The 1,153,433-nt window shown below is 39.7% G+C and overlaps 1 protein-coding gene and 3 long non-coding RNA genes across 7 annotated transcripts; 1 reads left to right on the forward strand and 3 right to left on the reverse strand.

The window, feature by feature from the left end:
• Window positions 1-37,137: 37,137 nt before the first annotated feature.
• LOC132673354 (uncharacterized) lies at window positions 37,138-85,556 on the reverse strand. Of its 2 annotated transcripts, none has more exons than XR_009608011.2 (3): window positions 85,043-85,556; window positions 39,869-39,954; window positions 37,138-37,490 (listed from the first exon to the last, which is right to left on the reverse strand). It is a non-coding gene; the product is annotated as an uncharacterized LOC132673354 (long non-coding RNA). The 2 variants fall into 2 exon arrangements; XR_009608010.2 differs by lacking the exons at window positions 37,138-37,490; window positions 39,869-39,954 and adding exons at window positions 45,746-45,957; window positions 51,654-51,717.
• Window positions 85,557-86,517: 961 nt separating this feature from the next.
• On the forward strand, window positions 86,518-895,957 carry CNTNAP5 (contactin associated protein family member 5). Of its 3 annotated transcripts, XM_078451401.2 has the most exons (25): window positions 86,518-87,042; window positions 269,425-269,529; window positions 287,440-287,633; window positions 436,811-436,958; window positions 459,189-459,392; window positions 473,338-473,522; window positions 498,790-498,933; window positions 528,704-528,968; window positions 547,624-547,773; window positions 550,583-550,754; window positions 584,022-584,128; window positions 626,243-626,362; window positions 651,455-651,655; window positions 740,407-740,563; window positions 756,304-756,431; window positions 756,611-756,781; window positions 766,611-766,829; window positions 785,931-786,170; window positions 794,398-794,622; window positions 840,955-841,085; window positions 848,370-848,457; window positions 883,575-883,793; window positions 885,908-885,979; window positions 888,550-888,723; window positions 893,048-895,957. In XM_078451401.2, coding segments are annotated over exons 1-25 (3,903 nt in total). In that variant the 5' UTR covers window positions 86,518-86,960; the 3' UTR covers window positions 893,050-895,957. The 3 variants fall into 3 exon arrangements, with proteins under 3 accessions (XP_078307527.1, XP_078307528.1, XP_078307526.1); XM_078451402.2 differs by lacking the exon at window positions 888,550-888,723; XM_078451400.2 differs by lacking the exon at window positions 893,048-895,957 and having other exon boundaries at window positions 888,550-889,645.
• On the reverse strand, window positions 447,286-448,908 carry LOC144617064 (uncharacterized). The gene is made up of 3 exons (XR_013557081.1): window positions 448,701-448,908; window positions 448,375-448,471; window positions 447,286-447,381 (listed from the first exon to the last, which is right to left on the reverse strand). It is a non-coding gene; the product is annotated as an uncharacterized LOC144617064 (long non-coding RNA).
• LOC132672798 (uncharacterized) lies at window positions 808,986-813,962 on the reverse strand. The gene is made up of 2 exons (XR_009607696.2): window positions 813,540-813,962; window positions 808,986-809,451 (listed from the first exon to the last, which is right to left on the reverse strand). It is a non-coding gene; the product is annotated as an uncharacterized LOC132672798 (long non-coding RNA).
• Window positions 895,958-1,153,433: the final 257,476 nt, after the last annotated feature.

Below are 1,153,433 nucleotides of genomic sequence, written 5' to 3' on the forward strand. Positions count from 1 at the left end.
ACGCAGACATTCAATTCATCTATAAATAGAAGTAGTTTCTTTTTTTATCTCTTCCTTCCTAATCTGTATGCTTTTATTTTTCGTTCTCTGAATGCACTGGCTAGAAATATCAGTACTGTGTTGAATGAGAATGATGGCAGCAAGCATCCTTCCCATGTTCCCAATCTTAGAGAGAAAGCATTCAATCTCTTGGCATTAAGTAGGATGCTATCTTTAGGATTCTTGTGGGGACTCTTCAGAAAATGGAGGTAAATTCTCTCCATTCCTAATTGGTGGAGAGTTGTTGTTTATAAATAGGTTTTGAATCTTGTAAAAAGAATTCCACATTAATTCGTATGCTCACATGATTACTCTTCTTTAGTGCGACAATTACTATATTGGCTTATGTCTGTAGTATAATTTTATATTATCTTACTTTTTGAAAGACATGTTCACTGGCTATACATCGAATGTTTCTTGTCTTGGGTCAAAATTCCACACCATTGTCTTCTGGCTTCTACTATTTCTGAGTAGAAGTCAGACATCTTTATTTTTGCTCTCCTGGACGTCATTATGTCCGACTCCTTGGATGATTCTTAGATTTTCGTTTTCTCTTAGATTTCTAGAAGTTCATCTCTGATGTGCCTAAGTGTGGCTAGGATTGTATTTATCTTGTTTGAAGTTTACTGCTGTTCTTGATTCTGTGGGTTTGTTTCTTTCATTGCTAAAAAAAATTATACCTTAACCCCTCTCACATCGCCTTCTAGGATTCAATTACATGTGTATGAGACCATTTAATGTTCTACCACAAGTCTCGGATGGTCTGCTCAGTTTTCTAAAATCTATTTTGGTCTCTGCATGTCAGTTTTCTTTGTGGTGTCCGCTCTACTGTCATGTCTATCAAATGACTATTCATTTCTAATGTATGTTTTTAATCCTAAAATTTCCATGACTTCCTGTTTGTAGTTTCCTTCACGTTGCTGAAATTCCTCAGCTGATCCCATAGATCACTTTCCTTTTCCACCTGGCTTTGGTATGTATTTATCATTGTTATTTTAAGACCCTTCATTAGGCTGCCGCTTAGCAGGAAGACAGGCAATGGTCTTGTGTATGTTTGAGGAGAATGTCTACCCCCTTTACTGCTTACTCCTGAGTCTTTTCTGTACTGCTGCCCATGGTGAAAGGCCCATGGGAAAAACAAAAGTGCTGATTCTTGTAGATTCACTCAGTGATCAAGGTATCTGGGAACTCTCATTCCTCATGCCAGGTCTCAGGGGGTCATTTAGTTTGATCTGAACTTGGGATTTTTCTTCCATACTCTTTTCTGATTGCCCTTTCTAGCACTGGACCAGTGATAGGGTATCCGTGGGCCTCTAGACTCCCAGGAACAGCCTAGGCCTTTTAGAAATTTAGCTCATTTATGGAATGTTTGGGAGGCTCAGTCAGTTGAGCATCCAAGTTCGGTTCACGTGATGATCTCACGGTTTGTGGGTTCCAGCCCTGTATCAGGCCCTGTGCTGACAGCTCAGAGCCTGGAACCTGCTTCAGCTTCTATGTCTCCCTCTCTCTCTGCCCCTCCCTCACTTGTACCCTGTCTTTTCTCTCAAAACTAAACTTAAAAAAATAAATAAACAAGCAAACAAAAAACCAAGTAATGTAACCAAGTAAGCAAGCCTCACAGTCAAGCCAAGTCATACAATTTATTTATGAGAACTTAAACAGACTTTTCAAAACTGTAATGAATAGAAAAGTAAAAAATCAGGAAAATGATCTTTAGTCATTTTTCCCACATTTTACATTAAACCCACAGGACAGCATGAAGTATTCTGATTCGTTGGGATAATTCCTGCCTCTGAATTTTGCTGCTGTTAATTCGATGGGCTCTGCCTCAGTGGCCTTGCTGCCTAGCTTCTGCGTGTGAGAGGTGGTGGCTAGATGTGGTTTCAGAGTTCATAGAGCTGTGGGATGGAGCTCCAAGATGTGAGCTTTAACACAAGTAAGTCCTGGTTTATAACCCCACTTCCATATGTTACTACTAATGCAGAACTTGGGTTTTGAACTTGGAACTTATTGACTGTATAGGACTAATATGAGGATTAGAAACAGCAGGTGTCAAGGATCCTGCACCCAACAGGGACTCGGCTGATGGTAGTCGATGCTGGGCTAAATGCTTTGTAAGGAGGCATATGCTTGGACATAGTCTCAGAACAGCACCTAGAGGCTAAATATGCAAAGATTCTGGCTGCAAGACTTCTCCAACTCTTGAAGGACTTCTGAGTCTCAGAGGCATGCTAGAGAGACTTTATAGCACTGAAGATGCGTGAGACTGAATGTATATTTTATTACAACAGTGAAAATATAAACTATCAACTTGGAGATGATTTTAAATATCATTTAAAAATATTTTATTCATGACTGGACAAGTATTTATACTATATATAACTATAATAATATATAAATATTAAAATATGTGTTATAAAATAAAAATTATAACAAGCTAACCTATAAATAAACATAAATATATAAATCATATAGGTCATATATAAGTATAATAACATGCAAAAGTATATATTTCTTATACATATGGTATATATTTTATATGTAATAATATATATAAGAAAAAGAAATCATGTATACATTAGCTAATATTCACTGAGTTTCTTTTCTCCAGACTCTTCTATAAATAGGAATCATTAAAGCAACCCAATTCTGGGGCGCCTGGGTGGCTCAATCAGTTAAACATCTGACTTCGGCTCAGGTCATGATCTCACGGTTCGTGGGTTCGAGCCCCATGTCAGGCTCTGTGCTGACAACTCGGAGCCTGGTGCCTGCTTCAGATTCTGTGTCTCCCTCTCTCTGCCCCACCTCTGCTCGTACTCTCCCTCTTTTTTTCAAAAAAAAAAAAAAGGAATAAATAAACATTAAAAAAACCCAAACCAGTCCTGCCTAACAAAAAGGGAGGAGGGCACACTTGGAGAGGCAGTGGAAGGCAGTGAAGAGGGGAAGAAGGCTGTGCCAAGTTCACGCACACTACACATATGCTCGAGCAAGAGAGAGGAAAAATGAATCGGATGGTGAAAACTGTGCAGCGACAGCCTCTAAATACATTTATCATTGCAATTTGATTTTATAACATACCCACGGTATGGTTTCTGTCATCATCCTTATTTTGCCTATGAGTAAACCCAAGAACAGAAAGCCGAATTATTTGTCCCAGTTCACACAACTGGCAGGTGGTGGATCCAGGTTACAAACCCACACAGCAGGACTCCACACCCTGAAAACCAAATATGCACTTAAGACTATTGACATACCTGCATTTTTATTGTTTAGAATATGCATAAGTGAAGTGATACATCTCCTCTTATGTGTCTTAATATTTCACAAACTGGGACCCGTGGGACACTTTTTCCAGGAATTTTTCACCCTTGGCCAGAGAAGCTAGAGACAGACTGAAGACTGATCACAGCATTTCTTTCTTGGAGATGGACAGTGTTTATTAACGTATTAAGGCTCTCTGTAATAAAGAAACTTCTAATAAAAATAAACCATTTGGCCTTAATAGTTAAAGAAACAAATGTATTTATGTATGGAGAGAACATAGATTTCCTTTGTGTATCTATCAAGAGCCCCTGATACGGTATTTCTTTAAAAGTACCTTGGGGAGTATGGCTTGAGGTCATTCTCAAATTAGGACCCGAGGGTGAGGCCAGCAAATTTCCTTCTATGGGAAGATTTGACACACTAATTAGCTTTGTGGCACCTGGTAATATCTTCATCCACTTCAGACCTTCCTCGGCACAGTTTCTGACAGAGTCCTGATGTAGATGTAATTCTGTGTTTCCTTTTCAGTATTGGTCACACTGAGGAACTTTGATTTGCAGGCTTTGGGTATAACAGTACAGTATTTTCCACCGAGTAAACCCTGTCCCAAACATTATTTATCAATGAGAAATCTTCAGAAAAGTTTCCAAATTAAAGGTTTAAGATGTGTAATTGTTTTAAGATTCCTAGTGGAAATTTTACAAAGGAAAAGTGAAGCTTAAAATAAGTCAGCCTGGGTGGGGGTGGGGGGGAGCATGTGAGTGGCTCAGTCAGTTTAGCATCCAACTCTTGATTTCTGCTCAGGTTCTGATCTCATGGTTTGAGAGAGGGACCCCTAAGTCAAGCTCTGCATGGGATTCTCTCTCTCTCCCTCTCTTTGCCCCTCCCCTGTTTGTACTCTCTCTCTCTCTCAAAATAAATAAAATAAAACAAAAATTTTTAAAAAGCTTGCATCACCCTGTTTTCTACCTGGAAACCCACTCGGTGTTTAAGGTCACAGTCTCAGCTAAGTCAATAGTCTCCCTCTTTATCTTTTTAGCCTCTGTTGCAAATGAGGCAGAGAGAACCCCAGCGGTCGGGGGGAGGGGGGGGGGTGGGCAGAGTGGAGAGCAGTGAAGGGGAAACTGCATGTTTGTGCTCACTAGCCCCCTGTCCCTGTGAGAAGAGGCAAATGGATTGGAATGAGAAAACTCAGGCAGCTACAAGTTTAGAATACTGTGTTTGTCTTTGGACAGGTCACTTTACAGCTTGGTGCCTCAGGCTCCTTATCTGTAAAATGGGCTCCCCTATCTTTCTGTTTCTACGTTTAACTTGATAGCTTGTACTACAGAACCCCTTCTCTGCAAGTCTACCCCAGTTCTTTCCAAAGACTTTTAGGCAGCCTACCAAAAACGTGAATAATTAAGATAAAATCTGGTTTTAAAATCAAAGAAAAATCAAAAGGAAGGATTGAGTCCCGAGTGAAAATGAGCACGGAGAAGCCCGTGCATGCAGCAAGGACTTGCACAATTAAAGCTTAGTTCAGAATTCCCTAGAAGCTAATGCCCCACAAAAGATGAGAGGTCATAAGTGTCATGTTGTCAAAGAGCACGACTTCCTGGTGTTTAGCAGCGGGAAGGCATTTTTAGTGACAGTGTGTGGAATAAACCTAGCGTAGTCTCTCTGCAAGGGAATGCACACATTGTTCTCGCAACAGCTGGAAAGCGGAGCTTGACCCTGCATCATGGTGGACTGCCCTTCCACCTGTGTTCTTTAACAACCATCATAAAGACACGTGCCAGACGTGACGACATCTCCGCCATTAATACACCAGACACAACTTTCAAAATGGCTATTTCTAAGAACATTGATCACAAAAGTCGGCTCTATCTTTGGTCATTATAATTTTTCAGGGTCACTGGCTGAAGCCTCTTCACTACACGCATATTAATTTGTGTTTGTGGCGCAAATAACCACAGACAGCATGGCCTCTATCAGCAAAAGCTTCTGTTTGGAGGAAAATAAACGATTTTATTTTATTTTATTTTTTTTTTATTTTTTTAAATTTTTTTTTTTTTCAACGTTTTTTATTTATTTTTGGGACAGAGAGAGACAGATCATGAACGGGGGAGGGGCAGAGAGAGAGGGAGACACAGAATCGGAAACAGGCTCCAGGCTCCGAGCCATCAGCCCAGAGCCTGACGCGGGGCTCGAACTCACGGACCGCGAGATCGTGACCTGGCTGAAGTCGGACGCTTAACCGACTGCGCCACCCAGGCGCCCCATAAACGATTTGATTTTAAACACCATTGTGTACACTTAAGAGAATGTTTAAGTGACTTATATAGCTTAGTATACTCTTTATTATCTATGTTTGGTAGGAAACATGCTTTCCACACTCCCTGTTCTAGTAGGGAAGTGGACGTGCGGAGAACATTCTAGTTGCTGGCCATGTGACTGACCCTTCACACTCCCAACTGAGGATGCTCATCTGTATTAAAAAGTCAATGGTGGCTGACTTATAAATGGAGTGATAATTAATACTGAGTTTGTTTTATTCTTTAAAATTTTTAAATGTTTATTTATTTTTGAAGGGGAGAGGGACAGAGCATGAGCAGGGGAGGGGCACAGAGAGGGAGGCACAGATTCCGAAGCAGGCTCCAGGCTCTGAGCTGTCAGCACGGAGTCCGACATGGGGCTTGAACTCACAAACCGCGAGGTCATGACCTGAGCCAAAGTTGGCCGCTCAACCGACTGAGCTACTCAGGAGCCCCATGAATTTGTTTCATTCTTTTAAGAAATACTTTCTGGATGGCTACTATTCCAGGCACCAACCTGGGCATCAAAGAAGAAATAGAAAGGACGTGGTTATTGGCTAATGATGATGGATGTGAAACCTGTAAGAGTCTTTAAATCCTATGTATTGTTGTGATTGCTCATAGACAATGCTTATGTTTTAATTAAAACATGAGGAATAACGGAGATATTAGGTCTGCAAAAGAGTAGAGGTTATGTGATTACTACCTTCCAAGCTCTTCTCCTCTGTTCAGTGGTGTCTGCAAAAGTAGACGGCAAAGTCTCTGCAGCTACAATTTGCTTGAAATGTAGGAATCTGTCTGAGGGACGCCCCTGAGATTTCACTTCCTTGTAAGATATATCAGAATTGTGCATATCTCTTCATAAACAATTCATGCGGCATTGTGCTAGCTGATCAAATATATACCAAAAAATTACAGAACCTACTCCATATCCTAATTCGATGGAACTGATAGAATTCCTTTAAAATATCAATTATGAGGAGCTATGAAATTATTTTTTTACCAGAACACTGTGCAGCGTATACAAGGATGCAGTCTCTGGACAGACTATAATGGCAACGTGACCTTCCCTATGGATGGAAACTTTTTAAAATAATCCTTCCTTCCTCTGAGGAGACGCAGCTTTATACCAAGGCACACAGCTTGAGTAGCCAGAATGTGTCGGATACCTTTCCCCACTCACCCCGCTGGTTGGACAGCTTTGGACAGGTCCCAAAACACAGGGGAGTGTGTGCGATCCTGAGTTGGTGCCACTGGAACGAATGACAGAGTAGTAAAATATTAATTAGAAAATTAGTAGAGCGATATTAGCCTTAAGATATTCCAAGCAGAAAAGCTCCCTTTGGACTTTTTTTTTTCCCCAGGAAGACATTATGAAAGATGAAAAAGAGTAATTGCATTTTGAAGGCTAGGTATTTGCACTCGTAGAAAAAGCCATAGAGATATTTTCAGTTGGGGGGATGGAACAGAATGAACAAAAACTGCAAAGATAGGAGAGGGAAATTTGTGGGAACAGCTGGTAACAGCATTTGGTTGGAGCCATTGTATTGAGTGTGAGAATGAGGATAAGTGTGGAAATGCAGCTTGCTGCCAGCTGACAGAGGACTTTGAATACGAGAATAAAGAATTTAAACTCTCCCCTCTAGGCAGCAACAAATCATTGAGGCATTTGGAGAAAATGATTGATATAATTAAAAGGAATCATTTTGAAAATACCAGTACAATACAAAAGAATTGTTTTCCACTTAAAAAGAAAATTAGTAATGGTTGCTACTGAGAAATGATAAATGGCAGATCAGGTAAATAAAATCATCTCCAATTCAACTGCAGTGAGGTAATGAGTGCTAATGCCTTGGTGCACTTAAATTTAGATTCATTCCATGCATATAGCGCATTTTATAATCATATAAGCATAGATGTTATAAAAATGATGTCCCGCTGTGCATATTTTAAAAATACTTTGTCATTTAACTAGAGACTATGGATTTAGAGTTAATAAGGAGCACACCTTCTGTTGGACTCCATAGAAGTTATACACTCACACATGTGTGAGTTCAATTTAAAGGTAAAGAATACAACTATAACTCATTTGTACACAGAAGTATGAGACCTTGAAGACTGAAGGTCCGGACACAGGCAAAACACTGTCAGAACTGGTTAAAGGCAAAGAATAAAGAAACTCCCAAATAATATTGGGTTTGAAAAATTGACAATAATTATAGATATATAATTGAGGCTTAAAAATCAAAAGAAAATTATGAACAACTTCAAATGAATACATAAGAAAACAGGTAAAAATGACAGTTTCTATCCATATATAAGATCATAAATTAACTATCCCCAAAATATAAAACCTAAACATTGTCAAAACTGTAAGAGAAATTACGTCAGCACATAAAAATTACCACAAAATATTATTTATTAGTTCAAAAATGTTTTGAACTAACAAGCAAGTGTTAGGAAACCATCAAGGGAGTAACAATTTCTACGTTGTACATTTTTTTTCAGAGAAACACACATGAATATTTGTTTAATAAATAAAGAGAAACAGCTAAGAAATTTTATAAAGATAGAATAAGATTAAAACCAAACAGAATAACAAAAGATAAAAAATATAAATGTTAAACCAACTCTTTTCCTTAAAAATGCATTAATAATAACTAATTATAAAAATATAAAACATATAATATTTCATCTATATTAGTTTATTTAATCCTTAAAAATACACTATGCTTTAAATGCTACTATTTTACATTTTATAAAGGAGAGACCTGAGTGATAAGGAGACTAACTACTTTTGTTCATGGTCCCAACTACTTTTGATAAAACCAGGTAGTCTAGAAAATATATCTGTATTCTTATTTATTCCATTATATCTCACCTCCATATTAAGTAAAATATGCTGAATCAAACACAACAGTATATTAAGAAAAATATTCTATGACCAAAAATGCTTTATCCCAAGTGTATGATGTATTTCAAGAAAGGGTAATATATTTATGTAATACATATTATTAATAGATTAGAGGAGAAAATGTAATTATATCTATACATAGTGATAAACCACTTGATTAAACCCATAGCTAACATCAAACTTAATGGCAAAAGACTAAAAGTTTTCCTCCTAAATTCAAAAACAATACAAGGATAGCCACTCTCATTCTACTTAATATTTTACTAAAGATTGTAGCCAAGACAATTATGCAAGAAAAGGGGGGGGGGAAGGACATTGAGATTGGAATGAAGAAATAAAACTTTATCTATTTTCATATCATGTGATCTTGTGTATAGAAAATTCTTAGAAACATATAAAAATATATAAGGAAATTTCAATCTAATAAGTGCAGCTAGGTTTCAAGATACAAGACCAATATACAAAAATTAGTTGTAATTTTATATACTAGCAATGAACAATCTGGAAATGAAATTACAAAAAAATAGGGGTGGCTGGATTGTTCAGTAGGTTAAGCATCCAACTCTTGATTTCAGCTAAGGTCATGATCTCAAGATTTCTGAGCTCTGCACTGACATTGTGGGCCTGCGTAGGATTCCCTCTCTCTCTCTCTGCCCCTCCCTACTCACACTGTCTCTCGATGTGTATGTAGAGAAATTGGAACTCTTAACTATTCCTTGTTGAAACATAAAATGGTGAAGCTCTTTGTTTTTATTTTAAATTTTTATTTTTTAATGTTTATTCTTTGAGAGAGAGAGAGAAAGCATGAACAAGGGAGAGGCAGAGAGAGACACAGAGTCTGAAGCAGACTCCAGGGTCTGAGTTGTCAGCAGAGATCCTGATGTGGAGCTTGAACTCACAAACCATGAGACCATGACCTGAGCTGAAGATGGACGCTTAACCAACTGAGCCACCCAAGTGCCCTGGTGAAGCTCCTTTGTGAAGCAATTTGCCAGTTCCCCAAAAAAGTCAAATATAGAGTGAAATATACTCACCAATTCCACTACTAAGTATATATCCAAGAGAATTAAAAACGTATGTTCACACACAGAAAACTTGTATATGAGTGTTCATAGCAACATCATTCGCAACAGCCCCAACTGGAAACAACACAAATGTTCATCAACTAAGAAATGGATACACAAATTGTGGTATATTCATACAATGGAACACTACCCAACCATTAAAAGAAAGAAAATATTCATATATGCTACAATGTGGATTAATTTTTTTTAAGTTTATTTTGAGAGAGAGGAAGAGAGAGAAAGAGAGAATTTTTTTAAGTTTATTTATTTTGAGAGAGAGAGAGGGAGGGAGAATGAGTGGGGGAGGGGCAGAGAGAGAGGAAGACACAGAACCCGAAGCAGGCTCCAGGCTCTGAGCTGTCAGCACAGAGCCCAAACCAGGTCTTGAACTCATGAACCGTGAGATCATGACCTGAGCCGAAGTCAGATGCTTCACTGACTGAGACACCCCAAACTTATACATTATTCTAGTGAAAGAAGCCAGACACAAAAGCCACATATATAATTTCATATAAATGAATTGTCTAGAATAGGCGGATCTAAGAGACCACAATCAGACTAGTGGCCACCAGGTCTGGGGGAGGAGAGAATGAGGAGTAACTGCTAGCGGCTATGGGGCTCCTCTTTTGGAAAAATAAAAACATTCTCAGCATTAAATACTGGTGCTGATGATGGTGAATATACTAGAAACTTAAAAAGTGCAAGAGCCATACATTTTAAGAGAGTGACTGCCATTAAATGTGGATTATATATCAATAAAAAAGATGCCAAATCTAAATGTGAAGTATGAGATTCCTGATCGGACCGTGGAGCAGGAATATACACTGCAGACATTGAGACAATGGACCAAGCTTGAAATCGGCACGTTAGCCAATTGCATCAATATTAAATTTCCAGTTTTTGTGGTGATGTGGGGAGTTGCACTGACGTACTTAGTAGGAAAGGGGTCCAATGATTGCTCTCTAATGGTTCAGGAAGAGAGAATAATAAAATCGAATGGGACAAAATGTCAGCAGTTGCTGAATCTGGGTGAAAGGCATAAAGAAATTGTTGGGTTTTTTCTTGATATTTTTATATAAGTTTAGATTTATTTCAAAATAAAAATGTTTACCATATTGTAAAAAAAAAGTGGGAGAAAAAGGGAAACATAAAAAGGAACACATAATTTATCTAGCAGCATACGGATAATGGCCCCTTCCGAAAAGAAGAGATGTTGAATTCAATGACTCTTTGAGGTTGTTGGAAGCTTTCTTGGCCTGCTATTAACAGGGAACTTATAACATGTCAGATTAGCTACTGAAAAAAAAAATGTCCACTATGTTGTTAGAAAAAAAATGACAGGTGGAGGCGCCTACGTGGCTCAGTCAGTTAAGTGTCTCACTTCAGCTCAGGTCATGATCTCACAGTCCGTGAGTTCGAGCCCCATGTTGGGCTCTGTGCTGACAGCTCAGAGCCTGGAGCTTGGTTCAGATTCTGTGTCTCCCTCTCTCTCTGCCCCTCCCCTGCTCATGTTCTGTCTCTCTGTGTCTTGAAAATAAATAAAAACATTAAAAAAAAAAGAAGAAGAAGAAAAATGACATTGGGGGAGGGGCCAAGATGGTGGAGCAGTTTCGAAGGTTTTTTTGCCTCTCTCATCCCTGAAATGTAGCTGGATCAACACCAAGCCATCTTGCACACTTAGAAAAGTGATGTGAGGATTAACACAACAATCTGCACAACTTGAACCATAGAACTCAGCAGGTATGTGTGCGGAGGGGTGAACTGGAGGAGAGAGAAGCCATGGAGGGGAGGGACCTGTTTTTGCCTGAGGAGAGAGGATAGAGACAGAGGGGAGAGTACAGAAAAAGCACTCCCCCTGAAAGCAGCTGGAAAGAAGGAGAAAGAGTGGAATCACCCATAAAAGACTGAACAAGAAAGGGAGTAAGGAGAAAGGAGGAAGGAGAAAGGAGAGGGTTTCAACATGATCAAGACTCTAAAAAACAGGGGAGCGCAGAGTCTGAAACTCCACAGCTTGATACCTCACAGTGCTCCAGTGGGAAGGGTGAATCCTCAGAAGCAGACAGCAAGGTCTGAGGGATCCTTGGGCCACATGGGGAGAGGTAGTTCCCCTTCTAGAAGGACATGAGGTAGAGGCTGTGTGGCCTCCACACAGGCAAAGGTCCCAGAGGACCCTGGAGAGCAGCCACATTCACTGGTGTTGGAACAAGGACATTAAGGGTGAAGCCTGGTGCCGGATGTGTGTTGTGATTTACCATAATCCCTTAAATGCTGCTGCTATAAGATCCTGCAAACTTATTCTGGGGTGGGCTGGCACCCAGCCTCAGTCTCTGGGCATCTGCAACAAATATTCCTGGGGGTGGGCCAGCACCCAGCTATTGCTCGGTGAGACCCTTCCCCAGAGGGTCTGAGTGGGTCAAAGTCTCAGGGCCCTCAGAAGTGAGGGGTTTGGAAACATAGCCCCTTCTGAGAAAAAACTCTACAGGGAGGTGTCTCCTGGCAGGCAGATGGCTTGGTCACAGTGTAGAAGCAGGTGGTGGACTGAAGCCAGAGACGAAGGAGGGGGCCATTTTCACCCTTCCCACGCATGGGCGTACATGCCTACATGCACCACAATGATCCACCCCAGTAAACTAAGCAGCATCATCTGGTGGAGAATGAAGCCGATACAACAACCCTGGCCCAATGAGTCCAACTGCCCTCGAGAGGACCACCACAAATCAGCTTAGATTATAGACTATAGAGTGCTCCATGGTTTGACTTCCAGGGGACACTGGATGCAATTTCAATTGTATTTCATTCTGTTCGCTGGTCCATCTATTAAATTTGTTTTTGTTTTTCTTTTCTTTTCTTTTCTTATTCTTGAATACAGAAAGAAATTTTTTTTAATTTCCATTTTCATAAAAATTATTTTTCTTCATTTTTCTACTATATTTCTTACTTTTTTGTAAATTTTTAAAATTCTATTTTACTTTCATCATTTGGTTTTATTCTATTTTACTGTACTCAATTTTTTAAATGGTCAAATTTTTTCCTTTTTTTTCTTTTTTTTTTTTCCTTTTCTTTCCTTTTTTCCTCTATTCTATCAAGCTTCTTTCAACAACCAGACCAAAACACACCCAGGATCTAGCATTCTTTATTTGATCTTTGTGTGTTATTTTTAATTTTTTAATTTTTATTTATTTTTTAAATTTCTTAAATTATTTTTCTTCCTTCAAAATGATGAAATGAAAGGATTCACCCCAAAAGAAAGAACAGGAAGAAATGACAGCCAGGACTTAATCAACATTGATATAAGCAAGATGTCTGAACCAGAATTTAGAACCACGATAATAAGAATACTATCTGGGGTTGAAAAAAACATAGAATCCCTTCCTGCAGAGATAAAAGAAGTAAAATCTAGTCAGGATGAAAAAAAAATCCTATAACTGAACTGCAATCTTGAATAGATGTTATGGTGGCAAGGATGGATGAGGCAGAGCAGAGAATCAGCAATATAGAAGACAAACTTATGGAGAATAACGAAGCAGAAAAAAAGAGGGAAACTAAGGCAAAAGAGGACGATATAAGAATTAGAGAACTCAGTGACTCATTAAAAAGGAATAACATCCAAATCATTGGAATCCCAGAATATGAAGAGAGAGAAAAGCGTAGGTTTTTGTGAGCAAATCATATTGGAAAACTTTCCTAACCTGGAGAGGAATACAGTCATCAAAATCCAGGAAATACAGAGAACTCCCATTAGATTCAACAAAAAACGACCATCAACAAGGCACATCATAGTCAAATTCACGAAATACTTAGGCAAGGAAAGAATCATGAAAGCAGCAAGGGAGGAAAAAGTCCTTAACCTCTAAGGAAAGACAGATCACGTTCACAGCAGACCTATCCAAAGAAACTTGGCAGGCCAGAAAGGAGTGGGAGGGTATATTTAATGTGCTGAATAAGAAAAATATGCAGCCAAGAATTCTTTATCCAGCAAGACTGCCATTCAAAAAAAAGGCGAAAGATTTATGTGATCTGAAGAGAAAGCAGAGTATAAGGCTGTCATTCAAAATAGGAGAGATTAAAAATTTTCCCAAACAAAAACTAAAAGAGCTTGTGATCACTAAACCATCCCTGCAAGAAAGTTTAAGGGGGACTCCCTGAGGGGAGAAAAGGCTAAAGAAAAGAAAAAGACAGAGAGAGAGAGAGACCAAAAGCGACAAAGACTAGAAAGAACCAGAAAACACCACCAGAAACTCCAACTCTACAGGCAACATAATGGCAATAAATTCATATCTTTCAGTACTCACTCTAAATGTCAATGGCCTAAACACTCCAATAAAAAGACATAGCATAACAGAATGGATAAGAAAACCAGATCCATCTATATGCTGTTTACAAAGGACCCATTTTAGACTTAAAGACATCTTCAGATTGAAAATAATGGGATGGAGAACCATGTATCATGCTAATGGTTACCAAAGGAAAGCTAGAGTAGCCATACTTTTATCAGAATATCAAGATTTTAAAATAAAGATTGTAACAAGAGATGAAGAAGGGCATTATATCATAATTAAGCAGTCTATCCACCAAGAATATCTAACAATTGTAAACATTTATACTCCAAACATGAAAGTACCCAAATATATAAATCAATTCATCACAAGCATACAGAAACTTATTGATTAATAATACCATAATAGTAGGGGACTTCAACACCCCAGTTACAACAATGGACAGATCATCTAAACAGAAAATTGATGAATAAACGATGGCTTTGAATGACACACTGAACTGGATGGACTTAACAGATATATTCGGAACATTTCTTCCTAAAGGAGCCAGAAAAAAACAATCCTAAAATGTGTATGAAAAAACACAAAAGACTCCGAATAGCCAAAGCAATCTTGAAAAAGAAAACCGAACCTGGAAGCAACACATTCCTGGACTTCAAGATGTATTACAAAGTTGTAATCATCAAGACAGTGTAGTATTGGCACAAAAGCAGACACTCAGATCCATGGACAGAATAGAGAACCCAGAAATGGATCCACAAACGTAGGGCCAACTAACATTTGACAGAGCAGGAAAGAATATCCAATGGAATAAAGACAGTCTCTTCAGCAAATGGTGCTAGGAAAACTCGACAGCAACATGCAGAAAAATTAACCTGGACCACTTTCTTACACCATACACAAAAATAAACTCAAAATGGTTGGAAGACCTAAATGTAAGACAGGAAGCCCTCAAAATTCAAGAGGAGAAACCAGGCAAAAACCTGTTTGATCTTGGCCACAGCTTCTTACTCAACATGTCTCCAGAGGCAAGGCAAACAAAAGCAAAAATGAACTATTGGGACCTCATCAAGATAAAAATCTTCTGCACAGCAAAGGAAACAATTAGCGAAGCTGAAAGGCAACTGACAGAATGGGAGAAGATATTTGCAAATGACATATCAGAGAAAGGGTTAGTATCCAAAATCTATAAAGAACTTATCAAACTCAACACCCAAAAAACAAATAATCCAGTGAAGAAATGGGCAAAAGACATGAATAGACACTTCTCCAAAGAAGACATCCAAATGGCAAACAGACACATGAAAAAATGCTTAACATCACTCATCATCAGGGAAATACAAATCAAAACCACAATGAGATACCACCTTGCCCCAGTCAGAATGGCTAAAATGAACAACTCAGGCAACAACAGATGTTGGTGAGGATGCGGAGAGAGAGGATCTCTTCTGCACTTCTGGTGGGAATGCAAACTGGTGCAGCCACTCTGGAAAACACTATTGAGGTTCCTCAAAAAGTTAAAAATAGAACTTCCCTACAACCCAGGAATTGCACTACTAGGTATTTATCCAAGGGATACAGATGTGCTGTTTCAAAGGGGCACATGCACCCCAATGTTTAGAGCAGTGCTATCACCCAAATACATCGGCGGATGAATGAATAAAGAAGATGTGGTATGTATATACGATGCAGTATTACTTGGCAATCAAAAAGAATGAAATCTTGCCATTTGCAACTATGTGGATGGAACTAGAGGGTATTATACTAAGCAAAATTAGTCAGAGAAAGACAAATATCACATGACTTCATTCATATGAGGAATTTAAGATACAAAATAGATGAACATAAGGGAAGAGAAACAAAAATAATATTTTAAAAAGGAGGGGGGCAAAACATAAGAGACTCATAAATATGGAGAACAAACAGGGTTGCTGGAGGGGTTGTAATCGGGGGGGTGGGCTAAGTGGGTAAGGGGCATTAAGGAAGACACTTGTTGGGATGAGCACTGGGTGTTATACATAGGGGATTAATCACTGGAATCTACTCTTGTAATCATTATTGCACTATATGCTAACTAACTAACTTGGATGTAAGTTGAAAAATAAACAAAAATTAATAAATAAATAAACAATCTCAACAAGAGTAAAAAAACAGGAAAGAAAATTTTTTTAAAATGACATTTATCTGATGGACTTATAAATTTAATTTTACTATTGGGGCATCTGGGTGGCTCAGTTGCTTAAGCATCCGATTTGGGCTCAAGTCATGATCTCAACAGTTTGTTGGTTCGAGCCCAGGGTCAGGCTCTGTGCTGACAGCTTAGAAGACTCTAAGCAGCCTGCTTTGGATTCTGTGTCTCCCACTCTCTCTGCCCCTCCCCTGCATTCATACTCTGTCTCTCTCAATCTCTCAAAACTAAATAAAAAACGTTAAAAAAAATAAAGTTAATTTTACTATCAATATTTGAATTGTTTACATTAGTGAAGTTTATAAAAGATGGATGATAATTTTGTGATTCAAGTGAACTTCAATCAAAATTCAAAAGAAATGAAAAGAATTATGGATTGATAAAATATCATGAATAAATATAGATACGGAGATTATATTTACATTTCCTGACTTTGCTTCATTTTACTCATTAGTAGTGTTTCTAAATCACCAAACATTAATATTTTATTTTCCAGCCTCAGTTTTGTTGCCTACCTCTATGAATTATTGCATTATTGTTGACATCACTTTAAATTTGAATTTTTCACTGCTAGATTATCGTTGATATCCTGAATGTGAGTTTGTATTAAAGCCAAGAAAAAAAGTGCAGATGATTCAAATAGTTCATTTCTATCTACCCTCAGATGAAAATAAAAGCAAACTATCACTTTCTCCCCATTAGCTATCCCAAGATTCCTCTTCCACCGAGAAATGTCTGATGTCAGGGAAGTGGACTGACCCTGAAAGATAGGAGGGAGTGTTGCCCAGTCCTGCCCAGCCCTTTGAGGTCACCATGTGGAGTATCTATCTGGTAACATGATGGGGAGGCCTCTGTCACCTCATTCCCTCGCAGCTTTTACCTACCCTGCATACCTTGGCCTTCCCTGCTTTCCATTCTCCTCATTTCTTCCCCACCCTCTTGCTTCTGAACTTGTTTCTCCCCAAAAGCTTTAGAAGACCCCTAATAGCTCACCTTATATGCTTATAATACTTCAGGAATTGAGGTAAACATATCATTTCATCCTCACAAACATTATCTCAATTTATTCTCAGAAAAATAGGGTGAAACGAATGGGTTTCCAGATCTGGCAAGGTGGAGTAGTCCCAATCCTCACTGGTCTTGCCCTGTACGACGAAAAAGCTCTGCACATAAAGCAACAAACAAGCATGGGAAGTGTCTGAAAGGTAAGAAGAAGAAAGCATGTGGCTTTGAGACCAGAGGACTCGAGGGACAGCATGGCAGGGGGCTCTCTGAGTTTCTTCTGCCCCGCAGCGGCATGCAATCCTGACCCACCACCAAGTACAAACCAAAAAAGCTCCACGATAGCCTGCTCTCTCTCAAATGGCCAAAACAGGACAGCCCAGCATTAGGAGATGTTTTCTGGTAATATACTTTCTACTCCAGCTAAATACCAGCAGAAAAACCAGGATGCTGCCCTCCCTCCCCACTGTGAATTCATTGGGACCTAGCAAGAAGCTGATGGTTTTTCTTCCACCTCACCTCTGCTCTCCTCCCCCTTCTCCCATCCTCCCAAGCAGGCAGGGTGTTTCTCAGATGACCTCCATTTAATTTAAAGTTCCTGAAAAAAGAAATCTTCAGGCCCAGATTGTTTCCCTGGAGAATTTTACCAAACGTTTAAAGAGAAATTAATATTTATACAATTACTTCTAGAAAACAGAAGAGGAGAAAACATGTCCCAACTTGTTTTTATGAGGCTAGTATTATTTTCATAGCACAACCAGACTGAGACAAAACAAAAAGAAAAAAAAAAAAAGCCTAAGATAATATCTCTCAGGAACCTAGATGCAGAAGTTTTCAATAAAATATACCAAATCCAATCCAGCCATGTCCACATAAAATTATATAACATTTCCAAGCACAATTTATTCAGTTATGAACAGTTATGCTAAAGTGATTTAACATTCAAATACCAATCTCCATAATCTACCATATATATGAACAGACTAGAGAAATCATATGTTGATATCAATTGATATAGAAGTAGTATTTTACAAAATCCAAAACCTTTTCATGTGAAAACTTTTACCGAGATGGACATAGATGGGAGCTTCTTCAGCTTAATAAATAGCATCTACAAAACCCTTTATAACCCACATTGTACTTAATAATGGAAGACTGAGTACTTTCCCTCTAAATTTGGCAACATGGCAAAGATCCACTCCCCCATTCTTACTCAACAAAGTCTGGAAGTTCTAGCTCCTGCAATGAGATAAGAAAGAAAGGGAAAAAAATATGCAGACTAGAAATAAGTACATAAAACTGCCCCTATCTGCAGATGGTACAATTGTCTATTAAAAATCCAAAGGAGGGGCACCTGGGTGGCTCAGTCAGTTAAACGTCTGACTTCAGCTCAGATCATGATCTCGTGACTGGTGAGTTCAAGCCCCATGTCAAGGTCTGTGCTAACAGCTCAGAGCCTGGAGCCTGCTCAGCTTCTGTGTCTCCCTCTCTCTCTGTCCCTCTCCTGCTTGCACTCTGTCTCTTTTTCAAAAATTAATAATCATGAAAAAAATTTAAAAATCCAAAGGAAACTAACCACCACAACAAAAACCCTGGAAGTAATGAGTCTTTCAGCAAGACCATAGGATACATGACCAACACACAGAAAGTAGTCACATTTCTATATACTAACAATGAACATGAAAACAAAAATTAATCACACAATACTATTTGTAATTGCTGCATAGCAAATTAAATATATAGTCATAAACTTAATAAAATATGTATAGAATATGTATGCTAAAAATCAAACAGACTTAAAGAAAAATATAGTGGTAAGAATCACTGTATTAATATAAGGCCTGATATATAAGTACAGATATATATCAAGTCAGAGGGTTGGTGGAAGAATGGAAAACACATAGATCAACGAACCAAAACAAGATAACCCAGAAGCAGACCCACACAAAAAGGCCGAGATGATTTGTTGTCAAAATGAAACAACAAAACAGAAACGAGAACAAAAACAAAACTAACAAAACACAATTAAATGGAGGAGAACCTTATTGGCAAATGGTATTGGAGCAGTTGGGCATCCATAAGCAAAATTTTTAAAAAGAACCTCAAATGAAACTTCACATTGTGCAAATAATTAACTCAAAATGTATCCTAAATTTAAACGTAAAATAGAAAACCATAAAACTCTTAGAAAAAAAAAAAAAGAACTAGACAAATACTTAGGATCCAAAATTTTGGCAAAGACTTCTTAGACTTGACACCAGAAACTTGACCCATAAAAGTAAGAATTGAGCAACTGTAACTCATCAAACTTAAATATATTTGTTCTATAAAAGATCCTATTAACAGGGGGGGAAGAAAAGGAAGCTACAGAATGGGCTAAACTATTTGCAAATCACGTATCTGACAAAGGGCTTTTGTCTAACATGTAAAGAATTTTCAATACTGAACAGTATAGAAACAATCCAATTAGAAAATGGGCAAAAGATATGAATAGGTATTTCACCAAAGAATATATATAAATATAAAATAAGCACATGAAAAATATTCAACATCATCAATCGTGGAAATGTAAATGAACATCACAATAAATTTTCACTACACATTTTTCACAAAGGCTGAAATTAAAAATCATTCAATACCAAGAAGATACAGGAAAACTGGATCGTTCATACATTACTGGTGGGATTATACACTGGTACAGTGATTCTGAAAACCAGTTTGTTAGTGTCTTATAAAACTGATCATGCAACCACCATAGGACCCAATTGCATAGTTGGGCCTTTATCCCCAAGAAATGAAAACTTAGTTTCACCTAAAAGCCTGTCCACAATTATTCAAAGCAGATCCACTCACAATTGCCCAGAACAGAAGATGATACAGACATTATTTAATGGGAGATTGGTGAACTATCCTTGGGGCTCAACCACATCAGGGAGTACTACTCAGTAACAAACTGTTGATGCACACACCTACTTGGATAAATCTCTAGGTAACTTTCTGTGTAGGGCAAAAAAGCCAATCCCAAAAGGTTATGTATCATATGATTCATTTATAGAACATTCTTGAAATTAAAAATTAGTAGCTGCTAGGGTTCAGGGACCAGAAGACAGAGGTGGGAAGAAGTCAGATACAATGCTAAAAAAGCAACGGGAAAAATCCTCATAGCAATGGATTTGTTCTCTATCTTGACTCCATCAATGTCAATATTCCAGTTGTGATATTTTGCTACAGTGTTGCAACATGGTACCATGAGAGGAAACTTGGTGTGTTAGTTTTCTAGGGCTGCTGTAACAAAATGCCACAGACTTGATGACTTAAATAAACAACAGAAATTTATTTCCTTTCAGTACTGGAGGCTAAAAGTCTGAGATTAAGATGTCATTAGGTGTGGTTTCACCAAGGAACCTTCTTGCTCCTTGGCTTGCAGATCGCCACCTTCTCCCCATTGGTTCACATGGTCTTTCCTCTATGTCTTTGCCCTAATGTCCTCTTCTTATGAGGACACTGGTCAGATAGGATTCCGGCCCACCCTAGTGATCTCATTTTACCTTCGTTACCTATTTAACAATGCTATCTCCAAAACAGACACATTTTTGGGATACTGAGAGTTAGGGCTGCAACATTTGCATTCTGAGTGACACAACCAATCCTATAACACTGGGTAAAGGATACATGTATGTTTATGAATTATTTCTTGTATTAGTTCTTATGACTACATGTAAATTTATAATTATCTCAAAATAAATAGTATTTTTTTAACAATGTGAATCACTATTATGCCTCATTGTATTCAGAAAATAATTGGAGCCCAGAGCATTACAGTTACATTGAAGTTACAGGCATCGCAAGGTAGCAACAGGCTATAATTAATTTATTCCATTTGGTTGAGCCTTTAATAGGTATCTAAAACATACCTTTTATGCCAGGTGATATTCTTGCTTTTTAAGATATAGAGATGAGTGGGGCACCTGGGTGGCTCAGGCAGTTGAGCATTTGACCTCGGGTCAGGTCATGATCTCGTGGCTTGTGGGTTCAAGCCCTGGGTCGGGCTTTGTGTTCACAGCAGGTAGCCTGGAGCCTGCTTTGGAATTTCTGTCTCCCACTCTCTGCCCCTCCCTCACTCATTCTCTCCACCACCTCCCCTCAAAAATAAACATTTAAAATTAGTAAAAAAAAAAAAAAAAGTTACAGAGATGAGTAAGATCTAAGTAGCTGTGATGGTTAATTTCATGTGTCAACTGGAGTGGGCTGTAGCATGCCCAGATATGTGGCCATATGTTGTTCTAGATGTTATTGCTCTTAGATATTTGTGAAGGTATTTTTAGAGGAGATTAACATTTAACTTAGTAGACTGAATAAATCAGATTGCCCTAATGTGGGTGGTCCTCACCCAAGCAGTTGAAGGCCTGAATTAAAAATATATATATATCTGATCCTCTCCCAAGTACGAATGAATTCTTCCTGCCTGCTTGACGTCAAACTGGTATATCTCCGGTTTTGTTTTGTTTTGTTTGTTTTGTTTTGTTTGTTTTTGCCTTTGGACGCAAACTGAAACATGGACTCTTTCTGGGTCTAGACCAGATGCCTTCAGACCAGAACTGCACCATCAGATTTCCTGGGCCCCTAGCTTTCCTATCCACCCTGCAGATATTAGGACTCCCCAGCCTCCACAACTGTGAATCAATTCCTTATACTAAATCTTCTTAGACACACACACACACACACACACACACACACACACACATCTTCTATTGGTTCTGTTTTCCTGCAGGATCCTGACTAGTCACTACTTCAGGAGCTGTAATATTTTCTTCACATGGAAGATGTTCCCACCCTCAGTTCTCCAGGGGTCACCCCTTCATCCCTATCTTGTTTGAACACATCTAGGCAATGGAGTGCTGTAAGTTTCCCATTGAAGTTGACTGTGATGGGGCACCTGGCTGGCTCAGTCATTTAAGCATCCGACTTCAGCTCAGGTCATGATCTCATGGTCCGTGGGTTCGAGCCCAGCATCGGGCTCTGTGCTGACAGCTCAGAGCCTGAAGCCTGCTTCGGATTCTCTGTCTCCCTCTCTCTCTGTTCCCCACCCCCCCCCCCCAACTCATGATCTTTCTCTCTCTCTCTCTCTCAAAAATAAAAAAAATAAACATAAAAAAATTAATTTAAAAAAGTTGGCTGCGAGTGGAACTGTGTGATGCTCTTAGAGGCTCTGAGCACCTGAGGCCCACCGTTCTCTTGGCCTTGACATGATTCCTAGAGTGTCCTACTTCCTGGCTGGAATGAATATCCCTGGAAGCATGTGATTCCAAGATAAATCCTCTCCAGTCAGAGCCTGGTTTGAATGAAGCATCCTGAGAGAACAGATACAGTGAGCATGTTTATGCTATATCCTATCACCAATACTCAGAATAGCATGTGTTTGGAAGTCATTCAATAGAGAGATAAATAATAAAGAAATGATAGATATATGGATGGATGATAGATAGATAGATAAAATGATTGACTGATAGGGTGATAGGTTCTATTTATATTTTGAATGAAAGAGTAAATCTCTGCTTTATATAAGAAAATTTATACCTGGGATGAGTTTGTGAGTCACATTAAGTCTTGTCTAGAAGTAGGTGGGTCCAAAAGAGATTGCAGGTGGGACACATGGACTTTCTGCCATAGACTATCCTATGATAGTGTTTTCCAAAGTGATCAATGATTGTACCCACATCCAAAGCCTTCCTTCTTTAGTCAATGTTTTATGCTGGCTTTGAACTCAGGACAGTTGTCAGCCTCAAACAATTTTGGTTCCATGGGGCATAACTGCCTTGACACTTATTAGATGCTATTTTTTTTTTATTAATTAAAGGTTTGCGGGACACCTGGTGGCTCAGTCAGTTGAGCGTCCGACTTTGGCTCAGGTCATGATCTCACAGTTAGTGAGTTCGAGCCCCGCGTCATGCTCTGGACTGACAGCTCGGAGCCTGGAGCCCACTTCAGTTTCTGTGTCTCTCTCTCTCTCTTTGCCCCTTCCCTGCTCGTTCTCTGTCTGTCTCTCTCTCTCTCAAAAATAAATAAACATTAAAAATTAAATTAAAAGTTTGTTCAAGTTAATTTTTCCAGAGGTGAGTTGTCAATATTCACAGAAGTCCTACGAGGAACAAGTAGAAGAAGGGACAGGCACCCTGGTGGCACTACACCATGAAACCACATACCCTGGAGGGATATACAGACATGTAACATTTGAACAGCACACTACATCTTGCACAATGGGCTCCCATCTCCATTCCTCCATAACCATGGGGCACATCATACATCATCCCTATAACATTCTTCAACTAGGAGATGTGTTGACTTGCTTGCCGAGAGCTATGATTGCTCTCTTTGCTATTCCAGCACTGAAAGCAGAGTAGCAGGATTCTTTGATTGGACTGAGGTAACCAGTGTCTTTAATATACATTTAAGAAATCAAGCCCACAATCTCATTTAGAAATCTCCTGAGGCAGACAACTAGTCAAGCAGATGATTCTTGCTTTTTCCTTAGCAATCAAAATTGCCATCGTTGCAAGGATTGCTTGCAACAGGATGAGAAAATATCGGTGTTATTTTTGCCACGATGTTGCCGTATTATTAATAATCGCTTCCTGTGCTCTGAAGCTGGACCAGACATGGGTTGTTCTGAGAAGAACATGAAATGAGAGTGGGAAGGGGAGACTGTCATTTGTTTAGAAATTTTGACAGGCCAAGGGGCGCCTGGGTGGCTCAACTGGTTAAGCATCCGACTCGGGTTCATCTGGATCACGTCATGATCTCCTGGTTCATGAGTTCAGGTTCCATGTTGAGCTCTGCACTGACAGCATGGAGACTGCTTGGGATTTCTTTCTCCCTCTCTCTGGCCCTCCCCTTCTCTCTCTCTCAAAAAAAATAAATAAAAATTTTTTTTTAAAATACTGAGGCTGTCCAGGATTGAGTCCATCAGTACTGGAGGAACAGACTAGAATTCAGAAAGCAGGAGTTGTTGCAACAGTAACTGGGGCAGCGGCAGCAGCTGGGCGGGGGGGGGGGGGGGGGGGGGGGGGGGGGGGGGGGGGGATTCATTAACAGTAACTGTGCGTCAGAGAGTGAAGATACTGTATCTTCATTTTTTTCTTCTGTCAAAAATCATTAACCCCTATCATCTCCTCCTACTTGTTTCCCGTGTTTAAATTTCACTGTCCTGGCCCCTTAACCCAATTCAAGTTACACACTCCCTCCCTGATATAGAAAAAAAAGTAAAAAAAAAGAGGAATTGGCAAATTGTTTCAAACATGCAGTTACAGGAAATAATACAACAGGTGCATACCAGGCTGATGTGACGCGTGTTTGCTTTTATTAATCATGCTTCCCATTCTTCTTTTAAAGAAACAGCAGTTGAAAGCCTCTAATTCTTGCAATTGACATCTGCCCATCCTCTCCAGGAATAGCAGGTTTCTGGAGCTGGTGTTACCATGTCTCTATATGTTTAATGATTTTACTCCACATACAAGCTTTCACAATCACTACAGTATTGTTTGGTGTGTTTTGAAACACACAGTAGTGCTAATTTTTTCTACACCACTCATCTGTATCTTCCTTTCTGTAATGTTTCAAATATATTTTCAAAGATATTTCCATATCCATCCTAAAATGCTAGGATGTAACTCCCTGGATGTCACTATTCAGAAATCTCTCTCACGACAGGAACTCGGGTCTTCCTAACGTGGCGTGGCGTAAAAGACAAGGACGGGCATTATATAATTGAAATCTACCTCCTTGGCCTTGGGGCAAAGAAAGTGTCGAAAAACATTTTGTAAACGGATACACGGTCTCCCTGTATCCCACTGATATGGTTAAGTCAAAGAGTAAAGGAAGCAATGGAAGTGGGATTGCTTTAAAAGGCACAAAGTTCAGTGTAAAAAGGAGATCGTGCTTATACTCACAGTGACCAAAATAATAATAATGTTGCTGAAATCATATATCCTTACTGCACTGTGTGAAGATTGCTCCCTGCTTTCTCATCGTCTTCAGCCACGCTCTCTGTGGTGCTACAAAAGTACATCCAGGACAAGAAGCATACCCACAACGATGCTTCCTAGCTGCACTGCATATCACCCGTTGACATTATGATTGCAGGGACAATAACCTGGTAACGCTGGCACTATTTTCTCGTACTTTAAATTAAAAACAGTTGCCGGGCACCTGGGTGGCTCAGTTCGTTAAGCCTCTGACTGTTGATTTCTGCTCAGGTCACCATCTCAGGGTTCGTGCGGTTGGAGCCCGCATTGGACTCTGCATAGGCAAGGGCAGAGCCTGCTTGGGATTCTCTCTCTCTCCCTCCTCTCTACTCCTCCTCTGCTCACTTTCAATTTCTCTTTGTCTCATAATAATAAGGAAACGTTAAAATAATTTAAAATAATTAAAAATAAATAAATAAAAACAGTGGTAGACATAATTCTGTTTAAGTAATAACGTGGAATGATAATTACTACCTCTCACTTATGATTGCTTATAAATCGTATGGTATTCTCATATAATTCTCATCAACTATGAAAAAAGAAAAAAGGAAACAGTCACAAGTTGCACACTCCCTCCTGCTATGGACTCCTGAGAGCCCACATTTGCACTATCTGATTTTATAGCTGGACCATGTTTCGAGTGTTTGCAGTTTTGCGATCAACCCCTCTGCCAAGAGCCTGTCTTCCCCTGGCAGACACACCTCACTTTCCAGTGTTTACTTCTCATGCCGTGTGAGTTTTAGTTTCATTTTGTCGTGATTATGGCTTTGGAATATGTGTTTCCCCTTCCCCGCAGCCCTTGTGCAAAGATCGTGCCTTCCTTGAAGTGGGTCCTTGTCTTCTCCTGGGCACCTCCCTCCGAGCTGACCCTAGAATCCGCTCCATGAAAAGGGTGCCAGTTCTACAGGTTTTGTCTCGCAGCTTCAAACCTGCAGTTTATACTCTGCCGTGTGATGCTGGGGCTGAGACTCAAAAGCACATTGCCACTTTGCTGGGTGCTTTCCGTGTGGCTCTGCCCGTGGGGAGTGCAGAGGACCCGGCAAGGTAGAGCAGGAGGAGGGCCTTGCCCCACCTCTCCACTTCCTGTTCCTTTGAGGATCATACCAGCCTTGCTTCTTCACTTTGGTGGCTGTGGTTTACACTAAGAAGACTCACTTAATTCACTTTTTAGTATTTCCAGCATTTGCAAGACTAGTGTCACGGTGTTCCCTTAGATGCCCTCCTCAGAAGTCTCATCCCCAAGGGAACCTTCAGAGACACCGACCCCAGCCGACCCCATTCTTGGATATCTGAGTTTCAGTACAGCTCCCGCTCCAGGTCTTAAATTTAAATAAGCCCAGCTTCATCTGCTTTGCACAGCCAGCCCCATGGTGGCAACTACCTCATCAAAATCTCAAAAGAGTTCTCTCTCTCCAGTTTTAATCTTTATACCTAGTAATTATAAAGAATCAAGAGTCTGCAGTGTTTGAAAAAAGACATTGATTTTATCAAAGTTCTCCACAAGATATCAGCAAACCGAAGTTAGTAGCCTATAAAAAAGAATTATAAATCATGACTAAGTAGGAATGAAATATTGACTTAATGTCTAAAAAATCTATTAATATAATATACCATATCAATAGAATACAAAACAAAGACACGTGATCATTTCAATAGGTTTAGAAAAGCCATTCAACAAAATCCAGTATCTTTATATGATTAAAACTCTCAAAATCCTAGAAGAAGAAAACATCCCTAACCTGGTTAAGGGTGTGTAGAAAAAAAAAAACAGCAAAAATCATACTTAATGGTGAAAGACTGGCTTTTCCGAATAAGTTTAGAAATAAGACAAGGATGTCTGCACTTATCATTTCTATTCAACACAACCACTGTAGGTTTTAGACAAACAAATTAGGCAATAAAAAGTACTTGAGAGGCATGAAGATTGAAAAAGAAGTAAAACTATCTTTATCTGCAGATGACAGAATCTTGTGTGAAGAAAATCCAAAAGCATCCACTAAGACATTATAAGAATTAATAGGTGAGTTCCATAAGATTGCAGGACAAGGATACCAGTTTCTAGTTATGGAATAAACAAGTCAGTATAAATAAATAAGTACAGCATAAAGAATATAGTTAATGGTATCGCAATAGCCGTGTGTGTGTGTGTGTGTGTGTGTGTGTGTGTGTGTAGTGTCGGATGATAATACACGTGTGATGAGCACAACATAATATATATATATAGTTGTTGAAACACTATATTATACACCTGAAACTAATGTAACATTGTGTGTCCACTATAATCAAATAAAATTAAAAAATTAATAAATATTTCAACCCAAACACACAAAATATGCAGATCTAAATAAGTATTCCTCCGAAGATACACAAATGGTTAGGAAGTACACAGAAAGCTTGGCTTTGTCACAAGTAGTAAGATACAACTTCACACCTACCAGGATCAAACAGTGACGCGATGACAAGTATTGGCAAGGATGTGGGGAAATAAAAACCCTCATTCACTGCTGTGGAAACACAAAATGTTGCAGCAACTTTTGCAAGTAGTTGGCAGTTCTTCAAACAACTAAATGCAGTTACCATGTGACCCAGCATGTTCACTCCTGGAGAACTCTACACCAAAGGGAGGGTCATATGTCTACACAAAACCTTTTACATGAAAGATTATACAGCAGCATAATGAATAATATCCAAAAGTTGGAAACAATTCAAATGTCTGCTGACGAATGAATGGATTTAAGAAATGTAGCCTGTCCACATGAAGGACTATTATTGGTCATGAAAAGAATGAAGTACTGGGGCATGTGGGTGGCTCAGTTGGTTAAGCATTGAACTTTGTCTCGGGTCATGATCTCACAGTTCGTGGGTTCGAGCCCCACATTGGGCTCTGTGCTACAGCTCAGAGCCTGGAGCCTACTTAGGATTCTGTGTCTCCCTCTCTCTCTGTACCCCCTCCCCCGTCTCTCTCAAAGATAAATAAAAAACATTAAAAAAATTATAAAAAGAATGAAATACTGATACATGAGCCTCAAAACACTATGCTAAATGAAAGAAGCAAGCCACAAAAGACCACATACTGTATGATTCCAGTTGCATGAAATTCATGTGAAATATGAAGTCTGTAGATAAAGAAAGCACGTGCGTGGTTTGTGGGACTACAAGGGCGTGAGATGAGGAAATAATAGCTAAAGTGCACGGGGTTTCTTTTGAGGTGTTGCAAATGTTCTGAAATTTGACCGTGATGACAGTTGAACATCTCTGTGGATATACTAAAATCATTGATTTGTACACTTTACATGGATGCAATGTATGGCATGTGGATCACATCTTGGTAAAGTGCTTAAAATATTAGCTGTGATGGGAATTGAGCAGAGGCCTAAGCAAACACAGTTACCTTACACCATTGCACATTTGGTTAGCTTATGTGGTTAGTTGGAGCTTTGGAATTCAGATGACCTTTGCAGTTCAGAAGACTCAAAAGTGGAACGTGTTGAGGGTGCCTAGGAGGTGTCATTTGGATCCACGTAAGGGTATTTGATCTTGATGATTGATAAGTAAGGGTAGAGGTTGGAGATTGAAGAACCTACCTTTTTAACCTGCCACACTTGACCCTGTTGATTGCATGGGCTCACTGGCTTGTATTGTGTGAGATGAGGGTCCCATGGTCCATTGATGTGGCCTTCAGAGGCCCACCTGACCAGGAGCTCTTTGCAGAAGCCTGACCAGAAGGTCCTACAAACTGCCAGAAGGCAGGCTGGCTGCTGTCCCTCATCTTTTCCTTCTATTCAGAAAACCACCACTCCTATCTCTGTGGTTACCTCCCTGTCAAGTTTTAATAGACTGAAGTATTTGTGAGGTCTTGTGTGTTGAGTCTTACTTCCCCCTGGGAGTTAGATAAACAAAAATGTCCACTCTGCTTCTCTTCCCTATTTGTGTCTCCACTCCGCTGGACATTTCCATTAACTCTGACTTATAAGACATCAACTGCTTTGCTTCGGGCTTAAATTTTCCTGCAATTTCATAATATTTGGGCAGTGGCTCCATTCTGGAAACTTAACCAGTGCATAAAATGTACTCGGAGATGATTTAATCAAAGCAGTCTATGAGCGGGAGCCAGTGGGCCCGAAGGATGGGGACTTTGTCTTAATGATTACCTCTTCAGTCCTCAGGAGAATTACTGGCTCACGGCAGCCTTTGGATGCATGTATGATGAGCAGAGCTGACATATTATCAAAGGCTTGGAAAGAAGAGTAGGTCAGGTGTTTGGGGGCAAGTGAGTAAGTGTTGACAAGATGCTCACAGGTCACATCCCAGCTGCATCATTACATGAATAAGTAAACCTGACTGTGGTATGCCTGGATATAATTACAAAACAATTCCCGGGCTAAACTTTGGTTGTGTTTACTTTTTTCTGAAACATTACAGTTACCTGCGACTGCAGGGATCCATACACGAGACATTTTACTTTGTGTTATTTCTGAATGTTAATTTCTTTTCCTATCGCAGAGTCTTAGATTGCCTAGCTATGGGCATTCTAAAAATCAATCCATCAATGAATAAAAATGCTGACATTTTTTTTACCAAAATTGCTTTTATAATTAAAGGGTGTATGTTTTGTCTCAAATGCTTCCAAAAAAAGGAAATAGCTTGGGGGGATAAACTGGGACAGGGGTTGCTTTTTCTCCACCAAATAAATTAGTATAAATGAGAAATTGATAAAGTAATCCATTAAAAGTCAACTCTAAAATTCCTAATGTTCCTTGTGACTATGAATCCAAAAGTTCACAGTCCATTTTCTCAGCTCATATAAGAAGGGAGATTGAAATTACCTCGTGTAAGCTGTGACCTGCCAGGTTTTATGACTCTGTGGCTGGACAGGTAGGCTATGTAAATGGTTAGCAGTGCCTACTCCAGAATTAGACACATTTTGAGTGGAGTCCTGGATCCACTATTTACTAGCTGAATGAACTTGAGAAGTTATCTTCCTTTTCTGGGTCTCAGGAACTTCATGTGTAAGATGAAAGGAAGAACAGAACCCTTAGTAGAAAGTGATCCTATGAATTAAACAGAGAACAAATATAAAGCATTTAGCACAATCCCTGGCACATGCAAAGCATTCACGAAATGTCAGCTGTGTTTACTATCATTCCTTGGACAATGTCAAAAAGGGTAGTCAATGGAGTACATAACATGACATGACTAATACAGGCTGTGAGAGCTGAAGGCATGAGTGAGCCTTTTGCCTGATCACCCTTATTTTGGTTTCAAAAATAATAATTTTGATTATGAGACATATTCATTTCACATGAAGCAAATTGCTCAAAAAACACACAAGTGCAGAGAAAATATATAGATAAAATTCTAGAGTCCCACAACTTGAAGAATGTAACTGCTAACACTTTTCAGCCTTTGTGTGTGTGTGTGTGTGTGTGTGTGTGTGTGTGTGTTATAGTTTCATTTTGCTCTTTTTTTAAATTTAAGACTTAACGGTTTTAGAGAACTTGTAGCTTTAGAACAGAATTGAGAGGAAGGTACAGGGATTTCCCATATACGCTTTGCCCCCACAAACGCCTCCCCTGTTATCAACATCACTTACCGGACTAGCACATTTGTTACAACTGCTGAACCTACCTTGAGACATTATAAGCTCCAAGCTCCATAGTTTACTTTAGGGTTCACTTTTGGTGTCGTATATTGTATGGGTTTGGACAAATGTATAATGTTATACATCCATCATTATGGTGTCATGTAAAGTATTTGAACTGGTCTAGATATCCTCTATGCTCTATGTATTCATTCTCCTGTGTGGTCCCAACCCCTGGCAGACACTGGTCCTTTGTTTCTGTACTTTTTTATATTTTACAGAATATCATACAGTTGGAACCATACAGTATGTGGCCTTCTCATATTAGCTTCTTTCACTTTAAGTATGCATTTAATGTTTCTCCATGTCTTTGCATGGCTTGATAGCTCTTTTCTTCTTAGGGCTGAATGATATTGCATTGTTTGAGTGAACCACAGTTTACTTATCTATGAAAGGATAGCTTGGTTGCTTCCGAGTTTGGGCAATTATTAATAAGGTTGCTATAAACACCCATTTGTAGGTTTTTGTGCAGACATAAGTTTTCAACTCCATTAGGTAAACACCAAGGAGTGTGATTGCTAGATTGTGTGGTAAGTGTACTGAAACTTTCTACGAATGAAGATTCATTGCTTTTACCTGTTGGAAGTCCAGTCTTCTCACATTAAAATGTGGGTAGTATATGATTACAAGTTAAGGATTCATGGGGTATTTAAACGGAATAGTACACTTCAAAGATATAGTAAAATTGCTGACTCATAAGACTCTTCTAATAAGTGACAGTAGTAATTATTATCCTGATTTAACGAATTATGCCCTGTCTCATCCATCAGCTGTCTCCTCCTCCCCTCCTAGGACATTTGTATTATATAATTAGTAACATCATGAGTACCTTTGCATATGAGGCCTTTTTACAATTTGGACTTTTTCTTTAAAGCTGCAAGATTTTTTTCAAAACTCTAATTCACAGTTTGCATGTGTTAAGCCATCATGTTATTGTCACAGTAGCAAAGACCAAACACATGTGTGGTTTTATTCTCATTGTCACATAGCAAGTATGACATCATATACAGATGTGACAAAGTATAGCCAAAAATCCAGTCCTCTTGGCTTCCAGGTATTAACTTATTCTATTAAACTCATTCTACATAACCATGGCACAAGGGGAGATGATTTTTCATACCTTCCTGTATGACTCACAGCAGCCAAAGTGATTTAGTCTGGGGAAAATGTATTCACACATGCACCCAAACATCTCAAACCCTTGTTAATGAATGAATAATGTAAACAGTTGCCACTTTCATTCAGACTCTAAATATCTTAAGCATTGAGATGCTAGGGAAAATGCGTTACTACCAACAGTGAACCACCATTTCTGGTCTTGGTCACAGGATATGACATGTTTCCTTTGTTGTGTTATGGGGTCCACTAATAGCAGAAAATAAAAGTTTAAATTAAGTCAATGAAAAAATTGAAATTAAGACAATGAAGAAAAGTTAGAAAAGTTTTCAAAAGAGCTGGAGAGTCCCCCAGGACCAGAGACATAGAGTCAAGAAAAGGAGTCCACTGGGAGAAAAAAAAAATCAGGTCCTGAAAAAAAGAATCAACCTTGAGATAGACTGGTCAGAGTGAGATATTTAATTAACAGTTCTCAGTGATGGGATTTTCTACAAGGCCACATGTTGACTAGTTGGTTATTGTCTTCTGGAAAAAAAAGCCAACTTGGAATACCAAATTACATTCAAGAACTATGGAAGGGAGATTCCTGAGTGGGAGACCCCATCATATCCACTAATGTCCATTCTTCTCATGCTTAGGTTTTTTTGCCACCAAGGGATACTTTTCTGTTTACCACTATTCAATTGAATTAAGTAATAAGCTTAGTTTAAAATGCAATTCTTATCAGAATGACCATAAAAATCATGTTACTCTCATAGCTGTAGCATTTCATCTGGACATGGGGTGGGATAAGGATGGCATTGACCGTAGTATCACAAAAAAAACTGGTTATGGGGGCGCCTGGGTGGCTCAGTCGGTTAAGCGGCGGACTTCGGCTCAGGTCATGATCTCGCGGTCCGTGAGTTCGAGCCTCGCGTCGGGCTCTGTGCTGACAGCTCAGAGCCTGGAGCCTGTTTCAGATTCTGTGTCTCCCTCTCTCTGACCCTCCCCCGTTCATGCTCTGTCTCTCTCTGTCTCAAAAATAAATAAACGTTAAAAAAAATTTAATAAAAAAAAACTGGTTATGTGTTTCATGCTGAATGAACATCACTTTTGTCAACCAACAAAATAAAAACACAATGATCACCCTCCCAAGATGGCTGCAAAAAATAAAATGTAACATATAAACATACCTTATGTACTGTACATATTTAAAAATATATTAACGTGCCAAGTAAATTCCTTTGGGGAAATTAAAAAAAGTGTTTTGCAAAACCTTAATAAAAAATTGTTTTTCTACCTTGAAGCCAAATTGATTTCATTTAAAACTATGTTTGTCATGGTGATAATTATTATTATAAAATATCTGAATACATATTAGATGCACCCTAGGTACTAGGCATTGCTTTAAGTATTTCACATATATTAACACAGGTGGTGTTCACATCAACCCAACAACTCCAAGAGGTAGATAATAACTTGATCTTCATTTCTCAGTTGAGAAGATCTTAGCACATATAGGTCAAATAACTTGCCCAATATCACATAGTTCTTGCTGGCAAATCAGAATTATAACTCAGGTGGTCAGACATTACAGTGTATCCTCTTACCCATATCACCATCTGTGTCAATCAGGATGGATTAAGTTACGCTTTAATAACAGCTCATCTCCAAATGTCAATGGATTGTTTCAAGGCATATAAAAATATATCTGGTCCACAACAGACTCATTCAAGGCCTCCACTATCTTGAAATGGTAGCCACGAAAATGAGAAGAAAGCGTGATAAATATTTTAATGTCACCCAGAAGTGATGGATGTCACGTCACCTCACATTTCATTGGCCAAATCAAGCCATATGGCATACTCAACTTCAGAGCAGTGGATTATACAAATGAACCATGGTAATAACTACAATACTGGTGAAGAACCCTACTGACTCCAAAACTAGGCATCAAACACACATGCATACACAAGCATACTTGTGTGCACATGTATGTATACACACAAACCTATTGCAAAGCAGCGTGTATATTATCTCAATGTCTAGAAGCAAACTGAAAATTTCAGTAGGTTCTTTCTTTCTTTCTTTCTTTCTTTCTTTCTTTCTTTCTCTTCTTTCTTTCCATCTTTCTTCCTTCCTTCCTTTCTTTCTTTCTTTCTTTCTTTCTTTCTTTCTTTCCTTTTCTTTTTTCCTTTCTTTCCTCCTTCTTTTCTTTCTCTCTTTTAGAATTTGATCTTTATTGAGGATCATTTTGTGCTAGTTACTTTGAAAACTATGCGGTAAACTACTAACACAGGATGCCTTTTTTTATTGTTTTAAATACAAATTTGGACATGTAACAGGTCAAGTCTCTACAGTATGAAGTGGAATTACTCTGACATCAAACTCTGATATTCTAATTAGTCTGTGACCTTTTAGCTACATCCCACTAAGGGGCACTATAAATTACTTTGTCAACAGTTGATCTACAGATATTCAAGGATATTAAAATAATCGATACATTTGTCTAATCTTCATTCACATGAGAATGTCAGTCTCATTTTTTTCTTGGTCATTTACATTTACATATATTTATACATAAGTCTCATATATCATCTGAATGTAAGCCAGGTATTAATTGCCTGGTAGCTTCAAGTTTCCATTCTGTCTTTTAACAGTTTTAAGGAGTGTCCCACTGTAGACATACCAGCAAAAATTCAGCATACCATCAAATATTTCTGGAGATTTGGGATAAGAGTGAATAGCTACAATCCACCAGGGACCTTTTTGCTCTAATTCTCTATCTTACATTTTTTTCATCTTTCTTTTGTTTTACTTCCTAATGATAATGCTTTTACATGCAAACATAGTTACTGACCCTTTTGTATAATCACTTGCAAATAACATGCATTAGCCTCCTTGGGCCACCATAACAAAATACCACAGACTGGGCAGCTTAAACAAAATGCATTTATTTTCTCATAGTTCTGAAGCCTATAAGTCTAAGATCAAGGCCTTGTCAGGTTTGGTGTCTCCTGAGGCCTCCTTCCCTTGCTTGCAGATAGCTGCCTTCTTATTGTATCCTCATATGGCATTTTCTCTGTGCAAGAACATTGCTGAGATCTCTTCCTCTTCTCATAAGGAAACCCCTCCCATTGATGAGGGCCCCACCGTAATGACCTCATTCAACCTCACTTACTACTTACAGGTGCTATCTCCAAATGCAGTCACACTGGGGGATAGGCCTTCAATACATATATTTTAGAGGGGACACAGTTCAGTTCATAACATATCACTACATAAGACTCATAACATATCACTACATAAGACATGTACAGAATAGTATAAGTATTCTATACTTGGACAGAAAACATGATGAAAATAAAGAGTCACTACATTATGGCACAATCCAAAAACTATCTTGTTTTAATGTCACTGGATTATATTTAGTTTCTTTCTTTCTTTTTTTTTTTTTTTTTTTTGGCACTGTGTACACAGCTCATAAAATAAACAATATCGAAAACTAAAGCTTAGACATCAGTGTTCTAGAAAAATCTTTTGGCCATTCTTTCCCTTCAGAATCCCTTACTAGTTGCCTCCATATGCACAGCCCTGCTATTCATCAGGGTCTCCTCCTCCCTGTCTCTCCTCATTCCAGCTGTCAGTCTTTCACTACCTCTGACCCTTCCAAGCCCTGTATCCATCTCTGATGTGGAAACACTGAGCCCCATCTCGCTTTCAGTGTCTCTACCAGATCTTATGCTAATGAATTTTCACCTTCCAGTCACTACACAGCCTCTTAGAGCATTTCCCTAAACAAAGAACCGAATACTGAAGAAAGGACTTAGCTCCTGCCTTAGCAGAAAGAAGGGGATACAGTCAACTCTGATTTTCGATGGATCTTGAACAGTTAAAATGGTGGAGACAGTACCACTGAGGCTCAGGGCATTGTTTTAAAAATAACTTCAGAAACTCAGAGACACAAAGGAATATGTCGTATTGTGTAGAAATAAAAAGTTTCATTCCTAAGGCATATGGTTGACGCTGATAGTTTCTCTCCTATTTGCATATGTTGCGAGTATTGAATGACTTTTACAAACACTAATGGGTTGTGACCTGCAGATTGGAAAAGACTAGCTCAAGAAGGTGAAATTAATTAACAAAAATCCAAGAGCTACTCAGTGTTGGAGACAGAATTCCAACACTAGCTTGCCCAGATTGAAAGCCTGTGCAAGCGCTATTAAAAACATGAAAAGTTTAGGTCTTCTCCAGGGGATGAACAATGTATTCATGAATCTGCAGGAGTTCTCCACGGAAGCATTTCACAGAGAAGCAAAGAAAGAGTTTCCACCTTTTACCCAGAATTTCTCATGCCTGCCAGGGAGGGTGACTGACTTTTCCTTGAAATGGGAATGCAGGCTCGGTTAGGCAGTTCGCTTTGAAGATGTTTTCACAACTGCTGTTTTAAAGCATTTTTATAAAACTCAGTGCTGTCATTAGAACTGTGATCCTTGCGCAGAGGTGAGACCGTAGCTCATTAGGGCTCTGCGAGTTTTAATAAAAAGAGGAAGAAGTGCATGGTGTACTTAATGCAGTGAGTTTTATACCAGGATAAGTACCTATGGTGGATTTTTTTTCCTCTCTCCATTAGGACTGCACCAATCTTGGATTAAGTACACACGCACGCACACACTCACAACTACCTCACAGCCCCTAAGATATAAAATAGTTTATTCCCAATGCTCAAGAGCCAAGTGGAAAATATGTGACAAATATTCAACATTTGTTAAAGGGAATAAGGCAGAGGTAGACTAGAAGCCAAGACTTCAGGAGGAAAATATTTCTATTTAGAAATAGCTCCTCTGCTTTGCCCATACTTCTCAACTAAGAGCTACTTCTAGGTCCTGGCCCCCACAGTGACAGAACAGGCATTCACTTTGGGAGATAGCTAGGACAGGGACTCCAGCTTCACCCACACATCTCCCACTGCCCCATCATTGAAGTATAAAGAGCCACCCCCTGGGGTAGACATCGACCCTGCAATGGTATGCTACTTAAATCGCAATGGGTGGTCTCCCTGGGACAGCAGACTCAGGCAACATGAATTCCATTTGGCAAGAAGGGGACAAAAGAAAGGACAGGCGTGAGGACATGATGGAAAACATGTATATGTCATAACATTTTAAATGTGAACAATAGGCTTTTCTATTTTTCTTTTGTCCTTTCACAATAAAACAAGACTCAACAAGTCATGTCATCGGACTCCTCAAATGGATGTTTGAAGTTACTCAATCACATCATCCCAAACCAACTAGCAAACTAGATGTGGTGAAGAACCCCACTGTTTAAGAAAAATTTCAATCCTCGCAGATGGACCCTTGTGCACAATATAAGACAACCTGGAGAGCTTGTTAATTTCAATTTCTGTAAAAAGTCTAAACACTTTTTCTTTCTCTATTTATCTCATCTTGGGCTGTAATAAAAAGTACAGCACTCGTGTAACGTATGTTTGAACACCTTCAGCATCACTGCAAAGATCATTCTGTCTTGAGACAAGGAGATTGCATTTCTGCACCTTGACAGAGTGAAGACTGTGTGTCAGGCATTCAGCTGGGTGAAGGAGATACAAAGGTAAGTCCGATCTGTGTGTGAAGGGGCTCTCAGCCCAGCTCAGAAATGTGAGGGCTTGGGGAAGGCTCCCAGAAGCTGTCTCAAGAAAAGAATAGGAACCAATCAGATATGATTGGGGGAAAAAAGACTGTTCTGAGCAGAACAAACAGCATAATTAAACATATGAAAATTTAAATCAGTACTTGCAAAGCTACAAGCAAATTTGGTGTATAGGAACTTAAAGCTCTCTCTCTATTTCTCTCTCTCTCTCTCTCCATCTGATATAGACCATATTGGTCTCTCTATAGCTTCCACTCACTGATCCTAGCTTTACTTGTGAGGACCCATATCAATTAGGGACTTTATCATCACTATTGGCCAAAATAAAAGAGAGAAGGAGAAACAGAGGGAGAGAAAGAGAAGAAGAGAGAGGAGGAAAGAGAAGGGGGGGGGGGGTAAGGCAGAGGGAGGGAGGGAGAGAGAGAGGAAGGAAAAAAGGAAGCAAGAAATCTCAAATTAAATAGGTCTAAAAAAGGAAAGTGAATGCTGTTAAATCTCACGGAAAAGGCAATATTTTCCATTCCTCAAATCTCCAGTCAATTTCTTATTGGTTTAATTAGCTTCATTTCCTTAATCTAACCATGCTACCAGAGCACTGTGGGATGTGCACACTATTGGAGCTTCATACATTCTCCTCCTAGAACTGTCTCCAGTGAATCCCACCTAAATCACGTGGTTGCTAATTAGGAAAGAGTGAATTCCCTGAACAAAAATCAGGGTACATTCTGGAAAGAAGGAGAATGGATATGGGTCAGGGCGAAGTGAGGGACACAATAGGCCTCCCAGCATGTTCGAACTCCTTCTTACACATGGCAGGAATGCAAATCTTTCATGTACTTTTGAGCACTCCTTAGGGTTAAACTAACACAATGTCTTAATTAAAAAAAATTGTTAATGATTATTCATTTATTTTTGAGAGATTGAGAGAGAGAGAGAGAGAGAGAGAGAGAGAGAGAACAAGGATGGAAAGGGCAGAGAGAGAGGGAGACACAGAATCTGAAGCAGGCTCCAGGCTCCGAGCTGTCAGCACAGAGCCTGATGCGGGGCTTGAACTCATGAACCATGAGACTATGACTTGAGCCAAAGCTGGACACTTAACTGCCTGAACTCCCAAGGCGCCCCTAATCCAATGTCTTTAAGTGTGCCCTACACTTCAGGTTCTCTCAACATCTTGGTGACCAGATTTAGGGAGATAAATGTACCAAAATATTTATTTTTTAAAAAAGGAGTAGTGGGAACTTTTCAGTGACTTCCCAGTGGCTCCTAGAACCACATCCACAAGGTCTAAGGTGACCCCAAAACCCCTCCCCCATGATAAGTCTTGCCTCTAGATTCAGACTCTCCTCTGTCACAGCACAGACTATTGCCACCATTCTTCCTTGGCTGTCCAAGTCCAACTCCTCCCCTGCCATGGACCTTTGCCCACGTGCCTTTCTCTGCTTAAAACACACCCTACTCTGCCATTTGCCTAATCACCACGTGGCTTCTCCCTGATCTTTGCATCAGGGAGATGCATCAGGCTGCATCTCCCTGATCTTTGAGGTCTCAGATTCAATGTCCTCTCCTTAGAGAGAGAGACTACCTCTCTTCTTCCAGTGTAAGGTAAGTCTTTCTAGTATATGTTTCCACTGAACTCTCTCTCTCTCTCTCTTGCCTTCCTCTTCCATAAATTAATTGATAAGAATTGTAATTGGGGCACCTGTGTCAGTCAGTCAAGCAACACTTGGTTTTGGCTCAGGTCATGATCTCACGGTTTTATGAGTTCAAGCCCTGCACTGGGCTCCGTGCTGGCTGTGCGAAGCCTGCTTAGGATTCTCCATCTCCTTCTGTCTCTGCACCTCCCCCACTCTTACTGTCTCTGTCTTCCTCAAAATAAATAAATAAATAAACTTAAAAAAAATAATTTTAATTACATAATAATTGTGATATCTCTCTTCCTCCCTAGAACCAAAGCCCTTTGAAAATAGGAAACTTGTCTGTTTTGTCTTTCTAGATGTGGTGTAGTGTTTCTCTGTATCCACCGTGTAACAAATACTTGCAAATGAGTATGAGAATTTGCCAACTAATATTATTAAGAAGTATACTTTCCTGAGTACTTGCTACGTGATCCTTTAGAGACAAATACTATGAACAACAGAAGACGTGAAGAAGTTAAATGACTTATCAAGGGTGGCACATTAGCCGAGCTGGAATATGAATAGTAACTCTCAGTTAGTAATTCCAGTAAAAACCCAACACCATCAGAAAAACAGAATTCTGGTTCTCATTCCCCCAATCCGAACTTAAACCTCTCTGATTCTCACACTGCTCCAATGTACTTAACTCCTCCAGAGCCTTTGCTGGGAGAGGAAGGATGGGGTGTGCATCAGAACACTAGAAGCCCAAGTCCCAGAAAGTCTTGGCAATGAATTCACCTGTGGAAACAGTACTTCATGGTTACTTGACAGCTGGGAGCCTTGAATCTGGGGACAAAGTCCATGAGAAAGGCAGCTCCATAATCCTGTTTGGGGAAGAGAAAGACAGAGGAGGCAAGGTTCTGCAGTCTCTGGTGTTGATGGTGTAGACCACTAAAGGTATGGTGAGGTTCCAGTCCCTCAACATGGCCCACCATCATCTTTGCCAGGTCCTACACTGAGGATTTCATATCATCCTTGGATTAGGAGAGAACAGAGATTCTCTAAGATGGCCACTGGATCTCACTGGGAGGGAGAGCCCTCATGCAGCCTTGCTAGCCCCCTAATTCCACAGATCAGACAGCGCTTTTTATTTTTTACATTTTATTTTATTATTATTTGTATGTTTACTTATTATTTTTTGAGAAAGATAGTGAGCAGGGGAGGGGAAGAGAGAAACAGGGACAGAGGATCTCAAGTGGTCTCTGTGCTGACAGAAGAGAGCCCGATGTGGGGCTTGAACTCACCAACCACCAAACGAAGTCAAGCGCTTGACTGACTGAACCACTCAGGCGCCCCTTGTTATTATTTTTTTCATCACGATAAGTTACTCTTTAATCCCCGTCGCCTATTTCCCCCACCCCCCACCCACCTCCCCTCTGATAACCACGAGTTTGTTCTCTAGAGTTAAGAGGGGAACTTCTTTATTTTATTGTTTTCTTTCTTTAAGTCCGTGGATTCTGCCGGAGACAACAGAGCATAAATATGTGCGGAGGAAATTTTGAAACGTCCTCTTGCCTGCAGGAAATATAACTTCTTAGAAAAGGAAATGGTTTTGTTTGGGGAAATACTTTGATAAGCTTTGGGGAGGAAAGGGGAAGCCGGAGGGTGTGAATGTTGGCAGGAAGCAAGTAAGCATGGGAAAAGTTCAAGGGCTCTGCTTCAGCACATTGTCAGACTGGGTGCTCAGTGAGTGAGGGAAAGAGGCTGTGGGGACGCTGAGAGAGAAGCTTGTGTGCAAAGGTAGGAAAAGTAGGCATTTGGAAGCCAGCTGCCCTACAGAAAGAAGCAAGTAGGAAAAGGCAAGTGGAAGGTTGACCAGAGGAGATTTTATTTTTTTACCTTTTTAAAGATATTTTTTAATGTTTACTTATTTTGGGAGAGAGAGAGAGAGAGAGAGAGAGAGAGAGAGAATCCCAGGCAGGCTCCACACTGTCAGTGCACAGCCCCGGTGGGGCTTGAACTCATGACTGCAAGATCATGACCTTAGCCAAACTCAAGACTCAGACGCTTAACCCTCTGAGCCACCCAGGCGGCCCCCCACAGGACATTTTAAATCAGAGGCAGCTTGACATTGAATTTGGAGAGTTTTGCACAGCTGTGGAGATATCTGTCCCCTCCTCCACACTGCCTCACCTTGAGCCCAATAAAGTCTACAGCACACACGGGTGCCACACTTTATTTTTGTTGCATTTGTCTTTTATGTCCTGTCATTTTATCTTTTATAATATATGGAGAGGGGAGTACCTGCCTGGAGTGAGGCAGTGCAGGAAGAAGCAGCATGTACAAGAGAGCGAGACATAAAGAGATTACATTAGGAGGAAGTGGGGGAATTTGAGGCCCAGGAGTCTGATATGATGCCAGCTGGACTTCTAAGAAATTACGGAGAATTTAGACTTTTTCTGGCTTGGGATTGGTCCGTCTGATTCTACTTAGATGTCAAAGTACCAGGATACCCATAAGGACCTCTGTGTTACAAGTAAATTAAAATTAATGATGGTTTTATGCACTTTGCCGTTGATTTGCCTTACTTGTCTGCCCACACCAGAGATCGGTAGCCCACCAAAATCAGGTTCAGGGCTCAGAAGAGACACACTGTCTTTCACACTCTGATGTTCATGGGAAATCCTCATAACAATGAAAGCCTGCTAAGAATACAAGTGCCAGCTGAAGCATTCTCTGTCAATACGCTGATTATTGGTAACCATTTTTAGTCTAACACACATACAGGGCAGCACGGTTAGAGGAGGAGAGGCATAAACTTTGAACCTAAGTGTGTCTGCCCCAAACTGCATTCATTGTTTACCAACTGTGTCTCCAGGTGATCTAAAAATAAATTAAAAGAAAAAAAAATGAAAACCTTAAAAGTATCACTCGAATCACTCGCTTTGAAAAGAGGATGCGTCTTAGTCACATCCACCAGCCCAAGAGGATCCGTATCCAGTAGGCCCTTCAGACATCCCAAGGGGTTGTTTTCTTGCCAACACAGAGTCCAACACAATGAGAAAGAAAAGCAACTTGCAAATCTTTCTTTTTTCTTTTTCTTTTGAGGAAAAAGGACGTTGGGAAATATATCCACTTCAACTTTTTTTCTACTCCCCTCTACCTTCCATCCTTGTGACCACCTTGACAAAAGTTTATCGTTGGCTGTTTGCATTGCTGAAAATAAGTGTTGTACCATGGAGCTTCAAGTTCTGTATTTTGGTAGTGAGAGGGAGGGAGGTAGGAAGGAAGGGAAGGAGGGAGGGGGGAGGAAAGGAGGACAGGGAAGGAGGTAGGAAGGAGGGAGGGAGGGAGGGGGAAGGAAAGGAGGGCAGGGAAGGAGGTAGGAAGGAGGGAGGGAAGAAAGAAGGGAAGAAGGAAGGAGCAGAAAGATAATACTATGGGAGCACCTGGGTGGCTCAGTCAGTTAAGCATCTGACTTCAGCTCAGGTCATGATCCCATAGCTCATGAGCTCGAGCCCCACATCCAACTTTGTGGGCTCTGCAGTGACAGTTCAGAGACTGCTTGGGAGTCTCTCTCCCTCTCTCTCTCTCTCTGCCCCTCCACTACCTGTGCTTTCTTTCTCTGTCTCAAAATAAATAAACTTAAAAAGAAATATAATACCACAGACAAAAAGCCCTTTTAATGGTAGACACTCAAATTAGCAAGAGTGTGCTACAATGCCATTGTTTACTTACTATAAACACACAGATTTCTGAAAACATTCAGATTATTGAGAATTTTCTTACTCAACAAAGTTTGAAGCCTATCTAACTTCTGCTATAAAAGCTTCTGACTGCTATGTTAAAGGGCAACTGATTCCAACCAAGAAGCTTTCGCGATAGTGCTGGTTGTGGCTCAGAACAAGAGGCATAGATGTGTGGGCATGCTACAAAGTGACTGGCATCTGGATCTACTGTAAAGACAGAATCAACAGGATATCTGATGCACTGAATGTGGAGTTGAAGGAAAAGGAGGGGTGTGGACTCAGCAGAGAGGAGAAGCGAGGACTAAACTCCCTGTGCTCTTCTGAGGCATATGTAAGTCTTGATCCTTTGTTAACTGAGAACCCAAGGTTTAAAATTGAACACAAAGAAATCATAGAATATCACAAATGGAGCGGAACATCGAGATCGTGTGTGTCTGTGCTTCTTTATTCTGCAGATATAAAAAAGAGATCCCAGAGAGGGAACCCAATTTCCCAGAATTCCTCATGCTCGTTTCATTCCATTTTTACAAATGCAACCTTGTACGAAGTAGTACATACACACAATGACACACACAAATCATAAGGTACAGCTGGGCAATCACACAACATGCTCACACTCAACCAATCGGCACTGAGATCGAGAACATCAACAGTACCTGAAAAGTCCCCTCAGCCCGCCTCTCCCAGGTTTCTATCTTCCCTCCAAAGTAATAGGCAATTTTGCCTGCTTTGGAACTTAAAAATTTTAAATAAAAGCATACGGTATATCTTTTATTCAAAATTACTTTCTTGAGATTCATGCATATTGTAAAGTGTGACTGTAGTTCATTTACTTTCACTGTAACAGTTTGCTCCATAAATAGACAATGTATTAATCCAGTTTACTTTTAACAGACATTTGAGCTGATCTCCCTCTCTCTCTCTCTCTCTCTCTCTCTCTCTCTCAGCTACTATGGTTAGTGTTGCTATAAATATTTTTGCGTATGTTGGGGAACTATTTTATTCCTTACCTAGAGTTATGTGACATTATCAATTATAACTTCATCTCCCTTCCCATAACACAATGGCTTCACAAATACATTATTATTTGATGATCTGGCTTTAGCACATGATTCCCTAGGAAAGTTGGCATCAGCTACATTTTATGAAAACAAAATTTGTGTCCTTCTCAAAGATGTGATTTCTGCCAACTCTGTTGTTCTTAAAGATTCTCTAAAAGGTGGCAGAATGCCGTCCTTACCTCAGGATAATTGACAGCTAAAGAGTGTTTCGACACATATAAGTCTTGTAATGAGTCATTTAGTTACTCAAGCATGGCTCTAAGTTAAAACAAAACAAAAAACAAAACAGAACAAACAAAAAAACAAAACAAAACAAAACATGGAAGAGTGAATGCTATTATTCCAAAGGGAGACGTTAGAAATTACAGGAATACAGAAATACAGAACAGAAATGATAGGAATAACAGTCATGTAATAACAATAATGAGGATGTGAGTTATAATTATCGAAGTCAGTAGCATGGTACGGTGGTTAATAGAATGGGAGCTCCTTGGTTAGACTCTTAACCTTCACTTTCTAGCTGTATGAACTTGTTCTACCTCAGTTTTATCATCTGTTGGATACAGAGAATAATAGCACCTATTTCAGAAGCAATTGATTAAATGACATAACATGTGTAAAGGACCAAGAACTGTGTTCGAAATATGGAAAGCGTTAGACATGTATTAAGAGCCACTGTTATCATTCTTCCTGAGCATGTACCTACATTATCTCTAAGTCCTTTGACAACCTCTCAAGATAGCTATCACTATCCTTAAACTTACATAATGTGCCTTTTTTCTAAAAATTTTTTTTTTCAACGTTTTTTTATTTATTTGTGGGACAGAGAGAGACAGAGCATGAACGGGGGAGGGACAGAGAGAGAGGGAGACACAGAATCGGAAACAGGCTCCAGGCTCTGAGCCATCAGCCCAGAGCCTGACGCGGGGCTCGAACTCACGGACCGTGAGATCGTGACCTGGCTGAAGTCGGACGCTTAACCGACTGCGCCACCCAGGCGCCCCAATGTGCCTTTTTTCTGATGTCATATTTAATTTTGTGGTCTTTGTGGTTAATAAGGTTTCTTTTCTTTTTTTTTTTAAGGTATCTTGTATCCTATGTCATTAATTTGCTTTTTGGAGTGCCTCCCTTTACTGGGCACTTTCCATTTGTGTTTTCTCCATGCATCAAGTGCAAATCTAGCTAGAATTTTCTTATAGCCTGGTTTACAGATTCAGTTATGAAGGCCAATATAGGTTAAATAACTTACCCAAGGCTTTACAGCTTATTAAGTAACCAAATTGGTGTCTTCTTTTCTGCCAGTGGTCTTTTGCTATTTCTTGCTGCCCCCTGTGGCTTAATGGAAAAATTAAGTCTTCCATGAATTTGACTATTGTGAGCTGGTCTTAATACTCTGAGTTAGTTGGATATTGATGTTCTAGATCCTCATTTTTGGACCACAGCAACAAAAAGGGCTTGCCCAAATTATCAAGCCAAATTTTGATTTCCAATTTTGGTGATTTAAAATGTCATAACTAACAGAAAACAACAACAACAACAACAAAGGAATGCATATAATGCCATGGATATTCCCTTCTTTTCTGTGCAGGATTTTTAAGCTATACTGAAGCTCATATCAGTTATAATTTAAAAATAGTTAATAGTAAACTAAGAGATTCTAATTCTGGTAAAGCTGAGTAAGTGAGTCGTCAATGTGTCTCTCACTAAATGCAACCAAAATTCTGAACTGAACGTATCAAGAAACAATCTGAGGAATCCAAAAAATAAATAATAGATGAAAGATTATGGTAAAAGAAAAATGATTTTTTGAGCAATTATTGAACTAATAGTAAGTTTCCCTTTTTATTTCCTTTAGCTTTTTCCTAGCCTGGAATCAAAGACCCACATGCTACTTAGAGTCTGCATGTGGCCAGAAAGAACCTCAGAAGAATCTCTCTGTGCAAGATGTGGGACAGGAAGCATTTATAGGGCAGATAAAATAAGAGAAAGCCCACTAACTTTTCATTGTTGTTCTCTCCCGAGCTGGTCCCTGGGCAATCGCACAGTGGCACACAAGCAGAAGTAACCAGAAAGACACCTACAATTCCAAGAAAAAAGTTATTGGTGGTCTGTCTAGAGACAGCCATAGCCACAGAAAGTTCATGACAGAATAAGAAGATTATGTCCAGGTTTTGCTTTCAGAAGGTCAGAACACAGATCCCCTGGTGCAAGGAAGTTTCAAGGAAATCAGAGACAACTCAAGAAGATGACCCCTTATAGTTGTGTATGAAGTCCTGAACTCCTCCTAAATCTGGGCATGCCTCAATCTATGCAACACACCAAATAGTTTGGAAACTGAACTAAAGCACTGACCACTACTCAGGTCCTGGACTGGCCATCGAGCGGTCATATGGAAAAGACCTAAATAAAATTACTTTTATTTAAATTACTTTTATTTTCAGGTTCTGAAAACTGACCTGACATTGGCAATAGAGTCCTCAGGTATGTAAGCTGCTGAACATAACGTGGTCAGTTGTCTACTAAAGCATAAAGATCAGGGCGCCTGGTTGGCTTAGTCAGTTAAGTGTCTGACTCATGGTTTCGGCTCAGGTCGTGATCTCAGTTTCATGAGTTCGAGCCCCTTGTGAGGCTCCATGCTGCCAGTGCAGAGCCTGCTTGAGATTCTCTCTCTCTCTCTCTCTCTCTCTCTCTCTCTCTCTCCTTCTGTTTCTGCCCCTCTCCTGCTCACGCCATCTCTCTTTCTCTCAAAATAAATGGATAAACTTAAAAAAAAAACATAAAGATCAACATTATCATTAGGACTCTGAGACTCATAACATAGTAACCAAAACACACAGATGTGATGTGATCCTTAACTTCTCAACATATGACAGCACAGGAAATCTGGATTCTTGCAAAAGGAAAAAAAATAATAAATAACTAATGTTGACTCTGAGGTGACATAGATGTTGGAATTGTCAGGAAAAGACTTTGAAGCAGCCATTGTTAACATGATCTAAGAAGTAAGGTTGAGTGCTTTTGAAACAACTTAAAAGATCTAGGACCTCAGAATAAAAGGTAGAAAATAGAAAAAGAAATAAAATAGAAAATTTACAAATAAAAAACATAATAACACAAAAATAAAAAAAAAAGTATTGGATAGACTCAGTAGCGGATGGAGATACCAGAAGAAATAATTTACTAATTTAAGGATACATCAACAGAAATTTAAAAATATTAATAAAAGTGGTGGGGGGGGGGAGAATGAAAAAATTAACAGAGCCTCAGGGACCTGTGAGATAAAACCAAATATCTGGGGTCTATGCCATCAGAGTCCCAGAAACAGGGGACAAAAAGCAGGAAAGCAGGCTTGTAGAAAAAAAATTAAAACAATAATGTCTGAAATAAGATGACAAATATATAAATTAATTTTGTTTACTGTTTTTTTATTTATTTTTGAGACAGAGAGAGACACAGCATGAGCAGGGGAGGAGCAGAGAGAGAGGGAGACACAGAATCTGAAGCAGGCTCCAGGCTCTGAGCTGTCAGCACAGAGCCTGATGCAGGGCTCAAACTCACAAACTCTGAGATCAGGACCTGAGCCAAAGTCGATGCTTAACCGACTGAGCCACCCAGGTGCCCCGTATATATAAATTAAAAGGTGCAAAAATGTCAGTGAATCCAAAGCAGGACAAATTCAAAAATATACATCACCTGAATACTTTTTAAAAAAGATTTAAAAATATTTAAAAAGCTAAAGAAAAATAAAGCATTAGTTATGGGGAAAAATAATTCAAATGGTTGTGGATATCTCAAAAAAAAGCGAATAAGGTCTAAAAATAGTAAAAAAAAGCATTTAAAAAAACTTTTATTAATGTTTATTTACGTTTAGAGAGACAGAGCATGAGAGGGGGAGGGGCAGAGAGAGAGGGGGACACAGAATCCGAAGCAGGTCCCAGGCTCCAAGCTGTCAGTACAGAGCCCGACACAGGGCTCAAACTCACAAACCACGAGATCGTGACCTGAGCCAAAGTTGGACGCTCAACTGACTGAGCCACTCAGGCACCCAGTAAAACAACATTTTTAAAGTAGTGAAAGGAAAGAGCTGTGAATCCAGATTCTAGATCTCTCAGAAAAATATCATTAAGGAATAAAGGGGTAATGAAGAAATTCTCCGATAAAAGAAGGGTGATAACGTTGGTCAGCAGCCGATCAGCCTTATAAGAAATGCTAAAGGAAATTGCTCAAGAGAAGGGAAATTGTACTAGATGGAAGTTTGGACCTTCCAGACTGAAGGAAGACCTACAGACATGTAAATGGTTGGTTGCATGCACAAAGAACTAGGGTTCTCCTCTTACGTTCTGTAAAATTTATATGGCACTTGAAAGCAAAAATTACAATATTGTTGGCTATGTAGACATAATAGGAAAGGCAACTACAGCATACAAAGCGGAGGGCACAAAAACCTCTGTGCTGGTAAGGTTTTAACATTCCATCTACCCGTCACTTGAAGGAATAAACTATGAATTCAAAGTAGACTGTGAAACATGAAGTGTGTGTATTATAATCTTGAGAGCAACTGCTAAAAAGTAAGCAGAGAGAAAGCCAAACACCTAATTGGTTAAGAAGACATAGCAAATACTATTAAAATCATACAAAATTAGGGCACCTGGGTGGCTCCGTTGGTTAATCGTCCAACTCTTGATTCCAGCTCAGGTCATGATCTCATGGTTCATGGGATGGAGCTCTGTGTTGGGCTCTGTGCTGATAGCACGGAGCCTGCTTGGGATCCTCTCCCTCTCTTTATCCACCCCCCCCTACTTCGCCCCCACTCAGATACTCTCTCTCTCTCTCTCTCTCAAAATAAACAAACTTAAAAAGATACAAAATACGATGTAAATGGAAACCACAGAAAAACAGACAGAGGAAACAAAGAAAAAGCAAATAATGACAGCATCCACTTAAATCTAAATATGTCAAATGTTGTGTTAAATATAAACGGTCTAAACACCAAATAATATGTCCTAGTGGATAAATAAAATGAGGAAATTATACCCTGTTTCCAAGAAATTCACTACCAATGTGAGAGTAAAAGGCTAGAAAATGATACACAATGTAAACACTAATAGAAATGATGGGAGATAATTTCCCTGGGTGTCTTGCAATCTAGGCACTGACTGATCTTTGTTACAAACTATTTTTTTCAGGATTTTTTCAATAGTCAATGGTCTTGGAAGTAAGCACCGTACCTTACTCTGAACCAAAAGGCAGGTTTATTGTAGCCAATTTTAAACTTTTTTAAAAAAACTGTTTATTTATTTTTAAGAGGGAGAGAGAGAGTGTGTAAGGAGGAGAGAGGGGCAGAGAGAAAGGGGACAGAGGATCCCAAGCAGACTTTGCCCTGACAGCAAAGAGCCCTATTTGGGTCTTGAACTCACAAACCACAAGATCATGACCTGAGCCAAAATAGAATGGTTAACAAACTGAGGCACCAAGGTGAACTCCTGTCTTTTGTTTGTTTTTTTTTTCAACTTTTTTTTTAATGTCTTCCAATTTTGAAATGAGAGTGTCTCCACTCAGACTTCCTCACCTTTACCCAACCTGCTGCTTATGCATGAGTCCCCTGGTTCCCCTCACATTTCCCTGTGGGAATGGGGCCTTGGGAACCTGAATCTAATCCTCTGGATCCTGCTATTTCTGTGAGGCATAAATTGCCCTCAGGCTCTGACTCAATACCGTGTCCTCCATCAACAGTCATGGAACTGCGACAGGCTGTTAACTTGCAAGTAAAATAAAGTCTCAGACTCTCACAGCTCTTGACGTGGAGTGCCTACATTAGTATGAAACAAAGCATACTTCAGAACAAGAAAAATTCGGGATAAAGAGACATATATTACATAATGACAAAGTGCCTGTTCAGTAAGATCCGAAATGCCTAGATACGGAATAACAGAGCCTCAAAATACATGAAAAAGAATCCGTAAAACTAAAAAGGGAAAGTGGACAGGTGTGCAAGTATAGTTGCAAACACCAGTATTCGTCTCTCATTAACTGTATATATTTATATATTATAGATAGATAGATAGATGGATAAATAGGTTCATAGATAGATACAAATATATAAACTACTAGAAAAGATACATAAGAACCGGAGAACACCAACAACCATTTGGAATCTGACATTCATAGAACACTCCATATAACAGCGAAACACAAATTATTATCAAGTGTACGTGGAACCTTCACAAAGATAAACCATATCCTGGGTTATAAAATATCTTTAGTACATTTAAAAGACTCAAAGTCGTACTTCAAGTATACCGCCTGATTATAATAAAATTAAGCTGGAAACTAATAGCAGGAGGAGAAATGGAAAATCTCCAAATATTTGGAAGAAAAACAACACATGTCTCCATAATCCACCAGTCAGGAAGAGGAGTTGGGGCAGGGGGTGCGGGGTGGGGGATGTGACTGGAATTATAGAGCCTAAACAGATGATCAATTTTGTTGTACAGAAATGTAAACATTTATAACAAAAAAGGTTAGGTTAAGAACCATAGCCAGTGTAGACAAAAAGGCAAAAAATATATTCATCACTGACAAATTTATTTTTTAGCTGGTAGCTCTATCACTTTGTATGGACTTCTGAGTCTCTATAGAGCACAGTATACAGACATCACCCCACTGGAAGTGGCCAAAGGAGCGATCTTCCAGTGGTATAATGCAGCTTTAACTGATTACAAGCTGACCCAAACGCCTAAAGTAAATTGAAAATGACAATGTTAATCATCAAAATATCAGTGCACTGAATACACCTGTGAAAGCACCCATTACTCTCACTGCAGAGACCTTATTTATGTATAAAGTAATAAGAATGGAGGCGCTGGAGAAAACAGAATACACTGCTTACTAGCTTCCGATCCCAAACTATTCTATAAAATCCGTGAGCCTTAGCTTCTTCATTTTAAAAATGGGGCTAATGGTAGTAACTATTTCACTGAGCTGTAGGAAAGAGAAAATTAAATCTGTATCAAATGGTTAGAACAGGGCCTGAAACAGTAAGAAGTCAATATGTGTTGGCTATTATGGTAAGCTGAATAATGCCTATCAAATATGTGCATCGCCCAATGTTAATCAAGGATATGCGACTTTTCATGGTAGAAGGGACTCTGCAGATGTGATTAGGGTAAGGATCTTGAGATTATCCTGAATTGCCAGGGTGGGCCCAGTGTAAGGGCAAGGGTCCTTTCTCGTAAATGAAAGAGGGAGATCTGAGGGCCCGAGTCAGAGAGTTCAGAAGATGCGATGGTCTTCAATATGAAGTAAAGTGCAAACACAAAGGAATGAATGAGGTGACCCCTGGAAGCTGGAAAAAGCAAGGAAATGGATTTTCCCCTGGAGACTCCAGAAGGAGCACCGCCCACTGACTCCTTGATTTTAGCCCAACGAGACCCGTTTCAGACTTCTGAACATCAGTACTACAAAATAATAAATTTGAGTTGTGTTTAGCCACTGTCCATGGTGGTTTGTTGCAGCATCAATAGGGAAATCATATATTTATTTAAAGCAAAATAAATTATTTCTCATTTTATTTCAATTTATACAACTGATATTTTACCACTTTCCAAATACTCTTTCAAATCCTCTGTTATTTTTCTTGCAGAAAATAGACACTTTGAGATCATCCATAAAGGTGTTCTGCGTGGTGATAGAAACTCAGGCTTGGAGTTGACCAAACTTGGATTCAAATCCTGACTCCCAACACGTACCAGCCCTGTGACTTGAACATATTACCTGATTTTGGGTTCCTGTTTCCTTATAACCAACACAGGGATTAAACTCTTGCCAGTCCACAGGGCTGTTATGAAAAATAATTAAGATACTGTCACAGATCATTTAGTGCACACCCTTAATTAGTAGTCATTAATGAGAATTATTAATACTAATGCTTATCCAACACCCTCACTTTCTAGATGAGAAAACTGACCCCCAGAGAAGGCAGATGTCTTGCCCGAGGCACACAGCCATTTCCTGGTATATGTCTTACAGCCCATAAGACAAGTGCAAGCTTCTCATAAAGTTGACTGTTTCTGAGTATCTGTAATTTGTCTTATTTTTCCTTTAGAAAACTTTGAGGAGACAAGCCGAGGTTGACACTAGTAGATTGTGGATCCCCAATGTCCCCTTGTAGAAATCACTGTTCCGAGTTCTCATGGCAAATTCACATTTCTCTTTTCCAATCTCCTTTACCATATGACAAACATTCTCTTCAAATTTCAATTCAAAAACAGCTCCAAGTAAAGCTGCCTCCTTTCCCCTTGCGAAAATAAAGGTCTCCTATTTTCTTCCCCTTCAAGTGTCTTCTTCTGAAGTAATGAGTCACATGTCAAATGACAACATGATACGCTCCCAGGTATGAAATCATGCTTCCTTAGACCTTTTGTGCTGACGAGGTGGTAGGAAGAACTGGGAGTGGGCCCAGTTGGACCAGGATTCGCTGCTGTTTGCCACCTGGTGGACACTTGCTATCACTGCAAAATAATTTCAAATCCTTGCTTTTAAAAGCATCTCTGATCAATAACCTTAACTCCTTGGTTATGTTTTCTGCCAGCGAGTAGAGATCTACTGATAGGAGGACAGTTATAAGTACATGTGATTATCCTTACTTTGGGAGAAAAAAAATCTATATTCAGTAAGTAATTAGTTGCCTGGCAGTTACAATTTCTTAGATGTTCTCAAAGAGACTCTAAATACTACCCAGTGGATCACTATCACTGAAATCTGCATTTCTTGTAACTTTAAATAAAAAATTTTTACCCATTGAGGGGCACCTGGGAGGCTCAGTTGGTTAGGCGGCTGACTTCGGCTCAGGTTATAATCTCACAGTTTGTGAGTTCGAGCCCCGCGTTGGGCTCTGTGCTGACAGCTCAGAGCCTGCAGCCCGCTTTGGATTCTGTGTCTCCCTCTCTCTCTACCCCTCCCTTGCTCACACTCTGTCTCTCTCTGTCTCAAAGGTAATAAACATTAAAAATTTTTTTAAATGTTACCTATTGATTTTTTTAAATTATTTTATATCCACCGGTAGAACCAGAGTGTTCAGAGTATAGATAGATTAGATATAGATATAGATATAGATATAGATATAGATATAGATATAGATAGATATAGACACCAATCTCCTTAAAAAGCACAAACTAGCCCTGTCACCCTTGTCCTAGATCCTCTTTATGTGTCCATCCTCATTTTTCATCATTATTTTCAAACTTCATTACATGCATCCTCCATAGGTTCCAATAGCTAGAGTATGCAATTTGTAATTGCCTACTACGGACTGAATGTTTGTAATTCCCCCCAAAATTCGTATCTCGAAACTTAATCCCTCATGTGATGGTATTTGGAAATGGGGTCTTTCCCATTTAATCACTATGGAGGCAATTAGGTAACAAGAGTAATCGTGAGGGGATTATTGCCCTCCTAAGAAGAGATAACCAAACAAGAGTGTTTGCTTCCTCTCTCTCTGCTGTCAGCCACATGAGACTACAGCAATGTGTCCATCTGCAAAGCAGGAGGAGGGCGCACACTAGGAGCCAAAACAGCCAGCACATTGATCTTGGACTTCCCAGCCTTCAGAAATGTGAGAAATAAATGTCTGTTCCTTAACCAACCCAAGGGACAGTATCGTGTAAATACAGCCCCAGCCAAGTAGGACGGTTTCTGTATTGAGCCATACTCTCCCATGCTTCTCTTCCTTTGCATGTCCTAGTTCCTCTTCATGGGTGACCTTTCCCCTGCTTGTTTTAATGTCACATCTTATTTAGTACAATATATCTTTCAACATGTAATCACTAGGCAAAACTTAACGAGCTATTTTGCACATGCTTCTTCAGACGAAGTTTTCAAAATCCAATGTACAGTTTTACATTTACAGAACACTTTAGTACAATTAAAAATGTATTGTCGTAGTCACATCAGACTCCTTTTAAATGCCTAATAGCCACATGGGGCCACATCAGACAGAACAGCTCTATATAATCTGGGACAGACTCACCTTGACATGGGCATCATTTAAACAAAGATGATAGCGTCGCCATATAGAAATTTGTCAAATTGGTTTCTGTGTCAAAAGAATGATCTTATTCAATTTAAGCATTTATTGGGTACCACAGTCAATGGAGAGGGCCGACCAGAGTTGAGACAGTATCTTCTTCCTCTGTAAATCCCTTCTTTTATACCTAGCAAATTCCATGACTTTTTCCACTTAGTGGAAAAGATTTGAATCTTGCTTTTTTTGGAGGAAACAGAAAGCAGCCGCTGGTCTCCCAGTCTGGTCGAGAGGGCACCCTCAGTGTGTCCACACATCTTTCATAGCAGTATGTTATCAGTGGATTCATTGCTTTATGCTCTAATCGCCTGTTGGCTTGGCAGTTTTTCCCATGTGGTGGTGTTTTCCTTGAGGTGTAGACTAACTGCTCCTTCTCTTCATGCTCAGTGCCATAGCCACTCCTGGCACAGAGCTGTGTGCTAGTAACTGTTCAATGAATGGATATAAATCCCTTTAATAGGTCTCAGTTAGGTAACAGTTACTAAAAAGTGTCCAAAAGGATGGGATTTGAACTCAAGACAATGGGGAGAAAATACTGCTGCCTTAACCCCATCTGAAACTTTATTTTACTTATCATGTTTGTTGAAAATACACTTTTGAGACTTTATATAATATATCATGAAGGTGTTTGTGCCACATCCCATTGAAATTCTAACCTCTTTGGAAAGGGGGGGCTGCTTTTCAAGACATTAGTTATTGTTAAATGTGCTTATTGACAGTGACAGGCAGCTGGAGGTAAGTTCTTTGGGAGCAGAACAACATGGGGAGGAGGGACTCGAAAAGACCATACAGAGAACAGAATATGAAAAAGCAAAAGTAGCAAAATAATAGAAACAAGTATAACATCACAGCTTTGCTTATCAGTATATCTTCCTCCTGCTCGAGGACCTAAAATGGATTATTTTGTTAAAATACAGACATGGATTCCATTAAATCCGAATTGAAATCCAATTTCTTCCATTTCTGAGGTCTCTGAATGAGGGAAAGTTATTCATACTCTCTGAGCTTCATCTTTCATAACGGAAAAAAGGGGGACACATTGTGTGCTTTGCAGGGTTGCTTTGGACTATGATACACACATGATGCATGCCTTACATGATGTTGGAGTCACAGCAGAAACTCAATAAATGGTACAGTATAAATCCCTTCTGCCCTGTGCTCAAGGCTGTTCATGATGTGCTCAGCAATCTATCTGATATTTATTCCAACTTCTTGCCAACAATAGATGCTAACATCCATTCCTTGTGTGTTCTTCATGCATTTGACCACCCGAACTTTCCACATGCTATTCCTATATCAAATGTGTTGAGCAGATTACTCCCAAGCTTTCCAATAAACACACAATTGTGGGTGATTTTAGAGAAAGCATGTAGGTTGGGGTGTTCATTGCAATTTGAGGTGGAAAAGAAGGGGAACATTTCCTTGTTAATTGGATTTTGGAACCCACACACTTTGCCAACTAAAATGTCTGGCTAATTATATGCACAGAAAGTTCAGAATATTCCACATTTATTGGGGGCCTTCTATGTATGAGGCTTAGAGCTGTTTTGCCCACCATCTCTGTCATTTCAGGGAGGAAAGTTAACAGTTAAAAATAGTTGTTTTTCTACAATCCCTTTCAATTTCACCTGATTTAAGTTCCGAATGCACTTAAACGGTATGTGCAGCCTCAGCACAGGGATATATCTACTGTCCAAAAGAAGTAGACTACATTCCAAGAAACTATGACATCAACGCGCAGGAAGAAAATGTCCGCGAGGTTGAATTACAACTGCCGGATGTAAGGCTGAAGCATAGAGATCCTGCAAGGGCCCTGCTTTTTTTATTAAGAAATCTGCTGATGGAGTTTGGTTTGGCCTGAGCTTGAGCTCGGCGCTCATAATATCCTGTTCCACCTCAAAATCAAATACAAGTCAATCAAAAATTATTTTAGGCCTGCACTCTGTGCAGTTGTTAGGAAGGCATGATGCAGGTGCAGTTGAATCTGACAATGTGTCCGCCAAGCTGGCCCCATTCCCCCAGCACGGCTGAAAGGACAACTCCATGCACAACATCAACTTATCCGCATTTGGGGTATTCGTGTACTTGGGGTTGTCCACCACAATTATCAGCCTCCCAGGAGAGCCATGTGGTAATGTGGACACACTCCGTTCCATCACCAGTTATGTTTATTAAATCAATAGCCCACTAGCAAAACACGTTTCCTAACTTCTATAGGGTCTTGGTTATTGTTGCTATTAGAAAAATACATTTTTTAGGATTTACTAAAAACCTTTCTAGCTTCTGAGTCAAACTTCTTTTTTATAAATTTTTTTTAACGTTTATTTATTTTTGAGACAGAGAGAGACAGAGCATGAATGGGGGAGGGTCAGAGAGAGGGAGACACAGAATCTGAAACAGGCTCCAGGCTCTGAGCTGTCAGCACAGAGCCCGACGTGGCATGGACCGTGAGATCATGACCTGAGCTGAAGTCGGCGCTTAACCGACTAAGCCACCCAGGTGCCCCTTCTGAGTCAAACTTCTGACAAGTTTAACACATTTTATAAATACATTAAACAGCTGAGGAAATCATCACCTGGAGTTGCATCTCTGTCTCTCCCCCAATATACTGAGTTCTTACAAAAGTACAAGAAAAACTCATTCCCCAAATTCCAATACATAAAGACACGTACTCACATGCACACACGTGCACACCCATCCCCCCCCACATATTCAAATAGAAAGTATTTGAAAATCCTACATGTGGGATATTATGACAATATTGGATTCAGCTCTGAAAACTGTCCCGAGTCCCCTGTAGGAGCTTACGTGCTTTTCTAGTGCTTCCCTAGCATTCTTGCCTTCTTCTGTCAAAAGCAAGACATTATATTTAATTATCATTTATTTTAGTGTAAATCTGCATGGGCTCCTGCTTTTTGAGAGCGTGGTTACGTTTTATTCACCTGAAGTCTCCCTAGGAAAATCACACAAGATTTGGCACACAGGTTGTGCCCAAGAAATAGAAGAAAAAAATCCAAGTGAAAAAATAAACTCAAGGTTGAATAAATGTAAGAGACATTAACTGCGCACAAAATTGTGAGGATAAGGTAATCACTGTGGGATAAAGTTAGAAAGGTCATATTAAGGAGGTGAGAATAGATTGGCTATTAAAGATTTGTGAGGAATTTATATTCATCCATTTTAACTTTAAACGGCATTTTGAGTTCCATTTTTTAATTTTTCATTTATCCATTCACTCAAACACATATATTAAGTTTCTTTTCTATACCAAATCTCATAGTGAGTCCTAGGGTTACAGTAATGAATAAGGGAGACCCTTGAGGACAGGGATATGTCATCAAGGATGTACAAGCTAAAATTGTATCTGCTGGACAATGCCATATTAATTTAAATAGATTCCTATTTTAAAAAGCAAAGAAGAAAAAGTATTATCTCCAATTGCTAGGGGAAAGCACTAAGACTCAGGGAGTTTAAGGGATACATCCTATACCCGAAGGAGGTGGATTTGGTATTGAAACCCAAGACCTTCCCACCCTCAGGTTGTTTATTTTTTCTACTGCTCCAGAGTCGTCCATAAACAGGAAGTCGCGTGTAGGTACAGAAAATGAACTAAAAGGCGGCGAGAAACACGCCCTTGCTATAATAAGGTGCACAGTAGTGAGCACCACTTTTGTTTCGGGAGTGCTACATTAGGGATAGACTTATTGACCGCTCTGCGCAGCTCCCCCTGAGTAGCCAATTTAGGCGCCAATGCAGTTAAAAATAGGCTCTCTAGACATTTTCCTTTGCTCTAGCTCCAGGAGCTGACCACATTACCTCTCCTCACCCCCAATTAGTTCTCAATACAAAAGCACTTTGGCCCCCAGCCATTTCTAGAACCAGGGAAGCAGACTTCAGACCCAGCCTGAGCATAATTCCAAAAACAAGACCATAAGGGGAATGATGTGGAGTGAAGAACGTGGGCCGGATGGAGAGAGGTCATCCTACAGCATCATCCACAGTTCATTTGCCATTAATAATAAGACAGCCTGCATTCCTGGGCGTGCTTCAACCTGCTAATAGGTACTCTCTGGGGACGGTCTCATCCCTCCCCCTCCGGCTGAGTGGAGCCACTGCCGAAGTATCTATGGACTTAAACTATCCTGTGTAACAACAACGGGACCCTACAGCGTCGGAACCTCTGGACACTCCTCTGTTCCAATGGAAGGATTCTGGCTTCCTGGCCCTTCTTGTCTTCTGTATTCCTCACAAATGAGGGCATTTAATATGTCATCCTAATTCTCTTCTGTTTTCCATTTAAACACTCTCTTTATTAGAAGCACAAGCAATTGATTTAATTAAAAGGTTAATGCCAGAGCAATCTAATCTTCACTCCCCACCCTTCTCATCTGATTTATCTGGGGTTGTAGCATACATGAGAAATCACACAGAAGGAAAAGGGAAAAAGCATCAGGCTAGTTTTATAACTAGATAAATCAAAGGACAGCTGGGGAGGACTTAGTGTAGTGAACACTGCACTTTGGATGGAGATTTTTAGATATGTCACTCAGCGAGACTCTCATCACAAGGCATTTTGAGCAAGTTCGTTCCCTTTCTAGGGTTCAAGTTTCTGATTCATTAAGTGAGTGGGGTTTTCCAAACTTGCCTAATTATGAGGATTATATAAGGTACTTGTCAAAAATAGATTTCCAGGACCCACATCCGATGAACTAAATCTGAATCTTCAAAGAGGAAGAGGTCACCTAAGGTGTGACCTAATGGCCAGAAGAGTTCAGAACACTCTAGGCCAATGGGCCCTGCAGTCTTGTCTATCTCTGATACCTTGGCCACATATGACTGTGATTCTAAGGTATCATTAGATTTGGGTTATAGATAGAAACAAAATCAAGTGTTCGGGTTTTTTTCCAAAGTTCCTTTGAAGGTGTTAAAGTACAACAGCCAGAAGGCGTACCCAGGGCATGATCAGCCCCATAAAAAATCAGAAGACAAACAAGTTTATTTGTATATCCTGCCCAAACTGCCCTTTATATGTCCCCACTCTGTCTCAGTTGCTCTCCCCTCTTGCTGTTATTTGGCTCAAAGGTGGCTTCTGCTTTATATAGACTACCTATTGTGTCTGCTCCAGGGACTAGCACCCCGTTCACCCAGCCATCTCTCCTTTTCTGTCTCCTACACAACTATTCTCAACTGTGTCTCACCAGACAGTATCTGCGAACCAATTAATATTTATGTGTTAATAACTAGTTTGGGCATAATGTATTTCCTCAGGCAGAGTATTTGCATTTTAACTAGATATATCACCTAAACTTGAAAGAATTATTCTCTGTTGGAATTTTGAGCAACGTGCACAATCTAGCATAGAGATATTTGGGGCCAATGGGTTGCTTCTGACACACTAAATCACATCATATCATCATGGAAGAAAGTGCATTAATGGGGCTTTATTTTTTAATACTTTGATGTGTATAGAAGATTTAGCTACTAGGCTAAACATCTCTCTGCCTCATCCACATGAAAAGGAATTTTGAAAATTTAATCAAAAATCCATTTAGCCCTTTCTGCTATTACCAACCCGGCTACTCTTTTCCCCCCATTAGAAGCATCCCTACACCTTAGCTTTTTATGACAATGAAGTCTGATTTTTCTGCAATGCAAATCTAAAGAATAAATTAGAACATTGTGAAATATGTGCATCTTTGAAATGTTTAGAAAGAAAATATGATTGTAAGTGTCAAAACCACAGGTAGCCACATTTGAAAATGATGTGATGCACTTTTTTTTCTATAAAGCTGAATGGACACTCCTGATTTTTTAAACAATGTTTGCAACATCAAGACCAAATGCCTGAGGATTTTCCTGTGTGCAGAATAGAAAACAATTGGAAGATAACATTACTGGCAGAGATAAAATTTAAAGGAAAATATTGTCACCAGTATTCATCTTACAAAGTTCGTGTCAAACCTGACCAGGAAGGCCAAGCACAAGTGTTTTAGTTTCTGTGAAGAAATGGACAATGGTTCAGTTGCCTAGGTTCTAAACAGACTTCCTGGACTGGAATGATGGCCTGCCACCTTTAAGCTCTGAGTCCCTAGGCAAGCAGATTCATTCCCCTTGCCTTAGTTTCTTTATAAAGCATTAAAATATTACCTACTCAGCAGGATTTCTGTGGAGAATAAATGAAATCATGCAAACAACAAGCTTAGAATACTGCTCTGGCACTCAGTTATCATGGAATGTTAGTGACAAGTGTTATCATCATTACCCAATAGGCTTTTTCCCCAGAGGGATTATTAACTGGGGCCAATCTTTGCAAATCCAAGCTCTTAATTCCTGTTTATCACTTTGGTCCCCATCATGACCAACGTCCTTATAACATGTTGAAAAATTAAGGAAGTCTCAAGAATCCTTCTCACCCTTATGACTTAAACTTGGCAGAATCTTGTCCTGAGCGATCTGCTCTAGAATTCTTTCTCCAGACTCCACCCAGGCTAGAAGGATCCTTCCTGATCTTCCCTCACCAGTGTCCTGCAATGTGAGAAGAGATGCCCCAGTGGAAGAGCAAGAAAACTGTCTCCTTGTCCCCTATAGCTTCCACCAATGAAAAGTGTGGTCCAACATATTCATTGGTGGTACATTTGTGACTTCCATTCTCCATGTATCCATTTTAACTTATCCCCCATTGATTTTTTTAATGTTTAATTACTTATTTTGAGACACAGAGAGAGAGAGAGAGAGTGAGCGAGCAATAAAGGGGTAGAGAGTGATGGAGAGAGAGAATCCCAAGCAGGCTCCACACTCAGTGTGGGTCCCAATGATGGGCTCGATCCCACGACCCTGGGATCATGACCCAAGCCAATACCGAGAGTCAGACCCTTAACCAACTGAGTCACCCAGGCACCCCTATTTCCTATTGATTTTAATGTGAGTGAACTATGTATCACTTGAGAAGTCAATAACTACTTAGTAAGAGCCAACTTTGTGACAAGTACCATCCCGGGACTAAAGATTTATTGATGAAAAGGACAAATAGGATTCTTGATAGTCAAGAGACCAACAATATATATTTAAAAAAAAACCCGATTATTAAACAATCAAAAAAATGATAAGTGCCATGAGGAAAAAGTAGAGGTACTCTAAAATAGGAAGTTGGGAGAGGTGCCTGGGTGGCTCAGTCGGTTAAGTGGCCGACTTCAGCTCAGGTCATGATCTCACGATCCGTGAGTTCGAGCCCCACGTCGAGCTCTGTGCTGACAGCTCAGAGACTGGAGCCTGTTTCAGATTCTGTGTCTCCCTCTCTCTGACCCTCCCCCATTCATGCTCTGTCTCTCTCTGTCTCAAAAATAAATAAACATTAAAAAAAATTAAAAAAAAATAAATAAAATAGGAAGTTGGGAAAAGGACATATAAATTGGACATGTGAGAGATAAGTTTCAGTTGACAGGTTGAAATAAATAGAAAAGGTATTCTATTCAGAAGAGAATATATAGGGAGGCCATGTGAAGGAGAACATAACAAGCAAAAATGTGGTGCATGAAGGGAATGGAAGACAGAGCAAACAGAGAGAAGCAGAACCAGCTCATTTGCGGCCTGGGAGACTATGTTAAAGATTTGAATATTTCATGAAAGTGATGGAAAATCACTGAAAAGTTTTTACGAGAGTAATTAAAAGTTCAGAATTGTTTTTAAGAGATCAGTCTGGCTGCAATATAGGGGTGTCTGGCTAGGGAACAAATAGATGTGAGTCTACTGAGGATGCTCCTTTAAGTAGACATGTAAACTATTATGGTGGGTCTCGCTGAAGGGCTAGAAGAGGAGAGGAAAGCAAGTCAATACTTTTTGGACATGTATAGGGATTAGACTTGATGAGATGTGTATGAGAAAGGAGATGTGGAGGGTATTCTGGAAAATTCAGGAAAAGTTGTTTTTTGTGTAGGCAACCCTGATGTAAGATAATTGGGACATGCTGAGTTTGAGGGTCTCAAGGATATCTCAGTAGAGATGTCAGGAAGATGGCTGAATATGTGGATCTGGAGTTCAGATGAGTGGTGTTGACTTTGGATATAATTTTCAGCAATGAAACCACGGGAGTATAAGAATTCACCTAGGGAAATTGTATCCAGTGAAAAAATGAAATAATCTAAAATTGAACCTTGAGGTACTGCAAACTTGAAAGACTCAAGGGAAGAAAATAAACTATAAAGGAGCTATGAGCAAAGCGGGAGACACTGAATAATCTGTAGATGTCGAGAGGAAAGAATACCTCACAACAAGGGAATGGTAGAGTGTGAAATGCTTGTGAGAGGTCAAGTGTGCTGGGGAGTAGCAACGTTCAATCGTTCTACCATCAGGGAGCATTGGTGATCATACCTCAAGCCATTCTGATGGCTTGACATAGTTGGCATGTGACTGGGAAGTAACAATACCTAGATGGTAAATCTGGAGAATTCATCATGTTATTCGGTGAAAGGGAGGAGAAAGAATGGGAAAGTTTGATGGAGAATGGAGGTCACGGTAATGTTATATGAGGTTGTACCTTGAAAGGCTGAAGGAAGATATCTAGTATAAAGGGAAAAGAAAGAGATTGATCCATGTCTCAGAATTCCTGAGAGAGCAAAATGAACTGAGAAGTGGAGGTATTGGTTTTAAGTTGGGGAAAAACATACCGTCAAATCCTTCAGTTTACCAGGAGAGGAGAATGTACAAATACATGAAAGTCCTAGCGGAAGTTTTTCTATCATTCCTTCCAGGCTTCCCACTGCGAGTTCCACTGTTGCAATTTGAACATATGTAGAGCATATGACTTGTCTGTTTGCTTCCTTAGTGTCTGAAACGAAGTAATCTGTGTCTAGAACTAGTGTAGAGACAGGTGCGTATCCCCCTGAGATCTCAGAGTTTGACTTTGGTGCCCTACCTAGATGTATTCTCAGTAGTTTCACTTAATGAAAGGTTAGAGTGTTCTCTTTTGGAAAACAGCAAACAAGAGAAAGAGTTTCTGAGAATAGCACTCTCTATTTCGTAATCCCTGTACTACATATTCTCTCTCAGAGCCAGGATAGGCTAGGGTTATGCTACCAAAACAACTATCTCCATAGTTTATTTCTTGCTTTTGTTCCGTGTTTATTTCAGGCTGTAAGGGTGAAAGAAGTCGCAAGCTAACTAATGATCCACTGTCTTATCACTACACCATCTGAAAGCACAGCCTCCCAGTCTATGGGGCAGGAGACAGAAAGCTGAAAATGTGTATGTCATTTTCTGTGTGTGTCAGTCCAGCCTGGAAACCTGTTATTTCCTCCCACAGTTATAGTGGTTTGAACAAGGCCCTTGGCCCTACCTAACTAGAAGGGGGCTTGGAATTTTGGATGAACATCACCAACTTTGCCACAATCCCCCCACTCTTCTAGTCACTAAACATTTCTTTATATCTTTTTCCACACATATAACACACTTGACTCCTTACCAAATTAAACAGCCCAACGCCTCATCCATCCAGGACATTAAACTCAAAGTCTGGGATCTCAGTTTGATGTTCTATAGTTTCATAACTTGTTTTAGACTGGAGACCTATAAAGCAAAAATACAAATCATCTAAACCTCTATACTTAAATTATACTATGGACCAGAGACAAAGTAACCACCATAAGCACCTTTATCTCCTTCAGGAAGGGAAGGAAAGAGAGACAGGCATAGATCTAAAGAAACCTGAATTTTCATTGGATGAATATTGTGAATGTCTCCTGCTTTGGATCAGGGAACATTTTTTTGGCTGTACCTGATTCTGTGCCCCAAAACTCAAAGCCCTGAATTTGACACTCTGGAGTGTTCTTGCTTTTCCCTTCTCATTCTTGGACACATCTGAAGTCAGTATTTAGAAATCTCTTGTCTTTCTTGAGAGTTATACAGTTCTCGGAGAAAGTTGAAAGATCTAAGAATTGCTCTGAGTCTCAAAGACTTTAAAACTTAGCTCAAGTTCCCAGTTTCCTAGCAATACAATTCTCTCAAAAAAATTAGTATGTTTCTTGTGTATTTAATATAGATTAAAGTCAATGTCATAAACAAGACCCCCCAATCCCCTTTCCATTTGAGGGGGGATCTCTTAATACTAAAATAGTTTATTTTAAAAGGTGTTGCTTTAATAATCCTTGCATTTGTCAGTTAATTCCCTTTTTAGGAAAGATTTTACTATGGGGCATGTCTTCATCTTTGCCCTGTGGGATCTTTTTCATTTGGGAAGTTTTATCAGCAGGTGTGAATGCCATACCTATGTGATATTTGTCAAGAAGCTGAGTTTAAATTAGTCCATGTCTTTCAAAGATTCCTCAATTTTATTTCTTAGTCTTTAGGGTCTCAAGGATATCTGCTCCTCTGATATTATAAGTATGAATTTCTGGAATCACTCTATTCTGTTTTATTTCTGCTTGACATCAGAACCATTCCTCCTGAGATGATGTTTTTCTTGTAATACCTTTCCAAATGCTCCCTGTAAACATTAGTTCCCCTCTGATATTTATTAGCTCGTATATGGATCATTAAAAATACCTCTTGACTTCTTTCCAGGCAACTAATCTCTCTTATTGTGATGCAGCTTCCATTTTCCTACCCGCTTATGATCATGAAACCACAACTCTGATCCCATTTATTTTTTTAAGTATCTTCATATGTAACAAGAAGAGTGTTTATGTAAGGGGTACACATTCTGTGCCAGACATGGTTTCATGTGTTGTCTCATGTAATCCTTGCAGCAATATGATAAATCATCACCCCATCCAACTTGTAAGTGTTTCAGACATAGAGAGGTTAAGCAACTTTTTCCATGTTAGATAATACTAACTGGCAGACCTAGCCTTGTGGTTCTGGATTGTGTGGATTCCAAATCTCATCTCATTCCCTCCCACTCTTATCCCTGAAAGAGTTAAAATGATAGGTGCAATCCATAAACTGCAAGCAATTAAGCCAGCTGGAGTCCAGTGAATGGTTCAGATTTTACACACTATAGATAAGGTCTGTCTGAATTAAAATGTCTGAGTCCCAGGCACCTTGGTGTCCTTAAGAAATCACTGCAATTTAACACATCTTCTAGACATATTTAGAATGTCAAATTTTAGGCTTTTTTTTTTTTTTTGCTAGCTTTTTTTTTCACTTTCTCCTTAATAGAAATCTGGCAAGGATAAGTGTGGGTGAAATGAGGGAAACCTCTTTCAAGTGAGAAACTGCCAAGGACACCACACCTCAAACTACAACCTGGTGACCACATTATCAAAAAAGCCTTAATTTAAAGAACTAGTAGAAATCACACACAGGTGTTTATTTTTTAATTTTTTTTTAATGTAGCAATCTTGTCTTACTTTTTTTTCTCATTTCTTAATTCACACTGTGATACTTTTAGACTTTTTTTAACAGGCAGTGCTGTTGTTTGGAACACTCAGTTCACACTCTCTCTTTTCCAGTTCTTTCACACTTCCAGAAAAACATTGCTTAAAACTGCCATTATATGTCTTAGATCTTAATGTGCTCTACCTTGTCTTTTGAATTTTAATCTCTCAGTGACTATCTTTATGAAAAATAAATGGCCCCAAATAAAAATTACAAAATAATCAACCAATCTGGGCTCACTCACAGTGTCTGAAATACAGTACACACATGTGATGTTTATAAATGAAACCAAATAATACGAGCCATGATTTTCTCAGTGATCACATCATTGAGCCATTCAGCCCTTGTTTTGCAACTAACGAGAACTGGTCATTTCAGATTTAAAAGTTTTGTTCTGGATTAAAATAATATAAATTTATAGAAAACATGGAATATTCAATAAACCAGAAAAATCCCATCACCTGAAGAAAAACACTTCCAGTTTTTATGTTCATATATTTTATAGTACTGTTTATATATAACTGCACATATGATGCATATTGAGTTTCTTCTTAACAGTACAAAATGGCATTTCTAAGATCTTCACAAGTATCATTGATGAATATCATATTCTAATCCATCATGCATTAATTTACTTAATCAATCTGCTATGGTTCTGCATTTATCTGTCCTTTATATTCTTGTGGGATAAAAACGACTCTGCCATGGGTATCTTTCTAGTGTTACTTCTTTACAATTTGTCCCCAAAATTGGGATTACGGGGTCAAAGTTTACTGATGTTTTCAAGCCTCCGAGTACACATTGTGAGGGTGTTTTCCAAAACATTTGTACAATTTTAGGGTTTCAACAGTGAAAAACTGTTAGTCACTTCACTCTAGCAAACACTGAGATTGATTAGAAAATCTTTCATTGATAACTAGTTTATAGTGAGCATATCTGGTGTATTTAGCACTTTGTTAAGTGCTGGTATTTTTTAAATGCTTACACATACAATATCTCATTCAGGAAGACTTGCAAAAAAAAAGATGGATAAGCTATTATTAGACTCTTGTGTAAGTGGAGCATTTGAGGCCAATTACAGTCAAATAAAATGCCTACGGTCAGTCAATGGAGGAGCTGAGAGTCTAGGTCACATTCTGCAACCCGCAGGCTGGTCCTTTTCTTTCTATCCCATCTGGCCTTGTCTGAATGAGTCCCTCTGTGCACTCATGCAGACAGAGTGACACTTTCCTACAGCATGAGGACAGGTGCATGGCTTCCATTTAGCTACCATTTTTTTTTTTCTGTCAAACACATCCATATGATGGGTCCCACTAAATCCTTTTAGATTATGTCTAGGGCCATATTGGTATAAAAGGCTGCTAAGAGCTGAGATCACTCTTTAAATTATTGGGCCATTTACAGAAAGAGAAAACTGAGGAAGACACATGTGCCAGATTCATTATCACCCAGTACACTGGTTCATGTTCATCACTGTCAGTAAACCTACTGTGTACGTGAAAGGAGTATAGCACAAATCCATGTGTGTGCCCTAGCGCCTGGCAGAAAGACAATCCTACTGGTCTTCTCAGTTTCCCTCTCATATTCTTTCTTCTTTGGCCACACATTGTTATTCTGAGATCAGAAATATGCAATGAAATCTCACTTCTACCTCTCACTTTTCACAGCAGGCTACCTCATTTGCAGATTGATTTTATATCATTAGCCAGTGATAATTAGAATGCTAACATTTTAATTAATGTAGTCATCATCAGTTGTTTTCTTTTGCTCTATGATATCCATTGCTACATTTGAACTTATTTTTTAGACCACTGATGGATATAACAACACTAAAGAAAATTTTCTAAAAGGAAAAATCTCACAATGTTTATTTTAGCACATCTGTTTCAATGCTTGATTATTCTATGTATTATTTGTCCATATGCATAATATGCATATATTTATTAAATTTTGAAATTATGTTGTATGAATTTCCCTTCATATGTCATGAAATTTGGGATCCATGTTTTATCCATAATTATGGTTTGTAATGGTTGTGTGAAATTTCATTGTATGCATATACAAAGTTTGTTTGCTATACATCATATGGAATAGGGGGGTATTTATAATATTTTTTCACTCTTAAAAAGAAAGCTGTAATAAATATCCTTGTGCGTTTGTAGGATTCTAAATTGAGGAACACTTCCTCATATTAATTCTATATTGAGAAGAATCTCCCTAAGATCACTCCCAAAAAGTGACCTCAGAGGGCTACAAAGTGTATACATTTGGCAATTCTTGATGCGTATATCACAATTACCTTCCCAGAGGACAGTGCTATTTCTATTGATTCTTTTTCTGACAAATTTTATTTAAATTCCAGTCAGTTAACACACAGTGTAATATTAGTTTCAGGTGTAGAATTTAGTGATTCAGCCCTCCCATACAACACCCAGTGTTCATCGCAACAGGTGCACTCCTTAATCTCCATCACCTATTTCACCCATTTCCCACCCACCATGCCTCTGGTAACCGCTAGTTTGTTCTCTATAGTTGAGTCTGCTTCTTGGTTTTCCTGTCTTTTATGCCCTATATTCATATGTTTTGTCAATTTTTTCATATGAGTGAAATCATATGGATTTGTGTTTCTCTATTTCACTTAGCATAATACTCTCTAGCTACATCCACATTATTGCAAATGGTAAGATGGCATTATTTTTTATGGCTGAGTAATATTCCAGTGTGTTAGAGTGTGTGTGTGTGTGTGTGTAGTCAATGGACAGAAATGAACCCACAACTGTATGGTCAAATAATCTTGACAAAGGAGGAAAGAATATCCAATGGAAGAAAGGTAATGTCTTCAACAAACAGTGTTGGGAAAACTGGACAGCAACATGCAAAAGAATGAAACTTGACCACTTTCTTATACCATACACAAAAACAAATTCAAAATAGATTAAGGCCTAGAACTGAGACAGGAAACCATTACAATCCCATAGGAGAACAGTTCTTTCTTGATATGTCTCCTGAGGCAAAGAAAACAAAAATAAATAAATAAACTATTGAGATTTCATCAAAATATTTCTACTGATTCTTATAAAGCTTTCTGAAGCTGTAGACCATGGTTAACCTATTTTACAGTAGATTTAATTTTTTTTTAATTTTTACTTGTTTTTGTGAGAGAGACAAAGAGAGTGTGAGCAGGGGTGGGGAAGAGGCACAGAGAAAGGGAGACACAGAACTTGAAGCAGGTTCCAGGCTCAGGGCTGTCAGCACACAGCCTGATGCAGGGCTCGAACTCACAAACTGTGAGAGCATGACCTGAGCCAAAGTCGGATGCTTAACTGACGGAGCCACCCAGGTGCCCCATAGTAGAGTTTTAAAGTTGTCAGCTATCTAACATAATAAGGAAAGCCTACTGAGATATGTACTAGAGGAACACAAGTCCCTGTGTTAGGGTATGGCTTGTAGCAGATGATTCCTCTCCTCAACAAGTTCTTAAGGCAGGAAGACTTGATATTTGGTCTCTCTCTCTTTTCCAGTTCTAAATGGCAAAGTGGGGAAGAATCAGACTAGACTGAAGCTTTAAGTCAGGTCAGAGCTTTCGAGAGGTCCCTCGTTGTCTCCTTCCCCCACTTTCACTAGACTGATCCCCCAGGCTATTGTGACTCATAACAGAAAACCATCTCAAACTATATGTTTTCCTAACCTCTCACACTCTGAGCACAATGAGACTGGAGAAAGCCTGATAAGTATGTGAAGACTTCAAGGAACAATATACCCTCTTTCCATGAAGATGCTAGAACCTGGAGTAAACACCAAATCTTGCCAATTTGGTAACAACTATATACACAGTCCTTTATTTCCTAAGTGGGTTTTGAAGAAGAGATTTCTGTGGCTGTGTTTCCATTCACATATTTGTTTAAACATTCTTATATCCAGTCTATTTGGAATTCTGTAACATGTTAATTATCATGGAGTTTCGGGACAATAAGTGTTTGATTAGTCTTAGATAAAAGATCAAGTCCTAAGTCATTTCAGGTCAAAAGAATGTTTTGTGAAAACTAATGAGGGAAATCTCACTCAAAAGGACTCAGGAAGCTAGAAGAGAAAGCTGGAAGAGATAGCAGTGCCACTCAATATCAATTATGAAAAGATTGTCATTTACAGATACCAACAGAAGAATCATCAACAGGAAAGACTAATCAATCAATTGCTCCAACAGGATAAGATGTACATTGAATCTTCTACAAGAAATCCACTGATTCACTTGGTAAGAAACCATCATCTCTCTTAACTCTTGCTTTCCTCTGTGAAGTTTCATTCAAAACAACCCCTCCCAACCTCCTCCTTTTTCTCCATAAAATAGCATTTCTTCCAGTGTCTGCTGGGCATGCCTATGTTTTTACCTTGGCTTGTTTTTTGCAAATTGCAATTCTCTTTCATTCCCAGCAGGAGGAAAGTTTTGCTGGTAAAATAACTCACTTGAGGTTAAAACGTGTTATGTAGTTAGAAAGAGTGAAAAGATCGGTAGGTTGTTCTTTGGAGTTTAAAATTTCTTCAAAGAAGTGACTTGATTCTTTGCAAAATCATTTTCATATTTGGTCAGTGTCTCTAGTTCTGTTGCCTTGGGAATTTAGGAAGTTAGGGAAAACATAGTTGGAATCACTTTATTTTTTGAGTAGCTTGCTGAACTAGCCAAACATTGGTGACCCTGCTCCCTTCCAGGGTAAAACTACTTTAAGCACATTTGAAAGGGAGGAAACCAAAAATATGGTTACAGATAATAAAAAGTTAACACATTCAAAAAAATTTTTTTTTCTATTTCTCTAGAAACTGCTGTTGGAATTTTGATAAGGATTGAATGGATTCCATATATTGCTTTCAGTAGTATGGACAATTTAACATTAAATCTTTCAATATATAAAAATAGGATATCATACATTTGTTTGTGTTTTCTTTATTTTTATCAATGTTTTGTCAATTTCAGTATGTTAGTATTTTGCCTGCTTACTTAGGTTTATTTCTAAGTATTTTATTCTTTTTGGTGTTATTATAAATGAGGTTATTTTCCTAATTTTCTTTCCAAAAAACCCATTGTTAGTGTATAAAAAGGCAAAATGATTTTTTTTTGTATTTTGGTTTGTAGCCTGCATCACTACTGAGTTCACTTATTAGTTCTAACCATGTTTTAAATTTTATTTATTTATGGAGTTTTCAGGGGTTTCGATATATTAGACAATGTTATCTGCAAACAGGAACAATGTTATTTCTTTTGTTCTGACTTAAACGCTTTTTATTTGTTTTTCTTGCCTACTTGCCCTGGCTAGGACTCCCTGTATTACACTAAAACGAAGTGATGAGAGTATGCATCCTTACCTGATTCCAGATCTTAGAAGAAAAACTTTCAGTTTTTTCACTACTGAGTGTGATGTTAGCTGTGGGCTTTCAAATATGGTCTTTATTATGTTGAAGTAGTTTTCTTTTATTTTAGTTTTTGACGTTTTACATGGAAGAATGTTGAATTTCATCAATTTTTTGGCATCTATTTGGATAATCATGCTAGTTTTATCCTTTATTCTGTCAATGCAGTATATTGCGTGAATTGGTTTTTATATGTTGAAACATCTTTGCATCTCAGGGATAAATTCTACTTGGTCATGCTATGTGATCTTTTTATTGTGCTGTTGAATTCAGTTTCGTAGTATTTGTTGAGGACTTTTTCATCTACATTTATTAAGATATTGGCCTGTAGCTTTCTTTTCTTGTGATGTCTTTGTTTGACTTTGGTGTCAGGTTAATACTAGCATCATAAGACAAGTTTGAAAGTATTTTTTCTGCTTCAGTTTTCTGGAAGAATTTGAGAAAGATTGCTGTTAATGCTATTTAAATGTTTGATAGAATTTATCAGTAAAGCTATCTAGTCCTGGACTTTTCTTTGTGTAAATTTTTTTAATACTGATTTAATCTCCTTACTAGTTATAGTACAATCTGTTTAAACTTTCTATTGCTTCAGAATTCCATCTGCTGGTTGAAGTTCCAATAATTTATTTACTTACTTTAAATGATCTAGTTTATTGGTATATTAGTGGTTATATTAGTCTCTTCTGATCCTTTTTATTTATGTGGCATCAAATTTAATGTCTCCTCTTTCATTTCTGATTGTATTATTTCAGTTTTCTTTTTTATTTTTATCAGTCTAGCTAAAGGTTTACTAATTTTGTTTATCGTTTCCAAAAACCAGCTCAGTTTTATTGATTTTTCTATTCTCTATTTTGTCTACTTCTTCCCTTTGCTCTCTATTTTTACTCTGAATTTTTTTTAACTTTCTTTCTTCTACACTTTTAAAATTCACAGGGAACCCAAAGGATCTTGAATAGCCAAATCAACTTGAGAAAGAACAAAACTGAAGGCATCACAATATCTGATTTCATAATATATTACAAAACTAAAGTAATTAAAATATTATGATATAGTAGGATACTGGCACAATGACAGACATATAGATCAACAGAGCAGAATAAAGAACCCAGAAGTAAGTCCACACATATATGGTAAACCGATTTTTGACAAGGATGCCAAGACTATACAATGGGGAAAAGATAAGTCTCTTCAACAAATGATGCTAAGAAAACTGGATATGCACAAGCGAAAGAAAGAAAAGAAAGAAAGAAGGAGAGAAAGAAAGAAAGAAAGAAAGAAAGAAAGAAAGAAAGAAATTAGATCCTTATTTCACACCACACACAAATTCAAATCAAAATAAAGATCTAAATGTTAGACTCTCAGAAGAAACTGTAAAATTCTTATAAGAAAACATAGCGGAAAATCTTCATGACATTATCCTTAACAATAATTTCATGGATAGGACACCAAAATCACAGCCAACAAAATCAAAAATAGATAAGTAGGACTAAATCAAGCAAAAGCTTCTGCATAGCAAAGGAAACACTCAACAGAGTTAAACGGCTTCCTGTAGAATGGAAGAAAAGATTTTTAACTGTATATCTGATAAAGAGTTAATTTCCAATATTTATAAAAAAATTCCTACATCTCAACAGCAAAAAAATGGGTTAAAGACATGAATAGACCTTTCTCCAAAGACATACAAATAGCCAATAGATATATGCTAAGATTCTCTGTCACTATTAATCAAATTCAAATCAAAATCATAATGAGATATCATATCACACCTGTTAAGATGGCTATTATCAAAATCCCTCCAAAGACAATAATTTTGATGACGATAAAAGGATATTGGAATTCTTGTACCCTTTTAATGAAACTGTAAAATGGTATATCCTTCATGTAAAATTGTATGGAGATTCCTTAAAAACTTAAAATGGAGCTATCATATGATTTAGCAGTCCCACTTCTGAGTATTTGTCCAGAAGAACTGAAATTATGATCTTGAAGAAATATTAGTACTCATGTTAAAGTGCTATTCACAATAGCCAAGATGTGGCAATAAGCAAATGCCTATTGACGGATGAATGGATAAATACACACACACACACACACACACACAAACACACACACACACACAGTGGAATATTGTTTAGCATTTAAACAGAAAAGAAAATTCACAGTATGTAACAATATGGATGAACCTTGAGAACATTATGCTAAATAAAATAAGCCAGCCACAGAAGAACCAACTGCATGATTCCACTTCCATGAGGCATCTAAAATGGTCAAACTCAGGAGTGCCTGGGTGGCTCAGTCAGCTAAGCATCCAACTTCGGCTTAGGTCATGATCTCACGGTTCATGAGTTTGAGCCCCGTGTCAGGCTCTGTGCTGACAGCTCAGAGCCTGGAACCTGCTTCAGATTCTGTGTCTCCCTCTCTCTCTGCTCCTCCCCTTCTTGTGCTCTATCTCCCTCAAAAATAAACATTAAAATTAATTAATTAATTAATTAATTAAATGGTCGAATCAGAATCAGACAGTAGAATGGTGTTTATTAGGACCTGGGAGGAGGGGAAAATAGGGAGTTGCTAATCAACGTGTATTAGGTTTCAGTTACACAAAATGAGTAACTTCTAGAGATCTTCTGTAGAACATTGTGTCTATGATTGACAGCACTGTTTTGTGCACTTAAAATTTTATTAAGTTGGTAGATCTCATTTTGAGTGTTCTTACCACAATAAAATAGAATAAAATTTAACAAATTTTACAATATTATCAGGTCATGTATTCCTATATTCTAATAGAAATATCTATAGTCTTTTCTAAGTCTAAAAGTAAAAATGGTCTACTTCAGATTACCAGTTTGCCTTCTGCATTCAAATCTCCCTTCCAAGTAATCTGAAATATAGACAACATTGACACATTTAACACTACATATACTATTTATTCCTCTCATTGTTTCTGTATTCATCCCAGGCACATCACATTTATTCTGGTTCAAATTTTCTCCAGCACATGGCAAACAGGCTCATGACTTTGGATCTTACTTTGGTTTTGCCTGAAATTCTGCTTTTGCTTTGCTTTTGCCTGAAATTCCTCCATTGCTCCCACAACAGACAAAGTTTTGCTCATCACCTCTGGATTCAAAAAAATCTATCTTGCTGAGTTTTAGGAAGGCAGAGTCCCTTTCTTCCTGTTCTGGCTTTCGCTGGTAAATTCATCATTTAGTATATATTTAGTGGTTGTGATGTCTGCCTTACTGTCCACACGCGGGAGTGTTCTGAGGGCCTAGAACATGGCGTATTCATCTAATAGCTAGTGCAGCTCTCGTGTTGACCTAGCCCCCAGGAGGTGATCAATATGTTTGTTGAATGTATAAACTCTAAATTGTTTGACTCCTCCTATCCACAGACCAAACCTCACAGTCAAAAGTTTAGAACTACATTAGTTATAGAACTACATCCTCAGGGCTGTAATGATACATCAAGAACATCAAACATGTCTATGGAAATTGCCCAAAAAGAAAATATGTGTCAGTGTCATGTTTTTATCACAGTCTCCAATGGTCTGGTGCTGTGCAGAATTAACTCACATAGGCAGAAATGGGTATAATTGCAAGCCATGATTGAAAGTCTTGAAAATAGACAGCAAAGAGCCTGTCTTCCTAAATCCATCCATGCGGGGAAACTTGGTCTTTTGTGAAATAAACCAAACTTACGAAAAGTCTTTAATTTCCTTCTTGGTTACAACACATTATTAAGTGATGCTATCATCTTCCCCTGTTTCCCTCTAACACATTTGGTTGGGGCTGGCTTTATTTTCTGTTTAATAGCAGAAAAAAAATGTCACTAAGGAGATATGCAAATGGTTCAAAGATGGTGAGCTGAAGTAATTAAAACCTTCCATATGAAAAGCTTGATCAAGATTAAATTGTATATATACTTTATTCATACATACCTTTTCCCCCATATCGAATTTAATTTATCCAATCCTATAAACCTAAAGTTGAACACCAGCAATTCATAGACTCATGCTGCATCAAGTTCTCATTTTAATCCAATGAAAAATTGCCAGGAAACCGAGATGCGGATTTTGAAACCCATTAATCAGGTTTTTTGACAAATAAGAAGCAAAACAAAAGATGGAAATATCATTTTATATAGAATTCCAAGAATATAGTAAGAAACCAACTAAGGTTTCCTAAGAAACCAACTGAGGTTTCTCCATTCTCAATGCCGCTATGTACTAAATGCTTTCTGGGGTTGTAAAGGCAGGATGACTCTTTCCTAAACCAGGAAATAACATCATAGCAAGAAAAGATAGTTTCGTATTGGGAACTGGAGGTACAGAGTCAGTAAATTCTGAGCAATGGAATATCCTTGAGAAGCATTTGTCTAGTAAATTTAGCACCAAACTTTTGAACTTCAGCATCTATAAATCTAATCTTACCCAATCTCTAATCATTTTAGACCAAAATCACTGAGCTACAACTTTCTGCTTTTACTTTAAAATCGTCTTTAAATAAATTGCTTTCCATCTGTCTTTTTCCCATTATAAATTTTTAAGACAGACTTTATTATGCCAACTCATTTTGGCTGTATTGAAAACAAATTCTTTTTGAGGGTGAGGTATCATCATTCATATTCTGAAACTTCCTATTAACGCTTCGGAACATAAGCCAGAGTCCACCAGACACAAATTGTCAGACAAATGTCAAACACAGAAAGATTGCATTGGCCATATTCTAAGGTCTTTTTCCCCCAGGGGAATATGATCGTCTTTGATAAGTAGGATCTTGATATCCCTACGAAACTTTGCTATGTGAGTGAAACCGAGTGGTCCCAAACAGGACTTGCTGGAAGTTAAATTGTCATATTTAATGGCACCAAACTATGAATAACAATAACCATTTCATGAGCGCTTCAAGTACTAAGCATTGCATTTCATTTGGGATTTTCACAACCACCTTGTCCTTTGGCACCATCCCGTTTTTTAAAAAAAAATTTCAATGTTTATTTTTGAGAAAGCGAGAGAGTGCACACACACGCACAAGCTGGGGAGGGACAGAGAAAGAGGGAGACAGAGGATCCAAAGCAGGTTCTGCGGTGATAGCAGATGTGGGGCTCGAACTCAAGATCGCGAGATCATGACCTGCGCTGAAGTCAGTTGCTTAACTGACTGAGCCACCCAGGCACCCTGACATTCTCCCATTTTACAGTTAAAAAGATTTTAAATAATTTGTCCTTTCTATCATATGCCTAACATGAGATGAAATCTTAATATATGTCCAACATCCTGAACACGAAATCTCAAACCCATACACTGCTATTTCTTTGATAAGGTGGTAGATACATCTAAAGTGACAACAAATGTTCAAAGGAGGAGTACACAGTATCTCCTTGCAAGTATAAATGCATCTATGAAAAGTGGCTTGACTGACATTCGAAACCAAAGAACTACAAAATAGGAAACCACGAGTCACTTCCTTCAAAAAATTAATTAAAATTCCCTCCAATACCTTTTACTATCTCCTTTACCAGATAGCAAACCCTCAACCATTTTCCTATAGTCTGACCCTTAGCTAAATCACTTGTTTATTTGGAGACCACTCGTAGTTCTGGTTGTCTTCACCCTGGGCGTTCTTCACTCAACCTCCTCAAACACACCCTTCTCCTCCCATCTCTCTTGGCTCAACACATAAGCTAAGTTCTCTAGGAAACTCCGGGGCCGCAGGAAGAGGTCAAGTCCTCTTCTAGGTGTGAGTCTCCACTGTGTTGGATTTGTTTCCCTTGGCATGTAATTCAATTGTAGTTAGTTGTCAGACAGGGACAAAATATAGAACTTCCTCAATTTATTATGGGGGTATGTCCTAACCAACCGATGATAAGTTGAAAATATCGTAAGTAAAAAATGCATTTAATACATCTAACCTACATCATAGCTTAGCCCACTGAACTTACGCATGCTCAGAATACATATATCAGCCTACAGTTGGGCCAAATCATCTAACACAGAGACTGCTTTATAATAAAGTGTTGACTATCTCATATAATTTATTGGATACTGTAGTAAAGTGGGAAGCGGGGTGGTGGTGTGGGTACAGAATGCATCGGTTATTTACCTTCATGATCTGTGGCTGACTAGGAGCTGTGGTTCACTGTCATTGCCCAACATCATGAGACAGGATGTTACCACCTTATCCGCCTGGGGAAAATTTCCAAAATAAAAATGTGAAATACCATTTCTACTGCATATGTATCACTTTGGGATCATAATAAAGTAGAAGAAAATTGTAAATAGAACCATCTGAAGGCAGGAACTGTCTGTATATGAAATCATGAGTATCACGAGCTTTCACTGCTGTTCTCTGCCTGACACTTTCTGGATCTTTCCTTGTGTTGACCCAGGTGTTGGATGAGTCAATGAAATAGAGGAACTATAGAAGATGACAGCCACAGAAAGAAAGCGAAGAGAGAGAAAGAGTATGAATTATTAAGTAAATGGGGAAAAATGTTAAAAAAAATGCTAAAAGCAAAATGTATATAGGAGTTTTTTGCAATTATGCAAGGTTGTAAGTAAGCCACAATAAATACCAAAATGTAAGCATACATAAAAACATGCGGTCAATAAGCAACAGGAATTTATGGGAAGAAAATCAAAATTTCTCAACAATCTCCAAAGATCAAAAGAATAGGAACCAATGATATTTTATGTTATTATAGTTTATATAATAAATACAATTATATTTTATTTTATTTAGGGGAAGTGAAACATTGTGAACATCCAAACTCAACTCATTTAACAGAAATATGTTTAACTCAATCTAATTAGCACCAATAAATCTACATATCCACCCCTCAAGGGATTCTTTTGTTAGTCAGCTTATCCCGTGGTATCTGATATATCAAAGGGTCTTGATAAAAAAGAAAAAATCTGAATGGATGAATGAACAATATCATGTCCTCCAATGTATAGTGCATCTATACCTTGAATTCTATTCTAGTGTTGCACTTTATAGACTATATCAGGGGTCAGTAAAGAGTCATCTAGTAAATAACTTAGGCTTTGCAGATCTTATAATTTCTGTGGACACTTCTCAACTCTGCTATTGTAATGCAAAGACAGCCATAGATAACATGTAAACAAATTACTGTGGCTGTATTTTAAAAGAGAGAAAGAAAGAAAGGAGAAAGAAAGAAAGAAAGAAAGAAAGAAAGAAAGAAAGAAAAAGAGAAAGAGAAAGGAAGGAGAGAGGGAGCAGGGAGGAAAGAAGAAAGAATTTATTGTAGACCCTAACATTTATTTATAGACCAAAAATTTTTGTAGACACTGGAATTTGCATTTCTTTGCAGCCACTAAAAAATGTAAAAAAAAAAAAAAAATCATAGTATGTGTACTGTTCAAACACAAACAGTAGACCTGCTTTGACCTATGAGCTAAGGTTTCCCAAACACTTGCCTATATCTTTTTTTGCTTGTATGCCAATCCTTTCTTAAGTTGTATATAGCTTTAGAGCAGAGCAGGTACTATCTTTGTACCTCCACTATCTAGTTATACATTGTAGAGGTTTTTTTAAATAGGATACCAAATAGAGATCTTATGTGCATTGAATCAAAACACATTCCACTTAAATGAATTGATGTAACTAACTTATTACAAACATCCGTATATTAATAATTTTGAATGGAGAATGTCTTAAGTCATACATACATATTAACTTAACCTTTAAAATAGTTTCTTTTATGATAAAACAGAGGAAAATTTGTATTTAACACATAGCAAGTTTCCCTGAAATTTGAAGGCATTTATCTTCATAACTGTGCCATAATTTCCTCAAAATCACAGTTATCCCTAATTAACTGAGTATGTGCAGTTCCTCATACAGGGCTAGACTAGAGAAGACACTTAGTAGATAGTGACTGATGTGACTTATAAAGAAAATAAAGATTAAAATGGAGCAATACAGAAAAAACACAGTCAAAATGTCTGTATCACTATACATATACGAAACCCTGAAAATATTTTTTTCTAAATTGCACAGCTTCAAGTGATAACAAAACTCTAAGTTTTTCATTGAAAAAGAGATCTGGCATATTTATTTTTAATAAAAATAAAAATAATTAAGATCATGGATTTTATTCAATGTGTTTGATCATAAACTTCTATTATTATTCTTGGTCATGCATGATTTCTTAATAGACATAATATCAGAGGTGTAAGGAAAAACTTAAAGTAAGTCATCAACAGATTTGGTTTTGTTCCTTTACCCTCTCTGGCATCCTCTCTCCAGGTTCCTCCAAATGAACAATAATTCAGCAACCTACGAAGTCCCCCACACTGCTGCTTCAAATCTGCTTGGGAATTTTTTCTTCCCACTAGTCAACACACCCCCTGCTGGCTCTAGGCTAACATTCAGTCCACCTTATTAAAAACGCCAGTAAAAAGCAAATTATAGACGTTTGCACCGTATTTTCGGTGCTGATTCAAATGGAAAAGGGACAAAAGGACAGAACTGCTAGGTATTAGGTTACATAATGAAATAATCCTTTGAAATCAGCTCTTTCTCCTTCCAAATAATTTATTTTCTGAAAAATACACCTTTGGAAAATGGTAAAAGGTTGTAGGGGAGCTTTCACCGTAGTGGTTACCGCGGATCTTATGTTCAGATGTCAGCCTGACTTACTTAAGCACCAGATGTGCACATGGAATGGAAGAGATCATTGCTGCTCTTCATTAATTTTCTTCAACCAAGTTAGAAATAGCAAGTTGGCTTTAGAGACAGCTATTCCCTCAGAGACAGAAACACGGCAGCAGTAACCCTAAAGAATTTTTTTAATAGTAGAAACCAATTTGCCAGTCATCTCTGAGATCAAATGAGCAAGTTAAGTACACACACACACGCACACACACATACACACATATACACACACAGGACTCAGTAGATTTATTTCATTGCCGAGCATTTGTGGCACTAGCAATGGCATGATAAACCTAAACTCTGGAATTGGAATCTCCGCGTTTCTGCTTAATAGCTTTGTGCTTTGGGCAATGTTACTCAAATTTCACAAGTCTTGGTATCCTTATCTGCCAAATGTAGCTAATGATACTTCCCTCGGAATTTTGCCATGAATTCTAAAAGAGAAAACAAAGTCACAATGCCTACTCAGGGTGATATTTAATAAATGTTCTATACTTCTCCAGAGAACCTAACTAGGAGTGGTTTAAATAATACAGATGTTTATTGTTCCACAGTAGAAGTAACTCAATATTGTAATTAATACCCATGATATGTCTCTACTTTTTGCCATGTCATTGTCCTGGCCATTCCCTCATATTCCCAAGATGTCTACTGGAGTTACAAAACTCATGCCCTCATAAGATACTGACCATGCTGCGGGGAAAGCTGCAGGGACAACAGGATTTGTATTAACACGCCTCTCCCTTTCCGAGAAGACAATCTCTCCATCCCCCTGAGTCTTATTGGTCAGAACAGGGACACAAGGCAAGAACCAGACACTCACTCTCAATGGGAAATATAATTGTAAAGGCTTTCTCAGGTCATGATTCCTTCACCAGACTGGATTGTTGTTTTTTGTTTTGTTTTGTTTTTGTTTTTTTGTTTCTTTTGCAATCAAGGCAGAAGTTGGAAACTTACATTTGCATACACTACCTCCCCTATCTAGAAATTGTGAGGGGTGTAAGAACCTTGAAGACAGGACCAGATCAGCTCTTTTCTACGGCAACTATTTAACCAAAAGGAAATGATACATGTCTCGGCACATCATCCTTGCTCAATAAATTAATGTCAGTTGACTGAATTATTGTGTTGCCTTTGAATAATGAATTATGTATATTTCCTGTAGAATGGATGGTCTTTTCAGATATTTGCATGTATTTTTACTCTATGGATGAACTGGCAAATAAAATGCATGAGAAATCCAGTGGTTAGGGGCTGAATAAATTGTCTTCTTAAAAAAAATACATTTATTCATTTTTGACAGACAGAGAGAGACAGAGCATGAGCAGAGGAGGGATGGGGAGAGAGGGAGATGCAGAATCTGAAACAGGCTCCAGGCTCTGAACTGTCAGCACAGAGCCTGACGTGGGGCTCGAACCCACAAACTGCGAGATCATCACCTGAGCCAAAGTTTGACATTTAAGCACTTGACTCACCCAGGCACCCCTAAATTGTCTTCTTTGAACTAGGGCATAATATTTAGAACTTTCCTATATAACAACAACAACAACAACAAACTTTTACATGTATGATTCTTTCTATTCACCATGCCCAAATACCAAAGCCAGAAATGATCACACTTCACAATTTACGGATGTAGAAGCTGAATCTCAAGAGTATTTACTCAAGGTCTCATATCTGGTAAGCTGCAAAGTCAAGGCTAATGCTTGGGGTTTCTGATCCTAAGCTCAGAATACTTTCCATTAAACTCGAAACAGGTTTGTCTTGAAACATGATATATATCACAAATGACTTCTGAGTGATTGTTGGCACCACTTCCCTCAGAAAGAGCCAGAAATAAGTAAAGAGGAGACATCCTCTTTGTGACATACGTTCTGGATGTGGCATGGCTGGAATTATACAAATATACTTACATAAATACATTCAAAATACTTTTGAATTCCTCTCAAAAACTAAATCCAAGTTTTTGAGAAATATATGGCTAGGAAAAATTAACTATAAAGATACTAACCTAAACTGCATTCCTATTGATTTTTCCATATAACTGATATCTTGATTTACAAGGTAAATAAGCATAAATGCCTTCAAAGGAGACTCTGAATTCTGGTGCAATGGATGAAGAGGGGTGAGGGGAGGGGATGGGTATATCTTTTAAAAAGTTGACAAGGCTTTTTTATATCTAATATTATCCATTCATCATTTTTTTTACATTTTATTGACAGAGGCAGAGCATGAATGGGGAAGGGGGCAGAGGGAGAGAGAACCCCAAGTAGACTCCACACTCAGTGCAGAGCCTGATGTGGGGCTTAATCCCATGCCCTAGGGGTCATGACCTGAGTGAGTCAAAATCAAGTCAGATGCTCAACCAACTGACCCACTCAGGCGCCCCTCAAATATTTTTCAAAAGCCTCCATGTATGCTGAAGACTCCAAGTTGAATGTTAACTGATAAATTACTTCTGAGAAACTACTCAGAGTGAGGAAACCCTATGAAGAGAAACAATATAAAGGAATTGAAAAAGACTTCAAGAGAGATGTGTTAGCTGAATTTGGAGTGCAATGGTGAGCAAAAAGTAGCCAATTGGGAAGAAGCAGTCCACAGAAGGAAGAAAGAGTAGTATGTACCAACAGAACGACGTATACCAGCTGAAAAAAACATGTGTTTCAGGTGAAGGTATATAAAGGGTTTTTCTATTCATAGGAGATCGATGTAAGAAGATGGCTAGTTTTGATGTCAAGGATGAACACGGTGGTTACAAGATTGAGTTTGAGATGGAACAAGGAGACAGAAGTAGCGGGGAGAGGCTCAAGTGAATTGTTGTCAACCTTTGGCTGAGGTCAATTTGCCTTAATGGAAAAGCCAGCTCTTCTGTAAAAGTAGAATTCTGCCTTCATTACCCTAACATGTGACTTCCTGTGAGGGCAAAGGCACCCGACCTAACCTGAATTCAATAACAAGCCTCATGGCAAAGGGTGACTCAAATCCATTTACCCCCAAAGAGACAACCACTTCCTTATGCCAATTGCAAGTTTTCCTTCCCAGAGGAAGCAATCTTTGTCAACTTAAAAACACCTATAGCACTTATTATCTGGGCTATTTGGCACTTAAACATATGTTAATTTGTATTGTCATCTTAACTTTTTAAACATCTTACTCTCCCAAGTCATTTTTAGCTCCTCAGAGCAGGAACTTTTTTTTTTCTTGCCATTTCCTACACCCTACAGGTGTAGCATGGTACTGGCCACATGCTCTAAGGAGAAAAAATCAAAAACAAAAACAAAAAAAGAAAAAAAATTAAAACATTTTTTAAAAGAAGGATGAAAAGAAGAATATTAAATTAACTTTCTGCCACATCAATATTTTTAAGAACTCTATTTTTAAAGATATGAGTGGCAGCAGAAATCATCCTGCCATCTTTACAACAAACCATGAATATGTGAAACTGAAATAATCCAAAAGTACTGAGACGCACAACAGACTATGGTGACCAATGCAGAATCCTCTCTCGTACACGCCAGGTACTCATATGTCACGGTGAATTTTACCTATTAGCTCTATAAAGACAAAAGAAAAAAAGATGGATGGGTTTTCATTTTAAGGTGTCCTGTCAGTTGGGGCCATTAATTCTGTGTGATCCTTCAGATGTCAATATCTGTCTCCTCTTAGGATATCATCTGTAACATGGAGATGGTCAAACATAGCTGCTACATGCCTCACAGCAGAATTACAGAATCAAGGAGGCAAACCACCTGTTGAATATTCCAAGGTTAAGATGCCAGGGGATGAATGCTCCTTTCCCTTCCACTCTATTAAAAGGAAGGAAGTGGGAGGGCCCAAGGGAAAATCGAAGGGACATGAACACCGAATCCTGTCCACTTCATTTCTTTTTTAAGATTTCAGATATGCGTTTGTCTTGAGAAGATGTTCCGATTTATCCTTCGAAGATGCAGGTATCTGAGGGTTTCAGTGATCCATTTTTCCTCATTTCCTAGGAGCAATCAATCTGCTCTATCTATGCATCATTTTTAAGCTTCTTCAAAGCAAGGTGTTCTGCATGTATGAGTCCTATATCAAGCAACATGGGGGTTAAGGGACGATATTCAGCTTCCACTCCAGCATTTGAAAGGTGGATTTGTCAGACTAAAAGGTTGACGAAAGAATTTCAAAAGGTAAATATCAATCTGGCTGAGAACGGTTTTAACAGTGATTAATATTCTACAGCTAATAAAAACGTGTTGGCAAAATGCCCCCAGAAGATGGTATTGTTTACACTATTGTCTAAGAGGAACAGCTGTTTACCCCTGAAATGTTAACAAATCTTAGACAAATGTCTGCTGTTTCAGGCTCAAAGTTGCTCTGAGAACAGGTGTATTTGAGAGAGAGAGAGGAAAGCTACAACTGTAAATAGCACTTTAAATTAGGTGCAATTTATATACTATACGCTAGGATTGCATGTGAACATCTAAATGCAGAGTTCCAATATTTACTAATATCTAGAAGATTATTCACAGTTTGGGGGCTTCCCGTAACAAATTTCCCTAATTGCCTTTTAATATATATTTCAAGCACATTTTATTGACCCAGATAGATTCAGTTTTAAGTCACTGTAATAGGAAATGAAGCCCACATCTTTCATAATTAAAAGAAAATATTTATTTATGTAAATATTTTTTGGAGAGGTGTAGAAGATGGGATGATGTCGGGGAGCGTTAAACTCTGTGAATAAAAATCTGTACTCTCTGGGTATCATATTCCCATTTTTAAAAAGAGAGGTCTTATGGAGCAAGGGGAAATCTCACCCACTGCTAGTGGGGGAAGACATATGAATTGCTAACATCATTTTACAAAGCAATGAGAGATACCTGCTAAAGCTGAAGATAAGCATTTCACAAGATATGGAAATTCTACTCCTAAGTACATATTTGAGAAAAAGTAAGAGACGGGTATAAGAGTGCATAGTTCACATTGAGAAAAAACAAACAAGCAAACCTAGAAATAGTCTGTAGGTTCATAAGCAGAACAATTAACGACTACGTTGTGGCTTATTTATAAAATGAAATATAATACAGCAGTTAAAATGAAAGAATTAGCACTACATATATCCAAGCAAAGAAACTGGAAAAATATAATGCCGAGTAAATTGCAAGGTGCAAAATGAAACAGTATGATACCATTTATATATTGATTAAAGGCAACCAAAGTGATACCATATATTGTTTAGGGATGTAAATATGTGTGGTAAATGTATAAAAACACAATGTATGAGAATGAGAATAAAAGTGTTTACCTTTAGATATGGTAGGAGATAACTGGGATTAGACAAGAACGCAAAAGCAACTTAAATTATATGTGTACTATTTTATTTCTTCTAAAAACCGTCTGTTAAAGAACATACAAGGCTGGATAATGGTGCCTATTATTTTCTACACTCTCCAGTATGATTAAATTATCTACATAGGTGTTTTAGAACCTGAAATACTCAAAGGCCACAGATTGGGTGGCAGCACTTGGGACACTCAGTAGGAGAGGCAAGACCGATCAGCTTGACTTTGGGCACCAGCCCCCTCCTTACTCCTTACCCACCAGGGTAGCTTCTTGGATCACCTCAGCTTTGATGTGTTGTGACTCACCATCTCCTGGAAATGGCCGTCCTTCCACAGGTAAAGCCTGTGCCGGAGAAGTCTTCCGGTTGCCCAAGAATCTAGTAGCTGGCACAGTTATTTTCAATTAGAAGCTCAGAGACAAGAGCATCATTGTAAGTTACACGTGAAAGGACCCCCAGAATTCTCTCCTCTCTATGAAAATGATGGTGTCACAAATCGAATTGTTATTCAACTCCTTTTAGTATTCCGAAGATGTGAGCAGAGCTCTAACCAAAAACCACAAAGTTAACCTTAGGATTCATGCAGAAGCAGCCTAGATGCTGCTGCAGGAGGGAGGATGGGGAGGGAAGGGGAGACATCAACTTCCTCTGAAGTGACTCTACCCCTAACTTGATTGTAAGCTTCACATAGGAGAAATCGTTATAGTCCCTCATTTTGTTAAGGTTTGGCAGCTCTCTGACAGCTTCCAATAAAAACAAAATAAATTGATTTATGGTAAAGCAGGAGAGTCCCCAGATACAAACCAGAAGCCAAAGACAGAAGCAGGGTTTCTAATAAGCATCCAGGAAGAAAAAGAACTACTCTTTACCTCCTCTGAAATTTAAATCCCTCAGCGGGGGTGGGGGGATAGGGTGGGGGGACGGGGCCAGGGTGGGGTGGGGTGGGGTGAGGGGGCGGGGGTGGGAGGCTCAGATCTCCAATCTTCGGAGTCAACCGGGGCCCCCACCCTGACTCTCCCCATTACCACACATAATTTGTGTCTCCCTCTCTCGGAGACCTAAAGCCCGGAACATCTTACAGTGGTCGCCCCAAGCTCCCTGCCAACAGCATGGAGGGTGTGTGTGTGTGTGTGTGTGTGTGTGTGTGTGTGTGTATGTGGCCGCCCTGAAAGTGCGAGCTGTGGCATCCCGCGCGGGGGTCGCAGAGCAGGGGGCGCGGACCTGACATTAAGTCGCTACATCAAAAACCCCAACACCGCCCATACCCGTCGGCCTTCCTTAGTAGGAAGCAACCCCGGGGGAAATCCTTCAAAAATTCAAGTCTTCCCTCTCCCCTTAAAATAGAAAAAGAAAAAGAAAGAAAGAAAGAAAGAAAGAAAGAAAGAAAGAAAGAAAGAAAGAAAGAAAGAGAAAGAAGGAAAAGGAAAAAGAAAAAGAAAAAAGGCATGTCGTTAGCTCCTTGCCAAGCTTTCCACGGGAAATTCGCTCTGGCCGCTGCGTTCTGTCTTGCAACTCCCTGCAGAATCCCTAGGGCAGCGGCGTTCTAGGAAAACCTGGGGGAAAGGTCAGCGCCTCTGCTCCTCCCGGGCGGGGGCGGGGCGGGAGGGTGCGAAGGGGAGGAGAAGGGAAGGGAGGGGAGGCGAGCGCGGAGAGCGCTCGCGGGAGAGGGGCCCGCGGCCCCCGGGGCAGCCGGAGCGCACGGCCGCCGCGCGGGGCCTGGAGGACCCGCCCAGGCCGCTCTCATAGGAGGGCGCGGGGCGGGCCTGGCCGGGGGCGGTGCCGCGCGCCCCGCTCGCCTATAAGGAGCGGCCGGCCCGGGTGCGGATCCCAGCGCCGGCGGCCGAGGTGCAGCGGCCGTGCGCCCGGCTCGCCGCCTGCTGTTGCAGCGGGGCTCGGCTTTGCGCCTTTAAGGAGGGGGAGCGGAGGGCGAGGCGGGCGAGGCGGGCGAGGCGGGCGCGCACAGCGAGCGGCAGGTGCGGGCCCCGCAGCTCCAGCCGCAGCTCCAAGGCAGACCCCGCTGTGCTTTCGGTGGAGCTTCTGGACACGGGATGGAGTGAAGCAGCGAGTGGCTCTCCTTGGGGGGGCGGGAGGGGGCCAGGCGGCGCGCAGGAGAGAGGACGACAAGAGTGAGAGAGAGAGAGAGAGAGAGAGAAGGCGCAGCGGCAGCCGCGGCCGGCGCCTGCGAATTTGGGATCCGACTGGGAGGGACCGCTTCCTCGGGGGAAATGGATTCTGTACCACGGCTGACCAGCGTTCTCACTTTGCTGCTCTCCGGCTTGTGGCATGTAGGATTCACGGCGACAAATTGTGAGTACCAGGAGCTGGGAGCGGGTAGGTGAGGTGGGGAACGCGAGCGTGGGAGAAAGACCCTCAAGTGTCCACGCGTGTTCAGTTGTGCCTGCCCCGAGCAGAGGGGAAGGGGGGCGGGGGTTGCTGATTGGTGTGGTTCCATCCCTCAAACCATCCCAAAAGTTAGCTCCGATGAGCCAGCCCCACCGGGTTGCCTGCCCTTCTCCCCGAATCGCAAAGTTCCGGGGAGAAGGGAGGGATCGCCTTCCTTTAGCCTCAAGCCAGCTCCGCGTTCTACGCCTGCCTGGTGTCTAAGCAGAGCTTTTCCTGAGAAGGGCCCCGGGTTCAGATCGTAGGCACCGAGGGCTGTGAGCTCCCCGAGATACAGATGCTCCCGGCCACCGCGCTGGGTGATAGCGGTGACAGTCTCCGAATGCGGCTGCCTGGGATTTGCAGTGTGCCCACTGCCTCACGAGACGCGGCTTTCAGCTCTCCCCCAGGCAGAAAGCTTCAGCTGGGGTATCTCGCAACCGAGAGGCACCGGTTTACTGGGATTGGGAGTTTTGGCCTAAGAGTCGTGGCCCAGTGTAGTCAAACCACAAGATCAATGGCTGCCCCTGTTCCAGAAGGAAGAGCTTTTGATGCACACTCCACCCCCAAAATCTTTGTGCCAAAGAACACATAATGAGTATGCACTAAGTGTACCCTCTGTCGTCCAAGCTCTAACCTCAGCAAGTGCAGGGCATTTAATTTAATAGGCAGGAAGGCTGGACACCTGGGGATCCGCCACCTGCACTGTGTATTTAAAGAACCCAGTTCGTCAAAGTTGAATAAATCGCTGGAGCCATCAGAGGTTCAAGCTCAATTGCTCAGCTGCCTCTCTAGGCAGAGAGAGGGAAGTTTTTCCAGCTTGGGAACTCCTAAATGAGAAAGAACACAATTAAGCCATCTGTGTTGTTTCCAAAGATGGTTTATCAAGGTTCCTTGAGTTTCTGTGCTTGCTCCCCTCTCTGCTAACCCGGCCAGGAACCTCAGAATTGCTTAAGCACGTTGGGACATAACATCGCTGTTAGAGAAAGATGGGAAGACTACTTAGTACTTGTCAATCCCCCTATATCACTCCTCACCCTCTTAGGTCCAAGAGGACCTTGGGTAAGAGGTACTCAACCCAGTGTTGCATCTCAAGGGAGGACATTTAGACAAATGTTGTTTACTGGAAATGATCCAAAGCAGAGCCAGAGTCTCTATCTGTGATTGGAAATTTTGGAGACTCAGAATCCATAGTTATAAGGTATATGCCTTATAAAGACTTTATGAAAGTTTGTATTCTAAAGGAGGGCTAAAGAGGTCAGTCTCTCTAAAGGGAGGAAGGAGCCAGAGGGACTTAGTTTAGAAATCATTTCAGAGAATAGAAAGAAAATGGTTAGAATCTGATGTTTCTCTTTTCCCCCTCCTCCCTCTTCCCCCCCCTCCTCCCCCTCTTCCTCCTCTTCCTTCTCCTTTTTCTTCTTTTAAGTGAAATTGTTCCCATGGTGCTTTAGAAAAACATCTAAGTGGTTTAGTTAGAGGAAGTTAGGCATGATGCTGAGTTAGCCTGTCTACCTCCTAAAACACTAGAGGTCAGTATTGTCCTAATGATGCAAAGGTGTAGCCGTGAAATGGCTCTTTTTCCTTTAGCACATTTACTTCTCTGGAAATAGTGAATATTTTGAAGATCCACAAAGGTGGGGTGAGGAATAAGGGTGAAAGAGGTAGAACATACTCTGTAGGAATGTGGTTTGGGCTTCCTTATATAGCACCTTTTCTTAAGAGCAAAGGAAAAAAAAATAAGTTGCAGAATGCCATTTTCTGTAAATTAATTGAATTATGGTTAATATGTTGTAATAATGCTCATGAAACCTACATGGCGTGGATTTAAGGCTCGTGCTTACTGATGCAGCAATAAAGCTAATTCTTAACATTGAAAATGGAACTTTGTGATAATGAGCTTTAGTATTTCATCAGGTGACAGTTTGATTTCCCTATTTCCAATCAACATTTCAATTGAGGGCACACTGCTTGTTAAATATTTGGGGGTCGGTGTTCTCAAAGAATGATACATGTTTTTTATCATGCCGAACAAAATGCGTTAATTCAATAGAATGGCAGCAGAAAATTGCCTCTCAAATCAGTGTATCTTGGTGGTCTTCAGAACCTGTGTTGCAGAACCTCTAAGGAAAAAAAACATTAACATTCCACAATTCTCCCAGACTTCAATTGTGCACACACTTTATCCATTAAATACAGGGCTTTGATTTACTATTTATCTACAATCCATTAGGAATTATATGCATATACTGAGGAAGATAAATCTCCTAATAGTCAATTTGTGTAAGTATATAGGTTATTTGGAGAGTTTTTTTCAAGATTTTTTTATATTTTGAAGTAGTATTTTCCCTCATTCATGACAGTAGCCCCCAAAATGGGGTATTTACCCAAGATGCTAAATGGTACCTAAGAATGCCTGTGAACTTTGTTCAAATAAAAACAACTTTTAATTGTTTACATTATTCTAATAATAATGTGTTGATATTACTAGTGTGTGTAGAATGAGTGTGTGTGTGTCTGTGTGTGTGTGTGTGTGCATGTTTAATTTTCTCATAATCTGACCAAAACTTGGGTGTTCATCTGTAAGAGAGAAATGAATGCTTACCCAATTATAGATTTTATAAGTTTCTAATTACACAAAATTAAAATAAAGTCAGGTTAGAAGGCCAGCTACAGAATAGATATTAGGAATCTGTGCGGAGAACATAATTACCAACCAGTAATAAAAACTCTGGAAATTCCCTCATTCCAGATTTTCAGGATATTAAGTAGCTACAACATCTCCTTTGGGTTTACCCCGAGGGAGTTAGTTAATTTCGAATGTAGCTATGATAGACCAGCGTTAAATGAAAAACCATTTTACATATAATATCAACTCCTTTGACACAAGAAGAAACGATGTGACTTGCTGGTGTTCGAGTGAAAGTAGGAGTTTGAAATGCTGACGGGTTCTAGCCCTGGTTATGCCACAGCTAACATAACCTGTCCGGTTATGCAACTTTCCCTGTACTCAGGCTTGGGTATAAAACAGCTATTGAGATGCGTTTCTTCTCCCAAACAGAACAGCAGCTCAATATTTTACTGAGAAGATTCTTCAAATATTAGGTATGTTGAAAGACTATTATAATAGAACTTGCACTCAGAAGATAAAAGTAATGCATGGGATACTCACAGGGTCACTCTTGGTTCTATTTTTAACAATCGTCAGATGTTATGTGATTATGACAGCCTTAATTTTGACCCAGTAAGTCACTTTGAATGATCCTCAAGCATCTTACCTGCTGGTGCTACATACCAGGTTCAAGGAGATAACAGCCTTGAGAAAGAAATAAACAACTCTTTATTCTCTGATGATGCCATTCATCACAGACGGAACTTCATCTAAAGTATCCTAGGACGTCACTCCTATTCATAAACATCCTCAAGTAAAGAGGTGCGATATACTTTGAGTGATCCGAAGCTTCTGCGCAAGCCCAGTCGATAGGTAAAATTATAAATAAAGATCAGGCTGACTTTTTCCAGCAGGAGAGTGTTTGAGGTGTACTTTTGTGGCATTTACAGTCAGCAGAAGTAAAGGAAGCACTACAAGGGTGATTTGGAAGAGTCCTAAAGATTTTCCTAAGGTTGAACAGGCTAGGCTGATCTTTGACAATTCATGTGAACTCTCTTTCCCTTCAACCCTTAGAGCCCCCATCTCCAAACCAGATTCATATTTTCACCATTGGAAAATATACCTGAAAAACTAGAAGAGCAATGTTCACACCAGGGTATTATGAGAAAATTGGTTTCCATTTGAATAACCTCACCCCAGCCCCTATTCTCATTCAAATGAATAACTCTCCTCTAAATTGACGTTTTCTTTCTTTTTCATTCCAGCTCTTCCCAATTGCCTTTTCTTTCTTTAGTAGGACCCCGTTTTCCTTTTCTACATCATTTTACTTTTCAGTGCCCCTTTGTTACAAAACAAAGCAATGTGATATCGTTTGAAATGTTCCTAAAAGCTTTCACTGGTGATCCAAAGCCCTGTAGCTTCTTTGCCAGAACTCTGCTGAAATATGGCTAGAATATAGGATGCTAATTATCCCTGCCAGTTAGGAAGATGGGGAGAGGGTCCAGTTACCACAAAGATCATAATAGAGTCATCGTTCACTCAATGAGACTTTGTCCTGAAGATTCTGTGTACTCACTTTGAGCCAGTAATAGCATTTTTAATATATTAGGGAAGCTGTCTTCATTCATCAGATCTCTGACACCTTCTGGCAGGTGTCCTTGTAGAGGTTATTGACTTATCCTAATGATCTTGGTGTATTAACTGAAGGAGTTGTATCGAATGATTATTAAGGTCCTATCTAGTCCTAATGTATTTTTGTCTTTAACTCCTGATGTTGCCTACTGGTCATTCCATTTGGATGCTTCTGTGATGGCCATGCTGAAAATTGTTAAGCAATTATATTTAGAATAACAACATAATAGGTTTTAATTCCTACTAACTACGGTGCACTTCGTATCTCTCACTTCATATGCTGTGTCCACATAATTTGGCAAGGTAGCACAGCTAGGTAGACTTTATTAAATCCAGTTTACAGATGAGTGAATCTAAGGTTAATAGAAGTTAATAATTTTCCCAGGATCATAAAACTAAGCAATGAAAAAAAAAATCAGAATTTGGACCTGTGTCTATCTCCAAAGATCAGACTCTGCAAGCTATGAAATTAATTCCCGTGCATTCAGTTGGGGGCTGTATGTGAGTTGGCAAGTTGCCTTGGGATCCCTATGGTTAGGTTAGTCTCCATAGCTCTATCCATAGTAAAGGGCAGGGAGGGAGCAGTTTCCACCACAGCCAACTCCTGAGTTATACACTACAAAAAAAAGAAAAGAAAGAAAGAAAGAAAATTGGAATCTAGATTTGATGCTAGATCCCAAACATCACAATGGTCAAATATAAGAGGCCTTATAGCTGGATGAGCACCAGATGCTTTAGTTTTCTTTTAAAGTTTCAATAAAAAACTGGATAGAGGAACAGCATAGCCTTGATGAAGACTTGTAAGCGCACACACACACATACACACACACACACACACACATACACACACACACGCTTTCCCTCTACTGGGTCAAGTGCCCCTGGGTATGACTTCTCATATTTCCACAACACTTCTGTTAATCCTTGTCTCTCCACATAGGTGCACGGTTCCCCAATTATCGTATTTCATTTGAATGTCTATATTCAGTACCTAAAACATTGGCCGAAGGAATGGATGAGAGAATCAGTGAATGGTTTCCAACTAAGAATTTGAACAAAAATTCTTCTATGGTCCTGTTGCTAGAGTCTTTTAAAATGTATTTGGCTTGTTTTTTTTTTTTTTTTTTTTTTAAACTGGCAAGTATTACTTATTATTATTTTGGAAATGGTAAGAAGACCTGACCTCCGTACCGAGTTTGAGCTAATTTTATTAACTTGCTTTTGCAATTTTAATGAACATTTCCTATATAAGCTGGAAACATACAAATATATAGCCATAAAAATCTTTCTTCATAGCCCAGGGTTCAGTATAAAAAGGAAAAGTTTGAATGCTATTTAACAGGATTTTAGTAGTAAGTTACTGGAAGGATTTTATTTTATTGCATACTGACCACATGACCCCCAGAACATTGTCCTGAGCCTCCAATGTCACCCCTCTAAGCTGTGCTTGGAAGAAGCTTGAAGTGTTAATAGTTCATATATGTCACTCATTTGAAAAACTTATTGAAGAAATGTGTCCCAACTGAAGGCTCTCTTTCCTAAACTCAGGTTTTTCTAGAAACCAGAGAAAGTAAGATGAATAAGAAAATATAGTCTATGATCTCAAGGAACTTTGCACACGGGCAGCCAGAAAAATAAATCTTTAATCACGTCAAAGTGATAAGTGCTAGAGCAAAGATAAGCACAACGTGTAATGTGAGAGACGAAATGCACATCTCGAATTGACTGGGGCATCAAGGCAGGCTCTTGGAGGAAAGAGACTTAGAAGTTAAGACTTCAACAGAGTCAGATTTCACTCACTGGAGAAATGGGGTGGGGGGTTGGGGAGGTTATCACAAGCTGTTTGTATGAAGGCTTAAGAGTAAGGTTTATTTTTGGTGACTAATCGTGGGAGCAGGCTCTAGGCAAATGGACAGAAAAATTGAGAAATCGGTAAGCAGGGAGGGGAGCTCATCTTTGCCATTGAAGCTGTGAAGCTTCATTGAAGGATTTTATATATGTAATTCGATAATACAGAATCAGGTATTTTTTTTTTTTATCACTGTATGAAGTGTAGACTGGACTGGGCCAACACTAGCGGCAAGAAAACTAGGTAAGAGATGATCACGGTAACTCAGGTGATAATAAATATGAGCCCAAAGAAGGAATTTTCAGAATCTGTAGAGGTCACAAAGAACCAGAAAGCAAGCAATGGCCAAGCCCATTGAAAACATAGGGATATATGAACTAGTAAACTCGCAGAAGGCACAGATTTGTGGTTAAAATGTATTCTATAACTGCTTCCATTGTTTTTGACAAATGAGAGCTATAGATGCTAGAAAAGGTGCTCTGTTCTCTGAAATGAAGTTCTTCTCTGGGAATACCAAACGACCATATTCTCAGAGCAGTATATTTCATATTTGCATGACACTCTATAGCACATGCTGTCTGTATCCATCATTCTGATGCATCTTGTAGTCTGTAAATTACGCTGGATTTTGCCAGCAGAGTGAGAACTAGTCATTAAGGAATGTGTAATTAAACCTCAGTGTTTCTGTTCTTGATCCCCTTCTGGTAGGGGAGGGGGTAAACCAGAGATCATGGCTATGATCAGTGGCCGCTCTTTGGAAAGAGAAACAAAGGGAACTTGGGTGTACCACCTTGATTTGCTATCATTGGTAATTGATTTGCTGGCATAAATTCCATGTCTCTACATTTCTAATTGCTTTTGTGCATATTCTTGGGGGTTGATTAATGCCATCTGTTCACTGGATCAGCTGAATTGATTGAGTTTTAAAGGATGACAACAGTAATGTTGAAGAGAGGGAAAAAAACGAAAGGGAAATGCCAAAACACACTCATGATGTATATTATTTTTAACTATCCACCTTTGGAAGCAGAAATATCCCTTTGAAGATGGTCCAAGGCAAATAGCAGTCTAAAGGAATTTGCCTAACAGACAGATGCTGGTAGGTGTTTGTCTAGGCCACTGTTTGCTGAATATACATGTTCACTTCTCTCCCCCTCCACCCCCTTGCCCCTTCCCTCTCTCCCTCCCTCTCACTTTCCCTTCCTCTGTTTCCCACTCCTCTCTGTCATGTGGCCATGCATTTTTGATATTACGATTGGCTCTTCCCTGAGCTCATGATTGTGTTAAGATGTGAGAAGGGGGGGAGAAAAAAAAGTCTGTTATATTCTAGCATTTCCTTGTTATAAACTACGTGGGCACAGTCACCAAATGTGAAGCCTCCCATTAAGGCCTATTCTAAGGTCAGGCCTGACAGGGATCTGCCTCCCACAGGGCATTTGGGAAAGCCCACTTGATTCCAACACCCCCTACCCATCTGTCCCCAGACAGTTCTTCCGCCAACTCCATCAGTGCCCTGAATCTGTAAATACAGGAGAAAGCCTTTCAATGCACGGAAATAATCCTTAAGACACAAAGCCCCGCTGGAGAGAAAATATAGGGATGTATATCTATGCTGATCTATACTTCATGGGGAAGAACAGACTTTTTCCTGAAGAAAAGTTAATAGAAGAGATGGTGCTGGATATCTGAAGAAGAGAATGTTCTGAGTGGGGGAAGGGCAAGGAATGGGAATGTTTAAGGTGTCTAAGAGAAGTGTTACCAACTTCCTGGTTTTGCCCAGGACCTGTGATATTCCAAGCAGGTAGGCAATGGGGCAGCAGTGAGGGAGATTGGGAGGGGTGTATGTCATAGAGTTCTGGGTTGATTTAATTCTCACTCAGCGAACATTTCCTATGGATACTAACATGGACCTTGTAGAGTTAGTACGAGGATAACGTGAATTACTCTATACAAAATGCACATGATGTGGGAATTGATAGTTAAGCCTGTTATTATAATTACGAATGAACCTCAACATGGATTCTCTCAGGATCAGTTATAATACAAATCAGGGCGAAGATGTTTCCATTCTCAGGCAAAGGCAGAAGGGCTCACACTCCCTTCATCAGGGTGAGCAGACAGCTGAGGGATTGGTAAGGCAAATAAAAACTTGTTCTCATGTTAACTCCAATGTCAAGGGGACTGAGGGGAGAATCGGTCTCCACCTGACAGAAACATGACTGTTGGGATTCCTCACGTGTTTCCCGAGCTCCTTCAGGGTATGACCACAGCTTCAGGGCCATGGCCAGTGAACCTGCTCGCTGAAAAGCTCACAAAGAGAGCCTCATGGGAGAGTGGAACAGGGATATCCATCTAGAAAAAATGAGCACATCCCTTCCAGAAAAGCGAGCAGAACTTTACAGATAATATCAGCATTATGGGGGGAAGTGACCTTGATCAGACCTTGAGAAAAACTGGTAAACCTGGGCAGGAGTCATGTGAAGTATCCCCAGTGTCCAAAGCCCTCTGTTTATAGGAGGGTCGGGCAGGAGGTCAGGAGAAGCTTCCTCCCGTGCGCTGCTGAATCCTGTATGGGGTAGATAATAGCAGATATGCTCTTGTTAACATTAAGTTATAAAGTCAGGTGCTGGTACAATGATTGGTGAATCATAAATGCTTCTTCCATTTTCAAGTGAATTATTCACTCATTCATTCATTCATTCATTCATTCAAAAAATATTTATGAAACATCTGCTGTGCATTCATTTCTGTGTGCATTCCCAAAGCCTTTGGTTCACTGACTGTCTGTGGATGGGGGGTTAGGATTGCTGTCCATGTAGTGCCAGAAACAACAACAAAACAAAACATAACAGCAAAACATAACAGTGTGTCTTCAAAACAAGGCTGTGGCACCTTGGCCTCCACTCTGTTCTTGATCAGTTTATTAAACAGCCTTTCCTGTTCCTAGATCGTGTCTCTCTGCTTTCTTGTCTTCGGTGTTCCTTCCCCTTGGCCCCAATTCACCTGCTTCTTAATGCTCCTTCCTTTTTGTCTCCCCTTGTCCCATCCCTCCCTTCCTTACGTTCTTCTACTCTTCTCTTCTTCCTTTCTCTGCTCCATCTCTATTGCTACCTTTTTTCATCTGCCTTGTCTCAATCAACATTTAATAAATGGCTCGTTATTGTGTTTTGTGGCCAATGCGAACACTTTTCAAACTTTTCCACTGAAGTGCCACTCACCGGAAAAAAAAGAAAGAGAGAAAGAAAGAAAGAAAGAAAGAAAGAGCGAGCCTGAAAACCCAGGGGATCCTTGATTCTGCCCCAAGTAGCCACTGAAGCATGTAATTTCTTGAATTTTTGTCTTAAGCTCTCAGACATTTGCATTCTGTTCTGCATTATAGCCATGTTTATACTATGATGAAAAAAATATTTTCCCAAGATCGCCAATTAAAAATGGATGAGCAAAGTTGATTCACTTAACCCATGGCAGAGGGCCACATATGCCCAGAGGCACAGGCCTGAGCTTTCTGGCTCTTTCTTTCTCCCTACGTGTGCCTTCCAGGGCTCCTGTGTGACGAACAACTTCTCTGTGTCTCCTGTCATTTGGAGCAAAAGCAACTTCATTTGCCATCAACTGCGACTGGTCTGTGAAATACACATTATGCTTAATCAATAATGGGAGGTGAGAAGGGCTTATCCATTCACAGGAGGAAAAGAAAGCCACAAGCCTGCTAAGTGAACGGAAATGGAGCTGTTTGGAGGGGCTGTGGGCAAGAAGTCTGTTGAGTCTCTTCCAGGTCCGCCCTGCACCCCTGCTGCAGTAACCTGGAGATGTGCAAGCACATGCGTGAGGTTTTACCCTTGAGTGAATGAGCTCTGCCAGGCTACAGGATTGGGGTCAGCAGGGCAGATTCTTTCTGATTGGAGACAGGCTGAGCTCACCAGGATATGAAAAGAGAGATTAATGCCTCTCATTCTACAACAATCAGGAACCTTTTGACACAATCAAAAGAAATGAAACCAGCAGATTGGAATGTTGGAACACTGGAGATTAGAGATAAAGTTAAGTCACATGTTCCGGAACACGTGTTCGGAAACCTCATCCAGTGCCCGGGGTGGTACCTGATGAGGTCTCCTTCTGTTTCTCCCCACAGTCCTATGGGACAGTCATTGTCTGCTCCATCGTAGGGTGAGGACGTGCTGGCTCGGATGGTCAGATTATTTACCCAAGATCCAATAGCTAAGAGGTGGTCACACTGGGATTATAGTGCACATTTCCCCAACTGCAAAGTCTGTACTTGTTTTCACTCTACTTGCTGTTTTCTCGAACCCAATGCCAAGGCTGAGCCGTTCTTGAACTCGAGTTGATGTTCAGCCTTGCAGAGCCAGCCTTCTCTCTGACCCAGGGTGAGAAAACCCTTGTCAGGCTAGACCTACACACTCCTCCCAGTGTCCAGGTTTACCTTTTCCTAACCTTACAGGCAATCCATTCCCTACATCTAAAAGTCCTCGTGGCAAGCACCTCCTGTGCCTCTAACCGTTTGTAAAAGCTGATTGCGTTACTCATTAAAGCTTATGCCATCAACTGTCCACGGCCAGGTTCCGTGCTGTCACTACCAGCCCCATGGATTCCATGATCAGTGCCCACTGTTAGTGTCTGTTCAGTTTCAGCCTCCTTTGAGAACTTCCTCAGTCAGTGCAGTATTTCTTTTTCATCTACATCATACTGCACTGCTCCTGGGATTTGTTAGATGGATTTTCTGGGGGTTTTTATTGTTAGTTTGTTTCTGTTGTTTAAGTTTGTGCTAATAAGAAAAACTGTATTTGTGATACTCAAGTCACAGGTTCAAATAAGGCAAAAATTGGATGGCCTTCAGATCTGTTCTGCTTCTTTGGGCTCTAGTGTTCATCCCACATACAGCCCAGAAGGTCCTTTCATCCAGTGGGTGTAGCTGGGAGGCTGCGTTTAATAAGTACATACCCAGTACCATCATTCTTCGCACAGACTGGGTGCAGTGATGAGCCCCTGCCCTCTTGTCCTTGTAGTGTCTCCTTGATGGAGGAGGTCCATGTGTGGACCTCCTTTTATCACAGCCTGCTGGAAAGCCAGGCCAGGCAATTTTCTGCTTTATTTTCCAGCTGTCTGGTGCTTCTCCCTTCCATCTGGGCTGTTGCTTGGCTCTGTTGTGAGGTCTGTCTTTGTGTGTCTCCTTTGTCCTCTTTTTCAGCTATTTTCTTGTCTCAGTGGACCTTCTTGCTTGGGTTTAGAGAGGCTAAGTGACTCATTTGATGGCCAGCACTCTCACGGTCTTGCCTCTTCTCCTCTATCAGTGACTGCTTCAGGAAAGGACACTGAGGCTTACATAGACGCTGTGTTCTAGCTCTCAGAAAGAATCAGTGTTTCAAAGAATAAGACCTTAAATATTAAAAAAAATTTTTTTTCATGTATTTATATTTGAGAGATAGAGTGAGACAAATTGAGAGTAGAGGTGGGGAAGAGAGAGAGGGAGACACAGAATCTGAAGCAGGCTCCAGGCTCCGAGCTGTCAGCGCAGAGCCTGACGCAGGGCTCGAACCCACAAACCGTGAGATCATGACCCGAGCCGAAGTCGGACACTTAACCAACTGAGCCACCCAGGCACCCCAGGCCTTAAATATTAAAATGTATTTCAAGGGCAGAAACTTTTGGCTTCCAAAGTGAAATCTTACATCGAATTTCTGTATGTGAAAGAAATTCCAATGATTGCTGTTTGGGGGAAATAGGGAGAGGACATATAGAATTTCACGGCTCAGTCTACTCTTCTCTTGCTGTTTCTTTGTAGAAGTACCCTGTGAAAACTTAGCCTTAATTGCAGGAATCTCTGAGTTTACAATTTTATGAAAAAGTGATTAGGCATAGGAGAGTGTTGAGGAAGGAGGAGAATGGCAGCCTCCATGGTGGCCAACATTTGCTGGTGTGCCAGCAGCAAGGCCACCCTAGGTGCCTACCATCTGCATCTGCTTGGAACAGTTGATGATTGCTATTAAAGTTATTAAATTTTTTTTTAGTTTGTTTTTTAAAATGTTAATTTTATTTATTTTTGAGAGAGAGAGAGAGGGAGAGAAGGAAAGGGGCAGAGAGAGGGAGACACAGAATCCGATTCAGGCTCCAGGCTCTGAGCTGTCAGCACAGAGCCCAACGCGGGGCTCAAACCCACGAACCCTTGAGATCATGACCTGAGCCGAAGTCGGACGCTTGACTGACTGAGCCACCCAGGCGCCCCAAGGTTATTGACTGTTTTAAATATTATCTCTGCCCAGGTGCCTATTGTTAATACTCTTTGAAAATCTATTTTTGTCCTGATGCAATTTTATATAAGTCTTAGGACAAGAAAAGCTTATTGGCATTTACAGAATGTAAAAGATAGTAGCTTATCCAGGATGTGTCCTTTTGTTTTGATCTCCTTAGTTAATATAGTTCTTCTTATTTTAGAGAAATATTATCTTGTAAAGGCCCTTGAATTATCTACCTCCATCCCAGGTGTTCCCTTTGGACCATCTCAAAAGCAGGGATTTCATGTTAGTGTATGGTGACTAGCAAAATAACTACTTGATAGATTGAATTAAAGCATAGACAGCTTCCGTGAAACCCAAGTGCAGACAGCACCTGGATGAGGGACAGTATAGAAGCGAACCCCTGAATGTGGCAGTCAGTTCACCCATAACTGGGCGGACTGTGAATTGTAACCACAGGCTTGTGTTTGCTTATAGTGCCGTGGATTAGGAAATCACACTGACTCTAGACTTAATGCTGTACTTGCTTAGGAAAATAAACCCCCTAGCAAACTCCAAATGCTCTTGCTCTGCATCCTTAATAGAAGTTAATATAATAAATAATTTAAGATAATATATATGCATCCATATATATATGTATATGTATAATATATTTGAGTTATTATTCATTTTCTTTTGTGGTTAATGTACCAGGTAGAGTTTTACATGTGTATACACTCTATGCAACTGATTATTCTGGAAAATGTCAAAATTTATTATCCCCCAAGGTCAATATTGACTTGGGTGTCGCCTTTGTGAATATTTACCTCTGCAGATAATGAATTGAAAGGGGCATTTGGATGGAAATTAATATCTATTTATTTTCTGAAATCGAATATGTTTTGCCAGAAAGGTGGATAGATGCTGGGCAGAGGGGTGCAGACACCTCCCACTGTGGCTGCTCTGGTTCAGGGCGGTATTCAGTAAGCATCCTTTGCATTCTGATTTGATGTGGTTATTTTTTTTATGGTTCTTTCACATGGTTCTTTTACCTAATAGACAGAATGCAGATCTTCAAATATATTCAGCTTGACATTTCAGTAACATAATCGGGAGATAATGATACGTGAGCATATGGATAAGTATACATGGGATTAATGAGCACCTTGGCCTTGGAATTTATGTAGGCCAAGATGCTGTTACCTGAGAAACTCAAAGCTCCTTCAACAATGATCTAATTAAATGAAGAATACAGGAAGAGACATAAAATTGCAAAATGGCTCCTTTGGTTTTAAGGTATCGAGTCTTTGTCTTCAAATGCCCTATGGCATGTCGTGTGTTTTGGAGATGTGATATGTATGTCTGTGTAAGCCTGTGTGTGCATGTGTGTGTGTGTGTGTGTGTGTGTGTGTGTGCATGCACCTGTGCACGTAAAGTACTTGCTTCCGTATTAACAAAAGTTAGCACCACATGTTTTGGCACCTTCTAATATATCAAACCAGGTTGAAATTCTCTCTAAAATTTGAGTATGCGGGATGCCTGGGTGGCTCAATCACTTAAGCATCTGACTTCGGTTCAGGTCATGATCTCACAGTTGGGGAGTTTGAGCCCTGCCTCGGGTGAGATCAAACCCCACTTTTGGTGAGCACAAGCCCTGCTTTGGGTGAGCCCTGCTTCTCTCTGTCTCTCTCCCTGTCTCTCTGTCTCTGCCCCTTGTGGAATTCTCTCTTTCTCTGCCCCTTGTCTTTGCCCCTCACTCACTTGTGCCCCCCCAATAAATAAACAAACAAACAAATAAATAAATAAATTGTGAGTCTGCAATAAAAATATTTCCTGCTGTTCTTGTCATCACTGTTTTAGCCATACGCACACACACACATACACACATTGAGTAATCTGGGTTACAAAGAACTGATAAGACATTTAAATTAAAGTGTAATTGTGGCAGGTGCTGTGTGCTGTCTTATAGGCATGGCATGTACATATGTTTCTCTGTACAAATATTCACATACATTATGTTCCTGATTTTCTCCTTTATAAACAAGACGGATTAGTTTACCTGTCATGTCAGCACATCTTCTCCAGCCGTTAATGGCCTGATAAAAGATTTGGACTTAGGAAAGAATATCATAATTAAGCACACAGACTGTAGCTTAGTAGTCAAGGGAATAGACCACTGTGCAAATTCATTAGTGAAGTTAATCCAAAAAACATCAGAGCATGTGAAACAAAATCAATTTAAGGGGACAATGTATAACTCTATTGATGTTCTCACCCTTGTTGATACATTGTTTGGGGTAAAGATTTCTGTGTTTTCTGTATAAATATCAATTTTATTGGATAATTCAATGTGACTTATTGGGTTCCTATAGCTAAGTGTTTTGTGGCTTCAATGGGAAAATGATGTCATTCTGCATATGGGGAAATAAAAACACCTCACTGGATGTCCAATGAAACTCCCATTTTACACACCTTCCAATTCTCATTCTATATTAGAAACCAAAGCCAAGATGGCGCCTCTGCTTTTGTTGTGCTAGAAAGACTTGATTCCTAGAAGAAGCCAAAGGCATTGGGAAGTTTCTTTGTCATTGTTTACATGTGCTTATGCATACATGTCTGTACAAGACACATATGTGCTCAGTGTCAATTAATTTAGTTTGTGCTTCTCTTAACAAAACAAAACAAAACAAAACAAAAACCCTGATAGTACTAGATCAGGAGTTCTCAACTGGAAGTGATTTTGCCCCAGGAAACATTTGTCAATGTCTGGAGATATTTCCAGTTGTCACCTCTGGAGGCTTGCTACTGTATCTTGTGGAGAGAGGAGCCAGGGATGTTAACTAAGCATGCAGCCGTGCACAGAAATGCACCCCCCAACAGAGAATCAGACAAGTATCTAGTCCAAATTATCACAGTAGCCAAAGGCTGAGAAACTATAGTGAGATCTGTCAGTTATTTATGGACTATCGTGTGTTAATTGAAAAACAACAACAACAACAACAACAACACACACACACACACACACACACACACACACACACACACACACTAAACCTTTTTCTAACATCTAGTCCTATCGAAAGATCCTTAGAATAGAAGAAGAAATATCCTGGTCCTGATTTCTCCACTTACTGGCTGTATGACTGTGCTCATCATTCCATGTTTTTCCCAAGCAAGGTTGATGGTATCTGCCCTATCAGGTTTGTGAATAACAAATGAGAGAGGGAGTGTCTTTGGAGAAGCTGCACACATATATTTTTGATATACTGATAATATATATATATATATATATATATATATATATATATATATGCATATAATATTTTTTATTAAAAATATTTTATTTTTTGGAGGAATAATGGTCTGGCTATACTGTCCTGGTAGACTAGACAAACAAAGGATAGCAGGGTGATGTAGGCACAATGTGAAGAGGGACCAAGGCGACACATCCTGGACTGGGAATTGCAAGGTAAATTTCACACTATTTTTCAGTTTTTCTAGTTACCTTGTAGTTCAACTTTCAGTCTTGAACATCATCTGGTCATGCCACTAGTCAGAGTGCCATGGTGCCCCCGTGCAGTAGTGAAAATCTGTTTCATAGCAAAGCATTTTCTAATTATTTATCTTTTTTTTCTTCTTTTTATAGCCCCATGCGCGCGCGCACACACACACACACACACACACACACACACACATGTACACACATATATATATATATATATATACCCACATATATATGTACACATATATGTTTACATATATGTATATATTTGGGAAGTTCTGGGAAGAAAGAAAATGTGCCAAAGTGGTCTATGACTGGTGCTTCCTGACAGTCAGGAAGGGCCAGGAACCAGTCTATTCAGATGACATTTTTCTACCTCATCTAACAACTCATAGATTAGTTAGATAAGGATCCTGGCTTTGATTGCTTATCTACTCCAAGCCAATCTTCAATTTTTAAAAGCGGTTAAAGCAGAAATACAGTGTTTAATTTGTCTTCTCAATGGAAATGGGATGATTGGCCTTGGCCTCTACTGGATTTCTGCTTTTTGAAAAAGACAGGTTATAAAAGCCAGAAAGTGCAGAATTGGCAGAGACCTTTGAAATTCCGTGATGAAGCCGTAACATGTATAGCCCATGTAGATCTCTACATTCCCTAAAAGCATTCCAGACAGTTGGCAGCTCCATCCTACTTTTTTTAAAGTTTATTTATTTATTTTGAGAGAGCGAGAGATAATGAGTGGGGGAGGGACAGAGGGAGAGAGAGAATCCCAGGCAGTCCCTGTGCTGTCAGCACAGAGCCTGATGCAGGGCTGGATCCCATGAACCGTGAGATCGTGACCTGAGCTGAAATTAAGAGCTGGACACTCAATGGACTATGCCCCCTGGGCGTCCCCATCCTACACCTTATAAGCATAGAACTATGACTTCACAAGATAGCTCACTTTCCTCCACAAAAAATAAAGTTCATAGGGCATCCTTTCTCCCTTTGTGCCCAAGCCTACACCCATGCACCACTAGAGAACTGCCCTTAGCTCTGCTCACCGGGGCACTTCACACCATGTGTTCTCCCTCATCATCATGATTTTTCTGCGAGTCCATCAGGGTAGCACCCCCATTTGTCTTGGTCTTCTTTTATTTTTCCTACAACATGGTTCCCCCTCCTTGCACTTCCCGCCATCACATTCCACTATTTTGTACACATTCTACTTTGTCAACGCTGTATTTAAAATATAGTGTCCACAGGCCACCGGGGCAGCTTAGTCGGTTAAGTGGTTGACTCTTGATTTTAGCTCAGGTCATGATCTCCCAGTTTGTGAGTTCAAGCCCTACATCAGGCTCTGTGCTGACAGTGCAGAGGCTGCTTGGGATTCTCTCTCTCCTTCTCTCTCTCTCTGCCCCTCCCTTGCTCATGCTCACTCTCTCAAAATAAATAAATAAACATTAAAAAATAAATAAAATATAATGTCCAGAATAGAACACAGTCATTCCTCCAGACTTGTCTTACTGACCTGTGGGAGCAACAGTGTGGTGACCATAAGGAAAGCCTGGGTTCCAGGGGAGTTTCAGAAAGGTTTTCCAACAACATAAAGCTTTAAGTTGAAAATGAATCAAGCTAGAAAGCGCCATATAGCTGTGTCGTGTAAAGGCCATTGGTGTCTTTTCTGCATTAACTTAATTAGCCCTCTGTTGATATAAATGGTTCTCTTCACTCTGTTCAAGGATATCTTGCAAAAGTTTTTCTTGTTGGTTTCTCCTAAACCAAGTAACCTAGAAATTTTCATCTTACCTCTATCTTCAGAGATTTCCCCGATCCAGTCTTGGGCCTCTCTTCTGTAGTCTTCATTACTATTACTTTCCTCTGAACCCTTAAAGCTGGTACTATATATATATATATATATATATATATATATATACACACACAATATATATATGTATATTGTATATACTATATATATATATAGTGTGTGTATATATATGCACTATATATATATATACACTATATATATATTGTGTATACAATATATATATATTGTGTGTATATATATATATGTATATACATATATACATATATATATATAAAACGTCTTTAAGCTCTTAATTATATACTGCCTTTTATTGGCCTCAGTTTTGTTTCTTTTCATCCAGAATATGTCTGGTTGCAATTTATCATAAGAAATCATAGTCTCTGTTTATAGTATTAGTAGCTACCATTATTGACTGCCTACTGTATACCAGGCTTGTCATTAACATGCATCACCACTAATTGGCCCCACAACCCTATATGGTTAATGTTTACCAAGCACTATATTCTTTCCATGGAGAAGAGAATTTTAGACCCTTGCTAGGAGCTGAGATTCTAACAGCTTTTTAATATATAATTCCGGTTGACTGGAGGAAATCACATTCGTTTCCCAAAAAATTTTGGAGTACAGTTCCAAACTAGGAACTGATTTTAGCTCTTGGTGTAGACACACATTCAACTTCTGAATATAAACCATGGTCACTTTGATAGTGGCAGACAGAGTCCCACCAGCCTGGGGTTCTACCCTCCCAAAGCCATCTTTATGGAGATACCTGTATTGGTCCCTACTCAGGAGCCCCCCCACTCCGTGATTTTACTCTTGCTTAAATTTTTCTTAAAGCCCTATGGTTGTTCCTGTCTCCTGTACTGTCGTGATGATGGATGCTGTGAAATGATCACAGCATGTTTGGGGACACGTATCATTCAGGGTGACCTCATCTCTGAACCCAAGCTTTTCAACTGTAGCTTTAGCACAGTTGAAAGAAAGACACACTGCACACACACACACACACACTAATTGGTTCCTGGAGAACCAATTTCATTCAAAGGTTAACAAATGCACGTCATTTTGTTATTTAAGAAAATAGAAATGTTCTGGAGCAAGATATAAAATATCACGGAATTTTCAAATGAAACCTAAGATTTCAAACATGTCTCTGGCTTCAAAATGTGTATCCAGTCATGGTTTAAAGCCTCACTCTTCTCTGACTTATGGACTCCTCAGGAAAAAACTTGGTAAAGAATTTCTGAGTCCATTTCTGTGGGCATATGTTAAGCCTTTCGGCTTGTCCTCCAGTTGAAAATTTCTTTCTCAGGGCACCTGAGTGGCTCAGTCAGTTAAGCGTCCAACTTCGGCCCTGGTCATGAGCTCACAGTTTGTGGGTTCAAGCCCCCCATCAGGATAGGCACTCAGTGCAGAGCCTGCTTAGGATCCTCTGTCTTCCCCTCTCTCTGCCCCTCCCCTGCTCCTGTGCTCACTGTCTCCTCTCTCTCAAAAATAAATCAACATAAAAAAAAATTATTTCTCTAAATCTTTTTTCCCCTTTAAGGCAGTGACTAGATTGTGTTACAACAGAATGATGTTATAGTTGTGTGTGTCTCATTTCTCATCACCCACTGATCAAAGGACACTGTGTGGCTAATGATAACATTAACACTCACCTTTTAAATTCTAACACCAGTTTTTAAACATACCTCCGCTACTGGCTTTATGTGTAGGGGAAGAAAGTGGAATGAAAGGACATGACAGAAAGCCCATATCTTGCCCCAGCTTCCCACCCATCCTGACCTTCTCACAGAAAGTCCAGCAGGGACTATGCATTAGCACTCTCCAGGATTTATATTTTGCATTGAAGAGGTGCCCGTGACTCCCCTGAAATCGTGGATGGACTGCTGTGTCTGTGTGTGCATCTGTGCATTCTTCTTGGATAAAGGGCTTATATTTCACCTGATTTCCAAAACATGTCCGTGACCCAGAAAAGACGAAGAGAGAAAGATTTTGAGAGCCTCATTACCCTGCGTGTCCTCAGGGAGGGGAGGAGGGGAAGGTCTTACTCTAGATGCCAGGGATTGTGAATTTTATCTATGTGTGCATGAGTGAAGCATTCTTTCCCAGCTTTTGACAGGGTGGTTGTGAGCTCCTTGCCCCCCCACCTATCCTGTGTGTGAGAAGGAGCCCCTCAATGAGGACAGCCATATAAAATCTAAAAGACAAAGACAAGAAAGAGAACCTCTGAGATTTCAGTTTTGCCAGTGGCCAAATATGCACGTGGCAAACAAGTGGGAATTTATACAGATGAACATTTTTTATTACAAAGAAAGGAGATTTAAAAAACTTATTCAGAGCCTGTCCCTTTGTCTTTTCCAACCCCTCCCCTGCCATGCCTTCACAAAAGAGAAAAAGAAAGACAAGAACAGCTTAATGTCTAGAATTTGCAAGTCTCTGAATATCCCCCTGAAAACAGCTACCCCCCACTGAGAAATCACTGAACCTTAATCATTTTCCATGGCTTCAGAGGAAAGATGGCTGAGGTATCCATTTTTTCCTTCAAATGTCAGGTGCCCACAGCAATTAACTAATCACACTCCTACCAGGTCAAGTTACAGGGTGAGGTACATTTCATATTAGAAAAGGAGACAATTGGGTTGTTAAGGCTAAGGGAACTTTCTGGAGGGAGAGAAATGAAGAGAGTTATTTCACAATAGGCGAAATCTCCCAGGGAGTGCCTTGACATCCCCTAAGTAATCTGTGCCTTGAGCCTCAGAAGCCAGGAAATGACAGTGAGTTTGGGCTGTAGCCCTTGGGCACACATTTTTATTAGGTTCATACTGGAATGCCCTCTAAAATCTCCAACATAAGAGATTTCTTTGATACTGAAATCTCCAAAATCCCTAAGACTAAGCGTGGGAGGGCCGCTCCTTCAAATCATCCTTCCTCAGTTATCTACCAGGGCCTAAGAATTGAGTGGTATTATGTGACAGCAATATTAAGAACACAGAGGGCGAGGAAGGACTAACCTTTATGCAACACTTGGAGACCAGAAACAGTCTGCCGTTTACATCTGTTAGCACACCATCTACGTAAAAACACTGCATGCCAAGTGTATGTCGAATGCGAGTTTATAGATAAGGAAACAGAGGCACAGAGAGGTAAACTCACTTGTCTGAGGTCACGTAGCTGGGAAGCGGAAATGTCAGCTCAGGCTGTCCGGCTCCAGGGCCCCAAATCTTTGCGTCAGAGATGGGCTTTATGATCCTCATTTCACGAAGGAGAAAATGAAGGTAGGTCAGGTGAATAAGCTTGCCCAAGGTTTATCACTGGTTCACACAGAGTTTGGCTTTGACCTAGGTCTGTCTGATTATACATGCCTTTTCTGGTGCAACATTCCTTCATATAAACTGCTTCTTGCATATCATTATATTGGAAATCGGCCCTAGGGGGCATGTTGGTCCCTACCTCTGGTACCTGAATGCAGTCAAATAGAAAGTCTATAGCTCAGCTGGACTCTGTATAAGCCTATCACTCTGGAACCCCTGGGTCCCGTGTACATTCAAGTGCAGTCAATGCCTCCTCTCTATGAGGTGTAAGATAGAAGCCTCTTATGCAGAATTGTGAAGTCTTCCACAAGCCGGCTGCTCTCCCTTTGCAGCCAATCTTGCCATGCACCGGGAGTGCATTTATCAAGCACCTATTGTGAGTACTCAGTGAGTAGTAGTGGTAAAGAGCTGCTCTGGTCTCATGACACTGTAAGGAAGACAAGATCATATGTCCTCTACGTGTCTAGGTGTAGAGGGGCTAATCCCCCACACCCCCCTGATAAAAGACAGATTAACTTCAGAAAAAAAAAAAAAAAACAACCCTGGAAGTTGAATATCACCTGTACCTCAGGTATACATGGGAGAGACCCGGGAGAACTGAGTAACTCCCTGAAATGGCCCAAGCCTTTGCCTTAAATACTTTCTTTAGCTAAAGACAAAAGAAAAGTATTGGGGATGGGAGAGGCCAACTAGGGGGGGATTGCCAGGAAAAGCACAGTAAACAGGAGTAAGAGGGCTGCGCGGATTTAAGTCTTTGCCATCTTCATTGAGAAGAGTTTCTAGGGGTTTATTCCTTCTCCTCTTCCTGGAACAGAGGGAGACACCCTTACAAATGGAGATTTTCCTTATAAATGTAATTGTCTCTTACCAGAGGGTGACCTCTACCGGGTTTCCAGAGTTTCTCCTGTGTCTGCTGTTTCTTAAAGACACAGCTCAAGATCATCCATATGCCAAATAGACATATTTGGGGGTAGCGTATTCTGCTCCCCTTAAACACATGGAGGTAAGGATCAGAGAGGCCCATGGAGCTGTTTCTGGTGCTCTCATTATGTTCATACTGTTCCCTGGCCTTGCCTATAGTACATGCACACATAGGTCTATACGGATCTCGATCACAGCCATCCCCAGGCCTGTGCAGAAACCTTCATTTCTCTTTGTTTCTCTGAGTCATTTATACATTCTTCTATGTTACTCGTTTTCCTGGCATACGTATCCCAGAAGCTAGAGCCACTGATTACCCATCTTTGTAGTAGTGATCATCTATTCCCATTGAACTTGGACATTGGGTAAGTAAAGACCTGCTTTAAAGTCAGACAAAACTGGGGTCAAATCCTAGCTCTACCTTGGAACGTCACCTTGGGAAGACCCTGTTAACCACCCTTTCCCTATCAATAAAATGAGAATTCCTCTCCATCCCCCTCATATTTATTGGGCATGTTCCTTCCGGATACAACACTCATATGTCATTTAGTGATTACTCTTTCCTTTTTCTCTGTATCTACTATGCTCAATAAAGAGTTTTATTGGTTCTTCCTAAGGTACCAAGAATTAAAGTCATGATACTCTTGTTTGCTTCTAATTTCTACTTAGAGGTTTGTTAGCTAGGTCGGGGCACAGGGGTCCCTGGGACATCTGGGGGGGGGGTGGGTAAACGTAAGCTTCCTTAAATTATTTGTAAAGTTATTTGCACCTACTTTTGAATTCATCACACTTTCTAGTGGGACAAGTTAAAAAATGGCAAGGTTTATTTGTGGTTTTTGATTTTAATGTTTAGTATTTTTGAAAGAGAGAGAGAGAGAGAGCAAACAAGGGAGAAGCAGAAAGAGAAGGGTACTGAGGATCATGACCTGAGTCCAAGTTGGATGCTTAACAGACTGAGCCACCCAGATGCCCCCAAAAATGGCACAGATAATAAGCCTTTCTCTGGTACCACCATGAGCCTCTGGGTTTGTCTTATCATTTCCTTTGAATGTCCTGCAGTGACATAGAAGGAACATAGTAGAACATTTATTGTCACCAAGAAGCCCTCCTCTTCTTGCTCTTTGGAGTAAATAAAGCCAAAGGTTCGAGAAGATAGGGTGCTTTATTTGCATCTCATGAGACAAGCAGAGGTGGTGTTAGTTCATGTATAAATCTTAAACCTAATGTTCAAAGAATGGCTCATGTTTATTCTCAACCTGAACAGTCAAGAGTTTGGTGTGTAATACTTACCTTTCCATGTACAGAGCTGTGTGTTTCAAACCAGAATAAAATTGTCTGCTGTCTTTTCTGCTAGATAAAGCATAATAATATTTTAAAAAAATAACCAGCTTAGGGGTGCATCAAATCTGAGTTTAAATGTGGGCTCTGTTACGTTCCCTAGTCTGGGATCTCCCTGAGGTGCTTCTGCGAGGTGGTAATGATATCTACCCTTTCTGATTAAGGAGCGAGTTCACGGGGCTCCCTTTTACGTTATACTTGAGGTAGGGTGTTGAACATTCAGTAGGTGCTCACCTAGTGAGAGATATTCTTGGCTTAAAGTCTGCAGGCTTAACCACAAGGCTGCACTACCTTGCTTTGCTAGATATTATTAAAAACAACTGATTATTAAGAACACATCATTAGATTTTGTTAGTATGATCATAGAAAGGAAGCTTGTTGGAGGCCACAGTAATAAACCTGTTTCTGGGTTTTCTGGGCCCGTCCTGACAAACTCCCTAGTGCACTTGGCCTCCTTCTATCTGCCCCTGCCTTTGTGTGTCTCTCTTCTGATGTGGGGCTTTTGACACACAGGTGAGAATGTTGAGCAGTTCGGGGCTGGGGCCCCGGTTCCTCTCAGATTTTCAGGCAGAGCTCTGGACTTTGATGAAGACTACTTTTGAATGAATTTCAATTTCTCTGAAACATCAATCTCTCAAAGTGTCTGCAGCCTTGGTTACATTTGGCACACTCTTCTCGGGACCTGGCAAGTACTGAAATAAAATTTATAGGAGGAACCTGCTCAGAGACACAATCTCTCTTCAAAGTGTGTTATTTCTGAATGAGATAGGCACCAGGAGAAAATCAACAGTGCTTAATCTTAGGCATGTGGGAAGTTCTCCTGGATGCAGCATGTTAAATGTCCATGGCCAAAGCCTGAAAGAGAAGTGTGCACAAATGTTCAGTTAATCTAACATTACAGATCGCTGAGGTGGGATAGGGACTGATACAACGACATGTGACAAAGTGTTTCCCGGTGACATTATAGTCTATGTGTACATCTCCAAGAGTTCGAGGCCTTAACAATTATAAAACCTAGTTTTCTTTCCATCTTCCCTCTTCTCAAAACGAACATGTGCACAAACACAGTCCTTGTAGATAAAAACGAAACGTCCCATTATCCCATTAGACCCAAAGACGTGGTAGGAAGTTTAATTGTTACTGGGTAAAGATCGGATGCAAACACCCTCCCTAGTAGAAGCTTTGGCCTTCTTCTGAGAGATCCTTCACTTTATTCCTCCAGAGTACTTGATACTGGATTTCTTTTATGTCTAAAATAGTATGTTAACAGCAAGGGCAACTCTAGGGTGATAACCAGTTATCCAGAATATATTGAAAATCTTGTTGCCTCTAGTGCTGTGCTATACAGATCATGGACATTCTTTTTGGGTTCCTAGACTCCATTCCAACAGGTGGGTGAGGGTCCCTACACATAACACCAAGCGATTCTGAGACACCAGCAGGGCATCCAAAAATTCAACACAGATCTGACACTTCCTCCTGGAGATAGCACCAGATCCCACAGCTTAAGGGTTCAGTCCTACAAGACTGCCCTCCATGGCCCTCATAGGCCAGTTGCAAGCTTCAGACTGTTACCTATATTTCTGACTGATAGCTACAGATTGGCAGTTCCAATGGCCTCCTCCTCAAGTTTGATTAATTTATCAGAGTGGCTCACCGAACTCAGGGAAACACATACTTAGGTTTACCAGTTTATTAAAAGATTTGAATCAACAGTCACATGAAGAGATGCATGGGGTGAGGTATGGGGAAAGGGCGTGGAGCTCCCATGCTTTGTGCAGGCATACTACTCTCCACAATATCCATGTGTTCACCCAACTGGAAGCTATCCAAGCCCAATCCTCCTGAGTTTTTATGGAGGTGTCCTTGTAGAGTCATGATTGAGTGTCACTGGCCATTGGCTGATTCAACTTCCAGCCCCTCTCCCTTTCTTCGAGGTTGGAGAATTAGGACCAAAAATTCCATCGCTCTAACCACACGGTTGATCCTCCTGGCAACCAGCCCCTGCCCCTGGGTAGGGTCCAGAAGTCACCTTCACTACTAATAAAGCATACATTTCACCTTCATGGCTCTGAAATGTTTTCAAGGACCATGGATAAAAACCAAATTTATCTAAATGACCAAATATATATTTTGTATAAATCACTATATCATGGCATATCGTATGGGTCCTGATCTTAATGACCTTTCTGTTTCTTAAAGAAGCTAAACCTAATTTTATCAATAAATTATATGCTTTCAAACAGGGAATCAGGGGGTATTTAAAAGAGTATTGATTGGGGGATCATATAGATTTGAGGTTGATTTCCAACCCACATAATCTACATAAATGCTGCCAGCTCCAGTTTTTTTTTTCTTTTGCAAAATGTATGTAATAATGTCCATCTCACAGAGCCTTGGGAAAGGTCAAGTGAGACATCCAATTTACCTGCCTGACACATAGTAGTCACTCAGAAACTCTTGGACAGTTTTGCTTTATTTTATTTTCTTATGGCATTCATTTTGCAAAAGAAGGTGGAACAAGGTTTCCTAGACTATCTGTGATGAAGGACCAGTTCCTTCTCCATCCCTCCCTCTGGCCCCATCCATCACAGATGAATCCTTTTGTAAAAACACAACAAAATGGATTACTAGAAAAGTAGAATGAAGAACATACCAAATATATAGAAGAGACAAGCCAAAGTTTTACAGTTAGATTCCACATGGATAAAACTATGCAGCCAGTTTGCTAAATAGGTGTCTAAATGCTCATGGTGAAGTTCTGCACTAATCCCATCCTGCACTGGTGGCAGAGGGTCCCCGGGCCTGCCGTGGTCTATATGTTGGTCCGTGGATCACACTTGGAGTAGCACAAACTGCAAGACAGAGGTATTGTCCTTAATGTGATTAAAAGTGGAAATCACTGAGTTACTCTGTTTGAAGCATTTACGTCCTGCCAATATCTGCAGAAACCAATTTTCATTTGCAAGTAATAAAAAACAAAACAAAACAAAAACTTGACCCAAGGAAGTAACCATGCGTACACAGATATCAAGGACAGAAGCAGGGAAATACTCAGTGGGCAGTCACCAGGCACAAGAAATGAAGGAATTAGGGGTGCCTGGGTGGCTCAGGAAGTTATGTGTCCGACTCTTGGTTTCAGCTCAGGTCATGATCTCACGGTTCATGAGTTCGAGCCCCAGGTCAGGCTCTGCACTGTGGAAACCAAAATTTCCATTCAGTGATTATGAATAATCCCTTTGCTTTCTGGAGAGGGTAGAGATCACCAGGCCAGTGGTGTGAGCTTCCAACTCCTACCTCTTTCACTGCCTCTTCCACTTGAATTCAAATGATCTGAATGCATGTCGATTCATGTCACTCCCCTTCCTGCAGCTTCAAGACCCAGACACCTGGTCCTGGCTGACCTCTCCGAACTCAGCTTTCCTCCCTAGCTCTGCACTAGCCTTGCATTCAGTGTTCTAATTGTTCTGAACTCTTGGCAGTTCCCTGCCCCCACCTCGCTCCTGCATTCCTTTGTGCCTTCTTTTTGTGCATGCTTTTTCCACTTGTAGCCTAGCATGGACCCCTCCTTGTCTGACTGACTTCTAGTTCTCCTTTAAGAATAACTTCGGATGTCCTCCAGAATGTCTTCCCTTGACTGCCCCTCCCTCATTCTGAGCTACATGTCCCTGCTCTGTGGGTCCCCACTTTCTCTGCATACCTTGACCGCTGAACCGACCACATTATTCTGCAACCATCTGTTTGTCCTCATTTCTTATTCATCGACAAATGCCCAATAAATGTTTGAGAAGTGATCATAACTGAGGTAGCTGTCATGATAGACCTGCATACTGATCAGTCAAAAACCACAATTTATAGCACAGATTTGACTGAGGCAAAACAGAACCAAAGATCATCAGATTCACCCATCAGTTAAATATATAATCAAGGCAATCTCTGTATGCAGCCCTTCTATTTCTTTGCCCTGGTTCCCCTTTGATATAACTACATTTTTAAGTCCAATTAATTGAGCACCATCAGCCACCAGGACAAAGGTCTCCACTTTGCAGTAGCAAAGAGCATGAGAGATGTCAGGCTTGGTTTAGAATACTGGGCAGAGCACCCGGTTTTGATTGGAATTTTGGCCTTGCTACTTTCAAACTCAGCAGACTGTTGGCCTTTCTGAATCTGTACTTCCTCAATAGAAAAACCACAGTAATAACCTATGTCATAGGATTATTTTCAGAGTTAAGTGGCATGATTTACATAAACACCTGGTACAGTATCAGGCATAAGAAGTGGTAGCCATTATGATTATAGGCAATGATTTATTTATATTCTGTTTAAAAGCTTGCTTTATGTTACTGTGCTATGTAATTTCTTACAGTCTAATGTATTCCCAGAAACAAGTTTAGGAGGAATAAACTCTAGAAAGCCCATCCTAACATGCCTTTATTCTTCTTAAACCCTTCCCTAGAAATTATAACAAATATCTAATCTTAGGAAGTATTTCCTAGCCTTTCCCTAATGAAGATGTTGGAGAATCTGAGGTTTTCCAAACTGTGGCACTCACGCTGAGGAACAGGGATGAAACGAGATGAAGGCAAGAAATGATGCCAAATGGCTTGCGGGAAGAAAATGGCTTCATCTTGGCATCCGAGAGTGGTATCGATGAGACAGGGGTCACGGGTACAAATACAGCTACAGATGTTTCACCTAGCTTAGAGGACCACTAAAGAGGCAAGAGGGCTAGTAAAATTCCTCCATTTGTACATAAAAAAGAAACACGTACCCTTTGCCATCCATCTCCCATGAAACTGTGCTGCTGGCTTTTTGTCTGGATGCTTGGGTTAGTTTTCTTCTTAAGCTACATATCTGGGGGGGAGAAGGGATATGGGCATTTGGAAAGTGGGAAAGGCTTTTGGTTTTTCCAGTAATGCCATGGGGTAGAAATATTAAGCAAGGTTAAAAAATATTAAAGAAATCATAGTTGGTAGATGTGGTAGAAACATTATAGTTGATTCAGTAGGGTCCTTGGTCTCCTCAGACCCTGTTCTGCAGACACCAAGACAAGGGAAACTAGATCATGCTTCAAACAGAACAAGGGTCGCAGTGACTTTTCCAGTTACAACAGCTGGCAGTGGCACCATCCCACCTCCAATAGCCTGGCTGGAAGATGCTGGAAGCAAGACTCCTAAAAAAAGAAGGGGCAAAGAATACAAAAACATTAATTCAAAAGGATATATGCACCCCAATGTTTACTTCAGCAGTATTTACAATAGCCAAATTATGGAAACAAACCAAATGTCTATTCATAGGTAAATGGATATGAAGATGTGGGATGTGGTATGTATCATTCCTACATACACACACACACACACACACACACACACACACATTTATATACATATATATATATATACATATATTTATATGTATATTTATATACATATATATATACATATATTTATATGTATATTTATATACATATATATACATATATTTATATGTATATTTATATACATATATACATATATTTATATGTATATTTATATACATATATATATACATATATTTATATGTATATTTATATACATATATATATATATGTATGTGTGTGTGTGTGTGTGTGTGTGTGTGTGTGTGTATATATATATATATATATATATATATATATATATAATGGAATATTACTCAGCCATAAAAAAGAAATGAGATCTTGTCATCTGCAACAGCATGGATGGATCTAGAGAGTATAATGCTGAGTTAAATAAGTCAGAGAAAGACAAATCCCACATGATTTCACTTATATGTGGAACTTAAGAGACAAAACAAAGGAAGACAAAAAGAGACAAACCAAAAACCAGACTCAAGTATAGAGAACAAAGTGGTGGTTTCCAGAGGGGAGGTGGGTAGTGGGATGGGTGAAATTGGTGGAGTACACTTGTGACGAGCACTTGAGTAATGTATGAAATTGTCAAATCACTGTATTGTAAACCTGAAACTAATATAACACTGCATGTTACCTATGCTGGAATTAAAATTATAAAAGAAGAAGAAGGAGAAGGAGGAGGAGGAGGAGGAGAAGGAGGAGGAGAAGGAGAAGGAGAAGGAGAAGGAGAAGGAGAAGGAGAAGGAGAAGGAGAAGGAGAAGGAGAGGAGGATAGAAAGCCCAAGGAGGGAAGGATGCACAAAACGAAGTTAAATGCCTTGGAATTTCATTGCTGCTTGAATCCCAGAATTACTGCAGTAGATCCCAGGCTCAGGCATCTTGGTGGTCCCTGACTATTCCTTATAGCTCTGAGGGCTATGGAGACTACATAACATACTTCACCAAATCCCTTTCTTTCTTTTGGTTCATTAATCAAGTTGCTTTCCCTCATCTAGGTGAAAGGAGCACTTGACATTTCTATTTTTCTCCCTACAACTGTCCCAGAACTTATTTTTTTTTTTTTATTTTCAGAAATCATTTCTGCCATTAGGACAAAGAGTAGTTCTTCTTGTATGCAAAAGGGCTCTCATTAGGAAGTGACTATTGATTGATGCTTTCCCACTGATTATGTACCTAAGAGAGTTTATAGACTGGAACCAAATATTGGGTGGGAGCATGGACTTGCAAGGCTGTCCTTCGTACCTTTGTGATGTTGGCCCAAATGGACATAATCACTACCTATGTGAAGAATGGATATAGTGTATGTAAAGTCTCTTTTCAACTCAGACAAGGAGCCAGACAATTTTTTTTTCTCCTTTCCATGACATCATGAGATATAGCTGAATATGAACACCTTTAAGCGTAAAGCGGGACACTTAGTGAAGCCAATGGTGATCTTCTGCTTTGGAAACACTTGACAAAGGATGAAGTCCAGCATCTTTAGCTAGACTGGAGATCTTTTCAGAAACTAAGAATCATCTGACTCTTTCTTAACATCCCCAACAGTGTCCCTCTCCTCCTCCTCATTTCCTTCAACACTTCCATGTTAATTCATAGCCTTTAGATAATGCTTTTCCACATTTTGTGGTCGCTCCTTCCTCTTGTATTGTTTTTCCCCCTCCCCTCCACCAGTCCACATTCTGTTCAACTTTCACAGTTTACCTCAGGCCTCGCCTTTTCGTGAATCCTCCCTAGAGTGTCCTCATACAGCTATTCCTAACCAGTGGTGTGTGATCCTCCTGGTGGAACACAGAGGTTGTCTAAAGTAGACATCAGGTTTTGTCAGAAGCTTCTGAGAGTTACCTGACCATGGAAAGTGAGAGCATTCCAGATTCTTTGATCCCATTCTGAGCTGGACCATTTAAACTGCTTGGCCATGTTTCTACATGTCCTTGCTAACCCCCTACTCTATGTCCTCTAAAAGATTATTTGCATATTCATTTCATTTTATTCCAGCTCCTATTTTTACCATCAGGTCTCATTATTTTCAGCAAATATCTCCTAAGTCAGTGAGAAAGTGGAAACACAATTTGTGTCTCCCTGGGGAGACCTTTTTGAACTCTTCCTCCCTTCCCATTTAACAACACACGTATTTGTATCCTTGATTCCTTCTCTTTCACCACTCAAATGTCTACAATCATGGCTCTGAATTCCACTCCCCCGTGACTGTAAAAATAAAACACTTCTGTGTCTCTCCTCCAACTTCATCTCCTTCTTCTCTCCTGGTTCCTTCCCTTCTGAATGGAAACATCTTTTTTTTTTTCTTTCTTTATTTCTCAATTTTACATCCCTTCATCTCATGTTACTTTTCTTTTGTTTTCAGACATGAAGTTTTAAAAACAATCACTGACATGCAGTGCCTCTTGTCTATCCCCTGTTATCTACCCTTCCACTTACTGGGCATGAGTTTTATGAAATTTCTTTCACTCAAGCTTCTAGGAAGGCAGCATGTGATCAAGGATGGGCTGCAGGCTTCCAGACAGAGCAGGGATTGAGGCTGAAGTCAATCTCCTCCTCTCACAGGCCATACGAACATGGGCAATTTATCAAGTCTCTTTTGTGGCTCAGCATCGTCCATAAAACTGAAGTGAGCCTCCTGCTATGTAGTCTTGGAGAGAAAAAAGATGATATCATCAAGTAGAACATAAAGGCTCTTGGACACTTTGAGTCTCTATGAATCTGACAACCCATGAGAATTTTCACACTACAGAAAGTCTGTCTCGGAATGCACTTTACTTTTGTCTTCAGTGATACTTCTTTCCTAATTTTCCTTTCTTTTTCTGGTTATTCCTTCCATAGCCCCGTCCCCACTCCCCCAGTTTTTTATCTTCTATCAAGCACCACCTTCTCCAAAAGTCTGTAGATACCTTTGTTTTCCTTGATTGTTTTGTGTTCTTAACTCATCCAGACCCTCACTTTAGCTAGCACTAACAGCGTGACAGTTACTAGATGTTCATGTCCAATGCTGATCTCCTGAACTCGGTTACATGAACTGACATCACAATCTGGAAGGAGCACAGGCAAAGAACGCCCACTCTGAGCTCATCTCTTTCCCTAATCAAGCTCACACACTGTCCTATCTTCCATCACTGCATAATAGCTCTAGTTTTCAGGAGTCATCCTTGAATCATTGCTTTTCCTTGTCCCCTACATAAATTAACGAGTGCATGTAGCACTTCTCACCTGGATTAAGGCAATAACCTACCAAGGCGTCACTCTGCCGCCTGTTTGCCTCATGTGTTTTGAGTGTCCAAACCAGTCTGCAATTTACTTTACCAGAATGGAACTTTAAGTGGATAAACATGGCCAGTTCTCCCAATTAAAAATTTTTCAGTAGTTCCTGCTCCACAGAGGATTGTGATGTTTGACATACCAGAAGTAATACAGTCTGGAGAGATTATTTATAATGCTAATTTCTAGACTTCAACTCAGCCTCTCTGAATCAGGATTTCCTGATATTTATGGTGATATTGATGCAGAGTAAAAATTGGGAACAACTCCAGAATAAAGACCAAATTCCACAGAATGTTATGTAAGACTTTGTATAATCTAGCTTCTGACCACCTCTCCACCCTCACTGTCAACCTCCTGGCCGTATCACTTGCATGTTCATCTCACGGTCTGATCCTACATACTACTCTGACTTTGCATGAGGTCACAGTCCTGACACTCCAGGCTCACCTTCCATACTTGTTCATCCTTCTAAGATTAGCTCACATCAGTCATCTCCACCCTAGCAGGGCTTCCCAGAAACTCTCTGCTCACCACCTATTCAATCCGAGGTAGAGGTCCATCTTCCATGTTCCCATAATCCAAGGCATCATTAGGTCACAATCCCTTTCCTTCTTGTGCTACCCCAAAGTCAAGGATATTTTTGGACATATCTCACTGTCATTAATTATTTATTTGCCTGTTTTTCTCACCAGCCAGAAACTTCCTAGCCCTTAAAAAAGCTCCAGGGCCTGTATTAGGTCCTAAAATATTATTTGTTAATTGGAAAATTCTGTCTCTTTAAATCACTGTGTCTACTGGCTGTCTCCAGCAGTCCTATGGGCTAAATCGTGTCTATCAATGACATTCTGAAATTCAAGTAGTAACCTTGTGTGGAAGGTTTTCATCCTCCTGTCCAGTCCTGCTACTTCTAAGCAAGTGCTTTTGCAAGCTGCTTCCTGCTGATCCAATCTGCCAGGGATATTTAATTGGCCTTGTGCCTAGTCCCCTAGCATTCTGAAAAGTAATTTATTGTCCCACCTGGTGATGGAATTATTTCTTATTTCACAGGCATTTGTTTTTAAGTTATAGAAGTAAAATTATTATCAACAAGCAATATTATTGCCAACAGTGTTATTGAAACTTTGGTTACTAATGTGTTGTTTATGTGATAAGTCATGGAAATAAAATGTATTTTCAATAGTACTAATGCATTTTTTATTTATTATATTTATTCTATACTCTTACCTTAAGCAATAAAAGTTGCCCTTAGCGGTGTTATTAACATTTTCAAAAACTAATGGACTCATTAGATTTGTTTGTGTTTTAAAGTCATAACTATAAAATGAATTCACTGTTTATTAAAATGATGTATATACATCACATTCCTGTGAGCAATAAATAAAATAATGGAAAGCGTCTAATCATATGGATGTTCTCAGAAAATTATGCTTTTGATTTTTCTCCCCAAAGGGAAGCTGTGCTGCACTTAAATGAGCAGAGCCTTTCAAATTAGACTAAGTTGGGGTCCTGGTCCTGTAAGCTATTAGCATGAGATTCAGATTTTCCTTCTATAACATGGAGATATTGATATGAAATTTGTAAGAATGTGGTAGGTAGAGGCAAAAATAACCTGGACTGCTTTACTGTGATACCTGGCATATATCAGGCACTCAATAAATCCATTTCCTTTCTTTTTCTGTTTTCTATCATGGTAGGAGGCAGATTTGTTTTACACAGATCCATTAAGAAGGAGTTGAGAAGCCCCTATGCTCTGTCTCTGGCATTTCTTTGTCAGCCTTGATTATCTTCTGTCTGACGTCATTGTCAAATTATTCAATCTACATGTGACTCTGGTCTCTCGACAAGATGAAAGTTCGTCAAGGACAAGAGCCTGTGAACGCCAACACAGGGTGTGCTCAGTAATAAAAATATCCGATGAATGCAAACAAAAAAAAAAAGCAGGAATAGCATTACATAAGGGAAGCAACATTATGCTTGAAAAATAATCCTCCTTCTCACAAACATGGTTTCCTTAAAATAATGAGGTTAAAAATGAAGGTGCTTCAGATCTTTTATGATTCTAATAGTAAGTGACTTGTAAGAGACTCTTTCCGTAGTTGACTGAGGGCCATAACCTCTAAAGCCTCAACACATATGTGTAGCTTAAGAAGAGCTTTGTTTTACTGTGAGTAGGGTGGCCCCTTTACCTTTCCTGAACTTAAGCGCAGGGCAGAATTACAGGCTGAGAGTTGCTGGTACCAGAAATCCCTCCACTATGAAGACATCTGTCATGATTAATCAGGCTCAGGAATTCTCAATAAGGAAAGCACGCATGAGTTTGTTTTGCTGTAAAGGCCTTCCTGGATCACATGCATTTGGGAGGCAGCTGGAGGTGGCAGCTTACCAGGGGAAGACAGATTGGGAGACCTATGAAATTATTCAGTTGCTCGTGGGAAACCCTTCCTGTAATCCACAGGCAAGCCTATTCTTACATCTGAGAAGCGGGGTTACCAAAAAGTCCTATCAGGGGGCGCCTGGGTGGCTCAGTCGGTTGAGCGCCCAACTCTCGATCTCGGCTCAGATCATGATCTCAGGGTTCGTGAGTTCGAGCGCTGCATCAGGCCGAGGGTGTTCAGGGGGCAGAGAGAAAACCACAGATTTCGGCATTGGGCAGATTTTAGTTTGAATCCTGGCTCTGCCACCTCCTGGCGATTGGAGCTTCTGCAAGTTACGCGAATGTGGTTTTCACATCTGGATAATAGAAACAATAAGCCATACTTCACAGTTATTGTAAGGATGAAGTGTGATCAACTTCTTGCCCATGTGGTTGATAAAAAGCAAAGTCCTCACCCTCCCCATTCCCCCCTATTTCTAGGTAATCCGGTCATACGATTTCATAAATATTTAAAGGTGTTTTCTTTTTTTCAAAATTATTTCCCCCTGTAATCTCACAGAGTAGCAGACATTTTCACCATGGTCATTTTGTTCCTGTGGTTAAAACAGAAGTTCCTTGTTAACATGCAACACTCCCCTCAGGGGAGAGATAACATATTATAACATAATGGGCATTAAATTCAGATAAACATTTTGGAGGCACCTACTATGTCTCATACACTGTGTTTCTATAAATGGGCATCTGGACATCCAGTGGGCTCTTCAAAGCTTTGATCTCAGAGAAAGGAAAGTCTGGTGATAAGGGAAGTAAGGGCAGATTAGTAACACAGAGGATTCTCTAGGTGCCGACTTGAGTCAAGGCCCCCAAATCCAAAGAGACCTTGTTATCCAAGGGGTAATGAGATTTATCTTGCCTCACTGGAAGTCTTGCTGGTATGGAGGTCAGATGCTACCCTATATACCTCCAGATTGTGAGTTCATCAAGAACACGAAAAACACGAAAAACGTCCTTTTCATCTTTGTAGTGCCAGTGTCTAGAAGAGAGCCTGATACAATTCTCAATAAATATTTATCAAATTAGGTCAAAGTGAGACATCTGTATAGAAGACTCCAGCGGAGATCCAAGGACCTTTATTTACTTCAGAAAATGAAAATCATAGCTGAGTGTAGTATTCCTCAGAGACTACAGCAATAGACTTTCATCTGAAATCCCATGGATGGTGTTTATCCACTCCTTTCATCGTCTGGCTTTCTCTGATATTATTATCACTGATGTTTCTCAATGCCAGGGGCTTAAGGTCCACATTGTTCCTCTTGGAACTCAAGAGCTCTTAAATCTGAATCTCTCCTCCCTAGCCAACTTTGTTTGCCAGACTTTCTACTAGTCATTCTGGTGGCTTCATCTCCTGCTGGCTCTCATGTCGCCAGAGTTCAAGTCTGTCATGTCTTTCCTTTTCCCAAAATGGCCTTCTTCCCCTACCCCTGGCCCAGCCTCACCAGATCACCCCCACTCAGCTGCAACTGTTCTTGGAAGGCTCAGTACTTCCAAGGGAAAGCCTCCTTCTCACAGGGCACCCAACACAGCTGTCTTCTCTGTTCTCCTCCTGCACTTAACCGGCCCCATGCCATTTCACATCTTCTTAACTGATTGCTTCCCCAGTTGCTGTGTGTGCAGCAGCTGTACCTCTCCAAATAGATTAGAGAGAAGTAATGTGACTGTGGAACTGTGGAACTGTGGTGAGGAATAAGTGAGGCTACAAATGAGACAAAGATTAGCTCAATAAATGAGTTCTGAGCTTCCTCTTTCCCTTCACTCTTCACATAGAGTCTTAATCTAGATTTTGGAGATTGTTTATATCAACGTATGTCAAGCAATACGTTCTACAGCAGTGCTTTGCACGGTGTTTCACATCATAGAACACAGAAAATAAACATGTCAGCGTGGACCCTGAGGTAAAATCAAAGACTGCTCTTGGTTATAACCAACTGGCCAGAGACTTGGTCCATCCAGGCCCTGCCTTTCTGCTCAGGAATTGAGAGAATCAATGCATTGGTCCCTCTGTGACCCATTGGTGGCATACTGACCACCTGAGCACTTAGTGGCTGAGAGCAGTACCTCCCTGAGAAAGTACACCACTATTGAGAATGCTGGCTTTTACCTTAGAGTGAATGAGAGTTTTCCTCTCAGATCAATGAATCCTTGTTTTGACTTTCTAAAACAATTATAGAAATTAAGTTTAAACCCTTCCTCGTCTGAAAAATATTTTTCACATGAAAAACAAATGAGTTCCTCCCAAGGTGCTCATTCCTTTATCCTACAGTTTGAAAGCCCACAGTGACCCCAGAATCCCACAGTTACTCCCACACCCCAGAATTACTCCAGAGCTCTACAGTTCCTCCACAATCCCACAGACACTCTAGTCTCACAGCTACTCCAGCCATACCCCATGAAATTCAATTTTCAGACCTCTCACATCCCTGGCCCATTCTCCTCTCAGTGTTTACCATGCCTACTGCTTTTCCATCTTATCAGATAGCAAATTTATTGGTATAAGCAATTATTATAGCGTCCAGGAGTGTATTTGCCACTACAGTGACTTCTCAATGGTTTCCTAGAACTGTGTATACAGTGTAGGGGAATGACCAGCCTTCTATGTGAGTCCCTATCCAAGCATCACCTCACTGATAGGTGGGACCCCATTTTAATCAACTTTTTTTCTCACTGGAGTACCTATTACTGTCTCTAGTACCTAGTAGATGCTCAACAAATGCTCAAAAGACAGGGTGGTGGCCACAGATTTAGAGCTAGAAATGCAGAAAGCTCTACATTGTGTTTGAAATCCTAACGCTGAATCTGGACTAAATGGAGTAGAATGAAAAAAAAAAAAAAAAATAGAGGCCTCTTTCTTCTGTGGAGGTTTTTGTTTTTGTTTTTAAGAAACATACAGAAGATTCTTCTGGCATTTTTCCATGGGGGAGCCAGCATTCATATTTATATCCCCACATTGGCAGGAAGGTCTCCGGGAGGATGTATCACATTTACTCATTTGTGAATTCATCTAATTAATGACCAAAATGTGCTCTAATCTTAGTGATAAGAGATGCAAGTTGTTATGGGGGTTTTGTTTTGTTAAGCTTTTGTTTCTTTTTCTCAGTTCTACTGATTTTCTTCTATGGTTCTGTTCTGGAAAACAGATCAAGCAAAACTTGAGGCCAGTAATATCTTTTTTTTAAATTCCCCATAAAGCCTAGAAAAATGATACAGCCAAATCATGAGCTCAGAAATACTAATTCATGAACCGGTAGAAATCACACCTCATAAAGGGCCATTTAACACTGCACTTGGAGCTAGAAGATCAAGTTATATTTTCCAGATCTGTCACATCCAGTTATGTCATGTTAGACTAGTTAGTGTGCACCTCCAAGCATAACTTTCCTCTTTCTTAAATGGGAACATTGATTTAGATGTTTCTAAGATTTCTTACAACATTGGTATTCTGATTCCAAATTCTCTAATTCTGATTTAAGTGATTCCGGAGGTATTTACTGAAACATTTATGCTTAGCAAAACCAGCCACAGAATAAGAAGTTCTGGTCCTTGTTCTTACTGAATTATCATCTGGAAAGAGAAGTATAAAGTGCAAAAACATTAAATGAAAATGTTGAAAGCACTTAGACTCAGTGTGACTTATAGGACTCAATATGTAATTCTCACATTCAGCAAATATTCTTTGAGTCCTTTTATATGCAAGGTGCTACAATAAGTGCTTGGAATACAAAGAAAAAAAGGCAAAGCCTTTGCCTAGAATATAGTAATGCAAAGTTATACAAGTAATTGTTAATTTCAATATAAGCCACTTAAAATATAGCATTCATTATAAATTTAAGATATAACAGGATTATAAAGGAGTAGGCTTTCAAGGTTGCTGCTATTGTATCCTGTAGGGTGTGATGGCTTCTTTTCAATAAAATGAACTAAATATTGAAAAAAAAAATGCTTGTTTTCCATTGGCTTCAACTTAGTCTCATGCTCACTTCCAGCTACAATACAGACTTTAGTTGCATAAACCATGTGCCCAGAGGAAACTTAATAGGAATCTATTAGAGGATTAGTGGCTCAATTATATATATGACCGATACAAAATGGTCTTAGCCTGGTTTGGGGGGTCCTGTGATTAACATCTGGCAGCTATGCAGTCTCCCAACACAGTCTAGTGTCAGTTGGCTCTCCAGGGGAATTCTACCAAACATTTAAAGAAGAGTTAACACCTATTATTTTGAAGCTGTTCCAAAATACAGAAATAGAAGGAAAACATCCAAACTCATCCTATGAGGCCAGCATTACTTTGATTCCAAAACCAGACAAAGACTCCACCAAAAAGGAGAGCTACAGACAAATTTCCCCGATGAACATGGATGCAAAAATTCTCAACAAGATACTGGCAAACCAGGTCCAAGATACGTTAAAAGAATTATTCACCATGATCAAGTGGGATTTATTCCTGGGCTGCAGGGCTGGTTCAATATCCACAAATCAATCAATGTGGATATATCACATTAATAAAAAGAAAGGATAAGAACTGCATAATTCTCTCAGTAGATGCAGAGAAAGCATTGGACAAAATACAGCATCCTTTCTTGATAAAAACACTCAAGAACATGGGAATAGAAGGATCATATCTCACGATCATAAAGGCCATGTAGGAAAGACCCACTACTAATATCATCCTCAATAGGGAAAAACTGATGGCTTTCCCCCTTAAGGTCAGGAACACGACAGGAATGTCCACCCTCATCACTATTATTCAACATAGTGTTAGAAGTCCTAGCCTCAGCAGTCAGACAATACAAAGAAATAAAAGGCACCAAATGGGCAAGGAGGAAGTCAAACTTTCACTCTTTGCAGATGACATGATACTCTATATGGAAAATCCAAAATACTCAACCAAAAACTACAAAAACTGATCCATGAATTCAGCAAAGTTCATGCACCTGGATTGGAAGAACAAATATTGTTAAAATGTCTATACTACTCAAAGCAATCTACACGTTCATTGCAATCCCTATCAAAATAACACCAGCATTCCTCACAGAGCTAGAACAAACAATCCTATAAAAGGCCCCAAATAGCCAAAGCAATCCTGAAAAAGAAAACCAAAGCAGGGGGCATCACAATCCCGGACTTCAAGCTGTATCACAAAGCTGTAATCATCAAGACAGTATGGTGCTGGCACAAGGACAGATACATAGATCAATGGAACAGAATAGAGAACCCAGAAATGGACCCATAAACATATGGCCAACTTATCTTTGACAAAGCGGGAAAGAATGTTCAATGGAAAAAAGACAGTCTTTTTCGCAAATAGTGTTGGGAAAACTGGATAGTGACATGCAGAAGAATGAACCTGGGCCACTTACTTACACCATACACAAAAATAAACTCCAAATGGATGAAAGACCTAAATGTAAGACAGGAAGCCATCAAAATCCTAGAGAAGAGAACAAAGGTCAAAGGTCAAAACTCTTTGACCTTGGCCGCAGCAACTTCTTACTTGACATGTTTCCAGAGGCAAGGGAAACAAAAGCAAAAATGAACTATTTGGACTTCATTAAAATGAAAAGCTTCTGCACAGTGAAGAAAACAATCAGCAAAACTAAAAGTCGATCGATGGAATGGGAGAAGATATTTGCAAATGACATATCAGATAAAGGATTAACATCCAAAATGTATAAAGAACTTCTCAAACTCAACACACAAAACAACAAATAATCCAGTGAAGAAATGGGCAGAAGACATGAACAGACACTTTTCCAAAGAAGACATCTAGATGGCTCACAGACATGAAAAAAAGCTCAACTTCACTCATCACCAGGGAAATACAAATCAAAACCACAATGAGATGCTACCTCACACCTGTCAGAATGGCTAAAATTAACTCAGACGACAACAGATGTTGGTGAGGATGCAGAGAAAGAGGAACCCTTTGCACTGCTGGTGGGAATGCAAAGTGGTGCAGCCACTCTGGAAGACAGTATGGAGTTTCCTCAAAAAAATTTGAGGTCCCCCTCTGCAAATTTTGAGATTTCTCAAAAAAAAAAAAATCCTGTGACCCAGCAATTGCACTGCTAAGTGTTTATCCAAAGGATACAGGAGTGCTGATGTGAAGGGGCACATGCACTCTGATGTTTATAGAAGCACTATAAACAATAGCCAAAGTAGGGAAAGAGCTCAAATGTCTTATCGACTGATGAATGGATAAAGAAGATGTGGGAAATATATACAATGTAATATTACTCAGCAATCAAAAAGAATGGAGTCTCGCCGTTTTCAACAATGTGGCTCAAACTAGACTGTGTTATGCTAAGTGAAATAAGTCAGAGGAAGACAAATATCACGTGATTTCATTCATATGTGGAATTTAAGATACAAAACATGAATCTAAGGTAAGGGAACCAAAAATAATATAAAAATAGGGAGACAAACCATCAAAGACTCTTAAATACATAGAACAAACTGAGGGTTCCTTGCAGGGTGTTGGGTGGGAGAAAGGGCTAAAGGGGTGAGGAGCATTAAGGAGGACACTTGTTGGGATGAGCACTGGGTGTTATATGGAAGTGATGAATCACTAAATTCTATTCCTGAAATTATTGTTACACTATATGTTAACTAACTTGGATTTAAATTAAAAAAAAATTAATTTAATTTAAAAAATAAAATCTGACAGCTATGGAACATTCACTGACTGAATATAATAGGGATAGAAGTGGGAGATATGCAGAGGGGTGAGTCTGAGGATAGTATACCAGTCAGGGCGCTATAAAAATCATTAGGTCAAGAGATGAGAGCTTTTGTTAATATGAAAGCCATGAGGATAGGGAATAAGACCAAGTTGAGATTTTTATCCAAGAAAGAGTAAGACATAAATGGACCCAGAGAGATGTAGGTTGAGAAGAAGAAAGTATGGGGAATCCTTCACTTCCAAGCTTGATAGACCTCAAATCTCAAGAGAGAGTGATGGCTGTCAAGGTAGTAAGATACCTCTGGGCATAGGACATTCCACCCTGGGTGAATAGTTTAAGACAAACATAGCATTTCCATACAAGTGCTAGAGATTGTGTTCAGGGATGGGTGGGATTGCTCATTTGGGCCTATGAGATGCAAAGCACAATCTGCCGTGTTTTCTGGAAAAGAGAACCTAGGCTCTTTCTCTTGGTGGGAATGACAATGTTGTTGACCCCACTGCTTCAGGAAAGTATCTTATAAACACCTACAAAACCAGACTTAGGATGAAGTTTATGCTTCTAGAGGAAGGGAAGTATGGAAAGATGCCACCTATCTGATGATATAATGGAGAGGTTAAACCCATTAACCTTAATTGTTCTCCCTTTGAATTTCTGGATATCTAAGATAAAATCCATCTGCATTAAGTGCATCAGAATTGAGGTTTTTACTATTTAAAAAGAATAAGATTGATGCTTTGAAAGGGCCCTAAATTGGTAATAAAGGCCAAGAATTAAGATCACTATCTGATAAAGGTCTATAGTTGGAGGGTTAATATAATTCATTTTTTTAGGTATAGTAGGAAGGATCCAGTCAAGGATCCATAGGCATTCCTTTCCCTAATTCAACATGTCCACTCAATCACAAATCCTGTCAATTTTATGACCCTCTTATGTCTTACATACTTTGCCCAGGAGGTCAGCCCAGTCCTTTTCACACCAGGATCACTACTTTGCTGCAGGCTTCTTACTGGTCTCCTACATGCATCCATTTGTAACTCCTCTGATTTATTCTCTACCATAAAACTCTGGTATTATCATTTCCTGGCTTAAAGAACATTTTCAGGAGAACTTGGGTGGCTCAACCAGTTGAATGTGCAATCTCCCAGTCATGGGATTGAGTCCCACATTGGGATTCTCTCTCTCTTTCCCTCTGTCCCTCCTCAGCTCATTCTCTCACCTACCTCTCTCTCTCTTTCAAAGAAAAAAAAAAAAAGAAAAAAAAAGAATATTTTGAGTGGTACATCATTGCTCATTGATAAAGTCAAAGCTCCTTAAAATAGCTCATGAAGATGTCAATAATCAGGTCTACCCATCCCACATAATTATTCATCATTAGTCTGTCTCTGTAACCAGATCTGGGTTTCAGCCATTCTGAGTCTCTTTGAAATCCTACCAGTGCATGTGTGTCCTCACATGCCAATCGTCCTCAGACATGATTTTCACAGGAAAAGTCAGGAATGCTATGATGTCACATCAGTCTGACTCCTAACATTCTTTGGGCTTTGGCTACAATATCAGATCTTGTGAAAGTTCTCATCTAACCCTAGTTTAGACTGCTTCCTTCTGCTAGACATTCTCGTGATCCTGTATCCACTTTATCTCATTCTAGTGTAATTGGTTTTTATTTCTCTTCATTCTTGCAGGTTCTAGTCTGTCTTGTTCACCCATGTAATACCTAGTGCCCATCTAGAGTGAGTACTCCACCCTTATTGAATCATGTGAATCAGGTGAATCATGTGACTCAGGCAGACAATCCTTAGTAAGGCGGTCAGGTTAGGGCAGGCACAGACACTGATGACAAGTAAAAGTGTGTTTTGGCAAAAGAAGAACAACTAATTACTCAATATTCTGTCCTAAGAATTGAGCAAATGACAAGCATTCAAAAAAAAAAAAAATACAGGACACACTAGTGGGTTCCCTGATGCCTACCCTGAATCATGCCATTACTCCTGGCCAGTTTCACTCCAATTGTCCAGCCTGATCCCTATGTGCTGCAGAGGTAATTATTCAACCTAATTATGTGGGTACTAAGGACAGGAGATCTGCCCACAGTCAGAGGTGAGCCCAGAGTGTCAATGTGGAAATGAATGAGTCACAGAAAGCTGGGGTCAGAAGCCAGCTTGACTAATTTCAAGCTCTGTTACTTTAGTCAAGTTTCTAAATCCCCCTAAGTGTCTGTTTCCACATCTTGAAAGTGGAAAAAAAAATTAATTCTTTAAGTAGTTGTACAAATGCCAACTTTGTATGCATAACGGAAACTATAATGCACTGAAAAATGAAACTTGTCATTATAATAACACAAAGGATCCAAATTTAGAACATTAGAAGAATGGCAATAGCAACCAACAGAAATAAGAATTCAAGTGCTGAGAAAAAGCCGCTTCGTCTCATGGTTGGTGTTCTCAGTTTAACATGGTTGAGCTACAATCCACAAACTAGATGACTCATAATCAAAGGTAAAAAAAAAAATCCAATTTAGTTCACAGTGTTGATGCTAATGTTAGTCTCCGTCTGGAGGTTTATCAGCTTAAAGTCCATCTGCTTTATAACACTAAAAAAGGACGATGTGTTCACAGTCTGATTTCAGTTTCAAATTGAGAAATACTTTCTGGAGCTCTCAACAGTGGATATGCTCTCGAGGTAGAATATCAAAGTAGCCGTTGCAACAGTCAGAGGAATGTCTCCCTTTTGCTGCCTCAGTGTTTCCATTTGGAAAACCTCCACTCAGCTACCATGGGAACTGTGGTGGCTGCATCTGTGACTGGGGGTGGGGGACCCCACTGGTGGGTGGATGCAGCACGAGTGACAGTGTTTCTTTTCTTCCTATTTCTTGAAGGGGGTCATGGACAATAGCCACTCTCACTAACAATGCTTGTTTTTAATCCCAATGGTTTCACTTCAGCTTTGAGAGGGAGATAAACCCAGTTGACGTTTGGAAAATTGTGACATTTTCTGAAATTTAAGGTAGACCTTTACTGTGATATTTTATCACAGTATTTCATTGAGATTAGGATTTTACTGTGATATTTCATCACAGTATTTCATTGAGATTAGGATATGCGTTTTTAGTCTAGTGGTCAGTTTTTTTCTCTTTGAAAACTTATGAAATTAGTGATGTCCACTTTAATCAATGGCATCTGAGCATTGAATGCAATTGGCATATACTCTTCTGGGTGGCCAAAACCCCTGTCATTAGGAGAAAATAAGGTCCTTTCATTGTGCTCTGGGTCCTTGGAGGAGGAGGCTTGTCACCTGGTCGGTGTCCCTAGATCCCACCTCTCTCTTACTTTTTCATCCTGAAAGGGCTTATAACTGGTACTGAACCAGTTTTTAATTTAAAAAAATGCTTTTATTGTTTTCTCATTAATAAAAAAAATCAGGACAGTGAGCCTGGGTGGCTCGCTTGGTTAAATGCCAGACTTTTGATCTCAGCTCAGGTCATGATCTCATGGTTCATGATTTCGAGCCCTGCGTCGGGCTCTACACTGATGGCATAGAGCCTGCTTGGGATTCGGTCTCTCTTTCTCTCTGCTCTTCACCTGCTTGTGCTTGCTCTCTCTCAAAATAAATAAATAAACTTAAAAAAAACCCAGGACATTGGCAAACACAAACACAGAAGAAAATAAACACCAGAATCCCACCACCCAGAGAAAACTGTGCTCATGCCTTGGACCATATGCTTACTGAACATTTTTTATGCCCTGTTAAAATTATTTCATGGTACCTTTTTTTCTAATTTGAGAAAGAAAGAGAGCAAGGGAGAAGAGCAGAGTGAGAGGGAGAGAGAGAATCTCAAGCAGGCTCTGCACTTTGCATAGAGACCAACACGGGGCTCGATCCCATGACCCAGGGATCATGAGCTGAGCCGAAATCAGGAGTCAGATGCTCAACAGACTCAGACACCCCAGACCAAGGTTTTTAATATGCCCATATATGTGAGCATATTTCTAGTTCAACACATTTGCTTACAGTCTCATTTTAAATGGCCAAATAGTATTCCACTATGCAAATATGCTACCATTTGTACCCAACTTCCAGAATTTGAGCCATTACACTATGTTGTCACCATTCTAGTCACTGGTTCATGTAGATTATGCACACCTATAAGACAAGAGACTTTTCTTATTCGAATTTTTATTCTGGATGCCTTGCACTTGTAGGTACTCGATAAATGTTTTTGTATTTGAATTAACTCTACAAACAAAAAGGTACTTGGGATAGTACGCAAAATCCAGGAAGATAACAATTTAGATTCTTATGGCTGCTGTAACAAATAAGCTTGAACTTGATTTTTTTTAAGCCCATTTATTTATTTTGAGAGCAAGAGCTAGAGCAGAGCATGAATGGGGGGGGGGGGGGGCGGGCAGAGGGAGAGAGAATTCCAAGCAGGCTCTGCACTGTCAGTGCAAGGAGACCAATGCCAGGCTGAAAACCACGAATGGTGAGATCATGACCTGAGCCGAAACCAAGAGTCTGGTATTGAAACTACTGAGCCACGCAGGCTCCCCAGAATGAACTTGATTTCTTAAAGCAATAGAAATTTATTGTGTCCCAGTTCTGCAATCCAGAAGTCTGAAATTAGTATCACTTGGCTAAAAATGAGGTGTCAGCAGGGCAAGCTGCCCCCAGAGGCTCTAGGCGAGAATCTGTTATTTGTTTGTTTGGGTTTTTGTTTCCTGCATTTTCCAGCTTCTGGAGACTGCCAGCTTTCCTTGGCTGTGGCTACACGTCTCCAGTCTCTGCCTCCGAAGTCACACTGTCTCTGCTTCTTCTTTGTGTAAAATGTCCCTCTGCCTCCCTCTTATTAAGGATCAATATGGTTGCAAGGCGCCTGGGTGGCTCAGTCAGTTGAGTGTCCGACTTTGGCTCAGGTCATGATCTCACAGTTTGTGAGTTCGAGCCCCACGCCAGGCTCTGTGCTGACGCCTGCTTCAGATTCTGTGTCTCATTCTCTCTCTGCCCCTGCCCTGCTTGTGCTCTCTCTCTGTCTCTTGAAAATAAAAAAAAAAAATGTAAAAAAAAATTTAAAAAGGATCAGTATGGTTGCATTAGGTCCCATCCAGATAATCCAGGATAATGTCTCCGTCTCAATACTGTTTACTTCATCACATCTGCAAGGACTCTTGTTTTTTTGGCTGTACAAGGAAAATTTACAGTTTCCAGAAATTAGGGCATGGATATCTTTTTTTCTTCTGGGGAGGATGTTTTGGTTTTTTGTTTGTTTGTTTATTTTTAGCTCACCACTAATAGTACATGTTTGGCCACAGCTTTTAATCATAGACTTTGCTTTTTTAGAAAAAAAAAAAAAAACCTTAATATTTGTTACGTGCTGGTTATTGTCAGTATTATTCTAAATGGTAATTCATTATGGTCAAAACATGGTTTGCTTTCCACGTTACATAGTTTATCTCATTTACTCTTCACAGCAATGCAACTTGGCAAGTTGAAACTGTGCCAAGCAGACTCAGTGGCCAAGGGGGAGAAAGTACAGTTGTTCTGTAGCTTTTAAAAATTACCTCCAAAAAAATACATAAAAAATAAAAATTACTTTCAAACCGTTGGAAACATTCTTATAGTTGGCTTTAAATGTATAGGGATATGAGAAAAATAGTCAAACTATTAAATTCCTTGGTACCCTTCAATTTGAAATATTAGAACCATAGGGAAGCAGTGTGTTTCTTATTTCTTTGCAAAAAAAAAAAAACCAACAACAACAACAAACAAAAAACAAAAAGCAAAAACAACTTACCAAGAACAGCTGCAGGTGTTCTCGCCTTCTTACTGCACCACTCACATCACAGAAGCATCCTTTGTACACCTTGGTGGATTGTCTCAGTTTAGATCAGGGCTTTTAACATTGTATTGTGTGTCCTTTCAATGTTGCAAAATATCTCTGAGGGCATCTTATTCATTCATTCATTCATTCATTCATTCACTTATTTATTTATGGAAGTACAGTACAGGATGTTACATCAGGTGTAGGATAGAGTGATTCAACAAGTTTATGCCTTGTTCTGTGCTCTCCCCAAGTGCAGCTACCGTCTGTCAACATTCAAAGCTACTAGGATATCATTGATTGTATCCCCTACTCTGTGCCTTTGGTGCCTGTGACTTACTCATGCCATAACCGGAAGCCTGTACCTCCCGCTCCCCCTGACCCATTTTTCTCATCCCCCGCCCCCCTCTCCTCTGGGAACCATCAATTTGTTCTCTGTATTTATGGGTCTGTTTCTGCTTTTTGTTTCTTTGCTTTTTATTTTTTTTATTTAAAAAAAATTAATGTTTTTATTTATTTTTGACACAGAGAGAGAGCATGAGCAGAGGAGGGGCAGAGAGAGGGGGAGACACAGAATCTGAAGCAGGCTCCAGTCTCCGAGCTGTCAGCACAGAGCCCGATGCGTGGCTTGAACTCACGACGAGTGTGAGATCATGACCTGAGCCACAGTTGGACGCTCAACCGACTGAGCCACCCAGGCGCCCCTGTTTGTTTGCTTTTTAGATTCCACACATACGTGAAATCCTATGGTATTTTCTCTGACTTATTATTTCACTTAGCATAAGCCGCTGAGGTTCTCCTTAATGTGGCTTTTTCCATCATCATCTCTTCTTCTGAAACATCTTCATCTCCTTTATCGCAACCACTTTTCTCATTTATGTTGGTAAGTGTGCCTTCCCTAGAGTCCTCTGGCTTCATATCCTGTCTCTCGAAAGATGGAATGTCAGCCTTCCCAAGGTCAGCTCTTGGCTCTATGGTTCCATTCACATTCAAGTTGCGTTTCATTTCCAGTGTCACAGCTTTTCATTTCTTTAAATTGTTTTTTACATTTATTTTATTTATTTTTGAGAGACGGAGCACAAGCGGGGGAGGGGCAGAGAGAGAGGGAGACACAGAATCGGAAGTAGGCTCCGAGCTGTCAGCACAGAGCCCTACGCGGGGCTCGAACTCACTAACCGGGGAGATCATGACCTGAGCCAAAGTCGGGCGTTCAACCAACTGAGCCACCCAGGCACCCCCAACTTTTCATTTTTTTACTGCGCTTGCGTTTTTGTTGCCCAGTTCCCTCTTTCAACCATCCACGTTTGTCAGATACCTCTTTCCTTGTTTCACTGGGAACAAGGAAGCAACACAATCATACCCTTGGCTGTCTGTGAGCGAAATAACATGCCCAGTGACTTGAGAGGCACAATGCGATTGGCCACTGACCCTGCTGCCCATCTGTTCTGCGCACGTTAATGTTAGGACTCAGCTTTTGACTTTCTGCGATTACATACTATACTATAGTGTTTCTGCACACATACTATACCATGGGAACTGAAATCTGAACCATATTGTTGGAAGACTTTGTTATTGACCCAAATGGTGGTAAGTCAAATGTGTGCAGGTCAGAAACATGCAAAGTAAGGACTGCCTCTACTCTGAAGGGGGGATATTATTTTACCCATTGCATGAAAGAAGAAATTGAGCCAGAGTAGATTAAATCCAAGGCATGAAGTGGTGAAGCCAGAGTTAAAATCCAGGCAGCCTCACTCCATTCCACAAGTTTACCTTCCCACTTTTGGGCTTCAGCCTGAGTCCCCTATCCATAGCCCTCTCAATAATCAAACAAATTCTGATTGCTAATCTTGTCATCTGTACTTTTTAGGGACAACAGTTCATTCTGTGTCTGCTCTAGTTTAGCAAGAACCCTTCCTTCTGCGACTATCAGAGCTTACAGCTCCTCCATTGTCCTGAGCAACTATGGAGTGTATATGACAGTGTCCACATTTGGTGGTTCCTCTTGTCCTCAACCCCCTGACTATGTCCATTTGTTTGAGAACTTTAAGCTTGTCCTTTTTTTCCTCCTCCTTCAGTTAACTGTACTGGACCCAATATCAACTCCCTTTCTGCCCTTGTTTCTTTTCCACAAACACCTTCCTGGTGCCTTTGATGTTTTCCCCTCACTAATTCCCACCAGCAGAAGAGAAATATATGCAACCTTCTTTTCTTTCTGGGTAGTTCCTTTGCATTTTTCCATTTTCAGGAGAGTGTGCCAACCCTCATTCTATAAACAAGGGATGGAATAAGCCTGAGCGATTGGGTCTGGAAGGAACCAAAATGGTGCACAATTGCTGAAAAGACCAGGAGATAAAGCCATCTCTTCTGTTCAGAGAGCTGACATCTACTCTTTTCATGATGCCAACTTGACCGCTGGCTGTTGTCTCTACTTACATTACCATTTTCCAGAAAGAATAACAAACTGAAGAGATGAGGGCTTAAAAAGGGGATTTTTTCTTGTTCCAAAGTGGTGATGCTGGAGTTGGAACTAACACGATATAGAAGAAACAGCTCCAGGTCTGAGACGCACAGGCCAGCTCCCTCATCTACCCATCTCTGTGGCTTAGGGAAAGGCTGAGCATTTCAGAACTTGCTCTATAAAATAAAGAAAAGCTCAAACACTCATTATTAGTGTAAGTGAAAATTAAAAGACAGTTTATGTAAAGTGTCTGGCATATATAAGGTCAAGCAAAAGTCAAGTCTTATTATGAAGACTTGGAGGTTTGGGCCACAGTGGCATGTATAAATCATGCACAGTTTTTTCATTCATTCATTTATTCATTTAGAAATTTTTTGTCATATCCCCCAATATCCGTGCTCCAATCATTTTTGTGAGCAAGATAATAGACCAGTTTTTTTCTTTTAAAATATTTTATTTTTTAAAATATAATTTATTGTCAAATTGGTTTCCACACAACACCCAGTGCTCATCATAACAAGTGCCCTCCTCCCTGCCCCTAACCCACTTTCCCCTCTCCCCCACACCTCATCTACCCTTAGTTTGTTCTCAGTCCTTAAGAGTCTCTTATGGTTTGCCTCCCTCCCTCTCCCTCTCTGTAACTTTTTTTTCTTACCCTTCCCCTCCCGCATGGTCTTATGTTTCTCAAGATCCACATATGAGTGAAAACATATGGTATCTATCTTTCTCTGCCTGGCTTATTTCACTTAGCATAATACCCTCCAGTTCCATCCACGTTGCTGCAAATGGCCAGATTTTATTCTTTCTCATTGCCAAGTAGTATTCCATTGTATATATAAACCACAACTTCTTTATCCATTTGTCAGTTGATGGACATTGAGGCTCTTTCCATAACTGGGCTATTGTTTAAAGTGCTGCTATAAACATTGGGGTACAAGTTCCCCTATGCATCAGCACTCTTGTATCCCTTGGGTAGATGCTCTTGCTGGGTCATAGGGTAGATCTATTTTTAATTTTTTGAGGAACCTCCACACTGTTTTCCAGAGTGGCTGCACCAGTTTGCATTCCCCCCAACAGTTCAAGAGGGTTCCTGTTTCTCCACATCCTCAACAGCATTTATAGTCTCCTGATTTATTCATTTTAGCCACTCTGACTGGCATGAAGTGGTATCTCAGTGTGGTTTTGATTTGTATTTCCCTGATGAGGAGTGATGTTGAGCATCGTTTCATATGTCTGTTGGCCATCTGGATGTCTTCTTTGGAAAAGTGTCTATTCATGTCTTCTGCTCATTTCTTCACTGGATTATTTGTTTTTCAGGTGTGGAGTTCGGTGTGTTCTTTATAGATTTTAGATACTAGCTCTTTATCTGATATGTAATTTGCAAATATCTTCCCATTCCATCAGTTGCCTTTTAGTTTTGTTGATTGTTTCCTTTGCAGTGTAGATGCTTTTTTATCTTGATGAGGTCCCAATACTTCATTTTTGCTTTTAATCCCCTTGCCTTTGGAGATGTGTCAAGTAAGACATTGCTGCAGCTAATAGACCAATTTATTAAGTATATCCTGGGTAGCATGCTTTCAAATGAGTCTGAATACAGCCCTTTCAGTTTGACAGGTGTAGTCAGAGAACTTTAATCAGAATTATAAACTTTATTTGGAAGGAGGTCCTTGGCATTAGGTTGTCCTCCGAAACCAAACCGTTTGACAAACCACAGATAATCTCCCAAAATTACACTCCAGCTCTAGTTTCCTGACATTTGTGTTGTCATAAATTAGTGGGAGACCTTGCTTGAGAATGCCTTGTGTACCTGTAACCCGATAACAGTGTCTCATGAACACACATAGGCAAGGGTATGTAGACATAGGTTCTGGTCCCTAAAAATACTCACTGCAGGAACCCCCACCTTTCATCACCCGGAGTCAGACCCAAAACCTTGCTTTGTCTTTATTCTTTCAGCTTTGTGTCTGTGTTTAGTGTTCTCCCAAATGTCATCCTGCCTTGGGTTTGGGCTGGTCCTTCTCATTTTGATTAAACAGATGGATAAAAAGAGATTTTAAAGCTCTGCTATCAGCTTTAGAGAAAGTAGGCAGAGTCAAGCCAGATTCTCTCTGGTTTATACTATAACTTGGCTTGAATCAACCTTTTAGAGTGCGAGGTTGGCACTACTCTAAAAGGATTCAAACTGGAGCTGTAACTTCAGGGTACTTTGCCATAAGCACAAGAATACAATGAAGGTATTTGGACATGGTTCTCCATTTCCTTACAAAGCCTATTGTAAGATTGCGTGGTGGGGGTGGGGAGGGTTAAAGGAGCAATGACAATGGTGTCAATTGTAGTATTTGTCGAGTTAGCTCAAGTAACATATGTTGACTCCAAAAATAAAATATTAGAAAACATAGAGAAAAAAATAAAAATGCTAAGCCAAACCTAGACTCTACCCATGAAAGGGTAACTACTTTTTAAATTATAATATATAGCTATCGAATTTTATTTTGTTTATGATCACATATACATTTACTCTTGTAGATGTTATGTTTATAAACAAGATCATGGTCTCCTTATCAAACTTTAGCCTGTTATTTTTGTTGAACAATATGGTATGGACATCTTTCTACATCTGTAAACATACTTCATATTTTATGGGTTCCTAACAGTTGATTGCATATAGCCACATGGTTTCATTTGTATACATCTTATACCCTTCAGATAAACTCCTGAGGAAAAAAAAAATTCTGGATTAAATTCTATAATATTATTCTAAGATGCAGAGGGTTATGGATTGGCCTGGACTCAAATTTTAACTTACTTACTAGCATTAGGACATTTGTTCTTAGTTTCAAATTACTTTTGGGTTCAAACACATTGATTTTACTTTCTATACTGTGACAGAGTCTTCAACTAAGAACAATTTATATTTGATCGATGATTTGATATGTACTTGGTACTCCACTAGAGATAGAATATACTTCTGTTATGGAGTCCTCAAAACCACTATTAAATCTGTTTTGTTCCTCTTAATTCATGTTACACTGATGGTAGAGACTGAGACAAGACTTTGGGTGCAGGTAGTTTATTTGGGAGATGATCCCAGGAAGTATGAATAAAAAGGTGGAGAGAGTAATACAGAAGAGAAGGTGAAGTCACCATAAAGGGCAATGGCCTGGTAGCTTCTGTAGGCAGTGGGGACTCAATTCTGTGGGATCTCTGGGAAGGGTAGAGAATAGTTTTCTACTTTTCTGTTCTGAAAACATAAAGTTAGGGATTACACTGGTTGAAGATTGCCTCCTTGGGCATTAATTCCTCCTAACATGTAGGAGATCCAAAACCTCTGGAAAAGACACAAGGCTGGGCTTGGAGATGAGACTCCCTCAGTGTAAGTCAGCTTAGATGAGTCTGTCCACTGTGGTTGTGGTTGATAAGTAGGATAAGGGTATATGATTTCCAGCAGCAAAACATCTGCTACATTATTTCAGAAGAACACCAAGATCTCAGAGAGATTATTTGCCTGATTACTAGCCCTTAGATAGTAATTGGCAGATCCAGGCTTCAGTTTTCTTGGATCCAACACACATGTTCTTCCCATCATACCCTATTGCTTCCATAAATGATAAGCACTTTATGTTTGTATGGAAGCTCTAAACACTCTGCTCTCTTTAGTAGCAACTTGGGCGTACTGCAGTGGCTTGCCCTGTGCACCATTCATCACCCTCTCAGTCTCCTATAACTTCGGCACTTGGACATAGGCTCTTCATCCTTTTTTTTTTTTCTTTTGCAACTCCTAATTTCCTACTTAGCAAGGATAGTGCACTGTTCATTTTATTTCAAGAAGTGGATTGCAATATATTGATGAGTTGTGAAATTAGTTTCATGGGCCTTGACTAGAATTTTAAAAATGAAATAGATGAGAAAAATATTGCATGGCTTCTGTCACTTCAAAAGTGTTTCCATTGTGTGTGTGTGTGTGTGTGTGTGTGTGTGTGTGTGTGTGTGTGTTAGGTTTCCATGGAGAACTTATTTCATATAACTTGTAACTTATCCTGGATAAGAAACTTTGGAAGTCATTACTTAGATGCTCAATGATGTTGAGACGCCTGCGGTCAATTCCCAGCATCACTACACATTAGCTGGACATGTCTTAGACTTCCTATTTGTAAATATTACCAACCTTAAGGGCTGTTGAGGAGAATAAATGGATTATTATATGTAAAATAGTGAGAACAGTGTCTGGCACATTAAGACCAATAGGTAAATGTTGTTATTATTGCAAATGTTCAATCAATCCATAAAGTATATGTGCAATCTTTGTTCAGTATGGAACAAGGGAAATGAAAATCACCAATATTTTGAAGTGTTTGGACAGACTTATTATTGAGATAGAATTAAAATAAAAATTTCCTGCAATTTTCAATGTATTCTCTCTCCATTGCTCCTCACTGGCAAATGTTATAGATCTATATACACAGGGTTTATTAATTTAAACCATGAATACCTTAAGAAAGTTATTGTAAACATTTTACATTAGTAAGCTAAACTCCTTTCAAATATATGTATTTTTCTGGTATCCTGGAGGATAAATAATCTGCCTAATATGTCCTATGCCATAAAGAGTCTTACAGTATAAACAAATAACTCTTAAATTGCCATAAGCTGAAACAGAATTATAGTTTCTAGCTCAGAAAGAACACTATAACCTGGGCTTCCTAACTGTAACCTTGAATGAATGTGGATGTGCTCTGTTTTTGTAATCTAGAGTAATCATTCCTGAATAGAGTGCACATTCAATTCATCTGGGAGATTACTTAAAGTCATTTCCTAGGGCACCTGGGTGGCTCAGTCATTTAAGCATCTGACTCTTGATTTCAGCTCAGATCATGATCTTTGTGAGATTAAGCTCCGTGTCAGGCTCTGTGCTGATAGCTCAGAGCCTGCTTGGGATTCTCTGTCTCCCCCTCTCTCTCTCTGCCCCTCTTCTGCTATCTCTTTCTCTGTCTGTCTCTCTCTCTCTCCCCCTCTCTCCCTCAAAATAATAAATTAAAATAAATTAAAATAAATAAAATAAAAGCAGTTTCCCAATTGCACTGGACCAATTGTGTAGGAAACTGTGAGAGAGTCCCCAAATCCGTTGTGTAAAAACTGTTCCTAGAAAGTAACATTGGATCAAAAGATATGCAATTTTGAGAATTGAATTTGCTGATTGCTCTTTCTAAGGTTGAAATAATGTCATTACAATTATTTTTACTACATCTGCCATGATTATACATTAAGCTGATTTCCATGGGTCCTCCAAAACCATCCTCAGAAAATCATGGATCCTAAGATCCTGAAATGTCAGGAAAGGTTCTAAGGGATCACTTTTTCCAGATTGTCAACTGTGGTAAGAACCCTTCTTCTTCTTCCTTTTTTTTAGGTTTATTTATTTTTCAGACAGAGGGAAACAGAACCCGAGTCGGGGAGGGGCAGAGAGAGAGGGAGACACAGAATCCAAAACAGGCTCCAGGCTCTGAGCTGTCACCACAGAGCCCGACGCGAGGCTCAAATCCATTAAACGTGAGATCATGACCTGAGCCGAAGTCAGACACTCAACCGACTGAGCCACCCAAGCACCCCAGAACCCTTCTTCTAACATCTTCAATGCATTTTGTTAGATCTGACTGAAGACTTAAACTGATACATAGGCATTGGTCTCTAGTGAATACCCACAGTAGCCTTCATAAACAGTCTTCAAAATTGTCAGTCACCGGTACACTTATTTAATTATAGTTTTCTTTTTTAAAAAATGTACTCTTAAAACTAGACATGTTTTTAATAGAGAATGTATATATCCTATTATAAGTGAAACTTTGTATTACTAGATGTACTATTTTCGTTTTTGTGATACATATACAAAGGAGAGCATAATAATTAACATGAAGTATGTTAGGTCAAACAATCTGTGTGAACCACCCTTTGGGAAACACATTTTATACGTAAGAAGAAATAAGCTCTTATTTTTATTGCCGAACAGCCCTTCAAATGCATGTACCTGTTAACATTTCTCCTCTCCAGGCTGAATTTCCATAACTTAACTACTCCTCATATGAAATGATTTCCTGACTGCTCTCCATTCTATCAACCTTTTTTAGATGCTCTATGGTTTGTCAAAATAGCTTTTAAAATGTGGAAGCTTCTGTAAGGTGTTAATTTATGACTTGTCTCTGGAAAATATAAGCATTCCACTATAGCTTCCTTTTCCTGTGCCGCAAACCAGAGGGACTCTTCCTCAAACTGTAAAGGAATCAGTGGAATTTCTTACAGTTGCAGTGAGTTTCTCTTTGTGCTTCTCTGATAGGGGATTGCATTAGTAAATGTACTTCTTTCCAAGGAGGACACGCATAAGGTAAATGTCCCACCCATCAAACATTTTAACTCACTTTTTTACATTCTGAGATGGCTATAGATTCACATGCAGTTGTAAGAAATAAAACAGAGATCCTATGTACCTTTTATCAGTTTATCACAATGGTAACATCTTGCAAAATGATACAACCTCACAATCAGGATAATGACATTAATACAATCAAAATATAGAAAATTTTTATCACCACAAGGATTACTCATATCACCCGGTTCTAGTAAATTTCCTCCCAACTTGAATTTCTCCTTACCTCCTGGCAACCACTAAAACCTGCATTCCAGTAATTTGTGTCATATCAACCATGGCATGTAAATGAAATCATACAGTATGCACATGTTGGGATTAGCTTTTATCAATAATTCTTCCTTTTTCATTGCTGGGTAGTTTTACATGGTATGGACACACCATAGTTTATTTATTTATTTTTTTACTATTCACCTGTGAAAGGAGGATTAGGTTATTTCTGGTTTGGGGCTATTTCAAATACAGATGATATGAAAGTCATGTGTACATTTTTGTATGAACATAATTTTTTAAAATTTATTTGAGATGAATATCCTGTACATGGGCCATATGATAGTGACATATTTACTTTTCGAAAATACTGCCAAACTCTTTTCCAGATGTCTTTATCATTTATGTTCCCACCAGCAACGTATGAATGGTCCAATTTTTCCACATCCTTGAAAGCATTTGAGGTTGTCACTACTTTTTATTCTAGGCATTCTGATGGTTCGATACTGAGATCTCATTGTGGTTTTTTTTTTTTAATTTTTTTTTTAACGTTTATTTATTTTTGAGACAGAGAGAGACAGAGCATGAATGGGGGAGGGGCAGAGAGAGAGGGAGACACAGAATCGGAAGCAGGCTCCAGGCTCTGAGCCATCAGCCCAGAGCCCGACGCGGGGCTCGAACTCACAGACCATGAGATCGTGACCTGAGCCGAAGTCGGACGCTTAACCGACTGAGCCACCCAGGCGCCCCAAAGATCTCATTGCGGTTTTAAGCAACCTTCCCCTACTGCCTTATGATGTTGATTGAACATCTTTCATGTGCTTATTTGCTATTTGAACGTCTTGTTTGGTGAAATTTCTCTTTATGTCTTGCTCAATTGTAATTGGTTTACTCACAATTGACTTTTGAAAATTAGTAGTACGTTCTAGATGCTATTCCTTTGTTGGATATGTGGTTTGAAAATATTTTCTCTTATTCAGTAATTTGCTTAAAAACCACAAATGGGTCATTTTTGTAGAGCAGAAGTTTTAAATTTGGATGAAGTCAAATTTATCTTTATGAATTATGCTTTTGATGTAAAGTCCAAGAACTCTTAGTCTTAAATTTTGATGATTTTCCACATTTTTCTAGACGTTTTATAATTTTCTGCTTACATTTAAATTTATTTATAAATAATTAAAGTGAATTTATTTATGATCTGCTTTGGGTTAATTTTTTAAATTTTTTTTTAACATTTATTTTTATTTTTGAGACAGAGAGAGACAGAGCATGAACGGGGGAGGGGCAGAGAGAGAGGGAGACACAGAATCAGAAGCAGGCTCCAGGCTCTGAGCCATCAGCCCAGTGCCCGATGCGGGGCTCGAACTCACGGACCGCGAGATCGTGACCTGAGCTGAAGTCGGACGCTTTACTGACTGAGCCACCCAGGCGCCCCTGGGTTAATTTTTATATACCATCTGAGCATCTAATAAAGCTTAGTTTGTTTCCTTTTGTTTTTGTTTTTTTTTTTTCTATGTCCAATTTCTCTAGCACTATTTGTTTCAAAAACAATCTTTCCTCCATTGAATTACTTTTGAGCCTTTGTCAAAAATCATTTGGGCATATATGTATGGGTATATTTCTGAGTTCTTTTTTTTATTCCATTGATCTATGGGTTTATGCTTCCCTAATGTCATACAGTTTTCATTGCTATAACAAGTCTTGAAATTGTCTAGACTGATTCCTCCCACTTTGTTCTTTCCTTTGTGTGTGTGTGTGTGTTCAAAATTGTTTTGGGTATTCTGATTTCTTTGCTGTTCTATATAACTTTTAGAATAATCTTGTCCATATGTTCCACCCCCCCAAAAAAAACTTAAAACTTGCTAGTAATTTAATAGAAATTTTGATATCTATGTGTGTGTGTGTGTGTGTGTGTGTGTGTGTATATATATATATACATATACATATATATATATATATATATATATATGTATATATATATATGTATATATATGGCATATAAATAAATTTGGGGAGATTTGACATCTGTGCTATGTTGAGTCTTTCAATCCATGAACACTGTATATCTGTCTCTCCATTCTATATAGACCTTTGATTCTTTCTTTCATTGTTGTTTTGTAGTTGTCAGCATAGAACTCTTGTCCATGTTTTGGTAGTTTCAGATGTAACTTATAATTTTTGAGTGGTTGTTAATGGTATTGTATTTTTATTTTCATTTAAATTAATGTGTTCATTGCTAGTATATAGAAATACAGCTGATATTTTTATGTTTATTCTGTAATCTCATTGAAATCAGTTATTAATGCTAAGAGTATTTTTTGTAGCTTCTTACCTTTTTGCACTGGCTATGATTTCCAGCATTATGTTGACCAAAATTAGTGAAAATAGACATTTTTGCTTTGTTTCCCATCTTAGGGTGAAATTATTCAGTTTTTCACCATTAGGTATGTTACCTGTAGATTTTTGTAGATGCTGTTTACAAAGCTGAGAAAGGTCCTTCTCTATTTTTATTTTCTGAGAGTTTTTATCATGAGTGATAAATTTTATTAAATGCTTTTACTTCTTTGATTGATATTATTATGTGATTTTTCTTCTTTAGCCTATTAATATGTTAGTTTATCTTGTTTGATTTTCAAATATGTAACCAGCCTCACATCCCTGAGGGTCAAACAGAAAAACCCCAATGAATAATAGAGTACAGTTGTTTTTATATATCACTGAATCCTACTTGCAAATTTTTTCCTAAAGGTTTTTGCATTTGTAATCACGAGGAAAATATATCTAAATACACATATAACAACTGTTATGTAGGGACTTCATATAAATGTTCATGTATGTCCATATAAAGTTAATATAAAATGAATAGTGAAGAGTTCCTTTCTTCTATGTTTTCCAGAAGAGATTGTATAAATTGAGGTTGATTCATTTTTAATCCCTTGAAAACTTCTCATTGAAACTCTCTAGGTTTGAAGATTTCTTCTTCAGGGGAGTTTTAAAAATTATGAATTCACATTTCTTAATAGGTATAGAATTATCCAAATAAATTATCTCATTTTGTAGAGTTGTGGTAGTTTGTTTGTTTTTAGGAAGTGACCATTCTATAAAATTTCAAATTTATGTCATGGACGATTTAAAGAAGGTATCCCCTTATCTTTTTGATACCGGTAAGGATACCCAGGTTTGTTCCTGATACTGGTTCTTCTCTCTTTTTGTCAGTTTTGTTAGAGTGTTCTCAGCTTCATTGATCTTTTCAAAGACTTAGCTCTTTGCTTCATTGTTTTTCTCTATTTTTTTTTCAATTTCTTTGATTCCTGCTCTTTACTGTTGTTGGTAGTATTTATTTCCCTTTCTTTTTGTGCTTCCTTTACTCTATAAGTTCTTGAGTTTGGACCTTATATTATTGATTTGAACTCTTTTCTGAAGCATGTAGTTAGTCCTCTATATTTTCCTCTAAGTCATATGCCATGAATTTCAAAACGTTGTATTTTTACTTTCACTCAGTTCAATATGTTTTTGATTGTCTTCAAAATGTCCTTTTTGGGGGCGCCTGGGTGGCGCAGTCGGTTAAGCGTCCGACTTCAGCCAGGTCACGATCTCGCGGTCCGTGAGTTCGAGCCCCGCGTCAGGCTCTGGGCTGATGGCTCGGAGCCTGGAGCCTATTTCCGATTCTGTGTCTCCCTCTCTCTCTGCCCCTCCCCTGTTCATGCTCTGTCTCTCTCTGTCCCAAAAATAAATAAAAAACGTTGGGAAAAAATTAAAAAAAAAAAAAAAAAAGAAAATGTCCTTTTTGACCTTATGGAATATTCTTTAGGACTATATTGTATAGCTTCCAAGTATTGGGTGATTCTCATATTTCTTTCTGTTATTGACAACTAGTTCTATTCCATTGTGGTCAGAAAACAAGCACTATTTGATTTTAGTTCTTTTAAATTTGTTGAGGTCTGCTTTATAACGCAGTATGTAGTCTATCTTGATGAGGCTTGAAAAGAATGTTTATTTGGCTGTTGTTGATTGATGGTGTTGTGGACTTCTATAACCTTGCTGATATTCTGTCTCATTGTTCCATGAGTTATTTAGACAATGGTGTTAAAATCACCCACTATGACTGTGGTTTTGTCTATATCTCCTTTAGTTTTGATAGTATTTGCTTCACATATTTTTCAGTTCTGTTGATTGTGACATACGTTTTTATGATGCTATATTTTCATGGTGCATTGACCATTTTATCATCATTTTATATCTTTCTCATGTTGCAGCACTTTTCTTTACTCCAAAGTGTACTTTATCTGATATTAATATAGGCCTTCCTGTTTTCCTTTCCTGATTAATATTTACATGATATATCTTTATATTTCTCTTTATAAATATCTTATATTTACATATATATATGTATATGTGTATATATATACATACAGAAAATGTATGTATATTTATATTTTCAACCTGACTATATTGCTATAGTTGTAGTAAGGTTTTGTAAACAGTTTGATGTTTGCTATAATATAGTTTGATGATGGTCTATAATCCACCCTAAGAATCTGTCTTTTAATTGGTGTATTTAAACCATTTATGTTTTATTTTAATATTAATATATTAGGGATTAACTTTTCATATTTTGTTTTCTGTGTGTTATCTCTGTTTTTCTCTTCTCTGTTTACTTTTCCATGTCTTCCTGTGGATTACTTGAACACTTTTTTAGAATTCAGTTGTGATTTATCTTAGTGCATTTGAGTATATTTCTTTATATAGCTTTATTAGTGGTTGCTCTGGATATTATATTATACATAACTAATTTATCAGAGTCTACTGGTGTTGTCATTTTATTTTACCAGAGTAAGTGAAACACAGAAATCTCACTTCCTTTTAAGTCCCTTTAGTTTCCTCAATTGGTAATATAATTATTTTAAATATTTCCTGCACATTTAGAACCACATCAGATGGTCTTATGATTTTTGCTTCAACTGTCAAAATTCAAACTAAGGTTCCCTACTCAACTTCCACTGACACCTGACTGGAGGGCCCCTCTTTACTGCTAGGTAGGAATAAGAACTCTGGCTCCCCAGGTGGATTCCACTGAAACTGTGGGTGGAAAACTGCTTCCTGCCACAGAGATAAATAATTTAGGTAACTGAGGAGGAGGAGAACCCACTAAATTGATCCATAGTTTTGCTTACTGTGTTATTTTATTTCTCCCTAATGTTCCAGTGTTCCTTCTCTTATTTTCTTTCTTGTTTAGAGATCATAGCCTAGCCATTCTTTTAGGGTAGGTCTACTGGTGACAAAATATCTTCATTTTCCTTTACTCTTGGTTCTTTATTTCCTCCTCCTTCTTGAAGCATATTTTTGCTGGGTTAAGGATTATGATTAGCAGTTCTTTTCTTAAGCATGTGAAAAATGTTGGGCGACTTATTTTCTGGCCTCTGTGGTTTCTGATGAATAAAATGCTGTCACCTAAATTGTTTTTTCTTTATGGGTAAGGTGTCATTCTTCTCTGGCTCTTTCAATAATTTGTCTTTGTCTTTGGTTTTTGGAAGTTTAATTATGATATGTCTTGGTAGGGATTTCTTTGAGTCCATCCTATCTGAGGGTTACTAGCTTTTTGAATCTGTAGATTTATGTCTTTTGTCATATTTGGGAATTTTTCATCTATTATTTCTTTGAGTTCTTTATCAGCCCCTCCTACTTTCTTCTCTTCTTCTGATACTGTGATGACACAAGTGTTAAATGTTTATTATAGACTCTAGGTCACTGAAGCTCTTTTTTTTTTTCTTTTTTGTCTGATCGGGTACATTTTACTGTTCTGTCTTCCAATTTTCTAATTCTTTCCTCTGTCTCTTTTCTTTTGCTGTTGAGGCTATCCACTGAAATTTTTTATTTCAGTATTGAGTTGTTCAGATTTAATATTTTCATTTGGTTATTTTTCTCTCTTCCATTTATTTGTTGATACTTTTTTTTTGCTGAAGCCTTCTAAGTTTTCATTTGTTTAACATGTGTTCATTATTGATCACTGAAGCATTTTCATCATGGCTGCTTTTAAATATTTGCCAGATAATTCTGATATATAACATCTTGGTGTGGCATCTATTTTTTAAAAATTCATTTTAAGATCTTCTTAGTTCTTGGTAAAATGAGTGATTTTCAATTTAAACTTAGATGTTTTTATATTATATTATATCACTCTGGATCATTTTTAAATCTTCCATTTTAAGTGGCTTTTTGTGACACTGTTTCATCAATCAAAGGGAGGAGCACCATCTCATGTGAATGGAGAAACCAAGGTTCCCTACTCAACTTCCACTGGCAGCAGACTGGAGGGCCCCTCCTTACTGCTAGGTGGGAGTCAGAATTCTGGCTCCCCGAGTGGTCTCCACTGAAACTGTGGGTGGAAAACTGCTTCCTGCCATGGGGATAAAAGTCTTAGTTCCCTACTTGGTCTTCTTTGATACCACCCGGTGCCTCATCACAGTCTGAAGAAGATTTAAGTATAGTTTTTTCATTTAGCCTTTGCATAGGGAGAAATGGGGCCATGGTTTTTTCCTGTGGTGTTTGGCCAGAGCAAAGCAGTTATTGTCTATAAGTTTTCTGACTTGCTGGGTTGCTCTTTCCCTAGTCCTTTGCCTAAGAGAAACAACTTCTGTTGGGACATTATTTTGTCTACCCCTATAGGCATTTCCAGCTGGCCAGCTTCTTCACCTCCATGTCTGAGATATGTGAGACAAAGAGAAATCTCAGGGCACTCACCACTGTGTCCTTCCTTTGGTCTTAGGTTTTGAGCCGGTCTTTTTTTTTTTATCCTCTACAACTCTGAGTCTTTGTAGGATTGTTTTAATTATAATGTCCAGAATTTTCCCTTGTACTTAGTGAGAGGAGTAGGGAAAAGTATGTCTCCTCCATCTTCTTAGAAGCTGAAGACCCTCAGTCTTTGTTAAGCACAAAAGGAGAAAACAAAAATTTGTTGGATACTATACCCCAAGTATTTGACTTCGTCTCATTTCATCTTTCCCCTACACTTTTCGTGTTCCCCAAGTATTCAGGTTCCACAAAGCTTAAGAACTCAGGTTCCACTGGCCTCCTTCAGTGCTCTAATGTCTTCAGAGTAGCAAAAGCTTTGTAAAGCAGTTTAGTAAAAATTGTTCCCAAGTGTTATAATAAGTTTGTAAAGTCAGAGACGGAATTTTTTATTATTTTTTTTGTAAATTTGTGGAGCTAGTATGTTTTTAAGTTCATTTATTTATTTTGAGAGAGAGAGAGAGAATGTGCAAGCAGGGGAGGGAAGAGAGAGAGGGAGAGAGAGAATCCCAAGCAGGCTCTGCACTGTCAGCCCATGAACCCACGAACTATGAGATCATGACGTGAGCAGAAAGCAAGAGTCGGGCTTAACTGAATGAGCCACCCAGGCACCCCAGCAGACGAGGAATTATTAATCAAAATGATATAATTTGAGAATAAAAATCCCAAAAGGTAATTTCATTTACCCAAAGGGGTAAATGTTTAGGTTCAAAATATAAGTTTCCTAATCTAGATCTCCTTGCTCCAGGGTGCACCTTCTGCTATAATAAAAAGACAATGAATTAATCCATTAATTCAATTATTGAATTGAGTACAGCTTAGTTGAGCTCAGCTCTAAGGAGATGATAGAGTGTTTACAAAGGCATTGGCTTCCTGGAATGTTCTGGCCCTGCCTTATTGCAGCCTTTGAGTCCATTCATGGTCATCCTTCCAATCTTAGCCTCTAGGCTATGAACCATTCTGAGAGTGACGTTTGCACACATACCATTATGACAGTCGCCTCATACTGCTGTGACTCTATTTCCCACTAAGAGTGGGGTCGTTGAGAGAAAACCCAAACGTTTCATCTTTATAGTCCTAGCACCTATACTGTTCATTACGCGGTAGGGCCTGAAGACACAATATTGAGTGAAAGTATGGATAAGGCAAAGAAGGTATGATCAGCCCAAACAATCATCTTGTATTTGTGAAAAAGTATTTCTTGATTATTTTATGTTGTTAAAAATATCCTGCCTACACTAAAAAATAACTGGAGATGATTATAAAATTAAACAAATAATCAGTCCCATCATGCTCTAATTGGTATCTAATATTTCTCTAAAAGTTACTTTTGATGAGAATATTTGTTTCCTTCCAATAACAATTTGAATAAGAAAACTTGCAAAGCACTGCCTGAGGGTAAATTTTCTCATAGGATTATATTGATTACATTGGGTTGAAGGTAAAGCCAGTGATATCCCCCATTATCTAGTAGATTCTACTTAATCAATATCAAATATTTTATTTATTAGTTCCTGTATGTTCAACAAAATCCCAAAGGCTAGAGTAATGAAAGAAGAAATGTAACATGTGATCCTTTCTTCCATGGTATTCACGTTGCAGTTGAAATACATAGTTTCTATTGATGAAAAAATGAAGGGGGTGGGGCAAGACTGGAAATAGCACTGGGTTTTGTAGAGTGTGTAATATAAACACAGTGGTAGCCTAAAAAGGAAGAATGCTTTAATTGCCTAGTATCTATTAGCCATGATTCATGGCACTTTAAATGTTAACCCTCAGAAAAAACCTTTGGAATGGATATGATCAGTCTCCTTTTATCCATATGAGAAATCAGAGACTTTGGGAAGCTGAATAACTCGCTTAATGCTATACATTAACTGAAAACGTAGGATTCAAATGAGGTTTGAAATAAAATGTGTTCTCTCCAGAACACATCAAGCCCATTGAGCTGAATAACCAGTGAGAGTGTAATGAATAATATGTGTTTTAGAAATTAAGAGGAGAAGAATGAGCAGAATAGGGAAGAGAAGGAGTCTGTGTGGAGGGAGTGTGGACATTAAGGTGTGTAGGGTTTGAATGCACGGAGAAGAGAAGACAAGATGGAGGGCTGGCCAGAGGCACAAAGAGTTCCTCCTAACAGGGAAGACCAGACCTGGACAGAAATGCATGGGAAGTGAATGAGGCCTCCCCTGGGGTAGTCAGGTGATGAACAGAGGTCTGCAAGTTGGACGTGATGGGAGGAGAACTAGAAGGACATCGGGGACTTTTGATCAACAGACTAGTGTAATGATGGTATCCTTCAGAGGCTAACCTTGCAGTTGGGGCAGAATGGATCAGAAAAAAGGCATAGTCCCAGGGAGGATGAACAACTAGGGGCAGGGACAGTTGATCCAGGCCTGGATTCAGAGGGAAGGGAGGAATCGGTGCCAAGAAGGGTTGCCCCCCAGGTCTGGGTGAGTGACTGAATGTGAGGGGAGGATCGAAATGACTTGTGTAGCTCACACCTGCCTGGATGTCAGAGCAGGCGAAGCACGCAGTAGGGAAGGAGCCTGTTGTGATGTCACCACGTAGTAGTTTGTGATCTGGGGGTGTTATTACCATTCTGAACCTCTTAATGGTTATCATTAAAATGAGAATATAAGACCCACTCCACAGGGTTCCTACCAGAATTAAGTGAAATAAAATATGTAAAGCACCTGGCCCAGAACAGGCTCCCGACAACTGCAAGCTTATATCTTTGGATGGATGGTAGGGCCTGCCTTTCACAGGGAGAAGAAACACAGAAGAGTCGGCAGAAGATGAGTGTGACTTGGGAGCCCTGATACTTGTTTGTGGAGGGAACCACCATGTGTTTGTGGAGGGAGACACTTGATGTGGACCCTAAGGTAGATCAGGGATCCTACACATGAAGTCAGGTGACAGCCTCTGTGCCCTAAGATTCTCAGGTGAGAGCAGCATGGAGCTGTCTGTGCCTGTGATACTGCACATGGCTTCTGCTGAAAACCCAGTGTAGATCCAGTACATTCTACCCCAAATCCCCGGGGAATGTGGAGACTTGTGTTTTGCATATGGCGTGCCCATGGCTTCTGTGCCTTTTCTGCATCAATCTGGGCTGGGCTGGTGCCCTTTTGAAATTAAATGGATAATAGTCTCTATATTGCTTACGATGCCCTCTTATATTTTTTATCATATTATGCTTTCTGAACACCTCCTCCTTTTTTTGTTTTTTTTGTTTTGTTTTTCTTCCCCACAATCTCTGGGCTTTATAATCATCCTATTGCAATGCTAGGCTATATTATACAGGGGAATAAACTAACGTACAGCAAGGTGAAGGGATTTATTTGGGTTATAGAATTGTGGAGGAAACTGAGGACTTGAAGAAACTATAGGCATCAGCTAGCCCAGGGGTTGGCAAACTCCATAAAGGGCCAGATAGTAAATACTCTAGGCTTCGTGGGCTATGTATCCTCACTGTTACCCATTCTCCTCCCCTTCCTCCTCCAACTTCTCCTTCCTTTTCTTTTTTGTGGGGGAGGCAGAGGGGCAGAGAGAGAGAGGGAGAGAGAGAGACTACCAAGCAGGTTCTGCACTGTCAGCACAGAGCCCAACATGGGGCTTGAACCCATGAACCATGAGATCATGACCTGAGCCGAAATCAAGAGCTAGATGCCCAACTGACTGAGCCACCCAGGTGCCCCTCCTTCCTTTTCTTTAATAATTATTTTAAAAACTTAAAAAAAATTGAAAGAATTCTTTGAAATCTTAAAAAATCATTCTAGCTTATAGGATGTACAAATAGTGCATGAGCCAAATTTGGCCCCAAAGCTATAGTTTGCCAACTCTGAGCTAGTTGAAACATTTAATTTTATAGGTGAGGTGACAAAGAAACACACAGGTTTAGTGAGGTGCCCAGGGGTCACCTGGCTAGAGACTGACAGAGCTGGGCTAGACCCAAGGTCTCCTCATCAATATTTCCTTCTTACCATGGTTCAGTATCTTGGATACTTGCCAATTGTGGAAATAGTTACTTACCTATTTAAAGTCCAAGTAGGGCCACTTAAAGGGCCATTGGAGATTGGGACAACAGGCTTGTTTCTCCCCTCCTGTGCCTGTCCTCATTAATCATTTCTGTATATAATTATTCATTGCCTTAGTCCACAGAGTATTTGAAGTTGTATACAAAAGCACAAATAACCGACAATAATTAAAAAAAAATTGAAGCAATCACACGAGGCACAAAATAAAATAAGGAATAATAATGCCAAGAAAATGATTAGCAGTAGGTTGTAAATTTTGCCTTGAACGGCTAAGTACTTACTGCAGAGTGAGATTCATGTTAGTCACAAAAGCCTGTGTCCAAAAGATTAAAAAGAATCAATTGTTGGTTGCAACACACATTTTCCTAGTTTTGAGATTTGAGAAGCAATTCCCCCAGGAGCTGCACATGAAGAGTACACTATGGGACAGAGTGACCCAGGCTGCCCAACTAAGCTGGATAGAACTGTAGGAACCTGGGGGGTTGCTCAGATTCTGGGGAACCCCATTTCTTTTGTCTCCACGATTTGAGAGTAGGGATTCTCAGACTTTGACTAGCATTTTAAGAAGCCTGAATTCTAACCTCTAACCAGACATCAGTGTCAGCCCTAACTTCTAGGTCTGACAGCTGCAGGGAATAGACCTCCCTGCCCTCTGACCTCTAGCCTCACTGTAGCTCTAAGGTTTGAGATAATGAGGAGAAGGAAAGTGGGGCAGGTCGTGGCCACAAGAGCATCCTCCCACCCCTGTTGGCAGTGTGACCTAAGCCTGTCTCACTCTCCTTGTGGGCTGAAGACTCTAGGAGCCAGACCCCATCAGAAAGACCAGCTCCAAAGTGGAAGAAGAAGGATAATACAATCTGGGCCCCACCGAAGCCTTCCACATCAAAGCAATTCTTACATGGCAGAGGCTTCACTGCCACACATAGATTTCATGCAAATTACCAAACGCTCCGTACATAGTAGGTACATAATGTTACTGGATTTCTTGTCCACTCTGCCCTGATGTCCACCTCTTTCCAATGTGGCTGAGGATTTTCAATGCTTCAAGACAACATTTATGTAAGTTTTCACCTAGTCCAGTTGACGGTCCATCATGTTGCCGTCTGATGAGACGAAGGCCAGTCTTAGGTTGGTAGGACAACATGCACATCTGGAAGCATCTGAGCTCTTCCTCCTGAGTCTTTTCCATGAACACACACAGTCTCCTCCTCTTTCCCTGGCCTGCTTCCTCCTCAGGGGACGTTGGCTTATTCCTTTCTTTGTTCTGCTTTCTCAAGCTAGGTGCATGCAAAATCCCTCATCCTAACCCAAGGTACTCACCATTTCAGAGCCTCTCTGTCCTCTGAGCTCTCATTTTCTAAGCACTGCTTTACCCCATCTGCTCCTTCTTGGAACCATAGTCCTTAATTTGCCTTCCACATCTGGGTGTCTTGCAGTTTCCCTAAGAGCTACACCTCAAGTTACACCATGCAAACAGGCTGGAAATGATAATAGGGGATAGTCACTCCTTCAGTGTGTATTTGGTGAGCACATTTAGGGGTCTGGGAATACAGTGGCAAACAAGATAGGAGCTAGTGATCAGCTTATAATTGTAGAGAGCACTATTCATTGAAGTATTTTCATGCTTGTACATTTAATTATCCCCCCTATTAAAGAAGGGGAGTAATGGGGATTTGACTTTAATTTACCGTGTCCACAACATACACTCACTTCTTTGGGGGTAGTCAGTATCCCTCTTTTCCCATTAAACACCTGGTCCTCCAACAGTCTTTTGTGATAATTCCGGGGTGTTCACAGTGTAACTTAATTTCCACACGTAGAATGGAGGGCATCATCTCTTGCCAACATAATCCTTGTCAGCAACTGGGAAAAGGATTAGGGAAGGGAGGCCTTCCAGCACAGCAAAAATCCAGCTTATGTCAATGGCTGGATTTTACAAGATCTTCTTCATTTTGTTCATGTTTTTTATTTCATAATTATTACCACATAAGAGGCTGATTTTTTTTTTAATTGAGCGGACCATGGCCTGTGGAATTAGGCAAGCCTGTGTTGAAATCCGATTCTGGTGTATTCTTGCTATGTGGTTTCAGCAAGTACCTTGACCTTTCTCCTCCTCTATGGCCTTATCTGTGACATGAGAAATAAGAATAGCTACCCTAATGCTTGTGGTAAGGAAAAGTAAATAGTCAAGCCTAGCATGGGATCACTGTTCAAGAAATGGTACCTATTATGATTACTCACTGTAGAATTCTGACTTGCATTTTGAGGGAGTGATGATTATTTAAGCGTCTGCAGCTCAGTACTGATTTGGTATCAGATGAATGCTTGATGATTCTCTGTAAATGCCTGAATATGAATGATTAGTCAGTAGATGTTCAGGTTAGTGGAGGAGAGGAAGGATTCTTTTCCTTCTAGGGGGAATGCACACCCATAGTCATGTTAAAAATGAAAGAACATTTGACATTGTAAAAGTCAAAGCCCCACAAAGCCACTGTTGGTATTTCATCTTGCGAAATGTCTAGTTTGGGCTTCACATTCTCACACTGTCTAATCTTTGTACTCTGGTATAAGATAAGGAAATAGCTCATGGGATATGGACCACAATAATAATTGCATTACATTTATATGCCAGCTCGATGGGGGTGAAAATAAAGATGTTTGTTTCAGCTCAGCATTATCGTACATGATTTGTATTACTGACATCACAGCTCCAACGTTCAAAACCAAGCTTGGAAATTTGCAGATGCCACTAAATTATGGGGAACAACAAATAATGAGGTGCAGTGCATTCTGATGGAGGAGAATTTTGCTCATTTGGGCACCTCAGGCTAGCAGAGAGCTAATGGATGGCAAATACAGTTTGGTGTAGATAAATGTTGAATAATGAGTTTTGAAACACAGACTAAAGAGAGGGAATGCCTCATGAATTAGAAGTGCTTCCATACAATGAATCAGAGAAGGCTGGTGAGTTATTAGAGGGGATGGTCTAAACTGAAAACTCTTAAGTGTTCACCCTTTGCAGAGAATAGCAGAAGTGGTCCCCAGAAGGCTGCTTTGGGCAATCGGCATTTCACAGAGTGGAGGGAGCAGGGGCTTTGAGTCAGGCCTACGTGAATTTAATGTCTGCTCCGTCATTTTAAAAACTCACACGATTTGGGACAATTCTATTCATCTAGACAAACCCTATTTCCCTCTCTGAAAATAGGAATAGTGATATCTACCAAGGCTGTTGGTATGGTGTCAGTTTCACAGTGTGCAACGTGCCTCAGCTGAGGGAGCATCCCCCACATTGGTTACAGGATAGATTTGTACCTTTATTACAGCAGTGTTCTTGCAGATGGATCCAAAGCTTTATTTTCTTAATCAATATATTATAAAGCATTCCAAATAAATGGAGGCATGGGATGTTGACAAGGGCTGCTCTTTTTCTTCCCACCGTAGGAGGGAAATGATGGGAGCCTCAAAGAGGACATAGTTCCAGGAACAAGGAGGTACACAGTGAGGGGCCAGTTTGGGAGTGAAATGTGGGCACAAGCTCTAGTGGGCACCCCTTTAGGATTGACATTGCCCACCAATAAGATGGTGGCCTCACCAGGGATTCACGTGGAACTATGGGATTTGACGGGGTAAATGAACCCATCAAGGGCCACAAGGCTAATTAGCCAGGTAGATACTACCCTCCTCCTCCACAATCCTATTGTTAAAATGCATCAGTGCAATTGCCACATTAGCTGTCTGGTCTTTCCCTGATGTGTGAGCTGCTTTTAAGGATGAGGGCAGATCTCAGTGTCCCCGTTTCCACAGGAGAGTGCCTGAACATATTGGATACAGGGTTCCTTGTTTCCGAATGAGTCATGAATGAATCTCTCTTCTGCTGCCTTCCATCGAGGAGAAAATCATATTTTGGGTTTTTTTTTTAACTTGTCATTTGTTTTCAGTTTCATGTGCATCTGTTTTTCCCTCTTTATTTTTAGTTTTCTCAGCATTTATTTACTGAATGCCCACTGAACGATAGTCATTATGGTAAACATTTTTCAGTCTTTTTTATTTTATTTTTTTTAACCTTGAAACAAACTTAAACACACCAGTCCCATTCTCCAGATGGAAAAATTGAGGCTTAGATAGGAAAATAGTAACTGCCCAAGGTTGTGCAATGGGCAGAGATTCAAAGCTGAATCCACCCGTCCCAAACTGCTCTCAAACCCTACATGTTAGGATCCTTCACAGTGCTTCTCTGAGCATTTTCCCACCCTGATCTCAAAAGTTACACTGGTATTTTCCTGTCAACATCAACCTACGTGTGATTGAAGTATTTGTACCTCATTTTCTTCTATTCCATTATATCACTCCCATACATTCCCCCTATCCTGTGAGTCATTCGACTTTCACTAATTGTGTTTAGTTACCATTTGGGTTGAGATGAGTATCCTACCTACTTGGTCTTAATTTTGACCCATTTCATATCGACCCATCAAAACACATTTGTGTGGGCCATGGGGGACCCTGACAAAAGAATGAAAAAGAATTCCCTTTGGGCAAGAGTTATGCATGAGAAAACGGAGTTTGATTTCATCACTCTCCTGCAAAAACTTCCACTGGGTTCTTTTTACTGATTTTGTCAATTCTGTTGCATGTTAATTGGGAACCATTCCTTTGGGGGTCTAGACACCATTTCCAAGCCTATTTCTTTCATGCTCCCTAACATAAATTCCTCCGTGACCCTCACCTGTCTGTCTCCATGATTAACCTATTCTTTTCAACCATAGGAAGCATGTACTATTCATTCCAATATGCTGTTTGGTGAACTGTATTCACTAGTCTGCATGAAATGTTTTCTTCTCTGTAACTCAAATAAGCCAGATCTTTTTATTTATCCACATTGTTTCTCTGGCTGGACTGTCATTACACTTCTCTGCTATCCAAACATGACCCATTACTACTAATAACCAGAGCATATGAAGCATGTTCATCTATGTTATCTCACACAATTCTCACAGTATCCCTCTGAGAAAAATATGATTAAGCCTTTTTATTTTTCAGATGAGACGTGTAGAAGCTAGGTGACTGGCCCAGGGATTGCCAAACGAATGAAGGCTCTTGTTGGCTTTCTGACACATTTATTCTGATTCTGAAGTCCACCTTTTATGATTCTTTCATGCTGCCTCACCTTGGCCCCATCTGCAGCATGATACCTTTGCCTCTAACCATCTGCTCCTCTAGACTTCCCCACCCCTTGATGATTAAGACAGGTGTCGTCTTCAGTCCACCAATATCGTGATTGCATGAACAACCAAAGAAGCAGACAAAGTAAAACAGCATGCGTGTTTTGCAAACACACATTAAAAACAAGTCCCCTCCTCTCCTATTTTCTCTCACTCTCACCTTTTAATCACGCCCCCCTTTTAAGACATTCTGGCAACACCAGAGCCTGTCTTGTCTTACTGTGCGAGTGGCATCTAACACACACCACCTGGCAGGGGACGATCTGGTCCTTCCTCTCCCTGTTCTCTGTGCTTTACCTAGAGGGGAGACAACATATCTCCAAATGTGGCAACTGGGGGAGGATCTGCACTTGAAGGCTTGAATAGAAGTTGAATTTACTGACTACTTACCATATGCTAGAGATGGTTCTAATGATATTCTGTGTATTGAGTCACTTAACCCCCACAGCAACTCCAAGAGGTGATGTGCTATGTGTGCCCCATCTTCCAGATGAAGAAACTAAAGCACAAGTATTAAAAAAAAAATTGTCCAGGGGCAAAGCTAGTGTGAGACTTGGAATACATAGCAAGATTGTTCTACCCCATAGTCTGGACTCTATGACTCTGTGTTTAAGATAGGCTAGAATTGGGGGAAATAAAGCAAAGCAAAACAAAACAAAACAACAATAACAAAAACAAGCAAGATGTCAGCTTGGAGAATGGCGTAGAGCCCTAGACAAATGGACTTTATTCCTTTGGGAAAAGTCAGGGAGGGGTAGAAAGTGTCGGCAGCCCTATGGCAGCAAAGTCCCATGTGCAAGGAAATCAAGCTTGTGTAAGCAACATTGGTCTGAGGACATTCTGAGCCAACTGTCCCATTAGCAGCACTAATAATAATACCATCCACCATTCATTGACTAATTCCTATGACTCTCAGTGTTTCCCTACTATCTGTGAATAAAGCCCCAGAGCCTTTGTGAGGCCCTCAAGAAGCTTCACAACTCAAGGCCTGCCCACTTTTTCAGACACCTCTCCCATCTTGTCCACCTTCATGCTGTAAGCTCTAATAAAAACACAGGGTTCCCCTGTACCCTAAAGTTTGAGGGCATGACTTATACTCTTCTTTTGCCTGGAAAGACCTTCATGCTCTCTGTGCCTGAACAACTGAGCCTCAATTCAGCTGTAATCCATTCCAGGATATCTCCTCTGGGCACGTAAGTTAAAGGTGAGATTTCTTTCCTCTGGCCTCTAGAGTACCAAATCCTCACATATGTACGGATCTTTACCTATTCTAAGGACCTCCTCAGTTTGTTTTATCCGTCATTAACCAAGCAGCAAGGCCCTTGAGAGCAAATCTGCCATATTCACTTTGGTGTCCTGGCATGTAGCACAGCACCTAACACATGCAACGTGTCACAGAAAGGGACGGAATTGTGTATCAGACCCTAGTGTGGTATCTTGAATCTAGCTCTAATCACAACATGGCCTCATGAATTGGACATTACCAGGCTGACTTTACACATGAAGAAACTTAAGCTCAGAGAAACACAATAACGTATTCAAAATTGCATCCAATGGGCAATGCATACAATAAGGAAGTGAGAGACACAGAAAGGACCCAAGCATAGCGCTGTTCAGTCTGGCATTGGTTCCCAGGTCAGCACACGGCACCACACTGACCGTCTCCACACAAGTGAGGTGACGGTTGAAGTTTGGGAAACTGAGCAAAAGAACCAAAAATCATGACAGTGAATGGAGCTGACACACAGAATAAGAGGGCAGCTTTAGAAAGGAAATACCTTGGGCCTTCCCTTGTCCTCACCCACAGCTTAACTAGAAGGGGGCAGGCCCATAGAACTTGGCCACGCCTAAATTACAGTCATAAGGAGGTGAGAGAGCCCTGGGGTGGGTCACATTAATGATGTTCCTCATGAAAATGAAAATAATCGGGGCGCCTGGGTGGCTCAGTCGGTTAAGCGTCCAACTTCAGCTCAGGTCACGATCTCGCGGTCTCTGAGTTCGAGCCCCGCGTCGGGCTCTGGGCTGATGGCTCAGAGCCTGGGGCCTGCTTCCGATTCTGTGTCTCCCTCTCTCTCTGCCCCTCCCCCGTTCATGCTCTGTCTCTGTCTCGGGAATAAATAAACGTTAAAAAAAAAATTAAAAAAAAAAAAGAAAATGAAAATAATCACAGCTAGCATTTCTGATCACTTACTATGACATTGATGGTTTTAAATGCTTTACATGTATGGCAGTTCTCTTTCACAATGCAGGCACCGTCTTTATTTATTAAATGAGAAAACCAAGGGAAGTTAAGTAATTTACTGAAATTCACGCATGTGAAGTGAAAGAACCAGATTCCCAAACTCAGACTGTCTGACTTCAGATCTTAAACTCATGATGGGAATCCTACACTCTGTGATGAGGGTTGACCTCCAAGGAGTTGCTGACTCCAAGGTATGTCAGAATCCCAGACAAGGGCAGACAAAGGATGATACAACCAGACAAAGCTGGATGTATTTGAGGTGGATTAGGAACAATTTGCACTGGGACTTTCTAGCATCTATTGCAACTTCCTTTTAACATGCACTTTACCCTGGGTGGGAGTAGGTGCTACAGAACAAATCCAGATAAGGCATTACTCTGATTGTAGAACAGGTGCCAAAGTTTAATTTGAAAGCTTATTTAATTCATCAATTCACTCACCCCTGTCCTTATAAACCCATGGACTGGAATGTGAGACTGTGCCAATACACCCCTAATATTTGAACCAAGACAGAAGTAGCATGTCAATGTTATTATCAACATGGAGTACTTACATGACCACCTCACGCTGATCACTTATTTGAGGCCTTTTAGCAAATAGAATTAGGTTGATTTTATTAGACATGTGCTTTGGCATGGATCAGTAGTTCTGTCTCAAACCAAGCATACCTCCCTTATGCCTTCTCTCTCTCACGAGCTAATGGGGTCCCTGGCAGCATATCCCTGTCAGACCACCACCAGCTCCAGAAGCACTTACTTGTGTCTTCTTGGACCCACAGCACATGTTAAAGCCAACCATGACCTCCATGTAAACTGAACCCTTTCTAAAAACCGAGGCTTACAGATCTTTGCCACCACCACCCAAGCCAGAATTAAATATCAAGGGAACAAAGTGCGCTGTACTTTTTAGAAGTCATCTTTGAGTTCACTTTTGCAAATATTAAAAACAATGCCACAGGTACAGAAACAAATCCAAATCTGCTGGGCGACTTTTCAATGAAATAAAAAGTAAGTAAACCTGTGGCTGAAACAGATGAAGAAAGTCCTGGCAAAAATTACTGAAGAATAAAATAGAGAGATTTTAATCATCCTCAGGGGATAATTATATCGTGGACTCTGGCTGAGTTGGCAGGTGACAAGAGCACAAGGCAATCAGCGAAGTGACCAGGGTCTTCATCCTGAGTCTGTCCATTCACTGGCTTCGGGGTTGCACCTCAGACAAGCCACTCGGACACTTTGGGGTCCAGTTACTCTACTGCTGCAAAGAAATGGCTAACACCAACAGAAGTCACAGAAGTGGACCTGAAAACCTGAGAAAGCAACTGTTCTGTCTCTGCCTCTCTATTCTCATGGTGTTCATTCAAATAGGGAACTCCTTGAACTCCTCCTTGACCTCCCCACTCCTTGGTGCCAAGATGGTGTCTCCTGATGGGAGTTGATCTCTCCATTGGTGCTCTGGAAACGGGCTCTCGTTCCCTTGGGGGAAATCTAGCCTGGGAAACTCACTAAACTTCTCTGAAATGCAGACTGACTATCTATGAATTTGGGTTTAGGGGCACCTGGGTAGCTCAGTCAGTTGAGCGTTCGACTCTTGATTTCAGCTTAGATCATGATTCCAGGGTCGTGGGATCAAGCCTGGCATCTGTGGAGCCTGCTTAAGATTCTCTCTCTCTCCCTCTGCCTCCCTCCACCCCCAGTCAAATAAAAAATAAAATTAAATTAAAATATTACCTACTTCACAACTCTGTTGTAATGATAAATGAGATAAATCAGGTAAGGCACTTGAAACAGCGACTGGCATGTTCAAAGCTAACGATAAATGTTAGCTCTTGTTATGTCTGGTGCTTATTTCTCTACATATAAGAAATTTCCAGGTGTCTGTCATCTTAAATATGCATATATAATATAAATATACTATAATATATATACATATAATTTAACTATTATATATTATTATTACTAAAGTATAATCTATGAGGTTTTTTCCAGATTTCACATGTAAGTGAGATCATACAGTATTTGTCTTCCTCTGTCCAACTTACTTCACTTCGCATAGCTTGTTGTGGTAGTCATTTTATGTGTGACGTCAAGTCATTGTGCTATACACCTCAAAGTTTTACAGTGATATATATCAATTACATCTCAATAAAACTGAAGAAAAACTTGAGTGAATCATAATAATAAATATTAAGTATATATATCTTCACTTCTTTGGACACTTATCCTCCTCTAGCTTCTAGCGACCTCATTTCTCAGCTTTCTGGTATAGCTGAACTTGTTGACCAGAGGCTCAGCATTGGCCATCTTCACTAATTTTTGTCTATTTTTTTAAAGAAAAATAAAAATATAATGAACCCCATGTAATTCTTCCTCATCTTTATCAATTATCCACTCATGTTTCATTTACCTCACCAATTGCCCGTCTTCTACATCATTTTGAAGCAAATTACTGGCATACGTAATATAATCTGTCCCCAAATGCCTGTAGGTGCCTTCGAGAGGTTTATTGATTTTAGTTTTTGAGTTTCCATTGACTCCTCTACAAGGGTACCTTTGTCCACTCCAGACATAGACGTGATGAACAGATTGGTGGACCTTTCTCAATTATCTGGGGAATATTGCTTGACCACCTTTCTCAGGCATGTGACTTAGCCATTCTGTCTCAATTGCTCCCATTTTATTAAAAGTTTTGTTTTTGTTTTTAAGCAAGGTAGCTATGACTTCCACATTGTCCAATCTGATGGTAATTTTTCAGTACCAACTGTACTTGATTTTCTGAGGCCCTTGGATATTTTACGGTGAAATAAAGCTAAACTAATATTAGCATCTGAGATAAGTTAACCTGGCCTTGTTAACATTTACTTTTTAAATCTTTAAAATGGGGGAAAGTTATGTTATAAAACATCATATAACATAATTCATGGCATATAGTAAGTACTTATATGAGAAGTACTAACTATATGAGAAGTAGGATTATTAATACATTATTATGTTTTATGTGTTGTGTAAGTAACATTATCAATACTATTTAATTGCCTATTTGCTTCCATGGTCCCTCACCGTCTTTGTTTACTTCCTACCCATCATAACTTCAAGTCATTCACAGCTACAGGTTTGTCAAGGTTGTTGTATTGGCATTTGAACCTGGACCTTGTTTCCTGGTGTTCTATGAAACTCACGGTCATTGCTTTAGTTCCCATGTCCAAGTATATGGCCTGTTTGGCCTACTTCCCCTTCATCTGCTGCCCGTGGGTACTTTTCCACATGAGTAATCTCACAAGCTCCCAAACTAGACATTTTCAAATAAAATTTGTCACCTTTCACCGCAAAACGTTTCTCTATGAATCCTCTTTGTAGTAACATTACCGAGACATGCATGCAACATTATTTTTTGTTAGCAGAAGAGCCAGCTAGCTACACTTGGGGAATGGGGATAAGAGAAAAACATATAGCAATACCTTGGTTTGCGAGCATAATTCATTCCAGAAACATGCTTGTAATCCAAAGTGAATTTCAAGATCCATTGGCTCGGTTGTGATCACGTGGCATTCAGTGTTATGTACCACTCGTATTGTAAGACACCGTTCATTTATCAAGTTAAAATGTACTAGAAATGTTTTCTCATCTTGTGGAACACTCGCACAACCAGTTAGCTGCAGTCCAAGTCTTACTGTACTTGGATTTTCTTGCTCATGATCCTGTGCTCGTGAGCTCAGGTATTTCTACACTGTTTTTAATCCTTTGCCCTACCACACCAACCCTGCTTATTCTCCATTGTCACAGTCTATTGGTTTGGTTCCTCCCATAGACCCACAGCTCCTTCTCAGGGACTAAGTCCTTGGTCTTTGTAATCTCAGTGTCTAGCTCAGTGCCTGGCACACAGTTGTAAATTAATGCACATGTTCGATTATTTTTTTTTTATATTATTGTCTGAAGTTGAGACCCCAGGTGGGGAGACAATGGCGAAGTCTTGTATCTGTTGCTTTTATAGCTACAAAAAGCACTCATAAATGCCTGGATTAATTGCACTTTCGAGGTTTAAGTCAAAAGAGATAGTTATGGATGTATTTCATTTGGTTAAAGAAGTAACTACAAGTTTACCATCACCATCATCAACCTTCAGTGAAGGAAAAAAGAAAAAACTATATGTGCCTACTCATTTGCTCCTTGATTCTCATAAAATTTATTAAATTGTATAGATTCAAACTCATCAAAGTACACATTAAATATGGTTTTTATGTATCCATTATACCTCCATAAAGCTGTTAAGAAATAAACAAAAGAATGAGAGATAAAAACTCCACTTTATATAGGAAAACTCATCAACTGCAGTGACAAATGTTCACGAAATTTCCTCTTCCTCCCAAAGAGATTTATGAACTCGAAGGAGAAATGAGATATGCATATAAATGACTATATGTGAATAGCACCCTGCGTGGAACACGAAGAGTGGCAGGAATTTTCGGGGAGCGGGCAGAGTATTGGATGTAGAAATCAGGGGCGGCTGGGCGAGTGTCTGTGAACTGGCTTTCAGCATCAGCAGGGATAGCAACGTGTAGAAATAGGCATGGTGGGAGTAAATGTGAGACTCCATGTGCAAGCAAATAAAATGAGAAAGCAGTGGATTCAGGGACACGATGTGTGTTTGCCAACAAGTGGGTATTTCGGTAACATTGAAGTAGAGGATCCATGTGGAGTGAGGTGGATGGTGACTCTAGATGCTGAGGTTGCCCAGACTGGATGGTTTTGAGTACCACGTGGGGGACGTGAAACTTGGAGGACTATGGGATATACACATCATGTTTGGGGAGAAGAGTGATAGATGTGGAATAAGAATATTGCGTATGTATTTGCATGTGTATAAATGGTTAAATTAATGGTGGTGTTTTAGCTTTAGGAACCTGTATGTATCAAAATGCTCTACTGTATGGTAAACAGTTATCTAAGATCCGTTTAGTGTTCCCCACCTCACCCCCAACACAGGCAGGGTACACTCCCGTTGTGTGTGGGTTGGTGGGTGGGATGGTCTGATCCTTGGTATAAATAAGAAAGATTTTAGAAGTTCTATTCAGTTTCCCATGCCTGATACAAATTCCAGTCCATTATTTTCTCATACCAAAAAAAAAACAAAACAAAACAAAACAAAAAGTTGCTTATCATACTGATGGCTTTACTTTGTTGGGAGTAGGGATGCTATTGTCCTTATTTTTATTTATTTTTGAAAAAAATAATACAGTGTACATTTTTAGAAATGTATATAAAGATGGACAGGTGAAAGTCTCCTGACATACCTATCCTCCCGAAAACCAGGCCCCCTCTTTGAAAGCAACCCATTTCCAGTTTTTGTGTATGGTTCAGAGATATTTTAAAAGTATGCAAACATATATAGATGTCTCCTCCCTATCTATCTACCTATCTATTTATTTATCTATCCATCTATCTACATCCATCTATTTATTTTTAAGTAGGCTTCACACCCAGTGCAGAGCCCAATGAGAGGTTTGAACTCACCACCCTGAGATCATGACCTGAGCTGAGATCTCAAATAGGATGTTTTACCAACTGAGCCACCCAGGAGCCTCTTTCCTCCCTTTGTAACACACACATGTTGGTATAAAGATGAATTGTTTTGCATCTTCCTTTTATTACTTAGCATACCTCTGTGATCCCTTCAGATCAGCACACATAGAACTTCTTCATTCTTTTCTAAGATGCAAAGTGTTACCTCGTGTAGGTATATTCTCATTTCTTTAACCAACCTTTCACCAGTAGCCATTTCGATTGCGGCTACTCATTTCCATTAAAGACAATGTTGCAGTAAATAACTCTGCACATTCCAGAGTTTGCAAATGTTTGAATACATGTATGAGAAATTTCTAGAAGTGGGGCTGTTGAGTCAAAACATATGAACACTTGTTATTTTTAGAGATAGCGCTGAATTGTCCTCTAGAGACTGTGTACTGATATATACACTCCCATCAGCAATTAAAAGAGTGGCTTTTTCCAAAAACTCTCATCAAAATAGTTTTATTAATCTTTCTGAGGTATTCAAGTTTAATTAATGAAAAATGATATCTTGGTCTAATTAATTGGCATCTTCTGCCAGCTTTGCCTTATCTGGATCCTTTAAATTTCAGTATGTCTTTTGTTCATGATTGTCATTTTCTGGATATTCAGCATTTTTTAGTATTTATCATTCACTCTTAAACACAGGAGTTGTTTTAGCACATCATCATTGCCTTGCTGTTGTTTTTGTTGCTAATTTCCCAGTGGTAGAGTTAATTGATTTTCTAGCTTTTATATTGATTCTAGTTTTGCCCTGCTGTGATCACAGAATATTGTCTGAATTATTTCTGTTTGAAAACATATTGAGAGTTTCTGAGGGGTCATTTATTGAGAATGTTCTATGGATCATCTGAAAAAAAATGTTTACTCACAGTTATCAGGTTACAGAGGTTAAAATAGATTACTATATCTGCTTTTGAAATTATATCACTGAAGGTATCTAGACACTTCTTTTTTCAACTTGATCTTTCATGGAATGAAAGAGGGGAATCATATTCCACTCTTAATTTGTTTCTATGTATTTTTCCACATGTCCCCATTTTTTTTTCTGACCCATCTTCTTGTTATAGGAAATAGGCTTACACAAATGTGAGAGAGGCTGGGGAAGCAAAGGGCAGGAGGTGAGTAGAAGGGTCACAAGGTGCCCCCACAAACCAGTCCTCCTGAAACACCAGTGCAGGGGACAGTGGGGAGGTTCAGACACCTCTGAGCAATCATCACATTCAGCCGCTAAGGTGGGACTGAAATGGGAGCTCATGGAGAACGGAAGTGGGCACCCTCAGGTGGTAAGCACCTCTGTGTGTCCATAGCTAGCCTCTGGGGACACTTGGGACCGCTGGTGGGCAACAGGGCTAGCAGTGGGGAAGAGCTGGACCTGGAGTGGGGGACAGTGAAGACAACTCGTACCATCTGCCTGTCTTTAGATCTAACCATGAAGACCTTCAGAGGACACCTTCCAGTCCACCTCCCAGATCCACATCAAGTGACACTCAAAGCCGTCTAGGAAAGGGAAATCCGGATAAATAATTTCTTAGCGTAACAAGGTTGGCTCAGGACAATCCAGCTCACTTTGCTCAAAATCTTATTTCTAAACTCTGAATTATTTGTTATAGGTGTGTCTCTCATACAGTATAAAATTGGGGTTTGCTTTTGTCCAATCTTGGAAGGTTTTTTTTTTCTTTTATAGGTGAGTTTAGCTATATAGATTTTGTTGCATGGCAGAAATGTTTTTTTGTTAGTTCATCAAAAATTTTCTGTATAATTTTATTCCTTGTGGCTTTATAAAAAGATTTCTGCAAGTAGTCTATATGTTCTTGGCTTTGCTTTAGTGACTGTGTGTGTGTGTGTGCGTGCGCACGCTCACACGTGTGCAGAGGGGATGTTTATTTTGAATAATTCTGAAGGCTAATGTTTTTGCTCTAGTGGTTGACATTAGAGGAATGATTTTCCTATATCCTTCATTGTCTCCTTCATTAAGAAAGACCTGTGGTTATGATCTGATTAAATTTATCTTTCCTCTAACTTGCACTTACCTGATCTTAGTTTTTTATTCGTTCTTTATCACTGTTTATATTTACAACATTAAATATACTTATCCCCCCATTACTTGAAGTTTTAGTATTTAACAACAGTCCTCCTGTTGCCTTCTAACACCTTGACCTCCTAACCTTTCTCTTTTATACCATCTCTGTACTGTTGGTGTTTGTAACATAGTTTGCATTTCTGATACTATTGCTTCTCAAGCTTTGTTGTTACGTCTCAGAAAAGAAGGGGAAATGCCTGCGTCACTCTGTCATATGCACATTTGAAGCATGTGGACAATTTTTAATATGTTCAAAATAAATGCTTCCCAAATTTGATCCTTTGGATATTGAAAACAGTCTATCTGCCACACGGTCTGCTGCTTTTAGTCACACACAAGTTTGTGGAAACCCCGCAGTGGTGAACCGCCTTTTCAGCACAGATATAATAGCAATTTCCTTATACGTTTCAGAAACCAAAAAGTAATCAGAAAATGTGTTTTCCACGTTGAGGTCATAAAGCTCATGCACGTGCTTTAGAGACTCCCTCCGTCTCTCACTGCAGCCGCGGTCCTCTTTATGCACTCAGAAGTCTAACAAACCAGGTTATTACCGAACCCCCATCACATTAAAAGCACATAATCAGAATTTTCGAGAACTGTGTTGAGTAAACGTTGCATCCTGACAGACAGCAAGGAGATCGCAGGAAACATAGCAATATAAGGCCATCAGGACCGACTTCATGAGTACATGCCAGTGTGTTCACACAGAGCCCTGTGCCCACGAGACTCTCTACTTGGGCACCCTTGAAATTAATAATAATTTTACCTTTGAACTTGTGCTTTGTGAGGGATGTCCAGTGGGAAAAAGAAGCACGTGCAGGGCGCTTTAAACCTTGGCTCACAGATGGATTTTGAGCTGCCAACTTCCCCACCTGCTGACATCCCAGGCTCCCCCTCCTGGCACCCACGTAGGGATGGCTGTCACCCTCCTCTCATACCAGGGACCTTGGCACACACATGGAGCGAGTTAGGAATAAACACACATTTCATGGTGTCTTGAGGCAGGACATGACAGAGCTGGCCCTGTGCCAGGTGGGTAACATGAGGGCACGTTAGGCAGGTGACTTGGTGGAGGCAAACCTCTTACTCCCAATGCAGATACCAGCCATGTCCTGGAGCCCACGTTGTAATCCCACAGGGGTTGCCTACCTCCCGTAAATTGGCATGTAGGCCCTTGGGAAGAGACACTGGCTTTCCCACTGAGGTGGGGCCATGGCCATCTGTTGGGCAGCTGGCAGGAGGCGTAAACTGACAGCCGGTGAGCCCACAGCACCTGTGAGTCTGCACTCACTCAGCAAGTATACCTTTGCCCAGAAGAGTGTGACATTAAATAAAAAACATCATGACACATCAAAGACACTAGGAAGAAAAGAAAATATATGCGTTTGTATTTCAGCACTTTTAATGGCATTTTTTGGTCTGCGTTTTCTTCTGCGTTGTTGTTATTGTTGTTGTTTGTTTGTTTTGTTTTCAGAAAGGACCCAGAGTTTTATTTTGCAGTAGGCTTCTCAAAGCATCTAGTCAACCTGCAAGTAATTTAGGTGCAAGACAAACAGCTTTGCTAATGGTTCTAACTTTTAGGGCTTAATTCCATGCACTTAAAATAAGTGCTCAAAACTACGAGTGCAGGTTATACTTACGGAGAGGTAGGAATCAGCTTCCTATTGTTGGCTAGCTTTGGTAAACCCAGTCATTTGCAGGCTACCTCTCCAGTCTTTGATTGATTTGCTGTCAGCTCAGTGGAAGCATCTTGGATTCCTATCAGTGTTCTCTTCCCTTTAAGATACCTGTACCTATGCATGGATTTCCCCCTTGGAGCTAAGCACGTGGCTTCCTAGTTAGGAGTGGGACCATATAGTCAAGGATAAGCAGTGTGCTGAATAGAGATTCCACTTGTCAAACTCTTTGGGGACTCTTACCATTGATAAATCCACACGCAGGTATCTGGCACGATGCTTGGCCCTGGGAGCAGGGAGGTTCAGACAGCAAAGAACTTTGTTGTGCTTTGCAACTTCGAATTGAACCTGTAGCCAAGCACATATGCACATTAATGAAAAACAATCAAACATAACACATTCATGATGCTGCCAAATGAGCAATGCCATCAAAAAGCGATGGGAAACAGAAGACTTTGTGTTGAATACCTGACATAGGTATGGCACGGTGCTAGCATTTTACATATGTGACTTCACTTGTTCCTTCTCCCCTTCCTGAGAGACAGCTACGTGTGTTCTCATGTCACAGGCAATGCAACTGAGTCTCACGTAGCTTAGGTTGTTCCCCAGGGTCACGCAAGTGGTTGGCATGCGAAGGCAGATCTAGGTGACCTCAAAGCACTCTACTTAAAGGGTGTCCTTCCCATGGACAACTGGCTTTATTTACTCGGTACATTTACCATTCAAAGAGCTCTTCATCTATTACCTCATTTGATCTTCACAAAGCCCTTGATAGAGAGCTCACCACCAGAAAGGGGAGCCGAGGACAGAGAGGGGGTGAAGAACCCAAGTTCATTATCCATTCACACATGTGGCTCCTCTGATCTCCCATGATCTCTACTTGTCTGGTAAATGAATGGACTGAAAAATGACTGTATAATCAAAGTGCAATTTGTCCAGGGTGGTACTGTATGAATAATTTATGTAGCATAAATACTGCTGGATAGAGCACTTAACTAAACCCTTGATCAGATGCCTGTTATTATCTGGCTGGCAGACAATCAAAAAATGAAATGAAATTTGGGCAAATTCCATACACACTTGGGAAAGGCCACAGAGAGCAAAGGAAGAACAGGGAAAAAAAAGAGGGGGAAGTGAATGTGGATTTCTGGGGCTGCTGGAAGCCCCTTATGAAAACAGGCGAAAGCGTAGCGGCATATCTTAGAGTGAAATTATGTGTAGTGACGGTGATTACAGAGAAACCAGAAGCTCCTTTCTGGCTATGATATGGGGGTTGGGCGTTTCCTCCATTTTCTGCCCTGTGGTGACTGACTCTGACATTGTCCATGGGCTCCATAGCACCTGTACACTGATAAATAGGAAACTGTTACAGTGTATATTTGACAATTCATGGGACATAAAATTATTGATCTCTCCGAGACCCTCAAATGATTGTGCCCTCACCTTACGCTCCATGAGTGATGTGGATAACTGGCAACAGCCCTCATGAAGGGATTGCAAGATGCCTGAAACAAAACTCAGAAATACTGAGCATTCAAAACTCCGAAGCCCTGGACAGATGATGCATTGGCGGTGTCATAAAAATTTCTGTAACACCACATTGTCTTCTTTCTGGCCTTTGTCCCCATTAATCATAGAGTGGGTCTCCCTTCCAAGTAACAGCTTTCACTTCTGACTTTACAATTTCTCCAGACCCAGAGCTCTGAGTCAGCAGCCTGTGTCTGTCCAGAGATTTTTTTCAGCACCCTGTGGTTCAGCACACCCACCGCTAAGGTGCTGGTCAGGCCCTTCCCACCTTCATTCCATCCCCAGAGACATCCTGGTGGGCGTCGACACCTGCAGTGATTTATCCCTCACTGAACATCAGAGTCCCACCTACGGGAGTTTGCTGGAATCTTGTGCCACCATGAATATGACAGTAGTATCTGATGTATCTTCCCAGGGAAACTTAAACTTCTTGAGGTCTAACAGAGCACATGTCTTTTCCATTCAGTTTTTTTGTACATAAACCTGGCTTTCCTGGTTGTCAGGCTAAAAGAATGAACCAATGCCTGTCACTGGCTGGCTTCTTTAATATTCCCAAGGATTGCCTTCCAGTTCACTCACTTAGGTTTGTCACTCTTTGATATTATTTCCCCTAGTTCTCAAAGTCATTGATTTCCCATTCTAGCTCCTAATACTGCCTTAGATTTTCCTTGAGTTGACTCTCTACCTCGACATGATGCTTAGTTCCTATCCAGGGCTATGTCTCAAGCATGAAACATTGTTCTTCCTCTGATTAGAAGCCATAAAGTTCCATCTACGAGGTGTTCTGACCACCTGCCTTGCACGAAGGACCCATGTAAGCTGAGCCAGCTTCTCCTACTCCTCTTAAAGAGGGCAATTCAATTAGATATCATCCTTCTTCACAAAATAAAAAAAATTACGTGTTACAGAGTGATTACCTGTGTAGGTACCAAGCATATCAATGGAAAAAAGAAGTACCCCCAGCACCCAAAAAGACCTCAACTGGACCCCCCATACCACCTCTACCCTCCCCCTAAAAGGCAACCACTGCCCATACTGTTGTAGTGTCCATTTTCATAATTTTTTAAAATAGTTTTACCTCCTCAGAAGACATCTCTAAACACCAAACATTTTTAACACTATAAATAGAATCATTTAGTGTTCGACTTCTTTTGTTCAATATTATTTTCCTTTGAGATTCTTTCAAGTTGTTATTTGTAACTGTAGTTCATTAATTTCCAATAGTAATTAGGGAAAGATACACTAAGCAAGATTCCATATACAACTGACAGAATGTCTACAAGTTTTAAAAAGCCCGATAATATCAGGTGCTATGTTGCTGATATGAATGTAAATACATACAGACACTCTGGAAACCAGTTTGCTGTTATGTACTAAAATTTGAGAGGTGTATACCCATGTCCCGTGACTTAGCAATTCTACTCCTAGATATATATCCCCCCAGAAAGGCATGCACAATTTATATCAGGAAACATACACAAGAATGATCATAGTGGCATTATTCACTGTATCAAAAACTAGAAACACTCCAAATGAATCAAGAGTAAAAGATAAATTATTTCATTCATACAATGAATTATAATGTGTGAGAAATCTTTGAGTTTTAAAGCTTTGTTGTGTACTTTTCTGTACAGATGTTATATTTCTCACACAGGCAAAAAGGCTAAACACACACACACACACACAGAGAGAAAAAAAACAAACTTCTTTATTTAACAAATTTAAATAGAAGGAACACTCTACACCTCCTTGCTGGGTAAATGAACTATTAGGTCTGTTCAAATATTCTGCCCATTTTTCTGTTGGACTATATATATATGTATATATATAGTGGGAATTCTATTTATATTCTAGATAGAAGCCCCTGGTCTGTCATGTGTTGCAAACATCTCCTCCCATCCTATTGTTTATTTGTTCACTCTTTTAATTAAGTTCAAACAGAAGTTCTTAATTTTAATGATCTCGTTTGGCAGTGTTTATCTTTATTGTGTCTTGTATCTTAAGAAATCTTTAAGACATTCTATGATCTACAAGTTTTGATGTTTTACCTTTCACATTTATATCTGTCATCTGCTGAATTATATTTTTGTGGATGTTGTGATGTCACATTTTCTTTTATTCTTGCCAGTTGTCTCAGCACCGTTGAGAAGACTGTTTGATGTCTCCATGGCTCTACCATGTCACCTTTGCAATAAATCAAGCATCTACATGTGCAGGTCTATTTCCAGGTTTCTGAGTCTATTCCACCATTCTGTTTGTCTAACCTTGAGCCAAGATCACATTGTCCTAATTACCGTAGTTGTAATAATTCATGACAGATGAGAGAACTCCCTCCTTATTCAAGAGCATCATTAGCTCTTCTTGTCTTTTGTTTTAAATTTCCATATAAATTTTGGAATCAACTTGTCAAGTTCCAAAACACAATGAGTTGGAATATTGGTCAGGATTACATTGAATCAATAGACCAGTTTGGGAGTAACTGATGTGTTCACATGAAGTCATGAGTTGACGGATTTGGTTTGTCTTTCATTCAAGTCTTATTGTTTGTATCTCCCAATAATAGAGTGTTCTACATATAAGACTGTACTTCCTATTGATTTATTCTTAGGTATTTTCTATTTTTGAGGCTGCTATAAATTGTATCTAATTTTCAAATATAATATCCTATTTGTTGCCAGTATATGTATGTACATTTCTTTTAGTAAATTGACCTTGAATCTTCCAGCCTTGCTAACTTCATCAATCCTAATCATTCATCTATGGATTCTTTCATATTTTCTATGTATATAATTGTAACATACATGGTTAATGGTGGCTATATATTTTCCTTTTGGATGTTAATATTTAAATCGTCCCTTTGCTTACCTGCATAGGATAGGTCCTTTAGTACAGTGTTCTGCAGAAGTAAAGAAGTAAAGATAATCTGTTCATTCCTCATCTCCAAATAATAGCTTTCAAAATGTCATCAGTAAATATGATGCCTGTTTAGATATGTTTGTAGATTCCTTTTATCAAAGATTTTCCTTTCATATATGCAATATTGTCTCTCTACGTATAACATATATAATTATCAAATGCTTTTTATGCATCTAAGATGATATTTTCAGTTTGAAAATATAATTAGCTATACTGATTTTTCTTTTTTTTAATTGTATCTTTTTAAAATTTACATCCAAATTAGTTAGCATACACTGATTAATTTTCAAATGTTAAACCAACCTTGCATTCTAAACTAAATCCAAACTGATGAGAAATATCTATATATAAATATACATTTATATATATAAAATGTAATGGCAGGATATTATGATAATAGTATATGATTATCATGGTATTATCATGTCATGACATATAAAATCAAAATTTCTATGTATCCTTTTTAGACATTGCTAATTCAGTTTTTAATATATCTTAATGTTCTGTTGAAGCATGAAAAATACGCAAAAAATACAAAAATGCAATGAATCAGCACAGAATGGATCACAGGATCAACACTGCCATGTAATTAAGTTTGCTAATTTGTTTCGGATTTTACGAGGTTCATGAACACGTAGCAAGCTCTTAAACCATGGACACGAGTTACATGATTTTCAAAAATCACTTCACTTGGGAATCTCAGACTTAAAGCCAGAGGGTTGGGGTTAAAGATCTTGACATAAATATCACTGACACTCTCCTCAACTAAGAAGTAGCCAGGCTCTCACTTTCTGGGTGGAAGTGAAAAGAGAGATACATTTTGAAAACAAAACAGAGTGAGATCGGGGCAGGACCACAGGGACTCCTTAAGGTAGGAAAGATCAAGGACTCTGAAGTCAGACAGGCGTGGGCTTCCCATACACCGCACTGCTATTATTTACGAACTGTGTCACCTTGGACATTTTATTTGCCTTCTCTAAAATTCATAGCCCTCACTGATACAGCCAAGAAATGATGACGTTCTTTACGAGAGTCTCAAGGACTAAACTGCTGTAGTTTGTAAAGCACAGTGTGTAGCACACAGTGGATGCTTGATAATACTTAATTTCCCTCTCTCTGCATCTGCTTTCGGTTAACACAAATCCAAAACAATGAAGACAAATGTTAAATTATTTAAAGGCTGGTTTCCTTAGGTGTAAACAAAGAACTGACAAGAACGAAAATGGGGGAGAAGTTGTTTCCTGAAGGAAGGTTTAGACCAGACTGTATCTCAGATTGTGGTTCCTCCCTCTGCTTTTGGAACAGTGATAAAGTGGGCAGCAGGCCTTCAGACTAGAAAATGGTGAACAGGAGGCACTGCCTGGGAGGGTGTGAGTCCTCCCACCTAAGTCCCCACAGCATGAACACGTGAGCTGTGACTGTCCTCCGGGTATGCAGGGGGACAGGAGGTGACTTCTCTTCTGCCCGGGTATTGGCACAAAGGAATCTGAGAGAAGGGAAGGATCTGTGGCAGGGCCTGGGTGTCCTCAGTTTAGTTAACTGCATCCAGGCACTCAGTCCCCCGAGATGAGCCTTGCTGTTTCTCTCCATTTTGCTGGCTCAACACAGGCTTCCTGGCTGTGCACGGAGCACCCCACATACTTGGAGTTCCCCCAAGATGGTTGTACTCTTCTTGAAGATGAACTCTTCCTTTCTCACATTAATTTCAATGTGTAGCCCAGAACTCCTAGATATTTGGGGCTGTTTCTATTACGAATTTTGCACTTGCTATTCATACCTTTCAAGTATCTGAGTTTCTGTTAACACAGCCTTAAGGAATGGCTACTCTTCCCACACCATCCTACTCGGTCGTTCACTTCAGGGTTGTCTACAGTTAGTCCCCCGTGGAACTTGGTTCCACATTCAAGACAGCTTACTGCAACTCAACTGAAAATCTCAGGTGAAAAAAGGCAGGCCAGGACGTGTAAGAAAATGAAACATGGCTGCGATTTTAAACACAAGTCTTTGGCCTGTTTTGCCAGAGTTTCCATTTTGTTGCCCTTAAAACTCCAAGGGAGTTCTTGAATTACTTTCTCCCCTTCCCGCTTCCCCAAAGAGAGCTACAGACCAATAGTGTCAACATGATTCTCAAAGTGTTACCTCAGTTTACCTTTTCCTTACTCCCTTTTGATTTCCAGGTTTGACTTTCAGAGGATGCAAACCAAGTCAACCATTTCAGTCGTCCTGGGCCAGAATTCTGAGACCTTCTCTGGCCGCTTTAAAGTTTCCCCTCCCCTCAAAACTTCCTCATTCCGCTTGCCCAGTTGATATTTTTTTTATCACTAGTTAGCATACTATATATTTTATTTACGGAACTTGCCTCTTGTCTCCCTTACCAGAAGATAAACCCCATAGAGGCAGACATTTGACTCTATGTGTCCCCAAAGCCTAGAATAGTGCACAGCATATATAGCATGTACTCAATAAAATTTGGTCAAGATGATTATCCCAATTTATAACAAATGCATTGAAGTCTAAATTGTCGAGGATAGCTTGGGGTGAAGAGTCAGGTTGGAGGATGGGCGAAAGGAAAATTCAAACCATCTGTAATGAAGCATACTAATTCAATGAGTACTTAACACAATACATTTTCTTTTTTTTTTTAATGTTTATTTTATTTATTTTGGAAGAGAAAGAGCGAGAGAGAGAGAGACAGCAGTGTTGCAGGATTTCTTACCTCAAAACCCAGGGTTCCTTGTCTCACCACTTCGAAGAATGAAGAGGTGGACACAGAATGAGCAGTAGCCAAAAGTTTATTAGAGTAGAAGATCAGAAAGGAAGAATGCTAGGACAGCTCTATTTACAGAGAGGAGACATTCGAAAGTGAACGCCCACGATAGGAGGCAGGGGTCCTTATTTTACAAGGTTCTGGTCAGCCCTCCCTCCCTTCCCCCTTGTTCCTGCTCAGGTTCTACCCTTTTTGGCTTGATAGCTCTAGGTGCTGGTTGCCCATTCCTGATTGGTTGGTTTCCATTGTATGAGGGGTGGTCTCTGGCCATATCATTTGTTGCGGGTCATGTGGTTTATGGGCTACTACTTATTTTTAGTTAGGTCTTTCATCAAATTCCAGAGGGAAATCTGATGGGGAGTAGGTGGGGTCTGTTACATTCTTAAGAGGAACCTTATGCCTACGGGGTTTGCTGTGGTCAGATGATCCCTGCATTGTTCCAAAATATGTGTTTTTCCCCACCCAGGGACCTCAGGTCCTAACCTTTCCCTCTCTGCCTATTTTATCCTATTTTTTTCCCCATTATACAAGCAGGCTCAACATGGGGCTCAAACTCACAAACTATGAGATCATGACCTGAACCGACATCAAGAGTCAAACACTTAACTGACTGGGCCACGCAGGCACCCCAACACCATGCATTTGCTAATCAAATGATACTCTCATCCTAAGAAGGACTTGTTCTGGAGAAGTGAAGTTCCTTCTGTAATAACAATTCCTTCAGGAACCCTTGCTGATCTACTCTCCTGTTCTGCATTCAAGCACAAATCTGACTAAATCACTGAGATCAGTAGTGCTCAAATGCAGATTCTGAGGCCCTGCTCCAGGGTGACCACATCAGAAAGACTGGGGGTTGGGATTCTGAGCAACAGGGGTTTTAGGGTCTCCAAGGGCTTCTGTTAAACGCTCAAGTTTGAGAACCATTGGTCTATGTCTTAAAAGAGAGAACACATTGTTTTATCTTAAAATCATTCTTTTTCTGTTCTGAGAGAAGATTTAAAAAAGGAAGACCTTGACAATGCAACATATTCATATGAATATGTATATGTGTACATGCATTAGGTACACACACACTCATATAATCATGTAAAAGCCAAATGTACATCCTCCGATGTTTTGATAATTGAAGAGCCTTCCACGCCACAATACCTGCCTCAGGTTGTCATTTGTGTAAGCTACATGTCTTGGCATTCCACTTAGGAGAGTTGACGAGTTATTCTCAGACCTGTTCCTTCTAGGGGACACCTCTGTCACTAGGCTGATTGAAGGGATAGTAAAGAGGATGCAAAAATAATAAAGCTTATTTCCCAGTAAGGAAGTGACACGACAGTAAGCCAGTTTGCTTCCTAAATCATGGTGACCCAGTCTGCTTGGGGGAATTCCCCGCTTTCCAGAGAACACGGGAAGAGTGTTTCGGAGGGGGATAAGGGTAGTGGAAGGACAACAAAAAATGGCTCTGTGAAAGAGCTCATACTTCTTCATCCAAGCTGCCTATTGCATGGCTTGTAGAAACTTGGTATTGACACTTTGGGGAGATAAGTGAGGTGAGGAGAATTGACATCTGCTAAATGCCCACTATGGACCGACTGATTACACGTGCATCTTAATCTTCATAATGCCATACTGTCTAAAACTGCTCCATTTTAGAGACAGAAACCAACATGTAGAGAAGCCATATAATTTGTCCAGGGATCATAGATCTAGTAAATGGGGTCATTCATTAACAGTTACCATACACTTATTGTTGGACACTCTAAGGCAGTGATTCTCAAACTTGGAACCATGTCAGGGGCTTAAAAAATACTGATTGCTAGGGTCCACACCAAGTTCCTGATTTAATTGTTCTGTGGGCCAATCTGGGCATGGGGATATTGAAATGCTCCCAGATCACTGGACTACACAGCAGCCAGTTTGAGAACCTCTGTTCTGCGGATAGAGTACCAGCTTTAGTGGATGTCAGAGTCTGATAAAAGTGACAGCTACGGCAGTTATGATACAGGGCTACAAATGGCGTGTAATAATGATGGTGGTCTGAGGGTGCCTTGGGAGCACAGAATAGATGCTCCTCCATTAGGCCACTCATCACTGCCCAGAGTCTAAGCAGACTTACCAAACACAGAGAGACGAAGAAAGAGAAGGGACATCTGAGGCTGAAACAGAGTTAACAGTTGATAAAACAGAGATAACATCAACTGGAGAGGGACAAGGGTGAGCTAGAGAGAACTGGAACATGAGGAAGTGACAGGAGAGGGGAAGGGGAAAAGCCAGGTCTGGGCAAGTACCTTTGAAGGACTTGAGGCGTAAGTGGTATCTTAAGAGATGGATAGAATATGAAGGGACTTTGAGGAAATGAGGTTAGACTTTGAGAAAACTAGAGTTATAGAGAGTTTAGGACTGTCTGATCTGATCAGCTCATTTTACACGTGAGGAAACTGGTGTGCAGAAAGGTTACTCAACCTGTCCCAAACCAACAACCAAATCGTGTCAGGAGCAGGACCACAATACAGATCTGGAGACTTCCAGGCAAGTTTCAATCACTGAAGTGCCATCAGGAGAAGTTACATTGAAGAAAGTAGAATGGTCCTTGTGTGTCGGAGTCAGAATACTGGTTTAACATGGGAGAAAAGTAGCCACCAGCTGAATAAAGACAAACATGTCGTTTATCGTGTTGTATGACCTCAGAAAAGTCTCTGGGCATGCATTCGCCCATCCCCTCATCTTGTTTCCAGAGATGTTCTTTTTTTAAGATAGTTGAATGTGGAAGGTCTGTGTGTTCAATCTACTCGCTGTGTCTTTGGTGTGGTATAAATGAGTAGATTTTGGAGTAGCAAAGTGATGTGAATTGATCATAGTGCCATAGTGGACTTGGGTTATTCTGGCCATTTTATGTGTTCCTAGTTGCGGCTACCTCAATCTTTCTGTCAGTGTTTCTTCACCTTGAAAGGGATGGAAGTGTTTGATATTAGTGCTTGCCCCAGGCCCCCCAGTCCCCTCCAGGCCCCCAGCCCCCAGTCCACACACACACACACACACACACACACACACACACACACACAGGCGTGTGCATACACCGATGGCCTTTGTTTTGAATTAAAGGAGTTTTCATAAGCCTCCTATGAGTGTCTTAACTCAGTCTGTATTAGGCACAGACTGACCATTATAAAGCACATTTCATCAATGCAAGACATTGATGAAAAAATGCAACACTTCCTCTCCACCTGGTTTTCTAGCACGTTTTTACATTTTCCTTCCCTGCTTCTTGTACTCATTTTCATCCCAGAAATATTTCAGAGGCTTTCTCCCTTCTCTGTATTTTGGTTTCACTGAAGTCTGCACAGTCAACACAATTGCTGCTTATGTCTGGCTTCCAGGACTTTTATCATTTTGAGGAGAGTTGCAAAACCCAAAGCACGTGCCTTTGTGGTCAAATGCTGAATTAGGCTTTGAAAGGGTCTAGGCTTGGTAAAATTCTGGCATATTTTGCGTCATGAGAAGTACCACTGGAAATGAGCTACGGAACTTATTGTCCCCACCCCCAACCTGCCCTGAATGATCCAGTGCACCTGCATTAGGACCTGAAGCTTTCCCAACCACTGCAACCCACGTGTTGATCTTTCCCTTATATGAACATCAGCTGAGTTTTATAGTGTGTACCAAACAATTTAGCACTTAGCGCTAATTAAATGAGGTTAAATAAAATCACTTCTGTAGAAGTGCCTGCTGTGAACTGTAGTAGACAGATGCATGGTCGTATTACCACCATTAATTAGATTAATTGCCTTTTGTAGGTTCATTTTTTTCTCCTCCACTCTTTTGTCAGCTTTCTACTGGAGGTTCTATGCCATCTAATGCATGATGGAAAGAGATAAATAGCTGTGGATTTATTAAAGATGGAATTTCTTGGTGGGTCTGATCCATGGCTGCTTATAGAAGGAAGTGTCATTTCTTCCTGCCGCCATTTTCTCCTTGAAAATCTTCACCCATCCCTGCAAAGGGAACAATGCCAGCACTCTATCCAGCTATATTTAGACCGCCAGAAATGAAATAACGGTAACATGATTGATAACCTTAAGTCCAGGGAAATGATATTACTAATTAAATCGTGAAACATTAGGCAGGCTGTCAAGCACAGATATATTTAAAGCTGTAACAGCTCTTGCTTATTTTTAAAGTGTTTGCATATTGAGTGATTCTGGTAAAATTGTTTCTATTTATCAGGCCAAGTATAAAGTGCTCATTTCCATGGTATCTGCAAGCATAACATGCAATCCAAGATAAATCTGGGTCCAAGAGAGCAATGCAGACAATCGGTCAGATTCTATGAATCAGAGCTACACTCAATTTTGGAATTAGAAAAATCTAAGACTTTACAACTTCTAGAATCAAAGTGTGTGGGTGAAGTAAGGTAGAAGGAAAAGATACAAGTAACCAAGCTACAATTTACCTAATGCATATGTTTTGCCAGGTTCATCCACACATTACTAACTTTACCAGTCCCATTTCACAGATGAGAAAACCCAAACACAGAGACATGAAAAGAAAGAAAAAGCAAACAATCTTCCCTGTATGGTGTAGCTAAGAAGGGGCAGATTACTCCTTGAACTCAGGGCTCTCTGAAGCCAATGTCGGAGTTCCTTCTGCGTGGTGAATTCTATTTCCTCTGAGGGATCTTCCTTCCATGCTTACTACCTTTATATCTAGTAAAACCCTTAAGCTAACATAAAACCCTGAAGACTAAGAAAAAATTCTCTCACATTAAAGAGTAGATGAAGGTATATTTCTTCTTCAGAGGTGGTCGCATTTATAAATTAAATCCTTGTAAGGGATAAATCTCTAAAGCTAGAGAGGAGTTAAGAATACTTGGTGGGCTCTGGGGTCAAGCAGATCTTTTGTCCCCCTGGCAGGTCAGACAGGATGGTGTGACCACTAACATACTACTCCTCAACTCGAGGAGTCCTCACCCCTTCTCTAGAATGGAGTAATGATACCCACTTTGTGTTTAAGAAAATTGAATGCAGGGGCACCTGGGTGGCTCAGTCAGTTGAGTTCCTGACTCTTGATGTCAGCTCAGGTCATGATCTCAAGGTTGTGGGATCGAGCCTCACACGGTGCATGGACCCTGCTTGGGATTGCTTCTCTCTCTCTCTCTCTCTCTCTCTCTCTCTCTCTCTCTCTTTCTCTCTCTCTCTCTCTCTGTCTCAAAAATAAATAAATGAATAAATAAAATTTTAAAAAAGATTGAATGGAGATAATTGTAAGAGATCTACAAAATGCGAAAGGGAAGGGGAAAATGGAGAAAGGTCAGGACTTCCCAACATTTCCTAAATTGCATTCAGGTGAATGTTTGCTTATGCTCTACTGAAAGATGGCCTTCGATACTGCATAGTGTACAGATTTTAGCAAACATAATAAGCATATCCTGCTTCAGCACAAGGTATTAGATTGAGCATAATAAAATTGTGGTTTAAGATGAAAGGCCTGAAAATCATGTTAAATAGGATAAGGAAGCCTTAATTGAAGCTCCTGCATGATTGCTTTAAAATCTCTTTATCTTGGTTTGTTATTTTCCCTTCTGATCTGAGAGGGAAGGATGACCCCAGCTGACCTATCTTGCATTCACTGTAACAAGCTTTCAGTCACTGTTGCAAATGAGTAAACAGATACTGTTCCTAATTCCCAGTGCTGCAGAATCACAGTAAATTACATACACCCAGGTAAAGAGAGGGACCTCATCGTCATTCCATATGGATTGTCAACTTGCCAAATTCAAGGCTATAAGCTATTGTTGTAATTAGACTTTGAAAACCTTCTTCTGATTTTCCCTTTTCTGTGACAAGGATTTGCTACTTAAAATTATAAATTGCAAATTTATTGCCAGGGTCTGGATTTGATCATCTTTCATTTCCTCCCTAAGCTCCAAGAAATTGCTTTTGTTTTCAGGGTTGAATTTGGGTGGCTTTGAAGTGCTAATTCTGATATGAGTGAACAGGGGAGGGAACAAGAAGGCAGGGCGGACCTTTGTCCTTGGGCAGCAAGGGTTGTTCCCATGCTCAAGGCCACATCTTTGGCCCCAGCTTTGGCCCCAGCTGACTCAACCTCAACATCTACTGCATTGCTATTCAGCCTTCCACTCAGCCACCTGTCCCCTCCTTTCACCCAAGCTGATTGTTTCAGGTGAAATGGTTGCCTTTTGGCCTATCCATGCGGTAACGATATACTTTTGAGTGTGAACAATATACTTTTGACTTAATCATTATGCCTGAAAAAGTTGCATAAATCAAGATCCATGTGGGCCAGCCAGGACATCTGGTCATCCCACCTTTGCTAACCTCCCCTCCGGTGTTCTCTGACCCCTTCCAGCATTAATTGTGAGCCTCATTTCTTCTTGATGTTGAATCCTTTCATTTTTTGTATGATTTTGTTTTTAAAATACTTTGACTATATATTTTATCTCACCAGCTAGGTTTCTAACTTTGGCATAGAGACACTGATCCTTTAGTGCCTAATAACGTATTATGGGATGGTCAGAGTAGACATACAAACACTGAATGAATAAATACACATCAATTAAAACTATTTGGATGGTTTCCTTTTTTTTTTTTTTTTTTTTTTTTTGTAAATGGGAAAGAAGAAAGGTGATGCTGATGTAATAGTACCAATCCCCAGAAGTATAAAAATGCCAAAAATAATGTTCCCATAAACAGTAGCAGCAGCTCCTTTTGAAGTTTGCTGTCTTTAGAAAAAATCTAAAAACTAGGGTACTGGTTGACCTGTTTTCCATTAATATGAGTGCTTGTGTTTTCATAAAGGGAGCACTGGCCTCAGGACATTACTTGACTTGGGTAATAGTCCTGGCTCTAAGGAATAGCTGTGTGGCCTTAAATGTGCTATTTCCAGCTGGTGAGGCCCCACTTCTCTAATCTCTTTATTGGGTTATTAGGCAGATCTTTTTTTTTTTTTCTTTCCTCCAATTCACAGCCATGCTCTGATGATGTATTTGACAGTACGACCATTAGGATCACATCCTATATAGGAAGTGCTTTATTGTTCATCCTATATGGGAATGTTAAAGAGTATTTCCCATACAGGACCGTTAAGTCCCCTCCACGATATTATGACATAAGTATTACTAACTCCACTGACAGATGAAGAAATGGAGACGAAGGGTTAAATAAGTTGGCCAAGTCTGTAAGTCAGTGTGTACTGAGGTCTGTACCTTCAGTCTCAGGCTCCTCGGACTCTGTAATCGGGAACTGAATTGTGTCATTGCCTCAGAAAACCCAACAATTTCCTGTTGGGTAAGTGATTGGGTGGTAATAGATTGGGAATTGATCGTAGGATTCATTTAGCTGCAGTGGCTCCATGCAGATTCAGTCCACATGAGTGTTGGTAGGTGATGCAGTTGGAAGACATTGCTTTTATTTCTCTGTTGAGGAGAGTGGGTGGTTTCTATGCAGCAACTAAATGAAAGACTTTTAGAGGGGAAACAAAAGCCCCAGTGCTATGTTATGAACACTCCTTTGCTTACATACTTTCCCTTTCCACTACACAAGTTTCAGAAGGAGACTCCTTCCTTGTGAACCCCCCCATTTTAGATAAGCAAGAGCAAGGGTATTTTCATTTAGCTTTCTGTTCTGACACTGCGCCTCGAGAATAAGCATGCAGGGTGCCTGGGTGGCTTGGTCGGTTAAGCATCCGACTTCAGCTCAGGTCATGACTTCAGTCTGTGAGTTCGAGCTCCATGTCGGGCTCTGTGCTGACAGCTCAGAGCCTGGAGCCTGCTTCGGATTCTGTGTCTCCCTCTCTCTCTGCCCCTCCCCTGCTCATGGTCTGTCTCTCTCTGTCTCAAAAATAAATAAAAACATTTAAAAAAAAGAATAAGCATGTCAGTGGGAATGCAAGCTCGTACGGCTACTCTGGAAAACAGTATGGAGGTTCCTCAAAAAACTAAAAATAGAAGTACCCTGAAAACGAGCAATTGCATTACTAGGCATTTATCCAAGGGATACAGATGTGCTGTTTTGAAGGGACACATGCACCTCCATGTTTATAGCAGCACTATCAACAGTAGCCAAAGTATGGAAAGAGCCCAAATATCTATCGACGGATGAATGGATAAAGAAGATGTGGTATACACACACACACACACACACACACACACACACACACACACAGACACAATGGAGTATTACTTGGCAATCAAAAAGAATGAAATCTTGCCATTTGCAACTACGTGGATGGAACTGGAGCGTATCATGCGAAGTAAAATTAGAGAAAGACAAAAATCATATGACTTCACTCACATGAGGACTTTAAGAGACAAAACAGATGAACATAAGGGATGGGAAACAAAAATAATATAAAAACAGGGAGGGGAAAAAACAGAAGAGATTCATAAATATGGAGAACAAACTGAGGGTGACTGGAGGAGGTGTGGGAGGGGGGATGGGCTAAATGGGGAAGGGGCACTAAGGAATCTACTCCTGAAATCATTGTTGCACTATATGCTAACTAATTTGGATGTACATTTTAAAAAATAAAAAAAATAAAACAATTTAAAAAAAAAGAATAAGCATGTCAGGGTTTTGCAGAAAGAATGGATGAAAACCAAGGGCCCGGTCCTCTCCAGGTAAGACGTCAAAGATGCATGGGCAGAAGTATCTCTGTGGTGTATTGAATGTGATCACATTCTTCAGGGGACAAAAAAGGATTCCGTGGGGATATCCTACCCTCCCTTGGCAGGACAAAGGAGAATATTTAAATGTACTATCCATGCTACACCATTAGGTTAAAAAGGAGCCCATTCTCAGAGCATACCTGAGCAGGAAAGGTGTCCACGCACCAGAAGGGCATTGAAACCTCCCCCGCAGCTATAGTCAGAGGTGATTCTGCCACCAGCTGGGGTCTCAGGGAACACAAAAGCAGGGAGGCGAAGCGAGAAAGACCCCGAACAGCAGCTGCCCTGCCTGGAGTCAGACAACAAGGACTGGGAAAGTATCTGTGATCAACAGTCAGGACCCGAAGAAAGAGGGAGGCATCCAAACCGTAAAGAGGCCACACCGTGCACCTCAAGTGCGCCCTTGTTTAGGCTGCATCACAGTTGTCTTGTTCCTGAGCGGAGGGGCCTGGGTATTTGGGCACAAGCTATTGCTTCTCCTTTACAGATGGCTGACTGTAAGAGCCCATGACCTCTCAGGCAGTGCTCACTGTAATGAAGGGGCTCGCTCACTCTCCACAAATCCTTCTGTGGGCTTCAGGAAGTGCAGCGCTTATGGTTCGTGTTATTACAGTTAGATATTTGAATACAGTGAAGCATGCCCCGCAATTAGACTGCAGGTTTTCTTGCACACGTAAATATTCCCGATGGAATGTGGTCTCACTGTGAGCTGCATTTATCTGGCCGCATTGCATAATATAGTTGCAAATGGGTCATGTGACTTTCCCATTCAGATAATTCTGTGAGATAAATAGAATCAACCTTATTGACCCCGTTTTATGGATCAGCGGCTTGGTTAATTATGATTGCTCCTGTTGATACCCAAATATTCAAGCCATGTGAACCTCAAGTCGTTGTGATAAAATAATGGTAGTGCTAAAATAACACCATTAACTAATATGGAATGAGCACTCAGTATGTGTCAGGCACTCGGCGAACAATCATCTCAATCTCTCACCTGTAAATTGGAGATATAATTATGGTCCCGTCCATTTCACAGCGTTGTTGAAGATTTAGAAGCAGTAATGCACGGCCAAGTGCGTTGGCATGTTAAATACCGCTCAGTATTAAGGGTCCGTTTATCAGCCTGTCAGCTGTACGAACAGGCTCTCCGTCGCTCACTGAATCACCCTCATCTGGAACTGCTGTCAACTATGCTTTTCTCAGGCACCTCTTCTTACATTTCTCTCTTTAACACCTTAATAATGATACCAGTACAGCAATAATAATGAGAGAGATAATAATAGTGCATTTCTTTCCATTGTGGAAGCCTGTCTGGTTGACAAAGCATCTTATACATGTGATCTAGGAAACATCCGTGTGAAGAGGACAGATCAGATAGCATCAGTCGCACTTTCCAGAAGAGGCAGCTGAGAGCGAGAAAGACTGGCTTTTCTAATTCACATCAGTAGCAAGGGGGAACTCACACCCGGAGTTTTGTCACCTTGCTCCACAGCTGCCTCTCCTTGAAGTGAGTGCTCCTCTTCCGAGTCCTTTTTGTCCGAAACAAAAGTTCTGGAAGAGTCCCTCCACCTTCTTCAGACCTTCTTACATGAACAGCTACTGCCACGCTGCTCGCTGCCGCAGGTGATGTGAGCGCCCGTACCGTCTGGAGGAGGCTCTCCTACAATGAGCATTTCTTGTGTTATTTCTGTCTGGAGTACCTGGTCACACAGATGGGGGGTCCAGAGGTCACGCTGCTCTCTCTACAGGCAATGCTCTTACTGTCTTCCTCGATGGAAGATTCAGCTCAAGTGTGTCCTCTCCTTTGCCATCACCCCTCATTAAGCACTGCTCTCTGGGCGTCCCTTTGGTACACAGCACCGACTTTCAGTGAAGCCCGGGCAATGCCTTCCTTCCCCCACGTAGTCATGAATCGGTCCCACTGGGTACACGGTGGGGTCCTGGAGAGGCAGAAGCACACCTTGGGCCTCTCTCTGTGTCCATACCGTAACAAGAGAGATGCCAAACCCACCATCGAGTTGTGAATGAATGGCTAGAAAAATAAGCCAATATATAAAACCCATTGCCTCTGCTAAAGGACAAAGTGTCTGTTGCTGTGGTCAAGCCTCTGTGCTCTGCCGGAACCTGAAGTGCCCAAAACAGCCCCCTCTTTTGTCATGACTCTTCAGTTGCCATTCTTCCCCACAGCATTACCAGCATAATGTGCTCATTCTTCCTATGTGTCGCCTGGATGCATTTTTAAGTGTACGTGGAGGCTAATTCTCGTTTCACTCATTTGTAGAGACCAAAGGTGAGGTGTTGTGAGAGTTTCACCTCCATGAATCGATTAATTTCTTTGGGGTTCATTCCATGGGGGGCCAAGAGTTCCCTAGCCTCCCCCTCATTCTCTTCCTGTAGTGAAAAGGAAAAAAAAAATAGGGCAATGGGACTGTCTCCATTAAAGGAAAAGAGAGGTGAGGCAATTAAAAATCACTCCCCAGACTAATTAGCACAATAGAAAAAAAAATGGGTAAGTTTTCCTTGATACTTATATTAATGAACTGGGGTTCCAGACCGTAACTGTGGGGTCTATTAATAAAAATTAGTTTGGAAACAACATTGCAGTGGGTTCTTTTATATGGCAGTCTCTTCTTCAGAAAGCTTGCTGTTAGTAAAATACCCCCAGCAAGGGGTCTGGCACAATGCTATTTCTATCTCGTAAAATCCATATTGTCTACTTCTAGTCAATGAAACACACTAACTAATAAAACTCAATTGTGCATGGTCCTGGGGCCCGGAAATTATGTGGATAATTTAAACGAAAGACACAGAAATACGGATGATTGGCTGTGGCCAATATTTCTAATGAGCTGCCCCACCTAGTGTTTTAGATATACCTCTATTTCTCAGCAGTCTTTCAGAACTTGGCAACCAGAATTCCTCAACAGTTCCCCTGACCTGATCCCACCGCAAAACTTCATCCTTGTGGAAGACGTGTTCTATCTACAGCAGAAAGATCATTGAGCTTCACGATCAGATACATGAGGCTTCACATTGTGATTCCATCTCGTCCCGGTGTGGGAGCTGGGATTTTATGCCAGCATCTCACCTTCTTCCTTTGTATAATTGGTATAAAAATATGTACTATAAGATTATTAGGAGAAAGGATTAAATTGAAAGGGGCAGGTACACCAGCCAGATTTGCTCAGCTCCATTTCCATTCCCATTGCTTCCCCTTTGAAGCAGAGAGGTCCTTCCTAGAAAGGCAGGAGGGGCCAGAAGTAAGAGCCTAAAAAATTCACAACCTGCATAGATGTTCTATGCAGAAGCTAATGAGTGGCCAGGATTTTAACGTCTTCTGAAGCCTTATAATTACAATTTTCTCAGAATTTCTAGCTGCGGGAGAGCAGGGCATTTCTCAAGCCAGTGCTAGTTGAGGGTCAGGTGCATATTCAGAAAACGAGATGAGTGCTGGTGGCTGATGGTTCAGCTTCCCATCAAAGCGCAGGCACAAGGAAGAGGACGTGCCTGGGCCGTCTTCTACCTCCCCAGGCCTCCTTTCCCTATGTGAAGACACGTATGCTTGATGTTCTCCTTTCCTCTGGGTTTCTATCACACATGTCTACACTGGATCAGTAAGGAGGGGCTTGAAGAGCGATAAGAAGAAAATGAATGGAAACTCCAAGGGTCCTAAACTTAACACATACCTTGCAGATATCATGGGTTTCGTTCTGGAGCACCGAAATTAAGTGAATATTGAAATCAAGCAAGTCAGAGGAATTTCTTTTTGGTTTCCCAGTGCAAAAGGTTTATTTATACTATAGTCTGTTAAGTGTCTAATAAGTTTATTCATTTATTAACTATGTATATAAGCACAATGTATACACCTTAATTAAGAAATGCTTTCTTGCTGAAAATGCTAACCATCGTCTGAGCTCTCGGTGAGTTGTAATCATGGATCACAGATCACAATAACAAGGATGATGATAATGAAAAAGTTAGATATGTTGCAAGAATTACCAAAATGTGACATAGAGACACCAAGTGAGCAAATAGTGTTGGAGAAATGGCCCTCCTAGATTTGTTTGATGAAAGATTGCCACAATCCTTCCATTTGTAAAACAAACAAACAAAAAACCCCACAAAAAACCCCAAAAAACCCCACCAGAAACCACGCTACCTGTGAAGCACAGTTAAGTGCAGCACAATAAAATGAAGTGTGCCTGTATATCTGTCAAAGCAATGTCTGTTTCCCTGTGAAGCTGCCAATACAAGTCCCTCTTCTGGAGACTTCAGGTGTGTGTCGCCATCTACCTATTTCCACTCCCGTTCCTTTCTCGACGCCTACAGTACACCGCCATCTAGATCTGTATCTTTACCCACATCCACATGCATGCTACCATCTTTCTCACTACCAGAAATGGGGTGTGGAGACCCAAGTTTTCTTCGTTCATGTTGTTCTCTTTTGTTTCTAAATTGTTTATGCAAATGGTGATTCTTGTGTGTCTTCTCATTTGTGCTGCTTTTTGCCCTATAAACTTCATTTATTCTTATTTCATTCTCGAAAGCTAGGACAAGCACAGCCTCTTTCATAAAGATGTATTGATGGCCTTGATCTTTATTCATCGTGCAATTCTCTGAACTCCTGCATAATGTATTATTATGGCAGCCATGAACCCTAAATCTCTAAGAACTGACTCACATTAGATGAGAAGTGTTGAAATTGTGGCATTCAGATAATCTAGGGCATGTGGCCTTCATACTTGGAGACTCGGTAGCTCATTTTCAATTAAATATAGTCCACCATTTTTTAAGGGTATAGTCGTATCATGTAAGCATCTGAGACTCTCAAGGACGGGGCCATGGCTGTTCCATCATGGATAGCTCCATAGCTCTCTCTAGCTGAATCAGAGAAGCCTTATAAATGTACCCAAGACTTCATGTTTTGAACTTTCCCACTGCTGCAGCCATAGGGTGACTGGAATGGGAAGAGGAACTGATAGTGGGGGTGGTGGGGAGTGAAACAACGTGTGCTAACCATAGGGCAAAGACATGCCTGCACAGGTATGTGTGTATGTTTGTGCTAGAAACCTACAGAATCAGGATCATGCTGGAACTGGCTGGCTGGGAGCAGTGGACCTCTTCTATACATATCGCTTAGATTGACTGTCAAGTCCTCTAGGACATGTCCCTTCATGAGGAAAGCTCTGGCCATCGCAAACAACATGCCTTTCTTCCAACATGCTCTATGCTCTTTGTCATTGTATATACCATAGTGTGTCCTTTGGGGATCTCCTATCCCAACTCCTTTAGGGGCTTAGGCATAGCATTCTATATGGGGGGTGACTCCTAATCTAGGCTGGATAAGATGTCCTTCCTCTAGGTTACCCTGTGTCACTTTTTTCATAAGCATGACTCATATTGTATTCTGTGTACACATTGGTCTTCTTCACCAGGCCATGAATCCCTCAAGGGTTGGATGGCTCTTTTCATCGCCACATTCCACTGCTTAGAACAGATTCCCCCTCAACATTGACATCCCATCAGTGAATGGGATGAGGGATGAATGTGTGTGAATGAATGAATAAATACATGAATAAATAAAACCACCTATTACACTTTTATGATGTTAGTTTTCCTCTGTTATTTTTTTTTTTCAAATTTGCTTCTCGTGTTCATTTTAAGCAGATTTTATTTGTATGTAAATGAAAAAGAAAGGAAAGAAGGAAAAAGCTCAATTCTGGCTGGACCCACACATGGATTGATATAGAGAAAACCCCACTGAAATCTATTGACCATGAATGGTAATCTAACATAAACTCTAAGCCCATTCACTAATTAGTAGCTTTAATAGCTTAGAACCAAATTACATGAGTGAACTCCAATTCTAGAGAAATTTTTCCTCAACACCCACGCATTGAACACACACACAAAATATTGCTCTTTTGGGTTCTTCGAGACAATAATAGATGAAAATAAAACTAGTCTCTAACTTTAAGAGGCTTACCTTCTAGTAAGGACAATTTGACTGGTATGCATATCAGTGTTTTGCCAGGTATAGAAACGTTGAAAGCTGTAGAGATCAAGATTAACTTGAACTTGCCATTGAAGAGATGGCAAAACAAGGAGAAATTGGTCACCATTCTGGGTTGAAGGAAATCACAGGATCCTGTTAAATTAGAGGGTTCTGAGCCTGGAGCCCATAAACCAGAAAGTAAGCCAAGGGAATGCCCCACCAAGGACTTCTCTGTCCCACTTGATCCGTATTTGGAGACAATTCCGTTTTGCTGGATTTTGTGGAAAACTTCAGCAGTGAGCACAGATTTCCTCAATGAGAAAGAAAGAATTGAAAAAATGTTAGCTCAAAGAGAAATGTTAGAGATTATCCCATTGCAGCTGAGGAAGCTTTGGGCCGAAAGCTGGAGGAGTGAAGACGAGAAGCCCCATCCCCCCTGTCGATGTCAGCATCTCATGGGAGCTTGTGATCGGTGTTGGATAGAACCTAGGCACTGCCTAGAGACCAAATGTCTCTGTGTTCCCGTTCCTGTCACATCTTCATGTGTCCTTTCCTACATAACATCAAGCAAATGAGAGCACAGGGGTGAGCATATGCCAAGGTCTACTGGTTCTTAAAAACATCCGTGTCATGATTCCATATGGAGTGATTATCAAAGCTTTGTTTTCATTCAGGGTTCTTGAAACCACTCACCAGTACTGCTCTAGAGGATCTTGAGTTCTCAATGAGGTAGTATTGAAAGAACTTTTGGCCTGAAACCTATTTCATACCAAAGCCTAACTGACATGGCTTTCAGAGATAAGTAAGCATGCCATTTCATGAAGACCGTCAACTTTCTTTTTTTCACGTAAGGGTTTCTTCATGATGCGCCATGTTATCCCTCAACTGCCATCCATTGAAACTTCGGCTATTCTGGCATTGTTGGAGTGTCTGGGGCTGTAGATGGAGCCGGGTTCTACTCTCACAACCAAATTGAAGAATTAGTCCCTGAGGTCGAAATAAAACCTATTTAATTTGATTATTGACAGAAGAGTAAGTGGTGCTATTACTTCAGTCTAACCTCCTTAATAGGGCGTATTTGAACCCACATGATTTGATTCTCTCCAGCTGCTTCCTTCCCCACAGCCTCTCTCTCTCTCAATCTCTGTCCCTCCCTCTCTCACATACATAACAATCTGTGCGTCAGCCCTCTAGAATTACTCGTAAGTCTACAAGAAGCTATGCTCTGCCCACCACCACCAGCCTTTGCACAGCAAATGGTTCCTCTCCAGAGCACTTTTTGCCTAACCCCAACTAGCCCTTCGGGACTGCACTAAGGTGCCATATGCCGAGATGTGCTCCTTGCTCTTTCACATCTATAGCTCTTCAGACTCCCTTTCTTTCTGGAAACAAATCTGTTATGGTAATTATTCATTTACTTATTTTTTTTTCTTATAAGACCGTAAGCCACGCCTAGGTAAAGGCCATGCTTTTTATCTTTACTCCAGAAACCCTTGCATATTTCTAACACACCAAATGGTGTAGAACAAATAATTTAACATCAACATTTTCTATTTCTACACACTGCAACGCACATGCGTACCCCCCTCACACACATGCACACATGCATGCACTGAGTCCAGAGGGCTGAAAAACGCCACCGAGTGCCATCTATTCATCTTCATGCCATTGAACAAGGAATTGTTGCCCATTGAAACACACTGAAGGTAAGAGAAGTTCAAAGGATCTCCCAAAGTAGGTCCAGCCTCTGAAAAAGTAGTGGGGTGGTTTGCGCTGTGATATTGCCTTTCTTGGCATAGCCTTTTCCCAACTACCCTTCACCTCTTCAGAGGAAGAAAGATGAGGTCCCCGTGTGAACACTCGGAGATAGTGCCCTTGTCACATGAGGAAAGCTTCAATTTGCTCATGTTCTCTGTTCTCTTTAGAGTGGCAAAGGAGACTCTGGTCTATAATTATCTGCTTCCTTCAGTTTCTCGTTAGTACGTGTGGTTGCTGAATAGAGATAAGTCTGTTTTTGAGAATTCTGTGCCCAATCATTGTTATTAATTATAGGGAGGATTTGATGGTTTTAAGTATATTTAATAGGATTTTGAGCTTTGGATGTCATGGGAAGAATGGAAATTTGATACATGTTGATAGTGACTGTAAATAGTACACAGCTGACTAAAATTTCCATTTCTGGTGTGTTGAATAAATAACACCTTGCAGTTCTGCAGCGATTTTTACTTTAAAGGGCCCTTCATGAGAAATGTTTTATCTTCAGAATAACCCAGTTGGAGCAGTAGGGCAGGGGTTGTCCTACCCATTAACAAAGAGAAGGGGAAACCCAGGAGGAGAGAGAAACCGGTTTTCAAAGCCAGGAAGCTGGTGCCAGCTCTCCTGACACCTGGGCAGGTGTACTTTTCACTGGCAGCTGCCACATCGGTTGGATCCTTGTTGCTAAATGTCCAAATCCTGAATGTGCCAAAATCACTCATACTGCTAAATTTTGTTCCAAAATGCATGCGCACGCACGAGCGCGCGCGCACACACACACACACACACACACACAACCCGCCTCTCCTGATGTTTCCTGAAGGAGGGATAGGACTCAGGAACATTAAAAATTATTCAAGTCAAATTCAATTCCTTTCAAATATAATGAGCTCAACCCCCTAGCCCTTTCAGGTAGGAGTCCTTCTTCTAGAAAACTGCTCTAAATAGGTAGAGACATGTGAGCATATTTTGATGTTCATCTCAGAATTATGAAAGCAAATATTTGAAAATGAAGTCCAACATTAGAAGAATACTTAAATAATTTATATTGTATCCACATGCCAGAATTGTATAAAGCTGTTAAAATGCATACTTCTCAAGAATATTTCACAAAGATGGGGAATGCTTTGTGACTTAACATTAAATAAATCAAGAATAAATAAAAATAAAATGATACATCACTAGTAAAGTCTCTTGTATCATAAACTTATGGATGATTTTTCATTTTCTTATTTGTTTTAGTTATAACATTAAAAACCTTATTTGAGTAATAAGAATTTAACAAATACTTTAAGTTCTATTTGTTCAAACAATAAACTAAATTAACGTATGCTTTCATTCATTGTGTTTTACGGAACCCCTTTTATGATATGATCAGACACTCATCTAAAGGGCTGGGGTACACTGATCCCTGCCTTGTGGAACTCACATTTGGTGATTGGGATGTGGGCGGTGCACAAGTCAGATAACTGACAATAAACGTACCCAATAAAGGCCATGGCATTTCTTTATTTGACACATATTTAATAATGTACTCTCTGTCCCAGGTGCTACTAGTACTGAATAATCAGGTGATATGAAAACGAGAAAAAATCCAGAGTTTGCCAGGGAAGGGAAAGTTGAAATTTAAAAAGGTGGTGATCAGTCAGGCTCATCAAGAGAGCGTTGAAAGAAATGAGAGCCTGTAGCCAAAGCACAATCCTATATTTGAAGCTTTGGGAACAGGTTTGTTTTCAGAATGTTTTTAAACGTGGAGAAGTAGTTCAATGCATGTACTGTATATTAGCTAGCATTCCAGTGAGGTCTAAGGCAGTACTATTAATCGAACCAGATAATATTTCTACAGGAAAATGTCTGAATATTCACACAAGGTGGAATTGATAAAAAGTATGTTCTCCCACGTTAGTTCAGGTTAGGTTTCTTCCTCTGGTGAGCTATGGGAAAAAAGGTGGTTTAATCTCAGATCCTTTGGGATTCCAGAAATGCAGATAGGGGTTGTAAAATGAAAATACACAGAGATTGTATATTATCCTTAATAATTATTTCCATAAAAATGTACCATTTTGCTCCAGATGCCTTTCTGACAACAGTGCAGGCTTAGGGGTAGACTTGCCAATAGTTCAGATGTTAGTAGATGGAGTGAGCTACTCTGCCTGTGCTGATGAGCTGCTTAGCCCCCAGAGCACCAATGGGCCAGGCTTTGTCCCAGAGAGAATTCCTGCTTGGCAAAGAGGATTGGGCTAGCTCACCCTTGACCTTTCTCTGCTTTAAGAAGATACCACTCCATCAAGGCATAAATATATTGCATCATCTCTCGACGCCTGTCTTCAACAGTGACCAGTCCAAAGGTAGTACACTGACACAGATGCTGAAAGATGTGTGGTCAAACCCACCATTTGCATTTATGAACATGATCTTGGCACACGTAAAAGAGTCCGTAAATATGAGTTGAAGGAATGTTCGAGTAACTGAAGATGCCTGGATTCCGCCCATGCTGCTCAAGCCTTGCCCCGGCCCAGGGTGTCCCAGGTTAACTGCCTTATGTCTTCAAGGGTTATGAGCTACTTTATTACATCATTTGCTGTCTAAATCACTCCGGTAACCATGCTTTCCAAAATTTCCAGGACAGCGCATGATTTAAATATTCTCACTTAGTTTTGGTTTACATATCCCAAAAGCTAGTTTAGAAAATATTTCACCGTGGAAATGCCATGAGGCATGAACTTGTGTTGTTTTTGTTCCCTGTTATATTGTCGGCTCCTAAAAAAAGTAGGCATTATACACACACACACACACACACACACACACGCATATATATATATATATATATATATATATATATACAGAATAAATGAATCTTATCAACAGTTTTTCTTGAACACATTGAATTCTTATAAAATTGTGGGCAAATATGCCATTTTTAACTTTTGTTAGTCATATATATTGTTTTCTTGGAACCCTTTAAGGCTGTAAGTGTTCCATTAAATTCTTTATTTCCAGCCGGATCATCCAACCCCCTTCAGTCTGTCTGCTCATATCTCCTACTCCACTTCACCATTCTTCCAGTAATTACATTATTTTGAGTCCTTCTATATTACATTTAATTTTGATAAATGAGTAAGGAAAGAATGTGGCTGTTTAGACATTAAATTTTGATGCTTGTCATTACAAAGAAGACTTAAATGCAGGAAGGAGAGGAAATAGGAGTTTGTTATCATGCGATCCAAGGTAGTGCCTGTCACAGAGGAAACAAACCCAGAAGAATATTGACTTTATTCCAATGGTAGTGAAAATGGAGGTTGATATCACAAATGAGCCAGTTTTATGGTTGCATTATCCAGATATAGAGCTCTCATTAAGGTGTGTCAACCAAGGAGAACAGTGTGATTTTCTGCATTCCTTCTCCATTCCTTCTCCAAATAGAAGGAAAAAAAATAAGCTAGCAAAAAATACTAAACGCTTTTTAAGGTCCATTTGTGGGTTCTGAGAGCCGCACGGGATGGGTAGTGAGAATCCAAGGGAGAAATCATGGCGTCCAACCTGCCACACTCCTTCCCCTCCTGTGATCCTGACTGCAAAATGAAATCCTAGAGCTTGAACAGAATCAACAAACACTGGACAACTTACATCTGGCCAGGCCACCTGTGCATCTTTTGTGGCTGCCAAAACAATCCCCTTGTCATCCTTGAGCAGCACAGAGACAGCCTGTTGGCCCACCCAGACCAGTCCTGCTGGCAACAAGAGAGTTCCAACTTTTGACTTTCGGGCAAGTGTTACTGCTGTTCAGTAACCTCTGTCTTTGCAGTTGAAAATCCGATCTTCTGTCTCTTGTGATTACCTCTGCATTATTCCAAAAGCTCTTGGGAGTGGTGGAGTGGGAAAGAAAGTCCTTCATTCTCTTTACTACTTAAAAAAATACTGTGGACAGTAAAGGGCTCAGTGCCCAATCAAAATATCTATCTTTTTTTTCTACAAGGGACTGTGAAATTTATTTCCAGTTAAAAAGATACATCTAGAAAGTATATGTTTGCTATTATATCAGAACACAAAGTTTTTGGCATCTGTAATATTTGTCATTATGTTGAATAACTGAGACTTGAAATATGGTGACCCATGGTTCTAAATGTGCCCAATATGTGAGTATCTCAGCTTCAATTTACTAATTTTATGCATTCATTTACTGCCTTAACCAGTGGAGGTTTTAGTTACCTGCCAGAGTTTCTGCTGGTAATTTATAAATTAGCTATAGATATGAATAATGAGAGCAAATACTTTAAGATATCAGATCCTGGATATTGGGTAGTTGTTATTCAGTACCCTCCCCCTCCCTCCTGGAGAGCTCTCTGTCCTTCTTTTGACACATCCAAGTCTGTTCCTTTTTTTGATGCCTATTTAACACCTACTGCTTGGTCACTTGTTAAGCTCTGTGCTGGAGATACACAAGCGAGTAACAGAGAATCAGGATGTGAGAAGTGTCCTGCAGGCAGCACATGGGGAGTTCCAAGTAGAGGACTTGACCTGGGATGGGAAGTCCTAGTTAAGATCCCAGAGTGGAGCAGAAAATGGAAGTTTCCAAGAGGAGGAAGAGCACGTATCAAGAGCCATGGAAGAGAAAGCCTGCCATTGAAAGAACTCAGGGTGATAAATAGATCATTGGGTGCAGCGTGGGGGCTAAATAGTCCATGACCCAGGGTGAGTCGGTCTGGAGCACACAATGGAAAGCCTTGTGGCTGATATCAGGGATTGAGGCTGTATCATACAAGCAGTGCCAAGCCATGGAAGATTTCTAAACAGAGAAGTGACAGAAACACATTCACCCTCCTGTGTCCTCCAGGAACATCTTGCTTTACCTGCTCACGTGGTCACAGTCCCTCTCTGACCACCTTGCCGAGCACCTAAGACTTGCTCAGTGCTGCTAACCTTGCCAGGAGGACTTGGAAGTATGAGGAACCAGGTTTAAAAAATCTGTTCTGCCACTTACTGGTTGTGTGATTTCAGACATTGCATTACTAAGATGTTCTTCCTTAATTGGACCTCCTAATGGGCTACTAATTAAGTCTATGTTTCAACACTTTAAAAATGTTCTCCTCTGTTGTCGTTGTCGTATGAATTTCAATTAAATGTCTTAACTCACTGGCCTTAGGCCCTTAAGCGGATTGCCAAGATGAATTCATTTAAAACTATGTATATCTACATTTCAAGACTGCTGTGCCTGAAAGATAACACGGGACCTAACTTTATGAAGTTGTCTCATGTAGATGATGACGTCCCCTTGTCTCCGAAGCCTACATAATCTCTATCCTTTTGCCTATGTTGGCAAAGCTCGCAGACCCACGAACCAAGAACAGCTACTGTTACTTTAGCGTGCACCTGCATTGCTTGTGTTTGCACCAAAGGTACCTGTGCCCTCCGTCATAGAACGATGCATTAATTATCTGGTGGACATCAGATACTTACTGTCATTAAGGACATTACAACTTTGTAAAGGGTAGGTGAGAAGATATGCGGGGCAGGGGAAATAAAGGCATAGGGCATCCGCTAAAAGCACGATAGCAGGTGCTTTCCAGGTGGTGATCCACTGAGTTATACTTGACCTACATGCATTGGCGGCCGATGCATTTTCTAGATGAAGACATGGAACCTGAGGGGTACAGCGACTTGCTGACTGTGCTCTGGCTTATACGAACCAATGCACACATAGGGCAGTTGTGAAGCAGGGCCTGTCTGCCGGTCCATGCTCCTGATGTGTTTCCCGGGAAGTGACACAACATTAAAAAGTGGATACTGATTTGGCTATTGTTTACTGAATATATACTACATGTTCGGCACTGTGACTGCCTTACCACATAGGTGGTAAGTTCTATTGTTGTCCAAATGTTGCAGATGAAAAAACTTGAGACCCTGCCACGTGAAACCAATAGCCCAAGGTCTAAGAGTTGCTAAATGGAGGAGCTGGAATCATTGACCTGCCTTTTGCCAACTTCATTGTTCTTAACCAGTCCACTTAAGCACGATAATATAATCATTATATACATCGTATGGGATTAAAATTGATATATCACTCAGAGTTGATACCCGTTAATGAGGATAAGATGAGATTTTGTTGAAGGAGAGGGCAGCAGACACAGAACTAGTGGCTGGAGGGAATCCGGAAAGGCAGAGGGGAAAATGGAGAGCATTCCAAGCAAGACAACATCACAAGGCATTCAGGGCGTTGGAGAGGAACGTGACAGATTTGAGGGGCATTGAAGAGAACAGACCAGGCAGAATCTAAATTTCGGTTTTGAAAAAAATAGCTGGTAATCCTATCCTATAATAGCATATACCCCTCTGCTTGGTAATCATATTTCATATTTCTCCTCTAGTTTCCTATTAAAAGAAAGTTGGGACTCAGAGACAGGCAAATGAAAATCATCCTCATTTATCAACTTTGGTTGCTATGGAAACTATTGGTGAGGCTCTGTACAAAATCCTGCAATCAAGGTCATCTAGACCATCCCTGGGGTTAATTCCTCTTAGAATATTCCAGGAGCTATTAGCCAACCTAAAACCACCCTTAGGCTGAGGCTGGAAGTTGAGGTCAGGATTACTGACAGATTTATAAAGAGTTAACCCTTCCTGTCATAATGACATGATTTAAATAACTCATACCATCCATTGATTTTTCTGAAGAAGAAAGGATAATGACATTGATCAAAAAATAGAAGAAAATAGAAAACTAGAAAGAAATACAGAGACAAAATGCGGGGAGGCCATGTACAATAAATGCTGCTTAATAAATATTTAAAATGATAGTCTCTATCATTTAGAGAGGACACAGAATGCTGGTTTAGAATGTGACCCCTGGCATCAACCCATGCTGGACTCATCCCGATTTGGCTGCTTGAGAACTGAGTGCAATGCAGCAGCTAGGTAAATTCCAGAACGTTCCATCTCATCTGAATATTTGCAACATGGCCCTCCTTAGGTAGGAATTTTGCTCACTTGTTGGCTTTCCTCATTGTGGTGTGGGCTCCTCCAAGCCCGAGTGAGCCTAGTTTGGATTCCCCTGTAACAGACTCTGAGAAAGGTGTTCAGCCACAAGGAGTTTGTTTAGGAAAGAAAGGGAACAACTGTAGGGGGCCTGGAAGGGAGACAGAGAAGAGAAACAGGGTATCACAAAATGAGTGTGGTCAGCTAATGGAGGTGGGGAGAGGTGGTCGGAACTTAACAACACTGGAGACACTCTGAGGGGCAGTGTAGAACGCACACCTTAAATTTGTCCCTCTACAACATGAGTGGGTTCCCATCAGTCCCGGGTTGAGGAATAGTTCCAAGGAGCAATGGTGGTCTGGCACTTCTGTCCTGCCATGTGAATGACAGGGACAGTAAAGAGTCCTCCCATGGGAAGAGGAAGTCTTTGGATGATGAAAAGCAGGTGCTGCAGTGAGAAGTCTGGTGTGTTGAAGTGTTACAGGTGAGGGGTATGGGTGGGCACCTCTAACACTCGCTACTCTCCCTACGTCAGAGCAATCAGCCCTCCAGGATTTTCTCCCTAAATATCTGTCAACAGAGTGATGGGTAAGATGAATGCCTTCTCTAGCCTTGTGATTCTTTGGTTGCACAATGGAATCAGATGGGGAGCTTTTAAATAATCCTAATGGCTAGGCTCCACTGTGGACCCATTAAAACAGAATCTCCGGGATGAGACCCGAGTATTGGAATATTTAATAGCCAGGACTGAGAACCACTGCTGTTGTTCAAGTAATGCGTGAATTCTTTCTGCAAAACCCTTGGCAGGTATCCCATACAGGCCTCTTTGTGAAATACTTCATAAGGAGGAACTTTGCTACTCTCAGAAGCAAATCATTCCCTTTTTTGATAGAACTAATTGTTCCATTATTTTTTATACTTATGTTGTCCCAAACTGGCCTCTGTACCTTCCTTCCATTAGTCATCAAAGCTCTCCACTTTGGAACAGTGCAAAATAAGTCTATTCCATTTTCTACATGACTGCCCTTTAGATATTCAAAGGCGGTGATAATGCCCCAACTTGACCTTCGTTTTACACTCTGAACACTCTTAGCTCCTTCAACAACTGCTATCCAACCTCCTCTAATCATATTTGAGTTCTCCAAGTAGCACTTTTATCCTTTGGAATTCTCAAAGGAACCCATGGTCTATGTCAGCACATGAGCATAAAAAGAGAATGAAGTGTGTTGAATGAAGTGTGTGTGTGTGTGTGCGCGTGTGTGTGCATGCACGTGTGTATAAAATGTTCTCAGTGATGGGTCCACTTAAAATATATCTACTTTAATTGGCTTATTAGGAAACAATAGGATTTTCACTCCTGCTTTCCTATCTACCAGAATTTGCCTTTTCTAACCAGGATTACTTTTCTCCCTTGGTGAATTTGTTTGAACACCTCATTCCTCACATTGCTTTTCAGGATGATGTAGATAGATTTCCAACATACATAACAAGGTGGGGGAGAGGGGAAGGGTTTGCAGCGAGGTTTGTCATCAGTCCTTCGCACAAGTACTGAGTGAGCCACAGGATCCATGACCTCAAAAACAAATAAATAAATAAAATAAAAATAATAAATGTACCTCTGTGAGAAAGAGATTAAACGGCTGTGGTACTCCAGGGTAAACAATTGTTGGCTCAGTGACCGTATCTGCTACAGATTTGGAGCAAGTGTAGTGGGGCCTCCTCTGGACAGGTGCAATGGAAAAAAAAAAAAAAAAAAAAAAAAACTTCACTGCTCTGGAGACAGTGTGCATGCCTGGCCGCCCCCTCTAAGACACACAATACGATGCCAGCAGGCTTTGGAAAGTGCTTCTAAAAGAAAGTTTGGGGAGAAGGTAGATTTGTGCCACTTAATGTAATATGTTCTCAGAAAACACAGACAAATAGAATTGACAGATGGCTGCAATCAGCAGTCTGGATCTGTAAATAGGATTAAAGACTTGAAGACTCAAATGGCCAAGACTGAAAAGTGTCAACAGGTAGTTTGGTATACTGGCAAGCCCGAGGACAGATGGCAGGAGGACTGTAAAATCCCACGAGGACAAAAGGAGAGACTTGAATCAGAGAGACAGCACTGTGACCCCGGATCCACCACAGACCATCAGGATGACCTTCTGAGAGAGATCTTTGTTTTCCAAGCTGCAGTTTATGCATCTGTGAAAGGAAGGAAAATAACTATCATTAAGTGAATGCCCAACCATGGTCCAACAATTACTGTAGGAATGGTAGGATCTTCTGTCTGTGTCAGGCCCAGGGTAGGACCCCGTGAATGTGAGCATTTTGTCTAATTCTGAAGAGTTCATAGACCTAGAAGCCCTGGCTGGGGCAAACCCTAGCCCCAAAACGCACCCAGTAAAGTGACCCAGGGAACTCTTTTATCATCTCTGTGCCTCAGCTCCCTCTTCTGGAAAATGAGATCATAGCACACCTACCTTGCAGGGTTATTGTGAGGACTGAACGGTCTAATATGTATGCAAAGCTTATGGAGCAGAGCCTGGTACATAATAAGCATGCAAAAGACTTAGCTAGTATTTAAGGATCTGTCCCCAACTGTTCCCATTAGTTAAAAAATCTTTGAGGCTTAGTTGTTCCACATGTAAAACAGAGAAGGGGCATTAGAGTCACTGAAGATACTGGCTCTTATTTTTGGTGACCCTCTATTTATTGCAGGACTTGGCAAGTTGCACTGGGAATACAGGTGCATGTCAGTCCTCACGGCTGGCTGCCTTCTCCCTAAGAGCAGAACCTTGGTCTTAACTTTCAATTCCAACAGGATAGACATTTGGTGGTTCTTCCTATTGATAAGGTGAATCTGAATAGCCCCTTGCAGGTGGGGAGCAAGTGTGTTTCTGGAGATGTGTTGCATATGGCCAGCAGACCATATGTTGATGACTCAAGCAGCGAGCTGCCTTCAGTGACCCTCCCCCCCCAGAATCTTTCATTTCACCCTCCCTGACAAGTCTCCTTTAGGTAAGAACTTATTAGTGGTCAGTGTAGACCTGAGGAGAAAGTTTATGTGAGTGGCTCAGAGACACATATAGTTCATGGGTTTTACTGCCTGCTCTCCACAGTCCTGTCCCCTAACAGGAACAGCTGCCTTTAACATTGACAGTGCATTTGTGACATTGCGTGTCTCTCGGGATATAAAACTCACTTAAGGTAAAAAGTGTTGAACATTGTTGGTTGGTTGGTTTTTCCACTCAAATTAAAAAAAAAAAAAAAAAGATTTGCGTGATAACTCACTTCATTAGTTGGAGTATTGGAGCTATTCTTCTTGACCAAAGGTTCACAAACTTCTTCCGAAGTGCCAAATGGTAAATATTGTAGGCACTGCAGGCCATATGGTTTCTGTCACAACGATTCACTCTGCTGTTGTAGCAGGAAGACTATAGGCAATATGTAAATGAATGAATATGCACTGTATTCCAATAAAATTCTATTTACAAAAGTAGGCGGCAGGCCAGATTTGGCCTGCGGATCATAGTTTGCCAACCTCCATACTTAGTCAGCGAAATGGTCAGTGTGAACATTTTCTCCCTGTTTTGTCACTAACTGACTGTGAGACCATTGAGAAGTCATTGACCTTCTCTGGGTCCCGGTTTTCCTCATCTGGAAAATGAAGGCACTGGACAAGGGGACCAGTATATTTCTTTCTACACCTAATAGATGATGTTCTGTGATTCCAGTGTGACACTTCAAAGGCATAGCTGAAAACCTAGCAGACAAGGATAAAGAGGTTATGGTTGTCTTTTGAAAGCCAGCTGTCGCATCTGAGCTCATTGTCAAATATCAGCAAACAACATAGCTGCCTATATGAAAGAATCAAGGATTCTAGGGAATGCACAAGGGATATCTGGAGGGATAAATACATTTGAAGAATGAGGATAGGAGAGGAAAGGAGAGTCGACCACCTATCCAGAGCTTCCCAAACACTAAACAATATTCTTGTCCTTCACAGATACTGATTATCTTGACAAATAGCCTATCATGCAGATATCACAGATATCACTCTCCTGTCTGAAGAAGCTGAGATTATGCACAGTCAGGAAATTTACACTAAGTAAATGGCAGAGCTTTGAATCACATCTGCTAATTCCCATGTTTTTACCGTGTCGGACTTTACTAAGGCAATGGAGGAAAAGGCAGACGTTGCCGCCAAGGGAGTGAAAAACCCTAAGCTAGGGTGAGCAGGGGAAGGCCAACTTGAGGGTCATTGAATTAATGGGCTGGGTCCCTCTCTTCTGCAACAATACATTCTGCAGTGGTAGATGTCACCTGCTTTAGTCCTCTTCTCTCTTTGGTTGCTCTCTTTTTTTTATTTTTCTTTTTTTTTCCTTTTTTTTTTTAAGCTTGTGAGCAATGGACCATGGTACATAAGCAACAAACTATAAAAACTGGGCATGCAGGTGAGGAGAATCGTGGCATAATCAAATAAAACTTGCAACAGAGTTAATCTGACACGCACCTAATGATATACATAATGCAATTTTGAGGCATGGTAATTAGGTATAAATAGTGAGCTGTTGACATAAATGGCTGTAATTAGTATTGCTCCTGCACACGCAGGCCCCATGTTCAATTTTGTATTTCTCACTTTGTTGGTTCTTTGAGATTTATAAATTATCATCATTGTTGACAGAGTTTAAAACTGGAGAAGGCGAGGCTTTGGGAATTTGTGGCCAAAAGGCCATATTTATTTGTTTTATTTTATGTGTTTGCTTATATTGTTTGTCTATATTATGCACTGCCAATTTCACAAAGGCTTTGTGGATTATCTGCAATCGCCATAGACAATGCAATAGGAAAATATACAAATTCAATGATAAACAAAAAAAAAAGAGCAGGATCAGAGGAAATACCAGTGAGAAAAGGAAGTTTAGACCTTAAAAGAGGCTAAAAGTCGACTTTGTTTCTTCCGGCAATGGAGAGATGATAATAACTTTTGTGAACTGAGTGCCTAGTGCATCAATTTATTTCTAATTATCTTAACAACACTGTGAAGCAGATATTCTAATTCCAGTTTTGCATATAGGTCAGAGAGACAAAACTATATTTACCAAGTTCATTCAGCTAGTAAATTGATAGAGCTGAGATGAGAACACGGTTGGCATGAACTCAGACTCATAGTCCACTCTGCTGGGTTGGAGACCAGTTGCCCGGGGGGAGACAATGATGCGGGTGATGATGAGACTGAGATTTAGAGGAAATAAACTGCATCCAGAATAGTGAGGGAGCCAGAGAGGCCAGGAATAAGCTGCCTTGCAAGGTCAATGTACACACACGCACTAATGAACCCCTCAGGAAGAGCCCGCTTGGAGACCACTAGGACTTCGCAAGTACTCATTGTTTATACAGTGATTCATTGACCAGGGTGGATGTCAATAATTTCAAAAAAGTATCAAGCGTGTGAGTGTCAATTCAATAGCATTATTTTATGCTCATTTTAGTTTGGACCCCTTCCTTACTTTAAAGAGACTTCCAAGGGCACCTGGGTAGCTCAGTCGGTTAAATGTTCAGCTCTTGGTTTTGGCTCATGTCATGATGTCATGGTTTTTGAGTACAAGTCCCACGTTGAGCTCTGTGCTGACAGGGCAGAGCCTGCTTGGGATTCTCTCTCTCTCCCTCTCTCTGCCCCTCATCTGCTCATGTTCTTTTTCTCTCTCTCAAGATAAATAAATAAAACTTTAAAAATAAGTAAAGAGACAGCCATACCTCAAAAAAAAAATTATTGAGATTTCTGTGCTTTTTGCATACGTATGGAAAAACAAAAACTAAAGCAAATGGTAACTGCCCTGCATTGAAAAGAGCTAATAGTGCCATGGCCTATGACCCCCTTCAAATTAAAATACAAAAATCATTAAACGTATCTTGATAATTACATTTTGGAAATCTTTTCAAAATTCATCCATAGAATTGGGGCACCTGGGAGGCTCAGTCGGTTTAGCCTCTGACTCTTGATTTCAGCTCAGGTCATGTCCTCACAGTTTGTGAGATCAAGTCCCTCAATGGGGCTCTTTGCTGGCAGTGTGGAACCTGCTTTAGGTTCTCTCTCTCCTTCTCTCTCTGCTCCTCCCCTGCTTGTGCAGGCTCTCTATCTGTCTCTCAGTCAGTAAATAAACCTAAAAAAATAAATAAAAGGTCATCCAAGGCATCTGGGTGGCTCAGTCGGTTGAGTGTCCAACTCTTGACTTCGGCTCAGATCATGATCTTGTGGTCATGAGATCAAGCCCTGTGTCAGGCTCTGTGCTTAGGTGAGCCTGGAGTCTGTTTAAGATTTTTTTTTCTCTCTCCCTCTTCCCTATCTCCACTCATGTTCTCTCTTTCTCTCTCTCTCTTTCTAAAATTAAAAAAAAAAAATAATAATCCATAGATTTAATATATGATTGTGGGTGATTGGAAAATGTCTCAAGGTGAGATTGCATTTGAAACACATCCTTACTTATGTCTTCAGGTTTTAAGAGTTAAGAAAACAAGCAAAAAAAGGGAAATGATTATTATAATTTTTTAAGTAGCAGGTGCATACATCATGTGCAGTCACTGTGAGGGTATAGCACTCCTCTCTGGAGTCACAGTGAAATCCTGTACCATTGACTTGAATAGTCTTGGGCAGATTTTTTTACTCCTCTGTACACATAGTGCACTCTGTAAAAATACCTACAAGTAACGTTTAAATAACATAGTGCACTTAAAGTTCACAGCACTGAGTCTGGCGTATAATAACTGCTCAATAAGTGTCAGCTCTTTTTATTCTAAATATCAAATGAAGGGAAGGATATGCCTATGTAGGTAGTAGGACACTGGAGTTGGGATATACATCATTAAAGAGAACTTCTTGTAGGGTCACCTGGATGGCTCAGTCCTTTAAGTGTTCAGCTCTTGACTTCGGCTCAGGTCATAATCTCATGGTTTGTGGGTTCGAGCCCTGTATAGGGCTCTGTGCTGACAGCGCGGAGCCTGCTTGGGATTCTTTTTCTTCCTCTTTCTCTGCCCTCCCCACTTCCCATGCTCTCTCTCTCTCTCAAAACAAATAAAAAACACTAAAAACAAAGAGAACTTTTTGTAGATATAATTTTAGTTGCTCTTGATCCCCCTTCTTATAAAAGTATGATTTTTGAATGACAAGAAAAATGCTTAAACCCACATTAAGAGTAGTTAGTCCACAATGTATATTTATTTTGTACGTCATTGGCATTCCTTAATTTAATATTTATAATGAAATTTTGAGGTTAGTCCTCTTTTAATTTGCATTTTACAAACAGTAAATCAAGACACCGACAGGCTAAGTGACTCACCAGATGGTAACTGTGGCAAGTCTGGGCTGTATGCTCACGTGGGCCAACGTAGCTAGGTGGACCCCTGATTAGTTTTACTCAAGTTGTCCATAAGGTGGATGAAACCCTCATCACCGACTTGAGAATGTTGATGCTAGTGTTAAAATTGAAGAAACTTGACTCTCAGTGTTTATTCAAAACTGTTCTACCCTCATCCATAGTTTGAAATGAAAGGAGGGAAGTAGAAATCAAAATGAAGGTAAGATAATTATCCCCCCTCCCTCCAGATTTTATCTAAAATTTAAAAAACAGAAAAATACTAATTGATCATATTTTGACAACTAAGCTAGGAATTATTTGGTTGCCATATGACTATATGAATTAGTAACTATAATAATCATAATCATAATAATCACCAATATGCCACAGAGTGTATTTCAAAGATGCTTCCTATGCATGTCGCCATAGTTTCTGCTTCTCTGCACATCTCCTCACATTGTTAAATATCAGCAACCTGGGAGAAATTCCAAAGATAGGGCACTTTGAAACCAAATTTTCTCTAAATTATATGTTAGCTTTCAGAGTAGAAGATAAAAAATGGAGAGTTCAAGTTGCTAGTGAGAGTGGCCCTCCAAAACATTATTTAACTGACAGTTCTTGAACTATTCCTGTGACCATTATACTTTCATAATTATTGGATTTTAAATCTGGGAATGGACCACAGAACTAATTTGATACCTCCTATCCTTTTATTTTAAAAGTGGGGAAACAGAAGCATAGAAATGAGAGCGAGGGGAGCTAATGGCAGAAGCAGATCAGAATGAACACACCATGACCCCCATGTTTGATTTCAATCATACCACCCCAGGCCCATTCCCTCACCCCAGGCTTCAAGGAAGACAGGGACATGTGGTTTCCAGGCCCAGGAAGCATAGGTAGGGAAGTAGTTACTCTGTTCTTATCAAGCCATCATTACAGGAAAACGTCAGAAGGAAACTATCTTAGCTGTTTACCCACAGAAAGTTTTCGTTTATAGCAAATGTCAAGATGGGATCACGGTGCCTTGAGGAGTCAGGCATGGGAGTCTGCATCTTATTTGCATGAAGATACCTCAGGACAGAAATGCTGGCTGTCAGGGCTCATCATTCTACATGAATTTAAACAAGCAAACTCTATTTACCTTCCCTTCTTAAAGGTCAATAAAATCAACATTGGCTTTGCTTAAAGCTCCCATTTTGAAATCAATGTGGTTTTCTCTCTTACATCTGCACTACAGAAAAGCCACCATCTCCTATGACAGCCTTCAAGATTATACACTTCTACCCATTCTTTTGCCTTTGTTTCTCATCTCATTTTCCAACTTAAGGAAAGAAAAGAAGAACATTCTTCTTCTTACATTAAAAAAAAAACCTCTTTTTTTTTAACTCCAAGTTATTTTCTCTGCATGAGTCTGAAACATTCTCTCTAATATTTCCAGCTTAATAATTTTTATTCTCTGATCTAAGGTCTACGACTTGGTTCTTTACTGACTTAGCTGGAATTCACCAGGCATTTCTTTCTTACATCCGTGTTTGGCCATCGCATTTCTTTTCAGTGGATTTCAAACCATGACTGTGTTCCTTGTGTTTGGGCTCTGAAAACATCAACATGCATGCCAGCTATTAGAGAATATACTTGGGTCCTTGAAGTCACTTAACCACTCATAAAAAGATTTATGTAGTTCATACTTATTCAGACACCATTCTAAGTGCTTAGACACAACTGTGAACATGCCAATAACTTTGCCCTCATGGAACTTACATTCCAGTGCAGGAGACAGGCATAAGCAAATAAAGAGATAATAGTATAATTTCAGATAGCTCTGTGTGATAAAAAGAGGACAAACTTAGTGCACAGATGCTATTTTAGATATTGATTTCTAATACAGCCTCCTTGAGGAAGTGATATTTGATAACTAAATTTGGGGAACATTGGGGCACCTGGGTGGCTCTGTCAGTTAAGTATCGAACGATGGTTCAGGTCATGATCTCTCAGTCCATGAGTTCAAGCCCCACGTCAGGCTCCCCATGTGCTGACAGCTCAGAGCCTGGAGCCTGCTTTGGATTCTGTGTCTCCCTCTCTCTCTGAACCTCCCCCCACCACCTCAGAAATGAATAAACATTAAAAAAAATTAAAGTGGGGGAACAAGGTTTGGAAGAAGAAAATGCTTCCCGGAAGAGGCATGAAACTAAGACACCCTTGGTTAATTGAAAGAACTGGGTGAATGTCCAGGTGATAAGAAAGGCAGAAAGGACAGGTGGAGAGGAAGAAGAGGGCTAGGCAGGGACAGATGATAAAGGGCCACATACATCCCTGAAAGAATTTGGATTTTATTCTTAGTGGGAAGAGCAGCTTTTGGCAGCATCAGAGCAGGGCTTTACATGACACAGTTCTGATGTTCTCAAACACACATAGGCAACACTGTGGAAGGGAGACCTTACTGGGGGAATGCCGGGCCAAAGGTTTGTCCTAAGTTGCTGGTGACTGGGTGGGGGGGGGGGTGGTTAGTGAGCTTGTGCAGGAGAGGGCACGAGTAAGGGTGGACTGTACAGTGTGAGGTGTGGTGGAGCCAGACAAGATGGGGCTCGCCCCTGGGATTGCAATCCATGCCAACGCGGACTTAACTATCTACACACACTTGGACAAGAGCTTACCCTCAGCTGTGAAGGGTAGGGACTGTGGCCTGTTCTGCAAGGATATTATAAGCCATCATGATAGAAGACAGACAGGGCATGTTGCTTGTTATTAATGTAAGAGGCATGTTCCTCTGAGTCAACGGACCAGGATTTGAATCTCAGTTTAACTAGTCACTTAGGCATTTGCTCAGTGCGTGATGGTTTTTTTTTTTTTTTTTTTTTTTTTTGCATTAGCTAAGACTTTCCCCTCCCCTGAAATATGTGTAAAACGATATCCATCTCACACAGTTGTTTTGCGAATTAAAGTCACGTGTCTGGAAGCACCTAAGGCAGCGTGGATTCAATTTAGTAGCTGGCTGATTTGAGACTGGTTGCCTTAATTTCTCTTTCCTACAGTTTCTTCTTCTATTAAATGGAAAGGCCTGATAATGTTTGCAAAGATCAAATGAGAAAATACATCTACAGGGTTTGCCAGAATGTCTGGAATATAGTTCATGTGAAAAAATGCAAGATAATATAATAATTATCATCAGCACCTTTCTCTCACCCCCCACCCCTGCCCCATGTATATGAGACAAATTTTCACGGTAAAGATCTAGTGTAAGGATGGCTTTAGAGGCACAGCCTAATGTATGTCTGTAATCCTCTTTCTGTGCCTCTGCATCACTAAAACCTGATAAGTGGCATAGCATAGGCTCAAGGACACTAGACAGAACCTGAAACTGTCCCTGTCGCTACCTACCTGCCCATGAAAGAGCCCCTTTCCATCTTAGTACCATTACACCTATTGGTGTCTTTCCTTCATTTATTCAACACACATGCAAGGGTCCATTCCGTTTCAGGGCACTAGACAATGAAAAAGATGCCAATAATAATAATAATAATAATAATCAAGAATATGTGATCTCTATCCTGGAAATACACACAGTTCAGAGCAGAAGTCCTAAAACTACTGACCCATGGGTGCCTCATGGATGGTCCATGCATAAAAAATGTTTTATTATCATTTCCATAATTTAAAGTCAGGAATGTTTCAATGTCTAAAGCCCCAGACTATTGACTTTTCCTTGTAAAAATATAAATATTTTACAACAATTATATGCAGAAGAATAGTAGCTGGGTCTTTGCACGAGGCATGGGCCCTTCGTTAAGACACAATCCCCAAAACCCCCAGTTACTTTTATATGCAGCTGCCTCGCTCATCCATATTGCCTGATGGGTGTACAGGATTGTGAGTGTGAAACCTTGGTTGACTAGGAAAGAATATGGTCTAGAGATGGAGACTCTCCAAATATCCAGGTCATAGAATTCATTCTTCCGGTTGAAACATGAATGTTAACAATCCAAACAAAAGTCTCCAAACAGCCAATTATTTGGGCTGTGATTTGCCTGCTTTGCTTCATCATCTATCGCTCCTATGGCTTAACATCTGTGAGTTTGTAAACAGGACGGGGATTGAATTACACAGACTGTTGTTTTGTTTAAAACTGATGTGCCATAATCCTGATTAAAGCATCATGTGGGAGATTTTATAAAAATAATTATATGCGGTTCTCATTAGAGCGAGTAAGAACCTAAATCACATTTAATGATCTAAAGCTTGGAACTAGTTACACTGACTTATCATGAGGTTTAAGGACAAGCAGCCCAAGGATGACGAAATGGGCACTGTTGCCTTGCATACTTGATCGCATCTTGGACAGGCAGACAGCTTAGACCAGTTGATATTGAAGTCTTGTCTGGCTTCATTAGCCATCATTTACCTAGTTATTGCCAGTTTTCCCTTTTCCCTTGCTCTCTTATTGGCTTCCATTTTTACTTATTTTAAATGGTGGTGGTAGCTCTTACTATTGTGCCCAGAACCCAAGCTAATTAACAGAAGGCAGCAAAAGAAAGAAATCTACCATTTCCAGCCCCTGGGGTTTCTTGCCAGTCAGTGTTTGCCACCGGGAGGAATACACGTGACAACTGGGATGTGCAAGAAGAATATTTACATCGACAAAGACTACACCATCGGGAGGAATGAGGGGGTGTGCAGAATCCAAGAAATTCCTAAGCTTGAGTTCTAGCCCACTCCCTTTGTCCTTTGACAAAACTTTCTCAATTTCCTCTCCAAACCTTCCCCCAAGGTGGAGTGGGCAGGTCAAGTACTGCCCAGTTCCTATATCCTGTTCCTTTGCTTTTCTCATTTCAGTGTTACTGGCATACGGCAGCGGTCTGTAACCAAGGAAGCAAGACAATGGCCCCTGGGAAGTTCAATTCTAACCCTTTGGCTCCACGTGGTAGAATTCCAGTGGACATTTTTTATTCACCTTGTCTCTTGTATTTATGAAGATAAAAACTCTTCACTCTTCTCATTCTTTGTCCCATGATCTCCCTTAAATTCTCCAAATTAATACATTCTATTTTGTAAATTGTGTCATGTCTCTCTTTCAAAATAAAAGATTGCTAATTAATACACAGAAACATCCTCTTAATTTCTCCTCCCACCCAAAGATTTACTTTTTTTAAGTTTGTTTGTTTATTTATTTATTTAGAGAACCAGCAGGAGAGGGGGCGGGGGGTTGCAGAGAGAGAGAAGCAGAGAGAATCCCAAGCAGGCTCTGAGCTGTCAGTGCAGAGCCCAATGATGTGGGACTCAAACTCAGGAAACAGGAGATCATGGCCTGAGCTGAAGTCAAGAATCGGATGCTTAACCAACTGAGCCACCCAGGCGCCCCCCAAAGATTTAATTTGAAGTGCAATTCTACAGTTTATGAAAACCATACACCATTTAGAAAATTCCGCTTCTCCTCCTCAAAAATAGTTTGACAGGTGCTTCCCCCTTAATATATTGCCATATGTGACTGTGGAGTCACAATCAGGGAAATTGAAAAAGTTTCTCTTCCACTCCAGAGCCCATTTTTACTTGGAAGTTTCACTTTACTTATCACTTAGAGTTGTCAAGTTAAAAACAAAACAGTTATTTTAAAGGCTCTCACTTTTCTCAACGCTGTATAAAAAATTCCTGAAAAAATGTTTTTTCTCAGTTTTTTTTTTTAAACAGGGTAAACACAAGGTAGGAAGTTCTATGTGGTGAAACGGGCTTCATGACCAGGCAGTCTTAGTAGGATTCTGAAAGCAATCACAGAATGGTGGAGAACAGATTGTGTCTTTAAATCTCCTTTTAGGCTGGCTGCAGAGAGCCTGTCTAGCCTGGAGTTGTCAAGGGCAGCTGAGATGCTTCCACGCAGTGTCAGAGCCACTCTGCAGTGCAGGAGGACCAGCACCGGAGGATTGCCAGAGTCCAGGGAGGTCATATACACAGAGGACTCCTTGCCCCTTCCGTGTGCTGATTGCTGACATCAGAGATTTGTTGAGGGAAGAGAAGGAAAATCCCAAGTGGTACAAGGCCAAAGCAGGCAGTCAAGACACAGCTATGGCAAAAAGAAGGAAAGGAGGGAGCAAGGAAAGAGGGAGGATATGTGTGGAGGAAAAGAGGAAAGGGGACCAGTGAGGAGGAGAAGATTAGAAGCATATTTTAATTCTCAGCCTTTTCTGGCTGTGTGACCTGGGGCGAGGCAGTTCCTTGATGTAAAAGAGGAAGAGGTGCCCTAAATTTATAAAAAGATCATTGGTTTCCTTCATCTCTCCCTGAGAAGTGTTCTCTTTGTAAATTATTAATCATATCAAGGAGCAGAAAGCTGGGTTTTTTTTTTTTTTTTTTTGGTTATTAAATTGTTATTGACTATATTCCGCATGCTGTACTTTTCATTCCCATGACTTATTTATTTTATGCCTGGAGGTTTGTACCTCTTAATCCCTTTCACCCATTTTACTGACGTCCCCCACCCACCCACTTCCTTCTGGCAGCCATCAAGTCGTTCTCTGTATTCATGAGTCTGTTTCCGTTTGTTTGTTTTGTTGACCAGGGCTCCATGTTTACAGTGCACAAGATAGTATCCATGAGACTCTAATCGTTTCCTGACAGTTCATACAGAAACTAGGCAAAGAGTGTACACAGTCCCAGGGCTTTTGGAGAGCATGAGGACTGCTAAAACGTAGCTCTCAGTTTTCAAGATTTTCTCAATATAGGCTCTGTTTGTTTGGTAGTGGTCGTGACAAACATAAGCCTGTGATAAACAAACGTAGCTCAGTTTCTTGGGCAGAAAGTCCTTTTCCTACTAAACTTTCAGGTTAGGGTCGAGACAGCCGTTGGAGTAAATCTGTCTGGATGTAGTAGAATCAAAGAATAAATTAGGAAACGTCTTGATTTTCTCAGATGTCTGCAAGAATATCGTGTGGAACTAGGCTTGACCTGAACAGAGAGAAGAGCAGGCAAAGAAGCAGCCGCTGGAGTTGTTTAGTATCACCTGTATTGTGTAAACATTATCATGGATCACCAGCTGTGTCAAGTTCTCTATATAAAAAGATGGAGTATAAATAAATAAAAATAGCAATTGTTATTATCATTACCATTTAGTGATGTGTATTTCTCACCCAAAACCAAGCTGAGCATTTGTATATTAGGAAAGACTGTGAATTCGGGATACAACCCAGTGCTTTGGTGTTGAGGCAAACTTTAAAAGATCAGTCCGTTAGACCTTCTCTACCACACAAATAGCGTATGTAACATGGCTGCCCTCCTCAGCAGAGTCCAAGGAAACCTCGTCTTCCCCAAATGTCCACCTTGGAATCAATAGGCCAGCTATTCCTATACCCAGCACTGCCTCCTTCTTTTCTTCTTGGTTTTCTTTGCTGTTTTATTTACATTTGTGTCTTCTTGAGGGCAGAGGCTGGATGTTATTGATTGCACCCTTCACAGTCCTTACTCCGTGTGTGATATGGGAAGATAGCATGTGCAATGCTGAGGAGGAATGAGGGCCTCTTTTCTTTCAGTTATCGGTTTTGGTGGTTGGGGGTCCTATGGCGCTGAGCTTTGGACTGGTACAGGGAAGGTAGAGATGCAGGTCACAGCCAAGTGTGAAGCAAGCATCCACTCACACAAAGGACGCATGAACGTAACCAAAAAGATGAGTCCAATGCATCCATTAGGGAAAATTAATTGTGAGGATGATGGAAAAGCTCAATCAAGACAAAGCTTCTCTTTGAAAGAAAACTTTACTGAGGGTGAAGTTTCTCTAAAGACCCTTGAGTCATTAACAGAAACTGTGGAGACTTGATATTTGTTGTGAACTTTCAAAGAACACTGGAAAATATAGTTATTAATTTTCAGATAAATATTAACTAGTAATGCCGTGGTGCACTTCCAGCAAAACTCACTGGAAAACTTTGTTTCTAAGATCCAAGAACCCTGGCCCATTAGTGCCTCAACAATTTAAATATGGTGCCCAAATATTTCCATTTCCTTTTTATTTTTAAAGTGCAGGCCAAGATGATGGTGTATTTAGAGCCCTTACTCAGACTTAGGCTCAGTATAATTCTGCAACAGATGTGAAGGGGAGGGAGTTGGGTGAAGGCTGTAGCCCCTGGTTCCAGGAGTCAGGGCCACTTGAGCTGAGGTCCAACGCTTGCCATATCACATAGATCTGGTTTGCTCTTTTCTTTATTGCAAAGATGGCAGGTAAAACCCCAGGCAGGAGTGGCACCAATGATAGAATCTATCTATAGCCAAGGCCAAAATAGCACAACCGGACATTTAAGGGAGCCCAATTATATCTTCACATTTTGGAGGGAAAAGAGGCAGGGTGGGAAACCAGGGCAGGCACAGGCACACTGCAAGTGACACAAGGCCTGAGGACAGAATAGAGAGAATAAAGAGAGGTAGGTGGCATGTGGAGATAGTTGTGAAGAAATCTACTTGAGGACTTTACATATCTTAAATTTTTCATTTTTTTTTTCCAGAAAGGGTCGACTTCTGTTTCAGTCACTGACTTAACCTTTACTTTTCTCTCCGAGAATTACCCTGGGAGAAGCCCAGTAAGGGTTTGACTTGTCCATTTGGCATGATTTAGTACCTGAGTTAGCTTTTCAGAAATCTTGCCAATATTAGCATTGTGTGCAGACGCTTCTCAAATGAGTGGTGCCCTGGGACACCAGTGGAGATGGGACTATTAAATCACACAGCAGTGTCCTCTGTCACTCTGAAAGGCAGACAGTGGCTTTCCGATGCTGTCCTCTGGGTAAACTATGGGGTCTTGTTGTAGAGCATTTGGGGTGCACAGTGGTGAGGTGCCATGCGGCGAGCACGTAGCAGACACAGGGCAGGGTCACAGTCCGGGTGGCTCCCACTGGCCACTGTAAGCTGTGCCAGTGTCTCCCGCTGCATGTGGATACCTGTGGGCTGAAGTGGACAAAGGGTTGGTAAGAAGACTGCAGGAGTGGGAACAAGGGAGGACGTGCCCCCTGAGATAGGAGAGTACAGACGGGCATAGTGGAAAGGCAGTGCTCACAGACCTCACGGCCTGCCCCTTCCAGCTGAGTGACCTTGAATCAGTTACCCTGACCTCCCTGAACTTTAGTCCCTCACTCTTAAATAGGAAACTTGGCAGACTCATGTGCTGCCCATTCTGACCCATTAGCCATGTTCTGACCCATTAGCCATTTGATGAGCCCCTTATTTACTTTTTACCTCCTTTACCCCACCATCTAGGTGGACTTTTCCATTTCTAAGCTGCTGAGTACTGTAGTGTCAACCCCATATGGCTGTCACTCTGATGGAAAGAAAGTTATTGCTTTTTCAAAACAGGATGGAATTACAGCAGGGATATAAAATGTTGGCTTCCATCGAGTAATTTCAGATGTCGTGTTGGCTCCACTGCCTTCCACAAATGCTCTCTTTCCCTGCCCACTGGTCTAATGCTCCCTCTTCTCCTTGAGCAAGGTTAGATAGAGGCATTGTATTTAATTCATGCTATTTATTGAACACACCAATTATGCCATTCCAATTTGCCAGGTGCAAAATATCCTTGCATAGTTTTGATCACAATGGGTGCTGCCATACAAGATCTCCATCACCCCCCCAGCACGCAGCTAATTTGAGCTGTCCTTTAGATCTGAAAAAGGTGAAGGACTTATGACAACTTGGCTGGGCACCCACAGTCACCGAAAGGCAGAGAAATGGCGGTGTAGGCTGTCTGGCCTTAAATAGGCCCCACCAGAAATCTTGGGATCATCGCGCTAGCTAGAGCTGTCCTTGGAGGCCACGCGATACATACAGTTTCTGGTTTTATCTCAGACTCTTGACCTTCTCCTATTTCTGGTTTTGGAATTTATTGTTTCCCTGGAGTCGAGGCCTGTCTCCTAGAGCTAAGAACGAGGTGTCCTCACTGTGGTGGGCATTCAGGAGAGTAAAGGTCAAGCCATTCCTGTACGTGTGGTAAATGCTGAAACAGGCCTCTCTGAGGAAAAGGTCCAGAAAGGTTTTCTGTCAGCCAGACTTGGTGGAGGTTCATGTTCTTTATCAGCAAAGAGCAGCACAATGACTTCACCTACCTGCGTGCAAGACAGTCTCTGTTGGCCAATTTATCAGTTCATTTGTTGTTGTGTGCTCAGAGCCTGGCCACAGCATTGCCATTGATGGCAAAATGCTTAATAACTGAGTAACTGATGATTAACAATCGTATTTACGTTTCACTATTAGGATTTGATTAAACATAGTTCACTTTTTTTTTCCTAAGCACTTGAAGTTTCTATATCCCAAGTGCTTATATTAAAAACAAATTATCTAGAAGAGGGCTGCCTTTCCCTCTCAAAACAGCAGGGAAAATGGTAGGAATTCTTGAGTAAGGGGAAATATATACACAGTGAGATGGACATTATTATTGCTATTATTTTTGTTATTAATTTGGAGTAAATTGTTAAATAGCTACTAAAATGTTTTTATATTTTTTCAGATTATAAAAGTAATATGTGCTCAATTTAGAAAGTTTATAAATTACAAAAAAAAAATAGAAAACACACAACACCTATAATTGAACTGCTGAGCACTAATGCCTTAACATTTTGATTCCATGGCATTTATTTTCTCATTTTAAAAGTTCTCTCTCTCTCTCTCTCTCTCTCTCTGAGCCTTAGAATATGCGCTTGTATATGTATCACACAAATGGGAACTACATACATATATATATATGTGTGCATACACATGTGTGTTGATTAGAAGCCTACATATTTAAAATTTAGTAGACTGATTTTTTATACTTTATCTTATATTATGACCTCCTCCTCTGACATTAAATCGTCTTCCGAATTATGCTTTTAAGAAGTTTGGAACTCATAAAATGGAAAACTCACACACTTGAGTCCTTGAGGCTGAAAATTCTGTGTCCATAGGAGAGTTAGCTGTGTCCTTCCCATTCCATTCCCAGAATCCCTCTCTTATCCAGGCTCTTCAATGGTCCCCCCATCCCTGGTCTAAAAGAATGACTGAATTTGCCAGCATGTGCTCTGCTGGACTTCAGCTCCCTAAAACAACAGTCATTCAATGAGAGATAATACCCCCGGCTTCACACCTCATTATTGGGAGACATGAATTACTTTGTGTGGCTGAATCAAGGGAAGGAAATGCCACTTTCTGAGCCTAATGGTGAAATAACTCAAAGTAGAAATCTTAGAGCTCTGAAGAAGCCTTCCTCTCAGGGGTTCTGTGGCCTCAAAACCGGGCAACACTCCTCTCTAGGAGACAGACGACTGTCTAATTTCTTCAAGGAAGGCTGCTGGGTTCTCTATCAGAGTGTGATAAGAAAATAGAGGCTCTCAAGTCAGGTGGTTCTGGATTCACATCCTGCCTCTTACACTTGCAACATGCCTCTCTATACATGTCAATTCATCCTTTTTATGTGTCATTTTCCTCTTATGTAAAAAAAAAAAGTGACAAAACCTGTATTCATTTTGGTGCTTGTGGGAAATAGATACATAAGGATATAAATAGGGCCTGGCATGTGGGCGTGATGTAATCAATGTTCATTCTGTGTGCACGCACACAAACACATTTCCCTTAGAACCTCATAACAAGGAGATGTTTGGGGTAAGTACTGTAACGTCTCTGCAATGTTGGATTAAAAATCCTTCCTACTTTCTGCATCAAATTTTTTGTAATGACTTACTTTTTCCTTACTGTTCCCATTCTTCAGCATCCATTCTTGTCACATCTGGCTTATTGCATACAACTGAATCACTGCCTTAAATATTGTTTCCCTTTCAATTGAATCCATTATCTGTACAGAAATTAACACCCTCAACCAACCCAAGTCTTTGTTAGGCTATAAATCATTTTTTTTAAATTATTTCTTAGAGTCTAATTTCTTTCTTTTAAACATGACTCCTGCTTTCCACTGGATCTTCCCCGGATTCTTTTTTTCTTTCTTTCTTTCTTTCTTTCTTTCTTTCTTTCTTTCTTTCTTTCTTAATGTTTACTTTTGAGAGAGAGAGACAGAGTGTGAGCGGGGCAGGGCCAGAGAGAGAGCGGGAGCCACAACTCAGGAAGTGGGTCCCAGGCTCCGCACTGTCAGCACAGAGCCAAACACAGGGCTCGAACTCACAAACCGTGAGGTCATGACCTGAGCTGACGTCGGACGCTCAACTGACTGATCCCCCCAGGCGCCCCATCTTCTTGATATTATCATGCAGTTGCTGACACTAGAATCTGGACTAGCAGTCTAAGTAGAATCTTACCACAAAATGTAGGGCTTACCTGGTGTTTCCCCCCATACTGAAATATCCTATAGTTATTCTTGACATCTTGTTTACTATTGTAGTTTTAGTGTTCCTTGAATAGTACCATGTGGCTTGTGTTCCACTAAGACTACCAAGTCCACTTGGTCTCTGTCCCTCAGAGGCAGTATTTATTCTCCACCTTAGGTTTGGAATGCTTTTGTTGTTGTGATTGTGGTGGTGATGATAGTTGTTTTTGTTTGTCTTAACCCCTGACGTTAAGGCAAACTTTTAAGATACCTACATTTTACTTTTTTAGACGCTTGGTAGTTTGCTCATTATCATAGGATTGATATAATTTAGAAATAGATCTCAGAAGCGGTAGTTTGAATAAGAAAAAAACAAGTATATATAGAAAAGCGCTCAGATTTTAGGGCTCTTCCAAGAAAGACTATGTCAAATTTAGTTCCTTACCCATCCCAGCCCCCTCTTACCCTTGCTCACACCTCTGGCCAGGCTCACTCTAAACTTTAGTCAGATATTAGGAAGGTCTACACCACAAGATCAATTTTACTTAAGGGAATGTGCGCATTCTTTTATTTCTCTTCCTTTTTTAAGATCGCAAAACAAAGATGTTAAAATCTTTCTTAGAGTGATTCTGTTACTGTCAGAGACTGCATTCTATAAACCCAGGAGTGATCAACATCCCAGATGAAGATACTTCCTGTAATTATATGAAATGTCAGTCTACAAGTCACATGGAGGTGAAGGGGGAGTTTTATTTCAATTCACTCAATGACAGATGTCCTTCCAACTTCTAACTATTAAAATCCAAACCCTGTGGCTCTAGCAGAATTAATAGGATTTCGATGCATTCCTGATAGGTTTGACTTTTAGATTTCAACGGTTGGCCCCATGCCTGTGCTTGGCGCGGTTCATCTGCTCATTTCTGCTCCCCTAGGACCAGGCTATTTCAGAGTACACATTTCGTATTTCCATCACAACCAGTGAGGGCGTCTCTGAAAAATAAACCTGTGGTGCTTTTTTTTTTTTTGTTCCACCAATGTGATTTGGATGATTCCACAGTAAATAAAAGAGATGAAAAGACATGATTTCAGAAACATTAAGACTATAAATAAGGGGGGGAAACGTTTGGCTTCTGGTGTCTTTTCCAACAATTAATTTCATGAAAGAGTATTCTCATCGTTTACAAACAATGCATGAAAATGCACAATGGTCTTTGACAGGACTTCACAGAGCCTGCAGAGCTGAGATGATTTCCATCACAGAAAATCAATTTCCTGTAAATGGTGAAGAAGCAAAGATTTTAGGCCAACATCAGATAGGATTCTCGAGAGTCTATTTTCTGCTTGTTTTCTGGAAGCGCTCAATGGAAATTTGAAATAGATATATTGTACCTTCATTTACTTTCTCTTTTTTCTTTCCATCCTATGCAATGATACCAAAGTTCATATTTTAGGTATATTTTTAGGCCTAGTTTTCTTCCACAAAGAATGCAGTACAATTACATACATATTGGGTGTTCCCTGTTTGCAATCTAAACATATGTGCCAGTGAGAGATGGAGAAGAGATAATGGTACAGGAATAAGTCCCTGATACCACCTTCCCCCCACTCCCCATCCTCTGGTTGTCAGGAACCCTGGGCCTAAATCTATACAAACTGAAAATAAAATGGGAGCTTTAGAAATATTTAGATAAGGTTAGGGGTGCCTGGGTGGCTCAGTCGGTTGGGCGTCCGACTTCAGCTTAGGTCATGATCTCACTGTTGGTGGGTTCGAGCCCGGCGTGGGGCTCTGTGCTGACAGCTCAGAGCCTATAGCCTGCTTCGGATTCTGTGTCTCCCTCTCTCTCTGCCCCTCCCCCACTGGCACTCTGTCTCTCTCTCTCTTGAAAATAAATAAATGTTAAAAAAAAATGGAAATATTTAGATAAGGTTAAAATTGCCTATAAATTCCAGATGAGTTTTATTAGCACTTATTGTAACCAATTCCAACAACTGATAGAAATCATTTAAGAAATTACAATACTGTTTGGTCACATGTTACATGAAAACTAATACTTGGTTAATGTTTCCATTTTCTGGGCTCTGGATCTCAGGAAATGAAAATCGCCCCCCTGTTAATTCAAGAGCTGCTGTGTAAGTAACAGGAAATGCCCTCCTCTGCCAGCTCATTTCCTCTTATTGTTCATTTTCAATGGGCCCCTAAGCTACATTTTTGTGCCACCCTCTCCCCTCACTTGCATTGAGCCTGGTAAAAGCTAGCAGCTTCCACTGAAAACGAGCTGGGTCAGAGACACCCAAGAGGACTATGAACTCCCCTTCTGTAAGAGAGAACGTCAAGGGCAGTTATAGAGAAGCTAGACATTTTCATCTAGCAAAGTCTAGTCATTTAGACAGATATGTTAAAGGAAAACAAAAACACATCTTTTCAAAACATTTCAATATAAATATACATATATATATATATATATAATTTTTTTAATGTTTATTTTTTAGAGAGAGAGAGTGTGTGTGAATGGGAGAGGGACAGTGAGACAGGGAGACACAGAATCTGAAGCAGGCTCCAGGCTCTGAGCTGTGAGCACAGAGCCTGACGTGGGGCTCAAACTCACGAACCATGAGATCATGACCTGAGCCGAAGTCGGATGCTTTACCGACTGAGCCACCCAGTCACCACAATATAATTTTATATTTGATGTCATTGAAATATTAATTTTATATTTCTTTTATTTATATTTTAAATATAATTCTATATCTTTTTATAAAGCCCTTGATGTTTCTTTGGATATCCATAGCTTGCTTTGGCAGCTCAGTGACAAATTATTGAATGAATAAAGGTAAAGTATATAAGAATTTCTGTCATCCAGAGAGTGATTTTATTATATTTTGGAGTCAAAATTCCTTCCCTTGTACAGAATCAAGCTGTGGCAATATAGGATACAATTCAGCATGCTGAGCATGATGAAGATGTTCTAGGAATACATGTTACCTACAGGCAAATAAACCTACATCCACCTGTTACTTTTCCTTCATTCTTCAGTCATTTGTTTTGAGCCAGCTACCATCTATATGTCTCAATACGTTTTCATTCTATAAGCATTAGACCTCTGATCTCAGGCGCCTGGGTGGCCTAGTTGGTTAAGCGTCAGATTTTGGCTCAGGTCATGATCTCACAGTTCGTGAGTTCGAGCCCCGCATTGGTCTCTGTGCTGACAGCTTAGAGTCTGGAGCCTGTTTCAGATTCTGTGTCTCCCTCTCTCTCTGCCCCTCCCCTGCTTGTGCTCTCTCTCTCTCTCTCTCTCTCTCTCAAGAACAAACTTTTTAAAATATATTTAAAAAAACGAACTCTTTTATCTAGCAAACAGATCAGGTGGAGAAAAGGAGCTGGATGGATTATGTGAAGATCATCCTGAAAGAAACAAGATGAGGCCAGGTTGTGGCCCTGGCTGTGTTTGCAACTACATGTACTTGGGCAAGTTATTTCATTTTATGTGTTCTATTCCTTTTTTTGCGTAAGGAAAGGCATATATCTCCCGCCTGCGTCACATGTTTGTGTAAGAAGCAGCTAAGATTATCAATGCATTCTGAGATATAGAAAACGCTATATATTTATAAGATGGTATTATTTATACAATGGTGTTAATAGTATTATTGGGTAGTAGACCTATATTAACAAACAGATTAGGATTTTCTCTTCCACGCTTTCAATCTTGATCTCATCAGTAGCTGTTCTGGCTCTAAGACATTTTGAGATTCGAGGTTGGCTATGAGATAGACAGGCACATCGTGATTCTAAAAAGAAAGTCATTCAAAGAGCTAAGTACAGTTTTGACTTGACTTTAATGATCTATAATTTAGGGAAAGTGGATTCAAGATTATACCTTTCTAAGTGTGATTCCTTCCCAAAAGAATCAGGTTTGGGAATACACTTTTGGTCATTACATTTCCTCTCATTCTCCTATTGTGATAAAAAAGTAGGTACGTGTTTGCTCCTTATCTGCCAACGCAGTATTTATTTATAGGAGCACTGTTTATCCTCACTGGAAATCACTCTCATATTCTCCTCAAAGGAAATACAGAGAGGTAATCATCCCAAACACAGTTATGTATTCTTCGTTAAATGTAATGATTCGTGACATTATAGACAGTATCTTGTTTTGTTCTGAAAGTATTTCTAACAGGGAGATTAATTGTCCCAATTTTACAGATGAAGAAACTGAGACTCAAGAAGATAAAGTAACTTGCTGAAACTCACACAACTGTCAGGAACCTCAAACTGGACCCCAGGTTTCTTTGACTGCCGATCGCATACATCTTTGCTTCTGTTTTCTCTGGAAGCTGAAAGCTTGTACCAGTCAAAGGAAGCATGTTGACATTGACACAACAAAGTTCTGGAAACTACTTCCTCACTGACAAATCCAGGAAATAATCCTTTAGTCTCATCCCTCTGGTTCTTTAACCATGTGTTTTTACTTATGTATTTGCCAGTTACTTAAAAGTGTGTCTACCAAAATTCTCTAATGTGTTTACACTTACCAAGAATCTGCCATTGCCTCCGCATTCTTGCCTTTAAGTCATTCTTTTTCTCTAGGGTATTACCTTTTCTCTGACCTCATCTTCTGCTTGTGTCTTGAGTACCAACAAACAGCTTTGGCTGTGCTGTCTTCTCTCTTCCAGTCAGAGGCTTTCCGCCATTTTATTCCCTAGCGGCAAAATTATGTCACCTTTGCACTTCCAAATTTTCTATCTTTAAATTGTGCCTTTTTTTCATCATGAAAACTCTGCATATTGGATGTAGAAATTCTGTTATTCATTCTCCTAAGTAGCAAAGAAGTACCCAATCAATCCCTCAGCATGGAAAACATCCCACGTTTTGCTTATTCATTTCTGTGACTTGAACTAGCCCTTCAATATTTGGCTTAGACATCACTTCTACCTGTTACCTCACCAATGTCATCAGTATGCTTTAGACTTTTCTTCTTTACAGCCATTTAGTTTCTGTATTCCTAGCACTGGACATAGTGATTGGCATTTTGTAAACATCTATTAATGAAAGAATAAGTGAACATTTGAATGAATGAATGAGATATATGTCTATAAATGAGAGGTTGTTTTAAAATTCTCTATTTCTCCGATCCAATTTATAATGTCACCTCCTAAAAAACACATTGTCTGCTAATTATTTTATGATAACCTTGAAACCCTTGAAAGATTTTCCTTCTTAACTATTTTCAATAAATGGTAAAAATGTCTATTTTCCTTTGAAATACGTTCAAGTCTTATGAAAAGTTGAAAATGAAATGTACATTCAATGTGTTGTAATCCAGTGGAATCAATTGATATTGAATTTATGTCACTGTGCTTCTGCCGGGTTGAATAGCTTCCTTTCAGAAACCATCATCCATTGCATTAATCAATCTAATCAAATAGTAAATCACACTCAATCCTTTCTCACTTGGCAAAGGTATAAAACCCAGTTAATGTATTTCGTTGCAACCCCCACATGGTCTATTTCTAATGTTTTTATGAAAGGTTGTAATGAGTTTGACTTAATTTATTCATGCATTCATTCAGTACCCAGTTTGTGTGTGCGCGCGCGCGCGTGTGTGTGTGTGTGTGTGTGTGTGTGTAATGCACAAGGAACCTCTCAAGGGCACGATAAAACATATGCCCCCTTGGATGTGTGCCATCGATGTGGGGAGGTGGATGATAAGGGGATAATCACAACGATGTGGAGCATTCCAGAGGAAACTACATATTTGCTAACAGTGAGAAGATGCTAGTAGGGTATGGAGGAGGAGGAGGTTGAGAAAGCATTTGAGGGAGAGAGAGCAGCCCATGAAAAACAAATAGGCAAGAATGACAGAGACGTATTTGGGACTGAAAATGTATTGGCTGGATGAAAGGAACATGGGAATTGCATATCTGAGAGAAGGGAAGACAATGAGACTGGAAATACATGCAGCAACTACTTCAAAGAGGCCATATGCCCTCCCCAGCATTTTGGTGGCAGCAGGGGGGAGGCTAAGTGAAATAGGGGGGCAGTGTGATCACAATAGCACTGGGAAGCAGCACTCTCATGGGGAGTCATCAGATAAAATACGGTTAAATTCCCGATAATGAATAATTCTTTAGTAGAAGCATATTCTAAGTATTGTGTGGGAGTATACTAACAAGGTCTTCATTGCTGATCTGAAATTCAACTTTAGTGTTTTTTTTATTTTTGAAAAACAGAGAGCATGAAAGCTGGGGAGGGGCAGAGAGAGAGGAGACAGAAGATCCGAAGCAGGCTCTGCTCTGTCAGTGGAGAGCCCGATGCAGGGCTTGAACGCACGAATAACGAGATCGAGTTCATAACCTGAGCTGAAGTCGGGTGCTTAACTGACAGAGCCACCTAGGCACCCCTGAAATTCAACTTTAACTGGGTACCCTGTATTTTCATGTGTTCAATCTGACAACCTTACTCTGGTGGCAGCGTGGAGAATGAATTAGTGAAGAAAAAACAAGGCAGAAAGGACAATTTGGAGGATAGATTATTCAAAATTTCAATTTACCCTTTGAGCCACAGTGGCGGTGGGAATGCATTGTGCTAGATTTCAGAATATGAGCCACCTTATGAGGGTTTCTGAGGCTCAGACAGGCAACAGTTTGAAGAGAAGGTGGCCTTTATATCTTTAGACTTGATTCAGAAGCCTGTGGATTTTTGGAATGGATAACTTTATTGAGCAGGGTTCATACATGATAAACTGGGGAGAGGGCAGCATGTATGCATGTCTGCCCTGAAGACAGAAGTGGCATAGATACTGTGATAATTAAACCCAGGGATACAAAGACCCACTGTCCTTACCTTGGTCTCCAGGAGACACTCTCAAACATGCACCATATTGGTGTTCGAATGATGCTTTGAACTTTTCAATCTCTTATCATACTCAGTATCTCACATCTACACCCCGTGGTCTCACAGACCGAGTCAGTTATTATTAACCCAAAGCCACAGATGAAGGAAATGCACACATGTAGAAGGACTCTATTTCAGCTCCCTTTGCTGTTCTAATTCCAGTTGAAATGCCACCTTTCCCACAAAAATTTTTATGGTTCACAGTTTACTCTCCCTGCCACATACAATGCCAGCATTATTTTTTAAATATTTTATTTTTTTAGAGTTTATTTATTTATTTTGAGAGAGAGAGAGAGGTCAGGGGAGGGGCAAAGAGAGAGGAAGGGAATCCAAAGCAGACTCCACACGCTCAGCACAGAGCCTGATGCGGGGCTCGGACTCATGAACCATGAGATTATGACCTGAGCCAAAATCTAGAATTTGATGCTTAACCAAATGAGCCACCCAGGCACCCCGAGATTTTATTTTTTAAATTAACCTCTACACCCAATGTAGGGCTCGACCTTACAACTCCAAGATCAAGAGTCACATGCTCTATCGACTAAGCCAGGAAGGTGCTGCCAACATCAACATTATTAAGTCCACCACAAGGCTGTTCTCTGAGATCTTATTTTTGATTTGATCTTAATCAGATTAATTTGATTTCATGTTAAACATTCATATTGCCAGCCACTAGACTGCATGCTGCCAAAATGCAAAGGCAAATTCTTGCATTTATGTGGAAACTTCCGTAATATCTCAGTGAGCTTTGGGCATCTAAAAGACTCTTAGTAAATGTTGCATTATCAGACTAGCATTGGCACAGCCAGAAATAAAAGTTTCTGGATTTGCAGGCTGCTTCTTTTCTGGCTCATTCTCATACCTCTTTTGTGTTCCCTCATTTGTAGAACCAGGCAGAGCTACATTTGTGAGCAGAGCAAACACAGAAACTGTGGGTCACAGTGCTATTCAGAAGACACTTCGGTGTCACCTGGGTGGCTCAGTCGGTTAAGCATCTGACTTTTGATTTCAACTCAGGTCACATGCTCTCACGGTTCAAGAGATTGAGCCCCGTATGGAGCTCTTCACTCACAGTGTGGAGCCTGCTTGGGATTCTCTCTCTCCCTCTCTCTTTGCCCTTCTCCTGCTCACTCACACGTGCTCTAAACAAACAAACAAACAAACAAACAAACAAAAGACACTTTATTCATCCAATAGACTTAATGCAGGACTGGGTCTGAAATGCACTAAAGGAATAGTGTCTATAAACTACACGGGGGCGGGGGGGTACAGTTTAGTGGAGTGACAGAAGTCTACCTGGCACACACCTACCCTCCTCTACCCTCCAAAGGTGGCTTGCTCCAATTCTGGGCTCCTTTCCACCCACACTAGAGGTGTGACTTCATTCCTCCTCTGACACTGCTCAGGTTCTAGAAGTGCTGAGCTGAGAAACAGAGTGAGTGTGAGCAGGGTCTCCTCAGCACCCCAAAGGGGTCCATCCACTGACTAGTTGATTCACCCCTAACTAAAGGGCGGTCACTTTACATCTATGAATATATTCAAGCATTCGTTTTATTTGTTGGCATAAGGGCATATGTGTGTACACCTGTAAGTAAAAAATGTACAAAATATATGTACTATATATTTTAAAAAACAGTCATTTTCATCTGAAAGTGTCAATCAGAATTCCCTCGAAGACTTGTTAAAACAAACTTTCTGGATTGGCAGGTTTCTGATTCAGATAGTCCGGGTGGGGTCTGAGAATTTGCAGTTTTAACAAGTTCCCAAGTGATGCTGATTATATTAATCCAGGACCACATTTTGAGATCCGTGGGTATAAAATATATAGTCTTACATTTTTTGTGCATGTGTCTTATACATGTTGGTTTACAGATAAATGTGTCTCTTCTGTAATTGTGTATTATGGTTATAGAGAAATGAGTAGACATATGCTTATCTATGTATTTAAATTCACACACACACATAAATATATACAAATAATATGCATATTCATAAAGTTGTTTATATGTGAATATAAATGTATATAAGTGCATATGCAAATTTATAAGCCCAAATATATAATTTTACGTCTTTGTATACGGGCACACACACAAATTTGTATATAGAAATATGGTTATAAGTACGTTTGTAGGTGATGTTTACACTGTGTATGTGCATATGTATGTCATCAATGTGTCTTTCCCTTTTACAACAAAACCCTTAGTCAGTCAAACATAAAACTTGGCATTTATGTTCAATTCATGAGAAGCCCTGGTTAAGTGTTCCAACCTGAGGCTGAGCTACCTTGATGCTTTTCATGTTAAACTTTCTGGGATGATCTTTTCAATGTCTCTGGAGTCTCTTGCACATTTGCCATATTTCACATACGAAAGTGGCGAATTAAACCAGCCGCATGTGCTTTCAGAACCACTATGGTCACCCTGTGAAGTCAAATCATTTCACTTTTATTTTTTTTTTTACCTTCCTCTCAAGAGATCGTGCAATCTTTCCAGCATTTAAGTGGCAAACTTAATGAAAAAGAAGTACAAACTCAATGTGCTGTGTGCTCCTGGGTCATGTCTCCTCCTCCTGCTGACGGTGTCTGGTTTTGTCACAGGCAACTATAGTCTCTAGAGGAGGAGGCAGTGAGAACCACGAGTGGGGGGACTGATGCTTAGGAGGGCAGAGGTAGAAGCGAAAGAAATGAAAGCACCAGGTTTACCGGATTTCATGGGACCCTTGGTATAATAGTAGCTTCTCTCCCCTCTACCACTACCCTCCCTGCTCTAAAGTCCTTCTAGCACTATGGAAGAGAGGAACAGATGATCTGGAAGAAGAAAAGAAAATGTAGAGGGAGGAGATTTCTCTGTGCTTCACGAAAGTGATCATGCTCTGCTTATATCTAATGACACCATATTGAAATAAATATTGTCCTTAATATAGAACGCTGTGAGCTGAGGTTCAGAGTCTTTAAGTAGCATGCCCAAGGGCTCTCAACTAGAAACGGAAGAGCCAGAATTTGAACGAAGATCTGTCTGATTTCAAAGCATAGATGCAGGCATTTTGATGAGGGCTTTCCTAAAACAACCTGAAAGAGAGGCCCAGAAAATAACTCAGCATTCCTGGAAATTTATCAAACTACACTTGTCCTGATGGGAATGAGAGGAGCAGTAGGAGACCTAGTGGAATTGTGCATTTTTAGATAGGAAAATAAATCTGGGATATGAGGGATGGGCAGGCAGAGATATGTTGTGAGCTGTCATCAACAGCATTTATCAAATACAGCGTGGTGAGTTGGCCAACCTGGATCTCCTCTGGTGTGAAGTCTGAGGTTCACATGCTTTTATGGCCACAGCTTTTATCAGGGTGTTTGTCCTGTGGTAAATTCACCATGAACAGTCATTGAATTAATTGCCCAATTTGAGTGGGCCTTGCTTAAAGGTAGTCTTTCCTGGCCTGTTCTCTAATGCCTGAAATTCTTTTAACAAGGGATAAGATTTTATTTCATGAAATGAGGTAATATAAATGTAAGTAATGCAGACGGAGAAAACGTTGACTCAGCACCTGAAAGTATAAATAATCAATGGGGGATCATCTTCTGAGATTATGGTTTTATTAGAGAGGGGGAGAAGGTCAGTGAGTCGGAAGAGGAACAGAAATGACAAATCTAGTGGTATCGGGTAAAATGTCCTGATCTCACTAGTTTCTTGAGATCCGATCCTTTGGGGTGACTTTCAACAAAGAAAAGGTGAACAGTGACTTTAGGAGCTGGGAGACCCTGTGCACAGAAACTTTCCTGGCAGTCTGTCTATCCAGTGACATTACTCTCAGACTCTTCACTCAAGCAAAAAAGGGTATCTATCACTGGCCCCTGTAGAAACAAGAGATCCTGAAGGAGGGAAAACACTGGTAAAGAGGTTTATGAGTCGGCTGAAGCAGTGCTTCCAATGAGGCTTGGGAAGTTTGGAAATAAAACCTCTTAACAAAACCCACAGTGGATTCTCAAAATTAAATAAATTATTTGAAAGATCTGCCCTGCCCCCCACACACAGGAAGAGTAAAAAAGAAAGAGACAGACATAGGATTATTTCAACACCAGCCAGAATTAAAGAGTGGCATCTGCCATGCTTTCTGCCTTCTGCTGTCATGAAGAGAAAGATTAATCATGGCCTGAGGGATTTTACATCTGGATGCCTTAAAGTTTGGTCTAGATGATTGAATTCAAGACCATGTATAATAAGATTTCAGTATTTTGAAGATTAAGCCTTTCACGAGTTCTTCATATGTTTTCTTCCATCAAGCAGTCAAACTGAAATGAACCAAATATTTAGGAAATGCACATTATAATCATGCACACCCTCTTCATGATTAGGAATTGCCATTTTTAATTTTAATTCCTGTTATTCATACAAAAAATATTTGTTGAGCCCCTGTGTCGGGTACCCTTTTGGATGCTGGAGCTACAGCAGTAAACAAGGCAGAAATCTCTGACCTTGTAGAACTTACACTCTAGTGGAGGAAAATAAACAAAATAAATCTGCAAAATATGTAATACTCTGAACACTTTATGTTGTTGAAAACTTTTATAAAGTCCTCTCCTGGGCCTTGTTCTCCAGGAGCCATTGTTAACCTTGTGAGGAGTGGAGGCCATGCAAGCTGGAGTGGTCCTCACACATCTGCAATTGCATTGCTCTGCAATTGCCTAGTCCCCGGACCCTAAACAGGTCATTGATATACCTGAGCCTCAATTACTGCAGCTCCAGTATCATGGTTCTTATATTTACCTTGGAAGTTACTCTGAGTTTTATAGGAGAAAATATATGTGAAAGAATGTGAATATAACTGGTGATGGGGAGAGTCCTGGGTGATCTTTATTAACACACTTGTATCCACATAATTAACTCAGAATAACCAAGGAGAAAATTTCCTTTTATCTAGAGAGACTGGTGTGTGTGTGTGTGTGTGTGTGTGCGCGCATGCGTGTGTTTTGTCCTCTCTTGTTTTGTTTGTGTTTAGTGGACTGGCCAGAGGTTGATATCTTAAGAATTGGCAAGACACTTGTCATTAGATTGCTAATAAATTCCAAACCACCTTGTGGGGTCACAAGAGTGCTATTCTAAATATGTAAGTGATAGTGAGTTCATCTAAAGGACATAGAGGGCGAAGGGACAGGAAGCTGTCCTCAGCACATGACCTATGAATGTCAGTGCTATAGAGTAAAACAGGCACCACCTCCATATTGGGCTTTCCATTTGCTTTTTGTGCCCCCTTTGAACGTGACTTTTTTTCTTTAATTTTTTTTACATTTATTTATTTTTGAGAGAGAGAGAGAGCACGTGCACAACCGGGGCGGGCTGGGGCGGGGGGTGGTGGGGGCAGAGAGAGAAGGAGACACAGAATTTGAAGCAGGCTCCAGGCTCCGAGCTGTCAGCACAGAGCCTGACACGGGGCTCAAACTCATAAACCTGGAGATCATGACCTGAGCCAAAGTCAGACACTTAACCGACTGAGCCACCCAGGCACCCCTGAACATGACTTTTAACCTCTTCAAGGTTCTTAGAAAAAATATGGAACACCTGGTGGCTCAGTCAGTTAAGCGTCTGACCCTTGATTTCAGCTCAGGTCATGATCTCAAGGTTCATGAGATTGAGCCCTGCATAGGGCTCCTTGTTGATGGTACAGAACCTGCTTGGGATTCTCTCAATCCTTCTCTCTCTGCCCCTCCCTGGCTCACTTGCTCCCTTCTTCGCTGTCTCTCTCTCTCTCTCTCTCAAATAAAAATAAACAAATAAATAATTTAAAAAAAGGAAAAAAAATACCAACTTGCCTATCTGTGGGACTTAGACTCAACGTGCCTCTCCAAAGAGAAAAAAAAAAAAAAGATACAAAGGCTTCATACTTGAATTAAAAATTAAGCCTTCATATGTTTTGCTAGACCACTTTTCTTAAGTGCCCTTAAGGGTGAGCTTTCTCTCTCTTTATTCCATAATGTGTGTGTTATTTAAAGAATTTATTGCTTTGGTGATCTGCACAGGGATATGATATGAGCCACTATTAAACTAACAATTGGTAGCAATGATCTTTATGAGCAAACTTCAAGGGTAATTGGAGAAGAAGTCTAACAATACCTGTTTTATGAGTTAAACACAACAGTGGGTAGTAACCAACAAGGAAATCTCCATTAAGAAGGAGGAGAGGATGAGTGTAGTTTCAAATAACACACAATTGACAGACACCACATCTGGCCCAGTGGGACACTTATGGGATCAAATACCCCAACCTTAAATCAGATATATAACATTCTTGCAAATAATCACTCCATAGTATATAAATTAGTCAAAATGTGTATAGCAGGAGAAAAAAAAATGTCTCAATGAAGGTACTTGCACACCGAGAACAGAGACATGACAATGGCAAGTGCTCACACAATATACACTTTGGTTTTCTTCTTTTTTTTTCAATATGCACTTTTTGAAGCTGCCTCTTCTTCATTAAAACAGAAATAAGGGTGTAACAATACATGCCCATCCCATTACTAAGATCATATGATATCTAACAATTAGTATCATTGTGAATAACATTATATATAAATATTGCATGCCTCTGTGTGTTTATATATATATGTGTATTTATTTATTTATGTAAATTACATGGCTGTGAGTGCTTTGTTCTAAGTATATTCTCCAGCTTTCCTCATTTATAGTAACTATCGACTATGTGTCATTTCCCATGGCATCAATTTTTTAACCCTTCTCCTGCTCTGGGATGATACCACTCAAGGTGTTTATTTATTTTTTCCTGCAAAGGTAGATGCCTCTTCAACTATTGGATGACAGTGGTACAAGCTTGACTTCTTGTGACATATCTTATTTGAACTCAAAGAGCTGAATAGATACTTGTACTTTTTGCAGATTATGTTTTATTTTTATTGGTGGCTTTGGAGAAATATCCATGTCTTTTGAGAACAAACACCAAAACATAACTGGATTTTCTGACTAAAGGCTTGAAAATGACTCACAGTGATTCCTTTATTCTACCCATTTCCTTAGGCCAACAAATATGCATGACACAAGTTGTGTGTATATGTGTGTGTGTGTGTGTGTGTGCACGCGTGTGGCTTTTCTGGAATGTAGGGAAAACTTCAAAGGATAAGGATTTATGAACTGCTTTTCTTGTGCATTTCAGAGTGTGTTCACCCTTTGGGTTTTTGAACCTCCATGTTCCCACATATGCTTCTTTCATTTAACAAGTTTTACTTGTATTTTTTTTGTCCTTCAAACAAACTTATAAAAATGCTTCCAGTTCTTGAAATTCTTGGAAGTGTTCTAGTTCATGATCAATTTCAGATCCATGGCATTGGCATTAATCAGTGTAGTAAAAACGATTAAAATAGTTGTATCCCAGGGGAACCTGGGTGGCTCTGTTTTTTAAGTGTCTGACTCTTGATTTCAGTTCAAGTCATGATTTCATGGTTCATGGGATCAAGCCCCGTACTGGGCTCTGTGCTGACAGCGTGGAGCCTGCTTGGGATTCGTTCTCCTCCTCTCTGCCCCTCCCCACTCACACCTGTTCTCTCTCTCTTCCTCAAAATAAATAAGTAAACATTAAAAAAATGTATGTATTCAATGTCAGCAATCTCCAAATCTTCTCTACCTTACATCACCAACTTTTACCCACATCATACTAGCCCAAGTCAGACACTGCATGGTCTCAGCTTTAGTCTACTCCACATGATTTACACACTTACGAAGGTCAATAAATGCAACTATTCTGTGATTATTCTTCTATTTAGAATAACTAAGCTCACATTAAATTGACCTTTTAAGTTTAGTTGCCTTTCCAGTTTTGATGGACCAAATGTTCTGTTTTACCAAGAGAAAAATAGTAAAAACGAGGGCAATGTGGCTGATGTCACACAACGTGGCTTGTGTAGGACAAAGCAAGAAAGCAAATTCAGGTTTCCACTTTCTGGCTTTACTAGACTAACACAGTTTTTTCTTGTTAATTTTTTCTTAACTTCATTACTAATAATTTGTTCTTTATTCTTCCTTTCTTAAAAAGTGGCATAAGCGTCCGAAAGAAAGTTGTATCCGTGTACTTTATGGACTTTATAAAAGCCATATTTTTTAGCAAATGTTGATGGCGACCGAAATAGAAGTCTCAGGGGAAATCTGGCTTAACAAGTTACTAATGGGTAAGTGTATTTATTAATATGAAGGATAATTGTATTCAGACTGAAGAGCGGATACTCTCTGTTTGCTATGAAGTGCTTAGTGTTACGGGAATCTAGAGATTAGTCACTATTGAGAAACTAGAGTTTCTGGTCTTATTAAAATCTGGATAATTCGAGTCAGTATTCTTCATATTAACCACAGCTCGGAAAAATGGTTCTTTTGCCAAGGTTGCTTTTTCAAGTTAGAAGTGGTAATGAACATAGATTATGTGCTGCTTTAAAGGGTCACTAAACAGATTCATAAAGACAAAAAAAAAAAATCCTATTCTTTTCTTTTACTTCATCCTATAACTAACAGCTCTGACTTTTTTCCTGAAGCAAAATAAACAAGGAAGAAAGATTAATTATTAATTTACAAATTGATAGCTTTAGCTCACATCTTTTATTCAGAATAAAAAACTTTGATGTATCCAGATGTATAATGTAAGGTCATGTTTACTGTTAAATCAGTATATTTTTATAGTCAAAACCAAACGCAGAACTTGTTCTATTTCTTAATACTCTAATACCGGAGTGTCCTGAAGAATAATTGTAACTCTCTATAAATAAAATTATCCAAGTCACATCCCACTTTTAGACCATTGTTGAGCTTTAAGAGACTTTATTTCTAGGTATGAATGTATGTATATCTCTTACTTTGCTATATTGGAGCAGGAATGACTCTTGTTTACAACTGAATTTTTTTTTAAATTTTTTTAACGTTTATTTTTGAGACAGAGAGAGACAGAGCATGAACAGGGGAGGAGCAGAGAGAGAGGGAGACACAGAATCTGAAACAGGCTCCAGGCTCTGAGCTGTCAGCACAGAGCCTGACGCAGGGGTGAGATCATGACCTGAGCTGAAGTCGGACGCTTAACCGACCAAGCCACCCAGGGGCCCCTGAAATTATTTTTAAATAAGCGAAAGAGATGTGAAATCTCCCAGTTAGAGTTAACCCCTCATATGTATATGTGGAATAAGAAAACAAGGAAAAAAAAAAACATTTGTAAGCATTGCAGTTTCCTTGGCTGTCCTAATATTTAAGGAAATATTATCTGAAGTTACTCCACATGAGATTATGATATTACTTGGAGGAGAGGTTTAGGTTGTCTTTGGGTCCACCACAGGATAGAACATACAAGATACTGGGTTTATGCCCTTTGAAGGGAACTACAAGGTGAACTAGGGGCCGAGCAAAAGGATGAAGATTCAACATTCATACATTAAGTCAACAAAGAGGCACTGAGTGTCCACACTACATGAAGTCTGTACTGGAGAACAAGGCGAAGAAAATGTAGATGCTACTTTCAAGGATTTCATCAAGAAGAAGAAATATATAGACCCATAAATTTCCAAATATGGCAGTTGTAATAGGTTAGATGACACAGACAATCATAAGGAAGAACCTTTAAAACAGACTGTCCTGACACTGAGAGTTTGAGCCCTTTTGGGTGGGGCAGTGGATGGAAGGAGGCCCCCCTTCAACAAGCACACAGAGGGTGGTTTGGGCATGCTCTGCCCCCTCCCCTGGTCTCCAGTTAACCTGCAATGTTGCCCCCTCCCTCCTCCTACCTTCTCTCCTGGGAAAGTGGTCGCAGTGAAGGACTCTGAGCAAGCAATGCCCACTTGGGATATTGAGGAGATATTCAGGTGGAGAGCGTGGCTAGGATTTCCAGGAAGAAGAACAACTTTCCAAGGCCAGGGAGCCAGGAAAGAACTGGTCCACTCAGATAACTGAAAGTTATTTGATATGACTGGGAAAACGCGGGGTAAAAATGGAAAGATCAGGCCAAAGAGCTCGAGCAGGGCCATGGTTGATGCCATAATTGATACACCAAGGATTTGACATTTTTTTTTTTTTTTTTTAAAGCTGTGAGGAGCCATTGATGAATGTTAATGTGAGTTACATGAAAAGACACCAAGAATAAACTGCCAATTTTTCACACATTGAGATTACAAAACCTCTTTCTTTGGGATGCTTTAATGGGCTGTCATCTTTGGGTCACTTTGGTTTTGGACATTCTGGACTTGGGTTGGTAACCTGTGATGGGGAATCTGTGATGTTCTTTCACTGCTATAAAAAATAGTTTAAGCATTGAGTAGAATACTTTCTACTGGCTCAGCATATCTACTCTCCCCCCTTGCCCTGCTCTGGACCCCAGGGACTGAGCTCATCAGTTGGTCTTCTTTCCCTCTCACTTCTGCTGGATTCTACCCCAGGAGACATGAGGAGGAGACACAAGTCTGGGGAGAGCAAGATCAGAATGTTTACTCCACAGTCCATTCCTGCCCCCTTCTACCATGCTGGCCACCTGTCCTTAGAGGAGTCCATCCCCCTTCCTCCTGTTTTCACTTCCCGCTACCCTTTGCAGATGTGCTTCTGGCCTGTCCATGTACACCTTCCACACTGTGCTCACCTCTGCCACTGTGGACCACCCATGGCGCTCCACCCTTGTGGGTGGCTTTCTCATCACTCTTCCCACACTTGCAAGGACAGTCCCTTTGTTATATTCTCTTCCATGCATTTCCAAGTGCCATCTTCTTCCTGCCAACACCCAGACTGCATAGTGACGTCTAATAACATTTCAGATGTCTAAAATGTCAAAATGGAGCTTCACAACACGCTACTTGTAAGCATCCGCAACATCTCAGTTGTAGCAACTCCATCCTACCAGCTGTCAAACTGAAAATCTCATAGTCCCCCCCCCCCACCCCCGACTACCCTCTTTCTCATATAATTACCAGGAAATTGCATTGACTTTACCTTAAAAATGCAAGCTTGCCTCTTCTCACCAGCCTTTTGGATGCCATTCAGGTTCAAACCATCATGGTGTCTTGCCCAGATTAGTACCACAGTGCCTCTCATGGTCCCCTTGAAGCTACACTGGCCCCCCGATAGCTTATGCCCAATACAGTAATTATACAACTGCGTTAAAATATAGAATAGATCATGCCACTCCATAAAACCTCCAACCACTAGCTCCCCTCCCATTAAAAGTAAATGTTCAGGCACCTACAGTGGTCAAAAAGACCCACTTGCTCTGGCCCATGACTGCATGGACCCCGTTTCATTTCCTTCTCCACCACTGTCTGTCAACCCCACCCCCTACAATTTGCGGGACTTTGGTTCATCAATTTCTGTATCCACTTATCCTTCCCTTAGATATCCTCTGGGCTAGTGCCCTCAACTCTTGGTAGATGGTATGATCACAAGAATCCCCACCCTGACCACACTATTTAATACTGTGCCTCATTTCTTTCTTCCCTAACACCTCTCCTCCTCCTAGTCTTGTTCTACTTTTTCCTTCTTATGTGATGTTTATCGTTTTTAAGCATTCATGTTGTATTAGTTCCCTAGGGCTGCCATAACAAATTACCAAAAAATGGGCAGCCTAAAACAGCAATTTATTGGCTCATAGTTCTGGAGGCTAAGAGTTCTAAATCCAGGTTTTGGCAATGCCCTGCTTCCTCTGAAGGCTCTAAGAGAGGATCTTTCCTTCTCTCTGCTAGTTTCTGGGAGCCTCAGGCCTTCCTTGGTTTGTGGAAATGTAATTCCAATCTCTGCCTCTGTCTTCACATGGCTCTGTGTCTCTGTGTCATTACGTGCATTTTTCCTATGTCTGAGTATCTATATGTCCCTTTTTTTAGAAAGACACCAGTCATATTGGATCCTCCCTAATTACCTCATCTTGATGTGATTAAATTAAATTTGCAAAGATCCAGATCTGAATAAGGTTGCATTCACAGGTACTGAGGATTATATATATGTATGTATTATGTATATGTATACATATACATATTATGTATATGCATATATCTGTATTATATATATATATATATATATATATATATATATATATATATATGTATAGTGTGTGTGTGTGGGGGGGGACATAATTCAACCTATAACATACGCTTTTCTTATTTATTATGTGAATTGCTTATTGTCTATCTTCACAAGCCAAGAGTTCGTATTTTCTATAGTAGGGATCTTGACCTCCTTTGTTTCCTAATCGGAGTGTTAAGTTCCCTGATCAAGTATCTAAAGTTGTGTGGACACGTAGGTGGCGCTCAACAGATATGTGTTGAATGAAGGGAAAGTCTGAATAACAGGCTGTTTTATAGGTAAATGTGAATGGAATTTTATGCAGCATGGAAAAAGAAATATCTCTGAAGCTCTGGTTTGGCAACCTTAGGTTTTGAACAGCAAACACTTTGTTAAGATTTAAAAAGACACCAAACCATGAGCCTTTCACCGAGAAAGCAATACCTCACTGGACAGGTGGGGATCCACATTTTACTCTCGTGATTTATTTTCTGTATTTTACAACATGTTCATGAGATTTGAAATATTTATTTTTAAGCCAATCCCTGTTACATCTTCTGAATATCAGACCTGGGATTTGACTCTACCGCAAACGGTTGATGTGTACCTTGGGGAGTGGAGGAGACGAGAGGGCAGGTGCAAACCTCTCTGAGAGCAGGCTTTGGCAATAAAGGGACGTGAGGTGCAGCGGGACCTTGTGTGGCGCTGGCCTCACTGCTGTCCTCCAGCTCCGGGTCATAAGTGGCCTAATGGAGCTTAGCCCGGCACCCCTCTGCCCGTAACTCAGTGCCTGTTGCGGCACGTGGATCCAAATCACCCCTCCCAGGACTGCGGGTGCATCCGGATCCCTTTGTGGGTTCCAGGGCCAGCTGTTGGAACGTCTCTTCGTTTCAAATTGATGCCCAACCCCTCCCGCATTTTCTTCCCTTCTGGGCTACTCAGGCTTTCCAGGACTTAATACATCAGCTTGCTCTTCACGCTGTCCCTGGATGATTCAGCCAGCTACAGAGGAGCAGAAGCAGGAGCAAACAGCTGTCATATATGTTAATGAATCCCAAATTGCACATAGTACAGATATAAACCAGGTCCCTCATGTACGGGCATGTCATGTCTGTCCATATTCCAGTAGGGCCTGGATTCTCTAGTCTTTTTTTATTATTTATTTATTTATTTATTTATTTTTAAAAATTTTATTATTATTATTGTTTTTTTTGAGAGAGAGAGCAGGGGAGGGGCAGAGAAGGAGGGAGAAAAAGAATCCCAAGAAGCAGGCTCCCCACTGTTAGCACAGAGCCCAACACGGGGCTTGATCCCACAAACCGTGATAACACAACCTGAGCCAGAATCAGTTTGGATGCTTTACCAACTGAACCATGCGGGCTAGATTCTCTAGTCTTGAACATGTGGTCATTTGACCAAGATGCATGCACTGGGCCTTCATACACTTCCTTTAGAGGCTGGCAAGTAATTCCAAATATTTGGAAGTAGCTCACATCAGTTACTAAACCAGTGAAAAAAATCTATCATTTGAAAGTAAAAACATGTCCATGAAAACACTTAGAATAATTATTATACATTCATAAAAATTATATAATAATATATAATATGTAATATGCCACATATATAACATTATAGATAACAGTATACATAGTATAATGACATATATAATGCAAGTCTATATGGTTTTATATAACATATAATATTATTGGATTATAATGCTAACTCCATTATTTCATCATTAATCCTCCGAGAAAGGATTTCTTTTTAACATTAGACACACACAAAAATATTAGCAGGTGAATGCCAGGTGATAGAAGTTATTTGAAGTGTCCCAATTCAGTAAGGATTGTTGTCAAAATACATAAGGGTTCCTGCACATCAAAAATAATGCCTAAAAGGACAACCACTCCAGTAGAAATAGGCCAAATATAGATCATAGCCACTTTTAGAAGAAATAACTCAAAAAGCATAAAAAAAAAATCAGATGAAAAGCTCAATCTTTTTAAAAACTCAGTAATGTAAATTTAACCCAAACAAGGCATTACTTAACATCTATCGCCCTGGCAAGAAGCAGACAGCGGAGCAAGGTCAAGGGTGGGAGTGGAAAAGGTGGCAATGGCAGTGTGGGCTGCTGCAAACGTGCTGGGGAGCCAGCTGCTGTGGATGCCCACCCTACTATGACCCTGCATTCCTGCCCTGAGCATGTGTCCCAGAGAAAGTTTCACTCAGGTCCATGGAGGCACACTTATGAAAATCTTTGTTTTAGTGCTTTTTAGGATGTTAGGGAACATGTGGGAGGCTTGCAACCCTTGCTGCAAAAGTGGGTCGGTAGAATACGGTCAGTGAACACCCTAGAGCAGGGGTAAGTAAGCAAACTTGTTCTATAAAGGGCCTGGAGGTAAATACAGTGAAACCTTGGTTGGCGAGCATAATTTGTTCCAGAAATATCCTTGTATTCCAAAGTACTCGTGTATCAAAGCGAATTTCAAGACCATTGGCTCAGCTGTGATCATGTGACAAATTTGCATCACATACTACTCATATTGCAAGACATCGCTCTTTTATCAAGTTAAAATTTATCAGAAATGTTTACTTGTCTTGCGGAACACTCGCAGAACAAGTTACTTGCAATCCAAGGTTTTACTGTATTTTCAGCTTTGGGAGTCAGAGGGTCTCTCCGGCCATTGCTCAACACTGACAGTGCAACATGAAAACAGTCCTGTAGACATGACCCAAACGAATGGATATGGGTGTGCTCTAATGAAATGCCATTTACAAAAATAGGCAATGGGTTGGATTTAGCCTGGACTACAGTTTGTCCATTCCTATCTGACTAAATCTGTTTATAAAATTTGTTTTAAATATGTACACTTGGTAAAAAAAATAGCAAAAGTAAATATAATAAAAGATCCACATCAATCACATGAATGACTCCTTGTGGGGAATGGAGAAAGGGATAAGGATGATATAAAAAAGAATAAGAGAGGCGCACGGTTAAGTGTCAGACTCTTGATTTTGGCTCAGGTCATGATCTCATTGTTCGTGAGATCGAGCCCCACATTGGGCTAAAAGCACAGAGCCTGCCTGAGGGTCTCTGTCTCTTCCCCATTTGTGTGCACACACACACACACACACTGTCTCTCAAAATAAAATAATCATTTTAATAAAAAGAATAAGAGGCAAACCATAAGAGACTCTTGGATACTGAGAACAAACTGAGGGTTGATGGAGGGGGTGGGAAGGAGGGGAAAGTGGGTGATGGGCATTGAGGAGGGCACCTGTTGGGATAAGCCCTGGGTGTTTTATGGAAACCAATTTGACAATAAATTATATTAAAAAGAAGAAGAAAATAACTCATAGCAACAACAACAACAAAGAATAAGAGGTGAACGAGTGATGAGAATTAACGTAGAAATAAGGAATATCATTAACTCAAGATTTTGTATTTACATGTAATTTCTGTTTTTCTAAACAAGGGAAAACAAGCTACAGTTTCGAACAAGGAACTTTGATTTCCTCATGACTTCAAGAACCGGGGTACTGCATAAGTGCAGCTGAGTACCCACGGTGGGCTAACATGAAATGTGGGCTGGTATGATGTTGTACCTAACTGCGGCAGGGAATCACGGCACTTCGTGCAAAGTCATTTTTAGTGCCATTTTTTTAAAAAATAAATGGCACTAGATAAAAATAGCAGATTTTTTCCCCCTTGATCAGGAAATAATGATTTGAAAAATGCCCAAGGGGAGAAGAAAAGTGTCAAGCTGCATGTACAATGGCTTAAATCGTTCAAGATACTACCTCTGATAAAGAAGAAATAGGGCTCTGTCTTACAAGGAAACCCTGTCCATACAGGAGATGGAATGAAGGATTAACGTGCAACAATGGTTGAAAGCAAGGGATGGGAGTCAATTTGGGATTCATATCCTGGATCTTCCACATTCTAGCTGAATTACTTAACCTTTGTCAGTCTCTATTTCCCCATGTTAAGATAAAGATAACTTGAAGAATTGTTTTGAGACTGAGAAGCTCATTTTTAAAAATAGGATGAGCACACAGGTATTCCTCTTCTCGTGGAAGATATATTAATGGTTTGTATGAGTAGTAACTCCTCATTTCTTTCTCCATGTTTCCATGCAAAGATTATATGCTCATTAACAGAGAGATGATCATTGCCACAAAAGTGTAGGGTATTTTCTTTTTTTTTTTATTTTTTTATTTTTTTTAAATTTTTTTTTTTTTACATTTATTTATTTTTGAGACAGAGAGAGACAGAGCATGAACGGGGGAGGGTCAGAGAGAGAGGGAGACACAGAATCCGAAACAGGCTCCAGGCTCTGAGCTGTCAGCACAGAGCCCGACGCGGGGCTCGAACTCACGGACCACGAGATCATGACCTGAGCCGGAGTCAGCCGCCCCACCGACTGAGCCACCCAGGAGCCCCAGTGTAGGGTATTTTCTGGAAGAACTACCAATGTATTGTCTTGAACCCCAAAGCATCTAAATAGAAAGCATCCCAGTTCCTGTAAAATACTTGTAAGGCTTTTGCAAAAGAGATTAACTAAAAGAAAAGGCAATGCTAATGAACTCGCTAACTAATTAGAAAATTAGCAAAATGCAAAGAAGCACACCATGATGGTGGAAGGTCACCCGGGGTCATACATGACTCCTCTGACTCAAAAATCATGTAACAAGATGCAGACTCTGTCCTCTGCTTTAGTCCTTTCCAGACTGCAAGACTTGGAGACAATGTTTGCTTTTCTTAAAGATTCAGCCACAGCCGATTGCCAGCGTCTTTTGGCACTGAGACAGGTAGTGACACACATCATCCACCAAGCCTCCAGTGAAATGATAGGTGGTTCGGATAAATAGGATTTATGCAAAGTCTCATGTTTCCCAATCAGTTCTAAATAATGTATATACTTTTGTTCTCACGTGAAATATTCATTTCGTCTCTAAAATTCTTTCTTATTAAATTGAGAGTTTATTAAAAGCAAGCTTGGAGATTATGTGCAAGGTGTGAATAATAAACAGTGAATACATATTCTTCATGCTCACCATCTCAATTCAGGGAAAATGACATAGTCATTGTGTGACATCGGCCTGTGGGCCCCTCTCCAGTCTTTTTCTCTTTTCTTCCACCTTTGCAAATATTCCAGATCCTGAGAAGGGCTGTGTTTATTGTTCCCTTGTCTTCCTGTAGGAAGATTTTACCACCTATAGTTCTATTTTTTAATTTTTGTGATTTCAAACTTCATATGAATAGATTAAATCACTGCATCTTCTTCCAGGACTTGACTCTTCACTCAATATCATTTTTTTGTTGTTGTTGTTTCATAGATGTTTTTTACGGGCAGCTTTAGTTTACTTTCCATGTGGAATGATTTTCCTTTGTGACAATACACAACAGTCTATCTATCCCTTCTGTTGTTAGCTGATATTTGTGTGGATTTCAGTCTTCTGCTGTGCCCTGATAAATATTTTTGCACATATCCTAATGCACTTGGAAAAACATTTGTTTCGAGTATGCACCGAGCAAGGGGATTTTGTCCTCATAAATTGTGCAGATCTTTAACTTGATTAATAATATCAAGTCATTGTCCAAAATGTTTGTACCAATTCACAAGCAACTTGTAGGCATTCTAATTGATATTTATCCTCATCAAAACTCATTGTCAAAAATTTTCTTTTGTCTCAAATGGAGGGTGTGAAATAGTATTTCATTTCCATTTTAATTTTCATTTCCATAAATATTAATGAATTCTTTTGTTAAATCTATGAGCCGTTTGAGTCTTTTTGTTTTTTAAAGATGCTTTTCAGATATATTTCATTGGACCATATGCCTTTTTAAAATTTATCTGTATGAATTATTTAGATATTCTGAATTCGAGTATTTTGTCAATTAGATGGCTGCCAAAACTACCTCCCAATCTGGGACTTGTATTTTTACTGTTTTTATGGATTTTTCTTAATGAACAGAAGTTACTGATTTTTATATAGGGGAATTAATCCTTTATTTCCTTGATAATGTGAATGTTCTCTGTTTTTAAAGAAAAGTTTTCTACCTCAAAGTCATAAAAACGTTCTTGTATACGGTTTTCTAAAATAGGTTTTTTAGTTTTGTCTCTTACATTTAAATCTTTAATCTGACTAGAACGTATTTTTTATGTGTGGAGTGAGAAGACATTTGTCCAATTTCATATATTTCCACATGAATAGTTTTCCAGGACCATGAATTGTAAAGTCTCTTCCTTCCCTACTGACACATAGAACCAATTGTGTAATAAATCAAGTCTCCATATATTTCAGGGGTTGTGTCAGCTTGATTGATTGATTGATTCTTGATTTACTTGTTTGTTTTTCCATCGGTAATATTCAATCTCATGTCAATACGCATCCTGCCTTAATTACTACACATTTTTAAATAATTCTTTATATATACGAAAGCATTTTCACTCATTTTATTTTTCTTATTTGGGAATATCTCAAGTCTTTAGCTCTTCTACATATATGTTAGTATCCGCTTGTCAGAGTCAAGAGGAAGAAAGGAAGGACAAGAGAGACAGGAGGGAAAGAAATTCAGATATGACATTTGAATTGATGTTTCACTAGCTTTATAGATCTCTTTAGGGAATAGCACAATTGCCAGTTTTACAATACCAAGTCTTACTAATTTCTCTCTATTTACCTGGGTCTTTTAAAATGTCTTTCAAAAGGGTTTTATAATTTTCTCACTGTTCTGTTAGATTTATTCCAAGCTGCTTGAGACTATCATAAACTTTGTTTTCAAAATCATATTTTCAATTATTTGCAGCTGGTGTGTATAAACACAATTGATTTTTGTACATTGATTTTATGTCTAGCAACTCGAACACTCTTAGTAATTCTAATAATTTTTATGCAGATTGTTGACAGTTTTCTTCTAACAATTTCTGCATAGACTGTTTATGGTTTTCTAAGAATACAGTCATATCACTGGCAGATGATAAGGGCTACTCTCCCTCTTTCTTAATGATCAAGAATTCTTTATCTTTTTCTCACCATGCTATGCTGTCTAGGCTCTGTGTAAAGTAAGAATTGTTCATCATGGGCATATCGGTCTTTTTTATGACCCTGGAGACATGCTTTCAGCAGTCGGCCACTAAGGATCATGTTTGCTCTATGTTCAGCATATATACCTTTCTATTTTAACTTGTTACAAGTTTTTGTCAAGAATAGAGGTGGAGATATGTTTATTGGATATGAATTTTGTTATTTCCCATCTATGAACTAATCATATTATTTCTCTCCTTTTATACTTTAATTTGGGAAGTCATACTGAACAATTTTCTAGCATGAACAGTCTTGTCCTGTTGACTATTGCTAAGGCCTCTGTAAGATTCGTTCTATTCGATCAAGTACTGGGCTCTTCTTAGAATTTGTTTGACGTGGCCATGCTGGTGATCTTTAACACATTCCTGGATCTGTTTAGGATTCTTACCTCAGTGGTGATGAGAGTTGCCTAGAACTTTCTTTCACTGTCTTTGTTGAGTTTCAGTAGCTTCTGTTAGTGTCCGAGAATTCGTTGTAGGGTTACTTCCTCATTTATGCTCTGGACTGATTTATGGAAGGCTGCCATGGTTGTTTCTGTGAAAATTTGGTAGAATTTCTATTAAACTCCCTGGTGCACACACACACACACACACACACACACACACACACACATTTCTTCTTGAGAGACCACTAATTGTGTAACATTTGCCCAAGGTATTTCCCTTTAACTAGGTTTTCAAATTTACTGCCATAATGTTGTTCAGATTATCCTCTTAATAACTGGAAAATCCCTTCTGTGCCTTCATTACACCCTATTTTCAACTCCTAGCTTCATTCAGGGGCTGCAGGCACTTCTGTCTGATCTTGAATTTCTTACTACCTGGGTCCTGAACCTCTTGTCCATCCAGACTCTGTCCTCTTGTCCACACTCTGGCTGCTCCCGGTCTGCTTGTCTAACACCTAACTGCTGACTGAAACCTGGAGTCCCCACTGCTTGGCCACCCTCTCTTAAGGAGGTACCTCTGTCCATCCTCTCCAGCAGGGCCCTCTTCGGGCTGAGTCTCCTCTGAGGCCCACAAACTCTCTGGAACCAGTCGATATGCAGTATCAACACCTTTCTCAGAATAATAGATTTCATCAGCAGGTGTAGGGAGTGACCTGATGTGTTTCATTTTCTTCTTTTCTTGGACTGAGAAGTCCAAGCACTTCATGAGTGCTGAGAGTGGACAGGCATGGCTTGGAAGGAAAACTCAGTCCAGGCTCCTATTCATTTTCCATGTTTCACTCCAATAGTGTGGAACCCTGAGGCTTATAGTGTGACCTCCCTATAGGTCACTCATCCCTGCTCCCCACCGCAGCCTGCACTACTCTGATTTCTCCTAGCACTGGTGGTGGTATCTTCCTGGAAACGGTGGACCAATGCCCAGCCTCCCCTGCCCATCCTGGCCCGTGAGTCTTGAGTACCCAGGCAACACCTGGGGATGCCTTGTGGCTCCTTTCCTCAATCCAGGGCGTGAGTTTCCTCCCACAGATTTCAGAGCAGAGGCATTAAGTTCCAAGGCTGGAGCTGCTTCAGTCTTACCCCTTCTGTGTTCGGCTCCACTCTCTTGCTCATACTTACCAGGGAAATAGCTCTTGTTTTTTTTAATGTTTATTCATTTTTTGAGAGAGAGAGAGAAAGAGTGAGCAAGGCGGGGGGGACATCGAGGTGGGGGGCAGAGGATCTGAAACAGGCTCTGTGTTGACAACAGAGAGCCCAACGTGGGGTTCAAACCCATGAACAGTGAGATCATGACCTGAGCCGAAGTCAGACGCTTAACTGACTGAGCCACCCAGGTGCCCCAGAAGTAAGCTCTCCTTGAAGGGCATCTTTCTCCCTGTTCTTTTTAATGTTTCCATTTTCCCACAGGATGATCTTGCACTGAATGACTGAAATCATTCGACTTGTTAGGATTCTGCACTTCCAATGGCACCCTCCTCCTGTGTCCAGGATCCACCTAAATGGACTAAGGCTCTGTCCAATCTAGACCTTCCATCCCCACCATGCTGTCTTCTTGGAGTCCTCAATCAGAGTCCTGTCTTCCAGCCATGCCAGATGTCCCAAGCTCCTATAAACCCTCTCCGGTCACTTTTTACTTTCCCTCATGCTTATGTCGCCATTGCTTAGGTGTATACTTACTCAGGACACACTGAGCACCTACAGTGTGCCCAAACTTGTGTTAAGCACTAGAGATGCATGGATAAAAAAGAAAGTTGAAGTCTTTGGTGTGGATTAAGCATGTGGCTTTGCGGACAGTCAAGTGCACAGTCACATTTCATCCTGAGAGTAGCAGTGTGGGTGAGGACAGTGGAGAAGAGCAGCCTTGCAGGGACAAGGGGATTCACAGGAAGGATTTCTACATCAAATGAGGTCAGGGTGAGACCTGAAAGTGAGAGGAGCTGAATTGAAGAAGACAATAGACAGCAGGATAATCAGGTAGCATTACTGTCATGTTTATGGTGAGAAACTCAGTAATGACCGGGAAAAGATGCTTTAACTATGTAATGTGCAAATTTGCATCCACGATATGTGATAGACTCCTAAATATGTGATAGAAAGCAAGCAGCATAATTAAAACAAAAACAAAAACAAAACAAAACAAAACAAAAAAAACCAAAAACCTGAGCAAAGAGTATAAGCAGTTCATTCAAGAGGAAATTTAAATGGTTAATAGAATATTAAAGTGACAACCCTGGGGTGCCTGGATGGCTCAGTCAGTTAAGTATCTGATTCTTTATTTCAGCTCAGGTCACAGTCTCATGGTTTGTGAGTTTAAGTCCCAGGTCGGGCTCTGCTCTGACAGTGCAGAACCTGCTTGGGATTCTCTCTCTCTCTCTCTCTCTCTCTCTCTCTGCTCCTCTCCTGCTTATGGTCTCTCTCTCCGTCTCTCCCTCTCTCTCCACCTCCTCTCAAAATAAATAAATAAATATGTTAAAAAAAGGACAACGCCTCCCCATAATCTGGCAAATATTGTTAACCTGCTACCTGCTATATTACCAAAAACAAAACATCTACAACATGAAATATTGAGAGGTAGAAGGAATAAATTAAAGCCATCTTATATTCTTATATTACTGGGAGTGGGTGTGTATTGGTACAATCACTTTGAAAAAGAATGCGACAATTTTTTCTAAAAATGAAAATACATGTATATCATAGCCCAGAAACTTGACTTCTGGATACATTCACACATGCACACAGGGATGTTTATTGAAATGTTATTTGTATCACCCAAAAATAAAAAAAATAAAAATAAAATAAAAACAACCTCAATTCAATAGGAAAGTGAATAACTAAAATACAGAATACTCACATGACCAAAAACAACAACAAAGCTTTAAAAGAATGGGTTAGATTTAAATGTATGGGTAGGGAGAGAGCTAAAAATCAATTTTTACTGGAAAAAAAGAAGTTGCAGAATGATTTAACACCGACTTCCAGTTTTATATAGTTACGTTTCATTCTGTTTTATAAAATTCCAAATGATCCTGGAATTTAGAAGTTTCTAAGAAAACTATGTCTTGAAAACTAACATTTCTTTTATTCTTTCCTTCCTTCCTTCCTTCCTTCCTTCCTTCCTTCCTTCCTTCCTTTTTCTTTCTTTCTTTCTTTCTTTCTTTCTTTCTTTCTTTCTTTCTTTCTTTTTCTCCTTCCTTCCTTCCTTCCTTCCTTCCTTCCTTCCTTCCTTCCTTATCTACCTTCCTTTCCTTCCTTCCTTCCTTCTATCCTTCCTCTCTTTCTTTCTCTCTTTCCTTCTTTCATTTGTTAGTTGGGGGAGCTGTGGTTGGGTACAGAGTTGGAGGCTGGTGAGTGATTTGCTGCAGGGAAATCATCAGCAGAGATTTGGGTTAAATATTCATTTACATTTTGGAATGCTTTGGCTCTTTATCATAGCCATAATTTCAAAATGAATCAAAAAAAGTCATTTGTATTACTACTTTTTATCTTCTTTTGAAAGCCAGAATATAAGCATAAAATTGTTCAATGTTATTTGCAGTGCTAAGGAAGTCAAGAAACAGCTTTATCTAAAGTTTATGAGACTTGAAGAAGGGAAAAGAGGAGATAAAATTTTGATAAATTTTTGATAACTTTTGACCAAAGTTCAGAGATACTTGCCCAATTCTATGTGAAATTTATCTTGGTCAATCTTTTAGTTTCCCTCTCTTCCGATGAATACATAGGTCCACATATTTCTTGAAACATCTTGCAGCCCATTCTCCCTCCAGAGAGGGCCTGATTGGATCTTTTTCATTAGTCATGGAAGAAAGAGTCTAGGCATATGCTTTCAAAGGGTCAGAAGCCTTTGGAAATGGGTGATGCGTTTCTCGTCCTTCTACATGACATCAGAGTGCAAAACAGTGTCTGGTACTGGTCTAGTCGTCTTTAAAGATAATTATATTGGGATGACAAATCAAAATCTTCAGGGAGAACCTTCCAAAGCCCTCTCTTAAGTATGTAAACTACTTATAAATGTAGCCAAGAAAAATACAAACATGAATAAAGTGTGCTGATTTATAATTATGAAGATGATATTAATCAATCAAATAATCAGGAGATATTCGACCATAATTGCCTTTTGAAAAAGAACAAGAATGAACAATTACTAAATCCTTGGAATAAATGAAGTCCATTACATGTTACCACACTTAATTTTCCTCAAAACAATCACAGTAAAAAAGGTTAATTATCTCATTTTATGTCAAAGAAAACAAAGGCTGGAAAGGTTAAATAAATTATTCAAGGGCTGCATCTAAAACCCTATTCCTTTTCCATGATACAGTCTTCCCCATGGGGCTCAGTGTAATGCTGGAGTACAGAAGAATTTGTAGTTTCCTCTTGAGGCTCAGCATCTCATTGGAGAGACAGTAACTATCATGTGTAGCAATGACGGGAGCCACCCATAGCCTGGTTCCAAAACAGGGAACAAGAATTCAATCAGGGTATTCAGGAATGGTGTTTGAAATTGACCCAGGAGATTAGGATTTCACATACTTGAATCTGTTCTCAAATGTCTACAAGATAGGCTTACAGAAGCAGTATTTCAGAACACATTCCATACTCCATAATATCGTTTCATCTTAGGTATCAAAATTGGCAAAGAACTGTAGACTCTGCCCATTAGTCTCATCATGAATATTGTTTTGCTTTTCCTTTGCCTCCAAAACAGTGTTTCCATAATTATGAAAAGAAACTTGTTGAAGTAGGTTTTAAAGATCTATGTTTTAACACAAAAGGGTCTGATTTGAATTCACATATTAGTATAATTATGTGTGCACCTTAAATTTCCAGAGATAGCTAATATGAAAACTATTAATATAATCGTTTAAAACTTTCTAAAACCAAGGTAGCAGAATGCATTCTGTCATTTCATTAATGTCCCTAGGATTCTGGACTGAGGCTTCCACCAATTTCCTATTCTCAATAGGACTGTTACAGTGATCACTCAAAATCGCTATTATGGCTATGCCGGATTGTGGGAGTGTCACCGAGGCCTCACGGAAGTGATTCAGTGGCCGTCCTGAGAGCATTCAGAGGAAGGCCATGATTTTTACCTGCCAGTTCCATGTCAGTATCTCTTCAGTAGCGTAAAGCTAAAGAACAAAAACTGTCATGCAGGTCTGTGAGTGCGAACCTGCTGGTCAGGTGGGGCTGGACTTTAGAGGAAAGAAAAGAGCCAGCTTTAAAAGCAGAATTTGTATGCCAGCCTTCTGATCAGGCCAGAACACAGACATAGTCTGAGAGTCCACAAGCCAAGCTGTCTAGGAAGAGCCTCAAAATCCAGGGTAAACTCCTGTGGAAGTCAGAAAGTTCAGGACGGCAAGAGTACTTCCATCTGAGGTGTCACAGAAGACAAAAATTCTAAATCTCAAGAAATTACAGCTGATTGTCTGCTGGCCCAGGAGCAGAGGCAGTAGAATGGCCTTTGCCCTAAGTCAGAAATCACTCATTTTACCTCCTCTGTGTGCCCTGTTGGCTCTGTAGACCCAGGAGACATAGTCATGTGTGTGCTCAGGATAACACTAAAGGCCAGGTAACATAATCTCTGTGGAAATTTCAGTAATGGACCTTTACCTACGCTTGGTGATTTAGTTAATGTTTGGTTTGGATATCCTCTTATAGATATTGTAATAGCACTTGGCAGAGTGTATATAAAGAACACTTGTATTTTTTCTAAACATTCTAAGGATGCAAGATTGGTCAAGAGTTTGAGCCTTTCTTCTGAGGTGCCTGGGTGGCTCAGTTGGTTAAGCGTCCGACTTTCAGCTCTGGTCATGATCTCATGGTCTGCAGGTTCAAGCCCCACTTCGGGCTCTCTACTGTCTGTGTAGAGCCCCCTTCAGATCCTCTGTTTCGCTCTTTCTCTGCCCCTAATGTACTCTCGCATGCTCTCTCCCTTAAAAATAAATAAACATTTAAAAAAAGAGAGAGAGAGAGATTGGTCAAGAGTTTGAGACAAACTGAACAGAATAGACTGAAGATTCCTCGGTCAACTTTGCAGGATGGTAATAAGATAGTTAATGCTAACAGGCACTGGACAGATCTAGGGCCAAGCCAAGCCTTGTGACCTTGGGCAAGTAACTTAAATACTCTGAAATTGTTTTCCTTATAAAACCAAAACAATAATGCCTCATTCATAATTAGTATTAGGAGGAGGCAATGAGGTAATTTATGTAAATCCCGTCACGGTTTACCATTGTCTGCATTCAGTACATGGTGTGTTCTCTTGTATTGCCAGCGGTTATAGCAACTGGAACAGTACACAGATGGCCTACATTGCAAGACACGTTGTGATAGGAAGGGAAACTCTGTCTATATAACTTTTCCATGCTGATAATCCTCCCTTATACTTCTCTATCATTCTTTTCTCTTCCACTATGGGGCTAGACAGCTTTGCCAAGCTCTGTCTGTGTGTTAGATAGATCCCAGAGGCCCAAGTCAGCCAGTGGGGATGGTTACATGAAATAGCAAAGTGAGAGAAAGCTGCAAGACAGAGACCACCAGTGTCGCAGGGCTTTCCTGACCCAAGTGTAGTGTCAGAGATCTGGGAGCTTGATCTTGAATCAGGATCTGTTCCAGGGAGTACCCTAGGAGATCAAAAGCAAACGCCTGGACCAGAACAGGCCACAGAAACCACAAGGATGCCGGAATGGGGTGGTGTAGAATTCCAATCAGGCTCCAACTCTTTTGAAGTCACAGCAGGAGCAATGACAACAAAATACTATCCAGTCGCCACATCAGTACATATTAAACATGAACAAATGACTAGATTTTTTTCAACTTGTCAGTGTTCATATAGATTCAGTCCAAGTCTGTTTGGCAAATCTAGTATTGAGTATCAAATGGCATTCATTCACATTTTTCTGGTGCACTACATTTACTCCCCAATTAAAATTCCATTTAAACAAACCAGAATGCCTTCCTAACACATTGTACTGACTCCAAGGAACTAGACTCTGTGACCCACTTCATCAAAATGCACTTGAAAAATTCTGTCTGGAGCTCTCAGACCAATGCTATGCAGTAAAGGTTTTATTTTCTTCATTCTGCCTTTTCTCTTCCAAGGCTTGACTTATAACCACTTGAGATAGAGCTAAAGCTGACAGAGAAAGTGAAAATCCTCTGCCTTCTTGCCCGCAGGAAATGCTTGGCAGGAGATTTCCAGGCTGTGCTGTCATCAAAGCTAAACTTAACCTTGTTCAGGAAAAGAACCCTTCACTTTCAAACCAACTCCTTGTCAGACCCATTCAACTTGCCGAGTACAATGTTGGGGGAGAAAGGAAGGAAAAATAGCAATGAATGCATTTCAGTTTGAGGTTATTGAGTCTTGAAATGATGACTTCTCATGTTTTGCAATGACATTAAAGTTAAATGTCTTGGTTCACGGGCCCTTACCATTCCCTTCATCTCCATTAATCTTTGCTCACAGTTTTGAAATATACCACTTTCTGTCTTGAGCAATGAAATGAAATTTTCCCAGGGTTATAATTGCTTTCCAGTGTGTCTTTTCTCATGTTATTTGATTGCTAAAGATTTCCTCTAAAATGGGAGATATTTAGTGAACACAATACAATGCATTTTCCTGCTATTTTTAATCTGTTCATGCATAATTTGAAGGGTTGGGTATGGGGAAAATGGAAATTGAACTCATCTGACCGTGACAGATTTGCAAACTCTGAATACAACTCAAAACTTTATTGATGCTTTTGAATTACAGCACCAAGTACCTGGACATGTCCATAGAACATCTACAGCATTTTATGTCTTCATAGCTACAGCCAACATTTGCTTAAGAGTCACAATTGTAATTCAGGATTGAGCAAGGAGAGCATTTTACAAGGAAAAGTAGAACATGCTGAAGCATTTTGCCTGGAACAAGCTTTTTATTTTTAGCCTGTCCCCAAAAAAATCATTATCTAGAGGCCTGAAATGTCTCAAAAAATCATTATATTTGAGTGCCTGGTAGGTCATATCATAGAGTTGAGGATCAGATGATATTTGGTATCAAATGGGTAAGCTCTCTGGACCAGAAAAACAATTGGTAGAATGGATTGTCTGTTAGAATCTACCCCTTCCTTTGTCTTCTGATGAGTACACATTCTCTAGAGAATGTTTAACAAACGGCACACCATACTTTGGTTCAGTAAATTATAGCCAGTATTTTTATTGAGTTATATAAAAGACAGCACTTCCAAAATTGGAATCTGATAATCTGAGGGGCTCAGAATAATTGATATCTGTGTGCATGTAGTAAATGAAGATCTCTCTACTTCTGCAGCTTGGGTATATTTTGTATGAGTAATGGCATACAAAATGATGGCAAAGATGGAAGGGCCAGATTTGATACTTAGCTCTGAACTCTGCCTGGTTCCCTCTCTGCCAGCAAGAAAATTCTTTTTAGAAGAGAATAAACACATAAAGTAGAGCCATCCATCATCCGTTAAAGGGAACCAGCTGGTAAGTTGGGGACCACCAATGCCAGTTTATTGGCCATCCCTGCCTAATTCCCATCTTCAAATATTAAAAACTATGCCAAGAGAGGCCTAGTCATAAATTAAGGGGGATGATCACTGGGAACTGGAAATTTTTTCACTTCAAAATGTTAGGATTCAAGTTTAGTGCATTCTCTAAACATTATTTCCTTACTCAAAAATCTATACCGGGACTTACTGGATAATTATAATGTTATAGTTACCATTGATTGAGCACTTTCTATGTTCCAAACATTATTTTCTCTGTTGGCTGTTCATAATCATCCTAAATTTGTCACAGTCCCCCTGTTGAAAACAGGCATCACCATTGGCATTTTCCAGGGAGGGAAACTGCAGCCCAGAGAAGTTAATGGATTTCCCTAAATTTACCAAGTAAGTCAGTAGAACAACCAAATACACGAGCAGGGTGATGGAACCCTCAGCGGTAATGTTTTCACTCTACTTGATACTTGAACACTCATTGGACTTACACAGGCTTCTGTCTGTATTTCCTGTTCTCTGAAACTTGCTTTCTTTGCCTGTAGAATTAGGGTCGGGGAGATGCTTGAGGCTAGAATAAGTACTTTGGGGAGAATAGCTAATACCTGTGTGTCATTGATAACTATGCCCCTCACCTGTTAGATGGCCACCATTATGGCTGTCCTACTTGCCTGAGACATGTTCTCCCCAAATATCCAATAAAGAAGGTATTTGGAAATCATACACATATAAAAATAGTAATGATGATCTCATCAAAATTTTCTTCAAGTACTCAGTTTTTCTTTCACTCCTTTATGTGACTTGGGTAAAGACTTTACTGTTGCCCAGACATTTCCCATTTTTGAAAGCTGTCTAGTTCCTACTCAGATTTTTAACCTGAATTTAAGACCGTCCTCCATGTATCTAAAATTCTACTTAACAAATAATTATTGAGCAACTAATGTGTGATCATCGCTGTGAAAGGCAATGAAGATAGGAAGTAAGACATGGTCTCAGTTCCCAAAGAGCTTGATGTCTCATATGCAACAATATCATCAAAACAAAAACCCATCAGTGGGCTAGGTACTCATACTGAAGTGGAATATAGGGTAAAATACCCTCGGGGCGCCTGGGTGGCTTGGTCGGTTAAGTACCTGACTTCGGCTCAGGTCATGATCTCACGGTTCGTGAGTTTGAGCCCCGCGTCGGGCTCTGTGCTGACAGCTCGGAGCCTGGAGCCTGTTTCAGATTCTGTGTCTCCCTCTCTCTGACCCTCCCCCATTCATGCTCTGTCTCTCTCTGTCTCAAAAATAAATAAACGTTAAAAAAAAAATACCTTCACAGGAAGAAGCATTTCTATCTGATGAGATCCAGGCATGCTTCTGGGAGCATTTGCATTCTGTGCAGGGAACAGGATTTGATGGGTGGGGAAGAGGAAGGTGATGTGGAGGGCATACAGGACATACTAAAATATGGAAGGGCACACAGGTGTGACATGGCATGTCCAGAAAGCTGTCAAGAAATTGGCAATTCTGTGCACAGACTGACAAATAAGGAGTGCCACAAGATAAAATAACCAACAATCTGATTATGAATGGAAATAGAGAGGCAAGGAGCTGGAATTTTATTCTGAAATCACGGGACAACTATCTACCTCAGGTCAACGTGATGTTGCTTTTTTACTGAATATAGTAGTCACTACTCACTTCTCTCTGTGGACAATTAAGAATGTATCACTTGATAACATTATATGACTTTCCATGTGAGACATATATTCATGTATATATGAAATATATGTTCATATATATATGACACTATTTATTATAGTTCTCTAAAGGAAAGGTGAGGAGTGTTAACTCTCCTTTGGAAATCATTTTAACATGGCCATTCGTCTCTGTTTTGCTTGATTTAAATTTGTTAATTTTAGAAACTGATTTGTGAGCTTACGTCTCTAGAATAACAAAATAGCCAAAAATCTTGACATTCTTTATTCTTACCTCCCTTTTAATTCACCAAGCAATGATGATTTTTATATAATATACCTCAATTCCCTTACCTTGTGTCCAATGCAATTGCCATCATTTAAGTTCAGGCTCTTATTATCCCTTCTTTACTATTTCCATAGGCCTGGATTGGTTCTGTCTTTCACACTCACTGGCTTCCCCTATCCTTACTCCGTGCATGCACACACATATTTGTCCCATTCTCTATGCTGCAACTAGAACACACTTTCCAAAATACAAATTGGTGAGCCTCTCTCGTGCACAGCACGGTTCCTCGGCATTTCAAGCTTATGATCTCAAAACACAAGTAGGGCAGTCCCTATTTTTTAAATATGTGTGTTTTTTTTTAATAAATCAAATATAAGGACTAGCAAGAAATCCAAATATTTTCTACAGCCTTATTCTTTGTAATGCATATATGAGCAGTACTTTATGTTCTTCTTAAGAATTCCCAGCATAATGGAACAGACAGCATGATGCCTGGCACTTTGTGCTTAAGAAATGTTATTGAATATAAGAAAAAAAGCGGTGAAACTTAGAAAGTGTGCCGTGTTTGGTCTTGGAGGAAAAGTAATGCATAAACAGAATAGCTCTTGGTACAGAATTATCCTAAGAGCCCTGAAAGGCTAAAGAAACAGTGTTAAAACCATCTGGATGGGAAAAGTCTAAAATATATAATAAAGGGTACAAGAAATGTCATTTTTCAAATGCAATGACTGGAACTGGAGATGAGGAACTTGAAACTAAGGAAGAACGAATGGCAGCAAATGAAGGGAATTAACGTGTATCCAGTTATGTGCCAACCACTGGGTTAAATATTTTACATGAATTGTCTCTTTTTGTTCTCATAACAAGCCTATGTACACTTATTATCCCCATTATATATAGAGAAAGCTGAGATTAAATAACATCCCAAAGGACATATAATTAGTAAGCTGCGGAGTCAAGATCTGAATTCAGACTGGGCTGGAATCCAGTGTCTGGGCTCTTTCCAAATATACTAGTCTCCAACTGGTCCAGAAGGAACACACACACACACACACACACACACACACACACACAGAGCCACATTATGATCTTGAAAGACTACTGCTCTGTGTCTGTGCTGTCATTATTTTCTCATCTACAAAGATCAATAAAGATCAATATTTGTTCACATTATCAGTACATGTTTATCCCATCCACTCATAAATGGTTGGCGTTGACCTCATTGGGTTGTGCTGTCAGCCAGCTGGCCAGTTTCCAACACAAGCCTATCTTTTTTAATCAGGCATTTTTCCTCAATTCCAATGGGCAGACTGATGACACACAGAGATGTTAGTGTTTCCTTTAGAAACTCCGCGCCTATATCCATTAAAGATGAAGAGGGTTTTACAAATGTCTATGGATTGATTGATCTACACTTTAAAATCATGGTTTCTGGAGTAACTAGAATTTCCAATGTAATTTAGAACTACTTGATGCAGGATCCTGAGCAGCTATTGGAAGTCTGGCTTCACTGTATTCAAAGAAAGAATAGATATCTACTGAAAAAGATACAGCTCTAGAAAAGACATTCTCAGCTCTGATGAATACTGAGTTGGCAGAAGCATTATCTTTATAATTCGTCAGTTGTCTTCATTCCTTCATCTTAATATTCCACCCATAATTCTTTAAGCAATGCACTTTTAAAAGTAAAAAGACATCATCTGTACTTTTAGTTTTTTAAACCTGTGGTCTTATTTTTCTCATGTTCTCAATCTTCTTCATTCTATATATCCCATTCATTCCATTTTTAGCCTTACTTAAAAACCTAATAAATTCCAAATCTGATTGACACTGTACTTTGCAATGATGTGTGCATGTGTGTGTTGTGTGTGTTGTAAGTAATGCTGATAGGTGCGTTCTGTGTAGAGTGTTGATAGGTGGGGATGGGAAGAAGGGAACAGGGGTGTATGGAAACAAAGTTGGATTTAGAAATTTTTTTAAATATGAAATTTATTGTCAAACTGGTTTCCATACAACACCCAGTGCTCATCCCAACAGGTGCCCTCCTCAATGCCCATCACCCACTTTCCCCTCCCTCCCACCCATCAACCCTCAGTTTATTCTCAGTTTTTAAGAGTCTCTTATGGTTTGGCTCCCTCCCTCTCTAACTTTTTTTTCCTTCCCCTCCCCCATTGTCTTCTGTTAAGTTTCTCAGGATCTACATAAGAGTGAAAACATATGGTATCTGTCTTTCTCTGTATGACTTATTTCACTTAGTATAACACTCTCCAGTTCCATCCACGTTGCTACAAAAGGCCATATTTCATTCTTTCTCATTGCCACGTAGTATTCCATTGTGTATATAAACCACAATTCCTTTATCCATCTATCAGTTGATGGACCTTTAGGCTCTTTCCATAATTTGGCTATTGTTGAAAGTGCTGCTATAAACATTGGGGTACAAGTGCCCCTATGCATCAGCACTCCTGTATCCCTTGGCACATCTCCAAAGGCAAGGGAATTAAAAGCAAAAATGAACTATTGAGACCTCATGAAGATAAAAACTTCTGCACTGCAAAGGAAACAATCAACAAAACTAAAAGGCAACTGATGGAATGGATTTAGAAATTTTTTTAAAAAATAGGTAAAATTTTATTTTTTTCAAAGATTGACTTTCCTTTATCATTTCTTCTAAATCCCTCCAAAATCCTAGTCACCACTCAGCTTCTCACATTACAGAAATTTCCAATCCCTTTTACCTTTTTTACCCACCAAAGATTTCATTCCTTCTAGCTAATCCAGCTCCTCTATGAAGAACGTTCATAATCCTATAGGTTTAATAACTTTAGCATACTTGAGTTTAGGCAACCACCAGACTGATTCTTTTGGCGGTTGTGGTTCTTAGTCTCTGACTGAAGCTGACCTCAGCAACAGGCACTTTACTCCTGACTCTGCTGGTTGGACCTCAGCTTCTGATTCTTTTGACCAGCCCGCGACCCCATCAGTGGTACCCTGGCCTTACATTCAGCTGGAGCCTCTTATTTGCTCACAAATCTCTCTTTGTTCTTTCATCTTCATTCTGCCACCTCTGGAAGCCAAATTTAAGGCTGACATACCTAGTAGGACTTGGCGAGAAAAACATGTTGAAAATTGGTTTAGAAATGGCGATTGGATATACATGGACACGAGCAGGAACCTGGGAAGACGGTTGCAAAAATTGTAACACGGTGTTCGTAAAACCCGAAATAGGATCAAGTAGAGGGCAAGCGAGAGAAAAATAAAAAAAATAAAAGTGAGTATAAATCTGAGAAATCTTTCTTTCAACTGGTTTAATCAACAAATATTATTGAACATAGACATAGTCCCAGATACTAAATGGTAGAATAAAATAATATTCTCGGTCAACAAGATGTTTCCTATGGCTTACATTGGACCTATATCATAGACCTTACACATGAGGGACTCAGGAAACACTTGTTCAGTTACATTAAGTCATTGATAAGTTATATTTAAAGTTAAAATAGAAAAATTAAACAGCCAGTTGTGAACTCAATATTCCTAACCTGAGAATCAAAATAATAATAATAATAATAATAATAATAACCATCAGTGGCGGTATGGGAGGGAAAGGAATAATATAAGAGGAAATCAACCTAAAAAAGCATATTTGCAGCATATTTTGAGTTTGAGCTAATTATGGGACATCCATATGGGTATGTTCTTGAAAATCCAAGAATGGCTAACCTCACACAAGACAGCCAAATGGAAGACTCCCCACTGCCAGTCTGAACGAAATTCCTGCTGTCATTTTAGGGACTGGAAGCCAATTTTCAGACTGACAATATGCAAAGAGTCACGCTGACCTTGGTTCAAAGCCCAGTATAGACATTGACCAGGGTGTGAAATGGACTAAAACCCGTGTAGCCTTCTCATCCATCCACCGCAAATGGTGGTCTCCCTCTGGCTGGGCTGCAGTGACTGCTGACAACCCAGACAGACAGCTGCACCAGAGGTGCTGGGAGAATTATGGTGGCCACCGCTGCCCTGCTGTTATACATACTGGGTTTGATTATGGTGGAGTCCTAGCAAGCCACTTATAAGTGAAGGACAGTACCTCCAAGTCAAATGTTACCTAAAATTTTAAGTAGAATTGTTTGTAAAGCTGAGAAAATATCCCAGAACCCTCTTGTGAATTCGTAGACAGGACTGGCTTCTCTTAGCCAGCTGCACCCCATCCGTCATCAATCACTATTGTAGGGCAGCAAGCGATGTGCCCAAGTCCACCGTGTTTGAGTGCTTTATAATTGCTTTAACTATCTTCAAAGCCTGGCAGACACTCTGATGTCTAGAATGTGCGCAGTGAAAGCTTGTTAAGTGGACAAATGAACGATAACCCCCGCCATTTACAGTTGAGGAATCTGAAATACAGAAAAGGAAAATGAGCACATGCTCACAGTGAAGGTAAAAGAGGGTCCAGGATTCCTGGATCCGAAGTCAAAGGTCTTTTGCCTGGAATTGTTCATAAACATAAGGAGCTGCTTTAAAAAACATACGGATTATCTTTCAATCCAAAGTAGATGCTTGGTTTCCTCAGCTCAGGCTCTGTGTCTTTGACTTTCATCTTTATCTTCCTACAGCAAAGAGCACAACCATGCATGTTCAGCACGTAATCAAAAGGCGGATCCTGCATTAAATTGGAGATGGATGTTTAGAAGAAGGTTTAACCTTCTTTTCATGACTCATTCTAGAGAGCCATTCTGTTTTTTGGTCTGCTCATTATGAAGTCGTTTATCTCCTAGGATTTCATGGTGGAAAATGGAGATGGGGTCAGATTCAAGAGTAATATTAGAGTAGTTATTTTTGTTGTTTACGAAGTGAAATTATAGGTAACGAGGGGAAAAATAAATGAAGTTAAAAGCATGAGTTGTCACTTCTAAGCACCGTTGTAGGCACTATACAAAATGCATGCTTTATGCCTTTTAAACAAAGTAGGCCATTAAGTGTGCAATGCTAAGAGGAATTTTATCTCACCTATAAATACAAGTGAATCTGTTAAGCTCCAAATCCCCACGTACAGACAATTTACGGTGGTAATCAAGACGATCCTCACAATTTAACTTCAGGCCATCTGTTACTCTATTGGTATTTTAATAATAATGAATAAAAATATACGTTGACAACAAAAAGTGTTACTTAAAGTAGAATCATCTTAAAGAGTCAATGATAATTTCTAAAAAGGTGTGTAAATATCATATTTACTCAGAATTCTCTTTTGTGCCTTTACCTTTTAATTAATGTGAGAGAAGACCTTTAGTATATAACTGTAAATATATATTGAGGAACAAATTACCCCCACTTCTTCAAATTGACAGTATCAACTAAAATGCTTGACTTGAGGATCCACACAAATATTCATAAGGACACAAGTCACTTTTCTTTTTCTCTTCTTACACTTTTTTTAATGTTTTAAAAAATTTTAAAGTTTATTTATTTATTTAAGAGAGAGTGAGGGGGGCAGAGAGAGAGAGTGAATCCTAAGCAGGCTCCATGCTGTCAGCACAGAGCCCAGTGCGGGGCTGGAACTCAAGAACTGTGAGATCATGACCTGAGTCAAAGTCAGGAGTCAGACCTTTAACTGACTGAGCCACCCAGGCACCCTTCTTCTTCTGTTTTTTTTAAATCCTTCCTTTAATGTTTTCTTATCTTTTTTTCTTTTTCTTTTCTTTCTTTCTTTCTTTCTTTTTTTTTTTTTTTTTTGAAAAAGAGAGAGAGAAATGAATTGGAGGTGAGGGAAGGGCAAAGAGAGAGGGAGAGAGAATCTTTTTTTTTTCTTTTTGTCCTGATTCTTTGTATTCTATGAAATTTTTTTCCAATATATGAAGTTTATTGTCAAATTGGTTTCCATACAACACCCAGTGCTCATCCCAAAAGGTGCCTGAGGGAGAGAGAATCTTAAGCAGGCTCCGTGTTCAGCGCAGAGGTCTATGTGGGGCTCCATCTCATGACCCTGAGATCATGACCTGAGCCAAAATCAAGAGTCCGATGCTTAACTGACTGAGCCACCCAGGCACTCCATGTTTTCTTTACTTTTTGATGTTGAAGGAAGAAATAAAAAGGCAAGGAAAATGGGGAAGAAATTAAAAATCTTTTGAAAGTTACAGGCTATTCTTTACTATTTTTCTGTTATCTAGGAGGTGGCAACTATGCCTTTCCTTTTGCACAAAGAAAGTTATTCATTAAAACAAAATGTTATGAAAAATAATATAACTAATGGTTATCAGGCTAAGGCAAAGGCGGCAGGAAACCCTGCCCTAGTGGTCGCCATCTGGGAGTGAGGAAACCTGAGTTTTGGTCCAGGCTAGTCAATTGATTAACTGAATAATCTTGAGCAGACTATAAACCTGAGGTTCTCATTGCTGAAGTGAAGGGCTTGAATTTCACAACTTCAGACGGGTCTTTGGGTTTTGCTACCCTCTTAGTCCATGAATGTATGTCTAAGGCATTTGCAAATAAGAATGAGGTTGTTCAACAGTTACACAATTCAAAGAGCTGCGTTGCTTTCCATCATACCCATAGGAGTGGATTTTTATCTGCCCGGGCATGGGGTAGGGTAAGAAGTGGCATTTCTATTATAAAGGAAAATATTAAAGATGGCAATGAAGTTATTTTTTGAGGAAAAAGGGAGAATTAATAAATCGCACAAGAGTATGGGTTTGCATTTTTAAATAGCCTTTTAATTTCATCTCCTTTCCACACCAAATCTTTTAAAGACAAGCCCTATCCACAGTCTTTTTAAGAGTATATTTTGAAAATATCCTACTACGCCAATGCATCCCTAAAGTGTGGAAACTGATTTTCTGGTAAAATCATGATGGTCCATCTCAGGTTGTGTGTCCCCTTGAAAGCCTGACTTTGGTCCCTCGGTATGTTTTCCCCAAACTTCAAATCTCTCTCTCCCCACCTGAGTTTCTTCACCATCTCCACTTTCCTCATGTAAATACAGACAAACATCCAGCTCGCTTTTGTAGGAACCGACTGCTCGATTTAGCGTTGTGGAGACATACTGTCAGAAGGCTGGGATGCGAGTGGTGTCTAAAATGTAATGACAACACGAGTTTGCTTATTTAGAGCCTGCAGAAATGGTGGAGCAAATGGTGCTTTGTTTCTTTCTTTCCCAGCCATGTGTGTGGTGTGATGTTGGCCCAGTCTCTGCAAGGCTGGCAATCCACAGAGGGGGCGGACTGCCCCATGCAATGTGTCCTCACTCTCCAGTGATTCCTCACCCCTTCACTTCCCCTCCATTTCATATTCTTTTTCTCATCTGGCCTTCCGTAAACCTCCAGGGCCAAAGAGCTACCAGTGACACCAATTCTTGAGCAGGTATTGTGACAGAGACAAGATCCCAGAAATAAAATTGTTGAAATGGTTGTTCTCAATGATAGCAAATATTACAAACCATTCATACAGTGCTTCCTGTTTTCCTTCTGTGCTTTCTCCTTTAAAGGTGACTTTTCCCCATTTTTTCTCATTCTGTTTAAAATGACTCTGTGGCTAGAAATGTCAGAGAAGACTCTCTTGATTTTGCAGACAACTGAGACCCTGCTTAGTGCATTTGAATATATTACTTGGAATCACCAAGGCAAGAGAAGGAACCAATGTAGAGTGAGGAGCTCCTAGCTCTAGCTTTTCTGATGCTTTCCACTGTCCCAGACTGTCCCAAATCATGAATTAAAACATATATAAATTGTTCTCACTTATGCTAGATATCTCTTCTGCTTTAAGAATAAGATTCATGTCTACAAATAATACACACTTTTGGACTTAGAATGGTTAGGTGGACAAATCTTAATTCCCAATGACCAGGGTTAATTTGATTAGAGGCCTGGTCTATTCTCAATTTAGGTGACATAGAGAAGACAGAGGGGACTACGTATTGGCTGGAAAAAGAGGTCTTTATTCCTTTCTGATCTGAAAATTTCCCATTATTACCGCTATTAGGGGTAGAACAAAAGTTCAGCCATGTTCTTTAAAGGCCACTATTGGGGCGCCTGGGTGGCTCAGTCGGTTAAGCGGCCGACTTCGGCTCAGATCATGATTTCGCGGTCCGTGAGGTTGAGCCCCGCGTCAGGCTCTGTGCTGACATCTCAGAGCCTGGAGCCTGTTTCGGATTCTGTGTCTCCCTTTTTCTCTGACCCTCCCCCGTTCATGCTCTGTCTCTCTCTGTCTCAAAAATAAATAAACGTTGAAAAAATTAAAAAATAAATAAATAAGGGCCACTATTTCAATGAGCAGGATCCATGACAAGAAGTTTCCTGAAGGCTCTCCTCTGAACCTATCCTTTGACAAAGATTGTTTTTGATGGGTTTACTAATTCCCAAAGTGGAAACACTGACCCCACACAGTGAGATACAAGGAAGGTACAGTTCCGAAGAGGAAATGGCTGGTGGAAATGGCAGCTGTTTTCACAAGGCCAGTGAACTTTGGAAGCAAACCTCTCCCTGAGGCGAGCACCTTGTGAAAAGGGAGACTGCAAAGGCCTGGGGGAGACACAGCAGATCACTTACCTGGGTGTTTGTATAGTCGGGTCCCCATTTTAGTGGGTTGAGTGTAACCTTGGGTAAAATTCTCCTAAACTTCCTCATAAGTTTTATTTTTTCTTTCTTTCTTTCTTTCTTTCTTTCTTTCTTTCTTTCTTCTTTCTCTTTCTTTCCTTCATTGCTCAATAGTCTCTGAGATACTTGAGGTCTAAGACTCAATTTTACTGCACTCAATCCCTAGTGCCTATCCAAGGTCAAACATGAAGTATATCTTTATAAATATTTATTGGACTGAATTAAATTGCAATGATTAGGTCACTTCTGTTTCTACTTAGGGGAAACATAGGGTTAGGGGCACAAAGCTCAAACATGTCATTGGTATATATTAAAAAAAAATCCTAAGAGGGGCACCTGGGTGGCTTAGTTGGTTGAGCATCCGACTTCAGCTCAGGTCACGATTTCACGGTTTGTGAGTTTGGCCCTGTGTTGGGCTCTGTGCTGATAGCTCAGAGCCTAGAGCCTGCTTCAGATTCTGTGTCTCCCTCTCTCTCTCTCTGCTCCTCCCCCTCTCATATTCTGTCTGTCTCTTTCTCTCTCAAAAAATAAACATTAAATTTTTTTTTTAAATCTTAAGAACCTAATAAAAATGGTAACACGACTTCATACATGTTATATGTTTAAAGAATATGTAAATGCTATAATAAACATTGTACTTTATCTTTAGAAAATCTTCAATTTGCTTGTGGAAGTGGGTGTCAGAAGGGTTGTGAGCTATTAGAGATTAGTGGGAGGAGTGTTGCCTGAAATTGGAAGATGGTCGTAACTACAGATGCAGACAGGTGTGGCTCATAGCATAGCTGTGAAGTCCGATATTGTATGGTCTTTGACGTGGGTGTGTGTCCAGGCGTGGTGTATTTCTGTGGGGTTCAGTTCCACTGGTTCCAGTTTTCTGTATTCACCTAGTGTTTCCTGATGATGAAATAGGCATGAGCAAATGTGAGATTTGCATTATATTCAAATTGTCTCCTACTATATAAATAGTGTAACCGATCTGCATTTCCATACAAATGTATTGGAAGTGTATATGCATCTCCCCTCACCTGCATTTTATGCCTGGAATAAAGTAGCCGTGAGCTCTGCTTTCTATTAGCAGAATGACCATAACTGCAGAGGTGTCCTTGCTGTGATTTTTATGTCATTCCTCTTTAGTGAGGATTTGTCTGTCTTTTGTGTTTGTCAAATACCTCAAAATATTTTTCAAACATTTGTGTTGGGGTAAAAAAAAAACCCTCAAAATACACTTAGCCAGTGGATTTTTTAACACATTTAACAAACAAAAATTTAATCCTTATGTCTCTCATTAATGTTCCTGTGGTGAGATGAAATAGTCCTCTCTATGAATTTTCTGGATAAAGAAGCAGCCCCATATCCAATGCACATTTAAAAATTAAAAAAAAAAATCAGACCAAGTTTTCTTGAAAGCCCTTAATACATCAAGTTTACCTTTAATCTGAATGACATAAAATCATGGTTGAATAAGGTATGTCTACATTTCATGATGTCATTTTGCAATGTCCTGCAAAATCAACTGTGCACAAAGTGAAAAATTGGAAAATCATTTGGTCCTGTTGTGTGAACTAGTTCCTCCCTTGCTTCCTTCCTTCTTTCCTTCCTTCCTTCTTTCCTCCCTCCCTACTTCCCTCCCTCCCTTCCTTCACCATCCATTTCTTTCAACAAACCTTTACTGAAGGCCTATTATGTATCAGGTTATTTGCAAAGTCCCACAAAGAGTGTACCATTTGGTGTAAGGTGCAAACAAATAAATGAATTATTACAGAACATTTACATGACCAGTTTGCTATGTGAAGAGCAGAATTGTCTGCAGGAGATCGCATGGTTCATTTGGAGGAACATGTCTGTGTTGTCAAGACCACATCTCTGCCCATGACCCCACCCTGTTCTACATTTGAACAGCATCAAAGAAGCCTTAGAAGGCATACCTGTCTGTGCTGTTTCGAAGGGACACATGCACCCTCATGTTTATGGCAGCACTATCAACAATAGCCAAAGTATGGAAAGAGGCCAAATGTCCCTCGGTGGATGAATGGATAAAGAAGATGTGGTACACACACACACACACACACACACACACACACACACACGATGGAGTATTACTCAGCAATCAAAAAGAATGAAATCTTGCCATTTGCAGCTACGTGGATGGAACTGGAGGGTATTATGCTGAGTGAAATTAGTCAGAAAAAGACAAATATCATATATCTTTATTCATACGAGGACTTTAAGAGACAAAACAGATGAACATAAGGGAAGGGAAACAAAAATAATATAAAAACAGGGAGGAGGACAAACTCATAAATACGGAGAACAAACTGAGGGTTATTGGAGGGGTTGTGGGAAGAGGGATGGGCTAAATGGGGAAAGGGCACTAAGGAATCTACTCCTGAAATCATTGTTGCACTTATATACTAACTAATTTGGATGTAAATTTTTAAAAATGAAAAATAAAATTTAAAAAAAAAGGAAAAAAAAAAGCAAGCATACCTGTCACATTTGGGAAGGCTGGAAAAGCTGTTATTGAAGTGAATAGCAGATTCAAGATTGTACACGATTGGGGACTATTCTCGCTTACTTTACACAATGAATTATTACAATTAGCCATTCATTTTCCAAAGATTTTCACACAACTGGGAGTGAGACATTTTAAATCATTCTGTCTAGATACAACTATGGCAGGATCCCTTAGGGATTGAAGATGGGAAAATAGGTAAACAATTGTATCCCCCCTTCAACAGTCTTCCTCCTTCTAGAATAAGCTCAATAGCCATAACTTAAGGCTTTTCTCAAGTGAATGATTAAAGGAATGGTTGATTGTTAGACTCCTGAGTGAGACAAATCAGTGAGATTTCTGGCCACACCAGTTTCTAGTGTTGCGACCTTGGACAAACTATTTAACATCTCTGAATATCAGTGTCTCCAAGTGTAAAGGAATTTATACCAGTCTTTCAGGATTGTGAGGAATGAATGAAATAGCCCATGGAAACAATTGGTACTGGCCTTGTTCAGAGCATTGGTTAATTAATAATGGGGTTAATGCCATGATTCTTCCCTTTATGGGCTCTCTCTTGCTGATACAATTTGCTTTCTTTCTTTCCTATCATTATAGACAATTGTGATGACCCATTAGCATCCCTGCTCTCTCCAATGGCTTTTTCCAGTTCTTCAGACCTCGCTGGTACTCACAGCCCAGCTCAACTCAACCGAAGAGTTGGTGAGTAAGATGACTAAAACTCAAAAGGCAAATGCTAAATAAGCGTGCTGTGGGGAAATGGAATAAAAGGACATTCCTATTCACTGGGATCATGTCCAAGAGCAGTGTTGAGAAGAAGAAAGGGAAAGGGGGTTACAATGGAATTAAGCCATGTTTCCTAGTGCATAATGGATACTCAAAGTATGCTTGTTCTTGCCTCCCCAACTCACACTATTTTTCTCTGATTATCATGGGAGGCCTTTGTAAAAATAAGTTTTAAAAAAAAACACTTTATTTTTATATTTCGTGTCTCTAACATGAATAGCTACCAAAATACATTATAATTGTAGCATGTATATAATAAATGTGTGAAATCTACTAAGATTTTTCCTTCAAGAACTTAAATTTTAACAACAAAAAAATGTTGCTAATTTTAAAAATATATAGTACTATGAAGTAAAAGTAAGAAAATACAATACAGAAAAGTAAGTAAGTAATAAAGTAAGTAAGAAAATGCAAGGCAAACCTACCAACTAATACTTGTGGTTAAATGTTGGGTGTGTATCTTTACAATGTGTGATGGAAGTACGAGCAGACACCCTTAACTGATCTCTTATGTGACGTGTCTTTAACAAATTATAATGTTGGATATCTAGATAGATCTGTTTTTAGTCAGAGTTGGATGTTGACTTTTATGATGTGTATTTGAATTTGTTAATTTTTAAAAATTATTTAACATCTGGTTATCTTTGTATATTTATATATCTAGTGAATATTATAAACGTCTTCAAGTTGAGAAAAATAATTTATATGCAACTTCAAGAGGTACAGTGATCTGTTACAGCTCATATTAATTATTCTTGACTGTATCTTCTCATCGATAATATGAGGCCCATCATATTAGTAAGCTTTCCAGTGTTGGCCCATCTATACATTCTGGAATAGATTTTAATTGCTCATCGTGTTATGGATATCATTTTTAGGTGTATTTATTTATATATGAGAGAGGGAGACAGAGAGAGATAGTGTGGGAGGGGCAGAGAGAGAGGGAGAGAGAGAATCCCAAGCAGGCTCCTCACTGTGAGCACGGAGCCTGATATAGGGCTCGAACTCACAAACCATGAGATCATGATCTGAGGCGAAACCAATAGTCAGGTGCTTAAACAACTGAGCCACCCAGGAGCCCCAAGGGTATCATTTTTATAAGTGGAGAATGATTTAACTGGTTGACATTTTAATTTATAGTTTTTAATCTTCATTAATGGTGAGAGTGCTGTGTAATTTTTGTTTGTGTATTTGATGTTTGTTTCATACTACGTTTCACAAGTATTCTGTTATAATGGGATCTGTAATTTAAGTTAGCAATTTCTATGGCTTTGTTAAGAAAAGATTTTAAGAATGCTATTCTAAAGAGAAATAGAATGACCAATCAAAAACCCAGCAGGAAAATATTAATAATTGTGTATTAACACTGCCTTTTTGCTGAACACTCTGTGCCAAGAATTTTGTAAAGCATTTCACCTATCAAGGAATTTCGTCTTCGGAAAGCTACCGTAAGATGCGTGTTATTAACATTTTAACTTCAGATGGGGTTCCTGGGTCTCAGAAAAGTTGTATAACTTGCTTAAAATCACAAAATTTGGAAGGAGAAATGCTTTGATCAAATCTAAGACATCTGAACCCAAAGTTTTGCTCCTCACCACCATGTGAGCAAACCGATTCACTAAGACAGGTTAAAGAGGGCTATGTTAGAAAGAGACTTGGAAACTAATTGGCCAGGGTTCAAGTGCTGCCCACAGCATTTACTTGTAAGCCCTGTGAGTGTCTGCAAATTGCCTATCTGCTCTTGACTTCAGTTCTTTATCTGTAAAGTGGACCAGTAATGCCTGCTTTGACACATGATGCTCAGACTGCGTCAAGCCTTGCATATTAAAAAGATCCTTCTCGATGCAGGGTAGAGAGTCTGACCCGAGCAGGGAGGTCCACTTGGTAATTTCAGGAAGAAGCCAGAGTTGGAAGATTTTAATTTGTACACCAACAGGGCATCTGGAGCCAGAGTTCTCCCCAGTTTAACCCAACTGTGAAGTGGCAGAAAGTCATTACTGCCTAGTAGCACCTCTGCAGTTTCCTGGGAATCTGTGAGTCTGGTCACAGGCCGGCTCATCCCCTGGTGGACGATATTGACAGACCAGATGTCTCTGCTCCGATTTATTGTAATTATTCTGCTCACCGGGAAATCTGGGTGCCGGAGTCCAAGGATAGCACCGGCGTGTTCAGAGAGGACATTGACCTCTCTTTCTTCTTCCAGCTAGAGTCTAAATCAGGAAGGTCATGCAGGGGCGACAGTCTCAGAATGTTGAAATGCACTGGCCTTGTCCTCCAACAAACTCCCAGGCCTGGCAGCCTCCGGTTCACTCACTAGGTCCAACCACTGCCCTCAGGGGGAAGTCAACACAGCCTCAAGGAGAGAGTGGATCACTGGTTCCCATCCAAGAGCTGTGCATTTGAATCACCTAGATAGCTTTGGAAGTAGCAATGCATGAGCTCGTAGTCCAAATACCCTGAATTAATTGTCTGGAGTGGGTGGATATCCACCCAAGTCCAAGGGTGGATATTGATAAAATAAGTAAATACAAGCTTTCCAGGTGATTCTAAAATGCAAGACTTGCAACTACTAGGTTCAGTGAATTCATAAATCAAAAATCACTCTATTAATATTTATTGAGCACCTAATATGTGCTAGGCACTCTGTTAGAACCCTGGCACATAGTTGGTAAAAATAGTCACAAATCCTATTCATAAAGAGTTTACATGGTTAATTTAAATTAGCATATCATTAATAGCTAATATTTGTTAGTGATAATATTGATATTATTACTTTTATATATGTAATATAAATAATATGTATGTGTAAATATACATATATATAGTTGGATAGGTAGAAAGTCAAATATATACGTATGGTTATGTATATACACACAAAGTCACATATAGAGAAAAGGTGATAAATACAGGGTTGGATATATATAAATATATATATCCATATATTAGGGTATATATACATATATAGTATATGTATATATAGTATATATATGCACGCATACATAATACTTATACAGAATATATAAATGTAGTGTATATTATAATAAAACATATTATATTCATATTAAGCACAGATTTTTTCATATGAGTTTTCTAAATATAAAATTTTTAAAGTTGAGAAAACTGTAATTTTTTATTTTGATTGGAAATATTAGTATAAAGCAGTGATTTATTTTTCACCTGCTACAAATAGACTTATATGCTGTCTGTCCACCGAAACAGCCTAGAAGTAATTATATATCTCTGTCTAATGAACACCTCTTTCTATATTTCTTCCTTTAAAACTTCCCTTTTATTTTAAAAGAGGGAAGATATTCAATATACCCCAAAGTGCAAACTGTTACGCACGGTGTGAAACAGTTATACAGATATACAGATATACATGGAGATTGCAAAGAACATCTTGGTTTTCATTTGAATTCTCCATGTAGTGTTTTAAACAGCAAGTTCCCTGGCAGATGGAAATCATTGCTACTCAGCACTGTCATGATCAGGTTTGGCTCCTCCCTAAGTGGTAGGGTTGGGTGTCTACCATCATACAACTAAATCTCATATCAGCAATATACATACTACTTACCAAGAGCCATCACTCTTCTAGGCCTTTAAGGTGCATCGCTACTACCCTCTACACAGGTGTTATTATCTTGGTTTCATAGATTAAAAAAATGCCATGGCACACAGTGGGGAAAAAAAAGAATATTAGAATAAATATGTTTAGGTAGACACAAAACTAGCTACTATCTTACAATACAATAAAATTGGGGGGTTGTATCTTCTCTACTGGAAAAATACTTATAAGTTAACATATAACTTCTCAGTATCTAAGATCTAATAATCAATCAATGAATAACAAAACCAAATAACAGGCATATTCTAGAGAATTAAAGAATCATTGAGTGGTCCTGTTGAAAACTGCCCAGGATGATATTGAAAAGACATAGCATACTCTTTTTTGATTTCCAAGTTCTGGATGATGTTTTTTCTTAACATACTCCATTTCTTCATTCCTGCCTTCATTCGTTCATTCACCTATCACAGTATTTCATGAATTCCTTCTACTCTACTGCATTCAGCCTTCTATCCATTTACCAGGAAACATCCTGGCATGTCATCCAAGATGAAATACAAGCTGTAAAATTCTTGACCTCCATGAGACTATGTCTCCCTCGTATTGAGTGCGCTCAACCATGTTCTTGTAGCTGTTCACTCTTGAGCTATTTCACAGAGGTGAACTTGGCTGCAAGTCCCGGGCACGATTTAAAACTGCTGCCTCCACTGGGATCACACACCTCTGGCGTACATTGAACATAGGTAATGAAGGACCACTTTACCTCTCATCTGGGCTCAGAACTCAAGCGCATACAGTTTTCTGACCTATACACAGGAAGAAAGGATGCCCCACTGGTAACTTTGTCACGTTGGAAGCAGGGATCAACTCAAAAGTTGAAAAGAAGACTATAGAAAAGGCGTGCCGATGAGTGTCCTCACGCCCTAAGTAAAGCAAGTGTCGTGAGTTCTGACTAGTGACTAGTGACAAACTAATATTTCTGAGAAAAAAAAAAAAAACGCAGTCTTGGAAACAGCCTTTGCCCTTAGGTACTGCTGTGGGAGCCACATTCTGGGCACCCTGCAAAACTAACAGGGAGATTGGTTGGCTAATGCCCACCATAATAGCATTCATATTGTTATCTTATCTAGGGATGGGATTTGCCAAATCGAATTTGTGTTCTCTCCCTCCACAACATCCCTCAGCCCTTTTGTCATCCACCCATAAGGAAATAAAAATTAAAAAAGAAGAGAGAGAGAACAAATTACTTTTAAAAAAACACGACAAAATATATCAAACTGGGGGTCAGATCACCATTAACTTAGGTTACCAAGTCAATCTATATAATTGTGGCTTAGGAGGGATCTGACTTTGTCAAATGGGATTTGTTTTGTGGCAAGCTTTTGATCTGGGCTTTAAAGTCAGCTGGGCTTTGAGAAGCACTAACTGTCAGCAGGAAGCCCAGAGCTGGTGGCACGGTGTGAAGCCGCTGAACTGTGGGTTAGATGTGCTCCAAAGTGAGGGGAAGGTTTTAAGTTACTTTCTATGATTAAAAGGCAAATAACAACAGACATCTCTGGCCCCGGGAGAGGAAAGGTTTGTATTTTTCTTTCCCCGTCCCATTCCTTTCCCCGTCCGCAGTTCTGCAAACCATTACCTTTGCCATTTGTTCCTTGAAATTTTAATCTCTCTTCCTCACTTGATATATTTTTGAGATGCTTGCCTGTGTAAGTTGAGATTGTGTGTTTCTAGCATGACAATTTTGTTGCCATGGAGAATCTGATTTTTTTAATGTCAGGGCCTTTCCCAGCTTCCTGGGCTCACGGACCAATGAAGAGGCTCACAACCCTTGCCCCCATTTCGCCCAGAATCCTTGCACACTTTTTATTTTCCCCTTGGGCAACACTGGTTGCAAACAGCTGAGGACCCACAAAGGCCTCTGTAAGTTGGTTTTCAATCTGTTCTCACTGGTCCTTCCATGCAGAGAAGTGGATTCGGGACAATTCAGGAATCAGGGTTCTCACAATGAGCATCTTGGCTGTCTGGGGACTTGTTCCAGATAGCTAGGTGACAATCTGAAGATCCCGTTTCACAGGCAGCACTGCAGTGCCTGCCTGCAAATGACAGCACCAGTCTCCCATATGGATTGATGGAGCCAGACATGATATGCGTATCATCTCATCTGTTTGAAAAGACAATGGGACGTACAGAAGTCTCAGTGTTTCCTCCTCTCCACTTGAAGGGTCCTTTCCTTATTTTCAGTACTTTTCCTTTCTTATGTCCTGTCCTAGCTGCCCCCCTCCCCGCCCCCCGCCCCCAGCATGGCCAGCATCAAGTCCTGTGCTTCCTTTGTGAGTTTATGCTCTCCTCACTTCTCCAAGTGTGGGCTCTATGTGACAGTGCGGGCAGCACCTGGGAGCCTGTTAGAAATGCAGGATCTCAGTCTCTGTCCCCAAAACTTCTGATTAGAACCTGTGCTTTAGCAACAGTTGCATTCAGGCAGTCCAATTGTTGGGGATTCCCTATTCTAGAATATCCCTAGACTTCTGCTCCTTCAATTCTTAACCTCTGTGCCTTTTTCAATTCAGCATCTCAGAGGTGGCTGGAGAGGGGATGGGAGGAAATAAATCAAAGTTATCTAAGTTTTTATGAATATGAAACCATGCTCAAAACTAAGAAGTAGAAACTTAACCTCTATTTTTTGTCATTGTATCAGTATTCCAAAATAGTTGGTATCATTCACGTTTGTTAAGGATGAGGAAGTGGACTCAGAGAGGTCAAGTCACTGACCTAAGGATACACAGCTAATTGTTGGTAGGACCTGGACTTGAATCTAATTCTGTCTACCCAAGGTTAACTAGTATCTTTATTCATATTGATCTGAGATATTAATCTGAGTAAAGGTGGTGCTGGTGTAATAGTCACCCCTTTAGGTCACTTTGGCGTTTCAGGTGGTGTTGCCAGTGTTTTAACCACAAAAACTGGACTTTCAGGCGTCAAGAGAGAAAGAGAGACACGGACACCTGTGCCTCGTCGATGCCCCTGAAATCATACTGTGGCCTAATAGGCCAGTGGGCAAAACTAACCTTGACCTACATATTTAAACAATGCCCTAGGCCTCTTCTCTGACTAGGATAGCAATAGATCATTGAGAGGTACAGAATAGAAATCTGCTGCTGTTTAATAGGAGCCTTGGGACCCTATCGCAAATGCAGACAAATCCAATGTGATGACCCTCTCTTTATTCAGCCAGGGTAACTGAAAAACACAATGATGTTAAGAGGGGAAGGGGGGATCATATGAACACTTTTTCTCACCAATAATATAATACTTCTGAGATTATAAACATCAGCATTCGGCACAACAAAAGTGATAGATAAACCCATGCAATTGACACTTTACTCCTTCCTCTGATGGCTGGTCACTTCCTCTGAAATGCCAAGCTGAGATTATTTCTAAGCAGCACTCTGTAAAATGCTAGCTCAAGTAATCACTTATTTGATGCCACTCATACTTCACAAAGAGATAAGATCATCAGTTTGTCAGTTCGCTGCATTTAATTCGAAGCATTTTCACTTAAAAATACAGTAATGCACTTACGGGCATGGCAATTAATAACAGATATTTGTCTAGTGGTTGACAGTTTACCACTGCATTTGCAATGAAGGTCACACCCAGGAGGAAATAATGTAGTTGAATAGCATATTGTATGCTGGATACTTTTGCTTTGTCTAACCTGGAGTAGTTGGGTAGGAGCTACTCAATTCGTTTGTTTAAAATCCATCTAGCAATCTTTCACTTAAGACATTGTGGAAATGCCATTAAAAAAATGAGCCAAGGATTATTGAATCTACCATATGGAGTGAAAATGATAACATATATCCAACTCCAAGAAACCAGAAAATAGGAGTTAATATAAAAAAAGTAGTTCATCCTTCTCCAGGATTCCCAGTGGGTGCCTCTTATCCTGTGGTGGCCCCTCCCCTGGGGACCCCTTTTGAATGTCTCACACTACCCTTCTCTTACTCAGACTTGTCTATGCAATCACTTACATGCGTCCGGACTAAATTAAAAAAAAAAAATAATGTTTATTTATTACTAAGAAACAGAGAGAGACAGAGCATGAGCATGGGAGGGGCAGAGAGAAGGGGAGACACATAATCTGAAGCAGGTTCCAGGCTCTGAGCTGTCAGCACAGAACCGGACCCGGGGCTAGAACTCAAAAATCAGGAGATCCTGAGATCTGAGGCCGAAGTCGGATGCTTAACCAACTGAGCCACCTAGGCGCCCCCGGACTTAATTTTTTAAATCAATGTACACATTTGCTAAAACCCCAGATTTTATAAGAGAATCCATGTCATTTGTTTTGCTAAGGACTTGCTTCTCATTAATCCCTTCCACAAAAATATCCAGAGCAATTGATACTGTCTCTGGGATATCTTTGTTAGGGTAATTTTGTGTGTGAGTACAACAGAAAGCTAACTAGTTTGAAAAAAAAAAAAAAAAAAACTCAGTAGCATGAAAAATTATTAAATGGTGGAAACTCGGCACATGGAGATTGAGAGGTGTCCATACTGTTACTTCTTTTTTTCAATTTTATTTATTTATTTTGAGAGAGAGAGGGAGAGAGAGAGAGAGAGAGAGAGAGAGAGAGAGAACAAGTGGGAAAGGGGCAGAGAGAGAGGGAGAGAGAGAGAATCCTAAGTGGGCTCTGTACTTCCCCCTGAGCCTGAGGTAGGGCTCAATCCCTGTGAGATCATGACCTGAGCTGAAGTCAAGAGTTGGACCCTTAACTGACTGAGTCACCCAGGCACCCCCATACTTCTTTTTCTTGAACAGCATGATAGTTACAAGGGTGTTCAATCTGTAATAGTTTATTAAGCTAAATATTTGGTTTGTGAGGCTTTCCTGTATCTGTGTTTTATTCTATATTTTTTCAAAAAAAAACCCACCAGGAATAGAAATAGAATTTATTACCCTACATCAAAGGAAGCCCTCAGTGAAGACAGGCTTCAGAGCTAGTGGATTAGTTCATCAATGCCATCCTCGGCGTCTACATCCTTCTCCAGCTAATATGCCTGCCCCACATCTCAGCCAGACTTAACAGCATTCTGAGAAACAGAAATCACGGGCACCTATGGCTTGCTTTTAAGCCATCCAATTTGATTCCTCAGAACAGCGTCAGGATGAATGTCACCTCAGAACTTGTTTTAAAAAAAAATGTAGCCTGTCTAGACTTATCCTAATCCCAGATCTTCTGGACCAGAAAGTCTGGCAGAGGGACCTAAGAACCCCTGTTTTTCCAGGCTCCTCAATTGATATGGATGTGCTGAAGTTTGAGAACAATGGCGTAGAGCTAGGAGACTCTTCCTGGCCCCACGACTGCCCAGCTACTCTGCTTTCACATCACCAGCAGTTTTTCTCTGTCCAATTAGCCATAATGAGGTCATGTGTCCACTCCTGGACTCAATCATAGTCAAAGTGGTAGAATTACTTTGACTGGCTTTAGACTAATAATCTGATCTAGAGTAAGAGAATAATTGACTCTATTTGTTCCCTCTCCTCCCTCTCTCTCTCTCTCTCTCTCTTTCTCTGTCTCTCTCTCTCTCTCAAGCCGTATCTCCTACCATTTTGGTGGGTTATACTGCACATCTTCCAGTCAAAAGAGTAACTTCCTAATCAAGGGAGGAACTGATGCCAGAGTTATTTTTTTGAGCCCCAAATGAAGCTTTTGAAATAACAATGAAACACACTTGTATTTAACCATTTTGTGGCCATAGTGGTTAAACCTATGAAGAGACAAATATTATCTTGATCCTTGATTCTTGGTAAAGTGGACACTTAACTATATTATTTTTGTAGGAGGAGAGAAATTACTTGCCCAAATTCATGGAGTCAAAAGTGATGCTTTCAGCTCAAACACTGGCTTTCAAGACTAGGCACTGTCTTTCAAACAAAACTGTCCTAGGAAGCCAAAGTAAATGTAGAATGTGAGCTGTGCTAAAAAGTATGCTGCTCACGAGAGAAAAGTTTTAAGTGGCAATGCCAGCAAGATGAGATCTGCAGGTTTAAATGAGTTTTGATTCCTCTTCTCCATTTTCCCTTAAAAACTCTTGGGAGAGTCATTTTTTCTCTATCTGCCTAAAAACAGGGAGCGTGTCTTATCTTGCTGCTCAATCTTTTATACTGCTTTACTCATGGATGGAACTCAATAATTATATATCCATTAAATGAGGAATAAATAATCCACTCACAGCTGCCCAGGCCAGAGCAGCCGATGAGTGGAGTTAAACTGTATTGATTTGACAAATTAAGTAGAACTCAGCCTCTACCATTTTATAAGAGAAATTCTAGAACAATGCTATCCAATAGAAATTTCTGCAAGGATGGACTATCCCTTAGCTGTGCCGTCTAACATGGTAGCCCCTAGCCACACATAGCTTTTGAAATGTGGCTATTTAAGAATTGAAACTTTAAGTTAAGCTAATTTACATGTAAACAGCTACATCTGGCTATTGGGTATCACATTGAACTGTATGACTCTAGGGTCTTTTCAAGTTTTATATACAAGAACTTCTCACGTGGATGTTTTTCATGTGTATATGAATCAACTGTTGGCCTGCAAGGGGCATCAATGTGAGATATCCTCCTTGGGACCGAACTCCAAATTTTCCAAGCCCCAAATGCCTTCCTGCTGCTTTCCCTCACTTCTTGTGTAACTTCTGAGCTGTGAAACGTGCAGCCAGATATACTTTTCCGATCCATGAGGACCTTAATGGCTTCACTGTCTCACAAGGGAAGTATTCACTGTAGGACGTCACAGCTGAACTGTGAGAGTAATGAGCTTTAGAACCCTTCAGAGTAATAATACAGCTCTCTCCTAGAAACACAGGCAAACAGGTATGTGACCAAGCACACTCACTGTAGCAAAGGCTGTTGAAACCCACATCTCCTGGACTTTACCACTTTCAGAACAAGGACAACATCTTAGATGAGATGAGATGGGACTTCTTGTTCAAATGATTTCTGGGGGAGTGATTTCTGGAGACAGGCTGTGAGGGAAGACAGAGGGGAAAGCTAGTAGGAAATGTGGTCTCAACTGAGGTCTAGCTTCCTTCCAATGCCAAGAGGAAGTTCTGGGCCACCATAAATATCAGCCATGTCTTGAGACAATGGGATCGGCTTTTGGAACTTTGTATCCATACATCACTGGCTGAGATGAGAACCAGGAAGTGGTAGTTTCCCAGGCAAGAACACTTCTGTTTGGACAAGAGCAAATCTCTGGAGAAGGGGGCAGACAGTTCTAGTTGTCAGCCTGCACCCATAGCTGGGCGATGAATCCATCTACTAAGGAAGACCAGAGAGGAACCCTGAAGACATCCCCAGCATCACCACTTCCAACCCCAACATCTACACATTCTCTACTCTGCCCGAAGGGCTATCTCTCTGTGCTTTAAACACCACCCTGCCCACCCGCAGTTTCAATCAACACCTGACTGAGTTCGTGTATAAAAAACCTGTATATGGTAATGATCTGACAATAGAACCCTAAAGTGCATCCTGCGCTGGTGAGATTAAGCTCCTCCACAGGAATGGCTGGCTTGCAGATGTGCCAGGGTCAGCTTTCCTCCCTTCCCTGTCTCATCTGCATCCCTCTCACCCAACTTCCTGGGGTCAGTTCCCAAATGAGCTACTTACACTCAAATCCATTCTTCATAATTGACTTCTGGTAAACCCAAACCAAGTCACACACACAGAGTCACCGCTCCCGGCATGACTCTCGAGGCAGCCTCTATCATGAATGGGTCCGAATGGAACCCAGACTCTTCCTTGCCTTTCATGAGTGTCGTCTTATGATCACTTTTGGTCTTCTCTGCAAATTGGCCTCAACAGGCCCACTCCACATTTTCCTACAAGTGTATCTGTTTTGAAACCTACAGGGTATTTGGTCAGGTTCCCACTTGCTTTTTCCCAAGAGGCTCCTTAGTCCCTAAATAAACGTCCCTGAATAGAAGTGTAGGAGGACCAACCTGTGACACCCAGGTCCTACTCCACGTGCCCAGTAGCAGAAGGATGATGCCCAGTCTTCCCTCCAACACTCCCCGACCCCAAGCCTCAGAACTTACTTCCCAGGGACGCCTGGGTGACTCAGTCGGTTAAGCGACCGACTCTTGGTTTCTGCTCAGGTCATGATCTCACCGTTCATGGGCTCGAGCTCCACATTCTATCCCATGGTCTGATCTCTCTCTCTCCTTCTCTCTCTGCCCCTTCCCGGCTTACTCTCCATCTCTCAAAATAAATAAATAAACATTAACAAGAAGAAGAAGAAGTCCCTGCCTAGCCACAGATCCCATTCCAAACGAATGATAATGACGCTGTGCTTGCAGATGCAGGAGGCCCCCCCCCTGAGGGCTGTGGAGAAGTTTGCCAATGTTGTCATCACTCTTACCCATACTGAGTAATGTTAAATATTTATGAGACCATCTCTCTGCCTTATTCATTACCATCGCTGGGCAGTTTTGTCCCTGAAAACTCTTGAACCTTTGCTTACACAGGCACCAAATATTTAATAATGATGCAGCTAGTAATTCAAGCTAGCTTCCTACTCATTTGTGATGATGTGCTTGTAGTTTTTTAGGGCCTTGAGTAAATCTGGAGGAAAACACCCGCATAAGAAACCTACTCCCTCTAGGGTTTATTTTGGGGATTTTGTTTTAAATGGCCATGTGCTTCAAATAGTTTAGGTGTGAAATGCCGTGTATGTGATTATTCTACCTCTTGTTGGTCTTGTACTAAAGGGACTCACTCTCCTTTTGAAAGATAGTTGTAAACTTTTGCTGAGCAGAGACCCATTTATAATCCGTTTTGTGCCCATTCCTAGTGTGTGACCTCAATCAACTCTCATTTCCTTTGCTGAGTTAAAAGTGGCAATAAGGGTAGAAACTGAGGAATTTCTGCCTTCTACCAGTTATTCTGTCTCATGCTCCAAGCTTCTCCTAGTGTGTAAAGTGGGGAATAAGTATCATGGTGTAAAGGGCTGGGAAGGGAGCTGGCTGGATGTCAGAAGACATGCCTCTTTGGTCTTACTTTATTTTGTTTATTTTTTTTAAATTTTTTTAATGTTTATTTATTTTTGAGACAGAGAGAGACAGAGCATGAACAGGGGAGGGTCAGAGAGAGGGAGACACAGAATCCGAAACAGGCTCCAGGCTCCGAGCTGTCAGCCCAGAGCCTGACGCGGGGCTCGAACCCACGGACCGAGAGATCATGACCTGAGCCGAAGTCGGCCGCTCAACCAACTGAGCCACCCAGGCGCCCCTCTTTGGTCTTACTTTAAACCTGTTTAGAATTCTCCATGAAGAAGAGGCATTGGTGAGACTTCAGAACGTTGGGTCTCTCCCCACGATAAGCTGGTTGACTCTTTGAGGCTGCTTTATTCTCTTATAAATGGAAATTTAAAAATATATTGCTGATCGCTATGAGAATCAGGTGAGATGTTGAAAACGTGCAAAGAATTATGTTTCTAATGATAATTGCTGTTTTGGAGAAGGAATAGGAACAGGAGGAGGGTTCTCTGACCATCCTGTGGAGAGGCGGTGTTGCTGAATAGTTAAGAGATTGGGCTCTGGGTCCTGGTTTTGTGAGTTGGAATCCCCTGTTCTGCCACTTACTAGTCGTGTAGTCATGTGATCTTGGAAAAGCTGTCCAACCTTTCTGGCCTCAGTGTCACCACCTGTAAAATGGACACAATCATAATAATTAACATCTATGTTGCAGAGATAACTGTGAGGATGAATGAGTCCGTGTGTGCCAAGTGCACAGGGTGGTGCTGAGCACTGAGCAAGGACCATCTGTTATCTAATAGCGGATATGAACGAACACTTCAAGGGTTTGCATAATGGGGGTGATGGGAAGGAACAATAGGCTTAACTGGGAGTGATAATAACTATTGATGCAAGAACAGAGATGGATATTTCCCAATTCACAAAGTTTCAGATTTCCTTGGCAATTTTAAGTCTCCATTTAACTACACCTGTGTCTGGTGTGAGGAATTGGGGGCCCAATGAGAGAAGGTGCCCCTCTTAAATCCAGAGGCAATTTCATGTGGTTATCTGTTGTTGTTATTTTTGATCATCCAAAATAGCATATTAGATTTAAGCTATGTTGGTCTACTAAGTAGGTAAATAAAGCAAATCTCATCTGTAAAATATTAGAATGGAAACCGTAGAGGCTGTCTCATCGAGTTTTTCACAAACCACTCAGCATGTCAGAAACACCTTTCTAAAAAACAAAACAAAACAACAACAACAAAAACAGAGTCTCAGGTTAGGTGTCTGAATACATTATCAATGAGAAGGCCCAAGGATGTATATTATCATCTTTACAAGGCCTCAAGGTGTTTCTGATGATGGAACACCTCTGAGAATTTCTCATCCAGTCTAACCTCAGGAGCAGAACTGTGCCTTGAACCAGGTCTCCGGGCTTTTGGTCCATAACCTCCTTTTCCCATCCTGTCCCCAAAAGTCGCATAATGCACAGGTAGAGTATGGGGGCTTGGGCTGTGCTAGGAATAAATTAAGATACAGCATCAAAATCATGCAGGATCTCGTATTTGAAAACGATTGGAAAATTCTAGGTGACATAAAAATGTAAAGTTACTTTTCCTTTAAAATCAAAATCTTCCTTGAAATGTGCATTAAAATCTCCTAAATTTCAACTGCAAGGATTGTGGGGATTGCGGTTAATGATCATCAATACCTTAGCCACAATTACAGGTAGCACTGCTTTAGTTAACATCTTTGACTTGCCAAACACAGGTATCTGTGTGTATGTTACACCCCCAATTTAGAGAATAATTCAGACACAGAAAGCTAGTGTGGGCTGGTGTGTCTTCAGAGTAACTGCAAATAGTATCTTCAGGGTTCTCTCATCATTTTGAAAACACATTTATTGTTTGGTGCAAGGAACAAAATGTTTGTCATAGCAACCATGGCAACCCTGGGTACTTGGCCTATTAGCTGTAATGCAGGAAACATCTTCAGCAGCAGGAAAAGAGTCCTTGGCAATTATCACCCAGATAGCGTCCCTCTGTTTTAAGAGGGTCGGCTGAAGCTTCTGGATTTGGAACATTTTTTAACTGTTTGTGCTAATGAAGGTGAACAGCAACAATTCCCTTTTGGTTAATTTCAGAATGGCTTTGGCTCAGACAAAGTTGAAGAAATGTTTTAGCGTTAACTGTCCCTCTTTTGTTTTGGTTTGGGTTTTGGTCAGTCTTCTGTGATTGGATGCTCTGCAAGTTGACAAGGAGAATTCCTTGTCATTTAAGGCTCTGCACCATCAGCAGAGTCCGACGCGGGGCTTGAACTCATGAACTGTGAGATCATGACCTGAGCTGAAATCAAGAATCAGATGCTTAACTGACTGAACTCCCCAGACACCCTTCTCTCTTCCGTCCTTAACATACAGTCTTATCATATATGAGTATGATGATAATAATTAAAATAAATGAAGAAAAAAATCCTAAAGCACGACTAGGAAGTCTGGATAAAAGAGAAAATAGTTAAGGTTTGAGTATTTTGATTTTCAAACATAGTGATGGTCACCCAGCAAGTCACAAGTTCCATATTATACCAACAGCTGTCAAATTGTTGCATATATTCTTTATGCAATAAACCCCATAAATATGAATTATGTGAGTCTCAGTTTCTGTAAGAAAGATATGCTGATAAGAGAAAATATGTTACAGGCAAAAAGCATAAAAGGATGGAATCACTCATATTTTCATCACTCAGAAGAAATCACCATACAAATTCCTCTCCTATCACGTTTTAATACTGTTGAGATCATATAGTTTATACAGCTTTGCTTTTTTCACTTAAGAAGAAAGAGGCATCATGAAACGGACAGGAGGAGAAATTGAATGGAAATAACGAGCAGGTTCAGAATCACTTTAGACTTCTTTTGGAAATGTGAAAGATCTTCTTAAGCCTCCCTGTCAGTTGTGAGAAGTTGAAAGAAGGTCTGTACTGGGAACTGTGGACGTGTTCGTGAAGACAGAGCTGGTTGATAAAAATGTAGCTCTGGGTCTGGCATCTCAGAATCTCTGCTCAAAGCCTCCTGCTTATTTATTGATTTTCTGGGCTTTTGGAAACTTTTTTTTTCTTCTGCTACATATTAGCCTCAAAGAGCTATGATTAAACTCTGAGTGCCAGGTGTTCTAAGCTTGCTGGATCTCAGTCTCCCTGACTATATTATGAGAATTGTGCTTTTTATCTCACAGGGTATTATGCATGTATTTAAAGTAGGCTGAACTGCAATATCAAATAAATTCCAATGTGCCACCAATGTCTCAAACAGCATAGATGTTTCGTTCTTGTTCATATTATAATATAGGGCAGGCGTTTAAGTAGATAGCTGCTTTCCTCCATGTGATGATACAGGAATCCAGGCTCTTTCCAAGCTGTCATTCTGCCATCAGCTAGGGCCTTGGTGCCAACTGGATCTGTCAGTAGAAAGGGAAAGCAAGTGGGGAAGAGATTTGTTGGCTTGCAAGGGGCACATCTTCGTAGTCACATTTTTATTGGAGAGAACTATAGCCATGGATGTGGCTACAACTCTAATAGTGTAGAGAGCTGAAAAATGAAATTGAGCCTCACAACCACCACAGAAGAAGAGATAATGGATAGTAGGGAAGTCAGCCACATCTGCCACTGTATTCATGTCTTGCAAAATATATAATAAAATACATTCTACAGTAGATGCTGAGAATGTTCCTTCTCTTCCTGTTTCTGCATTTCAACGCTTAAGAGCAGTAGCTATTTGTTAGGAGAAAATCAACCCACAACCTGTAGGATGTGCCTGTGACCAAAGTAGGGCCCACCTCATGTCGTGTATCTCCTATGTCTGCATGTCCGCGCCCATCGATGAGAGGCCATCTGCACTGGGCAGCCAGGGCTCAGGAAAGTTCTCAGTTACCAAGGAGAAGTCCCAATGACTCCTTCTGAGATAGTGAGAAAGTAGACTGGGACATTACTAAAATGATTTTCAGTGACACAGGCTGAGCTCAAAAAGGAATTTATTGATTAAACCTTCTAAATTATAATTTTAACTAACTCCCCAACTCGATGCCCTGAGCAAGGTGCCTAATAGAGGTGTTGTTTTCATCTTGTCCCCACCCAAGGCATACGCACTCTGCCATAGTTTCCACTCAGGATTCAGAAGGTCTGTGAACTCTTGGGTCAGTAAAAATGATTATTAACTTCTTTGTTCCTATGTGAAATGAAAATAAAAAACTGAGGCCATGGTCTTCCCACTAAGCAAGAGCTAATACTGATCTTCTGCAGAGTTCCAGGGTGTCAAATAATGAAATATTGGGCCCAAAGTCTTTTGTCACATGTAAGCATGTTCCTGTGTGTCAAGTACTCTGAGTCCCAAGAAGATCCAGTAACACAGCCCACTCTGATGTCCTTCTGAGATTTTGCATATGATGTTCCCTTGGCCTGGCCGATCTCTCCAATGTTTCCTCTAGTTAACCTTGTTTGCCTGCAAAACGGTTATATTTGCTTCAGGTTTAAGCTCCACCATCCCTGTCTATAGGCCTTTCCAATCACCTAGCTAGGCATTGTGTTCTCTGTGCTCCTGTTGTACCTTCTGTTTGCCTTTCATAAGGCTTCTCGTCATATCACATTGCATATTTTTGTCTGTGTGTCTTTGGTACCAAGAACGCCTCAGGTGCTCGGTGAACAAAGGACAAACAGATGAGGCAGGAGTCAAAGACATAGTCCATGAACTTTCATCTTTGTATCCACAGCAAAAGAAAGAAAGAAAGAAAGAAAGAAAGAAAGAAAGAAAGAAAGAAAGAAAAAGGAGCCTGGCCCATGGTAGGTGTAGAGAAAACACAGAGAGGGATGAAAGAATGAAGAAAAGAAGGAAGGAGATGACAATCAGGCGGAGGATAGAAAACATGTTACAAGGTTAAGGCAATAAGCAAATAAAAATAAATAAACAAAGCCAATTCTACTAGGAATCCAGAAAATGGAAAGTGTAATGACTGAGGAAAGACCAGAAGACTTATGGAAGGAACAGCATGGATTTGAGATGAATCTGGAAGCATGAGAGGGAGTAGAATGGAAGAGAATGGAAATTGAGGCCAGTAAGGATGAGCAGGGCACGTTTGGGGGTAAAGACATGTCAGTGGAACACCATTTCATTTCTCTTTGAGAGCTGTAAGGTGTGGCCCTGTGAGATGTTACTACAACCCACTCTCTCTGATCTTCTTCCAGGAACTGGTGGTTGGTCCCCAGCAGATTCCAATGCTCAACAGTGGCTCCAGATGGACCTGGGAAACAGAGTGGAGATTACAGCAGTGGCCACGCAGGGCAGATATGGAAGCTCTGACTGGGTGACGAGTTACAGCCTGATGTTCAGTGACACAGGACGCAACTGGAAACAGTACAAGCAAGAAGACAGCATCTGGGTAGGACATCTTTTCTCTTCTGGTGAATAAAACTGAGATGTGGTAATGGTAACCAGTGAGCGTTTCTATCATTTTCCTATACCCAGATTGTTGGTAGCTTAGCAACTATTGAGTACCCATTCAGAAATAATTAGACCGTATATGGGTCCTATCTCCAGCATGGCTCTTGTTCGAAGGGAAATTAGGATGTCTGTTGCAAAAGTTTAGTGTTTTCCTCCTCTTCTCGTAACTTGAGTAATTCACTGACTAGGCCTCAGTTCCTTCGTCCATAAAACCAGAATGATGCTACAAGAGTCTGATTGTTAATGGCAATGTATTGATTTATTGAGTAGTATTTACTCACTTGTTTATTATGTACCAGGTCCTTTGCACACTTTGTAGTGCCCCAACTAGCTCAGTTATGTAATTTGACCGATATTGCACAATTCGTAAATCTTGGCATTAGAATCTGTAATCAGGTCTGACATTGAAACCACTGTGCTCAACAGCCTCTATCAAGATTTAAAAGGAATGAAAATGTTTAAAAATACAAGGCAACTACAAACTGTAAACTCATTCTGTCTTTATAAACAATCAGCAGCTAGGAAGCGAAGGAGAGTTTTCTCCAAGTTGTGAAAAAGAACTTTCCTTCCCTACCGCAAGGCCCAACCTCTTGACGTTCTCCTGTTAGTGAAAGCCTGTCCCCAGATTGAGGTTAGAAAGGGAGAGCACATAGCAAGAGGTATCTGGAGGAAGCTTTAGAAACTCATGCACTGGATTAAAAAAATGTATTCATTTGCGTTGCTTACAATTTAGGGGAAAACATCTCCAAATATTTATTTTTCTCCCAATGTGCATAAAATGTGAAGATTTGACAATTGATAGAATTATCTGTCTTTCTCATAATCTCCCTACATGTTTTTCCCGTGAAATTAATTCCAAGTTTGTTTTCAAACTGGTATTGGTCTACATTTGTCTGTGTTGGCCCTGCTTTGTTGGAAAAATTTTCTTTTCCTATTTTATGTTTATTGCTTTTTGCTAACCTCCTACTAATCAATATTGCTAATTGAAAATAATAGTAAACTGAGGATTAAGATTAGTCATGAACAGATTGCATCTTGAGAATAGTATTATTATCATCTTTATTCTGGGTTGCCTATAATATTAGGTTGAATTATTTTCAGAAAGCATGTGTTTTCTTCATTTTAAAAATAGGCTTTTGGGGACTATTCTATTTTTTCACTCAATTTTGAAGCCCTTATACAATTTTACAGGGTTTTTTTTTCCTTCCTTTTGTTTTGCTTTTAGTTCGAAAGGAGAAATAATCACACCTTCCATTTTGAGGAAGTTTTAAGGTTTTATGAGGGACTAAGAGATGTGGGATTATTTATTTTCTTTGGCATGTTCAATCAGAACTGGTCGTTTCTCAGAATGAATTGGAGTTTTGAGTTATTTTTGTCTAAATCTTTTTATTAAAGTGTAATCGACATGCAATATTATATTCATTTCAGGTATACGACCTACAATTCAACATTTGTGTACCTTGCAAAATGGTCACCATAATAAGTCTAGTTACTGTCTGCCACCATACAGCATTATTGTCCATATAATATTATAGTCTATATTCTCCAAGCCGCACATTACATCCCCGTGACATCTTTATTTGATATCCAGATTATTTTACTTCTTGATCTTCTTCACCCATTTTGTCCATACCCCAAGCCCCTCCCTTTTGGCAACACCAATCTTTTCTCGGTACCTCTGAGTCTAGGTTTCGTTTGTTCTGTTTGTTTGCTTTGAGTTTTAGATTCTACATGTAAGTGAAATCATGTGGTATTTGTCTTTCTATGACTGACTCATACTACTTAGCATAACTCCCTCATGGTCTGTCCATGTTGTTGCAAATGGCAAGATTTCCTTCTTTTTTTATGGCTGAGTATTATTCTTGTGTGTGTGTGTGTGTGTGTGTGTGTGTGTGTGTGACATCTTCTTTATCCATTCATGTACTGATGGACACTTAAGTTGTTAGCATACGTTGGCTATTGTAAATAATGCTGCAGTGAACATACGGGTGTCTTTTTTGAATTAGCATTTCATCTTTTTCAGATAAATAGCCAGTTGTGGAATTGCTGGATCATATGGTCCTTCCTTTTTTAAACTTTTTGAGGAACCTCCATGCTATTTACTATAGTGGCTGCATCAGTTTGCATTCTCAACAACAGTGCATGAGAACTGCTTGTTCTCCACATCCTCGCCAACACTTGTTATTTCTTGTCATTTTGACAATAACCATTCTGACAAGTGTAAAGTGATAGCTTATTGTGGTTTTGATTTTCATTTCCTTGATGATTAGTGATGTTAAACATCTTTTCATGTACCTGTTGGCCGTCTGTATGTCTTCTTTGGAAAGATGTCCATTCAGATTTTATGCCCATGTTTCAATCAAATTATTTTTATTGTTACTGCCACTGTTGTTGAGTTGTATGAGTTATTTATATATTTTGAATATTAGCCTGTTATCAGATATATGATTCCTAAATATCTTCTCCCTTTCGGTAGGTTGCCTTGTGGTTTTGTTAATTGTTTTCTTTGCTATACAGAAGCTTTTCAGTTTAATGTCCTATGTATTTATTTTTGTTTTGTTGCTTTTGCCTTAGAGTCAGATCCAAAAAAATATACACACAACTGATTTCAAAGAGCTTATGTTCTATATTTTCTTCCAGGATTTTTATGGATTCAGGTATCGCATTCAAGTCTTTAATCAATTTTGAGTTAATTTTTGTGTATGCTGTAAGATAGTGGTCCAGTTTCCTTCCTTTGCCTGTAGCTGTCCAGTTTTCCCAGCACCATTTATTGAAGACATCATCATTTCTCCATTGTATGTTTTTGCTCCTTTGTCATAAATTAAGACTCTCTATTTTGTTCCAATGATCTATGTGTCTGTTTTTATGCCAATGCCATATTGTATTTTGATTACTATAAGTTTGTAGCTATGGTTTGAAATCAGGAAACATGATGCCTACAGCTTTGGTCTTCTTTGTCAAGATTGTTTTGGCTATTTGGAGTCCTTTGTGGTTCCATGTAAATTTTAGAATTCTTTCTTCTACTTATATGAAAAATGTCATTGGAGTTTTGATAGGGATGGTGTTGAATCTGTAGATTGCTTTGGGAAGGATGGACATTTTAACAATAGTTATTTTTCTAATCCATAGCATGAAGTATCTTTCCATTTATTTCTGCCCTCAAAATCTTTCACTGGGGTCTTATAGTTTTAAATGTACAAATCTTTAATCTCCTATGTTAAATTTTTTACTAGGTATTTTATTCTTTTGGATGCAATTGTAAATTGGAGTTGTTTTTTTTTTATTTCTCTTTCTGATACTTTTACAGTGTGTAGAAACATGACAGATTTTTTCATATTGATTTTGTATTCTGTTACTTTACTGAATTCATTTTTAGTTCTAACAGGTATTTTTTTTTTTTGGTGGAGTCTTTAGGGTTTCTTATATATAGTATCAGATCATTTGCAAATAGTGACCATTTTGCTTCCACCTGTCCAACTTACGCCTTTTATTTATTTTTCTTGTTTAATTGCTATGGCTACAATTTGCAATACTATGTTGAATAAAAGTGGGGGGAGTGGACATCCTTGTCTTATTCCTGACCTTAGAGGAAAAGGTTTCAGCTTTATACTGTTGAACATGGTATTACCTGTGGGTTTGTCACATACCTTGATTATATCCAGGTACATTCCCACTATACCAGTTTTTTCAGAGTTTTTATCATAAGTTGATGTTGAATTTTATCAAATGCATTTTCTACATCTATTGAGATGATCATATGATTTCTATCTGTCACTTTTGTTAATGTGGTATATTATATTGATTGACTTGTAGTTGTTGAATCTTGTATGCCTGTAATAAATCCAGCTTGATAATGGTGTATGATCCTTTTAATGTATTGTTAAATTTGGTTTGGTAACATTTTGTTGAAGATTTTTACATCTATGCTCATTGGGGATATTGGCCTATAATTTTCTTTTTTTTTTTTTTATTTTTTAAGGTTTATATATTTTTGAGAGAGAGAGAGAGAAGAGAGAGACAGAATATGAGCAGGGAAGGGGCAGAGAGAGAGGGAGACACAGAATCCAAAGTAGTCTCCAGGCTCCAAGCTGTCAGCACAGAGCCCAATGCAGGGATCAAACCCACGAACTGAGAGATTGTCACCTGAGCCGAAGTCGGGCATTCAACCGACTGAGCCACCCAGGCGCCCCAGCCTACAATTTTCTTTTTTGTGTTGTCCTTGGCCAGTTTGGGTATAAGAGTAATGCTGGTTTCTTAAAATAAGTTTGGAAGCATTCCTTCCTATTTATATTTTTGGAAATTTGAGAGTAGGTATTAAATCTTTGAATGTTTGTTTGGTACAATTAACCAATGAAGCCATCTAGTTTGTTGGGAAATTTTTGATTACTGATTCAATCTCCATAATAGTAATTGGTCTATTCCGATTTTCTATTTCTCCATAATTGAGTCTTGGAAGATTCTAAGTTTCTTGGAATTTATCCATATCTACTAGGTTGTCCAGTTTGTTGGCATGTAATTGTTCATAGTAGTCTTTTGCAATCCCTTTTATTTCTGTGGCATGAGTTGCAACTTCTCTTTCATTTCCGATTTTATTTGGCCCCTCCCCCCTTTTTGGTGCTGAGTGTAGCTAAAGTTTTGTCAATTTCAGTTACCTTTTAATTTCATTGATCTTTTCTATTGGTATGTTTGTTTATTTGTTTGTTTGTTTTTCATTTTTCTTTCACTTATTTCCACTCTGATCTTTATTATGTCCCTCTTTCTACTAATATTGGGCTTTGTTTCTTCTTCTTTTTTTCTAGTTTCCTTTAGGTACAAAGTTAGGTACAAAGTTTATACCTTTAGGTACAAAGTTAGGTACAAAGTTCATTTGAGATGTCTTTGTTTCTTGAGGTAGGTCTGTCTTGCTATGTACTTCCCTCTTAGAATTGCTGTTGCCTCATCCCATATATTTTGGTATGTCATATTCCTGTTTTCATTTGCCTCCAAGTAGTTTTTTTATTTCTCTTTTGATTTCCTCTATGATCCATTAGTCGTTCACTAGCATGTTGTTTAACCTCCATGTATTTATAGTTTTTTCCAGGTTTTTTTTCTTATAATTGATTCTTAGTTTCATACCCTTGTAGTCAGAAAACATGTTTGATATGATTTCAATTTTATTGAATTTACTGAGATTTGTTTTGAGGCCTAAAATGTGACATACCCTGCAGAGTGTTCCATGAGCATTTAAGAAGAATGTGTATCCTGCTGCATTTTGACTGGAATGTTCTATCTCTACCTGTTAAGTTAATTTGGTTTAATGTGCCAGTTAAGGCTGATGTTTCCTTATGGATTTTCTGTCCGGATACTCTATCCATTGATTTAAGTGAAGTGTTAAAGTCCCCTACTGTTATTGTACTGTTGTCAATTTCTCCTTTTTAAGCCTATTAATATTTGCTTTGTATATTTTGGTGCTCCTATGCATGCTGCATAGATATTTATATTACATTTCTTCATTTGATCCTTTTATGTACTGCCCCTCTTTTTTCTTTTATCACAGTCTTTGTTTTTAAGTCTGTTTTGCCTGATTGAGTGTAGCTATACCAGCTTTCTTTTGCTTTCCACTTTCATGGAATATTTTTTTGGGTTTTTTTCATCCCTTAACTTTCGGTCAGTATTGTTTTGCCTCTGAAGTAAGTCTCTTATAGACAGTGTATAGAGGCATGAGGCTCACAGAGACCAATCCAAGCTCACATAATCAGGCAATGACAGTGCCAAAATATTAAATATTAAGATTTATTTCTAAATATAGGTTATTGCAAAACTGTACTTTCTATTTCTCCTTTACTATACTTGATTATTTTTTGAGCTTCACAAAATTGATTTACTCTTCTCACTTTCAATGTGAGTTTTAATGGACCCACTGTGTACAAATAATGTTAAGTCCTATTGCTTAATTCACATGTTGCTCAAGTATGGGTAAGAAGGCAGCAATAATATCAAACTGTGTTTGCATAGGGTAGAGATGTTGCCCAAACTCTCCAAAACTATATCGGCCTTCAAGAATGTCCATCAGAGACTCAGTATTTTACCAAATACTTTACAGACATAGGCAAAATCTGACTTGTGGATAATATTCATTAGTATTTCCACCAAATTATGCTGCTGGATGAATAGATTACTTTAAGGATTTTTATTTGTTCATTTTACTTTTTATTTTAAATTTAAACTTAGAAGTAAGATTATAGATCCACTAAAATTAAGCCTGGTACACAAGATGAGCGCAATGGGAAAACAAGAGATTTTTACAAAACTCTCCAAATTGTTTTATTCAACTTTTCATAAAAAGTCAACACCTAAAAACATCAATATCAAATACTGAATTAATTAAGTATGGTGTATAATGGAAGTAAAGAATCTCTTGAAGGAGACTTTCACATGGTCTTTTGAAGATCTTCGATTTTCAGATGATATGGAGTTTGTAATGCTTTTAAAATTGAGTTAGCCAACAATGCAACTTAGTACATGCCATGGATAGCATATCAATTTACCAGTACTTGAGACTTATTTTATTTTACAAAGTTCGTTTCGGAATGGGGAGCCTGAAAATTTATCTGTCTACATAATGTACACTATCAAATATTCATGCCCTAAGAATTCAATTTGAAGACTTTCTGACCTGGTACTGAATGGAATGTTCATGAGTGAGGCCACCAAGCAGCCGCTTAGAGATGAATCATGATTTATGAACAAGCCAGAGTTTCCCACTACATTAAATAATCAGGTGTGAAGGTCTCAGGGACAAACATAGCAACAATTTTAGAATCTTAGCAGATTTAAAATCTCTTCCTGGTTGGCTCATAGACAGGCCAAAGAAATGTAAATATTAAGTTTCCTAACTCTGAGCAGCAACATTAGCCTAAGATTGGTAAAATGGATAAATATATTTGGAACAAAGGGACCTCTAATTAAATCCACACAGACCAGAATCCTGTTACCACCAGTCATTTTGAAAGATAGGTCTGTAGAAACACTCACTTTTTAAAATAGATACAGAAATTGCTGCTTCAGCTCTGGGTCCCTCTTGTATGTGTTCAAACCCTTAATAAATCTATCTGCGTTTCCCATGTACAGCATGCAAGTGTTCTAAATATGCATCCCCCCTCTACATGCATTGACATTTTCCTTTATTTTCTGATGTTTATCACTCTGAAATTTCAAAGACAGCTACTGTGCTTGTGTTTTAATACATGGTGTCCTCTTTTTAAATCACTATCCACATGGCTCATGATTGTGAACAAGTCAATTAGGATTGTCTCCTCTTCTCACCTAAGACAGTTTTTCAATGTATTATAAAATTTCAGGCAAAATTTTACTTGTCTTGTCTTTGAGCTTTCTTTGCCCCTCCCCTCCCCCACATTTCTGGGTAGATCAGCAATGTCAAGTATATTAGGAATGGACACAAAAGCTTTATAGGAAGATTCCAAAGTATGATCTGTTTTATTTCCTTTCTAATGGCAAGTGTCATACCCATTCTGGCTACAGCAGCATATCAGGGTAACAGTTCCAGTCAATGGACTCGCAAGTATTTAATAATTATTAGTACATTAGTACAGAGCAACAAGCAACTGCTAAGATCTTCAAGTTTAAGTTGGGCTCTGCCAGTGCATCTTGAAAGGACATTTCACTCATCTCAAAGTTAATTTCCATTGTCATAGCCCCCAGATTCCATCACCCTTTATCACATCATCCTTTATCACATGTAAAAAATGATATATATCACAAATCTGTTACCCTTTTATATCCAAGAACTTCAGTACCAGAAACCCACAGTCTATAAAAGACAAAGAAAAATCTACCTGAAGTCCCCAAAGTTATCTTACACCTGACCTGCAGGCCCTCCACTCAACCATGTTTAGTTTATAAATAAAGTATCTTTTATTGAGACATATTGAATACATTATTTGCTTTTCCTGACCACTTTTACACATATATGAAAGTGTGCATACAAACTCTTTCTGTAATTCAATTCTAAATCCCTCCTACTTAGAGATTTTAATGTCACCTAAAAACTTCAATAAGTTTTTCACTTACCTTACTGTGCTTTATTTATGAAGATGACAGAAAGTAAGAACTAGAAGCAATCTATAAGAATCCTGGAATTTCCAAATTTCCCTTTCTTCTAATTATTTGCCATTTTTTCCCTAAGTTTACTCCTCCCATTATCAATGTTAAAGCTATATTCATCTCTGTAGGTAAAAGTTATTCTACTTGTCTTTTCCAAAGATAATCTAATGAGGCCCCCTCAGGTACTAGTTTTAGACAAGTATCTGTTATTGCTGGATTTGTCAACATTGACCACGAGGATATTAATGGTCTGTTTTACCTACATGTTCTCTTACTTGTCTCTAATCTCCATTTAATTAGGCATTCACAATCAGCCTCTGCTTAATGTAGATCATGCATTTTAAGATGGTATCATTCTAATCATTCCTCTTGCCATAACATAGGAAGGTTTATTCATGGGGGATGTAAGGGCCACAGTGATATGGACCACTGGGGGAAGACAAGAAGCTTAAAGAATTGAAGTCATTACTAAAGCAAGGAATTTTGCAGGGCTGGCACCTAAAAATGAAATAATCACAGGTTAGAATACATCCAAATGGTTGTAGTGAATTGGGTTGATTCCTTTGGGGTCTATATTCCAGGAAGCCCAATGCAATGAAGGAGCTATTCTATCTGGCACTCAATATGAGTAGTCCCTCGGCTAAGATTACCAAATATATTATCTAATACTTTCTAAATAATGTTAATGAATTTCTATTTTACAGGGGAAAAACGAAGTTTAGAAGGGCCAAGGAACCTAGTCCATATCACAGAAGTAACAAAGTGATGAACCAAGATACAAACCCAATTCTATGTGTCCATAAAGCCTAAGCACCTGAATCGCTGGATAACACCTTACTCAGTAGTTGATGGCGTAAGAATTAAGAGCCAGTATTCTCAAAGGGCTGATGTAAACTGGGCAAGGATCAGGACACATTCTGGTCCAATGGGGAAGTAGCCCACTAGGCTAAACCAAAGTGGAAAATTCAAGTCCCATCTGGGCTAAAGCAGCATGGCGAGCCTTGTGGGAAAGCTTGGTGGGTATGGTGATGTCCAGGATGTAGCCCTAGCACATTACATCTTTGTCAACTAGTTTCAGATTCTTCCTACTGGTGGCTCTGAAGTCAGTGGTGTGCTCATAATTGTTTCAGAAAGAGGTTAGAACTAGCTCACTGACCCAAGCCTTCTGTTGATGTTTCTATAAAACAGATCATCAGAACAAGAGCTGGGAGAGACTGATGTATACAAAGCCAAAATCTGTCTCCCTCGAGTGTTTACACATTGAACCTCAGTTGTTTGCTCATGCAATGTGGGCATGAAAATGTCTACCTCCTCCTCTACAGAATGGTTTCTCAAATCTTTTATTTTTAAAAAATGTTTTAAGTTTATTCTGAGAAAGACAGAGACAGCACAAGTGTGGGAGGGACAGAAAGAGAAAGGGAGAGATAGAATCTCAAGCAGGCTCCACACTGCCAGAGCAGAGCCCTAAATGGGGCTCGAACTCATAAAACCATGAGATCATAACCTGAGCCAAACCCAAGAGTCAGACGCTTAATTGATTGAACCACCCAGGCAGCCCTCAAATATTTTAACGACAACTAGACTCTTTGATTCCTTTCTGTCGTGGATGCAATTTTCATTCCAGTAGGCCTGCTCAGTGATGGCCAATAATCACGTGACAGATTCCAGCTGTCTCATTAGCTCATCATTACCCACTGAAACTACTGTAAATTATTGATATTCAGGTTACAGTTTTCTTTTCTGAATATCATGTTGCCTCTTCCCAATATGTCAGGCATTTAGTTCTATATTGAAGAATCCTTTGGCCTGTATGATAAAGTGGTCTATGATTTCTTGTAGCTTTATGGTGTCTGTCTTAATATAAAGCACTTGCATATGTTAGCCAACACGTTTCTCACACAGAGGTCAATAGAAACAATGGATTATACATTTAGGTCATCAGTTCCCTGATTTCATCCTTGAGTGACTTCCAAACTCTCTGGAAGATGGCTGTCTGATCTTCATGATTCATGCACATTTATTTTGCCAATTTGGTCTAGAATATCTTGAGTATTGATCAACTGTTTGATATAGTATTTTAAGCCTACCAATTTCAGAAAACAATTTGTGAGAATCTCATTACCATCCACATATATCTTTTAAATTCTCATTATACACCAGACAGTATGCTAGGTGTTGGGCATAAAAAGGGGTGTTCAGGTCTGATTAATCCATGATCCACATCCATGAATGTGCAGAGCCATCAAGGGGAAGTAAATGACACTGCAACAGAGCATGTGTGTTTAAGTGGCACCGATGGCCGTCCAGGAGCAAGAAACTTCAAAAAGGTGTTCTGGTCAGTAGGGAGCGCAAGGGACATAGTTGAGTCGAAAGGGCAGGGGCTGTGTTCAAGCTACTCTGGCTTCCCAGCAACTACAGAATGCTGTGTGCCTAATACTAAGTCAACAACTGTAAGAAGGGAGGAAGAGGAAGTTGTATGAAGGGAGGAACACTCACAGGGGGATAAGTGCTAGAAGCACAGTCTTAAAAGAAGTGGTATAAGATGCATCTGAGGTACGCAGAATTAATCAATTTAGATAGAATATTTCTCTGGTCAATTCTACGAGATAAACCTGGCAAGCAGAGCTAGCTCGATATTATGGGCTCCTAGTACACACATACTTTCTTGAGCTACAGACCAAGAACATAAGTCATCATGTGTTTATAACTTTGTTTTGATTTTTTGGTTGTTGTTAAATAATAAACACATATCATAAAATGCTATCAAATATATTTTTCAAGGTTTTGTTAATAGTTCTCTCCTTGGCTCTTTCTCATACATATATACATATAAGCTTTTAATGTATTTATTTTACAGTTGGCCATTAATAAAACTTCAGTATTACGCTAAGCAAAGGAAGTCAGGCAGAGAAAGACAAATATTGTAGGATTTCACTCCTAGGTGGAATTTAAGAAACACAACACTAAGGAGGGCACTAAGGAGGGCACTTGTTGGGATGAGCACTGGTTGTTCTATGTAAGTGATGAATCACTGGGTTCTACTCCAGGAACCAACAGTACACTGTATGTTAACTAACTTGAACTTAAATAAATAAATTTTTAAAAATTCAGTTAAGAAGTTAGCATGTTTAGAATTCTGCATCTGATTGAATAAAGGCCATCAGTGCAAAAGCCAGATATCACCACATAGCAGGCCAACAGAAGCAAAGAATGAAGGGAAATGCAGAGGCTTTTGATTACAGTAGAGTCTAGTTGCACCATCGCTTGCTTGTATGACTTTGGAAATGTCACTTCATCTTTTTGTAGTGATTCTCCCCATCCATGGCAGGCATATATCTAGAAACTTCCAGGCCCTTTGCATCTATTCCTCTACACTTCCCTGCTTGGACTCTTTGTGTTAATGGGCTTCCCTGTGGGTTGCAATGAGAAAGACATGGCAATCAAGTCTGAGTTTCAGTAGGGATCCGGCTCAGAATTGACAAGGTCCTCAAAGCTTGATATTCCCTGTGAATCATCCCCATGGTTTTATCCTGAGCACTTTCCACTGACCTTGGATTCTCTTATCACTAGATGAGGCTCTGCAGAAAAGGGAAGAAACAAGCGGCCAATCAGCATTGTGAAAGCAACAGCTGGGCTTTACCTCAGAATCAGCAGGCTTCCCTCCAGCCCTCTGGCTCCACATGTAGCCCTTGGAAGTTCCTCGTTGATGCCCATCTGTTTTCCCTTCTTAGTGTTAGGATTGGCTGAGATGTTTCAGAGAACTTCCCAACATGGGGTCTAGCCTCTTTAAGGAGTAAATACTTTCACACATTTACACATGTGGCATTTAAACACGTCACATGGACACGGAGTCAACACACAGTCTTCAGGATTAATATTCATGTGGACACTTGCTAGGGGAGAGCAGATGTTTGCGATCTCCTACAAACTGGTTGCATTTGTAGTGGGATAGGATCCAGCAGCTGATAATCAAAGGAAGGAGGAGGCTCTGGTTAAAATTAATTCTTCTAAATCCACTGCTTTTAAATTAATCTTATTGTTTAAGTCCTCAGTTCACAGGAAGCTTGACTTTAATTGTATTTCTGATATATATAAACCAGTTAGGTTTTGGAGACATCCACCTTAGATTTGGAGAAATTGGAGTTAATATCCCAACTTTAACGTATAGCAAAGCATTAGATTTTTTATGTGAACATATTTCATTATTTTAGTGAAGTATAATGACCAAGAGGAAGAAATCCTATTAAGTACCTTTTGTTTATTTAGTCCTTTTTAAAAAATGTTTATTTATATATTTTTTGAGAGACGGGGAGAGAGAGAGAGAGAGAGAGAGAGAGAGAGAGAGAGAGAGAGAGAATGAGAATCCCAAGAGGGTTCCATGCTATCCTTGCAGAGCCCAATGAGGGATTTGATCTCACAAACCATGAGATCATGACCTAAGCTGGAATCAGGAGTCAGATGCTTAACCAACTGAGCCACCCAAGCACCGGCCATGTAGTCTTTAACTATCATGATTTTTTTTCTTTCCTTCCCTTAGATTATACCCACCTTTGAAGTCTGACAGCTAGAAATTCCATGACTTTGATAAATGCTTTAGTACGTACGAGGCTCAGTGTCCTCCTCTGCAAAATGGGTATATAAATGTGCTTACTTAATGTGGTCTGTGAAGGAGAGATTCTCCAAAAAAAAAATGTGCCTCAAAATGTGCCACATTGCTTATGACACAGATTGCTGGGCCCCACATGCAGAGTTTCTAATTCAGTAAATCTGGGACGGAGCTGAGAGTTGCATTTGTAACAAAAATCCCAAGTAATGCAGGTGCTGTTGGGTAGGGGCCTCGCTTTGAGAAACACTCGCTTTGAGAAACTGTCAATGGGTTAACATGTGTAAACTTTACACAGTGTGAAATAAATAAAGGATAGATACAATTGCTATCACTATTGAAGGTAGGTGTGTGTGATGCACCTGGGCACCTGGTGCAGATACCCAGAGGAAACTAGCTTTCAGTTTTCATTCTTTTGAGCTTTGTATGCAAATGGGAAGCAATCTTAGTAAGTCAGCTTTTTTTTTTTTTTCCAATAAACTAAATACTCAGTGGAGAAGGTAAGATCACCTTGTGGTTGCAGGCAAAGATAGGTACCCACCCAGGCTCATTAAAAACAATTAGCTGAGAGTCCTGGTAGCAGACAGAAGAGGAGAGGAGGAACCTGGGGGAGTTACTGACGCCTAAAGAAGAGGGCTCTGGTCCAAAGTCTGAAGCCCCGAGTGCCTACTTGGCTATAGTCAGATGGAAGGATTCCAGGCCTGGCAGGAACCTCCAGCAGGCTAAGAGACTCTCAAGTGTTCTTTAAAAAGTCCAAAAGAAAGCAAGCTTCATTAAGTTTATGATTACAATGATAGCAGGTGATAGTAAAGAGAAAAAAAGCATAATACAGTCAGCACAAGTTTCAGTTCCTGTTAAGTATAATTTCTGGTTGAGTTTGCCTTCCTTTAATAGGAAAAAAGGAGAGAAAACAAGTGAAATATGAGTGTGAGCAGGAGTAAAACTTGTGTTTCGAGTCCCTGATCGATTGCAACTGTTCGTGGTGGGGGGGACCCCCCTTCCCACTGCTGGGTCACCAAAGGCATCGCTGTGGCTGTAGTGGCCATCTGGATTAGAGAAGGAGCTGAATGGTATCACTAAATTTGTCTAGACTCTAGATTTACAAGTAATTTTCCAATTTAGGGGCTCAAGAATTATTTGGAAATTAATTCACAAGTCTGTATAAAAAAAGAGCAATGTTTTCCTTTTTTTTTTTTTTTTTGTCTTGTTTTGTTTTTAAGTATTAGAAGTACAGAGAGGGTGTCCATAAAAATCAGGCTTGAATTATTGTGGCCCAAATATCCTAGGTGCTCTGTTGTGTGGGAAAGGAGATGTACTTGGAAAAAAAAAAAAAATCCGTACCAAAGAATCATGGGCCTCTAACATCCTGTCTTATCTGATTGTAATTTAGGATATCAAGCATCTGTTAGGCACATTCTGCATGCAGTAAATTAAGGGGACTTAAAGAGTAGGAGATAGAAATCCCTAATCAAAGGTGAGATAAATGCACAGAAAGGTACACAATAGAAGGGTGTGCACAGATTGGCATGGACATGAGAGCATGAAGTTTCTGACTTGTCAGTAGGATAAGTGCTGTGAATTTTGATCTTGCAATGGCTCTTCCACAGTGGTGAACTATCTGTCCCTGTTTATGACACACTGCAATTATCTGCAGCCCAAGTCCCACTAATGGACTGTGAAACAAAGTGGAAGCAACCGATAAGGGCCGAGCAGATAGGCAAGAACAGGTCAGTGCTCTGTTCTAAACAAGGCAGCTGCCGGTGTGGGAGCTTCTGTGAAAGGGAAGGAGTCTGAGACAGGCCAGAACAGGGGGAGTGCTGTGTAGGCAGAGAGGTCCCAGGTATACCTGCTGCATTTACCCTGAGGGGCGGGTCCTTTCTGAAGTTTCTACGTCCACACGCCCCGCCCCCTCCCCCCCCCTCCCCCGTGCCCCGCACTTTTCCCCACCCATCACCAATTTCTGTGAGGCATCATGCTGTGTTTCAGACACTGCGTTTACATGTGTGTTACAGGCATGTGACAATTTAGGAGTGTATGTGCACACACAGAGGCGGCGCCAAGCCATCGCTTGGGAGGGGCGTCCTGAGTCACCCGCAGAAACAGGTAATTTGAGGGAAGATCCTGTGCTTGCTGGCCACGCTCTGCTTGGACCCCCTCCCTCCATCCCCACCCCATGAATCCGGCTGCCCCCCTCCCCCCCCCCCCCCACCACTCATGTCCACCAATGAATAGCTGCTATTGCTGGGGGAGGTGGTGTGTGTACCTCCCTGCAGGAGGTCACAGGTGATGCCCAGGGCCTGTCTCTGAGACATCTCTGGGAGAGAAGGCTGCTCTGGACGCCCTGGTTTCTGTTTCCTCGAACCTGTTCTACTGGGTCCTCGACACACCCTTCCCTCATTCCACGCTATGTGCTGGACTTCTCTTTTTGACGTGGATTAGTCACTCGGTGAATAATTTCTGAAACAAATGACACCTCGATAAATGGCCTTGTGAGTGTTGTGCAGGGGCAAGCTAAGTCATCATGTAAGAAAATGCAAAATCTTTCTTCTTATGACGTCGTAAACACGTTTCCGAAATAACTACAGGGGCGCCTGGGTGGCTCAGTCGGTTGAGCGTCTGACTTCTGCTCAGGTCATGATCTCACAGTTTGTGGGTTTGGGCCCCACGTGCTGAGAGCTCAGAGCCTGGAGTCTGCTTCAGATTCTGTGTCTCCCTCTCTCTGTCCCCTCCCCCTGCTTGCTCGCTCTCTCTCTCTCTCTCTCAAAACTAAATAAACATTAAAAAAATATTTAAAAAAAATGAAAATAGCTACACAGTTACAAAAACTTTCCAGGTCTTTAAGTGTGCAAAATCAGTAAGAATGCTTTGTAAACTTCCCACCCCCACCCCCTGAAACTTGAAAACTTACAGATGATGTTATTTACATGTAGAGATATGAATGAAACTGCTGTTTTATGAGTGTGTTGCTATTATTTTAGCTAGAGTTGATAAATTGCATTGATATATATGTGTATGTTTATATGCATACATATTAATATTTAAAGATATATTGCACATATATATTTGTAGATTTAAATCATATGAGTATATTTGTAGATTAAATATGTGTGTGTACATTTATCTTTAAATAAACTTAGATAAATATATGTGTTGTATATACATCTGTATATGTATGTTACATATTATATATATAAATATATATATATATATCTTTAAATATTAGCATGTATCACCTTGATTTCTCCATAATTATAAATTCTGGAGACTTTATGATTCTTCCAGATCTTTTACCTTTATGCCAGTTATTAGAAGATTTAGATGATTTTGCTTTATTTACTTTGTATTAAAACCTTTATGTTGGAATTAGATGTCGCAACAATAGCAACGTATAAATTATGCCAAGTTACTGTAAAGTTTCATTGCTAATTGCCCAAGTCTTATTAAACTGCAAAAAAATGGAGACATAGTACTTTAGTGACACGATGACCAAGCTGGACTCTACGTTTTGTCATAGAAGTTGCTATTAAATGAGAGGCACTATTAGATGGGATTGCAGATACAGATGCAGATATAATGATACAATATTTTTGGCCTGAAACCATCTTTTAAGCATATTAGAAACAATGGCACTAGCAACACATACGGAGTGTGTACTGTGAGCCACACTCGTGCTGACAACTTTTTATAAACACTGCAAAGGAAAGATTATCCCTACTTAAAGATGAGACCATAGGGCTCATGAAGTTAATCATCAACCCAGCCTAATGTGTGTAGCAAAGCTGAGACTTGAAAAAGGGGCATCTGTGCTCAAGGCTCATGTCCTTCCCTTCACATGACTCATTCATAACCAACAAAAGTACTACCTGCTTGTAACACAGACATGCCAGCTGCCTTAATTTAGAAAAGTAGCCAGCACTAATAATTCTTTGAAATAATCATAATTTCTGTATTTTCTCTACTCGGAATGACCCCCCGTTGAACGTGTTGCTCTATTGTTCAATGACTTATGTGATTTTTTTTATTTAAACCTGAAACCAAAAACATAAATTACTGTGTTTTGCAAATAATTGGGCACCACTTATCAGAGTTCCTACAGACTGGATATTAATAAAGAGAGTGCACTCTGAATTAATTGTCTTCCACTTGGAACTACATTTGCTTATCCAACACTAGTTACAATGCTGTCAGTAATTGAGACCGTACTCCATGGATTCAGCTAAGATGGTGATGGCAGCCAGCAGGTGGATTTTTATTTTATTTTATTTATTTTTAAAGTTGTAGTATAGTTGACACCCAATGTCACATTAGTCTCGTGTGTACGACATAGCGATTTGACATCTCTATATGTTATGCTGTGCTCACCGCACATGTAGCCACCATCTGTCAGGGAAGGTGGATTTTTGATTCAAATTGGATCTGGATTATACTGTTTCATTTGAGTCTCTTTTGAGAGTACTTAAAAAAAATTCTCTTCCACGAACAGATTTGGAACACGAACTTTGGATTTAGGCAAATCTGAGTAGGAATGCCTGCTACTTACTAACGTTGTCAACCCTGGGCAGCATTTTACGTCTCTGAGCCTTAAAGTTCGCATCTTTATAAGTTTATAAAACCTGCCTCTGAGTGGTGCAAGAACTCATTGAGTTATCAATCCGTGCAGATCCCCAGTGTCTCTGACATCTAAGAAGCAGTCAAATTAGCCATCTTTGAGTCCTTATTTGAAACGACTTTGGTTGTTTACCAAGACTGTGTCAGCCTTCCAAAAGGCACGTATTTTTCTTCAAATGTACGGTGATAAATGCAGACAAAATAGCCCTGTTTGTGTTCCCAGTATATTTTCTAGGCCACTGGCATTTTCCAATCCCTAAGGCCACCCACAACATGCTAGGGGCCAAGAGAGGCACCTTGGAGGCTCTGAACAGTTGAGCGTTTCCCCTGTCGGCGGCTGTGCCTCTCAGCCTGGTCCCAGGGTGGATGAAGCATCTGCCATTCTTGTGCACAGACACAGGTTACTAAGTCAGGACAGAAGGTGTAAGTGGGTCTAGAAACACGGTAACCCACCTGGAGGGCCAGGGATTTAACACTGAGCAGATTTTTAGTCACTGACATTTTGTTTCATTCGGTTCCCAGGAAAATCATTTTGGCATCATTTCAAATTAAAAACTGGGCCTTGGCTGAGGATGGCGTCTTATGATAGGCATCTTGCTGAAGGCCCAGAATCTCCAGAGCCATTCATCAACATCCAGTCCCGCAGTGCTACGTAATAGCAGAGCATTGTTTGTTCATTTCAGAATGGGCTGGCTAGCCAGTCAAAACGAGTCAGTCAGAATGCTTGACTTCCAGAAGCACAAGCTTGCTTTGCAATTTGTTCTACTACTGGCATAGAGTCCTTAACCTTTCCCCACTAAATAAAAATATTGCCTAACATGGGGCACGTGGGTGGCTCAGTTGGTTAAGCAGCTGACTTCGGCTCAGGTCATGAGCTCGTGGTCTGTGAGTTGAAGCCCTGTGTCTGGCTCTGTGCTGACAGCTCAGAGCCTGGAGCCTGCTTGGGATTCTGTGCGTCCATCTCTCTGCCCCTCCTCTTGCTCGCCTCTCTCTCTCTCTCTCTCTCTCAAAAGTAAATAAACATTTAAAAAAATTAAAAAATATTGTCTAACAAAGATTTCCATGTGAGCAAACATGTTACCCAAAGTCTCAAGTAGCAGCAAGTTCTGGACAAAGATGTAGACAAAGATCAGATCTAAAGAAAGGAGGGAGGGAGACATTGTGGGAAGTAACAGATTCTGGACAGGGTATAGGAATAGGGGCTCAAGAAAGATCTGGATGGTGTTGAAGGCACCAAATTCAGAACCATCTCTATCCGGTGAGACTTAAAGAAACTTTCAAAAGCGGTACCAAGTAGAACAAACACAGGGTTTGGAATTAAGAAATCTATGCCTCCATGCTGTCCCTGTCCCTAATTGCCACAGGCATCTTCAGGGTCACTTAACTTCTCTGGTCCCCCAAGGGTGTATCTTATTCTAATGCATGTACCTTGTCTGGGCACTCAATAGGTGTTCAGTAAATGCTGGCTGTAATTACTATGTCACTTTCAACAAGTATTAGCTGAGTATGTATTGTGATGAGTCACAGGACTGGATTTTGGGAAAAAAATACATATAATAACTGCCCAGAAAATAAAGAAATGCCATCTGTTTGGCTGAAATGCAGGACTTGAGTTGGGCACATAGGAGAAAAGCCCGGGCAGTATATTGATACACCTCCTGGATTTGTTCAGGTAAATTTCTTGTTTACACTTGCTCACACCCACATGTTTTAACTGTGTCACCTTTCGCTCTCAAAACTGTTTTGGTTTAGATGCTAAATTATATGGGCAATGTGCTTCTAGGGCCCATTAATTCAGTGCAAGCAAATTATAATTAACACAGAAAAAAGAAGACTAAGGGAATGTGGTATCTTTTGATCAGGTGTGACCAGAGAATGGGTAGTGATATTAACTGATGTTGGATGATCCTTACGTCATGTTAATTCAGGAGATGGCCAGCAACATTTTCTTTAAGAGTTTAAAGTTAAAGCCTGATGAAAGAAATACCGTAGATAACATTTTCGTTGTAAGCCTCCAGTGGTCTTAAAGTTCAAGGTCTTTAAGAATCTATATGACATCAGTGTGAGCAATAATGCAGCACGTTTAGAAACCTAATTTCTTTTTTTTTTTTGAAACAAGAAAACATTATTTTATTTTATCTCAATTTTGATGTTTAGAAACCCTAATTTCTAAGGGGTTCCTGCAGGATGCCTGTGAGGGTAATCAAGGATGGGGCTTACCTAACTCAATTAAATTTTACTAAGGACAAAATCAGCTTATTTGGGAGAAAGATGTCTAGCAGAATGCATATCAGCCTGTAAGAGACCGATACATTTGATTTTAAAGCTTCAGAGGAATCAAGGAGTGCCTGGGTGGCTCAGTCAGTTAAGAGTCCAGCTCTTGATTTCAGACTCAGGTCATGATCTCACGGTTTGTGGGTTCGAGCCCTGCACTGGGCTTTGTGCTGACAGCATAGAGTCTGCTTGGGATTCTCTGTCTCCTTCTCTCTCTGCTCTTCCCTGCTCACACTCTCTCATTCGCTCTCTCAAAAACAATAAAATGCAATCAACATTAAAACAAGTAGAAAAAAAATTAGTAATAAAATAAAGTTTCAGAGGAATTAGGTCACTCTTCCATTCAGTGAAAGTGTATGTAGGGACTACGAGATTCAAGTATCTTCTTGCGGTCACTTTTTAACTTGCACACAGACTGGTAATGGGCTGAATGGCGCCACCCCAAATCCGCATCCACCTGGAACCTCAGAATGTGGTCTTCTTTGTAAATAAGGTCTTTGTGGATGTAAGTATTTATGGATCTTGAGGTGAGATCAGCCTGGAATTCGAGAGAGAACTGTAAATCCAATGACTGCTGTCCTTATAAAAAGAGGAGAGGACACCAGAAACACAGGGAAGGTCATATGAAGTTGAGGGTAGAGACTGGAGTCTTGCAGCTGCGAACCATGGAACACCAAGGATTGGCAGGACCTCCCCAGTAACAAGGAAGAGGCAAGAAAGGGATCTCCACTAGAGCTTTCAGGGAGAGCCCAGCCATGCTAACACTTTGATTTGGGGCTTCTGGCTTCCAGAACTATGAGATCGTGATTTGATTTTGTTTTAAGCCTCTCAGTTTGTGGGAATTTGTGTGGCAGCCCTGGAAAACTATTACGCTTCATGTATGAGATTGTGAAATGTGCTGTGACTCCACACATGTAACCCTGACCTTCTCTGCCCGAGCATGGGCCCTATGCAGAGCGGCCCTGACTCACCTGACTCACCGACAGCACCTTGCTGTTGCACAATGCTGCCACTGGTCCCAAACAGCCATGCTGGCTGTGCTCTATAATCCTTTCTGTCTTGAAGCATTTACTCATAGGAGCACCATCAGCTGTAATTCTTCCTCAGTCTCCCCTCCCCATGTCCCTTCAACACATACACCTTCACTTCTGGAAATTGTCTCTCATCTTCTGAGATCCAGTGCGAATATAATCTCAGACCCATGATGACACTTCTCCTGATTCAGTCACTTCGAAGAGAAGTGATCCCTTTACACATCTGCGTTCCCTTCCCACTTTCTTGGCCCACGTCTTAGGATGTGTAGCAAGTCTTCTGTACATTGTGTTGTAATCCCTTCTGGTGTGGCTTCATGTGGGATAGTCTTGTCCAAGGAATGAAACGGCGTGAGTTTGAAAGACAGAGTCCTGTCTGATTTGTATCTCCGTCTCTGGACTTTGCCTTGCACAAGTAAATGTTCAACAGCAACATGTTGACTATTCGCCCTGGCTGCCTCATTCCAGAGTGATAAAACTGAGATGTTCTCTAAAATTACTTTTCCATCACTATAAATTTGACTTGAAAGCCATGCAATTGATGCATTTGCAAGGGATTACCTTTTGCCCATAGCTCATTAAGCCTGCGCTCAGAGAAACAGCCATCCTCAAGACCCCAAGTGAAAAAGTGGCCCGTGCAAATAGCCTGGCATAAGGACACATACCCACAACATCACTGCTCATGCAGTGACTCTGCGTGGTGGCTACAGATCTGGGGTGTGGGCGATGGATGAGTTAACTTGGAAAAGGCACCCAGAATTTGTCAGGGGGGGATAAGAAGGCACAGCACCTCATTAGTTTGTTCCCAGCAAACAATTTTCAGGAATTAGCCACATAGTGATACTCCTAAAAGATGCTCTTTGTAAATGAACAGAACTGATATGACAGGCATTTCAAAAACAGTAATTGTTGGATTAATGACACTGCTGAAGAACGAGGGCTCATTATACCTAATTTGGGAGATTGCGAATATGTTGCATAGATGAGTTACGAGGTGGCATTTGGGCAAATCGGCTGGACAAATGTGATATGACATGATAGTGCCCCTTTGGATGTTTTAGAGATACATCCAAAGGGGCACACTTTTATTTGAAGAATATAGAATAATATTGCCTATTTAAGTGTATGAGTTCAAACTGAGTTCGTAGGAAATTGGCCCTATGATGGATATACAATATTCCAGGAATATGTGATCACACTTAAAGGGACTCCACCAGATAAAAAGTCACATGTGGCAAAGAGGATTTCATGGCGGTTGCCTTCTGAGACTCACATACCTTCCTATAATAATGCAATTATTCATCAGTGGCCATTTGACATTAAGCAATGTAAAGTGAGGTTTTTTTTCGGTTTTTATTTAAATTCCAGTTAGTTAACATACAGGGCAATATCAGTTTCAGATGTACAATTTAGTGATTCCTCACTTCCGTACATCACTTGTGCCCATCACAACGAGTGCGCTCCTTCATCCCTATCACCTGTTTCACCCATACCCGCTCCCACATCCCCTCTGGTAACCATCAGTTTTTTCTCCATAGTTAAAGTCGATTTCTTGGTCTGTCTCTCTCTGTTTCTTTTTTTTTTCCCTTTCTCATCTATTTTGTTTCCTAAGTTCCCCATCTGAGTGAAATCATATGGTATTTGTCTGATGGACTTAGTTTGCTTAGCCTCATACTCTCTAGCCCCATCCATGTCATTGCAAACGGCGAGATTCCATTCTTTGTTTGTTGTTGAGTAATATTCCATTATATGTATATATACACCACATCTTCTTTATCCATCCATCAGGCGACAGATACTTGGGCTGTTTTCATAGTTTGGCTATTGTAGGTAATGCTGCCATAAACATCAGGATGCTTGTAACCTTGTGGACTAGTATTTTTTGTATCTTTGGCTAAAAAACTAGTAGTGCAATCACCAAATCATAGGGTAGTTCTATTTGTAACCTTTTGGAAACCCCCCATACTGTTTTCCAGAGAGGCTACAATGTAAAGTGATTTCAAATACATGTATCAATAGCCAGTAATACTTCCAACAAGCATAGCTTTATATGCTCCATAATACAAAACAGATTGGATGAGACAGGTAGATTCTTAAGAGTTTAAAAGGAAATGTTCATTCATCCATGAATAGAGAAAGAGCTACATGCTGAAATTAAAACACCACGCAATGAAAAACAGAATCTCTTGCCTGCAGATCTGACTCCAGGTAAATGTAATAGATATCATACATGCTTGTACACACACACACACACACACACACACACCCAGAAAAATGAATACAATTTTCACATCTTAAATAATGTTGACCAGTTACAAGGTTTACTGAAGAATTATTCCCTTCCATTGTCATTTTACAATAGCTTAAGAGACATAGTCTTATTTTTTATTTACATTTTCTGTGGGAATGCATCCCTTATTTTACTTATCATTTAGTTTAGTATAATTTATATAAAAAGATATTTTAAAATAAAACTAGAATGGTCAAGGGACTCAATGTATCAGAAATTCCATTATGGCAACTTAAATTTTTTTAATGCTTATTTATTTATTTATTTTTGAGATAGAGAGAGAGAGAGAGAGAGAGAGAGAGAGAGAGAGAGAGCATGTGTGGGGGAGGGGCAGAGAGAGAGACAGACAGAAACACAAAATCTGAAGCAGGCTCTGGGCTCTGAGCTGTCAGCACAGAGCCAGACGTGGGCCCCAAACTCGCGAACTGAGAGATCATGACCTGAGCTGAAGTCAGACACGCAACATACTGAGCCGCTCAGGTGCCCCCCATTAGGTCAACTTAAACCCAGAAATAGCCGTTCTGATGATGATACACGTTGATGCAAAGATTCACAGTGGCCATGTTCATTAGATAACTCAGTTAATCTAGTAACTGGAGAGGTAGTGAGCTTCCTGTGTTGGGGCTTATTTAAATACAGAGATCTCCAAAATACAGATATCCCCCCAGCAGAATCAATCACATCCATATTTCCCTGCTACTGCCTCTTAACAAGGACAGACATATCACAAACCATTCTTTTTTTTTTTAATTTTTTAACATTTTTTCATTTTTGAGAGGCAGAGCATGAGCGGGGAAGGGGCAAAGAGAGAGGGAGACACAGAATCCGAAGCAGGCTCCAGGCTCTGAGCTGTCAGCACAGTGTCTGACGTGAGGCTCGAACTCAGGAACTGGGAGATCGTGACCTGAGCCGAAGTCAGAGGCTCAACCGGCTGAGCCACCCAGGCGCCCCTCACACACTATTCTAATAACTGTTTTGTTTGTCTCTCTCCCCAGAAGAGAGTGAGTTTTGAGAGGCTGAGACATAGGTAAGAATAGCAGTAAAGGGTGATGGCAATGATAATAGTAGCAAGTAAGAACAGCAGCAGCCATAGGTTCCTCATTTCCCCACTTCCCCTGCCCCTCCTGCCCCGGGCACACATCTGCCCCTTGCTTTCTGAGCTTGCAGTGTCCAGATCTGTGGCAATGTGGCTTTCTTCCCAAGACACGCTCCACCTGCCTACTGCCTGCCGCAGTGTTTGCCTTGTAACCAGGCCACTCTGTACTTGGGAGCTGCAGGCAGGATGCTATTTCTGCAGTGACATTTCCTTCTTTCCTGGCTGTCAAAAGCAGAGGCTGTTCAGGTACCAATCCTCATACTCTCGAATAAGAGAAAAATTGCTGTACACGTAGTTGGAAGGGTGTGGGTTGGAGGTTGGACCCAAGCAGGGTTTCGTAACTGCAAGGGTCAAGGAAGTATGGGAAGATTGGATAAGTACAGCTCTCAGTTTCATTGTGATTGCTGTGGCTGTTTACTAGTTCTTTACAAACCACCCATGTTAAGCAGAAGTAAGATAGGTGAAAATGTATATAATAGGAAAGAATTAGACGAAGCAATGAGGGGATCGTGGGGAAGAAGAGATAATGGCAGAAAAACAAAACAAACCCGACGTAAGGTTAATACAACAAATTAGAGTGAATACGTAGCAGGATTCCCTATGATGGATATCATCTTGGCTAACACTGCCTTTGCGTATGAAATACAAACATCATTCTCCAAGTTGAAGAAATTAGGATAGAAATGTTAGCAATGTGTGCCCTGGTCCCCTTTTACTTCTGTCCAACCAGGTAGATACCATGCAGGCCAGTGAAAAGAGAGGCATTTTGTTGTTGTTATTGTTGTTGTTTTTTTTTTATTTCATTTCGGTTTATAGAGCACAGCATGGGGTTTTACCCGAAAACCTTCTGGGAAAAAGCAGCAAGTTGGAAGGTATCACCTGTCAGTGAGTGGCCTAGAATGCCTGGGCCAGGAGCAAACAAGAGCTGGAGGTGCCAGGTGGACCGTGACAGGACATGTGAGATAATGTCCTCCGTTGAGAAATTCCACCTGGATATATGCCCGTGTTCATAAAATATACAGAACCTGAACCATATGTATTTATCTCATCCACCACTAGTGGATACATGCTCCACGGTCCCTATGGCAAAATTCAAGGACCATCTCTTCCCCCGGCCAAAAATGTGATTGGTTTCATGATCAATGTGTCTCAGCGATCCTGACCAGTTTTTCAAAGGTCATACATGATTTGGAGGCTGCTTGCTTTCCACTGACACTCTTTTGGGTATGACAAGAGCTCCCAGAGTCCTACTGAAGGAGACCTGAAGGTGACGTCAGAAAGAGCATGGCATATATGTCCACAAAGCCTTCGCTTTGAATCTCAGCCCCCCTCCATCACCAGTGTCCTGTGCCCCTAGACCAGTTATCTACACTTCTACCCTGCCCAGTGTCCACCTCTTCTATGAAATGCAAATCACAGTGTTAGATTACTGGGGGATTAGAAGTGATGTAGAAGAGGTATCTCTCGCACAACAGGCGGTCAACAGATGGTTGATATTATTGGCTGCTTTTGCTTTGTGCTAACCCATTTTGCCATATACAGGAAGAGAATCTTTTCAATCTCTAGATGCCAGAGCAGTGAAAACCAGCCTGACCTTGGGAACTATCTGGATACTCAAACTAAACTATGGGTGTTGGTAAGAGACTTCTGAGTTGATTAACAAAATCATGTAAATATTTGAATCTATTCTTGTATATGACTGCCTAACTTGGATTCTTCCTACCATACGATACATAAATGATCCTCTGGTTGACAGTCTTTGAGTAAACTAAGTGATGCCCAACTCTGCACACACACACACACACACACAAACCCTGATCACCAGGCCCAGTGATCAGTATCTGAATTAGATTCCAAGACACCAGAACTATAAATATTGATCCTTTCCGAGGCAACATGAATGTGAGCAGCCAGAGAATCAGTCCCAACAAGGTTCCATGGGGAAACTCTAGAATCAGATGTCTGAGAGATACAGGACCAACACCAAGGCTTAAAGCCCAGAACCAAGGCTGAATTTAAGTTGTCCAGTGGAGATCTCAGGTTCATGGAGAATGGAGTGAAATTAGATCTGGTCCAAGGTAGGAGGGTCCTAGATGATCACCTCCAACTATCCCTGGTGGTTTTATGAACTTACTCGACGTCCAGAGGCAGATCAGAGAATTACCAAACCAAAGGCTGCCCGACTCATTCCTGTTATTTTATTTGCAGGGATCACTGCACAGGAATCTCTCTATAGTACTGTTGTGTGAGTGTGTGCATAGCTAAGTGTGCCTATGTGTTTCAGCCCATGTCTATGTATTTGAGGATGCGAGAATTCCTTTCAATGAGAGACACTACTCTGTGGTGAAAGCCACGTGGAGTGTCAGTAACACCGACCCTTGAGAGATCCCAGAGTCAGAGTTGCGACCCTAAGTGGTGCCGCGAGAGGATCTAGGAGGCCTCTGGCTCAAGGTGCTTGTGCTGGGAACATGTAAATTCATTGTATTGTGAATGCAGGTTTTCAGGCAGAGGCCATGATAAGTGCTTCCAGCCTCTCTCAGTTTGTGGAGTGATCGCCATCTTGCCCCCACCTCGGCACATAAAAGACTATGAAGAAAGCTCCCACTGTGCGCACTTTGCCATCTGGAGTCCCTTAAGTGAGAACAGTGTCATTCCAGTGCTGCCCATCAATGCCTGTCTGCCTCATCTCTTAGTGTCAGTTTCACTTTCTGCGTCCAATAAGGTCCAAATGGATGGCTGGCTATGTCCCCACACTCCAGTTTGGCTAATAATGGTTCGCTGGTTACGCTAATGGGGTCATTACCCCCCTCACGTTCATGGGGTGCAAATGGCCACTTTAACATCCGTCGCTGCTGTCCTAATCCACCACCACCCTTCATACCAGCTGCTCTTAGAACCCAAGAAATTCTGTCTAAAAAGACGGCATCGTGCCCATGCTTCCCACAAGCACTCGGAGATGAAAGAGAGGGTACTGAGGACAACATACCTGAGAGAGATGATAGCAAGTTCGGGAAGAGAGGAGGCCCTCTGGCAAGGTTTTGAGATGCAGCAAATGAAACTAATTCATGAGTAAAGGATCCTGACACGAAATTGGAGCTGGCGGGTGCGTGTGTACAGTCTGGCTTATCTAGGTGACAGAGGGCCGCTTTGGGAGCCGGGGATCTGTCTTCTGCTCCAGGAGCTCTGGCTGGGCTACACAAAATTAATGGGCCTTCACATTTCCATTTGCGGCATGAGAATGGTAAAAAAAGAACGGATTCCGTCAGTCAGGATTTGGGTCAGTGCAAAGTCAAACAACCAAGCAGATGACCCAACAGCCACAGAGAGACAAACCACATAGTCTCAAATGTGGCCCTTGCTGACACCCTTCTTTCTGTGCCCATTACACTGCCCGTGCTGATGGGTTCAACCTCTGGAGTCCCACCGTCAGGGGACAACCCTTATTAGCTATGTGACTTTGAACCGGTGCTTAATCTCTCCAAACCTTCGTTTCTTCATCCATAAAAAGAAACAAAGTAACTGACCTCATGAGACTGATGCGATTATTAAGTCTTATCTCCTGCTATGTGGTATCTGCTCAACCAATGGCTACAGATAGTACTTTTATTTTCAGAATCGGATGGACATTTGAGAAGTTTGAAGTATTTTAAACTATGATATCCCAGCATCACCATGCCTGCTAACCAGTTAGAATTCCCTAGTCTACATGACTAGAAATGACCATTTAAACATAAAAACAAACAAACAAACAAACAAAAAAACTGAATTGACCTGTTATTAATCTAGATGAAATCAACCACTTGGCATTTAAGGATACAATATCAATTTCTTTGCAGACTTCGGAAACTGATTTTGTTCCAATTGGCTCTGGGAGAGAGTTAAATTTCACCTTACCAAAAAAAAAAAAAAAAAAGTCGGGCAACCCTAAGAATGATTTATGAATGGGTCTCTGATGCATAAAATCTCATTTTCTTCAGTGCATTTGTCAAAAGGTTTTCGGATGTGTGCCTTGTGTAGGACTTGGTTATTGTAATCCCCTCCGCCGCCCATGCAGGAGGCGTATTTTTACTGAAACTTTCTCTTGACAGTTCTTGGGATGATCATACTTGACTGATGTGTCGGTGTTCTTCCTTTAACTCCTGCACTATGAACTTTATAACAAGTTTTACTTCCCTACATATTAATGCTCGGGTCTTCATGTGCAGATGAACCCAAGCCATAAAACTCGGTCCCGTCAGCCAATTAGGATTCATCTGACAGGCGACACTTTGTCTTTTGTGTGCTAACCCAGCAACGGTGAAAAGACAGCATCTTGTTTGCGTTTCCAAAGATACACCCCCACAGAATAGAAATTACATACGCTTTTTGCTGGCTTAAGCATAATATGGATTTATTATATGGGGAAGATGGATGAGAGATTTTTTTTTTTTAATGTGCGGCACAGGCTTTAAAATTATTTACTGCCCTCATTATCATTAGGAAGCAGGCGTTATCTGATCTATCTCTCCAGCTTTTTATGGTGAAACTCTATTTTAAGATTCATAATTTTTAAGCATCACCTGTTCCTGCACAGAATATGTGCACACCGCGCTGGAAGGTGTGGCGTCTGACGGATGTCCGATTGCTTTCACAAAAGCATATTTGGAAAGTTGAGAACGTGTTTTCTAACAGAATGCAAAAATTGGGTCCTCAGCAAAGCGGATGCCGCTCAGAAGAACGTTCGCAAAGGAATGGCTGCTGAATTTATGTAGTGTGAACACTGAAAGTAAAAATTCAAATCCTCACCTTTGGGGTCATGGTGATTAATTTCCATTCCAAATGTAACTCTTCTTATAGGCAAGAAATCCAGTAAATATTCCCCTGTGACCATCAGCCCCCTGAGCTGGTGGCAGAATTAATAAAGCTGTCGGGATTTCTTTGGAATATTGCACGTCTCCCTGCATGTCACTTAATTGTGAAGTATAAATATGCATATGGCGGGTCCAGGAAGACTAAATATATTAGTCTTTAGGGCTTCAGCGCCTGTTTCTGTACTCATTTATCAATTTTGATTAAATTAGGGGAGAGCATTTTGAAACAAAAAAATACATGAAAATTATGTAGTTTTCCTGGAGAATGGCTTGCATTGTTTTTCCAACCCTAGTGTCTGGGGAGAAATATATATTTTTCGAACATGCAGCTTTGGATAATATAAAATGTTCTGTATATGAGATTATGTTCACAGCTTGGGAGAATTGGGGGAAAATGCTCCTGGCAAGCAAACTGTGTTTAAGAAGAAAAAGTAGAATACCCAGGAGCAGAGGGAAAACGTAATGCAACTTAGTTTCTGGCACTTTAAAATAGGCAGCTTCTAATACTGCCTGGCAATCCAAGGGAGGCTTCTCCAGAAGATTCTGGGTCTGCGGTAGTGGGGAGGATGGTGTCTAGATGGAGGGGAAAAGCTTCTGTTTATGTCAAGATCGAGCCCAATTCTTCAAAGCAAATGAATTGTATTTAAAAGGAGATTGGCTTGTCTTTTACTGGGTGAACTTGGGGCCCCACGTGCTGCCCCACACTAGTTGAATTACTCTTTCTTTTGATTGATAGATATGGGCACAGACAGGAGTAAGTCAGCATTTGGTGACTATCAATACTGTTTTCACTTTGAAACGGTCAAGAAAGAAGAAAACCTTTTAAAAAGAATAACAAGACATCTATAAGTGGATATAATTGAGTTTTTAAAAATTTTTTAATGTTTATTAATTTTTAAGAGAGAGAGAGAGTGCAAGCAGAGGAGGGATAGAGAGAGAGACAGAGACAGAGACAGAGACAGAATCTGAAGCAGGCTCCAGCACAGAGCCCAGTGCGGGGCTCAAACTCACAAGCCATGAGATCACGACCTGAGCTGAAGTCAGACATTTAACTGACTGATTCACCTAGGTGCCTCTAATTGAATTTTTTAAAGGTTTATTTATTTTTGAGAGAGAGAGAGAGAGAGAGAGAGAGCGAGCAGGGGAGGAGCAGAGAGAGAGGGAGACAGAATCTGAAGCAGGCTCCAGACTCTGAGCTGTCAGCACAGTGCCCGACGACGTGGAGCTCAAATTCATGAACTGGGAGATCATGACCTGAGCTCAAGTCGGATGCTTAACCAACTGAGCCACACAGGCGCCCCGGATATAATAGAATTTTATTAAAATCCAGGTATTGAAGTATTTTTTGTTTTGATTTGTTTGCTTTGTGTTTTGTTTTTACTTCCAAGACTGAGTTTTAGTTTGGGATAGAAGATTAATAAATATTATTAACTGATCAGTTAATATATGTTCTGTGTTGTTATAAGTACTTTAAAACTAACTTCAAGCACATTGTAGGTATTATTGTCCCATTTTATAGATGAAAGAATTGTGGTCCATAGCGATTAATCAATTGCCTTCAAGCCCTGCAGTGAGGCAATATTTTCCCTGACAATAATGTGGCTTGGGGCAAAATTATAAATGCTATCATGCTGTACCATATGTGTACATGTATGAAGGCTATAAATCATATCAACAAACTGTGAATTAACTTGTGCTCTCTCCTCCTCTGTTAACAAACATACTTTCAAAACAACATGGAAGTCTAGGTTCAAATCAGAACACGAGGTACACGGCACACTCTTCCCTTCCGACTGGGCACAGCTTCTATTTCCAGAGTCTGATCGTGCTTCCCCCAATGCTCAGCTGACCCTTGCTCGTACCCACACTGGTCTTGTGGCCTGACCCATCTTGTTTGAGGAGGATGAGCCTGGGAGAGGCCTGTACAGACCCAGGAAGTGGGTTGGGGACCATTTGATCAGGGAATTCTCCGATCCCATTACCTGAGAGAATGATGGTCTAGACTAGGATGGACGCGGTGTGGGGGTGAGGGGGGTGGTACAGTCCAGGCTCCTAGTGAGCTCACTGCCTGCACAGAGTCTGCATCTTCAGGGAGGAACCCCTGAAAAGGAACACCACAGCAGGTTCCCTAGAGACCATGGGACCTGGGACAGGGGGCCTGCCTACCTGGTCTAAAGATTTTACAGCCTGGAAGTAGGGCTTGAAATGAATTGATTCAAACTAGGATCTTGTGACTTGGAAGCTGGTATCTTATCCATTCTACCTTGCTGACTTCCTAGTGCTTTAAATGAAAAAATACAAGATAAACATGTGAATCTGGCTATCTGACCATTTGAGGACTCCTTTTCACATGAACAAAATAAAAAGATTTCAAGAGTCAGGCCTCAGTGCAAAGCCTTCATGTCCCCGTGTGCCCTTGAGAAGTGGCCAGGGTCCCTAAATCAGGGCCTTCATTAAACCCAGCTAGGTTTTTTTTTTTTTTTTTTTTTTTGCGTCTTCTCAAATTGGGCCTTAGGTGCACCTCAGGACCACTTATCTGTTAGTAGTGCCTCAGATAAGATATTCAGGGCTCTGCAGATTTCCCAGCTGTGTTTCCAGTGAGCGATAGGAGCATCGGGATCCTTTGTGTCTGCAATCACTGGGAAAGAGAAGCCATGATAAGCACCAGGGAGAGGGATTTTTCTCGCCTGTAGTCTGAACACAGAAAGTGATAAGAGAGGAAGGCCTCTGCAGACTGACCCCAAAAGTGAATGCAAGCCGAACAAAAGGAAGCCCTGAATATAAGAAGATAAGACAGTTGCACAATTGGTAACTGGCTGTAGAATATCCATCCATTCAAGTCACAACCATATCCTACAGCATACATTGGGGGGGGGGGGGGAAAAATATATATATATATATATATATATATATATATATATATATATAATAAGAAAAAGTCTCAAGGTCTCCACTATTAAAATAGGTCAGAATATCCAATCAGATTTAAAGAAAATAAGGCAAAAGCCTAAGTCCATTGGAAAATTGAAGGCATTGTTTGGTCAGATAGATAACCTACTTACTCAAACCATGTCCATAGGTATTAATGAGGAGAAGGCAGTGCTGGACTACAGGAAGTACAATGGTCCTTACATTAAAATTTTTTTAAATATTGAATATGAATGTGAGTGAGATGTCTCTGAATAACTTGTAAAAATGAGATGTTGAATCCTGCAGGAGGGAGCCTGATGGTGATACCCCATAACGACCATAAGCTGGGTCACAGGAACACCCCACTTTGTAAGACTGTGGTTTCCGTGAAAGGACAAAATCAGTGCTTTTAGTTCAGGGATTGGCCAGGTCTGGTGTGTGGGACGTCCCAGTCTTACCCCATATGTACTCAGTGACAGCCAGAGTCACCTGTGTCCAGCAAGCGGAATATTTGAGTTCTGTGAGTCTTGAAAGAGGGGAATGAGGATGTCTGTTAACATGCATGGCTTGGCAACTTTTAAGTTTGTAAATCAAATGAGTTTGTGTCTTTTTAGACTGAGGCAAAATGTCACCGCATCAGAATTACCTATTAATGCACTGTGTCAAATACTCCTGTTCCATACAGTATTGAAGTGGCCAGATCAAAATACCAGAATCAAAATGTCAGACCTCCTTTTCCTCTAAGCATTTCTTTCACTGTTCAAATAGGCATTCTTACCACACTATATACCTGGTTTTTGGTTCCCCAGTTATGATCATCAATCCCAGAAAACAGAGCTTCTTGACTGCTGGATTATGGGAAAGAGGAGGTTATTTTTACATACAGGCAGTGATTCTCAGCCCTTGGAGCTAGCGGACAGGGTCTGGGGAGAGGTCCAGTCCCAGTGAGCAAGCAACCTCATCCTACACGGTACAAACAAAATCATTATGTGTTGTGATCTGAGAAGGGTTGGGAGACAGGAACAGACAGTTCTAGGAAAAGGAGAGGTGAAATTGGGTTGAATAAATTAGACAAAATATACAGAAGAGATAGATTTTACATATGTAAGACTTGCGAAGGGCACTGAATTTAAAATTAAAGAGGGAATGGGGTGAATGGATTGCACCAGAGAAGAATAATAGGAGACACAATTGGAAAGATGCAATTAGAAAGTGGGAAGGGGGCGCCAGGGGGGCTCCGTCAGTTAAGCATCCCGCTCTTGGATTCCACTCACATCATGATCTCACTGTTTCCTAACTTTGAACCCCCACATCGGGCTCTGTGCTGACAGCGTGGAGCCTGCTTTGGGATTCTTTGTCTTCCTCACTCTCTGCCCCTTCCCCACTCACTCACTCTCTCTCAAAAATAAATAAATAAGCATTAAAAAAGAACACAGTGGGAAGGAACGAGTGGGGCTGACATTATGAAGGGGTGCTCTCAGGCTACCAGAAGAGCTGAGCCCAGTCCTGTGGTCTAAAGGGTCTGAAAGAGGGGTCTGGCAAGATGGCTAGAGGGAGAGGAGGTCTCAGGGCAAAGATGTGATGAAAATGGGGTTCAGGAAAATACACCCTTTAACTGTAGGCATACAGGAAAGATGGAAGAGAAGGAAATGGAGTCTGAGAAATCTGATAAGGGGGCCCTAAATCTATGCCTTTTCAGGTTTCATCTAAAATTTGGCATCACAAAGATACTAAAGCTGTATCTTCTATTCAATTGATTTTGTGTATTTAAAAAAAAAAATAGTTTTCCGCTTGAGAATTTCATCTTCGTTTTGTTTTTAGGTTTTAATTGCATGTGCCTGTGGCATAAACTAACTTGTCTTGTCCCTCCACATTTGAGACTTTGCTATAGATAGCTATCATCAAAAATTAACAGAGATCGAGCTTATTTCTAAGATATTTTTAGTTTTCCCAATCCCTGATCTGGACTTCCGGTTCTCGTTGATTTTCTCTAGTTCAGATAAGATGGATTGCTTTGGCTTATGAAGTAAATACTTTCTCTAGCAATAAACTTTACTTTTAAATATTATGAAAGTGAATTGAAATGGACTTTAATAGGAACTAGCTGTAGCATATATGCACCAGACATTTTTTTTTTTTTTTAATTTTTTTTTTTTTTCAACGTTTTTTATTTATTTTTGGGACAGAGAGAGACAGAGCATGAACGGGGGAGGGGCAGAGAGAGAGGGAGACACAGAATCGGAAACAGGCTCCAGGCTCCGAGCCATCAGCCCAGAGCCTGACGCGGGGCTCGAACTAACAGACCGCGAGATCGTGACCTGGCTGAAGTCGGACGCTTAACCGACTGCGCCACCCAGGCGCCCCGCACCAGACATTTTTATACAGAATGTGCTTATGGAAAAGGAATCTGAAGCCTGAAAACTTTCCAGAAACCATCTGCTCTATCTCCCACCACTTCAGGGGAGGATAGGGAAAAAAAAAAAAAAAAGAGAGAGAGAGAGAGAGAGAGAGAGAAAGAGAGAGACAGCATGTTAAATCATAAAATTTTAGGGTAAAATAATGTATTTCTAGTTTTATCATTGCACAGAAGGGGAAGAAGAGGTGGGTGAATAAAATAAATTTTAATACACCTGCCTTGCCATATATTAGCTGTAAGCTGATAATCAAATGGCTTAAGTTCTCTGAGTCTATCTCATCTGTTAAATTAGATAATGGTATCTACCTTACAAGACTGTTGGAATGATTAAAATAGCATGGCATATGTAAAACATCAGTTCTGAGGTAGGTGTTCAATAAATTATGACTAATACATTATTATTTTATTGCTATTATTTTTATAAGAATAAATTTGAAATATGACAGCAAAGATTCATACGTTTAATTTGCGAAGTAGAGAATTCAACACATGAATCTGTCTGTCCAAAGCATGAAAGACTATCTCTAAGCTTCGGATGAGCAAATGCATGACCTTATAGGTCATGATCCTCATGATCCCTAGCTCTTGACCTTGTTCTCCAAAGGAAATGTTAAAACATACAAGGAGTGGTGATAGTCTAGATTCCGATACTTATTAGTTGTGTGTCCTTAAGAGAGTCTTTAAGATTTTTCTAGCTAAGAGATCTGTAAATATTAAATATAATAATGTACAATATACCCAGTGTAATGGCTCTCACATATTGCAGTCTGTAAACATTAGTTCTGTATCCTTGCACCTCACCTGTAATGTTAAAATGCTACCAGACTTTCCTACTCTCCAGGGTTATTTGGTGCTCAGATCTAGCAATATATTATGGGTAAGAATATACACATGAACTTAAAATTAAAAACAAGTATCAGAGATTCGTGTCCTGATATGGAACAATGGATGGGCAATGGATGCCCTGAGAAGTTGAAGAGAAAGATAGACTTCCAGATTTCCCCGTACTGAATAGACACTCTGCTTCCTCATTTAATCTATCAGTGTCTAGACTTCAGATATAAACACTTTTCTTAGCCCAATCATTGAAAGTGCTGCCCAGAACAATCCGTATGTCCTTCCCACACACAGAATAGGTATACAATGTGCTTCCATGTTGGATGCTATGTTGGCCTATGAGCCCTAAAGGACCAAATGAAATGCTCCCCACTACCGACTCCTGCCTGCCAGGCTGTGAACCCTGGTTCACCTTCCTTTGACCCGAGTTCAATGCAGTGATTTCACCAACGGACCCGAAAGGGAGACAAGTGGGGGTGCCACTTATAAAGTCTCCTTCATAATCTAAATGTGGGCCCTTTCTAATTCACTGTTTATGAAGATTAGCTCTGAAACAGACATTATTTATACCAATATTTTGGATGTTAACACAGAAGCCCCAAAAGTGTAAGTAACCTGACTAAAGTATACGTGGCAGAAGATATGGTGTCTGTGAACAGATCAGTGTGATTCCAGAGTATATAGACCTGTGCTGCCCCAAAGATAAAGAACACAAGCTACCTATGCAATTTTAAATTCTCTAGTAGCTGCATTGAAAAAGCAAAATGAAGCAGTTGACGTTATTTTTAATTATATACTTTACTCAACCCAATATGCCCCAAATATTATTTCAATATATAATAATGTAAAATTATTAATCAGATCTTTTACTTTTCTGCTAATGCAAAAAACGACTTAATAGTCCTTAAAACTCATTGTGTCTGTTACACCACCATGAGCACATCTTATTTTTGTTAAACTTCTTTTTTCAGATATGTCTGACATACAAAAAGTCGTACATATTTAATTATACAACTTGATGAGTTTGGAGATAAGTATACATTCATAAAACTATCACCATGACCTATGCCATAGCATATCCATCACCTCCAAAAGTTTCTTCCCACCCTCTATTTATTATTATTTTCGGGTGGGGATAGAACACTCAACATAAAATCTGCTCTCAAAAAATTTTGAGTATCCAATACAGTATTATTAAGTAAAGCTCCATTGCTGTATAGTAGACCTCTAGGAGTTGTTTATCTTACATAACTGAAAATTTGGAACCTTTGACTAAGGCTCTCCTCAGCCCCTGGCAACCATCATTTTACTCTCTGCTTCTATGAGTTTGACTATTTAAAATGCCTCATGTAAGTAGTATCATATAGTATTTGTCATTCCGTGTCTGGCTGATTTCACAGCATAATGTCCTCCAGGTTCCTCCATGTTGTCACGAATAACATGATTTCTTTCTTTTTTAAGGCTCAGTAATATTGCCTTGTATGTGTATGTCACACTTCCTTTATCTGTTCATCTGTCAATGACATTTAGGTTGCTTCCTTGTCTTGTGAATAATGCTGAAATGAATATGAGAGTACAAGTATCTCTTTGAGATCCTGATTTCAATTCCTCTTTCCAGAAATAGGAATGCTGGATCACACTGTAGTTCTATTTTTCATTGTTTGACTAACCTCTACTATTGTTTTCCACAGTAGCTGCACCAGTTTATATTCCCACCAACAGTGCACAAAGGTTCTGATTCCTCCACATCTTTGCCAACCCTTACTATATTGTGTGTTCATGTTTTCTATATCACACAACTTCCCCCTTTTTTCAAAGTTTGTCCTTAAGGCACAAGATATACACCAGATTTATCCAAGTTTGGTGCAACATTGAGTCAATTCAGTGAATCAAAATTAGCCAGACTGTTTGCCTGAATGGGTTGATTGGCCAATCCAATAACAGATCAAATACCGCAGAATCAAACAGAATCAAACACCACAAGTTTGGTCTTTCATTGGCTGAACAGAAAGTACAGTATCTCAGGGATAGAAGATGCTCATTGGCTGCCCTTTGGGACTCTTCACCTTTTTTCTAAGCCTCCGTGCCCTCTTTTCCAACTCCAGGTTGGCTTAGGGGCCAATATTTATAAGTAAGGTAAAATGAGTCCTTTTTCTTTTGCCTCCCCTTATTTTATATTAGATGTTGATGATTGAAAACGAAGACTCCTTTACACAAGGTTATGCATTATTTTATTTTTCCCTATTACATCAACTGAGACACCCACAGTCTGTGTGGGGACAGGGTATGAGTATGTGGTCTTGTCCTGTGTACTCCCTCAGGGGATCATCCAGATTCCCACTAAAGCTGATGAATTATTCTGGGCTATCTGTGCATCTGAACTTGGGAAAGGCAAGATGTGAACAACAAAAACAGGAACGCTTACAAGAGGCCATTCAAAGGGCTTATCACGCATATTTTGTATTTTTGATAATAGATATCCTAACTGGCATGAGGTGATAGCTCATTGTGGTTTTCATTTGTATTTCTGCTATGATTAACAATGTCGAACATCTTTTCATATACTTGCTGGCCATTTCTATGTCTTCTCTAGAAAAATGTCTATTCAGTGTATTTACCCACGTTTTAATCAGTTTGTTTTTTTGCAATTGAGCTGTGAAAGTTCCCTATATATTTTGAATATTAATATTTTATTGGATATATGGTTTGCAAACATTATCTCCCATTCTGTAGGTGGCCTTCTCGTTTTGTTGATTGTTTCCTTTGCTGTTTAGAAATTTTAAATTTGATGTAGTCACACTTGACCATTTTTTTTTTCTTTTGTTACCTGTGCTGTTAGTGTCTTATCCAAGAAATCGTCACCAAGACTAATTTCAAGAAGCTTTTCCCTTACATATTCTTCTAGGATTTTTATGGCTTCAGATCTTATGTTTAAATCTTTAATCCATTTTGAGTCAAAGTGATTGACAGATTCAATACAATCTCTATCAAAACCTCAATGTCATTTTTTACAGAATTTCTAAAAAGTTCTAAAATTCATATTGGAACCATAAAAGACCCTGATTACCCGAAGCAATTCTGAACAAGAACAAAACTAGAGGCAACATACTTCCTGATTTCAAAATATATTACAAATCTTTAGCAATCAAAACAGTATGGTAACGGCATAAAAACAGACATATTAACAAATGGAGCAGAATAGAGAGCCCAGAAATAAACCCATGCATATACAGCCAACTGATTTTCAACAAGAGTGCCAAGAATACACAATGGGGAAATGATAGTCTTTTCAATAGATGGTGTTGGGAAAACTGAATGTCTACATGCAAAAGAATAAAATTGGACTCTTATGCCATAGCCCAAGAGTTCATTTTAATTTAAACTAATATTATATCAATTGTTCAGTGGCCACATATGAAAAGGCCAGGTAGATAATTTCGCTATTTTGTGCTACCTCTCTATCAATCTTCCCTCTTTTGACACATTCTGCATAGAGCATCTACATTACAGTTTAATTTTCTGATACTTGTGGAGGCTTTAAAGGAACCAAAAGTGAAAGGAAAAATCTTCCTTCCTTGTATTTTCCTGTGGTATTGAGTTTCTAAATATCATTTTCAGAATATGCATCTTAACTACCATTGTCTTACATGCTCCATCCTATCAGACAAAACGATATACCTGGTTATGAACTACAGACCCCAGCATTCTCACCTTGACCTAAGTTCCTACTTTCAGATAAAGCGCATAGGGATCACCAAACTGGGCCCAGATCCCACCTCATTATCTTCGTGGCTCCACCATCTCCTGGCTGTTGATGACTCATATTGATATATTTTTGTTTATTTGAATTTCTGACCCATTGTTTGATCTTAACCCCTGGTCACTTTGTGGCTGCCTTTATTCTTGACCCACTGTTTCCCTTATTTTCTGAGACAAGCACCTCTCCACCACGGTTTCTCTAACATGGCATCAGACAACTTTCTTGACCCGTGGGACTATTTTTAGTCTCGCCCATCAGCTGTAGTATTCTTGGCAATTGTTGCTTGCTCACTGGGCTTCATACCTCCACACTCTGCATGAACTGTCATTTGAAGCCTTCCCCAGTGGCCTTTCAGGGACTCCTGCTTTGCACCTGGTTGTCAGGCTTTCTCCTCACTTGAATCCTCATGTGACTCTCAGTTGCTTTGCCAAGCTTTGCTGCCAGTGGATCTATCTAACGTCTGCCAAGTGGATGGGTTTTTTTGGTTGTTGTTTCTTTCCTCTTCGTTTCAAACACTATGAGTTTTCTCAGAAATAAGCTTAGCATCCTTATTCAGCAGACTTCACACTGAAACATTCTGTACTCCTGGGAAATATTTTAAAAGCCACAGAAGCCAAACGTATATGAGAACAACTTCTTAAGCAAGAGATTCCCAATGAATCTAGCGGGTGATAGAATGCAGTTCTGAAGTACAGGAAGCTAGGAAGGAAAAAGGAAGGAAAACTAATATTACATGCCTTAGGGCAGCTTAAACGTGCTTCTGATATGAAATGGATTTAAAACAAAAGACCTCAACGGGCAAGTTTTTTTTTTTTTTTTTTTTTTGATTTTAACTTAAAGAAAGGTTTGCTGACCGATCCAATTAAACACCTAATCAAGAAAAAAAAAATGGGTCAACCTATCTCCCAGTTGTGATGTATGAAAATATACCCCTCAATTTATTCAAATTATACCTGCATCTAGTAAATTTAAAAATACAGATCCACCAAACTTTGTACATGTTTGAATAACATGTCCGATCCAAGGAGAGGACAGTTGGGCCCAACTTCCAATATTCCAATTTCAGTTGTGATGAAAACTACATTCCCATTGAGGGAATCTAGAAATTTTAACGAAGTCTGTAGTAGGGAATAGTTAAACATGTGGCACACTCTTTTCCCCCAAATTCACTGATGAGAAGGGTTTCGATACTATTCTTCTCTGGGTTGGTAAGGAAAAATCTTAATTGGGGAATTGTGTTGGGTGCTACACATGTAAAGAACAATGCAGGTGAGCGAACATGCACCCAGGGGAAAAACAATAGGGCAGTGAGCACATTATAACCAAGTCACATGGAAAAGTTTGAAAAATGCTACAGATGTCCGGTCTAAAGACTACTGTTTTGGCAGGATTGAGAGGAGATGGCATGTAGCCCAGATGCTTGTGCCCAAGCACAAGAAGCCATAAATGAAGGAGGGTTAGGATACATCAGCCAGCCTGACCACCTCCTACAGGTGATGGTACAGGCACAAGATGGGGGAGTTCATTTTAATGACTTTGAAGGGCAGCTCCCACCTTGAGATTCTATCATCAAATACTCCTCTCCCACAACCACATGTGAGATATAAATGTTGTTTCATGAAACACAACCAAGAGCAGACTGCTTTTGACCATGCCAGTAAAGGGGATTCCTGCTAGTGAGGAGTTTGTGCTTTGACCTGGGGCTTGTTTTTCTATAAACAATCAGCAATGCAACATGGCTATGCAAGGCAGGGTTGGCCCCAGCATGTTTTCCTGGCCTCATCTCATTAGAAGAAAGGTGGAAAACCAGGCCCTCTCTGGCCTTGGGCAAAGAAGCTTTTATTGATTGCACTTGTCACGAGGAATCTGCAGCCAAAGAAGAGAAACTGGAGGAGTCCTATAAACTGTTAACTCCTGGTCTTGCCTTGGCTGTATATTCAAAATGGACACAATATACAGGAGCTAGCTATGCAGAAACCGAAATGGCCCATATCCCTATTTCTATCTCTAGGAAACCCCAATATTTATTTCCTTTGTGATTGGGTACAACCAGTCTTCATTAACTTTCAGCTGCAAAAGCTTTACTACACACCACTGTGTTAAAGTAAATATTAAGGCAATCATCCATTATTACTATTATTATCACCATCATCAATAATGACCTTAGCACATCAGTTAGGAATAGGTTTATCTACTAGCAAGAATAGCTTTAATTGGATGGGGGAAGACTGTGTATGTATGTGTTAGTATTTGCTTGTTTTTGCAATCAGAGATCCCATGGCAGGCAAATCAGGGTTGGTAGAGCAAATGTCAAGTAACTAGTAAGTGCATGAATCTGGATTCATGTCAGGTCAGGGCCCGTGCATTTGCAGTCATCATTGTGTTGATATACAGAAGAGGTCAGCCTCGGGACATGGATCATCCTATGCCTGACTTTGTTACCCTCCTGCCAAGTGTCCCTATGTTTCCAGCAGATGGAACAGCAATGTTCTCATTGTGTTACGCTGGCAGTGCTAATTCATCCTCTAGTGAATATTTGCAGCATCTTCACTAGATGTGATTAAAGCTAAGAAAGCTGAAGGCAATTTTAGGGCTGAGATGGCATATTTCATAAATACAGATGAAGGCAACGCTTAAGTTAGATGGGATAATAAGATCATTGGATTTGTACGAAATATCCAAGATCATCAAGTTTAATAGACCCAACGCTATATTTAACGAACGGCATTGAAAATAACAAGTTTATAATAAGGTATAAGCAGATTCTACTCATTTAATTAATTCTCACCAAAGGAATCGCAAATTATTTCAAAAAGAAAAATACTGAAAAAATGTAATTCAACAAAAAAGTAAGGCATTTATTTCACAGAGAAGCGATCCAAACAGACTTTTAAAAACATTTACCTTTGCATAATTATTCTTTATAGTAAACTTTATATGAAATTGACCAAATCTTAACACCCCAGATGGCCAATCATGTGTTTGTTTACCCGTCCACAATCAAAACAAAGCCCTAGATAAGCAATGACTTCAACATTTTCTACAAATGAGAAAGAATTTTGAATAAATAGGCCTCAAGTGGCTGATGTAGTATCTTTTCTGAGAGATGAAACCTAGAAATTAAGATGATTTAGAATCCTGTCATTCCAAGCTATGACTTCTCATTGCAGAATAGTGACCTTTGATGAACGGCTCAAATTAGAGAGATATGTACCCATATTGAACTACGGTTGGTTTGTATCACTTGACTTTACTGATGTTTTCAGTGAGTCTTTCTTCTCTCCTTCATGCAGTCATTTTATTCTCTTCCTCTTTTAATTATGTTCCACATCTGGTATGAGGAAGTAGATACCTCCTTAGAGAATGCTTCCACTGTAATTCACCGTGGGTCTTATTTATACCTCAGGTTATGACATATGTAAAAGTTTATTTCTATTCCTTTCTTCAGTTTTATGTTTAATACTTACTAAACGCTTGCTAGGTGTCAATAGTTTGGCGTCATTCTTCCTAGAGAATGAAAGAGATAGGTTTTGGAAGTGCCATTGTTTGCTGTCCTAAAGCCCAGATGGAACTAATTCTTGGTTGATCATATACAAGTGTTTGCAGGAATTGCCCTACTTTGTGCCTATTATCTGATCTTAACTATGTATGTTGACTTTTTTTTCATCTTCAAGTGTTTCAGTTTGGAGGGTAAACTATATATTGATTCTGGGTAAAACCATAGGAAATGTGGTTACGTAGGTAACCACATTAGCATGTATTCCTGTGTGTATAAGTAAAGAAACCTCAGATCGCCTGATTTGACACGCTAGTGCCACTGTTCACATATGGAAAAAAAAAGAGTAAAGTTGGAAGTATCACACGCTCTGATTTCAAACTTTTTTTTACAAAGCTACAGTAATCAGAACAGTCTTGTATTGACATAAAAACAGACACGTAGATCAATATAACAGTATAGAGAACCCAGAAATAAGTCTGTGAATATATGATCAATTAATGGAAGACAAAGGAGTCAAGAATATATAATAGGGATAGGACAATGTCTTCAGTAAATGGTTCTGGGGAAACTGGACAGTCACATGTAAAACAGTGAAACTGGACCACTATCTTATACCATACACAAAAATTAACTCAAAATCAAGGTGCCTGGGTGGCTCAGTTGGTTAAGCATCTGACTCTTGGTTTTGGCTCAGGTCATGATTTCATGGTTTGTGAGTTCTAGCCCCACATCAGGATCTGTGCTGCCAGTGCTGAGCCTGCTTGGGATTCTCTTTCTCTATCCCTCTCTCCCTACCCCTCCCTGCCTCTCTCTGTCTCTCTCTCTCAAAATAAACAAAATAAACTTAAAAAAATTAACTTGAAATGGATTAAAAACTAGAACATAAGACCTGAATCCATAAAACTCCTAGAAAAAAGCATAGGTGATAACCTCCTTGACACAGTTCTTGGCAATGACTTTATGAATCTGACACCAAAAGCAAAAAAGTGGGAATGCATTAAATTAAAAAGCTTTTAAACTAGGACAGCAAAGGAAACCATCAACAAAATAATAAAAAAAAAAAAAGCAACCTACTGAGTGGGAGATATACCGGATAAGATCCAAAGGATCTAAAAAAACTCACACATCTCAACAGCAAAAATCCAAACAATCCATTTCAAAAATGGGCAAAGGATCCAAATAGACATTTTTCCAAAGAAAACATACAGATGGTCAGCAGTAAGTGAAAAGATATTCAACATCACTAGTCATCAGGGAAATGTAAAACAATAACGACAATGAGATGTCACTTCAAACATGTCAGGATGGCTAGTAGCAAAAAGACAAGAAACATCAAGTGTTGTTGAGGATGTGAAGAAAGAGAACGCTCATGCACTGTTGGTAAGAATGTAAATTAGTGCAGCCACTGTGGAAAACAGTACAGAGGTTCCTCCAAAACTAAAAATAGAACTGTCATAGGATCCACTTTCAGTATTTATCCAAAGAAAATGAAAATACCAATTCAAAAAAGGTATATGCACCTCCATGTTCATTACACCATTGTTTATGATAGTCAAGATATGGAAAAAGCCCAAGCATCCATTAATGAATGAAGGAATAAAGAAAATATGGAAGGGGCGCCTGGGTGGCTCAGTCGATTAAGCGACTGACTTCGGGTCAGGTCATGATCTCACAGTTTGTGAGTTCAAGCCCCGCGGTGGGCTCTGTGCTGACAGCTCGGAGCCTGGAGCCTGCTTCGGATTCTGTGTTCCCCCTCTCTCTGCACCTCCCATGCTCATGCTGTGTTTCTGTCTCTCAATAATAAATAAACGTTAAAACATTTTTAAAAAGAAGAAAATATGGCATGCATGCACAATAGAATGTCAATCAGCCATTAAAAAAGAATGGAATTTGGCCATTTGCCACAATGTGGATGGAATTTGAGGGCATTATGCTAAGTGAAATACGTCAGAGAAAGGCAAATACTATATGACCTCTTATCTGTGGAATCTAAAAAATAAAAGCTCATAGATACATGAAACAGACTGGTGGTTGTAGGAGGTAGGAGTTGGGAAGTCATGATTTGACAAGCTAGTGCCATAGTTCACATATGAAATCAAGCTTCAACACCTACCAGAAACCAAAGTAACCACCTAAAATGCTCTGCGTAGTGTTAGCTTATAGAAGAGAAGTAATAATAGCTAACATTTATTGACTATATATTATGTACCAGGCTGCGCTAAGGGCCCTCAACCACCGTCTAACCTTCAGGAACAATCCTACAGGGTGGGATTGTTTATTTCCAATTTCTTTGTGAGGACATTAAGGTTCTGATCACTGAAGACAGGTGCCAATCATAACCTCACTGGAACCGAACTAGGGGATTTAAACAGTTCTGCTTACAAATTACACAAAGCCTGTTTCCACTTGGCTGTGATGTGAACAATGAGCTAGGACAGAGGGATAGAGTCACAGCCACTGTATTTGATGAGTCTGTGTGGTTTTCCACTCTCTGCGGCATCTGTTGGATTCAAGGACTCATCCTGTCATTCACTCTTACTACATGCAATCCAACCTCCTCACTTCTACACCCCCCAACCCCTGTATATGCACATTACTTATTTGTCACCAAAAAGGAATATGCATTTAAATTTTATCCCATGCCTTTCAGCCTTCTAACATTACCTTTCACTCAATATCCAAATGTATAGTTTAAACATCTATCTAGCATTTGTTTGTAGAAAATGTCACATTCCTCACCTTTATCAGAGACCTCCTATTGTGTGGGTTTCAAGACCTGATTGTTATCTTTAACTTACAACTCTCTTTTTAAGGAAGAAATTTCTTTTTTCCCCCTGCTTCATTGAGATGTAATTGACATATAACAGTGTGTGTGTTTAAAGTATACAAATCGTTGACCTGATACACTTACATATTGCAAAATGATTACCATCATAACATTAGCTACCGACTCCATCATATCACATAATTACCATTTGTTTTTGAGTGGGGGGTGAGAACATTTAAGATCTACTCTTTTAATAACTTCCAAGTTTTTTAAATGGCCCAGCCACTTTCACTGTGATCACTGCTTGCTTCGAGTGTGACACAACACCATATAAACCAGACTGTTTATTGGATAGCACGGATTTTTTTTAATGTTTTTTGTTTTTTATTTTATATTTGAGAGAGAGAGAGAGAGAGAGAGAGCAGGGGAGGAACAGAGAGAGGGGGAAACACAGAATCCAAAACAGGCTCTAGGCTCCGAGCTGTCAGCACCGAGCCCGACGTGGGGCTCAAACTCAGGAGCAGTGAGATCATGATCTGAGCTGAAGTCGGACGCCCAACCAACTGAGCCACCCAAGCACCCCTGCATAGCACGGATTTTTACTGCACTTTGGTCACAATGTAGGATGATGAAAGCATCAAAAAGACATGACACATCAAGGCCTGGATGTCACTCCCCCCATAATCATCAGCTGCTCTCCCACTTTGGGTCTCTAACAGGCCTCTCCCTTCAGAAGCCCCAGTGTCCCTGGAAAACGTCACATCTTCAAATCAAGCCCCTCTCGTTATTTGATCTTTTTTACATGGCTCTGGGTCCTAGAAAAACAACAACAACAACAACAACAACAACAACAACACATATTTGGATTTTAACCTGCAGTTATTAAACAGTTCTAAAGACAATAAACAAACTAAAATCTGTCTACAACAGAATAACCACTTCACTCCCCACCCCAGAAAAGAAAGGTGACTTTTCCTGTTATTGAACCCTGAAGTTTAACTTCCTTTGTCTAGACCCTCTCATAACTGAGCCATTTTCCTAAACAGATAAACAAGTTTTCATTTTTTATTGCTCTAGAACAAGGAAATGCTGAAACCTGCTTTTACATTAGCAATTTTCTTCTAATGATATAAATAAAATATATTAATCACTAAAAATGTGTTTATTGACCACCTGCAATTCTCCAGCAATGTGGGGAAGATTACGGGCATAACAGCATAACATATGGATCTTCAAGGAGCTTTCAAGTCCGTTGAAGAGAACAAATCCTCAAAGAATAGATAGAAAGGAGAAAGAGGCTAGCTGTTTCTCCCACACTTCCTTCTCCTACCTAGTTAGGCAAAACTGGCTTGAAGATTAAAAGGAAAGCATCTATGGGAGGAGATATGCCCTTTAAACTTTAAGTAAGCTAATTGAAACTAATTCAATGTTTATTTATTGCCCCACCCCCTCATCCCTCAAGTAAGTGTTGACACCCAGAAATTGTGCAAAAAGTATTTTAAATTGCTAATTGGAGAAATACGTTATGGGGCACAAAGTAGAAAAGATAGACTGGTGAAAAATAATTTAGCATGGAAAGAGTAAGGTGACTATCAAAAAGAGATACCGTTTTGTTTTGATTGTACACGGTAGTATTTAAAAGACTATCATGTCTATAAAGCTGGTGCCATCCTGTAGGTCAGCCCCAAGGAAGAGCCAGCTAATTGAGAGAACTTGGCAAATGTAGATTCTCCTGGGACAAATTAGATAAGAATAGGAGAAATGAGCTTTTTCTTTCGCAAACTGGTTGCAGGATTGTTGCTGACCAAGTATGGAAGCCGGATGGGACCGTTTAAGCAAGAAAGTAAAAAGTGTCTTTTACAGCCTCTCCTTCCCCAGGCTCAGGTCAAAGACCTAGGATCTTCAGTAACTAACGCAGACACTTCCCTTATGCTGGCATGTAATTCCTCCCAGGTGTCCCCATGGCATCTGTCTGCAGGCAGGTTACACCTTGAGTCTCACATAAAAATGATACTGTTACCCTTCCGTCTTTACTGAGGCTGAATCATTACTTGACCATGTTTGAAATGCAAAGATTCAGAGCAGTGTACTTTCCAGGCTTTGAAGACAGAGATGTTTCAAAAGTTAAGCAAATCATATAAAGTAGAGATCCTAGGTAGAGGCCTCAGTATAGGCACTCAGTAAGGCCCAAACAAATTATTGGTGGTAAAACAGAGGGCTTTGGAATCAGGCACACTTGTGTGTGGATGCCAGCTTTTCAGTAAACTGGCTGAGTGATTTCGGTCTAATGTCTAGCTTCTAGAAGCCTCAGTGTACTTACTTCTAAAATGGAAATAATAGTAGGTTCTGAGGTTTGCAATTGATGGGTATAGAGAACCAGGTGTTTAATAAGCTATGGTCATGTGGCTGAAATAAAAATGATATAGCAACCAGGAGTTATTCTCCCTTCATTCATCATTGGAATTGTCTGTGATGGTTGGTGTATGTCATGCATGCCAAAGAGCATTCACAGCCGGCCGTCTCTGACTGGTTCACGTCTCTCCAGCATATATATTCATGGCATCGAGCATCTCTCCTCGATGTTTCCCAGTTGGAGTTTTCTATTTATTCCTGCACATGGTTAAATTGTGTCTCCTTCCAGATTGTATGTAAGCTCCTTAAAGGGTAAGTGCCATTATGGTTTCATTACTTTGCAAAGGCGTGAGCATCCCTGGGGCACACCAAGATTCCTAGCTCACGTTTGGCACGTGCAGATTTTGATCAAATGAAATTTTATTTTATTTTTTATTTTTTTTTATTTTTTTACATTTGTTTGTTTTTGATAGAGAGAGACAGAGCACAAGTTGGGGGAGGGGCAGTGAGAGAAGGAGACACAGAATCCGAAGCAGGCTTCAGGCTCCGAGCTGTCAGCACAGAGCCCGATGCGGGGCTTGAACTCACAAACCATGAGATCATGACCTGAGGTGAAGTCGGACGCTTAACCAACTGAGCCACCCAGATGTCCCGATCAAATGAAATTTTAAAACCTTGCCTTCCAATTTCACAGGTGAGCAGACTAAGGCTCCAAAAGAATAATTTTCCTGAAGTAACTTAGGTTTTAAATGGAGAGCCTGTGATCCAGACCTAAAAGTGATTCTGAAGAATCCATATGTTTTTTAGGAAGGTAGACAATATTGCATTAAGGTCTTTTTTTTTTTTTTTTTTTTTTTTACAGATGAATAAACAGAACCTTAGAGGTTGTTAAACAATTTTCCCAGGCAGATGCCTACAGATTTGGGGGCTCAAACCCAGGCTGCCAATTAGATTCCTACAGTTCCTTCCCTGTAACCTGCTTCCTGTTCATGATGAAAACTATTCTTCAGATATTGCTAGAGCCTTCCTTAACTGCCCTCTCTGCTCGCTGTGCGGGATTTGCTTGGTCCAGGCAGGAGTGATTTTTTTTTTTTTTTTAACTCCCAATGACCTGGAGGAGTCAGTCCTTGCAGAGTCTTGGATTGGCAATGGTTCGGGAAGCAGGCTTCAGCTGCCTCCTGCTTGGTTGTTCTAGTTTTTGCTGGAGGGCATTTTCTCTGAATATCTTTGACAGGCGGCCAGATCTTTTTATTAGGTGAAAGTGAGCCTCGGAATCCACCACAGTGGAGTGTGGGAGGGTTATGCTGTCAGGAAGTTAAGTAGGAGAGGTTGCAAGAATTCACCAACTCAGGAGCAGGTGGTTGAGCCCTCTGCCCACAGGATTTGCTGAGGCCCGTACGTGAGTGTCACAGCTAGAATGATCCCGACAGGTATGCCTTTGGAGTCCAGTGTGGGCTCTCAGTGTCTTGAGCTCTTGTAAGCCAGGCAGGGATGCGGGCTCAGTCAAGTACCTCAAACTCAACTTTTTCAGCCTGCCAAGTGAAATAAATTCAGGAAACAACAGGAAGCCTACTCTGTCCTGGAAATATTAATTTTTGCTATGAACCTTTGGGTAGTCCACAAGTTCTCTGGGCAGTTGCTGTGGGCTAGCTCAGTACCTATACTTAACCTCTGTTCCCAGTCTAGGATGAACCAGTGTTGCTGGAGTGGTAGAATTATCAAAATTTCCTTTCCAGTTAGCAAAATACCAAAGCTATCCAAAAAGTCCCCATAACCTTGTTTCTACCCTGTCCCCTCTGCAGGAACCCCTAAGTGTTCCCTGATCCAGCCATGACTCATCTAGAAACTGGTTCCTATAGTGTGATAACTGGAGCCCTGGTGGGCAAAGATTTATTAAAAGTTTTTTAATATTGCCAACTTTATTGTCAAATTGGTTTCCATACAACACCCAGTGCTCGCCCCAACAGGTGCCCTCCTCAGTGCCCATCACCCACTTTCTCCTCCCTCCCACCCCCACCAACCCGCAATTTATTCTGTTTTTAAGAGTCTCTTATGGTTTGCCTCCCTCCCTTTCTCACTTTTTTCCCTCCTTCCCCTCCCTCATGGTCTCCTGTTAAGTTTCTCAGGGTCCACATAACAGTGAAAACATATGGTATCTATCTTTCTCTGTATGACTTCTTTTACTAAGCATAACACTCTCCAGTTCCATCCACGTTGCTACAAAAGGACATATTTCATTCTTTCTCATTGCCACGCAGTATTCCATTGTGTATATAAACCACAATTTCTTTATCCATTCATCGGTTGATGGACATTTAGGCTCTTCCATAATTTGGCTATTGTTGAAAGTGCTGCTATAAACACTGGGGTACAAGTGCCCCTATGCATCAACACTCCTGTATCCCTTGGGTAAATTCCTAGCAGTGCTCTTGCTTGGCCATAGGGTAGATCTATTTTTAATTTTTTGAGGAACCTCCACACTATTTTCCAGAGTGACTGCACCAGTTTGCTAAATGTTTTAAATACTACTGTGCTTTGAAATGGCTGTGACTTACCCAGTCTCTCTGCTAGACTTGCATTCTTGAGGGCAAGAATTGTACTTTGCTCCCTTGTTTTGCCCTAACACCCCACACAGGAGTTGGGAACATTCCGTATTTTCAAAAAAAAAAAAAAATGAAGACACTGTCAGAGCAGCTTTTGGTACAGTTTGCTATTTTAAAACAGGCTAGTGGTTCAAGTGTGAATATATACTCAATGGTGTGGCTGTGTTTTTTTCTTCCTCCAGGACCATGACTAGTTTCGGGCTGTAAGATCACAGGTGGTGTTCTCTTTGTTGCTCGCTACTCTCTGAATGCTCCTGTAATACTGGAGTCATGTAGTTCTACAAGAAGAGTTCCCCGGATAACTAGTTTTATGAACCGTGGCCACTTTGGCATCTCTCTGTCTCTCCTGGCACTACTGGGAATATCCGGGACAGAGGATATGCTTTCTTTTCATAGAGTTATCTTAAATGAAAGGAACTCTACACTATGTAATATATACATTACCCAGTAGGAAACGAGGTTATACAGAGTCATTTAAAATTGCTGGCCGACTTTTATGTGACTTTCATCTCATCCATAGCGTTGGACTTTTGTTCTTTCTCGTCCTCATCAGTGGAATCCTAGGCGCGTAACGCTTGTTAAAATCATGGCCAACGTTCCCAGTTCCCAGCACAGCATTAATTGCAGTGTGTTTGGTCATTTGGATGCCTTTCATCTGGAATAATAAAATATGTTGTTAATATTTTTATTTAGTGGACAAATAATGTTTTTAATTTAGTGAATACTTTTGTTGACGGATCTCCCACCGTTCAGCAGGCCAATACATTGCCTTTTATTTTAACCATAATACTCCAAACTAGGTATCCCTATCCTAGTTTTACCTAGGAGAAAACAAAAAAACAAAGTGATTAAATAACTTCCCCATCGGCCCTCCAGTTACTAATTGGTGGTTCTGGGATTCATCTTGAGTCTGCCTGGCTCCAGCCTGCAAAGGCCTTTCCTCCTGGGAGCGAGTGTCTTTCATTTCCCACGGAGTCGTGCCTTCCCGAGGACAGCCTGACTCTCCGGACCAACTCAAACTCCACAGAGCCATCCTCACATGTGGAACAACGGGTGTCAGGTCCTGGGAACCTTAGAATTAAAGAGGCAGCTGCAAAAATTAGATGCCCAGGTGCCACTTCCAGATAGTCTGTCCGGAGGGGTCTGGAGTGGGCCTGAGCATCTGGATCTTTTTAAGTTTTCTGGCAACTGGAGGTGGGTGAGGGGACGGGCTAAATGAATGATGGGCATTAAGGAGGGCGCTCTTCGGGATGGGCACTGGGTGTCATACGTAAGAGATGAATCACTGGGCTCTACCTCTGAAACCAAGACTAACTTGAATTTAAATAAAAAAAAAAAAAGTACAGGAAAAAAAGAGTAAACAAACAAACAAAAATGTGTGGCAGAGTCTGAACCACTGTTCTAGGGCAGTGCCCCCCCAAGGTTAGTGTGCATATGCACCCCTGGAGATTTGTTAAGGATGACCATGAATCTGGAGAACTGGCGTTGAGCCTGAGTTTCTACATTTCCAGAATGCCCCGTGACACCACTGCTGCTGGCCCAGCAGGTTGATAGCAAGGCCCCAGAATTTCCATGGTTTCTCTGTCCAGCAGGCCTCATCTTCTCTGGCTTTCTCTCCTCTTGGGAGAAATTCTCCTGCCAGGGCTTTACAGTGAGTTCTGAGCCGTTGTCTTTCCACAGGCTTGGTAAGTTATGTGAAAGCTCTGGTTTTGACTGAAACAACCTGTTAGCCGACTGGATAGCGAGTGGTGAGTAATGAAGTCCGGGTCACAAGTTCAGTACCCCAGTTCAATGCCCACAGGGATCAGTTAGCTTTTCTCCACTCCTAGCCACAGTCTCCAGGCCTGCGATTGCGCACATGTGTGTGATTGGCCCTGAGGGATAGATGCTTCATCCACCATGCACAAAACACTCCCCGGAAAAGCAGCCAGTGTATGAGTCCTCCTCACAAGGAAGTCAACAGCATCATCTGGAAATAAGCATTCAACAATATTAGCTGAAACGGGGTGTTCACACATTCTAGACACTGTGCTAGACACTTTAGAATCTTCACAACATCTACTAGGCATGTAGTCTCTTGATCCCTACTTCAGAGATGAAGAGATTAGACTCATGGTTGTAATCTTCTGATTACACACACACACACACACACACACACACACACACACACAAAGCAACCTGTAAGCAACCTGGAACTGCAAGGGCTCAGGCTGGCGTGCTACATGCCATAGAGTAGAATTTAGGGTAATACATTATTTCTAAACTTTTAAGGCTAGAAACTTTAAAATTCATTCTTGATTCTTTATATTGTCCCCTCAATTTATAATGAGCGACTGCCTCACTCTTTTGTTTTTAGAGAAGTATGAATCAGACTCTCCCTGTATTTAAAAAAAAAAAAACTGATTAACTCTGTCATATTGGGAGTATATTACCTACATTCAAGATGGACAGCAAGAGTATTCACAGATTTAACTACCATAATAAAGGCCCTGGTTTTTCCAATATACCTGTCTTAGGCCTTTTTGATTTGTCCTAAACTTACAAGAAATACATCTAAGTCAGGAGCCTGGGAATTTCTCCATTCAAATTTAGGTTGGGTTCCTATGTGTCTGATGAGTGGGGTCTGCTTTATTTTTGTCTGTTAAAGAATCACTAATGTGGACATGGGTGTTTTGTTTTCAAGCATCAAATTCAAGAGGAAGCTGTATCTGTGTTGCTTCAGTGTACAGAAATATACATCTTAGAAATTAATAGTGAATACTGAATGCTAATAAGTGGGAAAAGAATTATGATTCCAGCAAGGTCTAAAGACTGTATGATTTAACACTAAAGCCAAATCGCTAAAAGCGGCTGATCCTACAGCTTTTTGGTTGTAATCACTTTTCCTGTGAAGTGTGTCAGTTATACTGTTACTCTGAATGAAGCCAATCCATTAGTCAACACATTTTTATTGACAACTGTGGAAACTGTCTTAAGCCCTAGGAATTGAAGCAGTCAGGCCTATGGCCTGCCCACATAGAGATTTTGTCCTTCCTGATCAATGAAAAATTTTATTTTTTTATTCTCAATTTTTTAATGTTTATTTATTTTTGACAGAGAGAGAGAGAGAGAGAGAGAGAGAGCGAGCATGAGTGGGGGAGGGGCAGAGAGAGAAGGAGACAAAGAATCTGAAACAGGCTCCAGGCTCTGAGCTGTTAGCACAGAGCCCGACATGGGGCTCGAACTCACTGACAGTGAGATCATGACCTGAGCCGAAGTCGTATGCTCAAATGACTGAGCCACCCAGGCACCCCGAAAATTTTATTTTTTTTATTGAAGATTTGTTTGCTATCCCTAGGGAGTCTTTTATCTTGCTTTAATGGAAGACTTATAAATTCTGATAAATACTTTGCTGTGGAGCTACTATTCCTCAGGGTGTTTCAGGTGATGATAAAAAATAAAACTCATAGGTCCCTACTATTTTAACTGAAATATCTCCCTCTCTCAAACTGAAATCCCTTTGGTGATTTTCCAACCCCTCCACCTGCTTTATTTCCTTATTGGTATTTTATCACTCTCTGAGATTATTTATTAGTGCCTTTAGTGCCCTTTATTTATTAGTGCCCTACCTATCTTTTCTGCACTGGATGTAAGCCCTATGGCCACAGAAGTTTTTGTCTATAGTTTGGTGGTATGTCATTATAACCAGGAACAGGACTCAGAAAATAGGAGACACTCAACAAATATTCCTTGGAAGGATGGGTGGATGAATGAAATGAATGAATGAATATTGGGCATGGATTCAGTTCAAGAAATTCCTACACTGAATGAGAGGTTACTAAAGATGGCTTTTTAGGCTTCTCCATCTAACCATAAGATTTGAGGATTTTATAATTCAGCTTCCCAATTACCATTATTAATAATCACTTATTGATCCTGTAGCATGCAGTGGGGGTGGCTTTGTGGTTAATAATCCAAGGACACTGCAGTCATATCAAAATGGCATTCAGTATTGACATTCGTCTATAATTTTATGCTATGTTTCAGTATTTGAAGACTTCCGTGTAAAACAATTTTTATCATCTTTTGTACCAACTGAAGACCATTTCACTTATTACAGACACCTTCCATTTTTGCCAGGGACCCAAAATTATTATGCATTGGATTGCTTTAATAAAGATTGTTTTCAATCAAGTTGGCAACTAGGCTATTGCTAACAACAAGCTAGAGAAAGGAATGTATGACAAGTTTTCAGCTGTCTTCAGAGTAAGTGACAATAGGAATAAAATTGGTTTCACACGTTTTAAGTGCATGGCCACTTAAAGGAGTAGGTTTAAAGAGTATGAGCAAGTATGAGTTTGTGTATACAAACTTGGCATTAGTCCCCATAATATGAAAACAATATATAATGTTTGAAGCATAAGCACATTGGTTTGGTTTTAGAAGAACTAAAAGAAAACAACACCCTTGCATTATTTAGCAATTACCATTATGAATGCCTACTATGTAGCTAGACAGTGGGCCAAGTGGGCCAGGCACTAAATATATTTATTATTTCTTTTAAAATTAACTATAGCTCTGAGAGGTAGATATATCATTACCATATCACAGATGAAACCGAGGGCCAGAGAGATTTAAAAAATAAATAAATTGTGAGAAATTGAATCCAGATTTTGAACAAGGTATGCTCACTGTACCATGGTCTTTGTATGCTGCAACACTGCCTCCTGTTGGTCTAGTCTGGAATTACATACACTAATTTATAACAAGCACGCATATGTGTAAAGATTATTATACACAAAAGATTATGCATTATATATATTATGGTGGTAGGATTGTGAGTGATTGTTTACTAATTTCTATTTATTGTTATAAATGTCTACAAAGAATATAAGTTAGTTTTTAAATTTGTGTTTAAAGTATCCATTGGACTTTTTGGAGGGCATCTATAGATCTTTGGAGACTGATTTCAAAGGGGGCTAACCATGTTTACCCCAACTGTGTCTTGGGCTGCTGCAAGAAGCAGGGTATTAGCCTAGCGGACCACTGGTTAGCCTCAGCATCACATATTTGAAGATAAACTACTCATCAAGTTAAATCCAATGTGACTTCCATTTTTTAGCACTTCCTGCAACTCAATGCCTAATAGCATGCTATATTCAAATAGCATTGCACAGTTTAATGTGTTTTTCCCAGTGCGTTGAGTTTGGAAATCACTATATAAGTTATTACTACAATTATTTTCCACCTTCATCTGCCAAAGAGAGAGAAATCAATTCAGTCCACATCTTGACTGCAAGGCTGTTATAAAAGATCCATTGTCTGCACCTATTCTATACATGGATTTTTGAAATTGAAACCAGCAATGCACCATAAATTTCAGAAAAGTGATCTTCAACTGCCAGGCAGATCCCAGGACTATTTGAAACATGATTTGGGGACTTGCATTTCAATTTCCATTACTCACACGTCTTCACCTTTGCTGAGGCAGGTTCTAGGCTAAATGTTTTCACTCAATAGTTCTGTCATGTTCAGTAGGTCACTTGATGTCTATCCCAGTTTCTAGTTGGATAAAATGGGAACTATTACACCTGCAGTTCATTCATCACATCTGCATTTTGGGATTGCCACTCACCATGGTGGTGTTAGAATAACCTGTGGGTTTCTCAAGGTACTGAAGAGCAGTTATCTAAGTCAGAATGGCCCCAATTTCTGGCTCCACAACTTACTCGCTTCAGGGATTGGTAAGCCCCTGCACCTCCCTAACCCTCAGTTTCCCTATCCTTAAAGTGAGAATGATTATGGGGTGCCTGGGTGGCTCAGTCGGTTGAGCGTCCGACTTCGGGTCAGGTCATGATCTCGCAGTTTGTGAGTTCGAGCCCCGTGTCGGGCTCTGTGCTAACAGCTCAGAGCCTGGATCCTGCTTCAGATTCTGTGTCTCCTCCTCTCTCTGCCCCTCCCATGCTCATGCTCTGTCTCTCTCTGTCTCTCAATAATAAATTAACATTAAAAAATATTTTTTTAAAGTGAGAATGATTATACACATGCCTCAGGGTCATTGTGAATAACAAATGAAATACTATGAGTAAAGAACTTGGCCCAATGACGATCGCAGAATGATTTCTCCATGGACGACATATGCAACTATCCAGAGACATACATGCAGGGCACCTGGGTGGGTCAGTTAGTTAAGTGTCTGACTTCAGCCAAGGTCATGATCTCATAGTTTGTGGGTTCAAGCCCCGCATTGGGCTCTGTGTTGACAGTGTGGAGCCTGGAGCCTGCTTCAGCTTCTGTGTCTCCCTCTCTCTCTGCCCCTCCCCTTCTCATGCTCTGTTTCTTTCAAAAATAAATAAACATTAATTTTTTTTTGAAAAAGACATACATGCAAATAATTTTTAATGTAAGTTCTTGTGTTTAAGTTCTGCTATTGTTTGTTTTTGTTGATTAATATGGTAAAAATGCCTACCTCTATGTGTACGATGTATTTCTTATTGAAAATCTACAAGGAGAAAATCAAGCTGGGATCCATAATCCTATCACTGCTCCCAGCTGTCATTTTAAACTACTATTAACATTTTGGTGGTTCTTTGTTTCATTTATATTAATTCTATAAGTATTTTCATAGATAGAGTCATATAAAAATATATAAGTTTTATCTTAATCTTGTTATTATAAATACTGGCAATTTTTTGGGACGCCTGGGTGGCTCAGTCAGTTAAGCGTCCAACTTCGGCTCAGGTTATGATCTCGCGGTCCATGAGTTCCAGCCCCGAGTCGGGCTCTGTGCTGACTGTTCAGAGCCTGGAGCCTGTTTCAGATTCTGTGTCTCCCTCTCTCTCTGACCCTCCCCCGTTCATGCTCTGTCTCTCTCTGTCTCAAAAATAAATAAACGTTAAAAAATTTTTTAAAAAAATAAATACTGGCAATTTTTAATCTATTTTCATTATATAAGTAATTATATATGTATATATATTATTTATATAGAAGCCTTAAATAGAAAATTTAGAAAATTATAATTATTTATAATTCCATAGGCTACGAATAGCCACTACTAACATTTCAAGAGCTTCTCTTTTGGTCTTTTTAAATATGCATATATTTATGTTAATAATAAAATGCCAGCAATTAGAAGGCCTTCCATTACTTTTTAAGAAAGAAAAAAAAATGCTACCAAATCAACATTGACAGTGCTTTCTTATCACTAAAAACCTTTATTTTGCATATCTTTAAATGGCCCTCTTAAATTATATAGGCGGAGGTTTTTATCATGGTATCATTCTTGTACATAAATAAAGAGAAAATAGAGGGACACCTGGGTGGCTCAGTTGGTTAATCATCCAACTTTGGCTCAGGTCATGATCTCATGGTCCATGAGTTCGAGCCCCGTGTCGGGCTTTGTGCTGACAGCTCAGAGCCTGGAGCCTGCTTCAGATTCTGTGTTGCTCTCTCTCTCTGTCCCTCCCCCTCTCACATTCTCTCTCTTTCTCTCAGATCTAAATAAACAATAAAAAATAATAAAAATAACAATAATAATAAAAAGAAAATAGATACAAAATACAATTGATAAGACAGTCATGAAACTCCTGCACATTCAGAGTTTGTCTGTCTGGGTCATTATTGACACAGCCATGTCTGTGTCCAATACAACATCATCTTCTGTGCATTTTGTTCTTCCCTGTAAAGCAGCAGGCTCTCAACACCACTTTAAATAGCAATTAAACCCAATATTTTTAGTACCAACAATGCACATAACTCATGTAGTGACTAACTATGCCACTGCTCTGTTCAAATCTACACAATTGTTATGTGGCCAGCATAATTCCATGATGGCCAACCATGAGCCATTGATGGGGAGACAAGCCCCAATTTCAGGCAGGCTGCAGGTGAAAATGCACATCTGCCTTAGTACTAGGGATATTTTACCTAATATTTCTGTTACAGCTCTTTATTTAGTTTTATCTTTTTTTCTTTTTTTTAATTTCCATTCAATATTAAATTGGGAACATTTCCCAGTTTCTTTAAAACTCGTTTGACCATCGTTTCTTTCAAATTATTCAACAAATGTAGAACCAAGGACCTTAGCTTTTGAGGCTTTTAGAAAATTACCACTATTGAAAACAAAACTAGCAAACAGGAATATATTAAAAATTCTCTCTACAAAAGCGAGGGAGGAATTGGACAAATTAAATGATGAACGTTGAAATGTGTACAAAATTTAATTTTAAATCTCTATAATTGCACGTTGGAATATCTTGACTTCTGGGAAGAATATTTTGATGAAGCGCCTATTTTTAATTAGATAAATTCATATTCTGTATCAGAAGGGAATGAAATTGAGAAAGCCTATGATTTCCCATAAATCTAAATCTTATGAAACATTCAAGAGAATCATAGTGGCAATTTATTTGACAAGGTTTGTTGTGTAAAATATCTATCAAAGAAAGATACAGTGAAAGGAGGCAAACACATTACATATGTAAATTATTTGGGGGCAAATATATAAACATTTTTATACAAAGAAATATTGGGATTCAGAATATCCTCCATTTAGCAAGCTTGCTCTGAATATGTCAACCATTTATGATACATAAAATATAGTTATGAAGAGAACTATAGGGAATTTTAAATTTTTTTAATGTTATAATATGGCCATATTGAAAAAAGTAAATTTTTCCAAAATATGATAATGAGGTGGTATATGCATGTAATATATGTATGTATGTAAGTGTATGTAAATATACTAGATAATTGTTATTTTTATTTGTTAGAAATAATTTAATTAGGGAAACAATTTATTTTCTTAATTTTATAAAGATTACCCGTTATTATAGATTACATTTACCTATTATATTTTATATACCATGTTATATATTAAATTTTATTTTACACTGGTTTATTATTTAGTAAGGAAATATTTAATCATTTATTTTAGGGGTGCCTGGGTGGTTCAGGAGGTTGAGCATCCGACTCTTGATTTCGGCTCAGGTCATGATTTCAGAGTCGTGAGATTGAACTCTGCCTTGAGCTCCGCACTGAGCATTTATGATTCCCTCTCTCGCTCTCTCTGTCTCTCCATCTGACCCTCTACCCCATTCACACTCTTCTGCTTGCTCTAAAATAAAAAATATATATATATGTATTTTAAATAAATAATATATACTAAATAATAGACTTAATAAATATTAAATGATAATATTTTCAAATATTTTAAAATCTTCTTTACTTACACCAGAAATGAATCCCTCTTCTGATGTGTAATAAGGTCTTTAACCCTTCCCATTGTAAACCACATAAGTGTTTCTATCCCTCCTATTGTACTGATTATTATACATATTAAATGGATATCTCTCCATCTGCAATCCTGATCATTTTGTTAGGATAGATTCCACGTAATGGAATTTCTGATAATATGAACATTTTATATCTTATAATATTAACATCTTAAAATTAAATTGCATTAAAGTCTTTTGAAAGATTTAATATGTTCCCCGACTATTAAGAAATAAGTGTAAAAACACAATGCATAATTTAAAAAAAGAAATTATTTAAAATAGGCTTTAAATAACTGCAAGAATATCAATAACACTTTGCAGAGAGATCATGTCAAGTAAATAATGTGAACAGTACTTGTGAAAACTATTTAAAATAATTATATTTGTTTTCAATGAATTATATTTTTAAATCCAAGGGACTCCTGTGTTGGACATTTACCATGCCCCGGGCATTATGCATAATGCTCTAGATACCCAGGTAAATAAGACACAGACTTTGTCGTTGAGGGATTCTTCTGAAGGTGGCCAAAGTGCAAGCAACGGATATAATTACCTGGAACCCTTGCAGTTGTTCCCATAACTGTTCCTGTAACAGAGCGCCTGAATGCCGTGAGCACAGGGGGTGGCCTGCCCCTTCTGCTGAAGTGTGGGGGTGGCGACAGAGACAGCATACACTAGGCAGAGTTCACAAGCAGCATGACAGAGGAGCTGAGTCTGGAAGGCTGAAGAGTTTGACAGCAGACGTGTAGAACAATATGGACAGAGTCCTCCCAGTAGGAAAAGCGTAGTGGGGTTGAGAAACTGATCTTTAGCATGCGTGGAGCTGAAAGAGAAGGGGGAGTGGAACACGGGAAGGGTGTCCTGGATAAAACTGGGCTAAGTCTTACCTGTCTTTCTATGGGTGCTCCCACTGTGTTATCTCATACCTTTGTGGCTGAGGCTGCCACTTGTGCCACTATTCACACAGTATATTCATTCAAGGTTTATTTACTGATACCTTATTTCCTGTGTGCTGGATAGGATTCTAATCCGCAGAAACAGTGCTGGGAGAGGCACCTGGGTGGCTCAGCTGGTTAAGCTTCCGACTGGACATCAGCTCAAGTCATGATCTCACGGTTTGTGTGTTTGAGGCCCACATTGGACTCCATGCTGACAGTGTGGAGCCTGCTTGGGATTCTCTCTCTCTCTCTCTCTCTCTCTCTCTCTCTCTCTCCCTCTCTCTCAAAATAAAAATTAAAAAAAAAAAGTAATAATAATAAAGTTAAAAAAAAGAAACAGTGCTGGGCACAGCAGATAAGCACATTGGCAATAAATGACTACAGTAATATGATAATTTAAAATAATGACAAGTTAACAAAAAAGGTAGAGTTTTAAAGATGTTTGGCTGCAGTTAGATGTGGAAATATTCTGGATGAAGAGGTCACAGAAGGCCTCTCTGAAAAGATGATATGTGTACTATAGCATAATGCTAATGAAGGGTTTAGCCTTCTTTAGTAGTACTGGAGGAAAACTAGTCCAGACAGTAGGAATAGCAAAATAACAAGTGCAAATGTCCTGGGGCAAGGGCAGACCCGGCATGTTTGAAGAACTGGGAGAAAGTGAGTGATTGAAGTTCAGGAGCAAAATAAGAATGAGAGAGGTAGAAGAGAATGTAGAGATAAAGAATAGAATGACTCTGGAACTTGGAGATCTTGGTGATGGGTTTGAATGTTATGCTAAGTGTTATGGGCAGCTACTGGAGTTTTCTAGAGTGAAAGAATGTGATTATAAGAGCTTATTTATTTCCTTGTAATATAAAAGTTCACTCATACTGTTATTACTCTAATGTAGAGGGGAATATATGCCACATGTATGTGTCTCAAAATAATGAATCTTTTGTTTATGTTTAATGTTTGAAGACGTAGCTTTGTATAAAACTAGAGTAGAGCTTCAACATGGTTCTCGATTTTTGTTTTGAGTACTATGAAGATCATTCTGGATTTTTTTTTAATTGAGAAAAATGTTATTCTCTCTCAAGTATTGAACTCTTGAGCTCATCCTGGGCAGAGGTGGGATGAATCACCTAAACGAACTAGTGGTGTGGTGTAGAGAACACGGGCCTACCATGCGAGGCCTCGGTTTCAGTCTGTAAACTTGAAGGTATAAAGGAGCCGTTCCGACAGTTTTTCTTTAAATATATTATTACTTCAGAAATGAGTTAATTTCCCCTCTGATTGTCCTTATGCCAGTGGTTACTACCATTTTGACTTTGATTGATTTTGCCTCAGCCTCTTTCAAGGAGGTAATCATCTGCACAAAATGAGCAATTAAAAGAATCCTGTAGGCGATTGAAAAGTAACTAAAATTTGTGGATAATCCTCTCCTAAGTAGCGTATTATGTTTGTATATTCGAAAAAGAAAGTCTTAAAAAATAATTATACACCTTATATCACACCTTCTCTTCTATTAATGCTTTGGTCTATTTGCTTCTTGTCTTTTCTCTATGAATGTTTTATATAACTTTATTCATATCATATAGGCTGCTATTCACTTGAGTATAATGCCAGTGCACACTTTTTATGCTGTTTGTCAAAATAATTAATGCTGGGTTCCCACAACAGAACAATACTTTTGAAATCTCAGTGGCTTAATGCTACAAAGACTTACTTCTCAAGTCACCTCACAAGTGATTGGGTGACCATCCGCCATCTTGTACCATTCCATTTAAAACAAACACCCTGTAAAGTTGCATGGTGGGGGGAAATGAGAGGGTGCATGCACAGTAGTTCTTAATTGCCCAGAAATGAAAAAACAAATTCTAACAGTGCACTGAGCTGATGTGGTTTCATGTCTAAGTACAATAGATGACATGTGGTGTTTGATGAGCACTATCTCTGTCAGCACCTACCTTTCAGACACTAAATATTTGCCCCCCTCTCATTCGCATACATTCCGACCTTGTATCTCACCACACACTGGACTTCTCATACGCTTCCTGAAGGAAGACATTTCATAGTCTCATTCGTTCACAGCATCTACTTCCAAGTCCTGATGTCTGGTAGTGTCTCCATAAAGTCGTGTGTGTGTGTGTGTGTGTGTGTGTGTGTGTGTGTGTGTGTGTGGCTTCTCTTGGTACAAAGATCTTCGATTTAAGAAAGAAGGAAAAAAAGAATATCGTCTTTTACCATCACCAACACCATTCATAGTTTATACACACCTGTACATGCAATGTGCAAAGATGGACCAGAAACAAAACAATCACAATAGACACTGCCACCCAGAGAGGAGAAAACTGGGGGAAATGACACAGAACACACGACGGACACTGCCTCATGACCTTTCTGCACAATCCTGTTCAGTAAATGCTAAAAAGTCTTCCTACCCTGGAAGACAGAGGCTTGAGTTGCTCTCTCAAATGGCTCCTTTATGGATCATCTTCTGGACTCTTCAACTCCTCTCTAGAAGGTTCTTCCTTTCCCTGGCATCAGCAAAAATGAGCATCAAGGGATATGCCCACTTTGGAGGCTATAAAGCTTTCGCATCTCACTTCCTGTTCTCAGAAAGTTGGAGCCACCAGGAAAATTTTAAGGGCCAAATACTAAAAGCCCTTTTTTGCTCCAAATCCATGATACATGTATATGTTTACATTTATATTTGCCTCAAATACTAGAAAATTTTTGATCCATCTACTTCCCCTTAGTTCTGTGTGCTAATAATCATGCCTAAAGTTCTTTCTGAAGTTTATATAATCTCTCAGAAGCCCTATTCAAAGCCTTTCTCTCTCAACTCAATGGCAAATACCGACCTGGAAAAATACTTGGGAAATGGTACATCCTTAATCTGACATTTGCCTTGATTTGTTTTATCTAACTAAGAGGTTTGGCTGGGCCTTTGTTGCTCAAAATCCTTGGAAAAAAAAAAAAAAGAAACATTATTTTCTTTGTGTAACTAGGAGCACTCCTGTTTTTCCAATCAGGAGGGCCTCAAATTTCTGTAATTCCCCAAGTCCTTTTGTTTCTGCATGTGAACTAGCAGATTATTTCCTGAGCCCTTCTCTTTCTTCTAAACCTGAACAAACACAGCCAATACACACTTATATCCCCATCGCCAGGCTCTCCCCTTAATCCGTAAGTCCACTGTGTATGGTTGACCCTCCAAGTCAATGGTCTCACCCGATGTGTCACCACTGCCGATCATAGATCTCCACTGTTCCCACTTCCGCTATCAGACTCTGTACTGTCCATCAGAGAATCACTAATCTTGGCCACCAACATATAATCATTTACTTAGTCTTCTTTCTTTTTCTTCCCCCTATTTGTTTCTTATGCACACTCTTCACTTCAAGGTACTGATTTCTGTGTGAGACTAAGTGATTAATACTCACTCCTCACAAAAGGCAAACTTCTGACATCTCCATGTGAAATGCAGTGCTCTTTTCCTCACACTTCAGTTGGGTGTGAATGAAGCGGGCTTCCTTCACCATACAGCTTTGCCATCTGTAATGATGGCCAACCCCTCGCTCCACATATAACACTCTGCTTTTGCTTGTGTCTATTTGCTCAAACTAGTTTGACGGCCCCAACATAAATTTGAGGGTGGCTAGGGAATTTAGGGAAATGCACGTAACATTTGGTTAAGTGTCCACTGCATTATTGTGAACCCGTCTATCTTTTTAAATTGCTTTCTCATGCGTGATTAAGTATGAATTTCAGGTCTCTCTTAGAAGTGAGGTGGGAAAGTCATGACTCAGTCCAGCTTACTGGATAAGAACTACTGTGTGGCTATAGACCTGCCTTTGCACTAGCTTTGTCCTCTTAGGTTTAGCACTCACAGGAATCTGCTTTCCTAATCCTCCAAAGACTATATTGGGCCCAAACATGCCTACAATTGTGAAGGCATGTAATCACAAGAAAGGTAAGTCATTCCAATGAACAATGGCGAGCAGTAGGGGAACCCATACCAGATTTGCCTTACTGTGGGGGCTAGGAAGGGTCTCCTGGAGCAAGAGGCATTTAAGTGGATGTACTAGGGATGGGTAAGTGAACCATCTGAGGGTAGGGGAGATGGAGAGTGCTCCAGAGAAAGAGCAAGCAAAGAGGAAGAAGGAACTTGAATCTTTGCTGTCATGAAAGAAGGTCAGCAGGGCTGCAAGCTGAATGCAGAGGAGACAGAGGTAGGAAGGGAAAATGGGCAGACAGCCCAAATGAAAGTCTGGTAGGCTCTGTTAAGGACTTGAGAGTTTATCGAGGACAGAAGAGTTAAGTCAACCACTGTCAGGAGCCATTCACCCCCTCTGCCTTCCTCCATCGCACTGCTGGCTGTGTTAACTTAGAAGCATGTTTGGCCTGAGGGCTGACAGCAGCTTTTTGGGACACAGGTTTTCCAGCTGGTTCTACAAAGGTAATCTGAGTGCCAAAGGACTTGACTCTCCTGCAGTTTTAACCTTGAAAAACTGGGCAGAAATGTACTTATCCATCAGGTTGAGTTACAGGAACTATATAACTCAGGCAGTCTATTCAAAACATGTTTCTGCTTTGGAGAGAAATGTACCTTCAAATATCTTTTACAGAGTATAAAAGTAAAAAAGTAAAAAAAAATGCATATTTTTAAAAAACTTTTAATGTTTATTTATTTTTGAGAGAGAGAGAGAGACAGAACAAGAGCAGGGGAAGGACAGAGACAGAGGGAGACACAGAATCCGAAGCAGGCTGCAGGTACCTGACTGTCAGCACAGAGCTCCATGCAGGGCTCAAACTCAAAGAACCACGAGATCCTGACATGAGCCGAAGTCAGACATTTAACAAACTGAGCCACCCAGGCGACACCCCCCAACCCTTCCTTTTTTTTTTTTCTTTTTCTTTTTCTTTTGTTTTTAATGTGCTCCTCCAAAGAAGCTGCAGGATCTAAGGGCACATTGGTTTCTTTTCCAACTTGTGATTTAGCAATTATGTGATTAGGTATTGCATGTTTTACAAGGGCATCAGTCTGTTATTGCTGCTACTAAAGCTTTTGCTTTGATGATGGACTATATAACACTGGCAACTGATAGTCTCTGAATCTTTATTTTCTTTGCAGAGGCAGTGTGTAATCTCCCAAAACTGGACAGCTGTACTTGCTAAATAAAGTATTGTATCGATCACTCTCTTAAACTCTCATGCCTTTTGCAATTGGTGAACACGTACTGCACTCTTCATTTTGCTCATATTCATCACACCCGATTCTTGGCTCTTCCGTCTTTCGACCCCCCGATATATGAAGGGAAATCATTAATGAAGAATTTAAGCATAATTTGGCATTATTGGCTTTCCTACTATAGTTCAATTTTGTTCATATTCTTTTGAAAAAATGATTTTTTTCATTTATTACATGTATTGTCCTATTGGACTATAGTGCTCAGCTTGGCTTACGATCTTGGGTTCCACCTGACACTCGCCCACACATTATTCAGTGAAAACAAGAATGACACTCCCTCGTATCCCACTCGTTGTGAGTATTCAAAGGTCCCGTTCCCAAGAGCTTCTATTTAGACATCATTTTCCATTCCGTCCTTCCCCTTGGTGTGTTAAAAGGCCGACGGTGATAAGCCTGATTTTTGGTCTTGCTGTGTTGTCTCTGATCTCTCTGGGGACTAATCTGCATGTCCACCTTAAGTACGCCATTTCAGATTATTTGGGGGAAGACACCCACCAGAGGTGACTCCTCTGGAAAGGCAAAAACTTACTGAAGTAGGACTATTTGCTTTTAAGGATGATGATGGGGGTGGTGGTGGTGGTGGTTATGATGACAAAAAACATACTTTCTCTAGCTCTTTGCTCTGTTTTGCATTTGTGTGACCATTTCTCCATCTTTGGATTTGGCCTCTTCCCTCCATCAAAGAAGTTCTAGGCCTGAGTAAGCTAAGTATGGTGTGAGGAATACTTAGTTTAGAAGGCAATTAACTCAATATCAAATTCTTTTTTCCCCTTCGTGTACTATCCCTTGTCTCCAGATCTCTGGCCAGGATCATGCCTTCCAGTGCTTGGAGCTTTTGCCTAAGAATTGAATTCTTTGTTGCTCATTTTCTGCATTCTCACTACGTACACTTGATCTTTGCCTACAGAAAGGTACAGGTATCAATGCACTTCTTGTTTCTTCCTCAGCAAATCTATCTTCTTATATTTGACTGCAGTTCACCATGAATTATGTTTTCCACCAGTTTTCCCAGTATTGTGGCACCACCCTCCCTCCCTCTCGTGAACATTTGGGCGGTCTATTTTGTCACGTGGTTTAAGGCCTGCTTTATCATTTACCTGCATGTGGGGAAGAGGGAGGCGAAACCCAACATCACTTCCCTGAATTGATTCCAACGGGGCAGTGCCTGTTTGGACACACAGCTAGATGGTCTGGACGATATACATGTAAATGTATGTATTCGATCATGGCACAGATTTTCTAAGTGGTGATTTTCAAAACTAGAAGGCTCCACCCTATAAACTCTCGTGCACATGTTTATAGCAGACAGATGAAGCAGCTGCTGGCCCATGACACCATCACAGAAGTGTCTGACCCTTCCTGTGATGCCAAAAGTAGCTGCTTTTAACACCAATCAAGACAGGTGTTCAGCTTACAAATAAACGATTGCTAAAAATACTACCTCTGCCTATGTCTATAAAACAGTGACACCTTAAAGTGAATTACAGCTTTCAGCTGGTCATGGCACTAACTGTATGAATTATCTGAAAGAAAGGAAAACTATTGCAAGGCCATCCTCTTTCGGCTTAATCGTCTTGATAGGATGAAGCGTGACCTAACTCACTCCACCAGACCATCATCATCACCATATCATCATCGTCCTCTTCCTCTTAATTTTCCTCATAAGTTCTGTTGGTGCTGAGAACTATGCTACGGGCTGGGAATAAATGGTTAACAAGACAGAAAGCCTAGTTTTATAAATTACATGTTCCAGCAACAGGGATAATTAAGGAAATAATAAAGCAAATAATTAGAAACATGAACAATTTTAATTGCTATGCTAAGAAGAAGTGTTTCATGGAGAGAGAATTCAGAACTTGAATACTTGACTGCAGCTCAAGGACCAAGAAAGGCTTCTCTGAAGCAGTGCCATTTAAGCCAAGATCCAACATATAAGAAGAAATAATGCTGGGGAGGAAAGCGGAATAGTCGGTCCAGAGAGGGAACAGTCTGTGTGAAAACCTTGAACCAAGAGGATCTCATTAAAACTGCAGAAGTTAGGGGCATTTGGATGGTTCAGTCAGTTAAGCGTCTGACTCTTGGTTTGGGCTCAGGTCATGAACTCACGGTTCGTGAGTTTGAGCCCCACATCTGGCTCTGTACCAGCAGTGCTTGGGATTCTCTCTCTCTCTCTCTCTCTCTGTCTCTCTCTCTCTGTCTCTCTCCTGCTCTCTCTTCCTCTCTCCCTCTCTCAAAATAAATAATAACATAAATAAACTTAAAAAAATAAAATTACAGAAGTTAGAGGAGCTGGAGAGGAAGGGGCCAGATCCTTTAGGTTTCTGATGGCAATGAGAAATTCTGAGAGAATTGGACAGCTATTACTAGACCTCTTTCCCATTTATAAATAACATTTTGGGGGCCCCTGGGTGGCTCAGTCAGTTAAGCGTCTGACTTTGGCTCTTGTCATGGTCTCATGGTTCATGGGTTTAAGACTCGCATCAGGCTATTTACTGACAGCTTAGAGCCTGGAGACTGCTTTGGATTCTGTGTCTCCCTCTCTCTCTCTCTCTCTCTCTCTCTCTCTGCCCCTCTCCCATTCACACTCTCTCTGTCTCTCCCAAAAATAAATAAACATTAAAAAATAAATTAATAAATCAATAAAAATAACATTCTGGGGGCACCTGGGTGGCTCAGTCACTTAAGCATCTGATTTTGGCTCAGGTCATGATCTCACAGGTCATGGGATGAGCCTTGGGTCAGGCTCTGTGCTGACAGTTCAGAGCCTAAAGCCTGCCTTGGATTCTGTGTCTTCCTCTCTCTCTCTGCCCTTCCCCCGCTCAAGCTCTGTCTCTCTCCGTCTTCCATAAATGAATAAACGTTAAAAAATAAAAATAAAAAATAAAAATAGCATTCTGGCTGCAGTGTGGAGAGTAAGGTGGAAGGATGGAAGAGCAGTTATGAGCAAATAAGGGGGACATTTTTTAATCAGTCAAAAAGTGTTGGTAGCACTCTGATCATGTCTAGTGACTTTTCAATTTGCTTTCTGAGTTTCCAAAAATATTCATGAGTCCTAGGTGTTTTCATGAAGATGACTTCAGTCACTCAGCCACTCATTCAACCTTACTTTACTGTGCATTGACCCTGTATGAGGCACTTGGGTTCAGGGAAGAAATGCAAAACACCGGCCACCAAGGAGCACCATGGGAGAGGCAGGCATGTGAATGACAGTACGCCAGGTGCCATCACAGGAGCAGGCAGGAAAACAAGGGTCACATAGGAAAAGGCACCTAACCAGCTATTGATCCAGAGAGGATATGTCATAGACGCAGAGAACTGAAGCAAGAATCAAAATTAGCTAGATACGTCTGGTGGGTATTGACTGTTTTCTGTAAGTTGTGAGTTTGGGACTTTGAAGAGTTGAAGACAACAATCATCTTTGGGGACTTCAAGAAAAGAAGCACATCATGTTTTCGTCTGTATCCTTTATTGCTCACCCTAGTAATTACCTATATATGCCCTTGCTGAGGTTCCTGGATCTTGTTTTAATCCGGCCTCATTTTTCCCCACCCAAACACACTTTCCACTCATTTGCACCTCTGCCTCTTTCTCACATTTGGCTCTGTCTCCTTAATACCTCTTATTAGTCAGAGAACAGGAGATTGCATTTGCTAGAACCTCAACCGGAATGGTGACTAGGAGAAGGATCATGACTGGTTTATGTAGATGATAATTGAAGACAAGACCAGTTCCAGGCAACCCTGGATCCAGAAATCAAATAGTACTCTGGAGACTTGGTCTCTCTTCCTCCCCAGGGGCTCTCATTTGTTCCCACTCTCTAACTCAAGGCCACTTTCTCTAGCTCCGGTGTCTGCTGCACTCATGGGCAAAGATTTCCTCAAGGAAATGAGTTAGCCATGCTCTTTCCCAAGGTGGCGGCCTAGCAATGTGTCCAAAACGGGAGAGAGTCACCTTTTCTTTTCAAGTGGTTCTACCAAAGTCCAGAAGAGAGCCCGTATGGAAATTGGTGAATTAATGACTCTAGCCAAGAGTACGACCTATGTTGGCCAGCCAGATCTCAGCCATCCATACTGCATGCATGCGTCCCTGAAAAAGGAGGAGTGACATTTGCTGCACCCAGATTGAATGGGTTAACAGTGGATGTGGTGCAGATTCTCCATGAGGGTGCTGATGTGTCAACATCAAAGTGGGAGAAAATGTGGATGGCATCCACTACACTTCTCACAGAAAACACCTGCTTACCCTGGTGTCCCAGTTTTGCTAACTTGGTTTCTCATCAGAGTCTTTTCCTCCAATGGAAGCAGGGATGAAGAAACTTTCCTCATTGAGATCACCCACATTTGTTAACATCTACAATTCTTGATGGGCATTGTCTACTACTCTGATTTTTGGCCCTAGTCTTTTATCTTTGACCTGAAATCTGTAGGATTAAGGGCTTTTGTCTTCAACCCCAGCTACTACATTTTTCTTTTGGTTGTATTCTGAATAATACTATGGGATACTCTAGTCATCCCTGAAAAGAGCAATCATTGCCCTTTGGGACCATTCTGGAAAGAATAACTTTATATACCAGGAAACAGAGACTTGAAAGGTAGTTGAAATGTAGGAGGGCACATAACTTGTGTCTTGGGCCAAAATGGCAAAAGTTGACGATGGCTAGGTGTCTGCTACAGAACAGCGGATGTTCCACTCGTATTTCCTAGGACTCCAGTAAAGAAGGGGAGACACTGGTAGGGGAAGCAAATTATGCCTTAGTAACCAGATCTCACGGTTTCTTGATACATATTGCTTTATTTCCCCATTGGTCCTCTATAGCTTTCGCAGAGTCTTCTCTAAAACCTTTCTGGATGCTGGTTAGAAATGCAGAGTTTTAAACCTCAACTCAGGCCTACCAAATCAGAATCTGTAATATAGAACAGGGCTTACAGGTGATTTTACCCTTGGTTCCGATTCTGCTTCCAAACCCTTTCTGCAGGCTCTGCCCTGCTTTCTAACGTGATTCTTTATTACCTGCTCAGCTAATGACTGACTTTCTCATTTTCCATTTTCTTTGGCAAAAGTAGGCAATGCCAATGCTGCTAACTAAAATCAAAACAGATGTGCTAAGAATCTCATTGACTATTTTATGTAACTACTTGAATTACCAGAAGGCTCAAACCAAATTCATGGAAAATTAAAGCATAGGAATCTTAAGCCAGAAACTGTTTAAACAGGCTTAAAAGGTTACTGCAGGAAAAGAACAGGATCAGTTTGTTTAAGTGATAAAATAAGAACTTAAGCTGAGTCAGGGAGAGAAAACCTGCCTCTTGATCTATAGATTTATCTCCTTAATGAAGTATTAGCTGTTTTACTATTCGGGGAATTAAAAATGACCTAACGTATAAATATAAAAGCATCAAATTGGCAAACATCCCACATATTGTACTGAAAAAATCATTTTGTAGATTTGCAGGATTTGAAAACAGAGACTGTGAAGTAGGAAAAAACAACAACATATGTCTGTGAATGAGGCTGAGTTGGCTTCCAGTCCCCATGAGCCATACGCCTGCCTCAGCAAGTAACTTCGGTTCTCAGGCTTGGGCTCCTGATTTACAAAATTATCTATTTTATAATAATAATAATAATAATAATAATAATAATAAATTATTAATAATGAATAATAATAAATCTATAAAGAGCTGTTGTACAGATTAAATGAGACTGTTCTGTCATAGAGCCCACCATAAGCTACAGATATTCAGTAAAGGGGAGTTGGGACTATTAGGAGAAAAAAGTGGTAGAGAAGTAATGGCAGGAGAAAGTCACTGCTTGGTGCTAGGGAACATTTGTCAGTCAACTTAAATTTTTTTTTTTAAAGAAGGTCATCTCTATTTTCATACTTGAGACTTACAGATGGCTTTTGGAGTAGGGAAGATAGATACTCTTCCAACTTAATAGATGCAGATGGAAAACAAGAAGCAATGAGATCAGACAACTCCTTAAGGCTCCCTGCCCTTGTATGGGAGTGACGGCTGCATGACATCTGGGGCTTTTAACCAGAGTGGTGCTTCCCAGGCTTTAGCTACTCTGCATCAGGCATCCTTTGGGGCTGTGTCCCCTGGCCTCTGCTCCTTGCCAACCGAGTTTCACACTAAGACAGTTGAGAGATGGAATGGAAATGGAGCTCTACATAGAATCCAGAGTGTTGGTTCCATAAGCAGATGTTCTTTTCTATTCAACAGATTTATCCCAAGTATGTGCAACAGTGTCTCCCACATAGTGGACATCAGAAATATTTGTAGGGATAATCACTAAGCATGTATTTTTATATTAAAAGGTGGGTAGCCTACAGAGTCAGCCTGTGTGTGTGTGTGTGTGTGTGTGTGTGTGTACGTGTGCACGCGTGCATGGATGCACACAAGCATGAGTGCTCTCCCACACATGCTCACACAAGGGCATTTGTGATTGTGTGTCTGTGTGTTTTGGTGGGTGGGGAAGGACGGAGGAAGAAGCTGCCAAGTGATAAAGAAAACATGCAAATGTGTGGCACTTCCTACTTAGAGGGTTCATAAACTCTTTCCCTTCTATTAATAATAACCTTTATCTTTACATCCCTTCAGAAGGAAAGGTCAAGATTGGCTAGAATCATAACTTACCATTATAATTTAATTCCCTTTCTTCCTCCGCTGCCCCCTTTACTGTACTCAACCCCTCCCTTAATGAGCCCTTGGAGAGAGTGAGAAAAGAAAACAGGCCTCATCAATTTCCCTAATGACCCTTTCAAAATGCCTTTTTGTTAAACTTTTTATTTTTAGATCTTTTCAAACAATGTTCATATTAGAGGGTTGTCAAAGGCCTCGTGGGATTTATGGAAACTTTCATTAAGAAAAATAGGCAATGATTTCAAGGACAGTGTCAAATGTCATAAAAAGAGCTATTTTTAAAGTTATGGATAAGTAGACAAAGTTTCATTAAGTAGTTAACCGGATTCGCCGTGGGAGCTTGAGGGTGGCCATAGAACTCTATACTGTGACAGGCTTAGGTTTGAAGCCTGATACTTACTGGCCCCCGGGCCCTTGTGCAGGTGCCTAAATACTCTGAGGACAAAGTCATCTTGAAAGTTCCTTCACTGTTTTTTTTTTTTTTTTAATTTTTGGATTAAAATGAGGCACCTTTTGTAGATAAAACTCAGTACACGTCCTGGTAGTTAGAAAGACATCCAACAACCTTTGAGTTCCTTCACTCTGATGATGTTTGAGAAACTCAGGTCTTATTTGAGTTCTCCTCGAAATGTCTTCAGATGACCTTTTATTATTTTTTACCTCTTAGACTATATCTAATAAACTACCGTGCTTTGTTTTATTTTGCTACCTGTAGGAATCAGCTCAGGCCACCATAACAAAATACCTTAGACTGGATGATTTAAATTTATTTCTCACTGTCCTGGAGCATTGGAAATCCAAGATCAAGTTGTGATTCAGTTCTTGGTGAGGAATCTCCTCCTGGCTTGTAGACAGCTTGCCTTCTTGATGCATACTCACATGGTCTTTCTTTGGGGCATGTTGCTGAAGACAGTAAGATCTCTATTCCTTCCACTTTTTATAAGGCCATCGATCCTATCAGATTGAGATACCATCCTTATGACATCACCCAATTTCAATTACATCCTAAAAGCCTGATAGGACTTAAGGGATTAAGGCTTCAACATATGAATTTGGGGGGAACACAACTCATAAACCACAGCACCACCCAACTCCCAAACTGCAGTCCTCAGCTTCTCCAATTTTCTAATGTCCCCACAGGAAGAAGTTGCACAAGTCACCTAATGGTAATGTGTACTCAATAAAATGGTAATGTGTATTCAACGCACAATGATAATGTGTATTCAATAAAAATTTGTTAAGAACCTACTATCTGGTGGGCTCTATCCTAGGATCTGGGTTATCCTCATTAATAAGACATGCTCTCCATCTTATGAAATCTAATAGGAAAAAGGGATGCCTAAAAAATAGACACAACAGAAAATTACTGATGTGATCATAGAAATAGGTTTATGGTAATGTGGTGTACAAAGAAGGGAACTCATTTATGGCTGAAAATGAAGATTCCATGGAGTCTTGCATTATTAGTAGACAAGGATGTGGAGAGAAAATGGAAGGCAAGAAGCAGCCTAGTATGAGGAAGGCAATAAACAATCTGCAGACAATTTGGAGGGTCTAGTAGTTGGATTGGTAGTGGGTGACTCAGTGAACCATAAAACCCCCATTTCAGACAGGAACTGGTTTATAGAAAACTTTGTATGTCTTGCTGAAGAAGAACTCCTTTGCCCTTGAAGGCATTAAATACATTTTAACAATAAATTATGGTGCTTAAAATAAGAATTGGGTTGGAGATATGTGGAATTGGGACAAAAGTGGGCTTTGCAACTGAGTAAGAATATAGCATTATAATTGCTAGTGATCAGTCCTTTCATCAGGGGACTATTGAATGAGCCTGGGTTGGAAATGACAGTGAATCCGTTTGTACCATTGCATCAAGAAGCCATTTGTCACTGTTCCTCAATTAACCTTGTGCCATCATTGATACCTGGGTTACTTGGGTTTGTGCATTCAGTTCATACCAAAAATAGTCTAGTAGGAGATAATTATCTTCAATTATTATATGATTAATCACTAGTCAGGTGGCTGGGAAATACTTTCAAGTTGTTGTATGGATCAGATCATTAAATATATTTGTAAGAGAAGAGGTAAAATTTCTAGGTTCTCCCTTACCACAGTAAAAGTTTATTCAAGATGTAGTCCCTGAGTTTAATACCATTGGAATTCATTAGACATCATCAACCCCAGCCCTGATGCTGGGTTGGTACATGCGGCCAGAAGCCCACCCAAGAAAGATATGAATAGTAACCAACAGACCTAATCAAGCTCTAAGGACTCTATTTATGTTTACAGAATTGCCTGGAAACTCAAAATTCGACTTTTGCTCCTTATATCTTTCTTTCTCTATCTTGATATATTTATTTTTGTCTCTTCATTGAAAGTACAAAATAAGTTCTGGCTCCTTTCTCCCACTCTTTCAACCATTGACACTTGTTAAGAATTTGAGTTTATGGTATTGTCTGGATCATTGCACTCATGTCCATGCTACTAACTGGGGATACTGAATACACCCCAGGTGAGCTAGCCCCAAGAGAATAATTTGGAATCCAACAAAGCTGTGGGACAGGCAGGGAGAGAGGGATGGTGGTGGTTTAGGGTGCAGGGGATACCAGAAATTCTGTTCTCCCAGATCATTTCTGTTCTCCATTCAATTGCTAATGGGTTGCCTGGGACATCAAAATTTGTACTTCCAGATAAACTTAGTATTTCCTTCATTTTGTCATCTTTGGTGATGGAGCTAAATCACAGACTTCAAATGCTTTTCTTAATAACCCAAAACATACTATATTATATTCCTTGTCCTTCAAAGTAGACTTTGATTTGTTACCCCAATGGATCCTTTCAGAAATACTGTGGATGGGTGATTTGCAGGAAAGCCAAGATGCTGTATATTTTCCAAGTACCAGATTCACAAAGAATAATGTGATAATGATGCCTTGTTTTCTCAAGCTTTCAGATGCGCAGTCCTGGAGCTGGCAGCATGCAATCTCTGACTACTTCATCTGAATTACTTAAATGGGGAATTTCTGTCTGCATTCTCTTACTGATTTTTGTGTTTCACAACCTGCAGTTTCCAAATCTTCAGGGGTAAAGAAGGCATAGCTCAAATTAGAAAGTGTCTTGCCAAAGCCCATAAGAACAGCCATTTCTCCATGATTTGCAGTGACTTGTTTGAATCTCCGTAGTGGGCCCTGAGAGACCCATATTTTGTCTTTGGGAGCAAGCGCAACACGGAGTTGATTCGTGATTTTAGCTGAGGAGCCACACTGAGGCACCAACTGACTGAATTATTTTCATGTGGATAATGTACTTGTGGGCCTCCAGCTTCCCCTAAACTGAACTCAGGATTCCCACTTTCATATTTTAAATTAACAACACCCGTGGGTTTGTTTTTCCGTTTATAAAAGTAATATGTACTCATCTTTAAAATATAATATATAGAGTGGAAATTAAAATCTCTCATAATCTCACTGTTATTTGGGTGTTTTAATGACCACCCATGTATGTATTTATCCATCCATCCATTTATCCATCCATCTGTATATTCATTCATATCCAGCTTCATTTAAGAATGTATTTAAGACAGCCTACTTTATATTATGAATATGTCCCCATCAGAGTATTGAAACGTACATCAAAAATAATGTCTCATATCTGTGACAATTTTGACTTTAAAAATATATAGAAAAACTATATGTAGGAAAAGCTAAAGGGAAATGTATCTGAATGTGTATATGGTATATGTGTATGTGTGTCAGTGATGTGCCTAATGCATACAAATGGCAACTAAGCATTTCTGTTTGGTTGGTTGGTTTTGAACTCTGCTTTGCCTGTGCTATTCTTCCTCCAATTAGAAGAAAACTGGATTATGCAGAGTATATAATTTTAAAGGTGGAAAGTGAGCTCAGAGACCACCTGGCCCTGTGGTTTTCAAATCTCAAGGATTCCAAGCAGGTGCCTCAGGGCTTACCTTGGGCAACAGGGCTTCACCTCTATTGCACGGGAGTTTCCACTTCTGTTTTAAAAAATAGTGCTATCTCACAAAATAATGTATTTAATTATTTATTTTTAATTTTTTTTTAACGTTTATTTATTTTTGAGACAGAGAGAGACAAAGCATGAACGGGGGAGGGTCAGAGAGAGAGGGAGACACAGAATCTGAAACAGGCTCTAGGCTCTGAGCTGTCAGCACAGAGTCCGACACGGGGCTCGAACTCCCGGACTGTGAGATCATGACCTGAGCCAAAGTGGGACGCTTAACCGATTAAGCCACCCAGGCGCCCCACAAAATAATATATTTAAGTGTGTGTGTGTGTGTGTGTGTGTGTAAAGCTTCCTACTGCTTAAAAAAAAAAAATCTTTGAGAACTGTTGATTTGGCCTAACTTCTTACTCTGGGGGGGTTATCTCTCCTGCAAGGGGCCTGTCAGCTGGCCATTTAGATGCTATCTCATCCCCCTCCCTCAGTGACTTCAGCTAAGCTTACAAATATAAAGGCTCTCTTCTGAAGGCAGGGGGGTGATCGCTTTAAGAACAATGCAGCACCTCTTGCCAGTGATTGGTAGTTTGGGAATCCAGGTATATGTTTCCTCAGGGGTCAAGTGTAGGAAACAACCAACCATAGGAGAACAATTTTACTAAGAGCTTTTGAGAAAAAAAGTTTCCTCGTCTTTGACCAAACAAACAAATAAAACAGAAGCGGGGGGGCCCTCTTCCTACCTTGCTGAAGTGAGGCCTGGAACAACTGTTGTGAAAACAGCCTGTGGAAGGAAGGGTTAGATACAAATGAAGGCAGAGCTCAGAAAACCACAGAGATGTGGAGACAGACCCCCCCAGCTGAATCACCCTGCCTCCCAACCTTCCCTCCCCCACCCTCAATGCCCAACTGTTATCTTTTGTTGCCATATTGAACCAGGCCAGTGGGAGTTGGGTGTACATCTGCTGATATACAATGTGATCCTCACTATGCCTGTAGACCAAACGTTCCCAGGCAAGCTTAGAAACCTGCTGGGTGTTGCACCAGAGAGTGGGGCTGAATCCAGAGAACTTGCATATGATTCCAGGCAGAATCACCTTTTCTTCACATGAGAATTGCCTAATCAGTCTATATCTCAATGATCCCATGAGAGAATTGATGGTAAATACCTACACAATACCTAAGTGACAGGGTTGCTAAAGGACTCACATTAAAGTCTGTAAAGTCTTGTGCAAAATGTGAGGTGGCATTCTCATGGCTGTGGTAACTGGACTGCTGCACCCTACAAATCATTTTTTATAAGGGCTGCCTGGACTGGGTTGTTTGTTTTTTGGACGTTGAGTTTCATAAGTTCTTTATAGATTTTGGATACTAACCCTTTATCAGATATGTCATTTGCGAATGTCTTCTCCCATTCCACAGGGGAGGGGCAGAGAGAGGGGGAGAGAGAATCCCAGGCAGGCTCCACACTGTCAGTGCAGAGACCAATGTGGGGCTAGAACTCAGAAACTGTAAGATCATGACCCAAGCCAAAATCAAGAGTCAGGTGCTTAACCAACTGAGCCATCCAGGTGCCCCAGAAGAAGCTTTTTATCTTGATGAAGTCTCAACAGTTCATGTTTGTGAGTGATGAACCACTGCATTTTAAACCTGAAGCCAAAATTGGCCTGTGTGTTAACTAAAATTAAAAATAATAAAATAAAAAACAAAACAAAGCCTGCCTGGATAGGTTCCTCTGTCTCCAACCTCGCAGTTAATAGAGTGATCTACATTACCTTTTTAAGAGGATTTTTAGAACACAGAACTGCGTCAAACAAATCTCAGCAATTAATCTTTAGAGCAGAAGAATAAACAGATATGTTTGTCTCCTTTTTATGCTTGATCTAAAGAGAAGTTGGACCCTTATTAACATCTAAGAGAAAAATATAATTGTGAGAGAGAACAAGCACAGATACAAGCACAGGTGCCAATTTGGTGGTCATTGAAGTCACTGATTTAAAATACACACATGTGGGGCACCTGGGTGGCTCAGTCAGGTGAGCATCCAACTTTGGCTCACGTCATGATCTCATGGTCTGTGAGTTTGAGCCCCGCGTCGGGCTCTGTGCTGACAGCTCAGAGCCTCAACCCTGCTTCAGATTCTGTGTCTCCTTCTCTCTGCCCCTCCTCTGTTCGTGTTCTCTCTCTCTCTCTCTCTCTCTCTCTCTCTCTCAAAAACAAATAACCATTTAAAAAATTTAGAAAAATAAAATACACACATGCATGTATATATTTAAATTCATACACACATGTTATATATACATCTTCATATTTGGAGGACATGCATGTGTGCCTGTGTGTGTTATATGCCTGTGTGTGTGTTACCTACTATGTACCAGAATCTGTGTGAGGGACGTGAAACTGGGAGTATGGTAGAGACAGAGAAGCAGATAACAGATTTTATTTTTTTTTAATTGCAATATGTGTGGTAAATTCTAGAATGGAATGTGTGCAAGTCTTCGTAGGAGACGTGACAGTGAAAACTTGTCCACCAAGTGCTTCCCAGGAGACACAGCCCTGCAGCAAGACAGGCAGAAAGAACAGATACTTCACCGGAGAAAGTTAAGCAGCGGACAGTGGTTGTAGTCGGTGAATGCGGTGGATGCAAGCGTACCATATTCAGTACTGCTGGACCCCAGAGCTGCAGGATGGAGGGTGGGCTGTTGACAAGGGCTAACTCACCACAGCCTCTTCTGCTTTGAAGGAGTGCCACTATTTTTCTGTCAAAGTTACCATCTCAACCTTAAATAATGCTAAGCTAGAGATCACTGTTAAAATATGCCTTACGTTCAGAGAACGTATATATTCATACCACCCATTTTTGTAAAGCCCTGAGCTAAAGGTCTGACTTACATAATCAGCAATTCCTCAAAGTGTGGATGAATCTGTCTTACATTCCGGGTACAATGCATAGACTTGCGATCGGGAAATAATGAGATAATTATATTACTTTATGCTCCACCGTCAGCCTTTATCATTTTTAAAGGATGTCTAAAATTCTATTAAGCTTAATTGTTGCAACTATTAATAACCCAAGGGAAGAGTTTGGAAAACAGCACTTACAGTTTTACTTTAGTGATTCGGCTCATGTCTGAGAATAAGGATCTTTATAAAATCCCAGGACAGGCTATTTTTGTAGTGTTTCAGCTTATTCCAGTGTGAATAGCTGGCCAGAGAACCACTCTGTTCCCTAAGGCAGAAAACTAGGCATCTCTCCTTCACCTTCTTCCCTCAACCCTCACTTCCAACCGGATTGTCATTTCTGTATCTTAAGTATGTCACCCTCTCTTTCTCTCAAACCTGTTGCCATTACAAGAATTTCAGAATCCACTTACCGTCACAGTCCATCATGATTCAGCTCCCCATGAAGCTCTCCTGCTTCTCCTCTACCTGAGCAGAAATGATCACTCATATCTGAAACTCCCATGACAGTTTCGGGGCTGTTTTCCACTATATCCGACTTCCCTCCTGGACTGGATATGACCTGCCTTTGGAAAGCAAAGATGCATGGCTGTTCACTTTTTTATCCTTATACTTGGCTCTTGTCACACTCCTGACACAGAAAATGATCAGCCAGCACTTGTTGAGTGAGTGACAGAACATCTATAAATGTTTTCCCGACTTGTGGTTTTATTCTTTAATTTCTGTGAATGGTTTTTCCCATTAATTAACATGCTCATTAATACATAAGGCCAACCAAAGCAGATGGCAATTCTTTGCTCTTGGGATTTTTAGGACATTGATGTGGCAAATGGCAAAAATGTGTACAAACAACTAATTTTCAACATGACACCAACAAAATGAAGAGGTCTCATTGGTTCCCTGAGAAATGTATCAAAGACTCTTTCCTGTGGGGACTCTGCCTCCTGGTGACATGAAGGAAAGGTAGAATCTAAATTGGGCAGGTCAAGATAAGTGAATGATCTCATATTTCCATTTAGACTTGCATATGTTTGTCTTTTGTCTTTATTTTGGTGATATTGTGTTTGGTGTGTATGGGTGTCTGTGTGTGTGCACGTGCGTGCATGTTTTGGCACAGACTCCTTAAAAAGAAACAACAACAACCACAACAACAACAACAACAACAAAACAAAAACATAGCCAGGGCACCTGGGTGGCTCAGTGGGTTAAGCGTCCGACTTCAGCTCAGGTCATGATCACACAGTTCATGGCTTCAAGTCCCGTGTCCAGCTCTGGGCTGACAGCTCAGAGCCTGGAGCCTGCTTCAGAGTCTGTGTCTCCCTCTCTCTCTGCCCCTCCCCTGCTCACTCTATCCCTCCCTCCTTCTCTCAAAAATGAATAAACTTAAAAAAAAAATAGTTATTTGTCTTTTCTCACTTTATCATCTCCCTCCCGTGCTTTCCTTCCATTTCCATTCCCTAGATCAACATTTCTCAGCCTCAACACTACTGACTTTTTCAGCCACATCATTCCTTGGTGGGGAGGGCTGCCCTGGGCATTATAGGATGTTTAGTGGCCCTCTGGCCTCTAACCACTAGATGCTCCCCTATACATTTCCCCCTCCAATCTGTGTCCACCAAAATTGTCTTCAGATGTTATCAAATGTCCCTGGGGTGCTGGGAGCTTGCCCTCAAGTGGAAACTTGATAGCCGATACTGAGGGTCCAATGGATATCCATCCTTTTATAACTAATTGAATCACCTTATGACCATATAATAAAGGACATGCATAGGAATTTTGGTTATTCCTTCTTTTATAAACCAAGATCCTATTATATCCCCTTCTCAGCTTCCTCTAAGCCCATAGGTAAGGCACCAAACTGCTCTTTTTTTAATGTCCATACAATCCTTCCATGGTATGGATATGTTACCATCTTTTTAGCCATCGTCTCTCTGTGAACATCCCCTGGGTTTCTATTTAGATGCAAACACACAATACTGCAATAAGCGCCTTTGCATTTACAGCCAGACCTGCTGCTGCTTCTATTTCTATGGCTTACCTTCCCTGGAGTGAGCTTTCTGCACCATTAAGTGTGTGTATGTTTAATGGAAATGGATGTTGATAGATTGATTTCCTACAAGGCTGAAACAATACGCATTCTCTCCAGCAGTGTTGAGTGGACCCACCCTTCCTCCTGCCTGCCCACCAATCAGCACTAGCTGTCAAGGCTCTACTTTTTTCCTTTCTAATAGATCTAAAGAGCTGTCCCACTGTCACCATAATGTGCATTTTCCTGACTGGCTGCTATGTTGAAGAGCTGCTTTAATTGAGTATCTAACTGGAGTAGCATGACACCAGACACCTGCGGGGCCCCACGTCACTACTCCGCTGCCCACCTCCAATTTCAAGAGCAGCTGCCTCGGACACTTCAGGGCAGACACCGACTCACCTCATCACACATGCTTGAAGACAATGTTCTCAGTTATAAGTCTTCAGTCTTTTCATCAAATAAGGTTTCCCTGTACCCCAAATCATCATCATCCTCATCATCAAATACACGAGGATTTGGACACTTTGTTAAGCACCACTTAAGGAAGAAAAAAAGCTTCATTCATAATTGAATTTTTTTGAGTGTTTCTCATAGTTTATATTTGTGGGCATTTGTGTGTTGAGTGTGTGTGTGCCCTCCAAACACAAAACTGGACATGTGCTCACTGGTGGGCTATGCATTTCTAATGTCGCGTTAAGTACTCTCAGTTTTTAGGAATGTGCCACAATGGGCCACAAGATCACATATAAATGGGTGACCACAGGTTTTAGTTTAGGGGAAAACAGAATGCTCTGTGGGGGAGAATGGAGTCGCTATATTCTGGGACCCAGATGAGCAGTCATTCTGGTGCTCTGTGGAGTATTTAAAAACACCTACTATAATATGGTTCCAAAGAGGATGAACTGGAGAAAAAGCAGTGCAGCAAGAAGGATATAGGGGCAATTCTGTGTTGGGGCTAAAAATTAAAGAAAGAATTAGAACTTGTTTTTCACTTTTATCATCCAACACAAGGGAAAAATATTAATTTTTCTTTGACTTTTTGAAAATATTTTTCCATTATAAAAGAACATGTGCTCATTAGAGGAAATTTGAAAAATCATTTTTAATAGACACTGTGTTTTTCAAATTAGAGTGTGCTTGGAAGTTAGGGGAAATGCCTCCCAGACTCCAGTATTATGTTGATTCTCAGCGCAGATGTTCAGTATGAGTTTGTTGTTGTCGTATTTAAGGTTTTTTGTTTTTTTTTTTTTGTTTTGTTTTGGTTTGGTTTTTTTAATTTGAGAGAGAGGGAGAGAGAAAGAGAGAGTGGGGTGAGGGCAAAGAGATAGGAGAGAATCCCAAGCAGACTCTGTGCTACCACCGATGTGGGGCTCGATCCCATGAACATGACCGTGGTCAAAATCAAGAGTCAGATGCTCAACTGACTGAGCCATCCATGTGCCACCCAGTATGAGTTTTTATGTCTTCTTGACTTTCGGAATATAAACAAACAGGAACTTGGGGCACATTCTACTGGAGCCTCTTGAATTTGACACTTCAAATTTAAAAGCTAAAATTCTTATATTGTTTTCATAAGCTATTTTCCTGTTGACTTATTTTTCAAAACAAATCTCCAAAGACAACAAATTATTCTTATTTGACACATGATACATCTAGAATGTGCTAAGGCCAGTGACATATGACACATACTAGTGATTTCCACCATTTCTAGCTCTGCCAGAAGTTAGGCACATCCTTCACTAGCTAGTATTAGTCTGTTATAAGCTTGAGAGCTTACCATCTGTAGTTAGTTAGGTTAATCTGAGAAATATCACTGTAGCCAATGACCAAGACAGGAAGGTGATAGAAAGGGGTTAATAGGTAAAGAGCAAAGGAATACAAGGGTAATAAAATGATTTGGACACCCAGATTAGGACAAAGTGAATAATAATAATAATAATCATGAAAATCAGGACAATAAGTATGTGTGCAAAATGGCTATTTAATAGAGCTGGTTTGACCTTGTCTGGGGACTCTCAGCTGAAAAATGGACCGATAGGCATTTTATTAGCTGCTTTGTTTTGCAATAATAACCTCCTTGTGCAGTTGGAACTTTCTGTGTAAAAATGTTCGTGAAGTAGGTGCTCAGATGACAAAAGCATTACTTCCTCCAGGATAACAAAACCTTGCTGGTAGAACTGCAGTCCACTTACATCCTTTTGCTGCCTCTTTAAAATTTTAGGCACTTGGGATGCCTGGGTGGCCCAGTAGGTTAAGCAGCTGACTCTTGATTTCAGCTCAGGTCATGATCCCAGGGTTCCCAAGTTTGAGCCCCGTGTCTGGCTCTGTGCTTACAGCACCGAGCCTGTTTGGGATTCTCTCTCTGCCTCTCTTTCTTTCAAAATAAGTGCATACATTAAATAAATAAATAAATAAATAAATAAATAAATAAATAAAATTCCAGGCACTCAAAATTATGCTTTCAATAAACATTAACTGAACATCTGACATGTGGCCAGGACTAGATAGTTCTTCCATACATAAAGTTACCACATATGCCCAGATGGGTCATAGACACCTTCTCAGGGGAGGCACTTGATCTGGGCACTGACGTTCCCATGGAAGTCAGGAACTTACAAAACAGATACCTTAGGCTCTTAATTCTTAGCACCTCTAGTTGTCTGACTTGATCTTAAGGCTATAAAGAAGTCCTAAAACAGAACTTCACAGAATCAAGTCAATACCTAATTTTATATGCAGATGTTAATAAGGTCTTAGAGTCCTATGAGTCATAAAATTCAATAATACATCTCTTGGGGCATCTGGATGGCTCAGTCGGTTGAGCTTCCCAGGTTTGGCTCAGGTCATGATCTGAGCCATGTGAGTTCTGAGCCATGTGAGCATGTGAGTTCGAGCCCTGCATTGGGCTCTGTGCTGACAGCTCAGAGCCTGGACCCTGCTTTGGATCCTGTGTCTCCCTCTCTCTCTGCCCCTCTCCCACTCACATTCTGTCTCTGTCTCTCTCTCTCTCTCAAAATAAATAAAAAAAACATTTAAAAAATTATAAGAAAAAAACAATACATCTCTTGCATCAACTAAACTATCCAAGGGAATCAAGCACAGCAAAGCAGCCAGGGACAGGGATTCCATCTATAGGAGGAGATGGGCACAAATGGGCCCAGTCACTGGGGGCACCAAGACCATGGTAGAGATGGGGGCATAGTGTGTGTATAGATGTAACAGCGCTGCCGCAGAATCCTCAGATCACAAGCAGAGGCAAGCTAAGTCAGGTCTGTCAACCCTGTCTCCTGGGGGGGGGCTCTGAGAATTAACTAAACAGTGCTTGTCAAGATGGCGGTAATAGCTTAGGTAGGGAGGCATTACGTCATTCTTACATTACTTCATTAGACCTTCGATAACTCCTTCAATTACTCAAATTGAAAGTCAAAATAAAGGGGAAACATTATGGCCTTTGTGTATGTGTGTCCATGTGTATGTGAAAGAGGGAGATGGAGAACAGAGAGCTTTGAGGTGAGTTATAGGAGTAGAAAGAGAAGGAGAAGGTATTTGTGTTGGGATCTGGAGGTCCAATTTCAGAAAAGTACTAGATAGAATCTGGACCAAGGGAAAAAAAAAAAAAAGACAGAGCCAGAAATGGATGTGCTAATTGACATTCATTAATCTGTTTGCCTTTTAATTTTTTTTTAATTGATCATCTAATATGTGTCAAGCACTGTGACAGACAGTGAGCATAGAAGATGAACAAAACAAGCTATGGTCCAATTCCAGAGTTCCCAGAGCCAGAGTGTATGTAAGCTGCATTGGCAATGGTTATGAAAGGTCTAGAAATTGAATTTCTAGGTCCATAGGTGTGTATGTTGGGTCCAAATGGGTCTATGGAAAGTCAAAATAAAGTCAGAGAAAATTGGGCTGGAATGAAGATGACAATAGAGAATGAGCAGATATGTGGCAAATGGAAGGCAGGACCCGGAGAGAATTCCTCAAGCACTCATGTGTCCAGATAGTTCATTGGGTCCCCAAAGTTTGAGGGTAGGGGCAGAAGTTATAAGTCAATGTATATAACACATATAAAATGCATTAACCCCTGGGGGTTTGAGAGTGAATGAGTTACTTCCTCTAAGGGGTGTGTAGTCCAATGAGTGAGGCAGTCCTGTCAACTGACAACCTTAAACCAACATGTTGTGTGTAACAGAAGCAAAAGCTTGTAAGAATGATTGCTGACCAGATAGAGGGGCAGGAAAGGCGGCTTCCTGAAGACCTCAAGGGGGAGAAAGGAGAAATTAGTTCTTCACAATGGAAAGGGGGCCATTTGAAAAAATAAGTTCTCATCAGCTTCAAGGTTTTTGTGGTTCTATGACCTTAAAGTCAATTGCCTATATCTTCTAGAAATCCTTTTGAGTGGGAATAACATAAACACACAGTACAAGAAATACTGTTTTATTACAGTTCTACTCAGGATAGTTTGAACACGAATGGAAATAGAAACAGAACCATTCATTCAGTTTCAGAGTTTCCAGAAATGGGTCATGAGAAATTGAACCAGTATGATGACTAGTGATACGGAAGAAAAGAAGCAATTCGCTATCCCATGATGGAACCCTGCAAAACTTTATCTCATCAGCGATGTGTCTACGACACAGGGTGTCTCCATGCATTATTATTTTTTTTTTCCTTTTGACCTGTAGTGCACCTGATTGGAAAGTATTAATCCTGGAGTCAAAAGCTTTTGCTGCCTCCAAATCTGGCACTCATTAACATAATTGAAGACATTGATCAAGTCCCTTCTCCTGTCGAGCTTCTATTTCTCCATCTGTAAGATGAGAAAGGGAAATGAGAATACTTCCAAGCTTCCTTCCCAATTGAATATTTTATATTCTAACTATTCACATGTTGCAAATAAGGACGGAGATGCCTAAGTAGGGATCTGACTGCCTTAACTCAAATTTACTTAGAGTACTAGAAGAAACTGTAACTGGAAATCTTCCCTGGAAAGTGAGCTGACCTGACTGGGCCCCCTTCCCCCTCATGTCTCTCTAAAGTGGGTGGGGCAGGTTCAGGGCTTCATACAGAGAGAATAAGCATGAGCCACACCAGCCAGAGGCTTAAGATTTAAGCACAGTCACTCTGGCTCCAACAATGAGACCTGCAAGGAGTTTAAGGAGGATAAATGCAGATAACAAACAAGTAATAAATAGGATTAAATGTTTGCAGAATGTATCAGAGTGGAGTGCAGTCATGGGAGAGAGCCAAGAGAACATTAAGTTTAGACACAGGAGGGTAGGCAAGTAGGCGGGTAGGCGGAATGATGTTTCTTTGTAGAAGGCTCATCATGAAGAATTCATCCCTCCTGAGAGTGTGCATGGGACTTAAAATTCCTGATAAGCTATGTGCATGGCCTGCACAAAATACACTTCCTTCTTGAAGCAGTACTATAATTAGGAAGTTTTCAGTATGATTTTTAGAGCAATGAACTTGCTTTTCAGCCAAGAACTAGTGGTGCGTTTTTGCAAGCGTGTGTGCGTCCGTATGATGGCTGTGGGAAGAAACCCCTAAAGTAAAGCATCAAGTTTTTCCATACATGGCCGAGCTATGAGTACTAAGCATTTACTTGACAGAGAAGAGGCTGTCAACTGATCAGAATTATACTGTGTTAGAAAGGAAGTTTATTAAAACAATGAAACACAGAGGCTCTGGAAGCAGATTCCTTGGTTAAAATCCCTGCTCTGAAATTTACTCTGAGCTGTGACCTAAGCACAAGGTACTTTAGCTTTTCTCTGCTTCCACCTTCCTCATGCATAACATAATTATTATAAAAATGTTTCACTCACAAGATGGTCCTGAGAATTAAGTGAGTATTCCATATTAAAACAAAACAAAACAAAACAAAACAAAACAAAACAAAACAAAACAAAACACGACCTTAGAGCAAGGCCTGTTTGTGTTCAAAACTGCTGAAAGTTTTCATGGAAAGAAAGTTTTCAAAACATATAAGATGCAGAGTTACAGGGAAAAGAAGGTGGGATTTTTTTTTTTTCAGTTGGCTTAATTTCAGGTGCTACAATGTGTGTGTTATATTTGAAGGACAAATAATGCTCTTATTTTTCTTATATCATGTATGAGACAAAGAAGTTCTGGGATTTGTTCCCTTTTGGAGTGGAAATTCCATGCGAGAACCTATAGTTTCTAAATGGCAGGTGTTGTTTTTTTAAACCAGTAGTTTTGTGCTCATTCCCCCTCCCCCAGTGAGGCTGTGAGCTACTGCCTCATCTTGGATACTGCTTATAATATCTTACTTCTTTCTCTGAATTCTAGGAGCTCATTCAAATCTTGGTCTTACCCCAGATCTCTCTCCCCCAAATCTTCCTCTTTGTTCTTTAAATTAGTGACTTCTCCCTCCTCACCCTCCAGGACTTTCCTTCCTTTTACTGTTCCTTTTAAATGCATATAAGCATTGTCCTCTTGCAAGATTTCACCTCAAAGAAATGCAAATGGATGCAACTCTTCTCACTGCAGAGGGTGAAGAGAAGACTCTAGTCAGCAGTATCACCAGACAATAAGATTTTTGCTGAAAGGTTCTAATAGGACTGGCAGAGGCAAGTATTTCTATAACAGAAATATAAAAGGAAAGCTAGGGAGATTTAAAGGGAGAAATTTTTAATCTAGGTAATGTGAGAAGAAAAGCTTTCATGGAAAAAGTGCTGTTGAAACTGAACCCTGAGGATGGGCATGACTTGGTCTCATGGATGTGGTAGCGGGGAGACCCTCCCAGTGGGTAGAGCATCATAAGCCAGAATAGGGGTGGATGGCCCTAGAGGTTCTGTTGCCAGGAGAGCCAGTATCCTTTCTGTCTGAGACTTGTGATGCATGTCGGGGATCAAAGTTAGATAAAGCTGCAGAGAAGAGCATGATCGACTTGCTGGATGCTTTACATGGATTCCGTACCCTCTGATCATGACACGGTGTTAAGTGGTAAATTGCACCTCCGTGCACTTCCAGTGATCCGAGGGGATCACCGGAAGTTTGAAAATCATGCCAGAGATTGCTCAGTGAGAACATGGTAGACCTCTTTGGCTCCCTCCATCCTATGCTGAATGGCCAGAAATGTTTCAATAACAAGTTACAATAGGTCTCTGACATTTTATAAGCAGGAGTGTGATGTGATTGAAGCTGTAAATGAAGATGAATCCTGTAGCAGTCTGTTGACCAGGTTGGAGAAGAGAAAGAGAAGAGGCGGGAGGCCAGTAGCGGAGAGTAGTGCAGGCTTACAAGGAAAAGGCAACTTGGGCCGAAATACCTGAATACCTGAATACCCGTGGGAAAGGAAAGTGGAGGTAACTATGTGTAACACTGCAGAGTTACAAAGGTCTTTGGATCTAAGGCAGTGTGGTTCTTTGACTTTAAGCCATTGAAGGTTTTGTTGTAACTAGTAGAGTTTGAATGCACTTATCTCCTATAATATTTTAACTATGTCAGAATATATAGTTTAGTCACCTACATTGTGGGGTCGTCAGGCAGGCTTCTAGGAAACCATTTCCTCTCTGAGTTTGCTCTATTACCGTGACCCAAATAAAAACTCAGTGGAAACCGGGACAACATTGCAGCAAGCTCATTATCAGTTGCGTGGAGGTGCAGACCTGCTGTCATTAGCATGGGGAAGGACAGATGCTAAAATCTGACTTCCCCAAAGAGGAATTACACAGCAAATTGAATAGCGGCTTAGAATTGAACAGAAGTGGAAAGAAGGGCTTATGAAAATGTCAGCATTCGTAAGTAAAATAATTTAGTGAATGTATTCACAATACGGATCTAACTCTGTCCATGCGTCCTTACATTGACATGATAACCATTATATTTCAAAGTGCTTTTCATAGCCCCCGTCCCATTTACTCATCACGGTAATTGGAATAGAGCAGAGGACAAAGTGAGGACCAAAACATCGAACGACTTTGCCATGAGGCAGCAAACTTTCTTCCTGCTTCACTATGGCTTCCTTTCCTTACTGAGTTCAGTGAAATGATCCTTTACCCTTCCAGTTCTAGCTTTTCCCCCTCCCACCCACATACATTTACCTAAAATTCCCATCAACCCGAAGTAGTTACTAAAATTGAGAAGTAACAATAAAGAAAATACCAACTGGCCTGACCTTGCCATACTCTGAAGACTACGGAACAGAAGACACGCTCCAGACACATGAATCTCTTGGTTTTAAATCAACAGCTTGCCACACCAGTGGGTTGAGATCAATTCTAAATCGTACTGCAAATATTTTTCTATCATAATACTGTGTTGAAGTTTGTGAATGATTTACTTTTTAAAATAAACTAAGGTGCCTTCAAGGTTATCTCAATAGTATCTCTAGAATAAATATTACTCACTTGCTTACTTGAATTCCAATGTATTTTCTTCGGTGGGGGAAAAAAAAACATGGCATTGTAGTGAACAAAATAGAGAAATACTTAAAACTCCAACACTGGGGAAGTAACTGTCACTGATGCCACAGTATGAATCTTGAAGTTCAAAAATCATCAGCAGGGGAGTGCGTGGGTGGCTCAGTCTATTGAAAATCCGACTCTTGATTTCAGCTCAGGTCTGATCTTACAGTCATGGTATTGAGCTCCCGAGTTGGGCTCTGCTCTGAGTAAAGAACTTGGCTAAGATTCTCTCCCTCTCTCTTTCTCTCTCACTCGCTCTCTCGTTCTCTCTTCCCCCTACCCCCTTCCCCTGCTCTCAGTCTCTTTCTATCTCTGTCAAAAAAAAAAAAAAAAAAAAAATCAGCAAGATTGTGAGCTGTGATTATTATGGTTTACTTTGGTTTCTTCTTCCTTTTAACCACAGATACATTTTTTTAGTCTGGAAGGAAGTAAATTGGAGGCTGAGAGTCAAATAATGTGTCAGTATTACACATGAGTACAAACACTACAAACATATCAATTAGCAACAACACAGCCCCTATGACTTCTACAGGAAATGCAAAGGGTTACATAGATGGACATTTTAAAAGTGCTAATTAATAACACTTTAAAATGCATAAATTCTACCGATTAGAATTTTAAAAATAAACTAAAAACAATTACTCTTTAAGACTTGCTCTTCTAATTAATATTAGATAAAGTGGAAAGCTAGGGAAGAATATCAAGACTTATTTTTAAGAAACTGAACTTATATTTTTTTATTAAATGACAAATTTTGAAGATATTTTATTAGTGATTTCAGTACATAGATGCTCATAAATAACTGAGTGTAGCATCACTAAAATCCAGTACAATAAGATAATAAATCTGTGTTGTTTTAAGCCACTGAATTTGGGGTACTTTGTTACATCAACAATAGGAAACTAATATGGTTGTCAAAGCTTGAATGCTTTCTTAATTTTTCTCAGCACAGCCTTTTGCTCTTTTGGGGGACAGCTGGTGGAGGATAAGGTACAGCTTCTTTAAATGTTCCTTTTCTTGTGAAGGAGGAAGATAAGGAGAAGCTTCTTGGTGGCTGATGGTTAAGGGCTGGTCACTGACTCACAAGAGCCTCCCAGAGCAGGAGGTCAGGTCCAAGAGCACTTCTAGAAAAACAGACCAATGAAGGGAGGGCAGGGGAGGCTTAAGGAGTTGCACAGAAGAAAGCTGTGAAAGAGGGGCTGATTCCTTTGATCTCTATTCCCTGAATTAAGTATGTGTGCAGTTTTGAGGTGAGCAGGTGAACAGGGATGGCCAGAGTCTGGCTTACCATTTGTATAACTTTGCAGTGGGGGTGCCTGCTACCCTCCTCTCTCACACTTCCCTTGTGTCACAGGCCACTTAACCCAGGTTCTTCATCAGCTGCCAGTTTAAAATTAACATTGTAAATAATGCCCTTTGCTTCCATCTTCGGTACGAAGATGAATACGGTACAAAAGCGAATATGTGAGCGTGTCTGTATGTTTACATCTACACCCCAACGGACACAAACAACTCACATACGTGTAATTTGCCCTCCGCCACCTTTAAAGTTTTTACCCATGACAGTTTACATGCTACTTCTCCTTAGCCCTTTACAGGATGGAAAATAGAGTGAAAAAGAAGTGCTGAACTGTGGCTTCAGAATTCATGGCCTATTCATCTTCCAAATATGTTCATCATCTAGCAGATTCTCATTTTTATACCCCTAAGGATTTGAAACTGTATTTAAGTACAGGTGTGTGTGTGTGTGTGTGTGTGTGTGTGTGTGTGAATACATGACACTTTTAAAAAATGTTTTTTTTAATGTTTATTCATATCTGAGAGAGAGAGAGAGAGAGAGAGAGAGAGAGAGAGCACAAGCCGGGGGTGGGGATGGGGGAGGGCTAGCAGAGAGGGAAACACAGAATCCGAAGCAGGATCCAGGATCTGAGCTGTCAGCACAGAGCCCAACACAGGGCTCGAACTCATGAACCGTGAGATCGTGACCTGAGCTGAAGTCAGAAGCTCAACCGACTGAGCCACCCAGGCGCCCCCATGATACTTATTTTTTAATGGGAAATACATTTGTTATTAAGGTATTACTCACATAGAATAAAATTCACCCCCTTAGAGCATACTATTCAGTGCATCTTAGCCTATTCACAGCCATCACCACTAATTTCAGAAATTTTCATCACGCAAAACACAACCCCGTTCCAATTTGCAGTCACTCTCTGTCCTTCTCCCTTTCTCATATAACTCATATTTCATTTTTTAGGAGCTGCCAAACTGTTACTCCAATGACTTCACCACTTTGCATTCCCACCAATAGTGTACTTTCCCTACATCCTTGCAAACACTTGCTACTGTCTGTTTTGTTTTTAGGTTTTTTGTTTGTTTGTTTGTTTGTTTTACATTTTAGTCATCCCACTGGTATAAAGTAGAACATCATTGTGGTTTTGATTTGAATTTCTCTAATGACTATGCTGAGCATCTTTTCATGTGCTTAATAGCCATTTGTATGTCTCCTTTGGAGAAAAGTCTATTCAAATTCTTCATGTGTTTTTAAATTGAGTCCTTTGTCTTTTTACTGTTGAGTTTTAAGATTTTGTTATGAATTCTTGTACTGGACTCCTTTTAGATGCATGATTGCAAGTATTTTCTCCCATTCTATGGATTGTCTTTTCACTTTCTCATTGGTGATTTTTAACCCACACTTTAAAAAAAATCATTAAAGTCTAATTTCTCTACTTTTTTTTTTCCTTTTTTTGTCACTTTTGTTTTTGGTGACATGGCAAGAAATCATTGTCTACTCCATGGTCATGAAGATTTATGCCATGTCTTTTTCTGAGAGTTTTAGAGTTTCAGCTCCTGCATTTAGGTCTTAGATCCATTTGATATACATTTTTATAGATGGTATAAAGGAGGGACCTCAATATTTTCCTCGTTTTAAAAAATTTTTATGTTTATTTATTGTTTTTGAGAGACAGAGAGAGCCAGAGCACAAGCAGGGGAGGGACAGAGAGAGAGGGAGACGCAAAACTCCCAAGCAAGCTCCATGCCATCAGCACAGAGCCCGATGTGGGGCTTGAACCCAAGAACCATGAGATCATGACCTGAGCCAAAGCTGGATGCTTAACCTACTGAGCCACCCAGGCACCCCAATATTTTCTTCTGCATGTGGAATCCAGCTATCCCAGTGCCCTTTGGTGCAATGACTATTCTTTCTCCTTTGAATTGTCTCGGCATCTTTGTCAAAATTAGTGGAAGGGTTTATTACAGAACTGTTTTTTTTTTTTAAGTATATTTACTTATTTTGAGAGAGAGAGAGAGAGAGAGAGAGAGAGAATGCACGTGTGTTAGTGGGGGAGGAGCAGAGAGAAGGAGAGAGAGAATCCTAAGCAGCCTTCAGGCTGTCAGCAGAAAGCCCTATTCGGGGCTCAATCTCACAAACCTGTGAGATCATAATCTGAGCTGAAATCCAGAGTTGGACGCTTAACTGACTGGGCCACCCAGGCACTCCTATCACAGGACTCTTAATTCTATTCCATTAGTCTGTATTTCTAACTGTATTCCAGGACCAGTAAACTGTCACATTTACTACAACTTTGTCGTAATTTTGCAACTGAGAAGTATGAGTTTTCCAATTTTGTTTTCCTTTTTCATGATTGTTTTGACTATTCTGGGTTCTGGGCCTCTTGTATTTTATATGAATTTTAATATCAGCTTACCTACTTCTTCAAAAAAAGAAGTTCAAACTTCAATAGGGATTGTATTGTATCTGTTGATCAACTCAGGAAGTATTACAACCTAACAATATTAATTATTTCAATCCATGAAAACAGTATTTCTTCCCACTTGTGTGGATTTTTGCTTTCAACAATGCTTTGTACTTTTCTGTATCAAATCTCACACTTCTGTTGGCATTTTTTTTCTAATTATTTTTAGTGTTTTACTATATTGTGAATCATTTTCTCAATTTCCCTTGCAGATTTTTCATTGCTAATGTATGAAAATAAAATTGGAGTTTTGTATATCGATCTTGGATACTACGCTTGCTGAACTCATGTTCTTCAGGGCTTTTCTACATATACGTTCTTTTGAGCTGCAAATAGAGATGGTTTTACTTCCTTCTCTCCAACCTGGAAACGTTTGATTTCATTTTCTTACCTAATTGCGCTAATTAGGACCTAGAGTAAACACTGAATCAGAGTAAGGAAGTAAGGAGAGCGACATCTTTATTTTGTTCCTAAACATAGGAGAAAACCTCTCAGTCTATCACTATTAGATATAATGTTCGTTGTATTTTTAGTAGATGTTCTTTTTCAATTTGAGGACATATGAGAAATTTGTAAAGGGACTTTCTCATAATAAATCTTCCTTTTTAGTTATCAAAAAGCCATGGTTATTATATTAACTTTAGAAAATGCTAACACGTATTTTGAATCAGTCATCAACATACCACCTAAACAAAACTGTCACTAACATTCACTCTGGCACACAACCAAGAGGAAAATACTAGACTTCAAGCTTTTGTTCCCTATTCTCCACTTTTGTAGATAATGTTATAACGAATGTAGTTGTGTAAGTTACTTTTTTCCCATTATTCTGGATTACTTTCTGAAAGATTTCTAGACGTTGTGCTTTAAGATCAAAGGACATAAGTATTGCATGTGCTTCAATCTCTTATTCATCTCTCTTATCTATTTTCTATCATTTGCCTGTCATCTAGCCACCTCGCCATCTGTCATCTATGTATTAAGTATCTATCTGCATATATAATTTTCTTTATAGATCTATGTATGTAAATACATATAAATTTAAAAATTTTCTTCAGGAATTCTTGTTTCAATCCATACTCCTCTAAGACGTGCATGTTTTCATTCTTTGGTAACCTGTAAACATTTGGCACTGTCTTTTCTTTTTTCTTTTAACATTTGCTGATTTAACAAATAGAGATTGTATAGGATTGTTGCTTTGAGCTGGCATCTCATGTTTAAAATGTTACTTTGAATTATATATTTCAAATGTGCGAGCCATTTGGTTTTCTTCCTTTGTGAATTGTTCATGACCTTTACACATTTATTAGGTTGTTAATGCTTTCTCTTAAATTGTTTGATCCTTGTGTATGGTAAAAGCACCAATCTTTTGGCTATCACACCTATTAAGAAGTCTGACTCTTTTTGAGTTACTAGAAATTATACTTTCAGGGGCTCCTGGCTGGCTCACTCAGTGGAGTGTGGTACTTGTGATCTTGGGGTTGTAAGTTTGAGCCCACGTTGGGTGTAGAGATGACTTAAAAATAAAATCTTAAAAAAATGTATACTTCCAACCAAGTAGCATTTCCTTCAAAATAGTCACTATGGGAAATTACACTTATTTCAATGTTGTTTCCATTTATTACAGCACCATGAGATATTTTTATTCTGGAATGAACTTAAGATCTCTAATGCAAACCACAGAATTAACCCAGCCTTCTTTATTATTGTGAGCTCAATTCAGTGTCGCCAAATTGCTCATTCACGTATTCCCCAGACTTGATTTTGAAATGACTTCTGGCTCTTTCTAAACTAACATCCACCTTGAAAGGATAAATCTTTGTTGCTATGGGTAGCATCAAAAGGATGAGCTCTTAGTTCTAACATAAACTGGTTAGAAAGAAGAAGAGTTATAAACTCATAAGCAAGCCTAGCAGTATCAGGAAAATTTAATCTCCACCCACTGTGACTACTTGGAATGCTAAAATATTCGTTATGTTTTCTGATACATTTAAATACCTATGTAAATACACGCAATTTATAGAAATACAAATGGTTTGTTCCTCTTTTAATCCCTCATCTCTTCTTGTCAGTTTTTACACCTTTACACTCATAAAATGCTGTTGTTGTTGTTTTACATTTCTTCAACACGTTTACACAAAGCGATCAACCTTTTTCACAGCTCTTAAAAAATAAATTTCAATATCTAGTGTTTGTGAGGAGACATGACTTTAGTAACTTTAACAAAGAATAAGAAGGCGTGAAATTATTTTTGCTACCTTATCTATAATTTCTGAATCCCATTAATGAAAATTCATTGAGTATATATTACATATAAGATTCTATACATTCCTACCAGATACACCTGTAACATTCCTGGGCCCCCAAAATAAACATAAAGAAGTCTTTGTGCATTCTAACAAAGTAGCTAGGCTACCTTGTAGCCCTGTCTTTCAAGGACTTCTCTTTCAGTGCTTTACCTGATATTTTAAAAATACAGACAAGCCAGGTTTTTCTGTGTCTCCCCAAAGAGGCTACTGCCCTGAATGAACATCATTAGAAATGTTTCCCTTTAAACTTTCCATTTTTCCAAAGACTTCAACTTACACTGGCTTATACTTCTCTGTATCATCCCTAGACTTCACCTTATCTGTACATCACAGATAATGCCTTTGATAGATACATTTCTCTAGAGAAGAGAACAAGTTTTCAACATCAAACCAAGAACTCATCCCTTTTGGGGGTTGGGGGACGTGTTTGCAGAAATGTCATAGAAAAGATGTTTCTTAACACCAAAGGTATTCTTTACATTGTTTCCCTAACACTTTGCAGATCCTTGAGAGTGTCCTGGTTTCAGAGATGATCCATTTCAAGGCAACCTTTTTCTTTCACCCCAGTGTAAGGGGAAAGTTAAGACATAGGTTGTATTAGGCCAGTTCTTTCTGTTCTGTGGCTATATACTCTATCTTTACTTTAATGGTGGACACACCATTAGTCATATTCACTTTCTGTGACCGGCAGGCCTGTCACTCTGGTAGCACTCTCCTTGGTGTGATAGAAGCATCATGATCTCATCTCTAAACCCAGCTGTGGGCAGGGAGACCAATGGAAGGTGCAAAGAGTGGGTTCAAATCAGTATATTGGAAAGTCTCATCTGAATGAGTTTTCAAAGCAAAAAGTGCATGATGAAGTTGGGGGTTGGAGGGAGATAATAGGGAAAAAAAAAGATTGAGGAAGCAGAAAGAATACGAAGAGGTACAAAAGAGCTGTCTTGGAGAATAAGGAAGACGCGTTTTCTCACATCTGTTGCATAATCTGGCCAGGTGTAGTTAAGGGATCTGGGAAAATTGTATAACAATTGGTAGTCCCAAAAAGTATTTTGCTTTGGAATTAAGAGAGATTGACATGCATTCATCAAATGTCTATTATATTACTTAAAATTAATTTCGGTAACTCCATTACAGAAGCAAAGCAATAAATACGCAGCTCTAAAAGCTGATATTTACATGGAGGTGTAAATAGGTAAACAATTTAACACGGTAACTACAAAGGTAAAGCTAGGGTAGAAACACCGAGAAAGAATACTGAGCATAATCTTGGGAGTAGGGGAAACATTCCGAGAATACGTAATACTGACCCATAATAGTAGGGTGAAGCTGCAATTCTGGAGGAAATTTCTGGACAGTGCCAGTGTATTTTTGCCTTGTGTTGTGCAAATAGGAAAGTTGCACAACAATTACCTGCTGTAGTGGCCTTTCCTCATTTCACCCAATCCATCGGAAATAAATATTGCTATCAAGATCCATTTTCCTCTGACACATGATGTTTTCTGATGGTCACTACTCTGAGAAGAAAATTATCAAGGGAGAAAGAAGGATATTAATATTAAGCAGGTATTATGTGTGCAGCACTGCCTTACCCATAGAGAGTCTTTATCACAGGACTATTCTCTCTACATGAATAGTACACCCTTCCACACATGATGAAGTGAGCCTCTCTTAGGTTAAACAGTTTACCAATGGTACGTATAGAAGGCGAGGGCTGTAGCTCTTGGTGACTCCAGTGCCTTGGAAACAGAGATGCCTTGTCTGGAGGGAGAGCCACTGGTTGGGACATCTGCCACTAACCAGTTGCGCATTCTAAGGAAGGCACTTGGTTTCTCTGAGCTTTTGTAGCTGCTTTGTAAGGCACAGATATAAACCCAAAGGTGCAGTAAATATAGAGGGATAGTGAAAGTTTTGTGGAGTTTTCTGGCATCTCTAGTGAAAACTATGATTTGATAAGCACATTTATGAACAAAAATTTAGGCTCCAGGGCCTAAATATAGGTTACATTTCTCTGTTTATAAGACAAGAGAAAAATTTTTGGTGTTGCTTCCAAGTGTAAGTAGAGCCAGCAGGATAATTGAGAGCTGGAAATACATGAATTGACCCGTGCTTCAAACAGCCCAAATCTTTGGTGAAGTTATTAAACTCATAAAATACTTAGGTAAAGGTGTTTTTTCTTTTCTTTCTTCTTCTTCTTCTTCTTCTTCTTCTTCTTCTTCTTTTTCTTTTTTTCTTTTTTTTTTTTTTTTTTTTTTTTTTGATAGGAAGGAAGACCAATAAAGTGGTTAAGTTTTAGGCCCAAATCAAGGTGGGGACGAACTGAAGCAAGATATGCAGGTGTGGAACGTAGGCAAAGAGAAAAAGTATGGGGAAGAAATGAACCAGAAACTTAGATGGCCACAGAACTGGGGTTGGGCCACATTGAGCTAGGTCTTTAGCCGACATCTTTCAAAATACTGTGAAAATCACAACAGGTGACAGAAAGCATATTTTCTTTAACAAAAATTTTTTTCTTAATGTTTTTATTTATTTTTGAGACAGAGAGAGACAGAGCATGAGCAGAGGAGGGGCAGAGAGAGAGGGAAACACAGATTCTGAAACAGGCTCCAGGCTCTGAGCTGTCAGCACAGAGCCCCATGCGGGGCTCAAATTCAAAGACTGTAAGATCATGACCTGAGCTGAAGTCGGACCCTCAACTGACTGAGCCACCCAGGTGCCTCAGGCATATTTTCAATGTAAGGTGACACTACTATGATAAATACAATGGGTTTGATGTGCTCTGCCTCTTTCTTGGGACTTTAGGGTATTGATATGAATTTAAGATCAGTCTTTTACTCTGTCCCAACTTTGCACAAAAAGAAAAACCAAGAAATGGGCGCCTGGGTGGCTCAGTAGGTTAAGTGTCCAACTCTTGGTTTTGGCTCAGGTTGTGGTCTCATGATTCATGAGATAGAGCCCCAAGTCAGGCTCTGCACTGACAGCGTGGAGCCTGCTGGCATGTCCTCAGGTCAGAAATGTGAAAGGTGTTTCAAACAGGAATCTAGGCAACTGCTCTGTTGCAGGCCTGCTTCGAGACAATTGCAGTATATGCCATCCTCTTCCACTACATCTCCATAACAGACTGCCCTCAGATTCCTATATGAATTTCCCCATTGCCACAGAATCCAGAATAGAAGTAGTGATATCTGTGCAAGTTTAGAAGGAGAGAAAGAATCCAGAGGTGGACACTGATTATCAGGGAGTGGTAGTCTGTGAAACTTAAAAGTATTGACAGGGTTGGAGACAAGAATACTCGAGGGGAACCTGGGTGACTCCAGTTGGTTGAGCATCAGACTTCAGCTCAGGTCACTATTTCATGATTCGGGAGTTCGAGCGCCGCATCAGGCTTGCCGCTGTCAGTGCAAAGCCCTTTCAGATCCTCTGTCGCTGCAGAGCCTGCTTTGGATCCTCTGTACCTCCCTTTCCACCACCACCCCATCCCCTGCTCTTCCCCCAGTCATACTCTCTCTCAAAAATAAATAAACATTAAAAATAAAAAAAAAAGAATACTCAGAACAAGGGATTTCAATTTCCTTTATGCTTCTTTTTATCTCCATGCATCTGAGAGCCATATGTAAAGAGTGAGGACAGGTTGGATCACATTTCAGTTAAAAAGCGGTGCATTTGATAAAAGTCCATTGCAGACTGCAAGTTTGTTTAAAAGATGCAAATGATCATATGACACCCATGAGGCAGATGGAAATAATTTATTACTTGGACAAGAACGATTCATAAAACTTCATAAAAACTCAACAGGATTCAAGAAGACATGTTTGCAACGAAACAAGGACATAAGTATGAATAAGAGGCATCAAGGTGAGATGAAATAAACACGTGTCAAATAAGAAAGGATTGAAAGGAAATTAAAAAATGGCCACATAGGATTTATTGTCTTCTTCCCTGGAAGTGGTAAAGAACATAAATAACTCTGCAGATATTTAAAACATAGGTGAAGAGAAAAACAAACAAACAAACAAACAAAAGAAACTTGAAAAACTAGTCCAGAGCATGAGAGAATGCTTTTGGTTCTTTAGCAGTGTATAAGGACAGACAACTCCTCAAAAGACAACGATAAAAATACATTGCGAGAGGAAAGCTATTAGACCTACCATAACGAGGGAGAACCCACTTGGTTGGAGTCTCAGTAGTTCTTGGAAGAGGAAAGGCATAGAGGGATATTTTTGGAGGTCAAGAATCCGGGCTGAGTTACTTCAAGGCTGGTCTCATAAATTGGTAGCAGGCAGTTTATACCAAATCCATTTGGGTTGAAGGACACAGAGAACCAAGAACTCTGAAATGAGTCTTGATGAATGGACTGTTAGTCTTGATGAGATAACTATTTTAGTTGGTTGACAGTTTCATGTCAGGAGACAAGAGTTTTCCAGGGTAAATGGTAAGACACTTTGGCTTAGTCTCTGTCCTGTTTAATACAGGGGCAAAAAATTAAGTTGGTTTTAGTCTTCAATGAGTAATCTAGATTGTCTTTCTATTTTTTCCCCTTTGTTCTTCTATCTTGAAAAAAGTGGCCAGATGTTGCCACATGTGGAGTTTTTGTGATTAATTTTGTGTGAATGTAGTCCTGCCTTTAGGTAACTACAATGGGATTGATCATCAATTTAAGAAGGTAAATGTCCATTTTGTCTGAGATAGCTCTTGTCCTATGCATGAGTTCTTTCTTCTGTAGGAAGAGTTCTCCCTAAATCAGGTCCATGTTCTGTACACTCCATATATATCATCTTTCTCCTCATCATTTTTTGTTCTTTTCTGTATAATTTGTTTTCTAAAAGAAGTGAGTGATAATTTCAAAACTTAAAAATAGACATTTAAATATATGTGTACAAAAAAGGATCAGAGGATAAATGTTCTAAAATCTTTACAAAGTCTGTTTTATTTTGGAAAATGGGCCAACTAGGTGAATTTTTTTAAAGTCTACTATTCTTACTTTCCACATCCCTTTAAGGAATAGGTATAATTTTGGCCATAGGTGGAAACCTCATTTTAATTTTATAAAGAAGCATAATAAAAGAGATACACAAGCTTTCAAGCTCTCTTTTCCTACTCTTAACTTTTTCCAGTGTCCAATTAGTGTGTGAGAGAATGTGCTGGTGGAAATGAGCGGAACAGGTCTGTGTTATAGCGGACAGCCCCACAGCAGGAACACGATTTCCGTCCCATTGAACCAACTTTTCCACAGCGGTTCTTTGTGCAGCATGATCCATCTTCAGAAGAAAACATATGAAATTTGAGTGACTTTCCATGCACATGAACCTAGAGGTTCCATTTGCATTGCCTTCTTGGGAAGTGAGGTTCTGGCTTTCACTTTCAGGAGTGAGCTCAGTGTCACAGCAAGCAGAATAACGTCTGTACAAATTTATGGCTTTTACAGCCAGGGTCCATTTCTATTTGTCCAACTTATGAGAGCTAAACATAGAGGTGAAGCTAGGATATTTCTGTTTTTTCATTTTTTTTAATTTTAGAGATAGAGAAAGAGAGGGAGGGAGGGAGCAAGTGCGAGCAGGCGAGAGGAGCAGAGGGAGAGAGAGAATCTCAAGCAAGTTCCACGCTCAGCGTGGAGTCTGACATGGGGCTCAATCCCGCGACTCTGGGATCACAACCTGAGCCAAAATCAAGAGTCAGACACTCAACTGACTGAGCCACCCAGGCACACCAAAACTTAGATATTTCCAATTTGAATTTACTAGATATGATAAAGCATGAATATCAAAGAGGCAGGAGGGCATTTCCATGGTTGGAAAGACCCACTCTGTGAGCTTCCTTTTGCATTTGACGTACCCAATGTCAGCAAGGACAGATGTATTGCCAGGATAACGTATCTGCCAATGAACTGGAAGTAACTTTAGCTTTCCCTCATGAATTTTAATTCATTTAATTTAATTTAATTTAATTTAATTTAATTCTGTGGGTGTTAAGAGTAGGTGATAAACAATGCTTATAGATGAAACATAAACACAATTTCCTCTCTCTAAGCCTTGGTAGTATGGATAAATATATTATGACCAAATGATAGAATCGAGATTCTGTCACATGATCTGGAGACTATCTTTAGTAAAACCATTATAAAATATGATAAAATCATAACAAATTCTCTGAAGGTGTAAAAATGAAAGATAATATCTTGTTTCCATTAAAATATGTACTCACTCAATGATTTTAGCACTTTCTCTTTAGAAATATGCAGACAGATGTTGGTACATAGAAACCCAACACCTTAAATTTCACGAAGAAGAAACAGCTAAGTACTAAACAGTACCCTACGCCTACTAAGTACTGTTAGTTTCCAGAATCTTATCTCTGTTTAGTATCTCATGATAAATTCAACAAGTAGTTACAGCGTATTTTTGTATCACTTGCTACTCTTCCAAAATCTAGACTTCTGTTCTGATTTCTTTAACCACTGTTTACCTCAGTTAGTCTTTGAGCTTCTCTGCCATGGATGATAGCAGCGCATAAAGTCAAAAAGAAAGCTGTTGTCCATCGGGCTGTGAGGGAATAAACATGATAGCATGCTGGCCTGATACCTCTGCCTTCACCTGGCTGTCAGTTTTCATTGTTTCAGCCCTCCAGGCCCAGCCTTAGATTTGACCTTATTAAAAGTGCATGTGTATCTCCTCCGTTCAGCTCCCTCAGTGCACACTACACCTTACCGTTTAGCAATGGATTTTATGGCGGACAAGTCACTGCCCTGTCAACAAGTAATGGACTACATTTGATTTACCTGTACATATCCAATCACTGTTCAATAAGTTTTTATGACCACACCTACTGTGTGTCAGTCAGGCTTTTTGTTGGAGTTCAAGATAGAGCAGAAAACAATCCAAGAATGTGGCTTATGGTAGGGTGAAAAAGACAGATGCTAAACAAATAATACACAAATAAGTTTCGCTGATTTCAGTTGTCTGCAGGGATTATGATTGTTTGTAATGTTTCACATTGATTCCCCTATTGCTAGCTATCAATCAGGACATGTGCAGATGTAATTCCACTGTAAATCATATTTTGTCACTTCTTTCTTTATTGGCTCCCTGGACACCTCCCCCTTTGGGTTTTCCTCTTGTATCAGTAGTAGATCCTTATCATATTTGCTTATAAAGTTTTTCTTTGCTCTCTGACTGGATCTCAACTATTCTTATATTCTCAAATGTGTAGCTCCCAACAGATTCCCTCCCCTGACCTCTAGACCCATAAATCCACCTGCCTTCTCAATATCTCCCTTGTACGAACTCAGCACACCTGAAACAAATGACTTCCTCTCCAAACTTGTTCCATCCCCAGTCTTTGAAATCTTAGTAGATGGCAACTCAATCCTTCCAACAGCCCCCAAAACCTTAGCCACATCCCTACAACTCCTCTCTCTCTTTCTCACAGACACATCATAGCAATCCATCTTGTCTACCTTCAAAACCATCCCACTAACCTTCACCTCCCCATCACTACCCCATGCTCCAAGCCTCTGTCACCCTCCTTATCTCCCTGCAGTCTATTTTCCACCCAAAGGTCGGAGGCACCCCTTTATAGTTTGAGTCGGATTATGTCTCTCTTCTGCTCAATCTCAGGCAGCAGCTTCTGATTGAACTCAGAATACTAAAAGACAAAGTCCTTGGACTGGCCTATAACGATGGATGTCATAATACACACAACTTCTTGAGCCCCCTCTGATCTTGTTCTTTTCCTCTAGCCGCCTTCCTCCTGCTAGAACACACCAGGGCCTTTGCTCTGGCTGCTTCTTATTTCCGGATCACATCTCTGATAACATATGGCTCCTTCTCTACTCCTTTAAATCTTTGCTCAGATCTCACTCTTTCAACAAATACTTCCATGATGGACCTCCTTTATGCTGCTGAGTGCCTCCTTCACCTGTGCACTCTAGCTTTCCTTACTCTGCACATCTTTTTCTTTTGTCCCTAGCACCTGTACCTTTCTATCATACTGTTTCATACGCTCATGTTTCTGTCTGCCCCTCTGCTAGGACATAAGCTCCATGAGGGCATAAATCTTTTTCTGATTTGTATGTTGCTATACCCCAAGTGTGGTGAAGAATATCTGGCACTGAGAACATTCAGTGAACAACAACAACAATAAAATGGACGAAAGAATCAATACATTTAGTGATTCTTATTTTTTTCTTACAGAGGAGGAAACTGGTGCTATAATTCTGGTTAATTTTCCTCACAATACTCTGAATTCAGACAGTGACTGCATGGGTAGAATGCAATAAATAAATAAATAAATAAATAAATAAATAGTACAAGAGGAGAGAAAGGAAATTAATGAGAGATAATGCAGTAGAACTTTGGTTCGAAGAGTTGAGAGACACAGCAGTTATCTTCTTAAGGTCTCCCTCATCACCCTCCTTTCCTCTCACATGGTCATGGCACATGGTAGACATGCAATAATTGTTTGCTGAACTGAACTGAAATTCTAGAAGAGATATCAATTAACCACGAACAATGACCACAAAGTTGATATAGCACTAGTTAATGGTTCTTGAATGGATTTTACCAAGAAATATCAGAAATCCTAAGAGATATTCCATACAATAGGAAGAATGTTAATGGGGAATCTGTGGGGAAACTATTCTGGGGAATCTTCACATGCTTTGCACTTCTCAGAAATGCGTGGTTCACGTCAATAGGTTAGGTTTTAAGGACACATTCCTTTGCTACGATAAGGAAACTAATTTAGTGAAGTTTAGCAGATTACTTTCCAAATATCTCACACCACACTGGTGCCTTAGAAGGCATGGTGTTGGAAACATTGAAAAGGATGATCTCGAATGTTCCCTTCCAATAGTAACACTATAGGGAAGTCGAACAAAAGCCAGGCTTTTGAATTTAAGCTTCGGTTTTACTACTTCTTAGAAAAGCTTTCCTGGGAAAATCCTTCTACCTTGTGAGGCTCACTTTATCAATCTGAAACATGAGGTTGATAAAGGACATCTTCACCAAATGGTTGTGGGGATTTTACGGACCAACTGACAGTCCTTGCCTTCTTCTTCCTTCTCCTCTTCCTTTCTTTCCTCCTCCTCTCCATTTAACAGTTATTTCCTTTAGTCAAATGTATTTAATTAAAAAATTAAATCAAACACAATCTAATTCAATTCCAATCTACACTGAAATTGCTAGGGTAAGACTGACAGTAGTGGCCATCTGGCAGCATTCATAGGAAAAATAATGCTGGTGAGTATCTTGTATTGCGATGTCTGCAGCCTCAGAAGAAGGAAACCAACCCTGGGCTGAAGCCCTGGTTACAGAGGAACTTTCTTTGAAGACAAGTAACAGCCTGAGCTTTGTACAATCTTACCTCTCAAGGTGTTTATTTTATTTTATTTTATTTTTTTATTTTAAAATGTTCATTTGTTTTGAGAGAGAGCACAGGAGAGGGGGAGAGAGAGGGAGAGAATCACAAGCAGGCTCCACCTTGTCAGTGCAGAGTCTGAAACAAAGCTAGATCCCACAAACTGTGAGATCACGACCAGAGCAGAAATCAAGAGGTGGTCACTCAACCGGCTGAGCCACCAGGTGCCCCTCAAAGTGTTATTTTAAAGACACATCACAACAGCATAAATCACCAGCCATTTCTTCCCCCAAGAAAATAAGGACACACTCCAATTACAAGTCTAGTTGAAATGCATGTATTCTCACCAATAAAATATTTTAGTCAGGATTATTGACTTAAAGCTATTCATTTCCGGACACTCTGGGATACTCTCCAATCCTCTGCCTTTGGAAGCTCTCTAAGGCAGATAACCTTGCCCCATTTTCAAAATGTAGAAATTGAGGTTTAAGGAGGACGAACGAATTAGTCTCAGGTCACCAAGGGTTATCAGTGGCTGAGCCAGGATTCAATCCTTCATCAATCTGCCTCCAAAGTTCATAGTCTCTAGATTTTTAATTATAGTCAACGACAAACTTGATATGAAACTTGAGAAAAAATTTGTTAGCCTCCCCCCATGGCCAACAGGAAGCCCAGAGTAAACTGAGGAGCAGGTAGGAGAAAACAAAATATGATGTTGAAATCTCTATGGCTGCAGAGAACAGAATATCCTTGGTGATATCACTAGACTACAAGTCAGTCGTTGTATATGCACAGTGTAGCCTTGCATCACCAAAAGGCTGCAGACATCTCCTTTCACTGTAGCAATAATAAGGGGATGGGATGTCTCTCATGTTTGATTCTCACCCTGTTAGTTTAATTAATTCTGAAATTATCAAAATGCTGGCAGAGGGATCAATGTCATATGCAGCATAATAATTGTTATACCTGGTGCATGTACATGGTAGAGAACCATCACAGAGAATGTCTGGGATTACAGAAAACAAGGCAGAGTGACCTATTTAAAGGCTGTGACTAAGTACTCATTATATTTCCTCTTTACCCGATAAACATATCCAGTATTGAGGCATAGGAGTCTTTCCTTGTGACTTGGCTTTTATTAATGTTTTTACTCTCAGCATCTAGTCAGTATGTGGCACATGATAGGTTCTCAATAAATATGTGATGCTGAATGGGTCTATTAATACAATCAGCATATGCGTGCACATACCAAGGAATTAGGGCTCCAAATTAGACAGGTGTATGGGCATTGGTCATGTTCCCCGGGAAACAGACTTTGGAAGAGAGTGGTGTGTAGGAAGATTATTGGAAGGTGCATTGGAAGTCAGTAGCAGTTGAAGGGAAGGAAAAGCAGGATGGTTGGGTAGAGAGAGGCTGGGATATGATGTAAGAACTTTAACCCATCTTATGGAAGCTCTAAAGCTGGGAGAGCCCATCGGCATTCTCCAAATCGAGAAAAGGGGGCTGAGCCTTATTCCAGTCTCCCATAGACGCTGACGAGTCTTAGGTTGTAGGCCCTAGGGAGGAGACATGAACTTGGACAAGGAGGTTCTATTCCACCAGCACAATTCCCAGGGATGGACTCAGCCAAAGGCTGTCTGGTGGCAGCATTTCCATCAGCTAAGAGAATGAGAGCCTCAGTCCTGACTGGGGATTCGGCCCACATGGCCCAGCACCCAACCCAGGTACACATGGTAGCTAAGTCAACGTCATGAATGAGTTCAGGTACTCTCATTCAATGCCCAGTCAGAAGAAATAGAAACTACAGTTGACCCTTGAGCAAGGCAAGGATTAGGGACACTGACCCCCAGGCAGTCAAAAATCCACCTTTAACTCATGACTCCCCAAAGCTTTACTAATAGCATACTGTTGACTAGATGTTTACAGATAACATAAAGTCTATTAGCTCTGGATAATTAACATAAATCAATTTATGTTATAGGTATCTTATTCTGTATTCTCACTGTAAGTGAAGTTAGAAAAAAAGAAAATGTTATTAAGAAAATCATAAGGAAGCGGGGATACACTTAGAACAGGGTAGGTGTATTATTGTAAAAGAACTCAAGTGCAGGTGGGCGGGGCCAGGGGTGGGGGAGAGGTAGGGCTGCAAGGCGGGGCGTGGCCGCTGGATGGCGCTGGTCCTTAGCCCCGCCGCTTCCGCTCACCAGCCCCCGTGGCCTGCAGGCGGCGGCCGCAGCAGCCTTCTGGAGCGCGGTAAGGCTGCCCCGTCTGTCTTGAGCTGCGCTATCAGCCCCGGCCCCTGGCAGCTGAGGCCACACGTGAGTGCTGCGGCCTTTTGGAGACTGTGGGGGTCCAGTTGCAGCGCTGCTGGGGAGAGGGGACCATGCCCGGGAGGAACCGAGGCCTGAGGCCACTCGAGTGCAGCCCAGCAGCGGGCGTGCAGAGGACGGGGAGGGGGCAGGGGCGCTGGGGCCCAGGGCTCCCTGCACTGCGCCATCCATGCCATTTGGGAATGTTCTTCTGCGTTAGCCCAGCCCCCTGCCCGTCTGCTACAGCTGCCAGACCAGACCACCCCGGTGGCACTCCCAGCGACCTGAGGGCCTGCCTGGGCCTGCGCCTGGGGCTGCTGAAGGCTGGGGCGCTAGTCCCGCGCGCGCTGGGTGGGTAGAGGGTGCCATCCCTGCACCAGTCGCCTCCATTGGATCCCTTGGAGACCAGGGTGGGCAGTTGCAAATACATGCCTTGTGACTTTTGCTGTCAACTCTAATGAACAACAACAACAACAAAAAAGGCAAATAGCCCATGCTTAAGTAGACCCACTGGGTCGTTCAGTGGTCAGCTGTAGTTAGAATGACTCTTTTCGGATAATTATGAGTTTCAGTTGAGGACTGTTGCTTCCTGAACAGAGGCACGTTCTTTCGGAGAGGTGAAGGCAGACAGGGTAGAGAGAAACCTTTGTGCTAGGGGCCAGAGGCCTGGTTTCTGATTCCCGCCAGCCACCAGCAGCTTGAGCCCAGGCTCACCACCAGCCCCATGGCCTCCGTTTCACATCTGAAAGCTGGGTGTTGGCATAAATTGATTTGTGAGACCCTTGGGTTTTAAACGATGCTCCATCTGAACCACAGAAAGGATTTGGCTCCCTGATGTGATGGAAAATTATAAGATTCACAAAACCTTGTAAAATGCTAACTCTTATTATGGCCATTTAATGACCTTCATTCAAAGAGCAATTACTTAGGGAAAGAAATCAATTCTTGGAAGGGGACTAGCAGATAATTTCTAAATTCACTTGCTTTTCAGCACTGTGAATCTTGAGCAGATATTTTGTTCCCGTCAAATGTGTAGCACATGCGTGGTGTGGAGCACTGGTGTGGAGAATGGGGACTGTCTATGTTCTACAGTGCATGGTTTTCAAATGTGTACCTATAATTCAGTTGTACGGAACAGTAGTGGATTTTTTATATAAATATTGTTGTAAATGATGGCAAAATTCCCTGTCTAGCCCATGTATTAGCCTTCTAAGATTATGTTGAGACAAATAGTTGCAGTAATAAATACCAAGTTTGATTGGTGAAACACTGAGAATGAATATAAGAGAAACACAAAAAGATATAGCTTTAAAATTTGGCTTCTGAAACCTGATCATACTGAGATATGCAAAATAAAACTATGCTGGAGAGCATTTCACCTGTTGGTTGGCAAAAAGATCAAAATGCTTTATAACACAATGTGTTGGTGGGGGTGTAAGGAAAGCCACATTCTCACAGATGCTGGTCAGAGTGAAGATCGGTACAGCCTCTAAAGAAATCAATTTGGCAATATCCATCAAAGTTACAAATGTGCATAATCTGACCCAGCAATTTCATTTCTAGAAATTTATCTTAGAAATGCACTTGACACGGGCAAACTAATGGAATAAATTAGTTGAGATCCTTTCCTATAATACCAAAAAAATTGGGAACAAATCAAATGCCCATCAGCAGTAGAAGAGTGAGATATAATTGAGTACACAAAGACATAAAAAGAATAAAGAAGTACCTTATATACTGATATGGAAGGAAATCCAAAATATATTATTCATTGAAAAAGCATGATGTAGGGGCGCCTGGGTGGCTCAGTTGGTTAAGCAGCCGACTTCGGCTCAGGTCATGATCTCGCGGTCCGTGAGTTCGAGCCCCGCATCGGGCTCTGTGCTGACCACTCGGAGCCTGGAGCCTGTTTTGGATTCTGTGTCTCCCTCTCTCTGACCCTCCCCTGTTCATGCTCTGTCTCTCCCTGTCTCAAAAATAAATAAAACGTTAAAAAAAAATTAAAAAAAAAAGAAAAGAAAAAGCATGATGTAAAACAGATTATATAGGATAATACCACCTGTGTAATAAGAGCAAAAAATACATGTCTTTTTGGTATAGGCATCGGATACCTCTGGAAAGATACAGAAGAAATTAGACATTGTCACTTCAGGGCAAAGAAGCTGAATGGCTAACAGTGCACGCAGGGTTGGGAGAGAAATCTTTACCGAAAATTTTATCATTCAGTTTTTAGCTACATTAAAAAAAAAAAAAAAAAAAAAAAAAAAGGTTAGCCATGAGCTGAAAGAAAGCTGGTAGCTTGAAGAAAAGCTGATTTAATTAGAAAGGTATAAAGAGGGAGAAGAAAAAGGGTTGCGGAAACTTGGTGGTTCCTGCCTGGGTGGATCGGGTGGTTCCATCGGGTCTCAGGGTTTTCCCAGAGTCCTGAGGAGGGTGAGGAGAGAGCGTGATTCTTGGGGAAAGGGAACAAGCAACTTCCTGTCATCCAGTGGTTTCGGAAGTGTCCGCAACTCAGACTCTCAGTGTCTTTAAATGATTTTATGTGTTTACATAGAAAAAGATCTTGGACACTACTGAGCCTAGAAGAAAGATAACTTGAGTCAAAACCAAGAGATTCCCCTTCTAATTGCAGCAGTCAATTATATGGTTTTAGTTGTGTCATTTAATTTCATGATTCTTAACTCTTTCTAAGATTAGATGTAACTGGAGAGCTTTTAAAAAATATACCCATGTTGGAGGCTTCACTTCAAACCAATTAAAACAGAATCTCTAAAGGGACATAGGAATTGATATTTTTAGAAGAGTCCCAGGTGATTTCAAATTGGAGCCAGGGTTAAAAACCATTTTTTTTCTTCAGTTGTATAACTTGTCAAAGTGTTATTTCTAAGCACCAAATGAAATAATAAATGGGCAGTTACACATTTGTACCGCATGAAGTGTTTTAAGAAGAAAGTGAAGCTTTTAAAGAGCTTGCTGCAGTTTTCAACACATACAAAGTGTTCAGCAAATTGTCTATATACATATATTCCATATATGTTTTTTAAAAATCTCCGTGGAACAAATGTAAGGAGGTCCTGATTACACCTGTAGCGATTATACTATATGCATATCAATTACCAGTAAAGATAGTTTCCTTGGGCTTAGTAGGAAGAGCACCAAATTAAAATCAGAGCCATCTGAGGGGTTCCTGGGTGGCTAGGTTAGTTTAACGTCTGACTTTGGCTCAGGTCATGATCTCTCAGTTCTTGAGTTCGAGCCTTGCATCGGGCTCTGTGCTGACAGCTCAGAGCCTGGAGCTGCTACAGATTCTGTGTTTTCCTCTCTCTTTGCCCCTCCCCTGCTTGCACTCTGTCTCTCTCTCCCTCAAAATAAATAAACATGTAAAAAAATTCAAAAAAAAATTAAAGTCAGAGCAATCAGGGTTCAATTGCACTCGTTATTCATTCTCGTTATTTTTTATGACTGAGTAATATTCCATCGTCTATAGACCCCATCTTCTTCATTCATCTATTGTTGGGCACTTGGTTTACTCCAATATCCTGGCAATTGTAACTAGTAGCAGTGAACATATCTTTTTGAAATAGCGTTTTCCTTTTCTTTGGGTAAAAGAAATTCCACAGTAGTGGAATTACAGGCTCATATGCGCAATTCTTTCGTTTTTGCTTTTTTCATTTTTTCCAGTTTTATTGAGAAATAATTGGCATACATCCCTGTATAGCTTAAGGTGTATAATATGGTTTGATTTGCATATATTATGAAATGGTTACTACAATAGGTTCAGCTAACATCCATCTTCTCATATAGATACAACAAAAAGAAAAGAAAATAATGTTCTTATGATGAAAACTCAGGATTTTAACAACTTTTCTATTTATATATCATACAGCGTGTTAACCACGGTCATCAGGTTGTACATCACATCCCTAGTACTTATTTACCTTGTAACTGGAAATTTGTACCTTTTGACCACCTTCCTCCAATTTCCCCTCTCCCTGCCCTGCTTCTCAGGTAACCACAAATCTGTTTTTTTCGTCTATGAATTTGGTATTTTGCTTTCTGTTTTCTTAGATTCTACATATAAGTGAGACCATACAGTGTTTGTGTTTCTCTGTCTGACTGATTTCACTTAGCATAATACTTTCAAGATCCATCCATGTTTGTGTGTGTGTGTGTGTGTATCTCTATCTCTATCTCTATCATCTCTATCTCTATCTCTGTCTCTATCTCTATCCCTGTATTTATATAACTCCTTTTTTTTTTTTTATTATCTATTTACTTCCACCTAGAGACCATGAGGATTTGGTTTTTACTGTTCCCTTCCAGAAACATATTTGCTTCCTATACCTTCATCCTTCTCTCCTATTTTTAATCTTGTTTTGTGTATATATATATATATATATATATATGTATATATATATATATATATATATATATATATATATGCAGCATTTATACTATGTTGACCGCATAAATGTTACTTGTAGCCAAGCCCATGCATGTTTAGTTATTCTAGACACTTAAAAAAAATAAATGTAACCCTCACTCTCCTGCCGATGTGAGATTTTTCTTCAGTACATTCAAACACGTATAACTCCTTTTGTTTTATTTATTTATTATTTATTTTCAGGGAGAGAAAGAGAGAGCGAGAAAATGAGAGCAATGGAGGGGCAGAAAGAGAAGGAGAGAGAGAATCCTGAGCAGGCTCCACACTTGACACAGAGCCCATCACAGAGCTTGATCTCACAATGGCGAGATCACGACCGGAGCCAATATCAAGAGTCGGACACATAACCAACTGAGTCACCCAGGCATCCCTATACCACAACTTCTTTATCCATTCACCTATTGATGGGCACTAGGTTGTTTCCATGTCTTGACTCTTATAGATAAGGTTGCTATGAACATGGGTGTGCAGATATCTTTTGGAGTTAGTGTTTTCATTGCCTTTGGATATAATCCCCAAAGTGGAATTGATGGATCATATGGTACTTCCGGTTTAATTTTTTGGGGATCCTCCCTACAATTTTTCTAGTGGCTGCACCAAGTTACAGTCCCAACAGTGCAAGAGTTTCCTTTTCTCTACATTCACACTAGCATTTATTATCTCTCGTCTTTTTGATCTTCATTCTATCAGGTGTAAGATAATATCTCATTGTGGTTTTAATTTGCATTCCTCTAAGGATTAGTGACCTTGAGCATCTGTTCTTATACCTGTTGGCCTTGGATATGTCTTCTTTGGAGTAATTTCTGTTCAGTGGGCAAATCTTGAGATGGTGAAGTCCTTGAGAGAAGTCTGAACTCTTGGATATTTGGGTCATTTTAATTTCCTATTTCCCACTCCAAATCAAGGGACGGGGAACTAGGGAAATAAAGTTGGATATGAAGTACAAACTGCTGGTTATGGATTTGATATTTGACATCACAATTTGATTTTTTAGAATCGTGCTTTAGATGCCCTCAGCTGGAGATTGAGTGTACCTCATGGGTATAGGAAGAATGTGTTTGCTCTGACATTTGAAATCTTATCAAAAATGTCTTAGTCTATCAATGTATGGAATGAGGGATAAAATATCTAATTAAAATAACTATTGTATAAAATAGAGAAGTTTTTCTCAAAGTGTTCTTTTGGGGAACATTACCATAAGATCAAAGAAACTATATGCAACATGAGAGTTCCATGATAGAGTTAGTTTGGAAAATTTTGGGTTAAATATGCCAAAGGGGCTTTTGCTTTTAATCATGGAGCTTCTTATGAACTTCAGCAAGCTAATATGAACTAGGAATCCCCTCTGACAGATACAGCACATTGGTTTCATAAAGTTGTAGAACTCATACGACTGAAATACTCTGAGAAACATTGCAGTCATTGGTAAGAATAAAGTTAAAGTAGCAGTAAATGTGGGGGAAGATGTGGAAGGATATAGGGAATCATAGATATCATCTTAACTTCCTGTATATAAATACTTAACCCATGGGTAATGAAGAAATGCATGGGACGTGTCTACACCATCCCCAGTTTCAGGGCTGGATCTAAGCACAAGGATTCTGTGGTGTTAGGGAAGGCCATGATGTCCTACGTTTTCAAATAAGACTGCAAGGGAAGATTTATATTTTATTATTTAAGGGATATAGATTTTTACTAGTTATGAGACCTGGGAGGGGCACATGGTGGTTCAGTCAGTTAAGTGTCCCACTTTAGCTCAGGTCATGATCTCACTGCTCGTGTGTTTGAGCCCCGCATCGGGCTCTGTGCTGATAGCTCAGAACCTGGAGCCTGCTTCAGATTCTATGTGTTCCTCTCTCTGCCCCTCCCTTGCTCTCTCTCCCTCTCAAAAATAAACATTGTGTATGTATGTATGTATGTATTTATTTATTTATTTATTTATTTATTTATTTATTTTAAAGATCCCTGGGAAACAAGTTGCCTGGTGCCTGTTAGTAGCCAGTTTCTGACAATGAATTTAATCAACCTTGGGATGAAGCTGCATCTATGGACAGTAGCAAGGATAGTTGTAGAGAACTTAAGTTTCTGAAGATATCACAGTATTACTCAGTCAACCCTTAAGCTTCCCCTGCTTCTGGACTTACTAATTCTAACACACTGATATGTATTAAATTCTTTTTTATTTAAACCAGCTTGACTATTTATGTTAACTGGAACATCCCCAAAGAATTAATAACATGGCACTCATCAACACAGAATGGAAGAGCAACTGTGTCCAAAAGAGTTAGAATTTATTGAAAAAAGAATCGAATATGCATGTGAGAAGAATATGCTACTGTCTAGAATTCTTTAAACCTGATGGTTTGAGCACGTTTGAGGAACTTTGCAGAGATGCAAAAAACAAAGGCAGCAGAAAATTTATCCTTGAAGGGAGATGGTGTCATTCAAACTTGAGACAAAGACATGACAGTCCAAAGATAGATAACAGAATAGTCACGTATGGAATGTACCACCGTGCTGGAGTAACATCATTGTTCTTGATATTAGCTGGGAGTCTCAGCATAGAGAGAAACATTTGATAAATTTTTGATTTGCTTTATAGGCAACCTTAAACTCCTGGAATGTATTAGAAAGGATAAAGAACTATTACTTCTTATCCACAAAGGGATGTTTCTTTATAAATTAGAACAATGGAAAACTCATGAAAGCATTGAATCTCCTCTATATGAAGTATTCTAACACATTAATTTAATGGTGGCCACCATCATGATTTCCAGAAAGGAGAATTATAAAGGGAATATATTAAGAAAAGTGGGACACAGTCTGACATGAAATTGTCATTAAAAAAATCAGCATTGACCTTGACAAATGAATTGACAAGGAAGAACTAAAGTATTTGAAGTGGTGGCAAGGAGTTCACTATTAAACTGAGATTTTAACAAGGTGTCTATAAGTCATGTGAAGAAAGACATGTCATTTAAGGACAAATACACAAACCTTGCACAGGATTGTAATAATACTACTTAGAAGCCTAAAGCCCATTATAATTGAGGCTTTCAAAAAAGTGCAAAGAAAAACAAAATAAAACAAATATTTTCATTTATGTTGAATACATTTGGTTAAATTAGGAGCTATGTGATTTTATTTCTAAGGATATCTCTTAAATAGGTGATTATAAATTAGCACAAAGATTTATGTACTAAGGTGTTTATCATAGTGTTATTTACGGTACAGTATTGAAAGAAAACTGACAATCTAATAATAGAGAGTAGGTTAAATTAATTCTAATGAATATGTAAAATGATATACTATGTATTACTAAAATTTTGATTTTGAATAATTTTAGATGTGAAATTCCTCCCATGATACCATGTTAGATGAAAAAATAGCAGAATATAGTTATATTCAGTGTAAAATCACTTGTATGTATTTTGCATATACATGTGTATATGTACACAGTAGGTAAAATATGTATCTCTGGTGGTGACATTATGGAATTTTTTATTTTATGGTGACCTTGTATTACAGGAGCTTGGCATTATTTTTAAATAAAGACAAATTCTTAAACTTTAAATATAAAGTGAGATTAAAATTAGATATAGTAAGAAATAATTGTATCCAGAAAAATAATTTTATGTAAGCTTATATATATATATATATATATATATATATATATGGATTATGTTCTAATAACAATCAAATGGAAACTCAAAGTTATGTAATGTTTTATCATATATAGTTTTCTCCAGATTAAAAAGATATGAACCAACATGGTCAGTAGTATAGGAAAGTAAAATAAAAGTAAGAGAGCCCATGAATAAATTCTAGTGAATGAAATATTTATCTTCGGCAAAATCATAGAATGACTTAGTTAATAAGTGATGTGTTAGTGCCTAGTAAATGAAATAGTAATTACTGCAAGCTGGTAAGAGTTTATCAGGAGTAAGGCCTGCTCCAGTAGGAATGAGCACACCTGGTGGCAAGATCTTGGTCTCTAAATACCATTCTCCAATAATCAGAGCCAGGGATTCTTGCAGAAGTGATTGATACCAGAGCCGGGGCAGGGAGAATACAGGGTGAGCCTGGAGCATCTTGTGATGCAAAAAAGAGTAAGGGGGTGTTGAAGAAAAGGTGGGACTGTGTCATGGGGACACACAGGTCAACCTAAAAGAGCTCCCGAAGCTGGAGCAATTTGAGAACATGATAAATCATCATATTAGATTATAACCCATAGACTAAACTGAGTCTGTCCTGATATAAGTAAATCATTGAATACATAAATAAAACGTGAGAGAAGGGACTGCTTTTCCTTATAGAAGAATTCTAACTGGCCAAGTAGATTGAGTGAGCAAAATAAAAAGTCACTGTGAGAGTACCGCAGTAATAAGCAGACTAGAATCATCTATGGGTGCTAAAGTTAGTGAGTAAAAGTTTGAAGAGAGACAAGATATCTGCAAAGCCTCAAACTATCTCTCTAAAAATATTAATTACAAAGGGAAAAAATTATAACTTTATAATAAAGACACCTGTAGACTCCTCCTAAACTGAGTGATCAAGGTTAGCATCACCCATAATACAGCATAGCAATATTATCATCCCCCCAGTATGATGTACTGGCAAGGGCACAGTGTCACTTCTGTGGGTTCTTGCCCCAAATACATAACCTCAATATCATCATTAAAAAAAAAAAATCAGCCCCAAATTGAAGGACATTCTACATGATAACTGACAGGTAAGCATTCTTTAAGTCTGAGGGTCATGGACAATGAGGGAAGAGTATGAAACTGACAGATTGCAGGGGACGAAGGGGACATGGCAGTGAAATGCATGTGGGATCCTGGATTGGATTCTGGAACAGAAAAGGGACAGCAGTGGAGACCCTGGTGAAATGCAAGGGAGGACGACAGTAGAGGTAATAGAATGACCCAGTAGACTTTTCTGGTTTTGATGGTTGTGCTGTGGTTATGCAAGTTGTTAACAGCAGGGGGATCTGGCTGAGCAGTTTTTAGCTACACTCTGTATTATTTTTGCAATTTTCTTTTAAGTCTAAAATTATTTCAAAATAAGAAGTTTAGAAAAAAATAGAACAATCCAGCTTCACATGTTCTCATATATTTATATAGATAAAATTTTAAAATCTACTAAATGTTAACACTGATGAATTCAGAGATGTTGACCACATAATATGCAAAATGCTTTGGGAGAGTGTCGCCCTGAGGAATGGCCTCAATGAGGAATCACAAGGTCATTGAAGACCTTAGCCTGCTGCTCTGTATTGTAATCAGGATGCAACAGGTACCAAGCTTCCAAGTTTTTCATATAATACAAAACTGGGAAGGAGGAAAAATATAATAGAACTTGGGTCCCCAAATTCGTGAACTGGAGGAGAAAATACTACCCTTCGTTTCAAAATAATCATCCACACTGGAATGGAAGTGGAAAGATGCTGATTGTCACGAGTTCAGGTGAAGTAGGATGAGCCGTAGCTGCTATTCACGTAACAAAATTGAGTTCCCTTTATTGCAAATCCATAATGAAGAATAAATAGTTTTCCTTTTCATATTATTCTCAAAGACAGAAGTAGGAACAACAATAAAAGTTAGTGGGAAGTACATGTTGGCTCATAACCAGGAAAACCCAGCAGTGGTTACTTACGAGGTGGAGTGTCGCAGATCCATGGTTAATGCCAGGTCACTTTGGGGCTGATTGGCCAAGATTCTCTGTGCTAGGATGAGTTTTTCATGATTCCTAAGAGTGTCTAAACTAAAATGTTGTGACATTAGAGTATGTGCTTTGTGTATGTATGTGTAATCCAAAGTGGAATGTGCAAGCAATATTATTATAAAGTTTGGCATTTGGGGGTAGCAGTTTGTGGTTGCATAAATGGCTTTTTGTGAGCATGCCATTCCATGTTAATCTCCAATTTCTTCTATTTTTAAAGAAGATATTTACTTTGGTGTGAGCTTCTACAAAGGGTCCAGATGGCCCAACCTTTTTTTCCTCTTAAGCTTAAGAAAGTAATGAGAAATGAATTAGAGTTCTTTGATGAGTCAAGCTTCATGCCTCCAGAGGAGTGCTAGGGAAGGCACTATCGATTTATTTTCTTCAACTCATTTCCTGTATTTAAATGGAAATATTGATACCTGTAAACAGGTTTCTCCTGAGGTTTTGGGGGATGTGAGGCTGTGTTTTGTATTTGAATCAAAGTAAGATTTAGATTTTATAGCATTAAAGTAAGAAATGTGAGGGATTAAAATAAAAGTTTCTGGGGAGAAAGAAGCTGGAAAAAATCTTTGCTAATAGCCTTAAAGCAGTCCCAGAGGCAGTCAGTACTTTCAGTGATAATGTGGTAGGCAATACTCAAGCTTACCAAGCAGGTAACTAAGTGGAGGTGGTTAGTTACATTAGGAACACTTTCTTCCATTTCAGAAATAATTATTTGATTTTGTAGAAGGATTTATTCTTCAAAAAGAGTCTCTTCTTATGTTTTTAAAGGTTAGCGTATGGGTCACTTTTCGGTTGAGAGAGAGAAGTGAAGAAGGTAGTGGGTGTAGAAATGAAAGAATTACGGAGAAAAATCATAGTCGGGGCCACCAATAATTTCTGGAAACAAAAATAGGGGTCAGGCATCCTAAGGATGATAATTCACGTCACTGGAAAAAAAGGAAATTGATTTTGGAAAATTTTGTCATTAAAAAGAATGTAGTACCTACAAATTAAACTTTCTTTTTAGTTCCAAGAAATATAGGAATTTCTGAGCTAAATGTGTCAATGCAGTTGAAGGGAAAGCTTTCCTATGTACCTTATGTGCACATCTTAAGTGGTGTCTGATTCAGGTGGGTCTCTTGGCTGAGCCAGGAGATAGCCAGCCTTTGGATTCACGCTCTTTGCCACTGGTGATTCTAGGAGCCAATGCTAATTCCTGGTAATGTTGTTTCAGGGTTTCTACTTCTTTGTATCACTTTTGGCACCATCACATGCCATATGATCACAAGATTTTGTAAATGGGGACTGATGCTTATTTAGAATCTTTATCAGATGGTCTAAGAGGACTGAACTGGTCTATATATACACATGGGTATGTACACATCAAAAACCTAATCCTTTAAGTTAGGACTTCATGAAGACAACATAAAGACTGAAAAAGAATGAACTCACTTTATGGAATAAACCATATATAATTTAACAATTATACACACACACACACACACACACACACATACACGTATATATACATATACATATATGTGTGTGTGTGTGTGTGTGTGTGTGTGTGTGTGTGTGTATATATATATATATATATATATATATATATACATTTAGGAGGTGGCTATTTTTAGTATCTTTGCATGTGTTTTTACAGATATTTCTCTAAATATACAAGCCTAAACATATACATATGTATGTCAAGGAATACATATTTTTTAATTTTTTTCTGTCATCACGTGTACATTTGCCTGATTTTGTTTTTCAGTAGCTGCTTAACATTTCATTATATGGTCTTACCACTGTTTCCTTCATTTTTGGACAATCAGTTTGATTTCAACTAGGTTTTCATGTTTCAAATATAGTGTAGACACAGTCTTTGTAAAATTTTTTTGGCATACTTGGGTGAGAAATAGTTAGAAAGTCATTTCCTGGGAGTGGAACTGTTAAGGCAGAGGGTATAAGCATTTATATACCTATTATTATTAGTATTGTTGACCTCAGTTATTATTGACATTTGTGAACCCTTGTCATTCTCATTTTACATCTTGATAAAAAGAAACAGTGTTCCATCTCAGAAGTCTAAGGACAAGCTCACTTTGCAGATGGATTATCTTGCATTGGAGGCTTGCTTCCTCTAAAACCTATGAAAAAAAAATCACTACTGTTAATTTTTTATTATTTTCATGAGGTCTATAAGCATGCTGGTTCTGACTTCCCTGAGAATTCTACACTCAAAACAGTGTTCTTCATCCATCCCTGAGATTCTGCTCCTGTAGATGGTAAACACAGCCTCCTGTGTAGTCTATCCTGAATATGGACCCATGGTTCGGCAAAAGGTAGATGGTATAATGTATCCTATGGAATAGCACAGTGATACTCAGGGACAGCAGATGGTCAAGTGGTTAAAATTTAAACTTGTTGTTTCTCATACTTTGGTTGTGGAAACTGCTTAACGTAACACTTAACACGTAAATCAGAATTGGAATTAGGACCTGGATTAACATATTTGTCTTATGTTTGTTTTATTTTCTTTCCTTAAGCTGGTTTTCTGTCATTATGAATGATGTGGTTTGACATGTTGGGGTTCGGAGCCAATAGCGAAGAAAGAATTCTTGAGACGTCTTTAGTGCAAAAAGGTGGTTTTATTAGAGCACAAGGACACGACCTGTGGGCAGAAAGAGCTGCACTGGGCTTGTGACCGGTGACTGATTAGATACCTTCAGGATGGGAGGGAGTTATGGATAGCTTATGTCTCTAAGGAATTTTGGAAGCAATGTTCCCAGGACCTTGAGGGGGCTAGCTATTGTTAGGAAAAGGTCATTTATTACTGTCTCATAAAAATTCAGTCATGAGGGGCGCCTGGGTGGCTCAGTCAGTTGAGCGTCTGATTGTGGCTCAGGTCATGATCTCCAGGTTCATGGATTCAAGCCCTGCATCGGGATCTGTGCTGACAGCTCAGAGCCTGGAGACTGCTTCGCATTCTGTGTCTCCCTCTCTCTCTGCCTCTCTCTCTCTCTCTCTCTCTCTCTCTCTCTCTCTCTCTCTCTCAAACATAAATAAACATTAAAAAAAAATTCAGTCCTGAGATCCTTCACATGTATATCAGGGGGGCCAAAAGCTTGGAGTATGATTGCTAACATACATCTTGGGGGGTAGAGGTAAAGGAACTTTCCAAAGGAATTTTTATATGTTAAAGTTGACTTACAGGATCCTGGAGGTCAGGATAATGTTAAGCTAAGATTGCCTATTGCTCTTAGCAAAGTGTCATCATGGAGATAGCTGAATTCCTAGAGGAAGGTCACTCTGACTGTTTCAAGGACTTGTCAATAGGCTGTAATTTGTAAGGAAATTTAATTTTTCTCCTTCTGCCTTTGTTTCCCACATCAATGAATACAGTCCATTTGTTTTGTATATCCAAAAATCTTATCCTATATATTGATTTATTATTGGAATTAATGCAGATTTTATATAAATTTTAAAAAGACTTGAAGATGTTTTTCCAGATATTAATAGCTATAGTTTGTTAAGACTAAGCATATGGCAAGAACTGCATTATAAACATCATCTCATTTAATCTTAAAAGTCATCTTGAAAGATAAAACTGAGGATCTAAGAAATAAGGAAAATTGTCAGAGCTGGTACATGGCTGAGCTTTAAGGTTCAAAGTCAGGTTTTTCTTCTTGCAACTCTCATACTTTTTCACTATACTGACTAATTTATATTGAGTTTGCCCTTGGGGAGATTGGAGAGTACAATATCTCCATACTGTGGTAGAGAGGAAGACAGATAAATGCTGCAATTCCCTGAAATCATAGGAGCATAGACGTCAGTTAATTTCCATCTTCATCAAATAAGCATATTCCTTCTAGGACTTGCCATACACATCATGTATTTTATCACTTAGTTACATATTTTGTGCTGCTCACGCTTCCCCTTTTCACTGGTTTATACCAACTCCTTCCAAATTTCTAATAAAAAATACCAATTTTTTTTTGTCTCCCCTTTGAAGCAGTTTTTGAGCAAACAGCCAGTCATAACACAGACATTCTTTGGGACTCTTCCTAAATGCAAGGCACTATTGTAGACTCCGGGGATAGAACGACAATCAAAACAGAGTCCGTGTCTTCACAGAATTCATATTGTTCTGGAAATAAGAAAGAAAACATACCAAAAATAAATAAGTGATTTTAAATCATGGTATGTGTTGTGCAGAAAAGGAAAATACTGATCCTCGGGAAGAAAATGATTTGGAAACCAGAGAAAGGGGTATTTCACTGGGGAAGAGAGAGTTGGAGTCTCTAGTATTTGAGCTGGTACTTAATTGTTCAAAACAGGCAGCCACAGGGGAGAAGGGTGGATCTAGGGGAAGTGAGTTCTACCCAGAAGGAACGTGAAGTGCAGAGAATCTGATGTGGAAGCTAGCTGGGTGTGTTTGGGGATGGACACAGGTCTGACGTAGCTGGGTGGTTGGAAACAAGTAGATATGGTGGCGAGAGTGGTGGAGAGCAAGGTGGACAAAAAACATGTGGGGGTCTTGCAGAACTTGGTGAAACGTCTGGAGTTTGAACTTCATTCAAACTCCCATCAGGCTGCCAACACAACGTTCTACATGGGTGTGTAGTGTGACTTGTTTTACCTGTGAGAACAACTACACCAACTTGGGGAAGATGGACAGCAGACAGAATAAGAGTGGAAGAAGTGAGACCACTTTCTTAGAAAGTCATTGCAGCAGCTCAAGAAAGCTGTTATTATGGCTTGGACAAGAGTGGAACAGTGACGAAATGAAAAAGTGATCATATTTGCTAGAGTCATTGGAAAAGGTGATGCATTATCTCGCATATGTGAGGGAAGGATGGGAATAGGAGTGACCCCCAAGACTGAGCCTCTTAAGGGCATCTTCTGATGGTGGCGTCATTACCGACCTGAGAAAGCATCCAGTGAAAGATGATTTGTTGGCAGATGGAGAGAAGATGGAAGGTTTTGTTCCAGCTCGAAAGGTTTGAGTTGTCTATTAGCCAGCCTGAGAGATGTGGGGCAGGACCTTCAAGGAGCTGTGCTAGAGGATTAGACCTACAGACATAGAGTCACTGAGCATATCAGTGGTAGTTACAGCTATGGGCTTGAATGAAATCATCTAGGAAAAGACCTTCCTCTGGTGATGAAGAGAACGGGACACAGGACAGCAGAGCCCCGAGGTGTCCAACAGTGGGAAGCAGGAATAGCAAGAACAGGGAGCAAACTGAGACAGAGAGATAGGGAGAGTTTAGGGAAGCAAGGAGGAGGTGATGTCGAGGAAGCAATGCAGGGAAGCAGGGAAGCAGAGAAGCAGGGTGGTGGTAAAAAGGGGAAGTGGAATCTAGGTCAGCTTTCTTGTTTGCCTTATTTTTGGTACTTGTTTTGTAAGATGAGGGTCATTGAGGCATATTTACATGCACAAATGCATGATGCAGTAGGAAGAGAAAGCTAGGGCTCCTGCGTGGCTCAGTTGGTTAAGCATCCGACTTCGACTCAGGTCGTGATCTCATGGTGCATGAGTCTGAGCCCTACATCTGGAACCTGCTTCAGATTCTATGTCCCTCTCTCTCTCTCTCTCTCCCCTCCCCTGCTTGTGCTCTGTCTCTCTCTCAAAATAAATAAACATTAAAAAAAGAAGAAGAAAGAGAAAGCTGATGATAAGGAGTAGCTTCAGAAAGAAAGAGTGGGCAGGAGGGTTAAGAGTAGTTAGCTGGTCCCATGTGCCCAGGTGGACACTTGGTTCACCTGTCTGGTCTGGACAGCAGATAACTATGCGAGCAGATTCAGACTGGGTATGGTTTTGGGGATAGGGAGATGAGCTAGTTCTAGTCTGTTTCTGTTGTGTTCTAAAAATATGAAGGAATCATCAGCCAAGTGTGGGAGTGAGGAGGGAATATTGGAGGTTTGAGAAGAGAGAAGATTGCATGAAATTATCTTCTTGGAGAGTGGGAGAGTGAGTTTACCTAGCAGTGGTTTTAAAACTCTGAACAACATATTTGAGTTTCAATTTAGTCCCCTCCCCAGCTTCACAATCTTGAAAAACCTGCTTAAATCTTTTCACCTAGTCTCTTCCATCAGTACAATTAAAATAATCTTTGGGAATCTTTACATAAAAGCTCTGGGATGCCAGACATCTTCATATACACCCTTCGATTTAATCTGCAAAATGAAGAAATGACAGTTACTAAGAGATCATATATATATATATATATATATATATATATATATATATATATGTATTGCAATGGCATTATAAACTATTAAAACATGTAACGATTAAAATACTTTGCTGCCATTGTTCTTACCCACAAATCTTAGGCCAAACTATTTGGTGCTTGATTGATTCTAAGGATTCTTTCTGGTTAATTCCAATGTCAGAAGTGTGAAAATTGAACCTGTGTTTCTTTTAAAGCAAAACAAGATATTAACACAGGAAAGACTTTTTTCTTTCCCTTTTAAAGTGTCCTTAACATTCCTCAAATTCTAGCATTTTCTTGAAATGAAGTTACATATGTATTTGGAAATGCCGAGTTTTCAAATACCCTCCTTCAACCCAGGTGCAGAGTCGCTCCCTTTGTTTTAGTACCTTCTGCAAACACACCTTCCATTAGGTTCTGGGCCTCCCGCCCCAGTTTCACATTCCTATGCCAGGGATCGCAGTGGCCCTGTGTGTTTCCCTGTCACCTTTCTTTCAAGGAGTTTAAAGCACTTGGCAAACATTATCTCTGGAGTAATGATAACAATTCTTTAGGTTTGCATAGCCCACAGCCTTCCCCGGAGCCTACTGTCTGCATTCATATTACCTGATTTACTCTTCCATTACCATCTTGAAGCCAGTGTTAGTTTTAGACGTGTAGACAGAGAAACGAAGGTCTTGAAAGTTTACAAGCGTAGCGATAGCATTGGCTTGTAATGTCCTTCTTCCTAACTCACCAGTTTCTAGCAGCCTTCGGAGGTCTCTCTGCACCAGGAAACCTTCCCTAATCACTGAAGCAATGATCGCCCCTGCTCCTGAACTGATTCCATCACTGCAATAACAGCCCCAAGCACGGTGCTGCAGTGGGAGGCAATGTGGTCTGGGAGAATGAAAAAAAAAAAAAACAAACAAACCCCACAAATCAGAGCTTTAAGCAAACCCCATATTTTGCTAGCTGTTACATAAAATCTCAGAGCCTCCCTTTCCCTTATTTGTGGAAATTGCAGGGCTATTATGAAGGTCAAGACTAATTTATGCAAAGTGCTTCCCTAGTATGTTCGTGACCATATTTGGGCTCAATGAATTATAACTCATGAGTTATAATCAACATACATTTTATCATTTGCTAATTGTTTCACATAAATATGCTTTTATCTTCCTGATAATAAGAGGGTCCTGCAGGATATGACAGAGATCACATCGTAAGAACTGAGTTCTTCAGTTTGACTTTGCTCACGTGCCTTCATGTTTCCATATTTTCTAACCAGTGTAGTCAAGTTACACATTTCCCTCTAGATAATGTCCTAACTTGGATGTGGGTCCTACTACTTGTCATTCAGCTTTAAATTACAATTTCTTTTATTATTCCCCCTTTAATTCATCATTTACTATCAATAGATTATTGAGTTTCTACAGATGTAATTTTTAACATTTCTTCTTTGGTTGTGTGTTTTTTATATTTCTTTGTGGTCTTCGAACATAGGTCTATATGTGTTTAATTCTTTGGAATCTATTCAGATCTCTTTTGTGACATCATGTAGGGTAGATTTTTGTTGTTGTTGTTGTTGTTGTTGTTGTTTTGTATGGGAGATATTTATAAATATTCCAAGTATGCCAAGGAAGAATGCATATTCTCTGCTATACTGACCTTACATGGCCACATTGTATTCAATGTTGCCGGCATATAGGCATATAAAACTCAGCACTTCCTGTCACTGCTTTTTCTCCTGTGGAAATATATATGTATGTGTTGTTGTAGTGGAGAATTTGGAAGTTTACATGAGTTGACTTGGAGAGGATTGTTTTATTGTCTAATGGAACATGGAGGATAGAGAAAGGGGGTAAACTCTGGGAAATAAAGAAGGGAGGAGATATTTATTAACTATTATGTATAAGGTCCTTTATAGATGGTGTATCTTTATCCTCTTTTGGGATAAAGGCATATTATCTTCATTTTAAAGAGGAGGAAACCAGCACTTAGAAAAGGTAGGAAATTTCAGTCTGAGTTCCTCTGAATCCAAAACCTGTATGGTTCCTCTATTAAATAGAAGAAACAGACATATCCAATAAGCTTTGGGTTTGTTTTGTTCTTCCTCTGCTATTTAATTTCCTCAGTCTTACAACCTACAAGGAGAACGGAGCAGGTACACTTTAGGGCCAAAGTGCCTCCATCCATCCTTTCCTGTCCACTTGATGTTGCCTGCCTTTCCCTTCCGTGACCGCAACCCTGACAGGCGAAATAACAGAAGACAGGGATACCATATGGACTCAAATATGGGACGCGTGTCTCACTGGCTTGACTATTTCCACAGAAGCAGCTGGTACTTAGCAAATGATTAGAAGTCACTTTGCAAATGGCAGGTAACCAACCATGGAGCAAGCATTCCTCACCACACCCCATTTTTTGATACAAAAGACATTTTATCTGAACACAAATTGAAGATATAAATTAGTTTTGTAGATACACAGGGATGTTCGGCTTGAAAACATCAGCATAAAAAGGCCTGTTGGTAGGTGAAGATGGTTTTTATGTTTGTTCTCATCACAGAGGCTTTAACGAGAGAGGGATACACATCGTCATGGACACTATGTAAATAGCGAACATGTTTCAATCATGTGTTGTACCAGCCACCATGCTAAGCAACTTTGCATGCCTTGTCTCACTTTACCCTGTGTCAATCCTGAGAGATAAGTGTGTTTATTATCCCTGGCTCCTGTGGTCAAACTAGGCCCCTGTTCCTCTCATCACAATTATGCTATACAAGTATTCAAGTAAATTAATGTGCAATTAATGACTGCCTCCCCCATGAGTCTATATCCTCTGCGGGGACAGGGTCTGTGTCTGTCTTTGGATAACTCTATTTTCGATGCTCTGTACAATGCTGGCCACATGATAAGGCACTCAAAAATAATCTTTTTTGGGGGTAAATGAATCTGCTTTTACAGACGCTTAAGTAGCAAGTAAGTGGCTGAATCAGGATCCGGTTCCAGGCCCGCCTGAGCATCGTAAGTGCTACATTAAACAAATCTGTGCTTCCTTCTTGACCAAAAATGATCATATGTATCCCTTCAAGACAAGTAAAATGTCCCTGAGAAGTGGGAAAAGTTGTCGGAGCCCTGTAGCCGGGATAGGAGCGCATTACCCTCCCAAGTCTCCATGCCCTTCTTCAGCAGGCTGGGTGACGGTGTGTTTCTTCTTTTTTTCCTGCTCCCTTCCTTTTGGCTGCAGATTCCTATAGAACCCATCATTCACCTTGTATCTCTGTAACATCCAGGATGTGGACAGCATGTGTGTGTGTCGAGTGAATGAATGAGTGAGTGAATAAGTGAACTTCCTGAGGTGAGTTTGGGCCCTAGACTCTTCACATTGTAGGTGACCTTGGCAGTCCTCCAACCCAGTCGGCCCCCTGCAGGAGTCCCCCCTCCTGTGCCATCCCTGGAGAGCCTTGTCAGCCTGCGGGGTGGTGGTGCCTCCTCAGGCAGTCTCTCCCATTCTGGAACGGCATAACTCCCAAGAATTCCTTCCAACTTGTTCTACATCTCTAATGGAAACCCGTACATGGAAAGGTGCATCTTTCTTCAATAACAGTCTGATGGTAACTGTCCCTTCCCCTTTTTACCATCTTCCTTACCACACTCTGTGCTTATCTCAGTAGATCTCACCTCAGTGGCTTTGTGTTCCTCCTGTACTCATTCCCAAATATCCTCCCGCTCCTCCAAATGTCCTCTTGTGATCACGCTTGGTGGATGCATGCCCTGGGGCCCGCAGCCCCCACCCCAAACACGCATGCTTCAGGTTTGGCCTCATAAGTAGAGCCTAACTGGAACGTCATCCCTCCACTGGGGACAAGCACCAGCTCTTTGGCTACTATGATCCCTTGCTCATTTTCTCACAATCCATTACTTTCAAGGAAGAATTCTGTTTTGTTTTGTTTCAATCTCTGGGTTTGTACTCTGAGAGCAAAACAAGTAGAATGGGGGTTAATTTTGAGTTCAGTCCATAGCCCTCAGATCTTAGCCAAGGTTTCCTGAGAAAACCAAGCCTGAGGCTAAAGCTGTTTTGACAAATTCAATTCCTGGGAAGCCGGAGTGAGGGGAAGGGGGTAAGGGAATGCCATTACATCATGATAAAGGAGTGGCACTACAAGCTGGCCACGTCTCTCAAGGCTTCCTAGTAGCCTCGCAGAGCCACTGCACATCGTCGCCATGCGCCTGAGGACCCAGTGCATGTCCTCACCGTGTGCCCAGGGACCCAGTGCGCCTCCTAGCAGCGTGCCCGAGGACGAAGGGGAGAAATTTATCCATCAGCTTGGTGTCATAGACCAGTTCCCTCTCTGCACATTAACTCCTCACACATTCAGTTGACGATGTGTGAACACAGACTGGGCCTCTGGGGCCGCAGTGCAGAGACATGTGGCTTGGGCTCCAGCCAAGGTGCCATCAGGCTGGGGCTGGGAGAGCAGCTGTTGCCCAAGTGATCCTGCCCTACAGCAGCCACTGCAGCCACCGGAGCTCAGGGGCCTTGCAGAGCACTGGGGGCACCTTCCGCGCTGCAGGTGTGGGGCTCCACAGGGACCTGTGATTCAACTCAGCATGCCGCAGGGGTTCTGTCCTTCCCCCTTCCCATGTTTAGTAAAAGCCTTGGCTGTTTTAAAATAAATATTTATTTTTTGAGAGAAAGAGCTTGCGTGCACACACATAAGTGGGGGAGGGGCAGAGAAAGAGGGGGACAGAGGATCTGAACCCTGATGCGGGGCTCGAATTCCTGAACCATGAGATCATGACCTGAGCCCACATCAGATGCTCAACTGCTTAATCTCCTGAGCCACCCAGGTGCCCCCAAGCCTTGGCTTTTAAGAAGCTTAGGGAGCCGGCCTCACTCAGCCCAAGCATCCCATTTCTGGGGAGGGCATTTTTTTGAACCTTCATTCTAAGTTTAGGTACCAGAATTATGTGCTCTCAAGGTGTGTGTGTGTGTGTGTGTGTGTGTGTGTGTGTGTATCCCCTTCATCATCACGCATTCATTTGTGTGAGTACTAGAGTGTGTGTATCCTGGACCTGATTTCAGACCCTCGCACGGGGATTATTTGGCTGTCACCATTATCCCCACAGCCTCACCGAATGCCAGGCACACAGAAGGGCTCAGGGTTCATTCATTCACAAGCCAGTGGCTGAACTATGCCCATGAGACCTGAGAGATGAAAGGAGCCCATTTCCCCACACACGTCTTTTTTTCCAGAAATTTGATTCAGTAGAGCCAAACTCAGTGTAGGCAAATTAAAGGAGAGAGAGCTGAAAACAAAACATGACAAACAGACAAAACATCGTTTCTGGGGGGTAATGTTTGGGTGCAGAAAGGAAGTGCAAATGAAAAGTTTGAAAATCTAATAAAATGCATGGCTTAAAAAATATATATGTCCCTACAATTTGGGAGAAAAGATGGTCTGCTGGAAATATTCTTTCACTGTTCTCCTTCCCAATTCCACTCAAAATAAAATTCTACAAGTTTCTTTTTTTAATGTTGATTTATTTTTTTACTAGTAATAAGAACATAACACTTAGTGACTTTTTTACACGAAGTTTTTGACACTTTTCACAGTCCCTGGTATGGTTAATTACCCCATAGGTTATGTCTCTTGCCTTCTAAAATATGTTTTTGCTTCTATGTTTTTCACACCAGGACTAGATTTTGACAGACAAAAGGCACACATCTACTTAACAAATGAATTAATTATTCACATAATATGGATTATGGCATTAGTTGCTTTGAGACCAAAAAAACAAAACAAAACAAAACACAAAAACCAAAACCAAGGCATTTCCGCCTTTTGCAGAGAATACAGATGCAAAGAATTGTCAGACCCTTATTTCTTGTTTAAAAAAAAAATCTAAACTGGGGCGCCTGGGTGGCTCAGTCGGTTGAGCATTCAGCTTCAGCTCAGGTCATGATCTCAGTTCATGAGTTTGAGTCCCCATGTCAGGCTCTGTGCTCGCAGCTCAGAGCCTGGAGCCTGCTTCAGATTCTGTGTCTCCCTCTTTCTCTGCCCCACCCCCACTCATGCTCTGTCTCTCTCTCTATCTTAAAAATAAATAAAACATTAAAAAAAATTTTTTTAAATCTAAACAATAACAGTAAAGACAACAAAGCATCTGTTGGTCACCGCTATGAATGTGAGCCCCGAAGTCTCATCCAGCTAAAGAATCTGAGGTATAGGTGCCCCTAAAACATGACTAAACATAACAAAAGGGACATAAGTTTGTTTTGGTCTCCCAGGTGACAAACCATGGGTTAGTTCCTGTCCTTGGCTTCAGATAATCCTACTGCTGACCAAGTCAACTGCTAGATGCTTTGCTTATTTATTGTGTGCGTGTTCACATGTGTGATTTTAGTTCCTTATCTGCACCCTCTGGTTCACCTCTCACCTGTCTGACTTTCACAGTTTGGCAGCTGGCCCCGGTGAGTGACTTCTGACTTCCTAAATTTATTTTCTTTTTTTTTTAAGTTTATATATTTATTTTGAGAGAGCGTGTGCATGAGCAGGGGAAGAGCAGAGAGAGAGGGAGAGAGAGAATCCCAAGTAGGCTCTGTTCTGTCAGCACAGAGCCTGATGAGGGGCTTGATCTCAGGACTGCAGGATTACAACCTGAGCTAATGTCAAGAATCGGATGCGACTGAGCCACACGGGCACCCCCGGCTTCCTCAGCTTTGTCACATCTGTTCCCACTATGTAAGAAAGTTTCCTTTCTAACAGAAGATTCTCTCCTGAAAAGCCCACCAGTCCTTGCTTTCCTCCTTGGTTGCCCTCACTGATCCCCATCAGTTTAGGAGAGAGAAGACCATGGAGGACAAAGACCACCAGAGGTGATCATACTGAAGGGAAACATAGCAGAATATAGTTGGAGGCACCTAACTGAGTAAACTGTAACACCTGGGAAAAACTTCTTTGTCTAGCAGCTGAAGCAAAAATAATGACATGTTGGGACGCCTGGATGTCTCAGTCGGTTGAGCATCTGACTCCTGGTTTTGGCTCAGGTCATGATCTCACAGTTTCATGAGTTTGAACCCCTCCATCGGGCTCTGTGCTGATGTCATGGAACCTGCTTGGGATTCTCTGTGTCCCTCTCTCTCTGCCCCTCCCCCACTTGCGCTGTCTCTGTCTCTCAAAATAAATAAATAAACTTAAAAAAATGGTAACGTGTTGGGCTGCATCCTTTTCACCTATATTAATAGAAAATACACATTCAGCTGTGCAGTATGTTATTTTTTTTTCTGCGATTAACTCAAGAAGGAATTTTTTAATCACACCTGTGTAAAAAGCCATTAAATGTCATCATGGGCAGTGCATTAAATCGTACTGTTACACAACACGCATAAAAGATGTGACAGAAATGCAATTCAGCAATATTTTTGCACAGGATCAGAAAAGCATAGCCACTCTCCATAAAGACAGAGAACTAGAACTGAGACCATGTCGTAAAGGTATTTCTGTAAGGAAGATATAACGAGAATTTGTGCTGGACATAAGTTCTGAGAGCTGTGGGCTTACGTGTTATCCTGCATTGCCTGGTGGAAATGTTAAATTCTGTATCCAAACCAGCATGGGTTTAGACCTTGATTCTATGAATTATCAGAGGTATGTCTTGGAGAAGTCATTTGAATTCTCTGGGTCCGAGTCTTCAAGAGATGGGTAGAAATAAATCTATCTCACAGAGACATTTTAGGGAATTAGCCAAAATAACAGATTTCTAGTGTGTGTGTGGAAAAAACAGTAACATGACAGATGCATAATATTTGTTAAGAATAATGTATGAGGAGTGAGATGTTTTGGAGACTTAAGATGATTTAAATGTTAAACTATTAACATGGTTAGGTATGCTAACAAGAATAGAAACAATAGAACTTTCAAACTGAAAGTAGACACAACTTGATCATAAAAATGGATGGATTTGATAAAGTCATCTTGCTGAATTCAACTTATTGAGCTGCTCACATCACTTCGTATCTGCCGTCACTCAGACAATAAAAAGAGAAGAAAGGGGCCCCCCTTCACTCATGGCCCTCGGGAAATTGCCACTTGCACTGGGCAAATGGTTCTGTGGCAGGTTGCCTCAGTGCTTTTCTTTGTAATCTCTGAGTCTTTTGTTTTAGCTCTGGTGTAGCAATCCCAAACAGGACCAGTGACAGTATCATTAATCCAGAGCACTTGCTGTTGTCACAAAAAAAAAAAAAAAAAAAAAAAAAAAAAAAAAAAAAAAAAAGGCAAGGTGAGACCAGGCATCAGGAATGACAGCTGAAAAAGGCAAGGAGCAAGTAATCAAACGTTGCTCAGAGTGAGAAAGGTGACAGAGGACATGAATCTGGATGGAAGGCACAGAGCAAAGTGACTTCTCCCATGTCTGCTTTGTGCCCAGCAAACTTAAATGGAGGCATAAAGATATTTATCATGGGAACCTTTTAAAGGACCAATTAGCATTTACTATATACCAAGACTGCTTACTGTGAAGAAATGTTAGCAGGAACGAAGAACTATAAAAGCTGACAAGGAAAAGGTCAAATAATCTAAACAGGATAAAATGGTATATACTCAACAATTACCCCTGATGATGGAAAGAAATGGCTTTGATTGCCTTTAAAAGGAAAACAGTTAAAAGGATGCTAATCCTTTAAGCCAGTTGTCTTTACAAGTCTCTAGGAACCAGTTAGTTAAATGAAATCTCTAAATAGCTCAGTAAGTCAGTTCACAAAACCAAAATCTCTTTAATGGAGACAGAGCTCTCATGCATTTTGACAGCCACATTGGAAATTAAGACTGAGATTATATCTAACAAAGTAAAGCCATACTGAAATTTATTCATTCGATCCTGCTGTCTCTTTCAGAATCCCTACTTCCTGCTCTGAATAATTTGCTCAGATATGTTTCCTAAGTGTAATATTTGAATAACTCTTTTTGGTTCATATTTTGTTGTTTCTTACCAAAAGAAAATATGGAAGGGAGGGAGGAAGGGAAGAAGGAAGGAAGGAGGGAAGGAAGGAAGGAAAGAAAAAAAGGAAAAAAAACCAAAACCCAAGATGCTTTGGTCAGTTTGTTTTGGCAATTTGGGTGTCAGGGTAACTGAGAAATTATGAAAAAGGCACTTTTCAGAACTCTTCCTGAAATATATTCTGGGACACACAGACAACTGAGACTAATCTACGTTGACCTCATGGCACTCCTAAAAGTGGTTTGGTTTTTTAGTTAGCTCTCTAACCGATTTCCAAATACTAGCTTATTTTGTTTTTTGCTATTTTTTCCTCCTGATCATTTCGTCTAAACACAGGAATGAGAGAACGTAGTTTAGTGGGAAGAGGTTTTTTTTTTTTTTTTTTTTCTTTTGTCAGATCTGAGTCCACGCCTGTTTACTGTTGCACATCGTGAAGTGTGGAGACGTTGTAGTGTGGCAGTCTGAGCTCCCAGTCTGCAGAGGACACCCTGCTGCTTAGTCCCCACGTGGCATTAGCCAGACCTCCATTTTTCATGATTGCTCTGACCTCCAAATATTTCTGAGATGCTGGAAAATACTTACGTGTTCTTCAGAGCTATCCTAGTTGTTACTCTTCATTTCAGTCAGGACTCAAGGCCTTTTTGCTGTATCAGGATTTACTTCCCCGGGTCTCCCAAGTGAAGACGCATTTCGCCCTAAGAATTCTCTAAATGCCAGGAAAACTCAGCTGTAGGGTTTGGACATAAGAAGAAGGCTTGGAGGGGCGCCTGGGTGGCTCAGTAGGTTGAGCATCCTACTTTGGCTCAGGTCATGATTTCATGGTCCGTGAGTTCGAGTCCCACGTCGGGCTGTGTGCTGACAGCTCAGAGCCTGAAGCCTACTTCGGATTCTGTGTCTCCCTCTCTCTCTGCCCCTAACCCACTCGCATTCTGTCTCTGTCTCTCTCAAAAATAAATAAACCTTAAAAAATTTTTTTTAATAAAAAAAAGAAGCCTTGGAGATAAGTAAAAGAAACCTAAAACACAGTAGAACTTCAAACCGATGATCACCTATTCAAGATCCTTGACCAACTTTCTCAGCACTTCCTGGCAGACTGTCCTTCTGGGCACCTCTCTCCTTCACTCCTGGGGTATCCTTCTGTTGCAGGGACTCTGGTGGCTGCCCTGCCCCTCCAGGGTGCCTTTGACTAGACTAACCTGTGCTCCAAAACCAGGGGCACCACTCTGCCTGCTCACTCTAAGGGGCAGGACACAGTTTCTCCTGCTCTGAGTGCAAGGTCAGTGTGCATAAAAGCTACACATGTCCTTGTCCCAGGTTTCACTTCATCCAAACCAGCTTGTGGCTTTACTTTGGCAAGAACGAGGGGACCACTGAGGTATTGTGCTTGATTTCTACAACACAATCTTGCAATCCCTTTCTATGCATGACTGAAGAAATGGGGTTCGCTTTAAACTAGCAGTCCATCGTGGATTGCAAGCACCAAAGTTTTAGAATGCTCAGAGTAAATTAGAGAGCCCTCTGTAGGAGATATCTCTCATATTTTAGACATTTCTAGTACTTACTTGTTACAACCATGTGTGCTTTCTCTAGCCATTAATAAAGGAGGATAAAGGGAGGGAAACAGGAGAGACGGAAATGATATATCACAGAACCAGCACCGGGAACACAGTCCCTGGCAGAACGTGGTTTGGACCCCAGGGGTACTTTGAGCTCGTCCTGACCCTATCCTGACAAATGACATATTACCGATGAGAAAGAGAATACGGGTAGCGTACACGTAATGAGCATTGGTCGCATGCAGGACTGCTGTGTATTTTACATGTACCATTGTCTTTTATCCTTCCAACAGCCCTGTGACGCACACACTGTCACCATCCCCATTTTACAGGGGAGGAGGCAAAGGCACAGAGAGGTAAAGTAACTAATGTATGGGGGCTCCCTTGTGATGGAGACAAGACTGCACTCCATTGGGTTGAATGTCCCCCTTCCTTTGGACTGCACCTCTGCCCCCCGAGAACCATGCATTTTGCCTGCACTCCACGAGAACGTAGTCAAACTCAGATTTAGGCTTAAAATCCCATGAAAATGTCAACACCCCTTGTCATAGCGGTTATTTACTTACAGTTTTTTAACGTGAATATTAAAATACTTTGGACATTACCCATCATACATGCTAGAGTGAAAGAGTCGGCCCCAAATTAAGTTCACTCAAGGGATGTAGACTCTAACAGAAGAAACAAACATGCCCGTTGATATAGCAAAGGGCTGAACAAAGATGGAAAGAGGGAGGGGCTGGGTGTGTGCTGCGTAAAGTCAAGCTTTAAGCACGTACACACGATACCTGGCAAGCGTGGAGGTTATCAGAGGGAATTCTATTTGAAATCCTGCACTGAATAATGTTCATTCTTTCATAGTAAAAGTCAGGTATGCACACGCATCACTATGATACAAAATAGAAAGTGTTAAGTGCCCTGACAGTTAGTAATAGCATACTGTTATAGTTCCCAGGAGAGGGGGACTGTGTGGCTCCTGAAAAGTGACTGTGTGGGTGGGGGACAGTGGAGGCTTGGACTGATGGGCAACCCAGCACTCGCATCCCAGCTCCACCATCTGGGACTCCGCAGACCTCTAAGTCTCAGTCTCCAAAATGCCTGGAAATAACGTGGGATGGGGTAAGGCCTGATGCGAGAATGCGTGCCTGGATCATAATCCACATCCAATAAGTGTGAGCTCCCCTCCCCCTTTTGAATGGGGAGTTAGGGTTTGTTTAGTAAAGGAATTAACTTTTGACATGGGCTCAACAGTAAATATGATCTAACTAAACATGTAGAACTAACAATAATAAGAGTTAATAATTATACAGGTAGAACTTTATGCCAGAACTTCATATGTCACACAAGAACTATTCTAAGCAATATCCAAGCCATATGTATGAATGTATATATTACTTATGATAATTCTGGCATGAAATAGGAGACAGGTGCGTGCGTGTTAACAAATTTACACACAGACGTTCCTGCATGTTCGCGCACACACAGACACACACGCACACACACTCAACCCAACAATCCCAAGGGAATGTTCTCTTATCCTCATTTTAAACTTGGGCAAATATTAGTACAGAAAAGTTGAGTACTCATCCAAGTTCTCAAACTCAGTAAGGATTTAAACTTAGGCACATGATCCGGAGTCTGTCGTCCTAACTCTACACTGAAATGCTATGCAAAGGCATAGCACAAAGGTACCGAAACAAACTTCCATGTAATATCTGTGGCCAGTGACAGTGAATAGCCTAGTTTACAGAGCATGCAGGGATTGTGAGATAGAAGTATCAGGAAACAGAGTAAGGTCAGCTCACCATGCAGAGGAACTCAAAACGCCTGTTTGACTTGGTTCAGGCACCATCACCAATGAAATCAGACCGAGTGTAGAATTGTCAAGCTAGGTAGTCTGAAAATCGCTATTTAAATTTGAGGATGAAGCAGAGTATGAACAGCGCCTGAGTGTTGCTTGATACAGCGAGGTACAAAGACATTATCCAAGTTTAATTCTCTGCATTCAATCTGGAGTATGCAGACTTCCCTGGTATTTATACATGGCAGCAGCTGGAAGGATGGTTCATATTAGCAGTAGAAGCCACTGGTGCACATTATTGGAGAGTGGACCATCCATTTATAGTTCTAGAGAATCTTTTTTTGGAAAAAGAAAGCTTTGATATATATATAATTCCTTCTGTATGTCTTATTACTCCCATTTAATAGATAAAGAAACCAAGTTTCTGGAAGTCAGAATAAGTGGCCTTTGGCTATATATGAAATAATGGTAGGAAGTGATTTTCGAGGGTGCCTCCACCCAAAGTCCAGCAGCTTCAAACTGTGTCATGCAGCCAAGGAACCAATAACTCTTCCTACAGAGGGCTCAGGGATAATACATGAAATGTGGAATGAAAATGGCATGTATTACCCCCCTCCCCCACCATGTATCAGGTGCTAGAGACATGAAATGATCAGGGTGTAGGTCCTCAAGGTGATTGCAGTCTATAGGAGACCACTCTAATGCACATGTTCCAGCCCTGCTGCTGATGTGTGGCCAAGATGGAGACTGTAGGAATAAATAAGGGGGGGGGGGGTTGTCACCAATTTAAACAAAGAGTTTGGGAAGAGCACAACAGAGAAGATCCTGAAAGAAGGAGTTTGCAGGTGTTTTTGAGCGAACCTCAAGCAGTGCGATACGGTAGAAGGGCCCTGTAGGGAAAGAAGAAGCAGGAGATGGTTTGGAAAACAGAGGGCTTTTGTAGGGCATACTAGAAATTTCTCCTTGATTTTGAAGCTAATATACCCTCTTGTAAGACTGATGAAATGGAGTAAGACCAGAGAGAGAAAGATTATCTGGTGGCTGTTACAGTCATCCAGGGAAGAGATGATGAAGGTAGTGCAGAGAAAGAAAGAAATGAACCTTCGCCAGATGTTTCCTGAGTTCTCCTTTACTCACGGCCACACCTCAGAGGTTGCAGCAAATATCCAGGTATTTTATTTCAAGTTACCAGCCATACTGTCAGCAGAAATGAAATATTTTTGCATGCAAGTTTTTCTTCCTTTCTTCCTCCTTCATTGTACTTCAAGGGTCCCTTTTAAAACTGTCAACCACAGCGAGATGTCACCTCACACCTGTTAGAATGTCCATCATTGAAAGGACAAGAGGTAACTAGTGGTGGTGAGGGTGGGGAGAAAAGGGAATCCTGGTGCGCTGTTGGTGGGATTGTAAATTGGTGCAGCCATGATGGAAAACAGTATGGAGGATCATCAAATGATTAGAAATAGAATCATCATATGGTCCATCAGTCCTGCTCTTGAAATATATCCAGAGGAAATGAAAACGCTGATATAAACAAAGATATCTGCACCCTCATGACAATGAGCTAACCCCCAGCATTATGTACAATTAGCCAAAACATGGAAACAACCTGAGAGTCCATTGGGAAATGAATGGAGAAAGAAGGTGTGGGGGAAGGGGACTGAAGGAAAGTGGTCAGAAGCTACAAATGTCCAGTTATCAGGTAAATGACTACTAGGGATGTCATCTACAACATAATGATGCCCGTAGCTAACATAGCTACGTGATGTTGTAGGAAAGTTGTTGAGATTGAACCCTAAGAGTTTACATCATAAGGAGAATTCATTTCCTTTTCTTTTTATTGCATTTATATGCAATATGATGAATATTAACGAAACCTATTGTGGGAATCATTTCACAATCTATGTAAATCAAAACACCATTCTGTACACCTTAAACTTATACATTGATGCATGTCAATTATTTCCCAATAAAACTGAAAAAAAAAAAAGGAAATTCTGATGTTTCCTAGGGTCATTGCTTAAGCTACTAAAAATTTGACAAAAAATAGCTAAAAGTCAGCTAAGAGCAGAAATGGAACAAAGGAGGAAAGGATAAGAGAAGTAGATCATGATAAACTTGGCCTATTATATGGTTTTGCCAAAGGCTGACAATGAGCTAACACCTTCTCTTCAGAGTGCTGGTTTGAGATCCAAATCTCAGGAAAACGAATGAAGGAAAAAAAAAAAAAAGACATGTGTTGACTGCTTCCATGCTCCTATTTCCAGAGAAATCTGCTGTCTCCTCAAAGGTTTCTATTCAGCAAGGTTAAATTATCTTTAGGAGAAAATCAGCTACATGACAGGTGAATTGGGGCTTATCAGCTGGTATAGACATTGCTATTTGGAAGTGAGCCCATAAAGCACTGTGGAGGAAATAATGGTAAGAACATCCTAGAACCCTTTAGTCCTCACTTGGTCCTCGTAGGACCTAGCCTATTCTCTGGCCAGTTAAATGTAAAGGACAGTGGGAACCACATCCACAGTCTTCATATAGTTTGTGAGGCGAACGATTGAACCATCACAGGCACAGAATAGAATGAAGGAAGAAATGTGGACAATGTATGTTGCCCACTCTCTCCTTGTGATACTTCTCCCTCGGGTAGTTTTTGATAGGCTGGATAGCTTAGGCTTTCTTAACTACACAGATTGAAACTTCCCTCTCTATTTGCTTCTCTGAAATGCTCTAGTCAAGGAATTAAGAGCATGAAAGTCAGCCATAATGGTAGAAGGAACTCCTATACGTAATATTGCTTCAATTCTCCCTTCAACTAATTGTCCTTCCTTGAGAAAATGTCTTAAAACTTCTCTTTGGTTTGTCCACCAAAAGGTATGAACATGAAATTCTCTCAGGGTGATGCTTTCTGCATATTTCTATAGTGCAACATTCTTTTAACATGTTCCATGGAAAAAAGAGCAGTGTTCCATAATGGAACAATTTAGGGGAAAAAATGTGTATCGTTCCTTTATTCAGCAAATCTTTCTGGGCCTCACATGTGATTCCAGAAGTCCCTGCTCTCTTGGAGCTCACAGTGCAAGGAGAGAGACAAAGAAGTAAAGCAAGATGAGTTTAGGAAGGAAAATAAAGCAAGATAGGAGGGTGGGTTGTACTGGGAAGGGAAAAGGAGTTGGCAAGAGCCCCTACAAAAGACTGCAGTGCACATAAACGGGCAGAAGAGCTCAACAGTCTTTCCATCTTGGTATTCATTATTCCCTTTGCCCCATGACTTTACCCTGGATGTATCGGGTAGTCTCTTTCTAGCTCTGGACCAGGTCCTTACTGTAGGGTCTCTTCGGTCTGGATCCTATAATAGAAGACCAGGCCCTCCTGGCAACCCCCATGCTCAGTTCTCCATTTCATGAACCAGGAAGTTCAGAAAGCTTTGTCTTTCTTTTCCAGAAATCAGAAGAGGGCAAAGGAATTGTTTCTTTTTGCTTTAGTGGAGTCTGAAAAGTCTGATTTTGCTAAGTGGGTGTTTCAATCTTCTCCAGTTGTGCACCATATGGTCAAGCTGCCATACATGATGGTGTTATAGCTCTTAGCACAAGAGATGGAAATGTAAATATATGACAGTGTTGTCAACAATCACTTTATTACCCATTATACTTAACGCAGCAGAAGTCACACAAAAATTGGAACCTCTGAACAAACACAGCAATGACAATGGAGGAATTTGGTGTCTCATATAAATACATATTTTTAAACAAATATTTATCTGTACATGCATAGTGTCCTCAAGAATAATTAGGGTTCTGGATCATCCACTCTGGTAGACAAAATACCACATTTCTATTATTTAGCTGTGGGTTAATATATCTTATTTCCACATTATTAGTTGATCTTACTTTATTTTCTAGTAATGTGACCTAGATCAATAATTGTCGCAACGATGCTGATAGCCTAATTGTATGCATAAGGTTCCTATTGGTCTAGGGAGAGTTTTGAGCAACTTAACTTGGAAACTTCCTTTAAATCAATGATGATTTGTTAAAGCTGTAAATGGGCAGAGGCCAGTGGCAATTTGAGAGCCCTTCCTTCAACTTCTACTTTAACATAACTTTAGCAATGCCCTGTCCTAGTGCTTGTAACTGTTGACATTCAATGAATTAATTCTCTTTGCACTTGAGATATTGATGGAATTGTTTTAATTCAAGTAGATTACAGAGGAACACACTGGTTCATCAGACTGGGGGAAGATGAGGAAATGGATATAGAATTAATCACTTTTGAAGGAGAAAGTGGAGGTAGATATCCAGATGCCACGGTCATGGTCTGCGGTATCTATGAGAAACCAGTTTTTCTGCCTAGGGATGGGTACTGGTTTCTGAGGGCACTGGTGCCTCCAGTGGGAGAGGCATTTAATTGAAGGCCTTTAATCTTTGTAAGTTACTCACTAACTTCTGCTGGCAAGTCTCACTATTTCCCTCACTATCTCTGGCTTACTCTGGAATAAGCCAGAATGCATGTGATGGGTTAAGTTTGTTTGGAGACTTTATACCTGATGAGATTTGCATGCAAATAACTTTAATATGGGTAATTTAATGCTAAAGTGATCAAAGAGCGCCTGGGTGTCTCAGTCAGTTAAACGTCCAACTTCAGCTCAGGTCATGATCTCACAGTTCATAGGTTCAAGCCCTGCATCAGGCTCTGTGCTGACAGCTCAGAGCCTGGAGCCTACTTCAGATTCTGTGCCTCCCTCTCTCTCTGCCCCTCCCCAGCTTGCACTGTCTGTCTGTCTGTCTCTCTCAAAAATAAATAAATTAATAAAAAAATAATAAAGTGGCCAGTATTATGACTTCACATAACATTCCATTTTCTCAACTGGCCACACAATAACCACAGTAACCATCCTTTCAAGCAGATGACTGACAGTTAAGGTCAGGACAGGGAGTCTAGGAGCAAAATGACAATTGGCCATTGACTGCATGAGAGCACATGTCTGGCAAAGGTTGTGTCAGGGCTGGGGTGGGAATGAGGAAGCACTCATACCTCAAGCTGGAGGGCACTTCTACTTCCAGAAACAGAGGAGGAAGCAAATATCTCTTCAGTGATACAGTCACGAACTGGAAAAAAATAAGAACATGTCATTCCTAAGAGAAGGGAACAGAACATGAGTGTGTGATGGTTACTAGCAGGGCTTGACCTGAGAACCCTACTCCACTTGTGATCAAGGTCAAGTGGGAGTGACAGTTTTTCTCTACTATTGCCCTCAATCCTTGAGCTGTTCTCCTACTCTGGAGACTGTACTGGCAAAGGAGGACAGTGCCATGGATTAGTTTTCCTCTTTGCCAGCTATCAGGATCAAGCGACAGAGGTGGAGTTGTTCTTAAGCAGTTATCAAATTCAGGGTGGCTTTCTAGCCCAATTAAATAATTGCTGTTATGAAATTGCAAGTAGATATACCACATCTGCTCTTATAAGGATATAATGATGTAATGGACACTTTTCCTACAAACAGGAGTAGAATAAAAAAAGAATTCAGTAGTCTAATTCTCCTTTTTATACCCCTAAAATTTGTCACTTAAGGAATATGGTCAATGATACTGTAATAGTGAGGTATGGTGACAGGTGGTAGCTACACTTGGGGTGAACGTGCCATAACTTATGAACTTGTCAGATCACTATGTTATACACCTGAAACTAATGTGATGCTGGGTATCAATTATACTCAAATAAAAAAATATATAAAAACAGCAAATAAATGGTAAGAAACAGAATTCCTGTCTCCCACCAATAGTGTCTAGTTCCTAACACTTACCTCTCATTTTCTTTTGTATAAGTGCCTATCTGAAATCCATTTCAGCACAAAGTGCTCAGCACACCTACAGAGCAGTTTGGAACTTCAAAGCCTGAATGGGTGTATCAATTTTAGTTTTAACTCCGCAGTTTGCATGTTAATTACCCTCTGCCTTATTAAATGTATCTTATTAAATAAGAAAAAAAATGTATTTCTGATTAGCTCTGGGTTGCTAGTCCTTCCTTAGCTTTAGTTTGTACTGTTTTTCTGGGAGAACCCTTTGAATGTCATTCAGAAAATGTAAGTATGATTGACAAATGCCTTGCATGGGGCTTGAGGGTATTAGTAACTCACTGCTTCAGAATATGCTCTCACACAAAGATATTTTTACACAGGAACTAGCTATTGGAATTTCTGTCTCTCTGTGAGAGTATTGTGTGGTTTGTGAGAATCTATTATGTGCAATGTCATTTGCATGTAGTATTTAATGTAAGTTTCACCACTGCCTTGGAGATTTTATTTGCACGGTTCTCCTGGTGAGAAAACCAAGAGTCAGAAAAGTTGTGTTCCTTTGCTTATTCATTCACTCAGTGATTCAGCAACTTACTAATACCAGTGTGAGCAAAGTTAAGATGCTGTTTGAAATTCACTGATTTTGAAATAACTACAGTGCACAGATTTGGTTTGGGTTGCCAAATGCCATTTCAACATACCTTGAAGGAATACCACGTTCCGTGCACTAGACATTCCGGTTTAAAATAAGATACAGCCCATATCCCCAAAGGAACTACACAGTCCTTGCGCTTTGCAAGGGACGACAGAGCGAATCAGCAAGGTGGTTAGGATTAGCACTCACAGCTCATATCCTTTCTCTCCCACTCTACTGCTTCTTTTAAAACAGACCCTTAGGCAGCATGGAGTTTGGCAGAGCACCAGACTTGAAATAGGTCTCCCTGAGAATTCCTGATATTCCCTGTCAAGGTTACGGAGGCAGAATTTGGTTGCTGCACCTGTTATTTATTGCCCACGCTGCAGTTAAGCAAATTAATGACATCTTCCCCATGGCACCTGGATGCTTGCAGTCTCGCTGCCAGTCAGAGCCATCAGTGGGTTTGGCACAATGTGATGTATTTGTTACAGCCAAGTGAGTTGCTTGGGTAGCAGCGAGCCCAGACCCGTTCACTCTCCATGGGTAAGTGCCACTGACCATCCCGTCTTAGCCTCATAGTTTGTGCCTACTCCATTAGCTGCCTAGTAAAGAATAAAAAGAGTATCAGCACTTTCATCATGAGCAAAGGGTCTTCCTTTTCATAAGCCAAAACGTTGTGTAGTGACAAGGAATGAATGTGTAAGGGGGAGGAGCTGAATGCTGACTCTGAAACTCTCGTTTTCTTGTGTGTTCTCCTACATGCTCCTCCTGTGAGCCCCCTTCTAGGTAGTTGTTTTCTCTTATGAGCGCACACGAACTCACCTTCTGTGGTCGTTACACTTCTTGAACTATGGGGGATGATATGGGAGAAGAAAGATGAGCTTATGCACTATGTTCTTATATAAGGACCAAATCAATGAACAGCCTCAAGAACCATATGCATGAGGGGTTCCTGGGTGGCTCTGACTCTTGAGTCAGTAGGTTCAGCATCTGACTCTTGATTTTGGCTCAGGTCATGATCTCATGGTTCATGAGATGGAGCCTGACCATGGGGTCTGTGCTGACAGTGTGAAACCTGTTTGAGATTCTCTCTCCCTCTTTCTCTGTCCCTCCTGCCCTCTCTCTTTCTCTCTAAAAATAAATAAATAAACATTTTTTAAAAAGAACAATATGCATGATATTTTATTATAGAATAATGCCACTTATCCCACGACAATAGTAAAAGGTTTGTGCCCAGATTCAGTATACTGTTGGTTGATGTGGGGTGAGAACCAAACAAACTTGTGAGAAACAGTATAGATACCGTTGCCCCAAATTGACCTGATTCCCAAAGTCTGCCAGTGAGGTGGGGAATCCCTTGTCGACTGGCAGCACAATTGTAAGATGTGCCGCAACTTCGGAAAGTTGAAATGTACGTGTGCGGGGGAGCGGGGGGAGGCTCCTTTAGTGAGGAAGCTGGCTAAACCTTCTTGAGGTAGACAGAGTGAACGAAAATTATACGGAGGGCCTAGCAAGTGCCTGGCGTGGAGCAGACCCTCAAACCTGGTAGCTCTTATTGTCCCACAGCCATGATTTGGTTTCAGAAACCCGATGTATATGGGCAATAATGAGAATGCAATCAGAGGGTCACCGGACTTTAATCAGAGTCTCTATAATCCAGTCTCAATTTGATAATTTCTTGATTTATAATTTATGATTCAATTTAGGCTCTCCAAAATCAAGTTGTCTCATCTTTATTTTTTTTTAAATTTTTTTTTTCAACGTTTTTAATTTATTTTTGGGACAGAGAGAGACAGAGCATGAACGGGGGAGGGGCAGAGAGAGAGGGAGACACAGACTCGGAAACAGGCTCCAGGCTCCGAGCCATCAGCCCAGAGCCTGACGCGGGGCTCGAACTCACGGACCGCGAGATCGTGACCTGGCTGAAGTCGGACGCTTAACCGACTGCGCCACCCAGGCGCCCCAAGTTGTCTCATCTTTAAAATGAAGATCATGCAGATTTTCTACCTTGTGTGGAAGTTATGTTCAGATGAATTGATGGATATTCTTTGTGGTCATTTTCTGTCTCGCATCATCGAGAAAATTGCTGATGTGATTTCCATCCTCAGAGCGTAGTTCTGCGCCTTCTAGAACTTCATGTACATAGAATCGTGTAGTATGCACTCCTGATGGCTAGCTACTTTTGCCCAACACACGTATTGGAGCAGGTGTTGTTGGTTATTTTTTAGTGCTGAGTATAACATTCTGAGTTCAGATTTACTAGTTTTTTATCTTCTTGGGATGGAAATATAGATTTTTAACTTTACTTCTTCCTTCTCATGTAAAAAAAAAAGGCATTTGTAACCATCCATTTTCTTCTAAGGGCTGCTTTGGCTATGTTCCAGAAATGTTGATACAGTGTTCTTATCATCATTCAATTAGAACTATTTTCTAAATTCCATTTTGATTTCTTCTTTGACCTATGAGTCATTTAGAAGTGTGTTGAATAACTTCCAAACATTTGAGGGTTTCCTAAATAAGTTATTATTATGACAACTTAATTGTGGTCAGAAAACAAGCCATATGATTTTTTTTACCATATATGATAGGGTCCCTCTTAGTGAATGTCCTATGTGTGCACTTGAAAACAATGTATTTAACCTGTCATTGTTCCATGTTCTGTGAACATTAATTAGGCCAGTTTCACTGTTTGAATATTCTACATCCTTACTGGCTTCTTCCTCACACACACTTATTCCATCAGCACGACAATTTCTAACTTTTCACTGGAGTTTTAATCATTTTGCTTTTAATGTAATCACCAGTTTGGTAAAGTTTAAGTTTACCTTTTTTTTTTTTTTTTTTTTTCTTGTCTGTGATTTATTCCTTTGTTTCTCATTTCCTATCTTATTTTGTGTTAAACTGGGATCAGGTTTGTTGTTCTTATATTATTATTATTATCATTGTTGTTATTATTATTATTATTATTATTATTATTATGTTATTCCATCCTTTCTCTTTTATTGGCTTTGCGGCTATACCTTTTTGGTTTATTTTTGTGCATCTTTAACATAATTTATATAAAATTGCTAATATATCACTTTATATACAATGTGCAGCCTTGCACTAGTGTAATTCTATTTATCCTGTATCCCGTTCTATGCAGCTTTGTTGACATATGTTTTCTTCTATATATGTTATAAATCTCACAATGTGTTTTTAGTTTTCCTCTAAAGTGTGAATTGACTTTACAATTTTTAGGAAAAGAAAGAAATCTAGTCTTTTATTCTTACCCACACATTTAACCCTTTCAGTATCCTTAATTCCTTCCTGCACATTGAAAATTCTGTCTTTGGGGCACCTGGTTGGTTCAGTTGGTTAAGCGTCTAACTCTTGATTTCACATCTGGTCATGATATCACAGTTCATGACTTTGAGCCCTGCATCCAGCTCCACACTGACAGTGCAGCATGGAGCCTGCTTGGGATTCTCTCTTTCCTTCTCTCTGCCTCTCCCCTACTCATGCACTGGCATGTGCGTGTTCTCTCTCTTTCTCTCAAAAATAAACAAATTAATTAAAAAAATAGAAAATTCTATCTTGTATCAATTTCTTTAGATAGAATTACTTATGTAGCAATTCTTAGCAGTGGAGGTCTATTGGTAATAAATTATCTCAGGTTTTGTTTAAATGAAACTATGTTTATTTTTTCTTCAGAGCTGGAAGCTATTTTTGCTGGGTATAGAATGTTAAGTTGAGGAGCACCTGGGTGGCTTAAGTGTTCAACTTTTGATTTTGGCTCAGGTCTCGGTCTTACAGTTCGTGAGTTTGAGCCCGGCATTGGGTTCTGCACTAACGGTGTGGAGCCTACTTTGGATTCTCTCTCTCCCTCTGTCTCTGCTCTCTTTACTCTCTCAAAATAAATGAACTTAAAACAAAAGAATGCTAGATTAATGGTATCCTACTTTCAGCATTAGTTGGTCTCTAACATTTCTCATGAAAAGTCAGCTGTCACCCTTAATGCTGTCCAGGTATCTTTAGCAGTTGAGCTGACTTGGGGTGAGTGATAGCTTTAATGAATCTAATAGGGCTTTGGAATTCAAGCACTGGAAGAGGAAGGAGACATTTGTTTGCTTTTCTTTCTAGCCTGCAACTTCCTGCATTGATATATGATGATTACTTTTGATCTTGTCAGAAGTTGAACTAGTGAACTTGGTGAGAATTTGGCTGAAGCTTCCTTTAGACTCAGTCTGCCTCCAGCTTTAAGTATTCCCAAGTTAATGTTAGCCTCTTAGCACCAAGAGGGTCCTGGGACCATGCACTGCATACTTTGAGATCTCAAACTTTGAGACCTTGGGTCTCCTCTGGCATGAGCCTATGAGGCTATGAAACTACAAATTATATAGCTCTGGGACCGTGAGGTGTTCAGATCATGACAGAGAGACTCAGAAAGATTAAGTCGCTTGCCTAATGTTACACAATCTTTCCAAGATGTGCCCTTTTTGATGAGAATCCAAGATTCCGTCATCAGAGCACTTAGTACATGAGTTAAGGGATCCTATAAAGGATTCCAGGTTCACAAAATAAATCTTATATCTAGAATTATACAACCAGGATTTAAATGTTAGCTTAAGATATATTTGGTCTATATATTACATAGAACTCTGGAGGGGGCACCCCATTGTCCTCAGTGTAAGAAAGATTTTATTGAAAGTTTAGGTTAGGTAGAGATACTATAGACCCAGGGCCTTTATGTGCCTGGGAGGTGGGTGGTAGCATCCATGAGTAAGAGGGAGTCCAGATTACTGAATGGAAACTCCCCAGTTAGGTTGTAGAAAACCATGAAATACCTTCATTCTATCCAGGACAATCAGAAACCACCAGTACCTCTCCCCAAGATATACAACATGTATGAACATATATATCAAAGAAATGTGGACAAAAACATATTAAAAATGGAAACCGAAAACTCTAAACTCTATAGGGAAAATTCCTTTCTTTTTTTTAACGTTTATTTATTTTTGAGACAGAGGGAGATAGAGCGTGAGTGGGGGAGGGGCAGAGAGAGAGGGAGACACAGAATCTCTAGGGAGATTCTCTAGGGAGAAGCAGGCTCCAGGCTCTGAGTTGTCAGCACAGAGCCCTACACGGGGCTCTAACCCACAAACTGTGAGATCATGACCTGAGCCGAAGTCGGATGCTTAACTGACTGAGCCACCCGGGTGCCCTGGGAAAGATCCTTTCTAAATGAACAAGGGACTGAAGAAGGTTTATACCTGTACCAGATGTAAAGTTGGGAGCAGGACATGTGGAAGAGCCAGCCTGCCAAGTAGAGTCATTCTTATTTGCATGAAGAAAAAATGGTACAGCCTTGCCTAAATCTGTGGCCTGGATGTTGGATTTGAATCTTGAGGAATTCCTCTCCACTAAGTCATTCCGTTACATGAGAATTTTGTTGCAGGTGTAGCTGCAAATTAGGAAGTGAATGTATTCATTCTTCAGTAAGCCACTTTGTGCTGCGTAATAGTGACGCTATCAATTGCTTCATGTCAGAGTTAGTAGCCCCTGGGTGTATTGTGTGCTGCAGAATGTCTGAGTGTTCACAGCTGTGGTGAGGATACAGACAAGGTTCAGACTGGATCTTTGAAAATGGATTCAGTTCCATTGTTTACATAAGATACTTTACTTCGTGTTCATTTTGGCCACTTGACAAACTAGTGGATCTCCTTTTTATTGACATTGATGGGACATTAGCAAGTATGCTTTGTCTACAAATACTTGAATCAGAAAAGAAGGCAAATGATGATTTTTAATGAAGCAAGCAAATCCATGTGCTAGATGACATACTGTCTTAAGGATTAGGGAACCTTGGGGTGATGAGAAAGTTGTCCAGATGGCTAGTGGTGAGGGTTGCACAATGGTGTGAAAGTATTTAATGCCACTAAAATATACACTTTAAAATGGTTTCAGTGGGACGTTTATGTTACGTATATTCTACCCCAGTGGGGAAAAGAGATGGGGTGTGAGACTTTGGATTCCATCTTCAGAAAAATTTTTACTCCAGAAATCCCTCATCCAAATGAAGACTAGAGGACATAATTCTGGTGCGCCCAATAGTTCCCAAACTATGTGCTCCTTTGCTTCAACTTCCTGAGAAAATGAGTTACCTAAGAGTCATAAGAGTCAGAACCCCCCTTCTCCCTCCGTAACGATTGACATGGCGATAGTTGAAGAGTGTGGGGCTGTAGAAAAACCACAAGCTTTGGAATAGGACGACCATGGAATTGAATCTCAGACCAATTCCTAACCAATTGGATGATGTGAAGATTTCTTTTTTCTTCACCCTTTTTCTCTTTACGCTTCAGGTATTTTTTTTTTTTTTAATCTGTGAAATGGTAATAATCATAATAGAAAGTGCTTAGCATAGTGACTGGCCTCAACTGATGGTAACAGTTACTTCAATGAAAGCCTTTTCCTTCTAAGAGGAGATGGCCACTTATCTCCTCTACCACAGGAAGGGACTATGAGTATTAGAAATATTGGAACGTCATGGTATTATTTACTTTGTGAAGCTTTCAGGTGTCATGTCTAACCTTGGGGGAGAGAATTCCTCAAAGAGTAATGGATAGCATTTCTGAAAAAAAAAGGCACATAATGAATTTTCACAGGAGTCGGTTTCTATTTGACATATCTGTGAAACTGAGGATTTTCTTGGAAAGACTCAGTGGAGTAACATATGTGGATTTGCAGTGAGGTGCTTTGAGCTCGGCATGGGAAGGAGACGCAATGGTGTCACAAATCTCATGGGGCCTCCTTTTCTCTCCGCAGACCTTTGCAGGAAACATGAATGCTGACAGCGTGATGCACCATAAGTTACTGCACTCAGTGAGAGCCCGCTTCATTCGCTTTGTGCCCCTGGAATGGAATCCAAGTGGAAAGATTGGCATGAGGGTGGAGGTCTACGGATGCTCCTATAGTAAGTGTACACACGTACCCTCAACGCTGATGTGTTGTGAGTGCCGCCCCCCCAAGGGTTACCAGCTTATCTACATTGTGATGGCAATCTCAGGTTGTTTCAAAACTCTTTCAAGCCTTTAATAACTTCTGCACATTTGAAAATGTAAAATTCAACCCAGAGCTAGAAAAAGTCTTCTTCTGTCTAGGGATGAAGCAGCTTGGTAGTGATAACGTGATAAGAGCTTAACAACAGCCCAGAGTTCAAAGTGAAGAGCTCTTGAAATGTGAGCATCATTTGTCCTTGAAGTAGAAGAGGAATTTGGGCTCCATTCTTTCCCAGAAGTGAGGTATTACAGGTATGATAAATTCACCCCTCCTTCAGCACCGTGAAGAGAAAAGGTTCTCCCTCTTCACTTGTTCTAGAAGGGTAGGAAAAGGAGCATTCCAACCTGATGTAACCCAGGGAGTGCTTCTCGCCTGGAGTTATGCTAGCCAACTATTCATCTGTGAGTTGTTCTTGAACGTAAAAGTGGCTGGCAAATAAGGAATATGGTAACCACGGGTAGAACTGGCAATCGCTCTGGAATACAGTCAGAATTACGCAGGAAATGTAATCATTCCTATAATTCTCCTCTGCAAGTTTTATATTTAAAACTAAAAGTAGGCCATCATAAATTAGTTTTCTACCTTAGCAGTGACATCTCCTGCTTATATACTAAAACCCAGTGACCCCTAATGTATGAACACATGTGATTGCTACCACTAACATGGTTCAACAGATCTTGGTTTTGGTTATAAGAGTGCCTATTGGGTTATGTGCTTGTACCGTTTTTTTGTAATATGGCCAACTGAATGCCTGTATCAGAATCATCTGGAGTGGTCCTTAAAAATGCATTTGCCTAGCCAAGTCCTGTACATACTGGATTATGATTCTGGGCGTAGGGACCCAGAAAGCTAAGTATTAACAAGCTCCCTAGGGAAGCAATGGACATAAGAGCATCTAGTAAAAATAAATTTCTGCACAGAGGGGATTTACTTGTGAAATGGCTGTCTTTATCTTGAACAGCATTTCCAGAAAGAGTATGTTATACAACAGATACATCAACAGCATACCATTAGGCTAGGGAAACACTGCATTCCACTTCAGCCCTTGCATAACACTGCACAGAATGTCCATGAGGGCACATGCTTCCAATCCCAGGTTCTCTGGCATGCCCGGATTCCCTTGATGCCTCTTCTCTTGATAACAGGTGTTGCTACTCGGAGGTTTAATTTTAAAACTTTTTTTAAGTAATTTTTTGTTACATTTATTTATTTATTTATTGAGAGAGAGAGAGAGAGAGAGAGAGAGAGAGAGAGAGAATGAGGGGTGGAGGCAGAGACAGAGGAAGACAGAGAAAATCCCAACCAGGCTCCGTACCATCAGTGCAGAGCCTGATGCGGGGCTTGAACTCACGAACCATGAGATCATGGCCCGAGCTGAAACCAAGAGTTGGATGCTTAACCAACTGAGCCACCCAGATGCCCCCTTTTTTTTTTAAAAGAAAACTTTTTTTTAAAGTAATTTTTTGTTAAGTTTATTTATATATTTTGAGAGAGAGAGAGAGAGAGTCGGAGGTTTATTTTTAAGTAAAAGGTGACACTTTCATGCTGAAGTAAAGAGGTTACCTATGTTATGACTTCAGCCATTTATTTTGGGGTAACAATCCCATTACTGTTTAACATGTCCTCATTGTTTTCTGTCAGCCAGTCAGCTTTCCTTTGCTGTTCATGTACATCGTTCTGCATGCATACACAAAAAGACTCCTCGCATCAAGTTGAAGAGCAGACTGGAGGGTTGAAAGAGACCTTGGAGGGACGCATTCATCTTTCCCAGTGTCAGACCCCTTTGAGACTCTGATGGCAGCAAGGGACATCCCCTTAAGAAGAGCACCCACAGTGACATTTTTTCATAAGCAGATTTTTCTATAATATTAGGAGGCCCACAGATCTGCTAAAGCCCAATTCTTGACCAGGCTCACAGTCCCTGATTTGGAGGAAGGCCAGTCCTACGGGGTCTGCCCTCCAGGTAGGCTCCATGTCCACTGAGTGCATTCCCTCAAGGGATAACTTATCTTTGGGAACCTATTGTGAGTGATGGGATGTTAGCCACCTTGGGGAGCTGCTTTCACTCGGTCCTTTCCAATCATTGGTCCTGGTGCTTTTTTGCTTTCCCTTGGGGAAAAAAAAGAATTCACCTCTCACTTCTTTTTTTTTTTTTTTTTTTTAACATTTATTTATTTTGAGGGAGAGAAAGAGATGTGGGGATGGGGGAGAGAATCCCAGCAGTCTCTGCTCTGTCAGTGCAGAGCCCGAAGTGGGCCTCGATCTCACACACAGCGAGGTCGTGGCCTGTGCTGAAATCAGGAGTCGCCTCCTTAACGACTGCCCCACCCAGACGATCCCTCATCTCTCATTTCTATCTAAAAACAAGTCTCTGTGTGTCCTCTGGATCAGAGGATGGTCCTCCCTTTCAATACCATCTCATCCTCCCTTTGACTGGGTCATTCCTGTACATAGAAGACTTTGCTCTATAAGCTATCAAAAGGAATACAACAAAAGCTGACTAGCCCTACTTAGCAGCTACTCCTTCTCTCCCTTGCTTTTCACAGAACAGCTTCTCTCCAAGGTCTGTGTGTGGTTAGCACCTCCACCTGCTCACACCCCAGCACACTGCACCTGATTCTCTGCGGTCTGGACACACGTGCTGTTCCGTTCCAGGTGTCTGCTTGGCTAGCCAGGGTCCCAGGATCCAACCAAACACTAACCTAGGAGTCGCTGGGAGGTGGTGACCATCTGCAGTCACTGGGCTTTGGGGAAAGGAGAGTATTCTTGATGTCTGGGTGGGCCAGATTCAGTCGGTCGAAAGATTTTAAGATCAGAACTGAGGTTTCCCTGAGGAAGAAGACATTCTACCTGAACAGTGTAGCTTCAGGTCCTGCCCGAGTTTTGTCCTCCCCTTCCTGACAGCCCACCCTGCAGATGAATTTCGGACTTGCCTGGGGCCCCCACACTCATGTAAGCAGTTCTGTGTAGTCTATTTGTATCTGTATCTGTATCTGTATCTGTATCTGTATCTGTATCTGTATCTGTATCTATTTGTATCTGTATCTGTATCTATTTATATCTGTATCTATCTATCTATCTGTCTATCTACGTATCTATCTCTCTATCATCTAATGCAAAACACCCCACAGAAACTACTTCAGCAAAGACCACCAGTGAAGAACTCCACATCACCAAATCCAGTGGTCACTTCCCTTTTCTCACCTCACTCAACCTCTCAGTAGTATTTGGTTCAGTTACCTATTTCTACCTTTTAAAAACCTGGTTTTCCCTTCTGGCTCACCAGCTACCTGTGCTCAATCTCAGGGCTCTGTCTCAGAACTTCTTTGCATCTACACCCCAAGCCCATCTGAATTTACAGAGTCCCATGAATTTAAACACTGTGGATACGCTGATCTTCTTCACATCTGTATCTCCTGGCCTGACCTCTAGAATTATATAGGCAATATGCTAGGTATGTCCTCGTGAAAGTCTAAATTGAATAGAGCAGAAATACAACTCCTGATTACCATTCCCTCAAACACCTGTTCACATCTCCCTGAACTCAGTAAATGGCACCACTGTTTGTTCACCTGCTAGAGCAAAAGCCCAGAAAGCAGTCTTGAGTCCTCCTTTCCCATAACTGGCATTCCCGTGCAACTTATTTAAGTTCACAGTAGCTGCATCAGCTCTCTCCTCCAAAATGTGCCCTGAATCCACATATTTCTGCCTTCCAGAGCTGCAGCCTCTGTCTCTTCTCCCCCAGTGTATTTAAATCACCTTCCAGCTGGAGTTCCTGCTCTATGCCCCAGTCTCCCCAAACCTATTTGGGAGGCAGTAGCCAAAGTGATTCTTATAAATATTATAGAGAATTGCATCATTCCCCTGCGTACTTCACTTAAAATAAAATTGAGACTCCTTTCCAGCAAGTAGAATTTCTTATTGGAGGTTCCTTGCCAACCTCTTCAAATTCCTTTTAGTTCTTCCAGCCCTTAGAGGCCATCTTGCTATTCCTGGAACATGCCAGGCTTTTTCTACCACAGGGCCTTTGCACTTTCTGTTCCCTAGGCACAGAACAGCTTTTCCAAGAATTTACAGAGTTACTTCCTTTAGCCAATGCAATTCCAATTCTGATGCCACCTCTTCAGAGAAGTCCACTTTTCTTAAAATGTTATTTATTTATTTTGAGAGAGAGAGAAGGAGAGAACACATGTGCATGAGTGGGGGAGGGGCAGAGAGAGAGGGGGAGAGAGAGAATCCAAAGTAGGCTCCACTCTGTCAGTATAAAGCCCTATGTGGGGCTCAGTCTCAGGAACCATGAGATCATAGCCTGAGCAGAAATCAAGAGTCAGACGCTTAACTGACTGAGCCACCCAAGTGCCCCCAGAGAAGTCCACTTTAATTGCCCTTCTAAAGTCTCCTGCCCTACTTCCTGTGTATCAGCTGTTATCCCCTGGCTATATGCTGTGCCTTTATTTTCTTCGTGGTTCCTCTCACAAAACAGAATCTTCTTTGTTTGTTTTGGTTTACTTGTTTGTTGATTGCCTCTCCAAAGCCCTGCACCAGATTGTAAGTGCCATGAGAATAGGCACCTTGTCTATTAAGTCTCTGGACCTAATAGGCAGAAATAGGTATTTAGGAATGAATGGATACATATATCAGTCCAGTCTCAGCATGGGCAACCATGTAATTCACCTGAAATTACTTGCTGTTAATAACACCCATTGTAGTTTCTAAGGAACTGTTTTTCTCCCCACACCATGGGCTCATAAACCTTTTTGTCCAAAAATCCATTTGAGTATGTTGCTAAAGATTGGTGGAAAACTTACAGTTCTATAATTTCTTAAGACTTAAAGTTTTAACCATTTTGGAAATATCTGCATATTCATTCATTCATTCATTCACTCATTCACTCATTTATTCCTTCAGTTGACAACTTTATTGAGCAATTAAGATACATCACATACACCATGCATCATGCAAAGCCCTGAGGGATATAAGAAATAAACAAGACCTTTCTGTGAACTTTAATGAATCCTGTAGTTTTTTTCTTTGAAGCGCTTTTGTATGATTGCATTTCATTAATTAATTCTTCAATTGTTTCTTTGACATATGTCTCCCGACTGGACTCTCTGCTTTGAAAAGGCAGTCACTGCACCTGTCAGGTACCCCCACACCCATCACAATGCTGGGTTCTTGGTATTCTTTCAGTATTTGTCAAATGATTGACATTGCTGATAGTCAGAGAGGGTGTAACAAGCATATAAATAAAAACCTGCCACAAAATACGGCGTGTGCCTCATAGGAATCCGCAAAGGGGACCCGGGGGGAGGGGAAGAGGACAAAGTAAGCCAGTGCTACTGTTGGTATCAGAAAGATTGCAGAGATACCAGCCGCCTGAGCTAGGTCTCAGAAGTTGAGTAGTGACTTGCCCGGCAGAGGGGATCTCCAGGCAGCAGGAGGGGTGAGCACAGAGGGGAAACTGGGGGAGAGCTGCGGGATTTTGCTGCTTAGTGCACAAGAGGCAAGGGCAGGAAGGTAGGAAACAGAGCCACTTGTCTCTCTCTGCTCCCGCATTTCCCTACAGTAACTTAAAAAACTTCATCTGGCCTGCATGGAGGAAAGATATTTATAGTAAGAGATAGCCCTTCCTCTTCTCTAACCTCTCCTGGGCTTCACTTCCTTCCTAATAAAGTCTAGCCTTTCCAGTTTGAAAAGCTCTCTCCTTGTTGGAGGAGTCAAAGCAGGCTGCCTTTCAGTGTCTTGCAGTCATCCCTCAACATGGCAGAGTCCGCCCCAGCTGGAGGCTCTTGTTTTGTTCCCTTTTGCTTTCTTTGAGCCTCTTTCTTCTTTCTCCAAACCCGGCTTGAAAATCTCGTGCCCTGTACACTTCTGCAGACCCCAGTCACGTGATCCTTTGATTTGTCCCTCCTCTTATCTCAGCCAGCATTTCAGCAGCTGTAGTGGCCGTCTCCCTGCTTCCAGGACCTTCTGGAAAGGAGAACTGGCTCACCCTTCAAGGGCTCCTCACAGCCTTTGGTGGAGCTCAGAGTTCTCCACCCCTCTCATTTGCCATATCCCCATATTCAGCTTCCGCTGTGTGTACATGCACGGTTCCCGGCACAGACCTGGGCTTCTCTCCAGATTGCATGTTTTCATTCTTGCAGCTGCCTTTTTTCCGAAAAATCCTCTTTCTCCTTCATTAGGTTTTCTCTCTTGATTGCCCTTCACCAGCCAGATCAGATATCACCTGCTTTTGAAATCTTTTTGCCTCCTAGACCTTGCCATGTGCCCCCCTTTTAGGTTTTATGTTTCAATTCTAGGTTTCATCTTGTTAAATTAAAGTTACCTGGGGCTTCCCCACCGATCTGTCACCAATCTGTTCTATAAGGTGGAATCATGTCCTACCTCTCAGCTACCTGGGACCTAGATTGGTGTCTGACAGCTGCTGTGTGTTCCGTGAATATTTAACGTGCAATTAATTTTTAGATGTAGGCGCTAGCCATCGTTGTTCATTTTTGAAAGTGTTTATTACATTTTTAAAAACTGCAGTACTCCTTCTAATGAAGGCCTTTCCCTTACCTTTTTATTTTTATTTTTTAACGTTTATTCATTTTTTGATAGAGACAGAGCATGAGTGGGGGAGGGGCAGAGAGAGAGAGGGAGACACAGAATCCGAAGCAGGCTCCAGGCTCTGAGCTGTCATCACAGAACCTGGCACAGGGCTTGAACTCACGGACTGTGAGATCACGACCTGAGCTGAAGTCGGACACCTAACCCACTGAGCTACACAGGAGTCCCTCTCTTGCCTTTTGTAAGTAATGAAATTATGAGCTTATGAGAATCTTCCTTCCACATGGGTGTCTTTCATACCTTACACTTTTTCTCGTTGAATAATTGAGATTATCCGTGGTTGCAGTTCCCAGATCGATTTGTGTTTGGAGCCTCCTTAAGGCTATTCTGGTATATTCTGTCTTAAAATCTCTAGAAGTAAAAGTATATCTCCATTTTCCCTAAGTATTTATGTTTTTAACATCTTTTCTTCTTGATCGTCTTCATTCTCTTTTATTAATTCCCCAGTGACCATCTCATTTTACTGACGTTCCCACTGCTTTCGTGTTACCAGTGCTGTCTTTTTTTGCCATGGTCATGATGAAGTTCAGAGCAATAGATTCCCTTTGTGTGCTCAGATAGGAACGGGTGAACAAATGGCCTGTTATGAAACACGTGAACCTTCCAGCAAACCCTGCTGACGCCTTTGAGTCTCTTGTTTCCTCATCCTCAAATCACAGTGGTAGTTATTTTAAAGACTACTGTGTCACCTTTGAGTTACTGTGTATAAACATAAAGCAGAGTATGTAGCAAACAGTTTGTGTTTAGTAACTGACAGCTAGTACTAAAGTAGGTGTGTATCCATAGAGGAACGCCCTGTATTGCCAGGACATGTTGCTTTTTGGGGAAACATTAACCAACCACATCCTCTGTCAGAGAAGGGGCCTCTCCCAGATTCAGATGCGTTCTGCTGGTGCTTCTGCTGCTGTCATGGGCTCTGGGATCTCCGCTGTCTGCCTCCTTCCGGTTCTCTCTCTCTCTCTCTCTCTCTCTCTGCCCAAGAGTAGGATCCAATGTGGTCTTCCATGGCATTCTGCCAAGACTAGAATCCAAGTTCTTCTTTTCGGATTGCTTCTGCTGAATAATTTCATGAAGTGAATAATTCCCTGGTGAACCAAGAAGATAATTTTACCGTGCTGACAGCTAATCTGAACGAGTTATAACCACTTCTTGCTGTGTGTCGAGTTCGTGATGGCTATGACACATCTTCCATGTATGCATCCACACTTGCTAGATTCTCATTATGTTCTCATAAGAGTTCTTGAATACCTCCTCCATTACCATGTTTCCTCTTGTGTCACCACTGTTGTCAACTGGGGGTGCCTGGGTTTTTAAGTTTTTGGGGATGTTTTCTCTCTCTGACCAGTGTTCAGGTTGATTAGTTTTTGGCCAAACACGTTCATGCGGTGACCCAAGTAAATAAAGGACGTGGGTCCTCCTACATCACTGAGTTGGTAGCGTAAAGATGCACACTTGAAATAAAGATGTCAGTATAGAATTGGGAAAAATAATTCATCTCCTGTAGAGACTACAAAAGAAGAAATAGGGAAATGGAGAGCACCATTTTTCGTTGTGATTAATGGCGACTCATTCTGGGAGAGGGAGCGAGTATCTTTGCTATTGGTGGCAACCATTCCATCTTTCAGTTATGATTTCCATTAGAAATGCCACTGTCATCATCAACATACCCCTTCCCCACTGTCATTTAATATGCACATTACAGTACAACACGCTCCAAGCTTCGACAGTCTTTCTTTCTTTCTTTTTTCTTTCTTTCTTTCTTTCTTTCTTTCTTTCTTTCTTTCTTTCTTTCTTTCCCTTTCTTTCTTTCTTTCTTTCTTTCTTTCTTTCTTTCTTTCTTTCAATATAATTTATTGTCAAACAAGCTACATACAGTGTATATACACTGTGCTCTTGGCTTCAGGAATAGGTTCCCGTGATTCATCGCTTACCTACAACACCCAGTGCTCATCCCAACAAATGCCCTCCTCAATGCCCATCACCCATTTTCCTCACCTCCTGACCTCCCCGACCCATCAACCCTCAATTTGTTCTCTGTACTTCAGAGTCTCTTATGGTTTGCCTCCCTCTCTGTTTGTAACTATTTTGTTCCTTCCCTTCCCCCATGTCTTTCAAATAGGAAGTACTCCTCCTATGTACTGTACAAGGACAGATTGAAATTTATTATTTTTTAATGTTTATTTATTTATTTTGAGAGAGAGGGAGAGCATGAGCAAGGGAGGGACAGACAGAGGGAGAGAGAGAGAGAGAGAGAATCCCAAGTAGGCTCTGCACTGTCAGTGTAGAACCCAGCATGGGACTCCATCCTAGGACTGTCACATCACAGCCTGAGCCAAAATCTAGAGTGGGACACATGACTCCCAAGGTTCCCTTCCGACCTACTGAAATATATAAAGATGAAGTGTCTTTTAGATAAGTTAAGTGATTTTCATCCTGAGCCAAATATCTCTTCTGAGCTCTAAAACTACATATGCATTTGCCTGATTGATATCTCAATTTCATTATGTCATAAATAGCTCAAATTTCACATGTCCCAAAGGGAACTCTTAAAATCAACCCTCCAGCCACATTCAGTTTCTTCTGCTTGTGGACCTCCTCATCTCAGTAGACAATACCAGGTGCCCAAATCAGCCGTGGAAAACATTCTTTCAATCTGCGCTCTCCCTTATTTCCCATAGCAAATCCATCAACAAGTTCTATCGGTATGACTTCCCAATCCATCCCCAATATGCCCATTTCTTTTCATCTTCACAGTCACCAGCCTCATTCAGTTACTTCTTGTGTCACCTGCATTTTTAATTCAGCAACCCACTTTCACTCTTTTTCTTTTTGTCTTTTTCTTCTTTTCCATTATCTTCACTACAGTCAGCAGGATTGTCATAGAATACAGAGTTGAGCCCCTTCCTGCTGCACACTTTTCACTGGCTTCTGCTTGCACGTAACACAACCAAAGCCCTGTGCACCCTGTGCATGAAGAACAGGCACCAGGGGACCTGGCCTTCACCGGCCTCACTGGCTTCACCGCTCTGTGGTGTCCCTCCCTACCTGGGCTCAAGCCCTAGTGACTTCTGTTCTGTGGTCTCTCATGCCATGCTGCCTCCTTCCTATCTCAGGGCCCTTGAATGGGCTGATCACTCTGTCTGGAGGGCTCCCCCTCCCCACCGCCTCTGCCTTCTTTAGCTCAACTCTTTTTTTTTTAATTTTAATTTATTTTTGAGACAGAGAGAGAGAGAGAGAGAGAGACAGAGCATGAGTGGGGGAGGGGCAGAGAGAGAAGGAGACACTGAATCTGAGGCAGGCTCCAGGCTCTGAGCTGTCAGCACAGAGCCCCACACAGGGCTTAAACCCACGAACCATGAGATCATAACCTGAGCTCAAGTCAGATGCTTAACCGACTGACCCACCCAAGTGCCCCTTTAGCTCAACTCTTCAATTATCTCAGCTTTATTATAACTTTCTCAGAGAGGTGCCAACTGATTCCCAATTCAAATAAAGTTACCCTTCCATTTTTTTTTTATCTTAACACATACCATTCTTTTATTTCAAAGCATCGATCTCTGTCTCAGTCTGTTTCAGTTGTTATAACAGAAAACCATAGACTGCGTAGCTTATAAACAGCAGACATTTATTTCTCACAGTTTTGGAGGTTGGAAAGTCCAAGATCAAGGCACAGCAAATTTCATGTCTGGGGAGGGCTCACTTCCTGTTTCATAGATTTCCATCTTCTCACGGTGTTCTTACATGGCAGAAAGGACAAGGGAACTCGGTGAGTCTCTTTCATAGGAACATTAATCCCATTGATCTTGTCTCCTCTCCCAAAGCCCACCTCCAAATACCATCACACTCGGGAGTAGGTTTCAACATACGAATTTTTGGGAGATACAACATTCAGCATATAGAATGAATACACGTACACACACACACACACACACACACACAGTAAGAGAGAAATAGAGATAGATCAATATAGATATCTAGTAGCTATTGAAATGTGTATTTCATTGTGAGCTACCTATCTCACTATTTCAGGCTCTATAACATCAAGGAGCATATCTACTTTCATACCTAGTTCATAGCACAAAAAGAGGCTCATTTCAATTAATAGCTATTAAATTTGTTGAATGAACAACTTCCTCAAAGTGTCACAGCCAGTGGCCTTCTGAGACAGGCTTTGAACCCAGTTCTGTACTGTTCCTATATCCGTGGGCTTTTTACTATGTGTCTGAAAGCATTTAGTCGTATGACATGGGAAAATCTTACTGGAAAGCATTCTGTTCAGCTTTCTGGTACCCATATTATTGGTTTATTCCCAAAGCCCAATGTGAGCAACCTTCAGTTCCTGAGCATAGGAAGGTGTCCGGGAACAGAGTGTGGCTACTGCCCCGTCCAGTAGCTCCTTACCTCTTTGTCCCTTACCTGCATCCTCAAACCTAACTCTCCATAAAAATCACCTGGGGGATATTCTGTTTCTAAATAGTAAGTCATAATCTCTGGGTAGAGAGCCCAGCATAAGCATTTTTTTTTTTTTTTTTGCTGTTCCTAGGTGGTGGTCATATGGAGCCAGAGTTTAAAACCGTTTTCTCAAGCTCCTCTCCTAGCTATGAGAGTCATTTCATTCTTAGTTTACACTGTCTACATTTTCATGTCTGTGATTGCAAATCTTAAGGATTTTAAATGAAATGTAAACACTGTTATAGGCCGTATATAGTCACGTTAACACACGGGCATACTCACCACCAGAGATGCAAAGCCAGCTTTCTCACCTACTGGTTGTATAATCCTGGACAATCTCGGGTCTTCTGTGGACGCAGCTTCCTTTTTAGTGAAAACACAGGTAATAATAGTGCTTGTTTCACATAGGCAAATTGGTTGAAACAGCGTTTGGCATAAGATAAGCCTTGAAAAAGGGTTAGCTCTGATCATCATTGTCTTCGGCTGTTATTTAAGCTGGTCACCACACTTCTCCCCATTTTTCTTTTCCCAGCTTATTCAGGACCACATTCCACCTGCACCTCAAAGGAAGAGTGTGAACTTTTTTACATACCAGTTCCTGAAAGTTTCCAACACCTTCATCAGGCCCATCTGGAGACTTTAGGTTAAGGGGACTTCTGTCTGGGGGCTTCTATTTGAATTCCTTTCATTATGGGAAGCTAATTTTAAAAAGTATTATAAATTCAGATAAGGCATCATGATCTGCCACACTTCCCAATCTCATTAAAACTTACAACCATGTTAGTATACCTTAAGTTGCCTCCTTTCCACACAGAAAAAGACTTTGCCCCTACTTGGTTAATTATTGCCAAGTGGTGTCGTCTAAAATTCATCAGCCTCAGAGCTGAAGTCACATTCTCTTTCCCCAAATAAATCTCTTTGTCATCCCAGCTTCAGCTGCCCTCTTTGTTGTTCCCATCATCTGGGGCCATTTGTCATACATGGTAGAGGCTGCAAAACTGTAAATTTCATCTATGGCATGTTAAGGTCCATATCACAGGGGACTTTAAGAGGCTAGGTTTATAGCTATTTAAACCCTAGAGGAGCAGAGGACATGATGACAGCTGTCAGGCCTCAGGGCTTGGAGACCCCAGTGTGAGCTTTGAATCCTGCTTTGGAAATCATAGATAGAATTTTATAGCCAGAAATACCTCCACAATCACTCATTGCAATTTCTTCAGTCTATTGATGAGGAAATCAGGGCCCAAAAGGGTCTTAAAATTGAGTTAGTCAACTTCTTCCCTTCCCTTTTTTTCTCTTTTTTTCTCATAGTTCACAGAAGAATAACAAAAAAAGAAACTCTTCTATGAAGAGACAAATATACATGTACATGTGCAGTGAGAATATATTAACTAAAAAACACTGTGGTATTCTCTCATAGGTCAGCATTTCTGATGAATCTGAAATAACAGTTATTATTGATTGAGGATCTTAAAGCTACTTCAGTAGGCAACACACATTACTCATTAGTCCCCTCTCTGCTAGGCTTTGGAGATATAGAAATATATAGGACAATAGGAACTCAGGAGTTTTAGTAGCTTTAAAAAAAAAAAAAAAGCAGACATAGAGCGCCTGCGTGGCTCAATCGGTTAAGCATCTGACTTCGGCACAGGTTGTGATCTCTGGTTCATGGCGTTCGAGCCCCACATCAGGCTCTGTGCTGACAGCTCAGAGCCTGGAGCCTGCTTCTGATTCTCTCTCTCTCTCTCTCTCTCTCTCTCTCTCTCTCTCTCTCTCCTCCTCTCCTGCTCATGCGCTCTCTCTCTCTCTCTCTCAAAAATAAAACATTAATATTAAAAAAACAAAATAAATAAAAAAGGCTGACAGATTCTTATAAACGTGGGGTTAAGGAAGCAAGGTGTTTTGTAAGGCCAGAAAAGGAGGGGAAATCCACAGCTAACCATTTTTCCTGATGAATTGATGTTTGTCTGCCTGCTCTGTGCTTTGACTGACTGTATGGCTCTGATTCCTGTGACCCTTATGCTAATGGGTATGATTTTAAAGGAGCCTTAGGAGGCGAAATGGACTGATAGTTAGATCAGCCACTTTCCGCAGCCGTGGGCTTCCTCACAAAGGCCAAGGCCTTGCCCCCTATAGTTTGTGTTACATTTACTCTCTGTTGAAATGGTCACTGGAGTGACTTCTTCACTGATGGTACTCAGCTAGAATCATTAACAAGGGGTATTCAGTTTCTCCCCCCAAATGAAACCATGGTCAATCTTTTTTAAGACAAAAATACCGGGGCCCCTGGGCGGCTCAGTCAGTTTGGCGTCCAACTCTTGGCTGTGGCTCAGGCCACGATCTCATGGTTTCATGAGTGTGAGCCCCGCCTCAGGCTCAGTGCCGGTGGTGTGGAGGCTGCTTGGGATTCCCTCTCTCTCTCTCTCTCTCTCTCTCTCTCTCTCTCTCTGCCCCTATCCCACTCACACTGTCCCTGTCTCTCAAAAATAAATAAACTGTAAAAAAAATAAAAGAAAAAGAAAAAAAATACCCACTAGTTTTACGGTGGGAAATTACAGCTGTTTTCTCCAATGCTGACCCTCCTACTTAAATGATGCTCATTGTTCGAACTCCCTTTCACAGGGAACGTTTGTGCGTTGCGGCTGAAGGTTACTGGCGATCTGGAAGGCAAGCAGACAGTTCATAACTGTGTTATGCTATTTGCACACCAAAGGCTGCCTGCTCAGGACTGGGCTTTGCCTTGATGCCTCCTTCTGGGAACTTGTGAATAAGATTTGTGAAACAGTACCCCTTTAACAAAACCTTCTGTTAACCTGTCACGCCTGCCACTTCCCGTGGCCTGTCCTGTACCTTTTTCCTTGGGGTGACCCAGTCCTGGGCCATACTGTACTGACAACAGTTTAGTTGTCCAACGCTTCCCTTCCATCCCAGATGTGTCTACTTGGGCTGAAAGTTAAACAGACTGTAATTATGCTTCCCTTTATCACCTCCTACTCCACCAGAGTGATTCATTTGCTGGGTGTTCGTGTCACTGTGTCTGTGTCCCCGGATGGAACGACCCATGTCTCAATCATCTGCATCTCATAGCTCAGCATAGTGACCAAAAAGAGTACAAAATAGGCCCAAGATCTGCCAGTGGACTTAAGAATAAACAGCCAAAGCATCTCTACTGTTTATAGAGTTCCTTAAAGTGAGTACATTATTTGGGTATAATTCTTCATAGCTCGTGAACAGTCCAGTTGAGCTACAAACTTCAAGTGTGTTCAGAGATGTCTATATGTCTAAGATATCCAAAAATCCCTGGGCGTTTTAAGAAGGCAAGTCTGACTGTCAGAGCTAAAAATTCTATCTGCTAAAGTTAGGGTTGAAATTCAAAGTTTTTTGTTTGTTTGTTTTTGTTTTTCTTGTACTCTGGCTGTTTTTTATGTTGTCTTCTTGAGATCCATTCTGTGCTTTCCCTGCTGTCTATCGTACATAGAAATGTCAGAAGTTCCGTGAGGAAAGCGCTTCTTAGGGATTGTCAGTGCTAACTTTGGAAACTGACATTGCTTTCATAGTTCATCTGAGGTTATCATTAGCTTCTGATAAGGCCTGGAAAAGTCGGGATTGGTAGAGGATCTGTGTAAGTGCGAGCCGACTGTGGAAACCTTTGTGCTTTGTGGATTGCTAGCCAAAGCCCCCGAGTCCTCGGTGCAAGCATATGGTCTGAATAATAATCATTTTTCTTATATAATGTATCATAAGATAAGCTTCAACCTGTGATTGTATTGAAAATCATGTTTGCTGTGAACAGCCAAAGAGTCTGAGTGGGACTAATTGTCTCAGGGTGAATCGATGGTGTCTCCTGTCAGCTTTGAGCTTGGGCTTCTGTGTCTATGAGAAAACAGACTCTGTGTCCTGGGCCCACACCAGCATCCTTCTCAGCTCACTTGGGGATTTGAGCTTGGAATCTTTAATTCAGTGGAGCCCTTTTTTTTAGCTGGTTTGTTGACAAGCTACCAACATCCATCAAATATGCCAGAGTATGCCTCCAGAACTCTGTCTTTCTCAGAAAACAAGCTCTGACAGCTGGGTCAGCAATTATGGGCCCAGTGGGAAATCGGCCAGTGCTGGCATTTCTCAGTACCGCTGGGATGGAGGGGAGTATGTGCTGGTTTTATCTTGACCTAAAAGGACAGCTTTGTGGGCTGTAGGACCTACCTGCCCATATCCTGCACCTTTTTGGGTCCCCACATGGGCTCTCCTTCATATTCTGGAGAAATATGCCAATGTATAACCACCTTAACGGGCCACAAATTGAATGGAATTAAATTCACAGTAACGAGATCCAAAAAATTGATTTTGAGAGAGAGGAAGATTGTCCACTCTGGGAACTAAATATCTAGCAGCTGTCTTCTCTGCAAGAAGAAATTGGGGAACGCTGCTGGGGAGGGGCGGGACGGGTAGCCAGGACTGAAATGTGGGCTGACCAAACAATACAGTGGAGTTTATCACTGTCTTCCTGTGCTGAACATGGGTGCTCACATGTGTTGAGGGAGGTCAACAAATTTTGAATATAAGAATGTCTTACTGAAGTGAGACCACAGAAATATACTAAGAAAGGGGGTTTGAGCTTAGTGGAGATAGGGTGGGGAAGGCATTCCACGTCTACCCTAAGAAAAGCCTCTCAGAAGTTTGTGTGGTTTCCCTGGTCCTCTTAGGAACAGCACTGCTCTGAGCGAAAGAAGAAGTACAACAGAGTGGGGACACCAGGGAAATTCATATCAACTTTGAAGGAAAAGAAAACTTCCTATTTAACATTATCTTCCTTTTCAAGTTTATTTATTTATTTTGAGAGAGAGAGAAAGAGAGAGCAGGGGAGGGGCAGAGAGAGAGAGAGGGGAGGGAGAATCCCACACACCATGAGATCAATCCCAATGTGGGGCTAGATCCCACACACCATGAGATCATTACCTGAGCCAAAAGCAAGAGTTGGACGCTTACCCACCCTGAGCCAGCCGGGAGTCCCATCCTTATCTCCCTTTTAAATTGGCATCTCCTTTCTTGTATTCACAGTCCCACACACATACATACTCTCTAGAGCATGATTCATTCTCCTTGTACAAAGTCATGTACATTCTCCTTGGACATGAGATGTAAGTTTTGTTGTATCCTCACACCCACCCATTTTTTCAGAGGAAACATTGATGGTTTCCGGGTCACACAACTTATTACCATGTGTATGCCTTTGAGCAAGGTACATAATCTTTCTGTGCTTTGTCTTCCCCATGTTACACATTGGGAAAAATGGACGTTTCAGTGCTGTTGAGAACGTTAAATCAGGCAATATGTCCTAATTTGCTCCTTTTTTTCCCCTAGAGAATGGATTACTTCGTCCACAGTAAGAAATTTCTATGGGTGGCTTAGAGAGGCTGTGATAAAGGACACAAAAGATATATTTAGTTTTGTCAGTTATTTTCTTGGTGCTCTTAAAACTATATTCTGAGGTGATTACATACTTTTCCACCTGCCAGTAGGGGCCTATCTCTACCCATTAAGCACCTTGCAACACACTTCATTTTCCTTCTCTTCTCTTCTCTTCTCTTCTCTTCTCTTCTCTTCTCTTCTCTTCCTTCTCTTCTCTTCTCTTCTCCCTTCCCTTCCCTTCCCTTCCCTTCCCTTCCCTTCCCTTCCTTTCCCTTCCCCTCCCCTCCCTCCTCTCCTCTCCTCTCCTCTCCTCTCCTCTCCTCTCCTCCCCTCCCCTCCCCTCCCCTTCCCTCCCCTCCTCTCTCCTCTTCTCTCCTCTCCTCTCCTCTCCCCTCCTTTCCTTTTTTTTTTCTTTCTCTTGGTATTTTTAAAAAGATTCTTCTTTCAGTTGCTTGTAAAACATGAATGAAGGTGTTCATGTCTGTAACCAGACCCCATGCCACAAATTAAATCCTGAAAGTACTGAATGAGAGAATCAGGACAAAGTGATTACAATAATAAATAAAGAGAGAAAAGCAGTGTATTACAGAATTGTTTTTCTTCACAACCACAATTTAAAAATATTTTCATTTTTCTGTAAACTTTTCTTTTTCTCTTTAACTTCCTGTTTCTTCTTCTGAGAAATGGTTGACACATTTTACGTGTGACTCCATATTTCAAAAGGTTCAGTGTGTTTGCCTGAAGTCTCTTGGATTGTCAAAGTGTCTTTCTCATTAGTCATTGGTGGCCTTGGGTGGAAAGCCTCCACTCTGCACCAGGCCAAGTCTGTCTTTCTAGAGGGGGCCTTTCGCCTCTGCACTGGCGAGCATGTGTCTGCAGGGAAAGCGCTTGTCACATCCCAGGTGGCTGAGCATGTACTTCCAGAGAAATTAACCCTCTGAGTGTGAATGGGTAGCCAGACTCTTAAAGGGTGGGGACAGGTAACATGACAGGAAGTCAAGGGACAATCGGCAGTAATACCTCTGGGCATGGTTTCCTTACTGGTCCCCTAAGTCATTTCACAGGTGTTTCTGGACAGCATAATGTCCTGGGCCCAATGCTGGGCTCTGAGTCAATGAGGTGGTTAATACACATCTGGCCCCTGCCCTCGTGGGATGCTCTGCCATGCTGGAAACAACCAAGTGTCAAATACCATTTGGGAGGTGCATTGTGAAGGAAGTATCGGGGCATTTAGGGAAAACTCGCTAATCCCTAACCCCTTATGGAATGGCCAAGCACCTGCCTGACAGCTGGAAATGAGAGCGTCAGTGAGACAGGGGTGGACCTCGTGTAAGTGCTCAGCACATGCAGAGTGGGTAAAGTCAGGTGGGGCAGGTTGGAATCCTGGCTCCGCCACTTGCTAACTTCATACTTCTGCACCTCTTTGAACCACAGTTTCTTCACTTGTAAAACTGGAACCCAAATAGTAGGTTCCTCATAGGCTGATTGAAATCAAGTTCACATAAATCTATATCTATATCTGTATCTGTATACATATAGATATAGATATAGATATAGATACAGATATAGATATAGATATAGATATAGATACAGATACAGATACAGATACAGATACAGATATACATGACATCACAGGGCTCATGACGTGTGCTCTCTACATATCCAGACTACCCCCCACGTTGCACATGCATGTACGTTGAAAGTACATTGTGCATACAGTGGAGTCAGGGTTGGGGAAGGAAGTCAAAGATGAGGTGGGAAAGCAGGAAGGCCAGATCACAGGAAGTCTCAGAGACAGAATTGAATTCTCAGTGTAAAGAGAGTTCACTGAAGGGCTTCAGTGAAGGTGATGGGTAATGTTACTTATGTTTTATGAAGATGAGAGAATGGGTCAGAGGGAAGTAGCAAATGTACAATCAGGGACGGCAGTTACAAGGCTATTTTAAGACTATGAAGGTGATGATGTAGGCTTCAATGCATACCTGCTCAGTGTGATATGACAGATACTGAATCAGCCGTGTTCTTTGGATTGTCTTCATACCATGCACAAATCTTTAGCACTGTAAGTAATGCCTTTGGATTAATGATGGATGAGATGAGGGGTGTGAGATACTGACTCTTCATTTCCAGGTACAGTTTATGGAATTCTCATGACGACTTTGTAGGGTAGGCTTTGCTTAGCCCTATTGTACAGATAAGAAGACTGAAGCTCAAAGACATCACTTGAGTTGCCTCAAGTCTTCCAGCTTATAAATGGCAAGACCATAATTGAAACCCAGGACTGTTAGACTTCCAACAATATTTGTTGTTTTTGTTTCTATCGATTGCCTCTGTCTCCTTTAGGTTTCGTGGCAATAGGGAGATGTGTTTTCTTGGAGGTAACCTAGGTCATCAACACTTATATCACCAAATTAGTTACTAGATTAGTCAGACATTAGAGGGAACATAATGCAGGTCATAAATGCTGTGATGGATCAGGAGGGAGGGGAGTAGGGCCGTGGAGTGGAGAGAGTGCCTGTGTACTTCAAGCTGAGACACAGGGCACAAGGTGTGTCTGTGAAGTAATAACACACTCCATGTTTACTCATGAAAGCATTTGTCCCACACCCACAGACAATAGAGTGTTTCAGCTTTCTGTTCCCATAACGCTGGGTATACTCTCTATTAGAGCTCGTAATAACCCATACTAGTGTGGCTGTCCATAAATAGTATGTGTTGTGTCACTCAACAGCAGGCTCCTAAGGACCCAGTTTCTTACCCAGAGTCTGGTGCAGTGACAGAGGGGGACAATTAGAAGAGACTATGGATTCATAATGTATGCACCCAGCACTCATGAAGAATTGCAAATAGAGTGTGAGAAGCTGGGGCAAACTTGGCATCCCCTGGGCAGTAATCCATTGACTCAAAAAATGGAAAAATGGAATAGCACCATTTTGGGTAAGAAAGTGGAGTGTGACCCACCAGATTGGACTGGTTAGGAACTCAGGTCCCTCCAGTCATTCCAATCTTATTGATACCCCTGCTACCTACCATTGATGTAACACAATGTGTCAGACATGATGGCATCACTATGTACGTATTGTCACTTTATATGTATTAGCACATTTAACTCTTACTGCAGTCTTCTCTGAAGGATGTTAAGTACCCCATTTTACAGAGGAGGAAATCAAGTCTCAGAGAGATAGAGTTGCCCAAGGTGACTCAGCTAACAAGCTATGACTATCATTGTTTAAAATCCATGACCTTATCTATGCATGGACTCATTACAACATAACTGATGACATATTGTTGTCTGTGGCCTCCATTTGCTTTGGATAGGAGTCCAGTTCAGGGGACAGGTGTAGGGGTAGCGATGGGTGGTATGGGAAGGGTCTAAGGGAGGTGGGAATTGATGAAAACCTCTGTAGCTGGAGTATTTCTTTCTAGGGTCTAAGGAGTCCTCAGCAACCTTTTGGTTTGAATCACTTTGTTCCTTAGGAATAAATTGCTAAATTGCATCTTAAAACTAATTACAGTAAAAGTATGATTTCACTTTTATTTTCATTTCATAATTTTGGCTTTACAAAGAATGTTTCTAGATCCTTGGCCAAAATAATATACTTAATTTATCATTGTGTATGCTCAAGCCGAGCATTTTAATTGCTTGATGAATAATGAAAAATTGAGTTTTTATGAGTGCTTGGTTTGAAATAAGACCAATCCCACCCCTTCCATACACCATTCACCACTGTCCCACCCACATAAGATGGTAAATAATGAATCTGTTTCAAGTTATATTAAATAGTCTTGAATTTTTTCTATTGTAAAAGTAATAAGTGTTCATTGTAAAAGTTTTTGTAATTAAAAAAAATAGGAAACTAATGTGAAAATAACATAGAACACCTCCCAAGTAGAGTCTCTATTAACTTATTTTTAAGGAGTTACTTTTTTAAAGAGTGGTTTTAGATTCACAGCAAAATTAGGTATGCAGATTTCCCACATACTGCCTGCTTCCACATATACAGATCCTCCCCTGTTGTCAGCATTCCCTGCCAGAATGGTAAATTTACTACAATTGGTGAACCTACCGTCCCCATAATTTTGCCTTTTCTAGAACATCATACTGTTGGAATCATACAGTAGCCTTTTCAGATTGGCATATTTCACTTGGTAATACACATTTAAATTTCTTTCATGTCTTTTCATGGCTTGCTAGCTCATTTCTTTTTAGTGCTGAATAATATTCCACTGTCTCGATATACCAGTTTATTTATACATCCACCTACTGAAGGACATCTTGGTGGCTTCCAAGATTTGGCAATTATGAATAAAGCTGCTATAAACATCCATGTGCAGATTTTTGCATGAACATAAGTTTTCAACTCCTTTGTGTAAATACCAAGCAGTGAGGCTGCTGGGTAGTGTGATGAGAGTATGTTTAGTTTTATAAGAAGCCACCAAATTGTCTTCCAAAGCAGCTGTACCATTTTGCATTCCTACCACAAATGAATGAGAGTTCCTGTCACTTCACATCCTCACCATCATTTCTTGTTGTCAGTGTTCAGTATCTCATTCTTGTTTTAATTTGCCTTTTCTTTTTTTTTTTTTTTAATTTTTTTTTTCAACTTTTTTTAATTTATTTTTGGGACAGAGAGAGAGAGACAGAGCATGAACGGGGGAGGGGCAGAGAGAGAGGGAGACACAGAATCGGAAACAGGCTCCAGGCTCCGAGCCATCAGCCCAGAGCCTGACGCGGGGCTCGAACTCACGGACCGCGAGATCGTGACCTGGCTGAAGTCGGACGCTTAACCGACTGCGCCACCCAGGCGCCCCTAATTTGCCTTTTCTTAATGACACATGATGTGGAGCATCTTTTCATATACTTACTTGTCATTTCTATAATTTCTTTGGGGAGGTGAGAATCCCTATTAACATTTTGACATATAATTTTCAGATATGTTTATACATATCTACAAAGTGAGTTGATTTAAATCACGATCTTTCTCTTGACTTTCTCTTCTTTGCTTTAACAATAGTAATTGGACACTTTTTATATATAAAAACTAAAATGAGAGCTATCACTGACACAGGATAAGTCAGGGATGGTAAGGGTGCCATATATTTGCCTTCCCTATACAAACAGCAAGTTTTCCTTTACCTCATATTCTTTTCCACTGAACTCAGAGGAGACCTCACAATATTTTTCAACACAGGTTCTAAGAAGACAGTACTATTCAGTTAATTGTGGAATGATAGACTGTATTTTTCTGTCTCTAACCTTGAACTTGAGATGAGGTCAAGTGGCTCCAGATATCGGAAGCAAATTGATAATGAAGATCGATCATGAGAGATTATTACTACCAGGCACCTGACACTGTAGAGCCTGATGTAGGTACTTATGGTATTCTCACCCTGTCCCCTCAAGCAAAATATGACATATTACTAATGAAGGGTTTTACTTCCAGGCTACTAATCAGTTCACTTTGATTCAGTGTGTGATGCTTGCTTATAAATGAATAATCCCCCTTGAGTCTAATTAAGTTGAGTCTAGTCTATATGCTTCCTGTTGAGATGGGACCTTCCCAATGTCAAGAACATTCCTATAACTTGGACAACAACTAAGATGGGAAGCAGGAAGAGCAATTATGAGGATATTAACTGATCTCTCTCTCTCTCTTTCTCTTTCTCTGCCCAGAGTCAGATGTCGCTGACTTTGATGGCCGAAGCTCCCTTCTCTACAGGTTCAATCAGAAGCTGATGAGCACTCTCAAAGATGTGATCTCTCTGAAATTCAAGAGCATGCAAGGAGATGGGGTCCTGTTCCATGGAGAAGGTCAACGTGGAGACCACATCACTCTGGAGCTCCAGAAGGGGAGGCTCGCCCTACACCTCAACTTGGGTAGGGTCAGGCTTTGCTCCTTTCTATGTAGAGATAGCAGGAACTCCATTTCGTAGTGGGTCACAGTTCCTTATTGCCCAGGTGTATCAGGTGAAAATTGCTGGAGCTCAGTGTCAGTGGTGTTTTCCCCTTTTACATGTCAGAGAAGAAAAAATTACCATTTTGTGAAATAGTTAAGCTGTACATAGCATTCTTTGAAACAAGATAGTATTGGCAAGTAGGGAGCTCTACAAGTTCATTGCTATCATGTATCTATGTATCTATCTATCTATCTATCATCGATGTATCTTTTTTAGTAATAGAATTTAATTTGAGCATATTTAACACACATGAACATATATTTTTTTTAAACTGAGTTGAATCCTCAGCAGCTTTTTTTTTAAAGTTTATTTATTTTTGAGACATAGAGAGACAGCATGAATGGGGGAGGGGCAGAGAGAGAGGGAGACACAGAATCGGAAGCAGGCTCCAGGCTCTGAGCCATCAGCCCAGACCCCGACGCAGGGCTTGAACTCATGGACTGCAAGATCGTGACCTGAGCTGAAGTCAGACGCTTAACCGACTGAGCCACCCAGGCGCCCCCATGAACATATATTTTAATGAAGCTTGCTCATAATCTATTCTGATTGGTATATTTATGACCAATCATAAATTGGTACATTTATGAAAGTTGAATCCCAAGAGAAAAATAGAGAAGACGCATTTTAATTTATTTGGTTTCTTTCTTCTTCTCTCTCTCTCTCTCTCTCTCTCTCTCTCTCCCTCTCTTTTTCATTTGTTCTTTCTTTATCTTTCTGTTTTTCTGTCCTTTTTCTGGTTGAAGGGAGATAGAGGGTCATATGTATAGTGGGAAAGTCTAAGTTTCTAGGCAAACACAGTTTCCTTCAAGTGCCCTGGTTGTGCCAGGATGAGCCCTAAACTTGCCAAATACCAGTTAATTTGGTACAGAATGTCCTCCTGCCTTCTGTGCATTGAGGACACTGGCCTCCTGCTGTGGGCTGGCACCCAGCATGGCCTCACCACAGGCAGGCCATCATTGTAATCAACTTCCTATTCCAGGGAACAAAAGAGAAGGGAACAGCCTCCTTTGTGTGCTCAAAGGTACTTCTGAAGGAAGAGTGAAACAAGTGCTGACGGCAGGGGGCAGAATTCCCAGAGGTGCAAAAGCAAACCTAAAAGCTCCTCTGTAGAGAAAGAAACCAAAAGAACACACACACACACACACACACACACACACACACACACACAAAACAAACAAACAAAAAAAACCACGAGCCCATGCTGAAGGAACAGCAAAGTGCCATTCCTTATGAGAATGATTCCCTGCCTCTCATTCATATTTGTTAGCATTTGGGAAAGGGGTGGTTATTGTACTTGTGGACGATAATTATCACTAAGTATTCGCTATCAGAGTAAAGAAGAACAGTCATAGCAGAATTGAGTTTGTAAGTTCAAGTTGCATGGAAAGCTGGAAATAAATCTCAAGCATACTTTCACAATTAGGAGGAGAGACATAAGAATAAAAATTAGTGTGGACTCATCCCAAAAGCCAAACTATGTAAGCCTCTATTTTGAGTCATTTCTGAGTATCTTCTTACCCACCATGGTGAATATTGGCAGGGGTAACAGGGAAAACATCTGGAATCCCAAGTTCAATTTATAAAATTGACATCTAGTGCATTAGATTACATTATCCACCAAAAGCATCCTTAGAAGCAGAATTTTACCCAGAAGAAAGCAGTAAGAGGATTTGCTAGTAACCTGGTTAATTGTATTAACATACATGCAAAAGCAACTCAACAATGAATGATCTGAAGGGCGGACATACACATATTCAGCAAAAGATGTATCAGTTTATTAACTGGCCTTCGATTTTGAGGAAGGGACTGTGGATGAATGGAGTGGAGCCCCTCAACTGGCCATGCCTCAGAGAGCACTGTGCATCGTGAGTGAAGTTACAATTATTTGTCAACGCCAGAGCAGGCACCTTCTGATGACACTCAGTCTGCCAGTTGCTGCCATTCCCAATTATGTATGCCGTCCCTCTCCAATGCTCTGCTCCAGCATGCATAATCCAGTGTTGCAAACCAGTTTCACTCACAGTATTGGATGATGGAAAGGAGTAGGTGTGGTCACTCAACAGAACTGTTTTCATTGCAGACACGTGCCAGCTATTTGTTACGGGGAAAGTCACATAACCCACAAGCCTCTGTTTACTTATGTAGAATCCGGGGCTAAGGAATAACTGTCTTGTAGAGCATGGACACGAAAACCAAAAATATTATAAATTAATATTCCATGTCAGTAAGTGAACCTAATGAAGGATCCCAAAGATAAGCTCTTAATATTGCTCATTTCTTCATCAAACAATATCCAAATGCCCTGTACTCTTCTCCATGCCAACCTTCCTGAAAAGAAATGGTATATGAAATAAATAGGACCTATTCCTTGCAATGAAAAACAAGGCAAGTCTCTTTTCCCCAGATTCCACGTGCCCTGTTTTTCTAATCAGGATGGTGACAAAGTAAAACCTCATTGAGTGAATGATTCAGTAGTGAGAATATGTTCTTCATCTAGTCTGCATAGTTTGAGAATTTCTTCATCTTAGAAAATGAAATGCTGTGGATTTGATGTTCCCTGTACTTCCCTGTTTGAAGCAGCCATCTAACTTTCTTATAAATCAGTGCCAATTTGCATGTTTCTTCTCTAGAGAGACACTGCCACATATCAGTTCCTTAGCCCTTCCTACCTCACAAATAGGCAGCAGATCTCTGGAAGCACTAAGTTAAGGGCACAGGGGATGATAACTGCTTTGATTTGCTCATAACAGACAATCTGTCATGTAGATTGCAAAAGGGCAGGACAACATTTGTTCATTGCTATAGCTCCAGAACTTAGGAAAACACCTGCCTAAAAATGAATACATTGGAAAAAGGGGGTTCCATCTAAAATAGCAGGGGCTGGCACAATGCACGTTGTTACCGTTGGGCTTGCTCACCCCAAGCCTGTGCACCTGGCTCCCTCATGTGCCACTCTCTCTCCTATGATGGCGCCCTGCTATTTATAAAATCCCCACAATGTGCTAGGATCCTAGCCAATCTTCAAAGCAGCCCTGTTAGGTGAACAAACCAAATTAGCCCAATTACCCATAAGGAATATTAAGATCAAAAAGAATAAATCACTTCAGTTTACACAGTTAGCTATAAGGTATTGCCACTGTTAAAATGTATTACATCCAATCCGTTTTTTCACTGTTATGTTCAGATTATAAAATATATGTCAGTTTTAGAAAATCTGAAGAAAAAATAGAAATCATTATATTTAAGAAAAAACAGTCACTTGAAATCCTACAATTCAGTCATCTCTGCTATTAATGCTTTAGTATATTTTTCAAATGTTTTTTCTTAAATATTTATATAAACATTTTACATATTATACAAAATTCATGTTCTTTCTATGTTGCCACACAGCCTCTGGAATAGAAAGAATTCGTGTTATGCATGATCAGGTGTACCTCTTAATATTTTAAATTAAAGAAATGAATCAAGAATAGAAAGAAAGAAGGAAGAGATGGATGTGAGGGGGGAGGTGGGGGAGAGAAAGAGAGGCAGAGAGAGAAGGAAGGAGGGAGAGAGAGGGAGAAAGAGAAAGGCAGGGAGAAGAATGAGGGAAGAAAAAGGGAGGGAGAGGGAGAGAGAAAGGAAGAAATAAAGAGGCAGAGAGGAAAGGAGAGAAGGAAGACAGGGAGGGAAAGGGAGAGAGAGAAAGAGAGACAGAAAGAGAAAGAGGCAGAGAGGGAGGGAGGGGAAGCAGGAGGGTGAGAGAAGGAATGAGGGAGGAAGAATCCAAGAATCCAAGATAGTGGGCTAAAGGATAGTGCTAGGCCAATGAAAGAGGTAGTTGTTGTTTTGTTTCTTTTTCTTGTTTTTTTTTTTTTGTTTGTTTGTTTGTTTTTTGTTTTTTGTTTTTTTCCTTTCCCAGCTCTCATGGGCACTCCAGCAGCCTTTCCTTTAGTGACAATTCTCCAGTGTGTGTCCTTATCTAATCTGAGACTTTACAAGTCAGCAATTCAGAAGAGTGGAGGGGTTCAGCACCATGGACAGCTGCCAAGGCTCCTGCTTGGGAGTCCTGTGGGCTGTGGTTCTTTCCAAGTGATGCTCTTTCCTGGTTGATTCACATTGCCTAGTTACCTCTACTGTGACTGACTTGGACAGCTCAGTTCTATGGTGAAATTGACCTAGGTCAACCCATTTAATTAATTTCTTAGGGTAAAGCAATATTTTTTTTTCCCTAAAAGTATTAATGGGAAAGAGATTTCTTCTCGTAAGGAGATTATAGAGATTCCTCTTCTCACTCTGTACACATCTCATTCACACTACCTGTGGCAGTCTGCCCTCTGCAGAATTCCATCGGCACAAACCCACACATACAGGTGGGAGAATCGAAGAGCTGAGATATTACATGACTGGGAAACTGTTGTAAGAACTAAGCAAGACATCAATAGTACATGTTGGTCATTCATCCTTACAAGAGTTCAGTGCCTTTGAACTGAGGCAGAATGTGCAATGTGCAGTAAATACAGCAGTAGTAAAGTGAGAATCCTGGAATAGCATAGACACACGTAAAGCAGTGTCCTTGGGGGAGCAACCATAGAGTTCAGAGGCCAGAGCACTTGATTGAATATTCAATTTATTGTCATATCTGGAGATGTAGGTGATAGATCTGCATATTCTCCAAAAAGTAAAATGGACATTTACTATACTGTTTTGAAATCTAGACATTTGAATAAGCCAACCCACATGCATTTATAAAATGTTTATCATGTTTCTGAGTTGGTACTGAATACCATGGAAGATGTTTTAAATGTTGCCATTTTTGAGAGCCTGCACTTATGCCATGTACCAGATACATTAAATACATATTTCATTTAAAATCACATGATAGTCCTAAAAAATATCCAAACCCATTTCCAGATGAAGGAACTGATGGTCAGTGATGTAGTCAGTTGCCCAAGATCACACAGTTGCATTATGTTAGACCTTGGATTAGAACCCTCTCCAGTCCTACCCCAATGCCCTGACATTAATAATTAAGATGCTATAAATCTTTATGAAATAATTATATATTAAATATCATGAAGTCCAAGTTCATATGTTAAATTGTGACAATGGAAGGATCAGGGTGGGAGAGAGGAGCCCAGAAAAGCATTATGGATGAACCCCAACTTACCTGGGCATTTTATTATGAAAAATAGAGGAAGACAGGTGTTTCAAAGTATCATGGGGATAAGGTGCATCCATTTTTCATAAATTTTGTCACTAATGTAGTAACAATTTGTTGAACAAGTATATTAAATCAGATTCTAAGCTAGCCACTGGGGGTTAAAAGTTCTATTTACCTGTCCCTATATTCAGGGAGTTCTTAACCTGGTAAACTAATTATTTCTATTTACATTCTACCTTTTTAATATTAATTTAAAAATATAATTATGTATTATCAAAACCATATACCATAACTGTATTAAGATAGTGTTTTTATGAGGATTTTAAGTTACAAAACAGATGAACATAAGGGAGGGGAAGCAAAAATAATATAAGAACAAGGAAGGGGACAAAAACCTGAGACTCTTAAGCATGGAGAACAGAGGGTTACTGGAGGGGTTGTGGGAGGGGGGATGGGCTAAATGGGTAAGGGGCATTAAGGAATCTACTCCTGAAATCATTGTTGCACCACATGCTAACTAACTTAGATGTCAATTTAAAAAATAAATTAAATAAAAAATTAAAAAAAAAAAAAGATAGTGTTTTTTAACATAGCAGCAGTCACAGAAGATGGATACACATTAGGGGTCGGACTTGAACAACCATCCCTAAATCTGGCAAGTGTTTTATTGAATGAATTTTAGAAATTTCCTAACAATTAAAGAAGTATGTTTCATTGCTTTAGTGATACATAAATATTTTCTCTGATTTGAGAGTCAAATCCCCCGGTATCATGTGGCTTACTGTTAGCTTCTTGTTTGTTTGTTTGTTTGTTTTTTTAACTTTTTAAATTTTTTTTTCTTTTTTTCCAGAAAGTCTCACTTGAGCACTTAGGAAAATATTCATTAGCCCTGCATCTTGCCAAACAAGGGTCTTTGTAATACTGGATAGCCTATGGAGTTGAAATTTGCCTTCTTCTAAATCTTAGTCTTCCCCCTTAGTGTTGCCCCATGTTTCTTTTCCACAACTTTTTGCTTTCCATCCATCAGACTCTTTCCTGCTAAGCTAAGCTGCATAACTTACACATGTGTATGGTGGGATGCAGAAGGTAAGAAATGAGGGTGAATGGGAGTATCTTTTTTTTTTTTTTTCCAATAAGGGTAGTAGTGAGAATATTAATGTTGGAATAAGATAGAGCTGGGTTGTAACCCTAACTCTGTGTTCTTGGGTGAGTCGTGTGTCTTCTTTGACAGAGCTTTTTGCAGGGTTTTGGTCAGGAACGATTGAAACAACATGTATAAAGTGCTCACATTATGTGAGAAGTTTATAATATAAGTGAATACCGATGTTGATAATCTGAAAAATTAAAGGTGGAAAGGTCAGTTCTGAAGGTCAGATGGAGGCAGGCATTAGAGACTTCCATACGAGTGGCCACCTATTTCCTGAACAGTAAATGAAGCCCTTTCCACTAGTGACTTTTTGCAGAAATACAATCCGAAACAAGAGTTCCCTTTCCCTTTTGCTCAGGTGATCTGAAGTTCACCAATTGTGAAAGGTGATGTGGCATCTATGTTTGAACTGCTAACATAAGACCAAGCAAGAAGATCCAAACAAAGACGACTTTGGGTGAAAACCTAGTGATAATGTGTGCCCTTAGACAGAAAATGTTAAGTCTAAGGGTGGAGAAATTGGCATGCATATCCACAGTATGTTGGCAGGGGACAAAGATGAGAAATTAAATCATAAATATTTTGGAAACATTGCAAGCTTCCTGTAAAAATTGTTACCTGCTTTAGGGCCTTGAGAATATTTACATTGTTTCATTTTAAATGTATCTCAAACCACATGAAAACAAGTGGTTTTTTGTTTTTGAGTAAAAGGTTGTTTTATTCCCTAACATGTTCCTGGCCTAAAAGGTAACTTCTGCATATTTTTGTCTTTGACCTCCACAGTTGCCCATGGGCATTTTTATCTTGCCTTAAGAAATTGGAAACTACTGAAAGCTAGTGGTTGAACCTCACTTGCCACTGAGGAAAAACTTGAAATATGTATTTCAGGATAAAGAGTTTGATAATCTCTTGAGAATTAAGTGTTTCTTAATTTCTAATAATGGACATGTCTTGGTAAGATAGAACATTTCCTAAGACTAACATTCATCTTTCTTTATGGTAACATCTAGTGTAGGTACAATTCAAAACGTCCTTCTTGATGAATTTCAGAAATTCCCTGTTTCCCCAATTGTTTAAACAAACTAATTTTCACTCAGTTTGTTTTAATACAAGATTTCTGAATGTTAGCGTAGCATGATTGATGGAGGTGTGGGTGAAATTCATTCACATCCTCCACTTTTTTGTTAATAAAGAAGTAACTTGTACTGCAGGGAATAGTCAGTAATTTATACATCACTTCTATATAGTTTTCAATGAACCAGGAATGCATGATAAGGAATTTGTTTGTAATGAATTTTATTATTTTTCTCATTATCAAAGATAGTTATGCCCACTCTAAAAACAGCAGAAAAAAAAAAAAAGAAATCAAAGCCTCTTAATATTTTAGTAAATGCATGTTTTTGTTTATTTTCACATAGTGCTTATCTGTTTCCTTTCCATACTTGTTACTTAGTCCTTATATATACTTTTCTATCCTACCTTTTTATAATTTATTTTAAGTTTTTTTAAAAATATTTATTTATTTTGGGGCACCTGGGTGGGTCAGTCGGTTGGGCATCCGACTTCAGCTCAGGTCATGATCTCATGGTCTGTGAGTTCGAGCCCCGCGTGGGGCTCTATGCTGACAGCTCAGAGCCTGGAGCCTGCTTCCTGTTCTGTGTCTCCCTCTCTCTGGCCCTTCCCTGCTCACACTCTGTCTCACTCTTTCTCTCAAAAAGAAATAAACATTAATTGTTGTTAATGTTTATTTCTTTTTGAAAGAGAGAGAAAATCCCAAGCAGGTTCTACACTGTCAGCACAGAGCCCAACATGGGGCTTGATCTCATGACCATGCAATCATGACATGAGCTGAGATCAAGAGTCAGAGGCTTAACTGACAGCCACCAGGCTTCCCCCCTGCCTTTTTATAATTTAAATCAGGAAGGTGCACACTATTTAATACCCCTTTTATTAAATGTTATTTTTTAATGTTATCAAAAAATGGCAGTTACTACTGAGTATACTTTTGAAATGATATAAATACTTTGTATGTATTATTTAGATTCATATGTAATATTCCATCTGGTGATTCTGCCTAAGTTTACTCAAAGTTGTTTTTTTTTTTTGTCTCTTTCCAAACGATTGGACATTATCTCTAATATTTAAATTATTAGATATTTTTAAAACATTCATATTTTAATTTTAGTTTTTTTTTTAGAAGAGACTTCCAGAAAGTAGGTTACTAAGTAAAAAGTTATGAACATTTTTTAGTTCCTAAGTATGTATTGATTTTTTTTCAAAAGAATTGGTGGGATTTTCTTTTGCATTATTTTTGGGCAATAAATAAATTTGACCAGGTAAGTAAACAATGTAAAGAAGGAACAATGTTAATTCACCTTTGAGGGCAGGTCAACAAATTGCTATAAATATTCATGAAAATTTCATAACCTATTTTGCATGAGAAGATAAGTGTGTTAATTAAGGTTCATGTTTTCATTAGGTGCAGTAAGACAGAAGTAGCTGCCTTTTATTTAAAAAGATATACAGTGTTGTTCCTCTGAAGTTTTAAAATTATGAGCAGGATTATTGGCTGAAATAGCAAACTTGGTGCAGTAAGATTAGGGTGTGGGAGAGGAAGGCTGACTTTAATGTTGATGAGGGTATGTACTGATGGGATTACAGAAGCTACTTCCTCTTCCCAGGTGTTCTGAGGCATGACAGTGGTGGTGATGGTGGTTCCAGTGGATAGAAGTAGGTAGACTATGGTGGTAGCAGCCAACTTAGAAATTTACTCCTTGAAGTTTCAGAATTTAAAGATCCCAATATACATGCCCAGAGAACCTTGATCCAATCAGGGTAACATATCAACTCATCCAATTTAGTATTACATTTGGAAGTTGTACACCTGGTTTACTTAAAAAAAAAAATCACCTAAAAATTTTAAAACAACGGATCAGGGACATATAGTTAGCCATTTAAAAAGACAAAATAGGAGTGGGGGGTGCTGGGTGGCTCAGTCAGTTAAGCTTCTGACTTTTGGTTTCAGCTCAGGTCATGATCTCATGTTTGTGAGTTCGAGCCATGCATCTGGCTCTGCACTGACACAGGGGAGCCTACTTGGCTCTCTTGCTCGCTCTCTCTCTCTCTCTCTCTGCCCTTCCCCTGCTTGCTGTCTATCTCTTAAAATAAATTAAAATATGCTTTAAAAAGATAAAATAAAGGAGGAACTCTACCTTATGTCATATGCATCAGAATAAAATTCAAATGAAATGAAGTGGAAAAAATGGGAGAATTCTTTAAGGATCTCAAAATGGAAGGGCATTAAAGTATAACAAAAATACATAAAACAAGCCATAAATGAAAAAGAAAATGGTGGCTTTTTCAACCAAGAATGTCTGAATGACAAAAAAAATTTAAAAATAGAAAAAAAATTTAAAGTGAAAGCAAAAAACAAAGAACAGCAACAAGGTATTGGCACCATTCACATTACAGACAATGGACTAAATACAAATTGATAAGGAATTTGACACAAGAAATAGTCAAGAAATGTGAGGAAATAGTTCATAAAAAGGAATTAAAAATGAAAATATTTTCAAAATCATTCACTTTAAGGGAAATGTATATTAAAACTGCTCAGAAATATACTGTTTTTATCTATTAGGCAGAATTCCAAAAGCTTGAACATATTTTCTTGACAAGCCTGTGCAGAAGAATCACTCTCATAACTTGCTGGTAGGAGTTTGAATTGTCACAACTTTCCTAGAGGACAATTCGACAGTACCTGTCAAAATTGCATATGTGAAAACTTTTGACCACCAGATCCTTACCTAAGAATGCATGTTACAGAAATCCAAAGTGCTGTCTACACACATCCAAAGTGCTGTCTACATAGAAGGTATTTGAGAAGTTTTAAGTATCAATAATAGAGAGACTGCTTCAACATTTATTCATAGGAAACTGGTTAAAATGCATATCACATATATCATTCAATGGAATGCTATGCGGCTGCAAAAAAGAATGAGGCAGCTTTTTATATACTGATGTAAGAAAACTCCGAGGATAAATTAAGGGAAAATGAAAAGGTACACAAAAGTTGTGCACTGTATTTCATCATTAAGGTAAAACATTAATGAGGAGAAATAAAGAATATCTTTGCATATATATATGTGTGCATATGTGCGTATATAGGCTTGCATATATTGCTATATATGCATATATTTAATGTGTGTATGTATTGCATTTATATAAAGTATATATGTACATATAAGTTTTATATGCATACAGAGTGCATATATATAAAGTATATATATGTGTATATATAAATAAATTGTGTGTGTGTGTATACACACACACTGGCTTGCATATGCCTCAGGTTTTTTGGAAGGAGAAAGAAGACATTAATAACAGCAATTCTTTATAGGACATATATGGAAGATTAGCATATGGAGGCAAGGATGGAGGAAGATTCATTACTGAATCCAGAAAGTTAAAATATATATATAGTCACTTTGACCCATTTGTAATTAAATTCACCTTTTGAAGCTGGAATAATAGTACAGAAAAAAAAATATTTAAATACTTTGCTTTAATCATTATCCTTGGCTTTATTAAAGAACTCAGTATATCTCCAAAACCCACCAAAAGCAGCACATAGAATAAATAAGTAGGAAGAAAGGATATGGTTCCTTTTCCTTTTTTTTTTTTTTTCATTCTGTGACTTGCAGTGGCATTACATTTTCAAATGTTTAATGTTTGTGACTTACTGTTTAGAAATAATTGCTACATCATCCATTTTTAATTTTTAAGAAAAAAATTGAGGCCCATACCAAAGTGAAATCTCTACTATTAATTTCACGTGGCTTATTACCTGGAACTAACTGTTTATAAGGCACACTACGTTTCCTTCAATAGTTCATTAGCCTTTAGAAAAATTTTATTTTAAAAATAAAGGTGTGTGTGTGTGTGTGTGTGTGTGTGTGTGTGTGTTATGGGGAGAGAGAGAAAAAGAGCAAGATAGAGAGAGAGGGAGATGTTCTCTCTCTTTCTTATCTCATGACTGGTACCACTTTTCATGCATCTGCTCAAGGAAAAAAAAAAAAAAACTAAACTAAAAGTCATCCCTAGGGGACTCTTCCTTTATTACTTCCCCCTCCAATATCCAAGGGAAAATATCCAAGTGAAGTTGCCACATGTTAGCTCCTTATTACACTTGGAAATGCATCCTTTATGCCTTCTCTTTTCCTAAGCCCCTGGGTCCCCCATCTGATTACTGCCAGTCTTACTTGCCTTCTGATCAAATTCTCATACAGCTGCCAAAATAATCTTTTTTTATGTAAGAGTAAGCAAACAACAACAACAAAAATTCCAAGACGCTCCTCTCTCACCCTCAATGTGATTTGAGTTCCTAATAAATTAATAAATTGCTTTCTTAGATGTTAATCTGAGTTACTAATCTCTGATTTACTAATTCACCACATGCCCATTTCTTAAAGGTAAATGAAATGCATGGTTATGTCACACACACTAGCACACTATTCCCAGATGATATAAGCCAGGCTGGTGTGGTCATGGCACACTGCTGCGTGGACTCCCCTACCACGTTCCCCTCTATCTCCTAGCCTTGGCACGTGCTTCTCCTGGCTGTGTGGGGGTGTTCCTTCTTCCAGCCAAATCTTAAACCTGTCACTGCTCCTTTGGAGCTTCACAGCTGCCTAGCCTGCATTTGCTTGGCTCCTGGCACTAAATGCTATATACCAGCAGCATACTTTTTATCAATTTACTTATTGAGAGACTCCACATTAAGACTTTCAAGGAGGGAAATGAGCCTTTTAACTCTGTATCTCCTTTATCTCCTTTATATATCACATGCCACTATATATCACTATAGCCAGTACAGGTAGATATCAGTGCCTTTTTTCTTTTTAATGTTTATATATTTATTTTTGAGAAAGAGAGAAAGTGAGCACATGGCATGTAAGGGAAGGGCAGAGAGAGAGAGAGGGAGAAAGAGAATCCTAAGCAGGCTCTGTGCCATTAGCACAAAGCCCGATCCTGGGCTTGATCCCATGAACCATGAGATTATGATCTGAGCCGAAATCAAGAGTCAGATGCTTAATCCACTGAGCCACCCAAGTACCCTGGTATCAGTGCCTTTTTATGGAAGGAAAGGAAGAAAGGGAGGGAATAAAGAAGGGGAGAAGGAAGGAAGGAAGGAGAGAAAAAAAGAAGGAATGGAGAAGGTGAAGGGAGGAGGGAGAGAAAAAAAAATATCTTTTAATCGTTAGCATAATTTCACCAATGGCAAGAACTCAAACAATGTGGGATAATGAACAAATCAATGAAATAATGTCAGCTATGAATGCACCGCCTATCATTTTTCAATTACAATAAGTTTGATACCCACCACCACCCCCATATGAAGCAACCAAGTGTTATGAAGGAAGCAGTGCCTTGGGGCCATAATGAAGGTGGGAGTGAGCAGCCTACGGGGGAAATTGCAGCTCCTGCCCCCTTAATGCCACACTGTTGAGCATGCTGTTACAGCACTCTGGTAAAACATGACTTAGAAGAGAGGAGGAAGACATTTAGCTTTCAGTTTCTAAGGGGACCGAATAATAAAACACTCAAAAACTTGAAAGTTTATATATAAGTCATAATTAATTGCATTTAACTGCTCATTTAGCTAAATCTGAGCTGTTCTAAGGAAATATGTTGTAATCTTTTGGACAAAAGGTACTGGCAGGAACTTCCATAAAAATTGGAAGAGGGACATGGTGGGGGGCGAACAAGCCCAACTTGATGGTAAAATATACTTCTTCACTGGAATCTCTCATGGTCCCTCTCTCCTGAGGGCTCTCCTCCAAGCTCCATTTTGGTTGAATCAATGCCTATGAGCCATACTATTGTCAGAGTAAAAAGGCTCAAGTGGACCTGGATTTGAACGCTGGCTACATCTCTGGGTCATGGGTGCTTAACCTCACTGATCCTCAAGTTTCTTATTTGTGAAATTCAGATAATAATTTTCCCTAAGAGGATTAAAGATGAAGGGTATAAGCTTCCTACTCATGTGCTGTTCGTATAATATAGTAGGCACTTGAAAATGGCAGCAGATGTGACGATTTCCTCATCGTTGCCTTTGACCGCAGACTTAACCTAACTCAGTGTGCCCATTGCCTTCCCTTCACTTCTCCAGAATCCACTTTTCCTCCAAGGCATAACTCAAGATTCGTTTTCTTCATTCAAGAGTCGTTCAAACACAACGTGTGTGTATTATCTCTAAATGTGATATCCTCTGTTTTCGATATGATCGATGACCATTAGGATATGGTTTATTTTATTATTTCATTGTTCACATTCTGCAAACGTGTCCTTTCATGTCTACAATGGGATGTTTTTATCATCTGACCCAGATTTTGTTCTTTGAATCTGTGGGCAAACCTTGTTATTCCCTTACAAGCCCAGCACGGTCCTGGGCCTGTGGAGGGAGAATCATGGTTGACCGTTAGGATATAGAGCTGACATTGCTTGCAGAATGTTCCCGTACTCAAGACTGCCCTTGTGCACAGATGCCATCCCGTCTTCCTCTCTCCTTCACAGATGACAGCAAACCTCGGCTCAGCAGCAGCCCACCCTCAGCCACCCTGGGCAGTCTGCTGGATGACCAGCACTGGCACTCGGTCCTTATCGAGCGGGTTGGCAAACAGGTGAACTTCACAGTGGACAAGCACACGCAGCATTTCCGTACCAAGGGTGAGGCTGATGCCCTAGACATCGACTATGAGGTGAGTTGACTCTCCCCGCAGGTCCCCAGGCCCCTTGCTCAATATCAGTAAAAATTGGCCAACAGAAGAGCAATGGAGAGAATTGCTCAGGCAGCCTTCAGTGGAAGAGTCCAAGGAAGGCATCTGACCCATGAGTGTGGGGTACATGCCTTGGCAGTAATGGGGCATTAGCAAATTGCGTGCATTTTAAAATCAGGAAATCTCCTTGTTCACTTTTATAGATGTGTTCTGCTTGTAGCCTTCCTGGATCACTGTGTAGTCTCGTAGTTACACTCAGCTGGACTGTTTTCAAAAATCAATTTTGAGAATAGCTAGGGAGATACAGAAATTATACTAATACAATATTATTTGTCAGTAATACCTGGATTTAAAAAAAGAAAGATAAACAAAATCCAAAGGAATCTGAAATCCACATGATATGCACTTGTTTTTAACCTTCATTCCTATGCAAACTTTTGACAGTACATGTGGACAGTTGGTTCTTTCTTGTTTTCTTATACAAGAGGCACCATGAAATGCACCAGACTTACAACACAAAGAAGATTGCACACAATTCTGAAAACTGGCAGCCAACAGTTATCCATCTTGGCTAGTAGTTCAGTTCAACAAGTATTGTGCCCCAGCTGTATACTGGACTTTGTTTTAAGCCATCAACATACAGAGATGGCTGAGACAGAGTTCCTGAGTTGGAGAAGCATACAGTCCAGTAGCAGACCCAGACCCAGAGATGAGCTGCTGTGGCATAAGGGAGTAAAACCTACCGGGGGGAGAAGTGAGGGGCATTGCAGGGATACTGGGAAGAGGGTATTTGGCTCAACCTAGGGAGACCTGGAAGGTATCTGGAAAGAGACACTTTTGAGTCTTGAAAGAAGAAGAGCACTAGCCTGATGACGAAGGTTAGAAAAGCAGGCCAGGCCAGGCATGAGATATCACAGTCCAGTATTTATCGGGTTTGAAACAATAGCAGGCAATGGTATGTTGGACCAGCTGATATTGACGCATGAGGGCCAACTGGTAGATTTTTCAGGAATTTTGTGAACTGGATGGCAAACACGGACTTTAAAAATTAAGTTAAATAAACTAATAATTCACTGAAGTATTTTTAAAAGTAATGCATTCATTAATGCCTAATTATTTTACTATGTTATATCAATTTATCCATCTATCCATCTACTTACCTACCTATGCATCTATCTATATGTACTCTTGAGGTTTTTTATATCTGTTGTATTTGTGCGGTAAAAATATTGTAAATTGGGTTTGCTACAGTACATCTCTTCCCAATTTCATATTCAGTGACATCCCTTTGGTAGTTTGAAATCCACCATGGTGAGTATATTTGTGCCAGGGATTTGGGCAAATGCTATAAATTAGGGCTTGGTTTATTGTTATGTAAATTGTCCAGACCAGGGATTTGTGAACTACAGCCTGTAGGTCAAGTCTGGCTTGAAGCCTGTTTTCCTGGAGCCTGTGAGTTAAGAATAAAATTTACATTTGTAAAGGGTTGTTAAAATTTATTTTAAAAATTAAATAAAAGCGTATGTGACAGAGACTGCATGTGAACACCGATAAATGAATTCAGTGAAAAATCAACAAAAGCAGTCTATAAGAATCAATTGGTTACATGGCATTTACAATAAAGGTTATCGTATGTTATTTGCAAATTGTGTCTACATGTTTCTATCAGTAAAATAATCTCATGCTTGTGTAGGCACACACACACACACACACACATAACATACATGTGTGTGAGCCACACCCTGAACAGCCAGATTTTAAACCTTTATGAACATGCCACGTGAGGCAGGGTATGTTAGAGATCAAACTTAAGAATTTGGGAAGACGCAGATGATGATAAGCCATGTGACCTGTGTTAGCGAACTTAAACTATGGGGGCTAAGGGGCCTCTGAAGGACATTTTGCAGGATTGTGGCTAGTTTTATGTTTTAGACTAGTAGTTCTGAATGTCTGTTTCAGGAGTCAGCCCAATTAACATCCCTTGGGGATTTGTTAAAAATAAAATCACTCAGGTCTCACCCAGACCTGCTGATTAGAAACTCCAGAGGAAGGGCTCAGAAATCTGTTTTTAGAAATTGTCCAGGTGACTGTGATGTACGCTACCATTCGAAAACCACTGTTTTAATTTTTTTAAAGTTTATTTATTTATTCTGAGAGAGGGAGAAATGGGGGTGGGGGGGTTGGGGGAGAGAATCCCAAGGAGGCTCTATCACGTGAACCGCGAGCGCGTGACCTGAGCTAAAACCAAGAGTTGGGCTCTTAACCAACTGAGCCACCCAAGTGCCCCAGAAAATCACTGTTTCAGAGCAGTTACACTCTAGCTTAGACTTGAAGGCAGGGGATTGTTGGACAGATGGTGGGGACACTCTGTTAAAAGACAATATCTGTCACCAGTGGGGTACATTCTAGAACAGCAGAGGTGGATATGAATAATTGAAAAATTAGGAACTGACTTATTTTTTTTCAATCACCATCATGAGCTATAAGAAGGACTTCATCTTTTGATCCTAACTTTAGCTTAGCATACTGTTGATGAGATATGCCATGCATTAAATTCAAAAGAGAATTTGTCCCTTCTTGACTCAGGAAGCTACCAGATCTTTTTTTTTTTTTTTTTTTTTTTTTTTTTTGAGTGGCTGATAACTGGAAATCTATGAATATCAATTATCTTTCTTTGCCAAATTTAAGTAATTGCAAAAAGAGAAAAGAAGAAAGAATACACACAATATTGGAAGAGATATCTTTCATGAACTTGAGGACAACAGAAAACATAAAATCATCTCTATGTCTTATCATTTCCCCAAATACTTTAATTCTCCTGGCTTGGGAGATGGTTCTAAAATTCCCCCAATTGCTTGATTTAACATTTATTTTCAAGCCTATGTCCACCTGTCTCTCCTGTGTAGAGAATCTTTATCGGATCACAGCTAAGTAGCATTAAAGTGAATGTCAGCATTTGAGGGAAATGGAATCCAGTGATGTCATTCAATTTATGGAAGTGGAACAGATTTCTTCAGGAAATACCTAAATTCCATGTTGCCTGATAAAAACTATTTCCTAGGAAAGAAATATCTTGGAGTGTTCCTTTGAAGTAAACTCTGCTTCAGAGAATTCAGGCCCCTGCTGGAGTGCCCAGCTGGCTTGCTCCAGTGACCATATAGGAAAACAGATCGACTGTAATGGCGACCTTAGACGTTGGCTATATGAGAACACGGGAATTATGTGTTGGGAGAAGTCTCTGGAATGACTGGAGCTCTCCAGATTTTGCAGATTCACCTTAAAGAATATTAGGGAGAAAAAGAGCACTAGAATAGGAGTCTTGTGGTTTTTTTTTTTTTAATTTTTTAATGTTTATTTTTGAGAGAGAGAGAGAGTGAGAGAGAGAGAGAGATACACAGCATTAGCAGGGGAGGTGCAGAGACAGAGAAGACATAGGATCTGAAGCAGACTCCAGGCTCTGAGCTGTCAGCACAGAGACTGATGTGGGGTTCAAACTCACAGATTGTGTGATCATGACCTGAGCTGAAGTTGGACACTTAACTGACCGAGCCATCCAGACTCCCCAGGAGCCTTGTGTTCCAGTCACCACTTTGCCACTAATTGTGCAAACCCAGAAAATCTTAAGTTACCCAGAAGTAATATTAGCACCCTATTGGCAGGCAAAGAGATAAATAAAATATCTAAGTCTAACGTTTATTTTCTAACAGTATTGTCTATTAATTAGGATCTAGGCTATTGATATTATTTCTGCCATGGGACCCTATGTGCACATATGAGCCCTGGATACCACCAGCCAGCAGGATAACTAAAGTCAGCTCCTTGGGCTCCAGTGACCCATTGTCAGAGCACATCCTGCTGCTCTACAGTTATCCCCATTCAGATTTTATACCAAGGTTGAGTATATTATGAAAATCTATGTTCTTCTTAAAATTTTAGCATTAGGAGTTAATAATTGACAAGACAATATGCTAACTATGGTGGCCTTCCTTCCTTCACCTTAGACTACCTTGAGGATATCAACTAATGACATGATGTCTTTCCATGCGGCCCCGTGAAGACTTTTGTTTCACTAAGATGTATGAAGTTGTTTGTTTCTGCTCCTGGCTAGTGCTGAGATCTTCTGTCAAAAGAGAGAGAGAGAGAGAGAGAGAGAGAGAGAGAGAGAGAGAGAAGCAGAAAGTATATAGATTCTTGTTTCACTTTGGGAAACTTATGCCAGTTTACATCACTCAGCTTATATGATTTTCTCCAAATGCATGTGAGAAAGACTCTAACCATTCACTTCACTTCTGGCCTGGAACAGAAGAATTTTAGGAAAGAGATATTTTTAGGATCTTAGTAAGGGCCCGTTTCTCTGAGATTCTTATATATCAATAATTCTTTTCCTATCAAGAGTGCTCAGTGACCCTGTTTACATAGCTGTTTTACAAGCACCAGAACTATTAAAAACATAGTTTGGAATGTATGATTTGCATTGTATCATGGCATAAATACCAAAAAGGCATTTTACAAAATAAAAAAATACATATATTTAATAAGAATATTTAGTTAAAAAAACTAGATTGAACTAAACCCTCTAAGCAGTTAAAAGCACGTATGTATGTGTATATATATATATATTCAAGTGTAATTTTTATCAAAGTTTCAAAGAAAGTAAGAGATAGCATTTTTAATCAAGAATTGTGGGAGGTTCTTTTAAGTCTGACATAAATTTCAGACACCTGGAAATAGAATATATTAAAAATATTGTCCGTATAAATGTTTTAAAAACTTCCCTGTGACCTTCCATAAAAATACATATATAATGATAGCACTCCCTCAATAACTTAGAAAGGTAGTTCAAAATTTAATTAATGGGTAAAAATCTCCCACAAATGATTTTTAATAAATAACTTAAAGAGAAATCAAGAACATGAGTATGTAAAAAATTGCTCTCAAATATATGAAAGGATATTCAACAACACCCATTAATAAAAAGGAATGCAAATTCATGCTACAAGTGATATTTTTCACTTATACTGCAGACACCAAAAACCTTATAATGTTGGCATGGGTGTGGAGTAACCAGAGCTATTTCATACATTGTTAGTGGGATGGTAATTAATATTATATCAAAGAAAGAGCAATGTCTTCAAAATTAGAACTTTATGGTCTTCAACCCAACAGTTCTGTTTCTAGCAATATATCCTACAGTCATAAGCAAATGTGTGCAATGGGACATATGTTAGGAGTTTTTATAGATTGGAAATTACCCAGAAGTCCATCAAAACAGGGTTAATTAAGAATCGTGCTAAGCCCTGTAGGGAAACATCTCTGCCAGGGTGCCCTGGTGACCTCACACTATCTACGTGGTCCACACAACCAGAGCTTTGCACAACAGCTGATTTGAGGCTTGGCGGGATGCCTTATGCTCTTCCCGAAACACCAGAGGTTGGAGGCCTGCAATTAGCAGCTTCAAGGCCATTTCCCACTCACTGCACCTGCTCCGTGGGAAGCTGTCATGACAGTTTCTTGTTGCCTCCTAAGTTCTGATAAGGCATGAGGCTTTCTGCCATGCGCTCGCAGAATAGAGGTGCATCATCTAGAATTGGTGAGCTAAAGTCTAGAATAAGATCTGTAGCAATGGAGAACCGTGTAGCTTATACTGTGGTCATCTGACCCCTTTTTTATCACCTTTTTTTGGTGTGTGGGACAGGGACCATGGGGAACAGCAATGTTTGGACACTCTTGCCTTTGTTGACTCTGTAAGTTACAAACCGTCTGAATCTACAAGTGGCTCCTTTGCCTTTACAGGTGGGTCAGTCAGGTCTTGGTCTTGGGCTTGCCTTGTTTTGTGTGTGTGTGTTTGACAAAGCCATACAGAAGCATTATGCAGCCATTAAAAAGAATGAGGCAACCCTATATATTCTGGTGGGAACCATCAACAATATGATTAGTTTTTTTTTATGTAATTTTATTTATTTTTTTAATATTTATTTTTGAGAGAGAGAGTGTGAGCATGGGAGGGGCAGAGGGAGAGGGAGACACAGAATCTGAAGCAGGCTACAGGCTCTGAGCTGTCAGTATAGAGCCTGATGTGGGGCTTGAACTCAGGAGTCACGAGTCATGACCTGAGCCGAAGTCAGATGCCCCAAAATAATTTGTTAAAATAAGAGAAAAATCATTGTGGACTACAGTGTAAACAGTATCTGTGTTTAAAATTAGAAAGAAAATATGGACTTGACAGCAGACTTCATATAGACAGAAACCTGTGGGAGAGACTAAGGAGGCAGACAAGATGGAAATTAAGAGAATGGGGTCAATGAAGATGGAAACCTTACTTTTCCCTGACTACCTTAAAAAAACGCTTTGAATTTTGTACTACATGCGGAAGTATTTTAAGGAGAAACGGAGATGATAGAAAGAATATATGACTCAAAAGGTTTCTTTTGCTACTAAACTTACAACCTCTGATTTATGTTTATTAATAGTTTTTTTTAAAGCAATTACCACTTCAGAATATGTTATTAAATTTACTTATTTTAAAGGCTTATTTAAAATTTTTTTAATGCTTATTTATTTTTGAGACAGAGAGAGACAGAGCATGAACGGGGGAGGGTCAGAGAGAGGGAGACAGAGAATCTGAAGCAGGCTCCAGGCTCCAAGGTGTCAGCACAGAGCCCAACGCGGGGCTCAAACTCACGGACTGTGACATCATGACCTGAGCCAAAGTCGGATGCTTAACCAACTGAGCCACCCAGGCGCCCCTTAAAGGTTTATTTTTAAAGTTTGTTTATTTATTTTGAGGGAGAGAGAGGGAGCACATGCATGAGGGGTGGGAACAGAGAGAGAGGGAGAGAGAGAATCCCAAGAAAACTCCACACAGCTAGTGCAGAGCTTGATGTGATGCAGGGCTTGATCTCACACATGGTGAGATCATGACCTGAGCCAAAACCAAGAGTTAGACGCTAAACCAACTGAGCCACCCAGGAGCCCCTAAATTTACTTATTTTAAATTGTCTCTCAACATCCCTGTCCTAGTTGTAGAATTCAAGCTTATCATAAAAGTTGACTTTTTTTTTTAACTTTCATTTATTTATTTATTTTTAATTTTTTTTAACATTTATTTATTATTGAAATACAGAGAGAGTCACAGCGTTAGCAGGGGAGGGGCAGAGGGAGAGGGAGACACAGAATCTGAAGCAGGCTCCAGGCTCTGAGCTGTCAGCACAGAGCCCAACACAGGGCTCGAACTCACAAACCGCAAGATCATGACCTGAGCTGAAGTCGGACGCTTAACCGACTGAGCCACCGAAGCGCCCCTCATTTATTTTTATAGAAATGTGTCTGGTACATAATATACACTCAATAAATATGGGTTGACTAAATGAAGGAAGCTTCCTTCTGTAATTATAAAAGGTAGTATTTCCTGCCCAACTTTTGTTACGGTAAGAAGTTCCTTCTAGGTCTGCCATGTTTGAAGGCCACCACCCTTGCTTTAGCTTGACATTGCCTGAAGGACACTTCTCTTAGAACTCAGGCATGATTTGGGGCGCTTGGGTGGCTCAGTCGGTTAAGCGGCCAACTTCGGCTCAGGTCATGATTTCGCGGTCCGTGTGTTCGAGGCCCGCGTCCGGCTCTGGGCTGACAGCTCAGAGCCTGGAGCCTGCTTCGGATTCTGTGTCTCTCTCTCTCTGACCCTCCCCCGTTCATGCTCTGTCTCTCTCTGTCTCAAAAATAAATAAACGTTAAAAAAAAATTAAAAAAAAAAAACAAAAAAAAACTCAGGCATGATTCAAGGACTGGCCAGAAATAATGCAACTACTTATTTAGTGATCAGAATAACCACAGATCACCAAGGAAACGGTTTTCCAGATCACATGGCGGCGTAATCGATCCTTTTCTTTCTTTGGAAACTCAGTTGCAAGGCTAAAGTAGAGGGCCTATGTGGAAAAAAATAAATGAAAGAAAATAAGGAAAAAGATAATGAGTAAATGCAAAGCGGAAATAAAGAGGAGGAAAGTGGGAGGAATAAAAAAAAAAAAAAAAGAAAAGAAATACTATTTTGTGTGGTATTTTGTGATTTTGTTTTACCCCTAAAGCAGCCTTGTGAGGGAAATTATTATGGCTTATATCACAAACGTAAAACCAAGACAAGAGAGATGGATAACCCCCCCCACCCCAATCACCCCCAATAACCACTGTGTAACAGTGGCTATCCCCCAATAACCACTGTGTAACAGAAATAAGACTTGAGCTCAGATCTGTGTAACTGTCTGGAGACCCTTCTAGTGAACAGACATTCTCCCAAGGATGGATGATCCCTCAATATATGAGCGCAGCCTCTGGTCCTTATCCTGGCCTCTGCAGTGTACAAGACTTGAAGCCACAGTAATTGCTTCCATTTTTCTTTCTACTTTAAAATTTGAGATTGTTGTGATTCGTGGACTTGATAATTTTACGTTTCCCCACATTTTATAACTGCAAACTGGAATATAAAAACTTCTCTTCTCTTCCATGTATATTAAAAGTGAACTAATTGTGTTGAACATGGTGGAGGGAGTATTTCAATACTAGCATTAAAAAAAACTCACAAAAATCTTTGTTTTCATTGACATGAGCTAAAAGAACAAATGAAAAATTCCTTCCTATTTTATTTTAACTGCTATTGGGGTGGGGGATGTAACAGGTTTCAGTTATCTGATAAGACATCTTGAGCCTGGCTGAATTATTATAACCATCGATAAAATATTATAGAATTAGCCATGCCACAGTTGAATATGTGTATAGCCCAAAAGAAGAGTACAAATGGAGGTCCACATACCATGAGTTTACATATTTAAAGGGTTACAAATAAGCTAACAAGCTGTTGAATAAAATATGTTCTAGTCTCCTGCTTTGACGAATGTAACTTACCTGGTACATCCCATATGTTCAAGCCCTGTCTACAGTGGAAACAGTTGCCCCTTGGCCACTGCTCAGACCTATGCATCCATGGTCCATCCTCAGGATGGCAGATGAGGAGAGAACCATTCAGGCCCACAAGGCACTTTCAGAACTGTTTCGGCAGGAAGCTCTGGGGTGCTGTGTAAGGAAATTGTGTTTTATAAGGGTGGTAGCAGCTTTCCATAGTTGTTTCCCCTTGGCTCCCCCATGAGGCAGGATGGAACTGGGGAAAGGTCAAGTGGGGCCCACCTGGGTTCTGGCTCCACAGCAGGAGCCCGTTTTGCCTGGGTGTATGGGGGATACTGCAGTTAGGATTTTTAATGAGCTCCTTGTTTGAATGCAGAAACATACATGATTTAACCCACTGTCCAAAACCTAAGGTAAAAATATTGTTAAGTTCACTCAGACAGAACAAGTTATAAATATGTGTTGAACCAATTGGGCTGTGTCAGCACCTGACGTCTATGAGTCTGTAAAAGGATGCTTATTTAGAGACAGGAACCATAGGCTAGCAATTGACAAAAGTTGGGCCAAGAGCAACACTAAAGATACTACTGGAAATTAAATAAATAAATAAAGGTGGCTGGAATCTAGCCGCCGGTGCAAAACATGCTTATAGATTGAGGATATAGGGTTGTTCCAGCAGAGGAAATAGGGAAAGCTGATTTATGCTGTTGAGGAAACTGATCGTTTCTGCTGCAATAATTGTACATCACCTCTTCTTTTCTCCCCCTCAGGGAGACTGCAGACATCCTACCAACAGTGTATATAACACAGTTGCCCAGGATTAAGGAGGTCCAGAGGGTATGAGATTTTCAGTTTTAAAAATGGGAAAGTTTCCGGAAAACCAGGGCAAGATGTTGACCTGAACCTGGGGCCTGATTTACTAGGAGGGCCACTCTATGGAGCCAGCAGTAGCAAAAGTGATAGGGGAGGTAGTGTGTGCAGTGGATAAGAGATGAGGTTCTGGATCAAAGCGCTTGACATTCCAACAACTCCACCTCTTGGCTGTAAGGCCTCAGTCAAGATGCTAAAGCTCTGTGTGTCATCGTTTTCTTCATCATTAGTCTGGAGCAGAGAACAATACCCAACTCAAAAGTCAGAAGTAAAATAATGTAAGTAAACTCTAAGCCTAGTGCCCAATGTGCAAAATGAATCAATGCATGCCACTGTTGGTATTATTAGAACAAAAACTTATCCAAGAGAGAGTTCTGAGGCCAAATCCAACTGACACATACAGAGCAAAGTTGGGCTTGGGTTCAAAGGCAAAGCCAGAGCAAGGTAAATGTGGACCTGGAGTGTTAGGCAGGAGGCACGGGCACAAACAAGGCACTTTGTATGACGAGGGGGACTGGTGAAATCAAGGCTCCCTTGTACTCAATGCAAGTCTGTGTCTGGGTCAGAGATTACTCGCTTTCTGTCCCCAGCAACACAGACATAGGGCATTTCTTGTGCAGAAATGAGGGGACACTGGGAATTTATAAAAGACTAGATTATGGAAACAATAAAGAAGAGGTAATTCTTGATGAACATGTAACCTTTTATATTCTCTAATTTGTGACCCTAAAGTAGTGACAAAAATAAGACATCATATATACCGTATGCCTTTTAAAGAGATCAAACATTCCAGAGAAGTTACAGAGTCATCAATCAAGTCAAATAGTAGAGAAAAAGCCCTAAGATGGTGACCTTGGGAAAGATTTTGGGCTGCTATTATCTCATGTGGCCAGTTTGGTATTTTTCTTTTTTTAACTATTTAAATTCAGGCTACTGTTTAAAAATCAAAAGATTTCACGGGAAAATTGGGGTTTCTGGTCTCATTTCAAATGGCAGAAACTCATAACCTTTGAGAACATTCCAAAAGTCAGTGATGGGTTCTTCCTGCATAAGGGCCACGGATTCTACCCATGGTTCACCAAGCACCAAGCCAGTAGCCATCAACTCGACCCATGGTTCACCAAGCACCAAACCAGTGCAAGTTGTAATGGTTGAAAAAGAAGACAGCTGTTTGAATCTATTTTCATCCACTCTCTGTTAAAAAGTGGACTATCAGAGCAAAAGTGAGACAAACATTCACAAACTGGAAACTTCAAAAGTACCAGAAATCTCAGTCTGACAGAAAAAGGAATCTTCCAAGCAGGAAGACTCTCAAATTTAAACTGGGCCAGGGAAAAAGCCAATAAAGAGGAGTTAACTCAATGCCATAGAAGTAACATCAAAGATTTAAAAAGAGAAGCAAACCCCAGACAAACAAGAGGACTGAGATCAAAGGAAGAGAGAGTGGCAGATTCTGGACCTCATACATTTAACATCAAAGCAGGTTTTCTTCTGGGACTCATCCAGTTGAAGCCCACCTGTGACACCAGCAAGCCCATCAGGTTACCAGATGGACTATGTTGCCCAAGACACTGAGACTGTGAGTGGAACTTTACAATCGAACCCCCAGTTTTGTTGCCCAATAAGATCAATGAAAGGCACACTATGCAATTTGGCAGGAACAAACAAGAAAAGTAAGCTAAGAAAGGGGCTAGATTGACCAAAGCAAAAGAACAATCATAAGGCAAAATCAGTTTTTAAAGTAAATCGCTAGTGTTCTTTTTTAAAAGCAATTCAACAAATATTTGTTGGATTTGTTAGGTTTGAATCCTACCTCTTGCATTAAATATTCAAAAATGAGTGAGATATTGTCTGTGTCCTTGAGAAATGTTTTTAGAGAGATGATTCCAAAACATTCAACTAATATTTATTCAGCATCCATTATATATCAGGCATCATTTCAAGTGCTTGGAATATTGGAAGATGTCAGAGAAAAAACAAAGACACTACCCTCATAATGCTTGCATTTTAGCAGGAGAATCAAACCATAAGCAGTAAATATAACAAGTAAATTACATAGTGAGTAAGATGACACATGCAAAAATATATCTAGGTAATAGATTGGAAGTTCAAAGACAGACAGAAACAGGTTACTGTTTTGAATATGTTGTTCAGGGTGGGCATCACTGAGATGGTGTTAATTGAACAAATATTTTTTAAAATGTGATTTTGTCAAAGGCTATTTGGAAAGAACTGGTTCAGGGTATCTGGTCCCCTTACACTGTAACAATTATATAGCGTTATGAGCCCATGAACTAATAGAAGCTGGTTTCCAGCTCTGCGATCCATATACTGAAGACCTTTGGGCAACATCATACAGATGATGCTCTCTGAAATATAATCTCTGTTCAGTATCATCAATATCTGCCCCAAGGTGGAATATGCCAGAGTCTGAATGGACACGAAGGATCATAAGAATCCTGCACAATGAAATTAGTGAATGAAGAGGTTCATAGCGTACAGCAAGGTTTGGCTTGAAAGCAAAGATTAATTTAAGGAGACTCATTAAAGTTTAAAGGAAATATATGGGCAATTGTAAACATAATAATGATATGTGGGGCAATAAAAATAATAGTTTGTACAACACATATATTTAAGGAACTAAAAAAAAAATAGAATAGAAATTCAGGAAATCAAAAAAAGAAATAAATCAAAAACAATACTTTTTAGAGTGATGACTGAATTTAAAAATGTAGAACATGACCCTGAGAAGATATCCTCCCTACCTGTAGAACAAGTGATAACAGATTTTTAATTACTATTCTTATACTATATAATTACTAGTCTTCCTAATTTGAAAACAAATGAAAATAGTCAGTGACCATAAAATTCTAGCAAGACATATCTCTCTTTTTCTTTTTCCACTCAATATAAATGGAAATCTAGAACTGACCAATAAGCCTTTTTAAAGGAGAACACAATGTATTTAGTTCCAGTGTTCTGAAAATCTAAAAACCAGAAGGAGGCATCTATAGGATGTTGGGGGAAAGTTAGTCTGTTTATTAATTCAAAACAAAAGTCACTCTCTTGAATTGCTATTGAATAAAATATCAATATAGATTATCACAACCTTTAGACTGAAAAATATTAAAGGAATTATTGTCCATATAGATTTCATTCAGAAATTGTTGAATCTAATGCCACAAAATGACAGTTTGGAAGAACTTCTTAACTGAGAAGTTTCTTCAGTATGAACAACACTGATAACAGTAAGCATTTATGCCAGGATCTGTTCTTAACCCTTCAGGTATAGGAAAGCTTTTAATTCTCACAACACCCAGTCACACTAAGTTGTTTATGTGACAGAAGTATCATCATTACCCTCATTTTGTATATGAGGATCACGAATCAAATAGAAGTTATGTCTTTTTCCCACGGTCCCACAGAAAGTACGAAACAGATATGGGCTTGATTCCAGCCAGAGAAGTTCCTGAAGCAGTGCCTTTAAACACTTGGCTGTGAAAAGGGAGATGAACACTGATATAATTTATAAATTTATGCAATTTCCTAACAAATTGCTACATAACATAATACCTTAAAAAGGAATTTCAAACTGGAAAAAGTAGGAAGACTGATTAATAATAATCATTATGATAGTTTAAGTAAACAAAATTAGAGCAAGTTGGGGCTGAAGAAAAAACACAAAACAAAACAATCTGTGCTTCATAGAAAGTAATCCAGGGGCACCTGCATTGCTCAGTTGGCTAAGTTTCCGATTCTTGGTTGCAGCTCCAGTCATGATCTCAAGGTTTTGGGGGTTCTTCCATCAACTGATGAATGGATAAAGAAATTGTGGTTTATATACACAATGGAATACTACCTGGCAATGAGAAAGAATGAAATATGGCCCTTTGTAGCAACATGGATGGAACTGGAGAATGTTATGCTAAGTGAAATAAGCCATACAGAGAAAGACAGATACCATATGTTTTCACTCTTATGTGGATTCTGAGAAACTTAACAGAAACCCATGGGGGAGGGGAAGGGAAAAAAAAGAGGTTAGAGTGGGAGAGAGCCAAACCATAAGAGACTTTTTTTTTTTTTTTTTTTTTTTTACCTTAGGAGGTTTTATTGAATCTTACAATCTCTGCTCCATTTTAATATAATTTATAACATAAATATATAAATTATAAATTGTTAATATAAATTTGGGGAAATTGTCCTTATTGTTAATATATTATATTTAATTACCCTAATAGTCACATCAATATTTGCATATAAATGGTCGAATTCTTGAAAGGAAAATTTGAAATATTCTAGATGGTTCTTTTTTTTTCAATTTTTTTTTTTTTTTATTTTTTAATATATGAAATTTACTGTCAAATTGGTTTCCATACAACACCCAGTGCTCATCCCAAAAGGTGCCCTCCTCAATACCCATCACCCACCCTGCCCTCCCTCCCACCCCCCATCAACCCTCAGTTTGTTCTCAGTTTTTAACAGTCTCTTATGCTTTGGCTCTCTCCCACTCTAGCCTCTTTTTTTTTTTTTTTTTTTTTTTTTTTTTTTCCTTCCCCTCCCCCATGGGTTTCTGTTATGTTTCTCAGGATCCACCTAAGAGTGAAACCATATGGTATCTGTCTTTCTCTGTATGGCTTATTTCACTTAGCATCACACTCTCCAGTTCCATCCATGTTGCTACAAAAGGCCATATTTCATTTTTTCTCTTTGCCACGTAGTATTCCATTGTGTATATAAACCACAATTTCTTTATCCATTCATCAGTTGATGGACATTTAGGCTCTTTCCATAATTTGGCTATTGTTGAGAGTGCCGCTATAAACATTGGGGTACAGGTGCCCCTATGCATCAGTACTCCTGTATCCCTTGGGTAAATTCCTAGCAGTGCTATTGCTGGGTCATAGGGTAGGTCTATTTTTAATTTTCTGAGGAACCTCCACACTGCTTTCCAGAGCGGCTGCACCAATTTGCATTCCCACCAACAGTGCAAGAGGGTTCCTGTTTCTCCACATCCTCTCCAGCATCTATAGTCTCCTGATTTCTTCATTTTGGCCACTCTGACTGGCGTGAGGTGATATCTGAGTGTGGTTTTGATTTGTATTTCCCTGATAAGGAGCGACGTTGAACATCTTTTCATGTGCCTGTTGGCCATCCGGATGTCTTCTTTAGAGAAGTGTCTATTCATGTTTTCTGCCCATTTCTTCACTGGGTTATTTGTTTTTCGGGTGTGGAGTTTGATGAGCTCTTTATAGATTTTGGATACTAGCCCTTTGTCCGATGTGTCATTTGCAAATATCTTTTCCCATTCCGTTGGTTGCCTTTTAGTTTTGTTGGTTGTTTCCTTTGCTGTGCAGAAGCTTTTTATCTTCATAAGGTCCCAGTAATTCACTTTTGCTTTTAATTCCCTTGCCTTTGGGGATGTGCCGAGTAAGAGATTGCTACGGCTGAGGTCAGAGAGGTCTTTTCCTGCTTTCTCCTCTAAGGTTTTGATGGTTTCCTGTCTCACATTCAGGTCCTTTATCCATTTTGAGTTTATTTTTGTGAATGGTGTGAGAAAGTAGTCTAGTTTCAACCTTCTGCATGTTGCTGTCCAGTTCTCCCAGCACCATTTGTTAAAGAGACTGTCTTTTTTCCATTGGATGTTCTTTCCTGCTTTGTCAAAGATGAGTTGGCCATACGTTTGTGGGTCTAGTTCTGGGGTTTCTATTCTATTCCATTGGTCTATGTGTCTGTTTTTATGCCAATACCATGCTGACTTGATGATGACAGCTTTGTAGTAGAGGCTAAAGTCTGGGATTGTGATGCCTCCTGCTTTGGTCTTCTTCTTCAAAATTACTTTGGCTATTCGGGGCCTTTTGTGGTTCCATATGAATTTTAGGATTGCTTGTTCTAGTTTTGAGAAGAATGCTGGTGCAATTTTGATTGGGATTGCATTGAATGTGTAGATAGCTTTGGGTAGTATTGACATTTTGACAATATTTATTCTTCCAATCCATGAGCAGGGAATGTCTTTCCATTTCTTTATATCTTCTTCAATTACCTGCATAAGCTTTCTATAGTTTTCAGCATACAGATCTTTTACATCTTTGGTTAGATTTATTCCTAGGTATTTTATGCTTCTTGGTGCAATTGTGAATGGGATCAGTTTCTTCATTTGTCTTTCTGTTGCTTCATTGTTAGTGTATAAGAATGCAACTGATTTCTGCACATTGATTTTGTATCCTGCAACTTTGCTGAATTCATGTATCAGTTCTAGCAGACTTTTGGTGGAGTCTATCGGATTTTCCATGTATAATGTCATGTCATCTGCAAAAAGCGAAAGCTTGACTTCATCTTTGCCAATTTTGATGCCTTTGATTTCCTTTTGTTGTCTGCTAGAACTTCCAGCACTATGTTAAACAACAGCGGTGAGAGTGGGCATCCCTGTCGTGTTCCTGATCTCAGGGAAAAAGCTGTCAGTTTTTCCCTGTTGAGGATGATGTTAGCTGTGGGCTTTTCATAAATGGCCTTTATGATCTTTAAGTGTGTTCCTTCTATCCCGACTTTCTCCAGGGTTTTTATTAAGAAAGGGTGCTGGATTTTGTCAAAGGCCTTTTCTGCATCGATTGACAGGATCATATGGTTCTTCTCTTTTTTTTTGTTAATGTGATGTATCACGTTGATCGATTTGCGAATGTTGAACCAGCCCTGCATCCCAGGAATGAATCCCACTTGATCATGGTGAATAATTCTTTTTATATGCTGTTGAATTCGATTAGCTAGTATCTTATTAAGAATTTTTGCATCCATATTCATCAGGGATATTGGCCTGTAGTTCTCTTTTTTTACTGGGTCTCTGTCTGGTTTAGGAATCAAAGTAATACTGGCTTCATAGAATGAGTCTGGAAGTTTTCCTTCCCTTTCTATTTCTTGGAATAGCTTGAGAAGGATAGGTATTATCTCTGCTTTAAACGTCTGGTAGAACTCCCCTGGGAAGCCATCTGGTCCTGGACTCTTATTTGTTGGGAGATTTTTGATAACCGATTCAATTTCTTCGCTGGTTATGGGTCTGTTCAAGCTTTCTATTTCCTCCTGATTGAGTTTTGGAAGAGTGTGGGTGTTTAGAAATTTGTCCATTTCTTCCAGGTTGTCCAATTTGCTGGCATATAATTTTTCATAGTATTCCCTGATAATTGTTTGTATCTCTGAGGGATTGGTTGTAATCATTCCATTTTCATTCATGATTTTATCTATTTGGGTCATCTCCCTTTTCTTTTTGAGAAGCCTGGCTAGAGGTTTGTCAATTTTGTTTATTTTTTCAAAAAACCAACTCTTGGTTTCGTTGATCTGCTCTACAGTTTTTTTAGATTCTATATTGTTTATTTCTGCTCTGATCTTTATGATTTCTCTTCTTCTGCTGGGTTTAGGCTGCCTTTGCTGTTCTGCTTCTATTTCCTTTAGGTGTGCTGTTAGATTTTGTATTTGGGATTTTTCTTGTTTCTTGAGATAGGCCTGGATTGCAATGTATTTTCCTCTCAGGACTGCCTTCGCTGCATCCCAAAGCGTTTGGATTGTTGTATTTTCATTTTCGTTTGTTTCCATATATATTTTAATTTCTTCTCTAATTGCCTGGTTGACCCACTCATTCGTTAGTAGGGTGTTCTTTAACCTCCATGCTTTTGGAGGTTTTCCAGACTTTTTCCTGTGGTTGATTTCAAGCTTCATAGCATTGTGGTCTGAAAGTATGCATGGTATAATTTCAATTCTTGTAAACTTACGAAGGGCTGTTTTGTGACCCAGTATATGATCTATCTTGGAGAATGTTCCATGTGCACTCGAGAAGAAAGTATATTCTGTTGCTTTGGGATGCAGAGTTCTAAATATATCTGTCAAGTCCATCTGATCCAATGTATCATTCAGGGCCCTTGTTTCTTTATTGACTGTGTGTCTAGATGATCTATCCATTTCTGTAAGTGGGGTGTTAAAGTCCCCTGCAATGACCACATTCTTATCAATAAGGTTGCTTATGTTTATGAGTAATTGTTTTATATATCTGGTGGCTCGGGTATTTGGCGCATAGACATTTATAATAGTTAGCTCTTCCTGGTGGATAGACCCTGTGATTATTATATAATGCCCTTCTTCATCTCTTGTTACAGCCTTTAATTTAAAGTCTAGTTTGTCTGATATAAGTATGGCTACTCCAGCTTTCTTTTGGCTTCCAGGAGCATGATAAATAGTTCTCCATCCCCTCACTCTCAATCTAAAGGTGTCCTCAGATCTAAAATGAGTCTCTTGTAGACAGCAAATAGATGGGTCTTGCTTTTTTATCCATTCTGATACCCTATGTCTTTTAGTTGGCACATTTAATCCATTTACATTCAGTGTTATTATAGAAAGATATGGGTTTAGAGTCATTGTGATGTCTGTATGTTTTATGCTTGTAGTGATGTCTCTGGTACTTTGTCTCACAGGATCCCCCTTAGGATCTCTTGTAGGGCTGGTTTCGTGGTGACAAATTCCTTCAGTTTTTGTTTGTTTGGGAAAACCTTTATCTCTCCTTCTATTCTAAATGACAGACTTGCTGGATAAAGGATTCTCGGCTGCATATTTTTTCTGTTTAGCACACTGTAGATATCGTGCCAAGCCTTTCTGGCCTGCCAAGTTTCAAAGGAGAGATCAGTCACGAGTCTTATAGGTCTCCCTTTATATGTGAGGGCACGTTTATCCCTTGCTGCTTTCAGAATTTTCTCTTTATCCTTGTATTTTGCCAGTTTCACTATGATATGTCGTGCAGAAGATCGATTCAAGTTACGTCTGAAGGGAGTTCTCTGTGCCTCTTGGATTTCAATGCCTTTTTCCTTTCCCAGTTCAGGGAAGTTCTCAGCTATAATTTCTTCAAGTACCCCTTCAGCACCTTTCCCTCTCTCTTCCTCCTCTGGGATACCAATTATGTGTATATTATTTTTTTTTTTAGTGTATCACTTAGTTCTCTAATTTTCCCCTAATACTCCTGGATTTTTTTATCTCTCTTTCTTTCAGCTTCCTCTTTCTCCATAACTTTATCTTCTAGTTCACCTATTCTCTCCTCTGCCTCTTCAAGCCGAGCCATCGTGGATTCCATTTTGTTTTGCATTTCGTTTAAAGCGTTTTTCAACTCCTCGTGACTGTTCCTTAGTCCCTCGATCTTTGTGGCAAGAGATTCTCTGCTGTCCTGTATACTGTTTTCAAGCCCAGCGATTAATTTTATGACTATTATTCTAAATTCACTTTCTGTTATATTGTTTAAATCCTTTTTGATCAGTTCATTAGCTGTTGTTATTTCCTGGAGATTCTTCTGAGGGGAATTTTTCCGTTTGGTCATTTTGGAGAGTCCCTTGCGTGGTGAGGACCTGCAGTGCACTTCCCCTGTGCTGTGGTGTATAACTGGAGTTAGTGGGCGGGGCCGCAGTCCGACCCGATGTCTGCCCCCAGCCCACTGCTGGGGCCACAGTCAGACTGGTGTGTGCCTTCTCTTCCCCTCTCCTAGGGGCGGGATTCACTGTGGGGTGGCGTGTCCCGTTTGGGCTACTTGCACACTGCCAGGCTTGTGTTGCTGGGGATCTGGTGTATTAGCTGGGGTGGGTAGGCAAGGTGCATGGGGGGTGGAGGGGCAGGCTTAGCTCGCTTCTCCTTAGGTGATCCACTTCAGGAGGAGCCCTGTGGCAGCGGGAGGGAGTCAGATCCGCTGCCGGAGGTTTGGCTCCGCAGAAGCACAGAGTTGGGTGTTTGCGCAGAGAGAGCAAGTTCCCTGGCAGGAACTGGTTCCCTTTGGGATTTTGGCTGGGGGATGGGCGGGGGAGATGGCGCTGGCGCCTTTGTTCCCCGCCAAGCTGAGCTCTGCCGTCCGGGGGCTCAGCAGCTCTCCCTCCCTTTGTCCTCCAGCCTTCCCGCTTTCCGAGCAGAGCTGTTAACTTATGACCTCCCAGAGGCTAAGTCGCGCTTGCTGTCGGAACACAGTCTGTCCGGCCCCTCCGCTTTTGCCAGCCAGACTCGGGGGCTCTGCTTGGCCGGCGAGCCGCCCCTCCGCCCCAGCTCCCTCCCGCCAGTCCGTGGAGCGCGCACCGCCTCGCCGCCCTTCCTACCCTCTTCCGTGGGCCTCTAGTCTGCGCTTGACTCCGGAGACTCCCTTCTGCTAATCCTCTGGCGGTTTTCTGGGTTCTTTAGGCAGGTGTAGGTGGAATCTAAGTGATCGGCAGGACGCGCTGTGAGCCCCGCGTCCTCCTACGCCGCCATCTTCCGGAACCTGAACCCATAAGAGACTTTTAAAAACTGAGAATAAACCGAGGGTTGATTGGGGGTGGGAGGGCGGGGAGGGTGGGTGATGGACATTGAGGAGGGCACCTGTTGGGATGAGGACTGGGTGTTGTATGGAAACCAATTGGACAATAAATTTCACATTTAAAAAAAATGGTTTTGTGAGTTCAAGCCCCCCATTGGGCTCTGCTCTGGTGATGTGGAGCTTGCTTGGGATTCTCTCTCTCCTTCTCTCTGTCCCTCCCCCACTTGCACTGTCTGTCTCTCTCGAAACAAATAAACTTAGAAAAGTTAAAAATTAATAAAAAGAAACTGATTCAAAGCCGTTGTTTGAGAAGCTAGGTGATCTTAGTGACTGTCTTCCAAGTCAGCTTCATAAAACAGTAACCACTGCAGAGTCTATATAGCAAAAACGTGTAAGAGACAATAAAAAAAATAAGAAACAAAATAGAATAAAGCAATGTAGATAATATTTATAATTACAGCAATAAATTTAAAAATTATCTACAATTCCACAGGGGGTAAGTAGTCTCATACTGCTTTAATAAACAAACACCATACATATGTGGTTTACAAGAAACACACTTATTGTAGAAATAAACAAAAGTGTTTTTTTTTTTTATAAAAATTTGGAATCGGGGACAAAGATACACCACATAAATTTATAGAAAAAGCAGGGTTGGAAAAAATAATACCACTGAAAGTAAAAATTAACATCAGAAGATAAAGGCTGTCATAAAATAATAATCATTATGGTCCTTATTTAAAAACACCTAGACTGGGGTGCCTGAGTGGCTCATTCTGTTGAGTGTCCAAGTGTTGATTTCATCTCAGGTCGTGACCCTGTGGTTTGTGGGTTCAAACCTCATGTCAAGCTCTGCACTGACAGGGTGAAGGCTGTTTGGGATTCTCTGTCTTTCTCTCTCTCTACCCTTCCCCCGTTTATTCTCTCTCTCTCTCTCTCTCTCTCTCTCTCTAATAAATAAATAAGCAAACATTAAAAAATACCCACTTATGCTAGGCAGATGTTTGTATCAAGTAAAATACCAAATACAAAAATTAAAAAAAAAAACTATCTGTTTCTACTATTTAGATATTTGTTAACACTACCCTTACATGAGCTGCCCGTGTGGCAGTTCCAGGATAGATGCCCAGGAGCCAGACTAAAGGAAGTGATCATTAGTTTTCCAGTTCTACTGCCAGATGAATGAACTAATGGGCAGCATTAAAGGAGAAAAGTCAGTGTTGTGAACTTGGGTGACAGTCAATCAGATGCCAGCTGAAGTAAGCAGAATAATTTGAGAATGATCAATATTCATTTTTTGCAAATAATAGTCAAATAATTTGGCCATCTCAGGTCATGAGAGTGAACTTAGTGTGAATGGCTTGATGGACAGAAACATTGTCCAGAATAATATTTTAATTTTTATTCTCACAGTTTTGGTAAACCGGATAAAAATATGAATGTAAATGATCTGAGGAACAGAATTATTAATGCAGAATTAATAGACTCATATCAAGTATAGCCTACAAGGGTTTATGAAGTATTTATATAAAATCAATACTATATGTGTAGGAAAGAATCAATATATGAAGCAAATTTTTCCATTCTAACTTACAACAAACAATAATTCAATAGTATAATTATAATCCCAAATTTTCAGCTACCTGAAAAATTTGAAAATATAAGAGGTCAAAAAATGTACACTGACACTCAAATGTGCAGAAACATCGTTTTGTTTCTTCTCCCCAACTGAATTTGACAGGCAGAAAAATCCAACCCGGATGATAAATGATAACTAGTTAATGCCTGCTTAAGACTTAGTGCACTGTGTAAGTATTGGGTTATATTGATGTTTCCTATTTCCTCTTCTTCTTCCCTTTTCCCTGGGCAGATCACTGGCCGGGGTGGGGGAGGGGGGCTGTGTAATTTCCAGCATTAGAGGCAGTATGGGCTAAAGGGTTGGTTTCTACGGTTGCTGTCCATGGTACTGGCAATGGGCTCATGCTTTGAGGTCTGGTCACTTGGCCTCTCCCAGACCTCCAGGTCCAACCACCATCCTCAGTCCATCCATATCCCCCAGCCTGTGAGACCCTCAGCAGCCTACCTCACACTATACTAGAATAACCAGGTCGTGGTGAAGAACCCTCACACCTTTCTGTATTATTTCCCTCAGCCATTGATAGTCTGTCTCCCTTCTGGCAAAGTTTGCTCTGGGTCCCTGCTGAACTAGAGGCATCTCTAATAGACTTTAGCCATCACTGTTTTGGGAATGAGGGGTGGGGGAGATACCTCTGTGCTTTCCAAAATCCATCTTGTGATCAATATGACTGTCCCCCAGGCCTCAGCAGGTTTCAATCTTGAAGAGAATCAAAGAACAGGGCCTACACTGATTTCTAATTATACTCTTGTCTCTTGTCCCTACCAAATTTCTCCAAAAATCCCCCACCCAGGCTATAAACAGCTTTTGCTGTCCTTAGTGTGATTGGAAATTACAATTTTATAGTAGATAGTACACTCTATATTACTTGACTTCTAAAATAAATTTCTCTACCCCAAATCTTTCAAACACTAATTTTTTTTTCTATTTAAAAAAGTGTTTTTTTCCTCTTTCTCTCTTTTTCAAGTATTTCCTGTAATTCTTATTTTCCTAAATCACAACTGAGTGAAGTAGAGCGTTAAAAACATTTTTACAAATTGAGGAAGGTGGCCAACATTTAAAAAAGTATCATTATATGTTTTAAATTATAAAAATGAATAAGAACTTATGTCCACACAAAAACCTGCACATGAATGTTTATAGCAGCTTTATTTGTAGTTGCCAAAACTTAGAAGCAACCAAGATGTCCTTTAGTAGGTGAATGGATAAATAAACTATGGTAGATCCAGATGGAATATATTCAGCAGTAAAGAGAAATGAGCTATCAAGCCATGAAAAGGCATGGAAGAACTTTAAATCCATATTACGAATTGAAATAACCCAATCTGTGAAGGCTACATACTGTATGATTCCAATAGTATGCCATTCTGGGAAGGGAAAAACTTCAGAGGCAGTAAAAAGATCAACGGTTGCCAAGGGTTGTAGTTGGGGGGCACGGGAGAGGGATGAATTGGCAGAGGACAGAGGTTTTTTTTTAGTGCAGTGTAACTATTCTATATGATACTGTAATGGTGGATACATGGCATTATACATTTGTCCAAACCCAAAGAATGTACAACACCAAGGGTGAACTTGAGTGATCATAATGTGAGGTTCACCAGTTAAGACAAATGTACCATTCTGGTGAAGGATGTTGACAATGAAAGAGCTATGTATGGGTGAGGACAGAGGGTAGATGGAAACCTCTGTACCTTCCTCTCAGTTACATTGTGGACCTAAACTGCTCAGCACCCAAAAAAATGTATTTACAAAAAAATAATTAAAAATGACAAATATTCCATTTAGTTCTTACGTTATAAATTTGACTTATGGAAACAATGTAGAAAACAGAAATGGAACTTTTTTAATGTAACTGAGTCAAATTGAAAATATTTGAATACTGCAACAAATCAAGAAGGGAGATTTTATACAAGTTATCAAAGAAAGAATTGCACAAAATATTTGTGAACTGAACAATTTCATTGGTGTTTTAAGTTTTCCACAGTATTTCCCAAGATTTATGAGCCATTCTTAAATAGAGTCAAAGATAACATTCCCATAGTTTTTCTCAGAGACAAATCTAGGCTTGATCTAAATACTTGACAAAAGATGAAAATTAGAGCACAAACTGATTTACTATTTAAAGTATGAGCACGTGTATTTCAGGGCAAATGAAGCACATGTGTGGTTCAATCAAAGAGCCTATTAATTTATGATCTATTAATATAATTGAACCTATCAGAAGTTTCAATATAATACCCTGTATTCTTATTTTATGGGGATTTCTTAAAAACCAATGGATAAAACAGCATTCATTTCTCAGTTTGAATAAACAAACAAATGGGCTAATAAATGATTTATGTGTAAAATAGGAGTAGAAAGATATCTCTTTAATGTGATGTGCTGTCAGAATCAGTATAGTATATACTCAGGAAATACATAAAAATTACTGTTTTGTTTTTGCAAAGTTCTATATCATGAATTTAAGAAGTTTTTACAAAGACAGTGAAACAAGAGAAACATGTATAAAAATTGGCTCGAGGGGTACCTGGTTGGCTCAATCTGTTAAGCTCCCAACTCTTGATCTCAGCTCAGGTCATGATCTCATGGTTTGTGAGTTTGAGCCCCTTGTCGGGCTCTGTGCTGACAGCTCAGAGCCTGGAACCCGCTTCGGATTCTGTGTCTCCCTCTCTCTCTGCCTCTCCCTCGCTCATGCTGTGTCTCTTCCTCTCTCAAAAATAAATAAACATTAAAAAATGTATTAAAAAAAAAGCAACTTGTATTTTACTGGAAGAAAGTGGTAAAAACTAATAATAATGCAAAAACTAATATCTCATGTTCTTCCCAGAGACAGCCATAATTAACAGTTCAGTGCATTTCCTCCAAGTTTATACTGTAAGAACAATTTTTGTTGTTGACATCATACATTATACCCAATTATAACTTGCATTTTTCAATCAATATTATGTTCATTTGCCATTTTATCATGTGTTCAGTAAACACCAATATTGACAACTAAGTAACCTTCTATCATACTAATTCTTTATCATTTCCTTTAAAGAAACTGTATCGCATATTTACATTATTTCCTATCTTTCATTTTTATAGAAAATAATTTGGATGTAATCATGTACATAGGCTCTTTTGCTACGATGCAGACTTTTAAACTAGGTCTCCCTCCGGGTGAATTGAGGTATATTATGTTTGTCCCTTGGCTTTCATTTGGCCATACTATCTCAGATGTTTGGACAAGAGATAAATATAACGTTGTTGATTTTCTTTTATTTTTTTCACCTTCTATAAATTATTGTTTTATTTGGTATTAAAAAGGTTCAGAAAGGAAGTGAAATAGTTTTGTAAAATAAGCCCTTAAAAAGCAAGCAATTATAGTTATTTTTATGTGGGCTAATCAGTATCCTTTTAAATGTGCAATCAAGTGGCATCTATAATTATTTGAGCCACTTGGCTCACACATACAATTGAAACTACTAAAATTCACTCTCTTTTCTTTCCTACTCCTTCAGGGCTTATAACTAAGAGTTGATTTTTTCTCTCTCTCTCTCTTCATAAAGCTTAGTTTTGGAGGAATTCCAGTACCAGGAAAACCTGGAACCTTTTTAAAGAAAAACTTCCATGGATGTATTGAAAACCTTTACTACAATGGAGTAAACATAATTGACCTGGCTAAAAGACGAAAGCATCAGATCTACACGGTGGTAAGTTAACATCTTTCTCAGTGTGGTGATTTCTAACATGTTGGAGTAAGTCTTTCTTCCATCCTGAACCTCTTTATAATGTGTTTATATTACACACTTTGAGGTCCTATCAGCCTCCCAAGTGAAACTGGGGAGCAACAGAAAATGCAGGAATCGAGTCAGTGTGAATAACGTTATGAGCAGTAACAAAGCATGAGAGGCACCTGAAGAATTCTATTTTCCTGTCCAGCTGTGGGTAGTGTTTGCAGCTTCCTCTGTGTTAACATAAATGTCTTTATTATCTCTGTGAAATGCAACAGTAGAACCGCAGATTCTGTTAACTTCTATAGCTTGAGAGTTATGTATTTCTCTACTTATCATTTGTATTAAAATTTTGAATGAGGGCTTAAACCTTTGTCTTTGAGATTTCCTCTGATGAATTTATCATGCTAGCAAGTTATATGATTTTCTAATTAATTAACTAATATTTATCTTCCCGAATAGACTATGAGTTTTGTGAGTGTCAGACCGGTCTCTTTCTTGTTCACCACTGCATTCCCAATACTAGCAGACTGCCTTGTATATAGTAGGTGCTCAATAATGGTGTTGATATTTACAACTATATTTGTGGATTGGTTTATTTCTCTCTGTTTTTATTTCATATATTTTGTATCCCTGTTGTTTAGTACATGCACAGTTAGGATTGCTATGTCTCCCTGGCGGATTGGCCATTTTGTCATTACATAATGTTCTTCTCTGTCTGTGATTGTTTTATTTGGTCTGAAGTCTACTTTATCTGATATTAATATAAACACTCTTCAGTGTTTTTGATTAACATTTATAAGAAATGTCATTTTTTTTCATTTGCATACATTTAACCAGCCTATATCACATATTTGAAGTGATTTTCTTGTAGACAGTAAATAGTACAGTTATTTTTAAATCCACTTCATCAATTTCTTTTAATTGGTGTATTTAAACCATTTACATGTAATGGTAATTATTGGTGTGTTGGTGCTCAAATGCCTGTTTTCTTTTTTGTTTTCTGTTTGTTACCTCCATTTTTTATTTCTCTTTTCTCTCCACCTTCCTGTGTTTTTCTTGAATGACTTTTAGAATTTTGTTTTGATTTATGTAGTGTTTGAATGCATCTCTGTGTATACTTTTTGCTGGTAGTTTCTTTAGGTATTATAAATATGCATCTTATGACAGTTTACTGGTATTTCACCAATTTAAGTGGAGTTTGTAAATCTTACCTACCTTTATATTCTTTTACCTTTTCCTGTTTATTATATAATTCTCTTAATTATTATTTCCTATCTATATAACTGAAATCATAATAAGTGTTATTTTGCTTCAACTGCCAAACCTAATTTAGAAATCTCAAAAGAAGAAGAAAAATCTGTTTTACTATTTTTGCTTAGTGTTGTTCTTTATTCCTTCCTGAATTTTCCAGATTTCTTCTTTTATCATCTCATTTCTATTTAAAAAATCATTTTTTGTCATTTTTCGAAGTGTATGCTCATGACAAATTCTTAGTTTTCCCTCAATCTATAATGTGTTGGTAGCTATTCCATCCTTGAAAGATATGTTCTTCGTGTATAAGACTTTGGGTTGAATGCTGTTTTCTTTCAGGCCTTGAGAATGGAGCCACTTCCTTCTGGCTTCAATGGTTTCTGGTGAAAAATCCACCATTATTAAAAAATTTTGCCCCATGGATAAGCTGTCATTTCTCTTTCAGTGCTTTCAAGATCTTTCCTTTGTCTTTAGTTTTTGCGAGTTTGACCATTATGTATTGTGTGATTTCCTTAGGTTTACCCTGTTTGGATTTCATTCTGTCTCCTGAATTGGTGGGCTCTTGTCTTTCACTAAACTTGGGAAATGTTCTGCCGTTTATTTGAGTATTTTCTAGTCCTCTATTTCTCTTCTCCTTTCTGAATGTCACAAATATGAATGCTGGATCTTTTACTACAATTCCACAGGTCCCTAATCCTCTGTTCATATTCTTTATTTTCTTAGCTCTTTTGTCTTGTGTTCAAACTGGGTAATTTCCGTTGTCATATCTTCAAGTTCACTAATTCTTTCCTCATTCCCTTCATTCTGTTACTGCACATATTTGTTAATTATTTTTATGTCTGTTACTATATTTTTCAGTTCTAAATTTTTCATTTGTCTTTATTTTCTGTTTCCTTGCTAAGACTTTCTGTGTTTTACTGGATATTTATATTTTATTACTTGTCTCAAATATCTAATTGTTCCTTGGAGGAGTTTTATTATAATGTCTGCTTAAAAATACCTGTCATGTAATTCTAACATTATTTTTTCTCATCTCAGTGCTGGCATCTGTTGATTGTCTTTTTCATTCAATTTGATGTCTTCCTGTTTCTTGGTGTGACAAGAGTTTTTTTTTTTTATTTTAACCTGGACATTTTAGAGATTATACTATGATGAATTATATTTAAACCTGCTCTGTTAACTGTCTTCCTCTGACAATATTGCAGTAGTAGAGAGGGAGATATTACCTCCACTCTGCTAGGGGAGGGTAGAGTCCAGATTTTCCGCTCAGCACCCATTGACTCTTAAGGGTAAGGTGGAGAGGGCTGAAAGTTCCAGCTCTCCACTAACACTTAAGTGATAGCTCTCCCTGGCTGGGGTATGTATGAAAGCCTCATTACTATTCTTCATGGCACATCCATTAACATTACAATGTGTATGTGTGTGTGTGTGTGTGCGCCCTTCTTATTACTAGACTGTGATAAATGTCATGACTCTGCACTAAGACGTCTTCTACACCATCCCTACAGGGGATGGGTATGGTTCCTCTAACTGCTGAGTGGGGGTAGACAGTCCAAGTTCTACCCCACATGTGGTTTCAGTTGATACTACAGGTAGAGACTTGCTACTCTCTGACAATGCTTAAAGTCCCAGCTTGCTAATCAGTCTTCTTTGACACAGCCTTGGCCAGGAATTTTGACATCTTGTTGCAGCATGAATGAATGGGAATAGGGCCACAGTTTTTCTGTGGTGTTTGGCTGGCATAGAGCAGTTATTGTCTGAAGATAATTCTGTCTTACTATGCCGTTCCTTTCCTGGTTCTTTGATTATAGAGAGCAAACTTCTAATTGGGATTCACTTTTGATCTGCACCAGTTTGTCTCTCCAGGTTGCTGACTGCTTCAGCAACAAGTCTTAGATGTAAATAAGCAAAAAACCAAAAATCTGGGGGAACTTTCACTGTTGTTCTGTGGGTCTCAAGATCCTTATGCATGCTTTCTTCTCTCAACCATTCAGAGTCTTCTTAGGTTTGTTTCATACATAATGTCTGGCAGTTTTTATTTGTACTTAGTAGGAGAAATAGAGAAAATTATACTACTCCATTTTTCCAGAAGTGGAAGTCCTTTAAACTGATACTCCTAAATCCCATGACAAGAGTAGGCCACTGTATCATAGACAGGCCAAACCTGATTCTCTTTGTGATCTGGCTAGTGGAGTATCTGGAAAACCCATAGGTCTTAAATGACCTTGATGTTTATTTTCCCCTTGATAAGTATACCTTATAATGAATATTGTATTTCATTTGGGTTTTTGGATTTTGTACAGGTAGTACATTTTATTTTTTTGTTTGTTTGTTTTTGTTTTATTTATTTTTGAGAGAACATGAGTGGGGGGTGGGGCTGAGAGAGAGGGGGACAGGGGATCTGGAGCAGGCTCTGCACTGACAGCAGTGAGCCTGATGCAGGGCTCAAACTCACAAACTGTGAGATCATGACCTGAGCCAAAGTCAGGTGCTCAACCTACTGAGCCACCCAGGTGCCCCAGTAACACATTTCCTAAAGTGGCCATTGGATTTGAGGGTATGAGATAGATTTGCTTGAAGGGAATCATAGTGGGTTAGATGTCGCCAATATTTTATTATTTTTTAATGTTTACTTATTTTTGAGAGAGAGAGACAGACAGAGTGCCAGGAGGGGAGGGGCAGGGAGAGTGGGAGACACAGAATCCAAGGCAGGCAATGGGCTCTGAGCTGTCAGCACAGAGCCTGATGTGGGGCTCGAAGCCATGAGCCATGAGATCATGACCTGAGCCGAAGTAGGACGCTTAACCGACTGAGCAACCTATGTGCCCCAAGATTGCCAGTATTTTAAAAGGCTTGGGCCAAATTTCGGACTCCTGTTGTTTTGAAGAATAAGGCTGGTGCTAAGAAGGGGTTAATCCTCTTACTCTCATTCTAAGAGATCCATTGACATTGCCTATCCATCCTTGGCTCATGCTCAGGAATCTTGACAATTATCCTACCCACATGTACTTCAGTATATCCATCTCCCAATTGACCTAAGTACTAGATTGCTGATGATATTTTTCTTGAGTCTAGTTCGGGACTTGAGCCATGTGAACACATTCATGCCCACCCCATCCCCACTAATTAAGTATTTCATAATATACCACTTCCTTTAAGTTCAATCTGCCTATTGGTAGTAAGATCACATGCTACTGGAAATTTAGTTTAGAGTAATGTCATCAACGTCAACACGTCTAAAAGGCAGGACACTACCTTCTGCTGTTCTAAGAGTTGGCAGATCATGGTGAAACACAGGCGTTTATAGTAGCATGTTCAGGGGCGCCTGGGTGGCTCGGTCGGTTAAGCGTCCGACTTCGGCTCAGGTCATGATCTCACAGTCTGTGAGTTCGAGCCCCGCGTTGGGCTCTGTGCTGACAGCTCAGAGCCTGGAGCCTGTTTCAGATTCTTTGTCTCCCTCTCTCTGACCCTCCCCCGTTCATGCTCTGTCTCTCTCTGTGTCAAAAATAAATAAACGTTAAAAAAAAATTAAAAAAAAAATAATAGCATGTTCAGTCCCATTGTTCATAAACAGGTTCAAAAGTATGTGACCCTGGGTGTTATAGGTTAGTGATGAGTCACTAAATTCTATTCCTGAAACCAGTGTTACATTATATGTTAACTAACCAGAATTGAAATAAAAATTGGAAAAAAAAAGTATGTGAGCCTGAGACTTACATATAAATAACTAAAATCCTTATGGCAGTATCCAGAAAGGAAATATGCATACATATTACATGTTAGAAACATCTTTAATGATGATATATATTTAAAATTTACTGGTTACACAAAGCAAGAAAAGGAGAAATAACACAGAGGAAAAAAATGAATTGCTGAATATTGGAAGCTTTCATCATCTCCTTTTCTGGGCGAATGATTTACCAAAAACCTTAATAAATGTTGTGTTGATTTTAAACTACTTTAGCACTTACCAAGTTGCCTGAAACTTTTGTAGCGTCCTTCATTCCTGAGAGTTTAATTGGCGGTATTGTTAATACAAAGCACGAGGAAGCCATTTAGCACTAATGTAGTTGGGGGAAAAAAAATCCCAAGAAAACTGTTTTACTTTGCAGGTAGACAGCCTTTAGTTTTAACCTTCAAAATTTAAAGGGGAAATAAAACGTTATTTTTATCCAAAATTGCTTCCATCACCTTGCTTAAGTGAGAATTCACTTCATATCACTACACACACACACACACACACACACACACACACACACACACGCACCTTTATATACTTAGTCTTTTTTCCTTTAGGAATGCTGTGAGGGAAGGAATGGTTTGCATTGTTAATTACAAGCACAAACTCCTTTATTCCCCTACTCATACTTAAAGTTTTCCCCCAAAGACACAGTATCAGCTACAGAATCAGCTTGGCTCCAGGTTACTAAGTCACTGCTGTGCTAAGTAAGGGCTTTTGAAAGGGGTGGCACTTCTGTCCTTTGCCAGTGTTCACAGACTCTCTCACAGCTAGTAAGTCTTGGAAAGTTCAGAGTTTAGCAGGAGAGTCATGGAATCAATGCATTAGGTAGCAAGGGTATGATATTACCCATAAATTATAAAATGTGATTCAAGGCTCAAGGAAGCATCTGTGTTGGCCTCATGCAGCACAGACCTCTTTAGCAAGTGGCATCCGGTGAGTATCACCATTGCAATTTGTCATTCCTTTCTGTGGGACCTGCCCACTCCCTGGAGATTTAACAGCTGTTCCATGGGGATAATTCAATTTAGTCTTTATGGCTCGATTTGACTACAAGACGATTCTCCACATCCCGAAATGCAGTAAAACTAACAGCTTAAAGTAGACATAAAAAATACCTCACTATTCTTCCTCAAATCTTTCATACTATGCTAATACAGCACCATATAATAAACAATCAGAAAGTAAATGGTCCATTGAAGTGTGTGTACAGTACCTGTAATGTGGATGATTATATACATAATATAAGAAATATATTGCCCTGCTAGTTTCCTGAAAATGATTAATTTCATACCCTCCACTTCATAAGAAATGATGCCTTTTTTGAGCTCTGCTTTCCGAGTGTTAATCCCCTCTTCTAGAGGCAAGGAGAGTAACGTGATTGTTGGGATGTTGGCTGAGGTCTAACCCACTTCACTATAGGTCTTAAAATGATTTTTTTTTTTTCATTTAAAGGAAGAGCATAGCAGAAATGGTCTTATTACTTTCCTTGGTCTTTGGTAGCAGGACTATAGATATAGAATTGACTTTGGGGCTAATTGACCATGTCAATTCACTTTTGTGCCTTTGTCTACAAATAATTAAAATTAAGGAATTGAATGGATGATAGCAATAGCAAGCACATATAATGATCTCCTAACCTCATGGCTGCAATTGCTGAACAGTCACAAAATGTCTTCCACTCAGCTATCTGCTACGGAAGCCGCACAGTCTTCTGAACCCAGCACCTGCAGTAACATAATGGTTGATAGACTAGTTACATTCCTAAACATGTAGTTTTGTATTCTGTGATCCCACCAAATAACAAAAGTAGATTGGTGACAGCTTAGGTTCTATGTCCTGAATCTGACATTTAGTTTATTTCCAAACTGTATGAACCGTGAAGTGGGTTTTGAGTAAATATATTCCAATCTTATTCATGTCATTCATTTGAGAAAATTGAATGGCCATCTCTAGTCCACATTTGATCAAGTGATGGACTTCCTTGAAATGAGGCATATAAAAAAGATGTTACCCCGTGGACTTGAGTATAACAGGCATACGGATATATAATAATAGCAGGCTTTTATGAAATTTATCGTCTGTTTGTATCTACTGCCACGAAACTCACTGGAGTATGGTTGTTTATTTCTTGCAGCTCTGAATCCAAGAAAATACACTCAGAGATAAGTATAAGTGTGCACATGAGATCACACACACGCACTCACCTCTGTATATGCACGCACAGGCGTATACATGCGCCTTGACGGTAACCTTTGTCCTACCTTCCTGTGACCCAGAAGTTTATGAAAATTGCTCAGAGAAAAGTCCCTAGTGTCTGGTGAAGCCTATAATCTCTTCAGTTTGTCCCCGGGATCATGTTTCATCTCTGTGAGCATGCTCTGTGATAAATGATACTTTCCCTTGATGGAAGGAATCACTTGAAAAAGCAACTAACATATCATGTCTTCTCTCTGCACTTTCCCGCTATCTTCCACTGTCATTTGACCAGTCTGACATTCACATTACTTGCTTCTGTGTCGTATGCACCTCATACCCTGGAAAAAATATTGCTAAATTATTAGCTTCCAGAGAAGTTGCTTCCTCTCTTTTCATGGGCACATTAAAATTAGTTTCAAGGTCATATGAGGAATAATATGACTTAAAAGTTAAGAAAAAGAAACTAACAGTGGAATGGTTTTTCTCCCTGAAATTGTTCTACCTTAAATCAATGTTATGACTTGTTTTTTTCTAAGATGACTGATTTTCATGAGCTCATCTGGTAAAATCATTACATGAAGTCATTAAAATTTCTTTAGAATGTTAAAAATATACATTTCTATATATTTTTAGGGATATTTGGAATATACAGAATAAAACACACAATAAGCCAGAGAGGAAAACACTATTCTCATCTATATGTATTTTGTTTTTGTATTTTAAATGTATATTTTATAAAGCATAGGTGTTATTTTATTGACAATTTTATATCTTGCTTCTTATGGTTAATGTTTTTCTTAAAATATATTCTATATCTTTAAAATTTTTATTAAAAATTTCTCTGTATAAGCATCATTTAAACGTTAACTCACCAGAGTGTCTTTGGAGAAAACAAACATAATGAAAAAATAATTTTCTGAACATTAAAAAAATTTTTTTTTGATCTTTATTTTTGAGAGAGAGACAGAGTGTGAGTGGGGGAGGGGCACAGAGCGAGGGAGACACAGAATCCAAAGCAGGCTCCAGGCTCTGAGCTGTCAGCACTGAGCCAGATGCGGGGCTCAAACCCACAAACCGTGAGATCATGACCTGAGCTGAAGTCGGATGCCCAACGGACTGAGCCACCCAGGCACCCCATGAACACTTAGAATAGATAACCAGGAGTGAAGATTATTGGGTGAACGATTATGGATTTTTGACTCAATTGTTTAAAGTCTGTTCCAGTTTAGCCTCCACCTGCCCCCCCCCCCGTTTTATCCTTGTGGGTTCCACCTTATACCTTCCATTCATTTGAATATTCACTTGTATTTTAACGCTTATTCATTTTTGAGAGGCAGAGAGAAACAGAGCATGAGCGGGTAAGGGACAGAGAGAGGGAGACACAGAATCTGAAGCAGGCTCCAGGCTCTTGAGCTGTCAGCACAGAGCCTGACATGGGGCTCGAACTCATGAACTGTGAGATCATGACATGAGCTGAAGTCGGATGCTCAAGGGACTGAGCTACCCAGGTGCCCCTCATTTGAATATTCAAATGAATTTAAAAGACTGTGGTTAATTTGCAACAACATGGATAGACATAGAGGGTGTAATCCTAAGTGAAATAAGTCTGTCAGAGAAAAACAATTATATGATTTCACTCATATGTAGAATTCAAGAAACAAAAGGAACAAAGAGAAAAAGAGAAAAACAACCAACCAACCAAACAAACAAAAACAAACTTAAATACAGAGAACAAACTGGTGATTGCCAGAGGGAAGATGGGTGGGGGGATGGATGAAATAGGTTAAGGGGATTAAGAGTACACCTAAATTGATGAGCACTGAGAAATGTATAGAATTATAGAATCATTATATCTTATACCAGTAACTAATGGAACACTGTTATACTTCAATAGAAAAATAAAATTAAAAAGAAGTTGGGTCTAAATGAAACTTGAAATCAACTCAGGCTCTTTTCTTCTATGCAAAACTTCTAGCTAATGAGCTGAGCATGTGTTTTAATGCTCTTTTTTTTTTTTTTCCCCACAACACCAGCAATGTTAGTACCTTCACTTGAAGACGTATTGTCTCAGAGAGCTGTCTTATAGATAATCATGGTGCCACAAATCACAATGCTAATGCCAGAGGAGAGGAAAGGGGGGTGACATATGGACCTGTGGTTGTGTTCACTCCTTCGTCCCTGGGACCTCTGTGAGAGACAGACAGGGACAGACATTGTTATCCACAGTTTATACTGAAAGATGCTTTTTGCCCAGGACCAGGGAAAGTCAATGATATATAGGCAATGGCTATGTCATTCACAGTCTTCTTCCTCTTCTTCTGGAAAGCACTACACCATCAGCTTTTATTCATTTTTATTATACATCTATTTTTTCCTGGGGCCTTGAATGACTTTCACGTCAAAGTGAAAAAAAAAAAAATACAAGGCTGGGCAGATTCGTGAATAGCACCACCGCTTACTTGGGAATTGAAGACCAATGAGGTGTTTCAGAAATGGCCCCTGTGTGGTTTGCTAATTGACAAATAAATCTCTCTGGGGTATCTCTTGCCATGTACAGGCATTGAGGCAGAACCCTTGCCTTTGGCCAGAGGAGGAAAGAGCCGCAGAAGCAATGTCTGGGAACAGCCTAACTCCCTTACACCGACATGGCTGTGGTCTTGGCAGGGGCTCCTCACTGGTTCCGTGGCTCTCAGCGTGTCCAGTGCCAGCGTCCCGCTTCCAGGCTCTTCCTTCCGCATTTAAGGAGGTGGCTATGAGTCTTGCACAGGGATTTTTTTGCCTCCCTCAACCCTCTGTGACCAGTGGCTCTTGTATTCCGTGATGGAAGCTTCTGTGCCTGGGTTTTGAATCTTTCATAATCAGCTGCTCCAATATATAGAAGTTTATTTCCTCCAGTTTCTCCTCAATGCTGGCTCTTTTCTAGCCAGGCCTAGATGCTTCAGTGTTTCTGGAATTCACTATGTACATACCCTGCTCTAAACCTGTTCATCCCATGTTGCTCCCATACCAGCTGAGCTCATTTTTACTTTCAGCTCTTCCCTGACCTAGCCCCAAACCACCCATCATTTTCCAAACTCACATGTAGGGTTGACATTCTGAATCAGGATGAGCCTCAAAATATTCAGCTGCTTCTGAGAGATGGAACAGAGTACTGGAGCCCCCAGGCTGTGCCAACCACAGACCCTTGAATTGCTGCCTTGTGGGGAGGCCCAGAGAGAACTGGTAATCAGACAAGTGTAGATTTCAGGGAGCCACTTAGGAGCTTTAGGGCAGTAGACATATAGCAAATAATTAGGAAGTTTCAGAAGTTTAAAAATGGAACCACCATTAGGGTAGACCAGTGTGAACCTACTGCATTCCTGCCCTGCGTGTGTCAACCCCAGTGGGTTCTCTGTGGCTCCCTGGACCATAGGGCTAGGGAGAATCATGGATTCAAGTCCAGCCTGTATAGAAGAAGTTGCTATGATCCATAAGCAGAATCCACCATGGGTTTGGGAAAGGTGTACTGACGAATACGCTGTGACTGCTGGCCTCATCCGGCCACTCCAGATCCCACCTTCTCCTCAGAGTACCTTTCACCACTCAGCTCCATTATGCTTTCTTTGTTGCGACCCTCATACTTATACAGCATGACACAAGTCAGCATTTGATTCATCATCATCAGTCATCATTATCAAAATATAGTTTATTGAGTATCTACTGTGCTCATAGAAAATGACACTTGCCTTCAATGGGTGGGAAACTTTAAGCCTCTCTCTGCCCCAGTATGCACATACTGGGCATTGAGTCCCGTTTTAGAACTCAGAATTAGAAGCCGATGCAACTTTGCCTGTCTCTTTGTATATACTTTCTGCTCTCCTGGCCACCATTTTGATGGCCGCCCTTCCTCATCTCCTCTCAGTTGCCTTAATGGTTTGGCATATATTTTTGTTTCTTTTGCCACCTTGAATACTCTAATGATTATCAGTGGTTCTCTCAATGATTCCATTCGGTTTCATAGCTTCTTGCTTTCTTGCTTTGACTACAGCTCTGCTTTCCCACCTGTAAGGCCAGGTGTGCTTCTGGCCGTCATACCCCCCAACCACTGAAAATTATTGGCAGGATTCAAAAATATTTTACAAGAGTTAAGGAGGAGAAGTCACAGGGCTAGTGGGTTTAGGAAAGACTTCAGGAACATACAAGAACTTGAGGTAGGTTTTGAGGAAAAACATCTCAGATAATTCTGATGTGATAGGAAGGCATTTCAAGGCAGAGCCACAGAAACTCACAGTGGAATGTAGTATTTCTTGGAAACAATGTTTTATTCTAGTCTAGTTCTTTGCAAGAGTTTCTCCTTTCACTTAAGACCTTAAGTATGTTGTAAGTTTCACAAACTAAACATACCTTTCTGTGTCACTCATAGTGTTGAAATGTATATAAGGAAGGTACTGTGTGTTGAAGAAGTGTATAATCTTTGAAGGCAGTGAGATTAAATCCCAGCATCATCACATAATAACTACAGAATCTGGACCAAGTTACTTTACTTCATCATGATTCGGTGGCATCATCTACTTCATAGATGCATGGTGACTTCTGGGATATTATAAGCATTGAATCACTAATAGCTAATAATAGTGTTATAATTATTTTTATTGCTCCACTTTGCTCATCATTTCTCATTCTATGCTCCCCATGAAGACTGTAGTCCTATGACTATGTCTGTCCTGTTTGGTAAATGGCCTTCGACACGAACAACTCTAAAGATTTTAGGTCAGTGATTACTAACATTTTAGGAGACACGTACCCCTTGAAGAATATAATGAAAATTATGGGCACACTTTATTTTGCATAACATTTCTGGAGCACATACATACCCCTGAAGTCTATCTATGGACGATAAATTAGGAGCTCCATATTGTATTTTAGGTTAGGAAAATGGTAGATAAAATCAAACCTTTTCCATGTGTTTGTAAGTTCCTAATAATCTTATGTAAATTTTCCTCGTTGAATCACCACGACCTCGGTAAGAAGGGACCTGGCACTGGATCTGTTTCATGTGTGACAGCTGAGATGGCTTCTGAGAAGCTCTTTGCTTCGTGTCACAAGATTTAGAAGATATCTCTATCTGCCAAGATCTAGGTTGTTTGAAAAGGACACACACACACACACACACACACACACACACACACACGTATATATGTATATTATTACTATTATTACTATTTAAAAAAATGTTAGCTAGTAGAAGGTGGTTAACTTGCTAAAATGGGCAAAAGAGGACTTAAGGATCCAGAAAGAGCAAGTTGAAAAAGATCAGGTAGTTTCTCTTGGCCCTAGGGAGAATAGACTGTGAAGGAACTAGGGAGTAAGAGAGCTCCCCCTGCCTGCCTCCCAGGCTGAGATTCACACACCTCTTGGAAAGGGAGGTTACCAGGGGACCAGGCAGTCTTTGGATAACAGTGAAACTTGACAGACAGCGCAGGTCGAAGTTGCCTGTGGGAGCTGCCCCCTACGGGGAAAGTGTGAGCTGAGGGCACAGCTGGAACTCAACTGTGAGAAATCATGGGGCTCTCCAGTGACTTTCCAGTCATGGAAGACAGGAACCCAGAAAAGTCTCCCAAATGCAATCTCCTTGCAGTGGCCCTCTAGTGCCCTCTACTGACAGAGCCTAACGTTCAGGTGAGAAATGTTTACAGGGTCCAATTCCAGTGTCAAAAGCAGGCCAAAGAAGGGTGGCTTTGGAGCTGAAACTCAGAAATGGGTAACTGGCACTCTCTCTAGTCTCTTTTATTTCTTTTAAAATGCACGCTAAAAACCAGAGGCGCATTTCTGGACATCTTGAAGAGGGGGTAGGGAAGACAAAACCAGAGGCATGTGTATATTCATGGTTTCATGTCGCCTGGGCATAACCTTGGGCAAGCATAGCATGTCTCACAGGGGTTTAAGTGCAAACTCTTAAATACACGTGCAGGCTTGTGTGAGTAGGGACGTGTTAATTTATTTAACTGTGTCACTGCTTGCTGCCTCAGTAGAAAATAGTGAAACTACTCTTACTCTCTTTTATGGGTCCATGTAATCTGTTACATTGAAAGGAATTTCTCATACTCAGAAGGTTTGGGGCGTGCTGTGGGTAGACTAGAATGTGAATCACTTGAACAATTTACCCCTCTGGTGAGGATTTGACGTGCTGCAATTCTCACAAAACTTCTCACATTTCACCGAAAGGTTTTCTCATGCAACTCACCACCCTCTCTCTTTGAAACAGTTTTATTTCTTTGCCATTTGTTTCCACATTTTTCTCTAATGTCCTAGTTCAGCTCCCCATTCTATTCCTACATCAGCCCAAGTGGTTATCCATTCTCCCCCATGGTGGTCAATTATTACTTCAGTTTCCTCCCTGATATAAGGTCCCCAGAGTACCTTGCTTCTGCCAGGGAAACAGCCCTTTGAAGAACATTCATATTTGTCCTCATTGCACCCACAGAGTCCAGTAGCTAAATAACATGTTATCTTTTAAAAATAATAAGGATAATTTAAAAGTGAAAAATAGATCGACTAGGCCTTTAAGAAAGGTGCCCGGAGATGAAGAACAAGGCCGAATGGACACGTTCAGCCTCCACAAGCCACAGTTGGTGTGTCTGATAGAAATGTCTTGTGTGACCAGATTTGGGGCTGAGGGAATGCCCTAAAACCCACTGTTTACCTCAGTGATGGGTGACCCATGGTGAAAACTTAGAAGCACAGTATGATTTGGGGGAGCACTGCAGGAACACAGTGCTGAGATGCAGTGTTCAATGGTAGCTTCGCAAGGTTAATGGAAGATCAGGCAGCCCCAGAAGAAGCTCTTAGTTTTAGAGGCTCTGGTGGATGTTCGTCATTCTGTTATACACCGGCAAATACAACATTTCACACAGAAACCGTAGCAAGCACCTATCTCATATTCTTCCAGGAACCTAGAAAGCATGTGAATTTTACCAGACTTTTAACAGTGTGATGACTGGGGAAAACTGTTAAGACAATCCAGACTTTTTTTTTCCATGTTTTTACTTATAAAATTAAGTGTTTATAACCAGGGTACGGCCATTTATAGCCCAGAGGTCCAATTTTAGTGCTTCATGACCCAGATAACCCTACAACCTTATACTCCTTACAGGATGCAGTGGGGCCCACGTTTTATAAAAATGTGGGGCAGTTAGGGCTGATACTGCCCTGGGAAAGCACAAGAGTCATAGTCCTCCCAGCGATGTAATTAAATGACCAGCATAGGAACCAATAAGTATCTTAGAAAATGACATTTTTTAAAAGTTTATTTATTTATTTTGAGAAAGAGAGAGCAAGCGTGGGAGAGGGACAGAGAGAGAGAGGGAGAGAGAGACAATAACAAGCAGGGTCTGTGCTGTCCACACAAAACCCAGTGTGGGGCTCAAACTCCCAAACTGTGAGATCATGACCTGAGCCAAAATCAAGAGTCGGGCACTCAACCGACTGAGCCACACAGGCGCGCCTAAACAATGATATTTCATTTTCATTTTTCACAAGAGAATTTGGGGGTATAGGCCAGTGGTAGAGCATTTGGCTGCACAAGAAAATTCATGTTTACAGATTACAGGAAATTTGTAAAATATAGAAAAGCAGAAAGAAAGAAAAAGATCACCGGCATTCCCGTCAAACAAAGGCAACCATAAATACTATGCCAGTGTAGATTTTCCAGTCTTTTTTTTGTTGTTGTTTATTTATTGTGAGAGAGACAGAGACAAAATGAGGGGGGGTGGGCAGAGAGAGAGGAAGAGAGAGAGAATCCCAGGCAGGCTCCGCACTGACAGTACGGAGTCTACCATGAGGCCGGAACTCATGAAACTGAGATCACGACATGAGCCAAAACCCAGAGTTGGACGCTTAATTGACTGAGCCACCCAGGCTGCCCTCCAGTCTTCTTTTTTTAAAAAGGAATATTCTTTCATATAACTTCTTTTGTTTTTCTTGTCATCAACATAGTCTGTAATGAAAATAATAACTTACTGAGCATTTAGTATGTGCCAGATACTCTGTCAACTGCTTTTCGCACTTATCTATTTTAATCCTCGAAGTCACTCTATGAAGTAGACAACTATTTGAGAGAAACAGGAGTGTTAATGATCTTAAAGTCACTTCTCAAGTTACATGGCTAGGAAGTCTCTCTCCCTGGCTTTTCTGATGCCAAATCCATGTCCATTTGCTGTGATATGTGTTATGTACATTTTCTACCCTGCTCTAATCACTGGGTTTCTAAATTTTAGCTAAAGTAACATCACATCATGAAAATGGTGATCAACAGAAGTTGAATAACTGAATTACTTTTTTTTTTTTTTGTAAGAGGAGAAAGGATTCATTTGAATTCCCAGTGAGGAAGCTAGCATACTACAGGTAGTACATGCTTAATAAGTATTTGTTTAAATTTGTGCTGGGATGATTATACCAATCCAGACCATCAGGGTCTGATTAGCAGTGAGAATGTCTCCTTATTTAACACTGGAGGGTGGAAGCACCTTCTGAGGGGAGGCTGTTCCTCTGTATACCTAGTGATCTTCACATATAAGTAAGATATCATTGGCACCACCTACCTTTTAGCCACCTGAGATACAGAATTAGAAGATGACCTTCCAGGGGTGGCTCTGTTGGTTGAGTGTCCGACTTCAGCTCAGGTCATGATCTTGCAGTCTGTGGGTTCGAATCCTGCCTCGGGCTTGCTGTTATCAGCACAGAGCCTTCTTCTGCTTCGGATCTCTTGTTCCTCTCGCCTCTCTCTCTGTCTCTCTGTTTGCTCTCTCTCTCTCTCTCTCTCTCACTCTCTTTCAGAAAGGGATGATCTTCGGGCTGTCTACCTCCAGTAATAATCTCTGTCCCTAATTCAGCGGCAGCAGCATGACCTAATTAGATTCACTGTATGAGTCAGGAGATGAGGCTTCTCCATCCAACCAGGTTACTAGGTAGCTGGGTAAACTCTACAGTTGATTTCTTCTTTCTGGTGCTGTGACTGAGAAACATTCTTTAGATCATCTCTAAAATACCTCTTAAGGCAAAGATTTCATTAAGGAGAGTTATTTACCAGCCCTCTCTCACTGTATGAGTTTACAAGGATTTCCATAACAAAACACCACAGATTGGCTTGGCTTAACAGAAACTGATAGTCTTAAGGTTCTGGAGAGGAGAAGGCTGAGATCAAGGTGTCAGCGGGTTCGGGTTCTCCTGAGGCCTCTCTTCTTGGCTCGCACATGGGCACCTTGTCCTCTCGTGGCCTTTCCTCTGTGTCTCCATGCAAATGGTTTTTCTGTGTGCCCAATTTCCCTCTTCTTTTATAGACACCAGTTAGATTGGTTTAGGGCCCACACTAATTGCCTCATTTTAACTTAATCACCTCTTCAAAGGTCTCATCTCCAAATACAGTCCCATTCTGAGATACTGGGGATTAGAGTCTCAACATATGAATTCTGGAGGAACAGTTCAGCTCGTTACAATTGCTTCAAATGGTATTATCCTAAGACCACTGGCAATACTTGTATCAGTTATCTATAAGCTCTTCTGCCCTCTCCACAAAACAGTAACGTTGGGATGAGAAGCCTCAGGAAGCAGTTAGGGACCCAGATCATTCCATCCTTCATGCAAGCCATACTTGCTCTGTGGCTTTTATCCTGAGGGTCCCAGTAAGCTCCTGGAACTTGAGGTATCGTGTCTACGTGCAAAGCTGCCAAACAGGAGAAAAAGCAGAGGCCAAAGGAATATCCCTGCTGGCTGAGTCAGCTCTTTTTGAGGCTTCCAGGAAGTCCCAGTTAATGCTTCTGCCCTGTCATGCCTCAAAGGCAGACTAAGTCACCTGGCCACACAGATTTGCAGAGGGAGTGGGGACATGTAGCCACCCACTGGAGCCTATTGTTGCCTCAAGTTCATTGGAGATCCACTACAGGAAAGGCAAGGAGAATGGATTTTGAGTAGGGAACTAGGGATCTCTGCCCAAATCTCTTTGAACAATAAAAGTCAGTATAGGAGAGTTCTCATATAAAAAGTGGTGCAGAATCTACTTTGGCGTCAAGGTCTATCATCACCATTATAACGGCACTCTAGATTTATGCTGTCCAATATGGTAGCCACTAGCCATGTGCGACTGTGGAGCATTCAAAATGTGGTTAGAGCAAATTGAGATGAGCTGGAAAGGTTAAAAAATATATAATCTCAATTTTAATATTGACTTCATGTTTAAATAATATGAATGTATTGAGTTAAATGACCTAATATGCAAATTAAAAATTAAGTTAATCTCTTTCATTTTACTTCTTTCTTTTTAATATAGGTAGCAGAAAATTTAAACTACGTGTGTGGCTTGCATTATATTTCTGTTAGTGCTGATATTCACCACCCCAAATAGGAGTAATCTAGTGTCAGCTTCTAATTTTTAAAGTTACTTTTCTGGAAAACTTTTAAAATGTCTATTCAGAGACAGCAGCGATAATCAGAATTAGATATGTTTCTTCTTATTTCTAAATCCTTATAGAGGAAAATGAGCAGCTGGTTTTTATGATGTATTCATTATCGATGTATGAATTTGCCTCATTTTCCAGGCCAGGTAGTGGCACTTCCCTTTCGCACGCCCTTGCTGCTTTTCAGTCTCTACCCAGGATGCCCGAAGCCCATTTGTTTCTCACCTCCGTGAATTTAGTCTAGAAAAGCACCATGTGCATGCATGTGGACTAGAAAGTTGCTTTGGTTGTGGGCCAAGTTTGTACAAGAAAGTTCACTCAAAAGGAAAAAGTGATGACATGTACACACACACACACACACACACACGACACCTTCTTTTGACTGTCCTGCTGTAATGACTTGTTACATGTGCCTACTTCAGTAGACATGTAACCTAAAGATTATAGTAGAAGGGACAAACAATTCTGAAATTATTCAGGTGTGGGAATCATTTGAAAAATAGTAGTCATTGGGTTTTAGCAGCTGCTTCTATCACTGCTTAGATTCCATTCTTTCAATAATCCACACTGATGCCTTTGATAGCAGCTACTAATCCACAATATTATTGTCATGAAAACTTTCCAATAGTACTTGGACAACTATTTAACTAAAACTTCTTTTAGAAAAGTATTAATTTTGGGGCACCTGGGTGGCTCAGTTGGTTGAGTGTCCGACTTCGGCTCAGGTCATGATCTCATGGTTTGTGGGTTCGAGCCCCACGTTGGGTTCTGTGCCGACAGCTCAGAGCCTGGAGCCTGCTTCAGATTCTGTGTCTCCCTCTCTCTCTGCCCCTCCTCCACTCATTCTCTCTCTCTCTCTCTCTCTCTCTCTCTCTTTCTCTCTCTCTCTCTGTCAAAAATAAACATTAAAAAATTTTAAGAAAAAGAAAAAGTATTAATTTTTCATTTCAAATAAATTTGAAATGGAGAAAAAATTAATTATGTAAATAAAAATCACCACACTTCCACAACCCAGCTGGAGTCACTATTTAGCAAAGGGGCCTCCGTTCTATATCTACATTTTTATCCAGCTATATTTTATCTGATTCATAAGTGCAATTTGTATCCTGTTCATTTCTTTTGATGTTGTAGTAAAAGCAATTGTCGTGCTTACCATAAAAAATTGTTATTAGTGGTGGCAAAATAATATGTCATATGAAGATACCATACTTTACATAACTGTTCTTTTAATTTTAGAGCCAGGTTTATTATTATAAATAATGGTTGCGTAGTGTGTAAATCTTGGTTTGATTTCAGAGTGTTTCCTGAAAATAGATTTCTAGAAGTGGAAGTGTCAAAAAGGATTATTAATATTCTTAAGCTTCTTGATCCATATTTCCAAATAGCTTTGTATAATATTTGGAAATAGAAATTCAAGTGTGTTCAAGGGAGAGTTACAGCTTTGTCTTCTACCTTAAAAGTAAGAGGTTATCAGTTTAGTCATGGGTTTGTCATTCCCTTCTACTCCACAGTTCGCAAGGACCTCTCCTAGGGTTTGTTTCTAGGGGAAAAGCACCACTATTTGTAAAAACTGAAACTCAAGTCGGGGTATTCACCTTTGACACACAGAGAAGAAGCATAGAATATGGGGCCAGAAACAGAGACACACACAGGCAGAAAACTAACACTGACTCCACAGCCAAGGAGCTGAAATTGGGAGCGAGTAGTCTTGGGGTGGGGTGGAGGGCAAAAGAGAGGCAGAGTCAAGAGTGGATGTCTGAGGCCAAAAGCAGCATGTGGCTCTCACTTGGTCCCTGTTCACTGATATGGACATGTAGCCAGATCGTGGAAAGCCAGAGAAGAGGGTCATGTGGGGAACCACTTGCCAGCACACCCACAAATGGGACATTCCTTTCAATAGTAAAGATGCTTCTCCCTGGGTATCCCCCAGATGAAACCCAAGGAACATGATTTCCATCCTTGAAGGCCTTCTTTGGCAGAAACAAAATGTTGCCTGCATAGCCTAATGCCAAGCATCTCCTCTCCCTTAAATTCCAAGAATGCATCATGACTTTCTTCCCAAGGATTGTCTTCCTCTTCTTTCTCACCATTCACACCAATCCTGTTCCCACTCCCACTTCTTCCCACCTGTCATCCAACTCAAAGGGTACTTTGTGAATCCATTTCACATACTGTCCCAGCAACCTCAACTTCTCTCTCCTGGCACCTAATCATAGTTGCGATGACACGTTCGGTGTCCCCCACCCGGTGCGGTGTGAGCTCCAGGTGAGCAAGTTCTGAGCCTGCCTGTCTCCTGGGCTGTGTCCTTGCTACTAAGACTGAGCGTGGCCCATGCGAATGATTTAATACATCTCTCATAAACAAACAAACAAACAAACAAACAAAGGAGCTTATCTTTGTCTAAATATAAACAAACAAACAAACAACCCTAAATTTGGCCTCTTGCTCCTCCTAAGTTTGTGAATCAGAAAGATAGCTTTAGCTAACAGAACATTCTTTCCTCTACATTTGCTGATAGCACACCAGTCAGTCCTGGGAGTTCTCAGACAAATCAAATTAGAAATGGTTGTTCTCATTTGGAAAATCAAGAACTGGCTTTGAAATCTTTCCCCACAAATTAGATTGAATCAAGATCATTTTCCCCCAGCTTATAAATGCTTGATTGGCTTTGTTTGATGCCTCGTGATTGAAACTCAGCCTTACACTGCTAGCTGTATTTTTTTGCTCACCAGGGTGTTGTGATGTCTGGATGATGATTAAAAACAAAACACCCACAATGAAAATGCTTTGTAAATAACAGCTCAGCACAGTAGTATAACCCTTAGAAGTGCACATTTAGGATCCTCTAAAACCAGTTGAGGTAAGCAGAACCTCAGGATGGGTTTGCTCTATTCCCTTGAGGTCTGAACTTGGGTTTTCTTGTGGCACCTGGGTGGCTCAGTCGGTGAAGCATCCGACTCTTGATTTCGGCTCAGGTCATGATCTCCCAGTGTGTGGGTTCAAGTCCCACATTGAACTCTGTGCTGATAGCACGGAACCTGCTTGGGAGTCTCTCCCTCCCTCTCTCTCTCTCTCTGCGCCCCTCCCCCCTCATTCTCTCTCTCTCTCTCTCTCTCTCTCTCTCTCTCTCTCTCAAAATAGATAAATAAACTTTAAAAATATTGGTTTTCTGGTACAGCAAGACAGCCATTCCTGACATATCATCTCAGGACCAAAGGAAGGGACATACCAGGACTTGGCTGTGACATTTGAAGAGTCCCAGTGGGAGTAGACTGGTCACCAATCTCCATCTCCCCTAGTTACTCACAAAGTCCCTTTATCTAACTGCTGCTTTGTTCCCCAGACTAGAAGCAGACTCATCCTAACTTTGGTCAAGTTCTGTTCCCACCCTACCTCCATCAATGACTGCAGGTTTCTTGTCAACAGATAAAGACTGGTCTACTCTTTGAATGCTTTCTGCTTTTCCCCTCTCTTTTTCTGCAGGGGTGGACAGAGGTGGACAGAGATATTCTCAGATGAGTGACAGCTATGTGTCCCCAGGGCCAGAAGCCTTGGGTCCCATATCTGGTAGATGGTTTTCTGGTTCGCACCACCCTTCCAGCTAAAGCCAATCCCCACCGCCACCCCACCCCCACTTCAGAGGCTTGGTGAAAGTGTGTGCTTGCCCCTATGGGGGTGAGTGAACTATATGTGCCCTGGGGCAGTTCCCTGCCACCTCCATGGGGGACCATTCCAATCATCTGTCAAGGTTCAAGACCACAGCATCCCAACTGCATCCGTTCCATTGCACATCCTGGTGGCCAGTAGATTCCAGAATAGGGCCTGGCAAGTGTCTTTCCTCTGTCCTCCTCTCCCCCATTGACTCCAGGCCAGGTGAGGGCCTTATTGTCAGGTAGTGAGCAGCATTTAGTGGGTGGAATGAAGTCCTAGAAAAGACTCAGGGAGTAGTGGCAAACAGCCTGATTGGGAATGAGTTAGAGGCCATTGGCCTTGCAGGCTCCTCTCATGCCTTGTATCTATGACTTCTTTGAGACCATAATTTAAAGCAGCAGGAGATAACTTTCTGGTACTTTCCACAAAATAGCCAAATGGCTTGAATCACTATCACAGGCAGGAATAGAGGTCTTTGGGTAGTGAAATGTGTCAGGAAAGAAGGCACTTGCCAAATCAAGACAACTAGAAAACGATGGTGCCAGTCATCACTGGCCAAAGTTTGACTAGAAGAAAATGCCCACAACTGAAAAATGCCTATGTGCACTCCATCACTGGTGGTCCCTTTAGCCATAACCTGTGGTCTGTGCAGCCAACACAAGTAAGTAAGGAACTATCTTGAAACAAAGTGGATCCCTTAGCAGAGAGATAAGGTAAAGGCAACACCTAGGTAGAAACTTGGGCACAGTTAGCTTGGGCTACTAAGATCTGAACCATGTCATGTACGTCCATGACCTCATCTAAAATAAGCATAGGATTATGTTCAATAATACAGCTGTGAAATAGGCACAGATTAAGTCATTTGTTCATGTCTTTCTTCTCAGTTTTGTTAGCTCCTTATTCTACCTTGGTGAGCCATGGCATTTTCGCCTCGTCCTGTCTGAGTCCTGGCTAAAATACCCAGTGGCCAATGGGAAAAAGACGATGACTGCATATTCAGCAATGTTTGGCAAACCAGAGACCATTAGCTCACCATTCAGCGCGTTTCAGTCTGTTCCATCTATTACACACTCACATTGAGACCTTGATGGTGTTTCCTCCACCGTGTCCATGACAGAACAGCATCTTCTGAAGTTTGTCCCTCTGTATGGACAAGAAGTGTTGTGTGTGACAGTTCATCAGATTCATTCCGTGGTCACATGACAAAGACTTAAATGTACAGACATTCCTCACTCACAGGTCATCAGGAGACCACAGTAATTATGAGATTACTGTAAGATCTCCTTTTTGACAGGCCCCTCCACCAGGGAACAAGGGTTTTAGTTGGATAGGTTTTATTTGGAATTCAGTCAGCTTTTCACTAACTTCTGATCTCGTAGCAGAATGATGGGGATTCGTTTGGAAAGGGGGTAGCTGTTCAGCACCTGTGTTCTCGCTCATTGTTTTCTTCTGATTTTCACTGTATATCCCTTGGATCAGCACCAAGCTAAGCAGGTTACATATAATTTCACCTATTTTATTATCTGCAAGAAATTTTTAAACACCATAAATCCTGGTGCAGTGAAATGTTAACCCAGCATTTTCTTTGTAAAGTATTTATGGATGCTTTTTGTGTTGAGGGAACTAAGGAGAGGAATAGTCAGTCAGTTGGTTGTTATATCATGTGAAGTATGGTTTTAAAAATTGGATCTCTTCTTTAATTTTTAAAAAAAAATTTTAATGTTTATTTCTGAGAGAGAGACAGAACACGAGTGGAGGAGAGGCAGAGAGAGAGGGAGACACAGAACCCGAAGCAGGCTCCAGGCTCTGAGCTGTCAGCACAGAGCCTAACACAGGGTGTGAACTCATGAACTGCGAGATCATGGCATAAGCCAAAATTGGACACTTAACTGACTGAGCCACCCAGATGCCCCAAAATTGGGCCTCATTTTTAAAAACATAAATAAATAAAATAAAATATTGGGCCTCTTTTTAAAAATATGAAACACAATCATTTTCTGTTTACTATTTTTGTAATATACATCATCCTCTCTGGAGGCTTGTGCTTTCTTCCCTGCAGTTAGAAAGAATTAGTAGAAGGACGAGGTGTCCTTCCTTATGCCCTGAATCATTCTAAAGAAAGGTATTTTAAAATGTAAACACTTGGCTACACTTCTCATCCAAATGACTCCTGTTCCCCCCTCTAAAGAGGACAAATGATAAGGATGTGGGTGCACTCCATCTCAGAGACCCTAGGAATGGGAAGCAGTGGGGACCTTAGAACCATCCAGGCCAAAGGTTTCAGGTTACAAAACAGAAAACTAAGACTATATAAGTGACTTACCTCAGATCACTCAAGAAAGTGGCAGACCTGGGAAAGCAGAAAAGCACCATTAGGAACAATGTTGGGCACCTTGCTCATGGCCTCATTTGATCCTAAGTCAACCCTCTACTATTATCCTGGTACAGTAGCCAAAAATAAGGATCAGACAGAATATGTGTTTTTTCCAGTAAATACTTATGACAAGAAGCCATTTCTCCCTAAATTGAACAGTTTTACTTCCTTCTCAGAATTCAGTGGAAGATGTTCTGTACCCAATTACAAATGTATTAATGTGTCAAGCCTAGCCAGGTATTCAAGAGTAGCTAATTACAACAAGGCAGTGTAAGAGATGTAGCAGATGTATGGTAACACACGTGTAAATATGTAGATAAATGGTATGGTACACAGACCAATGAAAGCTTGTGGAGATGGCAGCCACCTTGTGGATGGAGGGATCTAGAAGGGGCTCAGATATGTGGCCCAAGAAGGAGGGAGTGGGAAGTTGGGTGCCGATGCCTGAGGAAGCCATTCCTGGTGGAGGGAGAAAGGCATGGAATGTGTTTAGGGGGCAGTTGCCATAGTAACTATACAAATTGATTGGATGGGTCAACTTGAGGACTTCTGTTTGCTGTCAGTGTGTCTTCACACTCTACCGGGGGTGGACGCCAGGATGGCAGGTGGCAGTCAGTCAGCAGTTAAGGGCCATCTCTGCTCTTACTTACTTGAAGTCTGTTGTTCAAGCGGAAGAGAGTAGGAGCTATGCTTGGTCTCCCTGCCCCTTCAGCCGGCACAGCACCTCCTATCAATTTGACCTACAAAATACCTGTTTGCTTTTCTCCCTCTCCCCCTTTGCCATTCTCCATGGAGCTCTCCACAAGCACTTCACTGCTGTAGTCTACTAACTGTGATTGAGAGCTTCCTGAAATATGGCTCTTGACTTCTCATCTTTGCACACAATACACTCCACGCACTAAGGACAGCCCCCTGAGGGATGCATCTGAGGCACAATATGACTATGCATCTATCCTAGACTCTACAGCTATTTCCCCTTCACCGCCTTCCCATTGTCTTGTTTCCATAGGATCAAGTTCTAGTAGCTCAACATGGTCTAAAGGCTTACACGATTGTGTCTCTTTGTGTCCTTTCCACTTTATCTTGCCTGCTGACATGCTGGCTGTTGAACTGCAGTCAGCTGACCTTCTTGTAGGTCCCTGACTATGCCACACACCTTCCTGCCTCTGGCCTTAGCAAATGCTTTCCCTCTGTACTCAGATAACAACACTTTCCTTACTCTCCACTTTGCTTCTCCTCTGCTTCCGTAAAATCTCAATTCCAATGTCGCCTCCCTGAGGAAGCCTGTCGTAACCTTCCAGATTAGGATGGGCTTCCTTTGTGTGAGATCATGTACTGCTTCTTTGTAGCAATTAGTGATGTGGAGATTCTTCTCTGCCCTCTGGATGGAGGGCCTCCTTGGGGAGGATGAATCAATGAAAAGAGTTTGCTTTCTTCACCGACACAAACTTGGTTCTTGGGTTTCAAGTCATGACCATCTGTAGGAGGCCGTAAAGCTGCTCATGACAGGGGACAGTGCCAGCTCTTGTTGTTTATGGTACGAAACACTGTTTTTACACAGATATGGGAAGTCTTTCTAATATGGCCTATGGACAGATCTTTAGGGTTTCAAAGTTCGGTGTTCCATCTGCAGAGATCACTCTTGTGTGAGAAAGGTGGGGTGGGAACGTCTGTGTTTTAAGGGTTTTAAAGAAAAGGCCGTGCTTCCGATTCTGTGTCTCCCTCACTCTCTGCCCCTCCCCCGTTCATGCCCTCCCCCGTTCATGCTCTGTCTCTCTCTGTCTCAAAAATAAATAAATGTTAAAAAAAAAAAATTAAAAAAAAAAATAAATAAAGAAAAGGCCGTGGTGGATCCTTGAGAAGAAACATAGGTATTGTTGGGGGGTCTCTAATGGACAGCTACCTGCTCTATCTTGGTTCCAGCATTTTTGGGTATCTCACCTTTTGGAGGATGGGCTTATATGAACGTGAAAGCACAGGGCACTAAGAACTGCCATCCTGGGGACAAAGTGAGGTCCTCACTCAGGGGCTCCAGCTCCCTGTTGCAGTTGTTGCCTTGGGGAGGCCTTACCACAGTCTTGACTGGCAGCGTCTGGAGGGTCACCATCCAATCAGGACATGGTGGAGTTGCCAGGAGAAATACATCAGGTACCAAGGATTTAGCCTCTTCAACATAGAGTGACTTCTTTTTTGAACAATGAAGGACACTGCAGGTCTTGTAACTTAGGGAGGGGGCAAAGGGACCCGTGGCAGTGTTACTGACTTCCTTTTAATCTCATCTACAGAGCCAGGGTTGGCCGATTTATCATGAAGATTTGGCCACAGTGCACTCCTGTGTCATGGCATGCTCCGTACTTATCAGTCAAAATGTACATTTAAGGACTAATGCAAAGGATTAAGATCACATTTACAACTTATGTGTAAGCACATTGGTTTACAGTGCTTGAGAAGTCGTGAAGGGTTCTTGAATTCTCCAATGAATTCAATGTGCAGTGGAGTAGAGAGTCTGAGAAATGGAGTTTCTTTCTTGGCAGGGCGGTGGGGAGGGAGATGGAATGAAAGTTGAATTGATAGATCGAAGGGGTAGAATACAATCTGTAGACTTTTAGCCACTTTCTGTTTTGACACTGTTCTAAAGTGAATTGCCTTCCTTCATGCTGTTTCTAAATCATGGCGGGGACTCCCTCAAATGCTGCCTTGAGAAGGATTCCAAAGTCACAAATGGCATTATTGAGAAAGATGAAATAGTCCATGCTGACTTCAAAAGTAGTACTTGTGCATTTAGCTGATTTTTTCTTCTTTCTCCCTACTGGGGAGATGGGGGTGGGGTTTGGTATAGATGTTTCTCAACACTGTGGCATTTCTGCCAACAGCAAGCATGACTGAGACAGGATTATACGCAGAAATGGCACATGGCAGCTGTGGCATGGGGAGCTGAGCTGGAAACACGCACTTGCAGGCATTTCCATTCTACTCCCATCTCTTTCCTACTTGTTTGTTTTTGGACTTGCCGTCAGAGAACTGAGCAGGGCTGTGCTCTAAGAGCAGGGAGCTTTTGGACAGCTCAAGCAGCTGCCCCAGGGCAAGGGCAACCGAGGACAGTGTGAAGGATTGTGGAGGAGTGTGACCTGTAGTGAACCAGGGACACCTCAAAGCATTTCAACGTTGTCCCGCTCCCCGAGCATGTCAACAGTGTTGATCACTGCACATGGCCTTACCTTAACTGGGGAGAATCCCTGAGGCATTTATCTGAATTTCTTGCTACCAGAGACTAGCCGGGACACTTGAGTGTCCTTCAAGGCTTGCTGAGTCCCCTTGCCTATTTCAGAAGCATCTGAGCTGAGGTCCATTGGACACTGAGTAGATGAAGCAAGTCTGAGGGAGGGGGGTTCCCAGACCTGTCAGATATGAATGAACTGATCAGATCAGAGGAGAATCACAGTTTCTTTAGGCCCCCATCCCCATGCCTGTGGATCCATAGAACACTCAGAGGATGGCTTGGGTTGAGCTCAACATCGGATTGTAAACCAGTGGAGGAACAGGGACATTGGTATGACCTCCTGCTCTTCTACCTTCCACCCCATCACTGCCCCCCAACTGTTCCCCTTTCTGCATAGCCTCCAACTTTGGGTACAGCCTTGCTCTGGCAAATTTGTTACCAGAGGAGGGATACTGACTTCAGGAAGAGAAAAAGAGGAGGAAAAGGACTGCTGTCTCTGAACTTTGCTAGAGGAGTGTTTGTGATTTTGCTCCTTCCAAAATGACATCTTTGCCTCAGTCAGTCGGCCATCAGTGGGGATGTTTTCATTCTTGAAAAGAAGGCCATGAGAAATTTTTAAAATGTGCAAATTCAGACAATGGATATCATGAGCAAATGGGTAGAAGTTTTAGAATGGTTGTACCTGGTACAGAGAAAGAACATATCAAAGATGGTGGCTGAAAGGAGATCCTTCCATGTCAGACAAGCAGACAAACAGAGTCCCGTTGTCCCTGCTAAGGAGGCAGGTGGCTTTTGTTAAACTTCTTACCTTCCTTCATGAAGCTGGTTTGTGAATTCTTTTTTTTTTTTAACGTTTATTTATTTTTGAGACAGAGAGAGACAGAGCATGAACGGGGAGGGTCAGAGAGAGGGAGACACAGAATCTGAAACAGGCTCCAGGCTCTGAGCTGTCAGCACAGAGCCCGACACGGGGCTCGAAGTCACGGACCGCGAGATCATGACCTGAGCCGAAGTCGGCCGCTTAACCGACTGAGTCACACAGGCGCCCCGGTTTGTGAATTCTTTAAATGGAGGCAGTGTTACCGTGCAGAACACATGGATAACATGGTTGAGGGCTTAGTCTATTGCCAGGTGTGGTGGGCAGTGTGAGCCATAGGCAATTTCTTGATGGATATCAAGGCCTTACCCTTTGACCCATTAACTAACTTCTGGAGATCTAGCTCAAAGAGGAGGAAACATCTAAACAACGACAACAAATGATTAGTGCAAGAATATGCTCATAGCGGCATGGTTGATGAGCGGACCCTCAGAAACATGCTATTGGTAGCAGTGTTTGGAGACTGCTGCTTGCCTTCAGAAATGTAAGACTATCATTAACAGGCCTGGCTGGGATCTAGGGATGTTTTCCTGGACTATGGGGATTTGGGAGTTGAATGATTCACCTGCTCTGGTACTGGGGGCTGCCCCAGGTATCTAACCTCCCTATCTGGCCACCTTAGTGGAAAGGTGAACTCAGGCGGCCAATTAAGGCAGGGAATTCCCGCCACTTTTGGAAATCGCTGTCTTTTTTTGTGTGTAAGTGCCTGTAAGAGTGTCTTTAGAAGGCTGAACCTAGCATCATGCAAAGACAGACCATTCGCGGCCTTGAAAGGAAAGATTTGCAGGAAACGTGATGTGTCCATGACTATTTAGATGAGAATATTGTGTTATGCTACCTGAATAAGCCTGCTGCTTTGTTATGGAGATTAGTTTGGAGCTTAAAAGAGACAAATGGTAGGGATAGAAACTAAGATGTGGTGGGCTGCTGGGTTTGCAATACAAATTCCAAATGGCTTTCATAACATAACACCTATTCACAATTTATAAGGTATCCCAGGCTCTCTCTTTATTGACCTAGCAGAAGTGATTCTGGAACATTTTTTTTTATTTTCCTGTAACTGCCTGATGTAAACGCATCCTCTAATCATCCTCCAATAAACATGGACCAGTTTTCCCTCACTTAGGCAAAGGATAATCTTCTGCGTCTTCCTGGTTCTAGTCTATGCACACTTAATATTCCCCACCTCTAGTCTTCCCACCGCCCCCCGCCGCCCCGCAACCCATGCTGCTGAAAATCTTCATAGCTTGAAATCAGGTGGCTGTCACTTTATTTTTTCTAAACTTGAATGATAACTTAGCAAACATAAACTCTACCTGTTTATCTTTCTGGTCTGACTTCTTCCATGGCCCCTGGCCCTCCCTGCCCCATATAATGTTCAGAAATGACAAGTTCCCTGTAATCCCCAGGTATGCCATTTTGCTATTATATCCAAACCTTCCCACACAACGTGCCATTTATTTGCTGAAAAGCCTGGCGGGGCACACTCACTTCTCTCCTTCCCCCACTTCCTTCCAGGAAAGCATCACCTCCCTTGTGAAACCTTTGCTTGTATAGTTATTTCTTCTACCAGGCCCCCCCTGGGACCTTTCGTGTCCTTCTTTTAGCACATCCACATTGAAACAAACTTGTTTCATGTGTATCTCTCTAAACTTTGTCCCCTGCTTGGCCCATGGTTGACTTGCGGTACATATTTATTCAGTGGATGAGTGTAATTGCTTTCCTGTCTGATTCCTTAGAAAATGTTGATGCTTACCCCTTTACCCCCCACCCCAACTGGGGTCTTTGATGGCCTTCTTGAAGATAACACTCCAGAAAACAGGAGTGGGAATAGTCTCGCAGGTACATCTGAACAAAGCCGACGTATTTCTTTCCCTTTAAGATCTTGAAGCTGAATGTGGAATGATCCTGAAATTAAGGTCAGCACCAGGTGGTTGTTTATATCAGCTGTCAGATTGCAGAATAAAAAATGGCTTTTATATGTTTGATTTTTATTGTTTTCCAGGGCAATGTCACTTTTTCCTGCTCCGAACCACAAATTGTTCCCATCACATTTGTCAACTCCAGCAGCAGTTATTTGCTGCTGCCCGGCACCCCCCAAATTGATGGGCTCTCAGTGAGTTTCCAGTTTCGAACATGGAACAAGGATGGTCTGCTTCTGTCCACAGAGCTGTCTGAGGGCTCGGGGACCCTGCTGCTGAGCCTGGAGGGTGGAACCGTGAGACTCGTGATTCAGAAAATGACAGAACGCACAGCTGAGATCCTCACAGGTACGGTGTGCTGACAGCCACTAGCTCGGTTTCTGGTTCGGCCAAGTTGACAGATGTTTGAGATTCTGACTAAAACATATAGAATCCAGCTCGGGGATGTAGGATGACCCAGTATTCACAGATTTACTCTAAGTATGAAGAGGCAACATTTTTAAAAAGTATTTTTAAGTTTTTGAAGGTTTATTTATTTTTGAGAGAGAGAGGCAGAGACACAGAGAGGCAGACAAAGGCAGAGAGAGAGGGAGTCACAGGATCCGAAGCAGGCTCCAGGCTCCCAGCTGTCAGCACAGAGTCTGATGCTAAGCTCAAACTCATGAACTGTGAGATCAAGACCTGAGCTGAAGTTCGATGCTTAACAGACTGAGCCACCCAGGTGCCCTGAAGAGGCAACATTTTTAACTTTTGTTTTCCTAAACAAAACAAAACAAAAGACCACTGAATTCAGATGTATCTATTGAACCTTTGAAAAGTCTCTTAATTCCCTTGTTCCTCGTCAGACTGGTTCCAGTCGTGGGAATAAGAATTTCTATCTAAATATGACATAATATAGACCATTTACAGAGCACTTTGCTGGGTCTGGACAGACCTGGCATCTATTATATAGAATCTTCATCATGCCTGTTCAAGGAAGGTATTTTATAGGTACTTTATAGAGGAGGAAACGAAAAGTCACAGAAGCTAAGGAACTTTCAAAATCACATGTTAATAAGTGACGGAGTTACAATTTCATCCTGAATCTGTCTGACTTCGACGGCTGCAGTTTCATTGTATACCACACACATGACCACGGACCTTTTACAGCCACCAAATTTTATTTCAAGTAAAAATTAGCGACTTTTAAGAAAAAAGTTTTTAACATAATATTTTTAAGATGTTATGTGAATACTGATACATACATCATCTAGGTACAGCAAAAAAAAAATTAAGTTTATTTTATTTATTTATTTATTTAGGGGGAGGTGCAGAGAGAGAGAGAGAGAGAGAGAGAGAGAGAGAATTCCAAGCAGGCTCCATGCTGTCAGTGCAGAGCCCTACGTGGGGCTTGATCTTTTGAACTATAAGATCATGAACTATAAGATCATGACCTGAGCCAATACCAAAAGTCAGACATTTAACTGACTGAGCCACACAGGAGCCCCATAGGCATGGCCATATTGTTTTAAATGGTCCTCGAATTGCTGAAGTTTGGAAAGTACATATTTGGTAATATAATATAGATTCTAATATGTAGCAGTATGGAATAGATTTATGGATAAGTCATGTTTTTCCAAACTCTGACTCTTTCATTTGCTGTTTCTGCAACATGGAATGGTAGAACTTTCTCCATGTTTCTCTGTTTGTCATCTTACTGTCTCCTGTCTTTCCAGAAGCAGTACTTATAGCTTACTATGGTTAGACCACATGCCACACATTATATTAGGGGCCAAGGCCAGTTCCTAGGTCAACACATCATTTGAAAAGCCTCCCTGCTTTACAGTCTGCATCAAACACCCCTCCTCTGTGCATTCTGAGCCAATATCCATCCTGGATTACACTCTATTGCATTTTTCTTTAAATGTCTTTCTTTTCCCACTGGACTGTGAGTTTTGTTATCCAAATAAATTAGAAAAAATTGGCTTAAATAGTAAAGGACATGCCTTAATACCTAAGATCAGGTCAGACTGCGGGAGAACCTCATATGCCAATAAATGAAGAAAAAAATCCATTGAACCCCTGGAACAATGGGAGAGCCTGGGTCTGGAACTTAGATTCAAAAGGTACTTCCTTTCCTTACTGTTCTATGTCGCTGAATACACTTGGCTTTGTCTCACTTGTCAGTGAGAGTGTATTAGTTATCTATGGTTGTGTAACAATCTGGACCCAAAGGTAGTGGTTGAAAATGTTAATTGTGTGCTAATTTAAAAGAGTTGGGAATCCAGGGGCACCTTGGCTGGACAGTTCTGGCTGCAACCAAGTTGTTGGCAGGGGCTACCTTCATCTTCAACTTCAACTCTGAGTAAGTCTGCTTCCAAGCTAACGCATACAGCTGTTGGCAGGCCTCAGAAGATCCATTTCCAAGCTTATCCCCTGGCCTCTCCAGAAGGCTGCCTCATGAAATGATAACACTCTGATCCTACAATGAGTGATTCAAGAAAAAGAAAGAACTTGCGAGACAAAAGCTATTGTCTTTTTATAACCTAACCCGGGGAGTGGTGTTCCTTCACTGTTACATGCTCTGTTCAGCAAAAACAAGTAAATAAGTCTGGGCCTTGGCCGAGCCAAGGGCATTATACAAAGCTGTGGATATTAGGAGTCGGGGATCACTGGGGACCATGTCAGGGCTTGCATATTACGTGAGATGGAGAAAAAAATTTCTTACGTCAGGAGACTGCTGTGATGGTGATTAACAGAGATAATGCATCTGAAATCCTAAGCCCAGTGTTGAGAAGCTCTTTAGCAAATTTCTCTCCCTTCCCTACTGACTCAAGACCTATCGCTAGAAGGGACCTCACCGCATAGTCGTAAAAGCGGAGCCAATTTGTGCAGTCACAGGAAATACTTTTATAACATTTATAAAATTTCCAGTAATGGAGGTGAGTTAATCACTTAGAAACATAGTATTTTTCATGTTCAGAGTTACAGAAGTTCAACTGCAACCCTCCTTATTTGAAGAAGAAAAATGTGAGCTGGTGCTAGGCTGTTCCTCTCTCTAATCGGTGAGATGTTCGAGTACAGAGACTTGTAGTCCTGAGGTCAATAACGCAGTTTTAATTTTTTTTTTAACGTTTATTTATTTTTGAGACAGAGAGAGACAGAGCATGAACAGGGGAGGAGCAGAGAGAGAGGGAGACACAGGATCCGAAACAGGCTCCAGGTCCTGAGCTGTCAGTACAGAGCCCGACGCAGGGCTCGAACTCACGGACTGCGAGATCATGACCCGAGCCGAAGTCGGACGCCTAACCGACCGAGCCACCCAGGCACCCCAATAACGCAGTTTTAATATAGTTTAGGCCCTGGCGGCACTGTGCTCTACAGCAGCCAGGTGCTGCCTGTGTTATTAAGCACATGTCAGTCCATTAAAACACGTTTATGACCGAGAGAGGCTGCTGAAAGTTGTCACGTTACCCAGCTGCAGAAAGGGGGGAAAAATCATCCGTTATTTCAGACCTGTCTCTCAAAAAATGAAACGAGTAAAAGGAAGTTTGAAAAATGTGCTGACTGGGTTCCTGAAGTCTGGCTCAGAAAACTCTTGCTTTATTCTTTCCCCACGAAGAGTTTCTGAATTTTGGAAAACTGGAACTTCTTTCATTTTGAATTTGAAATGGAGTTAGGCTTGGTGTCTGCTGCACTTTATCTACCTCATCGGGGGCGTCAGGCAAAACAAAAACAACCAACAAACAAAAAGTCCAACAAAGCTAGTTTTCCTGTTCCTTCCATTTCTCAGGAAACTTATTTTCAAAGTCCTTGAGATCATAGTGGCTTTCCAAGGGATGACAGCCCCAAATGAGAAATCAGAAAGTGATGATCATTGTCCCAGTAAGGTTGGAGGCTCTCTGGGGCCACCTTGACACATGGTACCTCCTGAGAAACAGAAGCAAAGCCACTTTTGGTTAGTGGGACAGGGAATCCAGATACTTAACAATTAATTTGAGACTAGGTCAGGCGTTTCTACCATCTAAAAGAGAAGGTAACCCCCGTGGAAACGGACATGCAGAGATGTCTGGAACATTCATTTCTGTTTCCAGAGCTTCGTACAGGATGTGTGTGGCCTTTTGTTGAGGACATCCTTTCATTGTGAGTGATGTGGTTGTAGAATCAACAATCATTGTAGATGCCTTACAAGTCAGGCGTCGTGCCTGGGCCTTGTCATATGCCACAGGGCAAAACACACCCCTGAAAACTTATAAAGTGGTTATTATTTTACCAACATGGGTAGGAAGAAACTGGGAGCCAAAAAAATTAGTTCAAGTGACCAAGATGGTGTTTAACATCAGGTCTTTCCTTAGGATTCCCAAGTTCATGGTCTTTTTACGGGAACATCCATATTCATTTTATATTATCAAATGTTTAAGTAATTCAAATGTAAAACTCTACTTCAGATGAAAGATCTATAGACAAATGTTCAATAGGCTGTTATGGTAAATAGCTATTTAGTATTTAAAGTTAAGCATTTTATTTGGTCACCCTATTATTGGCAGATTCCTGGTTTAGATGAGATTGACACAAGATAATGAGTCCATCCTCTTTAAGACTTCTTACGTTTTATGGGGCACCTGGGTGGCTCAGTTGGTTAAGCAGGTGACTTCGGCTCAGGTCATGATCTCATAGTTCATGGGTTCAAGCCCCACATTGGACTCTCTGCTGGCAGCTCAGAGCCTGGAGCCTGCTTTGGATTCTGTGTCTCCCTCTCTCTCTGCCCTCCCCCACTTGCATTCTATGTCTCTCTCTCTCTTTCTCTCTCTCTCTCTCTCTCTCTCTCTCTCTCAAAAATAAACATTAAAAAAAGAAGAGTTGTATTTTAGCTATGTTTGCCTATATAATATTGTAATAGTGTAAAACAAATAATCCACATCTACATATCAACACACACATACTTCCCAGTATTCATTATGTATACATGGCATAAATGCTTAGTGCTGATTCCTTAGTAAGATTATCTAAGGACTAAGGGTAGTTAGCAGCAAGAGGTACTAATTAGAGTCTGTCTTCTCCCCAAGGCTTTACCCTCTATTGTATAGCTTTTCCCATTCTGGTCACCTCAGTGCTCCAAACCCCACATGGAAGTCTTGGGGCTGCATTGATCCCTACCTTCAAGGGGTCCTGCTGCACAGTGAGACTTGCCATTTCTCCTTTCAGGAATCACAAGAGATATACAGGCAAATATTAAATAAATGAACAGACACCTGGATTTTCTACTTTGTTCATTTCAAACTCCCAGTTCTTTACCATGTGTCACAGTGACCACTCCATCTCTCAAGTCCACACCTGTTCATTGAGCAGTAGATACTATGTTCTATTTTTTTTTTCTTTGAGAAAAAGAAGGAGAGAGAACAAGGGGTGGGGGGGGGAGAGAGAGAGAGAGAGAGAGAGAGAGAGAGAGAGAGAGAGAGAATGAATCACAAGCAGGCTCCATGCTCAGCATGGAGCCTGGTGTAGGACTTGATCTCACAATCATGAGATCATGACCTGAGTCTAAATCAAGAGTTGTTTGCTTAACCATCTGAGCCACCTACGTGCCCCTATGTTCTATTTTTTAATGTAGGAAATAGATGCTGTTTTAAAGACTCTTAAACAGATGCTAAGAATCGAGATTGGTATTGTCCAAACTCATCTGAATTACTAAGAAAACAGGGAGTTATATAAAGGTAAAGAATGCCACCTGGTCTGTTTGGAGAATTAGGGAGGAGGATTTTGATTTTCACATGAAACATTAAATAATCTAAAGAAAAAGCTGGTACCATTGTAATTATTTTAATGTGATCTGAAATTTCAATCTTATTTGTAATTTTTGGATGGGAGAATGTTGGGGAATGAGAAGAGGAAGAAAGAGGCCTGGGGGCTTTAGTCATTAAAGTTTGAAATCTGTTTTTTTTTCCACTGTGGTGCTTCTCAAAATGTCAACTGCTCTCTGAAAAGTGAGTCTGGGCAAAGAGCTTGAACACAGACTTTAGAATTCAGGGCTCTAGTTTACCTGGGCTCTACAGTGATGCAGAATATGAGTAACTCTTATTCTGTTAGAACTCATTGTTCTGTTTTGTTAAAGGAGAGGCTTGGTCTAGAATTAGTAAAGCCTTTTCTAATCTTTTATATGAATTTCTGAAGAACAACAGATGTCAACCCTTTTCCTTATTATGAAATCATCAACCCAAGAGTCTTCTTTTGAAAATAGGGTAAATGGCCTTGATTAGAGATATGAAAGGCCAAGTCCCCAGTCAGAGGTGATGATTCTCCATTCCCAAAATTGTGATACATTTTGTGAGGTAAGAAAGGTGAACTTGACCTTTGTCATACAGTGATTTTTGTGAATTAGATGCTTGGGTTTCCCAGAAAGTTCATGCGTGTGACCCTCAGTGATGTGTATGTATAGAGTTAGGAGCCAAAGATCCCAATATGAGAAGTTGTTTTTTTTTGGAAACTACCTTAAATCTAACTATAATAGTGTGTGTGTGTGTGTGTGTGTGTGTGTGTGTGTGTGTGTTCGTTAGGGGGCAATAAGAATGTACAGGCTCTTCAAACTGTGTTAACAGAGGAACACTTGTAGGTTCTAAAGCTATCACATGTGGAGAGAAAACAAGACAGAGACATGGCAAGGGTCTCTGAATAAGGCTTTCTCATAGTTGAATTTTTAAAAATGTATTTATTCTGAGAAGGAGCAGAGAGAGAAGGAAAGAAAGAATCCCAAGTAGGCTCTGCACTGTCAACGTGCAGCCTGACTTGGGGCTCAAACTCACAAACTGTGAGGTCATGACCCGAGCCGAAATCAAGAGTCGTGCACTTAACTGCCTGAGCCACCCAGGTGCCCTATAGTTGAGGGTTTTTATGGTTATGTCACTGAGAAAGTACAACAGGGACCAGTAAGGCCAAACCGTGTGAAGAGCACTTTTGCTTTTCCATTAGAGGAATAAACTATCCAGAGCTTTCCTTGGTGTCACTAGAGGTATTGAGCTCTCGGTGGAGTTTTTGGGATTACACAGTGAGTCTCGGCCATACTGAATGGAACCTGGGAAATGGAAGTGGAAGTCTCTAGACCTCAACCTAACAGCTGGGCATCACAGAATGATTGTAGCCTGGGAAGATGGAAAGTAAAAACCAGTACCCAGGCACAGAACAGAATTCTTGCACAAGAGGAGATACAACTAGCAAAGATCCACAAATCAACCAGATATCAAGGGGAATTTTTCAGTTGAGGCAAAGAGAATATTTTGAAGAGGCCCTCTCACCTCACCCCATTTAATCCCTAGGTAAAAGCAATTGTTTTCAACCATTCTGTAACTTTCATATTTCCATATAATGGCTTTGAATAGGAAGATTTCTAGAAAGAGCATTCCAAAAATACCAATTAAGCAATCCATTTTAATCAGCTATCCATTTTCCATACTTAGTAGACTTTTGGGACTGAAGATAAGGTGAAATTCTAGTGGCATAACCGAGGTCAACAGCTAGATGGGCATTTCTTTGATCGTTATTTAACATCGACTGTGTTTAAATTAAATAAGTCCTACAATTATGGTCAACACCACCCCACTTACCTTTTAGAATACATTTCAAATGGTTTCTCAAGAAACCTTGCCAAAGATGGCCAGATGCCCCATCACATAGTCTTCTAGCTCTCTCTGATGTAATATTTACCCGTGTGTGTGTGTGTGTGTGTGTGCATTATGACTAGTATAACAAAACACCATAGACTAGGTGACTTAGGAACTTATTTTTGCACAGTTCATAAGACCTTATATCTTTTTTCTTATAAGGACATCCATCATATTGGATATGGGCCTGGTCATATAACCTCATTTTTCCTCAGTTACCTCATTAAAGGTTCTCATCTCCAAATACAGACACATTCTCAGATACTGGAAGTAAGGACGTCAGCCTGTGAATTTGGGAAAAACACCATTCAGTGCATAACAAGGTATCTCAATCATGTGTCTATTAATTGGTTATTGGTTGCTTCTCTGTCCACTAGAACATAAAGCTCCATGGGAACCAGAATACTGCCATGTCCATCACTATTTGCCCAAGGCGTAGTATAGCACCTTGCTTATCACAGGTTTTCAATAACTATTTGCCCAGTATATAAGCAACTGTCTAAATGAATAAACCAGTAAAGTTGACCTCCAAAACAATTTGGAGGGATATCATTTTAACAGTGAAAGGAGAGGTAATCGTACTTTTTTTTTTTTTTTTTTTTTTAACAAATGTTCATGTTACCACAGTTATAAGCTGCCTACTGTGTCAAACCTGGGAATGAGCTACCCTCAGGGGAAGTGCTAATTAGACAAAGGCCAGTGGAGCTCCCAGAAGTGGAGAGATGGCTGGGAGAGCTGCATCATGCAGGATAGAAGTGCTCGCCCTGATTACTACTTGTGGCCAGATGGTTTTAGGCTACGACCTTGCAATTATCGGAGCTGCTCCCCAAATATCACCCCTTTTCATATATAGCTGTTTATATCTAGCCACCATCTGCACATCAAGTAAACATGATAACTTTGTGAACTTTGTCCTCTGCTTCAATTAAGTTGTCATTAATGCCTCTGTATTTGAGCTAAGATAATGTTGATGAGAGAATCCCATTAACAAGGGCAAAGACATAAATAGCCACAGGGCTGTGACTGTCACAACAAGCTGTCTGCCGGGCACAGAGTTCAAGTTTCCGAAGACAGAAAATCGATGAGGTGTTCCAAGTTATGGGAAACTGAGAAATGCAATTGCCTGAGCTTCGAGATATCCTGCAAAGGTTGGGAATGTTTCCCAAAACAGTGATCTCTTGGACGTCTGCAGCTTTTTCCAGTCTGATTAATGACAGTGGGATCATTTTATTTCTTAACTGACTCTTCCTTCCTCACCATTCACTCAAAAGAGTAACTGAGGGAGCTAGGTTTTTATTATTACATCAGATATTACACTCTACTAGTCAATCCTGATCTCACTTCCTTTGCTCTTTCCTAGTTTCTGCTTTGATAATTCCCTCATATAATTTGCATTGCCTCCATTTAATTCAGGAAGGTTTTGAAGTTTCTACTCTCTGCTGGCACTGTATGTATGCTCAGACCTGAGGATTGGGGCATTGGCCACTGGGAGCCCATGGGTACAGTTGGAAGAGATGGTCTTGGGGCATTTGTGATGCAAGAGGATGTATGCTCAGGATAGTGGGGGATCATGGAGGACAGGAACCCAGATGAGTGAGAAGGGAAAGGTTTTCTAGGGGTAGGGGCAAGGACAGCTTGTTTTGAAGAATGGATAGAATTTGGCCAAATGAAGAGGGAAGGAAAGGATGTTCCAATCCAAGGAAAGAAGTAGGAGATCTAGGAGACTAAGACTCCATGGCTGGCTCAGGATGACTGGGTCACCGAGGACAAAGGAGGACAGACAGAAGAGAAAGCAGCATTCTGACAGAGACATCAGAGTTGGAGCTGTATCGTGAAGGCAATAGAGAAATTATCTGTCTCTGGAGTTGAGCTTGATTTTTACCATGTAGATTTTGGAGCTGAGCATTCAAGTCAATATCACAGAAACAAAGGCTTTACCATCAACCACAAGTATGTCACATTTCCTGCCTGACTCTAGTGGATGGCAGAACAGGATGTTTTCCTTGCATACCCTGACCAAGGAGGGTCTTCAGGATCCAGCTCACCTTGATGTATAAGCTGGGCTTTAACAACTAGGAAAGGTTTGACCTGTGATTTATGGCCCAGGCACCAGGGAAAGCCCTGCTACTGACACTTGGCAGTGGAGATTCAGCTGGTGAGATGCTCAATCAATCAGTGAGCATTTGGAGAGGGCAGAATGCTGTCCTGTTGATGCTGAGGGGGATACCAAAACAAGACTCAGACTCTGACCCCCAGGAACTCATCTCAGTGGGAGATGAGACTTACAGCTATGCATTAAGCATAATGCATGGTTCAACACAATAAATAATATGAATTAACTGCATAGATCAGATAGCAGATGTTATAAGGATTGAGATGGAGAAATCACTGTGTTGGTCTAGTCGAGGTAAACCTGCTTTGCTCATTTCTTGGTTTATTAACCTATTCACTCAATCATTCGGCACTTGTTATGTGCTCTGCACTGTGCTTGGTGCTTATGATAGAAAGTTAAAAAAAAAGAAGGATGCTTCCTTGTTCTTACAGTTGAGGAGAAGAAGCTCTAAGACAGATACTGGGGATTGGAAGGTAGGGAAATGGGCTTGGTTATTGAAAGCTGGGAGTGGAGGCACCGATTAGGTAATTGGATTCACTTAGAACATAATGAATGCACTAGCTTAGTTACAGTAGGGAGTTTGCATAGGAGTATTGGGAAATGGGATTGAGACGATAGATGGAAATTCGATTGTCAAGCTAAGCAGTTTGAGATTCATTCTCCAAGCTCCATGACCCACTGGAAGGACATGCTGTGGGGTACTCCTTAGACAGTTCAATGTAGCGGGCTGTCCAGCACCAGAAAGAAGTCGGAGGCTGGGGAAAGAGGGAGGTCGTCACAAAATTCCCCAGCTGTGGTGATAAATAATAGAATAATGGCTGAGGAAGGAATTGGAAGAAAAATATGAATTCAATCTACCATATAGGGAAGGGTTAATAAAATTTGATAATTGATGGATAAAATGTATCCAAGGAAAACAGAACTCAGGATCTAAATCATAGCATAATGGTACTAATAATTGTAATATGCTCTTTTATGATGTGATTTACATTTTAAGACTGCTTTATTCAATTATTTATGTATTCCCTACTTTGTTCTCACAAAAAATTGAAGCTACCTTTGAACTATTAAGTTAACAGTGGACATGACAGGATGTGGGAAAATCAGCTGAATTGGGTTTTCTGGAGAAGATAAAGCCTAGAAACTTCCAAGTCAAGCTGGGTAATTCTGTCTCTATTTTACAGATGAGGAAGCAGGTGTCAAGGGATGAAGAAATCTGTCTAAATTCCTAGAAATTATAAGTGGCATGGCTTTGAGCAAGGGGTAACGGGCGAATAGAGGCATCAAGGAAATCTGTGACAAGTTATTTCCAGGGTTGGAAATAGAGTCATCAGGGATGTGCCTCTGGCCTGGGCTGAATCTCTGCATGCTGGCCTGTTGCTGTATCAGCTGATGCTTAGAGGTCCTGCGACAGCCATGATGTTCCAAAGGTTCTGTGTTCAAACCATCAGGAGAGACAGTGAAATAAGATGAAGTCTAAATGCAAATATCTATTAGGCATTTGAGGACAAGAGAAATACAGAAAGATAGGGTGGGGGTGAGAGAGAGCAGCAGGGCTCTGCAGGCTGAAAAATTAGTTAATGTGTCATTCTCAACCAAGGGAGATTCCCCACCCTTCCACCCCAGCCTCCCATTCTCCCAAACCTACCCAAGGGACTTTTGTCAATATCTGGAGATACTTGTGGTGCTGGGAGTAGGGGGGGCTGTTACTGGCATTTGGTGAGTCAGGGGTGCTGCTAAACGTCCTACATAAGGGGCGTATTACAGAATGCCCTACCCCCAACAAAGAATTATCCAGTCCAAATTATTCAGGGACAGTGTTAAAGAACTCTGCTTCTAGAAAAACCTTACTCTTCTTAAAAAAAAAAAAAAAAAAAAAAAAAAAAAAAGTTTAGTCCTTTTAGAATATTACTTAACTGCTCTGAGTCTCACTTCCATCAGATGTGAACTATCAGTCGCTATGAAGTTCTCATTACAAAAAGTATACAAAATGGCTTATTAAATGCTCCGTAAGATTACTTATCTGGAAAAATAGCATCGAAGTAATGGCGATTAGCTAGAATTCCACGTCCGATCTAAGTAGACGTTCTAAGAAACAGAAGTTGAAGAATTTTAATTCTTAGAAGCTAGAAGATCCACCAAAAGCCAGGACCAACGTTTGAACTCAGTATTGTCAAAACGGAAGTTTCCTTGTGCGAAGATGAGCTGGTCGGCCACTTTGGAGATGCTCTGGCTATAGAGTCACATATGACCCAGTGGTCAGACTCCAAGGTGCTCACTGCAAGAACTGAAAGCTTAGGTCTACACAGAGATTAGCACACATGTTCACAGAAACTTTATTTATAATACCCCTAAATGAAAACAACCCAGATGTCCATCAGCTAGTGAATGGAAAAATAAAATGTGAGATAGCCATACCATAGAGTATATAATTCAGCAATATAAAAATATCCTGACACAAGCTACAACAAAGGATAACCTTGAAAATGTGTTAGATGACAGAAGCCAGTCATAAAAGGGAACCCAATGCACGAATTCATGTATAGGAAATGCCAAGGACGGGGAAATCCATTCAGACAGGAAGCAGAGTAGTAGGTGACTAGGGCTGGAGGTGAGGGGGGTGAGGAGATAGGGGAGGAAGTACCTATATGTTATAACATTTCTGTCAGGCGTTACAAGTGTTTTAAAATTAATTGTGATGGTTGCCTGACTGAATATACTAAAAAAATGACTTCTGCATTTTATTTTTTTCATTTTTTTAAATGTTTATTTATTTTTGAGAGGGCAGGGGGGTTGGAGGGCAGAGAGAGAGGGAGAGAGGGAATCCCGAGCAGACTCCTAACTGGTCAGCGTAGAGCCGAATGCAGGGCTCAGTCTCACAAACCCTGACATCATGACCTGAGCTGAAATCAGGAGTCAGACGTTGGACCGACTGAGCGCCCTGGGCACCTCTTGAATTGTGCATTTTAAATAAATGAATTGTATGGCATGTGAATTTTATCTCAATCAAGCTGTTCCAAAAATATGAATAAAGAAAAGCAAAGTTGAATTCAATGGCAGAAGATAGAACTTTGCAGAAGTAATTGGCCATCAGTTCCTGCAGCAGGAGCAGGGTTGGCCTAGGAGGGGTGGAGAGGGAGAGCAGGAGCTCAGCCTGGTTCTCCTGAACCCACCCCCCTCCCTTCAATTCTGACTCCACCTCTAGTAGCCACATGACCCTGGACAGCCTCTCTGGCTTTTCGTTTTAGCATCTGTAGCAGGAGGACCATGAAACTGGGCCTCCTGGACCATTGTGAGAATTAGGAATTACACATTTAAAATGCCTGGCACATCACAGGTATTCGGCACTGTTAATGTGCGTTACTAGCTGTTTTTACAATTGGCCCGTATTTCAAAAGTTCATTTGCAAGCAATGATGGAAACTGCCTTTTTTTCTTCCTTCATGGAGAAAAACTGTTAAGTCTTAAGCAAGCACAGAGAAGTCTATCCAACCCTCTCTGTAAAGGAGCTCTTTTATTTATTTATTTATTTATTTATTTATTTATTTATTATTTTTTATTTATTGTAAAGGAGCTTTTAGACAAGTGGCTTCAGCTGAATTCTGGGACCTGGGAGCAGTTGCTTTGTTAACAAGGAGGGCCAGAAGTGGAAAAGGATGAAAATGTTTCCTTTTCTTCTCAACTCAAACAGTTTGTTAGTCTTAAAAAATAATCATAAAAGTTGGACATTTTGTTTTTAGATACTTTGAAAATTCTGGTACTCTCTGTAAGAAAAAAAAACAACAACACACTAATCATTCCATGTCATTCCAGTATTTTCTTTGTGGTAATTTTTGACAAAATGCATACCATAACGACATACGCTATTTAGCCTGAGTTTTCCACTTATCTGGGTATCACTTGCATTCTTGGACATTATAATTTTTGATGACTACATTATATTCTGTGTTACTAAATATGCTATATTTGATTTAACTAACCCGCTATTGTTGGAAATACTGGTAGTTGTGAATTTTTGCTCTTAGAAATAATGGCCTCATAAACTCTCCTCCCCTTAAATCTTGGCTGTAATGCTTGTACTATTTCAGGATTAATTCTTCAGAAAAAAAATATGGGAAATGAGGTATGATATTTTTAGGGCTTTTTTTTTTTTGATGCCCTTTGGTATTTTGCCTTCCAGAAAGAAGGTACAAACTTACGTTGCCATCAGCAACATGAAATTGCCTGTTTCCCTCTTTCTACACTAACTATGTGTATTGGTTTTGTATCCATTGCCTGTCTGGGAGGTGGCAAATATTATTTGACATCACTTTGAAGGTCAGAAAATTTATGTTTGTCATCATCCAACAATCTTTCCAGAACCCAAATCCCGCATTTTAAGCCTGGGCTCCTAAATCCTATGAATCATTAGGGGGCCACCCTAAAGTGGCCCTAATTACCCTGTTCTACCTCCAGGAGCATTTCCCCATCGAGGTGTTCCTGGCCTCAAAGGTGGTACTTTCTCATTCTCCCCTTTGAAAACTTTTCTTCTTTCAGACCTTTTCACCTCAGGGAGGTTTTGGGAGGAAAGCACTCTGACAGCATCGGTTTTACCCAATTTGTGAACAATTAATAGCACTTAAACCTGTACCTTTAAAAAAAGAATTCTTAGAAACGAAACCTTGGAGAACTTCTAGGGGTGTTATTTGGTTATAAAAATATATATTACATATATAGCCATTAACAGAATGAAGTGGGAAGGAGGGCCCAGCAGAAAGCAGATTTTTAGAAGGGAATATGTCACTTCGTTTGCCTTGGAATCTGTTCCCAACTCAGCTTCTCTAAAACCAGCCTTGTTTTTCCAGGCTTCTTTTCATCTTCCTCTTCTGAAACCTCAGATGGTGTAGTTTCCTAACCCAGGCTGCACAACCTTCCAAGGCCTGGGGCCACCCTGAAGCCTGCCTTAATTAACCCGGTGTGGAGCCCAGGGACCTGTCTTTTCAGAAGCTCCCTAGGTGCTGCCTTTTGTGTGGTCAGCCTCAGGAACCACTGTCCTCATAATTTTCCTCTGAAGAGTGAAGATTTCACACAGGGACTCGGGACCATGGAGGAAAAGATCAAAAAGATCAAACCAAAAGGAAAAGCAGACCAAAAAGGGAGGAAAAAAAAAAAAAAGAAGAAGAAAGAAAGAAAGGAAAAAAAAAAGACAAGCAACCATGCAAACCCTCATTAAGTGACAGTGTTGAAGAGAGCGATATGGATAGTGATGTGGGAAGGGGAGGGGACCAGGCAGCAGAACACAAAGGCCAGTGCTCTGGCCTTGCCATTCCCATGGGTCAGACCTCTTGTCTCAGGCCATTGTCATCTGTGAAATGACTAGAGGATGCATCTCTGATTAGGCAGGACACTCGGCACGCCTCCGTTCTCTTCTTACTGGAGCCCTGATGCTGAGCAGGGCGCTAGTCCCTGGTGTGGGGGGGCGCTATTTACATCCTCTAAGTTGGGTTAGTTACTGATGCCTCTTCCAGCTCAAACAGTCTATAGTTTGTCTGCAGATGCAGTCTCCTGTGTTATGCAAATGTATTTAAATCAGTATGCAAATGAGAATAAAAAGAAGTAAAGACCCACAGCTGGCCGTGCCCCCCAAATGCCCCTGCCGGAAGTCAAATGTTCATCACCAGGAAATGCGTGACACAGCCTCTACCTCATTAGCAGAGTCCCTGTGGTTAGGACCCAAACTCTGGCTTTTGGGAGGAAGTACGGCCGCCAGGTTGAGCAGCCTCCGGGTTCACCCCAAGCAGATGTTCAGGGCCGCAGCCAAGGCTGCCAGGAAGCTGGCTGGAAATGCAGGGGGGTCCCTTGCATCTGGCCTGTTGTGAGCAGATGGGACCCAGCTGCCTGGTGCAGTGCAGCTGGGCTCCCAACCTGGCGCTGTGCTGCTCCCTGGGCACCTTCTCCAACCCTATGAGGGCTCAGAGGCACACGCACTTCAGCAGCTATTCTGAGAAGCCCTGCAGACCTCTGCTGTGATTTTCAGTGCTTGCTTTCCAGCTGGTTTCTTAGGACCTGCTCTAGTAGGCTCTACCAAGTCTGATTTCTTTTACCTCCAGAAACAGCTTACTCTGTCCCTTGCTCTCCATTGTCACTGCTGCTACTTTGGCTGAGACCCTTATCATCTGGTCTTCTGGGGCTAGTGCAAGCAGTAGGCCCCACCCATTGTGCTCCCTGCTTTGACTCCCAGCGGTCCTCTGCCACCCCGTCTTTGCACAGTGGACCTCCAGCTAGGTCATTCCCATGCTGAAGACCCTTCATGGCCTCCCATTGTTCTAAAGCAGTGGTTTCCATTCCTGACAGCACGTTAGAATCACCCAGGGAGCTTTTAAAAAAATGCAGACGCAGGACACCTGGGTGGCTCAGTCTGTTGAGCATCCAACTCTTGATTTCAGCTCCGATCATGATCTCACGGTTCATGAGATCAAGCCCCATGGTGGGCTCTGTGCTGACAGCACAGAGCCTGCTTGGGATTCTCTCTCTCTCACTCTTTGTCTCCCTCCCTCTCTCTCTCTCTCTGTCTCCTCTCTCTGCCCCCTCCCCCCACTCTCTCTCCTTGTCTCAAAATAAATAAATAAACATTTCTTTTTTTTTAAATGCAGATGCCTCGGGTCCTATCCCCAAAGGTTTTGATGGAATTGGCTTGAATAAAGCACTTTACACAATCATTTATCCAAGGAAATTGTGGAAACCCATTCCTTAGTTTTCCATGTCAGGTCCCTGGGTGAATGGATCCTTTCTCACTGGCTTTCTTCTTGTTCTCTCCCGCTTCTCATTGCAGACCCTGGCTTTTTTGTACAGGCTCTTTGACTCCTGGACTCTTGCTCTCTGAGTAGAGAACTCTTTGCACTTTTCAGAACTTCCCTAAACTGTCACCATCTCTGCTGTGAAGTCTTTCGGGGATCCTCCTATGCCATTAGTTAGGTTTTCTTTCTTCTCTGCTTCCATAGTACCACTCCACCCAAAACTGCATGCAGTGTTCTTATCTTGCCTTTTTTGTCTGTCCCACTACCCTGAACTCGAAGGACAGGATTCTTTTTTTTTTTTTTTAATATTTATTTATTTTTGAGAAAGACAATGTGGGCAAGCTGGGGAGGAGCAGGAGAGAGGGAGACAGAAGACCTGAAGCAGGCTCCTCACTGACCATAGAGAGCCTGATGTGGGGCTTGAACTCACAAACCATGAGATCATCACCTGAGCTCAAGTTGGATGCTTAACCCACCGAGCCACCCAGGCGCCCCGCAGAGGACAGTATTGTAACCCTCACTGCGTGCCTCTTCCATTTAACGGTAGCCTATAGACACCATGTGATATGTCTCTCCATCACATGGTGATGGGACTCTCCATACTTCACAAGCCAGGGACCATTTTATAGTTGCTCTTCTATCCATTTGTTTTAGCTAACATCATTGTCTGCTTATGACGCAACATGGACCGTTCTACATGCACTACCGTATTGACTACTGTATAATTATCACAACAGCCTAGAAGTCATTTCCCCCACGTTGCAGGGGAGAAAACTGAGGCAATAAGAGGAGGAAAACAACTCTGCACATAGCAAGACACAAGAAATGTCTACTGAGTGGAGACGTGTGACTGTGTGCTTTTGTCACAGACACATCTTTGTGACCAGGCTGATGAATAAGACTGTGTTTCCTCGAGCAAGTACTGGGCACCAACAGAGTCTTAATAGCTGATAGATTTTTTTAGAAAGAAACTCTTCCCATCTTCATGACTAATTCCCAGTACAATTTTCTTAGTAAGGTAGGCTGGCAGGGTAGTTATGCACCAAAGACATCTGAGGCAAAAGAACAAGATAAGAATTACCTTTTTAAAAAAAATATCATTATTATTTAGAGAGAGAGAGAGAGAGAGAAAATGAGGGCACAAGTGGGGAAGGGGCAGAGGTAGAGAGAGAGAGAGAATCTTAAGTAGGCTCCACACTCAGCAGGGAGGCTAACACAGGGCTCGATCCCGTGACCCTGCGATCATGAACTGAGCTGAAATTGAGAGCTGGACCCTCAACCTACTGAGCGATCCAGGCACCCTTGAGAGAATTACCTTTTAATAAACACTCAGGATGCCTCCAACTGTCCTAGGACATTTCCTGCCTGATCTCAATGGATCCTCTTAACAAGGACACAGAGTAGGAATTATGATCTTTGCAGACAATAAAGCCAGACTTCAGGGAAGGTAGGAATAGCCAGTGTCACCTAATTAGTTAAGGAAAAATGTTGAGATTGAGCTAGTGTATTATGTGTCTCCAAAGGTAGACGGCCTTCGCCTGGCACATCACTAGAATCTGGCTTTCCTCATCTACTTTTCCCTTTAAAAATAGTTTATTTTTAATTAAAAATTTTTAACTTTATTTGTTTATTTTGAGGGAGAGAGGGTGTGCAAGCAGAGGAGGGGCAGAGAGGTAGAGAGAGGATTCCAAGCAGGCTCTGTGCTGCCAGCACAGAGCCTGACACAGGGCTCGAACACAGGGCTGATATCATGACCTGAGCTGAAACCAAAAGTCAGACACTCAACCTACTGTGCCACCCACATGCCCCTTACTAAAAAAGAAACATAAGGCATTTGCAGGAAAATGTGAGAAAAACAAATCACCTATAATCCTACCACACAGAGATAAAATCACCATGGGCATTTTTTTGTAAGTTTATATATTTTGAGAGACAGAGAGAGAGAGAGAGAATGAGCAGGGGAAGGGCAGAAAGAGAGAGGGAGAGAGAAGATCCCAAGCAGGCTCTGTGTTATCAGCACAGATCCTGACACAGGGCTCGAACTCACAAACCCTGAGACCCTGACCTGGGCGGAAATCAAGAGTCAGATGCTGAACCAACTGAGCCACCCAGGCATGGGCATTTATAAGTTTTTCCTTTCAACCTTTTACTTTGCATTTATAGCAAGAGGTCAGTTCATTTGGCAACACCTGTAGTTGTAATATACAGACCAATTTGTGTTTTGCCCTTTTGTTTTGAACTCAAATGTATCAGACATTGTTTAGCCACTTTGAAAACAAAAAGAGAAGTGAAGTGGTAAAGAGAGGAGGGAAGGTGAGGCTTATGGGTCTGCTGGGGGTTTGGTTTAAGCAAAAGGAGACACGGGGAGGCTGCTGAGAGCACGCGTGGAGCACGGAGCCCAGCAGGTGAGGAGGATGAGCCCCGCTGGCTCCAGATCTCCCCAGTCGATCATCCCTACTGCCTTCCCTGTTTCTTTTGCAGGCAGCAGCTTGAATGATGGCTTGTGGCATTCAGTCAGCATCACCGCCAGAAGGGACCGCATCACTCTTACTCTGGATAATGATGCAGCATCCCCGGCCCAGGACACCACTCGCGTACAGATTTATTCTGGAAATAGCTACTACTTTGGAGGTAAGTTCCCCAGCTTTTGAAAAATAAAGGACGGAGGGAGAATGCAATGGACAATTATTTTGCTCTAATCATTCTTTTTTTTTTTTTTTTGGCAATTAGACCATTCACACACACACACACACACACACACACACACACACACAGGTACCCAATCCCAAGCACAAAATAATGAGAAGCAAACTTTCTGACAGCTGTGCAGATATAAACTATCTAGGTCAGTGCAGAGGGGAAAAAAAGAAAAAAAGAAAAAACTTTAGCTATAAGAGCTAGTGTTATGTAACATGTCCAAAGGAGATTTTTGTAGCCATGCCAAGCTCCGTGATCACGTTGGGAAGGAGGAAGTCAGCTGAAAACTTGGAGGATGTGTACCAACAGTCAGCAGTACCTGCGAAAGGAGAAATCCAGATGGGAAGGCAGGGAAGGCACAGCCAGGATCCTCAGCCATATAGGCTACTCTGCCACTTTGCTGTCTGAATCCCCCGTCTGTTCGTTCCTTCCCGACATCCCTGGAAGCCATGCCCGTGGAGTAGGGCTCTAAAAATGGGGAAGGTCTAGACGTCCTGTGAACTTGTAGCTCCAGTGGAGCAGGCGATACAGGTCCAGCTGTCCCCATTTCCAGGTGAATCCTAGGAACATTCCCAATGACAAAGACACGGGGCATACTGGAATGGATGAAAACTACATGATGAGGAATTCACTGCCTTTTTATAGATGCATGTGCAGTTTTATTTAGTTTTTTTCCCCAAGTTATTTCTTTCATTAAAAATCTTAGTATCTATTTTTTTAGTCATGTGTTTGTATTATAGAAACAGTCTCTAGAGAGTAATGTCAAAGAGCCGTCTGACCTTGAGGAAGACCCTGATGGTCCCTGAACTTACTTATCTAGGACGTGGAGAAACAAAGCCAGACTGCTGGAGAACTTCAGCAGGGTCAGGGTTACATGCTTGCAAATGGACACACGGGCTGCACCTTTTGTAAACACAGGTGTGGGCTGGGCCTGTTCTCCGGTTGCTAATTCTTGGTCCATTAGGAAACTGAAGGGAAGTGTTTGTGTAAAATTACAAGTGCGGTCTCTCAAATAGACTTTGCAAATCACTTCTCTCATGGCACTGACACGTGGTTAAGTTTTGAAATCCAGAAGGGGCTTTGCATAAGTGCATTGTACATAAAAAGGTATCCTGGAAGGGAAGCAGCATAGAGCAATACTGTTGTGGTTTGATTTTTTAAGACCCCACCAAAACCCTCTGTCCTTCACGCTAAATCCCCACGTCTGCAAGGACAACAGATTCCAACAAGAAAGGAGCTCTTCCAGTGCCTCTAAATGTCGTATGTGTCTTACGCCATTTAATTCGTGCAGGAACTTTGTGAAGTAGGCGATTGTAGCCCCATTTCACAGACAGTAAGACTGGTGTTTGCTGAAATGAAATAACTTGTGTAAACGTTAGAATCAGGACCCACCCCCAGGTCTGTGTTCTCCACAACCTGCTATGTTGGGACAGCAAAGGGATGCTAGCAAATGTAGCATAAAGGCAGCAGAAGAAGGGTCTTGGGGACCCTAAGATACATTTCACAGACTGCATAATTCTTGCATCACATGCAGTGTCTCATCAACAAAGAGAGAAAAGCATTCTTGTATTTGTTTCTGAGGAAAATGATGTTCGATGATTACGGCATGCAGAATGCCTCAAAGACGAAATGTCTGGCTTCCCCCCAGTTAAGGGGGTGCTGGGTTTACAAGGCCGAGACTTATCTGTGATTTGAACGGCATTTAAGCAAGTGCCCCACACGTAGACCGTAAACTTAAGGGAGGTGAAAAATGAGCCTGAGCAATAATAGTCAACTTACATAAATTCTCTCTACAGTTTCAATTAGAACTTGTAGGAATCTCTCTTCGTTTTATGGTGTGCCTGTGAGCTGTTAAGCAGCTGCTGGGCATCAGCCCAGCAGTGACTGTCTATTAGAAATGGCTGAAATAATTCCCAATTATTTATGGGTTATTGCCATGTTTTCAAGCTTGCATTCCCATATGCTCTGAACCTATTAAAACCCATCGGGATGGAGCACAAGCGCTCATATACCTACATTGCCGTGTACCTGTCTTAATGAGGAGTGCCCTGATCGCAAGCTATGCTAAATCAGCGTAATGCAGTGTTTTTTTTTAAGGAACACCCTTTAAAGACGTACGGTGTTAACCTTTCAGTGTGCTATTACAGCCCTATAACTAGGTGCGTTTAAGCTCGTAGTTCCTTTGGCATCTGCGTTTGCTTTGTGCCTCGCTTCAGAATTCCAGTTCTGTTCCTGTGTGTGTACCTTTCTCAGGAACTAAGCCTGTTAATGCCAACAATTAGCCAGACAATTACTCTGCCACCATCCTTACCCAAACCATAATTTCCTTTGAAAGTGTAATTGAGAATTGAATTGTGCATTTAGAGCGTGTTTCGAGACAGAACCCAAACTCCCAAGTAGTTATAATATGTTGCCTCTTGGGATGAGTGAAATACACCATGCGACTGGATGGTTGGATAGTTTACCGACAGGCGAAAAGAAAGAGGGACCAGGTGAATGTTACAGTATCGGTGTTCCCTTTAACGCATGTTGTTTTCTGTTCCGTACAACGATTGAGTATGCCCCGTTTTATACCAATTCTGTCCCTTTGAGAATGCTAGGATTTCCAACGAACATGTGTGCACTGCTGTGAATGAAAAAGCCCCCAAAACAATTAGACCTCCAGGTCCTCCATCAATAGGTCGCCAAAGCAATGACTGATCATTTCAGTATTCTTCCTCATTTTTTTTTCTCTGTCCCACAGGGTGCCCCGACAATCTCACCGATTCCCAATGTTTAAATCCCATTAAGGCTTTCCAAGGCTGCATGAGGCTCATCTTTATTGATAACCAGTCCAAGGACCTCATTTCAGTTCAGCAAGGTTCCCTGGGGAATTTTAGTGATTTACACATTGATCTGTGTAGCATCAAAGACAGGTAATTATTGTCTCTTCTCCTCTGTTCTCCCACCCCCTTCCCATTCTCACTGTTCTAAATATGAGTTTCTTTAAGCAAAATTCTAATCCACTGACATTAGCCACATTAGACATAATTGAGTTGCCTAATGGAAAATATTTCTGAAAGGATTTCAGGCCCAGAGAAAAATGGTTTAAATTAGTTGAGTCTCTCTTCATGTTGACTTGCAGTAAATGGGATATGCAAATTAAATCAAAATACAAATTTGTGACAGGATTAAAATTGTATGCATAAACAACATTTGATTACTTTGAAGTTAAGAGTGAAGCAAAAAGGAGGGAGGGATTACTTCGGTCTTAAGCCATTTTATTCTTTAGAGCAGGGAGCATCCTTTCTAACAGGGGCAGATGAACATCAGGCCCTCAGGGTCTAGAACAGAGGTTCGTGTGGTCCAGTGGTGAGGTGACTCCTGGGGCCACTGACCTGTGGTGTCACCTCCAAACCATGGCTTCTTTGGCGCAGAAAAGAGCAGGTTCCCCCATGGAGAGAATCAGCATTTAATACTGTGCAACCCACAGATGCGTCACAAGTTCAGTTTCTTTCTTTATTTCTTCTGGGCTCCAACTCCTCTTACATTTAAAATTTCTAGCTTCAAAGACACAATTTGGAAAATTAAAGAGGACCAGTTCTGAGTTTTCAGCCAGGCTTAGCGTGCTCTCCACGTTTTATCTCTAGCACTTACCTCCTTCATTCTTGTGGTTACAGTCATCCTCGTCGATATAATGTTCAACAAATGGGTGAATAATAGGTGTGAAGTGCTTGCCCATGTGTTGGTGTTACAGGGTCTCTGCTCACGTCCCATCATGGAATAAATGAGCCATTATGATAAAATGCAATAAATGCCCAAGTAGTGCACCCTTATTTGTGGGACATCTGGCAGCCGCAGCTCAGCCTGGCCGTGGGGAGAATGAGGTCAAGAAGGTTTTCAGGAAGGGGTGCTTAGCTAAGTCTTTTTTTTTTAATGTTTATTTTTAAGAGAAAGAGCAGGGGCGCCTGGGTGGCTTAGTCGGTTAAGCGTCCGACTTCAGCTCAGGTCACGATCTCTCGGTCCGTGAGTTCAAGCCCCCCGTCGGGCTCTGGGCTGATGGCTCAGAGCCTGGAGCCTGCTTCTGATTCTGTGTCTCCCTCTCTCTCTGCCCCTCCCCCGTTCATGCTCTGTCGCTCTCTGTCTCAAAAATAAATAAACGTTAAAAAAAAAAAAGAGAGAGAAAGAGCACCAGCAGGGGAGGGACAGAGGAGGCGGGGGCGGCGGACAGAGGCTCCGAATCAGGCTCTGCGCTGATAGCAGCAAGCCTGATGTGAGTCTCAAACTCACGAACCATGAGATCATGACCTGAGCCTAAGTCTGACGCTCAACAGACTGAGCCACCCACGTGCCCTGGTGCTGAGCTAAATTTTAAAGGACGAGCAGACTTGGCTGAGGTGTGATGAGGGGTGCCGGTGTACGATGGGTCCTCCGGATGTAGCATGGGGAGTGGCAGAGAAATAGGAGAGATCATGGCTTGCAAGCACTTCAACAGTTCCAAGCGCCTGTTTTCCATTGTTAAATATTGGGATGCATTTTATAATCCATGGCTCATCATCATTCAATTGGCAACATGTCTTTCTTAGCGGCATATAAACTAAGGGTATATGTTAACAATGAATAGTGCCTTAGGGTCAATAAAATATAGCTCAGTGGATATGGAAGGTCACTGTGATGGAGTACATGGTGTGCACACGGCTAGAGATTGGGGCCGTTAGGAATTATGAAGAAATTTGTGTGCCCGTGGAACGTGGCCCCGTGTGCTAAGTGACAATCAGAAAGGAAGGTATCAGATTTGCTTACTAGAAAGAGTACCCAGGAAAAAGGGAGAAGGATGGATGGATGGAGAACCAGCCTGGAGCTAGGAAGGGAACCACCCCCATCCATGGGGCACTGATGAGAAGTAACAGGTGTTTCTCCTCAGCAGCACAGCAATCAGCTCTGTAGGTTGTAGTCTCCTCGGATGCTCCGAATGACCAATATAATTTGATGGAGTTTTATGTGCATGTTTCTCTGTTAATACCACTACACATGGGATCCTCAACAAATCACACAGACTTCCTGGCTCTTCTGCTTCATTTTTTTTTTCTATTTGACCAGCTGGGTAAGTGGGTAATAAAATGTGTGCTTCATTAGAATGTGCTAGTTTAGCGATCTCAGGATAAAGGGTACTACACAGAATGGTTGCCACCCCGATAGTCTTTATTAACGATGAGGGGGAAGCATCCGACTTCATCAGCCAGCACAGCCTTTTGCAAAGTGTAGTTCAACAGAGGGAACATTCATCAATAGGGATCTCTTATGATACCTTAATTTCTAATCAAGGACGCTCTCATTATTTTCGATTACATGAAAGTCATTGCCATCTATACTGCATCATTACTTTTGTGTAATTGCAGTCTGTATAATTGTATTACATACAATTGTGTTTTGGTTAATTGTATAATAAGGGATTGTGTTTAGTTTAGTGAGTAAATGGCACGTTTTTCTTGATTTACCAGACATTGCCTCTAACAGAAGGGGATACTGTGGTAGAAGGCTTTGGTTGATTAATTATTTCCTGAACTTATATTTAAAATTTGTTGGAGAGGGGCAGAGGTTCAAAAGCAGGTGGTTCTGAGTTTTGTGTTGCATTGTTAACATGTTGATCAACTAAACTTGATTTAAGGGCAAGTGCAAAGTTTTTGTCTAGAAAGAACTTGCCATTTGGGGATGGGGTGGTGTGTGCTAGAAGAGGTGAAGGTGGAGAAGTTTGGCTGTGTTTTTGTTTTGTTGTTGTTGGGTTTTTTTTGGCTGTGTTTTTTATTATTGTTTTTTTTTTAAAGTTTATTTTGAGAGAGAGGATGTGGCAGGGGCATAGAAAGAGAGAGAGAGGAAATCCCAAGCAGGCTCCACACTCTCAGCACAGAGCCCACTGTGGGGTTCGAACCCACAAACTGTGAGATCATGACCTGAGCTAAAATCAAGAGTCCGATGCTTAACAGACTGAGCCATTCAGGCGCCCCTGGCTGTGTTTTTTTCTTAACTATGCTCCTGTCTGCAAAGTCCAAGGAGGGCAGCCTTTGATCTGGCCTGAGAGTCTCTTCTCTCCCTGGCCAAATTCTCTGCCCTTTCCTCGTAGGCTTTAAAGACCCAGTCCTCCCCCTGGCCTTTCAGTGGTTGTCTGCTCCACCCCTCCCAGTTCCCCCTCTTCTCCCTCAAAGCTAGCTGACCTGGCTGCCCAGAAGAATCCAGCCCTCTCAGTGACCCATAAGGCTCTCAGTGCTAGTCACTCTAGGAAAACCAAGGTGGCATTCACAAACATTCCAGGATTCGAAGTGCTTCCTCCCGTGAGGGTCCCTGAAGCATGAGCAAATTCACAAAATGTTCCTGAGACCATGCCTTAGGTAACAGCTGGGAGGGTCCATTCTCATGGACTAAGGAGCCTAAACTAACAGTTTGCATTTCAGCCATCTCCATGATGGGCAAATTACCAAGTCTTCTGGCCTCTCTGGAAAAAAGGAGGCTGAGCGATTGGCCTGACCCCCAGTTCTGGCAGCAGAGACTGCTGACTTTAGGAGGTGCCATCAGTAAAATTGACGAGTGGCTGGCAGTCCAGGGATGGACTGGGAGAAGGAGGTAGAGCACCCTTGTGGGAACCACATGTGGGACCAGAATGGAGCATTCCCAGCAAATCCCGTGCACTTTCCATAGTCTTTCTAAACCTCTAGACTAGAATGTGCATCCACTATACCTCACTTTGCGGGCTGAATCTTCAACCTCATGTTTTCTGCACCCCAGACCAATGTTCTTCAAGATCCACACTTACCTCTTGCAGTCTTCTTGGACTTAAAGGAGGAAGGACATGATATTTTAAACCACACAAAGCAAAGTCACCCCCGATAAATGCTTTGCTCCATGAACAACTTTATCATACCCTCCGGTACTCAACCTCTTAGATAGGCATTGAGTGAATGGGTGAGGCATTCTATGGGTGAGGTATATACCCAAGTATATACTTGGGTGGCAAAAGATGTGGTAAGAACTGTGGAAGCCTGGCAGTGCAAGGGCATCAATATTCCCATTTCTCAGAGAGAGTCAACTAAGACCTAGAGACATATGTCAGTTTTTCCATGACTACAGGATTGAAGTTGTGGGTCAGAGTTGAACCCTGCCAGTGTTCTCTCCCTGACTTGCACCCAGCAGACACTAACCTGGAAATGGCAGTTGTGGGGTGTCTGTGGCTCCTAAACAAGTGGCCCTATCTTCTGCCCCACCGTAGAAAAGTTTTTCGGGGATATTCAACATATTAAATTCTTTGTAAACGTTAGTTGCCTAATGAGATGCCATTTAGAAGGGGGCATTCAAAGTGGTGTGCAGCATCAGGGGTTGGGGGGACTGAGTGAAGTAAGTCCCAGTGATCCAGGTCAAGAAGTACCTCTTCCCAGGACTTGTTGGAAGATCCTACCGAGCCCACTCGAGGAGCTGTGTCCAATCCTGCTGAGTCCAAAGTCCAGGGCAGAAGAAACACATCACCAAATATTGTCTTAGAATATGAAGAGGAGACAGGATCCAAGGTGTGAAGCCAAACTTAGAGGAGCAAACAGGGACACACCGTCTGAGGTGGGGTGAGTGGGTGTCACACGGTGGGCAATTCATTAATCTCTGTGCAGGTGGCAGCAGCCTCGAGAGGTGATAGAGTGTGTTTAATTCCCAGTCACTACTTGTCAGCTTGAGATACGACACATATCATTTAACCTTATTGTGTCTGTTTCCACTTTTGCAAAACTGAGATCGTAAAATCTACCTTTGCATTGAGAGTTGCAATGAGACAGTGTGAGAAACCAGGCGCTGATTTGCATGGCTAGTAAACAGTAGTAGATCGTATGTAAATGTTCGCCATGTTAACTCCCATAGCCAAAGTTTTCTAGCTCTCCAGATTCCATGGAGAGAGAAGGCTTTGGTCTCCCTCCGAAGTTCTTCCAGCCCACTGTGGCCAAGTGATTCCCATTAGTTTGTGGGGTGGATCCCCTTAGATGTACCTCATATGTGCCCTCAAGTTCCTCTGCTTAATGACTTGGATTGAGTTGTTGTTCAGAGGAGCTCTCCCTGAGGGCCACAAACAACCACCCATTAGGAAAGTGCCCATCAGTTTGGGTGCCAAGGCCGCAGTCTTTCAATTCTACCAAAACTTGATTCTCAGGGCCTGGTTGGGTAAGGAAAGCTTGTGATTGGTATGCCCTAGGGCACAGAATTTAAGGCAGTTCTTATTTCTTGGCTCATGCAACTGTAGACCCTGAATTTACATGAACCTGGGAGCAAGCGCCTCGTTATCTTGTGCAGGTGAATTTCAGCAGGATCACATCAGAATCACCAAGAGGGGTTGTTAAAACCCAAACCACTGGGCCCCACCCCTAGAGTTTCAGACGTTATTGTTGTGGGCCAGGGAATGTGCATTTCTACCAAATTCCAGGGTGCTGCTGGGCTGGTCTTAGGACTTTGAGAATCACTGTCCTAAAAGCTTCCAATCCTGGAAGTCATGGGACTGTGTAGATTCTGCACAGAAGTGGTGTAGGTGTGGGGAAGAGGGATGACTTCTGCCCCAACTGTGCCCCCAAGCAGCTGTCCTCCTGATCAGAATCTCACAGGGTCTCTGAAAAGTTCCAGCAAATCTATCTCAATGTCCAGCTCCAAAGTATTGAAATCAGTCCACAGGAGGCCCTTGGGTGTGAGCACAAATGAATCCTGTCTCCCTCCAGCTTTCCTGGTTTTTGTCTCCGAGCTCCTGCCCTGCTTCCCACTGCAAACAAAGCTTTTGAGAATACAAATGAAACCAGTCAGATCCTCAGGGGTGCCTTCGCGAAAGGATATTTGGGTGTGGAAGGAGTGTGCGTCTTAGAATAGCTGCAGTTGCCATGAAACATAACTTGTCTTTGTGTTACTTGAGAGACAGTTGACTTGCTGGCCCTGCTGTAAGTCAGAGCTTGGTCTTTCATTCTAGATAAGCCTCACACCCTGTGGGTGGTGGTGCTGCCATTAGAATGACAGTGACCCTGCCCACCAAAAAATATGACACCGAAGCTTTCTACAGATGGAAAGAGACTGATTTCATCCGGTTTCCTGGGGTCTGGCAAAGGGTCTATGTGGTCACATGTCGCCTTGCCCCGCATCCCTTCCTCATAGAGTGATGGCACTGGGGAAGGTCCTTGGAGATCATCCACCTTTGGTTTTGCATAGGAGAAGATAGAGGTCTAGCGGAGTATGGCAAAGCCAGGTATGGAAGCAGTGCTCTTCCCATGGGGTCTTTGTTATTGCCTCCAATGGGGACTTTTTTGCTCCAGCCCTTTTAAAAATGAAACAATTGGCTTGTTCCAATGAGTGAGTCACATGTGAAATGCTGCTTTAAATGTCTTGCAGCCAAATAAGTTATGAAATGTAGCTTCTCACTCCATAACCACTTCCTTCCCCCCCCCCCCCCAACACACATTCGTTTAAGAAAAGCATCTGCTAAACTCTCTGGTCAAGATTCTTACCTTCTTGGTTCAGAGTTTGGAGTGTTGTAAACACTGAGAGTGGAGAAGCATTATTTTGGATGACCTCCCATAAACAGACTTATGCTAAAAACCCACTCTGTGTGTGGGAGTCTGTTAAAAACAGTAGGCTGTATAAAAAGCTTACATTGCATGGTAATGCATATGTTTTAGTTCTTCTCTAAAACTGAAAGCCTTTCCATTGGGTGCCAGAAAAGCCATTGCAAGGGCAATGCCCACACAATCTGAGTTTCTAACTCTCAAGTGAGAAATGCTACAATATGGTGTTCTCCTTTAACTCATGGGATGGAGCCATCATCAAAACAAGAGCACTTCTGCTGTTTTTATTTATCATGCTAGTCTATTTTATGGAGGAAAAGAAAAGGTTAGAGTTTATGTAACAGTTACTGAGCAAACATTCTCTAAATACAATTTCATTTAAGCCTCTCCGCAGCTCTGCCAGCCAGAGTGGTTCTCGAAGTGTGGCTCCCAGACCGCCAGCACCTAGAGGCATGTTAGAATTGCATATTCTCAGGCCCTGTACCTTTTGGATCAGAAACCTGGGGAAGGGGAGCAAGCTGAGTTTTACAAAGCCCCTGCCACCAGGGTGATTCGGATGCACAGTCAGATTTGCGAACCGTTGGGTTGCCCTCTTACTGTTATCTTAGGGATAAAATCACCCATGCTTAGTAAGCTGCCAGAGGTCGCATTCTTAGTATTTGGTGGACCTGTGATTCAAATCCAGATTTTGCTGACTTTTCGATCCACAGAAAGGTGGAGGGCCTATTGCCTAAAGGAGAGAAAAAGAAGACATGCATTCAGGTATGCAGAGCAAGTCAGGGGAATGTCACTGAGGAAATAAGATGTAGAGAACTTGATGTGTGGGCTGTGTTTAGGGAGGTCAGGCAGGGCTGTTTCAGGTGAGGTGGAGGGATTAAGCCTGGGACTCAGAATAGGTGAGGTGCTGGGCATTTGTCTCCCTGGATGGGAGAAGCTGTATTGGCATCAGTGGGTAAAATAGAACTTAAAGTCAAAGCCATAGGGAACTTGCAGCAAACAAAACAGTTTAAAATCTGAATAACAGGCCATATTAATAGCTAATCCTAAAAAATGGTTACTGTGTGCCAGAACATTGTGTGTGTGTGTGTGTGTGTGTGTGTGTGAACCCTATGAAGTGGGTAATACTGTTAACTCCATGGTACAGAACAGGATTGAGACACAGCGGCGCTAATACCTTGTCTGGGTCACATGGCGAGTTATGTAGCAGAGCCTGGCTACAGACCAAGGGGTCTGGTTGAAGAGGTTCGACCTGTCTTTGCCTTGCACTTGACTACTTACAACTTTGTAGTTAGCAGGCATCCAACATCCTTCAGTGGGATTGCAAAGTAGAAAATGATGTGTTTTCATCTTGTGTCCTGATCTTAAAGCGGGTTGTATCGATGCAGGCAGAAAAGGGATATGGGCCACAGTGATGGACCACCAAGGATGCCTGAGGGGCTGTCATCCTTGCAGCTCATTGTCACAGCCTTGTGACAAGCACACTGAGGTTCAGAGAGAGCTGAAGTCTCCACCGCTATTTCTTCAGGCTGGTTAGGGAATACAGAAGCCTCACAAGTGACTTGAAATGGCTGGCTGTCTTCACTAGGCGGATTTTGAATGGGTTTGTTAAGTGCCTTTTATCTAGAAAAGAGCGATTTACTCATCTGCTAATTGAATGAGAGTTACTCCCCATCACAGAGCTTATACCTCTTTGAAAGTCAGAGGGAAGAGGGGCATTGGGGGAATACACCACCTGGCTTGGACCTGAATAAGTGAGCTTGAATGAGTGAATCTGTGTTCTGTGCCCAACCTCATCTCTCTTATTCCTTGTTTTTACAAGAAAAGTGGATCATTATCTTGATGAAATGGTCCTTTTCTACCTGTGCCTGCGGAAGGGCATCGGGGCACCAGTGATTCACAGAAGGCACAGAGCGCCAAACGAAGCCAAAGGTGGCTCTTGATTCTGTCCCATCAGAAGGTGGTGAGACTGTTCCCTCACCAACCAGTGATCTGAAATACGGCTGCAGAAAACCAAGCCGGAACAACGAGCTGGGTGAATTATCACCAGGGCTTCTGGAAGCTGAAGGATTCATTCCAAGAGCTATAGTCATGAGGTTGAGGCGAGGGGTGCAGCTTTAGGTCGCAATAAGAAAATGTCTTTTCCAATCAGGAGGCGCTGGGAGCCTGTCTCCTGAGACATACTGGCTAAGGAATTCAGATGTTTTAGATGACATAGAAACCAAGAAAAACTTTCGATCTGGATTAAAAACGGGGGAAAAAGCGATCTTAGATCCTCAAGTCACTTCTGGCAGCCAGTGCTTATATTTAACTGTGTGGAAAACATTTCTAAATTAATAAGAAGAAAGAGACTTTCTTTTGTTGCTCCCTTCACACAAGCATTACGTAAATAAGCCTCGCCCAGCACCCTGATAAAGGCCTTCCGTCTGTTTTTCTCATTCTCCAAAGAGTGCTCCTTTCTCCATGGCCAGTGTCCCAATCGTTTGTTTTCTTTTTCCCTCACTTATACTGATGTCCACTCATTGGGCTGCTAAGGCGAAGCCCCTGGCACCTTGGGCGCTGTTTTCCTCTAGTCCAAAACCATTCACGGGTGGCTTTTTGTAAGCACTGTTTCTGGGCACGATCGGAAAGAGCAAAAACCTTACTATGTTTTCACTTGGAGAAAAAACAGGTCTGACTTGCGACAAAATGTCCTCACCTGTTTCTGCAGCGAAACCTAAATTTAAAATCAGTTCCGTGCTATTTTTATCTTGCACCAAGATATCTCACAGGAAGCTCCCGAAACTGGATTCGGCCTCTTGGGTTTTGCTGCGGCCTGGACTTCTGAGTGCAGGGTTCGGCCTTCCCACTGCCCATCTCACATGCGCGGCCAGCATGACCACGTACCATTGCTGTAACCGTCACAAAGGGGACACTGGCTTCCCCGCTCAGCAGATGAGGAGACCGACTTTCACGTGAATTTAAAAATGTACGTCACAACAGAATCAAACTCGGGATTTCAGGCAGCGGTGAAACCCCTGCTGTTTACATTTTAGCCTGACTTTGGACACAGCCAGTCACTTAACCTCTTCATGTCTCACTTCTGTCCATAGTCAAATGGGGACACTGGCTGCATCTGACCACTCTAAGGGGCTAAAGGAGAGCAACGTGATATTATTACGGCCTCCCTCTTGAACTTAGGGCAAGGATTGACTGAGGGCAAGACGATGAAAATTCTTAAAGTGAAAAGCAAGAGAGACAGAAATGGATGGGGCTGTGTGTATCTCAGCAGGCCCGGTGTTAGAAAACCCATACACAGGTAGAAAAAGATGACACCCTTCTGAATAATTTACCTACATACATAACCCATTTTATTTTTTGGACAAGTGATGAATGTTTTCACACAGTTCAAGTTACAGATTTGAAATCTTCCCTCCAGGTTTAGCTTCGACGTGATTTACTAGGGTCTTTCTCTCCTAACATTGGGATATGCTGTGGGTGGAGTGGGAGATCATCTCCACGCCTGGAAAACACAGAGGGAAGAAGCATTACAAACCTCACACTGACAGTTATGCAAAAGAATACGAACATATCAAACTTCATAGTCTTTTCTTTTATTTAAAAAAAAAATTTAATGTTTATTTATTTTTGAGAGAAAGAGACAGAGCATGACGGGGAGAGGGACAGAGAGAGACAGAGGAAGACACAGAATTGGAAGCAGGCTCTAGGCTCTGAGATGTCAGTACAGAGCCCGACACGGGGCTCGAACTCACAAACCATGAGATCATGACCTGAGCTGAAGTCGGACTCTCAACCGACTGAGCCACCCAGGCGCCCCCATAGTCTTGAGTCATGTGATACCTCATGTGTCCAGGACACCATTAATTTTATTATGACAAAAATGTCATCATCAGCTTGCGACCTGCTTTTATCTATGCTAAAAAAAATTTTTTCCCCCGTAACAATTAGGTAAGTGGCTATCCCTGCTTTAGAATTTAAAATAATCCCAGACAGGGGCGCCTGGGTGGCTCAGTCGGTTGAGCATCAGACTTGGACTCAGGTCATGATCTCATGGTTTGTGAGTTCAGGCCCCGCATCAGACTCTGTGCTATCATCACAGAGCCCGCTTGGGATCCCCTGTCTCCCTCTCTCTCTGTCCCTCCTCCACTTGCGTGCTCTCTTTCTCTAAGATAAATAAACATTAAAATAACAATAATAATAATCCCAGACAGTGGTAAACGACTCAAGGTTTATATGTTTGACCAGATAATTCTGTTGAGAATTACAGACTCACACTCTGAAATGAGAATCGTATGCATCAGCCTGGACATTTGTGTGTGCACAGATGTCAGGAGATATTCACACACACAGGATACAAAAATATGACACTATCTGGCGAGTCCTGATGTACTTCTTGGTCCTGCTTGCTGAGAGACCGCCCATACTCTGCTAATCTTCCTCTGTGACCCACACATTCATTCAGCAAATCTTTTCAAAGGGCCTACTATGTGCCAGGCTCTTTTTTGTTGTTGTTGTTTTGCCCTGGAGATCCAAGGCTGAACAGGACAGAGAGTTGCTGCTTGTCCTTCCTGGTATGCTTGGACTAGGAGTCTCTTTGTTACTATTGTGGGTCGTTCGTGCACTCCTTATTCATTCACTCATCTCCTGTATTTGGAACATCTCTGCTGGGTCACCTCCTGGATAGGAGCTAAGGATGGACATATGTGCTGAGCATAGTAGGTCTTCATGCCCCTGATTTCAGAACGCTCCATGGAGAGACACAGATTTTAACCCAATAATTATGGAAATGATCACATATGCTCCTCAATAAGGTGTGATTAGCATGAAGCAGATCCACAGAGTGCTAGGAGAGACTGAGAGGCAGCTGGCTTTTAAGGGGGTGGGGGTGGTTGTCAGAAAGGAGACATGTGGGTGCCATTGTCTTCAGACTCTGCAAACACAACTATTCACTGCCAGTCTGGTTTGTAGTTTCCAATGCCTCCTACAGACCTCTGGCTGGCAATTCTGATCTCAGTGTCCTGCCTGTATGTCCTCTGCTGAAATCACTGTGTGCTGGGGGGAGGGATAGGGGGATAGGGGTGGGAAACTCAGCTTTCTTTAGTGGGAAGAAAGTTTCTGTGTTTTTAGCTGAAAACAAATTTCTCAAAATTTCCCCCAAGAAGAATGTGCTGGGAATCCTTCTGTCTTCCAGTAATAATAACATACCTTTAATTCCCCCGACCCCAAAATATGCTGTCCTGGCTGCAAGGCTAAGGGGTTTACCTTTAACCTTCTACTAGCTCATTCCTAATATCATATTAGCTGCACTTACACTTAGCAAAATAGAAAAACAAAAACAAAAACAAAAATCAGGTCCATGTCTTCCCATCCAAAATAAACCCCAGTGTAAAGGTGGTAATGATATTTCAGCTGGCAGCTTGGTAAAGCCCAAGAATCTGAACGTGACAGGAGGCATATGCATTTTAAAGGTCATTCTAATTACCATGCTTACTCATGCTAAGCTCCTACTCTGGGGTTTATTGGAGAAGAACCACACGCTGGGGGGAACTGAGACCATGTGGTTGGCAGGGACTTGAGCAAATAGTAAGGAAGGTAATACAAATTACTATTGTTTCCAGTGATATTAAATAATTCTTCAACGTCTGAGACATCTGAGAAGAAGAGGGAGGGCGGGCATTGATGGAGACCAGGGCGAATCCTCACCATTCTGAAAGCTGTGATGCTGTGATGCCTTTTCTCGGGATCCGCATTTGACATGGTCGTACAGGGACCCATGAAAAGAGGCCCTGAGGACGAGCTCCTGCCTGCATTAAATTTTCCATTTGTGACCACTTCATTCTCCCCATCATAGTGAATTCATAACACAACTTTTCTTGATGGAATTATCCTAAATGTAGAGCCACTTTTTAGATAGGGAAATAAAATAGCGGAGAACTGTTCTCTTAGTGGCAGTTTGCCCCCTACCTCTCTCCTAGTTCCCGAAATACAGATTTTATTACAACTCTAGCTGTGGTGAAATTCAGATTCTGCACATGTGTTTCCCCTGCCCTCTTGCAGTTGATGGAGTGAGGCATTAAAGACAAGGATCCCCACCCCCCTGCTTGCCTCTTTGGTCTCCCTTGACCGCTTCTCCCATTTCCTTCCTCTTCAACATTATCTCCTCTATTAATTCATCATTCTCTTTATAAGCACTTACTGAGCATCTGCTATGTTCCTGAATACGTATAATCTCTGCCTGCGGGTAAGCTCAAGAGCAAGAAAGCCAGACAAAAAGCAGACAGGGTACATAGGGAAACTTGTGGCACAGAGGGGCATGGAGTTACATCTGAGCTGCATTGTGACAGGCAAGCAGAGCAAGCTGAGTTGAAAATAGCAGTCGAGGGGCATTTCAGTTCCAAAGTGAACCCCCTCCCTGCCCCATAGCAGCCGGTCTTATTCTAGCCCCCAGGCACCTGCTGCTATTTACTTGTGTGGAGTTTCCTTCCACCGTTCCTTTCACCCCAATTCTGCCCATTCTCTCATAGACTAGTTCAGATCCCACCTACCCTGTCAAGTCTCCCTTCCTATGCCTGATGTTCACCAAGACCTTGTGTGACCGTCCCTGGCACTTCTTTTCTCTATTACATTTAGCTCCCGATCATGACTGTCACCTGTTTTGGATCTGTATTTCACCCTCTCAGAGAAAGTTCTTGATATGCCCACTGATGCTTTCTGTTGAGGGCGCATGCTTCGCCATCATTTGTTGAATAAATTGAACCTTAACAGCATCTGCTGTTGGTGGCTGGGGATGAAATGCATGTGTAACTGACAACACTCAACACTCCTCTGGGAGTCGGATGTAGTGTCGCCTCAAGAGATGGAATGAACTTCATCATCTTTAGTATCTTTTCCCGTCCCACACCCTGGAGACCGTTGTCCAAGATTTGGGAACTGAAACCCTTCACCTCTTTCTCCTATTGAAAACTTCCCACTGTGGTTCACACCAAGCGGCACTCTATTTGAATAGCTCAAGTGCCTAATAAAAGCAGCTGGTGCCAGCTGTCATCGTTCACGTGGTGTTAAGTGCTCCTTCTGTAAGCACTAGCGAGCAAGAGTATTTTTGTTTAGCAAGGCCATCATAAAATTAGACAAGCAAACCATAGCAATGTATTTGAGCAACGTAGCCTATAAATATTACAGTGGAAGGAAGCATGCGAGCGCATTATCCTTATTACAATCTTATGCTTTTAGAAGATAAGGGGGTTAGCTCTGAAAAAGAAAAGTGTGTCTGAAGAGAAGCCAGCTCTAGAGAAACATACAGAATGTCTGCGGTGATTGTCAAAGCATGTCACCAGTCTCCTGGTAATAGGATCTGGGGAGTGCACCCCCTGGATTCAGCGAGCTCTAAACAGCCTCCTGGAGGCTCAGTTGGGAAAGCTTGTGAAATTGGCATGGTTCACCTGTTAGGAATGGGATTAAAAAAAAATGATACTGACGGGTGCCAGCGTGTCTGTAACTATGTCAGCTGTTTATCTGAAAGTGAAGTCATTGAAGAAGGATAAAGGTTTCCCGTGAGCCCAGAGAGCAGCATCGGAATCATATACAATCCATACTCTGTCACCGTCTTTATTTTTCTCTCTCTTTTTCGGAAATGCCTGGCAGAGACTTAAAAAACATTGTTATTATTCACTGGGCTGTGTCAAATTCTCTAGTGCTTTCTAACAGAGAGAGCCACTTCCAACTTTTTCCAAATGCCATCTAAAGCCTCTTTGTAAAAAAAAAAAAGTATATGGAAGTTGTATTTTTTTTCTTCTCCTATGAAATTTTCCCCTTGTTTCTATAGTATAACAGACGTCATCTAAATTTAGTAGAATTCAGCCATGGGCCAGGTGCCATACTAGGTTTTATCCTCTACTAATTATCTTACTCATATCTATGGAGACCTATACTAAAATGTTTAAAATAAACCATTCTCATTTTACGAAGTAGAGAACTAAGGTTTATAGGTGTTCAGTGACTTTTCCAAGATTACATAGTTAGCAAGTATTTTCATTAGAGGTTAATGGGCTCCCAAGCAACTTAGAAATAACAGAAATAATGTTGCCTTTACAAAATTAAGCTAAACATCTCATAGGATTGTCTTGAAGACACACTTAGTATCTATGCCAGGCTGAATTATACCTCAATTAATGGCATCAAACATATACCCCTTGAGTTCTTGTACTCCTGATGTCAGAGTGAAGGAGCATCATGGATCTGACTATATCTCCCTAGGAATGGATGAAGCCTATGGGATGTAATAGAAATGTTTGTGTCAGTGAGTGAATTGAATACTAATTGGGCTAGACCTTTACTGCCCACTAGAAGAACACTGTGCAGTGATGGAAACAATCTCTTTTATGTTGTCTACACCTAATCACTAGCAGCTTTTGTGCAGTTGAAGTGTGGGTGTTATGACTGAGGGAGTGAATTTTTTATTCAATTTCATTTTAATAAAGTTAGATTTAGATAAGCATGTGTGGGTAGGGTCCACCATATTGGATAATGCAGGACTAGACTCTCTGTGCCAGTCCCCATAGAGCTGTATATTTTTTTCCTAGTTCAGCAACCTGCAGCTGCACCTAGGGTGACCCTAAAGATGAGGTATGGGTCTCAGAATCAAGACCCGATGAGTGTATATAATGCCAGCCTTAGCAGTCCAGGCTGTGTATGACCATGGTCTATACCTTTCCATACCTCTCCTCAGAGCATTTGTATCAGAAGACAAAAGCTTATCACTCTTTGCCTTAATTTCTCCCAAGATCCTGGGCAGACAAGTGGTTTAACTATTTTTAGCTCAAAATGTCAAAAAATTTGTGTTGCTTAAGAGATAACTTTACTATATCAAGTATTCTTTTGCTGTATCTGTTGACCAGTTCAAAGTTACCTTCAAAATAAGGACATATTTTGAGCAAATATATACTTATCATCTAATTATATATCATCACTAAGGCTTTAGTTTCTAATATCTTTTACAGAAGAGAATCTTCACTTTTTTTTATTCATCTCAGGTATCATAGAACATGCTAGAATTAGTTATTGATAGCTCTCTAAAAACTTCCTTCCTGGGGCGCCTGGGTGGCTCAGTCGGCTCAGGTCATGATCTCTAAGTTCATGAGTTCGAGCCCTGCATCAGGCTCTGTGCTGACAGCTCGGGGCCTGGAGCCTGCTTCAGATTCTGTCTCCCGTTCTCTCTGCCCCTCCCCCACTCACACTCTGTCTCTCTCAAAAAATAAATAAATAAACATTAAAATAAAAAACAAACAAACAAACAAACAAAAAACCTTCCTGCCTGAATCCAAGCAGTTTGGAGTAAGAAGTAGCCTGGGAGCCAGCAAAACTTGTGTGGGTTCACTCACTAATGTGGATTTGGATCATTCAATCTGTCAGACAGTACTGGCATTAAACCCAGAAATCCTTGAACTATCCTTGTTCCGATTTTAAGTTTAAATGGCTGGCCTTCTGATATTTTGTAATCGATCCATGGAGCTTACCTACAGGAAAAGGATGTGTTGGTCAATCTGGTGGGAATACCAGGCCCTTTGTAAATTCAACTTCTCAGTGTACATCCTTAAACTGGAATTCTAGTATGCACCAGGCTCTTGTTAGATTTGCTTGCATGAGTCATAATATTGATGATTAGTGGTCCTGATCATCTGTGAAAATTGGATTTCAGTGCTTGGAGGCTGAGAGCCCTACCTTTGGATGGAATGCTTTGCAAGGTAAAGGCTACCTAATGGGGGTCTCTGTAGGCAAATGGTTGACTTCACCTGAGTCTTTGTATTAATTAACACAAATGACCTCAAATAAAGATCCATACCAGACTGCAGATGTTACCCTAGCACAATTTCCAATACTACCAATGGATTAAAGGTAATCTTAAGATTTAACCCCAACCTTATTGGAGAATAGCTTCAAATTGTAGAATGCATAAAAATCACTTAGGATGCTTTTTTAAAATGCAGATTTCTGGACTCTATAACCCCAGACATTCTGATTAAGTCCAAATGAGCTAGAGACATGGAATATGCATTTTATCAGACACCCCAGGATGTCTGTTTATCACTCTTTTAGAAATATTGTGTCAGCAGATTAAACAATGAAATTTCCTTATTGAGCTCATCATAGTACAGTTTCATCCAAATTTTCTCTACACAGTGGGGAACAACACTCTAGTTCTGCCTGATGTTAATGGTATTCTTTGAAAAATGATTTCTTTGTTCAAATAAGTTTGAGAAATGCTGGAGTAAGTAAAATTAAATGGGTTTCTTTACTGCAGGATTTCCCAGTGTGTCATGTGGTGGTGGCAGTTTGTGTGTGTGTGTGTGTGTGTGTGTGTGTGTGTGTGTGCACCATACACTTCTAAGCTATGCAAGAGGGGAATTAGTTAGAAGAAGTTCACAGCATCACAAATATATTTACCATGAAACCCTTCTTTACAGACTACTCATCCACACAAGAAACTTTTGGAAATGCTACCCTGAAGTATATAGTATGTCAGAGTAATCACCAGGAGGTGTTCAGTAGTGTAGACAAAGTGACTTCAAAAGCTGGTGTTAAAGAGAATGAGAGGATCATAAGCAGACCTTGGCCCTCCTTTTTTTTTCCTTTTTCTCAATAAAACAAACATTTTTCCTTTAAAGTGAATCCTCTACCCCCTTTTTTCCTTCTTTTTTTTTATTTTTTGTTTTTTAACGTTTATTTATTTTTGGGACAGAGAGAGACAGAGCATGAATGGGGGAGGGGCAGAGAGAGAGGGAGACACAGAATCGGAAGCAGGCTCCAGGGTCTGAGCCATCAGCCCAGAGCCCGAAGCGGGGCTCAAACTCACAGACCGTGAGATCGTGACCTGAGCTGAAGTCGGACACTTAACCGACTGAGCCACCCAGGTGCCCCTCCCTTTTTTCCTTCTAATTCTGATGCCTAGAACTTCTTCCTTTGATTTGTACAGACCGAGATTTACAGCCTGCCTTTTACACTTCTGTAATTTTAAATAAGCTGCTTAATATGTGATCCTCACTTTCCTAGAGATAGCGATAACTGTCTCACAGGGGTGTTTTATTGATTAGCTGAAATAATGATGTGATAGCATGGCACGAAGTCTAGCACACCAAGTGTAGCATTTATTGAAATGGTAGGGAGGTTAACATTCTTTCACGTCTATAAATATTTTGGGAAAATTCAGACAGCATAAGGAAGAGCACAGTGTATGATTTATTTCCTGAAACTCTAGAGCTGGCAAATCGGATGCAATGTTTGTACCCACCATGATGCTAGTGACGGTGGCTTTGGACGATATTCCAAGGGATTCCAAGATAGAATTTAGACTCAAAGGTGAAAGACTGCAGTGGATGAGTGGTGGTACCTACCAAAGACGTAGGAGGGAGTGAAAGCAACTTTTTTCTTAGCCATGCAGGGAAATATTAAACAGAAATGCCAGGTGGCCCCAGTCATCTAAGATCTGTCAGCATGTCATTCAGTTCCAATGGAATAAAAATACAGTTGATGAACAGTGACGGGCTGAACTTTGCTGTGTACATTATTAATTTTGAAAAGAGACAGTCGTCTGGGAATGAGGGTTCAGTTTTGGGATGTCATGTGTGGAGCCTCAAATGACAGGATTCTTTTTTTTTAATATTTTTTTTAAAGTTGATTGATTTGAGAGAGACAGAGACAGCATGAAAGGGGAGGGGCAGAGAGAGAGAGGGAGAGAGAGAATCCCAAGCACACTCTGCACCACCGGCACAGAACCCAATGTGGGACTTGAACTCATGAAACTGCGAGACCATGACCTGAGCTGAAACCAAGAGTCAGACGCTTAACATTGGTGCCATCCAGGCACCCCTGACAGGATTCTCATACAAAAGTGAAAGTGAATGCAGGCTGTGTGAAGGTTAGTGTGTTAAAATGGGGACTGTGGACAGTCCTTTAGAAGCCACCTATAATTTTATGTGTCTGGGGCCTCTTGTCCTGCTGTTGTCTGGGGTCACTCCTCCTCCTGCCCTTCACACCCCATATTTCTGTGGGAAATGGATTCTTCTGAGGCTTCTAGCCCTCGGCCAGAGTGGACTGACCCATCAAGCTGGGCCAAATTAGCCCCCTCTGGGAGGTCCCAAACTTGACATTAGAGAGGAAAGCTCTTTTCTCATAGGGGACACCTTGGGTTGCGAAACTTGGCGATTCCCAGCAATCCTCCCTGTCACAGGGAGGAAGATGGGACAGAGGCAGAGTGAGGGAAATCAACCCACAGAGCACAGCTAAGGCCAGGGTGCCATGAACCCCCTAGTTGTATCCAGGTGTGCAGGCTCAGCTTCTCTGAGGTCCAGCTGCATCCCGGCTCCCCCCGGCCAGCTTGGGGTTCAGCTCTTAACTGTGCTCTGTGGGTCTGTGTCTCCTTCTTGACCTAAGATGGCTTAAATTTTGAATATTTTCAACTAAGCTTCTCCTTAATGGAAGGCTTTTCAGCTCCCATTTTCCACATGTGTAAATTAGATAATGAAGAGTCTAAACAAGTTGAAAGGGGGAAAAAATGTGTGTATAATTATCGTAGGAAGGATTCGGTATTTTCTTTCTTTCTTGTGTTCTCCATAATCTCCTCGTGCAAGGGTCATAGCATTTGAGGTCAGATCGGATTCAGAGCCTGTGCCTGAAACAGACACAAAGTCCGGGGCCAACCAAACTCTTCCCTGGCTGTGGTTGGAATGACTAGCCACCACCTGTGGTCACTAGCAGTTTACCACAAGGCAGGGCATTGCCCCTGTGGGGTTCAGGCCTCAAGGCCCAGACACAGATCTTAACTAAACCAGAGCAGTGACTGCTCAGTTCCCTCCAGGAGGCCGGGTTTGCTGCAGTGGACAGGACACTGGTAAAAGTTAAATGAGCAAAGATTTAGTGTGACCTTTCTTAGCAGCTCCTGAGGTTAGCAACAGAGAATAGAAATGTCAGATCTGCATCAACAAGCCCAGTGAGCAAACTGGGCTTAGCCATGTGCAGACCAAATAAATCTCCCTCTCCATGAGCCGGGAAATACATATCTGTTACAGATAGAAAGAAAAGAAAACACACAGTCTTGGCCTGGGTCACAAACCACCCGCAAGTATACGTGAAAAGAATAATGGGTTTATTTACATGGAGTCATGTTCTGCCAGACCTTACTTGATTTTCAAAATGATTTGGAGATGATTTTTAGCTCGATTTTACTAAAGAGGAAATTAAAGCTGAGAAAAGCCTGCAAAACTTCAAATGGCACACACGCTAGAAAATGGCAGACTAGGATTTGAACTTGGAGCTCCCCAGTGTGACGTCCGGGTTGTCCAAATGCACCCTGTCTGTGAAGGAGCCCACACTGTTCCTCAGCTGGAACACAAGGGGACAGTCCCAGACCAGCCCTTCCTCATAGCAGAGTTTCCATGCTCAAAAATGAGACCTTCTGGTAGACCTCCTCATTCCCCAGCTCAGGTTTAATTTTATAGCATGACCTTTAAAGTGAAAATCAAAGAACCTTCCCAGAAGACATGCCCAAATGGATCAGCAACCTGGATACTTTAGGCCCTGCTGGTGTCGTGATGTTCACACTCTCTCTTTGTGGGTTCCAGAGGCCGTGGTGGTGACCACAGCAGCCAGGCCAGCCTGCAAAATAAAACCTTGGAAGGAGATTCAATGAACCCAATCACGACCTGTGTCCTTCTTGTCCTGTATATAAGAGGTTTTTCTCTCTTTCTGTTTTTTGTTTTTTGGCAATGAAAATTTTTTATTTTGCCAAATAAAACCATAGGGCTATCTATAAAAGATTAAAAGCAATATTTGAAGATCAAATTAAATATTTCTTTAAAAAAATCGTTTTAATGTGTATTTATTTTTGAGAGAGAGAGACAGAGTGTGAGTGGGGGAGGGGCAGAGAGAGACAGACACAGAATCTGAAGCAGGCTCTAGGCTCTGAGCTGTCAGCACAGAGCCTGACACAGGGCTTGGACCCACGAACCGTGAGATTATGACCTGAGCCGAAGTTGGACGCATAACCGACTGAGCCACCCAGGCGCCCCTCAAATTAAATATTTCTAAACTTGGTTTATGAAACCAATGAAGCACTTTGAGGACTCACATGTGCAGTCGTGTGTGAGCCTTGGTGTTCATTTTATGTGACTCTTTTAAAAGTTTAGAAAACCCTGATTTACATACGTAAGCAGCTGCCAAGTGATACAGGTTTTGAATACCTTTCCCTGAAATAGCTGATATTTTGCAATAAGATTTATCCAGAAGTGTTCAAAAGTAGGTATATTTTTTAAATTTCAAATTGGAGAACTGTGTCCATTCCTTATAAATACAAGAGCCAGATAAATGGGTAGTCATTGCTATTACTGTCTGTAATATGACATTATTCTGATGTCACGTTCATCCATTCACTTGTTTTTGCTCTGTTATTATGCAGTGGAAAGAGCATGTGGCTAGCAGATGTTCCCGAGCATGGCTGGGTTTAAATAGATTTAAGTGGGTTTAAGTGTAGCAATGCCCACTCTACCTTCTGGGACCTGAGCAGACCCAACGGGACCCAGCTGGTGCACTGCAGCATCCTTCCTCATCGATGATGTTAGTACATCCTTATTCCCACGAATACAGTGCAGAGAAGGCAGAAGATTGACATCGAGTTTTCCAGGGCACAAAACTAGCATATAGCTAGTGTGGTGTATTAAAATCTTATACATAACATGTTGGAAAACTATAATGTGTTTTTAATGCTTATTTATTTATTCTGAGAGAGGGAGGGAGAGAGAATCCCAAGCAGGCTTCACGCTATCAGCACAGATCCCGACATGGGGCTCGATCTCAAGAATCGTGAGATCATGACCTGAGCCAAAACCAAGAGCAGGATGCTTAACCGACTGAGTCACCTAGGTGCCCCAGAGAACTATAATGTTTCGGTTTAAAATTACACAAAATTATGGGGCACCTGGGTGGCTCAGTTGGTTGAGTGTCTGACTTCAGCTCAGGTCATGATCTCATAGTTCATGGGTTCGAGCCCTGCATCCGCCTCTGTGCAGACAGCTCAGAGACTGGAGCCTGCTTCAGATTCTATGTCTCCCTCTTTCTCTGCCCCTCCCCTACTCGTGCTCTGTCTTTCTCGCTCTCTCTCTCTCTCAAAAATAAATAAATATTAAAAAATTAAAAAACGAAATAATTGCAAAAAGAGCCCAAGAACTAAAAAAGGGAAAAAATAATCCTCACAACTTTGCAATCCCCTGATCCATCTCTGCAGGATGGTTATGGACTAGAACTCGAGCCTTGAGCTAGAAATCGATCCTTGGTATTCAAGGTGAGGACTAGCAGTTCTCTGGCATCTTTAGGGAGCTTATTATAAATATAGAAACTCACTCTCTACCCCAGACCTACCGTATCACATTTCAACCAAAATTTGAGAAGCACTGAGCCAGACAACAGAATTGTTCCCATTCATAGTGGGATATGAATGATGTTCTAATGTTTAAGAATGAGACCACTGTAATAATCTGGAAAACCCTCTTGCTTGCATTTCCTGACTCACTTTAACATAACAATTGATACACCATCTATATGATGGTACACAAAAGCATCCCAGTGCAAGGCACGCAGAACCATTTACCTAACTGATATGTAGTAGATGAACCCAGACCAGATTTCTCTCCCGTAAAGTCCAGAGACCATCTGTAAATTGTGTGGTGCTTTTCCATTCTGTTGAATCACTTCTAGGCCATGGAGACAAATGGATTGATTACAGAAATTCAATTCTGCCTTATTTAGTCAGAATGACCCATGTCAGACTGATAGGGAATTCTCTTCCCTTATGATTAAACAACAACAACAACAACAACAACAACATTATTTTGTTATTGGAGAAAGCGTGTGTTGGGGGGGTGGGAGGGGTATGTATCTTTGTTTGTAAAGTGACCAGGTAGCAATAACTTGCTATTAGTTTCATGGCCTCAGCTTGCTCCTCATATTAGCAGTTTTGGAATAGATAACACTGATACATTCTTCTTGAATCGGAACATCCTCTGCTTTAAAGAACTGGCCTTTGCAGAGCACTGAGCATCTCTTGGTCATGAACCTTAGGTCTGCAGAAGAGTGGAGAGAGGACCTTCCCATTTGGCCATCAAAAGCCAGGGCAGGGAAGAGCTGTGCTGCTGTGGATGCCTGGCTCTGGGTGAAAGGTGGACAGTACTCCCGGGAGGTGCACCACCATTGCTTCCTCCATTATCCTGGGATCTTCTCAGCAACAGTTGACAATTGGCTGCCTGCTGTGAACTAGACCCTGGGAAATTTAGGAAGCTGACTTCTGACACTTTTCTTTTTATTCACTTAATTCCTTAATGTCTGCATCTGCTGTAATTACAACAAATTTCAATTATAATGAAGATCCAACTGTGGGGGTAAAATGGGATTATGGTAATTGTTAGAATGGAGAGGCATAGAAATAGGTTTCAAAAGCTTTCAGAGAAGCTATCTGACCAAAATAAGATCAATGCAGTTGGCTGCTAATTAAAGCAAACAGACAAAGGAACGCAACCTAGCTGATTTTTAATGTATGAGCTTCATTAAAAGGCTTGCATTAGTCAGCTTGCATTTTGAGGACTATTGAAATGTTTTGTTCTTTTGTCTCCAAGGAAAGCATATAGAAATTGAAACTGACCTTCAGCTGTATAAAGAAGGGATGAGAATTCTTAAAAAGGGAAGTAACTCAATGGAGCATAAATACATTCAGACTCATTTGTAGGTAACCATTTATCTGAACATTTGGGAATTTCAAAGGCCTGCCAATGGATGTCCTACTCATTTCAATCTGTTATGGGGAATGCGGAAAGGGGAAATTTCATACTGAGGACAAAATTTTTCTGTGGGTGTTTATAGACATACACTGAGTATTTTTTCAGGCTCATCTAAACAGATGAGTTCCTCTAGCTGTGTTCAGGTTGGGGATTTTTTGGGGGGATGTGCATGTATCTAACAGTGTGTGTGTTTAAATAAATAACTGTCATAGAAGGATAGCTATTCAGGGACACACACCATTGCGTGCTTATTTTCTCAGACAAAAGATGCTCTTTTTTTAATTTTTACACGAGACTTTTAAAATTTACATGGATCAATAGAGGTCCATAATGAATGTGATCATTAGGACTCTATTACCAGGTGGGCTTTGTTCCAGAGGAACAGAGGCCTCACCCGATGAATTTTATTTTCAGAGTTTAATGAGGGAGGGGGAGGTTGGTCAGTTGGACCTGGGTTTGAGTGTCTGCTCTGCTTTAGTAAGGGAACTGGGGGGCTCACTGAGCCTCTGTAGCTTTAAGCAGAAAACAAGACTCATTCATCTGAATCTCTTCTGTTGTCCAGCTGGTCCCCTATCTGGGCTGACACTGTGTCTTGGGACAGCCTGACTCTTCTTACAGACCATTTCTTAAATGAAAAGTTTCTCTTTGCTCTTGTCTAATAGCAAAATAAAATATGAATGTAAGCTCGTGTATATATTTCTCTCCAGTTTCGTTGTAAAAGCAATGACCAAGCCGGAAATCAATAAAGAGTGGGATGGTACTTTCATTCCCACATTTAACCACTATTAGCAGATTACCATTTTGGACCATTTCCTTCTAGACCTTATTTTCTCTTTATAATGATGAGGGCCATAACAGCAGAAGCTAAACATGTTATTCTGCAGTGCAGTTTCTGTACTTAATATTATATTACACATGTAGAACTTTCCAGCATCCTTACATATAGATGTATGTATTCATTTTAATTGCCTCATAACATTCTGTAGTATGGATGTACCACCATTTCTTTAACTGTTCCCAAAATGGTGGACTGTGTTTCCATTTTTTTGAGTTGTTAATAACGGTTATAATTTTGGGGCACCTGGGTGGCTTAGTTAAATGTCTGACTTTGACTCAGGTCATGATCTCATGGTTTGTGGGTTTGAACCCCACATCAAGCTCTGTGCTGACAGCTCAGAGCCTGGAGCCCACTTCTCTCTGCCCCTTCCCTACTTAAATTCTGTCTCAAAAATAAATAGATGTTAAAAAATAAAAAAAAATAATGATAATTATCTTGTATATCCTTGTGCATTTAAGAAAGTATTTCTAGGGCATTATTCCAAGAAATGGAATTGCTAAGTCAAAGCAGATACATAATTTAAATTTTGGAAATGCCACCACATCAGTCAGTGGCAACAGCCTTCACATGTTGCATCAACACCAAAGTGTGTAACAGGCAAAGGCCAAACAGGAACAATGTGTAAAATAAGAAGAAATACTCAGAAATCATAAAAAAAAATACAAAGAACCACTGTCCAATATTAAAAACAAATAATGAAAATAAAAGGGTGTAACAGTTTTTCCCTGACACTTACAAATTAAGAAAAGTAACATAAAATCCAAGGTTAGCTGGTTTTCAAGAGATACATTCACCTAAATACTATTTAAGGGAGTTTAGAACATTTGGGAGGAGAATTTGATTAACAGAATGAGCCTAAAATCTACTATTTTCACCAAAAAGTACTCACTAAAGTGACAGAGCCACACTGAAGCAGGGGAACTAGAGATAGAATTCAGCGTCCAAGTGGAAGTTGCTTTCAAGGTGAGAATCAAGGGCACCGTGTAGAGCCTGTGGATGAGCACAGTGTCCCCCATAAAGTGGGTTAGGAAGGTAAAATTGAACTCCTGTTGGATTAATCAGCCAACAACAGGTATGATGAAAGTGGGGCATGCACAAAGGAGGATTTTTTCATGCAAGTTAGACTGTTTGTAAGGTCATTTTTCTTTCAAAGAGTGATGCTAAATTTCTTAAAATTATGAATTCAAAATCTTGCTTTTTTATGGTTTTCTTTTCAACTTTGTAAATTCAGCTTCTAAAACCATATTCTACTTGTAAGTCTAGCAAGTATTAGCACTCAGGTCTAAAGCCCTTTGAATAATGCTTAAGCCCATTTATGGACTTTGTGACTTAAATACCTTCAAATGTATTAAACTACATTTATAATATGATTTATTTACTTTCCAAGTTGTTCAGTTTACTGCATTAATGCCACAAATATTTCTACAAGTTAAGCATCCAGAAAACGAACATTTAACTTTGGTGAACTCTATTTATCTTAGATGTTCTACTAAGGAAGATTTTTAAGGTCTAAGTTGGTCATCTTACACTTTTTAAATTGGTGTTTATAAGGCCAAATTAGGCCACATAGGCCAAATTTCTTTAAAATTACAAATGCAAATTCAAAGTTTTATTTCAGTCTTGCTACAAGATAAAAGACCCATCTCCGGCCAATTCAAAGATCCATTCTTGGCAGAGGCTTTATTTAGGGGCCTTTTAAATATGTCCCTTGTTAGACTGAATTAAAAAAAAAAAATTAATGATTATTAAACTCCTGGACTTGATGCAAGACTGTTTAAGTCAGGTTCCCTGTAAGGTTGACCATCGACTGACATTGGTCTTAATCCTATTAAAATCCATGATAAATATGCTTAAGCATATTTATCAAAGTCAATTATGCTAATTTCTTCCCAGCAAGATGTAGATTATATTATACAAAAGTTTCTGGCTGAGATCGGCTTTGGGACCATTTTTCTCTTTCAGTACCTTATTCCTTCTTAACCCTCAAATATTAATACTAAGATTTTGTTCATCTTAAACTTTTGATACTAAATTCAGAAATTTCTGGCATTAAAATTTGTGTGCCTAAAGAAGACACTGACTCTGCTAAATGACAGAGATAGAAACATGAGCTTTGTTGATATTAGTGGAACACCTTGAACACTGGTTATGTGTGGGTTCTCAGTCAAGGGCTCCATGACATCCTGGTGGACTGGCCATGAAGTCTATAGCCCTGAATTCAAAGGCCAACTTTGAGTCCTGAGTATATTTTCTATTTTTCTTAATAATTTTAAGAATTCAACAATTTGGTAGTGAAAAGAGATTGAAAACAAGATCAAAACCTCTTTTCCTCATGCTTTATCCCTGAATTTATAGAATTTAAGAATGAATTATATAGCATTGTACTAATTGTATAATATGTCCTTTATTCTCTACCTCGGGTTTATTTCTTCCCATTTAACACAGTTTTCACTGTCATTAAGACCTCTTTAGCTACCGAAAATATCTTGAAAAAGTCTAACCTCGCAGCTCTAAGTTTGCTAATGAGTTTCTGGAATCAGTGGGCAACTACATGAAGCCTCCCTTCCTCCCGCTCTTGGCAGAAGTGATGTCCTAATGCATGCTGAGAGTTTGCTTGTAAGGAGCTGGATCATCTTCCATTGGAGAGAAGGTGCACAGTGTTTGAGAATACAGGCTTCAGTGACAGGTAGTGTGGCTCACGTTTCTGGCTCTGTCACTTCATAGTTAGACAAGTTATTTACTCTCATCTTGTCCTACTTTCCTCATTTATAAAATGGGGAAAATGACACCATTAAAGCAACATCTCAGATATGACTGTGTGCACATCTCCAAGTTTCATTTTAAGCTTGGTAAGAGGAAGGGGGTAAGAGGAAAGCCTTCAAGAAAGCAAATCTAAATTGCCTCTTGGTGGCCGTATTTTGTAGGAGATTAGCCATGAAAACGATGTTTGGTTAAACATCATTAGGGTAGTCACAAAGCTGGTTAAAGGTCATTGCATTTTGGAATATCTGGTTAAAGGTGACAGTAATCAATGTGAGCTAGATAGGTAAATTGAATTTCCCAAACAGCCTTTTTATCTCATTAATATCTATCAGAAATTGCACACAGCTTATCAGGAATGCTAGATGTTTCCTCTCAGGAGCTCTTAAGTGGCATCATTCAAAAGTGTTCTGCTTCAGATCAATTTGGAGCCGGTTATCCCTGTAAGTACCTGGGAGATAAAATTGTTGCGACCCAACAATACAGCCCAGTAGTCACAAGTAATCAGAAGGGATTACATCATTTCTGTGCATCCATAAAGACCACTAAAGAGGATCCATTCATGGTGTGCATCAACTTCACCACCTCTTCGCTGTGTTTTTCTCCCTTCTTTAAATTGCCCTTCATCTATGACTGTGCAGAAAGCTCTCTTTACTTGTATCACTATTTCTTTACCATTAAAAAAAAGTGAGGCTCTCCTGTCACCCCTCATCCCCACTCACCTCTTATTGTGCTTCTCAGTGTCAGGCAGGTAATAACAAACAAAAGAAGGCCAGATACACTGCAGCTAACTAAAGAGGCTTCGCTAAAAGCGGGCAGCTTCAGCTGACTGTTGCACTCCAGAAATGTCCATCCATCCATCCGACCATCCATTCATCCATTCATTCATACATGCATTCATCCAGTCAATCAAAAATCATTTATTGAGCACCTACTGTTTACTGCATTGATACTCAGTGAACAAGAGAGAACAACTCTATGGAGCTTACTTTCTTGTGTGGAGAGATAGGCAACAAATCATAAACTGAGCGCATAAGCAGAGTATACAATGGTTTAGAAGATACAGTAAAATGGTAGACAAAAGAGGTAGGGTTGAGAGAAGGGATTGGGTATGTAGACAGAAGGGGGGTTTGCAATTTTAAATAGTATAAATGTGGGAGGCCTCTTCCATAAGGTATCATTTGAGCAGAGACAGGGAGACAGTGAGGTGTGGGTTGTGTAGGCATCCAGGGAAGAACATTCTAGACAGAGGGAATCTCAGTGAAAGACCCTGACAAAGGAGCATCCCTGGTATGCTTTAGGGACAATGAGGAGGTCAACTGGAAAGATGGAAAGCTGGCTTCTGTGGCTTGGTCAGATGTAGAAAAGGGAGAAGATTAGGGGTGAATTCAGAGAATTAATGGGTGTACAGATCAGCAGGGACTGGTAGGTCATTTGAAGGATGTTTCTTTTACCCTGAATACAGCAGGAAGCCATTAGAGAGTTTCAGTACGACCTACCTTAAGGGTTAAGAAGATCTCACTTGCACTTGTGTTGGGAATTGACAAAAGTGGAAGCTGGGAGGTCAGTTCATTGAAGACTACAATTGTTGAAGCGAGAAATGCTGGTGGCCCAGACCACAGCGGTGGCAATAGAGGTGATGGGAAGTGGTCAGATGCAGGACAGATTCTGGAGGCAGAACCAGAGGGCTTGCTCCTACCTTGGACCTGGACTGAGGGAAGGAATTCAAGACAGTAAGTGTCAAGTATGGGGTTGCTGTCACCTGATGGTGAAGGATATGGGTGGAAGGTGGGCTGGGGGAGAAGCAGGACATAAATTTAGACATGCAAAGTTTGACATATCTGTTAGACACCCAAGTGGAGCTGTGAAGCAGACAGCTGCATTTATGAGCACAGAGTATAAACTCAGAAGTCACTGGCATATACTTATGAGACTTGCAATGTCTATTGCTCAGTAATCTGGTTTTTGTGTACGAAAAGCCAAAAATGGGTATTAAGTATACGAAACTTTTTAAATTATAAATGAATGGACAGACTACATTTTCCGGAACTATCTTGAACCCCACTGGTTCCCTAATGCTTTTCTCAAGCCTCATCTGCTCCAGCTGGAAACTTTTTCATGGTCTCAGTGAAAGCTAAGTTGGGGAAATAACCACTCCGAACATTCTTGAGGAAAACTCCAGGCAGTCTTTTTGTTCTTCCTAATGCCAATGGAGAGAACTTGTGGTTAGCAGAAACTGTGCTGGCCAGGATGTTTGAAGCTGGGCTCTGGTTTACGTTCTCAGAAATGTCCATCTTTGGCCGTCTGACTGGCACAATCTCCCAACATCTTGACAAATTCTTTCCCTTCTTCGAAGCAGCTTCTTTGGCCTTTAAAGAGAAATGTTTTGTTCTCTTGTATATCCTTATGAACAACCTGCCACACCAGAAAACAACAGCAGTGAAGCAAGAACCATGCACTCCCACAGGCTGGGTGGTGGCCACTGGAGAGGTCCATGGACTGGTCTGGAGGACTTTTCTTCCCACTTCACCTCTGCCCTCGCTTGTCCACAGCCCCAACCAGCAATGATCTTTCTCTTTCAGAACAAGTTTTGATTTGGGGGAAAATTACAAATTGTCACTTAAATCTCATTACAATTTTTGTCCATATTCCATTTTTTCCCTCTCCTTCCATTTCTCACTCTCATCTGCCTTTCCTTCAACTCTTTCTGTCCTCACCCTTCAGCCCATGCATTCTCTGTTTTGATAAATAAGCAAATAGCTTCCAGTGGGTCTTTCCCACTCTCTAAGTCCTTGCTGACACACATCCCTGCATTTGCTTGTTTGGGCTCCTGGACAGGACAAAGGCAAGGGTCGCGCTCATGCTGACGGCTTTCTTTGTTAAACCAGTGTGCACCAAGAGAAAGCACATCCATCCAAATCCAGTTGCCTATGAAGTATCATTAGAATTTGAGGAGATAGGAATTCAGAGTGATTATCTCCTAACAATTTGAATTGAGGGCTTTACATCTAAGATAGTGACGGTCTCTCACCCTTAGTGGGCCCTTCTCACTTTGGTAACACCTCCATTGTTCTCTTTCTGGGTCATGCCTTCAGTGCTCAGTTTATGGCAAGTAGGGAGAAAAAGAAACAAAGCACAAGTTAAAATGAACTGATTAAAGAATGTGGAAATTATACTCATAAAACTGCCCTTGTTAAATAAGCAAATTGGGGTTATGCATCTTTTATTTTGAGTGTCAGCTTTACAGATGAGTTTTTCTAATCATAGTATGCGTTGAACCAAAATGAACCAAGCTACAAACATCCATTCATTTTTTTTTCTCATTCTAGGAATATTAGATTTTTTTTCTTACCAAAGTACTCTTTTCCCTTTCAGAAATATATCATTTTTTAAAGTGACCATAAGCAATGAATTTCTATCCTACCCTTTCACTGGCAAATTGAGTTTATTAACACTGCAACATGAAGTCTGTGTGAAGCTTATTAAAGATGTGTTCAAAGTGCTCACATATTTCTTACCATTTTCCCTCAGTCCTCTCCTACTACATGCCAGACTGAATTTGGCAATCTTGAGTTTTAAAATATTTTAACGTATAGAATAGAGGGAAAACAAGGGTTTTCATTTGTTTTTGTATTCATAGAGTGCTGTTTTACAAAAGGTTAAGATTCTGTTAGTTGAAAGTCCTGGAATCCCAGCTCAAGCCAGCCTGAATGGAATAGGGCTTTTTCTAGAATGATATTGGGTTATCTCACAGCACCTGATACAGATTAAAACAGGCAGCCCTCAGAAGTTCAGGGTTGCAGCCAAATCTTGGAATAACCAAAACCAGCCACACAAGTACTGTCAGAACTCTCGGTCTTTCTGCTGCATTCTGCACCCCAGTATTCTATCTCTGTCTCTCTCTCTCACTGCCCACAAGCTTTCTTCCTGTGGATGATAACATGGCCCCTGAGAACTTCTGAGTATTCTATAGTGTCAGACGTTAAAAGAGGCTGATGTGGACCTTCTTGATACTGAAACCAAGAGAACTATAGGATTAAGTACCTCACCACCTGGCTTTGTTCTGCTTTCCATCTTTAAAGCAATTAACTATATGCTGGGGGAAGAAGGGGAGCACGTGTGTGTGTATGTGTGTGCATGTTTGGCATTGGGACAAGGGGAGTGGAATGGAGTTGGATAGGGGTAAAGAGAGGTTGTGTAACAACTTGACAATTCCAGTGGGGAAAATGATGGAGAAAATGCCCTGCAGGAGCAGTGTGATCCAGAAGCAAGGAGGTGCTGGGATGTAAGAGAAGACAGGGGTAGGGTAGGTGGGCTTTCACAGGCTAGCCCCACAGACTCTCCATCAGGGTACACCCTGGGGCAGACATCTTTGCTTGGAATATGTGGATGTGGACACTGATGCCTCAAGTTTCTGTAACTCCCCACAACTCAAGGCTAGTGGGGGGCGGGGACTTTGGTCCATATCAGTGACAAGCCTGTTTCTTTCCCTTCGACCAAGACTAAGAGCTGGGAATGGGAATCAAGAGGAAGGATGCAATCTGGAGTAGAGAAGGGACCACTTGTTTTTGCTTATGTGTTGATTGCTTGGTTTCTGTGAACACGTTCCATAGAAAAATTACTGGTTCCTCTTTCCCCTCCCCCCTTCTGTTCTTTAAGCCACAGTTAGATACTATGGAGTTACCGATATGCTTTCCCCAGACATAAGCCCTGTCAGCACAATTGTACGTTTGCTGTGCTGAGCGGAAAATTTCTAATAATACGTCTGAACATATGCAGGAATATTAGTTTCTGGGCTTTGAAACAATCATTGCTGGAGGGTTTTCTACCTATATAGGACACTTAGGATAAATCATCTTACTTTTGCTTGCCTCACATTCTCAGAGGCTACATAATGAACCCTTTTATTGTATTAGACCACTTCTGTAACTTCCTTACTCAAACCCTCTCCCCCTTTAAATTCATGGTATTTTTTATATTTCAAGATTATTTTCAAGAGTTCCCATATTTATCACTGCTTTTACTCTTAATTATATTCATTATTAATATTGAGCATTCACCAGGTTATTTCTGTCACAACCATTCCTGTGCTGTAGAGATTTTAAGTTGCGTGTGTAAGAAGTGAAGAGAATTAATTGCCCCAAGACATCATGCAGCAAATGCCTGAGCTGGGATTCGAACTCAGATATAAGTGACTCTAAAGCCCATGATCTCTGTCCAGAAGATATGAACCTTTGCCTTCACTCCCATTAATTCAAGTGGTGCTTGAAGTCTGTCCTTCCTATCATTTTTGTGATATAATGTGTTCATTTTATTTTGTTGTGGCCATGCTTAATATCTTGAATTTTCACTTAATCCAGTCTCAGTTTGTTATAATCCTTTTTGCTAAGCATTTGCAGTAGCTTTATGATAGCCCATTAATTTTATGTACTAAAAATTCCCTAAGAAGTTTTCTAATGTTGGACATCTACATTGATTCATCATGGCTGCCTTGTGAATGATGTTAATTAGCATGCATAATCTTTATATTTTGAAATATATTCTTAAGATAGAGCCATTTAAGTATGATCGCTGGGTCAAATTATATGAATGCCTCAGAGAATTTTTAATGTGTGTGGTGAAAATGTTTTTCAGAATAGTCGTACTGTTTTCATCATAAGTAGTAAAGGCCTCATTTTAAGGGTGGGTTGGCATTTTTTGAAATGATAAAGCTTCCTTGCATGTTAAATGAGCAGGTAACATCTTTTCAAATTTCATGTGTAGTTTAAAATAGATTCCTGGCCATCACCCAGAAGAGAATCATGAGGACAGTGACCTCAATTATCTGCCCCTTTTCCCTTCCCTTTAAAAATGCAAAACCTTTCCAAAATGCAAAATTGCAATCTTTGTACATTTTGTTCGATGGTAAATGAAAAATCTTACAGATCCTGACCACTTCAAATTAACTTTAAGTTAATGGCAATTTGCCCCAATGTTGAAATGCTTCATGTAATTGCCTAAATCAGCTGTGAGCATTTCATCTCACAGTAGTGCTGGACAGACCTGTGTCTTGCAGTTAAGCCAAAGACTTGTTTTGCTGTTACTCAAGTCTGACTTAGTATAGAAATACAGAAGATCAAATTCTTCTATCAGTCCATGTAATTGGGTATCAGACATTTTTGTGTTTTCCCTTCATGTCAACTGAGTTGGTTTATTTTGTTTGCTTTTGCTTTGTTTCCTTAGGTGTTTGCCAAACTACTGTGAACATGGAGGAGGCTGCTCCCAGTCCTGGACTAGCTTCTCCTGTAACTGCAGTAACACGGGTTACAGTGGCGCCACCTGCCATAACTGTGAGTGGTTCTGACTTACCCACAGAATGGGCACACCTCCAGGAGTGCCAGTGCTGACTTCAGGATGCGCTCAGCGTGGGGCAGGCTCTTTGGGTTCATTCATTCAACACGTGTTTCTTGGTGGCCATGTGGGATACATATAGGACTATAAGCCATATCCTCAGAGAGTTTGTGGCCTGCCAGGAACACAGATAGGAAATGGAATAAGTGTTGGAGGCAGAGGAGAGACCATGTGCCCTAGGCTCACCAAGGGGAGCTATTAGGTCAAGGGTGTTGTCTGGATGGGCTCGGTTAGGCTACTCGGTTAGACCTGTCAGTGGCTTAAGTAACCAGTGGTTGTGTCATGCCTGTGTTACATGCTTATGTCACATTGGCAGGGGCCCCTCTTCCACTTTGTCCTCATTCTGGGATAACTGGCGGTGCTCTGACACCCAGGAGGTTGCTGTGGCAGAGAGAAGAATGAGAAAGCATACACTGGCCGTTGAAAGTTTCCCCCTGGGAGTGGTAAACATCACGTCCACTCACATTCTATTGGCTAAGGAAAGTCACAAGGGCACACCTCAATTCAAAAGTTGCAGTCTTGCTGTGGGATCAGAGAGAACCAGCATCTAGATGATAACTTCCGATGACGGCATGTCAGTGTTAAGGAGGCTTCAAATAGAAGGCCTGAGTTGATCTTTGGTAGGAGTGTGGCAGAGAAAGAAAAGAAAAAGGAGACTGAATGTGTGAGGGGCTTGACATGGCTGGAGAGTGCTGATAGTAAGAAGTAAGAGAGAAAGCAGGGTGAGTGAGGGAGGCTGGAGCACACAAGGAATAAGGGGCGATGAGTAAAAAAATAAATGACTAGCCGGGGCCCCGATTACTGTAATTTTATAGTCTCGTTGGGGTCACCAAACAAAAACACACGACAAAATAGAGGTTTGCCGTTTACAGAATCGTGTGTCAAACTGTGTGAAGTGAGCTGTAAGGATAATTTAGAAAGACACAATCTGAAGGTGCTGGCTATAGTTGTGGGAGATTTCATCGAAAATGTGAGCTGTGAAATTGACTTCGACGGTAGAGAGGTAGGAGGTGGAACTGTTAGAAAAATGTAAGAACCGAGCCAGGGGGCTGCTGAGGACTACGGTGAGGCCCAGCAGGGGTGGACCTCACCAGGGTTTCCTAAGTTCCTGCTGTTGCCAGGATGGCACCTAGAGATTCAGAAAGCAAATGGGAGATGCCGGCAGTGCTGAGATCAGACTCTGATGCAGGGGGCACTGTCGTCACTGTCAGCCCTGAACACCTCTCAGCCATTAGACAGCCTTTCTGTGCCTTGCAAGGTAGCATTTACCAGTCATGCCCACAGAGATGTCTAGTCACATCAGAGACGACACAGCCCAAAGGTCATCACAGATGATGTTACTATTTCTTGGATGCCTGTGGAAATGAAAAATACCACCTGGCTAAAACCCCGCCTGGCTTTATAATGAAGTATATTATTGGGGCACCTGGGTAGCTCAGTTGGTTGAGTGTCCGACTTCGACTCAAGTCATGATCCCAGGTTCATGGGATCAAACCCCACGTTAAGAGAGTAGAACGTGCTTGGCATTCTCTCTCTCTCTGTCTCTGTCTCTCTCCCTCTCCCCTTCTCTGTCTCTCTCCCCTGCTTGTGCACATGCTCCCTCTCTAAAATAGAGCTAAAAAAATATATTTTTTTATTTTAACAATATAATGAAATATATTATTTAAAATTTTCTATTTAGAAATTTGGAACACAGTGAAGGGAACACTGGACTAAGAGAGATTAAATTTGGATTTTACCTGGCTCTTGTACTTGAATAAGCATATCATTGTGTCACTCCAAAGCTGTTTCTTCACAGACTCTATACTAATGAAATCTTGTGGGCCCTTTTAAGGCTAAAATTACATGTTTTGTTTAAGATTCCTAGTAAATACCAACCTATGAGTGTTGAGCCTAATTCCAGAGATATCATCCCTAAGTAGCCAAGAACAATGTTTACTTGCATAGACACATTGCAAGACATGTATAGTACTGTCTGGATTCTAGATTGTCACATCAGTGCCCTTGTGAGATGCTCAGTGACCACCAGAAGAGCCATCAATGTAATGGTGAGAACCTTGAAGAAAATTTAAGTCAGAGCTGCCCAAATTTTGGCAAAATCACATGACAACATTTCTATGAGTTTTTATAGCTTATTCCATTCACTTTCTCCTAATTTAACACTATGTCGAGGAGTTCATCTCTATGGATACTCTTCCCCTTTAATTTTCTCCATCTATCAGGCTAAAAATAGAATATTTCCAGCTTTTAAAAAAGTGTGAACTTGAAAATCAATGGAAGTGAGGTGCTGATTTTTAATGGAACGCTATCCCAGCTGATGAGCAGGAGACTCAACACACAAAGCCTTAATACCATTCTGTTTTTATAACACCTTCTATTCCCCTTGCTGTGAAATTGCTCAGTGCTCTATGATAGGTTGCCACACTGTTAGGCTCTTTCTTCCCTTCTGGGCACCCAGCCAGGAGAAATCAGGTCCTTGGATGGTTGTGAGGGCTGGCAAACACACCTGGTATGCCTGTGCAATTCAAGAATTTGTCATCTTCTAACTGATTTCTTCCCCTTCCCCAGTTGAGTGAGGACCATTGTTTTCAGTCAGATTTGTAAATTGAGTGAACCAAGGCATGCTTTCCTGCCTGCAAAAAGCCTGTCCTTCCCAGCCCCCTGCGCTGCCCCCCACATGGGGCATCAGAGATGAAAGTTGCCAAAATGCAGAAGACAATACATAGGCCCCTAGGCCCCTTGGCCCTCCACCACGTAAGAAAACTACCAGAGAGGTAGCAGATCCCTCAAAGCTCACAGGTAGCAGGCTCGGTGGTATTTGAGGACACCCTCAGATTGAAACAACCCAAGCAAGTTCACAGCCCCACTCCCGTGGAAATGGCAATGTCTTTGGTGTGTTGGGGCCTCTGTTCTTGAAGCAGTTATCCACACAACATTATATACAGTCTTCAGATTTGTAAGACAGTTCGTATTACTCAAAACTGATAATTTCTTGAGTATTCTTAATCCTTTGTTTCTTCAAGCTCTTCAGGGTGTTTTAATTTTTCATTATGGTGCTTCTTAGTGAATGTAAACCAACAGGGCTGAGGACATGTAGGATTAACTTCTTTCTGTCCAGCTTTTGTGGATAAGAGAGGAGTCTGGGTAAAGGGGAGGGTATGATGGACTCTAAGAAATAGCACAATGGGAACCCAACGTGTTTAGACAGAGCGGGTTGCTGGTAAAAGTAGATCTATCATCATTCCATTTCAATTTTCCTTCCACCTTACCTGATGACACATAAAGACGTTGGGCATACAAGTTACATTTCTTTTCAAATACACTTTGTTCAAAACCACCTGTTGAAGAAGGAGGTGGTGAGCATGTGGGGAATTCCCGTCTCCAGATAGGGAAGATATGTGAGTCTCTCACTTATCCCATGAGCTGTCATTGAGCCCTATTGTGTCGTGTCTGTAAGTTGTTTTGGTTAGAAGCCGCCTTCTCTGCATTGTATTCTGTTCTCCAGAGGAATAACTGAAGGTATACCAATATTTGCAATCCACACAACCCCTGGCAACCCAACCAATGAGCAGAGCTTTCAGACCACCAGAGTTAGTCACCCGTGTTCTTGGTTTGATGCAACGTGCAGGTTTAGAAGGTTATGTAGTTAAAGCCAAACTTCTAAACAGGTACAGTATATTTTGGTCATGCTATCCTATGAGTGCAAGTTAATATTAAAAGGAAGAGGTTTTGATTATGGGAGTTTAATGCATAATTAGTCTACCATGTAATGATAAAGTCATATGGTATTACTACCTCCATTTTATAGAGCATCACATGACAACCCAGAAAAGTTACGTACCTTCCTCAATATCACACAGCTAGTGGAGCTGGATCTTGAATGAATGGAATCTGGCTTCAGATGCCAGACACATTTTAAGCTCTGTGTTTTATTTCCTTTCTTAAACACATAAGACATTTGCAAACCTCTCTATGTGAACTTAATGGTGAGGCATTCATGACTTCCTTCATATTGCTTGAGACACACTGGGATATTGTGATATGTGATTGAAAATGTAGAAGACTGCGAGATGAAGATGTTTTTGCATTCTAGAATAATCGTGCAGTCATCATGGAAGAAAGTAGGGTGAATTAGCACTTGAAAGACAGCAAAAATCAAAATGAATGTAAGAAATAGGAAAGCTTATGGAAACAGGCAAGAGCCAAGACGTGATGGTAGGAATATCTATGCTATACTTTGGAACACTGCATATATTTCCCTGGCTTCAGAAAGGAAAGATAAATAGCTCCATTCATTCCCAAAGCCCAAATGATATTCCTATAAAGCAGTTTCTCCTAGAGGAAATCTGAGCTCATTCCCATTATAACCAAACCTTTTTATGTGCTATTGCAATATCTATAAATACCACTTTAATGATTACATAATAAATAGTCCATTTAATGACTTTTATTCAAACATTGTCATCTATTTTTTTTTTGGGGGGGGTGGAGAGGACCTGTGTTGTTTCCAAATATTTATTATTATAACCAACTATTGTGAGCATCTGTGTGCTTAAGTAATTTTTAAATCCCTCATAGTCTATTGTTTCCTTAGGATGTCTTAGTAGTGGTATTACTGAGTCAAAGACCATGAATAGTCTCAAGGATCTTGATTCATATTTTCAGCTTGTTTTCCTAAAGTCTGGCTACAGTTTGTACTCTGATTATTATTTTCTGACACCTTGTTTTGCCTTCTCTGCCAGAATTGTTTGCTGCAACTTAAAAAAAAAAAAAAACCTCTTCCACTTGCATTTTTACTAAAACATTTGAATATTGAAATGGAAATTATTATTGACCTTCATGGTGAGTTCCAGGTAAAGAAAACGGTTGATGTATTTATTTATTTTTATTTTTTTAGATGACTTATACCATAAGAATAAGACTGTCTCTCTCTGTAGAATTCTACTTTGTCATGCAACAAGTACCTTTTGAAAGCCCATCTGGTGTCAGTCAGTAACTATGCATGTGATCCCTTTCACATTGAGTGGACTCAATAAGTGACACAAGGACTTACTTATCATCTTCTCTATGTCTCCTATTGAGTGGGAATGTCCTTGATCTTCTCACTATGTCTGATGACATTCACATGGTCCCTTTCCAGGGTCTCTTTACCATTTCCCAGCCTTGGCTAATCTCTTTTTGCAGTCCTTCCTGACACCTTCACAGTGCCTTTTAGCTCACTTTGCAGCTGGGCAAGAGGATGTCAGCTTTCTTCCTCTCCCAAGCCTGATATAGTGCTTCTCCCATTGGGCAGTCAATAGCCGGGTATTGATTGGGAGCATGTCAAGTTGTCTGGCTATCAGACTCTACACTAGTCATCACAGAGGGATAACGCTTCTGCTGTTTTAAGAGTAGGTAAATGGTCTGTAACCGCATGGCATTTCGTGGTTGGAGCGACAGGTTAGAGAGGGTGGGGGATTCTGGTAATAAGAGGCTTATTTAAAGGCATCGCTTATAGCTCTTAGCTCAGAGCAGCTCATATCCTAATATTATTCTGTGGATTTCTTATCAAGATCTAAAGCAAATTCATCTTCATGCATAACCCCAGTGCCTTCTGCAGATGTTCCCAGCTACAACTAGACACCTAAAGGAGAAGAAGAAATAAATGAATAATAGTAATAAATTGTGGAATCCACGCCCTGCTTCATTTTATGACACTAACCACAGTCTTTTGTGTCATCATTATTTTTATTTATGTTAACTCCCCTAGTGAGACTGAAAACTCCTTTGGAGAAGGAACCACGTCTTGTTTATATTTGTACTAAACACAGCCAAGGAACTGGTGGCATAAAGGGCACACCGTGTAATTGGCGAGACGGAAACTTAAGTGGGAATGGGTCATTCAGTGTGCCATTAGATGGGGACTCCATAAGGACAGGGTGGTATCTGAGTCTTTTCTGTCTCCAGCCACTGATTTCCACCTGACACACAGTAGAAATCTGCTGTTTGCTGTGTACACGAATACATGAGGTATGAGCACGACGTAGTGGTAAGTTACTGGGGCACAGGCATGGTCACTTTCTGTGCGGAGGTGAGAAAGTTTTCTCAGTAATTGACCTTTGAGCCCTGAAGCCTTACTAGGGCTCAGAGGATGAGAAGGAAGAAGAGCAAGGGGAAGGAACAATGAGCAACATGTAAAAAGGCAGAGAGACATGAGGGTCATGCAGCAAAGAGAGGTCTATCCGATGCCCAGCATGGCTAGAATCTGAAGTGCAATGGGGAAGTTGGATCGGAAGGCAATGCAGCCAGAGTAAAGGAAGGGGGCTACTTTCAGAAGGAGCTTGCTTCTCTGTTGAGCATTGAGGAGCCAGCCATGGTTTGTTGGTTTCGCTTTAGTTCTCAGAAATGACTTGCTAATATTTATTTTGTTGTTGTTTGTATTTTGCTTATCGGAGTTTCTTTTTTTCAAGGGAATTATAACTCTGATGGTTTTGCAGAGCATGCACTGAAGTTGTAAGATGAAGATATGGGCAGAAGGAAGAGATACTGGATGCTCTTTACAATTGTGTGGACAGCAAATAATGAGAGTCGTGGCGAGCTAGGAAGAAGGGACCTGACTTGAAAGGCATATCTAAAATTCGATCAAACAGACTTGAAGACAAATCGAATACAGCAGAGAGAAGGATGACTGTTAGCTTTTTAGCTTGGAAGACTTCATGAATGAAGAATATAGTGACTAAGTTCTCAGGTCTGTCTGGGCCTGACAGCCTCCTGTCAAATCCAGGCCCTACAACTTACAAGCTCTATCACCTAGGGCAATTTATATGAGCTCTGTGTGCTTTGACTTCCTTATTGGTGATATGGGACTAATAATAGTGGCCCCCTAATGGAAATATCATGAGGCTTAAGTAAAATAATCCCCCCTAAAGTATTTAACCTGGCATCTGGCAGATGCAAAGTGCCTGTTTCATGTTAGTTGCTATTTCAACAGGTAGAAGAGGAGATTTAGTGGATGCTGTTATCAGTTCAGTTTGGGGAGCAGTGTCAGTCTGGAGAGGTGCTCACCATGCTGAAGTAGCTGGAAATCCCCGAGTGAGGCCCGGGAGGAAAATCAGAATCATGAGGGGTCTAGTTGCTGAAGCCTTTTGAGTAGCTGAAGTTGCCCAGGTGTGGTAGGCCAAGGATGAAACCTACAAAGTAAATCATTTTAAAGGACTCAAGAAGGGCTACAGTGAGTCACAAGTGTGAAGGAATGGTGAGGAAAGAAGAAGGAAGACTAAGAGTAAGTGGTAACTTAAAACACAGAATTGATTATAAATGGACACGTCTGAGTGATATCCCCCATCATAGGGTGTGGTGATAGTTGAATGACCGGATGAGTGTTTAAAAAAAGAAGTTGCAGTTGGGGCACCTGGGGTGGCTCAGTCAGTTGAGCTTATGACTCTTGATTTCGCTTCAGGTCATGATCCCAGGGTTGTGGGATCAAGCCCTGTGTCGGGCTCTGCACTGAGCATGGAGCCTGCTTGAGATTCTCTCTTTCTTCCCCTGCCCTGCTCATACTATCGCTCTAAAAACAAAACAAAACCAAATAATAACAATAATAAATGCAATAAAAAAGTTGTAGAAGAGTACAATAAGGGAAGGAAAGAAACCATTTTTCCATAGGGAATCTATGACTATAGAAGTATTGGAAAGTATTGGAATTTGCTGTTCCCAGAACATTTGTGAATTGATGACTGTCACAGGTGTTGCCAGGATCCAGGGTTCAGAACCGCTACCTGCCACTAAGAAGATTTGACTCTCCTTCAGCAGCAAAGGCCATTATCTTTGTATTCATCAGTAAAGAAGTAAGAGAAGGCACTGCTTTCTGCAGGGGCATTGCGTGTCTGTGAAAAGAGAGATTGAAGCAGGTTGAGCTGGAGGGAAAGTTCTCAAAGAATGGATGGGGAATGTACCCTAGGGCCAGACTTGGATAGGCAGGGAAGTCTTAAGAGAGTGTTTTTCCAAAGTGAGAACCAAAGGAAGGATTCTATATAAGGAGGAGCACCAAGAACGTTTGAGTTTCTCCAAGTTACTAGCCTAGGGGTGAGGGAATGGACATTTGTTTGGTTTCAGCTTCTTTTCAGTGCCATGGATTTATTGGGGGGCTAATCTATGTCATCTCACTCTCTGAGGCCCCTTTGGTTCTTAGCTCTGACCTTGTTAGATGGTGGCAATTCTTCAAACCACTGGGTGTTCACATATGCATATTTCTTGACCAGAAAGTCTTCTTAACACTTTTTTTGCCCAAGTAACCATGTCAAGTCTTCCCAGAAGCCTACCAGGACCTTTCCTAGATGTTGTTCCACTTTGCTCCTTTGGTACCCATTCACGTAGAATTTATTGCACTATACAAACATGCAAAGTTTGGTTCTTATTTACCTTTCCACACTGCTACTATTCTGTGCATCCCTCTTTGTATCATATCTGGCACATATGGGTGCACAGCAGAGGATCAATGGACATAAACATCTCTTTTATGGCCAAATGCTTAAAGCCACAGAGCTAGAGGAAATGGGATTTGAACCCAGTTCTAGATGGCTGAAAGCACTTCCTCTTCACATTACAACATCTCTAAGTGGAAGAAAGAGCACTCTTAAATATTTTATAGAACATGGCAGGATTTAATAACAAAACTGATACAAAGACTTCTTATTAGAAAGGAGGAGGAATCAAGGTTGCATAGTCACCTCGGATCAATTTTCTTCCTTTTGAACACATCTCAACGATTTAAGACTTTCCCACAGTCATTTCCTACATGTTAATTTGTTCTGTTGGTTCTTTCCTTCCTCTTTTCCCCATCTCTCCCTTCTTCTCCCCTTCCCGTCATTAATTGAGGCTAAGTAAAGCCAACTTCAAATACTTAGGTTGGATTGACAATGTGCAAGAAATGTAATCACCAGTTTTGGCTTTATTCCAAATCCTTAGAAACAGCAAAAGATCCCCGAATATGAAAGAATATAATTAACTGGAGATAATTTAATTGTTGATGTTGCCTTCCTTTGGAGAACCATTGGTATTTACTTTGAACACTGAGTGGGAACAATGAGCATTTATTTTTAATGTATTTCAATCAACAGAAGACTAATCACCATAGAAATATAAAGCTCTGGTATGTCCCATGAGCTGGAAGTAATCTGGACTGGATACATACATATTAAACTCAATATATGAAGACACATTTTCCATCTGTGCTTCAGCTTTGGATCCAGACATATCTAGGTTATATTTACAACTCCCTGGTCTTGGGCAAATTACTTAGCTTTTTGCAGACTCGGTTGCTTGATCTCTGAAATAATAACAGCTCATTCAAACAGCTATTGCATACACTACAGCTAAGAAACGAGATACATCTAGCTCAATATTTGTGATTTGGCACTTCCATGTTAAGTGGTATCTATTATATATTTAAAATTATGATTATGAAAATTTTGGTGTATTTTTCATATCATTTATAATACTCAGTAATTTATATGCCTGTGCTAAGTCGTTTGGCTGGGAGAACACGTCTCATGTTGTATATTGCAAAACAAAGTTTAGGTTCTGGCGCAGGTGTTGCCATTAGCAGAACTGAGAGGCACAGTGTCACTGAGAAAAGCCCAAGTGGGGGCTCAAGGGGCCAGAAGTTAGAGCTGTCTCTGCCACAGATGGCCTGAGGCAAGTCACATACTCATATAACCCATATTCCTCGGGGGTGCAATATGGATTATATACGGATTCAACGTGGTCACTAAGAAAGATTATTTTGATTTCCTCTGATAGCCGGACTCAGGATGCACGTGCTGACTTTCTGTAGTGTGTTGTTATCATACTGTACACTTACTGTTTTTCATCTTAGCCATTTTCCAGTGTTCTAGCTCAGGATATTATTTGCATGGATCACATAGCTTATCTCTTGTTGTGGTTTATAAAGCACAAAGTGCTCTTTTACACTGTTACCTCAAAAAATCCTTTAGGGGCACCTGGGTGGCTCAGTGGGTTATGTGTCTGACTTTGGCTCGGGTTGTGATCTCGTGGTTTGTGAGTTTGAGCCCTACTTTGGGCTCTGCACTGACAGCACAGGGCTCTCTGCCCATCCCCTGTGTGCTCTCTCTCTCTCTCTCTCTCTCTCTCAAAAGAAATAAAAATAAACTTTAAAAAGAGTGAAGAAAAAGTCTTTCAAAGTAAAACAAGTTAAAATATGAGGGTATAAGGGTCACAAATGCTTAAAGCTCTTACATGTTGCTCTTGAAGCATTTGGTTGAGTTGCACTACTGTGAATTTCATTAGAAATGGAGCAACTCAAAGAGTAATCAGCGTAGTAGGTGATGAGTGAATGAGAGAGATGACATGATCATTCATTATAGGTTATCAGTTTTACTTTAAATGATAGGGTAAAATTGTACTATATAACATGTCATAAAAAAGGAATTTCTAGCATGCTCAGCTTGAAACTTGCCAAAATATTTTTACTATGTAATTTAGAGATAAAATTTAGAAAATATTTCTTTATCCATTAAAATTCCATAACACGATCACACTGTGACCAATGGCAAGTTATTTCACCAATTTGAGCCTCACTTGCACCATATCCCAAGGGAAAATAATAGAATCTGTTTTTTATTGCTCCTAGGATAAATTCATGAATCAATGAGCATGAAATCCCTTTGACAAGTATGATTCTAGCCCTTCCTTATATGTTCCTTCTTCTTATATATTTACATCAATTTGTTTCCATGGCAACCTTGGTGAGGGACAAGGCAGGTATTTAGAGGAAGGACCCCAATGTTCAGAGAAGTTTAGAAGGCAGAGCCCAAGGACATTCCATTATAAGACTGGAGCAGGACTAAAACCTGGATATTCTTGTTGTCTCTGAATTTATCTGTGTGTGTATCCCACAGAACTTTCCATGGCTGTATCATGTTCTAGCTAAGGTAAGTTGATAGTGGTGAAATTTTAGGGTTATTTCAAAATTCAGTTGGTGTTACCTGTATGGTAAAAGGAACTCTGAGTATATTACTTCTCTGCTTCACATTCTTCAGTGGCTCTCCATTGTCTTAATGATTAAATCCCTGCTTCCCATTTGAGTAAATATGGCTCTTCATCACCTGGAGCCCTTGTAAATCACACTTTTCAGTCATGATTCCATATGTATCCATGTTATAGTAAGTCTGATTGCTTTCACTGCAAAGCACATCAAATTCTTTTTTCTGCATTCTTTTGACCCTAGATGTTTGTTTGTTTGTTTGTTTGTTTGTTTGTTTGTTTTTAAGTAATCTCTACAGCCAACATGGGGCTTGAACCCACAACCCTGAGATCAAGAGTTGGACGCTCTACCCGCTGAGCCAGCCAGGTACCCCTGATCCTAAATGTTTCTCCTGACTTTTTCTTCCAGATAATTCTCTATTCTACCTCGATGCTCTGCTTGAGGATCACCTATTTGATCTTTCGTTAGCATTAACTTATTAAGCTCCTTGAGGACAGGCACTTGGGCTTTTCATGCCGGTGCCCTCAATACCTAGCATCGGCTCTGGAATATGGCGTATGCAAAATAAATGTTGAGAAAATGGAGTTTTTACTGTCAGCTTGTTGGCATTTCCTTCATGTGTGTTTGTATATCTTCTCCACTGAGAGGAGAAAGACAACACAATGTATGATACCCCACAAGGTCAGTTAGGCTTTCTCTTTGGTCACCATGAAGAGAAAATTCCTGTTTTTCACTTGAGTGGAGCCCTGAGGCTCTTTCTTTGAATTAGGAGCACATTTCTTATGGACCCCCACGTACAGTCCAGTCCCCCATTAGCTCCCAAACTGGCTTGTAAATCATCTTTCAGGCAGCATAGGTGTAGTCTGCATTTGAATATATTAGCGCAAAGAGGATTTTTGGGTGCGTCAGTATATGTAGAAAACATGAAAAGGAAATGAAGCTGTCCATTGTCAGAGCAGGACGTGTAACTGAGTTTATTAGTCTGTCAACGGACGAGTTGTCAGAGTCGTGTTTTGGCAGTGCAGATTTCCCACTGGCAGCTAATGTGATGATGAAGACCTTGGCAATCATCCCCTTGCTCCTGTCTCCCTGATCCCACTGTCATGATGGCTGAAAGAGGAACCAAGTGAATCGTCTGCTGACATTTGATTTCATGGCCGTGTGTTGTCCAAATGGGCTTTCAGTGGGATAAATGTTACATAATCTGCAGTCTGCCTGGAGCTCACAGGCCATCAGTGTAAGGACCTATGCTCTACTGATTCTACCTAGGGGAAGTCTTCAGTCTGATGACATTAGCAGGGGATTGTCAAAAGAGGTAGACAAAAAATTAAATTGTGTTTTGTTTTATGGACATGAAGCGTGAGAAGAGAACTTTAGTTTTATGGAGATAAAGTACGAGAAGAGAAATTCATTCACTTCCAGGCTCTGGCAATTAAAAATTGGGTAACCTAGGAAAAATTACTCAAATTCTCTGAAACTTCCTTTTCTTACCTCTAAATATAGGAGTAATCATGTCTGTGTCTTAGGATTTTTTTTTTTTTTTTTGATGATAAATAAGGGATCACTTTGGAGCGTCACGTATGGTGCCTTATGTAGGAGGCTCTCTTGATTTACTTACTTTGCTTCATAAATCCTCCACACTTTTACCTTTTCTGGTCTTCAGTAGAGAGCTTTTAGATTAGTAACAGATGCTGATTTCTATGTTTGGAAAGGACCTTTCAGTACAAATATGTTATTTACATCCTTCCTCAAGTGATGCTGTAGAAACAGGGTGATCAATACCTCCTGCTATTATTGTGCCTCTCTGGTGGGTAGAAGATCTGCTTCTCTTAGAAGCTAATACCTTCTTTTAGCTTTCTCTGGTTAGTCTTTCTTATGCCTTCTATGAGCCTACCATGGACAACCTGCCGTTTTCTCTTCTTGCTTGGTGTTGAGAAGTTCCCCCAAAGAGGAGGACTTGACATGATTTTCTTCCACCTCTATCATACCTCTGTTGCCTTGAATTAAGTATGATATCAGAGGTCTCCATAGATCTTATAATCACTGGATTCAGAAAGTACTTAGGTAATAATAACAAAGGAAGGAAATTGCTTTTGCCTACATTAAGCAATGCATAGTCTACTTATTATCATCATATTATAATGACCATAGCTGATCCCCAAATCTGTGAACATAGATGATTTCCACAGTTTATATTGGTTGCTGTTATGTTAGGATTTAATTAAGTTGTTTATTTTCATTTAGCGCCAATTTGTGAAAATCTCTTCTCCTTTCAGATCACCCTTCCACACAGCATAGGTTTCTGTCAGGCATGTGTAAATAAGTGCTCATTCCAGGTCCAACAATATCATTGTGGGTGATACCAGAGTAATTAAAGATCTTATGTCTGTTCTCAAGGACTTTGAAATTAGCAAGAATGGTGGGGGTCCTATATTATATACTCAGAAAATAGTTCAAGATTGTACATGGTCAAGGAATAAATTTAATTGAATATGGGTAAAGATAAACGTATAGACACCCGAGCAGGAGGGACCAGATGAAACATGAAGTTTTTTTGGGGGGGGGATGTTCAGTAATTCTAGAATTGAACTATACCTGGTGTGTAAGTGTGATCTGCAAGGCCAGGGAAAGCGGGGGAGGGTCAGGAATCCAGGGTGGAATTAACTTGGCTGAGTTGGGGTAAATAAGGAGACTGACTTGTATAGATTGAGGTCCTTACTAATGGAGAAGAATATTGATGATAACAAAATTGTCATCAGTCAGCAGGGTTTCAGCAGAGAAACAGAATCAGGAGGAAGTATGTATTAAGGTATATATCCACCCATCCCCCCGCCCCCTGCCAAATGGCCTGTGCTGTTGTGGGAGCTGGCCAGGCAACCCTGGAATCCCAGGGTGGCAGCTGGAGGTACCATTCACAGGGATGATTTCCTCTTCTTCAGGGAATCCCAGCTCTGCTCTCAGGCCTTTCAACTGATTGAAGCGAGTCCATCCAGATATGTTAGGATGATCTTTCTTAGTCAAAGTCAATGGATTATGGACTTTGATCACATCTTCAAAATATAGATAAGTGTTTGATTGAATAAATGGGGACTATACTCCAGCCAAGTTGACACCTAAAACTGACCAGTGCTATCTGTCAAACCATCACTGTGGTACCGATATTCATCTTGCCATATTTGGTTATACTTCCACCTAATATGTCATGCTTCTGCCTGATATGGTACAATTGTCTTGTTATAGCTGATGCCATATTGAATTGTTTAGCGTCTTTGTTTCAAGTTTATTTATTTAATCTGAGAGAGAGAGAGAGAGAGAGAAGAGAAAGCACACATACAAGCCAGAGAGGGACAGAGAGAATCCCAAGCATGCTTCACACTGTCAGCCTAGAGCCTCATGCTGGGATTGATCCCACAAATCATGAGATCATGACCTGAACCAAAATCAAGAGTTAGATGCTTAACCAACTGAGCCACCCAGGCACCCTTAGAATTATTTAGCACCTTAATGATAACACGGGCCACAATGTTATCCCCATCAGCCCTGGTGTGTCTAAGATGCTGACCATGTTATATTTTATGCAATCAAAGCACAACCCCATATTTGTTTCCTACCCTTGCTTTACATTTTATTTAATGAAGATAATTTTTTCTGCCTTTTGTTACAATCTTGGACAAGAGTTAGATTTTCTTCTCACTTGCAGGTGATAAACATCCTTATAATGCCTTTATATCACAAAGCATAAACCCAATGCAAGATTTAAAAAGTCCCAGTTTAGGGGCACTTGGGTGGCTTAGTCATTTGCACCTCCAACTCTTGATCTTGGCTCAGGTCAAGATCTAATGGTTCATGGGATCAAGCCGCAAGATGGGCTCTGTACGGACCGCACAGAGTCTGCTTGGGAATCTCTGTAAATAAATAAATATGTATAAATAAACATTTTTTTTAAAGGCCCAGTTTATGCTAAGCATCAATACCTCATCTTCTATCAGAGATAGGATTTTTTTTTCAAATTTTATTTTATTTATTTTGAGAGAGAGAGAGAGAGAGAGAGAGAGAGAGAGAGAGAGAGAGGGAATCCCAAGCAGGCTTTGCACTGTCAGCATGAAGCCTGACACAGGGCTTGATCTCATGAACCATGAGATCATGACCTGAGCCAACATCAAGAGTCAGATGTTTAAATAACTGAGCCACCCATGTGCCCCCAGAGATTGAATTTTAAAAAGCCTATAGCAGTTAAGGACCTGTGAGAGGGGAAGGGATGTGTGGGTAGAATTAACTGTTTCAGCATAATTCCCTGAAGATTCATTTAAGGTGTTGCCTTTTTCTTTGCTCAGTAGGAGTCCATGGAAGGACCACAGTTTGTGTTTTGGGGCAGAACAGCTGATTTTTCTGCTTCCCATCAGGCTTCTCTCTTCCATGGCAGTATCTGTCCTGTAAGTGTTTCCGGGCTTGCCTGGTGGCTTTTGGTAAGGAAACCGAGTGTCAGCCCTAACAATGAAGGAGACCCCTTCTCTTGGCCATTTATTGGTAGTGGGATCCCAATTCCAGGTTCTGCCAGGTAGTGCCAACCTCACCTGCTGTTGTTAGAGGTAGTCTCTTTCCATTCAGTGTGCTGGGAGTTGGGGGAGGATGATCCTATCTCACTGCTTCCGTGCTACATTAAGGTAAAAAAAATGCTGGATGTGGGTCACCTTCTTGGGCCAGAGGGAGGGTACAGAATCACTGTTGTGTTATCTCTTCAGTTTTGAAGTCCCAAAGCATGTCTCCCTCCTCTTTCCATATTTCAGCATCTTCCTTGGCTACTTCTTACATTATCTCCCAGGATGGTAGTTCTAATTAGCAAGAAGATCAGAGAGAGGCAAGTCTAAGTTTCCTTGTCTGAACTGGAAGTCCCTCCAAAGATTTTAAGAATGTGATTTTAAATATATAAAAATGATGCTTGAATTTTTTATTTAAATTTCAAATAGGGGGGCGCCTGGGTGGCTCGGTCGGTTAAGCGGCCGACTTCGGCTCAGGTCATGATCTCACGGTCCGTGAGTTCGAGCCCCACATCGGGCTCTGTGCTGACAGCTCAGAGCCTGGAGCCTGTTTCAGATTCTGTGTCTCACTCTCTCTCTGACCCTCCCCTGTTCATGCCCTGTCTCTCCCTGTCTCAACAATAAATAAACGTTAAAAACATTTTTTTTAAATAAAAATTAAAATAAAATAAAAAAATAAATTTCAAATAGGTACTATGTTTTCAGGGATACAGATCAATTCATATAAAAAAATATATTCAGTGAAACCCTGATTTTCCTGCTTATCTTCTGTCTGCCCAGACCTGCCCTGAGGCTATCATAGGTAACTTGTGTCTTCTACCTTTGATTTTCTTTATAGAAATACAAGCAAATACAAATGCACGTTATACACTCTGGTTTTCAAATAGTGATCTTAGAGCTCATCTTTCCATATCAGCACATAAAGAATTCTGTCATTGTTTTTTCAGTTGTTTTGGATTCACTTGTAGAGCTGTGCCATAATTCATTTCATAAAGCCTGGATTGATAGGCTTTTTTAGATTTCTTTTTCTAATCCTACACGAATAAAAGCACAATGCCTAAACTTGAACGTCTGCCATTTTACACACTTGCAAGTCTATCTGCAGGTTAGATTCCCAAAAGAGAGATTGCAGGGTCAAAGGATATGTGTGGTTTTGCTGGATGTCACCAAACTGAGTGCCCCAGGCACTGAGCCATTCAGGCATTGAGCAGCGCGTGACAGTGCCAGTTTCTGCGTGTGCAGAACTCGCTAACAGAACTCGCTAACAAAGAGCATTGCCAAAAGTTTGGATTTTTGCCAGCCTGATAATTATTTCTTAGGAAAATGGAAATCACATTTTTAAAGGCCTGGTGGTGTTTAGCAAATGATAGGAGAGACTTATGAATGTTTGGTCCTCCTCCTCCTCAGAGCCTTCAATATGCTTACTCATTGCCCCGATGCAGCGCTGGATCTCACAAACTGCGAGATCATGACCCAAGCCGAAACCAAGAGTTGGACGCCGCTTAACCAGCTGAGCCACCGCAGAGGTCCTGTGCACCTGTATCTATTGATGTGTGTAAATGGGTGTGTATTTACACATATCATATCATGTCATATATGTGACCTATATCATACCATATATTTGTTACAGATGGATATTTAGTTTCTGCCTTTATGAAGTGTTTAGGGGACACAATCTGTGCATATGGAGTGATTAAGAAGGTTAACTCTTTGGTAAAGTCTTTGCTGAATAAGTGGAATAGAAAAGATTCTAGAAATCGGAACAGTATGGGACCCCTAACGCTGGCTCACCTTTATATGAGAAGTGGGGAGGAGTAAGTCCTTACAGGATGCAGATGTTGGCACAACTGGGCGGAACTTAAGAAAAGAAGGAATTTCTGGTTTCTCATAGGCTCTCACTAAAGGATCATGGCGTGTTGATGGAGATGATAAAGGCGGGCACAGATAGCTGCCTTGGGAGCCAATAAGGAGATAGGTTGACTGGACAGACTGTGTAGGGAGGCAGTGGGCATCCAGGCTGGGCGTCTTCAGCAGTCTGGGGTGGGGATACCCTCTTTTACCCTTTCCAGTTCTTCAACATGCTTGTCTGAACAATACGGATCTCTTTGTTTCTCGATTAGTAGAGATCATCTCAGGTTTCATAATTGTAAGTTAAAATCATATTAAGGTGAGAATAAAAGTGAAAAAGGGAACAAAATTGAAGGTTGAAATAATGTCTTCATGATAAGCTTCTCCTAGCTTCCTCATTCTTCCTACTTAAAAAAAAAAAAAACCCTCCAATCTTCTAATTAGAAGATAAAGAATAAAAGTGAGTGCACAGACTCCCTTATGTGATTCCTCCAAGAAATCAAAGCTCTTTCATCTCCAATTTTCTAGCGTGACAACATAAAACAATCTCATTAAGGACTTTGTGGAATATTGGTAAAGGTTAGACAGAGTTCAGGCAGCAGTGACTGAGAAAAAGTGTTTGACAGTTTGTACAAAGACCGGGCAACTTCAGTTAAGTTTTCCAGAAGGTGGAACTGCACAGAAGGGGAAGGGTCTCAGGCAATGATCTGTCAAGAGATGTTCCTTCACACCAGAAGACTTGGCAGGCACAGGAGACAAACAGAGGCCCCAGAAGGCAAGCTTACTAGCAAAAAAAAAAAAAAAAAAAAAAAAAAGGAAAAGGCAGATTGTAATATATGCTCATAATGGCTATCCAAGCAAGACAAAGATTGTCTCTGTTGTAGCAGAGGCCATCTTCCCCAAAAGTGACTGTCATGTTGCAGTATAAATAGTACTGCAGGGAATCTATCCCAGAGTTCAAGAAAGAGGCACATTCTTAGGCTGGGGCTCTCTTACAGACCCGGAAGCAGGGCTGTAAGTTACATATTAAAACATATGGTGAAAGCTCTCTGCCTTCAATCGGCCTTAAAATGCATCTTGAAAGATTGACATACAAGCGATCTGGAAAGACTGGATTGCGGTTTCAACCCCATGCACTTTCCAGTGCCAACTGAAAGACGTGCCATCCCGAATGAGCTGGTTTTCTTTGGGTCAGAAGTCCTGGGCAGATGTCTTGTCTGTCCTTAGGTGGGCATGTGGTGAGGGAGCAGAGAGCACGTGCGCGTGGTGAGCGGCCTCATTAGGACAACACAGAAGTGGGGGCCATGGCTGCTTCCCTGGCTTTGCCCATTCTGGGAACCAGTATCTGACTCTAAGAGGTAGGCAGGTTTCCCCCGTGAAGTCCCATCGGGGGCTTCTTCTCAAGGTGTCTGACAAGGACAAAAGGATAACTGAAGATTTAATCCATTCTAGAATGGGGATTACATTCAGTTTAATATGAATATTTATAAAAACTGGAAGTAGATTCAATGGATGATGAGATCAGGCTCCAGGACCCCCTTGCTGGGAGGCTGTATACACCATCTAACCAACAAGGTGACTATTTCTGCTGGCCTCTTCCTCTCTTAGGCCCCAAGGCTATTGTACTGTATTCCCTCTGTTCCTCACCGTCTGACCAGGGATGGCATCTTCTTTCCCTGGAAACCTTTGCACAGAGTTCCCACTTGGGTCTATGCAAGTGCTCAAAAAGGATTCTTTTATAGCACGACAGTATTGCTTGCCTTGGTGGGAGTCCATGGTTACTACCCCTGCGTGTTCACCATTCTGAACGCCTTTGTTCTCTCTCCTCTCCAAGCAAATCCATGCCTCCTCCTTAAAACCATCTCAGACTTTGTTTGGGAAACCTGAAGAGTTCTACCACAGTATTTCCAATATTCTACTTTATAGTTTCTGTCCACTTTATTTTCTGTTTTCCTCCTCTCACTTTGCCCCTCCTCGATTTACCAGGCACCTACAACACATCAGACAGTTAAAATGCACGTTCCCATGATCCCATTTACTCTTCAAAACAAGCCTGTGGGGTAAGCAGGATTATTATATTTTACAGAAGAGGAAATTGCAGTGCAGCGATAATTGGGTAGCTTTGCTCTCTCTGCCTCGCTCTAGTGATCTATATGGTTTTCAATTTCCTAAGACCCTGCTGCACACATTGCTCTAGTGAAGAGTGAAGTCAAAGGCAGGGTGAAGGTCCTTGGACACCAAGGGAAGCCTATGTCAAGAGTCCACAGCTCCTGCTTACTGGAGAGAAGAGCTCAGGCGCATTGCCTTGAGAGGCAGGCTGACGGCTTTGCTTACTGACCTTGGAAATAACCCACTACCGGTGCTGTTCTCAGTCTCCGTGCTCAGAGCTGGGGCAGATCAGCTTCAAAATCCCTCAAACTTATAGAATTATGAAGATTACTTTTATTTTTTTTGAGCTTATTTGTTTATTTATTTTAAGTTTATTTATTTATTTATTTTTGCAGGGCAGGGGGGAAAGGGGCAGAGAGAGAGAGAAAGAGAGACAATCCCAAGCAGGCTCCACACTGTCAGTGTGGTGCTCCATTCACGAACTGAGAGATCATGTCCTGAGAGGAAACCAACAGTCACTCAACCGACTGAGCCACCCAGGAACCCCTGAAGATCCCCTTTAAGAATTGTTTTTCGGGTCACCTGGGTGGCTCAGTTGGTTGAGGGTCCGACTTTGGCTCAGGTCATGATTTCATGGTTCGTGAGATCGAGCCCCATGTCGGGCTCTGTGCTGACAGCTCGGATCCTGGAGCCTGCTTTGGATTCTGTGTCTCCCTCTATCTCTGCCCCACCCCTGCTCACATTCTGTCTCTCTGTCTCTCAAAAATAAACATTTAAAAAAAAAAATTTAGGGGCGCCTGGGTGGCGCAGTTGGTTAAGCATCCGACTTCAGCCAGGTCACGATCTCGCGGTCCGTGAGTTCGAGCCCCGCGTCAGGCTCTGGGCTGATGGCTCGGAGCCTGGAGCCTGTTTCCGATTCTGTGTCTCCCTCTCTCTCTGCCCCTCCCCCGTTCATGCTCTGTCTCTCTCTGTCCCAAAAATAAATAAAAAACGTTGAAAAAAAAAATTTAAAAAAAAAATAAAAAAAAAATTAAAAAGAATCGATTTTCTGTATTACTTTTAGAATGAGAAAATAAATCATTTACAAATGGTAAAGATAAAAGAATGGCAACTGTCAGAAACACTTACAAATTAAAAAAATAGTATTTTTATTAATTTCCTAATACGATTTTATAGTCCTTTGCTTTACTTATACATCTTTGGGCTGTTTTTCCTTTGTCTGTTTACAGGATGCTTTTGTTTACTTATTTTTTTCACAGAAAATAAAGTGGCAAATCAGTTTCTCCTCTAATATGGTTGATCAAAATAATTTTCAAAAACTTATGCCGATCATTTAGAAAATTAGCTTTTCAGTTTTATGTTTTGTTATTGGTAATGCCACATACACTTTCAAAATGCCCATTGCTTACTTACTTTAAAGTAAAACAGCATGGCAATAGAATGGGAAATTTCAAATATCCCATTTTCTTATCTGCTTATCTGATAAATGAAACTTAGCATAATGGATGCTGAATGTTATTATTTTTTACGCATGCCTACTACTGAATATATCTATTTTTAGGACTATCTTCAGAAGTTTATAGGCAAACATTTAAACTTTGTTTTTTTCCTCCAACTTTTTTTTTTTGCTATGATAAAATACACACAATTTAAAATGTACCACCTTAGTCATGTTTAGTGGAATTAAATACATTCAGAATGTTGTGTAACTAACCCCACCGTCCATCTCTAGAGCTCTTTCCATCTTGCAAGAGTGAAACTATACAAATTAAACAATAACTCCCATTCCTGCCCCCTGTGCCACATAAACTTTTATGAACATGGTTGAAGTTGGGAGAATTCCTGTCAAGTTTCATAAATTCAATACAAGATTTAGAAGGATTTCCTACACGCTGGCTTCTGGCAGTGTGCATTTCAAACCCGGCTTCTCCATGAGGACACAGACATTGCTGGTGCTAAATGCTGCAGGGGACATTTCTATGGAGACATGGCCTCTGGTCCCGCAGGGTTGGGTGTGATGTGGGAATCTGCAGAAGCGCCAACAGACGTGTTCACAGAAGCTCCTCCCAGGTCACAGCAGCTAGTAATGACCATACGTGTAGATGGCGGCAAACCATGTGGTTATAACCCATCAATCTGCAGTCAGATGTGTATCCACACATCCCTTCCCTTACTTTGCATCTGAAAAGGTTCTGTGGCTTCTCCAGTGCCACCTGGCCTGAGACATGTGACAATAAACAGGACGAGGGGAAGAGGCAATGGTATTAACCAGTTGCAGTTAAATATTTTGCTTTAACTGATGATGATCAAAATACCCCACTTTTACAAAGTTTTGAAGCTTTGTAGGTGTCAACTTGGTTTGACTTGAACTGTATTCCCCAGAGTTCTCTTTCCTGTGTTATTTTTGAGAGAGAGAGAGAGACAGAGAGAGAAAGAGACAGAACAAGTGAGGGAGGAGCAGGCAGAGAGAGGGAGAGGCAGAATCTGAAGCAAGCCCTAGGCTCTGAGCTGTCAGCACAAAGCCCGATGTGGGGCTCGAACTCATGAACTGGGAGATCCTGACCTGACTGAAGTTGGACACTCAACTGACTGAGCCACCCAGGCACCCCTATTTCCTGTGTAGGAAAAGAATAAATGAAAGATACAGTAAAACCTTGGTTTGCAAGCATAATTCATTCTGGAAATGTGCTTCCATTCCAAAGCACTCATATATCAAAGTGAACATCTAGAACCATACCATTCACTCAGGTGTGATCACGTGATGTTGGGCATCACTCATAATTCCTGTTGTAAGACATCCCTCGTTTACCAAGTTAAAATGTATTAAAAATATCTGCTCCTCTTGCAGAACATTGCAGAACAAGTTACTCACCATCCAGGGTTTTACTGTGCTTTTAGCAGGTTTGAATGGTGGAAGGGAGCCAGCCACTTTGTGTAGTTCACACTGTCTGTTGCTGATAGGGTGCCTCGCCATGTTTGTTTGGGGCATTGGCTGCACCGGCTCTTGCTGTACCTTCCTCTGGATCCCGCGGTAGGGTAGCCTCTCTGACTCCTGGGCCAGGCGGGTGAGTTTACCTCTGTGACAAGGAGCCCCAGGTTTTGCAAGATACTCACACGGCTATCGCGAGAGACAACCAGAAGACTTGTGGGGTTTCCATCCATGCTGGCCTCCAGTGCACACTCAGGGGGTCCAGCTTGCCTTTGCTTCCCCACTTCACATCCCGCTTCCCTTCTCAATGCTGCCTTCAGGCTCCCACATCCAACAGAAACACCACAACCTCACAGAGACTTCTTTGCCAGCTCCCACAAATCCCGTAACAGATGCCCCCTGGTAGATCCATATAATTTCCCTATGGTCTGCTTCTCTGATTTAACCCTGACTGACACACAGTGTTTACAAAAATACATAGGCATGTCAACACGTTGCTGGGACACCAGTTAAGGCTGCCAGCGCAGAGCTTGACGTGGGGGCTCGAACTCACGAAACCGAGATCATGACCTGAGCCGAAATCAAGAGTTGGTTGCTTAACCGACCGATACACCCAGGTGCCCCGCTTCAACTTTTTTAGCTTTATAAAATATATAAAAGTATAAGTAAAATATAAAAATCTGTAACCCAGGTTTCTGTCTCTGCTTCCTCTTTTGTGGTCAGGCTGTTGTTTCATGATGATTAGTATTCCGTGAACACTGTGATGATGAGAAGGATTTGGAAGCATAATCTGGTAGGGAGAATTACAACGGGTTTTCACTGAGATGCCCTGAGTGACAGAGTTAAACATCCTTAGTGACGGTAGCTCAGGGCATTTTTGTTCATGTCTTTGCGTCAAATATGCGGCCCGCACATACTAAACGACAGGCATTTCTCACAGCTTCAAAAAATAGGCATCTGCCAATTTGTACAGGAAAGCACATTCTTTACGGTGTGCAAATGCAAAGCATTAATTTATTTTACATCGTGGCCTTTACACAGAGAATTCTGGACTTGTTAACAATGATGGTAAAATATAGACAGATACATATATGCGTAATTATTTCCAAGGATGCCTTCAAGCAACTTTTATTAGGATTGCCCTTATTACTCTGTCTATTTGAGGCCAGTTTTGGAAACTTACAACCGCAGTATAACTATCTCATGAGTTTTTGTTTGTTTGTAGCATTTAGAGGAGAGAACAAAGAGTTTCGAGTCAAGGAACCCATGTCGGTTGACTGGTCCCTCACCAATTGGGATGGCTTGGGGCAAAGCTGTCACACTTTTTGAGTTCATTTGCATTATCCAGAATTAGGAATGCTCGTTACCAAGCCTGGCATTCAGGAATCTCCCAGACACTGAGCTAAAGTTTTAAGGAACAAGGTAAAGGTAAGCTAATAACCAAGGTGGTAAGCCATCCCCAGATCTCCGTGGCTTAGCAAAATACAAGTTTCTTTTTGTCTCACACTGTAGTGTGGCTGATCTCTTCAGCCACGTGGGGACTCAGTCCACTTCTGTCTTACAGTTCTACTTCTTTCTAAGTCCTTGGGAACCTCCATTCAGCTGGTGGAGGAGGAAGAACCTGAGAATGACACATGGAAACTTTCTGAGGGAAGTGGGGCACATGTCTCTATGCCATTTATGCTGGAGAGACAGTAAACTAATCTCAGTAGCCTGCATATGCTGTGATGTGTTACCTCTGACTTCTTTTATTTTTAATTATTTATTATTTTGACAGAGAGAGAGAGAGAATAATTGGGGGAGGGGCAGAGAGAGAGAGAATTCTAAGCAGGCTCCACACTGTCAGCACAGAGCCTGACATGGGACTCGAACTCACAAACCATGAGATCATGACCTGAGCCAAAGTCTGATCCTTAACCAACTGCACCACCCTGGGGCCTCTCCTACCACGGACTTTTAAAACAGCAAGTATGTGTTTGCTTGGAAATGTGTTATAATCTTCCAAAGTAGATTTATTAGCATGCTTTTAGATTTAAGATAATGGAAACCTAGTGTGGTAATGAGGCTATGTTTATAAGGCTCATAAGTGGAATGGCTAGGGCTTTAATGTAGAACTCCTTGGCTAAAACGACACAACAAAACCGTCTTTCTTTTTCAATGTACCCCTGACCTCTACTCACAAGGAAATTACCATTTGGTTGTAAAGTCAAGGCTTACTCCCTTGGAGTAAGCATGCACCACCCCAAGCATGATAGCAGTCTAGTTCCCAGAGCATCACCCCAACCAGAAGCAGGCAGATTAGGGGAATGTGTGCCTCCAGTCAGGCCTCAGGGAGGTGGATGTGGCAGGCTGATTTCACATTTTCATGCCTGACTGGGTTAAACAGGTTGGGGAGCCTTGCTGAGAGGCCCCACTCACCGGATGGCAATTTCAGCACCAAAGCCAAGGGCACTGAATAAGTTATGCTATCTTATCTTTCTAGATGATTTTCCAGCTGTCTGAATCAACCAGCCATTTGTACTCTTATCTAATCTGCCCACAACGTCCTAGCCAGCTGCATTAGTGAAGTTTTGTTCTGTGCAAGATGATAGGGATGCCATGAATCAGGGGTTCTTGAACACTGAGCCCAAGGAGAGGCCAGTGGAGCTGAGTCTAGAGTTGACACTAGCCTGTCTGCAGGGATTATGAGTTTTTGTTTGGACTGGATTTTTGTTTTATTGTGTTTTCTGTATAAATGGAGAGTAAAATATCCTCACATCTTCATATTAAATACATCTTAGGAGCTTCATTCTTTACTTTTTTAGCTTAGAAAGAGGTAAAGTGATATGATCAGGTTAGAAGCCCCAAGCAAATGCAAAGACAAATACAGTCCATGGATGCTTTTCCAAATTTAAGCATTGCAACAAAAGCTTTCTTTGTTATGAGTAAAGCTAGTAAGTCACGATTAGGTGGATAGGTCCCTCTGGGGACCTTGGGGAACTCCCAGAGCTAGAAGGGCAGCTGCGTTTACAAAGCTAACTCTGAGTGCTCCTAGAAAGTTTGTAAATGTGTGCTGGAGACTCTGAAGTTGAAATAAGTCTCTGAGCCTCACATTTGATTTTTCATATTAAGTGTAGCTGAGTGAGAAGCAAGAACTTCTTTCTGTGAAGGGGAGAATATGTTGAGCACAGCCATGCCTGGGGGGTAGATGTCAGCTGCTGGGCTGATGGGTGGGTGAGCTCAGACAAAATCAGGGTGATCTTGAGCCTTTGTTTACATCTGTGTAAAATTGAAGCTTAGTATTATTGTATAAGGTTAGCTATCTTGCATGTAATGTGTGTCTACGGCTGTGCCTGACACACACCGGGCATCCTATAGTATCGAATAGTAACTATTTCTTAGTATCAAATGGTAACTGTTAGCATTATGTGACCCAGTAGTGTGTCCTTTTGTCATTTCCCTGTGCTGGATACATTTGTACCTAACATTGTTATGTTTTCCTATTAGGTGCTAGCCTAGATTTACACTGAATCTTTGTGTAATTTAAAATGGATTTTTGGATTACAGTGACAGATACATTTAGGCTTAAATCTTACCATTGTATTAAATCAACTTGTAAGCTATTTTTTTTTTTCTTCAGAAGAAAATAATACTTCTTCCTATTTCTCTTTGATTGCTGATTAATTCTTTCCAAATGAAATGCCCAGATATGTGGAGTCCTAGATAAGCTGTAGAGTAGTTCTTTTCGAATTCAAACATGCATAAAAATGCCCCTGTGACATACTTAGGCCTCTTTTTACAAAGACCTACAATGGCCTCTTACTTGCTTAGACCTTCATTCTTACTCAGGAGGACTATTGCTGTGGCCTTCTCACCTGTGCCCGCACCTCACCCCCCACCCACCCAGTCTAAATTATTTTGCTCCGGCTTCCAGAGAGGTCTCTCAGAAGGGCATATCTGCCAAAAACATGTGTGGTCCTCATGAGCCCCCACAGGGAATAGCCTTGCCTTTTCATCTATATGTTTCTAAATTCACAGTCATTTGTTGAACACCTACTGGGAACCGGGCTAGCCCCTGAAAATACAGAGACATTCAAGATCCAATTCCCTCAAAATTTATCATATAAATGGAGAGTAGAACTCAATCTACTCTCTCACCTGGCTTATAATCTGATAGCAGTGGCAATATCTTATTCATTTTTGTATCCCCAGAACTTAACTCTATACCTAACATAGGGCTAGGGTGCCATATATATTTGATAAATTTCCTGATAAATATCCTAAATTTACTATGTACACGTACTCAGTCCTTCTTTCTTTAATTGTTTTAGAAGATTTATAAATCATACCAATTGGATAACTCCCATTGTCTGGATCCCTACTGTGGGCAGGGCACCATGGCAGCCCATTTCCATGTATTAGTTTATCTAATCTCATAAAAGTCTTGCAAGAAAAATAAGACTTGAGAGATGAAGCAGTTTGCCAAAGTCTGTTAAATTTTCAGTGGTGTTTGAATCCAGAGCTATTGGCCCCCGAAGGTTTTCTAGAAAGATATCAAATGACACAGTGAAAAAATTATTAACCAAGAGTAGGGTCATGTATCGAGTGAGCTGGTAATCAGTCTTGATTTACACAGATACACGATGAACATTACTCCCCAAAGAGGTGCAATATTATGAAGGAAAACAAAAGGGGAGAGAAGTAAAAAAAGTCATGCTCTCTGCCACTATTTTATAAGTATGTCTTTCAAAGTTTTGGTTTTTTGTTTTGTTTTTGTTTTTGTTGTGTTTTTTGTTTTTTGGGGTTTTTTTAGAACAAGTCTTACCAATTTTTAACTTTGCAAAAGAATTACGGTGAGATCTTGTTCAAATACTGTTTTTTTTTTTATTTTTTCTTTATTGTTTATTTATTTTTGAGAGAGACAGAGACAGAATGCGAGTGGGTTGGGGCAGAGAGAGAGGGAGGCACAGAATCCGAAGAAGGCTCCAGGCTCTGAGCTGTCAGCACAGAGCCCAACGCGGGGCTCGAACTCTCGAGCTGTGAGATCATGACCTGAGCCGAAGTCGGACACTCAACCAACTGAACCACCCAGGCGTCCCTGTTTCTACAACACTCTGCTCAGATATTCTGATGCAGGATGGAGTCCATGAATGTGCATGGCTAGTAACCTCAGGGTGATGCCCTTCACAACTGGTTTAAGGACCACACAAAGAACCACTGCGTGCCCCCTGCGGTTCCTGCTTCTACCTGCCCCCAGAGTCCCACTGCTCTGCCTCCATGCCCCTGATTCGCTAGACTTAATTCAGATGTGGACTGCTAGGAAGGCTTATAGGAAGTGTGTTTACATGTTTATACTTTACATATAATGCATTATTAAGGATAATTACTCTAAGATTTGTAGATTAATTTGCTGGATCACAGAGGGTCAGGATGACAACATAACAGGCATATTAGACACAAGATTCTCTGTTTAGCAGTCGTTTTATCTTTATTTTATCTTCATTTTATCTTTATTTTAATGAAATGGATTGTGGCTTCTAAGGAGACAATGGAGTTACCGGCAGAGTGTTCTGTGGAAATAAAGCTGGGCTGAGACGTGCTCCTTTGCCTTCAGAGCTCACCAGGGGTCATCTGATGGGCGTGCTGCTGTATTTAGACACAGTGGGTCAAATGTAATAGATTTCAGGGCTCTGATGCAGTGTGTTCTGGAAGGACCTACATCTTCTGGGATCTGTTCCTGTGACCTAACACCCTGCCTTTGACTTTTTTTTCAGGTTTATCGAGGCATATTTTTGTGTCATAAATTTCACCTGAAGTGTACAGTTCAATGGTTTTTAGTGTATTCACACAGTTGCACACCCATCATCACTACCTAATTATAGAACATTTCAACGCCCCCAAAGAAACCCCATACATGTTAGCAGTCAGTTCCCATTTCCCAGCTCTCAAACACCTACCCTTGGCTGCTGGCAAGGTATATATACACTGGTATCTATACAAGGTATATACACACTTGCTGCTGGCAAGTGTGTATATATACACACTTACTGTATATATAGCCTTATGTGGACACTTTACATTTATGCAATCATGCAGTGTGCGATCTTTTGTGACTGGCAGATTTCACTTTGGTGAAATTGGTTTGAAGGTTTAACGGTTCACGTTTCATCCATGTTGTAGTATGAGTCAATGCTTAATTCTCTCCCGTTGCCTGATAGTATTCCACTGTATGGATATACCTCATTTGTTTACCCGTTCATCACTTGATGGGCATCTCAATTGTATCTGCTGTTTGGCTATTATGAATCGTGCTGCCATGAATATTCAGGCACAGGATTTTATGTGGATGTGTGTATTTGTTTCTGTAAAGTATATACCTGGGAGTAGAATTTTTTGGTCGTATCTCCCTTTTGGAAGTTTTTAATTTTGAAATAATTCACAGTAAATTGAAAAAAAATACATATCAGGTGGTGCTGTGTGCCCCTTACCCAGTTTCTTCAAATGGCAGCGTCTTGCATAAGTGCGGAACAATATCAAAATCAGGAAAACAATATCCGTAATGCACACCGAATTTATTGATTGTTCCATTTGACATACACTTCCGTGTGTGTGTGTGTGTAGTTCTGTGCAATTCTGTCATGTGTATGGATTTGTGTAATCACCACTATAACTATGATGACACTTTCATCACAGAGACCCCTCATGATGTCCCTTTATAGCCATACCCCTCTCTCATTCTCCCCATTTGTAACCGTTAGCAACCACTAATGCATTTACATCTCTACTAGCCTCCTTTCCAGTGAAATACCACAGAATCTATGCCTGTTTTCAACCTGTACCATGTGTGTACAGACTGTGGCATCGAAAGATCTATTTTCCAATTTAATTTCTTGACACATGTTTTTGAGCTAATGTCAGCAATCCAACCGGCTTTTGCATACTTTTTTTTTCTTTTCTTGTATGGTAACCAGGCAAGGCCAACTCCCACAAAACTACTGCACAAGGGGTTTGCTAAATGTAACTAAATAAATGGTTGTTAAGTATTTACTTAATTACTAGAGTTAATTCGGTCTTCTTTGTGTCTGTAGGCCGTGTGTAGATCTGTAACTAAATATTCAATCATGTGGTAAATGTTAGATTGCCAGGGGCATAGAAAGAAAGGAAAGAAATAGGACTGAACCATTTTTAAGGCGTCAAAAAACATGTACTTGTCTTGTAAGCAAGTTTCTTGTCTATTTCTGTAGTTTTACAATAGGAATATAAATGGTGGGGCAGAAAAACTACAGCTTTGACCTTGGTACTTGAAAAGGTGGGATCTAAATAAAACTATTTTGCTGTCTGAATACTATCATTATCTTTAATGAGAGTGGGCATCACAAGGACATTTCAAATTGTACTTTAGGCCATAAATTAGCTGCCGGAACCAGATTCAGACTATTTTCCTTATGAAAATACTCATCCCTCTGCCCTGTCCAGCTACATTACACATCTGTTTATATTAATATAAAAATCTATTCTAAACAATCTTAACATGTCCATTCTTGTCCTTTTCATTGAAGAGCACATTATCTTTGTGTATCCCCATAACGTTAGACCTTCGAGTGTAGCACATTTAGTAGTTGCTGTTTTGAGTGGAAACAAATCTTTCCCCATTGATAAAGCTTCTTGTGTTTTCCCTTCATGGCCCTGTCTTTGTCCCGACAGGAAACGGGGCGCTTCTCACATAGATGACCTCAAATGGCGATTGAGAGCCTGTACAAGACACATTGAGTCTTTGTAAATGAGTGGAGATGATCACATAATACTTCTCTTTGGCCCTGATATTGGATTAAGCCTCCATTTGGCTATTATTTGTTTTAAAATATGCTTTTGGGTTCTAATTGCTGATAATTTCTGTAAAGTTTTGTTATTGATATTCATAAGTGATTCTATAGGTTTCTTTTTTGGTGTGATGTCTATTATTTTGGGGGATCACCTTTATACTATATTACAAGTCTGGGGATTTTTTTTTCTGTGCTTTAAAGATATGTAAGTAGAGTTAAGTTTATCTACTCCTTAAGATTCTCTTGAGAAACTATATGACCCTGCTGTTTTTCCCCCCCAGGGGAGCTCTTTAAAAATTTTTATTTTAGGGGTGCCTGGGTGGCTCAGTCAGTTAAGCGTCCGACTTCGGCTCAGGTCATGATCTCGTGGTAATTTTTCAAATTCAAATCCAAAAAATACCTGAAATACCTCCATATTAAAAGCAAACATTAATTTTTAGAGACATTTTCAGATGTACACAAAAAATAGAATCGTACAGTTGTTAACTCTGTATCCTTTGCTCAGGTTCAGCATTCATCAATATGCTGTGATTTTTGTTGCTACTATTCCCCTTTGGTTTTTTTTTTGGGGGGGGTGGAAAATTTGTTTTCTTTTTTAATTTCAATTCCATTATAATAGGCATACAGTTTTACATTAATCATTAGTTTCAGGTGTATAATATAGTGATGAAACAATTCTATACATTATTCAGTGCTCATCATGATAAGTGTCCTCTTAATCCCCTTCCCCTATTTCACCAATCCCTCCGCCCACCTCCCCGCTGATAACCACCAGTTTGTTCTCTGTAATTAAGAGTCTGTTGAGTTGTCTTTTTTTTTTATTTGTTTGTTTTGTTTCTTAAACTCCATATGAGTGAAATCATATCATATTTGTCTTTCTCCGACTGAATTCACTTAGCATTATATTCTCTAGTTCCATCCAGGTTGTTACAAGTGGCAAAATTTCATTCTTTTTTATGGCTGAATAATATTGCACTGTGTATATATACCACATCTTCTTTATCCATTCATCTATTGATGGACACTTGGGCTGCTTCTGTAATTTGGATATTGTGAATAATGCTGCAATAAACAAAGGGGTACATGTATCTTTTCAAATTAGTGTCTGTATATTCTTTGGGTAAATACCCAGTAGTGGAATTAGTAGGTCACATAGTAGTTCTGTTTTTCATTTTCTGAGGAACTTCTGTACGGTTTTCCACAGTGGCTGCATCAGTTTGCATTCCCACCAACAGTGCACGATGGTCCCTTTTTTCTCTGCATCCTCGCCAGTACTTGTTATTTTGTATCTTTTTGATTTTAGCCATTCTGACAGGTTTGAGGTGGTAGCTCATTGTGGTACTGATTTGCATTTCCCTGATGTGAATGATGTTCATCATGTTTTCATATGTGTGTTGGCCATCTGTATGTTTTATTCCGAGAAATGTCTCTTCATGTCTTCTGCCCATTTTTTTTAAGTTGGATTATTGAGTTTAATCAGATATGTCATTTACAAATATCTTCTCCCATTCAGTAGGTTGGCTTTTAGTTTTGTTGATTATTTCCTTTGCTGTGTAGAGGCTCTTTATTTTGATTCGGTTCTTTTAGTTTATTTTTTGCTTTTGTTTCCTTTGCCTCAGGAAACACACAGAAAAATGTTGCTACAGTCCATCTCAGAGAAATTACTGCCTGTGCTCTCTTCTAGGATTTGTATGGTTTCATTCTCATGTTTAGATCCTTAATTCAATTTGAGTTCATTTTTGTGTAAGGTGTAAGAAAGTGGTCCAGTTTCATTATTTTTCATGTAGCTATCCAGTTTTTCCAACACCATTTCTTAGAATTTTCCCATTGCGTATTCCTGTCTTCTTTGTCAAAGATTAATTAACCATATAATCACGGTCTATTTCTGCACTCTCTGTTCTATTGATCTATGTGCCTATTTTTTTGCCAGTTGCATACTGTTTTGATTGCTACACCTTTGTAATATATCTTGAAATCTGGGATTGTGATACCTCCTGTTTTGTTCTTCTTTTTCGGGATTGATTTGGTTATTTCTGGGTCCTTTATGGTTTCCTACAAATTTTAGGATTGTTTGTTCTAGTTCTGTGAAAAATGCTGTTGGCATTATTGTAGGGATTGAATTCAATATGTAGATTGCTTTGGGTGGTGTGGATATTTTAACAATATTTGTTCTTCCAGACTGTGAGCACGGAATATCTTTGCATTTGTTTGTGTCATCTTCAGTTTCTTTCATCAGTGTTTTATAGTTTTCATAGTGCAGGTCTTTCAAATTTTCTTTTAAGTTTATTCCTAGGTGTTTTATTATTTTTGGTGCAATTGTAAATGGGATTGCTTTCTTAATTTCTCTTTCTGCTGCTTCATTATTAGTATATAGGAATACAACATGATTTCTGTGTATTGATTTTGTATCCTGTGACCTTACGAAAGGCATTTATCAGTTCTGGTAGTTTTTTGGTAGAATCGTTACAGTTTTCTATATATAGTATCATATAATCTGCAAATAGTGAAAGATTTAGTTATTCGTTACCAAGTTATATGTCTTTTATTTATTTTTCTTGCCTGATTCCTGTGGCTGTGTTGAATAAAGTGGTGAGCATGGACATTTTTATCTTTTTCCTGATCTTAGAGAAAAGTTCTCAGTTTTTCCCCATGGAGTATGACGTTAACTGTGCGGTTTTCATACATGGTCTTTGGCATGTTGAGGTACTTTATGTCTAACCCTACGTTTTTCAGGCTTTTTTTTCATTATAAATGATATTACACTTTGTCAAGTGCTTTTTGTACATCTGTTGAAATGGTCGTATTTTTTTTTATCTTTTCTCTTATTGCTAAATGATGTTATCATGTTGATTGATTTACAAATGTAGAACCACCCTTATATCCCAGGAATAAATCTCACTTGATTATGGTGAATGACTTTTGTAATGTGTTATTGGATTCAGTTTGCTAATATTTTGCTGAGGATTTTTGCATCGATGGCCTGTAGTTTTTTTTGTTTGTTTGGGGTGTGTGTGTGTGTGTGTGTGTCTTTACTGTTTTGGTATCAGGGTAATTCTGGCTTCCTAGAATGCACTTTGAATCCTTTCTTCCTCTTCTATTTTTGGAATAGTTTGAAAAGAATAGGTATTAACTCTTCTTTAAATGTTAGGTAGAATTTGCCTGTGAAGCCACCATCGGTTCCTAGACTTTTGTTGGGAGTTTTTTGATAACTGATTCAGTTTCATTTCTGGTAACCAGTCTGTTCAAATTTTCTATGGGATTCAGTTTTGGGGAGTTATATATTATAGTAATTTATCCATTTCTACTAGGTTGTTCAGTTTTTTGTCATCTAATTTTTCATATTATCTAATAATCCTTTATATTCCAGTGTTGTTGGTTATTATTTCTCCTCTTTCATTTCTGATTTTGTTTATTTGATTCCTCCCTCTATCTCTGTCTCTGTCTTTATCTCTCTTTTTATAGATCTAAAGACTTATTGATTTTGTTGATCTTTTCAAAGAACTAGCTCCTGGTATCATTGATCTGTTATTTTTTTTAAATTATTTTCTATTTTGTTTCTTTCTCCTTTAGTTTTTATTATTTCCTTCCTTCTATGTGTTTGGGTTTTTTTTCCCCCTTGGCTCATTTAGGTGTAAGGTTAGGTTGTTTATTTGAGATTCTTCTTGCTTCTTGAGGTAGGTCTGCATTGCTATAAACTTCCCTCTTAGAACCACTTTTGCTGCATCCCGAAGATTTTGGACCATTTTGTTTTCATTTTCATTAGTCTCCATGTATTTTTTGTATTTCCTCTTTGATTTCATTGATCCATTCATAGTTTTAATAACATGTTATTTAACTTCCATGCATTTGTGTTTTTTCCCAGATTTTTTTCTTGTGCTTAGTTTCTAGTTTCATAACATTGTGGATAGAAAAGATTCATGGTACGACTTCAGTATTTTTGAATTTGTTGAAACTTGTTTTGTGGCCTAATGTGTTACCTGTTCTGGAGAATGTTCCATGTATACTTGAGAAGAGTGTGTATTCTGCTGTTTTAGAATGGGATGTTCTGAATATATCTGTTAGATCCATCTGGTCCAATGTGTCCTTGAAAGCAGTGTTTCCTTGTTGATTTTCTGTTTGGATAATCTATCTATTGATATAAGTGGGGTGTTAAAGTCCCTACTATTTTTGTATTACTATCTATTTCTTTCTTTAATAGTTCTTTGTGTATTTGGATGCTTTCATGCTGGGTGCATAAATACTTACAATTGTTATATCTTCTTGTTTGATTGTTCCCTTTATGATTATATAGTGTCCTTCTTTGTCTCTTGTTACAGTCTTTGTTTTAAAGTCTATTTTGTCCAATATAAGTATTGCTACACCATCTTTCTTTTCACTTTCTTTTGGATGATAAATGCTTTTTCATCCCTTCACTTCAAATTTGCATGTGTCTTTAGATCTGAAATAGGTCTCTTACAGGCAGCATCTAGCTTTTTCATATTTTTTTTAATGTTTAATGAGAGAGATAAAGATAGAGAGAGGGAGTGCAAGCCAGAGAGGGACAGAGAGGGAGACACAGAATCCAAAGCAGGCTCCGGGCTTGGAACTGTCAGCACAGAGTCTGATGTGGGGCTTGAACTCACGAACCATGTGATCATGACCTGAACTGAAGTCACACTCTTAACTAACTGAGCCAACCAGGTGCCCATAGCTTGTTTATGGTGGGACATTTTAAAAACAAATTTTGTACTGATGATTTCATTACAAACACCCCAGTATGTATCAGTAACAAAGAAGATCTTTTTTAATCTTTTGAAACAAAGCCATACTACCATTATCATACCCAACATAATTAAAAATACTTTCTTCATACCATCTGATGCCAAATTTGGTTTTACTTTTTCTGATTGTCCTTTTCTTAAGTCCACACGCAGTGTTTGATTGGTATGTCTCCTGCATCATATCTCCTTTTCACTATTTATTTTTTGAAGAAACTGAATCATATGTTCCCACATTCTGGATTTATCTAATTACATCCTTAGAGTGTGGGTGAGAATGTTTCTTTACTTCTTTCTGTAAATTAGCATTCAAATCTAAGGGCTTGATTAGATTAGCTTCGGATTTTTGGCAAGTCTTATCTAGTGCTGTGTATTTCATATTATATCACATTAGAGACACCTTGATAATCACTTTTGGGGATGTTGAGATTGATCCAGGTTTGGGTATTGTTAATTTAATCTATCCACTAAAAAGTTCTCTATCAACTTATATTTTTTGTGGAATATTAAGTTACCATCAAATATATTATATGCAAGAAAGGTAGGATATGATCTTTTCTCTTTCCAAAGAATAGGACTTTATTCTCTAGCATCCTCGAGAGGTGACCAATGGACTTAAATAGATAGATCAATGATAGATAGGTAGGTAGGTAGATAGATGATAGATAGATTAAAAAACTGGTAGATTGTATATATTTAAATCTATAAATTCAGTTATGAGTCTTTTTGATGCTCACATGCTTCCATCAAATTGGGTCTTGGGGCATTTTTGACGTATTTTAATTTTTGCTAGCTTTTATGTTTTCAGGTAAAGGAGGCATTCCAGTCTCATCCTGTTCCAAACATAAACTCAGTAAAACCCTTCTTCCTTTTAGTAAGAAAGTATTCAGTGGTCCAAATGTGGAAATACATAATCAAAACAATTAAATAATGAGTTTATACTGATACCACCAACTCAAATTCAGAATTCAGAATTACATATTTTTTACATTTTATATTTTTAATTTTTATGGCAAAGTTTTAGTTTCTGATGTTATTAACAACATAATGTGCCATTAACTTTTCTTGACAGATACAATAGTTTAATAAATCAATACCAATGTTATTTAATAAGAAGGCTTTTTAATATATTTTAAGATTTTTGTTATTTTCCTTTGATTGGTATATCCTACTGTTTCCTACTCATCAAATTACCGTTTTCAATATGCTTAAATTTGTGAATTGATAATAAAGCTAAAAATAGTTTTATTGGTCACTTTTGGAGGATACTAGAGGACAAATTCAGCCTTTTGATACTGATGAATTAAAGAGGAAGCATGAAATATCACTCTTGCTTTTTTCCTACAGTCTATTTTTTGGTTAAGGAAACCTAATAATTAATGAGGGATGTTTCATTTTTATAAAGTATTCCCACTGAGAAATCAAGAAAGAATGGTAAAGTAAGATCAGCAACATACCAATTGATGTGTTTTGGGGCAAAGTCCTTGTGTTTTATGAGTTACTTGTAGTATTTATAAGTGGGAATGCTCGTTTCCAGGCTTTGCCCTCAGGTATCTCCCTGTAACTGAATCAAAGTTTACAGAGAAAGTATATTAGGAATGGTAGGCTAACTACAGTGGTAAACAGCCCCCACATCACAATGCCTTAGTAAAATAAAAGGGCTTTTTAATACTCCCATTACAGATCCATGTGATTCTTTTTCAGGAAGTCAAACATGGATACCGTCCACTTCTATAGCTCCTTTTCCTTTTAGGTCCTTGGGATGCTTTATTTGGATTTTGTTTCACTAAGTGGTCTGCTTTGGTCAAAGTTGCATCAGCAAACATGCGGTCAAAGGCCTGACAGTTGCTTGCCATCTTGTTGATCTTGGAGCCTTTACCAGGGGAATTTGTCTGTGAGAGTATGAGAGATCAAAGCACCCCCAGAAAGCCCTGCTGACCCAGAAGCTAAGTGCAGATGCCTGGAGAACCCTCACAAGACATCCTGAGCCTGGCCAGGAACTTTTCCAGATGAGCCCTGATCTGTAGAATCATGGAATGATTATCATTTTAAGTCAGTTTTGGAGTGTTTTTTTATGTGGCAATGGATAACTGATATACTGAGAATATTGATGAAGCAAGATTAACCAAATGTAATAATGGGTGATATCAGGTTCATTTTATTACTCTGTATTCTTAAATTTTTTTTAAGATTTATTTATTTTTAAGAGATAGAGTGTGAGCAGGGAAAGGGAAGAGAGAGAGAGGTAGCACAGAATCTGAAGTAGGCTCCAAGCTCCAAGCTGCCAGCACAGAGCCTGATGCGGGGCTAGAACCCACAGACTGTGAAATCATGACTTGAGCTGAAGTCAGCCTCTTAACCAACTGAGCCACCCAGGTGTCCCTCTTTTGTCTATTTTTAAATTGGGGTATTTGTCTTTTTATTGTTGAACTTTAAGAGTGTTTTACGTATTCTGAATATGTCTCCTATTAGATACATGATTTACAAATATTTTCTCTCATTTTATGGGTTATCTTTTCACTTTCTTGATGTCCTTTGAAGCATGAAAGTTTTACATTTTGATGTTCAGTTTATCTATTTTTTCTTTTGTTGCCTGTGCTTTCGATGTCCTATCTAAGAATGCATTGCCACATCCAAGGTAATAAAGATGTACACCTGTTTTCTTCTTAGAGTTTATAGTTTTAGTTTTTACAATTTGGTCTTGATCCATTTTGAGTTAATTTTTGTATGTGATATGAAGTGGGGTCCCACTTCATTCTTTTGCACCTGGATACCTGCTTAAACCAACATCAATTCTATTTTTTTTTTTAATTTTTAAAAAATGTTTTACTTATTTTTGAAAGTGAGAGAGACAGAACACAAGCAGGGGAGGGGCAGACACAGAATCTGAAACAGGTTCCAGGCTCTGAGCTGTCAACACAGAGCCCGACACAGAGCTTGAACCCACCAGCTATGAGATCATGACCTGAGCCAAAGTTGGATGCCCAACCAACTGGGCCACCCAGGCACCCCAATTACTCTGTATTCTTTACATTAATTTCAAACTTTCTGTAATGAAAAGTTACAAAGAAACTACTTAATGTCAGTATTACTTGAAACAATTTTTAGTGAATTTGTTTAAATTTCCTTTACACTGTTTTCCAGAGCAGCTGCACCAGAATGCAAACTGGAATGCAAACTGGAAAACAGTGTGGAGGTTCCTCAAAAAATTAAAAATATACCTACCCTATGACCCAGCAATAGCACTGCTAGGAATTTACCCAAGGGATACAGGAGTGCTGATGCATAGGGGCACATGTACCCCAATGTTTACAGCAGCACTTTCAGCAATAGCCCAATTATAGAAAGAGCCTAAATGTCCATCACCTGATGAATGGATAAAGAAATTGTGGTTTATATACACAGTGGAATACTACGTGGCAATGAGAAAGAATGAAATGCCTTTTGTAGCAATGTGGATGGAACTGGAGAGTGTTATGCTAAGTGAAATAAGTCAGGCAGAGAAAGACAGATACCACATGTTTTCACTCATGTGGATCCTGAGAAACTTAACAGAAGACCAGGGGGGAGTGGAAGGGGGAAAAAAAGTTACAGAGAGTGAAGTAGGCAAACCATAAGAGACTCTTAAATACTGAGAAAAAACTGAGGGTTAATGGGGGGTTGGGGAGAGGGGAAAGTGGGTGATGGGCATTGAGGAGGGTATCTGTTGGGATGAGCACTGGGTGTAATATGGAAACCAATGTGACAATAAATTATATAAAAAAATAAATTTCCTTTAAATGTTTAGTAATTGCTCTTTTTCCTTTTTTATATTTAATTTTCAAAAATTATTTAAAATATTTGTATTGTTTCAAAATTAAAACTGTAAGTGTCCAGAAAGTTCTAGCTTTCAGCTCTGTCCCCATTCTTTCTTTCTCTCCCCTTAGGTATCCATTTATATTAGTTGTTACGTGATTATACTGGGAGTCATTTTAGACATTTGTTGGTGAATTAGGAGTTAAATTGGTGACAGATACATAGACAAGTAGGCAAATGAGAGAATAAGGCAATTATTAATCTCAACAAGTTACATTGGTTTCAGCAAAGGAGAATTAATCACATTATAAGATTTGCTATATGTGAATGGATGTATGTTGTCATGTCATTGCAAACAGTATCCATCGATCTAACTAAAATTACAATACAACTGTATTGGAAATTTGGGGGATGGAAAGGTGTTTGAATATGGGTGTGACGAAAAAGCTAATTCTGGGGCACCTGGGTGGCTCAGTCGGTTGAGCATCCAACTTCAGCTTAGGTCACGATCTCATGGTTTGTGGGTTGGAGCTCTGCATCCGGCTCTGTGCTGACAGCTCGGAGCCTGGAGCCTGCTTCGGATTCTATGTGTGTCTCTCTCTCTGCCCCTCCCCCACTGGTTTTCTGTCTCTCTCTGTCTTCCAAAAATAAATTAAAAAAAATTTTTTTTGAATTCTTAAAAAAAAAGAAAAAGCCTAATTCTTATCTTTTATATTGGTAAGTGAATAAATAGCCTGTAAAAATGAAAAACAAATCAAGCAGCATCAATTTAAATGTGCTATCCAGAGATAAAATAGTCAATATCAAAATACTGGACGAAGAATTAAAAATCATCATCTCTGGTGGCGCCTGGGTAGCTCAGTCTGTTAAGCGTCTGACTTCGGCTCTGGTCGTGATCTCACGGTTTGTGGGTTTGATCTCCCCATCAGGCTCTATGCTGACAGCTCAGAGCCTGGAGCCTGCTTGGGATTCTGTCTCCCTCTCTCTCGGCCCCTCCCCTGCTCACACTCTGTCTCTCTCTGTCTCTCAAAAATAAATAAATGTGTAAAAAAATGTTTTTTAGAAAGTCATCATCTCCGCGCAGAAGGGAGGCAAGACGTTGGTTTTGCCTAACAAGCCTTGTGGTTATGTTATGAGTGTCTCTTCGAATCCTTACTAGTTGTATGAGGCAGGCTCTTTCTTATACCTGTAGCTCCATGAGAAAATTAATGCTTTGGGAGTTTGTTAGCCATCTACTGCTGTGTAATGAATTATAACAAAATTTGGCATCTGGAAACAGCAAACATTATTACCTCATAGTTTCCCTGGGCCCTTGGGCTTCTCTGGGTGGTTCTCGCTCAGTCTCTCACAGGGCTGCAATTAAGATGTCAGCCAGTGCTGCAGTCATCTTGTGTTTGTGGAGATCTGTTTCAGGGCTTACTCACATGGCATGCCCAAAGCCTCCAAGCTCACTCCGGGGGTCCTCTTTCCAGGGTGGCCACGGGACACAGCAGTGGACTTCCCTGACAGCGAGCGATCCCAGAACACCCAAGATGGAGGCCACTGCCTTTTTAAGTCTAGTTTTGGTAATGACAGATGCTACCTCTGTCACATTCTGTTAGAGGCACATCTGTAAGTCCAGCCCACACTTAAGGGGAGGGCATGAAATCAGGAACAAGACATGAAAGCTAAGGGTGTGGATAAGATGAGTTATCGTCAAGGTTGCCTACCACAGGAGAAGTGGCTTCTCCCAGTAAGTGGTAAGCGTTAAGTATGTAAGTCTAAGTGGTAGCCCTGTGATGCAAAACCACCCAATTCGATTCCAGGGCTCCTGTTCTTAACCGCTATGCAACCTTTGTATGTTGCCTGCATGGCATTAACCCTGAACGGGAAAACAGTACCTCCTTTGACACCACTGCCATCTTGGATGTGTGGGAGTGGCCAGAAGGGATAACTCACGTAAGAGCTGACTTTCATACGTGTGTCGCACACTCCGGTGTGTTAGGTTGGGGCAAACATGAATAAGCTGTACATTATGCTCAGTGTGTACGATGCAAACTAGACTCCCCCACTTAACTCTGCTTCGGAAAGGGTGCATGACTGCAAGAGAGAATTATATGGGTACAAGGATAACCTTGAATTCACTCTAATTTATAAAAAGTCACACCCTCTCAAGCTTTAGAACTTTATTGGTAATGAATTACCTGAGAACCCCCTCACACTTGATCATGACAAAATGCAGCTTCGTATTTCTGGGATGGGGCATTAGTCACAGGGGCACGCTGGCTAAGGTGAGGAGTTGGTGCTATATCTTTAAAGCTGTTGAGAGCCACTGAAGTGTGTTAAGCGTGGAAGGATGACATAATTGGATATGTACCTGCTGCTCTGAGCTATGCCATCGTGTCTAAAACATCAGACGACATTCCACATTCTCATGCATGAGACGGCAGATGCTTCCTTTACACACCACCGAGTCCATTCATGTTGATGTAATGAGATTTATAAATTTCTCCTATCTGCATATTGGTCCGAGTACCCCATCTCCAGGCCCCCGTGCCTGCCTCCCTCTGTGTGCATAAACACCTTTGTGGCTACGGCCACAGCCCCTCTCTGTGCACTTTTGATGGCACAGACTGATTGCCTCATTCAGGGTCTGTGGTCACATGGCAACCGTGCTGTTGACACATCTTAGGAACTTAGTGAGTGCTTGTTAAGTCAAAATGGACTAAACCTGACTGGACACCTGCTCTGTGTTTTCGGTACTGTGCCGAGCTCTCGTTGTGTAGAAATAAGATAGTGTCATTTTGTTAATAAAAAAAGACATGACTGTATGTATTCATTCAGTTTTTCATCCACTAATCAAACATTTTTGAAGTCCTGCTGTGCATGTGGCCTTGTGCCAGGTGCTAGAGCACAGCCTGAGACAGCACTGCCCTTCCAGCTTCTGTGACCACTGGGGAAGACAGAACAGTGTATGGTGATCCTAACTCAGTCCACTGTGTGGGCACAGAGGAGGGGCACAGACATCAGCAGAGAAAAGGGCCACAGAGGAGTGAAGGGGAGACTTTCTGGAGGAAGTAACCTCTGAGCCGTTTGGAAGAATAAGTGAATAAATGCTCGGGTGAATGGAGGCTCAACTCCATCAGTATTGGGACACTGGTTTGTTAGGACTTGATGGGAGTGGGGAATCGAGGCTATAGAAGCGGGAGGAACTGACACTGAAAGTAGATATAGGTAGGAGGTACCAGTCCCTCCAGAGTGATGTGTAGAGCCAAGCAAAGCTTTATCTCTGCTGTCTTTGTGTCTTTCCAGCCCTCTACGAGCAATCCTGTGAGGTATACAGGCACCAAGGGAACACGGCTGGTTTCTTCTACATCGATTCCGATGGCAGCGGGCCACTGGGACCCCTCCAAGTGTACTGCAACATCACAGGTAAGGGGCAGAATCCCCACTCAGGCTTAACCAAGCTACCTGATGGTACACAGCACAGGGAAGTCCACTGGAAGGGGACCTGTGTAAATAAAAATTTAAAGAGCCAACCTCAGGTGTGGGGGGCATGGTGTTTAAGTAAATAATAGCAATTAGCAGCTGGATTATCTTTCATAGGAGAGGAAGACTTAATGGTCTTAATCACATTCCGCCAAACCTAGAATTAACCAAGAAGCATTTTCTGTAGACCCTGCCAAGGACATTTTCTCTTTTAAAACTCAAAAGCAGAAAGAAAAGGAAAAAACAACTAAACAAACCAAAAGCAAACCTGAAAATCAATAGAGAACCCTGACTCAGGAAGTGGGGAAGTGTGATTCATGTTTGGCCCCGGGGATGGTGTGAATCCCATGTGCTCTCTGAGGCTCAGTTGTCCATCAGTGAAATGGGCAAAGTAGTTCCTCCCAGAGTTGAAGGTTAGACACAATCATGAGTATTGGAGGAATCAGCGAGGCTAGTTACCCAGTAGGTGCCCAACAAGAAAAGTGAATTACTTGCATTTTCCCAGCCACTCCTTCCTAAAGTGCAGAAAGACATAGTAAGAATCAATTATTGCACAGATTTAGAAACAATCTATGATCACTAACTTATTCTGCAAAATAATTCCACAAAGCCCAAACCTGATGTAATAGTTTCTTAAAAATTCAGCAGTGCAAGTACCCTCACCATCGTGAGGGTCACTCATTGGCACATATGTGTTGTGTATGTTTGTTCCGAGCACTGGCCTTTGGAAATGACAACAGAATCATGTAATAAAGCAGAAAAGCAGGGGCTATTAAGGCTTATTGAGTCGTCAGGCCTCAGGCGTCCCTGCAACAAGGCAAGTACATTCCCTGAGCTCCTTCTGTAGCCACAGACTGGCCTTGGCACGGAGGATATGCGGAGAAATTAGATACAGCCACTCTCATTTATGAGGCAGGAATATCAGGAGAAATGCCGGGCATATCACAGGTAGAAATGCAAGCAAACCATTGCAAAAATGGTGATTATGGCACTTTGCAATTTGTTCATCTGGATGCAAACGACCAAAGTTTTTCTGCAGAAGATGCTATTTACACGGATTTAGAAGCATTTCCTTGCATTTCCTTAACACTTAGTGTGTCTCTCCAACCTGCACGTATGCTAACTGCTTCCCAACTAGCCCATAATATAATTAGAAACTGTGGAACTGTTTTCTTTTCATCGTTATGGTAACCTATAGTGCTAACCTGGAGCTAGTTTTCTCCCTGGATCTTGGTTATTTTCCAATTGTAATTAACAAATGGATCTCCAGCAGTTCCTGCTAAGAGTACAGACTTTCTAGCTGAGGACATTCGAAATTAGTAAACGCCCTTTTACTGAGCCCCGTAAGTGCTTCCGATGCAAGTTGTCCCTGGTCTACACTTTACCAAAAAGTGGAGGAAGTGATTTAGCTGAAGAGTGAGGACGAGGAGAGTGGTTCCTGCTGCTGAGAGATCAGGTGTGGTCACTCAGCTCCGACCAACTTCGGGAGCTGAACTGAGAGCTTACCAATACCATCTCTTTCCCTCCTCACCATAAAAATCCGAGGTAGATATTTTTATCTCTGTCTTACATAGAAGGAGAGAGAAGATGAGAACTTCGTGCCTTTCTCGAGGTCATAAATACTGGAGCTAATAGTCAAGACTCAGGAAGCAAACAAAACCTTCTGGTGCAGTAATAATTTATATCACTAAAACATTAATTGGATACTTGTATTGCTTATGTTTTGCTTTACACAGTGATGCGATTTTTGTTATAAAGTAAATCAATATTAATTATAGAAAATTTAAGGAGAAAAGCAACGTATCAAGAAAATGTTGAAGTGACCCCTCAGCCACAACCCAGAGACTGCTGTTGGTACTCTATTGTTAGGATTTCCTTGGGATTTTTTTTTCTGTGAATGTGTATGTGTATTTCTTCTGTGAATGTATCTGTTTTTTAAATATATATTTTAAAATCAAGCATCAACTTTCCTTTTTGTCATTAAATATTTTGAATTTATTTATTTTTTTTTTTTAACATTTATTCATTTTTGAGAGTGAGAGAGACAGAGCATGATCAGGGGAGGGGCAGAGGGAGGGAGACACGGAATCCAAAGCAGGCTCCAGGCTCTCAGCTGTCAGCACAGGACCCAATGAGGGGCTTGAACCCACGAAGTGTGAGATCATGACCTGAGCTGAAGTCGGACGCTTAACTGACTGAGCCACCCAGGTGCCCCTGAAATTTTTTTTTTTTACATTTATTTATTTTTGAGAGAGAGACAGAGCACGAATGGGGGAGGCGCAGAGGGCAAGGGAGACAAAGATTCCTATGCAGGCTCTAGGCTCTTAGCTGCCACCACAGAGTCTGACTCGGGGCTTGAACCCACAAACCATGAGATCATGCATGACCTGAGCCGAAGTCAGACGCTTAACCGACTGAGCCACCCAGGCGCCCCATGCCATTAAAATATTTTGAAAATAAAATATATATATTAAGTGTAGCTTTAAATTTTTAAACTCTTCAAACTAATGCGAGTTCAGGGACACAAAGGGTGTCATTGATTCATAGGTCTCATTTACATGGAGCTCCCTGCCTCTCATTGGAAACATTTCTCTCAGGGCTTCTGTATGATGTTTTGTCCAAGAATGGCTAAAGATGAATTTTCACTTGTATTTAAAGGTTGCTATTTTGCTGATGTGATACTGAAGGAATCAGGACCTCAGAGTTGTGTTCGGGAATGGATAGGCTTGATTATCCCTGATCAGGCAATTCTTGTACATACGGTTTTTGGTTATGTGCAGTTGCAAAACATAGAGGTTTTGCTTTTGTTTTTGTTTTTGTTTTCTAAAAGAACTATAGAAATAAAAGCAAACCTCGGCACAAGCTGAATTCTGTAATCCTCATATTTGACATTTCTAAAAACATAAATATAATGATCACATACATTTTTTATTTATTTATACATGTTAAATGTTCTTAACTATGAGTGATTTGTAACACCTGTAAAAATGTGACAAAGGGGTCCAGGGAAGGGAGGGTCCAGGAGAAGGGAGAGAGGAAATGGACAGCGAGAACCAAGAGAACTGAACAGGGGTGGGGTAGGGTGGAGGGGAGACTCATTCTGCTTAGGATACAGTTTCTGAAAACAAAAAGTTGCTGTTCTCTGCACTTTTCAGCAGCATTACTGGGGTAACCCAGAGAGTGTAAATGACACCGGAAGGCAGGGAACCTTGTGCTAGTCAGCTGAGTGTCCCTGGCCTACTTGTCCATAAATAAGGTCTGCGATCCTAATATAAAGATCTGGGGCCAGGTGGTCTCACAGGCCTTCCTCATTTAGAATTCCATGAGAGATCATTTGAGGTTCAACCGAAAAGGGGATGTTTCTCCTAAGAAGTCTATGGATACTTGCAAACAGATGTCATGAAAGTGAAGAGGGACAGATTTTAGTCTTGGAAAACAGGAAATTCGAATCCAAAATACATCTCTCTTTACAATGTACCCTGGGCAGGGGAGGGCATGAGCTCCCTTTCCTAATGGCAAGGTGGTGCCTCACCCCTCCCGGGAGATTAAATCTGTGCATCTCACCTAGGACAGGGTGATCTTGGGGAGATGACCTCCCAGATGCTCACAGAGTAACTGCCCCGTTCACTGGATGGCAGCATGATCTCTGCACAGGGACACTATGCCAATGTATGGGAGTAACCTAAGGGGACGATTAGATTTATGTATAAAGTGGACTGTATCTGAACCTCTACACGTTTTGATCCTGTGCCTGCCGTACCTCATACTGTGTTCCAAGCCAGTTCACCACAGAGCTAGTGGGTAGGAGAGAAGGAAGGGCCACTGTTTGGATGGAGTGTTGAGTGAAATCATGGATGAGGAAGATAAAGAGGAAGCTTCTGCAGGAATGCACATTTGGGCTACTTCTAACATCTCTATATATGATTTACCATTCAGTTCAGCTTAGTGTACATTTGCACATTTCAGGCACTGTGCAGATTGGCAAGGATACAAAATAGTGTCTGCATCAGCTTCTCTTGGCTGCTATAACAAATTGAGTGGCTTAAAAATACCAAGAAGTGTATGCGTCACAGTTCTGGAGGCTAGAAGTCCAAAATCAAGGTGCCATAGGGCCACACTACTTCTGAAACCTGTAGGGGAGAATCCTCCCTTGGTTCTTCTGGCTTCTTCTGGCTCACCCAACCTTTGAGCATTGCTAGCCCGTAGCAGCAGCCTTCAGTGACTGCCTCCCAGCGATTGTCACCCTGCTTCTGTGTGACATAGTCACAGGTAACTTTCTCCTCTCTTGTATCCTCTTATAAACAGGATACCAGTCATATTGGATTAGGACCCCTCCTAATGGAGTATGACCTCATCTTAAGTTGATTACATTTGCAAAGAACCTATTTCCAACTGAGGTCATGCTCGCAGGTGCTGAGGGTTAGAATTTCAGGAGGACAGAATTCTACCCCTAATGGTATCATTTCAGTCTCCTTCACAGGTTAGTCATGGAGCAGACACAGTGGAAATTATAATATAAAGATAATGACAGGAAGTGTATCGTGTTCTTCCAGCCTCTTGTGGAGTGGAAGGGTTTTTGGGCAGGCAGGCAATGCATGTTTCTGATACCTGGAGGGGGAACACTAACGGGCCGGAAGCAGAGATGAAAGAGGGCATTTCCAGGAAGAGCAAATGAATGTCAGGAACAAAGTTCAAGGGTCTCGAGCCTGCATATTTGTGGGGGTCACAAAACTCACCAAGATGAGTCACAAGTTTAGAACACTGAAAAACTAATCAAATTGCATGAATAGGAAAGGATCAGTTTTACTTGAGCAGGGATAAGCAAAAGCTGTTGCAGGTCCGTAATCTGAACGAAAGTTTCCCAGCGAGGAAATCTACTGCGTCAATTCTGGGGAAAAGAAGGAATGTTTTATTATAGACAGTTACTGAGCATGTCAGACTAGTTAAATGTCTCTGAGTGAAAGATGAACTACTTTCTGAAGACCAGCCACAGGATGTCATCCTCAGAGCATTCGTAGGTGTTAGCACTGTTCCTTTATATTGAGGACAGTGGATCTCTCAGAGGGCTTGCTCAGATTAGGGACTGTTTACAAAGGTGTGAGCCTACAAAAGGCAATTATGGGAAGGGGACCACAGAACAGAGCTAGTAACAGAGGGGCTGTTCCCACCCTCAGGCCCAGGGAGGTGAAGGGAGGGAGAGTTGCCGGAGTAGGAAGGAGAGCAGCATATGGAGAGGTTGAAAGAACTATGGCCTCTTGTGTGGGAATAGCCAGCAAAGAGCTTGGGGAATGGCCTCGATCTCCCCTTGGTCCTACCAGTCTGTTTCCCATGTCTCCACGGACAACCCAGCTAGAATTCAGAAGGCAAGAGCGCTTGCTGATGTAATGTTTTTCAGCAGCCTTCCTGGGCACAGAGAAGGCAGCAGAAGGAGAGAGGGTGTATTGGCAGGGCAAATGGAAAATACCCATGGTCGCCTGTTTAAGGAACTGTGTAAAGAAGGTTGGGGAAACAAATGATTAGAATTCGTCAAGGATCAAGGATGGCCGTGAGGCAGAGGGCTGTCAGTGAAACCCACAAAGCATGCAAATATATGAAACATGGATTTGTTCAATAGATTCCAACCTGAAGCAGATAGGACCTCCCTTTGTGGGCCGAATGGGAGTGAGGTTAAGATGAATGAAAGAAGCACACCCTGAACAAGAGACAGAGAGAAGTAATCGACTAAAAGTTGCTAAGTCACTCAGTTGGTGAATTACTGAAGGACACAGAGAACACCAAGAGAAACCATGGCATACTAAAATGTAATGTTTGGTTAAAAAGGAGACCTGGGCCCCATGCCACTACCTACCTCGTGTTAAAATTTTCCTGGCCTGAATGTGGGTAATTTTAGCCAATGATGTGAAGTTTGTGATCATGCTTGGCTGTCTCAGTCTAATTGGGCAAGTATGTAGGAGGGCATTTAACACAACAAATAATCTAGGCAGACTCAGAACTGGTCTACTGGATGAAAATGCATGTAAGGTGGGCTTGCAGGGCGGGTTAGAAGCCATCAGGAAGTGAGAGAGTTCTGGGCACTGGGATCAGTACAAAGGAGAAGATAGGAATGGAGAAAGAGAAGGGCACAGAAAGCAGTTGCAATCAGTGAACATCTGAGGAATCTGTGCAAGAACTTGGGGTTGGAAGATAGGAGAAGGAGGCTTCTCAGATGTTTCCTTCTTCCCTCAGTGCAATGGTTAGTTTTATGTTTCAGCTTGGTTAGATCGTAGTGTCCAGATATTTGGTCAGTAATTATTAACATTTCTGTTAGAGTGTTTTTTTTTAGATGAGTTTAAGATTTTAATCAGTGATCTGTGAATAAGACAGATTACCCACCAAAATGTGGATGGACCTCATCTGATTAGTTCAAGGCCTAAGTAGAACAGAGACTGACTTCCAACAAACAAAAAGAAACTGTGCCAGCAGATGGCCGTCAGACTCCAACTGCAACTCTTTGCTGGGTCTCCAACCTTCTGGTTTACCCTGCAGACATTGAACTTACAAAGAAAGCCTCCATGATCTTGTGAGCCAATTCCTTAAAATTGATTAATTGGTTGATAGATGATAGACTTAGATATAGATATAAGTAGATATTAATACTCATATTCTATTGGCTCTGTTTCTCTGGACAACTGGACTTGAAGTACCTGTATTTTGGGTGCTCCCACTCTGTGCTCTCCTCTCATTTCTTTGTATTTCCATCCTGATGCCAACCATACTGCATCATAAACACCAGTGTTTACTTGTGTGTTCCTATGGATCTGTGAGCTCCTTAATGGAAAATGAGGGACAGAGTATGATGAATCCAGGTTCTACTTTGTGCATGCTCCAATGAGCTCATTGTAAATGGAACTCTGAGAAATTGCAGCCAAATTAAAGATTAATTTCGACCTTTTCTCTTTTTGCTTTCCCACTTCCCCTAATTTATCTTAGATTAAGGTCCTGTTCTATTAAATCAATAGCAGTCTGGAACTGTGGATACTGACTCAATGTCTGATTTAAGTGGGCTTGACTCATTTCTACCATGTGGAACATCTTCTACAAATCCAAGAGTACCTGTGCCCAACTGTTCCCCATTGCCTCCAAGACCTCCCATTGATAGCCTTCCCCAAATCCCTCCTTATCTTCAAATACGGAAATGACCAGTGGGAGTAGCACATGTGTTGGAGTCACATTGGAATTTAAATTCTAGTGCCAGCATATTCCAGCTGTGTGACCTTGGACAAGTCAGTTAGCATTTCTGGACCTTGGTTTCCTTATCAGTAAAATGGAGATAATAAAAAATGGCTGCCTTCAAAGGTTCATTTGAGGATTATAATATATATGAGAACTTCCTAGTTTCAAAAAGTAGATGGTCATGAAATAGGGTAACCAAATACCCTGGTGTAATTATTAATCATGCCCTCATTCTTCCTCACTGCTGTCCTATTATAGATGGTATCTGTATACTCCTACTAGCTGTAAAAGATAGGTGTGCACCCTTGCCAGCGATAAAGTCTGTGCTGCTCTCTGCAGGAGTCATGAGATTTCTGATGCTCGAGAAACCTGGAGGTAGCATTTCTGAGGGGAAGCTTCTAGTATTGATAAAGCAGAAATAGAAAGGTGAGGCATTCCAACAAGACTTTCTTTAGAACTTGACATTTACACTCATTCTATGTAGCTTCCATTGTGCCATGTTTAATGTTAACAGGATACCTTGTCAACATGTTAAAAGATGTTTCCCAGGCACACACAGTTTTTCCTTTGTACAGTACAATTGTGTACGGATATGCAAAATTGTTTGTTTAAAACCAGTAACAAAGACGCATTGGTTTTCTCTCTTGATGAGTACAATACCAATTTCATGTATCTAGACCTGCACGGCAATCATCAGCCATTGCAAGGAATTTACAAGGAATGTTTAGTCAAATCTCTAAAGCAAAACTTGTTTTTCATTCTCAAACAGCTCATAATCCATTTGCAAACCACCTTACAAGTCGCCATGTCTTATCACTCTCATTATTATGATGCTCTGTTTCTCCCTTCTTTGGCAGCAGGATCTGTTTTCATTAAAACTCATCAAAGCATGCATAATGGAATAGGTAGAGAAGCTGCAATTGAGGTCTCTCTAATATTCCTGCACATAATTGTGCACTGTGATTGCAGGTAATAGATTATCATCCAGACTGTTGACAAAAAGAAAGAAATGCATCCATTCAGTTAGGTCTAACAGTTCTTGGCCTCGCTTTGAAGTTAGAGCAATGCCAGCGAGTTTACGGTTTGTGTATGGACTGTACAAAGGTCTGTAAGTATATAGGAAATTAGGAAATAAGAGTTACCTATGACATTGTACAGAACCAACTTATGGCACATTTATCTCTCCCTGATTTGCTTAGTACATTGGTAATTTTCAGCAGCTGGATTTTACATGAAAAAGAGGTAAAATTTAGTTGTTGATGACTTGCCCATCTATAATAAAGTTCTGTCCTCGTGCCTCCTATTGGCATTCCCCTTCAGGCTTCTACCCCAAACACTCCACTTCTTACACACACATACACACACAGGCACACACACACACACACACAACAAAAAAAGGAAGTATTAACTTCCCTGCCAAAGTCGTCTACAGGAACAATTGAGGCTCAGGTTCTCAAGCTTGTCTCTCATCATAAGTTAGATAGCCGTCATTACAGAAATACAGTTGCCAAAAAAATTGTCATTCGATTACAGACTTCATACAGTTGTGCTGAATATCTGCTGGCTACTGGGCTAGTTCCAGATACAATACTGGAAAGTAACTGGAATTGGTTTTGCTTTGCAAATACGTTAATGAGGCTAGCAAGTTACAGAAACAAGATGCCAAGTATAGCCAGCAGACTTAAAGCTGTTCCTGCTAGGTGTGCTGTGTGTCTTACCAGAGGGTCCCAAGGCCTGGGACGTACACTCTCCTCTAGGACTTTGAATCACTACGCATTGCTTGTCTGCTCTGGGCCAGGCACTGAGGATATAGAAATGATTAAGATATGTTCCCCCAGCGGTGCCTGGCTGGCTCAGTAGGTTAAATGGCCAGCTCTTGATTTCAGCCCAGGTCATGGTCTCACGGTTTGTGAAATCAAGCCCCGTGTCAGACTCTGCTCTGACACAGTGGAGCCTGCTTGGGATTCTCTCTCTCCTCTCTCTGCCCTTCCCCTGCGCTCTCTCTCTCTCTCTCTCAAAATATATAAATAAGCTTTTAAGAAGAATGATATGGTTTCTCAAGTCCACAAAGTTTATAATCTCATGTCCTTGTTGTACACACACACACACACACACACACACACACACACACGCACACATGCACACACACACACACGGGTGCCTGGGTGGCTCAGTCAGTAAAGTATCTGACTCTTGTTTTCGGCTCAGCTCATCATGTTACATAGCCTGCTTGTGATTCTCTGTCTCCCTCTTTCTCTTTGCTTCTCTCTCTCTCTCAAAATAAATAAATAAAACCACCCATGTCCTCAGCCTTCCCCAGTCTGATTCATAATTCACACAACAGCTAGAGGGATCTTGTGAAAGCACAGGTCTGACCGTCGCTTCCCATCCCTGTCCCCTTCTACCTGTGCAAATCCCAAGCTCCTTATTCATGACTGCCAATCTTGAAGGGCATGGCTATGAGGGTATGTGCATTCATATGCATTAATTGAAAGTCTTACAACAATTACTGGTGCTTCTTACATCCTTCAGATTATTATAATTAATATCTGTTATACTTATTGTCTTGGGACCATGCGCAAGGCCCTCATTCTTTGTATCTCTCTTCCCCTCTCTGTATATGAAGGGTGATGATAATAGCTTTCTGTGATTGGTGTGTACTCCGTTAAATGAGTTAACATTTAGAGAATGTCAGAGAGTAACTGACACCGAGCAGGTGGTGGAGGAAACATAGGACTTTCTCCTCTTCTTTCCCCTTTCCTTGGAAATGTGTCCACTCAGGCTCACTCATGAGTGACATATATGCCGTGGCTCACTAGCGGTTTAATCAGTTGGAATAATAGTTGCATTGTTGCTTATATTTCAGAGGGACAGTTTGCTTTTTATAAATTAAGTGTTTTCCGAAGGACTGTTTTCAGCTGATGAAACATGGCAGTTCCACGGCTTAGAGGAAGGAAACTTTTTGTAAGTGTCTCTGTCCCTGTTTGATATCTTATGCTGTCCACCAAGGTGTGGCGACTTCAGAGGGCTCCTAGGGCTTCCAGAAGGCTGGTCTCTTAGACGAAGCCAGGGAGCAGATCTGCTTGTGTCCAAGGCGAGAGCTTTAAAGTGGTCTCTCTGGGCCAGTGGCAGACGGCATAATCTCCTGCTAAATTGGGCCATTAAATAAAACTACTAAGTCATAAAGCTGTAGCATTACCCTGAAATTAAAGCATTGTCACCTTTGAATTGCCAAGAATTTTAACAAGCACTTAGAGAAATTCCTTTCACACACCCATTTAGCATGGCCAGTTGACTCTGACCACGTGGATGAGAACAGAAGGCTCAGGACAAAAGATGGGGAGGGTGATTGCAATGTGACTTTCATTCATTTATTTGCTTATTCGTTCAGTCACACACCCTCCCTTACAAACTCACACACTGCTTTATTTTATTTTATTTTATTTTATTTTATTTTATTATTTTATTTTTTAGAGTGACAGAGAGAAAGAGAGCACAAGCAGGGGAGAGGGGCAGAAGGAGAGAGAGAAAATCCCAAGCAGACTCTACACCGTCAGTGCAGGGCTCCATCTCACAAACCCCATGAGATCACAACATGAGCTGAAATCAAGAGTTGGATGTTCAGTCAACTGAGTCATCTGGACACCCCGGAAATAGCATTTTTAACAAATACCTGAAGATATCAGACTTTGGGAAATATCTTTACAAGGTGATTAGCATAGTGCTTTACTCTTAACATGTCCCCTTCCGTATTCATCCCCCACTTCTAGGAGGGGCCTGGTCAGTGACTAAAAGAGTAGTTCTTCTTAAGATCTGAACACAGAGCCTATCCTGACACCTTCCTGGTGGACCTTTCACAACACATTTTTATTGCAGATACCTGGTGATTCTTTCCTTTTAGTGCTGTGAGGATCAGGGCACAGTCCGGTCAACCAGTGTTTACTGAGGCTGCCTGGTACTTAGTGCTGTACAATCCACTGTGAACCACTAACCTCAATGTCCAAGGATCTCATATTTAACTTCTAGCTCTTAAAGCACTTTTATCTAGGCCATTCTATTTAAGTCATGTGCTTATCTTGTAGGTACTTGACAGCCATGGTATTCCGGGCACATTAACTTCTATGAGACTCAATTTCCTCATCTGTATAATAGGGATGATCAGTTACCCTTACCTCAGTGTGCTGATGTGTACATTGCATAAAAGTAAATGAGCATTGTGCATATAAACTCAGTACAATCTGTGACAGTGTCTAAGAGCTTCTAAAATAGAAGTCATTATCAACAAGTACTGCCATCATAGCAGGATCTAGACGCCAAAGGAATTCAGAGAGAGGAGCAATCAAGAAAGGCTTCCCGGGACAAGTAGGGCTTGGGTTTGACCTTGAAAGATACGTGTCCCTGGGCTGGACAGAGAGGGCAAAAAGAGGAAAATCAATCCTGTTGAGAGCAGCAGGGTCCCGGATGTGGGGATGTAATGAGCAGGTACCCAAGAGCCCTTGGCCTTTTTTGAGGGCTCCTGGCTCACCTGTGAATGCTGATGCAGTGCCACCATTGGGCAGGACACTTTCCTTGTCTGGAAGAGTGAAATAACAAGTGTCAGTCAAAGGTGCCTCCCCAAACGCTTGCTTTCTTTTGTTCACTTTTGCTCTGAGCCCAGGATTCCAGGGAGAGATCATGAATCAAAGTCAGTCTAGACATTCCAAACTGTAAAACAGCCAGGATGTGCTAGCAGCTTGTGATTCTACACTCTGTGAAGTAGGGGAAGCAGAGGGTCCATTTGTCTGGGAGCCTTCTTCCTCCTTCTTGAGTCACGGGAGCACCAGTCAGCCTTGTGCTGTCAGTAGGCAAGCATTTGGATATGTTACATGTATTTGCAGAAAGAAGCTGGCAAAAGACATTGGCTGGTTAGTGGCCTGGGGGACATTTCCACATGGGTTTAACAGTGCCAGCTCTGAATGTTCTGTCCAGACCTCAGGTCTTGGGTCTTATACCTGGTTCTGTTCTTCTGGAATACCATTCCCTCACCTCCTTCTTTAGACCAGGCTCTCCTCTCTTTCTCTTATGAAGCTTCTTGGCCTATAACAATTCTCATGACTCCACCTTCAATGCATGTAATAGACTAACATACACCAAATCTAGCGTGGTCGTAAAGAGCTTGGGCTTGGTTTGAATCCAACCACTGATACTTCTTAGTTTTGTCGATTTAGGTGATGTTGTTAAGTTACTCAGCTTCCCTGTTCCTGAGTTTCCTCTCTGTAATGAATAATAGAACCCATTTTTTAAGGTGGTTATGAAGTTTATATGAGATCATGAAGAGAAAGAAGAAGAAAAAAAAGTGCCTGGCATTATATACCTAATACATGATAATTGTTACTTATTTTTACTACTCTATCATCAGCAACCTTGACTCTGGTTTCTGGGGATGCAGTAATGAAAATAATAACTAATTACTTTTACAAGCACACAACACCTGATATACTGAAAGCACTCATGAAAATTAATTCAACATTATTAATAAATATGCACTTGAGAATGGATGAGCTACCATGTATGAACAGTTGAGTTTGATACTAATTTTTGCCACTTGATAATTATTTGGATAATTAGTCCTCAGCCATGTGTGTGTTGGTATAAGGGCACATGCACAAGAATTTGTCAGAGCACAGTGGAATAGCTTGGAACACTTACTACAGGGGTAGTGCTGCACAAAGCATTATCTTTTCCTCCCCAAAGTGTTTATTCTAAAATGTTCAAACTTACAGAAAAGTTGAAAGAACACTAAAATGAACACCCATACGCCTTTCACCCAACTTTTCCAAGTGTTAAAATTCTGCCATACTTGCTCATTTGTGTGACCTTCACTTCTCTCTCTCTCTCTCTCTCTCTCTCTCTCTCTCTCTCTCCCCTCCCTCCCCCACATACCTTCCTCCTGGTATAAAATGCTTCTTGGGGCACCTGGGTGGCTCAGTTGGTTCAGTATCCGACTCTTGATTTCACCTCAGGTTATGATCTCAAGGTTCATGGGATCACGCTCCACATCAGGCTCTGTGCTGACAATGTGGAGCCTCCTTGGGATTCTTTCTCCCCATTTCTCTCTCTCCCTACCCTGCTCGTGTTCTTTCTCTCAAAATAAATAAACTTAAAAAAATGCTTCTTCTTTTTTTGTGAACTATTTGAAAGTAAGTTGTCAACATACTGATCTTTGAAACCTAAAGACTTCAGTTTATATCTTTAAGAACAAAGGTATTATCCTACATAACCTCAATACTAATTAATATCGTACATAAGAACATAAACATTACTCCAATCAAAACTGTTCAATGTAGAGTCAGTCTTGTCCGTACAGTGTTATCTGGTTTTGTATTTCTCTTCAGGATTCAAGCAGTGTCCACATGTTTAAATTTGATGGTCATATCCTTTTAGTCCGTTTTAACTAGAAACTCCCTTCCCCCAACCCATCTCTTCTGTATGGCTTTCATTACATTAACTTTTTGTGAAGTGTACTAGCCAGTTGTTAAGAAAAATATTCCATATTTTTTTTAGATTTTTTTTCTGATAATTTCTTTATCGTTGGAATGCTTTGGCAAGAAAACCTTATGGGTGATGTCTGTCCTCTTCAGTGCATCTCATTAATAGGTACATGATGTTATTGGGGCAATTCAGCCCCAACACTGGCTAACACACTCCCGCCAGATCTCTGCACTGTGAAGGTGATTTATACTCAGTGAGTTGTCTGTGGGGTTATATGCAGATGCTGTGTGAATATCTCCTTCCTCAACGTATCCTCCCAATCCGGGAATGACCCTGACCCATATGTTATCACACTGGAATTTGTAAAATGTTGTTTTACTAATCCTATAATTCCTTCTGCATTTTCAGCTGTCATTCTGGACTCTTCTCTACAGAAGAGCTTTTTTTTTTTTTTTCAGAATAGCTTTTTATTCCTTGCCCTGCCTCCACCTCTCTTATGTCACTCTAGACTCATCTAGACTCATAAATTATTTCATTTTAAAATGTTGTTACCATTATCATGATGTTCTTTGTGTTCCAATTTCCCCAAATGTAGCTAGTCATACTCCGGCTAATTCTGCTCCTATGGCTTTGTTACCTGCCTCCATTAATCTTGGAGTACTTCCTTGTTTCTAGCACCAGATATTCCCTTGAACTTACCCCACCTAGACCCAGACTCACTTTTTTCTCAAAAACAAAACAAAACAAAACAAAAAAAAAACATTGCTCCTTTTTTGTAGCAAATGGTATTTAAAAATTAGGATATACGTGTTAGGTTTTCTTATTACTTCTAGTCTATTTCAGTGGACCGAACTAGAAAATGTGCGTTGGTGTGTGTGTGTGTGTGCACATGTGCACACTTGTGTTTAAATTATGATTTCTTATGGTTATAGGCAATGCAAATACAGCACCATTAGATTTTCCCTCATCGTTCTCTCTTCTATATGGATCTCTCTTCTCTCACAGTGAGAACCTGTCTCAACAATACCAATATATTTACTCATTTGTTCTACCTGACAATATACACAAAATAGATTCAGAGTCACATCAGCCATTCACTACCAATAACAAAATAAAGTGTAGCATTTCCTGAATTTTAATTTTTTTCCTCAAAATATATTTTACCAAGGGGGTATAGCTAGACAGAATACCTCATTGAAAAGTTACTTGAATTAATATTTCCTTATTTGTGATTATTTTGTCTGTTTAATATACAGGGAGGCTTTTTGTTTCTGCTTAATGTTCAATTTTAGGTTTTCCCTCTTTTTATCCTTTTGATTTAATTCTATATTTTGATTATGCAAAATATTTGCATGTTACAAAGCTAAATATACATATTTATATGTACTTGTATTTATATATTTACATAATATAAGAATATATTTTTATATTTATATTATATATAAGATGGTTGACCAAAGATGTCTTACTCTCTCTCCTATTGTATTCACCCTCTTCTTACCCATCTTATCTAGGTCACCATTTATATTGGTTTATCCTTCTTGTGTGTATTTCTGTTTCTTCTTTATTCTTGCACAAAATGTAGCATAGTCTTTGCACCTCGGTGCCTTGATCTTGTCACTTTACAGTGCTTCCTGGGACGTATCATAAATCAGTTTAGAAAGGTGTTGTGTGGTATTTATTATAACTGCATAGTATTTCACTGTGCAAATTAACTATGCTTTATTCATTCAGACACCTCGTGATAGATATGTGAATTTTTTTTCAATATGCTGCTCTCACAACAGATACTCTGGGCTGCAGAGCAGAATTTCAAGTATATGTCTAAACATACTTTCACATCCTGTATCACTTCCCTGCTAATTTCAAGAGCTGTCACTGAAGTCAGTAAAACCCTGGTTGTGTGGGATGTTTCATTCCATGGTAAGTGAATGCCCACTGTGGGTCAGGTATTTGGCATATAATGACTTACATGACAGTCTTTTTGCCTCGTGGAACTTACCGTGTAGCGGGTAGGGGGGGGGGAGGTTGAGTAAACAGGTCGTTAACAATGGTTGCTGAGTAAGAAGAGAGAAGGTTGCTGGTGGAGTCAGAACAGGCTTCCCCCTGGAGAAGACACTGGCACTCTGGCAATATCATTTATACTGTGATGAGCTCTGGAGCAGAGATGTCAGCTGAAAGAAAGACAAATCATTCCATGTGCCTCTTTGAGTTACTTTTTGTCAATCACCTCTAGAGCCAGAATCTAAAATCCGTGAGAGCAGAGTAAGTAGACAGTCTGAGATTTACAAAAGCCTTGTCTTCCTTTGTGACCTTGTGAAAGGAGATGTGAATGCTGCCCTTGAATATCCCTCCTCAGGACTAGGACCATGGGGAAGACTTTGCAGTCAATAGTCTCCCTTTTGGACTCCTAACTTCAATCTTGGCTACCGAGGCGATTTTTTTATTTGATTGATTGTTTGTTTGTTTGTTTGTTTGTTTGTTTGTTTGTGAGAGGGTGCATATGGGGGAGAGGGGCAGAGGGAGAGAGAGAATGTTAAGCAGGCTCCGTGCTCAGAGTGGAGCCCGACATGAGGCCCGATCCCATGGCCCTGGGTTCATGACCGGAGCTGAAATCAAAAGTGGGAGGCTCAACAGACTGAGCCACCCAGAAACCCCAACATTAGCCCTTCTTTAAAAAGGGATGGAAACTACTACTCATGGTGTACTTGTGTCCGAGTAGTGTACTTGTGTCCCAGATACTGGGCTGTATTTTCTGTGTTTATCTCATTGAATACACATCAAGTGTGAGGTAGAGATCACTTCTTGCTTGTGTTTTGAGAAATCAGAGGTCCAGAACGGTGGAAGAGAACGTCCAGCATCATTCAGCTAGTAAGTGACAGATGTAGGAACTGGATTTAGATCTATGTGAGTGCCAATTTTTCCTCAGCATGCACCAAACAGTACCTGCTACCGACGTAGTCCTAGAGATTTCATAAGTAATACTAACAGCAACCAAAGGCGGCCCACCAGCCCCCCCCAGGTGATTTCCCTGTGGATGGTCCTTTCTCCTGTCCCCTGCCCAGAGGGCAGGTGCAGTGGGTGTGTCCACACCCACCCCTCTGGCTCCATGCTGCCGGACTTTCAGCTTCCTTGGGACCTTTGCTCCCAGAACCAGCTGTGAATGCCTTGGGCTTAAGCATCCAGAGTGTCATTCAGCCCCCATGCCCCTCATCTTACCTTCCCAGTCCCTAAGATAATGCTCTCCACACTCCAGACATTTACTACATTTTCCTTGAAGAAGCCCATGAGCAACAAAAAAACATGATAGGATGTGTGCGTGATCTGTTTCAACTCCCCCCCCACTCCAAGACCGTAAAACAGATTACCCAGGTCTCTGTGATCATACCACCTATTTTAAAGCAAGACAAGAGAAAAATAACCCCCCAAAAAGGTACATAAAAAGTAAAGGCTCCAGCGAAGTAGGAGAATAAATCACAGTCAAGTATGTTGTCTGGAAGTCGTAAAGCGTGGCCTGCGCAGGCAGGTGGAAGTGCAGTAATGGCCAGAGCAGGGCGTCGCTACCCCCCGCCCTCCCCCATACCCCCCCCCCCCCCCGCGCCCTGGTGTCTGTGTTCCAGCTAATGCAGGGGAGCAGGGGGCGGGTGGTGGGCAGAGCTGGGGCTGTAAACCGGTAATGCGCTCCCCTCAGCAGCAGAAGGCCAGACGCTGAAAGCAGCCGCATCTGCAGTGGTTTTAGCACCGCACGGGTGGATTCTCGCTCGGGCTGGCTGATCCACCTGAGAGGGAAGACAGCTCCTGTGGGAATCCGAGGCCGTTTAAAGGAATTGGACATTGTTTTACACCAAGTGTCCCTCTTCCCTTTACAGGTTGGGGGTGGAGGGTGCTGACCCCCTCAACACAGGTTCCCATGCTTGTCTCTGATGCTGAAATGACCCTTTCTGATGCTCCCTGAATGGCTTCATCAGAAGGTGGACTTTGATTTACCGTCTGGTACCCAGGGCCAGGCTGTGTGTCCAGCTCCGCCCTGTACGTTTTGTTCCATCCACGCATCACCACTGCTCAGAGGGTCATGGCCAGTTTGCAGAGGACAAGACTGAGGCTTGGGGAGGTTAAATGTCTCTGCCATGTTCAGGAATGTAGTCCATGGCAGAGCTGGCCAGGCCCACCCATCCCAGACCCCTCGCTTTTCTCCCCCACATCTGCCTCCATTAACCAGGGAAGAAGCCCCCGCCAAGCAGACATTTACTCAGCGGCCGTTGCCCGTGCTTTAAATGGAGAGATAAGGTACAAACATATGAAAAATTAAATAACTATCAATGCAGAACGACAAGAGATGTCAGTAGGCTGTGCATGCATAGATGGCAAATGAGTGGTACAGGCAGTGGCTTGAGGATTATTTGAACTGCCTTTACCCCTGGCATAGAAAATTCACTTTGTCAACATAGATAACTGTACCAGAAGTGACCCCAGGGACCTTAATATAGACTTGCTTTATTACAATAGGAGCATAAGTGAATTGGCACACTTTTCAAAGGACTATAAACAGCTCCCCACAGTGATTTAAGTTCAATTAAGCTGGGTATTGACAATCTGTAGACTTCCCTTCCTCCCATACGTTGTGATAGAAAAATTGCACATTTTTTTGGTCCTGCAAAGAGACAGATATGTGTGTAGAATGAGGTCTCATTAATCAGAGTTATTTCGTGTCTCTCTCTCTCTCTCCTTTTTTACTTTCCTTTTGTTTGTTCTTTCTTCTCCCTGACGATCTCCATGGTAACAGATAGAACAGCTTACATCATCTATAATTACTGCTATTATTAATAATAATAATGATCATCACAATAATAATAGCAATCAGATAAAATGAGAGAAAAGATATGAAAGAAATTAAATTCTGGCTTTGTAGGTAAACAGTTTACAGCTTCTGAAATAGAGCAAGAGAAACCAGGAGGTCATGGAGAGACCCAGGATGTGCGTTCACAGAAGACTTTCTGGGGTGATGACTGGGAAGGATTTCACAAGAGAGATGATAATACACAATGTTTCAGAACATCACAGCATTTCTACTATGCAACCTCTTTTTCTTTTCTCTTGTCGATAATGTTGGTGGTCATATTGAATGTCTGTGTATGTTGATCTCATAACTTGAAACTTCTTTTGCATTTGGACCGTTGGACCACTACACATGCATAGAAGAGCTGCTTTGGAAATGCTGGAGGAAAAAACCTGGCAGAAAACAAATGGTGATTAACTAATCTTGTCCCTTGACAACAGTTTCCTGAAATCCTGCGCAGTGCCCCATGACAGCCCAGGTTCTGGAGGTCTGAGAGTGAAAGGTTTCTGTTGCTCTCTCTATTCTCAAGGAAAACAGTGCATTCTCTGCTGGCAGGCTTCTCTAACAGCCACTCCCAAACCTGCCCCCCCCCGGCCCGGTCTCTGGGTAATCCCACTTACTTATAATCTGAAGAGTAAGTACCATAGCCTGAGACATTTGTCTTTCTTCTATGCACAACCCCCACCCCCACCCCTAAACGATGGTAAGCTTTTAAAGAGTTAGGCAGTGCATTATCCTTCAGGGCAGGTACTCCTGTGGCTGGCCCAGCACTACCTAGGCACATATTTGAAAATAAGAATGAATGATACACTTCATATTTTGGGAGATCTCATAGCTTTATGGGAAGACAGACTTCAAAACTAAATTCACAGTGCGGTTTGAAAAATGGCTTTGCCAGCCTGAATCACTATACTCTGTTATGTCTGTGAAATGATGCTATAGAATTTTATTCCACAAGCTTTCTTGATACCTCATGGCCTGTAACTCCTTTAGGAATAAAGGCAGGCATAATAGCTGGTGTGGGTCTGGCTCATGAGATCATTCACACTCACGCCAGTACATTGGACACCCTTAAACAACATCTCCCCATTTCCTCAAAGCTCTAGTAATTAAAATAGTAGGATGCAGCCATAAAAATAGACACATAGACCAATAGAACAGAATGGAGAGCCCAGAATTACACCCCCCATAAATGTTTTCAATTAATATTTGACAAAGGAGCCAAGAACACTCAAAGGGGAAAGAATAGTCTCTTCAACCAATGGTGCTGGGGAAACTGGACAGCCACATACAAAAGCAAACAAACAAATAAACAAACAAACAAACAAAAACACTTGGGCCCGTATTTATACCACTCATAAAAATTAACTCGAAATAAATTAACGACTTAAACATAACACTTGATACCATAAAAATCCCAGAAACACAGGGAAGTTACTCCTTGACACTGGTCTTGTCAACAGTTTTTTCAGATATGTCATCAAAAGTAGAAACAAGAAAAGCAAAAATCGACAAGTGGGACTACATCAAACTAAAAAGTTTCTGCACAGCAAAGGAAGTGTGCAACTAAATAAAAAGGGGATCTATGAAATGGGGGAAAATATTTGCAAACTAAGTATCACATAAAAAAAAGCGAATATATAATTGCTGTTACGATCCTTAATGAATGGGCTAGATTCCTGCCAGCTCAAAAATCTCTAAATGCAGTTTTCCCTGAAGCGGAGAATTTATCTTGGATAACTTAATACATGTATTCCTTTGAGCAAGTTAGAAAGATGGGGCTATGCTGCTTATCGTGGGACTGAATGGTAGTCAACAGGAAGAAATAATAGAGACTGGATTGGGTAGCCGAAAGTGGTATCAAGGGCAGTGTTTTCCAGGACCAACAAATTCCATTGACTACAGTCCAGGAAATGCAAGGGACACCAAATAAATAGAGAGACATAGGAGACGATTCCAAAGGGAAAAAGATGATTGAACAAGATGGTAATAAGTTATTAGCAGCAGCTATATGACAAGAAAATGCAGTCCATCCTACCTGCTAACCTTATTTTCCAGGTGAGCTCCCACCCTCAATTCTTTAAAGAATGAAGTCTGGGTACTGGACCTCATGTTACAGAAGAGTTCTAATGTAGACGTTCTTTACTCTTCTGCATGCCATTCAGCCTGCCATGTGTTCAAGTAAAACGTGATGCCAAATCACTGGGATATGATCATGGATAAAATGACTGATACTGGTATCCCCTTTTCCAGTGTGGACATTTCCGAGGTTAACAGCTTGCCCAAGGCCTCAGTGCTGACATTTAGCGGAATGTAGTTTCTAATCAGACAGGCAGGTGTCGAAAGCCAGGCTGCTATCTTGTGGCACCTTGAAGCCCTAGATGCATCTCTAGAGACAATAATACGTGGCCTGTGGTATGGGGTCTGGTCTGGAGGCAGACCAGTAGAGGATGATGCCTGGAGCCTGGAGGCGTTCATGATGTTCTCCCAATCACAGCATTTAGAGTATATATTTCTCTGTCCCTGAGTGTAACTGGTCCTTCTTGCATTGTAGGGAAACCTCCATTGGTTTCCTTGTGTGGGAGTTCAAGTTCACAGAACTGTGAGAAAGGAGCATTTCCTAGTCCAGGTCTCTTGAAACTGGCGTGGTTTCCCCAAGGATCTGCAAAGAGAGGGCTAGTCTCAGTTTGCCTCCTACCCTCTCCTTCAGTGTCTCATGTGTCCTACTTTATGTTCTGGGAAAGAACCCAGAACTACTGGTAAACTACAGAACACAGTAAGAACTACTGTGACAGCCACCAGAGGCCGTCTCCTCCTTGATGCTATTGTTAATAATAGCAGCATCTGCTGTCTGTGGGATCCTTGTGGACAGAGCTGATATATCCTTTATATAACAGGCACATACAGATTTCTGTGGGATGCTTGATAATTCAGGCACTAATGGAGCTTCTCACACAAATCCCCTCACTTTACAACCACGCTGTACTGTTGGCGTTCATTTCTGCTCTCCAGATGCTACTGATGAGGAAACTGGACTTTAGAGAAGTAATAATTTGACCAATTCTGCCTAACTAGTAAGTGTCGACCTGGTACACAAATCCAGATCTTCTAACTCCAGAGCCCAGTCTGTGTCCACTAATATCCACCAGCCTGTGACCAATTTGACCATCTTGAACATTTAGCTTCATGGGTTCAATTTCAGTTAAAGCACCTGTGGGTCTGTGAGTAGATTCCCACCTCCGCCCACCTAGAAGACAGTTCCAAATGAATCTTTCTTGTTTGAAAATCTTTAGAGCTACAGTTCACATCGACACCCCTTAGCTAAAACTGCCTATCCCCATCCTAGACCAGACATCAGGGGCATCAGGCACCAAAGCTAACTTTCATGAGTGGCATTGACCCTCGCCTTTAATATTTTGTCAAAGTGCAGGACTTAATCTACACCTGCTACCAGTGAAACTGAGGGGGGAAAATAACAGAAAGCAAGAAGAAATAGTATCCAATTACCTCCTTCTTTTCAATCTTTCTTCTTCTAACTCCCAGGGGGAACAAATAATCAGAGGACAAAGGGCATCTTTGAAAGGAAAGCCAGCTAAGAAGCTCTAGGTTTCACATAATCCTCTCTCCTCTTATAACTCATCCTGCATTTGTAGGGCTTGTGATGTCTGAGTAAATCACAGGGGGCCCTTTGGACCTCTTAATTGTTCTTTTGTATCTCCTGTATATTTGCATATATCAAAAAGTGCCAGTAGTTGAGTTATTAGAACTGCCATTCACCCTCAGGTTCCAGAAGTCAGGGTTGGCAACATTAGTGGCTTTAAGATGAAATGTTGTCTCTCTTACACATCTTCCTTTTCCATCTTGCTAAAGATAGAATGTGACTCTGGCAAAATGAGTCAGTGAGTAAATGAATAAGCAAATCAATGAATGAATGCATGAATAATCAGATGAATGGATGTGTGGGTATAAGAATCTGTGTGTATTTGGAGGGAAATCTAAATTCGTATGATTTAATGATGCTGTGTGGACCACTTCTGGCATCAGATGACACAGTGAGACTGGGGACAAGTTTATTGTCTCTCTCTAAGCCTTCATATATCTATATCTCTATGAGTATGTTTGTGTCTGTATCTATAGCTGTACCTGTGTCTATGTCTCTCTGTCTCTCTATCTATCTGTATTTACCGTGGTGGAATGTTATATGTACCAGGGATAAGGTATGTAAAATGTCCTTACATGAAAAAGTAACACAATATCTATTATTATACATTAAACCAGGTGGTTCTTTTCTTCTTCGGAGCACCGTGGACACTTAAAAACTCTCAGTCTTTATTTCTCTGTCCACGATATTGTATTAATGAACAATCACTTTTCTCTGGTAATTATCAGTGTTTGTTTATATCGGCATGAACATTTTTTGAGTCTCATGTTAATTGTTTGTGTAACATTATTTTTACAAATTAGAATCAACATCCTATCTTTACTTTCAGTCAGAATCTAATAACCTTCATTCTAGTATGTTTTTCGAGAATTTATAGAACATGTAATCCTGCCTGTGTGAAACATTGGAGATATGTGGTTATCAGTGGGCTGGTTTTAGGGAATAGTCTGAAGATGATTTAGAACGTTTGAACAGAGTTTAATTTTTTGGCTGCAAGCACTATTTCCTTTTTTGAAGTTGGAAAATACTTTAGAGACAATGGAAACCAAATTTCTTTCTGTCCCTCTTTCTAATATACTGAAACAGAAGAGCAGAGCAGTAAAGTTACTTATCCCAAGTCACCCACGGAATTATGGTAGAAAAAGTATTAAAATTGGGGGTCTTGATGGCCTGTGTTTTTTCTTTCCAGTTAAATATGCCAACAGCCACAATCCTGCTTCTTAGTAGTACTAATTAATAATAGTTACTTTCAGTATCAGTGCTTATCATATTGTCTATAGGTATGCCCTGGGTCATTTCTTTACTTCCTAGACCTTGATTTCCTCCTTTGTAAAACTAGGAGGTCAAAGTAGGAGGAAACCACATGATGTCTATGGTAAGTTCTTTTTCAGCTCTGAGAATCTATGAAGAGTAATGATGTTATTATGTGGGCAAGATTCTCGGATGACAAAAGCTTTTTAAGTCTTCCTATTTCCTCATTTGCTTTATTTGTGAACGTGTTTGGAATGAAATTCTATGTCCCATTGCAGTCAACGTTTTAGTGTAGGTTATTAGTACAGAATGTCTGATGGATCTCAGACCATGCCTTGCGACTTCATATGCTGGGTTGTTATTCCGTATTAAATTCCTGCTGGTATTTCTTTCTTTCTTTCTTTCTTTCTTTCTTTCTTTCTTTCTTTCTTCTTTCTTTTTTCTACTGATAATAAAACTGAGCCCTAGAAAAGTGAAGTGACTTGTCCAAGCCTGTCATTGGTGGGGGTAGGTTTCAAATACATAAGCTCTAAAACTCAAATGTCTCTGCTCTCTCCTCACCATCCATTCTTACCTATAGGAGGTAACACACATTCTCCAAACCTGCTGTAAAGGTCCTCATCTCTGCATGTGAATTTTTATGCAAACCTCTTAAAATATTTTTTTGGTAACTAGAGGTAGCATAGAAAATTAAAGCAAAAAGGAACTTCATCTAAGTACCTTGTATGAACAGCATGGATCACATAATCTCACCCTTGTTAATCAGGTGTATTTTACAGATACCTTCTGTACGTAGGTCTTTCTATGTGCAGCAAACATTCAGTGGGATACTTGTGTTTCTGTGAGACAATTATCTATGCTAGTGTGTGTCTTGTGGGGAAGTGTGTGTCAGTACCTGGAAGCTACTGGGCTTTTTTTTTTTTGCGGTCAGACACCCTACATTCCTATTCTTGCTTGGTCATTTGCTCGAGGGTAAGCTGTTCAATTCTTCTCACTTTTCCTTCATTTCTAACATGGCATTTCTAACTTCCTTCTGATTTAGGTAATGTCACTTTAAAATGAGATAATGGGCATTAAGTGCTTAGCATAAGGGGTTCCACAAGTTTAGCTCCTGTGATTATTAACCCGCATATTTTTTAAATGTTTATTTTTGAGAGAGAGAGAGAGACACACACACAGTGCAAGCAGGAGAAGGGCAGAGAGAGAGGGAGACACAGAATTCAAAGCAGATGCCAGGCTCTGAGCTGTCAGCACAGAGCCCGATGCGGGGCTCGAACTCACAAACCTCGAGATTATGACCTGAGCCAAAGTCAGATGCTTAACTGACTGAGCCACTCTGGCGCCCCTATTAACCCCCATATTAAATTAAGGCAGAGCTTTATGAGAAACAGAAATCCTCTGGTCATTTTTTTGTTTGTTTTTTGCACGAGTAGAGCGCTGTAGTGGTGATTGATTGCCCCATGTGGAGCCAAGTATCACATTGCTTGAGTGATCTCTTCCCCACCTCCTCCCCACACCTCTGGCTTTATTGAGGTATATAAGCATGATCCCTTTTTGACCTTCCTTCTGATGTCTCCTTCCTTGGGTTGTGTTTTCTGGACAGAGGACAAGATTTGGACATCAGTGCAGCACAACAACACAGAGCTGACCCGGGTGCGGGGTGCTGACCCAGAAAAGCCCTACACCATGGCCTTGGATTATGGCGGCAGCATGGAACAGCTGGAAGCCATGATTGACGGCTCGGAGCACTGTGAGCAGGAGGTAGCCTACCACTGCAGAAGGTCCCGCCTGCTCAACACGCCAGGTAAGGCTCGTCCCTGCTCCTCTGCGTGGGCCACAAGGGCTGACGACAGATAGGCTTCCCAAACACAGAATGTCGAGGACAGGGGTGTCTGCCCACGAGGGGGCTGCAGTGATGGTTGTTCACCCTGCCGCAGAAAGAAACAAGGTCGGGAGAGGACCAGGGATGGATTTCTCATCCTGTCTCTGACTCCCAGGTGTGGCCGAGAGCGAGCTTTGCAGCCTCTCACAGTTCCATCCTGATGTGCAAAAAGACAAAGAAGACCACACCCACCCTCCAACAGCTGAGGGAATGAGAAGGTTCTTGAGAGCAGCAGTACTCAAAGAGAGCATTTAAACTAGACATAGAAGGTGTGGACTTGGGAAGAGATTTCTCTGGGAAAGGAATAGCATATGAGAAAGCACGAAGGATCTCAGCACATTCACCAAAAAGCAGTGAGTTCTTTCCAGGGCAAGATATGCAGAGGGACGTGGTGTTGGGCAAGGAGGCCAGCAGGACAGGCAGGGACAGTCCTGTGTGTTCCCAGCTCTAGTGTTACCTGGAAAGTACAGGCCTCCATGGAAATGACTCTTTTTAAAAATAAGGTTGCTGTTAGAAAAACAACAACAACAACAACAAGCAAACAGACTTCTAGGACTCTTACCAGAACCCAAAAGGGTTTTTTTTGCAAAATGTCAGGAGGGCTTTGTCAAAGTTCATGGGTACTCTGGGAGTCCCATCATTTTCTGTGACTATCAGTTTATCATCTGTTCCATGGTCTTTAAAAAAAAAAAAAAAAAGAAAGAAAGAAAAGAAAAACAAAAAAGCCAAGAACCACAGGGACATAGAATATCCAAGAATGGGTGTCACAATCTGTCACCTCAAGAAACTTACAACCCCATTATGCTTAGAAGTTAGGAAGTTTGAAAGGCTGGAGAAGATTAGACAGTGGGAATGTCAACAAAGGAGAGAAGTGATAGAAGCCTAACTAAATATAACATGCCGCCTCACTGATCTAGAATCTTTAGGAAAGACGTTGTTCCACATAAGTGAATTTTCCAGATAAGTGTCACTTATCCCTTTAAGCACAAAAATGTTTTCAAAGAGTTTTTAACTATTTGAAATGAAAATCTTTCTCAAATGGATTACATGCTTCCCTGCTTTCTTAAACAGAGGGTTCTGAACATAAAATGTAACCTTTTCTTGATGACTAGAGATCATCATTGTGAAAATCAATTACCGTACTCTCCTTGGCTTCAGCCATGCTCACAGGGCCGATTGGATCTGAGGCACCGGGTGCTGGCCCTCCCCGGTGTCCTCAGATGTGCTGCTTGAGAGGCTCCGTGTTGATACGTGTTCCCATGTCTCTCTATTCTGGCTGTCAAGCCTGCACCTGTCACTCTCGGCACTATTCAGAGTACCTGTGTCTGGAGAACCAACCTACCCTCTTTTCCTTGAGTGGTTTCTAGTTTTCTGAGGATTGTGTTTGGTGGAATTTTCAGAAAAATGGGGTAATGTTCATTCTGACCATGGATTCCCTTTAGTGTATGTATCGTGTGATATCAGTTTGGTGACACCATTGCCTTTGTATGTGCTTTTTTTTTTTTTTTTCCCTAAGTCAACTGTCATCAGATCCCTGAGTATATTCAAGTGCAAGGGCATGGATTTGGGGGCACATATTGAGAGGGACTCTGCCTCTTACTACTTCGAGAAACTTGTGCACGTTTCTACCTTTCCACTAGCAATTTCAGCACCTGAGCGATTTCGTCCTGGTACTGTGCCTGGTACTTATTAGGTGTTCAACAAATGCGGGTGTCGTATTTCTTTCCTTGCTCACAGCTTCAGTCCCAGCGGAGAAGGCCCAGATTTGCACTGCCATGAGAAATAGGTTCAAAGGATGATTTTATTTCTACTTCAGTGGTATAAATTGAAGAATTATAATAATTATAACTCACGCATGCAGATAATCTCACCACCCAGAGAGACCAATGTTGCACTTAGGTATGCGTTCTTCCGGACATTTTCCCACATGCGTGTTCACAGAAACACAGTGAGAAGATACCGTCTGTGTCTTGGGGTTGAGAACGCTCATTAATCGTCTTTTGCCCCATGGCTTATGAATCAAATGAGGTACGTGAACGAGGACAATGGACATGTGCACCCAGTGTCTGCTTTTTTTTCTGGCGAGCTGGCTTGCATAAACCAGGCACTGCTTGTGGGTGGGGTAGGACTGCAGACAGAGAGCGCCTTAGAGATGTGGCCCCAACTTCACAGCCTTCAGTGCAGGGATGGATCCTGACTCAGTGGTGCTTACCTCCCAGAAATGGGCAGACAACCATGTACCATTGTGGGAACATGAATGAATCCCCAGCCAGGGCCTAGTGGACTGCTTTTGTCAGGCTGTTATAATAAAATGCCGCAGATTGGCTGTCTTATAAAAAAAAAAGAAAAGAGAGAGAGAGAGAGGGAGGGAGGGAGATCAGGTTCTGGGACCCGGCTTCACCTGTGGTCAAACCAGGGATGCCATTTCTGATACACTGTGCAGACCTCACAGATCCAGAAGTTAGAAGCAAGTCAAGTAGTCTGGGTAAGTCAAGTAAGTCAAGTAGTAAGTCAAGTTAGAAGTCAAGTTAGAAACAAGTCAAGTAGTCTGGATAAGTCAAGTAAGTCAAGTTAGAAGTAAGTCAAGTTAGAAGCAAGTCAAGTAGTCTGGGTAAGTCAAGTAAGTCAAGTGGTAAGTCAAGTTAGAAGTCAAGTTAGAAGCAAGTCAAGTAGTCTGGGTAAGTCAAGTAAGTCAAGTAGTTAGTAAGTCAAGTTAGAAGTCAAGTTAGAAGCAAGTCAAGTAGTCTGGGTAAGTCAAGTAAGTCAAGTTAGAAGTAAGTCAAGTTAGAAGTAAGTCAAGTTAGAAGCAAGTCAAGTAGTCTGGGCAAGTCAAGTAAGTCAAGTAGTTAGTAAGTTAAGTTAGAAGTAAGTCAAGTTAGAAGTAAGTCAAGTAGTCTGAGGCCCTGTGATCATCAGGGTGGCTTGAATTAGGGCGAATCCCTGGGTATCTTCAAAGGGGGTGCAGCATTCTTCCTGAGGTTCAGCTGCATCCAGGGCTCATGCATACCTTCCCAGGGTGGCCCCAAGGACCCCCGCAAGGGCATTCCCAGAGCCTCTTTCTGTCTGCTCTCAGCTCTGGATTTGGCTCCAGGTGTCTAGGAGCAGCAGGGGGAGAAGGAAAAGGAAGACAGGCAGGAGAAGTTCAGGCTTGGTTCACCTCTGTGTATTTTTCATTCAGTCAGTGACTGAACCATGACACTGTCATTTTCTGGCAGTTTCCTCTGATATCCTTCCCCAGGGTTGCTGATAAGTGCCAGCCAATGGAATGTGTCATCTGTCTCTTTAACTGAAGATTTATGCTACAAACTCTCTGAAGGGCCAGAATTCCAAGCCTCAGGTGTCCATGGGAAAGGTGTCTTTGCTATTCCCATGCATCTTTGTAGTCATTTTCCCTGGGCTTCTACTTACTACCCTGGACTTTATGCAGGGCCTGCGGTCCCGTGCTACAGAGTAGTTTCCAGGACAGGAATCAGCAGCCTGACAGTGCTCAGGGCACCTTGTCACCAGGATAGGAGGTGGCCAGGAACATTGTCCCCAGGAACAAGGGCTACCCTGGTTGAGCCCAGGCCTTTCTCACTGCCAGCATCTTCCTAGGAATTTTGCCCAAGGCTGGGGTCCTGAGGGCAACATGTGATGTACATGTGAAATAAAATAGAACCCAGCTTAGGAAACACACAGAAGACACAGAAAGAAATATTGAGTCCACGATCTGGAGGATGCTTTAATACTTGGCCAGTTAGCTCTATAACCCATAAGGAAGACAAGATTGAAAGGGGCAGAGGAAGGTGATCACCTGGGGGAACCCAGTGCCCAGGTCGCTGGTGGGGATGAGGACCGAAAGCCCTGTCTATCCCAAAAATCTCTTCCATAGTCTCCATGGCACCACGCCTTTCCTCATTAGATTCTCTCATTGGAGTTTATCTGGCGTTTGCATCTTTTTATACTTAACCCCTCTGTGGAGTGAAAGTCTATTTGGGAATATTCTCCCCAATAAAACTGTGAGCTCTCTAAGGCAGAGGTAAAAAGTCATAATTGAAACATATGAACACTGAAATGTCTTGAAAATACATAGGAAAATTGAGACTCCATTACATTGAAATTAATAGCCATAGGATATATTGAGCTGGAGTTTACTTTGGTTCTGGAAAGAAAGCATTTACCAAGCAAATCAGCCAAGCAAACAAGTTTGCCATGAGGATTAAGTTCCTCAGTAGAACTAGTTACTTAGTCCCCTAGAGTGCTTCAGAGTCCCCATTTCCCTACCTGTAATGGGCTAACATCATTCCTGTCCATCCATCCATCCATCCATCCATCCATCCATCCATCCATTCAGGCAGGCACATGAGTGGTTTCCACTTGGGGTCAATTGCTTTACCCAGCTATGTCCCAATGGATTTGAAAGTGATTAAATCTTATTTCTTTTAAACTCTTCCAAAACTTTCAATTTTGTTCTTTTCCCTTAATTAATGATATTTTAGTGAGTATGCAGCTAACTGGCTATATATATGTATACATATATACAAGTGTGTGTGTATATATATATATATATATATATATATATATATATATAATGTTGATATATAGTTTAGATTATATATAAATATATAGTGTAGCATGTACGAATATATCATATATACACACCATACACTATAGTGTATATGCTATATAATGTATATTATGTAATTGCGTACATATTATATACTTTGTGTATGTCCAAATATGTCTACAAATGCACTTGTGTGTACAAACCCTCTCGTGCATTTGTAATATTTGGTTTCAGATGTGTACAAAACAAATGATCAGACTTATAAATCTAGTTAAGGAATTGTGATAGAGAAAAGTCAAATCATGGATAGAAACAGGTAGCTTTTCAGGGTACTCTGGAGTTAACTAAACCTAAAACTCTTTGTCCCCAGTATTTGTACCAAACATGGTACAAATATTAACAGATGATTATATTTTCTTTCAAACAATAAGCATTTATTGGTTCTCTCCATTTGGTATCACATACTTTTCTGTCTGGTGGGAATGAAACACTGAAAAAACAGAGTTCCTGCCCCCATGATTGTCGCAAGTTACGAGAGAGACAGACCAAACACACACGAACACTCCCACCCCCACCCCACACATGCTCAGTTCATGAACAGCATGAAGGAGAAAAGTTGAGAAGCACAAGGATCCTGAGAGTGACCAGGCCTGGGGAGTTCTATTTCATAACAGGGTAGGAAAGCTCCCTGGACTAGGAGGGGCAACCATCAGAATCTTGGGTAAAGAGAAGGTGTGGGCCATGTGATATCTGGGACAGAAGATTCCAGGCAGAGGAACAGCAAGAGGGCCAGTGAGGCTAGTGGAGAGAGAAGGAATGGGGTGATAGGAGAATGAGGCTGGGGTATCCAGAAACCAGATCATGACAGGTCTAGGGCTACGGGTTTTATCCTGAGTGTGCAAGGAAGTCACCGGAACATTGAAGCAAAGGATTGCTCACTCTTCTTCCTATTTCAAATCCAAAGGCTAATGTCAGTTTATTTAAGTCAGGCTAAACCAGGTATCTGTAATTTGCTAAGTCCATAGACAGTTTAGGTCACTCCTTATGCCTGATGAGCTAGAAATAGCTACTAGCTCTCCGAGGACAGAAGCCTTGTCTTATATAGCCCCGATCCCCACAGTCTAGCTGAGCACTGTCAGCAAAAGTCTTAGAGGCCACCTCTGATTGCTTCTGATTCATGGCAGTACTTTTGTCCTTGTTCCCCCAATTACACTGAGTTGAGATTGCATTGGCCCCTTCACCCATTATTTTACTACTTCCCACCTACCCCCACCACATTCACAAATTCTAGAGGAGGTCTCTATGGGAGCTGGAATCCTTGTCCTTTGCATCACACCCTTCCCTACCTTTTCTTCCTCCCTCCCTTCATCCCTTCCTTCCTTTCTTCCTCCTTTCTTTCCTTCCTTCCCTCCCTCCAACATACACACACACATGTGTGCACATACATGTATAATTGGTCCCCAAATCCATAGTCCTTTTGTTAAGCCATGTCGTCACCATTCTACTTAAAACAATTTTGTCACAGAAACAGCATAATCAAGATCACAAAACTGTGGCATGACACCTGCAAAACAAAAATACCAGGGCAGTATTTGAAATCTCTTTAACAAAAGATTATTTCTACTTTAGGTACAGCAAGAATCGTAAACAAGATCATGACTCCTGTAAGGCATACTCTTTGGTATTACCACTGCTGCTGTTGATTTTGGTTCTTGGCTACTGGGAGCCTTCTTTCTGGATGGCTTATCTCACTTAATCCTCTCAATGGTCTTATGAAGTCTGTATTATCATTCTCATTTTTTAACAGAAGTGAGGCTGTAATAACTTAGATGGTCTGCCCGGGGTCTTATAGATACTAAATACTGGACACCAGTTCCAAATAAATGTCTTTGACTTTAACCTCCATGTACATTCCAGACTAACATGCAGCAAAAGAAGAAAGGTCTCACAGAGGGACTGAAAATAATATTTAGGTACTCACAGAAAAGGTTCATCTTCTGTTCTGATTATCAACTGTTATTTAACAAACTTAAACTTAAAACTTAGCACTTTAAAACGATGGCAACGTCCATCTTGTCCACTCATCTGCAGTTTGGGCAGGTGCCAGCAGGATTTTCCCATCTCTGCTCCACCCTGGGTCACCAGGGGCTGGGGCTGGCACTGGGTGTGTGCTGAGAGCTCACTCACTCAGTTGGCGCTAGCTGTTGGCTGAGTCCTCAGTTGGGCATGTGGTCTTTCCATGTGGCTGCTTGGCTTTCTCATAACACAATGATGGGGTCTCAGGGCAAATATCCCAAGAGAGGGAGAGGGGAAGGCTGAACCTAGATTGCATTTTCTTACCTAGTGTTGAAAGTCATGCCTTATTATTTCTTCCATTTTCTAATTATAAGATAGTCACTCACACTGGCCCACATTCAAGGGGATGTCAATTTCATTCCATCTTTTCATGGGGTGAGTGAATGGACACTCATATGTTCTTTAAAATTTCGTATAGATAGTCAACCAGCCTAAGGAACAGAGCAAATGGAAGGCAGAATCAGGAGTCAAATTCATATCTCTACAACTCTGTGTAGATGTTTGCACTCTACTGTCCTGCTGGCCAATAAGTCAGTTCTAGTTCAAGCAGGAAATGTGTCTGACTCTCCATTTTTCCCTCTTAGGGACTTTTGTTACCCTTAAAATAGCATGGCTAAAATGTGTTTATAAGAGTTTGCCATAGGTCTTTAAAAAATATAAAGAGACTATCACATGAATCAAGGCAATGCATTTTACTGTTCATGAAAGCCACCTTTCCTAATGTCCTAATAATTCACTCTTGGTGTTTTGCTAGGGACATAAAGTCAAAATTAGAGGTGGGTGGATTTTACAAAGAAGACCTACACCTTAGAGGAGCTGGAGATGTGGGTGTGTATCTAAGGGAAATAAAAAATACCCCACATCAATTCAAAAGATATGTGTCTGGTTGCAAATAAATTGCTTTCCAGACCATTGATTACTTCAGTAGTCAATGTGGATTGCTCAATAATCAACATTTAGACCCTGTATGAGATAAAGTTTTTATTTTTCTCACCACTCTATGAAATGCTGTGTTCACTTAATTTATCTTGAGTACTTACAGGAAACAGGGTTCTTTTTTTTTTTTTTTTTTTTTAAGATGTAGTATAGTGATGGGGTGCCTGGGTAGCTCAGTCAGTTAAGTGCCCGACTTCGGTTCAGGTCATGGTCTGGCAGTTTGTGAGTTCAAGCCCGGTGTCTGGTTCTGTGCTGACAGCTCAGAGCCTGAAGCCTGCTTCAGACTGTGTCTTTTTCTCTCTTTCTCTCCCTCCCCCACTTGCACTCTGTCTCTCTCTGTCTCTCAAAAATAAATAAACATTAAAAATTTTATATAAACAAAGATATAGTACAGTGGCAACATGAAAAGAGCATGAATTTTAGAATCATAGAAAATGGTTTTAAATTTTACTTTTTCTACTTCTTAGCTCTGAGCATGTGAGCATATTACATGGACTCTCTGAGCCTCAGTTTCTTTATCTGTAAATGTAATAAGACAGATGTTGTGTCTTGCATATAGTAAACATTCAAGATACTACTGTTATTTTAGCTAGTATTTTATCACATTTTCCAAAGAGCAAGGGGAATATTAGTTCTCCTGGCTACCAGGTGAGGGTCTCAGAATCCTATTTTATGACTGGTGAAAAAGTTGAATTTTGGGATCTGTCTCTTGTTGATTTATTATGGGCATACTGACTTCTAAACTAAAGTTTAGGTATTTGTAAATGTGGTATTTTCTTACCTAATAGCACTGTTGAAAGTGTTACAGTTAAGTCTATGCCCACCCCACTCCCACTGCCGACCACTCAAATCCATTCATCTATTTTTTTTTTTTTTTTTTTTTTCATTTCGATGAAGGACACCATCTAGTTTCTCAAGGCCAAAGCCTAGGACTCATTCCCTCCTTACTGTCTCTGTTCCCCATCCAGTATACATCAGCAAATATTCAAACTCATCAGTCACAGCTGACTTTGACCCCAGCCTTTTCCCTTCATTTCCACTGTTAACCGCCTACATTCAAACTTCACCCTCTCTAGACTGGACAAATGCATCACATCCCTTCTCCTCTCCACTCCTATCCCACCCCTACCCTACCTCCCTACATTTTCTATCTCACACAGCAGACAATGTGATGATCTTCCTAAAATGAGATTATATGAAACTGGCTTTAAATCCTTCTCAGACTCCTTACAATGGCCTATAGAGCTCTGCAGGCTGAGCCCACTCCCCAGTTCATGTTCCCCCACGCCCTCCCTAAACCTTTTATTCTATTCCTTGACAAACTAGCCCTCTACATCTTAAACAGATGCACTCTCTGTTTTCTCTACTCAAAAATTTTGTTCCTCTTCCCATGATTAGATGTCAACTTAAATTTTACATACAACTGGGGTGCCTGGGTGGCCCAGTCGGTTAAGTGTCTGACTCTTGATTTTGGCTCATCATGAGCTCATGGTTCGTGATCGAGCTCTGAGTTGGGCTCTATGTTAACAGCACAGAGCTTTCTTGGGAATCTCTCTCTCTCTCTCTCTCTCTCTTTCTCTCTTTCTTCCCCTCCCCCACTCATACTCACTCTCTCTCTCAAGATAATAAAACATTTAAAAATTTTTACATACAACTAAAGTATATACTCTATCATTTTTTATCACTTCATCCTATTTTAATATTCTGCACAGAGGTTATTACTACCTGATATTTTCTTCCTATTTGTTTGTTTACTATCTGCCTCTGTCAGTAGAATGTGAACTCCATGAGGGAGGGATCCTTCTTTGTTTAATTCACCACTTTATGCCCCAAGTGCCTAGAACAATACCTGGCACCCAGGAAACATGGAGGGAGTAGTTGTTGAATGAATAGAATATTCCACCTCAATGAATAGTTAGTATCACTGGTGTCCATATTATGTCAGAGGACCCATGATAAAAGAAGTACATTTGGCTAAACCTGCTGCGGAGACCCTTGTAAGCAGAGAGGAGTTTGTGAGTGGGAAGGGCAAGACTGGGAGGTGGGAGCCACCATTCTGCTTCTGGCTCCAACACAGACTCTCTGTGACCTTGAACAACTTACTTACACATTTTAATGGACCTCAATTTCTCTTCTTTAACCTTAGTTGGTTATATTTGATGTTCCCTAAGTGCCCTTCCCACGGTGACACTTCATGACTCTACTAACCAACACAAAGTGAGTTAAAATGCATGTGACGGTTTATTACTTTCTTGTCACTGTAAGGAACTGGAGGAGTCAGTAAAACAAAAACAAAAACAAAAAAAAAAGAGGATTTTCCTAAGACTCTGAAGACAATGAAATATGATAATTTATTTATATAGCAGGTGACATTTTTCATACCCTCATGCACCTGATCTTCTCCTCAGAACATTTTTACATATGGTGATACCGATTGTGCAGGGAAGGTGCGAAACTTCCCCAAGGTCCTAACAAGAGTGGCAGGGTTAAGAATTTCTAGCCTTAGAGTAAGTATGCGTGTCTTATAGTAGTTACTTTATATATAGTAAATATATAGTATTTACTGCAGTGGTTGGGAGGTGGTGTGGAAAGGGAGTGATACCAACTGCACCGATGAGGCCCGTCAGTCTGCACACACTTCGTGTCTAATGACAGCTCAGCTTGTTATGGGGAGTCACGGCCGACCTGGCATTTTCCTCACGCCTGGGTCCTCACTGCAACGGTGCCAGAGCGAAGGCAGCAGCGTGCCCATGAAGAATGCAGGCATCACTTGTCTTGGGCTACTGCATATCAGTCATGTGACCTTAGAATAGGTACTCAACAGCCGTCAGCCTCAGGTTCCCCATCTCGAAGAATGCAGATGACATAAATAACGCTAATTGTACTCACATCATTTCTAAGGATAAAAATAGGTGGAAACTTTATAATTGAAGTTCCTCAATTTACCTAAGTTCATTTGAAATGACACAGGTGTCTTTCTCTACCTAACTCCCCCCGCCCTCTCACTTTTGCCGAGAGACAAGAATGAGCGCATTATGGCGGTTTTATTCCTCCATGCTTTCCTATGCACGTGTGCGCCTGCACCCCTGTGTGTGCCTGTGTGCACGTGTGTGCGTAAGTGCACGTGCAGGATCTGATGAGAAATACCAAGCAATGTGCTGGGTGCTGTGCAGATGTCAAACCATAATCTCGGTATTTCATGGTGGACATGTTTTAGGCTCTGAAGCAATAGGTAGGTAGGTAGGTAGGTAGATAAAAATAAATAACTCAGCTCCCCTGTTCTGCCACTTCTTTGCCAAGTGGCCATTGTCAGGGTATATAACCAAAGTTTCTGAGTCACATTGTCCCATCTGCACAATGGGTAACATATTAACCCAATTTGCAGCCTTTTTCAGGGATTGCGAACATATACACAAAGGGGTTGACCACACTGACTGCTACCATTTAAGGAGCCTGTGCCCTTGTCGATAGAATTAGAGACAATATTTAGAAGTTACAAGGATGTAAAGTGCTCCAGAAATGAACAATTAATTCCATTTAGGTGAATCTTGGAGATCTTCTGTGGTAAGGCTTTACTTTTGAGACACAGCATGGATAAGAGTCACTGTGAGGGGGAGAGGCATAGAGCGAGACCATTCTTAGGGAGTGGAGGAGAATCCTATTTAGGAGTGAAGTAGTTGATAGTGTTGCTATTTATTTCAGTGAGGAGGCAGAAAGGATGGGAAGGAGGATGGGTAGGAAGGAGGGAGGGCCTTCTATGTTGCAGATACCTTCCAACATGCTTCTGTAGATGAACTTCACTACTTCTGCTGAGTGAAGACTGGAAAGTGATACAATCGGAAGACTAGCCATGAAGACGTAGAAACAGCTGACTGGGTCAGGAGGACACTACAGACAAGGAATCTAGTGAGGTCCATCTCTGCAGTCAAGGGAAGAGGTAAGAAGCATGGGGTCATAGAAATAGGAAAGGAAACAAGAGAGCGATCAGATTGCTCTTGATGAACAAAATAGACTCAAGGAATGCTGTTCAATGGGAATGTAAAAAGTTTTCTAACAACTGCATTATAAACATAAAAAGAAACAGGCAAGATGAATTTTAATACTATGTTTTATTTGTGACAATATATCCAAAATAGTATCTATTCAATGTCTAATTAGGCGAAATGAATTTTAATACTATGCTTTATTTGTGACGATATATCCAAAATAGTATCTATTCAATGTCTAATTAGCAAAAGAAAATTATTACGATTTATTTTATTTTTCCCAAATCTTGAAAATCTGATGTGTATTTTGCATTTACAACACATTACAACACATTTCAAGAGCTGAATCGTTACATGTGGCTAGTGGCTACCATACTGGATAGTGCAGGTCAAAAACGTTTTCATTCGGGATAAGGCTTCCAGCGCAAAACCAATTAACAGAAAAATTGGAGTTAAGTGGCTAGAGTGTGTTTATTCTAGTAGGGAATAAAGTAGATTTTGTACTCAGTATGCTGATTTTGAGATATGGGATGGGCGGTTAGGCTAGCGGGCTGTGCTGAGGCCTGAGGTCCGGGGTCAGAAGTGGCAGGGTCACAGGTGAGCAGAGTGGGAGACATCAAGTCCATTAAATAGCACATTAGGGGAAGGGTGCTAAGGGGAAGTGGGGTGGGGGTGATAAAAGAAAGCTGTAAGCAGTGAGAATGGGGCCCTAGGGTGTTGTGATAAAGGAAGCAGTGTGGGAAGTAAACAGTGCCCGAGCCCTGGAGATCCCATAAGTGCACAGCGTAAAAGTTCTAAGCAACAGTCATAGAAATATTGCAGAGGGGATCTCTGCAGCCCTAAAGATGGGTTACTGTTAGGGATAATCGACTCTCATACTCTTAAAAGTTGGTATAAAGGCGAAGAGGGGGTCTAGAGTCCCTGTATCCAGATGTGGAAGTTCAGCCAACAAGAGAATCAAGGAGTACCAGGATCACTAATTATTATAACAGTAACACCCCCAGCAGTGATGGCAGCACCTGACAGATGTGTAGCATGTGGGTGTGTGCATACATGTGTATACAGATACATATGTCCATGCGTGCATATTCATGTGTGCATGTATGCATATTTAAACACACATGCTATTTTATATTTTCTCATCGCCACTTAATAAGGTGTTATTATTCCAGGTACATAAATGAGGAAATGGAGACTTCAAAGTAAAGTAACTTGCTGTGGGTCGTACAGGGACCATCCAAATTCAAGTAGCTCTAACTTCAAAGGTCATACTCCTAAAAGTCAGAGACAGATATCAAGAGAAGATGAAGGAAAAGCAGGATCAAGATTCTGAGTCCAGATAACTTATTTTGTGGGCTGATTCTGCCAAATGGAGAGAGATGTGTTTACTGAAGAGAACATATCAATATAGGGTACATGTAGCTAGTTACAACATGTCATGTGTATATACATATGTAAAACAAATCCATGTATACATATGTATGCATACACAAATACCTGTATATGATATGTATATATGCATTTTATTCAGTTTTTCTTTTCAGGCTCCTAATGATCCCCGTGTAGGGGACACTTAAAATAGAGAAAAAAGAAAAGAAACAATATTAGCATGAAGCCTAGCTTTTGAATCTAATAGCTTTAATGTGCCAGGATTTTTAGTATGTATTTTTTAGTTCCTAGTATAGATGGATTGTACACCCATCTCATTTAATCTTTATAATGTCTGAGCCATGTTTTTACTGATAAACAAACGGAGGCTCAATGAGGTTAAGTGAAGGAAGAACCACATGACCCTATCCATATCTGAACAAACACAAGTGACTCTAATAAAACCTGTGGTGATTAACTTCAGTTTGGTGGACAAATGAAAACAATCCTTGTTTTAGTCTGCCAGGTCACCAGCTCCTCAGAAGCCAGTTCTACAATATTCTCTTGAACTGAATCAGGACAAGGCTGGATTTTGCCCAGTAAACTGGTATTATATATACAGCCAAGTCACTACAAAATCTCTCTGGGCAATCATTTCATAAGATGTCCCCAAGAATAGAAAACTAATTCTCTCTGTGAACACATCGCTGACAGGGAAAAGAAGTCAGATAAGAAGAAAATCAGAAATGAAGTTGCTGACACCCTAACAGACCATCTGTATATTCAGTAGAGTTTTTGGATTGAGTTTAGAGAGGATAAGACATCACAATATTGGAATAGGTTGCAGAAACCCATTTGGAAAGTTTAAGACAGAGACAAAGGAAAGAAGGAAGAGAGGGAATGAGAGAGGGGAGAGAAATAGAGGGACAGGGGGTGGGGGTGAGTGTCATGGAGAGAGAGAGGGAGGGAGGGAGGGAGAAGAAAAATAACCCCTTTGAGGAAATTGTCTCTGAGTTAGAATCCTGTATTCTGTTTCACTGTGTATCTTGAATAAAGTTGAACAGATTCTCAACTTGGAGATATGATCCTAGGGCAGATAGCCCTATGTGATCTTCCCAAGGGCCTCAAGTTATGAAGTTGAAAAGAGGAGTCCATGACAACAGACATAGACATGACAACTCTTCTAACCAGGTCCCCCTACAATGAGCTTCTTAAAGGGAGAAATGGTTATGGTGGCAATAGGAACCCTAGGATGACAATCTGTTGGTAGCTGAGAGGCACAGAAGACCTACATTTCCTCAGCGGCAGAAATGAAATAAAAATTATTTGCCAAGTGAGACTTTTCTACCTCTGAGTGTTTAAGAATAACTACTTGGTCTTACTCATTTCTGAACACCTCTTCTAGAGCCTTGCCTGTACCTGGCACAAAGCAGGTGCTCAAAATTCTTCCTTGTATGTGAAAATCATATGAGAATATGGTTTTAACAAAGTACTTGGAAAACAATAATGGCATTCCTGTATCAGACAGGATTGGCTAAATTATGCTGCAGTGGTCATAACAAAATAAAAACCAGAATTTCTCTATGGCTTAAGATAACAAGGTTTCATTTGTCATGTAGACCAGATACTCATCAGGGAGTGGTTTGGGGCCCTGCCTTCAGTCTTCTCACTCCATGACCCAGAGTCATGGAGTAGCTCCTCCTTGGGGGTTGCTGGTCACCTTGGAAGAGGAAGAGAGGGCTCTGGAGTGCCTCAACCCTGCTCTAGCCTGGAGTGACATATGTCACTTCAGCTTACAAGTCATTGCCCAAAATGAAAGACATAGGGGAGGAAAAGTAATTTTTCCTCAAAACTTTTGAGTTTCTTGGCTAAGACCCCTGTGAGAAAAGACAGATGAACAAGAGAAAAACAAACAGAAGTTTATTAACATGTATATCTCATGTATACACAAGAGATGCCCAGGGAGAAATGAACAATTCAAAGAAGTGGCTTAGAACTCCAGCTTATATGACAGTGCAGCAAAGAACAGTACATCTGTGGAGACATGATAAGACAAAGGAAAACAGTTTTAGGTTTCCAAGAGCAGAGGTAAAGGCCAGTGAGTAAAATTGTTATGTAGATTCCTCTGGTGCCATCTCTAGGCTGATAGGGTCTAAAGTTGTTGGCAATTGGTTAACTTTTGTCCTCCTAAACAGAGAGAGGAGGAATAACTTCATAAATGTGTGTCCTGCTTTCAGGCAAATTTAGGGAGGACGAGGAGGTTTGTTTGTCTCTACTTCTCAGTTACCTTCAGCTCAAAATAATCCTTAGGGCAAGTGGCATATTTTGAAGTGTCATATTGTGCTAGCCTTCAAATACCTATAACCCCAAGGGGACCAGAAACTATAATGCCACCATATGCCTGAAAGATGAAGAAGCAGAAATAATTGGTGCATAGCCTCAGTGCCCATCACAGAGTTTGGGGGGGTGGGGGTGGGGTGGGGAGGGAAGAACAGGGACGAAAAGAACTGAAAACAAAGTCATACCCTAATTAGAGTTGAAATAAAAGGGCATGCTTGCAATATTGCTTTCTTCTTGTCGTCTACTACAAGATGTATTATTTTTTTTTTTATAATGTAGGACATACCAGAAAGAAAAGTGTATCAGATTTCTAAAATACTAAAAGTTATTTTTAAACCTACAAGTCTATTTTTAGGTCCTCACTTATGAATATATATAGCATGAATTTTAGTTTTAGCTAAGATAGAGTATTTGATTAATATCAAAATCAGCTTTACTATTTAATTAATATTACAATTTCAGTGTTAGTTCACGCTAATGTCAACATAACTTGTAGGGCTAATATTTAGAAAGTATTATTATATTCCTTTCTTTTTGAAAATCAAAGCAAACTTTCAAAATCAATTCTGTAATTAGTCACAAAGCCCTAACACACGTGTGGATAAAAATGTGTCTATATGCATGTGTTGATGTATAGATGAAAACATTATATATTTTTGACTCACACAAATGTTTTGACTCACAAAAACATCACACAAAAATGTTACTTCTATGAATCCATTTGCCCCTGAAATAACATTCTTATGTGTATGTATTTGCACAAATGTATAAAACAGAACATCACCGTGTCCTGTCGATATATTTTCCCTTATGCTCTGAATGCTAGCATACTCAGTCTGGCATCTGGAGAGCCGACAAAGCAGATGGTACCGGACGCTCTTGGACAACAGGGCTGGTGCCCCATCCTGCAAACGCCCCAAGGCGACAAGCACACCGCTGCGCCATCTTGCACTGAGTGCATCCCGGTAGCTTGGGTTACTTTCCCGCAGGGCTGCTTCTGCTGTTCCATATTTTATATTTGGGGGAGTTGTTTTGATATTTCAACACTTTCAGATGCGTTCAGGTGATGGTGCATGGACTACAGCAAAGAACCAAAGGGAGGTTATTACTCTGGATGTTATAAGATCAACATTTTGTGACAGCTAGAAGTGCTTTCTGAAAAAGATGAGGGGAACGCTAAAATGACCAGGCAGTTGGGGATTGGTAGAAATCCTCTAACACCATGAAGGACTTTGGACTTTGTAGCAGCTGGAGAAGATTAGCCAATAAATGAATGAAGAGAGCTAGAAGAAAAGATGTCCTGGGGTGGTTCCTGCTGCAATTTGAATGGGTCTCTGTAGGGTCTACCAAGACCATTATAGTGCTGATTGATTAGTACCAGAAAAGCAATCCTACACCCTGCTACATGAAGGACTGAAGGACGAAGGTCTGTGCCTACTCTGAGTATTCTTTATACTACACAAGGGTGCTCTGGGTGCCACAGAAGGATGTGTCCTGCTTTTGATAACTTAAGTCCTTGGCTTCTTAGTGATACCAAGCTTCTCGCAGTTGCAGGATTAGGGTATCTTTGTATCTAAGCCTGTTCAATCTCATCTGGTACTTTTTTGGTCAAAGTAAGTATAACTCCCCCTCCAGTTACTCACCAGTGCCCTTGGGTCTTTGGGAGATATGTTCTTTCCTGCCTCAGGGCAAGTGTAATTTCATTTCTCATCCTCCATCGTGCCTGAATACACAGTTTACCTAAAGGTTAAGAATTATGAGTCTAATTAAGAGGCTGGACCAATTCCACTACATTAACATGAATAGTGCATGGAAAGCACTCCCCATGGCTTCATTTTTTAAGCTGTAACCATTTCCATGTCGCTTCGCTCTTTCCTGTTTTTTCTTCCTGCTCCACTTAATGAAAATCTAATGGTGGCAATGGTGCCTACCTTGACCAAAGAGAAAAGGTGGTAATTGTTCCCGCCTGTCTCTTTCTCATTCCCTCACTGCTAAGGGCAGTGTCCTAGAGACAGGTTTACTTTACTAATCAAAGGCACTCCATGGGAGAAGAAACCCAAAGGATGTGGGGTTGTCAAGAAAACTCCACCACAGACAAATATGATGGGACTCGTTCATCAAATGAAATCATCAAATGATAAAATGTGAACTTTTCTTGAATCCTGGAAGTGAAAGGTCATTATAATAGAGAGTCAGTTTTATAAAGGTTAAAAGTAAGTGATGGATGGTGATGTATCCTGGAATCCCCCTGGCCTTGTAACACTGCCTGCATCAGACACTTCTGCCCTGGTTCAATGGATACACAACCGTTAGGGCCTCTGAGCCAACAGTGAGAGTGTGCTTCAGTCACACGTCTGTCCAGACAATCCTCTGGTGTCAGGAGCTTCCACAGGGAGTGAGTGTAGAAGTCCCACTCTGCTGTGGGTTTCCCTTAAGACTTACCTCAGGACTCCCCTGAGGGAGGAGCTGGGGTCTGAGATCTTTTGCCACTAATTGAAAGGTTCAGGAACAACTCTTTAGCATGGCGTGTGTTCCAGAGGTTTTGAGGGGAAGATAACAAATTGAACATATGTTAAATCATCGCTAGAAGGAAAGTAATTGCCCAGGAAACTGGATGATGTGGAGTGAGCCTTCAAAAATATGTTATTTACCAAGACTTGGCAGGCTGTAGCTTATCTTCCCTCTAGAGGTCCCTTCTTGTCCTTATTTCCTCATGTATTATCTATCTATCTATCTATCTATCTATCTATCTATCTATCTTAACTAATCTATCATTATTTAAATATTCTTTATTTTATCTTATTTCCCTCCGTGGGTCCTTTCTGATACTCAAGCTCAATGCTTGAGCTCAGGGATTCACAGAACACGAAACACAAGAAGGTTTTGTGTGGTATATGAGTGCACTTTTCAAAAGCATTATTTGTATTTTTAATTTGATGTGTGCTAGAAAAAATATATGCAATTAACATACCAACCACATGATTTCAAGGAGAGTAGTATAAGTTGAAAAGAAGTTGGTAAATTTAAGGTCAATTAGATTTTTTGAAAAGATATGAAATAAGGGGTGTCTGGGTGGCTCAGTTGGTTGAGTATCTGACTTTGGCTCAGGTCATGATCTCACAGTTCATGAGTTTGAGCCCCATGGAGAACTTTGCACTGACAGCATGGAGCTTGCTTTAGATTCTCTGTCCCCCTCTCTCTGTGCCCCCCCTCTTTCTCTCTCTCTCTCTCAAAAATAAACATTAAAAAAATTTAAAAAAAGATATGAAATAATAGTGCAGATAACAAACTCAAAGCTGATTCTGCTATGACAGAAGGTGGGAAGTGTTAGGACGCCTTTCCTTCCCCAGACAGTTCGATTCTGTTATATCACCTTGTCTTACTCATGCCTGGTCTTACTTCCAGATGCACCTGCCCTATGCAGTGCTGCTGGTGACATTTCTTCTTTCCCACGTCTGCTCACCTGTGAAGCCCACTCCGGTCATGTGGGCCAAGTTAGCATCTGCTATTCTTGACCTTTTTACCTGTTTCATCTAGTCACTGTATTAAGTATCCACTTTTGTTGTAAGGGGTTGCATACCTAAAGCTGGTATACAAACGGTAGTCACTTTTATATGCTCAGTACATAGACCTGCATTTAGAAGATCCTGCATAATTTGTTTTGAAGACGCAATTGGTTCCTCTAGAACTCTTAGGAAAGTCACCAATGAGCTTCACAGTTGCCCAATTCTATGGGGATCCTGGAAGTTCTTCCCTTGATGTGGCAGCATTTGGCACCTTCCATTTCTTTGGAATACATGCTTCATTGACCTTGAAGATGCAACAGCCCCGTGTTTACACGTTCCTACCTGACTGTGCTTTCACTATTCTTTGCTGCTCCTTTTTTTTTTCTAAAATGAGGGGTCATCCTTGGGCCCAGTCCCTGGCTCTCTTCTTCATTCTCCTTTGGGGTTACAATCCATTCACACAATAGAGACTCTCAAATTTAGATCTCCAACCAAGATTCCTTTTCTGAATGTATGGTGCACATACCCACATGCTGAATGGTTATGCAGTGTCCGGAAATAATTTTCTGATCTTCCTCCACATCTGCTCTCCAGCATTCTTGCCCAGCTCTGTCAGGTGCTCCACCAAGAAATCCTGGAATTATACCATGTTTCCTCTTTTTCCCATACCCCAATCCTGCCTATTATGATTTAAATGTATTGGGAATGTGGGGTACCTGGATGGCTCAGTCTGTTAAGAATCCGACTCTTGGTTTCTGCTCAGGTCATGATCTCATGGTTTGTGAGTTCGAGCCCGGCATTGGGCTCCATGCTGACAGTGCAGAGCCTGCTTGGGATTCTCTCTCTCCCTCTTTCTCTCTGCCCCTCCCCTGATCGCTTTCTCTGTCTCTCTCAAAAAATAAATATGCTTAAAAAATGTACTGGGAATGTAGCCACTATCACCACCACCCTGGTCACTTCTCCAGTCCAAGATGCATCATCATCATCTCTCATTGGCTTTCTTATGATTGCTTCCTAAATGGATTTACTTGCTTCTTCTTATCACACACTTCAATTTGTTCTCAACATAGAAGTCAGTGTGCATTTCTTCCTGACACAGCAACCAGTGTCTTCCTGTCTTACTACAAGTAAGACCAGTGACCGCTCAGGTCTTCCATATTTTGGACCTACTTGATTCCTTTACATTGTAAGCAACTTGTTGCTTTCTCGTTTCAATTGTAGCCATCATAGCAGAGGTATAGTGATATCTCATTATGGTTTTAGATTTGCATTTCCTTAATAATTAATAATGCCAATCATCTTTTCATACACCCATTAGTCATCTGTATATCTGCTTTGAAAAAATGCTCACTCAAATCCTTTGCCCATTTTTTAATGTTTTTGTTTTATTTTGTTTTTGTTTTTGTTTTGTCTTTTTGGCATTGAGTTATTAAGAGTTACTTACATGTTCTGGATACTAAACTCTTATGAGAGGTATGATTGCAAATATTTTCTCCTATTCGCTAGTCCATTTTCTTCATAGTGTCCTTTAATGTAAAGTTTCTAATGAAATCCAACTTATCTGTTCTTTTTTCTCTTATTATTTGTACTTTTGGTGTCCAGTCACTTGTTCCTCTGCCTGCCTTTTCTAACTTACTACATGCCTTACTACTTTACCTCTTTCAGAACTTGGCATAAATACAACTTCTTAGCTGGGCCTTCAACTATTGACCCTATTTAAAATTGTCACCCTTCGTGGCCCCAGCACTGCCTACCCCATTTTCCTGCTTTATTTTTTTCTTCATCAGCCATTTCCACACAATATGATTTACTTATTTATGCACGAATGCTTCTGGACTTATGCTAGATAAGGCAGGGATTAGTGGCTGATACTGTTGTGCCACAACCCTCACGCCTGTAGCAGAGTCCGCTACAGAGGAGGGACTCACTATAGTGACTGGTGAGGGAGTACAGCCTGTCACCAGAGAGCTGCTTCTTCCTGTGCGTAAGCAATTTTATGTCTCTTCACTCACCTACCTTTGACTTCAACTGTTACTTCATCATTGATGTAATTATCAGCATAATCATCACTATCCAGCCATATTTAGAAGGGTTCCACCTCCTCATGGTGCTAAACTAAGTATAGCTATGGAAGCATGCATCTGGGATTTTCCATGACAATCTCGATATAAAAATAAGTTTATTAGACAATGTAACCCAGTTTTGCCTCAAAAAAAAAGCAGGCATAAGAAACAGCAATTCTGCACCACCACTGATGAGCTGAGTTTATGACCTTACATCAATGTCACAGCTTTTCTGAGCCACAGTTTCCCCATCTGTAAAAGGAGGCTATTGTGAGGAATAAGGAAAACCATTGCTCACAGTGGGAATCGTGTGCTCAATTTCATTCGCTGGGAAACTGGGCATAGAATACTTAAAATGGTAGCCATTATAAGAAGTATTAAGCTTATTAGTAATAATAACTGTGATGTCTCAGTTGAAGAATTGGAGTACTCAGTCTCAAGGCACTACATTATCTTAAAAAATTAACTTACACTCAGAATGTGCTTTCGTAATGAATTTTAGTTAGTGATTGCAGTAGTGGTGATGGCACTGATGATGTTCATTAAAATGATAAATAGTGAATTAAGAATTCACAATTCCTGATAGGGTAGTAGAAATGCAGTGTCATAAACAATGTCAAGGTATTTGTGAGTTACGCTTTTTTTTTCCTGCCTCTTTGCCTGAGTTCCTAAACATTTCAGCTAACTTAAGTTTTTTTGAAGGCCTCAACATGTCAATGTTCCTAGTAGGCTTTATTTGTTGGGACCCGCTTGTGTACAAAATAAAACATCTACCAGTGTAATAAAAGCAGAATCCATTTGTTGAATACCTACTCTGTGCTAGAGATCCAGGCTAACTTCATCATCACATGTACTATTTTTCTGATTTTATAGAGAAGCATCTGGGGCACAGAAAAAGTGAGAAATTCCTGCAGTCAATACAACCATAAAGGGAAAGTGGAAACTTCAACTCATTTTTTTTTCTGACTTCAAAGCCCTAAAATATTTTCGCAGTGATAAGGTGCTATTTTTTTACAGCTTTATTAAAATATATTTAACCTGTCATAAAATGTGCTCATTTAAAGTCTGTAATTTGTGGTTTAAGTATATTCACAGAGTTGTACACATCACCATAGTCTAACTTTAGAACATATTTTAACATCTCCAAAATAACACCCCCTGGAAATTTATGGTCATTCCCCAACGCCTCTTTGCCCACAATGCCCCAACCCCAGGCAAATATTAATCTACTTTCTATACTCACGTATCAACCTCATCTAGATGTTTCATGTAAATGTAATCATGCACTATGTGGCTTTTTTGTAACTGGATAATTTTACTTAGCATAATGTCTCTAAAATTAGTCTATGTTATAGAATGTGTCAGTATTTAATTATTTTTTTATTTCAATTAATATTCCATATGCTAGTTACTAATGTTTTGTTAATATATGGATATACCGCATTTTATTTATTCATTCATCAGTTTATGAGCATCTTAACCTGTTCCCACATTTTGGGCTATTATGAATAATGCCATTATATACGTGAAGACCAAAATAGGTTTTCCTTCCTCTTGGATTATACACATGGGAGTAGAACAAGTGGGTCATGTAGAAATTGTATGGTTAGCCCCTTGAGGAACCACCCAATCATTTTCCAAACCACTGAACCATTTTATGTATCCATCAGCTGTGTAGGGGAGTTCTGATTTCAACACATCTTTGTCAACATTTGTTATAGTCTGTCTTGCTTATTTTAGTTATTTGAGTGGGTGTGAAGTAATATGTCATTGCAGCTTTGATTGTCATGTTTCCTAATAACTAATGTTGTTGACCACCTTGTCATATGCTTAGTGGAAACCTTTAGATCTTCTTTAGAGAAATTTCTATTTAAATTATTTACCTACCTTTACATTGGATAATTTGTCTTTTCATTGTTGGCTTGTAAGAGTTATTCATATATTCTGGATCATAGTCTGTTATGAGATAATAGGATTTGAAACTAGTTCTCCCCTCTGTGGGATGCCTTTTTACTTCTTGAAGGTGTCCTTTGATGTTTGTTTATTTATTTATTTTCCTCATTTTGATAAAGTCCAGTTTATCTACATGTTTCTTTTGTCACTCATGTTTTTGATGTCATGTGTAGGAAACAATTACTTAGTCCAAGGTCACAAAGATTTATTTCTATGTTTTCTTCTAGGATTTTTATGGTTTCAGTTTTTAAATTTAGAGATATGACCCATTTTTAGTTAACTTTTGTTTATGGTGTGAGGTAGGGAGTTGACTTCATTGTTCTACTTGTACCATGTCAATTGAACTGGCACCATTTCAGGTTTTCCCATTAATATTTCCCATTGCATGGTCTTTGTGTCCTTGTCAAAAATTATTTGATCATAAATATGAAGGTATAACTCTGCACTCTCAATTATATACCATTGATCTATTTTTCTGTCCTTACTCCAGTATTACACTGTTTCAATTACTATAGTGCTGTATTAGGTGGTAAAATTGAGAAATATTAGCCCTCTTAGCCTACTGAATTCTTTTCAAAATCAGTGTGGCAATTTTAGGTCCTCTGAATTTCTAAGTGGATTTTCAAATTCATGTGTTGTGTCAGTTTCTGCAATGAAAAATCTATGATTTTGATAAGGATGATGTTGATCTGTTGATTAATTTGAGAATTACTGTTACCTTAAAAATGTCTTTGGATCCATAAACTTGGAGTGTCTTTCTGTTTATTTAGATTTTCTTTAAATTACTTAAACAGTATTTTCTCATGTACAAATTGTGCAATTCTTTTGTTAATTTAATCCTAGTTTTCTTATTTTCTTTTTCTTTTTATATACCTATTTATTTTTATTATATAGTGTTTCCTTAATTTATTTTTATATTCTTCATTGCCAGTATATAAAACTACCTGTGATTCCATATATTGATCTTGTATCTTGCCACAATCTTAATTTATTCATTGCATAACTTTGTATTGGCTTCCTTAGGATTTTCTAGACATAAGATTGTGTCATCTGAAAACAGAGTGTTACTTTTTTTCTTTCTAATTTACTTGACTGTCTTTTTCTCCTTGCCTAATTGCCCTACCTGGAACCTCCAGTACAACATTGACAAGAAGTAGCCAAAGTGGAAAGACATCCTTGACTTGTTCCTGATCATAGAAGGAGAGTATTCAATCTTTTCCATTAGGTATAATGTAGCTATAGGTATTTCATAGGTACCCTTTATCAGGTTCAGAAAGTTTCCTTCTAAACCTGGTGTCTGGCTTTTTTTTCATCTTTTTAAAATTATTATTGTAAAAGCATTGAATTTTGCAAAATGCTTTGTGTGAGTTTCCTGAGATGACTATATAGTTCTTTTTTATGTTATTATTATTGTCTGTAATACTATCAATTTTCATGAACTTACCATGTTTTATAATCTTTTTATATGTTGTTGAATTTGCTTTGCTTGTATTTTGCTGGATATTTTTGCATCAGTATTCATCAATGATATTGGTCTATACATATCTTTTCTTGTGATGTCCTTGTTTGGTTTCAATATCAGAGTAATGCTGGTCTCATAGAATGGATTGGGAATTGTCCTCTTTTCTGTATGTTTGTGAGAAGTTTGGGAAGGGAAGGAGTTAATTTTTCTTTAAACATATCCAGGTAAAACTCATGGATAAAGTCATCAGGACCTAGACTTATGTGTGTATGTGGTTGGGGAGGGAGGGAAGGATTGTGTTTTTTTGTTTTGTTTTGTGAAGTAATTCAGTCTCTTTATTACAAGTATTCAAATTTTATATTTCTTCATGAATCAGGTTCAATAACTTTTTTGTTTCTAAGATGTTTTCCATCTCATCTAGGTTATCTAGTCTATTTTTACATAATTGTTCAAAGTATTCTATTATTGTCCTATGTATTGCTGTAAAGTCAGTAATGATGTATCTTCTTATATTCCCAATCGTAGTTATTATAGTCTTCTGTCTTTTTTGTACTCAGTATAGCTAAAGTACTGTCAAATCTTTTAACCTTTTTTAATGAATCTATTGGTTTCCTTGATTTTTCTCTATTGCTTTGCTAATGTCTATTTCACTTATTTATTCTCTAATATTTAATGTTTCTTTCTTTCTACTTGATTTTGGCTTAGTTCTTTTTCTAGTATCTTAAGGTAAAAAGTAAGTTTGTTCATTTGAAATTTTTCTTTCTTCCTTTCTTTTTCTCTTTTTTTTTTCTTTTTAATTTATAGGCATTTCCTATGATGGGAGCTTCCTGGTTCAACAAGTACCCCCAATATGAGGGTAAAAAAGTATACATTATAACAAAATTTACTCTCTTCTACACAAAGGAGAGACTAGGAAGGGAATGTATCTGATTTTGTCATGATCTGCTCTTCTGATTGCTCTCTGCTTGATATTTGGCTTCTCTGGGTGCCTTTGATACTCATGCTTATTTTACCCCAGTTCTGTCCACTCAGTTCCTTACCTGTTGCTTCCATAGCCCTTTGCCAGAAAAGGAGCTTCCTCAAGGACAGGAACAATGTCTGGTGATTGTCACTTTGCATCCCCATGGCTTAGATCAGGCTTGGTACATGACAGGAGCTCAGTAAACTTTCAGGAAGTAAAGTGAGCTGCGTAGACCTTTAATTTCAGAATCCCAAACATATGTCATGAAGGAACATTTGAAATCTCTGCTACAAACTCATTTCCAGCAGGAAAGCTAAGAAGGGAGATATGCCTCCAACCCCTCCCCCATTCTCCTTGTTAGAAGAATGAGTGGCTTGAGGCAAAGCCACCAAAAAAGAGGCAGGCATTGGTAAGTCACAGCAGGATGCATCTTTTTCTGGTCTCAGGGGCATTTCTGTGGTAAACAAGACAAAAGACCCTGTTAAATGACGGGTCTCCTCAAGGAGCTGAGCTGAGCTAACAACTGGACCTACCTGCTGATGCACACCTGGGAAATGCAGTGTCAAAGACCCAGGAGTCTTATCCTTTCCTAATAGGACAAGGTTGCCATGCTGCCTCAGTTTTCTGTGGCTAATGAAAACAATCCCTATCACGGTTAGCGCCTCATCCCTTTTAATTCTAAGACACTTCAAGGTTTACAAAACTCTCACCTACAGTGATCCTTATGGTATTGCCATTATGAGGGGCAGAGATCAGATACTTGTCAATTTCCACTTATAGCTAAGAAAACTGAAACTAAGGATCTTGCCCCAAATCATTAGTCAAAGTAAGTGAAAGAGCTGAGCCTAGAACATAGGTTTCTGGTCAGTGGTCCCATTTCTTTTGTTTCTCTTGAACTCAAAGAAAAAAGTATTTCCTTGCTAATTCCTTTGGATACATGGCTATTCACATTCTCAACTGGTTACCATCAACTCTGTAAATAGCTCTCCCTCTCTCCATCCTGTCTTTAGTCAATGCACACACTAGTTGCCATAGTCTTTACCTTTGAAGTTTTGAAGGAGTGGAAGTTATATCTGATCCTCAGAAGGGCATCTAGATAAAGAAATCTCATTTCTATCCAGGTGCCCTCAAGTTTCTTTGTCAAATTTCTCATTTAGGTGAGGGTCAGCCCAACTCTGTCCTTCAAGATTCAGCTTAGATGTCATATCCTCTAGAAACTTGTTTTGGACTCCCCAGATTAGGATAGATTCTTCTTTCCTCAGCCTTCACAGCATCCCATACTTTTCTCTGGGGAAACATTAATAATATTATTCTCTGCTGTCACTTCTTGTAATATTGGATTGACTGCTTCCCTTTAGTGACCTGAGTTTGCTGCAAGGGTAGGATGTCTAGAAAAGCTAAGAATGACTTATTCCCAGCCATATTCCTGTGCCTCACACAAAGCCTGACACATGATAGGGTGCCATAAGAATTTTCCAAATGACTAACATTGACCTTCTTCTCCCCAGCCATCTAGCTCTCCGTTCAATAGTCAACCCAGTGTGAAAACAGAGACTTCCAGGGGAAATGCATTTCAGACAAAACATTTTGGACAAAATGTTGACCATGGTCTAGTGATGATGATGCTTTTAATGGAACTGCAGATCTCTCCATTGTCTGCAAGATTGCAAGTTATTGGCTACCAAGCCCCGAGCTGAGACAGGAGAGAAAATGGAACATCATATATATACCCAATGTCTTCCTGACATTCAGTAGTTTCACTTGGATAGGCAATTTCAGTTGGTTCTGTTGCTTAGGTTAATTACTAGAATTCTGAAATGGTTGATTTTAGTTGTTCTGCCTGCAGTTTTGTTGTTTTAGAGAGAGAGTGAATTCAGCAAGGTCCTCACTCCGCCATTTTGGAAGACATGATGATTTTATAATTTTGATCTTGAAAGAGAGTATAGGCTGGGTTTGGAATGGATTGTACCTTGTTACCAACTACAGAAAAGGATGTTGGCTAACTAGTGATGCAAAAATAGGAGATAAGTCCTTTAGATACTTAACGAAACAAATTGTTTCAATCATTCTGTAAATAACTTATAGGCAAACAACTATAGCAAGCATGAACTTCTTCATCTATTTAAAATAATTTTATGGATTTTTGTTGTTGCGCTTGATGGTAGTGGTAGTGATGGCATGCGTGTGGATGTATTGTGGATGTTTGGGGTGTTCGTTTTCACTTGAGAATGCTTTGTTGAGGGTAAGATCAACATTTTCAGAACTGAAAGGCAATAATCTGGGTGTTTCCTCCGATTAATATCAATTATTCAGGAGTCTCTGTAAGCACAGTGTGACTGAATGTGAATATCTGCTTTTGTGCCTTACTCTTTCCCAAACACTGTGTAGCTGGGCACTGTAGATTGTTTGGTTGATCCATTATGGGCTCTTCAAACGGGGGAGTCCATGAAGCATCTTCCAATAATTTCACTGATTTTTTGTTTTTGTTGTTCCACTGACCACCAGAAGGGAATATTTGTGGCTTTGCTGAGCTCAAGTTCTGTAATACTAGTTTATATATGTACTACATTAGTTTTTCTATCATTTTCCTGATAACAAAGAGAAAATAGTGCTCTAGTCAATCCTCCAATATGTTAGGCAACTAACATTTATTGACTAATCACCTTACTTTATTCAGTGAGTAATCATTTTATCTACATGGTGCCACTGGGGAGGTAGTAAATTGTGAAATGCCACCTTGGACAACTCATTTTCTTTCTCTGCACAAGGCTTGGGGATTCTTCTAGCCAGATTGTACTGAAGAACGTCATGTTTCCAAAGGATAAGCTTTATCTTCCGTGAAACAGACCATTTGCAAAATTAATAGGTAAATTAGCAAAGTGTAACAGCCCATTAGACCCACTGTCATAGTTTAGAATCTGGGCTGGGGAAAGGAAGCAAAAGCTGAATGTGTAAACAGAAGTTCCCTGAAATGACAGGAACTGTCTGTCTGTGCGGAGAGTTGTGGCCACTCAAATGGAGCCCACAAACTGCTATTAACATGTGGTCCCCTCAGGGCCTCACTACACGTGCACCAGGGGCAAGCTGTTGGGCTTTAAGACCATAGCTAGCAATCTTAAATTGTGTGTTGAAAGCATTATATTGCCATAAAAGTGCCAGCGCCTACTTTACTAACCATTTCTTCTTTTTTTTTTTTTTTCAAAAAGTATCTATTGAATACTTGCAGTATTGAAATTTTAATAGCCCTTAGTATATACCAGGGCTTACATATGGCCACTGTTGTCTACTTGGAGAGCTTACTCTCTTATGCAGACTCGAAACTACCGCCCTCCAGACTAAAAGATGATACCAGCTAAAATCATGAATTTTGCAATCAAATAGACTGCTGTGTGACCTTGGTAAATTTTTTGACCTCTTTTTGAGGCCTACTTTCATTAGATGTAAAGTGAGGATAATATCACTTTGTGGGGTGGTTTTAATTGCAGTAATTAAATAAAAAGGTCTGTGCCAATAATAACCGTAGGCAACTCTTATTGGATCCTTAACATGTGCCACATAGTATGTTAAGAGCTTTACGTGCACTATATCATGTAAGTCTCACAACAAAACTTATAAGGTGGGAACTAATATATGCACATCTTACATTTGTAGAGACTAAGACTGGAGACATCAAATGACTTGGCCAAGTTCACTCAGCAAGTGAGTGATGGAGGTGGATTTCAACTGTACAATGTCTGGCTCCAGGGCCTTGATCAGCCTTGACTGTTCATCATCAGACATGATTGTGTTTGTAAATAGTAGCTCTCAACCAATGCCAAGTTCCTTCTTTTGCTCTTATTACCACTTCGACCTCTCATATCTGCCATAGGGATTAAAACTCTATTTGAGTACTTTTCTAGCTAACCTCTGAGGTACACGATCTTCAAATTGGTTAATAAAGCCTCTTGATCTTCAAAATGTAAATTACTTGAGTGCTTAGGTGCACCTGGAGGAAAATCCCCCCTGGACTCTTCTTTTAATTCCAACTGCCAAAGTGCCGGGGGTTCATTTCCTTTTTGCCTCTCATAGAAATTAAAGAAGACACATTATTTCGATTTTCCTGTCTCAGATCTCGTCTTCCTCACTATTTTGGAGGCTGTGCAGAATAAATACCGTAAAATGGCTCATTTCTGCTTACACTTTATTTCTTAGTACCCACATAGATCATCTCAATCACCTATAGAAATATTTGTGTCAAAGGCTAAGGCAGCTGATAAAATTTTTTGCTTGTAGGTTATGAGTCTGAGTATCCCAGCATCTCTGCATTGAAAGAAAAATAGTTACATTTGGTGTTTGTGATGATTTGAGGTAGTGAAAATATTTTTACTGCCAACAAAAGCAGTTTTATGGTGTTCAATCCTGAATCACTAAAATCTGGATTTTCAGTGGAGCAAATTGCACTGCTTACAACGGAGGTTTTTTAAAATGAGTGCTATTTATTATCTAGGCAGTGTTCATTGGCAAGTTTGTCTATATGGTTAATGCCTCTAAAGGGTTGAGAGACACCCAATACCTAAAATGTGTGTGTGTGTGTGCGTGTGTGTGTGTGTGTGTGTGTGTGTGTGTGTGTCATTGGCTATTCCTGTGAGAAGGAAGGAATGCCATAAGTGAAAATCCTGAAATGATAAGCAATATAAGGTTCAGGTTGTAATTTCTTTAAGAGTTGTCATTTTTGCTATTGTTTCCTTGTATTTTTTTATTTCTTATTCTGTAGTTAACTTTTCTTAGATTTAAGTCATCTCTGCAATTACAGCATGAAGCTCCTACAATTGTTTTTGAAAGTAACATGATATAGTGGGGCATTTGATCTGAGATTTAGACCTTAGTCCATCTAATTCCAAAGTTTATTGTCATACTACCCTAAAAAGACATCAGTGGATAGTTTCCTGCTTTGGAACAGAGACAGTGGTGTCTGGGATGGTTAGGGGGGTGGTGCAGATTCAATCCAATATTTTCTTTATACATGGGTAATTTGTGTACAGCATTCAGCTAAGTACTGGAAGGCTGGGAGAGGTACACAGATAGTAGGCATTTAGGACTCGATTCCTTTAAGAAACTTAACATATATTTTGAGAGAGTGGGATAGAGAAGGAGGCATGACCTCAAGAAAGATTTGAAGGGTGGCATGACACTTATGTGAACTCATATGAAGCCTCCAAGCAAAATAGTCCTGTGCAAATTCATACAACTATGAACTGAAGTGGTAGAATCCTTCATGGAAGACTGTGATTTATGGATGTATTAAAAGTTCTCCAGATAGGATTCATCTGCAGAGGGTGAGAAACTGGGACAACATGGCAGTAGAGGGAATGAGAGGAGAGAGAGAGAGAGAGAGAGAGAGAGAGAGAGAGGCCCAGCTTACTTGTATTCCAGACAAGCTCAGCCTTTCCAGCATGCTAATATGCCAGTCATAGAAGTAAAGTCAACAGTCCCTTCCAACATGGTACTCATGGAGACGAAGTCATCTTGGACCCTCCAACTTTAGGTGACATCTCATCACAAATATGAGAAACTCTATGTGAGACTGGAAAAAGAATTGTCCACCTGAAACCTAGTCAACCCACAGAATTGTGAAAAATAATTAACTAATTATTTAGAGCCACAAAATGTTAGGGTGACTGATGATGCAGCAATGGATAAGTGAAACAGTGGAGCTTTGAAGCTTGGATAACTTGAATAAATAGATGGGAACTACAAGCAGCAGAAGTTATGAGAAATGGTTTGGTATTTATTGATTTCTTACTATGTCTTTATAGAATTAGTTAAGATTCTAAATGAATTCTCTAACTCAGCCCTGTCCAATAGCACTCACTGCACTGGTGGAAATGTTCTCTACTTACATTCTCTTATATGGTCGCCACTGCCACATGTGACTATGGAGCACTTGCAACGTAGTGATTGTGAATGAGGAACTGAAATTTCAATTTTAATTGATTTCACTTTAAATTTAAATACCTACATGCAGCTACAATATTGGATAATAGAGCTCTAAAGCTTTGAAAGTGGATACATTCGATGGGTAGATAATGTTAATCCCCGGCTTCTGCCATCAGTAGTTGGGTGGGTGGGAGAGGAATTAGCTAACTTGGTGGCTGTGCTCCTTCTAGGTTTGGCATCTGACCAGCTAGATGACTAGGGCCAGGGCGATATGGGAAAGAAGTGGTATAGTTACTGCCAAAGCCTTGACACCAGTATATCTCAAATTGTGATACAAAATATTGGGGTGCTTGGGGCGCCTGGGTGGCTCAGTCGGTTGAGCGTCCGACTTCGGCTCAGGTCATGATCTCACAGCTTGTGGGTTCGAGCCCCGCGTCGGGCTCTGTGCTGACTGCTCAGAGCCTGGAGCCTGTTTCAGATTCTGTGTCTCCCTCTCTCTCTGACCCTCCCCCGTTCATGCTCTGTGTCTCTCTGTCTCAAAAATAAAATAAAACGTTAAAAAAATATTGGGGTGCTCGTTAACAATGGTCCACCCCAACTGTTCTGTGTGAAGGTCTTGAGCACTGTATTATAAAAAGGCTCCTGGCCGACAGAGCTACAAGTCCAGTTCCTGACCACAGCTCTTCTTTTAATGATCAATTTACCTAGATGTCTGTGTGTGGTATAACAGTTGGGCCTCCTTAAACAGTTATTATGCATTTCCTTAGATCTGTTTAACTCTCTTCAGACCTTTTAATTTTTCATTTTTTTCTTTCTTTCTTTCTTTCTTTTTTTGTCTGAAATGCTTTGCTCTGGAAGTTTCAAGGTTCATGGTTTTCCTTTTCAACCAGAATTACATTTTTCTTAAGTTCCTCCCTTGAGTGCTTAGAGAATATTGATGTGAAGGGTGGTTGGTAATCATAGGAAGCAATTTCTATATTCAGAAAGGATGGAACTTCCTGTGCATGGAAACTACAGAGAAACCTGTAAGTGGCAGACAGGAAGATCCGACTGAATTACAAAACGTCTGTCATGAAAAATAGCTATTTTTCTTTAGAGCGTGTATTCTCTTCTGTAAATGTACTCGTGGTTTTGGTGAATACAGAGACACATTTGTAATTGTTAGTAACCATGTACATATAATTAGAGTATTGAAATATTAAAGGAAATACTATGGCACCTCAGTAAGGCAATTTTGCCCTGTTTGTTTATACTGAGTTAGACATTGACTTATTAAAATATTTATTTAAAAATTGAGGCATTTGTTCACATAAATTTTACTAGCACTAATTCTGAGCTATTGGTGCCCAAATACATAAAACTGTATGTTCAAGAAAAGTGTGCTAGGTTTCCAGTATCGCATGCCCTCCAGACCTTAGTTTTTTTCTTGTTTATATTGGAGGAAACATTGCTATCTAAAAGATACTCCTTGCTGAGCTCTATGACTCTCTACCCCAAATCCTGTTCTATAAGCAATAATCTCTATAGTGTCTGTAACAACAACAAAACCTCAAATCGGCCTTTGTTTTGTTGAAATGAAATCAAGATTAAGCCTTTGATGATATTTTTGGAACTGGTGGAAGATATTTGGTGAGGGGTGGGGAGTCTGGAGAGGGTTAAGCAGTCATGTGGCATGGTGTGGTTCCTTGCTTGGAATTCTCAGCAGAGTGGATGTGAGGGGAGAGACAAGGAGAAAAACAGATTAGGAACCTGGTGTTGCTGACTTAGGGACACTGAGACCCAACCCGGGGCACTGTCAGTAGCTGGGATAGAGAATGGGGCAAATTTCAGGAAAGGTCTGTCAGCCTTGTTGACTAAGTAAGAAAATGGAGAGTGCAGGAACGTGAAGCAGACAGAATGGTCTGGGGTTCGAGAATAACTGGTAGAATTTTGGCTTCACGATAGAGGTAAATGATAATACAGTTCATTCAGAGAAGGGGGGAGACTCCCTGGGGTAACTGGAAACACTCTGAGATCATTTGGGGAAATGGAATTAGCCAGCAAGCATTATGTCTTGGGGTGTGTGAAGGAATTAAAAAGCAAAGGTGTGAAATATAACATCAGATGGACATGCTAAGCAATAATGTATTGCCAAACTGATGAAAAGTCATTAGACTTCAATAATGGCCCACATCTGAAAGTTAATTATTACAGGGTGAGTGTATGGGTGCCTCATGCAGACAAGGTCAATTATCTTATACCTACCTAAAATGTATTATGAATAATTTACAGGTAAAAGTTGGCGGTAAAACATGTTAAAAAATAAAAGGTGGGGAAAACATTGAATCAGTGGTAATGCATTCTGATAATAGCAGGTAGATAATTATACGTAGGTAATGTTCATACTTAGGGGATAAAGAATTATTCATTAGAATGAAGATATTCAACCCTTGCCACTATCCTGCTCCTGAGAATTGTGATGTTTTTACTCTTAGTACCACCACTGTTTTCATTTTGCATTTTACCACACCCAGCACAGTGGCCATTTATCAAGCATTTACTCTTTGCCCGGCTTAATGTGAACTCCCAAGGATATAATGGTAAGTAACATAAGAGCTGTGTTCCTTTGGGAGTTCAGTCTGATGGAGGAGATACATTGGTAACCAAAGAATTTTAAACAAAATAATCATTATTGAGATGGAGGTAGTGAGGCCTGGTCCTGGAAACAGATTCCTGAGTGAGATTAGATCCAAGCAAATCTTGAAGGACTAGTGGGAATTAGCCAAGCTAAGGTGAACACAGAGGATGCTGTGGCTGGAGAGCGAGGCTGAGTCAACAGCATGAGCTCTGCAAGATGAAACAGCATGGTGCCCAGACATGTGTGCATGCATATGCGTGTGTGTATGTGTGGGTGTGTACATGCATGTGTGTTTATGTGTGGCATGTGCGTGTGCTTGTGTGTGTGTGTAGTGTTTGTGTGACTGGGGGAGGATGGTGGGACCAGAGGTAGCTCGTTTTTTCTAGAGTTTGTATAGGTCCAAAGGTTTTCGGTCTTGATATCTAATCTTCATGATGTTTCTATTCTCATTTCAATTGGGTTTGCTCTGAATGCAGGACCAGAAGTTCCTATAGGAAGTAGAATTAACAGTGCTGTTTCTTTTCTCTTCCATTGGGCCTGCTTGTGCCTCACACCTGTGGGGAGTGAAGAATGCACATGCAGAACATGCTAGAAGGGGAATGTCTCCTGTCTCTCCCTTTTATTAGTCTTCCCTTTTGGAAAAATTATCTACATGAATGAATACACATTACTTATATAATAAGAAAAATTAACGTGTGTGATAAGAAGTAACATGCTTTTAAAACATGTTTAAAAACCTGGGGCGCCTGGGTGTGGCTCAGTGGGTTAAGCATCCAACTCTCGATTCAGCTCAGGTCATGATCCCAAGGTTCTTGGGTTTGAGCCCCATGCCGTGCTCTGTGCTGACAGCACAGAGCCTGCCTGGGATTCTCTTTCTTTCCCTCTGCCCCTTCCCCACTCATGTGTGCCCTCTCTCTCTCTCTCTCTTTTACTCTCAAAATAATAAACTCTTAAAAAAATGTTTAAAAACCTTACCTTCAGCACTCATATGAATTCTTGCTTGGAGTTTTAAAAAAACACACTACCTGCTTCGAATATATCAAGTGTCCATACAGGGTTCCTTATTGAAGTTAAAAATGCTTTAATTCTTGAAGGTCAAATTAATTCTTTGGGTTTGTTCAGAATGAGGCTTTATTCCAGCACTCTTACCGCAAGGCAACATGCTTTGTGTTTGTTATTTTTTCACATACTCTTATTCACGCAGTGGTCTTCTTCTGCACCGAAGTCTCCCAAAGCAGATTTCCCCCTCACTGAGCAGCATAAATAAACAAAAGTGTTGAAATGTGTTTTTTTCCCGAGTGGTCATCAGTTCTTGCCTGCAGTACTTTAATTGCCTTCAAACAGATATCTGTGTCTTGTTTCTTGTTTCACCAATTTCTGTTGTACACTGTTGCTTAAAACTCTTACCATCCTGAAATCTTGCCTCAGATCACTTTTGCCTGCAGGGTGAACATGGGGTGTCTCTGTGTGTCACTCAAAGGCCTCTGTAACTGTGCCAGGCTGGACCCTCCAGCCTCTTCCCTCCTGTTGGTGAGCAGACCCCCTGGGCAGCCATGCCCTTCCTGCCTCCTCCCATTTCCACACTGTCCTTTCTTACTAGGACACCCAACACCTGGTCCATTGTGTCAACTTCTCCTTATTCGTTCAGATTTTGTCCTAATATTATCTCTTCCTCAAAGCCTTCCTTAGCATCTCCAGGCAGAACCCCCCCTCACTGTGCTCCCATGGTTCTTTGAGCATTCACTTTTCTAGTCTAGGATGTAGTCTGTTGCTGAAATTGTTTTCTTTTGGCACCATCTTTCTCACATCATGTGAACTTGAAAAGGGAGATATGTCTGTCTATATTTGTGTCTCTAGCATTCTAGCACAGTGACTGGCACTTACTGAAAACTGAGTCAGTATTTGAGGAATGGATTATTTCTTTCCATACAGTCAGGGGTCCTACTTTCTTCAGGTACACCGTGAACTTCTGTGACCTGTACCTCTGCGCACACCATTATCATAGGATACATTATGTGATAAATGTGCTAAGTCCTGTGGTAGGTTTTTTGTAAAGGTGGCTTCTGACAATCCCTTTCATTCCTGTACGTGCTCTTCCCACAAAGAGACAGAATCTATTTCCCTTCCCCATGGGTCTAGGCTGCCTCGTCATTATGACTTGCTTTGACTATGTGATTAGTTCTGTGCCAGTTCCCTGTCTAGGCATCAGGAGGCCTAACAGTTTTTACTTTTGTGCCTCTGGAAATCTGTCTAACTTCCATGTATAGAGGTTGGAGCTGGAGTATTGAATGAAAGAGGTGATATGAGAAAAGAAAGGGACAGAAAGTCCCCAGCTGTTCCAACCACTCCAGTTGAGGCGCCAGACATGTTAGTGAAGTTTTCTGGCATGTTCCAGCCCAAGCTAAGCTCCCTAATTAATGTGGTCACAACCAATGTCACATGTAGAAAATAACAGCCCAGAAAATTGTGATAAATAACAATTTTTTGTTTTCCACAAAGACTCAACAAACTGTAGCCCATTTGGCCTACTGCTTGTTTTCTTCTGATAAAGATTTATTGGAGCACAGACATGCATATTGGTTTCTATGTTGACTGTTGGCTGCTTTTGCTACTAGGACAGAGTTGAGAGGTTGTGACAGAGACCAACCTTATGCTTTTCAAAGTTTAAAATATGTATTATCTGGCCCTTTACAGGAAAATATGGGGATCCTTCATATGTGTGTGTGTGTGTGTGTGTGTGTGTGTGTGTGTGTGTGTGTGTATGTACACACACACACACACATATATGTATAATTTTAGTATATTTTATTTATTTATATATATTTATATATGTTAATATAATTATATATAATATACATTATATAGTATATATATTATATATAATAATTATATTTATATAATTAATATATATTTATATATATATAATTTTAGTATGCCTTTCAAAGTTTAAAATATGTATTATCTGGCCCTTTACAGGAAAATATGGGGATCCTTCATATATATATATGTGTGTGTGTGTGTGTACACACACACACACACACACACACACACACACATATATATATATATATATAATTTTGGTATCTACAAACAACAAATATTTATCAGATTCTCAGTTTCTGAGAGTTATGAATCAAGAGTGGCCCAGCTGGCTGATTCTAGTTCAGGGTTTCTCATGAGGTTGCAAACAAATATCAGCCAGGGTGGCATCATCTGAAGGCTTAACTGAGGCTAGAGGGGATCCCTCTTTTAAGGCACTAAAAGCAGAAATATAATCAATAATAAATATACATAATAAATGCATTTTTGTTCTTCTTATAATGAAAATGTCGTTTTTACTGTGTTTGGATATGATCTCATTTAGTATTCCAAATAAAAATCCCAGGAATTTCCCTGCTTCCACAGTTTAACAGTGATAACCATTTGGCATAGTTTATAAGAAGTAACAGATCACCAGAATGAGTGCTGTCAGATATCAACTGATCTCTGGAGGGGGAAGGGGTAAAAACATGTCACAGGTGATAACAAGTTAGAGGGAAGGCTGTGATGTGTAATTATTGATGAGAGCCTAGTACATGAGACTTGGTACAAAGAGAAATCAATACCTTTTTTGTTCCAGATTCTTTTCTTTTTCCCTTCCTTAGCAACACGGGAAAAGAAAATATTAACACAGAGTAAGAGAAATTAAGTAAATATATCCCCTAATTATGTGAAAGTGATGGGATTTAAGTTGCTTATTTTTTTCTGGTATCACCAAATGGAATCCAAGAATTAACTGTTGAGAAGCCAGCACAGGAGCTGTAATGGTCTCTGGGGAATGTTCTGGCTGATGAATAGGGCCTTTCTTGGTTTAGCTTCTTTTACCAGCTCTCAGCTTTCCCTTGTGATTCCCCAGTGGGGTAATCCATCTGTTCTTTTGAAGTCAGATAGAGATTTTTTTTTTCCATGACACATGAATCTTTTCTGGTGAATTCTGAAATTCTTCAGAGACAGATCTAGAGTATGGAAAGAAGGCAGTATGCTGTAGTGGCAAGAGCCTGAGTTTAGGACATTCGTGGTTCCAGGTTCAAATCCTGGCTTCATCAATTACTTTCTGTGAGTACCTGGACAGCAAGTTTTAACCTTTCTGGGCATGACTTCTCTATAAAGCATGGACAAAAGCAGAAATACAGTTGGCACAGAATACATGCATTTTTTTTTCTTTTTATAGTGGAAACATATGATTTTTTTCTGTTCAGAGATGATCTCATTCAGTGTTCAAAATAAAAATCCCAGGAATATTGCTGCTTCCCCAGAACACTTTAACAGTGATAACCATTTGTTGAGAACATAATGCCAAAATATTGTGCCAAGTTCTGAAATTACAAAGATGAATAAGTGATAAAATCCTCTTTAATACAAGGAATCAGAGGTTTTAACTGTCCCATCTCCTGGGAGACATGGTTAGACTACATTTTATTCAGTATTTACTGAAATAAGACTGTAAACAACTGACACCAATCAAGTGTTGACTGAATGCCTAATTTTAAGCACTTTACATACATTAGTTTATTTCTGAGTTTCCTATGGAGTCCATGATTGTGACATAAGTATGCCACAGTGGGCTATACTTATGCTTCTGTGAATCATGTCCCTACTGTCGTATCAGTGCCGTAGGGCAGTCTGTTTTCAACAGAATGAAACCACTTTTTTCTTCTAGATATTTTTAAAGATTTGAGTCCAACCTATTTTAAATGATGTTAGGTGGCAAACAAAACAAAACAAACACAAGAAAACAAAGCCAAGAAATGTAACTACTGTATTTCATTTCAACTGTCTCTAACCTGCTGTGGCTGATAAAGGACTGTGAATTTTGACCATTACTGGATCTAGCTGAAGTTACTTGCCTGACCGAGGAGCAAACGGAATTTTTTATAATTACCTGTGTACAAACTTATTTGCTCATTCTGTTATGTCTGAACACTGGTTTCATTGCTGAAATGGTACACTCTATAACCTACCCCTTTGAGCCTTCAAGAAACCCTGACTTTCCCCTCCTCAGTGAACTACTCAGTGAATTTGTTTCCAAAAGAGTAATCCTTGGCCTGACAAATAGAGTTAGCACTGTAATTTTTTAAAAACTTTTGTTTTCTTTTTACAGTCCGGTAGTTTTTGTTTGATTCTTTGGTGAGACCTTAGATGAATAAGTAACTTTTCGGTAGACATTCATTAGCTTGTTAGTACAGGCTGGGATTTGAACCCAAGCAGTCTGGCTCTTGAATGCACATTCCTGGTACCTCAGTATGGTTGTCTACATGTGGTCAAACATTAAACACCAAGTTCTTTTTCATAGGAAAATGCCAAGCACTTGAGCACAGGTTTGTAATGATCTGTTAATGATATGATTTGGCAGAAGCATTGGTAAAGACATTAATATATGAAAAGATATGACTCATTCACCATAATGCATATGGAACAATAACACATAGGCACATTTTTGTGTATGTGTGTGTCCATGGTAAGTATTTAACAACAAACTCTCCAAAACAGTGCCCATATATATACATACATACATATACATATGCCTATATATGTATATGTATGTATACATATGTATTTATACATATATGTATTTATATATAACTTTGTCATAAATTTACTTATGTAAAGGCTGCCTAGTGTAAAATTTATAAATAATAAAAATAAGTATTACTCTAATTATAAATTCCATGTAGACATTTGATTCTCACAGAATGTCTATGTCGATTTTTGACAGATATTGGTATTTATAGCCACCCTATGGGTATAGTTGATGAAAAGAGTGAAGCTCCAACATGAATATTGTTAATACTTTCATATGTATTAATGAGTAAGACAAAAGTGAAATAATGGAAGCAGATGTTGAAACTTCCCTTGTTAATGATGCGGGCAACTACTCTGGTGAATCAGATAATAGTTTCCAAATACTAGGAGAACATTTCCTCAAATTTTTGTGTCGTCTAAATGTCATGGATGCAAGATAACACACTTTTAAGTTTAATCTATATTATTGTGCCTTTTCCCACACTTTCTGCAGTCTAGACAATCAATTAAACAATAAATCAAGCCCTGATTTATAGCGATTGTCAGTTTCTGTGGTGTGAACACTCACCATGGCTGATTTCATGCTACCAACATGGAGTCAACGGAAGTGGAGCTGGGAAGACATGCCCAGCAGTGCATCATTCTAGGTTTCAGTCACAGTAGACAAAAATAGCCCCAAGAACATAGATAGTTGTAAAGTGCAACGAAACAATTGAAAAATAAATAGCTTCGATTATTCCCTTTGTTTTAAATTTAATCATTAATTATAAGGTTACATACTTTATTTTCTAATCATGAGCAAGTTTCCCAAGCAGCTCATAAAATTTCTGAATATTTTCCAGTGCACTCTACTGAGTCAGCGTAGGCTGACTGCAGAACACCTCTGTGTATACCTGAAGGATTTGGATACAGGAAAAATACCATCTCGATTGTGACTTAGACTTTAACATATGCACCTAAACTATCAGGAATTTTCAAATTATCCAAAAGAGGCCAAATACCTCCTAAGCCAAGTAGGGTATAAAGAATATCTAAAGAAAGAATGTGTTCGTCAAACATGAGCTGGTAGCCTAGGAAGCAGAAATTCACATTTGGTCCAGGCAGCGTAAGCCTGGCTCAAAATGCTAATGCTGAAGTCCCCACCGGAGGACTGTCCTTAGAGACAGGATGGATGGGAGCTCACATTGTCAACTGTTTTCTGGGAAGTGAAGAATGTCACTGAAGGAGAGTCGAGAACGCTCTGTACTCTTGGAGGTTCTTTGTATGTGCTTTTGCTTTTGTTAAAACAAATCTCCTAGGTAAAAATATTGCTCCCATTCTTCATGTAATGAAGCTGAGGTTGAAGAAAAGTAATTTGTCCAAAATCACTTATCTGTTAAGAGGTAGAGCCAGAATGTGAACCTGGAGAATGACTCCAAAGCTTTCATTCTTTTATCCTGAAGATTCAGCTAGAGGAAAACAACAAAAAAGTGATTTACCTCTGGTAGTAAATGCATTTCTTGGTACCATCAGGGCCTGCCTCCCAGGAAAATGTAGGCTTTAAATGACCAGCATGATTCCTATTAAAAGTGAGGAGGGACACCTGGGTGGCACAGTCGGTTAAGCATGTGACTCTTGAGCTTAGCTCAGGTCATGATCTCACGGTTCCTGAGTTCAAGCCCCACATGAGTCTCTGTGCTGATGATGTGGACCCTGCTTGGGATTCTGTTTCTCCTTCTCTCTGCCCCTCCCCCGCTTGTGCGTGCTTTCTCTCTCTCTCTCCCTCTTTCTCAATAAATAAATAAATAAATAAACAAACAAACAAATAAAATGAGGAAATGTTACCAGTAGAAAGTTTGTTGTGTGTGGGAGTATTTGCTTTTGAGGTTCTGGTTGAGGAAGAAAGCTTTTCAAAGCGTTCTTATGCATTTGTTCAAAAACAGTGGTTCCTTTGAAAATAAATCAGAGAAGCAGGAAATTGTTATGGTTTAATGCCCCTGATCTTGTCTCTTCTTCTTGCAACTGGAGTTGCAATTCAAATTTAAAAATGCTTGGAAAAAAAAAATAAAAAAAAAAATAAATAAAAATGCTTGGAATCTTTTCTGTCCTAGAGCAATAACTCCTTTGACTTCCCATCCCACCTCAAGTGCACTTATTTTACTTTTTCCTTCTGCCTCTCAGTAAAAAGTGGTCTTTAAATGACCAGCAAAGGGGCGCCTGGGTGGATTGGTCGGTTAAGCGTCCGACTTCAGCTCAGGTCATGATCTCACGGTCCATGAGTTCGAGCCCCGCGTCGGGCTCTGTGCTGACCGCTCGGAGCCTGGAGCCTGCTTCCGATTCTGTGTCTCCCTCTCTCTCTGCCCCTCCCCCGTTCATGCTCTGTCTCTCTCTGTCTCAAAAATAAATAAACGTTAAAAAAAAATCTGTTAAATGACCAGCAAAAAGCTAATTCCTTTCTTGCAGGCATCCCTGCTAACCGCTTTTGAGGTACTCTGTCCTGGTCTAAATTGTTGAGTTGTATGTTCCTGAAGGGGAGCAAGGACGTTGAGTTCATTTACAAATTTCCTAAAATATTTCCTTCATCCATAAATTAATGAACTCATGAAGACAACCATAGCTCAGGCCGACTTGCTGACTTTTGAAGTATCCTAAATGAGTAAGTGACATTCTTCAATTCTTTTTTTTTTTAAGTTTTTATTTACGTTCCAGTTAGTTAATCTACAGTGTAATGTTAGTTTCAGGTATACAATGTAGTGATTCAACAGTTCCATGCAACATCTGGTTCTCATTACAACAAGTGCACTCCTTAATCCCCATAATCTATTTGATCCACCCCCCTACCCGCCTCCCCTCTGGTCACCATCAGTTTGTTCTCTCTATAGCCAAGTGTCTGTTTTGTGGTTTTCCTCTCTCTTTTTCCCCCCTATGATCATTTGTTTTGTTTCTTAAATTCTACATGAGTGAAATTATATGGTATTTTTTTTCCTCTGGTTTATTTTGCTTAGCATAAGATTCTTGCACTCCATCCACATTGTTGGAAATGGCCAGATTTCATTATTTTTTGATGGCTGAGTAATATTCCATTGTGTATATATGCTACATCTTCTTTATCCATTCATCAGTTGATGGACCCTTGGGACTGTTTTCATAACTTGGCTGTTATTGATAATGCTGCTATAAACATTCTTCAGTTCTTAAACCTACCCCTCTCTCTGACAGCATCACATCATTAAACACACACACACACACACACACACACACACACACACACACTCATAGTTACAATTGCATTTTTTTTAATTTCCATATTACAATTTACTTCAACAAAATGTTACTTGATACAGCTAGTTCATCATTTATGAACAGAGTCTTTTCTATTGGAAATTCATGGCATTTTAGAACTTTGTGAAAAAATAAATTTTGTTCCTTTTAACCATCTCATATCATGAGGAAATATCTCAGAATGGCTAATGAATTTAAGCCACAGTTCTGCATCTACTCAATGGTGGGTCTGTTTATACATCTCAGATACCCCATTTTTTAAAGACTATTTTTTTAGAACAGTTTTAGGTTCACAGGAAAATTGGGAAGAAGGTACAAAAATTTCCCATATACCTCTTGCCTTGACACATGCATAGCCTCCCTTATTATGAACATCCCCCACCACTGCGGAACATTTTTTACAATTGATGAGCCTACACTGACGCATGATAATTACTCAAAGTCCAAACTATAAATTAGGGTTCACTCTTGGTGTTGTTAATTCTATGGATTTGGACAAATGTATAAAAATGACATGTATCGTTCATTATAGTGTCATTCAGAATATTTCCACTGCTCTATTCATCCCTCCCCAGCCCCCAAACCCGGGCAACCACTGGTCTTTTTAAGATCACCGTAGTTTTGTATTTTCCATAATGCTATATAATTGGAATCATATAGTATGTAGTCTTTTCATATTGGCTTCTTTCACTTAGTGATATGTATTTGAGGTTCCTCCATTTTTTTTCTTTTCACAGCTTGATAGCACATCTCTTTTTAATGCTGAATAATATTCCATTGTCTGGATGCAACACCGCTTATTTGTCCATTCACCTATTGAAGGACATCTTGATTGCTTCCAAGTTTTGGCAATGTATACCTGATTTTTTAATAGTCTTACTTTTTAGAATCATTATAGATTCTTAGAAAAATTGAGAAGAGTAAAACAGAGCTTCCATATACCCTGTACCTAATTTTTACTATGTATGAATATATAACATTAGCATGATAATTTGTTTTAATTGATAAATCCATATTGATTTTTAGTATTAACATAAGTCCATAGTTTATTTAGATTCCCTTAGTTTTTCCCTAACGTCTTTCTATTTCAGGATCCCATCCTGCATACCACATTACATTTACTTGTCATATCTCCGTAGACAACACTTGTCTGTGACAATTTCTCAAACTTTCCTTAGATTTGATGACCTTGACAGTTTTCAGGAGTATTGGTCAGGCATTTTGTAGGATGATGCCCTGATTTTGAAACCAATGTTAGGTCTCCATTTATTCCATACTGACTTTTTTTTTTTTAATGGCAACATCAACAAGGCTTACCTTAACTGAACAATGCTATTAAATGATTTGATGAAACAGCCCTCCCTTATGTAGAAGAAGGAGGAGAAGGAAAAGGAGGAGGAGAAAGAGGAGAAGGAGGAGGAGGAGGAAGAGGAGGAGGAAGAGGAGAAGGGGAAGGGAAAGAAGAAGAAGGAGGAGGAGAAGAAGAAGAAGAAGAAGAAGAAGAAGAAGAAGAAGAAGAAGGAGAATAGGAGGTTGAGGGGAAGAGGAAAGAGGAGAAGAAGAGTAGGAAGAGGGAGTAGAAGAGGAAGAAAGTAAGGAGAAGAAGAAGAAGGAAGAGGAGGAGAGGAAGAAAAAAATGTCATCTCCTTCCAGAAGCCTGGTGTGAGGTGTGCACTTCCTCCAACAGAGATTCCTTCACCTGGAGTGTTGTCTGGAGGATGCATAACCTTCCAAGCTGAGGTAGCACATTAGCCCTCTGTCATCTGTTAACAAACTAGCACGATTGCTTTGTTGTTTTTTTAGCTCTCCCTACTACATACCTGATACTGTTCTATGTGTTAATCATTACAACAAGCCAATGCAGCACCAATGCAGAAGGTCCAATTAACATCCTCCTTCTGTATAAGGAAACCAAAAGATACTGCATCCACTGGGACCCCCAAGGGGAGCCAGAGAGTGGACTCTTGGAAAAGAAGAAAGCCTTTCAGTGTGCTTGAAGCCTGGAGAGAAGTGAGTGGTAAATAGTGGGGCTAGCAGTATAAGCAGGGACTGCATACTAAGGACACTTTCTGGACATGCCAAGGCTGTCGAATTTCCCCCAGGAAATAGGTAATAATGAAAGGTTTCTAAAAAGGAGCATGGCATGCTCAGGTTTATTTTGTCAGGTAATGTCTTTTCCTGCAGTGTGTGGAATGAGTTTGAGATGGACCAGACTAGAGTAGGGAGGCTGTTACGTAACACAGGAGAGAGAGATGGTGGTCTGCATGAAGGCAGGGATCCTTTTTCTTTTTCTTTTCAAGGAAATGAATACTTTTATTAATAAAGTCATTTTTTTTTCTTTTTATTACACATGGTAAGGGTTTGACCTCAAATACTTGTCAGGTCTGCTACTCAAATGAACTTGTAGCAGGACAACTTATGAACTTCAAAAATATTTATTCCCTGTGCAGTTTAGGGCCCAATGTAGACAGCCTTCCTTTCCTTCCCCAGCCCCTCAAGAGCCTTTGCAAATATCTCTTCCGTTTTATGCCCAGAATCCCCTGAAATGCATCAGGGCATTACATCAACTTGTACAGAATACTAAGATCATATTTCTGTGCTAGGTTCCACGTCAAATAAAGCTGAGTTGGGTTGTCCAGACAAACTGACCAGACAGGTCACATCAGATAGTGTGCCACAGAAAAATTTAATTTTGAACAAGCTACATCTCTTTTCTTTTGGTCTCACACAGAAATTAAAGTCTCAAAATACAGACATTACCATCCTCCACCCCTTCTTCTGATTTCTGTTCTTGGAAATTTTGCTTCAGGAAGTCCTCACTCACCCTCGTTTTGCAGATACTCTTTGGAGTTGCAACTGGAAAACTCATGGATTTAATATTCCTTAAAATGTTGTAGATGCACATAGGTTGATGTACGGGGTATTTGATCGATAGCAAATATTAATATTTTTTCATACACTTTGCCAAACAAAAATAGAACCTTTTTGTATTTTCTTCATTTCAAATTGAATCTGAATCTGAGCAGATGTAACAAGAAGTGCAGTCTTCATGATTTTGGGGTAATCCTCCCTAGGCATAAGGGACTAGGAAAGCTCACAGAGTATTCCATAATGGAGGAAGGATGTCTACACTTCTATTTATCATGGTCAACGCTAATATTCCCATTGTGCAGGTGAGAGTTTCCATTGCTAACTCTTTGGCAATATGGGCCAAAATTTTTGTCTTTGCTAGAAGTGCTGAGGCCTAGAGTCTAGCCATCCTTGAAAAACCAAGTGCTTTCTCTCTGAGCACTTCCTGGCCCTGGCCCATCATTTAGCTTGCCTGAGAGGCCCACTCTGCCTTTTTCCCATGGACAAACATCTCTCTTTCTCTCACTGTTTCTGCCTCTGTCCCTCCCAAGTATCTACAGCATGTGTCCTATGGAACACTCTGTGATGGTGGAAATTATTCCACTCTGCACTGTCCAACACTGGCTGCATATGGCTATTGATCACTTGAAATGTGGCTAGTGCCAATGAGGAACTGAATATTTAATTTTAATTAATTTAAGTTGAAGTTTAAATAGTCTCCCATGGCTGTTAGCTACAATATTGACAACTTAAGAAAGAGAAAAGGCAGTATGGCAGTTGTTTTAAGGAGCTTGTGCTTTCTGCCTTGAGATGCAAATCACCCCCAAGACAGAGAACACAGATGCATAGTCACCTTCTTTGAACAGAGAAAGATAGATACACAGCTTTCTGTCTCCATAAAGCATCTCTTCCATTCTCATGTGGTTTGGCTGCAGTGCCTATCTACAGGTTGGGAGTTCAGATTAATGACTGAAGCACCATTGGAAGACTCTCTTCAGGCCCTGTGCTGCACCCTCAGCCCACCCACTGAAAGCCTTGCTGGAATGACATAGAGCATAAGGACATTCAAAGGAGGTGGGCCAGGTCAGCTTTAGCATCACTTCAGTCCACAGAATCAAATGAGCAGATTGTGCAATGAAATGAAATTTCTCAGATTCCCATGGCCTGTGCCAGATGTGCCCACCTCCCAGCCTCCCTCGCTCACACACCAACCCCTCTCTGTAGCATCTCTCTCTGTGCCTCGAGACACTTGCTTACAAAGCACATACACCATCCTTTGCAGGCCTATAAGAATAGCTGGTTGAGATGGCCAAGGTAGGGTAGCCATCATTGTGATCATGCCAATAAAGTCATTTCCAAGGGGCGCCTGGTTGGCTCATTCAGTTAAGCGTCCAACTTTTGCTCAGGTCATGATCCTGTGGTTCATGAGTTCGAGGCTCGCGTTGGGCTCTAGGCTGACAACTCAGAGCCTAGAGCCTGCCTCAGAGTCTTCCTCTCTCTCTGCACCTCCTCCACTCAGGCTCTGTCTCTGTCTCTCTCTCAAAAATAAACATTTAAGTCACTTCCAGGCTCTTTAGACATCCTTCTCAATTCCTATGTTTAATTTTTCATTCTCCTTTTCTTTCTTTTTATTATTGGGATATAGCTTCATACCATCAAGCTCACTATTTTAAATTGTACAAGCTTAGAATTTTCTAGAGGTGGCATAACCACCACCACTTTTTAAAAATTTTTTAATGTTTATTTTTGAGAGAGAAAGAGAGAGAGAGAGAGCGTGAGCAGGGGAGTGGCAGAGAGACAGGGAGACACAGAATCCAAGCAGCTCCAGTCTCTGAGCTGTCAGCCCAGAGCCCGACATGGGGCTTGAACCCACAGATCGTGAGATCATAACCTGAGCTGAAGTCGGACACTCAACTGACTGAGACACCTAGGCACCCCTATCACTATTCTTTAATACCAGGGCAACTTAATGACACCCCCTACTCATTAGGTTCTCTCCATTCCTCTTTCTTTCCAGTCCCTCTCAACCATTAATCCCCCATCTGTATGTATTCATCCTACTGGATATTTCATATAAATAATAATGTGGGATATACTGCCTTTTGTTTATGGCTTCTTTAACTTTTTGTAATGTTTTCATGGTTCATCCACATTGTAGATATATCGATACTTCATTCCTGTTTATTGCCAAATAATATTCTACTGTATGGACATGCCACATTCCTGTATCCATTCATCAGTTAATGAGCATTTGGATTATTTCCACTTTGGCACTATTACGAATAATGCTGCGATGAATAGATTTTATGTGAATGTAAGTTTTCATTTCTCTTGGGTGTATACCTAGAAGTGAAATGGCTGGATATACGGTAATCCTTTTTAAGGAATTACCAGACTATTATCCATAGGTGCTGCACCATTTTATGTTTAATCAGCAATGTTTGAATCCACATTTCAATTGGATTTGAATCCAATTTCTCCACATTCGTGCCAACAATTGGTAGTATTTATCTTATTTTATTATATCATCCCACTCAGTGAACTGATATCTCATTGTGGTTTTGATTTGCATTTTCTTAATGACCCGTGATATTCAGCATCTTTTCATGGGAAAGCATGTGATACATTTGTTTAATTGGGTTATTTTTTTTTGTATTTTTCTTTGTTGAGTTAGTGATAAGAGTTATTTTTATATTCTGCTCACAGACCATTGTCAGATATATGATCTGAAAGTATTTCCTCCTGCTTTATGAGTTGTCTTCATTTTCTTGTATGATTAATTCAAGAAGAGTTTCTATCCTATCCTTTCCAACATCTTATTGTGAACTTTGCAAATATACATACATATAAAAATTTAAAAATTGTATAGGGCACATTCATATGTATTACTTTGATTCTACAATTAATATTTTTAGTGCTTACTCATTTTTTAAATATGAAATTTATTGTCAAATTGGTTTCCATACAACACCCAGTGCTCATCCTAACAGGTGCCCTCCTTAACGCCCATCACCCACTTTCCCCTCCCTCCCACCCCCCATCAACCCTCAGGTTATTCTCAATCTTTAAGAGTCTCTTATGGTTTGCCTCCCTCCCTCTCTAACCTTTTTTCCCTTCCCCTCCCCCAGGTCTTCTGTTAAGTTTCTCAGGATCCACATAAGAGTAAAAATATATGGTTTCTGTCTTTCTCTGTATGACTTATTTCACTTAGCATAACACTCTCCAGTTCCATCCACATTGCTACAAAAGGCCATATTTCATTCTTTCTCATTGCCAAGTAGTATTCCATTGTGTATGTAAACCACAATTTCTTTTTTTTTTTTTAATTTTTTTAACGTTTATTTATTTTTGAGACAGAGAGAGGCAGAGCATGAACGGGGGAGGGTCAGAGAGAGCGAGACACAGAATCTGAAACAGGCTCCAGGCTCTGAGCTGTCAGCACAGAGCCTGACGCAGGGCTCAAACTCACGGACCACGAGATCGTGACCTGAGCTGAAGTTGGCCGCTCAACCGACTGAGCCACCCAGGCACCCCTGTAAACCACAATTTCTTTATCCATTCATCAGTTGATGGGCATTTAGGTTCTTTCCATAATTTGGCTATTATTGAAAGTGCTGCTATAAACATTGGGGTACAAGTGCCCCTATGCATCAGCAGTCCTGTATCCCTTGGGTAAATTCTTAGCAGTACTCTTGCTGGGTCATAGGGTAGATCCATTTTTAATTTTTTGAGGAAACTCCACAGTGTTTTCCAGAGCGACTGCACCAGTTTGCATTCCCACCAACAGTGCAAGAGGGTTCCCGTTTCTCCACATCCTCTCCAGCATTTATAGTCTCCTGATTTGTTCATTTTAGCCACTCTGACTGGCATGAGGTGGTATCTCAGTGTGGATTTGATTTGTATTTCCCTGATGAATGGATAAAGGACCTGAATGTGAGACAGGAAACCATCAAAACCCTAGAGGAGAAAGCAGGGAAAACCTCTCTGACCTCAACCATGGCGATTTCTTACATGACACATCTTCCAAGGCAAGGGAATTAAAAGCAAAAATGAACTATTGGGACCTCATGAAGATAAAAAGCTTCTGCACTGCAAAGGACACAGTCAACAAAACTAAAAGGCAACTAAAGGAATGGGAAAAGATATTTGCAAATGACATATCAGACAAAGGGCTAGTATCCAAAATCTATAAAGAATTCACCAAACTCCACACCCAGAAAACAAATAATCCAGGGAAGAAATGGGCAGAAAACATGAATAGACACTTCTCTAAAGAAGACATCCAGATGGCCAACAGGCACATGAAAATTTGCTCAGTGTCACTCCTCCTCAGGGAAATACAGTTAATAATTTGCTCCTTTTGCTTAATCACACGTCAGTGATTTTACCTTCATTTCCCTTCAGCCTCTCTGGACATTCCTGGTGCAACCCTGCTCTTCCTTTGTAAACTTTAATACTTCTTTTTTTCAACATCTACCCAGGCATTAGACCATTCAAGACCAGGGGCAAAAGAGCCATGACATCAACAATGAAATCTAATTGTTCTGCTCCAAAATAAGGACATTTACTTTAAAAATCTGAATTTACTTTAAAGATCCTGTCAGTTGTCATAAGAATTCCATTTAGCAGGAGCACTCCCATCCTTCAGATCATTTGGAATTTAGAATTTAGAATTATGAGGCCTTCCCGCATCATAAGACCTAACGATGAGAGCCTATTAGCCCTTCCTTCCCCTTTGCCAGTGAAGGACTTCCCAGCTAGAGAGGACTGATAATGCCGCCCGCAACTCTGTGTGTACTCTAAACACTAAGGTGATCGCTTAGGGATGTGGGTTTTTTTTTTTTTTTAAGTCTTTGTGAGTGGGAAGCTATCTCCTCCAGTGCCTTATTTTATGTCCCCGAATTTAATAGTGCCAATTCCATGGCTGTTGAGTTTACCTGCTTTATTTGCTCTAAAGAGAAACTTCAGCAGAATTTCAGAAGGGGCTGGAGAATTGCATGTCAAGCAGTGCCTGTCCTATATCAGTTTTGCACTGCACCAGGGAAAGAGAACTGCGATGAAATTTCCCATTATGTAAAATCAGCTACTAAGAAGATGCGAGCAAAGTTAAGATGATTGGCAAAGGAATGGGATGCAACATTAAGGAGAGTTGGGGGCACGGTTAAAAGATTGATTTGCCCCTTTCCCCAGTCTTTCTTTCGAATCCTGCCATTTATTTCAGAGGCTATCAAAAAGCACTATTTTGAAACCCATCTGAGTTTTTGAGCATTACCATCTGACGTGCTTATTTCGACATATGAACATGAACAGATGTTTACATTATAATGTTAAATGTGCCAGCTGTTCTATGTCAGAATAAGCATCTATGCATTTTACTTAAAAGTGAAACAAAGTTTCTAAACCTCTTTCCTCTCAAACATCGAAATAAATGACACTTTCCTTCCTTTCTTCGTTTTGCTTCTCTTTTGAACAACAACAACAAAAAATGTTTCTTGGAACATGTGCTATTTCTGGAGGTATCACAGATGTGTGCCCGATGGTATCAGCCGGTCAATGCCATGCTTTCAACATTCACGGGGTAAAAACCAAGTTTAAAAAAATTTGTCCCAGATATTTAGGCTTGAGTTTTTAAGGCTTCATCCACAGCTGTGAAAGTCTGGTTACATCGCTGTAGGCAAATGTCCATGCACTTTGATAGTTGTCACCATTTAAACAGTCTTGCCCATCAGGTTTGCTTTTTTTTTTTTTTTTTTTTTTTTTTTTTTTCCCTGCTTGTGATACACAAGCCAGAAGAACAGGGATTATCCCTGTTGCATTGTGTTGTAGTTCTGTATTCTATATAAAATGAAAGATTTCAGTTTGCTTTCTAAGAAATGCGCTGGAGATAACATGATTCATAGACACAGAATAGATGGCCTGAATCTAATTCAGTGGTTACAAGTGAAAGTTTTCGGGTTTTTTGTTTATTGGTTGGTTTTTTGTTGTTTTTTTTCCCCCTGATTTTCTCAAAGCATTAAACAAAACCTAACAAGGGAATGTTAGGGTTATCAAGTGTGAAACTCATTATATTATTCCAGGAATATGCCAGGGGCTGTATCTGTTTTAAGCCTGTCCGTTGGAAAGATAAATAGAATGTTATACAATCCTTAAATGTTTTTACACAGAATGTTTTTGGTTTTTTTATGTGACCAGGAAGTATGTGCTTAATTGGTAGCACAGAGTACTTCTTATATGTTTAATGTTTCCTCAAACATTTTAAATGTTTGTCTGAGTGTAAACAGCAAAAATACCAGAGGAAAAATACCAGAATGTTTCCAGTTGTCTTCTGAAGTGGCTACAAATACCTACATAATCTAGCTGTCTCCCTCCCCATCCCCCTCTCAACACCTACTATCCCCTCCTTGCTTGCTCTTGCTCCCCAGTTAAACCAGCATGCTTGTTATTCCACCTTCTGTGGGCTTGACATCTTTGTGCCAGTTGATCCCACTGCCTAGAACCTTCTCCTCCCTGCATGCAACTGCTTAGTGGTTCATTCACGTCCTTCAAGGTTGAATCAAATGCTGCTTTTGCTGTGGAATGAATATTTATGTGCCTCCAAAATTCTTACTGAACCCTAACTCTCTGATGTGATGGCATTTGGAGGTGGGGCCTTCTGGAGGTGATTAGGTCATAAGGATGCAGCAGCTCTCATGGATAGAGATTAGTGCCCTTACAAGAAGAAACAGGAGACAGACTACCTCTCTCCTGGCCATGTGAGGACACAGCTACATACCCATCTGCTGGCTTCCCGATCTTGGATTCCAGCCTTCAGGATGGTGAGAAATGTGTGTGTGTTTCAGCCACCCACTACATAGTACTTCTGTTATAGCAGCATGAACATCAACATACTTTCTTCTAAAATGGATACCCTTGTATTTAGAACTTCCTCTGCTGCTTCTCTCCATATCCAACTCCCCTACGTGTCTTCTACTTTTGATTTTTTTGTACTTTCCACTGAATTGTATGCTATGTAATTATATCATATAATATGTGATTATACATTTTATACATTACACACACGTGTGTGTATGTATATGTATATATGCACGTATATATATATATATGTGTGTATATATATACGTATATATACACACACATATATATACATCATAGAATGACATGTGTCGGGAGGGAGGGGAACTCCCCTTTCCAGAAGCTAAATTTCATTAGAAAAGGTTATGTTTGTTCTATTTAAATCTAGGGATATATCACATGTAGTTAGGACAGTGTCTGCCATATAGGAGGCACTCTCTAAATATTTGAGAGAATAAATGAATGGGGGGGTGGCATTATATATAATGTAATAAGAATAGAATAATATAATTTGATAAAATGATGATTCTTTAAAAATGAAGATGTACTGCATAACAAAATGAATAGCATAAAAAGCTAAGTTAAGTTTCAAGCTGTTCAAAAGCCTAGAAACAGACAGACTTTGTAATGAGTAAAGTAACTATTAACAAAACATGCTCTTACCGCCCTGTCATCTTTCATAACATCTTTAGTTTGAAATGGACTTTCAGTTTTGGCTCTTCCTCTCCAGATGGCTGGCTTTCCCAGGTGAAGGGAAAATCTAACAGGTCATTCTGGCCAGCTGTTGTCCCTCCCACCTGCATAACAGGTACTGGGCCCAGAAGACAATAAGTATTTACAGTTGAGCTTATAACGTTCTTTGGGTTTATAATTAATAAATTGAAAATCAAATCTTTGTAGGTTTGGCCTTGAAAGTTGAGAATAGTGAAACATGGTAGTTCCAGTGCTGGGTTACTTCCCTACATCATATGAGATTTCATCACTGGTAATAAACAGACTTGACAAACATCAAGTATTCCCTTTCCAGATGTTAGAAGTAATTGTTTTTTGGTGACTTGGGGCCAATGTGGATCAGTTTAGAAAGAAAAGAAAAGATTAAAGTTTCATGTGGGTTCAACTCTTTTGCTCCTCTTAGCCACAACTGAAACTCAATGCTAATTACTAATTTCTTGATAATTTTATTTGGGGAGAATGTACATTTATGTGAAAATCTGATAATAGGTGTCTTTCTTCCCAGAGTATTATTTATCCACTGCTCATCTGTCATGCTTATTATGGCCTTTAAAGTATCCTAGAGTTGAAGAAGAAACTTATAGCCATCTAGCTACACTGAGGAGAGAGGTGGGTAGTCTCTACCCAGTGGTGATCCCAAGAGGTGACCTGGTGATGGGCACACGAGTGCAGAGGTGTGAGGGAAGGGGATTTGATCCCTCCAAAAATCTCCATCAAAATATGAAAAAAATTTTGGGACACTTGGGTGGCTCAGTGAGTGAAGCATCCAACTCTTGATTTTAGCTCAGGCCATGATCTCACTGTTCTGTGCTGATAGCACCAAGCCTCTCTCTCTCTCTCTCTCTCTCTCTCTCTCTCTCTCTCTCTCAAAATAAATAAACATTTTTTTTAAAACAATCTGAAGTAAAGTTTCATTTTTGATATGGATAAATGTCCATTTTTTTCAAATAAGTGGGAATAAACATACTTTTAAAAAGAATTGCTCAGTTATTGAGCTGCACCGCACACTGCATATTATCTAAATAAACTCAGGGTGCAATAAATATAAATAAAGTATGAAGAAGAAAATCACCTACCCCATCATTCCTATCTCTCAGCCACTTAGGATACAGATAATCCAAATGAAATAAAATACTAAAATACTATCTAAATACTAAAATAAAACTCTAAAATACTTTTAGATCATGGCCAGGAATTGCTAGCACATTCAGGGATGGGAGAAGGGAGTAGATATAGAAGCAGTGGATTTTATCCTCTATTCTGCAGCGGCTCTGCCCGTGACATCAAAGATGCCTAACATCTCATTTTCTGTTTTATAAAAATGAGCATCTCTTCCTTTATATTTCCAAAAAGATATATATTTAGGTAAAATATTGACCTAAAAACAATTTAATTGTAAAAGGAAATCTCTCTCATCAGCCTCAAGCATTCTAAGTTTCCTTTCCATGCAAGAAAGATGATCAAAGATTATTATCCCAATTTGGATATCTTAAAGTATAAGTGAGGGTAAATGACTTTTCATTTACTAATCAATGTTGGTAGGATGAAATTCAAAATAAAAATTATATCCATAATGATGTAAATAGAAACTACTCATTTTTGTAAAGGAAATTCATATGTTAAGGAACTAGTTGGACCCATATGGTATTTTGGTAGTGGTTGTTATTGTTTGGTAAATGATCTGGGTATTTACAGTTGAGCTTATAACGTTCTTTGGGTTTATAATTAATAAATTGAAAATCAAATGGACTTTCTTCTTCACATCTGTTAATGTGTGATCAACTCAGTCAAAATGAAGAAGTCGCATTTTCTTTTTCTTTCTTTTATTTTTAACCCAGTATACTTAATATATAGTGTTATATTAGTTTCAGGCATATAGTATAATAATTCAGCCATTCTGTACATTTCTTAGTGCTCATGATGACAAGTGCACTTCTTAATCCCTATCGCCTATTTCACCCACCTCCCCACTCACCTCCTCTCTGGTAATCGTCAGTTCTCTGTATTCTGGTCTTGTTGTTTGTCTCTTTCTTTAACTTGTTCATTTGTTTTGTTTCTTAAATTCCACATATGAGTGAAATCATATGATATTTGCCTTCCTCTGACTTAACTTCACTTAGCATTACACCCTCTGGATCCAAAGTGCTATTACAAATTGCAAGAGGTCCTTATCTTTTTTATGGCTGAGTAATATTCCAGTGTGTGTGTGTGTGTGTGTGTGTGTGTGTGTACCACATCTTCTTTATCCATTCATCTATTTGTGGACACTTAGGTTGCTTTCATATTTTGGGTATTGTAAATAATGCTGCAATAAACATAGGGGTGCATATATCTTTTTGAATTAGTGTTTTTGTATACTTTGGGTAAATACCCAGTAGTAGGAATTACTAGATCCTATGGTAGTGCTATTTTTAATTCAAAATGAACAACTTTAATGATGGCACTGGTAACTGTGGCAACAGCAGGAATGGGGACACAGTTGCAAAGTGAAACTACCTAGACACTAACAAAAGCAGGAGTCGTCATTGCTCCTGGAGCTGAAAAGGAAATCGAGCCAGAGTAGTGTAAGAGGGCTACCAGATAAAGGCTGGATTCCGTTAAGAAGCTCAACCACTGGTAGTTCTCACAATACAGAGAAGAAACCAGAAACAAATACTCTGACCTCCCTCTCCTCTCAACTTCCTGCTGCTGCTTTCACTGCCAGCAGCCATGGACACCTGGGTAGCACAGTCTGAAGAAGCAGCTCCCAAGGCCACAAAGAAGGACAAAGACAGAGAATGTACCCTGGGTGTTGGAGGTCCATGGGGAATAACTAGACTGAGAAGGATGTAAGTCGTATTGCAGTTTATTGTCATGTCAGACACTGGCATGTATGTGTCTTTCCTGGAACCAGCAGTTGGAAAGTAGCTTTCTGGGATTCCATAGACTAAGGATGTTTCAAAGTGTTCTTGCGACTACCTGATTCCTAAGAATGAGTGTGGCTCTGTGTTTATGGCGGCAGCGGATTCCCACACCGTCGCTTAGTGATCGTTAAAATTGGCGTTAATTGCTGAGTTCTCCAGGCCAGAATTGCTCAGCAGTTGACAATTGTGGTGAATCAGCAATTACTTATGTACAGTTTCTCTTTAATGTGGTCTTACCTGACTGCAGAGAAGCTGCAGAAATGAGTTCTTTCTGTTCCGCACCCTGGGCAGAGAGCCCAGCTTATGACATCCTTCTCTGAACATTAAATTGTAATGATAAGTTCCTCACCACGCACTGTGTTCAGTTTGACGGAGTGTGCAGCACAGTTTCTCTTGGGCAGAACTGTGAAGTGGGCATCTCTAGTACCACTTTTATTTGATATCTCTTCTGCCCCCAGGCTTTTGTAAAAGCGCTGCTTCCTTGGAAAAGTCCTATTGCAGTGATTCACACTGAGATCTGAGTAGAGTTAACAACTTAAAGAAGTATTACCAGCTTCATGGGTGTGTGTGTGTGTTCATTTTAATAGAGATCACCAATGTAAGTGTCTGTGGAGGTCAAGCAGCTAACATAAATGAAAACGTTACTTCTACAAAGACTCATTTTGTGTAAACAAAAATACTAAGGAAAAGCTGTCTCTTTCTAAAAAATGTGAAATTATAATTGTCATCAAGTTAAAAACATGGCGTGCATAAAAATATAGAGTGAATGCATGTGGAAGGTTGTTATAAATCATTAATAAGGAAATTGGCAGGGTAGTAAAGTCAGGTCAAAGATCACTTGAGAACACAGATTTACATAGTTAGTCAGGAAAACATGCTAAAACAAGTTAGCTTGTTAGACACAAAAGTGGTCAAAGTTTATAGGTCAACAAAACTATAAATTTTGGAGGTAGAAATCATTTTTATCTCTACTGGACAAAAATCCACAAGTTAACATGTATTGTGGTCTTAATCAATAGTAAAGAACAAGTCAAACAAAGATAAATCCTTAAAAGAAATAATTAATCCCCTAGATAATTAAATAATCTTTTAGAGAATTAAATTAAGTATTGGATGGGCCTGTTAAACAATGCTTCAACATGACCTTGAAAGGGTATTAGCCATCCTTCCGCCTTATTTCCAAGTTTCAAATAACTTTTCTTAACAAAGGAGCTTGCTGTCTTCTATTTTTCTTAAAACCACAAAACCACCCTGGTATTCTTTGGTTTCCCAATTTTGATAGATGTAAAAGAAATAGTTACTTTCCTTTTAATTATTCTATAAAATTATAAAAGTAACGGAAAGTAGGTCCAGCTATCACTGTTTTACCATCCATGGTGAATGAATAGATGGTTGCTGAAGGGCTCCCTCAGTTCCTGAAGAGGATGTGATGTGTTGGAGCTGATGGGAACAGGAATCAGAAGTCCAAGTCTATCCTTAATGGAGAAACTGGTTTGTGGGAATGCGAGCCTAGTGATGCCAGGTCTTCTGATTTTTCCAAGTGGGCCCAGAAATCTGAACTTTTCTGGGTTATATCTCTTAATTTTTAAGTGTTGGCAAATTAATTTGAAAAGTTGAAAACATGGCAGAGGTCAACAATTGCAGGCTACCTCTGCTCAGGGAGCTTCCATGTTAGAGCTTTGGTAGGGAGATTTTAGTTTATTTGATACCTTCGTACATGAGATATGATAGAAAACCAGTGAGTTTAACCAATTTAAATTTACATCTTTCAGCCTAGAATACTTAAGTCTTCTCAGTTTAACAAGAAGACTTAACATCCATTATCTGTTCATCCACCCATCCATCCATCCCATTCATCCATCCATCCATCCCATCCCATCCCATCCCATCCCATCCCATCCTATCCCATCCATCCATCTATCTATCCATCCCATCCCATCCCATCATATCATCCATCCATCCACCCATCCATCCATCCATCCACCCACCCATCCATCCATCCCATCCATCCATCCACTCACCATTCATCTATTCATCCTTCCAGCCAGCCATTCATCCATCAAACATCTACTATATATAGATAGACCAATTGCTGTGCTGAAACATGAAGATGAATATTATTCCATTTCTCTTTGAACCTTTGCAGCCAGATTTCCCACTTGTCCACTTTTGACCCTCAGCTGCCTCCTTCATCTATTTCAGAAGGCCTCCTCTTTTTAGCACTTCTCTGGAACTATGCTTTTCAGGTAAATTTGGGACCAGGCCCTTGTTAAAGAGAGCAAACATTTCTTAGTCGCTATTTAACCTGAGTTTTCTGTGGCATCTGAGCCTATTCTAATTTGTTTGAAAATCTTCCTTTTGGTATCCAGGAAAATGTTCTATACTGATTTTCTTCTTGATGCTACTGCAATTGGTCTCCTAGAGGATAAATCCTTCTTCCTTTCCCAAGTCCTCTGAGTTATCATCCCTTCACATTGCAATTCCCCTTTCTCCTATAAGACTCATTTGAGTGGCACTAACAGAACTGTTCCCTATCACCTTGCCCTCAACATCCAAATGATCACTGGCTCTTTGATAAATCATACCCTGAATATTCTCAAAACCACCTTCTTCTCCCCATCTCTATCTGCTTTCATTCAGGCTCGTCTCATTTTGTATTAATTATAACCTTCAAGATGACTGTGGGCACGAGTAACAGAAAACACAGTGTCAAATGGTTTACACAAAAAGATTTCTTAACTCATTTACAAAGAAAATTTTATATTTTGACAGTTCCAGGATTGTGTGATCCAGCATCTCATCACAGACACGTTTCTTATAATTTTTCAATGTTTACCTCCAGCCTCATCTTCGTGATCCCCTGATGCATGTAGAAGTTCCAGCCTTTCACCAGAAAGAATAGCATCCATTAAGCAGAACAAGGCCCTCCTCGCGACCCATTTTAAGCCCCTGGCCTGATATCCTTTTACATTTTATTGGCCAGAATTGTATAATACTTCTCTGTCTAAAACAATTACGGGAAAGAAATTGAATTGCATCGATCAGTTTAAGCCAGTTGCAGTTTACTTTTCATCTGGGACCCACCTTCTTGGAGGCTTGTGTAGGATGGATACAAATAACAGCAAGAACAATACCAATAGCTAAACTTGAACATGCCAGATGTTCTTCTAAGTGTTTTCTTGCATTACTTCATTCAGTCCTCACACAACCATATTTGGTAGGTAGTATCTTCTCCATTTTTCAGAATCAAAAACTAAATCTTAGAAAGTTTAAGGGTTGGAGCACATTTGCATAGCTATCAGGATTTATACCCAAGCTGAATGATCCAGAGTTTTGCTCTGTATCCCCATATATCCCACCTAATATAGGTTTTATCAGCAGTGAGCAGAGGATCTACAGGAGGAAAAGTTGGTGCATTGGATGCCAACAGTATTTGCTGTATTTCTGCCTCAGTGACATGCTAGTTAGGTATCTTATTTCCAGTATTATTTACCTCCTTGACTCCATCTCAAACCAGCTTCCGTCCTGTTATCATCGTGTCTTCTGAAACACAGATTTGGTCATGTTGTTCTGCTGATGTACTAATTTCTGTGTCTCACCATTGCCTTTAGGAGAATCCCAACTTCTTAATGAGGGTACATACGGCCCACCACTGTCTGACTCCCTATCTCTTTAGTTTTGAAAAAACTTTTCTCCTTGAAATTTGTGCTTTAACATTTACTAATTACAGCTCATGCCATGTTCACACCATGTTCTATTACATCCCCTTGACTTTTCACATATTCTCTCTCTCCTCCGTCCTTCCTGCCTGCCTGACTGCCTGCCTGCTGGGAATATCCTTGGGCGACTCTTTTCCAAGATTAATATGTCACCTCCTTAGGCTTTTTTTCCCCTGACATCATTTCCATTCTCAGTTTGATGAGCCTCATTTTTTGTTCCCATAACACTCCATGTATTATGACATAGTTTATTTGTCCTCCCATTTGTATCTTCCAGGGAAGGGTAAGTTCCTGGAGAGCAGTTACCATGCCTTACACATCTTTATATCCACAGTGCATCCTGGTGTACAGTAAATATTTTTAATATATTTTCTTTATTTTTCCAAGTTTTTATTTAAATTCTATTTAGTTAACATGCACGGTGCTATTAGTTTCAGGTGCAGAATTTAGTGATTCATCACTTCCATACAATGCTCAATGCTCATCACAGCAAGTTCCCTTCTTAATCCCCATTATCTGTTTCACCCATCCCCCCATCCAGTTTCCCCTCTGGTAACCATTGGTTTGTTTTCTATAGTTAAGAGTGTGTTTCTTGGTTTTCCTCTCTTCTTTTCCCCTGTGTTCATTTGTTTTGTTTCTTAAATTCCACATATGAGTGGAATCTAATTATCTTTCTCTGACTGACTTATTTCACTTAGCATGATACTTTCTAGCCCCATCCATGTTGTTGCAAATGGCAAGATTTCATTCATTTTTATGACTGAGTAATATTCCATTGTATGTACGTATGTATGTATATGCCACACACACACAAACACACACACACACACACACACACACACACGCACGCACCACATCTTTATCCATTCATCAGTCAATGCACATTTGGGCTCTTTCCATAATTTGGTTATTATTGATAGTGCTGCTATAAACATCAGGGTACACATACCCCTTCAAACCTATATTTTTTAATCTTTTGGATAAATATTAGTGCAATTGGTGGATCATAGGGTAGTTCAGTTTTAACTTTTTGAGAAGAAGAAGAAGAAGAAGAAGAAGAAGAAGAAGAAGGGGAGAGAAAAAGGGGGGGGCAGAAAATTGGTTTGAGGAAATAATAGCTGAAAATTTCTCAACTTTGAGGAAGGAAACAGATATCCAGATCTAGGAGACACAGAGAAATCCCACTGAACAAGTGCACAGAGCTGCCCTGAAGGGGCTCAGAATGTCTTGAGTTAAGGTAGAAATTTGAATTAGGTATTTATACAGTAAGAGAAATATTGCAATAGACCATTTTCTTAAAAACAGAACCCCATAGCATCTGAGTACAGTTACTTAATGTAACTCATCTTTAATAACACATGTTAATTTCCTTGATGAGTTGTTATACACCCTTGGTAAAATGCAAGGGTTCACCATGGAATGGGAGAAGAGAGATTTGTTTATTATTTTACACAGTGACCCTCAATTGACTCCAGATCATGGGCTAGGTGCCTGAGATATGAAAATTAAAGAAGTAAACCAAAATGAAACAAAAAGAAAGAAAACACAACAAAACCAAAATCATAAGTATTGACATTGTTCTTGCAATTCACTGGGGGTAAAGCGAAACAAGCAAATAAGTAGTAAAAGTAGGGTGTGTTCCCTTCTGTCGGTAACATCAACCTTGGGTGGTACAGAGGCCCAAGGAAGTGTCTCTAACCACCTGGGGAATGAGGGAAGGCTGTGACACTTACGAGAGAAGTCCAGCTCAATGATCAAATGTGTCTGTGAGTTAACTGTCAAGAAGGGCATTGTGGGTGGAGGAGAAGCGTGTGTATCAGCATGCCTCCCGGTGCATCACCATTTGTGTCTCCCGTGTCCCCATTGATGGCCTTAGCCCTCTGCTAAGAAACAACTCAGCCTTAGTTTTTAACTACTGTCACCTCAAGAGGTTCATGTGCCCTTTGACAACTGGCAGCTGCTGCATTAAATTTACAACCCATACAGATTTCACACTGAGTGGTTTTCTGATTGCAGCCCTTAATGTTTCATTGAGGATATTTCAAAAAGTGTTGTGAGATACTTGAGCCTTGATACCTGCAGTGACCAGTTCCAGGAGGTCCAAAACATACTGGAGTGATCATGCTAATCACTGACAATATAGAATTTATACTCACGAACTACACCAAGCTGAGAGTTGGCTACTCCAATTATGTGGAGGTTAGGGGGAGCACCGTTGGGAAGAAAATGCTAGGGCTCAATGAGTAGGTTGATGAAGTTCACCCATTTCTTTTTAGCACCTGAGATTGAGTCATCACTGGGCTTATGGCATTATTTATTATCCATTAGGGGCAGGGCAGGCATACACTTTTCATGGTCTCTAAATTACCTGCAATTTTGGCATGAAAATGATGGCGATGTCATGACATTTTTTTGATACTTTAGGACATTGTATTTATACTTAAAAACAACTATTCAAATTTATTTTAGTTTAAACAATTGATATTCGGTATCTTACAGTTTAAATAGACTTTAAGAACAATTTTTAATGCTTTTAAGTTTAGATTAAAATCTTATTCCATTTGTAAACCTAAAAGATTTTAACAATCATACCTAAAAGAACTTTGAATGAAAATTGGTTCCATTTACAAATCTTGTTAAACACCTAGAAATGTTTCAGTATGCAATTATGAATCTATTCAACCTAATTTCCTTGTTAACTAGAGTGAAGTCTGGTAACAATACAAGTTTTGATGTGAAACCATTCTTAATTGGCACCTTTTCTCAGCCTGGCCCCCAGTTCTCAAATATTGGGAAGGAATAGGAATGGTTGTCACAAATAAAGCGATCGATTTTATTGACTCCCCCCCTCCCCCACTCCTGCCCTCAAGGGCAACGCAAAGGAAAAGGATTTTTTTTTTTTTTTTCTGTGCTTAGACATCACCTCTGGTTCTTTTCTTTACTTCATAGCAACCTGACCACATATGAGGACTGACTAGACTTTGAGTAGAAAATAAATCTTCTGGGAAAATATAATTTAAAGGAAGCTCAGATGACTATAGTGAAAACCACAACTTCAGTTTTCAGGATTGTAAGTTTTAGGTGAGATCAAGTTTCAGATGTGTTATTTCAAAGACAAAGATACTACCTTCAGGTTGGTATCTAAAATTTACTATTATTTTTTTTCTTTGAAGTAAGTCCAAAGTAGTCATTCATTTAGGTAATTATAGACACAATATTGCTTGTGAATTTAAATTATATAGATATAGATATATCATAAATTGTAATAGGTATATTATATAGTATACTGTATATTATACTGTATACTATATTAAGATATATATGTAACTATCATGTATGATATGTACATTATATGTGTTATATATACTATATATATAACATGTCTAATATATTATAGACTATAGGATATGTGGTTAAGTATATGGTTATATCTCTATGGGGCCATTTATATATTAAATATAAAATTATATTTTACTAAAACCACATATACATAGATTTTTGACTCTCAAAACACATCTAAGAATCCAATCTGAAAAACAGACAATCTGGAAACACTTCACTCTGTAAAGATTCGCAAAGGCATGTTCTTGACTTATAGAAAATACCTCACTGACAGTTTTAACTCCAGCACATTTTGTTAGGAACTCTTAAGACACATTAGAAAATACAAGCTCACAGAAGAGATGTAGAAAGACAGGAATATTAGAACAAGAAGGCAAGAGAGTAGAAAATTGTAATAAGACACAAAACATGTTCTTATTATTGGCCACAGAAATTCAGAGTTATGTTCAATATTTGGTCAGATACACATGGCAGCTGAACTTAGTGGGTATTTCACTGGGCAGGATGCCAACTGAGTTCCAAGCCTTCTGCCTCAACTTTTTAAGCAATTACTGTGTGTCAGGCATTGGGATAGCATGAAGGATACAAAAAAATGAGTAAGATGTTCCACATAGCTCTTCTGATATTTGGAACCTGTTACTTAGAAAACACATTTGACTGTTGAAATAAAGAATCAAAATAGCAACGTCTTGAACACAAGACACATTTATGTCTCTCACATAATGATACTTGGTTATATTCAGGCTTCTTCTTTCTCATTGATTGGCCATTCCCAAGAGTCTGAACTTCTCTGCATCATCTTGGGTATCTCACCACCATCTCCCATGAAGGCTGTAGTACAGAAGCAAGAGCATAGTTCTTTTCTTGAAAGGACATGTCATTTCTACTCATATACCACTAATCAGAGCTTAGTCTCATGGTTTTACCTCACTGCAAAGAAACACTGTATATTCATCCTTTATCTGGGTGACATACTTCCCTGAAAATGCCATTGTTATAGGAAAAGGAAGAATGGATATGGGGGAACAATTACCAATCTCCATTACTTTGTCTAATAGAGGAAGATGGGCATGTGAATAAATAGACAGACATATATCATGACTTCCAAGTTCCCTTCTCAATGTGTAAATCTTACAAGCTTAATTATACTCAACGTGACCTCCCGTTGTAATATACCAGAACCAATCAAAACTACAAGTTTATGACTCATCCAGAATCAGTCCTTCTGAGATGTATGTTTACATAAGTCCTGTGAGCAGTTACATTTTCAAACTCAGTTGTACTTTGACTTAGCTCTTCTTTTGTTTCTTACCTTCATGGTTGCATTGAAAAAGAAAAGTCATCTGTAGTCTTCCATTTATTCTCTATGTCTTTCTCTTGCCAATGGACATTTCTTTATTTTTTTTTTTAATTCTTCTCATATTCCTGTCCAGCCCCGTATACAGCCTCCAGCAAAATGGAAATGATAAAAAAAAAAAAAAAAGGTGAAGAAAATTAAAATAGCTCTAAATATTTAAAAACAGTTGGGTGGCTCAGTTGGTTAAGCATCCAACTTCTGCTCAGGTCATGATCTCACGGGCTCCTGAGTTACAGCCCCACATCAGGCTCAGTGCTGACAGCTCAGAGCCTGGAGCCTGCTTCGGATTCTGTGCCCCGCCCCCCGTCTCTGCCCCTCCTTCATTCATGCTCTCTCTTTCTCTCAAAAATAAATAAACATTAAAAAAATTACAGTAATAGGGGCGCCTGGGTGGCTCAGTTGGTTAATCATCCGACTTAGGCTCAGTCATGATCTTGCAGTTCGTAAGTTCAAGCCCCACATCAGGCTCTGTGCTGGTGCCTCGGAGCCTGGAGCCTGCTTCGCATTCTGTGTCTCCCTCTCCCTGCCCCTCCCCCACTTGCACTTTCTCTCTCTCTCTCTCTCTCTCTCTGTCTCAAAAATAAATAAACGTTAATTTTTTTTTAATTACAATAATAAAAAAACCCTGGTATATACAGTTCTTGCTCATGGTAATTATGCTGAATGATTGTAACTATATTCTACTTAAAAAAACTTGGACAGGTGAAACATTGATATAAAATATTACTATAATTATTTGTCTTAAAATTGCATGATAAAAAATCTACATCTATAACTTAGGGAATTTCTTCGCTGTCTGAAACTGCTGGACATATCAGGTGTAGCAGTAATGGTATTGGTAGAAACAAAAGCCCTCACTTACACGTTACCTGTAAACTCTAAACATCTTTAATAGGCCATTGTCTTACCAATGCACATTTGTTTTTTGTTTTTTTTAAATTACATAGACTGTAAACAACTTAAGAGAAATGAAAAATGTTTTATTTGTCTGTATTCTGTCCATATGTAAACAGTGATCGAACATGCTGTGTGGATAGACCCGTGCTAGATATCAGGGATGCCTCAGCGGATGGAAAATACAAACATACACACGTTACTTAGAATAGGCAACTACTAGATGAAGAGTAAATAGGTATTGATTAGCTGATAGATTTTTCTGGCATAGTACCTAGTTAGGATGAGAGGAAATAAAATTAGGCTGTTGGTCTCTTTGCAATTTCCAACAACCTGTGGATAAATATTCATCTCTTGGGAAATCATTCTGCTCTAAAATAGGGCTGGTCTGGCAAAACTTCTGTGGTTTCAGTTTAAGTGTTCCTTTGCCTAATTTCTTCCTGTTCCTCATAATCACTCCCTGCTTAAATACCCTGGGTACTTATCCCCTCAACATGATTCTAAATATCTAGATGATCATCCCCCACACTTTGTTTTCATTTGGCCAAGCTCCCACTATATAATTATTTTAATCAAGAGCACCTCTCCTTTAACCATGATAGCAAGTGATGCCATTTCCAGAGCACGGTGGAAATTAAAATGGTTAGAATCCAATTTGATTTGCTGTGTGATGGTGATTCAGAGGGGGTGGAGGAGAGGAGTGTATGCTGTGTTTGCCACAATGAAGTTCAGACGCTGCATGCTGCCAGATTGGCATAATTTCTACCTATGAAAGGTTTTTTTTAAATTTCAGAATGGAATTCTGGAATTTCTGTTATTGAAACATGTAAGGGGTACTTGAGTAGTGCTGAATATTGTACATTGGTGTGTAGAATAATAGCTCCTGCCTAGAGACACTCAATATTTGGTTTAAATAGATGATAACACAGGGGGCACCTGGGTGGTCCAATCGGTTGAGCATCCAACTTTCTCTCAGGTCATGATCTCACTGTCTGTGAGTTCGACTCCCATGTCGGGCTCTGTGCTGACAGCTCATAGTCTGGAGCCTGCTTCAGATTCTGTGTCTACCTCTCTCTCTGCCTCTCTCTCTCTCTCTCTCTCTGTCTCTCTCTCAAAATAATAAATATTAAAAAAATTTAAATAGATGATAACACAGTTGTAAAATAAGCCATTGACTTTACACAGTGTCCCCCAAAGCCCAGTGTGCATAAGATCATCTGGGGGGCTGCTAAAATGCTAAATTTTAGGGGCACCTGGGTGGCTCAGACGGTTGAGCTTGAGGATCTGACTTCAGCTCAGGTCATGATCTTGTAGTTGATGAGTTCGAGACCTGCATCAGGCTCTGTGCTGACAGCTCAGAGCCTGGAGCCTGCTTCATATTCTGTGTCTCCCTCTCTCTTTGCCCCTCCCCTGCTCATGCTCTGTCTCTCTCTGTCTCAAAATAAATAAACATTAAAAAAATTTTAAATGTTAATTTTTAGGCCCTCTCTCCAGAAATTCTGATCAGTCAATGCGACATAAGGCTCTGGAATCTGCAATGTAAATGACTGAAAGACACTGTGCATGACTCAGTTACAGCTCAGACATAGATTGCAACTTTTACACAATATTGGGAAATCTGACATCAACAATATAAGCCACACAGGTTGAAGTGAACTGTAAAATGTAGGGAAAGGAGGGTGGAGTTTTCATAGGACATGCTCGCTTTCAAGAGGTACTGGACTAGTTCCTCTTTAACTTCATGTTTGTTAGACTGCTGGATTCAAATGCAAATATGTTCATACAGGGTTTTACAAAAGTAAATAAGGATGGACTGTTCCACAGTAAACGTTAGACATTCTTTATGGCTGTAGATACTCAGAACTCCAAATTGCTTTGCCTGCTCCTGGAAGACAGTCTTGAAGAGTGGACATAGGTTTATCCACATAGATGTGACAGCCCTGAAATGTGGTGACATCGTCGTCTGTCCACGCAAGTTGTTTCAAACCTCTGCACCGAATAAATTAGAAGATGAACAGATGCAAAGAAGGCAGTAGTTTGATTGATCTCACCTAAATGCCCACATTTCCACTCCTGCCTCATTTATGACTAAATGAGATCAGAACATGAACACTTCAAATTAGAAAAAATATAAAAAGACAGAGTAGTTCTAAATGATTATTATTTAGTAAACATCTCCTCTGTGCCTAAGAAAACTATCCTTTTCAGATTTGATAATAAGGGAAGATGATTTTTTTCTAGTTTCACTTTATAAGCACACCCTTCCATGTAGGAAAAAAGGTGTAAAAATAAGCCCAACAAACTCTGTTTTTTAGTAGACTCTAATATCAGTGAACTTCTGTGACCTTTGTTTTTCCTGTTTGTCTTTTTTTTTTTTTTTTTTTTTTGCTTTCTCCAACTGTTCCATAATGTGTCAGGATATAAATGATGGGGGAAAGAAAAAAAAGGAGAGAGCACAAACTGTCCATTCATTGAAAAACAAACAAACAAAAACCCAACTATCGTCTTTATAAATGTCACTCCTGCTGTTGCCCAGACAGTGTTGGTAATTATGTGTGTTGAAGGTCATCCCATTGGATGTGATGGGTTTTCATATTCTGTTTCCTTTGGGACCAAATATGTACATTTTGCTACACCCAGCATATATTACAGCAGTCACATGAGGTCAGTGATTTTAGCGAAAGGCATGGACTCATTAAACAGCAAACCAGTGACTTTACTGAACCAAGTGACCGAGTGCCCCTCAGGGAAGAGATAGAGTCCTGCTGTGGATAAGAGAGTGGGTAGATCCTGACACGGTCCAGTTCTTCTCCTATACTTTGGGTAAACTGTTTAACCTCTCTGAGTCTCGTGTCTCTAGCTATCAAATGGGCCTACTATAACTCCCTTTATAGGATATTAAAAGGATTAAATAGAATGGCATATCTAAATCTACAGTTACTAGCAAATAACACCTTTATTTTCTCACTGTCTCCTGTGAAGTGCATGCAAATTAGGGGGATACAAAGATTTTTAATACTGTGCTTCACACAAAGAAATGTTTTACAAATGAGTGAAACCCAAGTTCCCATCTTTGAGAGAGTGCAATCTATAAGGAAATATGAGGGACAGACATAAAGAATGGCCTTACCAAGTAGTAAGCTTATCATGGGATTGGAAATGGTGGGGATATCATTTGTTCTGATAGCTGGTTATTAAAAAGGGATTTTTAAATGACATTTAATTTTAATTTCCTTTCTGAATCACAATTGCACAATCGAAGTTTGGAAAACTTCTTGCATAAAGTGATTTTAAATGGCTGCATAATAGTTCCTTATGTGATTGTGTGGCAATTTCTTTAATCATTACTCTATTGAAGGGAGTTAGATTATATCCCAATTTTTTTTATTCTGAATAATACCATGATGAACATTCTTATTAAGAATTTTTTAAAGGTCTTTAGAAGTAGATTTGTAAAACTTTAAGAATATTAAAAAATACTGTAAACTTTAAAAAATGTTCCTCTAGAAAGTTTGTCTAATATTTAGGAGAATGAATGGCTAAGATTTTCATGTGAAAAAATAAGGTTAGTGTTTGGAACCCAAGGTCTCAATGGTCAGAATTTCGGTGAGGGACGGTTTATAGATTTCTTTCCCTGAAACACGATTTATTTGAGGAGTCATGGAGAAAGAAAAAAATGGTGGATTGTTAAGTCGGCGAGATTCTCTCAGGGATGAATTCAGGATTTTGAGTAGCCCACCCAGTGGGCATGAGATGAAAATGAGCCTCTTAGCTCAACTACAGTTCTAGATTATTTGTGAATCCAGTGTTGCCTCTGTCCCCTGATCCCAAGGTGTCTGGGTTCTCATGTTGACTCCACATGTGGAGACTAGTCTCCAAGGCTGGGCTTCTGTTCCTTCATCTGTGAGAAGAGAGTGTTGGCTGCCTGGATGTCTCATGTTGACTAATTTATTGGTTGTTTTCAGAGTTTGTATCTGAAGCATTTTAACTGCTAAATATTGTCACCAAAGCTGTTGAAAAACCCAGTGGTTTCCTCCTTTGAATATTTTCTGAAAACATGTGTTCCCATTTCCCCTCTTGAAGCTGAATTCAGTCACATCTGGTTGTTGCTCCCAATTCCTGTTCCACTCTGATGAGTTTAGAGTATACAACTGATGAAACCAGAAATAACTTATCAGCTGATGGTATTTCAGGAAACATTTTTTTCCCCAATCCCAATTTTTTAAAGGACTCAGAAAATGAAAAGTTTTTATTTATTTATTTATTTATTTATTTATTTATTTTAATTATCAGGTCACTCTACTACTTTTAGAACTAGTTTTAGTAGAAACCAGATCACGGGACATGAACAGAGAAAATGTAGAGCCAGGAGGGTCATTGTCCCTGAACAAGCTTTGCTGGGAGACTTGCAAGTACAAAACACAACTATATTCAAAAATTGCAATGTCAACTTTAGATCACCTTGCCATATAGCAAAATACATTCGTTGCATTTTTCCCCCAAATGACAAAATATATCATTTTTGTGTCTCTACCCCTTTAGGTATGAAAATAGAATGCTAATTTTTTTGAAGGCTAATGATACTAGTTTACTAGATCACATTGAGAATACAATTTTTGGACCCTTATTTTTTTTTCTTCTTTGATAGATTTTAAGGTGACAGATAACGTTTTCTTTCCTATCAAACTAAATAATACTGTTTCACAGACTGTGGAACATTTGTCTGTATCATTTCCATCTTTTCGTAACACTCACATACCTCCTGAGGAGTTTAGCTAGCAAATCCTGTTAAACACATAGAAGAGGAGAATATATTCCAATACTCACCTTTGCCTCTGCCCAGCTCCCTCTCCACGCTGGGTTGTAGACAGATCTCAGTACTCAGAAATGCCAGGCAGATCTCCAATTTATTTATCTGTAAGAATCTAATGAAGCGTGCTGAGAACAGACAAACCAAACAAAAGCAAAAGCAAAAATCACAGAAGACCTCAAAGTTAGTAGCTTATAAAATCAAATGGGCAAACTAAATTTGCCTTGCCCTTTCATGAATGCCACCACCTCCTTTAATACTTAAGGTCCATTTGAGTTACCGTCCATGTGTCAGGGATTTTAGAATTCAAATCTCTCAAAAATCAAGAGGAATCCTAAATGGTACTGGTTTCATTTGCTAGAGCTGCTATGACAAAATCCCACAATTTGGGTGGTTTAAAAACAGAAATATATTCTCTTATAGTTCTTAAAACTAAAAGCCCAAGATTAAAGTATAGGCAGGGTTGGCTTCTTATTTGGAGGCCTCCCTTTTTGGCCTGCAGATGGCCACCTTCTTGCTGTGTCCTCACATGGTCTTTCCACTGTGCACATGCGTCCACTTATGTCTTTTCAGAAGAGACTTTATAAGGGCATCAGTCATATTAGATTAGAGTCTCACACTAACACCCTCATTTTAACTTAATCATATCCTTAAAAATCTTGAGGTGCTTGGAGTTGACCCTTCAAGTATGAACAGGTATGTGTATGGGTGGGGGACAATTCAGCCCATACCAAGTATAAAGAGTTAAAAATAATTACAGATGCCATCAATCAGTTACCAAGCTTTTCTGAGAGCCTCAAAGATCACCTCAGACCACCCGGATGGTAATCTATGGGATGTAGGTGAAGGGTCCAACTCCTCACTCCCCTCCCTTCTCCAGCTTGACTATACAGGGTGGATGATGGCTTCATTGTCTCTTCTATTCTCTAAAGCTGTTGGACCTAATTCAAAGCAGCATCACATATGACAGACTCTTGTCAGAGACTCTATTCTCAGAGTGTCTTCTATCAAACACTCACCCAGAGCCCAGCTCAGAAAAGTAGTACTGGGAGAGGAGTGGGTCATGGGAAGGCCATGTAGTCGATCTCTTCCTTAATTTCACTCTTTAGGTGAAGCCAGTAATTTGAAGGTTAATTCTTAACTATAGTACATTGTCTTATCCACAATAGTCCCTTAGTTTTTTCCCTTTTCCCAAATGACCTCCAAGAAATTCCTCCAAGTGAAATTCAATATATGCGCTTTGTGGTAGGCATGCTATTGAGGGCATTTTTTCCAGTATGTTTCTTTGTGTCCTCCTAAGAAGATCTTACATGAAAACTCACTTTCTAACTTCAATGTCCAAAAAAAAAATCCTTTACCTCCATTGAGAATTGGTAACCTTTCTTTTTATGAGTAAGAAATATGTAACTGATGGTGTGTTTCTTGTCTCTTTTACTGACAAATAGAATGTTACCAAATACTTTATTTCTATAATTTCACTATTTGTTCTTATGAGGGCAACCCTAATATATATTTCATCACGAATGTATTGGTCATATTCTTTTTGAAAGCCATCTGAAATCAAAGAATTGAATAGAGGCAGATAATATTGCTCTTTGTCTCAAAGAACTTAAAATATCCCTAGACTACAGAAGAAATTTACATACACACTTTTTAAAAAATAAAAGTTCTAAATGAGTGGTAGCCATCTACAGCTGGAATTGATCAAAGAAAGCTTCATGGAAGAGGTAACGTTTGTAGCAAAATTAGGCATGGAGTATTAAAAACTTTAAGATGATTCTAAGTCCGTTTAGAATCTTCTGAATGATCTCTTTGGAAATCTGCTAAGTCCACAAAAAGAGACTTGACTGTTTTTTATAATATAAACGAAACTAGATGATAATTCATAATCTAACTTAATCTAACATAATCTAAGCTATTTTCTATTATCTTCTGTCAAATTCCAAATGAAAGGCATTCTTAGACCACTAGATAGGCCTTCTCACCTCTTTGGTATACAAGAGGGAATGTTTCAGGTTCCTGGACATAGTCAGCAAGGCTCTCATGAAATCACAGTCCAGAAACTACCAGACGTGGCCTGTGAGGACATCACAGTCGCCTAGTGTCACTTCTGCCCCTGCTTTCTTGGTCGAAGCTCCCAAATCCACTCGGATTTAAAGGCAGGGGAGTGTCAGAGAATTTTCAGACCATCTTTGGAAACCACCACATGTACACCCATTTCTTATCTTAAAACCCTTGTCTTCAATTATTTTAATAAAACATGTACACCCATTTCGTATCTCAAAACCCTTGTCTTCAAATATTTTTATAAAATACTTATATTGAACATCTAATTTAAGCTAGACAGTGGTTATTGTTCATAAGAAAACTATTTGAATCCTGTTGGATGTTCTGTGATTGTTTTCTGTTGTGGACATTAGTTTCTATCCTTGTTATATCTTCAACAAAAAATACTCTGCAACTTTCCTGATTAGGTAAAAAAAAAAAAAAAAAAGAGCATTAATTGCAGATGGAATGAGTCACAAGAAGTTTGACTATGTATATAAATGTAGGAGAGACCAAGTTCCTTTTTACATTTTTAGTATCTCTCAAGTTGAAATAAATCTTACAATCAGTGGCATATTTTAGTTAAACTGGTAGTATTTTTTCTTTCTTAGCGGTACATAAAATAATGCCACAACTTACTATCTATGGCAACTAACATTTGATGAAATATGATAGCTGTTATTCACAATTCCAGAATGACCAAAGACGTTTAGCTCCTAATAATACCCTCCATTTGGGGAGAGTTTTTTATGTAACCAGAACAAGCCCTAGACCTTAGATCTTGCTTGAATTGTACTGTCCTAGAGACCTGTTAACCCTCAGAGGTATTTTTCCCCTTTATTAATGTGCTCATTTTTCTAATTTGATTCTAGACTTCTAAGAGCAGCCGACAATGCATTAGCTGTCTCTCTGAACTGAAAGGTCCCTTAATTGACTTGTTTCTATTGACTGAGACCCAAGAAGGCAGTCTCTGTTAATGGTGTATCCTGATGGAGACAAGGACTGGGTTTGCCAGCACTGGGGCTGAGTGCTAGATCTATAGTGTATCATGTTATATCCCCATCACTTAGCTTTTCCTTACGATAGCAACAAAATGACTTCTTGGAGAATGAAGCCCTGCATCATGTGATATGAAAAAATTCATAGCTGCCTGTGAGCAATGTTGGTACGAATTTCTTGATAATGATCCGGCCTCAAATCTTAGATCAACTATTCATTTTGGGGGAAATTTTATTGAAGTTATCATTAATGTTGTTGATACTACTATACCTTTCAAATAAGATAGTGTTTTGTGTGGTGCACTAGACAGCGTATGTGTGCACACAGATGTATGTCTACAAGTATGTTTGTAATCGTTTAAAGAACTATTGAGTGTGTAATATATACTGGGCATATGATAATGACTAATCATCCCTGCCCTGAGGCAGATTAATGCCGACCTCTGTGGCCTCATCTCTTGCTCTGTACCTTTTGTGATGTAGAAACATAGCAACTAGTACATTGTAACTCCTGAGTGAACTCTTGCCAATGTTCTCACTTTCTTATTTAGGAAATTACTTTGAATCAACATATATAGTTAATCAGTTTGTTCAACTGGTCATTTGATCTAATTTTTTCAAAGATAAAGTACTCTTTTAAATGACCTATTCCTGCTCAGAAACCAAAATTACCACTTTCATGTATTTTCTGATTGTAGAATATCTTTCAGAATAATTAAATGACCTTTGTGGTCTATCATGGAAGAGAAAATCCTTGAAGGCAGGAAACTCATAGCCTTGTTTTATTTTTTGTTACATACCCTGCAAATAACCATAAACAGGAGAGTGGTTAATAAATATTATTCAGATTTGGGGATGTGAACTAGGAGATACAGGCATGAAATCCTATTTTTATTACTATCATTATGCTGATGATCCTCTGGCCACTTCTCTCTGGTCTGCGTAATTGCAGAGGTCTTCATATTTTATTCATTAGAAGAGCTGCTCTGTGTCCATTCTTCTTACGTTGCTGCCTTGCACTGTTTCCAGCACTTGCCTGGTGGGCGTGATCTGTGGGCTCCATCAACTTTCTGCCTGTGCCTTGTTCGGGCCTCTAATGAATATGAGACTTGCAGCCATCAGTTATGTTTCGAGTACAGAAATGAATGAAGAGGGGATTTTTGTTTGTTCATTAGCACTATGAAAAAGCAAACTCACTTTGTCTCCTTCATGCTCTCTTTCATGAATTTGCTCACCTATTATAATTTGAAGGGAAACTTGATTCATGTAGGTATTTACACAATGGGTCCCAGCTAGCTCTTTTTTTTTTTTTTTTTTACCATAATCAGGTAATGTCTCGTAAACATCAGTGACAGAATATTACAAATAGACTTGTGATCAATTCTTCTTGTATTTGAGATTGTGTTTATGTATTTAAGATAGAAGACATTGAAAATTATTGTTGGTAGTTGGTCAAAAAGAAGGGATGGAAGAGAGAAGGAACGAAAGAAGGAAAAACAATTCTGGAGGGAGGTATATAATGGAGAGGCGAGAAGGCGGGAGAGAAGACGAAATGAGAGAAAGTAAAGGGGAGAAATGGAGGGTGAAAGGGAGAGAATGAAGGGGAAAGAGAATGAAAAAGAAAAGGAGAATCAGGAGGAAAGAAAAAATTAAACAGAGCACCTGGGCAAGAAAGGGCATGGGTGTGTGTATGGGTGTTTATTTCTAAAGGTCTGTAATTTACAGTTGAATCTGTAGTAGTTGATCAAAGGGACAGGAAATACTGAGTGCCTTACATAAACATCCTTACCCTCTGTTACAAGGTTTTCAACACACACACACACACACACACACAACCCACAAAAGATGCCACCAGCAAAAGGAATTTACAGTATGGCTGGAAAAACTCGTGCTGTAAACCACAGTGGGTTAGTTAGTGTCTTGATAAATGGTAACAGTCACTTAGAGGTCATCTATTAACATGAATGGTCACAACCACATTTTGATTAGCAACGTGACATTTACTCCTTTCCCACATCAGCACACAATTCCTGATGTATCGAATGCCTTATTTAGTCAAAGACTAGTAGATATTTGGGGAATACGTACGTGTGAATATCTGTGTGTATATTTTATATACATTCCTATAGGATCATGAGTAATAAATGTGTTTCAGGCTTTGTGAGGAAGTATTGGAAAATACTGATGGGACAGTCATGCCCACCAAACAACTTAGGAAAGAATGCACAGTTGGGAATCTAGGCTTTTTACATAGTTGTGTGTAAGTAATAGAAGAAATATCTATGAAGAAGGACAAGAAAAATACTCTGTATCTCCAAGAGCTAGGCCCATCGAAGCGTTGTGGGTGAGAAAATTATGGGTAAAAACAGCTAAGTGGATGGATGAATGGATGGGCTAATGAGTAGACAGATGGAGTAACAGAATGGATAGATGAACACCTTCATCATTTTCCATCAAAACAAATGAAAAGTGAGCCTGGGAGAGTCATTTGACCTGGAGCGGGAAGGTAGTAACTTTGTTTTGTTTTGTTTTGCTTTTTGAGCCAGAGTAGCCAAAAATTAAGAGAACTTGAACTGGTCCTTTCTAATCTTTCCAAGCTTGGAACAGAGTTTGATAAAGAAAAGGAACTGAAGTGGAATGGGCATGGGAGCTAGAGGAAGCTGGATCACTACGGGACATAATTCTCTGGTGAGCCTTCTAGGAATTCATGAGAAGATGAGCAGAGCAAATATATACTAACTGGATTTATATTAATCCAAAACAAAAGAGAAAAAAATTAGTTCATGTTTATTTCAGTGGCCTTATTCTCAGTTGCAAGTTAAACATAATTCTTAATAGGTATTTTATTCATCCCCTCCTATCATTATATCTCTCTTTAGATGGAAGTGTAAAACGTAATGCATGTGGAATTAAATCTAAAGCTAAGTGACTCATTAGTACCTAGCAGTCTGCAGTGTCATCAAACAAGAATTCTTGACAAATAACAGGAGGGTGGTATCTGAACCTTTTCGAATGAGTTTCAACCCATCTGACCGTGATTCCAAAATTTTAGTGTGTAAAATTTCAGTGCTGTCGCTTGGTGAGTGTGATAGAAATGGAGTCTTGGACTCTGCTCTCAGAGTGTTTGCGAAAAGACTGTGAGGCCTGGTTCTTAGGAGCACACCAAGTCATTCATTCGGATTAAAGTCAGACAGAAACTACACTTTGAGAAACAACCGATCAAAGATTTCTAGAAATTCTAGTCAGTGCCTATTTACATTATTAGCCTGTCGCTCCTTAGGTGGCTGTTGAGCAGTTATAAAAACTCAGGCAAATTGGCTTTCTCAGAAACAATGGTAATTATTAGAGCATTTATTTTTGCAGGTATTGTTTGTTTGATTGATTTTTAGATAAATTAAAGGTATACCAGTATAGCTGGGAAGACAATACAGTTTGGAATATCCCCAAGAGAGTTGGGGATACAAACTCAATAAAGTCCTCCAGTTTAACCAGTAAAATACTTACTTGATGTGTACTCTTATAATTTTGACTCAAGACCAATTGCTATGAAGATCTATAATACCCTTTCATTTCTAGCTATTATAGGACTAGGTTTTGTTTAATAAAGTAAAAGTAGAATTAGAATTTGGAGCCTTAAGGCTTAAATTCAAGTCTTCCTTACCTTGCGATCTTGGGAAATACCTTAATTTTTTATTACCTTCAATTTATTTGTGAAATGAGAATAAAAAATCTTCACAGAGTTGTTGGGATGTGGGCGTTGAATGACATATTATGTGAACCTTGTTTGGAAGGCTAATGGTATGGAAATCCAATTTTATTTCACTAGTTGGAAAACAGAAATAGCAGATGTCTTCACAAGAAGAATGACTTAAGAATTTTCCCCAAGAACTGTGCTTTCCACTAAACATTACCCTGCTTTTTTTCCTCTTGACTCTCCACATGTTACTTAAAATTCTACTTCAAATGTATTTCATTCTGAGTTGCATTAAAGATAATTTTTGGGGCTGCTGGGTGGCTCAGTCAGTTGAGCGTCCGACTTCAGCTCGGGTCATGATGTCACAGCTCGTGAGTTCCAGCCCCGTATCGGGCTCTGTGCTGACAGCTCAGAGCCTGAAGCCTGCTTCTGCTTCTCTGTCTTCCTCTCTCTCTGCCCCTAACCCACTTGCATTCTGTCACTGTGTCTCTCAAAAATAAGTAAACATTAAAAAAAAAAAGATAATTTTCAACTCCCCCCCCCCCCGCCCCCCCACCCATCTACTATGCTGTGAGGTCTCTATTGGCAGGGCTCCTGTTTTGTGTTTTTGTGCTCCAACCAGACAAGTGGCTTGTCCACCGTAAGTGTTTTATGCCATTTTGTGAAATGCACAAATAAACTGGTGTGCTGACACCTTTGTATATGGTGACTTCATTCTATGCCACATTTATAGTTAGCACTTACTTCAAGGCTTGATAGGCTCTATTGCTAAAATTAAAAAAATACTTAATGTCTTCAATGATGGCATAAAATGCCAAAGATGAATATACCTATATAAAGACTAAAGGCGTCACAACCATATGTATTTCTATAACAATATATTTTTGTAAAATCTATTTTTAATGGAATCTGTGGGAAATCCTTCTGTGCTAATGTTTCTTTTTCTTGGCATTTACTTATTTATTTATTCAGCAAATATGCATTTGGTTCTTGGCCCAAATCAGGCATATTCTACATTCTGAGGATACAGTCATGAACAAGAGTGAAAAGCCCTTGCTTTAATTCAGATGAGGGTTGACATATGGAGAACATGTTAAACAAACAAACAAACAAACAAAACAAACAGAAGTATGGTTTCAGGAAGTGGTAAGTACTTCTAAAAAAATAATGGAGTGATTTTGGAGCACTTTAGTGTCAGTGGGGAAGAGGCGAGATTTCATTTCAGGATCTAGTGATACAACACAAACAGCCACTGTGAAAACCCATGAGAAGACAGATCTGGGCAGGGGAGAGCAAACCAAAGACAGCATGTGTAAGGGCCCATGATAAGGTCGGTGAAGTTGGAATGGGCTGGAGCGTCTAACACAATGAGACTGAGAAGTCTGAGGGAACCAGATGTGTGTGCTCTTCGGGGCCATGGTAAGGAGTTCGGATTTTGTTCTCAGAATAGTGTAATACAGAAGGATTTTAACCAGACAGATAAGTCATCTAATATGGACTTTAAAAGCCCTTGTTTTTTGTTTTAAGAATAACTTTCAGGAGATAGAACAGTAGCAGAGTTAAGGATTTTACTTTTGAGTCTGTTGCAATCAGCTAGAAGAGCTCTCTGTGGCTTTGGCCAGAAGCTGTCATTTGCTAACTGAGTGACCTGGGGGAGGTAATTTATCCTTGGTCTAAAGCCTTTGTTTCCTCATTTGTAAAATGGGATAGAAGAATTTACCTCATAGGGTTATTGTGGAGATTGAATAAGATAGGATATAAAAAGTGTGTAAAACTGTCTGAAATATTTTAAATGCTCAATAAATGCTGGATGTTTTAAATTAAGATTACTTGGAGCGCCTGGGTGGCTCAGTTGGTTAAGCGTCCAACTTCGTCTCAGGTCATGATCTCACAGTTTGTGGGTTCAAGCCCTGTGTCGAGCTCTGTGCTGACAGCTCAGAGCCTGGAGCCTGCTTCAGAATCTGTGTCTCCCTCTCTGTCTCTCTCTCCCCGTCCCCGACTCATGCTCTGTCTGTATCTCTATCAACAATAAACATTAAAAAATAAAAAGTAAATGAAATTAGGATTACTAGTATTAAATAGGTACATTTGCTTTCGTCCCCAGGTTTTTGCAATTCTCTATTTTCTATGACTGTCTGTGGACATTAGGTGATTTACTTCTCTAACTCTGTTTCTCCTGCATTAATGTTTTTACCTTATTCATCAGTATCGCTTAAGCTATGCTGTGGTGATAAATATACCACACCCTAAGTCTCTGGGGCTTCACACAGTGATGGTTTGTTTCTTCTCACATTACAGTTTGATGTGGGCAGGGAAATCCTCCTCCGTCCTTCTCACCCAGAAGCTACTACTGGAAACTACTACTTTCAATTTTGTCCTATCAGAGAAATTGTGTGTTAAACCAAAGATCTTATATTCGTGCTACAGTGGTTATTTTCTTATTGGTTCCCACACACGTATCCTAACTGGTCATTTTCTCCTGCAAGGCGCATATCTCCACACGTTTTTTTGTACATTGAAAAGTATAAAGTTCCATGACTATTTGTGAAGGTGAATGTTCAAAACCTGAGCCATGGAATGGTGGGCCTTAGGGACCCAGAGCTGTGAGCCCAGCTTTGCCCCCAGTTACCATATGACTTGGAACAAGTCATTAAACCTTGTGAGGACGCTTCATTGTAGCCCTAAAGATAAAATACACTACTTATTGCAAAGTACTATTCTATTCTTTCACAAATCTTAAACAATATAAATATAACTTAAGTTAATCATTTTGTCTATCTGTTTGCCAAACCGGGAAGAATCCGTGTGCTCAATTCTAGAGAGATTTGTCTAGTCCTGCTTTAAATAACCCCATCAAAGTGACTTTTATCATTTGTTTTGAGAGGACTGTATCATTAATCTTTCCTGCCCGCCCCCTCCCCCAGCCTTTTGTGCTCACTTCAATTTAAATAGGCAGGGAGAAGAGAGCATTGAGCAACATTATAAAAATGTTAATTCCTAATGTCACCGAGTAGCTCTTAATCACACTATTAGACATATGTTCTGATTTAATGATCCTGACCAGCAAGCAGTAAGACCAAGTTTGACTTTGATGAATGTCTACCATTATTTTCTGATATGGATGAGGTTGTTTTTCTTTCTAACTAAATGTTTCCTCAGAAATGATATTTTACTTAGAAAGAGCACATAAAATGCTTTCCTTGGTGGCCAGAATCATCTTGCCTAAATTGGTGTTGGTGTTTCGATGGTTCGTATTGTGATCATAGAATGAAACATTTTGATGCAATCACTTGTAATTAATTATTTGCCCTTTCAGGGTAGGTGATGTCTTTTCTCCCTCTCTTATTTGTTGAACCCACAATGTTCAACCACAGTCAATGAAATAAGATATCTTTGGTATGTGCAGAAACCTTATTTCAAACCGTTGCTTTCTAAGGATGCTGTAGTGAATTTTGAGTCCCATTTTCTTTGTGTCTCGTAACTACGCAGACTCTTCTCCAGTGACACCACCCCTTTCAACACCAAGCCTCTACTCAAATGGCACGATTTTCATGAAATGAAACCATTTCCATGAAACCTTTCTCAGGACTCCTGGACAAGGTTTATAGTTTCTTATTCTGGACCTGCCTAGGAATTTATTAACTGCCCTATTTTGGTCCTAATCTCATTGTAACTTTCATTTCTCGCAGCTGTGTACATGTCCTTCTTCCCCTAAATGTTATGAGCTCCTTTGAGGCAGTGACAATCTATTAAAATTTATATCACTGGGACACATACCATGCCCTTCAAATCTTCGTACAGCATAGAATTAAGAAATAATTAAATGGAATTATATATGTGCATATATATGTGTGTGTGTGTGTGTGTGTGTGTGTGTGTGTGCGTGTGTGTGTGTAAGTTTAAAATCTTGTATTGCCCTATGAGTGAAAGCTGGGACAGATGACAGTCTAGTGACTGGACATTGGAATAAATTCTCCAAAGTTCTTTGCACAATTTCTAACCAGATGCCTGGGTGGGAGACATTGAACCTACAAGAGGTGAACTGGGACTATCACATTGGGGAAAACTTACCTAAATTGTAGGAAGACCCAAGCACCATATGTGAAGAGGGCAAAAGTAAGCATGAGAGTCAGGGTTCCATTGACAGTAATTGACATTGAGTTGGGACAGACTGGGCTTGAGTAAGGAATATGGGAGAGGAAGAAGGGCAACTGCAGAAGGGGATGAGGAGTGACTTCCTGAGCAACCGTTCAAGTGCCTCCTACAGCTACTTACATATATGGGCCAGAAGATAGATAATTAGTTGGGCCAAAATAGAATTGATGTTTCTCTTTATTTTCCTTAACCACCTATATTTCCCTTTATGTGTTTCCAACCAAATTGCAAATCCTTTGAAAACAGAGCCTTCGATCATTCTATTTACTTCCTTATAATCCCTACAGAATTTTTTGACATGGTTGATATCTAATTTGTATTATCAGTTATTGTCACAATAGTGTTATCTAGCCAGTTGCCAAAACTCAGTGGCGTACAGAATTCAGTACTTATTCTCAGCTCACGCATCTGTGCATCAGGTGGGATAAATGTACTCCGTGTGCCACATTCTGAGGCCCACACTGGAGAGGTGGTGGCAGTCTGCAGCATGTTCTCGTGGTCCTGTCAGAGAAGATCCCCAGGGGAAAGTGGAAACATTTGCATGACTCTTTTAAGGTCTAGACTCTGAACGGACACACTGCCATTTCTGTTCGTATTCAGTGGGCCAAAGTGACTAAAAAGACCCAAGTCTAACATCATCCCTGGATAGGGATGTTGACAACTCCCATGAACCCACTATACCATATATGTACTGATCGGTGTGGACATTGTTGAAACCGTAAAAGAAGAGGCAGCTAAGTCTTTCTGTTGGCACAGTGAGGTTACCAGAATTTAAGGCCATGAGCATCCTACCTGTAAACTGAGAAATAAAATAAAGAAAAACAATAAAAACAATGACAATGGCTCAACATGGTATCACTGTCTGTATATATTTACAGAACTTTCCACCTCCTTTCTGGTTAGTTTGGCATTATGTTTAGACTGTTCGTAGTAGTGGGAAGAGCCAAATTCTCTTGGCTGTAGCTCCAGTTACCACTGAGAAGCTCATTATTTTCCCAGATGTCAAGACTTTGGTTTTAAACAATTGCAGGCTTAAAGACGACTCTCCAGTTTAAATTCCGTTCAGCAGCTCGTAGTGATTAAGTCATAGAAGTGTGCAATGAACCTGCATCATGATTTCTTTTAAATTTCCTACATTAAGAAAATCATAAATTAAACTAAGCAGGTACAGGTTGGGTTTCTGCTTAGGAATCCTATCAAACTCCTTTTGATTTTTATTTCTCCTTGAACTCTGTCTCTGTGTATATCATATAAAGTTCACGTTGGAAGAAAACTTAGCAGCAGAATGATGTGCTTATGCACTTATTAGCAAAGCTTAATACTTTTCTGATGCTGTTCATAAAGTAGGTAATACGGGCTCAAATTTCTGAGTTTAAAAGTGAGGATAACAATATTGCTCCTTGTCTACCTCCTCATATCTCTCTGTCTCTCACTTGCTCTCTGTCTCTGTCTTTATCACACACACACACACACACACACACACACACACACACACACACATTCACTGCCTCCCTAAACTCAAATTCTTGTTATAAGTTATTCTACGATATGAGGTTTGTGTCCATATTTCTTTGACCCAATTGTGAGAAGTATTTTCCAAGTTTATTTTGAATTGTCTTCTTGAGGATAATTAGAATAATAAGAACTTAGTGTTTTACAATGTAAATGCGAGTCAGAATACACCTAGAAATTTCTACATGAGCCCAAGAATGGAGAAAGGCTGCCAGGTCTTGGACTTCACCCCTGGCCTGATTAAGAAAGAGTCTTGCTGTACTGAAATAACGGAAGGGGAGCTTGACAGTTAAGGGTTATTATGGGCAAACCTAAGACTATATACCCCGAGTGGTCTGCTGTGCCAATGGGGTTACATGGTGGTTTTATACAATTACCTATTTTAACTTGTATGTCAAATACCCTAGCCTCATTGAAACGGAGAACATTTGAGTTCCCAGGAAATGGACATAAAAACCAAACAAAACAAATAAACAAACTATGAGTAAAAACCCAGAAAGATATAGAGCATTTGAAAGGAGGGTATTATGCTAAGTGAAACAAACCAGGCAGAAAAATACAGATTCCATATGTTTTCACTCATATGTGGATCTTGAGAAACTTAACAGAAGACCATGAGGGAAGGAAAGGGGGGAAAAATTACAGAGAGGGAGGGAGGCAAACCATAAGAGACTCTTAAGGACTGATAACAAAATAAGGGTAGATGGGGGGTGGGGGATAGGGGAAAGTGGCTGATGGGCAGGGAGGAGGGCACCTGTTGGGATGAGCACTGGGTGTTGTATGGAAACCAATTTGACAATAAATTATATTTAAAAAAAAAAATGAAAGGAAGTCTAGCTTCAGGGCATAAACTGTGCTTTCAGTTTGTGTGCCGTCTCTAGCAAAACCAAATGCACTCGTGATGATGTTCTTGAAATTCCTGGCAGGGAAGTCCTTAAAAGGCTCCAGCAAGCAATGCTAGTATTAAATTCTTGTGGTATTATTAGTGCGTATAAATGTGTAATAGTTAGATATATTTACTTATTGTGTTGTCTTTATTTTAGGTTATGTAAGAGATTATCCAATCACCTGTAATTTTCTTAGTTATCTCTCACTTAAATCCACCCATATGGGTTTTGCTGTAAGGTCCTAAGTTTTTTAACCATACATTATTTCCCCACATGTCAGAGCACAGTGGCATAACATAGGGATTATAATCACTTGTAGACTCTTGGACAAGAATGCTCGGGTTCAAGTCCTCATTCTGAACTTTCTGGTTGTATGGCCTCAAGACAGTCATTCAAACCTTCTTTGCCTCCGTCCCTTTGCCTGTACAGTGAAGGATAATAATACGTACCTCCTAGGATAACAGTCATGATTAAATGGGTTAATACATGTACAGCATGTTAAAAAACTGCCTGTAACCGAGTATATGCTCAGTAATGTTTCTTATTGTCATTTTTATAAGCCCCATGATAAATGACTCATCTTGGGTTTGGTGATAGTCTGCTTGATATTAACAAAGGGCAAGGGATCACCTTCTGTGTTCACTTACTGCCATACACTAAGGTCATTCACTCTATACCATAAACTTTCTCAGGAGGGTTTTTGATTATATATATATATATATATATATATATATATAAATGAATTTTCCCAGACCTTGTTATATACACGAGGTTACATAACAATAATAAGAGGTTACATAACGATAATAATCCCAAATGCACAGAAGTAATGCAAATAAATTAAATTCTGTAGTGATTTTTGTTCTGTATGCTGCACACTGAGGACCTCACCACCTCTCCCAGCCTCAGTGCTTACTGCTGAGTTTCTAAGAGAGGGAGACACAGAATCTGAAGCAGGTTCCAGGCTCTGAGACGTCAGCATAGAGTCCAGTGTGAGGCTTGAACTCACGAACTATGAGATCATGACCTGAGCTGAAGTTGTATACTTAACCGACTGAGCCACCCAGGTGCCCCCAGTTTAGAGTTCTGATCCATTAAGTAATACTAAGTGTGTATTTAGCTCCAGAGGAGCCATTTATCTTATTTATACCTGTCCAATATCTTTGGAGTGACATTTCTGTGTTAGGGAAAATTCACACCGTGAGTCCTGCCTCTGTAAGGAGTCAGAATTCGCATCCCCAGTCTCCCTTCCAGCTGGGTTGCAGGGGTGTCCTTGTGCTTCCCAGATCAGGCCCCTGTGTGCGGCTCTGACTGGGAAGCAGGCTCTACATGGAGCTTCTGTTCTGCTGGTTGGGGTTGAGGACCACAGAAACATCTCTCTTTGGAGGGATGGGGCCTGTTAACCTGAGATGCTTAGGGAGGAGTGGTCCTGGCACTGGCAGTGTAACATACTCAGATGCATAGGTCTCCAACTTTTAACTTTCGGGGACAGTGAGCCAGGCAGAGCTCCCTGAGCAGGCCAGTGTGCAAGGTGGTGAGCCCATTAGCCAAAAGCCCATTACTTCCTTGGTCACTGTTCTGTGGCAGTCTGGTATCTTCTTAATAAATACTCCTTGTTGGGGTGCCTGGGTGGCTCCGTCACTGGAGCGTCTGACTCTTGGTTTTGGCTCAGGTCATGATCTCAGAGTTCGTGAGTTCAAGCCCCACATCTGGGTCCACGCAGCTGGTGTGGAGCCTGCTTGGGATCATCCTGCTTGGGATCCTCTCTCTCCCTCCCTCTCTCTCAATCTCTCTCTCTCTCTCTCTCTCTCTCTCAATCTCTCTCTCTAAGATAAATAAATAAACTTAAAAAAAATTGGACTTGGAACTATCAGAGTGAATTCTTAGTTTGTAGGCAAGAACCTGATTAATAAATGTTCTATTTTGCCTCTTTCCTGATATTTTTTTCTTGTTAAATGTTCCAATTAGAGTTTCCGCAAAATTTGGAAAATCGTAGTTTGAAAACCTGGCGATAGATTTTAGGAAATCCCCTTATTTTACATTGATCCCACACTCCCTGATCCTTTACATTGAATGTTCGCATTGTTTGCTGGGTTCTTCTCTAGATGACCAACCACATGTCACTTGCTCCTTCCTTGAAGTTTTGCTCAGAGAGTATTTTTTTTTATCAAGTTCTATCCCGACCACTCCCAAACTTCAGCCCACACTTTTTTTGCAGCCCACTTTTTCTAGCCTATTGTATTGTTTCCATACCTCTTGTTCCTTTCTAAATATGAAATGTATTATTATTATTATTATTATTATTATTATTTGTTTACTGTAATTACAATGTAAGATTGGGGGAGGGGGGTTGTTTTCTTTGGTTGGTCGGTTTGGTTCCTCTTGAAGTGATTTATCCCAAGTGCCTAGAATAGTTCCTGGGATATTATAGATCTTCAGTAAATATTTGTTGGATGAATGTTGAGATATATCTACATATTTATAATTGTGCTACATATTTATAATTGTGTAGACTACCCTTCCTGACCACATAATTAGTGTCATGAATTAAGGCAAGTCCCACCTTTTTGATCCTGTTTCCTTGTTGCTTATGCTCCATTTAGTACTCCTCAGGAAAACAAACACAAAAGTGGAATATCCAGGAGGAAAACTGAGCAATGATGGTTCTGCTTTCAGATTTCTGCGTATGAGTGTGTGAGTGTGTGTGTGTTTCTCCTCTCTGTCACTTCCTTTCTTCTTGCTCATTTACAGTCATTCAGTTAAAACAATTTAAAACCTTAATACTAATTTCCAGGCATGAAGAGGGGACCCTAAGCCTCAGTTCTACAAGACACTGATGGATTTACAACACAGCAAAGCCTTGAGCTGCTGTGGAATTTCCAGGGGCTTAAGATAACATGTGAACATTGGTGAAACTCCTAGGAAGCAACATAGACACCAGAAGCTATGCACAGATTGGTTGTCCAGAACTCATACCATTAGTAATGATGCTATTAATATGATTACAACTTGGGGCACCTGGGTGACTCAGTCGGTTGAGCGTCCGACGTGGGCACAGGTCATGATCTCGCGGTCTGTGAGTTTGAGACCCGCGTCGGGCTCTGTGCTGACAGCTCAGAGCCTGGAGCCTGCTTCGGATTCTGTGTCTCCGTCTCTCTCTGCCCCTCCCCCACTCATGCTCATGCTCTCTCTTGCTCTCTCTCGCTCTCTCTCGCTCTCTGTCAAAAATAAACATATATATATATATATATATATATATATATATATATATATATGATTACAACTTTTGTTTAGCTCACAAACAAAAATGGTCCATGATGACATTGAACATTACTATGGGATCTGGATTCTAGTCTGGATTCTAGATTATGGAGGAGAGGACTGAGCAGTGTCAGAAGGAGCTAGAGATGAAGAGATTTCTTCCCATTTCTTGGACCCAAAGCCACCATTGGTAAACATATCACATACACAATATTTTACCCTCATGTTGCCGGAACTCACCCACTGGAAAAATCTCTCTAGGCCACTTGAACGTGGCTTATCTAAGCTAGGATTTAGAAGCAAAGCAATTCATTTGAACTAGTGTTTAATGATTTACAGCTGTTTGAAAGTAGGGAAAATGGATTTATACCATTGAGAATTAGTCTTTAAAAAGAAGGTACTCGCTAACAAACATCTCTAACTGGAATTCTAGCTTAAAAGATAATAAGGGGGCTTGGGACATTATAGGCAGAGTCAGGAGTGGTATTTTGGCATGAGTTTGGTCCTTCAGGCTGACCTCCCTCTAACTCGGTAATGCTAAGACTCTTCTGCTCTTCACAGCATCTTCCTTATGTTTTTCCAATGACCTACTGATTCTTGGAAGTTCCAGATTGTCACTTCTCTCCCTGCTTGCCTCAGTGACTTTCATAAGGGTATTAGCACTGAGAGCAATTCTTGGAAAGTTGTTGCTATCTGTGCATACACGAATGGTGTGTAAATTATGTGTTTGTAAATCAGAAGTTGCATGTGCAATTGAATCTTGACTTGGCGAAATTCCCACCTAGTAACATTATCAGACAAGTATTATTCTACTTTAAAATGGTACGCCATTAAAAAATGGCCCCTCGTAAGCATTTCTTTCATTTTTTAAATAATCACATATTAACTGCTTGTTGTATGATAAACAGAAACAAAACAGCAATTTCCAAAGGAACCTGGATGTAACTCCATGAAGACAAAAATGCATAATCCATGTCTGCCTACAACCCATCACTTGGATTCTTATGATAATTATCATTTTTTGAGTAATAATTTTAATCTTCTGACATATTCCCAGTTATAAAGGAAAATTCCAACAGATTTTACTGAACTTAAAAAAAAATAAATTGCCAAAAACAAGACTCCAAAATAGTTTTCTGTTTATTATATAAACCTGAAATCAGAGTTTATATACCAGATGTATAGGTTAAATATGACATTCAGAAGGAATTATTCGGCCCACCCACACAATTAATCTTCAAAAGGTTTTATTGTTTTCCTTCTAGTCTTTGAACTTGGAATATATGACCTCTGTTTAAACAAATTAGAAGCTATGGTAATCCAGGGTACCACCATTCTTTCTTCACCTTAGTGTCCCCCTGCCCTCAGAGTCTATGAGAAACTGAGACCAATCTTGGCCCTCATGCTGTTATTTTACCTTTGGTAATTTTATAAGGAAATTAATTATTGTATCTGTAACTTAAAAAATTTTGGTCTGAAATCTAGCCCAATTTAATTAATTGTGATACCTGCCTGATTTGAGTTTGTGACCCTGTCTCTGACCATTGTGATTAACTCGTGTCCCACTACATAAATACTTTTCATGACAGTGTTGTTTTTATCTATATCTTTATATGTATATAGATATGGGTATGGATATAGATATATAGATACAGATGTGTGTATATGGATACATAGATTTGTATGTATGTAGATAGATAGATAGATAGATATACAGGGAGAGAGAGAAAGAAAGAAAGAAAGAAAGAAAGAAAGAAAGAAAGAAAGAAAAAGAGAGAAAGAAAAGAAGGAAGGAAGGAAGGAAGAAAAGAAACAAAGAAAGAAAGAAAAAAGAAAAGAAAGAAAGAAAGGAAGAAAGAAAGAAAAAGGAAAGGAAAAAAGAAAAAGAAAAAAAAGAAAAACAAAGGGAGAGAAAAGGAAAGAAGAGAAGAGAGGAAGTGAGAGACAGAATATATATAGTATGTGTATGTATCTATGTATAGATACATATTACATATATACAAGTATATATGTATATCTATCTATCTATCTATCTATATATATGTATATTCTTCAAGACACTTTCGTCTCAGCTTCTGACACCCTCTGCAAACTATCTTGTCTTTCAGATGGAACACCATTTACCTGGTGGATTGGGCGGTCTAATGAAAGGCACCCTTACTGGGGAGGTGCCCCTCCTGGGGTCCAGCAGTGTGAATGTGGCCTGGATGAGAGTTGCCTGGACATTCGACACTTCTGCAATTGCGATGCTGACAAGGATGAATGGTAATGGGGATCATGATCTTTCTGCAGTTGTGGAGGAAACACATTAATTGATGCATAAAATTTCCCCCAAGAGAAAAAGACATGGTTGAGAAATTCAATATAAACTAGGTCCCCCTAATGATTGTGATTGTTTGTAACTTGGAAAATTGCCAGCTCTAGTACTTTTAGGGCTATCACTGAGGTTTGTAACATAAAACACGTCACCTCATCACCACCTTCTATTCTGAACGTTCGTTTTTTTCGCAACAGAATGAACTGTAACATTAAGCTTTGCCATGTAGTTGGTGTTTCTATAATGTGTGGAATATAGCTTCTGGGAGAGAGTGGGGGAGGTAGAGATGTGTAATCATACAAACTGTGTCTTCATTCTCCCATTTTCCCACTGATGTTTCAGTCACCGGCCCACCCTCTCCTGGCCAATACAATGATAACAAAGGAAATTTATATTTATTGAACATCTACTTAATCTTCACACAAAAAAAACCCATACTAATTCCTTATAATTGTCTCACTTTTGCATCTTGAGGTTGAGGAATGTGGTTTACAGAGAAGTTGAGTAAAGTGACTGACCCACATGTATTAAGTGACGGATGCAGAATTTGAACTCAGTTATGGCTGGGGCCAGGGTCTCTCTTCCTCTCCCCTACCTTATTACTTTTGTAAGGTTAAGGCCCTTTGTCCTTCAAGTGAACTACCTGTTTTTCACTGTATTATGAAAATACAGAACATTTCCAAGACCATTTTGTTGTCACTGAATTTCAGGCATTCTTTAGTTTTGGCTTTGTAATTTTGCTTGCTTCATGAAATTCTGCTCAATTAAGAATTCCTAAGTCCAACTGCTTTTAACCCACTTAAAAAATTTTAAGTACTTTTTCTCTGGTGTTTAAATTGGTAACAGCAGAGACTGTTTTGAATAAAGCTTAAGGTAGAGTCAAAATCTAAATTCAATGAGGAAAGGACCAAACACCTCCACCAGGTTCTTCTAGATGGGCCACCCTTTCAGAACGCTGTAGGGCTGCCTGGGCCCTGAGGCAAGTTACCTCAAAATCTTCACATGGGTAAAATCAAACAAAGTTGACTGGAGGTAGGATGGACTTCTCCATTCTTTGGGCCCCCACTTTACCCCACGGTGCCTTCTATCATAATGTCATGAAGACCTGCAATCAATTATAACTCATATTTTGGATGGAGACTATGTCTTTTAATATTATATCCCTCAGGATCTATCCCTTGTGCAGTAGAAACTCAGTGGTAGTTAACTGAATAAATGAATTTAGAAGACCTCTGAGGATGAGGGATGACCACAAAATGGCTCCTCCAAAGCTTGAGAGATTTTTGTGGAAAAGTTAAATGGTTTTGTTGCCAGGAAAACATAGTCAAAATGATCTGCAATCAGCAGCTTAGAATCACTCACTTTTGCATGATTCATTAATTCCCCTTCTCTATGCTTGACATCAGAAATTATAGATGTATACACCTAAATGGAAACACCTTTCTTTCATTATGTATAGTCAGAGAAGTTGATATGGGGCAGTAGAATATAAAGAGAAGGTGAAGTGTTTCTCCTAATTACCTTCAATTCACTCCCTAGTGGCTGAACTCTTTGATCTTTGCTCACTGTTTTATTTCCTGTGGTGTGGCCCTTTGCATACAGGACACTGCCTCAGTGCCTTTCCTTCCTAGGGAACAACTGACCAGGACTGGGCTTAATTTATTAAGCAATGAGGGGCAGTGGGAGAAAATGACATCGTATTACTTAAAAATAGGCCACCATGTTGATATGTTTCCACACTCTCTTCTCTAGGATTTTCCACTGACTCTCTCTTTTACTCAGATTACACCCTCTTCCTTGTTTGACCTGCTCACTAGTTGACTAAGCTTTGAGCCCTTTATAAAGTGTTGACTCAACTTCATCATCTAGGCTGTACCCAGAGGAACACTTCAAAATGTCCTTTCTGTCAACTCTGGTGTCATCATACCTCTATCAACATAGAAGTTACTGCATTTTTCATATCCTTTTCCAGTTCCTTTAAAGCCAGGGAAAAAGCGCCATTATCTGCCACTTTCTGTGGCAAACAACCTTTATTAGAGGCAGCAGCGTTTTATTTTAGATATAAATTTTGTTCAACAACCCACATAGCAAAGATCAAGAGAACTGACCAGACCTTTCTTTTGTAAAGATGCCTACTTCACCAAGACTAGAATAACACATTGAGTGTCTCAGGGCAAAATCCAGGTGAGATCAGGGAGTTCCTTCTGTCATTCTTATGAAGGAGCAGAGGCTGAGATTCTGATTTAACTCTTCTGGATTTCATTCCTTTGTCTTCGGACAGTCACACACTCTAATATATTGAGTCTGGAAAATACCCTGTTATAGAAGCAACTGCATGTACTATTCCATTTGACATTTACTCACATATCACCTGTTTATTGAGTGCCTAGTCTATGCCAGTCAAGCAGTCTGCTTTGCAGAGAAAGCCAAAGGCATTGTAATCTCTGCCCTTGAGGAACTCACGGAACAGTGAGGGGGAAAAATAGTTAGCAATATATGGATCTTTGTGATGAATTTGGTAATAGAGATAAGTATAGATGCGCCCAGACCTGTGGTGGATATGGGCTGGGACAAGTGGCAATTAGGTTTTGAAGGACCGAAAGAAGTTAGCTAAAGTTAGTATAGTATGGGTAGGTAGAACCTTCATATGCTCAGACAGGGAAATGTGAAATAATATAAAAATCACTACTTCTCCTACACACAAATATTTTGGTGTGATTGTTGCCCCGTTTTCATGTGGGGGATTTATAAGAGAGGAAGACAGGAAAGAAGACTAAATCCAGATCAAGAAGCTTCTTGTATTTGAAATAGTAATGAGATCCCTTTGTCTATACCAAGATTGTGGACACAGAATATCCTTTCCAATATGAACCCTGCCAGAACCTTGTGGAAATGCATTCATCACTTATCTATTCAAGTCTATTATTTAATGCAGAAGAGAAAAGGATAAAAGCACACAGGACTGTGAAATAGTCATGTTTTTGTTTTTGTTTTTTTTAACATTCTTCCAACCACATTCTTAGCTTCCATGTGGTCAAGCTGGCTTTCCACACATCTCAAATTTTTGTTTCAGAAGAGAGTGCCCTATTAGTATCGCTGGTGTTTCAAAATGCTCCTAAGAAACCTCAAATGTATTTATCTTGTACAGTTCCCTCAAGTTTCTGCTTTTGGTAAAATTGGTCAGAAAACTGATTTGGGCTGGTGGAACATCTAGCTGATAGCATTTTGATGTATTACAACTTCTGGGTAATATTGTCGCTTAAAAATGTTACCTATCATGAACTGAAGTGTTCTTGGCATTTTATGTGCTCTATTTCATAGCATCATCCCCACAACGCTTGAGGTGGGTTTTATCATCTTTTTTGCCCAGAAAAGGAAACTGAGGCTCTGAGATGGTAACCTCAGTTCAGATCACGTGCCTAAGGGGGCAGAGTGGGATTCCTGCTGAATCCAAGGATACTCTTGGTGACTACATAAAAGGAGCCACCAATTTGAGATTTTCAGTTGTGACAGCAGGTGGGGATGCCAGAGACCTCTCCCAGGGCTTCTCCAATCACACCATGGCAGCCTGTGGGTTTCCTTTTGCTAAAACAGGCTGCTCTGGGAGGCTCAGCCATCTTCCAGGCCTCTGGTAGTTGATAATAGTTTATTCTGTTTTAATCAACCTCTGGAACTGAATACATTGCTGCCAGACCAAGTAAAGGGGGAAAATGAGCATGTGGTGGGTGGGAGGGGAGGTGAGTCAGCCCAGAAGACGGAGGTGGATGGAGGGGAAAGAAGAACTTGACAAACACCAAAAGCACAACTCTTTCTTAGAGTAAAGGGAAGCGTCAGGTAGGCATCACGGTCAGGTGTTCTATCTCCAGGGGTTTCTGTCTCAGCCAAAGAACTAAACAGAAGGAAAAAGAAAAAAAAAAAAAAAAGGAAGAGAAATGAGTAACAGTTTTACAGTCAATGATTGTAAAGGAACTTGTTTTCAACTTAGTGGTTTGACGTATAGAAATCTTGCCAATCAGGTGTTTTCTGATCCCATTACTTCAGACTGATGGACTGTGGGGAATAACGGAGGACACTGGGGGCAGTTCCAGGCTGGAGACAGCACAGGGACAGTGGGGCTGTGTGGGTGGGAAGCTGTCAGCCAAGTAGAGGGATCCAATGGGAGGAGGGATCCAATTGGAGGAGGCAGGGAGAGCCTCCTAGGGGTCCCTGTTGGTGGGGGCCCATGGCCCTAATGAGGACTTTGCTCAACCAAACAACCAGGTGGAATTGAAATGAAGCTCTGTTGCTTAACAGTAGAACATTTTTAAAAATTTATTCATAAGAAAGTATAGACATTTTTATATGATTTTCAGTAACTCTGTTCTTTGCCTTTTGTCCTTGATGTACCCTTACATAAAGCGATATGGTACAAGATAGGAAGAGAAAATGGTGTAAGGTTTAAATTCTGGTCATCTGGTCATCCAAAAAAAGGGAACCTATTATTCTGTTTCTTAAAAAAATATATATACAGGATATTTTTAGATTGTTTTTTCAGGATATGGAATCCTAAAGCTTCAAACCATTCTTTTGCCATTGATTCCACTTCTCTACCACAGAGAAATTATTTAATAAATGGTGTCAAATCCATGAATGAACAATTGAATGTGTTCCGTTGGGCATATTTTTACTTTCCATAGGTCAGGCCATGGTCATTGTAGGATTAACTGATCTTTATTTCATTGTTAGCTGTTATCCAGCTTTTATAACCTCACAAGAAACATTCACCCAAAGTTTAGCCTAAACTTTCCGCCACACATTCATTTCCCTTCTGGCTCTCAAAGAGTAGTTGGAAGTGGCCACTGTGCTCCAAAAGTTATCTTTTTATACATTTGCCTTCAACTTTTCTCTTTGGTAACTTCACATCTAATCCAGTCCCAGGACTTTGACCTTCACAAAGACCCTTCCTGCTTTTCCCGCAAGATTTACTGAGACAGTTGCCTTCAGGAGGAGGATGCTGGATACACCCAAGGGGTTTAGGATTCTGCTGTTCCCTCACATAGGCTGTTCTGTGGTCTCGCAGACCTCCTTTCCTCAACCTTCTACCCCTGAGATTCCCAGACTTGGGACAGGAATGGTGCCTCATTCTTGGTAGTGTCCTAAGATGGCGCAGGAGTCCTGAATCCTGAGAGAAAGGAAAGGATCACCTCAGAAAACACTAAGATTCTATGTTCTTTGCTGGTTAAATTTTATTATTCATGAAACTGTTTATGAGCTGTTCTACTGCCTATTGAGTTTTGAAAGTGCGTTTGTTCCTAGCAGGCAGAAATTATGAAAGCTTTATCTGTGTTTTTACTTGCACTCTATGAATTCCCACATGCATCTAGTACTATAATCAGGGCCTGCACCTCATGTTAGAGAGAAGTATGCATGGCACATGGTAGGTCCTTCATGCATTGACTGCTGAAACAAGGAATGAAATAATGAATCCATGGGGTTTCCTTTCTCCCCATCCTCTCTCCCTGGCCAAATATGCCCTGCACTTACTAGCTATTGTCTGCTGTTTAATTCATTACATTTCCACTTAAAATGTATATCTTGGGGCAACTTGCTTTGGCTTGTTTAAACTATCCCATGACTAGATTTCAGATCGTTTTTAGACAGAATGTGTCATGGTGCATCTATTCTCTCAATAGAAAGCGACACATACTCAAGAAAAGAAGGAACAGCACAAAAATGGGGGAAAAGAACCTATATCCAGAGGGTGATAATTCAAAAGTATATCACATCGTTATTTTGTAGAATTCTAAATGGAGTGAAATAGTTGATATCTTACCAAAGACAGCATTAGGGATTATTTTCTGTTTGTTTATTTGTTTGTTTTAGTTTAGTGCTGCCACCATCTATCATTTCTTGGGAAAATATTCAATATAAGGAATTTAAGACCTGTTGGTTCTAGAAAACAAAGCTCAGTTATAAAATACTTGTTAGTGTTTAGACTCAGACTTTTATTACATCAGTTCTCTGTCAGGCTGTACAAATACAGTCTCTAAATTGTCTGTGGAATCGCATTACTTGGGTAATTGCAAAATTGTGAGTATCAGAAATAGAACTCGAAGTCAATATGAAGGTTAAGAGTTTGCATTTATATAGTATATTTTATATAACATTTTGATTCGGATTGTTACTGTATAACAATATATTATAATTATACTGAAAAATGCAGTGGGACTTTGGCTTCTATTTTCATTTGCATACTTATCACTAAGTGTACAGCATTACTCACCTAACAGTAGCTCTTACTCAGATCCAAATTACATGAGCTGCTTACCTCTTTTATCTGCTCTGCAAATTTGCTCACAATTGTCAGTTCTGACTCACCCAATTTAGGTTTCTATATTTAACAAAGCATAAGGGGAATATTTCTCTTGATTTTATTTTAAATTTTAGGAGCTCATTTTCATAAAATAAATCCATTCTATTATATACTGACTATAAAAACTCAAATGTTTCAGAAATATTTAAGCAAAAAAGTAGAATCTCCTTCCTCACCACCACTTGGAATCCATACTTGTGCTCTGTATATATAATCTGACACCTAAAGATAATAGTTGGGCACATAAGGTACTTCTACATATAAATATCTTCCTATGTGTATGTCATATTCACTAAATGTGAGATCATATTGGGGTGCTTGGGTGGCTCAGTCAGTTAGGCGTCTGACTTCAGCTCAGGTCATGATCTCGCAGTTCACGAGTTCAAGTCCTGCATGGGGCTCTCTGATGACCGCGCAGAGCCTGGAGCCTGCGTCAGATTCCGTCTCCCTCTCTCTCTGTCCCTCCCCCCACTCAAAAATAAATCAACATAGGGGCACCTGGGTGGCGCAGTCGGTTAAAGCATCCGACTTCAGCCAGGTCACGATCTCACGGTCCGTGAGTTCGAGCCCCGCGTCGGGCTCTGGGCTGATGGCTCGGAGCCTGGAGCCTGTTTCCGATTCTGTGTCTCCCTCTCTCTCTGTCCCTCCCCCGTTCATGCTCTGTCTCTCTCTGTCCCAAAAATAAAATAAACGTTGAAAAAAAAAAATTTAAAAAAAAAAAAAAATAAATAAATCAACATAAAACATTAAAAAAATGTGAGATCATATTAAACATATTATTCTGCAGCTCACTTTTCTCACATAAAATATGTCTTGGAGAGCTTTTACTTGGCATCATTAAATAAGCATGAAAACAAGTATATCCTGTCCATTTTAATAGCTGCAAAGTATCCATAGTATGTCTGTATCATAAGTTATTTTACTGTTCCTTTATGATAAACCTTTTCCTTGTCAGTGACTTTTCAGTCTTAGGGGGAAAAACGCTGCAGTGAACATTTTTGAGTCTTGATTTGCAAGACTCTTTGAAAATTATTATTTCTACTGCATAGACCCTTAACTTAAAATTGTCAAATTATCCACTTTTCTATTTTGGTAGGTGTGGCCAAATTGCCAAAGGGACTTAGGATGTTACCCAGACCACAAAGGGGATCAGTTCAGATCTGGACGCCCTGACTCTGGGGGACATGCTCCTCTACCTGAGGAGGAATATGCAGAACTCAGTAGAGGCAAACATGGCCACAGAGAGAGACATCAGATACAACTTCTTTTTGCTCAGAACTTGCTGGACACCTTAGCCAAGTGTGGACAGCTGTGATGGGCCCCAGGTGATAATGAGTTCCTCTCCACTTCCTTCTCTCTGCCTTGGTCATTTCTGCCATGACTGGTATTGCTTCTGAGGTCCATGGGGACCCTCTAGGCTAACTACAGATAAATCCTAGTGTTTTCTGCATTTTTCTCAAACTGTAGAGTCTTCATCATTAAGAACAGGAGGAGGAGGAGAAAAAGAGTAGGAGAGGGAAGGAGGAAGAGAGAAAATAGTTCTATCTCCTTTGTAAATCTGCCTTATAGATTTGCAGTAAAAATAGGATGAACTAATACCCATAATACACCTGGAGCACACAACTGGGGTGCCTGGGTGGTTCAGCCGGTTAAGCAGCCGGCTATTGATTTTGGCTCAGGTTGTGATCTTGTGATTCCGTAAGATTGAGCCCCACACTGAGCTCTGTGCTGACAATGTGGTGCCTGCTTTGGGGTTCTCTGTCTTCCTCTCTCTTTGTCCCTACCCTTTTCACACTCTCTCTCTCTCTCTCACTCTCTCTCTGTCTCAAAATAAATAAATATACCTTAAAAAAAAAAGAACACACAATTGTAGCTACCTTTGCTGGCAGCACCCTCATTTTCTGGATATAAAATGTAATTTATCTCTAAGTAACATTTTATTATGTAATGAGATGATCAAATCCTGGATTTGTCATTTAAGTAACTATACAGCCTAAATCATTTAGCCTCTCTGAGCTTCAGGTTCCAATTTTCTTTAAAGGAAAGAAAGAAAAAAAGAAAGAAAGAAAGAAAGAAAGAAAGAAAGAAAGAAAGAAAAGGGGGAGGGGAGAAGGGAAAGGAAGGGAAGGGAAGCGAAGGGAAGGGAAGGGAAGAGAGAGAGAAGAGAAGAGAAGAGAAGAGAAGAGAAGAGAAGAGAAGAGAAAAAAGAAGAAGCATATCTCTGGTATCTCTGTTGAGTCCTGGCTGAGTTAGCAGTAACTTCTGCATCTAGCTGATGTGCCATGTATTTATTTCTCAAAAATTTGTTAGTCATCATTTTTATTATTTTCCCTAGTTTTCAGTGTCTTAAATAAATGGGAGGAAGCAATATTAATTTATTGAAGTTAATTTCTAAGAAAAAAATACCTACATCTATGTCATAAAATAAATAGAATTAAGTAGCACACTGGAACACTCATAGGTGAAATGAGGAAAGAACAATGAAGGCCCCTCTCCCCAAAGACAGGGCTGCCCTCTGAAAGTTCACTAGTTAAAATCATCCTGTAATGGATGGGTCTTCCCGCAACAGAAATAAACCAAGAGATTGCTTGTAAATGTGTAACCGAAGAGTTTGTGGGCTCCCAGAACTCCTGTCAAGGTGACCCCCGTGTAATCTCAGGAAATGCAGGGCTGGAAAATGATTGCAAATTAGTAAACTGAAACCTAGTCAATTGAATTGTATCTGGTGTGGAGAAAGCCTGTGTGAACGGAATGGGGATGGTCAGCCGGAGACCCACGAGGACAGCTCAAGGACAGGGTCAGTGCTATTATTCCAGCACGGTTCAGAGAAGATGTAGGCTAACTGTGGGAAGGAGCAGTGTCCCCATGCAAAGGAGGGAGACAAGGAGACCAGAGGAGCAAGGTGATGACAGCAAAGGTGTGCTGTTCAAATCCTGGCCTCTCCACTTGAAAATGATGCACCCTAGGAAGTTCGGTCACCTCTGTGAAGCTCCACTTCCTCTCCTGCACAAGGCAGGTGATGATTACAGCATTGTCATAAGGATGTTCTGTGGACTAAATGACAGCATGTGTGAAAATCTACTTTTATGCTCACATGGCCAGGGAAAGGCAAGAGGCAGCTCCCACGTTCACATTCAGTGATAGGAGGCACTCAGCTGAGCCCCGGAGCCAGCAGTAGGTTCTAAGAATAGCAGCCTTAAACTGGAGTAATGCCTCTGACCCCTGGGTCATTTACTTCAGAACTCACCCTCCACGGGGACGCCTGGGTGGCTCAGTCAGTTAAGCGTCCGACTTTGGCTCAGGTCATGATCCCGATGGCTTGTGAGTTCAAGCCTCACGTCAGGCTCTGTGTTGGCAGTATGGAGCCTACTTGAGATTCTCTCACTCGCTCTCTTTCTGCCCCTCCCCTGCTCGTTCTCTCTCTCTCTCTCTCAAAAATAAATAAACATTAAAAAAAATTTTAGAAATAACACTCTGTAAAAGGTAATTGTGGTTTTAATAAGAATTTTATTGTACACTCAACCCTGTTAAATATTTTGGAAGTTGGACCATACCTCTAAGAGACAGAGACCTCTTATCATAACCAACCAACTTTTAAATAAGAGTATGAATCATGGTTCACATTGCTGAGTATGTTTCTGGGAGTCTTATGGTGGAGAATGAGAGCAGGAAGACAGTAGTGAGCTTGACACCAGAAAGCCAATGTAGGTAACCATCACCAAGGCCTGGGCGAAGACCCATGAGCTCCCTCTAAATAAAACTGAGGCCTGGAGGGTGAGGATAAGGCAGTTGGATGGAGAGACATAAAGCAGGTGAGCTTGGTGGAAGTGGTTGATGAAGAATGAGGGAGGAGTGAGATAAAGAGAGAAGACCTGTGTGTGTATGGCCTCAGTCACTGGGAGAATGGGGCCGTGTCCTTCACAGGACTGAGTAACACAGACAAGTAGAGGAACAGATCCCTGGAGCAGCGACAAGTGGAGGGGGCTGGGGCATATTCGTTAGAGATGACAGTTGACATCCAAGGAAGGTGTTCGGTAGGCAGCTGAAAGACTATGTGTTCATTGTGTCTGTGACGGGAAGGAAGGCAACGCTGTGAAATGCTGCCACAGAGTGGAATGAGTTAGGGGCTGACATATTCATGGAAGTTAGCAATTCAGTGAGTGGGGCTGCCATGGCATGAAAGGAGAGAAGGCTGGTTGGGGGAGAAGAGGGCCAGGAGATAAAGAGGGAGAATGCAGACAGTTCTGTGAAGAACTTTCCTGGCACTAGTGAATGCTACTTCTGTTCATATCCAGAGCAGATCAGTCAAACCAGGCCTCCAAAAATCTCCATCTGTGGTAGTGTTTTCTTAATTAATTTTATACTCATAAAATCTTGAGGGTCATGAAAATTTCCTAATAATAAGGTAATATTGGGTGGACTTTGGCTGTATTCATAATACCCAGTCCTGGTTTTGTTTTCTCCCATCTATTTGAGAAGAGCACTCTGGTTTCAAGTTTCTAGAATGTTTTAGAAGAACTATAGTTTCTGACATGTTTAAATATTTGCAAAATTGTCTTGTTTTGCCCCTCATGTTTCTTATGCTGGGAATAGAAAACAAGCCTCCAGACATGTTCTGGTCAGCATAGGGAACAGGGGAATAGATATGGCCTCCTGGTGTGGACTTGCATATGTGGCCACAGTCGATGCTTGCATTCACTTTTTTGACAACCAAGTGAGAGCCAACCTTCAGTCTAATCCCCTATGTCATTTTTATTAGGAAGTCTTAAGAACGAAGACCAAAGGGAAATAATTGCCTTAACCAAAGTTAGGATGGAATTACTGGCAAGCATCAATACAGTTCTTCAGACTTGCAAACTTGCTCATGGGCATTTAGTTGGCCATTCTTCCCACCCAGCCATGGAAGGTGAAGGGCATTATGTCACCAGCTCAAGGGAAGGGTGTGCTGAGGGTCTTGAGACTGATGCACTCAGATTCACGCACAAGGGCTTCAAAGTTAGCTGGGGCCTTAAGGTTTTGCATAATTTTCTAGATTTTTCTACCTTATGCATAATGATATTTATTTATTTATTTATTTATTTATTATTTATTTTACTTTGGAGTGACTGAAAGCAATAAGAATGTAAAAAGGAAACAAAAATCTCTCTTGATAGGTTGAGTTACCCAAATGACTCTACTAAAAGCAGCTTACCGAGCAGAAGTGAACTAAAATTGGCTGATGAAAAAATAAATGACAGCATGTGACTTTTCACCATATTTTACCTGTGATTCACTAAAGAAATCAGTGGCCCCTTTTTGCCTCTGCAATTCTGAATTTGGTAAAATCCCAAGATGCAGATAATAAAAGGAAGGGGAGACCACATTTCCTCTTACATGTCCTTTCATTGACCCTTGTGTGTTTCCTGAGGACCACATGTCTGTCCCTTGTACCCTTGCAGCCTCCAGAAGCTGGAGTCACTGACTGCCTTCTGCTCATTCATGCCAACCGTGAAGCTCCCTTTGTTATTTTTCTTTAAAAAATTCTTTTTATTTCACTTTTTTAAAATTTCAAAGCTTACAGGGAATTCTAATAATTATTGAATCCCCACCTTGTGTTAGTGTGTGGTTTTATATATGTTATCTCCTTCCATTTATATAGTATCAAATTGATATTATTAAAAAAAACAAATTGATATTATTATCCCCATTTTAGAGGTAAGGAAACTGAGGCCCAGAGTGACCTCACTGACATTTTATAACTAGTGTCTTGAGACACATGGATTCAACCCATAACTGTCTGGTCAAAATGGCAGTGCTTTTCCACTACAACACAATGGCTTCTGCACTTATGAAGTACTTAAGTGCCCTGTACCCTTAGGAATAGGCTCGCATATTGTTCCGAAGGAAGACAAAGTCTATAAAATGTGTGCCCTTAAGAAGGTAAGTTCAAACAAAAGAGAAAGGAAAACAAGTCAATATGTGGAAAGAAATGTATAGCTCTAGACTCCCTACTTATCACTAGGCACCACCCTAATTTGTATCACTGGGTATCATCGTATGGTTAAAATCCACCACCAAAGCCCCCAGGTATCCTACCCATTGATGCTTTGAAATCATACCTATCACTCACAAATTGAATTAAATCCACTTTTCTTCTCCCTGTGACATTAAGAGCATGAATAAATACGCAAAATATTGTTGATACCTAGATTGCTCATAGACTGCACACAACCCTCACCTGCATTTTATTGGCCAGTGCAGTGTTGGCTCCCACCATATCCTTCCTTCCTTCCTCCCTCCCAATCACTTTCTTCCTTTCTTTCTTTCTTTCTTTCTTTCTTTCTTTCTTTCTTTCTTATAGAATTTTAAATCCTTTGTCAAGTTTTGAAAATTGAGAAGTTTTACATTAATATTCCAGTCTGACCCACTTGTTTTACATTCATGAATATCATTATTACTTGTTACTAATGGATCCACTGTCTCCTTTATCCAGAACAACTGTTTTCGACCAGTTTTCCTCTCTCTCTCTCGAACGTATGTGTCAGGTTCCATTTATTATCTAACACAAAACTGGCTTCACTCATTTTTATTACTTATTTGGCCCTTGTAGGGAATTACTCATTTGGCCCCTGTGTCTATCATAATTCAACAACTTTGGAAAGCAACTTCCTTTTTTTTTTTTTTTTTTAGTTGTCAGATTTAAAAAAAAACCATTTTTGGTATTGTGTCTTGCATCATCAAACTTTTTTCTCTGTTATTTGGAAGAGATTTTTATCCTTAGAGTGCTATTTGTATATTACAGCACTTTAACCCAGGACATCAAATTGAGGCAGACAAGGTGTCAAGTGTGTAAGGGAGGCAGTAGTTAGCATTGATGGACAGGCTTCAGAATCAAACATTTTCACCCTGAAAATGAAAGTGGAGAGAAAATCCTAAAACAAAATGGTTTCTTCAGGGTTGCATATGTGTTTGTCTGTATTCTACTTTGACTATGTGGAATTTGCTTTGAATTCTCTGCTTGAAAAGATATTGGAGTATGAAGACTAAAATTTTATTCTGTGTCTTTGTAACATTCATAGAAATCCTTTGAAACATAAACTAAAGTCTTATGCCCGGCCCTTTGAATGGCCTCTAAATATGGTACTCAAATAGTAGAAAATGGATTAGTGCATTTCTTTACCTTTTTGGCTACTTGACCTGAAGGGTATGTGTGCAGGTGAATATTTCATTTATTTATAACCAAGATGGATTGGTAGGTTTTTCTCCAAATCTCGTGAGTTGGATGCCAAAACTTAACATTTAATTTTCTGTAGTGTTTTGTATAGTAGGTGATATTCAATACAGAATCATAGCTGGAGGTGTGAAAAAATGGATTGACTTGTCTGAGGCTGCAGTGGGTTCAGGGACAAAGATAAGAACTAAAATGAGTATTACCACCACCATTTCTGAACAGTTACCATAGCTCAGGCACCATGCTAAGTGACTATATGATCTCATTTAATTTGTTCAATAACTCTGTGGTATAGACTTTATCTCCATGTTAAAATTGAGGACTGCATGGAATCTCAGAAATAAAATGATTTGCCCAAGTTAAAACAGCTAGGAACTGGGGACTTGGGGTTCCAGAACCAATCTGTGTGCTTCTAAAACTATGTCCTTGAAGCATTACATCACATTACTGCTGCCAGGCTTCCCAGTTAAGAATTTGGGATACTGTTTTCTTGGTCTCTAAACTCAGAGATGTACATTCTATATAATGCTAATGAAATATAACATTGGTTTTGAGTGTGTTTTGAGTGTTTTGTTGACTTCTTTGTGACTACAGAGAGACAACCAGTATGAATCTGCTTCTTTGTGTTGTTGTTACTTTGCCTTGAATGTTGGTGCATGGTGCTGGGTCTCCCAATTCCCAGGCACAGGCAAGATGATCCATCCAGTGCTTAACTGAGGTTGTATAGGTGGAGGGTCCAGCCCACTCTGTGGGGTTCTCAGACTGCCCCCATAGGATTGAGTTTGGCTTGCCATTTAAAGTTGGTAGCATGCCTGATGGATGAAGCATGGTCATGAAAAATGCCCCATCTAGCAGGGAACCTGATGCTCAGATCAGTAAAATGGAACAAGACCATAACGCAGAGTTTGCCTTGCACGCTTAAAAAGGTTATTGAAGAATGTTGGTTACTATCTCAAGACTCGCTGTGGTATAAAACATTTTGTATTTTTTTTGCCCCCTGTGTTTCAGAAATTTCAGTCTTTTGTTAGTCATGAGTTTCGAATTATCATGTCAGGATGAAATACACAATATACAGGCATCTTCAAAGTCTTAAAATATATGTGTATACGTATATGTTAAATTTACACCAGGCTATTTATGGCACGCTTGTTAAATTTAGATGCAGGGTAGATACCGAGCATGTGACTGAGCCTCTGCCCCTTGTGTCCTGTGAACTTAGGCAAGTTATCTGATGTCTCTGAGCCTCAGTTTCCTCATCTGTGAGGGAAAATATTGGTACCCACTGCATAAGGGTGCTGTCTGGGAAAAAAATATCCACTGGTATGTTTCTGGCTCCAAATATTCATTCAATGCCAGTTTCTTACCTACACTTTTATTCTCTCAGTTATTAAATGGTTTGTCCTTACCATGAGTCAAAAAACACACCTTTAAAAAAGGGAAAAACAATAGCTTCATCCATTTATTTTTAACTTTTTTTTTTTTTTTTTTTTTTTTTTTTTTTTTGCCACAGGGTGACTAGTTAGTTCTCCAGCTGCATAATTAACAAAGACAAAGCCCAAGCCCTTAACTACCAACATCTTTAAAACATAGAGCACAATGAAAAGCAATAAACCAGTAACTCTAGAGACTTGTTTTTACCTAGAGTTAAAAAGGTGATAAGAAACATCCCAAGCTGATCAGAATCTGGAGGCAGGAGGCTGAAACAAGTCCTTGGAGTGATTTCAAGTGGGATTTGTGGCCCCTATTTCAAGTCAGTTACTGAGCTACCCAATCTCTTTGTGGCAAGAGAGCTGATGTTTGATGTTACATCAGCACTGCATCGGGCAGGTGGGGTGCTGTTAGCTACAGCAAGCCACAGCAAGCTCTGTAAATTACCTGTGTTTCTGGAAAGACTTAGGGAAAATGTAAATGCCACTGGTTTTTGGAAGCTGGCCAAGGATTTTGTAATTAGCATTCCAGTCTTTTGCATATGCTTATGAGATGAAGAGCCTTCTGTCTCCCCCATCCCTGCCCCCACCCTGCTGCTACAACCACCCAAATCACCTCTGAAAAGAAGAGTCTTGGAAAAAGAGTCCCTACATAATCCACATTTTCTCCTCTTTTTTTCTTAAATTTATGTTTTGCAGGACAAATGATACTGGCTTTCTTTCCTTCAAAGACCACTTGCCTGTCACTCAGATAGTTATCACTGATACCAACAGATCAAACTCAGAAGCTGCTTGGAGAATTGGTCCCTTGCGTTGCTATGGTGACCGTGAGTACTAAATGGAAAGAAGCTTTCTCTCTTCATTACATAAGCACAAGATGTTTTTATTCCCTTATCCCTTTTCCCTGCAGTGTCCCTCAGTCTTGAAAATTATTCACATGCCCATTGCTTTTCTCTATCCCATTCCAAAACAATGAATCACGCTTAAGGATTTTTTTCATTTGCAGGGCACTTCTGGAATGCGGTATCATTTTACACAGAAGCCTCTTACCTCCACTTTCCCACCTTCCATGCGGAGTTCAGTGCTGATATTTCCTTCTTTTTCAAAACCACGGCTTTATCGGGAGTTTTCCTAGAAAACCTTGGCATTAAAGACTTCATCCGACTTGAAATAAGCTGTAAGTGCCCTCATTTATGAATTTAATGTAATGCCAACAGAAGTTCGTGTGTTATCTTCACCACTAACAACTGGTATATGTGGATACTGTCAGATTAATAACTCTGGACATTTGTAAAAATAGCCATGATAATTTCTGGTTCCTTCTAATGCTCTTTGTTTCATTATTACCTATCGGTATTTAGTTGTTCTCTCTTCAAAATAGGGCATTCTTTGGGGCGCCTGGGTGGCTCAGTCGGTTAAGCATCCTACTTCCACTCAGGTCACGGTCTCGGGATTCACCAAGTTCAAGCCCCACCCCTGGCTTTGTGCTGACAGCTCAGAGTCTGGAGCCTGCTTTGGATTCTGTGTCTCCCTCTCTCTCTACCCCTTGCCCACTCACACTCTGCCTCTCTCTCTCTGTCTCAAAAATAAATAAACATTAAAAATTTTTCAAAATAGGGTTGTCCTCAAATTTCCATAGGTACCTATTACAGTGTCCTTTATCTGTCCAGGGGTACTTCTTACCTTTGACTTTAACCTTCCACACCCCAAAACTTTTTCAATACAATTTCCATGGGAAGCTGAATGTGTTCTTATTGTGCATTCTATTCACATTTGGGGTCTACTTTTTTTTACTGTACTTTTGCTCTGAAAGTGATTTCCTGATTTATTTCCCACCATTAGGAGTGTGTGACTATCCAATCAGAATCCCCATTGTTTCTCTACCACTTGTACCTCCTAAATTTTACCCCAGGACGTGGCTCATTTTCTAACATCCCATCTCCTATATACAAGTTGTATTCATTAATGATCATAAAGATAAATGAAAACTAATAGAAATGCAAATGGCAAAATGTGCTAATATTGAACTCCTGTATGTTATCATGCCAATCAAAATTTCCAATACCAAAAAGAAAAGACAATGTAGTACATGAAAATTTTCTAATTTTAAAGTAAAAAGGGGGAAAACATCCCTGTGTATTGCTTTGTTCCGGTAATAGTCATATTCAAATGTCTGTTCATTTGACTTTATTTCTGCAAATTTGTGGATGACTTCATCAAAACTGGTTATCTTCACATGTGCATGTTCAAAACAGTATAATCAGATTTGTCCATCTATCTTCTCTTATACTGATCAAAGGATACTTTTACTAATTTTAAATGAAAAAAAAAATTTTTTTCTCATCAAGCAACAGACATGTAAATTTTAGGAAAGGTTTTAAACATAAAGATAAGCTTCATAGAGGGGCACCTCTGTCGCTTAGTTGGCTGGGCTTCTGACTCTTGGTTTCGGCTTAGGTCATGGTCTCATAGTTCGTGGTTTCCAGCCCCGCGTCGGGCTCAGCGCTGTAGGTGCGGAACCTACTTGGGACTCTCTCTCTCTCTCTCTCTCTCTCTCTCTCTCTCTCTCTCTCTCCCTCTGCCCTTCCCCCACTCTCACTCTCCCCCTCTCTCTGAAAATAAACTTAAAAAAATTAAGTTTGGTAGATATTCAAAAAATATTTTATTTACCATAAATTCCAGGAATTGCAATTCTTTCTATGTGTTTTCTTCAGAATCAATTCTAACAGCTTTTAGATATCTCTGCAATCATTAAAAAAATCCACTAAAAATTTTGCCTGGAAAATCCATCACAGATCACTATTCTATTTGGTAAAATCTCATAGAGTTCCTAAAGGTTTGTTGTTGCTCAAGCTCTCCTGGGTGCAGTTTGTGTCCACAAGGCCTGTGATAATGTGTATTTGTGTCTTCTAACAGTAGTTTTGAGCTAAACAATGATAGCACGATAATTATAAAAATGAGAAATGAGAAGCTGAATTCTTACTTTTAAAACTAAGCACATGTGTTTAAGTCTGCATGTTCAGGAGCCAAAAGTATATCTGGAGTTCTCTGCATTAACTTCCCTCTTGAATATGATATTTATTAAGTGGTAAGTAATAAAATGTGCTATTTGAAGCTTACATATACATTATTAAAAATTCATACTAACATCAGCATTTGTTAGAACTTAGACCAAGAAAAGGTTTTTTTTTGGAGGAGGAATTTTTTTTTTTTTTTTTTTTTTGCCTGAGATTGTTTAGAATTGCTGCTTTTGCTTGCTTTAGCTGGTTTTCCAATTTTCTATACTCAGTGACTGCCCCCCCACCCAACTTACTTCTTCTAAAAGAATGGACTGTTCCCATCATCTTGCTCTTGTTATGCCCATGACTGTAACTTGCACTTGTCATTAGATGCCTCATTTTTCTGTGTCTGAATTTATTTTAATGTTTATTTATTTTTGAGAGAGAGAGAGCACAAGCGGGGGAGGGGCAGAGAGAGAGGGAGACACAGAATCTGATGCAGACTCCAGGCTCTGAGCTGTCAGCACAAAGCCCCACATGGGGCTCAAACTCACGAACCGCAAGATCATAACCTGAGCTCAAGTTGGACATTTAACCGACTGAGCCACCCAGGCGCCCCTCATTTATCTGTGTCTAAATGGATGCTTTCTGTATTTGATTAAGGCAACTGACCCATATTCGAATAATGATCTGACTGCATGAAATACCCTTGAAAGTAATGTCTTAGCAACAGAAGCTTGGAAATTTGAGAGCTTTAGGAAAAGAGCACAAGCGCTAGCTGGAGGAGATGACTGAGGTGCTTGCACCAGTCCTTTCAAATCACCAAGCAGCTAAGTGTTTCTTTTGCAGCTATAGCACAATACGTACAAGAAAAGAGATCTTCTTAATTGGTAGTTTTAACCTCCTTTTACTCCAACAATTTAGACTATTAATGGGAGGAAGCTCTTGTGGCTTTAATGTGAAAGAAGATCTCTCATATCTAACTTGGCCAGGCTCTGAAAATGTGGAGTTGAGTGCCAACCATTGCATAATATGGATATAATAACCTCAATGTAAATTTAATAAAAATCAGACCCCGAGGCCTTTTGATTCATTAAAGCAGCAGCAAATGTCATGGCATATTATCACAAGGTAATGAGCAATGATTTAGTGTTAATTACATTTCAGTGTCCAATTTGTTTGTACTTTCTGGTACTGTATTTTGTCCTTTTGGTTGTATAGAAATGTTGAAATGCAGGTGGTATTAAATTTTGTGAAAATTTTAAAATCTATTGACATGATTGTTTGCTGTACACTTTTTCACCAGGTTGAAGAGCATATATGTTTTGGAAACAAGATTTTCTATAAAAATTTTAAAGTACAAGACTTCATGATTTTCAGAATATTTCATTTTATTTTATTGTTATTATTTAAAAGGAAAAAATTGGGGGCGCCTGGGTGGCTCTGTTGGTTAAGCATCTAACTTCAGCTCAGGTCATGATTTCACAGTCCGTGAGTTCAAGCCCCGCGTTGGGCTCTGTGCTGACAGCTCAGAGCCTGGAGCCTGTTTCGGATTCTGTGTGTGTGTCTCTCTCTCTGTCCCTCCCCCGTTCATGCTCTGTCTCTCTCACTCTTAAAAATGAATAAATGTTAAAAAAAAATTTAAATGAAAAAAATTGAAAGGAATCTTGCATTTCTTATTAATAGCTACACTCATCCTATACCTTTTCTGCAGATAGAATGTTCACCCTAAGGGGTTCATGACAAGATACTTCTACAGATCAGCTACTTATAAAGGAAATGGTCTTTAAACACATGAAGTGGCTCAGAATAGATTTCTCTTCCATCCCCAAGGAGTGTTCCTCTATAACTATCTGAACAGAAGCTTCCAAAGTTGATAAATCCATGTTGTTCGACAGGGAACAAGAAATGTCTGTGAAATTTTCAATCCATTTCTTTCTGGGGCACTTCCAGCTAACACCTGGGAATTTTGTAGTGTTGACATTAGTCCGTATTCTAAAAGAAGCAAGACATTTTACAATGTCCTCAAGTCTTATTAGTGCATCTATTTCAAATGAGACTAAGAAAAAAAAAAATCAGCTGTTTTGGCCATTATCTCACAATGGCTGTGCCCGTGGAAATCAATATTTTGGAGTAGGTGAGGAAGAGCAGAAATGGCTGTTGAGAGTCGAGGGGGCCATATTGCTTGGAACCCCATGTGGATTCAAACTGCCATTACTCTGTTTAATTGTGAGCATGTCTGTCACCCCTTTAGGGGTTACTTGTGCAAAATGGGGTTTATGACACCCATATGCGAATCAGACATATTTGGCTGCTATTAAAAGAAAACTCAGGGGCGCCTGGGTGGTTCAGTTGGTTAAGCATCAGACTCTTGATCTCAGCTCGGGTCATGATCTCACGGTTTGTGAGTTCAAGTCCCATGCCAGGCTCTGTGTTGAAGGTGCAGAGCCTGCTTGGGATTCTGTTTCTCCCTCTCTCTGCACCTCCCCCATTCATGTTCTCTCTCTCAAAATAAATAAATAAACTTAAAAAAAAAGAAAAAGAAAAAAGAAAACTTGATCTGAACTGGCAGATACAAGGATGGGAATTCCCTGGTACTGAAACATGCGACTAAGTCCAGAATTGGTGGGGCACTATATTTCTGGTTGGATTCATCAGTTTAATAATGCTATCTGCAGTTTAATTTATTTCTCTTTTTGCACTGACTTGTGAATATCTCCCTCAGTCTAAAGCTACTGCACCCTCACAGGAGGGCTACATTTCAACTGGTGGGAAATCACTTCTTCGCCAGCTATCCACACAATCCTGCTGATAGGCAACTCACTTGACCCCCTATGACCAATGCCTCTGGCCATGAAAGTAAAGATTGCTGAGTGGTTTTTCTAGGGCCCACCTTTACACCTGGAAGGGGGACTAGCTTTCCCTAAAGACTATAAAGGAGGAAAAATAATTTCCTTCTTAACTTTTCAGTTCTTGGTTGAGACCCCTGTAATAAAAGAGTGACAAGAGAAAACAAACGAAAGTTTATTGACAAGCGCACATCGTGTGTTCATGGGAGTTGTATAGAGAAAAATGAGTAAATCAAAGCGGTAGCTTAGAACTGCAGCTTACTGGGGTGCCTGAGGGGCTCAGTCATTTAAGCTTCCAACTCTTGATTTCAGTTCAAGTCATGATCTTGCAGTTTCATGAGTTCAAGCCCTGCATTTGGCTCTACACTAGCAGTGCAGAGTTGCTTGGGATTCTCTCTCCCTCTCTCTCTGTCCCTGCCCCCACTTGCACCGTCTCTGTCTCTCTCATATAAATAAATAAAATCAAAAAATTATAGAAAAAAAGAACTACCTTATTATATAGCATGTTCAACAGGGAATAATAAATTTATGGAGAGATAATCAGACAAAAGAAGGCAGTTTTAGGTTTCGAACAGCAGAGATTAAGACTAGTTAGTAAAGTTTGTTATGCAGAGATGTTTGGTAGGCTAATAGAGTCTACAGTTGTCTCCAAGCAATTAACTTTTCTCCTGGTAGAGAGGAAAGGAAGGACATCTTTGTCAATTTATGACCTGCCTTACGTACACAGGAGGAGAGCAAGGAGTTTTTCCTTGTCTCTGCTTCTTCTCAGTTGCCTTCACTCAAAATCAACCTGATTTTAAAGTAGCATATTTTGGTGTGGCGTATTCTGCTGGCCTTCAAGCCCATGGAAAAAGTGAGTGAGATATACATATTTCATATATGTTATCTGTATGGAAATATATCTATCTATCTATCTATCTATCTATATATATATATAAATATGTGTGTGTGTATATATATATATATATGGAGATATATATGTGATATATGTGGATAAAATATGTATACATGACATACATCCATATAGATATGTAATATATGTGTGTGTGTGTGTGTGTGTGTATATATATATATATATGTATGCATATCGGGGGGAAGAGAGAAAGAGACTTGAGTTGTGATGTTTAGTGGTATCATATCAAGAATATTACCAAAGAGATTACCAAATAGGATGAGAATTTGAAGATGGAATCCTCAGATCTTCAGAGAATGGTAAAATTAATATTAATAGTAATTAGATTTATACATTTATATGATATAATATAATATAATATAATATAATATAATCAGACTAAATTATTGAGTGTCTTCTCTGAATAGACACTGTACTAAAAATTTTACATTTAGTACTTATTTTGCTCTCAAACACTCCTGTTGATGATCAAGATACTGCGCTATGATTTTCATTGTTCAACTCTTACTCCAATATGCAGATGAGGAAGGTGACCCTGGTTAGTAACCCGAGTCACACTGCTGCTAAGAGTCAGAATCCAGAGTCAATGTACCTCTCTGTTCCTTATTCTGCTTTGCAACACTTCCTAAATGCCCAAGAATGTTAAGACTCCAGAGAAAATAGAATTTTCTTTGTGATTTGAGACAGAAGACATTCAGGAATTCCTTGAAATTTTATGCAAAGGGTATGTGGTGTTTTCCTAGTGTTTCCATCAGATCATGTCTCCAAAAATGTTTAATGATATTTCATCTAGTTCATGTTTTTCATTTTATCAATGTATGCGTGGAAGGTCAGAGAGGTGACTTCTTCTTTGTCCATAAATGGTCCCTGGGATCTCTCTCATGCCCCACATGGGGTGGGAGCTGAGTACACCAACATGGGGTTCAAGGAAGGAAGAACTTTATACAGGAGACTCTCCTTAAAAGTTTTCTTCTCATCTTCTAGAAATACTAGGTAGATACTCTCTTGTACTTATGCACTTTCCTCCACTTAACATGTCCCTTCTTTGATTCTCTCTCTCTTCCTCTCTGTCTCTCTCTGCCCCTCCCCCACTCATGCATGAACTCTTTCTCTCTCTCAAAATAAATAAATAAAAATTAAAATAAAAAGAAAGTACTTTGTGAGCTCATTGGATTTCATTCATCTGTACATTCTCAAGGCCTAGCACAAGGCCTGACTTAGTAAAAACTCATTGAATGCTGAGTGCTACTTTGGCTTTGTCTTCAACCAAAAGGTGAGCAAATGATGAGGGAAGATATTGGTGAGACAGGAAGGAGAAGGGAAGTCCAGGGGGTAAATTCATGAGGGAGATAAGGCTGACACAGGGCTTCTGATTTTCCCGTCTAGGACCATCGGGTGACGTCCATCCTTCCAGCAAATAAGAGCAGGCTTACGTTTGCTTCTGGTGCCCTCCTCAGAGTCACTAGTCAGTGTTGGAAGTATCACTCATTTACTTAGATTATTCTTGTTCAGATGTATCCAGGCACCTATGTTATATATTCTAGGTTTTGACCCCTCCTCCCCCCACTGAATAGGTTTGGAAGACAAATATATTTTTTTTTTTTTCCATAGGAAGAGTAGGTTAAAAAATGAACTCCAGGGACACATCATCTGGATTTAATTCTTGACTCTGCCCCATCTGGGTTAGGACAACTTGTCAGCTCAGTTCCCTCGGGGGTAATATGTTACCTGTCTCATAAGACTAGAGTGAGGCTTAAAATATTAAGGAGTTCATTCATGGAAAATGCTTAGCAGAGTGTCTGGCTCATGGTAAGCACTCAATAAACAATTAGCTGTGATTATCGCATTACTGATCCCCCCCCACCCCGACCCCAGTTCTAGGGGGAATGGGTGAACAAAGTAGGTCCTAAATACTGACCTAAATAAAATTAAATAATAATAATTTTTAAAAATTCCAAGGAAGTTAATACCTGGGTATAAACCAAAAAAAAAAAAAAAAAAAAAAAAAAAAAAAAAAAAAAAAAAGATAAAAAGAAACTTACAAAACTGCATTGAATATATATGGTGTAGCATTTTAATGAGTGAACCTTTAGTTGGATGAGAGCTCCCTATATACAAGCCCTGGTGGTAGGTGTCCAATAAACCAAGTGTTCATCTACAGTTTGTGGACTAGTTGGGGAGACAGACCATAAACAGATCATTATACAACAGAAGGACAAATGTTGGAGCAGGGATAAGCCCAGACAGGAAGCCTAACAAGGAAGGGGGGGGTCACGGGGTGACGGCAGACACAGCAGTAGAACAAGAGCTCTGCAAAGATGTGCTGTCCACGTAGAACTTAATATCCACAAGACCAGCTTTGCAGGAAGGCTTTGAGAAAAATCTTTAACATTTTTCCTCTCCAATTCTCACCAATCTTTACCTGTTTTCTGTAAAGAGAAATAAATTGAGGACCCAGTTATCTCTCAGTTAGTGTTTATTTGATCTCAAGATATACAGGGCTGTGAGGTAGTATCTGCGGCCTGAATAAGAAACAGGAAATGGCTCAAAAGGCCAACTTCACTCTTACTTAATCTTTTAATTGCTGAACCCAATTTGTTCTCTTCAATTCTGTCTACTTTAAGGCATGGGTTTATGAGCCGAGGCATTTAGCTGAGTTGTTGAGCCACGCCACTGCTATAATAGCCATAGCTATCACTTTGAGTATGTCTCGTGTGCCATGCGAGGTCCTATGAACTTTGTCAAGGTTAATTCGTAAACAACCTGACAATGAGGTACTGTTTTTATTCCCATTTTTCAAATGGGAAAATTGAGGTGTGACAAGATCGAAAACGTGCCTTAAGTCATGGTGGTTCCAGAGTCCATGCTGTCAAATCCCATTTTAAGTCCTCTACCTTACTGCCTCCCCTTTAGGTCAAGGTCCACACTGACCAGAATGCAAAACAGTTCAATCCTCGGTTACTTGCAAATTCTACCTACTGGGGGCTTCTTATAATGAGGCTCATTCTCTGGGTTTAAAGGCTGAGGAGGAAGTAGTCTGGGATGGTTATTGGACCTTTGGGATTACCTGATTACTCAGATCTGGAAGTTGATGACTTTGTCAAATATATACCCATGTCCTGCTTTAGGTGTAACGTAGAAGAGGCCAACCAAGGTGCTGAGAAGGAAGGAAAGGTCCTGCCTAGGAAGGCTTCAGTGACTTAAAGGGGACAGTCTTCTTATTGACATCAATTTATAATTTGCCTCTCCACATCCTTCAAATTTAGAAAATTCTTATGTAGTAGTGGAAAATATGAAAAGACCTACTCACTAGAGAAAAATGGAGAAGAATTCTACTTTTGGAGTCAGCTTCTTTGTACTGTGTTGTACTTCTCTGAACTTCAGTTTTCTCATTCGTAAAATGGGAATAAAAATGATGCCTTTCTCACAGGGATTCCTTTGAAAGATTCAAATGACAGAATCTTTGGGTAGTGCTTAGCATGGCACTCAGCAGAGTTCATTGTACCTGTTGTACTCCTGCTACTTCTCTTTTTTTCTCTCTTGCTCAATGGCTATGTGGCCAAACCACAACCATCATCCCCACCATCATCATCATTATCATAGGTGTTATTACCCCTGACTGACTGACCCCTGGCATGTGTGAGATGCAGAACTTTATCAAAGGGCAGAAAGGGTCATGGGAGGTGGATGGGGGCCTGTGTTTGATCCCAGGCACCACTGCTTGCAGTGACACATCCTTGAAAAAAGTATTCAAACTTTCTGAGTCTCCTTAAAAAAAAGTCATAAGATTAGCCTAAATGATTTTAATCACATGTATGAATGAAATAACATAGAGAACACTAGACCTCCAAGGGTGTCAACCTTCTCCCAGCGGGAATGTAGCGGGCTCACGAATCCAGTATCTACAGATATCCATGAAGGGCATAGTTGAAGCCAAAATAGACCCAGAAAACCCAAAGCCTTGGTGCCAATGAATGTTTATCAGATTGGCATTTCTGTCGCTAGCCCCTGTCCTATTGGCTGAATTCTCACAGTGAGTACCAACTGGGCCAAAGAAAGAGCTTGGGACTTAGTATTTGGAAGTTTTTACTATTAACACTAAGTTTGATGTCATAGAGATTTCAGCTGGAGGCCTCTTCACCTCATACTGACGCATAGTCATTTATACCATTCATTCAGGTTGTGTGCCGTCCATTCACTGACGACTCCCCTCAACTTTCTACCTATTTCTCTTGTTGGTTTCAGCTCCGTCTGAGATCACTTTTGCCATTGACGTTGGGAATGGCCCTGTAGAGCTCATAGTTCACTCTCCTTCTCTTCTGAATGACAACCAATGGCATTACGTCCGGGCTGAAAGGAACCTCAAGGAGACTTCACTCCGGGTGGACAGCCTCCCAAGGATGACCAGGGAGACTTCAGAGGAGGGCCACTTCCGGTTGCAGCTGAACAGCCAGCTCTTTGTAGGTAAGAGACATTTTGAGGCCCCTCTGTGCTAAAACCCTCCAAGATCTCTGCATGACCAGGCCCAAGGAAAATTACGATTTCACTTCAGACCTAAGGAATGATTAGAATATATCCTAAAGCACTCGTAATTGTAAATTTGATTTTATAAATCCTCCTTTTCTAGCTTCATGAGCCACAGAAATAAGCGATTATGCCACCCCTTAGCAAATTTTGAGGTGGTCTCAGACTCTTTGTATCTTTCTTCCTTGTGCATGTTATCTTCAGGTGTCTGAGGAATCCTATTGTTTTTCATTCTTATGGTCAAAATCTACTCAGAGAAAAATAATATATCAGCTGTTTACACTTCGGTAGATGTCTCTATGTCTGTGAGCCACCCTTCACCCTTCCTAGTGATACGTGACTCCTGATTACTGTTCATAATTATGCAGTGAAACATGTTACAGCATCTCAGAGGGATGTGTCATCAGTCTTAGGTGGGGGAAGGGACTATTGTTTACCATGGACTTCTTTGATACTCCCTGAAACAACATCATGAAGGTGGTTGCCTTACACTTGCACAGGAAAACAGGCCTGGTTCCCGAGCTGACATCTCACCACTGGTCAGTCCCTCCTGAGACTCACAATCAGCCTCTAGACAGGTTGTTCATCCAAACTGATCGCCACTGCTGACATCAAGGACTGGAAAGCCTCAAATGTCACTTATTGAGTCCACTCATTCATTCATTCCCTCATTCATTCCATAAATAGTCACTGAGCACTGAAAACAGGTCAGGTACCTTGTTAGATGATGGGAATTGAAAAATAAATTGTGGGATGACATTACTTTGCAAAGAGCTATGTGTGTGTGCCTCTGTGTATGTGTAAGAAAGAGAGAGACCGAGAGACAAAGACAGGAAGAGAATTTAGCCACATGAATCCAGGTAGGAAATGTCAGCCTCTTTGCTATAATTTAGAAATGACTTTTTGAAAGTAGGTGGAACAGGGCTTGTGAAGCTTTAAAGTACAAAATGTAGCTGTAAATATTAGGGTTATTGTAATATTATCAAAGCTAAGAAGCCGCTCTTGTATAAAACTTGAAGTTCAGATGCTTAGAACACTGATATAAATAAGTCCCAAAATGTGCTAGTCAACCCAGATTTAATTTTCTTTCCTTAGTCATTTTTTAGCCAACAGTCACACTACATAGCTTTACTACTAGTAATGAAATGTCATCAGCAATCAATGGGTATTTCTTACCTCTTTCCTTACATTGGGTTTTTGCAACTTTTAACTCTGACAAAAGCAGTCGCTAAAAGCACACCAGCTAAAAGAAAAAAAAGTAACAAAATATGTCATATTTTTTCTTCTCAAGAAGAATCATATTTCTTTCTTCATCTGTCATGTTTTACTGCTCTAGCAGAAGCTATGATATAAGTGATTAAAAGCATTTTTATGATTATAAGGCATTTACGTAATTAATAACCTACATGAGTGATATGCTTTACTCTTAAAATATTTTTGAAAATTTATATTGCTGCTTTAATTCTATTTAAACATCACATTTCATTTCTCTGAAGAAGTTTGCTAGTCATCAAGATTTAATGTCTTTTTTGGTGAAATCAATTCAAGTAGTTTGTAATTTTCATAAATTATATTCCATGCCAAAGTTTAATTTATCTTCAGGCAGTATTTATGAATCTTTCTGGAGGAAAGGTGTATATAAAGATGGAACAATATTTTTTATCCTTTCATGCAAATTTCATGTCATTATGAAATTATCATATGACCTGCATATGTGATAAACTTTGTGCAAGTCAAAAAGGGAAAAGACGCAGCTGTGTTTCCTGGCAGGTGTTTATCTCAAGACGTTTCAGTTGAATTGATCACAAGGGCAGGGAGTTGTAGGAGCATGTCGATGGCTCTGGAGGACATTCCTTGCTCGAGCTGAAGCCAAGGTCAGCTGTGGTGAGAGCGCCTGTTTCTGTTATGTTTCTCTCCAATAAGTTCCATCTCAGATGTTACTCTGCTTTATTGAATTTGTCTTAATGTACTTGAAGAAGAAAAAAAAAATGCACACTATTGGAGGTCACTTTAGTCTGTTGGTTTGAATTCTGTTGTTTAGTATACAGCAGTGTGCCCATTTAGAAATGTGTCCAATGGCCAAAAATGCTGAAGTCCCAGTGTTTCTATTTTGTGTAATTCAGTGGTTCAAAAACAAAAACAAAACCCCCCTGCTTAGCTCTAGCCATCAAAATGAAGAGTTGCATTCCCTATCATTCAGAAACCTAGAGACACCAGATATTTATATTTGCTAGGCAGAAAAAAGACATCATTGGTGGGTACTTCTTCATAGGGATAGATTGAAGGTAGCCGTACTTAAGTATTCATTTGGACATGGCTGTCTGCATACCTTTGGCCATGAAAGGATCTTTCAATCAAAACAGAGCATCAGTCAGCATTGTAATCCCTGGTATTGAGCTGTGCTCCTGAGTGCTTACTGAGTACCAGAAACAGCTTGAATTTTATAGAATAGGATGTACCTCTTTGCACTGCCCCTGTCATTGGAATGGGACAACTTAAAGTGCTCATACATGAGTCAATGCATGCTCAATTCCTGGAATCAGTAATTTTATCTTCAGACTTTTATCACCATGATGGTTAAGGACACTGGCAGTCATGTCATCCGACCAGTCACATTTTTTGTGACAGAGCAGGAGAAACTTCATAGCACATGGATTCTGAAATGTATGCTGTGAGCATGTCATTGTCACATCGTGGAAACTCCCGGAGGTTTCACCCCTCTGCTTGCTGTTCTCTACGAATGTGCCAGTCAGTGTGCAGATGACACAAGAGGACTCCAAGAACTAGTACCTGCTGTGGAAAGTCAAATGGAGACATATGGGTGTGTACCCCAGGTCAATTGCCAATAGGCCACAGGACCTGGGTAGAAAAACACTAGCCTTGTTACGCCCGTTTGTCTTTATCTCCAGAATGGAAACAAAGGATCTGGTAACTGATCCCTCAGGATTCGAGGATATGTGATTTCCATTATTTATATTAAGAATGTAATCATCCTTATCCTCATTCTCCCCAAATCGGATATTGTGTCTTTCCAAATTTGCTGCAATTATAGAATAGACATTTCGTAAAGATATGGGCCTGTGAGGCTCATTTTCATGTGATTTTACTGCCTTTTTTTTTTTTTTTTTTTTTTGTCTTTCATGGACTTTTGTTTTGGAGTTGTTTGTTGTTGTTGTTGTTTTTAATATGAAATTTATTGTCAAATTGGTTTCCATACAACACCCAGTGCTTATCCCAACTGGTGCCCTCCTCAATGCCCATCACCCACTTTCCCCTCCCTCCCACCCCCATCAACCCTCAGTTTATTCTCAGTTTTTAAGAGTCTCTTATGGTTTGCCTCCCTCCTTCTCTAACCTTTTTTCCCTTCCCCTCCCCCAGGTCTTCTGTTATGTTCTCAGGATCCACATAAGAGTGAAAATATATGGTAACTGTCTTTCTCTGTATGACTTATTTCACTTAGCATAACACTCTCCAGTTCCATCCACGTTGCTACAAAACACCATGTTTCATTCTTTCTCAATACCAGGTAGTATTCCATTGTGTATGTAAACCACAATTTCTTTATCTATTCATCAGTTGATGGACATTTAGGTTCTTTCCATAATTTGCCTATTGTTCAAAGTGCTGCTATAAACATTGGGGTATAAGTTCCCCTATGCATCAGCACTCCTGTATCCCTTGGGTAAATTCCTAGTAGTGCTATTTCTGGGTCATAGGGTAGATCTATTTTTAAGTTTTGAGGAACCTCCACAGTGTTTTCCAGAGCAGCTGCACCAGTTTTCATTCCCACCAACAGTGCAAGAGAGTTCCCGTTTCTCCACATCCTCTCCAGCATCTACAGTCTCCTGATTTGTTCATTTTGGCGACTCTGACTGGCGTGAGGTGATATCTGAGTGTGGTTTTGATTTGTATTTCCCTGATGAGGAGCGACATTGAGCATCATTTCATGTGCCTGTTGGCCATCCAGATGTCTTCTTTAGAGAATTGTCTATTCATGTTTTCTGCCCATTTCTTCACTGGATTATTTGTTTTTTGGGTGTGGAATTTGGTGAGTTCTTTATAGATTTTGGATACTAGCCCTTTGTCTGATATGCCATTTGCAAATATCTTTTCCCATTCCGTCGGTTGCCTTTTAGTTTTTGTTGATTGCTCCCTTTCATGGACTTTTGTTTTGGAGTTGTTTGTTGTTGTTGTTGTTGTTTTGCACTCAGTTGTGTATGTATGTCAAAGGAAACTGCAGTTCCCAATTTCTAGCTCCTTGGGGAAAATACTAGACTGTGAAAGAAAACAAAATGATTCTTGATACATCATAAAGTCTAAAATGATCCCTAAAACTTCTGTTCCTACCTCGATGCTGGTGGGGAACTGTTTCATCCTATTTTCAGGTGAAGCATGACTGACTTGGAGGGGTCAGTGGTGAAGCCAGTCAGGAAAGAGAACAGTAACACTCAGCTCTGGCACCATGTAAGTGGGTTCTGGCACACACACACACACGAGCTGCCAGAGTATATGAGAAGTCACTTACGTTTATCCTCGTGAGTGCCTCAAGGGGATGGCTTTCCTGATGCAGGCCAGTAGAGTTTTCTATTTGAGAGGATATAATGTGTTGCAAAGCACAGGAGGAGGTAGATATCCCTTTCACATTAAAAAGTCACTGAAAAATTACTTTTTAGCCTACTTATTATATAAGCCACTGTGCCTGGAGGATCTTACTTACCATTACGTCTGTCATTAAAAGAAATCATTGTCTTCTCAACGTCCTATACATTTCTGATTATAACATCTAATGTACCAAACAAGTTTAGTTTCTCAAAGGTAAGGAGTCCATCAGGACTCTATGCTTTGCTTCGTTGCTACATATGAAGTACCTAGAGGAACAGCCAGTACACACAAAACAGTGATGAACTACCAGGTTCCTCATGCATTTTCCTTCCCCAATACATTCCCTGCTCCACAAAATCACACTCTTATAGCTTGAAAGTGTTTTGAAAGAACATTGGCTCTGTTTTTATATTCAGAGGAGTGGATGGTTAAATGACCCCTTCTGCAGAATTTTGTCTCTTCTTTAAGGTGTTCACAGTTGAATCCATTTAACCTATACCAATAGCCCATTTTAGTGTTTTTTACCCCCCCCCCCCCCCCCCGCCAAGGGTCCAGACACTTACTTGAAATGTTTACCTACAACCTCTTCTGTTTTAACTGAAACTGATTTCATCATATGCTGGTACAGACCATTGGGTTGACAATGGCCAGTAAAGTGTTTTCTTATTTGGTTTGATTGATTGATTGATTGATTGATTGCCTTCGGTAAAATGTTATCACAAGTCTTGTCTTTTTTAAAGGAGGGTACAGTGTGGCAAACGGCATCATTTTCTCATGCAACCCAGGGAGAGAAGCCCGGAGGTTAAGACTACACAAAAACCCAATGCTAGAAGCATTCCTCTAGCAATGCCATCATCAAAGTTTATGACTAAAGAAAAAATTAGGGCAGTGTCATTTCTGTAGCGCTGGGGTGATAATCATAAAAAGAAAGTAAATCCAGATCTTTCTGGAAAATAAAGTCAGTACTCCCGGACATTCAAGGGCCCAGTCTGAGGGACAGAGGGAGGTGAGAAGTTGTTTGTGCCTTTCCCTAAGCCAAGACGCCATTGAGTTAGCAATCAGAGAAAGTCCAGGTTGGAACAAAGCAGACCCAACAAGGCATGTGGATACTGGGACCCCACCTACCACCTAGTGATCCTGTTTTGGTTTCTCCAAGGCTTTGGTGACAAAGCTGAGGATTCAAGGAAGGAGGTGAGAAGCCCTGAACAGAGTGATAGAGGGGAAGAAATGTAACCACAATCTTCAGCAAAGTGTTACACTCAGTTCTCATGTTGTTACCAAGTTCCTTCTGATCCGGGGAGGAAGGGATTTGGCTTCAAAACCACTTGTGTAGGGGAAGGTGGTTTTGCAGAAGAGATGAGAAGGGCCACATTTGGATTCAGTTTTCTCCTCCATCAACCATGTGTCAGGCTACATGGTGAGGGTCATCTCAGGACCTATTTATGGTGCAGAGAGAGGCTTAGGAACTTGTGGTAGACCCAGGAATGTGCTGCTAAAGTCCCCTTTCAAGGATTACTTGTTGCCTGTCACAGGAATGCTGTTGGCACACATTTTTCTCATGTCTGCCCCTTCAGGCACTGCCTCGGTTGCAGAGAAACACCGGGGCAAAGCCACATCCTTGGCAAGGAAGCCCACATGCAACGACCATTTGAGTCCAGGGTATAAAGGTTTGGCCATTTTGACCCAAGGGGGCACATCTCTGATGGGCTTTTCTAGCTCTAGTGTTCTCTGTGGGCTGCTCTAGTCTAATGTCAGGCCTGCACTGCCACTCTCGCCCTCTCTGCCCACCCCTGATTTCCTCCCCTCCCATCCACAGGTGTGGTTCCCAAGGGCATCTTTAACATACCACTCTCCCCTTTACATCCATCCATAGCCTGCTTGCTGGAAAGCCCAACCTGAGCCAGAATCATAGAGATTTCTTGCACAAGACACACAACCACACACAACCACACACAACCACACACACACACTTTTTTTTTAATCATAGTAATCTTCTTAAGCAAAATGTATTCCTCATGTCTCCCCAAAATTAACCATAATATAATGCCTTCTTCCCCTTTCTTCTCTGAAACACTCTTTAAAGCTGATGGAATCCTTGGAGTCAAGTTTGCATTGTGTTCATTCATACCTTTTTTTTAAATTTTTTAAATGTTTATTTCTGAAAGACAGAGACAAAGTGTAAGCAGGGGAGGGGCAGAGAGAGCAGGAGACACAGAACTGAAAGCAGGCTCTAGGCTGTCAGCACAGAGCCCCACACGGGGCTTGAACTCCCAAACTGTGAGATCATGACCTGAGCCGAAGTCAGATGCTTAACCAACTGAGCCACCCAGACACCACAGCTACTAGCTTTATTTTAAGTCAGTTACCTTTACAGAGCCTCAGTTATTCCATCTGCCACCGGGCTTTATAATCAATACTCCACAAATCAATTCCAAAGATTAAATTTTTCTCCTACTTGGAATTCTCTATCAAGGTTTATTAATTGGGAGTTGCAAGCAAAATCATTTTAAATGGGAAATTATTTGTGGCCCCACCCCAGTGGGATAATGAGGCACTGCTTGGCCTGGAAATTTATGAGGTTTGACATTTAAAGGACACATTCAATTAGTGTAAAAGCTCCCAGGGGAGGGATCTTGCCCCACACTGGGTTTTATCCTTCCTTTGCGCAAATCAGCAAAAGTGTCCCCACATGGTAGTGTATCTGATATGTGAATGCCCCAAAAGCTGGGGTAAGGCCTTTGTAAAAGGGAAAGTTACAACTGCCGTTGTCTTAGCAACCAGCTTTCAAAGGTAAAGGAATTTTCAAAACCCGGCTTTCAAATTGTTACATGGTATCCACAAGCTTGCTCTGAGGGGTTTTCACTGGATTCACATGGCGGTTGCTATTGTTTTCCCTGTGCTCTGGTGGGCAAAGATGGGCTCATTTATCAGATCAGAGAATGTGCCCAGACAAGTCCCTCCATTTGTGATTCAATGATACTGTAAGTTTCATGAAATAAACTGAAAGCCGACCACATCCGACACCCATTTGTGGAGACATCTGAGCCGGCATGACCTTCAGAGACTGTCCTTCTCTGAGCCCCTGTTGCCAGTGAGGCAGCAGCAAAAAGCCAACCCAGTTTTGTTTTATTTTGTTTTGTTTTCAATTGAAGTAATTTTCAGTTTTTGTTTTAATTGAAGTAGTATTTTAAGGCAAGTTTATTTTTTATTCTGTCACGTATCAGCCTTATCCCCTCTTCCTTCCTTGTCCAAAACACCTGAAGGACTAATACATTCTTCTTCTTTTTCTTTTTTTTAATGTTTATTTATTTTTGATAGAGAGAGAGAGAGACAGAATATGAGTTGGGGAGAGGTAGAGTGAGAGGCAGATACAGTATCCAAAGCGGGCTGCAGGCTCTGAGCTGTCAGCACAGAGCCCTACACGGGGCTTGAACCCATGAGCTATGAGATCATGACCTGAGCCAAAGTCGGACACTTAACCAACTGAGCCACCCAGGTGCCTGAGGACCAAGACATTCTTTATAGCAGGTTATGCACCATTTTTGCTGGATTGGGGAGAAAATGCTCACTGCAAGATGTCTGATGCCCCATTCCATCTGCCACTGTGTCCTTACTCTTTTCTCTCACTATTTCTTTTTCTTTTGGTCACAATTCATTTTTTTTTTTTTTTTTTTTTCTGAATGTACATTCTGCTCTCAGCCCTGGGCTGGACAACAGGAGCATGAAAATAAGATACATTTGCTATTTAAGAAGTACGGGCTTTAGGGGCACCTGGGTCCCTCAGTTGGATGGGCGTCCGACTTTGGCTTAGGTCATGATCTTGCTATTCGTGAGTTTGAGCCCCATGTTGGGCTGTGCGCTGACAGCTCAGAGCCTGGATCCTGCTTCAGATTCTGTGTATTCCCTCCTCTCTCTCTTTCTGGCCCCCTCCCACTCATACTCTGTCTCTCTCTCTCTCTCTCTCAAGAATAAATAAGCATATAAATAAATAAATAAATAAATAAATAAATAAATAAAATTTTTAATAAAAGTACAGGCTTTGAATGGGGAGCAGAGGTTCCCATTAGGGAACCATTAAGGTTCCCATAGGGTGCAGTATAGGGTTGATATTCAAGGGTGAGGGCAGGGGCGGGTGGTGAGCAGAGCTAAGGAGGTGTGGCTCTCAAGTCTGATCTGGAGGCAGCTTCCAGACTGTATCCCTCATACATGTGTGTGCTGACTCCCTGCCTCTCTCCTCCTTACACTGGGGAATGAGGTTAGTAGGAGTCTTCGTACAGTCTCTAAAGGAATCGGTGCTTAGAAGGCAGCCTGGGAATCGTGTGCACAACTCGGTGTGCAGGGAACACTTCTCTCAGATTGGCCAGTCACTTGCTTATTCAGGTTTCCAGGAGTACGACTGGAGCCCAAATGTCCAAAACCTCAAAGCAGGCAGTGCTTTCCTGTCCTGTTGTTTATTTGGGTACCCGTGAGTGGCCTCTTCCTAGGGGAGCCTCAGGACAGCACATTCCCCGCTGCCATCTGCATTGCACCAGAGCCCTACTTTGAGCCCTGAAGCATCTTAAAGTATCTTAAAGCAATGGGGTCCAGTGCCATTCTGCTTCCCATTCCACTTGCCATCCCCCAAAACCTTTGTCCTCAGAGACCCTCCCTTCCCTGCCTTTCATCTTCATATCCCTCCCTGGGGAAATTAAGTTATCAAACAGGTGGGAGTTGACACTACTGGTAGGGTGAAGTTGTTGCCCTGAAGGCCAGATTTGGCTGTCTACTCACTGGGTGCTCACCTACACAATCCTGAGTAAGAAAAAGCTCTTGCCCTAGAGGAGCCCCTTTCTAGAAGTTATAGTGCAGGCCAATGGATGGATTATATTTATGTGTGTTTCCATTTCTTTTTACAATACCGCCAATATTCTGGGGTCCCTGACATCTATAGCTTTTCCTTCCCTCCAGAGCAAGCTGCATAATGGTTTTGGTCTGGTTCCATCACTTTTTGCCTCTGGGTCTATTCACCCTCTTTTTCTTTGCTACCTTCTTTTCAGCAAAGCTACCTTGTTTCCTTCCTTTTATTCCTGAAGGCCATTTAACCTCTCTGGATACCTGCATTCCAAGAGGGAAATGTGGATGATATACATCCAGCTTGCCTCATGTTTACAAAGACTAAAAGCTCCCTATATTTATATTATTATTATTATTATTATTATTATTATTATTATTGTTATTCTACTTACTATACATTGGGGGATGAAGACTTGTCCATCACAGTTTTTAAGTTCTCATAATAAGAACAACATTTTAACTGATGCTTGTAATATGTGTTAAAATATAATCTTCAAGGGGCGCCAGAGTGACTCCATCAGTTAAGCATCTGACCTTTGATTTCAGCTCAGGTCATGATCTCAGGAACTTTGGGTTTCTCTCTTTCTCTGCCCCTCTTCCATTCACGTTCTCTCTCTCTCTTTCTCTTGCTCTGTATCAAAATAAATAATCATTAAATATATACAAATAGTCTTCAAATATATAAAATCATGAGTCATGGGCAAATAGAAAATAAACTTGTGTCAGAGACTTTATTTAACTCATTTGTTAGCAAGAAAGCCAGTAAGATGTGATGGCCAGTTCAGAGAGCATATGAAAATCTAGGATATGTATAGGCAATTTAACAACAACAAAAAAAGTTAGGATAAGGTTTTGGTGTTAAATATACAAGTGTTGCTCAAATCAGGCCATCTTTGGAGTTATCTGTTCTACTGGAAGGAAATTATTTGCATCTCTACTAGATAAACATCATCCATGTTTTTTGCTTAATTTCCAAGTTACAGCTAATTTTTTTTTTCTGGCAAAAGAACACACACGTTTGATGGTACATCCCTAGTCACACTGCAGCCATCACTTCCCCAAAGAAAGCTTGGGATAAGAAAAAGACCCAGAGTGATTACTGTACAAATGCATCAAAATGTCATGACAGCGTTAATAGATTGGACTTGAGAACTGGTTGGCCCTGACCTGCCATTGCTACTCTCCTATTTAGTGAATTTAAGGTTTTTTTTTTTTAATACTTTAGGATCTCCTGGTATCACTCATAAAATTCCTCTGGGTCAGGTGAAAGATTGGGGAAAATTCTGAAAGCTCATAATTATAGAGCTTTTTCTTTATCTGCTGATTTCTTTAAATGGGTGTGTGCTTTAGCTCCTGGGACCGTATTTGTTCTCAGTAAGGCCATGCTGGAGAAAACTAGCCAGTGACTGCCAGGGGCCCTAGCATACAGAAAATCCAGACATTGGTGCTAATAGGACAAGGATGTCGCCGGGCAGCCAGCTGGGAAGAATGTAGATGTTCCAGCTGATTCTAGAAAAGACCGGAAGCTCATACGGTATTTTTCATTCCATTGCCCTTGCAGGAAGGCTCCTCTTTCACGGGAACCTTTGTATCTTTTCTTTAAAGCTATTTTTGATAGTGATTTTTCATCTTCAAAAACTGGCAGAGGGGAGTACGGTGAGGCATGGCTTGGCACTCATCTTGGCAAGATGGGACATGTTCCTGTTCGTCAAAATGGCTCCCGTGGCTACTCTAGACCCGTCGTTAGGATTATGGGACTTTTGCTGCCTCATCATCTTGATATTCCTTCAGGGGTTCCTCCAGATGATATGCAAAACCCTAATCAGCCACCTTGAACTGCAGTGGGATTTGTTCCCTATGGCTCCACATTAGCAACAGAAACAGAAGCACCATTCAAGTGCTTGCTTGTCTTTCCCCCTCCTCCTGGATGTAAATAATAACCAAAAGAGTATTTCCACAGAATGCATATTTAGCGCTCTGCCTGGGCAAAATGTTGGGCCTTGCCACCATTCTGTTAAAAAGAAAGCAAATATTTGTTTTTTAGCTGGTAGTCTTGAAGAAAAAACAACAAAAAAGCAAGCCTCTTTACTTTACAGAAAACCCAAGTAGCAAGATAAATACCTCTGACACACCCTGACCCACACTCCAGACAAAAACATGCTGATGCTGAGACAGGTTTTCCTTAATGCCCAAATACCACGTGGATTAATAAATGGCTTTCAGAGATATACACAATTCTGTAGCAAGGAGTTATATTTGAAACTGATAGAAGATTACTTCCAAAATGACTTTTAGAAAAAGGAGAGCAACAGCATTATACATAATGTACATAATAAATGAAAAGATTTATTTTAAAGGGTACAATCAATATGCAAATACATGTTCACTGAGAATTAGTCAATAATACCTCCAAATACTCTTATTAGAGGCAACCGATATTAGCCCAGTATGAGACTTTCTAGACAGTGTTCAATGTTCTTACATACATTTAAGTACCCTGAGGAAGCACTGTACAATATTATTATTTGTGGCTATATTTACATAAACGATATATTTGTAGGTATTATACCACAGCTTTCTCACTGTTTTTTGTTTGTTTGTTTTCGTTTGCTTTTGGCTTCAAATATGCCTCGGAGACCATACATGTCAATATAAATAGCATATTAAACTGCTGTCTAGTGTTTTACCTAATATTTTCAGTTTTTGCTTGTTTTGTTGCCATGTTTATTTTATATCCTTAATGCATCTGGAATTTGTTTAAGGTTTTGAGGTAGGATTGTATTTTATTTTATTTATTTTCCAAAATAATTTCCCATCTCCATTTATTTCATGGTTCCTCTTTTTCCTAGTTACTTAGAACTCTAATGTATGTTATAATGTAAAAGCCATCTTTCTATATAAAGAGTCTGTTTCTGGAATTCTTAGAAGTTTCTAGTTTCTTGGGGTGCCTGGCTGGTTCAGTCATGAAAGCATTCAACTCTTGATTTCAGGGTCAAGAGTTCCAGCCCCACGTTGGCTCTAGAGCTTACTAAAACCGAACACAAAAACAAAACCAAAAACAAAACCCAGAAATTTCTGGTTTCTGTTTTATTTACATAGATTTTTTCCCCTAAGTACTGCACCACTTACAGGGCACACACTTACAGGGCATATTTTGATACTGAATAGGAAAGGTTTCCCCTTACACGTGCGTGCGTACACACACACACACACACACACACACACACACACACACCTACTTCGCTCCTGTTTTTAATCCTGTATCTCTTCTTGTGGGGTTTTAGATTTCGCTTTTCATGTTCTATGAAAATAATTTTGGGGGCTATTGATTAGATTGTATTGTGTTAAAGAAACTAGCTATACATTACTGACTCATACTGAAGCATGTTTTGTTTCTTCAGGTATCCTTAGGAGTGAAGGTAAAATTGTATCATTTCCTTTATATATACACGTCTTGTTAATTTCAAGGTGTTTTGCTGCTTTTGTTGTTAAATAGGATTTTTTCCTAGCTATTCCGTCTTCCAGTTGGTTATCGTTGCTGTATAGAACCATGATTGATTTCGCAGGTTGATGTTTATATCCATCCACATTCTTATATTTTTAATTGTAATAATTTGTCATTATTGTTTCGAGGGGATTTTCTAGGTAGATAATTATACTATTTGTGCACATAATACACTATTTGTAATGACTATGTATGAAGCTAAATTAATTATTTTGGGGTGTAATCATCACCACTAGCTCCATGTTGGGATATTTGTTTAAAAAGGTAGAATAAGGCCAATGATAATAATGTTTTCATGGCTCTTGATACACATTGCTGAATTATTCTTGATAAGTTTTTCACAACATTCATTTCCACCAAACAAATAGGAAATACTTTCAATCTGTTGTTATGTGATTCTAAGTTAACAATCCCTTTCCCAATTTTTTGAGGAGGATTCGTATTTTATTTGAGGTCCCAGTTTGTAGTGAGGATTAAATCAGAATATGTCTGTGAAGCACAGTGCATAGAAGGTGCTGTATAGGAAGTAAGCTTTTAGTTCAACTTGACTATTGCATCGTTATTTGACCTTTTAAACATCAAGTTAGTGCCACCTGTATTGTTACATAGAGTGTCTTGATTGATTTTTGAGCAAGAAATCACTATATCTGGCCAAACTCAACCAGACACATGCCTTGTTTTTAAGAAAATCATATTTTGGAATGAAAGTTTCTCCTAGGATTTCCTTCGGGTACCAAAACTGTCAGTTGGACGGGCAGGATAAAAGCAGAAGACAAATTATGGTTAGTGTATTTGCTTTTATCCATTAGGTATATGCTAAATCCTCTGTCACTTTAGAATTTGGAATCTAGGTGGTACATGTACCTGTACTTAATTTAGCTATTGTGATTCATATAAAAAAAAGCTACTCCAAGTTCAACGTCAAAAAAGTAAGAAAGAAAGGAAGAAAGGTAGAAAAACAGAAAGAGTTATTATCTTTGTGAATCCAGAGCCCAACCTGGCACATTCAGTGTTTTACCTGAAGAGGAGACCTCAACGAAGGAGTTTTGCTTGAGCATGAGGAGGAAAGAGAACAGGCACCCACGAGAGAAACAGAGGCTTTTGCACTTGGTGCCAAAGACCAGAACAAAATTGAGATGTTCCTCTGGAAGCGATGAGCATGTATGGAGCTGACACATGGAGGTTTCCTAAGACAGGCTTAGAATGATGATAGTGACCTTTGTATGTAGTTCAAGGAAATATCATCACAATGAACATGCTTGATACCAAGGGCCAGCTGAAGAGTCTCAGGCAGAATTGCTTCTTGCTAGGCCAACAATGTAACCAATAGTGATAGTTATCCAGAAGGGTGAGGTGGAGGTCAAAAGAATAAATGCCTATGTGTATATTACTTGATGGGTGGCGGGGGGAACATGGTAGAGATAAAGGTAAGAAGGTAGAAGGATCCCTTGGTTATAGGAATGACTCAAGTTGTCTAATCATTTCATTCATTTTAGGATTTTAGAGCTTTCAAGGTATGCAGGCTTTGAAGGTCAAGAGACCCCAGTCCAACACCTGGCTCTGCCACAGAAAATCTGTTTGAGGGGCACCTGGGTGGCTCAGTCGGTTGAGTGTCCAACTTCAGCTCAGGTCATGATCTCGCAGCTCATGAGTTCAAGCCCCAGGTTGGGCTCTGTGCTGACAGCTCAGAGCCTGGAGCCTGCTTTGGATTCTGTGTCTTCCTCTCTCTCTCTCTGCCCCTCCAGTGCTTGTGCTCTGTCTCTCTCTCTCAAAATAAATGAATGTTAAAAAAATTTTTTTTAATAAAAAAAAAAGAAAATCTGTTTGATTCTTGACTCTGGCCAAAACAATCTCTCTGACACTAAGTTTCCTCAGCTATACAATGTGAATAATTTGAAGAATGCCTTCTTTTCCTTGGGGTATTCAATGAGTTAATTTTATCTTATTGTTTTACTTTTTTTAATTTATGTTTATTTATTTTTGAGACAGGGAGAAACAGAGCATGAGTGGGGGAGGGGCAGAGAGAGAGGAAGACACAAAATGTGAAGCAGGCTCCAGGCTCTGAGATGTCAGCACAGAGCCCAACGCAGGGCTCCATCTCATGAACTGCAAGATTATAACCTGAGCTGAAGTTGGATGCTTAACCAACTGAGCTACCCAGGCACCTCTCAATGAGTTATTTTTAAAGTTTCTAGCAGACAAGTATGTTTGAAATGTAATTTTTATTTTAAATTAGAAGCATTGTTCTGATTCGTGGTCAGCTTGCAGATTAACTACAAACCTCGAAATCATGACTTTCAGTTGCTTTAAGTATGACGCTACAGTTTTGTTGTTGTTGTTGTTTTTTCTTGTTGTTCCAAACTTTTAGTGAACTGTAGACAAGATTCAGGTGAGTAAAGAGAAAAGTATCTTAGAGCTTAGAGCAGCAGCTTAAAAATCAAATACCTGCAAGGGCAGGGAAGGCCATATGAATGAATGAAGTGGTCCCGGAGGAGAATGTGGCCAAGTGGGGATGGGAGTCCCTGTCTTAAAGGAACTGACCACAGCGTGGCTACAGCTGACATTTGCCATGCAGGAAAGCAGGTTCATTGTTAACATCTCTTCTGATTTTTCAAAGATTTATTCGAATTTAAAATTTTTTTCTCATTTTTTAAAAAGTGACAACTAAATAAAATAACTAAATACTGGGTTTGCAGAAACTATGTGAGGAAGGGATGTGTGTATATGAATGCAGGTGTGTGTGTATAAAGACAAGGGTGGAGTAATGGGATTGTGGAATGCATGGAGATGATAACATACCACATTATGGCAAGTACATGAAGAGATCCAAAGTCAAGACCATAGGGCATTGGGGAGCCTCTAGTAGTTCAGAAGGCCCGGTGCACTGAAGTCAGAGAAGGGAAAATGGGCCGGGGGGAGGGGGAGAGCTAGAGAGGTAAATGAAGGTTAGATCTTTCATACTGTACCATCTGTGCTAAGGAATCTGAACTTGATCCTGAGGACAATCAGTAGTCTCTGAAGAGCATTAAATAGAAATAGCCGAGTCCAAAGTAATGAATGGATGGGAAGAATCGGGACTGAGGGTACAAAGATCAGTTGGAAGGTTGTCAAAGGGAGTCAAGTCGGAGTGAGGAGCATTGTACTAGGACTATGGCTCTAGGTGTATAAAGAAGCAGATGGCACTTTACGTTAACTACACTAAAATTAAAAAAAAAAAGTAGATGGAGCCAGAGATAGCTGGGAGAGCAAATCCGCAGGGCTAGGTTGGGAGGGGGCAGGGGGAGGACTGTGTGGAAGGAGGGGGTGGGAAGATTGTGGCTACATTTCTGTATCCTATTCAAGTTTCACAGAAGGTTCACATCTACACCAATACTCTACAGGTAGCAGGCAACATCAGAAAATGGAGAGATCTAGCAACCTGACTGGGTGTGAGTGTGTGGGTGAGGGGCATCTTTCTGGAATTATTCTGTTCTCAGTCTACCTATTACCTCTCCAGGAAGAGAAAAGAGAAGCCCGACCTCTAGCTTTTTACCGTTAGTAAAGAATGAAAAGCAGTCAGGTGAACCCTGAAAGTTAGTTCGTTGTGTAACTTAGTTCATAGTTCATTGTGTCATTTGTTTTGTCAGCATCTGGGAATGAAATGCTCCTCTTGTTTTAGGTCATTCTCTCTATGTTCCGTATGTCTCAACCCTCAAGGAGCACATTTCTACCAGAGAAACCACCCCAGCCACTCTTGTCTCCATTTATAAACTTGTTGACTAAGTCACACACGAGAAAATGTGCAATAGGTCTTGCATTTCCACCTCTGCTAGAAGCAAAATGCCCCTAACAAGATGTATGAAGAGTTATTCAAATCTACTGCAGAGAGTAACTACAAAATAAGGGGTGGGAGGGGGGAGGCAAAATGGTTGGCTACATCAATCCTCCCCTCTTTATTCTGTACAATCTCTGGGAAAGAAATAATGAGCCTTCCTTTATGATCTGCTTGTATTTATAATTGATTTATCTTGCGGTTGAAAGGAGATTTACTCCCTCAAATTGAGACAGGCAGGAGAATGCAATTTGGGTTTGACCTCCTGGCCCTCTTTGGGTATCGCTTATCAGAACTGAAAATACAGTAGAGTTTCACCATTATTTCAGAATAAAAGACTCGATTAATCCTTTAGCAACGTTATGTCTGTCTGTGGATGCAGCCAGTGACTGCCGTACACATATTGATGTGTCTGTAGGCCTGGTGTGATTCAGGGAAGGCACAAAACCCCCTTAACCCCACGGTACCTTCCCATCATCCCCATTTCCAATTATTTCCTTGTCCAGCCTGCCAGGCTGACGGATGCCAGGAAATTTTAGGTTACCTGACTTATTTCTTCAACTTACCGCTTTGTTTCTTGCTTTAGCATCTATATTCCTCTTCTGAGATGACACATTTGGAATTCTCATCTGTATCCACCCTGGTGGGAATATATTTTTATGTGGGCATTTGCTAGACCAAGATTTAATAGGATTGTAGGACTAGAAATGAATGGAGCTCAGAAAGGAGAGTTGATGGATACAGAAAATAAATGATAAGTTGGTCCTGCTCTTATTATTATTTTTTTCTCTCTATTAGTACACTTTATAGACCTTGAAGACCTAAGTGTATCCTCCCTTTATTCATGTGTGTGGACTTGAGGCCACAGTGTTGAATTTGGACTAGAACTTTTGTTTTTAAAGGCAGTCTGGGCCTGTGTCTTCTCTGGGATCTCCCATGATTCCAAGCACCAAATAAATAAATATATCCTGATTGGGGGTGTGGAGGTGCCTGTGTGGCTCAGTCAGTTGAGCGTTTGACTTCCACTCAGGTCATGATCTTGCAGTTCAGGAGATCAAGACCTGCATCAGGCTCTGTGCTGACCACTCAGAGCCCAGAGCCTGCTTCAGTTTCTGTGTCTCCCACCCCCCTCTGCCTCTGTCTCTGCCCATCCGCCTCCCCCTGCTCATGCTCTGTCTTTCTCTCTCTCAAAAACAAATAAACATTTAAAAATTAAAAATAAATATCTCCTGATGAGATTTAGTTTAATTTCTTGGCTTATTGTCTCTCTGTTCACATTTTTCTGATATCTGAGGTTTGGGATAGTAGAGTCCTGGGTTCCCAATGGTAACAAAATCCTCTGTCACTTGGAATCTACTCCATTCTTAAATAATTTGCAAAGAGCATTGTGAATCTCTCTGATAACTTCAGGATGTACCCACAGCAGAAAAGTTGGGTTATAATCCGGTTCTGTATTCCAGAAGGAGAAATTTCTCTTCCAAATAATAATTTGGAGGTAAGTGCTAGGATAGTGCTCTCTGTCTCTCTTTATATATACACATACATATAAATGACCTACTGGTTCCAGTCATTGTAAGGGCTCAGGAGAAGGCATAGAAAAGAGTAATGATTGAGCACATACTGCATTCCATGCTCTTAACTAAGCTTTACGAAAATACACTAAACAGACTTATTATTATTTTACAGATCAAGTAGCTAAGATGAGGTCATCCAGTGGTCAGTGTGGCTAATCAGCTAGTGACCTGGAGTATGACTCCATGTCTGTGTCCCAAAGCCCGCCCTCCTTCCAGGGCTCGCATCGCACTACAGGAGCCATGCAAGACTTGTTCCCATGTTCTAACTTCATGTGCCTAACAGCTTGCTTCTCACTTTGTCCGAAGGGACAATCTCCCTTGTGCATTCTACTTCAGACAAAAGTCTGCTGGAGACGACATCAGAACACATTTTATTTCATTTGCAAGGAACATGGTGATCGAAAGTTTCTGTCTGAAACATGTAAGGTACAGGATTCCATGTGAAGCATATTATTTTTTCTCTTTCTTTCTTTCTTTTTTTTTTTTTTTTTTTTTTTTGAGTTGGGGTGAGCTTCTTCCCGGCCTGGAGAGACATGCAATGCATTTTGCACATGCTGTTTGAATTCCTAATTCTCACCTGAAGCTATAATTGAAAAGTTCAACACAGCAGGACCACAGAACGACACATAACTGTTATGAGTATCTTGCTATTAAACCTAAAACATTGAATGGTATGATACCTTACTTTTTTTTTTCTTTTATTTTTTACTGCTTAGGGGGAACATCATCAAGACAGAAAGGCTTCCTAGGATGCATACGCTCATTACACTTGAATGGGCAGAAGTTGGACCTGGAGGAGAGGGCCAAGGTCACGTCTGGAGTCCGGCCGGGATGTCCAGGCCATTGTAGCACTTATGGTGGCATCTGCCACAACGGGGGCAAGTGCGTGGAGAAGTACAGTGGGTACTCGTGCGATTGCACCAACTCACCATATGAAGGGCCCTTTTGCAAAAAAGGTACAACAGGCACCTCTGTTTTTCCCGTGTTGTATTCTAGTGCCTCCAAGCCACGGTCAATTCATGCCCTCAGTCAGTTCCCAAGCGATCATTTATCTTCTTCAGTTTCACTCTGTTTAAAGACTCTGTGTAACTCCTCAGCATAATTACATATACCCATCTCACTGTGTGTTGACATTGGCAGTACAGTTGAACTGGATAGATAGTAACAGCGTACCATGTCTCCTTGGCCCAGGGGCCAGCTGAGGCCTGGGAGAAGTGGACTCTCATTTCTGTTGTATCAGCCAGATTGCCAGGGGTGCACTATCTTCCCAGTTCCAGTTCCTTAGCCCACACGTGTAATCACAGAATTATAGAATCTACCCCTGGAAGTGTCTCAAGGAGGCTTAAAGTCATTTTAAAGCATTTTTTACAAATAGAGAGCTTATAGGTAAGTGAGTAGACATCTAGCATACATCTAGTAAAATCAATAGCATACATCTAGTAAAATCTCCCTATTCTGCAGATGATGTGAGTACGGTCTGAAGCTTTAAAAGCCTTGCCTGGAAACTCACATTTAGTTCATCAAGGGTCTGGGAATGAAACACAGAGATCAAAATCCCTGCCCCGGTGTCTTTCTATACCCCCTCCTAATCTTATTATTTCATTACATTGGCAAAACTAACCATGATGGATGTATATCTTGAACGAGGAGTGATGATCATGGTGTAAATTCTCTAGAAAAATTCAAGATAACTCTACAAACTATAAAATGGGATTATTCAGTATAAACACTTAGTATTTTTTCAAACACAAAGGCAAAAGATTAGGTCTCCTATCTTCGCAAGATTGTAAAGTTTATTTTATTGATGGAAAGAAAAAAGTTTGTTGAACAAATAATGTACACAATATTTCAAGAGCAGCATTTAAGCTATTAAAATGTTTCAATTACTTTGAAACACCATTTACATATAAACAATGATGGCAATTATACACAATTCTTGTCAATTCATTACAACTCATTTCTCAAACACCTCTACCAAACAGTGCTTTATTTAGTCCAGTTTCCTGTTGGAACTTAGAAACAATGGAGAAGAGAGGAGCACTCAGTGTTCTCTTTGAAGGACTCTGTAATTTAAGCTCTTCATCATTCACGCTGGCGTTCTCCCCAGTCAGATTGAATTACTTGCTTATTGTTGAGAACCATTGTATTTGTTGGGGTAAAAAATAATGGTACAAACTTTAGGGCCAACAGTGTGTTGGGCCCTTCCTTCATCAGCTTGACATAAAGTGGTCCCATCCCAGTAGGTATTAAATGTGCTAAGAGACACAAAGACACCACTGGATTTTCACCCTGAGTGAGGTCTCTGATTAACTTCCCCTAAAAAAAAACCTTAAATGCCACCCTTAGTCTAGTCCCAGAAGAAGCAAATACAGAATAAACACCACCAGCCCTAGTTACAAAGGTATACTGGCATTGTTTTCCAGGATCTATATCCAAGTTGTATGTTTGAAAGAAAAAAAAAAAAAAAGAACAGTGTTGTTCTATATTTCTCCAGAGACATTGGTCAGACATCTCATAGATCATATTGTTCTAAATTTAGCCTAATTTTTCATTGGCTTTTTCTTTCCCCTGAAACAACTCTGATTAAGTATCTTCTGTCCCTACCCCCATATCTTTTTGCTGCATATATTGAAATAGCCTGTGTTCTCTCCCCATTTTTTACTTTGATCTATAAGCAAAATAGACAAATATGTGCTTAGCCTTTTCAGCTTGCTTCATATTTCACAGCCCCAGACTTTCACCCCTTTCTCATAAATCTAAGGAAATGATTCCCTTTATATTCAGTACCTGCATAGTATGTAGAAGAAACCTTTTAACCTAGTCTTGTAGCCACACCAATTGCCTAGGGAAGTGTACCATGGGAGCCATTAGCTATGTGATGGTCCTGAACAAGGGTGCTTTTCTATGTTATTAACTAGTAGGGCATGTGTAACTTAGGGGGTGCAGATACTGGAAATATGTGGGGTGGAGTTACCAATGCCTGGGCCAGAACCATAATCCATTGATCCACTTCCTGTTTCTGATGATAGTACAAAGTAACAATAATCTTGAGATTAGTTAGTAGTTATTGATTGCAACATACATTCCTTATGGCCAGCCTAGTGGGGAGGATATTAACATCCACATTTAACATATTGAGAACATTGAAGTTCATGGAGTTTTAATGACTTGCTAATAAATGTCAGAGCTGAAGATCCATCCAGCACTTTTTGGTTTCTTTTTTCTCTTTAAAAACCCTAATTTCATTCTGTATAGGAATACAGTATTAGGATTCAAATATTATTTTCTGCTTTGTGTGTGTGTGTCTTTTTTTTAATGTTTATTTATTTTTTGAGAGAGAGAGACAGAGAGACAGAGAGACAGAGACAGAGAGACAGAGTGTGAGCTGGGGAAGGGGCAGAGAGAGGGAGACATAGAATCTGAAGCAGGCTCCAGGCTCTGAGCTGTCTGCACAGAGCCCAATGTGGGGCTCTAACTCACAAACCGCAAGATCATGACCTGAGTCAAAGTCAACACTTAGCCGACTGAGCCACCCAGGCGCCCCTCTCTCTCTTTTTAATTGAGATGTAATTTTTATACCCTAAAATCCACCATTTTAAATTGTATAATGAAGTGATTTTTAGCATATTCACAAAGTTGCATAGCCATCACCATTATTTAATTTCAGAATATTTTTATCACCCTAAAAATAAATATTATATCCATTAGTAGCTACCTCTCATTCACCTTTCCCCACTGTCCCTAAAAAACAACTGATTTACTTATCTATCTCGACATTTTAGATAAATGGAACCACTAGCCTTTTTGTGTCTAGATTCTTTCACTTAGCATGTTTCTAAGATTCATCCATGCTGTAGCATTTTTTAGTATTTTGTTCCTTTTTTGTTTCCAAAGAGTATTTTATTCCATTATATGAATCCAACACACACACACACACACACACACACACACACACACACACACATATATATATCTGTTCATCACTTGGTCGCCATTGGGATGTTTCCATTTATTTGGTTATTATAAATAATGCTACTAACATTCATATATATGTTTTTGTGTGGACTTATATTTTCTGTTCTCTTGGGCATATGCCTAGAAGTAGAATTACTGTGTCATATGGTAAATGTATGTTTAATTTTTTGAGGAAACTGGCAAACTATTTTCAAAGTGGCTGCTCCATTTTACATTCTCACCAGCAAAGTACAAGGATTCCAATCTCTCCACATCCTCACCAACACTTGTTATTATCTGCCTTTTTAATAACAGACATGTTACTGTGAATGTGTGAAATGGTATCCCATTGTGGTTTTGACTTTCATTTCACTGATGACAAATAACACTGGACATCTTTCATGTTCTTATTGACTGTATACCTTTTTTGGTGATACATTAATTTAAATTTTTGCTTGTTTTTTGATTGAGCTATTTTTCTTTTCTTTTTTAGTTGCAGGAATTGTTTGCATATTCTGATTACAATTCTCACATTAGATATATGCTTTGTAAATATTTTCCCCATTTTCATTTTGTCCATTATACCTTGTGAAACACAAAAGTTTTTCATTTTCATACCATCCAGTTCTTCTTATTGTTTTATTTTAGTTGATTGTGTTTGGTATTATGTCTAACAAATCATTGCCTAACTGAATCTCATGAAGATTTATGTCTATGGTTTCCTCTAAGAGTTTTTATAGCTTGATCCAGTTTGAATTAATTTTTGTAGCTGGTGTAAGGCAGGGGTTCAATTTAATTCTTTTGCCCATGGATATCCAACTATTCTAACACCATTTATTGATGTGTGCTTGTCTTTAGCCCCCCTCAACCCCCACTATTGTATGAAGAATCTAGGTATAACTGTTGTCATTTTTTTTCCAATTAAAAAGTTAGACAATATATTTGGAAATTTACCTGGAAATATATTTGGAAATCTAGAAAAATAAAAAATCTAATTCCTCAAAGACAAGCATTAAAAAGAAAATCTGATTTTCTTCTAGCTCTTTTCTTTGCATTTAACCTAGCTGCTGTAATTCTGCATTTCATATCTACATTTTATGCCTACATTTTCTTTATTTCATTTTATACACATTTCTATATAATTCATCAGTTTTAATGACTGCAGTATATTTCATCTGGTGGGGTTGCCTCTGCTCGTGTCACCCATTCTATCCCCAGAGCAATTTAGCTTAGCAACAGTGGTGCCATTCTGCAATCTGGCACTTGATCTGCCTAAATTCAGCTTCTAGCTCCTCTACAGTCTACAGTGTGTGGCATTGGTTGTGTAACTCGCCTCCCGATTCCTTGGTTTTCTCATCCAAAAAATTAGAAAATTCAAAAATCCTTTACGGAGGATTGTGGTGAACATTTTTTTTTTTAACGTTTGTTTATTTTTGAGAAGAGAGAGACAGAGCATGAGCGGGAGACGAGAGAGAAAGAGGGAGACACAGAATCTGAAACAGGCTCCAGGCTCTGAGCTGTCAGCACAGAGCCCAATGTGGGGCTCGAACTCACAGACCGCGAGATCATGACCTGAGCTGAAGTCGGATGCCCAACCGACTGAGCCACCCAGGCGCCCCTGTGGTGAACATTTTAATGAGCACTTCACAAAGCACTTGGGATAATGCCTGGCAAATAAAGTCCTACAGAGCGCTTGCTCTTATTATTGTCTTGGAATTTTAGATTGCTCCAAATTTGGCACAAAAATAATGCTGTGATAAACACATGTATTGATTTTTTCTCCGTAATGGAATTTCAGTGAAAAAATAGTATGCATATTTAGGTACTCTTTACCAATTGCCAAAAACCTGTTGAAAAATTATTTATTATTTACCTTCCTGCCAACATATCTTTCTTTTTTTTGCTTTTTATTACAAAAAAAAACAGTTCTATATGATAATAGGGAGAAGAGTTTCAGAACCCTCATGCATCCATTATCTAGCTTCAAAAATGACCAACTCATGGCCATTTTTATTTCATCTATACACTCACATCCTCTCCTCCTCCTCCTTTATTATTTCAAAGCAAACTTCAAATATCACATCATTTTGTCTATAAATATTACAATATGTATTGCTAAAAGATAAGAGCTTATTAAAAACACAGATCCACAGGATCTTTGCAATAAGAAAAATTAAACATGTCTAATATTACGAAATATACACTCACCATTCAAATTGCCAATTTTACCATTTATTTTTAGTTGGATGTTTTGCCAAATTAATGACAGCTTGATTAATTTCTAGGTAATCACTGGCCTACTCATTACCTTTATACTCATTCTAAGTTGTGTCCCTATTATTGAGACCAACTATTGTCCATTGAGTTCCTACCATGTGTCCTGCTTTTACACAATGTCTTTCAATTGTTCTACCCACCACAAGATTAAATCCACCCCTCTTTGTAGGTGACATTTTGAGCTGAGGTTGAGGGGGGATCCCGTGAGATTGTTGGAGAAGGGGCACAGCCAGGTTCCAAGCTCCCAGTCCGTCAGACTCCACAGCTGGCTCAGAGATACATTCTCTGCAGTGCCACCCTGTTTCCCTGCTGTTTCTTATAATTCACTCAACACTTTACTCCTAGTCAGTGTGGAGCTCCTCTTTCCGGTCTGATTAGGCTACTCTGACCATAGAGACATGCAGCTCTGGGAATCACCATCTCTGTCACACACACATCAGACTCTAGGCTACCTCTCATTGTGGTTTGTTTTGTTTTGTTTGATGCATGAGCTTTCTTCTCAGAATGTAATCAGCATAGTTTTAGATGATCACATCTAGTTAAAATGTTTCTTCCAATTAGACCAGTGGTTTTGTGTGTTCAGATAAATCACTCAGGGAGCTTAAATATGATCAGGGAGCTTAAAATCTTAGACTATAAAATACAAGAAACTTAGAGAATAATAGAATCCAGTGTTTTGCTGAAGGAAGTTTTATGTTGAAAGTGACAGTATCTAAATATTAAACATTAAAATAATTAAACATTAAGAATAATTAGATCTGGGGTTAGGGGAGAAGGGAAGACAGAAATTTGGTAGGATACTTCTAGCTTAAAAATGCTTTACATTGTAATTTCCTATCCTAAGTATAAGGAAAAAAATGAAATCTGTATATGCACACATCTAATATGCTATTCATAACAGAATGCTCTGAATTATAGTTATATTTGAACACACACACAACATCAAATAAAAGCCATTATTCTGTTAACGAGGAGATAGTAGCTCAAAATGCAGGCCAAGCGTCCCCAAGGAAATTCACTCAAGGAAAGTGCTTGAATCAAGCTGATGATTAACCGGAATCCTCTCTGTCACAAGTCTCTGCTGCATATCTTTGTAATCAGGAGTACGGATGTTGTAACCTGAATGATAAATGCAGAACACTTTCTCTGAACCTTTAGTCAAAATGAACTGGTATTCCCAATCTGCCACCAATATGCATAAATATGCAACTTTAATTTTTTGGCACTGTTACAGACTGTTATAGAATTTTCACAAAGGTAGAACAAATTTGCAATGAAATTAGGAAGGGAAAGCCAGGTTTGATTATGTTCTAGGTGCCACCAACTCAATCAAGAAATTTCATGGAGAATTAGGTGAATTCCACATATCATTCAGGAAAAAAAGAAACCAATCACGCCAATATGGGTTCATGTTTATTGTGCTATCTTTATGGTAAAGGTTTGCTGCAAGATCTGAGCTATGTTGTTCTAAAAGGAACCTTTCCTCTGTGCCCTGATAGTATATTACTCTATGGCAGTAACATTGAAAGAGAACTTACGAGCAGCCTTGATTGAAAGAAAAGAATATCTCAGGGCACCTGGGTGTCTCAGTCAGTGTGGCATCTGACCCTTGGTTTCGGCTCAGGTCATTATCTGAGTGAGTTTGAGCCCCGCATGGGGCTCTATGCTGACAAGGCTGAGACTGCTTGGGATTCTCTCTCTCTCCCTGTCTCTCTGCCCTTCCCCTGCTTGTGCTTTGTCTCTCTCTCTCAAAAATAAACAAATACACATGAAAATTTAAAAAAAGAAAGAAAATATTCCTGCATTGGGTTGGGTATGCAGTCAATAAACAGATAGTTTGTGAAGGAAATGGGGATGGGTTCAGGTTGAAGTCTCTTCTAATATGGAAAGTCTGTAAGTTCACACTGTAGTGGCTAACTGTTAGAAGCGCTCTACACACAGTATCTCATTTATCCACTGAGAAATATAGTTGACGTAAGTGTTACACTTCCCATCCACCAGATGCCAAAACAGTCTCCACAGGATTCACTAGCTTGCCTGGGACCACACAGCTAGTATGAAATTGATCCAGCCCAGACCTAGGGCTGAAGCCAAATCCTGTGCCAGTTCCACCAAACTAAAGTGGTAACAGTTGGAGTAAGCATATTATAGAGGGAATGTGGGTGATTTGCACATTCCTGCTAATTGAATGTCATAAATTTGTAGATGCTGCCTTTCTCCATGGTGGCGGCAGAACTCCATCCAACGTGCGATGCTATAGGAATTGTTTCCCATAGGAAGCCCTGTTTGCTCAAGTCTTGGCTCTTTTTGGACTCGAATGTCAATTCCTAGACATCCCAAAAAATGGAGTCCAGGGGTTGAATACCCATGCCTTTTCTACTAGTTCCAGGGATTCTCTCTCTTCTGTTTCCATGGATCCTCACGTTTTATCCAACACCATAGAGGGTTACTGCAGAGCCTCCTCCAGTGTCCTATTCTCAGTAACTTAGAACCCACTCACAATCCTCCTAACACACCAGAAAAGCACTAGCTGGAACAGTTAGAACCTCAGTTTTGAAACGAGGAAGGTCGCAGTGAAATTTATCACTACGGTGCTGGCGGCAGGGACAGTTTATCTTTGCTTCTCGAGAAATCCGCCTGGCACATGGTAGTTATACGCAAATGTATGTTAAACTGGAGCTAAACTCCAGGTTGCAAATCTCAGCTCTCTTTTTTAAAGCTATGCAACCTTGTTCAAGGTGCTTAACCTCTGCAGCCTCGTGTTTCTCATTTGTAAATAAGAGTAATGACTTCTGCCACTTCGAACTTATTGTGGAAAGCGTAGTGTATAATTCAGGTAAAAAAAAAACCCTCACATAGTGCTTGTTGCTTAGCAAACAATAAACAGTTATTGCTAGCCTGAATAATCGACTAAATGTGGCAATGTGTGCGTTCCCCTCTTCTATGTTTCAGAGGTTTCTGCTGTTTTTGAGGCTGGCGCTTCAGTTACTTATATGTTTCAAGAACCCTACCCGGTGACCAAAAATATAAGCCTCTCATCCTCGGCGATTTACACAGATGCAGCTCCATCCAAGGAAAATATTGCGTTTAGCTTTGTGACAGCTCAGGCGCCCAGCCTCTTGCTCTACATCAATTCATCTTCTCAGGATTCCCTGGCCGTCCTGCTCTGCAGGAATGGTGAGTACTGACAGCATGAAGCCTGACGAAGTGTCATGTTGGGCTGAGGGACAGTGCATGCCCTCCAGAACGCTGCAGAATTTCAACTTAAATTTGGTCCCACCTGGGCAGCTTAATGCCAGAGCTCCAGCCAAAGCCTTGATTGTACTTTACCTTTATGACTTGCAATTGGTATTCAGGGCCAGTGTCAATTCATTGCTGAAGTCTCAAATGCGTTGACTTTAATTTGCCTCAACTGTGTCGCAGTAATTCTTTATTATTTATTCTGTGCTGGAGTCCATTAAGTGCAAAGGAGAAGATCATAAGCATATCTGTATTTTGGAAGGACACTCATCACATATATCGTGTCATCTTTGCTGCAGTCTCCTTTACTGGGGGCCGTTAAAACAACTGGCGTAAATGCAGGCCGTATGCCTAGAAGTCGATTGCCTAGGTCTTGGAGAGAAGTTGTAGATGTGAGTCAAAACCTTGTGGAATACGGGGCTTGGTGCTGAGGATCAGACTTTGAAGAGAATGTACACAAAATGGAATCTGCAAAGGTTAGAAGGGTATAGGGGCTGGAACGCACTTGATGCAAGGGATGTTGAAGGACACCAAGTCTGACAGTGCTTAGGAGAAGTCAGGTTTTCTCACTACGTAATTCCAGCCAGCAATGAGCAGGACTTTTGGTCCTGGTCAAGAGCATGTGAGATCGGAATCCTAGGGGATGGAACAAGTATTAGAACTGGTCATGAGGGCAAAGATGTGGCCATCCCAGTCGTCTGATCTCAAAGAACACATTCCCATGATTAAGAAAATGTTCTTTCTCCTCTTGTAATTTGCCAATGTAATGAGAGGAGGCTGGGCTTTAGAACCATCCCTGGGATGGACTGTGCTGAGGCCATAGAAGGCCATTGGAATATGCAGCCATACTCTGACCTCTTTCGACCTTAGACCGATTTCTCTTGCTCTATTTTTTTTTTTTTTTTGGAAGTGGGGGAGTGGTAGGAGGTCTTCTTCTTTGCTTCATCTTGCTTTCTGTCGATTTATGACACTGAAAGTAAAGAATGATGTGTGAGCCTCACACAAAGATCAAACCTGGTGGGCGAGTGAGTTGAATCAGGCCTGAAGTACATTAAGAATGACAGCGTCCCACTGACAATTTTATTCTAAGAGCAAATGCAAGGGAAGAAAAAAAGAGAGAGAGAGAGCCTGGGTGGTGACTGACCACTCCAAGACTATCTGATCTTGAAGAGCCTATAAGAGAGAAAGGAACCATTATGGGTTATTAGACCTCTTATTAGTCAGCAGACCTTTGTATGATTAGAACCATTATATTAACATGTCAGTTCTTAAACTTTGCCCCCATAATGTCTCTGTGAGGTGAATAAGGCTGGCTGAGGATGCTGAGGCATAGATTAACTGATTAACTTAGGCCAGGCAGATAACTCAGGACACGGCTGAGACCAGAGGCCAGATCTCCTGATAATCAGCCCCACCATCTTTCCTCTAAGCTAGACGATCCTGCTGTGATGTGGCTAGACTACAGTAAGTTACAGAGCAGTGAGATGCAAGTTTTCTGCAAAGCATCTCTTACGTGTGGTTCCATGGCCCATTTGTACCTGCCAGGTTGTATCTGTGGATATAGACAGTGCGTAACAGGAATAAGTATATCTGACTACATAAATACTACCCCACATACTCTCCTTCTCTCTCTCTCCACACACACACACACACACACACACACACACACACACATTCTGGACACCATTCTAATTAATGTACACAGCTCTTAATTCTTACGATAATCCAACGTGATTGGCGGTATTAATCTCATAGTTCCAGCAACTAAGGCATACAGAGCTTAAATAACTTGCTTAAAATCTCACAGCAAGTAAGTAAAAGAGCTATAATTCAGTCTTCCCTCCTGGAGTCTGGTAGCATACTTTATGTCCTTAACCATAAGCTCTAAATGAAGAGTGTTAATTTATTTTTTGAAACAATGTGCTTTAAATAAATTGAATTTATTTCATTAGGCGGGCATGCTTGAATTCTGTCTGATCACTTATTTTCTTAAACTCTAAAGCCGCACTTCCGTGAAAGCTTTACTTGACCCTATGGGCATTTATGTTCTTTAAGTCCTGGCTAAGTGCAGAAATCAAGGAGATACTTATGCCTTGTTTGTTTGTTTGTTTGTTTGTTTGTTTGTTTGTTTTAAGCTTAGGTCTCAGGGAGAGACTGAAAGTTCAGGCTTCAAGAGAGATGAGTGGCCAGGCAGGGACTAGTCATGGAATGCCCCCACTCTCCTCACTGCGTCAGAACTACCTCCCCCATTGCTGTAGGAACTCTTGTCACACCGCACAGTCCATGATTTAGGACCCTGGGCACTTCCTGCCATCTCCTTGTCCTACAGAGACACAGCTGAGATATGTCCCCATTCATTAATTCTTCCACCGATTCCCCACTGCACAGTATCAGGAACTGTGGAGAGCAAGAAAAATAAACAGGATGCAGTGCTGTGTAAACACCATAAGGAAAAAGAGAGACTCGAAACTGCCTTACAGTTTTTGATGGACAGTCCAGGTACATGAGGGAATGAAGTTGTCCAGATTTCTCAGGCAACCTAACTACAAGTTAGATATTGTCTAACTTTGAGGATGAATCTGCTAGGAATTCAGGGGTTATATAATAGGGCAAATGCCTTGAGCAAGAGTGAATCCCTTGCCATCAGAGGTCTTCAGACAGTAATTAAATGGCAATTTGTTGGAGAAACCATAAGAAGAATTCTGGCAGTGGATGAGGGAGAAAAAGAACCTCTGAGTTCCTTTCCAAGTCTGAGATTTTGTTATTCTCTGTTCCCTTCCTGTGTAGTCTTACATTTATATTTCTTTCTGCTGGGGCCGTGTTTGCAGCCTTTGAAATACTTCTATGAGGAATTAAAACTTGGTATTGGTACAACTTGTTCCCAGTATGCTCACGGTATCAGGCCGCTGACCTAACTTCCAGGGAGTCAAATGGGGACCCTGCTTAGTGAGGAGATAGGCATACTTATACTAAGACTTTGATAGACTTCAGTGAGAGATATAACCTCTGAAAATACTAATGGTAAGAATACCTACAGCTTATAAAAAAAAAGAATTAAGTGAACAAAGACAGTAAAGGGTTAACTAGGGAAAGTCTTTCTGTGGAAAGGTTTTACAAGACTGACTCACACCTCTCTGCGATGAAGTTAAGCGTTTTCTGTTAGTACAGGTTTCTTCACCTTTCTTTGATTTAAGACACCTCTGGGAATCTGGTGGAAATCATGATGAGAAGATCATTGTTAAAAGGAGTCCTTTTTGTTCTTCCCAGGAGGAAGAAAATGCCCATGGCCGTGTCGTACAAAATGGCCCCCGTTTCAGTACTGTGAGTTAAGAAGCCAGGGAGTGGAGACAGGTGGATAAACTGTGTAAATACTGAACAAAATCCTTGGCTTGCAAATCTATTTAATATGGGTGTTCGGGCCGGAGGAGAGAAGAGCAGTGGGACTCCCAAGTCATGCTTCTGAGTCTCCCCCTGGTGGGGGTTTGGTTGGCACTTTTGGAATCCTTCCTATGCCCTTCATCATTTTTCTTGAAGTTTCGCCAACCAGAGACTTATTCAGGTTAAGCCGCTGCTGTCTTTTCAAATGAAAACACGTCCTTTTTCCTAAAGGAAGAAAAGAATTTTCATTTCTTGGATGGAAGATTAGAGAAAGAAAAGGAGGCATTTGGGTTTAGGGAGACCTTAGGAGAGTGAGGGTGTTTGTGGTCTGATGGGCTGGAGCTTTGGGCGGAAGGCCACTTCTCAGAGAAATGGCAGCTGGGAGAGAAGGAGCGGATGAAGGAGGAAAGGGTCCAGAGAAGGTAATGGGAGTGTACATTTCAATTCCACAGCATTTCACTGAAGGATGGCTGTACCTCCTGCACAGTTCTATGGAGTTCTTCAAACTTGTCATTTGATAAATATTCACAGAGCATCTATCAGGGAGCAGGCACTATTTTATGTACAGGAGAGACAGATTCAGACAGGATCCTGTTCTGCCTTTCAGGACCTAGTCTAGGGACAGAGGCACAATAAACAAAGAAAACAATGTGCCACAGATGTGGGGTAGAGTCTGTTCCAGATAGAATGAGGGAAGGAGGGTAACAAAAGGATTCTTGGAGATAGTGAGCCTTGATTTGGGCCATGAAAGAGAAGTGTTTTCTAGGCAGACATTAGATCATTGTTTAATAAAATGAGAGGTTTCTTTGACTGTTTCTCATTGTCTCCATTTTATTTCCATTGCATGTGAAACATATATATATATATATATATATATATATATATATATTTTTTTTTTTTTTCCCCCAATCATTTCCCCTTTCTACTCTTTCATTGCGTGTCCTTCTTGGCCCCTTGATAGTAAAAATAAAAAAATCAAATTGAGAATATGTGCTAAGTCTAAGGCCATCAATCTATGGTGAAATCATTTGAGTACAACATCTGAACGGGGCCCCAGGTCACCTTCCCCTGGTGGCTGTTCTGCTGCCCTCCGGCACCAAATGGTTTGTCTGACTTTGCCTCAGCATTTCCTTTTTATCAACTTTTTTTTTTTTTTAACATATACATTCATAAGGATTCACTGTCTGCATTTGTGATTGCACACACCTTGGAGGGAATAATGATGAACCTGGACACTTTACATTTTGAACAGACTGACTCAAGGGAGACAGGGATAAGGAGGAATCCAGAGAGGGAGCATCTTCAAAGTACAGACTTCAACAGCTGCTGGCCAGGGCTGGCTTGACCCTAGACTACTCTCAGCTTCTCACTGCTTTCTTGTGGAAGACTTTCAAAGTTTAGTTCTGCCTCCTACCACTCCCTTTGTGACACCAGCATATACCTGAGTACCTCAGAGTAGCAGGAACCCCAATAAACAGCCTGAGAAAAGCATACCTCCGAAAGCGTAACCATGACCACTTCAGTCTCTGGCTTATGTTAAGCAACACTTTGCTGCTTTTGAACTTCAAATTCCCAAAAGTCTTTTGATATCTGCAGGACTGTTTTGGTTGGTGCATTTCCATCATTTCTGGGCTTTCCAATAATCTCTTGCTGGGAGGACATACCAGCCGGGTCCTGCTGGGCAGCTCTCCTCCATTTCAGACTAATGTGGTTATGCCACACCATGACCTTGAGAGGGCAGTCAAGAATCCCTCCTCTTCGTGTCCTCTTAGAGGAAAGTCAAAGATATGGGCAGGCACAAATGGCATCTCTAGTATCAGACAGTTAATCCACTGACCAAGGGGTGGGTCTGAGAGGAGAAATAGAGGTATGATGAATAAAACTGGATCTAGGTCATCTTTCTTATTTTTCTTCTCTCCCTTGTTGTGGATTTCTCTCTCTCCCTCTTTTTTAAATGTTTATTAATTATTTTGAGAGTGAGATAGTATGCAAGCAGGGGAGACGGACAGACAGGGAAAGAATCTCAGTCAGGTTCTATGCTCAGCATGGAGCCCGATGAGGGCTTGATCCCGTGACCTGAACCAAAATTAAGAGTCGGGGGCTTAGCTGACTGAGCCACCCAGGCAGCCCAATGTTGTAGATTTCTTATTTTGTGGTATGCTCATAAGTCCATGAAGATTGTGTCCTTCAGAGAGCCTGGGTGGCTCGGTGGGTGAAGCGTCTGACTTCAGCTCAGGTCACGATCTCATGACTCATGCGTTTGAGCCCTACATCGGGCTCTGTGCTGACAGCTCAGAGCCTGGAGCCTGCTTTGGATTCTGTGTCTCCCTCTCTCTCTGCCCCTCTCCCACTCATGCTCTGTCTCTCTCTTTCAAAAATAAACATTAAAAAAAAATTAGGAAAAAAAACATTGTGTGCTTCTAAAATCCATATGTTGAAGCCCCAATTCCTTGTATTTTGAGTGAGAAGGAAGTTAAGGTTAATTTAGGTTAGAAGGGGAGAGCCCCAATCTGCTATGGTTAGTGTCCTTAAAAGACGAGGCAGCAGTGTTTTCTGTCTGTCTCTGTCTCTCTCTGCCATGTGAGGACACAGTGAGAAGGTGGCCATCTGCGAACCAGGAGGAAAGTCTTCACCAGCGACTAAACTGGCTGTCACCTTGATCTTGCTGCCATCCAGAGCTGTGAGAAAATACATTCCTGCTGGTTGGTCTACCTGGTCTACAGTATTTTGTTATAGCAGTTCGATCAGGCTAAGAGAAAGATCAAATGAGAAAATGTAAGAAGATGTGCTTCATAGACTGTAAAGTGCAAAACACATTGTATTTTCATATTGATAATCATAATATGAGTGATCTGCGTGCTTGGGTGGGCAGAACATGAATGTTAAAGGTGGGATTCGGATACACAGAGATTAAAATTTCATCCGAAAAGGACATGAAAATCGCCCATTGCTTAGAGGCAGAGCGTCTAATGGTGGAGGAGGGTGACATTACCCTGAGGAAGGAGAAAGATGAGGCAGAGGGTCTCCAGCCTGCACCTTAGCTGCTGTCATTAGGTACAGGCATTTGCTTTTGATATACACAAGTATGAAAACCAAAAATAAAAAAAAAAAAGAAAAAGAAAACTTTAAGAATGGCTTTCTCAGATACCCTCTGAACTAGATCTTTGGGGAACTTGTCTGATGCTTCTGAAATAAAGATAAACAGACAGGCAGACAGACATAAAATAACTGAAAAGCAGGACATATTCACAGGACTCACTGTATGACCAGGCCCAGCAAGATACAACTGAGGGACATAGTCAAACTCTTGGAAACGCCCACCTCACACCTTGGCTGTGGAGCTGGCTGGACGGCAAGTGCCAGCATCGAGGAAGCCAAAACAAGAAGAACAGAGCTACTGAGTCAATGCTCTAATCCCCTGCATGAAGAGCAATAATCAAAGACTAGTATGGAATTAAGGGTAACCAAAAATACAAAATGCAATTAACTCTGCAAACAGTTATTTAATACCTCCTCCATTTATCTGCCAGGGCTGCCATAACAAAATACCACAGACTACGTGGTTTAATCTACAGAAATTTATTTTCTCACAGTTCTGAAGACTGGAAGTCTGAGATCAATGCACCAGCCGGGTTGGTGTCTGGCGAGAGCTGCCTCATTGAGTTGTAGGAGGCTCCTTTCTTACTGTGAGTTCACATGGCCTTTCCTTAGTATTATGTGCCTGAGAGAGAAAGGGAGTGTGCTCTGAAAAGGACACTCATCCTATTGGATCAAATTCCCACCGTTAGAAGCTCATTTAACTGCAATGACATTCCTACAGGCTCTCTTTCCAAATACAGTCCCACTGGGGATTAGGACTTCAACTATGGAATTGAGGGGGACACATACATTCAGTTCACAACAGCTCCCATGTGCTAGATGCTGTCCAAGGTGCTCATAATAGAAGAACAAATATGGTGTCATTGAATTGGGGAGATTCTTGACATTGGGTTCCAGGTACAATTAATCTTTGTAAGGTCAGCATCCAGCAGAGTACTCAGCAAAGAGTTGGCCTTGGTATTCTTGGATTGAATTATGTCTTGCAAGTGTCGGGGACGTCCCCCAGAGTCCATGAGATGACAGTGGGGCTATTGGGAGGCAGAGGACACTTCTTCTCAGTCCATCATGATCCAAGTAAATATGGGCATGAATATAAATTATTAGCATGCTTAATTCTGTTCTTACTGAGATTCCATTCTGTCACCTGTGACATACTTTTGAGAGGCAGGGTTGTTTGGGCAGTGGGGCTCTGGGGAGCTGGCATTCTTTTATTTTATTTTCTGCGGCCCTTTGAGATCTCTGTACTTTCCCAGTTTAAAAACCTTTTTAGAAATTTCCCAAGAATTGAGCAACTGTTTATTTTTTTCCAGCAAGGCTGGTTGCTTACGACTGTACTGTGAGAATCAAGAGAATTATTGTCTGGTCTTGTGCTTCATTGTTTGTAAAAAGAGAAAAGGCGTGCGCTTGGTGCCTTAGTTTCTTCATCTGTAAATTTGGGATAATTGCATTGGTCAAGGGTTGCACAGCAGTGTTGTTGAGGATTAATAAAATCCTGTAGTAAAACGTTGGAAGGAACTCAGATTAAAGGTCTGGGGATAAATACAAAGAAGGGTTATTATAAAACAGAGCAAAGCGCTGGCTGGTGATTGAGCCACCTTGATTTTTTTAAAGCCAGGGCTGGAGAGACCGGGGAACTGGATGGTTAGCTTTTGGACTAGAACTCTAATTAGGGGCTTAAGGATTAAGAAAGTAGTTGAAGTCTGTGTGAAGAAAGCTTTTCTCAGAGAAAAGACATGTTTTTATTCTTCTTAGAGCACTTGATCTGTAAATACTTACATCTTGAGATGTGAAACAGTCAGCAGAAAGCCCAAGCTCTTTGTTTATTCAGTTCTCTGTGCAGTTAATTACCTTTTGTGAAGCAAGTAGGCCTTGGATTATCATTATTTCTCTTCATTCAGAGTTATTGGAGATGTGTTTCCACTTTAATAAGTAACTTATCCTCTCAAAGTTTAGAAATGAGGGTCCTGGAAATCCAATCCCCTATTATAAAGCTGCACTGGAGACATGGTGAGCAGGGTTTCAGCCTTATGAGGAGTCCAGTCAATTTCTAACATCACCCATTGGAGACCTTCCATGATCTCCTGGCCCAAAAGCAACTGATAGCAGCTAATTCTTGCCAAGTGCTTCATGTGTGCGAAGATGTAGTTTTAGTGATTTTAGTCTTACAATTAGTTCATTTAATCCGTTTCACGACGGCTGTGGAGTTAGTACTAACATTACCCATTTTACAGATGAAGAAACTTAGGCACGGAAACATTAAGTAACTTGTCCGAGAAGACACAGCATTGAACCAGCGAAGCTGAAAATCAAACCCCGCTGGTCTCTTTTTAGCCTGTGAACTGTTCCGCTTTGTTCTGTGACCTCTCATTGTTCTGGGCACGACTCAAAATGGAACCTGCTGTTTTCTCTCTGGTGTTTGCTTTCACTTTCGTGGAGGGAGCGTGCTGTGTCAGGAATGCCATATTCACTCCCTGTGGTGCTTCCAAAACTCTGTTTAAATGATGGGCCAGACAGAAAGGATGGCACAGTAGAGACGGAGGACAGCCCCATGGGATATTTGGAAATACACTGCTGGTGGAAGGGGTGCCAGATAGCTCCTTCTGTTTGGCAAATTGTACTTTGATGCACCTGACTTCCCCAGGACTCTCCAGTGGAAACAAACAAACAAGCAAACAAACAAACCACATTCTTTATTGATGCCAAATTCTGTGATGTGAGTTGCACAGTACAGCTAGAGCTCCTGCAGTAAGACCAGCCAGCTAAATTTGGCAGTCATAGTCATGTGACATAAAGAGCACATGGGTAAGTGTGTGTTTCTCGGAATAAGTGATCTTATTGTAATTAATAGGGCTCAACAGAATTTTTCTGGTTCGGGAAAATCCCGTATAATAAATGCATGCTTTTATGTAAACATGAGGATAGATGCACAAGTTTATCGTTGTTCTCTTCTTAGACTCCTCTACAATTACATAAGCAAATTTAAAAATTAAAAAAAAAGATAGGAACTTAAAAAGACAAAGAGAACAGAATAGAGCTTAGGATGGGTAAGAGATATGAATACATTTTTAAAAGCTGAACAGCAATGGAGGAGGAAAGCTGGCTTGGTCCAGGTCACTACGAAGGCATGGTAATGGGAAGGGGTCATGGGACAGGCTGAGGCCTGGCCATTCTGCACACCATGGATTCTGGCATGAGGCGTGAAGTCAGGAGAAAACAAGAAGTTTTTGCAGAGAACTGTTGACCTTAAATCCAGTTTCCTTATCTGGGAAGATAAGTTCCTTGGGAAGACCAGACATTTGGTAGCATATAGAAATTGAACAAGAGTTTCTAAAGCTGAGGGTGAGATCAAGAGACAGGGTTAAAGAGAGAAATGACTTGGCATTCTGTACACTTGGGGCCTCATTCGTCCCTTTTTCCAAGAGCTCTTACAGTGAAGCCTTTCTCTCTTCATGCAGGATATGAGAGGGTTTCCCTACCGAGGAACTGAACAGACCCATGAAAAATATATGTGATGGGGCACCTGAGTGGCTCCATTGATTAAACATCTGAATCTTGATTTGGGCTCAGTTCATGATATAATGATTCATGGCTTTGAACCCCACATCGGGCTTTGTGCTGACAGCATGCGGAGCTTGCTTGGGATTTTCTCTCTGTCTCTCTCTGTCCCTCTCCCTACTCACACATGTTCTCTCTCTCTCTCTCTCTCTCTCTCTCTCTCTCTCTCTCTCTCATAATAAATAAATAAAACTAATAAAATAAAAATACGTGGATAACTAGAATTTTAGGGATGTCCTCATTGAAAGGAATGATTTACCGATATGGTCACTTATCAGAGAATCCCACCTGTTGACACACTCAGCCCGTGCACATGGAATCTTCAATCCGGTATGCAGTTCTGAGTCACAATTGTGAACAGATGGCCATGACTTACCACAACCATCAGACATTTCCATAAAACCTCCAAGATGAAAGAGAAGGATCAGGTAAATAAACATAGATAAGTGGAGAAAACAGGGATAATGCAAGAGGGGGAAGAAGCATTCAAAATCTAGTATTTCAGAGAGATAGGAGAATATATAAATCCATGAAACAAGAACATGATGCTTTAAAATGAAACTGTAAAACAATAAGAAAGAACTCTCGGAAATGTAGCAAATTGTGAACATTCTAGAAATTGGAAGATAACATTTGGGAAATCTCCCAGAGAGTTGGACAAAAATACAGAAATGTGGACAATATGAAGACAAAAGAGGAAATTAGAGAGCAAAACATAATGTTCACTATGTAAAAGGAGTTACAGAAAGGGAGAATAGAGGAGGAGAGAACATTAGCAAAGATGTAGTGAAAAATACTTTATAGAATGAAAGAACTTGGCTTAAAAGTTTGCTTCCCTCTCCAGCCCAGAAGACACACACCAAAGCAAAGGCAACCCTAACTTTGCTAAAGACAGGATCAGACTCAAGCTAGCAAAGAATCTCTTAACAAAACCACTGGAAGTTTGAAGATGATGGAAAAGCATCTTCACAAGCCTAAGGGAAAATGGTGTTCAAACTGGAATGCTATACTTAGTCAAATTATTAGTCATGTGTGAGGGAGCAATGCAAACAATTTCATACATAAAAGAGAAGAGGTATTCCAAGTCATTGTTTAAGACTCCCTAAACACCTTAAGATACGGGGCACCTGGGTAGCTCAGTCGGTTAAGTGTCCGACTTTGGCTCAGGCCATTATCTCATGGCCCGTGAGTTCGAGCCCCTCATCGGGCTCTGTGCTGACAGCTCAGAGCCTGGAGCCTGCTTCAGATTCTGTGTCATCCTCTCTCTCTCTGCCCCTCCCCTGCTCACACTCTGTCTCTCTCTCCTTCAAAAATAAATTTACATTAAAAAATGCTACTTGATATGCATGTGTTCGTTATCTAATGCTGTGTAAATAAAACACCCCCAAATTTAACACCTTATAACAGCAAAAATGTACCCCTTTATACAGTTCTGTGAGAGGTCAAGGAATCTGGAATTGGCTTAGTTGGATGTTCCTGGCTCATGGTCTCTCATGAGGTCACACCCCTTGGCCTGCAGTAGTCCAAAGGGACTGGATAATCTGCTTCCTAGCTCCGTCTTGTCACTGTTGACAGGGGCTTTCAGTTATTTGTTCTTGACTTTTCCATAGGGCTTCACAGACAGCATGTCAGTCAAGAGAAAATGATAAGGGATGACAAGAAGTTGAGAAAAAGAGATAAAGACAGAGAGAAAGGGAGAGAGAAATACATAAAAGAGAGAGTACCTAAGACAGAGAATGGACTCTTTTCAGAACCTGAATTCAGCAGGGACCCCTGCTGATGATGTGAGAGGAGGTCACATGAAGGTGTGACGACTAGGAGGCAGGAATCCATGGGACCATGATAGAGGCTTCCTGCTACAATGTACTTCACCCAAAGAAAGACATATTTAAAAAAGAATGGTATGGGCTCCAGGAAACGTCACCCACCACAGAACAAGCAAGGTAATTTCAGGATAACAACTATGCAGAAGTCCTAGTGACCAGCCAGTCTAGACCCATGGTTCTCAACTGGGCATATTTGCATCCCCCCAGGGGACATTTGGTGATATCTGGAGACATTCTTCGTTGTCAAGATGAGAAGTGCTACTGGTATGTAGTGGATAGAAGTGAAGGATGTTGCTAAATATTTTAAAGACCGAGGACAGCCTCCCTTCCCCCGTCGCCCCCCCCACCCCATCACTGCACACAAAGAATTATCTGGACCAGAATATCCGTACCTTTGAGGTTGAGAAAACCTGGTCTTGAATAAGGTATACTGACAGAGGGCTTTTGGAGAGTGGCTCTTAGAGAAAATATGTAAGTGAAAGATACCAGCAAAGGGTGATACTGACATCGGACACAAAGATGTGGACTTTGAAAACCAACCTAAGCAAAATTGTAAATTATCCAAAATCGGAGCCATATGGTAATTCCTCATCTGTCATTGTGGGAAGGCAACATATAATATTTAAATTAATAAATCAAAAAATAGCAATATATTTAATAAAATAAAGTTGAAATAAAATAACAAGAAAACCAATAGAACTAAAAGTCACTACACAGGAGGAGGAGGGCCCAGAGTAGGAAAGTGTGGGCCAGGAGTTGCTGTCTCTTGTTAAGTCTTTCTATACTATTTGACTTTTAAAAAGTATTATTTTCATAAACAGTAATTAAATGCATGAATAAATCCATTGCTTGAATGTTTTGTTAATAGAAAACTAGTTCTCCCCCCTCTAGTAAATACATGTAAGCACATATAAATATGTAAAGGATATTGGTTGAAGGCTGCTTAGATGATTATCTACACAGTTGAGTCCATGCCCCATTTCCATGTTTTCAATTAGTGAATTAAGTCCTATAATGAGTGGATGGAAGAATAAATGAGTGACATAATTTAATTGGAAATATTCAGTATAACAAATGGTTTTACTTTTCTTAACAGTTAAGCACACTTTATTGAAATGGCCCATGCCAAGACCACTAAGAGGCGGCCTCATCGCCAGATCTCTTTCAGGCCTTACCTTCTGAGGGTTTGCTACAACATGTTATGGTGTTGGCTACCTCTTCTCGGCCTTCTGTGTGATACTTCATCCTCAACCTGCCCTTTACACGTTGGATTTCCTGTGACAGTTCCAGCTTTTTCTTGGATGAAGGATACACTTGCACTGAGATGTCATCCATTTTCATGACTTTAGGGATTATGTAGATCTTTGCGGCTTTACAAAAATTGTCCCAGCTGCTTGAGGGGGGCATCTTTAATTGGCTATCCCGTAGACACCTGAAGCTCCACATTAACCCCACCTCCCAACACACATGCAATACACACAGACACATACTGCACACATATAGATACATACGCACACACACACAGACATGTGTACACACATACGCACACGCACACACATAAAGACACGCACATGCCTGCATGTACATACACATGCACACAGGTAGATCTTCCCTTGCATGAGTCTTCCCTTTCTCAAAGAAGTGCTCTGTATTCACCCAACCAGAGACATGCTTCACCCATGACTTCCTCTTTCCTACCCCGCTTACCCCCCTGCATCAATCACCAAGCTTTACTCAACCTTCTTGCACCACATTGTATTTAGTTCCCTGGTCTCTTATATCTTATATATCTTATATATCAACTTTGTATGCTCACACTATGGTCATCTAACCTCTGGCCACCCTAATCTCAGAATCAAATTACTGCAACAGTATCCAAATACTTCTCCCAGCCTCCAGGCCTGTGTCCATTTAATTCCTTCTCTATTCTGACCAGGCTGATCTTTTTTAAATTCAAATATATTCATGTCACTCATTTCTGATCTCTCCGACTACCCTTGGGCTAAGTTCCAAACTCTGTTCAACCCTAGGTCTTGCTTTCCTGTGAAGTTCTAATTCTTCTTATTCTCACACCCCACTGTCCCCTTTCCCCATATTGAATTATGTCCCCATGGTTGAATGCATCACGCTGGTTCACCTCTGGGTCTTTATACATCTTGTACCTTTACTTGAATCATTCTTTCCTTCCCCATCTTCTCCTCTTTGTTGGCAAATTCTCATTTCTTCGAGGCTAAGTGTAATGTCACTTCTGGGAAGCATTCTGGTTCCCTCCCAAAGACTATGTTAAGTACCCTTCTAATGGGTTTCTGCAGCAGTCTGTTACAGAAACTGTCACAGTCTCTGTTAACTTGTTGGATCCACAGCTATCACAGTCATTCAAGGACTCAGCACAGGCCTAGCACCATTCGGGGGCCGCTACATACTTTGCCGCTATAGATAAGATTTTCCATGTGAAATCTTGAGAGCTTTTAATGAAAACAGGGCACATTTTTTTTCAAGCAAAAGAGCCTTTTTAGAGGTATATTCTAATGGTTCATCTTCAAAAGAGTTCACTGTCATATCTTTATGGTGCACTAAAGTGCAGCTAAGAATCAAGGAGAATAAATTAAATTGGATAACGACTTTACTTAAAAGCATGAAGCTAAAATGAGCAAAAAACCTTAAGAAATAGCAGATAATAAAAATGGATTTCTCTTAGCCTCTTATCTCTAATTTTGATACGTATTTTTCTTCTCAAGGTATACGAAGGGGCCAAGGAAAGGTATCGTAAAAGAGAGACAATTTGAAACAGATAAAATACTGCATTTAAAAACCGTAGATGAAAAACCAGGACCAAGTCATCAGCTCCATAATGGTACTGCTGCTGTCGGATTTTGATTGTTTGTGTCGCCATCCTTAGGTGGGGCCCCTAAAAGACAAACGAGATTAAGGATGAAATGCCTGATGGTTCAAAGAAATGAAAGCGAGACAATAAAAATCAAAGACACAGCACACGTAAATCCCCTTTGAAGGTCCCGATTTCCAGCTCTCTGTAGCAATAACTAAGTAAGCCTGGGTGTCCTGTACCATAGGCCACCGACATTTGTCAAGCTTTCCAATAAATTGGCAATGAAAGACTAAATCCGTGCAAGGTGGGAGATGAATTAGCACACAGCCAAAGTACTGGAGAAATAAGCACTGGGTTCGTAGCTGAAATATTTTTTGATAAAGTAATAATCCCCCGTAATCTCTCTCTAGCTTTAAATAACAGCCAGTCTTTGTGCCGGCAGTTTAATTTTGTTGGCTGCCCTTGTCTTACAAATATATTTAGTGGAGTCTGGAATATCATTCTGTGCTGAAAGCTGGAGCCTTTGTCATGCTGAAGCTGGGCAAAGGCAATAAATCAAGGACGAAAGTGAAAAGGAATAGAAACGGGGTATCGGAAACTTATTCCCCCAGAACGGGCGAGCTTTCTTCTCGTGCGAGCAGGTGAATTTCATCAGTTATGTCTTCCTGTTAAGTGCCTGTGTTGTAATGATATTGACTTATATCTGCATTGCACCCTGGTTGGCATTGCTCCAAAGTACTTAAGATGCATCTGTGGGAAATACACGCTGAAAATAGCATCTTGAAAATATACAACCCCCGTTTTCTTTTCTTCTTTTCCTCCTCTAAGATCATTCTTCCCAGGAAATGCCCCGAGATGGCCAACCTTAGCTGCTTCCACTCGTTTTCTCATTTGTGTCTGACCAATTAAAAAATGGCTTTTTAAAGGTAAGGGACGGACCACTGTAGATTGAAAATGATTGAACCACGACTAATGTGCTTCATGATTTGCATTTGCCACATTTGGTTATTGTTGAAAATGGATTACGGAGAAAGAATGTTGAGTTGTTTATAGGATTTTTCTTTTACCTGAAGCAACACAAAGGAATAAAAGTCGCTGTGTGAGAAAGCCAGAGATCTGGGTTCTTATATTAGTTTTCAATTCTATTTCCAAGTTAGTGGCTCAGAAGAGCGCACATTTCTTATCCCACTACTTCCTTGGGCCAGGAGTGCAGCACAGTGTATCTGGTCTTCTGCTCAGAGTCTCGTAGGTGGGCTGTGGTCTTACCAGGTTCTCCACCAGGGAAAGAACTGCTTCAAGCTTCCTCAGGCTGTTGGCAGGGCTCAGTTCCTTGAGGTTTTAGGATGAAGATCCCAGTTTCTTGCTGGCTGTTCACCGCACCTCGCTCTCAGCTCCTAAAGGCACTGACAGGTCCTGGCCACATGGAACTCTCTATAGCCCTTCATAGCTTACTTCTGCAAGCCAGTAAGGGAACACCAGCAGTTACATAAATGGATGTATTGCAACATAGAATCCCAGAAAAGATATCTCATCACCTTTGCCAGCTATTTGCTAAAAGCAAATCACGGGTCCTCACCTACACTCAAGGGTTGGACATGTGGCCCATCTTGGGGTCTGCCTACCACATTTCTAGTCTTTTGGGGGGGGCATTAAAAACTAGGTACTTTTATATATTCACTCAAAGCAATAAGAAAGAATGACAAATGTGCATCAAACACAACTGGTGAATCTCACAAATTTAGTGTTGAAAGAAACCAAATATAAAAAAGTGTATCTCTATGATTTCAATGTTTATGAATTTTAAAAACATGAAGAAGTAATCTCTGCTAGGAGAAATCATAATAATGGTTAACTTTGGGGTGGGAATAGTGATCATCAGGGGAACTGAGGGCACTCTGCAGTGATGGAATAGTCAGTCTCCTGAACTGACGGCATTGTTGATGAATGGCTCAGTTTCATTTAGGCCCTGTGAGTGGCATCTGACCTTAGAGTCCTTCCTAGATGACAGGCTGCAGTAGAAGGCCCACCCTGTCTGCAAGTCAGGCCCTACTTCTCTCTCTCTGCCTTCTACACTGCTAAGTATTCCTTCATCATCTTATTATACATATTATACATTTGTTTGTTGCCTGTCATCAAAACCAGAACGTAAGCTCTGGCGATCACAAAGTTTGTCTTTTGTATCTCTGGCATCCGGAATGAAGCTCAGCCCGTTGTACACAGTCACTAAATTATTAGTTGAATGAATGATTGAAAGCTTAGTTAAGCTTTTACATTAGCCACATTAGCTCCCCAACATCACCACTGGGGGTTCCTGTTTTCTATTGGTAAAATTCCTAATTAATAAAATGGCAGTACGGGCCTGTTAGAACCCAGTGACCTGAGATTTGTTGGAGATTTTAATTGTCTGTCACCAGAGTTTCATCACACTTGTCTTTTTAAAAAAAAATCAGTACACAGTTGATGATGCTGTTAATGGAACACTCACTTAAATCAGCATTCGACCAAGGATAGAGTTAAAGTTGACTTTAAAGTAATAGTTCGTCAGTACGATCTGATGAATCGAGATTTGTTTGAATGATTTAATCCTCCAGCTTCAAGGCTAAATTGAAAAACCAGACTAGACACTACCGAATTAAGGGAAATAAATAAAAGCAGAAATGAAGCAAGCACAGGAAGCCATAAGAGCAAAAGAGTAAATAATAATTAATAATAATAATTATTACAATAAAATAAAAAAATAAATTAAATTAATTTTAAAAAGAGAAAGTAAAAAAAAAAAAAAAAACAATTCAGAATCAGAATGACGGACAAAAGAAGAATAGCAAGGAAAAATCCACACCACCAGTCTACATGTTCCACAAGCTTTTCTACCCGTGTTAATTCACCCCCATAAAGCTGCATACTTATCAAGTGTCCTTTTCTTGACGTTTCTTTTCCTGGTCCCCATGCTTTTCCTATATAGGCTCTATCTTATTTATTAGGCCTCTCCTGTAGGGATGTTAGCTTGGGAGGTGTAATCACATATCAACTTAGGGCCTTAGAACAACATGACTGTTGATTTGTAAACTGATAGAATTACCCAGAAGGGAGAAGGTTCTCCCCAGTGTAGAAATGGGCAGGGTCTAGACAAAGTCCTAGAACCTCTGTTAGTGCACATCACACATCATTCACATGCCTCTGTCCTGTTACACACCTAGAGTCAAGCTGTTGCTACTATAACTTCTATTAAGACCTTAGTCCATTTATTTGCTTACCCAGAAGGTAAACGTGATTTCAAGTGTTGGAGGCATTTTTAAAAATTGAGAATTAGAGATCTCACCGTCCTAATAATTGGGTAATTGTATCCATTTAGAATCAATATTCCAGTGCTTTGGGCTGATCTTATCATTCTTTGGGAGAATAATGATTTTCTTCTCTGGAATGATATCTAAATCAAGACCTGATTAGGAACCAGGAGGGGAATGTCTGCCCTCTCTCTCTGTTTCATCCCCAGCCCTACTCTTCACATCAGCTAGAGAAGTAAGGAGAAAACCAAAGTGAAAATGCAGGGAAGGTAGGAGAGATAGGAGGGGGAAGAGGGAGAGTGAACAAGAGACAAAGGAGAGAGAGAGAAAACCAAAGGTAGGCAATCTCATTAAAGAGGCACAGTTAGGAAAATCCCATCAGGGCTGCCCCTAAATTGCCTGGCTTCTTGTTTTCAGTCTTTGAAATCCTCCCCAGAAATATGGTGGCCCCTCAAATTTGTTCAGTAGGTTTTTATGTGCATTATGTCTTCTCATCTGTCCACGATACCCATGTTAATCTTACTGTCACAACGGACGCAACCCAAATCTTAGTGACTCACAAGGACAAATGTCCACATGATTTCTCTCTGGCTGTGGCTCAGCTTCTGTGATTTTCCTCCATGTGCCATCTCATTGGGAGGCCCAGGTTGAATCCATAGTTCTATTTGGGACTCTCTCTTCTATGTAGAGGGGCAAAGCAAGCATCCTTGTGGAAACATGCACTGCTTCCTAAAGCTTCTGCTCATAGGCACTTTGGCCAAAGCAAGTCAGATAGTCGAGCCCAATACGAACCAGGGCAACACCAGTCTCATGGCCACAGGCAAGGGTGTGTAAGTTCTTTACAGGAAATACAAATCTGTATTTGGGGACACTCATACAACCTACCTTAATACCTGAATAAGTCAGAAAGGCTGTAGGTCCACTCCATTTATAGGTAAGCAAATAGAGGCACAAAAAGCTGAAGTGGTATGTGTAGATGCATGAGACTGAGCAACAGAGCTTGGTGTAGACCTCAGGTTATCTGATCTCCAGCCCAGTGATTTGGACACCTATCTACATCTCTTTCTCCCACCAGCATTTTCTTTCATCCTAAGGTAATGCCTGTCCAACTTCAGTGGGTATCAGAACCACCCGTGGGCCTCCTTAAAGCACGCACTGATGGGCCCCACTCTGAGAATCTCTGGTTTGTTACGTCTACAATGGGGCCTACAGAATTCTATTTTTAGCAGATTCCCAGGTGATGATGAGGGTATTGGTCTAGGGATCATACTTTGAAAACCACTGCCTTAAGGTACCATCTCCAGGACATGGTGCAATGTACAACTCCCACATTAGATTTGTGTGTGTGTGTGTGTGTGTGTGTGTGTGTGTGTGTGTGTGCTTTATTTTCAAAAAGTAAGAAATGGATTGGTTTTATATTTAACAGTGCCTCCCTAAAACTTAGGAGAGTCTGAGGGTCTTTATAGTAGTATTTCTCAAGATGTGGTCCCTGGCCCAGTAGCACCAGCATTGCCTGGGAACTTCTTGAAAATGCAGCTTATTGGGGCACCTGGGTGGCTCAGTCGGTTAAGCGTCCAACTTAAGCTCAGGTCATGATATTGCGGTTCATGGGTTCGAGCCTCACATTGGGCTCTGTGCTGACAGCTCAGAGCCTAGAGCCTGCTTCTGATTCTGTGTCTTCCTCTCCCTCTGCCCCTCCCCTGTTCACACACACTCTCTCTCAAAAATAAATAAACATTAAAACAATTACATTAAAAATTAAATTAAAAAAAGAAAAACAGAAAAGGCAGATTATTGGCTCTGCCTTAGAGGTAGTGACTCCTAACTTCTGAGTACAGGGCTGAGGCTCCTGCATTTCAACAAGTGATCCAGGTGATTTTGACATATACTCACCTTTGAGAACCATGGTTTGGCCCTACTTCTGGGGCTACACTGTAGCACCCTGAGGAAGGTCTTCCGGCGCCTGCTCTTCGAAGTGTGGATCACATGGGGCGCCTGGGTGGTTAAGCGTCTGACTTTGACTCAGGTCAAGATCTCACAGTTCACAGTCCGAGCCCCCCGTTGGGCTCTGTGATGATAGCTCGGAGACTGGAGCCTGCTCCAGATTCTGTGTGTGTCTCTCTCTCTGCCCCTCCCCTGCTTGCACCCTGTCTCTCAAAAATAAACATTCAAAAACAAACAAACAACAACAACCACAAAAAGTAGGGATCACAGACCAGCATTCTCCTTATCACCAGGAACCTTGTGAGAGAAATGCAGGCTTTCAGGCCCCATTCTAGACCTACTGATTTCTCTTCATGTTCTGGGGTTTCCTCTGCCTGCAGAGGACCTGGCTTCTGTTTTATCATCCAGCCATTTCATCTGTTATAACTGATTATTTACTTGACTTTTGATTATGATTTTATTCCTGGATGGTCCTTGGTTTCATACTCTGTAGCACTGGGATTTCATAAGGCCTCCCATCCTCCTGACTAATATGGGTTCTCAGAACTTTATTTGCCTGCAGCCTCCAGTCCTCTTCTCTGCCAGGTTGGTGTGGGAGGTTTAGGCAGAGCCATCTTGGAGTGAGAGCCTCTGATTCTCCTGATTTCTATTTTTCCATTAAAATCCTTCACCTCCCTTCATTACAACATTATCTCTTTAACTCTTTTCTTCATCTTTTGAGACTAGCATTATGAGCAATTTTACCCAATCTATTAAACAAACAATTATAGCCATACTCTTGTGTATTCATGGAACACAAATCATCTAAAGAACCAATGTGGTGGCCTTCTCATGATTTGTTCATGGAAAAACATTATATGATCAGTAGTTCCTTTGAACTGGATGCATTATTGCCATTTTTGAAAAGCATTTCTGTATCCAAAAGTTATTTAGTCTTTGCTTCAAGTTAAAAAACAAACAAACAAACAAACAAAGAAAAAGTCACAGGCTGAAGACAATGAAATCAGAGACACAGATCAACATCTCCAGTGATTTCTAGGCAAACTCTGAGTCATTTCACTTTGAATGTGTGGTGTTTATATAGCAAATGCAGATGTTGTGTTCACTTACTTCTAGAGCATTTGCTAAAAGACTTGGCTTATATGGGAAACTTTCCTGAGATATTCTGTTAAACTGTGCGTATTTTGCCTGCTGAGAGAAATTTTAAATTAAAACAAAAACAAAAATGAAAAAAAAAAAAACAACTAGATCTTTGGCAGAAATTGAAGTAGGTGCATCTTAAGCAGAAACTTAAGGAGGATGATGTTGAGTAACAAGTCAGTATAAACTCAGCCCCAACTACACCTATGTGTGCCCAGCATTGTACTGAACTGTAGGGACAGAGAGGCGCATAAAACCTTCTTTCTATCCTCAGGGGGCTTATGATCTTGCAGAATAAAAGTAACTCAAAAAAGAAAATGCAATATTTTATCATAAATCCTGTAATTGGTGCAACCAATGATTTGTCACCAATGTAAGGAAACTTCGGACAGTAAAACGGGGAGTTAATTATATAATTTTACCCTCATAACTGGGGTAGTCTGGGGTTGTTCCCAGTACACCAGTACACCAATTATATGGTCACCCTATCTACAATTGATAAGCACAGGTCTAGTGTAGGCTTGGAACCAACCTCTTCTTGGGGGATGACTCTGGAAGAGTTACCTGGACACCAGATCAAGTGCTAAAAGCTACTGGTATGCTTCATTGTCGTATTGATCTTTAGAGACCACTCATCTATTGATGAGCTGTTGTGTTTGGTGTGGGCGTCACCTTCTAAAACTGACCAGCATCAAATGCTTAGTGTCCCCCTACTCACCTGCAGTCCCTAGCACTATCATTGTCCTTGCCACCTTCGCACATCCCACCTTGGCAAAGACCGTCACCACCCTAACCCTGTGCCCTCAGATTAAATGCAGAAAGAGTTGCAGAATAAGGTTTCCAAGAATCTGGGTTTAACCCTGGCTTTACAGCAAACTAGCCATGCTACTTTTTGCAAATCCATGAACTCTAGTCTAGAGAAGGAAAACAAGAGTTCCTGCTCACATTGTTCTTTGGTGCCCCCATCAGACTAAAAAGTGGTATAGTATATCAAAACAGGTGGACATAGGGATCAGTCTCAGCACTGACATTCCCTAGCTGGGTGACCTTGGACAAGTCTCTGAACACATCTGAATCACAGCATCTCCATTTGTAGTAACACAACCCTAGAAGGCAGTCTATATGCCAATGGCAATGATGGGTACAGTATGTGAAGTCCCAGACAGAGTGGCTAGTGCAGAGTAAGTATTCAGTAACCAATGATGAGTTGTCATCATTACTATTACTGATGTAGTTGTTGACTGAACCATGGGGGTGGCAAAGAGTGAAGCTTCTAATGTTCTTTCAGACAAGGGACCATACCCTTTCCCAGAACCATCTGGGAGTCATCATTCCTTTTTTTTTTTTTTTCATCTTTGTTTGATATTTTCAATTCACTTGCTAAAATTCCAGAAACAGTTTGCTGCTCATTCCCCTGCTGCATTCCTAAGCAGGAAGTAGCATGCTTGCTGGCAGGTGTTGGCTGTTTGACTGAAAGGAATAAACAAAAAGCTGTGATGACACAGTTTGCTCGAATGTTTTCTCCATTGTGTGCAGGGGGAGGGGGTTCGTTAGCGAGAAGCTCACTCTGAAGGGTGCCCAAGGCGGAACAGTCAGAAGAGGCATCAGTCAGTATTGGCATCTGGTAAACGTTGGCATGAGAAAACCTGTGTCGTGTCAATTATTTAAAAGATCATCTTGTCCAGAGATGGTGATTCTCATGGCAACTCCCATTGATTAGTAGTGGTGCCCTGGGAACCACTGGGAAGTTACTTGGCCCTGGCTTGAAGGAGGGTATGATTAGTGGTGTCTGCCTGGGATGGAAGGTAAAAGAGCACATGCGCTCTCTTGTGGCTGCACCTGCCCTAGTACCTGAATTGTTTGTCTGCAGGACTGTCATGTGAGCAAATGGTCTCATACTTCAGTCGCTAATTTCTCCATCTTTAATAACTCTTGTATTCCCGGATTTAGCATGTTTTTATAATAGCTCAGTGATCAAACAAAGACTTGTTTAATTCATGTTGTTCTTCCCTACCCACTCCATTTTTCCCTTCCTTGAAAACAATAGACTTCTATTCATGCAAATATTACAGCTACTTATATATTCATAACCATTGTAAAATGGGAGAATGGCCAATAAAGAAGATAATAACAAAAGCTGGAAATTATTAGATAAATGAAGATAATAATTATTTAAACCATGTACGATATATTTAGAGTTCTTGATAAAAATACTGTTTTCAGCTATGGTCTACCTACCATCTATTTTTTCTCATACAGAGCACAGGGTATATGTCATCTCTTCTCCTGTGTCACAGTTGGGATAACAAATTTATATTCTTAAAGTAATTAGAAAATAGTGATTCATTTGCCTTTGATAGGAGTTATTTACCATATTTTTTCATCTCCAACAGATACCTGTTGGTATTCAGAGATGGGTATGTCAGCATTGGGAATGTTTCCAAGTTTTTTGTCACTCTAAAATCCCACTTAAGCCAACTCTCGCTCAAGAAGGGCTCTTACAGGTAACAGAGCAAAGCTATGAGGAGCCACTACAGAAATTTGATAGTGACTATAGAACAGTTCCTGGTATGTGTGTAGAACACACAGAATAAGGAGATTATAGGACTCAGAGCAGAACGTCAGAGGGAGAAATGAATGCATCAGGAAGCTTCTTTCTTCTTCAAATATGAACCCTTCCCAACCAGAACAGCTTTTGAGATGGAAATACCTGGAGGGGGGAGGGTTATACGTTAGGGCCTGAGGGTTGCTACCCATCAGAGGTCTCCTTTTATTCTGGAATCTGGGGAAGAAGAAAGGCAATATGCTTTCTGCAGAAGACTTGCTGTCATATCTACACTTCTTGCAATGGGGTCATCAGACCACCCTCTCCAGCACATGTCACATCCAGGAACATCTGGAATCAAATGTTATGTGTTGTGTGCAAGATTCTTCTGTGGAAAGGATGCATAGCTTTCATTGGAACCTCAAAAGCATCTTGGGAAGCCTGGGTAGCTCAGTCAGTAAGCGTCTGACTCTTGATTTTGGCTCAGGTCATGATCTTACATTTTGTGAGTTTGAGTCCTATATTGGGCTTTGCACTGACAGCGTGGATCCTGCTTGGGATTCTCTCTCTCTCCCTCTCTTTCTGCAGCCTCCTGTCAAAATAAATAAATAAACTTAAAAAAATGTGTCTTTAACTGTAGAAAAACAAGAACACGCAGGAAAGAGTCCTTATAAATCACATTGGCTTATTTAATAAAAAATACTGAATTTAGGGATTTAAATCTTTCTTCTGGTTATTCTTGTATTTTAATATACTTTGGTGTTTATATCACCAAAATACTTGCATATTAATTTAGTTAACATAGTATTTGCAAATGGTATTTTTTAAAAATCTGTATTATCTGTATTTTGAGACCGCACCCAGAGATTTATGACTGTACTAAATATTAAAAGCTGAAAGAGGTACCTTAGTTTAAGAAACTTTATGATCATATTCTCACCCTGTTTAAAACCTTTTTAAGGTAATTAATCTTGTTTAATTTCATTCCCTGAGTTACTAGTGAAGTTAAATATTTTAAGTTAGTTGCATGGCTTTGCAGAATCCGTTCATGCCCCACTGATGTTCAGATCTGTTGACGGAGTGACTTAGAATTGGGAGCAGGATGCCCCCCCCACGCCCCCCCCCCAAAAGAAAAAGATATGTACAGAGAGAAGTAAAGAGAGAAGGAGGGGAGATGGTGAGCAGAATTTCGGGGCCCAATTTCCAGCCCCTCTGCAGACCCAGACTGCTTTTTAACTGTGGAACACAACCCAGAATTCCCTCTCCTCCCCATCCTCGGGACCAGAGATGTTATTTTAACCCAGAGGATCTCAAAGTGTGGAGTCTCTGGATCATCAGCATCAGCGTCACATGGGAATTGACTGGAAATGTGAACTCTGATGTCCCACCCAGACCTACAGAATTGGAAATGTGGCGGTAGGGCCCATACTTTGGTGCTTTACACAAGGTAGGTGATTCTCATGTAGGTTCTCATTTGAGAAACATTACCTTAACCAGATAATAGCTCCAGAACTTCCTTGTGAGAGGACTCACCTGGGCAGTGGATCAACATACACCTTCTCAGGTCTTTTCTTGGAGATTTGATTCAATGGGTCTGTGATGAAGCCCCAGAAATAATGATTGTTAATGAGTATGTACACGGATTCTCATCATTAGGAAGCTTTGGCTCCACCCAGCTGGCTTCCTTCCCATATCCCACGGCACATTGCCTGCTGCCCATGGGCCACGGAGATTTCCGGCAGCCTGTCCCCTCAACTCTCAGTGTCCAGGCAGGCCTGAGGCAGATGACATCTTTGGACCGGCCATCTCTGAACACCCAAGTTCGTACGCTGTGGCATGTCTATGGATGTTATGAGAAGGTCGTGACACCTTCCAGACATCACCCCAGGCCCCCGGAATAACCCACAGTAACCAAGCCCTTCTTCTCCCATCACTGAGGACCTGCGAGAGACTCAAGCCACCCAGACTGCATCTCTTCAGCCCGGCCCCCGGGCTTCTCATGGATGAAGCAGTATCTGAAGACAAAGGGAGGAAGTCAGGGAGACCATAGCCCACTTATATCCTTATTTGATTTTTACATAAAACATCACGCTTTCAGTGTTTGTTTTGTGTAATGCATTTTGTTGCTTTATTGCAATTCATAGCTAAATGTGATGCATCCCTTTGTAAGGAGCTCCATGTCAGGATAATAAACACTAATGCTCACTGCCTGCTGTAATAGAGGGGTTCTAAGGCAGCTGCTGCATTCTCTTGTCTGGGTCTGTAGCTGTCCTCCTTGCTGTGAGCTGTCTCAGATCAAGGCTGTCTGTGTCCGGGGAGCCCTTTAGCTTACTGTCTGTGGTTGGTTCTGGTCTTGGTGAACTGCACACTGTATGTCAGGGGTGGACGAGAAGTCCAAGGAAGACAGTCTCCAAGTCAGCTCCACCTTCTATTGCCCTACCTCTGAGGTGCACTCACAGCGGGCCACAGCTGGGCACGCCAACTTGGATGGAACAAGGAACTGTGTACTTGACACATCATGTCGGGAGTCCTGATGCCACATAGCAGTGACCGTAGAAGAACTATTTCAGGGGCACCTGGGTGACTCAGTCAGTTAAGTGTCAGACTCTTGAATTTGGCTCAGGTCATGATCTCGTGGTCTGTGAGTTCGAATCCTGTGTCCAGCTCTGCACACGCAGAGCCTGCTTGGGATTCTCTCTCTCCCTCTCTCAGAAATAAATAAATAAACTTAAAGAAAATGTTAATGTTTATTTTTTTGAGACAGAGACAGACAGAGCATGAGCAGGGGAGGGGCAGAGAGAGAGGGAGACACAGAATCTGAAGCAGGCTCCAGGCTCTGAGCCATCAGCACAGACCCCAGTGCAGGGCTCAAACCCGGGAACCATGAGATCATAACCTGAGCTGAAGTCGGACTCTCAACTGACTGAGCCACCGAGGTGCCCCTAAATAAATAAACTTTAAAAAAAAGAGAACTATTTCATTTCTCAGAGACCTTTTCAATGCCATCGATTTGATAGTGATGTCTACTTATTTCTTTTAATATTGTGTTGCGAAAAAGGAAGAATTTGTAGAACACCTAAAAACATACCTGCCGTATTTTCAACAAATACAGGCTCCCTTCTTCTCTTAGCTATTCCTTGGCTGTTTGCATAGTTAATTTTCCTGAGAAATGGCTTCTCTACAAGTATAGTAGAAGTATTTGCTTATCATATGTTTACCAGGGACCCACTATGTGCCTTGCACTACATTTCAGACGCGGCACCAAGTGCAGTCCTATGTAGCACATAGTATGTAGTGTCATCCCAAATCGCAGATGATGGAGCTGGGACAGAGCAGTATAAATGAATTGCTTATAAAGTAAGCAAGATCCAAGATTTGCATAACATACTCTGCTCTGAAATCTCTATTCTTGTTTATTTTTTTATTTAAAAAATTTTTTTGGAGAGGTGCCTGGGTGGCTCAGTCAGTTGAGCATCTGACTTTGGCTTAGGTCATGATCTCACGGTTGACAACTATGAGCCCCGCATTGGGCTCTGTGCTGACAGCTCAGAGCCTGGAGCCTGCTTCAGATTCTGTGTCTCCCTCTCTCTCTGCCCCTCCCTTGCTCACAGTCTGTCTCTTTCTGTCTCAAAAATAGGTAAACATTAAAAAAATTTAATGTTTATTTATTTTGGGGAGACAGATAGAATGGGGGATGGGCAGAGAGAGAGGAAGACACAGAATCCGAAGCAGGCTCCAGGCTGTGAGCCATCAGCACATAGCCCAATGTGGGGCTTGAACCCATGAAGCACAGGATCATGACCTGGGCTGAAGTCGGACACTTAACCGACTGAGCCACCCAGGCGCCCCTGAAATCTCTCATTGACTATTGATGACCCAGACTTTAGCTTTGAGAGGCTCTCCACCTAGAACCTGAAGTCTGGTGTTTTTATTCAAAGCCCTCTCCACACACACACCCACCCACACACACACACACACACACACACACACACCACATTCACAAACGATGTTTCCCTTAAAAACGAATTTTAAGACAATTGACTGTGTTGTTTCATCTTGCCAGCTGTACTTTCTCTGAAGAGTGAATTTACTGAGCACAAATCCCCAGGGAGAAACGGCTAATTAAGGCACAGGCTTCCTAGCCAGCTGTTTCACACAGAGAGAGGTAGTTCATGTTTAAATATCCAGGCTGTAAAGGGGAGGTGAGGCAGCAGAAGGCCTCTGCAAGCTGCCAAGAGATATTTCTTGTTGAATGGCACTGGAAGCAGGGACTGACAGGGTGCAATCTGTAAGTAACAGGACAGCGGGCTCCCCTAAATCACGTCAAGGAAGCTCTGGGAGAAACCATAACCATGGATTCTCATGCACTATGGCATTGAAGGTGCCACTTGGATGGATATCTCCTCAATACCTTCCTTTATTGTACTTGCTTTCAAGATATCTTTAAAACGACTTCCGATTAATACCTCCTCTGAAGGGTTATTGCGAGGATTAAGTAACGTGCACACAACAGAGAATGTAATGAAGGTGACTTTTATCTATCTATTCCTATTTAGTACAAATATAACCAGACGAGGCATACGGTTTTAGAAATATTCTCCTCTAATATTATGTTGCAGGGTCTTTCCATACAGTTATATACTAGCAGATAAATTGTGTTAGATTATAACTTGTTCACATTTTTCCTGTGGTTGAATATTTAGGTTGATTTTTCATGCTTTACTGTTTTGGTTTTTTCAATGTTAGGATGAATTACTTACCACTGAATCTTGGGGCCTCACCTGTTGCTCTGGGTAATTCCTACATGTGAAATTGCTCAATCTACATGTATGTATATATTTTAAGGTCTTAGACATACAGGGCCAAATTGTCAAGGGTGCTGCAGAACTTGGTAAAGGTCCCACGTGGCCACTCTGACTGAGCTCCTGGAATGCAGAGGGGCTTGCCTAGGAGTGAGCGTCCTCCAGGGAGGCAACATCTGGATCCACACGTAGAACTAATGAGTCTAAGTTCTACCCTGTATGGCATTTAGCACTCCTCTGTCCCCGGGCATGGAGCCAGGGGTCTGGCTTCTGGAAAAATTAGTATTTGCTGAATGTCTGTTATGCACGGTGCAAAGCCAGAGCCTACATTAGTTTCTGTTTGCTTGTTTGTTTGTTTTCAAAATCTAACAGGACATCTGCAAAATAGATGTTACTATTCTTATTTTGCTTTGGGGAACAGAGAGGTTAGGTGACTTGTTAAAGCTCACACAGTAAAGCATGGCTGCCTAATTCCTTCTGTGTGACTGACCTAGCACAGATGTACCAGGGAGCTACATCTCTTTCCAGATCACACCTGCCGGCATCGATAAGGAGGACACTAACATCATGGCAGGCACATTGATGCTTCCACTCTCTCAGTTACAAGAGGGACACCTCCCTCCTTCCACTGATCTAACTGACAGCATGAGAGAGAGGAAGGGGAGTTGGAACACAGGTGGGTAGCCCATGGTAGGAACATTCAACTTTGTTCTCTGGTGAGCCCGAGAAAGATTTAAGGATAGGGAGGGTAGAAAGTGTAGAAAGGAGAATGAAGAAACAGAAAAAAAAAAAAATAGAGTTTCCAAAGGATGATTCTTCAGAGAGAATTCTTAGCACATTTAGTCATAATGACAATCACTGCTCCTGCCTTCCAGTCCTCAAGTCAGGCTAGTGGGGTCATTTCCTGTGAGAGGGTATGCTGTAGCTTCCTGAGGTAGGGGCTGACTGAAATACACTGTGTCCTTGGTAGCCTCTATCCACACTTTCGAGTGCTGTGCAGATGAATTCTCCCTGCATCCAGAGGGAGTATGCCTTGGGCTGTTTTGAAATTGTTTAACTCTCTTCCATGAGTGTCAGTGTATAAATACACTCTTACTCAAAGAGGCCATAATCCCTACTGAAGAGTTATTAATTATACACGTACCTAGTGTTTGTATTCCAGCTTTCCCCAGGGAGCTCAAAGCACTTTGCAAATATGAATTGCAAACAATAAATAATGCCTTTGACTTCTAAGAAACCTGTCTCTGAGGGCTTAAGTTGATGCCTCCCTGAGCATTCTTACAGGAGTGAAGCCCTCCCTTCCCTAGGGCAAGAACGATCACTTCCGCTCTTCTCCAGTAAGAGAATGGTGGCTGAACAGACCCAGTTTTACCAAAGTGGCACAAGGATATGTGAGGGAATGACTTTGCAATGATGTTTTGCAAGACAGATAGGGGACACTAAGCGGCTTTTGGAAGCCAATGTGGCTTTATGCTAATATGAGACCAAATCTTGATCCTGTGTACCTGTTGACATGTTTTCTGAGAGGCAGGACAGAGTAATAGTCACAATTAGCCGGTGTTCCAGAGTTCAGACCCCAGTGCCTCTCTTCATGTTATCAGTGAGGCCCCAGGTCAGTTAAATGAACTCCCAGTACCTCACTTCCTGTGTGTACAAACTGGGTATATTGATAGCATGTACTCCATGAAATTCTGGGAATTGAAGCCATATTAAGTACTTTTAGAGTATCTGCAGCATGCCGTTCATAAATGTTCGCTCGTGTCCTAATTATTATTTTGGTTATTATGCAATCCCTGAAGCTATTTTGCAAGAATTCCATATGCTAATCAACGGTGAGCATAAGGAGAGGGGGCGTGGACAAAGCATGGGCTACAATTTGACAATCCCATGTTGAGTATTGGCTCTGAAGCACCTGAATGGCTAAATCTCACTGTTGGCTAAAAGAACTTGTTTCTTGTCCTACTGAAGGGAGTTATCCAAATGAAATGTGTGCACATAGGATGGACCTATTTATTTCATAGTTTGCTCTATTTTGAGTCCCTCACCCAGGGAAAGCAACAGAAGAATTATTTGGGCCATGTTTTGGTTTAACACAGAATCCAACTGCAGTGGAATTAGTATGTAGCAAGTGTGATATTTTAGGCACAGTTTTGTTTGCAAAACAGTAAATAAATGAGAACCACTGGTTGCTTTCTATATAAACCTGCTTCTCCTAGGAAATCATCTGTTCTGAAATTTCCCATTCACTTGGCAGAAATTTGAACTTGAGATGAGGGTCAGGTCTTTCAGAATTCTTCAAGGCTGCTGCCTACCCAGCAAATTGTACACATCCAATTGATATCAATTGGTAATGAGACCAGCTCTCCAGGTGGCTTGTTTCAGTGCTCGCCACCATTCTTGCTTCTTTCCAATTCCCTATTGCGTAAATGGAGCTCTTAAATATGGTGCTGCATTAAATCAGCTCTTTGCAGAATCATTTTGCAACCACAAAAATGATGGAGTAGTAAGCCCAAGCCAACTAAGAAGATGATGATGATGATGATGGTGATGATGGTGATAATGATGCGGCATTATTTATCTTGATCCCATATGGAATTCTTGCAAAATAGCTTCAGGGATTGCATAATAATCAAAATAATAATTAGGACACGAGCGAACATTTATGAACGGCATGCTGCAGATACTCTAAAAGTACTTAATATGGCTTCAATTCCCAGAATTTCATGGAGTACATGCTATCAATATACCCAGTTTGTACACACAGGAAGTGAGGTACTGGGAGTCCATTTAACTGACCTGGGGCCTCACTGGTAATATGAAGAGAGGCACTGGGGTCTGAACTCTGGAACACCGGCTAATTGTGACTATTACTCTGTCCTGCCTCTCAGAAGACATGTCAATAGGCACACAGGATGAAGCTTTGAACTGAGCCCCCACAGCATGGAATTCTACAATGATTCTGTCATTGGAAAGGGTATGGAACTTCTTTGAAAGAGTGTTTTTTATTCTCATACATTCTAACAAGTCTTTGAGCTGGGAAGCAATATCCCTAACTTACTATAAAGCAATATCTTATTACACATGGTTGACTGTGAATGTAATTGGGTTGCAGCCAACACAACCCCCCGTCAGTGGCTCTCAGGTCGCTGTTTCCAGCCACCACTTTTCTCCAAAATTCAGTCCCCACATCTCTTGCTGTTTGTTTGCCATCTTTAACTTTATTTTTTTTAACGTTTATTTATTTTTGAGAGAGAGAGACACACACACAGAATGTGAATGGGGGAGGGTCAGAAAGGGAGGGAGACACAGAATCTGAAGCGGGCTCCAGGCTCTGAGCTGTCAGCACAGAGCCTGACATGGGGCTCGAACCCACGAACGGTGAGGTCAGACCTGAGCCAAAGTGGGACGCTTAACCGACTGAGCCACCCAGGAGCCCCTACCATCTTTAACTTTATATTATAACCTTAATATCCCACATAAATTATAGTAGTTAAACCTACTTTTGTTCCATTTTAAAACTTGTCTTTCTTTTCTTTCCATATTGCCTGTATTATCTAAAGCTATTAATTAATTCCTTCCTTCATGCATTCATGTTAACTACCATATGCCAGATGCGTTTGATACATGCTGAAGACACAGAAGTAAATGAGATAGACAGGAACCTCTGTCCTCCTGGATCTTGCATTTTGTTGGAAGATGTGAATACACTGCGAGAAATAGAATTACAAACCATGAAGTTTCCTGTGAGAAAATACAGGGTAGTATGAGAGCTCCTACCAAAACTGGGGGAGGCCTGCAAAGAGGGATTCCCTGAAGGAGAGAGGGTTCTCCTCAAGTAGCAAGGGTGGGTGGGGCCGGCTGGTTGGGTGGGGTGGATTCCAGTAGAAGAGATGGCTCCAACAGATTCTTGGGAGGGAGGACGGTGTGTGGAAGAGCTGACCGATGTCCAGTTGGCCACAGAGAACGGGGTGAGTGATGTGAGAGGGGTCAGCTGGCACAGAGCACCCCAGACCTGGAACCCTACAGTCATGGCTCTTCTCTTTGCCTGAATACACCCAACCTTTCACCAAATCCTGCTGATCTTGGTGTTACTCTCTCATAATTATCATTTCTCTTATTCAGTCTTGCCTTGATGGTACCTAAAGGCCTTTAGATGGTTTGCAGGGCTCCCATCCCTCACTGCCCTAAGTCACTGAGGCCTGGAGTTCTCTGGAATTCTTCTCAAGTATATCCTACCATATTCTTTCCGTTAGAAACTTCACTGACTCCCCAACCCCCTGCAGTGTAAACCCGGATTCATGAGGCAGTGTACACAGCCCCTTATTAGCATGTGGCATAGCCTGGATTTACATGGGGAACTGAATTTCCTGCTTTAACATTCCCTTCTCTGAACTCGAATCTATTGTCAACCATGAAGAAGTGCTTGGGCAACTCTAGAGATCTTTGCTAAATATTTGGAGACACAAATGTAGTTACTTTATTTTTCCTCCAAGCAATGCACACTTGTCTCTTTTTCAATATTTCCATAAGTGAACAAATATGTTTGATGTAGTGAAAAAAGTAACATTAGTCTTCTTTGTAAGCATAGGTCTTCTGAAACATATTCATCCTTTCACTTGGCAAGTATCTAGGCAGCCCTTACTATATGTAAGAACAGTGGAGGAAAAACAAGAAAGGTTGCAAGGATGTAAACCTCTTTTGGCCAGAGTATAGGACTACAGGAAGGGTTGGGTAGACATGGCTACCAGATTGAGATAAGGTTAGAGAATACAAGTCTTTGGACTTGACTATGTTGATAGGTAGGGAGTATTCTTCACAGTGAAGTCACACTGTCAGGCATGGTGAAGGAAGGTAAATTTGGTGTTGATACAGGAGAAAGGACTAGAGAAAAGGCGATCAGTGGGAAGGCCATGCATGGCTCAGGCATTGTAGAATGTCGGGAGGATATCCTTGAATAAGGTGGCCACCTTTCTACCTGTTAACATGCTCCTGTCGAAGTTGGGACATTTCCTCTAGGTCATGACATTTGTTTTGTTTATAAATTTAGGTTTACTTTCCATCCTCCCGAGGAGGTGTGAGCTCCATGAAAGCAGAATCCTTTGGCTGAGCAATCCCAGTACCCCGCAAAAAATAAATAAATAAATAAATAAATAGTAAAAAAAGGCACACAGTAGACATTGATTAGGCAGAAATGTAGAGGATTCACTATTAAGTACATGGCCTCTGATTTTTTTTTTTTCTCAAAGGACTATTATTAATGTTTCCTCTTCTTTTTTTTTTTTCTTTTCTCCCATAGGTATACTACATAATGTTTATCATCCCAGGAGAGTGCAGTCTCTTGTCTTTTCTCCCCAGTTCATATGTAATGCGTGCATCTTTTTTGAGAGGTTAAAGCAAATAGTTAGGAAAGACACATGTTATGTGTAAGCGTGCATGTATCCAAGTGCATGAGTGAGAGGTTTTGAGTGCGTTAGTATGTTGTGGGTATGCGGGTATGGGGAATGATGTTCTTTATTATTATTTCATTTCTATTGGACCTCATTTTCAGAAAGGAGGGGTTGAGAAGGAAAGCAGAAAATATTCTGGGCTGCTACTGTAGTTTCTTCTCTCTTTGTGTCTCAGCTCAGGAGGCGGAGACCCTCCTCCAGCTTCTTATCTACCTCAAATCCATGGCGGCGTGCAAAGGGCATAGTATAGGCCTTGGGTTCAAAGCCCCATATTGCCACTGAGACTTCATTTTTAACTTCCCTGAGCTTCACTCCCCATTTGTAACAAAAACGGTAACTTCAAAATTGTTGTTGTATCACAACCAAGGGAGTGGCTGGTTCCTCTTAGGGGTGGGACAGGAATCTTGGAACGGGTCTTGGGAAGGAGCCAGAGGAGTCTCTTTGAGCCCACATCCTGGGACATCCCCAAGTGCTCCTCTGTTCGCTCATCAAGTGCAACGTCACACATAAATAAACAAGAACTTTCACAAGGGGAGGCACAGGATGGGCACTCCGTAAACTCCACTTTTATCCTCTTTGCGCACATCCCTCAGATGCAGGTCACTGCCACCACGGCTAAGACCCATGTTGGAATAAGAAAGAGTCGGATCCAGGAGGGACCCCATCCTGGATAGGGCCCTCACTTCTGAGCAGATGGGACTCCCCCGTTGGAGGAAACCACCCCACCGCCCCCCCGTCAGGAAAGACCGCCATCAGAGTATATCTGTGCCATTAAACAGGATCCTGTGGTTATGTCTTGATGACTTTGCATTGTAAAAAGTGCCTGAAGTTATTCATGAGCTAGTTACGCTGTTTGTTAATGATTTTAGAAAATGGTCTAGGAAATCATCTCTAATTGACCATCATTTATATTTTCATTTATGGAAGTGCCTGAAGCCAGCACTGACTGCTTCAGTTTCTGCATTTGGCAGGCTGCATGGGGCTGGTGGGTGCATCAGGAAAACACAAAGGCCCAGGCGTGTGGGTGCCATGTGGACCATGCTACTACGCCTTTCACATATTTCAACTTTGGAAAAAATCATCATTCTATGCTCAACATTTTTTTTAAATGTTCCCTCTTCACCCTTTCTAAGTGGTGCACACAGTATTAGATGGTGAAGATACTTTTTGACCTGATTATTAAAAACAGGTTGGCTCAGCACCTTGTCATATGGATGTATTTGTGCTGCTGGGTCAAATCACCACTGGCCCCCCAGTCCCTGGACTGACATCCTTAGAAGATATATCAGAGCTGTCATCCAGAGCAGTGCTTTTGACTTTATAAATACCGTTTAGAAAAAGCAGAATTATGAGTTGAAGAAATAGTGAATGGTTTTCTGTAGGCACACAGGGTTCACATCCCCAGTTTTTTTAATCTGCTCATTTTCCATGTGCATTCCTGCCTTCCGTCCGATCACAGACATGTGCATCTTCCTCTTTTTCTTTTCCCAAGGTTTGCGTGTTCTTTATGATTCCAATTCAGGTGTTATCACCACTGACAAGCTGTCCTTGATTTTCCAGTTTTTTACCTGGACGTATGCATTTCCAGAATTTGTCTTCACTCTTTCATATTCATCTTCTATGGTCCTGCGTCACTCGCTAGGCTGTGCATGTCTTGGGAGAAAGGCTGTATGTCTCTTGTCTAAGCCAGTGTTCATAACACCGTTCCTGGAACAACACAGTGTGACCGTTCTGTCCACTGTATGCTGATGGAGGGCCAGCTCTGACAGAGCTCTGCCCTGGGCACCATGGGACATGCAAACACAGGAGCATAACTTCCTCATTGGAGGCAAATAGTGGCTCTCAGTGGCATTTTAGCCAACCAGATAAGTCACAAATCGTGACCTCATATTTCTGTGAATCTGCATCGTCACTACCTGTTGTCATCAATTTTTTTTAAATGTTCAAAACTACGTGTACAACTAACGGTTCCAAATATTGTAAAGTTTTTAGTGCCATGATCAAAAGCATCTATATCCAAAAGCATTGGCTCATAAAAAGTAAACATAAAATTTACAAAAGCCGCCTCATCCTGAATTCTGTAAAGACTAATTACTATGTTGAGTTCTAATGACTATTGCCTTCAAACCCCATAAATCATATACAAATAAGAGGAGAGAGTTTTTAAATGTAAGTGAACTCTAATTGGGTCTCAGCACAAAGGAAAATAGATCTTTAGTAGCTCAATGAAATCTCTAAGCACATAAAACATAGCCAGTGTTTCCCATGGAGTTTTGTGGACTGTGCCTTTTACACATGCTGTAGAGTGAATTCGGAGAACAAGCCTGAGCCAGAGGAACCTGTTTGGTTCCAGTCATCTGTATCAACTGAAAAATAGAAAAGTAAAAATAAAAAAAAAGTAAGTAAATTCCTCATTTCATCATTCGGTGTGTCTTTCTTTTGTCAAAAAAACAAAAACAAAAACAAAAAAAGGCTGACATCCTGTGATGCAGGCCATAGGGAAACAAAGTGTCTGGACAGAGTGCCACGGAAGAGGGGTAACTGGTCTGCATTGATTCCCAGTAATGGGACTCTGTTGCCATGCAAATGACTTTTGAGTTAAAAGTGAGACAGGTTGTGGAATATTTTGTGCAAACGTAAACAGAAGCACTGAAATAGAAGATAATTGTTACTTCTTAAGGTGCTGAGAATAGGACTGAATGAAGTAAACCAGAACCCATCACTGAACAAGCTGGAGGATTTGGTACCTGTTTATTACTTCCTCTGAGGGTTTTCAAGGTTGTTTTTGAATAAGAAATGAATTGAGCCCTAGAAAACCATCATAGCTGAGTGGATCTGGGAATGCTCAGAGCATTGCAGTTACTGACTCATGAGAAATTCTCAAATAGCAGAGAATATATATATATATATATATATATATATATATATATATATATTTTAGAATAGCTGATTCTTTTCAGTGCTAATCTCTCCTCACCTTGCTCAAGATAGAACTAGGAAGAAGAGCCTTAAGGTTTAACTTTGCCATGAAAATTCACTTTATCGTTCACGGGGTTTGCAATTCTTTCAGTATAAATGTCTCCTTTTTTCCAAGTAGCTTAAAAATATAGGATTTTTTTTTAATTTAAAGACATTAAATTTAGCATTCTGTTGTGCATGCAGTGATTTGAGGACAAACTCTGGACAACTGAGTTTGGCTTCAGATTGGCCACAGATTGGTGTTTAGGTTTTCTCTAAGAAGTCTGGCTAAGTAGGATTAACATACAGATAGGCCTTCATCCCAAGGTCGTTATTTTTATATGCTGGGCTCCAAGGCAGAAGTGCAAAGCATGGCTGGTACCTTGAGGAGAAATTCAGATCACAGGTCAGAGGGAAGATCTGTGTGTAATGACTAATATCTAAATGTACCAACCGCATTAGACAAGCTACACTTTCCTTATATGTAAAATTTGTATAGACGAATAGTGAACGTGTCATAATTTTTGAGGTACAAAGATGAAATATGAGAAAAATCAGTTTAGACAACCCTAGAGCAAAATAGGCAACTGATGATAGTTTAATAGTACTGATTATACCTATAACAATAACATTTGTAGCTATAAGGGTGATAATTATTGAAACAATCATGATCAACTCTGAAATAATTGTTTGCATTATATGTGTGTAAGATGGGTGAGATAAAAGGAATATTTTTCACTCACCACCAAACCATTCACTCATTCAGTCTATAAAAAAAATTCAATAAATATTCATCGGGCCCCCACTATATGCTAGACATTTTTTTTTTTCCTCAGCCCTGGGAATACCCCAGGAAAAGATACAGGTAAAACTCTGTTATCATGAAGTTTATAATTAAACGGACAGTGAAAATCACTAGGCAAATTAAAAAACGCATGACTTAAGAAATGAGCAGGATAGTGACAAGTACTCTGAAAACTTAGTTATGTGGAAAACCAGGCCTTTCCACAATGTCTGACCAAAATCTATATAGGAGATATTTTTACATAGTGACTCAGAATGGGTTTGTATGACTGGAACAATATGTCTCCTTAGTATAGTGAATCATGTTCAGATTTTCTGTTCTAGACCCTTCCATTTTATTAAATCTATGCCTTTATGGAACTTGCATTCCAGTGCAGGGAAATAGGCAATAAGTAATAGATGTAACAATAAGCAAAATGCTGCAAGGTAATAAGCTCTGTGTGGAGAAGAGCAGGTTAATATCAGGAAGTCAGGAATATGTGTAAGTCAGGTGAGGGTCTCACATTTTTTAACATGGCAATCAGAGAAGAATTCTTTAAACAGGTGGTATTTAAGCAAAAAATTATAGGATTTGGGGGGGCAGGAGGCAGGGGAGCCATGTGTATATCCAGAGAAGAACATTCCACGCAGAGAGAATAAGGAAAGCGAAGTCCAAGACAGACATATGCTTGCTTGAGAACTTGGAAGGGAAGCATTGTGACTGGACCCCAGTGAGAAGTGATAATGGAGTAGGTGATGAGGAAAGAGAGGTAATGAAAGCCTTAGGACCCTATAACCACAACAAAGATATTGCCTTCTACAGTGGGTAAGATGGGGGGGGAGGCATTTAAGGGCTTCGAGCAGGGGAGTGATTGCTCTTTTTAATACTGATTTATAGCAACTGATCTGATTTACACTGATATATGCTTTATTTATCACAGGATTGTTCTAAATACTCTAGTAAGAGTAGTCTATATGGGAAAGCTAGAAGAGGAGTAGTTATGACTCTATTGAAATAAAATGGATAACGGAGAGAGCCAAACCATAATAGACTCTTAAAAACTGAGAATAAACTGAGGGTTGATGGGGGATGGGAGGGAGGGGAGGGTGGGTGATGGGCATTGAGGTAGGCACCTGTTGGGATGAGCACTGGATGTTGTATGGAAACCAATTTGACAATAAATTTCATATTTCAAAAAAAGAAACAATCTGGGTGAGAAATGTTGGCTGTTTGGATGAGAGTAGTAATAATGGAATCGGTGGCAAGTAAAGAAACTGATTCAGGATATATTTTGAAGGGGGTGTGTAAAACTATGTCACACCCTACTGGAAATGAGACAAGGAGAGATATCAGGAGTGGTTCCCAGATTTTTTGGCCGAGCACATAGGAGTATAGGCTTGCCGATACTTGAGGTGGAAACATATTTAGTAAAGAGTATCATGAATTCAGGCTTGGGCATATTAAAGTTTTAGGTTATTAAGCATCCAAGTACAGATGTTGAGAAGGCAATTGTAGAGAGGAGACTGCAGGTAAGGGTAGAAGACCAATTTGGAGATAGAAATTTAGAATTGTTCTACATTTAGACAGTATACTGGGCTCATAATGTCCCCCAAATTCACCCCAGAATATGATCTTATATAGAATTAGGGTTGTAGCACATATAATTAGTTAAGATCAAGTCTTGCTGGGTTAGAGTGCATCCTATATCCAATGACCAGTGTACTTATAAGAAGGAGGGATATGGATACTCAGAGATGCATGATGACACATAGAGAAAAGAAGGACATGTGACATGACAGTAGAGGCAGAGATTAAAATTATGCAGCTGCAAACCAAGGGATGCCAAAAGTTGTCAGGCCCCAACAGAAACTAGGAAGAGACAGCAAAGAGTTACTTACCCCTAGAGCCTTTAGAGGAAGTACAGAAATGCTGATGCTTTGATTTTAAATTTTAGCCTCCAGAACTATGTGTAACAACAATTCTAGGAAACCAAAAAGATAATATTGGAACCATAACACTGGATGAGATTGTCAAAGCAGTGAGCATTGGTAGAGAAAGTTCATAGACTGAGTCCTGGGACTTCAACATTAAGAGGGCAAGGAGAAATAGAGGAATCAGTGAAAGGGAAGATGGCCAGTAAAGAAGGAAGGAAACTAGGATAGGGAATGTTTTGGAATCTAAGAGTTTTACAGAGAAGAAAGTGACTGTAGACAATATTAATGGGAGTTAAAATGGGGATTTTGAGTGGAAAATTGGATTTAACATGAAAATCATTGATGACCTTAGAAATAGAAGCTTTGGTGAAGATACAGGGCTGAAATCTGACTAGAGGGAGTTTAAGAGTAAATGAGAGAGAGGAGCTGAAGATAGGAAATATAGATAAAGCCTCAGGAGATTTTTTTGTAGACCAGAAGAGAACAGAGAAATATGGCAATGGCTAAAATTAAGAAAGTTGAAGATATTTCTTTTATTTCCTTCCTTCCTTCCTTCCTTCCTTCCTTCCTTCCTTCCTTCTTTCCTCCCTCCCTCCCTCTCTCCCTCTCTCCCTCCCTTCCTTCCTATCTCCCTCCCCCTTCCTTCCTTCCTTCCTTCCTTCCTTCCTCCCTCCCTCCCTCTCTCCCTCTCTTCCTTCCTATCTCCCCCTTCCTTCCTTCCTTCCTTCCTTCCTTCCTTCCTTTTCCTCCCTTCCTCAGCCTCCCTTCCTCCCTCCCTCCCTCTTTCTTTCTTTCTTTCTTTCTTTCTTTCTTTCTTTCTTTCAGGAAAAATTCTAATACGAATGAAGTAGTACAGAGAATTAAAGAAAAACTGTAAAGGAAGGAGGGGTTGCCTGAGTGATGTGTTCAAGTACATGAGAAGGATGAGAAGGAATGCATAAAATGATACTAGGTGAGATCATAGATAGTTCTTCTAAGTTAAAGAGAAGAAGGTAAAACATACGGGTTCAGAAATTGACGGGTTAGTGTATATGATGGCAGGAGGTTGTGGTACTTATTTTCTGATTACTTTGGTTTTCTTGGCAGAGCAGGGATATCCCCTTAGAGTAGGGAAGAAGGCAGAGGTGGAGGCCAGAGGACAGAAGAGAAGACATTAAAGAGCTGTCTGAGCTGCAGATGCACCAACTTAGTAAATGCACCGAGACAGAGAGGACACAAGAAAGACCCACTTGAAGTTGGTGGGGTTGAATCTGAAGTGGCCTACCAGCGGTCTGCATTGTTTGTATTGTCTTCTGCCAGCTAAACCAGGCAGGAGTAGAGAAAAAGTCGGTTGCATTTTAGTAGTTAAAGTTCTGCCAAGCAAATATGTCCATTCAGTAAAGAGTGACCAAGGTAAGTAAGACCCTATAGGAGAGGATGATTTACAGTGATGGGCCATGTAGTTTCAGCTGGGTAAGGAGAGAAGAGAGGACATGAAGAGGTTGAGGAACAAGAAGTAGTTGGTGAAATTAGTCTTTCTAGGGATTATGGGAATCCAGGCATTAGAAAAAGGGAGCCAGAAAGGGAGAAGGTTGTATTCAGAAAGTAGGATGCGCGGGTGACAGTTGGTGATGGATTGAAGGAGGGTGTTTTAGCTGAGCTGGAAACAGGTATGGAGATGCACAGTTTACTTTGTAGAGACCAGATGGCTGCTGATAACTAGGGTGTGCATCATGTACGCAGGGGTGCCGGTGAAGGAACCCAACAAAACAAAGATGACTCCTAAAGCTTTGAAGTGAGCCCCCAGTGGGTGGGTGGTGCCACTGAGTGGGGCAGTGAAAACGGAAAAGAAGCTAATTGGTGAGAATGGTCTGGTTAGTAGAGACTAAAGGGTGCAGAGGAAGCCACATAATTCGGGATTGATAGGGATTGATAGGGAATGGAAAAGATTCAACATGTAAAAGAGCTCCTGCTTGCAAAGTGAAATGATAAAGCAAGAAACTAACAATGCTCTGTGGACAGAAATATAAGAATGGACTCCACTGCAGGGGTCCAGTGCCTTCATGGGTTTCTCTTTTGATGTTGAAGATACCACTTTTTGTACATCAGCCCAGTCACATATGTGTCTAAAGCCCTTTATGGGATCCCTTTTTAGAAGAACAAGTCCAGGTTCTTTGCCTGGACTGTCTCTTTACTGCTCTGTTCCAAGTTCCCACTCAAGGTACAGGATATTAGTTTTTGCATCTTTCAGAATGAGAAAGCTTGGTTGGGTGCAGATCTGCTAAGATTTTCATCAGCGATGCTGGTCTACAGCTTTACTGTTCCAAGCATGGTAAAATTTAGCCACAGTGCTCTGCTTAATTTCTACAACTGCCTGAGCATATCACCTTATTTTTTTTCCCTAGCTAATTTCTACGTTCCATCAACAAGCCTCTTTCTCTGAAAAGCTTTCTTATTACCTCAACTCTTTTAACCGTTCATCGTTTTGAATTCACAAAATACGCATTCTGTATTGTCTGCCATATCATTCACTTTTCCCTTTGTGCCACCATCCACTTTCTGTCCATCCACTCATCCATCTACCTGATCACATGCCTTTGGAGTCAGGGTGGTATAGTGGAAGGAACATATACTTTAAAGTTCTATACTCCTGAATTTGAATCTTCTTCTCCTTCTCATTATTATTATTATTATTATTATTATTATTATTATTAATTTATGTAGCTGTTTACCTCCCTGAAAATCTATTTCCTAATCTGGGGATTTGATTTAAAAATATCAGTATCGTTACTACCGGGTTAAATGTCTAAAACATAGAGGTGCTTAAGAGCAAGCAAGCATGATCTTGTTTTTGCTTTAAACTGGATCAAAACCTTCTTAAGGATAGAACTGTAGCATTGTAACTGTTGTTTATTTAAATTCTGACACACAGTAGGCATTGAAAAATTATTAGTTTATAATTTTGTTAGAGTGGTAATAAAATTCTCCAGAGTGGATACTTTGTTCAACAAATGCTTTCTGGAGACTTAAGACGGCAAACCCTGCTTTATACTTTGTAGACACAGGGATGAACAAGCAACTATCTCTCCTACAGGACCTTAATAAATTCAAGGAGAAAGGCAAAATAATCATGATAGATTGAGTTTGCTTGTTTGTTCGTTTGTTTTATTAAAAGTGAGCACAGTGGCAATATAGTAAAATATTTTATCAGTCTTAGGAGTGAGTAGAGACCTGGGTCACCTGAGATGGGTTTTGATGAATTAGGAGGAGCTTACTAGGCAGATAAGGAGTCAGGGGTATGATTCCAACTACAGGAAAAGAAAAACACACAAAGGTAAGAAGGAGCATTATTTGGGGAGATGCTGAGTGTTCAGGTATGATTCAGATATGGGTAATATGTAGGTGATAAAGTTGGAAGGTAAAAATAAAAGGCTTTGTATGTCAGGCCAAGAAGTTGAAATACATCATATAGAATTAAGGAGGCTTGGATTTTTTTTTAATTATTCATCACTTCCATATAACACACAGTGCTCATCATAACAAGTGCCCTCCTTAATACTCATCATCTATTTAGCCCACCCCCCACCCACCTCCCTCTGACAACCCTTAGTTTATTTGGCTTGGAATTTTTTTTTTTTTTTTTTAGTTCTAGAGTCACATAGCAAAATATGTACTATTTCCACTCATGGCTGTGTGGAAGACAGAGAAGGAAGAATGGGAAAGTGGGAACCAGTAAAATAAAAGAAAAAGAAATGATGTTTTTGAATAACTGAGATGCAAGCATCATAACCCAAAGGCTTGGCTCAAGGCATTCAACTAGAAATTTTTTTTGGATTTTACAGGTTTGAATTTCTACTTCATATTTTTTCTATTTTTATGAGAAGGAAATTGTCAAGCAGGATATGAATAATAAAATGTCTTGCTAAATGGTATATGGTATCCTTTATTGAGTATTAGAGCAGCTTTGAAAATAGGCCCAACAGAGAGACACAGGGAGAAGGTCATGTGAAGATAAAGGACATCAGAGTGACGCATCTACAGGCCAAGGATTGCCAGGATTCACAGAAACTAAGAAGAGGCATGGGAGTATCCTAGCCTCGAGCCTTTGAAAAAATATTTTTAACTTCTAGCCTCCAGAACTATTGTCGAGAGAGAATAAAATGTATGTCGCTCAATAAAAAAGAAAGAGGGGGCACCTGGGTAGCTCAGCTCTTTGAGCATCCAACTCTTGATTTCAGCCCAGGTCGTGGTCCCAGGATGGTGGCATTGAACCCTGCATTGAACTCCACACTGAGCATGGAGCCTGCTTAAGATTTTCTCTCTCCCTCTGCCCCTCTCTCTCTCTCTCTCTCTCTCTTTCTCTCTCTCTCTCTCTGTCTCAAATAAAAAATAAAAAGGAAAGAAAGAAAATATGTCCAACATCTCCCAAGGAGCACATGGCTTCTCTCTCCTCAGCCAATTACATCCACATAGATATGTACAGAGCATCTGGCATTGGTCAACTTAATGTCTATACAAATCCAACAGTAAGCTTATCAAACCTATGGGTCTATGGGTATTTGAAGTGTGGGATCCCAATGGTCAGGACTGCAGAGAAAGAGTGTTCTATGGGCTGTGTCTTATGGGATGCAGAGGACTGATACAAAGCTGTCCAGAATAGATGTGACCAAACCCTGGTACGCCAAGTTGTCACTTTGTAGAGGTTTTCCACTACACTCCTGGAAAACCAAAGAGTTCTGCTGGCCAACATGAGGTTGTGGGTTGAAGGTGGGTGGAGTGGGAGAGGACAGTGGCAGCAGCAGCCTAGAGACAGCTTCCCATTCCTACTTCAGCTCAAGAAGCTCCGTATTTTTTTTGTTTTCTATAATAGCCTTCACTATCATTTGAATGCAGTGTTCTAATTTGAAACCAATTTGAAAACGACTGGACTAGGCATATAAAGCAAATCCAGATGCTTGGGAAAGAAATAGAACCCTAAATACTAACAAGAGACAGAAGGTTCAAGACAGATGGTGGGAATTCAAACCTGAATGAATTCCCTAAAACATCAGAGACTCCGATGCAGAAGGATAAACTAGTGCAGACATTACTACATTCTAGAGGGGGCCTTCAGGAATTATCTAATTCCTTAGGCATGCAACTCTTCTATTCTCCAGATGTTCTCCCAACTCCAAGTCAAGAAATACCAGGGCAAAACAATTTCTAAGAAAAATGCATTGGTCTCTGGACTTACTGAGAATAAGTACAACCTAAATTTGTACTATTTCAGGGAAGTTATTCCTTTAGATGTAAAAAGCTTCAAGATCCCACTGAATTTTTTGACCTTCCTACCTCCCTCCCTTCGTTCCTTCGTTTGTTCATTCGTTCGTTCGTTCCTTCCTTCCTTGCTTCCTTCCTTTCTTCCTCCCTTCTTTCCTTCTTTCAAAATTTACTGAGTATTTACCATATGCCAGGCACTGGGAAAGTAAGATATGTGCAGATCATCAAGGGGTTTATAGATTTGTAAGAGAGACAGGTGAGAGATAGATAACACAACTCAGTACCTGTTAGAATAGAGATGAACACAGGGCCTATAGGAGCAGAAGAAGGCATTGATTCCATCAAAACTCTTAAGAGGATGAGATCAATATTTGCATGGCTCTGGAAGAACTTGTTGAGGTATTTTAGATATAAACTGGAATGTTGGGGAAGCTTCAGAATACTTTGATAGACAGAGTCACTATGAGATTATTGACATCTAAGGTGGATGGTTGTAAGGCAGGTGTTGGAAAAGATGTATAAAATAGAAGCTATGTTTAAAATGGACAAATGCATCCAGAATATGTATGCAGAATCTGTACATGCGTATGTATTACCCAGACAGTGGGATGGCAAGAGTCCAAATGCCCTCAAGGAATGTGGTATTCACCATCATACCTGACACAGAATTATCTGTCACATGCTGATTTAGTTTATGGGGTTGAATTCAAGATGAAAACACCAGGAGTCTGGAAGGACATGCCACCCAACAGCCCGCAGGTGCACAAGGTGGGCACTTCCCTACCAGAGCCTGGCTGTGGCCCTGTGTCTACACTGCACTACTACTCCTGCTCAACTCCTCTCAGCACCCAATATGCTACTGTTAGAGAGCTATTATTCATGTTTAAGGGATAAAAAAGTAAACAGTAATAGTTGAGCAGTAACATTTGGAAATATCCGATGATCAGAGCTAAAAGGAGAGAGCAAACCAGGAAATCCAGCATTAGCTTGTAGACTTTGTGATATTGGTGGACTCTGTTGGGTAATGCTTTCATAGGCCAAACTTTTTCTTCTATTCTGGCTTAGATTGTTTCACAGTCTGATTTCATATCATGTATTCTGAAATTTCATGAAGGCAATTATGAAGAAAACGAATTATAGGAAGTAGTAGGAGTTGAAGAGAGAATAGAAAAGGAATCCCTGCTATTAAAGTTTTCACAGCCCAATTATGGAATAGACTTGTGACTGTTTTATTTTCCAACCTGGCATTGTGGTTTCTGTACACACACACACGCACACACACACACACACACGAATGCACACAAATTTTGCACCTATACTCTGGATTTTCCATGTGGACCCAGATGTTATAGTAATAGCATATGTAATGCCTTTTAAAAATTTGAATAATGAAAAGATTGAGACATAGGTCCCTAGAAAACAGTAATGATCAACTAAAAGACAATCTGATCATACTTTTTCATTTTATGGGTCCTATTTTTAATTATAATTTCTAATTTTTTTTCAAGGAAGCTTACAGGTTCGCTATCAGCTAAGCAAGGAAGAGACCCATGTTTTCAATATGGATGCAGAGAATTTTGCCAACCGAAGGTTGCACCACTTGAAGATTAACCGGGAGGGAAGAGAGCTTACCATTCAGGTACCTTACTTCTCTTCTCATTCAGCCAAATATGTTTTGGCTGTTCAATAAAATATTCTGTGCTTTTACCCTGAGCTAAGTGTGAAGCCAAGTCCTGGGGATAGATATCAACCACACTTGGCTCAGCCTTGGACAAACTAGACAAAAGTGAACTACGGTGAGCTCCCCACCTCCTACCAGCATCCACATCACCTGAGTTCTTGCTACAAATGCAAATTCTTGGGCATTACATCAGATCTACTTAATCAGAAATGTTTTTGCAGGGGAGGTAGCAGGTGATTCTGAAGCCTAATCAGGTTTGATAACCCTGAACTTGAGTATAAGAGGAAGATGCACAGCTGAAGAGGAATCACAAGAGACTGACAAGGGCTGGGATAGAAGTGTGTACAGGTGCTTTGGGAGCATGGAAGAGAACACTGATCTCTTCTGGGTGTAAGTACCTGTTTCTTAGAGAAAGTTACTCCTAACTCTAGTTAGTTTAGAAGGCGAGGAGGAATTGGCTAAGAGGAGAAGAGAGAAGGAGGTGGTCAGGTGGTGGGTCCACATGAGCATCGGCAGAGACATCCAGAAGAGCACAGCATGTGGCAGGCACTCTGGAATTCCTGGGGTCTCATTATAAAGGGCAGCAGGAAGGGGAGGGCACATCACAACAGAGAACATGCAGAGTCCAGGTCATCCTGTTCAGAATCGTGTCCTCAGGTGAGCCTTTCCATCTGCCCAGCAATCCCCCTTTATTGTTTTAGTCCATCATTCTCTTGATCTCCTAGATGACAATTTTAAAACCTCCTTCTTTCTCCTTATACCCCAACAGTTACAACCCCATCTTCCCTTGTGCAAGATGACTTTCTTTTCTTCTTTCTTGTGAGAAATGTAGCATCCAGAAGAGAATACCCCCGTACACTCTCTCCACCCTATTTACCCACCTCCTGCATAGGTGACCAGGCACTCTATCTCCCTCATGTGGGTGAATATGAGCAAGCAGTGATTCTAGCTCATGCCAGACCGACCACCTGTGGGCCAGGTGTCAGATCCCACTCAAGAACATCACTCCAGCCTTCATATCTTCCCCGCCCTTGTCAACATTCCCCCGTTCTGTTGGATGGCTCCCCAAAACATAAACATGCAAAGATTGCTTGCATTAAGAACATAATTACAGTAATAAATAAAATAATAATTTGCATACAACATGATAAGAAAAAACGCTCTCGAGGTCGAGGGAGACCTCTGTCTTCTCTGTCTTCTCTGACTTCATATACTGCTCCGTTTCCTCTTTCAGTCTATTGCCCATGTCCTTGGAAATGTCTACCTCCTTGGTCTTCTGAGTTTCCCTTCCTTTTTCTTAAACCTACATCACAGAAGGATTTTTCCCTGTGCTGGAGTCAAATTATACTTCTCAAGACACCAATGGCCGTACAGAATCCAGCGATCTTTTCCTGACTTGGCTTCTCGTTGGCATTTGACACGGCAATTGCCTCTGATCTTGACACGCATTCTTATTTGGCTTATAGGACACGGCTTTCACCTGCTGTTTCTACTGCATCTGCTGGTTGCTCCTTCTTTTCTCTTTGTTTGCCCTCCCATCATCATTCAAACTGGAACATCACAGGACTCATTTTCATACTCCTCTTCTTTTCTGTCTACGCTCATTTCATGTCTAATTTCATTCAGACTGACAACTTCAAATGCACTGGGATGCTGATGAATTAATTCCAAAGGTGTATCTAGCTCTAAACCTTTCCCTGAATTCCAGATCTAGCACTGCCTGCTTGGCTATCTATTTGAGTGTCTATTGTGCATCTTGAACATTACATATTTCACACTAAGTTTCTGAGAATCTTACCCCAAACACTCACCACCCCCATAATCTTCCACATCTCAGTCCATGGTAGCTCCATGCTTGCAGTTTCCCAGTCTAAATATTATGGTGTCATCTCAGATATCTCTTCTCTCACATGCAACATCATGTTGATCAACAGCTTCTACCCTGCCCCAGCCACTCTCATCTCTTCCTTGGATTATTAGAGTTTACAGTTGCATCTTAATTGACAGATAGGCCCTTGCTTCACTTTTTGTTCCCCTGCAAGCTTTTCTCAACACAGCGGCCAGAGAGTTTGTATTAAAACTTTAGTCTTAGGCGCCTGGGTGGCTCAGTCAGTTGAACACCTGACTTCGGCTCAGGTCATGATCTTGCAATTCGTGAGTTCAAGCCCCGCGTCGGACTCTGTGCTGACAGCTCAGAGCTTGGATGGAGCCTGCTTCGGATTCTGTGTCTCCCTCTCTCTCTGCCCCTCCCCTGCTCATGCTCTGTCTCTCTCTCTGTCAAAAATAAATAAACATTAAAAAAATTTTTTAAGCTATTCTTAATGACGCCATTTTTGATCACCTTATTTAATATGGACAACCTAGCCCCTTGACTTCTACCCTGCAGTGCTTGAACACTATCTAACATTCAGTATAATTTATTTATCTAATTTTTTGTCCTCTCTCTCTCCCCTAGAGGACAGGGATTTTTCTCTGTTTTCATTACCATAGAACTCCCACTTTGTCAAGCAGGTGCTCAATAAATATTTATAAATGAAATGAATGAATTCCATAGGGTTTAATGTACTACGTGGGGGAGATCAAATTGACCCTGTGAAGAAGGTTTCCCATAGGATTTTAGTCATGGAATATAGCATGGTTAGATTTTCATTTTCAGGGGGTTCACTGTGGTCACTGCATGGAAATATGCATTTGATTATGAGATAGAGACCAGCCAGAAAGGGATTATGAGAGCCTCAATTAGTGCAGTGGGCAGAACCACAGAGATAAAGATGTGAAAAATAACATCAGTAGCATTGTGTGCCCTTTTGGGTGTGGGCTATGGGAGAAGTCAAGGTTGACTATTAGTTTGCTTGATTGAGTAGAAGTTCAGAAATAATTGTCAAATATATGGTATGAAAACAATCCTTGAGTGATTATAATTTAATGAGTTTACCTTTAGAATTTATTCTTGAAATAGGGGGACACATCTTTGGAGAAAGTTCAGGCTGGAGCAAGATTGGAGGATCAAATGGATGGGAATAAAGATTTCTTGTGTGAATATCTTGACTGGGGTCCTGATGGAACATACGGGCACATTCTGGTGGGCATGTGTATATATGATTCCTTTTTACTTTCTTTTTTATATTTCCTATATTTCTTTCCACAAATGAAAGACGCAGATAGGTCAGTGGGAGGACAATAGAAGGTATTTCCTTCTCTTCTCCATCAAGAGGATCTCTACCAATCAGTTTAACAATCAACAATAAGCATGTATCGGTTGATAACATATGGTTCCCAAGACACTGAGGAAGCAGAAAAAACTAGAGCTAGACTTTTTTTGAACTTGGACTCAGTTGCTTGACGCAGGAACACAACACACCTGCCTCTCAGTCACCCCCACCCCTCTTGCCCTATCTAGATCTCTTCTTCCTCCTTGTGTGGAACTCTTCAGTGAAAACAGAAAAAGGTAGGCTCCTACTCATCACCAGTCCTGCCCTTAGGCTGTGTGGAGCAGGGTGTAGGCCTTACTCAGAACCTGTTTGAGAGAGAGGGCAGACGGGCATCACCATACTCCACCAAGCAGAGGCATCCTGTACCTAAAAACAGATTCTTCCATGCCCTCCCAGGCCATGAGTGGCTATTCCTCCTCTTCTCTTTCTTTGTGATGCCAAGAAGGAGGTCATGGGGGCTGGGCCTGAAATGAGGAGCAAGTGCTCCTGGTGATGATTTGAGAATTATAATTTGGCTAGTGTTTTTTTAAGGTATAGGTGCCCACCAGCACGTCCTGGCAGTGGAGGTGAACTTCAGTGTTCCTATTTAAAATGCATCCATGACATTAAACAGATTAAGCCAGCTTACCAAAATGCCAGCTCAACAAGCTGTAAAGAAGGAGGTGCCAGGCGCTTTTGAAACCCAGTAGTTAGTTCCTTCCTCAGAGAGATGAAAATCTCAAGGTCAAGGTGTCGCTACAGGGAGACAAACTTGAGTGTGAATTCCTGTTCCACCACGTGCATTATGTGATCTTAGACTATAACTCACCTTTCTGAGCTTCAGTCTACTGCTGTATTAAAAAAGAAAAATAAAAACAGGCGGGGGTGGGGTTCAAATGCAACCGAGCTCAGTTTTCATAAAGATTAGATGAAAGAACATAGCTGAAAGACCAAGCATGAAGCCTGGCATGTAGGACGTACTCAGAAAAGGTTGGCTCCATTTTCATCTTTTTCCATCTCACTTAAAACTTGACAAGACCACTGGGTATCCTCAATTCTGAGATCAACAAGGCTCTGTAGTCCAGATGACAAACTTTAGACATCCCGCTGTTTTAAAGGACTACAATGCTTCACCCCTTACGACCTCACCAATTATAATGAAACACAAACACAATGCTAAACCGTAAAATGCACAAAAGGAAGCCTGATGAAATAATGCATTTCCCACTGAATCCCTCAATGATTGCAATAACCCATATTATAACTGCTGAAGCCCTAAAGTAAGTATCTGTGGGGCACCCCTCTTTTTTACGTGTGTGCTTCTGTCCTGTGAGTTGGCTGTTTTTCCAATTGGTGAACCAGCAGCTGAACCAGTACTACTGCTCAGGTGCCCACATCCCATGTCAGGGCTGGAGCCCGTCCCCAGCTCTCCATAGTCCACCAGGAGCCCCAGGTATCCTGTGAGCCATCTTCCTTCCTCTCTGAACCTTTACAAATACTCATCTTTTCCGAAAAACCCCTTTGATTGTCATTCACCGCCTCTCCTTCATTAGTCATCTGGTTTAAGTGCTAACCACCAGGTCAGTTCCCCAAAACAGAACAGCAGGATAGGGAGGACTCACGTACTTGACCAGTGAGCTCTCCCATGTGTGACATGTGGGCATGGGCCTGTCAAGGTTTAGGGACAACTTTCATGGGAAGCTGACCCTGGGGAGCCCGGGGAGGAGGTGAGGGGCAGAAGCAAGGGCAATCTCAGCTCCACCTTCAGTGCTACGAATCTTTTCACCCTTCTCCACTCAGCTGGAAATTCCACCCACTTTAACCTCCTCTTCAACCGGGACAAGAGCACATGAGGGGAGGCCCCCTGCACCTGCTGGAGGGGGCAGTTTTAGCCAGTGGAAGAGGCAGGGGAGAGCTGTGAAGTGGGGCAGGAAGAAAACATTCCTAGAGGCAAGGACTGAATCTGAATCCATGGGTATTAATCAGACTACGGATGGGGACCGTGGGGACTAAAACCCTATGTCGTACCTAAAGGTGAAGGAGCTGCCAGGCAGTGAGAGACATCCTGGTGCTGTGACCGACTCTGTCCTCATTACTTCAAGATAGAAAAGGGATCAATACAGGATGTTTATTCATTCACTCAGCAAACCTGTGTTAGGAGATACTTTGCCAGTTTCTCTAGTAGGTCCTACAGAAAACATATATCAGTAAGATGTATGAATTCTCAAAGAGGCAACAGTTTAGGGAGACAGGGAGGGAGAGAGAAGCAGATCATTATAATGCAGCACTTATTTTTTTTTAATGTTTATTCATTTTTGACAGACAGAGATAGACAGAGTGCAAGCAGGGGTGGGGCAGAGAGACAGGGAGACACAGCATCTGAAGCAGGCTCCAGGCTCTGCGCTGTCAGCACAGAGCCCATTGTGGGGCTCGAACTCACCAGCCGTGAAATCATGACCTGAGCCGAAGTCGGATGCTTAACCGACTGAGCCACCCAGGCGCCCCAATATAATGCAGCACTTTAAATGCAAAGTTAGAGGCAGAAAAAAAAAGACACCATGAGGACAGAAAAGAGTGTCAACCGATCCAGCAAAGGCATCAAGGAAAACTTCCTGGAGGAGGTAGCCTCTGGGAGCACTTAGAACAGTGTTTGGCATATAGTAGATACTCAAACATTTGTTGAATGAGTTTTGTAGAAAGCCAGAAATTAAACAGACAGTGATTGTCTACAATCCCTACCTAGAGAGGGATGGACAAGGAAAGCAAACCCCATAGAGAGTGACAGGTGGGCCACATGACAGTGGGACACTGCTTTGTGACACTGCCTGGCCCTGCCCAAGTTATGGATCTCTAGGACATCATCTCCTCAGTCTGTATAACAGGGGTAATAATGCCTATCTCACGGTATTCTAGGGAGGCATGTATTTTGAAAGCTGCTTCAATATGATGTCTCATACATACCAAGAGTTCAATAAATAGCAAATATGATTCCAGTCTAATTTCACAAATGAAATAGTAATAAAGCATGTAACTATGAGCCACAGTCACAGCCGGTGACTTCTCTCACAGTGGAAACCACCACAGGACCTAGAGGTTCCTGCAGGAGGGTTCATTTGCGGAGGGACAGTCGTGGCCATGGAATCTGGGAGAATCGAGTACCACCCCTGGGTCAGCTGCTCCCCAAGGGAAGAGCGGGGCTGGGCACACAGCTTGAAGGGGTCTTAGTCTCCTTTTCCTTCCACATGAAACTGTAAGATAAAGAGGATCCTTTGTAGGCACAGCATCATGTGAATGTGCAGCATAGATCCTGGGAAAACTAGACCAGAAAGGCTGAGAATGTAAGAATGGATGGGTAACACTGCCTCAGAATGAGGGGCAGGGAAGGAGATGGGACTGGGTTAGAAAAGGAGAGTCCCCTAAAGGATTATGGTGCAAAAAAAGTCCTGGAAATCCCAGTGGTGGCTTTTGTTCACCCCTATGAAGCGGGGTTATGAGGTCTTCCTGTTGGTAGCGACCATTCAGTGAGTCTCTCCTCCCCATGGTCTAACTTTCTGTCACCCTGAAAGATTTGCTGGGCAAAATCCTGCAGTCCACACCTGAGTGAGACCAAGTCAGAATTATTGTAGCAAAGGGAGCAGTGGTGGCCCTAAAGACCAAATGAGAAAGGGGGAATTGGGGAATGAGTGTGGGCTTTCTGTGTAATGGCAGGCGTGCACAGCATGTTCCCAAGAAGGCTTCATTTGTTTCCTTGTTTGCAACAAAGAACTTGGTGAGAAAATTTCAGTGGGAAGATAAATACCTGTCAAAAGCTGTACAGAATTTCCCAGGAAGAAGACTTGTGTGAAGGCCTTTATTTAACCAAGAGGGAAGAAAAAGGTATTTTACGTGCATTGTGGGAGAATTAGCGAGACGTTTCTCATCTCTCCAGAGACAAAAATCCCAAAGAGGGGTCTGCTCAGTGTGTGTTTCCAAACTTTTTCAGATGGGAAAGTGTTCTGCCCTTTCTGTGCAGACCTCTGCTGATGCACGCTTGTCTTCTGTTTTCCTGCAGGTAGATCAGCACCTGCGACTCAGTTACAACTTTTCCCCAGAAGTCGAATTCAGGGCCAGACGGTCACTCACCTTGGGCAAAGTCACAGGTTTGTTTTCTCATCCTTTCTTTTCCAGTGGGCTTCGTTGAAATAAATGAAGAAACAAATAATTTCCATCAGGCAGGTTAGTGATTCAAATCTGGAGCCTCTGGCTCACCATAGGTAAGATCTAGAACCGAGATTTCAGGTAGGGGAGTTGCTCAAGCATATGTGGCAGGGTTGGGAGCTGGCATTTATATCTACTTTATGGAATACTGGGTAAGGCAAAGTAACATAGAAATTAAGTAAGATAATGTTTACTTATGTTCTAATTAATTAATTCTCAATGTTTGTTTTTTACTTATATTTTCTTAATGTTTACTTACCAAAATTAAGGATTTGACCTACCCAATTAGTGGATTGCTCAGACGCTCAGTCCCTTTATTAATTCACCACCAACTGAAAGAGGATTGAAATCTCCTCTCATAATGGTGGATTTTCTTTTGTTTTCTACCGGAAATTCTGTGAAATTTCATCTTCTATGCCTTGAGTGTCTTTATGAGGTGCATGTAAGATTGGAATTTTTATAACTTGATGAACATTTTTTTTCATACTGAAGTGGTCTTTTTAACATTAAGTATCTCTGTGCTTAAATCTACTTTGTCTATTATTAATATAGCTGATTCACTTTTCCTTTAGTTAGTATTTGCATGGCCTGTCCCTTTTCGTGTATTTCCTTTCAATTTTTCTTTCTTTTTTTTTCCTTTTTCCTTTTTTTATTAAACTCAAGTATGGTGAACATATAGTATTATATCCCTTACAGGTGTACATTCAGCAATTCTGTACCTTTCTCCGTGCTCATCACGATAAGCATACTCTTAATTTTCCTTTTACTTTAAGCCTCTGTATGATCTTGTGCAGAACACAAGGCTGAATTTTGTACTTTATCCAATCTGGCCAGCTTTGTGTTATAAATTGGCAAATGTAAGCTTCTCTACATTTTCGTATGGTTGGATTTGTTTCTGCTTCCTTATTTTCTGTTCATTCAACTTTTAAGGCATTTCAAACCGGAATGCATTTAACGCCAGAAATGAGTTGCTTGCATAATGGCGGGACCCCTTCCATTGTTGGTAGATTCTTGTTGCAGTCTTTTAGAATGTCTCATCAGCCGTCCCAAGTGGATTTATGGGAAGCTGCTAACTTCATCACTGCCATCACATGCCATTTATGGGAAGCTGCTAACTTCATCACATGCCATCACTGATGAGATGCTAGAGTCCAGAGGCCACTGAGGCCCCAGTCCTGGAGTAGTCCTCCCCAGAAGGCAGGAAAAGATCTCTGAAAAGTGATGGCAGAAGACACAGCATGTAACCATGAGTTTGCTTGCCAATAGAAACAGCTGAAAAGGCATAAAAATGACACCTTTCTCACTGCAGCCTTCCAAATCCATAAACTTATTTAATTTCCAGAGCATAATATGTGTCCAGAAACCCAAATGCAGTTGGGTCTGAGAAATGTCAATTTTAGTCTGCAAAATGGCAGTCAAAGGAGGCAGTCAACACTGACCGACTTCTAGATTGAATTTTGTTGGTTGTTTGTTTTCTCATCCATCCTACCTCCTGTAATAATAATTATTTTATGTAGATACTTTTTTGATTTACTGACGCAGTCACTATTTGACTTGTTCCTCACTCCTCCAACTTTCTACGTATTAACAGGTTTGATTTTCTTCTTTCTGAAGTACATCCTTATGAATTTACGTTGTAGAAGTGTCCCCTCATCTGATAAAGGACTTTATTTCACCTTTTTTTCTGGGAAGATAATTTTGCTAGACATACAAGTCAATAATGAAGGGCATTTCCCCTCTGTTATTGAAAGAATTATTTAGGTATGTGATGGAGCCAGCTCACACAAGCTCCTAAGAGCCTGTTAGATACATCTTGTGCCCAATTTTGCATTCAGTGATGTTACAGTTCAGGCTGAAATTGGCTAAACTCAGACTGTTCATGGAAATCAGAAATGCTACAGGGCTTCTCTGCTGCTGGGGAGCAAGTTTTAAACCCTTACCAGCACATCCCTGCAGTCTTCTGTCTTTTACTGTTACTGTTGAAAAGGTGGCTGTCAGTCTGTCCCACCTTTGAAAGTGCTCTGACCACCCTGAGCCCCAACACCCACAAGCTACTTTTAAGGTGATCTCTTTTATTTTGGTGTTTTGTAGTTTGATTACCTTGCATCTGGGTGTAGATTTATTATTCTTAAGTATCTCATTCGATGTGTTTGTTTCCTGTTTGTATCTGTTAGGTTCTCATGTTATCTGTGTATCTGGTCCATATGTCCTATTTACCCATATATCTATGGGTTCGTTCTCAGAAATTCTCAGCATGTGAAATTGGGCTTCGTTCTTATTCTCTCTCTTCAATTATTTTAGACCTGCACTAGATAAGTCTTTGATTTTCTATCTTCATGTTTCTTACTATACTTTTGTAATAAGTATTATTTTTTGTCTATCTTGAATTCTGGGCAGTGTATTCAATTTTATCTTTAAATTCACTAATTCTTTCTTCATCTCTCCCTAATATCTCATTAAACCCATTCAATGAAATATTTTTCATAAATTATGTCTTTATTTCAAAAAATAATGTTTTGTTCTTTTTCAAACGTATCTGTTTATTTAGTCTGTTGTTCTTACTCTTTTTTTGTTCCTATATTTTTATGTCTTTAATGATTATGTTAATAACTATTGAACATAGCTCTGTTCAATAGCCAACATATATATATATACATATATATATATATATATATATTTTTTTTTTTTTTGCCTCTGGCAATCCCAATATCTGAAGTATGTAGGGGTCTAAATCTGTAATTGTTTTCCTATTTTTTTCATATGATTCTTATTCTCTCATGTGTGTGTGCACGTGCATGCATATTTTGTTGAAATTAATGTGCTGGAACCTTGATCAAAAATTGGGAAGCTTTCGTCCAGGCAAGATTTGTATTTTCTTCTGCCAAGTGCCAAAAGGTGCTACCAATTTAGGATTATTTCAAGTTCTCACTTTTTTTTTTTTTCCAAAAAGAGAGTGACTATAAATTTGAGCTGCAGGCCTGAATGGGAGCAAGCCTATGACTGAAGTATCAGCAGAAATGCTGTTCCTGTTAATATCATAGTAGGTCATGCTACTGTTACTTTTGTTGCTTATTTTTCAGTTGAGAGCCACAGTAGAAATGGGAAGGTTTTATGTGTATTCCCTTTGCTGTGAGGTGATATTCTTTTCTAGTCTACTTGTCACTAAAGCTTCATGTGAGAGTCTCAGGTTCAATGTCTTCACGTGGCAAAGGCTCAAAGCTTAGATTTCTGTTCTTCTCCGGGATGGTGCATGTATTTTCCCATGATACAACCCAAATGTTGGTTTATAGCTCACCAACTTGGTTGTGTCCTCCCATCCCCCCAAAACTTAGGATTCTTCTTTGTTCCCCAAGCTCAGTGACATAGTAAAGGTATGTTTGTTGGTATTAATGAAGCAGAATTACTTTTTAGAATATCTAGTATGTTACATGTTCTATGCTCCATAAATGTATCTAGAGTCATATAATCCTCACTGCAAACAAATAAGAAGAACCTTGGGAGGAAAGAAAATTAGAGCTGAATGATGACAAAACTCAAGTTGTTTTTCGTAGCACCTGATTTGTGCAGTGGAAACTCTAGAAACATCCACGTGTTTAAACAGCATCCCCTCATTAATCTTGTCACCATGTAGGATGTTCCTGTGGTCTTCCTGTCTTTTGAATTAAACCTGTAATACATAAGACTAAAAAGGTGAAACTTCAAATAAAGGTACTAAATCATTGAGGGATACTTTCTCATTTTGTTTTGGATACTTTGTGAGGAAAGATTGGAAAGAGCTTGGTTATGGTTGAAAAATAATACTCAGTAAAGTTTCTTCATTGTGCTAAGTGTTGGACACTCCTGCCTTCTGGTCTCTCTCCCCATCCAAATTGCTATGACAGACAGGACTCCCATTTAACCTCAATGCTTCTGGCCTATGAGAAGTCTCTAGCTGGTGGTGAGGGAGAGGATGTGAACATAAGCTTCATCATTAAGTAAGGGCACTAATTGTGGCTACTCTTTGGAATTAAGCCTAATGCATCAGAAAGAGCATGGTGCAGGGATAGAGGGTATGGGTAGAGATGGTGTGGAAATGGGTAAGTGACATTGATGACAAATGAAACCCTACTCCACAGTTTTAGAAGAGCCTGGCACTCTGTTGGACATTTTCAACCCTAAAGCAAAGATGTGCAAGCATTTTTCAGAGTAGATACCCAGAGCAAACAAGGTAATAAATCTATTGCCTCAGTCTTCTTTAGTGCCACTAATAGCATTCCATTGTGATACAAGAACAAGTTTGTTTGTTGTTGTTGTTATTGTTGTTGTTGTTTTCATTTTCTTTCTGTAAGAGGAAGGACCAATTGACCATTTTAGAGGATAATGATTTAGTACATAATCTGTACCTACCGTGGTGCTCCATGGTATGTGGTATATTTATACCATGATGAGCAAAACACTTTCCTGAGAATTCCTGTGATGCAAGAACTAGTCCATGAAAATAACAGATATAATTGTTGACATTAAAACCTGCATCGCAGGCGCTCACCTCTGGGAAGTCATGGAATGTTGCTAGGTTTATGCCTCCGTTTACTGACACCATTGGACTTTTAAGGGAGACCTTTTTTTAGCTTGGGTACTATTGCATCAATGGGTTTAAGAGAAATTAACATTAAAAAAGGAAAAACAAGTGTGTATTTAAACACCTCATCCTTTTGGACAGTATCATCTCATTCTGGAAAATAGCTTCATTCTTTAGAAAATATAGAAATGCTTTCTTGAGGTTCAAATAGTGTGACTTATCTCTGTACTTCTAAGTCTCTCTCCAACTTGGCCTGGGCATGAGAGTGTGGACATTCAGACAGATTTAGGAATTCAAAAACCTTTATACTTCTCGGGGCATCTGGGTGATTCACTTGATTAAGCATCCGACTTCAGCTCAGCTTATGATCTTGTGGTTCCTGGGTTCAAGCCCCACATCAGGCTCTGTGCTGACAGCTCGGAGCCTGGACCCTGCTTCAGATTCTGTCTCCTTCTCTCTGCCCCTCCCCTGCTTGTGCTCTGTCTCTCTCTGTCTCTCAAAAATAAACAAACATTATTTTTTTAAAAATATCTTTACACTTCTAAGAGAAACTGTCTGTTTTGGTTTTGGTTTTGTTTTAATTATTTTTTTTTCTGGTCCAGGTTTCCCCAGATTTGCTGTACCAGGATATGTCATTAAATTTGATTGTAACATTTAAAAAAAACTATTTTGGGTACAAGTAATAATTAAGGAACTGTAATTATTATTTACCTTTTTAAAAATTCTTTTTTATTTTGTTTTATTTTATTTTATTTTATTTTATCTCATCTTATTGTATTTTATTTTAGAGAGAGAGTGAGCAGGGACTAGGGAAAGAGGGAGAGGAAGAATCCTAAGCAGGCTCTATGCTCAGTGCAGAGCCTGGCACAGGGCTCAATCCTACAACCCTGGGATAATGACCTGAGCTGAAATCAAGAGTGAGATGCTCAACTGCCTGAACCACCCAGGTGCCCCCTGAGAAGAGCCTTCTTCACTGTACTCCAGATTTAGGAAGTAGCTCCTTTTTAAGATATGGAAAAATGTGAAAGTTTAAGTGGAAAGAAATCAAAGCACTGCCTTTAAACTGTAGCCACCAGATTCTGCATAGGTAATAACAGACTTGCACTCAGGGCACGCTTATAGGATTGTTTGTTTATGCAGACAGCGTTTGCTAATACCCTGCCTATTTGCCGATTTCGAAGCGCAAAGCTCACACCTGGCAGAGACATTATTATTGTGCTCTAATGCCTGTTTGCCCACCTAGCTTCAAAGTTCACTTGGTCCTAAGAAGCCATATAGAAATTGAAAGAATTCCTTCTTAACCTGCATAAAACTGAGCTAATCTGGAAATTGCAGGCCTAGCTGTGAGCACCTACAGATGCTTTTAGTCTATTAAAACGAAGTGGGTTTTGATTGTGTCTATAGAGCAGGGTTCTTGATGTCATCTAAATCCCTCACTTTTGAACTTTAAGCCTACTGTGTGTCTTCTGCAACATCAGACCATTGTTGAATGAATGCCCTGCTTGGTGTTACGGTAAATTTCTCTCAAGCATATTGTGGAAGTGCATTATGGCTGCCATTTTTAGAAAGCAAAGCAGAATTTATGCATATAAATGAAAGGTGGGTGCTTCAAAGAACTCATTTTGGAAGACTGCATACACCTTCATTTTGTTTTGATTTCGTACAGTTGGGGCTCCTTATGACTCATCTGGTACAGTTGATATTAAAGTGAGAATCCAAATTAACAAAGTAAGAAGCTCAGCTTTTTAGGGACAAAGTGACATGTGTTTGGTCCTGCAATTGCTGTCATGTGACCGTGGGGGAGTTTTCCAATCTGTCTCCTGTGCCTCATCCGTAAAATGAGGCTGATGATACTTGATTCATTGAATTCACAGAGCTGTGTACGGATTATGCGAGACCCTGTATACAAAGCATTTGGCATTTAGCACACACTCAATAAATGTTGGTTTAAGCAGTTTAAGATTTTGGCAACATTAAGAACTGATGTTTTGTTCTGTTTTAAGACTCCGGAAAGGCAGCTATAAAGGTAACTTCTGAAAAGGCACACAGACATGTTCTGAGTGAGCAGTTCTAAACCATGGTGTTGGCTGAAGATATGAGTGTCACTCACTATCGGTTAGGGCCGTTCAAGGGCAAGTTGAGTTCATACCAGCCTAAGCGGCGGTGACAGTGGAGAATATAATAGTTGGTAAAAATGGAGGGTTCTGAGTGTAGGCTTTGCTTCAGGCACAGCTGGATTCAGAAGCTCAAATGTGACCATGATTCAGTCTTTGTCTATCTGTTTCTGGCTCCACTTTTGACTCTGGTTACATTTCTCTGGGGCTTCATTCTCAGGCATAATTTCAAGAGGAACAAAGGTAGACTCAGCAACCCTGGGCTCAAATACTACCATTTCAGCCCCTCTGGTAGAAAGAAAGCCTTTGATTTCTACAATTTCCAAAGAAAGTCCTGGATTGAATCTCAAAGGATCAATTTGTGTCAGGTGACCATCCCAGATGACTACAATGTCCAAGTCACTAGAATACACCGAGTGGCCCTTCCTGAATACAAAGCAGTCCGCTATGGCCCTAGAGGGGGTGAAGGGGTCAACACAGTATTAACCACACTTGCTGAGAATAGGGAAATGGTATCTTCTCAAAAGGAAGCCGAGGCACTCTTCCCAGAACGTGCGATGGAATGTGAGGAGGAAAAATCAACAATAATTGAATAATGCCCCTGCCTTTTTCATAGGTGCTTTCTGCTTTGTGGAAGCAGGAGAGAGGAGATTCAGTTACACAGGAAAGGCTAGAAGTTGCACACGATTTGGGTAACTGTATGGTGCTTGTGGGCATTGACAGTCCTAATGCGTCACAACAGAAAAGGTATTAATTGAGAGAGATGCTCTTTTAAGACATGCATGTTACCAGGAGGTGGGGGGGCTCAGTAGGTTCTGCGTCCCACTTTGGCGCAGGTCATGATCTCGCGGTTTGTGACTTCAAGCCCCGTGTTGAGCTCTGTGCTTCAGCACAGAGCCTGCTTTGGATCCTCTGTCCCCATCTCTCTTTGTGCCTCCCTACTGGTTCTCTCTCCTCTCTCAAATACATACATACATACATACATACATACATACATAAAAACATTTAAAAAGGAAATGCATGCATGTTACCTTCCTTAGGACAAGTTTATAGCTTCCCAAGAGACTCCTTTGAGGAAGTATTCACTTTGAAGAAAGTATTCATTCCATTCATTCATTCATTCATTCATTCTGAAAGCATAGGTTTCTTAAATGTTTACTTAGTGTCTGTTCATTCCTAGTTCCTCAGTGAATAGAAAGATTGCAAACCACAATCCTTTTCTGACTTCTGAGAATGTGTGTCATTGTCTCAGACTGCATCCAGAAATTTCTTTAAGTGATAGTGTTTCTTTGATTCATAAGATATTTCAGATTCATTAACTAATCTGATCTCACGAAGTGACTGATGTGCTTTCAAGCATCCCGAAACATCAGATGGCAGTAATCATACCAATTTCTTAAATATGCACACCGTATCTTTTGTATTTTCAAGATAGCCAATATTGAATTGCAACTTGGCTATATAGAATTGGCTACTGTTTCTTTTAAAAACAATGGATGGCCTTTATTCCCCATAGAGAATTTCCACAGATGATTTCATTTCACCTCATGCAAAAGGAATGTGTGTTATCTTCTGATTTGAAATGCAATTTTATTTTGTGTTTGAAATGAATCCATGATAAGAATCCAGACCTACTCCATGCTCTGTGCTGCTCTGCAAAAAGTCAAGTCTTTCTTGTAAGAGCAAAAATTCACTTTGAACCACATGCCCCTTTGTTACTCGTTCAATGTGATCGCTTGCTCTGTCTAAACTAGTAGGTAATAAATGAATGAAAGGAAGGTATTTAAGACACATTGTTTCCAAAAGTAGACCTTCCTCAGCTCCAAGGAGCTGTTTCTAATCTATTTGAAAGAGGGGTGGCCCTTTCAAGGAAGTACTTTTGCCTAGCTTTGTTAGCAAAGCATGTTTCGTGGAGTCTACCAGAAGCCTCCTGACATGATTGTTGATAAAAGTTCAACCAATTTTTATCATACAAAAGTGAGCATTGTTATGGATCATGCAGTTTACTAGGCCATATAGATACCCCAATCAAGTTAACAGACTCTCCCTGTTACAAAGTTCCCTCTTACTTTAAAACTCTTCCTCTTGCGGGGTGACTGGGTGGTTCAGTCGGTTAAGCATCCGACTTTGGCTTAGGTCATGATCTCGTGGTTCATGGGTTTGAGTCCCGCATCAGGCTAAGTGCTGACAGCTTAGAGCCTGGAGCCTGCTTCGGATTCTGTGTCTCCCTCTCTCTGTGTTCCTCCCCTACCCGCTCTCTGTCTCTCTCTCAAAAATAAATAAACATTAAAAAACTTAAAAGAAATTCTTCCTCTTGCAAAGGAAAGTCCTCAGAGTGATCTTGGTTTTATTAAAGTTTTCAAGGGTTCAAAGTGTCTCTTTTAGACTATGGTAAATACTACATTTTCCTCACTAATCAATAATATACTAATTAATAATATATTAATTAATAATTATTTTTATAATTAGTAATGCACTCATTAATAATATACTTCTCTGTGCTCGATCTCAGTTCTTATGTTAACTCATTTTTTTTTCCTCACAGCAACTCAAGAAGGTTGAGTTTGCTGTTTTACAGATGAGACTAAGTCACAGAGGTTAAGCGACTTGCCTCATATCACAAACTTAACAAGTGGCAGACCTGGTATTTAAAGTCAGACCCTGTGAGTCCAGATTTCACGCTTCCAATCGGTCCTTCCATATTTTGGGTTTTAAGGAATGACATGAGATATTCCAGACAGTGTACATGTCTTCTTCTTTTTTTTTTTTTTTTTTTTCTGTTAAGGACTCTTGAATTCAAGCCTCACATCTTTAGGTGTTGTGGGCTTAAAAGCAGAATGTAGGGGCAGGTTTTAATCATGGCGGCGGAGTAGCATATTTATCATAAGTCAGACTTTGGGATCAGCCCTGGGTTCCAGGCATGATTCAGTGCTGACTCACTGACCTGTGCCAATTACTTAACTTCCTCAGCTTTACTTTTCTCAATTAGAGATAGGCATGTATTATGATTATACTGCCTGTTCCTATTTGAAAGATTAGGTTATAATGAAGATAAAGTGACTAGCGTGATGCTGACATAAAAAAGGTCAATAAATGTTTGCAATAATAGTAGTAATGATGACGATGATGATGATATAAGAGGCCGTGTTATCCAAACCGACACCTTTTCTCTTGAAAAATGGCTCCAGACTCTAATGTCATCCAGAGACATAAAAGAGATCTTCCAGGGAAGAGGGAAGTGTAACAAGACTTGCATTTCAGTCTTCATGCAGGCAGGCGGGGTGGGGTGGGGGATCAATGAATATGGTATTCTATAACCTTGACTCTCGTTGATGCTTGGTAAATAGCCAGTTCTTAGTTTCTGATGAATTCATCTTAAAAGAATTAAGAGTTAAACCCAGCCAAACCTACCCGATAGTATTCACATTTACATTCTCAGCAGTTGAGCTGAATTAGTGGATCAACTATGCTTAAAAGTTTGGGATTCAGTCTGATCGTTCAAAAGGTTGTCGCCATCTCCATCCCTCTCCCATTCGCAGTATGGGGGGACTCATGAAGTTCCCAAGACGGGACTTGATGGTTTTACTTCCTTGCTACTCTATCAGGAGGCACATATTAAGTTCCTTGAAGGACAAACAATGGATGATATGTATTAGCATTGTATGGGCTCAGTGCCTTACTGCTCAATTTGCCGTAGCTTGATCTTGGAGCGGGATCTCCAGCCTCCCTGTACACTCTGTTTCTTCCTTAGAGTGGTGCCTGGCCGCGAGGTGGAAAATTAATAGGTTTGGAATCAGACAGCATGGGGCTTAAGTCCTGTAACAGTCACTTATTAGCTGTGTCGCTACTAACTGCACCCCTCTGAGCCCGGTTTCCTCATCTGTAAAGTAGTAGTAATGCTTGCTGTATTGACTTGTGATGAAGATAAGAGGGAATGTGTGTAAAGGGTCTGGCATATGGTGGTATTTGAAAACAGCAGCTATTGTTAATAAGATCATACAACCATCCTGCCTATTGATTTTCTTCAGCTGGTATCACTTTTCCTTGCCAATGGCACTGCTATCGACTTGTTTACCCTTGGCCTGGGGGATCTGGGACAATGTTATAAGTGTCAGTGTTGACAGGGTAATGGAGTAATGAACTCTGCAGCAGCCGCTCAGCTACCTCTCCCACGCTGCTGGGGACAGAAGCATGCACCTGGTTAGAAGCTGAAAGAGAAAAGGGCAACAGACATGCATTAGAATTCTAGATGTTGCCTCATGGAGAGGAGAGAAAGTCGGGCCACAGGGAGGGTCGTGTGGCCCTGGTTACTCATGTAGTCTCCATGGGTTTTATTTTTGGAAGATGCCATTAAGGATAATAAATGGAGTATTAAAACAGGTTAAAATAGCATGAAGTTCATTTACACTTAGGAGTGATTATGGGCTATCCACCTCTAGGAGAGATTTGCTCTGAATCCCTGCATTTTTTTCCATTTCACTTTCACAGGGATTATTCCCAACTGATCAGTGTCAGGACTTGACACCCGTAGCTAATACGCCAGTGTTCTCTACCTTAGGTTTGAGGAAGAGTCACATTGCCTGCTTCCCAGGGGGAAGGATAAATAAGTCAATTTTCCACCTAAAAAATGTCTTAAGTTGATCCCTTAAAACGAATCACTACCCGTTGGAATCTACCCAAGACTTGGATGTATGCGTTAGCTTTCCTATCTATTTCCTTGCCTTTTCCAAAATACTTCTATAGAATATAAGCTTTGCACAGGGCATTCCACTCTTAAAATATTAATGTTATATAAATGTTTAGAATTCTAAAGATTACTCCCTAGCATTATTCCCGGGTAATTAATTCAATGCACAGCTTTTGAGCACTTAATCTGTACAAGGCAAGATTTTAAGTGAAACTAAGAATATTTTAAAGAGGGGTAGCCTAGGGATCATTGCTCCTAAAATGCTCCTAAAAATTGCTCCTACAAACACAAATCTATGTAGGTAAGATAGTTTTTTTTTTTTTTAATGATTACAATATGAGTAATTTTGATAAGTGTCTCGAGGATTCTTCAGGGAGAGACCATTTCCAGCTGGCCTGATTCAGAGCAGTGTCATGGAAGACATCACCCTGACTCTACCCTTGAAGCACAGAGGTGGTCTCAACAGATGGGATGCATTCTGGGAAGGAGCGGTGCGGTGTAAAACCAAATAAGGCAGCGGGAAGAAGGCAAAGATGGAGTGCTAGCAACAGGAAGTAGATGTCCGCCCTCCAAGCAGGAAAGGACAAGAGTCTGGACCAGGGGACAGCAATAAGACAGGGGAGCAGGTGCAGGTGACCTTCATGAAGTAGGAATTGGGGCATTTGGGTAATTCACTGGGTAGATGGGTAGAAGTATAAGGTGGACTGGAAAGGAGCACGAGAGGTGGGGGAGCACAGTTGTGGCATTGGCCAGTCATTGCAGAGGGAAATCAGTCCATTCTGGTGAGGCCTGAGCTCAGGCTTACTAACTTGAGGCACCCCTCACAATGGATTATAAAGCTGATACATTACATGCTCCTTTTAAGCCAGCACTCCAGGCCTGCTCAGCTGCTTCTGCATTTGTGAAATCCCGATCCTCAAGGACAGGGCAAAGAGCCACAGACTGGATTATGGTGGAAAAGTCCAGCCTGGACCCTTCTCAGTGTGGCGATATCCACATCAGTCCACTTCTGCACGAGACATCTCTCCCCATCCTGAGTTAGCTCGCCATTCGCAGGCTTGTATTTCTTATCTGTGTATGTACAGTTTCCCTGGGGAAGCCTGTGGTCTTTGAAAGCAGGGACTTTTGCTATCCATATTCTTATCACACCCATGTCACAGCACATGCCTTTGTGCTGTGTTGGCTCTCCATACGTATTTTACAATACAGTTCTTTTGATCAGTGTATGGCAGATAGAGTGCCTACTTTCAATGCAGGAGGAAAACGCCTGTGTTCGTCTTCCTGATTTTATAATCTGTGCTAGGGTGAACAACCACTCTCGTCTGCGGGAGACTGGGGGATTGCTAGGGACGAGGGATTATCAGTGCTAAAACTGAAACGATCCTGGACAACCCTGGACAGTCAGTCACTCTGAGCCATGCTTAGTTGAGGGGTTTTGAATAGTTTGGTGGAACTAGATTCCAGGGTTTGGATGCCACATGAGCAATCAGGTCTCCCATTTTTTGCAGTCCCAGCCAAGCCCAAAGGTCACCATCCCAGCAGGTGTATTATAGGCTGACCCAAGTAAGGCTGGAGAAGAAGTGACAATGAAGCAATCAGCCTCCTGACTAGCACTTTACCAGCCCCTGCTGTGGTGCTGATCACGGCAGCTCTGTGTGCAGAGAGGCCTGGAGAAGGTGTGAGGTCGCTTCTGCCCTTGAAAATCCAGTGGCCTGAGTGGGGACATAAAAGTGCACACAAGCAGTAATTGCACAACGATTAATCTCTAACTCATGGAAATTGGACTCTAAGGGCATTAGGAGCCCAGAGAAAGGAGGAATCCAAAGTAAACCATCTGTAGCCAGGATACTGTTCCCCTCCTGTCCTGGGTGGAGGGTCAGGCCCTTGTTTATGAGCATATCATTTTAGCTATGCTGAGCAGTGGGGTCTTTCCATTAGAGGCACCTTGCAAACACATCGGTGTCAAATGCACATAGCATGAGCTGCTCTTAGTCTCCGGATGGGAAAGCTTGTGTGCATCTGACATTCCAATAGGGGCTCACCTTATCTTGGGTCCTGTGGATGTTACTTTGCCATGAGGTAGAAGGTGTGGGGGCCTTGGTTATTGCTAGAGCGGTTCTCCTGAGGTCTGAGTGGTATGTTTTGTTTTTTTTTAATGCTTGTTTATTTTTTTGAGAGAGAGACATAGTGTGGGTGGAGGAGTTGCAGAGAGAGAGAGGGAGACACAGAATCCAAAGCAGGCTCTAGGCTCCGAGCTGTCAGCACAGAACCTGATGTGGGGCTCATACCCACGAACCATGAGATCCTGACCTGAGCCGAAGTCAGAGGCTCAATCAACTGAGCCTCCCCCGTGCCACTGAATGGAAATTTTTATACATGGGAAGCTTAGCTCTTGCAGACTAATATGGGGTTTCAACATGGAGATTTTTTCTTATTACTCTGAGTATATTAGTCTGTGTGTGTATGTGTGTGTGTGTCCCTGTGTTGTGCTTATCTCTGCGTAGTTACTTTGTCCCAAGTTGTTTTCTCTCTGTTATGTCACTTGATCTCCTTCATTGCTAGTAGAGGATTTCCTCAGAGTTCTAATGATCCCGGCCTTTCTGCCCGTATTTAAGAATGGATGGTGAGCATGTGTTGATTGGGAACCACACTGAAGGATATAGCCGGGCCTTTAATTAGAGAAACTCAACTGTGTCTTCTGGTCACTCTTCCTGGGATAGCTGTATTTCCCAGGCAAGACTTTTCCAGTCTCCTGCTGGGAAGGAGGGAGGTTCTGAAAGTCATGATGGCAAAGAATGCTGGTGGAGCTCATTATCTCTGGGGAAAATCCTCGTATTTCCTTCATTTTTCTATTGAGCACCCGTGACCTCAGTTGTGGGCATTGCCCTCACCTACGGGATTGTAGCCCTTCCTTTTCTCCAAGAACAATGGGCAGTTAAAGTTCTAAAGTACACTGTTTTGAACTATTTTCTCTTTCTTTAGGATTTCTGTCTTTCTGAGGGGATTGCCAGAGTTGGCTGAGAGAGAACAGAAGGCTTTTGGATACCAAATATTCCAAATTTAGAACCCACTCCTATCAGTCAGGGTTCAGCCAGTAAGCCTAACTGTAGGAGATACTATATTGAGACTTCTCGCATAGAGTGGGTTTACAGGAGCATGGACGCTGGGCACGAGCTCGGAAGTCTGCAGGGCAGGCCCCTGGGAGGTACAGGCTGAAACGCTCAGGCATTGGTTGTGCACAGTGGAATTTCTTCTTCAGCAAAGCTTAAATCGCCACTTTGCTCTTAAATCCTTGCAGCTGATTGAATCACCCCGCGCAGATTATCTAAGGTAACCAGTCAACTGATTATGGATTTCATTCACAGCTAAGAAATACCTTCACAGTAACACCTGGATTAGTGTTTGAAATAGTAGATTGTAGCCTGGCCAAGTAAACATATCAATAGACCATGGTAGCACCCTCTCTTTATTTGTATTTTTTAACCGAAATAAAATTCTTCCTGGGGGCCTGGATGGCTCAGTGGGTTAAGTGGCCAACTTTGGCTCAGGTCATGATCTCAAGGTTCATGAGTTCGAGCTCTGCATCGGGCTCTGTGCTGACAGCTCGGAGGCTGGAGCCTGCTTTGGATGCTGTGTCTCCCTCTCTGTCTTCCCCTCCCCTGCTTGCATTGTCTGTCTCTCAAAAATGAATAAACGTTAATTTTTTTTAAATACATAAAATTCTATAATATATAATTAGCCATTTTAAAGGGTACAATTCAGTAATATTTAGTATATTCACAATGTTGTGCAACCATTACTGATATACAGTTCTCAAAAATCACCATAAAGGGGACCCTAAACCAATTAGCAGTCACTTCTCATTGCCCCCTCCCCCCTGCTCTAGGCAAGCCCTAATCTGCTTTCTGTATCTATTGATTTACCTATTCAGGGGGCGCCTGGGTGGCTTGGTCGGTTAAGCGTCCGACTTCAGCTCAGGTCATGATCTCGCGGTCCGTGAGTTCGAGCCCCGCATCGGGCTCTGTGCTGACAGCTCAGAGCCTGGAGCCTGCTTCCGATTCTGTGTCTCCCTCTCTCTCTGACCCTCCCCCGCTCATGCTCTGTCTCTCTCTGTCTCAAAAATAAATAAACGTTAAAAAAAAATTTAAAAAAAAAAAAAAAAAAAAAAAAAAAAAAAAAAAAAAGATTTACCTATTCAGGATATTTCACATAGTAGAATCATACAATTTACGACCTTTGGTGTCTTGCTTGCTTTGCTTGTTTTCACCTAGCACAGTTTTTGAGGCTCAGCAACATTATAATATGAATTCCTTTTCGTGATTTAATAGTATTCCATTGTATGGATATACTGCTTTTGTTTGTCTCTTTATCTGCTGATGGATATTCGGCCGTTTTCACCTTTTGGCCGCTGCAAATAGTGCTGCTGGGAACATGCGTGTACCTGTATCTACGGAATACCTGTTTTCAGTTTTCTTTGATAGATATTTAGGAGTGGAATTGCTGTCTTTGGAAAGCCATCATACCCAAGGGTTAGGCAAACAGGGGAAATTGAGGCAATCCTGAATTGTAACCAGGCCTTTAAAGAGGATTCCTGCAATGTGACCATAGACAGAAACCATGAAAGTAGGGGCGCCTGGGTGGCCCAGTCGGTTGAGCGTCCGACTTTGGCTCAGGTCATGATCTCACAGTTAGTGGGTTCGAGCCCTGCATTGGGCTCTGTGCTGACAGCTCAGAGCCTGGAGCTTGCTTCAGGTTCTGTGTCTCCCTCTCTCTCTCTCTCTGCCCCTCCCCTGCTCATGCTCTGTCTCTCTCTCTGTCAAAAATAAATAAACGCTAAAAAAAAAAAGAAACCAACAAAGGAAAAAGTGAAAATTTTTATATGGGGCAAAGGAAGATTAAAAAAAAAAAAAGATTTACCTCTGATTTTAAAGCCTTAAATAACCCTGAAAAGAGAAATTGATATCCAAATTCTGTATTAGACATAGGATTAGCCTAATAAACGTATTTTTTTAATTAAAAAAAAATAAAGATCACTGCTGTTTGCTTTTCTGAGGACCCTACCTGTGTGTATTTTGGAGCAGGCAAACATAGTACCATATCTTATCCTCCTAAGCCTCAAATATCAAATAATTAAAGTAAGCGCATATGTCTTTCCCTGGGCTCTGACGCCGAAACCTCTAGAATTCTACGAGTCACATCTAGGTGATTAGCAATTGCAGCTTGCATTTTAACATGCCAACAACATTGAAAAGCACTGAATTCAGATTTTCACCTCTTGTCCTTGGACAGCTCAGTGGTCATGAGCACTCTGTTCAGGGCTTCCACAGACACTGACAGATAGTATTTCTAGGTCTGTACCTCTCATTCGGGAGTGAGCTGTTTATTAATCATCAGGCAGGGACTTGTCTGAGGAGCCGCGTACAGTGAAGCTTGCACAAATTGTACCAACACGAGAACATGAATTCTGACATCGGACAGATGGAGCCTGAAGCTTGGCTCCAGCTTGGCTCAAATACTGGTTGCTTGAGACCCTCGCCACTTCCTTATTTTATCTAGACCTCGGGTTACCTATCTGGAAAGTAGGAAAAACCATTACTATCAGAATTGTTTTGATGACAGAATAATTGTATGCGTAAGAGTATGTGTGCACAATGTATCTGCATCCACAGCGCTTAGCACACAGTGACTAGCTGATATTCCGATGCTAGAGGGAGGCACCGTTGCAGAAGGGGAATCTGAAATGGAAACACTAGGAAGAAGTCCTGTAAAATTCATGCTGGCAAGAAAACTCTGCAGATGGGAAACCCCATGCCTTGTAGCTCTCTTTTTTACATATCTTGACTCTCTGGCGGAGGTGTCCCCTCGCAAAGATGTAGTTCTGCGACACCACGAACAAAGTTGGTGATAATGGGATGAGATGTAGGCAGGTCCAGATCCTGAAAAGTCAGGACTATTTGTTTGTTTGATTTTCTGTAATGTGATACAACGCCAGCGATGGTTTTAATCAGGAAGGAGATGAAATTCTTAAATACACCATTTTGTCTTCTCTATCTAGAGAGCTCTTTTCTAAGCCATGGTATTATATTTATCGTAGTGTGAGGTATTTTTGCAGTCATAGACTGAAGTGCCCCTTGTATGATATGGCTGGTGTTTATTGATCAAATTAAAATGCAAATACTCTTATCTGTTACTGCTAATGCCAATAATTGCTGGGATAAAAATGGCAGCAGGTGCTTTCTATTATCATTATTTCACACAAGGTGTTTTCCATTGACTAGGCATATGCGTTTTGCTTTTATCAAAGTATTTGAGTGGTTTAAACTAAGACAGTAGTATCTCCACTGTTATCTTCACTGTTTCCAGGATGACTGGAGTAACTACTTTAAAGAGAGTTATGTGTTGTTATTTTTAATTGAATGAGTTCCAGGCAACTATCATCTATTGATATTAGCTATTTACCCAATTTTATTTTGTGGTATCTGTGAATTTCACAAGGACAGGACTTTGGGAGCATTACTCCTAATACTCGTAGAGTGTAAGAATAATATTCCTAAAGTATAATCCTTTTTCGGATGAGTTATTTTTATCCTAATTTGAGAGATGGGGAAATTAAGGTTCAGTAAGTTGCCTGGTCCGTTTTTTTTTTTTTTTTTTTTAATTTTTTTTTTTTTAATGTTTATTTATTTTTGAGAGAGACAGAGACAGAATGCGAGTGGGTTAGGGGCAGAGAGAGAGGGAGACACAGAAGCAGAAGCAGGCTCCAGGCTCTGAGCTGTCAGCACAGAGCCCGATGCGGGGCTCGAACCCACAAACCGTGAGATCATGACCTGAGCCGAAGTCGGACGCTCAACCGACTGAGCCACCCAGGCGCCCCGCCTGGTCCGTTTTAATGCCAGCTCATTTACAGTTTCTATCACCTGAAATCATTTTGCTGAGCATTTTCTCTGGCTACTAACTCATGTTTTGCCCCTATACTAAGCAGGTCAGGCAGGCCGGGGGTTTAATGCCTGCTGCGGAAAAGTCTCAGTCAATGATAACATGAGCTAGTGTATAAATATTCCAGCTCTTTGCCACCAGTTGGGATAAATCTGATGTGAGGGTGTGTGTTCCCCTTTTTCTATTAGAGTTTTCCCAGGAGGATCAAGTTCTAGTTGGCCTCTGGTCGGGATGGTAATGCACACATTCCCAGTTTCCTTCCTGCTTTTATCTTCTCCCCCAGCCTGCCACTGTTTTTCTTCACTTCCCAAATAAAGTACTGATACTCCAATGCTTTCCTTGGAGTCTCCTTTTGGGAAAATTCAAACTAGAAAGCTCAACCTCCCATTCATTAATTGGCTAAGGTGTTATGCAAGCCAGATTTGCCTGGCTCCAGGGATCTTATTTATTCCACGATGCCATACAGTTTTTAACACACAGCAAATAAAATATAAACCCCATTTTACAGAGCTTGAGATCTTATTAAAAAAAATTAGCACATGAAGAGTGAAGGAGTAATGAAATAGTGGAATCAAAGTAAAATATCAGCTTAAAGAGGCTAATTAGAAAACTTAGTTCTGAGGTGGTGGGCACATAATAGAGATCTGCATTGGATGGGGAATGTCCTTCTGCAGACAGGTGTATGGGATCTTAGAGGATAATATAGAAGGTAAACATGTTGGGCATTTGCTGTGTGCCAGACCATAAGCTACGAGCTTTATCTTCATTATTATATTTAATTCTGATACCAAGGAGGAGGTAGAATCTTAAGCATCTATTTCTGGGTACGAAACTATCCCATAATTCAGTAGTTTAATCCAATAACTATTTTATTTTTTTACATTTTATAATGTTTATTTTTGAGATAGGGAGATAGAGCGTGAGCAGGGGAGGGGCAGAGAGAGAGAGAGAGAGAGAGAGAGAGAGAGAGAGAATCTGAAGCAGGCTCCAGGCTCTGGGCTGTCATCACAGAGCCTGATGCAAGGCTTGAACTCATAGACCACGAGATCATGACCTGAGTCAAAGTCAGATGCTTAACCGACTGAACCACCCAGGCACCCCAATCCAACAACTACTTTAAAATATCTCATGATTCTGTGGGTCAGGAGTTTGGGCAGAGCTTGCCTGGTGGATTTCTTAGCTTCTTACAGAGTTAACTAGAGTCTGTGGTGATATCTGGCTAACAGCTGGGCCAGTCTGCAGGATCTGAGATGTATTTATTCCCAAGTGTGGTAGTTTGTAAGGGACATCTAGAAGACTGAGCTCAATCGAGCCCTTCTCTTCCTCCACTTAGTCTCAAGGTCTGTCCACATAATCTCCCTAACAGGGCAGTAGGGCTTCTTATATGGTAGATTGGGGCTCCAATCCCCCAAGGCAGAAGGTGCCAGTCCTCTTGAAGGTTAGTCCTGGGACTGGAAGAGGGTCATTTGCAATGTGTTCCATGGATCAAAGCAGTCACAGGTCAACTCATGTTCAGAGGGAGGGGAGAGAGCCTATGTCTCAGTGAAAGAGTGTCAACGATTGTGGCCCCTTGTAGTCTATCACGCAAAAACACTCTACTCTTCATTCCTATTTTATAAATGAATAAAGAGCCCCAAAGATATCATGTGAGTATCCTTAAGGGCACAATGTTAATAAGTAGGACAGTTGAATGTTGAACCCAGGTAGTTATGAAAACCTGTTTAACTAGATGAAAGTATAAAGAAGAAAGTTCGTCTGAAGGGAGTCGAGTCACAGACAGTAAAAAGCCTACATAATATTCAATATTTATTCTTCTCTTTTTAATAGAAAATAATAGTGTTTTCCGTTTTTGTTTTAGTTTGAGGGAACAGTGTTCCCAATTATTCAGTACCTTCCCAGCCTTCTTGACTTAAAAATGTCCATGGAGATCGTCCTAGATGATGGGCGTTACTTGAGTTTTCCAAAAGGCCTAACATAGCAAGTTTTTACACTTTTGCCCTTCAGTCTCCCTACTTTGTTCTGCCTGGAAGAGACTGTTAGCTGGAGACCCTCTACTTATGTTATGAGGAAGAAGACAAAGGTTTTAATCTATGGAGCGGGAAGTACAAATGTGTAAAAAAACAAAAAATTAAAATTCTGGTAATATCTGGAGCTAAAATACTAACCCTAGACTGGTTGACATCAGATTTCTTACTAACTGGGAATAAAATAAGCTATTTTTTGAGCTACTTTTTCTTTTTCTTTCTTCCTTCCTTGCTTCTTTCCTTCTTTCCTTTTCTTTCTTTCTTTCTTTCTTTCTTTCTTTCTTTCTTTCTTTCTTTCCTTCTTTCTTTCTTTCCTGATACATGCAGTTAAATACAAATAGCTGACACTGATAATTTGTGATTTGTATTCTGTGAGTCAGAAGGAGAAAGAGGAAAGGAAATGCCACTATTTTAGCCAAACCCAAAAGCTGTGGTAGAAGAACAATGATCTAAATTACCAAGAACTGATGACTGAGGGCTGGGAAGATCCCTAGTGGGTTCCTTGCCTTACAGAGAAGTCTGTGGATGAAATCTTTGTTCACATCTGGGTCATGACACCAGTTTGATCTCCATTATTTTGGAGGTCACCGCATGGTGAATTCTGTAGGTTGTGGAGTAGGGAACACATTCTGTAAACTGGCATGGACAGGAGACTGCCTGTAGGATGAGGCTTCTGTACTGGGGCCATTGCCCTACTGGTGGATGCTGCACTGTAATTGTGGTCTAACTGCTCTAAGAGTTAAGCAGACTCAACCTATAACCCATACTTTGTATACACTTTGCCCGCAATTAGTATTTACTGAATTAAATTTGTGGTATGGTTTGTAGCATGCTACAAAACACACTAGTTCTGGGATTCCTCATGTAATGAAATCTCAGAAATATGCTTCTTCTTTTCATGAAGTCTTTCATGAAGATTCATTTTATTTATTTATTTATTTATTTATTTATTTATTTATTTATTATTTTTATGTTTATTTGTTTTTGAGAGAGAGACAGAGCACGAGCAGGGGAGGGGCCAAGAGAGAGGGAGACACAGAATCCGAAGCAGGCTCCAGGCTCTGGGCTGTCAGCACAGAGCGTGATGGGGGCCTCGAACTCACAAACTGCAAGATCATGACCTAAGCTGAAGTTGGACGCTTACTGACTGAGCCACCCAGGCACCACAAGATTCATTAGAAGATACAAATATGCTTTTGGGGCACCTGGGTGGCTCAGTCGGTTAAGAGGTTGACTCTTGCTTTGGGCTCAGGTCATGATCTCATGGCTCATGGGAAGGAGCCCCACAATGCCTGGTACATGCCTGAAGCCCTAGGAGTGTTAGCGATTACAAGAGGAAGGCAACATCATGTGCCACATGGCATGTTCACTTTGGGCATATTGTTTAACTAGTTTTTAATCTCTGTTTCCCAAGCTTTAAAATGGTTGTAATAACACAAATGATATATGGTTGTCATAAGGCACTTAAAATAGCATTTGGTACTTATTAAGTAATCTTTTCATGATGAATATGATATGGGTAGCCCTCGCTTCACACAATATAGCAGAACAGTAAAAGTGACCACACATGGTCAAAAGTTCTTAATGATTCATGAGAAATTAAAAAAAATTTTTTTTAATGTGCATCTATTTTTGAGAGAGATAGACAGACAGACAGGCAGAGTGTGAGCTGGGGGAGAGGGAGACACAGAATAAAAAGCAGACTCCAGGCCCTAAGCTGTCAGCACAGAGCCGGACGCAGGGCTCGAACACACAAGCCTCAAGATCATGACCTGAGGTCAAGTCAGACGCCTAACCGACTGAGCCACCCAGGCTCCCTGAGAAAATTTTTGATAGTCCTATAAACTTTAATTTTTTTTTCACAGCATTAAAAGTGCTCATAGGGAAATAAAAAGAATAGTAAAACTAATATTTATTTAGTATACTGTAACTTAAAATATTAGAAGCATTGAGAATTAGTGTGTTTGCTTATGAAAAACAGCAGGAGTTGTTTTCACCATGCTTGCCTTCTTGTGCGGCAAAATAGGGAGGGAGTATCTTTTCTATGTCATGGTGACCTGTCCCTAAGTTTGGATCAGCTTCTAACATTTCATCCTTTATGCTTTCAATGTCATGAAATGTCTTGGAGAGTTCCTCTCATGTGAAAGTTTCCACTGGTCCCGCTGCCTCTGGGACATTGTCGTTCTTTTTGCCGTGAACCACTTCCTTATTTGTATCGATTTATATCACCTTCGCTAATCTCGTGTGGCTGTGTACCTAGACTCTGTCAAACAGTGTGTGTCCGCGTTTCTGTGGTCAGCTGGCTCTTTTTATAAATCTATTTGCATTGAACTTGACTTTCAGTGTGATTTCTTGTGTCTTTGCTGCACTTTCATCTTTGTTGAGCAGTTCCCTCTTTTGGTCATCTATTTTTTTGTCAAATGATACATGGGCTTATTGAGAGATGATGAAGCAACATGGCCCTGTGCTTTGCTGTCTGTGTGGGGACTGAGTAGTAGGTGGCCCCATGACAAATCACCTGTAGACTTTGAAAGAAATGATGGGACTGATCATGAATTATGATGAGGCTCTGTTAGTTACATGTCTGTTTGTGGACTGAAGAGCTGGCAGGAGAGTTTGTACTTTATGCAATTATTCCCAATTAATACACTGGGGCCACTGAAACTTGAACCGTGTTGCTTGGGGACTGGTATTATTTAAATTGTGGTAACTGAAATTCATGCCTATCGGAGCCTTACAAAGTGGAGACTTTGCAATTACCAGCTTTATTGAATAGAAATATTTAAATGAGAAAATTACCACTGTTATATAGCCACTAAAATATTAATAGGTAGGCCTGTTTTAAAAGTAGAAACGTAGAAGCACTTTAACATTCACAAAGAAATGTTCCTATGTGTGTTGCTTTCCTGTCGCTGCTGTAAGAAATTATCACGAACTTGGTGGCTTACAGCAAAGTAAGTTTGTCATATAGTTCGAAAGGTTAAGAGTGTTAAATAAGCCTTATGAGGCTGAAATTGAGCAGAGCTGTGTTTCTCTTGGGGGCTGAAGGGAAGAATCTGTTTCCTTTCCTTTTCCTTCTAGTGGCCACTGGCATTCTGTGACTTATAGCACTCGCCTCAAATTGTTGGAACTTCCTGCTTCTCTTATCACATCCCCTGCTGCTGCCCTTGACCTTCTTGTATCACTCTTATATGGACCTTTGTGATTACATTGGGTTTACCTGGATAACCAAAGATAATCTTTGCATCTCAAGACCTTATCTTAACCATATCAGGAAGCCCCTTTTCCACATAAAATGACCTATTCATGGTTCCAGAGATTAGAAGATGGATATCTTTGGGAGACTATTATTTTTTGCACCACCATTTGTCTTAAAAAGTGAACTTCAAAGCATACAGCATGATCAGCTCAATTTTTCCTGTCAGGAAAGTGAGGCCTAAAGAAACGGAGTGTGTTCTTCATGGTTAACATGTCACAAATGTTGTTTTAATGAATCCTATTTATTGAATATAAAATTCATCAATCACATATCGGGGGATAATCTAGAGATACAGTGATGAATATGTCCTCCCTCTCTCCCCCAGGTCATGAGAGCAGCATAGATGGTGTTGTTAGTTTCCCAAAAATTTCAGGTGCCAGGCCCTTGGGCTGTGCTGATCCAGTCACTCCTATGGACACACGGCCACAGGACACAGAGTTTAAGCCTGTTCTGGACCCTGTCTCTAAGGTGCTCTCTTCCCAACCCCAAACCCAGGCCTTGCCCTAGTAGACCTGAAAATGTCCCCTCCTTCTGGAGGTTTTCTGTAGCCCCACCATACCTCAATATATCTATAGTCTACTAACTGTCTAAAATTACAAAATAAACCATTTAGTACACTAAGCAAGCTATGCTGCAGGGCTTAGCTCTTAAGCTCTGGTATGTGTGTTCAAAAGACTAGTATGATGCCTGAGAGGAAAAATGTAATTGAAGAGCTAGATATTCATGCTACAGATACTTTGAATCCCTATAAATTTATTTTCCTCATTGCAGAGAAACTATAATTCCATACTACTCTGTCTTTTCCAACTCTTAAAGCTAATGTGTGCCATTTGTCTATATGATGCTTTACCACTTAATCTGATAGATGCTCAATAATTAGTATCCCCTACTGTTATTATGCGACAGCATTTCAAAGGTCGTCCTGAGTGACATATAATAGCGTCTAGTGTTATGAGGTGTCTGTTACAGGTTAGCACCAGAATAGAAGATAATTGGCACAAAAAGAAAGAAAGAAAGAAAGAAAGAAAGAAAGAAAGAAAGAAAGAAAGAAAGAAAGAAAGAAAGAAAAAAAAGGCAGCAACAAATATCATCATCACCAATGGGGCAACTTTGCCTATGGCTGATCTCTATTCAATCCCTAAAGAATAGCTCTGTTTTTCCTTATTTAGAGCAGCCAAATTTAGGTCATTCAACCTAGACATCAATATCTTTATAAAAGGTGAATATATAGCACATCAAAAATAACTGCCTTTTAAATTGAATGTGTGTGTGGAGGGGGTAGGATTTTTAAAAGGTAAAACTTTTGTTTACTGAAATGACTTTGTTCTTTAATGTTATTTAAATGGCTTCTTATAGGGGCACCTGGCTGGCTCAGTCTATAGAGCATGCAACTCTTGATCTTGGAGTTGTGAGTTCAAGCCCCACTTTGGGCATAGAGATTACTTAATAAATGGTTGCATATGAATATATGTATATGTATATATGTGTGTGTATGTGCAAATATATATGTATTATATTATACATTATGGTTTCGTATGTGTGTGTGTGTGTGTGTGTGTGTGTGTGTGTGTATGTTGTGTGTATAGATATAGACAGATACAACTTGGCTTCCAGAGATTGGTTTGTATGTATGCAACTAACAGTATTGGTTGCCTACCCACCACTCACTGACTTCTTTCCCACTTCCTAAAAAAAATTCCAGTTTTATTCAAGCTTTCATGTTCCCTCACGACATCACGTGCTCCTGGAAGTTTTCCTCCATTTGCAACCCCAGAGGATGCCTCCTAACTGATCTGAAGCTGTGGTTTTCAAAGTTCGGTCCAGGGGTCACTGGGAGTGGGGTTTGGGGGATCCTGGGACCATTTCAGGGAATCCACAACATTGAAACAATCCTCATTTTTGTACTAGATATTACTGTTTTTGTTATATTCCTTTACACATGTAGAAAGGTGTTTTTCAGGGGCTACAAGATGTGTGATGACACCTCCACTCAGACAGCAAGGAGAATGTGTGCTGTGAGTTCTTGTTTTAAAGTTTCCTCAGCTTTCATTTTGAATACAGTGGATATGGATGGATATAAGACGGATAGAGATATCCAAAAATCTCCTCAGAATTTTTAAGAGTGGAAATGGGTCTTGAGACCAAAAACAAGTCTTAAGAACTTATGGTCCAAGCAAATGACTACAGTCCATTTTCATTGCCAGAAATTTGAGTAGGCATAAACACATGACACAATCTGGCCAATTAGAGGAATTCTGCAGGGTAGCTGAGTAGCTGATGTGTTTCTGAGAAAGGATTCTTCATTCTTAAAAAGAAAAACAGCAAGAGGCAGCCTTTTCTTCCTTCCTTTCTCCCTTCCTTCCTTCCCTCCCTCCCTCTTCCTTTCTCTTTTTCTTTCTTTTCTTTCTTTCTTTCTTTCTTTCTTTCTTTCTTTCTTTCTGTCTTTCTTCTTCTGGATGTTGTTGGATCTGGATATGTCTGATGACCTTGGAGCTCAGCCACTTTGCTCCAGCTAGAAGTTGAGACAGCAACAGAGGGGGGGGGCTTACCTTGCCTCTAAACACCTTGTTATTTGACATAATTACTCCCTGCGCCATTTAAATCTATAAACAACAAAAAAAGAAATAGCCATCAAAGCACTGAAGTTGCTCAGGATGGCTTTTACTTTTCTGGACGCTTGTAACTCCACAATTAGCATTTCCATATCAGAGTAGAATATATTTCTATAGGTTATTTTGGGACCCTGTTAAAAGACTTTCTGTTAGGACAGGCAGGACCGCAGTTTTGCTTATTTCCTTTAACAGAATAAACAATATAGATATAAATTAATACACATAAGTTTGGTTCTGACCCCACATCAAATAATCAGTACCCGAGGAGGAATTATTTTTGTTTCTTTGAATCCCAAAGAATGGATTTATACATCAGCTTATCCCAGTCTTAAAGTCAGAAAAGTGAGTTTTCTAAGAAAAACCAGCAGAATTGGCATTGGGGGTATGATGTCTAGAATTTTTAAATTTGGTTATGTTGCTGAGGTTTTACGGAAGTCACCCTTCTATATCCATAGCGGTGCCTTTGCATAATGCACATAACTAAACAAATCAATTTAGAAATGAAGAATATAGTTCAGCTACTAATTCAGTTCAAATAATAAATTTTTATTTTATTATTTTTTTAATGTTGATTTACTTTGAGAGAGAGACAGAGCATGAGCAGGGGAGGGCAGAGAGAGAGGGAGACACAGAATTTGAAGCAGGCTCTGGGCTCTGAGCTGTCTGCACAGAGCTGACACGGGGCTGACACGGGCTGACATGGGGCTTGAATTCACAAACCGCAAGATCATGACCTGAGCCAAAGTCAGATGCTCAACTACTGAACCACCCAGGTACCCCAAATAATAAATTTTTAAATGGTAAAACTTTGGGGGTGCCTGGGTGGCTGACTTTGGCTCAGGTCATGATCTGACTGTTCGTGGGTTCGAGCCCTGCGTTGGGCTCTGTGCTGACGGCTTCCAGCCTGGAGCCTGCTTCAGATTCTGTGTCTTCCTCTCTCTCTGTTCCTCCCCTGCTCATTCTCTGTCTCTGTCAAATATAAATAAACGTCAGTTTTTTTTAAATGATACAACTTTTGTTTATTGAACTGGCCTTGTTATATTTTAGTCTTTTTGTATCATTAGCATATGTTTTTATGTATGTATGTATGTATTTTTATTTAAAGAGTCATGGGAGATCTTTATGGGACAAACCCTTTGCAATGCAGACTCACTCAATCACCCAAAATATTCATTTAATGATTTCTATGTCAAATACTATATCAGAAAATAGGTAGTTAATAGTAAGCAAGTAAGTACTGTTTCTTCATAAAACTGGGTCTGGAGTGGTGCATAAAAGGTAAACCAATAATCACACATGCATAAACACACCCATACAATTGCAAAGTTTGAGAAATGAGTTAGAAGGGAAGTCATCTGGTTTTAGTGCTGGGGAATTAGAGAGGGAGAAGAGGGCATGTGTTCCTTGGTAAGGTGTCTAAGGAAGTGTCCACTGATGAAAGGACTTTCCGGCTGAGACAAGAAAAGGAGGCTGTCATGCAGTATTTGGGACATGCTTCCTCGGCCACGTGAAAAGCAAATTCACAGGCCCTGCCTCTTAAAGCCTGCGGGGTCATTATGAACAGGACAGACCCTGTGACGTACAGCAGCCAATCTTACACGGCCATTCTGACTCCATACAAATAGTAGTACATTTATAAAGCTCCAGGTAACAATGTGCTGAAATAATAGGGGCAATTCCATGTGCACTCCTGGCAGAGATGTACGGAATGTAAATGAACTTGGCCTGCCTCATCAAAGAGAGTTCCACATAACGTGTCCTGAGTGTGAATGTAAAAGGCAAGAAACTATATGCTGATCAATGGCCAGAGTGATGCAGTTTGAAATGTATGTAAATATCGATGATTAGGCTGCATTACTGCTCATAGTAGGAAACACACATTTTTTTTTCATTCATTAATGCCTTTTAGTGTTTACTAAACACGCACTCTATGTGTTGGGCACCGTGTCTGGGTCTGGTTAATGAGGGTGGAAATCTGTAAAAGACAGGTCTCCTGAAAGTAAGAAGCTTCCGATATTGTTGGGGGACAGACTTATAAACATGATCATGAAATAAATAAATGTCATAGAAGGTAAGCAAAATACCTGTCCCTGGCTCCTCCCTATCTTTCTAACTATCTTTTGCTTTATTTTAAGGCAGAGTTGACTTGAGTTTTCTGTGTTTTAAATGTGATGGACTTTTTCATTGTAGGCCTTATATAGGCTTTGTGTCTGTAACACTCTGCCTACCCACTCATGTGTCGTTATTGTCTATTCACCACTTAAGCTTTGATTTAAATACATTTATTCTAAGCTATCTTTCCTAAATCAGTGTTTCTCAAAGAGTAGTGCGTGAACCCTCCCTATCACAAGTGTCTAAGAATGTACTTTAAAAATGAAAATTCTTGGGTACCTCCACACCAGACCGACCTACGGAATGATTAGAGATCTAGAAAAAAGGCATTTTCGTGCATTTCACTGGAAATTCTTTTGCACCTTCAGTTTGCTCACCACTGTCCTAGATTGTGTCCAGGATCTTTTCTGTGCCCCCATAGCCACAATGATCTGCCCCTACCATTAAGTCTTATGGCCTGAAACCATAGGTTGTCTGATAACTTAATCCTCCAAAATGACTGAAAACTGAGAGATAAGGAAATGTCTGCTTACTAGCAGTTGTGAAATCCACGGTCTCACACAGAGCATGGTTGCCAGAGGTGGCCCATAAATAGATGAATGTTTTACAGTAATGAAGCAGATGTTACCCGGTAGTTAAGGGACAGAAAGGCCTTCTAGGCAGAGTGTATGCCTGTTCAGGCAAGACAAAGCGGTTCAGGTTGTGTGCAGCACAGATGGGGCTGGGTGGGTGGGTGTAAGTTAGCTCATGAATGGCTGTAAGGGGGGGTTTCTCTTCATGTTATCAACAGTCAATACCTACAGGTGTTATGTATGATGAAGTAGGGGGCAAAACAGGAGGATAAGGTCCAAGAGACCTAGGTCTGAGGCCATGGACTGTTTAATTTTCTTAGGACTTGTCCTTGATCTTATGTCTTAGTTTGCATAACTGGTAATTGAATAGAACTATTTCCCCCTTTCTCAGTTCACAAGGATGAATATTTACACAGAATATACAAAGGAACATGCCATGGAAAACATAAAAGCATTAAGTAAATGTCAAGTTTTTTTTTTTGTTTGTTTTTGTTTTTGTTTTTAAATACAGTTTAACATTCCACTTTAAGGATTAAAAGCTTTATCTGAGGGATACAGTTCTCGGCCTTGGAATAGTCACGGTAGTTAAATTTTCAGGCTACTTCTCTCTTGCCTGAAAGCCACAAAGGACTCTGGAGGCAAAAACTTTTCACTTGTATACTGTTCATACCTTCCATTAACATCAGCTTCCTTTATTTATATTTTATATTGGTACAACATTTTACTCTTCTAAGCCCAGGTTAGATGGGTCTGCATGGCTTGTACTTTGACACTTTAGGATTCAAAAGTCATAATGGCTTTTGACATATAGCAAATGTCATGTTACATCCTAGAGCCATGTCTATTTTTAGCAAATGGCTGATCTTTTCTTCTCCTCCTCCTCCTCCTTCTTCTTCTTTTTCTTCTTCTTCTTCTTCTTCTTCTTCTTCTTCTTCTTCTTCTTCTTCTTCTTCTTTTAATATCCAGAATAAACTTCCTACATAAAATTAGCCTGGATTGGCTCAACCATGATCTTAGTGTCAAACAATTTTGACCATGTGAAGTATTGTGCTTTCTGTGGCTAGAAGAAGCCACTTGCTTTAATAGAGGGACTAACTTTGATTTGAAGAGATGAGTGTTTCTAAATTACTGTAGAAAGTCCAGTTTAAAAATGCTTGAAGAAGTTAGTCTATAATAACTTAACCAATCAAGTCATTCAGAGTTTTGGTACAACATGCATTCAGTTTGTCTGTGTGAAGTGGAAATTTAATGCAAAGACTTTACAGCAAACAAATCAACATTTACATCTTCATTCTCTCATAAAAAATGCAGTTTATTTGAGCATGCTTAGGGCCATTGAATCTAGGCAAAGGAGTCTGGAATGGATGAGTAGTAGGAAGAATAAAGATAATAATTAATAATAGCATTAATAACAATAACAATAAATGCATTTAAGGGCACTGAACTAAGAATCAGAATTTTTATATTTAATCCAGCACAATCCACGTGCCGAGTACTCCTTGTCACTGTTTTACAGTGGACAGAATTAAAACTCAGAGATAAGAAACACAAGTCATATGTGCAAGTGCACAATCCACCAACAGGCACATCTCATTTCCAATCTGTGCTTTATTTCAACACACCATGCTGCTTCTACCTCAGTATTTGAGGGCAGTGGGGATAAACTGTAATGAGAATCAGAAACCATATTTCAATGATGTTCGAAGCGTACTGAGAGGGAGAAACTAAGTCAGTTTCAAACAAGACGTTCTGTAGGTTTTTTTCTTTGTAAAATACCTGCGGTTCCTTCAGGTGGTGGTATGTAGTATAAGGAGACACCATGTCATTCTCCTTGAGTGGATGGCACTCTTTAGTGGGAGCAGAAAATTGTGAAAAGAGTGAGAAAGAGACCAGCAGCATTCTTCACTGGTGGGGCCTTTGTATTCTTGTTCTGTCATTTCGGAGGAGCCACATTCATGGTTGAGTTCGTCTTCTGTTTTTCATTCTGTAGCCCACACATGCTCTAGTTCCTTATGATTCTAATGCAACTGTAACCTAAAAATAATAAAATGAATTATGAAACGCATTATGTATTTAATATAACACACAGTTCAGCAAATTCTAACGAGCAAATTCAATCAAAACAACTTGTGTTCTCCTTAGTTTTTGCAACTTATTTCTTCTTAATAATGTAAAAAAATGTCTTTTTCTACCCAGGATATGTTTGGGGAGTTTTGGGGGAGGCAGCATAGCTTAGGTAAAGAATTTGGCATTTCAAATGGAAATCCAAAGCACAATACACCTCGTACCATTCAGAATGTCAAAAATTTAAAAAGGCAAGTAGCAAGAATTGGCGAGGATGTGGCGAAAGGGGACCCTCACGAACTGTTGGTGGGAATGTAATTTGGTGCAACCAATGTAGAAAACAGTTAAGGAGGTTCCTCAAAAAATTAAAAAAATAAAACTACCGTATGATCCAGTAATTGCCCTGCTGAGTATTTACCCAAAGAAAACAAAAATGCTAATTCAAAAGATATATGCACCCCAGTGTTTATTGCAACATTATTTACAATAACCAAGATATGGAAGCAACCCAGATGTCCATGGACAGTTGAATGGATAAAGAAGATGTGGTGTATACAATAGAATATTACTCAACCGTAAAAAGAATCAGATCTTGCCGTTTCCAACAAGGTGGATGGACTTAGAGGGTATTATGCTAAGCGAAATAAGTCAGAGAAAGACAACATGTGACTTTACTTACATATGGAATCTAAAAAACACAAAACTAATGAAAAGACAAAAAAAATCAGACTCATAAATACAGAAAACAAATTGGTAGTTGCCAGAGAGGAGGGGGTGGGGGGATGGATGAAATAGGTGAAGGGCATCAAGAGGTACAAAATCCCATTTGTCAAATAGTCATGGGGAATAACAGGGAATAGCATAGGGAATGCAGTCAATTATATGGAAATAGCATATGGTGACAGATGGTTCCTACACTTATGGTGAGTATTTTGTAATGTGTGTAATTGTCATCCCTATGTCATATACCTGAAATTATTATACTATTGTACGTCAACTAAATTTCAGCTACAAATAAAAGGAAATGACAACACAGGAAGTTGGTACTGTTGTCTCCATTTTCTGGTTGGAGAAACTAAATCTCAGAAAGGTTAACTTACCCAAAGATCTGCAGAAAGTGGTGGGGATGGAACTCAAAACAGCAGGGGGAGGTTAACTGAATGGGAAGAGTTAAAAAAATATATAGTTTGGCATTTCAAGTTATAACCTCAACTTTGGTGGGGCCTCAACTTTGCCACACAATCGTTTTTATCTCTTTTAACTTTTCGGTGTGTCAGTTTCTTCACCTGTAAATTTTGGAAGAGAGTAACAAATATCTGGAAGAAACTTTGAGGGGAAAAGAAATAATACTTTACAAAGAATTATTGCATAGTTACATAATAGGTACTTAATACATGGTGAATATCGAGTCCTTGTGGCTTTTGAGGTTTTTTTTGTTTTTGTTTTTGTTTTTCTTTGGGTTGTTTGTTTGTTTTAGCAAATGATTTTTCCTTACTGCATATTACTTAACAAGGTTATAAGAAGGAAAAATAATCCTAACTTTTTTTTTTCTGTCTCCATATATGTAAAGATATGAGAAATCGTTATATCAGGCCTCACACTGGGAGTATTTTCTCCTATAAGGGATTCTTGTCCCTTTCATTTATTTTCATAAGCATCCCCAGGTTTCCATCTTTATTATCCATCTAGAATAAATGCACTTTCCTCGACATAAGACTTTGTCCAAAACATCTCTTCCTAAGGAGAGAATGTCATTTTCTGGCATTATCCCCAATCTCTCCACGTGCTGATTCTTGTACCTGGAGCATGTATTCCTAGCAGTCACTATAGTGATGTCCTCTAAAGACCTTGGGCCTGATATAAGCTTCTTTCTAACTGGGTTCTGGAAATGAGATCTGGCACTTTTGACTTAGACCCTTAAGACATAGTGACATTGACATGTCACTTTCAGCTGCTTTGAAATCCTACAAGGCAGAAACTTCATGCCAGTTTATGCTTTTCTGCTCTTGTCTTCTGCCTCTTTTGCTAAATGTTCTGATCTCTAATTGAACCCCTTGATAACTTCCACTCAGTAGTGAAAGTGCATTTGGAATTGTAGCTGCGTAGATCGCATTCTACTGACATTTGGGCAGGAGCAACTGGTCTTCATTAGAGAAAGCTTTTTGGCCTGGGAGACTATTAAATAACAATGTTTAAAAAGTCTCTTCTGAGACAAAGTCTTTTAAAGCCCGTATTATTAAGAAATAAACATACGTATGATCCTTTAATGAGTAACAAATACATACAGCTACTATAGGATGTTTTTTAGAATCTATAGGTTATTTATTGGAATCTTTGGAAATCAGCAGTTTCCTCCCCTGCCCCAATGTTCTGTTACATTCACAGAAGCGTCACTTCACATCGCTATTGAATTTTCATTATCATTGCCTGGACAATTCTCATGAAATCTCCGACATGCAGGGGTAAAAGAATGGCCCATGGAGATATCCAAACCCTAATCCTCAGAACCTGTGAATGTGTTAGGTTAAGTGGCAAAGAGGAAGTAAGGTTGCAAATGCAATTAATGTTGCTAATCACCTAGCTTAAAACAGGGAGATTATTCTGGAGCATTTGGGTGAGCCCACTGCAATCACAGGGGTCCTTAAAGTGAAAGAAGAAGGCAATAGAAGCGAATTAGAAGCAGATGTAGCTGTGGAGGAAAGACGTGCACCATACCTGGCTTTGAAGATGGGGGGAAGGACAATAATCTAAGGACTGGGTATCTCAGAGGGGATAGGAAAAGATGACAGATTACCCCCCTAGGACCTCTGTAAGAACTGCAGCCTTGCAGGCACCTTGATTTTAGCCTGGCAAGATCCATGTCAGACTTTTACAGAATTATAAGACAACAAATTGGTGTTATGTTAGGTTGTTTAATTTCAACTGTCTAGGTTTGTGGTAATTTGTTTTAGTGGCTACATAAAATTAATATGCATGGTTTCTTTCCTTTTTTTGGTAAGAAGGGAGGGACGATAGACTGGTGATGTGTACATGGGTGTCGAAGGCGGAGAATATAAGGGCAAAACTGGAAAAGGTATTGTTAAGGGATATTAATTTCTCTTTTTCTTCCATATTCTCATCACATCTCTTTCTGCATGCTGCCCAAAAAATTCTCACCTGGAGATACATGGAGGCACTCTTTGACCATACATGGATTTCAAATAAATTTAATCTCCAATGGGTACAGAGGGAAGCACCTGCCCTCTTCCAGAAAATAAACCGAGTATCATAATAAAATAATGATTTGAATCATCTAGGTAGGATTAAACTATTGCACCTTAAATAGAAGAAACAGCTCATGTGTATTGTAGTTGTATGTAATTGTATCATAGCAATTTGTTTAAATGATCTTAGCTAGAAGAGAGAAAGTGGCTGAGTAATCTTACTACAAATCTTGAAGAGAATAAGGCATTTGATCTTGCTGTGAATCAATGATTGCCTCTTCACCTTTCACAAAGAGTCAAAGATACTTTGGAAGACTGCTGTCAGAAAATCCGTGCTCCCCAATCAGTACCATGAACAGAACTAAGCAGGTGAAAATCTCGAATCTGGTCAGTTTATACAGACCGCTTAAAACACTGAACATGAGAAACTTCTGGAAGTGCCACTTTGACTTCTATTCCCTCTACCTCTTTTCATTTTTTTTCCCTTGTGACACTTTTGAGTGTGATGTTGTAATGAGCATTGTAGTGTGCTTGAACTAATCCCTGGCATCCATAGATTAATGGTGATGGGGATAATGAAATAAATTTTATAAAACATTTAGAGTGTAGAACAGATTTATTAAGTCTTTGTCACAGTGCATAAAATACACAAATGAGACTTTGGAAGTTTGAAATGTTATCTCAAAGCAAAGATAGCCCTAACAGTTTCCTATGAGAGGTGGTTGATATATCGATGATAATCATGGGGATAAGGTTTGGGAAGAGGAGACAAAGAAAGACCTGGAATGGTTTCCCTTAATACAAAGAATTACAAGGCAATTTCTGGAATTTCAGACATTATTTAAAGAGGTTATGAGGCATAGTTTGAAAAAGAGAACACACACACACACACACACCAGCTTGTTTCCCATCTTGCAGAGCATCTTGGATTGGATTCTGAAGTCGCCAAAGCAAACATCATGGGTTTTGTCGGATGCCTGTCTTCAGTCCAATACAACCAGGTAGCACCCCTGAAGGCAGCCCTGCGTCATGCCACCATCGCACCTGTGACTGTCCAAGGGACCCTGACAGAATCCAGCTGTGGCTCTGTGGTGGATGTGGATGTGAATGCAGTGACCACAGTGGACTCTTCATCAGGTACAGTGCAACTGCCCTCCTTTGATAGTGCTACTTTTTTTTTAAAAGAATGAAAAATATTTTTAATATTTATTTATTTTTGACAGAGAGAGAGAGAGAGAGAGAGAGAGAGAGAGAAACGGAGAGACAGAGCACAAGTGGGGGAGGGTCAGAGAGACAGAAAACGAAGCAGGCTCCAGAGTCTGAACTGTCAGCACAGAGCCCAATGCGGGGCTTGAACCCATGAACCGTGAGATCACGACCTGAGCCAAAGTCGGGCACTCAAGAGACTGAGCCACCCAGGCACCCCCTGATAGTACTACTTTTGATATCTTCAAGAATTTTCTAGGTTAAAGGGTAGTATTACTCAAGTCCTTATTTTATATGATCACAGGTAGTTAAGAATTATGACTGATTTCTCATGGTTGAACTTTATATATATTGAATATAATCCCACTTTTAATATGATGAGTAGTTAGAACTACATGCATATTTGTGCATATACGTGTGTATATATATATATATACACACACACACACACTATGTATATATACACATATGTATATATACACACTGTGTGTGTGTGTGTGTGTGTGTATATATATATATATATATATATATATATATATATATATATACTACAGTTTAAATGACTACCACCCACCACTCTGAGGATTAAAGAGTTTAGGGTCAGAGAGGCAGATTTGTTGTTGAACTAATATAATTCATGTGATATAATCAGCCTTCCTTAACAATAGGAAAGTCCCACAGCAGTATCACCCATATATCTTCTCTCACTTTACCACTCCCTAAAACACCTCTTCTGTCTTTCCTTAGTCACCATCATCGTGGGGAACTTAAAGCATCCCTGGGATTTGTTTTAATATAATCAAGTGTGGTAATCAGTTGCCAAATTAGTTATTAATTATGAACAAAGAAAGCGGGTTGAGTTTTGCTGTTGCCCACTCGTCACCAAGCTTGGTGTCTTCCTGGCAGCAGTGAGGCATAACGGAAAGAAGCACAATGTGATAGGTGACTAGCCTTGATTTGAATTCTGAGTCTGCCATGGATGAACTATAGAACTCCAAACAAGTTACTAAATGACTATGATCTAATCTCCTTATCTGTGAAACGGGAAAAATAATACTCATGTTGTAGGTATTTCCTAAGGATGCAGTGATAATGATGACAGCTGTTATAGGTCTGAAAATGTCACATGCACCATATGCATACATATCGGTACCATTATCCCCTTTTAATACATTTGCAGATTTGTTATTTAAAAAATGTTTTCTGGGGGTGCCTGGGTAGCTCAGTCGGTTGAATGTCCAACTCTTATTTTCAGCTCAGGTCATGACCTCACAGTTTGTGAAATCGAACCCCACATCAGGCTGTGCTGACAGCATGGAACCTGATTGGGATTCTCTATCTCCCTCTCTCAGCCCCTCCCCCACTCATTCATTCTCTCTCTCAAAATAAATAACATTTTTAAAAATTGCTTGCTTTCCAGCTCAATGTCACCAGGCCAACAAGTGGCAGAGTAAGATTCAAACCCAGATCTACGTGCCTTCAAACTTGATTGATGTTCGTTTTTCTTTTACTATATATGTAAACATACATATAGTGAAATCCCCCTCCCCGACAGTGAGGGTTCCGTGGGGGTGTTAATCCTCCAGCACCCTTGTCTTTTCTGTCAATGGGCCCAGAATCCTTAGGCAGCTAAAGAAATCTCTGAAGCAGACAGAATATGCATGCTTGAAGTAAGAGGCCATTGTCATGAATAGCGATGGTCCAGCAAAGCAGAGAGGGACATCAAGGTTAATCTGGGAGGTAAACTGTAGGCAAACGCAGATATGGGTGGGTTCCACCATCTTCTGTTTTAGCCCCTACAGCTGACATAAAAGCCAATAGTCATGGAGCTATGGGATGGAAGTTGTGTACCTCGGATGCTTTTTTGTGTGTATGTTTGTTTGGGTTCCTAAAAAAAACCCAAAAAACTGCAAGCTTTTGGGAGCTCTCAACTGTTTGAGAGCACTTGGTCTAACCCACAGATGTGTCTTCTCAAGTCCGTATTGTTGACTGCCTTCCAGGACTCTGAGTGAGGAATGAAGTGCCATGTGTTTTACTCCTTGCAGATCCCTTTGGGAAGACAGATGAGCGGGAACCGCTCACCAATGCAGTTCGAAGTGACTCAGCCGTCATTGGAGGTAAATCATTCCTTGTTGCTGAAAGCAGAGAGGACATAAATGATTCTGTGCTTGGGAGAGATTTATTTGATTCCTTCCTTAATTATGGCCATCTAGCATCCAGAGCCCCGCATGATCTGTGAGACTGGGAGGGAGCCTTTTCAAGAATAGTCATGGGTGCTGTTTGATCAAAGGCGCCCTCTTCCCCCAGCATCTACAGTCCCATGGATGCATCCTGCTCCCGATCCATCAGGCAGCCGACTACTGAGTCAACAGCTGGGACATTTACTTAGTGACAGGCAGTGTGCACCCTGTTCATCTCATGCAGTTGTCAGTTTTCCTAAAGCACAAACACAGCACACCAATAAAACATATGGGAAGAAGCCATGTTGGGGCAGACAGATGGGTGAAAGCCCCAGACCTGTCAGCTTTCTCCAGCAAGTGATTTGGGTTGGATCTAATGAGCAGGGTGAAGCCCACAGGACTGGAGTTTCAAATCCAGCAGCACATATGGTTACAGATACAGATCTTGTCTACTCTGCTGTGAGCTTCCCTCTCCCTCCCCCCTCCCCAGCCTTTCCATTTTCTTCCTGCCTGTTGGTCTCACCCCTTTTTATCCTGCCTCAGCCTGGCTGCTTCCTCCGGTGGCTTGTTTCTTTCCGCCTTGGCCTTGCAACACAGAACGATCCCCAAACCTTGTTTAATTTTAGACACTTGTGAGAGACTAAATTCGTTGTCATCCAGGAGCCATAGCCCTAGCCGGTGCCCCCATCGCTGCCTTCTGGCAGGCCAGATGAACTGATCCACACCAGATGGAGTTCTGTTAAAAGTCGGCACTATCCATTCATTTAACTTCTATTTAATGAGCCTCAGCTATGGGTCAAGCCCTGTGCTAAGTATAGGGATACGTGGATGCTTCCCTCAAAGAACTCACAGCCTGGTGTGAGAGGGGACTGGTAAGCAGAAAACAAGGGACTAGTGAGTAGTGTTTTGAGGGAGGATGTATAAATGGCTGTGGAAGCACAGAGGTGCCCCATTACAATATGACTGTGAGGAACGGACACTGTGACCTTTCCTCTTTAAGGAAGTTCTTAAAATGTCTGACCTGAGTTTCTGCTTCAGGGAAGAGAGTCCAATTTGATTTTTGTTTGGCATCAAGGAAGAATGTATTGTCTGTTTCTCTTCCAACAATTTCTCATTTGACATGTGGAGAAGAGACTTTTGTGACTGCTGACATTTCCCACCCAGTTATATGCTTCCATGAGTCTCTAAGAGCAGGAAAGGCATCCTAGCCCCTTGGGAAAATCCCTCTAACAGTCTGTGTAAAAGAAGTAGAAACTAGTTCTGTATTTCATCTCATAAAGCTGCAGCCCGTTCTTGGGAGTCCCTCACTGCCACCCAGTTTATTCATAGGTTTGTTAACTTACGTGGCTTTACTCCGCCTGATTCTAAAATAGTCAGGGAAAATGCTGTTTAAGGGTTTAGGAATATATTTTTTTTAAAGTAAGCAATCTTAGTGATGGCCCCAGCTCTGATACAAATCGGTAGAAGATGTGCACTCAATATTTTTAACTCTCAAATATCCATGCTTATGTAAATCACAGTGTGCGATGTCCAAAACTAATGTTCTAAAATAAACACATTTTGTCACTCTCCATTCTACTCAGAAAGAGAAACAAAACAGCAGAATACACACTTTCTTGGGAATAAGCTTATATGTGAATGTCATACATACTTCTCAAATATTTGAATGTTGGAAAAACTTACATTCATGTATAGATGCATTCTCCCGTTTAAAAGTCACCAGATTCTACATTTTCACCCTCTTTTTGCTGACTTTGCTCTTTGCATCCCGAGAGGCTTCCTGGCAAAGGGTAGGGACGAGACCTTCGAGTCAGCGAGGGCAACTTGCCGAGTAGATGCAGTAAAATCACATGCAGTGAGAGCAGGCGGGAACCTGACGTAACTGGAAGAGGTCTGCCATTTCAGCTGACTCGGCGTCTCCGGAAAACAGAACATACCATCTCTGCACCGGCCCATGCCTAGCAGAGCACGGAGCAGTGGAGGAGTGCCCTGTATGTTTGGGAAGCGTCCCATTACATAGCAAATCATTTTTAGCAAAGCAAACATACACCCTAAAGGAATTTACATCAGGAGAGGGTGTATTGAGGTGTGTGATGCTTTGGGATGGTTCTCTAGGGTGCTGAAGTAGTTCTAAAATATTTCGTTGCAAGGGGACAAAGAAATTACAAGCGATTACAAATGGCACATGTGCTAATTGAAAGATTCTGTTGCATCTTTAGGCCTAAATCAGGTCTTGAAGAAATAACTAAGAAATCCTTGGCCAGGATGAGTCCATATTTATATGATGGCATTCTCTGATTTAGAATGGCTTTCTTTCTGGCTTCTTAGAAACTGAAGACTGAAGGCATTTCAGCTGGTCTTCATTTCTGGGCAAGAATCTGTTGTTCCTTGTTGGGTTAGTTTTGTTTCGTTCTACTGAGTGCCTTGCCTGCCTCGACTGAATCATCTCTTCCGAGTAGATGGTCCATGATGATTTCCTTCTCTCTTTCTTTCCTCTTTCTCAACAGGAGTGATAGCAGTGGTGATATTCATCATCTTCTCTATCATCGGCATCATGACCCGCTTCCTTTACCAGCATAAGCAGTCACACCGCACTAACCAGATGAAGGAGAAGGAATACCCAGAAAATTTGGACAGCTCCTTTAGAAATGACATTGACTTGCAAAACACAGTGAGCGAGTGTAAGCGGGAATATTTCATCTGAGAAACTGCAGGGTCACCTAATATTCTTTGGGTTGTTGTTAAATTTTTTCTCCTTTCTCCTATCTTTTCATTTTGGTCATCCTCCTTTTCTCATTTGTTTGCCAATTATGTTTGGCACACCCCTGTATCAACCACAGCATCTATCCTCTTGACCCAGCCCAGAAGACCAGGCAGCTATGGCCACTGCCTTCCTTTCCGACAGAGTTATGGTGGTGATAGTGACCACTCAACAGACTGACTTTACTCTAGACAAAGAAGAGACACATGGGTGTACATGTGCATATTTAGTTCTATACTTCCAGTTTCTAAGTAAGATGCACTCTTTAGTTTCGCAGCTGTCCAGTCTTGCATTAAATCTCAGGCTTATGTTGAACCTGAGCTCTGTGACTTAGGCATATGACAGTCACCCTTGACATCCTCCCCCATCTCAAGTTCACTCCTACCAAGGAACTCAGGGTAGAGAAAGAAGATGCTAAAAGCCTGGTTTGCTTCAGTGGCACTTTCAAAGGATTAAGAGAGGTTTGTTTTGTGTTGCTTTTCCTTACCACAGGACATCCATTGCCCTAACCCATCACCCTTTTTCACTTTGACTCTTCTCCCCTGAGTATTTCAAATATAAAATTCCTTATAGTAGTGAGCCATTCCTTTGCTCCTTTCATGCCACTCTCTCCTGGGGCCGACACTTTAGAACTGCACACAATAGCATAAACCTAGGGGAAGCATGGAAAATAGTATCTTGAAACTAGGAGGTAAAAAGGAAAGCTGCTAGGAAGTAGATGTTCTATAACTTCAAAAATGCCTCTTCCAATTTTGTAAGAAATGTTAGCTAGGTTATTCCTGGGATTATTATACTAAGGTATATATATATATATATATTTATATATATTTATATATATATATATATATAAATATATATATATATATATATATTTATATATATTTATATATATATATATAAATATATATATAAGTTGCTGCAACATAAAGAAATTCAAATAAAGGTCTAAAATAGTACCTGGTTCCATGAAGAGCTTTAAAAATAAAAATTAAAACAAAAAATTTTAAAAAAACCAAAACTGCACGAAAGAAGAGAAATATCAAGCAGGATTCTTCCCTTCTATCTACTCACCAACGATCTAGTGACTAAAGTGAATGAATGCAGGTGTCATGTTTTCTAGCAGACACAATGACCCACCTCTGTCCATAGAGACATTCTCTGGGAGGTTCAGGGCGTACTGACTGGGGCATTATGGTTTCCCTGTTGAACCCTCACTGCTTAGTTTGAGAGGCCCTCTTAGGTTCTACAGTGAATCACATTTTAAAGTCATCTATATTCCATGTATATAAAGGCCCCCACACACATCTTTTTGCAGGCATAGACTCTCACATGAGGTGATGTGAAGTTTCAGGGTATCTGTCCCTCCCGAAAACAAAGCATCGAAGAAACATAGTTATTCCTTCAAGAAGGCATCCCTAGCTCATCCACGAGGTGGTAGTAAGAATCCTAATGATTTTACTATGGCGATGGGTCTCACTCTGCCTCTGGGCCATCTTGGAGAAAAAGAGAAGGGGAAAACAATATAAAGTCTCCGGTATGCTGAAAATACCAATATAATGATCCACAAATGTGGAAAGTCCTTGCTGATTCTCTTTACGAGACAGATTCGGTTTGGGAAACAATTACCACGTTGCAGTTTGCCAGCCTCAACAGTGAGCAGACATTCCATTTTCTTCGTAGTGTGTCTATCTCCCCTGGCGTGGCCAGGCTCACGATGAAGAACTCATTAGCTCCGTCTCATCTCAAATCCGTTTCAGGCTTTCCTTTCAGGGTCTGAGCACGTGGGCAAGGATCAGCTTGTAATCATATTTATCAACTTGAAGATGTTGTTCTAAATATACATTCTCTTCTTAAAACTATCTGCAGATTCTTAATCACATCATCATGATATCATTTTGCTAGTAAATGTATTTAAAGGATTCCAACGCTGGCATCTTTGTCTTTTTGTTTGTTTGTTTTTTGTTGTTGTTTTTTTTTTCTTCTAGCATTTTTAATAAGATGAATGAATCATCAATAAGAGGAAAGATCTTTAAATATTATTTTCTCCTGCCCCTTCCACCCCTGTTTCCAATGTTCACTTTTGAATTGTTGATTTCCATAAAAAAGGCTGTATAAATCAGCCTCTTGCTGATTTGGACTACGGGGACACAGTCCTTTCTCCCCTCAAATAAAAGTCACCACGAAGCACAGTAGGTTTAGCCTGAAGAGTCTCCAATAATGAAATGGAAAAGCAAAGGAAGGTGTGAGGAATAAAACTGGAACCCCTCATTATTCAAGTCTCTGAGAAGCAAGGACTATATTTTGCTGGCATAGCGCTGACAGAAGAAACGGAGAACTAGCAAAGGCCAACTCCGAGTATTTGCTTTCCTCATCCACTTACAAACGCTTGTAGGTAGTTCTATAGGGTGAAGATTCCGTGAAGCTCTCTTCTTGCCCCTCCCACACTGCAGAATCCACCAGCATGCCTCCCCACATATGTAGACTGTCTATACGTACGCGCTCCGTATCACAGGCCGAGAAACCAATGCCAAGACCGTGCAATCAGCACATCACTCTTGTAAGTAAAGTCTCAGGGCTAAACCAGAATTATTTTTACAGGGTTGGATTGTTTCGTAACCCCAGAGAACACTGACTTTCACTAGATGTATATGGAAACAAGCAAGCAGCTCCCTCCAAAGCAAAACACAATTTTCACTTAGAAATAAGTGCTAACTCTGCCTGTCTTTCCTCAGTGGTACCAAACCCAGGTAGTTTTGTGCAACTGTTGAATCTGTTGCGTGAGTGTTCTGACCTTTGAGCGATTATAATCTAAAACAAATCGTCATTGAAAGCACTCTGCCCCCTCCTTAACCCCTGTTTTCTGCTTCGGTAGTCAGGTTTCCTGACTGCATGCTCTGAGAGCTGGACCACCATAATCCCCCACTGTAACCCTCGGTCCTTGATAGCTGTGGATTACAAAAATATTTCATGGAATGTGGTCGCTTTATAGCACAACCGAAAGCACCCGTGCAATTTCACATTCTAAGGGGGATACTTAATTGATATAATTTCTACCAAGCAAACCTATTTACATAAGCAACAGTATGTATGCTTACCCTAAAAAATACTTCACACCCACTGCAACATTCGCTGGGTGTATAGGTTAGACTGCCGTGGTCTCTATGAGAATTCACCTAGAGAATTAGACATTTGTCGCTTCTCTGGATAAGGGTTTATGGATAACTTAGCCTCTTCTGTTCAGTCTCAGCTGCATATGGGAGATTTATTTTAAGGATCCGGGACTGATTTTTTCAAACAGTTTCTGTTCCCTCTTGTAATCACAGACATGGCACTAAACCTGACTTCTACCTTTTGTTAGCTCCATGACCATTGCAGGGTAACAGGAGCAGGATCAGAACAAAAGAAATAGATTGTTCCCTTTCCTTATTCATCATGAAGTACATACTGAATGCCCAGTACCCCAAGGGTTGAACTAGACATTGGCTGCACAAATATAAATTATACCTTGTTCTTGCCCTTAGAGGAGCTCCAAGTCTATCAGGGCAAGAACAAGGTATAATTGTTGTAAAAGGGCTAGGCAGAGAGTGTTATAGAATACAGAGCAGAGGTCCTGCATGATTATTTTTGCAAAGCCTTGGCTAGGGACTGAAGCAGATAATTTTCTGGAAAATGTTCATAATTTTTCTTGTATATTCCACTTTCAATATGCCGCCGTGTTTCTCTTCCTCGAACCAAATATCTGTCTATGCAGATATATTTCTGTAGAGGGAAATGGACTAACTCTTTAGGAACGGCAAGAAAAGATGGTCCTTGTCTCTAAAGTACTTTGGGGAAGGCCTGATTCTTTCCATTCTTGCTTCTTTTCTGGTTGAGGGATTCTGAAGCCCCTTCCCATCAGTCAGACCTAAGCGATGGATTGGGGGCCCTCTGTGGGGGAGGGACAGCGACCTCCACTTCCACTCCCCTCCTCCTCTCATATCAATTCCTTCAAGGCCATGTGGTTATAACCATTTGCTCTTCCAAATGCCCCTTAACGTGTCTGCTGTCCTCTTGCCCCTCCTAAAACCCTTCTTTGTCCCCACGAACCATTTGACTCTACTTAGAAAGGTCTCTGAGAATGAGATGAAGTAGCTTCGAGTAAATAACTGACTAAAAATTGTTGTCCATCTAAGTGAGGTCTCACTTCTGTGCCCCGGGTGAGTTTTTCTCCAATCCTGAAAGTCACACCTGTCTCTTCTCTGCAGGAAGCTCATTCACTTAGAGGAGCCGCACCGGGAGGCTACGAACAGAGTGTCTCCTCCAAGATATTCAGGGAAATAGGAATCAGGCTGTTGAAATCTTTCTTACAAAAAGCCTTGACAGTTTGTCCACCAACTTGCCCTGGCTTCCTTTGAATTCCCCCACAGCTGCAATCCATCAAGTCCACATTGCAACCCCGGCCTGCCAAGAGGAATTTGAGACAGTGTGTAGCTCTCCTCTTCATTTTTCCTTAGCCTAAAGGCTTTGACATAGGCTCCTGTTGTCCTACGGGTCACAAGCGGACCAAAGGAATAAAGAGGTTTCCTTGTTCCCCAAGATGCAAAAATGGTTCATGGGAAAAGGCGAAAGCAAACCCCAAACTTTCAGAAAACATGGAGGCTGACTGGGTGCTACTTCATGTCTGTCATGCAGTTGGAAAATGTTTTCTTTAAAAGACACGCAGTGTAATTGAATTACTTCCACACACTGTTCTTGGTTCTTTTCTCCGCCCTTCCTCCCACGCTCCCACCCCCACTGTTGTTGAGCCCATCCAGTTTGCAGATTTGGGTCCCTGGTGTGCATCGTTGCTTCCACAAATCCCAAACAGTTAAACCTCTTAAAGGGGGAAAAAGCAGCGTAAGCAGACACATACACAAAGATTTTGTAAATAGGGCTGATAGTCAGACTTTCTCCAGGACATCCTACATACACGGCTCTTCAGTAGGGATAGACACATCTCCTCTTGAGTTGGCGGTTGTTTGAAACCTTCGTATAAGGTTTTGATACTGAACTCTTGCTATTTTTGAGTGATTTTCTCTTATTTTGCACTATAGAGCTCTGAGAAAGAACAGAAAAGCACATTTTAGTTTTTTTAGTGAAATATTGTACTTTGTCGGCTAGTTGTCTGTCTTTTGTAATGTTTATAGACTACAAAGTGGCTGAGTAGATGTGAGCAAGGATGAAGGCAAAGCTTGGTGTGGGTGTTTCCACCACACCTGCTGAGAACACGTTGAGGAGGAAAGGAGGATCTGCGGCAACAGTCGGTGGCCATCTCAGGTGTGGAGGGTCATTGCTCCCACCATGGAGCAGGGGCAGCAACTCTTCCCTCTTTCTTGGCTCCTAAATCAGGAGTCCCTTCAGTGCATTTGGATCACTGTCTTACACATTAGGGAAAGAGGCAATATCATGGGCTTCACATGACGAAGCCCTTACCAACCTTGGCATGACATTTTTTTACACTTCTCAGCCCTACTCCAACCACGTCTCCCTCCTGTCCCCAATATTTTTATTTCAACAAGATTTTCATTGTGTGCTATCACCACAGTGACCCAACCTGCCCAGGTTGAACACCCAGATACAATTTTAAGGACAAGAAGGTGTCAAAACAACTCTTCGAATCCACTATCCCAAATCAAAAGCCCCATGGGTGGGATGCTTGAGGTCCTGAAATCAGTCTAGTGGTCCTTCTTTCCCCTTCATTGGTCCTGCCATCCATGTGGCATGCCACATTATAAGATGATGTGATACTGTCCATCCCCAACAACAGATACTGCCAGGGACCCACCATCTAACACTATTTAGGAACACTGGTTTTCTCAATCCTGACCACTGATGCAGAATACCAGAACAAAATTAAGAGAGCAGTCCTAAGCCATGACCAAAGGTGAATCTAATTGTTTTAACAATTAAATGTTGGTCTTATTTTCATTCACATCATGTTCTTCCATGCCTCAGATGCCAGCGGTAGCCTCAGAGGACATGAAAAAGGTGCTGGGCATTCAAGAGGAACATTGTATTACCCTGTAGATTCTTTGGAAGGCCCATAAGTAGAAACTTTCAGTGAAAATTTAAGGGATAATACTTAACAGGCTTCTGCCTAGTCATACTTTTCCATTATAGTCAACCCCATCCCCAAGGCTTTACATGAAATATTAACATAGTCTCTTCTATCTGAATGGCAGTGTCAACCTGTGTAACCTTGCCCTGCCTTAAATACTCATGCAAAAAATACCAAACCTTGCTTTAAAGCAGCATAGTTATAGTGTGAGAGGGTCTTATTTAGTGAGGTCCAACACGAAGACTTTTCTCCTTCTGAAGCTGGTAGTTAACATGCCTCCTGATACCATGTGCTGTCTTAAGCTGTCCCTTCCTTCAGTCAACTGGAAGAGGCAAAAGGGGTGCAGGGTTGTCACTGGGAATAGAAGGACAGGCTGAGGGGGAACCAGGAGTCTGCCTCCAGGATTTGATAGCGAAAGAGTCAGCAAACTTTTTCTGTAAAGGGCTGGATGGTTTAATTTAGGCTCTGCAAGCCAGACAGTCTGAAAGTTGCAAATACTCCCTTCTCCTGCTGTGGCAGGAAGTGGGCCATACACAGACAAAGAGGCATGGCTGTGTTCCAATAAAACTTTATTCACAGAACAGGCCACATGTCAGATTTGGCCCATGGACTGCAGCTTGCTGATCTCTATGATAGCCCATTGCCATGTCCATTTCAGATGGGAAATCTCTCTCTGGCACGCAGTGGTCCTCCTTTTTGAAGAATGAGAAAGAGTGGGGGGATTATTTTTAACAAGTAAATAATAAAATGCAAAATAACTTCTCCCCCCCAAAAAAACTATATGTAGACTTTCTATTATGGCAAAAGCACAAAACAGGTCACCTCTCTTTGTAGATCTGCCAGAGTCTTGCTTTTTCCTTTGGATCTTCTCATTTTTGTTCCCAAAACAGAATCTCAAGTGATGTTGCCTCGTTCCAAGTCAGTTTTGTAGACCACGTAACATGTCTTAATAATACACTGTATGGGGAAAAATAAAACGTTAGCCTTAGATTTCTTTGTTTTCTATGGTTACTGTTGTACAGAAGAAAGACTTAAACTGTAAATAATGTATATTTAATAAAGAGAGAATTTTGTATGATTTTGTGTGGAAGCCAAATGTGTCTTGCTGTGTTTTCTTGGGTTAATGAAGAGTCTAACAATTAATCCCTTAGCTCTCATTCTCATCCCTTAGACCATTAACTCCAAGACAACATGACCTGTGGTGTTGCTGGAGAAACATGAAACTCCCACTCCCTGGGTTTATTGATTTCAGCGGGCCTGAACGTGCTGTCATGGGCTGTCTCGTCACTAGGCTGAATTATACTCGCCTGCTTGCCTGGCTCAAATGCTTATGACAGCAAGCTCAGTGACTTGGTCAAAAGGCACGTTCAGGGCTCTGGAACCATCCGGGTTTCATCTACCTGTATGAAACCCTAGGCCTCTCCTAAACCTTCATCCCTGCCAGCTTAACAGCAGCCACTTTGCTTATCTTGCCTTCCCCTTCTTCCCAGAGAAAACCCCAACCCCAACTAGACTTTTATGTGTTTAGGATATTAAACAATCCATAGTGATGAATTAGAACTCACTTCATATGCTGATTAAGACTTCTATGTATGGGGTAGTCAGTCAACAAACAGTCAAAAAACTGGCAAAGGTTTTAAACAGGAGACTGACACTATCAGATTTACCTTTTACAAAAATCTCATCTAACTTCTCAATGAAGAATGGGCCATGGAGAAACAAGAGGGGAGGGGGAGAGAACAGTTAGGACCCATTGCCCAGAGGGAGGTTGTTTGGACTACAGCTGTTATAGAAGAGAATATAATAGTAGAGCTGGGTCCAGAGAGAACCAAGAGGGTTTGCTTATGGACTTGAAGGAGATTATGAGCAGAACAAAGAACCAAGAAAGATTAGAACTTGGGGCTTAGGCCACTGAATGGACAGGAGAAAATAAATAGCTTTGTCTTGGAGAATGGTGGCTGAGAAGTAGGAAGAGTGGATCCTGAGCTCAATTTGGGATTTTGTTAAGTTTAGGATTCCCATTGGGCAATAAGTGTAGGTGTCAAGCAGGTATCTGGGTATATGTCTGCAGTTCAGGAGTGTGGTCTGCTCTAGAGAGATACTTGGGAGATATTTGAATCTGTATCTGCATTTACAGATCTACACATCTGTGTGTATGTGTGTGTGAGCGTCTGATTGAGATCATCCAGACAATGAATGCAACTAGGGAATAGAGCCTGGAACGATGGTCTGTTAGAGGAGAAGGAGGCAGACCTCGAGGAAGGAGGAAGACGGGGTGAGTAAGTTGGAGCCCAGAAAACAAAGTGTGTAATGAAGAGGAAGTGAACAGCTCTTAAATGCTACTGAGAAACCAAGTCAGATGAGAATAGATAGTGATCATGGGCTCTAGCAAGATCAAAGCCCTGACGACCCTTAGAACCACTTAATGAAGAAGTGGCAAGTCCATGTGATTTCGAGTCAGCTGAAGGGATGGAGAAGCTAGGGGGAAGCATGGGATAAGACTCAGAGCAATAATTTTATGGTACAAACATGGACATTGGAGCCAGGCAAGCCACTGGGGCTCAAATCCCACAAAATCCCATTGTCTACTTTTGTGACTTGAAATAGATTAACCACCATAATCCTTGGGTTTTGAAGATGTAAATTGGAAAATTAAACACAAAGACCTTTAGAGACCCTGAGTATCAAATACATGCAAACCACTTAGCCAAGTACATGAGCAGTGGGGCCCTTCGTAAATGCTTCCTGCCATTATTTATCTCTTTATCCTTTCCAAATGTATTGAAAACAAGTGACACATATCACACATAATTTACTAAAGCTAGCCATAGAAAAGTTAGTCATGCTTTGCTCTGCAAGGAGGCTCAGTAATGGCTTGTAAGCAGATTGGACTAGGAAGAAGTCTTGAGTTCTAGCTGTGGCTCTGCCATAAATGAGATTTTGAAATGCCCTGTCCCTGCAAAAGTGGGGACTGATTCTAAATAATGAAACAAATCCACTATCTTAAACATTTACAATAATTCTGGATAGCAGAGAAATTGACCTATGGGCTTTTGGCCAGACACTCATGGCTTCAAATCCCAACTCTTCTAATTAGTAGCTGAGGGACAGTAAATACATAAATCCTTTCTCATCTCTGAGGTTCAATGAATTTTAAAACAATATTCATGTACTAAAAATATGTTCGTTTCCCTATGTCTTTTTCCTGAGCTGCTTTCTAGTCACATAACATAACCAGAGAGTACCATTCAGAGTTAATGAAGGACTGTGTTAATCTTATCCACTTTGCCATATTTGTATTGGTTTAAGCCTATAAAATAAAAGAGAAGGGGTGCCTAGGTGGTTCAGTCGGTTGTCAGACTCTGGATTTTGGTTCATGATCTCACAGTTCATGGGTTCGAGCCCCATTTCACACTCTGCATTGACAGTGAGGAGGCTGCTTGGGATTCTCTCCCTCTCTGTCTGCCCCTCCCCTATTCGTACGTTCTCCCCCTCTCTCTCTCACAATAAGCAAATAAAATTGAAAGAAAGGAAGAAAAGAGAAAACAAATGACTTTGAGTTCAAACAGACATATACTGTGTTGTGGGGAGGACTAACCTCATGGTATTTTTTCCTAATACAATTTTTAAACTGTATGTGAATTGATTTCATTGTTCATGACGGTTCAAAATGAACAAATTTCCGTGGGCCTACATTTGATGGGGTCGATGAGCTCACAGCGTCTGCACATCTGAGACCGGCCAACAGGATCTGACACCAGCGAGCCGGCTGCTGAAAGCCCCGTCTGGAATGTGGGATCCATCCTTGGGGAGGAGACACCAGCGCCAGCCGATGACAGTGTTGAGCAGCGGAAGAAAAGCAAATCCACTTTAGCCGCTCGCTCTGAGGCACTCCAACTGTTCAAATAGGCCTTAGAGAATTAAAGGCTGTCTTACAGCATAACTTTCACCGAACGGAGGAGAAATGCCAGCAAGGGAGAGCGCAGGACGGTGCTCCCTGAAAAGGGCAGGTGGTGGTCCTCACGACCCCCCCCCCCCACTCTGTGGTTTGGAGAGTGTGACAACTTGTCCACGTCTCACAGGGCCCTTTGTTGTGTGCACAGCTCTCATTTAAAAGATACTGGCTTTATGAAGAGAAATGGTATGAGTCAAATATTCTCCTAAATAGAAATGTAATAATAAAATAGTTAACAATTGTTGCACACCTGGTGTATATCAAGTACTTATACGTGCTACCCCTTTTTGTCCCAATGAAACCATCAGAGGAGGACTGTCCTTCTCATTTTGCAGAAAACTATACCTAGCATGAGCAAATTAATTTGCTAAAAGAACTGCACAGTGTTTGAGGTCACAGATGCTTGGAGTCAGTTCCCACTCTGTTATCTGTGTCACTTCAGGCCATGGTCTTACCCTACCTGTGACTCAGCTTCTCATCTGGAAAATAGGAATGGTAACACCTGTTTCCCAGAATAATATAGCTAGTTAGTGGAAGAGTGAAGATTTAAGCAATATCAGCCTTAAACCACATCTAGCTGCACCGAGCTACAGCTAAAACAAATTCAAATAATGTTAATTTTGCCATTGTACAGCTACTCTGTTCCTGGCCTCTATGGCTCAATGAAACTAGAGGAAAATCTCCAACTAAACAAGATAAACCAAAAGGCCATAAAGAGAAAATCAAAGGGTTCTCTGGCTATACATGGTTACGCTTCAAAACACCAAAACTGCGCTACCAGTAGAATATGTAGGAATCATTTTGTGTCTGCAGGAAAACCTCTGTGATGTACCTGTCTCAGGGTCAATCCCCTGTGCATAGGGAGTGTAGCTGATCTTTACTCTCCAGAGGTCTAAAGAGGCAGAGCCTCTTCTTTTTTTTTTTTTTAATTTTTTTTTAACGTTTATTTATTTTTGAGACAGAGAGAGACAGAGCATGAATGGGGGAGGGGCAGAGAGAGAGGGAGACACAGAATCTGAAACAAGCTCCAGTCTCTGAGCTGTCAGCACAGAGCCCGACGCAGGGCTTGAACTCACGGACCGCGAGATCATGACCTGAGCCGAAGTCGGCCACTCAACCGACTGAGCCACCCAGGCGCCCCGAGGCAGAGCCTCTTCTAGAAGAGAATAACATTATTCAAATGCTCACTTAAAGCTGAGCCCACAGAAAACATTTTTCAGCACATAAACTTACAACCAAGTAAAATCAAGTGCCCCTTCCCAATAAACAGGCAGAGATCTTCCACCATCCATGACACCACTTTGGAATTTTGGTGGGACATTCATGTTGTGAAATATTCCGATTCCTGTGGCTCTTCCCTTTGGGTGTCTCTGAGGGAGCCGGTGAGCGTCTTAAGAAAACCTGATGATGTGACATTAATAGAGAGCCTGCAGTGTGCTAGATGCTGACCTTCCTGTTTTTGCCTGTAGTTATTGAAATTATAAGGAAACGCAAAGTTAAAAATCAAATTGCCAGAAAAAAAACATCAATATCAAGCGGCCAGAAATCAAATAAAAGGGGATCAATGTCATGTGACGTGTATATAGGTTCTTTAGCATTTTATCTTGTACAAAAAGATATCTTAATTTATCACCCTTTACATTTTGTAAGATAACTTTATAGTATTAATATTATAGTGTGTAATATCAACTGTTGTATATTCTGAGACTAACCATTAATTTCCTAATTCATTCATTCAACAAATATTGATCAGCAATTTTGATGTGGATTTTGAGATGTTGGGAATAATCACATAATAAGATATAACAACTGCTCACAAAGGGCTGTACAGGGTTTACTTAGGGAGGCTAGTACATAAATGACAATCCTGTACAACAGGTGCCACAGAGAAGGGCCCAGGCACCAATTAACACACATGAGCAGGGAGCAGGCATTTGACTAAAGAAGGTGTTGTTTCAGTTGTGTCTCAAAGGTTTAGAGGATGATCACAAGTTAAGTTGAAAATGGCAAGTAAGAGAAAGGAAACAGGCACCGAGGCAAGAGTGTGTGTGCCAATTCAGGAAACCGTACATAGCTAAATATGGCTTAGAACAAGGGCTAGAAAGTTCTTATTCAAAAATTACAGGCAACTCAGTAAATATGTGGAATGGCCTTTTAGATCAAAGTCTCCTCATTGGGATGAGCAAAGCAAAAATGAAACATAGGGGGTGTGCAGAAGTAAAATAGAATTATATTTTGGTTACCTCATGTTTGAAGCAAGCATTAGATGGGATTTGATGCCAGAAGATTTCCATTGGGTCCCAACCCTCTCTTTTCTGACTGTGGACACCACTATTTTGAGCCTTGGGCATCTAATTTGAGTTGTTATGAGTAATTAACAAAAGAACTATGAAAGTATCTTTTAAAACTACAAAAGAATACAAATATTAGTTATTATTATTGCACCTCCAAACCCAGAGTGGGAGAAAATATCCATCAATTACAGCAGGGCCAGGGAGGAAATATTTTAGGCTTTAAGGGCCAGTGTCTGCCATCAACACTCAGCTCGGCTGTTTGGTACTAAAACAGCCATGGACACTGTGTAAATGAGTAGTATGGCTGGGTTTCCATAGGACTTTATATATGGAAACTGCAACTTCATAACTTTAGTTTAAATTTAAGTTTCATGTAACTTTCACATAACATGAAATGTTATTCCTCTTTTTATTGTACTCAACCATTTATAAATACAAGAAATCATGCTTAACTCACAATCTACGCAGAAACAGGCAGTTGGCCAGATTTGACCCAGAGGTCATACCCTGTAAACCCCTTAATTAGACAAACATTCACTGCATTTGAAGTCTCTCCTCTCTTAGTGTGGAAAATGGAGATATAAAATATATGCTTATTTTCTTTTGGAGACCAGTATCATGAAAATGTACACACATTTTAGAAAATAAGGCTGAGGATGTGGAGAGCTTAGAGAGATTCAAGAGATTCAACTCCAGGTGTGGGATTTAAGGGATCAATACTGCTCTTGAGTTGGTTGAATGGGAAAGGGTTGTAAAACAGAGGTTCCTTGGGCCACAGCTTGGACAGGAATGGACTGGATGACCTCAGTTTCCTGCTTACCAGTTGACATAGAAACAAGAAACAGAAGAAGCTATGAATAAGAAAACACCTATTATCTATAAAACATATAAAAATGTCAGTTATGATAACGATGATGTCTTTCCTTTGTTGTCATCTTGTTTGTTCAGTTTGAGAGACCCAAAGGAAGTTAGCAACTTTTGCAGAAGTCACAGGATATGACCAAATTACACATTTTACTTGTGATCAAATTGAATAGGCCGAGCCACTTTAAAGAGAAATAAACATTATTGTGGAGAAAGGGAGTCTTGTTTGCTCAACATGGATGATGTTAAAGTATAATAAGATCAATAGGACAATGTTAAGCTTCCAAACCTATGTATTGTTTGTGGGTAATTCCTGCCTCCCTTGGTGAGGAATGGCAGGGCTTTGGGTGGCTGGACACTCCAGCTGGTGACCTTACGCAAAACTCCTAAAATGATGGCCTGTTTAGGATGGCATTGTAGAGATGGTGGATCAAATTCTATAATCCCATATCTCCATTTTTGTGTTGGGACAGACAATACAGACTAAATAGCTAAGCAGAAAGCATAAAGAAAAGCTATTTAAAGATTAAATTTAGGAAGGCTATAGCTAGCAAGACAATACCGAGCAAAGGGAATGGAAGGGGAAAAAAAAGATGAAAATTTACATAATTGTTCAGAAAGTTTTGTGTTCTTCTAGAAAAGAAGAGCTCTTAACAGAAAGCCATAAAAATCTTGAGGGTTTCTATGACTTTTTCACTTCTCACTTTTAGCAAAACTGGATGTGAATTTTTGAGTTGAATAACTGTCATTTCTGTTGCAAGGTCAAATCGAAGTGTTGAAAGATAAAGAAGAACCAGGAACACTGTCATATTTAAATCAGAAGAATTGAATGCCGTGCCCTTCAGGCTTTCAATGGGCTTGGCCATGGTCCCTGGCATTGACCCTAACTACCTGTTCTAAAGAAGGAAACATTCAGAAAAGAAAGAGAAAGAAAGAAAGAAAGAAAGAAAGAAAGAAAGAAAGAAGAAAGGAAGATCCTAGCGAACCATCAAATAACCCATCTGAGATATTATGGTATTAGAAAACAAGAGTCTGGAAAAAAACAAATCTTTTTAGATGAATTTAATTTATTTCAGCAAAAAAGTTACAAGAATGTAGGAATAAGATGGAAACAATAACATACAGCTATCTTCTTTTCAAGAAGGCTTTGATCAATTCTATCTCAAAAGACATTCTTCCAATAAGTGATGACAGTGCAGACCTGATTATAATATTTTGGTACAAAAATAACTGACTTTAAGAGTAATTATTTATAACTCAATTTCAACCAGGGCCATAAATATTATTTCACAATAATCAGTCCTAGAATATGTTGCATTTTACAACTTGAGATAACACCTTTCAAGAATTGAGAGGAAGCTTACCAAATATATAGATAAATCTCTCTAAGCAGAATTATTAATAAAAAACAAATAAATATATTTCAAGATGATATTACATACTAGCCAAAGTCTACTGCTGAAAAAAACAAAAGGTGACAAAATTTGACGAACCTGAGGGAATATAGCCAACACACTTATATCCAGAAAGGGGAAGGATTTGTATGGGGGAAAATAAACTGAGGTCAAAGAGGACCATACTTTTAATGTAAATAAAAGTCAAAACGAAGGACTCTTTCTCCATTGTGTATTATTCATGTATGACATAAGTGTTGGTCCCTCGGCTCTTCTCCTATTGTAACATAGGTATGCCTCTCTGATTAGGATTTTGCCTACCGATGATCTGTTTCCATCCTTACCTGTCAGTTTCTGAGCCTTTTGAAGGCAGTGACCAACCCCCACTACCCTCCCCTATACACACGAGGGAAAGTGTAGAAAGCACAAAAGGTTTTGAGCCACTCCACTCATATTATTGAATGGATCGATGGTTAAATGTCAGACTAAAATACCATGACAACTTTATGGAGAAATGTCGGACAGAGAAGTTTATGATGAGTACTCAGAAAATAATAGAAAGTATTTAAAAATGTATCCCACAAAATATTTGGGGTTTGAAGAAAACAAAAATACAGTAGAGCATAAATCTCCAAAAACCTTGAAGAAAAGAGAGTAATTTATCCTAGAAAACTTAGCTATCATCTCTACTTTCTTGTTATCAAACATGTATTGAGTTTCCTTACGTTCCGGAGTCCAGCTCCAGCAGGTCCAGAGATTCCTAAAGAATGAACGGTGTCAGTGAAAAAGTGAAAATAAAAAATAAAATGGACACAGACAACAGCAGTGTGTTGGACTGGCCGCTTTATTGTGGCAAACGTGGCTTTATATATTAGTTAGCAATTTTTTTATAGCGCACGTCATCTATGTTTTCTGGCATTACCTAATTCTAAAAATGTTCTTATGTGTAATAACCCTTTAAGCAATAACATGGTTATTTTCTCATAACGTTCCCTCCTGCCCTTTGCTTATTGATTAATTTCTTACATTATTTTCATTGTTTCTATGTTTATCTATAATCTATAGAACATTTGCTTTGTTGCTTTCATGAAAGGTCATCTATTTCTCAACATCTCAAGTGGAACAGTTACAGGGACATGACCTCTTAGTTGTTTCCCTGAACCATTCGTGGTTCAATACAAAAGTATTCACCTCGGTCCGAGGTGCCAGGAAGGGGCCAAGAGGGCCTTAGGAACCCATGCCTTATGCATTCTCAGAGAGACAAGGCACCTAGAAACTAATGAACCATTCTGTACTTTAACCGACTAGGTTCAATCATCATCTGGAATGCTTCCTGGGGGCCAAGTGGGCCTAGCGGTTGGAGTAACGTGCGCCCATAGATACACTCCTTTGTTACCGGAGTGGGGCTTTCAAATCCATTTGTCCCTCCTTGGCTGGGAAATATATGAGGCTATCCTTCCTTTCGGTAGAGGAGTCTTTATAGGGGGTGGCAAGGGCTAAATGTAGGGCCGCACAATTTCTTTGCAGAACCTTATTTTCTTTCCCCAATGGTTCTTTTCCCAGGGGGCCTGTTGAGGGCAATTCCCCAACAGACAATTCCCCAGGTACTTTTATTAAGGCCAAATTACATAAAAGCAGGAGTACAAGGAGCTTCACTGTTGGTGAGCCGCCCTGCAGTCCCGATCTGTCCACCGCCAGGGCCCTGTCATCAAGCTGGCTGGATAGCTGGGCTTCCAGCACTTACATTAAGTTTCATAAATGTACTTTAAATGTAACCTCATGGTAGGGGCACCTGGGTGGCTCAGTCAGTTATTCGTCCAGCTATCGATTTCAGTTTAGGTCATGATCTCACAATTTGTGACATCGAGCCCCGCATTGGGCTCTGCACTGACAGTGAAGAGGCTGCTTGGGAGTATCTCTCTCCCTCTCTCTCTGTCCCTCCTTCTCACACGCTCTCTCTCTCTCAAAGTAAATAAATAAACGTTAAAAAAAATGTGACTTCATGGTAAGGAAAGCATTTAAAAAAGTTTCAGTTGATTATTAATAATTGATGAAGAGACAAGACTTGCATCCAATTTTTTAAATACATTCTAATAATAACATGGCAGGCTGTCACAGAAACATTAGTTATTGGGCTAACTGCTCATTGGTATAATTTTTTTTTTTTTTTTTTGCTGATGGTAAAAATAAGCACTAATATTAAAAACTCACATAATAACCATGCCTGCCAGGTCTTCAATAGTCTTGAGGATACAGGATGACTGAGGGTGGTCCTGGGTCTGAGGGCATTAAAATGAGGTTGACTTATGGTTATGGGTAGTTAACGCAATACCATCTGAACTGTGGTTTTCAAAAGACTTCCAATAGCTGTGCACATTATATTCTATAGCTGATTAAAACACTATAAAAACAATTGAAAGAATTACATGAGTAAATAATAGTTGAGGGGAAAAGTATATTCTCCAAATCTGGTACTTCAGTGCATAGGCACAGACTGTAGAATCTTTGCCGAGAAGAAATACGATGAACTTTGTTTACCCCGTATACACCAATGTTTTGGGGCATGGAATATTTTATTCTCAAACTCCCTCAGTAGTTCTTATTTATGAAAGTGGACAGTACACTGGCACAGGAGCCAAAATCTCAGCTGGATCCTACAGTCAAATCTATTCCTGACATATTATTTGGCCTTGAACACGACACTTGTACTCTCAGCGACACAGTCCAACGTAAAGTAAGAGAGCTGGTCCACATGTACCTCAGAGCCTTCGCAGCTCTCAAGCCTGATGATACTAACAAAGGTCTTGACATAGAGGACACTGTTTCCTCCATATTGATTTCTCACCATTAGTCTAAGTCAACCCTAAGAACACAGAGGGATAATATTAATGGAAAATGAGAGTGAGGACTGACAAAATTAGTTACCTTAAAAAAAATAGCACGGGGGCACCTGGGTGGCTCAGTTGGTTAAGTGTCAGACTTCGGCTCAGGTCATGATCTTATGGTCTGTGAGTTCAAGTCTCTCAGAGCCTGGAACCTGCTTCAGTTTCTGTGTCTCCCTCTCTATGCGTCTCCCCCGCTCATGTTGTCTCTCTCTGGCTCTCAAAAACAAATAAATGTTAAAAAAATTGTTTAAAATAAATTTTAAAAAATAGCGTAGATGAAAAATCTGAAGCGTTTTAAACTCGTGTCCTGAATGTGATAAAGAATTTGAACCCAGCTCAGTCTGAAGGGATGACCAGGGAAACTCAAGAAAGGCATATGGATAAGAATGCAAGGCTCAGGATTGTAACGTTTTGGCAGAAGACACCAAGAAATGCTTTGTGCAAGACAAGATGTCCTCCACAAGGGGAAATAACCTCCTCCAGTCCTAGTCTACCAGTACCACTATTGGTAATCTCCTAATCGCCATCTATTATCTGTGGATTAGTTAACCCTTCTTCAATTACATCTGAAAGAGGACTTCAACCACCTCCATTGTGACCTCAAACTTTCTAATAGATTAAGTTCTTCTTTCCAGGTTATCTCTGAATTCAGGCCAAAGACCCTGTAGGCACAGCATCCCCTCCTAAGAACTGGGAAGTAACGACAGCCCAGAGCCCCCAGGACCCTGCCCCATGATCCAAGACAGTGATCAATTTAACCTTCACTGCCTACCTGGAGGTGCCCACCGATATTTTACTTATATAAAGCTGGAAGTATTTGGGGCACTTTGCAGATAGTCTTTGAGAGACTATAGTCTGCTGTCTTCCCAGTGTTGGCCTCTCTGAAATAAATCCCCTTCTTTTATCACCACCACTCATTTCTCTGACTTTGGATTTTGTCAGCTCCGCGTGGCTGAATCTGGTCTGTTTGGGACCCCTACAGCCATGTTCTCCTGCACCCCTGTGCCCATCTTTATGGGCCCTGTCCCCTGTGGCCCTGTCCCCTGTGGCCCTGTCCCCGTGCTTTAATAAAATCACCTTTTTGCACCAAAGATGTCTTCAAGAATTCTTTCTTCGTCATTGGCTTCGCACCCCATGAACCCCACCATCACCCCAAAATTTTATCAAGCTTGCAGAGGTGAGCACAGAAATCTGAGAGAGGGTAATGTGTGGAGAAGTTGAGGCTTGGCATCACCAAGCCTTCCCAAGCTCTGCCTTCCTTGTTTGTTACACCTCCAGGCAGGGAATGATCTTAGTTACAAAATACCTGTATGAACCACAGAATGACTCCTTTGTCTCTTTCATTCCTCACAAATGGAAGCACAAGACATCTATGCAAGACACTTAATTGTCTTAAATGTTGCAGCCCATCTTCACATCCTTTTGTCCTAGAGAACTTCCCCACTGAGCCCATTCAAGTGAATAACATGCCCTTCCACCCTGAGAACCTCCCTCTGGCAGGGGAAAAGACAGGACACTGAGGAGATAATGGACCAGGGAAATGGACCCAAAAGAAGGAATTAAGAGAAGTAGCAGCATTCAGATGAAAATAGAGAAAGGCTTAGTCAATGTGGTGCTGTTTTCCAGTTTCAAAAATCTGAATACTCAGAAATTTGTCAACTTGATGAGACTTCATTTTAAGGGATATTCTTCTGAATGAGTAGCTCTGTGAAAGCCGGAATGAGCTGTTGGATAAGATCACTGTCCCTGTAACTTGGTTTGAAACAGATCAGAGACATTAACTGGGAAGATGAAGGTGCGTTTCTTCACAGAGAAGATGCTTTCTTGAGGCTGGAGTGATGACAGGGCTGTGACGTAATTGTTAGAGTTTACTTCACAGATTTCAGTGATCACAAATGCTAAAGAGATGTCAGGAAGCAGAAGATAGTATTAAACCTTATCAAAGAATAGATAATGGGAGCGCCTGGTTGGCTCAGTCAGTTGAGCCTCTGACTCTTGATTTCGGCTCAGGTCATGATCCCAGGGTTGTGGGATTGAGCCCTGCTTTAGGCTCTGTGCTAAACATGGCGCCTGCTTGGAATTCTCTCCCTCTCTCCCTCTGCCCCTCCCCACCACTCGCACTTGCTCTCTCTCTAAAAAAAAAAAAAAAAAAAAAAAGCATTAAAAAACAACAAAACAAAACAAACAAAAAATAGACAATGAACACTGCTCCTGAGGCAAGAAGCCCTCTGACTGGGCAGAATTCTCCTCAGGAGCCATGCAGGTCCCAGCCAGGCTTGTACCATTCTGGGCTTCAGTTTCTTCCCCCTTGAAATGAAGGGAATAGACAGGATGTGTTCTGGGGTTCTCTCCCCGCAATTTATGAGTCTGTCCTCAGAACTCCATTGAGACTTGAGAAATATTTTCAGAATAGCTGGGGAAGAATCACAGGATACAAATAGAACCACCTCCCATGAAAAATAAAAAATAAAAAAACCCCATACACATTAAAATAAAATTTCGTGCCTCTCGTGAGCAAATTCTGAAGTGAAAATAATGATCAGTTAATATTTTCTTCTAGCTAGCAGCCATAACAGTGACAACATCTATGGAGCGTAAGGTTCTAAGCGCAGAATGTCATGCATTGTCACTAATCCTCAGGGATTACTTGACATTACTTGACATCCCTGCAAGGTAAGGCCTGCCATTCCCAGTTTGCTGATGAGAAAAGCGAGTCTTCAAAAAGATTACATAACCGCTCCAATTTCTGCTCTTCTAGCCATTGTCGGAAGAGGAAGAAATCCAATATGAGGTGATTTGATTCCAAATGTTCTTCAGAGTCATCAACACCACTATATTCACCTCTTGGTCCCATCTTAAAAAGAGGGTCCCAATAGTAGAAAAAGACAAAATCCAGGGATGGGACAAAGTGACTGGTTAACATGAACTTGATAGTTAGTTCTGAAGTTAGTACACTCAGGAGTGATCCCAACATAACCAGTGAGTTAACTGGGGTTTGAATGGAAACAAAGTTTAAAATAAATTCAAATCAAACTGAATCAAAAACAATATTTGATATTTGTTGAAGGCTTAAAATGTCAAATATTGTGCTAAAACCTTTATGTTTATTGTCCCTTTGATCATCAGCTCTGTAGAATAGGCATTATTTTTTTCTTTCCTATTTTGTAGATAAGGAAGAGAGTCTTAAAGAATTTAAGAACTGAGGTCTTAGAGCAAGGACACCAGGACAGGTCTTGAATCCAAATCCCATGATTTCGACCACTGCATTTTATTCCATTCAACAACCAGGATGAAAATATATGCAAGGAGAAAGCCTGGGCTGAGCCTGGTAATATCAGGTTTAGCTCTTAATACTGAGTAAGCACACGCAGACTCAAATACCCTCAGTGTATGAGATGTGAGACTGGTAATTCATAAAGAGAGTAAACGCTTTGCTCTGGGTCAAGCATCCAGACAATATGCCCATCTCAGAATCCAGGTTAAAAACACTTGGACCTGTAAACTGGGCTGTTTTCCAAATGCAGAAGTCACTGACCTAGAAGCCAGGCAATAGCCACCTTCCAACAGTGATGGAGAAGACCTGTAGTCACAAGAGCAAACTAGCTGGTGCATTATTGAATTTTTGAACATTGGGGCTTAACCACCACCCACTTTTATTTTTCTTCCTTCCTTTTTAAAAAATATTTATTCATTTTTGAGAGAGAGAATGCAAGTGGGAAAGTGGGGGGGGGGGGGTGGGGACGGGCAGAGGATCCAAAGTGGGCTCCAGTGCTGACAGCAGAGAGCCTGATGCAGGACTTGAACCCAAGAACTGTGAGATTGTGACCCGAGCCAAAGTCAGGCACTCAACCGACTGAGCCACCCAGGTGCCCGCCCCCTCTTTTAAACATGGAGCAAAATGGTTACTATTACCCAAGTTGTAAAAACAAGACATAACTATGCTGGGTGCTTGCTGCTCTGCCTACCCCATCCCCAGTCAAGCTCCAAATAAAGTCACAATTCAGGTATCATAGGATCAAATAATCTTGGGGTTCATATAACCTAATATATGTATTTTCAAAGGAAAAAACAGAACTCTCATGCAACTTGTTCATTCATTCCAAAATTGTTATTTACAATTTATGTGGGTTTGAGGAAGACTACTCAATTTGTCTAGATGCTCAGGCATTTCATTTATAACAGAGGGATAATAATAATCAAGCCTACAGCATGGGGTTGAGTCAAGAATTAAATGAACGAGGGGCACCTGCGTGGCTCAGTCGGTTGAGCGTCCGACTTCGGCTCATGTCATGATCTAGTGGTCCGTCAGTTCGAGCCCTACATCGGGCTCTGTGCTGACAGCTCAGATCCTGGAGCCTATTTCAGATTCTGTGTCTCCCCCCTTCTCTACCCTTTCCCTGCTCACGCTCTGTGTCTCTCTGTCTCTCAATAATAAATAAACGTTAAAAAATTAATACAAAATGAATGAACGAATAGATATCATCAAGGATAGTACCTGGACAGAGGTTAGTAAATGCTGGTAAATTTCAGTTCACATCAAATATCTCCTTCCAAAGTCTGTTGAAGTTGGCATCTCTTTGTGAAGCACCCATGACTAAAGTCCATATGGGATTGCCTTCTCTAGCTACATATCACTCCAGAAAACTTACCACTTAATTATAAGTTAGTAAGTAGTGTATTTATATATGGGCCTTCAGCTCTTAATTCCCGAGTCATTGAAGAATGTGTACTGAAATGCCTCTAGTAACCCCCATGTCCCCACAGGGCCAACTTCAATGTTTAGGTCCTAGTAAATACCCACAGCTAACTCTTAACTGAATAATTAACTTTTAAAATCAACTAATCAACTTAAAAGCCACAGCTATTTTTAGAAGTAAAGTTGTTTGATAAGTCTTATAATTAAAATAATCATTCTCTGTTCTACCCACCTCCTTACCTGATTTTAATACCCTCAAAGAGAAGACTTGAATCTATTTCAGTTATTTCTTCTGGTATCACACCCCATTTTTCTAAACCACATGCTTATGCTGCTAATTTTGACTCTTTAGTTTAAGATATCGCTGTGCTTTCCCTGCTACAGAAGAGAAGGATTTAGCTCTTCTTCATACACTCTCTACCATCCACTCAGAAAAATTAATGCACAATTGTTGGTTACATCAATATTCAGTGTTCGTATAGTTGTGACTACATAAATATTAGCCAGCCTAAGGCAATTACTGTGTAATAATTGCATTTATTCTCTTATAAATCTTTATTTCCTCATGTTTTCACTTGCTCAATTGGCTATATGCCTATCAAAAGTTTACCATTCAACTGCCTGGAGAGTGAATTTCCTCTCAATATGCTAAAGCCCATCAGGTATGCAGTTTCATTTCATCCTTCCCTTCCGAAGCCTTTGATCTGCCTGCTCTAGTCAAGACTTTTGCTCTCAGGCCTGTTGCTGAGCTATTCTCCTGGGGTTTCCCTTCACCCTCATGTAGGAAATACAATGTACTGCACTTTATTTTGCATTATATTCCCTTTGCCTGAATACCATGACCTCCCTGCTTTTTTGGTTCTCTCTCTCAATTGGGGAAAGTGGAAACTGAGAAAAAAAAATGTGACAAAGATGAAAACAAATTACTCCTTGCTTAGATATAAAGTCTTAACTTCATGCTTGATAACTAGCTAGGTGAGGGACAGGTTTTTTAGCTTGAGAATATTTTCCCTGAAAAATTTGAAAACGTTACTCCAAGGCAATTTTAGCTTTGATGTAGGGACTCAAGTCTTATACCATATAAATTCCTCATTCATTACAGGATGACTGCTTATTTACACTTTCTAAAACCTTTCAAGATTTTCCCTTTGTTGGTGTTCTGAAATCCATCCATGATATTTCTGGGTGTGAGTGCTTTTCCATTCATTGTGCTTTGCCCACAGCAAGTCCCTCTAGGCTGAAGCTTGAAAAGCTCAAGTATTCTTTGATAAAGTCCTCCTTTCTGACTTCTCTGTCTTTGTGAAACAAAATGATTTGGGGCATCTGGGTCTGATTCTCAATTTTTCCATCATCTCACTCTTCTTTCTGAGTTATTTTCCTCAGTTATCAGCCCTGTTTTTTGAGCTTCGAATTTCTACCATCATAACTTTGCTTTCCAAGAGTCCTCTTATATTATCTTAATGTTTCCTAATATTATAGCATCCTGCTCCTTTATTTCTTCATTTTCTACCTCCATTCATCAAAACAACTACATTACAAATATGAGTTTGAGTAAGTCTACATTGAAAGTTTGAATGAATGCAACAGTTTTGTTCAGTTTGATGTTGTAATGTCGTTTTGAGAAAGACTCATGAGTGGAACTTGCTTTCAGATAGACTGCTCTGTTTACACTAGATTTGCTGAAACATATATGTGTGAGGAAATGTTCTTCTCCAAAGGTATTACTGAGAAAACGGTAGGACCGTGGGGAGAGTGGGCTAACCAGACCCTGCTGCCCCTGGGCCTGTCTCACTGCCCTATCCTCCCCGAGAGCTGTTAACCAACCGCAATTCACCCGATCTCATTAGCTGACACGTTGCTGTCACACACTCTCGAAATAAATGCAGTTCTCAAGAGTACTTACCAGTTGTCTTTACTAGAATTATTTTCTGGACTGAATTTTGTCACCGCTTCCACAAATTCATATGTTAAAGCACTATCCTTCAGTGTGACTGTTTCTGGAGTTAGGACCTTCAAAGAGATAATTAAGGTTTAAATGAGGTCATAAGGGTAGGTCCCTAATCCAATAGGACTGTGGTCCTTATTAGCAAACGAAGAGACACCAGAGAGCTCTCTCACTCTTCCTGTGAGCACTCAGGAGAGGTGATGTGCCCCTGCCATCTGCAAACCAGTAAGAGAGCACTCACCAGACACCAGCCCTGACTTCACCTCCATCTTGGATTTCTAGCCTCTAGAACAATAAGAAAATAAATGTCTGTCATTTAAGCTACCCAGTCCGTGGTATTTTTTCAGCAACCCTAACACACTAACAAAGTCATTTGATAATCAAATCAAACTTTCACAAACTACTTTATGACTGTTCTATACTGGGTCTGTGGAATGGGGGTGAATCCAACCACTAATTTCTAGGAATTATCAGCTTGGAACGAAAGTGAGAACACCCATTCTCTATTCCTGGTGCAAAAACTTGTCTCTCTGACTTTCTCATGGTCTTAACTGAAATTCTAGAGTTACTTTAGATCCCAAATCGTCTCATTTCAGTAATTTAAAATGTTCAGAATCCGTTATTAATCAAAACTTTACTAAATTTACCTTAAAATTCCTCTCCTTTACAAGCTGCTTAATTTGAGGGGATGATGGTGATTTTTTTTTTTTGTTTGTTTGTTTCCAAATATCCCAGCATTTAAAGATCCACAAGCTGGAGTTTCCCACTCCACTAGGGGAAGACAGAAGAGGTAAGCAGCCAACATGAATCCTAAATGGACTCACTACACACATTCACTTGAACAGAATAAGTTTGGAATGGGTTGGAATTATTCATGCTTTCTCCTGGTGTTGTGTCTCCAATGCTTGAGGTACCACACAGATTCCTATAGAAAATAAACAATGATCACATAGTGATAAAAACATGAAGACATAGAACTTCAGCTATTTCAATGTGACCAACTGGAATCCTTTTTGGATTAAATTTTTCTTCAACTTTATTGAGATAAAATCGACAAATAAAACTTGTATACATATTTAAGGTGCACAGCATGATAATTTAATATACATAAATTATGAAATGATTACCACAATCAAACTAATTAACATATCCATCAAAAAGTGGGAACTGTGTTTCCTAAGAATATGATTTAATTCATCCATGAAATGTTATACCTGTACAAACATTAGCTTTAAAATAGAAATTCATCCCTGTAATTGATCTGCCTTTTTTTTTTTTTTGGTACTGCAATATTCACTTTATTTTATCTTTTTTTTTTTTTTTTTGGTTTTTATTGATATGATTACACAAAGTTCATTGAAAAGACATTTTTGTTGTCCATATTTCCATTTTGTCTTGATATTATTAACTTTAGTGAAATATTAATACTGAAAATAATTGTGTCTAATAAAGGACGGGATTAATTAAAAAAAAAAAAGGACTTGTCATGGTTATAAACTAAGCTGGTTATGCCACTGGGGGTAAATATAGAATTGTCCCTGACCTAGCAGGGGACCCAGAGATGTCTATGCCAGAGGAGCTCATGAAGGCATTCTGTCCTCTGTTTGCTTCAAGCACCAGCCTTGCCCTCCTCTAGCCATGACATTTCCACAGCAGCGAATCTACACAGACATACAATTGCTCATGCAATTTCTTCTAACTAGAGTTTCTGTTCCCAATGTGCATCCCTCATGAATCCTTACAAGGCATTAAAGATTAGAGGTAGTTCTATCTTCTTCATGAAATCATTTTTTGTTATTACTCTAAGAGTACTGTTCAGTCCCTTATCTGAGCCCCACTGCATAACAAATAATTCTCTACTGACTCCTATATAATTTGCACATTTTTTGGTGAAATACTTCAAATATATCCTGAGATCACATTTATGATATTCTTTTTGTGAAATATTTCAATATAGATAAAAGTACAGAAAAGTGTCAAATTCTTAAGTGCCAACCAACCAGATTTAATAAATTGTAACACTTTGTCATTTGGGTTAGATCTTTTAGTTATTATCATTTAATAATAATAATAATATTATTAAATACATAACATATAAATCATTGAAGGCCATTTTTCTTCTAATGCCCATTTCCATCCATTCATTAATTAAGGTAAATAATATTCTAAAGTTGATGTACACTTTTCTGGATGATCTTCTATACATTTGCTATACATGTGTGTGACCATAACATACATTATTTATATGCCCATATTAATATATATATATGTGTGTATATATATATATATATATATATATATATATATATATTAGGTAAATGTATAACATTTATAAAAATTGGTAATTTTTTTATTTTTTATTTTTTAATGAAAATAAATGGTATCATAGTGCTCATATCTTTCTACTACTTCTTTATTTCCACTTACCATTAAGCCTTTAAGCTTTATCCATTTGGATCAGATTTATCACTGAAAGCTGTTGTGTAAAATATTCTGTTATATATGCCACAACTTACCTATTTGTGTAGTGATGGAAATATCTACAACCAATCTCTTCTCACATCTTCAAAGCATGAGAGTGCCTGCTTCTCTACATTTGTGCCAACTTTAAGAAACTGTGTTTTTGTAAACACCTGTGACTTGATGAGTGTGAAATGAAATCTTGGTATCTTAATTTGATTTGACTCTCTAATTCCTGGTAAAGTTAATTTATTGCATTGAACATCTGCTACGTGTCTATCACTGTTCTTACCTCCTGGGATGCCTCAGTGAACAAATTAAAGAAGGATCTTGCCCGGTGAAGCTGATATCTGGTGGGGGAAGGGGAGACAAAAGATAAGCAATATCAACAATACATAAGTAAATTAGTAAGCACACAAGACTCAGAAGTACACTGTGCCACTCTTACAGTCACAAAATGTGAAATATACTAATCAAAACTTAGGGAAAGAAAGACTTAATCAGATACACCACTTGTTATCATCCACCTGGAATGATTGAGAGAGGTTTCTCTGCCTAGTCAATTGCTTCCACACCAGATGAAACCACCTACTTAGATGTGAAAAATATTGTCTCATGACTTCAGTTGGTCTTGATACTTTGGGATTCTAGTCTTAGGTTACCTGTGAAGAACATTGTTTTTATTTGTGGATGCACATTGTTCCAGCTACCTATTGCTATGTATCAAACCACTCCAAAAGAGTAGCTTAAACATTAGCAGCAATCTCTTTGGCTCACTAATTTGGGAGCTGACTGGACTCAGCTAAGCAACTCTGACCTGAGGTTTCCCCATTCCATTGCAGTCACATAGTGGCTGAGGCTGGAGCCATCTTGGAGGCTCCTTCTCTTGCATGCCTGGCTCCCAGGCTGGAGACTCAATCATCTGGAGGTTGGAAGAGCTGGGGCTCCCTGGGCTTCTCCATTTCTAAGAGCGCTCTCCACTTTGTTTTTCCAGATGTCTGTCTTAAAGTAGCAGTACATCTTACATGTTGGCTCAGGGCTTCTGAAGAGACTGTCCCAATAGAAACTAGAATAAGCTGTATATCCCTTTTTAAACTAGCTATGGAAGTCACTCCATGCCATTTTTTTTTTTTTTTTTTTTTTTTTTTTGCCATTTGCTATTCACTGAAACAGTCTCACAGATCCACTCAGGCTCAAGGAGACAGAATGTAGACTCTGTTGATAGCAAGAGCATCAAATAATTTGCAATTTTTTTAACCATTGCAGTACAAAATCATGATCACCTATCAAAACAAACATATTTTTACTTAAGCTACTCATTTTACAAAATACCTTAAAAAAAAGTTTAGAACTATCAACTACATGCACAATGAAGGCAAATAATTTAGCTGAAATTCTGTTTCTAAGAATGTTCTTAGCAAAGAGAATGTGTCCACCCTAAAATAATCACTATGAAGAGCAATATGGTGAATCATTTTACTGTCAGAGTTTTATCTCAACAGGATAAAAAAGGGAAAGAAATAGCCCAGTAAGCTACAGACTGCCTGGATAGACTTCTATGAACAAGGGCCCTTGAAAAATACACTGGGGACAAAACAACTTCAGAAAAGATAGATCTATCAGAAAAAAAGGTACAAATATTTTACTAAAAAGATACTTGTCTACCAGAATATAATATCACATGCTTGAAAATTTCCACTGCACAAATCTCCCAAAGCAAATGATAGCAACTGGGGATATTAGCTCAAAATTTATTGAATGTCTTTGTGTAGCCCCTAGCTGAAATGTAGAGATTAAAATGTTATCGGTTTTGCCTCAAAGGATTCATAGTCTAGTAGGAAGTTCTTTATGCAAATGGTTACAATACAGTGTGATCAATGTTATAATGAACAAAAATGTTAAGACAAATGTTACTTAGACTTGTATCATCTCGATCTGATTTGCAAAACAAGGAAAACTTTCGATGGGAAAAGTTGCTTAAAATGCTTGTCCATTATGTAATCCTTACTCCCTACCTGCAATATTTGCATCATGGAGAATTTCTTTTTGACACATTTAGTTGTATTTTTCTTCCCAAGCCCTCTTCAGAACAATAGTGTTTGAACTAACTTCAGTGAAACAGCATGCTTGGAAACCCTTGGTAGTAATAAAACACCAAAACTCCAGGTATCAAGTTCAAGGTATTGATTTAACCACAGGGAGTGTGATTGTTGCTGAACAATTTCACAAGCCCAGAATTGGGCCAGCGTCACTGGAGGTCACCAGCAGGTGCTCTGCGGTCTCCAAAAGAGGCTCACATCGTTGACATTTAAATGGAATTTTCTTGGAAAACGTATTTCTTTGTGTCTCTCAAAGACAAGGGAAAGAGTAATGTGCCTGTTTATGGTGAGATTATCTCTGAGTTGAAGTGATATTTTCAAAGCAAGGTCAGTCTATGGAAATTCATACTCGACTGTGGCATGACCGGGAGCCATTTAAATCTAAGCAATGAGGACTCTATAGCCCCCCACACCTGCCCTTTTGTGTTGGCTTCTTAAGGACTCAAAGTTTGGAAGTTCAACTAGAACAACAATCACACCTTAGGTGCCTGAAGATGTACACTCTTTGAATCTTTTATTTCTTTCTTGTTCTCATTTTATTTGTTGCAACATGTTGTTACGAAAAGTCCCAAACATGCAGAAAAATGGAGGGAATTTAACAGTGAACGCCCTCTACATTCTGCCATTCTCATTTTACTGTGCTCACTTTATCACATTGTTCTATCCACCTCTTTCTCCATCTATTAATTCATCCTTTTCAATATGTTTCAAAGTAAAGTAAATAAATTTGCATGCCAAATCCCAACCCATGTACATCCTCGGTTAGAGGACAGTTTTGCTCACGGTGATCTCCCCTTGGAGGCAACAGTTACAATGATCAACTGCAGATATTTTATTTCATTTCTCTAGGGTTTGGCAAATGCATACACTTGAGTAATCAAACCTCTACCAATACACTAAACTTACCACCGAACATTCCCTCATGATGCCTCCAGTCATTTGTTACCACCACCACTTCAGGCAATCACAATCATGATTTCTTTTTTTTTTTAACCATAGATAGATTTGTGCATTTTAGGAATTCATATAAATGGAATCCTACAGTGTGGAGTCTTGCGTGTAGAGTTTCTTTTACTTGGCAAAATATTTTTGAGATTCATTCATGTTGTACAGAGTTCTTTTCTTTTTATTGCATTATATATGTATATATATATATATATATATATATATATATATATATATATATTTTATAAATATACCACCACTTATCTATTCCTGACACAGGCTATTTCCATATTTTGCCTCCTCAGCCATACAGTTTTATGAATGTATTATTTAAGCACTTTTGTGCATATGTATTTTCATTTCTCTTGGATAAATACATGGTGTTAGAATTGCTTGGAAGGTATATTGTTAGTGCCATTTTTTATTCATATGAACACTGTAATAGAATTACTATTCCATATACCTGTTAACCTTTGTTTTTATTCATCATTAATTTTGCTGTCCTAGTGGCGGATAGTTGTATCTCGCCATAATTTCATAGTTTTATATCTGTGGTATAATAATTGTGAACAGTTTTCCCATGCTTATTGGCTTTTTTATACCTTTTTTATGAGATGCCTGTTAAAATGTTTTGCTCATTTTTTATAGGATTGGTTGTCTTTTTATTATTGAAATGTAATACAGACTTTTAAAAAATACATATTTTCACTGTTTGTGTTTTATCCATTTATTTTCTTAGTGAAAGTCTCTAGTTTGACAAAAGTCTGACTTTTTTCATGATTCTGCTTTTTTTTATTAATAGTTGCTTACATTGTGGTTAGCTTTGAAACTGCCTTAATCCCTTTGAAGCACAGTCAAACGTAAGATAAACTGGTGGAAGTAGATATCTGCTGTGAGAGCGATAAGTCACTTATTCACTTTTTTTTTTTCAAAAGTGAAATGCAGATACCAGTTACTTTGCAGGATTACAGTGATAAACAAAACAAGATGTCTGCCCTCATCGAGCACTGGGATGGGGCAAGTATAGAGAGGAAGGCAGTTAGTAAGTGATGAGGGAGGCTATTTTAGATAAAATGGTTAGGAAATACTTCTCTGATGAATTAATAAAGACTATCATAATAACCAAAGTGCTAGAGCACATTGTGGTGTCTTTTCTATGAGCCAGACAGGCAGTCTGGCTTCACACGCTTTACTGTGTCATTCTTTACACTACTCTACAAAACACTCATCAACTCACCATCCTTAGAAGTGAGCAATGCTGTTATCCTCTTTATTAAAAGAAAATGAAGAAAGAAGAAGAAGAAGAAGTAGAAGAAGGAGGAGGAGGAGGAAGAGGAGGAGGGGAAGTGAGTATGAAGTTTAAATCAACTGTATCTTGGTCTACCTGAGACTAAGGTCCAATATATATATATATATGCAAATCTACACACACACATTTATGTATATATATACATATAATTAGAAATTACTTTCTTCTAATAATTAGAAATTATTAGAAATGCATATATATACATTGACATATTATATACATGCACATATTACGTCTGTGTGTCCTGGTTAATTTTATGGGTCAGTTTGGCTGGGTCTCAATGCTCAAATATTTATGTGGTTGAACCAAATTTTCTCTTTCTGTGGATCTGGGGATGTCCCTGTGAAGGTGGTTTTTAAATGAAAGTAACATTTAAAATTGGTAGACTTTGAGTAAAGCAGACTATCTTCCGTAATGTGGATACGCCTGATCCAATTATTTGAAGGCTTTGATAGAACAAAAACTGACCTCCCTGAGCAACAAAGAATTCTGCCAGCAGGCAGCCTTCGGACTTGAATTGTAACATTGGCTTTTCCTTGGGTCTCTAGCCTGCAGGCCTACCCTGCAGATTTTGGACTTGCCGTGTTCCATAATTACATGAACCAATTCCGTAAAATAAATCCTTTTCTCTCTCTCTACAGATGCACGCGTAGATATAAATGAAGACATACACACACATATGGACTCTGACTAGCCATGATTAACACAATATGCATACGTACGTGTCTATGTGTGCAGAGCTCTCTCTGTATATGAGAAAACCCGATCATTGGCATATTCATGTGCATGTCTGAAAATGGACAGATCGAATTTGCTTAAGTGACCTGTTGCTCAAGGTTATTAACTATGACTTAAACTAAGCAGCATTTGAAATAAACACTCAACCAAAAACTATTCTGTGGTTTATGGATAAATGTAGCTGATTGTCCATACCACGTCTAACACATCCCTCCCTAAAACTCATTAAACAGTAATACAAGACTTTTTGTTGCTGATGTTAATAAACCTACAAAGAGGATGAGAATGGTAGATAAATACAGTGATGGTAGGTATTTTGAGGCCTTGGAAAGTGCTAGCCCCAACGGGCTATTCACTGAGTCCTGAGAAAGCTGAGATGTGAGTTCCATGGGTGGATGGGTTTGTGGGTGGATGTGAGGAATGTGGACAGAAAAGCAGTATGATTTATATGGCAGTATCTCCAATAGGCTGGTATCCCTTGAAATTGAGGTAACGGGTGAGAGGGTGAGTAAAATGAAAGATGACTGGTCAGAAATAGTTGGGAATTAGATCCCCAGATCTGATCTCTGACATTGTTTCCCTGGACTGGTGTCCTCTTCTCCCCCAACCCCAATTGCAGGAGAACATTCAAACTTTTTCCCTGAGGAAGGTAAAATAAAATATCTCTACACAAGAGGAAGCTAAGATATTTGAGGGCAGGGACGCTACTTTGGAACCACAGCCATTAAAGAAATGCACACCTATTGTATGAAGACAGTCTGAATTTCAAGTGCACTCTGCTTCCAGAACGCTGGCAGACAAGCCTTTATCCCCTTGACTGGAGAATACAAGTGATTTCTTGAGGACTCTGAGCGGCCCAACTGAATGGATCAGTCCAACTCCCATCAGGGAAATCCATAGCACCTATACTCTGTGTTTACAAAAAAGTCTTACTCCTCTGCACTTCATATAAATAGGCAGTCTGAGATCATTAGGCATCTGAAGAAAGCCTCCAGCATGAAAGAGAGAGATAAGATACAAAAAAAGCAAATTTTGAACAACCTTTTCAAGAAGAGCAAGGCTTCAAATAAATATCAATAAATGTCCTTAGAGAAATAAGAAACGTCTTTGCAACTACGAAGCAAGAAAAGGAAATTAGGAGGAAAAGGAATATTCATGGGACAAAAGAACACTTAGAAATTATTCATGAAAAAACTCGATGCAAGTTTGAAACATATAATTGGATGCCTAGTGGATACAGACATCTTTCCGAAGGTAAGGCAGAATAAAAATGAAATGCATTACAGAAAATAAAGACCAAAAATAACAGAGAAAACATCCAAGAGTTATAATATGTGCCTAAGATGTATTTCACAATAGTTGAGAAAAGAATCATCAACAAAATTATTGAAATCTTTGAATATGCAGGACACGAGTGTCCAGAATAAAAGAGCTCAATAAAGAGTGTTATTAGCTCAATAGATGAAAATAGATCCATGACAAGGTATATCATTAGAAAACATCTGAGCGTTGAGAACAAAGAACAAAGAGAAAAAAAATCCCCAGAGATCATTTTTTTTTTTAAATCAAGAGTCAGTCAGAACGGCTTGAGACTTCTCTACACCAAAAACAAGGAACAAGACTTTCCATTCTTAAGAAAAACAATTATTTGTGATTTACAATTCTCTTCTAAGCTAAATTACTAACGAAATGACAACATATAATACTTTTTATTAATAAGATACAATATCTCCACAAGAGCATAATAATTATTCCTTCCAAAACAAGTTGTGGTGGAAACTAATAGAAATCAGTTTACTATGTGGCTGTGAATAGCACTTGAATTGTAAAAACGATGTAGGGGTGCCTGGGTGGCTCAGTCGGTTAAGCAACTGACTTCGGCTCAGGTCACTATCTCACAGCTCCTGGGCTCGAACCCCATGTTGGGCTGTGTGCTGACAGCTCAGAGCCTGGAGCCTGCTTCAGGTTCTGTGTCTCCCTCACTCTCTCTGACTCTCCCCTGCTCTTGCTCTGTCTCTTTCTCTCTCAAAAATAAATAAACATTAAAAAAAAAACAAAAAACAATGTAGATACCGAGTACTCAATCGACCCCAATTACAATACTGTTTTGTTGGCGAGGTGACAGGAAAGAAGAGATGTGAAGGGAAGAGGTGTTGTGGGATGGAGGAGAGGAAGGTGAGTCAACAACAGATTGCTGTGGAAAATCAATAGGTAATACTTAAAAGTGAAAACCTAAAGTAAAAATAATAGCATGTTGTTTGGAGATATTGAGGCAAATAGGAGAAGAGTCTGAGAAGAAGTTGAGTGAGTTGGCATAGGCAGGAGGAGGAGACAAAAGGAGAGTATAATGCCATTTTTTTGGCAACAAATTATAAAGAACACCTTGAGTCTTTACTGCATTAAAATATTGAGTAAAGTAAACGTTTAAAATAAATAAACAAAAATGAACCTGGTGCCAGTCTGCTTTCCCAAGCAATCTCTCAAAATTTTTAACTCTTTATTCTACAAATGGTCTCAAGAGTTCAGTGGCTATAGCGTCAAGGTTTTCTGATAGTTGTTTATTATATATCTGCCAGAGGCACACTCGGATTTTAACACTTTGGTTGTTTTTTTTCTAAGTTTACTGATTTCTATATTTGTAGTCATCTCTGCAGTCAACATGAGGCTTGAACTCACGACCCCATGATCAAGAGTCACATGTTCCTCCAACTGATTCGACCAGGCTCTGCCACTTGGGTTATTATTGATCTTCCTTACATATGAACTTCTTCCTGCAATTGCTTTTTTCCCCTCCATCTGTTTCCTTTTTACGTGGGGGATCTCATAAAAACACCACTTATTGTACAGATGGGCATTACCATTCCTTTTCCCATTTGGCAGCTATAGCCTTTGTGACGGGTCTTCAGAAGACAGGGATTGCTACTGAATGCTGGACATGAGCAGAAATGTAAATGATCAACCTCCAAGAAATTCCATACAAGAACCTGGCAAAACACCCATTTTACTTCTGTCCATTTGAAAACATTCGGTCACCGTTTACTGATCTCACCTGAGGTACTGAAGGATAGATTTGACCTCAACACCTTGTTCCCAGAATGGGGTGCATTATAACCCTCTTTGGAAGGCCCTCTTTCACCTTCCAGTTACATTTGGTATCTTCTCCTGGTCCTGTAGGGAAGCACAACAGCATCCATATATTGATTAGAACACAGTAATAGTCTCCTAAACAGTTTCTTGTGTTCCCCAATTTTTCCAATGTTAAATTCAGCTTCCACATTGCCATCAGAAAGACTTCTGAAACCCTAATATGATGATGTTCCTCCCTAGTGTTTAAATTCCTCCTTCAGGGTCTACCCGTTGTACTCAGAGCAAACTCCAACGTCTTTTAACAAGTATATCCTGATTTCTGATTTATTTGTATATCTCAGCCTCACATCTTCTACCCCTCCCACACTTTCTCTCCTCTAACCACACTGAATCCCTTGCTATTACTATCCAGGCCTACTGAGTTTCTCATTCCTTTGTGTTATTGTATACACAGTATACCTGTCAGAATTCCAATGTATCTATGGCCAAATGTTAACAAAGTGTTTTTTCATGCACACCAAACAGGAAATATTATGGGCAGGAATTACATTTTATAATGCAAACATATATTAAGAGACAAAAGCATGGGTTTAGGGGTTTGGAAACATGTCTGATCTGGGATATGGCTTTTATTAGATGCCCAGGTTAATTTGTCCCATTCTTCTTTTCAGGCCACATGGTCCTTTCATGTCCTGAAATACTAATAAGGCAAAAATCAAGATAACTTCAAAGAAGGAACCTGGCTGAAGAAAATGATTTCTTCCTAACCCCGGGGAAAGATATTGGAGATTCCAAAAGTCCCCATTATTCTAATGAAGAGTCCTAATTTTGCAGAAAAGTGAACGAAGTGATACCTTCCCTCTTTTGACTGCAATGAGAATGAGACCAGCAGAAAGAATAGAAACAAAAGCTAGATTAGCAAGCAGCACTGGAGGAAGTGAACATGACTTTCTCACTTAGGGGCACTGACTCCAAATGGACCAGAGAACAAGAAAACCACATGAGTATCTTCCCAAGGAAATAAATACCCTCCTTACCAATAGAGTAAATGTAGGGCAGAGTATGATTGTTTCACAAAGTTCTAAACACAGCTACAGCTGAATTTTTGACTTCTCTTTCTTCCATTACAGCACAGTTTATCAAACACAATGTGTCCTCAACCATTTTTGAGAGGTGGATGCAGACACGTGCAAGAAAAATAAAAAAGGAATTTAGAAGAAAATGCCTAGAATCCCTCAAAGTAAATAGTGTCAGAACAAAGTTTCTCATAGTAAATTTGACTAAGAAGAGAGGAAGTGAATCACAGCACATGTTGGATAGACAAATGCAGAAGACATTATAATAAAAAAAGAAAGAGGGAAATTATAGCATGCAAAAGCCAAAAGACTCCATTATTACAAAAACAAAATCCAAGAGATAGAATAAGATATTTGTTTGTGTTTCATACCCCAAATAATTTATTACTATTACATTCACAACACTTAGAAGATCAATAAAGAAGTTGAGGACTACAACAACACTATTAAGAAACAAAACAAGGTGCACTGGGATGGCTCAGTCGGTTAAGCACCCAACTTTGGCTCAGGTCATGGTCTCGCAGTTTGTGAATTTGAGCCCAGTGTTGGGTTCTGTGCTGACAGCTCAGAGCCTGGAGCCTGATCAGATCTTGTGTCTCCCTCTCTCTCCACCCCTCCCCCACTTATAATCTGTCTCTCTCTCTCAAAATAAATAAACACTAGAAAAAATTTAAATAATAGAAAAAAATAAACAAAACAAAACTAGATCTAACATGTCCATAGAACAGTTTACCCAATAACAGGAGAAAGCACATTTGTCTTAAGTGCACATGAAACATTTCCCAGAACATATGTTAGGCCACAAAACCATTCTCAATTAATTTTTAAAATATTGAAATTAGAGTATCTTTTCTTACCACAATGAGATAAAGTCTAGAAACCAAAAACAGAAGAAAACCTGGAAAATTCACAAATATGTAAAATTAAATAAATGCTCTTAAACAACCAGTGGTCAAAGAAAAGTCACAAGGAAAATAGAAAATATTTAGAAATAAATGAAAATAAAACTATGAGATACAGTTAAGGTAGGCTCAAGGTGACATTTATAGCTGCAATGCCTAGATTAAGAAGAGAACTACAAATCAAGAAAGACCACAATGAGGTATCATCTCACACCTGTCAGAAAGGCTAACTAAAATGAATAACACAAGAAACAAGTTGGCAAGGATGTGGAGAAAGGAGAACCGTCTTGCACTGTTTGTGGAAATACAATTTGTGCAGCCACTCTGGAGAACAGTATGGAGGTTCCTCAAAAAACTGAAAATAGAACTACACTAAGATCTAGCATTGTTAGGTATTTACCCAAAGGATACAAAAATACAGATTTGAAAGATTACATGCACCCCAATGTTTATAGGAGCATTATCAACAATAGCCAATATGTATATATATATATAAATATATTTTAAATATCTATCTATCTATATCTATATCTATATATCTATATCTATCTATCTATCTATCTATCTATCTATCTATCTATACACACACACACACACACACACACACACACACACACTATATTGGAATATTCTTAGCCATCAAAAAGAATGAAATCTTGCCATTTGCAATGATGTGGATGGAGCTAGAACATATTGTGCTAAGCGAAATAAGTCAGTCAGAGAAAGAGAAATACCACATGATTTCACTAATATGTGGAATTTAAGAAACAAAAGAGATGAGGGACATCTGGGTGGCTTAGTCAGTAAGCATCTGACTCTTGATTTCATCTGAGGTCATGATCCCATGATTTGTGAGATCAAGGCCCACTTCAAGTTCCTTGGAACCTGCTTGGGATTCTCTCTCTCTCCCTCTTTCTGTACCTCTCTCCTGCTCTCTCTCTCTCTCTCTTTGTCTCAAAACAAACAAACAAACAAACAAACAAACAAACAAACAAAAAAAGAAACAAAACTGATGAACATTTGGGAAGGGGGAGAAGAGAAAAGAGGGAAACAAACCCCAAGAGCCAAGAGACTCTTAATGATAGAGAACAAACTATAGGTTGATGGAGGGAGGTGGGTGGGGGATGGGCTATATGGATGATGGGTATTAAGGAGGGCACTTGTGATGAACACCAGATGTTGTATGTAAGTGATGAATCACTGAATTCTACTCCTGAAATCAATATTGCACTGTATAACTAAATAAAATTTAAATAAAGGAAAGAAAGAAAGAGAAAAAAAGAAAGAAGAAAGGAAGAAAGGAAGAGAGGAAGAGAGAAAGAAAGAAAGAAAGAAAGAAGAGAAGTCTAAAATAATAACCTAACATTGCACATTGAAAAACTGGAAAAAGATGAGAGAACAAAGCCCTCAGGCAGCTGAAAATAAATAAATTAGAATAGATTAGATTAGAGCAGAGATAAAATAGAGAGTAGAAAATCAATAGAAACAATGAAACCAAAAGTTAATTTTTGAAAAAGATCAGAAAATTCATTTCCTTTTAGTTAGACTTAAAAATAAAAGTAGAAAGAAGACAATAACTAAAATAGTAAATAAAAGTCAGGGCAGTTGAAAAATATAAAAAGATTATGAAAGAATACTGTGAACAATTGTACGCCAACAAATTAGATAGCCTACATAACCTTGAAAAATGCAAATTGCCTAAACAGACTAAAAATGAAATTGAAAATCTCAACAGACCTATAATAAGTAGAGAGATTGAATCAGTAATTAAAACTCCCTTAGCAAAAAAAAGCCCAGGACCAGATGGCTTCACTATAGAATTCTATCAAACATAAAAAAGAAAAAAAAAAATTAACGCTGATCTTTGTTAAAGTCTTCCAAAAAATAGAGGAAGAAACAATTCATAATACATTCTATGAGGCCAGTATCACCCTGTTACCAAAGTCAGATAAACACATTATAAGACAATTACAAAGGAATATATCTTATGACTATAGATATAAAAATTCTCAGCACAATACTAACAAAGTAAATTCAACAGCGTATTAAAGGGATTACATACAATCTGTCATAGTTCACACAAGAAAAAATAAATGATCTGGATAGATCTATATCTACTAAAGAAATTGAGTCAATAATTAATAACTTTCCAAAACAGAAAACACCAGGCCCAGATGGGTTCACTGGTGAATTCTATTAAACACTTGAAATTGTGCTTATTCTTTACAATCTCAGAAGATAGAAGCAGAGGAAATATTTCTAATTTATTATGGGAGGCCAGCAGTATCCTAATACCAAAACCAGACAAAGACATTACACAAAAGAAAACTATAGACCAATGACTCTTATGAACATAGATACCAAAATCCTCGACAAAATATTAGCAAATCAAATTCAGTAATGCATGAAAACAATTATGTATTATAATGAAGTGGGATTTATTTCATACAAGGTTGATTCAACATTTGAAAATCATTGTAATCTATCACATCAACAAGCTAAAGAAGAAACATCACATGGTCACATCGACAGATGTGGAAAAATAATTTGACAAAATTCAACACCTATTCATGATAAAAGCTCAGAGGAAACTAGAAATAAAAGGGGCATTTTCCAACTTGATTAACATCATCAACAGAACACCCACGTATAATGCAAGTAATAATGAGAAACTAGAAGCTTCCCCACTATGTTCGGGAACAAAGCAAAGATATGCCTTATCACTATTCATTTTTAACATTATATTGGAAGTCTTAGCTAATGCAACAAGATGAAGAAAAAATAGAAATGATAGTTATACAGATTATAAAGAAAAAACAAAAGTGTATTTATATATGAAGATGATATGATTGTCTATGTAGAAAATTAGAAAGAATCAGCACCAGCAATAAAATCTCCTGAAACTAGTAAGTGATTATAGCAAAGATGCAGAGAACAGGTTTATATACAAAAGTCAATCTTTTCTACATGCAAAAAATGAAAAATTAGAGTTAATTTAAAAATTTTTTAAATTATTTTTTTAAATGTTTAAAAATTTACATCAGTGTTTCCACATAATTAAATACTTATACCTACATCTAATAAAATGGGTAAAAGATCTATATGAGGAAAACTGCAAACCTCTAATGAAATAAATTTAAGAAAATTAAATAAATGGATAGATATTCCACATTAATGAATAGGAAGTCTAAATATTGTCGAAATGCCAATACTTCCCAAAATGATGTATGGATTCAAGGCAATCCCAGTCAATATCCTAGCAAGTTGTTTTGTGGCTATTGACAAACTGATTCTAAAATTTATATGGAGATGGAAAAAAACAGAATGGCCTACATGATATTGAAGAAGAACAAGGTTGGAGGAGTGACATCGCCTGATTTCAAGACTTACTGTAAAGCTACAGTAACTGAGACAGTGTGGTATTAGAGAAAGAGCAAAAACAGCAACAAAATAATAAATTAATGGCACCAAATAGAAAGCTCAGAAATACACTTACACAAGACAAAGAGCAAAGACAATATAATGGAGAAAAGATAGTCTTTTCAGCAAATGGTGCTAGGAAAACTGGGTGTTCACAGGCCAAAAACTGGGATTTAGACACATACCTTACCTCCTTAACAAAAACTAAATCAAGAGGTGCCTGGGAGGCTCAGTCAGCTGAGCTTCAAACTCTTGATTTTGGCTCAGGTCATGATCTCAAGGTTTGTGACTTTGAGCCCCGCCTGGGGTCCAGCGTTGACATGGTAGAGACTACTTGGGATTCTGTCTCCCTCTCTCTCTCTCCCGCTCCTTTTCTCTCTCGAAATAAATAAAAATAAATTTAAAAAATTAAATCAAAATGGGTCATAGATCTAAATGTAAAGCACAAAGCTTAAAATTCCTTGCAGGTAATTGCAGAAAATCTAGATGGCCCTTGGTTTGATGATGACTTTTGGGATGCAGCATCAAAGGCATGCTTTATGGAAAAAAAAAAGTATTTGTAACTTGGACCTCATTAAAATTAAAACTTTCTGCCTTGCAAAAAGCACTTTCAAGGGAATTAAAAACAAAAAATTCCATAGACTAGGAGAAAATGTTTTCAAAAGACATACCTGAAAAAGAACCTAGATCCAAAATATACAAAAGACTTTAAAACTCAACAATAAAAAAAGTAACAACCAGATTTTAAAAATAGGTTAAAGATCTGAATAAACACCTCACAAAAGAAGATAGACAGATGGCAAATAAAAGTATAGAAAGATGCTTAACATATGTTATTAAGGGATTTAAAAATAAAGTAACTAAGATGTACCACTACATACCTACCAGAATGGCAAAAATTGCGAACATTGATAATACTTAATGCTGGTGAGGATGTGGAGAAACGGAAACTTTCTTTAATTTCTGGTAGAAATACAAAATGGTATAGCCATTCTGAAAGACATTTTGACAGTTTCTTACAAAACTAAACATACTCTTAGCATATTATATAGTAATCACATTCCTTAATATTTACCCAAATGAGCTGAAAACTTATGTCTCCACAAAAACTTGCACCTGGATATTTACAGCTTTATTCATAATTGGCTAACTACACTTAGAAGCAACCAAGATGAACTTCACCAGGTGATGGATAAATAAACTGGTACATTCACACAGTGAGCACACCAGTTACCACAGCAAGTAGAATCATAACGTATCTGTCCTTTTTAACTAGTTTATTTCACTTCACATACTGTCTTCAAGGTTCATCCATGTTGTAGTGTGTGCCAGATTTCTTCTTTTTTGAACCCTTGTGCATGTGGTGAGAATGTCAATTGATGCAGCCACTATGGAAAACAGGGTGGAGGTACCTCAAGAAATTAAAATAAGCACTTCCATATCATCCAGCAATTCCACTTCTGATGATTTATCTGAATAAAATGAAAACACCAACTTGAAAAGGTACATGTGCCCCCATGATTATTGCAGCATTATTTGTGACGGCCAAAATATGGACAGAACCTAATGCCCACCCATAGATGAATAAATAATGAAAATGTGAGATATATATATAATGGAAGATTACTCACTCACAAAAGGAAATTAAATCTTAGCATTTATGACAACAAAAATGAAACTTGAAGGCATTATGTTATGTGAAATAAGTCAGATAACAAATGATAAATGCTATATGATCTCACTTATATATGGAATCTAAAATAGCAACAACCAACACTGTGATAAATACTGAACTCATGGGTATAGAGAACAGACTGATGGTTGCCCGAGGCAGAGGATGGGGGTGAATAAAATGGGTGAAAGGAGTAAAAAGGTACAAATTCCCAGTTACAAAATAAATAAGTCATGGGGCTGTAACGTATAGCATAGTGACTGCAGTTAATAATACTGTTTTGCATATTGGAAAGTAGTGGGAGAGTGGATCTTAAAAGCTCTCATCATGAGAAACAAAATTTGTAGTTATTTAACATGATGGATTTTAACCAGACTTACTGTGGTGATCATTTTGTAATATATATGAATATCTTTATGTTGTACACCAAAAACTAATATAATATTATGTCAATCATACCTCAATAAAATAAATATATGATTTTTCCTTTATAAGGCTTAATAATTTCCATTTTATGTATATGCCATGTTTGTTTATTCATTCATCCCTTGAATATTCTCTACCTTTTGACTATTGTCAATAATGCTGTTATAAACATGGGTGTGCAAATAAATGTTTGGGTGCCCGCTTTCAATTCTTGAGGAATATATCCAGAAGTGGAATTTCTTGATTATATGGAAATTCTGTTTTCAGTTTTTCTTGGAATAACCTCAAGTCTGTTTTCTTTTTTTTTTTTTAATTTTTTTTATCGTTTATTTATTTTTGAGACAGAGAGAGACAGAGCATGAACAGGGGAGGGGCAGAGAGAGAGGGAGACACAGAATCTGAAGCAGGCTCCAGGCTCTGAGCAGTCAGCACAGAGCCCTATGCGGGGCTGGAACTCACGGACCGTGAGATCATGACCTGAGCCGAGAAACAAGACTGTTTCTATAGTAGCTACACCATTTTATATTCCCACAACAGTGCACAAGTTTGCCGATTTCTCTACATCCTCACCAATGTTTTTGTTTTGTTTTGTTTGTTTTGTTTTGTTTTGTTTATAGCTAAATGACATTTGACAAGGTCACTAAATATATTCCATGGGGGAAAGAGAAGTCTTTTCAATAAATGGTCCTGGGACAATTGGATTTCCACATGGAAAGAAATGAAGTTAACCCCTACCTCACACCATATACAAAAATTGTCTCAAAATAGATTAACAATCTAAATATAAGAGCTAAAATCATAAAGTTCCTAGAAGAAAACATAAGGGTAAATACTTATGATTTGGGTGTTGGTAATGGATTCTTAAATATGACACTAAACATGAGCAATAACAAAAAAAGATAAATTGGACTTGATCCAATTTAAAATCTTTTGTGCATCAAAAGACATCAAAGAAGTTAAAAGACTCTACAGAATGAGAGAAAATATTTGCAAATTATATATGTCCTAAAGGCTTAATACCCATAATATAGAAAGAAATTCCCACAATTCCTCAATAATGCATGCAACCTGACTAAAAGTGGACCTCAGGCTTATATAGACATTTCTCCATAGAAGATGTACTCAGAATGGCGAAATAAGCACAAAATAAGATGTTCGGCATTAGTCTTTAGGGAACTGCAAATTACAACCATGATGAGCTCTCACTACACACCTCTCAAAGTGGTGGAAGTGAAAAGTAGGGAGAAGAATAAAGTACTGTGCGATGAGACACTGGTCTCTTACACACTGTGGGGGAAATGTGAAATGGTGCAGGCTCTGTGGAAAACACATAGGAAGTCTCTTAACAACAAGCCAAAACAACCCCCCTAAAACAACCTGGGCTTTGACCACAGATAAATAGGTTTATGGTCACATGAAAACCTGTACACAAATGTTCTAACAGCTTTATTTGTGAAGTCCGAACACTGGAAAAATCCAGATGCCCTTCAATGATTGAACAGTGAAACATATTGTGGTACCTCCATACCGTGGAATACTCCTCAGCAATAAGAAATGGATGATTGACCTAAATAGCAACTTAGGTGGATTTTCAGAGAATTATGCTGATTGGGAAAAAAATAATCCAAAAGATCGCATGTTATATGAGTTCATCTATGTAGCATTCTCTCAATATCAAAATTGTAGATCTGGACAACAGGTTAGCAGTTGTCAAGGGTTACGTAAGTGGTGATGGGAGAAGGAAGCAAGCATAGATTTAAAAGGGCAGCATAAGGTATCTTTACGGTGACGAACAGTTCAGTGTGGTAACTGTATCCATATCAACGTCCTGGGCATGAAATTATACCATCGTTTTGATGTTACTGTATGGTGAAACTGGTAAATGATGTAGAGGATCTTTCTGTATTACATCTTACAACTGTGTGTAGATCTGCAGTTTCCTTAAAAATATAATCAAAAGGAAAAGAGTACCAAATCTATGAATACTTCATAATAGAACACAGGTCATAAAGAGAAAATGTATTTAAATGAGGACCTCAGAACTATAGAAATTATAATAAATGGAGTGATAGAGAGCATTAATTCCACTTCACTTTATGGGTCATTATGTTTCAGATGTTTATTTGGTAGGCAACTAAAAAACTGAACAACTAAATTAAATAGGATGTTTTACATAGACTGTGGATTGTTATCACTGAAAAGGCACGTATAAGCTATTTGTAATTTTTTGTAAATATTGGTAAATGACACTTGTTCCTCATATAATTCTTTATTAAACTATGAACTTGAAACATTATTCTTTCAATTTTATTTTATTTTAAACATTTAAAATAAAATTTGAATTTTAAACATTTAAAAATTTTAAATTTTAAACAAAAATTAAAATTTTAAACATTATTCTTTCAATCTGTCCATTAAATTTATCAGATTTATTTTATTCCTTTGTTCTGTCTCTTTTCCCTTGGTTTTGGAAGACTTTCTGGTATTTGCCTTATTTTTATGGTTTTCCTTACAACATAACATGTATCACAGAAAGTTAAGAGTTAAGTGTCACCCTCCTTACCAACAACAGAGAAAACACAGTGTTTTATTTGTACACTGTGTTCTCAAACTTCAGTTCTGCCTGCTTTAAAATCCAAAATTAGTCATTATTTTTGTTTTTCAGTAGAGACCTAATTAGTTTTCCACTTACGTCTATTTATCTATTTGCTCATGAATACATCTTGTAGTCCTTTCTCTTTGTTCCAATATCCCTTTTCTGCTGAACTTGTTTCCATGAAGATCTGTGAACTGTAAACTCCCTTTGACTGCAAATAGCTTGAATTCATCATTCTGGAATGACACTTTGCAGTGCAGGGAATTCTAGATTGACAGTTACTTTCCATCAGTACAGTGAGAATAACATTATCATTTTTCTGTTGTTTTTTTAACTGTTATCCCAACATGTAATATTGTATTATTTCACTAAGAATCTGTGAGTATGAATTTCATTTTATTTATCTTGCTCAGTACTTGGCACGCTTGTACAATCCAAGGCTTCGAGTCTTTCACGGAATCTCAAGAATTCTCAACCATTATTTCTTATACTGTATTCTCTTCATTTTCTCAAGGCACTTCTCTATCTCTTTGTGGGCATTTGACGAATTACTTTATTTTATCATCCTTCTATCCTTGCTGGTCATTTATATATTACTATATCATCTCCATCCCTCAGCACTCCATTTCAAAGTGTTTTCTCATATTGATCAGCTGTGTCTACTCTTGAAACTTACCTATTAAGTTTTTAATGGAAATGATTACATTTTCCTTTCTTAGCAATCCCGGTTGGTGCACATTAAAAGTTGCTCTATTTTATTTTTATAGTCTCTTTTTCTTTCATTTTGCTATTGACTTGCATTCCTATTTTTAGCCCTTAATAATTTCAAAGATATTTATATTGTCTTTCAAATTGTCTTATTATCTTAGGTTCTTGGGACTGTTAATCCTTCTGACTCTTTTGTTTGGTTTTCCCTCACACACAAAAAAGGAAGTGGGTTTCAGGCTTTCTTTACTGGCCCAATAAACCTGAGGATTACTTTTTCTGAAATATTACTTTACCCTGGGTTTATGTAGGTGTCTTTAGTGAGCTAGGGGCAGCGTTCACAGATCAGTTTTTGTGTTAAATTCCTAGTTTGGAGATACATTCCGTGTGTGGCATGCAAATTCTGCTTCTCTATTCACAGGTGCATAGATTTGTGTCTTCCTATCTCACAAGAGGTATTAATTTTTACTTGACAATTTCCTCCGGCCTGTACATGATGTGATTTGGTTCCTCTCTCAGGAAAAGGCAGTTACTCCAAAGTTTCTTTTGTTTAGGGTCCCTAGTCCCAAAGTTCTTTTCATATAGACCGTGTGTTTTGTCCCAAAATGATGAGACATCCCTGTCCCCTGATTATGAAAACCCACATCCTCACTGAATAGCATGCCTGGCTCTAGCACATGCCTCATCAGCATAGTGTATTGGAAACTGGAGTCACCTCAAAACAACATCAGGACTACAATAAAAGATTGGTTAGCTTTGACTTGCGTCCAAGAATATTAATTAACAAAATGCCAGAGACTGCTGAATAGTATGTTCTCACCTGTCAGCAAGCTTTTTGTCACATCATTAACACAAGTGTTAACAGGGAATAGCCATTGCAAAATATTTAATGGCAATTTTTGGCTGATGGACGCTGCTTTATGACTAGTTATCTTGGAAATTCACAGGGGAGTGTGGGTGATGGGTATTGAGGAGAGCACCTTTTGGGATGAGCACTGGGTGTTGTATGGAAACCAATTTGACAATAAATTTCATATTTAAAAAAAGGAAATTCACATTTGCTGCTTGACATTTTTAAAAAACTATGTGCACCTAGATTTCCAACAATAGACTTTTTTTCATTCCCTTGCAATTTGTTGTTGTTGTTCTGTTTGCATGTTCACCCAAAGCTCAATTAGGACTCATTTGCAGTTGTGTATTTTGTATTTTTTTGTATTTTTTTAAACTTTATTTTTATTTACTTTGAGAGAAAGATAGAGAGCAAGTGGAGGAGAGGTAGACAAAGAGGGAGACAGAATCCCAAGCAGGCTCCACGCCAGCAGCACAGAGTCCGATGCAGATGTCAAACTCACAAACATGAGATCATGACCTGAGCCCAAGTCAAGAGTTGGATGCTTAACCGACCGAGCCCCCCAGGCTCCCCGGCAGTTGTGTATTTTTTAAAAGTAAAAGAAAACTAGTCAATTTGGAGATCTTGTTCTTCCCGTGTTTTCAAAGTGATACAGGTCCTTAAATTTTTTTTAAAACCTACCAGCAGTTCATAAAGCTTGAAGGTAAATAGGTTAATGTTAATATCAAGGTCATGACATCAAATCTTTGAGCTTTATTTCAACAATTCTGGAACGGGTAATCATATACTCAGGATACTGTGCAGATTATATTAGATGAGGCATTAACTCTTTTTAGTATACTAATTTACATTATAAATACATGTTGCAGCAAAGAATTACTATACAATAATTAGCTGGTAATCATCAATAATCATAGCCGGGGTGAAAAATCGGAGATTTTTTTCTACCGACATTAGAACAAGAGGATGTTTTCTTTTATTTCACTGGATAAAAAGAAAGTGACCACATTATAGTTTTGATGAATAACATTAATCTGCATAGAACATTTCCCTCTAAACCTGTGAGTCATTGTATAATGCTTTATGCTCAATTCTTCAAAACAGACATGGACCCTATAATCTCCTTATATGGCATGTGAGGGGACTGCAGCCAGAGAAGACATGAGGTCCCCCAAATCTGCTGACCAGCAGAAAAGGTGGGGCGAATGGAGGAGTCACATCACCAGGCGTTGCAGGAGGACTCTCTAGGAAAGTGTTATACGTTCAATAGCGTCATCAAAGGAAAAACCAACATCCAACAGGTAGCTAGTTCTGTGTGATGAATCAGATTTCCAGTTAATAGGTAAGACTTCCAAGATCAGAAATAGAAGAAACAGCGTCAAACTCAAGGCACTGGTGTTTCAGCATTTGAGTTTCCTTTCCGTTTCCGAGGTACCATGACTCTTGGGGAATGGTATCAAGACAAAATTAACAGTGAGGTAGATGGTACTGTGATTCCTTTAATCCTTCCAGCAACTCCACCAGGTCGGTAGCAGTGCTTCTTTCTAGGCAGAGAAACAGAGGCTTACTGTTTAAATAGCTTTCCCAGGATCACAAAGTGAAGCGTGAACGCAAATCTACACCACACTTCCAGTACACTGTGGTCAATTATCTGTCTTGGTCTAAGGGCGCTAACCAGGTAGGAGATGGTTTTGTCGGAGTTTGATTGATTGATTGATTGATTGATTTTTTAAGTAGGGATAACACAGGAATTAGAAAATCCAATACAGAGAAGCATGGAAATATTTCATATACTATGATAGAAATAAAACTTGCTGGGGCGCCTGGGTGGCTCAGTCCGTTGAGAGTCCGACTTTGGCTCAGGTCATGATCTCGCTGTCCATGAGTTCAAGCCCCGCATCCGGCTCTGTGCTGATGGCTCAGAGCCTGGAGCCTGCTTCAGATTCTGTGTCTCCCTCTCTCTCTGACCCTCCCCAGCTCTCACTTTGTCATACTCTGTCTCTCAAAAATAAATAAATGTAAAAAAAGAAAAAAAAAAAAAAAAGAAATAAAACTTGCTAAAGCAGGAGTCAGTAATTGAGACTGATTACTTGTTCTATTCACTCTGGGGAGCAGAAAATTTATTCTGGTAGCCAAAGGCGACCTACCAAGTCCAAGCACCAATCTCTAGCAATGTTAGAAAACTCAGTACCTTGAAAAGACAGTAGATTTTAACGCGAGTGTCTGACTTCACATCTTAGAATAAATTATTCACAGATGTCAACAATAAACCTAGTTTATTATTAGGCATCAATAAACATAGGAACATCAGTAAATATAGTTTATTAGTAAACATGAATAATGATAGGCACATAGCTCTGACACAAACTTTTAGTGCCTCCTCCTTAAGAAACAGCAGCAAATAATCCCATTTAAGTGTTCTATGTTACAGTCTTTTTAAAGCCTCTTTTCTAATTTGTTGTATATTTATTTGGTTTCACTTTGGTCTCAGAATGGATGGCGATAAATCTTCACTCTTGTATTAAGCCTCTTATTATGATTACTTGACTGATCATTCTCGGGTTTTGTGGTAACTTCCACAGAAACTTGTTTCTGTCAATGAGAGTCTGGCAGAACGCGTAACTTAGCCCAACGTGAGCATCTCTTTTGTGTGATGATGGCTTTTCTGGCCGGTTGTAGTAAAAGTGGGAGGGATTTTTATACTCTTCATGTGCAAGCCCTTCCTACTCAGGTCAGTTCTAGAAGCAAACCCTGGTATGGGAGGGCACGTGGAGACCACAGCAATTCCTCGCTCCTTGCCCCTCTCTCTCTCTCTCTCTCTCTCTCTCTCGATTCTTATCATCACACGTCCCTGCAGCCTCACACTTTTGACAGAAACTCTGTAAGCAACATTCCCACTTCAATCAGAATCCATTGCAGTGAAATGACAATTCCAAGGAAAGCTCATCAGTCACCAAAATTTTGTTATGGCTTGATATCAAATACATTAAATAATTAAGTGGGGCTCAAAGGTTTCACTCTTAGTTCTGAACTCAAAAGAGGAAAGAGCCTCAGGTCTGACACAGGGTACAGTCTCTGCTTGATACACGCAGGGGTGGGATCACCACCCTGGGGTGGCAGAATCGTACGCTACATCATGATGCTAAGATTTTTATAGAATGTAGTGTTGAAATCACTATATTTCAACTCTGCCTCTCTTTCTTGTAAGGTCACTGAATCAGACTTATAATTGCTCTGGAATTGGGAAGAGATAAGCCTTGAAAAAGTAGCAATTTATCCCCCATCCATAGAGTAATCTAAGATAGCTCTTTTGTGCCATCCTAAGTGTAAAATATTGCAGTTTACATTTTATTTATGGGAATATAAGTGTGCTGGCAATTTTCTTTGCATAAAACAGATGTGTTTTGAGGAAAATATGTATTTTTCATGTACCCATTTATAGATATATGGTTTCTCTTGGGAGCTGAAAATATTTCCTTTTTTTTTTCTCTCAAATCCCCTTAGTGTTAATTATCTGCTTACAGTTCTTATTTGTTTTTATAACAAAAGTAATACAGGTTCCTAAATCAGTTAAAATACTTAACTTCCCAACTTGTTAAGTGTCTCGTGTTACTAAAAAGCAAAGTTTTAAGATTCAACTTTTTATCCTCTGATCAAACACTGTCTTGGAGTAGAATTTCAGTTCTCTCATATTTCAAGATCGAAACTCTAAGTCTATTTTTAAGGCCATATACATGCAATCATTTATACATGTGTAATATGATGAACTGTATGCATGTATAAAAATAGATGGAAATGTCTTCTTTTGTTCTGACAATGTTCCATCTGTGGTCTTATTTTCAAATATGTGGATCTTATGTGGACCTATGTAAGTAATTTTAAATTCCTCAAGGACATGATGAGTTGTAAGTATATAAATTTTATATGATATTCCAATTTGGCTTGGATTTTCGTGTTGAGGAACTTGAAGAAATTTGGTCATCAGTACAGTCAGAACTGGTTATGGCAGTGAAAGCGGAAGTGGAATGTGTCAACTCAGTGCATTGAATTTTTCCCTCCTTGGGAATTTTATGTTCTTATTTTATCAGATACGGAGGTTCTGGGCTTTCTGTTTGGAGACTGCAGAAGTAACTTCCCTCCTGACTCAGCACTCAGCAGGGGTCCTCACTTCTTACCTCTGGAGACTTGTTCCAAGAAAAGTCATGCTTGAGATCAGTGTCTACCTGAAGAGGGAGTACCTGGGGGTCCTTGGGGTAGGACAGAGTGCTGTACTTCAGTTACTCAAACCCTGGACTAAACTTGTGATTGGGTTTGAACTCAGATTTTCCATGTATCATGTCAGGTTGCTCAAGTTCCTTGTTGGCTTTCTTTCCCCCTCACTTTCCTTCCCTTTTCCCCTTCTTTCTCTACTTCCTTTCTTCTCCCCTCCTTCCCGAAATACATGCATGGAGATAACACACGGACAACAAATGAGACCTGCTACCCATTCCCAGACTCTCCCTTTCTCCCCTCCAAACACCTGAAGTAAACTATTCAGACAGTCACTTTGTATATGCAAAGATACAGAGCAGAGTCTTTAATTGGAGGACACCAGCATTATTTCCTCTCCTTGTTATAGAATGTAGTACCTGTTAACCCTTCTGAGAGAAAAGGGCTGCTACTTTTCTTGGGATCCCAGTGGAAAGGAAAGTTAGATCATGTAAGAGCAAATGAGTATAAAGATTTAAGACCCTGTAGGGAAAATGGAATTGCAGTGCTTTTGTTTTTCTGTCTTTTATCTTAAGAAATCTTCATTGTATTCTACAGAAAGCTTTAGAAATGTCAGCTCTCCCTAGACTTGAATTACCAAAAAGCTGGCATTCTATGGAGACAGATCCGAAATAATGCGCTTCAGGAAATCACTACCCAACCCTAGCTTCCCCACAGAACACTCTGCCCTCCTATCCACACTCATCTGTAGGCAGAAGATAAAAAGCTTCATTTCTTTTTAGTGGTTGGTCTGTGGCAAATTGTATCTTAGTGTTTTAAGGGGCAATCCACAGGCAATGAATGCAGCATTTAAGTAGTCCTGGGGAGCAGGATGAGTCTTGTGTTCTGTGCACTGCATAAGGCAAGCTTTACATGGCCTGCAGAATTCCAGAGACGGGGGTTACAAATGCTGCCATTACCTTCTGATTCCAGCTGTATGGGGCTGCCTCTACTAAATGAGTTTGGACATGAATAAAGCCAGTCTATTCTCAGCTTGCCAGCCAAGCCTGCTGCTCAGCTTTTGGGTGAAATGAGGTGCTTATCTGCTCTCTTCTGTCCCTGCAGGAGCTCCTTTCACACGAATCCCGTGCGTGCATTTCCTTGTACCATTTCCGATTCTTTCTCTCAGCTCCACTCTATCTACATCCAAGGAGTCTTCACAGACTGAAAGACCTAGGATGGGATGGGAAGGAGAAAGTTCTAGAATCATAAATGGACTCCATACTGGATTTTGGGTCAGGCTGTCTCCACTGATAACAACAAACTTGACTGAACGGTGAGCCATCTCTTGTTCAGGGATTCATTGATGCAAGAACCCAAATTTCAGTTTAAGTATATTTCTGCCTGGGCAGATGAAGTGCTCACTTCTGGAAAAATTCCATAGTCAGAGCAATTTGTCTGCTCTCCTTTTCCTCTGCCAGCACCCCCCCCCCCCTCCACACACACACACTGGAGCTTTTAGAAACCCCAGTGCCCGGCAATTATATCAGAATCTCTAAGGATGAAATCTTGGCATAAATATTTTTAAAGCTAAGTGATTCTATCCAGCAGACATTTTGAGACATTTTGTGTTGAAGAATTTCAGGCATTTGTGGTTACATGTGGATGAATTGTGAGGGACATAAGAAATTTGCTGAAGGAGTTGAACTCAATATTTCAACAAGTTTTTACTTCATTTAGAATAAAGCCAATATCCCCACTTTGGCAGGAGCTAGCACATTGTTAAATTCTTTACAATTTAGAATCTTGCTCTTGTCCTTGTTGACTGGAAACTGGGCTTCTTGTGTATCTACAGAAAACAGGACAGAAATGTCAAGTTATCAATATAGCATCAGTGTGTCAATGGTTCTTTTTATTGATGAGGATGTATGTGGCTCCTATGCAGGGATTGGTGAATGTGAAATTATACAAGAGAGGGGGAGATAGTTTTCTAAGAACTTTCTTCTAAGAGAAGGTGGGACTCAATAATCTAGTGCTAAAACAAAGTCCTTTATCAGGTCTAAATTGCTGATGACAGCTGGTTTATCTCTTGCTCTTGGGATGTCAGAATAAATATTGTCAGTTTTAACTATGGTAGACATATCAATTATCACCTACTTGTTCACATGACTTCTTAGGGACTCTTCCTTACAACCTTCCTTTTTATTTTTTATTTCTTCCTTTTTTCTCACAGTCGTCCTAAAGGCATGCTCACGGACCATCAGCATAGCATAGTGGGCTTCGATGGTCAGCTGACTGGAGAAGAACTAATCAGACCACAATTTAAGAATCTGGAACTGACAGGGTGACTTAAGTATAACTGAGAAGACAGCTGATGACCAAACAGATATTTTGTGTGTGTTTATTTTTATTTTTATGTTTTGCTAGAGTCAGTGGCCCTAGAAGGCAAGAAGCAGACCCTACTGAAGTCACTACAAGAGTATGTAAGCAGAGAAAGCTGGTCTACAGAGAAGAGTGCTGGAGTAAAGTCACTGTGCAGAGGGAAGCAGATACACAATGCAATGCACTCCCATGAATGATGGGGGCAGGGTGGTGTATGTCCCTGACTTTTCGTTACAGTAAAACCTTGGATTGCGAGTAACTTGTTCTGTGAGTGTTCCGCAAGATGAGAGAACATTTGTAATACCTTTTAACATGAAAAACGAGCGATGTCTTGCAATAGGAGTAGTATGTGACCCTGAATGTCACATGATCACAACTGAGCCAATGGTTCTTCCCCCTCCGCCCCCTTCTCTCTCTCTTGCTGCAGGATTGTGGGTGATCATCTCCTTTGCTTGGATGCTAGGTCCCAGGCATCCAATCACCCTCCTCTCTCTTGTCTCCCTCATACCAGCCACGAAAGTTTTCAAAGGCAAGTGCAGGTAAATTTGTGTATTTTTGTATATATTTTGTATTTTCTTCATTATTTTGTATTATATTTCAGTATTGTAATCATTTTATATGAATATTTTTGGGTCGTGTAACAAATCATCTGAGTTTCCATTATTTCTTATGGGGAAATTCGCTTTGATATACAAGTGCTTTGGAATACACTCAAGCTTCTGGAATGAATTATGCTTGCAAACCAAGGTTTTACTGTATATGATATTTTACTTACTTTGTTGGTATCCATAAGGTTGTGTACTGTTACTTTTCAGTCATCTTCTTCTATGTTTCAGTGGCACTCTGTAATTAAAAATATTAATAAAAGCATTATCCCTCAATACCTCATTGTCTATATGTTACTCCCTCTCATCCTACAGATGAGTGTTAGTTTTCTGTGGCTACTCGAACCAAGTACCAGAAACATCGTGGCTTACCGGCACAGTAATTTGTTCTTTCACAATTCTGGAGCCTAAAAATCCAAAATCATAATGTTGATGGAGCTGTGCTCCCTCTGTAGGCTCTCAGAAAGAATCCTTCCTTGCCTCTGTTTGCTTCTCTGGTGGTTGCTGCAATCCTTGCCTTTACTTAACTTGTAAACACATTAATCCAATCTCTGTCTCCATCTTCACAGAGTGTACTCCTCTAAGTTTTTGTATGTGTCTGCTTTTTCTTCGTCTAAATCATTGTATTAGAGCCAACCCTAATCTAGTATGACCTCATTTTAACTTAAATACATCTGCAAAGACTCCAAATAAAGTTACATTCTGATGTTCCCAGTGGATGTGGATTTTGGGGAGAACATTATCCAGTCCAGTTTAATGATATAGTTTATGAAATTTCTCTCCCTTGAATCTGGACATTTTGTTTTGAAGAGCCTCACACAAGGTTCCTCATATGTTGTAGAAGTAAATGACTCTCAGACATGTTCATTCACATCACTGTACTAAGATAGAGAGGAAGGCATTAGAGGATAATGAAAAAATCGTGGTTAGTTTCTGCTTGAGGCCAAGAATATAAAGTAGAACTACTAGATCCTGGATATTAAAGATCACGAAAATAAGATAAGGCTTGGGAAGATCTTCTCAGAGGTTATGAAATGGTGAATCTATAGTCTAAAAGCATCTAAGAAGCTGCAATAAATTTTCTCTGACAGAATAGAATTTAATCAGATGGTGGTGTACTGGGCAGAAATGCCCTCCACCTCGCAGATTTTTCTTTCAGTATTTAATATTCTCCACTTGGATGTGCCACTGTTCATAGACTGTCCTGATGACAGAGAGCAGGGGAAAAACATCTACCCTCCATAGTGAGACAAGGTATTCTTATGGTCACAAGCATGATGGCATATCTAATACTAGGTGGTCCCCAGCCATTTTGGCTTGAATCCCCTGGCTAGTTCTCCATCTACCTAAATTTGAAAAATCAGACAGACAATTATTGGAAAACCTCAGCAGAGCCAACTTTGCTTCTGGGGCCCATTCCTCTGTCTGATACCTGTATCCTTAATCTATATTGGTATTTGCAGCACAATTTGATGATGCTTTGTTCTTTTGCAATAATGATCTTTTTTTAAAAATAAATCCCCAACTAGACTATTTGTCTTCTCAGTGTCTTTCTGCATCTGGTCCAACCCTGAGAACTTAGTAAGCTTTCATTGACTTTCTGACTTACATACAAGGAATAGAAGGCCCTATAAGTCATTAAACATGAGGAACTTGATCAAGACATTGAATATCTCCAAATTCTTGCTCTGAGGAGTGCCAAAGGCAACACTGAATACATGGAAACAACACAGGAAGTAGTTCCAGTTCCTTTTCTACTGGACCATGTGACCTGGAGCAAAACAATTAACAACTTGACCTGAGCTTCTTTTTGAAAAACATTCCACAATAGAACACCACCTCACACCTGTCAGAATAGTTAAAATTAACACTTCGGGAAAAACCAGATGTTGGCGACGATGTGGAGAAAGGGAACCATGTTTGCACTGCCGGTGGGAATGCAAACTGGTGCATCTACTCTGGAAAACAGTATGGAGGTTCCTCAAAAAACTAAAAATTGTACTACCCTATAACCCAGCAATTGCACTACTAGGTACTTATCCAAATGATACTAAAATGCTGATTCAAAGGGACACATGCATCCCAATGTTTATAACAACACTATTTCCAAATTATGGAAAGAGCCCAAATGTCATTGATTGATGAATGGATAAAGAAGATGTGGTATATATACACAGTGGATTATTACTCAGCTATGAAAATGAATGAAATTTTGCCATTTGCAACAACATAGCTGGAACTAGACTGCATTATGCTAAGCAAAATAAGTCAGACAGAGAAAGGCAAACATCGTATGATTTCAGCCACTTGTACAATTTAGGAAACACCACACACACAAACATAAGGGAAGAGAAGGAAAAATAAGATAAAAACAGAGAGGGAAACAAACCATAAAAGACTCTTAGACCGAAACTGAGGGTTGTTGGAGGGGAGGTGGATGATGGACATTAAGAAGGTCACTTGTTGGGATGAGCACTGGGTGTTATATGTAAGTGATGAATCACTGGGTTCTACTGAAACCAATACTACACTGTATGTTAACTAACTTGAATTTAAATAAGTAAGTTTTAAGGAAAGACCACAATGAAACATGATAAAATATAGTAACTTATGTATTAAAGAGTCATTATAGCTACCTATATCAAGGTTTACTATAGAAGGACCTGTGCTATTCAATTTACCCAAAATATCTCATTTAATCTTGACATTAATCCCTGGGTTATGTGCCATTATCAGAAATTTGAAGATGATAAACCTGGGATTCAAATAAGTTGAGTAGCTTGTCCAAAGTGAACAAGGCAGTGAGTAGCATATCAAGGATTCAGATGTAGTTTGTGGATTCAAAAATGTATTCTTTAGCATTCACTGCTGTCTTTATAGAGCTTGTGCTAAATGATCAGGAAGTTCTTTCTAGTCATAGCATCTATAATCCTCCAGCGCGATGCTGGTACGGCAAAGAGGGTTGATTTTTGTCACATGCTTGGTAACAGTTTGCAATGGGAACCATCTATTTTTATTACCACTGTTTTCTTTAAGAAATCTGACTTCACGGATGTAGTATGTCCAGCTTCTCTCCCTTGTCCATTGTCTTCCTGCCACCGTCTATTACATTAAAGTTTATTCTCTACCTTTTTCACATGAATTCCCTCTCCCCTTTACCCCATGAGTATAAAAACAGAAGATCTCACTTAGCTGTTGGTGGGGTGTCTGTATTGTCTAGAACAAGTCAGAGAAGTATGACATTTTATGTAGCATCTTAAGAAGTAAAGAAAATAATACTCATTAAGTGCCAACTCATCAGGTATTCTGTCAGAATGCTTTTGTATATAATCTCACCTAATTTGCAACACCAAAGGCACCAGCTGGCTTTGTGATAATGCGTCTTCTGAATGCAGCAACAATCTTAAGCAGAAACCAGAAGGGAAGGGAAGTGGCAAAGATAGTTTTGGTGACTGTTCCCATCCATAGGGAGCTCCAGCCCCCAGGACAAGTGCTCTTTTCCCAGATGGGGCACTGAAGTCCAGAGAATTTAAGCATTCTATTCAAGATCGAATAGCTATTCTGTGAGTCTGGATTCAAACCGAGTTTTTTCCAGCCCCAAACTAACCACACTGTCTCTACTCTTCCCAACCCCCTGGTCTAGTTCACTCTTGGAAGGTATTTACTCTGTGTCAGGCCCTGTCCTTCGTGCTAGAAATAGAGATGAGAAAAAACCCGTCTCTACTCTGTAATCTGATATTTGAGTGGGAAGTAATTGACAATCAACAAGGAAACTAATATATAATGAAAGGCAACTTTGTGTAACATTTGTGTGTGAAAGAGTAACAGGTCTTAGAGTGAGCAATTTAGATAAGGTTAAAGAAAAAGTATTTATTTATTTTTTGAATACAGTTTATTGTCAAATTGGCTTACATACAACACCTAGTACTCATCCCATCAAGTGGCCTCCTCAATGCCCAATCACCCATTTTCCTTTTCCCCACCCCCCACCCCCATCAGTTTCTTCTCTGTATTTAAGAGTCTCTTGCCCTCCATCTCTGTTTGTAACTATTTTTTCCCCTCTTCCCTTCCCCCATGGTTGTCTGTTAAGTTTCTCAAGATCCACATATGAGTGAAAACATGATATCCACATTTCTCTGACTGACTTATTTCACTCAGAATAATACCTTCCAATTCCATCCACATTGCAGCAAACGGCATGATTTCATTCTTTCTCATTGCCAAGTAGTATTCCATTGTGTATACAAACCACATCTTCTTTATCCATTCACCAGTTGATGGACATTTAGGCTCTTTCCATAATTTGGCTATTGTTGAAAGCACTGCTATAAACATTGGGGTACATGTGCCTCTATGTATCAGCACTCCTCTATCCCTTGGGTAAATTCTTAGAAGCACTATTCCTGGGTCATAGGGCAGATCTATTTTTAATTTTTTGAGGAACCTACACACTGTTTATGAGAGTGGCTGCACCAGTTTGCATTCCCACCAATAGTGCAAAAGGGTTCCCGTTTCTCCACAACCTCGCCAACATTTGTTTTTTTCCTGAGTTGTTCATTTTAGCCACTCTGACCGGTATAAGGTGGTATCTCAGTGTGGCTTTGATTTGTATTTCCCTGATGATGAGTGACATTGAGCATCTTGAAGAGAATCTATTTAAAAGGAGGTCCTTATGCTAGAAAGCAACAGACAGAATACAGCCTGGAGGACAGTGTTCTGTGGAAAGGAAGAGCAGCACAATGGCCCTGGGACACAGGAGGAAGCTGGCACGGTCAAGGCAAGTTCCCAGAGCATGGCGAGTTTCCTCTCTTGTCCATTTGTCACTGATGAGAGCTGCTATGGCTTGGGCGAGAAGGAAGCCAGTGCCTTGGACCAGCAGAAGGGTGGAAATCCCATATGGGAGTCACAGTGGCATTCATCACCCCTGAAAGGGGGCTGCCTTCTCTTTGCTGGGCAAAGGTCAGTCCTGCATGCCCAAATGAGTTCAGGCCCTCTGTCCCTGAGGGATCTCTGTAACCCACAAAGCAATTTGGTTTTGTTTTTAAATTACAGAAGTGGCCTTTCATTGCATAGATTCTAAACAAAAGTCATGAAACTACACAAGGAATTGCCACAGCGACTTGCAGAAAGTTCCAAAGGGGAAAAGAAATAAACATAAGGGCTGGAGGAAAAGAACAAGGCATTTCAGTTGACGTTAAGCTGACTTTTCTTCATTTCCCATAAGGTCACATTCAAAACTCTCTGTGCACTTGGAAGGCTTATAGTGGTTGAGGGTTTATTATGGGAAAATCATCACCTTTTCTGCTACTCCTCCAGTCGAGTCCATGCAGTTGATGACAAGAAGGAAGACAAATGCAAAACCATCTGAGACCTTGCTCCCCTGGTAAGCATAGGTATTGGTAAATCACATTAAAAAGAAAGCATAGAGGATATATATTTAATTTTGATGAAATGATCTGCTCCTTCCTCCTCCCCTAATCTCTACTATCACTGCCTTTGCAGGAGGGTGATGGCTAAAAAATATGTGCTGGTGTTTAGGGCAACAGAACCCAGAGTATTTCAGGTAACATTTACCCCGAGGGGAGTCATATTTTTCCAGGTCTAAAAAAGTGGATGGTGTCCTGAGGGAGAGTTTATGTTGCTGCACTGGACAGTAGTGTTTTGTTTTTATTTCTATTTCAACACAATTTCCCTGTTTAGAAGGTCATGCACACAATATATGACTTACACAACATTATTAGAAATTCCCCACCCGCCAGCCACCCCAAGGACTGGGTAACTCAGTAACCAGTAACAGTGACACATTTACTGAGTACTCAGTACATAAAGGCACTGTGCTTCTAGGGGCATCTGGGTGACTCAGTGGGTTAAGGGTCTGACTCTTGGCTTCGGTTCAGCTCATGATCTCATGGTTTGTGAGTTTGAGTCCTGCATTGGTCTCTACATTGGTAGCACGGAGCCTGCTTGGAATTCTCTCTCTCTGCCTTCCCCCAACACCCCTCTCTCTGTCCCTCAAAATAAATAAATAAACTTTTAAAAAAGCACTGTACTTCTTTATTTAAAAATTTTTAACATTTATTTATTTTTGAGAGAGAGACTCACAGTGAGAGTGGGGGAGGGGCAGAGAGAGAAGAAGACACAGAATCTGAAGCAGGCTCCAGGCTTCAAGCTGTCAGCACAGAGCCAGATGCCAGGCTCAAACTCACAAACTGTGAGATCATGACCTGAGCTGAAGTTGGATGCTTAACTGACTGAGCCACCCAGGTGCCCCAAGAGCACTGTACTTGTTGAAGGAACATTCACTCTTACCCTATTATTATGGATTGCTAAGGTTGGGGGTGACATATAGATACAAGAAAGTGAAGGTATTATCTCAACTCATTTGTGCTGAAGAACATCTCCTCCAAGGCAAAGTCAAATCCAGCCAAGGTGGTGAAGGGGAAAGGAGGGAATCACAAATAATTGTTCAATGCACATGGCCCTCATTTTTTTTTGTTGTTTTTTTCCGGGAAAAATTCCATGGTTTTGGCATTTTGAGTGTTCACGATCAATTAAATGTTTTCCAGTTTCACTTTCTAAATCATCTTCTGTCCCCATATGTCTTCAGACCTCTCCCACTGTCTTAGTTCTGGGTTTGGACAGCAAAATAACCAGGACCCTCTTTCTGCCTTTAGCGACTCACCATATCCACTAATGAACAGAACATGTCTGCATGGGATACAGAACATGTGGTCTATTCCTGCTTGATGATTACCTAGCTGCCAAGAGCATATAGAGTCCAGGAGTCAAAGTGAATGTGACCCACACAAGTTCCTAAGCTGGGACAGTCACGTTCTGCTACAAACTAAAAAGCAATGGTAAGAAGGAAGTGAACAAAAAGGTCTGATAGTGTGGAGAACCCGGAAATGTGAGTAGGAGTGCAACACTGGAAGAAAAGGGGGCACGTTCAGTCAGTGATTTCAGAACAGACACTGGAGCGGCTGGGAGGGATGAGGCAGATATGCTCATGTGACACCTAGGCAGATGTTGCTGCACAGCTGAATCACCATTAGCAATTTCAGCAACTCCTGACACTTGAGCTGCACCAAGAGCAATTAAACCAGAACCTCTGGGCTGGGGCCCCAGCATGCTGAACGTTCCCACTGATTACAAGGAGCAGCCAGGGCTGAGAACCTACAAAGGAAAGGGTTGGAAATGGTGGACCAACCCCACACAGGATACTGTCCAGCATCAGGCTAGCCTGTTTTCTTCTGTTCTAGCCCCCAGTCCGGAGAAACTGGCCAGATTTCCTCCCCTCCAGAAAGTGTTTCTGCCCACTCTAACTTGGGAATCCCTAATCTCTTCTAAACCTGAATTCTTCTTTGCTTCTCCTAAATACAAGCCCATCAACTCTTCTTAATGGTACACACATAGAGGACAAACAGTGATTCCTGATGGCAAGTTAACAAGTGTGCGTATGCTACCAGGCTTTAGGATCTGGGAACCCAGTTCCAGGTGCTGTAAAAAAATGCTTCCTGTGCATGACTTTACTGAATCCTCACAACCATCACATAAAAAAAAAAAAAAAAAAAAAAAAAAAAAGAAAAGAAAACCATTGGTTCCTTCTTACAGATGGGAAAACAGAAGATTCAAAAAGTTGAGTAACTTGGCAAAGATCCTTTGGCACGTCTATGGTAAAGACTGAGCATGAACCCAGGTCTATGTGATTAAAGACCATCACCTTACTACAGGATGACACAGCTGTATGGCAATGTCACATAGTATGATACTGGACATCGCTGTTCATTATTTTCCTTTGGCATAAAGCAGTGTGGGCTTGGGACTCAGAGTCATCCATTTGAAAATTGGACCTTGTGACTTACTTCTTTATCTCTTTGAGAGTTAGTGCTCATGTATACAATGAGAATTGATTTTAATTTTTATTTATTATTTTATTTTGAGAAAGAGAGAGAGAGACAGCATGAGCAGGGGAGCAGCAGCAGAGAGAGAGAGAGAGAGAGAGAGAGAGAGAGAGAGAAAGAAGCCCAAGCAGGCTCCTTGCTGTCAGCACAGAGCCCGATGCGGGGCTTGAACTCATGAACCGTGAGATAATGACCTAAGCTGAAATCAAGAGTCAGATACTCAACCAACTGAGCCACCCAGATGCCGCTGCAGTGAGAATCTTTTTTTTTTTTTAAGGAAAAGTGCTGATAATGAAGACTAAAGGAGAAAACACATAAAATGACTATTAAAATGCAAAATTAAAATACATATTCCTAATAGGTGGGGGGTGAGGGAGTGGATAGTTTGTAATTCTGAGATGCCATACACCCAAGACCCTCCGGACACGGAACTCTCTGATCTGCTTCTGTGATGCTTTGGGACATTGCCTTCCATGGGGACAGAACGGAAGTATGTACACACCTCAGTCCTCGTCCAAACAAGGGACTAGTCCCCACAGTACTTGCTCCGCTCAGTGAGGCCAGCCCAGCCCTATGTCATTTCTCACGTTTACCACTGTGGCTGCTCTGACCTGGCTTCTTCCTGCTTCCTTCTCCTGGGCCACCTTGACCATTTCCTACCTCGTTCATAAAACTGGGTTATTAAGTCTGTAAGAATTGGTTTTAAAGAATAATCTATCCTGAACGAACACTCTGGGGATTCACACCCACGGTCAAGAGCAGAGCTTCAATGTAAAATCTCTGTAACTGTCATTTTGATACTTCAAAGTCTTGTATGCTGTGGAAGGGTGGAAGAGGCCACCATGCTTCATAAATCGAGGACACCTTGTCCCTGGGGTATCTATCTGTCCCTGTGCCTTGAAAGGTATAAGGCAACAAGGCAAACATGGCCTGTCTTCATATACTCAAATTTTAATGGGAAATTAATAGTGTTATTATTATTTAAAATAAACTCACACACCTATATCCCCCCACAGACATATACACAAATATACTCACAGAATTTCATTAATATTTAAGATAAAATGAGACTTCAAATATATTTGCCATTTGGAATGGGTTATTTATGATTAGGACGCCATGCTCAAACTGAGTTTATATTCAATCATCTTGGACTTCAAGAGGGCTTAGGTAGGAAAATATGAGAAGCTTTGGGAGAGGTATATAGAGGTGGAGGCTTGGTGGGCACAGAAAGAGAATGTGTCATGTTAGTTCAAATTCCAGTTCTTTGACCAGAGAGCCACATGATTTCCAGAAGTCACTTTGAACTTGAGCTTCCCACATGTGAAAAGGACCATTGTACTGGCAGTTCTGTTTGCTCTGTCTGTCTTCTTTGTCATAGCTTCTCTGCCCTGCTCTGGGTTCTGGAAGGCTGCCCCTATAGACTGCAAGCTGGGAAGGCCATGACAGAGCAGCTCAGAGAAGGAGAAGAGGGACATTGGAGGTATAAGCCTTGGCTGGGTCCAGAAACACTGTTTCCTCTTTGCCCCGTGATGATGGGGATGAGGGCTTCCCCTGCAGCCAGTCCCAGAGGCTGCTTCCTTCACCCTCACTCAGGGGTTCCCTTAACTTCACCATCTGCACATTGCCATTCATAAAGCTCTAGTAGGTTCCACAGGTCCAGGGCCATTACTTTCCTGCCCCACCATGACTAATATAATTTCAGTCCCTAAAAGGGGTGGATTGCCGAGGCTATGAGCACACATGTGTGCACTTAACAAGCATCGAATAGGTTACTCTTCATTTACTTCTGGATATGGAAAGGTTACCAGGAGATCCTGTGCTAGAAGTCATGTGTGTTAGAATGTCCACACTGTTTCCAGAGGTTTAGCGTCCCAGATAGCTACCCCTGCCCACACCTGCACAGGAAAACCACATGTGTGACACCATGTTTTCCCTTACTCAAACTTTGTCACCTCAGGATTTATAGATCATCATTATAGAACCAGAGACATATTTCCTTCCTGAACCCTATACTCTCAAAGCCCCAGTTACTGAGTCAGTGGCTGGCAGTGATCACACTGGGTCATGAACAAATGTCAGAAGAGAGAAAGCCATGTGACAGAGGTTTCTGGGGACTCAGGACAAAAAGGCAAAGCATTGAACACCACAAAGGCATCTGTAGAGAGAACTGACCATCCCCGTGACCTGTGCCTCCCTGAAGCTGTGTTAATGCTAGGTGCTAATTAGGCTCCCATGATCTTTTTTCTTGCTAGTTAAAGATGTATATATTTCATGAATTTCATGTTTTAATTAATGATTTTATGTTCTATATATTACCTTGGCTTATAAATTCAAATGGGCTCTTGGAGATTCTTCAAGTGGGAAATGCATTCCATAAATGTAAGATTGTTATTAATCTTGATTATTAATATTTAATTTTAAAATGAATAATTAACCTCATTCTAATTCCACCTTTTTATGGCGTTTCTGAAACTCTTACTTTCTTTCATGTCCGACCCAGAGGTCCTCACTATTTTGAGGCTGTCATTGGCTTTGAAATGTCAAGATCTCTATCCTCTTTGCATTCAGGTTTTATCTTCATGAGGGCTCCCAGAAAGCAAGTCAAAGACACACATTAGGACTAGTATGAGCAAAACTGGAAATTGGTGAATGGATGTCAGAATAGCGAAGGTGGAAAACCTGGCTCATAAATGGGCGAGAGCAAAGTGAGGTCACAGGTCAGACCACCACCCACATCCCAGCACTGTGTGAGTGAGGGACACCACTGCCCTCATCCACTGGATACAGGCCACCACCAAAGGCACCGCCAAGACTTCTGCACTAGACATGGGCCCAGACCCCACTGATGACCTTGACACCATCCTCAGTCACCAGAGAGGCTCCTCTACAGTAGCTGCTCCTCTGTGTCACAAACTCCCAATCTGATACAATGGCACATGCATCTATCTTACTGAACCTTGGTCATCTGTCCATGTTCTGATGCAAGAGAGGCTGGAAGAACTTTGAGAGCACTTACATCTCTGGCATGACTGCACTCCAAATAGGCAGGAGTTTCCTCTGTGGGGTCTCCAAATCAGACAAATATGCTCAGTGCAGGCTCCATCCTCGTCTTCTTTACCAAGTGGTGAAATAGTGCAGCCCCACTGCTGACACTGCATGTTTTCAAAATTACTCCCATGATTCCTTGTAAAGGGAAAATTCTTTTTCTCTGTTTTTTTTTAAATTTTTTTAAAAATTTTCTTTAATCTTTACTTATTTTAAAGGAGAGAGAGACAGAGGGTGAACAGGGGAGGAGCAAAGAGAGAGGAAGACAGAAAACCTGAAGTGGGCTGCATGCTCTGAGCTGTCAGCACAGAGCCCAACACGGGGCTCAAACTCACGAGCCATTGAAATCATGACCTGAGTCGAAGTTGGATGCATAAATGACTGAGCCACCCAGGTGCCCCTCTTTTTCTTTGTTGAGATATTTTTTCCCTTTTTCCTCCTCTACTTGGGCAACACTGGGTATTTAGCAATTTTCCAAAATTTCCCTTTCACTGCATAGGTTAAGAATTTGGGCTTGAAGGGCTGCTTGGGTGGCTCAGTCGGTTGTGTCTAACTCTTGGTTTCAGCTCAGGTCATGATCTCGAGGTTCGTGAGTTCAGGCCCCACAACGGGCTCTAAGATGACAGTGCAGAGCCAGGTTGGGATTCTCTTTCCTTCTCTCTCTGTCTTTAGCCCTCCCCTGCGTGCTCTCTCTCTCTCTCAAAATAAGTAAATACACTTAAAAAAAAAAAAAGACTCTGGGTTTTAAAGCCAGATTGCCTGGCTTCAGATCTATCTATTCACTCACCAGCTGTATTCATCTCAACCATCTTGTTTGTGCTTCACATTTTTCTCCTAAAAATGAAGGTAATGATAGTAACTATCTCATAGCTGTTTCTAAGAATCCAATGTGTTAATACAGGGCTACTCAAAGTATGGTCCGTGGAGAGGACCAGTTACACAGTTTCCAGGGCTCAGTGCAAATGAAAATGAGGGGTCCTTGTTCACCAATTGTTAAGAATTTCAAGATGGTGAGAACAGAGCATTACTGTAAGCCTGTGGCTCTCTGGAGCACATGTCCTATGCAACAGCACAAGTCACATGTCCATGAAGGGGCTTTGTGCAATATTGTTAAGTTACTGCTCTAGAAAAGATGCAGAAATGAGAAGGAAGCATGTAAACATTTTTATAGTAATTTGATACCACACTTCAGAGTGTGATCGGTGGGAATGTCTTGTCGACTGTGGCAGATACTGGTTTGGATATTGTCCGACTTAAGTACTGAGTTGCATGTGTTACGAACTGTGCATAAGTCCTGCCCAGTGTGGTGATTATCCAATTGGGGTTGATTAAAAATTAGACAATAAAAAATGGTTCTTTGTGACAGATTGTCTGAGAAGCACTAAGCTAAAAAAGACTATAAGCTTATGATGGTACCTGACACATAATTGTATGTTCAGTAAATGTTAGCTATTATCTGTGATTATTTTTAACATACATCATTTTCTTTATGGAGTGTGTGTGCGTGTGTGTGTGTGTGTGTGTGTGTGTAGGCATGAGATGCGCTTTTTCAGAATCTTTTGTTTCAACTTTTATCTATCTAATCCTGACTAATTCTTTATGACTGTCCACTTCCTACTGAAAACCTTCTAGTCCCCTTACCTGCTAACTAGGTAGTTGGCCTTCATCCGTGGCTCTCACTTCCCATTAGCATCTTTAGTGCTAATCCTTTTGCTGTATTTATCTCCTTCTCCTGAGATGTTTTCCTTCACACTTTTTCTGTTTCTAGGAGGTCCTGGAGGTTGAAGAGGGAATATTCTAATTATTTTGAACATATGCAAAGCAGCCCGTGTGACTCTTCTGGTAACAGAATTAACACTGACTTGTTTCCACTGGTCCGAGTCACACATTTCTCCTAGACTCTGCCCCACGTGACTCTTCCTTTGACTAATTTTGATCTGTACCCTTTCATGGTACGAAATAGTAACTGTGAGGGTAATCACTTTCAGTAAGTTCTAGGGTTCTTTTAGTCAATCATCAAACATGAAGGTTGTTTTTGTCTTCAGAGCTTCCAGTTACCAAGATTAGAGGGCACAGAGTGCCCCAGAAGACTGCTGTCACTTCTGACAAAACAATTGTGATGCTAAGCCATTGTCAAAATACTACCCACCACAGGGAACTAATAATTGACCTCATTGCTCTCCAAGAGTCTTTACATATGAATGCCCATTTGTATCAAAGAGACACCCATGGAAATGATTTATATACCCTTTCAGAGGAATTTTGTTCATTTGCATTTTCTTTCTGTTTCTGTTTCCTGTTCCATGGATCTAACCATGTAATATCTGAACATGTAATAACATATAAACATGTAAAATGAAATAACAAATATTTATTTAAAAGATGGTTGTAAAACTGTTTATAACAGAGAATACCTTGAAACAATTTAAATTCCCAACAACAAAGGGATTATAAAATATATTATGGTATAAATTTCTAACAGAATAATACATAGCCATTTTTAATACTCTTTATTGAAAAATTTTAGATACATATGAAAATGCCCATGATAGAGTATTAAGTAGAAAAAGTAGAGTGCCAAATTTTATCAGCAATAGGGCTCTGAGTTTTACTTCAATGCATTTTCTAAATGATAAGTAACTAGAATGTCTATTTTTGTAATAAAATAAGTCAACTTTATTATTGTAAGAGATTTAACATTGTAGAGTTATAGTGAGCTTGGGGAACCAGGGATGGATCATTTTTGTGCCTCTCCAACTTTTCTATGCATTACAACACCAGGAGTCTCTGGAAATACTTGAAACACTATATTAAGATTTTTTTATTCTCTTATATGTGTAAAATATTTCCTCTTATTCAGTAATATATTTATGCTTCTTTAAATTAAAAAATCAAATTAGTTACCATCAGGAAAATAATTACAACAGAAAAGACCACAACCCAAATTTCCCATTTATTGCACACGCAAGTTTTCTGTTCTCCCAGCTTTCACAAAATCCATGAGTTTCGCCAATGTGAAATTTGTATCCAATTAGATGGTGCATGCATAGCATCTATTAACTTTAGCATCTTTAGATGCTTTAGAAAACATTAGCTTTGTATCTAATAGCATCTATTAACTTTTTTAATTAAAAGTTAAAAGTCTTCACCCAATGTTTTATTCAAACAAAAGTATTAATCTACAAAGATTACTCATGTTTATCCTGTGGCTTTGGGTGCCCTTTGCCATCTTGGGATGTGCCCTGGTGTAGGGACACATGCCCCTTTTTGAGGAACGAAGTCACTTTTGGAGTCCAGTTTTGAAAGATGGCATATAGAAGAGTGAACATATTTTTATTTTAATTTCTGGCTTTTCATAGTTTTCCCTAACACTAGAGAACAGAACTTGTCAGCTGGTTTGTAAGAACCATAGGAACATTTCAGGTCAGGATAAGGAGATAAAATAACCAAAAAAAGTTCTCTTTAGAAATTAAAGAACTTGAAACAAATAAAGAATATAAAACTATAATATAAAAAGATAAAAAAAATAATTAAAAATATATTAAAAGAATAAATTCCTGTGCCTCGGGTGTTTAAGCAGAAGGTAGATTACATCTCTGAGAGAGGCGCTCAGTACCGGATGGAGTGTGGCTAAGACGACTTCTGAGTCTCCTTCTGAACCTGGATTTGGGTAGAGGATGCACCCTTAGCTGTTGAATGCTGACTGACACCACCAGCCATGTATGCATCACGACATTCTTCCTCATATCAACATCTTTATCTCCACTACTTTTTTCTCCTTCAAACAGTTCCTCTTCCTCTGAGGATGCAGCTTTTAACGCTATGTTCCATTTCCCGATATGCCACCCCACACTCCCCCATCCTCCTTTCACTGACAATTCATTCAGGCAGTAGCTGGTAGGGCCGCTGTTTGTTCCACTCCAGATAGTCACACACAGTGGTCTCTCTGGTAACTTGGCTGAGCAGTACTTGTCCGGTTTCCATCATCCACAGCACTTTGGTGCGCCCTTTCAAATGCCTTTCTTCCCCCCTACTGCCACTCATTAAGATAATTGCCTTTGTTAATTTTTATTTTAGCTACAGCATAAATTTCACTCCTTCAAAGAATGTGATGGCCTGACTGGGTTTTAATGATATTAAGGTGATTGTAATGACAAGTGCTCTCACTAGAAGAGGACGTGGGGTGAATGGTGGGGAGTAGCAGTTTCTACTTCAGTGAACAAGATCAAATAGGCTGGCCTTGAGGGAGTGACTTAGAAAAGACACTCCCGGGAAACTTCTGTGAGTAAGAGATTGGGACACAGGTTAGAAAGGCAAAGAGAAGGTCTTGGAATATAATTCCTAGGAAAGGAGACAACAGCAAGAACAAAATTTCCAGGAATTCACAAGCAGGTAAGGGAAGCAATAAGGAGCTCTGAAGTTATCAGAACTGGGTTTGTGCCCTCGCTCTATCCCTCATTTGCTGTGTAACATCGAGTTTGAGGACTAAACTCAGGGTCCGGTGGGCACAAATGTCAGTGGCAGGGAGGCAACAGTTGAGAAGATGAGTCTGCAGACATCATATAGTCTTAGATTATGAGGGACTCTGGGAGTTAAATAAAATTTTAATTCCATTAATGACAGAAAATCACATCGTCAGAGGTGCCAGAGAATTTGTAAACCAAGGGAAAAAAAGAGAGAGAGAAAAAAAAGAAAAAAAAATAGAGAGAAAGAAAAAGGGGACAAATTAAAAGGTTAGTGCAACAATTTAGGGGTCTAAATAAGTTAATGACAGTGGTAGTAGCAAGAATACAGATAGATGTAGGGTCGCCTGGGTGACTTATTCTGTTAAGCGTCTGACTTCAGCTCAGGTCATGGTCACACAGTTTGTGAGTTCAAGCCCCCCGATAGGCTTTGTGCTGACAGCTCAGAGCCTGGAGCCTGCTTCATATTCTGTGTCTCCCTCTCTCTCTGCCCCTCTCCCACTCACACTCTGTCTCTCTCAAAAATGAATACATGTCAAAAAAAAATTTTTAAAGAATACAGATGTAACAACGTATAAGAAAGATCAATTGGATTATTATTTTTGACAAAGGTTACCCCTTGTTGTCTGGTTTAGCAACTGGAAGTGTCAATCATAACACTGGAAGAAGGTGAGCCTTTACGGAAAAAAATAAGCAATTCTCTTGAGGTCATCTTGACTCAAAGAGCTTATGTATGCCATACCGGTGAAAATGGTCTATAGATGGTCTTATTTGGATCTGGAATTCAACTGAAGGTAGCAATTGGAAGTCATTCCTTATGCAAAAACGTAGCAGGTGAGATGGCAAGTGGGATCAAGAGGCCACTGATGGTTATCATGGTGACTAATATTTCAGTGGTGCACTTTACAATATAATTTTCAATATACCATTCATTTCATTCCACCACAATGAGTGAGATATAAATGACTAATATCATTATCTTCATTTTTCCAAGTATAACAGCAAGTTCTGAAGGTTATATGTTTTCACTTGAAAACAGCATAAATTAAGAGATTCAATGCCTTTCTGCTACCCTGACCTTGAGCTGCCCAACCACAAAAGGCAGCAAAAGACTAGAGCTAGCTGTCAGAACATCTGAACATCTGTGAAGCAAGAACACTCTTTGATGCTATAAATTATGGTTTCATTCCTCTTTTCCTATTCACACTTGAGGTCCTATAGCTATTGACTCTCTTGAATTTGAGCTCCTCTTCCATTAAGAAGATAATTTCATTTGGGGTGCCTGGGTAGCTCAGTTGGTTAAGCATCCGACTTCGGCTCAGGTCATGATCTCACAGTTCGTGAGTTCGACCCAGTGTTGGACTCTGTGCTGACACCTCGGAGCCTGGAGCCTGCTTCAGATTCTGTGTTTCCCTCTCTCTCTGCCCCATCCCCACTCATGCTCTGTCTCTCTCTGTCTTAAAATAAATAAAATAAAAAAAGAAGATAATTTAATTTACCCTATCTTATAAATATTGAGTTCCTTACATTTGGCAAAAGTTATTATCTTGACTTTGGTCTTAGGCAGAACTCACATCATCAGATTTCACCTAGTTTCCTAAGCAAAGGATGGAGAACTCTAGTGCGTCCCTCCCAAAAAAAAATCAATTCTATTTAAAATGTTCTATTAATACTCTGAAGAGATTCTAAGTATAGCAGTGATTAGCCCCTTCACCCAGGAGAGCTGACAAGTCGCCATATTCCTCTCTTGTGGACAAGAGGCACAGATGAATGTTTCCTGACCAAGACTTTTGGCCCTTTGATTGAACCAGCCCCAGTCAAATGTGGACCCAATGTCAAAACAGCTGTGATAGAAGGGCAAGAGGACACTGAACAAGCATGATGACCAAGTGCTCTATCTATCTAACCAAAAGATGGGCTAGAAGGAAAATAAGTTAGCATTATAAAATCGCATGCTCACAATTTCCTAAAGACCATTAACATTTTTTTAACCTCAGAAAATTATTCATTTGAGAAATATTTATATAACACCTATGATGTTGTAGGAATTGCCTACAGCATTGGCTGTGTGCTAAAACCCTTGGGAACCCATGGTGATACAAATATCAACCAAAGCCAACACTCACCAAAAGTTTATAGGTAAGGAATAAAGAGAGGGCAATGTGGAATGCCAGGGATAGCTCTCATGACCCTTTTTTATTTCCCTTTCTTTTTCTAGCCCTAAAAAATTTTATAAATGTTTATTTATTTTTGAGAGAGAGAATGAGAGTGAGCAGGGGAAGGGCAGAGATACAGGGGGAGAGAGAATCCCAAGCAGACTCTACACTGACAGTGGGGCTGGATCCCACAAATTATGAGATCGTGACCCAAGCAGAAATCAAGAGTTGGGAGCTTAACCAACTGAGTCATCCAGGCACCCCTGATCCTGATTTTCTTCCTTCCTTCCTTCCTTCCTTCCTTCCTTCCTTCCTTTCTTTTTTTTTTTTTTTTTTTTTTTTGTTAAGCTACTTTCTGGAAGGTAGGAGAGAAATTTTGAGGTAATAGGAGTCTAGAGTTTAAGGAAAAACAATACAGGTTTGAAAAATAAAGCAAAAAACCTATCTACTGTGCTTTGAGAAATAAATATATAGGTGACCAGGAATATCCAAAACAAAAAAGCATCCCTGGAAATGAGGGGGAGGAGAACATACTTGGCTAGTCATGAATATACTTGGTTCTTTATTTTACCTTTTCCCCTGAATTCCATATCACATTTTCTGGTATTTCCAATTAGACCTTCATCTGCATTTCTCTTTGGATGAATTGTTTTATAATAAACTTTGCTTTTAAAATAGTGTGACCCTGGGGAACATGGGTGGCTCAGTCAGTTAAGCCTCTGACTTCAGCTCAGGTCATGATCTCATGGTTTGTGAGTGAGTTCAAGCCCCACATCTGGCTGTGTGCTGACAGCTCAGCCTGGAGCTTGTTTCAGATTCTGTGTCTCCGTCTCTCTCTCTCTCTCTCTCTCTCTCTCTCTCTCTCTGTCCCTCCCCCACTCACACTCTGTCTCTCTTTCACTCTCAAAAATAGATAAACATTAAATAAAAATTTTAAAATAGTGTGACACTATGCTTTTGGTACCGTATGAGTTACTGTTTGTGTTCTGTTAGCCAGTTCTGAAAGCTAACCCTGATTTATATATTGCTTCTATGAGCAGATGTGTTCTGAGTGTCAAATGTAGACCCTGTCTCCGTTGAGGGAAGTCTTGGAAAACTTCTCCAACTGGAAATCTGTCCACCTCTGGCAATCATGGGTCAATTCCCAGCCCTCATGGCAGAGATACCAATTTCTTCTCATTTATTTTAGGTTTTGTTAGTGCTCTACAAACTCTCTTTCCATGTGAATATATGCTCCAAGGACAAAATTGATGTTGCCCAGATATAGTCTAAGAGAATAAAGGGAGCTCCCATTCCGTGAGCAACCAAAGTGGGAATATGTTCTATGGGGACAAAGGGAGACCACTGAAAGCCAATTGACTGGTCCCCAATTCATAAAGAGTCATTAAGTTCTGGGCACTGAGGCTGCAGGTGATATCATTGTTTTCAATTGTTTTTCAATTAACAGTTTATTACACTTTCTCATTTTTAAACTGGTACAGTATTTATTGCCTGGACTCTGAATCTGTCACTTAACATACGCCAAACTGCAGGAATCTGAGCAAAAGTCTCCTTTCAATTGGCTGTAACCTTCTGGAAGGCAGAGCTCAACCTTGGCCTTGATTTCCTCACCCATGGAGTCCAGTTCAGTTTCTGGCACATGTGCTCAGGAAATGAGTGAAGCATGAATGAAAGCATTTGCCAGAAGCTACTACATTTCTAGGATATTTCATTTAGTTTTCCACCTATTTCAGGAGTAATTTCCAAATTCCGCAACTTCTACTAAAATATATGCAGGCCTGATATAACTAACCCGTTGGTGAAAATTGTTATTACTATGAATCAGCTAACAGATGGAGAGCTTTTCTAGCTGGAAAGGCACAGATAACCCAGCTCCATATTAGAAAAGACTCCGCCTTGTTTTTATTTTGTTTTGTTTTTTAATGGCCAAGAACTATACCATAAAGAAATAAGTCTTTGAAAGACGAGTAGGAAAATAGACATCCAAGGAAGAATGGGGAAGAGACATGAAACTGGAGAGTGATCTGTTTGACTTCTTATTCCGTAAAATCAAAATGAAACTGGGATAAAAGTAGAGGCATTGACATTGGCTTCAGATACTTGATAAGCAGAGTGATTGCAGAGGAAGCATCCTTGTTTTCAAGTGGAGCCACTCCTGTATGGGGACAAAAATCAGAGCAGCGAAAAGGAGAGATTTGCCAGCTTCGTCCCAGCTTCTGCAATATCGTGAATTTGTATGTTTTTGTTGATTAAACATGTTAATTTTAATCTGTGACAATAGTACACACAAGATGTTTGCTTCAGAGATGACTATCAATTGGATCTGTAAAACATGAATACTCATATATAGTACACACTAAACAATGCAGAATCAGACATCCATTCTTTACTGGTGGCTTAATACACCTAGGCGTAGATGTTTATAAGGATGTATGATTTGACTCACTTGATACCAGTTATTCTCGACCAGTGGAGAAGAAACCCCCCTCCTCAAGGGAGATCAGCATTTCAGAGGCAATATGTCAGTGAGGTGGTGTCAAATAACATAGTCAATATTGTCCTATGATTTCGTATTTAGACAATCAATATTCGTGGTCTCATAATACAAACTGTAGAGATTCTGTCCCTTAAAATCTTGATTGGCAAAACAAGGGATAAGTGTGGTGGAGAAGCACTGAAATAGGCTGATGGTTTCTTGCATGCTGAAACCATGTCTCCTAGTCATTTTTATCTCTTTTCTTCATTCTTCTTTCATGGTCCCTGCACAGTAAACCCTCTGTAGTTGTGATTTATTAAACGTAGGCTCTGCATTGCTTCCTTCCCAGGCTCTAGACGGGACAACGGTAGCTACTGCAAAGCCTCTGGCCTCAGGATGTTCACACTCTAGTGAAGAAAACAGTTAAATATACAGACAATTGAAACCAAGTAGCCAGGCTTCATCACAGGGTGTTGGGGGAGGGGGGAGGGCGGTGGTATACGAAAACCCAGGCTTCAGTTAAACAGATACATAAAAAGCTGATAAAATACCTTGACAAGTATTCAGTAGAACAATTACTTGAGCAAATAGGTATTGGTAAAGACCACCTGTCCTCAGATATTATCTCACAAGGAGATTATGTTTATCTGGCTTCTTTGTCCCTCTTTTGCTGGAAACAAGCACTTTGTTCTCAACCTACACATTTAACTTCTATTGAATTTATTACTGGAAATTCAGCAAAATATTTTATGAGTAAGATGTTTTCAAGTGTTTAATTGGAAAGATCTCCCCTTCTGCCTTCATTACACAGACTATAGGGGCATTATTCAGAACCCTTTCAAATAAAAATATTTCTAAATCAAATTACTTTTAAATGCAATGAGGTTTTTTTTCCCCCCTCAGTGACTTTTTTCCACATGAATAAATATCTCAATTGAGATGTAGAAAACCAGTTAAGTCTCTATTTATTTCTGCTTAGCCCCTGAGTACAGACTTCTCAGCATGAGGCTGAGAACCATAGTGTGAGGGGTTACCCCCATCACAGTAAGGAGGGGCAGTATGTTTCACTTTCTGCCCCCAGCAGAGATGCCAGTGGTCCCAGGAGTCAGGGAACTGCTTTATGCTGAAAAACAATGGTGTTTCATAAGAAAGTGATTTCCAGGAATCAGCCATTTTCTTTTGCTTCCTTTGATGACTATCAAACAGCGCAGGGGAATGGCAGCTGTCTGTCCCCAATCTCAGATTGCTTCACTATCATGAACAAAGGGGCCATGGCCATATCACTTGGCTTCTCTGAAATGTCATCACCGCCTTGGTGAGATGTTAGCCATACTTCATCTCCCGCCTAAGGTGCAATGAGCTGTGGCCTTGAAGCAAGTTCTGTCAGCTGTCTATTTAGACTAATAGCTGTAAAATGAAATAGTAATAGTACTTATTTCAAAGGATTGTGGCAATTGGATGTGTTAACATATATCACATGCATTCAATAAGTGGGATTTTTTTTTTAATGTTGTATTAGTACACTTATTAAATTTCTTGACCTACTAGTATGGGTCATACACTTTACATTGGTTATTTTCCATTAATATTTTATTTTCACAATGGCCTTGTGAAGTAATAGCATTCATATCACAGATGCCAAAACTGAGGCTGAAGTTTAGTGGAATCCAGTTAGAGAGTATCACTCAGTGAGTGACTGAGACAGAATTTACCTGGAATTGGCATCTGAGGTTGTGTTCTATTTTGAACCCTGACTGGAATCGCTCCATACAATTCCACTTGCAGTAATAAAAAGTAAATAAAACTGTTAGCTGCTGTTGGGAAAACTTCCTTTACATGGATTAAACATGATATGGACAATGGAAGGAAGCCATATTCACATGAGTCAGCACTTTGACCAGGTCCTAAGACTGACAAAGAGACCAAGTTGGTGCCTCATATCCAAGGGGAGTATTCCTTAGTCAGGAGAATTGTTGGCTTGAGTATTTGCCTAGAATAATTCACATTATTTAAAGATCCCATCCACCTCCTATGTTTAAAAATGATCTTTATTTGTGCTAAAATGCTTGTGTGTATGTGTGAGAAATGTGCATGGTTTTCATGTGGTGTCATCTGTAAACAGGACCCTAGGCTAAGCCATGATGGTTGCATTTAGTGAGTAATGGATAATAAACCAGGAGGGAAAAGTTGACAGGGAAAAAAAAATCCGTGAATTCATATGTACAACCAAGTCTCTCTGTATTTAAGTGTACTCATCATACAAAATTTAAGACTTATCACATAGACAAAGTTATAATAAAAAAAGTAGAAACTACCATGTGCTGGTGTCCTACCATTAATCACCTCCTACATAGTATCTCACAGGTCCTCTACAACAAACATATAGGACAGATAATTCATTTTGCAGATGTCAAATTAAAAAAAAATTACACTAATTAAACAAAGCCATAGAACAAGTAATGGTAACAAAGACTACCATTTTTTTGAGCATTAAGTGCATGTCTGATTCTGTTTTAAGTGGGTTTTAGGTATTGGGGCCCCTGGGTGGCTCAGTAAAGCATCTAAGTTCAGCTCAGGTCATGCTCTTGCAGTTTGAGTTTGAAACCTGCGTCGGGCTGTGTGCTGACAGCTCAGAGCCTGGAGCCTGCTTCGGATTCTGTGTCTCTCTCTCTCTCTGCCCCTCCCTTGTCTCTCTCTCTCTCAAAAATAAATGAACATTAAAATGTTTTTGAAAAGTGGGGTTTAGGTATTATTCATCATCAGGTTGTTAAATATATATTTATGGCATGCCTACTATGTACCAGGAACTTTTCTAAGTCCTAGGGATATACCAGGGTGCAAAACACAAAGCCCTCCTGGAGCTCATGTTCTAATGTGTGGTGGGAGGGACGGTAAACAAATGACTATCATTTATGACATAACATTATAATATATTAATACATGGAGAGTAGTACCTCAGGAGAGTGGAACCCAGGGCTGGTGGGTTGGGAGTCAAAATAGGATGAAGGATGGGGCACCTGGGTGGCTCAGTTGGTTGAGCTTCCGACTCTTGACTTCAGCTCGGGTCATGATCTCATGGTTTGTGAGTTTAAGCCCCACTTGGGGCTCTGTGCTGTGGCCTGCTTGGGTTTCTATCTCCCTTTCTCTCTGCCCCTTTGCTCTCTCTCTCAAAACATGAAAAAAAAATGTAAAAAAATAAGAAAAACATGGATGGAGGCGATCCCTAGAAAGTGAGTAGAATGCTCATTCATTTTGGTAGTTCATTCATTTATGCCTAGATGAAGCACTGTCAGGTTGCACTTATGTAAACCTAGTTGATGCCCATCACTACAGCAGACACCAAAATGAGCAGCTGGGGTCAAGAGCAGGAGAGGAGGTGCGTGATGTCATCACAGACACTCTGTGGGCTCACGCGGAATCAGGCTGCTATATTGCTTTCACTATTCACTACTACAACATAGTTGTTGTGAACACATTTTAGAAATAGCCTTCCTTGGTTTGAATACTATCTTTAGAGGACTCCCCTTAGGTAAGCTATTTAAACTTGCTATAAGTCTCCTTAAGCTGTAAGTTGAAAAACATGGTAGACCATGTCTCATAAGGTTTTTGTGAGGATTAGTGATTCCCTGATCTCACTCCCTGCCACTCTTTCTCACAAATGTCTCCATGCACTCTGCCCAGTCCCTCAAGCCCATCTGATTCCAACAGCTACATTACATCTCTGTTCTGGTGGTTTGCCCCTCAGGTAGTCTCTACCTTTCACTCTTACTCTAAATTTCATTATGGCATGTTTAGCCAACTTGTTTCATGTGTTTATTCAAGGGTCATCTTTTTCATTGAGGCCCTTAAGGACCTCACCCAAAGCTAGTGTCTTTCAAGATGATTCTTGTCCTTCTGAAGGTTCTCCTCTACCATCCCTTATTGTCTTCAGGCTGGTTAGCAGCATCAGGTCTCAGCACAGTGCATATTAGGACATATAGTCCAAGATCCAGAAGGATATAACTCTAAAAGGAAAAAAAAATCAGGATGCACATAATGAGATGCCAGTAGGAATCTGGGAAGATGAGTAGAAGTGGATTCTAAGGGGTTGGAGTAGGAGGTAGAGTGAAGAACAGGACCGTAAGTGTGAATAGGCAAGAATTTATTGATATAAGATTAGTGACCTCTGCTGTGGGTTAGCAGCCTGGCAAGTCAGCTAAAAGTAACCTAATGTGCTATGGGAATGGTTCCTTGAAGTTCTTTAAAAAAATTTTTTTAATGTTTACTTATTTTTAAGAGAGAGAGAGGGAGAGAAAAAGAGAGACAAAGGGTGAGTGGAGGAGGGGCAGAGAGAGAGGGAGACATAGAATCCGAGTAGGCTCCAGGCTCCAAGCTGTCAGCACGGAGCCTGATGCAGGGCTCAAACCTATGGACCATGAGATCATGACCTGAGCTGAAGTCGGATGCTTAAATGACTGAGCCACCCAGGTGCCCCAGAAGTTCTTATATAATGATAGTTAGCAGCTAAATGCCATAGAGATGGAAGGACTGCAGAGCAGAGTATTGAAGTAAAGGCCAGAAGGCTTAAGGAAGTGGGAATGTGGAATAAGTTTATTATACAAAACTAGAGAAACCATCACTTGACTGTTTTCTAGATAGGCCAATAGAGTAGACCTTTAACTAAGAGAAGTATATACTGGAGAGGAGACCTGAGCTGGCTCTCCTCTGGAGTCTGGAGCTGACAGCAGGGCATGTTACCACGGAACTGGGCTCCCCAGTAACAATGCAGATGATGAGCAGATAGTACCAGTGAGAGCACTCTGTAATGGCAGAGGCAAGGTAATGACATTCAATCATCAAAAGCAACATGGAATTACCAAAATATACGGAGAAGGTAAAGTGACACTGAGAATGTCTTGTCCCCTGGGATCTGTCGTGGTGATTAATAGATTTTGGCGGGCAATGAGACAACAGGTCAACACCCCTTTGAGAGGAAGCTGCTTCCCAGAAGGCATGTGATAGCCCTCAATGGAAGACAGGCCTGGGAGTCATCCATTGAAATGGAGACCAGAATTTTGGAAGGACGTTACCCAAATTCCTTCTGACAGAAACCTGTGGTAATATATTTGGCTAAATTGTACCAGAGAAAAAAGAATGCCAAGACTTTTTTGGAATTTTGCTGTAGGTTTTGATATATGATTGATACCAGGGGACCAAAATGCCATCAGAATGCTCTGACTAGTAAGACCCCTATTGAGGCCACTGATAAATGGTATTCTAGGCCAAGTCAACTCCCAATGGATTCATTGTTTCTTCATACCCTCCCTGCTATCGTTTCCCTACCCTCCAAGTGTATAATTGAGAAAATATATTTAGTAGCTGGCAGAACCTCATTTTGGTTCCATGATAATATAGAATAAGAGCCATGAAGATAGTAAGGGTCAAGTTCCTGAAATGGTCCTTTGTGACACCCTCCTCCCTCAACAATGGTGGTAAATCAGAAGTAATAATGTACACTATAGGAATTGCAGAGATTAAAGCCACCATTAAAGATTTAAGGCTTTAAGGGACGCTGCAGTGGTTCTGTCCATTATAATCACATTCAATTAGTTTGTATGGCTTCTGCAAACAAAGATCACTCTTGGAAAATGACAGTGGTCTACCATAAACTTAGCCAAATGATAGCCACAATTGCAGCTGCATGTATGATGTGATATTTCTACTCAAACATATTAACACAGCCTCTGGTACATAGTATGTGGCTATTAATCTAGTGAACAGACTCTCCTCAAAACACATCAGTAAGGAGGAGCTGAAGAAGCTTTTCTGTCAGCTTTATTGAAGGATAATTGACGTATAGCACTGTGTGAGTTTCAGAAGTACAATGCGATGATTTGATACATGTATATATTGCCAAAGGTTTGCCACAATAAAGTTAATTAACACATACTTCACCTCACATGGTTACCGTCTCTTTGTTGTTGCTATGGTGAGAACATTAAGGCTCTAGTCTCATAGCAATTTTTGAGTATAAAGTACAGCATTGTTAACTATAGCGACCATGCTATACTTTAAATTTTTGGAATTTAAATTCATCTTGTTGCTGAAAGTTTGTATCCTTTGACAACTCCCCATTTTCCCACCCCTCAGCTTTTGGCAACCTCCATTCTACACTCTATGAGTTCAATGATTTTGTATCCCACATGTAAGTGAGAATGTGCAGTATTTGTCTTTCTCTGTGACTTATTTCACTTAATATAATGCCCTCAAGGTCCATTCATTTGTCACAAATGGCAGGATTTCCTTTTTATGGCTGAATAATATTCTATTGTGTATATATAGCACATTTTCTTTACCCATTCATCCATTGATAGATACTTAATAGTTTCCATGTCTTGGTTATTGTGAATAATGGGCCACAAACGTGGGAATGTCGATAACTCTTTGATGTTATGATTTCATTTTCTTTGGATGTATACCTGGAAGTAAATTGCCAGATTGTATGGTAGATCTATTTTTAACTTTTGAGGAACCTACATACTATTTTCAATAGTGGCTATACTAATTGACTTTCCCTCAATGAGTGTACCAGGGTTTCCTTTTCTTCATATCTTCACCAATATTCATTGTATCTTTTCTTTGATGATACATTCTAACAGTGTAAGGTGATATTTTATTGTGGTTTTGACTTGTGTTTCCCTGATTTGTGTTTACCTAGTGATACTGAGCACTTTAATAAATGTGTTTGTCATTTGTATGTTTTCTGTGAAAAAAAATGTCTATTTAATTCCTCTGTCCATTTTTAAATAAGATTATGGGTTTTGCTATTGAGTTGCATAAAATCCTTACATATTTTGAATATTAACTCAGCAGCAGATATATGGTGTTCAAGTATTTTCTCCATTCAGTAGTTTGCATTTTCATTTTGTTGATTGTTTCTTCTACGGTACAGAAGCTTTTTAGTTTGATTTAGTCCCACATTTTTACTTATGCTTTCATTGCTTGTGTTTTGGTGTTAGGTCAAAAAGAGTCATTACCAAAACAAATGCCAAGGAGAATTTTACCTATATTTTCTTCTAGGATTTTTATAATTTTATGTCTTATGTTTAAGTCATTAATCCATTTCAATTGAATTCTTGTGTAAGATGGGAAATACTTGGGGTATTTTGTAGTTCCTTATAAATTTTCAGATTGCTTTTCCTATTTCTATAAAAAATGTCGTTGGAATTTTGATAGAGATTGCATTGAATCTATAGATAATTTTGGATAGTAAAGACATTTTAACAATATTAACTGTCCCAATTCATGAAAACATAGTATCTTTTGTTTGCTTCTGTCTTCATTAATTTCTTTCATCAGTGTCTTATGGTTTTCAGTATACATATCTTTTACTTCCTTGGTTAAATTTATTCTTAGGTATTTTATTGATTTTGATGTCCATTGTAAAGGTGATTGTTTTCTTTATTTCTTTTGCAGATAGTTCTTTTCTATAATATAGAAATGCAGTTAATTTAGAATGTTAATTTTGTAGCCAACAACTTTATGGAATTTGCTTATAGCTCTGTTTTGAGGGGAGTCTTTAGTAAGAGTTTTACTATATAAGATCATGCCATCAGCGAAAAAAAGATAATTTAACTACTTCCTCTTAGAATTGTATGTCTTTTGTTTCTTTTTCGTGCCTACTTTCTCTGGCTAGGAATTCCATTATTGTGTTCAAAAGGAATGGTGAAATTGAGTGCCCTTGTCTTGTTTCCAAACTTAGAGGGAAAAACCTTAAAATTTTCACTATTGAGTATGTTAACTGTAGGCTTGTTGTATATGACTTTTTTATGTTCAGGTATATTCCTTCTATGTTCTATTGTTGTGAGTTATTATCAGGAGAGAATGCTGAATTTTGTAAAATGCTATTTCTACATCTATTGAGGTGATCACTTGATTTTTCCTGCCATTCTATTAATGTGACATATCACATTTATTGATATACTTATATTGAAGCATCCTTTAATGCCAAGGATAAAGTCCACTTGATCATGGTGTATGATCTTTTAAAAATGCTGTTGAATTCTCTTTACTAACATTTATTTTGAGAATTTTCACATCTATTGTGAAAAGAGGATATTGTATTTTAGTTTTCTTTTTTTGTTGTTGTACCCTTACCTGGTTTTGGAATCAAGATAATGCTGATCATAAAGTAGATTTAGAAGTGTCTCCTCCTCTTCAACTTTTTGAAAGAGTTTGAGAAGAATTGGCATTAATTCTTTAAATGTTTTGTAGGATTCACCCATGAAGCCATCTGGTCCTGGGCTTTTCTTTGTTGGGAGTTTTTTGATTACTGAATCAATCTTACCTGTTTTTGGTTTGTTTGGATTCCAATGTCATCATGATTCAGACTTGATAGGTTGTACTTCTAAGAATGTAACAATTTTGTTTTATAGATTGTTCAATGTGTTAGTGTATAGTGGTTCATAGCTGCCTCTTATGATCCTTTGTGTGGTATCAGTTGTAATACCTTTTCTTTATAATTTTATCTATTTTGAGTCTCAGTCTCTTCGGAGGGGCATTAAGCAAATACTAACAGAACTGGAGGAAGTAATAGACAATAATACAATAATAGTAGAAAACTTCAATACCCCAATTGCAAAAATGAATAGATCCTCCAGACAGAAAATCAATAAAGAAATGTCTCACTTGAATTATATTTTAAGCCAATGCACCTAATAGACAGATACAGAACACTCGATCCAACAGCAATTGAATAAAACATTCTCACCCTGCCTATGGAACATTATCTAGGAGAGATCATAGGTTAGATCACAAAAAAAAGTCTTAGGAAATTAAAAAAAAAAAAGAAATAATACAAAATATCTTTTTTGACCACAATGGTATGAATTTATAAAGTAATAACAGGAGGAAAACTGAAAAAAAAAATGAAAAATATGTGGAAATTAAACAATACACTTCTGAAAAACCAATGGGTAAAAAATGAAATCAAAAGAGTAATAAAAAAAATCTCAAAACAAAGATGGAAATACAGGATTCTAAAACTTATGGGATGCAGCATAAGCCATGCTAAGAGAAAACTTTATAGTGATAAATACCTACATTGAAAAAAAAGAAGATCTCAAATAAACAACTTAACAGTACACTAGAAGTAGGAGTTTCTAGTACCTCGAGGAACTAGAAAAAGAAGAATAAATTAAGTCCAAAGTGAGTAGAAGGAAGGAGATAACAGATCAAAGATCAAAGCAGAAATAAATTAATTAATAAATTAAATAAAGACAGGGAAAAACCAAAGAAAACAAGAAAAAAAGGAAGAATTAGTTCTTTAAAAAGGTAAATACAAGGGACAAAAAGAAGTTATAATTTATGTGGGAAGGACATCAATATTAACTCTCCCTGGACATGGTTAAATCTACTCTCTTTCACAATCTAGTCCTAAGGGATTTTGATCATTTTGATGATCTCTAGAACATCTTGCTAATCCAATATGCTGATGATATAATGTTGAAAATGATCTGATGAGTAGGGTAGCAATTACTGTTGTTGTTGTTGTTATTATTATTATCATCATTATCATTTATTATAGTAGTGGTGGTGGTCGAAATATTCTGACTGCTTATGTACTTGTGTTGAGGGATAAACTGAAGACATACCTTGCTGGACTGCTGATAGAGCGTTAATCAGGGTTCGTTGAGACCAAGTTTAAGAATTCAAGAGCAAATTAGCATGTGGAGTAGTATAGGGAATGGTTTGAAGAACAGTGTTGTCTGACAATAAAGCAGGTTGCAGGAAGTAAGAGTAGGAACAGTGGGTACTTAAGACTTTGGGCTAACCCAGGTTGGAAGCCTATTGAACTCTCCATCAGCATTTGCCTCCTTCATGGGAAGACACCTGGGTGCCTGGGTGGCTCAGGCAGTTAAGTGTCCGACTCATGATTTTGGCTCAGGTTATAATTCCACAGTTCGAATCAAGCCCCACATTGAGCTCTGTGCTGATAGTGGGGAACCGTCTTGGGATCCTCTCTCTCTCTCTCTCTCTCTGCTCCTCCCTCACTTATGTGTGCACACGTTCTCTCTCAAAATAAACAGATAAACATCTTAAAAATAATGGCAAGAGGTCAGAGCTCTGCTAGTGAAAAAATGTAGGGGTTAATGTCTGAAAGAATCAAACATCATCCTTAGCTACCAAGACCTCCATTTTCATGACTTCCTGATGAGTTATGATATTCAGGGATGAGCAGCTCTCAGTATATATGATGCTATTCTCTTTTTTTCCTTCCAAGGTAGACTTCAATAATCAGCCATGACACCCTTTTGAAGTGTTTAGATGTGGCTTCCAGATCATTCTTCCCACCATCATCTGGGCAGCCACAGCAAATGAAGGAAGATTTTTATCTAGGAGAATCATCACAGCATTGTGATTAAGAATATAATAAATACTCTGGCAGTATTATAATGAAGCACCTACAAGAAAAATACAATACCTAGCCTAGCTCTGTTTTTTTTTTTTGTTTTTTTTTGTTTTTGCTTTTGTTTTTAAATTCACAGATGCTATTAAAAATCAGGTAAAAAGAGATTTAAGAAAATAAAGTTTTAAAGCCTATCTATCAATCACAAGTTCTGGGTTAGTAATTAGATGCTGTTGGAATTTTAGATGAAAAGATAATGAGGAGGATGTTATTAGAAAATCTGTACAAGACATTGCGCTAAATGCCGTCATATGTCAATAGTCAAACAACCTTATGAATTGGAAATCACTATTCCTAATTAAAAAGAAAAAAGAAGAAGAAGGAAGAGTGAAATAGAGATTAAATAACTTGTTGAAGGTGCACACTCAGATGAAGGTAGTCTGTGAATTCAATCACAATACTTTATCTGTAGAGAAAAAAATTAACTGGAAGATGTGTAAGTATATAATGGAATTTATTAATCATTTCTTCAATTATATTTTCAATTAAGTTTTCTTTTACAATGTGAATACAATTTATTCAATAAACAACTTCTAATAATTCTATCTAGCCATGGAAATAGGGACATGAGTACTTTTCCCTCTGGGAAATAAGTCTATCTGAACATATACCTGGACAGACAGGTATAAAAGCAGTAATTACTATAGTTTGAACAAGCTTATAATATCAGATACTTTAGAAACCAAGAGATATTGAGGGGTCATGCTGATATGCAACGAGTTTAGGGAAGGTTGATTTAACAGAATGGTGGAAGAAACAAAATGGGAAAGGAATTGGAAGCTAAGTGCAGAAGAAACATGGCATCTTGGAAACTGGAGGAGGACTTTGGAACTGGACCATGTGGGTTTTAACCCTCCCCTTCACTTACTAGTTATGCCACTATTGACATATTGTTGAATGTTTCTGAGCTTCATGTTTCTAACTATAAAATGGATATCATAATAACTAAGAGAAATAACTAATCTTCTTAAAAAAACTTTCTATATTCTGGGAATGTTGTTAAAGGCTTCAAAGATAGTATTTGACACAATCTTCTCAATTCTCTTACAATCAAGAAAACAGTCTCAAAACATTTTGGCAAGTTGCCCAGATCACAGAAATATTATTCAGTAGAGTAAGATTTGAACCCACAACCATCTAACCTCCAAGTTTATGCTTTTCCCTCTATACCACTCTCTGCTTGTCACTGGAAAGTTTGCTTTGGGGATTCCAAAATATAACACATGAAAAAAGAAAAAATGAACACACAAACTAGCTATCAACTTTGCTGAGTGACTGACATAAAACAGGAACAAAACAAATGCTGATCATTAAACCAACATTATCCCTATTTTCCTCCAGACCAAACTCAGGAATTTGCACAGAGTACACAGTGGTGAAAAATTAGTACCTATTTAGCATGGCAGCAACATAGGAAAAGGAATCTGTATGTTCTTAGTGGACAGGAAATGTATATAACCCATTCTGGGTCCCCAACCCTAGAAGAGCACCTTGTCAAGAGACAAAGTAAATAACTGGGGAAAAAATGAATAACCACATCCACGCACACTACTCCAGGTTAATGTGCACCGTGATTGTATAAAGAAATAATATTTGCAGTTTTGTTTCAAAACCTCTTTCCTGATGACAAATGACTTTCAATTGTGGAGTCTCAGGTACACTGGATATTTGTCTCCAGGGAACCTGGGCTGTCACTTCATGGTGGTTTTTAGGGTTAGACACTAAACACCTGGGACTAATAAGTACTGAATTTCCTTCTAGCAGGAAACCCGAATAGACTAAAACGATTCATGTTTGACTAAATTATGACTTTATTGTGACCCGACTGAGTGAGAAGCTTAATAACAATGAATACTGGAAGGTAAGCCTAGTAAATTTCATAAGAAACGTGTGACTTTAAAACGCACTTTCTCAGTGATATTTTAAATCTCTGAGTTTATGCTGTTTAAATTCTTGAGACGTTATCTTTTAAAGACACCTTCAATTTCAGGGTTGGAAGCTGCCAAAGATAGCTAAAACTTTGTTGTCCCATACCATAATTACCTAAAATAATCCAAAATGGCAATCTCATTACCGCTTCATTGAACAGACTTTGGCCTTTCTAGATCACTAGGAATTTGGATCAGAGCTCTCTTTACCCAGAGAAATTTTAGTGTTTAACTCTGGACCCATGATAGCCTAAAACAACAGGGGTTACTTAAGAGGATAGGATAATATGTACGGTATTGGACCCGGGAATAGGAGACCTGAGTCTTTATGAATACTGAGAGAATATCCTCTGTTTCTCTCTGGGACAAGTTAGGAAGGAGTTTGTGGGGAAGGGATTCTCCTGCATGAAGTCAGGTCTTTCCAAAAATCAGGAGTGTGTCTGGAAGGAAAAACAAAACATTATCATAGTGATCTCATATTCTATATCAATCCAGGCGAAGAAGAGGCAAAGCTTAACACCCAGGTGTTTATGGTGTTATGGCAGATGCCACAAGCAAGTTGTGTGACTTTGGGGCCCAAGCCCAATTGAAGAGCCAGAGAGATGTTCGTAATTCTTAAATCTGCTCATTGTCTCTGTCATTTTGATCAGATTCATCATGTTTTGGGCCAAGTCACATCTTTTTTTTTAATGTTTATTATTTTGAGAGAGAGACAGATCGTGAGGAGGCGAGAAGCAGAGAGGGAGACACAGAGTCTGAAGCAAGCTTCAGATTCTGAGCTGTCAGCACAGAGCCCGATGCAGGGCTCGAACTCACAGACTGCGAGATCTTGACCTGAGCCAAAGTCAGACGCTCAACCGACTGAGCCACCCAGGCTCCCTGGGCCAAGTCACATCTTAAACATCACCAGCTACTGGCAATTATTTCTATTCTATATGTCTTTCCAACTAAACTGTTTTAGTTTTCAATAAAAAAAATTGCATTTTTTTCCTCTTTGGATACACTGCAAGAGTTCTGTAAGTTAAAAGATGCAAATCCAGATGTGAGCACTACCCACTTGCTAGGTGTCTGATTTTTGGCAAGCCACACACTTCAGTATCAGTTGATTGCTCCCGCTTTCTCTTCTCTTCTCCCCCTCCTCACCTCCTTTTCTCCTTCACTTCCTCCTCTTCAACCTCTTCCTTTGTCTACTCTTTACTTCTGTGTCCAAAATCAAGTGTGAGGATCATTATACCAGTCTTATCTGACTAGAAAATAAAGATCAGACTAAATATTGTAGATAAAATCTGGAATGGGGAACTATCTCAGACTGTTTGGGCTACTATGACAAAATACCACAGACTGGCCAACTTAAACAACAGAAATTTCTCTCTCATAGCTCTGGAGTCTGAGAAGTCCAAGACTAAGACTGATTTGGTTCCTGGTGGGAACTAACTTTCTGGCTTGCAGATGGTCAACTTCTCACTGTGTCTTCACATGACACACACACACACCACACACACACACACACACACAGAGAGAGAGAGAGAGAGAGAGAGAGAGAGAGAGGGAGGGAGGGAGAGGGAGGGAGAGATAGAGAGAGAGAGGGAGGTCTTGTGTCTCTTTTTCTAAGGATCAGAATTCCATCATGAGGGCTCCACTTTCATGACCTACTCATATCCCAAAGCCTCCACCTCCAAATACCATCACATTAGGAATTCAGCATATCACTTTTTTGGGGGACACAGATATTCAGTCCATAACAGGCAATAGGAACCTCCTCCGTAGAGGGGGATAAAACCTAGCAAAAAAAGAAAAAAGTCAAAATCAAGTCATTGAGGATATTAATCAATTAATTAAAGTCTTGCAACAATATGAGGACTATTTGTTTCAAAAAAAATCACTGAACCTTGGTAAGAACAAGAAGATTTGGGACACCTGCGTGGCTCAGTCAGTTAAGCATCCAATGCTTGATTTTGGCTCAGGTCATGATGTCACAGTTCATGAGATCAAGCCCTCAGCGTGGACTCTGCCTAAGATTCTCTCTCTCCCTTTCCCTCTGCCCCCTGACCTCTCTAAAAGCAAAGAAACAAACAAACAACCAGAAAGCTTTGTGTCTTTTTATTGGCTTCAGTTCTATCTTCCTCTCCCACCTCTGCAACATCCTTGATAACCAACATCCTGCAGACGCTGGAGGAATAGGCATTTAGGAGACTGGATTTAGTTGTGTTCTGTTGATTTATGAAACCCTTCCTATGTGCATTCACCTTTTAAGGCATGGCAAGGAACCAGCAGTTTTTAGTAGTGGAAACCACACGTCTAACACCTTCCCAAGAGACAGGCTGACTAGGGGGCTATTTCTATGTAAAAAACAAAAAACAAAAAACAAAACAAAAAAAACACCTATTAAGGATGACTCTCTGCTCTTAGGAGCTTAAAATTTTTCTCATTTAATTCAGAAGTGGGTATGTGCACGTTTTGAAAATAGGAATCATTGGAAGACTTCTCAAGAAGTGAAGGTCCTAGGTGGTGTCGGTGTCTTGACCGTGTAGATGTATGAGCCAAGGTATAGAACAGAGAAATGAAGAGGTAATGTTTAAGGACTATTTTAAATAGTCCAATTGGGTTCATGATCTCATTACGGATTTTTCTTTTTAAATTTTATACTATTTAGGTTTCACCACCGTTTGGTGCTAAAAGCCAATTCCCTTAGCTGTGTCACAATTATCACCTCTTTATGCACTTTTGAGCAATTTCTCAGTCAATATGGGTTTTTGTCACACATCTGGAGATGTAACTTTAATTAGTCTCATATTTATTCTCTTTGCTCTGCTATGAATGGAGACTTCCCCTAAGATAAGCCTTCATCACATGCACTGGAACAGAGTCTATTGCCTGCTCATATAACTTATTTCCCTTTGATGACTGCGGCTGGAACAATAATTTAATTCAGTCCTTCCTCAGAGATTCTGATCCATCCAATGGGAAATAGGACAGTTGTTGCAGGACAGTTGTTGATCCCCTATAACTCATGGGGCCACTCAATCTGCCACTCAATGCCAAGTTTGCTTGACCTTCCCTTTACATAATCCTTTTATGTCATGATTTTCCACTCACCCTTGACTCTTCATTTTTTTCTGGATCTGCACCCTGAATATCGCTCCAGAGTCATGCCTGCCCAGCCCCATATTTTCTTCTCCTGTTCTTTTGCCCACACAGGTAGGGTCAGCTATGAGTGTGTGTCACCTTTCATCCAGTGCTATTTTGTCTTTCACCTCCATGCATGTTTCCATAGGGGTTAGAATCTACTGCTCTAAACCAAGAAAAAAGCATAGTCAAAAGCACTTTACCCAATTTGTGTCTTTTTCCTCAATTTACAGGAACAAAGTCAGACACAGAAATTCTCTTGCAAAAGACATACTATTTTTTTCCCCAGTAAGTCTCTCATTCCAATGTACACTTTACTTCCTCACCTTTTATTAATGAAGAACCAATAGGCCCGCATATTTCCCAGCATTGTTGATATGACAAGCTTTCTCCTCTCTCTTATTTTTTTGCTGATGGTACTTGCCATGGGCATTATTGCCATCACTGCTAATCAAAGTTATTGTGCATTTTTGTTGTTCGTAGCAGTATTCTTCTAATTGGGCAGGTCACACTTCACGGAGGCTGAAATTCTTGTTAATAGTATTGCCTCTCTCAAAAAGCACTTGGCTATCAAGTATTACATCCCATTTGTGAAGATCACAGTTTAAATGGGACTGGCTGAGGGGCGCCTGGGTGGCTCAGTTGGTTAACTGTCCAACTCTTGATTTCAGTTCAGGTCATGATCTCATGGTTCATGGGATCGAGCCCCACAGCAGGTTCTGCCCTGATAGCACAGAGCCTGCTTGGGATTCTCTCTCCCTCTCTCTCACTGCCCCGCCCCCCGCCCTCAAAATAAATGAACTTAAAAAAATAAATGAAACTGGATGAAAAACTATGGTTCAAAATACAGAGGGAGGCAGTGTGATAAAGTTATGTTCTGTGAGTTCCTTCTGATTTCCTACCTCCACTGCCTTGGTTCAGACTTCTTTGCCAAAGAGACTGGCCAAAGTCATCTATGTGGTCTCCCTTTTCTTATCTAATCCACTCTGATCTATCTTCCCAATTATGGAAAAACTGATTAGTGCTTAAAATATTTCTTCTGATTGTATCTTCTTTCAGGGTAAATAACTAATGAATTTTCTAGTTACATTTCATGTATGAGAGCATACTTTGTGTTATTCCCATGCTTTTAAATTTATAGAGGCTTGTTTTATGACCTAGGGCATGACTTATTCTTGAAAATGTTTCATGTGCAATTGAGAAGTATATATTTTCTGTTGTTTTGGATGGAATGTTCTATAGATGTCTGTTAGGACTAGGGGGTTTATAGTCTTATTCAAGTTTTCTATTACTTGTTAATCTTATTTCTAGTTTTTCTAGCCATTTTTAAAAGTAGGATGTCGAATGCTCCAATTATTATTGTTGAATTGTCTATTTCTGCCTTCATTTATGTTAGGTTTACTATGTGTACTTTGGTGCTCTGTTTTAGGTGTATATATGCTTACAATTAGTATTTCTTCCTAATGTATTTGGAGTTTTTTGTCATTATAAGAGGTCTCTTTTTAAAATTATTTTTTAATGTTTTTGTTTATTTTTGAGAGAGAAAGAGAGAGAGAGCAGAGGAGGGGCAGAGAGAGAGAGACACACATACAGAATTTGAACTAGGCTCCAGGCTCTGAGCTGTCAGCACAGAACTCAATGTGGGGCTCAAACTCATGAACTGCAAGATCATGACCTGAGCCAGAGTTCGACACTTAATCGACTGAGCCACCTAGGTGCCCCAAGCGGTCTCATGTTATAATACATATTTTAAGACTCTGTTTTAAATTCTGTTTTTAGTTTTAAACTCTATTGTGTTCCATATTAGTGGAGTCACTGCAGATTTTCTGTTGTTGCTGCTTGCATGATGTATGCTTTTCCACCCTTTTCTTCTCAACTTATTTGTCTGTGAGTTCAAGTCTGTCTTCTATAAACACAATATAGTTGCATCATGCTTTTTGTCTGCTTCAAGCTCTCCTATTCTCTGGTTCTTTCCTGCAAACTAGCTGGCTTACAACCTAGGCCATATCCTCATTAGATCCATAGGTCTCTTCCCAAATGCCCTCACCAGAAGCTCTGCATTCTTGAGAATGCCCTTGGGTTAATACTCTCCACACTGTGTTATGAATGAAGTAAGTTCCTTTAGGAGGACATTAGGAGGTATATGATTTATGCTTCTCTTTTACCTCAAGGCAAAGTCTGGGACCAAAGGCTCTGGAGCTGGAGGTAGGGACAATGGAAATCTTCTCTGAGTGACACCCCTACTGTCTGATCTGAGTCCTCTGGGGGAGGGGAAAAGTCAACTTCCTGGCTTGCATTTTCCTGACCTGTAAGTACTGTCCCACAAGCTAGAGGAAGGGCTCTCATGGGCTCAGTATCCTCAGCATATCATGCCTCAGGCAGAACTACTGTTCCAGCAGTGTGGACTGGGCAAAATAGGGACCTCCACACTTCTCAGTTGCACTCATCTGTGAGAAGTGAGATGATTCATTTTCAGAAATACCAAATACAAGCTGTGCTGTCTAGTTAACAATAGGTTTACAACCTATTGAGAATGTGTGCGAATGTGTCCGTCTGACAATGGAGTCCCAAACCTGTAGACACTTCACTTGCTGGTTCTTCCCCTGTCCATTTCACGGGCTTATTTTTCATAGGTTTTGCAATGAGCATGCGCCAAAGAACTGAAGTCTCTGTGTCACCTCAGGAAATGTACCTTTGTTCCAATCAGACTACTTTTTGCCTTACATGGGCATAGGTGACTTCTGGGTAACCTCTGTAGTGTCAGCCAAAGAGGTCTCAGGGGAGGGACTTCACACTAGGTGGTCAATTGCCTGCTGTAACTGCCTGGAGTTTGCCTGTGCATCAGACACCTGCTCTTGCAAGAACGTTGATTAAAGCTTCATGTCACTGTGCTCTGAGTCTCCGTGTCCCTCCTTTGATTGGGTCAGCGGTCTCATTTCTCACATCACCCAAGACAATCTCAGCAACAGTCAGCTGGCAGTAGGATAAGAAATGTTGAGGTCTTGTTTCTTCCAGTAAGAAATCCCTGTGGCCAGGTCCTGAGTCGGGAGGCAGCCATGTGTTCTTGGCTGCAGTATCCTGGAGAGGAGTCTCCTCTTTCTGAGCCAAGAGCCTGGAGGGATGTAGCGGTATTGCTTTAAATACTACATACTCTTACCTCTCTTAACAAACTTTCATATATTTGCTTGAAAATATCTTTCTCCATTTGCTGTTGCCCTTAAGACCATTTCTAGAGTCTTTAAATATTTTTTTATTTGTTTGATTTTTGTTTTTGTTTTACATTTTCAAGTTTATTTTATTTATTTTGAGAGAGACAGAGGCAGTATGAATGGAAGAGGAATAGAGAGAGAGGGAGATAGAGAATCTCAAGCAGGCTTCATGCTCTCAATGCAGAGACCGATGCGGGGCTTGAACTCACAAAACCGTGAGATCACGACCTGAGCTGAAAACAAGAGTTGGATGTTTAACTGACTGAGCCACCCAGGCACCCTTGTTTTTGTTTCGTTGTTTTTTTTTTTTAAGTAATTTTAACCAAGTTTACTTGGAGTAACCAGAGTTCCCCATGTTCTCATGCCTAAAGCTGATCTCCTGATGAATCTCAACACCTTTAATATTTGTGTGATCCATCCCTATCTTCAACCTCTTTGCATGCAAACAGAAACATCACTCAAAGTACCTGTTGATCTCTATTTGAACTACATTTTCATCTGAATCTTTTATTCTTTTAGAAAGCAGAAAATCTACTCTAGTGAGTTCTAGCAAACTCAATTACTTCAGAGTTTCTCAGTTATTTTAACTCAAAGACCCCATTCTCTGAGGTGTTTAGTCTTGTCTGCTCTCCGACAAGTCTTGTCTGATCTATAGCCCATCTCCCCACCCTGACTTCTTCTGATGCTACTCTGTCCACTCTGTTCATCCCTCCAGCAACCCAATGTCCTGATGGTGTCATAGGAGTGTTCAATATTCTCCTTCATAAATAATGAGAATTCTACTAAGAAACTAGGAAACACAACCGTTCCCTCATCCTTTTCTGGGACAATAGGAGACATGGAGCTACCACTTTGGGTCCTTTCTTCCCCAGCAGATATCTTGCTTTTTCTGTTTCCAAACCACAATGGAGAGAGAAACCTCCCAAAGGCTGATATATCTCAGGATTGTATCCCAAAACAAGGTAGAGGTGACCACTGGTCTCAGATCTCCAAACTTCCTCCTTGGAGTTCTCCCTAAGGAGAAGAGGGGACAGGCACATGATTCTGTTGGAGATCCTAACAATTGCTCTATTTCACCTTCTTTTTAACTCTTCTTCGGTCCCCTGTCCCAGTGATTTCAAATCCTTTCTGAGGTGTTAACATTACATCTGGAGGTTTTTCGTTTTCAGAATCTTTCAAGTGTTAGGCATTTGTTTGTTTGTTTGTTTGTTTATTTATTTATAATGTAAAAGCTAAGTGTTTGAGGTCTCTGTTCCCTGATGTCTTAGTAATGATACTACTTGGTTTTAGCAGCCTGGACTGTAAGAAGAAAAGATAAAAAGGGTGTATATTTCAGGAGTGAGTATGCCCATTGATTAAAAAAAACAAAAACATTTGGATAGTCATACATGTTTTTATTTCTTCTTCCTGGAATGCATTTCCCAGTCTATTGGCAAACTTATAATCACCCTATAGGATCCCAAACCCCGTAAAACATAATGCCTGCCACAGAAAATCAGATCATTTCTTTCAGGTCCCCTCATGTGTGTTTATATTCGTTGTTATATTTATTCTTTTGTATTATTCGATATTATTTTTGTCATTATTTTGACTTGTCTGCTTTCTATTTTGGGCTATGGACACTGTGAGTGCTAGTTTTGAGATTCTATTAGTATGTAATACATGTTTTATGAGTGAATCAAGGGGTGAAGACATGAAGGAAAGAATAACACATGGACAGAATAGATTTCAAGAGGGAAATGTTGGAGACAGGTGTGAGCTACTGATCTAGAGCACAGTTGGTATTAAGATTCTCCCATAGTGAGAAACATCGCAGAACCCCTGATTTCTGGCACAAATGGTTCCAGAGAAACTTAGTGCTATTCTTGTTTGGTAACAAAGGTCTATTCAGGTCAGTAGCAAGGAGTAGATTTGAATGTTTTTGGAAGTCAAGAGACAAGATTCTAGTTCTTTTCTGGCCAGTATGCTTTAGACACAGACTTCTGGTTCTCACCCATTGAGGGGAAGAATAAGAAGGCTATATTATGTGATAAACATTGTGATTAGCTTAAAATATTCACTTATACAACTTTTATAGATTTGATACTCTAAAGTATACATTGAGACATGACTCGCTAGCATATTACCTTGTATCCAACCTAATTCCTAAAGCTAGGGAGGCAATTTTGTCCTTCCCACCTATTTACTAAGGACTTTTTTTTTTTTTAACATTTATTTATTTTTGAGACAGAGAGAGATAGAGCATGAACGGGGTGGGTCAGAGAGACAGGGAGACACAGAATCTGAAACAGACTCCAGGCTCTGAGCTGTCAGCACAGAGCCTGACACGGGGCTCGAACCCACGAACTGCGAGATCGTGACCTGAGCTGAAGTCGGACGCTTAGCTGACTGAGCCACCCAGGTGCCCCTACTAAGGACTTCAAAAGCAAGTAATTAAAATTGCAGGATCAGTTCTACAGATTCTTTGCAGCAGCTAACCTTTGTGTCTTTCCAGCCAACTTTATTTGTAGACTTAAAGGAAGGCTTTCTTTGTGCACACAAGGAATCTGAGAAAGCAAGAGGGGTTATAGATGATTGTCACAGACTAAGTTAAACACTGGATGATTTTCATTACAGCTGTTTATGCACATCTCTTCTCTAGTGTCCAGTGATATCATTTTGGTAGCTTGAAATTGTTCATGGTGAACACATTTATGAATAGTTACAACACAGAAATCAACAAAGCTACAGATCTGTTGTTTCACTGCCCCCCACCCCTAGTTTCTTATACAACTATATGGTACAAAGAGAATTTTGGTATCTATGATAAATAAATGGAAGTACTTCTTAATTGCAATCAAATGAAACATCGTATCCTGGGATATTACAAAGTATGCTGGCCTAGGATTTCAGACCTGAGTTCTTATTCTGATTCTGCTGTATCTGTCACCTAATATGAACCATTTTATTTCCTTTGGACTATCTATCATCAGTTTTATTTATTTATTTTTTCTAAAGTTTATTTATTTTGAGAGAGTGAGCATGAGCAGGGGGTGAGGGGCTGCAGAGAGAGAAAGCAGGGCTCGAGCTCACAAACCATGAGATCATGACCTGAGCTTAAATCAAGAGTTGGACGTTTAACGACTGAGCCACCCAGCTGCCAGTTTTAAAATTACCTGATTGGACTAAATGGTGTCCTAGAAGCTTCCAGTTTTATTTATCATGACTTTGGGCTTAGAAAAAAAATATATTCTGGAGTCCACTTGCTTGATAACATATATAAAATTATTTAGTAGAAAAAAGACTGGTTAATGTCTCAAAAGAACAGATATTGGCCTATATTGATACAAGCATATTCTCTTTAAGCATACCTAGTTATCCATATGGCAGGAGGAGTCCCCCCTGCCATGGCTTTTAATCCTTTGAATATTTATTTCAAGTTCAATATTTCACCAGCCTCTTATCTGTTTATCTTGATGCCTTTGAAAGCACTTTGGTATTCACACCCCTCTTCTAGTGTTTGTGTTCCCCGCTCTGCAGATGGCCCGAATCAATTCTGATCTGTGCTGCAATTAAAACAACAAATCATCACTTATTCTCAAATGCTAATTATCTCAGTTTTTATTATCATTCCTAATTTCTTTTTCTTACGTCCCCATGTTTGCATTGGTGTAAAGATGTGGAAGAAAATTTGGTCATTTATTCCTTATTTTTGCTTAACCACTGATGCTAAGCAATTTCTTCGTGGTTTGTTCAGGCAGGAAGACTGGCTCTAGGCAGAGTTAAGCTGATCAGAGTGAAGCTGATCTTCACTTCTCCCACTCATTCTTTTATTTTTGATAACAATGTTAATGAAAACGACAAAAAGCACTATAGCTATCAGTTTTTTATTTCTTACTGTGTGTAAGGCACTGTCCCATGGCAGTAAGAGAGAGAGGGGGGATCTTTCTCACCCTGCCAGGCAGTACACTCTATCCCCACCTTGATCTCCACCATTTAAGTCCCTTGAGCCCACCCCACTCAGGGAATGACCACATTCCTGCCCTTGCTACTGATTTCAGGCCTTTCCTGCTTCATAGCTTTTGAGTCCCTCAAACAACCTCCCCACCTTGCCTCAGTCCTTCTATGCCCTAATCTCAGCTGCCTTTCACTTAAAAAACAAAAACAAAAAACCAAAAAACCTACCTGACATACTAATGGAAAAAATGCTGTAAAAGACAGTTTAAATTGTTATAAGAGGAGTTTTTATCCACCAAGTAAGATCGACTAAAACTAAAAACAAAAATAAGGTAATAAAACAATAGATATTTTCCAACAGGATATCACATAGCCAAAAGGCAGCTAAATGCCCACCTTCTTGCCATAGTTTGGGTTTTCCAGAGGCATCCACTGACAGAGTTTGAAGTGTAAGGTGTTCATGGGGATCAATACTTATGAAAGGAAACATCAAATTGTAATGCAGGCTCACAAAGTTCTAGCCAACTGGTGCAAGCACTGGAGAGAATATTGGCTGATGGAATCTTTCACTTTGGGTAAAAGGGCAGGACCTGGGTATCCCTAACTTGCTCAATCAACACGTGTGGGCCACTCCAGGAAAAGCATGTCCTCAGGTGAGGCTACTCCCGTGGCTGAAGCACACCCAGAATGGTGGACAGCTGTCTCCTGATGGCACCTGCGAAGCTGGTCAGATGCCTGTCCTTAAACAGGAATCAGGCCATGTATCCCCATGTTGATCACACCTCATACACATCTTTTATTGACAATTTCCTTGGTTGGATGATAGAAAAATGAGGGTCGCTGGGTGGCTTAGTTGGTTAAGCATCAGATTTTGGCTCAGGTCGTGATCTCATGGTTCGTGAGTTCAAGCCCTGCATAAGGCTCTGTGCTAACGGCATAGAGCCCACTTCAGATCCTCCTCTCTTTTTCTCTCTCTGACCCTTCCCCAAGATGACAGAAAATTTAGTCCATTGTGATCCAATCCATCTTCAGAAGAGTAATAATTTAAAAATTTATAAATCTCCACAAATGTTGCCATTATACAACTCTGAGAGTTTAGAATGCTTGTTTTCTCATTCTGGAATTTCTTCTCTCTTTTTTTAAGTTTATTTATTTATTTTGAGAGAGAAAGAAAGAGAATGAGCAGAGGAGGGACAGAGAGGTAGAGAGAGAGGGAGAATCCCAAGCAGGCTCTGTGCAGGTCAGTGCACAGAACCTGATGCAGGGCTCAAATTGATGAAACTGTGAGATCATGACCTGAGCCAAAATCAAGAGTTGGATGCTCAACCGATCTTTTTGGAATTTCTAAAATGTACCTTCCCCATCTCTTTAAAAACCAGTAGAGAATTGAGGGTCCCAGGATACCTGTTTGAGGTTGCGATGGTGGTTGATACCTTCCACTGTGGAACTCTGAAACAGCTCCCTCTTAATTTGGCTTGTCTGAGACATTTAGTTGTTTGTCTATCAATGTTGTCACTTGTCTGTAAGCCCCCCCACACACACAAGGTTGAGGTCGTGCCTTAAATGTAAGTATTGCACAGGTATCTATTGGACATAATGGAGAGCAATTGACCGAACTACAAGCCGAAGTCACTAAAGAATGAAATCTCAAATACTTTACTTATCTGTTCCCAATAATATTTTTACATTTTCTAATTTTCTGCAGACTTTTGGTATCGACATCGCCTCCTGAGTCCTAGGGCTTCATGGATTTCTACTAAGCACAACAGTTGGTGGCTTCAAGGGGTGCCAGGTGGTGCTGGGACAGCCATCACACCCTGAAGAAAGTCACACCAGGAAATCCAGGGCACCAACTGTGTTCCAAATTGTCCTGATATATGAGCTACTGGCAAGTAGCAAGCCATGTGAAGTGAAGCACATGGTTTTCTCCTCCAGCAAGACTTTTTTACTGTTGCCAGTAAAATAAATTGGGGTGCTGGTGGGGGTGGTGTACAGAGATACATTGGCACAGGAATGAGAAAATCCTGCTGACAGCAGTCTGATGGAAAGCAATCATAGCATCTTGCATGTGGTAGACAATTTTGAACTGTTCAAACTACACTTTCCTTGGGTCCCTGTAGTGTCACAAGCTTATATAAAGGCACGTAGTGTAGCAAGCATTTGACAGAAGAGGGAGTTGGAAGCCTGGAACACTGTAGTGTTTAATCCATGCCATTGTCCTTTATATTAGTTTGCCTACCCCTAGCACAGGCAGATGATCTCCCTTCTACACATTGTGAAGAAAGTTCTTTGATATGTAAACCTAGCATTGTTCCTGTTTCTTTTCAAGGCCAAACCTATAGGGTGAAACTCATCCCCTTGTCTACTTAATGATTTTGTTCCCACAATTACTCCCTTCTTTTAAATATTATGGTTTTCTCTTTTCTTTAGGACATTATAATCGGCTTCTGAACAGATCTTCCACTTTAAAACAAAGTTTCTTCCTTAACTCATCCCTTATTTGTGAATGAGTGTGTGTGTGTGTGTGTGTGTGTGTGTGTGTGTGTGTGTATTATCCTTTATTTTGTAAAACTCCTCAAAGTCACAAAAGATAACCTCTACTTCCTCATCTCCTATCTTCTCTAAAGTCACTCCAATTACACTGTGTCTCTGCCTCTCCCAAAAAGTGTTTCTGCTTTTGTCAGGATCACTAAAGTCTCACAGTTTACCAAGTTCAGTGGTCAGTCCTCAGTTTTTATGTTATTTGATCTTTCAGCAACATTTAACCTGGATGATTATTTCATCCTTCCATAAATACATTTCTCTTATTCTGATTCCTCTTTCTTCCATTTTCCATTCTACTCCATTGAGGACTCTTGGTTTCCTTTGCTGACCTCACCTTGTCTTTGTGACTCCTAAATGTTGGCATGCCACAGGGGTAAGCTTTAATTGCAATGTCTTCTTATCTATATTGATGTCTTGGCGCATCACTTCCAGTACTATGGCTGAATGTGCTATTTACATGCTGAGGAGACTCAACTATTTCTGATAACAATAAGAAAGGCATTTCTGTAGTAAAGGACTAACATTGCACAGCAAGCATCTAACTGAAGTCATGACAATATGAAGAGCTGGAGGTAAGTTTGTCCATGATCAGACAATGTCAATGCCATCACCACCACCACCTGACTTCCAGTCACTGAAAAGAACATCAGTTGTGTGAGACATTTCTATTTTACAAGGATGTTAAAGTATGAAAGAACAATGAACACTGGGATCAGTTGAAATAAGGCATATTCCTCTGCCTGTTGTACATCCTTACTTGTATGGCTAAAAGACAATTCAGATTTAGCATGCCCAAAATAAAATACATTTTTTATTTTGTTTTGTTTATTTATTTATTTTGAGGGCAGGGACAGAAAGAGAGGGAGAGAGAGAATTCCAAGCAGGCTCTGCACTATCAGCACAGAACTGGATGCGGGGCTTGAATTCAGGAAACTAACTGAGAAATCATGACCTGAGCCTAAATCAAGAGCTGGGCGCCAACTGACTGAGCCACCTGGCTGCCCCCAAAATAGAATTCTTAATCTACCAAATCCACACATCTGCTCCTTCCCCCATTTTCTCCAGATCATTTATTACATCCATTTACCCAGTTGCTCAGACAAGCAAAAAAAATAAGTAGAAACGAGCTATTCTTGGTTCCCCCATGTCTTCCTCACCACAAATTAAACTAATCAATGGATGTGGTCAGTTCTTCCTTTACTAGGTATCTGAATGTGCTACTTCCCACTACCTTCGTTGCTTTCCTGTTTTTGACAGCATGATCTCTTATCTAGAGAGCCCCTTCCCATGGTTCTCTCTGTTTCTACTTCTGAATGATAATTTTAAATTTCAAATGAGATCATAACCCTCCACTGGTTTACCCCACAGTTAAAATTAAAGTTTGAGTTCTTACCTTGATTGTCAAATCCTATGTGGTCTAGATCTGCCAATCTCCCCATCTCCCTTCTTGTTCTACCACAGCTAAACCAACTTTCTTGCTCTTTCTCAAATGTGACAGTCTAATTGCTTCTTCAGGGTCTAGGGTCTTTGCACTTACTGCTACCTCTACAAAAACACCCCTTAGGCAAGTCTCTATTGGTTTTATTCTAATTTTTGCAAAAATATCTTCTTGGTCACATTTTTTTTTTTTATTGATCATATTGATGAGGGAACATAAGGCAAGCTGACAGGTCTCAAACACCCCCTCACCCCCCCACTCCCAGGTGGGATATGTGGGATATTCCTAGGGCACTCCTGGCTGCTGAACAACAAAGGAAAAGGAGGAAAAAATGGTTAACTGATAGAGATCATGATCCTGCAGGACCTAAGTCTCCATCACCCCTCCATAGGGATGTGGGAAACAAAGGCAGAAGGAAATGGCAGATAGAACTAAATTTCCTTATAAACTGCAGCCCATTGACAAATACTTGAGGCAGGCAGAGTAACTCCCTATGTCTTAATGCTAATGCTCTGCTAGAGGGTAAACAACCCTAGTTTGACACTAGCCAGGCCTCCACTATCCTGGGAGTTTAGCATATGAAAATCTCACTGGAAACTTCCCCTGGACTTTCCTCCCCACAACCCCAAAGTATAAAACCAGTCTCTCCTCATGGTCCCAGGGCAGCTCTGCCCGCCTACAGGTCCTGTCCCCGTGCTTTAATGCAATCACCTTTTTGCACCAAAGACGTCTTCAATAATTCTTTGCTGTTGGCTCCAGACCCCATGAACCCCATAATCACCCCATAAAACCTCATCACCATTACATAAAATAGTGTCCTCATCACTCAATCAGTTTCTGACTCCTTTCCATGTTTTATTTTCCAGCATAATGGCTATTTTCATTTGAGGTTCTATTACATACTTCTGCTTTTATTTGTTTATTATGCTCCAAGAATGTAAGCTACACAAGTGATGGATGTAGTCTGTCTTGTTCATACCTGTATGTCTAGTTTTATCAATTTTAAAAAATCAGCTTTATTGAAGTAGAATTGATAAGAAATTATATGTATCATTATATATTTCAAAATTGTATTTAATACATTTAATTTAATTCAATAACTTTAATATTTAAATTATATTAAATAAATTATATATTATATGCATAGTGATTAATTATTAAATGTAATTGTTTATTGATTCAATAATTAATTTATTTGATACTTATTAATAATAATTTTAATTAACTTAATATATTGAATTAATATAAATATATTGAATTAATGTGTGTATGTGTGTGTATATATATATATATATATATATATATATGAAATGTAAAACATGATGATTTGACATACATGTATTCTGTGAAATGATTACCACAATCAGGTTAATTAACACATCCATCACCTCACCTAGTTACAAGAGCACTTAAGGTCTACTCGCTCAGCAAATGTCAAGTACCCAACATAGTATTATTGACTGTAATCATCATGCTGCAACTTATATCTCCAGAGCTCATTCATCTTATAACCAAAGGCTCATTTCTTTTTTTTTTAATTTAATTTTTTTTAATATGAAATTTATTGTCAAATTGGTTTCCATACAACACCCAGTGCTCATCCCAACTGGTGCCCTCCTCAATGCCCATCACCCACTTTCCACTCCCTCCCACCCCCCATCAACCCTCAGTTTATTCTCAGTATTTAAGAGTCTCTTATGGTTTGCCTCCCTCCCTCTGTAACTTTATTTTTTTCCTTCCCCTCCCCATGGTCTTCTGTTAAGTTTCTCAGGATCCACATAAGAGTGAAAATATATGGTATCTGTGTTTCTCTGTATGACTTATTTCACTTAGCATAACACTCTCCAGTTCCATCCACGTTGCTACAAAAGGCCAGATTTCATTCTTTCTCATTGCCACGTAGTATTCCATTGTGTATATAAACCACAATTTCTTTATCCATTCATCAGTTGATGGACATTTAGGCTCTTTCCATAATTAGTCTATTCTTGAAAGCATTGCTATAAACATTGGCATACAAGTACCCCTATGCATCAGCACTCCTGTATCCCTTGGGTAAATTCCTAGCAGTGCTCTTGCTGGGTCATAGGATAGATCTAAATTTAATTTTTTGAGGAAACTCCACACTGTTTTCCAGAGTGGCTGCACCAGTTTACATTCCCACCAACAGGGCAAGAGGGTTCCCATTTCTCCACATCCTCACTAGCATCTATAGTCTCCTGATTTGTTCATTTTAGCCACTCTTGGGTGAGGTGATATCTCAGTGTGGTTTTGATTTGTATTGCCCTGATGAGGAGTGACGTTGAGCATCTTTTCATGTGCCTCTTGGCCATCTGGATGTCTTCTTTAGAAAAGTGTCTATTCGTGTCTTCTGCCTATTTCTTTACTGGATTATTTGTTTTTCAGGTATGGAGTTTGGTGAATTCTTTATAGATTTTGGATACTAACCCTTTGCCTGATAGGTCATTTGCAAATATCTTTTCCCATTCCGTCAGTTGCCTTTTAGTTTTGTTGATTGTTTCCTTTGCAGTGCAGAAATTTTTTATCTTCATGAGGTCCCAATAGTTTATTTTTGCTTTTAATTCCCTTGTCTTTGGAGATGCGTCAAGTAAGAAATTGCTGCGGCTGAGCTCAGAGAAGTTTTTTCTTGCTTTTTCCTCTAGGGCTTTGATGGTTTCCTGTCTCACATTCAGGTCCTTGATCCATTTTGAGTTTACTTTTGTGAATAGTGTAAGAAAGTAGTCTAGTTTCATTCTTCTGCATGTTTCTGTTCAGTTCTCCCAGCACCATTTGTTAAAGAGACTGTCTTTTTTCCATTGGATATTCTTTCCTGCTTTGTCAAAGATTAGTTGGCCATACGTTTGTGGGTCTAGTTCTGGGGTTTCTATTCTATTCCATTGGTCTATGTGTTTGTTTTTGTGCCAATACCACACTGTCTTTATGATTACAGCTTTGTAGTAGAGGCTAAAGTCTGGGTTTGTGATGCCTCCCACTTTGGTCTTCTTCAATATTACTTTGGCTATTCGGGGTCCTTAGTGGTTCCATACAATTAAATTTTTTTAAATGTTTATTTATTTTTGAGAGAGATAAAGACAGAGTGCAAGTGGGGGAGGGACAGAGGGAGACAGAGAGAGGGGGAGAGAGAGACACACACACAGAATCTGAAGAGGCTACAGGCTCTGAGATGTCAGCACAGAGCCCAACATGGGGCTTGAACTCACCAACTGCAAGTCGGATGCTTAACCCACTGAGCTACCCAGGCGCCCCCAAAGGCTCATTTCTTTTGCCAGCATTTCCCCCTCCCCCCCCATACATCAAACCTTGGTTAACATACCATTCTACTCTGTTTCTATGAGGTCAACTTTTTTTCTTTTTCTTTTTCTTTTACTTTTTCTTTTTCTTTTTCTTTTTCTTTCCTTTTCTTTCTTTCTTTCTTTTTTTTTTTTTACATTTCACACGTAAGTAAGATAATACAGTATTTCAGTATTTGTCTTTTTGTGACTGTCTAATTTCACTTAGCATAATGGCATCTAGGTTCATAGCTGCAAATGGCAGAATTTCTTTCTTTCTGATGGCTGAATAATGTTTATTGAATATATATACCACATCTTCTGTATCAATTCATCCATTCATAAACACTTAGGTTGTTTCCATGTGTTAGCTATTGTGAATAATGCTGCAATGATAATGGAAGCACAGCTATCTTTTCTAGATGCTGATTTCACTTAATTGGGATGTATACCCAGAAGAGGGGTTACTGGACCATATGGTCATTCTATTTTTATTTTTTCTACTGTATTCCATAACAAATGTACCGATTTGCATTCCCACCACTAGTGAAAGGGTTCTATTTTCTTCACATCTTCATCAACGTTTGTTGCCTCTTCTTGATAAAAGCCATTCCAACAGGCATGAGATGATATGAAATTTCCTGATGGTTAGTGATGTTGAGCGACTTTCCATGTACTTGTTTACATGTATTCTTTGAGAAAATCCTTATTCAAGTCCTGTTCATGTTTTTAAATTAAATATATATTTGTATTATATATCAATATATAATATAATTATATATTAATATACATTATATTATAGATGGGATAATATATTATATTAATTACATGTATTAATATAATGTGTATTACATATTAATATATATTAATAATATATAATATATAATATAATGTGTATATACTATATATTAATATACATATTATATAAGTATATTATATGTATTTATAATATAATATAATTATACATATACATATAATATGTATATGTGTATAATAAATATAATATATATATGTATATCCAATAATATACATATTGTATAGTATATATTATACAATATATATATTAATATATAATATACATTATATAATGTATATCAATACATAATACACATTATATTAATATATGCAATTAATATATATAATATATAATATAATATAATGCAATACAATACAATATATACCAATAATATTAATTAATTTTATTAATGTTTGTATTAATATATTAATATATTATAATATAATATTAATATTAATACTATATTAATTATATAATATATATTAATTATATATTATTAATAATATAATAATATAATTATAATAATTATATAATTAATTATATAAAATTATATAATTAATTACATAATTATAATAATTACATATATTATTAATTACACATTATTAATACACATTAAATTAATATATGCAATTGATATATATAATATATAATATTAATAATAATTAATAATTCTATAATATATAGAATTCTATTAATATATATATATATTTGCTATTGAGTTACATGAGCTTCTTCTATATTTTTGATAGCAATCTCTCATGAGGTACAACAATCACCTTGTTGATTGTTTTCTTGTTGTGCATAATCTTTTTAGCTTGATATAATTCCACTTGATTTTTGCTTTTGTTGCTTGTGCTTTTGGTGTCATATCTAAAAACTGTATTCCAAGACCAATGTCAAGCTTATATTTTTTTCCAGTAGTTTTATGGTTTCAAGTCTTCTCTTTAAGTTTTTAATCCATTTCAAATTAATTTATGTGAGTGGTGAAAGGTAAAAGCCCAATTTCATTCTTTTGCCTGTGTATATCCAGTTTTCCCGTATACTTATTAGAGAGACTATCCTGTTCTTATTTCATGTTCTTGACACCCTTGTCAAAAATTAGTTGACTGTACATACATGGGTTTCTATCTGGGTTTACTATTCTGTTCCATTGATCTATGTGTCTGTTTTTATGCCTGCACCATATTTTGTTGATTACTATAGCTTTGTAATATAGTGTGAAGTGTGATACCTTCCAGCTTTGCTGTGCTTCCTCAGGGTTGCTTTGTAGGGTCTTTTGTGGTTTCATATGAATTGTAGGATAGATTTTTCTATTTCTGTGAAAAATGTCAATGCAATCTTGATAGGGATTTCATTGAATCTATATATTGTTTTGGGTAGTATGGATATTTTAACAATATTAATTCTTCCAGTCCATGAATATGAGATATCTTTCCATTTATTTGTGTCTCCTTCAATAAATTTTATCAAATTCTTACAACTCACAGTGTACAGGCCCCTCATCCCATTGGTTGGACTCATTCTTAGGCATTTAATTGTTTTTGAAACTATTATGAATGGGAGTGTTTTCTCAATTTCTCCTGATAATTTGTTGCTGGTGTATAGCAGTGTAAGTCTTTTTTGCATATTGGTTTTGTATACTTTATAGAATTGTTTATAAGTTCTAAGGATATGTATAATTTTCAGAAACAATTTTAAAGCTTCTTTTCTGATTTGGATTTTTTCCCCTTAATGTTTCTGGCTAGGAATTTCAGTACTATGTAAATAGAGTGGTAGGAGTGAACAGATTTGTCTTGTCTTGTTCCTGATCTTAGAAGACAAGTTTTCAGCTCTTCACAATGAGTATGAAGTTAACTGTGGGCTTGTTGCATATGGCCTTTATTATGTGAAAATACATTCCTTCTATGCTTAATTTGTTGAGAGTTTTAATGATAAAATGAAGTTTAATTTTGTTAAATGCTTTTTTTTTCCTGAATGCTTTTTTTTAATGTATTGATATCATCAGATGATTTTTTCCCTTCATTTTGTTGGTGGTGATCACACCTATTGATTTGTGGATGTTGAACCATCATTGCATCCAAGCGAAAAAAGAAAGCCAATTGGTTATGCTGTTATGATCCTTTTAACATGATGTTGAATCTGGTTTCCTAGTATTCTGTTGATGACTGTTGCATCTATATGTATCTGAGATACTGGGCTGTAATTTTTTTTCTTATGCCTTCCTTGCCTGACTCAGATTTCAGGGTAATGCTGATCTTCCAAAATGAGTTAGGAAGTGTTTTATCTTTTTCAAATTTTTTTGGAAGAGTTTGAGAAATATTGGTATTAATTCTTCATTAAATATTTGATACAATTCACCAGTAAAGCTATCAGTTCCTATTTTGTCAGGAGGTTTTTGTTTATTGATTCAAATTCCTTGCATATTATTAGTTTGTTTAGATTTTAAATTTATTACTGATTCAGTCTTGGAAGATTGTTAAGTTTCTAGGATTGTATCTATTTCTTCTAGGTTATCCAATTTGTTGGCATAAAACGGTTCATAATAATCTCATGATTCTTTGCATTTCTGAGTATCAGTTGTAACATTCCTCTGTCATTTCTTATTTTATTTATTTAAATCTTTCTATATTTTAGCTAGTCTAGCTAAAAATTTGTCAATTTTTTAACCTTTTAATAAAGCTAGTTCTTGGTTTTGTTGACCTTTCCTATTGTTTTGCTAATTTCTATTATATTTATTTCTGCTCTGATCTTTATTATTTCTTTCATTTTGATAACTTTGGGATTAGCTTGTTCTTTTTATAGTTCTTTGAGAAACTATAGAGTTTGAGGTAAAGTTGTAAAAGTAGGTTTTTTATTTGAGGTTTTTATTTTTTTATTAATGTAGGCATTTATCTCTATAAATCTCCCTCTTAGGACTGCTTCTGTTACATCCCATAAGTTTTGGAATGTTGTGTTTTCATAGTCATTTGTTTTGGGATTTTTTTTTTCAATTTTTATTTTGATATATTATTTGGCACTTTGGTTGTTTAGTAGTATCTTGTTTATTTTCCCCATTAAAATTCTTTTTTCAGTTTTCCCCTTGTTATTTATTTGTAGTTTCATGCCATTGTGGTTGGAGAAGATATTTAGTATAATTTCAATTTTCTTAAATTTGCTGAGACTTGTTTTGTGATCTAACATGTGATAAATCCTAGACAATGTTCTCATGTGTGCTTGAGAAGAATGTGTATTATCTTGATGTTGGATGGAATGTTCTGTATATGTCTGTTATGTTCATTTGAACTAAAATGTCATTGAAGTCTATTATTTTCTTACTGTTTTTCTGTCTGAATTATCTATCCATTATTGAAAGGGGGTATTGAAATCCCCTGCCATTAGTATATTGTTGTCTGTTTCTTCCTTCATATCTGTTAATATTTGCTTAATATATTTAGGTGTGTGTGTTGGGAGCACACACATTTACAATTGTTACATCATGTTGACGAATTGACTCCCTTTTCATCATGTTATGACCTTCTTTGGCTCCTGTTACAATTTTTGGGTTAAAGTCTATTTTCTCTGCTATAAATATAGCTATTCCTGCTTCCTTTGATTTCCACTTACAAGGAATACCTTTTTCTATCCCTTCACTTTCATTGTATGTGTGTACTTCAAGTGTGTTTCTTGCAGACAGCATATAGTTAGGTCTTTTTTTTTTTTTTTAACAATTTAGCTACTTTATTGCTTTACATTGGAAAACGTTGTCCATTTACTTTTAAAGTGATTATTGATAGTTTTGGACTTACTGATGCCAACTTACTGTTTTCTGGCTGTTTTGTGGTCCTTTTATTCCTTTCTTATGAATTCCTTCCTTATGTCGTCCTTATGAATTGTCTTTATGTCTTCCTTATGAATTGATGACATTCCATAGTGGTATGGTTTCATTCCCTTCCTTTTATCTTTTGTGTATCTACTGTAAGTTTTTGATTTGTGGTTACCATGAGGCTTACACAAATTATTTTGTAGTTGTAAAAGTTATTTTATGCTGAAAACAACTTAATTTTAATCACATAGAAAAATTACACTCTTTTATACATCCCCCACATTCTATGTTTCTGATATCACAATTTACATATTTTATATTGTGTATCCATTAATACATTTTGTAGCTGTAGTTATTTTTAATGCTTTTGTCCTTTAATCTTTATATCACAGTTTAATAATGAACACACCACCATATTTCAGTATTAGAGTATTTTTTTTCTTTTTCAATTTTTTAATTTAAATTATAGTTAGTTAACATATAGAGTAATATTGATTTCAGTAGTAGAATTTAGTCACTCGTCACTTACATATAACACTCAGTGCTCCTCCGAATAATTGCCCTCCTTAATACTCATCACCCATTTAGCTCACCCCCCCACCTCCTTCCATCAACTCTGTTTTTTCTCTAACATTAAGAGTCTCATGGTTTGATTCCCTCTCTCTTAGCATTATATCTAATTAGTAATTAGAATCAAATAATCTAATTTTATTCTATACTTACCTTTACCATAGTGATTTATATTTTCAAGTGTTTAATGTTACTGATTAGTGTCCTATCATTTCAGCATGAAGAACTCCTTTTAGTATTTCTTATAAATCAGGTCTAGAACTGATGGAGTTTCTTTTTCCATTTGTCTGTGAAATTTCTATATCTCTCCACAGTTTCTGAAAGACAGCTATGCCAGGTAAAGTATTCTTGGTTGCCGGTTCTTTTCCTCTGAACATATTATCCCATTCTGTGCTGGCTAATAAGGTTTCTGCAGAGGAATCCAGTGACAGCCTTATGGATATTCCCTACGTGTGAGGAATTATTTTCATCTTCCTGCTTTTAATATTTTTTGACAGTTTTATTATGTTTTGAGGGAGATTATCTTTTTGTTGAATCTTTTTTGAGAATTACAAGCTTCATGAGCTTGGATCTCCAAAACTCTACCCAGAATTCGAGAGTTGTAGCCATTATTTTCACTTATTTTATTGTTTTTAACTTATGTTTTTGTTTTGAAAGAGACAGAGAGAGAGGGAAAGCAAGTGGGAAAGTGGCAGAGAGAGAGGGAAAGAGAGAACCCCAGGCAGGCTGTGCTCTGTCAGCGTGGAGCCCAAAACAGAGCTCAGTCCCACAAACTGTGAGATCATGACCTGAGCAGAAATCAAGAGTCGGATGCTTAATCAACTGAGCCTCCCAGACATCCCTGTCCACTTATTTTATTTTATTATTTTATTATTTTTAATTTAAAATAAGCTCTATGCCCAACATGGGGCTTGAACTTACAACTGAGATCAAGGATCACATGTTCTACTGACTGAGCCAGCCAGGCACCCCTTAGCCATTTTTTTTTTTGAGAGGGAGAAAGAACACACGTGGTCAAGGGACAGAGAGAGAGGAAGAGAGAGAGAGAGACAGAGAGAGAGACAGAGAGAGAGACAGAGAGAGAGAGAGAGAGGATCCCAAGTAGGCTCAACACAGTCTTACGTGAGGGTGGGGTAGGGACTCAATCTCATAAATCATGAGATCAAGACCTGAGCTGAAATCAAGATACTTAACCGACTAAGACACCCAGGCACCCCAAGCATTATCTTTAAATGAGTTTTATGTGTTCTTTCTTGCTCCCTTCTTCTTCTGGGACTCCATTATATATGTAGCTTTCTTATATGGTATCTTGTAATCCACATGCTTTCTTCACACTTTGACATTATTTTTTCCCCTTTGTTCTCCTCTATTTGGATGAGCTATCTTTGACTTCACAGTTTCTTTCTTCTGTTTGATCAAGAGTGATGTCAATGCTCTATTGTACTTTTTATTTTATTAATTGTATTCTTCGGTTCCAGGATTTCTGGTTGGATCTTTGTTATGATTTCTATCTGTTTGTTAAATTTCTTGTTTTGCTCATGTGTTGTTTTCCTGATTTTACTGAATTGTTTTTCTGTGTTTTCTTGTACCTCACTGAACTTCCTTGAAATGACTATTTTGGGCAAATTGGGCAACTATGATGGGGCAAATTGCAGATTTCCATCCCTTTCTCGTTCTCTAGAAAATTATTGTTTTCCTCTGGTGGTGTTATATTCACTTAATTTTTCATGTTTGCTGAAGTCTTGCCTTGCTTTCTTTGCATTTAAGGAAGTAGTGACCCCTTCTACTCTTTTGTGGGCCTGTGTCGGGAGAGAAATACCCTCTGTCACCCTTACTGGAAAATCTGAGGTTTTCTAAAACCTTTTCTATGGTGTGCCTACTCCACATATGTTCCCTAATAAGGGAAACAATATATTAAGATTGAATGCTTCCCCTCAGTTCTGCAAAGTCAGCCTGGGTGCTGACAGCCTTCTGTATGCTTTCCCTAGAGCAGCACTAAGTTCTCAGTTCTGTGTTCTTTCTCCCTCAGCAGCCAACCTTCTGTGCATGCTCATTAGCGGTCTGCAAAGGTTTGCAGTCATGCCCCTGGGGACATGGCACATGGAGTCAGTCACAGGGTGGGTGTGTGTGTGAATGAGGCATGTGGAGCATATGGGGTGTCTATGGGCCACTGAGGGGGAGGGAGTCTAAGCCAAGGCATCCCAAGAAGCTCATGGTGAGCTTTTCAAGGGAGTCTGCATAGTGGTTAGTGGGATTCCTATTCCTTTCATGCCCTTGGAGAACCATGGCTGTTGTTCTTCCTGCACTTCTACACTGCCCACTCTCCCTTCCCCAAGTCATACAGACACCTCAGCATCATGAACAGGACAAGAATGAAGTGGCAGCACAGCTGGGGAAGTCACATGCTCATGTCACACACCGTGGTACAGTCACAGAGTGAGAAAGATTCTGCTCTGAGCTGAGCTGGTTTAGAGGAGGGATGCCCCTGGTGCAGTGAAACTGTTCTTACAGTTTTGAAAACATACTAGTTGGCATTCTTTCTCTACAGTGGGGTTCTGGAACTTAAATGGTGGGCTCACTGACTTCCACAAAGATACTCTTATCAATGGGCTATTGTCAAAGTTGGTGGTATTTGGGGGAAGACATCAGAAACTCTTCTTCTGACATTTTTCTGGTGTTGCTTCCCCACATGCTCATGTATATAACTTCTAAATTAGTGTCTGTTCTAAATTAGTATTTGCTCAATAGGTGCTTATTTAATAGATATAGAAATACTTCTTTAGTATAAAAAGAACTTGGGTCTACATTTTGGCAAGTTGCTTTCCACTTTATGATCTTTTAAACTTTGTTTCCCCACGTGGTAAGGGGAGAGAAAACCTAAATGGCAAAGTTTAGGTAAGAATTACAACAGATTGTTGATGTTAAGTAAGTACGTATTGTGCAGAATGACTAACAAATGTTAGTTTTTATTTACCTTTATTTATGTGTAAGTGATGGCCTTCTTGTTATTGCTGCGAAAGGCAAGGTGAACACCATGCAAAATTAGCGGAGCCTCTTCTGTCTCGTTTTTCATAACGTTCAGTTTGGTGACCTAGGCCTCCACCTGGTCACTGGTGTCCTCTAGAGCAGCCCACCTACTTGCTGCCATTTTTTTCTCTGCCAAAGCAGGCTTCAAGCACCAGGTGAGGTCCCTGCCAGGAGCGGCAGAGGTCCGCGTCCCGTTGTGTGTCGTGACTAAGGATGGTGGCCCCTCCACCTGGGGTGCCCTGCCTCTAGTGGCTTCGGGAGCAGGCACACCAAGCATCAGCCCAGCCACAAGGCTCTCAGGAAACCTCAGACGAGGCTTGGGCTGAGAGGCCACTGTGTGCTTCTGCCTCCAGTTTGATTGATTGATTTCTAAGGTGAGGAGCATTTATTCTGCCTGTAAGCACACCGTCTGCCTCCAGTTCTTACCTTTAATCTCTTCATTTATAACATGGAAGTTGGAAACTCTTTTTCCCTCTACTGTAATACAAATTGAAAATAGGACCAAATAAAATAATAAGAGTTTTGTATGCTGGTTCGTGAAATATGAGACCTTCCTCCAGCACACACACACACACACACACAGGAAAGGTAAAAGAAGACTGGAGACCATTTCCTTCCAGTCTTTTAGCAAACTGTCCTTTCTTCCAATAATCAAGGAGAAACAGGAATTTACCTTGCTGTTTGTTTGTTTTTAACTAGGTAATCGTAAAGGGCAAAGTTTAAGTAGCATCATGATGCAAATCATTTTCTACTGAAGCCAGAAAAGTAGGCAGAGTGTATCCTGTTCTGTTTCTCCATTGGTTGGCCCTTAAAAATGAAGAAGATAACTAAAGAAATAGCAGGATTAAAGCATGTGGATTCAGATTAAGAAATGTGTGACTTTTATTGAAAGTGTGCCAGATAAGTCTCCAAGCCCTCAAATATTTCTCAAAAAGCATCTCAGGTTGACTAAGCTCTATTATTAAAAATGGATCCGCTTTGGAGTTTGATATGTTTCCTGGGTTTAATATTGCAAATTAAATGGAAATATACTCTCCCCTGCCTTATAACCAAGTATTTCATATTTATTTGGCTACACCCAAATAACCCAGGAGTAACCTTTATTATTTGGAATGAGATAAATGAATATTAGAAATTGTGTTTATTTTTACCTTTTCTTGCTTATATTTTATGGTTTATAAATAATTTTAAAATATTGTGAAATGGGGTGCCTGGGTAGTTCAGTCAGTTAAGCATCTGACTTCAACTTGGATCATGGTCTCACAGTTCATGAGATCGAGCTCCACATCAGGCTCTGTGCTGAGAGTGTGGATCCCACTTCAGATCCTCTGTCTGACTTTCTCTCTCTGCTCCTATCCTGCTCACACTCCCATTCTCTCAAAATTAAATAAATAAATAAATGCACATTACAAAATAAAATAAATAGAATATTGTAAAATGCATAAATGTGCTATTAATCCAATAACAATATATATTATATTTTATAATTAATAACTATATAAGTACATATATAGATGGAACGTGGTCAAATATTTATATCAGTTAACAAATTAAAATCTGAACTCCTTTTATTTGAATAGAATGGGATTCCTAACAGACTCTTTATTCTTTCTTCAATGCCATCACCCATATTTTATTCTACTTTACACTTAGTACAAAACTGTTTGGGGTTGCTGGAACACTTGGTATGACCTCGTATCACTCTGCATTTGTGCCCTTAGATCCTTCTCCTGCAATCCCATTTTCTTCTCATCTGCCAAATTCTCATATCAGAACTGTATCAGACCTCAGCTTCTCTGTGAAGTATTCCCTGTCTTCTTAAACATCTTTATTGAAATATAATTTAAATACCATAAAATCTACACATACAAAGTGTAGAATTCAATGGTTTTAGTACATTTACAGAGCTGTACCCTCATTACTACTACATAATTCAAGAACATTTTCATCACTCTGAAAAGAAATCCCAGGGGCTCCTGGGTGGCTAAATTAGTTAAGCGACTGACTTCGGCTCAGGTCATGATCTCATGGCTCCTGGGTTAGAGCCCTGTGTTGAACTCTGTGCTGACAACTCAGAGCCTGGAACCTGCTTCAGATTTTGTGTCTCTTTCTCTCTGCCTCTCCCCTGCTCATGAGCTGTCTCTCTTTCTCTCAAAAATAAATAAATACATTAAAAAAATTATTAAAAAGAAATCCTGTATCTATTAAAAGTCACTCCTCACTCTTTTGATTTGAAAACATATACAGTGGCAGTAATCAAAGCAATGTATTACGAGGTTAATGAAACTATATATAGTTCAATGAAATACAATTGAAGTTCAGAAATAAATCCTGGCGTATATAGTCAACCAATTTTCAACAAAGGTGCCAAGACAGTTAAATGGGGAAAGAATAGTCTTTTCAACAAATAATGCTGATGTTAACTGAATAGCCACAAAGAAAAGAATGAAGTTGGATCCCAACATCATATCTTACACAGAAATTAATTAAAATGGATTATAGACATAAACAGAACAGCTAAAATTATACAACTCTTAGGAGACAATATGAATGAATAGTCATGATCTTGGATTGGGTAATAATTTCTTAGATAGGACCTCAGAAATGCAAACGACAAGTAGAAAAAATAGATAATTTGGACTTAGTCAAAATTAAATTTCTGTTTTGCAAATGCTGTCATCAAGAAAGTGAAACAACAACCACCAGAATAGAAGAAAATATTTGAAACTCATGTATGTGACAAGAAACAAGTATCCAGGATACAAAAATAATTCTTTAATGCAAAAATAAAGATACATAACTCAATTAAAGTGTGCAAAGGATTTGAATAGATATTTTGCAAAGAAGATATAGAAATGGTCAATAAGCACCTGAAAATATATGCTACATCATTAACCATTAAGGAAATGTAAGTCATAACTGAGATACGACTCTATATCCAATTAATGTGCCTATAATCAAGAATACAACTAATAACAGGTATTGAAAAGCATGTGGAGAACCTGGGACCCTTATTCACTACTTGTGGGAATGTAATTGTTACAGTCCTTTGGGAAACTGTCTGGCTGCCCCTTGAAAGGTTATGGAACGTAGTTACCATATGACTTAATGATTCCATTTCTAGGCATGTACCCCAGAAAAATTCAAGAAAAGAAGAGAGCAAGTGGAGGAATGCTTCAAAGGATGATGTTGGGGAGTGCAAATCATATTTTCAACACCAAGACATTTTGAGCAAAGTTACTCATGAGATGACGCACCAGGAAAGGATTGTCAGTCAAAAGTCAGGCTAACTCTGCTTATGACCACTAAGCAATGTAAAGAGGTGTGATGGCTCTAGCAGATCATAGAAGGATCATGCAGAGGAGTAATATAGTCTAAATGTTATCTTATCTTATCTTATCTTCATAGACACAAAAATGAGATTTGACTCTGGATTGGGGTGAGAAATTTTCCTTCTCCTTTGGGTATACTGCTGCCAGGGGGATGGTGCTCAAGGCCCGACCACGGTACCTCTGATGCCACAAATATCACAATTTAACAGCTATGCTTCTGCTTTACAAGGCTGTTGGCCAGTCACTCTTCCACTGCAAATGTCAGCTGCATCTGAGCAGAAGGAGCAAGATAACACCCTTTGTCACCATGATCCTATGATGCAGGGGCCAAAGAGGTTTTTAGCCATATTCAGGCTTTGTTCAATCTCAGCGACTTACTGGATATTGATTATCAATACTCTTTCATATCTCCACAAAATGTCGTACTCCGGGAGCAAAGAGTGTGTTCTACCAAAGAATAGCTGATGACCACTGACATATACAAAGAGCTTCAAATTCATTTGAAACACAAAATTATGGTAAAGACTTGATCTTCAGGCTCTTCTTATGAGCAGGTCTAGGAATAGTCTACTTCATTTAGCTTTAAAAACTTCTCATTGTGCTCCTCCATATCATTGGGCAATTTCAGGATCCTTATAGATACCTAGAGTAAATTCTAAAGTGTGTTTCAAGGTAGCTTTTCAGGATAAGGACAGAAACAAGTGCCGCTTTGGTGGCCGTTGAGTCTCTAGTACCACACATCATTCCTGAATTAGCTATTTTGTTAGGCTTCTCTTCTACCATGGTTTTTCCCTAGAGCCATACATTTCATACTCTCAAGCCTAGCAGCACCATCAGAGACAACCAAGTGTAAAAGTCAAACAGAAAACTTTAAAGGAAAATAATATGCCCCAAGTGACCCTGTTTTCCACATACTGAGTCTGATTTGTCTCTTAGAATTCAAGAACTTCTGGTCAAAATATGAGCTTTTTTGGAGTGTCATCATTCCTTTAATAAAGTCTAATCAGCCTGGGAAATTCCTTTTTTTTTCCTTTTTACTAATAGACTGGAAAAAAGACCTTCACCCATGAATTTACAATAACTATGCTTACATTTCTTTGTGTTTCTGCACACATATATTGGCTCCTGATATCTAGTTATGGACCATTTCTTCATGTGAGACAATAGCGAAGTTTTCCTTTAATCCTTTTCATAACTTTGACTTTCTCAATGGCCTTCCTTCTTTATTTGCCATCATTTTGTTCTCTCTTCTTTATTCGGGCTCAAATCCATTATCAGGAAAATTGGTCAAGAGTCACTTCTAGTGATTAAGTCATTGTGCTCACTCTCCAAGGGGACTGGAGTTTGTAGTTGCTTCTTAAAAACAGGGTCTCAGACTTTGTCAAAACAGTGGTGGGAAAGGACACTTGGGTGGCTCAGTCGGTTAAGCGTCCAACTTCAGCTCAGGTCATGATCTCGTGGTTTGTGAGTTTGAGTCCCGCCTCGGGCTCTGTGCTGACAGCTCAGAGCCTGGAGCCTCCTTCAGATTCTGTGCCTCCTCCTTTCTCTGCCCCTCCCCTGCTCATGCTCTGTCTCTCAATAATAAATAAACGTTAAAAAAATTAAAAAACACAACATAACACAACAAAACAAAACAATGGTGGGAAAGTTAGAGGGCCAGTGCCTCCGAACGTCCATACAGAGGACCATAATTTTTCTGCTTAATCATAATGGTGGCCTACACCCTTGTCACAAAATATCTCACAAGGATATGTTCAATTGCCAAGCATAATATAGAGCTCTCCTGCATATAGCTGGCAAACTTAAATCAACAAAAGAATTCAAGAAAGAAAGGTAGAAGGATTTGGTTTATTTCAGACATAATGCTTGATTTCCAGTAGGCACATATGCCTGAGGACTTTAAATCTGTGGTACATGGAATAGATTTATTCTTAAGCTTGTGTCAAATAGTACTTGAAAATTTCTATTTGTTCTTCTGTTTGGAGCGTATATGTATGTTTTTGGAGTGAGTCTTGGGTGAATTTGCTCTAGTTTCAGAATCCAAATCTCATACCAGTTTTACCCAGGCATGAACACTGGCCAATTACAAAACCAAACAAGTAAAACAATAACAAGATACTTTTAAAATAACTTGTTTTCTTCTTTATTATTATTTCTGAAAAATACGATATTGAAATCTGGCTAAGGTGAATTCTTAGGTTGAAGGCGTTATGGTCCTTATTCTTGGAATTGTGCTCAGTGGAGGAAATTCCTTAACAGAAATATCCCCTTCATATTTATCTCCAGGCATTTGTACCTCACCGTGAGCTTGCCTGGTGATTGTCGAGCTCAGAAACACCACGCACTGACAGAATGATGTATGTGCTTCCCCGTGTCAGCAAAGTAGCATCTGCAGCAAACACCCAATCTGCCCGCATTTACTGTGCTTCTGACACAGACATCTCTTTCCTTTCACTTGACTCTCTCCTTTGTACAGACTCATGTTGTTTGTTTTAGATAAGCCCTGTATCAATAAGGGCCTACACACTTTGAAAAAAGGAAAACAAAACAAAATAGCAGGGGGTTTATTGAAAATGAAAGCTGGCCTCTTAAAGTAAAGGTAATCCACTTAAGAAGCATAAATATTCGGTATTGATATGGGGATCAATTGAAGCAACGAATAAAGTTATTAGGTCTGATACTGCTTATGGAGAACACAATAACAGCTAGCATTTATTAAGCCACTATTGTGAGTTTAACTTTGTACCAGTAGCTTTACGTGGATTCTAAATCATCCCTGTTATCGGGTGGTTATGAAGAGCCTCCTATGCATGTGCTCCTAACCTAGATGACCCTCACCTCTTCTTGTGGAAGAATAGTCTTTAGTTTATTCATATCATGCTGTGCATGCTATCACTTATTCTGTACCTGTCGTATAGAATATATATGACACTATATAAGTATATATATAGTGTTGTATCTAATGGTCTACCCCAAATATACAAAGACAAAAATATTCTGCACTCTTTGTTAAATAGTATCTATGTACAGGCATTATGCTAAATGTTTATGCATATTGATGATGATAATATTGACCACTACATGATATATACATATGGATGATAATAATATTGGCCACTGTATGATAAACACTTTCTGTTTGCTAGAGAAGCCACCAGTTTTATGTGTGTAAAAGTTTTACAGGTAAGGAGACTGAGGTTCAGCGACATTAAATACATTATCCAAGGTCAGCTGGTAAGTTCAGGGGCTTTGAACTGAATCAGGGTTAGTCTGAGCCTATAGCATGGTCTTGTCCTACTCTGCCACAATGCATGTGTGCTTATTAACACAACGAAGTTACACATTTTATGCTAACATACACATCTGAAATAAAGGCTCTTGACAAAAGACCCGCAACTCACAGCTGACCTTTTTAAGACAGCCTTTTAAGAACTAAAATTACACATTATTTGTAGCAAAAAGAATCCTTAAAAACTACATCCGATTTAGTCACACCGTGATTAAAGTGATAGATGTGATTTGTGCTTACAAATACATTTTTTAAAATTTTTATTCAAGGAAAGTATGTTTTTCTTACCTATTTCATGTATGGGAAATATGAACCAGAATTCAGCAGCCAAAAAGATAGCAATCAAGTCTATTTGTTGGTTAAAAAAAATCCCACAATGAAACAAATAAGTGGAACTGAGTTTATTTAAAGCAAGGAAAGTAATCAGAGACCACCATTATCTATAGTCAGAAATAAAACAAAGCAAAACAAAAGACCACACACAGTTGTGGCTGCTTCAGGCACTGATGCACTAATCACTACCCTTCTGTTTTATGGACTCCGCTCCAACCAATAACTTCATTATTTATGGTTAACATGCCTGGGATAATTACAGTGGAGGCATTTAGCCCAACCATGCATATTATTACATTCCTAGTATTTCTAGGTCATGAAAAAAAAAGTGTCTTAATGAAAAGATAGAAGAAATTGAACTACCATGTTTCTTTGGTCATGGCCAACATGGGGTATGGTTAAAAGAGTATTTGTTTTGTTGTTTTCTCTCTGTCTGGACCCTTGTAGGATCCCACTCCCCATACCCAGAGACCACTGACCATTAGCAATGCAAGTCTAGCACCCCTGCTTTGAATCCTTCATTTCATATTAACTCCTGTTTCCCAGCACATTTCTTAATCCCCATGACTCTCTTCTGATTGTCTTATTCTAGCCAATGCTTTGCCATGAGTCTTGTGCCCTGACACTTGGTATTATTCTTCTGGTTAAGTTTGAAGTCTTTCTCAAACATGAGTCTTTCTTCCCCTTTCTTCTGTTACCTTTGGAATGCCCATCTGATGCCAATTAGGTATGGGTCTGGTCCATGCTAGTAGGTAAATACTTCAGGTTTTTTTCTGGGGACTTTCCAAAGAGGACCAAATAGTCTCTTTTCCCCATTATCACCCATTCTGTAGCTTTCCCATTTACCAGGCATGCAGAAGCATCTTTCCTGAGCTGACCTTCTCTGGATGATCAGTGACTCATACCTGCGTCTCTGCCTTATCTACCTTCTTACACTTTCCCCTACACTTCCTGGTGATTCAGCTCTCACAGAGAGATTTGAAAAATTACTCACAAGGGAACATGACAAAATGGCAGTGAGGTGGAAGAGATGCTTTCAGGCAAAACCACTTTCATTTCCCCTCAAATTACAATTCATTGGCATTCATCTAGTCCTAGGGTAAGGTCTGAATTAAAAGTAATCAGTTATTATAGATTTATCTGTAAACTTAAAATTTTTCATGAATCATATTTTAGGTATTAGGAGGAAGAGGAAGTTACAGTGCCTATATGTAGAGCTCCATACCACAAATCGTGTTCATCAATTTAGTACATTATTTTATTTAATTATCTTTTTAATTCTTTGAAAGTAATTGCTGGAATTGTCTCGATTTTATAAAGAAGGGAATTAGTATTGGAAAAAAAATTGTAATTGCTTTAAGTTCACATAACAAGTAGGTGAGTGAGCAAGGATTCATGGCCTGGTTTACTTGTCTTCGAAGATGACACACCTATCTCATCACACATTTCTCAGGAAAACGATTTTAGGAGACAGTGTGTAAGTTAACAAAGTGCGTTTTTTGTTACACATGTATATTCTCCTAGCCCTCTTTCCTTTTTTACACAGAATTGCCATTTATTAGGTTCCCCATTCACCCATCAATGATCTAATAACTATCTGTATCTTCAATTGATTTTATTTTATTTTATTTTATTTATTTATTTTTTTTTTTATTTTTATTTTTGGGACAGAGAGAGACAGAGCATGAACGGGGGAGGGGCAGAGAGAGAGGGAGACACAGAATCGGAAACAGGCTCCAGGCTCCGAGCCATCAGCCCAGAGCCTGACGCGGGGCTCGAACTCACGGACCGCGAGATCGTGACCTGGCTGAAGTCGGACGCTTAACCGACTGCGCCACCCAGGCGCCCCTTCAATTGATTTTAAATCATCATATGCTCTCCACTAAGAGACTGTGGGATAAGAAATTAAATGGGAAAAGATTTTTGCAAATGACATATCAGATTAAGGGTTAGTATCCAAAACCTATAAAGAATTTACCAACTCAACATTTGAAAAACAAATAATCCAGTGAAGAAATGGGCAGAAGACATGAATAGACATATTTCCAAAGAAGACACCCAGATCACCAACAGACACATGAAAAGATGCTCAACGTCACTCTTCATCAGGGAAATACAAATCAAAACCACACTAACATATCACCTCCCACCAGTCAGAGTGGCTAAAATGAACAAATCATGAAACTACAGATGCCGGTGAGGATGTGGAGAAATGGGAACCCTCTTGCACTGTTGGTGGGAATGCAAACTGGTGCAGCTGCTCTGGAAATCAGTGTGGAGGTTCCTCAAAAAATCAAAAATAGAACTACCCTATGACTCATCAATAGCACTACTAGGAATTTATCCAAGGGATACAGGAGCACTGATTAATAGAAGCACGTGTACCCCAATGTTTATAGCAATGCTTTCAACAATAGCCAAATTATGGAAAGAGCCTAAATGTCCATCAACTGATGAATGCATAAAGAAGATGTGGTTCATATACACAATGGAATACTACTTGACAATGAGAAAGAATGAAATCATGCCATTTGCAGCAACGTGGATGTATCTGGAAGGTATTATGCTGAGTGAAATAAGACAGTCAGAGAAGTACAGATATCATATGTTTTCACTCATATGTGGATCTTCAGGAACTTAACAGAAGACCACAGGGGAAGGGAAGGGGAAAAAAATAGTTACAAACAGAGAGGGAGGGAGGTAAGCCATAAAAGACTCTTAAACACAGAGAACAAACTGAGGGTAGATCGGGTAGTGGGGGAGAGGGAAAAATGGGTGACGGGCATTGAGGAGGGCACTTGTTGGGATGAGCACTGGGTCTTGCATGTAAGCGATGAACCACAGGAATCTACCCCAAAACAAAGAGCTCACTTTCCACCCTATATGTTAGCCAATTTGACAATAAATTATATTAAAAAAATAATACCAATTTCTAGAGTGATCAGAAATTCAGTAGGGCAATTGTATACACCTGAAGAATCAAAATGTGCATATTAACCATCAACTGTTTGATTTTCTGTGACAAGAAGATGGGTCTGTCAATAATCCTCCAAAGTATGGTTTTTGTTTGGTTATAGATTCAGAGCATGGCTAGTGATGGTCAGGAGGCCATATTTATAGCCTGAAAAGTATTTTCCTAAGAATGATAAAGTTTTTGATTTTTGCAATATATGCAATAAAGAAGTACAAATTCAATTTTTAGTCAGCTTTTTCACTGATGTTCACATTCCTGGATTAATTAAATTGTGTTCTGATGAAAAAACAATAAAGTTTTATGTTTTTGGTTTTGCTTAAATATTATTGAGGCACCAGTGATCTCTCAATGAGAAAAAAAGAGATTTGAGAGGAGAAGGGACCAAATGTTATCCTATGTAGGTAACCATCATGAGACAAGAGAGGTTCTAGAAGAGCTGTTGTTGTTTTTGGCAGTAGAACAAACTCAGTGTTCAGCACCAGCTGGTAATGGTACCACTCTGCTTCATGAGAATTGAGGGACAGTTTAGAGTAGTGGCAGACTAAATCCTAGAAAATACCTTTTGGAATGACGAAGATAAACTGGATATGAAGAGATAGACGGAGGCCAAGAAAATGGTGGGTATGCAATTGAGGACATATCAAGAGAAGAGCTGAGGAAAAAAAACATGGTATTTAGCCTGTGACTAAGACTTAGGTCAACACGATTGCTGTCTTCAAATATTTACTGGGTGAAAGAGAAATTGTTGGGCTCCTTTCTATTTCATAGCCACAGAGTGAAAAACTAAGACCTACAATTGGAAATTATTAGGAGGTAGATTTGGGCTTAATGGAAGACAGGACTTTCAAATAATTTAAGATGCCCTGGAATGGAATGAACTGCCTAGTGAGGCAGTGAATTCTCCGGTATTGGAAGTGTGCAATAAGAAGATACACGACCACTTATTTGGAATTTATGCATCTAGTTAGAGGGTTAATACAGATGACCTAATCTCATTTTCCATTCTGGGAGCCCATGATTCGATATTTGGCTGTGTCTGTTCCAAGAATGTTTTAATGTGATTACTATAGCCTGAGCCAATACAATTTGGTGGATCTATGACCAACTCAGCAGCATCTTGATTTTCTTTTTTGTATTTTGTTATTTGTTATATACCTTTTTGAAGTTTATTACAGTTGGAGTCAATAAATTGACTCTCTCGTGTTGATCAGTGGCTCTAGTCCTGGCTTAGCCCCATCTTCCCACAGAGAGAGAGAGAGAGAGAGAGAGAGAGAGAGAGAGATAGAGCAATCAGCCATAATGTGTATCGAGGTGAGGGCCAATCATTATCCTCAAGAGTCTTATTTTCTTGCACACAGTCCTGACTTTTCCCCCTTATTTTCTCATTTGCCATTCAAAATGTATTAAATCATAAAAATTGTTGCATAGACGGAACAGCTGAAAGATAATTAGAATCACATAGAAGGCAATTCTGAAATGGGCCTCTAGTGTTGAAAGGTTCTGAGTTTGTGGGAAGTGACCACACATGCCTACAATAAATCTTAATTTATTTAGTCAAGAATACATAACTAAATGAGACTCTACAGAGCAAGAGCAGACGGCATGATTCACTAGGCACTTTACTCACCTCTCCTGTCCAAAAGAGGCATGACACTACCACACTTTCCACACTGGTAGAGTCCTGAAAAAACATCCGAAAAGAAGCTGAATTCTTTCTAAATCCCTGTCCTTCTTACTTTGGTTCATAGCATATTTCCGGGAAAATCTATAACAACCCATATGTTGTCAGTTACGTACACATCTACAGTAAATATTAATATAGTAATCTGACATTACACCTGTGATTAATTAAAACAAAGGGGAAGTACGTATAGTATTAAGAGACCCCTTGATGCTTGAAAATATTAAAGCTGCATATATGATTTACTCTACACCCGTCAAGTTTTAATTATTTCAACTGGATTCTTTTTAGATTGATTTAGTTTTGTGTTTCCTGAATTTAAGTGTTTGTTTTTATGTGCATTTTCTTATTTTCTAGATTAAATATTGTTTAGTCATCTCTTGGGTGCATTATAGATTTTCAACTTGCTTTGGGCCCCATCACTGTATTGCACTGACATGCAACTATTTCCAATATTCTATTGCCTCCTTATTTAATTTTTCTGCTGCTTATCCTCTGTTCCACATCATTAATAATAATGACAAATAAAATGCAACCAACTCTCATCCCCATGGCACCACGCAGGGAAGCCTCCTGGCTGAATAAGCTTCTATTTATCATGTAACTTTAGATCTAGACTGTTGGCCATTCTTCAGTCCATTAGACAGTGCTTCAAATATAAGCCAGACTGAATTCACGATTTCCAATTATCTAATAGAACCCAGACGTTTTGGATCTTTTTTTGTTCATTGTTAATGTTAATTATAAGAAATCAGGAATGAGGCAGTTGGCTCTGTACCAATTTGCATTTTCTTCATCACAAATGCATTATGTCCTTGGAGCAAACATATTTGATTTCATGCATTTCTCTTAACAGGTCCAATGGTGGATATTAAATATTACAGATGATGAGGGTGAGGATCAGATATTATTTCTACAATTTGAAAGCAGGTGTCCCAATAGGCTTCTCATGCAAGTTTTTTAATTGTTTCTTGAATTAGAGAAATTCCTGATGCAAATAACAGAGGCTTGCGACATGCATCAGTCACAGCCTTTTAAGACAGTTTCTTGTCCCTTCTCTAACTCTTAGGGAAGGTTCATCTGTAATGTATCAATGTATTTGGTCAAAGAATATTAATTATTTATAAACTATCCAAGCCTTATGGGAGAAAGGTTTTTTTTTTGTTTTTTGTTTTTTTGCAAAATATAGTCTTATTGAGATATCTCCCTGCAAGATTGTTCTTTATTTTCTCTTCAGTTTGATAAATCAAAATTGTAGGCTTCCATGACCGACTTTTCTCTTTTCAACCTCTTTTAAAAAAACTTCCAACAATCCACCAATTTGCTTAGCAAACTATTTTCCAGCTGGTATTTCTCTGTTCTCAGACAAAATTATAATTGATTTGAGGGATGATCTTATTTGGTTATTGCCTTTGATTATAATACCAAAATTATAATCACAATATTATATAGCTGATGATACAGACTTTTGTAAAGCTTTGAGATGCTCAGAACATGTAAATAAAACAGTAATAAATTCAACATCACTTGTTCATAACTTAAGCTCTCAACTGGGTGTTAAAGGGGGACCTTGTTTGAATTTTATGAAATATCAGAATAAATTTCATGACAGTTAAAAGATAATTGTAAATCACATGTTTTATATTTTATGTAAAACTGGCCAGAACATCAGATCATAACATCTATGAATTTTTCAATGATTCTATGATTATGTGGTCTAGTCATATCAATTTGTGTCTGATTTGCTTACTCTCATAGAATATCAGAAATATGTAACTTTGCACGGGGAAATAAGAAAATAGTCCAATTCCATCTAAGACTATCAATAACTTCCATGCTATCTGGAATCCTGGAGTGCAAAGGCGATAATTCTGGTCAGCTAAGTTTTCCATGTAAACAAAACTTTAAAAAAATAATGATGATCCTTTTAGTTTCCTGCAGAGTCCTATGCTTATATTTCTCTGAAATATTATGTGATATTAAAAAGTGCTCTATAATAATAATACTTATGTACAAAACATAGCAAATCTGAAAGGTCAAAAATGAAAAGGAGTTATGTATATCAGAAACTACAACAAAGCACAACATACAAAGACATATGTTTAAATTAGAAATTTTACCTTATGGCACAGCATTTTATATGTTAATGAAAAATGAGGTCTGATAACTTAATCAAGTTTACTTACTAGATAACATTGATACGAAGGCTGAGATGTAGAGATTGTTATAGAAGGAAATAGGGAAACCTGGATGATTTTTGATGAGAGACCCAGAAAAAAAAGAGTATAGAACAATAAATCAGCTTGGGAGAGTGATGTATGACAGCCTGAGGGAGTGACCAGTAGTCACGGAGATGTTTTTGTAACATCTTTTAAATTTTAATTGTTTGGGTAGGGTTGGTGATCCCACTGAGACTTTGAGATCAAAATCTTCAAGACTTCATCAAGACTTCATCAAGACTAAATCAAGACTTCATCAAATATATGAAGACGAAAACACCAGACAAAAAGAGAAAAGGGTAAGGTGATCTTAGCACAAAAAATTACCACATTTGTTTGGTTGAAGGAAGACTGTAGTTCAAAGATGATTTTAAATTTGGGCCTATATGAGTTAAATAATGTTAGGACAAGTAGAGAGACTCAGAGGAAGTCTTACTTTTAGGTTTTGACCAAAAGTTCAATTCTACATTTGTGGAAATTATTATAATGAGGAGGTACATATGATATGAAAGCAATTATAATAAAGGACAATTATAACCAACACTAACTGTTTCTATTACAGATACTGTTGTAATGTCTTTGTTTTCATTAACTCATTAATCTCTCCATTAGTCCTAAGAGATAAATAATACCACTATCTCCATTAATAGATGACAAAACTAAAGTACTTAGAGTTAAAATAATCTCTATGACACAGCCTGTTAATGGCAAACTTGAGATTCAAACTAGAAAGTCAAACTTGTGAGCCTGCACATTTTTATCCCTGAATTACATATACAAGGCTAGGATTTATTTTTTAATTCATTTTTTTATTATTTTGAGAGAGACAGAGACAGCATGGAAAGGGGGCGGGGCAGAGAGAGAGGGAGACAGAGAATCCCAAGCAGACTCTGTATTATTAGCACAGAGCTCAACACGAAACTTGGACTCAAGAAACCATGAGATCATGACCTGAGCTGAAACCAAGAGTGTCACACTTAGCTGACTGAGCCACCCAGGCACTCCAAGGCTAGGATTTAAATGGGGAACTAACAGAGACAGATTAAGAGTCAGGGCTGAGGGCAAGTGAGATTCCAATGGTCCAAATTTATGGAGACATGTGCATGATCCTGAGAGAAAGAGTCTCCTTAAAATTTAATCCTTAGGAGACTTGCTCCCAAAGAATTGTGGTCCTGAGACAAAGGCTTGAAGATATTTAGCATGGACATAGACTCTACAAGATGAACCGGGTACAGGTGAGAGGAAAGATCTAGGGAGAAAATCTTGGGGTCAATGCAGAGTGGAGAAAGAGCCAGAGCAGAAGAGAATTGAAACCCTAGAAGGCATAGGGGTGAAAGTGAGACAATTTTCAGAAGCAAAGATTGGTAAGGAGTATATTCCTGTTACCAGGTCTGTGTTATAAACACCTCAAAAGTTTGTCATGTAAAGCATTGATTGAGTTTATAGAATTCATGGTTCAGAAATTAATACAAGGCATAGTGGGGTTAGATCCTCTTTGCTCCATGATGTTGCACCTCCACTGGGAAGAAGCAAAGCCTGGAGGAACTTATAAACTAAAAGCTAGAATCACCTGAAGTCTATTTACTTGTATCTGGCAGTGGAATGGGGCTGTCAGCTGGGACATTACTTGGGCTTGTAGTCTGGAACACCATACACAGCCTTGAATTGTGGTCTGTCTTCTTTACAGTATGGTGGCTGGGCTCAAAGGGAAAACAGCCAACACAGAGAGCCAGGAAAAGCTATGTTTCTTTTATGCTCTAGCTTTGGAGGTCATATAGCATGGTTTTGTCATTTTTTGTTGGTCAGGGTAGACATAGGCCCGCCCAAAGGGAGGGAAATAGACTATCTCTTGATGGGGAGTGAAATGTCCTCAGAGAGCATGGAGGACTAGAAACATTATGGAGATTTTTGGAAGATACATAATCCGTATAATCATCCACAAAGGATGGCATGAAGTGTTGAAAAGAATGGCCAACATGGGCTATTTGGCATTTGATTTGAATTAATTTACTTCAAGATTATGATTGATAGAAGGCTCGGGCTTAATAAAATTCATTAAGTTGGGCACCTGGGTGGCTCAGTCAGTTGGGCATCCGACTTCAGCTCAGGTGATGATCTCATGGTTTGTGAGTTCGAGCCCTGCATGGGGCTCTCTGCTGTCAACTCAGAGCCTGCTTTGGATCCTCTGCTCCCCTCTATCTCTGCCCATCCCCCACTATCTCTCTCTCAAAAAACGAATAAACATTAAAAAAAAACTTAAGAAAACTTAAGTACTGGGGCGCCTGGCTCAGTTGGTTAAGCATCCAACTCTAGATTTCCACTCAGGTCATGATCTCACAGATTGTGAGTTCAAGCCCCACTTCAGGATCTGTGCTGATAGTGCAAAGCCTGCTTGGGATTTTCTCTCTCTCTCCCTCCCTCTCTCTCTCTCTCAATAAATAAATAAACTTAAAAAAAAAGAAAGTTTATTAAGTAATGTACATTGGTCACTCATTTGAGAATTCTGGTGACTAGATTTAGGAAGAAACATAAAAGCAGTTGGAAAGAAGGGCAAGAACACAGGGCTGTTTCTCGATGGTGCTCAGGAAGTCCTCAAATAGCTAAAAACGAACTTTGTGATACAAATATTAGACAGAAAGAAGAGGTGAGGGGCACCTGGGTGGCTCAGTGGGTTAAGCGTCAGGCTTCATGGTTTGTGAGTTCAAGCCCCTCATCTGGCTTTGCGCTGATAGTGCAGGGCCTTCGTGGGACTCCCTCGGCCCCTCTCCTGCCCACCTGCACACACGGGCACACAAGCTCTCTTTCTCTCAAAATAAATAAATAAAGATTTTTAAAAAAGAAAGAAAGAAGAGGTGAAGTTTTCTGGAGGAAACAAAGTTTTTTGTACACCTACAATAGACTGATAGGTGTTTCAAGTGTAATCTCATTGGATCTCTACAACAGGATAGATACATATTCTTTTATTTTTTCTTTTTCAAAATTTTTATTTAACTTCCCATTAGTTAAGGGGCACCTGGGTGGCTCAGGTGTCTAACCTGTTATCAGGTCATGATCTTAGGGTCCATGAGTTCAAACCCCGTGTTGGACTCTGTGCTGACAGCTCTGAGCCTGGAGCCTGCTTTGGATTCTGTGTCTCCCTCTCTCTCTTTCCCTTCCTGTGCTCACGCTCTGTCTCTCTTTCTTTCTCAAAAATGAATAAACTTAATTTTTTTTACATTACAGTTAGTTAACATACAGTACAATATTAGTTTCAGGTGTTGAATTTAGTGATTCATCACTTGCATACGACACCTGGTGTTCCTCCTTCACACCTATCAACTATTTAATCCACCCCTCCCCCCTCCTCCTCTGGTATTTATTTTAAAACTTATTTTATATATAGACATTCCATTGTGATAACTTTACTAATTTATAGACTAAGCAATAGAGGTGGATTTAAGGTGGGCATGCTTTTGAAGTTTGCGTTCTTTTCCAACTGATATGTGAGGTGCCTGAAGATAACAACAGTGAGACTGGATCTCTGTTGACAATGGCTTTCCTAAAATTATTTTGCAATAAGGTTTTCAGTTCAGCATGTCTGCTTTCTATGCCTCTGGTTCAGACTATATCTCCTTTTATTTTTCTGCTTTGATTAGTTAGTCAGAGAATAAATTGAAAGTAAATAGCAGACCAGTGAGGTCTTCTCATGAATATTTAGAATTGGGTGAGAAGGCTAGTGTGCTTTTATTTATAGGAGTAAACACTTAGAGTAAGAGATGGAAAGAAGAATGTTGAGAGGTGAAATACCTAGTGATTTCCTTCAATTTCCAGACATTGTGCTGGGAGATTGGTTCTGCAGAAATGCTTCTATGCCCTCCTTACTTTTCCAATGTCTGAGGTGTAAACAGGTAAGGTGTATCGTCCACAGAGATTCGTCTAGCTGTAGCTGAGCCACAGTTAAATTCAGGACTTTCAAACTCCAAAGCTCTCATCATGCTGCCCTTTTTGCGAAATAAAATAATTACTTCTCATGGTGACAGATGTCCAAATGAAATTTTAAAATACTCTTTTATATTTGTCAACTTGGGGCTATGTCTTACATCTGAAAATACAGAAATCAGTTTATGAACGTTGGGAGACAACTGGCCATGGATGTCACATTTTATTATTATGTTATTATTATTATTTATTATTAATGTTATTAATAATAATATTATTATTAATATTATTTTAATATTATCATATTACCTCTTTTAGGCAGTAGTACTGGTAGCTTTCTGTGCAACTGTGTTTTCAAGAATGTTTGTGTAGGGAACTTTCTAGGAAGATGGAGACTTGGCAGGCTTGTTTACTACCCAGTATAACAAAGATCATTATCTCCCACCAGGGTAAATGTTGGGCAACTTTGCTTGCATCCTATTATAAAAGATTCGGATGTCCTGGGACACCTGGGTGGCTCAGTTGATTTAGCGTCCAACGTCAGTTCAGGTCATGATCTCACGGTTCCTGTGTCCGAGCCCTGCAACGGGCTCTGTGCTGTGCACGGAGACTTCTTGGGATTCTCTGTCTTCCTCTCTTTCTGCTTTTCACCCATTTGTGATTTGTCTCCTCTCTCTCTCTCTCTTTCTCTCTTCCTCCCTCTCAAAATAAATAAATACACTTAAAAAATATATTCATATGCCCTAACCTCAGAGTTCCTCAGCCATAACATGAATTTACTGCATGGACAGCATCTGGTTCTACTTCACCCCTGAGGATCTATGGTGGGAGCAACACAGAAAACCAAAACGGATAGGAAGCTCATGCTGTCTCCTTATGCCAGGAGTAAATGTGCTTTGTTTCTGATCTAGGAATCTTGTATCTTCTCTCAGGACACTGAGACTATGGCAGGCAAGTTTGTTAGCTTCCAAGTATAGCAAAATCATGGACCTTTCACAGGTTTTTGACAACAGATCTAATGGATGTTTTCCATTGGGAAAAAAATATTTCACTAATTTTCTTTCTTTTATAGGCATCTAAGTTTTTAAGAAAAATGTGAAGGGTATTTTGAGTAAGCAGATTCCATGGAAGGCAAGAAATAGGTCCGGAAGATAAAAAGGAATAAACATGAGGTAGGAAAAAAATAAAGGCCGCAAGTGACCATGAAAACATATTTTACAATCAAATTAAATCTCTATACATCCACTATTCTTGCAAATAATACACAGACTTTGTGTCAGATAATGAAGGAAAGAGTAACTTTAGGGAATAGCTTGACCCAATTGACAAACATAAAATTTTCCAAGGGTTTCAATTTTCCTTTTGTTCTTGCAAGAATGAATTCATTCTAGAAAATAAATATCCACTAACTCTGTAACCTAAACCTAATGACTGAATTCCACAATATGCACGTGTCACCGGAAGAAGATGGGCACGTAAGAATACCCCTCTCACTGATATGTCTTGACAAGAGAGGAAAAAGAAGCCTCCTCACATCCGTGTTTAAACATAACCGTTTCCAACAGTTAAACAGGTTGGAAAGGGACGCGTTTAATTTGCACAATCTTTTCAGGTTGGAGTAAAAACAGTTCTGTGAGTACTGGGAAAAAAAAATGTGTTGTTACTCCTTTATCTGTTTTCACATTTCTATTAGAGAAAAACAGTTGGAGGCACAATGTCATGAAATAGGTATTTATATGAAGAGACGCTTTGAGTAGAACATATCCTTGATTCATACAGAAGAGAAAACATATGGTCTACTGGTCTGTGTGAACATTCTTAGATGTTTGTAGCAGTTAATAACTGAAATTCATGTGTGCTGCATCTCAAGAATATAACTGATCAGGAGATCACCTAGTAAGGAGCCCTCAATAGACATATAGCAACAGCTACGGAATATAGGTCAGGCCATCATCATGTCACCAGGGCCAGAGAAATGATCTGTTCACCATCTCTGTTCAAAGTGCTGCCCATGGGCCAGCAGGCTGGTATCATCTGACTGTGAGAAATGTTATGAATGTAGAAATGCAGGCTCCACTCGGACCCATTGAATCAGAATCTTAACAAGATCTTCAGGGGATTCACACACACAATAAATTGTGAGAACCACTGGGATAAATAGAATGGCTTGGTTCTGTCTCTCTCTCCTCTTTCTACCCTGGCCACTGTAGGGAGAGATCTTTCAAACTTGCAAATTGTATCACAGATCTTCTAACGACACGGAATTATTAGATACAGCCTAGACCCTGTGGTTTTATTCTGTATAAGATCATCTAAGATTTGGCTCCTACCTGTCTCTAACTTTGTGTCCTGTTAAGTTCCCCCAACACATGAGTGGTATCATCTTCCCAGCATGTCCAGCCCAAATAGACATGTGCATGTGCTTGCGCACACACACCTGTCCCATCATTCCAACCCGCCCTGATTACTTAGAGTGCCATGAATATGATGTGCCATTTTGTGCCCGCCCATCTTCACACAAGATAACCCTGCTGTCTGAAATGACGTCTTCTTTTTGTCTCTCTGTTGGACCTCAGCTCAACTATCTAAATACATATCTTTCTTACATATCTCTCCTGCTCTTACAAACCCTTTCGACCCTCCCAAGTCCTGATTCCCATTTCCTCCCAGCCACTCAGCCCACTTCTTCTGTGACACAGCTGGCCCAATTATCTCATTTAACCCCATTCTGCCTTCAGATTATTTCTTCAACCAACCTTCTTTCAATGCCTTCTACTACAGTACCACTCATATACCCAAACAAGCGCTTCTTCAAGAGGGTGTTAGCATTCCACACCCGTTTCCTGCTTATGTGCTCTGTTTATTTAGCGGGTATCATCTTGTCTACATCCCGAGCCCAAACCAGATTCATTCCAACCCCATTATCCTGATCGATTTGTTCCCCATAGCTGAAAGCCCACCTTTCTCCTTTCTGGGAAGCTAAATATTACTTGTTCTTAAAGATGCAATAAAAATTCCACCTTTTCCATAAAACAAGTGTGTCTTGAATATATTAGCCTTATAAAAATGGTAACACTTATAAAATGTGGCAGAGTATTGATCGCAAAACAACTCTCATGTAATAATATACTCTCTTAGATTTTTCCATACTTTTGTGCGCATGTACTGTATATATAGTCACGCATATGTGCTCACGGACACACACACACACACACACACACACACACACACACATATTTTATTTTCCTGCTTTGAGATTGAAAGCCATTTGAGGTTAGGATTTGAGGAAACCATGGTCAGGATTATACTTCTCTGCATGCTCTTAACTGATCTTCCGTATTTTCTCTTAAATCCATCAGGTTATTTTTTTCCCTCTTGATCCCTTTGCCTTGGATCTAACTATCAGTGCCTCTTTCCTATACTATTAAAACCAACTTCTAATTTTCCATGTTTCTTCCAACCTCTAAACTCCTCCTCAACCCTGTCCTTGTTACTTCCTGGCCCCAAATCTTGTTGTCACTTATTATTTCCAGAATGTAGCACCAATTACTTAACAAGAAACATGAAGCCCAGTATGATGTGGTTCATGTCCTAGGCCTTGTTTCTTTTCTATGTGTGTAGCCACCATCTCAACTGCAATAACCTTGAGTTCTCAAATTAAGTCAAACAATTTTTCAAGTTTTTTTCCCTGAGATCATGTGTTCTTTGTTGTTGTTTGTGGTTTTGAAACAACCATCCTCTCTCTATTCTCCTGTGAGTGGTTTCTATTCTTCCTTCAAGATGTAGCTTAATTGTCCCTTGAGAACATTTTTTGTGCCTTGCAGGCTGTTATGTACACTTCCTCTGTTCTCTGATGTCCTAATGTGTCACTGATTTTTTTTACACTCGCCATACTGTTGTGATCATTAATTTCTAGGCTACGGAGTCCTTGCCAGCTGGGAACATGTGTTCCGTTCTTAATACTGTAGAAGGCGGGGCAAAGTGTTTGCTGAATGAGTAGGTGAATGAATGAAATTCCTTTCCTACATTCTTAGACTTTATTCCCCTCAGGTAAAGCATTCAGCAATCTAAGTTTTGTCTGATGCATTCCACTCTGAATGTGAAGGTAAGGGATGTTTATAGTTACCTTCTTTTTATCCGTCAGTTTGGCTGATTAAGTTTCCAAGCAGAGTTCACCTGCCTCATGAATGCATGAGTCAGCTTCTCTGAATACTATTTTTTCTCAATCTCTCTGTCTCTCTCTTCCCTCTCCCACCTCCACTCTCTCTCTCTCATCTACCTTCTTGTTGTCATTCTGCCATGACAAGACGGCACTGAATTTCTTGTTTGACTCAGAAAATTCTTTTCTCATTTTGTTTCATCTGTCTGCTTTCTGAACATCATATCTGAACTGTTCTCATCTTGTCATTTCTCTGAATCAGTGAATCTCAAAATGTAAAAGATAAAAGTAACATCAGCAATAATTGAGTCCTAATCTTTCATTTCGAGATGAGGGAAGTTAAACACTGAAGGCGGAAGAAGATGGAAACATGCCCTAGAATTGCAGCTGGACCCACCACAGTGGCTGTGTATGGTTTGTTCTGCTGGCCACCATGTGAAACGCTTGTCTGTGTATCTGAAATCCCACCTTTCAAAGTCAGAGTGTGGGGTACCTGGGTGGCTCAGTCTGTTGAGCATCCCACTCTTGTTTTCGGCTCAGGTTGTGATCTCACAGTTCACGAGTTCGAGCCCCGCATGGGGCCTTATGCAGACAGTGCGGAGCCTGCTTGGGATTCTCTCTCTCCCTCTCTCTGCCCCTCCCCCACGCATGCTCTCTCTGTCTCTCTCAAAATAAATAAATAAACTTCAAAAAAAAAAAAAAGTCAGTTTGGAGTTTGCCTCATACTCCAGAACTGAAAATTCCACATACTTTCAATGCCTTCCTGGATGCTAGGAAGGTCAGGGCCCCAGGATCAGATGCACCCACCTTAGACTTTAAGTTGGAAACTAGTGATAGGATTAAAATAGGGCTCCCTAGTTTCTTTGATGGAGTGAGCAATTCCACTGACTGTCCCAAAGCCACAGCTGCAGTCATTTCTAGGGTAAATATTTCTGCCTGGGAAGCATTTATTATTTAGTAATAAATTAATAAATAAACATAGTATTTTTTTTCTCTACTAGGTTTTTTTTATAGTTCTCCTTTTCCTTCAAATATCTTTTATCTGCCTCCCCTCCCCAATTTGGGTATACACATCTTATTTTTTTTTTAATTTTTTCATTTACTTGTTGCTATTGTTGCATTTGTTTTTCTCAAGTGTGTGTGGAATCTCTGGATTTCATTCATAGTTATGGATTAAAAGCAATGCTCAGTGGTCAGAAGATGCCATGAACTTCCTCTGCTCTTGAGAAGAAGCTAGCTGGAGGCATCGTGCTTCCTGATATCAAGCTTTATTACAAAGTTACCTTAATGAAAACAATAAGGTCACATAAATACAGACATATATATCAGTGGGATAGAATAGAGAGACCAGAAATAAACCCATTCATACATATTTAGTTTATTTGTTATAATGGAATCAAGAATATACAACAAGGGAAGGATATTCTTTCCCTCAAATGGTTATTGGGAAAACTGGATATTTACATGTATTGTAATAAAACTAGACTCCTTTCTTACACCATTCACAAAAATAAATTCAAAATGGATCAAAGACTTGAATGGGAGACCTGAAACTACAAAATCCTTAGAAGAAAACACATGGGGTCAACTACCTGATATTGGTCTTGACAATGATTTTTTGGATATGACAGCAAAAGCAAATGCTACAAAAGTAAAAATAAACAAGTGGGACTACATTAAACTAGAAATCTTTCACACAACAAAGGAAAATCATCAGCAAGTGAAAAGGCAGTCTATGGAATGGGAGAAAATTTTCAGAAACCATATATCTGATAAGGGGTTAAGAACCCAAAGTATATAATGAGCTCATATAGCTCATTGGCAGAAAAATCCACACAATCTATAAGTGGGCAGAGGAACTGAATATAATTTTTTCAAAGAAGATTTAGAAATAGCCGATTCATGCATGAAAAGGTGCTCACATCATTAATCATATGGGAAATGCAAATTAATATGACTTCACACCTATTAGGATGTATACTATCAAAAAGATAAGAGATGGCAAATGTCAGCTAGGATGTGGAGTAAATGGAACCCTGTATATTCTTGATGGGAATGTAAATGGTACAGCCACTATGGAAAACAGTATGAAATACCTTAAGGAGTTAAATAGGGAACTGCCATATGATCCAGTAACCTCACTTCTGGGTGTATATTCAAAGGAAATGAAAGCAGGATATTGAAAAGATATTTGCACTCCCAGGTTACCTCACTGTCCATCAACAGCTGAATGGATAGGGAAAATATGGAATAAACTTACAATGGAATATCATTCAACCATGAGAAAAAAGGAAATCTTGTCTTTTGCGACACCATAGTTGGAACTTGAGCTGTTATACTAAATGAAATGAGCCAGAGAAAGACAAATAGTGTATGAGCTCATTTGTTTGCAAAAATCTTAAAAAAAAAAGTCAAACTCATAGAAACAAAGTAGAAAAATAGATGAGACAGTGACGAGGACTGAGAGGCAGGGAAAATAAGGAGAGGTTGGTAAAGGGGTGCAAACTTTTAGCTGTAAGATGAATATATCCTGGGGGCCCAATGTAAAATGTAGTGACTTGAGTTGATAACACTGTATTGTATAACTGAAGTTTTCTAGGAGAGTAGAACTTAAATGTTCTCACATATATACAAGAGATAAATATGTGAGGTGATGCATGTATTAATTAAGTAGATGTGGGGAATCCTATCACAATGCACACATATATAAAATCACCATGATTTACACTTTAAATTTCTTGCGATTTTATATGTCAATTATACCTCAATAATGCTGATATTTAAAAGTTAAGATACATAAGACGGCAATATATAATTTCTGGGATTCTTTTCAGCTCCTCCTTTCAAAGGAAATAAAAAAAAAATGTTTTCTTAAATTGGAAATCTTTTGCAACTCATGATACTTGTATCTGTTAATTCAGAGAGTAATTGTCCCTGCCAAGATGGATTGTAATAATTTCACCTTGAGTATCAAAATCCAACAGGAAGCTAAATGTCTTGGAATCAAAAGACCCAAAGACATTCAGTGTCACTGCAGCAAACATCAAATGCCACCCCAGGAAAATATTTGATCATGAGTCATAAAGATCTGTTCTGAGCCATAAATTATATTTAGAGGGAGACGGTAAACACAATTTGCTTTCAAGTTCAAGTGTGCTTTCTTCAGCACACTCATTTTCTCAGGTGTTAATATGAAGAGATGTAAATAGCCCAGGAACTACTTTTCGAAGCACAAGCTATAAAATTAATGATCTCTGCCAAAGATTTCCACATTTCTCATCATGATAAACAAATTGGACATACAACAGCCTGGCTGGATGTGCCTTTGTTGGTAGAGGAGTGTGTATGGGGAGGGGGAGTATTGGGTAGTAGGTAGTGATATCACCTTTTATTAAAAAAAGGGGAAGAGGAGAAGGAAAATAAGCAAATAAGGCTTTAAAGTATATTGGTCTAAAAATGACAGGTGCTCATGAGAATACCTGAGGGACACTGGCCAAGACAATCAAACTCACAGCTTCATTGTAAGGTGAGTGTATAAAGGTTTAGTTTGAAAAACATACCATTGGTGAAATAATAGGAAGCCAAATCTAAGGGAGGTGAGGCTGTGGACCTATCAGCTCAGGACTGATTGCTCACTGTGATGGGGGACTCTCCCAGGGTAACTCATTTACAATTTATTTCTCTCCTTTGCAATCTACCAATTGCATGGAATGACAGTGGCAGGACTGCATAGACTTTACTCAAGGCAACAGTGAGGGACCAAAGTTCTTTACAAGAAGAGACAGTAAAGAAAACATATCAAAAACATATTAAAATATAAATTTAAGTTTCCATTTTCTGCAAAAAATAAAAGGCATATGTTAAATTAAAAAAGACTTAAATTTCCTAACATTTATTACATTAGGAAAGAATTCACACAAAGATAGTGTATGTATTTTAAAATACATAAAGATACACAGTGATAGATAAGATTTCTATTTTCCCGTGGGATTCAATCAAGTCTGGGTTTATTTTTATACAGGTGTCTACCATTTATTGTAGGAAAGCCATCTATAAAATAGATAAGACCTATTGGAACTATTTGTGGCCTGCATCTGGGTAACTGTACGTGCATGTGAATTCTTCCGTGGCAATAAATGTGATGCAAAATAATCTCTAAAAGTGAGTAAAAGAATCAATGAATGAATGAGTGAATGAATGGCGGAAAATTATCCCAGTAAGGGATCCGCATGAATATTAATTTACTTGATGGGAAATCTAAAAGTTTCTCTGTGAAACCGAAGGGTAAAATAATTCAGTCTCTAGTGCTTGCCACATGCAAGACTTGGTTCCAAGCATCTTATGTGAATTCACTTCTCACAACTGTGAATGTAAGAGGTTAAATGATCTTCCCAAAGCCCCTTGGTTGTCAAGCTGTAGAGCCAGGCTTTGAAGCAAAGCAATTTGGTCTCTGGTCCTGGGCTCTGGAAGGATGTGCACAGTGAATGCTCAAGGAATGGTGATTATATACAGAAGGGTGCAGAGAAAATTGGAGCCCATCATGTAAATGATGCCTCCTCCCCACTGTTCACCCTCCGTAGCCTCCATGTTTAATATTCTGAATAACTATCATGTGACTGCTAAGGAATGAGCATGGTAAAAAGAGATGTATGGATAAACAGAAATTCTCTTTGACACAGATTTAATCTTGAAAAAGAGATTTAAGGTGGGTTTTGTCCAATAGATGAGCTTCTCCTAGATGGAGGGGAGATTCAGAATATTCCAATAAATTTAATTATGGAAAGAAAACAATAGCTATCAAGCATCTACCTGGTCCCAGGGGGGAGCATTAACCTTGTGAAAGCCTAAATGACTGTTATTGCTATCCTGAATTAACAAAGAAGTCATTTCATTTCTGAGAGTTTAAATAACTTGAAAAAGATTGTGAATATTGAAGAGACAGCCAGATTTGCATTAGAATACACCCAACTTCTAATTTTTATCATTGTTCATTAAGAAAAATGCTATTATTACCTATGAGCTGTCTAGTGGATAGAACCAACCTGTGTGGCAGAATCTGCACTTGGTCCGACTGCCTTGGTCAGGTGCACTTGGACGATTCTTGGCAGTCTGCCTAATATTACACAAATAAGGCTCCCTCCATGTAGGTTGGGGGAGCTCTGTGTATTTATGTTTGTGTGGGGAGAGGGGTTGGGGTGAGAGGGGAGAGGATGAGAATAGCTGGCTTCTTGTGTTCCCTCTCTGAGGTTCTTCTTCCTCCCTTCCATATTGGGTACCACAGGGAAGATATACGAACACAGATTTCATCTTACTGCTGTGGTTGTTCTGGACACTTTGCCTCAGTCACATTCTTCAGCCTTCTGTGCACTGAAATTCAGGGTACTAGAGCCTGTTGACTGTATAACCAGTGAGGGTTTGACTTCTGGTGGGGCTTGACCATCAGAAGGCACTGAGATGATATTGAGGACAAGAGATGGGGGAAACCCATAGTGTTTCTTTCCCTTATTTTTGGCTCAGGTGACATTGCTTCTGTAGCCCCATCTCCTTCCAACAAGACCACTGAGCTTACAGAGTCTGCCTAGTGACCCAGGAGCTTGGGCTCAAAGCCCCCACCTCCTCCCACTACCCCTGGCACTGTCAGTGGCTTCCAGTTATTGTTATCACGGTGGCCCACATAGCTTCTCAGATCTCTAATTCTCCCTTGGTCTCTGTTTCCCAGTTGGCTCCTGGGAACACATTTAGGACAGATATAATCTACTGTGCAGACTGGATTCTGAGTGAGGATGCTTTGCTTTGTGGCTGCTGGAGCTCCAGGAAGGATATAGCTTCGCTGCCTCTTTGATGGCTACCAATGTACCCCCTAAGTTCCCACACCTGAAAGCCTACCCTCTTCAGACTGACAATTTCTGCTCAGGTTAACTGTCAGCAAACCCTCTTTTCAAATTGGAAGTTTTCCTCAAAATGACCCAGTCAAGCTTCCATCTGTGGAATCCAAAGCCAGCCCTCTTTCAAACATTTACCTTTGCCCAAAATAATTTCAAGAGCTGCTTGCTCCCTGTCAGTCCCCTTCAGACTCTTGTACCATCCTCTCAAAAATAAAAGTCTTCAGGGATCAAGATGGCATTACTACACACTCCAAATTTCAAGGGGCAAAGGTGAAGCTTTGTGAGGTTTGTTGTGAAACTCTCCACAGGTGCATTAAGGTGAAGGGAAACCACCTCTCCTGTTCCTCAGGAGGGGTTGTGCGGGGTGAGAAGTTACAAAATACTACAAAATACCAACAATTCTTGGGAAAAACAGACATGGAAACAAAGCTAACACCTCATATCTGCCAGTCTTCTGAAAAAAAAATCAAAGACAACTGAAAAATTGGGAAGAACATCAGAATGAAGTAGAGATAAGTAGCAACATCTTTAACAAATAGCCATATAAATTAATGTCACTTCATCAGTGGTCTAACACATTGCTTTGGCATGTGGGCATATTTGGAAATTCTTGGTCTTAGACCTTTCGTTATCATCTAAAACAAGGGACTAAGACTCTTATTCTATTATCCATCCTTCATATTTTTAAGTTAATTTATTTTATTTAAGTTTATTTATTTTGAGAGCAGGTGAGAGAGAGAGAAAGACAGAGAGAGAGAGAGATGGAGAGGGAGAGAGAGAGAATCCCAACCAGGCTCCACACTCACTGCAGAGCCCGATGAGGGGCTCAATCTCATAACCTTGAGATCATGACCTGAGCTGAAATCAAGAGTCAGAAACTTGACTGACTGAGCCACCCAGGCACCCCAAGTTTATTTCTTAAGTCATACATGAACATATTATAAAATCGGTACATTCGAAAAGATACATAGTAGAAAGTTATCCTTCCCTGCACCAGCCCCAACCTTCCCTCCTACCAAGGTAATGTTCCCTATTGGTTTCTTGCGTCCATCCAGGAATATTCTATGCATTGAATATAAATTTATTTTTGTGGTTTTTTAATCAATGCAACATATTATACAAATTATTCTATCCCTTGTTTTATTTTTAGTTTGTACTGTATACCTTAGAGATTCTCCCACATCAGTAGAGGAACCTCATTCCTTTCCACAGCAGTATGACTTTTAGTTACATGTATTTACCATACTATTTTTTTCCTTAAAATTTTTTTATTTTGAGAGACAGAGAGAGCAGAAGAGGTGCAGAGAGTGGAGAGAGAATCCCAGGCAGGCTCCATGCTGTCGGTGTAGAGTCCGATGCAGGGCTTGAAGTCATAAACCATGCGATCGTGACCTGAGCCAAAAGCCAGAGTCAGATACTTAACCTACTGAGCCACCCAGGTGTCCCTCACCATAACATCTTTAACCAGTACTCTACTGATGAACATTTAGATTGTTTTCATTTTTGGTAATGTACACGCAGACTCCACATGCGACCTGTCCCTTCGTCAATTTGCATGTATTTGCAGTAACCATACATAGAAATTGAAGTGCATACCAAAGCTGATGTGCATTTTAAAGGTTGAGAAAGGTTGCTAAATTGTCCCAAGAATTATTGTTTTATGCTTCACCCAGAAAAGTAGGAGAATTTCTGTTCATCAAACCATGAAGTGTGTCATGAACTTGTTTGAAAGTCACCACTCCAAGTGATCCTGAATACCATTACAATTTGAATTTGAACATTTCTGATTTTGAGTTAAGTTCTACATCTTTTCAGCCACCAAGAGCCGTTTGTATTTGATTCCCTGAGCTGTTTGTTCACATCCTTTACCATTTTCTGAGGGGATTCATTAAATTGCTCTAATAACTCTTAGGGCTGTTTACTTATTAAAAATGTTATCTGGGGTGTGTGGGGGGCTCGGTTGGTTAAAAGTCCGACTCTTGATTTGGGCTTAGGTCAGGATCTCATGGTTTGTGAGTTCAATCCTGGCATTGGGTTCTGTGCTGACAGCACGGAGCCTGCTTGGGATTCTTTCTCTCTCGTTCTCTTTCTGCCCCTTCCCCCCCTCACACGTCCTCTCTATCAAAAATAAATAAATAAATAAATAACCTTTAAAACAACATTAAAAAAATAAAAATGTTATCTGCTGTCTATACTATGTATTGGAAAGGTATTCTTCAACTTTTAATTTGTCTTTTGGCTCTGAGTTTCTTAAATATGTGGAATCCTTTTTAAGCTTCGAATTGATAAAACTTCATTAATTTTGTAAATCTGTCATAGTTTGAAAGGGCTTCATGCTAACTCATAAAAATATTTTTACCTAAAATGTTTTATGACTTTATTTTTCACATTTAAATGTTTGTTCCATTTGGAATTAATTTTGCTATATGTTTATTTTCTGGATGTCTGCTCAGTGTTTCAAAATCGTTTATTTAATAAAGCATTTTTAAGTCACTAACATTTCATTACCCTTTTCATACACTAAATTTCTATATTTATTAAGTTATATTTCTGGACTTTCCATTTTGTTACTCTGATGTTTTATTTATTTCTACATTAGCATCCTACTTTTAATTGTTGTAGCTGTGTAATTGGTTTTGGTATTAGCTACGGCTAATTTCTGCTCACAACTCTTTAATTCAGAATGTTTCTGGCTATTAAGGTGCTGAGCTTTTTTTAAAAATTTGTATTAATTAAGAATAGTTTAGTTCTTTCCAGTTCCACTTGTAAATTTAACTAGGAATTTATTACATTTATGGATGAATTTAGGGAATATTGGAGAATAGGGTATTATTTTCTTATGTAAAGAAATAGTATGTCTTATTGTCCTTCTTTTTTTTTTTCTCTTTCTTTTGGTCCTCAGATTAGAATTTTAAGGGTTCATTCATATAACTCTAATATATTTCTCATTAAATTTATTCCTAAATTTAAAAATTGTTTGTATTATTTAAAATATTTTAAAGTACTTAAAAACAAAATAATGTATTGAAAAATACATTGGACAATGATAAACTCCCATGATGCATATAAGTAATGATTCCATATCACTTAAAGCTTCCTGTCACCTATTTTGTGCCTAGATTTTTGCATTTATGATATTTTTGAAATGCATCTATGTATGGCATATGTAAGAACTTGGTTCATTTTTATTGCTGAATAATATTCCATTGTATGAATACACATTTTAGTTATCCGTTTATGCTCTGACAGCTGCTGTAATGTTTTCTAGTTATTGATTACTATAAATAATGTTGTTATGATATACATCAATGTGTCTTTGTGTGGATATATATATTCCCTTTCCCCCTCGAATAAATTCCTAAAATAGAATTGATGGGCCATTTGGAAAATTCATATTTGGGCTTTTTAAAACTCATCAAATGTTTTCCAGTGTGGCTATACCATTTTACATTCCTACCAGCAAGGAATGAGGGGCCCAATTTCCCCACATTCTTATCAACACTTTGTACTTTCCATCTGTCTGATTATAGTCATTATCATTGACATACAGTGGTCACTTATTGCGGTTTTAATTAACACTTCTCTAATTAATATTGATTTGGGACATAATTCTATGCACTCATGGGGTATCTATGTATCTCCATTGGTGAAATGTCTATTCAAAATTTGTGTTCATTTTTTAAGTGGGCTATTTTATTATTATTAAATTGTATGTTTTTATATATTCTGGATACAAGGCAAATATATAATTTGAAAACAAAATTATTCCTCCAGTCCTAGGAGACCATGGTTTGTCTTTTCATTTTCTTCATGGTGTCTTTTGAATCACATATTTTTTTTCATTATTATGTAGTCCAATCGACTGATTTTTTTTCCATTTATAAATCATGCGCTTAGTGTTTTATCTATGAAATCTTTGTCAAACCCAAGGTCAGAACATTATCTCTCTACAAATTTTATATTTTTGCTGGCCTATTTTACATGTTGGGTTAATTGGTGGCACCAAAATCTAAGGGGATGTTTTTACATGTGTATGTAATTATCCCAACACCATCTGCTACGTATACTCTTCTTTTCCTATTGAATTGTCTTGGCACCTGTGTCCAAAATTAAATGATAAACATAAGAGTTCAATTCCAGAGTCTCAATTCTGTCCCATTGACCTGTCTAAACCTATTAACCAAGATCACATTGTCCTGAATACAATGTGTTTTTAATTACTTAAAATAATTTAGTGTAACTCCAAATTTGCTTTACTTTTTTAAAACTGTTCAGCTCTTTTTAGTGACATTATTGTTTCATGTATTTTAGGAGCATTTTGTCAATTTTTACAAAAAAATATCATTTTGATGTGTAGTGCATTGAATTTGTAGACCGTTTTGCACAGAATTGCTGATTTGGGAATTTTTAGCCTCCTGACCTATAAATGTGAAATATGTTTCATTTACTCAGAAATTATTTTAAATTTCTCTCAGCAACGTTTTGTAGTTTTCAATTTATAAATTTTAACGTTTCTTTTGTTAAATTTATTCCCAAGAATTTTATTCTTCTTGGAGTATATTGTGAATGTAATTGTTTTCTTAAATTTATTTTTAGATTGTTCATTGATAGTGTATAGAAATACAGTTTATTTTATTTTTTATATATTGATCCTATATCCTGCCACTAAATAAACTTTTTTAAAAAATTTTTTTCTAGCATTTTTTAGTATTCTTTTTTCCTTTCCCATATTGATACATTTCCTTTTTTCCTCCTCCCTTGTCTTCCCTTGCCTTCCCTTGCCTTCCCTTGCCTTCCCTCCCCTCCCCTCCCCTCCACTTCTGTTCCCTTATATGTTATTTTGGTGCCTAGAACTTCCAGTACAGTGTTAATTAAAAGTAATAAGAGCAGTCTTTTATCAGTACGTATGATGTTATAATAACATAACACTTTGGCAGGTAGAAGTTTCTTTACATTCCTAGTTTAAGACTTTTATCATCAATTTGTATGAACTACTGTCAGTTTTTTTCTGCATCAGTTGAGACACTGATGTGTGTGTATGTGTGTGTGTGTGTGTTTCCTTCATTATATTAACTTTATGTATTACATTAATTGATTTTCAATTGTTAAGCTAACTTCTCATCCCTAGGATAAATCTTAAACTTTTTTTGTGTGTGTTGCTATATTCAGTTTTCTACTGTTCTGTTAAGGATTGTTATATATGTGTTCATGAGGGATGTTAGTCTGTAGTGTCCATTTGCTGTGATCTCTTTGTCTGGCTTTGATATCTGGGTAACACTGGGCTCACCAGTAAGTTGGGAAATGTTCTCTCATTCTCAGTTCATTGAACATGTTTATGAGAGTGATTGGTATTTATTCTTTAAATAACTGGCAGAATTTATCATTGAAGAAATCTGGGTCTAGATTTTCTCTTTGGGGAAATGTTTTTAATATAATCATTCATTCAATTTGTTTTCTTTGTTTTTCTTCTTGTTTTTTTTTTTGTTGTTGTTGTTTTGTTTTGTTTTGTTTTTCTATTTTTCCTATAGTCTTGAGTCAGTTTTGGCAATTTTTTTCCCTATGACTTATCACTTCATCTAAATTGTCTGATTTGTTGGCATATTTTCCCCGTATTCCATATTCCGAACTGCTGGTAATTACATTAACTTTTTCATTCTTCATTTTTATAACTTGCGTCTTTTTTTTTTTTTTCTGGTTCAGTCCAAATCAGGAGTTAGCATACTCTTTCTGTAAATAAATAGGTAATAAATGTTTTAGGACTTACAGACCAACCATATAGTCTCAATTGCAACCAGTTAACCTTGTTATTTTAGAATGAAAGCAGCCATAGATACATAAATAGGAACTGCTGTTTCCAATAAAACACTAGTGTAGAAAAAGTCTATAAACCAGATGGGCCAGAGTTGGCTGACCCCTCAACTAGCTATAGGTTTATAACGCTGTTGATATTTGCAAAAACACAATTTACAGTTTTGTTGACTTTCTCTACTTTTTTTTCCATTTATTCCTGCTCTAATTTTTGTTATTTTCTTTCTTTTGCTTGCTCTGATTTCAGTATTCTCGTGTTTCTCTACTTTCTTCTGGTGACAGCTTAGTTTTAAATCCTTTCTTTTTTCCTCTATAAACATTTGAAATATAAATGTTGCTCTAAGTAGCGCTTGGCCTGCAATCTATGAACGTTGTGATGTCCGATTTCAGTTTCCATTGAGTTCAAAATATTTTCTAGCTTAGGATGGAATTATTTATTCACACACACAATGTTCCATTAGTGTCAAGTGTACAAAATAGGGATCCAACAACTCTATGCATTATGCTGTGCTCACCACAAGTGTCGCTGCCATCTGTCCCCATGCAATGCCGTCACGATTCCATTGACTATACTCCCTAAGCTGTGCCTTTCATCCCCATGACTTATTCCGTCCTGTACCGTCCACTCCTCTTCACCCCTTTTTGTCCGTCCCCTCCACCCCATTCCCCTCTTTTATGTAACTGTCAGTGCATTTGGTAGCTAGCTCCTTCTGGAAAATTATCAAGACTTTATGTGTAATTTCTAGTTTCATCGAAGTTTCAACCTTTGTTTTATTTTTCTAATTGTTTTGGAATTTTTTTTTAATGAGCAGGGTGTAGCAGAAATGTCTTTACATGGTCTCTTAAACATGAAATGGTAATTAATGTGTAAGATTTAATGCCTTTACTGTGTTCCAGACATTGCTTCAAATGCTACCTCTCTACTAACTCATTTAAGTGAAAGCCCCAGAGCACCTAATTTTGTATATCTTCATGTTTCTGCATTTTCATGGTGAGAGAGCACTACAAGCTTTTATAATAAGTCCTAAATGATTTTAAAATAGTGATTCCAAAAGTAATCTGATCAACAAATTAAAAGTTTGTGAATATAATCATGCTAGATATGTGTGTTCTAAAGCCCAAGGGACCAAAAAAATATTGAAATCAATCTCCGCATCCAGATGTGCAACAAACATGATTTGCAGGCTGTTCAAATATCTCATATGCTCATTAACTATTGTTTCCTTCTTTTAATTTTATGCAGATACATCTATGGTAAACAAAATACAAGTGTATATTCTGTCTTCATGTTAGTGCATGTTTTCTCAATTAATAGTAATTGTTAATATATGTTGATCATTTGAAATGAGTTAGCAGCATTTAGATGTCTTTTTTTTATGTTTCATTTAAATTCTTAAAACGATCCTATGAAGTAAGTTCTGTTTTGAGAACTTTTAGAGATTAAGATTTCTGTTTTAGAGATTAAGAGATCACAGTATAACAGAGTTAAGTGACTGGTCGATGGATATATAGCTAGTGAATGGTGGAAAGAGATCCAAATATAGGACATCAATTTCTGGAAACGTATTCTTAACTATTAAATTGAACTGACTTTCAGTATAATCTAAAAATCATCTATTAACATCTGTGAAGTTTTGCTTGTTTGTTTAAAATATTGAAACAGGCTCTTGATTACCTAAAAATACCAAGAAACTCTATGTGAGATTGAGTTTAAACTTTTTCTGATAGTAAGTTATCCCTGGGAGTTTATTTACTATATGTCATAGTAAAGCAGTGTTTACAAAATTAACCTGATGGTTTATAGTGAAGAGAGGCCAGTCAGAAAGACTTAGTAGCATCTCCCCTAAAATGGAGCTGGTCTGGGGTGCCCAGGGGGCTCAGTTGGTTAAGCGCTGACTTCGGATCAGGTCATGATCTCCTGGTTTGTGAGTTCAAGCCCCACGTTGGGCTCTGTGCTGACACCTCAGAGCCTGCAGCCTGCTTTGGATTCTGTGTCTCCCTCTCTCTCTGTTCCTTCCCCATTCGTGCTCTGTCTCTCTCTGTCTCTTAAAAACAAATAAACATTATAATTTTTTTTTATGGAGCTGGTCTAAAGTGAAAGAACGGAGAATAAAACTTTAAGAATTTTTAGCAAAATTTTTAAAAATTGTTCATTTATTTATTTTGAAAGAGAGAGAGAGAGAGAGAGAGAGAGAGAAGGGGAGGGGCAGAGAGAGAAGGAGAGAGTTCCAAGCAGGGCTCTGACAATGGAGAGCCCAGTGTGGGGCCCAGTCTCATGAACTAGGAAATCATGACCTGAGCCAAAATCAAGAGTTGAACATTTAACTGACTGAGCCACCCAGGAGCCCCAACAAGACTTTGAACAGAAGAATCAATGCAATATCTTTTAGATTTTGTTCAGTGGACAGTGGGGGAATGTGAGGGTAAATTATGGTTCTGCTGTGTATCAGTAAAGCAGGACAGTCCACAGCAGGATGAGTGGAATTTGTCTTGAATCTAGCTGCTAGTTATCAATGTCAATTCTGTTTCTGCCATCTTTGTTTGAACCTCCACTTCTCCTTGACTACTTGACTGCTCAGCACTGCTGGTTGGCCCTTCCAAGGGATCAACAGTTTCTTCATCTTTCTAGTGCATTTTTCAATCATACCACATGTTCTGGTTTTTGAATCCATACTTGTTTTGGACTGTTCACTGCAGAACGGCCTTAACAGGCCTGCTTGTAGTGGCATAGCCTTGCATGTCTGCTCAGTCTCTTTCCCCATTCTGGCACCTGAGACAGAGAACTGGAAAAGAGTGAATATGTTTGATACTAAACATCTTGAGAAGGAATCGACATTGAAATTTTGTGCGAACATAAGATTACAGGCTAATTGAAAGAATCCAGAGTTATTTAAAAATTTCCTAGCTTCATGAAACTTTTTGCTTTCCTTTCTTGAGTTCTATCAGTCGATACATCATAGTATAAACTATTAATAGCAGAAAACAAACAGTTTTATAAAGTACTGAGATTAGAAAGTACAAGCATATTACAATTGAATCTGTAGTTCAGTTGTGAAAGAGAAAGTTGAGTATTACAATCTAGAATACTTCTTTCTGGGGCGGCTGGGTGGCTCAGTCGGTTAAGCGTCCAACTTCGGCTCAGGTCATGATCTCACGGTCCGTGAGTTCAAGCCCTGCATCAGGCTCTGTGCTGACAGCTCAGAGCCTGGAGACTGTTTCAGATTCTGTGTCTCACTCTCTCTCTGACCCTCCCCCGTTCATGCTCTGTCTCTCTCTGTCTCAAAAATAAATAAACATTAAAAAAAACTATAATACTTCTTTCTGTTTGACATTATCTGGTTCTGTTTCTACTGTGTCTTATCCTTAAGATGTTCAACACAGTTGTTCAATTTATTTTTATGTTTTTTTTTATGGAGTTTGTAGATGTCAGATATCGTTCCAGGAAAATACCATATCTAATCTTCATAACAACTGTGTAAGGTAGATACTATTATTTCTACTTAAAAGATGAGAATATTAGGGTTTAAAAACAATTGGAAGATTTCTTAGTTAAATTGGTAAATTAGGGGAGCCTGGGTGGCTCAGTGGGTTAAGCGTACAACTTCAGCTCAGGTCATGAATGCACAGTTCATGGGTTCAAGCCCCAAGTCAGGCTCTGTGCTGACAGCTCACAGCCAGGAGCCTGCTTCAGATTCTGTGTCTCCCTCTCTCTCTCTGCCCCTCCCCTGCTCTCTCTCTCTCTCTCTCAAAAATAAATAAACATTAAAAAATAAAATAAAATAGGTAGATTAAGCATATTCTATCCCCAAATCTCATGATAATTATATTAAAAGGGAGGGAGGGAGGAAAGAAGGAAGAAAGAAATGAAGGAAAGAAGGTAATGAAATCCAAAATATCCATAATCTAGTACTAGCTGGTACTCATAATAACAGGGATGAAGGCAGGTCTAGGAACAGTATAACTTCTTATAACTGAAGGCATTATTCCATCTCTCTCAGTCTTCCAAGTTGGACAATTGCTTCATAAGAGAAAGAGGAAATATTCACCCTCTAGAGAAGACAAAAGAGAGAGTTTCTGGCCTTGGGGACATCAGGCATAGGTAAAGGTAGTGATGCTAAAGGGAGAAATTTAAATGGATACTTGCAAATAGGAAATCAAATGAAACATTATAAAAACCCTCAACATAAGCTTCCAGACAGACAGACACACACACACACACACACACACACACACACATACACACACGTGCACACACAGAGTTTCATATAAAAAAATCAGGAAATAAAAAGGGATGCCAGATTTTCAACATCAGCTCTGAATGATAAAAAATCAAGAAACTATGGAGCATCTGGGTGGCTCAGTTGGTTGAGCATATGACTCCTGATTTTGGCTTGAGTCATGATCCCAGGGTTGTGGGATTTAGCCCTATGTTGGGCTCTGGATTGAGTGTGGAGTCTGCTTGAGATCTCTTTCCTTCTCCCTCTGCCACTCTCTTTCACTGCTGTTTCTAAAATAAATTAATTAATTAATAAATGAATGAATGAAGAAAGAAAGAAAGAAAGAAAGAAAGAAAGAAAGGAAGAAAGAAGGAAAGAAAGAAAGAAAGAAAGAAAGAAAGAAAGAAAGAAAGAAAAAGAAAGAAAGGAAGAAGCTACATTTGAAGCTTAGGACAAATACTGCCCAATTTAAAATTCCTTTTTTATTATTGTTTTATTTTTTAAGTTTTTTTAACTCATTTATTTTGAGAGAGAGAAAGCAGGGGAGGGGCAGAGAGAGAGAGAATCCTAAGTAGGCTCTGCACTGTCAGACGCAAGGCTTGACTCACACACTGTGAGATTATGACCTGAGCCAAAATCCAGAGTTGGACTCTTAACCAGCTGAGCCACCCAGCACCTCCCTCCTTTTTAAAAAAAAAGTTTATTTATTTATTTTGAAAGAGAGAGGGAGAGAGAGAGAGAGAGAGAGAGAGAGAGAGAGAGAGATCAGGGGAGGGGCAGAGAAAGGGAGAGAGAAAAAGAGAATTAACCTAGAATTGTTAACTAACCAGTGTACCAATTTATTTTGAAGGCACAGTAAGCAGGTGAAAGTCCGTAAGTGTTCACTTTCCATGTAGCTTTTTTCAGAAATATACCAGAAGATGTTCTCTATTTGCCAAAATATGGGAGAAAAATGCGGGTTGAGGCAAGGAGAGAGTAGAACAGAGGACTATAAGGCAAGAGAGAAAAGTGAAATCACCGCCTTTATGTTGAAGGGATTTTTAACATACCACATATGGGGACTGAGCACTTGAAATATGGTTGGGCCAAAATGAGATGTGCCCTAAGACAGGGGTTAGCAAACTTCTTCTGTAAAGGTCAGATTGTCAGTATTTTAGGCTTTGCAGGCCAAGCAATTCTGCCATAGTAATAAGAAACAGCCACTGATGGTAAATAACAAATGGTGGAGACCTTGTTCCAATAAGACTTTATTTACAAACTCAGGCAGAAACAAAATTTGGCCAACAGGTGTGTTGACCCCTCCTCTTAGTATAAACTATGCTATGGGTTTCAAAATGTAGTACACATTTAAATGAAATATATCATGTCTCAAATTTTTATACTGATTATATACTGAAGTGTTCATTTTGGATATTGTAGGTTACGTAGGATATATTAGGAAAATTAAATTTTCCTGTTTTACGTTTATATATGTGGCCACTAGAACTTTGAACTTGTGTGTGTAGCTCGCATTCCATTTCAGTTGGACAGTGCTGCCTAGGAGGATGGCTCTGTGTTATGCTTAAGGCTTCCAGTCTAGACCAAAGTCTACTGGAGGACTCAGGAGTCATTCATTCAAAAAGATAAAAGCAGCATAGCATCAAATATGATTAAACAAATGGACAGGAGAATTACATAAGAGAGGTGTTTTAAGGTTGAACTGCCTATAAAGTTTACAAAAATCTAGGCAAATGGAAACTAGAGAGCAACAATAATCAAACCTCAAATCCAGGAAAGTGAGAAACGATACAGGAAAAGACAAGTAAACATGTCATAACATGTGCAAATATGTGCTTTGAGATATGCCACAGTATCAAAAAGCTCAAATACTGATTTTTTTATTTAATTACGATCCAACTGTTTTGGCAAAATGGAGGAGGTGGAAGAAGGGTAGGTGTGTGTGTTTGTGTGTGTGTGTGCATGTCGTAGAGGCAGAGCGCCAGGTGACAGAAGACTAAATCCTCATGTTTTATGGAGGGATGCCACTAGAAAACAATTTTAAATGAAAATTAAGAATGATACATTTCAGCAAGGTATTTAGAAATAAAAACCAGAAGAGTCAGCTAAAATAATGTTAATTTTTTTGCTTGGAGAAATGGGAATTGGCACGAGCAAAGTGGGGGGGGGTCTTTTGGTTTTAATAGCAATTTTAATAGAATTGATCCCTTTAATCTATCTGCATGCATAGCTGGAAAAATAAACCAAATGATATCAAAGATGCCTAAGAATAGAATTTTCAATATGGGGGAAAGGAAGAGAGGGAAAGAGGGAGGGAGGGAAGCAGGTCCTAGAATTTGCCCCATGTCAAGTGGCTGGTGACAGGGCTGCAGTGTAATCTGAATCTGACCTGTCTGACTTCATTACAAGATGCTGCCTGAATACAGAAATGATTAAACCATGATCAATGGCAGACAGATTAAATGCCAACTTGTTATACAGCCAGGACTTCCATGCCCTCATTTTAGTAATATCTTTGTATCCATTAATTCTAAAAAAATACTCAACAAAGGGTCCCTGCTCTAACCCTGGACCACTCCAAGCATGACTTGGGCTGAGTCCCCAGAGGCTCCTACTGGATTGCAAAGCCAATGTCTCTTCTTGGCTAAGCACACTTGCCTGACTCCCACCACCTCAGGAAACAATTGCAGGTGCGTGGATCTTTTGGATCTAGCTCGTTCAGTTCTTGCATGTTGTTTTGTTTGTTTGTTTGTTTTGTTTTTTGTAAAATTCTGTTTTTAGGGGCAGCCACAGGGGCTGACTCTGGAGAGGCCTGTGAACCTTTGTTCTCTCTCTCATATTGTCTGTCAGAACCAGTGCCATTCTCAGTAATTTTTACTAGTGCGGAATGGGCTACATGATGGCCCAAAGCACCTGGAGATTCACCCTGATGGCCCCATCATGGAGGCTAGTGACAGAAGGCAGAAGTGGGCAAGGATGACAGAACTGTGGGGGATCTGGAAGTACTGCTGTTTGAAACTGCACTGCTCTCTTCTGGCTTCTCACTTGAGGATCCCCAGACCCCCTCCAACCATATCTATCACACAACTCTGCTAGGCTTGGGCACCGATAAAGATGAGGGAACCCCGCAGTGTCCGGTTCCTCTGATGTCCCCTGAGGCTGAGGAGGACGCCTCTCATATGGAAGAAGTCGATGAGGAGTTACACCTGCAGACCTGGTGCCCTCGTGTTTCCTTGGTTTTCCCAGCAGCCGTGAGTGGCTCTGGCCCAGCTGGTTCCCTCTGCTGATGTCTAGTGGCTGTTTTTTTCTCCTGTCTTTCTGCCTAAGGCAGGATATAAGAGCTCCAAGCCCTATCCCTTCCCTCATTTGACATTGGGTTTGGATGTGTATTGTGGGGTTTCTGTTTGTTTTTGGTGTTGTTATTTATTTTCTTCTGAGATTAAAGTATGCAAAAAAATAAAGAAAGAAAGAAAGAAAAGAAAGAAAGAAAGAAGAAAGAATTATTAGTAGTCTATTTGTGGGCAAATTCAATTTCCAGAACATTCTTCTCATTACACCTTCCCCATATTGCTACTCCTAATCATGGAGCTGTGTTCTTTAAGCTTTGGCTATTCTGAAGGCTTTCAGTCTCCTTGACACATCATGAACTGTCAGAGTCTGGACTTACGTGCATGCTGTTTTAACTTCCTGGATGTGCAATCATCTTAACCTGCCTGACGAGCTAGCATATTTCAAAGTACCATTCATAGCTCTCCTTCCCTCTTGAAGGTTTTCTGCATTCCTCTCCACTTCATCTTCTACAGTGACTGTCCCTGTCGTGAGCCATAGAGAGCAGGAAGTATTTCTCATTCCTGTGTTTGTCCCCAGTCTCTAGTACAAGCCCTGCACAGTGACAGCATTCCAAAGACTTTCTCCAATGTCAATAGTGAAGACAACCAGGTAGGAATGGCACGTGAGTTCGCAATTAGTTAACAGCGTCCATGGTCTGCTTTTAACTTGTAGCAAGTGGGGGCAGAGATGAAATTCATCAATACCTATAGTACGAAATGTTGATGACATACAACATTTTTAAGACAATGGTACACTTGTTGAATAATCAAGTATGCAAGTTTAACTTTAAATAATAATAGAAAGAATTGTGACCCTACATGCAAAAACAACACTGTATTATTCCGCATTATCAGGTAACTGCTTTAGGTTTGCACCCTAGACATGAAGTAGGACATTAAATGAATGGTATGCACAGTGTCTGAAATTCAACCCAAAAGCAAATCCCAGTATTTATTTAAATATTATGCCTTCCCCAGCTTAAATCAAAACTGGGAATTTGGGACAGGCAGCATGCAATTCAGCAACGTAGAGACAGGCAGGGTTGAGGCTTTGCATTCCTAATGTCAGTTCTTATTTTGATGTCTAAACCAAAATAAAAATAAAGTAGAAATGACTAGAGCATTTTGTTCTCAAGCCAGTAAATAGGTTATTCCTGTTATTTTGCGTTTCTGAAACAAGTTGAAGACACGGCCCACACACCTTTAATGTCTTAGCCTCTATGTTTAACAATCTTGGCTGAGACAATTTGGGGCCTCTTGCAAAAATACAGCAAAACTCTGATAAGTAACAAATGGCCTAAGCATGAAGTTCACTATAAACCTGCCACCTGTTTCTTCATATGAGAGCACAGGCTATAAATACAACAGTGCTATTGATTCTTGTGGATATGCTTCTGTTCATGATTTTGACATTTAGAGAACATGGTTTATTTCTTTTCCCTTTTGTAAGTATATATTTTTTAATTCCTGAAAAATGACAGGCTTTAGAGGATTTTAGCTTTCTTTTGGGCATAAACAGGTGCAATACCCAATTATGTCAATTTTTGTTTAATTATTTTAACAGAGCAGAGCTCAAAGACTCTCATGTAGAAAGCAGTTCATTTATGAATATCTACACAAACACAGAGACCAGTCAATTTTCCAACCAACATCTAAAATATTTAGAGTTCATGTTTTAAATTTTCAACTGTTCTTTTTCCTTCCCTTTATTCATCCTCCTATGGACATAGATATCTCTTAATTTCATGATTTGTTCAACAAATCTTCATGTCTTCCCAGGATAGCATTCATTGTCTTCATATTTCTTATTCTAGCAAAATGTTGGTGGTACTCATTCCCTGGCTCTCTATAATCACCCATCATTCCATCACTCACACCCACCTGATTCTTGCCTGAACCACCATGCCGTGAATGACCCATATATTTTATTCACACAAATCTGTTGGTCTCCTGCTAGATCTGATCTTTAACTCGTCAAAACATTAGAGTTGATTTAACCCTTGTTGAAAGTTTTTTTTTTTTCTTTTGCCCTTGACCTGGAATCTGTTTATACTCCTGACATTTTCTTCCCACTGCCCCTTGCCTTCTTCCTCTGCTCTACATGGAAGGCTTTACCTATGACATTTTATAATCTTCCTTAATTTTTCCACCTGCATTCTCTTTGCAGAAGATCACATCATTTCATCAAGCGCTCTATACATGTAATTGTACCAAAGTGGTTTTCTGTCTTTCACCTATGGCTTGGTGATTTCCAAAACACCATCAGCTTATTGCCAATTTCTTCTCTCCATCATATCAAGAACAAACATTCAATGTGTCTTTTCATGGAGATGGAGGGGAAGAGATGACAACAAACTCTGGCTCCAAGAGTGAAAGGAATGAGAATAAAATAGTATTCACTCTACCACTCAAGTCATTGAAACGATTGACATTTTTTTCTTCCTTTTCCTCAAGCTCAGTCATCATTCTGTTGGCCCTGGCTTAACTTAATTCCTTTCTTCTCACTAACATCTTTTTGTGATTTTTCCACTGCTACCACTCATTCTGGTGCTCTGCTTTATTGCAGCTCAGTACCCAAACTGGTCTCTCTCATTTGCAATATATTTTGCATGTCACCAGAATAACCCTCATAAAACACAATTTTCCTTAATCAAAAGCCTTCCTTAGTCCAGTGGTTCTCAGCCAGGGAGATGTGGCCCCTCACCCCTCTCCCTGGGACCTTTGACAATGTCTGGAAGCATTTTTAGTTATTACAGCTGAGGGCAGAGGTGCTACTGACATCTAGTGGGTGGAAGTCAAGGATGCTGCTAACCATCCCACAATGCACAGGACAACCCCGAAACAAATAATTATCTGATGCAAAATGTCACAACTATCAAAGTTGAGAAACCTTCCTTTAATCTAACATACATGCCCTCTGAATTTGGTTTGAAGGTACCCTCGCAATTGTATCATCCATTATTCCCTAATACCAGTACTACGCTCTCACCATCTGTCCATCACCCTTGAAACACGCCTGAAATATTTTGGTCTTCTGCTAGACAGGCACTTCCTTTTCTCTGCCTTTGGACATTAAAAAAATCTTTTTAGGGGCGCCTGGGTGGGTCAGTCGGTTAAGCGGCCGACTTCGGCTCAGGTCCTGATCTTGCGGTCCTGTGAGTTCGAGCCCCGCGTCCGGCTCTGTGCTGACTGCTCGGAGCCTGGAGCCTGTTTCGGATCCTGTGTCTCCCTCTCTCTGACCCTCCCCCGTTCATGCTCTGTCTCTCTCTGTCTCAAAAATAAATAAATATTAAAAAAAATTTTTAATCTTTTTAATCTTCTTCATGAAACTTTAATGTAGCTACCATGTTAAACAGTGATCCACATTTTCCTGTGCTGTGGGGAATATAAGCCCTTGCTGGTGGATCTGATTCTCTGGAGCAAATCATCAGTCAAAGCTCTGTCATGCTCTCCCAAAGCACCCTACATATCTACACGGAAATCATCTTGGACACATTAAAATACTAGGCAGATTTATCTAGCTGTTCAGATACAATCAGAGTGGACTATACAGAATTCTTAGGTGGGGGTGGGGGTGGGAGTGGGGAAAGTGATCTTAAGTCTACCAGAACTTTCTTTTAAATTCTGAAGTACACTCTATAAAGCCTAATGGCCCATTCTCAGTTCCCTTGTTTTTCTAATGAAGGTCTTCAAGGTGGAGGCTACCATGCCCTTTTACCACAGAGATACCTGCTTGGAGGCATTCACTTTACAACTCTGATGTGATACTTACAGACTTTTAATGTTCCCACCTAACATTTATGGTGTCTACAGTTTAGAATTTTGGATGCCAGACATTAGGATAGGGCATCTGATGAAACACTCAGACCTAAAGACTAGCAACCATGATCCTGAATGAATTGGGAGAGCATTTTATAATCATACTTTTATTCAGTGTTCTAGCAATTGCTCTCTTTCTTTCTTTCTTTTTCTCCTCTTCCCCCATCCCCTCCTTCTCCCTCTCGCCCTTCCCCTACGCTCCCCTCTCCTCCTCCCCCTCTGTTACTCTTCCTCCCCCTTCTCCTTCCCCTCCTCCTTCTTCTTCTTCTTCTTCTTCTTCTTCTTCTTCTTCTTCTTTCTTCTTCCTTTTTCTTCCTTCTTTAATTCTCAAAGGAAAAAAATAGGTCGAAAGAATTGCACAGACCAATCAGTTTTAGAAATGCTAAATAGTATATTTCACATTTGATAATTCATAAAACCCATTTGAGCGTAATGGACTTTGTGATATCCTGGGTTAAAAAGCAAATGCTACAAAGCTTAAACTATTCGAAGGTTTCTATATCTAGATAGCAGTGAATTCATATCAAAATTTCTCTTCACAGGATGTAGCCCGTTCAAGAGGAAAGAGGAATTTTTTGGTGTTGAGAAGGAGAGACCAGGAGACAAAAGAGAGAATGGAGAAGCCCCTGGGGAAATCAGAAATGGGACAGTAACATAGAAGAAATGAAATGCAGAAGCGAAGGCCTAATTATGGTTGGATAATCTTATGGTCAAAAGAAAAAGGCAGGAGGTTAAGACTATTGACAAAAGATGGTGAAGAGATGAACCTATACTGAATGGAATTCTTCCAATAAATTAAGAAAGAGATTAATTGAGACAATGTTGGAGCAGTGGGGCATAACAATGGCTGCACATTAGAAACACAGGAGGAGATTTTTACGACATGTGGATACTCAAAACTCTTACCAAATCAACTGAATCAGAATCCCTGAAGACTGGACTGAGGCAAATGCATTAAAAGGGAACATTTTTACTGATAACTGTAATATGTGTCAGGATTGAGAATCATTGTGATGTAAAGTTCATGAAATTTGACATGTTAACGAGGCTTAGAAAAGAGTGGAGGTGATGGAATAAAGTACCTGGAATGATATGAGGTAGTAGGGGAAAGTGGGATGTTTGAATCTGATATTTAATTAGTGGAGCAGTTCAGGTCACTGAAATTGAAAAGTTACGTAAATGAGAGATTTGTGCATGTAATGGTGAACACAATGCTTTCATGAACAGAGAGTGACTTTTCAAAATAGTCCATGAAAGACAGGCCATATCCCATAGAATGAAGTGAATTAAAAACATTCAATATTTTTCAAGGACCCTGGGACAAAGGAGAACAAAAAGTAACCATTTTAATATGGTTTCCTAGAAGTGGAAACAGAACAAGAGTTGCAGAGTGGTTTGTAAAAAGAAGGAGGAGGTGTTTGTTTACCAAACTGGTTTTGAAGGCATAGTAGAAAAGGCTGTTGCCATCATACTTGGTTAGTTATTCTGTATGGGGCATCTAAATTGGGAAGCATCAATCACACTAAGACCAACTTAAGGATGCTTGGGACACTATTAGTGATCACCTAGCATTCTTTGTCATACCATGTAACTCTAAACAAGTCATTTAACCTCTATGCCTCAGTGATCTCTTCTATAAGATGGAAATAATTTTAATAACCCCCAACTAGAATTGCTAGAGGTTATTGGTTAAAACCTTAATAATGCCTATAGTATAGTAAAGAAAGAGTCCATATTATGTGTTAATATTGAATATACATTATATCATGGTGTCAGGCATCTAATTTTGAGCATCAAGTATAAAATTTGTCCTACAAATGTTTATACACATGTTATATCACCCACAATGCCCCTATAAGGTAAATTCCATGAATATATTCCATAATAGAAAAAGCAAGTGCTAAGATCATGTAGGGAAAGAATCTGAGGATGAGCTGACTCTAAATCCATGACCTTCTAGTACCAGATTGCTTCTGCATCCAATTCCCTTGTAGATAAGGTAAGCTAAAGGTGTGTGTGTGTGTGTGTGTGTGTGTGTGTGTGTGTGTGTGCGCGCGCGCGCACGACCATGTAAGAAACAGTCTATATGCCTCTATAAACATTATAAAATTGCTACCCAGTGTTCTACATTCAAAGAATGATTTTCATGCCCTGCTACACTTCTGCCAAACAGTTCATATATTATAATTATAATGGGCAAAAGCATTCATCAGTTCAGAATTGACTTCACAGAATGATAGTGGAAATACCTGTAAAACAAAATTCAATTAAGCCTAAGTAATATACCCCAAATTTTTAAATAAATAACTAGTGAAGAAAATTATTTAGTCAACTATGGATAGTGTTCCTGCAAAAGGAAATCTGAAGGGCTTCGGTGTTAATATTCCAAGCATTCTACTATAATTTAAGCAAACAGAGCAATTCTAACAAGCTTTCAACATAGCACATTACTATAAAAATGTAAGAACACTTTGAGTTTTTAGCTTACCTTAGGGGAATTAGTAATTTGCTAATACATGCTTTGTAAATGGACACCAAAAGGGCAAATATACTAGGTAGACATCTCTTTTTCTCTCTTTCACTCACACACACACACACACACACACACACACACACACACAGTATTCTAGAATTTTAAAATACCCTACATCTACATATTTAGCGTGTTATTTTCTTTCTGGTATGCCTGAGTTCTCTTAGTTAGAAATCTGTTCTTAAGCCCTTCTCTGCTGAATAGTCCAAACCTGAATCCTATAGCAATGTGAGATGACAAGCTGTGTTCTGTGAATTTGTTGTAGATGCCAAGCTGTTCACCTCATCATGGAAGCTCCCCAGAAAAGGGTGAGAGAAACTGGGACACATTCTCTTCTAAACCAGTGTACCATGCAAGTATTACTTTCTAAAGAGGGCATGATGTGAAAAATTTGGTCAAGCACTGATATACCCCACGCTGACCCTCAAAGGTGGCTGCTTTTCCAACCATCCTCCCCCCCCAGTCTCACTTGCTGGACCGAACACCACATTTTGTAATTTCGTCAGTAGAATCAAAAGTCCTTGTGTCCTTCAATAACAGTGTGACAGTTCATGAAAATAGAACCGTGGTTGACCCTGCTAAGCTTGGGACCATAGAAGCAGGCAGCCCATTATGTCTGCTAAAACTTTCCAGATCACCGCCCACTCAGTCTCCTCTCTGTGAAATCTCCATCTTCAGTTCCTGTTCATTGATGTTACCACGATCAGTCTGTTTGTTTTTAATAAATGCATGTATGCTTTTACTTTTTATTTTTTTATTTTTTTAAGTTCATTTATTTATTTTGAGAGAGAAACAGAGACAGAGCATGTGAGCAGGGGAGGGGCAGTTAGAGAGCAAGAGAGAGAGAAAGAGACAGAGAGACAGAGAGAGAGAGAGAGAGAGAGAGAGAGAGTGAGAGAGAGAGAGAGAGAGAGAGAGAGAATCCCAAGCAGTTTCTGCACCGTCAGCACCGAGTGCAAGGTGGGGCTGGAACTCACAAACCATGAAATCATGACCTGAGCTGAAACCAAGAGTCTGATGCTTAACCGACTGAGCCACCTAGGCACCCCAGTAAATGAATTAATGGCTTAATTGGTCTAAATTTGTTTGGAAAAAGTGAACATTCTGTTTGCTGGGTACAAAATTAGATATTTGTGTTTTTCATTATAATTAAAAACTTCACCTGTTTTTATTTTATTGTAGTTTTAATGTTCATGATTGAATGTCACAGAATGATTATAGGTTTTTTTGAGTGTTTTTAAATTTGTATTTGGTTTTTTTTCTACTTTAAAATTTTTTTAATTTAATTTATTTTTTTAATTTACATCCAAGTTAGTTAGCATATAGTGCAACAATGATTTCAGGAGTAGATTCGTTAATGCCCCTTACCCATTTAGCTCATCCCCCTTCCCATAACCCCTCCAGTAACCCTCTGTTCTCCATATTTAAGACTCTTTTATGTTTTGTCCCCCTCCCTGTTTTTATATTATTTTTGCTTACCTTCCCTTATGTTCATCTGTTTTGTCTCTTAAAGTCCTCATATGAGTGAAGTCATATGATATTTGTCTTTCTCTGACTGACTAATTTCACTTAGCATAATACCTTCTAGTTCCATCCACATGGCAAGACTTCATTCTTTTTTGATTGCCAAGAAATACTCCATTGTATATATATACCACACCTTCTTTATCCATTCATCCATCGATGGACATTTGGGCTCTTTCCATACTTTGGCTATTGTTGATAGTGCTGCTATAAACATTGGGGTCCATGTGCCTCTTTGAAACAGCACACCTGTACCCTTTGGATAAATACCTAGTAGTGCAATTGCTGGGTCATGGGGTAGTTCTATTTTTAATTTTTTGAGGAACCTCCATACTGTTTTCCAGAGTGGCTGCACCAGTTTTCATTCCCACCAGCAGTACAAAAGAGATCCTCTTTCTCTGCATCCTCGACAACATCTGTTGTTGCCTGAGTTGTTAATGTTAGCCATACTGACAAGTGTGAGGTGGTTCCTCATTGCGATTTTGATTTGTATTTCCCTGATGATGAGTGATGTCAAGCATTTTTTCATGTGTTGGTTGGCCATCTAGATGTCTTCTTTGGAGAAGTGTCTATCCGTGTCTTTTGCCCATTTCTTCACTGGATTATTTGTTTTTTGGGTGTGAAGTTTGATAAGTTCTTTATAGATTTTGGATACTACCCCTTTATCTGATATGTTGTCTGCAAATATTTTCTCCCATTCTGTCTGTTGCCTTCTAGTTTTGCTGATTGTTTCCTTCGCTGTGCAGAAGCTTTTTATTTTCATGAGGTCCCAATAGTTCATTTTTGCTTTTGTTTCCTTTGCCTCTGGAGACGTGTTGAGTAAGAAGTTGCTGCAGCCAAGATCAAAGAGGTTTTTGCCTGCTTTCTTCTCAAGGATTTTAATGGCTTCCTGTCTTACATTTAGGTCTTTCATCGATTTTGAGTTTATTTTTGTGTATGGTGTAAGCAAGTGGTCCAGGTTCATTTTTCTGCATGTTGCTGTCCAGTTTTCCCATCACCACTTGCTGAAGAGACTGTCTTCATTGGATATTCTTTCCCGCTTTGTCAAAGATTAGTTTCCCCTACATTCGTGGGTCCATTTCTGGGTTCTCTATTCTGTTCCATTGATCTGAGTGTCTGTTTTTGTGCCAGTACCATCCTGTCTTGATGATTACAGCTTTGTAATACAGCTTGATGTCTGGGATTGTGATGCCTCATGCTTTGGTTTTCTTTTTCAAGATTGCTTTGGCTATTAGGGGTCTTTTGTGGTTCCATACAAATTTTAGGATTGTTTGTCCTAGCTCTGTGAAGAATGCTGGTGTTATTTTGATAGGGATTGTTGCATTGACTCCGTAGATTGCTTTGGGTATTATTGACATTTTAACAATATTTGTTCTCCCTATCCAGGAGCATGGAATATTTTTCCATTTTTCTGTGTCTTCTTCAATTTCTTTCATAAGCTTTCTATAGTTTTCAGTATATAGATTTTTCACCTCTTTAGATTTATTCCTATTTTATGGGTTTTGTTGCACTTGTAAAAGGGATTGATTCCTTGATTTCTCTTTCTGTTGCTTCATTATTGGTGTATAGGAATGCAACCGATTTCTGTGCATTGATTTTATATCCTGCAACTTTGCTGAATTCATGGATCAGTTCTAGCAGTTTTTTGGTGGAATCTTTTGGGTTTTCCATATAGAGTATTATGATTATAGATGTTTTAAACGTGTACTTTCATTTTTTATCAACTTATACTTTAAGTTTGGGTAAAGAAAATGTTTTTATATAGGTGTAGAAATGAACGTGACTGCTGTGTATTTATGGTTAATTGAATAATTTATAAATAAGAAATCCCTCTGGTCCTATTAATATCTTCAACTTGAATTGCATTTTGTGTCATATTAATATTGGTACATCTATTTTTTGTTTTTATTCTTAGTGATATTTCATATTTCCTACATTTCTACTTTTTATTTTGCTGCCTTAAACTTTTGAGTTTTTTATAGAGAATGCAATCGTGATGTTTTCTGATTTCTTGTATGCATACTTTTTTGTGTAAATAATTTTTTAATTTAATGCTAGTATTTCTGGGTATGAGATTCTAATTCACACAGTAAGTTCCACATATACTTTGACGTTATTGTTCAATTGTATTTTTACAATAGATAACAGATCTTTTTATCATTTCAGAAGTTTGTTTTCTTTATCCTAAATTTTTCAGAATTTCACCACAGTGTATCTAGATATTGATCTTTACTATATTAACACTGTTTTGTACTATGAAGTGATAACTTGATAATCTGTGAAGAAAGTATACTTTCCAATTTAAATATTTTTTAGGTTAATATTTTTTATTCTATCCTTATCTTTTGACTTTTCTTTCCCAGATGATACCATTTTCCCTTTTCTGCCATGTTTTAGGACTATCTAAAATTAATCACTGTCCGACTCTCTTTTATTCATCTGCTTTGTGAGTGTGTGTGCATGTGTGCACCCACATATATTCGTGTATGTGATTATGTTTCAGGTGTCACACTGATCTTTTTGCATTGCTGTCTTGTATGACACAATATTCTATTTAAATTCTGAGGATAGGCATTATCCTTATTTTTAAATTTCTTTATTTGAACTTCTGATTCATTTTCTCACTTACTAGTCCTTTTACTAATTTTCTTTTGGCCTTGGTTCTAATTCCCTCAAATGTTGGCCATTTGGGCTATATTTGCTGTCTTTTGTGTCCTAGAATTCCTATTTAATCACGACTGTAGGGACAAGCTTTGATTATACATGACTGCCTCTAGTGATGGTTAGGAGTAGGGTATAAGAGCTATACTAAAAGTTGGGGAAGTGCTAGAGGCTCGTCAGCTCATTGCATGATCACTACATCCCTCATGAGTCATGGTCTCCAAGGAGATATGTCTCTGGGGAGAGTAAGTACGCCCTCGAAGTGTCCCACATCACCACTTTGACTATTGCTCCTGGGGTCTTTTCTCCTCTCACATCCACTGGCTGTGATCTTGCCCTCCACAAGAAGAAAAATATCTCTTCTAACAGTCATATTTTTCTGTTTCGCTTTCAAAGGCTTTTGTCATTCAGAAATACCTCAACATTTTGGTTTGCTAATAACATCCTTCATCGTCTTCCAGAATATTATGTATCATGTTTTCACTTGTTGAAAGGATTTTTTTTTACAGAAAAACAATTATAGACTTAGGCATTCAACTTACATTCTTTGTTCAATTGTAAATGTTTCCTTAAGTCTTTTATGTGCTTATTAAAGGCATTTTGTTATCTATCTATCTATCTATCATCTATTTATTCTGCTAGCAATTGCTTCAAATATTGGCTCTTTTACTATCTGTGTTAATTCCACAAATCACATACCTTTTGAAGCTTTTACTTCCACTCTTGCAAAGTGGGAATAATTCCCCACACTTTAGAGCCTTGGGAGGAATTTTAGGTTAAGAATGCCACGTGAAAATACCTAGTGCCCTGACCTAATTTCAACCCTCAACAGATGTCAGTTTCCCACTGTGATTTCTCCCTGTTTTGCATATGTACATGCATAATCCACTACAGATCGGTCTGTAATTCTGGGAGGCAGGCATCACTGCCTTACATTGTCCGCTCTGTAACACTCAATGTAGGACATACCCTTAAAAAGGCCTAGTTCAGTAAGTACATTATGTAGAAAGCAAGAGTTCTAGAAAGTGGCTGTATGTGCTGAATTCCCAGCATTCCAGAGATGACAGAACCAGATGAGAAAAGCTGCTTCTCGCTGCTTCTTGACAGGTTCTTCTTTAAACACCTACCTTTCTCCTTTTCCATCTTGCCCCCTTGTTCATGATCTCTTTTCACTAAGTAATTAAAAAAAGATATGATCCGACTTCTAATTCCTATACCCTTTCACTGTTGGGAAGTGATAAAAGTACACAGGAGCATTTAGGTGTTTGGTGGGGGGAAAGGCAAGAGCACACGTGAAGATGGCAAGTCGATTTTTATCACTTGCCCTTTTGAAAGGTTGCCCTGTGAGCGGAGCTCCTGATAGAAGGCTTGCAGGTTGGATCTCAGAAAGCAGCTTTAACGTGTCTATTTCTAGAACTCTACCTAACGGTGAAAATGTTTAGTTTTAAATGTCAGACAACTTGTTCCAAAATGCTTTAGACAATTATGAATTCATTAATGTATGTAATAGGAAGCCTAGAGGTAACATAGCTTTAAGACTCACTGAAAATCTACGTTTTTGGACCTCTCTGCTCTGTAATCTGCATTATTGGCTGTATGTTTTTCCTTTGTGCATAACTTACATTAAGCATGTTGTTGTATATTACTTTGTTGATATCCTGATGGAAGTAAAGCTTGTGTTCACTTAATCTTTGTTTACTGTAAGAGAAACATTTCCTCCTATCTTACAGCAACCTTCCTTGTATGTTATCTGCTAGCATGCAGTTACATGCTTAGCCCTGAACTATTCGCTGTTAATAAAATTATTGTGAGACTAATCAGGCTCCCTTCTGAGCAGTTTCCCCAATGGCATTGCTTGCTATTTCATGTGGCTTAACCACAATATCCACCGTACTCATGATAATGCCTCATTATTATCTCCTTACCTATAATTTGAATGCCTTTATTTCTGTTCTTGCTTAAACACACAATATAAATTTAGAATAGTAGTTAATCAAACTTTAGAGTGCTGGGTGAGTTTTTAGATATTTGCTGATCCTGAAATTCTTAAAAATCCATGAGTTGGCAGGCGAATTTTGATTCAAAATTTAAATGTTGTGCAATTGCAGATAACTCTTTTCAAATGTGACATCGATACAGATCCTCTTGTTAGCATCTAAAAATAGTCTTTTTAGGCAATAAATTCATTACAGTCAAACTCTACTCTCCTATGGAATGTAAAATTTGAATATTATTAATACCATGATGTTGTTCAATGTTTGAGTAATTTTGAGAGCAGGAAACTTGAATTCCATAGTCGTCATGTAAGCACTGAAGTACCCTTGGGGTTATGTGAGGTGGAGAACTGTTAAAATCTTCTGGGATTTGATGCTTACGTAATGGTAAATCCAACATACCCCTTAATCTCTTGGGATTCTGAAAAATACACCAAAGTACACAACACAACAAGAGATTCTTGGATGCTATAATCCTGAGACTTTCTTTATCTTTCATTAGTTCTTTCTGGAAGTAAAACTTCTGGATACTTGATGTGCTAGTTGCCAATAAGAAAATTGTTTCTTGTGATTTTTTTTTCAAGTATTCAACTCCCTCTCACAAACTGCCTAGAAGGGACATGATCTGAAAAATCATAGGACACTTACTAAAGGAATAGATATCACTGAATATATATTCCTCTTTCACATATCACTTCTGTTTTTTAATTTTTTGAGTACAGTGTGTCTGGGTGGTTCAGTCAGTGAAGTGTCCAACTTCTGCTCAGCTCATGATCTCACAGTTCATGAGATCGAGCCCCGCGTTGGGCTCTCTGCTGTTAGCACAGAGCCCACTTTGGATTATCTGTTTCCCTCTCTCTCTCTCTCTCTCTGCCCCTACCCCACTCACACTCTCTCTGCCTCTCTCAAAAATAAACATTAAAAAATAAATAAAATTTTTGCGTACATTGCAAAATGTATTATATCCAATACTATTCTGGGCACTGAACATAATGAATAAATAAGAGTTTGTATCTGCTTTAAATAACTTATAAAACTGAGAAGGAGAAAAACATTAACAGATACATGTATTAGAGAAATGGAAGAAACGTCCTGTTACAACAGCAAGAGGGTTGAGTCTAGGGTATATACCTAAGAGTGGAATTGCTGGGTCGTGAGATGTACAGACACTCAACCTCATTGCTCTCTGAAATCCTTGGATCACTTCATGGTCCAAAAGCAAAGGGAAAAATCAGTTGTAAATGTTTTAAGATATTTATTAATTGTAGAAAATAAAGGATTTCAAATAAGCTTTCTATTCAAGAGATTAAAAAATACTCTCAGAAACCCAAGTTAAATATGATGGAAAAATAATTATACAGATAAAGAAAGCAATAGAAGAGAACATTAAGAAAAACAAACAGTCAAATTCCCTATATCACTCTGGTGTCAGTTATCCTGGGCTCACTTCTCTAAAAATTCTCCAAACACATCCCTGACTCAGTGTCTATATGACTAAGGTCATGAACCCTGGAGCCAAATTGCTTTGACTGGAAAGTGAGTTTTAATTATTCATCTCTAAAATCGAGGTATTTATAGTACAAAACTTCTGTAATAGAGTGAGGATGAAAATAGTTAATGCAGAGTGAGTATCTGGAGTATTTCTTGGCATACTTTGAACACTCAACAAATATCAGCTAAGACAGTACTAACACTTTGGTAGCCCAGTTAAGAGTACAGATTCTGGATCCAGATGGCCTGAGCTCTAACGCTATCCTTGTGGCAAGTAAGTCAATGTCTCTGGACCTCAATTTTCTTACCTATAATATCAGGGTACATAACAGTACCTGCCACGTAGGGCTGGTAGGACCAAGTCAGATGGTGCATATAAAATATTAAGAATAATGCAACAACCTATAGTAAGCATTCAGTGTATTTCAGTTTATAGTGTTAGCATCGATATAGCTTGCTATTTTGGCTCTTTCTTGCTTTCTAAATAGCTGATCTTTCCTACCTTCCAGATCTGACCTCAGATGTAGTTTTCTGATGCTCAGAATAAATGTATTATTGCTAACGCTGTGGCAAGCAGGGTTTTGGGCGAATGTTAAAAAATAATTTAACTGTTGTCAGAAGAAAAAAATCTGATTTTTAAACATATTTTAGAAATATTTTATTTTGAATAATATATGAGTGATTGGTCCAGAGGATGGTCCCGAGGATTTGTGGTAATTAGTTTGAAACTAGCATGGCTGATAACTGGTTAATACTTACCTCCTGCATCACCTATGGTGCCTCACAAAGTCACTCTATTTTAACATCTGACTCATTCCCTTCTTATCATTTCATGTCATATAAAATTACCATTTTGATTACTTTACCTTCTTATTGCCTATCTTTTCCCTAGAATATGAGTTTAATGAAGGAAGCATTTAATTTATTTTGTTCATCACTTGACCTACCTCCTGGAACAGAGGCACTTAGATGCTTCTGTTTAGATTATAGAGTAGTTGCTAAGAGGTCACCACAGGACTTCCATAGACCCCACACCCAGTTGCCTATATCACTGATACCTTACATGATACATTTGATAAAATTCATAAACTAAATGGTACACTATAATTAACTAAAGTCCACACTCTATTCAAATATCCTCAGTTTTTATGTAATGATGTCTTTTTTTCTATTCCAGGATCCCATCCAGTATAAACATAGCAGTTGAGTTTCTTTAGGAACCTCTGGTCTGTGAAAGGTCCTCAGACTTTCCTTGTTTTCTCGGACTTTTCCTTGTTGATCTGGATTTTGAGGGGTTCAGCTTAAGTATTTTGTAGAATGTTTTTCAATTGGGATTTGAGGTGTTTGATGTTTTTCTCATCTTTAGACTGGAGTTATGGGTTTTGGGGAGGAAGGCCACAGAGGTAAGGTGCCATTTTCATGATATCATATCAAAGGCATCTAACATCACCACATTCATCTTGATCACAATGCTGAGATATTGTTCGTTAGATTTCTTCAACAAGCACTTACCCTTTTTCTCCCCTTCTGTACTGTATCCTTTGAAAGGAAGCTAATGTGCATTGCTGACATTTATGGTGTGGGGAGGCATGCTCTATCTTTTTCAGGGCAGGATCTTTAAGAAAGTTATTTGAAATTCTTCTGCACAGGCTTGTTTTCCTAAATATTTATGTATTTCATCATTCGTTTATTTAAAGTATTATCAGTACAGAGATATATAATATACTTGATAAACATACTTTAGACTACAATCCAAATCTATGTTATTTATTTTGAGGCTCAAAGTATTCTAGCTTGGCCTTTGGAGTAGTTTTTTTTTTTAATTTTTGCAACCAATTTATTTTTTTTTATTTTTTTTCAATATATGAAATTTATTGTCAAATTGGTTTCCATACAACACCCAGTGCTCATCCCCAAAGGTGCCCTCCTCAATACCCATCACCCACCCTCCCCTCCCTCCCCCCCCCCCCATCAACCCTCAGTTTGTTCTCACTTTTTAAGAGTCTCTTATGCTTTGGCTCTCTCCCACTCTAACCTCTTTTTTTTCCTTCCCCTCCCCCATGGGTTTCTGTTAAGTTTCTCAGGATCCACATAAGAGTGAAAACATATGGTATCTGTCTTTCTCTGTATGGCTTATTTCACTTAGCATCACACTCTCCAGTTCCATCCACATTGCTACAAAGGGCCATATTTAATTCTTTTGCCTTTGGAGCAGTTTTGGTTGGTTCCTGTGCTCCCTTGACATAGCACCATCTCTCTTTCTTTCTTTCTTTCTTTCTTTCTTTCTTTCTTTCTTTTGGCCTGCTTTCTGGGATTACATGATCTTCCAAGATCCTCTGGAGTATTTCCCGCCTCAGTCCCCAAATCAGTAATTTCTGAAAAGAGGTCTATTTCCTTTAATTGGAGAATGGCCATGCAAACCAAGATCTGGGCATTGAGTATGTTCAGTGCTGCTGGGATGTCATCACTTCTAGACTTTCTCACCTGACACAGTAAGGAAATACACCTGTGTACACTAACCATAAACACATCCACCAATACTTTTATGCCTAATCATCTATGTCTTTATTCACTAACCATGCATTCGTAGTGATGTATTCAAGTCAAATTCATAACCACATGAATCATTCTAGCCTCCCGCCTTGTTTCTCTACAACTTTCCTCTCCTGTGAGGAGAAGCCTGTCTTGCACTTTCTGCCATCCATTCATCTAATCTCTCAAGTGCAGCAACATTGTATAGAAGTGTCAGAAATGTTAGACTATACCCCCATGGGAAACAACTGTATTGGGTAGATTATAGTGCTTACACATTGTTTCTTTTAGTTCTATAGACTCTGTTCCTTTCCAGGGAAACTTAGGTCAGCACCTTCCTCCCCACTCCCTTCAGTTAGCAGGCTGCATGCATTTGCAAGACTGCTAGATTGTCATGTCATAGTCTACATCCTCTCCTGGTATCTCCCAACCCCCTTAACTGAGTCTTTGGAAGTTTGCTCACTTTAAAGTCCATACTTTATGCTATAAAGTTCCCTTCCTCCAACTGAACCACTAACAGCTGCTGACCTTTGATTTTCCTGAATGTCCTATAATTGGAATCATGCAGTATGTAGCATTTTCAGGCTAGCTTATTTCATTTAGCAACGTGCATTGAAAATTCATCCACCTGTTTTCATGAGTTGATAGTTTACTTCTTTTTATGCTTAATAATACTCTATGATGTAGATATGCTGCACTGTATTTATTCGTTCACCAATGTAAGGGCATTTTGGTGGCTTCCTGTCTTTTTTAAAAAGCTTATTTATTTATTTTGAGGCAGGGGAGTGTGTGCAAAGAGAGAGAGAGAAAGAATCCCAGGCAGGTTCTGCATTGTCAGGGCAGAGCCGGACAGGAGGCTCCATCTCACAATCTTAAGATCATGACCTGAGCTGAAATCAAGAGTCTGATGCTTAACTGACTGAGCCACCCAGGCGCCCCTATGTGGTGGCTTCCGGTATTGAGTGATCAAGGAGAAAGCTGCCGTAAACCTTCCCATGCAGCTCTTCGCGTAAACAATTTTTCGAGCCAGTTGGTAAATACAGACAAGCACTATGGCCACATGATATGGTGAGACAATGTTTAGCTTTGTGATTAATTGCCAAATTGTCTTCCAAAGTGGCTGTACCATTTTGAATAGCCTCTCATAAGGAAGGAGAGGTCCTTCACATTCTCATCAGCAATTTGGAATGTCAGATTCGGATTGTAGCCTTTCTCGCTGGTGTGTGTTAGCATATCATTGTTGTTCTAATATACATTTCCTGAATAAAAAAATCATGTTGAACTTCTTTTCATATGTTTATTTGGCATCTGTATATATATATTTTAATGAAGTCTGTTCGGATCATTTGCTCTTTTTTTTTTTAAACATTTTATTCATTTTTGAGAGACAAAGACAGAGTGCAAGTGTGGGAGGGTCAAAGAAAGAGGGAGACACAGATTCCTAAGCAAGCTCCAGGCTCTGAGCTGTCAGCACAGAGCTTGATGCAGAGTTTGAACCTCCAAACTGTGACATCATGACCTGAGCTGAAGTTAGACGCTTAACCAACTGAGCCACCCCTGACTTGCTCTTTTTAAAATTGTGCCCCTGACTTGCTCCTTTTAAAATTGTGCTGTTTCTTTTCTCATGTTTCATACTAAGTGATTTTTTTATGCATTTTGGATAGAAGTTCTTCATCAGTCATGTGTTTTGAAAATGTTTTCTCCCAGTCTGTAGCTTGTCTTTTGATTTTCTTAACCGAGACCTTCATAGAACAGTTTTTATTTATTTTATTTTTATTATTTTTTTAAATTTATTTATTTAAATTCAAGTTAGTAAACATACAGTGTAGTATTATTTCAGGAGTAGAACCCAGTGATTCATCACTTATTATAACACCCAGTGCTCATCCCAACAAGTGACCTTCTTAATGCCCATCACCCTTCTAGCCCATCCCCCACCTACCTCCCCTCCAGCAACACTCAGTTTATTCTCTGTATTTAAGAGTCCTTTATGGTTTGCTCCCCCACACCCTGTTTTTAACTTATTTTTCCTTCCCTCTCCCTATGTTCATCTGTTTGGTTTCCTAAATTCCACATATGCGTGAAATCATATGATACTTGTCTTTCTCTGACTGACATATTCACTTAGCATACTAACCTCTAGTTCCATCCACATTGTTGCAAATGGCAAGAGTTCATTTTTTCTTTAAAAAAATGTTTTAATGTTTATTTATCTTTGAGATATATATAGAGAGACAGAGTACAAGTGGGGGAGAAGTAGAGAGAGAGAGGGGGACACAAAATCCCAAGCAGGCTCCAGGTTCTGAGCTGTCAGCACAGAGCCTGATGCAGGGCTCAAACCCAAGAGCCATGAGATCATGACCTGAACCGAATTCAGATGCTTAACTGACTGAGCCACCAAGGTGCCCCTAGAGTTCATTCTTTTTGATCGTGGAGTACTGTTCAACTATCTCTCTATACCGCATCTTCTTTATCCATTCATCACTCGCTGGACATTTGGGCTCTTTCCATAATTTGGCTATTGTTGATATAGCAGCAGCAGTTTTAATTTTAATAAAGCCCAACCCCAATTTTATTTTCATGAATCATGTTTTGATGTTGTGTCTAAAAGCTACCACCAACTCTAAGGTCAAAAGAATTTCCTCCTACATTTCCTTTTATAAGTTTCATAGTTTTGCACTTCACAATGAGATCTGACATATTTTTAGGTAATTTTTTGTGAAAGTTTTGTGGCTAGATTCACCTTTTTTTTTTCTTTTTGCATATGTCCAGATATTACATTTGTTGAAGAGATTGTCCCTTCTCCATTGAATTGTCTTTTTTCTTCATCAAAGATCAGTTGACTCTACTGGTGTGCTTCCATTCCTAGGCTTTCCACTCTGTTCCACTGAGTAGAAGACATCTATATGTCTTTTCATTTGTTAATACCACACTGTCTTAATTGTTACAGCCTTATTAGGTTTGAGGATTTTCTAGTGGTCTATATTCTAACATTTTCTTTTCTGGGCTGGGTGCATTCTAGTTAAACTCTTGAATGCATTTTTCATTTCTGTTACAGTGTTTCTCATTTGTAGAATTTGGTTTGGATTCTTTCTTGGATGTAAATTGCATCTATTTTATTACATTACTCATTCACTGTTGCGTGTTGTCTACTTTCTTCATAAGAGCTCTTAACGTATTAATCATAGTTATTTTATAGTTCCTGCCTGATAATTCCCACATCTGTGCCATATCTGAGTCTTATTTTGCTCTTTGCTTTTTCTCTCCACACTCCCATATTCCTCCATCTGGCATGCCCCACATGTTTGTTTGTTTAATATTGGCCATCTTTTATGAGGATAGTATCAAAGGTAAATAGTGTGTTAGATCTTATGTTATTTGGGTAAGAATTGGGCCATATTTAATGTTTTCTTTAGGTTCCAAAGACTTCAAATTTATCATGTCCTTGTATTGACATGATCCAAATCCTGATTTGCATTTTCCTAAGGACTACTTCTTTTTTTTTAAATGTTTACTTATTTTGAGAGAGGGAGAGAGAGCGCATGCAAGTAGTAGAGGGGCAGAGAGAGAATTTCAAGCAGGCTCCACACTGTCAGCATAGAGCCTGATGTGGAGCTTGAACTCACATACCTGGAGATTATGACCTGAGCCAAAATCGAGCGTCAGATGCTTACCTGACCGAAAACCCAGGCACCCCCTAAGAACTACTTCTTAAATAACATCTGTGCTTTACAGCAATCTCAGGTGTAATCCCTCCTACTTCATTGGAGCTCTGTTGGAATGGTGGTCAGGTATGGCAAGGGGAAATCTTCTTTGATCTTGTGATTAAATCTCAGTCTTTTACTGGGCCTGTGTCTCTGGGCTATAGCCTTCACAAAGACTTCTCTAATGATATAGGGCTACAGTGGGATACATGCCCTTCTTCCATCTGGGATAAGGTTCTGGTACAGTATTTTCTCCTGGAGAGTAGGCATTTGCTATGGAAAATACTTTAGGTATATTACAAAATGGTTACTCCTTTCTTCCCTTAGCCTGAGACATGAGGAAATCTTTCCAGGATCCTTACTGTGAGAACCTGGTAGGTTTCATGGAGGTAAAACCCATGAAGGTGAGAGAAGTCTGTAAGGCTGCCACACCAGGAGCTTCTCATTTTCAAATGAGTCCACACTGAAACTCCAGCAATTCATCAAAATTACTGTTTCACTCTTCCTACTACTTGAGAGCTCTAGCAACTTCTGCTACAGGTAAATAGACCTCATGTATGAGTCTCTGGGTTCATTTGTCTCCAACGGTCGGGAAAGCAGTTTGTCCTGTGACCACAGTTTTCTGATCAGTCAAAAGAAACTCCTTCGCTTTAAGTTTTTCACCACATTTGTGTTGTAATGATGGAGACGGACCTTCCATGTTCTTTCCAGAGCAGGGTTAAAACCGAAAGTCTCCAGTAATGATGTTTTTTAAAGCTCACGAAAAATGTGACCTTAAACATACCAATATAAACATACCTTTTGAGAAGTATGACCAAGAATAAATAGAAAGGAGACACAATTTAATGAAATCAGTATGAGAGAGTTTAACAGCTACAGATGTGTAGGGTATTAAACTACTACTTACAGCTTCTTAGCAAAATTTGAAAATCTACATAAATGGATGATTTCTAAGAATAAATACATTTGTACAGTACAGAGGTAATTTTAGAAAAGACATTATTACTTTGGGTAAGTAATGGTGGTCAGGTATGGCAATGAGTATTCTCCAATGAGTATAAAAGATACTAAGCTGTCACTCTATCCATATAAATGAGACAACTTTTGATGGTTTTACAAGTGATGGCTATCAAATTTCTATTGCTAGATAATTTTCATATAATATAAACTCTTCCAGGTGTGATGGAACCTTGCCCACTCATTTTAATTTTTATTTCCAAATCAGACAACTCTACCATAGGTATCTATGAATGTAGACATAATACATATTCACACACAATCTACTCATCTCTCATAGAAGAAGCTCACTTATAAACATTAGTTCCAAAATGTTGTTAAATCCTGTTAAATCTTATCAATCAATATTGGATTGGAAATGCTAATGTAATTACATTTAAAAATCAGATATGTAAACATGAGGAAAGAAGGTGAAACTGTCATCCCAGTATATTATCATAAAACTACAAAAAAATTTATTAGTTTACCATACATACAATAATGAGATATTTTTCTATAGATAACACTTGTCATAGAAAACACAACTTTTCCCTGTATTTTAATAGAAATCAGTAGCAAATGTAAGTGGAAAGCAAATCTATTTTAAATCAAAATCAAAGTCTAGAAAATACCCACTCGTGACCAGCAATAATAAAGATCTACATGAAATGGAAACAAACATGTAAACAAATACTAATAATTAGGGATCACAAAGTTGCTGGCCCATCAGTTTAAAAAGTTTTTTGAACAGTAGAATGTTTAAAAAAAAAAAGCAACAGATTATACGACTAATACAAATACACATAGCACATGTACTACAATTCCTACAATCTATCACTTCCTATTCTTTTACTCCTGGTCAGTTTCTTTGTTTGACATTATACCTTCTCATTGAAGGTATTGGTATTAGCCATTCCTGCTATAGATATTTTCTAGAAACCTAACTATTGACAGAATTGTGTAGTATATTTTAAAAAAAGACTTTGTATTTTATAAGCAATTCCCCTTCAAATTAATCTATAACTTTTATATAATGACAAATTTGTAATTCCTAAATGTAATAACCCCAATCAGTAACCGAACATGGTTTTTCATGCAACTTTAATTTTTTTAATGTTTATTTAGTTTTGAGAGAGAGACAGAGTGTGATCGGAGCAGAGGCAGAGAGACAGGGAGACACAGAATTCAAAGCGGGCTCCAAACTCTGAGCTGTCAACACAGAGCCTGATGTGGGGCTCAAACCCGCAAGCTGTGGGATCATGACCTAAGTGGAAGTCGGACGCTCAACTGACTGAGCCACCCAGGTGCCCTATGCAACTTTAAAAGTTGATCTTAAATATCATACAGAAGGGAAAAACATGCACGTATAGTTATGACAATTTTGAAGATGGCTTGTCATAGAATTTGCATGACCAGAAGAAGGCACATTAGAAGTTAATCAACTGAAAGCAATGTGGCATTAGCATAGCCAATAAATTGACATTGATATAATAAATAAACCATCTCAAATATGTTGGGGACAATATGTCCTTTTCAATAAATTTGGGATCATTGATTGTATATAGTTGATAAGATATTCAATTACTCTATTAATAAAAAGAAAGTTGTTATGGTGAGATTTAAGTGTACAAAAAACAAAACAAAACAAAACAAAAAACCCACCCCAACCCCTAGCCTTAACAAACTAAAAAAAGATATTTAAAGAAACTTTAGGAGAATATATTTGTAAGTTTGGGAATGAGATGACATTTTTAACACAACATAGAATGAAGAGCCACAATTGGCTAAAATTACCATATTAAAATTCAAACATTGTATTCAAAAAGACAATAGATAGATTGTGCAAACTTACTACAAACACATATAAGTGACAAAGAATTAATATCCAGAATATATGGAAGGTTTCTTAAAAAAACAATCCATTGAAAAAATACCAAGAAAGCAGGGTGCCTGGGTGGCTCAGTCTGTTAAACATCAGACTCTTGACCCTTCATTTTGGTTGAAGTCATGATCTCAAGGTTTGTGAGATCAAGCCCTGTGTAGGCTCTGTGCTGACTGTGCAGAGACTGCTTAGGATTCTTTCTCTCTGCCATACTCATTCTCTCTCTCTCTCTCTCTCTCTGTCTCTCTCGAAATAAATAAACTTAAAAAATATCAAGAAGCCTTTATTTATAACAATAAGGTAAAATATTCACATACATGTAATGTAACAATATAATATATAGTATAATATAATATAATATAATATATGATATCAATTGAAATAATACAGAAAAACATGCATTTATAACATTACTTCATTCTAATTTGGTTAATATAAAATGTTATCATGTATATTTGAATACACTTTTGTGATTTCAGTTTTCTTCTTCATAGGTTTTAAAGTATTTTTGAAATATTCTAAACTTTAAGTGATAACTTTTATAATAACCAAAAATATAAGAAAAAAGGAAGAAAGGGAAAAACTCTGGCACATGAAAAAGTTGCATATAAATTCTGATTTTGTTTGTTCCCAGCTTTGCACTTTGGGGAAAGTTAATTAGATGCTGACTTCCCTCATCTCTAACGTAGAGATAGTAGGAGTTTCCTGTCTTCTTCCTGTTCAGATTAATACAAAATAATGCTGATATGTACTAGTCATTGAAATAGAACATGTGTTTCTCTTTGTCTTAAAGTGTATACCCAAATCTTGACCAGAGCAATGTGCTTAGGTCTGGGTTACATAACTTCCTTCAGCATTAACTTCCCCTTAACCTTTATTCTTTTCCAGTGAGAGTGAGTTCCCTGAGCGTCCACTAGCTAATCAAAGGTCAAGGACATTTTAACCTTTTTAAATCCCTTCAACTCTTTTTCACCTAATAGAAGAGGAAACAAATATGGAAAATGTCTGGCAGCTTTTCCACTTCCACAGCTGTCTCTCCCCAGGACAAGCATTCCGGGTGCGGTGTTTGTGTGGTGATGTTTGATCTCTGTGTTTGTTTATAAGTTTTCACTAATGTGAGGTCATTATTATTATTGTTTTTTCTGATGAGAAAAGACTCACAACTTTCATACTTATCATATGTAAGCATATATATCAAATCATATCATACATAATACATATATGTATTAAATTAGAAAGAAAAAATTAAACTTGCCATTATTTCCCTTATAGAGATGACATTTTTGATCTGTTTGTGTGGATTTCTCACAGAAATGAATTTTATCTTCATATGTTTATAGAAATGCATACATACACTTATACACACACATATAAATATATGTATTTTTTCTTTTTGGTTTGTCTTTTCACTGTGGAATGTTACGTATGTGTTGGTATTTGACGTGTGTATCATGTACTTGGTAGTTTATATAATTTATTTTTTTAATGTTTATTTATTCTTGAAAGAGAGACAGAGCACAAGTGGGAGAGGGCAGAGAGAGGGAGGGAGACAAAGAATCTGAAGCAGGTTCCAGGCTCTGAGCTGTCAGCACAGGGCTCAACGCGGGGCTGGAACCCACAAACGGTGAAATCATGACCTGAGCCAAGGTCAGATCCTTAACTGACTGGGCCACCTAGGGTCCCCAGTACTTGGTAGTTTTTAATTAACAAAGCTGTGGATCTAGCAATATATGATCAATAAACTTATTGCAACTCTGTGCAAATTAGTCCATGTATTTGGTGAGGAAATGCTTTATATTTAGTGAGAACTTAGTGCATCTGTATAATGAAATCCTTGCCTGCATTAACTCACACAGCTCACACAACATCTCTAGGAAGGATGTATCTTTATTATTTTTGTTATATACATTGGGAATCAGTGGCCTTGAGAGTAAAACACCTTGCCCAAGCTCATGTAGCTAGTAAAGAGTTGAGTTAGAATCTAAAAACAGACATTCTGATATTGGAGCTATGCTCCTAACCATAATGCTATGCTTTCACTCACTAACAGATAATAATTCAAAAAAAAAATTTGTGGGGAATCATTAAATTCATCTGTTGTTCCATTTTAATTAATTGTTTATTAAGAAAGCTTTACTATGTCAAGAAAATATTTTTCATGAAGATACATCCATAGGGGCACCTGACGGCTCAGTCGATTGAGTGTCCAACTCTTGATTTCAGCTTGCGTCATGATCCCAGGGTTGTTAGATGGAGCCCCACTTCTGGCTCTGTGCTGAGCCTGGAGCCTGGCTAAGATTCTCTTTCTGTCTCTCTCTCTCCCTCTACCACTTTCCCCCCTGCTCGTGTGTACTCTCTTCTCTCTTTAAAATAAAAAACAAAAACAAAAATAAAATATATACCTAGAACCATATCACCATTTTTTCCCCTCCATTTTCACTAACTTCATTGGTGATAGCCAATCATTTGGAATTTTTTCCTTAAGTAAACTAGATTGATGATGTTTCTAAAACCCATTTTCCAGAATATTTGTCTATATTTTGCTAAGTGCTGAGAGTGTGAATGTTGATTTGGTAACTTAACTTTATTGATTTTTTAAAATGTTATTTATTTTTAAGAGAGAGAGTATGCATGAGTGGAGGAAAGGCAGAGACAGAGAGACAGAGAGAGAGAATCCCAAGCCAACTCAGCACTGTCAGTGCAGAGCCAGATGTGGGGCTGGAACTCACAAACCATGAGATCATGAGCTGAGCTGAAATCAAGAGTCAGCTTAAATGACTGAGCCATCCAGATTACTGAATAAGGTACTTAACTTTAATACTGCTATTGTCAGATAATTACCCAGGCTAATGTGTGTGTGTGTGTGTGTGTGTGTGTGTGTGTGTGTATATATATATGTAAAAGTCTGAATGCTTACATATTCAGTTCTTGAAATATGTCCTATCATTAGTCACACACTTTCTCCAACTTTAGTAAAATTAAATCTAAAACCTGTATTCATGTGGATTTTGTTCCCCTACCTAAATATTCCTCTTTGTCAATATTCCAAAGATACATTTTAATAAATGAAAACTGATAAATTTTGAATTTGTGAAAAGTAGTACCTTCATTTTATTCTTAAATATTTCACTGCATATATTCTAAGAACAAGACCACTTCCTTAAATAACTATAGTAGGTAGTCGAGGTAGAGAAATTTTATGTTGATACCCTAAATTATCTAATATGACTTAAAAAATTTTTTTAATATCCATTTATTTTTTAGAGAGACAGAGACAGAGCATGAGTGGGGGAGGGGCATAGAGCGAGGAAGACATGGAATCCAGAATCTGAAGCAGGCTCCAGACTCTGAGCTGCCAGCACAGAGCTCGACATGGGGCTTGAACCCACAATCCATGAGATCATGACCTGAGCTGAAGTTGGACACTTAACTGACTGAGCCACCCAGGTGCCCCTAATCTGACTTTAAGTCATCTGCTTTAAATATGCTCAAAGAGTAAGGGAAAATATGGACAAAGAACTAAATGGATTGGGGAAAGAATATAGAAATTAAAAAAAAGTATGTCAATAAAGAAATAGACTTTATAAAAACTAAACATTCTGGGGCTGAAAAGCCCAATAAATTAAATAAAAAATTTACTAGAGCAGGTAAACAGCAGATTTAAGCAGAAGGAAGATGCAGTGAATGAACTGAAGATAAGACAACTAAAATTATTGAGTTTAAGGACCAGAAGAAAAAAGAATGAAATAAAGTGAGTACAGCATGATGGACCCGTGAAACATTGTCAAGCAGACCAATATACATTATGGAGCTCCCCAAATGATAAGAGAGAGAAAATGAAACAGAGACACTATTATAAGAAATTATGATCAGAAACTCCCTAATTTGATGAAGTTCAATGAATTATAATCAGGATAAACCCAAAGAAACTCACAATGAAACACAGTATAACCATGTTAAGGGTAAAGAGAGAGAGGAAAGCTTAAGAACAATAAAAGAGAAGTGACTTACCACATACAGGGGATTTTTAATGAGATTATCAGCTAATTTCTTATCAGAAAGCTTAGAGTCCAGAAGGCAGTGAGATGACATATTTAAATTTTTTAAATGTTTATTCATTTTTTGAGAAGAGAGAGAGAGAGAGAGCATGAGTGGGTGATGGGCAGCAAGAGAAAGGGAGACACAGAATCCAAAGCAGCCTTCAGGTTCTGAGCTGTCAGCACAGAGCCTGATGCAGGGCTTGGATCCAGGAACTGTGAGATCATGACCTGAGCTGAAGTCTGACACTTAACCAACTGAGCTACCCAGGTGCTGCTAGAAGGCAGTGGGATGACATATTTAAAGTGTTGAAAGAAGAGGAAAGGCAACTTAAAATATTTTAGCCAGCAAAAAACTCCTTTAAAAAATGAGGGAGAAAATAAAATAACAAAATGAAATAAAATAAAATAAAATAAAATAAAATAAATAAATAAAATAAGGGTGAAATGAAGACATTTCTAGATAAGCAACATCTGAGAGAGTCCATAACCACTCACCTGGCTTAAGAAACACTGAAAATCAGAGTCCTTCAGGTAAGAAAAAGGGCACTAGCTGATAACTCGAAGCCATATGAAGTTATAAAGATTTCTAATAAAAGTAAACACATGAGCAAATAAAAAGCCAGTACTTTTGTAATTTTACTTTGTAGCTCCTTTTTAAAAAATATTCTATGGACTTTAAAAGAGAAATTAAAAAATAAGTATAAGTTTATGTTATTAGGCACACAATGCATAAAGTTGTCATTTGTATTGTGACTAACATAAAGGGGAAGGAACAATATAGGAGTCAAATGTTTGTATATGATTGATTCTAATTTTGTATCAATTCATATTAGATTGCTGTATCTTTAGGATGTTATGTGTAACCCTCCTGGTAATCACACACCCACACACATAAATACACACAAACTAAATGGAATATACAGAAAAGGAAATGAGAAATGAATCAAAATGTACCACTAGAAAAATCAACTGAACACAAAAGAAAACATTGATTAAGAAATTTGGGACAAGGGGGGGGCACCTTTCAGTCTCAGTCAACAGAGTATGTGACTCTTGATCGTTGGGGATGTAAGTTTGAGCCCCATGTTGGGTGTAGAAATTACTTAAAAGTAAAATCTTAAAAACAACAACATGAAATGAGGGATTAAAACATTATAAGACATACAGAAAACAAATAGAAAAAATATAGAAGTAATTCCTTTCCTCTCAAACATTTCTTTAAAAAAAGATAAAAATAGTCTTTAATAGAGTAGACATGATGTATGTATGAAGCAACAGATAGAATTGAAGACAGAATAGATAGTTTTACAATAATAGATGAAAGATTGAATATCCCACTTTTAATACTGGAAAGAATAATCGGAGAGCAGGTCCGTAAGAAAATAGAACCCTTGAACAACATTATAGACCAACTGGATCTACCAGACATATATATAAAAGTCCTTCCAACAAGAGTATTACTATAAAAAATTGAAATCCTGTATAGTATCCTTTCTTATCACAATTGAATGAGACTAGAAATCAATAATAGGAATACTAGGAAATTCACAAATATGTGAAAATTAAACAACATACATCAATGAGTCAAAGAATAAATCACAAGAGAAATTAGAGAATACCTTGACAGAAAGAAAGATGAAAACACAATATACCAAAACTTATGAGATATAGCCAAAGTAGTGCAAAGAAAGAGATGTAAAGGCATACATTTAAAAAGAAATATCCGAAATCAGTAACCTACTTTACAATTTAAGCAACAAAAGGAAGAAGAGCAAACAAAATCAAAAGCTAGCAAAAAAGGAGAGAATACTAAAGATTTAAAAGCAAATAAATAGAGAATAATAAAATAAGAGAGAAATTCAACAGAACACAAAATTGTTTTGTTTTTTTTTTTTTCAGAAGATTGACAAAATTGACAAATCTCTGGCTTCAAAAGTTAAGGGAAGGAAAGTGAACTCAAATTACTAAAACCAGAGAGTAGGTATATTACTAAAATTTTACAGAAATAAAAAAGATAAGAGAATACCATAAACAACTGTATGCTGGCAAAATGGATATCTTAGATAAAATGAGCAAATTCCTATAAACACACCATCTACCAAAACTGACTCAAGAAGAAATAGAAAGCCTAAATCAGCCTATACTAGTGAGAACATGGAATCCATATACAATCATAAACCTCTAAATAAAGAGAAGTTCAGAACCTGAACTTGATTTTGCTGGTGAATTCTACCAAACATTTAAAGAAGAATTAACACCACTTCTTCTGAAACTGTCCCAAAATATTGAAGAGGAAGGAGCACTTCCAAATTCATTCTATAAGGTCAGCATTACCCTGACACCCAACCAAAGACATAAAGATTTAATACAGGAAATGAAAACTATAGACCAATACTCCATATGAAGATAGAAGTCCACATTCTCAACAAAATGCTAGCAAACCAATTGCAGCAGCATATTAGAAGGGTTATACACCATAATCAACTGGGATTTATTTATTCCTGGATAAAAAAAAAAAAACCAAAAACAAAACAAAACAAAAAACCTCAAGAGGTACCTAGGTGACTTAATTGGTTAAGTGTCTGATTCTTGATTTGGGTTCAAGTCATGGTTAGTGACTTCAAGCCCCAAGTCAAGTCGGGCTGTGCACTAACAGTGCACAGCCTGCTTGGGATTCTCTTGCTCTCCCTCTTTCTTTGCCTCTCCTCTGCTCTCTCTGTCTCTCTCTTTCTGTCTCTCAAAATAAATAAGTAAACTTATAAAAAAGAACACTCAATAAACTAGGAATAAAAGAAAATGTCCTCAGAGCACCTGGGTAGGTGCTCAGCAGGTTAAGCATCCAACTTCTGCTCAGGTCATTGTCTCAGGGTTCCTGAGTTTCAGCCCCACATTGAGCTGGATGCTGTCAGTGCAAAGCTAGCTTCGAATCCTCTATATCCCTCTCTCCCTCCCCCCCCCCCATTCTCCTTGTCTCCCCAAAAGAAGTAAGCATTAAAAAAAATCCCCAATTTGATAAATGTCATAGATAAAGCAACCAAACAAAACAACACACCCACAAGCACACACACACACACACACACACACACACACACACACACAGCTAACTTCATACTTACTGGTGAGAGAATGAAATATTTTTCCTAAAATCAGAAACAAGACCACTTGTCATTTCTGTTCAATAGCATTGAATGTTCTAGCAAGAACAATAGGCCACACAAAATAAATAGAAGTTTGCATTTTTAAAATGTTTATTTATTTTTGAGAGCAAGAGATAGTGCAAACAGGGGAGGGGCAGAGAGTGTGGGGACAGAGGATCAAGTGGGCTTTGTACTGACAGCAAGAGACCAATGTGGGGCTTGAACTCACCAACCATGAGATCGTGAACTGAGCTGGTTGGACGCTCAACCAACTGAGCCACTAGGTGCCCACATTTTTTTTTTAATTCAATAACATGAACCAGAGTATCTTATAGCAAATTTGTAAAAAGTAAGAATAGCAATAATAGTAATAAACATTATAAAATGGGATATTATTTTTAGAAAAAAATGTGACAGGTGAGAGAACTTGTACAAAAAGTTTTTTTTAAACAAAACTTAGGAATACTTATATATGTGTATGTCTATATATATTTATATACATACTGATGTACTAATGAAAGTAAGAAGAGAGCCATATGTACACATTGATTTTTTTAATATTACAGATCTTGAAAGCAATTTGACAATATATATATCAAGGAATTTCAAACATATTACTTTCTTTCATTAATTAAACCATTGAGATGCTTAAGCAATAATCCAAGATTTGGCTACTTGTAATTGCTTTAAACCAGGGGTCAGGAAACTTATGTTTGGCCCCCTACAAGCCAATTCTGATCTGCTGCCTTTTTATTTTCAAATAAATGTTTATGGAAAGACAGCCACACCATCAATCAGGTGTTTTCTGTGGCAATTCTTGTGGTACAAGGGCAGAATTGAACTGTTGGATCTGAGATAATATAGACAACAAAACCTAAAAAATTTACTCTCTGGCCCTTCACCAAAAAGGTTTGCACCCTATTTTTTTATTGTTTACATTTAAAATTAAGACAATTAATTTGGAACAGTTTTCTGCTCACACCAAAACTTGGATGGATGGATGGTGTTACAGCGATACAGATGCACTTTTTAAAAAATTTTATTTAAATGCAAGTAGTTAATAATGTAATAATGTGTAATAATAGTGCAGTAATGGTTTCAGGTGTGAATTTAGTGATTCCTCACCTACACATAACACCCAGTGCTCATCCCAACAAGTGCCTTCCTTAATCAGTATTTATTAGGGAAAACTGGGAACAAATTACATATCTGAAAAGCTGCTACGTAGGCAAATTATATGTTTCAGATGTATAATGTTAAGAGGAAATTTAGGTCCAACAAGGGTTTTATTAATATAAGCAATTATACTTGGTGCTTCAGTGTTTTCTTTGTTACTGTGTATTGTGCTCCCTCTGTGCCTTAAAGTCATAAAATTGTTGAGTGTCTGCCCAGGGCAGGTCACTAGAAGAGACGGTGGGATCCCAGAAGGATACGGGCAGGGGAATCCAGAAATTAATACACCGTGGCCATGGCTGATAAGAAAGGCTAGACACGGTGAAATAGTTATAGTGAAGGAAATTTTGGTGATTGTCAATGTTCACTGTGTTGACTCGTGACTTTTTTTTTTACTTTCTTTTATTATTGTTATAAGATTTTATTTAAATTCCAGTTAGTTAACATACATATTATATTAGTTTCAGGTGTAGGATTTGGTGATTCAATACTTCCTACCCCCCCCACTGCTTATCGCAAGTGTCCTCCTTAATCCCCGTCACCCATATCAATCATCCTCTTTCCTCCCTGCTGGTAACCAGCAGTTCATAGTCCCAAGTGATCTTTGCATTTGGATAAGGCTGTTTTTGATCTTTTCTCTTCGTCCTACCTTGGTGATATTGGTCAGTGTTGACGTCAAGGCTGCAACAAGATTCTGCTGGTCTGCTGGCATCATCAAATGATTATCTGTCCTGTGGTGTAAGCCAGAGAAATAAAACCTCTGACAGAAAGCACTCCAAACCAGGCTTTGAGGGGAATGGTTGTGTTCTGCATTCCAGACTCTGCATGAGTGGAGTGTATTTTTTTTCTTTGAGCACACTGTGGCTCTATTAACCTTAACCTAGATCCAGTCAGGGGTTGGATGGCAGATAGCCAATGTCAGCAGTGGGGAGGTTTGCATTTTAGTGACTAAATGAATTTTTTCTTTAACTTCTGCACCTGTGTACACATATGAATGTAAGCAGGAAGTGGAGAAGATTTAAAAAAAATGCTCAAGAGTCAAGAAAGCCATTGATAGCCATTTCGAGCTCTGGGAGATATATCCTTTGAGTTACCAACTGTAGACATTATATTTGTTTGCTCTGGGGAATATTGTAAAGCCTGATGCCCTAGCAAACTGGTGATATGGGTTTTTATACAGAATTCACCTCTTCAGACCACGAGGAATGTTGAAAATCCCTGCCTCCAGCCCTCTCAGCCTTCACCACTAAGTTACTTCCCCCCCTACCCTGTGGCTTACCTGCATGTCCCAGACACTTTCTTTCTGTTTCTGAAATATGCAAGGCTCCTCTCTCTTGGAATCTTTGCACTTCCTGATTCCTCTGCATGTGGCAGCCCTTGCCAGAAAGTTTTCTTCCATATTCCATTTCATCATTTAAGCTCTCAGTTCTAATGCTCCCTCTTCAGGGAGAGAATGCTAATATCTCTATCAGGGTGACCTGCCTTTACCACTGCCTACGGCCACCATTTCCTGTCCCACCACTTTTTTTTTTAAGTTTATTTATCTATTCTGAGGGAGAGAGACAGAGACAGGGACAGAAAGAGAGTGAGAGAGAGAATCCCAAGCAGGGTCTGCACTGTCAGCGCAGAGCCCGACGCGGGGCTTGAATTCAAGAACTGTGAGATCGTGACCTGAGCTGAAATCAAGAGTTGGACGTCAACCAACTGAATTACACAGGTGCCCATCACCACCTCTAATTTTAGCCATTACTGATATGTAAAATTACCCTATTTGTCTATACATCGATTTATGTCCTTACTAACTTTTCATTTCTCCCCACATGACTTTGAGTTCCATTAGGGCAAGGCCCTTGACAATGCCTCCCTGTAACAGTGCCTGGCATTTGAATCAATTTGGTCATAGAGGGAAGACCTTTTAGGTTAAATACAACAATTTCCTTTTCTCTTTAATAGACGAAGAAACTATATCTCTTGAACATTTTACCCTTTCTTGGGTTTTTCAGTCTTTTTTTTTAAGTTTATTTATTTTGAGAGAGAGAGAGAGAGAAAGCACAAGCTGGAGAGGGGCAGAGAGAGAGAGAGAGAGAGAGAGGGAGAGGGAGAATCCCAAGCAGGATCTGTGCTGCTTAGAACAGAGCCCCACACAGGGCGTGATCCCACAAAGTGAGATCATGACCTGAGCTGAAATCAAGAGTTGGACCAACTGAGCGACCCTAGTGCCCCATGAGTTTTTCACAGTGTTACCCAGAGGACTTCCCACCCTCTAATTCCCACCCTTCTCTTGCAGGTAGTACTCAGCAACCTGACCTCATGACCCACTGGCACCTCACATTTGATCAGTGATCTTAGTGATTTATTTGCATTTGTAGAAAAGCCAGGATGTTAACCATCCTGCCCCATCCTTTTTTTGCCCATACCATGTTGGCTTCCTTATGTATTATTTTTTTCTTTTGGGTTTAAGTCCTCTTAATGCATTGCCTGCGAGAAAGAGACCTTTTTTCATTGTAGCCCTCACACTATAAGCAGCATCTCTTCTACAACACGCCAATAATTATGTACCTGCAGTGGTTTTTTTTGTTGTTGTTGTCTTTCTTTCTTTCTTTCTTTCTTTCTTTCTTTCTTTCTTTCTTTCTTCATTTCTTTCTTTCTTTCTTTCTTTCTTTCTTTCTTTCTTTCTTTCTTAGCAAAGAGGCAACCTGTACCTTCTTTAGGCTAACACAAGCATAGCACCTCTGTGGCATGTAAAGCCATATTCTTAAGTTCCCCATCCTCATTTCTGGTTAATTTCCTGCTCTGCTTCCACACACAGCGTGCCCAGTGTATGGCACACAACCCTCATTGCCGATGTCACTCCTCAGTCCCTTTACACACTCTGGTTTGGTGACACCATTCCCTCTGGTGGAGGCTGACCCAGTTCCAACATAATAAGCTTTCAGGAACTTTTCCTAATTTTTCACTTAGACTTAACCACTCCCTCCATTTTTTTGTATTGTTTTGGTTTTTTTTAAAACTACCGAAGGTATTCTTTTGAAAACTAAATATTTTCTTGCAACAAATCAGAGGAAACCCATTTAATAAACAGAGATAAGGGAGGTTCCCTCACTTTAGAGACCCCCAAAGCCAGGACACCCTAAGAATTCTTGATTCTCTGCCAATGGATATATCCACTCCCTTTTGTGAACTCCCAGAGCATTTTACATACCTTGTACAGCTTTCTTCATGGAGTCTTACCTGTCTTATGAATTCCCTTCTAGAAGATTTAAAGTTATGTTGAGCATGTAACAGTATTTCTAATTTTGTTTTCCTCTTGTTACTTAAAGAATATATACGTACATATAAAATCACTGAGCACACACTGTATCAGTCACTGAGATATAAACAGGGAAGATGATAAATACACATGTTGAACATGAAAAATATAAAAGAACAATTGAAATGAACTTTTATTTATAATTTGTAAGTACTGTTTCACAGATTATCATTAAATTTTCCTCATCCAGTCTTTAATCTTTGAATTTTTGCACTTTCCTTATGATGAGGGTTTGGGGTGATGTTGGGATGGTCTGGAGCTGATAGTCAAGAAAGAATTTTTGAAGATGTCTTTGGTGCAAAAAAGTGATTTTATTAAAGCATGGGGACAGAACTAGTGGGCAGAAAGAGCTTCACTGGGGTTGTGAAGAAAGGCTAGTTTTATACTAAGGAGTTGGGGAGGTAAGTCAAAAGTGAGGCTTCTGGAGGGACTTTGATGTGCTAAAGAGGACTCGTAAGATACCTGAGGCCTTGCTATTGTCAAGCTAAACTTGTTTTTCCCTCTGGCAAAGTATTAACATTAAGACAGGAGGGAGTTCCTGGAGAAACTTTTACACTACCTGCCTCGAGTATCTGCCAATGGGCTGCAGGTTATAAGGAAATTGAATTTTACCTGCTATTTCCTTCTTGCCTTTGTTCCCCATATCGGGATGAAAGGGTCATGTTGGGGCTCTAGGAAACTGCATAAGTTAAAGGAGATTAGGCTATTGATAAGATTGTCTTTTCCTTGTAATTTACTAAGGTATTTGCAAGCTGAAGGAGACCCACATCCTGTATGATGGTGACCTCTATCAGTACTATTTGTTTTCTTTCCTTTCCTTTGTCCTGGGGCAGCCAGGAGTGCCTGAGGAATATCACACATCTCCCACCCGGGGTGGGGGGCTGTTCTAGCTTGTACTTTGCCCTCAGCCTGCCTTATGCTCCCTCATCACTTACTTACCTTGTCTAGTTCTTCATCTCTTTACTCTGGGCCAGCACGGGAATATTTTGAATCATAGGGTGCAGCAGAAGTGATGCTCAGATATTTCTGGGCTTAGTCATAACAAACCTACTGTTTCTACATTGCTCTCTGAGTTCTAAGCACCAAGTGAGAAGGCTGATTGCAACACTGGAGAGATACCACATTGATGAGGAGTCCAGCCTTCTAGCTATAAACGCCGACACAATAGGTGCTAGAGAGAAGTTGTTTTCCGTGCTCTGGACTGGTCCAGCTGCCAGCTGACAACCACTAAATTTGTTCTGCTGGTACCATGTGTAGAAGAATCTCCCACCTGAGCCCTACTCATATCAGTAGAATCATGAGATATAAAAATACTGATAAATTATTTTTTAAGTAACTCAGTTTTAGGTAGTTTGTTTTTGGTCAATTGCCCAGACAATTCCCATGTATAGTAAACAAATTAGGTATTAAAGTGCCTTGCTATTTCCTAAGGCTATCCAGCCAGCTAGTAGCGAAAGAGGCTTATAGCTCCGCCTTCTGTTTCTAATTTATGTGCACTTTGCCATGTCTATACTAAATATCTATTTCTATTTTCCTCAATTATATAGCCAATAATCGAAATACAGGGGAATTCTAGTGAAAAGTTCTGGGTATAATTGTAAATAGGATTGCCTGACTTGGCAAATGCAAACACAGGCATACAATTAAATTTGACTTTCAGATAAACAAAAAGTATATTTTTTCAATAGGAGTAGGTCCCATGTAACATTTGGCACTTACTTACAATAAAAGAAAAAATTGTTGTTTATCTGATACAGATTTAAATGGATGTCCTGCATTTTATCTAGCAAATCTAAACATTAAAAAAACCACAGTAAGACTTTGGAAAGACTCTAAAACTCAATAATCTAATATGAGGACATTACTTACCATATAGGAGAATTAAGAAAGTAACGTGAGATACTGCTTTGAGGAATTCTTACCTTTATGTCTGCCATAACTTTGATTCTTGGGAAATGTTAGTTCAACTTTAAAAAAGTCTCATTCAGGGGAGCCTGGGTAGAGCACTTGGTTAAGCGTTCCGCTCAATCTCAGCTTGATCTCAGCCCAGGTCATGAGTTCGAGCCCCGCGTTGGGCTCTGTGTTGATGGTGCAGAGCCTGCTTGCGTTTCTGCCTGTTCTTCTCTCTGCCCCTCCCCCAATTATGCATTTATATATATAAATATATATATATTAAAGGCTTGCTAAAATGTTGCACTGTGTTTGGTAAAATTATATTGACTAATATAAGCGTATTCATACACATATATATTCAATTTCATGTAATACCGTATAATTTGTACTTTTGTATTAGTTCTTGGCAGTATTTGATATGACAAAACAGAGGTTCATCAAACCTAAGCTACTTGGTAAGACCCCACGGGTAGTAAATACCCTTTGAGGAAGAAATGAAAGAAAAAAGAGGGTCTTTTGAAATCTGTGCAATACAAAATGGAAAATAAATGCCAATCTTCATCACTACCTTCTATTTGGAAAAATCACCTTTTTTCCCCCTCAAAAAAACCCTTTGAGTGCAACCCTTTCAAATGTTTGCTACCAAAAGAAGTATTTTTCAATTGTATTCTATTCTGTGAGACATAACAGGTGAAAAGTCACACATTCATAAAAGTCGCCTCAAAGAATTTGTGTCATATAGATAAAACAGGATGAAACATTTAGTGCTATTTTTCAATAAGAAAACCAACCACTTGAACCAAATATGTTTCCTGACCACACAGACTTTTGGACAATAGAATTATTTTTAGGGCATAATTCAAGCCTTTCTTGGCTCATCCAGAATGACAACTAGAATATCTCACTTAATCATGGGCTTTTGAAGATCCATCTACAAGCATTTAATAAACAGTCAACAAGAGTTCTACAGTACAATTCAACAATACATAAAATCAGAGCTTTAGACTTGACAGTAACTGGAAACAGTGTCTAGTTCAGACCCCCATTTTACAGAAAATAAAACTTGAAGCCCATAGAAGTTGAATGAGATAAGGTCACACAACTTAAAAGTGTCAAAGCAAATTAACTTAATGTATATTTAGGGATAATTGCTATATGATTAGTCTAGAGTTAGTAAGCAGTGTTGGTGGTCTGGGTTCCTCAGAAGTTTTGTTAAGAACTTTATCATCTTCTGAAACCACATATACAGCAAACTATTATGGAGAATGAACGTGGGATTGTTTGATTGTAAGCCTAAGGGAATAGTCTTAGATATCGTCTATATACTAGTGTCTACAGAATCGATAACTCCAGAGCCTCTGTATAAGTTCCAGAACTGTAAACTCAGCTCTGAATTTGACATTTCCATGTCAGTGTACTGCAGGTGTTTCAAACTAAGCATGCACAAAATTCCTGTATTTCACTTTTCTGCTACAATGCACACTCATGAGTTTTCTTTGCCTTTCTTTCCCAGAGCACTTAGGCACAAAACATAATAAATTGGATTTAAAGAAGATAACATTTCCAGCCTGGGGTCTAAACTATTTTTTTTCCTTCTATTTGAAGCCTTCGCTTACCTAGTAACTATGTATTTTCAGAGAGATCAGCTCTGCTCTCCTCCTGGCCTATTCATGTATTTTATTCCTGTTTTCAGTGAATCTTAATGCCTCCCAGCCTGATCCTCATAATGACAGTTAGAAGCAGGTTCATGGTCCAAGAGAAGAGAGGAAAAACAGCAAAGAAAGGTCTAAGTGATAGGGAAAAATCTGTGATAAGATGGCCAACTTATCAGGACTGAAAGGAGAATTCCAGTCCCTGCCAGAACACTCCCCTTCCAGGTTTTTCTTCCCACCCAGCTTGCCCACGCAGGAAATTACTCCTAATGCGGAATAAGGAAGTAACAGACTATAAATTTTCCCTCTTCTTAAGCTTGGAACTCAGACCTCTGGAGAGTGATCTCTTCTGAGCCCATTGGTGTAAAATAAACCTCCTGCCTTCCAAGATTTCTGAGTGCCTCTTGGTTCTTCCACTGGGTGATCCAGACCAGGTTCCGTAACATAAGAACACCAAAGGAGGGGCAGGAGAATGCCGAAACAGTCAGGTGCTATTTATTTGCCTTCCTTTTGCAGATTTGTTGAATTATATTTACTTAGCTTAACATTTCTCTCATTTAAATGTCTTCTTCCCAGGAACTATAAGGAAAAAAAGAGACTTCTCACTGGGAAAAAAAAATACCTTCAAATATGATACTTCCCTGAGGCGCTAACGTGTTTGCAGTTGCTGTAGATAAAGTTCATTACACTCATTTGCCCAGTGAGTATAAAATATAATAACAATAACAACAACAGCAATAACAACAACAATAATAACAACAACAATAACAACAACCTTGGATCTTATTTTTCTAATAAAGTAATTGAGTTGTTTTAAAACTCTGGAGAAAAATAGATTTGGGATTCAGATGCCTTTTCTGGGAAATTTGGTATCTTGGCCTGGTGCAGTACCAAAACAAAATATATAGAATTTATTGAGTTCCTAATGTTTGCTTGTTATTTTACCCAGGTTGTACCATTTAATTCACTCATACTGTCTCTTGGGTGAGAAGAAAATATTATCTCCTTGAAGAGAAGATAGAGATCTAGTGAGGGAACAAACAGTAAAAAACAGAGAAAAGTAATTTAATAAATGAAGGACACATAAAATAAAATTTAATAAATGAAAGTTTGATTAACTTTGATTTTTACTAGGTAAAAAATCCCATCCAGTAGAGATACTGGTTGGGGACAAGAGTAACATAAAATGAATAGTGGTAAAATAACTGATAAATAGACCTTTATCCTCATGTTAATTTACAGATTTGTGTGTGTATATATAATATATGTATATATTATATATACAGTAGAACCTTAGTTTGTGAGCATAATTCATTCTGGAAACATACTTGTAATCCAAAATACTTGTATATCGAAGCAAATTTCAAGAACCATTGGCTCCCTTGTGATCATGTGATGTTCAGCATCACATACATCAAGTTGAAATTTATTAGAAATATTTGCTCATCTTGCAGAACACATGAAGAACAAGTTAGTCACAATCCAAGGTTTTACTGTGCATATATGTATGTATATATACATATATATGCATTTTTAAAATAAATCTTTATCTTGGACTTTATGAAAAGCAATGCGGAACCCATAAACTGGTGTCAAATGTTATAAACATACATCAACAAGTAATTTTTTCACTCCATTTTTACAAAAATTATCTATAAAAAACATTAATGGTGTTTATGCAATTCAGCTCGTAGGTATTCAGACCACAAGTCATTTTGGGCCTACCAAAAGTAGACAGCGAATCAACAACCATCACTTGCTTTGGGCTATGACTCTAAAAGTGCATTGGAATTAAATCCGCCTATAGACTATAGCTTGGCTAGGCTCTGTCTTTTCTGTTTTGTTCAGAGAATCTCAAGACTGGGGCATGTTTTAAGATGATCCTCGACATGAGGCTTTGGTTTTTCATATATAATGTCCAACATACAGATGCACACACACACACACACACACACACACACACACACACAACACAGAGGTGTACACACACATACACACACTCACACACACACACTTACATACATACAATAAGTGTCTTGGACTTTATGAGCAAAAGCCAGAAGGAATACTGGACAACCGAAGTATATCCACTGGAACTCCAGTTATTAGAACTAATGCTATAAAACCACACTTAACTCCTATTAAAAAGCAAGACAACAAACACAAAATGGAGTCATTTATGGTGAGCTCTATGTCACGAAACTATAACACACCTAACATAATTACAGTTTGGGCTCTCCCGGAAATAGAATCTTAAACCAGTCAATCAGAAATCACCTCATCAGCATTAGGTCTGTAATCTGTCTGATAGATCCATGATGTCCCCCTAAAGGAATGTGATCTTACAGTAATCAATCAGATTTTTATTTAGTAAAATTTTGTTGCCACTACTTTCTGCCTATAAGGGTCTTTCATTTTGTATAACTCCTTGGAGCCTTTTCCATTTCTAGATTGGAGGCTGCTCGATTTGCAATCTGTGCTCAAATAAACTCTTAAAATTTTTTAATAAGCCTCAGTCTATGTTTTTTACACTTGATTCGTGATTATAAAGTTAAACTTGATAATTTGGGGAAGGAATAGAAAATATACAAATTTGATACTGATTTTTTAAAACATATAAACATATCTTTTAAGTTTTTAATCTCATATTATATAACAGCAGAAATGGCAAACTGAAGACTATTGTGGACCAGAAGACAGGTCAGGAGATGCTATCTGGAGTGAACCATACAAACAAATTGATGAAAAGTGTAGAAATAAATGTAAGCAGTGTAGAAAATAGAGTGTAACAAATAGTTAATTGGATTTTCAGAGGAGACAAAGGAGAAGAGAGGGGCACAGGGAACATTTTCAGAAAAAATAGCTGAGAAATTTAAGGAACTGATTACAGACATTAATGACATTAATTTACAGATTCAAGAAGGCCAGAAAAATGAGAAGGGTATATTTTTTAAAATTCATGTTTAAACATGTAATTGTGAAAGTATAAAAAAAAAAAAACAAATATTACAGACACAGAAAAATAACTAAAGCATTTTCAACTGTAACAAATGTACGATACTAATCAAAGGGAATATAGACTTAAACTAACTTCTCAACAGCAGTAATGGAAGTCATAAGACAGTAAAATGATGTCACTAATATGGGAGAGGTAAAACATTCCAAAATTAGAACTGTATCATAAATGAAAGAAAAAAATCAAAAATGAAAACAAAATACTTTATCAAGCAACTGAAACTTAGATAGTTTGCTGCCCGCAGAGCAACACAGGCAAAAAGATAATGAATCCAGAATGGAGGTCAGAGTTATAAGAGAGAATGAAAATAAAATTTGTGTTTTATTTACATGAACTTTGTATTGGCCTTAAAAAAGCATTGAAATGGAATTCAGCTACACTACGGCAGTACATCCTAAAGGAGTAATACTCAGAGTACTCTACAGTCCTGCATTTTCAGTAAGAAAGGTAGATATGTCCGTTAACAAACTTTCTTAAGTCAACTCTGTATTTTTAGATTTCTAAGGTATCCATTCAAACATATAAGTAAATATGTTATAAAATGAGTATGTTACATTCATGTTAAGAGAGAGACAAAAACAAAACAAGCGCAAAATAATTAAGTTAAGTCCAAAAATGACAAAAGAGAAGTAAGAGAGGCCCAAAGAATAAGCAGGACAAAGAAAACTCTGAACATATCAGTAATTAAATAAAGTACAAATGGAGAAACTTCGCTGGTGATAAAGTAAATCTTGGCAGATGAGGTTAAAATCAAACCATAATAATCTTTGACTATACAATAGGCTATTGCGATAAGTAACACTATAAACATATTGAATAGAAGCATGAGAGTATACCTATATTAATATCAGATGAAGCAGCCTTTCAAAAAGCAATAATACAAATGGTGATTATAATGGTAGCAGGTTGATAATTTAAAATGAGTGTAGATCGAATTATATGGCTTCAGAAGTAGAAAGCAAAAACTCACAGATAAACAATGATAAATAAATATGTCTACATTAACTCACATTAACTCTCTAGGTAATTAGTAGGGCAAGCAGGGAATACTCTCAATAAAAGTAGGAAAACAATAAAAGTAGAGAATTGACACAAATAGAAAATATGAATATATGAAATTTACAACTCAAAAATTGGATTAAAATTACCTCAGTTTTTCTGGCAGTAATGCAATAATGCTATAAATAATGTAAATCAATAGCAAAAGTGCAAGCATTAACTCGAGGTTATGTTCAGACATACCTTACAAATCAGTATATATATATGTGTGTGTGTGTGTGTGTGTGTGTGTACCTTATAAATAAATCATGTACCAAACAGAATTATATTGAAAATTGGAAAATACTCAATGATTAATAAACTGAATGACTAATATTGAAAAACTGCATATCAAGAGTATAACTAATGATATATTTAAAGGAAAATATATAGCCTTAAGGGCATATGTTAAAAACACAGAATACAATGAAAATAGTAATAAGAAAAATATTTATCTCAATAAATTACAAAAATTAGCTAAATGAACCAAAATGACATAAAAAGGAAGATATTATGAAAGTAACATCAAACATGATATTTAGAGGAAATCCAAAAATATGAAAGTTAATTTTTTAAGAGTTTAACACAACTGATAGATCTAAAACCTAATTGACCAAAATGAAAGGAGGGATGGGGAGAGAGAAACATAGAGAGAGAGAGAGATGGAAAGAGAGAGAAAAACAAGTAAATTAATCACCATCAAGAATTAAAAATGCAATACCACTCTAGTTTCTGCACTATTAAAATTATCATAGGAGGATATTATAAACAAATCTATAACAAACTATACAGATGCTTATGAAAGGTACAAATTGCTAGAATCATATCACATATCGAAATTGATACAAAAAGATAAAGGAATCCTGAATGGTCATATAATGATTAAAGTTATTGATTTATTCATGAAAACCTTTCCATAAAGATTTTTCAAGACTAGGTGACTTTACTAGTGAAACTATCAAATTGTAAAGTGATAGCTTAATTTTAAATTAATTCTTCTAGAAAAGAAAAAGAAAAGCATCCTTCAAGATCATTTTATGACACTAATAATCCTCAAATATGACAGTCAGTATGAAAAAGAGAAAATTATAGGTCAATCTCATTCTTGAAAACATTTAAAAATTCTTAAAAGATATTAGTCAAGTAAATACATTAATATATAAAAGTTAATCAAAGATATCCTCACCAAGTTGATTTTATATTAGGAATTAAAAATTTGTTTGAACTACAATTGATCGATTTTTCTGTATGAATATATTAAGGAGATATTTTAATGAACATTAGAATAGATGCAGAAAGCTTTTTGATAAAATTCAACACCTATTCAGGACTTAAAAATTACTCAGAAAATCAGGAACCAAGAGGAGATTTATCTATATGGTAAGAGTATATAAAAATGAGACATATTATTTGCTATTGCAGGAAACTTGATCCGTCCTGCTGATATCCTGTGGTATCATTATGTATGGGAAAGGACTGTAGATCTTGTCAGTGAATTTATTTAAAAACGCATCCAAATTGTAGTACTTGCCATATGCTAAGTGCTGTGCTTTAGATTTTGCGTGCTGGCTTTAGCATTTAATATGTGTGTGAGTTAGGATAAAATTGTTGAATTTCGTTGAATTCTTGTCATCATTTAAAAATCTGTTTGCTTGTTGTGCCCGTGTGTAAATGCACATAAAGATTAATTTACCATATAATTAATTGACTCAAACTGCATACTTTTGAGAATGAGAACAAGTACCATTATAAAACACACTGGTATATTTGGCAGTATTAGTGATCCTAATTAGAGAAGATGATTGAAAGTGCCTGGCACTTGAACAAGTATTCAAACCCCTGTTCCATCCACTCATGTGACAGGAAACAGCACAGACAGTGAAGCATAGTCCTTCCCTTACATATTTGCAGGAGGGGAAAGTACAGGATTCATTTCTTGGGCAATTGCTTGAGTATGCAAAAAACACTGGGAAAAAGTTTCAAAGTCTGTGGAAACCAATAATAACTAACTATGAATGCACAAGGGCAGGGAAGGAAAAATAAGATAAAAACAGAGTGGAGGCAAACTATAAGAGGCTCTTAAATACAGAGAACAACCTGAGGGTAGCTGGTGGGGTGTTGGGTGGGGGAATGGGCTAAATGGGTGATGGGCATTAAGGAGGGCATTTGTTGTGATGAAAACTGGGTGTTGCATGTAAATGATGAATCACTAAATCATATTCCTGAAACCGATACTGTTGACTAGTTTGAATTTAAACATAAAAAATGATCAGTCGTAGAAACGGCGTACAGAATGAAGAACGAGTTGTAGGCACGGCAGAACAAATCGAGAAAGGTGCAGGCTTAGGAGTGGGGAAGGGTAGGAGTCTGTTGTATACCTATGGAGGGATGCTGGAAGCCTTAGGGTCCCAGTGTGCTGGAGACTGGGGAGGGGTGAGGAGTCAGTCAAGGTGCTGTTGAAGGAATAGGACGCAGGATAGCACCTTCAAATCAACATAATATGTTATATAATAATTGGTTCTGATCTTGGTATTGGATGTGGTCTTTGAGGGTTAATACTACGCAGTTAGGGGGATAGCATTCGTTAATTCTCTAAGCTGCCGTGCTGGGTGCTTAATGTGCATTATTTTTTTTTAAATCTTCACAATGACGCTGTATGTTCTTATTTTACAAGTGAGGAAATCAGGTTGTACGTAGATGTTCTGACATTTCCAAGATCACAATTTAGAAGAGCTGGGATTTCAAACTAGGTCTCTCTTTCCAAGGCTTGTGTTGATACAGTTACCTAACAAGGTGATAACACCTGGCATGAAAGAAAGGCCTTTGGTAGAGATGAGGGGCCCTTTGGTAGAGTATGTAGCCATGACTACTGCTTTGCTAAGTGATGCTACTTAGAATTTCATATCTGCATGTCTCATTTGTGATAATGGAGTCACTGGCCGCAGCCTTCTTTTACGTAGAGCTGTTATGAAGACCAATTAGATATGTTCACAAAACTCCTTTAGCTCTTTGGAGATTTTTTATGTAAAACCCAGTCATTATTATTCAAACAATATTGCAACTCAATGCAGATTAATTCTGAAGACTTGCTCAGACAACGGTTTGTCAGCTAAATGGACAATAACAAAAGCAATATGTTTGCTTATCTTTTATTCTTATCTTAACTCCTATCTTAATTATGTAACACTGCAGGAAAGGCAAAACAGCCTCCTTACTGAATATTAAATGTATTTGCTTGCTTGACTTCTAGCACCTGCACGGAGAGCGTGACTTCTTGAAAATTAAATAGCTAAATTACTTGAGGTTGGTTAAGATCAACAGCTTCTACCTAAAGGGAAAAATATTGTTAATCACAAAAATGCCTTCTGTCATCCTTCCTATGCTATTGCCCTGTAAAATTCCTGCCCATTTCCAAAATCTTCATCAAAGTCTTTCTTGTCTACCCCAGGCACTCTTAAGTTTTCTTTCTTCTGAACTCAAGCACCGTGGGTGAGCTCCTTCAGAGACTCCAGTGACAGTAATTTCTGCACAATGATGAAGAATTGGGCTAAAACACAACGGAAAGGACACTTTTTGTTCATTTCCTTTTTTTGTAGGGACTGTCCGCCACCATGCCATCTCTATTCACCTTTATAGAATGAAGGTAAGTAGACCATGGAGACCACAGTCTTTTTCGAATAAATCCTTGCCAGTATTATAAGAAACAATATTACTCATCTCTTTATAGACCTTTGAAAACTACTAGTGTATTTTTTTTATTTCAGGAATTATGTATTCCAAATATCACTTTGTGAAGCCACTAATTGCCATATATGCACACATCCCTAGACTAGATATTGTTTATTTTGAACCCCACAGTGTGTGTGTGTGTGTGTGTGTGTGTGTGTGTGTGTGTTACCATTTGTCTGTATACCCTGCTGGATTGTGAGACCCATAAAGAACAACTAATCATTTTTGTCACTAACCCATAAAAGGTGACCAGGAATGAATGACTAAATAAGATGTCTAAATGCATTGTATCTTACAGAATTACCTTCCAGTCTTAAATACCTAAGTATTTTCTCAAAACTCACTGCTTCATGTATAACTCTTATAATCATGACAGGAAAGAATAAAATTAAAAAATAGTACGTAATGATTAAGGGAATACCATTAATCTTGAACTTAGTTTTTTGTTTGTTTTTATTTCTCATAGTGTATTTTATTTAATTATGTATGAAATTAAAGATCCCTGTATTTTAGGGCTTGGGAACTTAAATTTTATAAATAATTGGGGTTTGATTTCCTCTCATATTTTTCTCAGTGTTAAAATCCTTTAATTTAATTTTTGGATAGGCAATACATTCACGGGGTTCAAAATAAAAAATTATACAAGAGTATTATTGAGTAAAAAATTTCCCTCTCACATCTGTGTCTCTCAACCTTGGTTCCTTTCCCCACAGATTAAAAAACAACAACAAAAACAAAGCAAACCAAACCAAACAAAAAGTTACATTTCTTTATCTATTCATCTGACAATGGACACTTAGGTTGTTTCCATATCTTGGCTATTGTGAATAATACTGCATTAAACATGGTGTGCAGATATCCTTTTGATATCCTGTTTTCATTTTCTTTCAATATGCAGAAGTGGGGTTGCTGGATCAAATGATAGGTGTAGGTTTAATTTTTTGAGGAAAATTCATACTGTTTTCCATGGTAGCCACCACTTTTCTTCACATTCTTGCCAACCCTATTATTTCTTATCTTTTTGGTAATTCTAATAAGTGTGAGATGATGTTTTATTATATCTTTGTAGTTTTGATTTTAATTTTCCTGGTAATTAGTGATGTTGTTGAACACCTTTTTGTATGTCTGTTGGCCATTTGTATGTCTTCTTTGGAAAATGTGTATTCAGATATTATGCTCATTTTTAAAATTTTTTTGTTTTATTTATGAGAGAGAGAAAGACAGAGCATGAGTGGTGGAGAGGCAGAGAGAGAGGGAGACACAGAATCAGAAGCAGGCTCCGGGCTCCAAGCTGTCAGCACAGAGACCAACGTTAGGCTCTAACCCACGAACCATGAGATCATGACCTGAGCTGTCTGACACTCAATCGAGTGAGCCACCCAGGTACCCCGCTGCTCATTTTTATTCAGATTTCTTGTTATTGAATATGAGTTCTTTATATATTTTAGATATTAACTCTAATCAGGTATACGACTTGCAAATATTTTCTCCTATTCCATATTTTGCCTTTCCATTCTTCGATGGATCCTGAATTTGATTTTATTATTCTCAACTATATGTATATATGTATTTTATCATAAATATGTATAGATGTGCATGCATATAATAATATATATGTGGAAGTTATGTGTTATATGACTTGTTTTGCATGTTTATCTAAGTGGTTAATTACTATATGTATTTTTACCTCTTGTTTTTTACAATAAATAGATTTGTAAAATTCCCCATCATAACATTTGTTACCCCAGTGTTTCTAGCTTCATTAATTCATAGTGTTCTATTGTACACGTAAACCACAATTAATACAGCCATTCTTCTGCTGATGAGCATACAGTTGTGTTAGTATGCATGTATGTGTGTACATGTACACATACATATGTTTCTGTATATACACACACAGACAAAGCACTGTTATGGAATTATACAAATCAAGAAATGTGTCTCTTTGTAAATACGTGAGAAATTCTCTAGGGTATATATTTAGGAGTAAAATTGCTAGGTACCAGGACATGTGCATTACCAACTTCAACATGAAAAATGAAACTGCTATTCAAAGTACTTGTAACACATTAACATCTGTAATCACATTAAGAAGGGGATTATACTAAGAGTCCTATTAATCTACATTCCTCATCTAGACCTGGTGACTGTTCTCCAACCCCCCATTCAAAAACAGAATAGGAATCTGAAAGGGTGGTTTACTGTAGTTTTAACTTGTTTTCTCTCTTCTCCTATTTTCATAAATTTGTCATGAGAATCTCATCTCTGTTAATCATCTATTCACAATCTTCCTCTATTAGACAGTTTGTTTTTCTTTATTTGAAGCTCTTTAATTAATTTTGGGTACTTATCCTTCATGTAATATATTTGTTGCAAATGATTTCTTTTTTTAAATTTTTTTTGATGTTTATTTATTTTTGAGACAGAGAGAGACAGAGCATGAACGGGGGAGGGTCAGAAAGAGAGGGAGACACAGAATCCGAAGCAGGCTCCAGGCTCTGAGCTGTCAGCACAGAGCCTGACTCGGGGCTGGAACTCAAGAACCATGAGATCATGACCTGAACCAAAGTCGGACGCTTAACCAACTGAGCCATCCAGGCGCCCCTTTGATTTTTTTTAATATTTATTTGTTTTTGACAGAGAGAGACAGAGTGTGAGTAGGGAGGGGCAGAGAGAGAGGAAGACACAGAATCTGAAACAGGCTCCAGGCTCTGAGCTGTCAGCACAGAGCCGGATGCGGGGCTCAAACTCACAGACTCACGACCTGAGCTGAAGTCGGAAGTTCAACTTACTGAGCCACCCAGGTGCCCCACTTGCAAATGATTTCTTACAGTCTATGGTTTATATCACTTTTAGTATTGGGGATGAACAGAAATTTATACATATTAATTAGGTACATTTAACAATGTTTCTTCCATGGTTAGTGCTTTCCGTTAATTTGATAATTCCTTGTTTACAGTAAGATAATAGACATATTTTTATATATTTCCTACAAAAAATTTTAAGTTTTACTTCCCATTTTGAGTTTTAGTTAATCTTTAATTTATTTTTCTACGTTACGTGAAAGATTCATTTCTATTTTATAAAAAATAACTTGAGCATTCCACCTTTTTTCCCATTGGTTTACAAAGCCATTTAAATCATTTAACAAATTTTCATGAATACATCTGTCCCTTTCTGGCCTAACAATTGTTTTTCATTGGGATATTTGTCAATCCTGGTATCAAAGGCATATTATCATAACTTTAACTTGTTTCTCCACAAAATTGTTGTAGCTAATTTTTTGGCACATCTTTATAAGATAAAATTTACCTACTATAAAATTCACCCGTTTGAAATGTAAATTTGATATTTTTAGTATATAAACAGAGTTGTGCCACCATCACTGTAATATAAGCTTAGAACACTTTCATCATCCCATAAAGAAACCCTGTACTCAGTCACGTTCCATTCTCTGCCACCCACAAAGCCATAGGCAAACAGTGATCTTTCTTTCTCTCTAGACTTTCCTGTAATGGATAATTTCAGTGGACTCATACAATACGTATTTTTTTGTGTCTGGTTTCTTTTACTTAACATAGTTATTTCAAGGTTCATCTGTGTTGTAACACGTATTAATATTTCATGATTTTTACTAACAAATAATCTTCAATTACATGGATGTATTACATATTGTTTAGCTACTCATGGGTCGATGGACATGTGAGTTATTTTCACCTTTTTTTTTAAGTTTATTTATTTATTTTGAGGGAGGAAGAACAAGCAGGGGAGGGGTAGAGGAAGGAGAGAGAGAAAATCATTGACATGGGGTTTGAATTCATGAACCATGAGATCACGACCTGAGCCGAAATCCAGAGTCAGATGCTGAAACAACTGAGCCATCCAAGTGGCTAATCTTGATCCTTCCTTTTTTTACATACAATTTTGAAATTATATGTAAAATTCCATAAAATACCATTTAGTATTTTGTAATTAAATCTAATTTTAATGTGAAGATAATTAATATATCTAAAATGTTGGATGTTTTATTAAAAATAAGTATAAATACATATACATATAGAATACATATGTATACATTATAATTTCCTCTTTAATTAGGGTCATGTTCAGATCTTATTAGATTTATCCTTAGGAACTTTTATTTTAACGTTACTATACATATAGGACTCTTAAAGGTATATGTTCTATGAGTTGATAAAATGATAATTAATACGTGTATATTGATCATATAATCTAGACCTGCTGAACTTTATACTATATATCTGCTTTTATTTTTTTTTTTAATTTTTAAAAAATTTTTATTTGTTTTTGAGAGAGAGGAGACAGAGCAGATGCAGGGGAGGGGCAGAGAGAGGGAGACACAGAATCCCAAGCAGGCTCCAGGCTCTGAGGTGTCAGCACAGAGCCCCATGCGGTCTCAAACCCACAAACCATGAAATCATGACCTGAGCCAAAGTCGGATGCTTAACCCACTGAGCCACCCAGGCACCCCTGTATATCTGCCTTTAAAACACCTGTGTTTACATATGAGGAATCATATTGCATTCAGTTAATGACAGAATTGTTTCTTTTTTTGAAATTTTTTTCCTGTCATTTATTTGTTAGTCCTCTGGTCTGGTCAGAGATTCCATTTCTATACTGATAGAAGATATAAGAAGTAATGTATTTTTCTAACCTATATTTCTTATTTGAATTTTAAATAACAACTTCTAGGGGTGCCTGGGTGGCTCAGTCAGTTAAGCATCTGGCTCTTGATTTCGGCTCAGCTTATGATTTCACAGTTAGTAGGATTGAGTCTCCTATTGGGCTGTGCTCTGACAGCACAGAGCCTGTTTAAGATTCTCCCCAAATTGTGTTCTTTCTCTCTCTGTCTCTCATAATAAATAAAATTCAAAAAATAAAATAAAATAATAAAAAAAACTTCTAACGTTGTACTATTAGTCATGATGTGTGATATGCTGATAATCTTTATAGTGCAAAATAAGTTTTTACTATTTCTAGTTTCCTCAGGGTTGTAAAACAAATGTGAGTTGAATTAGACCATATAGCAATTTCTACATCTATTCAGTTAAATTTCCCAGTTTAATTAATTATGTGGTAAAGAACAGCAACAGACTGTATGCTACCTAATTATTGCATTCCTAGAAACTTGACTTTGTCATGTGATATTGTCTTATACATTACTGGATTTGGTTTGCTGAACAGTTTAGAATTGTTGCACTTATATTTATGAATGAAAATAGCATGCAAATATAGTACTTGGTTGGTTTGTTGTAAAGATTACAGTGACTCCAGAAGATTTTGGGAGAATTCTTTCTTTTTTTCGTTATTGTATGGCACTAAGGATCTAATAATATTGTCATTATCTGATATTTGAAGCTCTCTTTAAAATGCTATGGACCTATTGGGGGAGAATTCTATTATCTTTAACATTTATAGGTCTTTTCGTATTATTTACTTCCTATTGAGCATATTTCAGTGGCTACAAGGTTTTAGGACATTGTTCCTTTTTGGAGTTTTCAAATGTATCATTCTATTTTGGGGATTAGACATGTCTCATTATTATTTTTTTCTATTATTTAAAAAAAATTTTTTTAACGTTTATTTATTTTTGAGACAGAGAGAGACACAGCATGAACGGGGGAGGGGCAGAGAGAGAGGGAGACACAGAATTGGAAGCAAGCTCCAGGCTCTGAGCCGTCAGCCCAGAGCCCGACGCGGGGCTCGAACTTGCAGACCGCAAGATCGTGACCTGAGCTGAAGTCGGACGCTTAACCGACTGAGCCACCCAGGCACCCCTCATTATTATTTTTAATATTTAGCAAAGTTAAACATATGTTTCCTTTTTATACATAGGATTATTTGTGTGTGTTTGTACGTTGATCCTTTGTCTCTCACTCTATTATTTTTTAACAGTTATGTCAGAAGTTTGCTACTTTGCTAAACCTTTCAAAGAAATGCAGAATCTTTGGGCTTTATCATTTCCATTTTGTAATTATTTGTAAAATTTAAGAGTTATTATACAAGAAAGGATCATATAACAAATCAAAAGCAATGTTTTATCCCAGGAGAAATTCAAAAATTAGCACCACCATCAGTGACTTAAATTACAAGAGTACTGATCTCTATCAAAACTGCAGTCAATTTGCTTTTATTGCCTTCAAAAATCTATTCGTGGGAAACTCCAACTGGTTTGTAAGTTACAAGTTGTAATACCAGTAGCATAACATGTGTCTCTACCAGGAATATATCTGCACATCCTCTGGCCTTTGGAATATAACTATTGATATGGTAAATATATTTTATTTCCAATCTGTATCATTGAAGTGTATCAACAGCAGTTTGCATTTAAGCGTGAAAGATGACAGCACACTGTTTGTCTTGCCTCAGGATCAAGTCCATTATGTTTCCCTCACAGTTTTGTCCACAAGTATATAACAAGTGTAAGATTACAAAGGATATCAAAATGACCAATAGAGATACTGAATCTCAATAGTAGTCATTAGAAACCAAATTAAAACTGGGGTGTCTGGGTGGCTCAGTTGGTTAGGTGTCCAACTTCAGCTCAGGTCATGATCTCACGGTCCGTGAGTTCGAGCCCCGCGTTGGGCTCTGTGCTCAGAGCCTGGAGCCTGCTTCAAATTCTTTGTTTTCTTCTCTCTCTACCCCTCCCTTGCTCATGCTCTCTCTGTCTCTCTCTCAAAAATAATAAACATTAAAAAATTTTTAAAAATAAAATTAAAACTATAATATCATTTTTAGTCCATCAAATTGATAAAAGTTTAGAAAGTTTATGGGGCTGTTGATAATATTGTTGTTCTCATCCATTACATGTGGAAATAACAATTGCCACAATGTGTTGGGGATTATTTCATAATACCTGAAGTAAAATAATAATAATAATAATAATAAGCTTTGATATAAGAATCCTAAATGTGTAAATCAAGTTTAGGTAAATAAAGGCCATGTGGGAAACATAAGAATATATGTATAGTTTTTATTGCAGAATTGCTTGAGTACCAAACAACAAAAACATAAAAAAATTCTGAATATCCAAGTATCTAATATCTTTTACATAATGAAATTGAGATATATCTATGGCTATTACCTTGTAGAATTCTCCCTGGTGTATCATTAAATAAAACAATTAGGCAGTGCGAATATTTAGTAACAACCCTGTATTAGAAAATAAAAACATGGGCGCCTGGGTGGCTCAGTCGGTTAAGCATCCGACTTCGGCTCAGGTCATGATCTCACAGTTTGTGAATTCAAGTCCCGCATCGGGCTCTGTGCTGACAGCTGGGAGCCTGGAGCCTGCTTCGGATTCTGTCTCCCTCTCTCTCTCTGCCCCTCCCCTACTCACACTCTCTCTCTGTCTCTCTCTGTCTCAAAAATAAATAAACATTAAAAAAAATGTAAAAAAAAGAAAAGAAAAACAAACAGTAACAAAAGCCTTCTTTGTGTTTATATGTTTGCATGAGGTTAGAAGATGTCTGTGGATATACTCCAAATTGTTCATTGTTAGTTTGAAGAAGAGTAAGATTGTTCAAAATTTTTATATGACTCTGTGTTTGGAATTTCTATAAAAAGGTTGATTTATTTTATTTAAAGATAATTAAAAAATAATGGATTTGCAAACTTATGCCGAATGTGTATTCAAATTGGATGCAAACGAAGTCCACATCTCCTACCTCCCAGTTCACTGTATTTTCCTAGATATTCACTTTTCATTCCTATTGTTGTATATAATTAAATACTAAGAAATTTCCACTTCAAAGAGAATGTTTCATGACTATTTCTTTCCATTTATTTTTTTAAATAATTACTCTAAAGTCTGGGGATAGTGTTTATTTGGCAGGCAATAATTGATGCGTCCATCAAGGAAACAATTCCTTTTTCTGTAAACTTGTAGAACAAAATTTGGAAAAGAGAAGGAGGCAAGAAAAATTTCTGAAGATGCAGAAAAAGTCTCTTACAGCCCAGATTCTCAACATTCTGTATTTGATTCCTAAGAAAATCCTTGAACTGCTTCATAGAACTGAAGTATTTATTATTGCCTCATGGCATTAATAAATTAGATTTATGAAGAATGATGGCTATTAAGGCAGAGCAGCAATGTCAAGTTACAAAGCAAAACTCATCTTGAATGAAGCAGGAAAGACTGAAAAAGAAACTGACAAAACAAGAGCTGAAAGAGTCAACAAAATAAATAACTCCCTGCATGTTCAGATGGTGTATGCATGTAGAAACATGGGCCAAGGTTAAGTGGAAATTTAAGATGAATCTCCACTTTCTGCTTTCAATCCCGGGTCATAGTCCCTCCTGAAGTTAACAAGGAAAAGCATGGGGTAATTTAACGCATAGGGTTATTACTCACACCTTACCTGTGTAAGCCAGAATGGCCAAATGGCAAATAAAATGGAATGTACACATACTTAGAGTATTTCCCTGGTGCTCTCCAAAAGGTAATGACCCCTGCTTGTATTCAGGGATATTGCACACAATGAAAGCAACATAAGAAATGAGTTCATGGCTACTGAAGACAGACCTACAAATCCAGGAAAGGGACAATAAAAAAAACTTTTAAAAACCAGAATCAAAAACCACAAAAGGTGCCAGGCTTAGAAATATTTAGTGAAGTATGGGGCGCCTGGGTGGCTCAGTTGGTTAAGCATCTGACTTCGACTCAGGTCATGATCTCACTGTGAGTTTAAGCCCGGCGTCGGGCTCTGTGCTGACAGCTTAGAGCCTGGAGCCTGCTTTGGATTCTGTGTCTCTCTCTCTCTGCCCTTCCCCTGCTCCTGCTCTGTCTCTCCCTCTCTCTCAAAATAAATAAAAAGTAAAAAAATTTTCAAAAAAGAAATATTTAGTCAAGTAACACCAAAAGTGAGTTAAAATGTATTCATAGAAATTTATCAAAATATGAACATGTATATAAATATAAAGAGATGATTGTTTTAGGAATGAAGAGTGAATGAAATGAAGAAAATCAGAAACTAGTGTTATACACCACATTAACAGATTGAAAAGACAAGACTGCCATCATCTCAATGGGTGCGGAAAAGTATTTTGATAAAATAAACAATCATCCAACATGGAAATTTTTAGGAGATAATGAACAAATATTATCTTCTTAACTTTATCATATATATCTCCCAGAAATTTATAACAACCATCATACTTAGCAATGAGACTTTAATATAATAAGGAAAATGACTAGAATCACTAATATTTTGGCTTCTATTAACCATTGTTCAAAGGGAACTGACTAATAGAATGTAAAGGAAAAATAAAAATAAAGGAACAAACAGAGAGAGAGGGACAGAGCGGTCAGAGACAGTGAGGAAGAGGCAGAGAAAGAGAGGAAAAAGAAAATCAAAGCTATTAACACTATAATAATTTATCGACCGTTGGCAATTCTTGGCAGACAGTATGATTGTCCACACATACACAAAAAAATCAAGAACACATAATGAAAGAGGCAGAAGATTACTGGTAGGAGTCCAGCAGACAGACATGACTATCATTTCTCGGTGGTGGTCCAGGGGTCAGTTATCTGTGTGTCACCATGTCCAGGGGAAGAATTTCTAAATTTTAAACTGGTTTTCCATATGGTTATGAACATATGTTATTCAAAGTTGAGGGGCGCCTGCGTGTGGCTTAGCCGGTTAAGCATCCACTTCAGCTCAGGTCATGATCTCTCAGTTTGTGGGTTTGAGCCCCACATCAGGCTCTGTGCTGACAGCTCAGAGCCTGGAGCCTGCTTCAGATTCTGTGTCTCCCTCTCTCTCTGCCCTCCCCCCACCCCCCCGCCGCTTGTGCTGTGTCTCTAAAAAATAAATAAACATTCAAAAAATTTAAAATTAAAAAAAAGAAAAGGAAAAAAAGTATATATAGTATATTGGATTTAATTATTTGCAATCTATATGACAGACAAAAAGGTGCGTGTGAAGGTATAGATACACACACACACACACACACACACACACACACATATATATTCATTACAAAAGTAGTTTCTAAAATTATAAGAAAAAGATTACACATGGAAAAATTGGCAAAGTTTGGGGGCAGGCTTTGCATAAAAGAGAAAATCCAAAAACTAACCCCCAATTAGCCCTGGCAAGGAGTCAGAGAGTTGGTTGTTTTTATACATATTGCATATAGCAGGATGGTAGATTTCTATAGTATTTTTTGGAAAGAAATCTGTCAAAATCTATTAAAATTTAAGTGCCCATAAACTTTGACCCAGTAATCTTACTCACATGGATTTCTTTTTAGAGAGTTTAGAAGTGAAAGCATTGGTAAGTAGTTTTATGTACAAAAATGTACAATACAGCATTTTTTGTGTTGACAAAACAAAACAAAACAAAACAACAAAACAAACACCTTGGAAACAACCTTGAATACCTATTAAGAGAAGAATAAATTTGGTGAATTCATACTATGAAATATGAAATAGCTGTTATTTTATTTATTTAAAAAAATTTTAACATTTATTAATTTTTGAGAGACAGAGAGAACAGTGAGTAGAAGGGCAGAGAGACAGAGACACAGAATCTGAAGCAGGGTCCAGGGTCTGAGCTGTCAGCACAGAGCCCGATGCGGGGCTCAAACTCACTGACCGCGAGATCACGACCTGAGCCAAAGTCAGATGCTCAACCAACTGAGCCACCCAGGCACCCCTCTCTTAAATTAACTGTGAGGTCCCATTAGTCTGTAAGCCCCTCTCAAGATAGACTACTTACTGTTGTATTTCTGGTTTCTAACATCTTCGTGCACAGTAAGTACCTAGTAAATAAATGACTGATGAATATTTTTACTTGTTTTATACATTTTGGGGAATTTGGTCTTTGGCGATTCTGAAGATTTAAATACAAAGCTGAGGAGGCATGTGAAGGGGAAGAGACAGAAACAGACACCTTTCTTAAGCCGTTGTTCATTTATTTTTATTTTATTTATCTATCTACTTATTTATTATTATTATTATTTATTTATTTATTTTTAGTGTTTAAAGCAGAGATCCCTCACAACCTTCATGGAGTATCAAAATTCTGGATAAATGGGAAAGTTTTTACTCTAAAAATTTTTTTGTTTTTTGTTTTTAATTCTTGTGCAGAGAAATAAAGTGTAGGATATGGAAAAGATTAGAAGTCTTACAGCCCCCCTTACCAGGCAAGTTTCAAAATTACTAAGAGCTTCTATGTCCTTATTTGGAAAATGGAGGTAATATTACCTCATATTATAGCAGTCATTGGCAATGCCTTGCACATATTCCCTTGGTCTACTTCACATGGCTTGCATTTCCTGTGCATGTCCATGGTGTCCTCAGTGTCTTTGGGTGGCATTCTTTGGCCTGGGGAGTGTGCTTGGCCCATGTACACAGGAAGGCAGTAGTGTAGAAGACTTAATTCTCCAGGAGCAAACCTTACCAATAAGGGAGGCAAGGTGGTGAACATGGTGAATAATTACACGGCCTTCCTTGCTCTTTATTGGACAGATTAAAAGAAAAGGGCAGAGTTTCTCAGAGGGTTCCCCATGAATCCGGCCCAGATTGACCGCAGTGGCAAATTATTGCCTTTTATTTCCTCCCTGTCTCATTTCCCCATATCCTCATAATGGATTCTGGGATCATTTGTCAAATGAAGTGTTTGCACCCAAATCTTTACACAAAGACTTTTTGGGGGGTAACTCAAACTAAGACGATATATATATATTTTTTTGTAATTCAATATTAAATCATTTCTGTGGGACATAAAATGCTGCTCTATTTGCTAAACATAGAGGCTATATAACCATTCTTAGCACCACATTGTCCTGAAACTCAGAGAATTTAGCAATAAACCAAGAAAGGAAGGCATCCTATGCACCTCAAATATCCATTCCTACTTCTTCTACAGTAATAGATCCCCCAAATGTTGCTGGAGACATAGCTGCTGAATATAGGTACTACATTTCCCAGCTTTACCTCAATGACATGTGTCATATGATTACTGGGATAGGTGGGCCATTGGTATGTAGCTTCTTGTCTTCTTGAATGGAAAGAGTTGTGCCTTCCCTTTTCCTCTTCCTTTCTCTCCTAGAGGAATATGGAAGCAATGGTGATTTGTTCTTGATCATGTAGGTAATGGAATGGCTGTAGGGATGCTGAAGAGATGTGAGAGTAGGAGCCTGGCTCATCAACACCTTGTAGCTGGCAGGGCCAGCACGCCAGCCTAATCTTTAAATCTCTACTTTGAGTCTCAGTCACAACAGCTTCACCCATAACCTAGCTAATATTCACCAAAACCTGAGACGGCAGACATTTAGGATGTCCAACATTTATGAGAATCCCTCACATCTTGAATAGATGGCGGAAATGCACCTGAGAAAACAACCACAGCAATGCATGTCTTTATGGATTTCTCTCATAAAGTATGACATATTTTGTGGGCATTTGCTTTTTTTTCCCCTGTAAAACAATGGCTTGCTTTGCGATTAAAAAATTTCAAACTCAGTTGTGATTATAGGCCCAGTTTTTATTTATTTTCCTCAATGCTGATACTGCAAACTGTATATTCGCAACGTTAAAATAGTTCATCTTTAAGTTCCATTTCTGACACATTGACAGTAATGTGGGATTCCCAACCTAAAAACATTAAAAAAATTAAGCAAACATAAAAAATCCCAGGTCCTATGTCACAGATATTTTTTAAAGGGATTGAGGTGAGGGAAATCTCTCTAGACCCTCAGAACAAGCAGATTAGAACAAATTATGAAAATATGACATTGGAATAGTGTACCTTGATGCAAACTGCAAGATGCAGAGAAAATGTTTACTTCAGCACCAGGAGCTGGTAAGTAAGCACTGGGCCAGACATAAGGCGATTAAGTCTGGAACCCTGGGGCCCAAGGAAAGAGACAACAGTGACCTCAGGTCAGTTTCATTTACTGATTTCCAAGTGCCTGAGAGGGTGTAGCATCATCGATTTTAGCTACCCAGGATTCCTGCAGATTAATATTAAGCAAATATAGCTGGAAAATGAAATAATCAGATCTAAAGGGAATAAAGCACCATAAATAGGAGTCAGCAGTAAAAACCAAAGTCAGTGTCATAGAATCCAAAAGTCTTCAGATATTAAGATTTTTAGGCACATTTTTAAAACACGTTTATAAAATTAACATGGTAGTAAGTAATGGCTGCTGCAAATAGTAATGAAGATTAAAAAAATAAAAAAAAATATACAGCCCCAAATACAATAAATGGGCTAAATAGAAACTTAGACACAGCTTAATAAAAAAAATAAAATAAAACAAACATGCAAAATCCTAAAAGTTTTAATCTTTGGTAGCTGATAAATTTGTTAACATGGAAAAGATGAAATAATTTACTGACAAATTATTCAAACTCCAGAAAGGTGACTATATATAAAAATAATAGTGATAACCTATATTTCTAGTTACCAACAGTTAAGATTTGGGAAAGATGATTTGTAAGATATTATTTACAATAGCAACAAAGGTATGCCACAGAAACAGATAACCATATTACTTTATTGAACAACAAACAGTTTCTTTAATACTGAAACCCTAAAAAACTGGGAAAGCACACTGGGTTCTTGGATAAAACAATCCATACCATAAATATGTTAATTCCCTTCAAATTTACCCATAATTTTTTGTATTATAATCAACACAAGTATTATTTTTGCAAGTGAATTGACAGACTGATTCTACAATTTGTGTCCAAGAATAGGGTATTTGAACTCACTTACCATACATTAAGACATATAATGTTGTAACAATTAAGATACTTAATACAGGCACAGAGATTGATAAAAGGAACAGAAAGAGAAATCAGACTCAGACTCACAAATGATACAAAAATATCAAATGATGGACATGGCTGTATAGATCAGTAAGGAGAATGGTCTAGTTATTCACATGAAAACATTAACTGGATCATAATTTAAAAATTTTTTTAATGTTTTTATTTATTTTTGAGACAGAGAGAGACAGAGCATGAGCAGGGGAGGGGCAGAGAGAGAGGGAGACACAGAATCTGAAGCAAGCTCTAGGCTCTTGAGCTGTCAGCAGAGAGCCTGATATGGGGCTCGAACTCACAGACCGTGAGATCATGACCTGAGCCGAAGGTGGATGCCCAATGGACTGAGCCACCCAGGCGCCCTGAATTGGATCATAATTTTATACTACACGTAAGATTAATTCTGGTGTGTTAAAACTTAAATTTTAAAGGCCAAACTTGGGGCAGCTGGGTGACTCAGTTGGTCAAGCATTTGACTTTGGCCCAGTGATCTCACAGTTTGTGGGTTTGAGCCCGATGTCGGCTCTGTGCTGACAGCTCAGAGCCTGCAGCCTGCTTCAGATTCTGTATCTCCTTCTCTCTCTGCTCCTCCCCTGCTTATGCTCTGTCTCTGTCTCTCAAAAATAAATAAATATTAAAAAAAATTTAAAGGCCAAACTGGGACGTTTTGAAAGTCAATATAGAAAAATATCTATCTTTGCAGAGTAATGTATCTTATGCAAGATATAGAAACTATGGGCACAAATGTAAAGATTGAGATTCAGGATATCGGTTAGATAAATCACCATAACAGAATTTGAAATGCAAATACTGAATTGGCAAAAGACATGTACAATAATGTGTTTTTGTCTCTGACATTTGAATAGCTCAATACAAAATATGCAAATTGTCCAATTAAAAAATAAGCCACGCTTAAGCAAGTATTTCAAAGAGGAGGCTTATAGACATAAGAAAATGTGTTTATCCTGATTAATAATCAGATAACTGGAATTGAGATTATAATTAGACATAATTTAACATCCACCAGATTGCTAACAATTATAAAGTCTGGCAGCACCAAGTATTGAAAAGCATAGCTGTCAAAATGAATTTACATGAACTGCTAGAAGTCATGAGTTGGTACAACCATTTTGGAAAATGTTTGGCCTTTTCTTGCAACATTGCATAATCACATATGTGTTGTCTTAACATTTTCACTCCTAATTATATCTTTTGGGGTGTTTGTGTGCCTGGACGCAGGAACAAGAAGGTCCACAGCAACTTTCAACGTGATCGTGCACATGTGCTATTTGTTTAAAAACAAACAAAAAAATGGAAAATGATCCTTGCCAAAAGAATAGATGAAGTATAGTATATTCATTCAGGAAGTACTATATAGAAATAAAATAAACTACAGGTATGCATGGTATGTGCTGGAAGACTGCTTTAGCAAGCACACACTGAATATCCCTCTTAATCACTGCCTTGAGAATGTAGAGATCCAGTCCTCTCTCCACACGCCCATCAAGCAGGATATGTAGAAAAACCATGCAGAGCATTCAAGGTCAGAGGCTCCTGGGGTTCCCTACCTGCACCCTCTCTTTTGTAATGAAGAATGTCCAAACAGCTGGCTTTGATCTTGGAACACTGGTCAGTGCAAGGTGGGAGAGGTTTCAGATAGCTTCTAGGCTAGTTGTTACTCTATAAAAGCTTCCTGCAGGCAAGTTCCAGCAGTAGATACTTTGTAACCAGCTGCTCCTTGACTCCCTGTACTTAGGTTCCCCTAATAACCCTGGGTCTCAGTCACTTTCCAGGTCATTTATTTGGTATCTCTGTGTTATCACCCACCTTCAGTTTAGAGTCTGCTGGGGTGTGGCTGCACAATGTACAAGCAACAGCTTGTAATTTGACTCTCGGAAGCATAAGTCGCTATTGCAATGAAGAATACTGAACCGTATGTTCTTTAGGCTGCCATCCATTCCAAAAAGAGGAGGGAGACTAACTTTCTCCTGCAAAAATGGCACACAAGTAAATCACACTTTAAAACTTTCGATGCTATTCTATCTAGATCTTAATATGTGTGGTGGATTCAGGGGTTTATTTTGTCTTTATACTTTTTATCTCAGATATGCACTACATACATCCTTCAGCATATGTTATACATAAGCTACATTTACAACCCATTTTAACGAGATTCAGTAGTACCCACCTTTTGTGGCACGCAGTGTGACCTGGGACAGAACATAATTTGTCTTTACTACAGCCTCTTTAATTGTAAAATGAAGATAATGATCCCTACTGACTGGGAGGACAAAATGTGTGTACGCCTTTGCACATATGCTGAAAAAGTTGATAATCATTATTGCATTAAAAATGCCCTGTTACCAGCTACTTTGTACTGTCTTTCCACCAGCCAACATGATGAAGGGTTGGTTAGAAGTGATAGCTAAAAATGGCAAAGAAAGTAAAGTAAAAGTGGAGTTTCCTTCCTTTTAAAAATCTTTTTATTTATTTTTTAAAGATTTACTTGTTTATTTGCATACTTTCTACACCCAACATGGGGCTCGAACTCACAATCTGGAGATCAAGATTTGCAGGCTCCATCAACTGAGCCAGCCAGGTGCCCCTCCTTTTTTTTTTTTTTTTAAGAGATGTGTTTTTTTAATGTTTATTTATTTTTGAGAGAGAGAGAGAGAGAGAGAGAGACAGAGAGAGAGACGAGCATAACCAGGGGAGGGGCTGAGAGAAAGGGAGACACAGAATCTGAAGCAGGCTCCAGGCTTTGAGCTGTAAGCACAGAACGCGACTCAGGGACAGACAGTGAGATCATGACCTGAGCTGAAGTCTGACAACCGACTGAGCCACCCAGTGCCCCAAAAGATGTGTTGTTTTGCTGTTTCCAAAATTAATAATATCTGGTTTTGTAATCCCTTGAACTGGCAGAACCTAATTGGTCAGCTCAATAATCTCACTCCCTAGGAAAGCATCTGGCATCCTGTTATTTTATTTTCTTTATGTAATACACATCTGTCAAGTACCTACTGTATTCCCGGCCACATGTCAGGCACCTGGCAGGCAGTCAGATATCTTACTGAATAATTAAATGAGTGAACGGACCTTTGATATACCAAGCGGCCAACATTTGTCATTGAAATGTCTTAGCTTAGTTCAACTGAGGATGTTTCGTTAATTTTACATATGAATATAGAAATTGTATAATACAAAGTGGTAGAGAATAGAATCTAAAGTATATTTTACAGTATACAGCTTTTACAGTAAATTTTTCTATTTTACAAACTCCAGTTATTTAAAATACAGCACATGAATTGAAACTGAAAGCAGGAAAAAAAAAAAGCATTCCAATACCTAGAAACAATCTCTGTTACTGTTGAAAGTATTTTCCTTGTCTTATATGCATATTGTGATCTCATAGTTATCAAGATAATATATAAGCATTATTTTATTCTTTAGTGTCAATATGCCCATGCCTTCATAGAAGGCATATTTTCTGTTAAATGAAGAGAGTACTTCCAGACATAGTAAAATGTACCTGGGTTTAAAGAATTTGGTATAGAGAGATATAGTGCACTTTTTATACACCTAATAAGTTTTGAGCATTTCTAATAGAATGGATTCCCATCTATTTTCTCTGCCTTTGTTTCATTCCTTTTTTGGATCAGGGGAATGGACTGATTAACTCATAAGGTCTCAACAGCCTGCAGATTTTACAATGCCCAGGGCAGCTGGACATGGTCACAACACATTGATAAATAGAAATCCTCAACACCCAATGGGAACGTGACCTTAGACACATTTGGGAAATTCGGGCTGGTGGCAAATTTTTAGAGGATTCCTAATTTAGGTTTCAGGGCTTGGCAACCTTCCATTGAACACTCCATTATGCCTAATATGAACGGATTAACATTAATGAAGACGAAAACTGAGAGGAAATGTCGAACACCATTGTACTGTTTGCTGGGGCAAGAGTAGGAGTGTACTGGAAATGTGGAGGCCATAACAATGAGACCTAATTTGAAAATGTGACACTATATAAACAAAGAGGAAAAATCCAGTGTAACAGCTGCTTGCGAAAAGACAGGCTAAGGTTTTCTTTTGCTAGCACTTTTTTCATTCTCCAAATAAAAATCAATTGCTCTGGGCTTTATTCCCTTCTCCCAAATATTCTCTTGGTTTCTGTTGTTATACTCAAAACACTGGATGTAAAAAAAGAAGAAGAAAAAAGCTACAATTCACATAATACACCAAACTAATTTCATTTGGAGGGTGAACTGAATTGGAAAAAATCTCATTTTCTTAAGAAAACTTTGTGTCTCGTAAAGTCTTTATGTGCTTTGGAGGAACATGCCTTGCCCTAAGGAGATGTCTGTGTCTTGCTGTCGAGGCATCGAGAGAGAAAGGACAAAAAGAATAAAGAAAACAGCTTTTCGACAAAGTGCAAAGGCCTAGACATTTTAATTCCATCATTTCCCCATTATTTCTTGGTTGATCAAGCATTTTTCCCTAAGCAAATTCTCGCTTATCTACTTTTGTTGTGCCTCTGCCTATGCAAATTACAACCTGCTTTTAATTATATGGGGGCCCACTCTCAACACCTGATGATATTGGGAGTGAAACTAGAAAGTGCATTAAGCAGCTTCAGTGGGATTTTATATGCACCATAATGACCTTTCAACATGAATTTTTAGCCAGGAAAGAAGGATTTATACTTTTCATATTCTATAGGAAGTTGTTCTTTGTTATAAGATGTCACTTGCAATCTGTAGTGACATTTGACTAGAGGTGTAAAAATGTCATATTTTACCATTGACAGATCCAGTCTGTTCTCTCTTGTCATGGGATAAGGGGCTTTTTCATGCATATATATGACAGCTTGAGATGTTCTTTCAGTTGGATTTTCTTTCCTTTGGTTATTAAATATTCAGGATGTTCATTTTGCACCAGAGCCTGAATAATATAAGATTAGTGGGAAACCTTTGTAGGAGCTTTCATTCTCATTATTAATATTAATCATGATGTATGCTGCACTCACTTTTCTACTTTGCAAACTCAAATGTCAATAGAATAAGCAAACGTCCCCCTCCCCACCCCACTCTGGGAGGTAAGGACACAAAAGCTTCGGCGCGAAAACAAGAAAAAATTTTATCTTAGTTTTTAAAACAATAAGAGAAGGAACAAGAGCCCAACTTCTTCATTTCTCCTGTTGAACAGAACTTGGCCAATGGAAGCGAAGCTCAAGAAGTGAAAAAAAGTCCCCCAAGTAACACAGGTTGGAAGTGGAAAGGGTAAAACTGAAACCCAAGACTTTTACACCCACCCACCCACCAGGGTTTTTGCGGACATGTAATTGACATGTAACTTGACACCTTCTTGACCTGGAGACCAGCAGGCACTTCCAGTATCTCACTCCGATTTGATAGAGTTGAATAAACACCATTGCTGTGTGGGCTACTTAATGACAATTGAGTGTGGGAATCCCAGCCATCACATTCAATCATTACTCAGGATCCACACCGTGGCTATAACACATAATCGAAAATACTATTTCCCTTAAATAGAACTAAAAAAATGTCTAACAGATGTAGCATATTCTTCATCCTATCAATGTTCTCACATACACTTCTACTATAGCATCTGTTACATGCATGAATGAATAAATGAATAAAAGCTTTCTCGTTTAATCCCAGACATCTCGTAGATTCTCTAGTGCCTATGAATATGAAACAAAAAGTTTTGGAATAAGGGGCGCCTGGGTGGCTCAGTGAGTTAAGTGTCTGACTCTTGATTTTGGCTCAGATCGTGATCTCGGGGTCAGTGAGATTCAGCTCTGTGTTTTTCGGTGTTGACAGTGCAGAGTCTACTTGGGATTCTGTCTCCCTCTCTCTCTCTGCCCCTTCCCTGCTCGTGTGCTCTCTCTTTCTCAAAATAAATAAATAAACATTAAGAAAGGATTTTTGGAATAAATAAAAGTTAGGTTACCTGCTGCGATGTAACTAACGGCAAAGATAATAAAACGGAGGATAACGGTAAGTCTCTCGTTTTGTTTAGTTTAGAGTGGTGGAAACGGTAGCGTCTTCAGAACAACACAGAGTCATTGGCATTCACCAGCACTGTGACTTTAACTATACTGTGTAACTAAAAGTGTCTTTCCTAATCAGCCAAATGGAGATTATAAACTCTGTAAGATAGAGTTAATGAAAAGATGAAATGGAATAATATATGTAAGTTTTCTGACACCAAGAATGCTCCGCACATATTAACTATTATGAGTATAGTTTTTACACCTGACCTTTAAACGCTGACACACTTCATGTTCATGCCACAGGTCCCTTACATCTCTCAATATGCACACTGACCTTGGATAATTTCGTCCATCTCATGCCTACAGTGATCATCCTTCTGGTCAGGGCGCTCACTTTCGTTTCTGAATGTTACTACTGTGTATTTCATTTCTCTTTGGATGCCTTTCCTTGAATGACCCCAAAGAACTTTAAACCTTTTAGATTAGTATAATCTAGAGGCCAAGAGTCTTTTTACCACACTTAGTGTAAATATGCGTATGTGCTTCTGCAAAAATGTTAATATTCCTGTGAATGGGGTGCCATCCCAGACACAGATGGGGGCGCTGTAATAAATGACAGGTTTGCCATATGAACAACTGTGACAAGAATTTTGAAAAGGCATTGTGAACTTAATAGCTTTTTATTAGGTTGTTATGGGGATTAGAATTAATTCATGTAATGCATATATTTTTAAGTTTATTTATTTTGAGAGAGAGAGAGCAGACAAATGATCAGGGGAGGCGCAGAGAGAGGGAAAGAAAGATAATCCGAAGCAGGCTCCGTGCTGTCAGCACAGGGCCCGATGTAGGCTTGAACTCACAAGCAGTGAGATCATGACCTGAGCCAAAAACCAAAAGTTGGACACTTAATCAGCTGAGCCATCCAGATGTCCCATGACTGACACATTTTGAGGAGTGAATACATTTTAGCTTTTATTATGATATCCAGAGTTGAACTCATTCCATGTATGCTCAAATTATTTCTCCTGCGTTCCCTTAGCCCGATGTTGATATCTGCCATCTTCTTGGTTTCTTGGAGCATTTGTAGTTCATCATCAGCGTTCATTCCCACTGAACCCCACTCCTGTGCTACCAGCCACAGAGCGGGGCCAAATGTACTTGATAAATACTCTCACTCAATGTTTTCAAATGTTTAATGTCTCCATCATGACTCCTGTCTCTTAAGTTTGGGTCACATTGCAGATGTGTTTCTAAATATCTTTTTAAATTAAAAATTTAATATGCACATGTGTTAAAAAAATCTGATACAAAAGTGAAAAAATGTGTTTCCCATCCCAGATCTCCAGTCCCACTGTCCAGATTCCCACGCAACCAACTCTGTGAATATTGTTTATGGGTTGTCTCATACACACATACACACACACACCCATCAGCATTTTTTGTTTTTACACAAAGCAAGACATATTTGTGTTATAATAACGACTTTTGTTCCTACAAGTACATGTACAAGTACTGGGCCCATCATTCTTCCTATGTCTCTGGAGTACATCCTTGTATTGAATCTCACATTTCCTTAGCCCATCTCTACATTGGGCAATTAGATTGTTTCACTCTTTTGCTTTTGTAAATGAATATGTCACTGAATATCCTTTCATAAAATATTTATCATGGATGAAAGGATCCTTATAATTTTCTAGAAATAGCACTTTAGTGTCAAAGGGTATATACAGTAAAAATTTTGGTAAGCATTCCTAAACTGTCTAAATATATTGCAATAATTTATTTTACTGCAGTACATGAAGGGTTTATTTTCCCAACATGTCCAAATTTGGTATTTAAAAATATTTTTCACCAATTAAGAGGGTAGGAAATATGACATTTTTTATGTTTAAAAATTATTTTGCATTTTTTATTATGCTTATGGTTGTGCATCCTGTCCTAGATTTGTGAACTTTTCATGAGCTATTGATTTTTTATTAATCAAATTTTTTTGTATCTTAAATGAATCTGTACTTTTTTGTCACATGCACTTCAATTTTCCACTAGTTTTTAAGCTGTCTGTCAGCTTAGGGTAATTTTTTTATGTAGAAATTGTACATTTTTTTGTTGTCATATTTATCTATCTTTCCTTCTTTTGGCCTCCATATTTTGCATGTTAAAAAGTCCTTCTCTACTCAAATTAATTTTAATATAAAATATCTGTTTTATATTAGTGTTTTATAGTAATTGTTTCAAAATTTAAACCATTGATCCATCTAATTTATTTTATTGTGCGAAAGAGCATATAATCCCATTTTTCACAATATTGTCTGATATGTTGAGTTCTTTAATTTTTTTTTTTCAGAAATACCCTGGCTATTATCACACATTTATTTTTCATACAGACCTTTAAATGAGTGTTTCCATATTCCTCTCCCCTTTCCTATGAATCTGATGTCTATTCAAAACCCACAGAATTCCCCAAATAATTTTTTAGCAATTGTGATCTTTATAAGATTAAGTCTCTCTAGCCAAGACAGTATACCATTTTTATAGTCAAGATTTATTTGAACTCTTCAATAGTTTTCATATATTATTGTTTTGAAATGGAACTTTTTACTATAATTCATGGTTGCTTTTATTTGTATCTAAGTATGTTATCAGAATAGATTTTGTAAGTAGATGGATGGTGAATTATCTTATAGCTCAATCCTAATAACCTGCAGTAAAGGGCAGGGATAAATCTAACCAGCAGATTTTCACCATAGCTAAAGTTACTACACATGTAAGAGATAGTGTCACTGTTTTCAGTCAAATTGTTTTCAAGCAGCACTACAAATTGGTAGGACAAGTATTGTGATATGAATCTGCAGATACAGATTTATTTCCATTTGTCACATCTAAATCCATGATAATAACACGTTACATGTGGTACTTGCTATGCACTCAATCTTTTTATATAATTCTAGTTTTTCCCTTCATGATCTAATCCTTTGCAGTTGTCACAAATCCTTCTCAAACTCCTCCCCAAACTTCTCTCCAATACGGCACTAGCTAGATCACATCTTGCTGTGTTTCAAGACAATATGTAGTTAATTTTCAGGTTTATTTTCTTATTACACAATGATTATCATAAGGTGAGGGCCCTATTATTCCTACAATGGGGAGGAAAGCCTGCACAATTTAGCCATAATTTAAATATAAAATTTATTTTTAAAGATAATTCTTTAAGATGGACTCTCTCATTTCTGAAAGTGAAAGAATATAAATATTCTACAATTCCCTATTATTCTATCTTGATGTATTTTCATCCTGTATACTCTTTCTTAATTTATTTTTAAATGTTTATTTATTTATTTTGAGAGAGAGAGGATTAGAGACAGTGACAGAGATAGAGAAGAAGCCCAAGCAGGATCCGTGCCACCAGTGCAAAGCCTGATGCACAGGGCCTGATCTTGCAAATCTTAAGATCGTGACCTGAGCTGAAATCAAGAATCAGACTTTAACAGACTGAGCCACCCAGGTGCCCCTCTGTCCTAATTTATTAACATTTCCCTGTTTATGTATTTTAATTATCATTGCTAGCAAAGACTCCAACACAATATATATGTCCTTTGATCATCCAATCAACACTGAAATTTAATAGACTTCTAATTTATTGGAATATTATTATATTATATTCACTGTTTTTTAATAAGGGCATTTTTTCTTTTATATAATTTTCCTAAATATGCAAGTTGAAGGTCATTGCGAATTATTGCACTCTTGCATTCTGTTAGCATTTATCTAATATATGCTTTCTCATTATTTTTCCTTCAATGATCTTGGAAACATCATCAAAATATACCTAAATTTCTGTTGATCTTCAGCAATTTTCCTCCTATAACCCTGTACTCCCTTTCTACTTCTTGATGTATACTTTTCATCTATTTAAATAAGGTGTTTTCATTACATATTTGACTATCTGTTCTTGCATCTGATTTATCTTTTCTTCTGGAGCTATTCATTTAAAGATTGTACATATATCTTCCTGCCTTCTTTATTGCCACCATTTAAGCCATTCTTTACACTGAATTAGGGATTATATTTCAAAATATAAATATATAAATCATTGACTTGAAACACGGACAGCTTGAATGAACTAAAATTTGTGTATTGGGGGGCGCCTGGGTGGCTCAGTCGGTTAAGCGTCCGACTTCGGCTCAGGTCACGATCTCGAGGTATGTGAGTTCGAGCCCCGCATCGGGCTCTGTGCTGACTGCTCAGAGCATGGAGCCTGGTTCAGATTCTGTGTCTCCCTCTCTCTCTGACCCTCCCCCATTCATGCTCTGTCTCTCTCTGTCTCAAAAATAAATAAGTGTTAAAATTTGTGTATTGGAAGCTATGAAAGAAAAAGTAATAAACAGATTCTACCACATTCTTCTCAAGTACATATAGAACATTCTTCAGGATAAGTCATATGTTAGGCCACAGAACAAGTCTTAATAAATTTAAGAAGATGGAAATTATATACCAAGGATCTTTTCTGACCACAATGGTATAAAACTAAAAATAAATCACGAGAAGAAAATTGGAAAATTCACAAGTATGTAGAGATTAAAAAACTTGCTAGTGAACAACCAATGAGTCAAAGAAAAAAATAAAAATAAAAAATATCTTGAGGCAAATGAAATGGAAATACAAAATACCAAAACTTACGGAATGCGGCAAAAGCAGTTCTAAGAGGGAAGTTCATAAATGATAAATGCCTACTTAAAAAAAAGAAAGATCTCAAATACACAACCCAACTTTACACTTCAAGAGACTAGAAAAAGAAGAACAAAGTCCAAAATTAGTAGAAGGAAGAAAATATCAGAGATCAGAATGGAAATGAATGAAATAGACACTAAAAAGACAACAGAACATACCAATAAAACTAAAAGTTAAAGTTTTTTTAAAGATAAAATAGAAAAACCCTTAGCTAGAATTGCTAAGCAAAAAGAGAGTACTCAAATAACTAAAATTAGAAGTGAAGAAGAAGATATAACAACCACAGAAACACAAAGGATCCTGAGAATACTATGAACAATTACATGTCAACATCCTGCACAATTTAAAAGGATGAAGAAATTCATAGAAACATACAGTTAACCAAGACTGAATTATGAAGAAACATAAAATGTGAACATGATTACTAGTAAGTAGATTTAATCAACATTCAAAAAACTTCCAACAACCAGTCCAGGACCAGATGGATTCATTGTTGAATTCTTCCAGATATTCAAAGAATTAATATCAAATTCCTTCCCAAACTCTTACAAAAAAAATAGAAGAGGCTAGAACATTTCCAAACTCGGGCTCCTAGGTGGCTCAGTCAGTTAAATGTCCAATTCTTGATTTCGGCTCAGATCATGATCTCATGGTTTCATGAGTTCGAGCCCCACATTGGACTCCATGCTGACAGTGTGTGAAGCCTGTTTGGAATTCTCTCTCTCCCTTTCTTTCTCTGCCCCCCCACTCATGCTGGCTCTTCCTTTCTCAAAATAAACAAGTAAACTTGGCCGTCATCATCACTATGATACTAAAACCAGACAAAGACACTACAAGAAAAGGAAACTACAGAACAATATCCCTGATGAACACAGATAGAAAAAATATCAATGAAGTGTTGGGAAACCCCATTCAATAACACACTGAAAGTACCATACTCCATGATCAAGTTAAACTTATTCTAGGGATGCAAGGATGGTTCAACATCTTTAAGTCAAAAAAAGGTGATGTATTGCATTAACAAAATGAAGGATAGAAATCATATAATATTCTTAATAAATGTAGGAAAACCATTTGACAAAACTCAGCATTTTGATAAAAACTGTCAACAAACTGTATATAGATAGAATGTACCTCAACATAACAAAAACCATATATAAGGCCATAGCTAACATTACATTCAATGGTGAAAAGCTGAAACTTTTTCTTCTAAGGTACGTAAAAGACAAATATTCTCACTCTTGCCATTCAACATAGTATTATAACTTGTAGCAAAAGCATTGAGGCAAGAAAATGAAATAAAATATATTCAAATCAAAAAGGAAACAGTAAAATGTCACTATTTGCTGATAACATGATATTACATAGAAACCCTACAGGTTCCACCCAAATTGGTTAGAACTAATAAATGAATTCAGTAAAGTTTCAGGATACAAAATCAATATATAAAAATCTGTTGCATTTCTAAATATTAATAAAAACTATCAAAAAATAAGAAAACAATACCATTTACCACTGCTTCAAAAAGAATAAAATATCTAGAAATAAACTTAACCAGGAAAGTGAAAGACCTATACACTGAAAACTATAAGACATTAATTTTTAAAAAAGAAGACACAAATAAATGGAAAGATATTCTATGGCCATGGATTGGAAGAATTAATATTGTTAAAATGTTCATAGTCCCCAAAACAATCTACATATTCATTGCAAATTAAAATTCACATGGTAATTTTTACAGAAATAAATAATCCTAAGTTTTGTATGGAGCCATAAAGATACCAAGTAGCCAAAGTGCTCTTGAGAAAGAGAAACAGAGTAGGAGGCATGACAGTTTTTGATTTCAAAGCTGGAATATTCAAAACAGTATGACATTGGGGCCCCTGGGTGGCTCAGACGGTTGAACGTCTGACTTCGGCTGAGGTCATGTTCCCACAGTCTGTGAGTTTGAGCCCCGCATCAGTCTCTGTGCTGACTGGAGCAGAGCCTGGAGCCTGCTTGGGATTCTGTGTCTCCCTCTCTTTCTGCCCCTCCCCGCTCATGCTCTGTCTCTCTCTCTCTGTCAAAAATAAATAAACATTAAAAAAATTAAAAAAAACCAATATGACATTGACATGAAAACAGACATATAGATCAATGGAACAATAAAGATCCCAGAAATAAGCACAAGCACATATAAATTAATTTACAACACAGGAGCCAAGAATATACAATGGATAAAATACAGTCTACTCAATAAATGGTGGTGGAAAAAATGAAAAACCAATGAAAAAAATGAAACTGGACCACTATCTTATACCATACACAAAAATTAATTCAAAATAGATGAAGACTTGAACTGAAGCTATGAAAATATAAAATTCCTAGAAGAAAACATAAGTGATAAGCTCCTTGATACTAGTCTTGACAATGACTTTTTTTTTTTTTGGATTTGACACCAAAAGTCAAAGGAAACAAAAGCAAATATACACAAGTGAGTTGACATCAAACTAAAAAAAAAACTTCTGCAGAGCCAACTATCAGTAAAAATGGAAAGGCAATCTACAGAATGGAAGAAATTATTTGCAAATCATATATTTGCATATTAATGTCCAAAATATACAAAGAACTCATATGTTGCAATAGAAAAAAAAAAGCAATTGGAATTAAAAAAGCAAAGATGATCTGAATAGACATGTTTTTCAAAGAAGCCATACAAATGGTCAACAGGTGCATGAAAAGGTGCTCAATATCACTAATCATTAGACAAATGCAAATCAGAACCACAATGAGATTTCACTTCACACTTGTTAGAATGACTATTATCAAGATAAGAAATAATAAATATTGACTAAGATATGAAGAAAGGGAACTTTGGTGAACTATTGGTGGGAATGTAAATTGGTGCAGCCACAGTGAAGAATGATATGGAGTTTCCTTCAAAAAATTAAAAATAGAACTATAGCATCCAACAATTCCACTTTTTGGAATTTATCTGAAGGAGACAAAATCCTTATCACAAAAAGATATACACAGCCTCACGTTCATTGCAGCATTATGTACAATAACCAAGATATGGAAACAAAGTAAGTGTCCATCAATGGTTGAAAAAATAAAGGAAATATGATATATATATGTATCATACTTATAATATATAATACTAATATAATATCAATATATGTTTTTATATATAATATAACATCAAGATATCATATTATATATAATTATATTTTCATATAGGATTATTTTATATATGTTACTCAGCCACAAAAAAGGAAATTTGCCATTTATGACAATATGGATGGGCCTTGAAAGCATTATGCTAAATGAGCCAGACAAAGACAAATACCAGGGAATTTCATTGATATGTGGAATATATAAAACAAAATGACACTGAACTCATAGATAAGGAGAATAAATTGGTGGTTTCCAGAAGGGGAGCTGGGGCAAAATGGGTGAAGTTAGTCAAACGGTACAAACTTCTAGTTATCTATAAGTTCTAGTGATGTCCTACGTAGCATGGTAACTATGGCTATCATGTATACTGTAACACTGTAGGCTGGAAACTTGCTAAGAGAGTAGATCTTAAAAGTTCTCATCAAAAGAAAAAAATCTTTATGTTCGGTAATGAATGTTAACTAGGCCTATTGTGGTAATCATTCCACAATACACACAAACGTCGAATCATTATGTTATATATCTGAAATTGAGATTGTGCTATATTTCAATTATATCTCATTACAAAAAAGGTGAGTGATCCATGGGGTGGAGAAAAACCTAAAAACCTTTGAATTCTGAACCAAAATGTTCTAGATTTTTCTAGTGATCCTAGAAAGCATTGGGTGTTTTTTCATTAGGGAGCATGGTCATGGGAAAATGTAGGAAGAACAATCTGGTGGTGGTGTGGAGGAGCAAACACCTAGAAGCACAAAGACAGATAAAAAAAGATCAGGTGATGCAAAGATGGAGAGAAAGAAATAATATTTTTGAAGAATCAAGTCATTATGAAAGCACGGCTTTGTGGATTTTCATCTAAAAATTAAAAAAAAAAAGTTCCCATGAAACAGTAAAATTCTAACCTAATTTTAACACACGTTGCATTGCTTATTTATTCACTGAATTCCCATAATAAGAAGGTTCCGTCTTCTATGGAAAAAAAGGCTAAAGAAAACATGGAATTTTACTCTTTTTTGACTAATACATTATTTAGGAAATGGTAACTGAAAGAAACACATTCACTTAATTTATTATGCATTTTTGCAACCTCACACGCTGGGATGAAAAGCACATTGACATAAAGGAAGAAACGTGGTTAAGACTTTCTTTTTCATTTTTACAAGCCCTAAACAGACTCTGAGCGATTTGAATTTTATCTTCCGAAGTATTTATTCCTTCTCTTCTTAAGTGAACTATGTTTTTTAGATGCCTTGCTGAACTGAGTAACATGTAAATGAGGACTTAACAGTGATTTTCGAATTGAGAGACCTGGGTCTCCTACTGCTGATTCTATAATCAAGCATAATTCATTTAGAACTTTTCTGAAACAAAACTTCTAAAATAAAGGTTATTAGTACATAAACATAATACAGATTTATTATATGGATTGATTCAATTCATTCAATTTAGCATAATTTAATTCATTGTAGTTAAATGCAATAAACAAACATTAATGGCAGCCTAAGAATTAATAGGAATATGAATTCAAATAAAAAGTAGTACTCTTTACCACCCTAGCCACCAAGACTCACACGCTGTGATGTAGTTTAAACAAGGCCACATCTAGTCAACTGGCTTTCAGGATCAGCTTAACATTTTATGATGATGATGGATGTCACAGAATTATCTGTAAGTTTAGGTAGTAACTTCTACTTACAAAAAAAAAAAACATACTTAGAGTACTCACAAGAGAATAAACTATGAATGTACATGCCAGTCAACTCATTTACTCTGAGTAACATAACTAAACAGAGCCAGAATCTTGTGTCAAGTTTACCAGAAATTTTTATTCTATTGAAAGACTACTTAGGAAACGAAATAATGTAAAGATGCTAGGTAAAGTAAAATTAAAAAAGACTCTTACTGAAATATCTCATGTTTTTAAAGGCATTTTAATGCCTTTAGTTCTGCCAGGAAAATTAGAATACAAAAAATAATTGGTCATCTGGTAATTCCTGCAGTGTGTTGATTACATACAGTCTATCCCAATGATCTGCAATGCATAGTAATTTGGTATTTTTCTGAGCCTGGAATTTTCATCTTTAGTGCTGACAAATAGATATGCTTTGACTATGCTTTAAACTTTTTTTTTTAATGCTTCTTTATTTTTGAGAGAGACAGACAGAGAGAGCGTGAGTGGAAAAGAGGCAGAGACAGAGGGAGACATAGAATCCAAAGCAGATTCCAGGTTCTGAGCTGTCAGTGCAAAGCCAGACGTGGGGCCTGAACTCATGAACTGCGAGATCATAACCTGAGCTGAAGTTGCACACTTAACTGACTGAACCACCCAGGCTCCCCTTGACTATGCTTTTTTTTTTTTTTTAATTTTTTTTTCAACGTTTTTTATTTATTTTTGGGACAGAGAGAGACAGACAGAGCATGAACGGGGGAGGGGCAGAGAGAGAGGGAGACACAGAATCTGAAACAGGCTCCAGGCTCCGAGCCATCAGCCCAGAGCCCGACGTGGGGCTCGAACTCACAGACCGCGAGATCGTGACCTGGCTGAAGTCGGACGCTTAACCGACTGCGCCACCCAGGCGCCCCCCCTTGACTATGCTTTTAATAACAAAGCATAGTCACATAGTGGTTAAGCATATTTGCCCTGATCAACTAGACATTAATTTGAATTATAGATCTAGAATTTGTTAACTGTATGATTTTGGACAGGTTTTTTAACCTCCCTGACCTTCTGTTTCCTCATTTATAAACAGAAAAATTAGAAAGCTGCATCCTAATTTCTTGTCTGGTTTCAACGACATACAGTTTGTAATTTTTTAGCATGTGTTTGGAACAAAGGGCTCCACATGTTAACTGACTGCTTGTTATCTTGTAAAGCCAGAACAATAACGAACATGATTACAAGGAGACATATGACCTAAGAAAAGATGGACAGCTCTTCACAGTGAAGACCCGGATATCTCTGTAAAGGGCTTGCACTCATAAAACCTTAGGTCTGTAAGTTGAACATGACTTGTAACTTAACTGAAGGTAACTAATCAAAATAGCCATGGGTTCAGGATATTCTTTGGTACCTACACCTATTTAGTGTGTATTACACATAGAAATCTAACCTTTCTCTCATTATTTAAGGAGGAGTTATAAAATGAATCAATTAAATTCACTAGGCATCAGATATCCTGCTGTTCACCTTGACCACAACAAAGGCAAGCAAGACAGCACCCTGCCTTAAATGTTGAGCTCTCATCAGAAATGGTAACGACATACTACAATATTGCAATAACAAGAGCAAGTGCAAGATTTTTTTTTGCCAACAAAGGGAACACTGGAAAGATCGTGTGAGAGGAAATAATGCTAACTTATCATTTAATGAGTTTAATTGAGCTAGAAGAATACCCAAGGAAGAAAAACGAGGAGACAACATTATGGGAGGAATCAAGGAGAGCTGAAAGCCTATGCTGCCTAGATTCATGGTGGACTCTTAGTGTTGGGTGGGGCGTATTGTAAATGGGTGAGGTCCTGAAGAGCCTCTCATACCAAATTAAGGAGTTCTACATTTATAATAAAGGCAAAAAAGAGAATCTGAAAAATATTAGCAGTGTGCAGATATGGGGAAAGTTGCAGTATACAACAAACAAGTAAGACTCTCCTAGCTAATTTTGAAAAAAACATCAGAGGAGTTATACTAACGATTAGAAAAGCATTTGGGACAGGAGAGAATGAGGAGAATGGGAACCATAATGTATAGAATACAGAACAAATTCTGAAAATCATACAATGGGTCATTTTATGAAATGTTTTTCTTATTGTGACCATGGGAGCATTTTTCCTTCTCCAGGTCCCATAATATAGTATTTACATGTAATGGAAAGAGACAGGAAATAAGAATTAGGAGATATGTGATCTTGTCTCATATCCTACTAATACTCTTGGGGAAGTCACTATTGTATTCAAATAGGAATGATAATCATATTCCACCTACTTGTACAAAACACCAATCCCCACCCTTACCTAAAAGAGGAAAAGCGATAAAAGATATGAAAAGAATTCTAATCATTTCAAATGGCAGTGAGTAAATACAAGGAGTTATTACTGTTGCGCGCGCGCGCACACACACACACACACACACACACACACACACACACACACGAATCACCTAAAAGTTTTGCTGTTGCCTTCTTGGAGCAAAATATCGAGGTGTTTATATGTGCTTTGAAGTGTATTGGTACATAATGATCAAGAAAGCTAAAAAAGAACAGGAAAGTCCAAGTTCTCAAGTACACTATTTCTAATCCTAAAGTAACAATCTGTACTCATTTTCAAGCATCTTTACATAGGTATAAGGATTAATTGACATGACAGTTTCCAAAATTAGACAACCTCCACCATATCCTGACCATTCCCTAGAGGCCACTAAAATGGTGCGTGATCCTCAATGAACCGGATTGCTCCTCTCAGCCCAAGGAAACAGTTGTGTCACCTGCACAATAAATACAATGAAACTTCTTCCCTTGTAGACTTGGGAGGACCAAATTAGATAGTTACCTGCAATGTATAACCTAAGATTCAGGGTCTACATGGTAAGCAATAAATATAGATGGCATTGCTACCATCATTAGTTTCATGTTTTTGAATTATCAAATATCAAGCATGTTTTTTTATTAAGACATGTTTGAGATGAGTGAATTGAAACGCAGAAAGGCCAAATCATTTATTCAACATTGTATGACAGCGCTAAGACCGGAAACCATTGCTTTGATTCTACATCTAGGGCTGTACCTGTTATACCCAGGCAGTGGGAGAGACGGAAACACCTGCTTCCGGTAGGATGCCTCCTTAATATAGCAAATGTGCTACCAGAAGGAACATGCACATTTTCATGATAAATGCCACAACTTATCCCGCGGACCCACCAATTGGTCAATATTGCTTATTTTGCTGTGTCAAAACATCTTGGGACTTCTTGTTTCACTTCACCTGGCTCTAAAACCCAAATGGACGTTTCAAAATAAATTTTCTTCAGTCTTACAGAGAGAAGATACCACATTAATCTGAAAAACAAAATGCAAACATAAATGTGGGGTAAAAAGATATCCTGCCCTGACCTACAGAAACAGGTTTTGGATTATGTGTGGCAAAAATTAAACTCTAAGATTAATGAAGGAAAAATGAGGTCAATCCTATTTATAAATATAGCTGAAAATCTTCTTGGATTCCTGGAGTGGAAATAAAATATGTGGGGCAATTCTCCTTTTGCTTTCCCCATATCATCTGGGCGTTGTTTGGGGATCGGAGTTGGAAATGATATAGACAGTAAGATAACAAGAAACCCCATTCATCACTCTGATGGCTGTTTCACTTTATCTGTGTGTAAATTTCCAGTGATAGAGTAGCCTGTCTCTCTCTCTTCTCAGCCTTATAACCAATGCTTCAACCTAAGTAAAGTTCTTGTTTTTTTTGTAATCAAGTTTCGGGGAACTGCATTGTTATTCATGTATTCTAGAAGAGGTAAGGTTTCCAATTCGGTAACACAATTCTATCGTAGCCAAAAGTAACTGAGCATAACACCACAGTGGAATAGATATTTAAACATTTCATTGTTAGAATCAAGCAACTATTTATTAGCATACAAACTATGTTGATGCATAAATGCATGTGAATACATATCTATGAACATACATATGCATATTTAAACAGTATCTAATGTTTGATACTCCAGTGCAGTGTTTTCCAATAGAACTTTCTGCTGTGATAGAAATGTTCTATATCTGCACTGTTCAATATGGTAGCTACTAGCCATATGTGACTATACAACATTGAAATGTGCCCATGTAACTAAGGAACTGCAGTTTAAAAAAAATGTTTATTTATTTTTGAGAGAGAGAGAGAGAGGGAGACACAGAATCTGAAGCAGGCTCCGGGCTCCGAGCTATCAGCACAGAGCCTGATGAGGGCCTGAAACTCACAACCCATGAGACCATGACCTGAGCCAAAGTTGAAGACTTAAGCAACTGAGCCACCCAGGCACCCCAGAAACTGCAGTTTTAAGTTCATTAATTTAATTAATTTTAATTTAAAGAGCCACATGTGGCTATTGACTACCATATTGTTCAGTGCTTTCTAGAAAAATCACTAATTCAAATTGACCTCAAATTAAACTGTCTTTGTGAAAGAACATGTCTTCTGATATTCTTATAAATATCTTGTAATCTTGTACGTTACATTCTTATAAATAATTGATGTTTTAAGGCAAAAGCCAAAATTCACATTGCATATTTAACCAGTGGATACACTTATGTTTGGGGAGAATAATATCAAATTGGAGGGTTTTTTTTCTTGTTTTGTTTTAATTTTTTTTTATACTCTATTTACTTTTGATAGACAGAACACAAGTGGCGGAGGGGCAGAGAGAGACAACGGAGACACGGAATCTGAAGCAGGCTCCAAGCTCTGAGCTGTCAGCACAGAGCCCGATGCGGGGCTCGAACTCACAAACCACGAGGTCATGACCTGAGCCAAAGTGGGACGCTTAACCGACTGAGCCACCCAGGCACCCCTCAAATTGGAGGCTTTATCTGAGGTGCTAACTGTGGTCCTGTTTCATTGCTGATACATTTTCTTTTTTTTTTTATTTTTTTTTATTTTTTAATATATGAAATTTACTGTCAAATTGGTTTCCATACAACACCCAGTGCTCATCCCAAAAGGTGCCCTCCTCAATACCCATCACCCACCCTGCCCTCCCTCCCACCCTGCCCTCCCTCCCACCCCCCATCAACCCTCAGTTTGTTCTCAGTTTTTAACAGTCTCTTATGCTTTGGCTCTCTCCCACTCTAACCTCTTTTTTTTTTTTTTTTTTTTCCTTCCCCTCCCCCATGGGTTTCTGTTATGTTTCTCAGGATCCACATAAGAGTGAAACCATATGGTATCTGTCTTTCTCTGTATGGCTTATTTCACTTAGCATCACACTCTCCAGTTCCATCCATGTTGCTACAAAAGGCCATATTTCATTTTTTCTCATTGCCACGTAGTATTCCATTGTGTATATAAACCACAATTTCTTTATCCATTCATCAGTTGATGGACATTTAGGCTCTTTCCATAATTTGGCTATTGTTGAGAGTGCCGCTATAAACATTGGGGTACAGGTGCCCCTATGCATCAGTACTCCTGTATCCCTTGGATAAATTCCTAGCAGTGCTATTGCTGGGTCATAGAGTAGGTCTATTTTTAATTTTCTGAGGAACCTCCACACTGCTTTCCAGAGCGGCTGCACCAATTTGCATTCCCACCAACAGTGCAAGAGGGTTCCTGTTTCTCCACATCCTCTCCAGCATCTATAGTCTCCTGATTTCTTCATTTTGGCCACTCTGACTGGTGTGAGGTGGTATCTGAGTGTGGTTTTGATTTGTATTTCCCTGATAAGGAGCGACGTTGAACATCTTTTCATGTGCCTGTTGGCCATCCGGATGTCTTCTTTACAGAAGTGTCTATTCATGTTTTCTGCCCATTTCTTCACTGGGTTATTTGTTTTTCGGGTGTGGAGTTTGATGAGCTCTTTATAGATTTTGGATACTAGCCCTTTGTCCGATGTGTCATTTGCAAATATCTTTTCCCATTCCGTTGGTTGCCTTTTAGTTTTGTTGGTTGGTTCCTTTGCTGTGCAGAAGCTTTTTATCTTCATAAGGTCCCAGTAATTCACTTTTGCTTTTAATTCCCTTGCCTTTGGGGATGTGCCGAGTAAGAGATTGCTACGGCTGAGGTCAGAGAGGTCTTTTCCTGCTTTCTCCTCTAAGGTTTTGATGGTTTCCTGTCTCACATTCAGGTCCTTTATCCATTTTGAGTTTATTTTTGTGAATGGTGTGAGAAAGTGGTCTAGTTTCAACCTTCTGCATGTTGCTGTCCAGTTCTCCCAGCACCATTTGTTAAAGAGACTGTCTTTTTTCCATTGGATGTTCTTTCCTGCTTTGTCAAAGATGAGTTGGCCATACGTTTGTGGGTCTAGTTCTGGGGTTTCTATTCTATTCCATTGGTCTATGTGTCTGTTTTTATGCCAATACCATGCTGTCTTGATGATGACAGCTTTGTAGTAGAGGCTAAAGTCTGGGATTGTGATGCCTCCTGCTTTGGTCTTCTTCTTCAAAATTACTTTGGCTATTCGGGGCCTTTTGTGGTTCCATATGAATTTTAGGATTGCTTGTTCTAGTTTCGAGAAGAATGCTGGTGCAATTTTGATTGGGATTGCATTGAATGTGTAGATAGCTTTGGGTAGTATTGACATTTTGACAATATTTATTCTTCCAATCCATGAGCAGGGAATGTCTTTCCATTTCTTTATATCTTCTTCAATTACCTGCATAAGCTTTCTATAGTTTTCAGCATACAGATCTTTTACATCTTTGGTTAGATTTATTCCTAGGTATTTTATGCTTCTTGGTGCAATTGTGAATGGGATCAGTTTCTTCATTTGTCTTTCTGTTGCTTCATTGTTAGTGTATAAGAATGCAACTGATTTCTGCACATTGATTTTGTATCCTGCAACTTTGCTGAATTCATGTATCAGTTCTAGCAGACTTTTGGTGGAGTCTATCGGATTTTCCATGTATAATATCATGTCATCTGCAAAAAGCGAAAGCTTGACTTCATCTTTGCCAATTTTGATGCCTTTGATTTCCTTTTGTTGTCTGATTGCTGATGCTAGAACTTCCAGCACTATATTAAACAAGAGCGGTGACAGTGGGCATCCCTGTCGTGTTCCTGATCTCAGGGAAAAAGCTCTCAGTTTTTCCCCGTTGAGGATGATGTTAGCTGTGGGCTTTTCATAAATGGCCTTTATGATCTTTAAGTATGTTCCTTCTATCCCGACTTTCTCAAGGGTTTTTATTAAGAAAGGGTGCTGGATTTTGTCAAAGGCCTTTTCTGCATCGATTGACAGGATCATATGGTTCTTCTCTTTTTTTTTGTTAATGTGATGTATCACGTTGATCGATTTGCGAATGTTGAACCAGCCCTGCATCCCAGGAATGAATCCCACTTGATCATGGTGAATAATTCTTTTTATATGCTGTTGAATTCGATTTGCTAGTATCTTATTAAGAATTTTTGCATCCATATTCATCAGGGATATTGGCCTATAGTTCTCTTTTTTTACTGGGTCTCTGTCTGGTTTAGGAATCAAAGTAATACTGGCTTCATAGAATGAGTCTGGAAGTTTTCCTTCCCTTTCTATTTCTTGGAATAGCTTGAGAAGGATAGGTATTATCTCTGCTTTAAACGTCTGGTAGAACTCCCCTGGGAAGCCATCTGGTCCTGGACTCTTATTTGTTGGGAGATTTTTGATAACCGATTCAATTTCTTCGCTGGTTATGGGTCTGTTCAAGCTTTCTATTTCCTCCTGATTGAGTTTTGGAAGAGTGTGGGAGTTTAGAAATTTGTCCATTTCTTCCAGGTTGTCCAATTTGCTGGCATATAATTTTTCATAGTATTCCCTGATAATTGTTTGTATCTCTGAGGGATTGGTTGTAATCATTCCATTTTCATTCATGATTTTATCTATTTGGGTCATCTCCCTTTTCTTTTTGAGAAGCCTGGCTAGACGTTTGTCAATTTTGTTTATTTTTTCAAAAAACCAACTCTTGGTTTTGTTGATCTGCTCTACAGTTTTTTTAGATTCTATATTGTTTATTTCTGCTCTGATCTTTATTATTTCTCTTCTTCTGCTGGGTTTAGGCTGCCTTTGCTGTTCTGCTTCTATTTCCTTTAGGTGTGCTGTTAGATTTTGTATTTGGGATTTTTCTTGTTTCTTGAGATAGGCCTGGATTGCAATGTATTTTCCTCTCAGGACTGCCTTCGCTGCATCCCAAAGCGTTTGGATTGTTGTATTTTCATTTTCGTTTGTTTCCATGTATATTTTAATTTCTTCTCTAATTGCCTGGTTGACCCACTCATTCGTTAGTAGGGTGTTCTTTAACCTCCATGCTTTTGGAGGTTTTCCAGACTTTTTCCTGTGGTTGATTTCAAGCTTCATAGCATTGTGGTCTGAAAGTATGCATGGTATAATTTCAATTCTTGTAAACTTATGAAGGGCTGTTTTGTGACCCAGTATATGATCTATCTTGGAGAATGTTCCATGTGCACTCGAGAAGAAAGTATATTCTGTTGCTTTGGGATGCAGAGTTCTAAATATATCTGTCAAGTCCATCTGATCCAATGTATCATTCAGGGCCCTTGTTTCTTTATTGACTGTGTGTCTAGATGATCTATCCATTTCTGTAAGTGGGGTGTTAAAGTCCCCTGCAATGACCACATTCTTATCAATAAGGTTGCTTATGTTTATGAGTAATTGTTTTATATATCTGGGGGCTCGGGTATTTGGCGCATAGACATTTATAATAGTTAGCTCTTCCTGGTGGATAGACCCTGTGATTATTATATAATGCCCTTCTTCATCTCTTGTTACAGCCTTTAATTTAAAGTCTAGTTTGTCTGATATAAGTATGGCTACTCCAGCTTTCTTTTGGCTTCCAGGAGCATGATAAATAGTTCTCCATCCCCTCACTCTCAATCTAAAGGTGTCCTCAGATCTAAAATGAGTCTCTTGTAGACAGCAAATAGTTGGGTCTTGTTTTTTTATCCATTCTGATACCCTATGTCTTTTAGTTGGCGCATTTAATCCATTTACATTCAGTGTTATTATAGAAAGATATGGGTTTAGAGTCATTGTGATGTCTGTATCTTTTATGCTTGTAGTGATGTCTCTGGTACTTTGTCTCACAGGATCCCCCTTAGGATCTCTTGTAGGGCTGGTTTCGTGGTGACAAATTCCTTCAGTTTTTGTTTGTTTGGGAAGACCTTTATCTCTCCTTCTATTCTAAATGACAGACTTGCTGGATAAAGGATTCTCGGCTGCATATTTTTTCTGTTTAGCACACTGTAGATATCGTGCCAAGCCTTTCTGGCCTGCCAAGTTTCAAAGGAGAGATCAGTCACGAGTCTTATAGGTCTCCCTTTATATGTGAGGGCACGTTTATCCCTTGCTGCTTTCAGAATTTTCTCTTTATGTATTTTGCCAGTTTCACTATGATATGTCGTGCAGAAGATCGATTCAAGTTACGTCTGAAGGGAGTTCTCTGTCCTTCTTGGATTTCAATGCCTTTTTCCTTCCCCAGTTCAGGGAAGTTCTCAGCTATAATTTCTTCAAGTACCCCTTCAGCACCTTTCCCTCTCTCTTCCTCCTCTGGGATACCAATTATGCGTATATTATTTTTTTTTAGTGTATCACTTAGTTCTCTAATTTTCCCCTCATACTCCTGGATTTTTTTATCTCTCTTTCTTTCAGCTTCCTCTTTCTCCATAACTTTATCTTCTAGTTCACCTATTCTCTCCTCTGCCTCTTCAAGCCGAGCCATCGTGGTTTCCATTTTGTTTTGCATTTCGTTTAAAGCGTTTTTCAACTCCTCGTGACTGTTCCTTAGTCCCTCGATCTTTGTGGCAAGAGATTCTCTGCTGTCCTGTATACTGTTTTCAAGCCCAGCGATTAATTTTATGACTATTATTCTAAATTCACTTTCTGTTATATTATTTAAATCCTTTTTGATCAGTTCATTAGCTGTTGTTATTTCCTGGAGATTCTTCTGAGGGGAATTCTTCCGTTTGGTCATTTTGGAGAGTCCCTGGCGTGGTGAGGACCTGCAGTGCACTTCCCCTGTGCTGTGGTGTATAACTGGAGTTAGTGGGTGGGGCCGCAGTCCGACCCGATGTCTGCCCCCAGCCCACTGCTGGGGCCACAGTCAGACTGGTGTGTTTCTTCTCTTCCCCTCTCCTGGGGCAGGATTCACTGTGGGGTGGCGTGTCCCGTCTGGGCTACTTGCACACTGCCAGGCTTGTGTTGCTGGGGATCTGGCGTATTAGCTGGGGTGGGTAGGCAAGGTGCACGGGGGCTGGAGCGGCAGGCTTAGCTCGCTTCTCCTTAGGTGATCCACTTCAGGAGGAGCCCTGTGGCAACGGGAGGGAGTCAGATCCGCTGCCGGAGGTTTGGCTCCGCAGAAGCACAGAGTTGGGTGTTTGCGCGGAGCGAGCAAGTTCCCTGGCAGGAACTGGTTCCCTTTGGGATTTTGGCTGGGGGATGGGCGGGGGAGATGGCGCTGGCGCCTTTGTTCCCCGCCAAGCTGAGCTCTGCCGTCCGGGGGCTCAGCAGCTCTCCCTCCCTTTGTCCTCCAGCCTTCCCGCTTTCCGAGCAGAGCTGTTCACTTATGACCTCCCAGACGCTAAGTCGCGCTTGCTGTCGGAACACAGTCTGTCCGGCCCCTCCGCTTTTGCCAGCCAGACTCGGGGGCTCTGCTTGGCCGGCGAGCTGCCCCTCCGCCCCGGCTCCCTCCCGCCAGTCCGTGGAGCGCGCACCGCCTCGCCGCCCTTCCTACCCTCTTCCGTGGGCCTCTAGTCTGCGCTTGACTCCGGAGACTCCCTTCTGCTAATCCTCTGGCGGTTTTCTGGGTTCTTTAGGCAGGTGTAGGTGGAATCTAAGTGATCGGCAGGACGCGCTGTGAGCCCCGGGTCCTCCTACGCCGCCAACTTCCGGAACCCCCTGCTGATACATTTTCAATGAAGGATTCATCAAAGGAAAAAAAAAAGAACTAAAAGAAAGTATTTGCCTCCTTATAGAGAACTCATAAAACTTTTGGAAAATTTAACTCCTTAATGAGGGTCTGAATAGTGAGTTAAAAAGAAACAAAAGAATATGTTTTCCTGCCATTAAGTGAAATGCAGAAATTGTAATGCAATTAGAGAATGTCTAATCCCTATGTGTATCAGCACTCTGAGGTTTTATTGACTAATATTTACTACTTGGTTTTTCCTTTGACTTCACACATTTGGAAAGCTAACTCAATTGCCAAACTCCCACTGGTGATGTCATTTCAATTACGGAAGTTGTCAACATGTTTAATCAGTGCTTCAAGGTTTGTCATTTATATGCAATTTGTAATACTTAAATATTCACCTCCAAATACAGGGAAGCATTCTAAACAGGACTCAAATAAAAATTGCCATTTCTCTTTTACTCATTGGCATTATATCATTCATTGAACTACCACGTATCATTTTGAAAAAAATTTTTGAAAAAAATTATACGTACATATAATTTTGAGAGTATAATCCAATGTAATAATTTATTGTTGTGAAAGCTGCTAATTTCACACACAGAAAGTTATTAACACACTTAATATAGTGTAGAAAGTTGATTAGTGACCCACCAGAAGTCACATTCACCCAGAATTTCAGAATGTGACATTATTTGGAAGTGGGTTTTTGCATGTATAACTAAGATGAAAATAAAATTAAATTATACCAGGTTAGAGTCAGTCTTAAATTCAGTGAGTGTCCATATTAAATAAACAACAACAACAACAAACAAACAAACAACAGCAATACACAGAATACAATGATGTAAGCATAGAGGCAGGCATTGGAGTGATGTGTCTGCCAGCCAGGAATGCAAGGATTGCTGGCAACAAATAGAAAGTAGGAGAGAGGCTGTGTGAAGTTTCTCCTCTAGACTCTCCAGAGAGTGTCAGCTCTGCCAGTGCTTGGTTTTGGACCTCTGGTCTCCAGAAGAGTGAGGAAACAAATTTTTTAAGCCACTGAATTTGTAATAATTTGTTGTGACAATCGCGTGGATTAATTTTATGTATTAACTTGACTGGGCTAAATGATGCCTGGATAACTGGAAACATGTTACTTCTGGGTGTGTCTGTAAGGATGTCTCTAGAAGAGATTAGCATTTGAACCAGTCAACTGAGTAGGATCTATTTACCAATGTGGGTAGATGTTAGCCAATCCTTTGAGGGACTGAATAGAAAAAAAGGCAGAAGGGGAGATTTACTTTCTCTGCTTGAGCTGAGACATCCCTCTTCTCTCCCAAACACTGGTGCTTCTGGTCCTCAGGATTTCAAACTCAGACCTGGATTTCTAACATTGCCCTAGCTCCCACCCCCATGCTCTCTGATTCCCAGAACTTCAAACACAGACTTAGCTGCACCACTAGCTTTCCTGGTTCTCCAGGTTACAGGTGGCAACCTATTGGTTCTGTTCATTTAGTTTCTCTAGAGAATCCTAACAAATGCAGAGTTTGGTATTGGAAAGTGGGGTGTTACTTTAATAAACACCTATAAATGAGGATAGGGCTTTGGAATTAGGTAGTAGGGGGAGACTGGAGGAATTTTGAGAGCATGATAAAAAAAGCTGAGGTTGTCTTGAAGAGACCGTTTATAGAAAATTTGATGTCAAAGGTGGTTCTGGAAAGATCTCAGAAAGAAGAGAAGATGATAATAGAGGGAACTTCTATCATCTTAGAGAATACATATATTATCATGAACAGAACATTGATTGAAACATGAACATTAGGGGCGCCTGGGTGGCTCAGTCGGTTAAGTGTCCGACTTCAGCTCAGGTCACGATCTCACGGTCCGTGAGTTTGAGCCCCACGTCGGGCTCTGGGTGGATGGCTCATAGCCTGGAGTCTGCTTCCGATTCTGTGTCTCCCTCTTTCTCTGACCCTCCCCCGTTCATGCTCTGTCTCTCTCTGTCTCAAAAATAAATAAACTTAAAAAAAAATTTATAAAAAAAAAACGAAACATGAACATTAGAAGTGTTTCTGTTGAGTTGGCAGAAGGAAATAAGGAGCGTGTTTATTGATTACTGTAAGAAAAATCATCTTTGTTCTAAACTGGAAAGTGTAGTTGACTTGTCTTCTACTTTTGTGTGGAAAGCAGAACTGGTCAGTGATGAACTTGAATATTTAGCTGTAAAGATTTTTCAGAAATGTGTTGAATTAACAGTCTGGTTTCTTGTTGCTTATTGTAAAATGTGGAGAAACAGATAAATTGAAGAAGAAGCTATTAAGCTAAAAAGAAAACAGACATTGATCTTTTGGAAATTTCTTAGCCTATCCAGAAAGAAAGGGTCAAGGTTGAGGCTGGATGACAATTTGCCACAAAAATTAGATAGGTGATGATCAATCCATCTCAGCAGAAACTAGGATCAGAGATAGGGTTATCTAGGAAGAATCTGTGGAGAACCCGCTGTCTAATGGCACAGAACATTTGACATATAAGAAGACCCAAGATTTCCAAGAATATCAGCAAAAACACTGCCAGCTGGGACTGATAGGGACAATGAATAGACATAATGAAAGATTCTCCATATTGTACAGGCAGTAAATGGAGCTGGCAGCTTACCCAGTTGTAAGCATATGTAACACCTCCAGAAAATGATGGAGGAGGGGTAGGAGGAAGGAGAGGGAGAAGAAGAAGGGGAGGGGGAAGAGGAGAGGAAGAAAATGTCTTACTAGAAAATCTTCCTTACAGGGAATACTAAAGGGAGTCCTTCAAGAAAAAAGTGAGGGACAGTGCACAGAACTTAACATGACATGAAGTAAAGAACACTAGGAAAGGTGCATGTGTAGGTAAATTAATTTAAATATTACAAGTGTGCATTATTTAATTGACATTGCTCTACACATCATATGATATTTGAGAAAAATATTTAAAATTTAAATAACATCCAAGGCAGAAAAATCAATATTTTGATTACAGTACACTTGCATTTCTTGTAGAATTGAACTGTGTGTCACCTAATATGAATGACATTAAGAAAAAAAATGGTAAAAATATGTTCAATTGGTACTGATTTAACTCTGTGCAGGCACTGAATCTTTCACGTGAATATTTCCATATGAAAATTTCTCATAGATCACAGAGATATATGGCTATCTACATATTATATATAAGAAAAATAAATCTGTCAACTTAGGCATCTAAATATTTCATGTGAATAAAAAATTTAGGTAGACCAATATCCATGATTAAACACCTTAAATAATATATATATATATATACATATATACACACAAATCAGAAAAAAATAAAATATAATAGAAATTAATGTAGTTTCCACAAAATGTCTTTCTGTGAACTTCAAGTGAAACTTTGTTGTTATCGACGGCAGAAGCTACACAGGGTTGTTGAAGTAGTGTGCCTGGACACAAATGAAAACTTTGGAAACGTGATGACTGAATTTATAATGATAAAGAGATAAAATAGTAATTACTGCCTAAAATGTATTTATTCTAGGGGCGCCTGGGTGGCTCAGTCGGTTGAGCGTCCGACTTCAGCTCAGGTCACGATCTCGCGGACCGTGAGTTCGAGCCCCACGTCGGGCTCTGGGCTGACCGCTCAGAGCCTGGAGCCTGTTTCGGATTCTGTGTCTCCCTCTCTCTCTCCCCCTCCCCCGTTCATGCTCTGTCTCTCTCTGTCTCAAAAATAAATAAACGTTAAAAAAAAAATTTTAAATGTATTTATTCTTAAAACCCAGTCCTTAATCAAAAAAAAAAAAAAAAAAAAAACTTATTACTTTCTTTCCACTTTGGAATCTGTCAAATATTAACTGAAAGTCTTTGGTGTTCATATAAAATATGTCTTCACTAAATTCTTTTATATGTGATGTGTGAAATTTCAAGAACAATTGAGTTTAACTCTTTCAACAGTTTATTTAAATTTTTCTTTTAAAAAATATGTTTTTATGATATCTTAAACTGAACATTTGATATAGATCTTTCTTTAAATATTACGCATTGTCCAGCCATACTTAACAAAGAATATACAATATAAAGAAGGGATATTAAATACTATTATTTAATTTTCACTTGATGGTTGTTTTAATTTCATTTGATTTTTATTATAAAGTGCAGTAATTGTACTGTGTCAGAGATACTGAGAAGAATACAGGAGTAAATGAATACGTATCCTAAGAATAATTGGAGAAATGGGGTGCCTGGGTGGCTCAGTCTGTTGAGCGGCTGACTTCGGTTCAGGTCATAATCTTGTGGCCTGTGAGTTCGAGCCCTGCATCAGGCTGTGTGCTGACAGCTCAGCCTGGAGCCTGCTTTGGATTCTATGTCTCCCTCTCTCTCTGCCCCTCCGCTGCTCTCACTCTCTCTCTCTTTCTCTCTCTCAAAAATAAACATTAAAAAAATTACAAAAAAAAATAAAATAAAATATTTTGTTAGGTTTTGCTCACTTGATTCTTTACACTAAAGATAAAGTTAAGGACACAGAATTTTTATTACATATAAATAGAAATGTAATATATATATTATAAATATAAAATACAATACAATTATAATATAATATACAAATGTATAAATTATACATATAATGTATAAATATAATATGAATACAAATGTGATATCAGTATATAAATAGAATATAAACAGAACACAAATATATAACACAAATTTATAAATCTAAATAAATATGTACATATCTGTAAATATAGGATCTTGGGCCGTGTTTCCTTTTTTTCCTTAATGTTTATTCATTTTTGAGAGACAGAGAGAGACAAAACTTGAAAGGCAGAGGAGCAGAGAGAGAGAAAGAGAGAGAGAGGAGACATAGAATCTGAAGCAGGCTCCAAGCTCCATGCTGTCGGCACAGACCCCAAAGCGGGGCTCGAACTCACAGACTGTGAGATCATGACCTGAGCTGAAGGTGGATGCTAAACTGCGCCCCCCAGGCGCCTATTGGTTTGCATTTAAAAATTTTTTTTCTTAATGTTTTTATTTATTTTTGAGACAGAGAGAGACAGAGCATGAGCAGGGAAGGGGCAGAGAGAGAGGGAGACACAGAATAGGAAGCAGGCTCCAGGCCATCAGCACAGAGCCGATGTGGGGCTCGAACTCACAGACTGTGAAATCATGACCTGAGCCGAAGTCGGACACTTAACCGACTGAGCCACCCAGGCGCCCCTGGTTTGCATTTTTATATCCACATTTAGGCTGAGTCTAAATTTTTCTCCCAGAACATTGGTGGGAATTTCTTGCTCAATATCTATAAACCTGAAATCTATTTCAGCAAACAAAGCAACACACAAACACTCACAAATAATAATTAATAATGATAATAGTAATTATATATTCTAAAGTGAAATAGATGCTTCTTCATCCGGGAACCAGAAAGTTAAATATACCTTTAAACTATTAGTATCCCTTTTAGAAATATTGAAGGCCCAACTTCTCAGAGTGGCCAGTTTTGTAAAGTTAAAAAGAAATAAAAACAGGTAGCAACTGTACATTAAGACAGTAAATATCTTTTTTTTTTTTTAATTTGGAAGGTATCTATGGATAGTCCTTTCAATGACCAATAACATGCCAAGTGTTTTTGCAGCTTACCTGTGTCGGAATTAAAGAAATAAAACAGTATTGCCTAGAGGCATTGCTTCAGGAGGGCCGTTTGATGGAGTTTCTCAGAAACTTTCAGGTTATCTGTATTTTGCTCAATGGGGAAGTTATTTTCAATTTCAGCTGCAAGAAGGCAGAGACTCTTCCTTTCAAAGCATTCCTTTAGAAATCCCCGTGATTGCCACAGCAGGTGGAGAATCTGACTTGTGGAGAAGAGAGGTATAAGGTTTTTACATTAAATGGAGAGAGTCTTAGAGCCACAGATAGCATTTGATAAAGTGGCAAAGGGAAGGCTAGCTTTTGTAGAAATCGGCTGATACTTTTAGGTTTCACATTGGTACAGGGAGTAAGTAAACAAATTTAGTGGAACACAAGAGGGATCAGTGGTTAAAATCACATATATAAAAACTATATGTGCCTTAAATATTTTACTTTTACCAAAAACATGTAAAGGATAATTAATGTGTTAATCCTGGATCATAAGGCCAAGCCTTTTTCTTTAATATAAGTCCTTGATGGGTGCTGCAAATTTCTTTTTTTCATAAAAGGAGTCCACGATGAGGCTTTTGCTATTTCCAGTTACTTTGCTTTTTGTTGTTTACATTTTGAGAGAGAGAGAGAAAGAGAGAGAGAGGCAGCACAGGTGGGGAGGGGCAGAGAGAGAGGGAGACAGAATCCTAAGCAGGTTCCACACTTTCAGTGAAGAGCCAGATGCTGGACTTGAACTCATGAACCATGAGATCTTGACCTGACCCAAAGTCAAGATTCTGCTACTTAACCAACTGAGCCACCCTGGCACCCCTTGCTATTTCCAGTTTTATGTCATTAAAGTAAAAGCATAAACCAGAAGCAAAAGATACACAATTGCCCTTATTTCAAAATAGTTCCTTTTTTTAAAAATTTATTTATTTTGAGAGAGAGAGAGAAAGAGAAAGAGAGAGAGCATAAGCAGGGGAGGGGCAGAGAAAGAGGGAAAGACAGAGCATCCCAAGCAGGCTCTGCACTGTTAGCGTGAAGCCTGACATGGGGCTCGAACCCAGGAACTGAGATCATGATCTGAGCCGAAACCAAGAGTCAGATGCTTAACTGACTGAGCCACCAAAGGGCCCCAAAATATTTCCCTTATTAATCTTATGTCATCCGTACCTCAAGTGACTGACTTATGTTTTGTATACTCATCTTTACTAATTGTTTTCTAAAAGATATTGTTTATATATTACGGAATAGATATCATTTTTACACTTACGTTAATTGGTTTACAGGATAATTAAATTGTATTATGGAATTAACATATACAATTAGAATAGAATTGGGAATAGATAGAATTGGGAACAAGCCAAACCAACTCTTGATAAACACACGTGAGTACCGAAAGCCTAAACTGAAGAGTACTCAATACAGCATGTCATGAGGACGTATCTGTTTTTTGCAGAAATCAGAGAAGCTATTAGTTCTTTGGGCTAGTGGGTAAATTGGATATCATTTAAAAGCACTTACATCCCACCAATAATTAGAAATAAAAAAAAACATAAAGCCTGAAACTAGAACATATAAAAGCTGAGAATTGCGTAGGTGTAGGTCCCTGTCACGGACTAGTATTGCTTGGATGCCCCCAGTTCCAGGGAACGCCAAGCTCCTTGGTTTCTCAGCTGAAAGTGGTCTTCTTCCTTGTTTAGGTTTTCTTTCAAAAATGGTAGGACACCTTACATGATGAAATCTCAAGATTGCCAATGCTTTTCTCTAAAATATTGCTTGGATGTTGGCTTACAGCAGGAACATACAGGCAGAATAACATAGAACAGATCATCGCCGACGATGGTACTTCAACTCACAATTCTTTGGCTTTACCGTGTTGCAAAAAGTGGACACCTTCAGGAAAAACCTTACTTTGAAATTTGAAATTGGCTAGTGATAGGAGATACGATACTCTCTTGTTTTGCCGGGCTGTAGCAGTCACACACTCAGACCCATTCTGTACCCATACAACCATTCCGTTTTTCACATTCAGTACAATAGTCAATAACAGACGTGAGACGTTCAACACATTATAATAAATAAGCTCGTGTTAGATGACTTTGCCCAAATGTGAGTGTTGTGAGCACATACGGAGGAGTGCTAAAAACACTGACTCCGCTTTTGGCCCTCCACCTTGTTCACACCTGGGCAGTGACTTTCCTCGGGGCTAATGTTCCAGGGGCCCTTGGAGGTTGATGGATGTCCTGACTCATGTGGGATCTTTCTTAAGCAGTAGAGTCCTCTGACACACAGCACGGAATGCACCGTTTTAGACAACTACCCTGTGACCTCATCACAATGCCACTCACTCTATAAAAGCTGTGGATTAAGATCCGGACTGAAGCAGAGAATAGCTAATTAGTGTCTGGGTCCTCAGTCCACCCACCTCAATCTCCCCTGTCAGTAACTTATCTTGAATAAAACTGTGTAGATGGCATGGAGTGTCTTGCTTCATTTTTTGGTCTCAAAGTGCTTTTGCAGTTTGAAAGATACTTGACCGTCTCTCCTCCACCTTCTAACAACCTATAAAGTGGGCTAGGCTGTGCTTCGATGTTTCGGAGGTTATGTGTATTGAATGTATTTTTGACTTATGATATTTTCAACTTTTGATAGTTTTATGGGGAGGTAACCCCACTGTGAGCGGAGGAAGATCTGTGTAATGTTAAACCATTTAAAAGAAAATGCAATGAAATGTGCCTTCTTCTCAAGAGCATAAAGACACCCATCCTAACCAAATTAATACATAAATGAAATGAATTCCCAACGAGAACCTAAGAGAATATTTTAGTTTTGAAATTGGCAAGTTGATCCTGAAATTAATGTTAAAGAACTGAAGCTGTAAGTAACTAGAGAAAATTTAAAGAACTTAAAGGATGCCCTTCCAGACTTCACAATGTATAAACTTCTCTAAATTAAAACAGCATGTTATCAGAGTAATATACATGGATGAATAATCCAGTAAAATAGAAAAAACTAGAAGAAGTGCTTTTATATGGAATCCTTATATGTGAATTAAGTGTCAAAAGTAATCAAGACAAACATAATTCAATAAATTATTGTTAAACAAGAGGCAATGCACAAAGATTAAAAAAATTTTTTTAAATAATTCTATCCACCTTCCATTCTATATCCAAGCCTGTGCATGTACACACACACACACACACACACACACACACACACCAACTCCAGCTGAATAAAGAAAAAATTGTATTTAAATTTACAATTTTTTAAAAATTGTATTTCCAGCTAAATAAAGAAAAAAATTGTATTTAAAGAAAATATAGGAGCACATTTTTATGATCTGGTATAGGGAATATTTCTTTAAAAAGCACAAATAACCTGATGTGTAACTGCATTAAAACTTAAAACTTTGGATCAATAAAAGTCACGATAAAAGAAAAGTTAAATGACAAGCCAAAGCCTGAGAGAGGATAGTTGCAATGCATATTATTCTTAAAAGTTCAGTAATCAAAATACATAAAAAAACTCATAAAAATCAGGAGACACAACCAATGTAAGAGAGAAACAATGGCAATGCAGTTCAGAAAGGAGGAAGCCAAAATAGTCAACAGGCATTTTAAAAGACGCTCAACCTCAGTAGTAATCAGATAGATACCTAATAAAACCATAATGAGATGCCATTCGATATCCATTATATTGGTGAGGTGTAAGAAGTCTGACACCAGCGATGAGAATATAGAGTAGCAAGTATAATTGTGGGAATATAGATGTATGCAACCACTTCGTAGAGCAATCAGGCAATATAAAGTCAAATTAAATAAATACATCCCCTTTGAACCAACATTGTTTTTTCTTTAGCCATAAACCATAGAGACTTCCTTGTGTACATGCCCAGGAAAATATAGAGAGACTATTCCTAGCAACTTAGGTATCCTCAAAAAAGGCTGAGAAAGTTTCTGCGCTTATAAAAACAGTAAGAGATAATAGTAAATACTTTTAGTAAATACAGTATGGTATGTTTCCAAATGTGGGCTACTGCAGGGTAATTATGATGAATGAAATAGGGCATTGTGCCTCAACGTGGCTAATCTTTCAAAATATAATTTCAAGTAAATGAAAACAAGTTAATTGCTAATAGAAGATGATGTGATTTATTTTGATTTTCTCCCTTGAAATGCTTTTTATGAATTCATAATGATAGTAATGACATGGGACGTGCTGTGCTACATAATCATGATTAAGACAACCAATAATAATTCCTCATATTTAAAGAAACCACATAGATTTTCCTAATTCAGAGGTTCCCCAATTTACTCTGAAGTATAAAACCTTCAAAACAGTATATTGTTTAGAAAATAGAAGTTTAGTAAAGTATTTTTTGTGGTGCATAGGAATAATAGTCACCTATTTGATATATAGTTTCTCTGAAGACATTGAAAGATAAGTGGCCTTCAGGAGGCATTTGCGTGGTGTCAGTCAACTCTAGATTGTTTTTTATGTTTTTTTTTTTTTTTTTTTTTTTAACACCAGATTTAAATTTTAAAGAGGAAAAAAAAGAGTAAATCTGTTTCCCACCCTTAGAAGCCAGTCTCGTAACCCAAATCATTTAATAATTGCTTGGGTATCCTTTTAATAATTTAAATAATTGCTTGGGTATCATTTTAATAATCGCTTGGGTATCCTTTCTAATCTATGTCTATATACACACATATATATAATAGACACCAGAATGGAAGTTTGACCAGCATATTGGGCACCTTCAGTGCTCAACCTGAGTTGCCTTTGATCTCATTTATCTTTTTTCAGCTATTTCAGTGTTGGCATAACTGATGTTTAAGTTCTTTCTTAGGCCATGACTGCATTCTCTTGCTTCATGCCCTTTGACGTTTTTTTGTTTTGTTTTGTTTTTTTGTTTGGGGGGGTGGGGACATTGCTTGGGAAATTTAATTGGTACACTTGAGTTAATTGAGAATTTTGAAAATTTTGACCAGCTGGGCACTAAAAGTCCTGAAAAGTATATCACATGATTTGTCATCTGTTGCCATGGGATAGAGTAACAATTAGCATGTAGTGGTGGCAAGGTCCATTATGCTTCCTTGTGCTCATTCTTCTTTCTTCCGTTTCTCCTCCTGTTTCTCAAACCAGCTCCCTGGGACCCTTGTCAATCTAATACTTACACCTTAGCTTGTTTCAGTCTCTCTGTTTGGAGAATGGGGGATAAAAGATAAAAAAAATAATAGGATAAAATATGTGTGAAATACACATAGCCAAAGCAGAATTTACAAAAGAAATATCTCCTAGAAACAGATCAACTTTTGCCTCCTGAGCCAGATAAGGGTTATGAACCCTACTGTGTGGACAGGACCAATGAAGGATTTCTTTGGGGAAAGCTGCAATCTTGATCTCCCAAGAAGAGAACATCTGGGGTTGATTATATCTTCTAACTTTAGGCTCAGAGACTTGGGACTTCAACAAGACTCCTTGGAGAACCTATTATGTGTTTCTGTGCAGTTTTGTGACGTGGTATCCTTGGTCTCACTATTTTCTAGAGAAATCTAGAAGATGAGAAGCCCATGGAGTACTCTCAGCATTAGTGATGGATCCAGGAGAGACCCTCAGAATTAGAATCCAGTTGCATTCCAAGGATTTCTTTTGGGTGAAAGATAGAGGAGTCTTTCCAGTTACCCAGGAGTGTGCCATGAGAAACAGATCCAAAGCAGAAACAGAGAATGTACAAATATGGCTACTTAGAAAGGCAGAGGAACAGCAACAGTTGAAAGCTACATTGTTAACAGAGGCAGAAAGCAAATACAACCCCCTGCAAGAGACATATGTGCACCAGCACAGAGGACAGAATCCCAGCTGTGAAACTTTTCATGGAAACCACTGATAGAAAAGCACTTACATTTTTTTCCCATGTCCAAAGAACATGAATCTGGGTTACTATGCTACCAGTTCAAGAAGGAACTTCAATTTGCCTCCTTTCTCACAGCCCACCTGGAGAAAACTGCCAGCCAGCCTCTAGACCTTGTGTGGTGGTGGTAGTCAGGTTTTGCTGACATTTACAAATGCAAAGTTTTTTTGCCTTGTTTTTTTTTAATGCTTATTTATTTTTGAGAGAGTCAGAGAGAGAGTGCAATTGGGTGAGGGGCAGAGGGGCAGGGCACAGAGGATCAGAAGTGGGCTCTTCGCTGGCAGTCCATAGCCCAACATGGGGCTCAAACTCATGAAACATGAGATCATGACCTGGGCTGAAGTTTAAGCGACTGAGCCACCCAGGTGCCCTTACAAACTCAAAGTTCTTATTAGAGTTGTACACTGGGCAGCCTAGACTCTGCAGAGGCTGGAGTCGCACTCCAGTTTACCTGAGAATGAGAAAAAACAAAATGTCGCGGACCCTGAGGAAACGTTATCTGAGGACATTGTGAGATATTACTTTTCCATGGTAACTTGTGAAAGTCAAAGTGAGAAAATTGGAACCGTAGGTATCAGGACGTACACCTGTGTGTGAGTGTGTAAATGACTGTTTCCTCACTGCTTTTATAAATAAAATATACATTTATTTTGATATATATGTGAAATATATATCTTATTAATCAAAGTGGTAACTATTACTTTCCAAATATTAGCACATTTAGGTCTATTTCATTTTTAATTTTAGCATAATTATTACAAAGCAAATAATATTAATTCACAACCATTGTAAAAACTGTTTCAAACAGGATGAATTAAAAGTGAAGCCACTGTTGACGGCTTACAGTCCTGTTTTGGTCCTTAGAGGAACAGTATTAGTTTGGGTGTGTATCCTTTTAGTAAAGAAAAATATAGATTCACTTCATTTGTTTTTACCAAAATGTTATGTTTCATTCATTAGTAGAAACTTTCAGTATTTTCAAATAAAAATATGTCTTGGAGAACATTATAAGCTGACAATTACATAATTATAGAACTGCTTCATTGTTTCAATTTGTAATATTTTATTCCATAGCATAAATGGCACATGGTTACTTCATACAGTTTGTTTTACAACGAAGTCCTAATCCTTGAGCTGATGTTCAAAAATATTTATTGATTTGATTGGCACTTGAAGCCAAGGATGGTTTTGACATTAAATTACTTTGCAGCTTTCAGTCTCACAAGCTACTCTTTGATTTGCACCCCAAATTCGAACCCACATACAGAAATTTTGAAAGCTCTTTTTTCCTTGTCATCAAAGATTTAATATAAGAAGGCTTTAGTGAGGGCTCATGTTCCTAAGAATTCATTACAACAAGAAAATATATTGAGCGATACCATCACAAGTAATGAAAATCAAAAGATGATCAGATTAGGTGAGCAAGGTATTCTTAGGGGAGTAGAATTTTTTTTTTTGCATTTAATTAACCTAAACAATTCACTTCCTTGTCCATAATCTATTGTGTGTTCTTATCAGTGGATTATTGACAAAACAGATTGCATTATTTTGCTGTGTTTACATCTAATAAGTACATTATGAGTGCCCTTTCTTCTACTCAACTACCACTGAGGGCATTTGAAGTTCATGAGAGTTCAAGTTTTACTTTGACAGTCTGTGCCTTATGTCACCTCAGAAAACATAGGGGGATAAAGTCCGTCCTTACAGATTAAAAAATCGAAAAGTTTAGAACTAGGAGAAACTGTGGTCAAGTCTCAACTTCTCATTTTATCATAATAATGGGGAAACCAAGACCTAGAGAACCAGTTCATGTAGCAAAGTTGAGCCCCATTATAGACACATATGCCTGCGTCAGAGTTTTGTGCAGATGCTTTTTCACCCTTCTTGCCTATACTGAACAGCTTGCCCTACAGTCTACTCCAGTGGTAAGTGCTCATTTTCTTAAGACTTAAATACCACAAAGCTGGGAGCTAGAGCCCAACTCCACAGTCTCCCCCATTTCAATTTTAAAACCCTTATTCTCTTCTCTTTCAAAGCTTCTCACTTTTTTGAAATGTAAGCCATAAGGCATTACCACTCTCCAATCCTCCTCTTGCCATATACTGACTTGCATTTCACTATTTCACTTTTATTAATACGAGAAGTAGAGGACCATGGTTTTCTTCTCCACTGAAATACCTGCCATTGGAAATGCCCATATATCCTGTGGTCAACGCATTCTAACACAGTGTACATTTTTAAAAAATTATTTGTTTATTTATTTATTTATTTATTTATTTAGAAAGAGAGAGAAAGAATCCTGAGTAGACTTGCTCTGTAAGCACAGAGCCCAGTGGAGGGCTCCAACTCAAGAACTGTGAGATCATGACCTGAGCAGAAGCCAAGAGTCGGACACTCAACCAACTGAGCCACCCAAGCACCCCAAAGACAGTGTCCTTCTAACCTTCACCTCTACACCAGTTTAACCACTCACCCTTAGAGCACATGGTGGATCTAGCCACCGTCAAAAATTACTACATCTTGGGAGTTTAAACACTAATTCATCTCTCTCAGGCATTCATGACCAACTCATTTCTCATTAAAGCATTGATATCTAGAAACTGATCATTGCCTGGTTTTTATTGCTATTCTGTACTCATTTATTTTGCTAACCAGCCTCAACCTCAGGATTGATCCAATTCAGGAATGACTCTCTTACCAGAATTATTAACACTCTTGTTATTTGGACTTTTGCCATTTGGCCTATGACATATAATCCTGTGTCACTCCTAAAAATCTCACATCTCTAGTTCTCTTTTAGATCAAGGGAAATTTTTGATTAAAATCTCCTGAGTATTAAGTGCCTCATGACCAACATAAGTGGCATCCAACATGGCCCAGCCATCTGTCTACATGTTACAATTTAGCTCTTTCCAATGTGAGTGACCGCAAATTGAAAACCTTTGATCACATATAATACCCTTATATTCTTATTTTTCATGTACTTATAGCAGACAGAGATTTCACTTTTTATAGTTTGTGGGTTTGGTTTGGAGCAGTTTATATGTTGTAATAAGCAAATAGTTTTAAGGAAAAAAAATACTGTTGTAGCTGAGAGAGACCACAGAGATCATCCAATCCAACATTTTAAGGATGAAGGAAATAATTCCCACAACAGCAAAGCGGTGTGCCTTAAATCTCACTGCTTTCTACAGACACAGGAAATATAACTGAATTATCATTGTGCCTGTGTGCCAACATGTAGCATATATTGAGCTACCTTACTACGTTTTCTATGAGTATTTTCTCTAAACTAGTCATGGAAGAGTAACAGCTGAGATTAATCTAACTTCAATAACTTAAAACAAAGCTATTTCTCCCTCAAACGTTCCCAACGCAGGCGTCTCTTGCCATGACCATTCACATGGCAGAGGAGAAATAGAAGAATATAGAGAATCCCAAGCCTGAAGCATGTGCATTTCCACCTCTATATTATGTCCACCTGCAATCTACTAGTAAGAGCGTGTTGTGTAGACCCACCTGAATATATGGGGGCTGGTTGTATGCAGCCCTTGATAAGGCATCTGCTTCTGGCAACAAATCTACATAGGAAGAAGAGCAAGGATCTGTTTTAGTCTGTTCTCTGCCACACTCCAATTTAGCCTTTTCACTCCAGTCCCATGTGGTACTACCATAATTATTTTTATCCAAAAAAAAAAAAAAAAAAAAAAGAGGAAATCTAGGCTTTCGAGGTTTGGAGTTAGGTCACCTGTCAAAGGTGAGGCACTCTGTGGGATAGAGAAAAGTGTCAAACCAGGGGCTTTATGAATTCAAACACCAGAGTTGTTTCTACTGTATGACACCACCTTGCAAAAGTGTGTATCACTGTTGACCCTCTTGAAAGATATGGACGTGGGTTTCTCCATGTGATTGTCTTTTTTGCAGTAATACAAATCTGGATAAGTCCTGTTCATTTAGCATGTTTTCTCTCTCTTTAAAGATAGGCTCCCTGAAAGCTTAGCCTTTCACTTTGAAAACCTAACTTGCATTATTCACACCTCTTAATTGTTTCAACTGATGGAACAGTCCGAAAGATAAACCCACATAATTAAACAGAATTCTCTTTAGCTTTGGAGTACATTTGCAAATTTACTTGTAAAGTTCTTCTGCTGTACATCCTGTAGGTCATTATTCAGATGAGTTTGCTTTGAGAAAGCCTCAAGCAGTCAGTTCCATTCTACAAACATAGATCGTGCCTGCATGTGCCAGGCATTGTGAAGATGCCAAGAACCAAAAGATAAAATACACAAAACCCACCCAAATTGTCACATACAAGCAAAAGAGCCATAGCAATAAAAAAATTTAGTGCACTTTTCCTTTGTAAGTGACAGGAGTTAGAACAGGGCACTATATGATCACATAGAGAATCTTTTAGTCTGGTTAAGGGTGATGACATCCGAATTGAGTAAAAAAAAATAAGGGTGCCAGGTAAAGAAAAATAGTGTTTACATAAGGAGACAGACACCATGTGTTTTGTTTTAACCATTAAAATCTTTTTAATCTTCTTATATCATAAAGAAAGAGCATAGTATTTCACAATATATGCACTTAAAATTTTAAGTCTCTGCTCTCTTACTTTTGCACTTTCCAACTATTGAGCACATACCTTGCTCTGTCTGCTCTTTAGGTTCCCTCATTTGTAAAATGCAGTTGATGATCTCATGTAATAAGAATGTTGTGATGACCAAACATAGGAAAAAAGCTCACTGAATGTCAATTTTTGTGAAGATAAAGCAACAGATATTGGATCCACACTCCCCGATGAAACAACCAAAAATGGAATGTCTGACTATATAACTATAACTGTATATATAATAACACTGGACATAGACGACAAAGGCCAGTGGTATTGGATAAATGGGAAATACAGGAGGTGACTCCTTGGTTTGACCCAATTTAGTGCTGCCTTAAGAAGGTCTGCAGGCAACTGCAGGGGGAACACTCACTGGCTAGAGAGCTCAGAGTCTGGGGAACCCATGGCAGCTAGAGTTATCAAGACGGAGGGCCACCAAGAGCAAGTTGCACAATGGAGGAATTAGAGAGATGTATAGAGTCCTCCTTGAATATTCAGCAGACAACTGATCTGCATGTGCCTTTGAAAAAGAAACTACCTAAAGCAAAAAAAAAAAAAAAAAAATTAGAAGTAATGGTGCACAGAGCTCACAAAGCCAGGAATAATTACTGTTTCTACCAGGAATGCCCTATGATTTATAGGACAGTGTATAGAATAAACAGAATGGTCTTGCTTCAAGGATGGATATAATTAGCCCTAGACTGAGTAAAGTTCCAATAGTGACTAAAAAAAGGATCTAAAGCATCTAAACATCTAAATCCTAAGAGCAAAGCATGAAAGGATCAAACTGTTTCCTAGTAACTTAAGTACCTACTTGGAAAAAAAATATCTGAAGTATATTTATAGAGACACAAAAACATCTAGCACCTAACAAGGCAAAATTAAAAAAAAATAGTCATATTCCTCCAAAATTTACCGGCATTCAAAGAAACATGAAATATAAACTACAGAGAAATGTAGAGAAAACTAATCAATGGAATCTGACCCACACTTGACACAGCTGTTAAAATTATCAGACAAGGATGTTAAATGTTATTATAAGTGTTTTCCATACTTTCAAATGTTTACATAGAGTCAGAGTGATATAAAACAGATTAAACTCATTAGAGAAATCTGTAAGGTTTGAGACAAAGCATGAACTAGCTGCTCTTGATAACGGTTTAGATGTTAGCAGATGAAAGCTTAGTGAACTTCAACACATAACAAGTAAAACAGAGAAAAAAAATAATTAAAATAAAAACGAATAAAGCATCAGTCAACAGTGGGGTAAGTTCAAAGAGTCTAGTTTAGGTATGATCAATGTCTTCTCGGGGGGACGGAGGTAAACAAGAAGAAAAAATAAACTGAAAAAAAAAATTTACAAATTTAATGAGAAAATATAAACCCACATACCTAAGAAGTTCAATTAAACCCAAACCAAGATAAATGAGAAGAAAATTACTGAAATAAATACTAAATAAATAAAAAATAAATTACTGAAATAAATTACCAAAAGAATATTTAAAGAGTGAGGGGCCAAGATGGTGGGCAGAGAAGCACGAAAGTTCTCTGCTTCTCTTGTCCCTGAAATGCAGCTAGATCAGCAACCAAACCATTTTGTCACCTAGAAAATTGATCTGAAGATTAACACAACAATTTGCATAACTTGAGCCACAGAACTCAGCAGGTATTCTGTGCAGAGAGGTGAACTAGGGGAGACAGAAGCCACAGAGGGTAAGGAACGGTTTTTGTGGAGAGAGGACAGAGAAAGGGGGGAGAGTACAGGAAAAACACTCCCCCCAAAAGTAGCTGAAAAGAAAGAGAGTGGCAACACCCACAAGTGATGGAACACGAAAGGGAGAAAGGAGAAAGAAGAGTTTCATTGCCATTAGGGTTTTATAAACAGGAGAGAGCAGTGTCAGAAATTTCAGAACTCAATACCTGGTGGGGCTCTGGTGGGAAGTGTGAATCCCTCCAAGGGATTTGAAGGGTCCAGGGGGTCCGAGGGGTCTTTGGGGACACACGAGGGAGAAGTGGTTCCCCTGCTAGGAGGGTATTTGATATAGGCTGTGAGGCCTCTCTGCAGACAAAGGTCCTAGCAGACTTTAGAGAATAGTCACATTTGCTGGCATTGGAACAAAGACGCCAAGGTGTGGTGAAACCTGGTGCAGGTTGTGTGTTGTGATTTACCATAATCCCTGAACCACTGCCACTACTTGATCGCATGAATTTATTTTGGGGCATGCTAGCACTCAGCTACAATCTCTGAGCCTCTGTGGCAGTGTACTTTCACAAACATTATCAGAGGCAAGCCGGCACACAGCCATTGTTCAGGAAGACCCTCTTCCAGAGGGTTGGAGTGGTCCAAGACACGGGGCTCTCAGAAGTGAGGAGTTTGGAAACACAGCCCCATCTGAGATAAAATTTGGGAGGGAAGCACCATCTGACAGGCTGATGGCTCACATGCAGACAGTGTAGAAGCAGGGAGTGGGAAGCCAGAGACAAAGGAGGGATGCTTGACTCCTGGTTGGTAAGAGGGTAGAGTTCTAGAGACAGGGAAGTTGGGTGACAATATTTTCACCTCTCCTGTGCATGCGAATACACGCACACTCATGGCACACGAATACACCAGAGTAAACTAAACAGCTCCACTTAGTGGCGAATGGAGCCATTACACCAAGCCCCGGCCAACTGCACCAACCAAACCCTAGAGGAACACCAGGAGTCTGTCTGCCTCTTAGTGTATGGGATATAAAGTGCTTCATAATTTGACTTCTAGGGGAAACTGGATATAATCTCATTCAGTTTTCATTCTGTTCAGTAGTCCATCAATTTGTTTCTTTTTCTTTTTCTTTTCCTTATTCTTAGGTACAGAAAGAAAATATGTTTATTTTCTGTTATTACATAAAATTGTTTTACAATTTTTACTATATTTTTTATTTCTTTGTAAATTTATTTTTATTCTATTTTAGCTTCATTTCATTTTTTCTATTTTATTGTATACATTTTTAAAATTTTTAAACATTTTCTTACCTTTTTCTTTTCTTTTCTTTCCCTTTTTTCTCTGTTCTATCAAGCTTTTTCCAACAACCACACCAAAATATACCTAGGACCTAACTTCCTTTATTCAACTTTTTTGTGTTGTTTTTAATTTTTAGTTGTTTTATTCTTTTTATGCCTCCAAAATGACAAAATGAAGAAATTCACCCCCAAAAGAAAGAGCAGGAAGAAATGACAGTCAGAGACTTAATCAACACATATATAAGCAAGATGTTTGAACTAGAATTTAGAATCATGAAAATAAGAATACTAGCTGGGTTTGAAAAAAAGCATAGAATCCCTGTCTGCGGAGATAAAAGAAGTAAAATTTAATCAGAATGAAATTAAAAACATTATAACTGAGATGTGACCTGAAAGGGATGCCACAGTGGAAAGTATGGATGAAGCAGAGCAGTGAACAGTGATATAGAAGACAAAATTATGGAGAATAATGAAGCAGAAGAAAAGGAGGGAAACTAAGGCAAAAGAGCATGATATAAGAATTAAAGAACTTAGTGACTCACTAAAAAGGAATGGGCAGATCATCTAAACAGAAAATTAACAAGGAAACAATGACTTTGAATGACACACTGGACCAGATGGACTTAACAGATACATTCAGAACATTTCATCCTAAAGAAACAGAACACACATCCTTCTCCAGTGCAGGTGGAACATTCTTCACAATAGATCACAAACTAGGACACAAGTCAGCCCTCAACAAGTACACAATGATCTTGATCATACCATTCATATTTTCAGATCACAATGGTATGAAACTCAAAATCAATCACAAGAAAAAATTTGGAAAGACAATGAATACTTGGAGATTAAAGAACATCCTACTAAAGAATGAATGGGTTAACCAAGAAATTAAAGAGGGAATTAAAAATTACGTGGAAACCAATGAAAATGATAACACCACAGCCCAAAACCTCTGGGATGCAGCAAAGGCAGTCATAAGTGGGAAGTATATAGCAATCCAGGCCTTCCTAAAGAAGGAAGAAAAGGTCTCAGATACACAATCTAACGTTACACCTTAAAAAGCTGGAAAAAGAAAAGCAAATAAAACTGCAAACCAGCAGAAGCCGGGGAAATAATAAAGATTAGAGCATAAATCAATATTATTGAAGACACACAAACAAATAAACAAAATAAAAACAAACAAAAAAAACCCCACAGTAGAACAGATCAATGAAACCAGGTGCTGGTTCTTTGAAAGAACTAACATAAAAAAGGAACTGAATAAATAAAATCAAGAATGAAAGAGAAGACATCACAATCAATGCTGCAGAAATACAGTTGGGGTCATAATAAGAAGAGAACATTATGAGAAATTATATGCCAATAAATTGAGCAATCTGGAGGAAATACACAAATCCATAGAAACATATAAACTACCAAAACTTAAACAGGAAGAAATAGAAAATTTGAACAGACCCATAATCTGTAAAGAAATTGAATTAGTAATCAAAAATCTCCAAAAAACAAGAGTCCAGTGCTGGATAGCTTTCCAGGGGAATTTGATCAAACATTTAAAGAAGACTTAACACCTATTCTTTTGAGGCTGTTCCAAAAGATAGAAATGGACAGAAAACTTCTAAACTCATTCTATGAGGCCAACATTATCTTGATTCCAAAACCAGACAAAGACACTACCAAAAAGGAGAACTATAGACCAATTTCCTTGATGAACATGGATGCAAAAATGTCAAGATACTAGCCAACTGGATCCAAAAATACATTAAAAGTATTATTCATCATTATCAAGTGGAATTTATACCTGGGATACAAGTTTGGTTCAATATCTGCAAATCAATCAATGTCATATATCACATCAATAAAAGAAAGGACAAGAGCCACATGATCCTCTTAATAGATGCAGTAAAAGCATTTGGCAAAATACAGCATCCTTTCTTTATAAAAACCCTCAAGAAAGTAGAAATAGAAGAATAATACCTCAAGATCATAAAAGCCATATACGAAAGACCCATTGCTATTATCATCCTCAACGGGGAAAAACAGAGCTTTCCCCCTAAAGTCAGGAACATGACAGGGATGTCCACTCTCACCACTGTTATACAGCATAGTGTTGGAAGTCCTAGCCTCAGCAATCAGACAACACAAAGAAATAAATGGCATCCAAATCAGCAAGGAGGAAGTCAAACGTTTACTCTTTGCAGATGGCATGGTACTCTATATGGAAAACCCAAAAGATTCCACCAAAAAACTATTAGAACTGATCTATGAATTCTGCAGTCTCAGGATATAAAATCAAAGTACAAAATTGGTTGCATTTCTATACATCAATAATGACACAGCACAAAGAGAAATCAAGGAATCTATCTCATTTTCAATTGCACTAAAAACTATAATGTACCTAGGAAAAAACCTAACCAAAGAGGTGAAAATCTATACACTGAAAACTATAGAAAGCTTATGAAAGAAATTGAAGAAGACACACACACACACACACACACACACACACACACACACCAAAAAACAAAGAAACAAACAAAAATGGAAAAATATTCCATGTTCATGGACTGGAAAAACAAATATTGCTAAAACGTCTATACTACCCAAAGCAATCTACATATTCAATGCAATCCCTATCAAAAATAACACCAGCCTTCTTCACAGAGCTAGTTTAAACAGTACTAAAATTTGTATGGAACCAGAAAAGACCCCAAATAGCCATAGCAATCTGGAAAAAGGAAAGCAAAGCTGTAGGCAACACAATTCCTGACTTCAAGATGTATTACAAAGCTGTAATCATCAAGACAGTATGGTATTGATGCAAATCAGACACATAGACCAATGGAACAGAATAGGAAACCCAGAAATGAACGCACAAACATAAAGCTAACTAATCTCTGACAAAGCAGGAAAGAATATCCAATGGAAAGAAGCCAGTCTCTTCAGCAAATGTTGTTGGGAAAACTGGAAAGCAACACGCAGAAAAATGAACCTGGATCACTTTCTTACACCATACACAAAAATAAACTCCAAATGGATGAAAGACCTAAACATAAGACAGGAAACCATCAAAATCCTAGAGGGGAAAGCAGGCAAAAACCTCTTTGACCATGGCCACAGCAACTTCTTGCTTTTCCCTTGCCTTTCTCTGGAGGCAGGGGAAAAAAAGAACAAAAATAAAATGAACTACCTCATTAAGATAAAAGGCTTCTGTAGAGCAAAGGAAACAATCAGCAAAATTAAAAGGCAACCAATGGAATGGGAGAAGATATTCGCAAAGGACATATCAGATAAAGGATTAGTATCCAAAATCTATAAAAAAACTTATCAAACTCAACACCAAAAACCAAAATCCAGTGCAGAAATGGCAAAAGACATGAATAGACACTTTTCCAAAGAAGACATCCACATGACTAACAGACACATGAAAAGATGCTTGGTATCACTCATCATCAGGGAAATACAAATCAAAACCACAATGAGATACGACCTGACACCACTCAGCATGGCTAACATTAACAACTCAGGCAACAACAGATGTTGACGAGGATGCAGAGAAAGAGCATCTCTTTTGCACTGCTGGTGGGAATGCAAACTAGTGCAGCCACTCTGGAAAACAATATGGAGGTTCCTCAAAAAATTAAAAATAGAACTACCCTACAACCCAGCAATTGCACTACTAGGTATTTATCCAAAGGATATAGGTGTGTTGTTTTGAAGGGGAATACTCACTCCAATGTTTATAGCAGTGCTATCAACAATAGTCAAAGAATGGATAAAGCCCAAATGTCCACTGACAGATGAATGGATAATGAAGATATGATAAAGAAAATATCACACACACACACACACACACACACACACACACACACTGGAATATTACTCGGCAATCAAAAAGAATGAAATCTTGCCATTTGCAACAATGTGGATGGAATTGCAGGCTATTATGCTAAGTGAAATTAGTCAGAGAAAGACAAATATCATATGACTTCATTCCTATGTAGAATTTAAGATACAAAACAGATAAACATAATGGAAGTGAAACAAAAATCATATAAAAACAGGGAGGGGGACAAAACATACGAGACTCAAATATCGAGAACAAACTGAGTGTTGCAGAGGGGTTGTGGGGTGGGCTAAATTTTCAAGGGGCATTAAGGAGGTCACTTGATGGAATGAGCACCGGGGTTATATGCAGCGGGTGCATTACTGGATTCTACTCCTGAAATCATTACTGCACTATATGATAACTAACTTAGATGTAAAAAAACAAACAAAAAAATTAAAAAAAAAAAAACAAATCAACTATCAGTTTAGAATTTTTCATAAATTAAAGATTTTTGGTTTTTTAAAGCAAGTTAAGAGGCACCTGGGTGGCTCATTCAGTTAAACAACTGACTCTTGATTTCAGCTCCAGTCATGATATCCTGAGTTCACAGTTTGTGAGTTCAAGTCCTGCATTAGGGCTCTAATGCTGACAGTGCAGAAACTACTTGGGATTCTTTCTCCCTCCCTCTTCCCTCTGTCCCTCCCTTGCTTGCACTCTCTCAAAATAAATAAACTGCAAAAAGTAATCTTAAAAAAAAAGCAAGTTAAAATAGAGATTTTTTTCAGACATAAAAAACCTAAGGAATTTATCAGTAGCAGACCCCTACACTTGCTGTAAGAAAAGTTAAATGAAGCACTTCAGGATGACAATATTATTAGCAGGTGATGGAATAGTGTTAACTCTCATTTGAACTAAGACAGGTTAGCTTCCTGTTCTACCACAGATGAATAGAGTTTTTATGTTGGCACTGAGGATAGTTATCCTTAAGAGGGTAGAATCTGTAATTGTCTAGGAAAGAGGGCGTTATCAGATATTTGGTGCTTCCAGAGTTAAGAAGCAAAAGAGCTGCTTAACCTCCAGGTGAGTGGCAATGTATAAAACCGAGGAGAATAGTAGTCGGTTATATGTAGCTATATTTCTGCTCTTTTCATTCCTATCTTCGTTTCTGATGTTACAAGAGTACTTCTTGTGCTTTTTAAATTTATTTTTTATTTAATTTTAAAAACTTTGTAATGTTTATTTTTCAGAGAGAGAGAGAGGGAGAGGTTGAGAGAGAGGGAGACACAGAATCTGAAGCAGGCTCCATCACAGGGCTCAAACTCATGAACTATGAGATCGTGACCTGAGCCCAAGTTGGATGCTTAACCGATGAAGCCACCCAGGCGTCCCTTTATCATGCCCTTTATGATGAATTTCATTTAATTAATATTAAAGGATCCATCTAGAAGTGAAAACTTCTTATTTTTTCCTGAGTTGTCTTAATCCCCTCTTCCTTTCTGAAATATAATTTTGCTCCTGGAGAATTTCTGGCTGGAAGTTCTTTTCCTTCAGCACTTAAAACTTTTTATTCTGTTCCCTCTGTTTTCTAAGATTTCAAGTGAAAAATGCGTTGAAGTTCAAATTTGTATTCACCTATATATCGTGTGTGTTTTCTCTTTGGCCGCTCTGAAAATTTTTTGACTTTAGTTTTCAGTGGATTCATTATGATGTGTCATGACTGATTTATTTGAGCATATCCTATTTGGGGTTGACTCAACTTCTCAACTATGCAGATTTGTGTGTTTTGCCAAATTTGGAAGGTGTTTCATTGTTTTGTTGCAAACTCTTATAGTCCCACACTGTTTCTTTCTTATTTCTGGGACTCCACTAAAACAAATTTGAATTTTTGTTATTTTCCTCAAAATTCCTTGTATTTTATTTATTTTGGTTTACAGAAAGAAAGAAAGAAAGAAAGAAAGAAAGAAAGAAAGAAAGAAAGAAAGTCTACTTTCAGTTTTTCAGGTTTGGTGATTCTTTTCCTTTGTCTTCATATTTACTAATATTATGTTGTTTCCATTCAACTATTGAGCAAATTTCTACATGGTTTTCTGTTTTTGATTTCTATAGTTTTCATCTTTTAAATAAATAATTTGTGGTTTCTATTTCTTTCTCTTTTTCAGGAGAAGGCACTATTTATTCTTGAAGCATTTATGATGACTGCTTTAAAATTATTTCCAGGTAATTTCATCATCTGATTCATCTTAGTAAGGTTTATGTATAATTTTCTCATTTTCTCATTCAAGAACTTCATTATGCTTCATTGGTTCATAGTATGCATAGTGATTTTCAATTTTCTTTTTGTATATGAGATCAATATTTTGAGTTTTTGTTTTTGT

This window comes from Panthera onca, chromosome C1, assembly GCF_046562875.1.
Source record: "Panthera onca isolate mPanOnc1 chromosome C1, mPanOnc1 haplotype 2, whole genome shotgun sequence".
Taxonomy (NCBI): Eukaryota; Metazoa; Chordata; class Mammalia; order Carnivora; family Felidae; genus Panthera; species Panthera onca.

Excerpts from the sequence above, each read along its gene's own strand:
- CNTNAP5 (XM_078451400.2), top strand. The coding sequence starts at position 86,961 with ATGGATTCTGTACCACGGCTGACCAGCGTTCTCACTTTGCTGCTCTCC. Across the intron at positions 473,523-498,789 it reads CCCTAGACATCGACTATGAG|CTTAGTTTTGGAGGAATTCC; the intron begins GTGAGTTGACTC and ends CTCTTCATAAAG. Across the intron at positions 498,934-528,703 it reads AGCATCAGATCTACACGGTG|GGCAATGTCACTTTTTCCTG; the intron begins GTAAGTTAACAT and ends ATTGTTTTCCAG.